The sequence below is a fragment of the Rhea pennata genome, chromosome 13 (genome assembly GCF_028389875.1).
Source record: "Rhea pennata isolate bPtePen1 chromosome 13, bPtePen1.pri, whole genome shotgun sequence".
NCBI classification, from domain to species: Eukaryota; Metazoa; Chordata; class Aves; order Rheiformes; family Rheidae; genus Rhea; species Rhea pennata.
Window position 1 is genome coordinate 19,309,137 of NC_084675.1, and position 1,153,433 is coordinate 20,462,569.

Here is a 1,153,433-nt window from a genome sequence, read left to right on the forward strand (position 1 = left end):
CCCTCTTTCCCAGCTGGGTTGAAATTCTGGTCTGGAAGTTATACACAGCTGCTTTCTGCTTTGGGGAAATAGCATGGCCTATACAATAAATATTACCGGTAATAAATACTGAAGTATATCAGCTAAGGCACAGCACTTCACTAACTTATCTCTACAGCGTTTCAGACTGGAGCTCGCTTGTGTTTCTGCACAAAGGCGCTAAGGTCCAAATCAAGGTGTTAAATATCTAATTCCCTGAAATGACTATCAAAATCTGAGTAACAATAGGGTTTGGGTTGCTGGTTTCCTTAGCTTCTCCTGTAGATGAGATTCTGGATTCCTGCTAAACCACTTCCGTCTCTAAAAGCCTGGTGCAGAATCAGCCCCATAGCATATCTATGCAGTGGTGCTTGGTGCTTGCGGTAGTGCTTGGACAAGGAAAAATCTATTCCCAACCCTTTGTCTTGGCTTTGTGGCCTGGGACCTATTTAAATTTTATTCATCCATTCTGCTCATTACGTTTATGTTAGGGTGAAAGTCTTCTCTTTTGTCTTGTGGGTTTTGCTACATTGTCCCTGCAATAATATGATGGGATGGTGCCCGCTAAGAAAATCTGTTCCTTTGTAAAGTCAGTCGTTAATGAGAAGCAAGATGGCTTTACCACAGGGATGCCAGTAGTACTTGGCTGACAACGTCCCTTACGATCCTGCAGAGATTTTAATGGATTGAACAGGTTGATGTTGTCATTTTCAATTTGCTGAACCATCTGACAGTGCTCCCAACAATTAGCATGTACAAAATATGAAAATACGTTACCTCTTACATTCAAAAAAATATATGGGAAGCTGCTGATTCTCTAGAGCTGTAAAACAACTTGTTCTTCCAAAGTGCCTGCTTTTACTTTAAATAGATTTCTGTACAGCGGTGTCACCCTAACCTTGGGATAAATTTAGCTTTAGCCTGAGTCAGTAGAGGGTTTGGGAGTCATTAAAAGCCGGTGAGGAATTAGCATGTAGCATGCAGGCTCAGGGCTTTGGGAAGCGGCGGAGGTGGCGCGTCCAACAGCCGTTGTACTCGCACGTCGCGGCTGGGGGCACCAGGGAAGTGGTGGCTGGGTGTGCGAGGGGGATCATTCCCCTGACTTCCCGGTGGCAGTGCTCATCGCCTTGCCTCGCGGCTCTGGGCGCACCCTTGGGGCAGCCCATACCACTGTGGAAGCACAAGAACAAGAAAAGTGACTCACCCAATGTCATGCAGAAGGAATGACCTAAACACCACTTGCCCTGTCCCCAGGGCAGTGCCGAGTAGCCCGGAGAAAAGAGGAGGAAGAGCAACACAAATTAGAACCCACTAACCAGGAAATGCTGCAAGAGCTTGGAGAGGTCCTGCAGCCCAGGCTACTGGAGCTGGAAGGTTGCTTTTGCTTCCTGAGTGGACCCGAGGCCTTGCAATGCAGCTGTCCACCTAAGGAGAGACAGGAAGGAATGTCTAATGTCAAAAAGCTGGAGGCAGCAGACGTATTTTTTAATGCAATAGCAGCTGAGGTCATTTTAGAATCTCTATATCTTATATTAAAAAGAAATACATCTTCTAGCTATTGACAGTGGGGCTGTTGCTTGCATAGCCCATGACATGGGGTGACCTTCTTCTGAGAAAGGGGCAGGTCAAGAGGCCCAGCCAGCTGAGCTCTCTGACAAGCCGAGGGTTTTGTCATTGAATTACACGGGAAATGGGCAGAAGGATCCAATTATGGGAGGCAGAGGTTCAGGCCTAGGTTTCTGCCTTTCTTACACTCAGCTAATTGCCTGGCTAGGATGGAGCCTTTCAGAGTCATGGATGGAGACGTGTCTGTCATTTTGGGCAAATCCTGATTTCACCAGGCTGATAATCCATTCTTTTCTTTGCCACACCAGTTGATGAGGAGAAAAGGGGTTTGAAGAGCAATAGGAGAGTTATTTGTTGTGTGATTTTTGTGAAGGGAACTTGAGAACTGCACACAAAAATCCTTCAAATAAGGTAGGCAGACAGGGGTCAGTGAAGCATTCCTGTTGGGACAGGACTAGGAGGAAGATGTAAACCCTGTCAACAGGGAGGTGACACCTATTTTTCACTGTAGAGCAACAGATGATGAATAATTGCTCACAATTTGGGTACCTGCACTGAGGTTTTCCTCGTTTTCCTCTAATACAAGCGGTCACACCAGTTCCTTGCAAACCATGTCTGTCTCAGGACAGACAGAGCAGCACTGAGAGCAGCACTCAGAAATCAACAGCCTGACATCTCTTACCCCCCCATGGGCATGGCCAGCTGGGCTTGCAACCAGGAGGAGGTCAGGATGGCAAAGGAGATCCCAAAACTGGGACCTGATCTGGAAAGAAGAATCCAAGGATGCTCAGGTGGCTTCAGGTTCCAGACCACTGTGCAAACATCTCTAGTTCTCAGGAAAATCCTCCAGGATTTGGCCCAATCAGCCCTCACTTGCAGGAGGTGAGAGGAGAAGCCAGAAGGGCTGCATTGCAGCCCAAACATTGCAGCTGTCGAGCCTGAGCCTTGTGTGCGTGTGGAAAATAAAAGTCTCCTTCTCAAGCATCAAAACTCTGTGCCAGGAGTGTAGGAAGCTTTTTGTTTCTGTGCAGATTTGCATGCTGCTTCTCCTAGAGACAGTTTTGAAAAAGACTATCTGAAAATCTTCAACAAAATACTAAAGAAACACACTGGGAACTGTGAACATTCAGATTTGAATATAAATATGAACTGACAAGCTGCTTCATGTGGTATCATTAAACTTCACAGTTAGACTTTTTTTGAGAACCAAATTATCATATAGAAATATGCCTGTAATGTTAATCTTGAGATGAAAACTGCTTATTTTTGTGTTTAGTGTTATAACTACTAGAAGGAAAAGTTTCTATGTTTTAATGTTTAATAAGGTTTTGATTTACTTTTACATTTACAGCAGCTTAATTATGAATAATATTAATGATTCTGAAAACACACGGTGGTTAAGAAATTGAGCAAAATCAGGTTGATTTGATGATTATTTTATACTCCGAGATACAAAACAAAAGTGACATGACACTCTGTAACGTACCTCTCAGTCTGGAGATAGCCGAGCTTGCATTAGGGCTTCAGGAGCAAGCGAGCGTTGTGTACACACTGCGGACGCACAAATGGCACTACCTTTCGATGAGAAAAGGGTCTTTTGCATGTTTTCCCCGTCATGCCTATGACAGACAGCACCTCACTGACCGCTGGATGTCACTATTAAGTTACACAAACCTCAGGAGAAGCCCATGAGGAGTGCCACTCTGCCTGGCCTCTCCGCTGCCGCGCGCCAAACTTTCATGGATGCTCTACCTGGATGGATTAAACAGGATCAAGGACTGCTCATGCTTTTGAGGATAACTGAGCAGGAAAAAAAAAGGTGTTTTTTTATTCTCTTTCTTATTATTTTTTAAGAGTTGCGTGAAGTTCAAAGCACTGAGGTAAAGTTATTCACAGTCAGGATGAAATGTAGGACAGTAGGAAATCCTTTCTTTCAAACGAATCTCCACACTAAAATCACCGTAATAAGACCAGGCTTAGGACACAAGGTTTGTTCAGTTGTGCAAGGTGCGGGGGTTTGTAGGCAACTCGATTTTATTGCTATTATTCCCATAGGAGTGAAAAAGAAGTTCATTGGCTTAGTTCATTGGCACAAACAAACCGTTATATAACTGGAAGCTTAATATGCAATCAGAGCAATGAATCTCATTCCCACCTGGCTGTAGCCCTCAGGAATTTCATCCTCAGTGCATGGATGTACGGATGAGTTCCTTTGATATCACAACCCTCCAGCACACGCTCAGTTAAGCATATGCTTAGGCAATGCTCTCCTCAGCTAGGACCTACCTGTGTTTCTCTGGGTTTCTCATATTTCCATTCTTTTGTGGCTTTGACAACATGTCTATTTTCTAGACAGCGGACACTTCCTTGAGTTTTTAATGCCAAAACCACATAAAATGGGCTACTGTTCTCACGGACTCGCACAGGAACAGGCTTGCTTGCCTGGCCATTTTTACTGGAAAGCGGACTGTTTTTCCTTAATATACCATCACAGAAATTTTCTTTGTAAAAAGACTTGTGCTTGAATTCACAATGGGCTGTGACAAACCGTGAATCTCAAATAGTTTCACATTTCATTGCAAACATTTCTCGCTTCTCTACACATGAGCAAGTCAGTGTGGTTATTTACTCCAGTCTCCTTATAACTCACCTTAGGCGATGCCAGGCCAGGTCCTGTGCCAGCTGCACTGGTGCAAACCCGGGGAGCTCCCTCTGCAGTGGGGGGTTCACAGTGGTGTAACTGAGCTCAGCCTCCAGCCTGTCACATCTTGCTTTAAAATTCCCCTGCCCAGTGATGCCTCTAAAAGCTTGATGGCTGAATAGCTGGTGTGACATGATGCTGCTCTGGCTCTCTATCAAGGTCAATCACTGATTACAGGAGTGATATTTTCCTCTTGCTTAGTGCCACAGCAGGATGTTCAGAGGTGCTTTGTGGTGGCAGGGGCACTGATCAGTTCCACCGAAAGGACAGGGGATTTATCTTCACCCCAGAATAGTGTCTTAGTGGCATCTTTCATTGTACAATAGTTAGCACAGTGGGGCAAAGCCAATCTAGTTGTGGACCATAGGTGCTATCTCAGAACAAACATACAATAATTTAATCCTTTTGGGGCCAGAGTCATAAGTGCTCAATCTTTTATGATGGACAGCTTTGCTATTTCTTTCTTTTTTTTCTCTCCTAACATCATTTTTCTCTGACCTTGTCTGCATCATGAAATCCCAGCAGCAGAGTTGGTACCAAGCACACTGATCCTGCCACAACAGCTTTACAGAGGCTACAGAATTGCTTGTAAATAAGCTCTCTCCCCCCAAAACAAATAGCACTGATAAGATAAACCTTTTCCTGTGTCTTTCTTACTGTTTTCTTTGTGCGGTGAGTCCAAATTTGCTTCACGTCTTCTCTCTGCTTTATGGATCCCAAATCAAAATTTTCACTTTTGTCTGTTTGCCTTGATTGGTGTCAGCTCTAATAAAACATTACTGTGCTTCAACCTGGAAGAACTTAGCAAGTTGTTTGAGGCTAAGCAAAGTGTTTCATTTTCCCTAACTGCCATCAGCTAAAGTAATGACAAAATAGATCTCCAGAAAGGAAAAAACACTCTCAATGCCTGAAATATGTTTTGAACAGATATATAAAAATGCAGAAGAGTGCTTAGATCACAGCTTGTCTCATTCCCATCTCACCAATTTCTTTTATTGCCAATCCTTCTTCCCACTGCCCTGGTTCTGCACTCCTGATCATTTTAGCTCTCCTCTTCTCCCTCTGATCTGTGACACTGCCATGAATAGTTCAGAACAGTCCATCCTTCCCAAAGAAAAAGAAATCAGTTCCTGCCATCCTGGCATGGCGAGCAGCAGAGATACTTATGTACTGAGGAACAGCTCATTTTAAGTGTAGGGCATGAGTAGCTGACCCAGTACATTTTTCAGATTTGTATGAGAAACTGGGGAAACATCAGTTGCAGTAATTGTTTCTGACTTCATCTGATTCTCATTTCATTACACTAAACTGAATGTGAGATGAACTGGGGAGTGAGCTGACTTAATTGCCAGCTTGAAAGCAAGATATAGGCAGGAGAGGCAGAGTAATTTGCTGGGGAGCCACCAAGTCGGGAGCAGCCCAGTCTTCATGCTCGACGCGGTCCAAAAAGGGAGCAACCAGCAACACAGTGTGTCAGAACAGGAGGAGCACGTTAATGGGAATACTAAAAATAATACACATTCGAGATTTAACACTATGGCCTTACAGGGCACTACAAACAAGGGCTTTCTGAAGACTGAGGAGCTTCAGAACAACCAAGTCAAATGAGTTGTTTCATGGCAAAAAAGCAGGCATGTAAGGTAAGCAGTGGTTTCAAGACTTCTCGCCAGATGAAGAACATAAATAACAGTGTATTTATGAATAAGGGGAAGCTGCATTCTCATCTGAAAGGAAAAGACATTTGAGGCCATATTCAAGGGGAAGGTCAGGTCCCCCTAGCTAGCAAAAATAATGGAAGAAATAGAAAAGCACCATCCAGGTAAACCAAGCATAGACAAAAGATATTCAGAATAGCCCAGTGACTGCAAAACATGCAAATCTGCAAATCATACTGAGAGAGAGTGAAAACACGAGACTAGGAAAGACCAGAGCAATCATGTCCAGTCTCCTGCAAATGCAGATGATCGCAAGGTGGATGTTTGATTCAGAGGAGGTCACACAACATATGTTCCATACCTTCCACTATAAATTCCCCATCACTCTCTAACAAAGACTTGCAGTGAATGATGAAAAAGCATGACTGTAACGCACCACAGAAAGAGGGCTGGAGAGATCATTTATCTAGGTCCTAACTCCGTGACATATCAGAAAGACGTTGCCTCATTTTCTAAAAGCATAGTTAAGAAAATGAACTCGACCCAAGCTCTGCCACCCTCATCTGGGGGACAGCTTTCCTCCTGGCTCCAGTTGTGGCACTCCACCTCCTCCTGAGCGCGTGAAGGCATGCCAAACAGGGATCAGCTCAGCCATCACCCGCAGCGAGTGCAAACTCTAAGGAAGATAAAGATACCCTTTCAGTGAGGAATTTACAGACAAGTATAGTTCAAAGTCAAGGGGCTACAGAGCTGTCTCTAGGGTGCCAAGATGAAAGCTGTTGAGAATGTTAGAAGCATTCAGCACGGGAATAACATAGTGAAAGACAACCTAATAGTAATAATTTTTACAAAGGCCTCAGATTAACAATGGAGAGGACATCAAATGAGGGAGTCTGCTTAGATGGAGACTACTTAGAGGTCATGCTGCTGTGGAACAAGAATCAAGGGAGGGAGCTGCTGTGAGGTGGGTCTGTGAGCATTACCCCTGGGGAGTGGAGAGAAAAGTTATGGATCCATTAAGCACTAAAATGCTTTCAGTCATATAATGTTTGGATTAGGATCCACTTGAGGGTGCAGAGTGCACACTTGCTGAGTTCAAAACTGGCAGAGATTTGCTGGTGCTTATTATAAGGTAAGAAGGAAAGAGGGCATGTTGCTATTACTCGACCGGTTACGCACAGATAGAAGATGAGAGGAGATCCTGAATGGGGATACGAAAATTATTATTATCTAGACAAAACCATTCCAAAATGCCAGTATTCCTCCTGAAATGGCAGTATCAGGGAAAAGATAGGTAGGGCTGCCAGCACGAAGAAAACAGTCCTTGGTTTTGCATTAAGCAGTGACAGGAGTGCAGGTGTGGGCAGCAAATGAAAACATGACACTCGGGTCAGGCATTAAGGATCCCACCTGGAGAGACTTCTGTGCAGCTCCCAAGGCTCCCGCGCTGGGCCCTGCTCACCTCATTAGCAGACATGCACGAACTGGAGGGAGCTCTCCGAGGAGCTGCTGCACGAAAATGATTAGGGGGCAGGAGAGATTGATTTATGATGAATGAATAAATAGATAAGATTAAAGATCGGCTAAATGGCAAGGAAGGGGAAAGAGTCTAGAAATATTTGAAGGGTGTTAACACAGAGGAGGGATAAATTAAGGCAGAACAAGGGGTTTTAGCTATGAGCACTAGGACAAAATTAAAAGGAATGCTCAGATTTTATATATGTGAGCTTATCTAAATAAGGGGACAGCCCAGAATAGCTATTCCTCACTAGCTCCCCAGAGGATACCTTTTGCTGTACAAGGAGCACTTTTGTGTGGCTCTCTGAGTGCACTGAGCACTTTGGATGTGATTTTAGCAATGTGAAATAAGAGGCCTTAGTACCAAACTGACAGTGCCCTTCATACACTCTAGTTTATTCCTCAGTAGGCTCCCAATGTAGACAGCAGGTATTTATCAGTATAACTTTTTTTTAGTAGTGAGATTTAAGCCTGTAATATAATTAGATATAAAGAATGTACTTCAGGGCTTGGCAGATTCAAAAACAAGTCGGACAACTGAGAGGGGGTCTCGGGCAGAAGTCCTAAAGCGGGTAGGCTCCTAGGGTGGGAACCGCAGGTTTACGTTAACCTAGAGCTAACCGTCCACACCGAGGGAGCCTCGCGCTTGCGGCCGTCTCGCAGGCCGCGCACCGCCGATGGCACCGCCAACCAGGCTGGGACGTGGACCTGGAGCGCAGGTCATGCCATTTGCCCCGCTCGCACCCCGCTGAGGTTTTCCCTTGAGAGGATGATACACTTTTACAGGAGTCACAAAGGACAATCTTGTTATGAATACACGGACTTAACTCCAACTCATCCATCTTAATGGGACTTATATCATTTTCCCTGATAGTTCTGATTTTCTAACCCATAAATAATAAAAAAGCTTCTCTGATTATATATAATGCAATTCAACAGTAAGTCTCAAAGGAGGATCAAGATCACTTTGGCTTTCCATCAATTTGATACCGACGCCTCTCCAGTTAAATTACCTGAGTGTAAGAAAAGCAAAACGTAGTGGAGACTCAGGCCTGGCGCACACATCTTTGAACCCGTGTTTCTCTGACGACAGCAGGAACCTTCCAGCCAGTGCCAGCAGACTACACATCACCTCCCAAGACGCATATCTAGGAGATTAAAGTTTTCATTTTTACATGATGAAAACCAGGATGCCACACTGACTTTACCGGAGTGAGGCTGGTCTCTGCTACCTGAGAACTGCGCCCCGAAGATACTCCGTGAATGGTCTGTGACCGGTTTCTGCATGCAAGCTTTTCAAATCTGTGTTTGGACAAGGGCTCGTTAGTCAGTGCTTGCCAAACGGCAGTGCTGAATTTAAGTAAATGAAATTTGACTTTTCAAGATGAGTTTTTTTTTTTTTTTTTTTTTTTTAATAGGAAACCACAGTAGTTTGGAAACAGCTTTAATTTAATTGCAGAATACTTTCTCTGGTTATTTACTTCAAATGGTCTCCTATTGCAGAGCTGCACCAGTATTTCCAGATGCACACTCTTGATTTTGACTTTTTACATTACATTATCAAACTAATCCACCCAAATCATTAACCCCCGTCAGGAAGGATTTTTAATTATGTAGATTCACTGAGTGTTTATCAAGAACTGTTTTATTTCTACAAGTTCAGGCCTAACATACTGTAGGAAAAGGGGCAAGACTGTCCTCCTACACTTGATTTTGTGAACTGGCATCTTGATAGAGGCCTCCAAACATGCAGCAGGCTGCAGCAAATATATCTCACTCATGACAGAAAACAAGTAATGCCCTGGAGAATTCCTGCTCTCCTGAGAAGGAGCACTAATGATCACTTAAGCAAGGAGATGGGTAATTTAGACCCAAGCAAGCCTGTTTTCTTCCTCTAATGCAAGCCAGTTATATTTCTATGTAATTCGATTCTGCTTTATACCTGTGTGTGTGTTGTCTGAATCAGCCTAAAGTCAACAAAAAAGTGGCCAAAGCAACCTGTGGAAAAATGAAGATGTATAATGATGCCGAATGAACAGAACGGAGAAGGTTATCTCCTGGTGACAAGTTGTTGGATGGGCAGAAAGAAAAATAAAAAGGAGTGCATGGAAAGAGAGGTGAGGAAGGAAAGCGGGAAAGGAGGGAGGCACCTCAGAAGAACAGGAGTCCTTGTGGCTCTTCTGTTTTCCTTCCTCTGTCGCTCTCTCTCTCATTGGCATGTTCTGCTCCCCTTTTCCAAAGCACTGCTGGAGCAGAATGGGGCTTTGGCTTGCCCATAATTAACAGGCATTGCGGCGACCCCTGATGCCACTGTGTGCCTTACTTCTTCTGCAAGGTTGCTGGTGCTGACACCACAGAGCAGGGTGCTTGCTCAGGCATCAGCAGAGACGTGGCTGCTCCCTCCAGTAGTCCCAGAAAGGCTTCTCCCCGTGGGATAAAACACTGGTAACCATAAGTGCTAGAAAAACGATCACGCCACAACTGGCAGAACTCCAGCCCTTTGTAAAACTGTGCCGATTTCCTCATCTGAATCATTATCAAATACCTGAATAACTTTCAAGAGGAAGCAATTGTACAAAACAGTGGCATTCTCTCTATTAATGTCATTGGCATGGATGAGGAGCAAAGATTCAAATCAACAAAACACCACATATACAGGAAGATAAACGATGACAATAATCCTTTAAGAAGGGAAACACCTGAGATGCCAGGGTTTATCCTCCAGAAAAGATGACATCAGATTATTCTGACTTGTGCAGCCAAGCCCCAAACACAAAATAGAAGTGAAGTGCTTTAGAAAGCGTTTTTATGAATCTAGAAGATATGTCCTGTTCCTGGAGACTCAGAATGATAAAGACACCAAAGCACAGTTGGGAAGTGTAAAGCACTTTGTAGCAAATGCTTTTGTAAATTTGAGAGTGCCAGAGCGCTGAAATGATTCCCTCCATGGAGGACTGTTATGTTGAAGTCCTGAAAATGTATTGGCAGGTGTCTTAGTGTTTTGCACAGCGTGATATGTCACGGAAGCATATGCAAACACTACTCTGGTCCCAGCCTCACCACATCTCTCCACACTAGCCTTGCAGAGATGCACCCCTTGGTACAGATGGTGGGGCAATCCTAACCGACAGATAGTTCAGAAATGACGCAATGAGTCTGGCTCTCGTGGCATGTACCTACAGCCAGTATGGTACAACGTAGATCACAAGTTACAGCTCTGCACGCAGTGAGCCAACATAAGATCAACAATTAGGCACTTTCCTTCCAAAAGCATTCAGATGATGTATATTCTAGATTGTTCCAGATCCATAAAAATCCAAGTTTATCAAAATTATGAGCCTTAGCTCAATTGCTATAGTTCATATTTCTACCTTGAAGTATGCTGGGTTTGGTCACCACTGGGAGCCACATAGTGGTTTTAAGGATGTTTTAAAGATTCTCCACTGCTACTTTTATCAAAGAAAGTTCAAGTTTTTTTTTCTTCATTCTTGTCTCTGAAGCCTATGAGATCTTTCATCTGTCAGCCTGTTGTAATGTTTCACCCAGTGCTTCACATTGCTCTAAGTTATAACAGCATCTCTATCTACTGCTACAGACGTATTATTTGTTTGCCCAGCACTTCACTCAGAAGTCCCTGGTGGAATCAGAGTTATCGCTGAGTTTGTGCCTAATTTAAATGTCAGTCTAGTATCATACAAGCCACTGTCCCACTGCTATGAACACGTGCTCTCTGATCATGGAAATAAACTTGCAACCAGCAGCCCTTCAACGCATTTTTTTCTTGGTTCACATCCTTCTTGCATTTCATATTGGCCAGGATCTTACTGAAGACAAGTTTGACGACACCAAGAAGCCGCGTGCTGGCTTTGCTTTTGCTGTACCTGCCTGTTGTGGCTCCCAGACTAGCAGAATCTGGCTGCTATGTGAGGAAACAAGATTAACCATTGAACCATTACCAATTTTCCTGGAGTTTAAACGAAGCTGAAAGAGCTCGGCCAGTTTACAGGAGCTGAGGGTATGGCCTGGTGGAATTACGCAAGCATGAATATACTGTACACCAAAAGAGAATTAGACCCATTATTTTTATAAAAGCAAAGCTTGATTAAGGATGTTCAGTATAGGTTTAGAAAAAAAGAGCACTGTCACGCCTCACTGACTTTACTGTTCTGTTGAAACATGACTACCAGGGAGATATTATACCGCACTGGCATTTTCTAAAATACCAATCAAAGAATTGTGGTTTAGGGGTGTGGGGCAGCAGCACTTTTGTCAGTGCTAATTGCAGGTGTTAATAAGAGTGCTAGCACAGTTAACTGCCTGGTATTTTGCTGAAGAACAGTAGTCGGAAGCACAAGTGCACTTCACTTTATGGGTGCAGAAATACATGGATAATTTGTTCTCCCTGAGTAGAGAGGCTAGATCTCAGCTCGAGAGGAGGCATGCTGATACCTCCCAGATGCGATCAGCCAGAAGGTTCAAAAACTTCAATGAAAGGAGGCATTCATAAGGTGTTTCTTAAGTTTTAAACATCATTACTACAGATGTCATTGAAGCTTGGTTCTAACGTTTATGAAATACAGGGCAAGAGCTTTATCATTTTCAAATATATTGGACAAACCACCAAGGCTAAATTCTCAGCCGAGTTGCACAAGCAGATGTTTGACAGTAAAATCCGAGGACAGCTTCACAAACTGGGTGCATTGGGAAAAAGCTGGGTCTGGCCCCATGAAAAAATACATTAAAAGCTATGGAAGATGACAGCCTTATGAGACCGTCCTGAACTGACTGAGAGCAATCACCACCGGTGACTGAACTGAATCAGCTCAGCGAACTTCAAAGTTGAGCTGAGAGTTTTCTTGCCTAAAGCACTTCAAATTACTTTCTGAGCGAAATATCCAAACAGCACTAGCCAAAAAAAGGAGCATTTCTTTAATTAACAAGGGGTATTTTTATCTTGAAGTATTCTACGAGGAACCCCAGAGGTTAAGCCTCTAGGGGAAAAAAGTGCACAGCCTTAGTAGCAGCCCTAGGAAAAAGTGTATTGATCTGCTCAGGACTAGTTGGCTCTGATGGGGGAGTGAAGGGTCACTGTTAGCACTTACTGTCACTGGACGAGAGGAGGTACAAAACACATCCTATAGTTCAAAGATGTTTGAAATAAAGCCTGGGTGTTTTCTTAGTCATATCCCACATCAGACATTTCCACAGATCAACTTCATCCAAAATACTGTTGTATCAGAAATATCAGAGATATTTTAGCAGTTGAAGCTGATTCTTTTTTTTTTCTTCTTTTTGTTTGTTTATTTCAGTGAAAGTTCACGCACAAAATCTTGGACAACTGAGACTAATGGAGAATTTGACCACTGACGTTAGCAGGAGCCACATTTCAATTCCCTCATTCTTGCAGTATAAAGCAAATAAATCTAACAGCCCTTTACATCTGGTATTTTGTATTATTTAGCATATGTCCTCCCATTCTTACTTCCATCACATCATCTTTAGTAGGTAAAGATTCTCCTACAATGGAAAAGTTGATCAGAGGCCAATGCCTCATCACAGCCCCTTACTGGGCCATCGTAGCGCACATACCTTCCCCTCCACCGAAGAAGCTCCTCCAGATACTGCACGCTCCGTTTCTCCTCACCATTTCTAGATATAGAAAACACATTCAGGATGTCACAGGTCTCCTTCTAAGAGAAGTCAAGCGCCTGCAGCTGCCAGGGATCTCAGCTAGAATTGGCAAAACTCCGGAAAAGTCAAGTGCCTTCAGGAAGGGCGCACTTCTGCTGTCTCCAGTGCAATGCACCCATACGTTTTTTCTCTGCTTCAATTAACCGGCTCCTACCCCTCTGCACAAGTTGTTTGACAGAGAGAAAAACAGGATTTAAAGATGTTTATGTTTTCCCACTCTTCCAAATGAGAAAAAAAAAGGCTTAATATAGCCTCAGAAACAAAGACAACAGCATGAGTAAGTAAGAAAGCACAGGTGTAATTTCTGGGCACAGTAAGAAGTCTTTTAAAAGGTCTTAAATGAGTAGTGTGTACATGTTTACCACTCCTGCAGCTGACATATAACCACAGGAGCACTGCGCTACAGGGATAAAATGAGGACTTACAGAGGGCTATTGAACACTGGGAATTTTCGCAGCGAGGCAGAACAAAATTATTTAGCACTAGGGGGTTCTCTAATTTTGGTGCATTGGGAAAATAAAGCAGTGGCTTTGTTGAGAACTAATATTTCCTTTCTAAGGGCCAAATTCATCCTTGGGGTAGCGCCACTGCCTTTCACAGAGCCGTGGTGTGGATGTGCCTGCACTGTGAGGGCTAGCATTTGTCATTAGGACTGCAAAAGAAAATACAGGGATACTCACCCAAGACTTGCTAAAGGATTTTTTTGATTCTGTTTTTGTTGCCTTGCCTACCTCACCTCTCTTAATTGCCCCATTGTATTTTAATATGTAAAATAGGCTTTCATGGCTAGCATTGAGCCCCAGGGAGCCTCTGGTATTTTAAACAGCTGAGCTGGTGAAACACTTGAAATGTTCACAGTAAGAGCAGATGAAAACCCTCCCGAGAGGCGAGCAGCTTCAGTCATGGTTGTGAGGCCATCACGCCTTGCAGCTGGGACTCATTATGCTTGTCCATAAAAGATAGTCATGGGAAGACTTCAGAGCCAAGCGCAGTTTTTGCAAAGGATGAAGGCTCTGGTCCTGCCACCCAGACTTGTCCAAGTGGCCCAGCTGGCCACAACCAATGCACCCGCCATGTGCATGTTGCAGCAGGGCAGGATACAGCCCAACATCTTCACCTTACTGCCAGTGAGGCTGCTGCCAGTTTTATCATTGATTTGAAAGGCTGAAATTACACTATTTTGAGCTGTTAGGTACCTTTTCCCCCTCATTAAATTTTGATAATTTTCTCTGATAAAATATGGCTTTGGAAGAATGCCATCCCGGATTCCAACTTTTGCCTTGCTCCTAATGGAAAGTCCAAGATTTTAAGACTGTGATCCTGCAAATTACTCACTGGATAAGGATTCCTGTGCTAATAATCCGTCAAACTTTACATAAGAAAGAGTTTCCCCGGATCAGGCCGTTATCCCTAGACTTACAATGGAAACACAACTGACCTTTAAGTGTAACAAGTGCTAGTAAAAAAAAAAGTGTGACAAAATTGCCTGGATCTTTGCAAGTTTTTACAAGCTGTACAGTGTGCTGGTAAGCGACAGTTCTCAGAATACGCCAGATGAGTTAAGTCATTTCACGGTGTTAGATAACAGCTAATTGACAGCAGATATAACGCGTGTTGATAACCAAGTGTAATTCGACAGCTAAGAATGAAAGAGCCCAAATATCAGCTAAACCAAGCTGTATGGGAGTTATTATAGGAATGTCCCCAAAGCTTTTGCAGCTGCAGTGAAAAAAGAAAACATGACGCTGTGCTGTAATACAAAAGAAAGAGGAATCAAACCAGATGGTGCAGTTGGTATGTGAGGCGCCAGCTAGATTGCACCTAAAGTGTGGCGTGATGAGTACTGCGATCGCTGCGCATTGCAAATATGCAGCGGTCGCTAAGAAGTGCAGCTGGGAGCAAGCATCATGACACTACTTTTATGAGATTATAGGCAGGATAAACTTTCTGGGTGAGCCCGTGTACGGAAACAGGGTGGAAAGATATCCCATGATATTTTGTCAAATTAAATTCAACCGTCGACTTGCAGGAGTGAAGAGCAGAGAGTCAAATACCCCCTTGCAGGTGGGCAGGTTATCAGCAGCCAAGGAAGAAGCAACATCTATCGATGTGTTGTCAGATCAGTGGGTAAAAATCTCAGCCTGGTGTTTTCCCTACCTTTTTAGTCTGAGGAGGCTGCGAAAAAGGCTCCGTAGAGCTCAGCCCACGGCATTGATCCCACAGCGGCCCCGACACCGGCGAGACCCCGCGACGTGTCCCCTCCGGTAACCAGCCATTAGCATTACTAATGGAAACTCTTGCCATCGCTCTGCAGCCGAGAGGAAAACAGGTCAACAGCATTGCCACCGCGCCGCACGCCCCTTGGCTCCTCTCCCGCTTCACTCCGTCTCCTTGCCCGCTGGCGACCCCGCTCCGCTGTTCCCCGAGTGCCTCTTCTCGCCTCTTCTCCTTTACCACTCTCCTCACTCCCTCTTCCCTTCCACTCCTCTCTGCCCTTAGTCACCCCTTTACGCAGGCTGCTTTTTTCTTCATTTCCCTGCTTTTAGCTTTTCTCCCTCCTTGCCTTCCACTCTCTTACCTCATCATATTTTAGATGCCTTCCCCTTGCCTCTCCTTTTATTTCCTAGCTGCACCGTCTATTGCGTTATTTGCCATTATCTCCAAATACATTTTGATGTATTTTCCCCCTTTCTGCAGGCAGATGTTTTGTTCCCTTTAAGGCACCAGAAAGCATGCAAAGGTGGAGTGGGAAGCTGAAAAGCATTCCAGTAGTTTTCCATTGGCAGCCCTTCAGTGCATAGAGCACTTCTTCTTCCACTCGACGAGGAAGCAGCGAGCAGTCTGCCCCTGCATCAAGCTGGTTTGCGCAGAGGGGTTGCTGTAACGAGAAACCAAACAGGTATCTAACCGGCCTTCCTAACGCAGCCTTTCCCTCTGCCGTGGCTCCTGCTGCAGCTGAGCTGCCCCATGAAGCAGGTGCCCTGGTGAGGGCAACATGATCTGAGCAGTCAAAACCTCGCCGCTACCTGACCCGTCTCTGCAGATCCCATGGTTCGGGCAACACGTTTTACTTCTGACCTGGAAAATAAGAGCCTTCGTGTGAGAGCAGGGAAGAAACCCTGGGGCTGACCAAGCACAGCGTTGGCCCTTTATCGCAAAATATAGAATCACAGAATCAGTAAGGCTGGAAGGGACCTCTGGAGATCATCTAGTCCAACCTCCCTGCTCAGCAGGGTCACCTAGAGCATGGTAGACAGGGCTGCATCCAGGCGGGCCTTGAATATCTCCAGAGAAGGAGACTGCACAACCTCTCTGGGCAACCTGTGCCAGTGCTCCATCACTCTCACAGTGAAGAAATTCCCCCTCACGGTCAGGTGGAACTTGTTGTGCTTGAGTTTGTGCCTATTGCCTCTTGTCCTGTCACACGGACAACTGAGAAGAGTTGGCATCCTCCCTCCGCACCCTGCGAAGCGGTGCGTCGCTGCAGGGCCCCGAGCCAGCCGCCGCATGCGTTAGGGCTGACAGCACTTCTGCACGCTTAGTTGGAGGGGATGCAAAACGCAATCCTGAAATTACACCTAATAAGGCGATGGGAAAATGAAAACATACAGCCAGAAGGTGAAAGCCCCATTACGAAAAATTCGGTCTCTTGTTTTGCTTTAAAATATAATTTCAGTCAAATGGGCCTTATTTGCACAATTGCATTTGTCATTCTGTCTCTTTTCTGCAGCTGCACAATACTTTTATCTCTGATGAGAAAAAACTGTAACAGCCTCTGTCTCATTCTCTACCTTTGCTACGGATCCCTGCTTTCTTCCCCAGCTATCTAAAGCACCAAGAAAAAAAAAAGAAAAAGAAAAGAGTCCCTCATCTAAGGCGCAGTACCAGAGGTGCTGCGTTTTGACAGTGTGCTTTGTCACTTTGGCTCTGGAAAAGGCTTACAAAAGCTTTATTAACAGGCTCATTAGCACGGCCTGATTTACTTCTGCAGACTTTACTCTTTTACTAGTTTCCAGGAGCATCAGCATCAGTTGCAGGGCTAATGAATTCACTCAGATTTGCATGCTAATGAGGCTCCCATGACTCTCTGTGTTCTCTGCTTCAAATCGATCTTTGCTGTTGCTTGAGGAATATTAATAGAAATAAAAATAAAGGGGAGCACCAGGCATTTCAGTCGGACTTGCCGTAACCCAAGGCCACTGTGCGATTCATATTTCAGACTTTACACTGTTTTAGATCTTATTTTTTTCATGCCTTATTGACCCTAACTGCACAGGAGACATCACCTTTAGGGAATTCCTCTTACAGTGCTTGGCCAGAGACTCAAGGGACCGCTTAGCTAAAATCATGCTTGCACTCTGAATAAAGAAGTCAGGCCCCTCAAAATCATTCTACACACTAATGCAATTCCAGATCTTTTCTTCCAAAATATAGGAATTTTGTTTCCCCTTGACAGAGCAGGAACCCTGCATTGCTGCCTGGCAGAAGCAACTCCATCTACCTTGGTGGCAGTTCTGGTCTTGCTGGTGGCAGCGCCCAGCGAGCGTGGTCCACCTGGTGGCATGAGAGGCTTCTCCTTCCCCCGGCAGAGTTCACTGCAGTGCAGCTGCTAAAACATAAATTAATATATTTAGATCATCTTGGAGCAGAATGATTGTTGTCTCCTAGGCTGCCTCCCTGAGAAGTGACTTTCTGCCCAAATGCCTTCTTAAATGAGCGTCTTTCGTTTTGGGCCATTATAAGAAAAACAGAAGGAATTGGGAAGTGAAAGCATGGATTCACAACCCCAAAATCTCAGCTCTGCTATTTCAGTATGATACTTGCCCCAGCAGGATCAAACAGTCCGGTCCAATCCAATCATACGGATAAATGATGCACCTCTGTTAACTAGAGATGCTACTGCTTCATCGCTTCCTTAATTTTAGCAGTGACAAATACTGGTAGATGTGTGAGGCCCCAGAATGAAATCCCAGTGAGGAATCTTATTTTTACAAGAATATTTTTGGCTTTTGAGAGTACACTTAACACATCCAAATTAATGAAAAAGAGGATTCTTCACTGAGTAACCTCCCATGCCTGCTCTTCTTAATTTGATACAATGGCAAAGCATACATTGAGATTAAAATGCTTTCAGATGCTCAATTGCAAGAAATCATTCAGCAAAAGGCATGGCACCATTTTCACCATCTCTCTTGTTAGTGGGAATAAATCAAACAGCTCCATTTTGCTTGCTGCAAAAATAACACCATCCCTACACAGTTTTTGGTTTTTTACATCTTTTTTTTTTCCCAAACAGAAGTAAAGAAAATTAAATAAAATGAAAAGCAAGCTGTGGACTAATTATCCTTTTTTAAATGACTTCATATTGTAAAATAGCCTATTGAATGCATAATGAACATCATTACTGCCAACTGTTTGTAAGCGGAGGAAAGCAGAGTGGTCATCCCACCATTACCAGCACTTGTTTATCGAGCGATGTGGGGTGCCGGGGTGGAAGGGAGACTTTCTGCCCCAGCCCCGGAGTGAGCAAGCTGGGCTGGGAGCCTCCAAGCTCCGCACGCTTTATTTACACCCAGTAGCACCCAACGCTGCCTCCGGTTCCCATCTCTTGGCATCCTTTAATGAGCTCTGGTGCCCCCCTGTGCTGGTTGCAGCACAGACCTGTGTTTTCCAGATTAGCAGTTCTTCCGCCAGTTTGCCAGTGATAAAATGGAAAGGTTTGGCTGGGGAGCTGCCTGGGTGGGAAAGGGCCCTGCCCTCTTGTGTGGGAGGCTAGAGAGGGAAATATCCACTAAGGCAATCGCCAGGGAGGAGAAAAAGAGTCTAGTCCATGACCTGGTGAACATTTTTGAGTATTTATAGCAGATACTTCATGTAATATGGAAAAAATTCCTGGAATAGATTGGAGGAGCCCAGCCCAGAGCCCCTCACTTGCCCCTTTCTCCACCCAGCCCCACCAGGGCAGCTCCACAGGGTTAACATGGGCAACTTCCCTCGCTTTCCATGCAACCTGCTCCTGCTCTCGCTGCAGACTCTGAGGGCGCAGCAGAAAAAATCCACCCTTCTCCACCTCTCCTGTCTTTCCAGCCAAATGGAAATGGATGTCAAGCACCAAGCATGCGGATTGCACTTTTTCACAGAGATGAAAGCACCCCTCCTGCATTAGGAATGTGCCTAAATGTCATGCACCGGATGGCATCTCCACCCCGCGCGTCTCCAAGCCCCAGGCGTGCTGTGGTCGCTGGTGCGCCCCAGGCGAAGGCATCAGCTCACGAGCAGCAACGACCACCGGCCCCACAACCGCTTCCTACTGCCCCGGCTCTCATCCCACCCTCCTCTCAGCAACTTCACAGGCTAGGAGGTCATTTGTAACAGCTTGGCCTAGATCATCCTGAATGAAAACATCCAGTCAATCCCTAATTGTTACAAATTATATTAGTCTGTATTTGTGCAACTCGCATTGCAACAGCTTAATTCCGGCCGTGCCCAGGTCGCGGAAAGCAGGCCAGGCGGAAGAAATCCCCTCTGCGGGGGGACGCGCCGGAGCATCAACCTCAGAGCTTGCATCTCTGCGTACGGAGCAGCAGCACGGGAGCGAAGGGCTGTGCGGGGACCTGAAGTCCATCTCCTGCCCCGAATCGCAGCTCTGCACACTGTTCCGGGTGCTATTTTCACTGTTTTGTATGAGTTCAATTTACTTACTTAATACACAGGCTCTCCAATACCGCCTTGTTTCGCCCGGGCTTGGCTTGGCTATTACATTTGGCTTAAGGAGGTTTTTTAGGAAAAAAGCCAGGCTGGGAGGTAGGAGGGGACCTGCCGCCGTCCCCACTGCCCAGGGGGCTCGCGCCAGCTCGGCCGCTGTGGCCCCGTCCTGTGCCGATGGTGTCCCCTTGCCTCCTCGTCTCCCACCGCTCTAGGAAGGGCTCACTGGACCTTCAGTGCTCCTCTCTTCCCCAAGATATGACAGTGAAGCTTTTAAAAAAAAAATAAAGAAAAAACCCTAAAATTAATTTTCCTACATGACATATTTTAAAGGGCACTGTCAATTGGCTTTATAATTACATTTCTAAGTCACTAGAAGATTACACTGAAGGGTGAACTTTACAAAACCTGAATATTTTTATTTTTTTAAAAATTGAAAACCTTTTGGGGGATTTAAATACAATCCTTCTGTGCAGTAATCCCATGTAACAGCAACAGTAAGGAAATGGTAAGAATATGACGCCATCATTTTTGCTGATTTGTACCTCTGATTCAACACGGAGGCCAATAAATCACACGGGATTCAGTGGCTCCTTCTACAGAAAGGAGCAGCTTGGTTAAACACAAGCACTCAGGTCTCCCCAAAATTATGGCACCGCCCTCACTCCACAGAATTCTGAAAAAAAAAGATTTGAAATGTCGATTTTTGAGGCGAGAGCGTATTTTCTCCAAGTTATCCTCATTTCACGCCTTCAGGCTTTTCTCTGCAGCGAGGAGAGAAGGAAATGCCGTGCCCGAGAGCTGAGCTGCTCTCGTATCGAATTGCTCCGCGGCCGAGGGGCAGCCCAGGCGTCGGGAGACAGGGAGGAGAGATACCCAGGTCTGCCGACGGGGAGAACAGCGTCCGGGATGCTGAAAGGGTCCGGAAGGACGAGCCGCTCCTGGGCGGGCGCTCGGGTCCTCTCCTACCACACCGGCCTAAATCCCGCCTGTTTGCCCTTGGGTTTCCTTTCCAAGGAGAGCAAATACAGCACATTTTCATTACATTTGTTCCCTGTCTATTCAGGGGACGCTCAGGGAAGCTGCCTGCGTTAAACAAACACGTGATTTAAAAGCGCGCTGGTGAAATTACATTAAATTTTTTCCATCTCTATTCTAATTCAAAATGAAAGCAGCTTGATTTCAATTTAGCTCCCTTTAGCTCTCTTTGGAGATGAAACCTGGTTTAACTGGTTAACTTTTTCATGTGAACAAACTCACCGTCTTGTCTCAATAAAGCAGAAAAATAATAGGACAACGAAGCTCCACTCTGGTAGTGATTGTGCTTGCCAAATGCACATAGGAAATGATGGAGTTCCCTGTGCTCATCCACTACAAGAATCTGTATTAGTTTTTTCAAAATCGTACAAGCACAAAAAGCTAATGCAGTCTCTCAGCACAGGTAAGATTTATTTCTTGCTTTCTCACCCTCTTTCTTTAATACATACGGACCTGGATTCTCTGCTTGTATAATCCTTTGGCTTACATGGATTTACACCAGATATTGGCATTTGAGCTATGATTGACCTTGATCTTTTGGCTCTTGTTTGAGTAGAAGTCTAAAATTCAAAGGACAATTAATAGACAAAAACTAGTTTTACATGTATTGGAGACAATAAAATTGCAGCCTGATACCAAACATAGCCTAAATAAATAACCTTGAGAACACCAATTACTTACATATGAGAACTCTACTTTGAGGGTGCTATAGCTGCTTCAGACCAAAAAGGCAGTATTTATACATAAAATTGATAGCCTGTTATTTAAATAGCATGGTTCTTCACTGAATGCAATTAAAAAAAAAAGGAAAAGAGAAAAAAAGAAGCACAAAGCCCTCAAGATATTGCTTCAGGTAAGCAAAAGCTGCATCAGTAGCAGGTGCTAGTAAATGCTCTTGTCTTCCCAGAATGCTATGAAAGCAAATAGCACACAGCTCTGGACCTGACGACAGAAGGGGACAGCGTAATGACACGGTAACTTAGCTTAAAAAAGGGAGCATAAGGGAATAACCAAGAGAACTTAAAACAAACAAACAAAAACCCTCCACCTACAACAGAGAACCTTGCATAAGCTATGCAAAAATACATCTGTATATGCCACATTTAATTTACAGGCTATATCGAGCATTTAGGTTTCGCAGCTCTGAACAAAGTGCAGCAAATGATTTTGCTTCTAATGTCAGAACGCTGGTGATTTTAGTAGCATTTGATGTATTTAAACAAGATACAGCCTGGAATAATAAGCAGCAGTTCAAAGATTTATCTAAACGTGTTTGGCAGTTCCCCCGCCCTTTGCCTTGCAAAATATACATAGCACAATCGAGACTATACCCTGTGAATTACCACCCTCCGTGGGTCTGCATGTGAGATTATTGCAAATAAGCAGGGCCAAATGCTCTCAACTTAGCCTGAGATAATCAGCTAAGGTGAAATAATTTCCAACAGTTATATTTTTCTGCTTCAGGCTCTTTAAAAAACAAAAACAAAGCAAAACACAAATAAAGGTAGAAGGAAACCAAACCCATCATTTATTGCTTCCTTGTCCTGGACTGGCTACCATGTATATTCCTAAATATTCAGATTAGCAGTGCCAGATCCTGAGTCCAAGCCACCCTTCATAATTCAACAGCAGCAAGAGCTCAAAGCCCCCCTATACTTGACATCGCTATGGAGACAGGGTGGATGAGATCTTTTTCATTAGTAAGGCTATCCATCTCCTAAAATGGAGTGTAAAGCTGCAGAAATTAGTTTCAGTTCCAAGGCTTTTTAATTATGCTCAAATATAAGTGCCCCAGTCAGCCAAAGAGGCTGTTTTACCTCCTAGACATCAGCGCATGGCAACTTCTCTTTAAGATGTTCTGTGTTTGCAGTTTACATTGACTTTCAATTTGCAATAGCTATTTGTTGTTGTAACACAACATGCAGGAAATTTCCCTGTAAATTCAAAAACTCAGTGCAGCAAAGATGAAATTTCACGGCTTACATAATCAAAAATGTAGCAAGCAATAGCTGAAAGTTCCGATTTTAGACAAAATGCTGAGAGAGAGAGTGAGGTTCTATTTTTGCTTGTGTTTTTGAAGATATTGCCCATTATTTTTTAAATAATTGTACAGTTCTGCCTTGCTATTGCCAGTATATCCCATTATCAGTCAAACTAATATGCCTGGAGAATGAAACCCCCAAAAGAAATCTTCTAAATTAGTGAAATAAATACAGTTAATGATGATAATTAAGTCACAGGGGATAATTGAGAGATTATCAAATTACTATCTGTAATCTTTGGCTTGCAAATAAGATGAGAGTTTATAGAGCTAATCCATTCTAATAATAAAAATAATTTTTAAGAAGTAGGGAAAAAAGCACCCCACCCCCCTCAACCTAGGAAGCATTAGGTTTCTTCATGACTGGAGGTATTTTGCCAATTTAATTGTCTAATTTGAGGTTTTTGTAGTTTGGAAAAAAAATTTCGGCAGCCGTTGCAATATTGGCCCTTAAGGAGGTAGAAATACAGGTCAGGACCAAATTTCTTGCCAATCAGTCCAGAGGAAACCCTGCTGCCCCCTGCAACCGAGACCAAGGCTGGTGTATTTACTCTCACAACAAAGGTATCTGAATAACGACAGGTGAACTGCTTGAACTGCTTAAAAACAATAAGAGACGTGTTCAAGTTAAAGTCCCTGTTCTGAATTCTAATAATAAATTTAGTGCAAAATTTGAAGCCAGTATAAGCACTATGTCAGCGGACTTTGCTGTTAAAAAAAAAAAAAAAAAAAAAAAAGGAAAAGAAAAGTCTCCCCAACCCCCAAATACCTGTCAGTTGTGAGACTTTTTTTTTTTTGATTTCACAGACTTTCACCAGTTCATATTCAGACTAGAGGGTGCTAACCTAGAGCCAAATGCAGCCACCTCCCTCCCATCCACAGCCTCTCCCAGACCAGTTACGCTGTGATTTATTACCACTAGTCATTTGATCTGTCCCAAACTCAGGTGATTACATTTTCTAATCTGGACACGAGCCAACACGCAGGAAGAGGCAACGATGTGGTGGGTAAGTTTATGTATTTGGGGGATAGGTACTGTTTTTGGGGAGAGATTGTTAGGTTTTTGTTCTTGGTTTTGTTACGAATATTTGCAGGACTCTGGCATAGGCGATTTAAGGAGATCTAAATATGGACTCTAGCAGGTCAATTAAGGATGTATTTAATTTTAACACGTGAATAGTTCCTTTGGATCTCATCCATGGAAATCAATGGAAAGGCTGCTGACGGTTTGATTGGCTTCGGATCAGAGCCAGCAATTTTGATTGTAGAGATCAAATGCTTAAAATTAAGCATATGACTAATGCTTCACTGGATTAGGGAATCAATTAATGAAAGTGGGGTGCTTGTTATAAGATTTCCATTAACTTTTATGGAGATTTTTTTTCTAAACACAAATTGCATATTCATGCCCTTGAATGCATCTAGGTAGGAGGAATCAGGAAGATTCATGTAGACTGCATCCTCTAATGAAGCTTTTGTAAGGACTACGTGTTTCCGTAGAGGAAATTAAATCTTTGCACTTTAAGACTTCATACAAGACCTCGTACCAACAAGATAAGCAACAGAAAGCAGATCCAACCCTCCCTATGCTGAAAGCTCTCCAGAGCAACGGGGGGTTGACAGAGCCGGAAAGTGGTTGTCCTCACTAGCAATTCGAAAGGACGAGAAATGACATAGCAAAGTGCAACCCCCCTTTCTGCACATCTTTCCTCACCTTTGGGCAGACGTGCTCAAGTGTGGCACAAGGCTGTGGGGCGGCACTGCCAGGAACCAAAGTCTCCCCGCTATTCGCAGCAACGAGCCCCTGGACGTCTCTTTGCTATCAGAAAGACACAGCTCTCGAGAGATCACGGGAAACACGGACATCCAGCCCCTTGGTCTGAGAGAAGCAGACCGACCTCAGAGGTGCGAAACAAACGCTCTGGAGTGTGCAAGGGAAGGAAGGTCCCCAAAGTGTTTGGCCACCCGGCCAACGTTATTGCTGAAAGGTAAAACTGCTCAGCTCACCCGGCTAGCTCAGGACACGGCAGGTCGTGCTTTACAGCCACGTACTTTCGATTACTTGGTCACAGAGGGGCGGCCAGCCCCGATCTGGAGAAGTTGCACTCCTGACTGCTGCTCTAACCAAATACCAACCTGGAGCCACGGAAGGGGAGCGGCCTTTAACGCACCAAACTCCTTGGTATGAGCGCCCGTACGTGTACCAACGCCTATAATGTCAGAGCAGCGCACTAAACCACAAAATGTTTCTGTAAATATTGTTTCACGCTTGGATGAACAAAACACGTTTTTATCTGCAAGACAGCGCAGGGTGTAAATTGTAGTTTAATTGAGAAGCTGCAAATGCCAACTTTAGCTTTTTTATTTTTATTTATTACTTTAAAACAGGCCTGATTGCTAGTGGCAGAGCTCTGTGCGGAGCGCTCTGCACTAAGCCCACTCTTGTTTTTGCAAACTTTCCCTCCTCCTTTCTCTCCCTTTCCCCCACCCTTCCAGTTTTGCTTGCCTGGGCTCTCCTCCTTTCCATTAACGATGTCTTCAGGCTCGAGAGCGTTCGTTGGCCTCGCTTGCTTGCAGCTTGGCAATCTTCCACAGCAATGTTTGCCGGCTGGGAGCAGGGTCTGGCTCTCCCCTTGCCCCACTGGCCCTGCCGCCCTTCGCACCTCTCCATCGGCAGGTGTCAGGGAGGCTGACAGTCTGCCGAGACACAGCTTCATCGCTCGGGGGACGAATCACAAAAATAAGGCTCTGCTGAGAGCCTCGGCACAAACTGTTTCTCCCTGTGTAATCTGTGAGCGCGATTCTCTCTCCTCGGAGCAGCTGGGGTTGCCGTATCTGACCAGGGGCTAATGAGAGCCTCTCTCAGATCTGGCACCTGACCATGGCCAGCTGCTTGGGGTATGGTGGTGGTGCAGATGTTTTTTTCTCCACAGGCCAAAAATATCTTTCCTGTAAAGCTGCAGTTGCAGCTGGGCAGCACAAGGAATATCTTAAGAGCTTGGGCACCTACACAGGACTTTGCATTCTCCACATCTCTTACATGTCACCATCCTATCCCAAAGGGCCACTGTTCATTTCAGTGTTGGCAGGTGTTTGAGATCTGATAGTATCTCTCTTTGGTGGAAAAAGTCATCAGTTTGTGGACTAAGCAGAAAGCATCTTGCTGCATGGAGGCTTGGGTGTCACCACTTGCTGGGAAGGTTTCCTGGAGCCCCCAGCAGGAAGGGACAACCTAATTCTTCAGGGTCAGCAGTCAGTCATGTAGCACGGGGTTGTCTGGTGCTGAGGGAGGGGAAGGGAGAGGACCACCAAGCCATCTGTACTAAATCACTGCTCCTCCTGGGCAGCTTTCACTGGCAGGGCGCCGAGAGAGCCCAGGCTGGAGCTGCAGAGCGGGGCCCCCCCGGTGGGAGATGCAAGGGGAGCATGAAGCACTTCCAGCTGGGAATCGAAAATCGCAATTGCAAATTGCACCCTCGGTGCTCAGAGGGGTGAGTCAAGCCCATTAGCTAGCTAATCCACACAACAGGCTTTTGTGAGGCTACTATTTTGTTCTGGGAAATGTATGATCTACTGATTACACAGTATCCGAACATGCCAAATGTATGCTTGAAACCAGTAAACAATAAATATTTAATTAGCCGGTCATTTTGACAATAACAACAGGCAACAATTAAACTGGATTTTCATTTCGCTTTCATTTAGTTGTCAGTCTTGTATAGTTACAGTTAAAACCCAGCTCCTGTCTTGACTGCAACTTTTATTAAGATTGTGAGGATAGAGAATATGTAGGTTTGATCTATGCCTTTGATTTGTCCTGCTGTTGTGCAGACTGTGGATATGACTCAAATAACCACTAATATAATGTGAGTTGATTTTGAATTTTAAAAGCTTATTCTTTTTGGTCTAACACCACCAACTAAGATTTCAGAGAGTCATCACACTTGACAATATGGTTATATTTTAACCTGAAACTGTTAAGCTACTCCGTGCCCATCAGGGCTTTTCTCACCTCACTTACCCTTCTACGCTTTCCGCTCCCATGTTCAGCCTTTCTTCCATTCTCATCTCTCTCTATATTCCTTTTTAGTCCTCTGCTTTTCTGCTGAACCCCAAAGATGCCATCCAATACGACGTCAAATTTCTAAATGAAAAATGGAAGCAGAAAAGGCATCTTTCAAGCACCAGCTGAATTTTCAGGCAAACTATGTTTGTATCAACAGCCTCCCCGTCCCCGTTCATCTCTGCTTCCTTGGTCACCAAGCTTTGCAGGCAGGCAGCCTTGCTGGCAGGTTAACCCGAGAAGCCTGGGGCTGGAAAAGGAACTTTTCCTACCTACCCCACCCAACCCCCTGCCACGTTAAACCCCTATGGGCAGGGCAGGCGCTCCGCGGTGCGGGAGCAGGACCGCGGCTGCGGAAGGACGGCTGGGAAGCCTGTCCTGCCCGACAGTGATGTATCTGCTCTCAGGAATGAAGCGGGGCTTCTCGTGCATGGCTGTCAGTCAGCAACTCGCAGGGGCGATACGGAAAAGAATGGAGATCTCGGCTGGTTGGATTTAGGGCACCAGACTGTGAACGAGGAGACTTGGTTGTAATTACCCTTCTCCTGCTGAACGGCTGTCTGATGGCAGACAAGTCATTTCATATCTGTTTCCCTTTCCATCCTTTCCTGTGTTGTCTATAGGATTGTAAGATCTTTACAGCACATTAACGTCTCCCTGATGGACCCGCAGAGCATTTAGCATTCAGCAGCCATGACCCCGTTCGAGGCATCGAAGCACTGTTGTAATGGATGGCATATATACTAGCTACGCATCTGGTCACCAGCGTTCCTGCTTTTTACATATCTCCCTTTCACTGCAGTGCACAATGCCACATCCTGCCCGAAGTCTTCATACAACAGCTGACTTTGAACTCAACAGTTTTACCAAGTCTTATTAGATTCCGGTGAATGTCAAAGGCATTTCCAATTTAATTTAGACTTTCATTAGAACCGAAAACTGAGCCTCGAGTCCCCCCTGTACGATAGAGGTAACGTCCTGCAAAATAAATTGAATTAATTTTGAAAGTCAGCTTTGAATCAAGTCCACTGTGTTTAGATCCACTAATCAGAAAGCATTTACAGAGTCACAAGGAGCTGATAAAATGTGTACACAGTTTTAAATATCCCCTTGTGATGCATTGTAAACCTTAATTTCAAACAAGACAGCTTAAAAGCTTTATGGATTTGATTGATGATATAGCCTCTATATTGATGGCTGAACCCAGCGTACTGTTATTTCTGCTTTCTCTGGCTAACAACAAAGTTCAGAATGATAATATATTTTATAAAAAGCTTTACTATTACATTGCTGCAAAAGTGACATTAAATAATGATAATAGGCCCGAGCCACAGCTCCACGTTGAATCAGTTCTGGAGGCAACAAATTTACATAACACAGGCACAGAGGCTCCTTGCAAGCACAGTGATAATACCCGAGCTCACCAAAATGCTAGTAGTTGAACTTCCCACAAAGCAAAGGATGGAAGAAGGGCAAATTTGGGGAGCTGAGGGGTTCACTTGATTCCTGCGTGCTCTGCCAGCTGGCAGGACACCTCCCCAGGGTTACCAGGGACCTCGGAGGTCCATGGGTCTCCAGCCGAACTCGCAGAGGTCACATCTCAAGAAACCAAACAGTAGGAAGGAAATAGTCTCTGGAAACCTGATAGAAAAGCTAAGCCTTCTTCCGTGAAACCCTGTAGAAGAATTTCAGTTCTCCAGAGGAAGAGCAAAACCAGCAGTTCACTCTAATAACCCAGCTTTAGCACTTCATTTTCCTCCGCTGATGCTGCCTTCAGCAGCGGCAGACCAGCCCCCTAATCGATACGCACACCCACCTCGCACGGCACCCAAGAACGCATCGCTCGGGGCCTTCGTGCTCTCCTTGCCCTAGCTCTTCCTCTGCAGCATCACCAGTGTCATGTCAGTGTCATTCAATGTCATTTCACTGAATTCGGAGCTGGCAATTACGAAGTCTCAGTCCGAACATGCTGCACACGTCGGGAAGAACAGCAGGTACTTCACTGCGGCGTTGTACAAATTCCTTCGTGTTTGAGGGCACCTGAAGTGCTTTGAGTTCAGCTGGAAAAAGGCTATCTAAAACGGAGATCATTAGTATCTAAGAGCTCCTGCCAGTGCCAACAAATACACGAAATATGCACAGCAGAAACAGCAAGGAACTCACAGCTGCAAAAAGCAGAAGCTTTCCAAGCTGCTAGAAATGGACTCAAAAGTCAAAAATACCATGCTGTGTGCCTCAGCTGATGAAGCAGAGGGACAGCCATTTGCACACAGCTCATTTGGATCACGTTTCTGATGCCACGTGATTCATGAGTGCACAAATCTTCACTCATCAGATGCACCGATATGTCAAATACAGCCTTTCTGTATAGATCACAAAAACAAAATTTCAAGTCATACTGACAAGCAGCCACTCACAGGCAGAGCTGAGGGGCTACTATTCACATTTAATTAGAAATAATTATGGCAAAAGGAAAAATCCCACCTTGAGAGATAACCATATTGAACAGAAAGTTGCAATGGAGCATGACAGCATTGTATATTTTTTAAAAAAACATGGATGGTTTGCAATCTAAGGTACAATTTATTCAACTAGAGTTGAATGGTGAATTAAAAATTTGGAAATGACATAGGTTTACAGCTCGCATAAATTAATACTACGATTCCACAAGGCATTACCGTTCAACCGTCAGTGACGATTCTTGAAATACTGTACAAAGACTAAAGCTTAAATAAGAACAGTCTACAGAAAGAAGACTTGCTCTAAGCTGTATATGAAATACTATCTGCTAGTGAAAGAACCTGTGTAGCCTCCAGAATATCCAACAATTTTAAATTCTATATTCAATTTTACATTTACTGTAAATCAGTATATCAAATCCATACCAATTACATTATCATCTGGAAAATATAATACGTAGGTAGAAAAACGTTATATGAATGTCAGCTATAGTTTTTAGGCAGCCTCAGAAGTGGGGCTTTTCAAATCTGCTCCCTGAATTTGTGAGTGTAAGTTCAGAAATTAAATAGTTATCTTTAACCATGTAAATAACATTTACACATCTTTACATTTTTACATATAAAAACATCACAAGCAAGTATTTATGCTCAAATTTACCTTAAACTCCCTCTAATTATAATATCTGCATGCAAAAACAGAACAGTTAGTAGTTTTTACTGTCTGGCACAATTTTAGAAGTAAGATTTTATGATCTCATGAACTTCCACACAGTAGACCAGATTCTCATCTTAAAATGAAGTCAAAAGTAATCAGCATTGTAAAATAATGCAGTTTATGTGCAGTTTACACATGCTATTGTAGGTGCATTTTGTGGAACTAACAAGAAGATTGAAATCTGAAAGAGAATCTACATTTCTCATATGTATACACACACACACACACATATATATATGCAGAAGAAATGTAGGTTTTTCAGTATATATGCATACACATACATGTATATACGAATGCACAAACAACTCGAAGACTACCAATACAAAAAAATGTATTTCTGTGCAATGATGTAGAAAATTTCTATTGCATGAAAACGGGGTGGGTAGAGACCTTACTTTTCCCTGAAAATGGAAGTACTCTCAGGCAGAGAGTATTTGATTTTACACATGTATGCAGACTCCAAGAAAGCTGCAGTTCTGCTTTTTTTTCCACTCTTCCTCAAATGGACACTAAATATTTCAGTCCCTGTATTTCATCATTATTTCCTGTTTTATCTAAGAGGAAAGCTATTACCACCTTTTGCATAAATGTTCTCTACCTAGATCATTGCAATTTTAAGAAGATTTTCCTTTTTTACTTCCCCCTCTCCGGTTCTTTCATTTATGAATTCTGACAGCCTTGGGTTTTGCCCCATTTCCCCAAGATTTCTCTTCAGTTCCCATGTCTCTGTTGTCCCTGGGAAAGGTAGATGCTACCAGTACACAACACAATCAGAAAACAGATCATTAGCAAATGGCTTCCCCACCAATGGAGAACAGAAAGTCATTTTTTGGGTAGGATCTGACAGATCTGCGGGCACCTCTAGATCATTCCACTTTGCCAGGTTCAATGAACCACTTGACAAAAGTTAATTAGAGTATTGCTGTCTGTGATAGGAAGGCCTGCTGAGGGATGGTGGAAGCATCCTGTTCCTCGCAGTAGTTCAGCCAGAAAGCTACCCACCATGACTTTCATTATTAATAAATGCACCATGCGATAATTACACCTTTCACAAGCAGCGTGGATTTGAATCCAACGTTGTTAAGCCTCTCACATCTTTCTGAAAGCGAGTTACCCAGTGCTTCGTATGCTCAGTCAGGAGGCGTTGTATACATGAAACTATTGCTGGTATTAATAACAACACTAGCAATAAATAGAGATGTGAGCCCAACTCAAAAATTCCTTCATGCTAGGGAAACCTAGTGTGTGCCTACATGCATAGTTTCATAACACATCAGTTGCTTAATTTGGTAAGCAGAGAGAACTGTGAGAAGCAGCAGGACTGGTTTCCAATCTCTCATATCATATGGATTAACTGATATTTACCCCTTTCTTACCTACTGTTGAAACTGCACTACAAGCTTAAAATTATCAGAAGAACAGAGAAAAAACTTCATCCTAAAAGCCTTAAGGAAAACAGGATAACAAGAACTCACAGCTGCCCAAATAAGTAAAAGCCTTCTCTGGCGTATGTTGGGTGGTCATTCTTCCTGGAGAGTGCTTTTCAGGCAGCGAAGGACAATTTACTCTCCCAGGCTGGCCAGGCAAGTCACTAAACAATAGCAGAGCAATTCAGACACCAAGTTCCTTGTGAACTACTTATATTTGTCTCTAAATAAATGCATCTTATTAAACATGCTTGCTAACTTGTTTAGATGAGGAACTACAGGCTGGATTCCGGTGTCTCCTGATGGTGGGTTAGCCAGTCCTTATAAGTTTCACTGCTTTGGCTTTACTAAAGCTCCAGTTTAAATCTACATGATTAAAGCTCCCATGGCCTTCAATAGATGGTCATTACATGATCTGCCTTTTTGCGGGCAGTAAAAAACCATTTGCAGCTCCCACATGCTACCAAAAGGCTTGATCGAGATGTGCAGTTACCGTGCTTGCATGCGCACGGGCGAAGGACAGGATAGTGGTGCACAGCTGTGGTTTCCTCTGTACAAATGATCTTCTCCCTTATCTCTGCCCTGACTCCAGCTCTCTTGTGCATGACTGTGTGGGAGGTCTTCATGCCACCTCCTTTACTTCTAAATGATGCCTAGGAAGCCTTGTTTGATCTTACATAAGCCAAATCTGCACCTCTCTGTATGCCTTTTTTCTTGGTGGAACGGTATTTAGCTCCAGAGTTTGATAGTCTCCTTCACTGTAAAGTTCAATAGAAACAGAAACAGGGCCTCATTCCAGGGGAGAATATTCTGCAAATGCTTCTAAAATTAGGAGCTGGCCCTGGGAGTGTTTGCAGACATCTGGATATGATGCACAGCAGCAATGCTTCTGTGGTTCAGCAGCATAATTGCAATAAATAATTCAAGAAACAGTAAATGATGCTAGAAGTGAACTTTTTAGCTTTGCAAAGCAACCAATCAGTTCTAACCCACAGAGGGGGTTAGAACCTGACAGATTCAGCAACAGACATGGGGGAACACACCAGGTTCTCCTGGAATTAACAGTGACTGTAGCTTCCCACTAAAGCAGGGTGGCAGATGGACAGCCAGTCTCAGAGATACCCAGGTTACAGCCCGTAAGTGGATTTGACTGCACTGTTCAGGTCACAGCTGGACTCTAGGACTCCCCAGCAAACTGCCTGGGGAGTCTGCCCGTGATTATCCCCAAACTGAGGAACACACAGATAGTCCAGAGCTGCCAGCAGCACTCCTACCCCACCTCCAGCCCTGGCACATCCTTGTGAGACTGCTGATACGTGCCCCCTGAAATAGCCCTAGTCATAATTCATAGCCACATTCCAGGACAGTGAAGATGAGCAATGAGATCAGATAATGTTAAATATAGCCTAGTAGGTGAGAAGCATGTTGATCCCCTTTTGTTCACTTTTTGGGGGGAAAGCGCTTCCTCAGAAGATAAACATTTCTGGCTGCACTTCTCTGATGCTTCACTGTAAACATTGCCTTGCTGGAACACTATCCCCACATCTCTTCTCCCCTCAGACATTTTAAATAATTGGGCATTTGATATCATGTAATATTATGTAAAACTAGAGAACTATTATGTAATCTAGCAGTGATGTTACGGGACTAAGAATCAGGAGATTCCAAGCTTGGAAGCGTATTCTGCCACCGTTTGCCGCTGTCTGCCTCTATTGAGTTGTATGACCTTGGCAAATCACCTCACCTTTCCATTTATGTTAGATCTGTCTCATTTGTGTAAGTCTTCAGGGCACGAACGGTGCGTTACCGGTGTCTGTGGAACAGAGCCTTGGATCTCTGGAGGAGCTGTTGGATATTAGGGTAGGACAAGTGACAGAGATGGTAATTACACTGGAGGAAGTGTCAGAAAGAGTAAGAGGGCTTCGCATCCTTCTAGAATTGCACCATATAGGATTAAGAAATGAATTTATGTAGCAAATTAAGCTCTATGTTCAGTTGTCTCATGCACAGACTGGGTGAATATTTTTAAATAGCCACCTTTCAGATCCCAGAGAAAAGCCGGACAGGAATTTTCCCTTATGCCCATTACTCTTTTCTCGGGCAATCAAGACCTTGGCCAGGAGAATATGCAATAACTCACAGATACAAGGTATAAATATAGAGGGAGTGGAGAACAGAATTTCTCTCTGTACAGATGACATTCTGCTATACATCACAAAACCTGACACTTCAACACCAGCAGCCTCTGATCTAATCGAGGGACTCGGTTTAGCTTCTGGTTATAAAATAAGTCCAAACACAAGGCTATCGGGAGGCGACACTTTCCTCTGGGAATGCAAGACCTTGAGTCATGTAAATGGAGCAACACTGGCTCTTGCCTGCTTAGAATTCAACCATGCAAAAACATCTTAGCTGAAAATAGGTTATTTAATCAATAAAAAAAAGATTTAAATTGCATTATTAGAGTAAATATCCCCTTGAACTTGTAACTGTTATACCCTTTTAGTATTCCTGACTTTTTCTTCCAGTGCTTGCACAGTCATGTGCCATGTTCAGGGTGGGAGGGAGAAGGGTAGGATCAAGATAGTCCAGGAGGACCCAAACATCTTCCAATCCTTTCTGGTGACCTCATTAGAAGATTAAAGTTTCAGCCATACAGACTGTATCCTGTTTGTGTATCTTTACTTTCTTTGCTTCTTTTTCCATTCAGCAAAGCTGACCTCACCTTACCTCACATAGCACAGCCTTGAAAAAAGAAAAAAGAAAAAAAAAAGCCATTTTGGAGACCCCTCCTTTCCCATCTCATGTTATCTACAGCAGGGCAAAGCATGAAACTATAACCAGGTACGAGCAGAATCCACTGCCTCAAACTCTGGTCTACTTTAAAGACTTCAAATTAACATACAGTCATTTGTCCCACCGATGCATTACAAATTCTAGTTTCATAAAAGTCTGTAATTACAGCTGATTCCTTGGAGCACTCGCAAGTCTGACTCACATTTGAGTTACTTTTATAACACATATAAGGGGCAGAAGCAAATCCATTTCTTTCCATCTCCCGCCACCACCCAGAAAATTAAAAAGCTGTATGCAAAGTGTGACAGGTGAAGCACATTTGCATTCAAGTGCAATTATATCCAGTATAATGAACATATTTGAAAGAGTCCTTCCTGATCCAATGCCTGCCTTTTGAGAATCTGAGTCACACAGGCCTCACTTTCTTCATAGTGTTTTTTTTTTGTTTTGTTTTTATTACTAGTAACAGTATTACTAATGCTGTTAGCCATTATAACTGTGAAAAGAAGGTTAGGTTTTTGTTTGCATCTCCTGTTATCACCAGCAACATCACCAGCTATTCTGCTATTGGCAATGATCTACTTCAAGAAGTGGAACGAACACTAGGTGTTCTCAGATCTCAAGTTGAATTGTTACGATTCTCTCTCGGAAACATCGCATTTGCCTTGTAAAAGGATATAATTTTGTTCACAAACTATTGAGAGAGACAAGAAATGGAAGCTCAAAGTTTATAAATTCCTTCTTCACATATTTAAAAGAAAAGCAGTAGAGAGCCTGAAAGACCAGAATTCAGGATTGAACAAACAGCTCAGTTCTTAATTTTTTTCTCATTATTTAGAAAAAATACCATAGCAGAGATATGCAGAATATCCAATATTTTTACTGTTATTGGCTCTAACCCTTCTCACTGTGCTCATTCCAACAGCTGTGATCTTACCCTGAAACACTACTCATATTATGACACCTCCTGCACGAAGACATAGCGGGAACGTAGTGCCAATTTCAGCAAAGGAATCATAGAGCAGCAGCAGACAGGAATATTACTGATCAATGGCAAAAAAGATTAAAGATAGTACCAGCTTCATGGCACTCTACTGAGCAATGAGTGTAGAAGATCAAAGGTATTATCAAGTGCAAAGGGAGAGCTTGTGGCTATTAGGCTGACCAAAAAAAAAAAAAAAAAAATCCTTAAGGGAAATAGGAACAAAACCGTTAGCAAAAGATAACAATCAGATTTTCTTGTTTCATGAAAGGGAAGATGTTGGAGGAGTAGGTATTAGAAACAGTAAGTCTTCAAATAGTGTTTCAAGGGCAAGGAGCTGGTCCTTAAAAAGCAAAGAGGGAGAGAGATAAAATCATGGAGGAAACACTACGGAGAAGCAGTAGAAGAACTTCTACCAGATGCCTTGAATGGAAAGGCCTCAATGAGACATACAGCTCAGGCATGTAGAAAAAGAGGAGATAGGATTGAGGTGACCCTAAAAGCAGAAGCGAGCTATAAAGGTCTTGGTGGTGCAGTTGCAGCATGGGGAAACAGTTATTTCACTGCACAGCATCCTCCTGTACTAACTAGACATTTTTATGCATTTTGAAGCACAACAAAAACAGAGGTCTTCAAATACATAACACGATTGCAGAATGTTAAATGGAAAGAGAGCATTGGAAAAACATTGACTATGTTTTTAATATCCTGTTGAGGGAAATAGGTTGTCACGCACCGTCGTACAAATAACCAGTTCTCTGCGGACAGCCAATTGTGCACCTACAAATATCACTGATTCATAGTGTGAGGACTTACCAATACTATGCAGTTACGTGCAGTCATAAACAACTCAGTGTGTTTGAATAATGGGAGTTTCAGCAACCAGGAGAAGAAAACCAAGACCAAAGGCAAGAGCAACAACATGGGAAAAGTGGAAAAGAACTTTTTCCAAGTTCTCAACATCACTATTGCCTTGGAAATCAAGTTACTCCCTCTCTCCCTCCCCAAACCAAGAAACAAAGACTCAGAAATCCACTTTTCCAGATTAAAAGGGAGTTGAAAAAGCTCACAGACTCCTATTATTAGTACCCTATTTGCTATCACACGTCAAAGAAGTCCTCACCTGTGTAAACTGGTCCCATTTGGAAAACATCTACTTTTGTATTGCTTTGCCATTTATTACATTATTTACATTATTTAGTGCTGCACACAGTTCTCAAGAAATCTGTTCTTTCTTTTATTCCCTGCATAGTCACTGTTAAGCCACTGAAAAAATTTTCTTTATTAGTATATGATGACTAAAAGAGAATAATTAAAAAATGCTATTTTGCTCAGATGCCACAGACAAATTCTAAAGTTCAAATTGTATTTGATGCATTTTGACATGATCTGGCCAAGAATAGACATAACAGCATCTACACCAGGTTTGGGGTCTTTTTGCTGAAGAGGATTTAGCAGGTTTGAAGTTCAACATATGCCGCAGCCCATCCTTGGCAAGCACGGGAAGGAACACACACATCAATGTGATGCAAGTTCAATCCAACTTTATTCCTTTGTCTACCTAATTTATATATCTTTTCTAACAAGCTCATGTATCAACGCGCCTCGCAAAGCATTTCTATTGGTTGTCTAATATTGTCCAAGCGCATCTGCTCAGTTTCTAATTGGCTGTTGTGTTGACTCCCCTTGTGAGTGATCACAGGCGCTTGCTTATCTGTTGTGTTAACTCCCTTTCTGGATGCATATCCTGTCAGTGATTACAGACATCTGCTTATCTTTTCTTCTTTAGCCTTTTGTCTTCAAAAGAATTCCTTCTTTGAGCAGTTTGTTGCTTACTTCAGCTTTTTATAATCCTGCAAGATAGCCAGGGCCCAGACACAGGGCCCCAACACCTCCCCCTCTTTTTTCAAAAACAGAGTCAGCTATCCTCTGCATGGACTGCTGCAGACATTGCAATATACAAGGTAGACATACAAGTAACATCAGAACAATCAATCCCATAAGCATAAATTGATGAACGAGAGAAGCAAGCCAAGAGCTTAAACCTAGCGATTTTAACCAACTTTCCAAGCCCCAGCTCTCCTCCCTCAGTTTACTCATCCCATCTTTTAGGTCCTTTATTCTCTTATGGATAGATTCCGAATGATCAGACAAATTCATACAACACATTCCCTCAAACTCCTCACACCCATGCCCATGCGCTAATAATAAAAAATCTATAGCTGCTCTATTTTGCAATACTGCATGATTTACGCTGGCTACGTCTTGAGATAATTGATCTAGAATGTCGGAAGTCATGTTAAGTTCATTTTTTGTCCAACAAGCTAACTGCTTTAATGTTGTCATTGCACGCGCTGCTGTAGCCCCGGGAAAAACCATGCTCGTTAAAAGAGTTCTCAGATTACTCCAAAATTTAGGGTCTCCCACTTCGCTACAATCTAATTGGTGCAATTCTCTTTTCTTCTGACGGCTCCTTTGACTATCTGCCCACTGTATCACTGTCGACACATTTGGGTGAAATAATGTTAGTTTCCCCAAATAGCATGGTCCCCCTTTCGGTCCTGCTGGTACTCCGTTCCATGCCCTATCTCCACAGATCAAAAAGATTCCAGGCGGCAATCGCCGCGCTGGCTTATCAGTTAGATTGCATTTGGAGTATGTTTGTCCCATTACTTTGTCTGCTTTCAATCCCGACTCGACAGACGCCCATGTTTTACTGGGCATGTCAAGCTCTGTACTTAGGGGCTCAAATTGCACCCATCCTCCGTTTCTTGTGCCATTTGTGGCATTTACGCATCCTAATAAATCTAATTCTTCTGGGGGTGACCGCAATGTGTAGTTTAGTTGTTTTATAATCTCACACTGCCACCCACCATCTCTTTGTGCATCAGTCAAACCCGGAGTTTTCAGCGTCTGGTTGACCGTAGTAAAGTTTAGACATGTTACATTTCCAATAAATCCTTGAATTCTCCCGGTTGCCACACCGGCACTCCCACTAAACAAGTTCGAAATGGATCTCCTGGTCTCTGCAGGCTCAAGCAAAATGATTTCTGACCTGTTGTATTAGCTACGGTTACCCATATGTTTTCTCTCTTATTAATATTCGTTAATGACCACACATGAATCACGCCAGTTAATCCCAACCACCAAACCCACTGTGCCTTCATGTTTCTTTAGGCAACACTTCTGGGTTTGCTTCAGCACCCTGTAATGCATTTGTTGTTTCGGCTTTCTCCTTTGTCAGCCACGGCCGCACCCACTTGGCTGGTATCCACGTAGTTCTATCCCTGGCAAATTTTCTTGGTACCGATAAGCCACAGTGCCAGCTATCTTTTCCTCTATCCCTTTTATTTATTTTTATATTTATTTATATATTATTATTATAAATTATAAATATATTTATAATCACAATTATAATATTATAATTATAAATATATTTTATATATAATTATAGTTATTATTATTATTATTATCGTTATTTATCTATTGGTTCCCATGTTGGTCCGTCCACTCTTTATATAACTGGCATGGCCGTAGGAGTGAACAGAAACTCTCCCTCCAACTTAGCATTCTCTATAAGGCCCTTGTAACGCGTAACAGGGTTAAAATTCAGGTCATGAGGCGGCACTGCCTCATCTTTGCCTTCCTTCCCCACAGGGCCGAACAGTTCCCTCTCCTTGCCGTGCACCACCGATTGCAACCATGACAACACCCCGTCTGGATTTATCCCTTTTGTCCCGCGACCCGCCCCACAACCGACCGCCAAACCCGACTCAGATTTGTCGATCTGTCTCTCAATGTTCTCAGCCCCTTCTACAATTGAGTTATGGGCAGCCTTATATGCTGCCTTTATGTCCCTTCGTCCCGATCCCTGATCAAGGTGTTTCATCTGGTCCAATAAGGCAGTCATCTTGTCGGCTTGGCCGCGGAGTTCTTGACAAATCTCTCTCAGCTGCTCTTGGTCCGCTGGCTCATCATCCGGCAGCGGGACCTTTACTGGATCAATGTCCATGTTCGCCGGGGGAGCGGTACACACGGGACGGTCCTCCCCTTCCCAGGGTGGTAAATCATCGTCTACTCCCCCCCAAGCCTCCTTCTCGGCTACGGAAACAGGACAGGCATGCAGGGGACACTTGAGGTTATAATTGTCAGGCGCCCTCTCATACCGAGGTCCTGAGCCACTCACAGCTGTCCATTCTGAGTCTCCCGAGCCCTCCTGCTCCTCGTCAGTACTTTGTACGGCGCTGCGAATGGCAGCAGCAACAGCCGCTTCTCCGTGCAACTGTTCTAGCATCAGTCGGACCGGTCGGTAAATCTTTGCTAACGACCGCGCCTCCTTAGATCCCACTTGCACGCTCTCCCACAGTTCCTTTCCGACTCGTTCCCATACTTCCAGCTTGTATACTTGCGGAGCTTCTGCTATAAGCCCCTTTCTTCGGCACCACAGTAACAAATCAGTTAAGTCTGATTTCGTTATCTGGGTGTCCGTTTTCTGAGCCAACTTCAACAGGCTCTCTAGTGTTGCTTGTTCTATCGCTGATGCAGCGAATCCCATCCTGCTTCCCTGACTCACCGGTCAGTCGTGGCCACAATCCGCCTTTCTTCGGGCGCCCAGCTACTGTCGCTGGCTATGCAGGATCCTTGCCCGCTTACGGCTCCACTACTACCCCAGTTGATCTCTGAGGATCACGTCGGGGTCACCAGATGCCGCAGCCCATCCTTGGCAAGCACGGGAAGGAACACACACATCAATGTGATGCAAGTTCAATCCAACTTTATTCCTTTGTCTACCTAATTTATATATCTTTTCTAACAAGCTCATGTATCAACGCGCCTCGCAAAGCATTTCTATTGGTTGTCTAATATTGTCCAAGCGCATCTGCTCAGTTTCTAATTGGCTGTTGTGTTGACTCCCCTTGTGAGTGATCACAGGCGCTTGCTTATCTGTTGTGTTAACTCCCTTTCTGGATGCATATCCTGTCAGTGATTACAGACATCTGCTTATCTTTTCTTCTTTAGCCTTTTGTCTTCAAAAGAATTCCTTCTTTGAGCAGTTTGTTGCTTACTTCAGCTTTTTATAATCCTGCAAGATAGCCAGGGCCCAGACACAGGGCCCCAACAAACATATTTTAATTGTTTTTGTGGATAACTTGAAGCAGGAAGAAAGGATGAGCTGGATTATGAATCTTCTTACATACTTTTACAACATTTATAATTAACTATAAGTCTATTTTTTTGCTACTAGGAAGTAGTCTTGCTGTAATTTTCTAATTAATAAATGGCTCAATAAATCATGAGATCTTTTGTCCATGGAGAAACTTACACATACTGTCAGAAATATTACACTCTAAAATTGGTAGCAGACAACCAACCATTTTTTTCCTTCTCCTCCTCCTCCTCCTTTTTTAATTTATACTTAATTTAGAAATGTTAAATGACTAAATTAGTCAAAGAAATTATTCAGTGAGGGCCAGAGGTAATGCTAGTTAAAGTCTGTGTGAAAACTCTCGTTGGCACCACAGTGCTTTGGATTAGGTCCTCAGAACAGTTCAGAGCTGGGATGATTAGTGTTTCCCAGCAATAACATAGTCATTTCCTTGGCAGATCTCATCCCTGACAGCTCCCTGGTCAGAAAGTCATGGACGGGCATTCCTGCAGTGCGTGACCCAACGAGAACTGCACTGGCTATATCTGCACCAGACAAGACGAGGAGATCCTGCAGCATGTAGCCGTTACGCAGCTTCTACCCCTTGGTCTCCTGGATGGAAAAAGCCAAGCTTGAACTAGGGATGCACCCAGCTGCATGCGGGTGGCCGTTTCATGCGTCACCCTCAGTCCATTCACAAGGTCTGTCCAACATCACGTGTCTCTGGCCGCTGTCTCATTCACATAAGACATTCCTTAGGGAAAGGGGTTGGTCCAATGCCCAAAGCAGCAGTGAAGGTCCAGGAGATGCGGGCTTTACTCCTAGCGTTGGGCTGTGGGCACACTGTTTCACCTGGGACTACTCGTTTCCTCTTTTTCTTCTTGACTCTTTCATCAGTTAGACTCAAAACTCTTTCAGGCATAGGCCGTCTATCACCATACGCTTGCAATGCTCAGATTACTGGAACCTGAAATAAAAGGGCAGTGAAACTTGTCAAGGAACGGGAGCAACTGGCAGGAACTGGGCTTTGGCATTCACTAGTCAGACTTTCTCCTCTTATCACCACTTTGAGCCTGCTTCCTTTTTCTCAAGCAACACTGAAATAAATATTTGCTGTTCTGTATTTCGCAGTATTTGACATACATAAACAAAACCTTCCACTGCTCTCTCATGAGGGAATCAAAGATTTTTATCTTCATTTGCTGAGCGAGGAAGTGCAAGCAAAGACAGACAGAGCAAGATTTCCCTGCTAAAAGCATGCATCCCTTCCTTATCTGGGCAATGGCTGTGATTTGACAGCCCGCAGTGTATCAGTGCAGGTAAATTACCCCAACATTTAGCAACAGACTTTGAGGCCAACCTGCTTACAACTCTTTCTCTGGTGTTTCTGCTCTGCTGGCTCTTGCAGCACGAGACATGGAGAACTGCAAGGCGATGTGCAGCGGGGGCACCCGAACAGATGAAAGGAGAGACAACAGCGGCAAGAGCGTGGGAACGACTGGGAAGAGCAATTCCTTGGAGGAGCCCTACTGCAGGAGCTCACCTCCGCCAGGCTCCTATCTTCACCTGGTGCTGTCCACAACCAGAGCAAGTGACGGATTCAGCGGATCTCAGAGCTGTCCCTTCATGGCATTTCTTAAGTTTTACCATCCCCAAAAGAGAGGACTCTGCTACGAAGGATGCAGATCTGTTGCTTGTCCCTGCTCTGTCTGCTCTGTTATTCCTGGGGAAGGCAGTTGTGCTGCCTCCGGAGAAGGAAGGGGAGCAAGGCAAAGCAGAAAGCCAGTTTTGTTGTGTGAAATGAAAAGTCTCACTGAAAAGTTGCTATATAGAGAAAATGACAGCATTGCGTTTCAGACAGCCCCTAAATGTCAACAGGGTATCAATCACGCTCTTAATCTAAGCTAATAAAAAATATAGACTCCTATATAAGTGTTTATATAAAGAAAACTGGGGTGTTCAATCATTTCTGTTTGAATTCTTAATTATTCTAGAAATCTTCCAACTACAGCTCATCAGCTGAATATAAACACAATCCTAGCTGCAAGCATACACTTGGAAAGAAAAGAATTCCCAATATCACAGTGATCTGCCGCTCTAGTACAGTTTCCTACACCAGCAAACTTCTAACTGTTCCTGATGACTGATGAGGGCAATAGTTTAGGAAATGAAATGAGTCTACTAATGCAGAACGTAAAGCATTCTTTAAAGATCAGGTAAAAGAACAATAATGTACTTTTAAAAAAATACATCAGAGGCAAATAAGTTAATGAAATTATTAATGTGCACGCATTGCCCCTGCTGGATTGAGTCAGATGAGCTCAGCTGTGCCTCCCAAAGCTCGTACTGTAAAACACATTGCTTAATACTCTTAAAATTTTAATAATAATAGTGATAACTTTTACTGATAGGCAAAGGAAGGATATGATGTAGCGCACACAAAATTCCTGGGTTCTCTATCTTGCCCACTGATTCACACTGCCTCTCTGAATAAAGTACGTAACTTCTTTTGCTGAGTATACCCAGCAGCAGAACAGGTAAACTAACAATAATCTGCCTAAGAACAGCCCAGGGAGTCTTAACAAATCAATATTGCAAATATTGTGCACAAATCAGGAAAATAGTGGAAAAAAGATGAATTAAAAAGGTGGCAAACTCTTCTGTTTGGTATATACAGGAAGTGAATAAATTCTACACTGCCCCAAACAAAAAAGTACATTTGTTACTGCTTGTATTTTACTGCATCCCTCCATGCTTGGGTTCAGCCCCTTCAGGTGAGACTTGTTTCGAGACACCCTTCCCCGTGATCCACGCGTAGGGGCACTCCCTCTCTTTTAGCATGGCAAATCCATAGAAAGGAATCCTGGAGCTTATGACATGAAGTTTATACCAAAGCACAAGCAAGTTGTTCAGGACGTTGTTTTCACAAGACTACGAGTGCCTGGGCTGCTAGGGGGATGCAGGAGGTTAGATATGTGGGTGTTGAGAAGTGGAGGTAGACAGCCGTGAGGACGTAGCTCCCTGAAAGCCCCTCACAGCAGTTAGGTATCTCAGTCCATGCCCAAAGCTATTTCTCCAGGTATTTTCTCCAGTGCTGAAGACCGCATCGGGGGCAGCCCACCTGCAGCCTGCTGAGTCTCGTGGGCTTGGTGAGGCTCCCACACTGGCCTCCCTGGTACCCCTCTCAGTCCTCAAAACATGGACCATATCACTCCTTTGTCAGGGGGCAGACAGCTGCACCACACCATCACAAGGCTTCCCCACTCCCCTTCCAGCACACGCTTGTTGTCCCTTCATTGCTGCTACAAATCACACTGCCAGCTCTTCTGAATGATATGGAGCCCTTACTCTCTAGTTAAACACCCTTAAGTAGCCCAGAAGATGGTATATAGTCTTAAAGATCCCATAATTGAGCTCTGGACCATGATAAATCACTGCCTCAAGTACCTTGTTATGCTCTGTCTCAAGAGCTCAGAACATGGGGCAAGATCCTCCTTCACACATTGGCCTGATGTAGAGTGAATGTTACACTGCCAAAAGCCTACAGTAGTATTTGAGCACTCTTTGGTCTGTGTCCTGCCATGTCCGAAGCTGCATCCCCCGTCAGAATCAGCGCTGGGACAAGGCAGGGTGTTAATTGCCTGCAGATACTGTGAAGTTGCATGCTGAGATAAAGCAGGGACATGCAACAACAGCAGCACGTTTGTTCTGAAAAGAATGATCAGGAGATGCGAGGAGTTTGAAGAAGGATGATGCTAGTCCACCGAGCCTAAGTACAATGAATGTGACTTTTTAAATAAGTAACTTTGGAGGTAAAGTTACAGCAAACAGAAGGCAGCAGCAGTGTGAATCAGACAGTACAGGGGAATCAGGTTTTCAGTTAATTGAGTGTATTTTTCACAATATTTCCAATGCAGCAGCTCACAACCGTGCAGTATGTGCTGCAGCAAGGAGGAGGATGGAGTCGTCTCTGCCACTGTCTGCTGTCGAGCCTCTTCCCCAGCGCAGCAGCCTCACGCACCATTAGGAACCGAGCTCCCCCGGGGGTCACCAACGGGGCTCAGCAGCGTGGCTAGCAACCCTCGTGCTTTGCCTCACTGCAACCCTCAGTATTCCCACACAGCCTCTAGCTGAAACACCACATCTTTTTAATGGAGCTCTGGGATTTTCATGACCAAAATAACACAGTCAGAGTGGGCCAAATCAAGGAGGTTTCTGATGATCAGGGAAGCCTGGAAGCCAATTGAAAACACAGTCTGGTTCACCCTGCACTGGTTCATCAAGAGTTTGTCATTAAATGTCACAGCGAGTCCTACAGACAGGAGTTTTAATTCAAAAGTCATTGTAGGAGCTATAAAACAACAACAAAGTCAGGGCACTCAGAGCACTGTTAGTTTGCCTACAGGTCGGAACAAGCTCACTGAAACCATGCCTGCAGACGACAGCCCTGACAGCCCCATTTTGGACCGTCGGTGTTTATGCAGCAGCATTCCTCAACTCCAGCTTGGAAACTGGTAGGATGGGAAAGCAGTTTAACCGAGTACCGTATCAGAGGAGACTGGAGAGACCTTTCTGGAGAGAACTGCAACAGAAGTGTTTTCCAGCACCTCCGCCTTCCAAGGGCACAGCCCAAGTTACTACAACGACATTAATTTGCCATTAGGGCTCGCTGGAACCAGAGAGGAAGATTCCGATTTATAAAAACAGGGAGTTAAAGAAAGGCATAAGTGAAAAAAATATGTTTAGTCCTTTTAAAGTCTGACCTAAAAAACCTTGCAGAATAAAACACGCACTAAAATATTTATGCCAGGTTACCGTGGTTAAACGTGTGTGTACGTGTATTATACAGAACAAACTCGATCTTGCCCTGGGTGGCCTTACGCAACGTGAAATTCAAAGAGCTCTTCCCAGCGGAAGAGTGAGCCTGGCTGTGGCCAGTGGAGATGGCCACGTTAGACGAGCGTAAGAGCTGCGTGTGACATGCCAACGACCAGACCGTCACCTCTTGCCTCTGCAGGGTTTTGCTGGTATGGAGAAAGGAGCCCAGGGCACGTCTCTAGCTCTCCAGCATGTGCAGGTGCATGAGGAAAGCTCCCCCAGAAGCCATGTGAGCATCTGAAGTGCAGAGGCGCAGCACATCACCACCTCCCAAGAGTGGCTTGGTGCAACAGCTTGCAAGTCCTCCCTGCGTTGCTGTGGGACTGCGCAGCACCTTTCCATCACCTATGGCAGCCCAGGTTTCCAGAGGCACTGTCTAACCTTTTGAGCCTGATTACACAGACCTAACTCCGTTCCTACACCAAAATCAGCCAATTTCACATGTGTGTGAAAAGAATGGACCTAGTGGGCAAAACTTCAAGAGAGGCAAGAAAGTTCCTCTGGTTTATATCAACAGAAAATACTTGGTCTTGTCCCATAGAATAGATTAATGTCTCCAGAAAAGCAATAACAAATGCTAGTTCTGCACGGAAATCAAAGGCCACTTTCAGATCTCACCTGTGCAGCAGAAAGCCAGAGTTAAGCCTTAATGTCCATGAGTTGCTTCACTTTTAACACACTGCAGCAGAGCTTAGGCTCTGGGCTTGCGTGCCGCTCGGTTTCTAAGGAGCTGGCTGTTATTTATGCAGTCTATTTACAAGTTCTCTTGGCTCTTTACACAGAGGAAACATTTTCTAGCGCGAGCTCTCTCGCTTTCCTTCTTACGTATGTGCACATGCATGCAACGCAAACAGCGCAAGGCTGTTTAACACCATCACAAGTCAGTTTGTTTCAAAGAAAGAAGATATTTTATATTGTCAGTACGATATTGTCACAAAACGCACAGAATTATGATTGTGTGTGCATTTCTCCCTCTTAAGAGGATTGTGCTAATTAAACAAGAAGAGATTATCAACTTTGTCTACAGCTGATAAAATCCAACTACAAATTAAAACGCATGTTAAAGCTAATCCATCACATACTGGAAAATTAAGCTAGTGCATTTGTAATGTTTTTAACATCCTTTGTCCTTCAGACAGTACCCGAATACTGGAATTTGGTTGAATTTAATATTTTGCACTTTAGCTGAGATTTAGAATTGTACATTCCATAGAGTTTCTAAAAGCTCATCTTCTTTGCATGTTTAAGATTATGTTGGTAATTTACATTCCCTTTTACAAATAGAATTGTAAAAGAAGAGAGAGGAAAAATTTAAGCACGCTAGATTAAAATAAACATTTGCCTCCTTCCAGTGCCAACAAGTTTTGAAAAGTTTCCTCTTATTATTACATACCTCTTGATGATTCACAGCAGCAGAAATGCCAAAATGCCACCAAAGAAAGGCTTTTCCTTTGTTATTATTGGAGCAAGCAGGAACAAGAAGTTCTAGAAACTCAGAGGGAGACACATTCTTGCTGGGCCCCAGCCCTTTTTGCACATATGCGTTTGAGTCATTTGAGCTGTGATTAACGAAATCGAAATGCTGGAGGAGGTGGTCCAAAGCGGCACGCCCAAGCCAAAGCACTACTGAAACAAGAACTTAAAGCTCAGGGTGCTAAACAAAGTACCCGATCTTCAGCTATTCATCTGATACTAATAAATGGCATTTTCCTTCTGGCCTCAGTCCACTGCAGTGAAAAATGGTGCCAGGCGGGAGCATGACAATAGCTGAAGGGTGGAGGAACAGACCTGAGCAGAAACGATAACAGAGAGGCCATGTAATCTGGAAAAAGGATCACAGCCTATCTACCATGGGATGTGAGGTCTGTTCCTTGGTCAGCTGCTTATTTACTGTGCAATGCTGGGACAAGTCACACCATCTTTCAACATGACGATCTCATACCTTTCAAAATAACTGTTTAAATGGCTCGTGTATTTTTAAGGTATTTATTAATTTTGTTATTCTGAACATGAAATACGTCACATATGATGATGTCACGATTGCCAAAAGCATAGGCTTCTCCTTCTAAACAAAAAATACGCAAAGCAAACTTCTTACAAAAAAAACGTATTTGAAAGAAAAAGGAGGAAATGTGTAAGAGCTGAAATATTCCTGTCCACAGTTTGCCTTGGATCACCCCTCTTCATCTGCCACGTGAAAGTTGAACACTGCTTTTATATTCGCCCCCCTTGCCTTGATTGGGATTGAATGCACATGCGGTGACTATGTTTAGGTGAAGTCAGCCTGTCATGTAACACCCTGGAGATACCTTCATCTGGCAACCCTGCTTCTAGGGACCCATCACCTCTAACTCAAAATCTTGAACTCCCCTACAGCCTCCTAAAAGCAGAAGTAAATTCACCAATCTAATAAATTTGACCATGCCTTAAGAGCTCTTATTAGGTTGAAGTTATTTTCATGAAGAAACCTTTATTTAGTGCTATCCTTTGGCAGGGGCAATTATCCAGTTGGCCATATGAAGGGAGCCAACCTTCCTACGCTGGTCAGATGCTTACCTGGGCCCCGTGGTGTGGTGAGCACGCACAGCTGAGATACGTGGGAGCATGAGCTGCCAGGTGTCAGGGCTTCTCAAGGAAACTGCACTTCCCAAGCTCTCAGTCTGCAGGTAGGTTGATTTGTAAAGACCTGCTCCAACTTCTCCTACCACATCCCTCTGCAGAAATTAATTTCTCACTCTAAACAGAAATAATAGTTGCAGGTCTCTGGCTTTTCTCCAATTTAACACTGAGTTAATTCCTCACATTTCTAAGAATCAGAATAACAAATTCCACATGTCTCTGCAATTGCTTTGACCTTGCACTATGATTTGTGCTGGAATAAGGTCCATTTAGAGTACAAAACGCAAGGGTAGTATTTATTTAACTGATGATGCTGCATTCTTGTCTTATGAATCACTCTCCACAGATGGTACTTATGCCATGTCCTACTTTCTCATTTGACAAACGATTGCTCTAAGATTCTCTTATACTGGCTCTAACACAAATGTAATTGCATTGAATGCAGCAGATTTATTTTTTATTTGTATTTGTGTCAACAAAGTTGGGCATCGGGCCTCTAAAAGTAAAAATGTGCCCCAAGTACCCGTAGAATTCAATATGGCACATTCATTATTTATAAAATGATTGTTCCTGTTTCAGTACATTATTGATATTATTTTGTGAGCTCTCCACATGTACGACTGGTACGTACAACTGTACATAGTCAATACTGCTTGAGATTAATAAGAGTGTTAGAAGGTTTTTCAATCAATACATTCTCTCCAAAGAATATGCAACACTGTGTGTGTGTGTGTGTGTGTGTGTGTGTGTGTGTGTGTGTGTGACAATTGCTACTGTTTTCACAGAGGTGTAAATAAGAACCAACTCTTAGAAGTCAGAGGAATTGTAAAAGCAGAAAACAGAAAGACCATAAGTGATGTAAAATAAAGTTTAACATATATTTTGAATGCAACTTTGTGGCACTTTGGAGACCATTTCTGGATTACAGTAATTATGTATTCAGTATCAAATGGCTTTCAAATATAGAGTCATAAACCACTCCTAGTGAGAAAAAAAAAAAGTGATTTTTTTTTTCTTGAGGAAGGGTTTGTCAACTTAATCTTGCAAACTATTACTCTCTTAAGCAGAATCTGTTTACATGAATAGTACTACCAGAAATAGAAACCAAAGAGAACCAGCTGTATAAAGATCATACGCATAAAACAGCCTACAGGTTTCAAATAATTTCTCATTGCAGAGTCCTTTCCTTCACTGAGAGAGGAAAGGAGGTCCGGCCTCCTCGATATTCAGGGAGAGAGGAGAAGGGCTTCGGTCCTATTGCAGATTACCCCCAGGATTTATATGACGGCAAGAACGAGAAATTGCTGTAAGAAACTAGTAAAACTTACGTCCCTCCTCCCCCCACAAACAGTTTCCTTCAAAATCCTGCTCTGATTATGAGCTTACAGCTTCAGGACTAGTTCTCTGACTCACGCAAGTTCTTCAAACTACCCCAAAATACATGAGCCCCTTTGTCCCTAGCACTGTGACCGAGGAGAAAGCCCCACAGCTGCTCTGTGGGTTGGCACAACCATCCCTTGTAAGGCACTTCTTAAAATTAGCACATGCATATCCATATCTCTCACCTCTTTCACCTAATTCATCTGAGGAGCACGTTTCCATCTCACAAAACAAGGGAGGATTTAAAACCTGTATGTTTTACACAAATTTAAGGATGTCATTGATCTCTGCAGCCACGCTGTTTTGGACAGCTTTTGCAAGCCACTACATTCGGGTTTGGAAAGATTTGGAAGCGGAGGCTGTTAAGCAAAATAGAAAGTATTGCATGAAATGGGCCAAACAATTCAGCAGATTACACTCATCCTTTGATGGAGAATTAGTGGGGACTGCGCAAGGGGAGGATGAGCAGTTACACACCCATCCCAGACACCAAAAGGAATTGACAACCTGGTGGCATTTTATGCTAGATATTTTTGGTGTCTTGGCCAAAGTGCAATCTGAGTAATTACATCCTGCCCACCTCTGCTGCTGTTATACTTTCAATCAGATGTAATATTCTTCATATCCTGTCCAAAACAACTGCGTGCTATAAAAATGACCCTTTCATTTCTTCCACAGAAGTGACTATTTCAGCTGTGGCTTAGGGCTTCTTGCAGATGTAAAAAAATAAATAAATATGACTTCTGGATACAAATATTCTGTGCATGCTGCATTTTCTTTTCACATCAACTGTAATACCTGCTCTCCATACATTAACAGAAGACCTTATTCGTTATTTTCTATGGGATGCTTACAAACCCAGAATCGCTCAGGGCCCTTTCTGGCTCGGCACTGTGTGAATCCAAAGTGACATGCCAACTGGGAAGAATTTGCACTCTGAATACCTAAGATAAGCCAGGGAAAACATAAACCCATCAGAAGCAAAGTAACTTGGCCAAGGTCATCTACATCCCAATTTCGGCACAAGTCTGCAGATCTCACCTGCTGTCCAAATTCCTACAACACTTGGGAAAGTAGAGCTCTGCTTAGCTAGCTTTTCCCCTTGATTTATTTATATCTTTTATAAGTGAAATTTGCATGTAAGCTCACTTTGTCTTTTAATGATATTTGATTCCCTCATACTTTGCTCAAACTAAAGCATGAAGTCTACTTTTACCTATTTGTGTGCTTTTAAAGTGCATACTACTTGAGCTGCTGCACGGAGCAGCTACTTTAGCAGCTTCACCATGTAAAGTTGGGTTGTTCTGCATCTGCTGGTGACCACCTGGAATGAAACCACCTGCCAGGGGTTACAGTGCAGCTGGTTTAGCAACAAGCTGAAGAGACTTGGAAATCCCTTTTGGGGCAGGGTGCCCCCTGTAAGGGCAGAGTCCCTGCTCAGAGGCACATGGGGGCAACTCAACCTGGAGGCAAAACATCCCCGAGCTCCAAAAGAGGTCAGCTGTACAGCTCTGCTTTTTCTCCTTCTAAATTCAGGGTGCTGGGAGCCATCAGAAGACATGCCGATCCCCATCCCTGCTCCTCCCAAGAGCAACTCACAAAGCGGTGATTGCTGCAGCACCATGTACGGGACCACGTGGGAGGAGAGAAAAGGAAAAATCGTATGAGCAGGACCCTGAAGTTTTGCTAAAATCTCAGCAGAGATTAGCAAGGATTTTGCCTGACTCAGGACTAAACAAGAAACTTAAGATTTGATTGTATTAACAGAAGGCTGAACAGTTAAAATTCAGCTTTTGCTTCTGTCGAAGGCTTTGGCTGCATGGCTCAGGCAGCAGCATTCAGATCTGAATCGAACGGGGTAATAAAGCACATTCTTTACTTTTAGGCCTGCAAGTTGCTCATTTCTTCTCTTTTACTTTAGTGGAAATAGTCACATGGGTAAATTTGCCAATATCCTGCTGAATCAGGATCTCTAAAAACAAAGGAAAAAAAGCCTGATGGGTTTTGGGTTTAACGATACCAAACTGGTTCCAGTTAGGAGACCGGAGACCACAAAACTCACAGCACCAAAAGAGCAATATCAGGAGGCTGGAGGGAAGGTGCAACAGGCACAAAGATCTATCCCTGAAACCCTTTTTTTTTCCCTTTTATTTATTTATTTTTTATTTTTATTTTATTTTTTTTTGTACAGATGCATTTCACAAACCTACAGACCATTCCTAGGCAGCAAGAGAGAGAGGCAAAATTACCACTCTAAAAGCTGCCAGCTGCAAAGCAGCCATGGACCAGCCCTACCTCTGTTATAACCATGCTACAACGACTAGTGTTCAAAATAAATTGTCATCTCCTTTCTCCAGCAGCTATTACCATTTCTGTGCATGAAAAGTAAATGGATGTTTCATTTCGTCTTCTACTCGCGGAAGTGAAGTGCTCTCGTACATGACATACTTGCAGTCTGAAAAGTAATGGCAAAATACAACTTGCATTCATAAGCTTGGTCTATATTTAAATTTTTGCCAGCCCAGCTCTGACACTTAGGGGTGCGAAGGGAAAAAAAAAAAAAAAAAAAAAAATCACACCTTCTAACCAATGTAGCAGCAACGTACAAAAATCCTCATACACACATGGTTGTACTGAAAAAATCTTTTGCCGATATCACTTGGAAATCTGGTTTAATTTATCAGAAAATAACTCTTTTTTCATACTGCAATCTCTTTCTTACTACAGAAGATTGCTAGGCTGGCACTGGCTCTGTCCATCTGTCTGCGAAGACAAATTTTAAAGTAATCAGAAGCTCTCAGAGAGGGTTTTGGGAGCCAGCATCCCCTCATCTGATGGACTTGTATTCACCTGCGTTCAGTTTGGCGAAGGCCAGTGTTGCACAACACCCCCTGAACACACTCATAAAACGAATTTGCTCTATCTGGGCTATGCAGAGAGGAGAAGAAAGCAGCTTGGTGCCTTCCTCTCCCAAGTCCCCAGGGTAGGCTCTGCACTAGCACCTGGTATCTCTGCTCGGGGATGCTGAGTCAAAAACCAACACAAAAGGAAAAATTAGTATGATGATCAGACAGTATTTATATAAGATTCGCATATGATTTTTGACCATGAGCCAGCAATGTGCCCTTGCGACCAAGAAAGCCAATGGTCTCCTGGGGTACATTAGGAAGACTGTTGCCAGCAGGTCGAGAGAGGTGATCCTGTCCCTCTACGCAGCCCTGGGGAGGCCTCATCTGAGTACTGTGTCCAGTTCTGGGCTCCCCAGTACAAGAGACATGGAGCTACTGGAGAGAGTGCAGCGTAGGGCTACGAAGATCATCAGAGGGCTGGAGCACCTGCCCTGTGAGGAACGGCTGGTAGAGCTGGGCCTCTTCAGCCTGGGGAAGAGAAGACTGAGGGGGGATCTTATCAATGTGTACAAGTACCTGAAGGGAGGGTGTCAAGGGGACAGGGTCAAACTCTTTTCAGTTGTCCCATGTGACGAGACAAGAGGCAATGGGCACAAACTGAAGCACAGGAAGTTCTGCCTGACCATGAGGGGGAATTTCTTCCCTGTGAGAGTGACGGAGCACTGGGACAGGTTGCCCAGAGAGGCTGTGGAGTCTCCTTCTCTGGAGATCTTCAAGGCCCGCCTGGATGCAACCCTGTCTAACATGCTCTAGGTGACCCTTTTGAGCAGGGAGGTTGGACTAGGTGATCTCCAGAGGTCTCTTCCAACCTTACTGATTCTGTGATTCTATGATATGCTTTACTTGGAAAATATATAGTTTTTTCAGCACTATGCAGCGGTTAAAAACAAACCAAAACACAAAAATAGAAAAGCAAAGTTAAAGAAAGCAGAAAGCTGCTCCCTCATTGCTGGTTGACTCCAGCTGCAGCAGTTTTGGCTGAGCATGGAGGTTCAGCAAGGGCACATTTATCTGTAGTTACTGTGAAAAAGGCTTTCTAAAGTACACAGGCAATTCACTAGTGCAGTATTGTACTGCTAAAGCTTGTGCTTTCTGGGTAAAACTTCTAAAAATAACCTTTTTAATATTAACCTCAGAACATGGATATTGCTTTTGGCAATTTTTTCGCTGTGTTACAGCTGGAAGAACACTATGAAGAAAAAGTTTCCCACAGTCTGGTCATTCGATTCACTTTATATATAACATTATATATATATATAGATATTGCATGTCATGTGGCACAGTATGTAAGATATATTGCCCATTCTTCCTAAAAAAGGATCCTAACAGCCACAATAATGATAAGAAAGTAGAGGGAGAAGGTGGCAAGGGCAGAGGCTTGTGCATGTATGTTGTAGTTAGAAGGTAAGCACGGAAGCCAGAACCTAGGTTTGCCTTCCTCATTTCAGGTTTGACTATATCATGCAGACATCGGTGCCAGAGTCTCGGGTGCAGGACTGGTGATCCTAGTGAAAGGACATAGGAAGAACTGGAAAAATGTAAGAGGATTAATCTTAGATGAATACTAACTTAATCCATCTCAGATCAGGTTTCAAAGGGCTTTTAGGTGCTTAAAGATGTGGATATATGGCCAAGGGGAAATTTCAGAATACCCACATTTTCAATTCTTATCTGATTTTAGCACAATTTCCATGGAAAGTAGGAACTTAATTTTGAAAATCATTCTGGTCCAAAGGTACATTGCCAAAAGATCATCAAATACAAAGCGTTATTGAACGCCAGGGCACCATCTCTGAATCTTAAGCTGCAAAACACTGGAAACTGGGACACTTTTCTAAGAAATGCTCACTGCTTGTTTACCTTGGTCTTATTTACTTTTCTGCAGATACCCACTATTGCTGACATGACAGTGCACCAGGCAGGTGCTTGGTCTGGCACCCTACCACTGTCTCCATGTTATGTAGCATCATAAGTTTCTGGGTTACAAAGCACAGAGTGGGACTGGGATTAGGAATTGCCACTGAACTGACTGATTTATTGAGATACTATATCAAACTGGACTGAAACATTTTCAGTCTATTTGCACTGAGCAGCCTTCTGCTCTTGTGGATGTCTGTAGACTTTCTGAAATTTAGGTCTTTGTAAATCCTTAAGGAATCCCCCGGCAACCTCACATGCTTCAATTTGGGTGAGGAGTTCGCTTGTAAAGCCAGTCTCCCAATCTCTCCTACTTTGATTTGCATTGCAGACTAGTCTCACAGCACACGAACTGGCTTGTTTTTGGTTGAAACTAAAAAGACACAGGTAAAGGTAACCCCATCGCTACTGGGTGTCGTGTCCACGGGAGAAGACTAGAGTTCATCTGAAGTACTTGCTGATGCAGATGCAAGCAGTAAGTCCATCAGAGTGCTTGCTATCTGAGCACATCTCGGGGAATTAAAAATAATGTCTCTGCCTTCCCTCCAAACCAAGAACAAAAACATTTCTCAGATTAAAAAAAAGATACAGATTTCATCTTAAAAATGAAGAATCTGATTGACTCTGAGAGCTACTGATGAAAAGAAAAGAGCTTGATATTATTAGCATATTCAAGCCAAGACAAAAATGTAAAAAAAAAAAATATATCAATTGTGTGTATCTGTGCGTGTGCAGGTGAGAGAAAGCAAAATAAATCAGTTGAAAATATCAAGGCTCCAGGCTGGCTTTTAACCACCTTTAGGGCAAATTTCAGCAGCCAGAGCCTGGTTCCCGAGAAAGAGTGGTTTGGGGCTTCTGCAGGTGCTTATGATACCTGCCTGGCAGCTTCCTCCCTTCAGCAGAAAATAGGTACGACAGCAAAGGGAAAGAAGATCTCCTGAGCGGGGAAAAAACGCATTTTGCAGGATTCCTGTCATCTCAGGAATGGCAACTGGGAGATTTTGAGCAGGATGTAGTTGGTGAGAAACCAGAGCAAAAGAAGAAATGGCAACAACTTGTTTCTCAGAGAGATTCACCCTTGTTTGACAAGGTTGGAGCTCCCCAAGGACACAAGGCCCAAGCCCAGGACAAGACAGGTGACACTCAACCAGCTGAGCTCTCACAGATGAACAAATCTCTGTGGGTGGAAGCAGGTGGACTACCCTTAACCTTCCTGATGAGGATGGAAGCAAGCTCTTCCCCTTATACATTTACTGTTGCTACGATCAAATGAAATAACATGAACCACGGGCACGGTGTAGTCTTGGAGTTCCACCATCCTCAGCATCCAACCACCTCCTCCTACTGCTGACACAGGGTGTTTCTTGGTAGTGCATCAGGGAAGGGGAGGGAGACAGGCAAAAGCAGGGTTGAAGAGGGCAAGAAATGACATCCAGCCTCCAGCTCACAGATCACAAGAAATGGAAAGAAGATAGCCTATTACTTTCCGTAATTTCATTTAAGTGTAACTAAAGTTCAATTGTCTAGAGGGGAAATGTCTTGCTCTTTCTTTCTCTAGTCCAATTATCTTAATAAATACATTCTCTGGCACAAGTTCATAAAAATAAATAGATAAAACAATTTGGTGAGTAGATAAAATTGACAGTCAAAGTGAGAAAACAACAACAAGAGAGTCACAGAAGAGCAACACAAACATTATCAGGGAGAAAGCGATCAAACAAGGTTCCCAACGGATTTTAAATGCCACACACTGCTTTCAGTGCACACGTTTCACCAATAAAAGCCTAACACACTCCCTTTTCGCAGCAGGAAGCAGCGAAAGGTCTAGTCAAATCTCATCTCAAACAGGAATTTTAATAGATAAGGACCTACCCCTATCAAATACACACATATGCATGCACACACTGAATATTCTGCAGCCTTTCTAGGATTCTCCTTTGTTTTTAGGACAATACAATGCTAATTGAAGACTTGGCTCATAACTAGACTTCAACAGTTCCCCCACCACCAAAAATATGACTTCAAGTCAGACAAATCTCCCTGTCTCTGCAAACAGTTTCCAGCATTATATATGTAAAATATGTTGAGCTTTTTATTTGAAATGCTTTCTTTCACAACGTGCTTTATATAAAGATGCTTTTAAGAACTTGAGAACTTTTCTTTATGGCTAGAGGAATATATATATATATATATATATATATGTATAAAATCTGAAAAGAATTTTTGTTACCTTTGTGCTCACTAATATATACATATATACAATATACATTATATATATAATTTTATATATTAAATTATATATATATTTTTTGATTGGCCTACTTAAAAATACATAACTGCTAGAAAAATCAACAACAAAAGGCTGTTTTTGTTTTCTTAATGATACGTGTCATCCTTAAGATCCCTTCTGAGCAAGGAGGCAGGTATTTCTCCCTGTCAGGTTTCCTTTCTGTCCTTTCCCTTCAGCTTTTACTCGCCCTTTCCTGTATGTAAATAATGCAAGCTAGCTGCTCTGGCTGCTCTGATGGATTACACCTCCATCTGATCCCACACGTGATCACAAGGAGGATGGTACTGGTTAGGACATTAATTACAGGTGTCAGATCTATTATCATCAGCAATGGCTGTACTTGTTGGTATACAGTGATGTACAAGAGATAATTATCTTCAAGAACACCATCATAAAGGCAAAAATAGAACTCTACCAAATCCAGGTTTCAGGGGAGTCAACACTAAAATTAAATTTTCCACTTTGGCAAACCACCCGTGTGCTGCCTGGTTCACTGAGCTTGCTCTGGATGGCGATGACAGAGACCTCAGAGGCGTCACGACGTCCGTGCTGTCTACTCCAGCTGGGATGGCATGGAAGGATGTGTTTTGGGATACCTCCCACGAAGCAGGAAGGACAAAGGTCAGGAGAAAAAGGCAAAGAGAGTGCACAAACCCCAGCTAGCCGGGATCCCTTTCTGTACTAAGTACTTCTCACACCCGAGAAGAGACACCACGTGTAGCGTCTGACCACCTCCTGCCTGCCACATCCCTTACGAGGGACGGCAGAGTCGAAGGCAGGGGGAGCCTTTGCTGCAATGATTAGTTTGAGCTAAAAGATTTCTCCTTCGGCGCTGTCAAAGACAGAAAACGCCACGGGGCTGCCCTGGTGCGACAGGGCAGTGTGCAGCAAGCTCAGCCATGGAGAGCCGGCCCGAAGGGCCACGCGCTATGCATAGGCACCGAATGTGGGTATTGAAGGCAACTGCTACATCTATTTTAAAGTTAAACTCAGTGACCGGACACATTTTTTCCCCCATAGTAAAATATTTGCTTATTGATTATCCACGATTTTGTGTCAAATGTAATAACTGTTCAAAAAACAGTAAAAAATATATATTTAACAGTGCTTATTCAAGAGGAAAGTGTGTTTCAAATCATGACAAACTTTATATTTTTTCAAAGAAGAACAACAACAGCCAAAGCCTGAGCACAGAAATTTTTGTTCTCAGGTGACTGAAAAAAGGCATTTGCTCCAGAATATTTTTGATCATTCCAGAAAAATTTGTACTTTTTTCCCCAAGTAACCTAGCCCCTCAACCCAATCTCAGTGTCTTTTCTATTTTTCAGGTGGATCTGCAAACCAAAAACAAGAAGAAAAAAGAAAAATCAATTATCCAGTTTTTTGCACTTGTCTAACAAGGATCAGCCCAACCTGATGAAATACCTACAACGCGTCTCTAAGTTTTATCGCGTACCACACACACTTGGTCGATTAACAGCTCTGTGCTTTTTTTTTTTTTTTTTAATCAATTTATATTTATTACATAGCCTAACTGTTTTAAACAAAGAGCGGGCCACATATTTTTTAATTGTGCTACAACCCAGGATGCGTGCACGTGCGTGCCAGCACGCGTGCCGGAAAGCTTTCTGACCGCAAATGGAGCTGATTATTGATATAATTATGCTGCAATCACACTAGAGGAGATGATCCAGTAAATCAAATCCAACTGTCCGCCCACTTGCAGAGAAGAGACTAAAACCTGTCAGATCAGGGAAGGAGAAACAGGTGGCCTCATTTGGGGGAAAAAAAAAAAAAGATGCGTACACGTTTGTTAAATGCAGCGTATCACGGCTTTGTGTGCCGCGCATCACCGACTCTGCCGGTGCGCACACCGATAAAGCCTGACATGCCGGTCTCTTAACACGTTATGGCGAGGTCTGGCAGGGTACTACCCATCTACCCGTGGTTCACTTCCTCCTTGTGGACATAGCACCACCAGCACCCACAGAAAGAGCCAAAGACCAAGCGGTGTCACGAGACAGATGGAACTAATAAAACACGAGTCGCGTGAACGTGATCCTCGACTCAGCCCTTACACGGGAAGGCAAAGGCACACGTCAATCAACCTATTTTGGCAGGAGGCTGCTAGCTAGCAGGACCAGAAGAAAGAATATACCGTGGTGCATTGGGATGCAGGCAGCTGCCTTCCCCAGCTCACGCAAGACTGATCTCTAAGCTGGGGATATTGTAATGACCAAACTATGAATCTTCAAACTCAAGGTTAACTCCCATTTTCAATAATGGATGGGAAAAGCTGGAAATCCATCACAACTACAAATAGGAAGGAAATGCTTCTGAAAGCAGATGTCTCAAGAAAGTACTAGGAATTAAATGAAATGCAGGTATGACAAGTGTGATGGGCTCTCAGCTTCAAGTACTCCCGCTTCCCAAAGTAACCCAAAGGAAAAGATGAAAGTAGCTGAGATGTGTAAAAACGTGAGATGCCCCGTAACAGGAGCTTCTAAGAAGTGCCAGTCTAAGGGATCCCACTACTACACAATATTTGGAGAGAGAAAACTTAGAGGATTTAACAATATGGAATGTACAAAACAGAACAGGATGGAGAGGAGTTAGAGTCTTGTTTGGGTCTCAGGACATGCTCAGCAGCACAGGAAGGCTCCCAAATTAACGTTAGATCAATATAAGCCGTGAGCGGGCATTTTCAACGATGATTTACACCATCATCTCAGAATATAAGCTCAGGCTTTTAAAGCAGAGGTACAAACACAGTTATCAGCCCAAGTACTAGGTAATAGTAAGAGGTGGCAAATGACCTCTGGAGTCATTAAGGCCTTATTTGCCTCATTGCAGACAATCTCCTCTTACAGCTCCTTTCACAAACATAAAACGGTCAGGTTCGTGTCATGCTACTCATGCTGTAATCCCAGAGGTGTACAGAAACATGACAGATCCCCTATAAACATATATCCCTTAAGCCCAAGACTTAGAGGACACTTCTTCCTGATGGAAAACTCCATCCAGGAACTGAAACTGCATAAAGATGTTCACAGATCTATCTGAAGGGCAAAGGCGGCATTTGCCTTCGACTACGATTCATTTTAATTGTTTTGTGTGATTTGAACGGACACAGATCAATTTAGGAGAGACACAATTTGCAAAGCAGTCTCGGTCGGTAGCAGCATACGCTGTACGGTTTAATCTGTAAACTGCTTCTCATAACGGTTTTCCTCTCTCAGCAGCGTCGGTGGCAGTGGCCCACGCAAATCCCCTGGCATGTCAGGAGACGGGCGACCCGTCACGACCCGTCACATACGGTAGATGGGAGAAATCCTGCTTTACTCATAAAACCAATCACTCTCTCCTAATAGCCGACAATTTGCAGCTATCATAAAAACACCTTAACTGTATTTACCAGGCAGCGGTGTAATTCCGAGCTCGAAGGTTGAAAACCTTGTATACTTCCATCCCCATAACTGGCTTGCTAACAGAAGTCAGTTACTCACAGCAAACTACCACCAAACGGCACTGGAAAAATCAAAAGGAGATCTCCTTTTTTCTCACACAAGGAGAAGGAACCTCCTTGAACTTCCACTGTTATATGCCACCGGTCAGTAGAGCATTTGAAAATGCTGATAAAGTTTAGCAATAGAGCATAGGAGCTTTGGTGGGAACCTTTTCTTTTCCCAATAGCCACTAAAGTCTTTAACGCAGAATATAACATTTTCAGCCAACTCAATGTCTCACCACCTTCCTTTACAAGGCAAGCCATACCGATGACATCTTCCTTATCGTCAATAAAAATGATGTACAGCAGAGTGTGGAGTTATTCAACAAACAATTTCCAAAGATCACCTTTACTACAGCATATAAAACAGATCTAGGACTCCCTTTCCAGGATGTCAGAGTTTTACGAAGCATCAACCGAACGCTCGCAGCTGCTCGGTCCGGAAACGGTGCTTTAGGCAGATATACGGCGCCGTGCCTGCCTCGGCACATTCCCACGACCGTGCAGAAGGGTTGCCTGTGACGGGGCCAGTTTTTAACAAGTGCCAGGGAAGTCATGCAAGGGCTGGAGAACCACGTGCAAAAGGCACCCAAGAAGAGCAAAAGGGTAGAAGTGTTTTCCAACAAAACTGAGCATCGCAGAATGCTTATTCCTGCCACCAGCCAAGGCAGGTAAGAATGGGACGTGCCGCGATCCCAGCAGCAGCACCCAGGTGTGTAGAGCTAAGCATGTGCTGTTAAAGTCAGGGACTGAATCTCCTATTGAGGATTCAACGTGTATTTCTAATTGTCACGAGGAGCCAAGGCGTACCAGCCACACGTCGTTACTGTGCCGCTCCGAACAGGAAATATTTTTCCCACTTTGGTATTTCACACTCATCTTTGCTTTTTCCTTTCAGCACCTCATCTCCTGTAGCTATGTTTTCAAAACTAGAGACATCCCCATTATTCAGGGGAATCAACACAAGGATTCAACACAAAGGAGTCAACACTGGATTAGAAAACAGGGTAACATAACAGATGTCTTCTGCATTTTAGAGTGCAGGAGGTAGAATATACTGCATGGAAGAATAGGTAAATGGATTTGCATTTAAGTTTCATCACTTTTAAGGTCCCCAGTACGCAAGCCTCCCTTTAAAAAAAACCCTAGTGGACTATAAACTCTTTCAGAAAACGTACAGCAAAGAAGCAATGTCTGATAAACAGACATAAAATTAGAAGGCTGCAATGTTTCAGCTGCTCACTTCTTTTGATGCAGGCAGCTGGCAGCAAGATGTTTCAATAGGCAGAAGAACGAGTAAGTTCTAATGGATAAATATATATACTTTACATAACATACATAGGTTAAACACGCGTATAAATGCACTCACACATATGGGAACTAACAGGATAAATTTACAGAGCAAACTGAAGAGAACAGTCATTGATATAGACACTGAGCTACCATTAAGCATTTAAAATAATTACAGCTTTTAAACCACGGAAGCAAGAATTTTAAAAGAATATTTTTGGTATCTTTTCCTCCAGCGTCAAAATTTCCCAGCCATTTACACCTGAGTGAAAGCAGAACTTCGAAGTAAAACCAAAAGCGCCGCTATTTTATAAAAGCGCGCGGAGCGGCGGAGAGCCGGGCGCCTCCTCCCCGAGGGGGGCCGGGACGCCGGCTGCCTCCCGCTCCCCGCGCGAACGCCGCTCCCGACGGAGAAGCGAGCCGGGAGGCGTCGCGGCGTCCCTCGCTTCGACGGGAAGCGGCTGGCCGCGCGGTCGCAGCGGTCGGCGGACGGTCCTCCTCCCCAGGAGGCAGATTCCCGCGGCAAGCCGGAGCGACCTGTCGTTACGCACTAACGCTCGGCGGCGGAATTGCTAAAAGGTAGGGAAAAGTCAACTGCAAACACCCAGCCCTTATGCTGTGCCTGAGTACGAGACCCCCTGCCTCCTCCCGAATCGAATAAAATGGATAATCTTTGTTCAGAGGAAAAAAATAAAAATCTGTGTTTGGCTTGAAGGCACAGTCAAAGTGTTTTGTGGTTATTCTCCGCTAGTTCTCTTAGCGCCTAGACATAGAAATCTGAAAAAAATCCCCCCAAACGCTGCTTTTTTCTCATGGATTTTGCTTCTTCCCTTCTGCAACACCACATCCATTTTTATCAGACACATGCCGTAGAAGGGCAACAAGTCCTACCTCCGCCAGTGAACTGTTCCCCCATTCACAGCATCTATTTCAGCTCTCCTCAGTATTTAGGCAACGAAAATAAAATTAGGGAGAATATATTTTACATCTATCTAAAAATCAGCGGAATCCGAAGGGGTTTTGGAAAGAGAAAGCCGCCGCCGCAGCACGGCCCGGGCTCGCACGGCGGCGCCCAGCGCGGGCGCCGGCTTCCCCGGTGCTTCGGCAGCCAAAGCCCGCACGGTCGCAGGCAGGGACCGGGCCGGCGGGGGCTGCCCACTGCTGAATTATCCCATCCCCATAGCCAGGGGTATAATGCAATATCAGAATTCCACGCCGAATTTCCCAGTTTGAACAAATTACATGCCTCAGCAGTAAAACAGCAGGACGAGCCGGAGGCTCGCACTGAACATGCACAAAACTCCCCGCAGCTAACGTTATCCGCGGGAATCACAGCCCATGGTAACGCGTACAATGAAAAAAAATAAAATAAAAAACCAACCGAACCAACAAACCTTCCACATCACTTCTTCACCCTTTCCCTGGATTCCCATTTGAGACACGTTCCCGAGAGCACCTGACGCCTTACGGCCTCGCGTGAGCGCGGCGGGCGGCGCAGGAGGCGGCGGCACCTCGCCGGGGCGCTTCGCCGCTGCGGGAGGCGAACGGCACGGCCGGTTTTGACGATAGTCCCAGAAACTGGGCAGCCCTCCGCCCCTCGTAGGGCTCAAAACCCCAAGAGGAGGACATTTTTAGGGCATTTTAGGTAGACCGGAGCGCTAGCCAGGACACCAGCCGCTCTTCCGGAGGGTTAGAAAGGCGCAGACCGGCGCTGCTGCTCCCCGTGAGCTCCGCGGCCCCTCCGACGCTGGCGTATCTAATACCATTTCCTTTACTCCTGTTACCCAGGCTGAAAGGGAAGAAGCGAGAGCAGATGGACAGAGAAACTGAGTAGAGGATAACGTTTTGAGATGGTTTCAACTTTGCTCCCTGACTGAAAAATCCTGAAATACTGAACTGTTTCTTATCAAAAGGCTTTAAAAGAAAGACTTTTTTCTTGGATAGAAATAAATGAAGAAAAATTGATCTCTCATTTCCAAGAGATACAATTGAGATCACCTTGTAGTCTGGCAGCAGAATTGATATGATTTGCATTACCAAGGATGACTAAATGGAGTGTTAAATTATCTGAAAAAATAAAAAAGAGGAGAGAGGAGAGAGTTGTAAATTGATATTCGTGACATCAACAAGGTTAGAAAGGAAAAAAAAAAAAAAGGAAAGTAGTGAGTCTTTACATACATTCTCGTACTATCCAAGCATTAATCTTACATTCTGCAGACACTACACTACTCAGAAAGGCATCTTTTGCTTTTGCATGACACCTCTGGAAATGATTTGCAATTAGATACAGCAATGCTGAAGTGTGATGCCACAGCAATCAGTGTCTGCCATAAAAACATTAATTATTTCTGATAAATTCATTCTCCGGGTGTATTCTAAACGCACAAAAAAGTCCAGCAAGCTGTAAATCTGGCACCAGAATAAAGAGGCTGCGTTTCAAAGGTAGCCGGCAGGGAAGGAGCAGGGGAGGAAACAAGTGGTCTTATTTCTGGTATATCAGCACTGGAATCTCTCAGCTGTTAATTATCAAAATTATTTTGATAGATATACATACTGTTTTATTATTTTAAAAATGTTTTGCTATCAGATCATACAGATTCCACCATCTTCCACATGTATTATACATATATATGCCATTTTGTAGTTTCTAGCCAGCTCAGCACAGGCAACGGACCCCTTTACTCAGCCTCTGCATGCACCAAGCCACCTTGCAACTGCTTGCAAATATACTTGGCAACTCGCTTTAAAAAAAATAAATAAATAAAAAAAAGTGGGGGGCGACTTTAACTGAGAAAAAAAGGATGATTACCTCTAACTAGTACTGCCCAACTTGTTCTTCCAGCTTTTGAGATTTCTTCTGAGCTTTGTGGTAACTGGAGATCTTTTTTTTTTTTTTAAATAAAGCCTTTGCTCCTAGAGTCTCCGGTTGATCCTGCAATCTTATCACTTTTATGGCTGCATAGGAGAGCATGACTTTGAATCGTTCTGCGAAAACTATTTAAAATCATATTCATTTTTTTAAGGTTATCATTTCCAAATCAACTCTGTTTCAGGCATAACTCATTCATTTCAAAATATTTAGGATTTACAACAAAGAGGAACTCCAGCGAGAAGTACAAGTCGGTAGCAACCGCTCCTTGAAGACCGCGAGAAGGAGGATGCTGCTCGCGGTGCTTAGAAGCCAGACCTCGCAGGGACGAGCACGCAGCGCTCATATTGCTGGGCAGAACGGCCTGTGAAATCACTGCGTATTTACTACCCGCTTTCTAGACCAGCGCCCGTGGCGACACAGCGTTGGCACCATAGGGCTGCGTCTCTGCGCCCAGAAGCGGCGGCGATTTCACCCGGAGCGTATCGGGCGCCACAGAAATCCCTCCCCAAACGCCACCGAGCAGGCCCTGTGTCAGGCGTCTCCACGCTCTCCAGCCTGAAGATATTCTCCCCGGTCCCAATTTTCACATTTTCTTATGTTTCTTCTATTTTACCAGCTCTCTGGCTATAGCTTAAAGCTGATAATATTTGAGCTTTTTTCCTCCAGTGTCTAATACTAAAAACATTAGGAAAAAACGTTAGGATTAGGACAGCATATGAGCTTTTGGTTAATATTGCAGAAAGAGGATAGGTGGTGAATGCATCCCTAACGAATCCATAATCCATTAAGTAAATAATTAGGTCTACGTCTTTTCATTCATTTTTTTTGAACAATTCTTTGTTTGCAAACTTCTCTCTTCAGGGGTGTTTTTCAGAGCTGATTTGAAACTTCTGAATGCTTGAGGATGGCTTCATTTATAATGAGCTGATTGAAAAATGTTTTTTAAATCAGAATATCAGTGAAAAGACATATTTATCCTCCAATATTTTGATATCGTTGTTTATTACTGTATTTTATGTAGATGTTACCTTTACACTTGCAAATGCACATTTATGAATAAATATTTTTCAGATGAAGTCATAGATTAAGAATAACAAATGCAGTAGTGATTTTTTAATTTGTAGCAACACAGTGACCTTTTTTTGCATTGCAAACTTCAACATATTTGGGTTGGGGTGAAGATATAAAATATGTGACATCAAAAAAAGGGATATACAACGGGCCAAAAAAAGGTATCTGATAAGCAAAACACGTAAAACTCCCTTTGACTTGCGTTTAAATATTTTGAATGTCTTAGAATGTCTTAGTATCATACTACCCTAGTTTGATTCTTAAAGAAACCTTGGAAATTATCCTGGGATGTCCTCAGATAACCTCTCTGTAGAGGGTTTGATGGAGGCAATATCTGCCGTGGTTTTACACCTTTCATCCCGTGTCAGGAAGACCATCATTTTCCAGTGCTTAGGGCAAGCACTGCCGACTGTCAACACCGAAAACTTTTCAGCAGAACAGTGCTGTTTGCAGCAAAGTATAAAATACTTCATTTAATGTGTGTATTAACAGACCCCAGATGAAAGCTAAATTAAACACCTGCACGCAGATATTCCTACACCATGTTTCCAGCTGTACTGACAAATAACACCTACTTATTTTCCATGAGGGATATTATCTCTTCAGAGGAATTTCATTGGAGAGAGATCATTCCCAAATTCTCCAGTGCTGGACAGTGATACAGAGCTGCCAGCCAAGTGGTTTTGGTGTTTCTTGCCCCCTAAACAGGGCAACTTTGCTTAATAAAAGAATGTGTCACATGCTGTGACACTGTATTTTAAAACCTAGCACCACTTTTTGAAGAATATTCCTTAGTGGCAAATATTCCCCCTTCCTACCGGGAAGGGATTTCTAATTTCAACCGATTTCCCTTAGTTCTCTTCTCTCTGCATATTCCCCCTTAGACCTTCCTGTTTTGTGCTTAGTGCCACACTTCTTGGTGCTACCCACATAACCGATGCTTAGGCAATTATCTAGCCAAACATCTGGGCAGCCAACACATAGTCAATTATTTTAATACTGTCTGTTAAATGAATCGCTCTAATCATTTTAGTTGCCTACCTCTGAAGTCAAATTAGCTCATCAGCATCTTTTGTATTTTAAGGATCAATTTTAGACAGGTCTCAGCAATGGCCCAAATCTATTCCCAGTGAAATCAATGGCAAAACTCCCCAGATCCTCACTGGAAGCAGATTTTGGCAAGTACAACACATTCATGAAAATTCCAGCCTTCAGGACAAACCGTCCTGAATATTATAACAGCAGCCTCCTCTGTGGCATTGAAGAGGCATCTACCTGTGGCAGCTCCCACTCCATATGGCAATGTTATACTCATTTTGCTTTTCACTATTAACCGAGGTCATTAGCGCTTTCCAAGTCCCCTTTTGTCCCACTGGTTACCTACGTCTTATATTATTTCGTCCGTAGATGTTTGAAGTGCACATTATGGCAGCCTGAATTTTATTTGTTCTGTTGTTTCCATGCTCCCCCTCCCCTCTGCCCTTTAGAAAAATCTTGCATCTTGTGTTAATCTCCTGCTTACCCCATCCTCCAGATCGCTGAATAAAAGGAGGCTTAACACCAATCCCCAAAGTACCCCCTAATGAATATTTTGCTCCAAACTGATACGCCATGATTTGTCCTTCAGCCAGTATAGACACTGTGTGATCATGCCCATAGCCAGCTCCCTTTGCACTTCTTTTCCAAGTAGGATTTTGTGAGGCTCTGGAATCAGCCTGTTATAAAATATAGATGGATTATAAGTACTGCCTTTCCTCTAATGGCTGGTTTTGCAATTTTAATAAAGAGGCAATCAAGCTAACAATGGTTTGGCAAACCTCCTCTCTGAGGGATCCAGATCTCGGCCTTGGGTGCACAAGGCTAGAAGAACAGATCTATATATAGAAAGCTAAATGTTCATTTCAATCACCCATTACCTTTTATTAAATATTTCCCAGCAGCAGTTAGGATCTCCAAACAGAAATACTGTGATATGTGCTAAGACCAGGAAGGGACATCCTGCCAAAGAGTAATTTTAATAAATTACTTGAAAATCTAAATTAAATATTTAGATAGTCAAACTAAAGGCAAGATCAGGGTTTATCTATAAAGGAAAAGAACTTGGAATAACTATCCCATAAGATTACTTAATACGGAAACACCTATTAAGAACCAGTGCTTGTTTACACAGGGCAGTAAATTCAGATTATGGAAGGATGTTAAGTCGAAACGGAAAAGCTGTTCCTGACCAAATCCTCAGCTGTGGCTGTTCCAAGTTTTTTTCTGAAGTAGCTTCTGACTTGCTTAGTTCCCTCTGGAACCAGAACAAGCCAAGGCGATGAAAAGGTGCTCGGTGCAGAATGGCTGTCCCCACAGAAAGTTAGTGTACAACATTTAGAAGGTTAGCCCATGCCTTTGGTGTTGCCATCAAAATTTATTCTGTAGGTGACTACCATGTAGTCAAGCCAAAAGATGGCAAAAATTAGAAATTCAGACTCTCAATCTGAGACTTGTAAAAGCTATCCTAAAAATAAGAGTCTAGATCTTTTACCCTTTATAGACGTTTCAAGGTACTTAGAGATTTTATCATCTCAATATTTCTTTTGTTACTTCCTCAGGGCCTGAAGGTTCAGGATTATTGGTGACTGTTATCTACTTGTTCAGAGTATTATTACCTCATTTATTCTCCTATTTCCCTGCTCTTCACGACCTAAAGTAATAGGCAGGAGATGGCAAATTGGCCATTGGGGATCTTGCAGAGAGGCCACCACCTCCACTGCACACACTGCTCCGCTCGCTCTGTATTCAGGGTTTGGTACAGTACGCATTATGACTTCCCACCTCTGCCAAAAGGGCTGTTGGAGAAGATGACACTGTCTCCAGCAGTTCTGCACCTCATGCCATACCGACCCACCTCAGAGGGCAACGGCCGCTGCTGGCCTTGGCTCCGGAGCCGTGAGCTGCAGAGGCCCCGAGCGAGTCCCGTCACCTCCTTGTCACTGTTAAAGCAAGGGAAGTCTTGGGTACGGTCTGCTCCTTGTCCTCCTCTAGTAATTAGTACCTTCAGGACAGCTTCTCAGTTTCCAGATAAGAAAGTCCTCCAAAGACTGTTAGCACACCCTCCATAATCCATATTTAATGGTCCTTCTCTCCCAGCAGGTACCCGAGCTACTGAAATCACCCTCCAGCCCCCAAGGGCACAGGGACCCATGTTTTCCCTTTTCTCAGTATCAGCTCTGGGAATCCTCACTCTCTTGCTGTAAACATTGGGACACCTATGGGGCTGTGCTGCAAAATGCAGCTTGTGACATTTAAATCAATATATCTTGCCTTCACCAAAAAATCCTATTTCACCAGGAAGCAGAGAGCAGCAATATCAAAATGGTAAAAATTAGAAAAGAAAAAAGCATATTCTTCATCTTTGTTATATTTAATTCAGATATGGTAATCATCCTTCTTACTTCTTTTTTAATGGACACACACAGAGAAACTGCAGGCGATTTATTCTTTAACATATTTTTTCCTGAACTGACCATGACCTCACTAGCTGTGTATTTCTCTCTACTTGACATTATCACAGAGTGAAAGAGTAGTTTTACCTTGCACATAAGACTTAAAAAGAGTAAGTCATTGATCTTGGTTTTCATTTCTGCCACAAAGGGAACGCACAGGTATTTTTTTCTTCCACAAATGCGGATTTGGGTAACAGCCAGCTTTACTTCTCTGGTAATATACACCACCAGTTTGTGTGTGGCTAGAAAGACACAACTCCTGCGTATGAAACAAGAGAGCAGTGGCATTTGTCATGACATGCCTTTGACATTTTCCACAGCAAGGGGCAGATAATATCAAACTCTTGCTCATCTGTTCAACTTCCTGGAGAGAAGGAGAATTCAGAAAATAAACCCGAGGAAAATAGATTACTGGATACTTGTCCTGAATGCTGCAAGAAGAAAGTTTTTATAAGTGCACCTCACCGCAAGAGCAGAGTTTCTCTTTGATTTGCCCCAGTCTGTGCAAGTCTGTACAAGTCATCCTCTGCTAGGGCACAGCTTGGCTACAGGACCCTGGTAGCGCAACAGGAGAGTATTTGCATTCGAGACCTCCAATAGATATTCCCAACAAAATCTTCACACTAAGAGCAAGATACTATGCTTGAAAGCTTTAATATGTCATGTATTAGCAATGAAAAGAAGCAACAGCTAAAGCATCCCATGCAACCCCTCTATCACTAACTCACCACACATCAAATCTGATCATCCAAAAGAGCCAGCAGCCTCAACCTCGCCTTTTCCAGTGTCCCCAGAAACCACAGGACAGCCCAACATCTGCAAACTGCACTGAAGAGAGGTTCTCCTCGTTTCACTGAGTACCTCTTGTCTTTAACCTCCAGACCCATAAGGACTTATACACATGCTGATGTCACATGCTCAACATGTGCATGCATCTTTCCAAGGCAAGAGTCTTAGCTTGTAAACTCTCTGCAAAGGAAACTAGTTTTCTGGACACCATATTATACGCATAGTTGTTGTATAGGCATACAAAATTTTTAAAATGTAAAAATGTAAATATCAAGTAGCAATAATCCCAGCTAATCTGCATGTTTAGTGTATGTTTAAATATAGAATATGCATGCATAATTTAGTTGTTTTTTAGTAGAAAATCTGAGGTATAGTAATCTAAAGCAAAACATGGCTTTCCAGACAAAAAAGAAGCAGAAAGTGGCCAACAGCTGAACCTCGATGGCATCCAATCCATCAATATCAACATTAGAAAACTCAATGCCAGAATTGCTCCACAGCCAGAACAACAAAATGCCACAATAACAGGAAAATAATAAAGTGCTAATCTATCAAAGTAAACCTTCAGCACCTGCATGGTGTTGAACGAGTGCATTTGTATTACAGATAGTTACTTTACTTAGCATTACAAATTTAAGTTAGAGCATATCCATATTTCATGAACCTCTATGCAGCTTCATAGTATTATCATATAAGTGGTATAGATTCCTTTCCTGCCTGTAATGGCAGAATGTTTTCATTTTAATGATTCCTAATAACATGCAGACTACAGGAATTCACAAGATCATCAGGACTGGTACCCTAGAGATTTCATAGCTGTAATTTTTTTCTCACTGGGTTTTCTTGTGTATGATTTTGCCTCAATTTTTCAGGCAGGGCAATATGCCCCTGCTAAGCTCCAGTGCTGATACGGATGGGCCTGTTGGCAGTGCCCTGTTCCAGGAGCATGCAGCATAGGTAGGTGGGACACCCCCATCACAGGATTTGCCTGCCCCCAGATACAGAGCAGCCTTTGGACACTCAGAGTACAGTTTACATCAAGCTACTTTTCAGATGTCGGAGTTTTCTGAGAGAATAGAAGGAACCTTGACTAATTGTAAATGATGTTTTTGTATGGTAATATATTACCTTGCTCAGACTGAGTATGCAGTGGCGCAAGGTGCATGAGACACAAAAGAAAACAAAATCCTTGCTTTGAAGAATTTATAGTTTAAAAGATTAAACCCTGGAATCTCTCCAAGGAAAATAATCTCCACAATCCCAAGATATATTTGAAATAGAGCTGCTTGGGATATTATATCCCATAACACTAATATCTAGGATTCTCTCCAGCTCCCAACAGAACCCAGGTCTCTCCAGTGACAGTAACTGCATGAGGGTCAGTTGATGCTCTGTCAATAAGGGTAAGACCACAGCACCAGACAGCCAGGACTGAGAGCCAAATGACAAGGAATCTACTCCCTGCTCTCCTCCCTTCCCCTGCATGAGCAAAGTGCTCCATGAATACCTCTATTTCCCTCATATATGAAAAGGGGAGGGTAATTATTGTCCTCATCTTGGAGCATTTCTGGAAGTTTAGCCCATTTACATTTGTACAATCCTTCGAGGTGTTTAGCCTGAAGGTAGCAAAGTGCCATTATGATCCAGATCCTTGGAGATGAGACTTTAGGCTCCTCTGGCCTTGGTGAGGAAGGAGCGTTGCATTGGCTGTGGGACTCTGAGCTGATGCTCGGTGCAGAGCAGTGCTGCTCCTGGTGCTGAGCTGGTCAAGGCCACAAGGCAGAGACCTCACAGGCTGGATTTTGTACAGCAAAAATGCACAGATTATTTTAAAACACTGGTGAAAATTTAAAAGTATTTTCTCTGAAAATTTCTTGGGCTCTCTTCTCTGCATCTTCCCAGAGGTGATGAGGCAGAGAGGGGCACCCCTAAACACGCCACACATTAGGTCACATTCATCGCTCAATAAGGATGCCTAAATTGCTATTAACAGGAAAAACTCTCCCCCCTGCTTCCAGTCCCTCCAAATCAATGCAGCATTTGGCCTTTGTGCTGCAGTCTCGAGTGCAAACCTGTGTACATCCATGTTCCTAAAGCAATTTGCTACTTGCTGGGCATTTGTTTTTCTTAAATGTGAACAGCAGTTTTGCTTGGGTGTTTAAGGTGTTATTCTTTCACATGTGGCACTGCTGGGTCAAACCACCTACAGAGGAGTGACTGATGTGCGGTTCATGCATCTTCTAGGCATCTTTTCCCAGCTCAACATACTGGATTCGTCACTGTGCAACTCTGTTGGTGTTAAAATAGTAAAGTCAAGCAAGAATTTGGTCACAATATTTATAGCACTACATATAACCTATGTAGAAAATGAACACAGCTCAACAGAGCAGGTATTATTAGTTAATGGGACATTACATTCCATCTATTTGCTTTTACCATTTTTTTAAAATGACATGATTATGCCAAACGCATAGTTAGGATGGGATTTACAGGAACACTCAGCTTAATGTCTCCTTACGAACAAAATTCCCATCTGAAAGATTTCAGTAGAAATAGTAGTACACAAAAATAAAGATTGCTGAGGACAACTGTTGAAAGGATGTCTTCTTTATAACCAGTATATTGAGCATGTACTGTCAGTGTTTTATATGTGACTATATTGGTTTAAACAGGAGTCTGGTTTGGAGTAAAAAGCAGACAGACAGAATGACTTAAAACAAACCATCCTTCAGCAACCACTTAAAGGCTGTTAGAAAACAAGTCCTGGATAATTGGATCTGAAGACACCACCCTCAAGCTCCTACTGAGCTGCAGAGCTGTTTCTAGCAAAGCTCAGGGAACGTGGAAAGACAGAAATTATCAGCAAGGCTTAACAGAAGAGAGGCCTTGATATTAGTTGAGTTGGAGCTGAACACACATGACTTAGAGACAAAGGGAACACTTCAGGTGAGATGGATTGGTCGTTGGTGCTTTTACAAGTATCTTTTACGACTGTTCTTGCTACAAAATATAGTGATGCCTCTGTGCTGGTGTTTTATTGCAGATCAGGAGTTCACCGTTGAACTACACCTCTTGATCATCCCACCGTGTGTTGGTTCAGCTCATGGAGCGGTCTCTGAGGATGTAAACACCAGGATGAAATGGCACCAGAGGATGTGTTGCAGACACAACGTACTCCAAACACTAATGGGCATTCAGTCAGCCAGATCAGACTGCTGCTAATCAGGACCAAAATCCCCTGAAATTAGTCCTTAGCAGCCACTGCTTCACTCTGTAAACCTGTTCCTCCTGGGCAGCACAATCTGCCAAGTCATACTTATTTTGCAAGAGCATGCTTGGTTACATATATGCCCTCCAAATCAGCTTCTGAAGGGAAGCAGCTCACTTGCCCAGTCCCAGACAGACACGAGCCTAAGGATGGTGCACTCAGAACAATATAAACACAAACTGAAAACAGTCAGAGCTTGACCTCAGATTGCTCAAATCTGGGTTAATTATTCTGAAGAACTGAGCTTTGATGAGAAATTTTTTGAGCTAGTTTGCTTCTTTTGTGGTTTTGGCATTTGCTTTCCCTTTGCAGTGTGATGGTGCAAAGCACAATCCTATCAGCTTTGCAAAGCAATCAGGGCTGCTTTGGAAGGAGAGGACAACGCTCTCTCCAACCTTAGTGTAACTTGCCTAGGAAGGAATGATTTCCCTTTGGTCATAGCCACCTTGCTGCTCTAAGAGAGTTTAATCAGGGATGTGAAGAGCATGACCTCAGAGACAATGATCTCAGAATACACATGAAGATTAAACGTTTGAAGTCTGAGTTAATATTTTGCTGTCTGAGTGACTTCAAGAGCAAGCAGAGTTTGAATACACAGCTCATAAAACCCAGGTAGAGTCCTGAGGTTACCTGAGGTGCCTAGTTGATGCTCTGTGTCTAAAACCTTTAAGGAGCCCCAAATCTCCACTCTAGATCTGAGGAGAATATTAGCAAAACCAATGATGTTATGATTTTTTTTTTTAAATAGAACTTTCCAATGGAGAACATATATTTTTAAAATTCCACACCAGTAATTTTTCATCTCTCTATCTTCCTCCTTCTCTTTTTTTCTCTGAAGAGCTGCGTCATGCAACACACAGCACAAAAACGTAAGTTGCTGAGCTGAGGGAGCGCCATGGGGCGGCTCTGGACCTCCTTGGTCGGAGGGCAGGCATCCAGCCAGCAGGGACACCTTTTCACAGCCTGCTACAGCCCTCCGAGGCAGAAGCAATGAACATGCTGTAGAACTTGCCCCAGGTCACCAGAGAGCACAGAGAGGAACAAACATCAATGATAAAGCAGCTCACGACACACAACCTGACGCATTTAGCCACAATACCAGGATGCTAACATTTGAAGTTTACAAAATGGAAATTCAAGTAAGCTTTAAATCAATCAGAAGTGACTGAAAACTGCTTCGGTCCAAATACACATTCAGAAAGGTCACAGCTGGTGTAATTATCCTTGCTAGACTTAGCATGCGTTCAGCCGTATGCTTAAGACTGCCAAGAGCTGAAATACAGTCAGAATTCCTAAATAAGCATCACCTTGTCTAAAAACAAAAGGTTTCCATAAATCCAGTGGGAGTCATTAAAAAAATAAAAAATCACCTTTTAATGAGAGTTCAGGATTGAATGCAGGTAGTAATTTCTGTGGGAAAGACCTGTCAAAACCACATTCTCTTTCCCCTACAGAAGTTCCTGGCTGCAGAAGCCCTGGTCAGAAATACAAACAAGTATTCAAGCTGAGAGGGGTCACGTGCGAATGACAGTAAGACAGAAAAGGAGTGAGAACACTAAGCCTCAGAAACATTAATTACACCTCAAAGGGAAAGTAAGACCAATAAGCACTATTTCTACAAAACTAGTAAGAAGCAACAAAATGTCTTTAAAAAAAAAATAAATGGAGAAAAAATGAAAGCCTATTGTGTTATAAAAAAAGGTAATTTCAGAGTAGGTTTTGCCACTGCTACGGGAACAGGTTTGTCTTCTTCATTGTCAACATCGCTGCAGTCCCTGCCTGTCTCTCTGCAAATAGTAAGTGTTACGATAGTCTTGCCCGGCTATTCCTGTGCACCAGGAAACTGCAGAGGCACGACAGCACGTGATTGTAAAGGCAAAATCATAAAGATTTTAACAGCGACCTTCAGTACTCTTAAAATGGATGGCAATGAACTCAAAATCTATAGGGGTAGAGATTACTTTGGACAGAGTAAAAGGCAAGGGGAGAGGTTAGTCTCAAATGTCAGAAATATTAGCTGCAGAGAAGTATAGTAAGCGAATCAATCAGAATAGAGCTACTGGGTAAAAGGATTAAATGGCTAATAAAAGGGATACACTACTGACCTCCAACATAGGAAGGAGTTGATAATGAGATAAGTAAAGCTTATGGAGATAATAAGGGTGTAATTATGGTTGAGTTCAAACTACTAAGCGTATATTAGGAAACCCCGGAGATATATATAGATTAAAATTCTGGATAGCCAGTAGTAAATGATTACTTTTCAGTCCAAAGTGTAAGAGGCTCTAATGATACAAAAGACACGACTGGATTCGAGCTTAACCTGTACCCCAACAGGGGGACGATATAAGACATTTTATATTTCTTTTTAAGAAAAACACACACAGAGATTATGCAGCGAGCAATCTCCTGGAATTTTGATTACCAGCAGGTTCCCGGCGATCGGTACTGTGCACGCACCTGCGTGCACGGGAGACAGCCTCTGCCTCGGCAGCGCACTGTCAAGGACCCGAGCCCAAAGGGGACGAGGGCGATGAGACGGGGAAACGTCTTGCCTAGCTCTTGTCCCAGAGCCCTGAAGCTGCCTTACACACCTGATATTACTGCACGTAACAGCACACACGGGGCTGAATCCCGTGAAATCACTGGTTAGCTTTCTGCCAGCGAGATGCCTGCATTCCCACAACCTTACATTTTGTTTTCCCACTTTTCCCTCTACCTGATGCAAGGGATGCCATCCACTGCCAAAGACGCCAAATCTGAAAGATTAGCCAACAGTGCCTGACAAATCCTGTGTGTATTGGAAAAGCACAAGTAAGCTTAAAGGGTCACGTTTTCGGAGGGACTTCATCAGTGCTGCAATCAACTGATGGTGCGAATAGTAGGATTTGATTTCTTATCATCTAATTTGTGGGTGCAAACAATAGCCCTATCCCGAGAAGCTCCAAGCACTTACAATTCCCATTGACTTCAATTATACTTGCTATTTATGCTTACAAATCAGGGAGATGCTTGATCGTTAAGTTCTATAATTTCCTACTGCAATTGGTTGTACTTACAAAATTGCACCTGCGGCTGATTGCTGTGGCAGATTTAAGGGCTGGTTCTGAAGACGCAGACTATGATTTCAGAAAGGCTAACTTTCAAGGGATGTTGGTAGACAGAAAAAAAAAGCCCACGTAAAAATGGGAGTCATGTTTTAGCAAAAGCGACAGGTACGTGATTGAAGAAAATGCAAGTGACAGACAACACACAGTCCTAATAGATACCGTATACACTGCTATCTGGGAAATACAAGCAAACAGAGCCTACAGAAACACTTTTCTGAGCAACTGTCAATCAGAAAATGGAAAAAAAAGTAAAACAAAAACAAATGCAGATCTCACAAAGAAAAATATTGACATCTAAACTCTGTTTCTCCTAGCAGAAGCATAAACAACTGTATATTAAAACAGCACGTATGCCACTCTGCATGCAAGCGAGGAACTTGTATGTGCCAATGACTACTTAATTACATAAATGCGTGTAATTGTATCATCATTTGCGTGCACAGTCTCCAATAATGCATGGTCAAAATAAGTATATCACCGCGTACATGATTTTGCATTTATACTTCTAAAAATATAAATCATACTGTTTGATGCAGCTATAAGACACTGGCACATGCATAACTACAAGGTTAAGAGATATTTTTCTGAAGAATTTTTCTGTCACAAGAATATTTAAAAAAATCAATGAAGAAAAAATACTTGGGAGTACAATGATGTAACAAATATAATGTCACTTATTAATCAGATTTAAATGTGCATTGTGAAATGGAGAGGTGGGAACCAACTTGAAACACAGGGCATTGAATTATTTAGGAGAAGTGTATTTTAGGTTCATGAAAACTGCAGCTGAAAAAAGCCATTAGGCCACTTTGTCCACACTTTGTCCCTAGTCCAACCAAAGCTCCTTAGCACTGAGCAAGATCATTCATTTTTAATATTTTCTCCAGTGTTCTTAGAAGTTCCAAGAAACAGAGCTTCCACCACTTTGGGAGCCAATTTTACTCTACAGAAAAGAAAGAAAGAAAGAAAGAAAAAAAAAAAGAGAGAGAGAGAGAGAGAGAGAGAGATTTCCCCAACAGAAGGAGCTTTAACAAACCAGATCTCTCTCCTGCATGCATCCAATGGCAGCCTTCTTTATTCCTTTTGAAGTATCACACTGTAGAGATGCCTTCAAAGACACGATGAGGAACTACAACCAACTGTAAGAAAACCTTATACCTAAGAACAATCCTTCTGTGTAACGTATTTTTGCAGATAACGGAAAGTGGAGAAAAGAAAGTCTGAAGGGGAAAAGCTTTAGGGAAGGTGAGCTACAACTTAGGTTACAGCGAGAAACATTAAGATGAAAGTGTTACATAGGAGACCAGTATTCACTCTCTCAGACTTTGATCAGACTGGTCCTGTTTCCAACGCAAAAGCATCTTTGTGTGCTTGAGTACAAACTCAGCTTTGGCTCTGAAGCCCACATTGGTTTCTTCCCCTATTCTCTCTCTTTTCACACTTATTCACAAATAACAGAGTGATTTTATGTCAAATTAGGCTCCCAGAGCACCAATCCCCTATTGTCAGTGGGTTCCTATAAAGTTAACTTATTTCAGCTGACGAAGTTGTGTGCAGCAGGCCCGGCGCTCCCCCTGTACTCAAGTTTGTGCATCACCGATTGCAGCAATTGCAATCCTTCAATAAGAAGGAATAATACATTTTGTTGCCAGTATGGAGAGAGAGAATCCAGGGTGCAAAGAAAAAGGTTAACCTTTTGTCAAGAGTTCGATGTTTCAGAGGAAGATTGCACCTTGAAGAACTCTGCTGAGGAAAAAAAATCCACTGTACAACAGCCTTTTGGATTACTGAACAAGAGTGAGCTGAACTTGTACAGCCTATATTAGATTTAGAAGTTGGAGTAGCTGATCCAGTGGTTAACCCGTCTTTAGAAATCTAATGAACTGCTTTGGCCCAGATTTTGTTCCTGTGCACAGGGCACTACATTGTTGCCGCATTGGAGACATCTCTCAAGAGGAATTTGTTCCCTCTCTCTTTGGATGTATAAAGGACAAATTCTGTCAGCTGGGTCCCAACTAGATCTGGTCATGGAATTTACTATTCTTTAAAAAAAAATCCATAAAAAAGACTAAACAAATATAAAAATTATTTCAAAACATTGAGGTTTGTGATTTCAAAAATAATTAAGAAGAGCTGCAAGAACTCAGATGAAAACCATGTTTGTATTTTAGTTTTTAAATCAGCTCCAGTGCCGAGGTGGTTTATCAAATAAACCAAGGGAGAGGAGCGCGGCCAAGGCTCTGCCGGGCCTTTGTGCCATTTACACAGCTTTGCCTGCGTATTTCAAGAAGGAAGCAAGGCAGTGAGCAGAGCTCTTGATCCTGTAAGCACCTAGCCCTGAGGTTGAGAGGAAGAGGGGCTCTTAGTCATCTGGTTACCAGCAGCTGGGCTCAAAGCTTTTTTTAAAAACCTAGTCAGACTTAGAAACTTCTTATTTTATGATATCAATTAAAAAAAACAGGCATTTGTATTTTTCATGATTCTTAAAAATGCTCTTTAGGGGTGTGAAAGGAGAAAGATGCTTCTTAGTCTTTACTTGTCTCCTTATTCTGCATTGCACTTTTGAACACTGCACAGCGGAGCCCCAGGGCTGAATTTTCTTTATTCTGCATGATGGATCATCAGACATACAATTCCCATTATTGTTAATGGCAGTTGTGTGTCAAATTACTACACATAGTATTTAGATGTTACTCCACAGAGCTTACCTAGTTTCCATTTGCAGTGCACACACAGAGAAAAATACTGATATTGTTATTTTTGAAGGTGGTTAGCTGTGAAAGTTTGTAAAATAAAACAAAAATCTGGAAATAGTAGGATTTTTTTTTCTACTAATATCCTACAAGCAAACAGCCTCGGTTTGAAACTGCTGAATAAAACAGCAAGAGTCACAGAAAGGGCAATTGCTGTTACAAGCATATATGTTACCATTGCCTTTGACATGATGAATCAAAGCTCCTTGTTTGTTTATCATACCCATACACAAGGACAGCTATTTTCCTCCTGCATCACATGGCAGCAATCCATCCTGTGGCAAGACGTAGCTGGATCAGTCCCGTTGCCACAAAGAGCACGCCCCGTGTGCGAGGCATGGGAATTGGCTAAGGTTTGTTACGAGTTCTTTGATTATATACTTTTTTCTCATTTGAGAACACAGAAAAATTATTGCTAAACCCGTAAGATGTCTTTTCTTCCCCTCTCCCTCTACTGTACGCTGTTTTTTCATTATGCCCATCCAATTTCAATCAACTTACTGATGTGTAATGAAAAATTTAAACAAACGTACATCTGCTTATATTCTATACTTTGCATTTTCTTTAACGTGGAAGTAGGTATCTGCTGTGGAATAGACAGGTTCCTGCTCTAAGCTATGAAATATTCATAAAAACACTAGCGAGATGCCTCACCCTTACCCCTTCCCCTAGACTACATTTTGACTTTCTCCCCAGAGCCGAGTTCCCATGTCAGAGAGGATAGTAAGTAGCTTTTGGTGTTGGTAATATATGATTATGTCATTTCTCTTTGCTCTCCCCCGCTGAAAAGATTAAAGCCTATGAAAATCCCTAACTTGAAGCAAAGTTGGGCAATTTCTTCCCCAGCTCGTAACGTGGATCAATTGCATGATGAACTGAATGGAGATTTGCAAGGGAAAGAGTTCTGCAGCTGTTTTAAACGAATCCTGTTTAAAAGGCATCAGAACAGGAATTCTCCAGCACGTAAGTTATCTTCCCACAGAAGGAGAGCGCGCCGGCTGCCACTAGTACTCTCTTCCAGATCTGCAGAAAGACAGTTGTCAAGGAAATAGGTTTTTCTAAGCTTGTCACTTCCTTCACTGGAGTTTTTTCACCGACAACTGTACCTGACCGAGCACGAGACCAAAGCCACTGCTGCTACCAGAACACAAGCCGCTTGGCGTCTTCCCTGTTGTCAGGGCTCAGTGCAGACTCTCTGCTGCCCAATGCGAACGGTCAAGCACCAGCCAAACTGCACAAATCATACATTTAGCTTAGAATCCTGAACTCAGAAAAAAGTTGTTCATCTCCTGCTTATGATTTTTTTTAACATGACTTGCTTTTCACTCTCAAAGTTAATTATTTACGTAACTGGTCTGAGTTCCGATTTCCTACCTGAGGATTAATGAAGACTTGGAACACATTGACATAGCCCATGATTTTGGGACAGCCTTACGAAGAAGGACATACCCTGAATGTCTACAATAACTGTAGAATCTTAATTAGGGAGATTAAGAGAGGCTCTCAAAAGGGAAAAGCAGCAGCCTATTTCCCTCCACAACACACTTTCAACATCTTTGCAGAATCTTTTCTTGCTGATCCCAAGTCAACTCCTGTTACTGCCAAGAAGAACTCCTGTTTGCAAGGATTATATGAAATGCAAATCCCCTTTATGTGGATATGCAGCTAGAAAACTACAGGCAGTAAAAGTGTAGGCCAAGCTCCAGTCAGCTTTGAGATCTACACCTTGTCAAACACACTGGTCTCACAAGATCTCTCTGCAGCAATAAATAGCGAGACACGAAGCATCGAGAGGCTGTAGATCACGTCAGCTTCTCAAGAGGATGGTTGAACTCATTGTTCGCTGCCCTAAAGTCCTTGGGAGTTTACAGTGCTATGTTAAATCTAAACCTTTTCATTTGATGAGATGCTTTATGATGAATAATCTAAATTAAAGTAACTTTTTGTCAGCCAGAACTCATGACATAGATAAATTTAAGCAATGTCTTTTTTTAAGTGCCTCCATGAATTAACATTTTCATAGTTTTCCCCAGGTTCCAGGGGGAGATAAAGGTCTACTGGTGATTATTCTCCTACTTTTCATTGTCCCAAGTGGACTTTTTATTATTATTATTATTATTAAGATCCTGGGTAGAAGTCATCTAATTTATCTAGCTGACATGTTAATGGCCACTAACGTGAGCTGATTTTTCTTTCTTATTCTATAAAATACACGTTCCAAAACCTGTCAACTCTTGTTTTAGGAACACACTGAAAAAAAAAAAATCTTTGGAATGCTTTCTCTGAGTTAAGGAACTGTGAACTTGAAAAAGAAAAGAGCAGAAGGATTTCTATTTCAAAACTTTGATCTAAACAAAGGCCCTAACATTAAACCATCAAGGCTCTTGGGCTCTCTGGTACTTCACAACTATTTTCTTAGGTCAGATTTTTCATAAGAATACCCAACACCAAACAGCAGCAAAACAGTACTCAAATTATTGGCCATTGCTAATCTCCTCTATTTTGGATGAGTCATTTCTGACTTTTATTACTAGGTGGGAAAATCTCTTTCATCTAATTCCCAGCATCTTCATTCATGCATGACAACTTGTCTCCATTCTCCGCCTCTGCAGTATGTGTGAAACAAGATGTCTCAAAGTCTAATTCAAGAATTTAAGTACTGAGCTGAAAAAAATTGCTGAAGTTTCTCATATATTTTTGTAGCACAAGCTAGAATTATTAATAAGCATTAAATACAGGGTCTATTGCCCACAGCAGCTCTGCAGGTGGAGATATAGTGAACTTCTACTGGAAATTTGGCTTCTGACTGTTCTATTTAAAGTGCTAGTAAAAAACAAAGATATGCATAACTTTAGCCTTGTGACTGCCAGCAGACTTCAACAGAAGAAGTTAGGATGATAGATTTAATTGCATGCCTAGGACATTGCAGAATCAAGGACTAACACTTTAGTGCCTGATAGATAATCTGAACTGCAAGAGTTCATGGAAGTTGCTAAATATCTCTTAAAGTGCAGATCTGCTTCTGCTTTGTAAGATGATGACAGTAGCATCAGTTAGCATTCAAGGATCTGCAGAACAGAACTGAAAAGAAAAAGAAAGGCAGAGCAGAAAAGGAAATCCACCATACTGCAAGAAGCCCAGGCTGCTGCCACAGCCAAGCATACACTTCTCTGCCAGACCTGGCTGCCTCACTAATCTTGGGCACAACGTGTCCACCAAACTCATGGGATAGTCAGAGCACATCAGCAGAGCAGGTGCCCTTCCTGCATGCCAGCAGGTGAACTGAGGTCTGAGTGGTCTAATTGCCCAGGTCAGATGCAGGTGCTTGCCTGAGCTAATCCTTGCAGTCTGAGAAGAAAGCGCTAAAGGACAGCTTAGACATGCTCTGGAGGTTTAAGCACATAGGTAAATTGGCTCAACCAGCTGCTCTCTAAAGCTGGCTGAGGGTTTTTGATGGAGTCTTTCCATTCAGAAATGCTGGTATGCCAGGAAAAAAACCCTTTCATACTTCCTCACCACACCTACCATGCACACACCTATTCCTAAGTGCCTGCCCTTGAACAGAAAAGAACCATTTGTGCAGACAGGTCATTTTCCCCTGCGTGCATCTGTACTGCATACACAAATTATGATATTTCTGAAGGGGGGTTCCACTGACTGCCTGTGCCAGCTGCCCTGGGGACCCCAGAGCAGAGTGTTGCTTTGCTTTCTTTGATGCACTGCAGCTTTGCTACATGAGCTGAGACCTGCATGTGAGCTGAAGCCATTTGTTTGAGGGACTGGTCGTTCATTATTTTGAAAGCTGGCAATCTTATTGCAGAGATGTTAAACCCCAAAAGAGTAAATATTCACCCAGCCTCATTTTTGCTTTCAAATACTCCTGTTGGTATGAATAGAAACATGCTGAAAGTTGTCTGTGTCATACAGCAGGAAAAACACCAAGAAGGAATTTTGTGCATATTTAATTGATTTCACTGAAGCCACATGTGAAGAATTGAAACCAGCCCACTTTGTCTCTCACACACATACATGGTTTTACTTGGAATATTTGCTTAAGTTCTGGAAAACCTCTGCAGTTTTGGTGAACCCCTAAATGTTCTCCTGAGAGAAGTTTCTGTTAAGCAACTCATCTTTATTCACCTCAGAGTTTCTAAGAATAGGATTAATTAGTTTTAGACATCCCACCATCAAAAAGGTTAAGTTCCTCTTCATTAGGAACGACCTCATCTTCTCTCACATGGCTATCATCTGTAACGATGCACCAGAGAGGCATCAGTTGTACTATGACTGAAAAGGCTGTTGGACGACTTGTTTATAACCAAAGCTTTAATCCATTAAATGATGGAGAAGACAACTTTCTAATGTGAGTTGTGCTATTGCTCTGCAGACTGAGTGCTTGTCTCACTGCTGCTGTCACATTTGGGGCTAACTTAATGAATAATTAAATAATTTAGCTTTTAACTAAATTAATCATTTAGTTAATTCATTAATAATAATCCTTTGCACTTCTATAGTGCCTTCCAGGCTAAGATATCAAAGAGTTTCATAAGCTATATGGGGTAGTTCACCCTTCTTCCTCCTGCATTTAGCCTGAGTAAATGGGGTTTTATACGATAAACCACGTTAGCCAGCTTCAAAGGCAGGCAGAAACCAGCTCTGATAAGGGTGGGGGCAATGAGTGTCTCAAATAACCAACCTGCCCTTTTCAGCACATGCAGACTTTCCTCTCCAAAACCGTTTCCCCTTGCTAAAGCAGCACCCGTGCCAGAGGTAGGCTAGGATAGTGTTAAGGCAGTGACTTGGATTTGGTCCCTTGCTCTGCCAAAGATTCTTAGGGTGCTCCACGGTCGCTGTATGTCCTGGCCGCCTCCCAGCACGCAGGGCGTGTGGCTCTTGATCCTCACTACAAGAAAAACGTGCTGGAGGCTGCGAGGTTCCCGCACGTAACGATAAAGTCTGCCATGCACAGACAGGTACCTGGGAACACTTGCTACAAAGCCACAAATTTGCGCATGGCAGCTTTAATTGATGAAGCTTTAACCCCATGAATCAAGGGGGTCTGCATCTCATCTTTGTATATCAGGGGAAATGGAGGTAAAGGGATGCTAAGCAGCCTGACCAGAGTTAGAGAGCAGGCTTGTGGTAGAAGCTGCATAAATTCAGCCCTTCTAGTCCTCTGCGTGAGCAACAGATCCATGCTCCCCTCGCATCTGAGCCAGGTATTGATGCTTCCTTATTTAAATCCTCTACCTGGGGACTATTAAATTTTAAAGCCATTAGGTATAATTTCCTCATCAATACGCTATTGTTCCTCTTATTTTTCTCTCTCCTTGGTACCTAAAGAGCCCGTGAAGGTAGTTTCCATACATTTAATATCTTTCCATTTATAATAATTTTACCATCTCAGTTTGTTTCAATGAGTTGCTATTTTTAAGACAGAATGGAAATTAACTTTTCTTACATATTGAAAGAGGCTGATTACATAGAATGTCGTGGCCTGTTGTGCTGGAGCACAATCATGAATCACTTTACTCTCACTTTTATTTATTTTTTAGGTTTAAGCATTGCTGAAATCCTTAATGATTCTCCACATCAACTATCTATCTAAGGAAAGAATCTTTCTCTTGGTATTCAGGAAAAGCAAGCTGACAAGAAGCCAAATGGGCTTAACCACATAATGCTGAAGGAGAGAGAAGCAGACCGTCTTGAGAGTGCCATTATGTTCTTAGGTGAAGACATGATGTTTGACAAGGGAGAAGAGGTGGCTGAGCCGATAGAAGAAGGGGGAGGCAATTCAGGGCCCTGAAGGTCTCATGAGAGCCACAGGAATAGGAAATCTGATCCCACTGTCCCACATTCATGGGATGTGACAGTAAAGATTTCTAAGGGGATAGTGCTGCAGAGCAAAGGCAGCCATGCACTTCTGAGACCCTCCTTGGGAAGATGCTGAAGGGGGAGGATGTCTCTGGGGAAAAAAAAGGGGGGGGTGTCAGTTTTTAACTGTAGCACTTAAGAGCAGAGCAGCCCAAACATTTCTGACATTGAGAAAGCTGACTTTGAGAGCATTCAAATGTCCTGAGGATTTGAGTGATTGAAATCTTGTTATTCATATTAAAAAAGAAAGTCATCTGGGGATGCTGAAAAGGGTGGCTGGGAACATTGTATAAAGAACTGGAGAAACAAGAAAAATTACCCCAGAGTGTCCTGAGCATCAGCTTGATTTAGTAGGAAACCACTCAGAAGTGGATAACGCTGATCGAGGATGATCCAGTGTGCATTGCTTCAGCACCGATAGGACTGGCACAGCAAGGGCTGAACAGAAGATGTGTCATGCTTGGACAATTTCCTCATTCAACTCTAGACCTATGTGAGGAGTCACCTCCAGCCTATTTTTGCAGGAAAGCCTCATGGGAAGGAGAAGAATGGCATAAATCCTTGAAGACCTCAAAAAAGGATGAAACAGAACCAGCCCCAATTGCGACGGAAGCACAGGAAGCAGGAAGGGTTGGGTGAGCTGCAACTGGTAGTTAAGAGAAATAATGACAAAGAGGAAAATTGGCTAGTCTCTTTAAAAGCAAGCAGCTATTTAATATAAGGCTGTAGTTACCCTGAAATTTAAGCATTTGCTTAAGTGTTTTGCTGGACAGGAATGTCATTATCCTCAGGCTTAAAGTTGAGCATATGTTAAAGTGCTTTTGCTGCACCAAATCATAGCTTAGAGAAAATCTCTGCCTTAGCGAGTATCCAGTCTATTTACATAGGAGCCACAACACACAGGCCCAGGTGTTTCCTTAGGCCAAGATTGTCAATCATAAGAACACTTAAAAAAAAAATAGCTTGTTCTTACAGAAGGGCAATTATTCAGGAGCGCGCTCTGCCTGCTCACTGCACACACTGTGGGCAAATCCATTGCTGGCATAATTTTCCCCAGGCCAAGGAGGTCAATGGGCCAGTGACAACTCAGAGCAGATGAGGATCTATTTCCTAGATGTTTATTTAGAAGTCTCACATTATGCTTTTATCTGTTATTTACAACAGGCAGCAAAATTACATTTATTTAATATTTTGACAGCTAGTGCTATTCAACTGTCCATAATCAGTGGATTGCTCCTTCCTTGATAATAATTGTAGGAAATTCAGAAGTACAGTGAAAAGAAAAGGAAGTTAAAAGCATGTTTTTAAAGACATGCCGCTGTATTGTCTTGCCCAACGGAAGAGTTTATCCTTAATTAGGCCAGAGGATAGAAAAGGCTACTGTGGCATATTAGCATGCTTTTATCACCGCACTCAAAGCAACAAATAATTAACAAAGCAAGCTTCATGGAGATCTGATTGGTCTTGTGAAACATCCCTTGGCAGTTGTCTCCAAGAACTGCCACAAGGGCCTGTCAAATTTTTGCTAATGTGCATATTAATGGATTTTTAGTAGCCCCATTTGCTACTTCAAAGATCATGCGTGTTGTCTATTTAACCTTGAAAAGCCCAGTGGCTAAAAGTATTCTGGAATACGAGGTTCTTTTCTGCCTAATTTGTTCTGCAACCATCAAACAGAAGACATGTCATTTGAAAATGTAATTTAGCATGATAGCTAGTGTGATAGTCTAGCACAGGATTTATCTAACTGTTGTTTAGTTATCACCCATCTTATTTATTGACCATCCAATGCACAAATTAAAAAGAAATAAAGTGAATGCAATTCTTCATGTCAAAGTATTTTGAGGTTTTACATTAGTGTAAGAACATTTGCAATTCAGAGTTTAAAAGACAAGTTAATACACAAGCTAGTTTAGCTTCTCAAATAATTAATCAGCTTTACACCAACATTATTTAGAAGAAATAAATGGAAATCCTTAGTGTGTGAAGCCAAATCAAAATATTCAGTGGGGCTTGTATTTGCACTATTTACACTTTAATGTACATCATTTATTAAATTATTAATCAACTAATGTTTGTTAAGCTCTTTGAAGATGAAAAGCACTCTGCAAGTGCTAAATATCATTATTACCACCATCATGTATTTTAATTTTCAATATTTTGGCACACAAAATATGTTTCAGTCGGATCTAGAGGATGCTTAAAATTATCTTGTTTATATATTTTGAGGAAGCAGTTAATTTACGTAGGTTAATAATTCCTGTGGTGTATGCAGCATGCTGCACAGCCCTGAATTTTTGATATGAATAAAGTAAAATACTTCGCAAGCTTACTTGGATCAAGTAAATTGAGACTTTAGGATTCTGTCAATTCTAAGTGAGAGAAAAAGCATCGGATGATATCCTACTCCCAGAAAAGACTGGGAAATCTGCTTTTAGATTCCAAGTACCAACTCTTTTCAGGCTGGATGTCCGTGTGTTTCTTGGTGGAAGAAGCACCAGCTTTAACAGAGCTAAGCTCTCAGATGAGGAAGCCCTCTGCCAGTAAGGAGGAGCACCATGAGCTCCACATCACTATGCCTCTTTTCTCCCTTCCACCGGGGCAGATACCATCTGATACTCGTGTCTTGAGGATGCCAGAAAGAATGCTTCCACCCCCTCGAACACGATGGATTACTTGGATGATTCGATACAGTAAGCACAGTTTGGGAAGGGGACACCCTTCCCCCCAAAAAAAAGGATGATTCGAGATTATCCCCTCTCCCCAAAGATGAGGACAGGTGGGAAACTCCCTGAAGAAAGGTAAAGAAAATACATGCAAGAACGACCAATCAAGTCCCTTTGGTGGGGAAGAATCAATGCTCTAGTAGATTTCCCAGGACCAACACAGACACCTCCATTTGCTCCTGCACAAAGGCGAAATAGATTTAAATTGAGCACATGCACAGGAACATCCTTAAATTACAGCTAGGAAAAAGCGTAACTTATTTGGGTCAGGGAGAACAAGCAGCATTTCATCTTTTGAAAGAAGGTGGAAGTTGCCCTTTCCCAGATGAGCCTGTAGCCTGATATATAGGGAACTTTCTTTGGAGACAGACTGCAATTTCACCAAGCCTGAGGAGGATGTAAAAACAGATTTTTCGTTTCCTTCCTAGTTCTCTAACATCTGGATTAGCACCATCTGGGTTCCTCACCTTCCTCTGGAGTCTGCAGAGCCCCATCCTTTCCAGGCTCCCTAGCTATGGCCTGAATCTGGTGGGAGTCCTGACAGCATCAAGATGCTGTACCACTTTGTTCCCAGAGGGAACATCTGGCTGTTCAAACTGAGTTAGAGTTAGGCATAGACAGAAGAAAGCTTGCTGGCACAAAGGGATTTGTCAAGGCAAGGAAATATGTAACTTATAAGTTAGTTAAGAGGCACAGGATTTTTTGGATGGCAAATTCAGATTTAGTTGCCCCCAGACAACCTCTGAAGAGGACTGACCTATCAATATCTATTCCCAGGAGTACCTTTCACCTAGTCTTCACAAGTGTCTTTTTTCCACCTTCAAATTTTATGTAGGATTGAATTTGGGTACTGCAGCCATTGGCCCAAGGTTCCCAGATGTCCAGCAGTACAGACAAATATAGTCCTCAAATTCTGCCCAGACAAAATTCCTGAGTGGAGGAAAAAAAAAAAAGTTTTCGAAAACAAGTCTTCTCTACAGGATATCTGATACGTAGTGGCTTGCACAGGCCTCAAATTTGTTACGTTATGCAGCAGTGTCTTCACAGTGTAGATGCCCATGGGTACTAGTGAAGAAAGGTTCACAGGGAAAGCTTTATTTATTTAGAGCAATATTAGTTTGATAATTCACATTTGCTGCATAGTGGTTGAATCTTTCACATATACCATGTTTCTTCTCAAGAACATCCCAAATAAAATACTATCTTCTCCCAGCCCTACATCTCCATGATTCCATAATATTTCCTCAAGTTTCAGCAGTGCATAACATTCTGACAAACTTAATTAGAAGTACAATTAATTTCCAGTATGCACTGTGCCCAGCTTAAAATTAAAGCTCATTTCTCCTTCACTTCTTGTGGCAATCAAAATCCCTCTTTTAATCTCTGTCCTACCTCAGATAGCTGCAAGATAAACTTTTGTTAATGTGAGTCCGTGTGGACCAGCATTCCCATATCCTTAAATGGCATGTTCTTGGCAGCAGAGAACACATTGCCAGGCTGTATGAAGGATGTACGTAGCATTAAGAAGAGTTCTAACCAGATGGAAAAAGGAAGGGAGAAGTAATCCTTTTAAAGCCATGTTTGGAAAAGACTGAGAATACAATTAACCTCTGAAATTCTATGCTTGTTAGCTTGCCCAGTTCAGCACTTCCCAGGGACCATTTATCTCAATAGGAGAGCATAAATACTGTGTTGCACTGATTTTATCAGCGTTACTTTAACTAAAGAGCATCCCCAGAGTCACTTAAGGGTTAATCCTTTGCGTCTCATGAAAGGTAATGGATTTTGATTAAAAGGAGCGTGTTAGCTGCTTGCAAGCTTAAAGCAGACGCATATATCCCAGCTCTATATTTAATTTAAAACCTACACCCTCAGAGAGGAATGTAAGCCATTATACCACCAGCGACTAATCCTAAAAATGTAACGCAACTGACCTCAGTGAAATGGAAATTACGACCACAGCTTAGCTGTAATAATTATTTGCATAAGGCTTTAGTGGCAAGTAACATTTACAGAGTTGTGTATGGATTTTTAATGAAAACCAGCCCAACATTTTTTTTTTGGGGGAGTGATGGGGGGTGGTGGGTGGGGCTCAGCACGCTTTTTCCAGCCACATTTCAAGACAACAGACCCCCCTGTCCATGCAGGGAAGGAAGGCTTTCGACTGGCAAAGCACATAGTAAAGACACTATCATTTTGCTGCTCCTCAGGCTATCAGCTTCGCCTGCTGCCTTGACTTGGCTCTGGACTCAAATGCTAACTAAACTAGTCTTTCCTCACTGGTGGGAATGGAGTTTTTCACCTTTATCTTGATTACTCAAGAATCTTTCATCGCTGGAAAGAAATTCAAATTGTTGCTGCAAAATGGTTGCCTGGGAGCTCATGCAAAATGAGCCAGTAGATTCAGCTCAATCGGGTCAGATGTCCCCTGCCTACAGAGACCTCCTGCATGCCCGGCACCCACTTACAGTGGTAGGAGACCAGACAGGGTGGATGAGGTAAGAGTGGGGACTACCCTGCTGCAGCAGGTTTGGTTTTAGGCAGAGTGACAAGGAAGTCTGCACATTTTTTTTTCCCTTCTTCTCTCTTTTTCCTAGGAGAAAGTCCAGCATATATAAAGCTCTGGTTTGAGACCTACATGTGATATCAACTTGCAGTGTTGGTCTTGAGAATGAAAGTGGACTGCCACAGTGAGGCTAGAGAGGATTTTCATGCCCTGAGCTGTCAACCTGGCCCTTTTGTCTGTACGTTGTAAGAATTTCAGCAAATTACTGAAAGATTTTGCGGAGTGACTCGAGGGAAGAAGGTGAGAAACTGTACAGTATTCAGAAAAAAAGCCAAACAAGCCAACCACAAGAGGAAAGAGAGGCAGATGTGAAATATGTGGTCAGCAAGTAAAAGGCTACCCTTGTTTTAGATTTTAATTATGAAAATTTCTCTTCTGACAAGTGAAATGAATTTCGTCACTCATGCATAGTGTGAAAGTTGAACTGTATGAAAATTAAATCAAAATAAGAAATGAAAACTACAAATGGGCCTTTCACTGCCACCAGCAAGGGAGCCATCCTTTAGAGGTGACATTTCACAGCAGTCCCTGAGAAATGTGATTGTTCATAGCATTAAGTAAATTATGGTCCCTGGACAGCATGGAAATAATTGAAAATGTTTGCTGTTTTTAAACAAACGCTATAAATCCCAGAAGGTTGTTTCAGTCTTGAAGTAGAAGAGAACAAAATGTTCTAAGGAGGAAAGTATAAGTAAAATGCTTGATGGCTTGGTTGGCAATCATAAAACTTCACCCTAAATATCAGCTGGAAGTAGTTCTCCCTTTTCTGTTAATGGCTTCACTTTTAGAAACTTCTCCTTTTCTCCCTCCTCTCCAGCCTACACTCACACACGAAATGACAGTACTTAACTAGACATGCCTTTCACAGGAACAGGCATGTCGGTGCACGAGCCCTGATGTAATGCAAACAAAGGCCATACGCCGCGCCGTTCATGTCACGGATGGAGAAAGCATGATCTCGTGACTGCTACTCTGTGACCTCCAGTGCTTCTCCCTGACACTTCAGGAGCATGGCCTGCATCAGGCTTCCTAACACTTGGTTTGTAAAGTGATTACACCTGCCGCGCTGGGAATCTGCTATAATCCATGGACAACTTTTGGTTTATACTTGACCTGCTGTGTTTCATTGCTCAGTGTCTTCTGATATTCCTCTCAAAATGCTTTTTTGCCCCTCATTGTACCATATCTGCCATTTCTTCTGAGTGATTATGAAGATTTATAAAATGCTTTCATATACTTGCCAAAACACATAAGAATTGCTGCTCAGAATACACCTGTCATCTTAGGACAACAGTGGAAGACTCCAGCCTCAACACATACCTAATACACCCAGACTGTGACATATCCTTTTAGAAAAGTTTTAATGCGTCCACCCAGAAGTTTTCATGCCACAGCCCTGCATTAAGCAAGTGGGTCCTTATACCTCTACCATGCAGTACCATGGTGTATTTAACAAAGCATTCTTAGAAAACTGGGCTGCTGTTGCCTGCTGCCAAATGCAGGTGTGCTCCTGTGAACGCCCTCGTCCCTTCTGCACATGCAATGCACTCTTGTAACCTCTTCCAAGGAGCAAGAAGTGGAGGAGGAGGAGATGCTGTGGCTCAGTGCCATGCATGACCCCACCCATGTAGACAGCTGCAGGACATTGCATTAGATCCTGACAAGCGGATTACTCACTGCTAGATGACAATTCTGTTACTCAGAGGAAGGAACAAAGTGTCACTGAAAGGTTTAGGAACCATGGAACAAACATATAAACATTGTTTAGGCACCTGTTTATGTATATATGAGCCCAGTGGGATTCACAAAAGCACTTGCATAAATTAGTCACCTAAGTTGTACTAGTCATAAGGGTATTCAGTCCCTAATTGCTTAAGTATTTTTGAAAATCCCAGTAGACATCCAAAGACCTTTGTAAATCTGCTCCTTTGCGCAATCTCATTTTTAAAGACACAGACACCAAACAGCAATGTACAAACGCCTGCTCACGCGGTCCCCTCACTTGGATCAGACAGCTTTTTAAGGGCTACTTGTGTTTAGAAGTTTGTATGGTCTTTGTCACACGTGGCTCCAAACATGCTGAGCCTAGTCAAAGTATTACTAATCTGTTTGTAACTCATGTGTGCTGCATTACTATGCGCACAGAGACAGTCTAAACAAAACTTTGCACAAATGGAAATATTACCCCTTCCTTCTCCTCCAAATGTGGATTCTTTCATTAAGACAACATGAATGCTACCAGTATACTTATATTTGTGTTTGATTTAAAAAGCTGGCTTTGCTCTTCACTGGTTTCAGCTTTTTATCCCCCACGTGAGCTAAATTCCTTTATAAGCAACATATATCTTGCATGCAATTCAGTGGAAAAAAAAAAAAAAGAATCTCTCCTTTTTCATTGCAAAGATTTGTGCAGATATCCCAACTCCATTAATTTCAACGGGATTGACTCTGCACCATCTGTTTTCTGTGCAGCTGCTATATTGTGGGGAGAGGGGAAGACAAAAAAAGCACCCTTCTAAGCTCTACCAATGACATCCAGAAATAAGATTATAATTGGCAGAAAACCTTGTGAAGTCTGTTGTAATCATAACAGTCAAAGGGATTAGACTGTGATCTGAGAGAAGAGATGCAGATTAGGGTGTTCCCATCCCCTCGCCAAAAGGGCCTACACAGCGGTTTCAAACCCTCATCCGTCAGGCACGAACCCACCAGCATGACACACAAACTCAAATATACACAAACATATGTTTCTCCCTACTATGCAACATTCAGTAGACAGGTAATACTACATCAATATTTGATCACTGTGCATGTGATCTTGGAGGAAGTATTTCACAGGAAGGTAGTATACTAACATGCTCATTGCATACAGTAATTAGAAGGGCAATATGTAATCTTACAAAACACCATCCTGGTTTTTAAGTAATCTTAATCTCCACTCTTATACCAATGATCTTGATGACTTGCCTACACAGAAGCAAAACGGACTTAATTCAGTGCAACCATCCTCAGAAAGGAATAGAAACTCCTGATTTCAAGAGGATGAATCATTTCCAAGCAGGTGCTGGGAAAACAGCTCCCAGAAGCAGCAAAGCAGTTGCTCAGCTGCAGTGCAAGAGATGTTCAGCTCATTACCTGTAATACGTCACTACCAAACAAAATGGACTTACAGTTTTTATTCATGCCACTGCGTGAGGACTATGCCATGCCAATGTCATTAAGCATACCGAGCACCAGTAATAACAACGCCTGTTTCAGGACTACGTTCAGTATCGCTCTATTTTGTGATCTAAAAACCACTGCATCTTCATCTTAATACTGCCGGTGGCTTCAGTCATATTTGTAAATGTGTTCTTGGTCCCAGAAACAATTTATTTGTGCTTGAACCTTTCATGATAAGAGCACTGCTTTTGCAGGACTAAATGACATTACCCATGTATTTATGACTTGGGCAAGTTGTTTCTCTCAACTTCAATAAACAGTGAAGCCTTGGTGGTTTTGCAATTGCGTTCTTGCCCTCCCAGAGCCATGATCCAAGCTGGAATAGAGTACTGAGCCCAGCCAGAGGCAGAAATTCGCTACAGAAAGTAATTCGGAGCAGAACAAAACCGCCACATAATACTGACGAGTGCTATAAACACAGCCAGATCCCACCAAGGAGCAGTGTGGGAAACAGACTGTGGCTCCAGAAGAGACCCTGAGGGCGCTGGAAGGCCTGGGAGGCCACAACCTGCTTCGAGGTGCCAAGCATCCCCAGCTCCCTCCAGTCTATGTCAAACAGCACCTGACAGGTAAGCTAAGGTCCTTGGCAGAACGGGGATTGACATATAGGTAATAACAAGTAGCCATAATAATCCAGGCAATAGCAATTAGCTAAGAGCACATCCCCGCAATCCCACACTTGCAAGTTTGCTGCGTACAGTATTGTCCCTGAAAGCATGGATAGATTTTACAGTCATTTGTGAGCCGCGATACAATCTGCATCAAATCCATGTCCTGCTGGAAGCTATCTTTCCCTTCTTCCCATACTTAGGGGGAAGATAGTGTCTGCAACTTGGATCAGCAGATCAATATAGAGGTGGGAAATATCCTCTGAGAACCTACATGTTCACAAAGGCACTTTCCAAATGTTTAGTTTTGCACTTAAATTTTCCATACTTACTGTCTACACAACTAGGCAGAAAGCAAGCTTACACTAGTGATGATCTAACGGCCAGATTGCTCCCCTGACACTGTCATCTGTGCAACACTGTCAGAACTCTGCAAGCAACTTTGAGTTTCAGTTCACAGACTGTGGGTAAAAACCTGAAGCCCTTTTCCAAAGCTACGTCCTAAAGGGGCAGGTCCTGCATGACCCCACCATGCTCATTCAGCACGCAGCCTCCTTCCTCTCTGCAGGCTTTACCTGCAAACAGTTAGCAGAGCAAAACATGCTTTTGCCCATATCCCTTTGCTAACACAGCCCTGTTACCTAGTGTAGGAGACTTTTGCAGTTTTTAGTGTGTTTATCTCAGCTTTCACGAGGAATGGTGAACTTCCAGCTGACCTGAGGCACACAGAGAACTTAAGCAGACTGTAGCAGAGCAAGGGGTTCAGTGGGAGTCTCCAGCTTGCCCCATACCCAGCAGAGCAGGGCACCTCGACACCAGCCTTGCACCCCCCCTGCATTAACATGCTGTGGACAGGCTCAGGTGGCTGCCTAAGGTGGGGAATTTTTATTCCCTGCTTTTCATTTGGGCAGGCATTTTATATCTAATTCTGGTCTAGGAGTACTGAAACACCACACATTTGTTTGGAAGAACAGAATTTTAGCTCCAGGTACTTAAAAATGCTCATACTGTTGACATTTATATGTTGTACATGGCAGAGTTATTCTGTATTTACTTCAAACATTAAAAAAAATCCAAAATGTTTCAGATACTTAAATATACGTCTTAAAGGAAACACTGTAAACACCTTGTAAAAGCAAAATTCCCAAGTGCTAGCAAATAAACAAGCAGCAGGGAGAAAACAAAAGGAACACAAGAAAAAAGAATCATTGCAAGGTAACAGCAAAAGAATAAAACACAGCTAAAAATCTCACAGGAGAAATTCAGAGGCCTTGTTTAATGGGTTGTGTCTTACTATCCCGCTTACCACACCAGACCATGTACCATTCTTAATTACCCCAGTATAAATCCAGAGAAACTCTGCTGAAAGCCTGAGCTTCTCCAAGCTCCTGAGAACACGGCTGAGAGCCAACATAACCGGGCAGCCCATTTATCTGCTCCCTTTTCTGGTTACGCACAGCACTACTACAGATAGCTCAGGCTCTAGCCTGCAAAACCTTTGGGACCGCGTTCCTCCACAAGGAAGATAAAGCGAAGCAAAGGCTCGAGCAATAGAAGGGCTTATTGCCACAAACCAACCAAAACGCAGTAATCACCATCAAGAAAGGGAAAAAACCAACACACACGCTCTTGTGCTGCCCCCCCTAATGCCCTCACACAGTTGCAGTTACCTCCCATGCCACGCAGGGCAGTTTGATCACTGGCTGCAGCTTGAGCTTGCAAGTTTTGTGCTGAAAAAGATGATGTTCTGAGCAAGAGGAGAGCTGCCCAGGAAGCCTCATGGTAGCTGTGGAGACTGCAGAAGGGAGCCATCCTGCAGAAGCACCAGAGCTCAGCCCCAGCACTCACCCTGATGTAGGGAATTGCCCCAGGTAGCAAGGCTGGTCCCACCCAGGGGTGTGAAAAATCACCAGAATGAGAGACACCTGAAGGAAGAGCTTTTGGGGATGCCCTGGGCAGGGGGATGGTGGGTTTGTAAACTCCTTCTCCTTTCTCTGCTGGCTTATTCTGGATTTTTTGCTCCGAACTTAGAGATCTTTTCGTGTCAGTAGTGGGTTTGTGGGCAGGCAGATAAACTCAAAGCTGTGACCAGCACAGGGGTGCCTTACACCATATAAAAGCAAATTATTAGCATATACTAATAATATAGACTTCTTGAAAATATTTCTGAAATATTAGTGCGAATTACACTTCCTGAAATAAGTGTTTGTGTGTGTATATATATGTGTGTGCATGTATATACATATATGTATATACCCAAATGTATTATACATACATATACCTATATGTGCTAATAACTTGTAATATTTGCCCTAAAGCCTTGCTCCAAGACAGATGCCAATGATACAAAAATAATCACAGAGCCCTGTGCTGTTTATATGCACCATTTTAAACCACCATTTTAACTTGAAATAACCATTTTAACTTGTCACAGCATGGATAGGAACAACACACGTGTTTTCTCAGAGTTACATGGCCCCTCTGTGTTATCTGGTATGTCAGCATTTACACCTCGATCCCTGACTCCCGGGAGCTCCTAAGGCAGAGAGGTTTCTATTTGGAAACATCAGCATCTGCCTTACAAAGAACTGACTTCATCCAAAATGTCTGGTTAAGCCGTACAACTTTGAAGGTCCTACTGTGCATGTGAAAAAGCTTGCTTTATAATTACCGTGGCAATAAAAGCAGTGAGGAGACTTTACAAGCAAGAATAAATGCATAAAGACTGGGTGCATCTGGACTTTGCATAATGTAGGAAATCCACATTTTAAGGTTGACTTGTAAGATAAACACAGTCCCCCTAAGCAACAGGAATTGTCTGATCGCTCTGGCTCATTGATCTTCAAGGGTTTTAGTGCAAATGCTCTAGTCCAAAGTACTGCCTTTCCCTGTCAAACCTCCTCTGAAAGAGTCAATATTTGTATGAATTTTCAGCTATAAGGAGAATCTCATAAGCTACTCAGGTAGCTCAAAACTCTTCTACTCAGCTCTGGGAGAGTGGAGGATTAGCAAAGTGATGTCGTTTTTTGGTCAGGCCACTAAAGACCAAAACCAGGATGTTCTACCCCTTTCTTTAGGCTAGGGGGTCAAAAAGGAGCCAGGGACAGAGGAGCGTGAGGCTCAGCTTCCCCTCACCAGATGGAAGGGATTGAACCCAGAGTTTCCACTATCCACAACTGCCCCTGAACTGTGCTGACTGCCACATTGCTGGGAGGAGAGGTGATTCGCTAGAGGTGGGAATACTGGGATGCTGGGGAAGGAGGAGAAGTGAGGGGAAAAACCAACTTACCTGGCCTTCAGGGACCTTCCCGGGGTCCACTTTACACATCCTGCCTCACAGGTTGGTCCTTATTTTGGCTGATGCCTGTTTCATGTGAAATGTAGAAATATTCTTGGATCAAGACATCCCACCCTCTTGACCACATTGGTAAGCTGCATATCTGTGCTTGCTCATACTCACTTGTTCATACTACTAACCTGTGAATTGCATGCTTGATGGGATTATTTGTCCATTCATACTAGTTCTTTTGGCTTTCAAAAGTGATATTCTAAGCATTTAGATCCACATCTAAAAATAAAAAATAGTAATTATCACAGAAAAAATCTGAATAACTCCTATTTGCAGTGGGGAAAGAATGAATACTGTAAATTTACTTTAAAGTATTTCACATGGAGAAACTTCACGACTAGTAAATGCCAAAAGCAATCTCTTCATCTTCTGATTTGTGCTGCTCACTAAGCACAGAGAACCGATCGACTGCCTCAGTCATGGACAATCAGGCCGTGGTCAGGCACTAAAACGAAAACAACGGTGGACTTTAAACAGTTGCTCATAAATGCAGAAATCAGAGCCTTGTGGAACACAAAGATGAAAGCTAAGTACATGTACTAAAAGGCTTTAGCTCCTAGAGGTTTTTGCTTCTTTGAGGTGGAAGGGGGAGTGCAGCAGCAGGGCGTACGAAGGACGACCACAGCGCTGAGGGACGCCGAGGCGCTCTCGGCTGGGCTGACGCCAGCATCCAGGATCTCGGGAGGTAGGGGTGGATGCATAAGGAAGTGGAGAGATTGCTTTATAAATTATTGCCTGTGTTCAGCTGACACTTTTCTAGTTTCAAAAGAGGCATAAGCACTACTCATGGGTTTAAACCATAAATTCTTTTTTAAAAATCCTTGAAAAACAAGCAAAGACAACAGCAGAAACAAAACTTTCCCCCATTTCATTTATAGGTTAGGATAGTTCAGCTTGTCAGTAGGATGTAATTTGCGATCTCTGCTCAGAATTTGCTCAAAAGTGTCAGAAAACTGCCAAAAGATACCAACTTTTGTTTTATTTTGTACTTACTGCTCTATAACTTTAGAATGGGTCAACAATAAACTATATTTAATGAAAAGTAATCATAGAGAAGTTCTGCCCAGGCTGAGACCCAGTGCATGACCTTTCAGGTCTTCATGATTATGTAATAAGTCAACTATGAATTAAAACTCTGTCAAAACCCTGGATGCAATGGGTTTTCTGGTTGCCACTATTGTTATAGATTGTATAATATACCACGACTGATTTCAGAGCTGAATTTCCTTCATTGCTAACAAGCGCTTTTCCTATTTCAGAATGACACACAAAACAGAGATGCTTTTATATAACAGAACAGGCAAAGAGCCACCCTGTGCTGAATTTTCTCTTGTTCACAGTTTAATAGATATACAGATTTTAGGTCCATTAGATTATCATAGCCGATTTTCTCTATAGCACCCAACTTATTGTTACTTTACAGAAGAGGTTCTTTGTCATTGTGCTCTCAATGTTGTCTAAATTTTATGGTCATTACATTTACGGAAAAGAAATTAAAAATATAAATGGCTAGGAGTTCAAAAGAAAATGTCAGGAGAATGTCACAGTTTGCTTATTGCGAAATGTTAAGTCCTCAGTACTGCGGGAATGTTAGTTGTGTGTGACATGTTGCTGTGTGTCTGCATGTACACATTTAAGAGACATATTTGCTATTAGCCAATAGTAGCTTATGCTTTTGCTGAAAATATCTGTGGCCAAGTTTCCACTAAAAGAAAAAAAAAGGGGGTTAAAAATTTCAGGAAAACTGAATTTTGATATAGAAATAATATTTACATTAATAAGTGATGTTATCTGCTCTATACATCAAAGGTTGCATTTTGAAAGATGAATGTTTAATTTCTACCTGCAAAATATGCATATGCAGTTACATTGAAATAAATTTAATTACCCAGCTGCAAATATTCCCTATTCAGAAACCAGGACTCCGACATAATGCAGGTGGCCAGAATTGGCTCTGAAACTGTGTATGAAAACTGCAGTCCAGTTTATCTCTGTACCTGGATTCTGTTCTTCTCGCTCGGCTATTTCTCAACACGCTATGATGTGCTTCAGAAGGCAGGACATCCAGGACGGCAAAATTAAACCCCTGGGAAGCAGAACAGCTTTTTGATATGTTTCCTCTCTACGCGGTTGAGTGCATAACCTCTGCTCACACTGGTGAGTGCTCAGCCAGCGAGTACTTCCACCAATATCAATTGAGAAATCATCAAAGCTGTCCATAGCATGAACACAATAAACTGAGTTACATCTATAATTTGTTAGATTTTTGAAGCAGTGAACTCACAAGTCCTGCATGTGGAAAATTACTATTTGTGTATGGCTATCAAAGACCATACACAGATATTTGTTGATGGAAATTCTGGAGATCGAAGCTCCTGTCTTTGACAACTGTCCCTTTAGTGTAACAAAATTCTTCCAGATCACAGGGGAAACACAACTTACTAAAAAGACTGAGATGTCTGAGCACTGGGTCTGCAATAAACACATGCTCTACCACTGGATGTTTTGATCTCAAAAGTTCATAAAATTTAACCCAGCATCTTCTCGTGGTGTATGAAAGTGCAGTTCAGTAACTATTGTGCTTTAGAGACAGTGAAGAGCAGCATCGCATCCCAGGATGTCCTTTTCATGTTCCTGCTTCTTGCTCTAGTGGTCAGAAGAAAATTATGGTAAGTGAAGATTTTGGTTGGAAATTATCATATAACATTTTTTTTTCATCAGAAAACACCTCAGATGGAACAGGCTTCACACAGATGTATTGGGGTTTGATTGCTCTCTGCCAGAGCGCAGCTGTGTTTTCCCTGGCTTCCTGGCAGCTCCTTCGCTGACTGCTGAGACGTCCAAGTGTCTGGTTTGGCAGCTCAAGAGCGGCTCCCCTTCTGCAGAAAGCCCTGTCCAGGCACCGCCGACAAGCCGGGGCCTCGGCAGCCTCGGCCCCTGAAGGATACCTGGGCAGCCTGACGTTCTGAGCCTAGAAAACCCCGACGCCTCGGCTCAGGCGAGGGCTGCAGGACTCCTGGGCCCATCCCTCCCCTGCCAGCCCTAATTGCTTCCTACGGAGAGGCAGCTGGCTGCTCCATGTTGTGCTGGAGCATCAGGCTAATGCATTTTGATTTATCCAAGTTAATTTCTCTAGGAATTTCCCTTTGATTGGAGTTCTCACGTGCTCCTCGGTTTTATTCTGATTTTGAAAAAAGCATTTTTGAATGATGAGAATGGCCAGCAGAAAAGAATTTTCAAGCTTACAACAGCTCTGCCTTTGATTTCTAAAAGTCCTTGTTCATGTCTCTTCACATTTAGTCTGGTCAGTCTTTTGTTTTGTTGTATTCTCAATGTCTGGCTATCCTGTGTTGTGTCCTGCTTCTGATTATCATTTAAATTAAGCTCAAAATCCTATGCCAAATACATAGACTTTTTCCCTTCTATGTCTCCTCTCACTTACCTCTGCCCCCTTCCCTTCCTTCCACCCCCAGCTTTTCTTTATTTTTTTTTTTAGCTGCAAGAAAAGAGCCTCAGAAATCAGCCTGCAACTGAAATTCCGTTCTTTAGGATGTGCCTTTTCTTCTGATCTGGGGACTCTTGGATTCCTCACTTGCTTCATACTCCTAGTGTCAAAACTCCAAACTTTCTCCTAAGCATTTATTTCTTATGGGGAGTGAGAAAAGAACAGAAAGCAAAGGAATGTGCTCTTGAGCAGGTCATTCTGTTAGCAGAAACCAACGGCAAGAATAAAAATAAATCACAAAGCCCTGACACTTACTCATTTTAAAAGGACTGATGTGAGACAAGCATAAAAAACAAAAGCCCAAAAGCAGATTTAAACAAGAGGGCGATCAGCATAGCTCTAAAAACCTAATAAAGCTTCAGCCATAACAGCCTTAGAGAGGAGAGAGTTCCAGCAGAAGGGAGCATGAAGAGCATATGCTTGACTCAGTCTGATTAGAAGAAATAAATAGAAGCGCAGCCACCCTGTGAAAGGAAAACTTCCTGAGTCAGCATACGCGCATCAGCCCCGAGCGACAACGGGAAGGGGACGTACAAGACTCCCGGTGACCTTGTGTATGTCATGCATTTAATTTTGGCATTCTCATTTCAAAAAAGAAACTGCAAAAATAGACAGAATCCCCTCGAAAAGAAAAAAGATGAAAATAGGTGGAGTGTCTATGAAAGAAGAGATTCAAGAATTACTCACTTTATCACAGAAAAGGGAAAAAATAAGAGGAAGTTGTCTTACCAAACAAAGGAGGCGAAAGTGAAGGCCTATCAGATGATCATATGTACCGTTTCCCATAATATACATTTGTATAATGACTAATTAATCTGTGTAGCATACTGTAACTGGATTTAAGGGGAAAAACACATTGGTGTGAACTAGCACCATTATCAGCATCAGTTTCACAGTCTTGCAAAATGAGTATTCTTGTAAGTTTGCAGGCTTTTCTCTTCTTCTTTTTTTTTCCTTGGTTGCAAACAAGACCTGGATGACCATTAAGAGGAAGGTTAATGAACTGCAGAGTAAACCACTGGCTTCTTCCAGACAGAAGGTCACGGAAATACAACTCCTTCCAGGACTTGTTCAATACGTTATCAAACCAGAGTCTGAAACAGGCACTTTTCCAAGAGCTGCCCACACTTCTCTGCATTCGAGTCTGTCAGAAGTGGTGGAGCCCCAGGACAAGCTGGTATTAGTTCAGTGTGAAAAGAAATACAAGACGAATGAGTGGTTTTGGGGAGGCTTTTCGTACTCACCTGAACAACGGCTTTAGAACATCCAGTAATGTCTCTATACAGAATAAAACTGCTTTTTTGCCCCTGTAAATGTTTTGGGTTTCCCAGTGGTATACTCAGACCCTCCCTCAGTTCTGACTTACTTTCGTATAAAACAGATTCAACTGATCTGAACACAAATCTACACCGATGAGAAACGGGTGTAAGCACAAGGGCAGAATATTCATGACAAAATGAATGTCGCTAGCAGATGACAACGAGTCCAGCACCAGGTCTGTCTCAAGTCTCACAGAGCTCACCTTCACAGTTTACACGTGTCTCCAAATATTATAAATCATAAAACATGTAAATCAATGTGTATCTCTCCTCTTCACAGTGCTGGAAATTTTTCTGAACTTTTGTTGTGGTTTAGTTAAAAATTAATCTTCGGTAGCAGAAGTTTTTCATACATATATATATATATATATATATATATAAACATATATATGTTTAAATTAAGAATAAAAATTCATTTGAAATAAAAAACACCCAAAAAGAAATCTGTAAAGAGTATAGCACAAACATACAATTGGATAAACAAAGTACCTAATAACTATGGGAGATTCATCTGTAGCTGAAGTACCACCTAAAAATGTAATTCTCTATTCTTTTTAAAGCTAGCTTCAACTAGTCCTTAAAGTTTCTATAAAGCACAATTCACAATTCAAGATTTTGCTGAGATGTTAAATTATACTTTCAAAATATTTAAGATTCATTTCCCACTAAGTGCCAAACTACATTTCAGGAAAAAAGATGTAAATTCCTAGTGAGAATTTAAGTAATGTATCCTGCGAGAGAGCAGCAGAGTGCCACATTTCTTTTATAGTGACACACTAACCTCCTCATATCAGTATGCTGAAAGGAAAAAAAATCCCTTCTATTCAAGGAGATCAAAAAGCTTTATTTTTCTCCATTACTGTTTGTTTGCATTTTTAAGATTCCTTTAAAGTAAAAGCTTAATGCATTCAAGAGAGGGGGCCCACATAATTTCCATCCCAGAGCTCTGAAGGAACCAGCAAAAGAAACTGCAGGTCTGGCAATATACTGCCCAAATTGCTATGGGACCCACATGGTTGGAGAAGAGCAAACATACACGTATAAGCATTAGCAAACATAACACAATATCACAGTGGCAATGTAGGCGGTTTTATTTAAATAAGGATGGCAAACTATTGGCTATAGCCAGTGTCAAGCCTGGCATGGAGAGAGATTTGGGCTGACACCTGGGACAGTGGATGACTATCCCTAAAATATATATATATTTGCCACAAGGGAAATACCAGAAAGGTTCACCATTACTGGTATAGCCTCTGTGCAAAGTTCAGAGCTAATCTTAGCGGGAGAAAAAATTCAGATGAGTGGAGAGCAGAAAACACAAATGAGATTTACTAAAAGTAGCTCATGCCAAACTAACCTGGGGTTTATTTGAAAACAAATAAATAAAACCAATAAAGTAAGCAAGCAGAGGAAATACAGCCGATCTTAATTATATCAGTGTCTGTAAAGCAGCTGATGTGGTAAATTGTTCTGGATGTTGGAGGAGATGGGGAGCTTCAAAGGGATACTGATTTGCCTGACAAAAGGCAGTCATGAGAGGACTTGGGAGATTTTAGTTAAGTCTCCTTAAAATCATGCCTACCACAGAGCTTGTCTATGAGAAGTAGAAGTGTGTGGATTATATTGAGTAGTGACCCAAAGCTGGGAAGCATTATCAATGCAGAATACAAGGGAGGAACTGGAGGACACTGGGGCTGAAGCAGGTAGAAACGGGAGGAGACTCAACCTTGTGCAGGGCCACATATATGGAGACTAATAAAAGTTTCAGCTGATAGCTAGAAGCTGCTGTTTAAGCATTTCATCCAAAGTCTTTCCTAGTGCAAGATGAGAGCAGGGCAACCAGAGCACGTCCACCGTGCCTGCAGCTGGCTTGCCTGGCTCCTCTCCACCACCCTCCTCTTCTCACATAGCCTCTCCCTGCTCACATGACCAGAAATAAATCTTCTCTGTGATCGAAGGATGGTTTCCTCTTGCTGCTTGTTATACCTACTGTATGCCTCATTGTGTGACGGAGATGACTGAAGCATTTAGCAACCCTGTGTCCTTACACATAGCTAAAAGTCCCCATTTTGCAAGTTGGTGAAGGAAGGATCACAACGCGCATTTCTTCTTCCCACCTCTGGCCTTGTTCGCCTTCTCCATCTGACCCCGTGAATCCTGCAGGCTTTATTGCAACTCCACAAAAAGAAATGGGGAGTGACCCCTGAGGTTAATGTGCACCCTCCTAGAAAGGGAAAGATGTAGTTTTACCCCCCTAAAGCTGAGGAGGGACTTAGAAAAAGGTCTCGAGCTTCTCAGGCATGTGCTTGAGCATATGGTGCTGTGGTTCCTGCTGCCGCTTCCTGTTCCATCTGGCTTCTCAGCCTGGCATCAGCAGCAAAGAGAAGTCTTTCACTCAAAGCAACAAATTAATTCTAAAAGGGGGTTATGTACCCTCAATCCCATTTTCACTGTGTCTCCTATCTCATGGATGTGGGTCAATGCTAAACCCAGGATATATGGAAGATTTCAAATTCGCCCCTCTCTTTTGTCTTTCCTAAGGCAGGCTTAAGTGTCCCCTGCTCTGCTCACTGCCTGCTTTGAATCTCATTCTGAGGCACTTAATCCTCTCCAGTCACACCAGAGGGAATTCAGGCATCTAATGCGGCACTGCAAGCTCTGCTCCTGGAACATGGCCCACAACAACCAGCCATCGCTCGGCTCGGAAATGCCGGATTCTATTTATGACTCTGAGCTTTGGTTTCTAATGGCAGTAATCATCTGAGAGGGCATGTACCAACCACTCGAAAGACAGGGCTCAACCGTTGCCTTGGAACCTTGTATTCAGCTCTTGATGCAAAATTGTGTGATAAGCACTTTTCCCTGTTCAAAGCTGCTCATCAAACCATTTCGCCCAAGAGAGGTTCCTAAAACAGCATTCTTGGAGGCAGAGAAGGAGTAAGAGAGCTTTATCTGCTCTATAAACACGTTTTGCAGCACTGAAATAATTTTTGCCCCTCAAGGAGAATTTTAAGGCAAAATACTGTGTAAACAAGGGATCCCCTGTAAATTAAGTTAAGGGATGAGTGGCTGTTCTGCAGATGTCTGAGACAGAAACATCCCTAAGCATGAAGAAGAGGTTTTTCCACTTCAGATCATTTGCATCCCGCCATAGTTTCTGAATTCAGGCAGTCAGGCCACTACAACATGAAATACAGCAGACAGGTAGCAAGTGATGGCAATACTTAAATCAGTCCCTTCCCCACAGGGAGAAGAGCATGTATTTTTCAAAGACCAGGAAAGTTAAAGTGGAATCCCACCATCTGCCGTGGAGAGAAATCTCAGATGAGCTGACAGCATCACCCTATCCAACTAACATGTACGGGTTACTATAGCTAAAGTCCACATTTTCTGTGTCTGAGAGCTGAGAGCAAGGCTACCAAGTGACCTTCCCTGCTCCTGCATCTTCCCCACAGCAGATCTGGTGATGGATTAGGTGAAGGATACCAGAACTCTGTCAATGACAGTCTGAATGACAGTCAGAGTCAAGTGAATAGGAAATACTGCAAGAATATAAATACAATAGTCATCAGGAATGCCACTGTTCTTTTAAAGAAAGCATAGAGCATCCTGCAAAAATCCAGCTACAATAAACAGCTATTTTATTTCCCCTTTCTCCAGTTATTCCCACATTTCTGCCTGTCCCATGTCACAAGAGTCTACCATTCTTCCCTTCCTAGGGAAAGACGCTTAAAATGAACAGCTCTGCACTCAGGAGTGTTTGACACAGAAGAAAGACACAGAAACTCATCGAGCTCTGAAATATCTTATCAGAACATGAATTACATTTACATTAGATCTGCTCATCTTTATGGATGGGTCCACCAAAGTCAAATCTAGGTGTCCAGGGATTCTCGTAAGGAAGCCTTCCTCTTCACAAACCTTGAGTTGTTACGCAAGGTTTCAAAACTCTTTTCAAAACTCTTTTTATTATTATTTCCTCTTCTGGTACCCTTCACATATAATGAAAATTTAGCTGCTTAAACATTTCTAGAAGTGCTACTCAGCAAGTAACTGTATTCATGTTGCACCAGTGCTTCTGCCAAGTGAGAAGGTAAAGCATTCCCCTTTCCTTGTGCTCCCTTCCCCATCACAGTGGCTTTTGATCACAGATGCACACCTGTGGTTTTTTGACAATACACTTGATTGTATGTCTCTTCTCATGAGCTCTAAGAATTTTCCCATTTTCATAGCTTCTGAAGGCTTTTATAATTATCTCCCCACCCTCCATAACATGTCTTTGTCCCTTTAGTTAAATAGCTAACTGTAAATGCAAAGAACACAGCTGGGTAAATAAAGTGGCACTGAAAGTGGATAGAGAAAATGCTGGGAGATATTGATCCAGTTGATCTTCCAATACACTTTACGGGTCAGCCTGGCCTTTTAGCTCTGCCCAGGCACATAAGGCATGACTCGGATGACCAATGAAATCCAGTACTCCCTTTCTGAAGGGGCTCAATTAAGTGGATTTTCTTTGGCATTTTCTTTACAAGTTAGAAAAAAAAAGCCCTCTCTCTTGCTTCAGTAGTTATAATGCATATATTCTCTTGAATCCACTAACTCATTCTCTCCTGATTGGATGGCAAACAAACTAATCTCCAATTTTCATCTAGTTCAAAAGGGTTTTTTTTTTTGTTTACTACTCCTACGTCTTCTGTACATACCAACACTATAAAGGCTTATCAAGTGTTAACAGTGTTTATCTCTAAATTTTGCAGTTGTTTTCAGATACATTGTAATGTGTTTTTCTCATGTTGAGCTATATTTCATTAAGAGAATGTTATGGCTTTTATAATCTTTGAGTGCTAGTTTTAAGATAGATGTATGCGAGTATCTGTCACATTTAATTATCTCCTCCATCAAATTCAGTAAGTGGCCTATTAAGAGAGAAATGACTGGTTCATATACTCATTAGAAAAGGGAGATTTCATGGTACAACAAAGAGAGAAGAAATTTTTTATTTCTGATTCTACAAGAGAGCAAGAAGAAATCAGAACATTTAAAGAGAGATGTTTAATCTCTTGTGTGAGCTAAAACAATCCTGAGTATTTGCTTTATGGTATTGGCTATGAGTTACAGATCCATTATCACTAGTTCAAATCCAGCTCTGTAGGTGGTGACTGAAAGCTATTACAATTAAATGGATAGTTGGTGGCCTATATAAATGAATTGTTGGTCTCAGCTTAGTTTTCAACAGATAGGCCACAAAAATCCACTTGAGCTCACTACACAAACTAGGCATGCATTTAATGCTAAATTACTTATTGGAAATGGCTGAACCCAATGACAAGGCACTGAAATAATTTTTCCTTTGCAGTATAGTTAAGGACAGTATTACATTCCCTACCTGCACTTGACCTTGAGTAGCTAAGAACACTAGCTGGCTTTTTCTCCACTAGGAAGTTATTCTATGATAGACACCTTTGCATCAGAAACATTACCTCTTATCTCTCTTTTTTTTTTTTTTTACCACAGAGACACAACATCACTGGTAGTGTTGCCACAAATACTGGTATCTGTTCTGTCCTCAGCTCCTGAACTTGCATTTGACAGTCAAAGCTTGTTCTTGCTAAACTGCACTGCCACTGCTTTCCTTGGAGCCCATCACTACCCTGCAGGTCTTCTACAGGAATGCCACTGAATGGCACAGTAAGGTCTGCTTCTCCGTTTCTCCTGGCAGCACATTTTTTAACCATTCCTATGGTTGCCAAATTGCCTGTTTCCTCCATAATGTAAGCTCTGTGTGATATTATAGCTCATTGTTTGAGTCTTTTTGCCTTCTTGTGTTTGCGCTGCCTTAACATAGAACCTCTACGTGCAGCATGGCATGAAAGGCAGGAAATTACGTCTCTTGTCACTTTACAGAAGCCATGATTGAAGTTACTAGTCTTTGCTCCACAAATTTTCATCTTTGGCCTACAGCTTCTTATGATTCACCCCAAAGAAGAACAGGTGATTTATCACATTATTTTTATAATTTGGCATTTACCCAGAATGCTATGTTGTTCTATTGGTTTTCTTTGCTGGATTTCCTCCTCTCTTTTCCTTCCCTCTTGTATACTTTGGAGAACACCCCAGGTTTCCCTGACCTCCTTTCTTACCCCTGCCAAAAGGGATTCAGTTACAGGACATATAGGGAGCGCAACATGGAGATGACTCAACAAGACCAGTATGGTGAGGCGTGCAGTTCTGGGATGTTCATGGGGAAATTAGTAGTCATTGTTGCAGTGTTGCCCCTCCCTTCCACCTTTGTCTTCACTTTAAGATCTCAGAAGGTTCACGTTCCATTACACTATGCGCAGTATGTTTTTGTGTCCTGCATGGTGATACCTTCCCATCGTTTCTTCCCATGCCACCAGCTATCACAAAAATACAGCTAAAGAAGGCCATTCTCACCTATACCCTTCCTTTATACTCCAGTTTTCTTTTCTTCCTCCTGATCTCTGCGGCCCAGTAATCCCCATCTGTACTTCTGTTCAATCATGGTATCATAATGCAGGTATTTCTGCAGACAAATAATCTCACCTTACAGTTTAGGTATCTAAGTAAAGCAGATCAGGAAGCCTGTTCTGCTGCTGAAACCAGTGAATATTATTTTTCATCATCATCTACATTAAAGTGTGTTTTCAAGTACTAGATTTGCTGCTGTGCTTCAAAGTATTCAATTTATAACCTTAGAAAGCCAGGATCTGAGGATGTACATATATTATCTACCGCAAGCACAGCTATTTGTAGTAATAGGGAGATCTTTCTCCAGATAGCTTGTAGTGTGAGACTAATAAAGGTTTCACATAACAAAGCTACCCAAGGTTTTCTAGACAGATTTTAATACAAGTCCTAATTTATAGTTCACATTTAAATAAATGATCAGACTTTTAGAAGTCTTAACAAAAAAGTTTACCTCTTTCAGGTTTATGATCTAGGTTCAGAAGTTAGACTATGAAAAAGCTGCACGCTGCCTCAGAGATGGACAGAAATTGCAACAAGGAAATATTTCTTCTTCTTCCCCTCAATTACTCACTTTCAAGTACTCCCCTGGACTCTGAACTACCAAGTCTGGGCCTGGCATGGAGACCCAACTTGTGGGAGCAGACCCCAGAGGCGCTGCGGTGGGCAGCGGCAGTTCCTCTGCTCCACACATCTCTTCCAGTGCTTCCAGTGCTTCTCCCACCCTGCAGCAGCCACACTCCCTCTGCCCCAGCTCCTTCCCAGTTCTCCTCACTACCACTGCCCTTAGTTGGTTTTCCAGGAAGACGTCCCAACTGCTGGTCTATCCTCCAGGTGAGGCATCCAGCATTGCCCATCCCTCCATCCTGGACCCCCAGCCGCGGCTCACCTCTTTTCCAAATGCAGTTTGTGAGCTCTGCTATGGACATGCGTGGGCTGAGAAGCTGAAACTCCTGCAATTGTCATTTTGCTGCTCTAACCCAGGTGCTGCTGGGGAGAAGTGGAAGTGTCTCCTCAAGATCAGAAATTGTTCTCCTAGCTAGCAATGTACCCAGACCTGCCTGTAAAATTTAAAACTAGCCTAGCTAAAACCCTATAAACTATACTGTACAATTAAAAACAAACTTGGACTGCATCACACGGCAGACAGACAAGTAGGAGATTTTTTTCCACTTCTCTGATTTTCTGCTCCTGGATATACAAAAAAGACAGTGTCTAGTGCACAAGAAAATCTATGTGAAAATGTTTTAAGAAATGTGTTGCACTTGCACTGACTCCTCTATCGTTTTTATGAAAAAAAAACCTGCAAGCTGTCTGACATCTTTATTTTTTTCTTGAGACAATTCTAACGGTTTAAAAGAAATTAGACATAATAGTTTATGTAGAAAATATACCTGCCTCTTACCCTGATAAAGCAATACCTATGTGCTTGCAGGTGTTTCACAATCTGCTTGGAAAGTCTGTAAAATAAGCATCATGTGCTATATTTAGCTAATAAAAGATGGGGAGAAACTGCTACGTTCTTTCATTTCTGTGTTGTTTGATCATTTGATTGTTTTGCAAGCCTTACACCATATGTTGCTAATTGACATACAAAAGATGTGTGCTCTGTTGTCCTCATTAATTTGTAGAAACTAAATATTTTGTCTTCCACTTAAACTTGCTAAGATCCAGTTTGAAAAAAAAGTCTGTAATCAGGCTCGTACTGTTCGTGAATTGCAGCAAGGGTGTCCTGGCTCTGTGAGCTAGGGAGGAAGAAGAGGAGAATGAAACCGTGGGAATGAAATCTGCAGGCAAAAGAGATACTGGCATGTGCAATTACATTTTGCAGTGTGCCTCAGCTAACAGCGTGTTGGGAAAGACAAAAATCAAACAAGCAGTTAATACACCATCCTACAACAAAGACATCGCTGAAAACAAATCAGTCCAGCTCACACACATGCAAGTCACTCCAGGGACTGCAGCTTTCGGCAGCACCGGGACACGCAGCTTTTCCAAGTCTGATTCCCTGCCTCCCGGGGCTCGCTCCTGTGCTGGCAGGACCTCACCCAGCCTGACCCCTCCAAGCCAAGCGCGGTTCTTGCAAACTTTCACTCCGCTAACTGTTGCTGAAGGCACTGAAAGCTCTTGATGTTCCCCGGAGCACAGACTGCAGATACAGCCCCAGCTTCTGAGCACCTTCGAAATATTAATTAGAGCAAGGTTAAACAGCCTTGGTTGCTTCCCTGCTTCAGCCAATTTCTGCATAATCCTCACTGCAGTTCGGAGGTTAGCATGAGAAGCAATGTGATAGAGCCTCAGGAATTCTCTTTTTCTTCCCTTAAATCAAGATGTTTTAGTGGTTAGTTTAAAAGATCACAACTCAGGACTGCAGAACTATTGCCCAAGCTCCACTTTTGCCCTCAGCACAATGACCTTGTGCTACACACCTCTAGAAAGCCTGAATTCAGTCCTCCATAAGAAATTCAATATCACTAGCATGTTACAAAGACTCATTAACATGAGTAAAATCCTCTCATGAAAGGCACCATAGAGCGGCAGATTTTTATTTTTCGCTTTCTTGCAGTGATTACTTTTCCATTCCTGCCATTCAGTGGAATGAAGTTCATATTTATTTAGAACCCGAAAATTCAGATTTATTATGCTGAAAACTCTGAAGAGCTGGCAGCATACTTTTCTTCCAGGTGAGAGCAAATGGATGCCAGATCAAATAGATGTGTGGAGACATGCCACCATTTTCTCCAGTACAAATTCTGGATAGTGTCCAATGTCTTTGTACATTATTATCATCTTTTTTATGTCATAAGAGCAGGAAATAATCACTGGTCTAAAAAAGGAAGAAAACAACCAGCTCTCTCACTGACTATATATCCTGAAAGCGAACTGAACGCAGCAGAGCAATAGCTGAAGTTGATCAATCTTATATGCTGTCATACTCACAGATATATATCCTCCCAAAGATGAATTTTCTGTCACAAGTCCAAACCACTAAAGCATGAGAAATAGCAGCAGTAGATACAGCTGATTATAAGAAGCAGGAGCCTCTGATACTTATCTAAATATCTCAGCAAAAATAATTATTTTCTGTTTCCAGGCTTCCCTTCCAGGTAGAAATGGAATATTGCCTCTAGTGTTTATTAAAGGACAGATGGGTCTCTGCTCCAGATCAGCTTTCCTTCCAATAGCAGCAATACTCTTCATCATAGCAACCCTGAACATTTGCCTGAAACTCATGAATTACTAACCAGTGCTGTGCTCAGTAAAGGGCTCTGTCAGTAGATCTCTGGGAAGAAAAACAAAACAAAAATAATGGCCCTGAAAAGCCCCCTAGCCAAACTTACAGATAATAGCATCAAAATACAGTTAGAGAGAGAGCTTACTTATGTCTCTATGGGAGAAACAGAGTGGTTCAAGTTTGTGATAGCTAAAGGACACTGACTTATTTGCAATAATATACAAACAACAGCAACAATAATTGCTGTAGTTTGCACTTCTGCAGAAGTTTCATCCGTAACATCACCGGACTTGTGCATCTCAGATGTCAATGCCCTGGCTAAACTGACCGTGCTACATCAGCTGCAGCTCATTATATGTGACATATTGAAGGAAAAAGGAGGAAAGAATGTATCCCAAGCTCGTTGCTGTGCTGGTGTGATTACCTCACTGCTGTAATGCAGAGTGGTGCTGAGGCTACCATGACTTGTGCATCACAAGCATTAACCAAACCCAGAATCAGAGAGGAGGTGCATACTCTATGAAGTCTACTAGATGCTGGGTATACAAAACATCCTTTGGCTTCAAAAAAGAAGTAAAGTTTTTGCAATTAAATATGCCAAATCCTTTGGGATAGATGGCATTATACCTACTTCGAGCAGACTATGCAGAAGCATACTTAGCTCCTGATCCATTGATTGTTGAGATTAATGGGAAAACTCCAGCTGCCATAAGAAGATATCATTTAATGAAGAGCAGCTTTTCCTAGTTTTATGATCTTTCCATTAGCCCATTCTAAATCCTCACACAAAGGTTTTCAGCGAGTCACATACTGACTGCAACTCCTTCACTAGGGATATCAGATCAGTTCTTGGATCCTTTCCTTAGATAATGAAGAAAACAGAATTTGATGCTTTGCAACAATGTGCCGCACCTTTGGATGGTGTCCCCACTGGTATTTTAACATCACTGACTTATTTCATGACAACTTCTCTCACATTCTTTCAAAACTGACTTTGGTGCTTAGAGGTCAGCTTACTTTCTTCACAGCAGTGCACAGCAGTGCACAAGAAAATCATTGTTTCTTGGACAGGGAAGACTTGCTGTTCAGTGCTGGCTGTGCACTCCAGTTTTGTTCAGAGGCATGCTGTTGAGTGTTCAATTTTTGGCATCTTGAGATATCTATTAATTAAAATGTGGTACTTTTTTTTTAATATTGATATAGTCCCCTTTGCCCTTTATAAATATCAGTAGAGTCAAAATGTAACATTATCCTACATGGTAGGCATCTGATTTTTAAATCAATGGGGCAATTGATTTAAAGTTCAGATGGAAAGCAAAGTCTTGCAACTAGTCAAAAGCCTGGCAATATTTCAGTCTGAGCCATGATGTTTTAAGGGCCTCATTCATCCCATGGACATTTTGTGCTGGACAATCCATTAAGGTTTTTGCTATTCTGTTCTTCTCATAAAGACATCAGGGCTCCCTCCTTCTGCCTATCTTTTTTAAAAAAAGGGGAGGAAAAAATCCAATTCCTCCAGTTAAGTCATTCTTTGGCAATGGGAATACAGGAAGTAATTTCTCACTGCCAGCTGGGAAACCATAAAGTTTGACTAGGTCAAGCCCTTAATCCCTCTTCAGCATCACTGATCACATTATCACCATTATAGCAGTACTATATATAGGAAGAGAAGGAAAGATGGTGCTAACAGAGTCTTTCTCTCCTGACAAGCAGCCCTAGATAACTTTGCTTTGGTGTCTTAGAGTTGAAGGTAAGAGCATACCTTTTTGTCTCTCCTGAGTTAAGAAATACCTGGAAACAAGAGCCAGGGTGAATAAAATACAATTTTAAGGTCCTTGATCTGAATGTTATTCACTGAAATACGGTGTCAGGTAAATAAATGAGTCGTATAGTCTTCAACATAGACAAATAATGTCGAAAATTTGCAAAAAATTAGCATTTTGACTGGTAGGGTCCATTTCAGATTCAGGAATTCCTGTAGCTCTTTCTCTATAAACTCAGATCCCTCCAGTTCAGATTGACGGTCGGTGTTTTACACACCACAGATTTTAAATATCAAAGTGACAGTTTCTCACGTGTACTTGTCCATCAGTAGGAGCCATGACTGTTATTTGGAGAAGATGTGATTACCAACCTGCAGCCAGCATAATTACTCTTTGCAATCTGCTACTCTTTAATTCTTGTTTTTTTGGGGTGGTGGTGAAGGAGGGAGGTAAGTGGCTGGGCTGGTATGTGCTTCCCATATTTATATACAATGTTTTTGTCCTATTTGCTCATAGTAATGCTCATGAAATCATGTTCTGTGCACATTTCTACCTATTAGTCCCTCTTAAATATTTTTACATCCATTTTATACCCATTGGCTAACGTGATAGATGTTAATGTCCTGTAAATTTTCTGCAAGTAAACAGGGAAAAAAGAGAGTTTCTTTTAATGTTCCCACTGAGATAAAGGTTACTGACTGTGGCTAGTGCCCAGGAATATCTTTCCTAGGATGTTTAGCTTATTTTGAGAAACAGAAGAAAATCCTTTTGTACCTATGAGAAAAGTGGCATTATTAGACAGAATTCACACAGTAGCTTTGATTTAAGACAAGCGCACAAAGCTTTGCTGGTTCCGCTGTTCTCAGAGCTATTTGTTTCCAGACATAGTTTTGTATATTGAGAATATATACGAACCTTGTTCCACCCTCCAACATAACTATATATCCACAGTGAAAAGCACGGCTGTAATTGCTGGAAGAGCATAGGAATTATTGGATCTTTAGTCTGCCTAGTCCAGAGGAAAATGATCTCAGGGAAAGTTCTTCTAAAGCTTATTAGTAGCTGTTGACTTATGACCTATATCACAGTAATTTTTACTTCATATGAATAAAATCAATTGTGTTTCTCTGTAGCATAACTATCCACATTCACATTATTTGCATATCTAATCTGGTTTTGGATTGAATTTAGTTTTTGTCCTCAATGATATTTCATGTTGGTTAGTGCTGCTATGGATAAAGCTGTCCTTTTTTCTATTTTTTATCAGCTTTTAATTTGTTGCCTTTTATATCAATTGATTGTGACTTCATTAAGTGAGAGGACAAATAGCAGCAACAGATGTATTTTTCATATCCCATTGAATTTACTTGTCTCTCTGTGTCCCTTCCATGGAGCTTCTCCTGCCTCTGGATCAAATGGTCTATTCTTTCTCAGCCTCCATTTAAATGGAAGTCTCTCCAGACTACTAATCATTTTTATTGCCCATATCTACACGTTGTGTCTTCTTTGAGGTGGGGTAGTCAAGTTCACAAAATCTTTGCAGACGAGAGCAGGAACGAAGGTTGTTGAACTGACGTTAATGAAGAATCTCCTAGGCCAGTGGTTCCAACGCAAGCTACACCACAACTGAAACAGCGTCAGGACCCACTTCACAACCCATAACAAAACAATCCAAGTGACTGCAAACCTTTGGGTGTTCTGCTGGGACCCATTGACATAGACAGGTTCTGCAAGGCATTGGATGTTCTCATCTCTCTGGGCAGAAATCCTCTGGTGCTTTGGAGCCACTTTCTACCTCTGTAAAACTATTTGAAGAGAAAGTCCAAAATCCCAGATGAAAGTCAGGTAAACATAATGAAAAAATGCAGAAGGAGATATAAAACTTAGTGCATCCAAGAAGTGGATTTGTGCCCACGCTAAGAAAAAGAAATTGTCAATACATACGTATGGTAAGAAAAAGATGTTTATAGCAATTTAGAGTCTGATCTACTAGTCGTAGTGTTTTACCACTGAAGAATTATGTGAATGGCAAAGACCTTCCTCTTTCAAGACAGTGAAAAATATTCTTAATTGTGTTGAGCTCTGACACTTTTCCTCCAACCAGTGTAAGATTATATGTCCAAGAAGCAAACAGCCAGGGCTGTAGTGCTACCAGTTGCTTTTCTGTGCAATTCACGTATTGATTAATGCCCATCTTGATTTATTTTCAGAGGACATAGGCAATGTCCTATAACACATACTTGCACTAAGTAACTGTTGATTCATTTCAGACATATGATCAAAAACATTCTGAAGCTTCAAAGCACTTTCTCTTACATTTACACTCTTCCCCCCACCTCCCCCGCCTCACTTTGTCCTTGGGGGGAAAAAAAGGCAGCAAAGGCATGCAAATGCAATCACACTAGCCTCAGATGATGAATATTAAAACTCTGAAGCGTTGCAGCTTTTTTCTGCTTTACGTTCATGTATATTTGTTGCCATGGGTATGTGTGGGCAATGTGTAGGTGGCTGTATTAATGCTTTGCAGTACATCAGAAAGTGTATCTGTTTGAAGCCAACAATGATTATTGTGCTTGTCCATGTGATGTTTACTCTTACATCTTATGTTGTATGCTAATTAAACTGATGTAAGAGTGAATAGGTCAACACCATAAAAGTTAATGGCCCACTACTTTAAAACTCCAGACATTTTTAGGGTCATATTTATAGTATTAACTTTGAATGTCGAGCTGTTTGAACTCTGCTGAGTGGACTACTCAGGGATATGTCAAAGCAGGGTCTTAACTGTGAATTTAGTACTGGAATTTAGGATTGGAATAAATATTGGAATTTTCTTCTATACACAGAAAATCCACCACATAAAGCAGGGTAAGTTAGGACAGAGTTAATTCCTGAGATGCTCCCTATGGCTCTGCCTTTCTGAATTGAAAGCAGTTTCTGTACAATCTTAACGCTGTAATTAAATTTCATTAGATTTAAAGCTCAACCTTTTCACGGTGAGTTAAAGAATATTCCTATATTGTTTTACTCATCATCACAGCAAATTGCTTGAGAAACGAAGGTTTGAAGGCCAAGATCCTCAAGAGGATATTGAGACCTAAAATGGACTCTGGCAGAATTCAGTGTTCAAGATGCAGCTCCCTACTTTCCTACTTAAATTCTTAGGTGCACCACTATAGGTGTATAGGAGGAGAAGGCTAAGAAGGCTATGCTTCCCTCTCATCATTCCCCATGAGGGTGACATGGAGTCACGCTGTGACCCTGAAGTCCCCTCCCCAGAAAGAGCTTGTGCAGTTGTGTGTATGGCAGGGTCTCTCAGTGGTTTGGAGTGCAGCTCTGGAAGCACCAAACATACCTAAAGCCTCCAGAAATATCGGTACGTTAGCGTGGAGCTGCACACAAGCTAACCTGGTCTTATTACTGGCAGCCTCTGACCTAATGCAAGGCTGCACGGATTCCTGAGGGACCCTTACAGTCAGGTTTCCTGTTCATTAGCTTTTCAATGCCTATATCCTTTTGTCAATCTCCCGCTTAGTTAACTGCTATTTAGGCACTCACTGAAGAAACTGATTGTCTCACTGGCTATTGGCCTGTCTCTAACCTTTGTGTTTATTGGAAACGTTATATAGACAGAGGTAGCAAGGCAATCTGGGCATCATCTGACGGGCTCTGATTTCCGTCAGCTCCCCTGTGCACGGACTGCCCAGGCTGCTTCGGCGTAAACAGTGAGCGGAGGTCAGGAGTCCATGCTGATTCGATTACTATGACTACTTGTACTGCCCTCAAAGATTTGGAGTAACCTGCAGATCAAAAAGAAAGAAGAGCTCATAACTAGCCTGGTCCAAAGGCTTCTGAAGTCGAGTGGAATCTTTTCACAGAGTTCAGTGAGGTTTGGATCAGGGCCATTAAGAGAACTTTGACAAGTGGGCATAGAGAGACATTAGAGATTGTTTTTCCCACGAGCTATTAAATAGTAATGGGAGCAGGGAACTAAATACAGAACCATCTTGCCAGTATGGCATATGCTGTACTTCTACACAAAGAAAACAGGTTATTTATGTATATATTCTGTGGGCTTAATAAACTAAGTCCTGTAGCTCTTTCGCTTGTACCTTCCAGTACCCTACTGTACTGAAGGTAAATTCGCAGAAAGAAAATACTCTAATTCCTATTAATCAGTCATGCTGTGTTGTAATTAAATGACTATATCAAAGGGAAGAAATTATAACTGGATCTCTTAAAACAACTATTCAATGATATAATTACAGCATACTTGGTAAGCAAATTAGTTTGTGCCTATGTGAGATCTGACAAACTAATAAACACCTTGCTGTGTAAATAGAGACCAAGTATATTTTGGGATTCTTACTCACAGAAGCTTAGCTTACAAAAGACAGAGATGTCAAACTATTACATTTTTTTCTGCTTTTGAGTGAAACCCTCATTCACAGTTAGTCTTATTTCTTCATATATCTTTGGCTAGCTCTTTCCATATATTGTGTTAAGATTGTCCATTCTTTTTTGTCATTAGGATGTTTGCCGCCAGAAGGAAATGTCTCCTTTTTTTATTCACTGCTTCTTGGCAAGTAGAATTCATCAATATAAAAAATAGCACTCAGCAACAGTATGGCTTATGTGCCTGCTAGACTGTATTATCCCCTTATCAATGATGTTGTTTAAAAAAAGAGAACATTCAGAACACTTTCTGATGTATATTCTGTGAATGCATCAGAAATTTTCTTAATGATTAACAATATGCAAAAAGCAAAGAATGTTCAGCAGTTAACCTTACATTTTTTTCTTAATATGATTTCAGAGTTCTAAATATATATGTGAATCATCCTACTAAAGAAAAAATGTCAATAAAATGTTGAAAAGCAATTATGCTAGGAATTGAATGCAAAAGGGGGAAATCAGAGTTCGATGGATCATTTTAATTTACTACTGCAAGACACATAAAGCTAACAAATGAGAAGATACCATAGTCGTGCTGAACTGTGCAGTAAATATGACAGTGCATCATAGAAAATATTCATGATATAATTCACTTAAAGCTTGTTCAAATTAATATACTGCTTGTTGAAAATGTGTAGGAGTTGTTAAGTTTATTTTAAGGAAATATATTGGCTTTAAGAAAGGAACAGTCACTGTGGCAGACATTAAAACACTTCCCTGAATTAAGGAAAATTATACTGAACGTACAGCAAATGAAAGCATGATATCTCTGGAAGGGTTTTACAGTTTGAGCAATCTTTGATGAGGCATTTGAACTGCACAGGAGAACAGTCTCCATAGCCTTCGGAACATGACTACAAAGAAGATATTGATCTGTAGATGTGATCCGATCGTACTCCAGATTAAAAGATGACAAAATCTTCAGGAGGTAACTGAGAAGATTAACCTGTCAAGGAGATATCCCTTAATGAGATTATCTCAAAGTGAGACTTTTCACAAAGGCGGGGAGATTATTAGAGGGAGAACAGTGTTAAAGGGATTTTTGGTGTGAGCTGGTTTTTGTGCATGTGTATGTGTACCTGGATGTCTGTGCATGTGTCTGACAGTCAGGGTTGAAATGCATAAAGGAAAAACACTGATCTGTGTGACAGGACATACAGAGATGAAGCTTGGAGAGTGCTTCTCTTTTTAAGGTTCATTACGAAGCCTACTATTCGCTCTCACTATGACCCCAAACTCCCCACTCCTATAGTAAGCAAAATATGTCTTACAACCCCTGAGAGCATTTCTGAGGAATAACCAGCTCCACGCTTTCATGACCAGCTACAGGGGCTACAGGTCAGGAGACTACTACTACCCCTCCTACTTGACTACTCATTTAGATTGATAGGAAATATGTAGTTTTAATGTATTTTATATAAACATGCATACACACAAAAGTATCTACACATATATATACACATGCACCAGCAATTCTTGTATTGGGGTGATTTGTGAGCCTGTTCCCTGATGTCTTCATCTGTCAGAATATTTACTATTCATATTTACTGCACATGTAGATTTTGCTCCGCAAACTTGATCTTGCAAACTCCTGTGCAGATGCTTACCTTGTATTAGATTTTTAGACTGATGATAGTAAATACAACAGAATAGGTTCTGCCTAGTCAGCCCCTTTGTTCCAGGCAGGAGCAACTACACCTAATTAGTTGCATTTTAATGATTGCCATTAAAAAGTTACCAGTCATTAAATTCAAACCAAATGTTGCCTTCTGCGTTATGGAGTAGCATTGTACCAGTCTGTTGATAAAGGGTGATAAGCTGATTAGCTAAGTGAATTTTCCTAGCACATCCGGATTTTTTGTCATCTTGAATCATTGCTTTCTAAGGATGAGCTTATAACACAGATTGCTCAGCTTTCCTGATGTCTGTGTAGCATGGTAGCTGCTCAAATGTTTATGGTGGGAACAGCATGAAGGTGCTGAGGAAAGACAGTATGGCTTTTGAAACCAGAGCATGTCAAGAAAGTTACATCAAGGATTAATCAGAGCTCTCTGCTGATTTGTTGCACTCTAATGAAGCAATATAGCACTGAGTTAACTCTGAAGTTGGAATGATTACCACTCCATATCTGCCCTCTTGTTCCTGACCATCATTTATACTCTCAAGGCTGAAGTCTATAATTCACACACTGAACAATTTTGTGCTGTCTCGGGAGTCCTGACTGCTCGCAGATGGCAGTGCTACCAAAGACACTGCTGCAAAGCTAGACCTGGAGCAAATCCAGGAGTTTATTAATTGATTCTCTCTTGTCAAAAGATTATGTCCTATCTCTGTTCCCCTGTGAAAACCCTGCATTTCTGCTGGAGGAAGCTCAGAACATCCAATAGCATCAAAGAATAAAGCTGCTCCAGTCTAAACTACATAGATGCAAAAAAGGCCTGTCAATCTCAAGAGCTACCTGAGACATCTGATGAGCTCATGAGATATCAGGTCCTTCTGCTTTAGATCTCTTTAGAAGAAGATGGGAAGGCCAGCATTTTTTGTGGCATCTTGACAAAGGTTCAGCTAGTGAAGTGATGAGATTCTTTTCAAATCATCTTTAAAATTCTCCTTTTGAAAATCTGCTCAGCTTTGGGTGCCATGTCACATTTTCTTTCATTTAATCTGTTACAGCACTGTTTATTGTCCCTTCACCTCTCCCTGGGAAAATGCAGCAAAGCAAATAGCTTCTCTCTAAATATTGGGAACCCTTCTAGCTTCTATTCTTTTTTTTTTTTTTTTTTCTTTCCCCAATAATAAGGTGCCACCATTCCCACCATTTGCTATCTTCAAATAAAATTAAGGGCTTCCCTGCAGGACAGTCGCTGTGCCACGCAGCTGAATGCAGGGCTTGCAGCAGTTGTCCTCCTCGCTCCCATGAGTAATGTGTGTGAAACTGCTGAGTACATTAGCGAATTAGCAGACAGAGGTGAAGTAGATATAAATTATGCAAATTTAAAAGCCATACCACACAAAAGATTAATCTACAAAGTCAGTGTACCTAGTAAATGGGAAGAACTATTCAATTGGCTCCAAAAAGGCTGCTTAGTGACAAGAAATGTTATAGGCAATGTTTCAAAAGGGTAAGTAAGGCAACAGGATAGGTCCCATCCAGGATGATTGAGGGACTACTTTTTATATTTACATATGTAAACTTGGCAGCAGGTGTATTTTCAAAAGAGAATAAATTTATTGGTATCAGGAAAGTAGGGTAAAAAATGTGATGGAACAAACTCAACAAATTAAAAATAATTTGAAGAAATTAGGCTTATATGCAGGCAAATGTGTTACACAAATACATGACACAAATGTGTCCCCACTTTCAAGTGGGGAAGCAAAAGGTAATGCTGCAGGGGCAGAAAATAATCCCCAGTCTGTCTTAAGAGACATTGATCATAGCAAGGACTTAAAACTGATTGTAGATAATATACTAAAATATTGCGTTGTTTATCAGAGTAGAGGAAACCCAGGAACATTTTCAAGAAAATATTGACTGAAACCTGTGAAATGTAAAAAGTGAAAAGGAAAGTAGGCTGGTGCTTGTTTATTAATATTGATTTGCATTACAGTAAGCAACTTTATATACCAGTCAAGTTCAGGATCCCATTCTACTATGCATCTTATTAACATGCAGTAAGAGGCATTTTATAATCTAAGTAGACAAGAGAAACAAAAAGATAGGAGAAAAGAATTATAGTCCCAAATGACAGACAGGCAACTGAGGCATAGAGATGGTAAAGCTTGAGCTGTTTAGAAAATGTGACCTTTTAATTAAAAATACTGCTGAAAATGAAAAATATTTAAATTTTGTCATAAATCTCATGGGAAATTTTGAGTTGCAGTTAAGAAACCCCAGTATTTTGGGTTACCACACACACAAAAAAAACCCAATAAAAATATTTCTGCATGTCTATTTTTCTGCTCTGCCCAACCAAGAAAAGATTTTTCAAAGAAAGCACATGCATGCATTCATTAATATGCACATTAGTTTTAATGCAAACCAGGCTTCCCAATTTATAGAAACACTAATTTGAAACAAAATTTTGAACCAGCTTACATGAAGTTATTTGGTGATCACTCAACAGGAAGTACAATGAGGACTTGGACACAGCTCTCTTTTGCACAAGTATTATCGCAAGGAAATCCTTTTTAGAGACAGGAAAAAGGCCGCTTAAGAATATAGGGCTTCTCTAATACAGGAAGTGGTAAGCTATTATGTTTTTTCTTTGCCCTACTTACTACTTTCTAAAGCCCCACATACGTTTAGTTCACAGTGGCTTACTCCACTTTGAATAGCAGAATAAGTCATCCAGTACTCAGTGTGCCCTAAAAATGTCTATGTGAGAAGTAAAGAGCTATAAATTCAAACCTGTGCACTAGTCTCTCCAGGTAGACAAGCCCACAGAACATTACAGCTACGGTAGCATTATGGGGAAACAAGGTAGACACTATTAAATTTTATGAGTAATTTTGGTCCTTGAAATTTAAGACACTCTTAGCAGAGACTGAATTGGTACAGCTGCAGCGACAACAAAATATAAAGGTTCAAGGTTTGGGGAATGAGAGTCAAAAAGAAAGATTAGCTAATCATGGGGGATTATTGTACAAAAGAGAGACAAACTCTTGACAAAGGTGATGGATTCATGCCAATAAGTTATCTGTACTACTAAATAATTCAAAAGAGAGAGGGCATGGGCTGAAGCTAAGGGAGATACTCATCCAGAAGCAGTTTCAGAATGGTCTCGTGCAAACCTTTAGCTGCCCAAAGTTAGCACCAGAACTGTGAAAGTAAACTGGACCCCAGCTGTCCTGCAGAAGGTATTGGGAGGTTGGAGAAAAACTGCATCAAGGAAGGCCTAGCTGGTAAGAGAGGCAAGATGGCACAAGAACACTGTTAGATGGTAATTCATATAACACTTCTCTCAATTCGGCCACAGTTCACCTGAAATAAATGAGAAGCATAACAACCTGCAAGCTAACAAGAGGATTCAGCTGTGCAACTTTCTTGTTCAGTCAGTGTATAACAGAAGATGATTCCAGTTCGCCGATGCACCAGTTTCCTGTGGTAAGGGCAAACTGGACGAATAGGGTCGCATTACTGCGAACATTTGATTGATGTACAGCTGAACTGGGTTTATAGCTGAAGAACAGGTAAAATACCTGGTGAGATCCAGGTTATTTATTGACTTTTCCAAGGACCGGGAGATGACTGTAGCTGCAAGGGTTACTCTAACCTATTTATTTCCAAAGGGAACCCCAAATGTCATTAACATGGCACTTACAGCTGGCGATAGACTGTCATTACGAAAGCTGCTGGGATTCTGTTCATAATTTATCATAAGCCTACTTTGCAACCTGGCAAATTGTTTCATCTCTCTGTTCCTCTATGAAACAGAGAATCTAATAAATGATATTGTAACTTTTTAAAAGCTCCTGGAGACTTCGGATTGAAAGGTGCACTATAAAAAGCTCCATGTTAGCACAAGAGCATCCTCAGAGAAGAAGGAAGTAAGACCTAAGGGTTTCATTGAGTAGTTACAGTATTCTGACAATACCACCAAATCAGATGTCACCCTTTGTTTAAAAACATCCAGATAACATATGCCCTTTTGTAACAATAAAATGCAGTTAATTATTTCATGTCATACCAATGCACTGACTTTCTTTCTTGTAAGCTCTTGATCAATGTGAAAATACTACAGGAAATATTTTGCTTCTCCTTTTCAGATACAGTATTCTATTCTGGAAAAAAATCCATCAAAGGGATATTATTTTTATGAAGGGATATATCAGAAAGCACAATCAGTGGAACTTGTGGTTGAATTATTCCTTCGCCTTTCAAAGATGTTTTAGTAACATCTATCAGTGTCTGTCAAATGCTAATAACACTTTAGAGGAAACAACTTTAAATTGAACCTACCCTTCAATAAACTTTTGACTTTCAGTGAATCGTTTATAAGCCCAAGAAACTCAGTCTATGATATGTTTCTATCTATGGCTACACCGATACCCTCTTTTTTTAAGGGTTTAGGACAGGACAAGAAAACTACAAAGAATAAACTGCTCTTTGCTCATTTACTTCTTTCAACATTTAGAATTAGGTTCTTTAAAAAACAGCAAAAATGATTTAAAATTTAAATTTAAATGATTTAAAATTTAAAGATCACAAAAATAAAATGAGCAGTAATTGAGGTCCCTTTTTTCAAACTTAACAAGCTGAATTCCTACACAGTCATCTCTCCATGCAAATAGTCATTTCCTTAACACCCAACCTAGTTACTATGTGCAGAAACTGGGATATAAAGAAAGAACATCTGAAAAAGAAGTTTGAATTGATGAGAAGAATTATACTGCAACATTGTTAAGAACTGCTCCAGAGTTAAGTGATTATAGAAATATAAGGGGTTACATTAGCACTCACTGCAAGAAGCATTAGATGTTAACACCTTCCATGAATCACTGGAACAAGGCATTGACATGCCTGCGCATGCCGAGGGCACCGCGCAGCCTGTGCAGCAGCCTGGCTACACTTCAGTGTGCTGGCTTTTTAGAGCTCTCTGTACTAGCTTCTTAACATACACAGTTTGCTGCCCTGATATTCAAAGCAGTAATACCTGTGAGGCTGCTTCCTCAAACCATCAGCATGGTCAGGATTTCCAAGGATATTAATATGCTACATAAAAATGACAGAAAACACAATGAGTTTCACAAGTGGATGGAATAAGACGTTCTCGGGAACTGGATCCTGTGTCTGTTCAAATATTTAAAGTATCTAAAGATGCAAGCTGATTCAGAAGGCAGATTTTCAAAAGACTTCCAACAAAAAAAGATAAAAATGTCAGCAGAAATAACCACTGCAGCAGTGCTACCCTTGTCTTGTGCTCTCTGCGTGAAGACTAGCTTTTGGCTGTGTATTTGTATTTCAATATCCCCACACTGTCTACTGTGGTGACACTATGAATAAGTTTTGGGGAGGTAGGTAATATGATGGGCTGGTGGTTTTTATGCACAGGTACTTGCTGTACTTACTCTTAAAATCTTGCCAGTTGTTAAAGAGAATCAAATAATGCTTATGCTTTTATTGCATTTATTCCCTATAGCAAAATGTGGGATATGCTGCAAAACACTTCTGTGTCAGATCTCACTCTTAGCTCAACAAATAAATAATACATATTTACACCTACAGATTAATCCTCCTGTGTATTAAGGAAAGGAACATGAGGGATAGGAGCACACACGGGACCAGAAAAAAATGGTTTCCTGAATTTATTCCTCTGCTTGCACCAATTGTTTCGATGCAATAAGTCACCCCGAAATTTCTCTCTCTGTATTCAAAATGATGTTTCATGGATCCCAAACAAGATGTCAAGAGCTCACCAGAGGATGACATTATGGGACCAAAACAAAGTTTTGTCTCCTTGAAGAGATCTTCTCCATCTGTGCAAGCATTGTTCTGTCTGCCTTCCTCAGCGAAAGAGGGAGCCTGTACTGCCCCAAAGACTATTACAGTCTGCATAGCTTAAATCCTCAGAGGATGTAATGATGTGCAAAGCTTCCTGCACACACACACACCCTCCCTGTGACAGTCATACAGAGCACAGTAAACCACAACCAGTCTCTGGAACCAGTATTTCAGAAGAATGTGGAAGAAGCTCTGTTCCCCAAGAAACAGCACATCAGAATGAAAGGCCAATCACAAGCAAAGCATTTTAAGTTCCATAGTGTGGTAAGGTCAATTTGTGAAACTGCTGGCTTATTTTTATCACCATATAATGAACTTGGCTACAGCTGACAAGCACAAGGATTAGTAGTTCTTTTTTATTTTGATTTGGAAAAATGTTTGGCATTCAGTCAATAGTTCCCTTATCCCAAGCTCTGGACACATCCAATTTATATCCTCATTTGAAAAATCATACATATAGTAGGATAGCAGATTGTTCACTCTTCATGAATAAATAAAAGTGGTGCATGTTATATTACAGTAAAAGTCTCAGCTCCTGCAGGCTGCTGCAACTTACTACATACACAATAAGGCAAAAGGACAAAACTTAACAACAGAAGACAGGTCAAAATGCCTTCTTTACAGCTTTGAGACATACCTAAATGGAAACTCTTCTGCAACAAGGTTGTCCCTTCATATGCATCCTTCAACAAGCCTGAATACAGAAAGGCACACATGAAGAGACCATCTCCAGGCAGCATATAACCACTCACTGTTGTCAGTGAAGAATTCAAGGCACAGCACCAAAATCACCTCCAAGCTGACTTGAGTGGAGAAATGGAAATCTTATGGGATCCAGGTACAGCAGAAAAATGCATTAATGATATCATTCGGACTCCTGAGACATACAATGACCCTGTAATTACTGGCTTCACTCTCTAGTGACTTCTCATAAGCTCCGGGACTACTACTTAAACTCCCAAACAGCTTTAGCTCTGCAGTAACTTTTATTGTACCTGAATATTCCATTTTTTTGTTAGAAAAAGATAAACACAGCTGCAGTCACAGCAAGTTGAATCTTTCTCTTCAGTATTTCTTCCGCAACTCTTTTTTAAATGATAAACAAACACATAAATATGCAAAGAAGCTCTTTGACTATTTTGTGCTTCTCCGGTGCTCTCCAAATAATTTTCAGTCTTTCCTGTTTCTGAAGACAGACTGTTATCTAAACACCAACTTATTGCCTAGATATTGTCTCTAACCACATGTAATCTTCATTCATAGTAGAAAACTAGTTTTAGGGTAGCGGAGTAGCTACAGAAGGCCAGGAGGGAAAGACACAGAGCTGAAAGACATGGAAGATCTATTAAATTCATCAAGGATATCACTACTGGTGATGATCAGAAGAAATTAGTCTTGAAATTATTTTACCACTATTTGTGACTGCAACATTGTCTCCCAGAGACCCCACAAAGGAACATTCCCAGGGCTGTCCCTTCTATCCAAAAGTTGCAGATTAATTTATGGAAAATCATCTTCTGCATAACTAGGTTGCAATAAAAGTATAAATATTATCCAATTCACCAGAACCGAGCAAGTGCAAAATACTTTATTGTTTGATACTAGCTATGCATATTCTTATTTGGCTTGGGTCAATTTTTGAACATTTTGGATAAATGTTGGAATCTGCTAGAATAGGTTTGGAAAAATCACACAAGCTCCCCAAGTCCATTTGGATTCCTTTTCTGAAATCATTTCATGCAGCATGAAAATTGCTCACAAATGGAGGTGACTGGCTCTTTAAATTAAAATAATTTTTTCGTGAATCTCATTATTTTCTAGAAATATGTATATTCCTATTTTTCTTACTGTAATGGATCTTGCCTCTGGGAATTGGGGTAACAGTAAGATTATTGGGAGTCACCAGATGGTGCTGTTGTACATTGTCTGTCTAGATCTGTTCATCTGGATATCCAGGGAATCTCCTCTCATGAAATGGCAAGCATCAGATGTGGTGCAGTTTCTACCAATAAAGCTTGTTTCTTGTCTGAACTTCCCTGATGAAGAATTATTTTCATTAGTGTGAAATACGCGAGCCCTTTTGGTTTCCATGTAAAAGGAAACAAAATATTTCACAAAGCCAGAAGGTCTGCAGAAAAGCATCCTCACACAAGTAACGGTCAATATTATGAATTGACCAGTTATGCCGAAGTTATGAATTGCCTAAAAAAAACCTGAGAAAGTATGGAAGAATTTCTATAGAAGAGCTAGCTGTAGACAAATAGCACCTATTAGAGATCTCTGGTGGAAAATAAAAATACTACTGCCCGCTAGTCCAGGAGGAGGTAATGATATGATGTTTAGATCTTTATAGTTCTGTCAACTGAAGCAGTTGTGTATATATCGTAAAAGGACTGAAAAACTTATCAATCTAAAAAGCAACCTGGTGTTTGCATGCTACTCATTTCCCTGTAAAGAATAAGGAAGGAGACAACCTGTAGTCTGTGACAGCATTATATTTTCTGACTAAGGCTAATTTATTTCTTGATGTGGAAGAAATGGTTTGGGATAAATTCCCTACAAATGGGAAGGGAAAGCAGCTAAGCTTGATTGAACTCCGTACTGTTAAAACCCATGCAACCACACCATCTCAGGCAAAATTCATGTTCAGCAGCAGGTGTTTGAAGCAGCAGTGCCTCACCAGGCTCTTGGGTAACCACAGAACCATAAAATCAGACATATGCCAAAACAAAACCTAGCATAAATACGTAACAGCACTGATTTCTTTAACCAACATCCTCAAGAGGTATTGTACATTAACACTCTCCCTCCTTACTCCTCCAAGTTTAATCAATAGAAATGCAGTTTCTAGACACGGCAAGTGTCACCAGCAGGCACAGTTAGACTTGCAAGGCCCCTTCCGAAGTGTAAAAGTCATTTTTTTTCTATTCATGTTACTAGGTTTATGTTCTGCAAAAGTTCTGCATGAAAGCAGAGACTGTCAGAGGCTGGTTCACCTTTTGCTGCAGATTTGGATTAGGTGGGATTCTTGAGATAGAGTGGTGAGGAGAGACTCCTGAAGGAAGGGGAGGATATGGATCTGTTAGATCAGCTCACACAGGAATGAGTGGATTACTGTGCATAGAAAATGTTATACCTTGCTTTCTTCTTCACTGGGAAATTCACTCCCGAATCCCCCAGGATTTTAAAACTGTCCAAAGCACCAGCAATATTAGGTGAGAACTGAATGTTACATTTGAAAGAGGCTAGTATTACACTGCACATTTTCCTGCTTCTGTTTTTGCATCATCATCCAAGTAATAACAGTGCAGAAGAGTTCACAGTGAGGCAGGGTTTGTAGGGAGACATCTTAGGTTTTTTTTTACCAAACCAATACATACTGTTAGAAAAAAATGGGCTTTAAGGAGCTCAACCTGTTCTTTTGGTTCAGTTCTACTTTCACTACAGTCTTTGGTCAGCACTTAACTCTCTCTTTCCTTTAAACTCCAAGCAACAAAAAGCCTGGGTCAAGTCCAGCGTTAGCTGGCTATATAAAGGCACAAAGACAACACCTATTTAAAGTTGCCTGGAAGTTAATGATGAGCGAAAAACCTTCTGTTTACTCCCGTTTATTACATTAAAAAAATAGCACAAAAAATAGTATGTTGCTTTTCTGTTAATAGTTATCCAGTACCCTGTCATGGTAGAATAGGGCTCCTACTTTACATGGTGACATCCTTTGAACTAAGTATAAAGCTGAAACTTAGCAGCAATTCCTTGCAACTGTTTTTCATTATTTTCTTCCTTCTTAAACTGATCAATGATTAAAACCATCTGTTCTTAGCTTTCCATGCTGAGAAGCTGTTTTTTAGCAAGTTCTTCAGCAGCTATTGTTTTCTACTCTAAGGCTGACAGTGCTCTGGCACTATTGTAACTACTATAACTAATTCTTTGAAAAGGTGTTATGTAGAGATATAAAGAAGTTTCCAAAAGAGCATACAATCTGATTCCTTACTTCAGATAGTAGCTTTCATCACTTTTGAGTTAGCCAATTCAGTTATTTAGTAAGCTCCATTAAATCTTGGCATGTGTAGATATCTTGAAGATTTGTTCTGCCGAGTTTACTGGCTCCTTTTGCATCTGTTTTGATTTCAATCTAATCATAAATAAATTTTCTTGTTATCATTGAAGCTTGATTGCATATGATTATTTTTTAGGGCACTTGGCATGTTTAGTAATATTGGATGACTATTATTTTATCCTTTGCTTTCAGGAATCAAGAGATTGAAAGAGTTAATTACCTTACTTGCTTCCATTAAACTGTCTTTCGTTTTTTCTGTGCACACCCTTCCCACTGGCTAGGAAACTCATTCAGTGCCCTTTCAGTTCAGTGTATCTCACTTAACTACTTAAATTCTGATCTCAAAGTAAGGCTAATCTGAGAAGCACTGATTTTAATAGCTGAAGTCAGTGTTCCCATAAGCACTCTTCTAAAAATAAAGCCGTATTTTACCAGCCGACATTCTGGTCTGGAGTTTTATTTTAATGCCTCTTTACTTTTAAAGGGAAAAAAATACAAAATGCTTGAAAAACAACTTAATCTTTTGCCATGGCACAAAAGCTTAGCACCTCTCTTAGGTAGGCTGGGTTTCAGGCAAGGAGCCAATAATATAAGCTGCGTGTTTTAATATGAAATGTTGTCCTTTTTGCAGCATCTGGTATGTGCTGAGCTCCCAGGAAGGATGAGACAGAATTCACAAATGCTTCACTCTTTGTCTTTCCCAGAGATGTTTAGACCTCAAGAAGAGACCCAAGAGTTGTCCCCACACTGCTCTATCCACCCTGGCCATTCCGATATGCGTGCTAGACTCAAGATATTTTTGCCTGAGCTTTCTACTAAGAGCACTTGTTGCCCCAATGCTACTGAATCTCTTTGAGACCCTCCAAAAAGTGAAAAACTGTCATCTTTCAGTGTCTAATTTTTTTTGCTACATACTTAAAACTTGAGTCATAGAAACAACCCCTGTGCTCAGGCTAGAGAGTACAGCGATGCAGGAAGTAGGTTCTGGGAGCTCATGTTGGCTGTGTTTTATAACCAGACATTGATCGCTATGAGAAAGCTCTCAGAAAGTAGCTTTGGTGTCACCAGATTTAGACTGCTGTCAGAAAGAGTTTGTTTTATTCTCTACATATGGAAAAAATATTTCTTAGCAAATACTTCTTCCTTTTTTTTTTTTTTTTTCACTGTCTAACACAAAGACAATCATAGTGGCTCAGACCAAGGATTCATCTCACCTGCATTACTGGTGACGGGGACAGCATGATCAGGAACGTGGTTTTCCCTTGATGAGGCACATCCTTTGGCCTGCAGGTGTATGGACCTTTTCATTCCTGCAACCCTCGCTCCAAGCAGGAAGCTGTGTAATCTGCAGCGATGGGAGGGGACAGACGGATCCTTCTCCCTAATTAAAAAAAAAAAGAAACAAAACAATGGTCACAATGGTCACCAGCCAAGTAAACAGGGTCAGCCTGCCCATGTCCTCTTCCATGAGGAAGGACCGCAACTGCAAGAGCTGATTTTGCCTTCTCTCCTTCCCAAAATGAGATAACAACCTCCACCAACACCCTGACTGATACTGCAGGAACCATCTCACTTCTTTTGTTGTGCCCCCTCACCTTCTTAAGTAGATCTTTTAAGTTTGTTAGGAATTAATTACACTTATGTGTCAGAGGATATCAACAGCAACAATGGCCATAAACAGATGCCTACAAAAAAAAAAAAAAAAAAAAAAAAAATCATGAACAAGCTACTCTCATATGATCTTTCCCCTGAGTGCTTTTCCAGCTTCCAACTATTTGCAACTCAGGGATTTCCTGATCTCATGTTGTTAACTGCAGCATAAGGAAAAAATGATATTGTGGAGCTGACTGTGGCTTCTTTGATCTATTGGCTTGTCTGTGCTGGGTTCAGCTTAAAGCAGAACATGCCCATATACTAGAGCAGAAAAGCTGCTCTAATACATGCTGGTTGATTGCAGCTCCAAGGAGACTGTCGACCTGCTGAGATGGCTGCATGGCATGCTGGAGAATGTGCAGAGTTAGTTTTTAGCAAGCATGTCCAGTAGGATTTCCTAGATTCACTGAAGTCCTATTTTGATTTAAGACTTAGGAAAAAATAGAGGATTAAATACTCGGATGTGGGTCATTCTCACAGCATTCCAATCCTCAAAGTTAAGTGCTTTCTTCCTGCATCAATGAAAGCAAATTTCCAATCCACAATCTACCACGTGAGCGGTTGACATGGGACCTCAGAACAAGAGCTTTGTGATGCTTTGCTATGACCCACTGTGATCTGATTTTGCCTCCTTGGAAATGCCCACTGAGTAAACAAACATACAATTTTAGGGACACAACCTGACCAAGGCAACATAACATGAGTATATTCTGTTATTGTACTACAGGATCCAATGCCATTAATTCAAATGAAATTGTTTTACTTCGGGACTGAACCCAGCAAAAAGGTATAGAATGCCCCTTTCTTAGAAAACTGCACGCAATAGAAACTAAGCCCAAGAGAGAGATTACGACAGAGCATGAGGAAAGGTAACCTTCTACAGTCCCAAGGGAAAAAGTAAAAGAAAGAGTTTTTTTCCTCATATTTACACAGGCTTAATGAATTTTACATAAGAAAGATACAAAATTGAAGACAAACAATGAAATACGAAGAGATCTCAAGATACATGACGAACCAAGAATTCATGCATAATATACGATATTTCAAAGGTAGGTAAAAAAGCAATGTAAGAATCAGAGGGTTTTGGTATGTACAGTATAGTTTGTTAGAAAAGTATTCCACCATAGGGAGCCAGAAGGTGAAGGTGCATCAGGGCACACTGGACTTTCTGGCTCTGATGGGACAGAAGGGATCCAGTGGTTTGCAGGGCGGAGGGGGGTTCTGTGTCACCGTGCATTCTTCAAGATTATTTAAATAGTTTGATCATGATTTTCTCTAGAAATACTTGCATACATTGTTACAATGGAATGCTTAGCTAATTTAAAAATAATTAATGTCCTAGTAAAATTAGGCCTAGCTGAATTTAGCTGTGCTTTCAGATGTCATGAACTTGGATCTAAAGTAACTGCATAGTAGTATAGTGCTATTTCTTATCCCTCTGTTCATCACACTTTTTTAGATTGATTGAAGGACCAGGTTATTCTTGTAATAAGAAAAAAGAAAAAAAAAAAAAGAAAAACTGGTTGAAAGTCATTTAGGGAACATTGAATTTTCAAATGTTATTTTTCTCTCTTATATCAAAAGCACTTTATTTCCTAAGTCATGCCTAGATCTGCAAAGACAAATTTCCTCTTCGGCTACATAGTATCAGACATCTTTGTTACAAAAGGTTTGACAGTTCTAGAAAACTCTGAGAGAAAGCGAAATCCAGGAAAATTCCTCCTGTAATTCCTACTTTTCACTATTGAGTAAACTTATTATTGAGGAGGAGATCATTATCTGAACCAGTAGATCTACCAATGATACAGAGACATATCCTGAAATCAATTTTTGAAATCAAACATGTAAGACTAATCACTTTATTTCCATGCTTAACAGGTGCTAATACCAGAGGGAAAATACTAAATAGCGTATGATACCCTTGAGAAGCATATAAGATATTTATCTGCCCAAAATCCATGACAGTTGCATAGAGAAAAGGTTGTGAATATAAATGGGGGAAAAAAAGCGTAAGGATGGAGGGTGAAATCCTGATGCTGCTCACATATATAGCATCTTGAGCTCTGTGGGACAAGGATGCTGCACCACATGCCCTTAACTTGCCTCCATAACAGAGCACAAGATGCGCATGCTGTTCTTCTAGGTCAGGGTCCTCGTGAACCTTTTCATTTTATAAGGGAGGTTTTTCTCAGGTCTTTTCTCCTACAACTCTATCTTCCTGCTGTAGTGGCTACTAGGACACACACCCCTGGAATTTATCCCTGTTTTTACCCCAAGTCAGCTTGCATGCTGCCATGCCTGGGACAGATACAATTCTGGGTCTGGTGGAAGAGCTTTGCAGCCATGTCAGTATGAGTACGGTATGTGAAAAATGGAGCTGCACTGGGCAGTGCAAACAGAGTAGCTGAAAATAACAGGAAACAGAGCTGTGTGCAACCCTGCAATGCGTACAGTGCATCTGGGTATGTCCAAAGTCGGGAGGTTTAACTGCTCTGGCTGTATGTGTCAGCTGAAGTCTTGTGCATATAGATATTCAAACACTGAGACATTCTCCCTCAACTATTTTATTCACCCTAAAATATACTTATGCATCTGCTGTTCCTCTGTGAAAAGATGAAAGATTAAGCTGGCTTCTGGCTGGATAAGAATGGTGAAATGTGCTACCCATAAGTAAGCTCTATATTCATGGCAGAATATTTAAAATGACCCTTATATCATAAGAAGGGATTTTAAAAAAAATCCGTAACTGTACGAATTAAGAGCATATCTCTCACATTTGAATTTCCTAGCTGATACTTGGTTGGCTTGAGGAACTGTCACGCAGTAAATCCATTAAAATTCTGTGCTTAATTTATTTCTACAGTATTAACTTTTCCATAACTCATGATGAATGTCTTGAGTTTGGATACTTCTTACACAAACTTCTGACAATGATAACTTGCTTTTTCTCATGTATTTCCTGTGGAAATGTTATTTTCTTAATGTATAGAAGAAAAAGAGTAACTTTTAAAATAAACTTGCATAGTGAATCTTTAAATAGTGACTTCGACTTACTACAGTTGCAACCAGAATAGGGAATGATCAACTCTTTTTTGCATTTATTTGATTAATTATTCTAATTTGTATTTCTGGGCAGAATTCAGTAAAATAGAACCTTGGAAAACACACATCTCTTTGCCAAAACAAATTTTCTCACTCCTAGATCCATTTATTTCCTAGACAATAGGTGAGGTCAGAAGGGAAACAAGGAGTCATTCCCTTAATACTGGCAAACTATTAATGAGCTACCATGCATCATATTCTGCTCCAATGGAGCTATAATTGCTTCCAAAACACCTGTATTTTGGCCAGATACAATTATGCTTATGGGGGGAGAGTAAAGGACTGGTGGTGTTAAAATGAGATAGGAGGGACACATGTGGGGAACGGAAACAGCTAGAACAGCCAATGAAGACTTTTTACATTAAACTGCGTTTCAGCTTCAGTTTTGTACAATAACAGAGGAAGCTCCCAGGTTCCCCAGGAAGGCTGACTGGTTCTTTCAATAGACGGAAGGGCCAGAGCCTAAGGCAATTTTTAGCTCTGTACTTGACCACCTTTATGATCTTAAACAGATCTCGTTGCTTCCCTATACCTCAGTTTTCCTAGTTTTCCTTCTGTAACACTGCAGAATTATTTCAGCTGTACAGCTATATCCCTGTGCTTTGGCAGGACAAATACACTACTGAGCACGAGGTAACTTCATATTACTAAAATGTGGGTAAAAAGAGGGCCGGAATTCAATTACCTGTCCATGGTTGTATGATTGAAAGTGATTGAATTAGTGTGGACTACCACTAAAGCAAAGTGCCTGGGAGCTTCATGGATGGGGCGAGCTCACAGTGCAAGCTGAATTGCTATCATTCAACTGACAGGCAAGAGGACCTTAGCCTGTGTGGGAAAACACCTACCTCCACTCTGAAAACAGTGCTAGATGCTGGAAGTCAGCTGAGGAGCAAGACTTTGTTCCACACAGGTGGCAGCTTGGAGAAGGGGGTAGAAACAACCCCATTTTCATGAAGTAGACCCTGTGGAGCACCCCATCCATCACAAAGCAGGGCTCTTCTCACTCCTTCCCTAGCTTATTTCATATGAAGTGTGAATTACAGAACAGCTTGCTTCCAGGCAAAATAACGATTAGAATAGGTGTTTATTTATTTAAAATATATTTTTTAAATAATTATTTTTGTCTAGGACTGAGTAAAAGAAGAGAAGCCTGCAGGGTGATAAGCTGAAGGGTTTGGGGTATATAACTGTATCCTGAAGTAAGTAATAATCATTTGCAGTTGCTGTAGATAATACAGAACTGTGTGGGTGTTCCCTGTCAGCTGACCATGTTAGAGATCTTATTAACAGATATTAATCAGTAATCTACCAGCTGGTTAGGTAGTAGTTCAGGTAGTACTTACTACTAAATTTGGGTTCTAGAGGAAAAAAATAAATATATAAGCAGATAAAGTCTATAAGCACATACAAGCATACAACTGCTATAGGGAATAGTGATCTAGTACTCTAAAACTATGGCATTAGAACACAGCATTGTGAGTTGCTACTCAGTGCTTTAGAGTAACTCAATTTTACAAGTAAAATGTGCATTTTATTAGTGCTTAAAGGGCTCAGGGATGCAGAAAGAAACAGTAATACGGCTTTCTGTTTTAGGAGAAATGACTCCTATGACTAGCATAAGCAGGGATTATTTTTTCTTACTGGAAAGAAAAGGGTATGATGGTTTCTTAAGGACTTTTCTAAAATGTAAAATTCCTGTTTGACTCACCACTCACTCACTGTTTTCAGTCCTCTCTTGATTATGACATGCTCCCTATTTCTTTTCATTGAAGTATCAGTCTGTTCTAGTTGCCTGTGACTTGCCTGTTAGCAAGTATGAAAACAAAACTGGTTTACTATCATGGAGTTTGGGCTGGCATGAAGGGAAACGCTAGCAGACAAAGCATTCAGCAACCATCTGGAATAAAAAAACTCACAGGTTTTAAAGAAAGCTGCGTCAATGCTAAACTTTCTGTTGTCAATAACCCCTTGTGTAAGAAACAGTAATGGGAGTTTGAGGTGTTACAGAAGTTCTGGGTTGGATACATAATAAAAATCTTACTTTGAAACTGCAAAACTCTTCTCTTGGTGTTCTTGTGAAACCTTTTCCAAGGCACTTCAGCTGTGTTAAGACAGAGGATCCCTACTCAAGCCTATTTTGGCAGAGCTGCCAAGCACAGAACCAGAGTGCTTGGAAACGCATGCTTTTAACTCTTCACTAATCCAGCTCCCCCGCACTCCTCTGAGTCTCTGCCCTCCGGAACAATACGTAATTCAGCCAGTTGCTTTGTCTCCTCCTGCTAGAGAGCCCCAGGAGGGAGGATTGGATTTCACTCCGGCTATGGACTCCAGCTCTAACCACACACATTTCCTACAACCTTTTGGCCTCAAGAGCTGGTGGCGGCTCTGCTGGGGTATTGCAGGAGGGTAACTTGCCAAACCTAATGGCACGGCAGGTCAGGCTTGCTTTCTTCTGTTCTCTGGCAGTTCTTGGAGGAAATGCAGTAGGCTCCCAGAAAACACTAACCAGCCTGTTGTTTCCAAATAACAAGGGCAATGGCAAACACACTGCAGCTAAGCTTGTGCTTTGAATCACTTTGCATGCCTGAATTTCTATTCCAGCATGTACTTGGCCCACCTGCCCTAAAAGAAATTCAGCTATGGCCATCTTCAGGGGCAGATACTGCTCTGATAACTATGGGGATCTCTGAGCCATCTTGGAGGTTGTGCACTTCTTGCCCTATCTGTCCTGGTTAAGACGTGCCACTCAAGCTTACGCGCGCTGGGTTACTGCCCACTACTGAGGCTTTTTTCCATGTTTGAAGGAGTTGCAGAAAAGGTGCAGTGCAGCATAGCAGTCAGGAAGCACATAGACTGCCAGGACCACAGGAGGGGGAGCGCAAAACCTGGGTGCACGCTCATGAGAGGGACTCATGTCGTTCCCTTTAACACAAAATTAAACTTCCCTCGCTCTTGCGATAGATTCACGGCAGCTAACCCTCAGCCTTTATTAAAGGGTCAGGACAAGTCTTCAGGAGGTATCGCTGGCAGTGTAAAGGGGTACTGCCACTCGCAGACACCCCCCAGGCTGGCCCATCTGTGAAAACACCTGATGCATTACAGGCAATTAACGGCATTAATAACAGAGCCTCAGTGCAGGCTGCTCTTGCTCTAGTACATCAGGGAGAGCAAAGTGACCTGAGGTGCTAGGTTGTTTAAGGGTTTTATAAGCAAAACCAAATGTATCTAAAGCCTGCAGAGCACACTACACACAACAGTGAACTTACAGTCTGCAAAACCAACCTCCAGGAGGTCCTAGCAGGAGCTTTCTTGGCTTGTAGCCCAAAACCCACTAAACTAAACTTACTATGAATCAGGTCTAAACTTACTATGAATCTTACATCAGTCAGTACCTACCCCCCCCCCCCCCCCCCAAAAAACAAAACAAAACAAAACCAAACCATCCCTACCCAAAGAGGCAAGGCACACCTTGCCCTAGAAGCAGAGGCCTTGCCTGGCCTCCCTCCTCTGGCTGTGTCCCGAGGACTACCCTGTTTTTTGTTAGGGGCCTTTAAAGGCTTGAACTTACCCAAGACAGACACAAGCACCAAGTCTTATTTTCTTATTACTTAACAGCCTACTGCCATTTTATAACAATATAACTTTTACAACAAATACTACCCCACCAGTACTGACCTTCAGACCACCCCAGCAGGCTTCAGGGGGGCACCTGCAGCCCAGCCCCTGTGAAGGGTTAGCACTAGAGGGTGCTAATTAACCCTCCAGGTGATGCTAATTAACCCTCCAGGTGCTGTTAATCACCCTCCAGGTGCTGTTACTCACCCGTTCCAGGGCCCATAAGGAGCCGCTGTGGCCAAGGGCTCTGGTACGATGTGGAGAGTGCTGGGTGGGTGTGGAGGGGGCAAGCTGGTGAGTTATTTGGCTTTTTACCACAGAAGTGTGTTATTTGGGGGTGGCTGGAGATGAGGGGCTGCAGCGTGAGGCTCTTTTTGCTGTTTTGGCTGTGGGTGCCTGAGCTGGATGGGCTCTACAAGGAGGTTGGTGCCGGTGGGGGCTGAGGTGCCTCAGCCCCCCTGGGTGAGGGGGGAGCTGCTCGCCCCAGTGCTCGCGCGGTGCTGGGGGTGCCCTGGGGTGCGCTGGCCTGCTCCAGCCAAGCACCTTCCTTGGGGGCCTCTAATCCCCTACCAGAGTGGGGTGGGAGCGTGAGGCCGCTGTTCCCCGCCGGCAGGGCCCTAGGGTGTTCGGTGGCGCCACCGGTCCTGAGCGGCCGCTGGCGACCCGCTGCCGGCCGTGGTTCCCGGCCGTGGTGCGGCCTGCTGCGAGGAGACCTGGCCGCGGGGGAGTGGGGCTGGCGCGGCAGCTAAGCGTTAATGGGGGCTTCAGCCTTGTGCTACTGCAAGCGTTATTTGGAGGTGAGTTGTGTACCCACATGGCTTGTTTTATTGTTATTTGTATTTTTTATTAATCCCCTTTCCTGTGAAACAGGGTGTGTGTACATTCTTGTTTCTTTTAGCCACCACCTAGTTCTGGTCTGTGTGGGAACTTGCTCTGCTCATCAGCACTAGTTGATGAGGGTTAAGAGATGACCCAAATCCCAATGCTCTTGCATCAAGACTGCTTGTGCTCTGGCATGCTTGGTGTTGTCCCCTGCGAGTGCTGCCTCGCGCAGACCCCCTGCTCCCCTTGGAGCTCCTGGGGCGCTTCCCTGGAGGCTGGTGGAAAACCTGGACCTTGAAGGAGGGGTGGGAGGGGGACACTTACTATTTTTAGTATATAGGTCTCTAAGAGTTGTTTTAACTCTGATTTTGTAAGATGGCTTCCTGCCTGAGAAAGTAGGTAAGAGAGAAAAGCAACCTAAATTTAATGTGCATGTGGAGAACCTCTTACAGTTCATGGAGAGCATTATAACTGCTGCTGGAAGTTCCTGCTGGTTTTGGTTTGAATTCTGAACTATCTGGAGTATTAATTCATCCCTATCCCTGATTAAAGTACTGGAGCAGAGTTGTTGCTACAGACTTAAGGATAGTGTTTTTCTTTGGGTTTTTGGCTGGTCTGTAAATGCAGGAAGATGTGAGCTGAGAGCAGAAGACTAGCAGGGGTTAGAAAAGCTATCAAATAACATCCTTCAGGGTGGAAAGCTGATGCTGAGGACCTCAGAAAGTGGTAGGCAACTTCTTCGAGTGCATCTCTCTTCTACTTGCCTTCCCTTCCCTGCTCCTCCGCTCAGCTTCCCTTGTGCTGGGGCAGAGCAGAGGCAGCAGCCCTGCCAGATAAACCTGCGGGGGATAAATGGCAGTTGCCAGAGCTGAGGAAACTCGTGAACCTCCTGAATACAGGGGAAGGGTAGTGCTAAATATGGTGACTGCAAGAAAGTCTTGTCAAAAGAGGACTGGACTGTTGTGATAACGGGGAGTGGCAGGAGAGGTGGAGCTGGAAATGCAGATGGGGGGGATTTCATTTGCAATTGGTGGTCCATCTGCTGGGTATTACTTGCCTGGATATAACTGATCCAGAGAAAGCAGATTCCTGAAATGCTAGGTCCCCTCTTTCAAAGAAGAAAAGTTTTGGTAATTGAAGGGCACGCATGTTATAAACTTTGTCCTAGATTCAAGTTCATTGAATCAAAAGCCAGCTCTGCCATTACCTGAGCAGTTAATAAAATCTATTGCCTTGTGATGGATTTTTTCTGCAGACTAGAATTGATCTATCTTTGTTGTGATTTGTGAGATTGAGGAGGAAAAGCACAAAATAAAATCTGTATTTCTGCTGTACAGAATTTTCACAGTGGTGAAAATGTAAGGCTTGGAAGCCTCCTAAGGCTTGGAAGTAACTAAAACTGCAGTAGTTACTCTTCTGATGTATTGAAAATAAAATACACCTTCTTAATGTTTTAATAAAGAGAATCTCTTTGCGCTGGTGCTCAGAGTTGCTCTTATTTCTTTCTGTGCAATTTCATTTTCTAAAAGGGAAAAACACTATTAAAAGCTGTAAGGCATGATTTGTTAGACTGAAACTAAGCGCACATATACCAAAGCAAAATGCATTCTAAGGTGCTGTGTTTGTGAGAGGTGCTTGCCCAATATGTGTGATGCAAAATGGGGATGCTTTGTGAAGAAATCATCCTTGTAAAGCCATTGGTTCTGGTCATCAGACTCTATCCAATGCTTTAGTGATGATGCTGCTGATCTATTTGGGAAGTTGGCTGGCTCTCAAGGCAGAGTCTCTTCTCAAAGGCTGTTTCACAGTGAAAATATGCTCAGTGCAGCCGAGTGCATGAATGAAAAAGCCTCTGGTACCTTCTAGTCTGGCAAAATGCAGCACAAAACTCAACTTGTTCTGTCCTTTCTACTGTCCCAGGTAAGAAATGTGTGGGTTTTTTTCCTTGCTTTCTTTCATCTTCCTTCTCTGATGTGCTTTTTTGGGGTTTGGAAGTATTTGTAATTCAGGTCTGATTTCTTAATAATTATGCATTGCTTGAATTACTGCTGAAAGATGCAAGATCTCTGCTATAAGGCTGTTGCTAGGAATGTAGCCTCTTATAGCTTTCTGATTTACAATTACAACAAATTTGCTGTGTTATAGTATTCCCCCCCCCCCCTTCAGGGAGGGTGATTGGGGGAATCTTTCAAGTGTCTCGGCAGCAGCTGCAGCAGCAATATTTTCTGTCATATCAAATGCTGCAACTTTGATTTGCCTTTTTCCTCCAGCTTTTGCCAGGTAGTAGGCTTACAGGCTGTTATAGGCAGCTCATGTTATTTATTACCTTTTTTTCCCTCCTTTTTAAAAAAGAATGGGGGGGGAGTATAGAGGAAAAATAAAATCAGACCTTGCAAAAGGTTCCTTTCTCCGCACGCTCTCTTGATAGATGTGTAATACTCTGTTAGTGACTTGCTATGTAGTCTTTCTCTTATTAAATGTAATAGATCCCCCTCTGCCAGAAAGCAGAGGGAAAAACAAGCCAGCCTTAAAAACACAGAGCTGCTAAAGCCCCGCTGCTGCTGTCAGTCAGGGGAAGCGACTTGCTGGGCTCTGACTTCTCAATTTCTCCTGGTTGCTCTTTTCCTCCTGCTACTATTGCAGGGCTCACTTTTTGAAAGCACTGGGAGAGGTCTGAGGCTCCTTTGCTGTGCAGCATAAATGCATCTTTTCTTGTCTTAGGAGCCCTATGAACTCTTGCATTTAGTGACTGTGGTACTGGCATCCTGTGCCCTGAGTAGAGTGTGTGTGTGTGGTTTTTTTTAAGTTAATTCTTTCACTTGGGATTGAGTGGTTTTGTTAACCCTTAGGGGGTTGGTAGGTGTTTGAGTGCCAGACTTGTGCTTGGGACACTGAGCCTGTGCACTTGTGTTTGTGTGAACAGCGATCTCTAGAAGGAATTTGGTCTGCTTTTTCAAAATGGGGTGGTATTCAAAAGGAGAAAATAGTGAGGTTTTGCTATTGGGAGAGCTTTACTGCTGAAGGGAGACATGCCAAGAGCCTGTAAGTAGGAGGCAGCTGGATGAGCTGAAGGCATAAATGCTGCAGATCAAAGCCTGGATGTTTGGGTCCTAGCTCAGCTGGCTGAGGGTAGAAAGCATGCCCCGGGTGCCAGAAGTTATGGGACAGTGGGTGATGGTGACGGGGAGTTCATATGAGCAAGCCCCACTTCAGGGAGCATAATAAATGGGATTATGCTGAGGGCTTGGGTCTTCCCATAGCTAGGATGTGTGCAGCTGTGCAGGGTCACAGGTGCAGAGCCATGATGTGCTGGTGAAGGACATGGCTGAGGTGTGGAGCAGCCTGTGCCAGGGCTGTATGCAGGGTATTTAGTGAAGGCTTGGGCTGAAGCTGGCGGATGGCGCAGGAGAGCTCTGTGGCGGGAGGGGATGCTGCTATTCCTGGTGAGGGCTGGTGGTTTTAGCAGGCTGGGAATGCCTGACGGTGCTGGAAGAAGTTGTGAAAGTGGGCTGAGACCCAAGCGTGGGCTGGGGGAGCGCGGGTGCCCAAGCAGAGGGTGCAGCAGCAGCTGTGAAGGCAGCCTGGGGCTAGGCCACCCCAGTGCCCTGACCTCAGGCTTGAAACCTGTTCTCTGTACTGCAACCTGCTTGGCTTTCTCCATGAGTTTGGGTCCTTTCTGCCTGCCTTTGCCAGCATGCCATACTGAACTGATAGGCTTGAGTTTGGGTTTTCTTTAGCAGTCCCTTATTGTAAAAGCAGTATTGACAGATGTCTAAGGCCTATTAAACCATGTAGCTTCTGTTCTTTAATCAGTAATTCCCTGCAATTTTATAAGGTGCTGTACACCTGATTCTGAAAGCAACTTGAATGTACTTATTCTTAACTTGCAGCAGTAAGTCAGAGTGTAAGTTCTGACTTGTTGGGCTGAGATGAGCTTGTAGTGCTTTAATATAGCTCTGTAGTGAAGTGTTGAATTTGCTCTCTGCTGTCTTCATTAGCATATGTAGCTTTATTTGGCAATGTCTCTACCTGGTGATTTTTACGCATTCCTTAGTTGACTTCCTACATTGTGTCAAAGTTGATTTTATTAAGAGATCATTTTGACTTGTAATAAGGAAGGATACACAAATCTGGTCTCAGGAATGAGATGGCTTAATATTGCTGTGTTAAGGTATGAATTATAGGTGATAGCATGTTGGGGAAGAAAAGAATTATTATATGCTGTTTAGTTTTTCTTTGACACAACCCATGCACAACTTGCATGTGACAGGAAAAGTAAACAGAAGAATGTGAGAAACAACATATTAAACAAATGCAGCCATCTGGCAGTATAGTGGTTGTAACACATTTTGTTAGGATTTTTTTTGTTAAGTGTTTTTTCTCCTTGTTTTCCCTCTGTCAGCAGTAGCAATAATGGCTCCCATAATACAATGCCAGTGGAACTAGTGAAGCTCAATTTTGATAAAATGATGTCTAAGCAATAGCAATTCAGTATTGTAATACTTTCTGTAGAAGTAGAGGAGAGGAAGATCTCCATTTCAAACTAATGATGGCAAAAACTTAGTGTAGAAATTCTGAGAAAACTGCTGGGCCTGTGAGAATATCAAGTGACCAAAAATTAAAATCTTGCATACCTTTTTACTGAAAAGGTCATTTATAAAACTGGTTATTGCTTTTCTTTTCTTGGTCTGCATTTGCGCCTATTAAGGATGGAAAAGCCTCCTTTTGAGGCATTAGAAGGCTGATGTTAATGGGAAGCTTCACACAAACATTCCTCATGAGCTGCTTTCTTGATGAAGGTTATATTAAGCAGGTGGGTGATAAATGTTTTTTCCTCTTCTACAAAGATCTGGTCTGCCCTGCTACTGATTGCTCTGTTCCCACTGAGGGGAAAATTGAATGTTATTTTAACTGGAGCAGCTGAAGACGATCTTTGAAGGAATGCTTTAATTCACAATCACCTTTAAAACTACAAAACATATCTATAAGATTCATATCTGTAATATAATCATTGATCTGAAGTTGACAATAAAAGCTGAGTGTAATCTGGTACCTTGAATTGCACAGTTCACTAGAAAATATACAGTTAGCAGTAAATACCTACAGATTTTTAAATCAAATAGATTCTTTCAGGCTTTTCCCAAAGGATATTTTTCTAAAGCTTATGGACAAAGTATTTATTCTAAAACAGAAGTTGTTAAAAGGACTGCTTTTGTATGTTAATGCACTTCATGCAGATAGACGAATCTAGCAAAATTTGAGTAAAGCATACAAGACAAGGGAAGAAAAATCTCTGCTGGATAGCTCAAACAACTCAAGTTCCCCAGAGGGAAACTATATGAATCAGAAAACTATAGATTTTTTTTCTTTACAAGTTTATCAATACAGTGAATAAAGAGAATTAGTTCTAGAACAGTTTCCCAAATACATAGCTTAAGAATGCAACAATGTGGGCTTTTATTTTTCAAATTTCTCCAGAAGAGGGCTCCATGCACAGCTCAAAAGTCAACACCAATATGTAAAAAGCAAGGGAAATTTATCAGCTTCCAGAAAAGGAAATATCTTGCTCTCACAAACTTTGCTGGAATAACATTAAAGGATTATGTTCAAGTTTTCCTCCAAATGTCCAAATTATGTCCAAATGTTTCCCTCTTGTTTCTTTGTGTTGTTCTGTTTATGATTCTTTCTTTCAGAAGAAAGAGTTCTGTATCTCTGAGCATTTTCAAAGAAAAAAAGTTAAACTCCACTACCAATTATTATGTAGAGTTACCTGTATTGATGAACACTTTGTGATCCAGGTAATGCTCTTAATTCTGACTGTTTCAGGCCATCTTTTTTTGATGCAAAAAGACCTTCTTACATCTTTTGAATGAGATATGCATCTACCAAAACACAGAGCTGTTCTAGCAGTCATGCTATGCTATTTGTCAAATCCTGCCTTGGAGGGAAGTATGACTTATGGCAGTAACTCTAACCTTTTTAAGCTGTGCTTACCTGGGACATGACCAGACTTCTTACTGATAAGGAAGGGAGACTTGATACAGTAAATGAGTGGAAATAGGTCATGAAAATGCTGTTGGAGTTATGGCATTACAATTAAAACCACTTTACTACTTGCAATGCTAGCTTTCTATTCAAGATACAGCTTGGGACATGTGTTGGGGCACAGGTTCCGTTTCTGATGATCAGAAACTGGACAAGCTTATTTTGTCAGATATAATACTTGTGCCCCAGACCTTGGGGAATGCTGACTTGATTCTCAGTAACTTGTCAGGTAAGAAACAAGCCTTTCTAACAGGCATCTCTGTATAGCCTAGTGCAACAGGAACTCTGTAGAAATGGTGATGATGGCTATTCAAGGAGGCATGGAGCTCTGCCTTTTGCATTCTTCCTAGTAGTGACTAAGTAAGTAGGCTTTTCCTGTTCTCCTTATATGTAAGGGCAAGCTAGATAACTGTTTCAGTTATACTCTCTGCTCATAGCTGAAGTCGCATCTCGTCTTTGGCTGCAGGATTGTACCCATGTATCAGGATTTTGGCTCAAGTTTTGGATTTCCTAGACCAGTTTAAAAACCTGGAGGAGAGGGGCTTGAAGCAGGAATGAGGCTAATGGGATTGTTTGAATAGTTTCAGGGAAATTGCTACTTTATTCTGCTTGATAGATACTGGTGCCAAGTGTGTGTGTGTATGTATATATTTTTTTGCCACTAGCATTCTAGCTGGCAATTTCCTTGGTGTAGACAAAGAATCAACACATCTCCTCTGAGGAGGAGGTATTTACTGTAATTAGGAGATTAAGTGGGCTATAGCTTTTCCTCTAGTCTGGATGATGTTAGTGGGTTCTTGACTGTGGCTCTATAGTTGCCCTGTGCCCTGTCCTAATCATGGGACCGGTGGGTCCAGCCCAGATGGGAGACTGCTTGGCTGTCACTTGCGATGTTCTGCAGCTAGTGCAATGTTTAGCATATATAAATCAGTAGGCTATTAAATGCCAGATAAAGGAGTAGAAAAACAAGTCTGTGCTCTGTTAACCAAGGCTTCATTACTCAAGGGTCTCAGATTTGCCTGCTGCTTGTTTGTTAGTGTTGACCTGTTATGTGGACAGTGTTCCCTGTCAACAGGGTTCTTGAAAAGCTGTACTGTTCTGTGTGAAGGGAACTCGTATCTCCTACTAGCTTATCCAATATTTTTGCACCATTAATTTTCTTGCCTGAAGAAAAAGGAGGAACTTAAGACTTGATTTGATGGAGTTAGGCTGTTCTTAGAACAGTTTTAACCAAAATGATCATGAGCTATTGAGTGGGGTGTAAAAGAATCTCTTCAGCACATGGCAGTTCCTCAGTATCTCTAACCACTTGGAAAAGCTGATTAAGCTGTTTAAATAACTTCTGGTATCTGTGATAGCCCATTTATGGGTGGCTAATTGTTATCTAAATGGGTCTTGTTTTTAGCAGAGGTTTTGAGGAGTCTCAAAACTGGGCAGTTCTCTGGAATCTTTAACAGCTTTTATTCCCTCAGCATTCTTGGGCTCTACTTGATAAAGGTGCTGTTACCAAAATTATCAGTTTTGGTGGTGGTGTTTTTAAACTAATAATAGCTTTCTCTTTTAGTCTGACCTCCTTTGTTCTGTTGCCATCAAGGACTGGTGTTTAATTCCATATCAGTAATCTGCAGTCTGGTATGTTAGGAAGAGCAAGTAACTTTTCTGTATTTGAAACTTATGGGCTAATAGGAGTACAGACAAACTGTTTCCAAAAATTTTTAAGTTTTTTGGCAAATGAGTACTCATGGCAGATGGACATCACAGTACTTGTCTGTAACAAGGACTCAGAATGCTGCAAAGTACAGTTACTAGGCCATCAAGCAGTCACAGCACTGTTCTAGCTGCATGCAAAGAAATATGTATCAAGGTTGGAACAAATTATAGGATTACATCTTGGATTTAGGATGTAAAAGATGCCCACTTGCGAACATCTATACTTGTAAGTTGTGCTGTTCTGAGCTATTACTTACTACTTGCACAAATGGTGTGCTGAAGTTTGCTGTTGCCCCTTATTTGCTCTGCTGCAAAGTTGGCAAAGATGAGCTGGAAATGCCGCTGAAGGACTACTGATGGTGTACATCAATGGTGCTCCTCTGTATGGATTGTAACAGTCTGTCAGAGGTAGAGATAAATAACTTCTCATACTGTGTCAGATCAATTCACAATCTTTGCTAGTAGATGGGTTTTGTTTGAATTGCTACAGAGCAAAAAGCATGTTAGAACATACTTAACGTGCTGATAATTGGCTCATCTACTTACAGACTTTTAATAGATTTCTTTTCGGTGTCCTGGTGTAACTTGGAATTGTAAGAAGAATCTGTTCAAACTGTCTTTAAAGATAACGCTCCTGAGCAGAGTCACCTGCAGGTGGGTTTTCTAACCTCCTCAATAAAAGCAAAGGCCATCAGCCTTTATATAGTCCCAGTATGTAGGCAGAAGGCCTAAGCTGCTCTAAACTCATTTAGATCCAATAGGGAGCTAATCCAGCTTCCATAAATTAGGAATATGATCATAGCTTGTACAAGATGAGAAAAATATCACAACATTGTCCCCTCCCCAGCCTATTTTAATTTTCTTGATATAAGATGGTCTTTAAAGTGTGATAGGCCCATTCCCTCTTTGAGCCAACTACCAGTAATGGCTTGGAGAAACAAACAGAACCCTGGGAACAGTTTATCCAAACTCTCCTATCTTTCCCTGACAAATTTGCTGGTTTTGAGCACCAAATAAGGTGTTTGTAGTCATGCCTCTAGAGTCAGCCTTCTGTTCTCCCTGAGGGACCACTCCTTATCAAAAAAAACTACTACATTAAAATAAGAGCTGAACATATAGCTGCTGTATGGTTGACAAAGCAGGAAATCCAAAGCACCTGGTGCTTTGCTACCTAAGTGAAAGGAGATGGAAAAGCCCATTAAAATTCTAACAGCTAATTCCTCCCAGTTAAACCCATTGTTTTCTCAGCTCTATCGGAGGAAGCTGAGTAACTGGGACTGTTCCACATGGCAGGAATGGTTATCTTGGTGGCAGATTTGAGGAGCTTAGTACAGTTGGGTAACTCTGGCCAAATTAAAACACATTCAGTTTGGCTTTTTGCCAAGATAACTGGTCTTAAGTGCCAGAAAGTCACAGATCTTATATAGCATCCTTATTCAGGTGGAATGCAAGCGGGGGGGGGGGGGGGGGGGGGGGGGGGCTGGATAAAGATAAATGAGAATGAAGTTAAATAAAATGGTGCATGAAATTTAGTTTACACTATAGGATTTTTATTGGCCTGCTTCCTGAAGACTGGATTTGTTGCCAGTCCAGGTAGTTTTATTCTTTTCCATGTCTTCTGTTTTCATAATTGATGATCTGATTGAGCTAACTGAGGCTTTGAACTCTGTATGAATTTTGACTTGTGAATATCAATCTCATTCTACTGATACAAAGCTCTGACCTGAGTACTAAAATAGGCCACTATTTGGCCACTTTTTGTTAATGCATGATAATATCATTGCAGAAAATATTACTCAGTGGGATGAAGATGCAAGGAGTACAAGCTGGGATGAGTGCAAGGATAGCGTCTAAAGTCTAGCATAAGTACACCTTTTTGTACCCACCTGCAGTACTGTTGTTCTGAAATAGATAATGGACCGACATTTGCTTCTATGTTGGGGATCATTATTTTGTTCTGTTCTCCTTAATTAAAAAGTTCTCATTCAAAAATGACTGAGCAGAGTACAATCTCTGTTTCAAATAAGTCATTGGTACTTTCCCTTGATTGCAGTTGCTCTGCACTGCAGTTTGGCTATCAGTGCAGAAAGGTTGCATTCTGTGCAGTGCTGGTACTGATTATTGCAATCTAGCAAAGCAGCAGCTTTTTAAATCATTTCAGATACAGCATGTTACCTGGAAATGAGATAAGGATGTACTGCTATGCTGGCAATAAAGTATGATACTCTTGTGTCTTGTGGAAGTGACTTCTGGTCTTGCATATCTCAAATACAGTTTTCTGAGTGTGCAGTAGCGAAATACTATTGCTTGTACTGATGGGGGACAGGTCCTCAGCTGGCATGGATTGATTGCATTGCCCTGCTTAGTATTAGCTAGGTGAAGGATGGTATCAGTGCCATGTGTATTTCTACAGTGTGCATACTGGAAGGTTTACATGGCTTTTATTACTATTATAATCTGAGCACCTTACAAATGGTAATGAATTTATCCGTGCTTCCCTAAAATAAATGCTAAGTTACGACAGGAACATTATTCTGAAATGGGAGACAGCCTCCAACATGTGCCTGTTCCGATGACTTTAGTTCTATTATGTTGAGTAATGATGTAGGCTGCTGTCACTTTTGCTGATATATGTTGATTCAGTAGTGACAGTTCATTGTACTATCCAAAGATTAATTGTGATTGGTGGGAGCCCAGAATAAATTTGGTCTTCAAGCCAATCACACTGGTGTACATATTAATAATTTTGCTGAACTCTCAAGGCTGTAGTTATGATTTGTCAGAGAACTACAAAGCACTGTTCAGCTGATAAGTTTTTATTTCCATATAGTAGAAACTTTTGTTACCTAGAAGAATTCTGTACAGTTATTGTTATAAGGGAAATGGAGTGTGCTTAGCTGAGGTGTATGTGATGGCTGCTGAGGAGGATGGGGCTGGTGGTGCAGTATACTCATCGTGTCTGGAGCCAAAGCAGACAGCAGTGGGTGGTGTATAACTAGATATGCTTCCAGTGTTCAGGTAGGGGAGAAGTGTCAGATAACTTGTGCCCCCAACATGAGACATACTCCCAACAGTGTGTTGTTCCTCCACCGTGTCTGTTTGCTGCTAAATGTTCACATCCCTCAGCGTAGAGGAGGCAGAGGAAGGGCTACTTAAAGCCTAGGCTGATCTGGTAGATGAGCTGCCTGGTAGTGACTGCTCCAGTCTTCTGTCAAGCTCCTGGAAGTGCGATGTTGCTGTCAGAAAACAGTTATTAGCAGGAGGCACCTAAATGCTGGAACTCCTTTTTGGAATTGCTGTTGGCATGGGGAAAGGCAGCCCAAAACATAAGAATCTGTAGACTCATATGGATTATTAAAAGCTAATGCCTGACTTTGGAACGGCTGCCTCCCCCCAGTTGTTGATGTCCCTCAGAGATGAGAATCATCGTCTTGCACTTGTTCTTCAGAACATTATTTTCAATGCTTTTGTTCCTTCGTGAGTCAAAGGCATGCAAGTGTAGCACCTTCTGTTTTGTGTGTGGGAACCAGGCAACGGTTATGGATGGCTGAATGAATCTGGATAAAATAGCAACTAACTTGGTTTTCTGCCAGAACACATACTGAACCTGAACGGAGCCTTTTTTCCAACTTGTTCTTGACTTCTGATTTTCTATATGCTCTGTGTTTGTGGAGTCTAGCTGGGATGTGAAGCAAGCAAATGTGATCATGCACAATGTGAGCAGTCCTCCCTTCCCTACCTCCAGACTGACTGGAAGCATCAGAATATCTGTAATTTCCGTGTTCAAATTACTCTTCTCTGTTCCACTTCATCTGCTCCAACAATTTCAGACAGTCTCAATGCTTCTGAATCTTTCTGTTCAGACTTTCTTCATGAGCTTCTAGTTACTGAAAGAAAATGGCCACTTTAGAGGATGAATTATTTTTTACTACTGTGTTCTAACTTGTCTCTGAGATGGACTTCACTAAGCCCTCTTTGGAGTTAGTGGAAAGTATATCCCTGTTCTTTTTCTTGGTTTTTATAATGTTTGTTGGATGTATTTCTTTTGCTGATAAATGAGAAAATGGAGGGGGCTTTCCTGCTGAACAAAGGGAAAACATGCTCCTAAGGAAAGCTGCATTCCTAGAGCACTTTGTGTTGGTCCTGGTTATTTTCACTAGGTAACCTGCAGATTGTCTGGATTTAACTAAGGGTTAGAATTTAGCCCTGAAGTAATGTGGTAGGCAAATAGGAGCTTTTTATTATTATTACTTGTGTATCTGGGCCAAAAATGCCTTGTGCGTTTTTTTTGTCTGCATATTAACTAAAATTGCAGCTGAAAAGTTTTAACACCAGCATTAAGAACACTTCAAGAAGAAAGCCGAGTGGGTTTGGTGGGCATACCTTTGCCCTCACGGGAAGTAGAGATATTAGTCAAAGAACTCCAGTTTCATATGCCCTGGGACTCTGGTCTCTTAGGACCTGGCTCCATTCTTCTAAGGCAGCCTAGTTTTAGCTGTGTGCATGGACAGGATGATTTAACTTAGAGCTAAGTTTCCTGACTGCCCTATTAATGGTTTAAAGCTGTTCAGCTCTTAAAAAGCCAGAAGTACCAGTACAAGTACCTAGTAATGAACTTGCTGACATAGCTGCTTAATTTCTTGTCCCTTTCCCTTATGCTGACAAAGGAATGTGAGAAAGAAGATCAAACTTTAACACACCAAACTGGAAGGGAAAATGGAACAAGGGAAGAGAGCTAAATAGAATTCAGTGCCTTGCAATTTTTTTTGTAGCTGCTAGGACCCCAGAAATAGCCTTTTATAGTTCTGCTTTGTTTAATGGATATATACCAGAATAAAGCTCAGCCTGACTCTATATGCTTCTGAATATGTGGAAATTTAGACTCTTGTCTGTGAGCTTAGGCTGACACTGATGTCTAGAGCTTGTTCTCATACCCAGATCTGAACATGTCACTGTTAAGAAACAGCAGTACCTGACTCCAGTTTCATAGCATGCTGGTGTATGAGATGCAGGTGACTTAATCCTTTGTGAACTCTGTATTGGTTTCCAGGCTCCAAGCATTCATTAGCTGACCAACCACAGAATGTGCTTCTCTTCTACATGTTATGTTTTGGTGGGACTTTTTGCTCTATGTCTTAATGATATTTATCTATATGCTGCTTTGACACGGTGTTCGTGGTCGTGAAATCCATTGTACTGATGCTTTGGGATGCTTGTTTTGGGCACAGATGAAGTAAAACTTGGGGAGATGCCTTTCCTCTGATGGGTTGAATGAGGAAGGAATGGGAAAGGAAAGAGGACAGGACAACCTAGGGGATAAGATGTGAGGTTAAACCAGATATTGCAGGAGAGTGCCTTGCAGTCTCTTTTGAAACTGCATGCCACTATAATATATATCTCTACATACACTTTTTTTAAACCCATCTGCAGTGTAACATAGCATACTTAGCTGTGTACCATCAAAAGTGAATGTGTCCCACAGAAAATGGAAAGTAAGAAAGGGCCAGAGACCTCTAAGGAAAGGACAGAGCTGTTCCTTCTGGCAGTAGGTATGAAGAGAGTCAGATCTTGGGAAAAGCTGAGAGTAGGTGGTATTTTGTGGAATGAGTTTTAGAGGCCAGCTGTTAAATGCTCCAAAGGTTTCTAAGTTCTGTTCAGGCACTGTGTGGGGGTTTTCTGTATCCTCTCTGTACCCCCCCCACTAATATATCATTCATAAGGGGACTTGACCCCTTCTCTTTTCTAACATCTCAAGCCAGTGGAAGAGCAAAGATTAGAGGGAAGAGAACTTGACTTCAAGCAGGTTTGCAGGCTCACTGTAAGCTTTCTGCAGGTCTTCTGTGCAGGAAGCAGAAACAACCCTCCTGACAACTGAGCATGCAATTTGCATACAATGCATCTACTTTAGTACTGTATTTCTGTGGTATTTGCATGACTCATTCATCTGGCAGTGCTAGCATTTAAGTACTGATAAAGAGGAGAACAGTGTGAATATATCTGGCCTTAAAAAAAAAAAAAAAAAACACTGTAAAGAAATAGAACAACAGGAAAAAAGTTACATGTACAAGAAACTGCAAAGATTGCAGACTAGCATTTTTCCTTGTTTCTGCTTTGGGTCATGCAGGGGCTTCTAGACCTGAGATCCACTGTTTTGCACCTGCTATTGCCATAGAAATGTGTGCAGGTTGTTCTTATAAGCCATATTAGAGCAGAAGTTCAATTCAACTTTTCTTCTGTTTGGGAGTTGCCCTGTAGTTCAGATAAGCCACATCCTGAAGTTCTTACTGTTTGAGTTATACTCGCATAATCAGCATGCTGGGTCTTGATTCACTTGCCTGATGTGCAAGAGTATATTGCAAGTGTAAAGTATCACTGCAAGTGTCCCTTTAAATCAGCGGTGCTGGTAGTTTTCTCCCAAGTTTCTGGGCTGAGGTTACCTCTATACTGCATAGTAAAGGGTGGTGCAGAGGCCTCTGATCTGGCACTGACTCAGAGAGCTATAAAGCTGGAAAACTTGTGCTGCTCCCAGGCTAGCCAGCAGGCTTTATCAGCAGCGCCTCTTAAGGCTGCGTTGAGCAGGTTTAAGAAGCCAGTGATTCCATGGGTGCTGTACTAACTAAGTGTACCTGTGCAGTTAGTGCTGTTGCGGGCTCACTGCAGAGTTTAGCCTTGCCCTGAACTAACCTCTCCTAGAAGGGATTTTTTTTTTTTTTAATAGCACAGAGACTGAGTCAGGGCATGCCAGGCAGGCTATGCTTCTGCTCCCCAGGTCGTGACTAGTCCTATGCAACATGCAGTATTCCGAGTGTGGCTCAAGCGATGGCGAGAACTGAAGTTTGCTTGCCTTTTTCTCATAAAACTATTGTTGCTCTGTGAGCACATTCCTTTGCTTTAAAAGCAGAGGAAGTACACTCAGTGCCTCTCTCCTAGCCTGCGAGTAAGATGTACAGGGTGTGCCGGGTTTTGTGCCAAGCTCTGGGAGTGCTGTTGGGTTTTCAGCAAAGCAAGTGGAATAAATTTCTCTTTAGCCCCTTTGGGAAGGGAAGGAAGGCTGTGCAACAGCTGGGGTAGAATGTCTTCAGTGTTTTACAAATACTTCTGCAGTTAGTACACTGGAAGTAACTTCAGATCCAAAAAATCTTAACTGAAAACAATAGCACTTTTATTCAAAGTATCCTGTTCATCAAGATGTGCTGGTCAAGTCCAGTGCAGGAAGGAGAAACATTTTCCCCTTCCTGTTCCCCATACTTCCTGGTTCCTTATGTAGTCCCTTTCTGTGGCTGTGGTGACATGGATTTCATTAAAAGATGTGCTGATTATTTAAGCAGGTTACTCCAGATTTGTTACTAACTTTCCCTTCTGTACATTTTGTTCTTCAGATAGTTCACTGATTCACAGCTTGCTATGTTAGCCCCTGCAAAACAAAGCATTAGCACACAGAACTTCTGGTCTTCCCCAGACAAGATCTTTTATCTGTCTGCAAAGTTAAGCTCCTTTTTTGCTCAGTCTCCTGGCCCAAAGTGCATTGTGTGGCAGCTAGCTTTGGCTGGGCAAGAGTAGGACTGAGATTTCTTACGAGGAAATAGTTGCAGGTTCAAATGTCCCCTTGTTGAGGGTCTCAGCCCTGGGTCTTCACCTTCCTGGGAGTGTACTGCCCCAGAAAAGTCTCTGTAGACTTTGTTTTCAGATCCTCTTCCATCAGACTGTGTCTTTAACAATCTGAACTGCAAAGCAACATCTCTTACTGCCAGCCACATGCATAAAATTCTCTTGGCTTAGATAAGTTTGGTGGCAACCTTGTCTTATTACCAAATATAGCATAAGTACTGACAAGGCTTCCGGGCAGCTGTGGCTTCAGTGATCTAGGCAGTAAATGTCTGAGATGGTGACAAAGTTGCTTCTGATTTCAGTTCTTAGTACTGAAGCAGATGCACAAATGGACCTAGGAGGGGAGGGTGGCTTGTGCTGTTTCCTGCGCTGTTTGTCAGGACTCCCTCCCTTGAGCTGCATGTTGTCTTGAAGCTGCTGGCTAGTATTCCCATGGGATGGGAGCCTACACCAGGCATGGGGGATTGCTGCTGGCACAGGGTAGGGATAATTGTGCTCACGGTGCTTGGAGCTCTGCTTTTTTCTTAACAGCCTCATCCTTTTTGAGCATCTTGATTTTAAGTATCTGTTGAAGCACTGTAAACAGATTTCCTTATGTTCTGCAGCACTATGTGCTCTGCTACAATATATTTTGTATACTTTAAAGCTGCTAGTGATTCATTAGTTTACAGTTCCAAAAACCAATTCCAAAGGGATCACTCATCTCCCTGGAGTGGTGAAGATATTTTCAGGCTGGCTACACACTGTTATGGCAATGTCTTTGAAACTTGCCTGGTTCAAATCATGTGGCAGTGATATTACTGAAGGCTGCCAATTCAACGGAGAATTGCAGGCGAATTCCATGGGTGGGAACTTGCAATATTAGACATAAGCTAATAATAGTTCCTCTTGACTTCTGAAATGTCAGAATGGTCTTATGAGTAACTGCATTTTAGAAAGATTAACCTTTTGTTTGCTGCCAAGAGCAGTCTCTGATACTTGGCATTACAGCACACCAATAATGCATGGAAGTAGTGTGGAAACTAGGAGTCTTCTCTTGTGAATGGAATAGCTTTGAGATCTCGGGCCTGCAGGCTGTCTGGGATTGCATGATTTTGTCCTGTGTTTGTCTGATGACTAGAAAGGTAGAAATTCTGGATAGCAGAAGCTTAAGATCTAATGAGCATGCCTCTGCCTCATTTCCCCCAACCACAAATGGTTTGGAAACCTAACAGAGAAGTCTCTCTACAGTACTGTTAAAGTTGCTAACACAAAGAAGCAACTCTGCCTTTTTGTAGAGGGGTCGGTTATTCCCTGACAGGCTGTCCCAGAGTCGGGTCTGCAGGGTTTCCCAGGCTTCTAGCAAACCTGCTAGGCAGACTGCTCTGGAGCAGGGACTTCTTGCAGAGGACAGTAACTCCAGTTTGCAGAGAACTCGGAGTTTTGGTTTACTCTATGAAGCAAATAAAACTAAAGTCTCTAAATGTTCTGCTGGCACTAGTTTAATGCTCTTTCCTACACTAGTCACTGATTTCTTTCGTGTCTAGCGCATCCCGTGAGGTACCAGCAGTATGTCTACAGCTGCAGGGTTTGTTGTAAGATCCCTATGGACTGCTGGAGACCGGTCAGTGGTTATGATATGTTGGCTTCAGAGTGGCGGAAAACTGATAAGTCAGAGAACTACAAAAGAATTTTGTAGTCAAACATTGAGGGTGTAACTAACAGCACAGCTCTCGGATGAGCTGAGTTTCAAGAGATCCTAGATGCTTGTCTTCTGTAACTTATCTTCTGCAATTTAACTAAAGTTGGGCACTTGTTTCATCTGTAAACAGTCACATGGAGCTCATACAAAGCTGGGCAATGAGCAGGATAACAATGCAAATACAGAGATAAGGTAGATGATGTATTGAGTGCTTCTGAACTTTGATTCTTTTAGTTAAGAATGTGACATGCATCTTCCAAGGCAGAATTGCATCATTTCATGTCATGAATAACCTTAATGATAGGACATCCCCTTATATATACCACTGTATTTATTCATTTTTTGAGGGAAGCTAAAGCACAAAGCAAGAAGTAGCTTGTGCAAAGTCCTATAGAAAGCTCCAGACAGATAGGATGCAGTCATGGCCCAAGAAACCCAAATCACCTGTCAGTACATGTCCCTGATGCTGAGAACCCAGACAAACATGCCTTGTGGGGAAGTCTTGGAGAGAGTCTCATGTTCCTACTATTTATTAGGCCTGACTAAGGCTTTAATTGCAGTAACTAGTTTGTATCTTAATAAAAGTCCATCCATCTACTTTATTTCTGCAGTGCATCCAGCTGCCAGCGTTTAACCCCCATCTTAAAGATGCATTGTAGTCATCTTGTGACAATGAAGGTATATTTTTAGTGTGCTTGGGGATTTGTGGTTAACAATGATTTCATGCAAGGGGGAAGCTGTATTGTTACCATTTTCTTGTTCAATAAACCTGAAATACATCATTGACATTAATGCATTATTAAAAGTAAAGTAAGATGGAAATCAATGGTTTTTAAGAATAACTTTTTCCCACCTGAATGTCTATATTTCAGGAATATGCTTTCATTTTCTTTGCTCTGCAGATGAATTTAAATTGTATTTGTAAGTATTTTAAGTAAGTTGAGTGTTCCTAAATTTGAGAATAAAAGTATGAAAGATGACTGTCCTCAGTGGAATATTAGCTACTTGGCATCATATGGATCTGTGCATCGAGGCTCATTTAAGTCTCATGATAAATAACTTGCAGCAAATTACTGTGAAAAGATCTTTGTTTTTTAACAGCAACAGTCAAACCAGAGGTTAATCCTAACAGTTAAGAATTAGGCAATTGAATATTCAATCAAACTCCTGAGAGAAACTCTCAAAGTAATATTGGCCAATGTTAGAGGTGTAATTTAAATACAAGTTTTCATTTACGGCCACTATATCTACTTGTTAGCTCAATACTAGTATCTTTTGTTGACTTCTATGTATTAGGTGGCATGCAATGTTGACTGAAGACCTTGGGAAACAATGTTTATTTTTGATCTTTGTCATCATTTTGGCTTCATACTTGCATGATGGCTGATATAACTTAAAAATCCAAATTATGCATTTGCGTAAAGACAGTAAAGCATTTTGTGTATATTTTCTGCTTTTAATGTCTATGGTATTAGCAAGAGACAACAATCAGCTCTTTGTTCTCTGAGGAATCTTTGCAACTAAATTGAGTTAGCATTTTTGTAAACAAAACTGATTTGGAAGAGGGCGAGCCTCCCGGAGCTTTCGGGAGGTGTGCGTGCGTCTCAATGACCTTGCTATTTTCATAATTCTGAACATGATAAGGTGTAAGCCTGTTCTCAATGTTATCTGAGCACTGGCAGCATACTCGGCATTAGTACAATGCATTTAAAAAAAGCCTTTTCTGCAATCTTTACTCAAGGACAAAAAACCCAATTAGCTGACCTGCCTGAAACATGCTGTTGTGTTTCTGTTAAATAAGGTACAAAAATTGCAGAATTTAAATTTGGGTTTTGGAATCTGAAAGCAATTTGGGGAGAGAATTATTTTGCAATAGATAAGCAAAATGAAATGTAAACATTAGTTACCCTAATTAAGCGTGTACTCTATAAATGCATATGAAGATGTATTCAAATATGTGATGGTATTATATACATAAATGTAGGTCAGGTGAAATCAAGAGTTAAGCTTCGTGGGCTTTGTGTCGCACTGCACTGGCTGCTTTTACTCCCAAAGGTTATACTTGGTTTGTAACTCATTATTCTCAACTTATGCTCAGGCCTTAAGAGTAAAGCTTCTGAACTGTTCAAAATGAGTTTGGACTCGGTTAGGCCTTCACTTCCACAAGACTACAGTCTGAGCTTTTTGCATAAAAATATACCTGGAACAGTAGTCTATGTTTTGAAACTATTTATACTTCTGAACACATTCAAGCTATCACCTTGGTATTAAAGGAAGCGAACACATGAGCTGTTTTGAAGAATAAGTGATGGAGTGTCTTCAAAGTAACCTTGTCTAGCTGTGTAGCAGACTTGTAAGAATTTAACAAATATAAATGCATGATGAAAGCAGTACAGGAAAAAACACAGCAATATAAATCGGGTATGTGCGTGGGGCAGTTTGAAGGCCTGGAGTTTTAGAAGTATGAATGCAAATCAGCAGATTTGATAGCTTTTGAAATGCCTAGGTATTATCCAAGAAGAGCATTGCTCTGGATTACACTTTCTTCTCCCTTCCTACTCCCTAGTAAAAGGATGTAGATCTGATGATCCTTAATTCCCTGAGTGGTCCCTGCTCAGGCATGCAGCCTCACAGAGGAGTTTGGTTTGAACAAGCGTGACTTATGTGAACTATAGCCAAAAGGATCTAGGTCTGCAGAAACCATAGCAGTGTCACTAAAATTCTGGAAATACTCCTTCCCTAGAGAATACTGATCAGATGATATTCTGAAAAGAGACTGAAAGCAAAGCATTAAAGTATTTACAGATCTTGGATTCATTGGATGCAACTATATGCAGAGCAATAGAGTAGACTACAAAAAGGTATTTTCTTTTCCCCCGTGGTGAGATGTAGCAGAGAATTGTATATAAAGGAAGAAATAGAACATGTTTCCATTTCCCCCTGCTTTTAAATACAGTGACATGTCCTAATTTAGACCTAATTTTAATTCCTGTAACATTACTTGTAATAATGTCTAAAGTCCTCAGAATTAATTTGACTGGAAAAATTCCAGAAGGACTTTCAATTTTTCTCATTAAAAACATTATAGATGTCTTAATTAGGCACTGTTATTAATGGTAATATTACTCAATTTAGAGCTACACACTTAAGATGTGGTTACCCCTAGCGTGATTAGTCAGAGAAGCTCTGCTACGCAAGGATGCACACTAGAATCTTGAACAGTTAAATATTTAGAGCCAGATGCTCAGCTGGGTAAATTGTGGCTACTGCGGCCTTGGCAGAGCTAGACCAGTGCGTATTAACTGAGAGTTTGATACCTAAGGCTATAAATAATAGTTTTTGGCTGATCTCCCTCATTCTTTCTCCTTTTCTGTTCTTGTACTTGGTTTGCCCCCTCCCCCCCCCCCAAAAAAAAAAATTTATATATATACAGTAGAATAAACTTGTGAAGCAATACAAGCATTCTTGACTTAACTATAACCTGTTTAACTACTAAAATCAGGTTGGAGCACCTCTGCTTGTATTTTGCTCATTCCCCATGTTATCCCAGGAGAATTTCACTGACTTAAGTGAAGTTGCTTGTGATTTAGATTGCACTTCAAGGACCTTTTCACAGTGCCTTTGACTCTAATAGGCTCTCACAAGCTTCACGTTGTGGTAATTTGCTTTACTTAGTGAGGTCCTTCTGCTATGTCTGAGAGTAGAATTAGGTAGAATATTTTATTTGCTTGCCTAGAGGCAAATTTATACAAACTTTTAAAGTACTCTTCTGTAGCAGTTAATGTGTGTATTTTCCTGTTAAAAGATTGAAAGGAGCTATTTGGATTTACTATATCTGTGCCAGGCTTTGTTAGTACATAAGAATCCATGGCAGCTTTCAGTTTATAATTACTGGCTGCCAGTCCCATCCGATGGCACTTATGTTTGCTGTGGTTGTGGATGGGGACTGTTTGCTGCATTGGCTATTGCGTGCTGCTCTGTGGCTATAACTGGGGAGCTTAAGCAAAACGAAATGTCGTTTATGGCTATGATCAGTGTAAAATACTGAGTTTGTTTTTTAAACAATGAAGTCTTATAAGTGTGAGGTGTCTAAATGGAATTGAATATAACAGCAAACTTTTGTGTACTGTTACTTAATCATCCCCAGCATTCAGATTTTATTTTTTTTGAAGAATTTTCAGTGCATACAATATTGCCTTAGCTGTGTACAAGCTCATTTGAATGGCAGGAAAGAAGATCCTGATACGAGTTGTCTGACTCCTGGAGTTGTCATCTTGCAGGTAGTCTAACCACGAAATGAACAGTTGCTCTGCATTCGGGTTAAGATGGACAGATGTGCGTAAGGCTGTTAGAGCGAAAGGCATCTGGATATATAATTAGTATATGGGGTGGTACTGAAATCTCAAAATGGTACAGACATTTGCATCTGTTTGCTGATGTATATAATGACAAGTTATTTGGGGTAGTAGGGTGTGAAGCTTAAAAGAAACTTAATGGATTTTCCTGTAATAAATCATTGACTACAGCAGTGCCATCTTTTATTAGCTTTTGATTTTGTAAAAGCTGAAATTGAGCATAATGTTGCATTTAATTTCAGAACATCTGGTAGCAATATCTACTAGCAGCTGTTTAATACCTGAAATATAAACAAAACATGATTTTATCCATAGTTGTCATAGTTAATTTTCTTGGGAGTGCTGGTTTTAGAAGAGGTGCATTAGGAAATAGGTCTGGTCAGGAGAAAGTGGGAGGAAGACTGTATATTGTTCAAAATCTGAACAAATAGAGCAGAGGAGTGCATAAGACTATTGGACTAAACAGGGGTGCATTTATAAAATCTTTACCAAAATATCACCTCAAATCTAGAAGAAATGCTAAGGCAAATCTTGGTCCTTAAATATACTAGTGTTCTGGTACTGAAGTACATCCTATTAACATAACTTTGAACAGACCAACTTTGATACTTTTTCATTCTCTGGTTCTATACGAGGAATTTTCCAGTGCTTTGACTGTGTCAATGTGATATATAATTGCATTTCCTCTGAGCACTGGAAGGAAGAATAAGAAGGGAAAAGAGTGAGGCAGCAGCTGTGTGGGTATCTTCCCCTCTAGCTCACTTGCTGCTGTTGCTCTGCCCTTGTTTGGAGGGAAGCTGGTTGGCTGTGTCATCATGTGAACCAGAGCAGGTCGCCTGAAAAGAACAGAGAAAATGTGCCTTTTTCACTGCCTTTTTGCTTCTAAATCTTGGAGATGGTTAGAGGTGTCCTTGGGCTGCTGTAATTTGGCTCAGTATGTGTAATGTCACTCAGACCCATTCTGAGGGTTCCTATTTTGGGCTTTTCCCTCTGTTCTGGGGCACCAGTTAGATTTCTTAACTGAGGGCAAATAGATGGTGCAGCACTGCTGCATCTGCTGAGGATTCCCTTCTGACATGGATGTTCACAAATACTCATCCCAGTGCTTCAGGCACCCACGAAGAACAGTGGTGAGTGGTAGAGTATGTTCAAATAGCTGCTGCTTGGTGTGTCTGTATAAACTCCTTTTACCTTCCTCTGTGAGGAGCAGAGAGTAACAGAATAATCTGACTGGGTTTGGTATTGCTTGGGGCACGTCCTGACTCCTCTGAGCCAAGGGTGGAATCCATAAAGGAGCAGAATCAGACCCCTGACGTGTTGCAGGGCGCTGAAGAAGTACCCGTGGGAATTGCCATCTTTGCCTTCCCTTCTGCACTGCTTTCCTGACCCCTCTGGGGGTGAGTTCTGTTCTAGGCACCAATATTCTGGCAATCTAGTCACCCACTCATGTTTAAACTGTGCCTGTACTGAGCAAGATCACTTCCATGATGGAATAATGTTGTTGGTTTTTTTGACACATGAATAGAATAGACTTTCTTGCTCTGTATTTGTGATAAGGATCCCTGACAAGAGCAAACAGCTCTGATACTGCCCGTCTCTTCTCTTTTCACTTCCTAGTAAGGACACAAGAGGACTCCTTAAGAACACGAGCACAATGAATTTTATTTCTATCTGGGGCATTGGTTTTCTTTTGATGTTTATTTCCAGCAGTGATTAAAAGTCACCCTTCCAGCATCTTGATCTGTGCCTAGCATGAGCCTGAATGCATTTGTTGCAAAGCGAGGGGATCTGCGGCTGTGTAGGCACAGCTTCTGATTTATTAGACACACTTAACTAGAAATTTCCTTTTTATTTTCTGTTACAGTGAAATGACACTTTTGATGGATGATCCAGATGCTTTATCTATAAGTTGATTTGAAAGTGTTATGCAGTATGGATGTTTAAGTGCAAATAGTTTATAATCATAGCCTCATGCTGGAGGATGTTAAATATCTGTAACTTTGTATTATAATTCATTATGGATGACATTCTGGCTCCTAGTGGGCTGACTGTAAAATTTCCTTGGCCTCAGTACTGCTGGAATTTCACCGTGTTTTAACTTAGAATTGAGATTTCATCACTTTAATATGAATTAGATTAAGTAAAAATAATCTAATTGCATAGCAACTTTGTCTGACATCTTTTATGCTGAAGACTGAAATGCACCACAGACTGACCTAAATCCTTCAGTCTGTCATCCATGAAATACAAAGTTCTTGTGCATATATAGGATACTTGTGTTAATTTCTAAGTAGTTACAGGATTCTGGCTTGACTGTGTGTACAGCGTGTTCCCTTGCTACTGCACCTTAGCTGTTGCTGAGTGGAATATAATGTGTGAGGTTTTTATTAATAGCGAATATTCACTCACTAGGCTTTAGGAACTACAACTTTAACAGGAGAATTTCCTAGCTTTAACCAGCTAAGGTGGTCTCCTAGGAAAGAAGAAGAATGGTTTTGAATTTCTTTTGGATGGAGGAGGAAATGGAACGAGTGAATGCTCTGTCAATTAGACAAGTAAATGAGGAGGATGTGAAATCATTACCTTTTCATCTTCCTCTGTCACTTGAAGACACTTATTTGAATGAAAAGCAATGGTTACAGTAGAAGGAAATTAAGCCATCTATATCCCAAATAAAGTAGCCTCTTCCTGTGACTCTTGAGGCTCGGGGCTGTGACCTAGCAAGGAGGACCAGGTATTTTGTTGTAGCCCCAGTCTGTACTATTGCATTGCCTTTCCTCACAAAATAGCATGTCTGCCTGCAGAATGCCTGTTGGAAATGGTTCCTGCCCTGTACTAATTCCCAGTGTGCTGGGGAATTATTAGGGCAAGTGCTAGCCGGGACAGACCAAAAGCTTCTGTGTAGTACTAGCCATCTCCAAGCACATGCACACTGCACAGGCGTTTTACTTCCTCGTGTCTGTTCTGGGCCTCCTGGGCTGAAGTTGTGCAGAGACTACGGAGTGCAAACATCCTCAAGCTTCTGAGTTCTGGGACTGCAAGTCTGTAGAAGATAGTGGGACTCCAACTGTTCAAGTTATTTAGAGCCAAAAGACTGTAATAGGCAATAGTTGTTTCGCATTCTGTTAATCTCAAACCTGCAGGAGAAGCCGGTTAAGAAGGCAAAGGTCTGCTTCCTGTAGAGAATACCACTGTGTCAAAAACTTTCTACAGCCAATTTCTGATCTACTCTAGCCAAAGGCAAACCTTTCCTTGGGAGACTGTAAATCACTTCATTTGGGAGAGCTTTGAAGGTATTACAGAAGTGGTATGTTAAAAGCATGGGGAGGTTCTGGAGACTCTTCTGACCTCAAGTGGATGAGGCCCTGAGCAACCTGGTCTAACTTTGCTGTCAGCGCTGCTTTGAGCAGGAGGTAGGACTAAATGACCTTGAGAGGTCCCTTTCAACCTCAAGTTGGTAATCTTTCTATTTTTATTACTCCTCCTTGCAAAATGCTCCTTTCTCTTTATGGACATATTTATTTTACAAACACTAACATTGTCTCATGGTTTTATCACACTTTAAAAATGAGAAGAATAAAAACTATATATTGCAAGGGAGCTGACTTCCTAGTAAAGCTGCAAACTGAGAACAGTTCTCTTATATAGCCTAAAGAGAGGAAACTTCTAATGTACTCAGCACTTCTCCTTGTCTTTCATGCCCAATAATTCATTCTGGTTCTGGTTCTTTGATGGTAAATTGTATCAACTTCAATTTCAATAATTTCCCAAGTGCTGTTGTAGCTTGTGTGGTGATGTATTACCAACTTACAGTTGATAGGTTTTGAATTTGTCTTTTGTTCCCTAGCAAGCTAACACAGGTTTTCTTATTTTGCTGTGTTTTTGCTACAGTAAGTGAGTTAGTGTTGTGGAGAACACTGCAGTTTGTTTCCATACCCCTTTCCTTAAAGGAAAGGGTAAGCTGTTCCAATGGTTCAGTGTAGCGGTGAAGGGGCTTGTTCAACCTCCTCATTGAACAAATTCTAGACTACTTAGTTATGACTGTAGCGGGTGACTGAAATGTGGGTTGTACTTGTTTGCCTTTTGAAGGGGTTCAGTGGTGTTTGGAAGCTTTAATATCACCACGTCAGGTTTGGGATCCTAGAATTCCAGCTCTTGGCTCCACCCTGCTACCTTGTTGCTGTAGAAGCCAGAAATTTTATATCTAATGCCCTGAGTCCCTGGTATGTTGTTCACTTTACTCCCCGTAAGGGGTACAAGAGCTATTTTAAAAGGGGAGTAAAATAAAACTTTGTATAAGTAGTATTGAGTGTAACATCCTTTTCAGCTTTTTAGCTGCCCTTAATCTATCTGTTGCTTGTAGGAAAAATCAGTTTTGAAGAGATTTGGACTTTGGACTAGGTAACATAGTGTCTTGGGAATTTTCTTCTGCTCCCTTCTCAGAAGGAGTAGCACCAATCCTCACTGAACCTGGACACTTCTAAGGCCCTTTATGGCCTGTCTGCTCAGGCTCATTGAAATGTCAGCTGTCTCTTCTACCAGCGATGCAAACGCAAATACAAATATTCATGGTGCCCCTCTTGCTGAGGATTTGCTATCTGTAAGCATTTGCAAGACTGCTTTGTAGTCCTTGTTCAGTAGTTCTTTAAAACTTCTCTGCTGTAATGCATTCGTAACTGGCTCAGTTACTCATCTGCAAATAACACTAATTGCTACTGGTGTATTTCATATATAAATATTCCTTTGCATATGTATAAGTCAGAGGAATATTACATTCTTACTGTTGTATTCTGAACTGAAAGCCTGAGGCCTATGGGATTTTTGTTCTGTGTTGTGCAGTGTCCCTGACCCAGGAGTCCTACTGCTAGATGTATAAATAACAAACACTAACACAAGGCCCAGAGAGCTTGTTGAGGCATTAGATCAGTTTGAGTGAGTTCAGTATGAAACATTCATGATGTTGACTCTGCACCTGAATCTCTTGAACAAACTTGTGACACTACTTGTATTAATTCACAGGCAGATTTACTAATGGTGTTTCCTGTTTTGTGCCCTTCTGGCACTTACCAATTAGCAAGTAAAGGGCAGCTCTGAGAGCAACACAGAGGAAGGAGGTACATTCATGCCTTCCAGATCTAAGAGCCTAAGCTAGACACCTAGGCTTTCTGGTGGTAACTGAGCGTGTAGTAGGCAAATCATCTAAATTAGGAGCCTGCTTCTCCACTGGCGATATCAAAGCTGCGTGCCTAGCTTTGGCATGTTCTGTACTGTGAATGCTCTAAGCTAGTTTGTCTCTTTTCTCTGGCTTTGAGCCTGCAAAGGGGGAATAGAGCTGTAGAGACCTTTGAACTCCCTCTTCACCTGGGGGCCAAGTGTCCCCTCTCCATGTGTGGCCTTGAAAAGCGAATGGATCGTTCCCTGGTGCAAGACCCCAGATGCTGCTGTGCTGGATGAGAAAGCTGTAAGGCAGATACCCTCTGCAGTCTTTTAGTTTCCACTTCTGTTAGTACTAGGCAAGCATCCAACTGAAATAATGTAGCTTATGATTAGGAAATAAATATCTTTCAAACTGCCTTGCTATGTTTTGTAAGCATCTTAACAGTCTGAGGAGAGACAAATGAGTATGAGCTGATCAACGCTTCCTCCTTGCTGTAGTTCTTACAAAAATGTTCTATATGCTTTCATGATTTCACCACATGTACTTTTCCAGCTTTTTCCTATTAGACCTTGTGCTGTCTCTGTTATGGCAGAAAAATTTCTGTTGCAAGTGTCTAAATCTGGTGTGAAAATGTAATGTCTTTTCCTCAATTTGTATGTCTTTCCAAGTGCTATAGCATGATGTGACCCTTTATGACATGAGATGCATCTGTGGCTAGTATACTGGGATCAAGACTGCTTTTTAATGCTGTCAGCCTCCCTTAACTTACAACTTATATGAATATGACCAAGTTAGAGACAGCATACAAATAAACACTCTTGGGTGGAAAAATGACATATTTCTCAGCCTGTCTACTGCAGGTTGCAGTCTATTAATTGCATCCAGGTTTGTTATACAGTACCAACTATATACTTAGACAAGAAAAGTGAAGAAAACTGCTGTTCCCCATTCTTTGGGGGGTTTTTAATAAAAGACTTATTGCCATAATTTTTACAAAAACATTAAACTGTCAGCATTTGCAGTTCTGGTTCTGACAATAACATCTGAGTTTTACACCTCAGATACAAGGATAAGACATGTTTATTTTGAAGAAAATGAGGTTTTCATTTTTAGAAGTGGAGAAACTGAAACCAAGAGATGAAACAACTGGCATCAATGGCCATGAATTTACTGAGAGCCAGGAAGAAAACATATGTCTTAAATATCAAGTCACTGAATTTTTCTACTAGATCATTGCTCTGTCTTCCCCTTTGCTGAGCACAGATGCTATATAACTCATTGGCAGCTCTTCAGGAAATTTTCAGAATGTTTAAGTGGTGCTTGTTGGGAAGGAGCTGCTGAAATGCGTAAGGTGAAACAAGCTGTGGATGAGCTGGTCAAAGCCTGAAGGTAGGCATCAACCTTGATGCTATGTTTGGCTTGGGTTGTCAACTTAAATGCTTATATTTGCCAGCACCGTGATCTGGTAACTTCTGCTTAGGTGAATTGCTTTATCTGTGCAGGGACCTGCTAAGGGAAGTGTGTCCATTTCTGCCCTTAGTGCAGCTGTGCTTCTCACTATCTTCCCTTATAAAAGAAGGCACAGCAATATGCTTTAGAGTATAACCCGTGAAAGGGTCTTGTTTCCTCAAAACAATCTTAATTCAATTTTAATGGTCAAAGCTCTGTTCCTCCCTCCACAATGTGTAAGATCTTAGTATATGCTGGAAGAGGCTTTTTGGACTAAAATAGTTTTCTTGATCTGTGCTTTGCCATGGCAGCATCTGTTGTAACAGCAGGAAGAAAACTAATGCTTGCACCTGGAAAATAATGGGCTAGCCAAAGTTGCAGAACCTTTGGGATGTATTTGAAGCTTTGGCAGATGCTACAGGGAGGTTTGGTATGAGATGTGAGCCTATGTCAGAAGGTGTGTACCAAAGGAGCGAGATCCCAGCACTTAGGGAGTGCTTCTCTCATAAATACTGAGTTGGTTGTCACAGGTGGTGTGTTGCTCTGAGAGCTCCAGGGGGGCTCTAAAATCATACAACATGCATAAATGAACATGATCTCTCAGCATGATTGGGCATTTGATCTACTTCCTCTATAAACTGAAGTTTTTTCAAGAGACTAAGGCTTACTAAGTGACTGCTTTGAGTGGGAAAGAATAGTTTTTCCCAGTCAGTTGTGGTGGTTAGGCTAAGCATTGCAGGCTGCAATGCAGTGATAGAGGATAATGATGTGTTCAGGCAGTGCGCAGGCTGTAAGTAGCACCTGTAAATAAATACCAGGTTCACTGAGTAAAGTGGCTTCAGTTATCACCAAAGCTACCTGTGACAGTGACTAAATATGCAAAGCTGTCAGATTTGCTCCTGCAGATCAGACTGCATTTTGGACTTTCTAACTGGCCATGCTCATGTTTTCTTTACTGAAAAGTCTACCTGCTAAATGAAAGAAATCAGTAACTACATGATCTGCAAATGGATTTTATCGATACCTTTTAGTATCCTGCAATCTTGGGAGACCTGTCATAGCCATGTTACCCCGCAGGCTTTAGCTTACCTGCCTCTTCAACTAAGTGGGGTTTTACAGTCCTGGGACCATCTTTTGGTTACTTTGATTTGAGAAGCAACCTTTCTCAAGGGTTGCTTTTAAACTTGTCCCACTGTATTTCCTAGTGCCAAGGTAGAGATGCATTTAGAAAAGTTGCTTGAACCTTCAGGAGGAGAAGTGTGAAGGGGGGGAGGAGAGGACCAAGGGGAGGAAGACATGTATGCAATAAAAATATATATATCCTTTTTGCTAAAAAGGAAAAAACCTATGCAGCAAAAGCAGGCTACTGCTGAAATGTATGAAGACTTAGGGGACAGGTCTTGGTTTGTTCTCATACTTCCCTACAATACAAAAGTTAACATGCTGATCTTGGCCTTATCTGCTCCAGTGGGCTGGCTGGGGTGCTGAGCACAGAAGCAGCCCATTCTGTTTTTACATCACCTGCCTGGTCCAGTAAAATGGTCACCCCAGCTTCCTGGGACAAGCTTCTGGGTCCCCAGATGCAGGTTTAAAGCACTGCTGTCCCGAGTGCAGGAAGTCACCTCACCGGTGTGGCTGCGCCCTTGTGCCTCGGCGACTTGCCTAGCTGTGGTGGTAACCGTGTGGCCTCTAACAAATGTTGACAAACCACCTGTCTTGCAAATCCTTTTACAGCCTTGCTTCTGATGCTCACCCTAGGAATACTCTGCTCTGCTGTGCTCCCATCAGCAAGGACTTCAGGCTTTTTCCCCCTGTCGAACTGTTCATTTGACAATTTATCTCAATGGTTTCTGGCATCTTTGCTCAGTGTTTGTTCACGTGCCAAATCAACTAATACCTGCTCGGACTTGGCTTTTGACCTTGCTGCCACAAACTCCCCATCTATGAATGACTGATTGAAAGCTGGGTACCAGGTGTGAAAATGTGTCAGTGTATGCTACGGTGACTCTGTGGCAGTCAGGCTGGTGTAATTTTACTTGTCATGGATGGAAAAGTAAGGAAGTGTGGCAGCTAGGGAGAATAGATTGCTGGTCTGTTTTGTTTGCTTGAATGACATGAAGCAAGATGTTGCTGATAGAAGTCAGGTAAAAAGAACCAGAATGCCTATTCTGTGGCATAAGCTTCAGTTTTTAAATGCTTTGAAAGTGAAGAGCATTCCTTTATTTGCTTTTATCCCAAAGCTTTAGTAAATTGTCTCCAGAAGGTGGTTATAACCTGGTGTAAAATGCTGTGTCAAGAGTTGGGGCTGGCCATCTCAATTAGCTTGTTGGCTAATATTGCCTGTTTCAAGATTTGGGAAATGACACTTGATGTCTCTTATAAACAACACCAAGATCTAGCAATGCACTATTAAAGCTTTATATAAGAGGTAGCTATTACTGCTTTACAACCTAACTTGTAAAACAAAACACCTGGATTGTAAGTGCTATTAGGATGGATGACAGGGTAATAGTTGCTCTCAAATTAGTTAACTATTTATATTGCTTTACTGTGAAAAGTCAAGCTCTACAATTGGAAGCACCTGGAAAAATCAGAAAAATCAGTTATGAAAACTTTTTTTAAAAAAAACCCCACACCCTACATTCATTGGCCTAACCACTGTGCTACAGTAGAGATGTGGGAATCAGTGTTCCACATAACTTCAAAATGCTTCCTCTCTGGGCTGGGAGACTTTTGAATTCTGACAAATTTCAAGTCTGTTCCTCATCCTGGATTTTATCTGCAATGTCACCAGTGAATGATTAATTTGGTAATGGCTTCTAACAGATGCTAACAGCTGGAATCAGCACAGCTAAGGATCAATCCTTTTGTCCCTCAGTTTTGTAAAACTTGTAACAAGCTTACTTTCTCCTGTCTCTTTGCATGAAACTGATGTTCTTCTGCATGTTCTTCTGCATGTTCTTCATGGTTTCCCCTCTGAAAAATATCTTTGTGTTTTAATGAGCAGAAGGGAATTTGAAGGCTAGATAGCAGTAGTGCTCTCAATGACTAAAGTGACTGTAGAAAGCCTTGACAGAAGGATTCATTGATCTGGTTATGAGACTTTCTTCAATATTAGGCCATTAGTCTGACTTGTATGTTCTTGGTTCAAGCAGTTTGTTCTCATCCCATTATCTAATATTACTCCTTTAACTTCATGCTTTGTGGAAACCGTGGTTCATTTCTTAAAACTGTGTACACATTGCAACTTTCTAAGCTGTTGGAAGGCTTGGTCTGCTAGCTTTTGTTCACTTGTCTAGATTTGTACAATTCTCTTGCAGTCATAAGTAGACTTCTTGGTGTAATTACTTGTAATGAAGTCATAGGCCTTTCTCCAGAAATCCATAAACATGAGTGTGCTCTGTTACATCTGTCCATCAGGAGCCAGGGAAGGAAGGATTCCTATTGATTTCAATGGTCTGAAAGTGAGGTCCTAAGAATGAGTATGCTCAGTTGCTTCAGATGAGCAAATTTGATATATCAGCTCTGTAACTGAGAAACTGTCATGGTCTAAATGGTGCTTTGACAACTATTTTTTTTCCTCTTCTCAACCTAAAATACCCTACCACTCTTTAGATATGTTTAACTTCTCTACATCTATAGATATCTAAGCATAGGCAAAACCTATGTAAATGTAATAATTGTAGCAGTATCCTCTATCAAATATTGTCATTGCACTAGTGTACCTGGAAATGAAAATGTAAAAATTTTTGGAGCCTGTAGGGAAAGGGGAAGAGCAAGATGTGGAGGTAGGCCAACTTTATTTACTATGAGTTGAGACACAGCAGTTCCCTCCCCCCCACCTGCTTATGTGACTTACGTTCCACCTTGTTTGAAGAACCTGTTTCTCTCTACGCCTAGCTAGCTTTTGGGGGGCAGAGTCAGGACTTTACTGTTTCCTTACTGTCTGTATGCTTATGATGAAATGCTGAGCAAATTGACTAATCCCTGTTACAGATGTACTTGTTGTAGCAGGGCAAAGGTGGGAGCAAGAACGGTGGTGTCTTTTGTTTCTTGTAGCTGTGGCACTAATCCTAGCTGTTTGCTTAACTGACAAAGTTTGGTTATCAAATTTCTTAATATGAGAAGATGGAGAGAATGATCGAAATAGGATGCTGTGTGTAGGAAGAGTGTGTGCAGCCGGATAAAGTGGATGTCCTAAACCCCTTTTATGGGTGACTTAGAGTGATGATGCTCAAAAAATGAGGAAGGAGGGATTAGAGAAATACACCTGTGCTCTGTCATGCCTCAGGTCTTCATGATGCTATACCTACTGTTGATGCTAAGTTACCAATGTTAAGTACCTGGAAGATGCCTTGCTCTACTCTCCTGGCTGCCTTTTGGTGAAAGAGCTTGTAGGAAGCTTGTTATGTATTCACATGGCTTATCGTATCCCAGAAACCAATATGAGATGTCTTTTAAGGGTTTGACTAGCAATAGGTTAATATCCTGCTCAGCTTTTGAGAAGAGGGGGTCAAAATATGCTTGGGTGAATTGACCAAGTAATGAAAATACATGGAACTTTTTAAAGGATTATTTGATGAATAATTTAGAAGCTAAACAAGAAACAAGTAAAGAAATTGCCTAACAAGAGACTCCCTTAACAAATAGGCCATCAGAGACTTTACAAACAAAAACAAATTCCCTTGCTCTGTGCAAGCAGATGTGAGACAGGCAGCTGGGGGTTCTGAAATGGCAATTAAAGGAGAAGAATCCTAGGATTTTAGATCTGTCCTAATTAGGTAAGTGTTTAGGGAATATCTGACCACATTCTTACCTTGTGCAAGTCATTAGCTCCACTGATGCTGATGGGAATTGCTGATTTCTTTCTTTCTTTAATCAGCTAGGGTAGGTCTGATAAGCTCTAGTATTTGGAAACACCTGAACTTTTAAGGCTGCCCATCTTTAGCTCTTCTGAGAATGAAACTATTAAAGAGCATGGTCGAAGAACTAGACTTTGCTTGAAAAAAAAAATAGTGACTCTTAACTGATTACAGTATTATAGACCAGGTCACGTGGGGTCAGAAACTAATATGCTGCTGTCAAAAGGCAGAAAAGAAGTTATCTTTGCTTCTCCTGATTTTAATTTTCTCTTATTTTGAGAGAGAGCTGGTTGAGGATTGTTCAGGATGCTGCGTTTTGCAGTTTTCCTTTCCTATTCTGCCCTATGCAGAGCATCTGTTTATATACTGAGAAAGGCTTCCTTTTTGTGGCATGAAAATGAAATTTCAATGTCTGCTATTATAAAAAATGCAGCTACAGCTGTGAATTCAATACTGTTGGTATGAAGTGATAGGAAGTTCTTCAGTTCTGATGTGCTCAGAGCATCAGATGGAATTAATTAAAATATGTTTACCTCATTCCCCAAGAGCTGCCTTATCAGCTATGTGGTGCTTTTGTAGTTCCTGTAGAACTGAGGTGAGATGAGATTCATGTAACTGTTTAATAGTAGTAATATAATACTTGAGGATTTTTCAAATATTGTAGCAATATTATGAAATTCAGTCTTTTGGTCAGCAGGGAAATATAGCACTTTCTACAACAGGAACTTGAAAGACCATGTCAAATCCTGCTTTGACTGTTTCTGACTCAAACCCCAGCAATGGAGTCACTCATGATATTCATGGTGTGGGCCAGTTTGGCTTAGGGAATTGTTTATAGTCTTTGTCTTTGTCTTGGCATATATACTAGTATTTGTGAAAGAATTAGGATTAAACCAGACTACTCCAACTGGAAAAAAAAAAAATTAACTTAGGCTGCAATTGCATAGTTCATCAACCATGATAAACAAATACCTATTTCTGATATATCAAGTTTCAAAAAGAAAGCGTGTCGTTATACGATGTTGAAGTAACTGAAAGTACCAGAGATGATTTGGAAAGGCTCCTTTAACTGGAGCGTGCCTGCCTCATGGAAGACTTACTAAAGCAAGTTTGATCAAGCACTCGGTGTGCATGAATATACCCAGTCACTGCTAGGATTAGTGCTTTTTGTAGTTGCTTACAACTATATGGTTGATACTTTATCCAACAGCTGTTTTGAATGATTCAATTGAAATGTGATGTCTAATTGCCTGTAAAATGATAGCTTTCACAACCCATAGGTTATGAGCAGCAGTGTTTCAAGTATGGGCAAGTCTTATGGCTGCAGTCTGAAAGCTCCAGGAACATGAAGCAGAGTTGGAATAAATGAACGCCGAGTGGGCTACAGGATGAGTTAGAGTACAGGATTGTCAGGGACACTAGAATATAAATCATACGGTCATCTGTCATGACTTAATGTACTCTATGCAAATAAGGAGATCTATTAGATGAATACAATGTCGGCACTTCAAAGGCCTATACGTGTATTTGCCATATCATTAACTGAAGATATAGACTGCTATGGGTGTTGAGTCTCTATTTGCATTTAGAGAATTATACTGTTTATTTTACTACGCTTAGCCTTTAAGTGCGCTTGAACTGGTTTTTCCAACAGAGCTGAACTTATTCAGTGCTGATTTTTTTGATTGACATAGCAAGAAAAACACATGAACATAGTTTTAGGACCTTGAGGTAGATGGTTTCATTTGTGACCTTGTAACGTGTAGTGGAAACTAGTGAAAATTGCAATCTATAATTTTTTTCTTCAAAACCACTAGAGATTCCAAGGAGAAAACAAATATATGTAGATAAGGATCAAAATTAGAGCAGATTAAGTTTTTTTTTTTTCCTGTTAATTTTATCCTACCTTAAACACTTGGTGTACACAACTTTTCATCATGCTCTCGTGTTAGGAGGCAGGTTCTGTTTCCAGAGATGTTAATGGAAGCTTCTGTATTGACTTTTAGAGGACTTTAGATCAGGCTCTAAATAGCAAAGAATAAGCCTCATATTTATACATACTTATGAATTGAATGAAAACTTGTTAATGAAATGTTTATACACAACTTAGGCTAGCTGTACATTAATTTTTTTTAAAAAAGCCCATAAGTGCTTTTCTTCTAGTGTTCTGTTGTCAAATGCTGACCAAAAAGTCGATGGGATTTTGCTTGAATGAGGCATTTGGGATTTGGTCAGCATTCATGTACATTAATCCTTAGTAGTTATTGCAAAGGAGGGGTGCTTACATTTTTAAGCAAGCGTAATATGCATGGAGAAAAAGGTATTTACCTGGTAGGTTGATTAAAGCAATGCTGCCAGTTACCAGTGTCAAACCCCAACCAGTCTCAACTATGGCCCTGCACAGGCAACTGTTTTCCAGTGTCCAAGGATACCCATTTTTACTTTAAACCTCTCAATTTCTTATGTAACTTAAAAGGTATTTGGCTCTGTCAGTTCAACAACAGGCAGCTTGGTTTATGCTAATTCAAGCTCTAGCATGTGGGAAAGTAGTGTGGGACAGCTAAATCCTTGCACTCTCAGAGGCTACATCTTCCAGGTGAGTAACTGCTATTGGGATATATCAGTTTTGGTGCTGAAATACCTTGATGGTGCCCTCTTAACTATCTCTTTCAAAAGCAAAAATTCCATTTGATATGATAACTGGATTTTTTTGTGGAAAGGCTAGTGTACTTTAGCCTATGCAAGTATAGTTTATTCATCTGTGTGATACTTGATGACAAAGGATTATGAATTTCCCCCTTCACCTGATGTGGAAACATGAGTTTTTTTCTCCTTTCTTGTCCTTCTCGAACTGCTCACTGAGCACTTAAACTACATGTACCTGAAGTCACCCCTCTAACCTCCAGGAGTGCTTTGAAGAACACTTGGCATCAAGGCTTGACCGTTTTTCCCTCTCCTGCCCCCTGCCCTGTCTGAGGGTTTTTGTCTGCAGTGTTTGCCGAAACAAACACCTACATCCTTACTTCAGTAGATGGGAAGATATCTTCATGTGAAGATGATTTAGACTGATTAGGATGGAGGGGGTTACTTTACCTTGCCATTGCAAGAGGTAGATCTTGCCCAAGTGATTGGAGTACCTAGCTGCAGAGTTCACTATAGCATTAGCAAATTACTTCTAAAAACAGATAGGCAATCACTCTCAGAGATGGTAGGTTAGTTCCTTCTGTGTGCATATTTCATCATGCCTGGACTGTGTACTGATGTCATTCCTAATTTGAGCCTGATTTGAAATCAAGGAAATGTGTGTGATTATGCTGAGGATTAGAGACTGCTGAAGCAAGGTTAAGAGTTGGAGCCTTTTGGGCATCATAGCAGGGCACTCACCTGAGAAATGGTTACTATTAACTTTTCAATATAAATTTTTAATATATTAAACTTAGTTAATTGGTTGGATGTAATTCTTTGGAGAGTTATCTCTGCTAATCCTCAGTTAAATACAGTCTCTCTAAAATGTACTGTTCCTTCCTACTGATGGGAAGGAAAAGCCACTTGGATTTAGCATGTAAGACAACTTATCTGAACCACTGTTACCTACCTAGGCTGAGAGTGGTTTTGTTCATAGCATCTAATATTTCTTGTGTGCCAACACTGGTATTTTTGTAGCTTGAGTAGGTTTTGTGCCTTCAGTATAAGGATTGGTGGGAAGGGTGACTTCCCTAATAGTTATTGAGCTATTCTAATGGCTTCCAGATAGATGAAGCAGTTGCTTGTTCATGCATCAAATCTATTTTACCAGTCAAATGTGCAATTAAGAACATGATTTTTTTGGAAGGATGAGTGAAAATAGTTGCCTGTGGCTGTGAACCCTAAGCACCTTGCAACAGATACCTTATTTTCTTACAGGAGTGGATACTCTGTTTAAATATAAGCTGTTTTCCTCCCTTTGCATCTACAAACTGGTCTTGAATTCAAGTGCAACAGACCTGAGAAATGACAAAGGTATCCCTAACCCTGAACAGCCATTTATTCTGCTGTCACAGAGGAAAGAGCTCATGAGAAGGATGATGGGTTTTATGGCCTAATATCTTCCTTTGTGCTGTTGCACTGTGCCAGTCCTCCCACACAAATAAGCAGATTGCACCTTTGGGCCTAAGCAGTTACATGCCTGCAGGACTGGTTTTATCCAAGCTGAGTGTTAGTCCTTTCCCCATGAGCAGATCCAGTCTTCTGGAGACCCTGCTGGACTCCTGTGTAAAGACATGGTGAAAATTCAAAGGAATATAACAAGAGGAATCCTAAAACTATTTGTCATGGTTGTAGTACAACAAGTGCACATGAGGTCTCATTTAAGCATTGGGAAATCAACTTTGAGTGGCTTTCCTTTAAAAGCTCACTTGAGTTGAAATACTGAAGCCTAATAGCAATTGCAATAGGCATGTAACACACCTGACCAGGTTCTCCCTCTAGGTGGAGGGTGATAGAGCTTCCCCATCTCCGTTCCAGGTGGCTGAATGCAAAAATTACTTGTGTCCCTTGAACTAGACATGAGTTGCTTTTGATTTGGCCATTGCTGTCTAGATCTATAGTTTGCTTTGGGCTCATTATTAAAGTGTATATTCAGCAGTCAGTCATACCGGGACCACCAGCATATAGAGCGGTGTTTGCCACTTTGGCAGTGCACTGAACCTGTTAAAAATGCAGAGGTACAGTCAACCTCAGAAGGTTATCCCTGCCGTTACAACAGCATAGCAGGACATGAGGACATGTGCTGTGGGATGATTAATAGAAATGTGAGTAGCACCATGTGATTTATTGTGACATCTACATTATCTTGCTAGAAAATTGCCTTTTCTTCATGTAGAAGGGCAATGTTTTCCCCGCGTAATTTATAACTATTATAAACAACTGTTCCTGTCTCTGCTATAATGTCCTCCTGTCTCTCGCCTTGTTTTAATCCCTTCTGGTAACAGGTAATGTGAACCTGTTTTTTGTAGAGCCTTATTTGGAGTATTTGCAGGATTCCTGGGCTCCTGCCACAGCTGAGCTAAGCTCTGAGTGCGATGTTGGAGCTTTGCACAGATGCGGAGTCCCTGTCACAGACTCATCCAATTTCAGTCTTGGCAGAGTTCTACTTTTTCTGGCCACCCTTATTTAAGATGCTAATATATCTCGAGTATGAAGGGAAATAGGAGCAAAAGCACCTTTGTTTTTAAAGACAGCTGTGCCTGGAGAGCTGAAGTTCAGTGTGTGAACTCAATTTGAAGCAATCGGACTCTGCACTCTTCTGGTACTCTATACTATTAATTGCAGTGGAGTTTGTGCGTGTACTATAGTGCTTTTGAAAAACCCTAACAAAGCTACAAAACATAGTTACTTTAAACATTAATCTCAGCTGAGGTGTTGAATTATTGTTAATAAAGCTATCTCATTTTGGAGTCCAAATACATTGGAAATACTTGGCTGCCTCTTTTGGGAAGGGGGGGAGGCAGGAGGAGGAATAACGTGGCTTTTTTTCCTTTGCAGTTTCGTTGATTCTCATATTTGAACCAGGCTGGATGGCTTGCTGAACAGCTGAGTAGGAAAAAAGCAATTGATGTTACATACATAAAGCTTCTACTTGCAACCCCCTTTACTCCCATTCTCCACTGTTTAGTGGATGCATTGGGGTTAAAGCAGACTTCCAGTTTTCTTAATATCTTCCTCAAGCTTTATTTCTGCTCTCCAATTCATAAGGTCTGCTTGCCTGCCTGCATCAGGGGATGACTTGTGCTAGTGCTAATGGGAGCTGGAACATGTAAATTCACTTAGTGCTGATGGGAGTTAGCCCTATGAACTTCCTGTGCATTAATACAGTTTTTGACCCTTATGAATTGTGGCTCCCCTTCAGCTAGATTTCTTAATTCCCCTTTCATACAGTGTTGCTAGTTTCTGTTTGTACTCTTTCAGCACGTAATCAAACATCTAAGTTTAAAATCAATCAAACATCAGCGTTTAAAATACATCTTACTCTAACAATAGAATATTTATTCTTCGATCACATGAAGTTAGTGGTATATACCTCAATCACTCATGAACTACATAGGATATGATAAGAAATGGTTTAAGTTTTGGGGGGAAGAACTCAAATGGAGGTTTTTAGTCAACTGCAGGACTTACTCCCTTATCCTATGGTAGGGTAGTAAATGCTGCTCTTGACTAAATATAACCTCATTTACTGTGTAGACAGTGTTCTTTTTGTAAAATATTCCTGAAAATTTCATATCACTTTACTATATTCTTTTCAATTAAAAATGGGCATATTGGATATTTAATCCTTTTTTGTGTCAGTATCCTTTATGAAATGTTCTTTGCCTAGGTGCAGTTTTGTCTACTCATTTGTGCAAAACTTTGCACAGTACATTCCACTACCAGTTCAAGACTAATTTTTGAGGAGTTCTGCAATAGACAACTGTAGTCCAAAAGGATTTGGTAGATTATTAGTAAAGAAATCCACTTAAGCTGCAAAAAATGTGGTGACTATTGCCACTGTATATTAAAGGCTGTATAACTGAGTGCTAAACTCTGAAGTGAAGAAACACCATGCAAAATAAGTAAAGGTATCTCTGATTTGGGTAGTTGCTTTGTGGTCCACCTGGGATGAGGTGTGACAAGGTGTGCAGCCCTAAGCAGAGCTGGCCTCAGTAAGTAAAGTCAGCAATTCCTTGCAACGACCAGAGGGCTGGCAGTGACAAAATGACCACACTGAGGAGTGGGTGGCACCCTGCTCCTGTCCCCTCTGGTGCTTGAGCAGGAGACCCGGGTGCTTGAGCAGCGTATGCACTCTGAACTGCCTCTGCCTGCTTTCAGCTGAGCTCCTGTTGCTCCCAGAGCTACTGCCCCTGCAAGGCAGGCAGGGAGATGTGCAGTGCTGCCTCACTTTTGGAGGACTGAACTCTTCCTCCTCCGTATTCGGCTCCCTCTTTGCTCTGCCTGGAGTAGTGCTAGCAACAACAGTTGCTCAAGAGCTCTTCTCCAGGCTTGTTATTCCAGGTAGGTTGTTGCCACTTCTGGGATGCCAGAAATCAGATCAGCCTATGCTGCTTAGAAGCTTTCAAGTCACTTTGTGTGAAATGGAGTGAGCATCATCTTCCCTCTCTATTTTGTTCTTGGTTTGTCTCTAGACCTTTTGAACTAATATCTGCTTTGCTTTGTATGCTATCTGGGCTGAGTTTCTTAGGTGTTGGTAGGTGAGGGATGGGGTAGTAGGAACCTGTTTGAAATTGCTTTACTGGACTTGAACCTTAAGCAGTCATAGGAAAAATGATTTTCTCATTTTTGAGGTGCACAGAAAACGTAATTTTCCCTACATAAATACACATCTGTACATGGACAGCTGGAATTAAGATATTATACATCTCTACCAGAATTGAAGCAATAACTGTAATGCACAGCTGGAGCAAAGCTATTCTTGAGACCATCAGCATTTCAAAGTAAGATTCAGTTGTTGGGAAGATAAGTATTTCAGTTAAAGGATCTCTAATCTAGAATGTTTAAAAACAAAACAAGACCTACGATTTCTAAATGGCATTCTGAATACAACTTAGTTTTTTGTATTGCTTGAATCTTTTTGATTTCTGTAGATGTAGATCTAATATAATTCATGACTGGTATCACAGACAAAGCTAGCATGGAAACGTATGCTTTGTAGAACAAAATCTATGTAGAAATGGAAGATATGTATAACTAACCGTAATTTTATTGAGTCCTAATTTTTAATGTGTTCATGGTGCATGTTTAACCTTAAGATTTAAATAAAACAAGCATATTAAGAGCTGCTCATAATGGCCAGCAGTGGAAAATGCAACTTCTCTCACAGTGCAACAAACACTTGACAGATCTGAAAGCTGAGACCAAAGTTTTAATTTAGGGCTGGATGGAGAATATTTTCATCTCCTAAGAAAATGTTCGGACTATAGTAGTTCTTCTTTTGATACTGTTGTGAACCCAAATTCTTCTAAAGCTTTTTAGTCCGCTTTTGTAAGCGATGAATAAAAGCACCCTTGAATATCTAGTAGTAAGAAGCCTGGCAGAGCTTGAATTGAAGTGTTTGAGCTGTTGATTTGGCTGTCTAGGGGAGAGTCTATCTGCGCTTGCCTGAAGATATACAGCTTAGGAATCTTTCTGATAAAACTTCAGTCAAATCACCATATTCCTGCAGGAAGCTCGAGATTTCAACAGCAATAAATCACTCAAAAGGAGATGAAAAATTTCTAAAAGCTTCAAGTGCATGCAATGTGATGGACATGAGTGGCTGCCCAGCTGGGGGCATGACATGTGGAACCATCCCCAGGATCTTCTCTGTGAGGTCGTTCAAGATGTGCGTCCTGAAACACTTCATTCCTTTAATTCAGCTGCTACGGAAGAGTGCTGATCTTACTTGACTCATGAGAAATAAGAGCAAACTCAGGCCAAACATGCAACACTTCCATATTGGAAGCCACTTGGTGTCAGTAGGAATACTGAGATGCTTTTATTTGAGACCTTGCTAATCGACTTCTGCAGAGGGATTTAAATGCAAAAAATCAAAGCGTAAAACTCGAACCCTAATTGGGTGTTTAAACCTTAGATTCTCTGTAGATTTCAGTATTTTGCTGTATGTGAATACATCCAAGTATTATGCTGGCAAATGACAGTGTGAAGCTTTAAAATGCCTCACGGGAATAGATTAAAACCTAGCATAAAACGTATTTCCATACTCAGTGTCCAGTTAATGTCAGTGTGATGGCATTAGCACGTAATACCTACTATTAATTCAATTTTAATTTTACCCTGCTGCTCATCCTTGAAGGGACGAACAGAATGACTGCCTGTTGTGAAAATCAAGCAGAGCTCCTATTTGACTACAACTTCTGTCTTTTAACATCAGCTTCGGATGGAGAATATAGCTCCAGGAATTGTTCAGCTATAACAAAATCTAGGTCCTGATTCAAAGGCTATAGAAACTAATACTATGTTAAAACTAGTTTTGCTAAAGCTTTTTGTGTTAGTCAATAGGAAACCGTTCAAGTGGTATTTGAATCCAGGTTGTTTGACATCTCATTGCAAAGCTTGAGGTCAGGAACTTTTTTGGTCATATGACTGCTTAATTTGATTCCCTAAAATTAATGTAATGGTTACAGCAGAGAGCCATGACCTTACCTATTCTGTACCTTTTGGGAGAGATTCGTGGCTTGCTCTGTGTTTCCCAAGAATCCAACTGTGGTATATTCTCCAGAAAAATGAGGGGAAGCTCATTAAAATCGCAAGAGGCACTTTTTGTGTGTAGTGTGTGAAGGTTGCAAACTATTTTTGGCACAGGTTGCATCTAACTTGGAATAACGTGGATGAAAATAAATAAAAACATTGCATTGGTAATGAGCAGTGGGTAACCTTAGAGAAACTAATGCATCTTTCAGTCTGTTCAGATTTATACTTCATAAAATTCTGATTAATCTTTGTAACAGCTAACCCAAGTCCTATTATAGTAGGACAAGAGTAGCTGTGAAAACCTAAGCAATTAGTTTCCTTCAACAGGAGCTGCTCTAGTTGCCTTTCAAAGCTGATGTATCAAAGGCTCAATGCCCATCGCAAATCTTGGAAGGATCTGACTGCTTTGCAGTGAGGGAGGCCTGACAATGAAGCGGGAGCGATTTGAATGAATCAGGGTGGCAGTGTTCTGTACCTGTCTCATGAAACGGTGACCTTCATGTGCTCCTTCCTGTGGAGGGGATCACAATCTCTTAAAGCTGCTTTAGTCTCACAAGCCTATGTTTGGGAGATCAAACAGCTGATCGCTGTCCTCTGCAATCTATTCTGTGTGCTGGTGCTCTCAAAGGCTTTTTTTGTAAATCTTAGTATCTTTCACAGTAAGTTGGCTGTGAACATCTCAGAATACAAGTGACAAATAGTAAAAGGGGGGAAAAATTAGATGCTCTCTGGTTTATAATTATAGTCCTAGACAGCAATAACTGAAATAGTAAAACATGCAATAAAAGGAGGCAACCCTGCTTGTTCCTTGGAAGTGCAAAGGCAGAATGCCTCATTTGCAAGGTTTTCTATTTCAGGTCACCTTATAGTTGAGACAGCTTTCAGTTTAAGAAGGCAAATGGAAAGCCCAAAGGAATTCATTTGCTGTTTTAGGGGAGGCAGAACCTTCAGCACTGATGCATGGCACGTTTGAGCTCTGTCCTGCTATGGAGCAGTTCTATAGTTTTGTACCTCGCTACTATTTTATGATACTTTCAAGGGATTAACTTGACAGGGTGAAAAACAGCAAGATGTTTATTTGAGTAGAGATTAAAAACACAGACACAGAGCTTCTATTCTCCTGTCAACAATTTCAAGGTGAAAAGCCCACCAACATGTCAAGTAATGAAAAATGCTTTGCAGTGGTTAGCATAATGTAACCAAAAGCAGAGGAAGAGGAAAAGAGAAATACCTCTTTGGTATGCTTCAAGCATTAGTGCACTTAGGCATGGTCTGAAGATCAATAAAGCAGAACTTTCTTTTCATTATATACTAATCCTGTGTGAGCAGCAAACATAGTGAGCGTTAGGATCATGTGGCTGACTGTCACATATATGTATTTCTCTACTTCATCAAGATGCTATATTGATTTATGGCATGCAGTTAAAGCTTTCAGATAGTGATGAGGGTTATACACTGCTTTTTTGCAAGAGTTTACAAAAGAACAGAGGGACTTGTTGCATCCCCTTCTGCTGGCAAAGTAACAAGGCTGGAAACAGTCTCCAAAATGAACACTTGTTCTGAGGGGTTACAGATGCATGAGTAGAGGAATCGCTGAGAATAGTTGCACGGAGACAAGTTTCCAAAGTTAAATTACCCTGAGTTTCACATTTTCATCTCAGCACCAAGTTAGTGTCTTGTGGTTGATCTAATTTCTTTTTTAATAAAGCTACTGAACCTTGACTTAAAGTCCTCAAATGATGAGGTAGAACCTACCACATCTGTCTGTACTCACTAGCTGGCTGTTGGAGGATGCTTAAACTCATTTGGATCTATTTTCCTTTGGAATTAAGCTCTGCTACAAATCTAAAGTGGATTAGAGCATACTATTAAATTTGTTTGCATCTCGCCTTTTCGGATGTGCCATTTTGGTTTATTATATAGCAGTTAAGGTTTACACCTTCTAATCATTATCAGCATCAACAAAATAATTCAGACAAATTCCTGGAGCGAGCAACTAGATAAGGGTATAAATTAATAGTTTACTAATACTCAAAAGCAGCTCAGTAATAAAAATAAACAAAATTATCTGTTGGGGGTATTAGGATTAAAAACTATTTTTGCAAAGATTTTTTTTTTAACGTAATGTTGCCATACTAGCAAAGTGGATCCCATCTGTAACAAACTGCAAGATCAGATATATACCACTAGTGCAAGATGAGATGATATAACTAGTCATGAATTACAAGTTCATGACTTTGACAGGTGCTTTACATCTTAACTCATTTGTTAGGGTTAGGCACAGCAAAAAGTTACATTCCAATCATGTCAGAGCTATGAAACTAAGAATTAACCACATAGTTAAGTAGATAACTATAAGGACCAGAGAAGGGTATTTTGGTAGAGCACTTCATGATAAGCTTGAGCAAAGTACTTCGAGGGCAAGACTCTCAAAAGCATGTATTATTGGTCTTCTGTGCAACTATTATATATATATATATATTGCACCCTTATATTAAGGGGCATCCCTTAATATGCTGTTCCTTAACCAGCATTTCAACTGAAAGGGTCAGTGACAGCCTACATGAAGTTAATGTAGTGCTACGTTAGCTACTTACCATGATTTCTATACCACAAGCAGTCATAAGTCTTTTATTGCGTTTCCCCTACCTGTAAGATAGTCAAAGTTATCTTCTGAGTGACTTAAGGACTGATTAATTCATGTTTGTAAAGCACTTGAAAATTATCAAAAGGAAAGAAACAATATTAGTGTAGCTGTAGACTCTTGGCATAGCTTCTAAGATATCAGCTACGTGAAGCTTTGGTGTGCTGTTAGTTTTGTGCATAACACTTTAAATATCACTTACTTGTGTACTGTTATTGCCTGCCCACTAGCCTTCATGTAGGCTTTCCTCCTTTTGAGATGTTTGTGCTCCCTTAGTAAACGGTGGCAACACTGAACATCTAAGGAGAATGCTGTTTTTTTCCCTTCCAGCGAACAAGTAAGGAGTTGAATCAATGTCTTTGCTTTCATTGCAGGGTTTTTCAGAGTAGAATTTACTGTTGCAGTTGAGGACCTTTTCCTGCATTGTATGTCTATTGCTCTGAAAAATATTTCATGTCTCAGTCTTGTGCTGAAACACGCTGTCTTTAAATCAAGATTCACTGTCTACTGATGGTCAATCCATTATGTATCTTGGAAGGCTGGGGAGCCGCTCATTTAAAAACTGATCCCATTTCTAGTCAAATATTTCCAGCTTGATATTCTAGCCCATAGATCTTGTTAAGATAACAGATTAAGGGCTTGAACTTGAGCATAGTGGAGCTGAGGGGAATATTTCTATTGTGTTTGACTGACTTTAAATCAGACCTGTACAGAACCTGACAAATTACGCTTGTAAATCTTTGTAGATCAGTACGAGTCACTTCTTACCACTTGTGAATGTCTCCCTCTTTTCATCTGTAGAACCTGAAGAAGAATTTTTGACCTCTCTTCTCTTGGGTTGTCCTGATAAAGTATATAAGTTTATTAAATCAGTATCTTTCTCACTTCAGACAGTGAAAATAAAGACAGAGAGGGGGAAAAGATTGTGCTACGTTAAGTGCATAGTGTCAGGATGAAAGATCCCTTTAAACTCTTACTTTATAACAACTGGACTTTTATTTGCAAGCGTAGTAAATTGAGTGTGATTTATCCCAAAAGTAAAATGCTGAGATGTAAGATATTATGCGTTCTGGGAAATAATACATCTAAAACTGAAAGTGTAAGTACCACTAATGCATTTGAAAACTAGTGCTGTACTGATTACATCCTAAGAGATTTTTCTTTTTTTCATCTTTAGTGATATCCCCAGTGTTTGAAAATGCTTGGTGTAAATACTCCAGGCAAACTTAAAGCTGGCTCTGCTTTTTAAGCTAAAAGACAAATTTGTAAAGATAAGTTTACTTAGCTGATTTGTTACAGTGATGGACTAAGTGCATATGCATCTTGGACGACTTGGAGTACCTACTCTTAAATGCTGTTCCTGAGTATTTGTGGTTACTTTCTCTGTGTTAGGCCTGAATTCTCATCTGAAACTAAAATATTCCTCAATTTTCAGCTGGATTTACATCCAACTCAAATTTGGATCTGCTGATTTATTGGTGAATTGCTTCCTAGTCTTTCCTCATATCTTAAGACCCACAGATCTAGCCTAGAGCAAAATATAAGCAGAAGCCAACAAATGTAGTTAGGAGGGCTTTACTCTACCTCACAAAGTGGAATGACAGAGTAGAATGATTTCCTCTTTGGAAAGAGGATCGATAGCACAGTTCAGCAGGGAAGATAAGATCTTGTAGAGCTGGGCTCTTCTAGGGCTTCTTGCTGCATGTTACTTGATTTGCCCAGCCCCATCGTTCCTGGCTGCTCTAAGGAACATAGGAAAGGAGCACATGAGCCAAGCATCCTTGTGACCTCCTCTTGTCCTGTGCTCTCCCAATACTAAGATGCAAACTATGATTTGAGCCTAGTCCTGTGTGCTTGCTAGTGATCTTGCAGCCAAGAATGATCAGTGGGGGAGAAGGAAAATAACTCCAAGATGACTGCTAATGTGGTAGTGCAGGTGCTCAGTGAGGAAATGTAAATGAATGCTGAAAGCCTGTGGAGAGTGAGCAGGCTGGGGGGAGGAGATGACACTTCCCAGCAGCACGGAGTGTGGTTGGGAAGAAGGGCTGAATCTTTCTAAAGGCACTGTTGATGCTGAGATTGTTTCAATGTGCTGCTATATTGGATCAGCCTCTGAGTCTTATGGTTCAGCTCTTGTGTGTTGAGCCCCGACTTGCTGAAAGACACTTTGTGCGCAATAACCACTGTGCACTGGGACCTAAGCGCAGCACCAGGCCCCCACCTTGAACTGTGGGGAGTGCTTCTCCTCACTGTCCTTCCTTATCTTCCAAGGTTTTCTGGATGCTTCCTGTCCAGCTTGGGCTTTTTTATCATCTCTTAAGTTCTACACTTCAACTGTTTGTGAAATAGAAACAGTGGGATAAGACTGTTTAAATACGTGCTAATGCCAGTAGAAGTTAAGGTGATTATGCAGCAAATCACATTGCTGTTGCTTTAGTCCTCAATAACTGCATCCTGCCCATAGTACTGTCTGATAGCTGTAAAGCAGGTGTAATGTTGAAGTCTTCTGTTTGAGTCAAAAATTGCAAATGCATGCTTGTTATCTGGCAGCATAGTAGACCTCACTTGAAGTACAGGTTTAACTTTTTAATACTGTTTGACTTTAATGTGTTTGGATTTAGTCCCATTGAAATAGCAAGTGTGTGCTTCACTGTGGATGCCCTGAGTGTCCTGCAGAGATGACTCAAGCTGAAAAATGATTGCTTTGCAAGAGTAGCACTTAAATCTTGTAGCAGGGCAGTACGGGCAACCTTCACACTGGCTGGGAGTGTTCTGATGAAAATAGTTACTCATTCATTTTGCAATGTTTACTTTATGTAAGCCTTTCTGGGGGAAGAGAAAAAGCAGTTTTAAAGAACACTAGTGATGGAGCTGGGTAAAACCTTAGGTTATCCTAAATTGATTATGAAGCCATGTGAAATCCTGGGCTTTTGTGAAATGTTCATATTGGCACATAGTTTGCTTTTTCACTGTTGTATTCTCTTCTGTGTTTTTGAGTATTAGTGTGCTATGAGGCTGACATCACAAAATGATGCAGAAATGAACAAAAATGTTCTGTTGGTGACTCTTCCCTCAACTCCTGCTCGACAAAGTTCTTGGTAACAAACAAGTGTGCAGCCACGGTTTGTCTTGTGGCAGAAGATACCTTTGTTTTTGGATCTAAACATCTTAACCTTTAGAAGCTGCCAGATCTCTAGGCTTCTGGCTAAAGGAAGGGAAAAGTTTATGCTAGCAAAAATGTCTCTTTTTGAGAGCTTAACCACAAACAGGCCGTACCCGTAGCTGAGTGGCTGCTTGTAACTTGTGTCACCTGAAAGGCGTAAACAGCCGGGGTGTGGAACGCGTGCAGCCTGGCGGGCTCGTACGCGACTTCGATCTTTAGACGTATTTATGGTGTGAATCATCACCAGGAACTTCACTGAGGCTCTTCCTGCCCATCCGAGTGCCAGCGAGACCTAGCTAACGTGCAGCATGGCTTGTTTTGTCGAGTGTTGTCCACGGGGAGTGGGGGGTTGCTTTATGGTACTCCTTATTTTTGGGTAATATCACTGGATCAAGCTCTTCGTGTTTTAGTTTCCAACTTCGCTGCGTACTGAGCGCTTCACGTTGTGTGATAATTCAGGGTGTGCAGAAACTCCCAAGCGTTGTTCCATCTTCGGCGTGTTTCATAGCTCATGATCCTAACTAATGTCTACTAATTTTTTTTTTTGCAATGAGCTGAGCTAAGCTAAATAAGTGGATTATTTTAAAATTTTAAGTATATTTTTATTTATTAACAAGTCATATCTTGAACAAAGCAAATACCAAAGTAATCGTGTTTTACTTAGCTACTTGTTAATAACCCGTGATACTCCTATGTCTTAAGCTTAATTCTCTCATTTCAAATATGCAACCCTGCTTAACCTCAAGCTCTTCTCACAGTACCTATGCCAGACTTGCGGCTGGTGTGAATTGGTACAGCTGTCCCACTGATACTGTAGCTATGTTTATTTATAGCAGCTTCTCCTCTCTCAATTTCTACTACTACAGAATGGAACTGAAACTCGAAAAATGCAACTTTAGCAAGCATCCTAGGTGGTCTTTTACAAGTAAATCTTGAAGAACTAAAATATCTGAAGTGAATGTATGAAAAGCTTGTGGTTTTAGGAATATATACAACAAGAGGGTAGAGAGGGCTTTGTGGAGGGAGTATTTTGAGAAATGTGGCTACTTGAACTTCCGTCGTTCAACACAAGTGTCTAGTGCGCAGGCTCTACCTCTTCAGAAATGCAAAACTAACTGTGTCTTAATTTGCATATCAAAGCAAATTACAGCCTAATGAAACATTTGCCTGCCAAACACTACTTTATCTTAATGAACAGAATAAGAATACCTATTACATCCTGATTAAAATGTCTTTGTACTTGTCCAACAGGTTACAGTGTGTGTGCATACGTAAAATATTGTTTCACTGTCTTACTGGCAATGGGAACAAAACAGATTCTAATTTACAGCATAACATTTCAGTGCTTGTATTCATAGATATGATTTTAACTTTAAGCCAAGAAAAGAGAGAAGCTGTGGATTTGCAATGGAAGAAGAGTAATAGTTTAATTCTGAATGGATATTTGTTATACAACTTGGAATACTTGTATAATTTGTATAATAACATGACAGTGCCTAAAATCTGAGATCCTTGGTGCTCATAAATGTGTTACAATATTATGGGCATATACCACAATATTAAAATATACCTTGTCCAGTAGAGTTTAGGATAATTCAAATGTAAGGCAAGTTTATACTAAAAGCTAAGCCTCTAGAGGGAAAATTCCTTAACCTATGTTATAACTAACTAATGCAGTGTAAACCAAGATTACTGTAACTCTGCCTGTAAATATTTTGCTAGAGGTCTGTTTACTGTGAGTGTTTGTACTGGTAGAAGTGTTTTATTTACTTAATTAAAATGTCTATATCTTCTAGCTGTTTTGGGTTATTCTTGCTCAGTCTTTGGTAATTAACGAAAAGCTGAAATTTACTGAACAGGATTGTTCTTAATACAAATGTTAACTCACTTCCCCCCCCCCCCCCCCCCCGCCAGTGTAATTGTACCTGAATGGATGCAACTCTAACATGAGCTATAAAAGGAGATAAAGCAGCAACATAATGTACAATTTCCTGCTGCATAATGGTAACTCTGAATAACACATGCTCCAGGAAGAAAAGTAATTTAAACTATATTACAACAAATGCCATATTTTAAAATGGAAACTATCCATCATAGGCTGAAAAAGTGTTAGCGAACTACAGTAAGTCAAAGGAATGTACTTAAAAATTCTTTTAGGAGTCTATTAAAAATAAATTGATTGACTTAATTTCAGGACACACTGTAATAAATTGTAAGTGACAGTTACATGTGTCCTCTTCCATGTGTAAAGCTAAAAATTGCAAACATATTGGACAGCAATAATGCAGAATAATCGGAAGTGGCTCTTATACAGAATAAAGCCCTCCTTTTAGGAAATGATTATCACGTTTATAAATCATGTTGGTAAAAATGCCTAATATTTAATTCAGATTTTTATTCCTGAGGGTGTCAGATTTATAGAGGCACAGTAAATTTGATGGTGAAAGCCAGTGCAGAAAGTGGTAGTAGGAAGCTGATATACAGCTAGGCTTCATAGTGGTTTTCCAAAATAGAAAATGGAAAGTACAATTAACTCCTTTTAACTCATATACATGTATATTTTTGAACTATCTATTTTATATCTTTAAATGAAGACTTACTAAAGGGCAGGAAAACTTTTTTTTTCCCCCTAATGCTTTTTTAATACAAAATTGTGTGATATCCTGGAGGGAGAGGTCTGTGCAGCTGGGGTTGAGTTGGCCCAACACACATTTGCAGAGGAGATGAAAGTTTTGGAAGCCTGCAAAGTGCCCTGGGGGTGTCCCCGTAGGGAAAGGGGCAGCTGTGGAAGGTAAGGGGGTAAAAGGGCTTGTTTCTGTTTAAAATAGGCCTGACATGAGAATTTTCTTGTTCTCTTTAAGGCCAGCTATCTGTCATTCACCATGATTTGGCAAAGTTTTATTTGGTATTGTTGGATTCCTCCTCTCTTAAACAGTCATTCTCTGCTGCCTTCTCTTACCTGTCAGTTATGTTCAAGCACATCTACAAATTTTGTACTGGATGCTTCAGTCACCCGCATGCAGCTTTGACCCATGCAGTAGCAGGCCCCAAGGGGGCAAGTGGCATTTTGGTAAGTTTGTTCTACTCATCTTATTGAGAGTCTATGCATGCCTCTTGCGCTCTTTGGAAGCTATGTTCTACATATTCGTGCAGAATGTAGCATCCAAAGCTTGAACTCAGGTTTTTATATTTAAAAAGAAGCAGGATCTGAGCCAAACTCATTTGATTCCCATCAAAATAATGCTCTAACTTCAGTGACTGAGTGTGTGTGTTCTTTTTTTTTTTTTTTTTTCCTGGAAGCCATTTCTCATTTTATTATGCTGCTTGAGAAACTTTGAAGTTAGGGCCTTCATTTTTTGTATTGCGTAAGAAACATGCTTTTGATAGAGCCTATTCCTGGATGAATTTCTTCAAAAATGTGGAAGAAAAGGTGCAGCAGGTGGTAAACATTTTAGATTGATTTTTCCTTTTGCTAGGATAGTGTTCTGTTAGCAGAAAACTGCCACATGGGCAGTGCTGAGTTTGGTTGAGGGCATAAACACTGTAAAAGTGACTGCTTCTGTCCAATACAAAAACATGAGGTACTTGGAATAACTGATATGTATAAAACTGAGGAATGGGGCTATGTTGAAAATAGGGAGAAGTTGAAGTAGACTGCACTGATTCCTATTCCTGTACGTATTGAATGCTGAATCACAGCATTTAAAAAAATGAAGTAGGAAATACTGCAGAACTGCATGCTGTGGTCTGGAGAGGAACTTCAGGGAGGAGTCGCTTCCCCTTAGCCTGGCGGCAGTATTTCTGCTGGAAGAATGCAGGTAGCAGAATTGGATTTCAGTAGGAGTACAAAATATTTCAAGCAAAATGAAGGAAGCCTAATTAAAATGTCAGAATCTATTTACCTTGCATCTTTCTTTTTCCAGCTACTCAGAGTAATACATTTATAATGAGGTTTGTGATATCTTGTATATTTTCATATGTAACAGTAGATTAGGTGGTGTGGAGTGTTTTAGGGGAACAGAGAACTTGCTGTGACCCAGAGAGACTCCTGAACAACAGGGAAGATGGTAGTAAGGGATGCTCTTTTTTTTTTTTTTTTCTCCAAGCCCTTTATAATTCTAGACCGTATTTGTCCTTGCCTATGAATACAATATAAGTGATGCCTACAAATCTGCAAGGGAAAATTGTACTCTGGCTATTTGAGATGACACTTCACATGTGCATTCATTGCTAGGGTTTGAGATTCTCTTTTCATCTTGTCCCTAGCATCACAGAGGAGACTTTCTGCAGAAGTGGACGTTGTGCCTTTGCTCAGGTTGGCTGCCTTTATTCTCTAATCCCTGAAAAGAAGGGCAGAACTTAAACCTTTTGTTCCCCAAAAGTCAGTTTAAAAAAAAAAAGGCCCCTCAAACCAAGTCAACTCATGTGGCACACCTGATGCAAATGCAGGTTTTCTCTTGAAAGTTTGAAGGTGATGAGAAAACATAAGTGTGTGTGTGGTTTTTTTTTTTTTTTTTTTTTTTTTTTTTTTTTTTTTGCCTGTGCCAGAAGGAGTTCAGCAAGCTTCCTGGAACTGCAGCACTGCAGCTGGCTTCTAAATTTTTGAATAAAAATATTTAGGATGTAACTATAACATTTAGATAGAACACTCAACCCTATCATGGATAGGAACTTGCTATTTCCTGATTGTCTGAGTTTACCAGACAGTGAAGAATATTTATTGAGGCACTAAGAAAAATTGCATCAACATATGACTTAAAAGGGAAGAAAACCCCTTGCAATTAGAACAGAAAGGGCTAAACACAACCTGATAAATGCAAGATGTTAAGAAACCACAGTCTGAGATGATTTTAAAGTATATGGAATTGTAACCAATGAATAGCTTGGAGAGTTTAAGTATAGGAAAGGAAACTTTTTGTTTAGGATTGAATCCTGTGGTTTTAGCAGAATAGCCCATATTTTTGGCAGATGACTGTCAGAGCCTGAAATTTCTGTTCAACTACCTGTGTGTAATGTGCAAAGAATGCAGATGGCGTTTCTCACATGGGAATTACACTATACGGGCCTATAAATGGTTACTTTAAAACTCATGCACTGTGTAACATCTTCATCCTTGCCTAAATCTGACAGCGTCTGTTAATCGCCTATGGAGTACGAGGAAGAAGTGGAAGTATAATTCCTTTCAAATACAGGTGTGGAAGTTGAAGCTTCTTCTGTCTTAATGTTTTGAAAGTTTGTGTTAGCTGTGAATTAGCTGACTCCTCTGTCAGCCTGCCCAGACCACAAAGACGTGTTCCTGCCTTTTTTTTTTCCCTTCTTTTTAAACAAAGTATAAAAATGTGCTTCCTGCCTGCACTGAAGTGTCATGGGAATGAAGTCGTAAGTTGAGATGACTTCCAGACTTTGTATCAGTTAAATCAGTGCTGAAAAGTAAAGATATGAATAAAAAAAGAGGATGGTAATTACTGCAGATGTTAATAATGTATTACTGAAACATGCTCAGGTTGGAACTAACTTAAGATAACTCTTATTTCCAGTGGTGTTTTTTGCCCTATCTGTATTGAAAGTTCAAATTGTTTTTACAAAATCTCCTGTTTATTTGGGAAGTCTTTTCATAGGTTGAGTTAAAGATCTCTAATTCCAATTACAGGGGTTGTAAAACCAAACATGCAGGAATTAGATTTGGCTTTCATTGAGAAATTTTTATCTTCCTATCCCCAAAGCAAGTAGTAATGAGAACATATGTAGAGAACTATGCAAAGTCCAGGAAGTGCTGTACTCTCAGCTCCAGTATGGTAGGGAACAGCCCAGTGTAGCACTGCATGCTAAATTACCACAAAAAAAAAAACCCAAACCCCCAAATCATAATGTGATGAAAATGGTCCTTTGTGCACATGGCTCTGATACTGAGCAGATAAGCTGTACACCAAGATGAAGAGGTAATTCTCTCCACCTGATGTGAAGCACCTCTTCAAAAAAAAAAAAAAAAAAAGAAAAAAAAAGAAAAAAAAAAAAAACAAAAACCCCAAAAACCCCCCAAAAAAACCAAACAAACAACAACAACAAAAAAAAAAAACCCTACAGCTATGATCTTTCTGCTTTTAAGTGTGGGGGAAAAGTGGAGGTCCCTTCTGCATCCCATGCTCCCAAGTTGGAGCATCATCTTATGCCAACAGCTTTTCTTTATAATCTTTCGGTTAATTGCAAGCAGGAAGGCTTGCTTTTTGGCAAAGATAACTGCAGCATGGAAAATGAAAGTATGACTTGACTGGAAGAAGGAGCCTCTAATCTCCAGGGTGCTTCTGTCCAGTCATGTTTTTGTGTTCTCATCACAGATCTTATTGCAAAATACAGATGAATGCAAGATGAACTGTGGAGAGCGAGAATGTAGGGCAGGCTTATAAAGCTGCTGAGATGCCTGACAAACAGATTTTAAACAAGCCACATCAAATAAACTAGTGTATAATTTTAAAGAAATATTTTGCTGTACTCAGTATGTGACTTTTGGGGTTTGTGCATGATTCATGATGGGGATATTAAGGAAATATATAAATATTCTGTACTAAAGGGAAAGAGCCTGAAGATTACTGTAAGACATGTGGGCACTTCCTAAAAACAGCATTTAGGTAATTAAGTCTCCCCCTCCATCCTGCCACATGTACACACAAGTTTTGTGACTAGTTCTCTTTAGTAATGTACATATTTTGTTTTCATATATGTAAATACTTGGTCATTGCTTGCTTGATGTTTAGTAACATACCTTCTGCTTGTCACCTGCAGTACTGGGGTGGGAACTTCAAGCCCAACCCTTTTGACCTTGTGTGATGCGGTTCCTAGTTATTACCTTAGGATTACTTTCCACCTATTGATTTTTAGAAATGGTCACTGGCATGTGTTTGTTAATAATTGGTCATCTTCCTCCTTTGCCTTTCTGTTAACTTTTCTTTTCTTTTCTTTTCTTTTTTTTTGATTTCTTTGTTGCTTTGACCTCTAGTGTGTGTTTGACTTGCAGACAGGTGCATGAAATTCTGTAGAACTGCAAAAGAATAAACCTACCATTTTTGACATCGATGAATAATCAGCTTCCAGAAAGACTGCAGGGGATGTGATAGCGGTCTACAGAGTGAAGCTCGAGGAGTGACTTGTTTTGAAGTTCTTTCCATGTTGCCTTGCTTTATTTTCCAATACTTCTTACCAAGTTTATAAAAGTCAGGAGAAGTTTCTTCAAAGTAACCAGTATCAAGCGTGGGATACATGTATTGTTTGAAGTGTCAGCAGAAATGGCCTCGAGTACTGTGACTGATTAGGAAGGACTGAAAACCAGTGAAAAGTGCTTTGTTTATCAAATGAGTCTTTTTTTGCTCATATTTGCATGCTTGTAATTGTAAAGTGTCATAATTCAAGTGGTAATTAAGGCAACATGTGCAAATTAGGCAATTGTGCATGCAGCTGGCCAGTTGTGCATGCACAATTACCCAAATTACAAATGCAATCATGGTAATTCCATGCACAAATAAGGCATGCAAATGTGCCCTAGCAGTGCAAAAAATCAGCTTTTATTTTGCATTGGAGGATGGTTTCTGGAAAACTAATGGAGTTGAAGTTGTGATCTTCTTTCTTGTTTAGGAAGTCATTTGATAATGAGAATGTTGCTTAAAACTGTCAGCTCTGGGGTTGTTTTGTGGGCTTTTTGAAAAGGCTGAGATAGAAGTCTAGATCAGAACTTCCCTATTATAGTGCAATACAATTCTGCTTTGTTTTCACATATGGAAACCCATTTTATTTAAATATGGGTGGTGCAGGTGGGAGATGTTCTAAGTAAGCTAGATGTTTACTGAATTAATCTCTAAACTATTTGTCACTGATTCTGAAAAGTTGTGTGTGTGTCACTCTTGGTACTTCCCAAATTATTGGAAGTCAATGTTCTTTGCTAAGTATGAACATTTTAAGTCTCTTAGTGAAGTAGTTGCTACCTTGAAGTATTTGAAGGTGAGATAACTGAACGCTGCTTTTACTACAACCACAATATAAAATATATATATTTAATTCTTTCTTATATTCCAGTGGTGGAGAACAAAGCTGTAATCACTTTGATTGCAGTTTCATAGCTTAAACATAGTAGTTTTATTTTTATGCAAGGTTTGCATTTTTTTTAAGTTATCTCCCCAAGTGTTCTAAATATAGCAATAGAGGAGGTTGGGAAAGAGCCATTGGGAGGGGCTAGACTTTTCCTGCAGCAGCATGCGAGGAAATCCTAGAAAAAGCTGGAGATCTCCAAGACAAAAAGGTGGCCAGAAGGGAGCCTTATATAACTAGCATTTCCAGTGAGAAAATATAATTTCTAGCTACACAGTGCTGGAAGAAACTGAAATAGTGGCCTCAGCTGACTACTTTCAGCTTGCTTCTCCAACAAAGAATAGTTAGGTTGAGATGAACTTTGTAGTGTTGGAATGTGCGTTTCCTTCTGGCAGTGAGCTGGCCACAACTCATCAATTTTCAGTTACGTACATGTGAAACTTATTTATCTCTACTGTTCTGAATTATTTACATCGATCTCTAGAGTTCCCCTTACAGAAGCAACAGGAAAACACATAGAACAACCAATGCAATTCTATGAATGAGAACTTTTTCTCTTCTTTCAAAGCTCAGTCTAACTGAATTGTATTCTGTGGATAACTAATACTTGAGTAAAAGAATGAAGGAGGTGGCAAATTATCTACTTTTAAAACAGGTGGATCTAGAGCTAGCAAAAACCCATCCGCATTGATGCAGAACGGCTGCAGCTAAGCTATTGGCAGATTTAGTAAGGAGATGGGAGTAGCTGCAGTCAAAGGGATAAACCATGAGAACCTAACCATGGGGCTGTGGCTGAGCGTCACGATACCCTAATGCCCTGACACTGCTAGCGGGTGCAGCGAGGGGTGCGTGACTAGTGGAGACGTACTTTCAGGCAAGTCTGGGGAAATGCATCCCAGCTCGCAGACCTGTAACTCTAGAAACTATCAGCTTGAGCATCTCTGCTAAAAATTAAGTAGCTGAAACAATCCCTGCTACGTGCGCTAATATAGTCCCCTCTGACTATCTGGAGAGCACCGCGTTGCTAGCGAGGAGAGAAGGCCTTGCAGTTCGCAGTCAGCAGCGCACGCGTCCGTGAGCTATCCGGGAGTGGGAAACGTAATCTCAAAGATCTGGGGCAGAAGCAAGATGTCCCTCAAGGCTACAGTGCCCGTTTTACTGGATACATTTGTATCTAGCTCGTTCTTAACACTTCAGGAAATCAAGCTGACTAAAGATTATTTCTTTTAGAAGTTGTTATAACTGATTTGCATTTAGAAAAATTCTGCTTTAGCTCCACCTCAGATGTCAGTCTTGATTATTCTTCTACGCCTGGACAGAGTCTAGCACAGAGTTGCTACCTCCAACATATTTATAAGCCAAATAGTCCTGACTGTTTAAAGGGCACATTTGTTTTAAATAAAAAGTTTATACGTGTGAGACTGAGTGACAGGAAGATGAGATGTCTTTGGTCTTAAGGTACATAAGGAACTATAGAGAGGTGCTTCCTCCCTTAAACTCCTCTTACTCTAGCACCCCAAATGCTCACATCTTCCTTTTCTCAGTTACCCAAAGATGCCTTAAACTATTCTGACGCTTGTAAGGCCTTTGTACAAAGCCAGGGTACTGAGCTTAAGTAAAGACAGGACAACAAATACGTTCTGCAAGAGGAAAATCTTCATTAGAAACTCAAAGATAAACAGTGGTGGCCTTAAATGCCGAGCAGTGAAATGAGCAATGACAAAGTCTGATAGCTGAGGAGATTAAATTGATCTTCAGAAGGCTGATTTGAACCCATCAGTCTGATGTGCGGGGGGAAACTTCTCATCTTGGCCACGCTTACCAAGACAAGATTTTGAGGGCTCGGTAGATTTAGAATTGATTGCCTCTAAATTGTCGTCGAGTGTTCATAAAAAGGAAATTGCTCCATCTCCTTCTCTTTGGCACCAGATTTAACCTTGTTTCCCCTAAAATATGATCCCTTAATGCATGCCATTTTTAAGCAGTTGGGCTAACTATGAAGGCTAGAAATGTATATCAGTGGTAAATGTGATATTAAAAGGTTCTTTAATAGACTCCAAACCACACTTTGTAATGGCCCAAAATTGTCTTCAGCTTGGGGCCTGCTGCTGTGCAGCTTTTACCCTTGACTCTCCTGCAGTGATGCCAAATCCTGATTTGTAAGTCCCTCCAGTAACTTGCTGTCTGAAGGTTGCAGAACCTACATGTGCTTATTTCATTCACCCAGTTAATCTCTTCTAGGCTTATTAAAATGATAGTAGTGCAGGTAATGGCCTGGATCCTAGTAAAATAGTTCACCTGACTCTGCTCCTTCCACAAAGAGAAATAGCTGATATAAGAGAGGGATGCAATGTTACTGATAAAGCAGCCAGTCTCACTTGCACAGTATTGATATGTCCACTAAAGACCTTTTCAATTAATTTGTCAGGTTAAACAGCAAGCAGAGATGTTTTCCCTTCTCGATGGTTTATCACTGTGGCACAGGTGTTTCACCTGACAGCAGGCTCCTCTAAGACCAGCACGCTCTTTTTTTTTTCTCCCTTAGTAGGTTATTCACTTTAGAGCAATTTAAACATGATCCAAAAAAAGTAATGCGACTTTATTTTTTTAAATTGGAACTTTTTGGCAATTTCCCTGAACTGAGCAATTCTCTCAGATTAGTTGCTATAAAGAGGCCAATTTACAGCACAATGGCTTGCAAAATTATTGCATTGCTGGTATTTGGCCTTCTAATACTGCTTCATGCTCATGCAGTTTTGTTACCCTTCTGCAGTTTAATGCTAATGGTTACTACTGTAACACTGAAATGGTTACTACTGTACTATGTAACTGCTGTTACTACTACTACAAGCTGTGGACTTGCTGATATTTTGCTATGTGTCTCCAGGTCTTTGCCAGTGGGTGGTACTTCTGTGAGTGGTCTGCTTGCGTGACTGAACAAGTTTTTATGTGCTAAATGTTAGCTCTTTTCCTTTTACTTGTGTGTCCTTAATGCTTTTATGTTAACTGTTAGTTGGATGATCATCAAAGGCCTGAACCTCCCCAAAGAGAGTGTAGTTGCAGGAAATACAAAAGGATTTTTGATCTATGAAAGTAATTGGGGGGAAAAAGGGAAACTTCTACAAATAACAGTGCAGAAAGTTGAAGGTGACTTAAATTTTCATCGCTGAATCCTTGACTGTGTTGTCAGCTGAGAGTTGTTTAATGTGCTCTGTTGCGGTGTCTCCCTTGCTCTTGGGAATCAGTGGTTGTGTAGCAGAAGCGTTTTGCTAAATAAGTGAGCATAGGCTAAGGCCCTCAGTGCAGAAATGGAATGAGAGAAAGGATCTTCAAAGCTGCTTTCAATGTAACTTTCTCTCTTACTTTACCTTTGAAAATAGAGGGGAAGTAAAAAAATCTATTGTTAATTAGAATAGGCAGGAGTTCCAGTACGTGTGACTTCTGACAGTTGCTTTTCAGCATCTTGGCAAAGAGCTATTAGGGGCTTGCTGTGGCCATGTTGAATTAAATTTACTGTTTTTTTTTTTTTTTTTTTTTGAAAGCTAAGCTGTCAGTGGCCTATTTAATAGTTGAGGTGTCTACAGTTGATTACTGGAGTTGGTGAGTACCAGCTGAACGTCTGAAATAGCGGGCCCCAAGCCGTGTGAGTTACGTCCGAGGCTGTTGCACGTCAGGAAGGGTCACGAGGTGCTGCCCTGCGACCGCGCTCCTGCAGGGCACCTAGCCGTGTCCCGACTCCGTGCCGGAGGGACGCGGTTTCCTTCCGTGTGGTTGGCATCCCACCAGGGGACCTGGTGTGGACCCTGAGGAGACCAGGCCTGCAGGGCACCTCACAATCTGTTCCTACTGTGTCTTGTAGGTATGCATGGCCCAGGCAATAGATTGGCATTATTTGTCACTAAAACGATGCGACTTTCACAGGAAGTGGCCTAGGTTTGCAGGGAGCTTCCCTCGCGTTTCCAAAAGGCATGTTAGCTAAGCAGGGGTGACAGCCTGGTGCTCTGAATTAGTCAGAGGGTGCGCGTCAATCTCCGCAGCTGAGCCCAGAAAATAAAGGCTCCCTCCGGATGTCAAAAAGTAAACGGCATTAGTGAAACCTCTTATGTTTCTGCAGTTTTAAGTAACTGTTACAAACACAATTTCAAAGATAATTTCAGGTGGTTTATCGGATTTGCTTCTGAGGCGGCGTGACGTTGCAGAAACAATACAAAACAAAAACAAACCCAGTAGAGCCACTTTAATTGCCTTACAGTGTACGGCGTTACCAAAAGTAGAGACATGATTAAAAGGAATTTGTTTCCTTCCCAGTAGTATCTTTTCATTAGTGTTATAATGCTCCCGTGAAAGATTTGATTCTTTCGTTCAGACAGAAACGTTAACTGGCGGTTGATATAATCTTGTTAGGATTCAAGTGACCTGTCACTTCATAACAAACATGGTTATTTCCTGATTTAGTTGGCTTCTGAAATGACCTCAGATTCACTTCTGCCTGAAATTCTCTTGCAGTCCTCAAACTGGGGTGTTGCTAGCTAGAGGAAGCAGAAATACTTGGTATAAATGCCTATATAATATTAATTGTATTAATCGTATGCAGAAGAGATCATGCATAAAAGACACAGATGGTTTCTTTTTTTTTTTTACCTGTGCCACTGAATTAGGAAATGTGATAGGAAAGAAGGATGTAAAAATGCTCTTTAGACTGTAGTGGTACAGAAAATAACATAGGCAATGTGAGCTGTCACAGAGGTGTTTGACCAGTGACAGAGTTAGACTGATACAGGCCGATGAGGAGGTGCAGGATAGCTGTGTCCTGGTTTTATTACGAGCTAGTTTCAATTGTAGCTCTTCATTTACTTTTTCCTTGCTTAAACTCTCTGAATCTTTGTAGCCTCGCAGAGGAGATGTGCGGAGGGGAGGAAGTTCTTGACTGTAATTCCGTCCTCCTCCGGTGCCTTGGTTCTTTGGTCTCTTGGGCTCTCAGCTGCCCAGGGCCAGGAACGTGCGTCTCTTCGGATGCTCGTTCTGCTCAAAGCAACGCAGGGCTGGTGTCTGTCAGGGCCGTAGAGGTGTCGTCACAGAGCTGGCAATTGGACAAATGATTACATTGCAGGAACAAATTCTGCATCTAATCTCACCTTTGCACCCGTGCTTAGGTTGCTTGAGAAGAGTTAGGGGCAGAAATTAACCCTTCGTGAGCACTGACAGGAAGAAAAAGAGACTTTTTCTTTTTGCTTGGTATTAAGGTGGCCTTGATGGAAGACTCTCATATTGCAGGTAGTAATTTTCTTGGTATTTAACCATAGTGGTAGTGATTTGTGCTCTCTTCTATTCCTGATATAGCTTCAAAGATATTCCAGTAACATTTTTTAATATCTTGTGATTTAAGAATATGCTTTTATGCAGTTGAAGCTTTTTTTTTTTTTAACTACTCATTAAAATGTGATGTGTAAATTCCAAACTAAATATCAGGATCCTCTTGTATTAGGTATGTATTACTTTGATTAAGCATTTCTGCAGTGCAGCTGCTAATACAATTTTTCTTTTAAAGGAAGTCTCTGAGAAAATGTAGATTTACATGCATTGTGCTCCCCTCAGTTGATTAAGGGGTTATTTTTTCCTTCTAGAAACTGATTAAGCTTCCTTGCTGGTAAATCTGAGCCTTCAATCCTATCTCAATCAATAGTTATTTACAGCTGTGGACTGATCTATTTAGATTTAATTCAGAGTCTAAGGAAAGGCTCCTCCCTCCCAGAAACAGGAGTGTACTTGTTTGGAAAGGCAGTCTCTGAAATGGGAGACAAAAAGCCTTATCACTTGAGTCATCTTATTTTTATGGAGTCACTAATTTTTTTTTTTTAATGGCCCAGATAGGTAAGTAGGGGGAAAAGCCCATTTTTTTTTTTCGAGTAACTTTGTCCTGTAAATCACATGGATACTGCGTAAGCACAGACTTGTTGGTCAAAGAGTGCCTGGAAGAGTGCGTGTGTAGACTCAGTTGTTCAGGTTATGTGCCTTTGTCACTCTGAAACGTGTAGAATAACTTACTCTGGTGGAGAATCATCCAGATTCTGCACCTCAAACCGGAAAGCTATGGGGCATGCCTTAATTTGAGCCCTGTATTGTCACAGACCACCTTTTCCTGTCACCTGCTCTCAACCGTGCTGTGTTCCTGCTTGTAACTAAGTAATCAGCTGGATGGAAAGGGAGGGGAAGCCAAGGCTCTGCAGACTTTAGCACAGTTTCCCTGCAGGAAACTGGGATGGGAAATTGGCACTAGCCAACGAATGTCCCTCAAGCTGCAGCTTCAGGCACGTGGCTCAGTAGGCAGCTCTTGAGCTCACCGCTCTGCCCCCGCTGTGGGAAGCTGTGAAGGGGTTTTGTGCTGTCAAATTCTACCTGCTGTCTACAGGAGAACTGCATTTGTATCCCTGTTTTATCATTAGCTATGTGCAGTATAGCTCTTGACAGATCTTTCACTTCCTCCTTTGGTATGGTGGATTTCTTCTAGTAGAAGATGGTCCTTCTCTGAAGTAAGAAGTATGAAGCCTTTTGAGCTTTTCAAATAACTATTTATACTGGGTGTATTTTAAACCTTCCCTGAGACCCTATGATGCTAAATGTGATGCTAAGCAACCAGAATACTTCCTTTGAGAATTTTCCAAATTAATTGCTCATGAGGAAATTTCCAATACAGGCTGGCTCTAAAGTCCTTGGAGAGACGATGATAGTAAGGATCTCCACTGATTTTACTGCTGTGGTACAAATACAGGTATTTTGGCACTGGAGTCTACCACTGTAATGTTTGTGTGCTAGTGGGCGCGCTCAGAATTTCTCTAGATGAAACCATGTGCTGGTCTGTTTTTTTTTTAAAAAAATAACAAAACTAAGTCTTTTCTAGCATTGAAATCCTACTGTTACAAATTCTTTTCTTTCCTCAATCTCCTTACTCTTCCATTGCTGCCCCCTCCTTTTTGAACAAAAGATTGAGTTACACTACAAGCTCCCTATGGCAGACACCCTCTGCCACATGTATTTAGTTCAAATCTGAGTTAGTACAATGAATGCAAATTCATTTTTTAGGATTTTTCATGGATTTTTTTAGTCAAAAGCATAAATAACTCTAGATTTTGATAGAAGATGGAACACTTGGGCAAAGTAATAAGAATATTCTTAAGTTAAATGTTCTCTTTCCTTTGAAACCAGCCTGCAGTAATGAGGAATGGATTTAACTATTAATGTTGAATGTTGGTTTCATTGTCTCCTGTTGCAGCATCAGCATTATTTAAATTCAGTGGGAAAAGGCTTTTGTTTAATATTTGAGCACCAACATGCAAATTAAGTGCTTAGATGTACTTTTCTCCCTTGTCTAATTCTTGAGAGAAATAGAAATACTGTAGATGCTGGGCGATGATGTGTAGATGCTTTGCTGTCATGTCTTCTGACATTGCTTCTCTATTCTCACTTGCATGGGTGTGTGATTTGGTTGTGTGCTGCTGTATAAAAAGCAATTCATTCATAGGAAAGTAGTTTGGCATAGTCCTCCTCTGATGCTAACAGTGAAACTGTTCATTTTTCATTAGGTGGAATTATGTGCAGTTGCAGAACTACTTGAAGCAGGCTTTTTAACGAACTCCTTAGTAATCAGCCAGTGCTAGACAAATGTCTCTGATCTCCCATGTTCTGGAACAATAGAAAACATAGCGGGGCAGATCCCCCCAAACATGGGGATGAAGTTGCCTTGCTTATCTCAGACTTCAGCATATGCAAGTTTGTGATCTGGCAATCAAAGCAAAAAACCTCTGTATGCTTGCAGCATGTGATTTAGGAGCAGTGGTGTTTTGAGGCACAAATTGTGGTGTAACTGGGCACAGATGTCTGTCATGAGTGTTTTGTGAGAGCAATTAGGTGGCTTTTATCCTCTGAATATGCTGAAAGTACACACTATTTATTTTGGGTGGGACTCCATCCTTCTGAGATGAGTCACTGGCGCTTCTGCCAAGCCCCAGCATGCTGGCAGAATTAGTTGCATTGTTTTGAATGGTAGGGGGCATGTTCTCAGATTTTAAAGGATAAATGATAATGTGCAGCAGTAATCAGTTGTTGCAAACATTATTCTAAATCAGACTGATTAATGATTACATTTTGATGGGTTCTATTTGGACACAAAGCTGGATGTTATGATTTTGGCAGCTGAGCAAAGACCTTGTGTTTTGACTGCTTGCTTTGGTTCAGCAATCGCATGCTCTCTTCTACTCAACTCCTGTCTCTGTGGGAGCTCCTGTCAGGAGACCTGACTTTGCTTTTTAACTTGACATGAATTAGTGCAAAAAATGCACAGCAGCATTTTATTATATGATCTAGTTAAGAAAATTGACCAAATCTGTATTTTATACAACACGTCCTGGTGTGTGAATACCCTAGTGATGCTGCAGGGGAGGTGTTTCAGCTCTTCTATCTGGATCTTATTTTCTTGGAAGGGCTTCTCCAGGTACTGGCCCACAGTGGCTAAGAGCAAGCGTTCGTGTGCAGCCTGGACGCAGTAAGGTGGCTGACTCATTTTCTTATACTCTATGCAATTCAGGTTTAGTCCCCTGGGCGCTAGGGAGCTGACAAAGCAAAAGTGAAATGTAAAACAACCTTTTGAATTTCTTTGCTACTGAGCAAGGAAAAGCTTTTTGTACTTTTTGGATTGTGGGCAAGTGATGCACGTCTGCAAACACAGCAGACTGAAGCATGGGTCTAAAGGGCTGATGTACCTGGTAGTGTTTTTGTGCTATACAGCTCATGAACTGGGCGATTTCATGTGATCTCAGGTGATCTGGGAAAAATGGATATGTAACTTGCCTAGCTTCAGTTGTGCAAATGAGTAACCACTCTTCTGCACACCTGTGCAGATGAACCTTCCTTTGAATCCGGTGGAACCAAGCGCTGTGTGGGGAGGGAAGATTATGTTCCCCTGCGTTCTCTGTTCGTGCCTGGCATCCCTTTACTCAAAGCTCCTGGGGACACGGTGAGGGCAGGAGTCTGACAAGGCTCTTCCGTGGAGCCCTCCCATGTTACACGTGTGTTGGCAGCGCGTACACTCACTAAAGAGAGGCTTCCTGGTGTGAGGAGGGACTTTCAGCGAAAAAGGATGGGTAGCCAGTTGTTGGTTATTCCTATTTCTGCTGAAAATTTTGGCAAATGTATCCAAGCATATTGTTACACTAAATAATTGGTAAAACTTGAATGTTTGGCCAAAATTGCATGTGCGATTGCAACCTGAGAAAAACAAAGGTGCAGAACTTGGTAGCTTGCTGATGGTGCTTATTCACTGGATCATGTTTGTGTAGTGTTTGGCAACAGTCTTGAGGTTGGATCTATTTATAGATATTTTTGTTGTCTGGAAACCTTGAACTAAGAAATTCCAAGGAATTTTTTGCAAATTTTAAACTGTGTTCAAGGTACAGTTCTCAGATCATATTAGCATGCGTGAGAGCGCGATGCACCTGATGCCCACAGCAGGCATTTGCAACAGCAGTGGAGAGAAGAGTAGGGTAAATCACTCAGAGTAAGTGACTAATTAATCATACTCCAGATTCTGATAACTTATCCTGTCTTTGAAGTCCACGTCCTTAGTTTTACATTCTGTTCTGCACTTTGGGAAATAAGGAAGCCTCTCATTGCCTGTGGATTGACTTTTTACCCCCCCCCCCCCCAAAAAAAAAAAAAAAAAAAAAAAAAACTTGTTAGAGAACATTTGATTATGGAACAATTTGCTTGCAGAACTTGGATTGATTCTGAGGAATGTGGACAACTGTAAACTACCTTTTTCTTGACCCAAATATAGACTTGCATCTCATACACTTATGCACTGGTAATTAATGAACAGTTTCATCAGCTTTCCAGCAGTGCCTTTTTGACTATGTTGTTGCTAGAAATAAAGCATTAAAGATACTGGTTGGGTTTTGTTATGGCTTTTCAGTAAATAGGAAGGGGGGGGGGGAAATGTACCTCTTACAGCCATAGAACTATATTCAATTGTTTTTAATGGGAATTCAGGAAAGATTTCCCTACAATGAAAGGAAAGTTGTTTTTGTATTAACTGTGGCAGCAGTTGGATCAGGTTAAGCATACACATGTAGACAGTGAGACTAGATTTTCAAAAGTAGTCCTTCTTTGGGTACTGTTTCATATGACTTATTTTAGACTTTTGCTATGTTTATGGCTGTATCTCATCTAATTGCCTTAGCTTTTTAATAGTCAAAGATCAGGTGTTTTTTGATTATGGTTCATTTTCATCTGGAAATGAAGAATCGCTTTTCTTTCCACGGATCAGAATAACTTCCACACAAATGGATGAGTCCCATCGTTGAATCTGAGTTTTGGGAAAACTGATGAATAACTGAAGAGCAAACTGATGTCTGGCATTGATTCAGCACGTACAAAGATGAAGTCCTGCAAAGCAGCAGTGCTTGACAGAAGCTCTTCACCCCTTTGCATACTGAATGTGTTCCCGCTTTCAACCCAGTAGTAAGTCTGTAAAGGTGCATCGCTTTACCACTGTGTGGTGGTGATCTCCAGTGCAGCAACACGGTTTCTGCCAAGCACCACAGCTTTAATATTAAAAGTGCTAGACCAAAGCCATTTCTGAAGATATTCAGGCCTTATTTCCTGGATATCTTTTTTTTTTTTTTTTTTTTTTTTGAAGACAACAAGAATTCTACCCATTAGAATGCTTTTAAATCAAAGGGATGAGGAATTCTCATTAGCAGATTTTTCTATACTTATTCAAGAAACAAGCTGCTTTGGCTCCCCCTGAAGAAGAATCTTAAGCCGAAGTTTTTCATTTGTTTTAACAGACAACTGCTGACCATGCTCATCTCATTACAGTTCTTTCTCAAAATATTTTAGACAGATTGTAGTTGGGTTAAATTCTCTAATGAACTATTCAGCTGTGCATGGCAGCACAGCTGTTAATCCAGAAACTTTCAATAATTAATCAGGATTATTTCTCTTACCTAAATGTGACTGTAAGGTATATCCAGCTCAATGAATCAAAGTGACCCCTAAAAACACTCTGCAGCATTTGGAAAGTCTAGGCAAATATATAAACGTGCCTTCTAATCTCCTTGTGCATGAGTAGTTTCACCTTCAGAAGAAATCTGTAAATGTGTATTCTTTTTAAGTATTTTTCCAAGGAAAATTAGATGGTATGTGGTGGAAATGATCTGCCCCCTCCCCCCAGGTTTGCCTGCATTAGCAAATGTATTTATTTTTTCTTAAATGTAGAACATTATCTGTTACACCAGGAAGTAAAAATAAGTTAAGGGAAAGGAACTCCTGGTTAAAACTGGAACCTAACAATTAGCTTTCACTTGGGGAGGAGGAGGAAGGGGGAATTATGAAGCACAATGTAAAGTACGCTTTAGTGAACAGAATAATGAGACTTGCTTATGAAAAATACAATCGTTTTAGAAAACCTTATATAGAGTGAGTAATAATCAATTCTCCATGGCATTAACCAGAAGGAGCACTTAAATTTGTTGACATCCCTAATCCTGGAGCCTGGGGAACACTACAGAACATTTGCATTAAATTACTCCTCATTTTCCCAGCGCTGTCTGCCCCTTCCATAGGCTTTGCTGCCAACACTTGTGGATTTGGCAGAAACCTACAGGTTTTATAGCTAATATTGTCATCTCCTGCCAGGAACATCAGTGTAAGGTGTATTACATATACTGCATGACAATTAAGGATTGGGAGAAATCATGCCAGTCTTGGATGTGGCACCCAGGTGTTGTCATTTGTATGAAATCAGTGAAACTCTATTAAAGGGGGCACTTGTGTGCATCACTCCTGATGGCCCGTGTGTCTCCATCAAGAGCGCAGGAGAGCCCTTGATAAGGAGGCGAGCCTGCGAGCAGTGAGACCCGCAGTGGTGGGAGGGCCGGAGCGGTTGTCCGGCCCGCAGGACGCGCGCGAGTGCCTGTGCGCTGGGCTGCTTTCCCTTTGACCGCACTCTTGCGTGTGTACGGCGGTGTCTGGGCTCCCTGCAAGCTGGTCTGCGTATAGGGGTGTGTGTGTGTGTGGTTTTAAACTCATGTAATCATGCTGAGTAGAAACTGATGTGGTCAGTGGTGAAAACCCTTAGTTAATTCCTAGCTAATTTTGGAGAATCTATTAAGTATATTAAAAAATGCATTGCATTGTGGGTGAAGATATTGTGCATGTAAGTTGATTATAAGAATGCCAGCATCTTTAGAGAGGGTGGGAGGTTGTTTCTGAAAAACCCTAGGTCACCTGAGAAGAGTGCAACCAAACTGAGCTGAGCCAGAAGCAGCGGGTGTGTGTAGAAGGTTTGTGAGAGACTCACGACCAAAGCTTGTTTTGCCAGCCAGGGTGCTGCAAGCCAGGAACCTTCCCCTGTTTATTGAATTAACAGAGGTAATACAATGTTTCTTTTCAGGGTTACGATTAGAGATGATGCCCCTAGGAAACAGTGAAGTTTAGAACATCTGGGCTGGGATTTCTGAGATTGAGAGAAACAATTTCAATTAAGCAAGTGGATTGGATTAGCAATCCACTGGGAAACAGCATTGATATTCTGAGTAAAAGAAAAACACTCCAAGAAAATTGTTCAGATTTCCCTGGATTTCCCTGTTCAGATGGCCAGGGTAAAAATTGTTGCTCTGGAGCTTGAATGCTAAAACGAACATAACCTGTGTTTCAGTACTGTGAAAATGCTGTATTTTAATTTTAAAAAATAAATACTTTTGGTGTTACGTAACTCAGTATTATGCAAGACAAATATTACTGCTCTTTTTGGCATTATTGAAATCAAATTGAAACAAATGCATGCTCCCCTGATGAAACTTCATGAAACTGCCTTTTCTGATAGCAGCTGTTCTGTTTAAGTGAGGATTGTCCTATTTGTGTATTACTAGTTCTCCCCCAGATTCTCCTACTAGATGTGTGATTTCCACTTCTGATCTGCAGAGTGGGTAAAGGTACTTAAGTGTGCTATGGGTTAACAGCTGGAAAAATGACTGTTATCCACTCTGGGCTCTGTTGCTTCCTCCATTGGTACAGTTATGTCAGCTGCTTGTGTGTGTATGTATATGTACACACATATATATACACACAATGTGCATATAGGTTTATTCTTCAAATACAGTACTTGATGAAACTACTGTATGGGCTCTTTCTGCACTATTGTGGGCCATTACTTGCAGCCCCAAGCCATGGGAAGTGCTGCTGGGCTGCATTAGCGGACAGTCTTGTCTTCCAGTGTGTAGGTGGGAAGGAAGTGTAAATATTTCAGCAGTTGCCTGGGGCTTTTGCTGGCTGTGCTCTATTTTTAGGGTTTTGATCAAATGAGGACATTGATCTAATACTCTTACATCCCTTGTTGAAATGATGTCCCAAAGTAGGCTATTTCAAGGAGAAGAACCTGAAGCTTAAACCATCTCCACCTCCTTGGCACACAACTCAAGTCTTTGAACTAGGTGCAGGAATTGCTGAGGAAAAATATTTGGCATGTTTTATGTAGCAGGTTGGACTAGATGATCAACATATTTCTTCTTGACTTTAAAAATCTATGAAATTGTAGGGAGTGTGAAATTGTGAAAAGATTTACCCTTGCTGCTTTGGAAATATTCCCAGTGATAGCATCACTGCTGTATTAAAAGGGATCCAAAGTTGTCTCAAAGCCACAAGCTTTACATGTCACATAAGACTTAAATCTACTGAAAAGCTCTCTAGATAGCAATTTTGAGGAGGAAGAAAATTAAAAGCGTGAATGGAAATTTGGCTTCTGAGCCACGAAGATCTATTGATTTGCCACAGTTTGGAAAAGCAACAGGTCTTAGAATACCTTGGTTAGTCCTTTGCTAGGTCTTTCACTTATCACAGATGTTTAAGGAGACCCTCTTTAGTGGTACTCCATTCCTGCCTAGCTATTATCTCCTTACTGTGAATATGAATCAGAAGTGCGGAGTAAGTACAGTCAGATGAGGTTCTCCTTTGAAAGGTGGGGAAGCTGCCTCAGGAGTGAAGCTACCAGTCTGAATTTTTTTCCCATCCACGTTTCCTAGCCTTTACCAAAGAGACAGTGAGATGGGATCACCATGGTGCCCAAGATGTAGAACTGAAAGCTGTGCTAGTGAAGTCAGCCTTTTCCCCTTGACAGACAGCTTTTATTAGCAAGAGTAGGTAGACTTTATATTGGAATAGGTTTATGGAAGTGAGAAAAGGGAACTCTTTTGCTCTATAGCAGGTGAGCAGCAGGAAGGGAAGCCATGGACAAGGAAACCAGACTGGCTAAAGCATTTTGGTAACTAGGCTAATAGCATAAAAAGGGACATATCCATTTGATGTTTGCTCTTTAACGTGCTCCCTACCTTGTAGCTGAGCAGATTGCCACTCTGGCGTAGGAGATGTGGGCAGGGAAGCTCTCAGCAGCAGAGAAGGCTTTCCAGGCTGCTGGATGTCTCCCCAGCATCATTGCTCTGTCTACCCAGGCAATGCTTTTACGGAGTGAAGAAACAAAAAAGGTTATCACCAAATTATGTTGATAGAAGACATCTTTGTGACAGTGGGTGTTGAAAAGGAGGGAGCAGGAAGAAGGGAAAAAAGAAGATATCTGAAACTTAAGTAAAGACCCTCCCCTCCAATTTAGAGGGCCTTAAAGTCTTAATCTTCTTTATGGAAGTAGAAAATACTGCCTGTGGAGATGCTGGTGTTGAATTATCCTATTAAGAACGGTCTTTGAAATTAGATACTGCATTTACAAGTGATAATTGTTTATTTGTTAGCCTGCACTTTTGCTTGGGGAACCCTTGTTGAGCCATGTTGCTAACTCAAAACCTAGCAAGTGTGTTTATGCCAAATACAGTAGGAAATGCATCTTGGGCATCATTATTTCATTCCTTACATGCTATGGCTTCTTTTTGTGTAGATTACTGTCGTGCTGTTAGTGCACAGAAAGAAGTAGAGATGTTTTCTCAAATACTGTTTTTATACTTTGAAAAGAAATGGAGAGGACTTGGAGAGAGCTTAAGGGACTTTAAGAAAGAAGGAAAGTATAGGATGTAAATGTACTGGCAATGGGAAAAAATACCAGGGATCCTTATCGTGCCCTGGAAATTAATGACCTGGCCTAAACGCATTAGAATCCAAGAAGAGACTTCCATTAATTTTCGTAGGTTTTGGATCAAGTCATTCTATGTTAGTCTTTTCAGCCTAAAGGTATGGATATCAGCAATGATTAGTTCTATGACTCTTTGCTGTTTTTGTATTATTTTTGCTTTGTCCTGCAATGTGTCCCTTTTCTATCCATTTATTCTTTGTTTTGCCCTGTGCAGAAGGTACCGCACTAACTCTTGGTTCCAGTGGCCATTGGTGTAAAGTCAAGTAGCCTACATCACATATGTACTGTTATCCCCTGGCAGATGCTATGCCAAGATGTTAGGACACTTACTACTTTCAAGATTTTATAAATCTTTTTGTTAAGTAGTTATTACGAGGAAATATTTTACTGAGGGTTTGATCCCAAATCCATTACAGTTTCTGGACAGATTCCCATCGATTTCCCTAAGTTTTGGAGCAGTTCTGCTGAGTTCTCAAACAAAAGCAGCTTGTGCTGGTGGTGTAGCAAGGGGACGGTTGTGAGGACCCTTGTGGCTTTCTCCTGTGTTGCCTCCTAGTGTCTCTCCTGTTCTGCAGTCAAGTCACAGCCTTCGTTGCTGCTTCTGCCATCCAGAAGCGCTTTCCTATAGCTCTCTGCCTCATTGATTCTCCATCTGTTTTAATCTGAACAGCTTTCTGGTGACCTATGTTCACATCTGGTGTAAATATGCTACTATTCAAAGTGTTTTTACTATGTTGGTTGCCATTTCAGAGAATGATTTACTGTAACGAAGGCAGCGTGCTGTATAAGAAGGAGAAAATCTCAATGTTGCCTCACGGAATCCTGACTGAGATAGGGGAAGCATGAGTTTCTGTGCTGTCAGGGGACAACTCGGACTAATCTCTGGACCACCAGATTCCCTGGTAGGTAAAGCAGGTGGGGAATGGGCAGGCAGAGGAGGAAGCAGTTACTTGCATTTCCTCAAGCTTTTAAAGGAGCAGAGCGAACTCCGTGGATATCAGTCACAGGTATGCCAGAGGCATCGAAGGACCTTTGGTAATGTGAAGGAGCGTGCTGGGAATGTAACCCAGTTTTCCAAGTTAGACTGAAGTGCCTGAATTACAAGCCAATCTGCCTATCCTTTCTGAATTAGAAAAACAACATACTTCATATATGTGTGTATATACACATACATATCTATCACATCACCAGATTACTGTTTGATGACAATTATATTCCAAGGCTGTGCAGACTTTCTTATTTCAACTGTAGATTAACACAGGATTTGCAAGGTAATTGATATTTGGAAAGGAATTTGAATACAGACCAGGTGGTTAATTTGCTCACATTAGTTAGTGTATTTAACAAGGAGGGAGCAGTCTGCAGTCAAGTCTCTGGAAGAACATCTCTATTGCTGTTTAGCATCACTGCACAATTTTGCCTACTTTGCTTTTGTGTTGTAGATTTTTCTTTCAACTCCCCTCCCCCAAATGCTAGGTAAAGAAAATAGTGTGTGGAGGAGAAATGACATCCAAGCAGTTACCATGTCTACTATGACATAAATTTGTACAGAAGATGAGAATGCATCATCATGCTTTGAAGGCAAACAAATTGGAAACAATTACTCTTCGCTTTCAGAGAAGAGGGGATCACTTAAAGTACTTTAATGTAAGATTTGTACAATGGCCCAGGGAATAATAATCTTTCTCTCCATACGTTGTGATACTACCATTTCTTTCTACCCCACTGAGTGCAAGTCTTCCATGGAGTATGAATGCAGCTCTGTGCTCAGGAAATGGATTGCTGTGGTTCAAATTAGATAAGGTGTGGTGATGCTACTTCCTAAATATCATTGACTGCTGTTTTGTTTGTGATCAGATTTTGGTCTTGATCTTTATTAAACATCATCCCCTCTTTTCTACTTATCTTCTCCTTTACAGATTGCTTTCCCCATGGTTTTGGCAACTAGAAAATGTATTAGTTAAGTTGTTCGTACAGTGACTGCTCATATGTCTGAATAAATGTATGCAGAATAATATTCTGGACTGTCATGCTCTAACGTCATTACCCAGATAGCGAGCAGCTTCATTCACAGTTGCTCTGGGCAAATCAGTGTATTTGGCATAGATGGTGGCCTTGTTTTGGGACAGTGCTTACTCTCCAGTCTGTGGGGACATGAGACACTCAGTTGTGAAAAATTACTGAGCACCCACAGCCTCTGACTTGGAGCAAATTGGAAATGCTCAGGCACTCCTGTGGAATAGCTTAATAGTGGCACTACCCATGTAGGAAGGAAAGCCCTTTATTTCCTGGTAGTAGCTTATGGGTGAAGGACCAGTATCTAGACAAATAGTGCGTATATTGCACATCATAGTAGGAAGAAAACATCTTGTTACTGGGCAATAAACAGCATGTCAAATTTAAATTGATATTAAGCAAAGCCAAATGTACATCTTATTTGTTAATAGTATTTGTATGGAAGTTAAACCCCTTGTTCTCTTACTGTGTTTCTTCTTGTGCGACCTTGCATTTTTCAAGTGGCATTTAAAAAGTCTTAAGTTTCATGAGAAAGCGTTCTCCTTTAGTGTTTGCAGAGGCCAGATGGAAAAGCACTCTATACTGGTTAGAAAGTGTAGTTTGTTAATCAGTAAAACTGTCTTTAACTTTTCCTGTTGCATTTGTTAATACAGTCTGTTAATGTCTGGTCTGTTAGTAGGTTTTGTGTGTATTCTTTTATTTTGTAGCCTTTTTGTCCTGTGACCCAGCAGGCCGCAGATACGGTCATATCTTCTTAGTCTGTTTTCAGATGTAGTTGAGGGTCTCCAGCTGTCTTCCTCAGCTGGCTGCAATACTCGCACCCGCCTGGCCACTCCAGCTCCTGGTCTTTCTCAGTGCCCTGGTGTCCCCTGCAGAGATGTTCCTGCAGCGTTGCTGTACCTCCAATCAGGACAAATACGGCTAATCTATGACACTGCAATTTGAGGCTTGTGTCCTGGAAGTACAAATAGCCTACAATTTCCTCTGAGCCTTGATTCATTGAATCTCTCTTCTTTCTTCTGTTAAACAGTCTTTCAGTAGTTCAAGAGTAACTTCAGTTTACCACCTTGTTCGATACAATTGCCCTCTTTCTGTTGCAACTGTGTGAAAGACCTGTAGAGGGACAGCATTGTACTTATGCCTGCCAGAATTACAGGAATCGACAGAGAAGCTGTAAACCTCATGCTAAAAGGAAGATAGTGATGGAAAAAAATACTCAATGTCTCTCTTCTGGTGCCAGTCCTGTAGCACTTGTCTGCAAAGCACAATGGACCATCTGGAGGCGAAGGCCCTTCAATTCGGGGAGCTGAATTTGCATTAGCTGGTCTCACGTAAAGAGCAGGATTAGAATGACAGACCTCTCCACTGAAATATTTGCTTTTGAATAAACTTGTCAGATGCAACAAGGAGTGTCATGGCAGAACCTTCCCGCTTCCAGGGCGAGGAGAGCTGCTGTGTGTTGTGACAAGAGGGCTGTGTTTAATTGAGTTGCGTTTTTGGTGCTGTCTGCTGCGGGTAGATACAAGGTGAAAGGAGACAAAGGGCGAGTTCAGTTCATTGCTATCAGCCTCCTTTCTTCTAGCAGGTAACAGCAGGATGATTGCTGAATGTCTGAAACAGGTGTGTGGTGGAGAATTCATAGGGGAAGCAAGAAACTGTTGCAATAGCTTTGCATTAATTTATGCTCGAGATAGATTCACCTTTCTTTATGGCACAACAGGGAACCCTACATATTCCCTCACCCGGGGAACACAAACTAAGGAGGCTAATAGGGAAGGAAGGCAGCTCGCAATTCCTCCAGAGTTCATGCGTTAGCCTTGCCTGCTTGAATCCACGGTGAGCATTCACTTGAGCGTAAGGAAAGCGTAGCTTACAACGTAGTTGTGTAGAAACGAGGCCAGGTAAATCGAAAGGCAGTGTTGTAGCTTTGCTCGCTTCTCATGCGTGGATCTAAAGTTCGAATCATGATTTGAAAGTGTTTTCTCTGGTAACCATTGCAAAACTACCATGTGCTTCAGTGTATTGAAACCATGCAGAAGTGACAAGTCTGGTTTTTGTTATCGGAAAAGGTGTATGTAGGCAGCTTGCTTGCTACTTGAGTTCAGAATGAGGTCCTCATCTTGCAAATGCCTCTCTCCCCCTTATTGCCCCCATCTCTTTTCGCAATGCTTATTTCTCTATGTAGCAAGTAATATTTTTTGCTGCGCTATACTTAGCGTTAGCTGGACTATGGAGAAGTGTCTCCATGGCTTGGCAGAGCTCGATTTTTGCCTGCGTTACCCTAGTTAGGTGTAGTTTAGGCACCAGGAACCATGCAGTTGAAGGGCAGAAGCATGCCTGGAGAGTTATAGTTCAGGTGAAGACCCGGTCACAGGTGACAAGAGAAACAAAATCACTGGCTTCTAGAGCATATAACAGCAGTTGAAGTATGACACTGAACTAACATGAAGGAGATCATTTAATTTGGCTTAAACTTGAGATAAAACATCCCCAGAGTGTTGCATCTGCTCACTTTGTCCAAAAATGGCTTAAAAAAACCCCAAAACTTCAACCTTTCATGACATTTTTTCCCCCAAATATTGTGAAACTACAAAAATGCTTTGGTTTTAGCTGTCCTGGTATACTTCTTTAAAACAGTAATACTCCTCACTGGAGGAAAAAAATCACATTTCAATTTTTTTATAGGATGTTCTATTTAATTTATGTATAACAGGCCACAACAAAATGTGTTAATATTAACAGAATTGGATAGTTTTGTTTTACTTCAACTTTTTGAAGTCTCATTCATCTTTGTGCTTGGCTCTGTGTGTGTGTGTGTGGGGGGGGGGGGCGGGGGAAAACAGTTCAATATAATCTCTGCTCCTAATTCAGTCTTTGTTAGCTTCAAATGGTTTCCTGTTCTCCCATCACTGTTTTTAATGTTGACCTACCATAAAGATATTGACTTAATTGTTTATTCCCTAGACTTTTTGCAGGCAGTGGAATTGGGATCAATTATTCAATAGAAATTTTCTCCCTGACAGAGCTTTTCCTTGGTATCTTAACTAAAGCGAGACTTTTCAACAGACTGATTTCTCGTTATTTAAACTTATTTATTTAGTGTTGAGTGTCTACTAATGAGTTAATTTCCAGCTCTTCAGACTTGAGTGTGTTGGTGCACTAGATCTTAGAAGAAGTTAATTTTGTGGAAGAGATGGTCATTAAGCCCACCAGCGTCCCGGTGGTCTGTCGGCTGCGCGTCGCCGGCGGAAGCCCGAGCCCCGAACGCGGTTGCGTACGTGCTTGGTGGGCTCCTCCGAAGCTGCGTGCCCTGAGCGCGCAGACCACCTGCGGTTTTGTAGCTGGCAGCCAAGCGCCGCTTACAGCGGAACGGCTGCTTTTGCCCTCGTCAGGGCTGCGGAGGGAGCTCGTGCCCGCGTGCCCCTTCGAACTGTCTGATAACGCCGGCGGCACCTGGGGTGCCGGACGCGGGAGCAGGAGCGGAAGCCAAAGCAGCAAACCGAGGACCCGAATCTAGGGCACAGGAAAGCAGTTAATGACAAGAAGCAAACTGCCAAGTAAAGAGGCACGTGGTTTAAATAAAAATAAATGGAATGGGATTCTGGCTCCAGTGCAGATGACTTTCAAGAGGAGCCGGTTTTCACCCTTGTAGGTTGGCAGGAGAATTCTCCATGGTCTAAGCTGACTAGAGCAAGCTCCGAAAAAAGAAAAAATATCCTCTCCGTTACCCTCTTTAACAATTTTTGATGTGCATGGAAACAAAATGAACTATATTAGTGAAACAAAAATGACATGCCAAGAAACGCTGATGTGGTTATAGTGGAAAGAAAAGCAAGCAGCCCATAATGTTGGCAGGCTGTTTAGTGGTGCTGAATATAGAACCATCTTGTGCGTAACACTCGTAACGTCTTCTGTGGGCTTCCTAAGCGAGCCTGGGATTTTTCTTTCTTTAATCCTCCCCCTGCCCTCTTTTTCTCCCAAATGATCTCCTATGGCTGTGCTCCCCCCGAAAGCTGCCTGTTTGGCTTTCACTGTGTACTTGCTTTAGGTTCTGTACCTGTTGGTTCAGAAGAGATCTCAAGTACTTGCGGCTCTAACTTGTTCCTGTAGTGAAATAAGAAATCTCATTTCTTCAGGAACTCTCCTACTACTATATGCCTACTGCAAAATCTGCTGTGCCTGGTCTTCTGGATTCCAACTACTTTTGAAAGAAAGTAGTAAAATGAGTGGTTTCACTGACATCTGACCAAACGCTTTCTCAGTTGCCATGTGCTCTATGTAGTATTTTTCTGCTACTACATGGCCTTTATTTCTGTAGCCACTGGCTGCAATAAGGGATTTCCAATTCTGTTGCTGGCAGAAGTGATTGTAGCCATCTCACTAGCATTACGGCTTTGTTTTTCAAAACTTCTGTTGTCTCCAGCAACGTAGCTCGGCTAATTCAAATTTTTAAATTATGACCTGGGTGAGCTGGAAAACTATTATGTATTCAGTAGAAACCTCTTTCAAGAGTTTGAACCTTCAATTTTGTAGATTAATTCTATGAAAGTGGCTGATGAAGCATTTGCTGTTGTCAAAGCACTAACAAATGCAAAAGGAGAAAAGTAATGCTTTAGTGTACACGAGCTACTGGAAATACTTGCCTAACTGAAGAGCTGCATTTCATGCTGCACAGAAGGCAATGCCAGTGGAAGGTGGGGACAGTGTGCTTGATTTGTTTGTCACTTCTATGGTCTTATATAAAGAATATTCTGAGTGCTGGAGCTTAGAGGCCCAAAACTTGGACTTAATTATAGTTTTAAGTGTTCAAAAGATCATCCTACTTGATGTTTCACTATCTACATGTAAATAAATCTGTTCAGCCTAGTAAGTCTAAAACACTATCTTTTTTTTCTCTCTCTGTTTTTATTTACTTTAAGTATTGCATGATGTGTATGTGTTCTTCCTTCTCTCTCCTAACAAAGACTCCTGTCTTTAAGGGTGGTGCATGCAGAATTAAGCCAACTGTTGTCTTGCGTTATGTCCACGCATAGGAACTCTTATTTTTAAGTCTGGTTTGTAACAGTTCTGGTAAAAAAGTGTTTAATTCAAAATGCTGTTAAGAGTTGTTTTACATAGATTAAAATGAAGCAACAGCTTTCACTAATCCAGTTTTCCACTTCTGTCCAGAAGAATCTTAAGTGGAAAGGATGGAGATTTGAATAGATAATGCATATACTTGTTTTCTTATAAGCCCAGGTATTAGAGATTCTTCCCCAAAGAAGCCTGTGGCTTTGCACTGTATCAGTGTGCCTGAAGTTGCTAGGGCAGCTTAGAAATGACTTTTTTTGACAGAAAGATACTATCTTTAGACCTCTGACACTTAGTTCTTTTAGACTCCAGTCTGAATCTCATCCTCCTACACAACAGTATCTTTGCATGGTAGAGAGAATTAGTCTTAGAAAAAGATGGAAAGCTCTAGAACTGGCTGCAGGGGCTAAAATGAGACTTCTTTCTTTTTTTCTTTCTTTTCTTTTTTTTTTTAAACTGTGTAGGGAGAGGATGTAATGAGAAGCTGAAAAAAGGACTGAGAATTTTAGAAACTTTTCAGGCTTTTGACATGATCCTTTATCTCTTGCCTGCTCAAAATTGTTATTGATCAGCTCCTCAAACAGCCAGTGTTTCTCAGCATTTATACAGTGCTCCTTCCTCAGGATTTCACAACGCTTCAGAACCCTGACATGCTTCGCAGAGAGGCTTTGTGATTTACTTTAATTGAGCTGTTTTGATTTTGCGGCTGGTGGGACGCGGGGAGGTTAAGTGGCTTGCCCGGGGTGCCGGCAAGGTGAAATCCTCCCTTACGGACGGCAGCAGGAGCGTTGGCCCTAGCTGGCCCAGCTAGGATCCCAACCCAAAGCCTGGCTATGCCACCTCCACCTTAATGGCAATACAAAGTAAGTAAAACATAGGCCAAAGCATTCATAAATGAAAACTAGACCTCAGCCTGGTTTGCTGTGCGTTCTGGTTCACCTTGGCTCAGTCCCTAATCTTCTCTCTTGTAAGAGAACTGACTGAATAGCTGTTTCTTAATAATGGAATACTACTTTATTGATTAATATTTGTTGGATGCTTTGTCTAATTATGGCTTCCCTTAGCTTCTTTAATTACAATAATTGGAAGTTCTACTTAAGTGAAATATTTTGTATGAGTTTAGTGATGGTTTTGGAAGTTGATTCTGCACATGTGGCGTAACAGATGGCGACTGGGAAAGAGGAGAACACAGTCCTTCCTGAACTCGGGCCACATGTTTTCAAATGCTAAGATACATTAGTATTTTTGTTTCTGAATCAAAAGATGTAATGGCAAGGATTTACAGAAGCTGGGAACTCTGAAACCGCAGCCTGGGGAATAGCTGCATGAGCACGATTAACTCTGGATAAAGGGGAGCTCTGTGTACTGCGGTTGAGGGTGTCAGGGTTTACTTACTAATTGAAATTGGAGGGACAGAATCAAAAGCGTATGATTAGTTGGGCATGCCAGCAAAGTATCTTTAAGGACTAGCCACTACCATTTCAAAAGAATGTGCAGTAGAACACAGTTGGTTTTCTTTGGGGAAAAAATTATCCAATTTTGTTGATAACGTTTGTGTAGGAAAGCAAAAAGTGAAGTACAAAGGCAACATCTTTAAATCCTTTTGAAGCATTTAGTCTAATTTTTTCTTTCTAGGATGCTTCATTTTAATACAGAGGTTAGAGTGCATTCGTATTCACTGAATGCTTCTGTGGGAAGCATGAGAATACTTGCGTAGAATTTCTGCTACGCCTGGCAGTAGATGTAAGCGTTTGGCACGCTCTCAGTGACGGACGCCGAGCAAGAGCGAAGCGGAGGGTTCGCTAACATGACTTCTCAGTCAGCTAGATTTCTCAGTTCTGCATCTGAACATTTCCAGTGATATAAAACACTTCCCCCTAATTGCCTCTCCTCTCATAGGGAAAGGCTTAAGAGCAGTGGATGTTCTGAACTGTTTAGTAAAATAACTCTTAGTGGTGTGGAAAAAAAATCCAAACAGGTGTTTCTGTGCCAGTACTGTGAAAGTAGCAATGATGTTACTAAAGTGCAACCCGAATTTCCTACTTAAAATAACAACCTACTTGTTATAACAACTAATAACAATAACCTTGAACCAGGAGCTGTTGAACATCCTTGTTCTGCGCTACAAGGAGCTTAATCTGACTTCATTTCAAGCAAATGTTTAAACAAATGCTGTAGAGATAAATCCTTCTCATTTTTCATAACTTATAAAGCTGCCTTAGACTTTTTTCCTTAAAAAGTATTTATTTTTATTAGGGGAAAATATGGCTTCTAAAATGCTCATGCTTCATACTATGCAGCAATACATGGAAACTTGATTCTGAAAAAGGGTCTCGTGCAATATTTAAAAGGAGAACCTGTGATTCTGATTTTGTGTAATGCCAATTTATTTTGAAATATGATGCTTTATACTTTCACCCTTGCAAACTGAAATTCTTACTTAGGGGATGAAAGATTGCTAAAATGTCTGTATAATTTAAATTGCCTCATACTATACTGTATTATCCCAGAATTCAGCCCCAAATGTGAAGCACTGATTTTAAAAAAAGCATCTGAATAATTTAAAACTTTTCAATACTGAACATGATCAGAACCCCAATCATTTTCAAATAGAAGTACCTATAAAAAAAAGAAGCACTTGAATAATTTTAAATTGCTTTACACTGTGCAAGTACAGAACCCCAATCACTTCCAGACTGAAGCACTTATGAAAGAAATTGAAGTGTTCTAGTAATTTTAAATTATGTACAATGAAAAGTACCTTTAAATTATTGCATACTTGAATTTGTTCTTTAAGATTTTTTTTTATGTACAAGTTGAATAGCTTTACTTAATCAAAATGCACAAAAATTCTGAATTTATAAATGTGCAAACAAATTAACACCAGTTACAAATAGTAATGGTAGGATTTTCCCTGATGAACTACAGTGTACCTTAGTGTAGGAATTCCCGGTATTTTCACTGTCATGTTTAGCTCAAATAAAATACAAGTAAAGTACGGACCTCTGAAAGCAAATAGCTTGAATAGTAGAATTCCTCTTCAGCCTATATCTATGACAAGAAATAGACTTTAGTTGACCCCAAATCTGAAACTGAAGGAGCCCTGTGCTGACACAGCCTCTGCGGAAGGCTGGCTGGCAAGTGGGATGTGCGTCAAGAGGCCTTTCTGGCCTCGGTGCGGTGGAGAAGTTCATGCTGGGGCAAAAGCGGTGTAGAATGGTTAAAGATGATGGGGAGGGGGGGAAACAAGGAAACAGTGGTAAGCACGTGTCCACAGGGGAAAGGTGGTAAGAAAAAAAGAAGCCTTACAAGCTAAGAAACAATTTCCTGTTGTCTCATACTATTATTTTCTGGAAAAGAGGATTATTATGTTAATATGTTGATTCTTCCTAGACAAACAGGATTGCATTACAGAAACACCTGATTCTGTCCTTGTGTTTCTTAGTTAAGAAAATGCTAATGAATGCTAATTGCCAGGTGTAAAGAATACTGGTGTAAAATAATAGAAAATGTTTGTTTATAACAGCTGATTATATGCTTCTGTGTGTTGCTAAAATCTTGCTTAGAAACATGGCAATTTATAATGTTTTCATGTTTGTGGTCATAGATGACATGGAGCTTCCAAAGATACGCAGGTCCTTACACCTCGGGATTGATCGCTGTCGCTTCCTGTAAAAAAGAATTAATGTTTTCTTGGGTTCACATCACACTATCCAGTATTTTCTGTGATGATTGGCTCTACAACCAACAAACAGCCCCTGAAAAACTTTATTGTTAACTTCCAATATTTGGCAGTAGCATCATTCTGTGATGGTTGAAAGAAATCTCTACAGTAAAGAAATAAAAACACATAGAGATTCGGTATGGTGGTGTTAAGGTATTTTCAAGTGCTCACCAGATCTCATTCTCAATATGTCAAAATCTTCTTTGACACATGGGATCAATAGCTATATCCTTGCTTTGAAATGGCAAGCAATTATAAGAGATAGGGTAATAGACTAAGGTCTTAATTTCATATTATTTATATTCCAATTAATTTACCAGACAGCAGGGTTGGATTTTTTTTTTTTTTTTATTTTTTTTTTTGCTTTAGCTACCAAGCGTTGATCTTTAGTTATCACATACCTAGCAGTAATGGGTTTTATTTCTCTGGAAAGGTCATTCTGGATGTAACATTGTTGTTAACACAAGGGAGCCTGTAAGCTGTAGAGATTTTTTGCTATATTGTGATGTGCTCAAAAATGTTCAACTACTTGCTCTCTTTCCCCTGGGACGTGTTTTCTCTAAAGGCGGAAGAGGTGATACAATTTTTTTTAATGAATTGCAGGAATGTAGTCCAAAAAAAACCCTTAATATTCCTCAAGCTAGTAGCTCCCCAAAAGAAAACCTTCTGCCCCCACCATGTATACGCTGGCTGACCTACCCTTAAAAGCTAACACTCATTGCCAGGTGAAAAGGCAATCACTTGAAAAACACAGCATTGAACAATATTAAAATTATTTAAATATATAGTATAAGTTAATGTTTGTTTAACTAGTTCCAATTTCAGAACTGATAATATTGAAGTGTATCTTCTGCATCTGCCAAATACTTAGTCACTGTTTAAAAACAACTTGAAGGTGTGTGCCCCCTGCCCCAATTCTCTTTTTAACATCTTTTCTACCACCCCACCACCCCTACCATGGCAGGTATTTCCAAGTTGATCAATCATCCTTTATTAAAACTCTAACTTATTGCACCTGTTCATCCGCCATCAGGATTAACTGGGGATGGTGATGCTTTATTTTGGCAGGCATACATGGGGGTAAAAATTGTAGTCTTACTGTGCTCTAATTTGTGTCCTATTGTCCCTTAGCAAAGTTTGACCGGGCAATGAAAGATACTCTTTTCTCATTTCTAGAATTTCTCTTCTATGGGTTGAGATGATCATTAAGTAGATAATACGTCTAAACGTGGTGTGCTGTCTAGGACAACTGGCTGCAGTTCCAATGACTGCAATCCCTACGCCTGGAGACTTTGACTTTTATGAGGGGCAGGCCAGCCGTTTGTGCACTCCATCGTGTTTTAAAGTTTCCCTCTATCCTGCAAGCGAAAGTTAGCATGCAAATGAGCAGTCTGTTTTTTTTATTATTATTTCATAGTATTCTGCTGATTTCTGAGATGAAAAGAAAATCTTTCTGAAAGAAATTACTTCAGTTATCTTGCATCCTGAAGTGATTCATGCTCCTAAGCTCACCCAACTGGAATTTAAAGAATTAAAAAAAAAAAAAAAAAAAGTGATACGTATAGCCTGTTCCTTATTTTCTGTAAATGCTGAATAGGACAGACATTTCTTCATCCATCAGGAAGTCTGCTTTTCAGATGGTAATTCATCTTTCCTGAGGATTTATCATGCCCTTGCTACAGAATATTTTATAAAGCAACTTTTTATGCACCAGCATCCCTAAGAAGGGGCCATATCTATAAAGCTTGCTCTTCCAAATTAGGAGACTCTGATCCTGAGCATAATGAAGCCAAAAAGAAAACTCACATTGGCTTCAGTGTAAGCTAGTGGCTTCACGGTGACTTTAGAGGTACTGATGGAACGTGGACGCGTACGTCTGTCCCAGTGCTGTGGTTGCGACCTACTGTTTACGTTTTCGATGGTACTGCAGTACCTAATGTTGCAACAACCTGCAGGCGGTTAGGCATGCCTAACCCGTTTTAGTTTTCCAGTGCAAAAGACAGATGTGCAATGTTACGTGAAGTTCAGTTTTGTGGTGTAGTAATAATTGCTTTATTTTACAACATTGTAGAGTATAAAGAAAACAATAGATGGAAGGTTGTACCTTTTTTGATAACGATCACAGTGTTGGGAAATTAAACATATATCATATTCTGTGTAGTTTCAAGACATCCTATCTGAGAACCATTCTGTGCTGTAAGAAATATGACTTTAATTTTTTTTTTCTAATGGCTTTTGTCACATCAGTATTTTCATGTGTGGAATAATGACTTTAGTCCATGCAACTACATGTGAAGGACTATAAATATGTTTAAAGTTCTGACTGCATTTACTTTTTAAAAACAGAGCCATACTTTCATTTGTCTAAGTGTTTCATGAAGTCATTACAACTGGGAAACAGGATTAACCTGTTTAGTTATTTATCACCTAGTGAACTAAAGTGTTTGGTATAAACAGATCTTCAAACCAGTTATTGTTGTAAAGCAGTTTAGGTTTGGGTAATTTCATGTCTGTTCCCGTTACACTGCAAGAGCTTTGACTTTCAATGTTTCTTCTTTATGCCTCTTTTGCTGGTGTAGTAGTGCTATTGAATGGCTCATTTGGGCTATTCTGTGCCCTGTAAAATGAATTTATTATGCCACTTCTCCAAATAGGCTAACCAGTTGTAATCTCATTCCACTGGTATATGTGTTTCAGGAAAATATGATTACCTCTTTCATGATGGCTAAAAATAAAGAAAAAATAACCTTGAGCCCCAACCCATCCTTTGTGTGAGGAGTCTTGCTTGTTAAACAGTGCAATTAATCATGATGGGTATGTATTTACTTGGTAAATAGTTGAGTAATTTAAAATATTACTCATTTTGAGCAAGAGTTAACATACTTTGGCCCCCTGTTATTAATCATTAAAATATCTAATGAGCAGGGATAATTATTGCCTAGGTTAAAGCGTGGGCGATGTACGGCAATGTCTGCTTAAATGAAACAGTAAGCTGATGCTGTGCTCTGAGCCACGTGAGCCCAAGCCATCTTGAGCCTGGAACCACCTTCTCCCAGCAAGCCGTGAGTACCAGCTGCTAAGCGCTACGGAGGGGCCGGGCTGAGCGCTGCCTCGGTGCTCTAAGGTGATTCTGTTGCCTGCGAGTTGAGCTGGTTCTTGCTGGCCAAAAAGACGTGGATGCAAACCTTCATGCACTGTTAAACCTGTCTGTATTTCATAAAGGTTAATTCTGACCCTGTTTGCAAAAGCTGCTTAACACTTGTAGCTAAATGGAAGCAGTAGCTATGTTGCTGTCAGTTTTTTCAGCTGTAGTTTCATAATAATTGAGATCTATTTGGGTGATAATTTAAAAGGGAAGCAGGATGTTAGGAAGCATTAGGCAACATAGTTTTGGTTTAAGGAAATATCACTTACCAGGTCCTAGAGAGCTGTCATCTGGATTTCTTTTCGTGCACGTTGTGCATACATAGATGATATGTCTGTGGCACAGGCACGACAAGAGGTCGCCAGGATGACTGAAGGGACGAGTTCTGTAGGAGAACAGTATCAGCTTGGTCTGTTTAGCCTAGCAAATCGCAGGATGAGGGAGGAGGAGGGTTAAAGTTAGGAGACAAAGCTTATACAGGAATAAATGGCTGTAAATTGGTCATGAGCAGACTTATTCTGGAAGTTACAGAATGACCATCAATATGAAACTGAAATTGTGATGTGCAGGAGGAATTACTTTTGATCAAGATCAAGTGATCTTGACTGTATGCTGTTGCCTGCCTGTGACAGCTGAAGGGTGGGTTTTGACCAAGGTAATTCAGGCCTTTATTAGGTTTTTGCAGGCTCTCATACCAAAGCTTGCTTTAGGTAAGCTTAGCTCGAGTTCTGATGTGGAGAAAGTATGATAGTAAGAGTACCAGCTTAAGCAAATACTCAGGTGAATTTAGCATGGCTACAGTAACAACTGTGCAGCCGTTGACTGGGCTACCCTGCTCAGTGATCGCTGGCTCTGAGCAAGCTGGATGTGTTTGCACTATGGAGATAACGTTTAAGGACACTTAGCTCTCATCTCAAAAGCAGTATACTAAGCTGTGCTGTTGCTCTGAGGTCAATGGGGCAAAATGATTAAGTGATATATCTTTGAGTACTAGGGATTTCTCAGCTGCTTTGTTCACCCAAGCATGGTAGTGTGCTGGCATCTTCCTTCTAGCCCTGGCACCTCTGCCCTCTGTAGGCATTGCCTTTAGTCAGGAATGCCGTAACCTCAGACTACACCCTTAGGCAAATGTTTCTTGATTATACTTAAATATCTCTCCAAAGCTGTTTTTATTTTTTTTTTCTTTTTTTTTTGAGGTGGTCATATTGACTCTTGCAGAAGTTGTCAGGTGCCTGATACTACTGAACCTGACCCTACTTATTTAGAAGCTCAGTTCTGGGGTGCTGTTTCATCACAACCTAACTAGACTAAGTGCAGACTGTGGTCTGGCACTTCACAAGTTGCTGTGTTGAGCTGGTTTTCTCAAGTGGAGTGCTTTCTGGGGGCTGGCTTTCATGCAGCTGCCTGGTGACTTGATTCAGGGAGCAGATGTGACTGGAAAGAGTGTGGGAAAAGCGGTTGTGTTTCAGACGGAGCAACTCCCAGGGAGCAGAAGCAGCACGGCCCTACTTTCAGATCGGGACACTATGAAACTACTCCCATGTTTTCTTGTTTTCTATGTTATCCTTTCCGACCTTAAACAGTGTGGACTCCAGAGTCACCTAGGGCTCTACATAGATGCTGAGACCATGTTAACCATCTTTACAGAGAACTTGAAATTGAGAAGCGAAATACCTGTCCAAATGTACGCACTGGCAAATCACTCCTCAAAATTGGCGAGACTTCCAGCATCATGGAAATCTCACTTTTACTGAATGCATGATAAAACTCTTGCACATTATTTCTATGAGCACTTCCTTTGTGCAAGCTCCCTGTGCTAGATAGTCTTGTGAGAGTTTGTCATGTTCGGTTCCAGTTAATGGCAGCCTGGCAAAGTCGTACTGCCTCATGACGAGAGAATTGAATTCATTTGAGCCAATAAAATTATTCTAATTTGCATTTTCATAACCCACCCTGCAGTATCCTGAGTGCAAAGCTCAGATTTAGGAAAGATCTAAGTAGTAAATGGATATGTAGCCCCTTTAAAAGGATATATATCATCCCTTGAAGAATCTTAGTGCCAAATCTTAATAGCATTTCTTACAAAAATGACTTGAATTCGCTATCAGATTATGAGGTAGAGCTGCGGAATTCAGAACAGTTTTTTTTTTTTCTAAACCCCTTTGACAAATAGAGGTTGAATCCTAAACCACTGAAAACTTTTCCTCCAAAATGAAAACATTGAACAAATAATTCCACCAAATCATAACACGCTAGAAGTGAAAGTAGTTGCAGAGGAGCTGTTTTACTTAACTTAGTCACTTCATGATAAATAATTCAGCATACCTTTATGCAATGTTAAAATACCTTTGCTAATTATGCCGATCAGAGGGTAAGTTATGCAAGCTTTGAATTTCTGTGTCAACTGATGTTAAAAAATACAGAAGATGAGCAGAACTTTGTCCAGTCTGTATGTGATTTGATGAAACAAGTGCCTTAGGACCTGCTGACTCTAATTAGAATCTGCAGAATGCAAAATGAGAACCTTACAAGTGTTCTCGTTATTCTGTTTAAGCATCCCTCTGTTAATTTCTTTTAAATAACTCCTTGTTTTAACTAGAGTGAGCAAAATCCTGAAATCAATAAATAGCTCTTATTGACTTCAGTGAAGGTAGGATTTCATCAGTGCTCTCTGCAAGTCAGTGCAACTGTGCTGCTTATTGCTTATGTTTTTTCTTTTATACTGGTTCTCTCCTTTAGCCATTTTTGGGGTCTAGTTTTGTAGCACCTGAAGATAGAAAAGGCTTTAAAATGCAGAGTTCTCACTCTGCATGATGAAAATACTTTGTCATGTGCAATTTAATTCAGTCTTGGAAGTTCTCATTATTCTGATTGCTTTCTCTTCTCAGTTTTCAGCTTTTAAGATCACAGTATTTTATACGAAAATCTCAAGTTTTCATAGGCAAAAAGCACTTTTCTTTGGAAACATGAGGATTGGAAATTTGAAGAAGCATGAATTCTCATATATACTTCCAAATGAGTAAGTCAAGAATAATAGTAAGAAAGTTCCCCCTGAACAAACACTTTAGGAAGAAAAATCTAATTTCTTAAGAAGCAATTCATGATTTTTTCAGCTTTTAGAATTCAGTTTTACTCACTAAAACTGTCATAGCTATTTAGACTCTTTAGTGGGTTTGGTTGTTTTAGGTTGGTTTCTTTGCATTTAAAATTACTCCTGTGAAGTTAAAGGTAAAATATGATCTTCCAGAATACCATGCGCAGTGAAATGAGATTTTTTTCTTTTTCTTTTTTTCTTTTTTTTTTTTTGGTATGTAAAACTCCTGCCTGGGCAGAGGGTTTTCACAACCCTCTGCACCATTTACATCTTTACTGGAGAAGTCTTGCACGAGGACAACTTTTGCACCGTAAGGACAGCGCAAGGCCCAGCTGATGTTGTGAAGCTTGTGCGTTTACGATACGAGCCGGTCCAACACAAATCGGGCTGATACGTGTGAGAGTTTACGGCAAAAGCGGGGTGAGAAAATCACTTCTGCAGCGCGGCTGTGACCAGCCTGAACGGAGTTGCTTTGTGCACTGGGTCTGGAGGAGTCGGAGGGGACAGGCAGGTTTTGTGAGGCTGGGGAAGGGTGTTTTAGAGACCGGCTTCGTGTCGAAAGCAGAAGGGAGCTGGTAGGGGAGCCGTGGTGTTGCGGTGCTGTGCTTTAACAGCAGGGCACTTCCCCCGAGCAGGGGTGTGAAACTGCCGTCCCCTGCTGCTCTCCAAGCCGTGCTCTGGGTGAGCTGCTTTCAGTGCACGTGTTGAGGTCAGTTAAGACCACCAGCATGTGTGGTGTTTTATTAACTTAAAAAACCAAAACACCTCTGTTATTGGCTTAGTACCTCACTGGGAGCGTAGATCTAGCCCAGTAACCAAGCTTGCGTGATGGGGATCTGAACTAGTGATGTCGCCTTACAGCGATCAGTAATAAATTCAGAAAGACGTTGTCAGGATATTGAAAGTGATTCTTCACTCTACACCTCTGGAAAGCAGTAGATGATGGGAGATTTTGATTCCCCTTGTGAGGAGATACGGCATCTTTAGCGTTCCTTGGCTTACTTTCGGCAGGCTTCCAGCCCTTCGCGTTTACGTGAGCAGATGGTTTGCTGTATAATTGTCATAATCTTTATAAGAATGCATTCTTATTTTTCCTTAGTAAGTGGTGGGCAAATGATCTTTTTCTCCTGGGTGCTTGGTATAAATATTTCACAGATCCACTTAAAATATACATACATACATATATATATATATATATATATATGAATTCTGTAAGTATGACAATTTAAGCATTATTTTCCATGTTTTTAGCTGAATTATTTCTTTAGGCAGCTAACTCTTTTATTATATTCAAAAATAGGAAATCTACATGGTGCTTAAATGCAGGGTCTATTTTGCTTTGAACAAGTCTTTACCTTCCAAGCAAATCTGCTTGACTTTTTCCCTCCAAGATTAATTTTCAAGTTTTTTTCCCAAAGTGAGGAAGCTCAACAGAAATTGTTTTAACGAGATAGACATCTAGTTCAATAGAAAGAAATTCCTGGAGAAAAATAAATTCCGAGAAAGATTGTGCTTCTAAAAGATAATTTAATTAAAAACTTAGTGTGGTGACAGATTGGACATCTTGTCTAACATCTTGAAAAGAAGAAAGTATTTGGAACTGCACAAGCAGAATAAAATTTTTTCACAGTGAGGCCAAGCCAGTGTCCTCCAATTATTTTGCTGAGAGGAGAGGTCCTTGCTATTTGCTACGTCCTTATTACGTGAGGCTTCTGTGTCAGGCCTTCACAAGTCAGCTTGTGGCCTATTTAGATTGCCCAGATTTCAAAGTCACTTTATACTGTCAGGAATCAGATAAAGTGGACATGTCTCCTTCTCGGAGAGTACTGACATCCAAAGCGGCCTTTTAATTTATAGCTCCATAAGGCAAGGCTTTCAGCTCTTGGATGCCAGGAGCCAGGATATTTGAACACGATTTGCCTCTTAGTTGCTGTACTAGTCCTTTAGGGGAAGAGTTATGTTTGTAATTAAATCTCAGCTTGATGGAGTAATTCAGCGTATCTTGTTTGGGCTGTTTTACTGGTGCGGGCTGGTTACGTAACTCTTCAGTTGTTGGTTGAATCTCAAGATGGAAAATGTCTTCACTCTGCTGTGGCTGCGTTTTTGTGCATATTCTTTCAGTAACCCTGCGAGTCAGGATGACGTGTGCTTCAAAGACGCGCCCGTACACACAGAAAACGCGTGTGGAAAATGCACGTCTGTCACTGCTGCATGCGTGTGACCATTTAAATGCAGATTAGGCCGTCTTTTATAACCAGCACTCAAGTTCTATGCACAATTTTGAGGGCAGGCTTTGAATATATTTCTACAAGTGTCTGGTGCTTGAAGATAGAGGGTGGCGTTGTCCATGTGGAGCCCTGAATCTCCAGTAAAATCTGTATATCAGTGTTGATACTTTGAGGGATTGGGTCACTATGTTTTTGAGTCTTCATAAGAACAGCAACAACTACATGCATGTGTAGAAGTGAAAAATACTCAACCGGATTGCATCTTGATTGCTTGGTGCATTGCTTCTTAGTCTTTTTTTTTTTTTTTTTTCTTTCTTGGTTGATCAAAGTGGCAAGCATAACACAGGTCAGGAAGGAGGAGAAAGGTGTCCCTCTGCTATGTCTGAATACCATGAAAATGGGCAAGTAGTCGCTCAGGGAAAAAATGAAGTCCCATCTGTTAGTAAATAGATTATTTTTGGAAAAGGAAACTTTTGTGATGTGGAACTTCACCATTGAGTAAAGAATTCTGTCTGTAACTGGTGGTGGATAACTGATGGTGGACTTCCTGAAACTAAGCTTAATTTAAACACATTTAAACTTAGCTGGATTCTTAAACTTAGCTGGATTCACATGTGTTTTTAGGAGCAGTGTTATGTCCTATAGTTTCATTAAGACTAAGCATATCCTTTATTGGTTGTGTGTGGACTGAGGACCCTCAGAATTACTATTTGTAATCTCTGTATTGGCCTGCATGTATTAAAAAGTGAAAGTGCTACATAAAAATTATGGTTAGCAAGATTTGAAGGGGGAAGCATTGATGTGATGGATGTTTTCTTTTATGAACATAAAGCATGATGTTTTGTTTATGAGCACTGAGCCCAAACCCAGTCGTGTTCCCAGAAGCCTACATGATTGAACGAGTGGATGTTAAAAGTCCATTTTCTTTGTTTCCTCAGGTTTTGCTGCTTGCATTTGCAGAAGATTTAGAATGCATCCCTGGATTCCAGCAAAAGGTTTTTTATATCGAACAGCCATCGGAATTCACAGAGGACCAGCCAGTTCTGAACTGTATGTTATTTTTGTATATTATTTTGCAAAAACAGAATGAACTATTGCTCATGTGTTCATATCACTCCCATCATTTATCAGAAAGCTTCTAAGTACAGAGAATGCTGAACATGGTCGTGATTCTGCCCGGGTTCCCCTGCTGTAATCCTGTATTTGTATAGACTTTGATCTGTTCCGTGTGTTAGAGATGACAAAATACTATGTATAAATATTCAGGACAATATGAATGTTGTGAAAACTTGGAGTCTTCTACTCCTCTGAAGTAACTTTCCTCTGAAATCTTGGTTCTTACTCTCTCAGAAGTCAGTGCTTGAGTATTTCTCTGTTAACTTGTCTCTACAAGTCCAAGTTTAAACATATTCTAAAAGCTTAACTCTGTCTATGCAGGTCCTGGTCTTTCCATAAAATTCAGAGGTGTTTGGATGAAGTCTGTGATCATTAGTGACAAAAAAATTGTTACTACCCATGTTGTACAAAGGGAGTACTGGTAGTTCCAATGGCCAGGTGTCACCTAACAAAATCTAAGCTGTGTGCCCAAAGCATTAAACCAAAAGGTGGAATTTTGGAAACTTGACTTGCTTCAATCCTGGTGTTAATTCATTCAAATACATTAGTAAGCAAGTGTTACAAACTGCGATTTTGGTTCCATGGGTTTGGGATTTCAGGACTACCAACTCAATATAGTACCTTTGAATCTTTTATATAGTACCTAAGAATCTTTTAAAAGGTAGCTAATGGTGCTATTCTGATGATCTCCGAACCTAACAGAATACGTATTACTACATATACGTATTCAAATTACTAATAGTTCCTTTGTTCAGGCTTGGTTGCTTGCTGTTGAAGTGGGAATGATGCTAGATATGTGGTATGAGATACTAGTGCTGGTGTCCAGTAAAGTAATTGGAGCTGAGTGTAGGGTAATGGTCTGGTGAAACTAGGAATTACAAAAGAATGTAATTCATTAGGTGCATATATTTTACATCTCAATTATCTCCTAGATATGATTATCACATATTGATATAATTGCTCTGTTATGCATGTTTGGATGAAATTATGGTATTTTACCTTGAAAGTTTAATATTAAAAATCATTGTGCATATATTAGACTTACCTGAGTCTGTTGGAATGATTATCTCAGACTAAGATTTAGACTTTTACAGGTGCTAAAATAAACTTCTAGGATCACCTCCTTCTCTCTCCTCTCCCCTCCCCCCCAAGCATTTAGATGAGTTATTTATGAGCCAGAGATGCATCTGCAGAGGAAATTTAGATTTTAAGTAACAGTGCTACTCACTGGGATGCAAGTTCATTGTTCAGCTTGAAGACAGAATTCAAACTTCTAATTTCTAAGGCAATTTTGATGTTTTTAAGTATTTTTTCTTTATTTAGTGATGAACACAACTTGAATGAATTTAAATTCATGTGTGAATTTAAAGATACATTGTTAAAAGCAGTAGTTCATAGTACACAGGAGGTGTAATAGATTTAAGTGCACAGTGTTAGAAACCTATGTAAAGAAAAGTAATATTCACAAGTTTATTCAAAAATAACCTTTGTCTCCTGTCTGACTTCCTCTGAGTACATTGATGCTGTGGTGCATCTGGCCAGATCTGCGGATTTGTGCTCGTTCTGCTGGACGATGCGAGGTACAAGCTGTTTAGGCCAATGTTGCCTGGGCTGTTGTGTGGTGACCCAGCAAACTGTTGCTGGTGTGAAGCTGGCACGATAATTAGGATGCTGTCATTAATATGAGGAGGGGGGAAGAGCAGGAGGAGATTTGGAAAGATCTTAAAACAATCTTGGGAATTAAATTATTTTAATAAGCAGACGCTAAATTGGCCTAATGTGTAATGTTCAACAAAGGCAGACTGTCATTGCATGACTCAAGCTAATTCAATCACTTGTAAATAGTATGTCCTTCATGCAGCAGTATTAAAGCTCTGCATAGTTTCTTCTTTCTAGCTGTCAACAGAATTGATATTTTTAATTGTCTGTTTGAACATACTTTGCATGCAGTTGCATCTTTTTATACACATTACCCAAGAGCAGTGTAATTCAGCAGTTGTATTGCAATGTGAGGCTTACCATGGCTCTGTAAATTAATAGAGCGAATATGCAAAGCAGGTCTATAGCGGTGATTGCTTTTGTAGTCCTCAATAAGCCAAGGAGCGTCGTAATTTTTTTCTGAAGTGCTGGAAAACAGCCCTTTTTTATCTCTCAATTTAAACAAGGGCCTACTGTAAATGTCAGTATCTCCGTAGTTATTAAATACAGGTTATAGTTTTTTCTTATGTATTTACGACTTTTAAATGTGATTGCGTTAATTATATTTTATGTTCAGTGGTGGGAAGAGGGAGAGGAGCTCAGACTGAAGGTGCAGAATTCTCCTCTCTCTTTTCACTAGAGTGAGGGGAAAAAGTTACTGGACGTATTCAGAAGACCTTTAAACAATTCTGACCTAAAATAAGAAGAAACCAGATTATAGAATACAGGAAAACTACTGCAGCTGTTTAAAATACTAAGAAGCCTTGTAGAGACAAGGGAAATAATATGTAAAAACAGTTGTAGATGTAACTCACGATCATTTAACTTTAAAGATTTCTCTGCTAATCCAAATAAAATCATAACTTTTCCAATGTGATTATGGTCATGTTTCTTTCTCTTTGCTTATTTAAAGCATCCAGCCTTACTCGGACCATTTTCTTTTACTAGTTTTGTATTCAGTACACTTTCCTATGGATGCTTTTCTGGTTAGATCACATTTTTTTCCCTTCTCCCTTGTTTTTTTTTTTATTCCTGCCTCTCCATTTTACTTCTGTTCTTTTGCTATTTGAAAAACATCTTTTTGTGATTTCTCGTTAAAATATCGCTTCTGTTTTCGTAATCTGAATTCAAAGGAAGTGTATTGCAGAGTCCCTGGCATAATGGGGATTAAAATAGAAACCCTCCCCCACACACTTCAGCTAGTTAGAACTTTGACAAAAGTAATTAATTTCTTAAAAAATTGAAATGTTAAGCTGTATTTTTTAAAAAATAATTTTGCTTGACCAAATTCTCATTTTCTTGATGCTAGAAAATTTTCTTAAGTATATTTAAAAATATTAGAGAAAGCAGCTAGTGCAATGCTGAAGTTCCTTTATTTGTATTTAATTTCAACAGATGGTTTTAATGATGCTTGCATGCTGCTAGTCTGTACAGTGATGCTGTTGTCTACTGTCATGAGCGCCTCCACCTTGTACAAAGTAGAACCTGTGTTCCAGCTTAGTTCCCAGCTCTGTACACACAATTCTGTGTGTTCAGCCCATTATCCGTAGGTAATCCGGATGTCATGTTGTCAAATTGCTAACTTGTAGATGTTTCTAAAATGCGAGAGGCTGGAAAAGCAGAGATCAAGTGTAAGGTCTTGGTTGTGACCCCAGCCAAGGGGGGTCATGGTGCTTCTACTCATGGTCTACCCAATTGCTTTTCCTTGGTGCAATTTAATTAAAGCAAGATGCTCCCTCAATATAGTAGGGGAGAGTTCGTAGAGCTCTAATTTGTCTAGAAGTACTGGGCAATGCCATGACTAGATCTTTTTTTCCCTCCTTGTACCATTTTTAGCTTGTACCTAGGATGGACAAGATCACATAGGTGGGATTGTTATGCTGTTGATAAGGTGATAAGTGACAACTTTTAATGAAGGGTTTTACACCTTTTGGAAACATTTGTGGCTGTCAAATACTTCCCCTTCAGTGAGGTTGTGTTTGTCTAGGCTTACAGGTCGCTGGTAGCGACGATGCTCTGGCTTGCTAGACTGATAGAAAGTTCCTAATCAGGCCCATCAAATGTGGAAATGTAATTGTATTACATTAATCATGTTTATATTTAACACACATGAGTCCTGGCTTTTTGGGTGTTTTTAATTGACAATAAATCAAATAGTACACTTGAAAAATTGAGGCAATTAACATAAAGGCATTGGGTGATGTGTTGCGCATACTAAACTGGGGAATACATTGCCAGTGATTTAAATGTCAAAACAAAGGCAGTTTTGACCCTTACTTGAAAAGCTTTAATTTGGGTGTTAATTAATGGCTGACCTCTTCTGTCTCTTCTGTGATAGATTGCATGTTTCAGAGCTTGGACTGCTTCAAGATCAGGGCTTTGTTCATATTTGGCTATGTTTTTCATTTTGTGGGTTTTAACAAAGACTTTTTTAGTCAACCATATTGAAAATCTTTGTTTGCCCATATATTGGGAAATACATTAGTCCGCTTATTAATGCGTGAAGGTAGCTTTGTTATTGTTGAGCAAGGCTGTAGCTTTCAACAAGATTGCATTTATTTGAACTGTATAATGCCTGTAGAGATAAAGACTGGCGAAGACCATTTCCACTATTGCAGCATCATGTGTGTACATACATCATAGCGCTGATCACGCTCCTCATCAAAGCGCTTCCTACTGATTCTCGGCTAAATAGATGAGTCATGCGAGATTTGTGATTTATCAGACCTACTCTTCCCACTGATTACCAAGATGCTTGATTGTACAGATGGCCTCTTACTGTGAATGTTTCGTGCTATTACTGCTGTTATGCTTGACTATTTACTCTGAATGATGCATGTAGTTATCAGGCACTTGATTCAACTCCACCGGCTCCACCTTTCCTGTGGGTTGCATAGAGCCAATGAGGCAGTGTAATTCAATACACTGGAATGCACCAGGTGCTATTTTAATGCAAGGATTATACCTCAGTGTTGATTCTTTATGTTGAATATTGCATGTTTTAGGTACTTAGAACTAAAGGTGATAGGTGTAGCTTGCAAAAGGGCACATTCAAGTGAGGTATGATTTTGGCTTAATCTAATGCAGGGAAATCTATCTAGACTTGCATGTAATAGCTAGACGCTATTAGCTATGGAATTTCCAGTTAATGGACGTGCATGTATCTGTAATGTGTCCCCACTGAAACATAGTTGGGCATGTTCGAAATAAAAGATGTCTCTAACAGATTTTGAATTGTACAAGAACCTGTCTTAAAAGTTACTTTTCTTTCCTGTAAATGGCTCAATATGTTGAAGAGTACTTATTTAGAAAATATTGAAAAATATGACTTGGTTCCTGTGCTGGGCATGCTGTATCAGGTTCTGCAGAAGTAAGTCTGTCAGCCTATCTGCGTGAATAGCTGAATGATTTTTAAACTCCAGAACATATCTTAATGTGCACAAAGCAGTCCTTAAAACCTGATATCACAGCCTGAGTTCTGATAACTGAATGCATGATTAAGACCATATTTAGACACACAGAAGGAAAGAGGTATTTATTTGCATATGTATTGTTAATACATATTGCAACTGAAAGTAATATAAAATACCTCAGATGCATTTCTAAATAGACAGAATATCATATCTTATGTTAAATTGTTTTCATATATGATTAAAGTGAAACAAAACAGAAAATATGGTTGAGTGCCAGGTGGTCAAACACGTCTGCCTTCTAAGCAGTGCATGTCAACTTATTAACAGGACCTGAGGGGAAATGAGTTTGTGCATTTAACTTAAGTAACTTTTTCCCTCCAAAAGGAAGTTGCCTATTAGACCGAACAATCTGAAAGAACTAATTAGTCTTGGAAAAATGGCTTCAGATTTAAGTCAATCTCAAAGGGATGTAGTCACAAATCTACCTGCCCCAAGACAGCTCTTGTAAAGTAGGAAATGGGAAAAACATGTAAGGGTCAAATCTACTTGTGTTGTTAACAGGTTTCTATAATTATTCCAAGATTGAGAAAATCAAAAGCTAAAACTAGACAGCTGCTTGTCTGTTGAGGAAAAACTGCAACTATAGTTTTTTATTTAAAAAAAAAAAAAAGGAAAAAGAAAAAAAAATCATCTTTACTGGGACAGTGCATGCTATTAACTGTGTGGTTCTGAATGCAGGATGGAAGAATAACAGATTACTTGGTTTGAGATTAGATTGGCACTTGGAGACTTTCCAGGAACCATCATGTGTTACATATAATACTTTTTTGAAATATGCCGAGGCCTTGGTTGGTTGAAGCATGCCAGCTGTTGCTTTAATAGTCCAAATCAATGACCAACTGCTCGGCATTAGTGGGATGTGTCAGCTGCTCAGCGCAATGAAAACCCTCGGTTACTAATGTCCCCAGGTGCTTTAATGGAAGACTCTTCTGTTCATTTCTAGTTGGCACTTCCAAATCAAAAATCAGATTAAGTTGTTATGCCCAAACTGATTGACAACATAGGCCAAGAAGCAGCCTCATTGCCTATGGGTACATGAACACATTGTAAAGCCAAAAATCTTTATCCTTTAGGAGAATGAGTAGCTCGGAGTTGGACAAACTCAGCAAGCAGACGGTCTGACACAAATCGCTTGTGGCTAATGAGATTTAAAGTGTTATTGAGGAAACGAGAGGTAGGGGCACATGTCTTCTGGCCCTGCTTCAGAGCTGGCATCGTGCTGCTGCCTGCTGGGCACCAGCCCATCTTGGCCAGGCGGGAGGCTGCTCTTGGTGTCTCGTGAGCAGGTGGAGATATGACACACTGCGTGCCGAGACCTTTCTCTGCTTCTGCAGTATGTAGTTCTGTATTTTCACAGGCTGCATTTCTGACGGATCTTTTAACAGGAGGATCTTAAAGTGGCACCATTCGGAGGAGTCATGGATAGCTAACCTCTTCCGTTACATTTCACAGTGCAATGTGGACATTTAGTGTGAATTAGTGGAAGTATGTGAGATTAAATCTCTCTTTAAACAGAGGATCTCATATAAGTTAATGATATCTTAAAGCATGCAAGTGTTCTTAAAAACAGTTGTAGATGTAACTCACGATCATTTAACTTTAAAGATTTCTCTGCTAATCCAAATAAAATCATAACTTTTCCAATGTGATTATGGTCATGTTTCTTTCTCTTTGCTTATTTAAAGCAGCCGTGCCTAGGCAGGACAATTTGTGTGTTGTCCGCTTTAATGCATGCATTTCCTTTTCCATAGCTTTCTTGTGGCATGTGATCTTTCTGTCTCTTTTTGGTAGTAAGTAACATAGGCAATAAATCATGAAGTCTTTTTGAAATTTATTAGATTGAGTACTTTTTGCTAGCTGTGGGCTAGCGTTCTGATTTTGACCCAGTCTCAGTTCAGCTCACCCACCTGAACTATTTCTCTAGAGAAGAGGAGGTAATTTTCATGGGTTTGTTCTGAAAGCCCTTGTCATTGTGGAATGATTTTGACTATCTGTATGCCTTTTACCTACTGCTGCTTGTTAGGCAGACTATAGTTGTTGGAGTAAACACATGTCATGTGAGGCAAATATTAACTAAAATATTTGTGCAACTATTTTGAATCCTTGTAAGAAAATGTCAACTCTGGTAGATGGTATGATCTGCTGAAAGAAAACATTGGCTTAAGAAAGCTTGACTGAAAACTATTACTTTTTAATTGAAATCTGGAACTTTTAAGCAACTAAGAGTGCGGGGAAGGCTTAGGAGATTATGCCTATAGCAACCTGGATGCTGCTTTTTAGATTGGAACTCTGTTTTCAGTGCTGTTTTCAATGCTGGCTTTGATCAGCTCCTCTCTTAAAAATCAGTGCGAGCTTCTCTCTCTCCAGGCTGCGGAGACCTGTGTAGAACTGAAGGGCCCTTAAAGAAGGCAAGAGAAGGGAAGTGTTGCTGGAGCAGCTATGAGGCAGCAGATTGCAAAAGAGATTTTGCTCTGCAGTCAGAACTGCAAGCATGTTAGAAGTAAAAGACATTCTAATTAACGCACGGAACATCCTGCAATCAGGAATTCAGATTTGGCTTATTGAAGGGCAAACTGTGAATCACTTCCATATTCCTTATCCTCAACAGTGGTGTTGACATTTCAGCTGCATCTCAGGTTTGTTTATGGACTGAGTTGTCCTGTCTCATAGAGTTTTTTTTCCCCAAAACATCAAAAACTAGATTGTGTAAAATAGGCACCTTTTTAATTTTTGTTTGTTTCTGTATTACATCATGAAACTAGAATATGTTTATATTCTCTCCTCAATGAACTGGTTAGAAACAGAGTATTTGTAGAATGCATTCTAGCTTGGGAATACAGTTTAATTTTTCTTGTGCAGCAAAGAGCTAGTGGCAACAGTAAATGTGTGAAGACTTGCTAAAAACCTAAATAATTGCCTGGTTACAATTCCTGTAAACTTTATTTAGCTGAAATTTTAATTATAGTGCCAGCATCAACTTCTGCAATAACACAGCAGGGAGATCTGTATAATTTGACCTTTATGAAACATTAACACAAATGTATAAAAAATAAAACTTCAACTTTGAAAAGTAAATACAATGAGAAACAATATAAGGAATTGAGGGAGAAAAAAAGCATACATATAGTACTGTTTTTTCTGAAAAACACCGTTGAAAAAAATGCCCTAGTATGGGCACAATGAGATGTTGGCTGATTTGATTTCCTTTATCTGGCCTTGTAAAATAAAAATAAAGCACTGGACAAACCTGCTATTGTGAATTACGCACTGGGCCAAGAGCTGCTTTCTCCTGAGCATCACAGAAAAAACCCTGGTGTGACTGAAAAGGAAGGACAGACTAGGCCAGTCTGTACTGCAGCAACTTAGCATTGGCCTTTTTAGGAAAAACACCTGCTTTGACTGGTATATAGCACCAGAGTCACAAATATGAATGCACTTTGGGTTTTTTTCTGGCTGAAATAGCTCATAAGTTGTGGCATGGCAACAGTGTGTTAAAAGATGAATAAAAACAATGTTCTGTTGTTGTAGAAAAGTGCTTAAGAATGCAATACGGGGCTTCCATTTTCTTTAATGTCATTCAAAGCATAGTTCAATCAATTTTAGCTGCTTTTTGTGAAACTAAATTGAAGCTGTAGACATAAGAATACTTTCAGTGAGTTGTTTTGCTTTATGTCCAATCATAAAAATCAAATTTGAAGATGTTTGAATGCCAAGGTTAGATGTTGCTCTTAAATTAGCTACCATACTTGTTCTTTTTTTTTTTTCCTGCCTGTGTTACTTTCATTTTGCTGTTTGTTTGATGGGTGAAGTGTTAACTGCCCAAATCTATTCTTTAATTATATTCTGTGTTTTGTGCTTTACAGTAAGGTTTGTTACGGATAACTATTGTTAGTAAGGTGCATCTTTTTGTGGCCCACAATGCTATATGCCAGATATACTAGGGAAGGTAGGGAAGAGAAAGAAAAGAACATATATTAATTTTCTGGAGTGGAACTTCTCAAGACTCCAACTCCTGCTGTGGCAGAGAAATGCGAACCGAGGCTAATGGCTTGCAGACCTGCTTAAGGTTTGAAGCTGTCCTGCAGAGCCATCGCATGCATGGGGTGCTGTGTCTGTGCAGCTCTGGGGATAGCTTCATTCCCAGGACGAACACTGAGCTTTTGGGGAGAAATTCCCTCTGCCATCTCCTTGTTGAGGAAGGGCGGGTGAACGTCCATGGCGCGTCGTCCAGCCTGCTGAAGGACAGGAACTGATGCTCAGCCATGTCCCTGTCTACCACAGCATCCTCACGCCAGAAGCCTAGGCTGCCCTCACGGAAGTGGAAGGGGGTTTCCTTGACTCCTTTGTGCGACTTTGTGCTCGGACGTGTTGCGCAATGCAAATAAACGGTATAGAGTGCAGGGAGGCAGCTGCTAGGAACCTCTCTGACCACACTCCTTGGGTGCTCGTGGTGGCTGCAGAGATGGCCAGTGAGCTCGGTTGCCTGAGTGTCTAGGTTTGGCTGTATTGTTGATGGTCTTTTTTATTGTTCTTGTTTCTTAATCTTGGCTTTTCTAGGCAAAAGTAGTATTGCTTAGCTTGCATCTGTAGAGGAACAACTTAAACATCATTTTTACAATGTTTTTCTACAAAGCAGTATTCTAGGAGTTGTACAGCATGATATGCGTCCAAAGCTCATGAGTTTGAATTAACTTTCTGTGACATCAACTTTTTTAATCTAAAGCCCTCTTTAGTAGCAGAGCTCATCAGTTCCCTCTTCTGATGAACAAGAAAAATGTTCAAAATGTTCTGTAATATTTGGTCTCTTTTTTGAGAAATGTCTGAGAGATGTTATGCAGGTAAGTGGGTGGTTTTTAGCACAATATAATAGGAGTTTCTGGTGAGTATAAATCAAAATAAGAAACTTTGTTTAAAATTAGATTATTACTTCTGGCACTTCTGAGACATTGTATTTTAATAGCTTTTCCACTAAAGTTAGAGGAAGCTAAAACATAGAAGCTTTAACAATTACATAATAAATCTATTAATCTTAATGCCTCTGGAAATAGTAGTCATTGACTACTTACTACTGTTTTCATATGTCAGCATCATTTCCCAGAATTATACTAACTGCAGTTATCACTGACAATTAATTGAAACGAAATTACTAGTATGATGATCTAGACCTACTGGTCATTTTTTTATGTAAATCTTAGTGATGCCCTTAAACATACCAAAGCCCTGGATAGGGATGAGCTCTCGAAGGAGGCAGAGGGAGGTGGGTGCTGCATCCCACTGCCCATGTCGGAGCAGACTGGGGCAAGGAGGGTGGCGGGCACGGGGTGGCCGCAGCCCCTGCTTGGGGATAGTACCGCTTGCTAGAGCTGCTGGCACTGCCCCCGCAAGGACTGACAGATTTTAATAAGACTAAGACACAAATAACTGTTCAGCAAGTGTGAAGACGAGCTTTGACCAAAGGATGCTGGAAATAGTAGCTCCAAGCTAAGGGGGATAGAAGCACGCTCTGTCTAGCGTATTGGTCGTGCTAGTCTCAAATGTGCGTGGTGTCTCCTTCAGAGCTGGGGAGCCAGAAGACGTGGTAGCAACCGCTGCCTTCAACTTGCCTTCTGCGGAGAAGCCTGTATGAGTTTCATAGGGTATTGCCAGCTTCGTGATGGTGGTGGCAGCCGGTGGAGGGTAATGAAGATGAGATGTGAATCCTTATCTCTGTCCAGAGAAAGAGGTGGTGCCCCAAAAGGTCAATTAAATAAAGCACTTGTTTAGACTAAAAGAAAATAATGAGCAGATACCCAGGCACTCCTGTGATATGTTTGTGGCAGTCCTCAAGATCTTATGTGCTGCCCTGTGTTTTCTCATCTAAGCTTTCCTGAAGAGCAGAGCTTTCATTAGTATCTACATGTGCCATATGCCCAGGAGAGTGAAGTGTGTGAGTTGTGCCCACATACCCTGCTTCACCCTTCTGTTGCCTCTTCCTTCTGTTGAAGCTGTCACTTTTTAAATGGAATAATGAATTATGGATTAAATGAGAGTGTGACTCTCTGGTTTGCCTATTTCCGTATCAGGAAGGTTGTGTTTTTTTTTTTTTTGGTCCTTGCTCACTTGAATGCTCTTTTTAACATTAAAACCATTAGAAGTATTAGTGCTTTTAAAAAAAGTGTTTTTATAGCTATTTTAATAAGTATACAGGCAGAGGGAACTAGAACCTGCTTGTAGTGAGTGCAGAAGAATATTTGGGTATAATTTAACCTGTGTAGATATATGTAAACAACAGTTTCATCAGGAAGCAGAAAGTGTCTTGTTCTCTGGATTTTTCAAGCCACCTGCTGAATTGGCATTTCTGTGATTTTTTTTTTTTATTTATTTTCCCTCTGCCTTAAAATGATGAACGGGGTACAACTGAAATGGCTCTGAGGGGCTGGCATATCTTGCTGGGTGGGAGAGTCTCCTAAGAGAGGGTGATGCAGGGTCCTGCAGCATTGGGCAAGGAGAACAGCTCATCTAGAGCCTTCCAGAGCCCTGGGAATATTCCTGTTGGGGAGCTGCTGGATGGGTGGAGAACAACTCCTATGCTTCCTTCTCCACCTGGTAATTCTTCTCCGCTTTGGTAATTCTCCAACTTTTCTTTCTTAGAAATCAAACCTTTCTTTATCACAAGAAATGCTTTCTATATTGTGTGAAACAACTTTTGTTTTTGGCAAGAAAAATGTTTTTTCCTCTGAATTCAATTCCAGTGGAACCCATTTGCTCAACATCATCTATTTGGCAACTGAACCAAAACTAAATTATTTGTGCAACTCTAATGGTGTCAGTAAATTGATTTCAGTGGAACACTAGACTGCATTTCCTTTCTGGAGTGCCCTGAAGTGATCATTATTAATGATAAATGACAATAGAAATTTTACAGATAAATTAATAACTTAGACATTGCTATGAAATGAGAAAAGCAATGTGGATGCCCTTGAAAGAACCTGAACATCTTAGTTCATCATCTGCTCATTGTTTGTTAATAGATCTTAAGGCGGCTATACTCTGAATTTGCCATTGACTTACAGTATTGAGAGCAATGTTATAAAAAAACGAAGGAGCTCATTTAGCTGTATTACCTGGGCCTGCCACCTTGTGTGCCCGCAAGAAATGTAGATGGCTGTATTGGTTTTTCCCAACAAAATGTAGTATCTAAGCTCAAAGTGCTAATAGCAGCTTTTCCTGAGACTAGTGGATTTAATAAGCACGTACTACTTAAGCTATCCTTGTTTTGGAGATTTCATCCAGGAAAACAATGGGAAAGTCTTCCTCTGAGAGCTGCTATGAACAAGTGAGCCAGCATAACGACAAGGAGTTAATGTTTATTAATCAAGGTGGAGTTTTTCCATCTTTCCAAGGATAATGTGTATATACTGGAGACACTGCAGGCCACCAGATGTGGTGGTATGCTCTTTTTCCTTTGCCATGGAGTTGTGTGGTAGGGTAGTCAGGAACTATGTTAATATGACCCCAAATTTTTTGAAAATTTTTGAAATCTATTTTTTTTAAATCTAAGAAAATGGTTTCTGTCAAATGTATCAGTTCACCAGATTTTAAATAGGTTTTGTCTTCTAATCTTACATTAATCAATGTATTCTTTTCTGATTGCAATAGCAGGATGAAAAAAATTCATAAAGGGAAAATATTTAGTATGAATATTTGTATCACTTTTTACTTTTAATAAATTAATCCGGATTTAAAGTTTTTTCTACTATGCTACAACTAGAAATGGCATTTGATAATTCTTCAACTGTCAGAAGTCTGACTTCTACTGAAGTCTGATGTTCACTAATGGATACAAATATACTATTTTATGTACTTGCTGTCCTCCATTTCATAGTAAAAGATCTAATTACAAGTAAAATGGGAATTAAAACAGTGAGGTGGGGGGGTATCTATTTTTTTCCTAAAGAAAGGGATAGAAATGCAATTGAGTGTATGTTGATCTGAAGCTTTCTAGGGTTTGGCAGAAAACCCCTGTGATAGTCACAAAATGCTACAGGAATTATAGGAGGTGCTGAACACTAATCCGAGTTTGACTTGCCATTTGTAGCTGAGTTTATGCAGTTTTGCTTTACCTCTGGAGAGTGAAACCATTTGAGATCAGTGTAGACAGGAAGGTGTTGAGGTGTGTGAGTCAGCACATGGTCAGAAATTTCTTCCAGCCTCTCAAAGACTGAGGATTTTGATGGATATTATCAATAACAGTGCAAGCCTGAGAATAAAATTGGCAAACTAAGTTAAGAAACACTTCTTTGCCTTATCCTGGAACATATCACAAACCTCCCTGCATTTTAGGTCAGTATCAGTGCACAAAGCTAAAATTTATCTTGAGAATTTAACATGTTCCCTCCCTGCCCCCCCCCCCATTTCAAAATAATGCCTTTATTGGTCTTGATGCTTTAGGGATTCCATTAAAAATCCCAGAACAGTGATTTTTTCCTCTAGTCTGAAACAAAATTAGTGTGCTCACTTAAATCATATTATACTGATTTATACCAATGAGGAGGTTCGGTCTTTTTATCCAAATCTTTGATATATTAATAAATCTTTGTAATAATCTTTCTATTATGCTGAATTATGTATTGATCTTGTTTTACAGGGACTTCATTGCAGCATTCTAGAAGGAAAATAGGCTTTTAGATGTCATCCTGAAACTCCCGAATATACTATTACCTATAATTCTGTGAGAACCTAATCATACCTCCTTTGATTTCAATGAGACCTCTCTCATTGGCTTTATTTGGAGCTGAGACTTAGGTTGAGCTATTACCTTGTTATTGAAAGCGTAATTGGCATTTTGATTCAATTTTCGGTCTCTTCCGTGGTCTCGTATTTTAGTTTCTCCTGTGCATGCAGTCTTGCTACATCTGGCAATATGTAGGATGCTGCATTCCTTAACTATAGTTTTAATGCAGATGCCGGTAGAGTTGGCTTAAAGTGAAAAATTGTGGGGGGAGAAAAATGGAAAACTTTGTTAGTTTTGCTTACAAAAAGTTATTTTTTGGGATAGAAAAAATGATGAGCTGTAATTTGGCATTTTATCTGCCCCCTTTGTCAGTGTGATAAAGTCCTTCCTTTCCTTTGGAAGGATTTGGAGCGTTCCCTTTAGGAGAAGACCTGAATCCATGGCTGGTGCAGTGTATTGCAGAGGAGGAACCTGAGACACCCACCTCTGTCCTCAGTTTTCTGGCTCTTTTGGCTGGAGTTCTGAAAATTAACAACTCTGTTGCATGTAGAGATCTCTATGCATCAATTTTAGTGGCTGCTCTTACAGAAAGTAAGAGTGGCATTTAAGAGAGACAAAGCACCTTATTAAAGCTAATGCTTTTCAGTGCTTAATATAATCTGTAATCCATGTGGACCTGTCATAATTTACAGCTTGCTTAGTCATAGCAATGAGTCTAAAACTGTCACATAATCTACATCTATGCTTCTGCACAAGAGAAATTGCATGTATTGCTTACTAAAGTTGGTGTCATGGTATTTATCTCATTGCTTAGAAGGTTATCCTCAGCTTAATTGGTGTGTCTCATTATTTATGTTGCCAGGAAAAAAAGGATTAACTATTGGGAGAGAAAGGTAACAGAAGTTTTGCTGCATAAGATAAAAATCAATTTCTGTTTGTTTTTAAACATGATAAATGTAGTCAGGTTTTTGTTTTTTTGAGTCTTGTGCCTCCTGAGAATAATCTTATTAGGATAAAGTGGCCTGTGAAAGGTAATTAGAAAGATTCCCATGAACTGGTCCATGCACATGCTGTGCTCACTACCCTTCTGATTAATGCTCATTTTGATTCTTTTTTGTGGGATTTATTTACTTATTTCACATATAATGTATGTAGTTTCTTTAACAGTGTTCTGTGATTTGAAAACATATTACTATATTTGAGCTTCATGTACCCCTGAACTTCTGCCCCGCTCTTGCAAACAGGCCACTCTTGCCTCGTGCAGCTCTGCTGGCCTGGAGCAGGGGCTTTGCGTCCCAGAACTGTTTTTTTCCAGAATATGGACTAACTAATGACTTTGGTGGTTATTTTTCTGTTGTGCATTCTTGTTTGTTTGTTTGTTTGTTTGCTTGTTTTCGTTTTTAAACAGAGCACCCAAACTGTATGTTGAGCTGCAATCCTTAATTGGAAAACCCAGTTCTCTATTTACTGTTAAATTTTCACAAGATGATGTAGAAGGCCACGTAGAGGCAGGAAGTGTCACTGAAAGGTGAGTTTGGGTCGCACTCAATGCAATGTCTAATCCATACAGATAATCAACACCAATAACATCATTAATATGTAACGATGCTTACAAAAAATGGGATCAGTGAGGAAAATATTGTGCCTTTCGGCACCAAACATAGCACCTTGTATCAGCAGTCCTGATTTTACACTGGTCTGTGCCTTCCATCATACTGTTCTCCCTAATGTGTCCAGATCCCTACCTTGCTGAACCCTTACAGCTTATACTATGTTTTCATATATTAGCTTTTGCTACCCTAATCTCCTTGAATCTACCCTAACTGGGAAACAGCAAAGAAAGAATTAATAGTGAAAAGAGGAGGCAAGAGTGGATGCACCAGAGCAAGGTGGTGTCAGACGGGAGGAAGAGAGGACAGCATCTCAAGAGGTCAACAGAAGGAACGATTCACTCCAAGACCCCTTTCCCCTGCAAATGGACAGGGTGAGGATCCAGGAGACAGGCCTGTGGGCCTCAGCTCCCACAACGGAAAACCCGGGGGAAGGTTTCTCTCTTTATTGTGCCTTTTGTGCTACGTACATGAAAACGTTTTTTAATTCTTTTATTTACCTGTGAAAATTCCAGCGCTTGTTGCCTTTTGCCCACTCTCTGCTCGCGGCCGGGTCTGAGGGTTCTAGGAACAGCTCTGCTGCTGCTAAGTATCTGCCAGCAGATACTGTTAAGGTATCTTTTAATTAACAGCGCTCCTTCGGGTCTGCAGCTTCTCTGGGCAGGAGGACTCTGTCTCTGGGAGGCTTCTGAACTCATTTCGCGTGCTGTGAGCACCTCTCGTGAGCTGTGCCGCCTCAGTGGCGATCCCAACTGTGTGGAATCGGTGCAGCGGGGCACCCTAGGTCCCCGCCACCCACCTGCGTCCCGAGCCCCGTGGCTCCGAATGCTGCCCCCGCTATGGCCTGCAAATAAGCAGACCGACAGAGCTGACCAAAAGGCTTCCGCAGACAGTGTTTCCCTTGCTCTAAAATCAAATGAGATGCAGAGCCCATCTTAAAACAGCCTGGCTGGGGGAATTGGAGAGGGGAGGGCTATTATCAAAACTGCCTCCTATTTGCACCATGTACAAGGACATCCTGTAGCTAGTAAATAATTGTAGCTGCTAGAAGTAATGCGACCTCTGAGGCAGGGAATATCCTCCTACATCTGTTCTGTGTTACTGAGAGCCCTGGTAGATCACTGCTGGAAACTAATGGAGATTAGCCTATTTTCCAGGCACTGCAGTACCTTTAAAATGCTGACAATGCTAAAAATAATTCAGCAGACTCTTGAAAGATGATTTTTTTTTGGGGGGGGGGGGGGGGGGATGAGGCTCAAAGCTTGGGTGGTTTGAGCTGGAGTGCCCTGCAGGGTTGTCTGGGGGCACTAAATGGTAGCTGCAAAACCAGGAGCCTAGTGCTGGAGAGACTTTTAGGAAGCTCAGTGCGTTGCCCCAGGCCCCTCAAATGAAGGATGGCCTGAATAGTTACAGGTCAGGTCTGCACTGGGTGGGGCTGCTGTCAGAAATAATAATAATAATAAAAAAGCCCAAATGCCCCCCAAAACCCACTGCAGCTGTTTTCTTATTCCTTTATATATTCTGCCCAAATCTTTGCAGTGTTTTCTGCTTGGCCTTGCTTTTATTTAGCTGGTTTCTCTGTATATTGATCTCTGGCTGACAGCTAGTTTACGGGCAGCGTTCGTGCCACACAGTGTGTACGCTGAGCGAATGGGAGCCAGGACTCCACAAAACCTCGTCCCTATTGCTCATTAACCCTCTGGCTACATCCAGAGTCATTAGCCGAGCGTGCCTGGGACTGCTCGGTGGCACAGAGGCCCGCTGGCACCGCACCGCCTGCATCCGTGCCGTTAACTTCTCGCTCCGCCACCCACCGCGGCCGCAGGCGAGCTCTGCGGCGAGCGATCCCTGACCAGGGATTCGACCCCTGGCTGGGTCCAAGGGTGATGTGGGACAGCGGCGCGAGCTGAAGGCGTGCCGTGGGTGTGCTGGTAGTTCAGTGGTGTGGGTGGCTGACCTCCAGTGCCAGGGAAAACATCTTGGTACTGTTCAAATTATTATCACGGGCCTATGCTGTGGGTTCAGCTGGGGCGGCTGGAGACGGACTGGTCCTGTTCTCCAGAAAAAGCAAGCAGGAGGAGGAAGCCCTAAACATAATGTTTCTTCTGGTTTTGCTGAAGCCCTGGGTTGGACAAGATACTTGTGGACTTGAAAGTCTCTGTTTGTAGCTGGGGTGGGGGAAGGACTTCTGAATTGTGGCCACCCTCGAGAAGCTCTGGAGGGTTGCTGCTGCTGCTGCAGAATCCAGGACCCCTGTGGTGGAGCGGGGCTGGGTCTCAGGGCACTGGCTCTGCGGAGCCAGGGTCCTCTCTGCTCCCTGACCACAAAACACGGGCTTTGCATCTTGCCTGGCCCTTCCTCGTGCTCTGCACCAGGCAAAACTGCTGGCCTGCAGGTGCTGCCTTGCGAGGCGTCTGCTTTTGTCCTCCTCCTCTTAGCCCGGCTCAGAGCTACAGTGCGTTTTGTTCTGCCGTTCCTGGTCTGGTGTGCAGCTCAGTGGTTAGCCTTCCCTGTGTGCGTTTTGGAGATTCTTATGTAAACCTTTTTCTCAAGAAATTGCACTGCAACAGGTAGGCACAAACAACATAAGAACCATACTAAATGGCACAGTGAGTTTTGGATGTACCTCTTCATGCTTGCCAGATACAGTGGTTTTCTATTGAGGACTGAAGTATGCAGGGAATGCTTTTCCTGACTCTTAGTGCTCTTAAATGTTTGTAATTTTTGGAAAATACACTATGGTTATGAAGTTAAGACCGTGGGAATATTGTCTCTTCTCTTTGGTCCTGCTTGTTGCGTGATGCACGTACGTACTGCTAGCGAAGTCACCGAGACTGGCAGCAAATTTGTGCGCTCATTTATGAGGAAAACATGCTTATGTGGAGTGCTGATGGGGTATTTGGCTAATGACCTGTTCAGCTGTGGGTACTATACACAGATCATGAAATGTTTACTTCCAAATTTAACAAATTAACTTTTTTTGTAGTTTTAGGAAGGTTTATTTTTTAAGTTTCTTCTTTGTTCTTTTTTAATCCGAATCAGACATCTTGACAAACATAGCTTTCTGCTCTACGAGAGAAAGCTGCAGCTGCAAAGGTTGCATGAATTGTGCCGATCATTTGCAGATGTTCTGAAGGAAAAAAAATCCTTAATGCCAATAAATTATAGAAAAATGTTAGATACACTCTTATCTAAAAAATGTGCATGGTGGCCGCAATGCATCAAATACTGTTAATACATTGACCTTTTAGAAGAAAACGTGTTATGCTGTGGCTGTCTTCATATTTATAACTGTGGAATGCTGATATAGAAAAGTCAAGCTATTAAACAGTGGAAGAAATGGAGTGAAAATGTTTTCTTTTGTCTGATATTGCTATTTTGATAGGTACATTCTTCTCTTTTCTGCATTGAGTCATGCTGCTCTTAATCATAAAACACAGAGATAGATCAAATATAAGGTAACATTTCAGAAAGTTGAATCTTACTGAGTTTTGATGAGTTGGTTCCAAACCTCAGTGACCAAAGGCTGTCATTCAACAGCAAAAACTAGCAGAAGAGTAGGGGGAAGGTGGATAGCACCCTCGTCTGAATGTTGCCTGATCAGAGTATTAAGAATCGTAAGACAAATATTGCTCCAGTGTCCAGAGAGTTGCTCAGAACTAGGGAGATTTCTGGTGGTTGTTCCTGTCGCCACAGAATTCCTGCAGGTAGGTTCATCTGGGCCAAGATTTTCAAAGGGTGTTTTGATGATCTAGGCTTGGGTATTTAGACCTCTGTCACATAAATTTGGAATCAGAAAGCTTTCTCTGTGAGGGTGTTACGTGACTAAGTTCTGAATCGCAGGTTGTTTGGGTGCTGTGATGGGAAGGCTGTAGAAGAATCTTAAATATCTGGAGTGTTCTAGATCTTTAGAGAAGCAGGACTTCATTCCTAGAGCTGTTGCTCCAGTGCCTTTCATACCAACTTATTCACTTGGAAAATATAAGAAACAAAAACTTTCTCTACGATGGAGGTTTTCTTAGTCACTTTTCTTATCTCTTCCCAATGAAAAAATTTCCTTCTACTTAGCTATTTATCTCCTTCTGAGGTCAGTGCGGAGAAGATGACTAAGTATGCTCATGTGAGTATTAAGGAGCTATGCTTAACAGAGGAAAGAAATTAGGCCTGTGTTTGGCAGGATGCTGATGTAATGGTAAACTATTGCGCATCTTAGCAGGGGGGAAGCACTTCATGTGTTTGACTTGTCTCAGTATTTGGGTTTATGCCTCATGTTAGTGGAACAATCCTCTTCCATCCTATCTATGTGTATTCACAGAAGCTGAAAGCAGCACAGCTGGAGTGTATTAAAATTACTTTTGAATGTTTGCATATGTCTCTAGCTTTTGAAGGCCTCAGTATTGTAAATGTTTGAGAGTTATATGAAGAGACTCGAAGTTGACTTGTTCAGCTGACTATCATATAGAAATATATAGCAGTGTAATTTCTTGGCTATAAGAACAAACAGCGATTAAGTTCTTAAACTGTGGTTGAAGCACGTGAACAGTATTTAAACTTTCAACAGTGAGGTACCATTGATTTCAACGAGACAAGCATGTACTTAAAATTGAGAACTTAAGGTTTTTGAGTGTTTTGATTTTTTCTTTCTTTCTTTTTTTTAATGGCTGCAGTTGGGAGTGTTAAGTTTAGATCCAAGTGATTCTCAATGCCTGGTGAGGCTCTGCAGGGTGATTCCAACGAGTCAGGTCCGCGTGAGCGGGCGCTTGTGGCAGCCGGTGGGGATTTCCCGTGCCCTGGTGCGTTCCCCGAGGCCCGGCTTCGGCAGGACTGCGCCGTCTGGCCGACGCTGGCGAAGGGGGGCTTGGCTCGTGGCGAGCAGCACGTCTTGTATTGCCGCCCTGTTTGCAACACCCCTCGTCGGCGGTGGCAATGCGCGGTTGTGTTCGGTTTGTATGTGGAGTTTAAACATCTGAAATGCTGCTATGGCTTTCCTGGGTTTGCACTGTGTAAAAAGCTCGCTGGTAGTTTGTCAATCAGCTTCTCCTTTGATACTACTAATTACACAGAGCATCATTAAAATCCTCCTCCAAGTCTCAAGGCTGATGGCAGCTAAGTCAAAAGGTTCAGAACCGCGGTCTCTATCTCCCAGGCACAAGGGTTGTCAGGAGGCCTTTCAAAGCGGAGGATCAGAGAACGTTTTGCTTGTGGTGTGGATCCACTGGTGCGCTCTGTGGTTTTGCTTTAATTGCCATTCTGGCTGGCTTTCTACTGAGAAAAAAATCTGAGGCTTTGAAAAAAGCATAATGCTAACTTGCAAGTAATAAGGCAGTATTGGCTGAAATCTGTCACTGAATGTAACTCACCCAGTGTTTGAAGACTTAATATTCTTTGTGACTGCAGTCTATTTTTTTCCCCTCTTTCAAAAAAAAAAAAAAAAAAATCTCTCCTGCTGAGAGCATGCTAGCTAAGCATGTTTTGCTGCAGCAGGAGGTGGAGTTGGCTCCTTTGGGAACCAGCCCCTCTCCTGGCCCTCACCACTTTTCAGGGTCCCAGCGTCTCTTCCCCTACTTCAAAATGTCTGTTTGCCAGAGCCCTCTGCAAATTAACAGCCTGCAAGGACTCCTCAATGAGCTCTTAACCACTAAACACAAACGCAACCTCCCAGCACCGTTTTGGACCTCCTTGGCCTGGTAGTTGATGGACTCTCTGGCAGCTGGCAGGTAGACCAAAGTTGTCTTTACTTGTCTTTATTTCTGCAATACTTGGCAGTGAGCTTGACTCCGGTCAGGCTCGTCTTGGAGAATTGTCCAGCATTAAATTGCATAAATATGGCAGCATCAGTCTCTAGGCCAGTGTTTGATTTGTAATCCTTGTAAATCAAAGCCACCTTCTGCAGATGGCTACAATGTCTGTGCCTGTGCTCTTTAGTCACTCAAGGTGCACAGCTGTCTTCTGATAACTTACACGCAGCAATTTGAGCAATACAAAACTGAGTTACTATTGCTGTTTTAACTGTTTTTGCTTGAAAAATCTTTTGGCACATATTTGTGAAATGACCAGTGAAAATATTTTTAAGCACTGTTGAAGTTTACAAGGGCTAAATCGAGTTTCAACGTGTCCATTTGTTTTATGACTCCTGCTAGACGTGCACAAGTGGTAGCGCCGGGCACGTGCAAGCACAAAGCTGCAGACTCAAGGGCAGCAGAACTGCAGATCGAGCCTTTGTAAGACTTGTCTTTTGAAATCACCACTTTACTTCAAAATATACGTGGGGAAGAAGTGCTGACATTGAAAGTCATGGAATGCGTTAGTTAAAAAAATTCAAAGTCTCCGTGAATGTTTTCTATCTGTTTTGCTTTTGTTTTCATGGAAGAATCAGTATTACCTCTCAGTCTAAAGCTGAATTCTATTCTGAAGCTGCGTGTCCAGAGTGCTGGCTACTTCCAGAGAGGAAAATTAGACTGAAGAAATTCACAGATGTTTTTACAGTCCAGAGGGACTTTTCCATCAATACAGTCTCTCCCGTGCAGCTAATTAAATAGTCATTTATCCTCATACAAAATACTTGGTTGGTTACAGAAGTTGTTCCCATATATTAGGAAATTCTATTTTCATGTGTACTGTAAACCTTTTGAGAACAGCTCTTTCTTCTCTGGAAGCGTAAGTCTTTCCTACGTAGTGGGATGCTAATCATATTTACAAGAGCCCTGGATTGCACATGTCTAAATTTGAGATGATGATAAAAGCTTTGTCAATAGTGTCTGTCAGAAAGGTAATAGGCCAACGTTAAAGGTTTTATTAATAAGAATTCTGTAAAGTATTCCATAACTTGTTATGACTGCCTGATTGTAGCCTGTAATTATGAATCTTAATATACCTTAATGGGCTTAGTATAGCTGGAAAAAGTTATACATATGGCTAAGACTGCTTATATCATTTATTTGCAATTTACTATTTTTATTCTAACATCTGAGACATTTATTTTTTTTACTCAGCTCTTGTATTTTTCTATTAAAGGGGGGGAGAAGGCAAAACATTCTTCAACTTGAAAACAGGTATTTTATTTCTAATGCACATATTTATATGCAGCAAAAATAAAATGCCCATTTGCTTTCTGTACAAATGTCAATTTTAATTTTTCTGCATTGTACAGTTCACCTAGTGTAGGAGGATAGATGAAATTCAATAAGGCAGGAGTACTTGGTTTAAAAAAGTCTTACTTGGGTGAAAGCTGGTTTTGATTTTGCAGTTTCCTCATACGTGGCATCAAGTAATGTCTGCCCTAAAAGTGTTTGTTAAATTATTTTCTTTAAAAAGTATATAGTTTCAAAAATCTAGAAAATTCTGTGTATTAAAGACGCTTGCACAATTAAATGCTTAAAATGCTAAAGGTAATTTTATGTGAAAACTCAGCTATTTTTTTCCTATACAAATGTTCTATAATTGCATAGTTGCATCGTATTTGTCAGAAGCTTTCTTGTTGTGTTTTATTTTTGAGATCTCAGCAAAATTAGTGTCTATGAAGTGAAATTGTATCTTAGATGCCTTTTAGAAGGTTGTAGGAAAAATATTGCCTTCCCATTGCTGTGAAATCGTTCTGAATAATTGTACTAAATTGTATTAAAAAGCTTCAGGATGGAGAAGGCTGAGCATAAGGATAAAGGTCATGTATAATTTCTCCTCTGATTCAAGTGAGGCAATTTGACGTTGCACAGTCAACTGAAAGGCATCTTTTGCAATGGTTGGAGGCTGAAAAATGTGTTTTTGACTAGTTATTCCAAGTCATAGTTCAAATGATGGTCTGTCTCCAAAGACATTCTGTCCCTCCTCCTGCTGACTAATCTAGGGAGTGGAGTAGAGGGTAATAGGAAAGTAATTGTAATACTTGCAAATCAACAGGAAGACAGTGTGTTTATGAAGTTGTTTCAAAGTGGATGCTGAATGGTTAACGTACGATATTTGCTCCTTACTGGGACTAATACCATACATGCTGCTCTCATACAGTTAGTCTTCCTGTCTATCATATTTCTATTAATAGTTTGTACAGCACCTGTTGAAATTTGCTGTGGTGAGCTGGAGAAGCCTTGCATCACCACGGGAGCAGCTCCCATGGTGCTGCGAAAGCAGAACCAAGGGTGCGAGAGGAGAGGCTTTGACGTAAGCCCCAAGACAGCAGGCCGGAGTGCAGCCTCTGTCCGACAAACTCATGATAAATCGTTCAGTTTTTAGCAACGTGGAGCCTTCTTGCGTTACTATCCACGTAGCATGTCAACATAGTTGGAGAAGTCGGTCTAACACCATCCCCTGCCAAAAAGGGATGGCTTGAATGTGCAAATAAAGCAGCAACTAAATACAAAAGCAAAGTTTAGTGGGATATAGATCTCTGAAGTTACTGGCTTGCAAGACAACTAGCAAACTGTGAAAGCAGTGGAGCCACTGTTAAGTATGTACTTGCTGGGTTTTGGAAGGCAAAGAGGATAGTACAAATAACATGCTAGGATAATACAAGCAGTGTGTTTTCTTCTTTCCTGAAGAGAAAGGAGTCAAAGAAGCAGTATTGCTTGGAATATCTCAAAGCATTGGAATAACTCTCTTGGCCCTTCAGGGAGCAGATAAAAGCAGTGATGGCTGCTTATTGTAGAGTAATTCTATAGGACTCGGCCAAAGGATCACAAACGTGACAGATGCGAGAATCCAGCCCTCATGGCACAGCCGAGAGGAACAAGAGAAATGGAAGAGCCCACTCCTGGGTGCCCTTGTCAGGGCTCAGAATCGCATGCTGCCTTAGAAGGATTTTAAAAAAAGGAAAATCCAACGAAGAAAGAGGCTTCTGATGGAGGGGAAAAGGGGATATATGCTTTGTCACATCCAAAATATTCAAGTGAACACGCACTGCAAAACCAGATGCCAAATGTCCATCTGTTGTATCTGCAACTAGGCCACTGGTTCAAATTCCAGCGCGACGCCAGCTGGAAGCCGGGGCGGGAACTGCGGTGCAATCCCGGCCGCGCTGGGACGTGGCCTTGTCTGCTTTGAGCAACGCGATCTCTTAGTAACCCGGAGCAAAATCATTCCAAGGCTAGCGCGTAGACGGAGCCCAAGTCGTTCTCCTGGGAAAGCAAAGCTGGAAAAAATTGTCAAAGACCTAAACAGGGGAAATGTTCTATGTTTATCAGGGCAACAGAGGGACAAATTAATTGTCTGGAGCAAAGAGCTCAGTCTGTAATGAACCTTCAGAGTCCTTATATATCATTAAATGATGTTACGCAAGCTGACCTTGTGATAGGTGCTTATAAAATTGAAAGGCAATCAGCAAAACTGATTTGGAAAAATCGTAGAACCAAGTATGAACACGGCTCTTAATTTTCAGATTGGTGCATCTCACTTTAACAGTGATTCCTATCTTGTTTTTATCCCCAATTGTTGTTTCCTTGTATATGTAGGGCAATTATATTCACAGAGTTTTATTTTCCTTGCAAAAAAAAAGAGTTTGAATATACACTGTGCATATTAAACACAGTCACCAAAATGTTTTTGTCAAAACAGATGATTATGAACATCGTTACAACATGGTTGTCAACTCACTTGTGTGGATTAGGGACCTAATTTCTTTTTCTGTTTTTAGTATATATTTTAAAGATTCATTCTTTAATCCTACTTTCATGGAGTGAAAGACTTTCTTTATGAGCTTTTGCCGTTTTCTGTGCCTGTTAGCTTTACTGGATATCTGCACCATGCTTTTAATATTTCTGCTCAGACCGACTCTTATTAGTTCAAAACAGAGCTACATGTCTTAAACTGATCAAGGTTCCCGAAGCAATTATAACAACTGCTTTTGGATGGCATAGCTGCATTTTTCATTTTGGTTCTGTATGAAAGTGCAAGTTTCTTCAAAGCTGTAAATGTAAGCCAGTAGAAGGGAGCTGGTAATTATTCTCTAATAAACATAGTAAGGAAGCACATAGAAAACCTTAGGGGACGTAGATACTGCCTGCAGTATGATTAATAAAAATCATAGGACACTTAAAAGAAAGAATTGGCCTTTCAAATGCAAAAGTGTGCGCATCTTTGAGTCCATTCCAAGTTAACATGTCTGTGATCAAATCTGCTATTTATTTACAAACTAACCGTTGCTCACCATCCTTTAAGACTATTGCACTTTTGAGGAAAAGCTATTTTTATCAGCTCTTAATCAGGTTTATAAAATATTTCAGCCTTCAAGTATCTGCTTTTCCAAATCCCAAGGAATTAGTTTTGTTGTTTTAATTCTCTGCTACTTTTTATTTGTCCTATTTGCAAACACTTTTGCATAGGTAAAATCTTAACAAATCTCTATCATTCCAGAATCTAACCACTCTAAAGCAATTGGCCTCGTGAATGATTTGTACGAATTGTGCTTCTCAGGTTTGTAGTTCCAGTTATCTTTCCTGAATGTGTTTTGCTAAATCAGTGTGTGTTAAAAGAAGCAGGCAGAAGAGACGAAAGGGTCACAGCTAGAGCTCTAGAGAAAAGAGTAGAGAAACTATATATTGCAAAAGAACCGTATTCACTGCTGTATTCAGGCTATGAGGGGTTTGCTTCTTGCACAGATAAGGCTAAATTTAAAAGAAAAAATTAAATCAAAACTGGACCCTGAGGCCTGGAAAAGGGAGGGAATTTGGGTGAGCAAATAGCTTTGTTCAGGCATAGGAAGGAACGTAGCAGGCATGCAAGGGTGCCGTATCGAAGAAGCGCGTAAGCCGTGGTCAACAGTCAGCTACTTTTAAGCCAGTGATGGAGGTAATTGGATTAGGTGAAATGCATTGCAAATGCAGGAAAAGATCGAGTTGAAGGAGGGAAAACAAACTCACTTCATATAAATTTTTGCCTTCCCTTGTGTGGAAGAATAGCAGGTTTGTTTTGAAGAGGTGGTTTCTGTGCCACCCAAAAACATGTGCGGCTGCGACTCTGTATGCAGAAATGTTACGATTGCTCGGATCAGTTGGTCTTGCTGGTACTGCAGGGCACCTAACTCTGGAATGTGAGCTGAAGAGGTTCAAAAACACAGTTTGCATCAAGTCTCTGCTAAACCTAAGTTTAGAAACACTGTGCATGTGTGGACAACTCCAGCATGATGAGAGAGAGGGTTCATTAAATCAAGCTCCTTCACGTTGAAACCCCCTATTGATACGGGGTCATACTAATAATCTTTTCCCAATCTCTGCTGACCCCGTTGTTTGGGTTAGCCTACCTTGTAGTGATTAACAGCAATGTTATATCCTTGTGCGAGATCCTAGACACAGTCCTTAAGAGTGTGATAAATCATAAGAGATTGTATTTTTTTTGAAAGGTGGCTCTGTCTTCTGTCAGACCAGAGGCATGTGAGCAGAGCAAACACATCTGTGCACTCTGCTTTTCTATGGGACAGCTAGCTGCTTGATTTCTGCACTGAAGTGTATTAAAAGCATGGCTAGAATTTGGCTGTAGGTACTGGGGAAATAGCAAAGAAAATGAGTATGTTGAAGGAAAAATTCATCCTGCTTTTCTTTAGTGCTTACCTGTGATGCCAAAGTGAGATGCATATGGAGCCTGGTATACGACTGTTATCAATACGCAGAAACAAAGTACCCTCATAAAGTGATTTAGCCTTCTGTATGTCCATCATCTGCGGAGGTGCTGTTGACTGCGGAGGGACCTTAATGCGACTTAGCTTTGGCCCGTAAAACACCTCCACTAGCAGCTAAGTGCAAGAGGTCTGTGCTTCCACGCACTTTGGTTGTCCGCTTCATTCTCCCTAGCGGAGGCTGGATTCTTGCAGGGTTTTGAGCTGGATTGCTTCAGTTTGGTAGGTACGAGCACAGTCGTTCCCTGCTGACTGTACCACGGGCTCGTGGGTGCTCCCCTGGCAAAAGGGATAGCTCAGGTTATTAAACACAGCTGCTACAGCTAGATATAAACCAGCGTGTGCTAGTGTACCATAAATCATGCTGCCCCCAAGACAGTGAAAATTGCGTGCCGTGGCCTACACTCAGCAAGCCTCCGTTGTTTTCCTTTTTAAATGCAAACTATCCCATTATGAAATACATCGCAGCTTATCATGCGCTGATGCGTTTGCACCATGCCAAGGATGCTGGCACAAACGGCAGTGCAACAGGCACACCGCAACCTTTAATGCTCTGGTTGCTCTAGTTGCTCCGGAAGCTAGATAACCAGAAGAAAATTGCTGCACACACTACTTAGTTTTTGTGGTTTTACTTTATTTTTAAAAAAAACCTAGTATTTTAAAGCAGACTGATAAAAAGCCTGCTCCCTGCTGATACGATAGTCACATTTGTTACTCCGTTGTGCGCTGGGGGAAGGGGGTGGATGCTCTGCTACTAATGGCTTAAGCCATGACTAATGCTGTGTGCCAACAACAGAGATACAGCTTCAAATTTAAATAAACTACACAGGCAGTGTTTTACAGGATGTGTTTCTTGTTGGCAATTTGTTGCTGCTGACAGCCGTGGATCCTGAGGCCGTTGTTGCACCCGCCGCTGGGACTAGCATGCGAGCTGAGCTTATAAATGTTTCAGACCTGTGCCGCGTGCTAGATGAAGCTATAGAATTTTAAAATACAGGATTTAAAAACAAACAAAAATACTCCCACAATCAGATATTCTTTTGGAACAGATTAGGGTGAAAGAAACCATATTTGATGTGGCTTGGATTTATTTTTGATGCTGCATCTGTATTAATATTTTAATATCCAGAATTTTAAGTGCTGAGCCAGAGTGAGCTCTGGTGTAATGAGGCACATTAGTCTGCTGCCAGAGCTGGCTTCTGTGTTAAACCTGAGACACTTTAGGAATCCAAATAAACAAATCTGGTTTGTGCAACTCTCTCCATTAGAGGAGCGTGTGCTCGAAGCAGTAAACGCCTTTGACCACTTTCTAGCCGTGACATCTGTGACCCTCTTTACTATTTGGAATGGTTGCAAAACGTATGTGAATATTTAAGGCAGCCTGTGCAGAAGCAGTTGCTCTTGCATAGAAATGTTCTAATACGTTTACACTAACCTACTATTAGCAGAATTAAACTTTTATTGCAACACTTATTGTAATAATTGATGCATTGGAAGAAACAAGCTTTCAGCTTCACAGGCCTGTCCTGAGTGCTGAAGTAGAGCAAAATCCTGTCTCAAACAGAGCTAGGGTTTAGCTCTTAGCTCTGTTAGTTTTGTAGAGCTGACTGTATTCACAAAAGCTTCCTGACCTGTTGTCCCGTCTGTGTTTATTAGGCCCCGGTGACCTGGAGCACGGTTTGGTGCGGCACACGGTGACACAGAAACAGTTTAAAGCCACTGTGCACTAGGTGCAACACAGAGATGGATGTGATCACAGCCTCTAAGTAACGGCATGTCGTCTGATTTCTTATTTACGTAAAATATCAAATTAGGGTAAAACTCAGAGCAGTCCTTTCTCGGATTAGCAGGGGGCGCGGGGCTGCTGGAGGTGTCTTCTGCGGAGGCCTCTGCCTCAGTCGCGCGGGTGCCTCCGAAGGTAGCACGCGTTGCACCGGCTCTCCTGTAAAGCGTGCTGCGTTTCTCTATTTTTCACTGGTAATGCTTTGCAAGTGTCTGTTCAGACATTCAGGTCCAGATCTCTAAATAAAAAGGAGTTCTAAAAAAATATATGATAGACTGATTTTTTTTTATTTATTTCCTGTAGGTCTATGAAGTGAGATAAAGGCTTTTTTTAAAATACAAAACATGGTTTTTATCTGTATATTATCTAAAATGACCATTTGATAGATCAGACATTTATGCTTTGCGGTACTGTTACAAATATCAATCTTCTTCTGACTTCATTAAATCCATTGATATGTCTGCTGCTGCTGCTTGCTTTAATAACACTTAGTATCGCTGATACAGACTTCTCAATTACGAGTGAAATTTATGTTAGATTTAATGCTAAGGAGTAATAACATGGCATTATGTTCAAAAGGTATTTGTGAATCATGATTATAGTTTTTGTTTACTTGAGTATTCTAAGCAATATAATTATAGAATTGATTTAATACTCTTATTTTATGGCACTAATACATTGTTAATGCAACTATTACAGAGCATAACAAACTTGTTTTAAATATTTATAACCTTTTTCTAGTCTTTTTTTAATAGAGAAGCTGTACAGTCCAGCTGGTAGGAAAACTTCTTCACATGGTAAAGCGAAACACGTTGTTTAGGGATGCAAAAACGTATCAGTTTTTGATGTTGCTCAAGTTTATTTGCCATAGCAAATTATTCAGAACTGTAATTCTATATAATTACCAAGGATGGTTTTGCATTGCTGCAGAAATACTGCCTTGAGGCTATACAACTCTAAAGGATTAAAATTAGATTTTTTTACTTTCTTTACTTCATTATTTGTATTCCTGAACGTGCAAGTTAGTCGCTGCTTTAATTACTGTTGTGTTTTTATAGCAATGAACTTTACCGATACTACCCGTTCCCCGACCCTACCAAACCATGGAATTCGTAAGGCGTATCTCTGTCTGTTATAAACTGGTGAAGCGCTGCTGAAAGTGGTGGTATTGTGCTGACTGGTAACAACTAGGGATCTTGTCCTCTAATTTTAGTGCTGTTGGATAATTCTTATATAGGCTTGGATTAGTAATTGGGTTCCTAAGGCTTTAACCCTATTCCCCTGGAAGCAGTGGCAAAAGTTCAGTTTTCTTCAGTAAAGAATGTGATGATTGCCTAGACTTGGATAACAAGACTCCGTGGGTTTGTTCTTGTCCTGATCCCCTTCGCGTGATGGTGGGCATGCCGTCACCTTTGGAAAGGTGTGCTGAAAACGGTGGGAATCTCTGGTGTGGTGGTGGTTGCTGCTGCAGAGCCAGTCTATCCTAAAATTCCTTTGGAAGGTCCTTAAAGGGATTTCCTGTGTTAGGGCTAAAGACTTTCTAGTAAAACGCTCTTGCAGTGACTTGGCAGCAGAGCTAAGCTCAGTCGCTGTAGGCCATGACCTGTGTGTCTTAGCGCAGCAAACAGCTGGCCTTTTGGAGAGAGCATTCCCATGTCCACCCAGTGTGAGGTTAAACACGGCTTGTGAGGGACCTGTTCTTAGCCCGTGGTTGAGGATGAAGGGCCTTAGCCTTTCCTGAGGCAGGAAAAACCACTGAAAATGTCATGTGGTGGAGTAAGTTTTTTTAAAAAAAAAAAAAAAAAAAAATGAAGGCATGAATAAAAAGCAAATTCCACACTGTGAAACAAAATCCTTGATTTTGGGCAATTCTGCAGCCTCCAGTCTTCTGATCCCTGGAAATGTGGATGTGAATATTTATTGCCTGGCATATTTGTGACCAGGTATACTTCATCCTTTGGACCTAGGAAGCAATTCATCATCTAACCGTGATTTAATTCATTACTGTCATTATAGCAGAGGGTAACATGCTTAACAAATCTCCCAGCAGCAGTGACGATCCTCAGCTTGCTTCTCCCCAATACAATGTCAGGGTGCTGAGCCTGCTTGAGGTATTATACTTAATATAAAGATACAGTATCTAACTGCTGCTGCTGCATAAGATATGTCCGTGTAGCTTACAGTGATGAATGGAGGATTATTGTACAACATCTAGACTAGCGCTCTTCCTCACACAAAGTTTTGGAAGCCTTGCTCTCTCATAAATTTTGTTTTATCTGGAAATAGTCATTCAACTATATGGCCTAGCAATAATACTATGAGATAAAGCCAAAGTTGGCCTAGCTTCCATCAGGAGATATCTGAAATACTTATTTTCTTTGCATCTCAGTGCAGAGTTAGGTTTTTGTGTGTGCTGAGCTCTAGCAGGGACATCCATGTTAATTAATTGCTTGTGACAGAAGTCTGAGTCAACAAACATCTTTTGTGGGTAATTAAACTGTAAAATGAAGCTAAGTCACTTACTTGATAACCCCCAGATATAGGAATATCTGTGAATATATTGCGAATTTTTGTTTCCTTCCCATCTTAGGACAAGAAAAAGGGGAGATTCAGTTTATCGTAAGGTAAAAATAATGAGGAGAACTTTTTTTTGTTGCCCTGAAGGACTTGATGCTTTCTCAGCTGGTCCATTGCTAACATTTCTTCATGAACATGAAGAAATAACATGATCTTCAAGGGCTTTATACTTGAAGCTAAATGAATAAATAGAATGAATGGTGTCCTGAAGAGGACTTTCTCGTATCTAAAAAGGGAAATAGAGAAATTTCTCTGAATTAGGTGAACCTGTGTTCTCTGGGTGCTCTGGGGTTATTCTGGGCAGATATAGCTTAATCCTGTCATTGATAGTTTTATTTTTGTAGTTCAATTTTGTAGACTTAAGAATTAACCAGATAGGAACACGTTTTACATCTTCAAACCCAACAGAGAGGAGGCAGAGAAATCGCTTACAACAAACCATTTTTCCATATTTTTCAGGCTACTTGTGCTAGAGGCTCTGCTACAATGCCTACTTTTAATGCAGTCTTCAGGAAGAAGGCATATTCTGTAACAGATAACAGAATTAAAGTTTTATGTTAATTTATCCTCCTGCGGGTGGTACCTTCCTGTTCAGGTGATGTTCTGAGAAAAGTTATGGAATAAGAGAAAGATGCTTTTTTTCCCCCACTGTCATTAGGCACTCCCCTTATTCTCTTAATAGAATGTCTTATAATAAGGTTGGCAGCACAGTAGGAATTACATTAATGCATACATTGTGTTAGCTCTCTTGTTTTGCAGGAGGACAAAGCTCTGTTATTCAGAGCTTTGCTTCAAACCCTTCCATGGTTGTACAATTAAACTTGGCTGGTTTTTTTTTTACTACTAATACTCATACCTCAAGAAAATAAGCTTTCAAGAAAATAAGCTTTCAGGATGAGTACGCAGGATTTGGGTATTGCGGCGGCACGTGCAGCTCGTCCTCCGCCGCGCCGAGCCCGGGAGGAAGGCAGATGGCCCGGGAGCCGAGGCTGAGCGCTTTGTTAGTTCCTTCGGGGCCCCTATTCCTGGTCTTGGCAGAAAGTCGTGTCCAGGCTGCAAAAAGTACACTGACCGTCTGGATTAGAAGGGTTTTTCTTCTTCTGTCTTTAATCAGTCCACCGAAAACAATCTGAGCAATGTTTTGTGATGTAAATGAGCCCTAGTGAGGGGAATTAGGCCCGGGTACTCAAGCTACTAAGTGAGCCTCGTGGAAAAACAGGCCTAATTCCGGGGGGATACGGAGGACTTGTAGCGCTCAATGGCTCTTATTTTTCTCCCTTCTTTTTTTCAGAGTGCCTGTAAACATAGCAGTATCTGTAGGGGTTTCGAGTACATTAATATTTTGCTGGAAGCCTGTAAGAGAAGAAAGGATTTGGACAGTGTATGAAGGATATACTGAATTACTATTATTTTGTTATTTGAAATCACACTTAGTCATCTCAAAGGCTAAATCTATTTATTCAGTGAAGTTTTTGTTCTGGTCTCTGATTTTTGCATCATTGGGAGATTAAGCAAGTGGGGATGGCCAGTGTCTCAGCTGGAGCTGGAATGTCTGGTTTTCCTTGGCCCCTGTCACTTGCTCAAACTAAAAACTCCCTGTTCCATTTCTGGTATGTTTGAAAACTGTCCTCTGGGCAACGGACAGCCCATGCGGACAATTATTTCCTTTCCTGTGGATTTTGCAATTGGGGAAAAAAAGAGTTGATTTTTAGTTTAACCTATGACTTTGTCCTGTAATGTTTAGAAGACCAGGGTTTCAATAAAATTCAAGTTAGTTATGAACCAATAATGCTAGGCTGAGGAATTTGAAAAATTTTAAAATAAGGGTTTAAAACTACTTTTATATATATATATATATTTTTCTTGAGCTGCAGGAGATCAAAGGACACCTTAATTTCTTTATTTCATCTTATGGTTTGGAAATGGACAAATTCTGCAAAACTTTAATAAATAGGAAAAAATATAAATGTCCCATCAGACAAATTCTTTGCTAATGTGTAAGCCCCAGAGCTTTTAAACTCTTATTTCCGTCTCTGTAGTTAAAAAAGAAGCTTTGAAATAAGGGGAAACTGCTGTGCTGTAACAAAGTTTTGGAGCGTGATGCAAAACCAGCCAAGTTCAGTGTCTCAATTATTGATTATTTCTGATGATTCTGTGAAAGGCTATAAGTCATTTTTCTTGTCCTGGAAAGCTGCCCTTTCCATGTGTTTGCAGAGAGTTATCGGATCCCACCCTGTGTTTTCTCTTAGCGGTGCTCGATATATTTAGCTCTTTCAATCGTTACGTTAGGTCGATATTTCTAGCCTTCCGTTGTTTGTATTTCTCCTCGGACTTGCCGATCTCTCCCGGTGCGGGTCCCGCAGCGGCTGGCTGCGGATGCCGCCGCACCGGAGCCGAGGAAGGCAAGAGCGCTCTCTTCCCGTGTCGCGGCCACGACGCTGCGGGAACTGCTGCCCAGACACGATGGCCCTTCCTGAGCTTTGCCCCTCTGTTGGCTGAATTCAAGATAAATTTTCCCCACTCTTCATTCAGCAGCTGTATTAGTGTAAGATATTTGTGTTTATTATTCATCATTACGCGTGATGCCTAAACAGAGTTGTCTAGACAGCAAAGCAAGGACCTGGCCCAGCTTGTGCTTCGGGCAATAGAAGAAATTCCCTTTGGATGCAGAGGAGCTGGAGTCAGGCCCGTGCTCCTGCCAAGTAGCTGCTTTGTGGTTGTCTTTCTGCTGGGAGCAGTTGCTCTTTTATCTTGGGTTAAGATGCGTATCTTGGGTCTCGCATGTTAAACTTTCAAAATTGACATGTATGGAAGTTGCATCTATTTTTTTTTTTGACTTTCTATCATTCAACGTAATATAGTCAGAAAAATGAATTTGCACTTGGTGAAGTATTTCTACCTAAAGCCTTGTTATTTTAGAAATCTTCAAAGATCAAAGGCAGTGAAACTTGGAGGAAGAGTGAAAGCAATATTTTTATCAAAACATGGATTTTATTTTGAAAGGCAGAAGGGGGGGAAATTTCTAAAAGGTGATCTTCAGGATATATCATGAAGAGAACAGTCATTAATGACCTACAGAGCTAGGGTTCATGTTATTTTGAACTTCATGTCAAATTATCTGTAATTATTATAATGATAATTATTTTGATCTTTATGCATTCATTTGTATCTATCATAATATCCCCCTTTTTTGCTTAAGTCTTTGCTGGAATAATTTGATAGCCAACTGTAGCCATCTTAAAGAATGTAGAATTTTAATCTTGTTTATTATTGGGAGTGAATGAAGAAATTGAATTGAAAAACTATGAAGAAAGTAGTATTTTTACTTGAATAAGCAGCACTGGATAATATCTTTCCAGTGTGGAATCTTCAGGTGTGAGAAGCATTTAAGAAAATATTATTTTGAAAGACTGCTAAATTTGATAGCATGCACAAGAAGCCAAACCAAGCACACATTTACTTGGTGTTTCTGTAAATTAGGTTCTGTAAAAGACTGGAATAACACAACTGGAAGGCCTGGTGCTTGGCTAGGAAGGAGTGCTTAATCCATCGTTCAATTTACCCAGATAAGTTAACGAGTAGTGCTTTTCACATTCGGTGAAAACTTGCGTTTAATGTGCTTGAGCGTCTTACTTGACGTTAAAAATTCAGTGCATAGGTAGGTCCTCTGACTTCAGAAGGACTTACTAGTGTATTTATGTTAAACAGATTTGAGCGTTTTATTAGAATTGGGCAAATAATGCTTGATAGCCTTAAAGGATCAGGTTCAAATCTAGCACTTTGTTTGCTAAGTGTCATTTTTGCAAGTAGTGCTTCAATGAGCCATACATGTATGTACGTGTGTGCATATCTATACGTATAAGATCTCCTTTATTGCTTTCCAGACATGCTCGTAGTTGCAGGAATGGAGCCAGTTCAGGTTACACGGAGGACACTTGCACTGATACCTTTGATAGGTTACTCATGCTAATGGAGACAACTCACAGACCAAAGGTAACTGAGGAAGGACTTTACTCAAAAGCATGTAATGCATGGTCTGGGGTATGAATCATGATATGATGCCTTTGAGGAAGAGTGCTGGTGTGTTTTACAGCTCTTTGTGCAAAGTTATTGCAATTTCCAAACAGAAATCATTTCCTAACAAAATGCTCTGAAAAGGTAGTCACTTATTAAAACACAATTTTGGAATGAATAGGTTTCTGGAGTATAAGGTGGAATTTTGCTGTGTTAAAAGGTGACTGTTGACATCAATTCAGATAATGAGACCCTGAAATGAAGATGGTAAATTCAATAGATAATACGCAGGAAAGGGGGGGATTATAGTGTAAGAAAAGTAAAGGAAGAAATAGATGCAACTTTCAGAGGTTAGACTCACGGGAAAAGGGCAGGCCGCGTATCCTGCAGGCTAGCCGTTTTCGGAAGGGTTGCTTGGTTGGCGCGTGCAAGCGCACAGAGCAGGTTTTGAACTTTCCAGTTTCGGTTGTCCCAGAAGCAAGGCCGAGCTCCATGGGTCTCATTTTTTGGGTTTTGTGGCCCATGCTGAGCAAACTATGCATCAAGAGAGTAGCTCCTGCTACTCGTGCTCCTGCAGCACGTTTTAAATAGCCCAAGCCCAAGCTAGCTGCGATTCAAACACTGGAGCTTATGCTCACAAGATGCCTCCTTTAATAGTCAACTTCTGACTTCGCAGCGTTGCGCCGACTCTTTCCCAGTCTTTGCTGGGAATTATTTTTGTTCAATGGGAGAATCATAAGCAATAGACTGTTCCTTCCTTTTTACCTGGAAGGAAAATGAGGTGACAAATACGCTTCTCCTTTCCTACCTTGCTGGCCACTCTCACGTAGTGGGAGGCAGCTACTGACTCTGCAAAGGGGGTTTCACAGCCGTGCGAGCAATGGAATCAGCAGCAAATCGCTGGCCCTGAGAGTGAGTTTACGTATGCACCATCACTGCTGTAAAGCTAGTAAGAGAAATTGAAAAAGTGGACTAAGGCTGATTTGCAAAACATTCAATAAAACAGACTTTTAAAATTGATTATATATTAAAAAAAGAGGAGGGGGGAGACTTATTGATTGTGCCAAAACTGAAAAATAGTTTGTGCAGATACAGATTGAAATTTCTAATCAAAGCAAGGGAAAGAGAATAACCAAGAAACAAATGCTTAGGAAAGGTACTGTGGAAATATTTGTTGAAGTAGAAGCTTGAACCTACTACAAACTATCACACCAAGGCAGGAGGAGAGCCCTGTCCCCAAATGACTGGTAGCTACAAATGTGGGGAAACAGCAAAGTGCTTCAGTGTCCCCTGGAGCAGCCAAGCGCTGTGGCCACCCAGACCCAGCGCTTGCATATTTTTGGCTTCTCTTGAGTTTTTAGGAGGAGAAGAGTATTGCTAGCTTCACCCAGCGCAGGGAATTTGTACATATTTATTTCATGTAACTTCCTTTCCAGCTCTGTTTGAGGACCTCTCTGAAATGCAAGGTTTTGGTTTTGTATTTAAATGAATATTTTGCAATCATGCTTGTTACATATGCAATATTTTAGTATTTATGAACCGTGTTCTCAGAGAGGAAGAAAGGGCTGAACAAACTGACTGTTGTGAAATGATCATGCTCTGCTAGAGGAAACCAGCTTTTTAGTTGCTGCAGGGAGAAATGCAGCAACTAAATCCTCCCCCTTTCCCCCCCCCCCCCGTAGTTCTGGAAATTTTTTGGTTAAGCCTAGCACAGAAGGAATGAGACGGGGCTCCTAGCTAGCAGCATCAGGTGCCCATAACCGTAGTGGCAAGAAGGCTTCTTGGATGTAATTTGGTTTTGTCACACAATTGCTCTTGATAAATAAAGGCATTTTAGAATGGCTGAGGAGGCACGGTGAACAGCAGATACATCATGAATAAGCAGGAGCTAATTAGCTCGTCTTAAATTGTGTTACCCCTTATCTGCTTAGCTAGATGAATGGCAAAGGATCATTGTTTTAGCAGATTTAAGAAAAGCAGCATCATTTTCACTTTGTGTGTGTTTGTGCTTCTGGGGCCTCCGTTCGAACACTCATCGCTTGCTGCGTGCGTTACAGTAACGCAGCGCCGCCCCAGCAAAGACTCCCTCCTCCTCCTGTTCCAAATAAACATGGAAACGTATTTGGTCTTTTCTCAGATTAATTTGAAATCTAAGTCCCAACTCAACAATTGCTGATACTTTTTTTGTCTACAGGTTTTAAGTTAGATGTATGGGTAAACAAAAGTAGTCTAGACACTGGATACAGCAGACTTAGAGTAACAGATAAATACAATAGCAAAAACATGAAACTTTCTTCCTTTTTTTCAGTTTTGAAGACTTTTTTTATAGGCTTGCTCTGTGATTCGGAAGCTCAGATGTGTTTCCTCTTTAGAGGTCTAAATCTCTTTGAATCAAAATATAAACTAAGCAGGGATATGCTACTGATACTGAATATCTTCAATATATAACATTATATTGGCTAGTTATTTTTAATTGAAACTTGTTTTTGTGTTTGAGATGAGACTATAAGTGCAGTGCTGATCACCTTGAACAAGGGTGTGAAACCTGACGTTCAGATAAGAAGCTGAGATGTGACGTCTCCCGACGGTGAATCAATAATCGATCAGTAACCTTCCCTAACGAAGTGCCGATCGGCTTTAAGGGCCGCACACCGTAGCGTAGAGCGGTTCAGTGTGGCAGCGACTCCACCCTCCTTCGGGCAGACGCGCGGTGCTACCGAATACGCTTTGCAGCTGATCTCGGGATGCTGCTGGGACTGTTGTGAGGGTTTTTCTGGAGGAGGAGGAAACTAATTCTAATATTTTCCTTTTCACGTATTTTGACCAACTTCAAAAGGAAGAAACGCCCTGCCCAGTCACTTAAGCAGTAAGCTGCATTTCCATTTGCATCCAAGTTATTTTGCTGTGAGGTTTTAAGGTCATCTACTGGAGTTGATTGTGAAATAAAAATTGACATAGATTAGGCACTTAGTTATACTTCATTTTCTTTAGGATGTCCCTATTCAGTCTGGAGATAGTCTTGGAGGCAAATCTTTCTGTAGTAGAATAGTTATTGTCCTTATCTAATTCAACAGTATGTGAGAGAGTATTTTGTACCCTTAATTTACTTATTCAGCTAGAAAATGCTTAGTCAAAAGTGTAGAATAGTTTAATGCATTTAGAAAATGCACTTTTAGACAAGCATATCAAGCATTTATCATATATCTCAGTTTTAAAATGTTTGATTCTTTTTTTGTCTTAGCTTTACTGTGATTGAAATTAGCTCCTGCCACTGTCTTCAATCTGAAGCAAAGGTGAGCCCTTGGTGAGAAGCTTACCCTGTCTTTCTCTACCAATGCATCTTCTAAAATTCCATCAAACTATGAAATTAGAATACTCATTAGGTAGTGTAATGGTGGATATTTAATTGCACAGAGACTCAGGTATTCATTGTAGCAACAGACTTGCAAATTTGGCATGTGTTTCACCTCCTGTCTTTCAAGATGCCCTGGACTTCTGCAAGCGGCGGGGAGCGAGGGTCTGCCGGGCTCCGCGGGCAGCGCGGAGGAGGCTGCCGTCGCCGAGGGTCGCGGGCGCAGGCAAGCTCGGCTACTCGAGCTGTGCGAGGAGTTCGCCTTGATTAGAGACCAAAGGTTTCATCGTGATCATCTGTCGGCCCTTTTCACTCCAAGGCAGGAGCCGCCCGTGCTCTGCGACGTGGCGTGAATCTGTGCAGTTTATCAAACCTGCGAGGCGGTGGGGTTCGTTCTTGTTGCGGGGAAGTGATAGGAATTTATGGAGAGTCTGAATGGTGATCACAGAATAAGTATCTGGCTGTTATAATTGAGTGAAGGCTCAAGTGTTTTCCTTGGAAAAAAATTCAATAAGCTAAAAAAATGACAGTAGGGAATTTTTGTAAATATTTTCTGAAATGTCTTTTCACATAAAATATTTCTTCTGAAATTTCTATTAAATATCAACATTACAGTTGCGGTTCCTGATGAACCATTTAATTTCTATTTTTTTTGTCTATGGTGGGAAGGGTACAGTCTTCTGCTACCTCCACATACTTCTTGGATGATAGGATGAAGTTACGTAAAATTGGAAATTCCAGGTTTGGGATAACTACTCTTGATGTTTTGTTCTCAGTTGTGTGTTAAAATAAGATGAAGACTACTGATAACACTTACGCCTTATCTAAACAAGTGTGAAGTTGAAGGAAATAGATCTGTTTGTGTAATTTTGCTCAACTCTTTTAATAGGTTTTTGTATTTCTAATTTGTAACTAGAAATGAATGCATTTCATTGCATTGAGGTAAATAAATTTGTTCCTAATTTAACTAATTATCATCTTATACTAGAGGAAACTTGAAAATTATGTATCCAACATGGACCCCTGAGACTGCATCATCTGATTGCCCATATTCACAGATTAGGTGGTTTTCTTGAATTAGTTCTTGTTTGACTCTGAGTGTTTTTGTTAAAAAATATTTCCAAAAATTGCTAGTATTGGAGAACTGAGAAGCATCTTAAGTGATGAAGTTGCACGTTCATCTTGCTCCTTGTATTGCTGCTTACAGCACAAGTTGCTTTATGTGTAGAGGTCAAAAAAGTGCTTAGGTAACATGTATATATTCTATGATGATAGACATTTTTCCTACTAAGATAAATATAAATTAAGCCTACTTTAGTTAAATTCTGTTAAAAAGGTACTTGAGTCATAATTTTTCTGTTACTGTATTAGCAGCAGGTAAAATTGAAGAAAATGTTTAATTTTCTTTTTTCCCCAATCAAAAATAGACTTGTAAAATTACATGTCATAGAGAATCAACATGTAAGCAAGCAACCCCAGTGACAGCTGTATTTCACGTTAGGTTTTTTGAAAAGCTAACTTTCATTTGCTGCTAATTTAGCTTAGAAGCAAATTCTCTTCTAAGCTGATGCCTTACCTGCTGATATTTAAATTATGCATCCTCAGAACTTGTTGCTGTTCTGCACTGTACCTTTGTAGTACATACAAATGATTTCTATTAGCTTTTAAAAGCCAAATTTTCAGCTGAAGTAGATCAGGATGTATCTATTATAATCAATGTTCTGATTTATATCAGCTGGCCCTAAATATAGCAGGCGTGTTCTAGCCCTTTACTTTCGAGTAGAAGTCCCCTGTTGAATTAAATGGAGACTTCTGCTCAAAGATCAATAGCACAACAGACCCCACTGACATTATTTTAAAACACAAATGATTTATTTAGGTCTAAAATCTATTTTGGTATATAGATTTCTTTGTCGTCCCCCCCCCCCCAGCATTAGTGATACTGTATTTATGTAAATGTATTAAAGTGCCTCGCTGGCTCCATTTGCAAGAGTTGAAGTTTTGTAACCTACTGCTGTTGCTTCTTGATTGCTTGATAGAAGGACCTGGTAAAATCACAGGTGTAATAGATTCACTTAAGTTTAATCAGACATGCTACTATACATCAAATATAGGCTAGGTTCTTTCCAGTTACACTCAGCAAACAGTAGAGGAGTTATTTATCTGCGTTTGGCGCGCTCGCTCTGGAACGCGGCGTTCCTGTGCGTGGGGGGTGCAGCCCGCCTCGGACAGCGGGGGATTTAGCCTTTGCAAGATTGCTTCGTTTCCTAGGCGCACCAGAGCGTCTGGGCACCTCTTCTTTAGAAACGTTTATGTTAAGAAACAAGTTTTCTGTGAGTTGGCCTTACATATAGCATGCAAGGGAGGGCTGATAAATATTAGCCTTTTAGAGGTGATCACTGTCTCTCTCTCGCAGAGGAAACATTTAAGAAAATTTTCATCGGCGTAGCGCTCTGCGCAGGGAACGGCCTCAGGTCTGTGGAAGCCGCAGCTGAGACTGGTGCCAAGTATTTAGGCAGCAAGGAAAGAGGAGAGCTGGGGATGTTTTTGTCATATCGATTGCTTTCATTAGGCTATTCTGAAGTAATCAGAATGAGAAAATGTTATGTGCTGTTTTATAGGAGAAAAGGGGAAGGATTTCACCTTTTAAGTTTTTCCACAGGATTTCAGAACCATCCTCAAAACTTCCTCATACGCTCGTAAGGTGAATAATGTAAATTAAATTTACATTGATTTATTCCAGCTTTCAAATCTAAATGGTCTTCTAGGGAGTTTTTTGCACTTAATACCATGTATAAGCACTTGGATTTCAAGAAATTAATCAAAAGATGATCTTGGTCTCTATGAAGGTGTTAGCAGGAGGTTAAGAGCCCTGATCGGGGAAGGAAGCCTATGTTGCAGGAGATGGGGGGTGGGGGGGGAGAATTGGGAGGAAGGAGTTTGTGAGAATCTGGTATTTCCAGGCTTGCTCTATAAATGCCCTATCCACAAAATGCAGTCAGGCAAAAAAAAAAAAAAAAAAAAAAAAAAAAAAAAAAAAGGCATGGCCAAGTTTTCACTGTTGAGCATCCTGTGTGTTTGAGGGACACAGAAAAGCGGAGTCTGTTATGATACTGGAAAAATACCATTTCACAAGAAGTGGAAATGAAATTAGCCTTATGCACAAAATGTGCCTATTTTAAGTGCTTTTCTTTCACTGGCTTTGGTAGTAGAATCCTATGAAAATGAATAACACCCAGAGAAAAATGAAAACCCAGAGCAACTGAGTCCAGGAGAAACTTAAGCTAAGGCTTGGGAGGGCTGACAGTCTTCCAGTCTCCACCTGAATGTACTTGAGGCTTGCGTCAAACTTTTGAGGACTTGAAAAACTACTCACTTATATGAAAACAAGTTAAATGTGAAGGATTTATTTATTTTTTCCCTGTAAATATGATTTCCCTAAAAAGAAGAGATCATCTTTTTGATATTTAGTGCAAACCTTAGAGGTGACTTTTTGTCCCTTTCAAGCGATCAAGGGCAGTTTTGTCCCTGCCGCACAGGTTTTGATGAATAAATGCCATGCCTGGCCCAAAGGCTGCAGGGCTGCTCGCAAAACCACGAGTCTCTGCCAATTTTCTGTTTTCAGCCAGGTTAGAATTACGTGAAAGCCAGTGTGTTACAAGTTGATGTCACCACTTCTTTAGAACTGAAGTGAAATTATATTTAAGGGCATACAAAGAGCCAGGACATGTAAATCACAGACCAATTATAAAACTTTTTAACAAAATATTCAGTCTAATTACCTGTCTTTCTCCCATTTGAAAAGGAACTCTACAACAGTTTAAATAAAGCACAAAACATGTATTTTTTAAAAGCATTCATTTTCATAGAATTCTACAACCAAAGCCAGTGAAAGAAAAGCACTTAAAATAGACATATTTTGTACATGGTGTTGAGGCTAATTTAATTTCCATTCCTTGTGAAATGGTATTTTTCTAGTATCATAATAGTATTGGTAGAAAATGTTATGTTTTACAAACTTACTCTGGTTTCTAAGGTATTTGAAATGACTTTCTTTTATGAACTGAAATTATTTCACAAGCTCATCTACTTTTTTTTTAAGAAAATATGTTCAAGTTCTTTATTTCCTCAAACTAATACGACATTAGTAAAATGTTGCAATATCCATTAGCTGTATCTAATGTATACGTATTTCAATGCGAACAGAATTCTGAACTCCCTACTTGTGATTTGCTATTCCCAGTTTTGTTGACCTAGTGTATTCTCTGTATCCAAAACACATTATGGAATTAAATAGTATAAGGGAATACGTAGCACAACAGAAATGGGAAACTGTAAATTAGAGAGACTCTGTGCTGAGTGAATTTAGGAAGTCTGCCATTCAGTTGCTCGCTGTGGGAGAGAACTTTAAAAAGAACTAAGAAAAGAAATTTTAAAGATTTGAGAGATGAAAAGAGTGTACAGCAAGAGGGGAGAAAGTGCAGGATGAGAATAGCTCTGACTGTGGGAAAGAGAGCATCGGAACAAACTTTTTTGGAACAGGTCAGAGACGACCATCTCGTTGTAAGAGAGCTGGAAAAGAGCAAAGGCTGTGTCCACGGGATGAGGTTTCTATCCATTAAAATATGTCAAAGCACAAGACAAATCTGCATGAACCCTGAATTTGATGAGGCAAGAACATCATCATGTTGTTTCCAAAGGTGCTTTGGAGCTCAGAGATTATTATGGCTCCCCTGCTTTCCCCTTGTCCTCCTTCCCCTTTGCCTTCTGTCTGCCCTGCCTTCCAGAGAGCATCTTCAGCAGAAAGCAAGAACCAGTTACGAAACTGGGATCAGCCAGAAGAGACGATAGAGCAGGTTGTGATCCCCCCCCCCCCACGCACACTTTAGAATGAACCAGAATAAAGCACTGTTTAATGACAAAATATCTTCCCTCTATGCAAAATGCTTTACTGTTGCTTTGTGGGACTCATGGCAAAAACTAGGCACGCAACTGCAGCTACACAAACCTAGTTCTGTGAGGCCTTCAATACTTAAAATGCATTTTGAACATGAGGAAGGAGTGAATTGAAAACACCTGGAGAGCTAAACTTTGGTTTGCTGCTTAACTTCATTTGTGAATTGCCAGATGTAGGGGGCTCTCTTGGGAAATTCAGTTGGAGGCAACTGGCTCAAAAAGCACCAGGATTTTGTTGAAGCTCTTTTTGCGGGAGGCAAACACTGGAAGGGTCCTGCCTTGCTTTCTGAAAAGAGCATTTGAGGTAACACTGTTTTTGCAAACTATCATTTTCTGCTGCGTGTTGGCAGGAAACTGGTCTGAATTGGGGCTACACTGATGTATAAGGCCTGTAGGGTTCCCTTCCAGCCCCATATAGAAATCTGGGCAGCATGGTGAGAGCTTCAGACTCTACCATAATAAAAGCCAACTGCCCAGCGTTAAAAGGCCCCTCAGTAACTGGCTGTTAGGGCTGCTACGAAATACACAGTCCTAGCAGTGTTGCTGCTCGGTATCCTCTAGTGTGTCTTTGACTGTATATGTATTTTCACTCTGTTTTAATCATGGAGCCTTGGAGAGGAATCGTTAGTCTAATCGGCGCTCTCTACTTGTACAGCCTGATTAATGCCTACCCCGGAAGGCTGTTTGTATCGTAGTAAAGATCTCCGTGATACGGGCTTCACTGTGGTGTTTTTAGTGTTCCCTGTCTAGTGATAAAAGGGCCAACTGCTGAGCAGCTGGATTAACCACTATTGCTCATTAATGGCTCTTCAGCTTGCTATGATATGGAGTTGTGGCAAGCTGCTGCTGATCCTGGAGGTCCGTCAGCATTGTAAGAAGGTCTGCAAATTGAGGCAGGGCCTCAGCTACAGAGGTGATGTGGGCAGAAGGTTATGGATGCTGAAGTTGCTGAGGTACCGTAGATGATGGTGTTTCTAGTCTTGTTCTTAACTGGACTATGGTAATATTTTCCTTCAGTCATCTGGTGTGTGCTTCCCCTACTCTCCACTTCCTATGGACTCTAATATTGAAAACTAGTTGTGTATTTATATTCGTTATTTGCGCTGCTTAGTGAAAGGTCTGTTGACTGGCTCACAAAGCATTAAGGAGAAGGATGTTCTTGGTGAATGCAGTAATTCAGCGAAAGGTTGAATCCAGCGATCTCTTCCATGCCGACCCTTGGAAGGGATTGGTCTAATGAATGCATCGGTTCTCTCGTTTGTCTTGCCATTAGGTCCCTCTTTCCCCAGCCCCATGTTTACCTGGTACAAACCTCTGAAGAACATGACCCACTTCTCAGCTCTCCCCTGGTGAAGAGTTATCTCTCCCACTATCTTGGCCAGGGAACTTCCTAACTTTGTGGATAACGCAAGTCCCCAAGGAATGGCAGCAAGTGTAAAGAAAGCCCTGCTACTTGGTGAAGCTCTGTTATGAAAGTTAGCAAGGATATTCCCCCATTAGCTGGGAAGATAAGCTGTTGTGTAGCTATTTGTGGGAAGGTACAGGCAAAGGCAATAGCAGTATCAAGGACTTTGAAAGGGTGACCTGAAGAACCAGGAAATGCTCTGAAGCTTTTGAATTGTTTTCACTTTTTGTTTCAGACCTGTGTGGCTAAATGATACAGTTGCCACATAAAATTTATGGGAAAAGGACAATGTCAGGTGTCATCGAATCCATTTTAATAGACTATTTTTTTAATGAAATCATTGTTTGCAGCAGTTGCGTCATTGTGTAGATCAGGTGCTAGTCAAGCTTGAAGTGAGGGGAAAGAGCGTTCCCTGAAGTATAACACTTCTTTTGTGATTCAACTCCTAACCTAAGTATGGATGTAAAATCATTTGTTCACTGAAAAAGCTATTAATCTAGGCTGTTTCGTGCTATGTCCATTATTTAGGACTTAATACGGTACTCAGGGCAGAGAACGTGCTTAATGAGCCTTTGGGAATCATTTGTAATTTTCTTGGAGGTTGTATTTGTGCAGTTTCCTGTAGTTATGTTTTTCCTTCAGTTTTGAAAGGTCCTTAAGCTTCTGCCAAATTGATACACAGTTATCAGCATTTCAAAGATTGTTAAATACCTCTATGCAATGTCTCATGACATTGAAGGTGTTCTGTCAAAATGAGATTGCTTCAGTGGCTGGTCTCTAAAGCCTACCACATTTGCATTAGGCAAAATGCAACCAGCTCTATGTTCCGCAGAGTTAAATTTAAATCAGGACATGCCTAAACTACAACCTTTATCAGGGCGAAAGTATTTCTTCAACTGAAATTCTTCATTAGCGCATTTTTAAGTGCGGGAGAGAGGCTCCTCTGAAACACTGCTGGAGATGCAGGGTGGTATCTGTTTGGGGCTCTGAATCATTTCAAGTCATGCGTTTTCAAGTTTATGCATTGACCTTTCTGTAGATCTTCTCCTGATTTGGGGAGTAGGTTGTTGAGCTGACCCCATACCAGGATGTAGTTCTGCTACCTGCGTAACCGTGCTTACGGAATCTGGCTTTGCACTTTCTGGGTATCAGAGATCTTTCTTCAAAAGACTGTAGGTGCTGCAGTTGCACCTAACTTCATCTGCTTCTTGTTACCTATTTTTTTTTTCAAGGCATGCACGTTATTTCTGGCTTAGTGGAAGGGTGTTGCTGAGAGATTCAACTGAAATTCTTCATTAGCACATTTTTAAGTGCAGGAGAGAGTTGTTTGCATAAGTTTCTGACTCTATTTCACATCATTGCTTGTATCTTCCCTGCAGTCGATGGAGAGTAAAACTCCCGAAAAATCCTGGAAAGCAACTCAGGCACTTCCTGATTTGGCTATCTGTAAAGGTGTCTCCAGATTGTGATTCGCCTCTATCTGATTGAATGAGCTGTCTTCTGAGGGAGAGGGTAAAGGACTGGAGTCATGTCCTCTTTGGCCTCAGGGTTTTTGAGCTCTGCCTGCAAAATACCTCAGCTTCAAGAGAAGGACCAGAAAGTATTCTCCCCAAACCAACTGATTAATCACTCTTTTGGAGTGTAGGTAACGGAGGACCCTTTCAGCTATTTAGTCTTGTATTCTGGTTTTCCACTTTCTTGCATGAGTGCCCTGGTGAACAGGAAACTATGCAAAAAAGAATGTTTGCAGCAACCGCTTTATAGTTCTTGTCCTGTCTAAATTTTCAGCCCTCCTCAGAAATAGCAGTATTGTGGTTTGGCTTAAAGGTAGATTGTAGGAAAGGCAAGAGATGGCAGCTCATCTGCTCTGGATAAGATACATCTGAGTGCATTGGTAACTTGAAAGAGGTGTATTAGTTGCACAGAAGGCTAAAGGAATTTGTAAAATAAGTGGACTGGCCTACAGCCTAGGACTTTGGAGTTTTTAAAGAGGCTGAATACCAGCTTCAGTGGGATTTAAGACCTGTATTTCTTTATATGCTTAATGGAGCTGTAGCTGTTAACTTTAATAAGGAGGGAGAGTTAAACTAATCTTTTCCTTTTAAAATGCTTGCACTATTTTCTTTTAATTTGGTAGAATTCCACAGATGCTGTAGACCTGAATGGCATATGCTCATGCTTTCTGTGCCAAAATCTAGGGGTTTTTTAAGTGAGTGTGTTTGGAACAGTTGTTCTGAGATCCAAAATGAAAGATGGCTTAAATCTGAGTAGAACCTCAAAAACTGTCCTTGATGTTATCTAGTAGCTAAAAGTAGACAAGCATCATAAAACTACATGTAGCTCCTAAAACATTTGTTGTTCTGCTCCTTAACACCAAGATAAATCGTAATTTTTTTTTCTTTTTCCTTCTGGATGCTCACATAGTTATAACTCTATTTTCTAACTTGCATCAATTTCAGGGTAGATTTCCCTTCAATGCATGTTTATTTTTTTTCATTTCAATAATAACTTGAATGTGCATTGTTTGCATTAATTTAAAGCTCTCTTAAATATTGGGTGAGATGTGCCTTTGAATAGATACGCTCATGTATTGGTTCTCTAGATTGACCTAGAGAAATGAGGTAACGTTTTGTGCTCCTCTGGGCCTTGTGGTTGATCATACAAGCAGAATGGCCTTTTTATTGTTACAGAGATTCTTGCACTGTGGAAATGACCTATTTTTTTTATATTGAGATGTAAAATAATTCCAAGGATTGAAAAGAGGAAAAAAGTATGTGCAGAGAGGGTCAATTTGCCTTGATAAAATGAAGAACTCATGCGGCGAAACACTGATGAAAATAGTTGGTGGTTCTTTTCTGGAAAAAAATAGGAGATTATAGCTCCTCCAGCAGTTCTCTTGCCTTTGCACCTCTGGAGGAAAAAAAGCATCTTTAAAATGTCTGTTTCATGTAATAAAAGAAACCCACCTTAGATTGTGTATGATAGTCATAATTATGGTCAGACTTGTCAATTGAATTTTCGTGGAGAACCATGACTGGTGCTTTTAGTTGCATGTTACGATGCCTTGAAGATGCACAGCCATAGGCTTTTGTGCTTTTTCTGGTTCAGGTGTAGGGAAACAATGAAAATAGTGACTGAGGTATGGCTGGCACATGCCAAATTTTGAGGACTTGAGGCTCAACTATGAAATAGCTTTACACTAGTATGTCAGCGTACGGTTACAAAGCTGCTGTGCTAAAATTCCCTGAGCCAAGCATTTTTGGTGCACGAAGGCATGGGACAGTGGTCTTTGATTGACACATGGAGATACAACTGCCCAGTTGTGTGACAAAGTGAATATGCAAAGGAGATGAACTCAGCCGAGTGCTGTAACGCTGTAATCAAAAAAATTGATCTCTTCCTGCATATGTACGCTGGTTACTATACTAAGTGCTTTTGTTGGTGAATCTGATATGAAGCCTGATGACAAGGGAGAGGCCAGTGAATTAAATGGCACAGAAAGAGGCCCATTACCTGCTTATAGATCACTTTCAAAGGTGAGCTAGCGTCCAAGGCCCATATTTTCCAAAGCTAATAAACAGCTTTTCCCTATTAAAAAGTCCACGAGAATGGTACGTTTATGATCTCCCTTGTTCACCTCTTCTTTTCATCTGGCAACATCTCTTGGTCGATACACTTTAAACTTAAGTATCTGCACTAAAAATAATAATGCTAAGAAAGAGATACAGACTCCTTAGTTCCTCAGTTGTTTATAGACATTTTGCACTCTTTTGCAGCAGCAGCATATTGACATTTTATGCTTTCCTAGGAGTATATTTTATGGGATAATTGCTCTGGGCAGAATGAAATTAACTGTTAGAGTATTTGACTGGTTTTCTTGCTTCGCTTTATGACGTGCAGCCTTGCAGTCCTTCAGATCACGAATTTCCCCAGACAGACATGCTTATCCTCCAAGACTGTAAATGCCAGATGCAAGGGTCCCTTTACTTAGTTGTATGATTTTTTTTTTTTTGTGGGGGGGGGGGGGGGGGGGTGGGGGGGGGGGGGGGGGGGGGGTGGGGGGAGGGAGAGGAGAAAGGGGAAAGCCTGGCTTTTGTGTCCCCTATATGTTCAGAGAAGGCTTTTTCCAGACACAGGATGGCAGGATTTGAGCCCCAAGGCTCAAAGAATAAAAGTTTATTATATTTCCTATTCTCTCTCCTAATAGCTGCTTTACTTTGAAACTATACTGCTATTTTGTTTTTCGGTGTATTTTAAAAAAAAAAAGAAAAAAAAAAAAAGCTAAAAAGTCCATAAACTGAAGTACAAAATAAAGCTGGTAGGTAAAGTGGAAGTCCTGGACACCCTCTACTACTGCAGTGTGGTAGCGATTAGCCCAAATACATGCAAGTAAGAGCTTGTGGAGAGAACAGTAAAACCACTTTCACATTTGTGTGAAGTAGTTTATTTTGTATTTTGGCACTATATTTGCCAAATCACAATAGGACGATTCAGTGTTGCAACAGCTAGAGTCTTCCTCCATCTCCAGCCTCCTCTCTTTGTAGATGTGGTGCAGGGCTCCTTGCATGTTTTCAGAGATTTCTGTCCCTTGGTGGAGGTGTGCAGGTCTGAGGGCAAGCTAACAGTTCCATGAGTTGAACCGTCTGCACTTAAAGGAGAAGGTGGAGAAACAGCACTGTAAAGTCTGAATAAGCACTGAGACTTAAGGGAATTAAGTCTTAGGAGACTGTGCTGCGAGCTACTTGGGGCCTGTAGCAGGTCCTTGACGTAGAGGGAGGCTCGGGAGTGCTCAAGCCCGGGGTTACCATTCACTGTGAGCTTTTGGTCCTGCTTCTTTGTCTTAATTTATCTTTTCTCGCTCTGTTTTGCCTAAAGTAACTCCCTAAATTTTGTTCTCCTCCCGTGTCTTTTTGGCATTATCATCAGTGTATATGGTACAGAAGGAAGGTTAAAACTTTATTTTAGATGTTTTCAACAGTGAATAATTTATTTTTCACTTGTGGTTATACCTGAAGGGGGAAAGTGGCCTTGGTGTTACTCAACAGATAGATGTGACCTTGGTAACAGCAGAATCAATAAGACAACGCTGTAGCACGTGTACAGCGGCGCTCCTGAACTTGTCGTATTTTTCCTACTTTGAACTTGGGATAGCGGTACAGTGTGTGGTGGGTTACGCAGCTGTGTGAGAATGGGTGTATCTCCAAACTCAGCTTTGTTTTCCACTTACTGGCACTTACCAAGCTGTCCTTCCCCTTAACACACAATTTCCCCGTGGTATCTAACAGAAGCAGGGGAGGCAGCGGTTGTGGAGGCAGCCCGCGGGAGCCCTCCCTCCATCTCTTAGAGGGCTGGAAGAAGCCCAGGAGTTCCCTTCCATGCAGTTCCTTGGAGCACTGTCCGTGGAAAAGCTCACTGAGAAGGCCTTACTCACTTTATGTATTTAAGTGCTGCTTTCTCAGGCCCATCCAAGATGATCTGAGACCTTTCCTTCTCCTTGCAAGGATCGCCCCTCTGGAGGAGGGCGGCTGGGTGTCGTGAGGGCTGTAGTGAGCATTGGGAAGGGTTTTGTCGAATGCTGCAGGGCAAGGACACAAGTCCGGGGCGCAACAAATCACCTTTGGTTTTTCAGAGTGGCTTTTTGAGATGCTGCGTTTATGCTGTATGTGGCAAGTTTTTATCTGATTCTGCTGCAATAACGCAAGTTGCTGGTCCTGAGAATAAGATCATATTTCCTTTGGGTGATATTACCTCCAGCTCTCACCACCGAGCTCCCAGCCCTGGCCAGCTTGCTGGGAGTGGGGAGCACTTAAAGCAGACGTAAGCAGGTGGGACCTAAACCCTCAGAAAAGGGCAGTCAAAGAGGAAAGAAAGGTGTTAAGCAAATACAGAGTGTGATGTGCTGCTTGCAGTAACGGGGAAAGGAGACTTTATTAAATGTGAGTTCAAATCAACAGCACTGTGTTGAAAGCAGCTGTCAAGTTTATACAAAATATATAGCCATGAAGCTATCATTTACACTTTCTTAATGCATAACTTTGTTGTTATGCTCTGCCATCAGGAGCTTTTCTCTAAGTGACTGCTCAGAGGTGGGGATTTTTTGTTTTGTTTCCTGTTTTGCCGAGGCTGATAACTGTGCAAATGCGTTGTTCCTCACCTTCTCTTTGCAGCCCAAGGTGGAAATCACCAAGAGGTGGTGGTTTCTTTAGCTGCCATTATTTAGGTGGGTTTGAAGGATCTTTTAAAGTGGTTGTTACAGTTGAATGGTTTCCTAGGTTTTAATGACACCTGATCAGTTGTGGAAAGTATTGCATAAATGTAGCAAGCTGATGTGTTTTTAACTCCCTAAATTAATGCTTACAGCAACGTTCTTGGAAGAGAAATACCGCTCAGCCTTATCTGAAAGTCTAGCTGTGTGCATGCAATACTATTATTTAAACTAGGGAGGAGAGAAGAAGGGCTCTTGTTGAAGTGAGGCATAAAGGCCCAGATTTCTCAGAACTTCGCGCACTTAAGCACAGATGGTTCTCAAAAGTGCGCAAGCAATTATGGTAAGTAAATGCACAGACGATGCATTAGGTATCCACGTACATAGCTGTACCTGCGACGGAGGGGAGTGCGTGCGTCAGCTGCTTCAGCATTATTCAAATATGTTTAGGTCTTTATGCCAGATCCTGCCTGTTGGCGCACGGCTTTCCGTCGACGTCAGAGGGAGCTGGAGTAGTTTCTAAAGGAATAGCGGTCAGGCAGATTTCTGAAATCGGTTCTGGGGCTGAGGTGGTGTTTTGTTATTCCCTTGACTGCAGCGCCAGTCTTTCCAGCGTGTGCTGGGGAACCACCGAGGGCGTACGCTTTCCTGCAAGACTTCTGGCTGCTTTTTCAGCCGTGCGTAGTCGGAACCTGTAACGTGATTCACATTCACGCGTTCGGACTCTTGTCCCGGGGTTAGAATTATGCAGGAACAGGACAAGGAAGAGCTGCCTGCTAGGATTCATGGGAACACCAGGAACTCTTCACTCAGTACTCCTTAAATACTTAAGTAGAGCCTACAGTGTTAGAATTTATTACAAAGGACGTATTTGTGGAAATGTTGCCTCGTTTGGCGTCGTCTCTCATCGTCTCTATTAAGCAATTTGTCATGCAGGATTATTTGAGATCATGCAACTATTTAGTGGTAGAGCATAATACCATTAGTGCATGCTAGCTTTAAAAATTGTGCACCTCAAAGTTTACGTGGAAGAGACTTCAAAGCAATTCAAATATAAGATGGAGGGAAAAGCTTCAGAAACTTGCTATGTCTAATGACAAAGTTTTGTCATATTTACCAGATTTAGAATAGCATCAGTATTGAACATCTTTGAGTGTTATATCTAGAAGTCAGAAGAGGTTGTTGAAATGAATTGGAATGGGGAAGAAATTAAAATGCAACTGTACAGTCAAGAGAAAAACAAATCACTCATTTCTTTTATTCCAAAACTTTCAAAGTAAACATGTTTCTGTGACAAGTTTTTAGTTTGCTATAAAAAGAAAATAATGTTCTGGAACTTTGAGTAAAATAGGCAAGAAAGCATTGCTCTATTAGTTTTGCGGAAACAGAAATGCTTCCTTCCACATGCTAGTTCCAAATTCAACATCTAAAAGTGTTGATGAAGGAACAATTAATTTACTGAAAAAGTCTTATTTCCTATTACCTTGCAAGCTTCTTTTTCTGATGGAAATAATCCACAATAAGTGTCAGGAGTTGTCAGTATGTTTGGAATAGAGTTTATTTGAGGACTAAAATGAGCTATGAGAAATAGTTGAGAGGGGCGATTAAGAGCAAATCCCTTCTGTGCCATTCACAGTGAAGCCTGCCTCAGCAGCCTGGCATTCAGGTTCCTGGCTCTTGGGAGGGCAGAATAATACGGTTTTAGTGAAAGACTTTCAGTACAATGCTTGCAAATTTGGGGAAATAGCATTTGGATTGAGCCAGGATTGTTTTGATCTTATCCCTCTTTGCGTTTTTTTTAGTGTGTGAGAGCAATACTGATGCACGCGTGTAAAGAAAATGGCTTATTTTCCTGAAGTGTCAATAATGTTGTCAGGCACTTATCAAAATAAACACACAGCAGAATGATTAAGAGGGGGATGAAGCTGAATGTAGGAGATGCTGGTTAATTTTAGCATCGTATATAATCTGAACAGCACCCAGTACAGACAGTTTAGCATGGGAAGAAGTACTGAGCGCTGTAAAAATGTCCCAAGGGGAGGCAAGAGATCAGCTGTTATGTAACGAAGTCTGGCAAGAAGCTGGGCTTCGAATCGGTACAGTTGTTAGCGAAGGCATCTCCTTGCCCCGGGGTGACGTAGCCAGAAGCTGAAGAAGGGCGTTCCCAGCGCTCCCGAGCCCCGGAGGGACGTCAGCCCGGCCGAGCTCTCCTTTCCTCCAGCGCCCCGGGCGCTACCCTTAGAGAATCACGAAAACGAAGGAAGGTGAGGAGGAAAAATATCTTCAAAGACTGGGATGCTGGTACATCTGCCCATCAGTTCAATAGAATATCTTGCAATTAGCTAGGAGGACCTAAGGCAAACCTGCTGAGATCAGCACCAGAAAAGTCATTAAAAGACTTTTAGCATAGATTCCTAATCAGTTCTGTCAGGGAATATATATTAAAGAAAGAAAAAAGGCAAGGATTAGTATCCTCTTCATGTGGGTATTCACTCTTCTTGAATAAATATTCAGTTTAACAGATAAAGCCAGATAAGGAAACCTTATGTCCTGAGCGTCCCTCTGGAGCAAAGCAAGTAAACAAAAAACAAACAAACAATCAAACAAAAAAAGCTGGACTGTGTTTATTTGGATAATGACAGCAAAATGGGTCATGGAGAAATTGAACTCCAAAGACTATTTAAAAACTTCTTAGTATCATCTGATAAATGACACAATAGTTTTCTGTTTTGTTGAATAATCAGTTAACGTTGTGTTCAGAACTTGAGCATGTGTCATGGTTAATATCCAACTCCTGTTTGTTCAAAGGACGGTTAAAACTATTTTGACGCTGTTCCTTTTTGAAAAGGAAATATATAATGAAGGGATCTATTTTTAGCTTTATGGTTGCACCATTTATTTAAAAATACAGCAAAAGCAATTTATAAGAATAGAGGAGAAAAGTTAAATTACTTCAAGAAGGAAGCATCATCCTATATTTATAGTTTTGCAAACATAACATTAATCAACTGGAAAACGTTCAGAAAAGTATAAAACTGTTATGGGCACTAGTTCAGAGAAATATATGTAGCAAAATATATCTAGCGTCTATACTTCAAAAGGCAGTGCAAAGCTGCAGAACCTGTGGGAAAATCAATTTGCTGCAGCATCACTGGGCTTGCACAAATTTTTGCAGTGCAATTTTTAATTTAACTGATTTACTTCTGCTCCTCTATCTAGTATCGGGGCTGCAAAAGCATTCAAGTTGATCCTTCAAATACTGTTGAAATACTTTAAAAGAGAAGGAGGGGGAGAGAACCTTGGGGGAAAATAGTAGTATGAAATGCACGTTTCCTGCTCGGTTTTGTCTTCACGTGTTACGTTTTTGAGCATGCTTTGCACTCCGCATCAGGGAACAGCCGCTTGGGAATATCCACCCACTCCACCTGGTCACTGTGACCTCGCTGGGTTGATCCTCAAGCAACATCCCTCTTTATATCTTAAGAGCTTTAATTAACTCGCCACCTCGCTGGTATCTGCTGTTCTTTGTGCTGAAAGGTAATTACCAGACAGCTGCGACTCAGTCAAAGACTTGTTGAAGGCAGTGGAAATAACCTGCCCGTGTACATTTGTCTGCAAAGAGCGACAAAACGTGTCCCCAGTAGAGCTTTTATGGGTTCCTGTTCAGAGGCAGGATGATTTGCAGAGCGCCGTCCCTGCGGAGCAGTGGGCTATATTCCCTCCTTTGATGTGCTGCCCAGAGACATGAAAGAAAACTATATACAAAATATATCCTGCTATTAAATGCTTTGTTTATAAATCACAGCTACAGTTGCATAACTTGATTTTACAAGCGTACATTAGGCAAACATGATTTTAGATTTATTTTAAGGTTAAATTAGTTTTAATTTTTAAGATTATATTACTATTTCCCTGACCACGTGTTTTGCCTGGACTTTTATAAAGGTGCATTTCTCACATAAACTTCATTCCTGAAAGAAGTGGTCTGAACACAGTCCATAATCTATCCTTATTTTATGTGATGATACTTTCTTATTTGGATCTTTTCAACTGAGTGCCTTCCCCATCACTGCTGGAGCTTGCGTTTTTTGCGGAAAGAGGAATGTATTATAGGAACCTGGCTTCACTGGTTTGCAAGTGTTCAACCTGGTGAAGCAAGATGAGGCTCTGTAATGTAAAATGCATCCCTGCTAACGTGGAGAGATTCAATTACAACCTTTCTCTTCCAAGAAGCATCTTCTGAAAAAGTGAACTGCTGGAAGTTTGAAAGAACGGCGAATTACCGTGTTGCGACTTGCACGGCTCTGTGCAGCCCTCTTGTCCTCCCGCGCGTCCCCCAAAGAAGGGGCTTTTCCGTGAGTTTGAAGGGTTCCTCAGAGAATATGACTGAGCTGAAGGATGAAGTTTACTGAACACATGCCAAATAACCAGGCGCAGTAATGCCGTTCCAGCTCTCTAATACATAGCGGCAAGGTATTTAATTTGCTCCTGTTTTTTGGAGCCCTGTCACCTTGCCTCAACCCTGATTCCAGCAGGATGTCCCCTGCTTTCCTCATTCCAGGCGAGAGTCTTGCTCTCGCCGTGAGTCTGGCGAAGACCTCCATGCCGGAGCGCGAGGAGGCCGTTTGTAGCCTGTGGCTACAACCTTCGGGGAGGTTTCCCTCAGCAGTGCTGCGTGCAGGACACGTGGTCCGTGCTGCGCCCACCTCAGGGGAACGGTGGGCGGGCTTGGTGGGTCCACAGGTTGGTATCCTCGCACCACCTGTCGCTGACCACGTGCTCGTCCCATTGCTGAGCTCTCAGCACGGAGGTGAGACATGCCAGAAGGAAAACGGTGTTGCAACCCTGCAACTGTTGGGCTAGGTTCATGAGTAGTTTCACAGGCTTTTGGGTGAAGATGGCAAAGTCTACGTGACCTGCAGTTATGCAGATAATTGAGACCCTGAACTTTTTGCCCTGAAATTTGAAGTGTGCACGGGGAAACACTGGGGAGAAAACGCAGGAGCAAACCAACAGAAAAGGCAGTAATGGGAACGATGCGCGAGACCCCCAGGACGAACTCGCCTTGATGCCACCCGCCTCGCCTTGTGGACGTCCTTAGGCGATGGGCAGGCAGCGTGTGCGGCAACCCCGGCACTGCTCCCGTCTCGGGCTCCGGGAGCACATCGGCAAATAGTAGAAAACACACAGCAGCTGTTAGTGTTAAAGAGCTCTGATTTCTTGTGCATTTTTGTAATGGCTTTGGCACCAAAAATAACTGAAATAATGACATAGAAACTCCCATTGAAGCTAGATATAGCAGTGTCTACACAAGAGCTTTTGTCAGTATGGAAATGTCAGCAAACATTATATTCAGAGCACAAATTGCAAGTGCAGACCTGACAAAGTAAATTTTGAAGCATATCCTCGAATGCAATGCTTGAAATGTTTCCTAAATTGGCAGATTGCAAGCTATGGTGGAACAGAACCAAGGCTCCAAAACCTGACAGAGCCAGTGTTGAAATCTGAATAATCGCAACTACGTTTTCATAGTTATATAAATGGAAGAAGCATTGGCAGAAATTCATGAATAATTTACACTTAAGAATTTAGCAATCTGGTGGGTAGAAAAATAAATGGCAAATGCAATAAATAAATGATTATTTTGAATTATTTGCTCTGCTCTGATGTTTGAAGAGGTGTCTTTTTGGACTTTCTTAAAATGTTGCTGTTGAACTCCTACCTCTCAAGTAAATGCTCTGTTAAAGCAAAAGCAGAAAGTTACATGCCTGCTAGGGGGAAAAGATGCAGACAAAATTGAATCTGTAACGTAGGTTGTTTTTATGGCAGATAATTATAAAAGGATCTTATTTGCCATGCAGCACAGCTGCAGTCAAAAAAAAAAAAAAATGTAGCCTTAATGAGAAATGCTAGCTGATATATATATATATATTATATATATATATATATATAATAGTGAGTTATATATAATTAATTAAAAAATGATGCAGTGAGTAAAGTTTCAAGATTTATGGAGGAAATAACTTCTGAAAAGAGAAATCCCCAACTCCCTTCGGCGCCTTTGGGAATGTGATATTATTTTAAAAGCGAGAATTAATTTACACAGCACCAGTGTTTCTGTTTCCTTATAGAATACATATTGGGCATTTTTTTTAAAAAAATGTCTGGTTTGCCTCACACAGTACTTCAAAGAAGGAAGCTAAGGTTTGCTGGTTGGAAGGTGATTTTTTTTTTAATGGGGCAGTGATTTCATACTTTTTGCAAACCTCTCTAATCTCATTGTTTTAAAAACATTCTGGTTTTGTTGCAACTGCTAAAAACTATATAATAGCTGTGTGTGTGTGTTATCCTCATGACACTTTGTATGGGTTTGCAAGAATTTCTTAGCCTGCTACATTTAAAATCTGTTTCTTTTTCCTCGCTTACGTTGGATTATTCTATTTTGAGCTGGAGTGAAACACTGCATTTAGAGTAACTATAGGATAAAGCTATGAAGGCTTGTTTTCACCAAAAGCATGGTACCTGTGTCGCCTTTCTCCAAGAGCTCAGCTGCAGGAGCGCAGATTTCAGATGTGGCTTTTCCGTCTTGTACAACCAAACCCTCTGCTGTTAACGCCTGTCTAATGACTTAAGGATTAGAGAATCCACCTGGGCAGTAATACGATGATAATAATAGGAATGGGGATATGGGTCCTTGAAGCCTGTTTGGGGAATACCGTAACCAGGGCCTTAGGATTTGTGTTACCCTCTCTTCTGCTCTCAGTGGTAGGAAGTGCTCGCTTCTCCTGAAGGCGTGAAGAAAACGTTTGCCCTCTGTTTGGGAGACCGGACTCTGCCTTCAAATATAGAGAGAGAACTTCAAGAGGGGAGACTGAGAACTTAAGCTTGAGTGCGGAGTACTGTATCCAGCTGTGCTTCGTGCAGCTGTCTAAAGGATGGAGGAGAAGGGTGCAGATCTGCCATGCGGACAGTTAATTTGCCTGAGAAGCTACCGGATGAGGAAAAGGGTGTTTCCATTAAAACACTTCATTTTTTAGTAGCCTATGATATTTAGCACTATTTTTCAAAAGTCCATCCAAAATATTTGATGAATTTAGGTTAAATTGCAACTAGTTTTTGAATGAGCGGAATGTATTTTGGTAAAACTTAATGCTTTTACTTTTCTCCAAAAGTTGGGATCAGGCTGAAGACTGCTAAAAATTGTATTGACTCCAAAGTTCTCTAAAGAAAAACACTTTACTATGGCCTGAAATGTTAGTTATAGCTAGGAAATCTCCAGCTTTTGGAGCTGGAGTTCGAGGAAGAGTTGATCTCTGACTGCCAGAGGGAGCAGTTTAATAGTAATGAATTTTCAGCAGAATATCTTAAACAGATTTTGAATCATCACAGTAGAAAGAACACGATTTTTCTGTTGACTTCAACCTCCTTTCTTTGCGTGCATTGCTACCTGAGTTCTCGTCTGAGTAGCTGTGTTAATGAAAAAAAATTAAAGTTCAAGTGCATTTTAATTCTTTCCTAATAATGGTTAAATACACTAGGTGTCTGGTTTCCAAATATTAGCGTCTAGTTATTGTCCATATTCTACATTTGGATGCTCATGTTGGCAATTCTGAATTTTAAATATTCTTATTTAATTGTAAGTACCAATTTGAGCATCCCAGTCTAACATTTTCAGCACTTCATATATGTGCTTGCCCTTGAGATGAACTTTCTCAGATGATTGCTGTGGCTCTGCCTGATTTCTGTAGGTCACAGTATGCATTTTGAACAAATGAATTTTCAGTGCGGGTAGCCAAAAGCCATTTCAGTGCAAATAAACTGACTGCTTCTGTACAAGGAGACAATGAAATAAATTTAATGTGATTCTGCCTATGAAAAGCTTTGCTGGTTTGGAAAGTGACAGTCTTTGTACCGCTCTCTGTAGTCCAGCGGTGCTTTCAGGAGGTGGTTAGCTTTCTGCGCCTGTTTTGCCAGTGCTGTCAGCTATCCTTGCGGTTCTGGGTTCCTTCCCAAATGCTCACTGGTGGTTGTGTCAGTCCTCTGCCCTTTTGGGATATGTGCAACTTCACATAGTGTGCCCATCAGGCCATTTTATATACATACACACATGTGCATACATATATATGGGTATATATATGGGTATATATGGTGCATACATATATATGTATGTCAAGTTAGGATCAAAGTATTTTTCCTGTTTTGAGATGTATGAATGAAATGTGTGTCAAAAGTGCTTAATAATAATTTAGGAAGATATTATGCTTAAATGAGAGGACTAGGGAGCCTCCTGGAACAGCAAGTGAATGCAGTAAGAAAGTAGCGTTTATTTTTCTGGTGCTCTGAAAAGCCAGAGGAGTAGTGCAGAATTGGGAAATAATGCTGGAGAGATAAGCAAATCAAGCAGCGTGATGTATTGCTAGTTCCTACGCAGGAAGGCAAGCGAGGTGTAAATCATGGCAGGAGAAATAGGGCCCTGAGGAATGAGATGTGCTTCAGCCTCAGCAGTTACTCAGTCGTGAGCTTGTCAAGTTGTGAACACACGGAGCAGCCTGGAGACAAAGATGGTCAAAGATGTGGCTGACTGGAAAGGCTCTGTCATGCATTTCTTGGTCAGCTGTCCTGACTGGCCAGGTAACCGCGTCTCCCTAAGCTAGGGGTGTTGGACTCTGCTCCCTCCTGGGGGAGGACGGTCCTGTCCCTTTTAACAGGTGGAGTGGTTGGTGTGCAGAAAACGGGCAGCAGGACTGTGCTCGTAGAGCTGGATCCTGAACCAGCGTCGCCTGTGCTTCAGCCGTCTCTGAGTGCTTCCATGGTGGCGAAGAACGAGTACAACCGGACAGCCTCAGGGTGTTAATGGATTGTACCGAATGGTTGCACCGAATTCTGTTTTTGTTTAGCCTTCAGCTTTGCAAGGAAACTTTGCTAATGAAGTTTGGAAAGCAAAGGTCTCTGAGGTGATGATCGAGAGTTTAAGATTCTTAAAATAATGAGATGAACAACTCTAAAGCGTGTTGTTAACACTGTGCCTATATCATTCTGCATTGAAATACAGTAATAGGCATTGCCCATACAACAATATGTCTCATTAGTTTCAAGAAAGCAGGAGTTAATAATAGAGCACTTACGCAAAGCAGTGATGGGAGAGCGAAGGGAAGGGAAGCAGTGAGAGTTGTCTAGCAGGCTGAATACCCAAAGCAGTTGCTACCTGAAAACTAATTTTATTTTTCGTTAATATTCTTTGATGTAACTTCTAGTCCACTGTTAAATGATTACAATCCATAACTTTGTGAAACATTTAAGACAAGTATAGAGTTGTAAAACCAATCCTTTGTACTGGTGTCATCACCAAAGCTGTGTCGTGAAAAACATGGCCTTGCTGCAGTTTGATCCTATTTTTTGAGCCTGCAGGGCTTTCAGCAGGTGCTCAGGATTGCTCCCCTGTGTTTATATGCATTATGTCACCATTCTCATTTTCTTAGGAACCGTAGGAAAGTGTATGGCATTTCTGTATTCTCATTTCCCTTGAATTTGTTAGCTTTTGAATGCAACCCATCTGGTGATGAGTGAATGACAACTGTTTACTCCAGAATAAAGCATGTGCTAAAATGCAAACATACAGCCTCCAGAAGCACTGAACAAAGTTTAATTAGCTGTGGAGTTCATCTAAACTTCAAACTACCAAGTCAACTTGCTAATCAGGGGAGTTTATAATGATATATTTCTTGCTAGTCGATGTCGAGGCATCTCTGTTATCTTTCTATTCCCAAATCTATAAATACATCGCATGCACTTTCTGATACAGCACAATTCGTTATTAATTTATACTTCAAATTCCACATGAAAATAGAAGTTGCTAAGAGGCCACATGGATGGATATATTGCGCTGTGTCCCTTGAAAACTTTTGGCAAATTGTATTTACTGGAGGGATGTTTGTGCGTCCCAAGTGCAACACGGATGAGATATGTTAGAGTGCTGAGGAAGGTTGCTTTATAGTCTCCCAAGAGACTAATGGTTTGGAAGGAGATGTGAGCTGGGAAATAGGCAGCTTTAGTGATCTTTTTTTTAAAATGGGTTTGTAACTGGGAGCAAAGTGAAGATTGACTGAGTTTTATCTCATCTCTCGCAACTTCTTAAGCGTTGTCATCATTATGGTTGCTCTAATGTGAAAGAACAGAGATAGTTATTCAGACAGATGTGCTAAGGTTCTGTACTCTAACACCATAAATAAAGTCTAGTAGTAGTTTAGGGAATTGGTATCACTAATCCCTAGTGCCAGTCATCAGAGTGTATACAAATAATGGTGCCTATTCTGCATCTCAGTTAAGAGAAAGGAAGATGAAAAATATGTGCCTTTTTCATCTATTTGACTTGGGGAAAAAAAAAGAAAGTATAGTAAGTATTACATTAAATCCACTGATTTCATTCATTTGTTTTTAGGTCTGCCACTGAACGACCTGAGCAAATGCTGTTGCGTTGGCAATTATAGTGCTATTTGGAGTTCGTATAGTCTTAAGAACTGTGTAATTTATTGAATGTAAGAATATTTAACTTCATAATAACATTTTAATTATATACTGATTGCAAAGTCACTACTGTCATTGCTGTCTGGTAGCCCAGCATCTTGTCTGACCTGTCTGCAATGAGATCACCACATGAAAATAAGTATTTGACACTAGTAAGAAATTTTATAAAACTATATTACTCTATAAGATATATTGTTTACTAGAGGTATTCTAGAGTCCTTAATATCCAAGGTGGAGATATTCTATTTTTCATTTTTAGGGTAATACTTTGGTTCAACAAACAGTCCCTGTTGTGGGTGTTCATATCTAGGGTTTTGGCTCAGACAGCTTTTTCATTACACCTCTTGTTGGCTATGGAGTTTAATGAAAAATTCTACTGCTTGATCACTGTTTTCTTCAAAAATTGGTAGTTATTGGTCTGATCCATAATCCCTTGAAGCTGACAAAAAGGCTTGGAACAAATTCTGCATTAACTTCAACCTTAGCTTGCGGCTGCACTGATGCAAACTGTGTGTTAGAAACACTGCGTGCACGGTGCCTAGCAGCAGCCGTGTCATGTGGCCATTGGAAATGTGGAGTAATTAAAACAAGTTTTCACTGTAACTTACTTCAGATGGAACTGCTGCTGTTTAAATGCAAGTCTCCATGTAGCACGGCTGCCTGTTTAAGAATTAAGCGTTAGAATAGTGTTGTCATCTGGCTCATCATTCAACCATTACTGTGTTATACGTTACCTGTTTTTTCATTGTTTCTTAGTAAAAACAGGCAAAAGCTTCAGTAGCCTGATGCCTTTCCCTTGGTTTATCTATGTTAAAAAAAAAATTCAGGGTGCTTATAAACGTTCTCAGCTGGCAGAACTGTCCCTCAGGTCAGTTCCGTAGTGGAAGATGCCTGAGCCCGTCTGTCTTTAAAGTATGAAAGCCTGGATCTGATGGGAATAGAAACTGCACTGGGAGTGACTGCACAGAGCAGGATTACAGGGTGCACTTCTGATTCCGTCGCTCTCAGCTGTGCTCCTTGTCTGATCTTAGTGTGAGAGTCAAAACTCAATCCAGGGTTATTTGGTTCTGTAACCATTAGTCAAGCTGTGATATTGTTTGAAAGAAAAAAACAGAAGTTGAGCGAGTTTAAATCCAGAGGAGTATTCAGAGGTGGCTTTCCTAGTTAATCTCATGCAAGTGCTGTATTTTAGCAGGCTGCAAAGCTGATTTTCTGTTTATAGGATGATCTGTGTGCTGCAACTGGCAAAAATACTTGACTAAAACAAAAGTTTAACCACTGACTAATTGTGCAGGCTTAAATGCAATTTAGATGTTTAAAGGTATTCTGGAAAGATATTCAAAAACTGTGGCCTAGGGCTATATATTAAAAACACAATTTTTAGACTGAAGACTGGAAAGGAATCTAGGTCTGCTGTGCAGTTATCAGATCCCTTTGGAAAAATAATCTTTCTACTGGTGACCCTGAAAAAAAGGTTGCGAGAACTCAGTTAAAAGAACTTTGAAGAAATGTCATTCCTCTGCTGTCAGGATCTTTGATGGAGAAGATGAAAAGGCAAAAGGTTTTCCCTGGAAACAGGGGTAAACTTTAACTTTCCCAGAAAAAAAATAAATAAATAAACCTACCCACTGAATAAATGACTTGAGCAGATTTTCAGGCATGGTATTACTCATTCAGCAGCTGGGAAAACAGGCCAGCAACCTACAGTATCCACTTTGAAAGGAAAATATTACACAGTGAATTTATTACTCACTCTTATTTCCTTTTATGTATTGTAAATGATGCATCATTCTCTATTTCTGAAACTTGTACTGCTGAGTGCTATTTGGAAATTAGTCGCGCATAGTCCAAGCCGAGATCTTTATTCCTGGGGATGCCTTTTAAGAGAACGTTATTGCACATTGAGAAAGCATTCTGTAAAGATTATTGCTGCAGGAAAGGGCAGCTGTGAACAGATGTCCATGCGGTGATGGTATTTTGCGTGTCCTAGCATGTTCTGCCCAGCAGCCTGGCTTCCTATCGGGGCGGTGAGGTTAGGAAGCAGTCTGTGCCAGTCGTTGCTGATTACAGATTAGCTGTATAACCCCCAGGAGGTGAAACCAAGACCCGAGGTTGAGAAGATGGTCAATGTTGCCTTGGCACAGTGTCTGTGGATAATGTCTAAAAAGCACTTTGTGTTAATAGCTTATTTAATGAAAAGCTCCTGCGCTCTGATTCCTTTTCTCAATGTACTGTTAGAGTAAGAGACCTGTCGAGCAATTTTTTCCCCCGTCTCTGAGAAAAGCGTGTGTGAGAGCGTGTGGCTGTCATGGATTTGGTATGGGATGAAAGATGGTTTTTCTTCTCTCATCCTCAAATCACTGAGGCATTTGTATTTCCGAGTGAAGGAGCAGACGAAGCGGCCGTTCCTCCAGCGAGGCCCGGGATGTGGTTGGCGTCGCTTGGCGGCCTTCCTCCTACCAGCCCGGGCTTCGGCCAGACACGCACGCGCACAGTTTAGTTGGTAGATCTTCTGTTCAACTCCATTATATCCGAATTTCAAGCAATTTCACTTAAGGCTCCTAGCATACTGCTGTTGGTTGAGTATCGATGCAAATGTTTGGTATTAGTTTAAAAAAAAAAAAAAAAAAAAAAAGCGGAGGGGGGAGAAAGAAGTAGTTATGACAGTTCATGTTAAGAAATGACAGATTACTGTAATTACAGCAAACTGACCTTGAAGACAAACAGTTTTAATTGTGAACTTGGCGGGGAGAGAGCAGGGATCCTATGACCTGCAGCTAACTGTCTAGTTAACTGAAAACCCTTACTAAATGAATTTGTTGCTTTGGAGACATCTTAAAAACATAGTGGAGTGAATAAGGATTTTTTTGTGTGTGCTGGTTGCACTACAGTGATTTCCTGTGACTGATTACTTGTTGTTATTTTTTGACATCTACTGGCAGCAATTTATTTACATACTTTAAATCCCCCTGGGACCATGTTTCTTCTACTGAATATAACGCCAATTGATTAGTTTTCAATAAATTACATGTAGCAAGAAATTTGATTGAGAATAGCATTTAAGGTGACTGTTAAAAGATCAGATGTGTGTTTGTGTAGAAGCCAAGAACACTTATGGTTAAGAGTATATGGTTTGTTGATTCTTTATTCAGCTGATATTTAAAGGAAATTATCTGTTACATACCACTGGGAATTCTTGTATGACCTCTATCCCATCTTGCTCTGCTATAGGATACAAATAATTTCAGACTGACAAACTTCTCAGTAATTTGCAGAATCACAACATACTGAATACATTTGAATGTCTTTGATTCTATCTATTTGTGTCACGGACTCAGCTTGTGAAATTTTGTAAGAATTTTTAAAATTAATTTCCTCTTACATTCTCCTGGGATTCTTACCAAAATGTTACGTAAATTGGGTCAAAAGGAAAAATGTCGAATATATGCATCACAATAGGAAACCCCTTCATCGACCTGAGTAAGGTGAAGGCATCTTTTCTAGGTGCCTCTGCTGGGCTCGGGGCTGGGTAGACTGTTCCAAAGCAACGTGGTGTTAACAGTGAAATGACATGTTCTTCCACACGTGACAGCTCCTCAGAGGCTGTGGCTCCCCAAGTGTCCTCTGCGTTCCCATAGACGCGGGAGCTGTTTAAATTGGGCTAGGTGTTGCAGTGGAAAGGTCAATGACCACGACAGAGCACCATCAAAGGCTTTTTCGGACGTGTGCACTGACATCCTATTTTTGAAACTAATTTTTCTCCAGGGCTAAGAGCAGAAGCTGCAGTATTAACATGCCTTATAATCGGCCAGTGACCTAAGAGATCAGTCAATAACATGTCTACCCTGTAATGAATAAGTCAGGATAACTTCCAGCTGAGAAGTCATTACTGCTTCTTCCACTTGGTTAGATTTTTGTCCTAAGTGAGACAACAGGCAGCAAAGGGATCTGTGAAGATATGTAATGTGAGCTGGTGAAGTCTGGCTTGAGGGTGTTTTTTTTTTTTTGTTTTGTTTTGTTTTTTTTTTTTTTTGCCTTAGTTTTTAGTGTAATGTTTGGATTTCCCTATAATTTCAAGCAACTAGAAACAGCTGATGGAGAAGCATTGGGAGAAGTGAGGGGTTCTTTGAAGATGGTGATGATATGTGATTGAGGGATACTTTTGTCTGTGAGGAAAAGAAACAGGGAGCAAGAAAAGACAAAAATAAGCCAGAGCTTATCTGTGCTGAGTAAAACGGGAGTCCTTGGCATCGGCGCCAGCCGAGCCGTGCCGCTCGTGTGGCCTGCTGTGCTCCAAAGCAGCTTCCTGGCTGCAGCCGATCCCAAGTGTCCTGCTCGGCTTTTGGCACCTATGGGAAGTGCTGCTCTTATCAGCGCTATATTTTCCCTGTGTATTTTAATGGTGTAGAAAAACCTGTGAATATTAAAATCTTCTGCAAATTGTGGAAGAAAGGCGTCTTAGAAGAGTAGATATGGACAACCTTGCTTGTGCCAAACTGTTGGCCAAGTTGGTGTGATTTAACTGGCTGGTGTGCCTAAAGCCGGTGTAAATGGTGTGGGGATGTTTGCCTGTTCAGGTTACTGGTGCAGGCATTATTAGCACGTGCAAAGATCAAGTCTGGTGTTTGGTTCTTACTCTCCCAAAGAAATTGAATATAGATGTGTGTGTGTGTGTGCATGTTCAGCGGTATTTGCTAGATTTTGAGTATTGTACTGTTGCTTGTTTCTTCAGTCTTTGACTATCTAGGTGCTAAACAAAATCAGTCGTCATTATAATTTGCTTCAGGAAGCATGTAAAGAAACGATGTACATACAAGAGGATCGTGAACGTGCTGTGGGGGACGATAACCTTATCGTTTTTGGTTTTTCTTTTTTTAAATAACTCTATAGCAGTTCCACTGCAGAGTTGCAATTTAGCATTAAACTTTAAAAACTCATATGAAAAGGATTTTTATTAAATTCGTTCATTCTGTTCATTTTCATGAAAGTTCAATAGGATGCTTTCTGTAAAGGAGCTTTTTAGGCTTGCTAGTAACTTTTTTGAGCCACAAACCTATTATTTCAAGAGTGGTTTTTGATTTCAAATAACGATAAACTTATGTTTTAATGGTCAGCCTGTCTGACTTTTAGAAAAATTGTGGTTTTGATCACTTTCTTTTCTACTATCCAGTTAAAAAAAAAACTGATGATAAATCATTGATAAATATGCCAGGATTAGATTTGATAGAGATTAGGGCTAACACCAAGAACTGTGAGCTGCTTTGCTTTTCAAAATAAATTTGGAGTCAGGCATCCAAAGAGTTCATCATAGCCCTAGGGGGTCAGAATGCAGTTCCTGTCATCTGTTAATTTTTAGCTTAGATCTCGGTTTAAAGGGATGAGCTTTGTAAAACTGAAGCTGGTGTGGGGATGTTTGCTAATTCTAAAGGAGGCAGGAGTAACGTGGCAGCTGTCCCAAGGCAGGGCCAGTTGCCCAATTGCTTGCATCCGTTATTTCAAAATTTGGCTATGGGGGAATAGCAGTGGGTTTCTAGCCGTGTTTTTGTTTGATTTGTTCCTGGTTTCCATCTCTCTGCATACCCAGTGGGTGTGGGGAAAGGGGCTGATGGACTTGCACCTTGAGAATTTATTTTGGTTCAAAAGTTGGAATTAACTTCTGACAGCGTCCAGTGTCCTGTTTGGAGTTTAAGTGACCCAGAAGTGTTGTGGGTGGCATGTCTGTCCTTCTGTTTCCTCTCTTCCTCCTGCCTTAGGTGTCCTTGCAGGAGACCAGCAGGAATGAACAAGATGTGGCCTCCCTCCAGAGCCTGGCCTTCAGAGCCTGTTGTGAAGGCATCTCAAGGGAAGGGAGAGAAGCTGTTTCTCCCAAGTGACAATATTGCTAACCTGCAAAGCAAGATTTTTTATTTCCCAACTGCCTTTGTTATTAGCTATTATCAGAGATACCTCTCCTTCTTGGATGGATATGGCCTGTCCAGATATGTTGGTTCATCTCATTCATGTTGACAGACAAACTGATCTATTGAATATTCCTAAAGCTCTGCGTGTCTACTGGCCTCTTGTATGACATACCCTCATACCAGAGCTTTTACCACTAAGACTCATGGGTTCAGCAGTTAACTAACATTGGTCCCGTGGTACCTCATATCATCTCTCTAGCTGCATGTCCGCTGTGTGCGCTCAACCTCCTTGTTTACTGTCAGCTAGAGCTTCAGCGGGTCGTTAGTTACTTCCCACTACAGCGGCACTTACAAGCATTTATTTTTGCTTCAATCATCCCCTTCCTCATCCTAGTTAATGAAGTTCAACTTTGCCAATTTTCTGTCCATTTAACTTCTGTATTTTGCTAACATCTTTGAGCAGGGACGATTTTTTTGCTGCAGCCAAGAGATGCCTGCTGGGCTGGAAAGTTGTTGCCTTTGTGCAGCTGTAACGTGCTTTTCTTCTAGCCCTCTCTCAGATGCAGCTTCCAAAAGGAGAGAGACAAGCAGTTTCAATATGCTCTAAAGTCACCTGTTAAAAGGAATGATACAGGATAAAGGTGCACAAGATAAAATTCTCTTCATGCCAAAAATCCCACTGATTTAACAAGACTAGACTGCGTTTACAAAAAGGATCCTATGCTTAGTTGATACAGTAATTAAATCTGTGTTTGGTGTATATTCTCAATGTGAGATCTCACTGAGGAGCAGTTTTGTTGCTAGCTATCATCCAACGTTAAAATATGTATATGTGTATGTAGACACAGAGTAAGTTTTTGTGTGTGTGTATATATTTGTATATTTATTCAGAATACCTGTTTAGAGATTTTGTCAGAGGGGAAACTATGGATTGTGAATTTCTGCTCAAAATGCCTTAAAACTTCTGAGAATGATACTCTGAAAAAATAATGCTTTGAAAGAGAAATGTTAGCTCAGTGTGCTGTTGAATGCAAGAGAGCTATTTCACCTTGTGTTTTGTTTCTGTGTGGGTTCACAAGAAAGACCTGACTGCTAAGGTTTTAATGTTTTTAAAATGGTGTTTGCTAAAACATCTGTGCTTCAGTATGTGGCCCCTCGGCGGGGAGACAGGCTGCACTGAAACAATGAATCTTAGGAACTTGACATTTCTTGCTGAGGTCTGTTAAAGGTAACATTTCTGAACACAGCTTCCATTTCCCATCATTACAGTAGTAGACTTGGGATCCTACAGAAGAATCTCTCTTTCCACCAGTTGCAATGATGATGATAAAATCAAAGTCAGTGATTAAAGCCTTGGGATGCATGTAGGCAGTAGCATTAATAATCTAGCTGGTGGACAGAAATACTTAGTACGAGTCACGTGTGGCTGAGCTTCCTCACGGAAAGGAGGAAAAGCCTAGTACTGGAGGCTGAGAAATGAGCAGAGGGCGATGAGTGACATGCATGTTGTTTTTCTTTGGGAGACGCTTGGCAGTATTTTCATTTTGCTTGCATGGAGTTTTGGAGCCTGTCTCATACCATATGGCATATTAAGCACAATAAAGATGTTCATTTGGCAGCTGGAGCATGACTAGTAACATCAGAAGAGTCATATGTGCATCAATAAACGAAGAACTCTGCCTTCCTGTAAATAAATGTTAGATCGTTGCTTCAATTGCCCATGAAGTTCTTGATGATGGGACGTAACCACCGTTTAGTCACGTCTGCAGTAGTATTTCCCACGCTTTAGATTGGAGGTAGAGTTGAACAGTGACTGTTCTTAATGTTTTGCACTTCTGTAGCACCTTGACCATCAGCCACGAATGATTTTGCCGAGCGCTGTGTGAGCACAGAACAAGCAATCGGCTGCCCTGAAGAGCTTGCAACCTAATTAAACTCTTTAAGCTCTAACACTGCGCGCGTGTGTGTAGGAGGACAGGGGAGATCTTAATGTATGTGGACATTTCACCAGGCTACTGTTCAATCTGTAGTACTGTAGCTGAGCAATACGAATAATGCCAGTTATATATTTATACTGCCTGTTTTTTCTGCCTTCCATCTCAGAACTTTACCTTGTCTTTATGTGGCCAGTGCATGAACATCGTGATTACATCACGATCATCACTGTACATCAAAACATCGTAAGTCACCATGGTTGATGGTAGCAAAGGGTTATATATTGGAAGATGAACTTTTTAGTTTCGCAAACTGCCAGCATCTTTGGTTCTGTCTCTCCTCTCTATGAAGCTTAGTAGACTCTGTGCATGTAATATGCATCCAATGGACATGGATTTTGTTAACTGCTTCTGGATAATTGGGGATTATTTTAATAATAATCGGAAAAGATCTTATTAGAAGAAATGATATGTTTTATTTCTAATGAGACATTCACATTTTCCTGAAATCTGGCACTTTTGATATTTTAGATATCTTCTCAATAGGATGCTGCTGCTTTTTTTTTTGTTTTGTTTCCTTGCCTGTGTTCTTTCATCTTGTTTTGAGAAACTCTGTCCCATACCCAAATTTCCTTTAGCCCTGGGAGAGATTGCAGGATGCAGCTTGCTGGATTGGCTGTGTAGGGGGACACAGTAGTTAATTCACTGTCTTTTCATAGTTTTTCTTTTTCTTGACCGAAGCAGACATGTATAGGCCTAATGTAGATATTAATGCACGGGAAAATGAACTGAATCTAAGACCTGTAGGTCTAGAAGGGGCTTCAACCTAGTCCATCAGCTTGCTCTGAAGTAGGATCAGGTACTGATGTTGGTTTTGAGTGATTTTTGGATTAACTTTGTGCTTGTTTAAACCCTTGTTAAAAACCCTGCAACAGTAAATATCCAGCACGTCCTCAGTAGTAAGCTACCTTTTGTAGCTGGAAAACTTTCTCTAATCCCGGGCTGCACCTCCCCTTAACCCATGGCACCAAACCCTTCTGTAGCATCTCGCACACTAATTAGTTCACGTTTGAGCTTCGTGATCGTGAGGAGTAATTAATCACTTAAACTTTTACACAGAGATTTGTATTCTCTCTCTCTCTCTCTCTCTTTTATTTTGAGTATCAGCAACCTGTTAAGTTTGAGAGAGAGAGTGCCTTAGGCTGGAAATCCGAATAAGCTGCTGAAGCTGAGACTCCTCGTATGTTCCTTGAGTGCCTGGGGCACAAATGTGGGAGAACAGGGCAGGGAAGCATGGGCTGTGCTGAGTTGTGCTCTAGGGCTGTAACTTTTGGGTGTCTACGCTGGCTTTTCCCCAGAAGTGATGTGAGTTTAAGGAAGCAAATGTTCCCGAGAGGAGCCATCGGACAAGTGACTGAGAACGTAATGGGGATCCTGTGAGAAGTTTTCCAGTCTTTCCAGTTGAGGCAGTATCACAGTTCTGATAAAGCCCAGATTTACTTCTAGCTTCAGACTAGTGATTTTTATCAAAAGCTACGCTTATCGTGAACTTTTAACAATTTGCTTTGGTTTCTTCTCCATTGGCCCTTGGTCTGAGTAATCTTCGTGTTCTCTATCCTTGCGATCACTTAATTTCCTTCCACCCACTTCTAATTTCTGTCCTACCTATCAGTAGTGCTCAGAGCCTTTTCATTTTCTTTCCCCCTCCTTGCTATTAACCTTGTCAAATACTCTTGTTTCTGTGGTAGAATTGGGGATTGAAAGCATCAGTGCTTTTTGATGAGACACAGTAAGTTTCCCACTTTCAAGCAACTCCACTTCTGCCCCTGGAAAAAGTGCAGCATTTCGGAAAGCAGGGTCAATGGATGAGCGAAGTATGAAAGGTCTGAAAGTGCCAAATTCATAACTTCAAGTGAAGATACAATGTAGATCCAAGTACATCTGCTGATTTTGTGCATCTAATCTGCATGAGGTCTCTGACTTTCTGCAGGGCTCCCAGGTGGCAGCGGAGCAGGAGTCCGCAGATCCGTGAGTGCCGAGCAGCAAGGCGGGAGCGATGTACCCCGGGCCACGTCGCCCCTCTGAAGTACGAGGCTGGGTAGCTCCAGCTCGGAACCCTCGCTTTTGTTTTTAAGCAATTACTTTGTCATAGTCATTAGGTTTTACTACTTTGGGCAATTTTTTTGGCATTACTGAGAAGCTTCTTACTCCTAACATGATTAACTGGCAGAGTGAGATGCTCAATTTTTCCAGGTGCAAAGTAATAGCAGACTGGTAGGCCACCAGCACCTTTTGATTATGAAGAGGAAAAGTTTGTTCAATATAACAAGGTACATTCTTAAGGCCTTGTTTGATTGTTTTTTATAGGGAGGGAAAAAAGTTAAAAGGCAATCCACCATAATTCATCAAGACTGTAATCTATACAGTGATTACAATAGAGAGTTTCAACTTCCCACATTTGTGGTGACAGGGAAATTTTGTCTTTTTGTGGGTTGATAGCTTTAGGAGATTGCAGTGAATCTGTTAAAATACCTGTCATATCATCAACATAAATTGCAACAGGTGATTTTATACTAGGGTGGCTCTTCCATCAAATTGCTACTGTGATTGCAGAAGTCTTTCCGTGAGCGCTGCCTGGTCTCAGGGACCAGCTAAGGCCCTTAGGGCAGTGTGGACACTGGTGCGGATTGGCATTGTAAAATTGTTTCAAAGTGCTACCGCTCCAAAATTCTCTTTTCTCCCATTTACTGCAGGGTAAGATATTGCAAGCAGGGGTGTGCGATATGACAGATTTGGGTAGATTTGTCTGCGGGGACTGCAGCAGCCGTGAGGAAAGACAGCTTTTTGTTTCCTTTTTTCTGTTTGTAATCCCTTTTGCTTTCCGCAAAATTCAGTGAAATGCCAAATGTGCTGACGAAACTCTGCTTTGCTATCCCTCTGTGAATCCGAGGAGAGTGCTCTTACCCTTGAGTAAACCAGAGGAAATGGGAACAGGATTTAGCTAAAACATGTAAGCAAGCTTAAAACTTCTACAGAAGTAGATCTGGCAGGTACTTGGATAATTTTCATGCAAGAAGCTATGGTGACCAAAATTTAGCTACTTCTCAGTGGGATGATAGACAGGCATGTCTATAGGTTCAGAACTTGATGTTCTATTTAAATCCCACTTCAGCCTCCTAATTCCTTTGTGGATGTGGCAAAGTGTCACACACATTCTTCTGTGTAGTTTTTGAATTTTGGGGCATTTGGGTATTTTGCTTTTATTTAATTTTTAATTTAAGCTTTTTCATCATTATGCATCATAAAATAAAGTTGTATTTGAGTTCTGGAACTGGCAGTAGTTTCTTTTTCCCCTGTGATGCTTCTATTTTGGGATTCAGTCCCAGTGAATGTTCAGGAAGAAGGGATTTCCATGAGGTCTTCTGGCAGCTCATGCTTCAAACTGGCATGTCTGGAAAGAGATGCAAAATTTGGTTTGGCTTGGAAGCATCTTGATGAAGAGGCTTTTTGTGAAATTTTGCAGTGGTGCTATGAGGCCAGCCCCACCACAGGAAATGTTGTGTTTTTTTTTTTTCCTGTGAAAACAACAACCAAATCCAAGGATAATGTACACAATGAATTTAAACAATTACTGAAAATGCTTTATTTTCAGTAAACTCTATTGTCTTTGATTGCCTGTAGTCTCTGCTTCCCTGTCTGTATCCATTTCTTAATGTAACGCAGTTTCTAAAGATCTGATAAAAATGAAATATAAAATTGAGATAGCAAGAATATACAGCTAAGTAAAATATTCTATGTTAACAGTAACTCGAGAAGCAAGTATGGAATGTAGAACAGACTGTGTAAGAACAAACGAAACAAAACCCCCTGCATACAAATGCATCTTTGACATGTCAAAATCTGAAAAGGTGACTTGAGAACTAAAAGTTCCCAAGGGAAAAGGGATTTGGTTTCCACCACCAGTGCAGCGGTCATACTGCTCCCCACTGCCCTCCCAGCCCCTGGGGATCATGGCACTCGCACAGATGGAAAGGGGGGAGCGTGGTTTCCCCTTGTTTGGAAGGGGAAAGACTTTCCGCTTTTCACCTCGCCGAGAAGTGCTGCGATCCCATGTGTCTGGAAACCCGTCTGAATGGGTTTGGTTCTGATGTCATGTGGATGTTGGGTGGCTTAGCAAGGAGTTTACATGTGGCTGAATATTTTAGGGACAGATTAGTGTTACTGCCTGGTAGTTGCATCACTAATCCATGTTCCAGTATTTCATGCAAATCTGAATATACTAGACTCACAAGACATTTGAGGCAAAGTCTCAAACCTTAGTACTGTAGAGATGTTTCTCTTTATGCTAGCCTTAGTGAATGGTTTAAATCTTCCATGTAAAGTGAAACAGGGTTATTAACATTATTATTATTTAATAAAGATTTAGCATCCTTAGCTCTACCTATAGTGCAGGTAATGCACTATATCAAAATTCAGATAGTCAACAAAAATATTATAGTTCTACTTTTATTATAACATTTTTGCAGTAGAATGTGAAGTAGAATATTCTGTAAACGACCCATTCCAAGAATAACCTAATGGATATCTGAAACCTACTTTGCCAGCAGAAAAGGCTTTTGAGATCCGTTTTTTGATGGAAGGGAATGAGAAGGCCTCTCTTGCTATTGCCTAACAACCTGGGTATTTAGCGCTTTTGATTTGAGTGGTAACAAAATATTCATGCCGAGAGTGCTTAATATATGTCTTACCAATTAGAATGGTCAAAAACTCCTCGTCCTTCTCAGGATATGTGTTCAGAAGATTGTTAAAATTTGGAAAGAAGCTTTGTATTTGTGTGACTATAATTTTATAAAGTTTTCCCCTTAGATTAGAGCCATTTCTTCCTGACATCTATAGACAAGCTATTAACATAATACTTGTTTCTTCTAATTTTTTCAGTGGTGTTTGATGACTGCCAGGGGAATAACAAGTTGAACTTCGAAGTTTCTAACCCAGACTTCAAGGTGGAAAGCGATGGGTCTTTAGTTGCGCTGAAGAATATATCGGAAGCTGGCAGAGCCTTGTTTGTCCATGCGCGGACTGAGCATGCTGAGGATATGGCAGAAATTTTGATTGTTGGAGCAAATGAAAAACACGCTATGTTAAAGGTAAGATAAATAGGAAGGACTAGGAGAAAGTGCAGAGAAGATGCTGCTATGTGTTTAAGTGCTATTGGGGCTGTAACTGGTTTGAATTTCTTGGAAGAGAACAAAATCCAGGTGTTAAAAGGTGTATACAGGATAAATATCATAAAAATGTCCTCAGATATAAATGCTGAATATTCATAAAGAATTGATTCAAATGAAAACCTGAGGACTAGAATCAATTGATTCTACTGGTGTATGTTGTTCTAGACAACCATTGTTTGGTCATTACTAAAAATTGCAAAGCCTTACTCTAAATATGTAACTTAGGTTTTCTAAAACCTTTCACGTTTTTGGTCTAAGTTTAGGAGGAATGTGGGAATGCATTTGAGGCTGTGGAACAAAAGTTTTTCTACAAATGGTACTTATATGGTGCCATTAGCTATTAAACTACACTAACATCTGCAGATAAATAGACCAACTGACTGCAAATATGGGTCACTGTCTGTGTCTCTACAGCGGCGATTTTCTGTTCCTCTCTACCCTCCAAATGCTATGTCCTTTCTTTCCAACTTCAGGTTTACAGTGTAATGCTAACCTCATAGTATAAGAAAATGAGCTTCACAAATTGATTGAAATGTTTACTTCATGCCCACGAGAGTAACAAAAGAAAACCTGAGATAGCCTTCGTTTCTGTGCCATGGCATTTAGGAAGGAGGCAGGCAAGACAGTGACTTACTAGACAATTAAGCCTGGTACTTTTACAGACCCATAATTTCAAGGAAGTACAAAGAAGCCATAATGAGAATGACTGATCTATTGTCTTATTTTGGTATTTAGACTTTCAGCTGGCAGCCCTGTCATTACATTTCCAGCAATAGCTTAGTGTAACTTAAGTTGTCCATTAAAGAATTCTATCTTTAGGGGAAGGCTTGAACAAGCTTCTCAAAATCTGTGCTGGAGGAAAGGTTTTCATCTGCACTTTAAGCAGCACAAGATGTGAATACAGACTGCCAGCAGGGAAAAAAGGGTTCAGAATGTGTAACTGTGCAGAGAGCTGATCAGGAAACTTAGATGGAATTTAGTTTTATATAAATATGTCATTTCTTTGCAAAGTTCAATTTGAACAAAGTCATACTTGAGAGAATCTCTTTCCCTGTGGAGACATGGCTTCAGGACCACACACTGCCAAATGCAGAGTAGGAAGATGATGCTTGGAGCAGGGTGCTTGGCTCTCCCATGGCTAGCAAGATATGTTTCTTTGGATGCATTCACAAGAACATTGGAAAGCTTAAACACTTTGAAAATGGAATTCGTGTTCCCCAGTTAGGAACTGCTGAAACCACAGAGGAGTTTGAGACATCACTGACAGCAGATGTGGAACTAAACTTCATGGTATTAGTTTCTCCATGATGATTTTATTCTCATTTTCTTAGAGAAGCAGCCCTTCCATTGTATTCGAGGGGAAATTTTGTTTAAAAGTTACAATCTCGGGGAAAACAATCTTCTGAGTAGGAATTAACAGGTATCTTTGCACTGGCTACATAGTTTATCAGGGAGCTTTTCTCTGCACATCGTGTTCAGGTTCTGGGTAACTTCTCAAAATGTTCCAGCAATATTAATTAATGCCTAGTGCTGAAAGTTATCACCAGACTCCCTTCAAAAGCCAAATCTAATTTGGCTCCACTCCTGCATTCGCTTCCAACTGCTTTGTTACTGCAGAGTGAGAAAACCAGTCTAACTCTGACCTGTTCTGCCATGTGCCAGTCTTCTCCCAACAGTTGGGTGTGCAGAGCAGCCTCATAAAATCTTCACTACCTGCACTCCTTGCTGCTTTATGGATTTTGATATTCAACTCGTAACAAGAACTTTCCCCTTTTAATACGGCGATCTTTGTCTGCGATGCCGCTGGGAGTTGGTTGATGCATTACTGTGTGCTGGGAAATCAGTGTAGTGAGGATCATCTCCCACCTCTGGGGGAATATTGAAAGTCCTTGAGACTGGCTCCCCCACCCAGGCTGCCATCAGTGCTCTGTAGCTGTTAAAGGGGTTTCACTGACCATTTCAGCTATTGTTTGCCTATTTTGAATGTAATACAGACAGTCCTGTCTTTGCCACACTTGAGAAGGATAGAAAGATTACAGTGTCCTATCTGAAGTGATTTTATGATAAATTAGAACTTAATCCTTTTACAGTCTGAATGTGTCAGCATGGAAACAGCAAAATTGCTCCATCTGTTTATGCAAGGAATCTTGGCTAAGAAATGCTCAGATGGAGCCTTAGCGTTTCCCCGTAATTCTGTAGGGTGAAGATGAGCACGCGCTGGAGCACTGCTTAGCATTCAGGGCTTAGAGTGCGGTACCTCATGTAATTAGGGGATAAGTAGTTCTTAAGTATTTCCCTATTGCCAGCAACTGCCATTTCTTTTCTAGAAGTGTGTAACCTACATCTGTGAAATCCTATTGTTAATGTTTCTAACTGCAGTTTCCTGACGTGTTTGGAAATGACTGACAACAGCCTCTAATGCTGACTGACAGTCTGGATAACCTCAGTTGAGCCTGTATAACTCCTAAAACTTTGAAGGGTGACTGCTCCCAGCTGTGTGTTAGATAGATATTGGAAATACTTAGAAGTGAAATTAGGAGTGTGCAGGATGGTTTTTGGTAGTCCAGTGGTTGAGGGACATGATTCTTTACCACTGAAGATGCAGGAAGATTCCAGTTGGCCTCACTGGTCAGACCTAAGTGATTGACTTGAATTGTCTTCATGGCCGTAACATGGCCAGTGGCTGACAGAATACCACCTTTTTTATTTAACTCTGCTTCTTGAGCGTAGTAGAAGGCACGCTTTCTTGCTCTTCTCTTAGAGGCCCGTGGGTTCTGCAGAGCCTACAGCTTTCCATCGTAGAGTGGCCTTGACTGAGGTGTGTGAAGGTGGTTCTTTAGCATTGTAAGCCAACACGTCCAGTGTTCTCTGGCTGCTAACTGTGTCTAAGTGCTGGTGACAGAGAAGGTATTGCACTGGACACTCCATGTCCAGGTGTTTCTGCAAATCACTGTTAAAACAGTGAGTGTCTGTCGTACATATGCTGATCTGTAGGTGCTGAGAGCATCAGTCTGTATACTCTTCAGTCTGCAGTTAGATTTTTTTTTTTTCTGTGCCCTGCTATTAGTTTTCCATTCCCTTGGTTTTGACTAGATCTATTGGGTTCCTGTCTGAACCAGTAGACCAGAAGGAGGGCAATGGAGGGAGCAGCCACAAAATGGTACCATCGTTTTGTGAGAAGCACATGAAGTGCACGGAATAGTTGCTATGGGCCAGTGAAGGGTGTAAGATCGTTGTGCCGTCTTCGTTATGGTTATGTGTGTGTGCAGACCCTCTGGCCATCCGAACGCTGCTTAGCTCGGAGGAGGAAAGGGAGTTTCACTGCAGGGTAGCGCTGCTGAGGCCCGTGCAGCTCGGGCTCTGCTTTGCCCCACGCTTGCTCAGTCCCCTTTCACATGTCTGGGACTTGAGTGCTTGACGATATTAATAAACACATGGAAACATTGTGATTCACCAAATATTTGGATTCCCAATTCCCAATGTTTCAACTTTGGGCTCAGTTAGAATAGCTTACAGAGTTTTTTTAAGGCTCAGATACCAAGTGGGAAAATAAATTGCTTGCAAAATCCTCATTCTAGTTGAGGGGCAAACTCTGACCGAGCTGGAGAGTGGCGGTGACAAATGTTACTTTAGAGCTCACGTATCAGAAGTGAGCTAGGGAATGTGCTACACCTCTGCTGAGCTGTTTAAAAGCGAGGAAAATCTTGGTGTAGTATAGCTAACCACAGGACAATATTGTTTAAAATTTATCTCATTGAGTCCCGAGTCCCTGCTTAGTTTTACAGGAATAGTAGGACAACCAAAAGTTGGAAATTTTATTGTACTGTAGGTGTCTGATATTGTTGGAGAAAGCATGACCAACCTGTAACAGTTTTGAGTTGCAAAATACAGCAAGTGAGCTGGGAATTGAAGCTGTGTCCTCTAAGGCTAAATAGAATTATTGTTGGTCCTTCTCCCCTTCTGTAATCTAATGGTGGTTTTAATAACTATACTGTCAGTACACTGGGAACTAAAAGAAAAATGGGAAACAGTCTGTCTCTGCAGAGAGGCTTTTTGTTTATTGGCAAATTCAGCCCTTTCCCCCCGCCCCAGCAAGGGGAGTTATTTAGAACTTTATTTGCCGCAACATCACAGACACTGCGGGGAGGAGGGAAAAAAAGGCGAGATAGCGGGAGCCTGGCACCAAGGCAGATAAGAGGGCAGGCAGATATTCAGAAATGCCCGGCTGGCGGTGACCTCGCTGTGTGATGCTCAGCAGTCCTCCATACAGAAGGATGAAACGATTAAATAGGAACTGTCAAACCCTCAGGACACTTTTCAGGTGCTAGATGGAAAAGGAAAAAGAGGAAGAAAAGAGATAAGAGGGAGGAGCACACCCTGCGACAGCGTATTGTAGACGCAGAAGGTTTAAAATAGTCTCCTGCGGTAGCTTGGACTGGAGGCAATGAAGTTGCCGCAGTTCTACTCTGGCTGATGCGCTCGGTGACCGTGAGGGGCTGGGCCGCCGCGCGGCGTGTCGCTCCCCTTGTCAAAGCACCGCTTTTCAACCCCAGCGACGTGGCGGGCTCGTTACTCTGGGGACAGGAGAGGCACTCTGGTCCAGACCTTCCCCAAAGGCTTAACAGACCCAAATTCCCTTTGTCGCTAAGTCGCTGCCTCGCTGGGTCTGTTTGTGCGCGTCGTTTCCAGTCTGTGCCTCCGCTTCCTAAAGCATCAAAGAAATATTGAAACTGAGCTCCTTGGATTTAAATATTATATTTCTTGTTTGCGTCTTACTGTGTGCTTTATCCCTGCAGTACAGAGGTTGCAAATGTTATTGATATAAGATAAAAACTGCCTAGAGCCTTAAATCCTACGTGCATAGCTTTCTGCTTTAGAATAGACGATAAAGGATCAATAATCTTGTAATGAATCAGTGTTCTCTCACAGAAAAAATATTCATGCAAGGACGTGAATGGTTAAGTTTAGATATCTAGCAGTTCAATAACTTATTTGGAAAATAAGATCAAGTATCAATCTCTGATATAGCAAACAATCACTCCCATTAATGTAAATTAGTGTTTTTTCAGTGTATCAGTTTGGAATAGGGTTCCAAATGGATTGAAAATGACTGTACAGGAGCATGAAGATGGACTCTCAGATGAGATAGTGGCAAACAGGCTAGAAGAGTTTCACATTATTACATTTCGCATACACCAGATGCTGCAAAAAGGAATGCACTGCATAAATAAAATATCATGTTTTGCATTTAATTTTAAGGCACAAAATAGTGCAAGTCACAGGGGTACATCAGTATATGTAATGCAGTTATTATGAGTTATTACACTGATCAAAACAGTATGTACGATACCACTTCTTTCAGAAAAGCTGCAGAGAGATTTTCCCTTTGAACACGAGGGTGTCTGTTAAGCGTATGAACATGGGTGTTCGTACAGTGCAAACAAAAAAATATTTTTGCACTCTTGTGCTCAGTTTGTCAGGCAACTTGAGTGTAATAACGTTTCCCTGTTACCTATGAAATAGCGTGCTTGTTACTTCTCTTGCTTTTGTTCTTCGTGACACCTATTGGCTTGGGATTCATGCGTGGAAAGAGCTGGAGTACAAGTGACTCCAGAATTTGATACCTGTGTGTTGATGATATTTTGCTAAATCACTTTCCCTGGTTTTAATCATCAGTGGAGGGATGCAAGTATCTTTATTTTCTCTTCCCCTGCAATGCTCGGTTGCGCCTTTCCCAGACCACCTTTTAACTGAAGCCGGTGAAGGCACGGGCTTGTCCTCGTCAACGGGTCGTTCTGTCGTACCGTTTAGCTGCCTTTTTCTGGCTGTGTTTCTGTGAAAATCCTCTGTGCGGACCACGAGCGCTTGGGGAACAACGAAGAGCTCCTTTTAGACAAGGCGCCTCCTTAGCCGCTGAAATAAGTGGTTTTCCCCCGAAACCCCGGGCAGCTCCTTTTCCTCTTAATCCTCGCGCCCGATGCAGAACCTGCTGAAGTACCGCGGTGCCGGCGGGCGCCGTGTCCAGCGCGGGGCCGAGGCTCCCCGCGGGCAGGACGATTTCTCGGGTACCTCCGCGGAAGAGCCTCACCTCTGCCAGGCGCCTCGTGCTTTCCCGCGGGCTCGGGCTGACCTCGTCGTCCCGGCTTCCCCCTGCAAACTGCCGGAGCCGGAGAAGCGCCGGTTTGGCACGCGGTGGCTTTGGAGCTGCTCCGACAAAGAGCTGTTTATCCGCGAGTTATCGTGGTGCCAGGAGCTGCGGCAGCTGCCATAGGAACTAGTCCGCGTCGGGCCGAATACTGAGCAAGCGCTGTAAAGGACACGAGCGGCTCGCGGTTCGCGTTAACTTGTCGTTTTGCGTTCAGCCCAAGCGCGCGGGGCGAGCTCCTGCTCGGCGCGGGCGGGCGGCCGGGCTGGCTCGGCTTCCCTCGGCGCGCACCTGCGGCGCGTTCGTGAGAAGCGCTTGGTTGCTTAAGGAGAGAAAACGGGTCTCGTAGACTGGAAACCTGAAAAGTTGACTGTGCACCAAGAAGGCGTTAGCGTCTGTGAACGGTCTGCGCTCTCCCCTCCGAGTCATCTGCATTCGTGCTCGCCGTGAGCTAAGACAAGTACAGAACATGTTTAGCAGCGATTTAAGGTGAAATGAAATGAGTTTTTAACAAAATAAAACCTTTCTAATTATTCCAAACTCTCAACAGACTAATGAAATATGATAGGCCAAAATATTCCAAATGAATGTGTTTCATTAAGGGGGAAGAAAGGTCTAAAATTGTAATTCCTTCCAGCCCTTGAAGCGTGCTCAATCGTCTGTTCTCCTTGCTGTGATAGATGCCATCCACAGGACCTTTTCGCTGTTGCTTGCTGGGCTTCTGGCGTGAATTGAGGGCTTTTACAACCAAATGCACTCCTGGAACGCGACCAATTTTATTCTGTTTTCTTTGAAAATACACTTAGGCCTTATCCCTCATCCATGAGACTTAATGGCAAAGCTCCCATATCTCTGTGAGAGAGTTTGTTCAAAGATTGCTCAGGTCTCTGAGCTGAATTAAAATTCACCCTGATGTGCCAAGAAAATAGCTATCCACCTCTTGCCCCTGTAACTTTTTTTATGAGTGTGCAAAAGGTAGATGGGGAACGCGAAGACCTTTTGAATTGAATTAGCTTTTTTTATGATCTAGGATACTAACTATCCTTTATTAAAAGGAAAAAAAAATCATGTTTTGTGGAAGAGTGACAAACACATCCTGTATCGACATAATTTTGCTCATGTTGTTATTGTTTCGAGTCCAATCTGAAGTACTCTGACCTGGAAAAACTCTACCAATGTTATGTGCATATCTGCGGAGATTATTCACAAGTTTGGGGGGAAATCTGCTCCGGAGATGTGGGGAGCTTTTGAAGGAACGATTTGGAAAAGATTTAAATTTAAAATTCACTGTAGCAAAGGCAACAAGCTAAACATGATTTAGTAGAACATTAAGCAAGATCATAAAGGATAAGTAGGTATCTCTTAGGATACGTAATATCTTACATTTATAATGCGGCTTTCATCCTGTAAGATCCTTAAAGCGTATCCATTAAATACACAGAGAAAGAATGTGTGCGCATGTCTACATACACACACCTGTAAAAATATTTGTAGAGGTGTCTGTGTTGTAAATATTATTTCATAATACTTTAATCCTATCAGCTAGAAACACAATCATTTTTTGGATAAGAGGGTTGAGGAAAGGACCTGGTGACTTCTGCATGAGGAATTGCCCATGAGGAATTACCTCAGATTTACTGAGAAACAGAGGAGGTCTTGAGAGGAGATCGAACAACCTCATTTGTTGTGTTCAAAACTCAACTCAATGCTCTTTTCTTTGCCAAAGAGACCTGAGAAACTTCTGTATTGCTGGTGTTTTCGCACTGCAGGCTTTGCCACGGGATTACAGCAACGAGGTGGATTTCAGAGGGGGCTGTAAGAGGAGGAATTGGTTATGTCAGAAGATGATTTCTTGAGTATGAGTTCAGTCATTGCTCTCCCCAAGATATCAGTAATCGTCTCTAATGACTGCCCCACTAGTTCCATGCTGGTTTTCACAACCTGAAGGAGCAGTTATTATGGCAACACCTCTCTTGGCACACCTCTTAGGCATTTAATGGAGCATCACAGGATTAAAAATCTACATTTGGCCTCCCTCTAAGAACTGATTCTGCCATAGGTGGCTCCTTCTGGACCCGAAATTCCTTATTTGTTGATCATAATTCTGAAAATACTGCTTTGTATCTTATTTTGTAGCTAGTTTTGTTAAGTTGCTAAAATAACTTGGCAAGTCGAAGGAGTTTTCAATGGAAGAATGACAGAGTTGAAGCTTAATATAATGTGATATCTGTGTATAATAAACAACTCTGCTAATGTGTGCAGTCATCTCGGAGTTATTAATCATCCGGCTCCTCAGTTTCTATTTCACCACAAAATCAAAGTGAATAACCTTTGAATTTAGCAGTTGATCTGTCTTGCAAAAGGCAGTTTTACTAGGGGGGTGTGTGTCTATATATACATATCTATTTATATGTATCTATATCTATATATCTATATATGTAGATATATATCTATGTATCACTATATGTAGATAGATGCATGTGTATATGTAGATGGACGAAAGCAGGTACCTATCTATACCTTAGCGCTTTGGGAGTGGTGATTGCATGGGAACAGAGGGCAAAGGCAGCAGATGACTTTGAAGTGACCAGTGGTCCTGTTAGCATCAATAGTTGGTTACTGCTAAGAGTTTTGGTACCACTGAAATTCCTCAATGCCTTTCATTATTACAGAAAAAGATTATTTTTGAACCTAGGTAGCAATTAGGCATGCTGTTAGGAAAGGAGGAACTGAATTTTACCTCTAGCGTCTTTACGGAAGCTTACTATGACTGTGGAGTTTGCATCGCCATAAGCGGGAAATTCACTGGTGAGTGGTGGGAATAGGTTTGGTAAAATACTTGTAGTAACCATTCTGGTAAACAGTTTGATTCAAGTTTTAGCAATGCAAAGTCATTTAGTCAGCGAGTGCTCAAACTGCCGTGAACGGAGGTGCACTTCAATTTACCCGCAAGTCAGCAAACAGCCTGGCGGAGGATGGTTGGTGTTCAATATTTGTTGAACCGTTTGGCATATGTTAGAGCTCAGCAGAAATTATCCTGAAATCATTTTGTCTTTCATTTCTTTTCTATCTCTAGAATTACCTTGTGGTTTTGAGAGAAATGAATCACGGATATAGTATATGCCGGTTTTTAAGATAAGGGACGGACTGTAATGCTTTTAAAATGAGAGCTGGATGTAGCTCAGTGTATTGGCCTTGGGGACTGTATTATAAAAATCTCAGCATGATACTGTGGTGGCTGCTGTTTAAGAGGGTCCTGCTTTGCATCACCAATCAGAGATGGGCTAAATGTTTTTAACTTTTTGGAGACATGCATTTTGAATAATGGTACTAATCACACTGGAAAACTACTGAATATTTTATGTGGCCAAGTACTCATTTCTACAGTTAATGTCGAGGCAATATTGATGAACTGTTTTTTAAATGTTCTCTGTCAAACAGGTGATGACATGACCTGTGTACTTACAAGTGAAAAGTGGATTTTTTTTTCTCTTTAGGGGGTGGGGTCGGGAGGGAATCCTGCCTTCAAGTTACAACTCTATAAATGGCAAGATTTTCTGGAGCTTTAAGGACTTTGCTAATAAGAAACAACACGACGTTAGGCATTTTTATGTCCTCCTGATGTTTGCCCAATGTTTTGTTTGAGTTGCTAGGACTGGCATGCAAAATACATCCTTCAAATGAGGACTTAAACATTGTGCAGGGTTTACTGATGGCAGTCTTTGAGCCATTAAAAAAATAATAATAAAAACGTTTTTTTTCCAAGTCTCATTTGACATTAGATGTTAACATGATGGATGAATGTTTTTTTTTTCCCCTTTGGCTTTTTTAAAAGATACAGCACAAGCGTTGAATAATAAAGATCCGTCCTCAAATCATGAAAAGGTGATAGTACGCTTTCTTTGAATCTTTGGAGTCTTTGGAAGCCTGTATCAGTTTTTCCAGTCTCTGATGCTGAACTAGAATCCTTTTCTATAGGGATTTCAAGAGTGTGATTCTGAACTACTGGACTATCCTAGGAGATGCTGAATACTCAGTGCACGTGCTTGCAGTACCACACATTGCTATTACTTGCCATAGTCGTGACACTCAAAGAGGTCCTAATACCTGTTTTTGATTGCGTTATGAATCCTTTAAAAGACTCTTTCAAAATGCAGATCGTTTCCTTCAAACACAGCAACGTGGTGATGAGGTAGCATGTCATCCCCTATGAAGCAGGGCGCTCGAATGCTCTCCTGAGATGCGTTGATTTGCTTTGGCTGTTGTTGAACTTGCTAACAAAACTTGCAGTAAATTCAAAACTGCTAATTGGGATGACAGATATCACGCTTTACATCTTGTTTTATCTGCACAGGAGGAATATTTTCATACCTGTGAGTTAAAAATAAGTAAGAAGCTCCTGTTTGGTAGGAAATTGTGACTGCGGAAAGACTACGTGGGTGGTAGGGAAGAGCCCTGCCAGGGCAAAGTGTGCGCGGTGCTTGTCTTCCCTCACGGTTGCATCTGGCAACAAGAAATTTCAAGCTGGATATTCAGTTCTTATTGCTGTTGCTGCTACTCGCGTATGCTTCAGATTAAGATGACTGTCACAAGTATTCTTGTGTTTGATTTAGCACGTGTTTATCCTGCCAGCCCTTTGCAGCAGAACTGCCTGCTAGAATTAAAGACAGATTGAATTTCTGATTTAGGAAATGGGGATTTCATTATTTGTTTTGGTGCTGGCTCAGTCAACAGACATTTTATCAATTATAGACTTATTCACTTACTGCCATCAATTACATCCCACAACTGCACCTCCATACTGAGAAGTTTATTGGAACTGTTCACACGTATTTATTTTCCAATTATGTCCATAGAAACAGTGCTAATATACTAGTGTGGGTTATTTTGCAAAGGAGGCTTAAAATACATTCAATTCATATGTTATAGTTCTGTCTTTTATTAAGACTGCTAAGAAATCAAAAACATCATATTAAGAGCATACGTATAGCTTTTTACAAAAAAGAGGAATGATAGATAACCTAACTTTTCAGCAAAGGCTTGTTTCTGTTTCTTGATAAGAATCAAAATCTTAAAATTGATATGATAGCTTATTCTGTCCGCTTCTTTTTAAGGAGTGCCTGCAGTTTGGCAGCGAGTGATTTTATCTAGTTTGTCTTTTTGGTTTCAGCAAAGGTGGATGGTTCCAGTAGCAGGTCAAGGAAGAAACTGCAATAAATTGTCTCTGTGCAATAAATTTAATATAATGCAAAGCGCTACCTATTTCCTGGCTTTTGCAGTTATCCTGTGACCGTGTGAATTAGTGAAAAAGGGGGTCTATGACTCTGAACCTGCTTTCTCCTGTCTATGTCAAAATAATAGTATGGATAGTTCACGTGGAGCGTCCTTCAAGCTGGCGTAGCTGTGCCGGGGCGCGAGGTCTGGGGCAGGGCAGGCAGCTCCTGCGCGCTCTCCCTTTGCAGGCAGCTTGCACTTTCTCTCTCAGTTGCCCTGCACTCTCTGGATTCAGCTCCCCATGAGGCTCAACACCATCATTAAGTTACATGTTTATCTGAAGTATGGATTGTGGTTACAGAATTGATTTTGAGCAAGATTTTTTAACAAACCTGTGTAATTAATCTGTCATAGGAGACTACAGAAAGCAGTGCACCAAATGCAAACTCCGTTAAGTCAATAGGAGTCATTCCAGCGACTTTAATGAGCTTTGAATCTGCTCATAAATCTGCTATGAGGAGTGCCCAAATCAAAATTTATTTGAGGTGACCTTGGTGTTAATTGTTAATGCTGCCATGTTGTTCAACTGCCAAGAAAACTGAATGTATTAGTAAGAATTTCATATGGTAGAGTCCTTTCTACTGGTCATCATTAGCATCGTGTTTATCTATCCATCTACATACACAGCGAAACCTACACACCCACACACATATATATGTGTAAATATATATATATATATATATATATATATATATATAAAATTGGACATAATATTATTGGGTAGTCAAGTATGCCAGTTATATTTCATGCCTGTAACACAGAAAACTGAATTTCTTCTGTTGTTTTACATTCCTTTCATGCCTTCAGCTGAATCCCTGCAAAATTAGTGCCTTTTGATTAAGCACATTTTTAAAGTATCTCCAAGAGTTTTGCACTTTTTTAGTAGTTTGTAATCTCAGACTTAATATGTTGACTATAATTACTTAAAAATATCTGAAATATGTTAATACTATAAGGCATATTCTGTCCAGATGTATGGTTCTAATGAATCTAACATCTATCAGAAGAGTTCCCAAATGGAAATGCTTCCTGGTTTAGCATGTCACATTTAATTCAATTAGAGAAACTATAATGAGAAACATAGAAGTAGAATAAATGGGAAGGAGTTCCTTGATGTTTGTTTGCTAATCGGGAAAGTCGCTGATTTACTTGGGGGACTGTAAATTCTGCAGCTCCAGCTGGGATGGAAATGTGCTCTCCTAATTCCTTGTCACTGGCAGGAATTATTGTGTCTTTTTGTTAGTGCTCAGTGCGTTAGGCTGAATTTATTAATTGAAAATGTGTGTATTTAGGAAAGGTGAGATGCTCAGAGAGCAAGGTAAGAGGCATCTTGTACGTGCTGCGGGCAGGGACCTGCCAGTGTTGAAGCTAAGGCTGTTCTCCTGGGTTTGGAGAACAGAACGTGGGTCTGGCTCGCGGCGTGCTGAGGTCGCTCCCCGGCTGGGCCTGGGCGGGATTCTCCTAGACACGGAGCAAGCAATTCGGCAAATTTCGGCATGTACAAGCAGCTCTTTACCTGCCTTTTTGTTAGTCTCCAATAATTTTCACGCAACGTTTGCCTGGTTATTACAGTTTTGGACATCTAAAAACCTGCGTATAGTCCCTGTAGTCCCTTCTGATCACAGCTTGTTTTATGCATGTGAAAGGTATTTTCCAAAAAGTGCACCTGTGGCATTGCGGTGTGATGCTGACTGATATGGAAGGAAAAGGACTGATAGATTTTATATATATATACACATATACATACATATATATATGTGTGTGTGTGTATATATATATATACACACACACACACATATAGATGTGCTACGTGGCTTTTGTACCAACTCATGAGCGTGAATTATCTATCTATATATATTAAGTGCTTTTCCCATTTATTATTAAGCTTAATGTTATTTTAGATCATACCTGAAAATAACAATAGGCTTTAGTGGTTTTTCTTTAACTTTTTAACATGACGTAACTTTTATCACGAGACAATTAGCTTAAGTAATTCACTATGGCAACGCTGTTATAAAAATGATATATTAAGCATGTTCTCGCATCAGAAAGCTGCTCTCTTTAATCCTCGTTATTTCATATCAGACACTGTGCTAAACAAGAACATGACTTAGCAGTTGATATTGATTTGCACGTCATTTTTTCATTTCACTTTCCTATTCAAAAGCAATCAGTGCTGACAAGTTAATGAACTCCAGCTACAAATGCATAGATAAGCTGCGGGATCAGTTTAGTACCTGCCTTGTTGCAATTATTAAAGGGCTTCGTTAGGTGAATGTTTCATGTTCGCTGCGGGGAAACTGGAATGATCTGTTCCTCTAGTAACCAGCTACCGGGCAGAGACCATCACCAGTTACATAAAGGGTGGCTGTTTACAGAAACCTATCAACCAGACCAATTTAATCTTTCCCAGTATGTTTAGAATTTAATGTTTACATGTGGAATATAATTGTTTACACTGAAACTATACTGAGTCCTAGGGCCTTAGGTTTAGTGTAGAGCTCAGGACGATGTTGATTTACAGCTCCTATTTTTAAATTGATTTCTCTTATAAACGAATAACCTTGGACAGCAGAAGAGGTCAGGACTTTATGGCTGTTTCTCAGCTGAACTTTCACTAAACTCTTGTTGATAAATCTTTTATTCCCCCTATACTGGCAATGAAAATTTTCTCTAGCTTAGAAGTTTTTCTTGCATGTCCTGGATGTGTTCCTTTTATATTTCAATCTTGTTGCTGTGTTTAATGCAGATAAATTGGAGAATCAGGTTAAAGTGATCTTTTGCCTGGCATCTTTTGCTGCTGGGAGTTATGATCTGGTCAAATTGTTCGGTGCCAGAAAAAGCTGAAAAATCTGAGGGTTGATTTCTGTTCTCTTGGCCCTATGGGTCATTTCTTGGCTCGTATAACTTGAAGGTGCTCCCCAAAAGGAGTAACTGTAGAAGAGAGTAAATCTGAGCTCTACAAGAACCAAGGCCATTCCTCAGTGTACCTGTCCCCGTGCTCTTCCTGTGCTTGCAGAGGGTGAAGGCGCACTGGGCATCAGCTGCAGCGCAGATTTACTAGATGGTAATAATTCTCTGCCTGGGAGCTTTCTGCTAGGCACTCGCCTCATTTCCAGCAGTAGTGCAAGGAGCAAGTAATCCGGCCACCCAAGAATTTGGCTACCCAAGTCACTTATGGAATTAAATACTTGCTTTCCAAATGTTTGCAGAAGTTGTCAGATCGTGAAGCAATGGAGTGATGGAGGCTATTTGAGAGAGAAGCTGCTCATTAGCTAGCTTGTGAAGGACATGTCTGTGGTGACCTTAAAAGGCAGGGAACCGAGCATTTCATACTTTCCGTTATAATTCCTCTTCCCAGAAGAAGAGGGTGGAGGCCGTGGTGGCACGCTGCCCTGGATCCCCGATGCACGCCGCGCCGGGCGTTGCTGTGGCAATGAGAATACACTGGCGTCTCCGAGGAATGCACTGAGGATATTTAGCCAGCTGGACGAGTAGCAAAAACAAAAGCTTAAAAACGTGTTTTCCGAGTTACACCTGCGGAGTTGAAGCCGGCTGTGCTTTGCTGCTGCGCTGCAACGCCGACGTGCCCAGTCGAGGCGCCGTGTCCCACCAGCAGCAAGTTCTGCTCTTTCAGAATAGAGGTTAGATAAACCTAGGGTGCAGCCAAAGAAAACGCTTCTCTCCCCCTTCTGCCCCCAAACAAACAGCACCCGTGCAGAATGCGACTCAATAATGTCCGCAGCACTGGTATCATTAATCGAGTGTGCCAGGATGAGCAGCTTAAAAGGCACCTTTTAAGTTTGTTCCTGAAGTTACCATCCCAGTCTTGCAGCTGGCTGTACAAGGATTAGCCTGGTGCACTGTTCAGTTGTCGTTTTAGGGGTGTTCATGTTTGTCTGCCACGACAACAAGGTGAAATAACATGAAGATCGATCTTTATTTGAAATGTAAAGCTTCAGAAGCTTTAGATTTGAACCTAACTTTGACTCTTTTGAAGAGGTTTGAAAAATATTGCATGATCATGTCCTTTATCTCAACTATATGGTTGGAATCAGTAGTGTCCACATTCCATAAAAATACTGATTTTTATCATGTTTCTGTATTGCAAGAGAAAATGTCTCCCAGGATTTACAATCCAAATTTACAGCCTCAAGAAATTTAGGATTATTCAAGATCGGTGTTGGACAAGCTCGGTCAGGGACAGAGGAGGGGAGCGGTGAAGATGTTTAATAAAAGCACTGAGTAAAAAAATATACTATACTTAAAAAAGGAGGGCTAGGGTGGAAAATTAGAGCTTGGAAAAAGCTAAAGGAAAAGATGGAAGGATTTTTTTAAAAAAGAAGCGGCTGTGTGTATTCTTTTGGGCTTCCTCGAGCAGTTCACCCCCACCTGCCTCTGTTTTAGTTTCTCTTTGCAGCATGTAGCAAGACTCTCATAAAACTTTGCTAAGATTATAATGCAATACCTTTGCACCAATCTCTCTTGTTTATGTGGCCATTAGTTCAAAGCCACAGACAAGCAATTTATTGGGTATGAAAAATGTCACCTATGGCACCCTGATTTGCATCTGAAAATTGATTTTTGTCACACTGGGATTTTAGGACAACCTTTTTTGGCAGCCAACATTGCCACAAAGCGTAATAAAAATAATTATGTGACCACAAAAGCATGTAGGGTTCACTGTAAATTTTAAGTCTCTACAGGACGGTACTTGGCAAGGCGTTATTGATGAGATTGTGAAAGAGTTACCTGCGGTAATCTTTCTCGATGATTTAATATCGACACCTAAACTTAAAACGTAACTTGTGAGTGCTAGCAAAGTGCGTAACAGCGTAATGGTACTTTATTATGTTTAGTCAAACCCTCCAGCTGGATAACAGAATATGAGAAATGCCAGTCGAACTGATGAACTATTAATTAAGATTTCCAAAGTGATAATTGCTGAGCCATGAAATGTTTGTGAAGAAACTACCATAAAACACCTATTGATGATGAGTGAAAACATGTCACTCACTCAGCTGGCATTTTTGCCGGCACGAAGTTAATTCATTTTTCCCTTTCTGATGTATCTGGTTCTCGGAATCTGCCAAGTTCTTGTCTCGCTGGTGAGGCAGTTAATTTACATGAGAAGATGTCGCTGTCCGTCGTGATACTGAAAAATCCTATTAATTATCAATGCTAAGTTGCTCAAATGCTTTCATTAGTTATTTTGGCAAAACTATTCCCCGGGGTAACATATATTTATATAGCAAATTCCTCTAAAGCTGAATCAACCATAAATGGATTATGCAAACTTGTTTCCTTTCTTGTAGATAAATTGTCTTACAGCAGTGTTCATTATAAGTCAGTCTTTTGCCCACTGTAGTATTTTATCAGCAGAGAATAATCTACAGCTTCAGTTTCAATGGTAAAAAGACACCATTCTTTAATATGAATGCAGCTTTTAATCTTAGCTCAGGATGCTGGTTCTTTTTTTTTTTTTTCTTTCTTTTTTTTCCGCCTTATTTGAAAGACAGGCAAAGGATGGCAATTTATAAGCTCATATTCCTTAAACCAAGTTTCTGTGAGCAGCTATGAAGGGACCAATAGACTATTGAAAATGGATGAACATGATCTGACTCAAATGAATTTTTTTTAGGAAAAAACAAAGTGAAAACTAACCCTTTAATATTTAAGGGACGTATAATTTTTTCTATAAACAGTCAAAGCATAAAGAAGAGGAATTTGGGCGTACTGGAGGTTTTTGCTTTTGCTGAAATCAAAATTTGTACCTGTGTTTTCTAATCACATTTAGCTTGAGTGTCTTAATGCTTTATTAGTAGCACTGTCAGTGCTGAGACGCTCGCAGGAAGCGCGACGGTGCTGTCGGCCCTTTGCGGCGCGCGTCCCCGGGGTTTATGCAATGAGCTATTCAGCAGTAAGCGAGGGCTGTGCCTACACGTTTCACATCCGCTTGAGATTAGCAGAAGGGTTTGATCCTAATCCCGAGGTAGCCCCCGGCCCGCTTTACGCCGTGCGGCGAGGATGCTCTGCCCTGGCGGAGGGGGCCGCCAGGTGCTTCTGCTGTCCTCTGGGGCCTTCTGCCGGCTTGACGGAGGGCGCCAGGAAGGTCCCCCCGGGCACCTTGCGTGGTTAGTGGCAAGAGGCGACGTCTCTGCTGGCCACCACGGGCGTCCCGGAGTCGGACCCCAATGCAAGGTGACAACATCAGACTCGTACACACGTTTTATTCCTTGCAAATGCCCTTACTAACCATCAGTCTGTGTGATCTGGACTTAAATAGCTGATGAAAAACATTTTTTTTTTTCCTAGCAGAAGGTTTTCAGAGTTTCTCTGCACTGTTTCAGCAGGCTCTTCTCTTTCGGTTTGCAATTTACTGGGTCTGCATGAGTTTAGCTACATTTTCTGGGCTTTGTAGCTGGTAGGAGTAGCCTGGGACGCCCTGTGAGGACGTGCTCAGTAACATAGTTTCACCATATTTGGCTCTCCCCAGCTGAAAGGAGCCGCCTCTGCGAGCAAAAGTCTATATTTAGTTTTGAACCAGTGATTTTGCTTTTATAAATCATTACTTCCAATACAGGCAAGCAGTAACAGCTGCCAGTGCAGAAAGACTCTAGGAAAATACAAGTGGCTGTTTTACAAAGTTAAGAGACAAAAAGGTGCGAGGTTCAATATTGCTCATAATGGCCGAGAAAGGATTCTGTTATGTTTTCTTGTCAGCAATATTTCTCATCAGAAAAAAGAATCTGTTTTTCATATACTCTAGTAAATCCTTCATGTTTTAACTTGAACAAGACCTGGCTGTTTTGACTGACGCAAACAAAGCTACTTTTTTTTCCCCCTCTTTACTTACAATTTTGGAAGGGGTAAATAATAATTTCCTAAAGTTACGATAATTCTTCCTGAACAAACTTACCTGTGCTTTAATCTAGGCCAGAATCCCTATGAATGGAAAGTAAACCCATAATTTTAGTTACTGTTTACATAAAAATCATTGCACAGGTTCTATTTCGTGCCTAAGCCCGTAGCAAGGCTGATTCCAAACTTCCAGCCTGTTCTTATCCTATCTTCGTATTTCGTGAATGGTCTTTTCAGCCGAATGAACTCCCTTGGCCCTGCTCTTCACCCGTTCCATGTGCTCGCTTTATTTTTGTTGGTTTTGTTTGTGCAATTTATGTCCCTGGTTTTCCAGGTGGCACAGATGCTATTTCCCCTGTCAAGTCATTCGGATCGCAGAGATAACCTTTTTGTTTTCATCTTGTGCTGTAAATGTAATAAAGCAAATCCTTGCCAAAAGCGACTTTTGAATTTTATATCATGAAATTTGCATTTCATGCTCCGTTGCTTATTCACAGCAGCTTTCCAATCTGAAAGGGAACATAATGCCACGTGACTTGTGTAACTAATACGGACAAATGTTTCCAAGCAACTGTCTGAGCAATCTAAAGATCAGAAATTACTCATCTGAGAAACTCATGTATAATGGTGGGTAATATACTTGTTCACAGATTTCAAGGTCTGTTAGTGGACAGTTTGTGAGCTGAAAAAAAGGCCAAAAATGTATCAGATTAGGAACGCTGCAAATTATTCATCTCTCTATTAGACAAATTCAGCAAAATAAAGCTATTTTATGTTAAGAATCTCAGGTCCTGTCCTACACTCTAATGCCTTTAAATGCTCAAGTATTAGCAGCTAGAACTTTATGCGCTGAACTGATGGTTTGGTTTTGTTACAATGCTACATTCAGAGACCAAAGGGAATGAGGCAAACAAAGCTGAATTACACAGAGTAGAATTAATTTTCCTACATTCCTTGGAAAGTGCACTTTATGGAAGCAACATGCTGTGCGTAATCTGAGGTACCCAGTGGGTCTCTGGTCACATTTTGAAGCAGAGTATTTGTACTTGGCACGTGCTGTAAGAACTGAAGAATTTGTCCTAAGATTTCATAATACCGTTTGTGTACAGCGTAGCTGATATTTTTCAGAGTTAATTTTCGGAGTTAATTTTGCTGATTTACCTCACGCTGTGAAAACTCAGGTTTTTAACTCCAGAGTTCTCTTTGTCAGTAAAAGCAGCAGACATCACAGGTGTGATGTTAATGACTTCAGTGATTTTGGGAGAAGACAATCCATGTAGGTAAACGTAAAACTCATTGGACAGAACTGAACAAATATGAAATATGAACAAAAATGCTTGTAAGTAAAGTGGAAATTGGAGGGTGGATAATTTTGTTTCAGTCAGAACACAGACTTTTTTTGAATGCATCACTTTTTTTCAAAAAAACAGTGGATTAGCAATCAAGGGAGCTGAATGGAGTTTTTAGATTTGCAGGTGTAATTACTAAAATAACATGGTCCTCTGGAAGCAATCGATGGAGCGGCACGGAGCCTGCCTCCTCCACGATCCCTGGGAATATTGTGCCCCTAGGACTGTCCATCCATCCCCAGCCAGTCCAGTGGAGCCAGGAAGGAGCTGTGGAGTGCTCCAACCCACCTCTAACACTTCGGAGGTTCTTATTTCTTTTTAATGTTGTTGGATGCTGCATCCCACCGACTGAAAGCCTGGAACAGTTGGCCACTGAGCAGGGCTGCAGAAGAGGCAGCAGGAGCAGCCACAGAGCTGCTGAGCAGATGATGTGCAAACTGGGGAGAAAGCTGGATCTTGTCTAGGAATCTCGAATAAAACCTGTTTACTTGGCATTTGTCCCATGGAGACTCTCAGTGAAAAGTCAAAAGGTATGAAGGAAGGGAATATAAATATTTTTATGTAACTATGGCTGCAGGCTGCTAGGGCCAAATGCTCAGATGCAAACATGAATTTGAATAGTAGATGGTATTGCACTATCACTTTCGATACTGCAGTTAAAGCTGTACTCAGCTCTAGCTTTAGCAGTGATGATCTGGAAGAAGCCTTCAAACTTTAGTAAAATATAATTCCTGTCATTTTAGGCTCTTTTTTCTGAAGTATGTGGCAATGAATATTGTTAGTAGTGTGATGTTATAGCTCATGAGTCATAGATCTGTTCCTGAAATCTGACAGGTACACTCTTTGAAATTGCTGAATTACTCGTAATTGCCAGTACGTGATTAAGGAGATAACTGAGAATCCACCAAGACGTCCAAGGCTATGGCTGGTTCTTCATCTTGCATCGTTCACTTTTGCTTTGGAAATGTTCTGCCAGAAAGCTGAGTTTTGATTCTCCCCAAGCAGATACAGCAATAACAACACGGTGTTGTTTATATATAACTGGCATATTGCAAAACTAGCAAGTTTTTTTTTAACAGTTGGAACAGAAGTAAAATTTAACACTTTCTTAAAAAGTTGACTTCCTTTAAGTGAATTGTAGATACCTCCAAATCAGAACTTCACCTGCACGCTCTTTTCTTCAGTAATGCTGTGTGAAAGGTTTAAAACTAATGGGTGTTGTCCTCTGAATTAAACTGGATTGCTGCGGTGATTTGACAGGACCAGGGAAAATCTAGGTCTTGTCTAATGGAGTCCAAGTCCCAACCCCAGTCCACCCCATCCCTCTCCAATGTGTCCAGTTTGCAATTAGCAGCTTTCTGCAAGATTCTGCCGCTGCCGCCTCTGATTTGTATTGCAGAATCGAGTTAAGCTGCAGTATCAGACAGTGTCTGTTAATGCATTTGTATTGAAAAGTAAAAATATGGACCAAGTTGTGAAGTGGATTAATATACTAACATTTCAGCTCTTTGCACTCTGTTAATGCCTGTTAATTGAATGATCTGAGTAGCTGGACTGAGTTGTGCAGTGGATTAATGTACTAACGTTTCAGCTATTTAGACGGAATTTCGAATCCAGTCTGGTGAATGAGGAGTTTTGCCTTAACTGAGTTCTCGGAGGGCGTTTTGTCTTCATCACAGGCTGCCGCTTCATTTGTCATGCGGGCAGCCTCCCGTGCAGGCGAGCACAAGGCTGCCCTGCGAGAGGTGCGCCGGCCCTCGGAGTCCAGCGTTTTTGGAGGCGGGTGGGTCTGTGATCCCAGCGCGTTCCTACCTCGTAGTCTGGTGTAAGATATTATTTCTGCTAGGAGTCAATGCAGCCTTGATCTAATGGGAAAGGAGGAAAGAAGTGGTGCAGGCACCTAACTGCAACGTTATATTACGTGCGAGTATGTCCTGCTGTTAATGGGAAGAAAAGTATTAATGCTCTCTCCCGGTGAAATGTTTTTGACTGCTGCAGGAAGAAACAGGCGCCTCTCAGATCCTTAATAAAGCAGATTCTATTTTTCAGAATGGGATAATGGGCAAATTTTTACACTATCTGTGAACAGGTCACCTATGTGTAATCTGCAGATGGAAGCCTGGGTGTGCTGGGGAGCAGGAGGAGTGTGATTCATCTGGGTCTGCCCAACCAACTGCAGGTACAAAGTTTAGGTGGCCAAAATGCATAGCCTGGGTCATTGGCCGTGCAGTCTGTGCCTGCACTGTGAAAGCTTCTGGATTTTGTGAAATCACAGGTCAGTGGCCAAGTTCCTCATTCTCTACCCTAAGACACTTACAGGTTGGAAAAATGAGATATAGCTGCACTATCTGGATTAGTGATGTTATTGAGAAAAGAAATTATGTTTAATGTGCCTATGTGCAACATGACATGAATTTAATTCATTATAATAGCCTGTTTTTATTTAAAGTGAAAAACAAAGACCTGGAAGGTTCGGAAGCTGTGGGATCTGGGAGCCTTGCTTTCTGCCCTCCTGCTTCTTGAATTGCTACTTACACCATGAGTTTAAAACACCAATGTTGTGATTTGATAGAATTTCTGTGTTTCTTGAAGTGGCTTGAGTGGCACATTTGATGGTGGGGAGCCAGGAATGAAGTCGTGGATGTGTGTTGTGGGGTTTCTCTCCACTGATCTGTGGCCTATGCAAGCCCAGTATTTGCTGCAGTGCTTCATGCATGTCACGGCAGCCTCCAGCTGCAAAGTTAGGGGCTAAAATAAAGGGCCATATAAGGAATTGCTGCTGTTTTTTCTTGCCATGGATAAATTGAAGGATCTGTACCAGAATGCCAAATCCACCAGGATTTTAGAACTTCTGGTAGTGGCCATGCAATGCTCTCAGTGAGGGAATAGAGCTGGTGGTCTGAAAAAGACTGATGAAATAGAGCTTTAAAGATGCAATAGCAAGAAGGATGTTGCTGGGGAAAAGCCTAAGAATAGGAAAAAGACTGGCAGTCCTGGAAACAAAAATACAAATTTTCGATGACTTAAGTTTGGGCAATGCTGTCTGATCAGGCTTCCAGAGAAACAAATCCAACGGGAATATTAAGGCATGGGTGTTATTCAGTGATTCCCCACTGACACCTGGAGCAAGAGGGAGTGAGATGTTTGGGGATGTGGAAGGAGTTCAAGAAGAGCAGAGGGATTGTGCAGAGTTCAGAGAAGAATAGCAGGATAAAAAATGGATGTTTTGGATTAGGTTTTGTGGCCTTTGCGGGAAGGGATGTAATGAAGGAACTTGGAGATAACAAGGAGTATGTGGCAGGTGTGTTGAGAAAAATTGTTTGGGGAAGCAGGGCTGAGGAGATAGGAATTGTAAGCACGGTTTGGAACCTCAGAAGGGTTAGAGCCGTATTTTATGCACCCATTCAGATATGGGGCTGGCGCTGCAGTGACTAGATTATTAAACTGTATGATTTTAACATACAGTATTATTGCTTTAGCGTATTATGAAATTGCTTTTGTGCAGCATTCTCAACTGAATGAACTCCATAGCATTTGAGCAATCCAGAACATAGATACAAAATGTATTAGTTTTCTTCCTTATTCTCACACTAGCTGCCCTGCAGCAAACTTAGTAAGCTGTTTTTCCAAGGTAGGACAACTTCTGATATGAATAGAACTTATTTCTGATAAGAAATAAATTTATTTTATTATAAATTGTCCTTATATTCCAGGATGAAGACCTGGAACAGCTTTCTCGTAGCGGCTTGTGTTATTCCAAAATTGTGGTTATATATTGACATACCGTATTAACATTCGTCTGCTACAAATTTTGTGGCCTTATAGAGGTTACTGCCCCACCAAAAGACTCTCTCTTTGGTTCATTTATGATGCCTAGAATCTGAGCTATGTTTTCTGTATGTTCTTTCTCCATTGCACTGTTTTCAACACTTGTGAAGCTTACTGGAGTTGGAGGGAAGCTCCAGGAGCTTCTCTTGGTGTGGATGAGGGCATGAGGAGGAGCGTGCTTGGTAGGGATGCTGACAGTGCGGAGCTGAGGCATCGCGTCCGTGCTGCGCTGTGAGTATTCCTTGCAGTTTTGCTTATACCACGTAAGGATCAGACCTGTAAAAAGCTTTAACAGCTCCAGAATTCTTGTACGTTTTTATTAAAATTTCCGATAGCAGTCTGAGGTCTAAGTCGGTGCGAACTACTTTGATTAAAAGCAGAACAAAGCAAAAAACCTACATACCTGTTTTCAAGCTCAACTTTTATCGCAGGGAGCTTGGATGCCCCAGGCTGTGTCCTGTCAGTTGTTTCAGGAGGCGCTGTCCTCATTCACGCTACATTCACTAAGGTGATGAAATTTTTTGGAAATTTTAAGAGTTTTGAATTTTCCTGGCACGTCAGAATAATAGGCAACATTCTGGTCGGTGCTAGAAAATCAACCTATTTTGTTTTCATTGTGACCAGCGTAAGCACAGTAGAGATGGGCAGGAGGGCGTTTTTAATGGCAATAGGTGTTGTGGTGTCCTGGCTATGCTGAGACCTAAGGTCAGCTGGCTTCCCCCTTCCCTCCCCAAAGTTGCTTTTTGGAGATGCAGTCAGTCAGAGCCTGTTTGGTTGTTTGTGTGTAAAGGGGTGCCTCAATAAATACGATGAGCAGTGGGGAACCAATATGAGATTTCTTGAAAGAGGGGTGACTTGCATATGGTTGAAAATGAAAATAACACCCACTAAATGAAGATGGGAAATGCACGCAACGTTAATTTAAAAAATACACATGTATGTATTTCATCATTTCTATATTATTCCCAGAACAGGTAACCCCCTGTTGTTAATGTGTACAGAAAGGAAAGTTAATGGCGTTCAGGCCGTTATCATATTAGAAAGACTTTTCCCTGACTTAGAGTAAAGCAAGTGTGAAAACAAATGAAACCTATGCCTGAATGCAGATAGGACCTTTCCATCACAAAAGATACTGTAGAGGTTCAAGACAGTAATGGAATAAATCATTTCACAAAGCAGAAGTTAAGATCTGTTTCTGTGATAGTTTACATTTGTCACATATGCATTACAATAATATTTTAGAACAAATACAGATTAAAATAGTTATTATTTACAAATAACCAAATGTTTTAAATGAACACAGTATATTCTTGATATGTTCTTGCTCGTTTAAAGATTGGAAGGAAAAAAAAAAAACACCAAACCCTCACATCCTATAAAAGTACATGTAATGCTGCTAACTGAATGACGCGCTAGCAGAGTTGGGGAGTGAGGCTGTCGGGGGGCTGTGAAGTCAACGGGTGCAGCAGCTGTGCAGTGTAGGGATCTACCTGTCTGTAACAATTATAACAGCAGAATGAAGTTTCCCCTAGCAGTTTCCACTCCCCAGAAGTCGTGTTTGTCCGTGCTTCCGAAGCCTGGCAGTTTGCGTCTTCCACGGTACCCCGTTCGACCTGGTACGCTGAACTTCAGCTGTATTTGTTCTTCTAAAGCGTGCGGCGCGATGTTTAGGGTGGCATTTACAGCCACTGAGGACAGACTATTTTTGAGCAGGTGCTCATGTTTATACTATTGACCTTTACAACTCCTAATTTTCTTCATAGAGCTAATGATTTATTTAAAAGGTTGCTTTTTAATGTGCAAGTGAAGCTCCAACACACTTCTGATATTTTCATATTAAAATGACAATATTTTTCTGTTTTGGCACATTTTAGAAATTGTTAACTATCAATACTACTGATAATAATCTGGTGATTGAAATAACAGACATAATACTTAACGTCTATTAATTGCTTTATAGAATGCTTATGACATTTCAGCTGAAAATCATACAGAACTTATAAGTTGATCTGCATCCAATTCCGGTTCTTTTAGTCTTGTACAGCAATGTTATTTAATAGAAAGACTTATGGAGAATACCATATCCTAATTGCTATTTCAGAGGAATTTTGCTTGCAACAAGCACCCAATTAATTTTGTTTATTTTCTGTAATAGTAGCTGCTATTGACCTCATTTTATATAATCAAACTCAGTATATAAAAACAACTAAATAGCAAAAAGCTTGACCGCTTTCCTGGTCACCGTAATGGGTTACAGATTGCCACTCCAGTGGTGTTTCCAAACCTTATTGTGACAAATCGATAAGTATTCAGCCACCTTATTCCCATGACAAGTTCTAATGAAGTTTTCTTTTTCAAGAGTAATGGTGCCTGCAACTGGATAGTGACTAGGCCATTCATTCAGATATTTGAGAAGCACATAGCGCCCGAGAAACCCTGGCAAACAGGGAAAAATGAAAACAGAGGGGGAAGCTGAACTTGTGAAGCATCATAGACTGGGTAGACTGACATCTTTCCATAAAAGCAAAGCTTGAGTAGACTGTGTGTGTTGCTTGCGTAATGCGAGTAGAGACCAAGCTTTATTGCCAACAGATCGATGCTCTGGGTTCTGAACTATGACTGTTAATAGTACTGACTCCATATCTCAAAAGGGAATTTAATCAAGTGAAAAATAGGGTGAAAAAAGCTCGTTTTGAAATAGTAAATTGGGCAGTGAAATGACATGTGGATACTGGTCAGATTATCTGTTGTCCAGGAGAATAGCATAGTGACCAAAGGTCTGATATAGCAGTTAAATTATTAAAAAGAAAAAAATTACTCTCAAAGCCCACCCGTGAGTGAGCATCTTTTCAGTATTTTAACTGTTGAATCAGGTGCTATGTTCACATATCATTTCAATACTCTTTTGCTTTTGCTTTTGTCTTATCAGCTGGTTGATCATCATGCTATGAGTTACCAGCTGGACTTTAGAGTAATTATCTCTGTTTTCCCAGTTTGTGAAGAACAGGGAATCATGGTAACAACAAACAACACTGAGTTATGAAAGGTGTTTGGTAAAGTACTCTGACCTTTTCTTCCTTTCTGTTTACCTGCATTCCATAGCGATGTTTTTGGCAACTTATTTAATCGATTAATCATTTAAACATGTTGGTATCTGACACCAGAAATGATGAGAGAGCGAAATGATCATGACATTTCAGTGTTAGTCTTTAAAAATTGATCGGAAGAATACAAAGTCCTTTTTTTTTAAAAGAAGAAAAAAGATTCTTTTTTTTGTTCCAAACTCCTGCTTGGAAATCTGGACCTGAGGACCCGATATCTCACAATCCAGCTGCTTTCTTTGGGTCCCTTGCTTCTTCATGCTAAAGGTTTCAATGTCGATTCATTGAATATAGTTTGGCTTTTTCTTTTATTTGTGGACTTTCTTGGAAAGTGTGAGGACAAACTATCAAGTGAAAAGGATGAATTAATTGCTTTCAGATCTATTACTACCAAAATTGTGGCATCCAGATAATGATCAATCTGAAAATTGCTTCTTCTGCTTAAACTAGCATAGAAAGAAACATGGTAGAAGGACCTGTAACTGAATTTCCTAGTTGTTTCCAGAGATCATGCATCTGGAAGGTCTTCCTTACATTTTCATGAGCTCAAGGGCAGCAATGAAGCTAGATAGAAGTTAGCACAAGTCAAAGTTGCCGTCAGTTTTGTGCTGCTTCTGCTGAGCTAAGGAACAGATGTTGCCTTTTAGACATGCTGGTAGTTCCTTTTAGTTGCTGTCCGAAGCAATGTCACAGACACGTGCCAGCCAAACTGCCTGCCTGTGCTTACAGCGTAAGTGGTTTTGAAAGTTCGCTGCTCTGTGCTTTTGCCTTTGGACAGAATTCAGCTCTTCTCTTTTTATTTGACGCTTCAAAAGTTCTTGTCTTGAACTTTCTCATGAATTTTTATTAAGGGAAAATTCTTTTGGGAGAGGAATTTGAGGACAAAAATAGGGACCCAAGAGGCCTATAGGCTGAAAGACTAAAGGGAAATGGCAAAGCCGTTGGGAGAGATGGGAACACTGTAATGGGGTGAGCCTCAGAAAGGAATGAAAATTGGCAAAATTGTGAGAAGGGATGTTCTGCCTGGTTCTCACTGCTCTTTGACTTTATGAATAAAGCTGACTGCTGAAGACTTGAGTTTGCCTTGCTGCTGTTTGTTGTCAAAATTGAAAAGGGATGCTAAAACTAGCAGAGGTAGAGCCATGTTTTGATGATGATGGGCTTGTTAGGAGGTGCCTGTGGACTTCTTGACTGATGTGCAGATCATACCTGTGAGAACTCATTCAGCTTTGCAGTTAAAAATATATATGAGTAGCTGGCATAGGAATACATCTGTCCTTAGGTTGTAAATAGCAGCTACTAAAAGAATGATTTGGAGCCCTGAACTGGTTGAGGAACCTCAAAAGTTTGAAAGATTAAGACAGCAGAGAAAAGTCTAGCCATAGAATATAAGTACCTAACTGGAATTAGCTGCTTCATTTATCCTACGCTTTGTTTTGCAGAACTGTTGTGATATTCTCAATAAACAGTAGTCGATCTCAATCTTTTAACAAGTCATCCCCAACACAGTACAAGCTGGTGTGTTATGTTTCTTTGTGGGAAGAACTTCCACACTTAGAGTGGAAGTGGTGGACCTGGGAGTCCTGGTGGACAAGAAAAGTTAACAGTGAGCCAGCAGTGTGCCTTTGTGGCCAGGAATGCCAATGGTCTCCTGGGCTGCATTAGGAAGACTGTTGCCAGCAGGTCAAGGGAGGTGATCCTGTCCCTCTACTCAGCCCTGGGGAGGCCTCATCTCGAGTACTGTGTCCAGTTCTGGACTTTCCAGTACAAGAGAGACATGGAGTTACTGGAGAGAGTCTAACAGAGGGCTACTAAGATGATTAAGGAGCTGGAACATCTTTTTTTGTGAGAAAAAGCTGGGAGAGCTGGGCCCGTTTAGCCTGGAGAAGAGAAGGCTGAGGGAGATCTTATAAGTGTCTGAAGGGAGGGTGTCCAGAGGATGGGGCCAGACTCTTCTCAGTGGTGCCCAGCAATGGGATGAGAGGAACAGGCACAAACTGAAACACAGGAAGCTCCATTAAACATGAGGAAAAGCTTTCCCTGTGAGGGTGACGGAGCAATGGCACAGGTTGCCCAGAGAGGTCGTGGAGTCTCTTCAATGCTTGAATATAGGTGAGACTTGGAATGTGACACTGGCAAAATCACATAACAGGTTTTAGAGTGTCACTGTAAACAGAATAGCTCTGAGAATTTAAATAGGTTAATATGTTGTTGCTAATCACTGGAAAATACAGTAACTGCAATGTAGTAGATCATGTTAATTTTAACTAAAGGTGCATGGACTGAAAGTGAATGAATGAATGCCATTCTGAATTCATTGTAATTGGTTGTCGTCTTTTTCAGGAAATCTTTAAGATAGAAGGCAGCCTTGGAATTCCAAGACAAAAAAGAGCTATTTTGGCAACTCCAATTTTAATTCCAGAAAATCAAAGACCACCATTCCCCAGATCTGTTGGCAAGGTAAGTCAACAACAAACAGGATCAAATTTTGATATAGAGAAATTGATTCATTTCTCTCAGGTTTTGCAATATCTAGCATGTTGGTAGTAGTGCCCCCAAAGAAAATTAAAAAGCATAAAGCTGGACAGAGGATTATTTTTCTACCTTTTTTGAGCAGATAGATGAACATAGCTTTGTATTCATGGGCGACTTTTACTTTACTAGCACATGCTCTGGTCAAAAGCATTAATTAGAGCTGTATGTTTTCCTGTGGCTGCTAACTTCAGTCGAGGAAGCTGCCTGTTGTGTATCTGTGTGTGCTGGGCTGGTGCTGAAATCTAGGCTGTGAGTGTTAAGAAGAATATCCCACCGCCACTGTGTGGAATATCTTGTTTTTATTCTCAAGATCTAAGGCAAATTCATAAGACATCACAAGTAAAAATGTTAAGATGCTTTAGTTCATCTTCAGCGCCCAAAGATTAAGTCAGTCTGTGTAGGTGCTTTCAGTTTTGTTTTGTATTATTTGTAAAGGTCTGACAAAGAAACAAAGTTTGTCATATCTGCAGGCACCGTATAAACGAGAGTTCTAATGACTGCTTTTCCAGAACTTCAGATATATAGCTCGTATACAAAATTATCATTAAAACTTAAATACTAATAGCTGTTTACGTGGCCATTTAGGGATCAGAAGCTGTAATTACATAAATTTATTCTGCCCCTCAGCAACTTTGAAGCAGGGACCCTACCCGTTGCTCTGACTTCCGTAGGTGTGTCAGTGCCATCGGTCCATAATTCCCACTGATGTGATTGCTGGAGCTAAACCCACGGCTTGAGGGCGAGATTTGTCTCTAGGATCAATGTGTAATTTAGCCAGCTGGCATCTAATCAGTTACGTTAATGATTAGGAAAGGTTTGATTTGTTTCAGTAAAAAGGGAGAAGAATTTCCTGAAAATTTTTTCTCCCCTTGCTCATCCATTATTTATACTGTTAACATACTTTGCTATTAATTTTTCCATCTTTTTTTTCAAATATTTTTAATGTGCCCTGTATAGTATTGGAAAAATCGCCATTTCCAAACTTCCTTTCAATTCCAGTGTTTGAACCTCAGAGTTAATGATCAATAACTCCACAAATGTTTTTGGTTAGTATGTTAGTGATAAACAGTTGATTTTTAAGACCCTTGTTGCACAATTCTAAAGCAGTAGGAGAAATAGAAAAACTAATTTTACACAGATCTGCAGTACTTATTTTTTTATTCTTTTCTATCCTTCCTTCCCATACCTGCTCCCTGTGAACGAAGACTTGCAGTTTGTTAGATCTCGGATACTCTGAGTTGCTCTCTAGAAGTGTCTTCATTAAGTATATTTTTTGGAAGTTTACGATGCCAGTCCTGGTGGTTGAGGTTCCTTAAGCCTGAGATGAATTCTGGTCCTATTAGCACTTAAATATTTTCCTGGCACCTTGTTGTCCTGCTTTGTTATCGTTCTTGAAGTGCTAGTCCTGCAGCAGAAGCTGGGTATGCTAGATGATCTGCAAATGCAGAAGTGTAAAAGCATTAGTTTTTCAAAGGCCCTAAGACACTTACTTTTTAAATAATATTTACATTATTGGAGCTGCAAATGATGAGTGCCTTGAAATATTCTCAGCCAACCTCAGTTTAAAAAGGCTTTAAATGTAGGTTTTTAAATATTTTCTACTTTAGGTATCCAGGAATGAGTGTTTTGGCTATTTTTTATTGCAAATAGTAACTTAGAGTGTATATTTGACAAGTGAGACAAAAGCACTCGAGATATTTAAAGTACAGGAATGACATATTCTAGGTCAACTGCAGTAATTTGTAGCTGAATGTTTAATAAAGCATAAACAAAAAGATTTAGATCCTCAAACTATTGATCATAGGGAAGAGTCAGTATTCCTTCCTAACTAAAAAAAATTAGTAGGATTTAATGCCGAAAATAAAAGCTATTATTTTATATCTTTTTTCACATCTCACAGAACTTTGAAAGTTATTCCATGAAGTTTTCAGAAATGGTGTGGTCTATACTACTTCAGAGAGCCTGTCGTGTGTCAAAAATCCTGGAGACGCCCAGCTCACGTTCTTGTTTTAAATCTTGCACAAATTGCAGAAAAGGTTGAGCTGTATCATTTAGTTTTTTAGCCTCGTGAATTTGCAAAATTTTGTTTAGTCGCCTTAGTGAGACGTGAGAACCACAATTGCTGCGTCCTCCGCATTATTTTGAGGCTTATCTTCAGAAGCCTCAGCAAGGCATTACATGGGCTGATGAGTAGTAGCTATAGATTTGTAAGAATTTATCTTCAACTTTGCCTTCTCTCTGGTCTGTTGTAGATGACTGTAAAGGGACATTAGAAATGGTTTTTGTAGCTGTGATTTTTATAGTAGGGCTTTTCTTTGGCTGAGAAAAGCACGCCGAGACTGACGCCGAGCGGCACGTCTGCAGCTGGGAGCAGTTGTGGGCTTGGAGCTACACTGATCGCTTTTCCGTGAGACACCTATTCCTTCCCTACTCCTGAGCCTCAGCTCTAAATCTGAGATACATTTACGAAAAGGAAAGCTGAAGAAGAATGTGGCATTTAAATAAATACTTCCAAACTTCAGTAGTATTTTGTCTTAATTGGCACCGTGGGGCATTCCCTATTTTCTTCCAATGTAGCCAGGCACCCAGTTTGTACGAATTGCAGGGTATATAGTGAAGCGCAGAAGTTCGGAGTTGTAGGTGCTGTATATAATGTATTATGTTTTGGTAACCCAATATTGTTACAACTTCACCTCTATTGGAAGGGTCTCAACGGGCGAGTGAAGAGCAAAATTCAAAGCAGGAATGTACAGTTTGGGCATGATAAAAACATAATATTGAACGCTCTTGAAGTGGCTCCCTGTAAGGATGAGCAGAGCTGACTCAGTCGATGGTGTCATCACGAGGCGCAGCGAGGACATCAGAGCAGGAGAAACGGATTTGTTCTAACACAGCACAGGCCTGTTCAGACTGACTCCTCCTCCAAGTTGCTTTCTGCCAGGTCTTAAGTCTTGAGAAGGTGCATCAAAACAGGCTTTGTCAAAGCAAGGAGGGAAGACCACGAGCTGTGGCGGCGGGTGCCCAGACGTGGCCGAGGCCGTGCCACCCGCGGGGGCCGGTCCCACGTGCTGCCAGGGCCTGCCTGGCTCTGGATGGAGCTCGGGAGGAAGGCGCAGCCGGGTCAGCGGCAGCTGAGCCTGCCGGCACACCTTGTGTATCGTGGAGCCGAGGAAACCCTACTGTCCAGGGACTTCAGTGTATTCTCAGCTAGTGTAACGTCCCGGCTGTTCCACAGCACCAACATTAGCGCGTACTGAATTTTTATGGGGTGTTTACTGTATTTCCATTGCAAGAAAAGAGTAAATAAAGCCAGATTCTAAAACTGTGGTTGTCATAGTTAGATATTCCTGTCTTTAAGGATATTTTGAAAGAAGCGGTTTTACGAGTCCAGAGGCACTTTAAAGTTCTGTCGTTTCCAGTGATGTTACGTTGGCTCATCGCAGCACTCCCCGTTGTCCTCATGTCCGAGCAGACTGTGACTGTACAATATTGGATTTAGAATTTCACTAGCAATATATCATTTACTGTGTCAGGCTTGCTGCCGACTTAAATGTTAAAAGTAATTTTCTTGAAGCATCAAATTCTTCAGCTGATAAAACATATCAATAAAAACATTTAGGAACTGAGATACAGCAATGTGTGTGTGTGGGGGGAAAATAACCATATACTTTGCTGCCTGAAAAATAATCACAATTTTTATTTGGCTTTCATGTTCCTTGCTGCACTTGTGCTTGTAAGGAAGGGGAAGCTTGCCTGGCTGAGTGAAACATCTGGGCTAGCGATCGTTTCAGATACGACTGCTTTGTTTGCTACCATTGTTTGGTCTGGATTAGATGTCTACATAAAAGTTAGGTTTCCCATTACATCCTGTGCCTTTTTTTTTTTTTTTTTTCCCCTCTTCCTTCCATCTGCTTTACCGAATTACCAGTGGGGTTTGTCCTGTGTTTCTACAGTCTATTTTCCACCCCGTGCTGTGATGCCTAGAAGTGCCCAAGGTGATTTGGAGGTGATTGCAGCGGCTGCCAAAATTGAGCTGCCTTAGTTGGGAGCAGGGCAAATAGGAGAAAAAATAGGAGAGTGGGGAAGAACAATTAAATTTTATTTCACTGTTAGGAAACAGAGGATTGTAGAGGGCTTTATTCATTAAGGATTGGTGATGTAAATCAGGGAGGAGATACTGTGCTGGATAAATGAAAAAAATTGTTTTAATTGTAGAAGTTCAAATTGGTATTTAATGTGACAAGGAAATACACGGAGCATCTTTTTGTGCTGTTACTGGCCACCTAGCATAACCACTTAGGAGCAAGATTATTGCCTCGCCATTTGCACACCCTTGCTTAGGGTATCTCTTAATTAAATAACTATCATAGTCATGCTGTGCTTTGAGGTAGAGGAATCTCACCTTCTAGCAGGGTCTAAGCTTTTACACATTATCCTTCATTCCTGAGGGAGGCCAGTGTGATTCAAATATTTGAATCCGCTCTTGATAACATGGGCCTTTATGTCCAGATGGCCCAGGAACAACTGTTGACTGTTATTGATGTGTTTTGTCTAGCTCTTGCTGATATAGCACAGGGATATTATATTCAATTTTTAGTCTCTCTCCATATGTTACTCTTCCAGTTTATTTGTCCATATCAACTCAAATGAGGTACAAAGCAGTGGGATGCGGGATTACAGTGTAATTAGTGATAGGTTATTTGTCAGTATGCTATAGAGATGTATTCTAAGACTAATTTAAGAATGGTGGGTCTATATCAATTTGTCTCTAGACATTTCTTAATTGTGGTAAGCTATAGGATGGAATTTTTTGAAGTTTAATCTTTACATTAATAAAGAATTCAAAATGCAGGAGAGCTAACGTGGAAAGACAGCCAACAAGTTCCTGTTCTTCCAGGCATCCAGGGAGAAGGACATCTGTAGAGTGGGAGTGCTAGAAGCATTTGCTGTGCATTTTATTGGGGGGCCTATGATGAATCCATGATCCTCTTTGAATTTAAAGGAATGTCCTTCATGAGAATGAGTATTTTACTTCTCGTAGCATAAGATCTAGAAGCCAAGAGTGGCTTGATTTAAAAACTGGCAAAATCTGTTTTGCTCAGTGATGGCCAGAAAAGAGAGAGAAACAGAATTTTTAGGCCATTCATAGTGAAAAATGAAAAAGCAACTTTTTAATTTGTTTTTTTTGCTAGTGAATGAGTGTTTTTGTTTCTTGAATGTTTGCTTTTTTGAGGAAGGAGAATGTTTGGATCAGATGCTTTGTATCAGACCTGGTGTAAGTTTCCTCCTTTGATCTGGGTTGATGGGCAGTTAGCTGCCAAAAGACAAGCAGATAGCAGCGCTGACCTAAAGAAAATCTCAGAAAACAAGTGGCCTATGCTCCCAAAGGGGATAGAAGTCTCTAAGGTCTGTGAGGAGTGTGGGGTTTTTTTTGTTCTGTTTTGTTTTACCTGCTGCCCCCTCCCTGATCTGTGCATGTAAGGCAAGGATTAACACAGAACAGAAAAAAGCTGAAGAGGGGATGAAAACTGAAGATAACTGGATGGAAAAGCTGCTGGAAGCTTATTATTTTTGAGTGGATATCTGATTGAGGCTATTTATATATGACAAATTATATGCTTCATGCAAAGTAATTGTTAAGTACTAAAGATGCAGCTGGAAAAAATGCCAAACTTCAGGCAAAAGTTTAAAAAGAAGGTGCTAAAGTAACAAGATAGAGATGGTTATGATCCACCAATCTGAAGAGAATCTAGAGAGAAGGCTTGTAGATTGGAAGGGGACGTGTGAAAGACCGCAGAGAACAAGATCAACAGATGAAATAACTGAATTAAGGAGCGGATTTATTCCACTGGAAAATGAAGCAGAAAATGTGGGAGAAAGGAGAGAGATGGTCCAAAAGAAAAATGGATGTGGGAGAGGAGCTAGCTGAGATGGGTGTCCAAGTCCAGAAGGTAATGGTGTGCTCTGACAGAGAACACAGAAGAAATGCTCCTAAAGCCTTTTCCAACACCAAGAGATGATCTACATGATTTGTTACCAGAAACCTGTATCTTCATGTCAGTCATCAAAAATGATGCAGAAAGAAGAGAGTGCCTTTTCCTGTTACAGAAGTAGAAGTGAATTTCAGTTGTGTAGGTAAAAATCCATGAGTTTGTTTTTTTTTTTTTTTCCTGTTCAGTTGTTGTCAAATCATCACCATATCAGATCTAAATGAGCAGGTCATGCCAAGGAGCAAGCGCAGAAAAGGGGAGATGGTCTTCAGCCAGAACTCTGGTATCTCCAGAAGGAGGCTGGAAGCATCATGAGAAAACTGAAAAAGTAGCGCCCTGAGGAAGCTGCTGGAGTGTTTGGCTGCTGGGGAGCATTGCAGAGAGAGGACTTTTTCCAGCGAGTAGACTCCACTTGTGTACAAGGAGTTCTGCCTTCTGGCATCAAGGTTTGATGGTATATAAAAAAAAGCACTCATTAAGGTGCGTAAAACAAATGCATCTATCAACCTCTGCAGGAAAAGACAAATCCACAAGCAAGGATTTATAAATGAGCGGCAAGCAATGAGTGGGTAGAAAGACATACAGAAAAAGGAAAAATTCTGTTGCTGATAAATAGCACTTAGGCAATAGTCTTAATAAAGTTATTTCTAATCCAGATAGGAAAAAGACTGATTAGATTAAAAAAAAAAAGAGTCTAATTAAAATTAGGTTTTTTAAATTAGTTTCCTCTAAAACTAGAGAAAATTTATTATTAATTGTGTTAATAGTACGATAAGATTGTGCAAAAATATATGTTTGAGCTTGACTTGTTCAGCCTAACACAGTAAGTGTTCTCAGTAAATCCAGTGTGAATGGAGTGATTTAAGCCAAAGGAAAATACTGGCACAATAACAAGTGGGTATAAATTTTGACCGAAGATTAGAAGAAAAGTTTCAAGTCCCCTGAGAAGACGAATTAATCTTCACCAGTCTTCCAGTATGAGAACAGAGAAGGGAATACAGAGTTTAATAAAAATACGGGATCAGAGAAGGGGATGGAGCACTTCTGACCTTCATGGAAAACTACCAACCTACCTCAGCAATGAAAGTAATGAAATGAGCAGCACTCCAATAAATTAACGGGCTTTCAATGCAAGTACATGAGTTATTAAGCTCAGTATATTAATTTTCATTAAAGGATATGTATTTGATGTCCCAACAAACTATTAAGTGAAAACAGCTCTTCAAATTTATCTAGTTTTCTGAAAGGTCTCTCCTCAAACTTATCTTTTTTAAAATATTGATAGTCACATAAACAATTCCAACAGAATACATTTGTTCTCTTTAAGCTAACAGAATTTTAATGAAAAATCTTGTTAAAATGCTTCTGTTTACTTAAGATATTTCAGAAGAATCAAATTTCAGCAGTGGATGCTTTGGAAAACTGGAAAATAATAACAATTTGCTGTCATTTCTCAGTGTTTGGTGTCATTAATAAGGATAAAATACTCTTTAAAACATTTAAGTAATACTTTTGAACCAAGTTACTATGGTTACAAGTTTTTTGGAGAAGCAGCAGTTGTGGCAGCGATAGAATTAAATTTTCTGCCCAATATTGAAATATCCACTACCTAATTTCCTGCTTCGTAATAAATCATGCTAATGACTTTAAGGAGACCACCAAAGAGAAGAAATTTTATACTCTGAAGCTGTTCAGCAGAGTATGCTACAGTTTAACTGGTGTAGTGTTTGTACTTGATTTCAGAAGTTGGTGTCTTAAACTATGTTGCAGATGAAGTTGGAGGGAAAAAAATTTTAGTCTTTGTCAGTAAATTGCCTATAAAATAAAACCCTGGCAACTAATTTTTCATTGACACACTAGTTGGAGCTTCATTTCACTTTTAAGGAAAAAGTGTTTGGGTTATTTTTAGATGCAACAGCTACTTCATCTAATGATGCTCAGTATCAGGCTCCTTTCTATAATATTTTTTTCCCCTTCAATGGGTAATTATCTTTGCAAAAGCAAAACGAGAAAAAGCCTGAGAAGTCCAACTCCTTTCCAGCTTTCCTTGACCCAGATAAAGCCCTGACCAGGGTTTGAAGAAGATGACATTGCACAAAGTCAGCGCGGTGCGTGTGTCTGTGCCCGACCGTCCCCAGGGTTCTGTCAGCAAGGGGCGCAGAAGAATAAATTAAATTCCCATTCCCTGGCCGGATTCTGCGTGATTTTCATGAAACCATACCGATCTTTTTTGCAAGCTTTCATCTTTACCTCTTCCAAGATGCTTCCCTAGCCGTCCTCAGTTGACTAATGGAAAGTTTTTTTTGATATTCACTTTGCATTTTCTGTGAGTTGGTTTAATTCAGCCGTTTGAAATAAGCACTCCTTTGGGCCAGCTTGACGAAACTCGGCTTTTCTCTTGCAGGTATGCTTTGCAGCAGAATCTTGACCTCTGTAGTCCGGTTAGGCCAAATTTTAACCTTACTACGAGGTAGGGCCTAATTCTGTAATCTCAGACTCATAAGACGGAGGGTATCTGGGTCCAGGATTTCTGTTCGCTTCCACTGTGATGCCTTTAATTGTGAAATTACTTTCTACAAATCTACTTAGAGTAAAACTTTCTTTGAAGTAGGATAACAAATGCGACAGACCTATTCATCATTACTTAGCTATGTGCTGTGTTAATAATATATTACTAGCAAGAAGATGAGACCTGTAGAATATTGAAGATAGCAAAAAGAAGCAGGACCCTGTAACTTCCTTTACTGGTTTAAGGATATTTGTTTGATAGTTCTGAATTGATACAGACTGCTGCAGTTCTCATCTGTTTCCTGAATACTGTACCTTCTCCAGCTGATCGTGTTCCTGTTTGCTTACAAGTCGTTCCTCTGGTTTCCTGTTAAGTCAGTCTTTAGCAAGAATATAGTATAATATAAAGCAGTATCCAAATGAATGGCATTTTAAGAAGAAAAAATAACTTACTCCTGCCAATTTACAAACTAAATACTGTCATGCTGTCACCCTGAGTACTTACTTTAATGAAAGACTTTATTAAAGGCATTTTTTGGAATGGCAGCGTATTTGATATTGTTAGCTGTGACTTGTTCAAGTGGCATTAAGCAATGATGGTTGGCAGAGTATTTCCAGAAGGAAAAATGATATGTATTATATATAGCTCATCTGTAAGGTTGAGTAGATCGCTGTCACTCAGGGAACAGTAATCATTTGCTTCCTCTTGACTAACTTCTGGATCTCTTCAATGATGACTAACTGGTTGTAACCTTTTTGTGTTTTTTTTTTTTCTTAGCTTTATTATACATTGGGGCTTTTCTTTTGTGTTTTATAGTGCTATATGGTAAAGATAAATAGGATGCCTGTAATAGCATGATGCTAAGTTCTATCAAGGCAGCCTTGTTTTAATTTAATGAACCTTTTTCCTTTTCTTTTCCACAACCTTTTTTGCTCTTTCCAGATGCTGGAAATTCCATTTTTCCCCCCTGAAATCTTTCTTATTAATTACCTTTAGTTTCCAACCCTATTTGTGAAATTCAGAAGTGTCCTATGTCATTTGTAGCCTTTAGGAGCAAAATGAGGTGGGCATCTTTGTACCTTTAAGAATATAATGAGACTTTAAGAGTATAATGAGGACATATTCTTTTTGCTTGAACTTATTTAAAGACCAGCTTGTGTCTTTTATCATCATTAATGATATGTCATTTTGAAGTCAATGTCGCCTTGCCCTACTGACCTGTTTTTCGTTCAGGGTCAAATGTATAAAGCGTAAGAATTATTTCATTGTAATTGCTGATCTATTGTTGAACTAAAATGTTTAAATATGGAAATCTTAAATTTCTTTTTGACCATTTTTTGAAAAGAACACTTTAGTTTGATCTTTTTCTTTCTTTAAGCAGTCGAAAAGAATCAAGACAAAATTGCTTTTTTGCCATTGAAACATTGTTTAAACAAAGGCAAATAAAAATTCATCATCTGTACGGGTGGATTAATCTGCCTTCCAACGTGCTGTAATTGCATTATGAAGATCATTGACTTTTAGCTGGCCGTGATATTCTTTGTTTTCTAAGGCTCTTTGTGAAGCCATGCAGTTATGTATTTGGAATTTAAATGCATGAATCATTTCCTACATGTAATAGGTTTACACATGCAATGTGCTCAGACATGCATGCTAGCAAATGTGTGCATGCATATGCAGAACCATCTATGGCAGGTTGTCATGTAATTACTTCTTGGCCAATACTGTTGGCTTTATATGAGCTATTTTTCCTGTCTTAATCTGCATGACGGTGCTGTGAGCATGTATTGCTTCTGGTGGGAAGTCTACCACTTTTGCCTCTGCCCTTTCATGGACAAATATCAGTTGCGTTGTTGTTTCTCTGGATCTCCTTGTTCTCTTGCCATAAAGCTTTGCCTTGTATTTCTGAAGAGCACGTGAACAATATAGAATGAATATTTAAACAAATTCTGTTTAGGAACTAACTGTTAAAATATTTGCACATTTTTGCTAACAAATTATTTCAACAATTTTAGTTTGAGTTACGGTTTAAGCTGAGATGTAACAGACTGAAAGCTTGCCCTTATCACAGAGTACTTCCGCAGAGCGTCAGTCTTGTTTGAGCATATGCTGTGCAATCACTGTGCATCACTGTGCAATGATGTCTGACCTTCAGCACCTCAAAGCTCTCAAATTCTCCCATCGAAGTGGGAAAGGACTTTCGTTTGGGTCTACTTTCTTGGGACATTTTAGGGGGAAGAGGGGGGAAGGGAAAAGGAAGCATAAATTAAATTGAATATGTACTTATCAGGTTTTTATTTCCATATATTTGTATGGAAAATTGTTAAAGTACAATTGGAAAATAAGCTTTTTACCTAGGTTCAAATTTACCTGTTTTTACTGTATAAGTGTCTGCACTGCTTCTGAAGTTTTTCTTTTCATTTTATAACACATGCAAGAAACTACTAAGCTTACATTTTCAATTGAGCTTGCTGGAGATGAGAATGGATTTTGATAATAAGAATCTGTACAACAATGAAGTTCAGAAATTGAAAGTAGTAGTGATCCTTGTAATCCAATAACATGTGTCTTAATATATTTTTTTTTTTACTTATTAGAATTGCAAAGAAAGAGGAAATGTGGATGTAGCTAAGTGTGGATAGAACTTGAATTCATAGCTGTATTAATTTAACATAAATTCATGTCCAGACCTGACTTACAATATAGTACAAGTTGTTTCTTGAACAACAGAAGCAATGAAGGCTGGTTTCCTACAAACGTTCATTTCCTGCAGTAAACCCAGGTCTCCTACCCACGACACCTCCTGCACCGTGTTGCTAAATGATCCTGTAGTACCCCAAACACTGCCAGGGTTTTGTTCTAATTTCTGTAGTTTCAAGCTGGATAAAAAAGCAGGTCCTGAGCCTACAGTTAAGCTGACTAGACAGCGAATATGCTGTCTATGCGCAAAATGAAAGCTCTTTCTACCTTCCTATCTTTGCAGGACTTTTTCCTTTATGCAGCTATAGTTTTCATGAAACTTTTGGGAACTTTGTATCTTGGAAATTTTTTGTCCAGCTTGGTTGAAACTAGCAAAGAGGTTTAAAGTGGATCAGAGAGGGCTCGCCGGAGAGATGGCATGATCGCCTGAGATACTACTTCTTTAGGAGACCAGATATTTTTTTCCTAAAGTCACATAAACAGCCATTTCTCAACAAATTCTTTTCTACTTGGCAAACAAAACACTTGAATTGCCTCTTTAGTAATATTTAAAATATCACTAAAGAGGCAACCCCTGGATTAATGGTTACATCAGGGATATTCAAAGAGCAATGTCTGCAGTGGGGAAATCACTGATTGTTTAAAGGAAAAACTGTAAAGATCTATGAATTTTATCACCAATAAAAATTAATGAACAATGCAGAGCAGGCTCAAATTGTGTAAATAGGAAAATGTAATAAATCAACTTCATCTATTATTCCTGTGCTGTTGGGCTTTCTAATCTGAATTTGTTAAGGGTCACTGCAACATGAAAATTAATTTGAATTAATAGAATCTATTAGTATAAGGATTATTTTTTTGAAAAAGCATATAGTGATATTACTGATTTTTTTTAACTTATTTCCCTTGGAGTATCTTAGAGTAATTATTATTTAATATATGATCTTAAAGAAAAAAGGCATGAAATCATGATCCACACTGTCAACAATGGATTTGAAAAAAAAAATTTTTTCTACTGTTGAGAAATGTTAAAAACTACGCATAATGCTTCCTATAGGATGTGACAGATTAGGTACAATGCTGTGTCTTTGTGTTCTAGTGCAATGCTTTCGTGCAGCATTGAGCTAGGAGCCAAAGATTATTTTTATTTTTTTCTTCATATGCTGTTCAAAAAAGTGATTTTCTAAAATTCTTATTAGATTGTCAGAGTTGATTATATTTTTATAATTGGACTGAAATTTGTTTATCAGCTTTGTAAATTGAGGGCTAGAGGCAGAATACAGCTGGGTTGCCGTTTTTCCTCCTTAGGTCCCTCAAAGAAGGACTCCCTGCTGCTTGTGTAATGAACCATGTGGACCCTCATGCAGTAGTTTTGAAAGTAGGAGAGGATTGTGTTTAAGGGCTGGGGAAATTATTTCATTGCCAATAATTTAAGAGCAGAATCTGCCTTTGGTTTTGGTCATGAATTAACTGTCAAGAAATCTTGATTTTCATAAGATTTGTCTGACAAGCAAATGTGAGACAAACTGTTAACATGAACAAATTGTGTTGCACTGGAAGTTCAGAAAGGCTTGAAGAAGGTTCCTCCAGATCCCCAATATCCTTTAAAAAGTGAATGTCCTGTTCAGATTAAATGTGGTTATGAGAAGCAACTCCTAAAGCTATAAAAACTGCTACTGAAAAGTTTTGTAAGGATTTCAGAAAGTGGTGTGCCCCCTGCAAGGGCAGTTTGGAGAGGCTGTCTCATCACGGATGTTCTCGGTTAGAGAAGGGTATGCGAGCTTGAAGGAGCATCTCAAACTGAAGCGTCAGAAGAAACAGTGGTATGACAAACAGGTAAATGAATAGTACAGGGTAGCAAGGCCAAAAGGATCTTGAGAGGGGCTCAAACACGGAATTACTGATTCCTAACTGTGGCCTGTAAGTACTCACAGGTGTTGGTCTTGCTCCCACTGGAATGGCGGATGGCAAATATCCTGCTGCTGCTTTTTAAAAAGGAGGCTTAGGAAGCCTAACAAACCTGCTGATCTGCAGCCCGCTGACTGACTCCTCCACTCAGTAAATTAGTCGTAGCCAAGCTGTAACAAACGCTGGGATAGATAAGCTTATGGGTAGGCATGAGGTGGAAAAGTCAACCTGGTCCTTGTGAGGAAAGTGATATCTCCTAAACATATCAAGATCTTTGAAGGAGAGTCACAGGTGTTGATAAAGATCTGATCAATAAAGCATACTTGGATTTTTCATGGGGAAGGTTGTACCAGTGGATTTTTTTAAAGGATCTATATAGTGATTTGTGATGCTCAACATTGTAAAAAAATGATCTGAAGAAAAGGAGACACGCTGTGGGGTGACAGAATTTCCAGATCATAGAAAAAAAATCATGAGAATGACAAGTAATGCAGAGATTATAGTGTTACAGAGGGATTTAACAGTCCTGAATGGCAGAATTTGTCGATAACTGTAGATTAAGCGTTTATAAAACTTGGGAGAGATTTTGGAACTACTGTGGATTGGTCTCCAAAAATGTCAGCTCGGTCCTTGAAAGTGATCAGAGGATCAGAGGACAAATAGAGGAATGAATATTGCGTTCCTGTCATGGTGCCTTAAAAAGGATGCAGTAGACTTAGGAAAGCTTCAGAGAAGGGCAATGTAGATAATCGGAAGGAAGAAATGGAGAGATTAAATAGTACGAGACCTCTCAGGTCGGGAAAGAACCAACTGAGGAGGGATATGACAAAACTCTAGAAAATCATCATCTCTGTGGAAGCAAAAACAGCGGGAGCGATTATTCACTTGAGTCTCCTGGCACAAGAGTTAAGGAGCGTCCGCTCCGGCCGTGCTGGTATCCCTTCCTGCGCGCGGTTTGTCACGGAGTGGAAGGTCTTTTTTAACTGCTCTTCGTGAGCATGCCAAGCGCGGCGTGAGATCTCGGGTGGCTGCACAAACGCTTCCCTTGCGTTTCTGTGTTCACGCAAGCCAGCAGGAGTTCAAGCTTCTGTTCTCTGAAATACGACTTTTCTGTTCTGCAAATGTATTTGGAAAGCAGAGAGAGAGGGTGAGGAACATCTGTCTTGTTATTTATATTCAGATATTGATTTATTATTTACAGAGTCGTTCTGCGTTTCAGAAATGTGGGCACTGTTAGAAATAGGCTACTTCTGAAAGCAGTGAGATTTTGGTTACAAAGGCCCACCTTTCCCGAGGTGCATCATCTTCAGTCCAGAAGAGGAGACGAGCAGTTATTTCTGCTGATGTTTATGAGCATTTGGGTACCTCCCAAATGGTACCTCCCAAGTGAGGTCACCCTAACGTGCTGGCTGCGACACGTGCAGGAGGCATCTCCGGAACTGGGGGCTGCTCGAAAGCGGACTTTTTGGTTGAGTGATTTAGTGCTTCATTTCCATCTGTTCCACCATTAGGCACCGGATTTTCTAACATTTATTGTGTAGGTAAGCGAGGCCCCCTCCTCGTGGAAGCAGGGACAGGCTCATGCTGCGTGGGTTACGAGTACGAAGGCTGCAATGCATAGCTTTCAGTGAAATGTGTTCTCTGACATCCTCGAAATGCCACAGTACACTAGCTATGTTTTTATTAGGATATGGTAGAGAGAAATGTCAAATGTAGTGCTTTAAAATACTTGTGATTCCTTATTTTTGGAGGAAAACTGTAACATGACAGTATTGTAATCAGGTGGCAGATCATCAGACTTACAGTTGTACTGGGACTGCATACTGTGTCTTAGCTGCATACATTGAGGTTTTTATAGGTTTAAATTTTTGAATACACCATGCCATGGTTAGATTTACTAAATTTACTGAGTACTGCTCAGTAATTTATGGCTGATATACTGAATTGTCAATGCAAAATTTGCAAGACATGCTAAGATGATAGATCTTAAGTAATCCTAACTGACAAGAGATCTGTTTTCTTGTCCATTGATTTCTTTGGCTGAAATTGAAATGAATGATTTATAATTAAAAAAAAAAAATCACTGTTCTTCCTAAATATCAGTTTTGAAACCTTTCGTGCTGTCCATGTTAGCTGATAATCCCAGGACTACTTTAAGATCTTTCTGTATTCTAGACATAATAAATGTATCTGTAGAAACAGATATTAACATGATTTTCACTATTAATGAAATTAATCTTGTTAAATTATTAAATCCATGATGTATTGTTGACTAACTTACCAAAAAAGAAAAGTAGTAGAGTTGCTAACACCATTTTATTTTATTTTTACTTTATTTGAGAATCTCGATGCTATGTCTGAAGCTTTAATTTTTGGTAAAATTAAACAACAAAGTCTGATCCTGGAGAAACTAGCCTGCTTCATTAAGCTAAAAGTTGGTTTTACCTCATTACTTGTCCTACTACAAATTACAGCTTGTTTCTCAGACTTAATTTCCTTAAATTAGGGAAAAAAATACATATTCTTTGAGCATATTTCTGAATGCTCTCTGAAGTTCTCTCACACCTCCATCATGATACACTTCAAGTTATTCAGAGGATCTCCAAATATTTTGGTTCTACTTTTATATGAGACTTATTCTAAGTAAGTCCAATTCTTTTTGCCTGGAAGTGCGGTATAAATATTACTACATTGATTATATAGTAGGAGTAAAATCAGGTGCAGTAGTATTAATAACATCCTTTATATTGTTATTAAATGTTTTGGTCATTCTATAACTGCATTTTATATAGGTGAGAAAATCTATTAGATTAAAAAAAATAGTGGTCGACTCTTGTTCTAAATCACATAAATAGAGTAATAATCTAAACCTATACGAAGTGATCAAGTACAGATAACGCTATGTGTTAAAAAGGTATCGAACTGAAGAAATACCTATAAAGCTTGAGTATATTTTTGATTTACAGCTATATAGCTGAAGTCCAATATGGCCACAGATCATTAGAGATTATCATTTAACGATGTTGATTAGTGTCGGAAAGAAGCAGTTAGTATGAAATGAAAATAACCTTGTACTTGAACTGGGTTTTCCTTTTAGGCGTAGATTTTCTCTTCTCTGCATCAGCACCGAGCCGATGCTCGGTGTAAATACGAGGCTTCGCTGGTGTGGTTCGTAGAAGGTACCAGACCAACGCGCCGAAGAGCCGCGGCCGCTTCTGGATCCCGAGCGCTCGTGCCGGGGGCCTGACGACGCGGTGAGACCGGCTGCGAGGCGTAGCCGAGTCCTCGCTCTGCGCGGTGCCGGCGCGGCAGCTCCTCCTGGCTTCCTTACGTTTTGCCAGTTTAAAGCGGCCTTTTGGCTAAATTTCTGCCCGTTGCCTAAGCTTCCGTTTCGTTTCTGTCGTAGCAGAGCGAGCTCCGCGGCGCCGCCCCGCTCCGCCTCGGCGGGAAGCGGCCTCCGAGGGCTCGCTGGGCCCGCGCCGCGCGCGGCCCTCGCGCGCCGCTTCGAGGAGCTTCGGGTTTGAAGTGGCTTTGGGGCGTTCTGGCGGAGACGCAGCAGAACTCGCTCGAGCCCTGAGCCCCCTGAGAAGCAACCTCTCTTTGCTACGAGAGAGAGAATTTTTTTTTTAAACCTTTAGCATACTTTAAGCAAATATCTTTCTTTTCTTTTTCAGCTATGGTTTGTTCAGTTTGAAGACTTTGGGCTTTTGAATCTTTCTGTATTCTTTTTTCCACCCGCTTAAGTAAAGTGCTAAATAGATTTTTTTTCCCCCCCCTTACTAATGGCTGCATTTATATTCAGAAAAATACAGACTTCATAGCTATTATCCGCCAAACTTTTGTGTTTAACAGTTTAATAATTTAACAACTCAAACTTTCACAAAAATCTTGCTGTTAGCTTCCTTAAACTGTATTTCGTGATGCTGAATAGTGTTACGGTAAGCAGTTGTATGTGACTAGAAATTACCTTATTTTTCACAATGAGAAAGATAATAGTGTTACAACTCGGGAGGGGGAAAAGAATCTTTCCTGTATTTAGTCACCTGTGAATTAGAAAGCCCGCAAATATTTCTGTTACTTTTGGAAAAATAATATTTTATTTGCAAAATAACTCTAGTTAAGAAACGAATATTGATAATTCCTAAGTTTGTGGACTGATTTTTAACAAGCAAATTTATGAAATGTACTGGGACCTTTGAAAAGAGAGACTCAATCTGTTTTTTATCTGGAATTTTTGTTTCTTGCCTTCAGGCAAATATTGGGCAAAATTCAACCTTTTATTATAGGACTCTGTATAGTTACCCTTCAACCCTTTCCTCTAAAAAGGAATTTTCTTAGGACTTCAGGAGCAGAATTTGTTCTCTGTATTATACGGTTTCTCCTTGAATGCTAACATTTTAATTGTTAATAGTAGTTGATGAGACTAAAAACAAAACCGTTGCATTAATGGATTACGATTAAAATTTATTTTTTTTATCTGTAGGCTTTGATATTATGAAATTCTGTCTTTTTTTGAAGGTGTATTTGTTATGAAAGGATACAAGCTATGTATTGATAGACTAGGTTTCACAGAAGATTGAAAAACTCATTCGTATATGAGATAAAAACAGAGATAAGTGACCAAGAAAAATGTTTTTGAAGCTGATGAAAGAGCTGAATCATATTTTTTATGGTGATGTACGTGATTTCAGTAACACCTACTAGGTTGTTTAGAGAGTTATTTTCTGTGAAGAATGTTGTATAGATAGAATATTACTGTGCTTAACCTAGAACTTCACGTAGAGGTCATCTTATATTTTGGAAACATTTCTTAGAGCATTTATAGTTTAAGCCTATTTTTAATAATTATTGATCAAAACACCCAAATGTCACCATGTCTTTGAGGAAAATAATTTTATAATCTTTTACTAAATCATGATTTGGTAATTTTTTTTTTTTTTTTTTTGCCAGAGTAGGCAAAAAAAATTCATGAGAACTGTAGCTTGCTGTTATTCTCTAGTATTTTTTTGTTACACTACTATTATATAGTAGTTTTATTGCAGTATAGGTTGAGGAAGAACAGAAAGAGCTTTTAAACTTAGTAACTTTTGTAACTAATAAGGAGAATCCTATTGCATGAATTTTGTTAATGAAAGATATTATGCAACAGTTTAAATACAATGAAATCACTCAGCAAAGTTAGCGTTCTGTGTTTCATTAGAATCTCAATTAGTGCAAAATATGTGGTCTAGGTAATGTATTATTTACTTTCAAACAGATGTTGATAAGTCTTGTTTATAATCTTGTAATTGCCTGTTAGACCTTAAGCAAGCAGTTGTCTTTCCAACATCCTTAAAATCATTTCCATGTTTTTGAATATCTAGAACATTTTTTGAAATGTTTGCAGTTTTCTTTCAAAATTAATTGTTAGATTAATGCAGTTTAATGTTTCTTTGGCATTAGAGCGAGTCAGTTGCTACTGGGATATTCAAGGAAATATTTGATAAACAGCTCATTGTAATACATCTTGGTATGTTATTCCTGTTACACAAACTTGGGTTTTCCTACAGTCCAAAACCTCTAATAATCTAGGGCATACGCTCCTTCTACTAGCTGCTTTATATCCGTGGTAAACCATTTAATCCAACAGTACTGCAAGTTTTGCTAGAATCATAGAATCAGTAAGGTTGGCAGGGACCTCTGGAGATCATCTAGTCCAACCCCACTGCTCAAGCAGGGTCACCTGGAGCATGTTAGACAGGGTTGCATCCAGGCGGGCCTTGAAGATCTCCGGAGAAGGAGACTCCACAGCCTCTCTGGGCAACCTGTCCCAGTGCTCCGTCACTCTCACAGGGAAGAAATTCCCCCTCACGGTCAGGCGGAACTTCCTGTGCTTCAATTTCTGCCCGTTCCCTCTTGTCCTGTCACGTGGGACAACTGAAAAGAGTTTGTCCCCATCCCCTTGACACCCTCCCTTCAGGTACTTACACACATTGATAAGATCCCCCCTCAGTCTTCTCTTCCCCAGGCTGAAGAGGCCCAGCTCTACCAGCCGTTCCTCACGGGGCAGGTGCTCCAGCCCTCTGATGATCTTTGTAGCCCTGCGCAGGACTCTCCGCAGTAGCTCTTGTACTGGGGAGCCCACAACTGGACACAGGACTCGAGATGAGGCCTCCCCAGGGCTGAGTAGAGGGGCAGGATCACCTCTCTCGACCTGCTGGCAACAGTCTTCCTATTGCACCCCAGGAGACCATTGGCTTTCTTGGCCACAAGGACACATTGCTGGCTCATGGTCAACTTGTCATCCACCAGCAATCCCAGGTCCTGATGTGCCGTTTGGGTTAGCACAGCAAGGTAAAGTAATGACTGATGTCGATAACTGTGAATCAATAGCATGTATTTGAGTTGTATCTGCACACCTTTAGGTGTCTGTTACTGCAGACTGAAGTGAAACTGCTGAAAGCACATTAATGCTTGCGTGCGCAAACGTTAGATCTCTACGTATTGTATACGCATGCCAATTTTGTGCACATGTATATACACATGCTTATGCATATGTATTTATGTATCTGCGTCAGTAGCAGGAAAAGACAAAAGATGTTTTCAGTTGGAATGAAGGCAACTTTTGACTTATTGAGTCAGAAAATATAGATGTTGTGTGTAATTAGATTTTATGGTTCATTTTACAGTATTTCTAGGGAAGGAAATGGTAAAAATTTGATGAATGAATTATCAGAGTAACCGAGAATGATCTCCAGAGGTCCCTTCCAACCTAACTGATTCTATGATTCTATGAAAATAAAGTTTGAATAATTGAGGTTCTTGTTGCAAAACTGAATTAAACAGTTTTGGAAGTGCAGAATTAGCTGTATTGACGTATGCCTTTGACATTGAGGCACGTCTCGACACAAACGAACATACTTTTTTTCGTTGTCTCAGGTTTTTGTGGCAGAGAATGTCTGGTAGCCTTTATAAAAGTTATCAATGAGCAAAGTCATTTTTACAGTGTGTGTGTAGAAAGCAAGCATTTGGGGGATACCAGTAAAGTGGAATCGTGTTGATTTGATGACAGTTTCTAGCAATTTGTGATACATTTGATCTATTTGTGGGATTTTAGAAATTTAGCAATAGCTTTCAAAAATGCAGTTCCAAAAACCATGTATGTTTTTGCCGAGCACCTTGGAAAGTGTTGGCATTCTGTCTTCTGGTGCTCTTCAAACTGCTGGTAACCTTAAATTACTGCATTTTTAGTGTGTGGTACCAAGAGGCACAGAAATCTTGTATTGTAAACTGTTGGGAAGAGTTAAAGTTCCCGTGGAATGAATGGCAAAGCCTCCACTGAAATAGGTAGGGTCAGAGATTCACCCTTACGCTTTTCTAGCTACTAGAATAACAATTTTACCTTACCTACGGGTTTTGCACGAATCTAGCAAGTTGTTCCATTTTGCTCTGTATTTACTAATGTACAGGTAATGGCAGAGAAGAGCAAAATAGAATTTACTGGTAACTACAGTATAGAGATATTCTGAACAGAGTATCTTTGGGTCTTTATCATCGATCATTATTAAGAATGAACTTGGGTTTTCTGGGATTGAATCTCTTCAATAGGACATTTTCAACAAGTCTTGGCAGAAACTCCTGTAAATACTTCATGGTTTCTTGGGTGCACACAACCTTCTTTTTCTAAGTTAGTATAAACAAATCATTGCACTAATATATAATACCTTAATTTAATAGTTCTGAAACACCCTAATTTTAGATTTATAAAAGCCATTAGATTTGTGATAGACTGACTTTGTTTCCGATTAGAAGCAGTCAGATGTATCAAGGCAGCTAGAGCTTTCTTTCAAGTATATAACACAATTTGTCTTTGGCTTCTGCCACTTTTGCTGTATGTTAGATATCCAAACATAATGTGAGGGCCTGAACAGATGGAAGTTATGGGAGACTTTCTATTAATTCTAGTAACTTGAATCAGAGGTTGGTTATGGTTGGTTGTATAATGTCAAATGGAAACAGTGTGCTGAAACCAACTTTAAAATGTGCTGTGTTAATAAAAAGGAGATAAAGGAAAAGACAGAGGTGGAAAAATAACTTTGCAGAGTTTTCAAGGATGCATGTTTTTACTTTTGAAATGTCTTTCGCAGCTTTGCTGCCTTTATTGTTTTCTTGTCAGTAAATGTAGTGGAAATGGCTCCTGTTTGTCTGCTTGTTGAGGCATTTAATATTTCCTAACTAGTGACAAAACAACTTAGAGATGTCTGATAAAACCTGAGAGTCGGGTGCTTTTTTTTGCCTGTGTTCATGCAAGGTTCTCTGCCAGGCAGTAGAAGTTCAGCATTCAAGAATTTGGATGGGGTGTTGGACGCAGCTATATAGGGATGCATGTTTATTCATAATGCTTACTTTTCCAAAATTATTTCAGAATTGTAATCTTTTCTTGTAGTCACTCTTAGCTTGCTTACCTTCTTGTTTACGTGTTACAGGATTTGAGAATGTTATTTTTGCTGACCCGTAATACAAGGATAGGTTATTTAGATAGAGTAGGTTTTTCTGGGTATCTGATTCCTGTGCTGGAGTTCGCTGACTTGCTGTTAGGCAGCTGTTTACAATAAATAGCTGTTTTATTAAAAAAAAAAAAATATGACGAGCTTTGCACTTACTCTTCTATTTGTTTACCATGCTGGATGTGCAGTGGATTTATCATGTAAATTATTGTAGCTAAACTGTTGCGTGAATCTAGAGATCTTCCAGCTTTTAGAATAAGTTTAGAAGATACGTTCTGTATTTCGACAATAATTAGTTTGGAGATCATGTCTCCTTTGTAGGTAATTTTATCTCGATTGATTCCATAATTCCCCGGCATGATTGCATGAGGAGCGATATACAGAAGAACATAGGACCTACATTGCAATGATCGTCATATAGACGCCTGACAGCTTCTTAAGAGACTAGTGTAACTCTATCGCTAATTGTCACTTCATTGAGATATTTCCACACTGGAATCTGTAGTTTAATACATGGCATTTCTAATTCTAGCAAGAATAAAACTTTGAGCAAGGTTAAAAATTGGCCTTTTTAAAGAGTGAAAATGAAAATTTGAGATGGTGATTTTTTTTTAACTGTAAAGCTGCTATTTTTAATATGTGTTGTGAATTTTTAACCTACCTTTGAGCGAAACAGGAGAAGGAAATGAAGAAGAGGAAACGAACAATTTGTTTATTGACCTGAGAAATTACCCTGGACGTAATGTGCAAATCGCGAGGGGGAGAATGAAGGCACATTTCACGGTGCTTTGTTGGTGAGACTGTCACTGGCAAAAAATATTTCAGATCGCTGGTGATCTTGTTAGATGGCAAATGAGCTACCTGCTAGGCTGCTGTAAGGACACTTACAACAGCTGCACTTCCAGCAGCTGCTGGTCCGTTTGCTGGCTGAACACGATGCTCTTTGCATTTTGTGGAGATCCCAGACCTGTGCGAGTGCTCCCTGGCGGGATCTGGATCCACTGCGTGGGTGCGTGGAGCCGGGAGTCCGGGTCGGCCCTGGCACGGCGCTGCAGGGTGCCACAGCCGCGTGGACAGTAGAGCTTAAATTTGCTGGCAGCAAATTTAACACCGAGTTAGCTTAAATCCTCTGTTTGACCTCAAGTCGGGCTGAATATTATACTAAGCACGAGTAAGGACTGTTGCCCTAATTACATATATTATAAGCTGTCATGGTACATAGGTCAGGATAGAGTTCGAGTGTCTTGATGGTATAAATGAGGAGGACAGATTTGACAAAGCTTCCCTTCGCCACCCTCAAATTCACTCTTCATTTTTCCCCTGTTATAGCTGCGTAGTCACGCATGTCTGGGTTTCCAATAAATTATATTTTCTCTGTCCTTTTTCAGCAATGCATTAGAATGAAATCAAAAGTAAAGGAAAAATATTACTTTTTGTTAGAGTACTTCAGTTACGTACATGTAGGTTAAGTAGTTGTATTAGGTTGGGCTGATATGATTTGTTAACTTTCAGTGCCAAAGAAGACACACATTTAATGTTCAGTACTTTAAGGTGGTTTTCTGCCCCAGGTTTCTAGTGAGTTGTCCCTACTTACCAGCTGTTTTGCATTGTCCTGTGAGTGTTGGTCATTTTTAAGATGGAAAGTGAGATGTACCCAGTCATATGAATTTGCAGAGTTTAGAAGATGTAAACTAAAATCCTTTGTTTACAGTATAAAGAACCGTGGAATGTTGATAATAAAGTATTAAGTGCTTTATCAGATTAAAATGATTAAAGTTTTAAATGTCTGCGATGTCTGTCAGATATAGCTGCAGCCTATCCTTGACAGAAGTGCCACCATCTGCTGAGACGCAGACCTGTGACCTCTAGATAAGTTTCTATACACAGAAAAATATTTATCTTCCTACTATGACCTTCCATGCACAAGACATGAGCCATGGATTTGTTTCCTAGGGAACTAGTGACTGAGAAAAATCTATAATTAGATCTGTGGGTTGTATGCTACAAATGGGAATTGGGTGCTAAGCAGGTTCTTAAAGCATCTAGCAGTATTCCATTGACTTGATATAATGGAACAAAATTAAAAAAAAAAAAAAAAGCCCTTCATTATAATACTCTTAAAAATATCTTCAATTAAAATATTTTAAATGTTTTGGATAGACTATTTGCTATTCCCCCAGGTTTACCTTATTTACAAAACACTGTCAAAAGTCAGGATTTTGCAGATTGTGTCCAATTCTATTTTGCTTTAACACTCTTCCAGTAAATTTCTTTAAATTAAACCCAAATCTTAATTTTCAAGAGTAGGTTGAAGTGAATCATTCTCACTAGCTCCAGTTTTCTCACTTTACTATTTCCATTTGGTTTTTCAGGTTGGTTCTGCAACCTCAATTTCTTATTCTACATTTCCAATTACTCCACCTGGTTGGAAGTTCCCACTTAATCCAGATTTTGATTTCTTTTCTTTGCTGTATGCGTGCATCCAAAAATAACATTTGTAGCCAAGTCCTGCGGGCAGTAATTGTAGCTGCAGGGAGAGAAAGCAACGCTGGTTTTTCTTATATTCCCCAGGCAGCTCAGCACAGACTTCCCTAGACCTTCTCGGTAGAGTATTTTAGCCTGGGCACTGATGTTACTGGGTTGCTCCCAGTCCAGCACTGTATCAGAGAGCCTTATGGATGGTGCAGACACAGCCTGAAGTAATAAATGAAGACTTTGGTCTTGCTGAGAATAGATAGAACTGTGAAATATCTGGAAAACAATACTGTAGACCACTTCTTTTTTTCACCTACTCTTTGTAAAATTTTAATTCCACATATGGTGGTTGCATAATATGCATTTTGTCCTATGCCCAGAATCTCTGCAATTAGAAAACCATTAAATACCATCCCTGCATTTCTGCTGCCTTAGATCACAATTATGGGTTTTATTAAAACTCTTCCATAAATTAAAAAAAAAAAAAAAAAGAAAAAGAAAAAAAAAAACCACAATTTTTCAGAGGACATCCTTTAGAATTTTCTTCGTTCATTATTAACTGTCAATTGGAATCAGATTTTTCCTAACAACTAATACAGTTTTGGAGCTGCTCCAGCTGGCTGTCACTCGAGACAGTGGTCCTCATATTGATTCGGCTAAAAGGGTGTGTTGTGAGTTACTAACGTAAGCGGCGGTTAAATTGTGTTGATTAAATGGCTATTGAAAGGCCAGATCAGCTGGTGAAATATCGAGGCCTTCTGTGAAAAGTAATAGTTCTGGATGCTTTTCCTCTGAGACTACAAAAGCCTGTGTTTAAAATTCTGTGTCAGTATAAGGACTTGTTGTGTACGGACTCACAAGTCTGCAGAAACATACCTGAAATCAGCTATTACTTAGGAATAAAGGAAAGTGAAAATTATTGGTGATGAATCTTCTTGCTTTTGGTAAATTAAGAGTTGAACAGAGTTGACAGGTTACCTGCTAAAAAGGACAGTCCACGTCTTTTTGCATTCATAGAATTGCTCTCCATCTGACAGCAAATGCTTGCTTTTACCTACTTACATTGCCTCAAATGTGTTATTTGGGTTGGGTTATTCCAAAAAGACTTTTTAAAAAAGAAAAAAAAGCACTGTTAGTGGAATGACTTCTTCAATTTCCAATACATCACGTCACTTTTATAAATCAAGACGTTTTATTGAGATATTTGTCTATGTAACGACTTAACCTTGGTAAATTTCATTTTACTTTTGCTTTCCTCCCTAGTGGAATCTTATGTTTGCAGCGAGGTAACAAAGTAGTAGTTGATATAGTAGCCTCTATACCAAGCGCAGCCCCAGCTCGCAAGACTCTTAAACGTCCCATCTGTATTGAAATAATGTAAGTTTTATTACCTTTGTATACCTTAAATTACCAGTGCGATACCTGATAATAGTATTTCTGGAGTTGGCTTGCTTAATATGAGGGATGTTTGCCCAGCTTTCAGCTCCCAATCAGTCTTGCAAAGATGCGTCGAAACTATGCTGTAAATATATGCATTTATTTTCCGAAACTTTGCACTTCTGGGAATGCCGTCAACGTTCTTCCAGCGTTTATACGTGCGTTGTTGCGATAATACTTGTGTTCTCGCTTGAGGACCTTTTGCCTGTAATTCATGGATTGCTTTAGTCTGCAATGGACTCTAAGAGAAGCAATATAAAGAACGCAAAAAAAGAAATAAAGGCTCATCTTGCAATAGTAGTTCTTGCCCGGTAGATGCTGCCTTTCTAATGTGCACTTTGAAGTGCAAAAGCTGAAACACTTTCCAGCCAAGTTTCTCCCAGTTAAAACTGACCCTTGGGGCTGTGACATAGAGCAGAGGCGAAGCATCTGATTGAGTTTGAACAGGAAATAGATTTTAGAGTTAAAATAACTGAGTTATGGCTTTTCTTTACTGAGTTAAATCAAGTGTGTTTTCTATATGCATTTTTCTTTTTCTGGAAAAAAATATATATTCTTATTAGGATTGTCAAACACCATCAAGTAAAGTAAATTAGGATTTTCAACAGCATCAGGTAAATTTGCAGCAGATGACGTGGAAGCAATATCCATTGTATGAAATGTGTTTTTCTCTAGTTCACTGGCAAAAACCTTTGCCCTGGCTTTGACCATTTTCCTTTACCTTGGCTGTCAAAGGCGGGTGGGTCACAGTGCTGAATATCCCTATTGCTGGTAAAATTTCCCTCTTCATTTTGTGTCTGTGGTTTCTGGAGCGCTGCTCCACTGCGAGCACGTACATTAGAATTTGAATGATTGACTCACTGGTTTAAGCTCTGGAGTTAAAGCATATACTCTAGGAGATTTATGTAGCTTTGGAAATCTTGCCTCATAAGGAGACTGGAGACTGAAAACTGATCTGGAACCATTTTGAAATTTAGGGTGGTGAGATTGCCTGCTTTATGCTATTGCAGAAGCATCTTGGGTTGCTGAAGGTTTATTCTGTTGTTTTTCTTAAGTTTTGCAAATATTGTTCATACTGACGTATACTAGCTTAGCTTATGTTTTGGGGAACAGGCTACATGGGCATTTATCTAGATGTATTTCGGTTAATATTTTTTTTGTTTGACAACCATGAGAGACAGTTATAATGGAGCTACCTGCATAGTTCACTGCATGAACAAGAAAAGTGTTACTTACGATATATGTTGTCATTATAAACGTGTATGCTTTAACCCTAATTATCATGCACGAAAGGAATGGTCATATGGAGAGTTTTCACTTTACAATGTCTTTTACAATAAGGTATGGGAATAAATCACTGGGACGTTCTCAGACATCACCTGTATATTGAATGAATTCTCCAAAAGTCCTATTATAGATGGAAATCTAAGGTCAAGTTTGGTCAGTCTCTCATTGCCGAAGAGCAGAATTTGGTTCCCATGATTCACTAGTCTAATGTTTAATTAATGAAAATAGGTGTAATGAGACCCAGGAGTTTTAATACATTGTTTAAAAACAGCAAACGATGGAAATTACTTTCTAACCAGAGTTATGTTCCAGAAAAAAAAATAAACGCCATTCTGCCAATAAATACATAAATTTCCCCCCTGAAGACTGCTGGTGCAATGAGTTGCAGGAGACAGAGCGTACATGGAAAACCTGGCCCGTGGAGTGAAACCCAGGCGTCAGGTGTAACCTTCCATGAACTGCGCTGGGTTGGGACCACGTATACCTCTGTGAGGGTGGGATTGTCTTCTAATTAAAAATTTACATGAACATGATGCATCTCTAATTCAGACAGTGTCAAGAACTAAGAAATTATGGAAGTCGTTGAGGCAAACAGGTCTTCACCAATGAAACTGGCCAGGACTGGTGCTGTTATGGGCGGATTTGGTGTAGCTGCAGCACTGTAAAGGCTCTTTCTGGGGCAGTCTGGTATATATATATTTTTTTCCAATTCTATCTATTTCTCTTTGTCTCTTCAGAACACTCTGATTTACTTTTTTGATAAACCCGTAACAACAGAGGGATCACAATGCTGAAATGAGTTTAGCTGGAAGGGATACAAAATGTCAGCTGAGGAATAGCACTTGGTAAATGTGTCTTGGCTGTGGCTCTGCAGAAGGCCGATTCTGTCAGCTAATCAACACTTTGTTTTCTAGAAAGTTTCTTTCAGTACGGCAGAATCATTTGTTTTTTGCTTTTTTTGAAGAAAAAAAAGAAATGGTTTGTCTAGGGTGCTATTTAGGTGTTTCTGACAAGCTTAGTATGACTCACTTCTGAGTTTTTGATACATTTATCTTCTAATGCACCTGTGACATGGGTAAATGTTAGCCCCTATCAAGGCGAGGAAGTGAATTATGTCTAAGCTATGTCTAGATGTACCTTTGGGTCCTGGGTGAGGAAATAGCCTTCACAAGTATACGTTACTGCGGAATGCTCAGCGTGCATCTCTTCTGTCTGTCCTATCTGCCCTTGTAACGTCAAGGCCCTTCTAAATCGCGATGCTGCTACAAGGGAAAATCTAATATATGGAGTCTGTGAGGCCAGATGAAGTATGCCTGTCCTGTCCGTATTCTTAGTAGGTAGGTGGTTGTAGGATGGCCTGTCCTAAGGGTGGAGTGTGTCCTAGCAGGACACCTTCTGAGATTTCCCGAAGGTCACCTCAGATCCGTGATGGACGTATTCACGTCCAAACAGCGTGGACACGTTGGATGCTTAGGCCTGTATCTAGATTGCAGTGTAAATGTAGTGTGAATCTTAAGTCCTTGAAGATATATTTAGACATCCTGGCTTTCATTAATAACAGTTAATGCATTTTTTTGTAGTTTGTATTTACTTGCCAAATTTCAAGTCATCTTTTAAGATGACTTATCAAGTGCTGGTACTGGCACGTCTGAAGCTGAACAAGCATTAGCACAGCAAAAATGCTTCCATTAAAACCTAATGTTTAGATTTTTTAGGTCTTTTGGGCACCTTCAGTAACTGTTAAAATTACCAGCAAAGGAGAGGCTAGCATTTTGTAAAAGGAATTCAGAATTTTACAAAACCAAATTTAAAATTATTGCTACAAAGGCTCTAATTTGTGAAATGCACCTGGGACCTGGTTCTGTTATGCCTTAACAGTATTTACTCAGTTCAGTTCAAGGTGCAGGATGGACAGTCACTGACTTCAACCTGTCCTAGCTTAATTGGACCGTTTTGCTAAGAATGAAGCTGCCTGAGTGGCTTGTAGGCTCTTCATATGTTGCAAAAAATTTTGATATTAGAATTTGCACTGAAGTTCCACGAACACCTTTTTGGACACAAGTGTTCTGTCCAGGCTGTGGGCTGTAGCAACTGTGGAAGCCAAGCTAGTTTTTTAGAAATGTAAATAAGACGTTTCAAATGTTTTAGAAGAAATCTTTGTTTTTTTTCCTCAGCCTTTAGATTGGGAGAGCGTTATAGTGTAATACATTGTAACTTAAGAATTTTTTATGTGAACAGTACTGTTAGTTTTCAGAATAACAGTCTTGCCAGAGGAGATGTCAGATAATCCTCCTGTTCTTTCTTCCTTGTTCTTGCTGAAGCACCAAACCATATGGCAAATTAAGCCTGATTTTTATTAAAATTTTCATTGTACTTAGCTTAGTGTGAACTGGGAAATGCACTTTCTTTGAACTGTGCAGCTATTATACAAGCGTCTTAATTAGGAGATGTTAATGTTCTTATTCCATTTCATACGTTCCTGGGAGTATGTGGCTCCTTCTTGTGGCTATTTAAGCATTACAAAAACCAACCAAACAAACAAACAAAAAAAAAAAAAAGAACACCTTTCTGAAAATTACTGCTTGTGTTACTACTGTTGCTCTTGAACAGATGATGCAGTGGTACATGGAGCATCTGTAACCTAGGCCGCTTACTGCTTTGTCAAGCATTAGTGTCTGTGCACTACCCAGATGCTCCAACGCTGCTCATCTCTAGGACAGTTTGCTGTCCTCCTCCTGGCCTTGCTCCTGCAAGTTTCCTGCAGTGACAGCCTTGGCAGGGTGCTCCTTGGAAGGCTGCAGCAGGAGAGACTTTCCCAGTTCCAGAATTCAATGGAGACATGTCCTGAAATTCTTTCTTTCTGGATAGCTGGATAAGAGGAAAGGGTTGGCACGTTCTCACTTGCACGGTGAATGTGGCTGCTTCCCGAAGTTTTAAATAGGCTAGATGGACCATCAGGTCATTCAGAAAAACTCTCCTTTCTGGTAATTCCCTTGGCCCTGTACACTGTGTTGGAGAATGGTTGCAGCTAGAGTTGGGTTGTGGCTCTGAGGAGTACAGATCTTCCAGCTATCACGTTAGGATATCTTGCTGTCCAGTTCAAGGGTAAGCTCTAAGCCAGATTTGGAGTCGAGAGGAAATTTCCTCCCGGTCAGGTTGGTAGAGATGTTTGTTATTATTGTTATCCCCTGCTTTTCTATCTATTATGAAGCATGACCTGTTTATGGTTATCTAGGATTCGTCTAATAAATTACTTTTGCAGAATATTGATACAGCTCATAATTTCTTCTGTTGTTTTTTTTATTTTCTGTAGCTTTTTATAACTGTGCCTTTTCGCCTTTACTGAGCCTTAAATTTGCCATAAGGATTTGGGAAATGTTTGGCTGTGGTGGAAAGGGCTGTAGACATCTGAATTATTTTTTTGTGCTGGCCTATAGCTGACTTTGCCTTTCAAAACACTGTTCTTGTACTGGATGGGAAGGTGCACTTACTTTCCTTGTAATAAATCTCAAAAATCAGGGCAGAGGAAGAGCAATTCATCTTTTTTCCTGCAAAACTGAGCAATAGTCATGACATCGTAAAATGATAAACAAAGCCTTATGTTAACAAAAACGCTTAATTTTAGGCTTGATATAAAAATACCAGAAACTAGTCAAAAAGTGAATTGACTGCCAGGGAACTTTCCAGGAGCAGCCGTGAAGTTTCAGTTTCGTCACAAAACCCAAAGTCACAAAGTTAGTTTGCCCCTTTCCACCTGCAGTGTTGTCTGCTGCTCCGTTTTGTCGTGACACCCTCAAAAATACGTGAGAAGAAAACTGCATCCATTAGTTATCCTGACTAGGAGAGGAAAAAGAAGGTGAAACAGTTTTTTGTACTTTGAAATTTCTTTCTTCCCCAAAGGGTTTGAGAATTGAAACTTTATCTCTGAAAATGCTGATTTCTTAGTTTATATCTTGTGGCAATTTTTTCCTTAATTAAAATTAAGGAATGGTGATTATGGGGCTTAGTCCAAATCTCCCTGCCCGGTAATCTGCAAGCCAGCTTTGCTGAACCCACAGCAACAGGGCAACAAACATGTATTTCCTCAGGGACATCATTAAACTCCCGGCATATTTATCATCTCAAAATGGGAGCGGCTCCAGGTTTCTAATACTGCTTTTTTCCTTCCTCTTCCCGAGCTGTGATGCAGACCAGCGTATAAATATTTGACTTAACGTTTCTGCGGAAACATTAACAATATACGATTGATAGCAACAAAAGAACGTGGAACAGCGGTGGGAAGGAATGGCTCGGCAAGACTGTCCGCCTTAAAGGGCAAGATGAATTCATAATCCTTCCAGGTTCTGGGGTGCAAATGCAAATTTGCAAAGCATGTAGCTCGTAACAAACATCGTGGAGCTCTGGAAGGTTACAGATGCTGCTGTCACTAATACGAGACAGCCTTGAAATTGGATTTTGAGGGATTTTTTTTTTTTTTTTTCATATGGGGGAACCAGTAGTGATGGTAAGAAGGAATTTCCATGTGCACGCCTGCACGGAAAGTGGAGGAAGTCCAGCTGTGTGACTAAGCTGAGTTCTGGGCAGGATACCCAAATGTTTTTATGAGGAATTTTTTCCTTGCTTTAAAACCCTGGGAAAGGAGGATATAGAAGGGAATGGAGGGAGGGCGGAACACGCCTGAAGGTGGTCTCTTTGAAATGATTTTAAGATGACTAATGAAAAAGACTGACTTATTGGAAAATAATGCGTGATGGGTATCTGATGTTAACAGTTTTGTTAAGGTTGTTGCAAAATAAGTATGTTTAATGCCGTTCGGTGGAATGTCTTTTTTTTTTTTTTTGTCTGTAGCATTTTTTTCTAGCTATTTTATCAATTTAACTGAAAAAAGAATTAAATGAAATGTCAAATTCTAGGCATGAATGCAGTAGCAATGAAATAATAGAAGCTTTAAACCCTGAAATGGAAGACAGCAAAGATAAGATAGAAACTGGCTAAGGACATGACTTGGTTCTTCAGCTTTTACAGGGCTTAATACAAGAATTGCCCGGTGTTTTCTGAATGGTTGAAATCACATTTTATAGGTTCCGTATATTGTTGTTGTATACCTTGACACCAGATCAAAACTTAAAACTGCATCTGCTGGCTTTGGAAGATGGTAATGCTTTCGTTAATGTGGCCTGTAACTTCGTGTTTCCCGCCGTGCAGGTCATCATCAGCGAGGGGACGGAGGGAGCGAAGTTTCGGCTCTCCGGTAAGGGAGTAGACCAGGATCCTAAAGGGATTTTTCGGATCAATGAGATCAGCGGGGAAGTCTTCGTGACCCGAGCCCTCGACAGAGAAGCAATCGCCAATTACGAGGTGAGCGCTTGTAGTGGTGGGGACTCTGCCTCTGGGTCTGTAATGTATTTTTTTTTGAACGCGTGCGGGCTTTCGCAAGGATTGCGGATGTGATATATCAAAGACTCGATTGAGAACTACTGTCCTATGAAATTTCCAGAAGAGCTGTTTGTCCTTTGGACGTTCTGAATGTGTTTATGCGTGCAGTTCAACTCTACTCTGCTTTCTGCATGTCATTTCTGTCGTTTATCTTTAGTAGGAATACCGTCGGAAAATTGCATTACCCGTTTGGTTTGTGAATACAAAATTATGCTTGGACTAAAGGAGGTCTTTCGGGCAGAGGGGAATGCCACTAAGGTGGTAACGTGATTATTCCCCCCCCCCCTTTTTTTTTAATTGTCAAGTTGTCAATGGAATATACTATTCAACTCTATTTTGAAGTAAGGGATGTCTTTTAACACAGCTGCAAGAGATTCCGTTGACACGAGGATGTTAGCAGACATACCTGTCAGATGTATGTATTCTATACAGATTTTTCTAAGGACTCCTCTCCTTATTAGTAAATGTTATGTTTCCCCCCACTGAAATTCTAACAAATAACATTAGAAATCTTAAAATAACTCTAGCACATTTTTTAAAAAACACAAAATATAAATAGAGGATCTGTCAATTCAAGTTTTCTACCTAGCTCTGGAAATGCGCAGCTGGATAAACTGCGTCTGGCCGTTCTGGCACTTGTTAGCAGTTGGATCCAAAATGCCCAATGGTTAGTGGAGTTGCCGCGTCTTTTGGAGCGTGCCGAGACTCACCCCTGTGTCCTCACCCAGCAGGGAGCTCTTGGGCTCCAGCCCACCCTGGACATTGCATCTGGAGATGGCGCTGACCATTTGCCCCAGCCTCCTAGCTGTCCTTTCCAGTGTGTAATAATCAATACTTGTGCTTCCAACACTTTCTCACCTTGTCTCGGAGAGTTTGCCGCTTAGAAGACTATAGTTGTATTTGCTCAGCAAGAGCAAATGCTAAAATTTAGCATATGCTGGTTTTTAACACTTGAACATCTATTTCTCATCTGGGGCTGCAATGAAACGTATGCTAACTACTCAGATTTATGGTAGTAAATGCTGTCCTCTCGAAAAAAATAAATAAAAGTGCAATTTCTCCTAACACTAATTTCTCCTATTCTTCGTTTTCCAGTTGTTTCTCATCTTACTATGCTAGCTTTCCACCCTAATGTATTCAGAATAAACCTTGCTTTTTTTTTTTTTTTTTTTTTTTTTTTTTAACGGCAGTCATAGTAGCCTTTGCAACCTAATGCATAAAACCACAAATGGCCCTCCTATCTGATCTGGCAAAGCATACACTTAAATTAAGACAAAAAAACATTTCCCTGGAGGAGCCTTTTAGAAGCGATGCAAATTATAAACAAATAGTGCGCTGTAGTAGATTATTCAGAGCATTGCGAACGTATATCATAAGAGGCTGGAGTGCTTTCTAACCTGTTATATAACACTCTGCTCAGCATGCTCCCGGGCCTCCTGATGTGCAAATGTAGTTGAAAAGCTCTGCAGAAGGAGACCCGCAACATGATTAGTCAGTCTTCGAACGCGGCCCGTTGTTTTTCAATAAAGATGCATCACGGTGTCAGGAAAGCAGCAGGATTTTTCCCCAATTTCCTTGATGCACTGAAAGATGAATTACTGGAGAGATCTTTAGGTTTCTCAAAGAATTTTTTGATTTCTTTTTTTTTCTTTTTTTGAGCCTTCCTCCTCTTTCCTTCCCTCCCCCCCCCCCCCCCCAGGTGTAATATTGGTTTCCTAAAGGAAATGACAGACCAGATCTCTGTGGAAGAAATACAAGTTCTTTCCAAGCCATCAAACAATCAGGTATATAAACAATAGTGGCAAGGATAAAAAGATGGAATCTATTTGATTCCTTCCTGCTACACTAATGGCTGCTGTGTATTAGCAGTGATTTATTTCCTGCTCTTAATTCATCTCTACTCAAGGGATGAAAATTAAAGAATATGTTAGTAGGGCACAAGATAGAGTTTTGAAGAGATCAAAATCTGCAAAGTTCTGTGAAATCCTACAGTCTATGTACCTCAAAACTTTCTAAATTAGTTAAAAATGTTTAATCCATTATAAAGCTTTTGTTGTTGTTTCTTTCATCAAATATTTGAAATTCTGCTTTTTGTTGCCCACTTTCTCCTGGAGGATTCTCAAAAACCATGTAATGAATAGCACAGAAAAGTATAAAAAGTATATAAAAAAAAAAGTATAAAAATCTGTGCCCAGAGGTGAATCTGGGAGAAAATATTACACCAAAACCTTTTTGTTAGGACATTTAGGTGCTGTGTCCTGGGACAGATCCAGCTGAACTGCAATTACTGATCATGTTAACTGAAAAAGAAAGAAAAATTATTTTCCAAAAGTATTCAAAGCCCCTTTTGCCCTCAACTTTATCTTCTCTCCTCCCCTCTTCCCACTGAAAATAAAAAATTTCAGTAAAGGATTGAAAACATACTTTAAAATAGCCGGGCCCTGACAAAGACCGTTTGCTGCAGCTCAGTGGCGCGGTGGCCGTATCTTCAGAGCAGTTTGGATTTTGTTTGATAGCAAAAGCAACCCAAGCTGCCAAGAAGGATGTGAGGCACTTTGTTAATGACCTGACCTCCTTGGAGCAGGCGTGTTTAGCTAATTGATTTATGAGTTGGTTTTTATGAAATTAGTTAAACTGTTCAAAAATGGACAAGTATGTGAAATTCCACCAAAATATTAATGTCAGAGTGATGAATTGCCGTAGTGAAGCTGACCTATTCCTTTGCGCATTTGAAAATGGGATGGCTGTTGATGAGAAAATGAAACAGTGTCACAGGAGGGTGGACTGAGACAGCAAAAGTCCAAAAGCCGGTACACCAAAATTAGCTGTTAGTAACTATTTTTTTTCATGTATATGGAACTATAGTAGTAAAATCCCATTTGCCAGTGGAAACAGGTAGGTGCCTCTGGCATGTTTGCCCCTGTGATTTTGTGGGCTGTCTCCTTGAAGGTCAGAGAAGGGCAGTCAGTTTTAAGCAGATGCTTTTACAAAGTGCAAGAGGATGCAAAGATGTTGTTATGCACAGTAAATAGACCGTTTTAGAAAAGCATGTAGTAATTCAGTTTTCCCTCTAAAAGAGGTCCTGATGAAGAGCATTCAGGAGCTGTGCTAGGAGTTCCTCAGATCAGAGTAAAACAGTGGATTTGCATTGAATGGTTTGATTTTGAGGCTTGCTGCAGCCTGTGGATGAAGCTACTAAATGATGCTCCAAAGAAAAGGCTTAAGCAGAATATGGGCAAATTATTGAATTGTTTCTGGGCTGGTGAGATAAGCAAGTAGCCTAGAGCCCTTACTTGCTGTGAGCAAAAGAGATTCAGTAGTAAGAACGCAGTCTGAAAAAAAACATCTTTTGGTTTTCTTTCAAGATTTTAATAAGTCTAATTGGAAATTTTAAAGAATAGTAGATCACTCACTCGGTGTTGAAAAGTGCAGATATGTCAAATGAACAGAAATTTAGGGGGACTTAGGATGGATTCTAGTTCAAATCAGTGAGATACTGACCATCTAAAAATAGCCAATATTCTAGGCAATTTGGGGTTCATTTAAGATCCATAGGTTTTTCTGAATCCAGCAGAGCAGGAACATTTGTCCTCATCTCTGTAAGTGATTTACAAACGGGTTATTACTTTTTGAAGATAAACTCGCTCCTGCTGTTGGGTGAGGAATAGCTGTGGTCAGAGGGAGCAGGAAAAAAAGAAGAAAGGGGAAGTGTTTCAGAAACTGTTGTTTTATCTGAACATTCATATCCAAACTGGGCCTAAAACACCAAGGACTCATTCAGATGTCGGGAATCGGTCTTGCGTTAGCGACAGTGAGTGGGCTCAGGTGCAGGAGTCTGGTTTCGTGCTCCTCTGACCCCGCTGAGCTTCATGTTGGCTCTGTAAAGGCAAGGTGGGGATTTCATTTAGGTTGTCTTTAATTGTCCTATGTAAATAGTTTCCACATCTGCAAAATGAGTTGATGTAATTGAACATTTCACTGTGTCACAAAATATTCATAGGCATCGGGCCAAACTAGTCATCTTCATAGTTGTGAAGCACTTCTATTATTTATTCCATATTAAGCTGAGAAAAAGGTTCCGGTAGGACTGCAACATCACCGTAAATGTTTGGCTCAGTCACAGAAATAGCAGTTTTCATGTAATTTGAACTGATACAGTTCAGACCAACGCTTTGGTTGCTGCCGATGGCTGTGCATTCCTTAATTTATTTTCAGTCTACTTGTTATCCAACGTATAGAAACAGTAATACAGCTCGAGAAAAGTCCTAATTTGCTTTTTGGTACTGTTAATGTAGGTTTTGAATATCTCATTCTGTCACTGCCATTGGAAAAGCATCCTTTCGCAGGAGGGTGTTCGGTTGCTATAAAAAACAAGCTGAAAGCTCCTGCGACTGATTTCACACCCTCTGCTTGTTAGGCATTTATAAAGCAAATAAAGCTCTTCACTTAAAAAAATAATTAAAACTAACTCTTCATTAACAGTTCAAATTGCCTAGGTAATTTTGGTCACAGCTCTGATTTGCACGCTGCCACTGAATGGTTTTATCCAACTTTTTCGTTTCATGCTTGCAAAGGATCACTTTCGGATTGATTATTTCTCTTCCACACACCATTTACGCTTGAGAAGCAGTTATGGAAAAGCCCATCAATGATGGAGCATCCTTTAAAATCTCGAGACTTGGTTGAAAGCCACCCATTGACTGGCTGGCACTTTGTCACTGATGCTTTGGACTTGACCGGATTGGATTTTAGCGCTGCAGGGATTGCATGTAGTGATAAGTGATAGGAAACGTTTACACTTCGCCCGGTATCCAAGAACGCCTGATCCAAATCATGTGCTTTGTTCTTATTGGGGTTTTTTCCTCCCTCTTTAAGACATAAAAAGTTCATCGAATATTGTTCCCCCTTTCCCTGGGCCTACCTAACCTTTGGATAAAGAACAAAAAACAGTTCCTTGACTTACTTTGATGTCTTGATCCTGGTAATCAATGCATGCAACTCTGTCTCTGTTTTTACCTGCATGGAAGCAATGCGCCTGTGAACATCTATAAAGACTACGAGGTTTTTGAAAATAAGCTTGTTACTGTGACATGTAGTTAGGTGGCATGAAGCAGCGCATGTAGGTTTTATGTGAACATGTTTTGGCCCATGTATGCATGAAGAAAGCTTGGAAACATAGCACAAACATGTCAGGGAGGAATCCCGATTATTTAGCAAGGAGGAAAGAAAGAAAATTTTGCTGGAAAAAAAAAGAGCAGTTCTTGTTTCACTGTTCGATCTGATTATTAAGAAGCTAGAAACTTTTTATTTATTTATTTTTTATTTTTTTATAAAAAGGGGATGCAGTTAAGCCAAATGAGAGGCAGTTGAAAATTCTGGCAGTGAGAAAGATCTGTTACTTGCATTATATGTGTATGTATAAAAAGTGCACAAGGTGGAAATGTGTTTTTTTATATTGACAATATGTTCAAATATATATATATTCAATGAAGTGCTCACATGTTAGAGAACCAGATGAATTCAGAGGTGACTGTTTTGAATTAGTTCCCCTTTATAGAAGGAGAATGAGAGCCATATTTTGATTCCAGAGAGAGAAATGAATGTTGACTGAGAAGGAGCCATTAGGTTGTCACCTGGCAGCATTACCTGAAATTTAGCTACCGTATATGGACTCTTCAGTAAGCAAGCACTGGTGATAATGTCTATGCAAAAGAGGGAAGTTTATCACCGTAAGCATTAAAAATAATGAAGTGCTATAAGAAGGATCTTGAAAAAACACAGGCAACCTCCTGAAATTGCCGAATTCCCTCCTTTATGACTGTAGCTGAAGGCTGCTCCGTAGGCTGTTGGGTGTAATAACCTTAACGTGGCAGAGACTCGCATCTCAGCAGCTGCGCTTCGGTTCACGTAGTAGCCACAGATCTTAAGTTCTGAAAACCCATGTTAGCGTAACACTGGGCTTAGCATCAGAGCACTTCAGAGCTGAAACTCGGTTATATTGGTTCTGTTTCAATATAGGCATTTTTGTATGCAAAGAGGAAATCAGCTCTACTTTGACATCAGATTCGCTTATGCTTCAGCAAGTCTTTTAAGAGCCAAATATGACAGAAGTTGGGAGTCTGCACGGGGGGAAATGTGACTCTGTACTTAAGCTCCATCCCAAATCTTTCATTGCTGCCAACTTTTGACAGCAGCACACGTGTGGTGCCTGTGACCACACCACTTCTGCGACTGGTGGTCCTCCATCGATACGTACGGATCTCGTCCCTCGGGAGCAGCTGTACCCGCTGGCAGGCTGCGATGCTGGGAATGGCTTTGCGGTGCTTGCCTGGTTCCAGGCTTGGGACCTCTCTCGCTCATTAGCAGGCTACCACTTGCCTCTGCAATCTCTGATAAAGCATTCAGGCCAAAAAACGACACTACGCTGCACTAGACACTGTGAATCGTATGGAAACTGATCCTTGGTTCTGACAGCACCGACTGGATCCTGATCTTCGTTTTTTGGTGTGAGTGTTCAGAATTTAGCACTGCTTTTGCCTGTGTGGGAAAAGAGTGAAGCAAATTAATTTAGTCAATCTAAAGAAATATTTTTTTCTATCTAAAAAAACAGTAGTGATGGATTAGTGTGCCGCCCCCCCCCCCCCAAAAAAAAAAAAAAAAAAAAAAAAAGAATTGCTGCTACCTGTTCTTCTATAACAAATGGAGTTGGGGTAAAAACTGGAAATAGGAGACACTTTCATAGGATACCATAAACTGGAGAAAAACAGCTCTCGTTAAAACATTGTTAGGACCTTTATTCTCTTTTTTTCTCCTGACAAGTTTAGGAAATGGCAAGGTTGAGCATTAACAGATGTCTCATTGAACTGTGAAGTAGAAATGCAGAAATAGGAACAAAGGTCCTGATCCTTCCAGGAGATCTCCTGATTTCTTGAGGAACCTCTTGTTGTAGTCATTCTTAGGCAGTGAAAAATGAGATAGTCACTGTAACTGTGTACATAAATCGAATATTTGTGCATATAAATTTTATGTACATAAAATTTCCCCCCCACTTTTCTTAAGATTTAAATAGTTACTTGCAGAGCTGGCATATAAATGGGTTGTCAGGCTACTAGGAATATCACTTTTTCCTTTATTGGATAAAATGAAAAACTGACAGAAAGCCAAGCTAAAATTAATGCTTTTTTTATGTATATTCTCCCATTTTGTCTTGAGGGAGCAAGATATTTATTTTGTAGAAACTCTCTAATTTACTGCATCTCGTTCATTTTTACTGTAAATAGTCTATTCAATACATACTGTAGATCTTAATGTTATGAGATATCAGCAGGATGCTGTGATTCATTTCAGAAACCACTGGCTTCCTCGTGTCGTTTGCGTGGAAAGCATGCAAAAGGCAACAATTAGTTTTGTTGGAGGGCGTACGCTTTGCTCGCGCGTCTTAGCTGCTGCTGTGGCTTTGGTATCCCTGCCGCTCGACAGCACCGTCGTGTCAGTCGCGGGAGGAGTAAAGTGAAGTTTCATTAAAAGGAGGAAGCGCCAAAGGTGCGTTTATAAGCAGTAACTGTCAAGACAGAGGAGTGGGCTTGGATTTCCACGCTAAAAATACCTCAAACACCGGGCAAAATTAGTGTTCTCGGATTGCAGAGTGGGAGGTGGAAATGCACACCAGAAGAAATACAGAAATGTTGGAGTTTACTGAGACGTAACAGATGAGACAAAATTTGCTTTCGTGTTTGTTTGGTTTTTTTACTTTATTTTTACTTTTTTATTTTTGGTAGAACATCATTCTTGGAAAGAATAATGATGTGTTCAGTAAAACAAGAGGAGACTAATAACATTTTTGTCATATTGTGTTAATAGCCTGTGGAACTACTCTTGCTATTACATATTAATTGCATTTTAAGACATTTAAATGCCATCATGCTTTGCTCTCTAGCTTGATCAGCTTGTTGCTTGCCTGTGTGAATTCCGGCAACTCTCTGAGTATCTCGCGCGGTGCCAGAGCTGCGAGCGCGGTGGGAGCGCCCAGGAAGACGCCGCGTTTCCCCCGGGCCGTGGGTGCCCGCGCTGCGAGCCGAAGGAGCGCGTCGCGCCCCGGCGAGCTCCTGCTGCCCAGCCCTGCCTCCTCCCCGCCGAGGAGGGACGTTTCATCACCGGATCCCCCGCGCGGGCTGTTATCAGCGTCGCGTTTACCAGTCCTGTGGCCTGGCTCGCTATGAGCTTGCTTAGGGAGGCAAGATTAGGCAAAACCGAACTTGATGATTACGTGGTTATGTGCCTTGACTGCAGTCCGGTACAAGTTGGGAGCGCCTTCATCTGAACCTTCAGTGAGAAACACGTCCCTTCTCAAAGTGTTGGCTGCGCCCTTATGATGACCATATCTTTGTGTGTCCCAATGCTGTAAGACTTGTTGCCTTTTTTTATTTTTTAAATCTGCGGCATACTTACACATGCCTGACTAGCCCTGTGTATGCAAAGGTGTAGTTAAGTTTAGAGCAAAGGTGGAAGTATCTTTGGTTCCTGTGAGCCAAACGACTTCATTAGGAAGTCATCTTCTGCTCACAAACTTTGCTTGAAGCCATTTTGATACATGGGCATGGTGCTAGCTAATCATAGAGAGAAAAGAAATTATTTTTCCTTTTCTTTTTCTTTTTTTTTTTCTTTTCTGGAAGGCAGGGGCTTTGGCATTTGGTTGATTCCTTCCTTAGGTGCTTGTTCTTTGGTTTTCTGAAACAGCAGACAAGCCCTGCATGTTGTGATCCTTTGCTTTTCATGCAAAAGCAGAGCAGTGTGTATTTTGAAAAACATCGTGTTTTTCCCTTAATCCAGTAAACATCACACATCTTGTTTAGGACTTGGTGTTTAAATAAATAAATTAAAATAAAGGCCTTCAGTGTTGTACTCTGAAATTGTAGGTAAATAATTTTGTTATAAAGATTACCTTAAGTTCCAGAGCCTGAAGATGGCTATTTCTCAAATTAGCCCTTTTTTTTGGGTAGTAACCAGTTGCTATCAGGGTACAAATATTATTGGTAAAATGGACAGTTCTCATTGAGAAACAGGTAACCTTGCATAGCATCCTTGGTATGTGTCTTCAGGACTTTTTTCACTGCTGAAGTCAAAGTCATGAAGGTCTGGCCTTGTAATTTCTTAATACTTCTTTCAGCTTTGCTCTATCCTATTAATAACATTCAGAATAGACAGAAAATCTTGAAGTTTAGTTACTGAAATCTTCATACTACTTGTCACTCCCAATATATTTCAGGGAAGGAGACTAAATTAGATGTTTGGTCAAAATTCAGACATCTTAACGTTATAATTGCTTGAAAGATCCTGATTTATGTGAGTTCATCTTGGAAATACGGGTCTGTTACATCCGTCCCTTATTCTCTACTTGTGAAAAATGAAGCATGGTCTGTAACATCTCCTTTGTTGTTCTTTGGGGGGTAAAAACTAAGGCAATGAATTCATTATATTTTTACGTCAATAACTCTCTCTCTGCAGCTAAAGGACCCGCTGTCTCCGTTCTGACCTCTCGTTCTTTGTGTACCTGCAGAAAATCATATTAGCCATCTTATCCTCTCCTGCGATCTCCTTTTCATTTCCCACCTTTTCACATCCTTTTATTTTTTTTCCCTTGCACTTTTAACTTCATTCCGTAACCTTTCTGCTCCCCCGCCTTTCTCGACTTTTTATGTCATTCACTTCCGCTTTCCCCACGCTCCCTGCTGCAATTCCTTAGTCGGGCGCCGTGACCTGTTTTATCCTTTGTATTAGGTTGTGTGGCTACAGGAATGCATAACCATCATCTAAGCACAAATTTGTTGTTATATGTATCTTTCCACTGTGTTTACGAAGGATGTTCTGCTTCATCCAGTCTAATCTGCCGTGTTCATAAGTAAATGCCTTTAGAAATCAGTGTTTTGGAAGCCCTGGGTTTTGGATTACTTACTACGTTTCCTCAACTGCAGTGCAACAGCCTGAGTAGTTAATATGTGATGGTCCTCGGTCTGGCGGAGAAGTGTGTTTTGCTTACATTTTACTGCTTTTTAGGCTGCGTGTCTCCTCAGTCAAATCCAGCATTGTAATTTAAGAAGTTATATGGTTGCCTTGAAATTCCTGGCGTTTAATTTATTAAAAGTAGTTCTGTTACTTAATTCTGTTTGGAATTGTAATTCTCTCAAAAGTGCTAACCTCAGAAAAGAGAGCTGTATAATAGAATATCTGATAAAATATTTAATTAGTTCTGTGACTTCAGAGCTATGATTTTAATACTTAATCTATATAACATTATTGTAGGATAATGGCTCATCATTTAAAGCTGTATATGCATGTGCTTTTGGCAAAAATGTTAAACAGGTTTGTAATTTTTATGCAGAGGATAAGTTTTACTTAATGTGGAGTGACATGTTTTTGAAAAATGTGCGAAAAGAATTCACATAAAATTTATAAATAAGCATGCTGAATAATTCAGTTAATAGATTTTCTGTTCTATTCTAGCATGGCAGCTCATGCATGTTTCTCTAACCTGATCACAGGGAATAAGGCTATAAAAAACATCTCATCATTTGAATATTGTGCTGCAGATCTCCAAAGATATTAAAGTCACAAATTTATACCTCAACGTTATGTGCAGTTAAATTATTTTCAAAAGCCAATTTTACTGCTCTTTCTTGTACAGAGGTATTAGGATCCCTAAACCTATTATGTGATTTTTTGTTTGTTTATTCTTTTCCTCCATAGGGCCCTACTTTGGACATGCTCATTGTTACCTATTTTTTCCATGTCCATGTGAAATCTTAATGGGAAAATACCAGGGAAGACCGTGAGGTCTCCACTGTATCTCCAAGGATAGAATGGATACATTTTGTATCTCCTAGCATACAAAAATAACGACCAAAAGAGTGGGCTGAGGGGAACGAAAAAGTTCTGAAGTCCAGTCATCCTCCAAGCTTCTTATTTCTTATATTTTAAGCCCACTGCAAGACTCCTCTGTTTCGCAGGCCCACAGAGAAGGCAGATGACCGGTGGTGTGTGGGTGACGGGAAGGTGTCACGTTCTGATCTGCAGAAGTCAAAATAGACTTTGTTTTGTTTTGTTTTGTTTTCCCGAGCGTTTCAGCTGTGTCTCTGTCACTGCCCGGAGCTGCTCTCGGGGAGGCCGCGGCGGGCGCAGCCACGGTGTCACTTGGCGCTGCCCCCGCGTCGCGTCGCGGTTCACAGACCGCCGGACGGTGCCCGAGACCGGGCAGGAGCCGCGTTTGGGTGGCGCCGCAGGTGAACGCTGCAGCGTCTGCAAGAAATAAAATGTCGAGAGAAAACGCGCGTTTTGTGAACGCACTTCTGGCTGCCAAACAGTAAGAGAATAATTCTTCTACCAATGCGCTTTTCAAAATACGGCCGTGCTTCGCAGTCTGAGAGTCTGCGTAGTTAAGCTGTTGCGTATGTAGTCGTGCAGGTTACTTTTCTGCTCTATTTTTTTAAAAAAATCCAAAAACGTGTGTGCGAGGATGCATTTACACATAGCCCCAAAGCTGTAGTACCCTAAATCTTACCAAATCCTCCACAGATTTATACATTACTTCGGCTATTCCACTCAAATCTAATTTCTACAGCGGCTAAACAGAAATCCCGCTTGGCAGCATGAAATCACCCGCGCACTACCGTTATTTCTTAACCGGCGCGTTCGTCGGTCGTTTGAGGACGTTTCTGTTGCGCCGAACCTTGGGCAGCCTCCGGTCACCATCGGCAGCGTCGCCGGTCCCGAGTACTTGCAACGTGTCGCGCCGAGCGCCAGCCTTCACGAGCGCGTGAGCTCTGCAGAGTGACGCGCTCTGCGTCCCTTTCACCTGGCTCCTGCTTTTTTTTTTTTCCTGTTTTTTTTTGTTGTTGTCTTTTTTTTTCCTTTCATCCACATCATCTGAATTTTTCAAGTTCTTTTTGACTGTTATATATTTGTCCCTTTAAAATGAAAGCGTAACAGGAATCAATAGGTGGAACTTAAAAAAAAAAAAAAAAAAACAAACAAACAAAAAAAAAGAAAAAAAAACTCCCCAGCCCACTGAACTGTAACAAAACTCAGAAACACGTACGAGGTGCCAATACTGCGTGTTGCAAGCGGAGCCGTGAGAATGTCTGTTTGCACTTTATAAGTCTTCTGTGACAAAAACATTAGTGGAAGCAGGTGATTCTTCTTCTGTGTTAACATCGTTCCGTCTTTAGATGTTTTCAGTGTATAATAGCAGTAAATGAGTAAGAGAAGCAAAGCAGAGTACAGCCATAAATATTTAGAGCATCGTGTGAAAAGAGATTTCTAATATTAGAGAAACTCTAGTTGGCATCATCTTGTTACCATGTAAATGATTAAAAAAAAACCTCTTGCTGAATTTTCTTGATTTTTCTCAGGTCACTAGTAAGTATTTCTACATTACTAATTATTTCTTAAGTAGACATGCTGCATAAAGCCAAGCTATATTTAGGTGGATGCCTTAGTTGTTTTTTTCCTGGTAGGTCATTAACAAGAGATGTGACCTTAGCTTAATATTCTTCAATAGATAATTTAAGATATTGATGTCTGTGCATGTACAACACTATAGGTTTAGACTCGCGTGAGGGATCTCTGTTTCGAGGAGCTGTGATTGTAATTTTCCTTTAGAGGGTGAAGCGGATCCCAGTAGCTTCTGGCAAAACTCGTTGCGCAGGTATGCAACAAAATTAAAGCTTGCAAGGGAAGAAACTGTAATTCAAATCCTTTTGAAGTTACCCCCATAAGGAAATTATTATTCTTTCTTCTCTTTTTTATATAAATGTATCTCAGAGTTGATGGTTATTGACAGATTGAGGTCTGCAGTTTGAGAGAGTGGAGATGGTGGGGTATTTCCACGACATCCCCAGGATTTCTGTGGTTTGCTGGCTGCTTATGTCAGGCCTCCCAAAGGTCAGTGCTTGGTGCCAGCGGGTCCTATCATGTTCAAAACGCTTCGCTTGAGCCCGTCAGGCTGCGGGCGGGCATGGGAAACGCTCTGCTGCAGCCCTCCTGGGGCCCGCCACCAGGGCGGAGATGGTCACTAAAAATAATCCAGTTGGGACTGAAGGCTTCTAAATGGGAAAGTGGGCAGTAAAATACTGGGGAAGGTTGTGAGGAGCCCGAAAATTTCCTTTTGAAGGTGTCATATCATGAGAGGCTGAGAGTAATATTAATTATATTTTCTTCTAGTTTATATTGTCAGAGTATTTGTAACCTATAGTGTAGGTACCCTGCTATGCAGGTGTATTTGCAGTTTTTATTTGCAAAATAGAGATAGTTCATGTTTGCAGAATTCTTCCCAACCTCTGCTCTAACATTGCTTACATTTTACGTGATTGTAATTCAGACATCTTTGTAGTGTAGTGCATTGAAATACCTATTATCTGTTTGAGGCTCTGTGATCATATATTTATTTCTATAATGTGTATTATGTGTACACAGTTGATATGAATATAGGTTACAGACTTTATTTGTGGATGTTGGCAATGTACTGCTGTTATTTCTGCTAGTTTTATAGATTTAAATAACACCATAATGGTTCACTATTTAGAAATTAAGAGGAAGGAAAATCATGATGTTTTAGAATAAATTTTTTTCTTGTTTTCTAAAACAAATGTAAAATAACTTTTTTTCCCCTTTACCTTGCTGCTAGGGAACTGGGGAAAAGGACAAAAAAAAGGGGGGGGGGGGAAAAGGTTGTTCTAAAAATAATTTCCCCAAACATCCTGCAGCTTTACTGTATCTTACATTTCCCCTTCTAAACTGGAAGCAAAGCATTTGAGCTGGAAGAATACCTGGTTGCAAGTCCTTTTACATGAGCTGCTGTGTGATCAGTGGGACTATCCCTGCTGCGTACGGCGCCTGGGTTCGCATTCAACAGGCTTGGGATTCGTAGACTCAAAGGCCTTATTCTGGAGCTGCAATCCTGGTCTCGGAAATCTGGGGCTCCCAGTGGAGACCTGGAGAAGAAGCAGCGATTCCAGTGCTGGTCAAGCCTAAAGTGTTCATAATTCAAGTTTAGGGATATAGAAATTTGTACTGTGTATCTGCTATACTCTGCAGGATATATCTAATGACACTGAGCTTATTAAATTGCAGCTCCACTGTCCACGAAACCAGTAAATGGTCTGCCATGGTTTAGCAGCCGACAAACTGATTCTCCAAACGTGTAATTTACTTGTCATTCAACTTTGCAGACCACAATTGTGGCAGTACAAAAGCAGAACTGCATTTGTAACCTTTAATATATTTACAGTGCCTCAACTTGAAAATACACTGTGTTTCTATAGGTTTTAAAAATCAAAATTAACATTAGATATGAATTTTAAGGTACTAAGTCACTTAATGATTCTGAAATTCAGTTCCTGCCAAACCTATTTGCAATTGATGTAGTCAATATATTAATTAAAAGAAATGCTCTAAAGGAACTAAGATGTTTGAGGATATGCATTTAATTTTATTCCTTTTCTTTATTGATAGCTTAGATCAAGACTGTGCTTATTACCTCTGCAACATGCTTTGAACTTGTAGATGCAAGCATCTACATTTCCCTGATCAGTTCTGACCATTTCCCTGGTCAATTCTTGGTTGATCTGCCCAGCCTGAAATATAAAAACCAAGTTGTCTCCCAAATTCTAGTGAATAGAATTAGTGAATTAATTGAATTCTGAACTAAAATTACAATTAAAGGCAAAATTGCATCTCTTAGAAAAGCTTGAAGCCGTTTCCCCCACGTATGCCAGTCAGATTACAGGTTTTTGACAGAGATTTGTATTGTGAATAAAAACTATTTTCAGTAACTTTTTTTTTCCTGTTTGTAAATCAAGCTCTTATAATAGTAGCAATTCGTAAGCAAAAAAGATGTGATGTGTCCATTTTTGCCATTTTTCAGCTTGCAGAGGAAATTCCATTGACTTCTGAAAACACTGAAGGTGCAATTCAGTGAAAATAATTACAAATAAATACCATCAGTAGCATATAATGATTTTTTTTCCAATAAATTCTGCTGAAAGTATTTGAAATGACAGTGTGAGCATTGTATATTCAATTGCAATTAGTATTTACACTGCATTGACATACGCTTTTCTGTGCAGTCTCTGGGCATACTTCAGGCGTAGACATTTGCATTTGAAACTTAACCTGCACCTTTCCCAGTGGCAGATGAAATGCTAAGGATTTTATAAACACGTTTAATTCCCAGTATTTTAGTATACGTGAGAGGTTGCCCTCTTTTCTTAGTTAGAAGATTCATGCATGTGTCTTTCGAAACGCATTTTCTTCGTCGCTTGTTCCATCGCCGTTGTCGTTGTTTAGCCCGTTCTGTCCGTGTGTGAGATTGTACATGTTACTGGAAGGGACCACAGGAGCTGACCTCTTGATCTCACCTATGCACGTTTTTGTGATCTTACTCTGCAGATATCCAGAGCACGTTCTAATCCCTGGTGGAAGCAGTTTTAGTGATTTAGTAGATGTTTCTTTTCACATAGCATCAGCAGTGAATCAAAGCTGCGCCTGCATTGAAGGGTCCTTTGCTGCTGCTGCTACCATCATTTGGACAACGTGAAAAGCTAATGTGCTGACATTAGCTACTCAGTTTTAATTTATGCTCTTCAACAGCATAAATTATGGTGTTTTGTGGCAAATATAAAAGGTATGATTTGAATGAATTACATATTCTGCTAATCTGCAAACTTTTGAGAGCCATATAATTATGGTAAGCCATATCCACCAGGTCAATTTTCCTTCATCTTTTCACAGAGAATGCTAGCATGCATATATATATATTTTTATATATATATATATATATATATATATATATATAAAGATATATATGAAGCTTATAAGCATCATTTTAAACTAGAACTATTAAAGCTGCTGTTCAATGAGAATATATACGTGCACACGCACATATGTAAAACAGTGGAGGAAACCGCTTCAGTTCTTAGGAAATTCAGAGGTGTTAAAAACCAACAACAACAACAAAATTTTTCTGAAAGGTGCAGGGGGGATCATGTTGCTTCCACTTACTCATGCTAACCATCACCTTAATCTCTGAGATTTGCTTCTTAAAATCAGTTATCTGCACACAGTAGTAAATGCTGTCCTAGTCTGTGAGTGCTCCCTGGTGGCTTAGATCACACACATGGCTCAGTGGTGGTGAGGTTCAAAGTGAAGTGATAGGTGTTGTTTTATTAACACATCTTTTGGAGAGTATAATTACATCAACAGCCTCTTACTGAAATAAGACTAGTCTTTAGCTAAGTTCAGTATTGCACTGAGAATGTGATATATTCAACCAGTGTTTTCAGTTGGACTGTTCATAAGATAGGACTGAGAATGTAAAAAAGGATGGAAGAAGTAGATCATTTAATGTAAACTCTGCTAATAAGAAATGATTTATTGCTCTAATTGTGATGCTTATTGAAGTATATTTTTTTTCTATGTACATAGTGTCTTTTGCATTGTACATGCTGTATTATAATTTTCATTGGTAGTGAGCAAGCAAGTGAAAAAGTGGAAGTAAAATTTCAGGATATTTAAGTTTTTTATAAGCCTTTTACTTAGTTGTTGGAATGACTGCACAATGTGCACTGCAGTAAAGAATTTGGCCGGTTGCATCTGAAATATGTGTAGCTCTGACAAGCACAGTTGTGCAGGAAAGTAAGTTCTGGTGTTATGTCTCGGATACACATAGTACATGAGGTGCCAGGTCCAATTAACAGCCTGATGGTGGTAAATCCATTATCCTTGGAAAGAGAATCCACTATCAGGAGACATTAATTCAATGTGACACCAACTGGGGTGTTTATATACAGCTAATTGCAGTGTCAGACATTCTGCTCTAATTGAGTTTAATTGTGGCAAAATTGGAGTTAATTAAAAGTTATTTAAAAGTTAATGGTATAGAGCACATCATGTTTTTATAAACTATGGGTGCATGTTTCATATCCATATTATTGTTATTTAAATGGTCCTTTCAATTACGGTGCCTCATATCGCTACTTTGGAAAAGCACTGTAATTGTCTTCACTGGGAAGTAGAAATATGCTTATTTTTAAAAAAGCCTGAGGAAGCTTAGGTTTGTGCAGTGTCACAGTGTAGGCGTTGCATGTGATGTTTCCAACTGCCTCGTTAAGGAAAGAGTTGACTTCCTTAGACCGCTGGTGAAATAGGAGAAGATTCTTCTTTGCCTTTTGAGGAGGATAACAATTTTTACATCATCCATCATACTTTGATCTGGAAGTCTCAATCTTTTTGTATTTCATGAATCCATCTTTGCCTGATTCTGTCCCATCTCTGGCTGCTCTGTCAGCATCCCTTCTGATGAACTGTTCTTCTCTCTATGGGGCTCCCGTGGAGCTCTCTTCTCCTGCCTTTGCAACCCTTGTCTCCTCCTGTGGCTTCCATATATGTGTGTGTGTGTGTGTATGTATATAGATGTGTATATACATATATATATATATATATATATATACACACATACACATATATATACATATACATTGACAGCTCCATCTTTATCCTGACCTCTCTTGATGGAGTCTTAGAGCAAAACTCTTGTGTGACTTGTCCTCCTGCTTGTTCCGCTACCAATTCAGAAATAATTATTGCATCATTCTTTCATTGCTCTGAATTTCCCCCTTCTCTGTCGATATAGACACCATCATTATCCTCCTGCCAATCAAGCTGACAGACTGGTTTCTGCTTGCTCCATATACCCTTGCCATGTCCAAGCCTTTTGGGTTTTCCTCCATTATAACTACAAACTGATGTGCTCCTTGTATACCACGTCACTTATCCAGGTCCTGTTCTTCTCATGTCTTAACAGCTCTTCCAGCTTTTCGCAAATACCCTTGACCTTCTCTTCGTTCCAAATGAAGTTGCTATTATCTGTAGCACCGGTTACTTCTACTGTGCTACCATATTGTTCTACTGCCCGCTGTGTTTCTTTCCTTTGAATTAAATTGATATCATCTCTAGATTGAGACTTTTCAAAAGTTGGCCTTTCCCGGCTGTATTTTACCCCTCATTCAGCATTGCTTTATCTTCAGCGCTTATGACTTTTTTAGCTGTTGCTCACAGCCCTTCTCCTACGCACATTTCTTTTGAAAGTCCCTCTAGACCTTCTCCTTACATCAGGGCTCAAACAAGCGATGTGATCTCATTGTATGAGTGGAGCCAGGCCTAAAATACTGTCACTGCCTCCTTAATACGTGTAGAAGATAATTATATGTATTGGTAATCCGCTGGCCTAAACTCTACCCTCCGACACATCATCTGAAATTTATTAAAACCAATTCAGTTGCTCTCAAATGAAATGGATAGTTTTCAGTTCAAATGAAAACTTGTACAGAGTGACTTATTACAGATTTGAAATATTTTTCTTTTTAAAAAATTGTGTAAGATAGTAGAAATTAACAGTGTGTTTCGTGAGGAAGCCTAGCAAAGTTACAGACTTTGCCTAATGGAGATGCCTAATTAGGAGTATTTGGAGGAAGGCTAATCTAAAATTTGAGCTCTCCAATATTTATATTGGATCAATATAAACATTTTATCCTGTTAAATAATGAAGACTGTTTCAAGGACAAGCACTGTGACTTTATGCTGTTCTGTCAGTGTCGACGGGATGTTACACTAAGAGGATTACTACTTGTTCATGAGAGTTGTTGTTAGCGCGGAGGGAAAGGGGTAAGTTGCTTGGTCTCTCCACAGCCACCACTGCTGATCATCTTTTTTCAAATTCTGATTTTCTTTATTGCTTAGTGCGTTGCTGTGAATCGTGAAACGCTCAGGAAAACCTAATGCCATACAATTAGATCCTAATGCAGTGAATCCTCCTATATTTTTCTATCTGTTGCACTCCTGTGTTTTTCATTGGCACTACATTGGAATGTCAGACTCTTGCACATAGTTGACTACAGGATACCTGAACCTGGATCACTCTCAAGTCTAGTTTTGTGGTTACTTACTAGCAGCTATCACACTTCCTAATCATGGCCCAAATCTCTCTGATGTATACAAGTGCTGTGTATCTTGAGAAAAACGAGCGGTGTTAACCTCGGGCTGAGTAGTAATGTTAGTTATCATATTGGTAGGCAGATAAGTGGTCTAGCACTTTTTTTAAAATGAAACATTTCTCTTTGTTTGGAAATTGGTCTAAACTTCCACTAGCCATAGAACGATCTGAATTAGAATCGCAGAATCAGTAAGGTTGGAAGGGACCTCTGGAGATCATCTAGTCCAACCCCCCTGCTCAGCAGGGTCTCCTGGAGCATGGTAGACAGGGTTGCATCCAGGCGGGCCTTGAAGATCTCCAGAGAAGGAGACTCCACAGCCTCTCTGGGCAACCTGTCCCAGTGCTCCGTCACCCTCACAGGGAAGAAATTCCCCCTCATGGTCAGGCAGAACTTCCTGTGCTTCAGTTTGTGCCCATTGCCTCTTGTCCTGTCACATGGGAAGACTGAGAAGAGTTTGGCCCCATCCCCTTGACACCCTCTTTCAGGTACTTGTACACATGGATAAGATCCCCCCTCAGGCTTCTCTTCCCCAGGCTGAAGAGGCCCAGCTCTACCAGCCGTTCCTCACGGGGCAGGTGCTCCAGCCCTCTGATCATCCTTGTAGCCCTACTTACATTACTCAGGTAATAAAAATACACTCTTTCACCTTGAAATGCTTGCAGAAGTCAGTATTAAAGAGTGTAGAAGTTGTACAGTTTTTCCCTGTCCTCGAAGTGTTCTAAATGGTTCTTTTCCAAAATGGTGAGGTAGCTGCGGGGAAATGACCATAAGTGAGCTATTTATTGTTTTTGTTTGCTTGTTTTTTCCTTCACGTGGCTTGGTTAGAACTGTGCAAATGCCCAGAATGCAGTTATTTTGAAAGGCTTATTCCCAGGGGCTACAGTTGTGTATGCAAATCAGACGTTTTGGTTTGACCAGGTTAACATAAGACAGATAAACATTATTGTAATTATACAGATGCACAAATAATGCTGTATGCGAAAAGACTCGTTATGCCGAGAAAGCAATGCAGTAGAATTACTGACTGCTTTTCATCAGCTTTAAGTAGGTTAACACTTTCTTTTCTTGCCTGTAATTTTGATACAAAGTGATAGGCATTATCTTTATCGCAGACCAGTGGTTTCCTAAATCCTGTATTTAGTAGCGCTAATAACCTGAAAAAGGCAGAACGTGTCAGCAACTGATAGCATAGTCCTTAAAATAATTGCAATGTGAGGAAACCCTGAACTGCATCTGCTAAACAGAATCGTCCTCTGCAATACTCTTTGTTAATATTTTTGCTAAAGTAAATGGTTTTCCCTGTGGAAATTAGTTACTGGAGTATCTGGAACTTTAGTTTCTAAAATAAACCAGTGAGATATAGTACTGTTTAGTTAGATGCTATCACACAGCAGGGCGATAATCATGCTCTTTTCTGTTGCATTAGGTAACAAATGTATTTGTAGACTTTTCCTAAAGTTGAGAAGTCTTTTCATGCCATGATTTTGTTTAAATACTGACCACAAGAATGAGTATAAATGCTATAGCTTTTGTAAGATTAAAAATTACAGCAAGTTTCTCTGAATACTGGAACAGAACACAGTGAGTGGGGAGTAGATTTGTACCGAAATATTTTTATTTAATTTATCTGAACCGGCATATCTGATTTTTTTCTTAAATAAGAGATGAGTTTTCCTAGGCCATAGGTGCATTCCAATGAAATGTAGCTTTTTGTGCTTGGCAGGCTCTTAGCATCTTCTGTTTGCTCAGTTTAAAGAAAAGGTAGGGCAGCCTTACCTCAAGGCTCTGCCTAATTTGGGATCCAGCTTGTGGATGAAACAGCTGACCTCCTCTGCGATATCCGTGCGGTAAACGATGGATGTTTTAAAGCCTCATTTGAAGGTGAGATGCTCGCTCCAATCCCATCTGCACTAGGCTTTGGTTGAAGCCCGCTGTAATTGCACGCGGCGACTCGTTGTACGTTTAAAACCGTGCTGCGTGCGTGCAGGCGCGCTTTCAGAGGCACCACCCCGTACACCGCCTGTGGGGTGATTCTTGGCTTGCGATCTCGTCTGATGGAAAAGCTCAGGAAAGAAACGTGTCTGTCTTACGGTCTCTTACGGGCACGTAAACTATACGTGGGTTGAATAGTATTCAAGCAGCCAAGCTAAAGAAACAAATCAGTGGAAGGGAAATATTTGTAAACATTTCTATTATTGGCACAAACTCGTAAGTATTAAAACAAAACATATGTTCAGTCCTGATTTCTAAGAATATAGGTAAGACGTTGTGAGAACTGTTAGTTAAAGCCCAGCAAGCAACCGTAGCTGAAGTGTGATTGTACTTATGATGGTACTGACCCGGCTAGTGGCTGAGAGATGGTATATTATGGGTTCAAGACACCTGAGGACACCAGCAGTTAGAAGCCACAGAAAAAAGGCGTGCAAGAAAACAGAGCTTTTTGGCAGGGGCATAAAATTTACTTCTGCAAATACCTTTAAGTGAGGAGCAGCAGTGATGGAAGCCAGTAGAAACCACTGAAATGGAAATATCGGGATCATATTGTAAAGCTTGCGGGAGAGCCAAGGAAGGGGATACTGATAGTAGAGCAACTCCGGGAATGCGTTAAAGCCTGCAGGTTGGAATGCTACGGACACTGGCAATGCTGTTCAGCCTAACGGTCTTGTGGGGAGGAATTAATTTTTAATGCTTCTGCTTATATACCTGTGAGGGAAAAATCTAAGATATTAAAGGCACGAAAGGCTGATCCAATTTCATGCCAAAGCGGGACTGTTAGAGTGTGGTGTATGTTCTAGAGTTTCATTCTCTCTGCTCTAAAATTTAGCTTAGCTTTGGCTTAATAATGTAATAAATTATAGAAAATATATGGCTTCAAGCCAAACCATTTTCAGAAAAAACTTCACGGAACCTGGCTATGAAGAAAGGCTCCTCCAGAGGCTCTGAGTTTCCAAAAATAGACAGATCTCTTATGTGATAAAGCAGCAAATACACTTCCTTTAGCTTTCATTACAACATCGTAGAATATTAATGCTGCTGTGTAAAACACTGAAAGTAGCTGTCAAAAACATGGCATAATATGACACACACACAAAAAAAAAATCCCATGAAACATACCATTCTGTTTTATCAGTGAAAACTAGAAAGAATTGATAATTCTTGCTGTGGAATGCTGCTATTACAAACAGGCGGTATTCAAAGAAACTTCTTAGTTTCTCTTCTTTCTTTTCTTCCTCCACCCCCGCAACTACTTGATCAAGTATTGTTCATTTTTGATGATTATAAAACAATTCTATAATAATATTTCAGAGAAAAGCGATTTTTAAATGGGCTCCACAGAGCTCGTCTCTGAGCTTCTCCTTTTACTGTGTGTTTAACTGTGAGATATTAAGTTGTTGTTTACAATACCTTGTTTTATCTGGCCTTGCAAGCATGTGCTCACTGCATTTATCTAAAATATTTCTGAGAATATATTTGTTACTAAAACACTTAAAGCTTTGGACTGTGAGCAGTGTATCTGTTCCTCATTTCTCTCCAACAATTATCGTCTAATAGCTTCAAGAAATAAAAAATCTCTTTTCAATTTGTTGTTATTTTTTTACTTAAATACTAAAGTCTTTTACCTCAAATACAAAAACAATAATCTGCGTTCACATCCAGTGAAACGGTACCTCTGCGTGTGTGGTCCGGTATCATGAAACGACATGAAAATATTAATTGAACCATAGGACAGAAAGACCAGAACATGTGAGGATAGATTAGACCTATCCTAGTGACTGAGCGGTTCTATTTAGAACTCTGTCTTCACATTTTTTGAATGTTATTTCTTTGTATAACTCCTATATTCCTTTTTTTCTGAATCGCAGGTTGCTTGTCAAACAAAGAATACATTTAACAAGATAAAAAGCCTCTTAAATTGTATTAAACGACTGATTAAAAAGCTCAGCTTCTAAAGGAAAAAAGTTTAATAGCTAGAAATAGTTGCAATCAGAAATTAGGTTATTTTTGAAAACTTGTGTAAATCAGATGATATGATACCTTTTTACCAATGTTTTCCCACAATGATTTTCTCGTTTTCTGCTGCTTCACTTGTTTCCATTTAAGGCATCTTTTATAGTAGCTCCCTTGACTGTTTCCGAGTGACGGTTGATTTATTACAAGTGTTCTTTAGAGCCCCAGTAGATCCCTGAAAAATTACGTGAGGTCCTCAAGATGCATATAGATTTATCATTTAATGCTTCTAATCATGGAAGAATTCGGTTGAGCCTCACTTTTTCTCCCGGAAAACCTCCGCTCGCTTCGCACCGGTTCAGGTCCGGCAGATCTCCGTCCAGCTCGCCTCGGCTGAGCTACCTGGTTTCCTCGGCGGTCTGCGACGCTGCTGATGCCACCGTGGTGAGAGCAAGTCCCTTGGTCTTCTGCAGTGACCAACCTCCTCAGCTCCGTATTTTCCCAGATAATCATTTATTGCATTTCTTGGCTTCACCTGCCACTAAACGCGATTGTTACCGGGACAGTTTCTGGTGGCAGCGGGTATGAGAGAAGGTGGGATGTGAAATGCACTTAGCTGCTGTGGGCTTAGAAGAACTTTAAAAGAAAGTTTCATAAATGAAATCCCACCTCTTTGATGTTAAGTTTAAACCAGGTGGTTTAAAAACCAGCTTGAGGTAATATCCAAGCTGCCAATAAATCCCTTTTGGGAAGATCTTCAGGGAGCTGCAGGCAGATGAGCCAGTTCACCGGCTCGCATCAGTGAAGCAGTGTAGGACAAGCAGCAGTTGCGAAGACGTTCCCTTATTTTGCCATCTGCTTTCACCACGCTGCAGAAGTTTCCCTTTCACCAGGCTCTGACTCCGTGAGCTCCTGGGGCTCTCCTGCCTCTCAAACTTTCACAGGAAAAGTTTCAGAAGTTTTGAATTTGGGCTTGGGTTTGGTTTTCTTTGTTTGTTGCAGTAGCTTTTAATTGGGTAGAAATGCAATGAAGTCTCTTACGGATCATTTCTGTTTCAGATTGTGGGAGAGACTAATCGTCTATCTTAGTAAGCGGAGTGGCTCCTGCTGTGACAGCCAACCATCAGTATCCCGTGGCTTGGGAAATAGTCTTTTTACTCTTATTTGTCTGCTCTTGCATTCTCATTTAGTTGTAGCCTCAGCCACAGAAAACCTCTCCTTTCAATCTTGTTGTATTATTATTCACTCGGAAGGAATATTACAGAAGCATGAAAACAAAATTGCCTTGTACAAATTATCTGGATTGTTATTTTTTTTATTTTGTTCTATCCCTTCCATGATTATTCAAATGCTAGCAGTTTTCAGGGTTGAGCTGAACTTTGCTACTTTGTGTCCATGGTGTCTTTTATCAAGTCCCAAACAAGAAGCAATAGAGGAGAGGTGAAAAGACTTCTTAGAGTATATGTTATTGGTGTTGTGTAGTCATAGCTATGTCAAACTTAGCCATTATTTCCAGGGGTTTACTTCTGATTTTAACCATAATAGTGTAATTTATGGATCTGGGGAGTTGTACTTTAATATAATCATTCATCTTAAAAATCCTTTTTTAGTATAGAAGGACATGGATGAAGTACACAAGTGTATTTGCATAATTTTGCATTTCACTAGAAAAACATTCTTTTTCTTTGTTTCTGTAATTACCAGAAACACAATAATCCTTGATTCTCAGACACTTGTGCTGCTAATAGGAAACTTGTGCAGCAGTCTCTCAGCATGCAAATCGACAGAGCAAGCCCAGGTGACGGCAACATTACTTCTCCATTCTGGCAGGCTTAATGTTCTGCTGTCTCCTGCTTCTAAACCACGTGTTGGAATTCATTTGAAGAATGAAATACTTTCTTGGGATTACTGATCCTTAGTTTGATCCAAGCAGGCTAAAGGAAAAACCTTTGGGAGTCTTGAGGTGGGAATAGGCACCACAATGACTGACCACGATGGTCTCTTGTCCTGCAAGTTAAAGAGAACAAAAATCCATGGATTTTTTGAGGACTGTGTTTTTCCCGCTTGGGGAACTGCAATTGATTGCCATTGACGGATTAAAATGCATTTACCTCCTGAAGGGTGCAATTTCTCCCAAAGTGGTTGCTTTGAAAGAGGTCTGGCCTGCAACTTTACTCTTGAGTCGGCGTTAGCAGAAGGTGTCCCTGGAAGTGGAGCGTGGGCTGTCTCCTGTGGAGCACACCTGGAGCCGGCCTGTGAGCCGTGTCCTTTTTGCACTGTCCTCTGCAGAAGACTGGAATACTTTGAAAGAACTAGTTTGGCAATGAGTGTGTTTTGATAACTTCTTACGGGAAAGTTTGGAAAGAAAACCTAAAATTTTAAAATTATCTGTGGAGGATAATTTTATCCAATGTCTGAAAAGCATTTGGTCTAGACAACGCCTGTAGCTTGTTAATTTTGAAAGAAAATTCATCTTGACTGATGTATTGCAGCCAGGGGTCAAAAAGCTCCTGCGATCCAGGCCTGCTGCTGCTTCTGAATGTCCAAAGTTCCATTTTGTACCTTAAAACAAAGTAAATGCCTTAATTTCTTTTCTTTTTAAATTATCTTTCACAGAATTGAAATGTGGTTTGGATTTTCATTTGCAACAAAACCCCAAGTTTTGAAATTTCCAAACCTTCTGCAGAAAAAAGCTACCATCTCTGCACTGTTCTCTTTTATCACCTAAATCAATTGTAGCTGTGTATTTTCATTTTATTTTTACAGCAGAATTTTATGATGGCACATCTCATAGCAAGGTGGCACACACTTGTTCTGCCTGCAGCTTATGAGACGGTTGGGGATTGGGGTCCAGTGTTGCATCTACTGTTGAAAACCCAAGGTATAATTCTGTAGCTCAGAAGAACAGGAGCTTTGACAACAAGCAACTTATTCTTTCATCTTGTTGATCTTTTTTTAATTGTTTTCCTGGTTCTGGAAGTCCTAGTGAGGTAAAGGTATGATTTGTTTTTTCGTCATCATACATCTTAGCTACTCTTATCCTTTGTACCAAGAAATAAGTAACTTCATTAACATGTGGAGCTTTTGCTGAAACTGTGCACTGGATATATGTTATTAAAAGGGAATTTGATTCAGACATAAATAAAGAGTGATTAAAGAAACTTTGATCTTCAGATTTTAGGAAGAATTTTAGGAGTACTTGTGGAAGAGAAAGGAAGAAGAGGAATCAAAGTTTTCTTGAAGCATGGATTAAGTGGTTGGCACAAGAAAACTGTATGTCCGTATAAAATGAATAGAGATAAATTGGTGCAAGTAATTTATAGCATTCCTCTGAGATTATAGGGTTCTTAATAATCACAGTTTTAAATATGTATTTCAGAAGTCATATATTTTCATGTATGATAGGTTGTAGAGGGGTGAAAGTTAATTTTGTGGTTCTGATAGACGAAAGCTGAGGCTCTCTGTTCCCAGTTCTGATCTGATTTCTTACCAGAGCTTTTGCGAACGACCTCTTCCTTCCTGTCTCCTCTCAGACCTCTAGAACAGGGATGATCTTGGGTGTAGAACCTGGAATTGGCCGTTTGCCCTGTAAGACGGCAACTCCAGTAACGCTGCTGTTCTTTCGTGATGCGCGAGGCATTGAGCTCTGAGTACGGTTGTCAAAGAACAAGCCGAGGGAGCGTTCCTCAGGTTTGAGATTGTTGACAATATTGATAAAACTTATTGATGAAGGGCTCCCTCGGAAATGCTTCTGTGCTCTATCTAGTGGCTGAATGAAAGATCAGCCAGATTTGGAGGTTAGAAAGTGACATCCAGAATGTACAATTTTTATGGCAAATGGCAGTTTTTCTTCTTTTTCTTTCTGCCTTCCGTGTGTTACCTAATCTCAAGTACTGAATTATTTGATAGGAATTATATTTATGTAGGAAGGAGAGAGAAAACAAAGTGTATTATTTCAAGAATGGCTTTTTTTGTGTGTATATACAAGCATCAAGATATGTGTGGCAGCAAGCAGCAAAAAGTGGTGCCTTCGTTGTCATTTTCCTCCAAAAAGCAATATCCTTCTAACACAAGCTGAACTAAACAGGGGTCTGATTTTAGCTATACTGTAATTTTACAGCATTGCTTTTCTTTCTCTCTTTTTTTCTTTCTTTCTTCTATGAATAGTTGAAGTGATTTCTTAGTAGTTTGGGCGTTTTGATGGAACACGTTTATTTTTTTCCCTCAGTTATTTTTGTGTATGTGTATATATGTATTAATTTGTATGACTGCATACTTTAGAATAGAAGTACGCGTGTTTCTTGGTTGAATAATACTTCATAGGAGTTTTCGTGTAGTAGCATTGTATCAAATCAGCAGGGAATTAGATATGTTATAATTTAAGAGGAAAGCACTTTACATGACATGGTGGTGTGAAGTATCTCTAAACTAAATGTAAACCATTTGCAACGACCACTTCTAGATTCTTTCACATTATAAAACTTCTGTAAAAGGCCATTAATACAAGATAGAATTGGAACCGCAGTTTTATGAGGAAAAAAGGCATCAAGTTAGAATAACTCTTTGCATCGACTGGACGTATATTTATTTCAGTTATGTTAGAATGTGCTTGCGATAGCAAATTTCAACTCCGTGTTCTGCTGCCTTTGTTTTTCTTCAGAACATTTGTTTTGTTCCAACTCTATTGCTCTAAGGAAGAGTATCATAGGAGGTATTATAATGTATTGTACAGTGCCAGTGAACGTTCCTGATTTAAATACTTAAATACACGCCACTCTTTGACAGACTTACTGCTCTGTCACTATATAATATGAAGCACCCCTCCTGCGAACTGAAAATTGAATCAAACCTTCTTTGGATATAGGAGTGCTGTAGTAACACTCAGCATAATAGGATCTCGGAGTTATTGTGTCTTCCAAATTACCCAAGACATCACTAGCTCATGAGAGTGGCAATTCAACCCTAATTGTTATTTAAAGAGGTAATATGCTGAATAACTTTCCTTTGGAAAAGGCTTCTCATAAATGCTAATACTTTAGGAGCTATCACAATATGATAAATTATGATTGCTGACCTGCCAACTTCCATTGCAACTAAGGGACAGAGAACTGATAATCCACAGGAAGATGAATGCTCTTGCAAAAATAATTTTAGAAGGATTCAATATAGCTCAAAAGGTGGTAGTCTTATTTTTCTCTTGTACTCAATGAGTAATACTTTAGTGTACTGTTAAAAAGTGATCCATCCTATCCATAGTTTTAAGTAAGGTTAATCCTTCCTAATGTGTGTGTTTTTGACTACTGTAGGAAATACAAAATATAGCCTTAAAATCTAAGGGTTAAGAAAAAAGCTTTACCATAGTATAAATTAATCTATCCAAGTGTAAATACGTACATACATACATACCTAGGAAATAAAAAGTAAAAGCCTGCTTGACTGAATGACATTCTTCTGCGATATTTTTCTGGAGCGGCGTACGCTCTATGTGCTGGTAAAGGTTAAAGGCCCGTTCCCTTCAGGGGAGAGGAGGGGTGCGAATGTTGCATTTAAATTCTCCGTCTTGAGGAGCACAGCATGGCGTGGAAGTGATCTGCAGCGAGGACAGCGCTGTGGGTGTGAGTCTGCTCCAGAACAGTAGCACGTCTTAGTACCATCACGTATACACGGGCGCAACGTGCACGTACGTGTATACACCGAGACGTGATAGGTGCACGTACATGCTTGCATGCATCAACTCCATGTTTTCTCGGAGTGTGCAGATCACAGGTTTCATTTTCTGATTTACGGGGAGTAAGTACACGTGTAATCTAGTTGGCACGGTGCGCTTTCTAGCAGTCCCAGCATACGGGCAGCAATGAAGAGACGTTTCATGTTTTTAAATGCATTAATCAGGTGGCGTAGCTGGCGATACAGTGAAACGCTGGGAGAGACGATACGTGCTGCTCGGCCTGTTTCCGTGGCTGTCAATCTGGCGACATATTCATTGCACAAAGAAAAGCAGCACCTTTTCATAATATATATTTCAACTCTAACAAGAGTACTTGTTTCTTAGCAACAAGCGCTCCGTAGCCGGCGATCCTGAGATGAGCCATTGAATCGGGGTGAAACGTGCTCATGAACCATAGTGCTTCAATTAGCAGGTAGCACAGCGGAAACAAAGGTATTCTGATAACGAGCGTCTCTCGGCAATTTTTGTTACTTCTGCTGTAGAGTAGCAGAGCATTCGTTTGACCCCAACCATGTCCTGGCCTTCACTGGTAAAAGAATATTCTTTTCCCTCTTTGTGAATAGAATAAATCAACTTGAATTGCACGCACAAAAATACGTGGAATAAATGTGACCTGACTATAAAACAGATGGGTCCTTTATGAAAAGGACCTCAAGAAGTAGTTACTCACAGCTTGTTTTAGAAAGACCTACTTCTTTTCACTCTGAAAAGGAAATACGTGCATTTGTCACACTGTAACAACAGCTTTGAGTGCTGCAGACATTAAAGAACTCTGAGGATAGTTGAGCATTTTCTGGCAAGTGGCATTTTTTGTGGGCTCTGTGGCTACTGAAGGAGGGGCAGTTTGGGAAGAGAACAGTGAAAACGATAGGCCCAGTCTTGTAGCTCTCTCCATGTAGAAACTTGCTGGATCCAGATTTTACCCTTTGCTTTCGCAGAGGTGCTCCTCACCGATGGGGCAGCCGCTCTGAAATCGGTGGCGTTCAGCACAGGTCACAACGTACCAAGCCCATGTAAAGAGCGCTAGGAAATTCAAAGTCGTGCGAAGGGTCCTTCCGCGTGGATTCTCCACGAGGCAGAAGGATATACGATACAACGTGAAAGGCTGTTTAGGCTGATTGACTTCTGCAGGATCAAGTGGCAGTGGAGGAGATGGCCCGAACCTCCCATTCGTATCTCCAGAACCTTGCCTGATTCCTGTTGTTTTGATCTAGGAAGTCTCTAAAGCAAAGGTCAGTTATAGCACCAGGCAGATTCCAGTGTCTTCAGTGGGTTTTGGATTAGCAAATAAAGTAGCAAAATAACACAAAAGGAATACTCGGCTTTCGTGGGCTTTGGATTAGATTCTAAACATGTAACTCATAGCTGAGAGAGATGAGAGATATAAATGTGGTTCTTCATCTTGAGTCTTATTTCCTCAATTCGTGTCATAATCTAAGATATAGAAAAATAGCCTTTGACTGGAAAACTGTTTAATTTTTTTTTCAAGTCAGCTGAAAAGGAGAAGTTATCAGAATTAGTAAGTGATTTACTATTTTACTGTCCAAATACAATATGACTGTTTGGATAGACCTTTAGCTTTGCTTAAACTTAGCCTGCAGAACATACGTATGTGCCTTAAATATTTATCTTGTTCATTGTAAATACTATCTAATCTTTTTTAATAATTACTCCTTGCTAATTGGGTAATAATACTTGATGTGGTGGTTATTGCTAGATAATAGATTCCATCTGTAATTATTTAACCCTGGTGATGTGAGAGCACTAAACAATCAAAGGGGTCAATTACCAAGAGTTTACAGATACTACATTAGACATTACAGTTACTACAGTAATAACTATCAGTCAATAATATATTTGTAATGTAAAGAGCATATTCAAAGGCTTTATCTTTATTATCTTTATTGAAGAGTCATTGAATTTATGTAGGCAGCAAATGTCTGCTGTATATATTAAAAAAAATCTATATTTTCTGCCCTTCCATTCCAGCTACTGAACTTGTGTTAAATGTTACTATTTATTTATTGTATTGCAAGATGCAAAGTGCTGTGTAACGTGTGATTTGTTTATTTGTGCAAACTGGTAATTATGAGGGGGTAGTGCCACGAAATATTAAGAGACTTGCCATCTGTTTGTGCAAAGATGTTAGGTGTGCTTATAGTCAAGGTTGATTGCTCTGGAGTGGGAGTGAAGTTTTTATATTTATGTTCCATGTGGTACAAGCAAAATAGGGTAAACTGAGTTTTTTCAGATTAGATGTGCAAGGTGAAATCCTAGTTTTACTGCAATCCAGGCCAGCTTTGTTGCTGATTTCAGTGAGTACAGTTGTCACAACTTGTTGTTAGTTTTCGTTGATTTTGAAAAGATTCATTATGACGTTTGCATTTTAAACTACTGTTACTGCTTTTAGCAAATTCTCTATGCATTTGTAGAAATCTAGCAGTTCACAGCCAGAGAGTTGAAATTCAGAAAGACTGATGGAGGAAAAAGGAGTAGAGGTGTCTAGAGCAAAGGTAGAAAAAGACTCGTAATACCCTCACTGAGTTAATTTATTAGTAGACGTACTGGGAAAAAGGCATTGGCCAGGATGTGTTGAAGAACAGCTTTCTTCAAGAGTAACGTTAATAAACATTGTGTTTTTTATTCACGCAAGAAGAACAAGATCTCACTTTGTGTTTTTCCTGTGATTTAACACCTCTCTGCTAAAGAGAAGGGAAAGCGCAGAAGGAGCAAGAAGAAGAGACCTCCTGCATGGTAATCCGTGTCATTGCAGTCCTTGCACACGCTGCTCCAGCTCCATCTTCACCCTGACTTCCATCCCTGCGAGTTCCCATTGAGAAGCTAATCCAGTTTCTCACTGCTCTGGTTAGCAACTTTCCTCTGTGTCTAGCCTACGTGTACTTGTGCTAAATTTGTTTTTGTTTGTCCTTGTGCCGCTATTGTCCCCTACCCTTAATAATTGTTTCCCTTTTCTGATGTTCCCTGGGTGAAATAATTTTAAGCTTTGGAGAGTGGGGCTGTCTTTGAACACCTGAAGCCATGGTAAGGTGGTGGCTACTTCCAAGTCTCTTCAGCTCCTTCAGTAATTCGCTAGCTCTAAGACTTGCCTGCTTATGTGGTGGATAGGTCACTTTTGGCTAACTTGCATTTAGTTCTTCCCAAATTGACGATGATAGGTCGAAGTAAAGGTCTGTCAAGATCTAGGAATTTTTTTTTTTATTATTTTTTTTATTTTATTTTTTTTTAGAAAGGAGTTTAGATGATAGTATCAAGACTTTTAATATTCATTCTTTGCAGAAGTTAAGTCATGGCAGCATAACTTGCTTCTGAGAGATTACTACAAAATTTTGCACATATTTTATTTTAATTTGAAGTAACAGCGCTGTGATGTCTTCCTCACAGTCACAAGAGTGTCTCAAATTTAGATGTTGAGCTTATTGGAGTATGGCCTATCTCTAGTTCAGTGTAGTTCAGTTTGTGCTGTTCATCCCAGTAAGGGTCCCAATTTGTTCCAGCTATTACCATAATGGAAATAATAAGCAGCAATAAGGTGGAAAAAATGTGAAAATAGAGAGCATAGAATTTATTCTGCAGTCTTTAGAACTGTTGTTTCTTACGTTTTTAAGTTCTGTGCTGACAGTTTACTGAAGGAATGAGAGCAATTTAAATTTTAAAGGTTAGTTCACAAAATTGGCTTGTCTCATTAGAAAATCATGGCTGGATTTTTACAAATCTGTCCAATCCCCCTGCTTATCCCATCCTCTGCCCTATTCATTTTTAATCTCTGGATGTATGCATAGCACTCGCATCTTCCCATAAAAGCTAAAACTGCTATTAAACTCCTCATTACATAGATATCTTGAAACAGCCTTATCCTGCAACCTGTAGAGGAGATTTAACTGATTTTTAGACTTATTTGTCATTGTCTATTACCGAGCAACCTACAGCATTGCAACTCCAGGCATATCAAATTTATGCCTATTTCATTTTCAAAAAGCATAATTGAGAATTCCATTTAATCTAGGTATATTTCATGGTGATTTTTACAACTTCCTGAAGCTTCCTTCCGTCCTCATCAAAAATTTACATGGCTTTTTTCTCCTTTTTCTTTTCCTTTTTTTTTTTTTTTTTTTTTTGGTCACAGCTAATGGCTATTCAGAATGCAAATTTTATATGAAAAGTGCTCCATTATTGTTTTTTTTTCCCCTGGACAATTTTAAAACAGCAGAGAAAAATGAACATTAAAAGCTTGAATTCTGACTTGCTCACAGATCAAATTCAATGATCAGGTGGTTCTGTGGGTTGCTTTCATTCTGGCTGGTACAGGGAGGCATAAATTAAGCCCTCTCTACATAACAGCTTATTTTTGATTGGAGTTTCATCTCCATGAAGGACAAACAACTTTGTTACGTATGAGGTTTCCTGTATGCCTGCTTTTCAGAAAGGGTGCAAACATACCTTGTACCGTAGGTTTGTCTTTTAATACAAGCCGGCAAGGCGAGCAAGAAGCGTTATCCAGGACAGAACCTGATTTTGCATTGGGCAGGCGGTGACAAGTTGCAGGGGCTTTGAGGGCTGCAGGAGGATTAGCAGGTGGGGCTGTGCTCCAGTCCGATGATGCCTCGAGATGAGTTTTGAGCTCGGATCAGGCGTGAGCTTTGGAGCGACTCCCCCCTGTTGTCACCTTTTACTGAGCTTTGCTTCCAGTCGTGCAGAGGGCTTAGCGGTCGTGACCTGGACTGCTTTCGAATGCAACCAGACTGGCAGATATTTTCGGGAGCCTCCAGCCCTAGGCGAGCTCCAGGCGCTCGTTCATCGGAGCAGGGCTAGCAGGGTGCGCTGCCCAGCTCCCATGTGCCCCCTGCCAGCCTAGGGAAGAAATGGGCTCTGTGCTTCTGTGGCTTGGGTGGTAATTGCATGCTATCATACATCGTGAATAATTATATGTTGTCTTTATAAAGACATGTTGTAGTTTGCAAACTTGGATTCCTTTCCTATTATTGGAGAGTTCAATACGGTGCAATGCTTAGATCTGAAAAGATCTATGTAAAGTCATTTCTGAGTCTCAGAAAGACCAAAAAATTAAACATTTTAGTCTAAAATTGTTTTCTTTCTTTTTGGCAAATATTTTTGTTGTTCCTGGTTTTTTTTTTATTTTTTTTTTTATTTTTTCTCCAAACTAACTCTGCATTGCTTTCTACTGCTATAAATTGAAGATGGTTATCTGGGCACATGGGTTTCCTGCCAAAAATATAAAACAAATAATCATCAGAAAATAGGCTGCAGCAGCGTATAAAAACCAAATAAACAATAAAATGTTTTTCATCCCTGCAATGTATAAACGTGATTTCAGTGAAAGTCCAAGAGTCCTCCTTTCCTTCCATTTGCTCACTGTTTCATTCTTGTGTTACAGACATCCCTCTAGAGCAACTTAGTTGAAGATGCTGGGCAGATATTAGGAACTTAGAAGGTATAAAGCACTTGCTGTGAATAAAAATGAAGATTCTCCAGCTGTCAATAACTTTTTTTTTTTGGCAACAGAAGCGTTGCTGATGACAGTGTAGTTTGTTAGGCTTATATAGGATCATAGAATCGTGTAATTGATAAGGTTCAAAGGGTCCTCTGGAGATCATCTAGTCCAACCCTCAAGCACGTAGCCCATACGGGGATCAAACTCATGACCTTGGCGTTATTAGCACCATGCTCTAACCAGGTTGGACTAGATGATCGGCAGAGGTCCCTTCCAACCTTATCAATTCTATGATTCTATGAACTGAGCTAAACCTAACCCCTCAAGACAATAAACGGTTGCAAAGTGCCATGGGTTGGTCCAGGTCATCTCATCTTTGCCGTTGTGTCGTGAGCGGCTAGGAAGAGCATACGTTGCAAGAGAAGTGTTTCTCTCTTGGTGCTCTGGTTCATTGACACTAACAAATCTTAAGTGTCATTTTTAGACTCAGATTCTCAAATCAGATGCAAATGTTCAGCTGGCAAAAAGCGACACAGTTCATCCGAAGTCACTGAGTTGTAGGAGTCGCAGGCAGTAAGATAGTCCTGTCGCCAGTTTTACAGTACAGTGCCATCTCCCTGACTTGTCACAGCTGTATGCAGGGTCCATGTCCCGTCTGCGTTCTTCACATACCGCAACTTTGGTGATCCTCATCAAAAAGCATAGCTTAAAAAATTAAGAAACAGGGTTGCTTGTATTAAATATAAGTGAAAGAATAAATAAGCAATATTCTCACACTAAGAAATGTTAGGTGATACTGTAGTAGCTGAGTTGCTAATACTGGATTTCGTCATGGCTGTGTTAAGCTTGAAGTGGTTCCAAATGATGATCAATTGTTTAAATAACATGTATTTCAAACATCACTTAAAACTTGTACTCACATGATTGACACTAATGATTCTGAAGGAGACACTGTAGTCTGTCAAGTATGTAATTTGTTTTTTTAAAAAATTGCTTGAATACCTCTTTGCGCAATAGACTATAACAGCTGGGGAGGCACTGTGATGATATAGCCAATAAATAAGATGGTTAGCATTTTTTTTTTTTAAGTGGCTGAAATACATGCCCACAAAATGCAATGTGATGACTGTGAGGAACGGGATATTCACATACCTGTAGGAAATTCTATAAAGACAGAACCATATTTTTGGTATAACTGCGTCTAGATTTTAATCATCCAATTTATTGGTGGTTTGAGTATTCCAGTGGAACAGGCTTTAGTTAGCAGAACATCATAATATCACCCTATACATCTTTTGCAACGCGTTTGTGTAAGGTGCTTCCTCAACCTCGGGGTACAAAAGGGAAAGCGGGGAACAGGAGGTGGAGGAGGACCTTAGCTTTTCCCCTGTACTCTCCTGACTTTTACGCTTTTAAGTACAGACCGTACGTGTCCTGTTTTAGCTCAACAAGCTAAACTTAATGGGAATTACGTGCATTCTCCAGCGGTAAGTGCTTAGGCTCTTCTGGAGTGCGCACAGGCCGGCGCTAAGGGCACGGCCGGTCCTTCTCTCGCCTCCCCTTGCTGCTAACGGCTCCCCCTTACTCGGTTAGTAAATGAAACAGAGGAGGAAAATTCACCCATAGCCCTTACTAGTACTTTGGATTAAGGCATTCGTATAACCCTTTCTTTGAGCTGAACTGCTCTGATGCATGAGAAACACAGATTTAAAAAGATTACAATTTCAAGCATCTGATAGTGGTTGAAGTTTTTCAGTTTCTGAATAGTAATCTTTTGTTTAATGTTCTTAGTGGATTAAATCGCCTTAAATGCAAGAAACGTTTAATCTGTATATGCAGTAATAACCACGACTGCTGTCGGAGTGGTGAATGCTTTGTGCACACATCTTTTGAGTTTCAGGGATCTGTGTTGAGAGCAGCAGAATGTCCTTTGTGGACGATTTAGATCATAGGCTTTATTGACTGGTAAAATGGTGTTTATCTTCATAATAAGACAATGCAGGAGCTTTAAGGGAGAATAAAGAAAACCACTGAAAAGAAGTCTCCTTCCACTCCAATCTCATTTGTTGAAAGAAAATGCATATTAATTAAAAATTTAGACACTTCATTTTTGTTGCAAGGCTCCTTGCAAAAGACAAATTATTTTATACATCTAGTATGTGTTAGAACTGACAGATGAGATTAATATGCTTCTTAAATTACCATTACCAAGGGTCAATTAATAAGTGAACTAACCTTGTGAAAGTCATTCTGAAAGACTAGTTATGGGTCTATAATGGTCCCTGTCAAATTACGTAGAATTGAGAAAATGAGAAAGCTGTCAAATAAATACGATACCTACTGATTAAATTCTGCATAAAGTAAATGAGTTTTTGTGGTTGTTGGTGGAAGGAACGGAAAATAAGTCTAATAAATGTTACTGATAATTGTGGACAGAATTAGAATAAAATTTATGTGAGGGAACATGTATGTGCAGAGACCTGTCCTGGTAAGGGAAAGTGAAATTTCTTGCAACCCACAGATGAGGTGATACGAAGGTTGAATGAAAATTAGACAAATATTTCTTAGGCTTTTATAACTGTCGTCACCTTGGAAAGTGAAGAATTCTTTTTGCCATTCTGTGGTCGTGATACAGTTTTTAGTTGACCTCTTGATCTTTAGATGTAAACTAACTTATCCAAATTAAGGTTTCCTTATGACAAGAAAGAAAATAGCCCTGCCTACTGTGGGACCCAACCAAAAAAAAAAAAAAAAAAAAAACCTCTGGTACCAGCTTTCTCTCTGGGGGAAGGACTTAAAAATACTGTTTCTTCCCAACTTCATACCTGGAGGCTAGCCATGTATTAGAGTATTTATTAATCTTGCTTCCAGTAATCTGGCTTTGCAGCTGGAGCAGATAGAAAGGGAAGATCACGTAAACACAGCGTGCTTGCATTCTTCCTGAAAATACTGAAGTGTGACAAGAGTTGCTCTAAGTTGCACCAGCATCGGTAATAAAAAACCATAAGAGAATAAAAATAAAAATTATTGAAAAAGGAAGACTCACAAGGTAATGGTGTGATACAACTATGGGCTTTCAGCCCTTATTGTTTTCATCTGTTTTAATTCCTTTTTTGTTTGTTTCTTGTTTTTAAGCAGCTGGTAAAGAAAAGAAATTTCCAGAAAAAAAATCATAAAACCATATGGCCTAAAACCTTTTTTTTTTCTTTTTTTCTTTTTTTAAGAAAAAGGGCCTTCACAGCTATTACCAACTGCAAATAGGTTTCTGCACTACACCTTTCAAATCCATTTCTAGCCTACTTGGTGGTTAAACTATCTTAACTGCACCTATTAGTAACGAAATATTATTATACAAGTGTCAAATACTACAAAAAAGCCCAAACTAGCAGTGTAATGTGAATCTCAAAACCCAGCAAGCCCAGTGTTTATTTGTATAATAAACACTGGGTTTACTGTGGTGGCAGTAATGGGTGTTCGTTCAATTGTTTTCTTGAAATATGAGTGCAAGAGCTTGGTATTAATATGAATATTTATAGATACTCAGTTCTACTTTCTATGAACTCCTGTTGGTTAAAGCAGAATGTAATGCAGAGAAATAATGTCAGTTTTCTCGTCTGCTATTTCATTAATAACGGAACGTTTTTCTAATGTTGAAAACCCTTTCTAGACCAAGACGCTTTGGGTGTGCAGCTTCGTTTTAGTTAAGCTTTTACACAATGTAATTTACCTGCTATCATACCTGGTTGAAGTGACGTGGTTTGGCACTAGCATATTCCAGAATATGTCAGGATTTGATGAATTATGAATATTGTGTTTAGTAGTATGCATTTTTATAAGATCTCTTCCCCAACTTTCTGCTAAAGGGACAGTGCATATTTTTTTTGAATGTCTGTTTTTTTTCCTGCAAGCAGATGTTGCTATTGAACCATGTTGGTTCCTTGTTGAAGAGGCAATCCACAGCCATGCCTATTTATCTGCCTTTTTAGAGGGAGAAATGAAGGTCTGAGCACTGTAAATGCACTTTTGTCAGACAAGTTTTCTGTGGTTTAAAACTCCACTCGCTTTATATTATTTACTACGAAGCTCTTCTATCTTCTGATAAAGGACAATTCCTTTTAAGCAGCGTCTCTAGTAAAATTAGGGCAGGTAACAAAACTCAGTACACTCATTTCTCCAGCTCAGCCGTCTCCATTTAATGGCATGTAAGGTATTTGTAGATGAACGTAGAGTGCCATCTATTGAACGGTTGATGTGAACCTGCAGCCGTGGTCTTGAATGTGAAAGATGGTGAGGCACAACCATGTGTTTAATAACATTTAGCATGCACAAATTACCAGCCTGCTAGAGATTTTAGTGTTTCCTTTGTTTTCATTTCTCTCTTTGACATAAAGTGGGACAAACACGGAGACTTGCAAATGATTATTCTTGGTCTACTTTACATTTGAGAAAATATTTGAAGATCTTACTGTTTTCATAAGAATATTCGTTGGGTCATAGACCTCAGGTTACGGTGTTTTTTCAGGTTTGTTCTGCAGTTCCTGTGAATGGGTTTATCCCCAACCACAGACTTAACTCTGATATCAGTGCCCTCAACCTTTATTTTTCCCTTAGTCTTTAGCGTTTGTGTTCACCGAAGAATTTTTATATGGCATATGCATTCTCGCCTTCACGTTGCAGTGACCTGTTGTTGGTTGTGTATTTCTCAACCCTTAAAAACAGGGTTGCCCTAGCGTTTTAGGGACATTGTGCTTCCAGGTGCTGTGAAATCTATTTTGTGTCACAGCAACAAACCTTCAGTCCTGCAAGACACCGCAACAGAATAGCTTTACTCTCTTTGATGGGTCTGTGTAGCTGATGAATTGCTGCTGGTTGGAGCTCAGGAAATAAACGCTTGCTATCATTTGGCTTGAGTGCCTGTATGAGTTTTGCATTAAGCTAGCAAGTTACTTAATAGTGATAGATTTAAAAACAAGTAACTCCAAATAGAAGAAAGTTATCTTATATTTCTAATAGCAATCTATTGATGAAAAGTGACCGTGTCAAATCAAAGAACGGTGCTTTTTGGTTGTGTAGCAGAATTGGGTGAAGAGCAACTTTAATGTAATTTACAGCATACTGCCTATAGTAGTATAGATAGACAAGACCTACTCTGCGATGATACCAGATTTTGATGAAGAATGTATAGCACAACCGTCCTTCTCTTATTTTAGACAGGAGCTTTTCCAGTAAGATACAAGATTACTTGTGCTTACTGGGGCTATCACCGATGATTTGGTGATATTCTCGAGCTATAAATAAATACTCACATTTCATGAAAATCATATTGTCTTGTTAAAATACCCTTTTTAAAAAATTCAAATTTTAATATATTTAGGCCTATATTTTTTAGAAAAGATCTGTAATGTTAAGTCCCTTAATACTGGCATGTGTGGACTTGCAGGGAGTAAATATAGTAAAATGGCCGTGGGGTGAGTGCCCATTATTTTGTGAGTATAATACCGCTTGGGATTCTTAAAGCAGACACGTGGAAGTTGAAGAGGCTATGCAAGAAGTCACCTGATGTTTCTGAGCCTAAACTTCTATGGGTCTGTTCAAGGACTTCTGTATTAGTACATGTAAGGTTTGAAAAAGTTGCCCTGCCTCATCAAATTTTAACACTTCAAAATGATGTGAAATTTCTCCTATCTTGTCTGTTTGTTTCTCCTATATTTGTAGGTTTCCAGACTTATTACAGTAAACTTGTTTGTCTGAAATTGCAGTTGCCTTTATTTAATTGCTCTAAGTATGCAATGGGATATACTTGTATTTTTGTTATGACTTTAATTCCTGGTCCTTTGTTAGTGATGATCTCTGCTGGCTACAAAGATACTTTTCTTGTTTTTTCAGTTGCAGCTTTACAATATGAGTAGCAAATTCCCCTAAAACAGTTTGCTGTGATGTGTTCTGGAAGTTTATTCCTTTTATGAACAATTATTTTGCAGGTGCAAAAAAAAAAAAAAAAAAAGTGTTGCTGATTTTCATAATGCAAAAAAATGCCTCTTTTCATTTTCAGTTTTTGGTGCAAGTGGCATTTAATCAATTTTGTGATAGACTGTGTCCAGTCCTTTCATTTTTGTCACAATAACTTTGACTTTCCAATTCTCCTTTTGTTGCTGATATATCAAGTTTTCTTTCTCTATGCCTAGGTTATTTTTAGTTTCATCAAAGAGTGAAAAGGGAGAAGTCTGCAACATAATCATTTTCTTGTAAAAATGTTTAAGTTATTATTGGACTCAATTATTTATGTTAAGATTGGTAAAAGATCAAAGGGTTTGAAGAGCATGAGAAAAAACAGAGCTTGACAGTTGTATTGTGAGAAACCTGGAATTCAGGAAGATGCTTGAGTGGAATCAGTGTTTGTGGTTTAGGGGAAATGAGAGAGAAGAAGAGATTTACTTTCAGATATGGAATAGGCTTGGAGATATAGCATGGTCAAAATAGTGAAAGGTAGTGAGAAAGGTCAGAGGTCTTTAGATTTGGTTTGAGATTTAAATTTATAAAGATTCGGTACTAATACCATAGTTATTGCTACTGCACATTATAAAACATCAATTTAGAGTTCAGAGTTAAGGGGAAGTGGTGATGGAGAGGATAGTTTTCTGAGGGAATGCCTTCATTAATGTGCCCAACGTGGTAATTTGGAGGTGCCTGAGATTTTTTTTTTTTTTTTTTTTTTTTTTTTTTTTTTAATCAGGGAGATACACTGGAACTACTAATTATACCCTGAGATTAATGGTTTTAACAGGTGATGCTATCATCAGAAATGAAGCCTAGTGAAGCATTTCAGAGTGTTCCTGTGCTAAATGTAAGCAATAAAAATAGATGAGCATGACATAAATTCTGCCTTTTGATGTGTCGCTACGTGGCAGAGCCTTGTTGATCCTTTGGGAGCTGCATTAGAATTGTCTGACTACTCAGAAGAGACCATTACTTTGTTAATTTAGCTAATTTGAGGCTCATTGACTGAATCTTTCTTCTTTATTGAAAATTAATGTAGAGAGATGGTCCAACATGTTAAGAGTTAGCAAGATTAGGTTTAGAGAGAGAAAGCAGATAATTAAAGACAACATTTTGGTCAGCTTAGAGTGCCCTTGGCAGTATAATCTTTCCATTATAGACATGTTTACAACCTTTCCCACTAAAATAACACGTGGAAGCCAGTCAGATATTTCTTTTTTTCCTATATACAGAATATATACTTTGCCATTGCTGGCAAAAGTGGAAGAAATAACCAAACTGTTGCACTGAAACAGAGAAGCTGCTAAATGTTTGTGAACTGGGATGCGCTCATCCCTTTCCGTGTTGTCCCCAGGAAGATCAGCTGCCTGGATTATAAAAGTATCTGCCATAGACATCGTCTTGGAAGAGACAACTGGGCACGATGTGGAATTCAATAAAGCTGACTGTAGACAAAATCAGCAAAAACTCATTTAGTTCAGAATAACAGGAGAAGATAAACAGTGCTTTGTTATGTTTAGCGCTCGTATGTCATTGTAGCTGTTGAGGCTAGGCAAGGAATACAGGAGAGAAATGAAACCAGAGTGGTAACTGTGAACGCTTCGGTGATATATTTGGCCAATCAAACGTCAAAATCCAACCTTTGCAATCTAACAGAGTTTACAACCTCTTGTGATGATTTTGAAGATCAATAAACTCCCTTTTGCATGATACATGTAACGAAGCACGTAGTAGCTAGTGAGTCAAATAGACGGCTTTTCCAGCAGCCAAACCTTTTATCCTCAGCACTGTTATCTGAGGCTGAGCAGACAGGGTTCCCAAGGCAGAAACAGTTTCCTGGAGGGGAACGTGCAGGGGAAGGACAACGTTGTGCTCAGCAGCGCACAGGACAGTGAATTCTCCAGCCAAGGGGCGCAGGGAGATTGGGATCGGCAATGTGGGTACCTTGGGCATTGGAGGGGCAACCTGACCTTGGGTGGGAAGTTGGGGTGAGACTTTGTTTCTGCATTTTTATCTGCTGCTGACGGGCACTTAGGGTAAAGCATTATGGCCTGCAGCCTGCTGGAGAGAAGGGAATGAGAGATGTTTTGCACAGTAGCACAAAGCTTCACAGCAAAGACTTGGTGATGGGACTTTCACAGCTCTTGCAATTTGCCTGGAATTTGTAACATTTAGCCCTTGTGATTTGCAAAACCATCAGGTAGGTACTATAAAGTAGATACAAAGAACAACCATCTTGCTTTCTTTATCTCTGTGATATCTAGAAACTAATGCTTAAATAGGTGGTATTTAAGAGACAATAGAATTGCATTTCGTGAGTGTGTGGCAAATGTAGTGTATAAAACTCATGTTGCTTCAAATTTTGAAGAGGAGAGCAATTTTATTTACAGAATAAATTTTCTCAGAAGAAAAAGGTCTAGCAGGAAAAACTTGCTTCCAATTTGTAACTTTTTTCCCCACTTCTTTAGTACTGTTAAGGCCTGAGCTCACTTGCTCCTGTCTTAGTTATGACTTTGAAGGACTCCTGGCTCCAGCTCATTTCTCAAAAACTATTGCGAAGGTGATGAGAAGTGCCCGGGACACCAACGGAGCCAGAAACGTGGGCAGCAGGGCGGTAGCCTCCACGTGCCCTCCAGTCCAGCTTGTGAAGTCCTCTCTACATAAGTGCTCTTGTAATTCCATGTTTTGTTGCTTTAAGATAGAAACCGACTTACATCTATACCAAACTGCTATAAAACTCGAGTGATCCTTGACTTTAAGACCTTTTCCTACTCGTTTGTAGGAACACATATGTTAAGCAGCAATAACAAAGTAAAAATTTTTTAGTGTGATATATACCTGACATTTTCACTGACCTTTATTTCTCATACCTAACGAAGTCAGTTTTCTTGTCACCACTGCATTTGAGAATCCCTCTGTGAGATGGAATTTGTTAAACTATTCCCACTTCCTACATGCTGCTCGGAGTTGCTTTCAAGCCGGAAGAACAGCGAGCAGTGCTTGAATACTGCTAGGAGCTATTTAAAAGAGCAAAATCACTTTTCATCTTTTTGCATATACGCGTCTTTGTTGTTTTTGTTGTGCAGCATAAAGCCTAAAAATTCTGGCAGAGCTTATGTTCTAATCCTTTATTTCAGTCCTACTTCCTCCCTTTTTGGTTTTCTTTAATTTAATGTTTTTGTGGTGATTAGACTTGATTGCTTTGGTGAATCCTGATATCTTTTATCCCTCTCTCTTTTCGAGGGGCCCCACATGTGTTCGCTTGTGATATGGGAAGATTTTAATTAGTATTTGTATGATCATCTGTAATACTTGTGGTCTGTGTGAAGTGCGCATGGCTCCATTTGAAGAGCTGCGTCGCTACGTGGGTTTGGGGGATGTTCTTTACTTATTCTTTGCTTGCTGAGTTTATTTTTGGAGCAGACATTCTAGATTCGTAACGCCTAGAGGATACTGAAGTATGCTTCAGGTGTAACTTCAACTCTAGTTTTGTAGCAGTGCGAGAGCTCCTTAGAAATATGCTGCTCTCTGTCGCAAGGACACGGCTCTGCTGTGCCGTGCCAGTTGGTCTCACCGCTTCTACCGTAACGTTAATCACGGTGGTTGTGATCAGCCAAAGCTCCTTGTGAACTCAACACCTGAAGGTGCCTCTTGGGGGGTAGAGTCTCTTGGCCGTGACATTCATCAGAGAGGTGGGTTGGGTTTTATGAGGACACAAGATGGACTGATGCTTTGAAAAAAAGGCTTGTGCTAGAGTTTGATTTCATATGTAAAACCAAGTATCCCATGAAAAACGCAGGGACTGTGGTGTGTGCGTAGAATTACTTCTTGTTTAAGTATTGAAGATGTGAAAACTTAGAATGGTAGCCACAAGAACTCATGGGAGTAAATCCTGCCTGTTCCAAATGGATACAAATAAAGGAATATCATTTACTGCTTGATTCCAGTTTTACTTTTAATGCCTAAAAATTATTCCCATGAGTAAGTGGTAAAAATATCTGATTAAGTTACCCACTTCAGTTTTTTTTTTCCTGTTGACACACAAGAAAGCTTCTGCAAAATCCCAGATGATTTGTTTTGTCTTTAATGAACTGAAACCTCAAAGTATTTTATTTGAAATAAGGTTTAGTCTTTTTCTGAAGAAAAAACAGAGTTAATTTTAGTATAAGTTTTCTAGGAGCTCAAATTTAATGTATTCTTTTCTCTGAGGTTTGTCATCTTTTCCTCTATTTTTTTTTCTGTTTTCTATGCTGTGAGCTTGTTCACGGGGAAGGGACCTTTTCAGGCTGACAGCAGAGAAAAATTTTCAAGGCTTAAGTTCTACAAGAAAATAGCGCCTTTCTAGCAATATTGTGATTCCAAGAGATGCAGCTGTGGAAGAAAATACATTTACTGTGACACTAATGGTATCACAGTATATACATTCAATTAGATAGTGAATTCATAATCGCTTAGTTTAGCGCTCTGAAGAAATTTAATGTATTAAAAATATTTTTTTTAATATATAGCATTTTAGCTTCAATTTACAGCAATGAATGTATTTCACTGATGATATCTTCTAGATGCAGTTTGTGAAGTGAGCTGCAAATCAAGAGGGCTGCTGGCACTAGCAGCAAGAGAGTGGTACTACCAGTATGGAATAAAGATCCCAGAAAACTCTGAGTGCTATTATCGTTAATTTAGTTGTTAGATTTGTTTTCATACTGACAGTGAGGAAGATCTTTTTCCCAAGATGTAATGCCTTTTCAGGGCTGCCAATGCCAGTATTTCTTCAGAGAGATGGAGAATTTCTGATATTATCTCAAGGCAATGGGAGCTTTGGTTGCAGTGTTTGGAGGCTGGCCATTGCTGAATGTTAACCTGTAAAGGCAATGCTCTTGTATTTCCCAATTCAAGGGAAGGATGAGCAATAAGATACTCATAATAAAAATTGTGCATAGAAATAAATGTAAAATGTAGAAAATAAGTAACTTCATTAGGGCACCTTCCTTGATTTGTTTTTTTGTTTTTTTTTTTTTTTTTTTGCTTTTTTTTTGTAAAAACATTTGAAATAACATTGAAGATCTTGTTATGACTTATATATAGTTAAACCCTTTTAGAAAGAGGTTCAGATGCAACTCAACTTTGATAAGTTGAAAGGTTCTTAATAATAGAAACTGTACGAGCAGTGAAAATATAGTTGTTACTTCTGCTTTCTGTCTCCTCCTTTTCTCTCTTAAATAACTAAGTAACGATAAAGCATGGAAGGGTTGTTCAACAGGCCGTGTCTTTCGGGGAGGGATGTGACGGCAGCTGTGCCTGGGATGGACGCAGTTCTGGGGTGAGCACGAGGCAGCTCGTAGCAGCAGTGTGCTCCCGGGCCACCTCCTGCCACCGACGCCTGGTCAGTCCTGTAGCACGTTCATGGATTCAACCCAGCTTAGACGAAGCCTTCTCTACGAAAGGTTAATGGTCTTTGCCATCATTTCCTTTTTTTCATGTTATCTTTTTCAATTACTTTGTTCTTCTGGCTTATCTCTCCACTCCTCGCCCTCTCTCCCAAAATAGTTATTCTGTCAAATGACATCTGACTTCAAGCATACATCGCAGCACAATTAATTCCCTTAGACATGCTTTATCTTGCTCTTATACTGATGTCTTGTTATGGAGCTTCAGACCAGTGATTGCAGTTCGTTTTGCTCTCCCTTTCCCAATGAATAGCTCTGCACCAGCGCGAATAAACTATACCCCTGTTCTTCCAAGCCCGGTTGGGGAAGAGTGCAGGTGGGCAGAGATGTAGGTTGTTCATGGGGATTTTACTTCATGATGCTTCAATTCCAGTAAATTTAGAAAAGTTATATAAAGAGCACTAGATTAATATTAATTCCTATTACTTGCTTGGAAGTGCTTGCTAAGTTACACTTCACAAATCAGAACAGTCTGACGTTGATGCTGACCTTTCGGTCTCCTTCTGTGAATAACAATTAAAAACGTTAAGAAGAGTAACTTTTAAAATGAGTGAGAAAAGTGTCTCTGGCTTTTATAAGTTCCTCCTCCTTTTCACAAGACATCCATTAGCATGTCTACGAAGCCTTGCATCTGATGTGATCAAAGAAGTTCAAATCACCTCTCTCTAATGAAGAATTCATCCTTTATCATTCTTTTAAGGAGATACTAGTCTTGTATTTTTTGGAAATTTTGTTTAATTAATGCACACAGTTAAGAGGTAGTTGTGCTAAGAAAACGGGACCTGTGGAATAACTGTAAGGTGATGAGAGTTTCTTAAGACAGGTCATTACAAGCATGATTTTAGCAAGTTCTTCAGGAAAGCTGCTTGGTGTTTTACCTGGTCCAGAGATGCAGAACTGAGCCTGCAGTTATAGTTTGATGTGTCATTGAGAAGTATATGGTGCAGTCTAAGGTTCTGCTGAAGGATAGTTTGGCAAATGTCCTACTCGCATGAAAGACCTCACTTTTGGAGTTAGCCTTCCCATCTTATTTTGGACCCGAATCGTTGAGACTTGCTGAGCAGAATTGGATGATGAAGCTACCATAGAAATCATTGGATGCTCTGTAAGATCATGTTTAATTTGGTGAAAGCACTAAACTGAACAATATTAAAACCGTATGCTGTATACCTAGAAAGACATATACAGTTGGTTGGAAGGAATTTTTTTTTAATATTGGTTTTGATCTTTATCTTTCTTTTGTTAACTGAGAATAGAAAAGAAATGGTAGAAAGAAGGAAATCAAATGACTGTTTGTTTTGGAATCTTTTTCCATTGTTAATTCCTCCTATAATGCTTTCTTGAATGTTTAGATTGTATACAGCATACAATCTATACATTGTCTAACTTACTGTGGTTTACAGAAAAAAATTTAAATGTTGACAGGTTCAGATGTTTTAATTGTTTTCGGTGAAACCTACAGAGTCCTAAAATTCTCTATAGGTTTTATAGCAATTAATGTTAAATACAAACACATTGAAATCTGTATTTTCTGTGATAGGAACCAAGCATTTTGTGTAGAGACAGCCATACATAAATGTGCTAGGAATAACCGTTCATACAACAGTCATCATATAAAGGATTTTAGTTATTTTAATCAATTAAATTTCGATTATTTTAATTGTAAGCATTGTCTAAAACCTTCCCTTGTTTGCAGAAACTGAAGGTAATAATGGGCCACTGTGTTGTTGTTCTATGAATTACATCACTTTTCAAATGACTTCTTTCTGAAGGAAGGCATGAGACAATCTATTTGGCATTTGAAGGTTGATTGAAAAAATAAGGTTGTATTTTGAGAATGTCCAAGAAAAGGAATAGAACAGAGTTTAGGAACACTTAAAATACGAAGTTCAGTTCTTTGCAGTAAGTTGATGATTGCAAAGGTCTAGCAGGGGTTCAAAAAGACACCTTTGATATTTCTAAATCTGAAAACTTTTCTTATATGGCAAAGAATGTATAAGGAGAAGAATAAATGAGAAGGGCTATAGCATTTGTATAGTATGAAAAGGTTTTGCAACTTGGGGTTAAAAAAAAAGTCTTCATTCAGATAACTTTCTAATGCTTTACATTTTCTTCTCACAGTATTTTTTAGGAAAACGTGTTAGAGATGCATATGCATAATAAATATAGAAACCCATCTTAAAGTAAAATTAAAGACACTATTTTTATCTCAAGTCTCTGAGTATGAAAGAGTTTAGTGAACAGAGGAGTACAGTGATACCTGTAATCACCAAAGTACTCCTTTAAGCTTTCAGAAGTCTAGACTGAACATGAACTTGAGGGTGCTGTTCACTGTCTTCATCCTGCAAAGTCCTTTCCAGACTGGGGCTGCTTACATTTCACTAGTGAAGGGACTGCAAAACAGTCTGTTCATAAAAAGTTATGTGACTCCTGCTAGAGAACAAACCAAGAAAAAAAAAGTAATAAAGCGTGTACATATTTTTAAGAATAGGAATCTAGTTATTTTGAGTAGAACCATTAGAAAGACAAAGCCCTTTTCAGGATGCCTATATGAGTACTTAGGCTAATTAGGTTAATTAATCCCTTCTCACCTGGGCTCAAATTTGAACATGAGCCTGAATTCTCCATTGGGGACAATGGTGCCACCTTTTTCTGTCACCTGTACTACCTTGCTAAGGTAATCAGTACTCTGTCATCACCTAGTTGGAGGTAAAAATATTACCCATACTTCCTCAAAAATACTGAATTTTGCTTTTATATCTTCTCCTTTCTTCTGTCCTTATACCATATAACAGTCAACTAATATTTTATTCGTATTCTTAATGGCAAGAAAATGTCATGGTAATTTATCTGTATGTCTAAATTATCATCTTCTCTGAGTTGTTTTATGTAATTGTAGCATTTTTCAAATAAAACTTAATGTAAAGAGAATTTCTGTACTGCTTTCTATGACTAGCCAGCTATGGCTCTGAGACAGCCAACTGTTTTTTCATAAGAGGATAGTATCTACATGAAAAATCTGTACGTCTGTTGGGGTTTCTCTACCATCAATTTACATTTAAGAACGATGATAAATATACTTAGGAAATAGTCTCACTAATAATTTTGATCCATATTGGAATAAACAAACTCAGCAGTGGTGCGTGTGTGTATATATACATATATATATATGTGTATATATATTGCAAGTTATATATATATAAAAAAAAAGTGTGTGTATACGTGTGTATATATTGCAAGTAATATGTATATATATATAAAAAGTGAGTGTGTATATATATACGTGTATATATATGTATATATACACACACACACTTTTTTATATATATATATATAACTTGCAATATACTTGCAAGTAATTGAGATTGGGGCAGGTATTGCTATAGCAATCTTTTGTAATGGCATAGTGCTTTATTAAGATTTTTGAGCGTACTCCAGTTGCAGTGATGCTTCTTTTCTCCATCTTGCTGGTTAAATTGTAGTGGCGTTCTCCTAACCCCAGGGAGGATGTGATTTGGGAAAGCTACTGTTTCTACACACAGACAACTGAATTTTGCTGCTGGGTGAAGCTGGATACTAAGAATGTACAGAAAAGCATCTGTTGAGCCAAATGGAGGAAATCTATGAAAAACATTCTAGTCAGCAACAAACTGGAAATTAAAATTACAAGGCAGTTAATAAAGAACCTATATTAGACTGTGAAGATAATTGAGTTCTAAAAGACATTTCCAGGTTTACATATGAAAATCTTTAAATTTATGACATAGGCCGTTGACTGGCTGGATACAGCAAGTAAAAAATTGATACATACATATATATATATATATACACACACATATATATATATATATATATACACACACACACATATAGGCAGACAAAGAATGTGGTTATCCAGAATCATTTCACCAAAAATAATAAATGAAAGGAAAAAATCCTCTATGAAGAGGAACCTTTAAAATTGTTTTAAGTAATGGTAATATGGAGACTAGCTACCTTTTCCTGTAAACATTATCCACGTTGCTGACTGTGGTAGTGCAAAAAAAGAATCAAGACTGTAATATAAAGCAGAATGCTTACAACAGGTTTACACGTTTTTGAATACATTTACTAAATTTCTAATGAAATCCTTATATTTAGGGAGATGACAAAGATTGTCACTTTGGACATGGTGAGGAAAATAGAATGTCAAGTCAGGAAGTCCCTTTGGGAATGAAGAGTATTGAAAAAGTAAAAAATCTATTTCTGCCTCAAGTTTTCGGTATTATATTACTTCTTCCTTTTTTCGTCTGTGTGCTTAATTTTATCAGTGTTTCTCAGCTATATTAGCAGCAGTAGCCAAAGTCTATTTGGTGTGCTATCGCAAAGACTTGTGTTGTGAGGTGTAGCAGTTCTCATAACCCCCTTGAGTATCCTTTGTAGGTTTTTGTGTACACTTTTGTCAGAAATTAAATTGAGATTTAGCCTTGAGTGCTCCTGAAATATGTTTGGTTAGATTCTGATTCACTTCATCCCTGTGAACGTAATTTAATAACTTCTGAGTTGAAATGTTGGAAGCATAGTCAATCGTATCAGGTTTTCACATAATAAATAACTTCACAGAGCTCTGCAGATTTTTTTTTTGACAACTTCCCCTAATATGTGTTTATGCTTACCATTTTTCCTTGAAGTTATCTTCTTGTAATACCTCTCTTGGTATGCATGGGTACTTCTCAACGTTGAGGGGCATCGTGTGCTGTTGCTTTGCAAACTTCATTATAGGGAGGGATCGATGGGAGGAGGTCTCGATAGTTATGGGTAACTGTTGATATTGATCCCTGGCAAGAGCTTGGATATGTCTTGCCCTGGACAGGCTTATGTAACTTCTGGTCTGTGGCCAATGTTACTCTTGGTAGGCATGGAAGGATGTCACCATCGATTGCTCTCAGTGTTGCGTGGTATCGATGCCTGTTGAATTCCAGTCCTATTGATAAGGTCCGATACTGATCTGTCACTATGGAGCTCTATTGATAGATGCTGATGGTACTCGTTCTGGGCAGGCATGCGTAGCTTTTGGGTTGGGGCTGATGTTCTTTCTAGACGCCGCTGACTATCGACATTGACTGTGATACTGGTAGGCCTTGATGAGTATTGATTTCCATGTGTGTTGCGAGGGTATAACAACCATGGCTATAAACCTCATGGGCTTTTTATGATTGTTTGAGCAACTGGTCTTTTCAATAATTAAGTGTGTTTTTTCTAAACATCAATAGGAATCTCCTGTTCTCTTCTGTAATCTGTAGAAGTTTGTAAGAAAACCCCAAATATCAGATTAACTTTTGCTTTAGATGACTTACAGTTTTGATAAGAGCACCTGAGGTAGTCTTTTTTTTTTTTTTTTAATTTAGCAAAGCCTTTGTTCTTTCTAGTGAGCAGTATAATCACTTAATTCTGAGAGATAGATTAAGAGCAAATTATCTTGAATTTGAAAATGAATTTGCTGGATTTTCACAGTGTAATAATGTTTTTCTTCCATTCCCCCAAGCAATTAACATTTGATGAGTCAGCATTTACCAAGAGAAATCTTTTTGTCAGCTGTTTCCAACTATATCTAAAACTGTGTCTAGCTTTAATGTAGTTCAGTAATAAGACTGAGTTTTTATTCCTAGTCCCCGTCAAACCATGTGCAATCCTACAATTAGTACGTTTACTTCAGAGTCCGATGTCAAACAAGCCCTGGAAAGTAGAGGCACATGCCCGCATAAAACGTCCGCCGTGCCAATGCCACATGATTCAGCTGTCTTCACATCAGAACATTTGTTGGCTTTTAAGCTATTCAGCTTTGTAGCTAGTAAGAGGTAAGGCTTGAGAAAGGCCCTGCAAGAACACTCTCTAGCTAAGTCATGGTAAGCAAAGTGAGTAGATGTTAAAATGGACCGTGATGCTGCTTGGTGCATGTGAGCGGATAGTTTACCCAGATCATAAATACTCCTGCTCACACCCAGCCTGTTCAACTGTAAAAGTGGAATGTATTTCTAAGCCTAACAAAATAAACTGAGATGTGATAATAAGCCATCCAGTTTCATAAAGGAATTTAGAATTCTGACCTAATTCCTTCTCAGGAGGGTTTATCACTAACTTATAAATAACTTACAGGTCTAAGGCATGTCAAGGGAGAATAAATTAGCAGAATAAACAAAACACTTGGAGATTTCCAGTCCCTGCTGCTATGACTGTCTTGGGGAAAGACTGGGAGAGGAGGATGCTAACATCTGTGCTTAGGTTCGTTTTCTGGCTGGCTTAACTCCATTAGAGAGTTGAGTCCAGAGAAGAATAGGGTACGGTGGAAATGATACCTGTCTCCTGATGTGTTTATTGCTGTTTTTATTTATGTCCTAGTGAGGAGAGAGAGAACTGCAAATGTAGAACATGGTTGCAATCTAAACTGACCTTTTCTGTTATCATATAAGAAGTTTTAGTTGGTTTTCCCTGATGGCTGCTGCTGTTTTAGTGACTCAGTATGACCTCTTGTTGTGAGTGGACAGTTGAGATATATGGTATTACCTTCCCTTCCAATTTTTGGAAGTAAAAAGTTCAAACAAATCCCCAGCTGTGTATGTCTTCTTTAATTCAACAGATACTTTTGTACATTGCGATATGAGCGCGTGTGTGCATATATTCCTGTTTATATAAGATTATATGTGTTGTTCTGTTGTCTACATTATTAAACAAAATGAAGAAGCATTAGAAGTATCTAACGTAATATTTCATTCCATCATCATTGAGCACATTTTTTTAGTAGATCTAAAATCATTCTCACCTTTTTTCTTAATGAAAAACTCTTAACTGAGTTTTAGAAGATATAAGTAGATTATAATGTGATAGTTCCATATGTGTGTGCTTTAAATATAGTTGTACTTGAAAAAAGTAAAGAAACAAATTCTAAGCAAATCTTCACATAACTGGGATCAAATTCTGGAGGATTGCCCCTGCCCCCATACTCTAGTGATTTTGTACTTCAGGAAGCTTGGCATTTTCATATTACCCAGTGGTATTTTGATAGGAGTGGATATCTGACTTTCTCTTTTACTTAGACTTTAAATCTGTTCCTACCCCAGTCTCAGAGCTGCACGTGGTATCCTTGCCAGGGGCTGGTTACAGCAACGCTGATGTAAGCTGTTTGTTCTTGCTCCTTGTTCACCTTGATAATGAACTAATGAATTTACTTCTCTCTTTTTGTTCGTACAGCTGGAAGTTGAGATCACAGATTTAAGCGGGAAAATCATTGATGGCCCAGTCCGTCTAGACATTTCTGTAATTGATCAAAATGATAACAGGCCAATGTTCAAAGAAGGACCCTATGTTGGTCATGTCATGGAGGGATCTCCTACAGGTAAGTCCATGCCAGTCATATGTCTATGAATTACCACTGACTAAGTTCTGCCTATTGATAAATGTATGGTTTTTATATTGGACATTTTTTCTTTCTGACTTTGTGGCTCACTGAATCCCTCATCGCATAAGGAGGTGAGAGCAGCCTTTTGGGACAGTGAGTAATGATTTTTTGGAACAGTGAAGTTTCTGTGCTAAAAGAGAAACAAATGCAAAACAATATAGCTTGGAATGAAAGCCTGGGCTTAGGTTTTCACTTTGTTATTCATATGTGGTATCAACAAAGATAACCCTTAGGATACGATTAAGATTCAGACCAAATAAAACATGTACAGTATCTCTTCAGAGGGGAAATTCCACCTATTCTCTGTAAGGTTGTCTGCTGGCAGGGTGGTTTTTATTTGCTTATATAGTACTGGGTGAGGTAAATAATGGGAAGAAATGGAAAATGCATTATAAATATACTGGTACTGTCGGGCAGGTTGGGATATTGAACTGCGTTACCTGTGTAACAAAATAAAACCACACTTTGAGAATTAAAGCCGGTAATGAAAGTGTTGTGCTGAGGTCACTGAAGATTTGATTATGAAATTGTGTAAAAATAAAGATTTTTTTTCCAAATTCTGGTTTGGATGCACACAGCCATTCTAGCTAAATTCTTCCTGCAGACACAAGCTGAAGTAGTTCTCTTCAACTTTCATCCTCAGCTGTGGTGCAGTTTTGTTGCGAGTTGTTAACCAGCTGTTGCATTTCACTCCAGAGGTATCTCTACTGCGTTTGTAAGCGGTAATTGTACGATCAGAAAGCATAATAGAGTTAATTGTGAGCTCAGGGAAAGAAATCTAAATGATGGAAGCCCCCATGAAGATCAGTGGAGTGATCCTGATTTCGCTGAGATCAGAGTTGCAGGCTGTGTATCTATATGTCTTTCTGTGCATCATTAAACGCAAGGCTGTATCCTCTGTACACAGCTGAACCTGTGCCTGAGTTTAGACGTGGTATTTGGGATATTTGGGCATACTGAAATATTTTGAGATGAAAGCAGGAGTCAAGTGTGTTATATTACTATGAATATTTAACGTTCATTGAAGTTTAATGCAGTGACAATGTACTTTGTTTGCTGTGAACAGGGTAGACAATACCTTTCACTTTAGTTGCTATGTTATATGTTGATAGGAGTAGATATTATTTTTGCTCTTATTTTATCATTTGCGTAGCTTCTACAAATTGTGTAACCTTCTCAGCAAATTTTACATTACACATATAGCTGGGATTGTTTGATTAGCTGCAGGTGTGAAGTACATGATGAACTGCTCTTTTGTCAGTGTTAAGATAATGTTAGTTTACTTCTACCACCTCTCCTTATATTGAGACATGCTTCTGATTCAGTATGCATGTTCCTCAGTCCAACTCGCAGTGCATTTTTCCTATCGTTATCTTCATCGTCCATTTTCTCCTACTTCATTTTGGTATATATCCATGTGGCATTTGGAGTTACGATTATCTTACCTGTTAATTGAAGTTCGAATAATTTTGTTCATCTTCAGCTTTTGTCCTCTCCCTTTTTCCTCCAGATAACCCGTTAAACTTTGTAGCCTTCTTTTCCTGGTGCCAAGAGCACCAGTGCCTGCAAATTAGGCTGTGTAAAAGGGAACCAATGGAATCAGTTGTCAGCAAGAGTCTGTCATAGTTCTGTACTGCAGTAGCACTCCGTCAACCAAGATTTTGTGTTGTTTACATCTGTTTTCCTTAGTTCTTCAAATCTAGTGGCATATGTTTTAAAATTACTCATCAGATTTTGCTGTCTTTCTGCTTGCAATCAACAGTTGCACTGGACAGCTTGACAGAAATCTTCATGTGCATGAGTTTGCATGTATGTGCATGTAAATCAGCATGTTCTGGTTCCTTTTTACTGTACTGAAATTACATTGCTGAATTTCTTGTTTGAAGTTCCAAAAGAAAGACTTTGCATTATATGCATAACCTTTTTGCCTATCACAGCCCACCTTACACCTTCATTCAAATTCTATATCAGCCCCATTCATCAAACTAATCCTCTGCAGAAAAATAAATAATGCACAATAAATAATGACTCGTCTTCATGATCACTAGATCAAAATGTAAATGTCCATGGATGCAATGCAATGATGAGAGAAGTGTAATTACATTGGAAATGATATAGATATACTACACTGTGACCTGAAGGAATTTGAGAACTTTTTTAGGGGTTCGGCCCAGTATCATCTTGTTTTAAGTTACTCATTTCTGGGTTCCTGTGTGTCTATTGATTCTAAAATTGCACTTGAACACTGTCTATATTCAGAAATATGAAAGAATTACTAATAAATCTTAGGGAGAGTTTAGCAATACCAGTTTAAATACAGATCTTCATTTCAATATCCGAATGAAGGTCTGGGCTGGACTTCCTTCGGATTGCTGTAAGACTGATGTCCCAGGTTTCTCTTGTTTTCTAAGTGGCTTTTTGTCTCTAGTATTTTGAAGATTTAGTTCCTTGATTAGGGTAAGACAAAGAATACTTTGCCTTGCAGTGATGTTATGTATTTTTTATTTTTATTTTTTCTAAACTCGCAGTTCAAGCTAAGCTTTTTTTTTTTTTAAAAAAAATACTCTTCCATTGCTGTGCACCTCATAAGACACCAAGGCAGTAATCACATGGTGGCTAGAGAACAGAAACAGCTTGAACAATTTGAACAAGCATGCACAGGCAACCTACTGCGATGAATTACACCGTAATGAGATGGTTCTGTGTGCAAGTCATCCTTTCGTTTCTCTCTAATTTTTGTTGGAGCTCCTTTGGGCTTTGGGACAGAACTAGGGTGTAAATAATAACACTGGTAGCAATAGTGAAGTGGTTGTGCCTTAGCTTCTCCAAAGGATAGTGCATCGTCTTGCACGTGTTTAAAGTTCTGTATTTTTTCAAGATTGAAATACTGCACCAAGCAAAATATGACAGTTTCCCCTTGTAATGTACAACTGACCTTCTTTCTCTGCGACACATACTAGTTAAAATGAGAAAAAAATTAAGAAAACATGGAGATAGTGTGTAATTTTTGTATTTATTACTACATGTGTCTATAAATAGTTAAAGAACCTTTTGTGCATACTCCCAACATCAATGTATTTTAGTGGTGTTTTAATAGATTTTTGAGTTACTAAGGCTACATTTCTGTACTCATAAATTTGATTTTTGGTTGTTTGGACGGCTAGTATTTTTGTGCCATCGCTTTACTAAAGAAGAAAATATCTAGCGTTGTTACTGGGAATATAGAGCAGTATTATGCATCACATGAAAAATACTCACTAGTTTCAAGCCAGGGCTTGTCACAGGTTGTGATTTATTTTATGAGAAAAAAGTGTGAATGGCAGGCAATACAGCGATGCATTTTCTTATATGTATTTTTTTTTCCCTGGGAGTGAATTTAATCAGCTATTTTCATGGAAACCAGTCATATTTCTGGAAATAGCCTAGAGTCAAATTCTTACAAAAGTACGCTGAAATGCATGTTTAAAGTGACTGTATGACCTCTCCTGGACAAATTAAAAATGTGGTGACTCTCTGTTTGGAAACAAACAAACAAAAAGCGAAAACCAGCCCAGCAGTTGAAAGGTAATTTGCATTTTTCCTATTGATTGCTAACCTCTCCAATTAGTGCAAGAGACTGGAGCCAACATATAACAGAAAAATGATACTTGAGGCTAATTCCATGACACCTATGGCAATATTTCTACAGGTTGTAATGGGCTTTGGCTTAATTGCGCTGCTGATTTCTCACCTTCTTGTTTTCTACCTTACGACACAGTGCGTTTCCTGTAGTTTGGAGACTTGTCTGATCTCTGCAGCTGCCAGCCCTAAGCTTTAGGGTCTGTGGTCTGCTGCAGACCTAAGCTCCGTGAGTTGACGAGGGGGACTGGAATCTTACGAGTTACATAGGCAGGCAGGGATGTTTGGAAAACCTTCCCCCTTAAATGGTTGAAAAGCAAGGGCTAGTTAAGTGAGCTTGGCAGCCGTCTCGTTTCACTTGCTTGGAGGCATTTAGCAGAAATTATTTTAAACACATTTGACGTCGTGAAGTGACTTGTAACGGTATGTTGCAAGCCCATTGGGGTAAAACCTTACTGCAGTGGTTGGGAAAATTGCTTGAGAATTGCATTAAAACCCAGCAACTTGTTTTCCATGGCACAATAGCCAGAATACGTTACATTCCAGCTGAGGAACCCCAAAGCAGGACTGGGAGATGTCTATAAATAATTACTCGAAATAATAGGACATGTAAAGATGCAAACAGAAGAGGGATGTTCAATATCAAAAAATAATAATCTGTAAAACTGGATAAAACACGAGGAAGCGTCTGAAGCACTGAATGTCATTGATAGCTGTACACTGTATACAAGTACATGGCTGTCATCCAGATAAATGAAAACTGGTTCCAAAGGTGGCAGCTTTACATCAAGAAGAACATGCCATGCTGTCTTTTTACACTTAACCCAACAGCAACAAGAAGATTAATACATGAATGAATATTAACATGTTTGGATGTGGTAGAGGAGAATGAAAAGATACCAGGGGAAGTAAACTACAGACTGGCCTAACAAAGTGGCCAGGATACTTTAGACATCCTTTTCTGGCTGCTGTGCAGCTTTTGTCACCCTTGATGCATTTCAAATATTATGGGAGTGGGGTTTTTGACTCTCTTTTTTTCATTCTTTGCAATGTCTGCTGGTTCATGGAATAAGAGTTACCAAATCTGTAAAATGCTTAAAATTGCATTGAATTTGGTGAGCTCTGCAAGCCCACATCTTTCCTGCAGCCTGTAAATCCAAGAACATGGTGGTGCATTTAAGAGCTTTCCTCTAGTCAAAAGATAGGAAAGACAGGCTTTTCCCAAAGAAGCTCCAGCAGAAGAGAGCAGTGAAGGGTAGCGTCTCTTTTCGTCCAAGTAAAGGTAGCACCTGATGTTTCCCAGTGTCTTCTGATTCTGTCTATATCAGTATCCAGATGTTACTTCTCCGTACTTCATGCTTTTTTATCATAAAAGTTACTATGTTCTATGTGCATGTTTGTTCATGTTTTTTAACGCATTGCATGTGTGTTTTGAAAGGATTAGATTGGAAGAGTGCAGGTTATCAAATTCTTAATAGCGTTAGAAAGAAAATGGTGTCAACAGTGACACCCCTTAGCACGAGCACTGAACGTCAGTTAGGTGAGAGGTGCAAGCCTGAAGCAGGACGTGCGTTGCGTGTATGTATTGGGCTGATGCTTTGCACTTTGCTGAATCTTATGCAAATGGGGAGATTTGCAGAGTTTTTGAGGGCCGCATGTATGGAAACTGCAATCTGTTTAGCGGAATACACATACCTTGTGTAAAACTACTTTACCAAGCAAAGTACTTCCTAAAATTTGCAGCTGGATAGAGTTTGTGACTGTAATGAGAGAATCAAAGTTAGATTATTTGAATAAGAACTGCAGAAAAGATATAATCAAAGCAAGGAGGTACATTTTGATGGGTGTCAAAATGTACTTTTAAGTGAACCACAGGCACATGCTTGAAGTACTGCTGATGTAGATGATGGTCGCAAATTCAGACAATGAAAAAAAAGTTTGAGACAACATCAAAAGCACTTTTCTGTGTTTTAGTTTATAATGAGAATAATAATTAGGAATGCTTTTTGATATTCCTTATAATATGAGGAATTATGCTGAACTCATTTGGGGATTCACCTAATATAAATCAGTATTTCCACTGAATCTACAGGGGAAAATGCTAAACAGATTTAATTTTCAAATGTGAAATGGAAGCTTGCATATATGTATTGTAGGCCTGCTTTGTATGATATAGGAATACTGATGAATTTTAATAATGAAAAGTAAAATACTGCAGTTTGTTTTGAGCTTTAATTATAGGAGTCTCACCAGATAAATCCTGAATAAAATAATAAAACAATAAATATAAATAACAATAATAAACAGTATAGCAATAATAAATAATAATAATTTTATTAATAAAAGATAATAAAATCCTTACTAACCTGTCTGCTAGACCCTATCTTTCTCCCAGTTGGATGGGCACGATCTGCTAATCTTGAGGAAAGTACTTTGAATTTCTTCTCTCATCTTGTATTTTATTATTCTGATTTGATCCAAATTAATTGTTTTCTCCCAAGCTAAGTGAAAGACGTTTTCCCCATGCTTTTTTTTTTTTGTTCTCTTTGTTAAATAAAGCTTGTAAAGATATAGCTTAGCCTTGTTTATCCTATGTGTAACCCAACACTAAAAAACGAAACTTTCAGTGTCATGTATTCTGAAAAAAAAATTTAGGAAAAGAGCCACTTTGACTTTACGTCTGACTAAACAGAATTGCTGAAAATTCAAGTGCGTGTTACAACCTCTCTTATGGATGGTGCCATAGCAGGTTTTGAAGATGCATAAATTCTTTTTCAGTTTCTGCCAGCTAGCTGCTAAAGGTATGTAATGAGTGCACTCATTATTTCATACTGAATTATTCATATTTTTTCTCAAATGATCAGTAGAAAAATCTTAGAAGTATATATAGATCTAAGCCATAAAGGTGAAATGTCTAACTACATCCACCTCAAAACTATTTCAGAATTAAGAGTTGAAATCCGGGCTTTTTTGAGTGAGAGCTCTGTGTGTTGCTGCAATACCTTGATTTTCCTGGAGGTTTGCAATGTCAAATGTCACACATTTAATTAAGAAGCTTGTTACCACGAGCTGTTGTGAAAAACAGGTATAAAGCGGTTCAAGGACTCTGACAAGTCCGGGGAGAGCGTTCACCGTCCGCGGCTTGATTGTTCGGCGCGGTGGGATTTAACGAGACGCTGGCCCGGGAAGCCGCCGGGTTGAGGGACTCGGGAGCGTGCAGGGCAGCCCGGCTGCGGCACCGCCACCCTCAACAAGTTTACTCATTTCTTTCAAGCTCTTTGTACACCAGCCTATCAATGTAACAGACATGAACTGGGCAGAGATATCTTTAACGCTAATATTTTTGATTTTCAAACAGAAGCTGGTTGGCTAATTATGCACAGTGGCTTTGTAAATACTAGGAGAAATTTGTTCCCAAATCTGTGTGTGGATAAAATATATCTGTAAATATATATATGTATTGCATTTATACATAGCAGAGATGCTTCAACGTGTGCAGACGTATGGATACTTACCTAATACTTTCATAAGCCTAGGGATCCTGGAATTTTCTAGTCACTGTGTGCATCTACATAATAAAAAGAAAAGGTGATAAATAGGCTATGTATTTATAAATCTTATAGTATTATGGCAGACAGATGTACATCCAATCTAATCTGCCCTTGTATCTTGGATGACCCACTGCAGTATTGCCCAGTCATCGCCAGGTGCGCCTTAACTGTGCCACTGTTTCCAAACTAGTACATTTTGAGCAAATTAAAATAATCTCGAGTGTAGCAATTAGTAGTTCACTGAAGCTGAGTATGTGGTAGGAATGTCTGGAAGCAGGAGCCTGCAGTTCACTCCAGGGTTCAATTATCCTTGATTTTCAGCAGAAATAGGTTAGGCTCAGAAAAAGCTCCAGATCACCTGAGGTGCCCGGGTCAGAGTTACTGACCCGCTTGTAAGAGGCAGAGATGCTGAGCCACCCCCTTCCTCGGCCCCAGACATAAAATTCGCCTTGACTCTTGTTCTTGTTAGGCATAAATGACTTGTTTGCTCACTATCCCTCCTGCTAAAATGAGCTTTCATCTGCTTTCTGTAGTTACACAGTAACACACTAGAAATTAGTCTTATAGCCTGAGCAGCGTTAATGCTTAACGTTATTGAATGTATTACGGTCTCTGTGCTTGAACGTTTCATATAGTAAAGTATCCTCTGTAATACGCTTCCAGGCACAGAGCAATCAAAGCAGAGATGAGTAGTTGTTTGGGCTGCTCTTACGTTATAGCCCAGGTTCATTAAATAAGAACAAGCATGTTCCTTAATTAAAGAACAAATGAATTTTTAAGAAAGCGCTGGCGTCCGTTCTGGCTCCTGAAGAACAGGGTCTCGAGTGTGCTTCTGTGATTCAATATTTAACTTCTTGCAAAGGGGAAATTTATCTGTACACTAATACGGTTACAAGTGGGTTTTGTGGCTGTTTATGCATCAACTTCTGCCCTCTTAGAAGAGGGAAGGATGAGCTTGAAAGGCTTAAGCAGCTTAGGCTCAGGGACATCGCCATCCCTATAGCCAAGTGATTGAAAGATAATGTAGCGTCTCAAAAAAATGCCCGGCGCTGTGCGGCGTGCTGCCGAGGAGGGGGAGACCACCGCCCCCGGGCGGGCTTTGGTGCTGGAAGAGCTCGGTTTGCGTTGGTACACCTCTAAACCCGGCGGGCTGTCCTGCGCGCTGGGCTTTGAGTCGGTGCCTAGTCGTCTCTCCCGCCCCGCTGTGTTTCCTTTGAGCCCGTAAAAGCGCGTGAGAAGGTGATAAATCCCCACAGCTTGCAATCGTGTGCTATAAATTTATTATATGATTTGGAGACTGATGGTGTTAGGTACAGTAGTTGAGGGACTACCCACCTTGTCCTCTCACTCGACTGGACGTAAATCCTGGGACTGTGCGTTTTATAACCCAGTTTTACAACGCGGAGCGTGGTTTCCTCTGGCAGCCGTGCCGGGGGGCCGCCGCCGGTCCGAGCCCTGGAAGCGGGCAGCGCGTTCGCCTTGGCGCACAGCGCCAGAGGTCAGTAGGCAGGTCCTTAAATTTCCGCTTTTTATTAAAAGCAGATCATTGCTGAACAACAGGATTATTTCTTTTTTTTTACTACTTCTTATTTATTTATTTATTTATTTATTTATTTATTTATAGGTTTTCCTTAATATTATCTGAAAGACACTATCAGCTAGATAGCACCTTAAAAAAAATCAGGTTCATTTAAACTGTGGGTTCAAGCTTTATGGCTTTTTCCTCTGTTTTTCCCTTTATTTCATTCCTCCCTATCTTATTATTCCCCTCCCCCATCCCTTATACAAATAGTGCCTGGGGGTTAAATTGGAGCCTGTAGACCTGAGAAGCCAAAGGAGAAGATACCACTAACGTGCTTCAAACTACTTAAGAAAATTTTTTAAGAGCAACTTTTTCTCACCCCAAGAATAATCTGCCAAAGATGAAGTTTGTTGTTGGGTTTCCTTGGAAAAAAACTCTCATACCGATGTCAGCTGCTGCAGAGGCCAAGAATGCCTGGCTGAGTCCGAATCCCAAACACAAGAAATGTGTGTGACAGACAGGCTGGCGGTGGAATCTCGCGGTGGTGCAGATTTCTTGCTTGTCGTCTGTCTTTTGCTTATCTGTGTTGGAAGCTTCCAGTAGAAACGTCTTAAATACGGATCTGAAGAAATATTGACAGGTGCATACTCAAGACGGTGATTTTTGGAGCAAAACGTAGCCCGCTGGTATTATGATTTAACCTTAGAGCAGTGAAGCGCAGTGATCATTACTGCAGCAGTTATCAGAAGGAAATTCTACAATTTTTATCTGCTTCTAAGTTACACTATTTTATAAGCTTCTACCCTTAAAAGAGGAGGGGGAAAGGAACCCCCAAACATCTTTAAGCATAACTTACCTGGCAAAAACTTGAGATTTAATTCTCTCTGCTGTTTTAAGAAGCACTGTAAATTCTTTGAGGTTTAATAAACGACGATGACAGTCGTAGCCAGGACAGAGGAACACCTTGAAAGTGCAAACGGTAGTATGTGGCGGTATTTAGAAACCGTTCAGCTGCAGCAATTGCTTTTGAAAGGGGAAAAGACTTCCCTTATTGCATATCAAATTATATGTTATTCCACAGATGGCAGAAATAAAACATTTGTAGCCACTGTATCTATATTTTTCTGCCTATTTTCTAATTATGAATGCCTGGGATTACAGACAATGAAGGTCTATTTGAGAAATATTATGAGAGAATGAAATCCAGCTCTAATTTTGAGTCACAGTAAAACCAAAAGTAGTTAAATCCTCTGTGAAGAAAACTGCACGAATGAACCTAAATTAATTCGGCTTTAACAGCCGTCTCAAAGTGATTGATAAGAAAACGTCAAAGTGGAACAGTTTTCTGTGGTCGACTCTTAACATTATGGATTGTTTTTCAGATTTTCTCTACAAAAAAATTCTGGGGAAATTGGCCCGAGTCTTTCAAAATGTTGCAGTAGTAACAGAAGTGCGACAAAATTACGTATTTGATGCTATAATGGTTCTAATAAATTGTCCTCACGTTTTTCTAATAGCGCTTACTTTGATTCCAGCTCCCTTTTTCTCCCTACAACACTATAACCCGGGTCACAGGATGAGAAGAGTGAGAAGGAGGGAAGGTTTAACGCGCGCCTCACGTGCATTAACCCTCGGGACGGCGCTGTGGTAGAACGGCGTACGTGCAGGACCTCGACTCCCTCAGCCCGTACCGCTTCAGCCAGCCTCCAAATGCTTTTCAGCAGCGATCGTAACTAGTGAGATAACAGTCAACGTTTAGGGCCGATAATCTCATTTTACTGCGATCAAATATGCGAATTCTAGGTCTAGTCTCCCTGTTAATACCTTTATGGCTGTTCATCAAAGATAGCCTTGTCAGCAGCACGCAGAATATCTGGTTTTCAGATATTCGGAGGGGGAAAAAAAATCAGAAATTTCTGACGAATGCTCGTTACAGGAAAAAGAACAAATGCCACAAAATGTGGAAAATATAATTTCAACTACTATCTCCCCCCCCACCCCCCCCACCCTTTTAATCTAGTATCAGTGCAGACGACCAGTGTGGCTTCTTTTCTAGGCCAATAGCTGAGAAAACAAAACTGGGAGCCAGGAGTTTTGCTCCCTGGTTGGAGTAAGGCTGTATTTTCCCTTCTGCTTGTCGGGCACCTGTTCTCTAGGCAGAGGATGGGGGTGCTGCTGCTCACGTACCTGCCGGTCCCAGGCAGTGCGATTCCTCGCCGTCCACGGCCTGGGAGATCCGAAACAGGCAGCGAAAGTTCCTGAGGTTGCACTGTGTTACAAGTGGCTGCGCTGCCCCCTTCTACCCCGGCAGGCTTGACGAAAATGAATGGAAAAGGTTTTCTTGATGGTTTTCTAGTAAAAAGGAAAACTGAAAATTAGGGAACATTGTGGATTTCAGCTGGAAAATATTTGACTTTCAGGTTTTCAGTTTGGTACGACAGATTGACATTATCTAACAAACTTTTTTTTTTATTCTAAAGCAAAAGTGAAAAATAGTTTGGTTAAAACATTTTGATTGATTTTTTTTTTTCCCCCACAATTTTGATTTCTACTATGTCTAAAAAATACTTTAAAAATCAGAGACTCCTGTCTTTGTGTGAAGTATTGTGCCGATGAAGATGATGTATGACTTCATCCTTCGGGTTGTTCTGTCCCAGCTGAAAAATCTGCTATTGAAAGGGATATTTACAGAGGAATCAGCATGAAGTTTAGCACTTGTAAAAGACAGTTTTCATAAGAGTAGAAGTATTTACTGATTATTCTAAGTGAGAAGAGTATGGTGGAGAACATGGTCTGGAACAAACCGGGAGCCTCCAGCAGCGTGCGCAGCCCCGCGGGATGCGGTGGACCGCAGGGGGTGGGATTTGGCCGCTCGTTTCCCCTGCGGAAGCTCTGATGGGGGTTCGGGAAATGATGTTTGCACCAGGAGTAAAGAGCATGTTCAGCTCTTAGTATCTTTTTATTTTAATCATCCAAGGCGTTGTTAGTAACTTTGGCCGGGAAATTTATTTTTAATGTGATTTTGAAATGGAGACGCACTCCTGCAGACAAAGCGATTTTAATTAATGAAATGATTTGTGGTACAGTGCAGAGTATGTCCATGGGGTCGTATGATTGCTCCTTCAATGAATATACATTATGTATTTTCTTCCAGGGTACTCAAGGGTGTAATGTTATTAAGTATGCAGGAAAATAGTATTTCTTGGCCTCATTGCTTTAGGCTTTAAGAGGCCGGCTAATACTTGACCTCACAGGGGGAAGGTAGGTATTTTTTTTTTTCCCCCACACTGAATAAAAGCCCTGTGAATTGTGTTTGTCAAACCTTTTCTCACTTTTCTCGAATGAAGATATATTGATTTGTTGCTCCAAGCTGTAATCTATCATGTGTAGTGCCAAACAGCTCCTTTGGGCTTTGGAGCCACTGCCAGAGCGTCAGTATGTTTTTGTAATCTGAATTCTCTGATGCTCGGTTAAAACTGTGTTGAACAAGCATTCTTTTCTGATGTTGGCATTTATGAAAGTGGTCTCTCTCTTTTTAAATGGACTCAAAGTCAGAGTGTGTAATTCCTGTAAATATTCTTGATCTATTATTTCTTAACATGTGCCCTGTACTTCTGTGCTGTATCTGAAAAAAATGGGAGGCATCTGAAACAGTTAGATTCAAGGGAGTGTTAGTGAGGGATTTCTTTGTTTTTTCTTGTCAAATGACATTCCTTTGTGTCAGCGGAGATCAAGTATTATTAAATAAACAGATGTAGAAAAGTCAAATTCATGCAGCACTGTTATTTCTAGATAATAATGTACTGCAAATATCCAAGACTTAGGAGACCAAAATTGCAAGCTTAACTATTTAGCGTGGAAAAATCATTCTCGCTACGTTACTGTACCTCTGATTCAGAATACGGTGCTAGCCTAGGCTCAGGCCTATTTATTGAGATTTTTGCATTTTCTATTGTGCTTGAACAGGATTTTGTCCAAAACTTTTCTTTTGAAATATAATTTGCTACCTTCATTTTCTTTTATACTATACTGTGTGAAACATTAATTAATGTTACTGATTTTGTAGTTTGAATTGTGTAGCACCCACAGCACCTTTGCTGGGAAGCTCTGTGGCTAAGTATTGTTACCCTAAGCTTTCACAATAAATTCTCTGATTCAGCACCTAGGTAGCATTTTTACTCTTCACAAAGTTCTCCTTTGGGGCAGAACACCAATTATAAAAATGCAGCCCCAGCAGTTGCGTGATATTAAAATGAAATTTATGCAGTAGCATATAACAGCGAAACAAACTGTTAAGCAACATAGTGTTCCTGCCTATATGCGATATTATTAGGTCCTTGCTCCCACAGGCTGTGGCGAGGAAATGCTGCAGTCAGAAGAATTGTGTGTCTGCAGGACTGGGCTGCTTTGGAGAGAGCCCTGGCGTGGAGCCGGGCAGCGTGAGAAGAGGAAACATCCCGCTGATCTCTCTGAATGGAGCTTGCTTGGGCTTCTGCCCCTAGGAGACAGCAGTTCATATTTTAAAGTGAGAAAAATAATGTTTTCCTGTTTTGGGTAATTGGTATCCAGGATCTACAACATTATTCTCAGAGAAAATAAAAATACTGCTAGGAAGAGCAAAATAAAAATGGTTTAAGGTTCTGGCAAGTTCCACAGTAGTTGTAGGAGTAAGTTGAGGACTGCCCAGAGGAAGCCCTTGCCCTAACACCACTAGGAGAATTTCTGGTAAATAAAGAGTTGTCAAGCTTTGAATGGATATTCATAGAAACCAAAAATATATCATAGAATGGTAAGGTTGGAAGGAACCTCTGGAGATCATCTAGTCCAACCCTCAGCGTAGCCCATATGGGGAATATAAAAATAACTCTTATAAACAGAATTCAATTGCATCTAAGAAGGTATCTTGAAATGTTTGTAGGGTACCTGTGAATACATGGGGTGTGCCTGCCATCACTGCCGCGTAGGAGCATGCTGTACAATGTTAGTTAAACAAATGCTTATTTAGCAAGGGAAGTTCACGATAGATTTCTCAGAGATACGAGGGGCAATTCTATTACTGTTCTGCAAAGTATTTTTGGAGATAAGTCGTTCCCAAGCCCAGTAGGCCAGGGCTTTGTAGGCACTCAGTTCATCGCTGTTGTAGAAAAGGACCAGAACTGTGGAAAACAAAAGCAGTAGAGGCACATCAGCATTTTTTAACAGACAGTGTAATGGATCATGAAATTGCGTACATTACTGTTTGGACACGCTTGCAAACATTGTTTTGCAACCTTCTAGTTTTTCATTTAAAGAGCTTTACCTTCTTAATTTTAAGCTGAACAGTATCATGGTTTCTGTTAACAAAAACCTACAGTGCTCAAAATCATTACAAGACGAAAAGATAGACATGCCTGTTGGGTTTGTTTGTAATCTTGCTTATTTGGCAGTTTAATTTTGGAAGGTTACACTTTCAGCAGATTTGGTATATGCTGCAGGCTTACTAAATAAGAACTAAAGAATTAAGAATTTGATCATATATTCTTAGCTGGGGAAAAAAAGTTAATAGTATAGCTTTTCCTTCCCAATTTCATATTTTGAAGGTGTGCCATTGCTAGTTAAGATAATGTAGTTTATCCATCCTTTGGGCTCTTATTTTCTCATTGCTACAGCTGTGAGAAGCAAAAGCTGAAATTATCAGCTTTGGGCTTCATTGCTATTGAATGAAGTTTTAAGTCTTTTTTCTTTTCATTTTTTCCCCTCTTTTTTTTTTTTTTTTTTTTTTTTTCCTCTCCTTTCCTTTCCTTCAAACTGATTAATTCTTTTGGAAGTAAGCAAAGCTTTTAGATTTTCCTTTTCCTGGTTTCTGGTTTACAACTCAGATGTCAGTTCCTTTACAAGTAGTTACTCATAACTGGTAAGTTCAGGTGAAGGACATCACAATATTTTCCTCAATGACTATATAGGTTAAAGTAGTAGTTACCACATTTGCAGAATGTCACCCATATCACTGTAAATGGATGTGCTCACACTGGGTCAGGACACTGGCAGAAACATCAACTAATGCATGCTGCGGCTATTGCCGGCAGCTGTAGCAGCTTCCAGCTTCAGGCAGGTGATGCCTGAGGATGGATGCAACCATTCGTCCACACCTAAAGCCTTTACAGAAAGGCTTTATCCCTCCAAATAGCTCTCCTACCTCTTGCCGCTCAGTCCCATGCTATCCCATGCTCAGTGCCCGCTGTGACTTCCCAATGGACATGGTTCATCTCAACTGCACGAGCAGAACTGGTCCTGGCTGCCAGTGAGCCCCTGGTTGCTTCTGGGTTCGATATGTGCATTAACTGTACTCTCACTTAAGAAGTGTTGTTGTATTTGTGTTGTAACTGGCGTATGTTTGCATTTCTTTGGCCTGTCCTAAGGGTTTCAAGCACTGTGTCATTGGTGCTAGAATAGAAAAAATATTTTTCTTGACTTTTGTGTGCTGGTGTTTTCATAAGCGTGTCTGTGGGGATGGGGAAGGGTGAAGCTCCTTAAATACCATTAAATTTGCTTAGACTGCATCATCCAAAGAACTAGAAAACATAAAAAAGGATTAATTAAGAGAAACAGAATTAGGTAGGGTTTCTTTGTTGTTGTTGTAGCTGCTTTTAATACCTAATTTATGTTTTCTCTTGCAAATCTAGTATACCTTAGCTGTAGGCTAGTCCTTAACATGGTCTAGGAATGATGACCTGTTGAATGCTAAATAGATGTTGTGGACCAATATTAATGAGGGTCTGTGAAACTGTTTCCTTATTGCTGCTAGCCAAAGGGAGAAAAAGAAGGTATTTTCATGGTTTGCTACTATGCCTAGGGATACCTAATTTACATATGGCCTAAAACTGCTGATCAGAGCTAATCTCTGTGATCATTATAGCTTGAAGAAAGGTTTAATATTCAGGACTTTCTGAAGATTTTTCTAAACAAAAAGAGCCTGCTTGAAAGTGGGCCATTGGCAAGCCAGGAGTGTGTGTGGCTGCCAAGAATGTTAATGGCTTGATGCTGATGAGTGAGGACTTATGCTCAAGCCCTTATGCTCAATAAAACCTTTTGCAGAACTTTGTTGCTGATTTTTTCTCACTTTATTTTAAGTCTGCAGTAATGCACGCTTTTTCTTCAGATTTTTCTGAGCGGTCTTCACAGAACAAGAGACAGTGAAATGTGGCTGCCTGGTAAAATCTTGGCTGCAGACATGGTTATAGTTATTGTCATTAGATGTCCTTAAAAGTCTCTTTCTCTTGACAGTTTTTCTGGTGGGATTGCTAATTTGTGGTTCGGTCTGTCATCTTTGTTCTTTTTAGTGTGTAAAAAGAAGGGGTGTAAAACTTTCCAAAAAATTACTTCCCTAGTTTCTTTCTCATCACCTTTTTGTTCATCAGAGATATGCAAATTGATTACAAGCTTTTTTGTTTTGTTCATGATGATCCTGAGTCAAAAAGAACTGAAAAATGATGATAATGTGCCAGCTGATAACTTTGCTTGCCTTCTGTCTCTGTACACGGTGTCACAAATATTCTATTTTTCATCAGACTTCTGAGAAAACCAGTAGCAGTCAAATGACTTCGAAGCGAGGGGCAGGACTGTTCACCTTATTCGTCAATGACCTAGGTGAATGGAGAGTGCCTCCTCGGCAAGTTTGCTGATGGTACCAAATTGGGAGGAGTGGCTGATACAGCTGAAGGCTGTGCTGCCATTCAGAGAGACCTGGACAGCCTGGAGAGTTGCACGGAGAGGAACCTCATGAAGTTCAAAAAAGGCAAGTGCAAAGTGTCTGCACTTAGGGAGGAATATCCTCATGCTCTAGTACAGGTTATGGGCTGATCTACTGCAAAGCAACTCTATGGAGAAGGACCTGGGAGTTCAGGTGGACAAGAAGTTAATCATGAGCCAGCAACATGCCCTCCTGGCCAAGGAGGCCAATGGTATACTGGGGTTCATTAGGAACAGTGTTGCCAGCAGGTGCACGGAGGTGATCCTGCCCCTCTGCTCAGGCCTGGTGAGGCCACATCTGGAGTACTGTGTCCAGTTCTGGACTTCTCTCAGCAGGAGAGACATGGAGGTACTGGAGAGTCCAGTGTAGGGCTACAACTACAATTAGGATGCTGGAGCATCTTTCTTATGAGGAAAGGCTGTGAGAGCTGGGCCTGTTTAGCCTGGGGAAGAGAGGAGATCTTATTAATGCACACAAATATCTTAAGAGAAGGTGTCAAGAGGTTGGGGCCAGACTCTTTCCAATGGTGCCTAGAGGCAGGACAAGAGGCAACGGGCACAAACTGAAAAACAGGAGGTTCTACCTGAATATAAGGAAGAACTTCTTTACTGTGAGGGTGACGGAGCACTGGCACAAGTTGTCCAGAGAGGTTGTGGAGTCTCCTTCTCTGGAGATATTCAAAACCCACCCGGATGCGATCCTGTGCAACGTGTTCTAGGTGACCCTGTTTGAGCAGGGAGGTTGGACTAGATAATCTGCAGAGGTCCCTGCCAGCCTCAACCACTCTGTGATTCTGTGAGATTTCAGTCTGTGTATCCATCTGGGATCCATTTATAAATGCATTTACAGCTCCTCTGCTGATGCAGTACAGTTTCTGTTACTTACTTGCTTGGCCTTTGCACTAATGTAAGTGGTTAAAAAAAAAATCTCTTTCTTGAGGGTGCATTTACTTCTTAATGTGAAGGTATTTTTAAGAGGTAAGAGTCTCCTGTTATCTTCAGGAGATGAAATGCTCCTGTTATTTTTGCAGATGTTTCTTTCGGAGGGATAAAGAAGTGAATGCCCCACTCTATGCTGTGTGTGCCCAATCTGCCCCAACAACCTGTAGAGAAACCGTTTCATAATTGGTTGTAGTGACCAACAGCTGTGATATGGTGTTCGTGGGGCCTCCTGTGGTTGCTGTATTTGTACTGCTCCAAACAGACTTTACATTTTGTGGCTCTCTGTATAGTACCTGTGCTTTTTCCTGGGCACTGGGGAGTCTGGGGTGCTTTACACCTACCAGAGAATGTTTTCTTATCTCTGCCTCCTGTTTCAGTCGTGGGTCCTTGCGAGGAATGGGCACACGACACTTTGGGCCCGGACCCAGATGTGTACAAATCAGGACCTGAAACCATTTTTCCTTACAGCACTGTTAATCTCTTTGGCATCACGGACACTCTGCATCTTCTCATGCATTAAACTGCAAGAGGAGGTATTTATTAACTTTAATTTTGTTTAGTTTGTTTCTTAAAAGGCACAAATTTGGGGATGTTTTAAGATACGGTTCACGAATTTTGACAAGTGAACGTTTTATTAGGTAGCTTTGCTGTGAATTTTATGACTATTGTGAATTGTAACCTTGTCAGTGATATCAGTGACATTCTGTGTGATTAGTGAGCCATTTGCAGTCTTCACCGATAAGAATTGCTAATAATTTGTTGAAGAATTAATATTTCTATGTGTTGGTAGATGGCACTCTTTGAAATGCCCTCTTATTCAATTTTTGCAAATAATCATTTTGAGAAGATCCCTTCAAAAAAATAGTGTTAGACTAGTTCCCAACACTTTGGACTATGCTGAGCACCTATAGCTTCACATTTTTACTGCTGAATGCATCACTTTTCGGACCAATCTGGGCACCCTCTGGCATAGGACACAGGTGTTAATTGTTACACCTACTTTTGACTTTTTGAGTGATTTTGAAGAACGTGAATTCTTGCTTGCTATTTATTTTTTTTGCACATTTGGAAATGGCTGCCGCAGTTGGCAGCTGCAAGTTGCCATGGAGATATTTCTGTAGACTCTAAAGGGTGAATGATAATGTTTAAATGTGCTCATTATCTACCTGCAGTGTGCATATATATTTGTCTTACATTAACAAAATCCCACTGGGTGGTTGAGATTTAATAATTCTTATGGTTAAATAACATAGTTGACATTACAAATTTTGAAGATCCTTTTCAGAGTTGGACAAGTACCTGCGTTTTCAGAGTCAGGTTTTAAAATTATTACAAAGTACGAAATTCAGTTCTTTGTAGGTTATATGGATTCTTCTGCTGTTGGGGAAGTTAAGAGCTGCATACAGCCGTTTGACAGGATGGGCAGCAGAGTGCAGTGCAAGGGTGCGCATAGCGGCGGAAAAAGCGGAGCCCCGCTGCCGGGCGAGGGGTGGAAAATGCCGGTGCAATGATGGGAGCTAAGGAGATTGCCTCTGAACCCCCTTTTCTTTCTTGATCTCTCTGCACATACACCGAATTCTTGCAAAGTTGTATATTTCTACAAAGTTCTGTATTTTGTGAACACTTGACATTTATTAAACAAAAATGCATTTAGAGCTCCAGTAAAGAGCAATCTCAAATCCTTTAACAGTGAGAATAAGGAGGTATAGAAAATGGTTGATTTGAGGATTCATTAGTACTTCTAGGATAAAGTTCTGAGTTTTAAATAGTAAGTTCCTGTTACATTTTATTAATATGTATCACCTCAACCCTCCTGGAATTTCCATGGTATTAGGCGGTAAATAACAATCTACAATTGTTATAGTGCAATATAAATTGCTTATTTTTATATATAAATGTCTTTCTTTAAGTAGATCAGACTTACTTTGAGCTTGCTCTTGTGTTTTTGCTTACTGTAAGTTTTTGTTTGCTTTCAATTTAATTTTGTTTTTAACAGATTTTTTTTAACCATATTCATGGTAAAACACATGAGTATCAATAAAGAAAATAATCGCACTATTTTACAATCCAGTGGCAAATCCGTAGAAAATCCAACAGTTGAAATGAAGATTGTCCTATAAAAATACCTTTATATAGGTATCTCAGTGTCAAAGGCAATATAGCTGAAATGGTGAGTTCACTCCATTTCAGTACAGTTTTTGGTATTACTCAGAGAGATGCAGCTCCAGATGAGCACGTGGATTCTATTTTTCTCGTCTTGGATTTGTAACCTTTGATATGCATGCCTCTGGTAACAATATTGCGGAATTACTAACGTTTTTTGAGAACAGGTCTTGAGCTTCTTCCTGTAAGATAATCATCTGCATTACTTCTGTTTTATACACCGTGAAATTAGAAAGGTTAGAGTCTGTTCAATTTCTTCTGCATATATTAATTAATCTCTCAAAGTTTTTCTGAATTAGGTACTGAAAGTTTTTATTCTCACAACTGAAAAGAAAAGCCAGGAGTGAAGGTTGGTTTTCCAGCTTGAGCTGACTTCCTTCCACGTACATGTTGCCTCCTTTCCTTTTTCGTTTGTGTGGTTGCAAATAGTGTTCTGTAGGACCCGTCTCATCCGTTGCAAAAGGCAGCTGATGTGTGGTGAAAGATGATGTGCAGTGAATGAGACCAGGGCCGCAGAGGACGGAGAAGTATAAGCTTTTCTTTAGGCAGGTAGTTCACCACTTAGCGTTAACCCCAATATTCCTGCTAATGCCAGCGGCTTGCACTATTCATTTGCTTTAAGTTAAGCGCCTAGGTCTGGCTCTTACAAACTTTTCTCTGTGTGATTTGCAGCAGATGGGTTAACAGCAGGCTGGAAATGTAACTGAGGTACTGATTCAGGTTATCTTTTCTATCTACAGTACCTGATTATAAATAACAGTTCCCTGAAGATGGCACAATAAAAGCACTGAGTAAGAACAGAATTGATAATGTCATTAATTTATATTGAGGAACAGGCTTCTCCCTGTGTACTAGGTCATTTGGGAGCTCGGAGGACAACAAGGCAAACCGTTTGTAAAATTAGGTGTCCCAACTTCTTCCTGCAGGAAAGCTCGAGTGGCTATTAACATGGTATCACTCATTCACTTATTTTCACCAACAGCTGTAGCCCTGGAGGATATTGAAAGCAGTGCGGTACGATAGCTTCTCTTAACTCACACTGTATCTTGTGGCTCGAGGACTTTCTGCTGAAGAGCTTCCATTTTATATAATATTAAAGAGATGAGCAAGATCTAAATGGTAGGCTGAAGAGAGCAGCCTGAGTCTGGGATGTTCTGGAAAGACCTGAGCGTGCAGCAGAAATCAGGCAGGACGCTGAGCTGAAAACTGCTTGTGGTTGTGCGCACCGGTGTGCGAGTGGCCCCAGCTCCTGCTGCAGTGTCTTAGAATAAAGATGATTTAGCTTTGGATGGTGGTGGTGATCTTGCGGCAACTCAGAAATCCTTTGATAATTTTGCGCTGATGTTGCCAGTGTGACAACATTTTGTGATGATAAATGTCCTCTTTAAATTGCTTAGAAACCCTTCTTCTCTTTCAGATGCTACATAAGTCTAGCTGGGGATTAGAGGAGGGTGGCTGTGGTCAGACAGAGTGGGTGAGGTTGAAAAGGACCTCTAGATATGATCTAGGCAAACCCTCCTGTGCAAGCAGGGTCACCTAGAGCATGCTGCCCAGGATTGTGCCCAGACAGCTTTTGAATATCTCCAAGGATGAAGACTCCACAACCTCTCTGGGAAACCTAAGGATATTGATTGAAAAGAACAGGGAGGTTATAGGGGATGGAAGAAATCTCTGATCTTGTGAACAAGAGGCACAAGACCCCTCTGACATAGCCTTGTTCTCCTTCTGTGTGGCCCTACTACGGTAGGGAGCTCCAGTGGCATTTGGTGCAGAAAATACATTTTCAGAAATGCAATAAAAGGAAATTCCAGAATAAGAGCTCCCCTGGATAAAATAGAGATGTAAAACTTTGCAGCTCTACTAGTTTGGGAGGCAATCTTGATAGTCTCTAATGCAGAAAAACAGTACTACTCCACCAATGAGTAATGGGAAATGGGATGGAAGGAAACCTAAAGGACATTTCCTCCCTGAAGAGTACTCGCTCTGCATTTTCCTGAGGGGGAGGTAACAATTTCTCTCCTCTAACAGAATTTAAAACACAGCTTTGCAGTATTTGTAGAATTTGGTTGTCATTGTTATAATAAGTGCACTTATTGTGCTAGCAAGATTTGGTAGGTGAAAACTTCATAGTCTAACTAGCATAGATTTTTTTTCCCCCTCCCACTATTCAAGAGAAAGTGCATTTGTAGGAGTTTTCTTTGTACTGGAGTTATAGCAAGCAGCTGAGTAGGGACTCCTGATTTCTCTTCCAAGCTTTGTTCCATGCCTCAGGCATGAGAATTTGCATCAACTGGGAAGGCGGATCCTTATATGACCTTCTTTGATGAAATTGGTTAACTTTGAGTTAGTGTTTTTAGAACAGACAATAATAGATCTTCCTGCAAATCTATGATATGATATTCTTGTTTTGTTGTCACTGGTGTAGGTTATTACCTATCAGTCACAGTCAGCAACGGTGGAGTAAAAGCAAATCTAAACACAAAGTTCTTTCGTTAACACGTGCATCAGCCTCAAAAGCAGTGATGTCTGCTAAAATAGACATCAGCCATCAAGCTCATGTTTCTTCTCATGGGCAGATTAAAAAAAAAATCTAAAAAATAGTTTGTCAGTCTCTATTTATTTATTTTCATTTTCTCCCCCTTCAAAAGAGTATCAGAAAGAAAGTAGTCATTTGCCAGTCTTCCTAATCTCAGTTTGTTCCAATGACATGAATAATGACAGTTTTTATCATAGACTTATTTAAGTGTCAGGGAAAAGAAAAAATGCAACTAAATGTCTTCATAGAGTAGCATACCATATTAATCATATTTTATGAGTTCTTCGTTTTCTCTTTGAAGCAATTGCAAATATGTTTACGTTTTGCATAAAAGGAAATGGCCAATCTCGTCTTAAAATCCCCGAGTCCTGGAGTGAATCTATTTCAAAGCCTGGATCCCTTGTTAATCATCTTCCCTGCAGACAGTTAGCTTGGCAGAACAGGTCAGCCAATGTATATGTGTAGTCTATTCAAGCAGAAATTAAAAATGCATAATGGAATGAATATTTTAACTTAATTTAATTATACTTTACCTATGGAAAAAATACTGCAGGTACCCATTAAAAAGGAAACCGGATCCTTCAGTTAGCCCATCAACTCTTATCTACTGTGAACACTGGAACATAAGCATAATATAATATATTTCCTTAGCTGCCTCCCTAAATATTAAAGTGACATAAAATGCCCAATGATCTGGAACTCTTTTTTCCTTGAGATCTGTGTTCACAAGACTGTCAGCTATGGCACTGGATAAGAAGAGTTATTGGCAACTGTATTTTATGGACTGAAATTATTAAATGGTTGATTATAATTTGAATATTTCTCAATTCTTGATTTTGATGTGTTAGCTAATCCTGGTAATCTTATTAAAATCAAAATACTGGTTGTTCAAGGTTTTTCACTATAGCATGTGCAAGGCTCTTGCTAAAGGCTGAATTCATACCTGATGCCAATAAATCACAGGGAGGATGAGTGTGGCCCATTAATGTGAATAAGAGAGCTACACACCGAGAAAACTATACTCAGGCCTTTTTTTTAGGACTTCATTCCTGAGTGAGGGTGGGATTATTTTTTTTTTTTTTTAAGCTTAACCACTGACTTGAAGCTGGATTAAACGAGTAAGTCAGTTTGATGTCGGTTTTGAATAAGTATGTACTTTGAAAAACCTACTTTACAACAGCCAATCTGTAAAACATTGAGAGTTTTGAAGAAACTTTCCTTTAATTGAAGTTTTAGGAGCTAGGAAAAAAATTTATCACTCTCTGTTTGCATGTCCTTTTTTTATGACTCTTTTACCGAAACGGTACCTTTTTATAATCACACAGGCGCAATACATGAACTTGAGGACTTCCGCAAAGGAATATTTTTCTCAATGGTTTCTCATTGCTTTGATGTGCTAATTTCTATTAGGAATAGTTTAGGAATAATTAAGGCATCTTGTAAAATAGACCTCTAGAGAGGCTGGGAGACACCCACTAATGATATTCAAGAACAACTGAAGGTGGCATCGTTCCAGTACATTAAATATACTGCAAGTTCTAATATTAAAACCTTCTATGTTGTTTTAGGTCTCATTTACGTTTTAAATGACAAAAGGAGAGCAGACGAGACCTATGCATTTATGATTATGAGGTTCCCCAATATACAGAAGTATCCTTTTCTTAATCCCTGTCTCGTTAACGCTTTTTTTTTGATGGCTGCTAGTGTATTGCAAACAATTAAGCTTTCTGTAAGCTTTTTACCTGTTTTGTTTTGTTTTTAATAAACATAGCACATTCTTTGTTTTTGTTTGCTGCAAAGGAGTCTCGGATGCATATATGAATCTGAGGTAGACGTGGTGTTAAGGCATCTCATAAAGTAGCAGAAGTGTTTTACCTTCTTCTGGACGGTGCTGGCGCAGCACAACATGCTGCCTTTACAATTTGGCAGAAAGCTGCAATTGTACATAATTTCTGTGCTCAGAGAACCTGACCCACTCTGCTAGTTTTCTAACCCCCTCCCCGTAGACAGTTTGTTTTCAGAAAGTATTGGTCTTTTTCACTAGTACTGCAATAGTTTTATCTCAGTCAACGAGCTTGAAAGGGTCATTATTTTTTTTTTGTTTTGTTTTGTTTTCCCTTCACGTCTTGTCTTTTTAGGGTTAAGTTCCAAATGTTGAAATGGCAAAAGAAATCTCTTGCTAAATGTATACGACAAATCCCCTACTTCCCTTGCAAATGACCATCCTTTTTTTAAAAAAAAAAAAAAAATATGTTGCACAGCTTGCAGTTAATGGAAACCCGAAAAGATAATGAGCTCTCTATTGCAGAACAGATGTATACCGCTCCTTTTATCATAAGGAATAGATTTACAGGAGAAAAAAATTGCACTAAGCCTTTGAAAATTTGCAGCTTTCCTGTCATTCCTTGCTGCCTATTATTACATGAAAAAGGGGCACTGTGGTAACTGAAAAGTCAAAAAGCAATTAAATAAAAGTTAAAAGGATACCAGGTTAAATGTGTAACAGTGACAACTGTTTGGTGGAAAGGGTGAAAAAAAATGGAAAAGGACTGAGAGAAGGAACAATTAAACTGCAGAAAGCGTTGCCTGGTAGTTCCCTGCAGACGCATTAATGGGGAGTAACTCAAGCCATTTGGCATTTGCCAAGTGCTACAAAAGAGAACTTACGGAAACCTGATGTCCGCAGCAGTTTTTTGAAGTAACATCGCTTACTCTGTTCTGTAGCTCTTCCACTTGTGTTCCTCCAACAGGGTGATGGTCAGGACTTTTTCTGTAAACTACAACGGAGGCAACTGCCAAGTTACCGGTAGGATTCGCCGCTCGTGTATCGGATAACATATTTGTCCTTATTTCAGGTCCAGTAGAAAGGTCCCTCGTTCAGCAGCAGTAGAAGGCGAGCACGGGGAATCGTCGCGCAGCTCTCTGAGACTGCATTGCAGTGTATCTTCCCTCCAAGACTTTGTAAATCAGAGTACAACCGTAGCCACAAGGGCCAGTGCACTACTGTGCCGTTTCTGTGCTAAATTAGCAGTTATCTTAAGGACAGAGAAATTCAGAAGCTGCGGGGTATAATTGTTTCTTAATTACTTAATGTTTTGGCATGAAATTGTAGGTTGGAATGGAATTACAGTAGGAAAATAAAGGAAAATCACACCATCATCTAGACTCGTGAGAAACACCTTTAATAACAAGGTAGAGTCAGGGCCTTACACAGCCTTTCAGATTTAAGGACAACTTTCCAGGAGATATGCTTGTTTTGAAAGCTGCATTTCATCCATAGTGCTCAAATCATTTCAGAGCATGCTTTATTTTTAATAGTACAATGGTAATTTTCCACGCTCTGCTTAGGTTGCATGATTTGAAATGGTGAAATTACTGCTAAACTATTTCAGTTTTACTGTAACAGCATTCTTCCCAAGTTGTGCATTTAATATAGCCTAAATTAGTGTGGTCAAATAATAAACATTATTTTAATAGAGCTTTCTCTATTTGCATTCTATGTTAATTTAGTTGGGAAAAAAAAAAAAAAAAAAAAAAAAAAAACACCCTTCCCCTATAACACCGATGCTTCAGCTCTCATTTGAAGTCAACTGCACCCATTGATTCTGATGAGGTTTTTAAGCTATGTTTTGCCCCAGATTTCATTAACTGTAGAGGATGTGAATATTTGTGATTTGTGAGACTTGCGGGACAATGGGGATCTTGTCTTGAAATGGAGATCTTGGCTCAACAACTTATGTTTTCTTTGGGGAATTGGTTTCACAGTATAGTAATTGGAAAAAAGTCTGGAGGTGGTGACTGGCTTCCTCTTCACTTGTATTTTAATCAAGCTTATAACTGCTTGCTATATGAAAACTAGTTAAAACTTTTCTGAAGCATTTGTAGTGACTATGGTGTTGAAAGTTATGCTCCATATATGTGTATATGTAAAATATATATGTGTGTGTATATATATGTGTGTGTATGTACACACACACACACACAATATATGTATACACTTATGGACCCTGGCTTTCTGATTATGGATCAGTGCATCACATTCCTCCTTCAGGGAGAGCTATCATTCCCTGTACCACTTTTAATTATTACATTCAGAATATGATACTAATGATGTCCTAACTAACAGGAAAATGACATAAATTAATTAGTAATTCGATACTGACAGTACACAACTGGCTGTCCTATTTTCTGGGATGCATGTGTCACTGATTTCAGGGAATTAGTGCATGGTGCCCCAGGTAGAGGTGCAGCTCACATGGGAGACCTTCTGAGGTAGCATTTTTTTAAAGCACAAATCCAGATGTGCCTCTCTCTACAAGAAGTAGATGCAGACACCAAGTAGGGACAGCGCCCTCCAGATACTAAGAATGAGAGCGAAGATCATTCAACAGTGGCAGCAGATGACTGTGAAAGCATTACGTCTTCTGGGGGCTGAAGTTGCCTATATGCTTTTATATAATGTATAATGTCTACAAACGCCACAAATTTTAAAGGCAGAGTGGCTGTATAAAAAGGAGCCTTTGCACGTTGCCTCCCCTTTATTAGAATTGTTAGCTTTTGGTGTTTTTGTCACTCCAGAAAACCATTTGCCAAACCGTTTGAGTCTCGCCTTTATGATTTGTGTAGAGACCCGGTGTTCATTTCATTTGATTGCTTCGGTATTGGTGCGGAAGCCGGTGCCGAGGGGCTTTGTAAAGCCTCTGCACTGTATCTCGTTCTGTGCTCGCCTTCCGTGCGTGTTTTGCTTGGTGTGGATTTTGGCATATCATTTTCACAACTTAGGGTGAAGACGTTATTTTGCTTTGGTGCTGGAATTGCTGTGATAAAAGAGCAAAATACTGATGCAGCTGAAGGATGCTGAAGGACAGAGTGAGATTTTTATTCCATTTAGAAGAACTAGCTGTGGGCCACACCTTCGTTAAGGCATCAGGTGCCTTTATAAATCATCCCCTGGGTGCTGTACATGCAAATCTCATTAAGGAGCAGCATGATTTGTAGGTTTAAATTTTGCTCACAGTTTTAGGGCTGTTAGTTTTGGTTTGTGCTTTCTCCTGATTGAGACTAATCCGCAAGTTGCCAGACTGGCAAAGGAATTTAGTGTTTCTTCTTTCAGGGCTTGTAAACAAAGCTCACCAATATCTGAATTATCAGCAAAGTCTCAAGCCTTGTCCCGCTGCTGAGTGACATCTTTTCGTTGCTTTTCCCGCTGAGGAGGCTTTGGATTCTGTAATCCCAACGGCTTGTTTTCCTGCAGCCCCCTCGTCCTCTGCGGAGGGCTCGGCTCCTCCCGGGAGCCGCGCTGCACGCCCTTCCCGCCGCGGGAGGCCGGGAGCTCAGCTCCGTGCTCCGCTTGCCTTGCGCCTCGCGGAGGCTGACCTCAGTGTTACGGGAGAGAAAAACCGAGGTGACAGGCTTGACTTGACTCCAAAACCAACCACCACAGTGCTAATTCTCAACTGCAGTTGAGTAGGATTCGTTGTTGGCTCTGGAGGCTGGCTCGGGCCGTCCCTGCGGAGGCTGCGAGGGCGGCGGATGAGCCGCGCTCTGGTGGGGCCTCTCGCTCTCGTCGGCTTTGGCGGGAGCGCAGGTGGTTATGTTGGACTACGCGTCTGCCTTTCCGATGGCTACAGCTGGATTAGATTGATTCTGTCATTAACTAAGCTGCGGTGTAACCGCTGTGCAGAAATGGAGATGCGGGATTAAAACAAAGGATTTGTAGGCTGATCTTCCCCTGGCATTTCAGTGACTCTGTTAGGATTATATTGAATGAAGGTTAGATACTTTGCCAAGAGATGTTCCTTCTTGACATTTTCCTGTGATCTTTAACAATTCATTTTTACAGTATTTATCAAATGGGTTAAGAGCTCTGCTTCTATGGCACTCCGGCAGCAGGACGATGTGCGTGTGTATTTGGGGACTGATGCTGTATTCTTTGGGTCCCTTTCTGATTTAGCAGCTGTTACGGGTTCCAGGGCAACACTGCCTCAGGGCAGTTTTATGAGTTCATTGGGTAAAATTATTGTCTTGACATCTGATGTTTCACTTTGTGTGCTTTCCTAGGGCTTTCTCAGTGTCACTTCAACAACAATTTAGGGCGGGATGAACTGTTTAAGGTTAAATGTGGTTGCTGCCTCTGCTCCTTAAAAAAAAAAAGTATTTCTCTCTTATTGGATATATTTTTATTTTTAACAATATAATTTTAGGTTGATATTTTGACAGCTAAGCTGCAAAAAGAATGAATAAATTACAGCTATTCACACCTGCCATTTAGTAGATCTCTCTTTTAATGACATATAGCCGGTTCATATGCCAATAACATAAATGGTTACACAGATGCAATGCATTCAAGAATATATTGTCAGTGGCATTAGCCAGCTGACAATCACATGGATTATACAGACAGTAATAGGGCCGTGTCATTTTGAGAATAACGTGCTAATCGCTGATGGCAGGTGGCTATGGAGGATGGAGGCGCGCTTGCAAATTCTGGCTATGTGTCGGCAACTTGATAACTGTTTTGAAGAGGAGACAGGACGGCCTATTGCAGCAGAAGTGAAAGGCTGCAAATAGATTGTAGGAATTGTTAAGTGATCTGAGCTACCCAGCTATTCCCATTTTAACTAGCAGCCTTGAGCTCTAGGATAGGTTTTGCAACAAACATTTGCAGTCTTTGACACAAAAATGCAGATAGTGCGTCCTGGGAAGGAAAAGGCCTCTTCTCCATTTCTTAGCATACTTGGGTAGGTGAAACGTCGCTTCTGGATGTTGTGGTGTTCTGCAGCAAGCAATCAAGAGAACCGGGGTTCGTTCCGGAACGTAGGCTCTGGGGAGCAATGCCAGTCCTGCCCTCGATGCGTAATGCGGCAATACCCTTTGCAAACTTGCAGTTGTATGAAATACTGAAAAAGCTGCCCCAGAATATTTGCTCCCAGGGAAATAAAAGAAATGAGGAACTCTGCGTTCAGATGTTAGCTGGCGCATTGGAGAATATGAGCTGGCGAGAACAGAGCACGAAGGCAACACTTTCTCCCAGTACTACCTTTTGCGTTCAAATTTCTGTTAACTGGCATCTCTTAGTAGCAGTCAGATTTTCTTCAACTCTTACGAGGTTAGCGTTTGGTGCAGTTGCCTGAAGTTTTAGTAATTAGGAAGTTTTAATAGATGATTTTTTTTTGTTTTGCAGTAACAACTTGTTTGTCAAAGATTTTATTATGAGAAAATGATTTTTCTCATTATATTTTAAAATGCTTTTTCAGCAGCTCTAAAGTTCTTTTGTAAATATATAAGGTAGGAGGGTACTCATCTCAGTTCTAAATAATTGGGGTTTTATATTGTAATTCCATTTGTTTGTTTCTGCAAATGTTTTAAAATTATGATTCACCAGGGATGAATTTCTACTAACCTGTTTTTTATTATCTCATTTTATACTACACCTTTTTTAATATAACACCTACTGTGCTATTAGTCATTGCAATAACTCTTTCTTGTTTTTCCTCATTCGCTTCTCAACTGCTTTAATATAAAGCCATTTTCCTTTCTGCGGGTTCCCTTTAAACTTGGGGGATTTGTGCCCAGGAGGGGAGCACCAGAAATAAAGCATTCACTGTGGAGGCTTATAGATAACAGATCAACGTGGATAATGATTTTTTTTTAGTAGTGGACTCTGATTAAAGCTCAGAAAGGCTTTGAAATTATCAGCATAATGTATGTTTAGCCTACTGGTTGACCAGGTGGAAGATACAAAAAACAAGATGGGGAAAGGCAGATTCTAGATATTTAGATATCTAAATATGTGTTTTATTCTATTTGACTGGTAATTTTTCATTAATTTTCTGATTGGGGATAGATACTCTATAGGAAAATGACTAAACTCATGAAAGAGGAGCTGATAACCTTGGAGCATTTATATTTTATTCTTGATTTTGGAAGCTTTGGTGAACATGGCCCACGACTGCCAGCACAAACTGACTGCTCTTTTAGTCAAATTAAACCTGCCAAAAGAGCTTTTTGTATCACCTTTAGAGACTTCTAGTTTGAACAAGTAATATTCCATGAACACTTTAATGGCGACTTCATAATTAAATGCTCATTTGGCTGTGTTTCACGCTATTTCAAGCCCTCAGCTAGTGACACGTAAGGTGTGATCCTGCGCATCCTGTCGTTTCCTTGAAAGTTGCATCTAACAGGATTTTACAAGTTGGCGTATCTTTTGTATTTTTCTTTGTCAAGATGTATTCATAAGAAAATTGTATTTTTCTTGACGCATAAATGAGATAATGAAGTTCAAATCAAACTGCAATGTTTTCACTTAAAATTCTTCATTATCTCGTTCTCACAAGGCTCCAACTGTTGCGTAAATCTTTCTGAAACCTTTGTGGTTCCTTTCAGCTTGATAGTAAGTTATGATACCCTTTAAGTATACTTCTTCATTGCTGTTATTTCTTCTGCTTCAGCTGAAGGAGTGGAGATAAAAGAAAAGATGCTCTCAGACCTAGATCTTTAAAATATAAGTGTGCATTTATTTCATTTTGCACTAGGGTTTTTTGCTAATGTAAGAAAATGTGAGAGTCATATTTTTGTATAAGCTACTTATGACTCAGTGTGTTTATTGACAAGAAAGTTTGGGTCTGCTATAGACTTAATCGAAGATCTCCCTCTTGTTGTGTTATCTTCTACCTCAGAGTCTTCAAAGTATAAACAGATTTTATCTTTATATAAAAAATATATTAATAGAATTTCTAGCTGGTATTTTAAAAGATTAAGGAAAAATTTGTGTGTGTATTGAAGTGCACCACCTCAGGAAAAATCAGAAGAACCTCAAAATGAAATGTTACATTAAAGGAAAGCATATTCCCTACTGTTTTCATCCTTAATAGGTTTTGTAACCAAAGCCTCATTGATATTAACACACCGTCCTGGGAAGCTTGTTTGATGTCAGCAAATGTTGTTTCTGTCAAATCTTTTAAAGAACTTGCCCCCCAGCCACCTGGCTGGCTGGAGGTGTTTTCCAAAGCAGCAAAGTTGGGAAGCCCAGTGCAGGTGCTTTCCAGGACCAGTGTTCCCGAGGGAAGCCTTTAGGATGGTGCTCTTTAAAATCATTTTGAAATGAACACCCAGAATTGTGGACCAGTTTGGAAGGTTATTATTTCTTCCTCCTTCAGTTTTCTTACTATTTCATTAGAATAAATCTTGAAACAATTCTGGGTGCTGTGCATCTATGTGACTTGCAGCTCTGACTGGTGGGGTTTTTTTGTTTATTTACCTCCTCAGTTGACTGTTGCCAAGTATTAAAAAGAATTACTTCACTGGATCTGCCCTACTGTGTTGTCCTTGAACACATCCGTATTTTACAAATGGGAAATCAAAACAAGAGTGAAAAAGATGACATGATTTTCTGAGCTGACAACAGATGTTTAGCGGAGTTGCAAAGGCCCCTTATTCCCATTTCAGTGCTATATGTAGCTCAGGACTATCCTTTTCATCCTGTCTTTATTTGTCAGGTAAGAGCTGCTCTGATTGTACTTTCTAGGGAGACAACTCATCGAGATACACCTTTTGGGGGAAGAAAAATGTTTGGCCAGATATCTTCAAATTTTGTGTTATCTATTTTTAAGATTGAAATGCTTTTTTTCCTTAGCACCTTCCCTTAGGCAGCTAGTGCAGTGGTGTGATAAATATCATACAGCTTTTAATGCTAATCATTGTTGATTCATGGCAGATATGAGCAGTTGTAAAAGGATATCCCTGATGATGATGAACAAAAAGTATTAAAAAGCATCATAAACAAATGAATACTTAAGCAGCTGCTCCTCAGCACTGTACTAAAGCCATTATAAATTAAGAATGTGCTTATATGTTTTGCCAAGATTATACTGTATTCAAGTAAGTTAGCTTTTGTGAATCCTCCTGAGAAATATAAGGAGATAATCTTACATGGATGAACACAATGAATCCATCCCTCTTATTGTATCTCTGTGTATTTCTGTGATAGATCAAAGGCAGAATTTTACATAGTTCAGTAAATTGATAATACATTTGGCATCTCACTTGTGCGAAGAGATTTCTTTTGTGTGTGTTCCGTCTAATATATTTTTGTCTTTTCCTGTTCTCATTAGGGTTTACTCCCCAGTGCATGAGTGTACTGCTTGGATTTTAATACTGATGCTTTCTTAAGCTCTTGATTATACGATCTGAATATTTGGCTCTCATTTTAAGCACGGACCAAAATTTAAGCAGAAAGCGTAGGCTGCTCGAAGAGCACAGAAAGCCTACCCTAAGGAAAAACCACTCTCGATGCTTTATTGCGTCTATTTTTCACCTTTCTAATGGAATACTTTGGGGAGGGGATTAGACATCATCTCTATGCTCTATTATTTCAAGATGACGAACAGAGAGGAACGGTTCCCATGCAGAAGTGTAGGTGAAGGAAGACTTAGGACCTTTTCCATTGTTGCAAGTGGCAGTCTGGGTCTTGATCCGCTCGCCGCCTTGCTCAGCTCTACTGTAATTCCTTGGAAACGAGCAGAGCAGGGCTGGTGCGAGGCTTTGAGAGCATGAGAGTAGCTTTTACCTACTGATGTCAGTCTTCAGTGCTCTCTGAGGTTTTTCCTTCCTGGATTCAGAGGAATTTAAAAGATACCATTATAACATTTTTAATCTCAGACTTTCCTCCTGATGGGACACTTTCCTTTTTTGCTATGCTTGTTATGGTGTGTTTTCAAAGAAACGCAGTTGATCTGTGTTCTTTTTGACAGTGATTTCACTTTCTTTCAAGCACAGCTTATTATACAGCATTGAAATGATAGTATGTTTTTCATTTATTTATTTATTTACAAATTAACTTCTTGCCCCATGCTTTTGAGTTTATACAATTTCCTTATAGTTCCCGCAAGATACTTAGGGCAAAATGTTAGCTATTTGCATAAGAGGCAAGCTGAAATACCTTCTGGCTGTGCTAGCGGGTCCTTGAAAGAACTCGGGACAAAATATGTGACCTTAAAGGTGAGACAAAACTTTTTAAATATTTATTTATTTATTTATTTACAACCTAGCTCCCATGGAGGCAGCTAGGTCCTCCCTGAGGACCCAGCTAACTCGCGTTGATTCCAGTGGAAATATCTCCATGGGTTTTGGTGAAGGTTGCATACCAACCTTGAAGGAAATGGCCATGTTTCTGAGTGGGCTGACGGCTTTGCCGTGCAGTAAGCAGGCATCTTTGCTCCAAGACTGATATTTAAATCAGTGTGGTATCACTGCTGAATTCATGTAAAAGATTATTCTTGTAAGTGGTGACATATTTTCAAATCTATTCAGTGCATTTCCCCATAATAAGTTGATGAGAGCAGTTGAACGTGCACCAGCGGAAAACTGTGCAGCCCTAGGAGAGAAACTAGTTTTTGGCACCTTGATGCAAAGATAACAAGCTGCGTGAGTATTAAAACTGTGCTCTTTACTGATTTAGAGGGAAGCCAAGAGTAAGATTGCCTACTCATGAGAATAGCTCTTGTTTGCAAAGGGATGTATACTGTGCCTGTAAAAAGTAATATCTTTCTATTGCTCTTCATTTCCTCTCTCCCTTTGCTCTCTCTTCCTTACTTTATTGATCTGATGCGCTTTTGCCCAAATTGATCCCTCAGGTTATAGATCAGCCCTTTAAAAAAAATCTCCTTGATAAATATGGAAGCTGGGAATACCCTTTACAGCAAATATTTTGTGAATTTTTCTGTTTACAATGTGTGCAAAAGCTGTAGAGGGAGAATGTGAATGTGGTCTTCAAAGCATCCCATTACCCAGTGAGAGTGAAGTAGTTTTAAGAAGGCAGCACAAGACCTGTTCGCCTGATGTCAGGCCACTCAGCTAACAAGCCTGAGCTGTTGCCTCTATTACCTGTAATTTAACAGTTCAAAGCTTCGTGTACTGGCTGTTGGTTATAGAACAGTGTATTAATTAGAGTAACTGATAGCTGTTCCTCTGATGTTTTCCCAGTATGAGAAGATTCTCAGTATCCTGTGTTTTTTTTCAAAGACGGAATTAAATTAGACATTTCCAAAAAAATGATTTAGCAAGAAAGATGATAATAAATCCTTAGTGCTGCTGAAGTGCTCCTGGCACATTAGTATGCAATTTCTCTGCTGTTTTCCTTTAAATTGTGGCTGTTTCACGCATGTTTTAGATGAAGCCATTGTACCTATCAGAGATCGGTGCTCGTCATCAGCTTGACTGGACAGTTAGCTTTAGACTGCAACAGAAATGTCTTTTTGTCTTCAGCCAGCCTTTTAATTTTATTGATTCATGCACGAGTAAGGATTTGCGTAATTCATCAGCTTATCTTGCTAATGAATACTTTAATTGCATTTAACCTTTTAGTGCCTCAAAGTGTGCCTGGGCTGGGAGCGGGTGGTGCCTCAGACTTTTCATGTTGCTGCTCCAACCTTGTCAGAGAAGAATGTTTTACCAGGGAGCTCTGCTTAGTTTTTTGCCACAGGCAATTTCTTCCTTCAAAATAGTACATAAATAAAATATTTGTTCATGCCTCTCTCCCAGAGCAAAGCATACAGAGGCAAATGTTTACTCACTTATGCAGAAAGTGATATCTGTTGCAAAGAGTAAATCCTCGTTTTCATATTTAATGAAGCCATAATCAATGTTAATGGATGAAGATTGCATTAAAGAAATCTTAATGTTCCTCTCAAGGGAAAGTCATTTTACTGGAAACAAGCTAGTTAATCAGCCTTAGAAAAAGAATATATATATGTAGTTTTATCTTACAGGCGGGTTTTCCAAGGACAAAGTAGGAAATGTAACAAAAATGTCAGTCAATTTTCATCCTCGGGAATTTATCACCTGTGATATTATGTAGATTTTCTGTCTGCAATGCACAGTATTAGTTTTCCAGTGCAAGTTCACAAACAAGAAAAAGGGGCTGAGATTAGTAAAATATTTATTTCTGACCTATTCTCTGTGTGATCTTCATGTACTAGCAGTTAAATCTCCCTGTTAAGCAAATCTTTGTAAAAGAGCTGAGCAGGCGGAGCGCAAAGAGCAGCAGTCGGTCAGATATTTCCCTCCGCTTGCGTTACACGTTTAAACCCAAATTTGGTTTCGAAGGTGTCAGCAGTGCAGCGCCATGTGGCCCCAGCACTGCATGGGGCGATGTCCATCCGCGCGCCGGCGGCTTTGCCACGTGGCCGAAAGCTGGACGAGGATTTGGCGCGGTCCCTCCTCCTTCCCCGAGGGAAGCCGGCGCGGATAGCAGGCTGGGGAGGAAGCAGCTTGCAGTCAGATACTCCTCCTCCTCTCTGGGTTTGGGCTGCCAGTGCTGTCCACCCTGTGACACCAGCATGCAGCCCTTTAACGCGACCTAGGAACGTGCAGGAGTTACTCCACGGCTGCAGTTCTTCCACAGCACTGGATGACCACATCCGATGTGTCATGTCTGGCTTATAGCTGACAGCTTTGGACGTTCTTGGTTAAAGACTTCAGTGTGGATATCTTTTGTAGAGTGATAATCTGTTATGGTGATGGTCAAAGGGTATATACATATGATAATGTTTTTAAGGAAAAATAATGTTTTTTTATTCGACCAAGAGACTTGGGAACAAAAGACTGTTTTTCAGGTGCTGAGCCTTCTTGAAAGCTATCCTTGAAGTAAGGTGTATGTATGTGCCCCAAAAGCTTTTCTTCTAGTTATGTTAATTGGCCAAATAATAACCATATCTTATCTCTGCTAAGCAAGTTGGTTGATTTGCTTTTGAATTCAGTGGGATCTTTGGTACCTACATGTACTACAGGAGATCTCTTGAGGCAGCAGTTACCTTGCCTAGGCTTCGGGGTTGTTCAGTGAATCAGCCTTTGCGGTTGATACATTCAACTGAGGCTCAAAATAAGCCTCAATTTTTCATCCGTGTTCCTTGGAGGAGGCTGCATTGTATATGTGGAAAGAGAAGAGATTGGTTTGCTGTTTTGTAATTAAAATGCAACTGAATGCCGTTGATTGAAGAAGAGAAGTGCAGCGGAAAAGCAGCATCGCTTGGCTTCAAGCTGACGCTGAGGATAGCGCGCGGTCGATAGAGCGCTCCGGAGCGGCAGCGTTTCTCGCACGCCTTGGGCTGCTGCCACGCGGGCTCCTCGCTGGTCACCCGCTCGCTGGGGACAGGTGGGAAGAACCGAGGAAATACCGGACTCCGGGTCAGCAGAACCAGTATGGCAGAAATGCCTTCAAAAGGAAACGTTCCCGTTCCCCACATGCGTAACCTGGACAGAGCAAGCAAGCAACAGCATCAGGACAAAAGCTTGAACTTGATGATCTAGTTGGTTTTGTGTTTCTCTCGTTTCTGTGATTCATTCGAAGAAGTCTTTTCAAGCTTGTATAGCTGTGAAATAAACAATGGAACTAATTAGAGATGAGGAAACTAAAAAAAATAATAGTCTGCTCATCATGTCGCTATTACCGCTGTTAGCAGCAGCAGCACTTGTTTAACGATGCTGCCGCAGTGCTGTGAATGTACAACGAAGTGTAGTCCCTTCCCCAAAGCACCGGCTCCTGAGCGTGCACCTGCCGTCCCGTCCCCCTCTCCAGAGCAGGGGAGGTGTCGCAGAGCTGGAAATATTTATGTGGACAGTGCTTGGGCACAGGTTGCTTGCTAATATGGATTTAAATTTAAGACCTTAAAATTGTGTGGTTATTTAATATTTGACAGAGATTGAAAAGTGCCAAAGCATTACTCCTTCAAAGTATCCAAGGGCAGGAAGGATGGTGACAGTCTCATTATCCATTGGTCTTGTAAGAAGAGGTCTGTATTTCTTTCTCAGACCTCCGGCCTCCCCCTCTGCATAGGCTGTAGATAACAAAATAAGCATTTTTCATTTTATATAACTCACCAGCAGTAGCGTAAGAGACCGCTACCCGGTTGCGCAGTATATCAAAGCACCGTGATTCATGCGACTGGGTGGCTCTGCACGCCCCTTGCATCGATCACCATCAGCAGCTTTTCGTTTGTGCCTTTTTATGTGATGAAATAGCCCCTGGAAGGAGAAATAATTTTGGCTTTCAGAATCAACAGCATTATTAGATTTTCTATATTGTCTGTTTGCATTTCCTTACTTATTTCCGTTTAGATTTTGTCTGTCCTGAACGTATTTCTGTAGTACACTGACTCTGATTTCAGAGGGCTTGAGCATAGGTCTTGAGAGCTCCTCCTGCTGCTAGCTTAGCACTAATTTCATTTGCTTTACTCGCGCTCCTTCTGTAAGAGCAATGCTGCAACTGTTAGCTTAGTGAATCAGAACGTATTTCTCCATCTGCTGGTCACCAGCTTTCTCTGAAATTGCAACAAGATGCTGCCACAAGGATTTGTGATGGACACAGCCTAAGGATTCACTGCTACGTGACTCTAGGAGTATGATGATAACATTGTTAATCATAAGTTCCCTTGAAAGCGGGTGAAATTTGTAATGTAGAAATAGAAAGATCTACCAGAAATACCTGAGTGCAGAGAGACATATTCTTCTACATTCACTGCCACAGTATTGATAGACTGCTTTGCCCCTCATGCTAGGTAAAACACTGGTCCTTCAAAAAGTCAGCAGTGTCATTTGCTTTGACTCCTTTTACATGAAAATAAGAACCATCCTATAAATAGTCTTTTCCCACAAGATCTGTTCTATTGCCAGCGAGTAGATAGTGTCCAATAAGGCTGAGTGAAGGGTGACAGCCAAGTCTTAAGTTGTCTTCTAGCAGCAGATATGATGCCATGCTCTCCTGTGAATTGCCCAAGGCTGGACATTGCAACGCCCTGCAAGTCTACATCTACTGCTGGAGCCAGATAGGTGATCGGTTTTGGTAGCAGCACTAGTGACGTTGTTGCTGCAGGAGAGTCTTTCCCGGGGCTGCTGCTCAGGATGAAAGTACTGAGCCACTGTTGTCTGGTCTTTGTTTTCTGTTCGAAATCTTTTTGTTTATTCCGCTAAGGCCATAAAGCATACAGATCAGAAATGAGTCGCTTCCACAGTTTCAGCCAGTCTAAACAACGTTTTAGGGTAGTTTGTCGTAAGCACAAGTATCAGTCTTGTGGAAGTTCCCACTTGTTCAGTTGCAGAAGCACAAATCTATTACTTATTAGATGGATTGTGTTTAAAGGAAAGAAATAAATATCTTACGGCAGGATGCCAGGGTTATTTGTACTCCAAGACCTCTTTTTTCGGTTTAAAAGTGTTTCATTACAGAGCGCAGAACTTTTTATATTGCTGTGGGGAATTCAGTGATCAGGCAAACGTTCTGAACTATCATAAAGGAAAATGAGACTTGCAGGAGATTATGCAAATGGAGCTGTTTTCCCAGGGAGGGAGGGTGAATCTTTAAATCTTTCTTTGTTTGGGTTTTGCACGTTTGCCTACATGAAACAAACTGGGGAAATCAGATTTTTTTTTTTTTTTTTTTTATCTCTCTTTAAATTCTAGTGTTGGTTAGTCTTCTGTAATTACTTTCGTCTTGCCGTGTTTAGGAATTGAAATATTAAATGGAAGTTTACTTAGGATACTTTCTAAGGTGCCTTTGAACATAAAAGTCAGTATCTTACATATTGTAGTTCTTTGTGGCTGTTTGCTTTACACACTTGCGTATGTTTCAATGATTTGATTTGAATAAATGTTGTAAAGAAGGCATACAGCCAGTTTCATATAGCAGATTTGAAAAAATATAACCTTATACAATGGATATATTTATTTGCTGTGACGTTACATTTCAATTTATAGTGTTTTCAATATAAGTATTTTCAGGAGAAGAAAAATGTTGTTTTGATCCTCCTGTATAAGAATAGTGGCGTATTTTTCAGCATACTTTTTTTGTTTTATTTTACTAATTCCTGTTTTGCTGCATCAAAAGCAATTAGAACAGTATGAATACTATAATGCCACTGATAACTTCTAAAGAGCATATGTATTTTTAATTACATAGCCAGGTGACCAAGTAAGAATTTTGAACAAACTTGCATGATGACCAGTGTATTGGAGTAAAGGCTGTATAACTTCAGAAAACAAAATCAAAAGGCACTGAATTTCTCAGAAATTTATAATGGATCGTGTAACTTTCCATCTTTAGGATCACTGATTCAAAAGAGTCCTACGTCAATAGTAAAACATTTCGGTGCTTTCTTACTAGGCTGTATGAAAATAATTTGAGGTCTCGTTCGTGATCCAAAAATCTGCATCAGGAAGGGGAAGGGGGGGGGAAATGATTTGTATGTAACAGATTAAGCAAAAGGAAAAGGGTCGAGTGTGTTGAGTGTGCCATGGGCAACCATCTGAACTGCAACGTGTCTGGAACCGTGTGGCACACACCAAAAGAGCGTGGAGGAGGTGGAGAGCCTGTAGTGTTAGCTTCAGCCTCTGTTACTGCTACGTATTACTATATATACACATAAAATTAGCTATATTACATATTTCAGTAGTACTATTTGAAATGAAAACAGGTCAAAGAATAACACACAGCCAGTTATAATTGTGCAGTATGTTAAAATATATCTCTTCGCTTCAGAGCAGTCATTTAAATAGATTCTGCTTTTAAGACTGTATGTACTGTCAGTTCTTAAAACATTCATTTTCTTTTATGAGCTTGTAGTGCTCCTGTCCTGTTATTCGCCATGTCATTGCCAGGACCGAGAAGTCAAAATGTGCAAGAAATTACCTCATATCCAGTATCGCAGTGTCTCCACTTGCAGTAACTAGGGCAGAAAATAAAATGAAAGTACTTTATAAAGTTTGCCTAGAAAATTGAAAGTCATCATTTATACTGTGTTGCTACATGAACATCTTATAAACGGTTAATCAGTTATGAATAAATGTTTCAGAAATGTTTAATCGAGGGTCACTAGGTTGATTTTAATTATGGCTTATAAACATCTGTGGCATGCTTAATTTCTAATCTAATAATCTAATTTGTAGATACGTCCATAGATCTCCCCGCTTTAGAAGCACGCACGCAGCGGGAGAATGAAAAATTTGCGCAGCTGCCGTGCGCTGGCTGCGGTGCAGCGACGGCGCGCGGGGGCCGTGGGGCGGCCGCTCCGCGGGAAGGCTGCCGAAACATCGGCCCGCAGCACCTCCGCGGCATCTCTGCAGCGCCCAGAGCTTGGCGCGTGGGCGAGCCAGCAGCTAGCTTGTGGAGAAGGTGCCTGAGCCAAGCTAAAAGAGTGCGTTCGGTTACGTTACGTTTTTCGTGATACCGCTCCCGCCTGCTCGCGGGAGGGTTGTCGCCTGACGCAGCCGGAGGTGTCTGTACGGGCAGAAAGCGTGGTGTGCGGGTTTGCACAGCAGATACCGTGACTGGTGTGCCAACAGACTGTTTATCCATGCAGTTTTCTACAATTAGGGCCCCTCTGCAATTAGTCTAACTAGGCTGTTTTGTAAGTAAGATATAATTGAATGATATTATGAACTACTACTAAGAGCGGTAAATTAATAAAAATGCCGGTGATGTTTTAGTGTAGCATTTACTACCTGCTAATTTTGCAAAAGTCGGGCCTGCTTTACAGGCAGGGAACATCAGTGCCTTTGGTGGTTGCGTGCAGGAGCGGGGTGTGAGTTTTGCTTCCAGCAAAAGCATCCGCTCCCAGCTTCAGCAGTGCCAGGCGGTGGCGGCGAGGAGAGCGTTTGGGCTCAGGCCGTGTTTGGGTGCCAGACTGAACCTGTGCCAGTCCGACACTTACGTATTCTGCTAGCGACTGGTTTACATTATCTCTGTGTGCAAAACCTCAATGCAAAAGATGCAAATGCCTTAGCATTATAACTTGCCATAAAATAACCGCTTTATATTCATCGTTTCTCATGAACAAAAGAAATTTCCTTGATGAACTGAAGGCCTGAACCACAAGCCCCTTACCCTTCCCAAGCAGCAGGAAGCCTTGGAGGCAGGCGTGGTGTGCCATGCTGCTTGCCTAGCCTTGACCCGGGGAGCCTCCGCCCTCCCAGAAGAAAGTCAGATTCTGGCAAAGGAAGCATTAGTTTGGAGATGCAAGTATTTCATGGTACATGAAACCGAGCGAATAGTGTGCTAGGAAGGCAGTAATGTAATGCACAGGTTCTCTGTAGGTTTAATGCAAAAACTATATGGGACATTAGGGGAGCTGCTGGTGAAGCATAAAGCACCAGTTCCTTCCAGTCTCTAACAAGGTCACCTGAGGACTGAAGTCGTCCCTAGTATTTAATATAGAAAAAAACTGTTTCTCTACAAAGCCTTAATATGTATTATTAAATATATTTCATTTTGGGAAAGTGTGTATGCATATAACTAACAACTTTAGAGCTTGATTTGTCTGAGAGCGAACTAGTGGGCTCTTGACATTTCATAAAAAGCTGAGGTATTAACACCTGCATTTCTGTGCTTTTGACGATATTACCATATTATCATTGGTTGTGTACTCTAAAAGTCAGTGCTTGTGTGGCTATTCATGACTTCTTTCTTCATCTTTTAAAATTTTATTGGTATTCTGTGTCAATACCGTGCGACTGGGATACTCTTGTAAAATATATTACCTTTCATTTGCTAAAGCAAATTATCTGTGGGGTTTAATTCTTAGTTGTATCAACAGATATATTCAGTGCAAAGAAGATCATTATCATATCTGTTTGTTATAGGTACAGAAAATATAATATGCATAACAGAGTCCTGCCGGGATTAGTATCAATGGGGTATTTCATAAGTGACGTGCCAGTGAATGAAATTACAAGCTGATCTCTCTTTAAAGTAGCACGTTGGAATAAAAAGCTAAGGGAGTTCCCTGGGGCAGAAGAGTGTGCAGTTATCTAATGTGTGTTTCTGGTAATGTAATAAAAATTTAGAGTAACTTCATTTGACATTGGCACAGTTCATTGGAATACCTGTCCCCTCTTAGATGTTCAAGGTCTGTCATGAATGCATGATTTAAGGTTTTCAAATGTGACACACAATCCATAGATACAAATCATTGTGGCTCACTTGTATCATCACTGTCATAGATATTTTGCAGTATAAACAGACAAAATAATTACACCTTAAAGTTATCAAAGTCGGTAAGTTTTTTTTTTTTTTTTTCCTGTATCAGGTGTTAAGTCAATTCCAAAAAATTCCTCTAACTTATGTTGAGAAAGTCAAGGAACTTGCAAGCAGATTGCCATGGTGGGGTTTCTCTGCTCCTCTCCCCTTGAGTTTATATAAATGTTATGTATAATATGATGATGATCTCATCCAGTTGTGAAGTCTCTGGTAATGTCAAGGAAAGATGCTGGGAGATGTCAAAGAGGCAGGACCTATGACTCAGCACTGACCTTGACTTGGTTGGCTAGCCAGGAGATTTACAGTTCACATTCATAGAAAGTAAGATTTCAGATAAGTTATTGGAGAAACACATGAATAAATCACACAAGTACAAAGTGTCTCAGGTAAAATATTTCTTCCTTGATCTTTCTAACTGAAGTTTTGCATGGAAGAGCTTTGATCTATAAAGCTTCAGAAATTGTCAATGTCCCACGTAGTGTATAGGCAAGGTCATGCAGCTCCTGCAATATCAGGGCTGCAGTCAAAAGTATTAACAAAATGAATAAAAATGTGCTTTATGCATGTCTTTGTTTAAATGAGATGTCATTTAAACTTGATTATATATTGCAGTTGACTTTTCCAGCACTAGAAACCAATTGGGAAACTCAGCAGGGTGACTGAGGGGGGGAAAAAAAGGGGAAATGAAAACATAAGTTTTTATTTATATGCCGTGTACATGCCATTGAAGATAATAGTAGTGGCTCACTACTATTGCATTTGGTGTCCTTGCATATGTAAATTGTCCTAATTGAAACCAGATATTTGTTTGGGGGCAGAAAATGATCTACTTTGTGCAAGAAAGGTGCTGAACACAAGTGGCTGAACTGGTGTAGTCGCGTAATGCTCCGTGTGCTCTCTGTGGGCAGCCCATGTGCCTGCTTTCCTGTGGTTTAAGGTTACTCAAGCTTAAGTCAGCATAGCGCCACAGTAAGGCAAACAGGAAAAAAGTATTGAACGTGAGTACCCAGAGACAGATGCAGCTTCATTTGTTTGTGCTCCAAGCTGCCCCAGACCTAAGCCAACTCCGGAAAGGCCACGTTGCCATGTTCACATGACGTTCTTGAGTGGAAAGTTCAGCTTTCTCCACACCTGGAAGCAGTGGAGGTCATGGCAGAAGGAGAGCCCTCTGCAGATACAGTTTAGAGCTTCTGACCTTTAGCTAGATCCACGCCAGCCAGCTTGGGCAGGGGAATAAGAAATCCTCTGTTGTCTTCATCTAGGTGAGAGATGGTGGAGAGAGATTAAGGAAAAGGTCTTAGTGGATTAGGGATTTTTAAAAGTTGAATTTGGTTCGTTGTAAGTCCCAGGAACCACCTGAGTTTTAAGGGTGGTCAAGCTGGGGGCTGTGTAAAATCCTCAGTGAGAGGTGGAATTGTGTTGCTGTTTATAATGTTTGTCAGTGTTCATTCAGCTAACTCTGGACAGTTTTAGTCCAACTTTCTTTAACAAGCACTAATTGATACTTCCTTTCTTTGGGCCCACAGAGAGAATATATATGTGCATGTATATAAATACACTTGAACAAGCCAGTGACTTAATGACACTGTTTCTGCAAACAGCTCCACAACTCTTACGATCTCTGTCTGATCGCTGGCAGCGATAGATAGTGAGCTGTTCCATGCTTAATTATTAATTTTACATTAAGGAGTTCCACAGTCAATATGTTGATGTTTTATGACATACAGAGCCTTTTCCATACCCATATTTTCTCTGCAGGGACATAATATAGCCCTTTCAATACTAAATCAATTATATCCAAAGTTAAAATAACTTGATTTATTGCCTAAGGTCCTCACCTAACATGATGCATCAGTTGTGAGAGAGTAAGAGCGCTGGTATCATGGCCTGCCATTAATCCTTGCGTGCCTCCATTTTTCCAGGGTCAAGTGTCAGTGCAGACTGTAAAGCTGCCTGGGATAAAGCTCTGATATGCTACCTATAAATGTTTTCTCTTCTATGGTTATTAGGTACACAGTGGGGAAGAGAAGGTCTTTTTGGAGTGTGTGATGCTAGGAGAAAAATACGGGAGAATCGTTTTACCCTGTCCTTGTTTTCTACATCTCTAATGATGAGCAGAATGAAGAGGATGTGTACCACCTATTTTAAGTACCTGACAGATAGGTATCTTTTCTGTGTTAGATTTCCCCAGAACCAGTAATCACTTTTAAAGGTGCTTTGGCTCACCTGTCTTAAATATTTAACTTAGAATGGGATGAATTGCAATCAAAATTGCCAGTCCCTCTCCAGTGACTACTGAGAAGCCTAAAAGACTAGGTATCTAAGCCTAAACTGACTGTAACTGAGTGAAATGAAGTACATACGGTCTAGCCCTAAATATACTGGGCTCAGTGACTTAGTAACTTAATCCAGGATCAAATGCTAAGGTACCTACTAGCAAGATATATATATATCTATCTATCTATCTATATATATTATATATATATATATTCTTGTTGCATGTGTGGATACCTATTTGAATCTGAGATTTATAAGGTAGTTTCAAAGACTTGCTTTAAAATCATACAGCATGTTCTTTAAACTTCTGAATTATTTATTAAATTCAGCAACCAGGGGGCTTTAAAATAAAATTTAACCAAAACCAAGGGATTTTGAGTAGGACTGCAGAGATTCTGATATGTAGATCTCCAAATTTCAACCTTAGGATGGACAAATGGCTTGAAAAAAATATTCTGTCATCTATGGTTCTAGAGTGCTGTTAGGGAAAGAGCTGGTGTGGTGGAGTCGATTTAATGAAACTGGAGGTTTCTAGAAGAGCTGGATGTTTTTATCCTTCCTGACCAGGAACTTATCTCCTCTACTGTAAGTTTCTGAGCACAGTTCAGAAGAATGCATTGTTTTTAAAGACAAGGATGTCTTTCCAAGATATGTCCTAAGATTCTCTGTTAGGATTTATTCAGTACTCAGTTCAAGACCTTACAATGGAACATACCCCTTCTGCTTGTAGTCTTAACAGGAATTACAGCTTTGATAATATTTACCTAGAAAAGTGCAATGGACTTGATGAAATTCTCTGGACATAGAAACAGGATTTAGTTGCCTCATTCATTTACTGGATCTAGCAGGAAAGAAGCTCCTTATGAAATATTATCTGAACAGGATGAGTCTGAGTAAATAGAGCAGTCATAGGGAGAGCAACCAAAAGATTTTTCCAATAGTTTGGGTTTGTGGTGGGAGTGGTGGCAGAGAAAAACAAACCCCACCTAAAACAGGTCCTGTATTAAGACAGAAACTCTCACTTACCTCTCAGATAAGTGAGATTAAGATAACAAGTTTCGGATGTTTCATAGATCAAATAGATAAAACTCAACTATGAAATCAATACAAAGATGAAATGATAAATTAGAATAAAAGTGCATACTCAAGGTCCTACACACAGGGCCAAAAATATGTAAGCTGATTTACCTCTTCATTATGGGATCTGATTCTGCTTTCGTTCACTGAAGCAAGTGAACTTGGCTTGTATGGATTAATTTTGGGTTGACGTAAGTGACAGGAGAATCGTACTGACGGGATTATCAATAAGAAAGATATTCCCATTTAGTAGTAAGAGATTAATGCCCAACCAGTTCACATTAAAGAAGCAAAGAATGCAGTTGAGGACTTCTTTAGAGTGCAACAACTGAAGTGCATGATAGCATATCATCATTATCCTGTGTATGTTCGAGAAAATTGATACTTGCATAAGTCATTGCTAGCAAGAAAGGAAAGGGTCTAAAATAGAAGAGGTGTAGAAAAGGCACCGATCATCCTTTTGCTTTTCTGTTTATGTCTACTACAGTAAGAAATTAGAGATGTAAAATGGAATAAAGGCAATGTAACACTGTGTGTATGAAATGCAGACCATCAAGGTCACTCCTGTATTCCATAGCCTCATCTAACATAAATCTTTGCTTTAGTGCTACAGGGTTGATTTATATCAACAGAAATTCTGGCCCACTGTCTCAAAAAGCATTTCCAATCAAGGAAGACTGACCTTGCACTGCAGATTTTATTAAAAGGTAATATTATTACCTTTTAATCAGGAAAGATGCCAGTTTACTTTACGTAAACATAGAAGAATAATCTAAAGTGACTTCTATAATGTAATGACATGTTTTTGGTTAAGTTTTAAGAAGTCATTCAATTTTTTTTAAAAACTAGGTAGTTGAAGCAATGGGGTCTTCTGTCTCTGAAGTGTGGCCTTGATCACAGGGCTATTGAAATCTGTAAAAACCTTCCCTTCCCTCCTTAGAAGAATATCTCTATATTGAACAAAATTCTAATGCAGAGCATGCACATCCAAGAAAATGTAGGTTGAGTTTCTTGTTATGCCTGCTACACAGGAACTGTACTTTTACAGTACTTTGCAACATAGACTGAGTGTTACTGTTAATGCATCATACTATTTACTGACATTGTCTTTTAATTTGTTAAATATTATTGCATTTTAATATATTAGTTATCAAACACTTAGTTTTGACACTGCTGTCCTTCATTTTCATGAGATTTATTCTCCATTTGTGAGGGAGAGAAACAAAGCAGTCTGCACAGTTACCCTGATTCTCATTCTTCTTGTAATTCTTGTAAGTATTGAGAACAGTAAGTTTGCTTGATTGGACAGGGTGGAAGTAGCTTTGAGGTGAATGATGGCCAGTTCCCTCCTAGCAGTTCTGGATACAAATAGCTGGCAGTCCCATTTTGCTAACCTAAAAGAAATCTTGGAGACATCTATTTTCTTTTCTTCATTTACCTTGATTAGGAATGTTCCCCTTCTTAGAGGCTAGGAGGAACTGCATATTACTGTCTTTTCTTGAAGAAAGTTAAATCATTAAACTAATTTTGTCTGGTTTATTTTCTGTCTTGGGGCTTAGGGGAATTTCTACCACATTTAAAAGATAATTTCTCATGGGTATTTCTGGAGATGAAATTTACAGCAGGCTTTATATATTTATATTACTTTAAAATTGCTGTCTATTAGGAATTTAAGTTGCTCTGGCTGGAACTATACCACCCAGATAAACAGGGAAGACGAGAAGAATAGGAAACTATTAAAGAAAACGCAGAGAAAAGCTAAAGAAAATATTTGGATTATAAAACAGAGATAAGTGAAAGTTTAGCAGAATATATATTTTTAGTAAGCTCTCTGCTTAGCTGTTCTAGACTATAAAGTTTGCATCTGCATTTAAACAGCTTATGTACGTCTGAAATCAAATTCGAATGATTGCAGGCAGTTCCAATTTTGGATGAGAAGTGGGCAAGCAACATGGTGAGTCCTGTGAGTGGTGAGCATCTCTGACAGCACTTTTGTGCTCAAACAGTTCATATCAAAGGGCTGCAGGAACGAGCAGGTCAGAGGCAAGAGGTGTCGGGTCGCAGATTTTTACCTCTGATAATTGTGTAGAAGGTGGGCAAGGCTCAGCATCCTCTGCCTCCCGTGGTGCAATGACAGGCTGGCAGTGAGCTGGCGGTGTTAGCTGAGACCTACCTCTGCTTGGGGTCTGAGCTAACTTTCTGGCAGATGTTTGCCAAATGTAGTCGTTGTGGTCCTAAGCTACATTGGGACTGTGGAATTTCCTCTGCTTGAGGTTTTTTAAAAAAGAAGCTGGTGATATTCTGTATTTTTTGAACAATAGTCTTGCGTTGTTTTCAGGGAGATGAATTTAGTGATGTTTTAAGGGTCTCATCCGGTCTTTATTTGCTGTGATTTTATGATTGACTTCTTAGACTATGCAAATTGCAGGACCAAATTACAGAATTGGTCCTCTGTGTTTTCTCTGAGAGTGTCTGGGGCTAACTGTTACTCTTTGTGTTTTAGATAGCTTTTCTTTAGCTCATAAATCACTGTTCTGTCATATTCACCTGCTGTGAGATGTTCAATACATATCATTTACATTAAACCATTTACTTCAAGAGAATCTGTTATTGCTTTATGATTTATGCTATCTGACATTTAAGTTTGTTACGAATTGAGAGTTGGGACGTTAGAGTGGTGGGACTTTTTATAGCTTGTGGTCGTTATCCAAGAGGTAATTCATGCATTTTTTTAATAGATTTTACTGGTCAAAAGGGAACTAGACAGGCAAATTCTCCATTTTTACTCCTGATGCTGAATTAAGATAGAATCCTAGTTATGAATAAACCTGCTCAGCAGAAGGCAGACCTGTAGGTAGGGGCTGCATGGTGGAAAGAGCCTCTGATGGCAGTAGAGCGGTCACTGCGCCTGTCTGTCCATGTTTGCCTTTATCCTTTCACCTGGAGATTTAAATCCACATTTAAGAAAGTGTAAACTTATTTTGGGAAAACATCATGGCACTTTCTCTCTTAGGAATTCTGTTTGTTAAAGTATTAACGCTCTTTATTTTAAAACGTGAAAAGCTACTATTTTTTAAAGGTCGAGAAGCTCAACAGGTACTCTGAAACAGAGCAGAATATTTCACCGACCAGCTCTGTTCCTCGTGCATAGGAGTCTTTTATAGCTGTGTCACCACCCATCAAGATTTCTGTTGTTATTTCTGTTCTTGTATATGTTCAGATGAGAGTACAGTAAGCAATACGGTCGATGTAGAGCAAACCCAGCCTATTGCTTTTCCTTGACAAACTGACTGCTGGAAAATACAATTTATTTTTGAGTTTGCCTATAGATGCACAATGAAAAGAAACTGGCACATTAAAGTAAAAAGCCAGCTGAACAAGCTAACTTTAAATGTGTTTCTGCCTGTCTGTGTGCCAGCCAGTCCCTCATAGCTTTTGATCTCATCACTGAGTTTCACTAAATTTTCTGGTAGAAGTTCATTGAAGAGGTCTCTTAAATTCATGTAAGCCTCATGAAAATAAGAGAGGAGAAAGACTCTGTTAATGGCCTTGCTGAGGGAATGACCGACTTTAGTCTTCCTTAGACATCATCTTATCCATGCAAGTGATGAGCCTTTGGACAATCCTGATAGAAAATGAAACTTTGTTGGTTTTAATCCTCATGGAACTGCGTATTTCATGCTCCCTGTAGTCTATCAGACAAATACATAAGCTACATGCAATTTTTGTTGGGAAAGAGTGCGTAGTGTTTATAACGTAAGTTATCTGCATCAGGGACTATGGATTTTGTATTTGGTATTCTCTCTTAGCGTTATGATTGTGGAAGGATAAATAATCCTCTCCTTGCTTCACAATGTCTTATGTCTACATACAAGAAAGTTTAACGTGTATATAGGTTGTTACAAAACCTCATAATTGCTATATTCTGCTAACATAAGCATGATTTGGGAATCCTAGACTGGGCTAACCATTTTCAATGTTTTCACCCAACAATCTTTCCCTAAGTAAAGAAGTATTCATGGTACTAGAGACAAAGCAGAATATACTGGAGTATCATCCATGTCATGAAACTTCAACTAGTGCAAGTTTATCGACTGCCAATGCAGGTATCGCAGCCTTGCTGGAGCAGCTGATCCCTAAAAGCGTTGTTTTCAGCTACATAGTGTTCTAACTCACAGTGTTTATAGGGGGACAGTATTGCATCTAACTCATTCTTGACCCCATCCGTGGATAATTTCTTCTACTAAAACAGCTACATTACTCACGAGGAAAAAAGTTTGAATCCTGGTACTCCAAAAGGTTGACCCTGCCCATACATCTTAATTGAATGTTATGATGAAATAGTAAGAAATGTCCCATTTCTTCCTCTGTTTATATGCCTTCTGGCCACATTACCTCTTTATAAATAGTAGTATTCCTTAGTAGTTCTTCATCTCTAAGTAACACTCAAGTTCCTTTTGCGTGTCAACAGCAGTTGATCTTTTTCATCCCGCAACTGTTATTTCTGCAGTGCGTCTCTCCGCTCCTACTGCTTGCAGCTTCTTGGCATGTGCTGTGCGCTGATCAGGGGTGCCATCTAAGCTCTAGTTTTAAAAGTACATATATATCTTGTATTTACCAGACATCTAAATAAATGATGCAAAAATGTGCCGTAGAGAAGGAAATTATTGCCATATACAAATCTAAGATATGCTAAAAGACTGAACTCGTTAATTCTTACTAAATGTCTCCTCTATTCATCAAGGCCTTTAAGTTTTTAATAACATGCATAAGTTAATAACTGTAGTTGCAATTCAAATGCACTTGATTGGAGACATAATAAACCTTTCTTCTTCTATTTGTTTTGCTTCCCTGGGGCTTGTTGTCTTTAAAATAAAAAATGACAGTCAAACATGTAATTAGTTATGATGAATACAGTAGTCAGGAGAGTATCCTTCTTTGCTCCATTTTCGAAAAGTTGTTGTTGTTGTGCTTTTTTTTTAACAGCAATAAATGTAAAGTAATGTAAAAGTGCTTGAGAGATGTTGGTAACTCTTGATTTCTCCTCTTTTCTTACTGTGTCCTGCTATTCTTTGTCATATTTTTTCCTGTTAAAAATAGCCTTGTTTCTTAAAAGTGTATTATTGTAGAACTGATTTTGAATGTACAGAGGTACATAGAGCTCTCTGAAATTGTGAAGAATATGGGAAGAAAACTCAGCAACCTGGTCCCATTAATGATGAAAATGGACTCTCCCTTCCTATAGCACGATGGCAGATATGAAACACACTGAATGTGCAGTGGGGACTTGCAGAAGGAAGTTATGTCGTTTAGTTCTGTGCAATAACAAACTCAAATTAGTACAAACTAAAGATCTTGTGCCAGCTAAGGAAAAGATACAGTTTTACTTCCATATTAGATATAATGGAACTGTTTATCAGTTTAGAGCTGACTTAAACAGCAAGACACTATGGGTGAAATTCTCATTTTGCCTAATCATTTTTAAAATATCTCAGCGACGTAACCTAGCCTGGAGAGGGGAATACGTATAATTTATGTCCACTTTTAGACCCCTTCCCTTGTCAGCACAGTGTAAGTGAATTGCGATGGGAAAGAGATTCTGATCCTGTGTTATGATTTATTCTGCTCTTGTTCCATACCTGCTAAACAGAAGTCCAGATATAACTCTATTTAGTTGAGAACTTAGCAGTGAGAATTCAAATCACAGCGCAACATGCACAGTTTTCCTGGGCGCAAAGGAGTGTTTTGCTGGTTCACTCAGACCTCTGGAAGACGCCTTGGAAGCAGCCTGCTTCGTACCCAACTGCCTACTGCGCATTGAAGGGGAGGTTCAGCCCTGTGTCTCTGTGCACATTATTCCAGGATCACATATCAGCTATGAAGGACCTCAACGATTTGTTGATGATAGTATCTGTTTAATCTTTTAGTTAATTTCTCCAAAAGATATTTTGAAAACAAACTGTGTATTTACTACTTAGAAGATGGGGAAAATAGGTATAAGGAAGCTGAAAATCAGATTTTAAAATTGAGATCTAATGTTGAGTGTCAACAACGCGAGCAAACTTTAGTCTGAGTAATTTGAGCACTGCAGCTCTCGTGAACTTAAAACTGTTGAATCCTTAAATTGGACAGTATTTTTAGTGTTAACATCCCAACTCAGAGCCTTCTTTTAAGGTTATGTGCTAAAGACACTTGTTCACATAGGAAGTCTAGCTAGAAATAGGCTTCATTTCCACTGTAGTCCCATCGTTTATTGTAAATTCATTATTTTTAATAACAATAAATTGCACTTTAACATAACAGTAGCAAAAGTTACCATAAGAGATTCATTTGAGCTGTGTGAAAAAGGTAAAATCTCTGTTCATTTTGCCAGATAAGAGTTTTGAAAGTAGCACCTTGGTAAAATCTTCAATGAGTCACATTGTAAGACAGAAATAGAAGTGCTTGTGTTGCTCACTAATACTCTCAGAAAAACAAGGACCTGAGCACAATGCGTGTCAGCATAACGTTCAATTTTACGTGACAAAACCTACTACTTGGCCAGCTGGGAGAAGAGGAGATGTAGAAGAGTCACCGCTTGCGCGGGAATCGTGGCAGGGGGCGGGCACAAAGTCCTCAGCTCACCTGGCAGCTGAACATAAAAATAAAAATAATTTTTTAAAAAAAGGAAGAGGGACCTTTAGTAGTAATCAGTCTCATCCATCAGCTGAACTGTTCCTGAGGTTCTCTTGGAATCCTGACAACCCCCCCCAAAAAAAAAAAAAAAAAAAAAAAAAAAAAAAAAAAAAAAAAGAGAGAGAGAGAAAAAGAGAGAGAGAGAGAAAGAAATAGAAAGGTTATTAAGAAGTAAATAACAAAATGCCAAAGAGCTTTTCCCAAGAAGCCATCTGCTCCAATCACCACCAAACTGTGCAAGCACTGTGCTTTACTTCTCGGTGCCCCAGGGGAGTTATTCGCCAATATTTCCAAGCCAACTTATAGGCCAAACGAGCAATCAGCAGATTGATAGCTGCAGCCGTTAGAGCAATGACTTGGCTAGTGAAATACATATCTGATCGATGAGGAACTCTAGGAGGTGTAAGCGGAAGGTTTGAATGATTATGGTAATAGCAGAACTGCCCAGAAGGTGTGACAAATAAAGCATGAATATTGAAATATGCTGAGGCTTAGCTATACCTTTACTGTGAGAGACTGCTTCAAGTGAGCGTCAGCACATCAGCAGCAGAACTATAAAGTTGCTGATTTTGCAGACATTTGTTCCTCAGCTTGATAAGTTAATATATATTGTTTAACATGATAATGTAGCAAGCTGTTGTTTTGTGGCTTGAAAGCCAGCTGCGTTTGATTGATGCCAGGAATGGAAGTATTTATAAAATGACACTGAATTAGAAGTAGTCAGTTTATGGGTATAGGGAAATGAATCTTTTATGAAGAATAAAACTTTATGATGAAGGAGTAATACTGAGGAAGTATGCATCTTGAATTAAACTCTCTTGGACTGGAGTCTGTGCTGTAAAGCCTTTTCAAATAAAAGTTTGTGTCTAGGATATAGACTAGGTACCACTGTGCTTTTGAACTCACAGGTTGGTTTGCAAACTTGTTTGTGAGCACAAGAGCATGAGGAGCTGTATTTCTGAAAACAAGCTGCTCTCGGGCATGACACCCACATTCAGTTCAGCAAAAGGTTTCTTTTTTCTTTTCAGCTGGGTTATTTGGCAGCACCTCTGGATGTTTGAGTAATGCAAGCATATAGGCAATGTTTAAAGAGCTGTAGTTCAATATATTGATGTTTGTGAACGGATTACAGATACAACCTTGTACCAACATCTCAAACCCTTAGTCAAAGGCAAGGCAGAAACAAATGGATCTAACTGCTGATAGCTTTCCTCCTGGAGCTAACGTCTCTATGCGATCCGAATGTAAAATTCTGCTCTTCTGCGATGCTGGTATTTTGCACGTGTTTGCACAGGAGGAATGATTGCGCAGAGCGAGATAACATCCGCTGACCAGAAAGGCTGAAGAACCGCTGGCAAATCAGAGTCCGATTCAGCTGTATGTCAAGCTGGTTTTATGCCAGAGTAACTAGAGATCTGGTGATTTATGCCAGATCAGATCTTACAATCTGTATGTGCCTTCCAAAGTCTTATTGCTAGAAATATTGCAGTAGACCTCTCTAGGACCACTGTATAAATGGGATTCCGACATGAGTATATATACATTTCTATCAGATTCTAAATCTCTGTTGAGCATCAATTTATCTGAGAGATTAATAATGGTAGGAATTTATATTCATTTAAAATACATTTTGATGTACTTGAAGACCGTGGCATCCACTAAACTGTGTTTTCACAGAAGAGTTATGTACCAAATCCCATTGAATTTCAGTAGTATTTCAGTACTTTTTAAGATCCCTTGAAGATTTGCCTTAATTCTTATTTATTTCACTGAATCACATGGCTTTGTAGATTTTCATGACCCACATTATCTACCGCAAATAAATGAACTTTCTCAAATACAATGACTACCTAAAAATTAGCACAGCCTGTCTAAAGTTCTCTGTACTTGCGAAGAGAATCTTCGTTCTTCAAAGCAGAAAACATCTATTTTTCTTCTGAAGAAGTCTCAGACAAAGTAGGTGAAATATCAGGGCTAGGATCGTCTTGTAAAATTGGAAACATGGCATGGCATCCAGTGGTAAGCTGCTTTTTGAGCTGTCTGACCTTTAATCACTGGTGAGTAAAACCAACATGCTGTCACATCTCCGTTATATTTCTCAAGGGGGTAACTCTGCCTGAAGTAGCAATGAAGCAAAACCTCCGAGAGCTTAAATTCAAGGTCACTAGAACAAGAGGCAATACTTTGTACTCTGAGCAGTGTAACGCAAGAAAATAAAAAGAGGAAACATCTAAACAAGTCAGTTGTGTTTGTCTAACAGTGAGCCAGGCAGTTATGCCAGCCAATAAATGAAGTTGTTTTTGTTTTTGCCTTTTCAGCAGCATTCCATTTTTGTTTCATTCCTAAGTCATCTATGCTTGAAGACCTTCTGAAAGAAACTCACTGTTTATCATTGCAGATGAATGATCTCCATTTCTGTTCTGTGGACAGTGTCAATGTAATATCAGCTTTGGCTTTGTAGAAGAAGGCTTTAATCCCTTGTAGTTATATTGCCGTGGGAGGCTATATGGGCACTGAGAGCAGATCGTACGGTCTTGCAGACCTGTTGTGAAATGGAAATGCATTTGAAATATATTTCATTGTGATGTTTTAAAGTAATGCTTGCCTATTGAGCATCTATGGAGGAAAAAAAAAAAGGGTTAGCTACCACATAAAAATTTAACTCTAACAGAAGAAATTATGATAGACTGATATTGTGGTTCACACATTGAATAATATGGTTTCAGTACTAAGCTACTTAAATGCAAATTGCATCGTTCATGGACTTTGATGAATTATTTTTGTTGGGATTTTTAGGCAAAAGAAGAGATACCTTCTTGGACTCCCAATTAGAATTTGTAGAAGTTTTGCTAATATCTTTTGCATTAATTTGCTGCTTTACTTTGATTCAGCATGCTAATTAGTTTGTTGATTTGATCATGACTTTTTTTCTTATTTGACAGGATTTTATTGTTTGTTCAGGTTAATGTTCTCAGAAATACTTTACTACGTTTAGTTAGATTATTTTACAATCTAACTATGCCTACGTTTACACCTATAAATGAACTGATTAAGAAACTGTAGTGATCTAAGAGTGAATATCCCAGGGCTGAGCCCAGGTGTCTGAACACTTCTTTTCTTGGGTTCCCACTATACTGTACAAATGGAATGAAAAATGCTATGGTATAATTTTATAGGCACGCCAGAGGCTGGCATAGGGAAGATGTCTGAGGGAGACGATGCAGGAGTATGTGCTGCACCAGCGAACAGGAGAATTAGCAGCACCTCGGTCCTCCCTGTTGATGTGATGTGGAAGAGGATGGGAGTCTTTTTTCTCTGCACATCATTTAAGATGCTGTGCACAGAGTGTTCACCCTATAGCATGTCTCTTTGCTCTAGAATTTTCATCTTAGAAACAACTTCCTCACTGCAAGGCTAGCCTAGCGATGGAGTCTTTTTGTATTGAGGCTGATATAGAGTAAGATCATTAATTCAATCAGATTGAAACTAGAATAAAGTAGGGCTTAGTCGTGATTGAATTTGTCTTATTGACAGAAGATTTATAATGTCCAACCGATTCTGAAACTGTGCTCAAACTATTCTGAAACTTTAAGGTGAAAATAGAGACCTTTGTCTTACTTTAGCGCCTTCAACTTGGCTATCCTGTCGACTTTCTGCCAGTAGAAGTCAAAGTGCGGAAGATACGCCTGTAGTTCATTTAGTGAAATGCGATTAATGTAGATGGTAACAAATACGTGGAACTTGTGTTGGAGTCATTTGTCTGCTGTGGACTAGAAACGCATCTTCTGTTGTTGGCTCAGTAGCAAGTAAAAATAAGACAAACGAAATTACAGATTAACTACGGAGTGAAGTTACTTAGTGGTCTCACTGAGATAATTATGTTTTATACCCACGTTGATTCTCACGTGTGAAAGCAGAATAATTTTACGTGTCCTCCCTAATTGCATTCTGTTGTCTTTCCACCTTTCCTGCAGGAACTACCGTGATGCGGATGACAGCATTTGATGCTGACGACTCTAGCACAGACAACGCTCTTCTGCGCTATAATATACTTAAACAGACGCCTACCAAACCGTCTCCAAACATGTTCTATATCGATCCAGAGAAGGGGGACATTGTCACAGTGGTGTCACCGGTACTGTTGGATCGTGAGGTAAGTGAACGCTTTCCGATCATCAGCCTGACAGCTTGACATTTGTGCTTATAATCATCACCTGGGATGCGAAGACAGGTTCAGTGTGCCTTGGGAACAGCGGTTTAGATGTTAAATTTTGTCAAATCTTTACATAGCACTATCTTTTATTTTGGTATAAGAAGTTGTCTGTTGTGATCTGGTTGTTCAACGTTCTGGATAAGACATCTGGTGTTGGGTGCTGAGGGTAAAGATCCTAGGAATAAATGGAATTTGACCTATAGTTATCAATTAACTGTTTGGAAACGAACAAAAAAAAATAATTGTGTGTACAGCCTGCCATGAGTTTGCGCTGGTCATAGTTCGGTCTTTTAAATGCTTCCCTAGAATTTTCTTTTTTGTTGTATGGAATTAGTGGAATGATTATATATACGTTGATATAATGATGCTCTAAACAGTAAATCTGTAAATCAGCAGTTCCCTTGGTCACATACCCCAAGTACTCTCTTAGGTGCCTGGTGATGACAGAGTTTTACTTGCAGGCTCCTTCAGGCAAATCCAAAGATCTCAACTTTTCACCGATAACTGTTGTTTCGTTTTAAGTACCTGTGATGATTTACTGAGCTTTTTTAAATGTTAGATATAGGACTCAGCAATATATTCAATATTCAGCACCTATTTTTCATTTTGACCAGGTGTAAGTGATGCCCATGCCACTTCCCATTTTATGTGACTTCAATTTTTGTACAAGCTTTTCCAACAACAGATATTCAATAGGTAAAACATACACTCCAGTAAAACTATGTTCTTGGCTTGTAGATCTGTCTTTTAAATTCAGAATGATTCCAATTCTTTCATTCTTCTCTGTGTGGGCAGAGAATCGTGCCCAAATGAAGATATATAAAATCACTGTCTTTATGCCCCAAGTTTCTTTTCTAACTTCATTGTTTAAGTTCAAAAGCTTTATGCTATTTTCTAAAGTCAGTTTAGGTATTTTTATTCCTAATAGGTAACCATTCCCCAGATTAAACCAATTTACACAAAATTGAAAAATCAATGGAAGGGAATGAACATGCCTGCTTTTCCTAGTATCTTCCAAAGGTCACTGGTGATTCATGAAATAGTGATGCTGTCCCCATGCAAGAAATCTAGCCTCAATCGAACAGGTATTATTGCTGGGTAGTATATCCTGAAAGCAAGATCTGAATTCCCGATGATTTTTAATAATAGTTGATTCAATACCTTTACTTTGAAGGTGGCATGGCAAACTGCAGTCTCGTTGAAACTACAAAGTAATTTTTGTTCTTGCTGCAAATGCTGAGTGTTTTATGAGCCAGAATATAAGGCTGTGTAAAATCTTAACACTAAAAAGCATTATCTGCAGTAAAATTTTGGTCTAATATTGACTTTTCAGGTGAAAGGCTTGGAGAAAAAGTGTAAGTTTTCTATTTCTGCACAAGTTGCTCTGTGTTGTGCCATGACCTCTGTTGTCTTAGCGGGTTCAGCCTCTTTTCCCCCTTCCTGCTTGCGTATATCTCGTGCAGCAGCTGGTATTCATGCCTCCTTCGCTTCGACCCCTGGAGTTAGTCATTCACAAGAAAAGATGTGTAACAGCTGTTTTTAATCATAATAATAGCTTTTAGGAGCAAGTAGCCTAATAATCCTATTCCAAATAATTCAGGGTAGCAACGTAATCCCAATACTGTAACTATCTCTAGATGTTTCACCAGCTCATGAAATCGAATTGTTGCAGAAGGATCATCTCTGCCTCAGGTAGGGAGAGAAAAAGTAACACCTTGTGGAGGGAAGGTCTGCCCAGCTGCTGCGTTGGCGTGGGGTGAGAAGATATGCGTGTCACCAGGCCTGGAGAAGTGACTCTGGGCATGCTGGGAAACTGGTGGCCAGGATGGAGTCCTGCTTGCACCCTCTCTGTACCATACCAGCGCCTCTTGCTTTTCCATCTTTCAATAGCTATATTATTTTTTATTTGAATCGTAAAACCTGTTTGAGTGCCAGTCAAAAGTGAATTTTCTTAGTTATTCCTGGTAGGTGTATTGATTAGCCCTGGACAACAATTGAGTAGCTGAATTTGAGATTAAAATTTCTTTAGAATGGACATGGAGAGGGGAAAAAGCTATTTATCGTTACTCATGTGTATGCACTAGAGGATGATATAAACTGTTTTACAGTGAGATAAAATGCTGATAAAAGTTATTCTTGTTTTCCATCTCTATTAATAATTTTAATCATTGCTAGATGCTGATGCTTTTGGGAAGCCTTCTGTTTCGCTTCAGTTACATCAACAGGATGTAAATTGCTGTTTTTTAAGTATCATTTTTTTCATGTTCATGTATCAGAGGGAACAAGAAAACGGGGGTATTGTCCGGTGGGAGATACTGAGTGTGGAGATGCAATGTATCTGGAAGTTTTTGAACATACACTATGATCTGTATTATTTTTCCAGACTTTTATGTTTTGAGAGTGGTTACCATAATATAGTCTTGGAATTTCTTGTTTCAGTGCAATGAATCAAAACCTAGGTATTCAGCCTAAAGTAAAACAAAATTTGGTCATCTAGATAGCTTAGATATCTGATTCAATATATGTGGGAGAATCTCAGCTTGCGAAAGTAAACACTTAGGTTAATTTTAAGGAGATAAAAAATCAAATGTTTTTTTTCTTTGACTTGCAGATATTAGGTCTCTTTCTATGCATACATAGATATATATGTACTCTTTGTTTATATCATAAATATATATAAAAACATATGTTCTCTATTTATAAATACAGAGAGTATGGAGATGAGAAGGCTCCAAGTGGTGTCAAGCGACCTCTCCCCCATGTGTGATTGCAGAGTGGTTCTGTGTGTCAGCGAGAAGGAATACAAACCCTGAATTAGTTGCACTCTCTTTAGGACTGTCTTCTTTCTATACTAGAAATACGTATCTAGAAATATGAAGGGGGTTGAGGTCTTTTCTCTGGGTTGCCTTCCTGCTTTCAGATCCCCCAGCAGGAGCAGTTATTTTGATTGTTCGGAAGATATGTCAAACGTGACACAGTATCAAAATTTTGTAGAGTGGCGAGATATCGTGTCTTAAGATCTTACAGCGGCATCCAGTTTCCGTGAATCAGGGTTTCCATAACTTCCGCAGTAACTGGACTTTTTTTTTTTCTTTTTTTTTGACAAGTCTGGGTGTTTGATTTAGCATGGATGGGTGAAAGTGTTTGCCTTGGCACTCTTTCCACAGTGTAGTATCACCTACAAAAGTGTTAAGCGAAAAAGTCATTCCCTCCTGTATGCAGAAGAAGGCATGTTGGGTGATCCGCCAGGTTACATCCAACAAGCTGCTGATGCCTGGTGCCATCTGTTGATAAGAGCTGGGAGTGCTTCAGGCCTCCAGAGAAAGGCTCAGCACCTTGCAGGATTTGTCTGGCCTGAATCGATCTGTATTTTTATTTATAAATTTTTCAGATTCAACATTGTTTACAGAAGTGCATGCGCCTCAGGGTTTGCAGCAAAACTTAGATAATTTATCGAAGAACATCCATTTTCATTTTGAGAAGGCAGGTTAGGACATATTTTTGAAGATTAATGTGCATTTTTTCATGTGGGAGTTAAGCATCCTTGAATATGTCAGCAGGAAAGATTGAAGAGTGTGAGGGGGCAAATTATACCTCCAGATATCCTCTGGAGAATACATTTTGATTCATAGATTCACAGGAGAAGGATGCTCTCCACCAAAGCGTATGGTCTAAATGACCCGAAGTCGAGCACAGCAGATTAAAAAAAAAAGAAAAAAAAAAAAAAAAGGAATCTTAAGGAAATGTCCTGAGTTTTGTTTTTCAGGGATGGAGAGACCATTGCAAAGTGACACTTGCCTGCAGTGAAAGAAAAATAATACACCTCATTTGCATAGGAGAAAACACTTGTGCTCCTGTAGAATCAACTCTTTTTCAACTTTCTTGATGAAATAATAATCAGTTTTTCTGCTTATCTACAGTGCTGTTTTGCCAGTTACAGACCCTGACTCTGTAAGAAAATAGCTCTTTGATTTGTAGAGTATGACTATACAGTGACTATATATGACTATATAGTATGACTATAGTACTATTAGAAAACTACCACCATAGTTGGTGACTGAATTACTTTACTCCTCAGAGTTTGAGGAATAGTGTGCTTTTGCTTTTATTAGGAACTGCTGTGCTTAATCTGGAATTTGGAGTTAAACGATGATTTGAGATGTCTACTATATGCTGGACTGTATGCTTTTGCAAATGCCTTTAAACATCGCTTCTCAGGAAAACCAGTTCACACACATGAGAAACTCTGGGCTGATTTCAGTGGAATAAAAGGTCGGGCGATCTCCAGAGAGGCTGACTCTCCGTGACCCTCTTAAGCCGCACTAGCGTCTTCTAGATCTTGAATGCTTTTGAAGCAGTGTTGGTGCATCAAACTACCATCGCTTATGTCATGTATACCTCTCGCTCTCCTTATTACCTGAAATCACAGAGCTGATAGCTTTCTGCTGTGAACCACCAGAAACCTGGAGTTAGACTAGCTGATGTTTATGCAGATGGCTTGCAATCACGGAATCGTTTGCTAAGCCTCCTGCTTGCCTGGATGCCTCGAGCTTTTAACAAAAGCAAACAAAAGCACTGTTTAACAATTGGCAAATACCCATTCCTGCCTATGCATTGATGAATGACTGTACGTTGGCTAGCAGTTTTTCAAGTCAACAGCAGTCCACTGATACGTATTCACCAATATGTTGCTTGCATGAGAGAATGAATGAGTGCATAAATGTTGTTTACAGTATTCAACTGGCTCTTCTGTGATAAGTAAATCATAGTGTTCTTGTTGATAGGACTTAATTTCTCTGAAGAGAGCATGGTAGGAAATAGAAAATGCTGGTCCACTTCTGCAGATGGCCACTACCCTCTATATTTTTATTTTCCATTTTAGAGATGTGTCTTAAGCAGTCAATGCACTTATTACTTACTCGATCTAAATGCAAATGCCGAGCCAACAGTACACTCTCATTTTTAATGAAAGGTATTAATCTTTTCAGCAAATGCATTACACATTTGATCTTCATATTAACCTCTAAAATATTCATATTTACAGTGATTGGAGGCAAACGCATACATTGGAGTACATCAGCTCCGAGTTGGAATAATTGTGTCATTTTGTCTTGTCTTCTCTGACAAACTTCCCTTTCACACACCTTTACCTTATTTTGCGATACAGTAAATCCATAGCTGGACCTCAGTTTCTATGGTCTGTTTTTTTTTTTTTTTTTTTTTAAGGATAGATATGGCAATATCTCTTATTTTTTTTTCCGCTTCTAATACAAGGCAAACAAGGGGTTCATCCTCTTCCCCTGATTAATGTGTTCCTGATACTGTTGTTTCTGCTGGGTCCTCAGTCTTTTTCAGAGGTTATTCCACTGTCTACTGTATCTCAAATATGAGTAATTTTTAGGGACATGAAGGAAGTCATATTTGGTCTTTCTAATAATCTTGCTTTGTGATCGATGTCACATTTTGCAGGTCCGTTGAATAAAGTTATGCTGTCTCTCTCCATGTGTCATCTTACATATCGCAAATTAATAATAATCTTTTGAAATACTTTGTTTATAAAATGACAAAGTATTTCAGTATTCAAAGCTCAGTGTGATCAGGATTATAGTGCTGTCAACAAGCACACTGTGTGACTGCAGGCTGATCTCCTGGAGCCGCATTCATGGAGAACAGATGCGTTTCAGCCCTCTTTCCATAGTTGCTGCCTGCACAGCAGTCTCCAAACTATTCACATCTTGAGCAGAGCCTTCTGGCATGGCTCCTTCGTCTGACATACAGCCTCTTGCCACCTCCTTTTACCTCTAGAAATGCCATCGTGATTCCATTTGAAGCCAACTTCATTCTAGCCCCGGAGACTAGATCTGTTTGGATATATGTATATATGTGTATAAACATGTGCACATGTTCATACGTATATACATTTTTTTTTTTTAACAAACCATTTTTTGTCCATTGGAGATACTGGTTCAAAATAAATAGCTTAAAAATGTAAGCTTAGGACAACAAAACATGAACAAGTCAAAATCAAGGATAAAATTAATCTAAATTACAAAAATATTCTTAAATTGACCTAAATCAATTTTTTAGGGTTATTTCCAAATAAAAAAAAAAGCTCAAAGTGTTTTTTTATATTTGATGAGAAGGTTTTGTGTCATTTCAATCTAATTTTTGTAAAATGCATTTACCTCTTCATGTAGAAATTGTTATAAAAGCTGGAATAATATAGTAGTTGCTGCTATCAATAATATAATTGACATTAATAATTTTGCATATTACAACTGGAAAAATGTATTAGAAGTTTGTGGCTTTAAAGTATTTTCAAGACTCTAGGAATATTTGTAATATCCTTGCATTTTATTTGCAAGGAGCTTGCATCTGCAGTGAACATTATTGAAGAGGGCGGAGGAGGGTTTCAATGCTGTAAGAAGGCCCAATCATTGGTTTATGTTAAGTACAAAGCCTGTTTCAAAATATTTGCAACTATGTTGTCATCGAAACAGAAGTCTACTTATTGGGAAAATGAGGGATGGGAAGGAGAAAACTTGTAGTAATAACGCCTAGTTCATGGACAAATGGGCAGAGAGCTGGAAAGTGCTTGTTAGTGAGATGTAAACTCAAAGTTAAGCTAACGATGAACTGCTTTCTTGCATTGCTTAAATGTATGCAGGGAGAAGGAAAGTCTTTTTATGGTGTGTACCAGTAATTTGCAGTGTGTTTCCTGTTGTTTTTGATGAGAGAGTTCATTAACCTGTTCTCAAATCTTGAAAGAGGTTGTATAAAACAACAATAAAAAAGAGGTTGCAGCTGCTTGGCCAGTGGAAGCTCCTGGCCATCACTGGCTGCTCATACCATCCAACCCACATCCTCATATGATTGCTCTTGGGCAGGTTCACCCCATATTAAACTGTGATAATGACTCTCTACACTTTTTTAAGCTTTTTAAACTGTAAGTTAGAGATGGGGTAAATAACACTCAACAGAGCTTAACAAGCAGAGCTTCTGAAGCCCATGTTTTCATGGCCTGCGTCGATGAACTGTGTAAAAAAGCCCAGGCTCCACTCAGAGGAATCTTCTACTTTCTGTCTCCCTCTGTGTTTTATCCTAAGTAGGAGGGAAGAGAAAGAACATTACAGCTCTTCATGGGCACCTTGGAGGTGGGTCACTGGTAGGCTGCTGGCTCCCTCTTCCTCTAGTGTATGTTATCCGTCCCATTGCAGCACAAAAACCATGAACCTCAACTACCAATTACTTAAATCATCATTTTAAAAATATACTCCTGTAGTAGCTTATGTGCTAGGTAGGCTCCGTATTTCTCACAAGAAAAAGTGTGCTGGATTTTCAAACTTTCAGTTTTCAGTTCTTCAATTTTGGATTTTGATATCCTCCCTCCTGTGCTTTGGATTAAGGTTTGTGGCACCACGAGCTCCTGTGGCAGATAGTCTGCTGATCCTCTAGACATATCACTCATCTAAATATCATGAGTTTCTCTGCTGTATTGCAGAAAGATTTTAAAAATGTCTTGCTCAAGACATTTAGTAAGAGGCACTCAAAGCACGATAGCAGCTGTCCATATAGTTTGAATAGAGGCTGATAACTGAAGCGCGTTATCTCGTTTTGTCTAGAGTTTCTTTATTTAAAAAAGAAAAATTGAAAGGAATATTAACTCTAGGATGTCTAGCTATTAAAATCCCGCTGTGACAAATGACAAATCTCAGAGACGGAGTCAAAAAAGAAAAGGGGGGGGGATATACTTAACAGGACAAAATTTCAAGTGATAGATTTTGCTGAAAGAGCTGGGTAAAGCATTGCTAAACTGTCACGTGTTCTACTCACACAAACATCCCCAAAGCTCAGCTACAACAGAAAACAGGAAATCTTAAATCCAGTTTGGGGCCATCCCACGTATTTTGTAGGCTTCTGGGTCAATGTTTTCAGCTCAAGAGAAAGGATTGGAAGGGGCAAAAGCAAAGAAAATCCGAAAGACCCACACTTCCCACGCCTTCGAGTCCTTTCCTGTGGCCAAGGAAATATGCCTGCAAAAGCCAGAAGTAGGTGTCTCTCCCAATGTGCCGTGTAGATTTATTCACCTCTTTCTCTTCAAATATCTCCAGTTTCCAGACAGGTTTTGTTGCCTGAGCAAGATGAATTTTTTCTCACTGTCGAAGTAATAAGGAACAATGTGTGTGAAATACATGTAGTTTAATATTGCTTAAAAAAGGCTTTTGAAGCTTTCTATCTTAAACGTGTGGTTTTTGCACCAAGCACCAATCCTTTTAGAATGTTTTAGTACTTAACCTCTCTGCTGTTCGGAGGGCAAAAAGGAGAACACCTGGGATGGGCCATCCAACCCACATCCTCACATAGTTGCTGCTGGGTAGGTTCACCCCGTATTGGGGCAGGAAGAAGGAAGAAAAACACAAAAAGAATCCGGTTATAAAACTGTAATTTAAATCTTGATTCTGTTCCCAAATTTTTAAATAAAAATAGTGCTATCAGATAAATATATATATATATTTGATGTTTCACTAGTGTAATTCAGAGCTGTTATTGTGGAAGAACTCTGGCATCAGTGCTATTACTTTTGATTCATTCCCGCAAGTGCCAGTCAGATAACAGGTTCATCTTTATCATTTTATTTGACTTTTGTTCATCTTTCTTGTTTTATTATGACTTTCTATTTTTAAAGTGTATGTAGCAAAAGCTATTTAAAATGTGCAGTTTTGTAGGAGATTTTTATCTTAAAATCAACCAGAAAATTCTCCTTGCTCTCTAAATTCTGCGTAACTGTACCTTCCTTTGTGCTAGAGTATCTAAGTACAATAACGTGAATTAAAACAGGGGCTTGCAGCCTTTGCTCTCGGTGTAATTGTGTTTTGCTGGTTTCTCTAAGAAGCATTAGGTAGCATTTCTCTGTTTAATTGTGCCAATATCCAGTAGTCCTCAGAGTCGGTAATATTGAAATACGTAAATCTGTATTGAAAGGGAAAAAAACTCTTTAGAGTACATGAATAACATTAGTTTTTATTTTTCTTTTGATATTCTCAGTAAATGAAATGAAAGGGTAATCTAAGAAGGAAGGGTGTGAATAAAGCAAGTATATATTGTTTGAATTTTACCTTCTAATTCTTGGCACAGATAAACACAGGTAAGTACACTGAAATCTCTGGAGAAATGTCCCTTTGAAAAGAGCTGGAGACGGATAAATTGCTGGGGATGGATAGATTATTGTATTAAGCGCATATAAGCATAAAGGGTCATTTCAATCACAGTCTCTTCTATTTCTTTTTTGGACTAGCAAATCCAATAGTATTTTGCTTGCAATACATTCACGTACCTTTTTTTGCCTACTTGAGTGTTTTCAATTGCTATATTTTAGGCACAGTGAGAAAACTGAAGTCTTAGTTAAAACATAGCTGGAACGCTCCAGAGAGACTGGTGGCATCTGGCTTTGGCTGTAAATGTCGGACGTTACATACAGATTACATATATAGAAGCATTTCAGAAGCTCAAAATCTGAAGCTTAAATGAAGCCATGCAATCCTATGGTTGATTACTGTAGGATTAAAGCAGCTCAGCACACCACGGAGGGACTGGTCTTTTTTTTTTTTTTTTTTTTTTTATATAAGCAAGTTATGTTCTGTTTTGATCTGGGTATGAATGTTCCCTAAATTATTAATTTCCCTTGCTGGAAGATCATGGCATGCTCTGTCAGTGACCAAAATACTGCTGCTTATGCATATAATTCAGTTTTGCTGATTACATTTTATAGTTTGCTTTTGACACCTTTAATTTGATCTGTCTTGTAGCGTGAGATTTTTTTTTTAAGGACAAACTCAATTTCCTTTGGAGGAAATTCGTAAAGCATCATTCTCCCTGCAGAACAAGTGCAAGGTAACGCCTTCGGTCCCATATATAAATCACTCTTAAAGGAAGATACTGCTCACTCAGTGATTTGTAAACACTTTTAGTGCCATATTATACTGTCATTTTAAAGAGATGCCTCATGTGAAACATGAATTCTGCTTTGTAGGTTGATGATACAATGGTCCTCTATTTACGAAAGTTGATTTTTCTTTTTTGACACACAGCATGTGCTGACTTCAGAGTACGTTGCCTGATGGTGCTGATTTGATGATTTTTGGAATAAGGGACCAGAACACATCCAGCTAAGCTGTTATTCCCCGTGTAGGGATTAAATGTTCTTGTCCCCTTAATTTTTCTTACAGTATTTATACTAGGATGTTGCTGGGTATAAAGTTCAAAAGTATACTTAGATAGTCCTTGAAGTGGAGGTACTTTCATTGACAATTCTGAAAATATTTCAAATTTAAGAAACAGGAGCAGAAAACAGGTCTCAGAATCTGGCCTTTGCTGCTGCGCTGAAAAGGAGGGGAAGTAAGTTTTACTCCAAATATATTTCAATTTAATAAACATCTGTCGTGTATATTTAAAACTGCCATTTCAGGATAGTAATTATATCATCTCAAAATAAGTCCTCCTCGAAAGAGAATTGAAGTGACAGACTGAAGAAAATGAAACATGACGTTGCTTGTTCTCCTTTCATCCTAGAGCTAAAATTTAAATTAATTTTCTTCTTCTTGTCGGAAAGTATTTTAATTGGAAATTATTTTTGATTGCAGTTTTCAGAGAGGAATGGGATTCTCCTAGTGTGTGTGTGTGTGTACAGAAGTTGTTTAGTGTCTCCATAATATTTTACTAAATTAATCATTTGCAGATATTTTAAATAGTTGACAGATGTAGTTGCAATTCTAAAGAAGGTTAAACAAAAGAATTGTGATGAGCACAAAAGTTTCTTTTCTTTTTTTCTTTTTCTTTCTTTTCTTACCTTTTTGTTTTGTTCCTCAGCACCTTGACACGTAGCCACGTTACATTTGTTGCTATAGTTACCTGCTTGCTGGGAGTAAAGAATATTCGATATTAGCAGTAATTAGAATGTAAAAATCAGATGTGCTGTTTCTGTTCAGTTTGGGTTTATCGCAGTATTTTGTGCAAGTGATTTGGAGGTGTTGAAGGGAAGCTGTGGAGCCGTATGCTTCAGGGAGGCACGGGGCTCCGTAGCCCTCTAAGTTTGTTCACCTGCTTTCTGCAGTCCTCTAAAGAATGAAAAGACCCTAATTAAATTTTCTTTTGGTGCACTTCCCTTCTCGACTTTCAGTCCTACTCCTTGGAGTTTTACCTGTTAATCTCTTTAATGTTTTAAAGTATGGTGTCCGGCCGTGCTATTGCACCCTGGAGAAGCGACAGAAATCCTGTTAGTGATATTATTTCCCTGCGCTTTAGTTGTATTGTCTTGCAAGTTACTGAATTGTCTTGTATACTTGCATTCACGGATCCTCGATAAAATACAAAACTTACAGGACAGACAAGCAGAGAGGAGACCACAGTTTCCATAGAGGATTTCTACCTTTTAAATGCTGAAATAAGAGATGTTTTTCGGGGGAATTTGTCGAAAGTGCATCGCTAGTGTCTGGAAGTCCGGAGACTTCCATTAATGTCATTAAATGTTTGAGAATCCAAGAGAAAGACCGTAAAATCTGTGCTGATGGTGATACAGGCCTGATTTAGGCTTTTTTGAGGTAGCGGGCAAGTTGCCTCCCTCGATTTTTGCAGCCGCTCTCGCAGCAGGTCCAAGGCAGCCTACTCGTATACATAGAGATTACGTATATATTTATTTTTTCTTCCACTGAGAGTTCTTTATAAGACGTTTTAAAGCAGGCTCGCATTTGTTTAATTGGAAATTGGTGGCATACAGGCAATTGGATGCGACTGCCACGAGCACCTTGGTGTGGAAAGGACGGTCACATCACATGGAGGGCTGCAGACTCGATTAAACCAAGCTTTTAGTAAAACAGCTAAAAAAAAAGGAAGGCTCACAACTTGATTTAAGAGAGGATGCAATCTTTTAAAACAAAGTCAATGTTTAAGGCTGTGTAAATCAGCAGATTGGGTTTTTTGGTTTTTTTTTTCCATCTGTCAAGCAGGACCTGTTCCCCCCCCCCCCCCCCCCCGAAAGAAGCAGAATATTGAATATCTGGCTTCAAAAAGTTTTAATAGAAACTTCTATCTTGTTAGGCATTTTCCACTAGCATCAGTGTATCAGCTTGTTTTTTTTTTCCCCTGTAGTTCATGCATCATATTTAGTTTATCAACCTCTATATGAGGCAAAGAGGGGTCGATTACATGACCTGATGTGTCAGTGTTATTTTTTGGGAGGTAAAGGAGTTTGATGATTTGATCTTAGTGCCTTGGTAAGTTACTCCTGCTTGAACAGATGGCATTCAAATTAAACTGAGGATATTAGTTTCCAATGGATAAAGCAAAATGTATTTCTCTTTTTTCATCTCTGAAATGAAAGAAGGTAGTATGTAATTTTTGTTTCATGAAGATGGAAGACAGAAAGCTGACACAGATTTCGGAATATAAATTAAGAATTTAGATGACATTTGAGGAAACTGATAAGCAGAAGATGCCTTGTGCTTTAGTTGGACCATAGCTTGTCTTTTCCAATCCTATCCGGAGCTGATGAATTATATAGTATAATTCAGACTATTACTGATAAGTGTAATGGATCAAATAGAATATTCTAGATGTTTCAATAAATAGTGGTGGGAAAGGTAACTTTCTTAACGCTTTCCTATTTTCTGCACAGCACAGCTCAGAAAATAATAGACAGTATCTTTGAAAGAAATCCTAAGATGCACTGTTGAAAGTATACTGGAGTATTTTATATTTTTAAAATATGATTTCTACCCAGCTATAATTATTGGAGGAAAGTGGAAAAGTATGTTAGAGCTTTTGCACAGAAATATTTTTCCGATTCATATATAGGCTCAAAGATATGACAGCTGATTTGGGACTTGTAGGAATTCACGCTGCAAATAAAACAAGTTAAAGGCTGGGGAACAGGCAGTCTCTCGTGTAAGAATTGTAGGAAAAAGTAACGAGAAGAGAAGTAGATACGAATCAGTAACAAGCAAAGGTTGTCAAAGGCCTTGTGAGGGGAGTCGCAGTGCCCGGTTCATGCTTTTCAGCAAGCTGTGCTCTTCTGTAGTCGAGGAGGAAAGGGCAATCTGGATTTGGGGGGTGCTGCACAGCCCGTTGCCCGTGCCTGTTTGTCTCTGCTGATGCGCGGCGATCCCGTGACTACACGTAAGACCGTACAGTTAGGTGCTGCAGATTCCTTCCTTTTGGACAGGAGGCAAAGGTGGCTGCTCTCATCAGCTACCGCAAAAAGCAGTGAAAGAAAAGATGGGGAAAAAATCCCAACAGCAAGACAAAACCCACAAGCAACCCCAGAAAAAAAATTGTATTTCATTATTATTTCCTCTCCTGGAATGATGCTCTATGGCTTTTTTTTTTTTTTTTTTTTTTTTTTAGTATCTATAGCATTATGAAAACTTTTGGAAAGGCACAATTATATGTGCCGTATGAATTCACGTCCACAGTTTAAAACAATTTCAGGATTTTCTTCCCATTTGTCCTCCAGCTCAGTGTACACATGAAACTGGAGAGTGCGGTTTTTATTTCTGTGGTACATGGATTATATTATCTAAGAGCAATCTCTGTCTCTGCAGAAGCATGGGAGTAGCAGCACCTTTATCCAGATAAAAGACAGTGCTGCTTCTCCAAGGAGCCGCAACCAGTCACATAACTCATGCCTTTGTTTTTTGTCTGCTTGTACACGATTTATGAAGATTTCTCCTTTTACTGTCTGCATCCATCTGGATCCAAAGTAACATAAATTGAGAAGAGCATGTCTAGTTGCTGTTCCTACCCCATATTTTTTTTTCTCCTGAATACCTTTCCGCAGTTGTTAGGCTGGCCCTAGCTGATGCAGAGCTCTCTATTGCTGCATTTTGCTTCCCAAATTCTATAGCAAAATGCATGCTGCTGTTGGCAGAGACTGACCAAGCAAAGCACAACCAAGATTTATCTCTGTTCAGTCCTTCCCTGGAGTAAGGAAAACCTCAAATAGCCTGTCTATGCATCTCCCTTTTTCTGGGTAATCCATCTCTGGAAAATGTCTTGCGTGTGTATAATAGTCTCTTTGGGAGGACCAGACTCCTGTGTTAGTAATGCTGTGATTTATTCCTCTGCTAAACCTTGTGTGTTTGGCAACACAATGTTGTGGTAGGTGGTACATTAGAAATTTGTATCTGGAAATAATAACTGGGTGGATAATGACAGAATGAAAAAGATTGGCTTTTGACTATCTTCACACCGTTTTCTCATCTGCTTCTATTTACTTACCTTTTTCTTCTAAATTTCTAGCCTGATAAATAATACCTTTTCAGTGACTCTCACATGGTGATGAATATCCCTTTTTGAATGAGCAACATGTATTTAGAAAATAATGTATTTCAAAAAGTTTTCAATGTCAGTGAGGTTAAAGAAAATAGAAAGAAGCTAAGAGTACTTAGAAATATATTAATACAGTAATAATAATTAAAAAAATAGGTTAACTTACTATTCTGGAACACATCTGAGCTAAACTGCAGGAGAAACATAAACTGGGAAGAAAAACAAGAACAGGGAAATGCTGTGGGGGGAAAACAGAGAATAGGGAAGACGGTGCAAAAAGTGCAGAGTGCTGAGTTAGAATTTCCTGTCAAGATCGAACTCTGAAATAATCTCCCAAATAAATGTCCAAAGGCATGCTTTCAAAGTGAAATAGAAGAAAAAATACCCCCAAACCATTCATCTATATGCTTTAACAAAAGAGTCATTCATGAACAAGGTAACAGTCAGAGCAATTAATTTTCAGGGTTAAAAATTATTTCTTACGTATAGATGTGTTTCTTAAACACAGATTTTGATGTGCTATGGAAAATCTGTACAGCGTTGAATTACAAATTCTTAGCTTTGAATCTTCATGGATAGCTTCTGCTATGCTTAAGATTTCAAGAGCACAAAATAAGTAAACAGGAAAAAATATTTTACAAGGCTTACAAAAATGAGTCCTTTAAAGAACGTACAATGCAGAGCAATCAGTAGATAGCTGTGTTCATCAGATGTGTGGGGAGTAGCAGTGGATGTAATGGAAAAGCAAGCAGGTGAAAAGCATGCGAGCTATTTCTGAAGAACTCCAATGACTTTAGTGAAGAACAGTTCATTTCTGAATATCCAGATGTTCAGATAATAAGGTGCTATTTAAAATTAGCACAAACTTCCCCCTATCCCTCTAGATAGCATCAGATTTTTTGAAGTCTTTTAAAAGATATAAATTGAGCGCTTCAGAAAAAAATGCAAATCAACACATATAAGCGTGGCAGAAGAATAGAATCAAGAAAGGGTTTGAAATGCTATTTTATCCACATTGTTTTAGATTTCATGAGTCATCCAAGCTTCTTCTCTGGTGTAGAAAATTGCTTCAGAAATTGCTCCAGGCAGTTAGATCAAAAATCATGTTTCCAGATTTGTTCAGACTTACTACACTTGTTCACATCTGCTCACTGTAAATGGACACTAACAAATCCTTCAGTGTTCGTCCCAGACTTTGAACTTTACTCAGGCAAGGTGCAGATGATTTTGGAATCTAAGCATAATTTTTATATGTAAATACTTGTGAGGCTTGTATTGAGGAATTCTTCATGTACCCCCTTTTATTGCCAGAAAACCAGCTCCCAGTACGGTGAAAAAATATCCATTGATAATATTACTGCAAAGCAAAATCTGGTAAATTGGCAGGGCTAGTGGCTGGAATCAGTATTTGCATATGCCACATACATCAAACCAGCAAAGAAATTGCATTTCAAATTTCTAAGAACGTGTAGGAGATAGAGAAGGGGTTAAATGGAAATACAAATCTTTTAATAAGGGCCTTCCTGCATGCTAAACCTATACATTAAATATTGCTGTATTTTGGAGATAAGTTCTTCATCCTCAAAGAGGTTCTCCTTCCAAGGATCCAGAGAATGTAAAGATTTGTATGGACATTCAGGTTTTAAGATTATAAAGGAAGTGTCTTCTGGTAAGCAGAAGTGGACAAAAAACCCCAATCAATCAAACAAAAAACCCTTCATTTTTGATATTAGAATATAATTCCTTAGGCTCCTGTTATTGTGATGGTCAGCTGGTATTTTGATCACCACGTCCAAGTTTACTGTTAGCCAAAGACATTGCTCCCGAAGCTACGCAAAGCCCCTGACCGTTGCAGAGCCCTGGTTTAATGGCCATTCCCCACCAGCAAAGAGGAAGCTAGCCAGGCCCCAGTGACACTTGATGGATGCAGTGACAACGTAACTCATCTGAGTGATGAGACGGGGCAGTGGGATGCTGACCATCACAGACTAGAAGCAAAATTTCTAGCCTAGGTGGATAAAAATTTTCCGTCTTTAATCCCTTAAATAAGCAGGATTGGAGTTTCAAAGGTATTGAGCTCACCCTGACTTTGTGAAGAGCTGGGAGAGCTCAGCACCTTTGAAATCAGGCTATTTTGCACTTAGCTGGCTAAAGACAGATTTAAGAACCTCGTTTGAGACAACCAGAATGTCAGATTCAATTGCATTGGCTTAATCCTAGCTATCTCATGAAAAGGAAATGGCAATAGAGTGATGATATCAATATACCGAGTGTCAGTACAGTAGAAGTAATATTTTTAAAATATAGTTTACATGAAAATGTTCCTCAAAGATGCATAGATTTCAAATACAAAGGATATGAAGGATTTCAAATGAGCTAATGGAAGGAGGAAGACAGCTTTATTATATCCTCTTTAATGATAGGAAAATCCATTTTCAGTTAATCAACTTCTGATATGCAGATGATAGTTCTTGCAAGTTCAAATAGGTGTTTCATCTGAAAAGACACCCCACTCTGTAGCTTGCAGTTCACTTGACTTGTTCTTTTTACACACGTTAGCAGATAAAATAATAAAGTATTTGAAAAACTCTTGCCTAGAAAAAACATCAAAAGCTTCTTGTAGGTAACAAGTTTTAAGCTTACTTTCCTGTTTGTAGGTAAATTTTGCTTATTTTATTGCAAGGTAAAGTATTTTGAATTTTTGCTTTATTAGCAGAATGGCAATTAATTAAACAAAAGATAGATTCAAATCAATGAGTCCAGGCCCTAGAAGACCATCTTTTTTTTTTTCTTTTTTTTTTTTCCTGTTTATTTATATAAATTATCTCTTGGATATGTGGGCCAGGATTGTATTATGTTATAGCCTTAAATGCATGGATAAAAAACAAATCTGTACCTGTATCCCCTTCCTTAAATCTGTCCTCAGGAGGAACAGCCTGGGATTGAATAGGAGCCTTGGACTGAGAGTCTTAGGTTGGGATATCTTTTAGCTATCAAAATGGATTTATTTTCTTCCTAGATTTGAGCTAATATTATGTAGTTGCATTAATTTAAAAATCAGTATACTCAGTGACAACTGAAGTAATCCCTATTATTTGATAATATATACAGCTTCTAGGTCATAGCTAAAATAATTATGTTATATGCTATATACTATACACTATTTACAAAAGAAATAGTTTTGATTTTTACGAACGTTGTTTACAGCTCAAGTAGGAGTTACATGAGAATATTCCTAAATTTACTAAATCAGTAGGATTAAGTTAATACGTAAAGTATAGCAGAGTGGTTTAAGGTAAAAACAAGAAAATATACTCAATGCTACAAACCATGTAGATGATTATAGTGATATTTTGGATCTAAGAAATCTCTTCAGAGACTTATTTATCCGGCCGTACAGGGCTGTACAAGCCTGGCGCAAGCTGATGGTAGCTGTGCAAACAAATGCAAAGCATAAGGTTGGCGTTACTATGGCGTAAAGGAACGTGCACCTCAAATTTTGATCGTATTCCAGATTTGTGAAACCAGCCGAGAACCAGGAAATGAGCTGTATAAATATTTAACAATGTAGTCTGAATAATTCTTGCACGGAGCAAAGAACTCCTTAAATACAGGATGCCTGGAGTCCTCCATGACATCAGTGGAGGAAGAGCTGACGTGCTTGCAGCCCGACTTAGGTCACGCAGGAGAAGAGCCCCGTGAGACCGAAGGAGCCGTGCGGCTTGCACGTGGCTAGTCCGAGGTGGGGGCAGAGCCCGTTCTCGTGCCGCCGGCTTGGCTGACAAACGCAAAACGCCTGCCACGAGCAAGTTTTTTTGCCCTGTTTCCTTTAAATAATTAAAACGTTGGACGTTGCCAGTGGAGAGCGCAAGCAGATTTTGGTGCTGCCAGCAGCTCCTGCTGCTCGCGGCCAGCGTGTGTGTTGGGAGACCCTTACAGCATGGTTTTCTCATAGTCGGTGCTCGACTAGTTCCTATTTCTTAGCGCGCTTCTTTACAAGGTACTGCGCGTCTTTCGTTTTAGAGAGAAATATTCTGCCCCACGGTACCTACTGCTTTTATTATTTCCTCCTGCTAATTAGGGTGTCAGAAATGCTCATTCCCTCAGCTGAAATGCTGGAAAACAGCACACGTTTCGTGAAAATACCTGGCTATTTTTAATCCCCTCCTGTTGCCATCTGAGCCTTTATCCTATATTTATAGTATTTTTTTTTTTTGCAAAAACTGTGGGAAAGTTGAGGAGATATGCTTTACAAGCTTGTAAATTCTCATGAGAAACCTTCTCCTTAAAAAAAGTTAGATAGGTATGCTTATGAACTACAGGGATTTTATTGAACTGTGTTAAAGGAGATCATTCTGTCCCATATCTGTCCCAGATCCTTCTTACCTTGCAAAAACTTTTCTGCCTGACCTGATTTTAACTGGGCCATTTGATTTCCTGTTAACTTTGGTCTGTACAACAAACAAGACACAGGAGATGAAATTATTTTTTAGAAGTATTTTTAAGCAGGGGAAGTTTAGTAAAAGGATGAAGCATCATTAATTTTTACCAGGATATACAATCATAAGGAAAAATAAATAATAGAAAGGTCAAAATCATGGGCATCTATATTATGAGCAGTGCTTTATGGGGCTTTCATAATTGATATTCCCTGCTGACTCTTAATTCTATTTTTATAGTTGACAAATAAATCTAATTGCTTGCCCTGCAGCCGTGATTTTTTAGTTTCTCTAGAGCTAGCACTAAAGATGGTGAAAATGATATTCTGACCTCAGAACTTTGAAAAGTTGTAAGTGAAAATGTTACCTGAACCTCTGCTTGAACCTTCATTCACCTTGTATCTTTGATGCGAGAGTGTTTGGAAGAGCCAGCATCACACTCTCTTGTAGCTGTATTTGGTTACAGCGCTAAGAAAAGAAAAAAAATAACGTTATTTTTGTCATAGGCGTGAGGCTTGTTTTCAGCAAAGATAGTAGATCTGTTGAGTAGGAAGAATTAGTATCCCATTTTCAGCACAGAAATGTACTGAGGATTTGTCTAGATGACCGATACAAAGTGTGAAGAGTTATATGCTTAAGGACTGCAAAATGATTGCCCTTCGTTAAAATTTGGTTATGCAGTAATTGTTTGCAAAGCTGAGTGCGGCGGCACAGTAGAGCGCCTGTGCCTGCGTGTGCGTGGCCCTTGCTAACTTGCTCCATCTAGGGGATAGTTTACATAATTCGTTTTTTTCCCATCCATTTTAAACCTTTGAAGTCTTTTAACACCATTTATGTTGGGTTGGCGCTAGCAAGAAGAAATCAAAATCTAGTCTGCGAACAACAGAAACGTACTTAATGCATCGAATATTATGATAATAGCTAGGCACTTGTTTTACGTTGTTTTGTCTATTGCCATTTAAGTCAATATATGAAAACGTTTTATGGATTGAAGGTCTGACTTCCCGTGTTACATCAGCGTAGCCTCAGTTTAACCTATACTAGAAAATACTTACAAAATGCACATTTGGCCCACGGAGAGGCCCACAGAATATTGTACAGTGCATGGAAATAAACTGATGATGGATTTTCTACTGAATGCAACATTTTCTGGAGGGTGTTTGACTCTTTTGTATGGTAATCGAGGAATACCTTTAATCTGCTTGATTTTTTTTTTTTTTGTGACCTTGAATCGGCAACAACTGCTAATCAGCTGGTGCTCACCTGCTTCACTTGCATTGCTGTTCTCTCTGTTGACCATACACTATAGAGCTATTTTAAGTGAAAGCATGATTCAGTCTTTAGTTGTAAGAAGCACATGTTTCATTATATTAGACATCACTAATTTGCTTTAAAATTATGCCTGGGCCTGAATTGGAACAGTTGTCTTTCAGCCAGATACATTATTTCTTATTCATTAATACTAATTTCTAATTTATTAATGATATAAAAATACTTTGAGCCAAAGATGTGCATATTCTTTTCATCATGATTCTCGTGTCATTATCAAAATATTTTAAAGGCATTTAATCGCAACAGGTAAAATCAAAATTAAAATAGCTGTCACCTTATTAGTTGCTGCCGCACCAAACCAAAGTGAATTGACACCCGAAATGCATTTGGGCTGCAGGATTTGAGCTGAGATATGAGAAATGCGCAAGAAGCACTGTTTGGTTCACGCTTTCTCCATGTCGTTGGCTTGCCCAAGGAAGCCGGCTTAGAAGGTTGCACTTCTGTGGACCCCGAGCTGCCCCAGTGGGATGCGGCAGCTGAAATTCAACCTAAATGCTCCAAGGTGTTTGGTCAAGTGCTTCCTTCTGCAGTGTGGAGCTCGGAAGAGCTTCCAGTGCTCTGTAACAACGCTCCGTTCGAAGGCATCCCTACTGCTTAGACCTAATCTGGGAATTGCCCGACCTTCCTAACCTCGTATCCGCAGCCACCATCCCCTGGGCACCAACCATCCCCTCCTGCGTGCCCCAGTAGTCTGGAGTTGTCCCATCCCTCGCCGGCACTTGGACTTTGCTGGCTGCCTCTCTTTAAATGAATGAGCCGCCGGCAGCCTTGACATTTCCCTTTAACCTTCCCTCGGATGGAGCTTGTGGCCACGTCGCTGCGCGCACTCTCCCTCTGATCCTCCCGGTCAGGCGCTGGAAATATAGCTCGTGTTGTCTTGCAACGCCCACAGCAAATTACCCTTACTGCCCGTTCCCAGCCCTTTGCAATCCATTAGAAAAAGAATAACCGGTCGACGGCTGCCGCTTCCGATGGGGTCGGCTGCCTGCGGCCCCTCGCAGGCAGGATTTCCTGTGGGAGCAAAACTAATGATGATTCCACTAGTTTTATAGACGGCGAAAGCGAAGCGTGGAGCTATTGAATGCCTAGGCCAAAATCAGCTGGGAAACTGAACTTACAAAATTTACTTAAATCGCCATTAAAATAAAAGAAAAATATCCAAGTATTGCTGAACATAGATGTATTTACTCAGTTTTCTAAATTAGGCCCTGTGTGTGTTCATTTTCTCTTTTTGAATGCCTTACAGATGTTTAATGATGTGATTAATATGGAAAGAAATTAGTGACTTCTTGCTGTATTTTTTGCTTTTAGCGATTAGCTTTGTATTTAGGCAGTGCAGGCAGTCGACAGCAATGAAGAGCTCAGTACCTTGGAGTATATTTTCCATTTGCTGACAGTAAAACACGCACCTGCACGAGCTGGGCCGCCATTTGGACAATGAGTTTCTGTAACTAGAAAATTGGGCTGGAAAACTCAGGAGAAGAAGCTTTTTGTGCCATCTGAGCTGGGGTAGAAATCCCGCACAAACAGCTCCTCGTGCAGCAGGCGTCAACAGTTGCGGTTGCTTCAGATGTGGGTTAGGAAGGGTAATAAATATTAAACTTAATCTTCTCTATCACTGATACAGCCATAGATTAAGTTGTCTGCTTTAACAGATGACAATATTGCTGTAAAAGGTAGGTAATAAGTTTTAGGGTGTGTGGAACAACGCATTTGATTCTAGGCATAGCTACATATTTTATAGACTTTATTTAGAAATCAAACATGAAGAGTCTGACTACATGTCTGTACGTCTCAAATATTTATTTGTCATCCCAGCTACCGCTCAGCTGAAGCATTTGGAGCTTCTCTATCTGATCCCACGAGATGCCCCATAAAAGAGCTTTGCCTCTGGGTATCAGTATCTCTATGCAACACAGCTGTTAGACTCCGCAGCGTGATGGATTCGGCTTTCACGAACATAATGAAATGGAATTTTTAAATGCGGTAAGAGCAGACACGAGACAGCACATCAAAGGGGAGCGTTCCTCCTTTCGGGAACGCCGCCGCGCTCCCGTCGCCGGCAGGAAGCAGCAAGCGCGGGCTGCTCGGCGGCGCGCGTGCGCGTCGGCTCGGGCCGCGTCGCGGCTTCGCGGGGGCCCCCCGACCAGCCGTCGTAGCTGGTCCGCGTTAGGCGTTAGAAACATCCCGTGGCTGAATGGCCCGTGACTAATCAGCCGCGGCGTGCAAACGAAGGGAAGGTCCTCGTCTTCCGAGCGCTGTACAAACGGGCTGCATCTGGCAGCGCGGTGACGTACCGCGTGGTTTTGGTGGGACTCTTGCGCGTTACCGAGCGCGAGATTTAAGGCCCCTCGTCGGAAGGCAGTGGTTCGCTTCTGCCGCTCTCCAGCGCTTGGACCTTGCAGGAAGCTTCAAAGACAACAAAAGCGTAATTAGAAGAAAAATAAGAAACGTTATACCAGATACTTCAAGAAAAGCTTGATTAGAGGGTGACTTGGATAGTTGTCTCCTTTCCTATCCTCTTCAGGTTTCAAAGATTGTCTGAGCCAACGCGAGGATGAAATGGAGTTTTGGAAAACAAAAACCTGCAACGATATGGTTAAAGCACGTGCATACTTTTACACTTTTGCCTTTTCTTGTTTCCCACCCAAAAGGTCTTGGTATTTTAATTCTATCCTTAAGAGACTGTGGAGAAAACGGGACAAGGATTTTTCAAAGTAGTGTTGAAATAACCTTATTTTCTTATCCTAGCTCTCTCCCTGACCTATAAAAAGATAAAATGGCACATTTACTCATTTTTTCCTGCTCACCATCTGCTTCCCTTTTCTCTTTAGTATAAAACTTGTAGATAAAAGGCTTTTATAACTGTCTGTAGAAGGTATATACTATTGGCCCGTAATATCGCTATTATTATATATACAGCTAGTAAATTTTTTTTGTAGACTCCCCTATGTCTCTAGTGTCCATTCCTACGTAGAGAAATGGTCCTTGTTTGTTTTTTGGGAGAGGATAGCTTTGAATACATAAAGGAGCTATTCAGGTTTTCTTGTATTGTGCTATTGCAGCATGCCAGCCAAAAACAATTCTGGCGCTTTTGCGATGGGGCTGCATATGAAAATGAATAAATAAGAGCAATGTAAGATTTAACTGATCTCGGGTCACTATTAACCAGACATGCTTTTGCAGACATGTTACTGCAAGGAAGAAGCATGTTACTGCTCCGTCCTAGCCAACGGTGCTGTGTGCAAGAGCTTCTTCCTAGCGGGGCTCAAAAACAACTGCGGAGCTTTGTGAGTCAGCCTGGTGCATCCAGGAGACGCCTTCAGGAGGCACTTGCTTTTAACTGAGGGGGAGTAAAGGCAGATCACATCGTCCTGCCTAAATCTCCGGCGTGGTTAGGAAAGGCATAGCTAAATGACACTGTTGCTGCAGTTCACACTGCTGCGTCTTACTTGGACCTTTGATGACTTTACCAAAGAGTGCTCTTACGCGTGCAGGACTGTTTTGCTGTTATTATCGATAGTGGCACCTCTCTCATGGACCAGGACCCCAACTTTTTAGGTAACTGTACGAATAGAGTATAAATCTCCCTTCTCTCTCCTTTAAGAACCTGCAGCAGGAGTGGCAGAAAAGAGGGAGTTGCAGCAAAACCTCAGCAAACAAACGGAGCAGCTTGTTGTACCGTCATAGACAACGGTTGCAGCGCGCTGAAAACCAGATTTTAGGGGCGGTTGAAGAGGATGTTGAAAGACGATAGCGAAGTACCTTCCCTAGAGCACTGAGTGCGGCCTCGTGGGGGCAGGAGCACCTATCTGAAAACCTAGTAAACATGCTGCATCCGTGGGCACGTCCGGCATCAGAGCCTGCCCTCAACACTGAGTGAGGGACGCTAAATGGGATGATAATAGTCTCGTATCTCACTATAATGTTCATATATGATATATATTAATATGCCTCGATAGAGAGGACGTTTCTACTCATCTCTTAATCAGTGTTATCATGTATTTCCTCGCTAACTTTTTTCAAATATGTTGGTTAAACTGGTACCAAATAGTGAAATCTGGTCTATCCTTTAGATATCAAGATCCTCATTTCAGAGCCGCGAGGGGCTACCCGAGCTGTTGCACTCTCAACGTTTCTTCAGGACTGCTTTATAGATATACAGCTGTGTTTTCCTGGAGGCATTTTATCATGTATGTCATCCTGTAGAAAATTGGTGCTCTCCCACTTTTTTACTACTTTGAAACACATTCTTTTTTCTGCAGTATAACAACCACCTCTTGCTACTAGCTAGTTAGCCGTGTCATCGGGATGCCCCCAAAGCTTTTAAGTTATTCTGGAAGAGGGGCTATGACTAACGGCACTACTTTTAAAAAATCTAGGAAAAACAGCATAGTGTTAGTCTCGTTCCCGGGAGGCCTGTTTTTATAATAGATTTCCACTCACCCACCTGCCTTCTGTGCATAGCAGGGGATATACTTCGTGTGATTTGAAGTGATAATTAGAAATGATGATTGGTGGCCACAGGAGGGACTGCGGATCCAAAGCAATAAATATTCCTTGACAAAGAGTCACACATCACCTTTCCATAAGATGGTTTAATTCTAGGATTCCTTGGAATTAAACCTGTGAACTCATAATCAAGGAGCTTAGAAGTAAAATAATAGAGTATTTATGAGTTACTGGTAGCAAATGGCAGCCTCATAACTGCATATAAAAATACTCCAAAATGGCATTAGTACTGCTGTGAGAAGGGCAGCTAAGAGTATTGCCTTTATTTCAAGCTATTTTTAAGAGGATTTTTATTTTACATCATAACATGTATTTTAGAAAGTGATTATTATTATTCTGATATATATTATTGGGAATCCAGATAAGTAGAGGATCTGGGTTTGGGAATGTGTGCTTTTTTATGAAGTGATACAGCCATCGCTTGGCATGCCATGGAGAAAACTCCTTTTACCGTGTAATGGGTAAAGCCAGCTGAGATGTGATGCAGGCAGTCTAAGGCACGCACCCAGGCTTTTGCGACTGTAGTATTGCACATAGCGTACTTGCACTAATTGCAACCTGCCATACCTCTCTGCTTTTAATATTGGAATATGTTATTCCAAGGTGGAACAAATGTAATTCGGATGGCACCTGTTTGAGTAGTGCCTTGTTGGGAATTTAATTCTGCTTTTCAAATTAGCATGTTTCATTACTGTCCTTTTCCCAGTGATAAACAAGATAATTCATTTTGGGTATTTCTGTACTACAGAAACATAAAAATTTGTCAGCTGTAAATTGCTGTAGGTGTCATGAAAATTCTCCCTAAACAAGCTGAATATATTCCACATATTTTTTTCAGAGACACTTGCAGCTATTTTTAAACCACCTGCTGTGTCTATACATATTCAGACCATAATGGGAGGCACTGCTGAGCAATTCAATAGAAAATCATTTAAATAGAGAGGGACATAAGAGCAAGTGATAGGAAGTTCAGTAAGTTAATGCACTAGTTTTAAGTCTTTGTCCCCCCTGCCTTCTCCCACGTGCGCTCTTCCTTTGCATGCCTAGCTTTAGATTTGGCTTGGATGACACTTGAATAATTTTGGTATAATTGCCTTCCAGTCTTACAGAATTTTCTACATCAGGAAACCAGTACCTTGTAGCACCGAGGGAAAGCTTATAGACTGCCTTTAGAGAGATCTTAGCAAAGACGTGCAGAGCAGTTGCTTGTAAGAACAGAATTATGGCAGCTAAAGTGCATGGAAGATTGCACAGTGTTTGTCGTCAGCTTTGGGTAGTAGTGGGAACTCTTCCACGTATTTGCTCATGCTCCTCTGTGATGTCTGCATTATGATTTTTTCCCCCTTTTACCCATTTCTATGAGAATGTTGTGGCTCTTTGCACTTAGCCCTAAGTCTAGTTCTTAAAAGAGACTTCTCATAAAACAGAGGAATAGGTTTTTCTTGACAACTTCTAAACAGTAAGAGGAGAAACTGGAGAGGGAGGAGAGGTACTTTTTTGACCACTGTTCTGTTTGTGGAGGCATTTATAATTTCTTGCAAGTTCTGGATGTCGTGTGTATATAAGGATGTATCTACATTCACGTCAGTAGGTCTTCTGAATCTTTGTAGCAGGCAGCCTTTCCATCTGTTCTTTGTATGACAGGGAATCGCCTCCTTTGCCCTGTTTAAGTAGCCAAGTGATAATTGATAAAAATAAAGAAGAGAGACTGGTCTGACCAGGTAGGGTGGAAAAATATCTGCTTATTTCCTCTTTTTCCGCCTCTTATTTTTCAGACTGCACGAGCAGTTGGGCAGTGCACTGACAGTCCCTGGCATTAGGTACTGTCCAGCACAGCTGTAGCTAATTTGGAGAGTCACTAACACACCAGCAATAGTAAAGTGCATTGCCTGATCAAGTCACAGATACAGCAGGGTGGCAGGGTGGGAATTGCATTGGATAAGTGATCAAAAGTGGTACTGTGAAGTTGATTTTAGCTGAGAAGCTTGGTAAGATGGCCTGAGAAAGGACTGCATTATATAGTAGCTTCAGGAGATGATCTCCTTGCCTGTAGTTTTAGGCAGGGTTTGGAGAAGCTGTTAGCAGCGCTGTTTTTATTTCTCTTGGGTTCATTTTTGTTGGTTTAAAATCAACATGTTCTGAGTCACATTTGGCAAAGCCTCCACGGATGGGCAAGAAAGAAAAAAAGAAATGAGAGTTGGATGCACGTGGGTTAACAGTTATATTTTAGTCAAGGAGACGTCTTAGGAGGAGCACAGAGGGGCAGAGATTTGTGTGAAGCACGGAGCAGCTTTGGGCTGGCAATAAGCAGGTTAATTCTTGGGTGGGAATGAGTGCAGCTAGCTTAGCACATCCGATGGACGGGTCTGATTACCTCGGATGTAGGGCTGCATTACCAGAGCCCTAGTCCTTACAGGGCACCAGCAGCATCTCTTGCTCACGCTGCCCTGTAACACGTGGACTTAACAGCACGCTCGACGTTCACGGAAGCATCTTTCTTTGCTGGGCTCTGTTGTCAAGTTAGACGTGCCTTAGGGTGCTTTGGTAAAGCAGACTTATTGGTAGGTCTTAAAGCGGAAAAGCAGTTCTTTTCAAAAAAAAAAAAAAAAAAAAAAATAGCAATGATGCCTGCTGAGGTAGAAAAAAAGTATCCAGGCCGGGATCAATAGTCATTGCCAGGTTCTGCCTCAAAGGCAGTATAAGCCAATGCAGTTTAGCGTTAGCTTGATATCCGTTTTTTCTGCAGTGTATTTATAACAGAGGTGATGTATAACAAAATTCTCCTTCCGAAGTGGTGCAAAAGGCACTGCTGGGGAAGGCACCGGCTAGAGAGCACTGTCAGCCAGGGGTTACGGTGAGGGACTGTGATTGAAGCTGAACCTGTTCCTCTTCCCCTTAAAGTTAATGGTGAATATGGATTAATTTGATGAGTGCAGGCTTAAGATCTATGTTTGCAGAATGATGAGGATATGGTTATATATAACTGTAAGGAGTTTCTTACTGCTTAGATCATGGATTGTCGAAATAATTTCCCACGTAAGTCGAACTAAATGGTAGGCCAAATGACCTAAATTAGGCAGGCAATATATTTGCTTAATCTTAAATTTAACTCCTAACAAGGGGTTTATCATATCTAAGCAGCCTGATAGACTTCAGTTTGCGCTGCTGGTGACTGAATTTCCATTATCCTTGATTTCAGTCTTTAAATAGCCATTATTGTTTATCGTCCTCTTTTAAAAAGTGAGTAAATTATGAGAAAGTAAATCAGATGAATTTTTTATTAGAGGAAAAAGTGCAGATATTATTGTGTTCAAGCAGAAGCCAAGAAGAATAGAGAAAGGAGATCGATGGAATGAGGTGGCTGCTTTTTGAAATTCAGAGACAGATATGAAAAGGAACACTATTTCTGCAGCATGAGGGACTTAAGTTGGCTTTTTTTAATTAAAATTCAGTCTATATTGTGAATCTCTCTATCTCAATGCTTGACTTTTATACAGATGACACATGGGTGTTTTCTTCCAATGAAGAAAACCGATTGTCCATTAGTCATTACCTCGTGGTGGCTGACAGCATCTCTCTAAGACTGAAAACCAAATATAATGTGAAGCACTCTGCTGGCTCTGCTCGGCCCGCGCCGGGCTGCGAGTCGGGGCAGGCAGACTTTTCACTCGGTTGCAGCCTCCGGAGTGGCTGATGGGTCTGGAACTGCCTGTTCGCTCAGTGCCAGCACCAGCAGAGGAGATCACTTGTCAAAAAGACTATTATTAGCCTAAGCCAAATTGCCCCTCATTACACAAGTCTTTCTGCGGGAGGAATAAGAGGAGTATCGCTACCTCCCCACAAAGGTCTACTGTCTTACAGACACTAGTAGCCCATGAGTGAGACAATTCCTGTTTGAGTTCCTTTATTTTCCCATGTTATGTTAAAGCTGAGAAGTTAGAGTTATGTATGGAGAGGTTTTCCAGCCTGACATCTGTGTGTCATGTCAGTCTCCTCTGCTGCATCCATCTGTTTTAGCTGTGTGGAAATTCTGTGTTTCCAAGCACAGGTTGTTTGGCAGCAGCTGAGAAGATACCCGCTGCTTGGAGAGAAGTTCCCTTCTTCTCCTTGCTTGTGGTCCCAAATTAATATCTAATTCATATATTTACTGAAGTAAAGCTATGTGAATACCTTAAAAAGCTGTTTTTCTCCTCATCCTCCTATTCCCAAATATAAACCTAGACTGCCAATATTTGTGTCTTATTTTAATCTTCATATATACATTAAGTGATACACAATATAAGTTAAAGGACTGAGTGTCTTTACTAAATAAAAAGCTGTTTTGTGTTAGGAATCAGAAGCTATTCCAAGACGCCTGAATTTGCAATTACAACTTCTTCCTAGGAATTAGGATGCTAGAATCATCTGTTGATACTTCCACAAATTTGCTCTGTGACCTGGGGAAATACTTAAATACTTTGTGCTTCATTTTTCTCTAGCTGCTATATAAATTTCTTACAGTGTTGTATCTTTTTATCAATTGATTTGTGTTTTCTGTTTAATCTTGCAATATCAAATTCTAGCCTTTTAGCTACAGAATGTGACTGAATGACTTTAGCAATGATACATCAGATACTGGCCTGATACTTCTGGAATTCTTTTAATTAATTTCTATCTTGTCATGCCATGCCTGTTGCTTTAGAACAAAATTGAAACAGTTGGAAAATATTGTTCCACTACTAACTTATATTCTGAGAATTACTTAGTGTCAGAACTGGTGCCACAGTCTTGTCCTGCTGCAGGTGAATCAAAGTTTGCAGCGTCAAGTCCAATTCTGCTCCTGGTAAGTTGATAATAGATCACCCGCTGAGCACCGTTGTGCACATTGTGACCTATACTTTGTGTCTTTACAGCTTGTTTAAATTTCTAATGAAGTCACAGAATAATATATGCTCATATTATGGTTTCATTATACAACATAAAATGTCTGTAGAAAAATACATCCCTAGTTAATCATCGGTTTGATGAAAAGTTTTCTCTTTCAGTGACTAACGCTCCATCACTTTGATACCTTACAGTGAGGTTTTACATTCACCTCATGTCCTCAGTGTCTACAAAACAGCACAGACAAATAAGCCGGTGTCCAATACCATTACAGTGTATGCTGTTAGAGCCCATATGGTGTTACTTTCTCAAAAATAAATCACACTGAGAACTGTTGAAAACATACAGGGGCCTTTTCCAGTCCCCCTTGGAGGAACTGGTCTACAAAAATATTTTAGAAGAGCTGTGTAATGCATGCTTTATAGGAACTATATAAAACAAATGAACCTGCGATGGATTAACATTCACAGCATTAATACAAATTAAATTTTAATCACTGTTTAGTAAACCACATATTATAATTTAATAGTTAATTTAAAATGAGAATTACAGTACTTAGAGCATGTCTACAGCTGACAGTTTTTAGAACTAGAAATGCATATTCTGCATAGTCAGCGCATTTGTAGAAATGCTTTAATGTAGATGCTGGATAATCCTGACTGTCACTTCAGGTCTCGATTGTGAGCTTAAATGCACTGTATAGACAAGTGTCTTCTCTCTAGGCAGCAGAATCCTTACCTACTCCTCTAGAAAAACAAGTGGAAGTTGAGCATCTCAGTGGGGTTTTGTTTCTTTCATCAGTGCTCAAAGCTTCCTCCAGGCACACAAGGGTCATCCAGGCAGCTGGAAGGCAAGAATGCTTTTAAAACCACATGCTCTTTCATAAAATGAAAGCAAAATATCCTTTTCAGTGGCGAAATAAATAGACTCTCTTCAAAATATCAGAGTAATAATCTAGATAGCATTTTCAAGCTCCTCCAGGCAGATGCGCATAAGGATGCTGGTTATCTTAGCAGTGATATGCAAAGATGGGACACCCTATCTTGACATATATGAAGGGTTCATCTACTGGAAGTTGTATTACAGTTTGTCCCAGATGCAGCTGATTTTATTTTTATTTAAATCTCAATGTTTGAGGTTTTCTTTTGGCATAGCAAAACCTTTAGAATCTATTGGTGAATAAGAAAAAATGATAAGCGAAAAGTCTGAGGTGAGGGATTGACTGCATGAAGCTGCCAGCTGTTAGGATTTGCTACAGATGGAGGAAAAAAAATACTAAGGCAAATAATATGGATGGGTCTCTGCTTCTCCTTCCCCATCTTTGAAGGAGCAAGCAGCTTTTTTCCATACATCATCTTTGAACTTCAGTTGTAACGATTTTCACAATTAGAGATTTCACCAGAATTTTGCAAAAAGGTCTTGTGTTGTTAAATATCTTTGTAGAGTAGATTATAAAGAAGTGCCTAAGAGGAAGAAAATAAAAACAAGAAACAGATTGCTCAAGATAAGAGGACACTGTTTTTGGCTAAATGTCCAAATGGGATAGCTGTTTTCTGATTCTGTTTTACATGGTCATTTGAAAAGTTGCTGATTTATTGTATGATGCTGGAACAAAAGAAAACCAAACTGAAACTAGGGAAATCTCTATATGATACAAAATCTATCTGCATTTCAGGAGCTGTCAAAGTGAAAAATGAAACCACAAGTTTGGCCTTTAAAAATATTAATTTATTTTAAAGATGAAATGTAAAAGCACTGTGAAAGAAGTCACCTTATTTTTAGGAAGAAGCGGGCAAGGCTAAAATGTTATCATTCCTCCTAGGTCTCTGATGGCCCTTTCTTGACACCTTTAAATCTAGAAGAAGGATTGCAAGAATGTGTTTGTTGGTTGCAATCACCATAAATCCCTGAAGCATTTTTGTTTTGTTATTAATGAGGCAGTCCTCAAATGTACTAACCGGGATTTAAGGTATTATATTTTCAGTAGCCTTGTTTGTCAGCTTTTTTGAGTGATGTAGATTCAGTTCGGTGCTGACCTAGGGCAGTATTTCTGGATTGCAGCTGTGTTTCATTGACAGAAGAAAACACTAGCCATGAAGATGAAAAAAAATGCAAGTGGTGTATATTTGATTCAGATTGTCAATATGCAGCTTGTCTAATGCACAGTTTTTACTAAAAGCCTATTTTTATCTAAATAAGGCTTTAGAGGTCATCCTGCGTGTTTTAGACTGTTGGTTCTGTGTATGATCAGCTGATGAATTTACAGTCTTTATTCCAAAGCAAATAATACCATGAATGAATATTTCTGTACAATTTGAAATTATATCCTGATATTATTTCTTGCCAAAATATGTCAAATTTTCCTCATAAATTATATATCCTAGTTTCCTATAATTTGTTTTTTTTATTTTACATAATGCAAATGAAAATACAGCACAGACCTTCCCTGAGTAGTAATGAAAACAGGCAAAGAAAATGTCCACTAATGTCAAAAGACTGAAGGAGGTAATAAAACAGATGTGAAAAGTTTGCTGTCACAGCGGACCCGTTTTTAAAGAGCTCATTTACCATGGTTGTCATAAATAAATCCCAGTGCTTGAAACGGATATGAACAGCTTTCCGCTAAATTGCAGCTCTTGTCCTCCCAGACGATCAGAGAATAGTCCAACTGTTGGATCTTCTGTGTCGGGGCTGCTCGCGCTTCCCGAAGGACGCCCCGCAGCTCCCGAGGACGCGGCCGGGGGGCTGGATCCCCCCGGGGTGCAAACTGGTGCCATTTCATTGCTTCCAGTTAAGCTCTGCTTAAGATTGTATCAGCTGAGATGCTGATACTGAGTTCCTGCTGATTAATGCCTATTCTGTGATCTGTCCTCGCGGAACAGGCACGTTCAAAAGCAGTGATGAGCCAACTGTTCCCGGCTGGTTGTGCTCGTTGCGAGTGTGGCGTTACGTCCGATAGCTGCAGCGGATCTGCTCTGGTTTCGCGTTGGTTGGTGATGCCTAGCGGACTCTTGCTGTCTAACTGAAAGCCTGCCCCATTTGCAAATCTACCGGGGGGCGATGGGAATTGAATAAAGGTCTTGCAGGCCACGAGAAGGGTGCCTGCATTGCTCTTCAGAAATTCCTCCTTTCTCCTTTTTGAGAGCTTCCAGCACTGCTGTGTGTGTTCAGCCCTCGTTTGGCAGCTTGTAGATGGGTTTCTTCGTTCCCCTTCTTCATTTTGAATGGGAAGCATGGTAGCCGAGACAGTGTGATGGCAGGGCTGTCATACATTTGTAGGTGGATGAGATGCAGCTTTGCATAGCTTTTTATTGGAATAAGACAAAGGTAGCCAAACTGTGAGTATGAATAGCTACACGTGACAGTGGGAGGCGTACTTTGGTGGGTAGAAGCATTTTTGGTAATGTAGGAGTGCAGGTGATAGTCTTCCACACTGAAGAAGTGCACCATACTTTTGTGTTTAAGATTTGCTTCCTCTTTTGAATGATTGGAGCCTCAATTTTATTAATCTCAAGGCATGAGACAAAACCTTATTTGTCCAAGCTTTTCCTTCTTTGTTGAAGAAAGCAAAACACATCATGCCTGTAGGATGGCTCTAACTGATTGGTGAAATTCTCTCGTATTTCAAATATCTGTTATAAAGTGAAGAATGTGTAGTTATGTAGTTGTATAGGTATATGTCTTCTGCCCTAGGTTAAACATAAATGAAAAAATGAGCATGGTGTCCTGGGATGATTCAGTTTAGAAACTGTTATTGTTAGACCATGTTGGGACGTTCTGCACTGTATTTAACTTGGGCTCACAAACATGAGCACCACAGTAAGAACTCTTTTGGGGCTTTTTCCAATAGGTATTTCTCTTGGATCTAACAAGCGCAAGGCAACTAAGTGTCTTCAGATCAAGGCTTGCCATTTAATTTTGCCCTTATGCTGCCATTCACAATCTATGCTAACTGCCAAAGAGATTAAAGATAAATTTTCAGCATAAGAGGGCTAAGTTACAGCTTTTTTTTCCTTTGATTTTTTTTTAGATTAGCTCATAGCATGTATTGAACTTTCAAATTATTAATGTCTCCAAATTTGCCAACACAAAGTGCTGGGCTGAAGTTAACCTAATCATAAAACAGTGATTTTAGTAGTAAAACATACAATGTAATACTGTGATTACACCACATCAAAAAATATAATATGCTACTCAGTATCGTTCTCTTTGAAATGCTATCTATGATAATGTTTCATTTTTTCCAGTCATTTGTTTTTTTTCTTTTTATGCTCTCTCCTCCCACATGCCCCAAATTTGTGTTATTAAGCTGCTACCTCGGAGTGGCAGTGAATGAAAAGCTGCTCAATCGAGAGAGAGAAGAGCAGCCCCAAAGTAAAGGGCCTTTACAGTATAACCACTGGCACCACTGCAAACCGAGAGAAATAAAGCCTTTGGTTTGTCAGTTGGATTCATAAATACGACGACTGCTCTTTGTTTCTGCAATTTTCCTTGCAGCCAGTTTTAATATTTCAGCCAAGAGGAAGTTCAATATAGAAAGATATTACAATGAATATTTCCTGTTGTTTTATTTCCTAACACCATAACCAATGAGTCAAATAATCCATGGCTATTAAGCTTTCTATATAAATAATTGGAATGTATACAGAGCTACACAATAGCATGAATAATGTAGCTCTTTCCTCAGGCCTTCAAAGGTCGACACATACAGTATTTTTCAAGTAGGCATGCTGAGTCTTCAGTCCTGAGCTATCTAATATTAATATGTTCGTATGACTTCTTCAGAAAAAGTTGTATATCACTTGGCCATTGAGAAAATTATGGTCAACTTTACAAGTGGGTCTGAGAATTTCACTTTTCTTTTTCCTTTTTCTTTTTCCTTACATGGTGAAGCTCAGGCATTGTCTTCCAGATAAAAACATTAGATCAAAAAAAAAAAAAAATTGCATCCATCTGAACACTTACTAATCAGACTTCATGTGATCATCAGAGCCCTGTCACATCAAATAAGAGATAGCAATTAAATGGTAGAAACAAAGTACTTCCTAGAGGCTTAGAGGATTTAAAATTTGTCTCAGGAAATGAGCATATGAATGTTGAGTCCTTAGGAGATTTAATAAACAACACTCAAACCAAACTGTACATGCAAATATCCCTAAAGTTTATTGCCTTTAAAATTCAGTGGTAAATAATCCAATTAGAGACACTCATGAAGAAGCAGTAAGCAGTGGACCTGCCCTGAAACCATACCATTCCCGCTGCCTCCTCAAGCAATGGAACTTCTGTGTTGACTGAGACTCGCGGTACAGATTACAAAAATGTAAAAAAAGCGCGGATCTGCAGGCAGCCCGCCAAGCTGGTGGACAGCAGTAAGGCAAGGGCGCAGCGCTAGCAGCCTGTACGTCGGCCAGCTGGAGCGAGGACGCTGCGCGAGTCGCCGTAGAAATAGGAAGGAAGTCTTAAACTTCATCGTTTGTAAGTGTCAGAGAGGAAGCGGGGAGAGTTATGAACTAGGATCTGGGACCTTCTCAAACTCCTCCTAGGCCTACGAGCGATTCTCAGCGCGACCTCAGGCCTGTCCGTTTGTCGTTGCTCCTTTTACAATTACGAGTAAATTGTATTTCCTGGTAACTCAGTGCTTATCTATATGAGAAAATGAGCGAATGGAATAATATCACATGAATTTACAAGGCACTGGGTGCCTTATACTAGCACCTTGCAGTAGACACCTTCTGGATTTAGCTTCCCAGGTGTGACCGTAGGCATCCCACTGGGGATGATCCCATTGGGGTAATCAGTGCAGGTTGCAAGTTTCCTCTAAAGAGAGCACTATGATTGGAGATACTTTTATTAGCAGCCGATCACTTCTGACACTGGTGGCAAAAATGCTACCAATTACATTAAAAAAATAATAATAATCAAAGATACTGTAGTATTTATTTGAATCCCTGCAGAGGGACAGATAATTTTCTTCAGCGTAACAGTCCAATGCTATTCTGAAAACTTGTATCTCTGGTAAATGGGGTATCTCTAAGTAATCTCTAAGGACAGGATTTGATCCTCTGTGAGTGTAAGGTTGCTTTTGTAGGAGTTAAAGTCTATCTGATAGACATGGTCAGCTGCCTAATTTGAATATTCTTGGAGGAATCTTGCCTGTATAAACTTCAGGCTAAAATGCTTAAATTCCATGGAACTGTTTCTCAAAAGTATTGATTAAATGCAACATAGCTCTTCATTCTTCCAAGACTGGTCAGGGAGATGTTTTCTAATTTGCTGTCATTTAGAAAGCACTTTAAAAATTATAACTTCATGAGCTTTTGTGCTGTGGTATTTTTCTTAAAAGCAGTCCTTGCTTGAATATTTGTAGGAAAATTGTCCGTAGTGAATTACAAACCATGGACTAAATAATGAGGTTTTAGTATCTCTGTGTGCATACAGTTTAGTGGTCTACTAAGCAAGATGCCCACTACAGTGAGTGCTGCTTGGTACTGTTCTTCACCACCCGGAATCACTGCATGTTGAAAATGAGAATGTGTCAAATAAACCTCATGAGTATTATAAATCCATCTTACCATGGCTCCCTGGAAGTTAGCGGAGGCCAAGAACATTATCCTCTGACACCTCTTATGAGTCCTGGCTCACAAAACCCATTTTTCAGCAAGTGCACTGTCTTGTCCCAGCCGAAGCCCCGTTTGCATGGTAACGATCTTCTGGGTAGTAGCGCGAGTGGGTTACCACAGCCCCTGTTTCTTTTGCCCCGATATTGTGGGGCCCCACTGTTGTGCAAACTGCAGAGATAACTGTTTATTAAGGAGAGATTTTCTTTTTCCTGATCTTAATAGCTAAATTCATCTGCATTTCTAAATCCTGGCAAAGCGTAACACGCACGTCTGGGGACATGCTGTGCTCTGGGGCCCATTCAGACCTCATAGACCTTTTTTGACATGTTGTAAGTATGCTTATTAGTTGAGAATCATGCATTTCGTTCAGCACGTGCTCATCAAGCCTGCAGAAGCACAGACATTTTGGCTGCCATGGAGAGAGAACCTTGCTTGGTTTTGCCTCTTCTGCTGCTACTCCTCCTGACGGGAAGCATGGCTGAACCGTGTGAGTTGTTCATTCCCTGCCTTTGAAATGCTTTTGAAATTGGGATAGATGCAGAGAAGGCAAAGATGGGGGAAAGGGAGAACACTGGAGGGTAACTGAATACAGCCTTGAGAATCCATTGTCAGCCTTTGAATTCCTCGAGAAAAATAGATGCTAATTTTTTATTCCATATGTAATATAAATTTTATTTTACATTCTCATGAATAATTGCATTCCTGCTTCAATAAACAAGATGTTACCAGGGTTAGGATAATAAACATCTGATAAAGGCAGTCGTTTCTCAAGTGTCTTCTCCGTATGTTTATTAAACTAATTATTTTACTGCGTTTCTTCTAGTCTGCCTTCCAATCAGCGCTCTCTATTATAATGTTAAGTCAACCTTTTTTACCTCTGGAAATCTGTTAAACTTTGAGTGACCTACATAGGCTTTTAAAGCAGTAGAAAATTCAATACGATTTTGCATTTGTTTTTTGTGAATTTTAAATTTCTCTATTCCTTTTCTTCTTCTCTCAATAAAGTTTATGCAAATATTATTAAAATTTATAATGAGACTAATATTTGTTAATCTCAGTTCAAATAGTGGATTTATATTAAATCCTAGTTCCAAACATAAATGTTGTGAGAGAGAGAGAGAGAGAAGGGTATTGCTTGTAATACTTTCATTACCGTGCTATTCTTGTTAAGCTTGAATTGTCATTATAATTATACACCCTAATTTTTAGTATTCAGTATTAATTATATTCAAATCCCATTAGATTTACAGTTGCCATGCCCACTTTGATTTTCTTTTTAAAAAATGTTTTGAAGTAGTTTCAAGACATGAACCTGATTCTGTGACTCTGATTCATTTGTTGGTTTCAGTAGGATATTTGTGCATGTAGATTTGTTATATGACTGAGAGTGTTTTAGATTCCTTAAAGGTTGTGGAGCATTCCAGAATGACAGTTTCTGGAAACCTCTGATATGCAGAAACCCCAGGATTTAGATATTGATCTGACTCAGCTATCAAAAGTATCATTGATTCCATGAGCTGCTTGAAGGACATCCCTAACTGTGAATTGCAGGTTTTGTGCATTCCTCTGATTTGCATTCTAGACACAGAAAATGCTAATCTGTAGAGAACTGAAGAGGTGCATCGGTCGTTTATTTGGCATTATCACAAGTCTTTATGAGATGTGAGGCAGTAACACAAAATTACATTTATTTACACATATCTAAGTTGCGCTGCACTGGAAGGATCTTGACCCAGTTTGTTTCACACTGTTAAAAACTTTTGCCTTGCTTGTGGGCAGACTTGCTTATCAAAACGTTTAGAGAATGGCCCGAATTTATCCGTACTGTAGCTTGGTATCTGTCTTCTGCCATATGAGCTACGCTAAAGTGTCATGCTGGGGAATTCAGGGGTGTAGGGATCCGTTCAGACGTCCATGCTAGCCAGAGCCGGCCCTCAGGCATCCAGGAGCAAGCAGACACTGCGCGCACACCTCTCCAGAACAGGCGGATGGGGATTTGGCAGAGCTGGGCCCCAAAATGACCAGGTTAGGAGCGCATCATGGACACATGGAGCACAATATGCTGCTGGATGAGGAGCAAACTACTAATCCTTTACCTTCCTATCAAGGAAGGAGAGCGCAGGACAGGACTGTGCCTTAGAAAAGTGCTCCTCATGGTTAATTGAAGTATAGGAGTGCGTCTCAGATCTGTAGATAGAGCTACAATTTAGCACTCTTCAGCTTTGAAATATTTTTTTAATGTAGATACAAATGTCTCTTCCCCAGATCTTCAAGGGAGGCCACTATTCTTCCCTTTCTTTCCTCTCCCTGCTAGCCAGGCTTCCCATACCATTTTCTCCTTTGTTAATTTATTGCTTTTAGTCGACAAGAGCTGTCTGGACACAGCACTCAAGTTTGCACTTGGAGCACTTTATGGGCTTGCTCCATCCTTGTTGCCTGACTTCTGCTTGCTCCCGCATCCACTCAGACCATAATTCACAGATTCACCTCCCCGCTGTCTCCCCTCTGTCTAAAGCAGAGGCTTTAGGAGCCATTCACTTTCTTGCAGTGTGTTCCTCCTCGATACAAAATATTTATTTGACACAACTCTTTATTGCCTTTTTAATTCTGCAAATTGTCAATGGTCTTTTTCTTTTCAGTGTGTTTTGGGAGTCTTTATGAAAAGATGCTATGTATAAAATTGTATTGTAGAGCAATAGGTCTGCAGATAGCTTCTGATATTGGGTAGCATGAACAAGGAATATAATAACACAATTTTATAACATTAGTATAAAATATGTTCTGCAATTTTACCTCACTACAATATTATTTTTACTGGTTCCTTACCTCTTCCTAAATTCTTATTTTATATAGATACAAAAAGTTACAATAAAGGAATATTATGAAATATTAACTGTACATCTCATATTAAAGCGAGGACTTAGGACTTTTGCAAGTGAAATGTCCCGATTAAATTGATGCTTTTGTCTAGTAAGAATCTTAATCTTGTTTGGGGCTACTATTAGTTCATTTGTTGACCAGTTGTGTAAGCCACCGAGATGATGATGTCTCCTAGTAGGAGAATGTTATCCTTAAAACTACTTTGCTTGCTGCATGGGGGTGTTGAACTTGTTTCAAGAAGCAGTTAGAAGTTGATTTGCAGGTAACATGGAGAAGATAGGTTTGGAAAAATCAGTGTTGACATATGTGGTGGGATTCATCTCATTTAACTGTCTGTCTCGTTGGGCTAGCATCTTAGCTTGTCATCTGCAGTCAACAGAGAAGCAGGTAGTTTTCTAGACAGCACTATAACCTACCGGCTTTAAAGACTTATTTCACGATTAACGGAGTCCTACTCCGAGGACTGGAAGGCTGTGTATGTGCGGCAGTAATAGGAAAGACCTCAGGCAGCTGTGTGTTTCTGCTAGAGGAGGTGGTTACGTAGTCTGGCTTCCCACAGGACTGTGCGACCCAACCCTGCTGAAGCCAGAGACAGTTTTTCCATTAACTTCGTTGCTCTGTGGCTGAGGGGGATCACAACCCTCCTTGATCTGTCACATCCCAGAGCTCCTGGTAGAACACAGCCTCCACTGGGAAGACCAGGAGAACAGGTCCTAAGGAACCCACCATAAATGTTTTATGGTGATAATGTGTAGGAAAAGCAGGCAAAGTTAGCCAAATACTTTTTGAAAATGCTATTACTTAGACAAAGTTTCTGATGTGTACCGTGGCACTGAAGTGAAAAAAATATAATGTGCTGCTTTTAATGCAGAATTTCTTTTACTGAGATAAAGTCTTGAGTGGGATTTTTGGTCAGAAAATTATAATGCTAAGCATTCAATAGGAAATACAGCTGCTGTGTTGTATGGAAATGGAAATCAAATTAATTCCCATGTATTATTTCTTATTATTTAAGCAATATGTCCTACATTTTATGTTCAATTTCTGTCAGTATCCTGAATAATATGCTACTTTGCGAGATTTTCTATTTAACATAAGAGCTATGTGTTTATTTGATAGCAAAATCATTGAAGGGACAAAAATTCTTCTGTGTACGTGAACTTCCCACCTATACTTTTTTATGTTTACTTTCTATTGTTTTTCCCCTAGATCCTCACACTAAATTCATACTCTAAGTAGATTGTACCTTGGTGTGCTAATAAAACAAATGAATTAGAAATCCATTTTTTCTTTTATAGTGAATGTGAAAAATTCTTGATAAATGACTTATAAAAAGAAGCTGTGTACAATTCCAGTACAGAGACATAAACTTATAAGAGGAGCAACCTGTAGCAGATTAGCATCCGTTAGTGTTTATCAAAAGCAACCGTGATGTAGTGCATAAACCAGCACAGAAAAACAAGGCAGTGAAAGAGTATTAGAGACTGAGTCTGAAAATGAGAATAACAAAAATCTTGGCTTGCTTGCAAGAAAATAAAATCTGACTTTATGTTATTTTTTTGAGCTAACAGCTTTATTGGCAGGTGCTCTTAGAAGACATAAGTAGGATTATGAAAAGGTTAACAGAAGTAGAACTTACTAACCAAGACAGAAAGTAGGGGAGTACCAAAAAGGCATTTAATTATTTTTATCAGGAAAGAAAGCTGATAAAAAGATACTTAGGATTAAGTCAGAAAAGAATGAAATTAACTGGAAAAAATTTAAATGGAAAATTCTGTTGTTATGTCTTTCATCAGGAAGTGAATCCTATGGAGGAGTTGATTTTTCACCCCATAGCGTGATAAGCCTTTTTGTAAAACAGCAATAGTATAATTGAAATCCATTTTACATCGTTTTCCCTTGGATGATTTAGAATTAGATCAATTTATATTCTATGGGTATAACCCAATGAGAGTATAAATGCAGCCACTAGAATTGTTTTTGTCCATGGGCAAAGCTGGTATCATTTACTGATTCATTACACTCTCAGCAGGGTGCTTTATTTCAGAAGCTACCTGGAACTATTACTGGCACCAGAACACTAAACTAAACTAAAATTTGCATAAAAAATTAAACTTAGAGGGAAAATGATAATAGTGATTAAAACTAACATTTGATGACTCTGTTGATTAGAATACCATGTTTAAATAGTAAATGGTTCAAATGAACATGGACGTTTTTTTCCCTTCCAACTTAGAATGCACCTGTTTAACTACACGACTATGTACCTGATAATATGCCTGAAATAATAAGCAGTACTGCCATTAATATTTAACAATATAAACATCAGGCAAAGGTTGTGCAACTGGAATCATAGAATATGCCTTTTGCATTAAGGTACTAATTTTAGAAATAACCTCTGCCGCCTAGGCCCACTGATGTATGGTTGTCATAGCAAGTCAGTAATTGAGTTTTCTGGGCATTTTGACCACTGGTGCAAATTTGCAAAGCAGATTACACAGCAGAAACACAATTTCCATCCTGACCTTTATCACATTGCTTTCTGTTGTGGGAATTGGAATGTTTATGGAGGGAAATATAACCTAAGTGCACCTAATTTGTAAAAATGTGGTTTCTGACGTTAACCCAGTAAGCTTCATTTTGATTCATTTGATAACAGATTATGTAAAGACTTGGCATTAGGGAGGTTTCGTGAAACTTATTATCTTTTATTACCTAGGCAGAGAATATTGGTTTAGATGATTATAAATTGAAACTCCAGGAAAACTTTCATTTTCAGCTGCTGTGCAAAGATCCCCAAGAAATCTGCTTCGCAGTGATCAGTCACAGACCTTAGTGGACTAATAGCCTTGTTCAAATTCCTCAGAATACATGGGACCCTGGAATAAATATTTTAAGTTTTTGTGGATCCTAGAGATGCCCTTTGGGGCTAGGGAGAAAGCATCTACTTGAGTCATGGAGCAATGGCCTCTGCTGAAGGTACTGTCGGATAGTTTAACAGGTTGTCACCTGTTGAACCTGACTTGCCTGAAGATCCTGCTAGGATTTGATGTCCAATGAAAAGGTGTGGAAAGGCCATCTATGGACCTGTGCTGGTTGGCATGGCAAGTTAGATTAGCACAAGTATTGCAGGGACATCCAGGCAGACTGCAGTGGTATCAACTTACGGCAGGTTGTTTGATGGTAGCAAATCATGAAATAATCAGCATTAGGCTTCACTTAGTTTCCTGCAATGCTTTCCTTCAAAAATATGTGCTAATTAGTTGAGTCCCAGTGTTTAGAGGCCTATAGTGTCCAAATTTCAAGCCATGATATTGATGTGTGGCTTGAGACAAATTTAAGTTTGCTAGGAAAGGGAAGTGCCAGTTATTGATTTGGGTTGAATGGCTTCAAGTTTTACCCCTGCCTTGTTCAGACCCACTTCCTAATATATTAAGAAGATAAAGACCAGACTCAAAAAACTCAAGCTATTTTCTTCACCATTTTTTCCCTCCCTCTTTGGAGATGCCTTTCACGGTAGACTTTGTGAAAGGGAATTTTTAGCTTTCTGCACAGTTCAGGATCTTCCCTTGAAGCCTGCAGAAAATACTTCAATTCTTCTTGAACCCAATTCACATTTATGGAGTAGAAAATTCGAGTGCTGGTAAACATGCTTGACAGAGCCTTTTGTTTCTCTACTCAGCAAAGGATTCCTGTGTTTCAGGGCATCAGGTATAACATGTGTTTATCAACGAGATCACTGATAACCAACATTGGCTGCTATCCATGCGATTTAGGCAAGCAATTTGTTTCCTGTAAACAGAGGGGAATGCTGACCAGCTGCATGGTATTGCTATTGTGTCAAATGTTTATACCCTGCATTGATTTTTTTTTTTACCTTCTTTCTTTTTTGGCATGGGTTAAATGCTGAGAACGTCTCACACTGGTTTCCAGAATCTGTGTTGCACAAGTATAGGCGTGGACAGCCCGTTACCGTTGCTTGTGAGGAAGTTTTCTCTAATGCGATTGTGTATGCGACAAGGAAGGAACTGTTACCTTCACCCGCCCGTTTTGAGGAATTTTCGACATTTCCTCAAAGTGTGTGTTTTGGGATGGCTGGCTCTCGGGCTCCTGATGCCGTTTTTGAGTTGGAAGGCACTGTTTAGCTCTGCGTGGTTTTGAATGCAAATCTCTGAGAGCCTGCCAGCTTTGCAGGAGACAGTGCCTTGTGGTGGCCCTCGACAGCATATATGCGTGTTCATTCGTAAACATGGTAGTTTATAGCCAAAATAAACTCGTGCAGCCCATTTAAGGTCAGTGGAGCTGTGCTGATTTATCTGAGGATCTTTTCAGGCTTAATACTCATGGTTTGCTCATAATTTTCTCTCTCTCAAAGTTGCAGAACACCTTTGCCCATCTCTGTGTGCTGATCCTTATTATATGACCTTCCCACCCTTCTTATGCTTAGGGAATTCTCTTGGCACACACATTTTAATAGAGAGATACTTGCAAAGCTGTCTCTGCTGATAACTATGATAGGTTACTCTGCTGGAGAAACTTATCTCTCCTTTCATGCTTTTGGATTTAAACAGCCCTCATTTGTGGCTGTGGCAGGGACGAAGAATGATTCAATAATCAGCAACTAATAATTTATTAGAGCAACTTTGCCCTTCTTTCTCTTTGCAAATTGTCTGCAAACAGATTGCATAACTCTAGTGTGTTAATGGCTGAAAATTATTTGAACATTTTTCAGCGAATATCTTTTGGTCTGCAGATTATTTGAATTGCAAATTGGGACTGTTAAAATGAAGTATATAATTAACACTGTAAATAGAGCTGATTGGGTATTACAGGAGAACAGTTTTTACGGGAAAATATCGATTTGTCAAAATGAACACTTGTTACAGAAACATTCTGGTTTGGAAAAAAACCATTGCTGAAATAAATGTCTGCAGTCCAGAAGAGATTACGTATAAAATGACACAAAGTGTAATAGTTACGATAGCCACTTGCGAGGGTTTTAACGGAGGACTGGGGAGGAGGACGACTCCGCCACCCTCACTGTCAGACCGGTGACTTTTCCAATACTTCTACTTCTTTTTCTGTGGAAAAGTCTTTGGAATTATTTGCCTATCAGCATTGCTACAGTGTTCAATAGAAGAAATGTTAAGGCTTGAAAAGCATTAAGTACCAGGGAAACTGCTTCCCACCCGCTCCGTCAGTAGTTCCTATCTGTGTGCGGTTGAGTAGCGTGCGTAATGCACGGTGGTTTTTATCCAGCCTTGACAGTCCGAATATGAGCTCTGCTACATGTACAGACTGTAAGGACCAGAGGTAACACCACGGTTTCGACAGCCCCCTTTCAGCAACCTGGTGGCACTGTGTTAGAGGACCAAGGTAGCAGAAGGAAATATGAGGCATTTCATGTGCAGGAAGAGTTTATTGAATTGTTTTTTTTTTTTTTTTTTTTTTTTTTTTTTTTTTTTGGTACAGGCACCATAGAAGTCATTAAATTCTCTCCTGGGGACAAGTTGGCACTGGGGTGGTGCAGGAAACGGGAAGGTGCGTTGGGGCAGCGCGTGGCCTCGCGAAAAGCCAGCGCTGGGGAGAGTTGTGCCTGATGAGAAGGCTGCTCTGACCATAACGGGCTCCTGGGCCAAATCCTCCCAAAAAAGGGACCCACAGCTGTCTTAACCCCAGACTGTCCCCTCTGATGACCTGCCTCATCTTCAGTGGGGATGGCTGGGCCTGCAGGGAAGTTTTCGTGACCCGTAAACGGGAGCGTTTGCCTACATCGGCGCCTGTAGCTATAGACTATGAGGCATTTCTCTGCTTTTTATTCAGAGCTGGTACTGGGGAGTAGACGCTCGCTAGAGCTATCAGCTGCGGCTGACAGCAGGCTTAGGTGAGACGAGCGTGGCAGTCGTAGTCCTGACACCTTCAAGTATGTAATGATAAGGGAGTCACTGCACGGGCGAAAATGAGCCTGAGACGTTACATAATAATTGATGCTTTCACATCAGAATGAAAGCTTTCTGCAGCGCTTTTAATTAGGAGGAACAACTGAGCTTTGTTCTTGCAAAAACTAAAATTATATGCAGTGGTCCAGAAGGAAAGCTGAAATGTAGCTTGTGTAAAAAATAAAGAAAAAGAATAAATAGATTTAATAACCTGTTGGGGAGAGTATTTTCCCTGGGACATTGTGATTCTTATCCTCCACTGCTATTCAAATTTATTATAGTATTTTAGCGCTGTGGACATGGAAAGTGTTTTTTTTCCCCAAACCGAGAACATCCAGTGAGCAAATGTTGTAGATCAAAATGCCAGTCTGTTCCAAACAGATTATACTTAGGGAAATATCCTTCACTGGTAAAAATCCATGTAGAGATACTAACTTTAATGGTGTTATACCCTTTTACATAATTATGGATTTTGTTCAGAATATTGAATATTTGTTGTCTTCCCAGGACGTGCTGTTGTGGCAGAGCCTCGCTAGCAACAATAATTCAATTAGAAATCTCAGCCTAGATGGAGCTCCACTCATTGCTCTGTGCTGGAGATTGGCTATCCCTACCCAAAGAGAAATTCCCAGTTAGTAACAAATTCTCAGTGTAAGGATTCTCCCTTAAACGCAGTTAACGTCTACCCCAATGCTCTGGTGCTTGCATGTGACAGCTAAGGTAGGTGCAGGTTTGCTGCAGTAAACAAACAGGTTTTCTCTGCAGGGTTCTGATATTTCTCAAAAGAAATTCTGTCACCTCCTCGCGTTTGGCTGCCTTTCCAAAACTGATACACATCCAATTGCAACGCCAGAGCCAGATTTGCATATACATGATTTGGGTCAAAACGGCATCAAAAATTGTACATAAAGTTTTGGGAGCATACACATTCAGTGTCTCTATTTCCATGTAAAATAACACAAACGTATATCCATCCATATTGGGCCCATAGTTGATTACAGATTTCCTTTTGGTAGGAGACAAATACCTCTGGCCTTAGATCCAGGAAACTGTTTGTCAAGCACTTTGAAACTTTTTTTTAGCAGCAGCTGAAGGAGAAACCTTAGTCTTCCCCTTGCTTCCAGATATACCTATGAACTCTATTTCTCTTGCGGGTAGTAGATAGGAATTGATTTTCTTCATAACAAAAGTACCTCATTACAGTGATTAAACTGGAGGCCTTCCGTTATGATATAAAAAATTGAAAATTGGTGAGCTAAAGAGGATCTGTATTACAAAGTTGTTTTGATTTTTGTATTTATCAAGCTGTAATTCAAACTCTGAATACAAAGGCTCTGTCTGTTGCCCTTTTATGCAGCAGCAATTGGCATTTAAAATAAATGCTGATATTATAATTATAAAAGCATTATGCCTTTTAGAGCTTTTAATAGTCACATTGCTTCATTTTTTTATTCTACGTTTGTCAAAATCTTGACAACTCTGGAGCAGTGCTAGATTGTATGTTGATATTGTTACTCAACAAGAAGATTGATTATGTCTTAATAAGATGTATTCAGTCCATACTACACAGTTATCATCTGAAATGAGTGAAAGCGTTTATTTAGCATGAACTGAAATTATTTAAATCCTAAGAACTTTTCTTTCTGGTTAACATTATATTATAAAGGTGTTAGTAGCAAACATGATGCTGTTGCATACTACTAATATATTAACATGTATGAATACATAGTTTATAAATAGAATTATGAATAAATGTATTGGTGCGTGGTTTTAGAAATTACTACTAAATAGCCACAAAACAGTACTCAACTCTGTTGGCAGTAAGTATTAGCATAGCCTGAAAGGGTACTTAAAGCCCTGACAAGAGTTTTGAACCATCTGTACAGTGCTTGCTTCCCAGCCAGTGTTTGTTTTGATTTCAGGATCTGTGAGTACCGTCTGCGAATTCAGGGATTTCTCATCTCTCTGGGTTTTTAGGTGAAGGACTGCAGCACCAAACCAGGGCCGAGGTGCTGGGCTGCTAAGCGCACCTTGCTCTGGAAATGTGATTTGTAGACTCCTTACAATGAAAGGAGAGCCTTGGGAGAAGAACGGAGGAAGTAAAAGCCAAAAGTAGCCTAAAATTCTGATCCTGGTCCGTCTCCACATGGTACAAAGAAGATTAAGCCTTGATCCAAATTCTTTTTAGTCTGGATTCTGCTCTGCAGACAGATTTTCAAATGTCTGATAGCGTGTCAAAGGACATGAAATAATGTCCTTTTTCATTTTCTGAAAATAACTAGGTAGTTATATTAGAAAACTAGAAAGCATCATTTTAGTAAATACGTAGTCCGTGTATGATATCCAGGTTACTCTAACGGTGAGCAGGACTCCAGTTTTCAGCCGGAGTGGAGTGCTGTTCATGCATGTGCAGTCTATGTGCCAGCTTCCTAGATTGGTGCATTTTGGTCACAACCAGTTCAGGTGCCAGTGGCAAAAAGAGGTCTTTGTTACAAGAGGTTTCTCATTCTCTTCTTTCTTGTGACTCTGCATTGTTTATTTGACTTTCTTTTATATTCAAACAAAATATCTGACCAAAATTTTTGAACTTCAGAAGTTTAGCATTTCATTCTATACTAGGGACCTAAATAAATGTCTTGATTTTCAGACATGCTGAGTCTACAGCCCCTTTCAGGAGAGTGCAAGGCTGTGAATGAATTCACTGGTTCACAGTCAGTTCTGCTCAATTTAGGTGTTTAACTTCAGGAGATTGAAAAATTTGATGTGTCTGTTCTGGATGATGTTCAATGGCAAACTATACCTTTTTCATACCTTCTCCCACACCCAGATATAAAGTTGCTGTGCCCACAGAGTCTAGATAAGCAGCTAATCATTCATTGCTTGGATATGCTTCTTTAATACAGTGCCAGAGCTTGATTTCTGTTCCTCTCTCTGATGCTAATTTTTCTGATCTTCTTGAGGCCATTAAGACCTTCAGCCAGCTTCAGTCATCCACTGAGGCACTTATGCTGGAGGGCCTTGTGCTCCCTAATTCATCACTGGAGAGAAGTATGGAAATGGCTTCTCCCTCTTGAATCCATGGGCAACATTTGGTGTGAATGGTTCAAAAGGTGGACACTTCAGTTGAGTAACTAAAGATAGGTGGAAAGAAGCCAGGCCTTAGTGAAACCATCAGGTCCCAGAATTGCTGCACTTCCTTGCTAGATAAATAAACAAGCAGAGCTACACGGGGTCACACTGCCAAAGATTTTGCACACCTGAAGTTGCAGGGATTTGCAGAAATTCGAGGGTCATGTACATAAGTGACAATTCAGAAACCGGGCATGCTTGAAAATACTAATGGTCACCTGAGGGCGCTCAGCCTTGGGTGTAATCCTGCAAATAGTTCTGCCTGGAGCCTTCTTTCGATTCTGTGTCCGCTGTCCTGAGGACGGGGTCAGCTCCACCTGGGTTTAAATGGCAGGGTGAATGACGCAGACTGGACGTTCAGCTGCTGAAATCATCTGATCTCCCTCTCGGCGGCAGGCGAACTTTGCGGAGAGTTGCTGCATGTTTATGGATCGATGGGATAGCTAGTTGGAGAAGGAAAAGGGGGAGCCTTAAACCTATCTTAGGGTCCCACTAGCAGCATAATTGCTGCTGGTGTCTGAGCGCTGTTCTGCTGCTAAACTAACAGCGCTAGAAATGCGAGAAAAGCTAAAAAATGCCTTTCATGCAATTTCCTCATGTAAAGAGAGCATCTGATGGGAACACGGCTCTTCGCGCGGGTTGGGAGATGTTAGGAGTTGCTTTCTCTCGCAGAGCAAATATTTGGCGACAGAAGTAGATGTAGCAAGTGCTGCCTGGCAGCAAAGTGTGAAGTGTTCATAATGCTATGAAATACTACTCAAAATTCAATGTTTTTCACATTCCATTGCAAACTTAAACACTGGGCTCCTGTCACAGAAATTTCTGCTGCAGCAGACACAATTTCTAGTATAAATGGGCTTTCGTTCAATAGAAAATGGGACAGTTTTCAAAGGAAGAGAAAAGGCCAAGTTATGAGTAAAAATTGGGCTTTTTTCAGCAGAGGTTTGCAAACATGAAGTGATAAACAACTTTGCAAGTTTTCTATGCAACAATAACAACTTCTTAATGAAAATAATGAAAAATTTACATTTATAGGAAGGGAGAAAGGCTCTATACAGATTTTAATACATTAAAAACATTTTAGAAAAGAAATATATGAAAACTACAAATTTTGTTCAGCTTTATAATCTAAATTGGGGTTGGAGACATGTCAGCAATGTTTTTTTGCCTATGTTTATATTATGATATGAGCCAAGGTCCTCTTATGGGTTTACTGTCTTCTGAGGTGAGTTTCGTGGAATAATGTAAGAATTAAGGATTTCTTAGGAATCTCTAAGTGACAGTGGCATCCAATTTTCTAGTAGCCCATGTATTTTTAGAACTAAGTATATGTTCTGGCTTGACCTGGCAATTTTGCTTGCAATCATATTGCTTTGTATTAGGTGATTTGATCAGTAATTGGTCTCATTGCTTTGGTCTCAGGCTAGAAATGCTTCAGGATCTAAGCAGTAAAGATTGGTACCTTCTTAGACATGCTCCAGGGAAGGTGTTGTGATGTCCCCAGGGAGATGCACGGTGTACCATTTGGTGAAAGCTTTCAGATTAATTAGCTACATAGCAGCTTGTGTGGCCCAAGAGTTTGCTTTGTTAAGCCAGAGATGAAAAATAAATCTTTCTCAAATTTTAAATGGCATGAGGTTTATTGCTATGGGATAACCCTACCCTAGCCTCCTTGATTCTGCTTTACAATGCAGTTTATGGGTGGCAGATGGAGATTACTGTGTTGCTATATGGAATTTCACACCAGTTGTCTCCCTGAATTTTAATTCTCCCGGAAAGTGTTAGATGAAGGACATGGGACGAGTGATCTCAGAGCTGCGCAGCCTTGATTCTCATGTGTGCGGTTGGCTGGTAGAGCGGGTTGGAGATTAAAAAGGCTAACTGGCAGTGTGCTTTTCCAAACGGACCCTTTCTACCTGCAGGACCGTAACCACTCTTTCGGGCTCCAGCGTGTAGCTTTGCCCCTCATATCCAGGCTTATTTTCAAGGAAGTTTTGAAAAACCACTCCGGAGCACATGCAATATTCTTACCGTGTATCTTTAAAGGTGACCGCAGCACTTTCCCATCTGTGTCCTCCAACGACAATGCAGCACATATGGTCCTCAGGCAGATGGTTCCATATGAGACAGTCATACAAATGGGGAAGAAAATCATTTTAATTAGGCGCCTGGTCTTGTCTGCAGTGAAGTCCATGTCAGAATTCTCCAGGAGCTGCGTGGGAGCTGGTTCTGATGCTGCTAAGAACTCCCTCCGATGGCCTGTGTTAATACCGAGTTGTCCGGTGGGCCACCAGATGTGCGTCCGTGTCTGATGCGAGAGAAGCGAATTACCGCTGCAGTAGCATTGCCACTGCAGAGCTGCGGCCCCAATTTGTTTTCTCTGAAGTCGTGGCTGTCATTACGGGGAGGGAAACTGAGAATGGCTTAAGCTACAGACCTGTGCGGTTGGTGCTGTCTGGCTCTACAGTAGGTAGGCAGTCAGATAAGTGATGATGCTCGTGACACGGAAGTTGGATATATCGATGTAAACCATTAACGTTACATTAGTGTGTAAAGTACACAGGCTGCGTAGAATGACTGGGTCAGCTGTTGCCCATTTTCCCATTTCTAGAAACTGTTTTCTTGTTTCTTACAGTGAAGCAAACTTGAATTACCATTCTAAATGCTAATAGGCAGAATGCATGAGATTTAGAAAAATAAAATGAATTTATATGTAGATTGTGACATTAGTATTTAATTATGTACCCATCATAGCACTGATGAGGCATGCAGCTAAATATTGGTGCACTGAAGTGAAAGCATATCCTTAAAGAGTAGGTATATTTTACTTTCTTCCCTCTTCCCTAATCTGTTTAAATAACAGGATTGATTATAGACTGTTTACCAGTTTTCACCCATTATTCCTTTCTTCATGCTGTATGCCAACTCAGGTTTGTGTCATAGCAAGTGAAGCTCAGAGGAAAGCTGTGTTTCTCCTTTGTAAGGCACTAAATATGATCCTGGATCTGTTTTTGTACTATATTTTCTCAGCTCCAATTAAGTTTTAGGGGTTTGTTTATTATTTTAATGTAAAGTAAAAGAAGTATGTAATTTGGTTGCACTTTTTTAACCTTTCCTTTTCTGTCATTTTTTCAGACTATGGAAAACCCCAAATATGAGCTGGTAATAGAAGCTAAGGACATGGGTGGCCTTGATGTGGGTTTAACTGGGACAGCGACTGCCACTATTCTTATTGATGACAAAAATGACCATCCACCAGAATTCACCAAGAAGGAGGTGAGAATTTGCCATCTGTATTCTACAAAATGTTACATGGAGCTGTGCTTGGCTTGTTTCTGAACATAAAAATATCTCTTAGTAGAAGAAAAGTAAACCTAGAGACAGCACTGGTGGGGATTATTTCTTTTTAGCAAAAGATACATTAATTTGAAAAGCTTTAATCAAAAATGCACCTTTTTTTTTTTTCTCTCTCATACAAATAATGTTGTAGAACCAAATGTAGCTTACATTAACCTCAGTGGGTGAACACTGAGAAGGAGAGCACTCCAGCAGAGCACAGGGAGTCCCCCACCCCGGACCATATGCAGGTTGAGTTTCAGCTCTGTTCCTGACCCCACACCTCCCTCGTAGCTCTCTGGACTGAGCCGGACACCAGAGCCTCTCCAGCTCCAAGGCCCTAATTTGTCAAACTGTAACCTTGCCCTGCTGTGAAGCTTGTTTCAGCTCTTCAGACCAGCCCCAAGATCTCTAATGTTCTTTAGCATCTTTAGCATCTGTCCACATCACATGTATCTTTTTAGCTCAATGTGATGGGCTTTCTCTGAGTTGCACCTTTCTTTTACATTAATAGATTTATACATATCATTTCCACCACAGGGTGCAACCACAAGGTAAAAATTTATGTCGAGGGGATATTACTGAGAGGTTGGCTAGTAGGATGAAGATCTGTAAATTATTTCTGCTAGTGGGAACTTTCTCCCTTTGCTCCTGAAGGGGGAAATAGAGAGTTTTCCTCCTGTCTGCATTCTCGCTAAGGGCTTTTGATGATAGGGAGCATGGATGAAAGCAACATGTTTTGTCATATCTTCAGTACTTCACCTATGAGACAGCTAGTGTTACAGTTCTATAATGAAAACTGTAGTCCAAAAAGCTTCAAATTTCACCTACAGGTGAAGTTTGCAAGGAAAGTTTTTGCCCTGCAAGATGAATTTCATTGAATGACGCTGAAAAGCCTGGGAAAAAAAATGAAACTCAAACAAAAGATGTTCACTGCCCACAGGAGAATGTAGTACTGCTGCAGCAAAGTTTCTGGTTTCAGGCAAAACATCTACCAAATTTCCAGCTCTTCCCACACTACTCCTTTCCCTCCTCTCCGTTTGTTATTAGTCTGGGGTTTTTGCCCTAGGCATCTGGAGAGAATTAAAGACTAGCGAGAGTTTTACCTAATAACAGCTGCATTTGGATTTTGCTATAAAATTTTTCTGAAGCTCTGCAGTTTTAAGGAATATTCCCAAAAGGTGAGAAGTAAGCACTGGGGATGCTGATTTTAAGGTAATTTTAGAAGAAGAAAATGGAAGCCTATTGTTATAAAATCTTGTTTTTCTCCTTTGGGTATGTTTTTTCTTTTCTTTGTGTGTGCGTGTGTGTGTATATATATATATATATATATATATATATATATATATTCCTGGCTTAATTTTAGCCGTTTGACAACAGATTATTTTGAAACAAATTACTGCAATTTAACTGAAATAATTACACCTTTTATAAATGCAAATTAGATAACCAGATTAAAAAAAGAATGGAAGAGGATTAAAAAAAGCAAAAAGAATAAGAAATAAGAAACAATGGCAATTTTGCCAACAGGAATAAGAGTTTTTGCTAATCAGAGACAATAACTGTAATTATTTTCAGCAAAATTCTTTGGCCAAGAGCGTTTCAGTCACCTGAAAAGTAATGTGAAGAGCCTGATCCAAACCTTTCAAGTAAATAAGCAATAACTAAGTGGCTTTGATGCAGCTTTTAATTCCCTTTGAATTGGCCTTTAGGTCAGGCCCCTAATGTTTTGAGAGCTATTTCCTGAGAACTAATAGTTGAAATACGTATAAAACATTATTTTAGACTTCTGGAACATAATTAACAATACTTAAGGACAAGTCAATTTATTTAGAAGCAGGAAGTAGTTGTATTCATCATCATTAATAGTGATTCATGCCATTCAGAGTACTGCATACCTGAATTTGCACACTTTCCTTGAGATTTCTCCTTTTGTAGAAATCTATTCTAATCATACATCCTGTTTGCCTTAATGGTTTTCTCTGGTAATTTGGGCTATCCTGCTAGAAAACCTGGGGGCTTGCTTAGATCCAAAATCCACTGTCAGACAGTATCTATTTCTGGAGAAATTCAAAACCACTTATGGATTCAGCTCAGTCAATGCTGGTGAAAGGTACTGTCTGCTCCTGGAAATCTGGTGATTTCAGTGTAGAAATACAATAGTATTATTATAGCTGTCTTTGAAAAGTCTGATCTTACCTGTCTTTCTTACACTCTATATAACCTACATATTTTCCTATTTATACTTACCTTTTTTTTTTTTTTTTTTTTTTTTTTTTTTTTTTTAATACATCATGACATGGTTTTGGACCTTTCACTACAATTCAGAGATGTTATTCAGAAATCTTCTCCTTGTCTTATTAAATGATATGCTTATTCTGTGCATAAAGCAGAAGTCAGTCTTCAGAGGTATGGTATCAGGCCTCCTTACAAAGATTGTGTGTGCTCCATTTAAAATATGTAGTTTGGGGAGATGGAGAACATCTATTCATAAAGCTAACGCCATTTTCTTTGCTTAAAGTACCTAGTTGTTTTATTTAAATATCATTCTGTGTGTGTGTGTTTGTGTGTTTATATTATATATATGCACACACAGATGTATATGCACATACGCACACCACCCCCCCCCCCCAAACACATATATATATTTAAATACCAGAGCAATACTGTTGATTTGAAGAAGACTTGAAAGAAAAGACATGTTTTACAGGATACATTCTGAAGTAGCAATCAAATACAGTAGATCTGAAGGTTTGATTTCAGGGTGCTTCTTTTACCTACTTTGGGAGTGGGTGCTTTTGTATTGAGTTCTTTTAGAATTGATGAGTTCCCCCCCCATCTTCCTTCTCTTTAAAGATATTTTCTAGTAGTGCAATTTTCTCTTTTATGAAAGAAATGCATATTTACTAGCTTGTGTTTTCTTCTGACAGCATAATTTCTATCTAAAATAGCTCTGCCTTTATTTGTCATTTGCAGCTGATGTAGCTTGGTTAAGCCAAGTTTTTAACGTGTTCTCTTTGTATGTAAACACAGCAGCCGACTTTGTTCCTGATCTGACACGATGAAAGCCAATTGAGTGTGTGCGACCTGGGTTCAGTTCTAAATATTGCTCCACCATCACTTAACCAAAAGTCTGGGCACTCTGTTGGTACAACGCTGGGTACCCCAGGGTGTGTGCTAAATGGTGTTTTGTAGAGTATGTCTTAACATAGCTTCTTTTTCTTTGATATTAATGCCAAACTAAAAATCTGGTGATTTTTGGAGCTTTGTCCAACGTTGAAAGCTAATATACACTAGCTTCTATTTCCATGAAACCTTGTATGAGTTAGCAGATGTTTCTCTGAGTCCTCAGTGCAAGACAATCTCAGCTGTGGTTGAATATGTCTCTGTTCACTGAAGATGAGTTTTATCTTTTGACACTTGATCAATCTCTTCCTTTTTTTTCCCTCCAGAAGCTGATTTTACTGTGCATTTTTGAAAAAAAGTTTATGGATCCATCTCTAACCAGTGATACTTGTTTGCTTACTCCTATTTACTGTATTTATTCTTTGGAGGTCAACTCCTTATATACCTGTTCAAAATGGGCTTTGTTTGGTGTTTTCAGGAAGGTCTAAATGCTCTTTTGCTCCTGTACACAGTTTTGCCAGTAGCCCCTAGTGGTTTTACGTGGATTTTGTTGGAAGAGGGAATGGCCATCCAATGTATCTCTAGTTCCTTCTGCTATTCCTGCGGAGCCCAAGTGTGCCATTCTGCTGCAGTTGCGGCCTTTGTGCCCAGGGCAAAATTCGTTGATGGTGGGTCAGGGACGTAATCACACAAGATTTTGAGCGGCCGGGCTGTGATCCAGCAAAGCACTTCCATTAGCTTCAGAGGAATTGTTTAAGCCCTTGAGGTTAGAAGCATGTGCCAGGTGCTTTGATGGCTAATGTATTAGACACTGCTTTGTGGGATTCATCCCAGTTAATTATCTTATTACTGCCCCATCAGTATATACATCTCTCAAAATATCTACCTTGTTCTATTTCATATATATACTTACCCCTACTGCTCATAATAGCATCTGAGCAGTGCAGAAATCCATTCAGACATGCAAAAAATACCCTATTCCCTTTGGGGCTTTAATAATTTAATCTGAAATGCCTAAAAAGAACAGTGTTTCCAAAGCTTCTCCAAAAATCCTCAGGTGAGGTAGCTAGATCTACCCTTTAAAATATCACAGTGACCGGGTTATCATGCCAGGTTTAAATTATAGAGAATGAAAATAGAAATACTTGTGAATTTAGTGACCTTTCTTCAGGAAGTTTTTAAAATTTACAGTCCTATTTCTATAATATGGAAGTGTTTTAAAAATGAATGTAATGAATTATTACTGTATACAAAATTTATTTTGTATCACAAAGAACATTTCCTTTCCAGCACGTTAAGGCCTTAGGCTCAGTTTTTGTTCAGTAATAAGAGGGTCCTTGTGTGAATGTAAGAGATGAAGCAAAGCAAAGAACAGGAATTGATCATTCTGAAAAATCTGATACCTGATTTGTGTTACTGCAGGATAGTCAAAACTGCTTAGGAGTGAGTTAGCTTAGACTGAGCGTATGCTAAAGGTGCTGAGAATTGTTTCTATACCCAGCACATTAAGAGAAATAAGGATGGTTTTCCTGTGTCACTTTGTAGCGATTGGCAACAGACCGCTTGTGGTGGTGTATGCCTACAGAGCGGTGATGTTAGAATATGGTTAATGTTGGTGAAACGTGGTGAAAGATTAGCAATATAACGTCTACTGGGAGCCATGAGCTGGTAAATACTTCTCTTGTGCCTATTCCAGCAGGCATGGTCTGGCCTTCCTTCCCAGGAAAGGAAGACCCAGGTTGTTTCAACATGACAGCAATATGAGTTTCACCCCTTCCAGTCTCTGCTTTCTCCTCCAAAGAAAGTAGTCCAGAGAATCCTCTTTCTAGGCTTGCATCATTCCTCAGTGGAGAAAATATGTCCGAAAATGGCATTCCACAGAGCCTGTTTGCCTCCCTCTTTTCACTTTTGTCCTGACTTCTTTAAAATATCTATTCCTAAAGGAAGACGCTTCCATTGCTCTTCCTTAGTAGCAGATAATTTTCTTCCTTGGCGTAGCATACATTGTCTTTTCTTAGAAAATGCCATCAGGAGGAGGAGAATGAAAATTATGTAGCTTAATAGGATGATTCTTCTACTTTCTACCTCGTATCTGTCCTTCACCATAGCTTTGGGACAGTGACACATCCCTAGTCACAAATTGGGAAGTAGTGAAATCTGTCAGTGTGCTCCCAATTTCACGTAAGAAAGAGAGAATTCATTTGGCCAGGGAACAGTCTCATTCTTGAGACAATCTCTCATTCTGCCTCTTTCCATCCTCATCTTCAACTTCATCCATTTCTGGCATATAACGTAATAGAGAATAGAAAGTGTTCTGTCACATCAGGAGATTAAGATGTGGGAAAATACTTCACATATTTTAGATTTTATGAATATATGATCTTTGAAATGACTTTTTCAGTTAAATAAAGAAGCTTGCCTCCTGCGAACAGAATAAAATTTGTATAATTTGACAAAACATCACCACAGTGAAATTTGAGACATTTTAGTGCCGTGAGTCTTAAGTGAAAAATATGATTTGCTCACATTTTGAATACCTACTGATAAATGGTTTATAAAAGAGTAATAAATGACTAATGCGGGCTTTAATAAATGATTCATCAATTCCTATAGAGACCTGTAAGTGAATAGGTTGCTTGTCACCGTGATTTATGATGACTTCCAGCACTGTCTCCTGATTCAGTTATGCTATCCATTGGGGTAAAACAGCCCCTGGAGTCCAATATGTATCACCGTCTGCTCATGGTTCAAAGAGAATATGAGACTTTCAGAGCACCATCTGGAGAGATTTATTTTTCAACTCAGGCTGCTGAGAAGCATGCTTGTAGCTTTGAGAGTCCCTGTTTTGATTCCTGGTACTGGCCGGATCATGTTGAAGACCAGGTACTGAACTAAAAGCACTGTTAAGGTTCCTCTTAGCTCTCTTTTCCATAATTCTGTTCCAAAAATTACTCTCTAAAACACGATATTGCTATTTTCTGTGCTAGACATATCTTACAGATGGAGATCAGATCTGCTCATTCTGTTTGCATATTTAAAAACAACAAATCTCTCTCCACCTTCTTCAGTGATCTTAAAGTCATCCCTAGTTCTTCCTGTGTTGTATCACCGAGTGAATGTTGCCCTCTGCCACTCCTGGTGAATCTCAGTCTTTTCTCTTTGGGTCACACTTGTGAGCTGGACCCAGGACTCTGCCTTTGCCAGCTAATAATTCTGTTAGTGGTGCATGAAGAGAGACAGATTCCTAATCCCTTCTCTAATCCTGTTTCATTTGGAGAAATCAGTAGAGGAGCAAGAGATAATCAGCTAGGACTGCAGAGATGTGCAAAGCTAAGCAAAACTATACTGTTCTTTGACTAACAGGCGGGTCAGGAGCCTGCACGGCCAGGGCACCAGGCCTTTCTCATTTTCTGGTTGGGAGGGAAGTCGAGTGTAAACAAGGCTGGGCAGAAGGAGAAGATGAGCAGAGCTGACTGCACAGCTCAGCAAGACAGCAGTGGCACCCCAAGTCTGCTCTTCTCTGTGTTACATACTCTCTCACAGTTGTTAGTAAACTCTGGCATCAAGAGAAGCTTCTTGATGACTGAAGATCATCAGAGATTAACTCTTTGGCCATCCGTGTGTTTCCTAGAGCTATGAACAGCCAACAAGATTTCTGAAACTTACCCATCAGAAGCCCCCTACATTAGATAGATATTTATGCTGACTGTTTAATTCAGCTTTTCATCCGCTTCATACTCTTGGAGCAGTCAACCAACACACTTGACATAGCTGAAGCTTCAAGTGCCCCAGAGTCTCCTTGAAAACATAAGAAAGATGTCACCTGGCATGTTTCTCATACATAAAAGGCATCTTTCAAAGAAAAACTTTGCTATTCATGGAAGATAGAGGGAAGGAAACCAAGGTGGAATTGCTATTCCTATGTTATCCTTGAAAGATGTCTGTCTCGCCTGTTCTTAAAACATGGAGGATCAAATGCCTCTTCAGTTTATTCCTGCACAAATCTTAACGCTGAGAAAATTCTGCATAATCTGATTCAAATTTCATTTCAACAATTTAAGATGATTAGATCTTCTGTTGTCCTCCTAGATAGGGAGGACAAATTAATACCCTTCATTTCTTTTTATTCTTGCATAGTCAGGGTCATGCATGGAAAAGACATGTTTGTAGCTCAAGTTATATTCTTTATTTCTTAAAATAAAGGAAAGCACTTGTTTGATACCTGTGATATTCATTTTTCCTCATAAATATTCACCTGGCGTGCTTGGTGAATACAGAAGAGCTGAAGCTGTCCCTTAATTGACTTATTTGAGTTCTTTCGTGTTTAAGCCAGGACAAAGATGTATATATGTTTCAACTAGAGTCCATTTACAAAGTATCTATTAATTTAGTTCAGAAAGTATCTATTAGTCAAATTGAAAGCTATTTATTAAATCCTTGTGAAAGGAAACCATCTAAATGGTGATTAACATTTTTTTCTGAATGAAGACTGTGAGCATTCTGCACTCATTGCAAAAAATAATCACAGTATTTGAAATTTACATTGAAGTTCTCATTTAAACTGTACCACTTTACGTTTAATAATTAGTCATCACTCTGAGTTATGTTTTGGAGTTCAAGGCATTGGCAGTTTTCTTAATTGTTGTAATGTACAGAGCAGATTTTCAAGATCACCTAAGCATTTTAGGAATCTAAGTTGCTAAATGACATGCACATATAGATCCCATTAAAAAAAAATTTTAAGATGTAAAAAAATAAAAGATAAGAAATTAGTGAACTTTAAAAAGGGGCATAAAAGTCTAATCCCCACTGGAGTTTGAAAAGCTGGTTTTAGGAACATAGGTTGCTTTGTCTCTCAGTGCAGTTAGGATCCCACATGTCTGTCTTCCTTCTAAATCTCATCACTTTCAAATACTTTGGAAAAATGCCTGTGATCAAGAGCAACATTTGTTAGTGTTTCAGATTTGTATTGTGGTGATACCAATCTAAGGATATCTAGATTACTTATTTAAATAATCTGGCTATCTAGATAATGAAATTATATTTTTATTATTTTTTCACTTTGTTCAATATTGTGTGTCTATTCTTATCAGAGTTAGCAGGCTCTGAGGTTTCTTATGTGATGAGAAATGCCCAGCACCACTCGGGATTGAAGTACCAATGACAGCTGTAGCAATACAAATAAGAGAGGAATAATCTTTGGGAGAGGAAGAAAAACAAACGTGTATTCTGTGCATTGAGTGAAATAGAGGACAGTTTAGCAAAAACAGTGTTTGGAAGACCGGTGTTCCCTGTACTCATCCAGATTCACAGTGTGTGCATAGTAATTTGTATTCATGTGGTTTGCAGTGAGCTATCTGCATAACCAGTGTAAGCATTTTTGTTCAAGAACTTCTGCAAAATATGTTTAACACTGAGTCCATCCACTTATCACATAATTAGAGCTGGATACACTGCATAGCAGTAGGCATCAGACTTCAACATTTATCTTCACTGGTGAGGGGTGAGTTCATTGCTTTGTTTCTCGCCACCAAGGTCATGAAATACATGAAGTTGTCTATTTAATCTCCAGATAAACACATTTCAGTGGTACATAAAACAACAGAGTGCCTGCTTTATAGTCTGAAAGCAGCTGAGAAATACTTGTGTAAGTACAGGAAAGGTTCTATGAATAGAAATGATCATTCAGTGTGAAATTAGGGAGGAACACAAAGGCTCTTCACCGCCTCTCTGGAGCTGATTTTTTTTCCCCCCCTCAGCATTCTTTCTCTTTAAGTCAGCTCACATAATAAACTTGTGTTTTTGCCAGTCCTTTTCTTTTTTCCCCCCTCTCTCTCTTTTTCTGTGTTCCTCTCCTGCCCTGGGTTTCATTCCCTTGATTAGTTATGATCAGCTGATCTGAGCAGTCCTGATGGAAACCTCTGCACAAGTCCTTGCCTTTTGTAGCCCGTTGCTTGTGCTCAGAAGGTCAGCAGCAGCTTGGTGGTGATAACAGCCATTCTCACTGCAGCTGGTAAATTCTCGCCACAAAACCATTCCAGTGCTGACTATCCTCTGAAGACTTCTTCCATCTGCTTCTGCTAACAGCAAATATCCAAACACTGTGAGCCACAAAAAAGCCATTAAACCCACAATTTATTGCTCTCTTCTACAAGAACTGAAGGTTAATAGGCTTCCTCAATGTGGTCTATGGAGTGTGAACTTTACCATAGATATTAAGTTCTGAATTACAAAGCAAACAGTAGCAGTAAGAGTTGTGACTACATCTAGCACAAATACTTTTGGGGAAGTAACTAGATAGCAGAAGTTAAAGAGGAAGGAAAGCTGAAAGAGATGCTCTTGAGGGAAGCACAGCTAAACAAAGATAATGTAATGTCTCCAGGCCTAGTTTTGGACCGCTTACTCAGGGAAACTGTGTAAACATAGTTATTAGCAGTCATTGCCAAGAATGGCTATGGTATTTCTGAAATAAACTTTTTTTCCCTCAGCTGGAATGTTGTGGTTGCCTTCAAATCCAATTAGGACTGCTCTCTAGGGATTTTTATTTTAATATAAATTTAAAAATTGGTCTCTCTTTCCTGAACAATCGAATGCTTTTTTCCCAAATGTGCTGATGCAGCACTCCATAGGAATTTCACTTCATTTCAGTGTTGTGCAAGGGTAATCACCTTTAGAGATGATGCACTTACAGTGCATCATCTCTGAACTGCCCAAGACGTCCCACCTTCCACGCTGAATGGGGGCATGTGACACTCGAACGTCAAATAAACACGCAAACATTTCCAGATCAAAAATACGAAGGATTGCATCAATTAAATTTTCATCAAAATAACTTTTGAGTTCTCTACAGGGAGACCTTATATGACTGTGTGAAATCCTATTGACTGAAATCCTAAGCTCTGTATGCAGACACACTGGTTTCCATACGTGATATTCACTGCAGGGTGACTCCTCAATCCTCGTTATTTCATTCGTGTTCAGCCTAGGACTATGTGGAAGTAAATTGGTGGGCACTACTGGGGAACAGACTGCCTGGTATAACCTTGGAGAACTAGCCAGCAAAAATGTTTCGTGACTCTAAGGGACATTTATCTTATGTACATCAAGAGTTACAGTTCCTCGGATATGAAATGTGGAATCTTAGCAGAAATGCTGAGAACTCCAAATCTCCTTGGCTGACACAGCACAGCTGATTTTAGGAGTAATACATGGAGGAATTGTTAGATGTGTGGCAAAGTATCACTCCTAATCCCATGAGTTAAGAAACCCACACTGTTAAAATACCTCTAGTATCTGTAGGAGTCCTATTTTATAAGCAGGATTAAACAAGATAACACACTATAGATCTTAACATATTCAATTTGCACCAGACAAACCCCTATTTAATAGCAATTATACAAAATGTGCTCCTTGGTATAGTAGTTGTAGTTTATATGAGCAGAAGGGATTTATAAAGCTGAAGTATGTTCATACAAAAATAACAATTATATGACTGCTTAGGTCATTCCACCAGAGAGAGCTCGTTTGAGATCAGTTTATCAGTTTCTTCCCTGACAAGTGAGATCTTAAGATTTTTGTCAGCAACACTAAAACTCATTTGGCTACTACAGAATTTGCTAACCATCTGTGCGTACGAATCAAAATGTCAGGATTATTTAGACAAAATATCTTTTTTCCTTCTGCTCTGGAACATTAAAATAGTGAACCGATAAAAATCAACATGCTAAAAGGAGCTGTACATTTATTCAAGAAAAATTGTTGGTAAGTGCCTATGAAAGAGACTCGTTTGGAAAGCAATAAAATTCTATAGGGCTGAGCATCTCTTGAACTTATTGGAATGAAAATGGTGTTGATACGTATAAGCAAAAACAGATTTGGGATTCATACAGAATTCTCTGCAGTTATGGCCTCGGTTGAAGAAAATGGTTCAAGAGTGTAATTTATTCAGATCCTTGTACTTTCTACTTTTGGCTTATTGCCAGGACTTGTTTGCCTTAGAATCCCAGATGCTTATTTGCTTAAAGGGTAGCCCTTTCTCTAGCGGCTGTCTAACAGTCACTTAATATTTATTTGTTTTTACAAATGTTTTCCCCTGTGTTCCCAGTCCATATGTCACAAGGAAAAGTATAATCCCAGTGCTATACACAGTATCAACTTTATCCTCAGTTTCCTATTTTATATTTTGACCCCATTATGAAAAATCCCTGAATCTTAGTTGGTTACCTTGACGCTGTGGTCCCCTCTGTCACTGTGCAGCCAGTCCTTATGATTTTTTGTCTTAACTCCCATCCTCCTTTTCCACAGCTGCTTCTGCAGCTTTTTTAGAGATTTTTTTTTCAATTCTCTGCATATCATAGAAGATTTCTAATAGTTACTCGCTTGTCTAGTCTGCTTGATATCTAATTTGCCCAGTGCCGAAATTCATTGTTTTCTTTCTGCACCATCTTCCCAAATCCCCTTTGCTTGCTTTGTCTTCCTCGTTTTTAAAAAGATCTCTTTTCCTACAGTCTTTCTTCCTTTCAAACCTACTATTTAGATGGTAGTTTGTACTACAACTTCTCTGAGTTGTAGTAGTTGCCCCTAATTTTTCCTTCACCTCCAAATCCCTTGATTCTTTCATTGACTTTCAGAGCCTGAACATCATCTCGCATCCCTTAAATACCCCTCTGCTCCTGTTTCCAATTCCTGCTTCAGATTCAGCTGCAGCAGGACTATTTTTGGTGATGTATCCAATAACCCTTTTTGGCTAAGTGTGAAATCCTCTTTCTCTTATTCTTGCTGCTTTCTTTGTTGCTTTTTAATATGAAAAACTATTCTTCTTCTAATACTTTTTGAAAAGCTGTTTCTGTCCTTTGTCATTTCATGGTCTTCTTTCTGCCCCCACGGTTTTTTCTCCTTTAGTGTTTTTTTGGAAGGTCTTCCTTTTTCCATTCCCTGATGCTGTTCCCCAATAGAACTCCTCTTCATCCCCTCCTTTCTGCTTCCCCTTGAGAGCCACCTCTCAGTTTTTGTGACTTGGTCTGACTATTTGCGTAGAACTTGTAAAAGGCCATGTGCATTCGTTGCCTTCCTTCTATAAGCCGAGTCCCATCACTGTCTACTTCCACACATCTTCTCATTTTTCTCTTTTTACTTTATTTGCTCCTCTGCAGCTCATTTGTTTTGACCACCTTCAGTCACTGTTATGTTGCACTGTCAGATGTTCTTAGATCAATGATTTTTCTTCATTTAAAAGAGTGATGGCTAGGAGAGTGCTGTTGTCCTCAACAAGTTTAACAGGCTGAAAGCAATTCTTTGGTTCAAAAAAAGTTTGGGAAACCTAGGGAGTTATTAGAGAAACTTTCAAAATATACACAAGAAATATATCAATCCTGATACATAAGCTTAAATCTAAACCAATAGCTGTAGGTTTTTTGTTTTTGTCTTTGTTTTGTTTTTTTGCTGAACTAATACTAGAGGAAAATACTTATCTATAGTGAAGATATTTTTAGCTGCCTGTATCCAAGCTAAGGCTCCCATCCAAACAGAGTGTACCATGTTGGTCTGGACGTAGGATTGGACTATAATGTAAGTTTGGATATTACGCATGAGCATATGTGTATACACAGAAACACAGGCCCACAGATGTTTGCCTATCTAAACTGATGACCAGATGTTTTATCATCTTAAAATTGCATCTTCGAATATGGATTCAATCAGAAATGAAGTTTGATTTGCTTTTACTTGCGTACTTGAAAATAACTAGCATTTGAAAACAGAGCGCGCTATACTTGACTAATTGATCCAGTGTTAAACTGAGCTAAGAAAAAAATGCGTGTTTGGAGACAAATGAAGGGCATGTTTTCTAAGGTAGCAGCTCTGACCTTTTCAAGTTTTCCATCTTAAATAATAATTGAAGCCATGAGTAAATAAATCCAACTTTGCCTGCAGATGTTGAACTCTCTAATGTCCTTTTACTCTAACATAGCCACTGCCTGATATTAGTGGCAGCAACAGTTTTATCATGCCCCATGCTGGGGCTGTCTGGTAGTCTCTAGGAACTGTTTTCTTTCCTTCAGCCATATGATTAAAATGCGGTTCCAATCAATAAATCTGTACAGTTTCTGTCAATGGTAAGTGTCCGCCTAAGGGTCTTCTGTGTCCCAGAGGTATTTCTTTCCTTCAATTCCTCGGTATTCACCAGAGAACCAAATTACAATAAGTCTTGTTTACCTCGACTGCCTGGTGAGATTGTTTCTGGACTGCAAGCCGGACCTGCAGGGAGAGACGCGGCGTGCGCGAGCACACGCGGGCAGCTGTAGATAGAGATGTTTAGAGGTAAGGTACGTCTCCCGCGGTACTGGCTTCCAGCATAGCCTCTGCAAAGTCTTTGCTTTTGGAAGCTTAAATATTTAAGCACGCCGTCTTGAGTCTTTTGCCGTGGTAGTGGGATCGCACAAAGAGCGCTCGCGTTCTGACGCCGGATTTTGGCTCAACTTCTGCACTTTTCAGAGCCGCCTGAGCCACCTGTGTTCCCTTTTCCTAAGCGAGGGCTATCTCGTTTGACCGCTGAGGCAGTACATGAGCAGCGAATCAATTTTAGGTGCTCTATGCCCTGGTAACAATTGTAGTTGATTAAACTGAAATTTTAAGGATATCACCAATTGTGCTTTTAAAGGAAACGTGACAGCTGTTATTGTAGACTTAACTTCTTATCTCCCATGGTGAACGTTTTAGGAAGTCAAAACATTAGTTTTGAAAAGAATGACATCTCCTGCAGTCTCACCTGTTTTTATATTAAATTTGCGTGGCATCTTTGTAAACAACGGTAGCATAGAAACAATGAAATAATTGTATTCAACTCATAACTTTTTTTTAAATATATATATATATCGTGTTTGTCTTATGGAAGATGCAAGAGAAAGGTAGCGTTCCTGCCTGAATTAAGCAGAAGGTCGTATGTATTTCCATGCCTACATACCACCTAGAAGAGCATCTAGCTGTTTCTGTAAAAGGCTGCCTTCGAAGGGGAGTACTAGATTGTGGCTATCTGTAATCGCAAGCAGACTGGGTACTAGTCAGCAGAAACAAATGCATTCAGCTACATGTTGCACATCTGAATTATTTATTCAGAAATAATAAGCGCGGTTTGTCAACTCTTACACTAAGAGTTATTTGTTTGACGTAGTAAAGCTATTGTAATGTTTTTTCTGGACTAGTTTTAAGTGTTCAGGGAGCACCATATGCACTTTTAAATGCCCGCAGTCCAGACTATAGGTTGAAGCTCACTTATTCCATAAATTTATTTTTCTTAAATTCATAAAGTATGGGCAGCATTACAAATGTTAATGCTGCTATTATAGGATCATAATTTAAAAATACCAGTGTTCTCAAAGGGCTCCAGCGGTGTGTCATTTCCCTGCTTTATTAAAATGAATGAACAGATGTACAATTTTTTTCTGCTGAACTATCATCTAAATTCATAAGCTATTTCTCATGTGACTGAAATCCATGTTGGTTTCCCATTTTCTTTGCCTTAGAAAAAAAAATTACACTCTCACATTTATCACTCTGGGGATATAAACGAGAAGTATACTCTCCAGTTCATTCACTTTAGTCTAATGCGCTCAGTACAATTTAAATCCCATCTCTTCAAGGCTGTTCAGCAAAACTTAGGCACTGGAACACCCTGGATCCGATTGGAAAACTCCCTTGCCGTCTGTGCAGGAGATTGGCAGGCGGGCTCTGAGGACACCTCGGTTCTCTCTGGCACAAGGAGGTGGCACGCGCCTGCATTTAATCTTTTTGGTCGGCATCAATGATGCCGGTGGGGGCTATGCAATTTCTTGGCCGCGATTTGGAGAAAAAAAAACAAGGAAGGGGCAAATAGCGACTGGTAAGTAGGATGGTGAGGAGGTTGGGTGTAATTGCAGATAAAATTGTGGCTAAGGAGCACAGGTCCGTTGGCCCCGGCAGCTCGCAGAGCATCGTTGTCTTGCAGCAGCCTCGCAGCATGGCAGGAGCTGCCTGGAAGTGGTAAACAAACAAAACAAGACAATGCAGAGATTAGGTGGAATAAAATTTTGGAGGCTTAAAAGCACGTGAAATGGACACGTTGCCATGGGAAAAAATGAGTATAAAGCTCCCAGATAGTGTACTCGCAGCCTGTCGTCATTCTCACTTGTTGGCAAGGTTTGTGGGCAACGTAAGGGTGATATTCTGTGCTAATTCCATGCGAGGAACGAACGGATAATATGCCCTGGGGGGGGCTGGCAGCATTTCTTCTGTAAACCTTGTTTCTGAGGGCTTATGTTATAGGCGAGCCGTAAAAATATTCAATGGATTTGAAGTTGACAACAGAATTCTAAGACTTAGATTGTTTTTTTAATTTTTTTTTCCCTGATAAAAATCACTTTGGCAAAGAGAAAAGTGGAACAGAATGTGAATCAATCTGCTTTCTTCGTTTCATAGCTGCTCTGGAATTTAAATGCAGGCCTTTAAATACCACTTTGCCAGACATTTCAGGGGTATCATGAAATAAGAGTTGAGAATTGCAATGAAGTATGATTTTCTTCCCATTCTGCTACCAGAGCAGGGAGGGTGGAGAGCCCTTGGTCTGGGCCCTTCCCTGCGGAGGCAGAAGCAGTTGCACCCATGGCACTGCTCGGTGAAAGCTTTTAATTCACTAAATGGAGCAGAGGGGTTTTAACTGGAGCAAGTATTTCTGCACAGGGGACTAGCCACTTCTCCCTGTGATTCTTGGCAAAGTTGCAGGCAATCTCTAAATGATTAAGTTTGGCTGTGCTAGTTAAGCCATTCCCGTTCCCTTTCAGTCCTTCCCCATGTGGAGATCATAATTACTTCCCCCTCCCCTTTCCTCGTGTTTTCTTGCCAGAAGAGAGTATGAGCAACTAAGAAAGGAAATGTCAGAGGCATAATTTTCATTTCATCTGCAGTAGGGAAAGCAAATGGGATTTTGCAGTCAGATCCTGTATCTCTAATAGTCAGCACCAAACGTGCCCTGCAGAAGAGTCCTGTGTCGTGGGGAGTTTGAGACTGGGATCTGTATTAGGCTGCTCCATCCTATCTCTTGTTTTTGAGCACAGAACATTTGTCTTGTCAGCAATCCAGTGAGCTTCATGGAAGTTAATGAGCACCACTGACATTAAACGTTAAAAAACTGTGTAAGTGGTTATGTCTCTTTTCTGTTGTGCATAGATTCTTGGATTTGGGTTATCATGAAATCTTAAGGGGAAGGGATCTCAAGATGTTCTCGTGTCCCTCTCTCCAGTCTTTGTAATTTCCTTATTTCCTTTGAGAGCTTTGAAAGCACAGTCTCTGTAATCTCCCAGCAGTCTATCCCAGGGCTTCAGCTATCCACTATCCCTGCTAATAACAAGTTTTGCCGAAGCCCTGATACGAATCTTCCCCACCTCCACTGAAGCCCGTTGCTTCTTGGCATTGTCCGCTATGAGGGTGGAGGAGAGATGATTGCCTGGTCTGTGACAGCCCTGTGTGCATTGCTATGCCCTCTCTCAATCTCCTTTCCTTTGGATTGCAACTCAGATTTGCTCGAGGCTGTGCGTTTGAGACATCTGCGTGCTCTCCAGTTGCTCTTGGTCTTTCACGATGGGAGCAGAAGCTGGGTGCTGGGCTACAGCTGATGCTCCCCAGTGCTGAGCAGATGGATGAATTCCTTCTTCGGTCTCACGTGCTTACGCTTCATTGTACACGTCTCAGTATGGTTTTGCTGCTTTCACAGCATTGAATTGCCTTTGTTGTCCACGTTTCTTTTCCAGGAGCATAGTTAAGTGACAGAACAAACATCTGCTGAATGTGGTTTCTCCTTCTTTCATCCTCACCACAGGAGGGGGAACACCTATGTATTTTGAGGATTTTGATGTGGAGGAGTTTTGCTGGTGTTTATTTTCTTCTATACATGTGGTTTTGCGTTTAATACCGTGAGTTTAATTATATCATTTGAATGTGTTTTATTTAGTTAGTTTTTTGTTACAAAATAGGCTGAGGATATTTCATGCACAAATATGAGTCAGTAAGCACTGGCTAGGGAGCTCTATGTCATATTTAGGCACACTGTGATCTTCTCCACATCTTTCTGCTAATAAACCTAGCTTCTGACCTACAATTATCCTGCAGTTCCTATTTTGGGCTTTTCTTAAGCTGAGGGAGCCTGACAGCTGTGTCAAATTTTGTGCTGTGGGCAAATGTGCGCAGGGGCTTAGGAGGAGATTCATCAATTCCAGAGTTAGTTCAGAGCGACTTTCATTAAGAGAATGTTTTATAAGCATGTAGGATTTTTCATTCCAAAGAACCCCAAAGGAACATGCAGAAAATGGATCCGCTCTGTGGGCAAGCAGAAGATTAAATTGCAACTTTTTGCTGCTAGCAGGGAAAATGGAGGGGTAAGACTTTGTTTTGTTTAGTAAGAGATCCTACTCAGGAAGGTTGCTTTAATTTCTAAAGAAGCATTGCCAGTAATGGCTAAACCTGGTGTTCTGTTCTTACAGTCAAAATCTTCTTTATGGGCAAAGGGGAAGCACACCTTATATGCAAAGCCAACTATTTGCTTCATGCTAATATAACTGAGAACTAAACCAAGTCTAGGCTAACCCAAGAATAATTATCGGGCGAGATCTAAGTATTACAGAAAAAATATTTTTGTGCAGGAAAAGCTTCAATAATAATAATATAGTTAAAACTGTTACACACACAGATAGTTACTAGCCCTTTTTGTGGTGTTATGCTCATCCTTCCCCTGGGTCCTGCAGCTGGTGGTTTCATTCTGGTGTTTGTGGTGGGGTGTTGGGATGCATTTAGGGTAATCTTGGTGCTTGCTAACATGCTTTTGCACCTTGCTCTTCCTTCTTTGGTCTGCAGTTTCACTCTACATCCAAATTTACAGTATATGATGCGTTTTATGTTTTCTTAGATACTATTTCTGCAATCTCTTTGTTAGCCCTGAAACCATTTTTGTTGAGCTCCAGGTCTGCATTTCTTTGACTGTTGGCAAGATGTTTATGGCCGAGGGGTCCCGGGCACCAAGACGCGCTGTGTCTCTCACCATCCCGTGTCCGTACTGCTCTGCGCCGCACCCTCCGTCCCTGCTTCTCGGGGCCTATTTCACCGTACCAGACCTGTATTTCGTATACCACATCATTATGTTAGAGTCATAAAACTGTGGCGGTGCCATGCAAAGATAAACAAAAGTAAAACAAATTAGCTGTAGACGCCTTGTCATTTGGAAGAATTGCTGTTATGGCTAAACCAAGTAAAACAAAGCAGCGGGCAGGTCACGAAAAATTCAGACAAACCTCAGGCCTGAGGCTTTGCAAACTCAATGCAAAGCTTCTGGCCTGGTCCTAGCCGTGGTAATGCCATAGGAGAGCCCTACACAGTTACTGTGTCATCTGGGCGGAGGAGTTTGAGTGTCCTGGTTTGCGGGAGGAGAGCGAGTGACGGTGCTCTGGCACACTTCCAGGTGTGGTAGAAGCACCTCGTCTGTGGTAGTCGGTTGTAACGATGATGGCGAGACCACCTCCGTCTCAGCAGGTAGAGGCAATGCCTGGGGCAACAGTCGCTGTACTCAAGAGTGAGGAATATCCGCCCGTGGGCAAACCTGGGATTTTTGCACGGAATACACGGAATTGCACAGCAGGAGTCGGACGGGACTGCTGGGCGTTTGCATTCGGGTGAGAAGAAATCTGGCAGTGACAAAGGGGACAAATAGAGTGAAGCAAAAGGTCTTTCCTGAGCCCCCAGTATAGTGTGTACCCAGCAAAACCACAGCGGAGCTATAAAAGTGCTGGAAGGAGGGAAGATGGTTATTGGAAAGGTTAATACAGGCAGCTCTTCCTCCCCTAATTTTCCTTTTCTCCTCCAAGCTGAATGCCCCTGACTTTATGAGTGAAAATATCACAAGTAATTGAAGTTGCAAACCTCAGCAGCATATTAAATTAGAAATTAAGCAAAAATGCTCATCAGTGGAATCACAGGAATTCTGGACAAATTTTCTAATGCAGTGGTAGAGCAATTGGAATAATTTTTTCCTAACTGCTTCACTAACTAAATTGATTGAATTAACTGTGTGCTGTGGTGCTAGCTAACCTCTGGCCCCGGTTGCTCAGGATAATCAGGGGGGTAATCAGCCTGCCGGGATCGAAGCTCCAAAGGAACAGGAATATGGTAAGGTTCAGGGAGCCTACATTGGGCATTAATCAGATGTCATCAGGGTTTGCTTATAAATCTTAAAGACCACCAAATTGATACAACATGGATTAATTCACTAAAAATTAGGTATTTAGGTGCTAATCAGCAAGTGGAAAATCTGAAAGTGATTGCTTTGCTAGTCAGTGTTGAAGTCATATGTCAACACTTTGGCATGTCCCATAGTTCAGTAATAAGTATAATGATCGGCATCAGTACAAAAGTAGCATTACCCGGATTGAAAAAGATTTTGTTCTAACCTCCAATAGATTTTTTTCTTTCTGTTGGAGTTTGGGGCTCCACTGAAATTGTTCCTCATGTTTCAGCTCTAATGATGAGCTTACTCAGAGACAAGAAATAGTATATGTTTCAGGCTACCTGCTAGCACAGCATTACTCTCACTTCCAAGGGGAGAAAGAGTGGCTGCTTGCAGTGTTTCATACAGCTGTGTACAGAAATAAAGTGGTATTTATTGTCCCTTAAAATGGTTTCCCTTGGAATTGGCAAGCTCAGTTGAAAAATCTGTAGCTAGAATTGGGTATTTGGATTCAATTAATTACTAGTGTACTTGGTTGCTGTCTTTGGGAAGAGTTCGCTGTGGCAATTCTGATGCAGATATGTTAGCATATTATGTGGAGATTTGCTAAAGAAGGGGAAGCAGTCTTAAGAGAGGAATAGCCTAGATGCTTAATAAACTAATTTTCTTCATACATGTCCTGATTTAATGAGCTTCCAGCCCCGTGGAAAGACCTTTTTGATGTAAACCATGCCCTACCAGATGCTTATTTATCTTTTTGGTGTCACCTGTATTTTCTGGGAATTGTCTTTATCTGCTTTAGAAATTTTGTCTGCTTGGAATGGAAGGATTTGTTCGTTGAGGATTTCCAAGCATATTGGAAGGAATTCTAGAAATTCCAGACATCCCAGCAGGAGTAAGTTAGCCTTAGTGCTTTCTTGCTGTGCAAGTGCATTGGACTTAGGGCTCGTGTGAAGCCTATCCATGCAGGTGTATGCACTAGGTGAGATGCTCCACACCTTCCATGAACATACTATAGTGATGGTCTTCATGGACACACTAATCAGAGCATGCCACTGCGACAGGCCACGTTTGCAATTAATGTTCAGATAATCTCTGTAGCTCATGCAGAGTAGGTTAGATAGGCTTGATTCACTGTATACAGGTTTTACAGCATGCATGCTCATATTTCTGTCCAAAGCACAAGTGCAACGCCTTGGCCTGTTTGACCTCCCTTTTAATTCTCAGTGTTCAGACACATAAGGAGAGGAGCTCTGCCATTAAACTTAGTCATTCGCATGCTCAGGTAGCTTAGGGAGAATTCAGTATCCAGGTACATAAAAATCCTTTGCTCATTCTTTATCTTTTTCATTAATGAAAACGACTAAATGGATGCTTATTCATCTACAGCAAAAGATTTCCAGCTGAGGCTGAAAAGGTGTCTGGAGTCAACCACTATGTGTACAGTGAAGGTGTGGTTAGGAAAACATAAATTACAGGTGAGGAAATGAAAGAAGATACTCCCTGTGCAGAAATTCCAGACAAGCACATAAATGACACAGAAAAGGAATGTTTTGTTTTCCTTTATTAGAAATGTTTTTCTTTCAAGAAAAGACAAAATCAGCATTGGCAAAGGGAGTTGGCAGTGAGAGATGATGACCGTGGGTACCTTTAAAGCAGAGGGCAATAAGTCCAGGTAGCATATCCTCCCTTTCTTCCTGACCTTTTCCACATCTGTGCGATGCCAAACAGTACATCCATTTGCTCAATGCTTTGGCCACTCTTCAGCATAGTCCTCAATATATGTTTAATTCTGATGTGTTTTCAAACCATGCAGCCCCAGGCACAAGTGGACTCCGCTCAAACTGCCTTCTGAAAGCTCCCAGCACAGTGCTGTATGGGGAGACTCAGACCACTCCAAAATCATTAGTCCAGTAGAGATTTCATTTATTTCTGTTATTCTTTTCCTTGACCTTGGGAAGAAAATCTTTCTGTGCCAATGGGGTTGTAGACCCCAGAGCCTTGCTGTTCCCTGCCAGAGTAATGAGAGCATTGCGGTTTCCGTGATGTTTGAGATGTAATAAAGACTTTCCTGCTATGGGAGGAAAAGAACAGGAAAGGACAGAGAACATTAATCACAAAAGTTCTACTATGTCTATGAGCTTTAAATGATTCTTCTTGTTTCATTACTCTTTGATATAGGCATAATGTTTATATTCAATGTGTGTTCTGCAAACAAGATGTAGCTAGGTAGTTTGAGAGAAACTCATGTATATCCAGCAAAAGAAACTACTTGACTGCATTCGTCACTGTGTCAACAGGCTTGTAAGAATTATTTTGTTCAGATGTACTGAAATATGAAGCGTATGGTCCAAATTCTCCCTTCCCCACCCAATTTTCCATGGAAAACAAAATGCTGGCTATAGCTTTCATTTTTAAGATTCAGACAAATTTTGTATCATTGCACATAAAATTGCCTGTAAACTTCCATCTGTACCTCCTGCCTCCACTGGCACAGTATGAACCTTGCAGAGTTCTTATCCATTTCCAAAAAAGAGTTTTCAAACTGGGCTAACTTCAGACAGCTCTCAGCTGGAGGGGCTTGTAAATCTAGGGCAGCTCATTCCCATCAGCTGGCACAACCTGAAATGCCAGAAGTTTAGGGAATTGATTAAATTTTTTGCTAAAATATTCTAGAGATACAAGTTGTTCTGAATGCTCAGAACGGTGCTGTTAGGCAGAGTTCACCAAAGACCTTGGGAAGAAGCTTTAACCACTGTCAAAACATCTGTTGTTGGCAGCACGGGTCGTGATCAGCTGTAAGCTGGCGCAGTAAATAACCATCTTCTTTGGAGAAATTTGCAGTCTCCTCTCAGGGCAGAAAAAGCAAGATTTCTGATTGGGTGCATATGCTTCTTTTTATCAAGCAGCTCAAAGATTCTGCCATTGAAAAAATCTCATTTACACTGTAATTCTACCTCTCTGCAAGGATATGGTGGCTTCTCAACCTGGTTAAAATACAGATCAGTCTTGCACTATTAAGATACCAGAACAGAGTATTTTCACCACATTCTGAAAAGCGTATGAAGGATTTGAAAAGCCCAGTGTGAATCTCTGATTTCCTTGAACAGTGCAGTCATATTTGGAAATACTATTAAATTGTGATTCAGTTTCATCTGCATTCAAATTTTTATTTAACTTAAATTTGATCTTAAAATAACTGGGTCGTAGGACATATGAAGTTGGTATCTGTATATGAGAGCGTCATAGACTGCTGATTTCCTATTTTGTACACAATTGAGAAGTAAACATCATCATAATTTTAAACAGAGAATGGATAACCGTTTGAGCTGATTACCAAAGAATGTGATAAAACGCTAATCACTTAGGGGGTTTAAATCTGGAATCGATATTTTTGCAGAAAATTATGCTCAATTTCACATTGTCGGTGTTGATACTGGGTCGTCAGTGTTGACTACGCAAAATCTGTGTGTGCAATGTCCAAATATTTAGAAGAGCCAACAGTATTACAGAATTCACTTGGACTACACTGTGCGCATCCCACCAACTGTGAATGTGTTTTCTATTTGTTGTTCATGGACAGCAAGAAAAGCATACAGGAAAATAACTCCCCAAACAGGTCAAACCTTTTTAAGGTAATGATTTATTTACTAAAGGAGCATCATCTTAAAGAAGGGTGGTTTTGAGGGGGAAGGAGGGGGATGTTTCTCTCTCTCTCTCTTTTTTTTTTTTTTTTTTTGATTAAGTCATATGGAAACTCCTGCTTGCCAATGTATTTCTTGGCATTTTGTTGTTTTGCCAAATCTATGCATGGTCCTAGCTCATGTCAGCTCATGTCAGCGGCATGTTTGGTAAAGTACTCAGGAGTAAAGTATTCATTGTTCAGTCCTCAAATCTTACAATAGGAGAGTGAATTGGTTTGTGATTAAAAAAATGTAATATGATAAATCACGAAATTCGCCTTTCACAGAACAGTTATTTGTAACTGTAGCAATACTTATATGGATGAATGTTATTCCTCCAGAATTTTAGCTGGGAAATTTTTCTTCTGTCACCTATTTAGAATGAGTCATTCTTCTTTTTCTTCTTGCATTAATTTGTTTGCTTTTGCGTAGTGCTAGAAAACAAACAGTTTTCATTTGTTCATGAAGAGAGATCCAGGAAGTCAACCTCCTATGGGGAAGTGGCAAAATCCATTTTCTACTTCCCAAAGGTAAACATGACAATAATTTTAGCATAATCAATGCTTTCATCCACTGCAGCCCTTGTCACTGCCCAGCTCCCTCCCAACAGTCTGGAGATGGCCTCATTACATTATCTCTACCTGCAAAGAGACTAAAGACACTGGAGTAGTTTCTCCTTCTTTCCTGTGTCTCTCAGACTCTGTAGCGACCTCTGCTAGCATGTCAAGGCTAGCAAAAAAATTGTACTGCTGCAGATGAAATTCCCCTTTTCTTTACCACTCATGCTCCCAGGAATGAACGCTTCTGTCCTGCTGTAAAGGAGCTTGAGTGGTACAACTAGCAACTTCAGCGTATGAAGCGGGCAACTTTCACGAACTCAGTCCAGATCTGGACAAATTTCAAAAATGTGACTCAGTCGGGGAAGCAGTATGAGGAATTTGGTGCTTAGAGTTCTGACCAGTGGAGCAAATGTGTCCTACCTGTAACGGGGACTGGCATGCGGAGCAGTCGTCGTGGCGTGGGAGAGCTTGCCTGTATTCCCTGTAGTGGGAGTAGGTGGCTTCTGTACTTCTTTTTTTTCCATTAGCCAGACAGTATCAATAAGCTCAACGATGTATGTCAGTCCTCAGCATTAGAAAAGTTGTTCTGGGAAAGAAAGACACTCTACTAAAAATGAACGGTGAGCATTTAATGAGGCCTCCTTCCTTCCCCTTCCCGTGTGACAGTCGTTAGCGTAAGTGTGAGCTCTGTGTGTACTGATGGGGGAGAATACCTATAAAACCTTTTTGCTCCTAAAATGCAGTGGAAGAGAAAGAAGGAGAAAAATCCAACTAAATCTGTTCATTCTATTTAAAGAAGACATCCAGCGTCTTGGAAAGGACATAGGCTTAACACTGTTCTTGATGGGAAGAGCAGTGAAGAAGAAATAATACTTAGTTAGGTTGGCTGAATACAGTGCAAGCGGTCTCATAAATGTGAAAAGCAGATATCTCCCTGGTCCCTAGGCAACGCTGACTGTTAACAGGTGAATAGGTGTAGTTTGCTCTTTCAAGCTTGGTCAGATCATCATTTTCTCTGATGCTGTTGTTTTAAACATAAGGTCTGCTCCACGTTGGGGGTGGGGGGAGAATTTTGATAGATAAGAACAGCATTATTTCTCTTTTTTCTCAAAAATGCCTTAAGTGTAGCAAATATCCTAGTGACCTTTCATTGTTCTGTGTCCACTCGGGGATAGACTATTTGTTTTACTAAAAGAGGACCATCACTCCTTGAGTGTCCAGTGCAAGTGGGGATATTTGATTTATTGCAGAAGTAATTGAATGCACCTTGCATTTATAGGTGGAAAAGTGAAAAGAGAATGAAAGAGAAGTTAGATTTCCTTTCTAAATTATTTATATATTCTGCAGAGGAAAAAAGTATATTCGTCTTCCTTCTGAATCTTCAGACAACTGTACTACATTTGATGTATGCCCTGGAGGTAATAAGCTTTGAGGCAGGCATTCAGCATATGATTAATATGAGTTAGAATTATCTTTTTGCCTTCACTCAATGATGCCACGAGCAGGGCTGAGGAGAAGTCAAAATCTAGTGGAAACAAAGTCAAACCACAGATAAAGTCTTTGAAAGGATTCCAGAAAAGTGGCTATTTCCAAGTATGACTGACCATTGCTTATTTACTGTTTTTAAATGGCCCTGAGTGGCCTTTTAGTCTCCTGTAATTTTCTATAAAGCACATAAATGAGGGGATAGGAATACAACGGCTGCTGTAAGTGGGGTTTGAACACTGCTGTGGGGAAAGAAGCAGAAAGGAAAATTCCTTTAATTCCTTTGTGAATCCTCTGAGGAGTATACTCTGCAGATCTTCTGAAGTTTTCTAAGATTTGTGAAGTCTGCAAGAAGGATAAAATGACTCAGAGCCCCTGCGTTGCCACTTTGGCAACTTCACAGGCAGCTATTGATGCACCCAACAGGTTATCCATCCTTTTTGCCTTGTTATTCTCATTTTCTATCCCTGTCCTCTTCCTTCATGAATCCTAATAGCTAAAGAGTGGTCGAAGAGATCCCACAGAGTCCTAGAGACAGCTCGGCTCTGTTACGGTGGAAAGCAGCCCACAGAGGGACTGAGTGTGCCTGGAGCATGGGGAAGCAGCCTGATCAATATTTTATGTTTCTTTGTGGCATTACTAGTACTCCTTAGCAGCACTTTTCCAAGCAGACCGGCAAGCAGCGAAACAAGATAAAGTCATGTTCAGGCACCTTTGCCTTTTTTTAATCATTCACACATGTAATATCACTGATATTAAAGGTCTATGTAGTGTTCAATTAATAGGCGCAAATTCTACTTGACAGTGTCTGCAGAAATTGTAATCATATTGCAGAGAAAAGTTTAATCTTTGGCCTACCATTTAATTAACTAATATTTTGGATTTGTTGCCATTGTTGTAACAACGTTGTGCAACACACAGTGGACAAAAATATGCGTTTTCCTTTTCGTTATTGAGCAGTGCTTTTATTTGCAAAGTAGCTGGAGTGTACCTTGAAAGATCATGAAATGAATTCAAAAGTAAAAAGTGAAAATGCGTCTAAAATGATTGTGGTAAATTTGATATATTTGGAAAGTTTTTTTTCTAAAGTACAATTGAATTCTTTCTGTAATATCACCGGAGAGATGGAAGAATGTGATGGATTTGGAAAAAAAACTATAGAATAAGCTGAAAGAAACATTTTAAGTTAGGAAATAATAAAGTCCCTACGAGCCAGCATTATAGCAGTAAGACAATGCCAGTTCCTAAAGATGGCTGAGGTGACTCATAGCTTTATTTTGTGTTTTGCGTCTAGTTTACAGCATCAAATCCCTGTCATACGATAATAATGCTTTATATTTGCATAGATTCTTTTATCTAAATGGCTTCCAAAATGCCTCATATATTGCTCCATGAACCACTTCCATCAACTTAATCCGTTACATTAATACATCTCTCTCTGCACAGAAGTACAGCAGCTACTTGAGTCCATATAGTGAAGGCTGTGCACAGGTCTGAGAGAGGAAGCAGGTTCAAAATCAGTAGAGATTAGGCAGAATACAGTAGTGCCGGACGGTTTGGCCTGCTTACGAGATTGACAGTCAACCTGCTCGTGTGGTATGTTCAGGGCACCTTTTGCTTGCTTGGGTCCTTTGCTTTACAGCCCAGGGTTGACTAAAGAACCATCAGCATCACTTTGTTCAATGCTCAGATGTTATGCTAACTATTCCCACCTGGTATTTCACCTGTCCAGTTTGCAAAGTGTGCTGAGCTCCAAATGCCAGATGACTGGGCTTTTTATTAGCTGCTGAGGCTGGCTTTGTGTCCCAGCAAAATCCACAAGACATTACTGACATTTGAGGTTCACATTTCTGCATTGCATGAGAATACCGACCTGTGAGATCACTCTGAAAATCCCTTTGTCCTTTGAGATATTCCAGATACAGAGCTATGGAAAATACGTTGTTGCTTTAACAAAAAAAATACCAGCCGCACAGGTGCACACATACTGAATGACAGCAAGCAAAGCAAAAGACGCTTGCATACAGAGAGACAGCAAACAGACTCCAAGAAAGTGTATAAGCTGTGTATTTTCAAGAAAATGGATAGACAAAAAATGGTTGCAAAAGAGGTGGATTTTTTTGGAGGAGGACAAATACTGTAATGCAATTTCCATGGGGAATTTCTGTCCACTCCCTAATAGAGCTGTGTGAATTAATATACCTCATTATTTCTCATCTTTTGTGATATATAGACAGGGAAACACACACATGATAGTAACACAGAGCACCTTCAACGGGAGCGTCGCCCTGATTAATGCAAACTGACGTGCGGTTTTAATTTGGTTGTTCTTGACTGGGGACCACAGCGTGTGGAATCCTAATGAGCCGTGGGGCAGCAATCGTCAATCCAAGGCACGTTGCTTGCACGTTGTGCTCACTGCTCGTGACAGCTCTTTAATTTGGGTTATGTCAGTACCCCACTCTGAGTCAGACCCTTCTCAGTGGCTTCGTAAGGGCATCATGGTTATCTTCCATGCTCTGGCCATTGCTGGACAGTGGACATGAGGTGATTCTGGGGCGGTTAAGTGCATTTGTTGTACTGTGTTGTTGAGATGGCAGTAGATAAAACCCCACCTATTGCACAAGTTTTGACTAAGGCCATTGGATAGGAATCTGATTTTCACATAGGTTAGGTAGTACTGCCTGTTCTGTTTGAGGCTAAGGTGGGGTTAAGTGCTTGGATTCTTGGGTGATAAAATTTTACAAACCAGACTTTTCATGTATCTGCCTCATGATGGAAATCTGCCAAGATTAGTTATTCCTGAGATCACACTGAAACATTTTGCTGTGTGAGAGCTGTCACGTTAGTGTCCCGTCAGTCTTCTGTAGAGCTTGGTGTGGAGGATTCTGCTCTGTGTTATTTTATATCCTGGCTCCTCCAGGAAAGAGCTATTAAAATTAAGCTGTGGTTCAATTACTTTATTTCTCCACTTGACCTCTCTCTTTACCTAGTCTTTGATGCAAGCCTGATTGTTTCCGTTAGATACTTGCCATCATGGATTTCCTGTACTCGCTAAGATAAAATTCCTGCGAGCTTGGAAGCGTAAATTTTCATTTTATCTTCTCAAGCTCTTCACATAGTTTGGAGAAGCCTTACAAGATCCAGGGAAAGAGGAACAGAGTTTGACTGCTGAACATAGATACCTCATCTGCTCAGGCCTATCCAGGATGCTGGTACACAGGTCATATCCCAACTCAGTTGTTCTGAATGTTATCAATCTTGCCATCCCTTCACTGACTACCACTTCTTTTCTGTTATTTATTTATTTATTTATTTATTTATTTCACTCTCAGGAACCTCCGTGGCCTACTGGAACCAGCTTTGTGGCCTCTCCTATGACGATCCATTGGTAGATAGCTATTTCCAGGCAGCCCCTCGTGACAGCAAACGTTGCTCACTCATTGCATTGTCAAATAAGTCCATCTGTGTTTTCTCACAAGCTGCTCTTCATGCTTTCAGAGCAACTCTTCACATACATCCATCAGTATACTTCCTTGATGCCTTTCAGTTCCCAGCCAGAAGTCCAACTTATCTACAAAAATCTGATGAATAAGGATAGACCGCTGGCCCCTCTTGGCTCATTGTTTCCTTCTAAGTTGCCATCAGTCTGTTGTGCATCCTTCTCTCTTTGGGTGCAGGAAAGAGGAGCCAGGACTCTTTTAACTCTTCATTTATAAAGCTCCAAACATGACAGAATGACTATAAATTCTAGGCTCTATTCGTGAAACATGCAATAAATGACAGTATGACTCTGGAGAGCAAGTTAAACTTCCATATTGAAATGCTCAGCTGTAGTAAATGAGTCTTGCTCCTTCCAATCAAGTGCAATTCTGGCCCAAGGTATTTGCCTTCTAAATTATTATTTTTAATATGGGTCCTGATGATAGCAGTTTAAATAAAGTTCTGAACTCATCTATTTTATTCTTAATTTATAGTGGTGCTTAGGGGATGTGTGGATATTTAAAAAGAGTAAAATCAATTAACTCATGATCCAATTATTTGTGTTAACCACTGTGGGGTTTTAATTTAGAGCACTGCATCAGCTTCTCTTGGTTAAGCACTGTGCTTTAAGAATGTAAATCGTTCACTTTGAAGTATGATGAACCTGTGGTTATCTTCTGTTTGTTCGCAAATCTAATTCTTATTTTTATCCTTACATCGTTTCTAAATTTCCTTTTTTTGCTTTTGTTTTTGAAAGGGAACCAGTACAAACATAATATTTTTCTGGAAGACCAGAAAGCCTATTCTTTGTATAAAGGTAGCTAAACAGGCAAGAGAGTTCACCTACTGGATAGTGTAGGCTATATTTTTCTGGGTGTCTCTGCTTCACAGTAGGTATTTGTTTTTCACAATCGCAAATCTATGATTTATTACATTTTTCAGGTTATAAATTTAGAGTATAGCCATATGACAACTTCTCTGATTTAATCATTCTGCTTTTTCATCCATCGTGAACAGATTTTAGTCTAAAATTCCAGACAGCTTCAAATACCACTGTGTTGATATGGTTGTTTCTAATACGTGGAGAATGCCAGGGGTGAATATACCATGACACCTAGTGACACGCATGTGCTGGTAGATGTTGCTCTGCAGGTTGTGAAGCTCTGCAGTTTCATGCCCTCAGCAAGTCCACGTGCACTTTCTACCTTGCTAGCTCACTGCGACTGAAGCCTCCGAGGCTTTTTGCTAAATAATGAGAAACTAAGAGTGCAGAAGAGAGCAAAGCCCATGACATTCAATAGTTTTTGAGCTACCTGGCACATATTGACCATCTTCATAGCCTGGCATCCTCAGTGGGGTGAGCATAATAAATTTATCTGATGGACTAACAAATATGCATCTAAATAAAATGGCCAGACTTTTTAAATATTTATCACGTCTTACTGTTCCTAAGGTGATCCGGGTGAGTACTGAACACAATAAAATCTGACCACCGGATTAAGAACGAGATTTTTCAGAAGGATCAGTATGAATTAGGAACAGAAGCCCAGTCAAATCTGAGGGTTTGATTCTTAAGCTTCCTTGAAATCTGATCGCCTTTCTACGTAGCTAAATGGGAACTGTTTGGTGCTGAATGCCTGTTGGGAAAAATTCTGATCCTTACAGTTCTGATGTTTTGTTTTATACATACTTAATCAAGCTGGGGTAATATGAAATAACATATCAGACTAATCACTTGCTTTCAATTAGAGTGAGGCATTTCCACATATACTTTCTGGTGACAGCATTTTCCTGAGCAGGATGGAATACTGTCTTTGTAACCATTGCTCGGTTGTTTCCAAGCTTCTAAATAGCTCATTTCTTTTCATCTGTTTCATAGCAAGCTGAAATATTGTTGCGTCATTGCTTAAGGTTAATTGAACTGCAAATGAGTTTAATGATCTGTCCAAAACAAAGCTCAAGAACAACCTGTTGCATAATTAACTATCAAAATCAGTTGCTGTGTGTCCTTGTTAATATGCCAAAGAAGACACAAATAGCCAATCAATAATATCATCTTTTTATAAAACCAGGTTTGAGGCTAGAAAGCTTGAAATGAGTTCATACACTCTAAATCTGCAGCTAAAATGAAGAAGAGTTTGGAAACATAAGTCAAACCTCTTGAAAGAAATAAATAAATAAAGGAGAAAACATAGTTTTCTCCTCTGTATTTTAATATCAGGAAATCTATATTACCTAAGTGTCTAGATTATGAAATCTATATACTAATAAAATGCCGTATTCTAGTTTCTATAATCTCACAATGTTTTCTGTAATGTTATGAATTAATGTGGCCTACAGGACGGAGGCAAAGTCTTTCAGGCTGTTTAGGTCTTGAAGCCACTTGGGTGATTTTTGTTCCTGAGTGATATATCCAGCACCGTCACTGACAACGTGGCTGTTCAGTGGTGCACGAATGACAAAGCCTATTTGTGTCATTAAAGTTTGTAATCTTGTACTTTTGAAGCCTTGATCCCCAGAAATGCTAAGATTTCGTAATGATCTTAAAATGATACTGCTGATGTTCAGCACTTCTCAGGATTAGGTATGTTATTGTTCTGGTTTATGTGCCTATAAAGTAGGTATTATCTTATCACTCATATATACAGTGCTTTTAGCATGTCAACTGCAAGTACTTGAAAGGTGACAAGTATTATTAAGTCTGACCCTTACAAGCTTTTCCAATGGTTTACTTAATGTTTTTCCTGCACATAAATAAGAATAATGTTGATGTACGCTGTGTGGCTGGGTGATAAATTAGAGAAAATTTGCTCATACAGGGCTTGGCTAGCTGGAGGGTACAGCAGTGCAGCAAACTTCACAAGGACATAAAAAATTCTCCCACTGAAAAGCAAAAGTAACCCTGACTTATAGCTATGCAGACAAAATGGTAGCATGAGTTCCAGTTATTCTAGACTCTCTTAGAGGAAAAAAGAGAAAAAAAAAAACAAACAAAAAAACAGGCTGTGAACACTTTTTGTGAGAAACATTTTATTTATAGGTGACAGTGTAGTGAACAATTAATAAAGATGAGAGACTTTATAAAGAGTACCTTCTGAAAGGCAAGGCTGGAGTCTTTGTAAGTGGTAGCACACTGGAGCGCGTAGCCGTGTCTGCACTGCAGGATGCGCCTTCCCGGGAGTACGAGATGAATCTTTTTGTGGTCAGACTTTTTCCCAAGCTTGATTCCTCTCGCGTTGCTGTGTGTCTGCCCTCTGTTAAGTAAACGGCGAGGGCAGCAGTGATACGCTACCTGGTAGTTCACGAGTGAGAGTGTGTTACGTAGAGCCTACAACGTTCAGTTTGACTCGAGGACTGCGTCTTGCTCCTGCGGTGGTAAGCAGCTGATGCTGCTTTGAATACTTCACGTACATGTGCGGCTGTTGGTTGAAAAGGTAACAATTTCCTCCCTGTTTCTTTTTCTAGTTTCAAGCCACGGTAAAGGAGGGTGTCACCGGTGTGATAGTAAACTTAACTGTGGGCGACCAAGACGACCCCGTGACTGGAGCGTGGAGAGCTGTCTACACCATTATTAACGGGAATCCAGGGCAGAGTTTTGAAATCCATACCAACCCCCAGACTAATGAGGGAATGCTCTCTGTTGTCAAAGTAAGGGCCTTTTGCTGTTGTACTGCATTATTACTGGAAGGTGCATCCACTGGATTTGCTACATCTTATATTGTTAGGAGAAAAAAAAAGTAGAACTGGTTACTGGCTGTACCAGAATTTTCTCTATTTGACTTCAGAAGTGGCATTTTCCATTCTCAAGTGGAAACATTTTTCCATAGTACTGCTTTTGATGTATCAGTAGGAATCGAGAAAACAGCCTTATATTACTTATCGTTCATAGCTTTTAACTGCTCTGTTTTGATAAATGCATATTGCATCATAAATAAGTATATATTTTTATATTTACATTTTATAAAGCATGTATTTGTTTATATATGTGCTTATGTACATATGTATGCATATGTGTGTACACATATGAGAGAGCAAGAGCGTGTGTACATGTAGTTATGTGCTTACTACATATTATGAACTGCATAATAAATCAATGAAAACACATTTTTCTCCCATCTCTCCCATTTTTCAGTATTTTTCAGTGCACTTTGTAACTACCATCATGTCTAGTAAATGTAATCAAATGTAATAAATGCAGTTGTTCTTTCTGGCTAATTCTGTCTCCTGCAAACTTGCAAAGGGGAAGGAGGAAAAAGTGTTAAGTATTCTCTTAGCACCTTGCATTCTGATTTTATGATGTGTCTTACAGCCTTTAGATTATGAGATTTCAGCATTCCACACGCTGCTGATCAAAGTAGAAAACGAAGACCCACTGATCCCAGACATAGCCTATGGTCCCAGTTCCACGGCAACGGTTCAGATCACTGTTGAGGATGTGAATGAAGGTCCTGTTTTCCACCCGAACCCAATGACAGTGACAAAACAAGAAAACATCCCTGTAGGCAGCGTTGTGTTAACGGTAAATGCCACTGATCCAGATACTTTGCAGCATCAGACTATCAGGTGAGTGCAGTACCCTCTAATTTACGTCCGTCAAACTGGAGTATGTCTTTTGTGCCTGAGAACTTGCCTGCCAGTGCAGAATTAAATTTAAGTTCGTTGGGGTCTAGGTAATAAGAAGCGGCAATTTTTTCCAACAATGCAGAGATTCGGTGTGATGGAGACAAACTGCATTAGACGAAGGACAAGAGGTTTCCGGGCTCTGAGATTACTGCAGTAGAACAATTGAGTGCTGCAAGCAATAGACACATCTTAGCATACAGGGCTTCAAAATGACATTTAACCTGCTTTTTTTTTTATTCCTTCCCCTTCATGAGACCCAGAGAAAATAGGTAAAAATTGCAAACCTGTTGCAGAAATCACTTACCTGTTTGGCATATGGATTAAGTTGATTTATGGTAATTTATGGTAATTTCTAAAGTCCCCTAGAGAAATAATGATCATCCATCTATATTCAAGGGCTAAAAGAGAGAAAATACTTCTCTGTGAAACACTGGTGTTATTCAGTAAACTTAGAGTTGGCCTTGCCAAGATCAGTGTAAGGAAATGCTAATTTCTGTGCTACAATGATGTAATTGCACGAATATGCCATGCTATCAGGAACAATTCTGGGTATTAAGTGGTGTCATATTCTTATATTTAAAGAATGGAGAATCTATCACAAGGCTTTTGAGACCCACGAGTGCTATTTTCCTAATCTAAATCTGCTGAGACTGTGTAAGGGTGCTTGTTATGCCCTATCAGTATTATAATAAGGTAGTACTGCTTCCCAGAACATTACCGTGGAAAAAAATAACATTATTTTGTCAGTTCAAAAAGCATACTATTTTTATAGTAGAGAGTGCTACCTGTACCTCTGACAAGTTGGACAAAAATCTGAAATGAATAGATAAGTCGTATCTTGTTTCCTACATTCTCATTTCAGTGTATCATTGGCATACCGGAGGGAAAAAAAAAAATAATCGTATTCTAAGGAACTGGCTCTCCTTTCCCTGTAGCTGATGTGGAAAGCAGGAACAGATGATGCTAAGAGTTGCAGTGCAAAAGAGGCATCAGCAAGTGCATAATGTAGGCTGTGCCTTCCCATCACAAGCTGACTGCTATGTAGGGCTCGAAAGAGGGCACGTGAGGGATGCCCCTCACAGCTGATAAGTAGCCATCTTCTATGCCCCATAAACATTTCGAGTTATGGAAATTTCAATTATTAAAGTTTCCGTTATGCAGTTTCCATTTCCAAAAAGACTATAGAAGCATTCAGGGCTGTTTCTTGTTTTTCTGGGCTACTTGCCCAGGGAGCAAGACCTTATTGTAGGAGACTGCAAACACTATCTTGCATGAAACAGGACAGTCTTCATGTTTCATGAAGGTTTGCACATAATTTTTGATGTACCTGGTGTGTTCTTTTGTTTTCCATGTTTTGTTTTATTTATTTTTTTCATGTAAGGTCAACCACTTTCTTCTCTAATACGAAGCTGCCTATACAGACAGAACTTTTTAGCATTTGAGGACTGTAGTTTAGGCACTAAAGCCAAAATCTACATCTGCGTTTAGTCTTTTGACTCTTATTTGAGAGTCTAATTTCTCCTGGATTTCCGTGGATATATATAAGGACCTAAGTATCTTTGTGAATATGACTTCAAGCTTTGCCTGAACAACGCGCGCTGTCAGTCTGTACCAGGGTGGTAGATTTCTCCACCATCCCGGGATTGTTTAGCTGTGATTTTGCACATTTGACACATGTATTGTTCTACCAAAAAAGAGTGCAACTGATCTTGAAGATGTTCTGTGTCAGTAATAGATGTTGATAAGCATGCCATTGCAAAGGATGGCACTGACAGCCTTGGATTAGGATGATGGGAAGTTGAATTTAAATAGGTGACTGTGCTTATCTGCATCAGAGGAGGAAAAAGGCAAAGCAGATAATCAGAAGTTTCAATTCTCTGTGTCACCTCAAAAATACTCAGTTAACAGGGTATGAATATTTCAGTTCTCTATCAAACATACCTTTGAGCTCTACCATTTAAAAATAAGTTTCTCTGAAGGATGGTTCTTAGCAGATGTTGTTTCCCTTGTTTTATAGAGGTGTTTGTTTACAGAATGCGTTTTTATCCTTAATTTTAGTTTTGCTGTAGAGATTTTTTTTATTTCATTCACTGTTGTCATACAGATTCGTGTTGATGGATGGACGAACTATGGAATTTTTATTGCATGTCAGATACAGCAATACGACCCTCAGCTGCATTATTCAGAGTCTGGATTATGTAGGGAAAGGATATTTATTCCCTTTGGGATTGAAACTGAATTTAAGAAACATAAGTGTTGAAGTTGTTCATAACTAACTATTTCCATGAGAAAAGTTTCCATAAGAAAAGTCTTATTAATTATTTGTGACACTTGATTTTGCAATGCTAAAAAAGAAATGCCAAGCGTATACATGGATTTGCTTATCAAAGTCCACAATCCAGAAAGTATTATCTGCATTTCTCAACTTGATCTACTGATTTTACTGAATTTCTAATAATTACTTTGGAGCACAAATTGTGGGTAATATCAGTGAATCACTCAAAACTCTCATTTGGTTTTAAGTATTGTGTGTAACCAGCAAAATATCATCAACATTTTTGCGGTGCACCACATCTCACAGCTGTCTGCAGAGGAGTTCTCAAAGCTTGACTATGACTAGCCCATGAGCTAAGCATAAGTTTCCCAGAGTTCAAGGCTTAATGTGGGCCGTATCTGCATGACCAAGAACTGGAGGAATTTTAGTCCAAAGCAAGATTTCCTTCTCTCATTTTTACATGTACAGAAAAGAAGAGCAGAAGTGAGTTAGTTTGGATCGGGAATGAAGAGTGATCACATACAGAAATTATTGGAATGGCTGTATAAAATTAGGAGAAAATAGTAGAAATGTAATAGAAATCTGGAAAATAATGAAATGGTTCAAGAAAGGCTGATTTGACTACCTATATGTCCTCCTTTTGCTAAAATAATGAGAAAGCATAAAATATAAAAATAGCATTTTTAAGGATGCTTTTAACACTGACAGGTAGTATTGAAACACATAGCTCTAAGTGGAAAAAAAAAGACTTTGGTAGTATTTGAGAACAGCGTCTGCAATTAAGATAGTGTAAAATTCGTGTATAAAGCTAAAGCCAAAGCTACTCACCGATTGGGGTCTGGCAGAAATATTTTCTGTTAAATTTCTACAGGCAGGTGTGTGTTTAGAGTCTGGCCTAGATCCAGGGCTTATGCCAGTGGGGCTTTGCTGGTTGTGCTAGTTAAGGCTTTTGCTCAGAAATACCTGCTTTATGGAGATTATATACCAAGCTCTATGCTTCTCTATAAACTATGAATTATGTCATTGGAGCTCTTACTGTGGTTATCCTGGTAAAATAAAGGCTAAGCAGGCACGACAGTTTTAAAGAAGATATTACTCTAAATACCAATGACCACAAGCAAGTAGCGCTTTCTGTCTGCAAGATGCAATGAATACTAGATTTTTATTGTGTGTGCTGTGTGAACAACATGTCCCCAACATGGTACACATCTGTTCAGAATGTGTTGATGGATGCAAACGACATCACATCAGAGAATTATTAATGTTACCTTCTTTATTTTCAGCCTATAACAACTGGGATATAAATCTGTTTAACTGCAGGGATATTTTTTGTGAGTTTGCTATACAGGAGAGGCTGATGACTATTTGTAATCAGGAAATTAAGTTACCCTGCTAGATATAGCCTCATAAATGCATTTCAAGAACTGTGAATATAGTGTATAGAAACCTTGTGTGCCATTGTCCAAATCTAGATTGAATTTATTCTTTGAACATTGCATGTCTGAATCAGATTCAAATTACTTATCTCTTTGAAAAACATGGCTTACTTTGTAAAGATTCCTAAAGACAGATGTACTTTTGAAGCAATTTTCTTTCTTATTCTGCAACTTGAAGTGTTTTTGCAGACTGAGGAAGAGCTTCATTTAAGAGCTCAAACAAGCTGGCAAAAATGTATTACACTGAAAAAAAAAATAAGCCTCTAAGTATTTGTGAGGCTCAAAAGCATGTAACTTCAGGTCTAGCTATCAGTTTGCACATGATTAGCAGGGAAGCTGCGTGGTGTTGGCTCTGATCTCCTGATGTTAATGTTTCAAAGCTCAATGTAGAACCGTCATATCAGAAACAAGACTTGCATGCTCGTCTTGAGCAGCTAAATAATGAAGGTGTCAAGTATAATCTTACTCTAAATCATACCTTTTCCAAACTAGATTAAGACTGACTTTCGCAGCTATACCCAATCCTGTAATTCCCTGGGAGAGGTCTGAAAAAAGTACAGTGAACTTTGGGCTACGGACCTTCTGGAAAGAAAAGAGCAGACCAAACTGGTGGGTTTTCCTGAATGTGTAGCTTTGGGGTGGAAAGTAGCATTTCTTCCTCTGGGATCACTCCCAGAGAGAAAAGGAACCTATTCAAGTGGGATCACACATTTTAGCTTCATTAACCTATTTTTTAAAATACTTTAATTTCCTCTACATTTTCCAACTTTTTTAGAAAAAAGAAATCCAGCAGGCCCCATATTAATTATAACCCAACAATTTATTAATAGAACAGTAATGAACTTTCTGAAATTTGATTTCTTAATCAGGGATCGTTGTTATTTTTGTGCCAGATTTAAGAGTTTAATTTTGGGTGCCTCTTCCTAACCTCTGAAATTTTAATCAGAAGTTTCACGTGTACATGTCAATGAGAAGTTAAAGGCCAAATTTAATAACATTTTCTACCTTGGGAAATTAAAAGAAGAGCTCACTCTCTGAAACCTATTATTAACAGTGGATCTTAATTAAACACAGTTATGGTCCTCAATATTTTGCCTATGTGGAGTTATTGGTTTAAGTAGTTTTTCCCTTTTTGAATTCAACAAGTCCATGATATTCAATAGTTAGACTTTAAACTATGTGTAAATAAGTTGCTTACTGCAGTGTATTTGTAATTTTTAATTAAAGCAATGTTCTTTGGTTTCATGGTTTATCATGGCAATATATTTTTATTACCTACTGTGCTCTTGGATTTTAAATTATTTATGTAAATATATTATTGCAGTATTTATTCTCAGTAAGTGATGTGACTCAATACTTCAGAAATATCTTCACAAGAAAAGTTTATTATAGCTCTAAAGCATATCTAATTCATTAAATATAATTAAAATGCAGTATTTGAAGCAAGAGAACTTAGAAAAGGAACCCAAACTGCAGTGAGTTTCACGGGAAGACAAAAAACTGCCAAAAGTATCTAAAACAATATATGTAACTAAGATATATGTGTGTGTAATTTTCTTCATCTGCATCCAATTCCGGCTGATCCCATGCAGTCTATGTGCTTTCTGGAAGCATAGATTAAGGTACATTGACTTAGTGGCGAAATCTCAACTGTTGTAATTTGAAGGCCCCCTTTTTTGCTTAAAAGTTGACACAAAGCAGTCAATCCCCATTTCTTGGAGATGAATCATTTCAGGTTTGAATAGCCTGTCGAGTCTGGCCACCTGGCTGCCTGCTACCCTGCAGCCAGGAGCCAGGGCTGCCACGGTGCTGCTATTGCACTGGCTGGGGGGTTGATAGCTCTGCGGTTCGGGAAATGGGAGTAAAATCGTATTTGTTATTATCATCGTTTCCAGCTAACAGCTGCTGGTTGATGTGAAAGGTGGTTAGGCTGTTGCTCTTTACATAAAGTGCGTGCTGCATATTGCAGTCCATGTGTTTACACCCAGTGAGGCTTCATCCCTGAACAGCAGACCTGAGGACGATGATGCTGAACCTTACAGACACTAAGTTAAAAGTAATCACGTTTCTTTACTTGTCATTTCACCAAAAGCTGCTGGACAATGACCTGCCCATTGACTTTGGGAATAGGAACTTGTACTACTAGGCGAAATTTTGCTTTAGATTACGTCATTGTAACTTTGGGGCTAGTTAGTGGCATTAGCTGATGTCAGTGCAAACGTTCCAGTATTTAGTGGAAGCAAATCAGCTGTGGTTTGCTTACTCTGTGTCCAAAAAATGAAATGATTGCCTAAGCTTCTCTAAAATGGTCCTGAAACTGTGCTGAAGTGGGATTGATAGTTCAGTGAGTTTCTTCCAAATCTCAAATATTTGAGAAAACTGAAGAGTACTCACAGGAATAAAGCAAAAAATAGTTTACTTCTGTTACTCCTCTTTCTGCTGCCAATCACCACCATTACATGGCGTGAACTTACAAGCCATGAATTGCAAAGACGATTCAAGAAGCCATTTTCACGTCTCTTGCCAGGACTTTTTCAGAGATCCAGGTCCGTCCCCTTTTGAGAGAGGATGAGACTCCAGATCAGACTCCTCATGAACACTTACAGAATCAGTTTTGCATACGGTGATGCACATCGAGCCTCTTTAAAGGACTTTTGTTGCAGGTGGCGGTCAATAAACCTGCTTTTTTGGGATACCCTGCAATCACTTTATGGAGGTAATATAAAATGAGAGAAGGATAGGAAGTCTTAAAGAGTGGATGCTTATGAAGTAACACACTTAGTCCTTGTTAAATATGTCTCCTAAAGTCTGAAGGACTAGGCTTTGATTCCTAACAACAGGAGATTTGTTTTCTTTGTGCAGACAGAAGAATGGTCGTATTGTTATAAATGACTGGCTGAGCTCCGCTCTCAGCGTGCAGCGCCAGGGCTTTTCTCTGCAAGTTACGCCCAAGAGCATTGCAAGTTGGCTCGGCAGTTTTATTTACGGCCTGCCTGAATCTAGCTGTTGGGAATTTGGAGCACATCTCTACATCTGAAGTTGCTGTATATTGGACAGTGCAAATTGCTTTTCTTTTTTCCTCCTTTTTCCTTCTTTTGACTTTTTACTTTTCTTTTTCTGTTAGAAGGAAAGCCAGGCAGAGAGGGAACCTGCTTTAAGCAAAAAGTTTTTCCTCTTCCTTGCCCTTCCTGCAAAAGCACTGAACCAGTAACTCAGAGAGCTGCAGGTGTCAGGCTGGGCAGACAACGGAGGAAAAGGAGAGACTTAATCACTTCTAAAATAAAGAACCTGGCCAATTCCCTCATGCTACAAGTATTGTTTATAATTGTACGTACCACAAGTCAACTATTAGCTCAATAGCACTCTGTGGAACAGTCTTCTCATTTGTTTTTAATATATTAATACTGTAGTGGTATAGGTAATCACTGTGATATATATTGCGTAATTAGACTAGTACTAATATCTGAAGGGAGAAGGTGGGAAAGGAGCAAACTTGCTCCTGGAGTGGTACCACACCTCCTTTATTCTCCACTCATAGTCACATTTGCACTGATGTAACTCCAGAAGGGTGATAATGACTTGAGAATAAAATTGGGCCCCGTTTCTCCTGTTCCGAAAATGATTTGTAGCTGGCTAGCACTGTGTGGACAGATCACAGAGTCTGAATTAACTTGGAGGAAGCAGCTGGCAAAAGACTCTCTCTGGTGGGAGCAAACTACTGAAATGAGACTGAAGAGAATAAATGACTGGAGTAAAGTCCCAGTGCCAGGGGGAATTAAAACATCTGCCAGATCCAGAAAGCAGGTCCTATAAAAGCTGTGGACAGCGTCTAAAGCTGACCGCTCAGGAAAGCCACTTTCAGCGCTGTCGGCTTCAATACTGGAGCTATCCTATTACAGGACCTTCTTTTCCTCAGGGTGGGGAACAGATGTCGAGAGTCTGCTTCCCCAAACCTGTTACTCGCTCTTCTTGCTGCTCCTGGGCAAACTTGTCCGTATCTCTCACTTAGCATTTCAGGGAGTCCCTAGGAGTTATTTATTTCTCAGCTGCTTCTGGTGGTTCTCTTAGTGGTGAACACCACTAACTCCCTGTTTTTCCTCTTCTCCTTCTTCCTATCGATATTTTCTGCCTCAGCATTACAGCAGATGTCAGCCCTCTTCCACTCTTGTACGGCTTTGTATGTGTTAATTTTTAGTACTTCTTTCAGGACAAGAGAAATGCCATCTGTGCCGTTCGGGGTGAGCTTTGGTGTGCGGGTGGTGAGGGAGGCTTCCCGCGCTCTCTCTGGCTGCTCTGTGCTGACACCTGGTCCTAGGGCCATTGGGTCCTTCCTAGCTGGTGCCAAGGTTTGAGAGAAAGATTAGCGTACGTGAGCAGGTGGGTATTACAGCACCTGACCACATGAGGTGCATAATAATTTAACTGCTATATAAAATGCTAAACCTCCAGAATCTACCTATCTCCAGGTTTCTCTGTCTATGGTAGTTCTGGAAGAACCCAGACCCTGACCTCAGACTTAAGTACCTGACTATTTTTTCTTACCCTCTCCTGATAGAAAAGGAAGCCCACCAGAGAGCAAGTTTTCACCCAGACTCTTTGAGGCAGGTCTCCTGAGGAAGTGTATCCCTTTCTGGAGAGTAAAGGATTAATCTCTCTCTCCTTGATTAGTCCCTGAAAAAGCAGGAGTGTATGAATTAAATTATTAAAGACTACTTAAAGCAGCTGTCCCAGGAATTCTTAATCCAGTGACACATAACTTACAGGGAACCCAGCTACGTGAAGCCAGCCTTTGTCACTCTTGACAATACATGTCAGAGTATTGTATGCTTGAAATTTTCCATCTGCTCTACTTTGATGGCATAAATCATATTTAATATGTTGGTATTAAACCTATATATGATAGACTTAAGAATCTGTGTTTTCACATAATCAAATAAGCCACAGAAATCAATTTTAGCCTCCCGTGATATTACCTGAAGAGTCCCAAATTCCTGATTAATAAGGATGAATGTAACATTTAAGGGGAGTTTAATTAGACCCTCTGTCTTTCTCCTGCATAACAATATTATGCCACGTTATGATTTCAACCATGTCAGCACTCAGAATGAATGGCTGTGAACTGTGAAATTATAGGGCACATTTTTCATGTCACTGACGAAACAATATTGCAGATCTGATTGAGAAACATAACAATAGGATATATCAGTCACAAGTTATGCTTGCGGTGGAAGTCAGATCCTGACAATAACTCACTTTGTCATTACTGATCTCTTCTAGTTGCAGAGCAGGCAGGAGTTTGCCTCTGAAAGCAGTAAAGAGTATCTTGGTTATAAAAGTTGGCTATCAAATCTGGGGACACTGCGTGGGGGGCAAGCCCACGGAGAAGGCCAAGTCAGACCATGCGTGCATGCGCTTGTGTGGCTCTTACAGCTTTCAGCAGTATCTAGACAGAGATTTATTTGGACTTATAATATGTAAAGGATGCAACTCTAGTGAGCAGTGTTATTTGAAATGAGGGCCAAGGATGTAAAACCAACATTCAAACAAGAGTTTGCCAAGGAGACCGGTAATGCATCGAGTCCCGAATCCTGCCATCGGGGGAAGGGTGCAATAGTCCGTTCTTGTTTGTCTTCTGGACTTCTACCCTTCCAGCTTTAAAGCAGGTGCAGGTCTCAGATGATACTGGAGCTGGTGTTTCTTTGCATTCGTATCCTGACTGGGAAGAAAACTATAATTCTTTCCAAGCTTTTTGCCCTGCTGTGAGGACATGAGATGCCAATGTTATGGCTACATTTCATTAATTTGCCGTCTTCAGAAGTAAAGGTGGAGTGAGAACATGGACTCACTGAAATCAGCGGCAAAATTCCTACTGAATGTGGGTCTAGGATTTGATCTCAAAGCAGAGGCTTTCACAAATGTGTGGAACTTCTGCTGTATGTTTGCAGCCCCCGTTCGGCTGCAAGGCATCCCTAGTCTCCGCATTTTGAGGAATTGAGCACCCCATCCTCTTTCAGACTCCCAGACACTTATTCTTAGAGTGAAATTTAAGTTAGGTGAGGAAATTGTCAGGAGGTTTAAGCACTCATTTTTTACTAAGTGAAGCTCTGTAATGTTACTGTAATAGGGAAAAAAAATCTTGTAGAGTTCAATTGGAATTTTTCTATTAGCTTAGTAATAGGGATGCCAATTTCTGTAAAATAGTTTCTGAGTAAAAAGTGAAATTATGCACTTTGTTAAGCAGCAGTAAGCCTGCAGATCCATTTTTGGTTCAGATGTGAATTGCTAGGGACTGACTTCTTCCTAATTTTATGACTATTATGCTCTAGATAAATATGCCTACAGAGACATGCATGCATACTCTACATACAGCTCGATAATTATTACCCATGCGATCCCTTGGGGTAGATCCATTGGGTGGTGCTTGGCATGGCCTTGCCTTGGACATACTAATCTGTGTCACCCAGATTTCCATGAATATTCCAAACCCTAGAGAATTTTTGCACATTCACCTATTTTAATGAGCCTGCCAGAGTAATGCTTCCTCTTTTTCCTTTCAAATGGGAATTTTCCAACTGAATTCTATCTGCCTAAGGCCCAGATCCTCCTGAGATTCAGCCCTGGGTCACTGGTAGCGTTTTATTACGTTAAAAACAAATGCAGCCACAGAATTGCTCTGATAATGCTTCAGGGCAGTAAAAAGAAACTTTTGTACTAGTAGAGCAGAAACATCTATAAAATTGAAACATTGATACTCCTCCTTCTTGCAGCGATGCTGTGGAGATGGGTTCAAGGAGGCCTGCAAAACATGCAGATCCCTAAGCCCAAGGGAAAGGACCATGAGAAAACTAAACGTTGAGCATCCACGACGGGGTTCAAATAGAGCATAGTAACACCTAATATTTAATGCTAAACCAAGGAGAGGAATTAAATGACTTCCATTCCGTGAGCACTGTATATATTTTGTGCGCTGAATGCAATAGATATCCTGAAGGAAATAGAGCTATATTTGAGCAAATAGTGAAAGGCCATTGGAGAAGTATCTCATTAATGGCCTCATTAATATCGGATTGGATTCAAGCAAGGCCTAGATTTAAAGTTTATCGCTAAGTGTCACTGTGGCAAATTAAGGTTGAACAAACAACTGTAATTCTTTCATTTCCTTTTGGGTCCTTAATTTTTATCAGTTTTCTTCTCTATTAATACTTACCTATACAGACTATATATTTTACAGCTACAGCAGTGAGACAAGGGATGTTACAATGAGTATCCATTGGAATAACTAACTCTCGAATCTGACTTTCAATGTTGTTGTTCAGCAACTGAAAAGTAATATTTCATTTTTCTAACATCTCTTGAAGGCACAGGCAAAAACAGGAAGAAAAAATCAGCACAGCAACCTATAGCGAATGTAACAACCCAGATTTGATGACATTATAAATAAAACAGCTAAGACATGATTATACACAATGTTGAAAAGTGATAAGGGCCAGACAGGTAGGAGGGAAGTGCATATATTTTGAAGTGCCTTTGGACAGCTTGAACGCCTGGGAATCTGCTTCACAGAGATCAAAAAAGGGTAAATCACACTTTCCTTTTCATTTGTTGTGGCCATTAAAGACAGTAAGTTAGGCAAACAAAAACAACTGGTCTAAAATAAAGGGAGAGACATGGCATGATATTATGTATTGCTTCAACATGCTGGACAGAAAGTGGTTGCCTGAGTTTTTTTGTGTGGTTCTGCGTACTCAGTCACATAAACCTCAGACAGGATTTTGTCTATAATTACAAAAAAATATATAAAAGAGAATTTATTAAGTATCTTCTGTAAGAAATGCACCCCATGAAATGCATAGGGTATTCAAAATCAACTGGAAAAAAAAGGAAACAATTTTTGTTATTATTAGCTAGGAATAAGCATATTGCTTTTTTCTTTATATTATAGGATTGGACAATAGTGTGAACTTTCTTGAGTATTATATTCTCACATTATCACACATCCTATTGAATTTCTCACCTACCTTTTCCTTCTCTCTTATTGAATGCTGTAGGGTTGGAAAGTATTTTAACTCAGTAGGTATTAATTCCTCTGGGCTATTCCATAACTATGGAAATGCATCAAGATAGTCTATTTTCCTACTATGAATACAGTTATTTTTAAATAACAAAAAACTAAAAAACTAAGGAGAAAAGTATCTTAACTGCTATAGTAATAATACCAAAGTGACATGTTTTCTGAAACTATTTGAGTTCTCTTTTTGTGGAAATAAAGTTACTAATTTGTTGGCTCTTCATAAAACCTTTGAGAATTTCCAGCTCCTCTGGATAAAATTGGATCATTAATCTAACATTAGGTAAGATTTCATATGTTTTTCATGTAGACATTGACATGAAATTTGTGTTATCATGTTCCTATATTTTAATATACAACTGAAAACATGCTCTGATGTGAAGTAATGATAAGGATATGTTTTTTACCAAAATGTCATTTTAGCACAAGTTTACTATAATGTTCCAAAAATAATGCCAAAATAATTAAAAAAAAATCACACAGTGATTCATTTATCCATGTAAATAAATGGAATTTCCATGAGAAATCCTACTTGGACAAATTTATTTGTGTGTGTATGTGTGTTATTATACACACACATATATACACATAATAATTTTCATGAAGAAACAATTCGAATTTAACGGAAACACAGGAAAATTTGGGCTACAAAAAAAAGTTAATGAAGAGGCCTGACTTTTTTCTTGTAGGATAGCTCCATCTCTGTTTCCCGCTTGTGCACTGGGCTTTAGAGCATCCGACTCCAGGGAAGGTCCCACCTCTGTCAGCGCAGCAGCTGGTTCGATTACTTTTCTGGCAGCATGAGCTTCTTCGCGGAGCTTCTTTCCGAGCTGCTACTTACTGCACGGACAAGTTGTTGCGTGTTAAATTCTGTCCTTTCTCACAGTAGTCTCTTTTGGTCTTTCTTTAGTTTCTTTAGTTGCTCAGCTAACTAGTGAAAATACTTGTGCTGGTTTGTTGCAAGGAGTGTACATGTACATAAGTATTTTGGCTAGAATAACAGTAGCCAGAGGTTTCCTACTATTTTTATTTTTTTGCTCGTTTTTCATTGCTTTTCTTCATTTTTTTTTCCTAGTCACGTGATTGTTGAGATGTCTTTTCTCTGAATGGTAGTCACTGGGTCTGTCCTTTCCTGTTGCGGCACGCTGTACGGGAGGGACTTCACGTGCTGGTTCCAGAGATGAGTGTTTTCTGCTTTATCCGACATCAGCTCAGCTCTTTCGTCCTTCGTTCCTCAGAGCCTTTCACTTTATCTTTACTGACCTTAATTCGACAGACTGAGCCTTCCTTCGCGGGATCGCCTTTACAGCTTTAGCTAATGTCTTCCACTGATGTCAAAGTTGAGGTTTGCGAGTCTGGCACTTATTTTCTGTGAAAAGGTCTATCTTGTTAATATTTTTTCTTTTTCTGGCTATGATCCAGATTTTTGTGGCAGAATAGACTTCACAGAGTTTCTAAGTTTTCAAGGTCTCTGTGACTTTCAAGTAACTGTGCTCACTCACTGATGTTCACGGTCTCCTTCAACTCAAGAGTTAACAATTCATAAGATTCTGTTATTTTCCTTCATTTGGAATGGTACGCTTTTGGCTAATACCTCCTTCTTTACCTCTATTATGGTTCATCTTTTTCTTTCCTTCTTTTTCCCACATTTTAATTAAAAAAAAAGATACAGTTCATAGATATGGAGCACATCTTTTCCCCAGTGAAAGCTGAACTCTGGAAAAAAAAAAGAAAAACACCGACAAAATCATCCTTCTTTATCTTCTAACTTGAAAGATTGTAATTTGGTCTCCATGCTGTCGATTTTTCTGAATGTCTCGAGAGCAGCCAGGAGCACCCGTGAGTACAGCCCCAAAGCATTCAGATTTAAGCACCTTTCTTTCCATTTGTGCCGTTTGCGGACGTTCGTGGCTGCCTAACAAACGCCTGTAATTAATGGGGAAAGTTGTGCCCATTTAGGCTCCAGAGCTCTGTTTAATATCAAAGGAAGCTCTTCTGCTAAATCCCTAGGAAGCAATTAAAAAATGTTCTCCTTGATGTTGTTTGCTCCACTGGCAGGAGGGAGAGCGGTCTGCACCGGCTATAAAATTAACGATTGCTTATTGTCAGGGTGTCAAGGAGTTATTGCCCATCTCTGGGATAACCTAGTCTACATGTCCCCCAGAATTATACTGGTTTCTAATTCTACAAAAATTTTTGAGGAGAAAATAACAACATCAGGCAAAAATGGATGCAAGTGAGAGCTGGAGGGAGAGGCGCGGGAGGTGCCTTACAACCGAAGCGCTGCCTGGAAAGGCCTCCGCGTTGGAGAAGTCTTGCGTTGGCACAGCAGGTAAACTGCGCTAAAATGATTATTCGGCTCGTACACCAGTTCGTTACGCTTTCCTTTTGGAAATTAATTTACAGAAGCGTTAATTCCCCGCCTTCCTTATGAGACTTGTCCCAAAGTCAATAGATGTTAATAAGGGGCAGGAGCGGATCCGGTGAGTTCGGCGTTTGGGCGGTGTTAGCTCGGGTTTCCAGGCTTTTTAACTAATCCCTTGCTGGAAGCAGCCTGGTTCCTGGCGGTGGGAACCACAGTCCAAAGGGAGTTTTATTGATCTGGGTAGACTGATGCTTCCCAGGAGCGAGCCTCTTCTCGGCATGTCCCGTAGCAAAATATAACTGGCATCGAATCCCTGCATGAGCCATCTCACGGCTGCAGCCAGCAACGACGTAGTCGTGGGGAGTCTGCTGGGCTCTTACCAAAACTTGCCCGTCTTGGCGAGTATCTGGACTCAGCCGTTTCCGAGAAAGCCGCAGGTGGCTTTGTGGTGGGAGACGCTGCTTCTGCGGGAAGTGCGGTTGTAAAGACGGGGAGGTGCAGAAACTCTGATAGAGTTTTGCTGCCAAAACCTCCTCCAGGTACTTCATAAAAGCACCTCCAGCTCGTCGGGTGCTGATTAGCTTTGAGGCGCAATTGCTCCAGTGAAAAAACTTTCTCTGATTTGCGTGTGTTGACAATTATTCTAGCAGTAACAACCTGATTATACTAGTGTGTTAGTCCCAGATATGGTGTGTTATTCCCTAGCTTTAGGGATAATTCAGATAGTTATAGCCTCGGGGTTCATTTAACCATAGGCCCTAATCACTTCTGATTAAAAAATACATACATGCATGCATTTTTGTTCATTACACCACAGCTTCTAGGATTTTTAATTTGTCCTGGAGAAAAAAAATGCTGGGAATTAGGTCTTGGTACAGAGAAATGTTTGGAAGACTGTACGATAAAAATAACATGTTTTCCTTTCCATAATGTTTTATTTAACTACCTGATTATTACAATTATAGTATTTTCATTCAATTAATTGGTGGGGGTTTTTTGTTGTTTTTTGGGTTTTTTTTTTAATTCTGTGTACAATGACTCCCCAGTTTCTCTCCTCACAGTAGCCAAGGGTTTATTCCTGTTGTCGCGCCACACAAATAGCTAATTAATCGACCATTTTCCCATCCGGCATTTTTCAGTGGCAAGGGGCTAGAAGCGGAGTTTTGTCTAATTTTCCATCCTATTTTGATCGTATCGGCGCCGACAGAGAACCATGATGAAAGCCAGCCTGCTAAGTGACTGATGTGACAAGCCGAGTAAATCGGAAGCGGTAAAGCTTTTGGCTGCGACGGCGAGGCGCTGTGCGTAATTTGCAGCGCGCCCTGCAGATGAACACCGAAATGCAGTCTGCCCCGTGGCCCCCGTCCTGCAAACTGCACCGTCCGGGCCCGGAACCGCCGCCAGGGCTAAAGTTCACATTTTTAGAGCCTCAGCCTCAAAAAGGGTTGAGCAAAGCAGTTGAGAATGACGCTCACGTTTCTTTTCGTAACGCTGATTCTGATTTCTGCCGCGTTCCTTCTGATCCAGTGAGCAGCGAGAGCCGGTGCTGGGTATACATTGATCCATCGTCAGCAGTAAAGACGAGGAGCTGAAGCGCTTTCATTCGACCTTTTCTACACGAGGTCCCGTATGTCCCAGTTTGCCTGCGCTGGCAAGGTTTTACCTTCGCTTGGCCGAAACAACAACAAAAAAGCAATCTGCGCGAGGCATGCGAGTTAATTCTCTGCGAGGTGTGCGACTTAATTCTGCCTGCTGGATCCGCACTTGGCTCCGAGCGAAGCCGAGAGAAAACTCCCCAAATAGAGACATCTCTGCTTTATAATCCCCTCCCGCCCATGTAAAGCAGTATTTATATTGCGGACCAGTTAACTGCAAAAGGGATTGAACTGCGCAAGTGGTTGTTTGTCTTTTTTTTTTTTTTTTCCAGCAGATCTTTCCTGCCGAGGTTGCTTGTGTGTAGAAAATATGATTTAGTCAGGGAAAATGTAATTTTTATTATTTCCAACAGATTTTTTTTTAAAAAAATGGAATTATATTTTTTAATCTGAAAATACCCCAAATGTTACAGTTTTCCTATCTATAATGGCATACTGCTGTAGAACAAGATGTGTCGACGCTTTCCATTTTATTATTTTGTCTGCCCTTTTTAATATGTTGTAACAAAAAAAAAAAAAAGATAAAGATAAAACCCTGATAGCTGAAATACTGCTGAGAAATTGGTTTTACGCTTCCAGCAGCCTTTCCTGTGACTTATTAACATGGTTCGGACAGATGCCGGTGGAAGGGCTGAGACAAGTGATCCTCCAGAGCGCGGGGCAGGCTCCTCTCCTGGCTGTAAATTTCTGTATATTGCTCGTAAGCTGAAAGGGGAACGAAAGGAGAAGGCTCAAGCGGAAGCTTGTTCGCGATGCAGCGCGGCGGGATGTTGGTGGAAACCGGGGCGCCTCCGTCCGCGGCACATTCAGCCCCGCGGCGCGGCGGCATCCCCAGGACAGCGCGCTCTAAAATACGCGTTTCTGTAGCGCAGGCTGAAATGAGGTTTCCTTGAGCCTAAATCAGTGCAAAAATTAGCGCCAAATACCTGACCAAACCCACGACTTTGCCTAAGCCTTAAAAGGCGGTGTGTCTCGGTCCGCTGAGTTCGGGAGCGTGGCTCGCCGCGTGTCCCCGCAGAGCCGCATGCGCTGCGGACCGATTCATCCAGTATTTTTCTTTCCACTGTTTCCAATGCCAGATTGGCATCGTAGCCAGCAAAGCGCAATGCCTGCTCAGATAGGGTAAGAGTAACATATGCGTACGCTTATGTGCACGCGTAAGCTGCTAGCGGCGGGGAGACCCTCCAGGATCACCTGCGGAAGAAGAGCGGCCGCGGCTGGCCCCCGGCCGGCCGCAGGGCTGGGCTCTGCATTAGCAGCGCTCCGGCGAATTCACCCTGGAGCGTGTCCAGTTTATCAGAGAGCGACATGAGTTTTCAGTGACCAAAAATGCACGGGGTGACTTGTGGCACAACACTGACGGGGATTTTAATTTATTTTTTTTAAATTGTACTCCAAGTTGACATTTCCAGCCTGTGAAAATACAGACACACTCCAAGCCCATAAACCTGTTCCGTGAAGCTGAAAAACAGCTATTGCATAAATCCTCCATCTGCAGTAAGTTTAAAAATCCATCCAACTGACCTAATACCTTTCTCAACAACGTAGCCAGAAAATGTGGTTTATTTCATTTTTTTTTAATGATATGTTTATTCATATTAATACTAGTTTATTTCAGTATATTAAATTTACTTTTTAGATGTTACATTTTTTATTTTAAAGAGTCTACCCAAAGTAATTTGAGCACGTCCGAATCTCTGCAGGAGAGCACTACAGGAGATATTTTACAGTCTGCTGCACATTTAGCATATAGTCATTCTTCTAGTAACAGCGTTTCAATCCAAATTCAAAACCATGCATTTTGTGCGATCACGTATTTAATGGGAAAAGCTAGCTAACTAGGCTTAGTGCCCCATTTGCAGCATGTAAGTCAGGTGTGGGGAATGGAAGGTACAAACAGATGAAAGTTTGGGTTTTTCTTTCTCTCTGGCTTTTTAATAGTATCTTTTGAAGGTTGCTGGGGGCTTCTTAGTGCTTGGTTGACAGTTTCTTGCGCAGGCGGTCGCAAGCCAGGCGCCGCGGGCTGTCGGGGCCTTCCGCATGGCTGGGAAGAGGAAAGCGCGAGGAATTGCCTTTGGAAGGGGGAGCATCGTTACCCTTAATGTTGCAGGACAGAAACAAGAGATTGTTCAGGGTGTGTGAGAGTTTCTCATTCTTAAGCATCTTCTTGAAAACAAGCAAGAAGTTAATTTCGTTGAGAAAACAGTTTGTCGCCTCTGTCTTATTTCTTTTAAACCAAGAGTTTTGAAAATGCTACGCAATGGGCTTCACAGCTACGCAGGAAATGTTGTATTACCGTAACGGACCGTCAGTGCTCTTACTGGTGACTTTACCACTTACACGTGTTTGCAAGGGATACGTATGTACATACGTGCATATACCGATGTGTCTAGCAAGACGCAATTAGCTTTAGGATTCAGAAGGGGACACGCAAACTGTCAGTGATGTTCTCAGGGAATCCCAAGTTAGATACATGCAGCATTTCTGCAAACTTCAGGGGTCAGTAATCAACATGCGTGTTGGTACAATTGACCAGGAGAGAAAAAGCCCTAAAATGGGATAGCCGTTATCATTTTCCTCCTGGTCGGCAGCGTTTGAGACGAACACTTGTGTATTTTTGCTTCATTGGTGTTCAGGGATGAGGGGCTTATGCCGATATTTTGTCTGTGACACAAAGTTACCCAGTTGCTTTTTAGCCCTTATTTACAATGGAGAATCTCTGTAGGTTGTCTGCAGCATGGTGGGTAGATACCTGGGCTAGCTTTAAATCAGCTACTTCTAGTAACAGTCTGCTATTGCTAGCATGCAGCTTAATGCGGGGTTGTTCTTCTGCTGATTCATATTACATGGGTGAAAAGGAAAACGCTACAGTTAAAGAGGTGGTTCGGCTGGCTGATGCGCTGCTATGTCCCCTTTTATGGATGTCCTGTACATCGAGCGACCAACCTATTGCCCTTAGTCAACCGGCATCTCTATTAGCTCCGTTGTAAGTATTTAGTTACCAGTTCCCTGAAACTGCCGAGCTGTAGTTCTGGATCCTCAAACGTTGCGTGTGTGCCCAAGCTGTGTTTAGCCGAGTCTCTTGTGTGCCAACAAGAGACCTGTGGCACTTGGTGCACTGAGCAGCCAATACGTCTGTAGACGTGCCCGTCGCCTGCAGTTGGTCGTGCCCATGAGGGTAATTACGCAGGGGACAACGCTGCAGTGCTAACTGCATGCGCTCATTTAAAAGGAGGCGCAAGAGAGGGCATCAAACAGTTAAGGCAGAGCGATGCAAAGTGCACTGGAGGCCGGTGGTTGGTGCTGGGGCTTTGTGCGACTACAGAGCGGCGCTGACTATTGAGCTAGAGATGAAGCGCTGGAGCGCTCACATCCTGGCCTCTCCAAATTGAATGGCAAACTCCCAGCCTCCGAGTTCAGCGCATACAAAAGCATATAAAAACATCCTGTAATGTGGATCTCAGTAGAAAGAAAAGAGCTCTCTAAAAGTCATAAGGAAAGAAAGAAATTATACGTGGGTCTTTTTTAATATCTTCAGATGTTACAGGACCTTTCAGTAACGAAACAGGAAAGCGCATTGGGAAGTAGTATTGAAACGAGGTATGAAAAGCCCTTTTGAATAATTGATTTTCCACAGAACTGCTTACTGGTAATATATTTTCAGCAAATGTGATAAGTAAATATGAGTCTTTCTGGTGATCTCTGTATTTCGTTGCTAGAGTTTTTGTTAAAATAGTGAATGGAGTTACTGCCGCCTCTCTGCTGGTAGAGCATGCGTGCCACCTCACGCTAAACATAAGGACCAAGAGTCATCTCTTGGTGACCTGTGTGATGGTGTTAGAGGCTACAGTGGAAAATTTAAGGAAAATAAATTTATATCTGGGTATAATAGGGAAAGCACACCTGTATATTCACTTGCACCTTGAAATTAGCATGCTTTTTTCAACACTTTTTTGAATATCTGGGAAAAAAATGAAAAGCCACAGCAGTTCCAAAAACATTCTGCCCATGGCTTTCCTGACATGAACAGTCAAAGAAAAACCTGGAAGTTGCATGAAAAATTTTTCTTTAAAAAATCAAATGTTAGCATAGTGCTCATGTTAGAGCATTACCAGTGTTGCTGTCATTCAGGAGGGATGAACGATTTGAGATCCTGGTGTGCAAGCCGGGAGGCGTACATGTATGAAATGTAAGTTGCTCTCCCCAAGCTTGTAACCTAAAAGGCTCCTGGAGCAGGAATACTTTTGTTTTCGTACAGTTGGCAGGAAAATTGCAGTGTGTCATCATTAGTGAGTCCGGAGCACATTTCAGTGGTGGAATCGCTGCGCGGTGGTAAGACTCACTTTCTACTGTTTCTCATACCATATGCTCCTGTAATTAGTGCAGGCAAAAGGTAATGATAGCGCAGTGGAAAAGATGGAACATGATGAGGTACAGCTTGTTCTTAAAAGGTCTACATTATGCCAACTCTACGTAAGACATCTGAAACATGAAGCAGATTTTAAACCGGGTGTTTACTGTTACACTTGAATTTTGGGAAGTATGTTAGTCATCCTGTTAAAATGACCATTATTTATGTAGGTGCGTATATTTATGCTGTAATTACTACATTGGTCTCTGCCAAATACCTATGAAAGTTTTGTCAAGGGTAATGGCTCTTTATTTTTTAGATGGACTTAATGAGATTAAGTTCACATTGGCTTGACTTTAAAGATTACATAATGTCTGTTTTTAAAGAATTCTTCGTTCGGAGACAAAGGGGAATTCTCATGCTGAGCTCTTCAGCATGGAAAATGTGAAGTTACCTTCCCCACTGATTGTTTTACTTGAATAGTTCATGAAAAGCTCATAGAAAAATTTCAGAGAATGCCATTATATGATATACTCCCAGCAGGAGCAAAACAGATATGGTAGCTTCAATATGTTACCTAATTGTATGTAGGTGAACTGGCTGAGGATTCAGAAATGTGGATAATGAACCAAAACGTGAAAGTCTTCGTTCAAAATACAAACGTATATCTATACTTTTAAGATGAAATAGTGGGCCTGATAGTCTTTTCACTGATGTCAGTGAGACCAGCATCCGTAAAAGCTGCAAATGTGATTTGGAAATCTAAGGTACAAATAAGCTTTGTTCTGTTTCTGATACTGACTCCTGCCAGCCAGATTGAACAGATTGACATGCTATTAAAATCATTACTATCAATATTTTGGCACTTTCACTTTGACCTAGGACCAGTAAACATATGCACACATGCAGACATACGTATGTATATATAGGAGATAATGAATTTTGAGTCATCTACGTTTAACTCTAGCATGAATTAAATAGTTTCCTTAATTCCATACAGCCCCAGGTTCAGATCGCTGCCTGCAGCGCTGCAGTCTCTTGCCCTCTGGCATGAAGTATCGTAGCAAAGCCTCACTGTGGAACCAGGAAGATATTTTATGGAGCCTATGCTACTTTACCACTCCTTTTTTGCTTTCAAAACAATTGCATCTTGCTGGTCCTGTTGTTTTTGTGCAATACAACTTGAGCTGTCTCCAGGTGTCCAAGGCTGAAAAGCTGACACCCCGACAAGCCTATCTAGACTGCTCACCTTACCTCCTGGCAGTGCCACAGCCAGGGGACTGCACGTCAAATTGGCGCAGATGTGTCGTGCAGCACAGATTTGGCACTGCTTTTTTCTGTTGTGGTGATACTCAATATGTTCAAAATGCTCCATTTTGCAGCATTTTTTTTTTTTTTCTGTTCAAGCATGAGAGCCAAGACCCCTTGACTCCGCATGGGAGAAGTCTGGCAGCTACCAAGCTCTGAAAGCCCCTGCCAACAGCAGCACCTGAACCTGTGCCTGGCTGCCTGGCTGTTCTCCTGTGACCCCTTGGCTAGCCCACTGCTGGCCGTGAAATCCTTTCTGTGCCTGGTGCAAGGCTGTGGCACTGATTACACTTCCATGCCCATGTTTATCGCCAGAGTCCTGTGTAGCAACCTTCCATGCTAATCAGGCTGTCAGCCACAGGCACCATGCCTGTTTGCTAGCCAGCCCCAGGAGACAGTCTTTGAATTAGTTTCCTGCCTTGCAGGAAGAGGAAGATGCCATTTATAAATTCTAAAATATTTCCAAATATCTGCTATTTAATTTTAGTTCTGTACCAAATAGATGAACTTTCATGTTTTGTTTTGCATTCTCTTTTCCTGCATCTGCATCCTCTCTGCATCTTTTTGTTGGTGTAGATGTAAGGCGTATACTTATACTTTGCAGCAGACGTATTAATGCACTTAGGACTTTCAAAACAGAGTAGTACATGTAGACACAAAAGTTCATGTTTAACCACCTAAATAAATGGCCTGATTTTCAAAAATCCTGCACAATCAGCAGATCCTGCTAAAGTCAAAAGTGGAAAGTGAATCTTTGTATTCTGTACCACTATGACATTTTACATAGTGCTTTTCTTAATGAATCTATTCTAAACACACTGCTAGCAGAACCCTCAAAAACCAGGAACAAAGAACAATCGTCTTAACTGTACTGCAATATATTCTTACAATAAGTAAGAAATGTGGTGGGAAAGACAAAGTACTGCTTTTACAATATCCTGTGCCAAATCACAGGTTATACAATTCAGGTTTTTATTTGCACAGCCAACAGTGCTTTGTAGAGCAATCAGGGAAGATAATACAATTCATTTTAAATTCTCATTACTTTAAAAGTGTTGAATCTTCTTAAATTGTTTTGGGGTTAATTGAGAATTTGCTGTCTTACAGTAGACTAGGAATTGTTTAGGCTGCCTTTGTTTCATATTTTTTGTGCATACCTTTGTTGCAAAGTTATAAAAACAACAATAAAAAAGAAACAAAGAAGTGAAATGAAATAATGATCTGCATTGTTGCAATTCTAGCACCCATTTTTATGGGAGATAAAGCTCATGTATTGATTAATGTTTAAATGGTTATGAAGTGGAAGTACATGCTGGGTTGAGGGAATGTATCACTCAGTATGCATTAGCGTTTGCCTTTGCTTCTTTTCTGCATATTCCCGAAGAGATAACTTCTGCCCCATGGGGAAACTCTGAGGGACTTACAGGGGACCACAAATAAGCCACATGATTGCAGGCTTTATCTCTTTTTCCCATAAATTCCTAATGATTTTGGTTTCCAGATCTCTCCTCTAATGTATTTTAACATGGAATGGCTAACAAATAAGTGCAACTTTTCATGGCTGGATTTGTTGAATTTTGATCTTGATGTTGGCTGTCTAAACACCTGTGTGTTCCCATGGGGTCTTGGCAGAGTCTATATGGTTCAGCAGCCCGGCAGAGATTGCACTTTGCAAGCCTGGAGCAGGCTCCAGATCAAGCCTGGCAGCCGCTTGGCCGGTTTCTTCTGAGATGAGATACTATATTACTCTTTGAAGTAGAATCTGCAGAATAGCTTATTGAAATGGACCTATGGGCCCACATGGTCAGTTCGTAAAGATCCTGGAGCCCTGTGCTTGCTGAAGCATAAGCTGAAGTCAGCATAAGCTGAAGCATAAGCTGAAGTCTCGCTGTCCTTCCAGCTAATGCAGGTACGATGGATATCTGATCTGAGGGCTGGGGCAAGGTATCCATGGGTCTGTCCTGCATTTCTCCGACCTAAGTATGTGCACTGCCTTGCTCACGCAATTTGCCCAGCGTTTCTCTCTTTTATAAGAATTTAGTTTTCTTCTTGCTGAATGGTATGGTGGCCAGGCCCAGGATGTATGATTCAATCACTAGTATTAGTTCAATCTATTCTAATCTTTCTTAAGTTACAGGAAAACATGGCATCTTTGCTTAATGACACCCTCACATGGCAATATTGCCAATTTTGGAGGGGAAATTCCTGGGCTGGGGAATGGATAAGTCCCATTCTTCAGTTTGCTCAGTAGCTTTTTACAGTGCCGTCGTACTAACGGAATTTAAGCTTGAGCCAAGCGCTAGGCCGTTCTCATTTGTTTTCCTTCCAGCTTCAGCAAATGCTCACCCTTGCTGTTCAGACACGCGCACGTTGGCTGCTCAATGAATGATGCTCATGTCTCTCGCAGATAGCGAGCGACCCGCTCAGAGCCGTGGCCCTGCCTGGCCTTTTCGAGGTCTAGCAATCCTGGGCAAAAGCTGTCAGTCTGTGCCTGGGCAAAACCCCCGTCCAAACCTGGGACCAGGGGGTTGGTGGCAGCCAGATGTGGAAGCTGAACATCTGCGCTTGCTGGTAGCCATGCTGATGGACATGCCTTTGCCATTTGCTAGAGGGATCACAACTTATTTTTGCTCCTTCCAAAGGATACAAGAGGCCAAAGCAAGGGATCATGCCTTTATTTATTGACCTGCGATTTATTCTTTCCCGTCTAGCACTTGCCATTTTATTTCATTATTTTACCTACCTTTTTTTCTCCTCTAACGAATCTCTTGCTTTTGATTATTCCCTCGGGAAATGGTTGCACTGATAAATTATTTTTGGCAGCATTATAACATAGCACACCTTTTAAATGAATGTCACTAAGAGGCACTGGCTTGGCACATACTCATTAAATAATAACAGATTTTGTGTCGATTACTTGTAATTCAGGATGTCTCTGAAAAATCTCATGGCTGTTTATGAGCTATAACAATCCAGTACAAAAAAGATAAACAGGTTATTATAGTATGTATTGATTATATGATTGGAATTTTGGTTTGAAATGCTAACATATTTCACTGGAGAGAGAACTCGTGCCACTTAATTCAGCTCTGTGTTATTACATTATTTAATATGTTTAGCTATGAATCAGGCCCTAATCGTGACCATTCATACAGTCGTTACTTAAGTCAAGTGGAGCAATTCTTAGTGCACAAACTAAGTGATTTCTGCAAATATTTTCAGGTTTGGTGTCTAACTATTTGTGATGATTATTGCAAAGAAAGCACAAAAGTGAATTATGTATTGAGTGACCTTGATGAACAGCATTTTCGATTCCTTATTCAGTTCAAGTTATGGGGTTGAATTGCTCCACAATTCTGAGCATCTTCCTGAGATCGATTACAGACCATAACTTGCAGAATAAATCTGTAGAAGCTGGGGGCTGCTGGGTAACAAACTCTCAAGAGAGCCCGGATGAATCCATGGGCTAACTATCCTTTTGTCACCATGCCCCACCATCTCTCACATCTCCAGCCCCACACAAAATAATCAATCAAATGAAGAACACTCAGAAAAGCAATCAAAAATAACGCCTACTCCAAACAGGATTTTGGATCTGGCAAGCAAAGAAATGTGAGAATATGCCTGGGCTCTGTAGATACTGGTCCATGGATGGTGTCGCGGCGGTGCGTGAAAGCGGTCAGATCCTCTGGCATGTAACGTGCCGAAGATCAACACTAGGAAGCAGCTTCTATTTAATTTAAGTTTTAAATATGGATTTCAGTGTGAGGCTTTGAGGCATATGTGTCCAAAGATATTAGCTAATACCTCTTTATGTTCCTCCATCTATCAAATGAGCCTAGTGATAATGACCTAACTTACAGGGAAGGCACAACATTTAAGTTACCTTTCTTCCACTCCATGAAAGTCAATGAGGGCAAAGATATATTCTCCTGTAGTGATGCAACCATTTGCAAAAATGTCTCAATGAGTAATCTCTTGATGTTTTTTTATCTTCTTCTTTAGATATTCAGTTTACAAGGATCCAGCGGGCTGGTTAGAAATTAACCCTACCAACGGTACCATTGGCACCACCGCCATCCTGGACCGTGAGTCTCCTTACGTGCACAATAACGTGTACACTGCTCTGTTTCTGGCCATAGACAGCGGTGAGTGACTATTACTGATCACATCTGTTACACTGAAATTATTTTTTCTCTGCTTGAAAAGGTACTGTTCACAAAGAGTGCGCGTGTAAAGTTAAGGTTATGCTTCAGTGCTTTGTGGAACGGCCACCCGAAGGTATAAGGACGCGTTGTGACCAACGGAAAATAGAGGAATAAACTTAAACATCAGGCTGAGAAAGCTCTGGTTTAAGGCCAAGTCATGCATATTTATTCCTGTGCTGAGATCTGAGATGTAAGTAGCATAAGAAGATTCTTAGGAAATAATAACTCATCTTTATCAGAGTTAATTTCTTCGTAATATTTGAGCAGTTCTTAAGCCTAAGGCACCTAAATACCAGTAACTGCTCATCTTGATATGCTGAGTTGTGTCTTATTCAACATTCAGTACCAGTGACGAGAAAAACATAAGCAAAAACTCTTGTTAAAATGCAATTTTTTTTACATATTATGTGGATTAAAGTTCCTTCTGTCAAATATAATCTGAAACAAACCATCTAGTGAAAATTCAGTATGAGCAACTTCCGTAGCAGAGAGAAATACAGAGAAAATCCTGAACACTCCTGCAAATCTCTAGAGCTGAAGGCACAAAACAAATAAGAGCTTTTTCTGTAATATAACAGCTAATATTCTAACGCTTTTCCACAGCTGCAGCTGGTTTAGTCCTGGTGATAAATCGTAAAATATTCTTTCTAGGAGAGTAATTCTACATTTTTGTAATCACATGACTCAAGAAACATTTGCAGGCCTTGACAGAAAAAAGAAAATATCTCTTTAAACAGAAAAGAATATTTTTTTTCCAATGAGGTGATAATTTGCTTATATATTCATATATATGTTTTATCAGGACATTCCCAGAGAAAAATATAGCACTAAACTTATTTCTATCTTTCATTTGCTATTGGATAAAGATTTTTTTAAATGCATCTTAAAATGAACTACGCTGGGAAATGTAATCTTACGGTGAATAAGTAAAACATCAGGACAATTTTACTGAGAGACTGATTAAAAGTTGTGTATGTTTTAAAGGCAGAGTTACGTACAGCCGTGTGGTCAAAGAGAAAAGGAAGAGCGAAAAACTGAGAATTTCCTAAACAAAAGTGGACTCTCCCTGCTTGCTTGTGTGGAGTTTTATCTTGCGCTCTGTGCAGTGACACTCGTTACTGACATTTATTCTAAATAAGAGAATAGAATAGAGTAAGTCGGTAAATGAGAACCTCCTTGCCAGGAGTTAGGTGACCTCTCTTAGTTCCCTGGTACTGGCCAGGCACTGGCCAGAAGAGCTTTCACCCGAGTCAGGGAGCGCAGATTGCACTGAGACACACTCGGCATCCAGTCCCAGCGGCTGTTCCTGCGCTCGCCTGGAGCTCTGCGGTACTGTTAGCGTGGCAGCTAGTCTCCGCAGATGTTATTGACTTCTCTGAATGAGGTAGTTAGAAACCACATGTGTGCATTTAGAAGTGGCATGCTAAAGTGTTAACCAGAGTCGTTGACGAGCATTGCACAGCTTGCTGGGAGTAGCTCAGCCCCAGGTGGGAACGGCAGTAAATAGCGGGCCCTAAACAGCGGCTGTTAACCTCCAGCGCTGTGTCACCCCGCATTAATTCCCAAGCAGCTGGTGGCATGCATTAGACTTGGAGGTAGGTTGGTAACTGGGCGGGCAGTCTGCCGGTGTGTGTAAACGCGCCGTGGCGGAGCTCGCGGGATGCGGCTGCAGCGGTGAAGTTGCCCGCGGTGGTCGGCCCACGCTGCGATGGCCCTGGCCGCAGAAGGAGCGCTACGCTCTCGGCGTGTGTGTGCTGGTGGTCTGCGATGCGTGAAGTCTAGACCCTATGGCCAGGGCAGCCAAGGAAGCTTTTATTTTTTAATTGATTTCAGTGATTTGCTTTGGGGGCTACCCCATCCCTTGTAACATCCCTCAAAGCTGCTCCCCGGCTGATTTCCAGGTCACTGCTGATGCTCGCTAGCAAAGCTAATACCCTCTTGATTTTTTTTCTAGCCAACCATACGTCCACCACGAGAAAGGATATCACACTGGATGACAAGCAAACTTGTGGTAGAATAATATGAAATGAATGCAAAATTCTTTCAGGACTTTGAAAGAAGGTTATGTTAGGTTAGAAATGAAAAGTCAGAGTGAACGTAACTGCATGCATTCTCTCTCCAATAGCACTGTGCACAAACTGCAAAGTAAAAGCCGTCTCTTTTTGCAGGTTAGTCTATTTAATGTCAGAGAATATGGTTAAGATTTTTATGTGATAGGGCTGCTTTTGGCAGGATTAAAAATTGCTGAATAAGATAGGGTGGTAAGCTGAAAATTTACTGGCGTTTCCAATAGAGCAAGTCATTTACTTGGGCTAATAGACTTGGGGCAAAGAAAGGAGAAAAGAAAAAAAACATAATAAATCAGAGACTCTCTCTCTTTTTTTTTTTTCTTTTTCCAAAAGCATTTACTGTAAGCTATTTCTTTCACAATTGTGTATGGCTGCTGGCAAAGAAACAAGAGCAAAACGTATGTTTGTTTTTCATTAAATGTAGATTCTGTTTTTGTCTAATGCAAGCTCTTTATTTATAGCATATTACGCTCTTTTTTTCTCCCTCTGTGTCTGACAGAGCCCTATTTTCTTGACTCACCTCAGAGTGAAATCTGAGATTTCCTGGCACCTGCACCAGGAAAGTTTGGGCTGCCCAGGCCTTTGCTTTTCTAACTGGGAGAAATGGGGAGATCTTGGGGCAATATCCAGCTCTCAGTGCAGCGGCGCTTGGGAGCTCTGGGGGGAGAAGCTGGCTCGTTTAGAGGTCACCGTTTCCTGCAGGAATTCACATAATGCTTTCTCCGTTCCCTTTACGGATGTCGGGAGGGAGCCTGGATTCGGGAGTGCTTGCACCCCAGCCAGGGCATTCTCCCTATTTGTAAAATGTTGAAGGTTTCAGTCAGAAGTTAAACCAGGAACTCCACGGTTCGTAGCTCTTTATATAAATCCACAGGCCACAACATCTTTATCTTTTCTTCCAGTAAATCACAAAAATATTCTTACCAGTAGGATAGTAATTGTGAATGGACCATAGAAAATGGAGTCATTCTACTGCAGGAAATAATTTAGTTGTTTATGATATTCTTTGAACTTTATGGTACTCTTTTTCAGCATTATCAAATTAACTGCAGAGAAACGTAGTTAAGTGTGAATTATGTTATTTCTGCTCTAAACAGTTCCCATACCTTCCAAACATAATTGAAACAATGTGTAAGAGCAAATTTGATGGGCACAGTATTAATTTTGTAGATAATAAAGTCTGACCTTTTATTGGGGAAAATTTCAGTTTTAAAAGGACTTTTGGGGAACGGATGTCCTAATTTGCTTTGTACTTTTGATTTCAGTAAAGATCAAGGTAGTGTCTTTAGAATTTGAAAACTCTTTTTATTAAAAATTTGTGTGGACATAGTCCCTGGTATATTAAAGAAGAAATTAAACACTAGCAGGAAATATCGTGAAGCAGAGTTAACATATTAAAGCATCATGAACTGTGTTTAATCTGAGAATGAGCTCGTAATGGGCCAAAGTCAGGTTTATGCAAACTTGGAAAACAGCAGAGGGTTCATTCAATTAAGGAAAGTGCTGATAACGGTGATAGTTTGATTTCGTGAATTTAGCATTCTGCTCATTAAAAACAGTGCAATACCACCAGCATAAAATGCAGTTTTTGGGAGTATACCTGTAAAATACACATACATTAAATACAGGCAAGGAATCAGTTGAGAAATCTGCGTGGAACGGCCTCTGCAGGAGATCCGCTATACTACTGCGGTGTAATGTTCTTCAGTAGCCATCCTACAGCCCTATCATAAACTGGAGGATTTGGGAGTACTAACCTGAAACAGAATACCTGCATGTTTTTCTTGTAAGGTCAGTCATGCTAAAAACTCTGCAAGAATCATCTTTTTCCATGTATTCTAAGAGTCTGAGTCACAACTTAGAAGAAGGGAGGACTGAAACATCAGAACTGGAGAAGCTACAAAAAAAAACCCTGCAAAATCTAAAAGTGCTGGAGAGGTTTCTCCCTTTCCTTTAGGAGAGAGGAAGAAATCAGGTAAATCTGCTTGGATATATTCTGTTAGGTGTGCAATAATCATGGATGTTGCTGCAAAATAGCACAATACTCCATTTAGTGTCCCTATTGTGTGATTTCTTTTTTTTCCATCTCTTCAGAAAAATGACTTTGCTCACCTTTGTTTGTGCGACACAGGGAAACTCATCGGTGCTATTCAGCTATGCCCGCTGCTGGTGACAAGGGGTGAAACACCCAGTGGCCAGTCCTGCCAATTTGGTTAGATGCAATTACCAGCTGCGTGTTTTGCATTTCATTTTGAGGGGCATCCAACCCCCCAAAGGCAGCCAGCAAAGCTTTCCCTCCGAGACGGGCTCTGCGCCTGCTTTTCCCAGCACCGGGCCACCGCAGGGCATGGGTGGCAAATATAAGCACCTCTCCTACGCTAAACTTTTGTTCAGAGGAGGATAAAAGTCGTTAAAAATGTGGCATCTGTCCCACGTCAGAGGTGCTCAGAGGCAGACTTAAGGGTTCACAGTTTCGACTGATGTAGCTTTAGAAACGTTCAGTCATCGCCCGCGGGAGCCGGCGCCGCTTTACGAGCACCTCCCAGGGCTCGTCTCGCATTGCACCGGCCGGCTCTAAGAGAGCTGCATATCGCTTTTGCGTGGCGAGTTGCGTGTGCGTAAATTAGCTAACTGGACGCCACCGGTTCGGTTCCCCTGTTGCACGTTCAAAGGAAAAGGGGGAAGGAGGGAGGCAGCTTCGAATCCGGACTTTCTTCCTCGTTTCCAGGGCCGGCTGAACTAAAGCCCAGCAATTCCAAACCCCATTCACTGCACGAGTCTCGGTGCTCCTCATCGTTAAAAAGCAGAATTATCGCCCTGCGCCGATGTGTAATGAACAGAAACAGACAACAGCTAGGAAAAAATGGAATAACAAAGAGCTGTGTAACAACTTGCAATTAGAATTTCTCCTTACATGTTTCTAACCTGTCGTCTTGCTTCATGATGCACCTAATTAAATTACCATAGATTGATTCCACCAAAAACATGCTATTTTTGAAGAAATCAGGCAATTAGTTGCCATGGCAACCCAATTAAGCCAGTTTTATATCCCTTATCTTAATTGCTGTATTAATTGAGAAGAAAAAATAAATGGAATGCTCATCCTTTTCTTGCCATTTTAAATTTCAGTAAAATATGAATTGCACACAAAATATTGTTTTAATTTGTCATCATGGACTGATGATTAGAAAAAGAAATTAAAATGCTGAAAACAATATTTAAGACGGATGGCATATGTCAGTAGCAATTTGATATGCTGAAAGAGCTGTGCTCTTTTGAAATGTAATTACTCAAAAATAGGATCTGCATATATTATTTGAGTGAATGATTGAAGGATTGCAACTTTTATGGGTTATTTGTTTTATAAATCATGGGAAAAAAAGATAGCTAGATAACAATAAATATTTTTAAAATAGGAAATTTCCAGTCATGGGAAATTTGGGACGTCGTTTATAGAAAATGTAAGCCTGTTGCATTTGTGAGATTGATTTTCAAGTATGTCAGATGCTCAGCAGCCCAGCTGGATTTTGGTATCTTCCCACTCCACTCGTTCCATTGACTTTAGTGGAACCACTAATAGACTTGAACTTGAATGCAAAATGTAGTGGCAATATGCCCATCTGAATGGGATTTATGCCTGCACCTGTTGTCACTTTACCTACTATGCCCACATTTTCTGATTAGCAAAACAGCGTATGGAGAGGGGAAAAGAGCCATGAGGGGGGAAACACTCTGAAATTTCAGTTTTGGTGTTCATGACAGCATGGTTACAAAGCACAAAATACTGTTTCTCGCAGTCCGTACTTGAAGTATAGGCATGTAAAGCGAGAAGGTGCTGCCTCGTCCAACGACAGGTTGCACCGGCTGGCCGGGGAGCTCCCTCCAGGCAGTTTGGGAACTTGCACTTTTCACTGCTTGTTCTCTTCTTTTCTTGCTGTATTAAATACAGCAAAGCAAAAGCAGGCCAGAGAACACATTGCACAGCTAGTAAGCTGCAGCTTCTCCTTCAGGCAAAGCTGAAGCTGAAAATAGAGAAATTGGGAGAAATCCATATCCAAGGAGAGCACCTTGGCAGTCCTACATATTACAGTTAGTTATGTAGGAGTAAAATGAAAAAAATTCTGTAGACGTCGTTAGAGTTGTTCCAAATTGGCCTTAATATGACTATGATTCATATATGGTTTATAGAAGTTTTAAGAAATGCAACTTTATTCATGATGGGTCAGTGGAGAGGTAATTGTGCCAGCAAGTAGCAAATTCAATTCTTAAGGGCTTTCTTCTGCTCGTATATGAAGGAAAATTGTTCTTACTAGGATCACTCAGTTCATCCTACTTTCTGATTTCGTATCTGCGCAACTTTGTCACCAGCAAAACAGCAGAAGCAGCAAACTAAAGGTAGAATCAATTTACCTAAATGCACGTGGCAAGAGGACTAAAAACTGCTGCTAAATAGTGCACCATAAATATTGTAGGAAAATTTAGAATAGATGAAGTTTCACGCTGTCAGCCTGCGAGGAAATCAGTATAGCAACTGGTACCTCACACATCTGGCAGAGGGCAAGCTTCTTGCTCTAGGAACTAAACAGCCTTGTAATTTCCACACCATAGCATAGAAGGACATAGATAATACGTATGAATTTGATGGCCATGGAAGCACAACTTGATACGAAGAAATGAGTGCAGAGGTTTTTTACCATTCATGATGAGCATGTGAAAAGGGACATTGCACGCTCCGTTCTTCCTAAAAACTATTCTTGCGTCAAGCAAAATTGTCGGTCAGATCTGTCTAGTAGCTGGATTCTCTAATATGGTTGATTTTGCTTCTTCGGAAATTCGGTAAATTTTGCTAGAACTCCAGGTCTGCAGTGTTCTTGGGAAAAAAGTATAATCATTCAAATTAAATTCCCTTTTTCTTAATTGCCTCTTATAAGATACAGTTCTGCAAAGGCATTCACATAAATATTCCTTTACTGTAATGTCCAAGATACAAAACATTACAGTTCTAAACACAGAAGACTTCATGTATTTAGGTTTTGATGCCGTTAGTTGAACAACTTCCTAAATCTCAGTGAAAATGTGGTCTCGTTAATTGCCTCCTAGTCTTAACACTTTCTGATTTGTCTGTTTGGCATTTTTCTTGTCAGCTGATAATATTTTGATTATGAATGCTTTGTTTCTTAGCTGCGCCACTAAACAGATTATATTATTTACAAGTTAACTGACTTCTGATCTAGTCAAAGCCCTTTTCCACATGGCATGTGCAAATACCTATTTTCTGCATTTGATAATCCATGCTTCTCGCTTGTGCAACGTTTCATTTTAGATCAAGTATTTTCAACACAACACTACCACAAATTAAAAGAAATGACTGTGAGATATTGCACTGACTCACAGTCTATTAGCTCATACAGTGTTACCAGAAATTAGGCCAGCTAAGTATTTGCTTTCTTTAATACAAAACAGCATAAGAAAACAGTAGTGACTACCATTGCTGTGCATTTTTCTTGTGCTGGTGTTAAAAGATCAGTTGATGAAAGGCAAGATAGAAAAGTGTTAGCAGAATTGGAATGGAAACTTTTGTCTTGTTTGCCACTACTGCCCTATTCTTGCAACATGTTTTCTTCCAGTAATACTCTCTTTCCGTGCTAGTAGGAATGAATGGAAGTTAATAGCCAAACAATTTTGAGAGACGTGGTGGATAAGCAATTTTAACTTGAAGATTATGCAAATCACCTTGGCTCACAACTGCAGATACAAAGTTTCTTTTCTTCAGGTTCATTAGACACTGAATCAGTATAAAATTAGCTCGTCTCATTATTATGTTTATTCCCTTACCTTTTCTTGGACAAAACCTGGAAAAGCAAAAGCATGGTCAAATTAGAAGGGAAAATATTTTTTGAGACTTTCTATGTTGGTTTTCAGAAATCAAATAAAATTTGAGTGAGCTGAATAAATGTTCTCATTATATCCAGTTTAGTTTATAACACCTTTAAAATTCTAATGAAAATATTTTAGATGCCTAACTCTAAGTGAAAATAAAACCTAAGTCATTCCAAAGAGGGATTTAAAAATATCAGGACTCAGAAGGCTCAAGATAGGGTGGACAGTATGAATTTCATTCATTGATTTTGGGGGCTGTTGACCAAATAATATATTTTTACATTTTAAATAGCATGTTCAATTGATTGTTTTACTTGGATATATTCTTAAGAATGTTTCTACAGCTTTAAGGAATAGGTATCTCCATTTTCAAGGATAATTCAAAATCACCATAATCCAAAATGTCCAAGACTGTTCATTTTCAACATTTTGAATATGTTTCTGAAAGCCTAGAAAATTTAATCGATGACATTAACCCATCAGGGAATTTCAGTAGCTCTGGGGGATCTTTTAGGCTAATTTGGGGATTTGCTGCAGAATAGGAGAGGGATGGCTGGAAGAATACGATTACATTTTTATGAGCTGTTTTCTCTTGGAGATGTATTTAGACAATTCTTCCACCTTGAAAATGTTTTGCCAGGTTAAAACAATGTTTCTGACCGGCTTCTAAAAGTGTGTGCTGGCAGCTTATCTTAAATGTGTGGCTACGAGCTTTTCACCACCACCGTGTCCAGCTGTACTCCTAGAAGGGAATATAGGTGTCTGAACATGAGAGCTGTGGAACTGGCAACAGGAAAGTGTCTAAATTATTTCTTCCTGTGTTGCTGTTCTTGATAGAGCTCCATTAATGGAGGAAAACACTACTGGATGTGGAAATAGCCATGGGAGTAGGTGGGCACAGCCCAGATACTGGTGCAGCCAGCGTTATGTTCCCTGAGGCTTCTTTAGCATCAAGTCTAACAAATGTCTGAACTCAAAATGCTCAGTGAAAGTCATGTTTTGAGTTAACACGATATAAAACCCGTTTTCATAGCAATGATTGGCTGCTACACAGTTATTGGCATCTGCATGGACCATTTTCAAGCCTCCATAGCTGGTCTGCCCAAGGTGCAGTCAGATGTTTAGACGGGAGCATGAACGTGCTCGCATGGTACGGAAGCATGTGCCAGTCCATTCGGGTGAGGCAAAATAGAGCTGCAGGTGTTCACAGGGCTCACGGGGTGCAGTGACGTACGATGCTACGTGGGCAACCCTCGATCACATTGTGGGGTTTCTTCTGGATACCCCCAAAAATTTTGTGCTCGACTTCCATTGACTTTTAGAGGTATTTGGCTTCTAATCATGTTGGTCATATTTGAAAATCCCACCTGCTGTGTGGGAATTCCCAACTCTGGTTTTGCTGTCATTTTAAATAAATGAAGCTGCAGATACTAGAACTTACACTGAATAGAGAAACATCTTAATCCAGTTTCAGAGCAGTCCAAATACTGTCTTTAATTTCAAGGCGCACAACTTGGCCATATTAGAAATCCATACACATCAGCATTTTGTAGGAACACTGAAAAGTAGAACATGAAATGCTTCTTCATGTCCATAGAAAAATGTTATACTCAGATTAAACGCATCACCAGCCGTTCAGCCATCTGATTGCTTGTTAGGCATGCTATTTCTTGTAAGTCTTGATAACTTAAGAAAAATGTCTCCTTAGTCCATGGCCATCATTGTGAGTAATTGGTATCTTTTAAGAATCTAACTCTCTGATGTGGTCCAATTTGAGTAGTTAGATGTCTAAATGCCATCATTGTTCCTACAGGAATTTATAGTATCAAAAATGAATGCCAGTTTTCAAATTTCTTGGCCAGGGGTTTCTACAGAGGGCTTATAATTTAAGACTTTATACTAATAATTCTAGTATGATTTTGCATGGTATTTCATTAAAATTCAAGTGTAGAGAAGCATCCAAAAGGTCTATTTCTAGAATATTTCTTTTGAAACCATTCTCTTTTAAATAAAGGTAGCAAAATGGTCATTTATAGCAATAGCACTAGAATCTAATTTAACATCTACATCTTCTGGTTCCCAGACAATAGGCACCATCGTATTATTTGACAGTCTCTAACTCATGAAAGAAAACTACTTTTGTTAGTCTATTTTTTGACTGTTGCATCTTACAAAAGCGGTAGCTATTGCCTAACTGAAGACTGCTATCAGAAGCGTGGCATGCAATCTAATGCTGGGATATGACATTTCCAGTTCTGATGCCATTCAAATAAGTATATCATACATTTCCCACTGCAGCACGATCTAAGATGCATCTGCACTTTTTCAGTGTTGTTGGTCAAAGTTCCAGTCCCACAAACCTTACCTGACTAGGATGATCTTACTTGCTTTGAGGTCTCATTGAAAACTACTCCTGAAGGTCCTGTGTCTTGTCCTAGATTATTAAAATCAGGATTTGATACCAAGATCTCATTTTTATTAAATATGAAATTAGCAGCAGTCCCTATTTTAGTAGCTTTTACACATGCGAGTAATGCCATTTTATTCCTATGCCTGTGGTATTACATTTACAGCTATGCAACCTATGGGAGTCTCAGCAGGAACTGGAAATTATCTCTGTCCCGAATGGCTCTTATTCAGGCACCTAAAGGTTCAAAGTGTTCAGCCTCAGTAGGAACGGCCAGTTCATTTCAGCTCTTCTGAAAATCTGCTCCCAAGGGTTATTGGTCTGAGCCCTTTACGGCTTGGTTTATGCATTAATCCTACTTTCAGCTGCAAAGTTTTATAATAAAAATTGAGAGAAGTTTTATTTCAGAATTAAACTATGCCAGAGAAAGACTTTCATTTCAAAACCAGAGCTGACTAGAGATCATGGGATTTTTGAATGGTTCTTATTGCAAAGGCATAATAGTGTCAAATTTATAAAAGTCATATATTCCCAATGGATATGTTGTGACCATTTTTCCTTGATTCATTTTTTGTTCCTTTCTTTCATGACGTGCGCGTTAACAAGCTTCAGTTTATGACCTTGACATTTGCTTATTTTTCTTTTGGAAGTCTTCATAAATCACCGATTTTTTTTTTATCTTTATGAATAAAACAATCAAAGAATAAGTCATTGAAATGGACAGAAGCAATTTCCTTTCTCCCTGTTGGTGCGTAATAGTTGACTGGCCCATAAGCCATATAAAGAGAGTGAAACATTCGCGTGGTAGAGAAAATGCAGCCATATCTGCATTTGACAAAATAACAGTATATGCATAACACTGTTGGCTTCTTAATTTCAAAAGGCAGATTTTAATATTACTGACTTCAGAGAAAGATAAGAAGGGCAGTGCATGAGACATCATCAGTCCAGTGTGGAAATAATGCATTCAGAATTAAAGACAGCAGTTTAATTAAGTGCATGAAAGGCTGGCTTTTATGATCATATTTCAAATACTCAAATGTCTTTTCATCCATTCTGCCGTATAACTTTACTTAATAATATATCAAGAACAAAAAATGTATTGGAGTCTTTCTGCAAATTCAATTAGTGCAATAAAAAGTGAAAAATAATTTCTTTTTCATTAAAAATAACTCAACCCTAACCCTTGTGATGACAAAGTAAGAGAGGAGGGGGGGGGAGGAAAGCTAAAGAACTATGAAATTTCTGCCTTTGTTATGCATTTATGTGTGCACGAAACAGATGAAGTGTCACCATTAGTAACATTTGTCATTAAGAGGACTAATTGCATGCTGCTACAGTTAGTAGTTTATCAGATCCAGACCACAGGGTATTTACTTCTCTCTTCAGCTGCACTCGCCGTGCAGCAGTAATTCCCTAGTTCATGGGGTTGCTGTATGCGGGTACTGATGCTAAAGCAGTGCTAAACTTAAAACTACCATGTCACATCACCCTCGTGGTTTACAGGCTAAGTACGACCTCTTGAATCCTTTGTACCTGCTCAAGGGTTTATAGGTAGCGGAAGTGCAGCGAGCGTATTTTGCGTACTAAAACAGAAAAACGAGCAAAGCAAACAACCCCTGCAGAAGTGCAGCGTTTCGAGGGGGAAATCATTAAAGATGGTATATAGTGAAGGAAGAAATGTGCGTTCGGAAAGCTTGGAGACCAGCCAAAATGGGCTGGCAAAGGGATCAGTCCGAAGACACTGAGCTTTTGACTGACAGCAGTAGGTTACGGGCTCGGCCGTGGTGCACGTCGGGAGTGACCGAAAGTTATTGCCACTGGGTGAGCTCCTCTCCGAGCTCTGAAATGAGGCGCTGGTCTCAGCCCTGTTCCCGCGGGCACGTGGCTGTGTTAGAAGGTGCTCAGCACCACGGCCGCTTTGCCAGCTCCGGCTGCACAGTGAAGGGCTGCACTGCCTAGGGCGTAAGCAGCATCCTCACCTCCGTGGCTGGCTCGGCTGGGTCAGGGCTTGAGGCAGGCGGGCAAATAATTTGAGCAAGCATGAAATGCCACCGCTGGCTCTGGATAAATAAAAGATCTCATTTTCAGGAGCTGTGTGTTCACAGGTTGCCCTTCTGCTAACATGACTAAATGTGGTCCTAAGGGTTGCTGGGGACTGATTGGGTCCTGTGCTGTTTATGGGCCCCTGCTGCACAAATTGCTTCCCCTCTGCTGTCATTTTTAAGCTATTTGTCTTGTTCTTGGCTCTTTTAATACCAGTCTGTCTATCTAGAGACTGTTTCCTATTACGAATCTCTCAGTAGGTGCATACGAGCAGGCTATTTTCCAGGTATCTATTCATGTCCTAATCTCGTTTTGACTCCAAAATACTTTTCTCCTAAAGGTTTCCTTCCTGTAAAAAATCAAACAGACTAGATTTTGAAAATATAGCGGTGATTTACAGTAGTGACTCTTCACCTTTTTTAAGCAATAGTTTTCATGTGACAGAGGTAAGAACTATAAAAATGACCTTCATTTGTGAATAGGCAGTTACAAATAACAACAGGCAATTACGAAAATATGATTTAATCAATATCTGTTTGTTCCTCACATAGGTAACCCTCCTGCAACAGGTACAGGAACTTTACACATCACCTTGGAGGATGTCAATGACAATATCCCGTCCCTTTATCCAACACTGGCGAAAGTCTGTGATGATGCAAAAGATCTCAGGGTAGTGGTATTAGGAGCGTCAGATAAGGATCTTCATCCCAATACAGATCCATTCAAGTTTGAACTGAGTAAGCAATCTGGCCCAGATAAATTGTGGAGAATCACCAAGCTTAACAGTAAGTCTGTTGTTGTGTTTCTGTTTGTTTGTTTGTTTGTTTTTGCTTATGCAAAAGCATAAGAGTCCTCCCTCCTCTGCATCCCAGTATGCTCCTGCCGAGGGCTGTGTATTGCACAAATTCAAGAGCAGTTCTGTGCGTGGAGGTCTTGCGGGACAGAGCCTTGGCCGCTGTCTTACGCTGCCCAGCGCTGTTCATTCTAGGAACAGCTGCCAGGGAGGACATGCTAGTGGTCTGTCTGCATCTTCACTGAAATCAGAACTTTGTCCTCTTCTTAATACATTGCTTGCACTTTTCTCTTGTAGCTTTGAATTAAACAAGGACTAACAATGATGTACAGTTTGGCAAAGACTATCATATTTCATTGTATGGAATCTTTACCTATGAGACACATGAAGCTTTGCTGCAGGACAGCACGAGACCTTTGCATGGGCTTTAGCAATGTACTTGTAAAACTTCTGATTTCACGTACTTGGACTATTCATAAATAAAACACCCAAATGCATAGGGACTATACACTATCGATTAAAAAGATCAAAGAGCATGCTATACAATTGCAGAATATTTGTATGGCAAATACAAATATTTGGTGGGCACAAAAAACTGTTTGCTTCTAACATAGATTATTTCTATTTGTTTTCTAGTATATACTATTTATCTCTGTTACTATAGAATCTTTTAGCAGTTCACTTCACAGCCTGCTTAGAAAGAATTAAAGATGGATGTGATATATCTGTGCCCACCTGCAAAAACCGCTGCCAGGGACAGCGGGGAGGAATCATTTTGTCTCATACTCTGCTGGTCTCCAGTCTCTAAACCACCACTCTGTTTAACCCTAAAAGAGTTAGCACGCTCTCCTTGATACCTAAACCAACCTCAGTGTTGCTCAGGTGGAACAGATCTGTGGATCTGAAGGGGCAATGGGGAGCACCTTCATCTGTGCTGCCCTGCAAGAAAGGTGTTTTGGGGCCAGTGGGGGTAAGTTTATTCTTTTCTCTAGTATCGCTTTGAGGATAACATACCTTATTATTTCATTAGTGTATTAAATTCCACAGGCAAATTCTTCTAATAGTTTGCAAAGCAAATAATGCATTTAAGCAAAAGGGACTCTTGAAAGCCTTTCTTTTGATGAGGTTTGGAGTATGTTTGCAATTAGCACTAAGTCCCTGAAAAGAATTTCTCTCTGCTTCTTCTTACCTCCCATTCTATTCTCTAATCCTTTACTTTGAGTGCTCTCATTTTCCTCTTAATTTCCCTGGGTAACTATGGCATGCGTGAGATTCCTTACAGGTTCTTCTCCCCTCCCAAGCAACCGTTATTTGGCTGCCTAATTCTCCCTTCGTTATCCTTTTGCAGATACGCACGCCCAGGTCATCCTGCTGCAGAATCTGAAAAAGGCCAATTACAACATCCCGATTTCAGTGACAGATTCTGGGAAACCACCTCTGACTAACAATACAGAACTGAAATTACAAGTGTGCTCCTGCAAGAAATCCAAAATGGACTGCAGTGCGACTGATGCCCTTCACATCAGCGTGACCCTTATCCTTCTTTCACTCTTCAGTTTATTTTGTAAGTCTTTTCCTGAACTGTAAGTAATGAAGCATCATTTAACAGCTTGTTTGTGTACTTTGTAACAAAACCTAGCTAGGGAGAAGTTAAATTCACACGTTGATCCCTTAGTGCAATAACTGATTTTTTTTTTTTCCCTGAGGAAGTAGCTTTGTGAAAGAGGGAAAGGATGATTTTTTTTTTAATAGGCAAAAAATAGCAACAAATGCCAGGTTGTCAAATTAAGAGGTGATTGCAAATAGAAGCAATAATTTTAAGACGACTCAAAGAGAATTAAAGCTAGCATATGATAAACTAAGAAGTACCAGCTGTAGTAACAGATTTGTGAGACGTTTCCTTTCATCTCTCCTCCCTTGAATTCAATTCAGAAGCAGAATCAGGAGATTAAAGGTATTCTTGCAACAATAGCTGTTCTGGGTCACCACAAAAATCAGTATTGTCTGCTTCAATCTATTCCTCTGTGTAAAGCACACAAGCAATTGGGACATACGGAACTTGCTCAGGATCCTGAGCTTAAAGAAACCCAAAGTACATAATCAGAGTTGCAAGTCTGGGTCGGGGGAGAGAAAACAGATACGTAGGGGAAACTTTCGTTGCTTCTGAGAAAGTTTTCTGAAAGAGCCTTAGAAAATTCATAATTTGAATCAGAAGTAAAAAAAAAAAAAAAAATCAAACATAATGACTCAAGAGCAGTAATTCAAACCCCTAGATCAGCCCTTGGGTTGCCCTTTAACAGCTTTCAGCAAATTTTTTGATAACTATTATTTTGAGTTTCTTATCTGTAAGAAAAGGAATAGCTTTATCCTATAGCTATGATAATAAATCTGTTATTCAAAGATTATTATCATCATCTAATGTTAGTAAAATGTACTTTATGGTGAATTAATACCTGCACCATGGTCAAAGACGTTACATTCTTGATGAGATATAATCTACCATGAGGTCTGCCTCAGAGACAGAGGTCAGGGAAGAGATAGTTTACGCATCTGAGGTGTACACTTGATTACACATCTTGTCAGTTATTTTCTCCTTATAGTATGTTACTTTTATCCCAAAGGGTTAGCATGAAGGTCATTGTGAGAGAATTAGAAATAGCTAATATTTGTGATGCTCTTTGAAGATGAAAAGGACTATATAAATGCGAAGTGCAAATTCCCATTCTTTGTTCCAATCAGTGACATCTGAAGTATCTCCGCTGGCTTTGATTCAGTTATTCTGGGTTTGGTCTGCTGGAACCAAAAGCAAAATTGAGCTGTTAGAAGTAAAATGTTAGGAATACTTGGCAGTACACGGTGCTATCATATTGGTGATATAAATATGCAGCTCGTTGATTTAGATGATATATTCTTGCTACCACTTCATAAATGTTGCTGGTGCTATACAAGGCGTGACTTTTGCCATGAGGATAATTTTCATCTGCCATGATTTGCATTTGAACTTTATTTACATTAATGCATCTGCTTAGAATACAGTGAGGTAGAAAAAAGTGTTTTGCTTTTGAAAGTATCCGTGTTGCTGTTTCTCGTCCTCAAAGGAGTCCTATCGTTTTCCTTGTATTTAATTATAAAAAGTAGTTCTAGGTATTTGGAAGACTGTTCTTGCCAATTGCAGATCTTTCCAGCTAAGCTGCGGACAGAATAGGGGCCCGTGGCATCAGGAAGGCCCGTGGCCCTCAGAGCGATGGAGGGATTGCCTGCAGGAGGGATCTCCCTCCTGCTGCAACAGGATGGGGAGCACTGAATAGGCTTCAGCATGCAGAGACTTAATTCTCAGCACAGAACCACAAACAGGTTTTGCCCAAAACCTGCTTATATTCAGTTGTGTTTCTGATCCAACCAGTTCCACAGAGGGAGGCTGATATCCCGCTGCCCAGTACAGGTATTTATTCCTGCTTGTGCAAAGCCAGCTAGCATAATAACTTCCATAACCCTTTTCCCCAGGTGTAAATGACTATATGAGACATAAAAGAATGATGCCAGGAGCCAGTTAAATTAATGTGGTTCTGTATCTGAACTTCTCTAAAATGTGCTGATATCATTGCATTCCCAATTCATTTTCACATATAGTCCTTTTATAACTGCGATTAGTTCCATCACAATGTTTTGTATAGTCCAAATATTTATCAGAGTAATCAAAGATTACGATGCCATAAAAACAAAGAGAACTTTAGTGCTTATTGAATACATGAAATATCCCATTTCTAGTGGCAAGTTATGGGTTTAATTTTTGAAGCCCTTACGTGGCTCACTTTGCTTCCAGTGTTTATGTTTTACGAGGCTCTTGTTCCTAGGAGGTAAATCCTTCAGTCAAATGAACTTTGCTACTCATGCCAAAGTATTTCTTTTTGTATTTGACATCTGGCATGAGGATAGATAGCCCTATGAAAGAGCTGTTCATGGTAAAAATGCCCTGCATGAATCTCCTCTCCATACAAAACATCATGGTATTATCATTTAAATAGTGCAATTATTATCTATACTTAGACTATACGTCTCTTTTGTAAGTCACGGAAGAAGTCATATGTGGCAGATTTCTGAAGTGTCTGAACATAGAACTGAAGAGCCTGATTAAAACTGTAATGCATGCAAAAAGCAGCAGTTTTGCCTATTCTGTAGCTTCCCTACTGTGTTCAGTATATTGAGTGATAATGGGATGGAGAGTAGAGAGTTGCCCAGAAGCCCTTGGAAAGGTAGCTATACTTGGAACAAGCAGCAGTAAATGCAAGCTGCCAAGCTCTATGGGCCCGCTGCTGTTATTCTACAGCAAAGCAATAAGATGTTTGGTGGAATTAAAAGGTGGTGAATATAGAGCTGTTTTTTTTTTTTTTTTTTTTTTTTAAAGAGCATGTTTGTATAATTCATACTTAGCCTCACAAACTTATTATCACTGGGAATCACTGAGGTCAAATTGGCAAGGTGCATGGTGGACAGCAACAGGACTGTTCAAAGCTATAATAGTGCATGCTAGCAAATATTGGAAAGAATATTCAATCTTATCTGTCATTAATGGAGATAGGCCATCACTGGCAAAGTTTAGGATGAGACCTACTGCAGTGGCAGATTGTCTTCTCTCGGGTTTTTCTGTCCACTTCTGGAGGCAAGACAAGACCAAATCTTTCAGATTTAATTGAGAATTTAGTAATTTAGATCAAGGAAAGAGGTCAGAAACCAGACCCAGGTTTCTAGTTACAGAGAAGGACTGCAGAAATCAGTTATCGAGGAAGAAGAGGAGAGAGTGGGAGGAGAAAGCAAGATACGGAGCATGGCTGGTGCTGGGCCTGCGTTTGCCGAGGTTGTCCCTTGCTACTCTCTTGTCTCTTAACTGTCTACCATGCTTTTAACCAATGTGGCTAAAACCTCCCCCTTCACAATGAACGCAACCAAAATATAGGGCTCATAAACAGTAGATTTATTAGCAAGTTCCTTTGTATTGCAAGTCTCGCAGACGTTTTCAGTAAGAGAATATCAATGAAATTCCATAATGACTTGACAGACAGAGAAAAAAAAAATGGGCCCATAATTGCAACCTAAATACTGTCAGCTGGTGTTTCATCTAGGTATTGAATTAACAGAGGGAGAATAGCTGTCCTTGCAAATTTTGCTCAAGTGTCATCAATTTTGCAATAAATCACTATAAATATATGTTTTACAAACATTTAACAGCAATCTCTTTCAAGATGTATTGGGTTTTGGCAGACCTGGTTTTCATCCCTCGGCAGTGACATGGTAGAGTGAGTTTCCATGAGCAACTTAATCACAATAAGCCAAATCCAGAGCTATGCAACAAAGGACTTGCAGGATGCGAGTTACAGATAAATAACTGGGAAACATTTGAATGTCTTCCAGACTTTTCAGGTTGTTTCCTGGTAGCCCAAAAAAGGATCAAGACAAAAACAAATTTGTTGATGTTGTTGTAAAGGAGTTAGCGACATAAACTGCCCGAGCCCTATGGGAGACTGGGCAAGAACTCATCTAGCTGGCAGGACTAGGCCTTATATCAATTACAAATTATTCATACTGTTGTTTAAAGGAGTATTTGAATTTTGGACTTTTTTGATTTTTTTACAACAATCATTTCACTTAATTATATAATCACAGAATGATAATTGCATTTCATATTTCCTTTTACATTCTACCGACATGAAAGACTAAGTCTCAAATGAATCGAAACAAGAGACTAAAATAAGAACCAAAGGCACATTAGTCTTGTCCTGAACAAGTAGAATTCAGAGTGATTCCATTAGCAGGTCACTCACACTAGCAATAATATTTTTCTTAAATTCCCTTGTAAGCAAAATCCTAGGCTTTAAACACGTCATGCCGAAGAACCAAATTCGATACCATACAAATGACAGAAACATTTTGTTTGTTTGTTTGCTTGCTTGCTTGGTTTGATAACTTGAGCATAAATAAGCAAAATATTGCATTACTATGGACAGAAAGTAAGGTGGTGGTCGTGAGGGGTTGAAGATTGTTGTGAAGAAACTAAATGAGCTGGCGGTCTCTACCTGGAAATTAATTTTTCAAACTGTGAAAGGCCTCAGGTGTGTTGAGAAACACAGACTCACCCAGATGTCAGTGCTGCGATTGCGAATAGGCCTTAAAGATATCCTTGAATTAAACTTCCTGTTAATAACTTCCTATTGAAATGCCTCCCTCCCCCATCACAGCTTTTTTTCTTCTTCTTCTTTCTCCTAACTGAGAAATGCAGCTGCAGGGTCAATAGACAAAATATGTTGTTTTCCTTGCAAATTACATGTTGAGTATTAAACCATTGCAAAAATTCAAATGCTTTTGACTGGCAGATTTGAATTTACCCAAGCATAGACAGCCTGAGTTAAAACTGCAGAGCTACCTACTTAATGTTGCAAAGCCAGGAAAGCATCTGCGTCTCTGGGACATCCTGTGTTACGAGTGAAGACTGAAGCAGTGTATTCTGCAACGGCATGAGACTGAGACAAATGGTAGGAAGTTTCAAAGGGGAAAGATCTTTCTTTAAGGTCGCTGCTCTTTTCATTTAGCAGCCTAGAGTTGTTACCTGCAGAATCACAATTTTCAGACGTTTCTGTGATTTATTTGGCTTTGTTTAGTTTGAGACAATCATGTAATCATGTTTTTCAGGGCTCAGCTTGTATTTAGTTTTACGGTAGGAATTTTTTTCTTCTCAAAAAGGAAAAAATTTTGTCCCTATTACATACAGTTCCAGAGAGGAAACTTCAGACCATACATTCACAAGGGCCGACATTGACTAATAATATATATATGTATGTGTGTATATATATATATATATATATATATATATATGTATATATATATATAGACTAATAATATATATATTTTTTTCTTACACACACACACACACACACATATAGTCTGCCATTTTTAGGTTGTTTCAGCATATTTAAATCCTCTAAAGCAATTTTCTACTCTGCAGAAGAGTAACACCTAATGAAGATCAAAAATACAATTTTATTAGCGAGACTAGGAAATTTTACTCCCCTTAAATCTTCACGTTTCTGTGAAATTTCCTATGTTGGCCATAATTTTAATAAATACCAAGCTGAGGATAGTTTTGCTGTGCAAGCTGTCTTGACTATCCCAATTTAAGTTCTGTTCTTGTATTAGAGCACATATCACATGGATTCCGAAACTTGTAACTAACGATGCTACTTCATTGCTATTTACTGGAAATAGGGACCTTTAGTTCCAATGATGTAGCTCTAACTCACTAAAGCTAATAATAACAGCAATATCCACTGTTGCTGTAATACTTTGTTCCAGCTCCCCTTAACAATAACATACTAGTGTTGTTACTGCTATGTTATCAATCAGCAAACACAGACACGTTCTCAAATGTGTTTATGAGAAAAATAGCATCGTTAAGGGGCTCCGTAAGTTTTTGGTTGATCAGACTCTAGTGATGGAAGGACGGTTGGGGGTTAAGGGATTGCATTCAGGGACGGTCTCGGTTTCAGTCTATATTATTATTGAATAATACCGACCTCTTTGTCCAGACTTCTAACTAACTTCTCAGTGTTTCATTTAGACTGGAGTTTTAAAAAAAAACAAAAAAGAAACGAACAAAAAAATCACTTTCAGGAAGAAACTCAATACTACTAATAGCAGCAGACCTTGGTCCTGCAATTTGTTGTGCAGTTGGCTTTGGGAGCCCACCTAAAGTTAACGAGGCTTGAAATAGCACAGAAGTCCATATGTAGGTACATGATTGCAGACAGGATATTTATAGACATAGTCATATAAACATGACAAGTAGAAATACCCTCAGTTTGCACATAAGCATATTTAAAATATACTTACTTAATGACACTAAATTTTATTGAGTCAATTAGATGGGAAATAGCCTTTTAGGTACTTTTTTTTTTCAACTCATCCAAATGTGCTCCAGAAGTACAGATAGTGAAAAGTTGCAGCAGCAATATTGCTCCTGCTCATCATTCTGTTGATAGCTCATCCAGCGGTGTGAATTCAAATGAACATTGTATGTTTTCCTTTTCTCAACAATTATACTGTTGAGATGTAATATTTTTATTTCTTTTCTGAACAATCTTTTAAAGTCATAAAAATATGTAACTCTAAGACAGTTCTCTGAATTGTTCTGGCATGGACTACAACTGAAAGCTAGAAGTGAGTAACTGACCACTTCCAACAGTTTTTCTGTTGTTAATGGCCACTACACATTATGATTTTTATTTATTTATTACTAAATATCTCTATCCTTTTGATAGTTCCCCATTCTGTAATAGAGGAGCACTCTAAGTAAGTACCTCAAAATAACTGAGTGTTTCTTTGTAAAATACGTTGTTCTGGAGGCAGACAGCTTGCTGTTCAGATTTGGATGTGATGCTGATATTCAAGAGGTGCAGGAGAAATGTGATTGTACCTAAAGGTCAGATGATGATGTTCTTGTTTCTCTACTAAACAGTTCATAATTAAGTAAGTAAGTACTTGAAGAGGCCACTGAGGTTTGGTGTATTGCAGACCTATGCCTTAAAGCCCCGCTTTGCTCGTGCACCTCCGCTGTGTACAGCATTGGTTATACTTACCCAAGTGGGCATGCTTATGGGTTTGGCTTTGAAAATTTTGAAATAAAGTCAGGTTGCTGTGAGTGTAGCCAAATGTGGGAAATTTCTAACTGATTTCTCATCTTCCATGGCTTCTGAGCATATTACTTGTCTGTAATTTTTACTGTTGCTTAATAACGGGGGGGTGGGGGGGGAGCAGCTTTTAGGCCTTTTTCAGTTTAAAAAAAAATGTACTTTCAGTATTTCAAATTGGCATTAGTATGCCTACAGATCTAAAGGTCCCCAGACTAATTATGTTCATGTTCTGCTTATTCAAGATTGATAGTAAACTAAGCTGTATTGGTGTGGAAGATGTGATTTGACTGCTAAAGCAATTATATGTTGCTTTAAAATGATGGCTAGCTGTTGCTTTTGAAGCATTTTATTTTCAGCATACAGGCGTGCGCGCGCGCACACACATACACACACAATTTGAGAGACTTGATCAGTCCTACTATTTCAAAAATGTACTTATTTATTTCAGTTGCTGGCTATATTCAGCTGTTCAGCTAACTTTTTATTGGATTACAGCAAGAGAAAATACGTTCAGATTTCAGATAGACAGTTGCCTCTAATAGCTTTGTTTTGGAAGACATGACTGAAAGAAAATAGAAGCTTGCTTTCTTTCCCAAACTAAGGTGACATTGCCATGGGAAAGTGTCCAACTAAAATTACTATCAATTAAACAAAAAAGATCTGGAACATCTTAGCTGCTTTATTCTAGAAATCCCCCGTTCCCCCCCCACCACCACCACCAAAGAGACTTCAAATACATAACAAACAAGAACTTTTTGTTAGACAAGATATTAGATAAATGTAGCACCACAGTGGCTACTGGGTAAGGACTTCTGAATTTCTAAAGAAACCTAACCAGTCTTTTCAGTGTTTTGATGAACCTCCCTCTTGGATAGTATTTCTAACACACGCACGTTTTGCCTGTTACACAGTGAGTATATGTGGGTGCGAGAGGAGGAGGAAAAGAAGCAGGAGCATGGATTCAGCAGTGAGTAGGGTCCCTGCCAGAAGAGTGAGAGCGTGTGAGTGCAAATCAGTGCTGCTCCAAACCTGCCAGAATTGTCTTATTTATATAAGTTAGAGGCATGCGAGAAAGGCTTGGAAATATCATCTGCTGGTACCAGATACCGCTGAAAACGACTTCAGCCAAAGCGGCCTCCCCGCTGCGGCGCTGACCTGTTCGGGCTGGCGCGTTTCCCCGCTGCCTTGCCGGCTTTGGCCAAAGGCACGGCACGTGCTGCCGGCATCTTCGCTCCTGAAGTTAAATACTGCTGTTGATATATCAGAGCATACTGGAGCTCTGGGTAGACTTACAAGACATGCACTTCACGCATATAGTACTAATGCGTACTGTATTAGTTTTCCTGTCGTTAAGAAAGCATGTGCTGACATAAATGGGAAACAAATTATATATGATAAGCTGAAAAATTTCAGGATAAACTCATTTACTCTTTCTCTTCCTTAAAAATTTTTGACGAAGTTTTTACAGTTCAGTGACATCACTAATTCGCTGTAGCCGCAGGCATACCTACTGCTCTTTATGCTACTAAAAATGGATTTCTTAATTGCCGGAGTAAGCAAATGTGGTATCTGTTTGAGGACAGCTGCTTCAGCCTTTCAAGTTCAGTGAGATTTCTGGGTGAAAGAATCCCAGTCTCTTTTGGGAAGACAATATGAGGGTAGTCAAAATAAGCGATTTCAAGAATCTGGCACTTGCAGCGAAGCACAGACAGGGATTTGGACCACTGAAGAGGTTTGGGGAGAACACAGCTATTAAATGATGATTATTTTACACTAGTGTACAAAGCATCATTATTCATAGGCATATGGGCAAACCCTGTGACACTTCTGCTGTTGAAAACTGCCCGTGACAAATCAACCAGGGATGTACATGAAAGCCCTTTATGTTTTGTAAGTAAGTAAGTAACTTCTACATTATGGCTACACTGATCACTTTGTACCTAATTAATGGAAAGGAAAGAAATACCTCACTGTTGATTAACTGCCTACTCAGAAACGTGGTTCTGATCTCTTCTGCCGTTTCCCCATTATCCTTTTAACGTTACTGAGGTTTCAGTAGAGTCCATGATGTAATGTAAATTTTTAATTAGGCAAAGATTAATGTAATATTTCTTATGAGAAGGTAATTGAAGGAAAGCTGAAGGATATCTGAAGGAAATGGAGCATGCATGAGTTGAGCTCCAAACTCCAGCTGTGTTAACTCTTTTACTCTATGTTAAATGAGAATTAGAGGCAGCATGCATCTCAGGTAAACTTTATTCCTGTAGAGAAGGTCAGTGTGAAACTTAAATGCCTTTAATTTTCATAAGGTTTTAACTTGAATTTAAGTAAGTAAGTGGCATAGTCTGAATGATGCTGGTGAGCTTGGCCTCATAAGGAACATATCTTTCAAAGGCTGGTACTGAATTCAGTTCTGTTTCTTTAAAATAAACAGGCAATTCAGTCACAAAAATACAAGTATGTTCAGAGAAAGCTAAGGCTGCTGAAGCTGCAAAAGGGAAGCTATAAAGCCTGGAGGTGTCTAAGCACTTTCTGACATCAGTAGAAGTAATACTTCTTGCAAATAAGATTGTTTACTAGCTGACTAGATGGGCTCTGCTGAAATGGGCTCTGCTCTGCTCTGCTCTCAGTAACCTGAACTGTAGTGAATGAGGCTAAAAGCTATCTTTTTTTCCTAAGATGGAGCATTATGAAACCTTGGTCTTAAAGAATTATGTGTATTTTTTTCTCCATTTTCTTCTATCAAACACATGAATCAGCATAAGGAACAAACCTTAAATGAGCCCGCTGTGAGACAGATATTGAAGAAGTCGGTAGCATAGACACTTGTGTAGCCAGCTGGATGGTTTGCTCCTTTTCCGAAACAATTCAGTGTCCAGAGCCCAAAGACTAGGTGGCGGTTCAGCCCTTCGGAGCTGGCGCCTGGCTTCAGCTGTTCTGCCAGGTACAGTCCAATACAAAGGACTGTACAAATTAACACCATTAATACAAATTAACACCAACAGACTTCAAGGGGAATAGAAAGCGGGGGGGGGGGGGGGTGTGGTAGTTATTCTATTAACATTTCTACATCATGAATCTTCCTACCATAAACTACATGTTTAGACTTAGATTTCTATAACGTTATTACACTCCATACCATTATTACATTATATCCAGATAAACATGTCCAATGTTTGTCTGTTTTCTTGGCCAGCAAAAGTAAACATGATCTTCCAGTGCCAAAGCATTAACGCCGAAAGACTCCCATCTGTTTATGATAACGAGGCACGCCTCCTTATCTGAGGCTCGTTAATCATAACGGTAATAACTCACAGACCAAGCGCGGAACAACAGCCCTGCCTATCTCACCATTATCTTTCACTGTTTCGCCGCTGTCTTTCAAGGAGTGTGGCTGAATTCTTCTCTTGGCTCTAGAAGAAGTAGGACAGAGAATTTTCATATAAAAACGGTGCGGATCACATTAGAGATGTCAGCGAGAGTGATTTCAGGAGGACAGAAGCTATAGGTAGCTATGTTTGCCTTATGCTCTTTTTGCATATGCCCTAGATATTCTTAAGTGCTGGTCAGGGGGTGGGGGAGAAATACTGACAATATAACAGTGATGCACATGCTGCCCCTGCTCTCATGCCTGCAGCTTTGTGCAGCAAATTATTCATTATGGGCAGACAGAAACAGTGTTTAGAACAGCACTGGTGTAATAGTTCTTGACTGCTGAGACCACCTGTAGAGACAGTATTGTTCTTTACATCTGATACTAATAAAATAAAATAATTACTACACATAATGATCGTAGTATACAGATCTAAACCTACAAAGCATAAGCTTAGCCTTAAATTCCTAGAAAAGATAGTTAGCATGGACTAGCAGATGTGCTCCCTGCACACGTTAGTTGCAAATTTTATACTCACAGGATTCCTTAAGTACTAATAGCTTTTATGTGCTGTTTCCAGCTGCAAACTTTAAAGCATTTGTAATTTAAAATACACTGGAATGGAATCAAAAAAAGTCGGTGGATAAACAGCTCTTCTTGAACCCAGCAGTCTCTAGGTTGGCCTTCTACAGACGGGCCTCAAACAGAGAAGCAAACTGGTAATTTGGCTGCAAAAATACTAGCATTCCCTAAAAAAACAGTAATGAGCATTGGAAATCCAATGGGATTTCCCATTGCTGGGGAGATTTTGAATACTGACCAGATGTTTGATCATATTATTTAAACTAAAGCAGCTGATTTTAGTAGATCTGCTCACACTTACATTTTTAAAGTTTCGGCAGAATACTTTAGTTGTTCTTGATTTCTGTATATTTTATATTAAGAGAGTTACTGGCCAGAATGCTTGTGAAATAGCACATATTAATGACTTTATCAGAATATGTTTAGAAAGTAAATTTGGAGTGATGAACATTGATACTAAAAGGTAGACTCACTTCTCTAGTGGACAAAAACAATTTAGTATCACCTTTCTATGCAAGACAGATCTAGTCTCAAATACTCTTACACGAACCAGCAAAGACATTTATCTACAGAAATTAGCTCACAATTTTGAAAGCTGTTTCTGCCTGTTTAAAAACAAACAAAAACCCTAAATGCAACTTCTTGTCAATCCATCCTCCAAAAGAGCAGTCAAATTATTAATGATCATTAATGAGCAGAGGGGTACAGGCTAGAAATGGTGTTTGGAATAAGAGTTCTTTTAATGCAACTTTGGTTAAGGATGGTGACAGGGCTGAGCTGGGCATTGCCTTGAAACGAAGAGCAAAGTATGTAGGCCATGAAAAGATAGAGGGAAACAGTTCTAGCAGCAGCCTATGCTCACATCGAAACCCCGGCACATGAAGTACGTGCATCATTTGTGTGGTCCCTAGACCCCACCAAACAAGCGCTTTCTCTCTTGCCCTGTTATTGCAAGGGGGTTCTAATATTTCTAGTTTTCTAATATGTGAATGAGTAAGCCAAACTCAGTCTTGACTTCCACAACCGTCCAGCAGAGCCTGAGTCTCGAGCTTGGTCCTGACCCTTCTCTCGACAAGCTTTCCCTGTGAACGTTGCCAGCGTTGTCCAGAGCAACCAATAAAGGGAATAAAAGGGAGTGCTTTAGGGAAAAGCTTGAAGAGCTCAGTTTTAGCTGTGCTGAGCTGACAGCTAGACCCTGAAAGGATATCAGAACTAGAGGTCAAAATTTTAGTTTGGCTGGAAAAGCAGGAGGGAGGGAGAGATCTGTGAATCATTAGCACAGAAGTGATGGTTGAACATGTATGAATGGTGCTCATGGAGAAGGGGGGGAAATTACAGTGGAGGGAAAAAAAATCCCCATGGAAACCTGGGATGGAGGGAATGAGGCAGAAGGACGTGCTGGGAGAGTGCAGCAGGGGAGAAGGGAGCTGCAAGACCCAGTGCGCGCTTCTGTCACACGAGAGATGCTAGCTGTCAGCAGACAAGAAGCTAGCACGAAGGGAAATATACTCAAAATTAAAGTTCAACTAACAAATGTTAATATATAGTTTATATATAGTTTACTCAGGAAAGACAAGTTGGGGGGAGAGATGAGACAAGGTAATAACATTCATTATATCTGTCAATACTATGTAAAAAATACAAGCTTTTCTTTAGGTCCACCAGCTAAATCAACATATGTTGCCTTTGATTTACAAGCTGTTGGTGAACCAGTCACTAGTTGCCTGAATTTGTGTGATATTTATAAATTTTGTGCTGACAGTTTCCTCTGGTGAAGCTTCAGCCTATGGATTATATAGAAATTCAGTGCTACAGCTGCTACTCATTCATCATATACAAGTGGCTGTCCTTAACAAGGGGACCTCCAGGGATCTCCGACAGATTCAGAGTAGCTTTCCTGATTCAAAAGCTAGCATTATTTCCTCTGTCAGGCTTGAACAAATATCCCTTAACGGTACTAAGCTTCATTGCTACTTGGAAATGCTATTTTTCAGATGGTCTGTGAGATTGAAGTCCTGAACTTTTTGCTTTTTGTTGTCCTAGGAAATCAAGTTGCTCATGAGAATTTAGTCCTAGCTAGAATCCCTAATCAAAATGTGGACAGGCTTTGGCAGTCCTGCTTGCAAAGTTTCTCTATATAAATCTAGATCCTAACTTCAGAGCCAGACCCTTTCCTTAAATAGCATGATAAATTCCTCAGGTTGAGCAATTCTAGACTGGATCTTATTTGGAAATCTCAATGACACATCTCACTAGCCTGCAGTGCTCATTTTGGGAGCTCGTCCCTTTTGCTAAATAAATGCTGCTTTTGTTTCAATGGGTACCAAGTTACCCTCGCTTTGAGCTGTACTAAGCCGTTGCATTTTTGCTTGCTGAAGCAAGCTTGATGAGCTGATGACTGCAATGATTGAGTGCATTCAGGCTCAGGCAGAGTTCTTGTAAACATTAGTGACGGCATCATGAACTAAAAACTTAAGTGTGGAAAGTGTTTAGGCCAGCTGAACAAAATATTGCTGTATACTCAGCTAATGGCTAAGCCCCATCCATCAGCCACTCTATAGATTCTTGGGCTTGCTTAGTTTTTGTTACTTACCTTCAGAATTGAGGTCATGCTGTAGGGGAAGGGCAGGCTGCTGTGTGCTATCTGGATGCCGGTCTTGCTCCATAGCCCATCAGGATAGACCCCTACTTGGAAGAATTTAACACTGAAATTAGCTCAGATAATACCAACAAACAGAGTAAAACAGCTTGAATAACATTTATGTTAAACTTGATTTGCAGAAAAAGAAAAGCAGATAACTAAAACCGAGCAACTATCATAATGCAGCATTTAATAATGACTGTTGTGTTACTGTTTCTGTTGCACACGCGTGGAGCTGTAGCTGTTTCACCATTTAAGAATACAGCTGTGACAGTACATATTAGACAAACACGTTTCTTGAATGCAGATCTGTTTTGATGTGCATGTTTGACTTTCATCTTTGTGTTTTGGTAGTGCAGTTGTCTGCCCACAGGGTCGAGGGCCCTGTCAGGGATGGTCCCTTCGGTGCCCCTGCCCTGTAAGGGCAGGACTTGTGCTGATCTGCACAGCGCTAGCAAACCCACGAGTGCTGGGCTGATCTCCACATAGCTATGGGGTTTTGTTAATTTTATTCTTGCTACTCGTTGTGCTTTTATTGTGAAGCTGAACAGTTACGGTTTAGTGAGTGTCCGGTTGATGCCAAGTGAAACCGGAGGAAAGCAACCCATTAACTGCAACGGATGCTAGAGCAGCTCCTAGTCTCCTGTCTTCTCCTGGGCATCTCTGCTGCCTTTGTATTGCCAGGGAGCTCATCACAACTGGGTAGAATCATTCAAGGTGTGGCACCTCCACTTACAAAAAGAAAGAAAAGGGGGGAGGTAGACAGTAAAGGTAAGATGAATATTTTTCTATCAACATTAATATGTTATGCCAGCTGCTTTAGTCCGTGGTGTATTCACAATCTGCAAGGCACTAATAGACCACAATTTTTTAAAAAAGACAGTTTCTACTTGCTCTTTGCTCTCTAGCACGAGCAGTTGAGGTGTTGGGCGAGATTCAGGGCCTGGGTTTATGCTCAGACCTCCCCGATGCCTCCTCCTGCCTCACGCCTCCGAGTGCCCTGGCCGGTGCTTGGGGGTGTCTTCCCAGAGGTATCTGTCTTCACAGCTAATTGCTCCTCAACCTGGATAATTCATGTTGAATGGCTGAGTAATTTGCATGCACTCAATCAGCAACTGGATTGGAGAGAGAGAGAGAGAGAAAAAAAAAAAAGTTAAAAGATGCTGTGAGCTGCGCAGTAATAATCACACGCGTTTCCCATCGTTTAGGTCTGTAAGAACTCGTGACACTTGAAGCTGTCCTACCGAGTTGCCACGGCAACGGGAAAAAAAGAAAAACGTCAGCGCGGAAGACTGCAGTTTACAGTTACTGTTCTTCACTACTAGGCCTCAGTTGCTCCAGATCCAGTTTAATTTGCAACCTCACTTAATCTGCCCGGCTATACATCGGTGTTTGACAGCCTCTACCCTTACTTTCCTTTATTAATGGATTTCTCTGGCACGATGTAAGGTTTAGCGAGTTTTCACTGAATGTTAAAAGACCATGCCATCTAAACGTGACCTTGGGGGAGCAGAAAGCAGAATGACTCCATTTTTTTTTTCTATCATCTGTTGACTTGTTGCTATTCAACTGTTCAGAAAATATTTTGTCTGTGGGTTAGTATTTGTATATGTATGAGTGTATGTATATATATATATATATATTTATAGCAAGAGGAGAAGTTATACGACAGGTTTAGCTTTTTGAGAACGTTCAGCTGGAGCGCGGCGAGGGCCGGAGCGGAGTAGCGTGGCCCAGGGTGACTTGCAGCCCTTCTAGCACGGCTAAACCTCTTGTATTTGCCGTTTATAGCGTGGCCGAAAGGAGAGAGCCGGCTGCAGCCGTGGCCCCGGCACAGCCGCCCGGGCGACGCCGCGGCGAGCGGGTCCGGGGCTCTGCGGTGTCGCTTCTTGCCCCTTCCTCTAAGGTGCAGCCGCGGGAGGCTGAGCAGCCTGGGTCCGTCTCTAAAACCGACGGGACGTGCAGGGCTGGATTTGAAAGGGGGCTAAACCCGGCGTGCCCGGCGCCCCTGCCCGGGCACACGAGCCGGGCCGGCTGGCAAGGGCATCGCTCAGGAGCGCCGCGTCTCCCTCGGCCGCCCTTACACACCGAAGTGCAAGGAGGAAACCAGGTGCCCTAGCATATAAATATATTCACCCACATTATATTTATATATAGCTTGATTTGAATATATATATATATATATATATATATAAATACATACATACACATGTACGCACAGTTTCCAGTTAAGAGTAAACCAGAGCATTTCTTTGTGCGTGTAAAGTTACCACACTTGTTTGCAGACATGGGGGAAAAAGGGTGTTCGTTACATATGAATAGGAATCCTTTTTTTAATTCTGTGAGCATGTAAGGTAAAGAAAACCACCTAACTGTATCAAGGTGACCATCTTGTTAATAAATTGTAAATGACCCATCAAAGCTCACACCAAATTTTTATAAAGTTAACACAAAAAGTATACTAGTGACAGACTGTGGCTTTTATTAGAGCTTGCCAGTAACTAGGGTAAGTGTCTTAGAATATTTTAATAAAATTGCTTATTTAAAGTTGAAACAAGAAAGCTTCCTTATGCAATAGAACTTTGCAGCTGCATTCTTTAGTTAGCATTTTTATAGTACTTATGAGTCATACTGTATGTTGTCTTTACTGCAGTGAGATTATGAGCATATCTTCCACATCGCATATATGTTTCAATAGTAAAGCTTTTTGGAAGCATTAAAAAAAATCCAAAACATACATTTAGTTTTCCATAATGCTACACTAGATATTAAGTGTGTGTTGGTGGTTAAAAATTGCTGTACAATAGCTTTTCTCTGACTTCCTGTATTGTACCAAATATGACACCATGTCCTTTTTTTAATCAAAAGGAATCATAACAACAGTGGTGACAGAGTAAAATTAATTTTTGTTGAGAACTTTCCTAATTTTGTATACTTCTTGGTAATATATAAGCTGCCTTGATACCTATTTTCCTCTTGCAGCTTAGCTCCTGCAGCCCTGACCAAGTGAAATCTCCCCTGGACCACGATCCTCTCAGCTTCCTCGAGGTGTTTGCATTGCCCAAGTGGCACGTGGAGGTTAGTGGCAGTTTCATCTGAGCAAGGGCTGCAGGAGTGGACTGTTAGGCAGCCACAGGCACCTAAGTGGGAAGTGCCTGATCTCAAATGTTAACATGGGCACGCTTCTAGTTCTCTTGCTCTGCCCCATGCCTTGTAATAGTCATATGCTGCTGCTTTATCATCAACAATCATATTTTTAAAAAATACAATTATTTCCACACACAGTTTGCAAAAGCAAAAGTCAACAAAGGCTTAACAACATAAATATTTAATGAATGCATCCAAAGGCACCCAAAGATGAATTGCACCTATGCGCTATCTTGAATAAAACAAATGACATCATCCTCCTACACAAATATTTTTCTCTTTCTTGCTTTCTTCCTCTGCCTAGCCAATCTCTGGAAAGACATCACTGATATGAGGGCCATTTGTATCAGTACCCCGTAAAGGTACCCTTTTCTAGTTTAAACCAAGGCTCATACAGCATTTGGGGGATCAGTCCAAGGGCATCCAAAACCAGGAGCAAAGAAAAATCCTCTCTACCAACAGCGGGAAGGTTAGTTTCCTACAAATGCATGCCCAAGACAAGAGATTGTTCTTTTGACACCTGAAGAGGTCAATATTATGGTTGAAACTGAATCAGCAGCAAACCCTTCATTCACCTTTGCCACTTTATTTCTTCACCCAAATTGAAGCCTCCCAACTATTACTACACATCTCTAGCTTCAGACTGAGCTGTCACTCAGCTGCATAAGCATACATAAGAAAAATTATGCTGTCATGTTAATGTTTCTCCCTCTCTCTCTGTCCCATTCCAACAAGTGATCATGCCACGTCCTGTAGCACTGTACAAGTGACGAGCCACGTAAGAACTTGAGTTTTCTTACCTGGAGAAGCATGGAGGTTCAGGCTCAGGAAAAAAATGATGCCCATTTCCTGAAACAAAGGAGCTACAATAATTTTTTAGTCTTTCACAATAGCATGAAAAAGCAGAGCCATTACAGTCTTTCTTTTTTTTTTAATAGTTAATTAATTATGTTTAATGTTTGTTCAGCCATAGCTTACTATTTTTATAACATAGCACATATTTCTACCTAGCTATTTTGGGCACTACAACATTTATTTCAGTCTATCTTTGTAGGCATACAGCGCTGTCAGAAAGGCAGTGAATTTTTTTGATTTTTTTTTCATTTTGTAACAAACATGCATAAAACTTTTTTTTAAAAAAAAACTCATTTCATTTGAAAACAGTATCTGCTCTTGAAACACAAAGTTAATCACTAAGAGGAGTTTTATTAGTAAGGTAAAAATATCACTGGTAGTGTACTTGCTAATTGAAACCCTGTCTGTACACCTCATGTGTGTGCTTGCAATATGCCTATGTGCATTTATTAATGTACTTTTCAGTAACTGTAGGTCTGAGGATTAAAATAAAGGGAAATGATCTGAATTTCCTAGTAGGTAGCAAGGAAAATTAGGGAATGGTGAAACACTGGCTAATACACTTGCTGAGCCCTATCTTCATCTCATTTACACTGGTATGAATCAAAGAACAACTCCAGTACTAAAATGGTTTGAAATTCAGTCATGTTTAGATGAAATTTTTCATGTAAACCTCCCACACGTTGTTCTTCACTGGTCTGCTGTGAACAGTAAAGCAGCAACATTTATCACAAGATGATCGCTGAGTACGTATGTATTGCTGCAAGTCTCTCTTTTGGGGCATACAGCCTAGCTGATGCTACCCGCAGATGACTCGCTTCCTTCACTGACCACTTTATCATGGCTCTAAGGCATCCAGTACAGTTCTGTTTAACCTTTATTTAAAATGACTGCGGCCTCTGGACAAATAATTTTCCCTTGGTCTCTCGTGTAGCCATTTAAGTTAGGGATAACTGCAATACAAACCTCCTCTATTAAATTATGGACTTTTACCTTCAGTTATAGGGATCTAGCTTAAATGTTTTATCATTCTAAAGGGAAAGAAAGACAGACCTATGTTATAGTAACACCTTTTGCATCATTGATCTTTCCTTTGCATGACTTCCTTTCAGAAACGTTGAGGAACAGCCCATTTTCTTCTCAGTTGCTACCAATGCAACTTGAGACAGAGCAGAGTTGTGTACACAAATCACTTTATATCACCACGTGTCTAAAGGCCAAGTTTCTTTCTGAGTGGGCTTAATAATGCCTCATTAAAAAAAAAAAAAGTGAAAAAACACAAGAGGAGTAATGTTTGTTAACAAGAGTCACATCAACTTGAGAATACCATGTCTAGGGCAAAACTCTGTGTCCATGGTCCTTTCTTCCCCTTACTGTAGCTCTAGAAACTCAGTTGTCAGAGAGAGAGACCACTGTCCAATGGTGACCAAAAATATAAATCATAGATTTCTCTCTCATAATTCTAAAATCTTCAGAGTTAACATGCAAAGTAAGTACTTCAGTAGTATCAATTACAATAGTTTAAATGCATTTAAAGTAAATATGGCTGACTGTGTAAAACACATAGCCCATGGCCTGCACTGTTTTTTCTACCCAAATGTCCATGTATGCTAGTTGATTTATAGCTGTCCAAATGGAATGGAAACACTCACTCACACATTCTCAGCGAAAGTTACTACTTGCACAATTGCTATGTGTGTGTATATATGTAGATATATAGAGATATACACATACATATATAAATATATATATAATATATGCAGATGGAGGGAGACTAATACAACATGGAGACTTGAAATAAGCAGGTTCATTCCGTGAGTTACAGCTGAGTACCTGAATTAAAGAAATCATATGTTACGTATGCCCAATCAATGTGATGATCAAAAAAAGCGAACAAACAAAAAGACCCCCACAAGCTTATTCCAATTCTCATGTTGTATTTATGCTACCTTTAGCTGTCCCCTCTTTTAACACAATTTATATCATTTGAAGATATACGTAATTGTTTACTGATTCATTTTTAGTCATCTGTGTATCAGCAGGTCATCAGTAGTAGAAGGGGAAGGGGGTAGAGCCAGAATTCTGCATTACTGCATTTTTTTTCAGCAGGACAGCTGTTTGGGAAACTTTTATCCATCTACTGAATCTTACACTACCCCTTCTTTGCATCAATAATTAACTGTATTTTATGATTTGAGGTTAAATGAATGTAGTGTAAAGACAGAGTGTGTGTATATGTCTACGCCTATACACCTTACCTGGAGTTGCAGAACGAGAGTATGATGGTGAAGTCAGTACAAACAAGCTTGTTGGTGCTGCCATTTCAAACAGAAGTCTCCTATAAAATTATGTTCGTCCCATAATGAACACTGTAAGTAAGTTATCACCAAGGTATTTTTTAATGATTTTCTTTTTCTTTTTTTTTTAAGTAAAAGTTCAAACAAGAACGAAAATATTTTGTTTGATTTTAAAGGAAGATACTTAATTCAGCTACCTTTCCAGTTAATCGTTTCTTTGGGCCCTAGTTGCTGAATTGCTTGCTGTTTCTGAGGTGTAAATAAACGTTTTGATTTATGACGTGGTTGAAAAGAAACTTGTAATTTATTTGTGAAATGCTCAAAAATAAAGGATGTATGGGCTTTTACCTTTTTTCTGGGCGTAGACATTCCTGAAACAATTCAGCAGGAGCGGAGGACTCCAAAATGACCTTGAGCCTGTCAAAGGGCTGGAGTGAGCCAGAAGCAAGAACACCTCCCATCTTGCTCTAAGTGAAAGAGATAAATTACGGTTTTCATCATCATCATCATGACATGGTTATAGGGCGAGAATCAGGAGGTTAGAGAGGTAAATAACATTTGACTACACATGAAAGCAGTAGCAGATTATTTGGCATCTGTTCAGGTAACAGCAGTGATTTACTTTCTAAAGTCCCATTCTCATTACAAAGAGTTGCACTGAGCCAAATCCAGGTCAGCTGTCCCTACGCTGGCTCGCACGCAGAGGCTTTAATGGATTTTTGTTGTGCTTCCCCCTTCTGCTTCACTTGTTTATCTGTCATCTTCCCCACCTACCACCATCAGCTCTGCTTAAATAGAAGCAATGTCCACCAAAAAAAAAAAAAAAAAAAAAAAAAGAAAAAAAAAGAAAAAAAGCAACACAGAAAAAGGATGGATGACTGTCAATCAGCAAGGCCCATCTTGGGAAGCGATGGGACTGCCTTTTTGACCTTCGGTAGTAGTCACTGATGCCGTGGCCGATTACGATGGCTTTTACCAGCAAGTACTGCCATAAGCTATGTCTGCAGCAGTGATGTGCTCTCGCCCTGTGCTTAAATCCTGGGGAAGCATCTCAGCACAGGCGTGCATGCAGATGTGGGCTGCTGCTTGTTGCTGCTCATAGCCTCTTATGTCAAAATTTAGAGCCCTTATTTCGTTCACGCCTCTGGGCCAGGTTGCGCCTATGAGCTCCCACTGCTCGAACACCTTCCTGCACCGGAACGGCAGGCTCTGCTGCCAGGGTATTGCTCTGCAGCATGGCACTGTCCCAGCAACAGGACTTGCAAGCTACTACTGCTCTTTTATTTTTTTAACTGAGCTCTCTCAACCTGTAATTAAGAATAGGAAGTGGGGTGTTTTGTGTACGTTTCAGTGCTGCCAGCTACTGCCAGACATTGGAGAAGGGCCGAGTAGGTGAAATAACAAGGAGGAGCCTGGAATCCAGGCCAGGAGAGAGAACAGGAGGAGAGGGAGCATTAAGATCCTGGGGGAACCTGCACCGCAGCACTATGCATCATTGCCTCTGTGCCAGGACATGCCTTCTCCAGCGTGAAGCCACCGCCTGTTGACATTCCCGCAAGTTGGTTTTTAGAGCTTCTAGGAAGTTAGCTAAAGTGGCATACACGGAATATCTCTGGGGAAAAAAAAAAATCTCTTTTACTACATATTTGAGACAAGTGGGAAGCTGGGGGAGGGAGGGCAGTGCCAGAAGGAAGCGTTTGAGCACAATCTACAGCAGTTTGCTTTCCCCAGGACCCACCTCCATAGGCTTGTACTTCACAGCCTTTGCCTACACTTTAGCAGCCTTTGAATCTAACGAGGGCTTTTCATGTGGTCCATAATAAGTAGAGGATGAAACAGCATACACGAAACTTGTGGTGTAATTGAGCAAAAGGTCATTACCCAAAAGCCGCAGCAAAAAAAGTGTCACTTCCTTTGGTCTCAGCTGAGATCATTGTCCTAAACTAACGCTGTACTGTGGATCTTAAAAGAGGTGTTTGAAACAGTACAAAGTTAAATCATAAGCACGGAAATGTTAACAGAGAGGAAACCGTTGAATGCATGTTTTTTTTTTTAGTGGGGTAGAAGGTCTATCTTGCCCTTTCAACCTTCTCAGGTATCATCTAACACCACACCTTCTGCTGCACAGTCTACTGTTAACTCTGTAACTTTGCACAGTTCAAGCCCTTTTAACATATTTCTCCTGCAATAATAAATCAGAACAGCCCATTCTGGCCTCAGTGCAAACGTCCTACCTGCAGAAATAAAGCAAGGGTCACTGCTCCTGCTGTATAAGCCACCGGGATGTGTTTCCTCGAGTGAAGTACCGCTCCTCCAGCCGGACTGCGCTCAGCCCCACCAGCACACGGCGACCTTCCCTGGTCCTGCAGGTACAGCAACAACTCAATCCAGTACGCTTCAGCGGTATACGATGCCTGACCATTTCCAAGTGCAGCTGTGGGACACCACCAGCGATGTGGCTGGATATGCTTTTGAATGATCTGCCTTCCAGCACAAGAAGAGCAAAAGCATTTACAGTACTTGTTTCCTGCAAGGCATGCTGAACATTCAGTATGAAAAGCTATAGCTGGACACTGTAATTAATATGTTACTTATAAACAATGCTCTGCAATACAATTACAATACCAAATTGATTTAGAGTGGAGGATGTTCATCAACAGCTTTTCTTAGTACTCTTTTCTTTCTTTTTTTTTTTTTAAAAAAAAAAAAAAACTCCCTTAGCATTAGCTTTCCAAAGTGAGCACATACATACATCGGTTTATCAGAAGCCTAATGAACCATAAGTAGACAGTATATACACACAGCTGGACTAAATCTTTATGCCACTAACTTTTTCTTTTGTTTTGTTTTAAACTTTCGGCTTTTATAAATATGACCATCGTTGTTTACACGTTATCGCACTTTGAATTTCATCCCGGAGTAGCGTTGCCGTTCCAGGTGCCTTGCCAGCCTCCCCCTCACCAGAATTGCTCTGTGAGGGACAACGGCAAGATAATATGAGACTAGCCCAGATGTGGCAATGGCCAAAAGGAAAAAAAAAGGGGGGGGGGGGACAAAAAAGAAAAACACAGCCCTTTTGTACACAAATAAATAAACCGTCACCTCAGCTGTGTCTCATTCTTTGTGCTATTTGATCAGCTGTAGAAGAGCAACAGTGCTGCAAGACACTTTCCCAGTATCTATAAAGTAGGGACTGTAACCTGCCTCGGGGTTGCAGCATGTTATTGACTTGGTGAGCACCAAGGGAGTTAAGCCTTTGGTGGCATTTGAACACCTAACTCCTACCAGCATCACTAAAATGTCAGGCGCCTGAGCGCAGGAACCTTTTCTCCCTCTGAGTAATAAAATGATTATATAAATGTAAACCAATTCTTTTGTTTAAAGCTGCCATGAGCTAATACATGCCCAAATGTTTCCTGCATCTCAAGGTAGTTTAATTGTCATTATCCTTCATATTAAGCAAAACCTCCAGACAAGAGGTGCCTCAATTAACAAATATTCAGCTTTTCGTAGCGTGGAATGCAGAAGAGAAAAGCCCAAGACGAGGGATTCTTGGTTCATAAGGTGATCACGAATAGGGCAGCGAGAGCGCAGCAGAAATGGCACAGCACAGGGACTAGAATAACTCATGTCAGGAGAGACTGAGACTGAAGCAAAGATTTGGGCTTCAGTGCAGTAAAATTCACATGTTCAAGCGGTGGCTGTAGCTACATCGTGCAAGAACTAGACCGGGCACGACGTCCGGCAAGGTTTGCAAAGCCTCGGTGCCCAGCGCCCGCGCGCTCCCGGGCGGAGCGGGGGCCCGGGGCCGGTAGGCAACCGCAGCCCCACGGCCGTGGGGCACCTGGGCAGGGCCCAGCCTCCAGCGGAGCTGTAACTTGCTTATAACAAAGATAAATAATACACAAACGGAATGGACGCATTGTTCAATTTAAATTGTTTTTTTTTAAAAAAAAAAAAAAAAAAGTGTGTGTGGCCACACTCACACAACTGAGGTGATGTGTTTCACTACACACACAAAGCAGCAGCAGCTATTTATTTTTTTAATTTGGTGTTCAATAGTGAATACTCATTAAGAGCTCATTTCATTGGGAAAAAAATTAGCACTATGCAATTAAACTATATTACCTACTAATTAATATGGGAATTGGGGTGAATCAAAGATCTTTTTAAAGAGGTGGAAGTGGGGCCAGCAGATAGGGTGGAGATGACCAGGCAGTCATCTCCATTAGCCTGGCAGGTGATTTTTTTCTTTTATATATGCTGCTTTAGGATTTTGCTGAGGAGCCTTTTTTTTATTTACTCGTTTTAGTTTCAAAGGAAACCTGAACTAAAAAGAAGAAAATAATGTGGGTTTTCATGAAATCTGGAAAAATGGTTTGAAGAGAGAGAATAGACTGAGACATTACTCATCCCCATAAGACGTTCAGCTTTCACTTTGTTTCTGAAAAGACCAATTCTTGGCTCTCTGCTTCTTTCCATTACATAAATTTGAAACATCCTAAGACTAGAAAGTGTGACAGAAACTGCTGAGCCTGCTGAGCTCCTCAGTTCTGGAAACCCTTTCCCTTTGGGAGATCCCTGTTAGTTTGTTCTTGCAAAAGGACACCGATTCCTTAACAGCTCCCACGAGCAGCCCAGTTTCTTCTGAGGTTTACCAGAGGAGGTTTACCACGTGCAAACCAGACTTTTACGAAATGCTGCCATTCTGGTAATCGAGAAGAAAGAAGAATGCCAAATCTCCAAGGAAATGCAATCCAAAGAGCCTGCTGGCCTCTTTTGCTTTATTAAATCATCACTCAGTCCAAAAGCTAACCTGTTTCGAAGTAGGACGCCACATCATGAGTTGAGACTGTGAACACTCACTACTCACTTTCCAACACATCACACAAACTGTTCAGGAGCAGAGGGCCTTGTTCCAAACAAAGATTTGTTTAAAATGGTTGTTTACACCCAAATGCAGGAGGAGACTGGATTCAAAACCAAACTGAAGTTTGATGGCATTTGGGAGCTCATGAACACTTTTCCTAAAATTCTGGGTCTAGTCATATACCTTGGTGGGAATTTCACAAGCCATCCTAGTTTTTTGCTCCGATTTCTGCCCTTTCGAGATCAGTCTTTCATTATATAATGGCACCGCGGAGTTCAATATACCAATCAGAAGTAAAGCAAAAGTCTAAGATCGTCTTAGGATCTGATGTGTGACTAACATAAGATTTTTTGGAAGTCCAGTTTTCTGACTTCCCATTGCTTTACACCTTACATGTCATTTTTACAATTAATGCCACTTACACCATAAATTTATAAATCAGATAGTGGCTTTGAGTCACTAGTTTTTTTCTCCCCGTTTGTAGAGCTGTAAATTACTTTGCAGCAGGACAAGCCCTGATCTGACTGGTAGATCATTGTATTATACAGCTGTGTTACGAATCAAAACCCATTCACGGATACTCATTCATTTGAGAGAGATGTCGCTGGCCTAACGCAACAGGTTTCTTTCAAGCCCTCCTTTGTATTTCGTTCTGTTATTTCTCTGTTAATAAATAAATAAAACCCCCCTTGGCTTATGGCTGTAGGAGATGAAAGAAGTCCTTTTTTCATGTCAACATTGTGTGGTGCTGATGGAAGCTGGCAACAGTCTAAGCCTGGCTCAGGCTTCTCTTCTGTTTGCTTCATTAGCATTTTGCTTGGTTGTCCCTGCCAAAGTCTCCTGGACATTTCCGAACCCTGTGAATTGTTGCAAACACTGCAATGTCCAAGTGCGAAATGAACTGCATGGAAACTCCTGGGATCCTGTTAACAGTGTATTAACAATAACCTCGAGTTTACAGGAAACAACAGGCACTTGTTCAATGGGGAACGTGTTCTCAAACTGACACTCAATTCTCACTGCATATTTTAGCATCATTTTTGCACCTTAGTTAAGAACTACCATGGGTCTTGAAAGCCTGTTTACTCATTTAAAACTAGTCTTCCTAAACCAAGAAAAAAATAAAACAAGAGCACCAAATTAAAATACAAAAAGCTTAGTACTTCAAAGAAGATTTTAGAAAAGAAACACTAATTTATTGCAATTCTGATTCGCCTGACACTGAATTCCAATGTCATGACTTATATCTGCCAGGTGCTTAATTACCTCTGAGGTAATATAATCATGTAGAAAAGATTTGAATTTTTTAAAATAAGAAACTGTAAAGAAATTAAGCTGAACAAAGGAAATGGTAAAGTGCACGCAAAAATAAGTTCTTGTAACAATGAAATACCTTAAACATTTAATAATGATAGTCAATCTTTTTAGATGACAAAGCTAGATTTTAACTTCTAAAGGCATGAAAAAAGCGTCATACTTTTTAAATCAATGCCTGCATTATAAATAAACTTCTACTGCCACCAGCCTACTGCAGATTACACCACATCTATATGAAGCTAGTGGTCCAGGAATGACATGCAGCCCTGAAAAGCCCAGCTGTTACTCACGGATCCACGCTACGGCACCTCGAGAGGAACAGGCTCCCCGGAGTGTATTAATGCAGAGCAACTACCGCCTTTTCCTGGAGAAGCTTCCCCTGGGCGGTAAGAGCCAGTGCCAGACCGTTCGATTTGACCGCCTTTACGGATAATCTTCACGGCATCTGCATCGCTCCTGCCCGGGCGGTATTATAGACAAATATTAGACAAACTTAACTTCTGAACTGTATCTGGAGCTTCATGATTTACACAACTTTCCAGTCATGAGCAGCTGCCTTTATGTATTTATATATAGATGTGTGTGTTCATATGTATGTATACACACACACACATATATATGGATTATTTCAAATTAGGCTGCTAAGAAACATGTAGGAAAGCCACATAAGGGATCCAGGTAATTTACCTCAAATGGGTATATTAAATTACAACATTATAAATATATGTTATTGTTTATTATAAAAACATAATTACTATTAACAGCAATATCTGAGTTAGTATTCAAGATATGACTTCCAACAAAATGATACCATTGTTTTAACAACACAGAAACCACTGAAATTGCTATTAATTAAAGTCTCTCTTTCATCACAGCCAGGAACAGTTTCCCAGCTTAACAGGCAGTTGCTACAGCTATCAAACGTTAGGATAGTCTAGAATAGCTAGATCCTATGCTGATACTAGGCCCTGGGTACAGCAGATACAAGTACATACATCTATGTTTGTATGCGTGTGAGAATCTCTGTTTTCTTTGTCAGAGACACACATCTGAACAAAATACTGCTTAATCTCTGTGTGCTTACACTCACCCACACATAGCAGTGAATGTTTGCAGACACTGCATTTTGTGGAACATGATGTGTAATTCTGGCTGACACATGTAATAAACCAGGAATAGGTCTAAGGACAGGACTGTCATCTTGTACGAGATGAAGATATAGGACTTGATGCTTACAGGACCATGCTCAGAAGTGCAATTAGTGCCGTAACAAAGACATCTTCCCCTCAGTAACAAGGATTGATACGTAATTTGGAACCTGCAGGCTACAAATATAGAACCTGATCTCTGCAGTTGAGTATGTAAGGGACTTTTACTCTGCATCCTAGACAAAGAAATACACACACCAGTGGAAATATTCCATGCCTTGAAGCATGTTTGGTCTCTTACCTCTGTTACGCATCCTCTGTTCTGTCTCCATCTCATTTTGGAGTTACGTCTTTGATGGGCCACATGATCATTTTTCAGCCACTGATCTAACTTTGGCATAAAGTAAAACATCCCCAAACTCACTCACCATTGCCTTCATTTCAAGTAGCTTAATCTGTCACTTCTGGATAGTGTTTTTTTAAGGATGCATCTCATTTTCTTCTTTCCTCCCACTGTGCAATTGCACCTGTTGTAATCTAACAACAAATGAGATTAAGTAAATGGTCAACTTGTGCATGAAGCAGTCCCAACTGGAAAAACACATGATGGTTGTTAAACATTATACAGTGTTGTATATACTATTGAAAAATGAGTATGGCTAACACAGCAGTCAGAGCCCTTTGGAAGTGCCTTTCTGGGCAGAACTGTGCAGGTTTGCAGACATATATTTTGTCATGCCAGCTCTAATTAAGCTTGTCTAATCACATCTCTGACAAGGGTTTCAGGCTGAGCATACAAATTCCCTAAGACATTAGCTGCCGTAGCTACATAAGTGTCCTGTAAAACAGTAGGGAGGGGAGGTCTCCAGGGAAAGTTTATACTTCTTATTAGATCATCTGACATAATTGGGAAAATGGACAGGAACTTGGACACACAAGCCTTTTGTTAAAGATCAGTGAAGAATAATTTTATTGTGTGTCCAAAAAGCATGCTCATTTTTTCATCCTCACCTGCATCAGTTGTTCAGATGAAAGACTTCCAAGTCTTCTCTGTTTTATATCCTTCTGTCATTGCAACAACTACTACAATGAAAGAATATCCAATAAAGAAAAGGAGCTCTCTGACAGACTTCTCTCATCTTTCTTTGGATTTGTTTCTGGCAAACCAAAAAGGAATCAAAGAAAATTAAACAGCTTCTACTCAGGTATCATCTTGGCCCTAGAAATATTTAATTTTTCTCTGCAAAATGGAACAGCTTTGGCTAGCAAAAGTTTGGCCTCCCAAATTTCCCACAAATTGATGCTGTGAGATACTAGAGATTAGGCCTAGATGCTTAAATTCTCCTAGAGAGAAGCAGAAATACCATGTTCATGTTCTCCATTTGAGGGACTCATTCCTCCGTCCGCTGCTTGGTGTATAGGCAGGCTCTAAGGACATCTGCAATTCAGCTCTTGCTCAGCCTTGCTGAGAATGAAAAGCTTCCAAGCAGGTCCATAAAAAAATTTGCCAAAGCTTGAGGAATTTAATCTAGAAAGAGGTGGTACCTACAGACTGTAGCAGCTGAGAAACTTCTCAGGCTTTACTGCAGTTTTGGACTCAGGCACATAATTGCCATGGAGATACCACATGACTTTTTGTGGATCTGTACAAAGTAATGCATCTTATACGGAATTATTCTCTATGAAACACTACTTCAAAGTGCAAGCAGTGTTGGGTGTGAGGTGTTGAATATGAACAGTAAGTTTTTATCTTTTGCCTGCTGTTGTTCACACCACTGCTGCCACCATACTTCCCTGTGTATGTCACTGAGCCTAGAATTTTGATTTGTGTTTATCTGATCAGTTGAAGTGGTGAAACTAGGGTTAAAAATACAGCACTTTACATGAGATATATAGGGAGGAGGAACCAGGATCCAGAATAAATTTCACTTTGCGAATTGACATGCTAATTTAAGTTGGGAAAGAAGACCATAACCCTATTCTCAAGAGTTCAATAGGGAGCAAGATTGGGCTGCAGGTAGAATTTAATTACCACTATGCTTTAAATGGCTATTGCTTAAAAGGCTGGTGCCAGAATCAAAGTTAGGTTTCTACTTTATACTAAAAACACACACAAAGGACTACAGTAATGTCTGTAAAGTGCATACATTTAGCAGCAAAAGGCTTTTATTGTACACAGTTACTATAATTTAGTCTGTGTCATTACTTGAATGTAGTCATTGTAGCTGTTTTGTGGTGGCCTTGGCTCTTCTAATTTGAATACCTTTGTTGGAACTTTAATTTGTTGGGGGAAAAAAATAGAATATCTGAAAAATACACAGTATTCTGATCAAACTGATAACAAAGCCAGAGCTTTCCATGTTCTAATCATATGCAGCATTTGTGTTCTTTTGTTTTAAGTGTAGAAACATAATGAAATAATTCCATAACATAAAGCTTGATGAAAGTGGCAATTAAAAATGAATCGATCTGATACATCCTGTTCTTCAAATTACCATGTTCTATATAATGTAAATCTCTATCTCCTTCACTAAAATTTTAGTCTCCCATCTTGATTAGGCAAATATTGAAAACAATAATCATTTTTCACTAAAGTGAGCCTTTAATACGGAGTAAAAAGAGTGCACTATGGATATTACATTTTCCACAGAAGACTGGCTATCACATTAGTGTTTGCTATTAGCGTATTTCATGCCGCTCCATCATACTGTCTTTCACTGAAATCCTACATTTGCTGGAGCAGATGGAAAGTTAGTTTAAATTAATTGAAAGCATGCTGTGCACAGCTTGTGGTACCAAGAACATGCAAAGAAGAAAGGAAGATGCATCAATTTCCTTCCTAAGATACCTATATAACTGTGAGAAGAGATCTCTTAAGAAACCATCAAGATAGTGTGCTTTTTTTTTTCCTCCCAGAAAGCTAAATTGCTTTGATTTTAACATGAAGAGGAGAAGGTAGTGAAATTGGTTGGATATACACCATTTGAAAACTAAATTGTGCCTGGGATGGATCATAGCAGAATGGCACAGAATAAGCCACTCCCTGCTTCTTGTTTTGTTTCTAGGGTCTATCTTCAAGTCTCAGTAATATTGATGAGTTTGAAGATTAATTACCTTCTCACTTGTTCTAGTTAATACTAGTTGCTATATCTGGAGCCTCAGCTGTTTTTCCTTCATCACTGAAAATCCAGTTTCCCTCATTGTTCACCAAACCAACAGCCAAATTTATTACTAATTAAATATAAATAGTGACAGAAACTTTTATTGGTTAATTTGCCCTTTTTTTAAAGGAAAATATTCCAGCTATTCATTTCGTACTGGTTTAAAAACCTGGGGTAGGGGGGAACAGGCACCCAGAGGTCTCTCAGGTGGGTGGTGTCTGATTTGCACACTCTGTTCTGCTAGACAGGCTGCAGTGGGCAGATGGGAGGAAGGCTTTTTGCTTATGTCCACCTCACTTAGGCCAAGGTGGGACCCTCTGGCAAGAATGCAGGTTGTTACTTCTTTTACAGTAACTGAACTTCAAAAAATTAATGTGTAAAACAAGCTTCTGGAGGATAATGTGGGGAAAGCAGGCAGAAAGCCAGAAATCTGCAGCAAGAGTCTGCTTGGGCAGGGAGCTGGCACAAAGGCAAGTTTTAGAGGTGATGGGAAGAAGATAGTACTTAACCTCAGAGGGACTTAAGGCAGAATTTGTTGCTAACAAAGAAGTCAGTTGTTGGACTCAGAGAGACCCTAAGGGTCCTACCTGAAAATAGGACAAAGGGGAAAGATTTGTATACGAACTCTATCATTTTGATCTGTCTTGCTCCTTTTTCTCTGTTTATATTTCTACTTTTTTCAAATTTGCATTCAGACAAAAGTGAGCTTTAGAGCTGTAGATCCCTTTGGCTATCTTTGGCACGGATAGGAATCCTATTCCTTTGGAGTCTCAACACTGGCCACACTTTCATTTTCTTCTCAGAAAGGTCACAAGTGAAGAAGAGAGCAAAAATACTTTTTAATTTTGCTTTTTCAGATGTAAAGGTTGATGTGGATCAACATAAAATAATGGTTTGGGTTTTGAAAATTCACATATTTCCCTAGAAAAGTTCAAATAAACCAAATACATCCCATTTTTTGGCAAAAATTAGAACAGATATTTTCCAATAATCTTTGGGGGAAATTAATCTTATATGGTGGTATTTCCCCTCCCAATTCTCCATTCTGACTGTAACTAGTGTACCTGAGCTGTCAGGGGTCTTATATCTGCTAGTCACTAAACACATCTGACTATCTCTAATGCTTGTGCTATATTGCCTGCAGATAATATACAACTTCAGTAACTGTAAATCAGAAAGATGAAATAATGTAAATCTTTTCCAATCCTACCTCTCTGGCTTCATCTTTCTTCTCTTCAGAGAATTTCAGCTGTTGCAATTGAGCATACCTTCCTCTTTCAGTGATCTAGTGACATTGCCTGTCCTCCAGGAATACTTGTTTCTTATATTAGATAGCCCTGAAATTCAAACATTCTCATACAGGTCTTTACAAAATATTTGCCTCATTGACTTCATTTCTTCCACAAATATCTCTGTACCTCTTTGTTCTTCCCCAGAATTTTATTTACTTTTTCCTTATTATCAGCTTTCAGTTTTGCCCTTTACAACACGCTGCCTACAGGATTTTCTTTCCCCTTTTTTCCTCCATGGTACAGATTCTTTATGACTACCTGAGTCGGCATTTCTTCCTGAGTTCTTAGAAAGTCGTATCCAAACCTGTATCACAAGTATTTCTATGTTGTATTTAATTCACAACCAAATTATGCTTTACCTCGTGTGCCAAACGCCTTGATTCATGAGCAAGCATGCATAACGCAAGGGAAAACCTGGCTCCGAGATCGTAACTTCTCTTGAGCACATGACAGGTGTCTTAGTTCATATTAACAAAGCTCTTTGGAAATTTAGGGGATTGTATAGGTAATCATTGTTTGATTAATAATTTACAATACCAACAGGACAGAAATGAAAACTGGAGAATGACAATCTCAAGGCAGCTGTACGCCTGTCAAATATGCAAATCTTCTACTCTTCTTCCTCTGCTGGGGCACTGCTTAACCCCATGCTGAGTTGCCTTTCTAGAACATAACCCTGACAGTATTCACAAATGATTAGATAGTCATAAAGAAACAAGGAATGAGTGAGAATTAACTTCCCACCTCCTAGTGTCACTTGAAGATTAATTTGCCTAAAACTAATTAGTTGCCTTGCCATGAGCCAAATGAAATGGAAAAAAATCAGACCAAAAAACAAAACAAAAAACATCCTACACAACCAAAAAACTCCTCAGAGTTTTGCATCTCTGAATCTATGTGCAAACAAACTGTGCTTCTGGAAAAAAATATTAGATTAAATCCTCACAAAGACGACTTTTTTTAAGGAGTAAATGAAACCATGGCACAGCTGGGATGAAGTATTTCAGCCTTTTCATGGACATTTGTAAGAAAAATAAATGTTGTTATATGGAACTTCCTTCTGAAGATAAAAGTGTAATCTAGTTTCAGACTGCAGGAGTTCAGAGAGCTAAGGACATATGGAGGCATTTCACCGAGTTTGCCAGTTAACATCAGACGTAGCTTAATGGTCACCAAAAGTCATTAGTTACTGCTAGTTACGAGGAAGAGTACGTGAAATAAATTACTCGCTGTGTTGCAGAGTCAACGATGCAATTAGCACCTTGGTTTGGAGGTGATTCTTTCCCTACTAGGGTAAGAAAATCAGGCAATAACGAAGCTACCTGCATAGAATTCATTCATAAGGATGTGAGCCAGGGCTCTGCACAAATCCCGTATCTGCTGAAAGGAAAAGAGGATGAGCAGAACCCAGAACACTAACTAGGAGCTTTTAATAGTCACTGGAGCATATGTCAAGACTAATGATTGGAGACAAAGTCTATAGCTAAGTGATGGTGGATGATCCTGGCTTCCCTATGCACGCTGTTTGTCTTACGGTTAACAATTTTTACTTTACTTCTAATTTCTCTGTGTCCAACTACCTGTTACCTCCTCTGTTAGCCAAAGCACCCTTTTGTACCTGCTATGGTTTTACTTTTCTCTGGAGCTATTAGAGCATTTAATGTGTTTAGCTGCCTTTTGGTGAAATAATAGCAGCTAGAAATAAAGGGAGTGACCAACTGTCTTACAATTAGCCAGCTCTGTACAGCTCAGCAGTGCTCCACAAGTGAAATTTTGCAACCTCTGTTCCACACCACTGCCATTATTTATTAGCTCTACAGTCATCTGAGATCTTTTCCACTGAGAAGTAGGTACCTGCTGCAATTCAGCAGCACAAATACAGTAAGATGAATGACAAAAATTTGTAAATGCTGTTGTCTTATCGAAAGAGATCAGAGGTTTCAAGTTCTGGCAAATTTTTCAGTTACCAGGGTAACAGGTTAGCATTTCTAATTGCCCCAGAGAATCTAGGAGATTGTACAATATACAATCAGCTACTACTGTCTCGCTAAATCATCTAGTTTTGGACACATGCAGCTGGTTTCATCTGTGAAATCAGTGGGACTTCCTGCCAAATATACTAAAGCATTTTCATAACAAACAGTAGCAAAGCCAGCCCTGAGTAAGGTTAAGCAGGAACGTTCAATTAATTGTGCATTAGGTCCTGCTCTTTAGATACCACACAAATGATTTACCCTTCTGCTTACAAAAAAAGCACCAGAAGTTTTAGCATGCATCCGCTCTGTGCGTTGGGCTCAAACGTTATGAGCTTTGTCTGCACATTATGTTAATTGAATCAATCTCTTTTTTATGAACTATACCACACGCATCCCAGGATAGGTGCAATTAGCAATTTTAGATCTGCTTTTTTAAACAAGGAGAACAACCTAAAGGAGGAGAGACTGCTGTGAAATTGCCACTAATGAAACAAAGGTGAGAGTACTAGAGTGGGAAGGTATCATGAAAATGTATTTACTTACTTCTTTGAAGACCATTATCTTCATGTCTTTCTCTAAGAAAATTACAGCTACTTGTTATCAATTAGGTTATTATATTTGAACAAGCTTCACAAAATCAGTAGCAGAGATGAGCTTTTCTTCTCTCTCTTTTTTTTTTTTTTCCTCTCTCTCTGAAGAGAATTTAAAACTGTAAATTTAAAACATTTCTAGAGAATTCTACTCTGGAAAGGGAACATGTTACCTTATAGGTCTATTGCCACCGAAACCAATCTCTGGCTGAGCACGTAAAAGATTGCTTTGAATGTTCAGCCCACATCTGTCACCTCCCAAGACACTAAAGGCTCAGGCGACCACATCCTTCCTCACAGCTGGCAAAATGGCATCCTAAAAAGATAATTAAAAAAAAAGGAAGACTGGTATAAAAGTTAGGATGTTCTAGATTTCTACACACTATTGAATTTCTATTGCTGTAGTGCATTTGTGAAGATTTTAGTAAGTATTCTCCATAGGTATTTTCTCTCTTTAAGCCCTGGAACTCATTTTTAGTTTTCTACGCACATGTAGGTAAGCATTATAAAGATCACTATAAACTAAAGCTCATACTGCAAAAGAATTCAGCTCTTGCCCATTTTGTGTTGTGTTTCTGATAGCTTAAAAAAAAAGTAAGGAAGAGGAGGAATATCAAAGCAATCAGCACTTCAGCTTGCTGGCATAAACTAAATTTCATCTTGAAAATGAAAAGTAAAAGGTCCAAAACATGCGATGCTATGATTCACCTTTAGTCATTTTGGGAGGAAAAATAACAACAGGTAATTGAGCATTCAAACAAAATTGCTTGAAACCAGAATGTCAGAGGCCTATAGCAATCACACATAACGACCAACAGATCAGAAGTTACCAGCAAATAATATTAGGGAATATCTGACTATTTAAAGAATCTAACCAGACTAAAATCTGCTTCTAGATCTGCCATCTGTTACAAACTGTTATGTATAGTCTAGCTTCAATATTAAATTGTTCTTTTTTTCTTTAAAAATATCCCAAACTATTCATGTACCGAGAAGGAAGGAGAAGGGGAGTAAAATTGTTTAATACATTATTCATTAGAAATTATTCTAGCAGCTTTATACCCATCCCAGTGGTATCTTTGCTTCAGGTGGAGATAACCTTCACCAAGTCTTCCCAAATTAGGTGTGATATAATACCTTCTCTGATATTGTCGATACAATACTGCACAGTACATGCAAATGAAAATGGTGCAGTGCTACACAAGGCACTACATAAAAATCCAACATAAGGAAACAAGGAAGAGCACTTATCTTCCAGGAACAGAGACTAATCTTTGGGGGAATTATCTCAGGCCATTGCTGTCAGGGTGCTCTGCTGCTGAGTTACGTCGGTAACAATAATTCATTTTTTAATGGCTAGAGACCTACACTGTAATTCTGCACTGAAGTCTATCCTAAAATTTATTAAGGAAGTTGCAATGCGTTGGAGCTATATATCTAGATGAGATCTAATCTTCATTAACTCTCAGGAGGTGCTGCAGCAGGAGAGCATCAATGCTGAAGCCTTAGAGCACTGTGCACAATCCCTACGCGAGTTCACCTATGGTACCCAGAGGCCTACTCCTGCCACATAAGTTGGTATCTAACTTCAGAGAAGCAAGGAGAACCTCAGAACTGTGGTGGAGGTACCCAGTCCTGGTCATGTACGAGCCCCACCTTGCTCCTATCAGGAAACAGCTCTTGGTTACAATGAACATTTGAAAAACAAAATAGAATCCCTCTTTATAGAGGTGCTCAAAAAAGCCTCATAAAATCTAGCCATCACCAAGAAGGAACATGCAAGTTTAATAAAAGACATTGCATATGTTTGCAGGAACAAGAGACATGGAAGGAGGATGCTGGAAGGCCCTTCTAGTTGTTACATTCAACATTTTTCTATGAGTAAAAAAGGAAAACACTTTATATATGCATGCAAGAATATATTACTATTCCAATTAAAATCAAGGAAAAGACAGTACATAGCTTGGCGTCAAGGTGGGTGTCAGCACCCTGCTCTCCCATCCCACCACAGGGAGGTCCATGAGGTCAATGATGCTGTTTCGAGGTTGGCTTATAGCTACTTTAACATTGTCTTGTGCCAGTTTTCCCAAAGGCAGGTACTTTCATCCTAAACTACAGCCTTTTGCTTTATAGGGGTTGTTTGATGGACTTCTGCCACATATGCATCACTCAGCAATGCCAGATAAACATTAGATCTCACAATTTAGTGATATAAGAACAAACAAGGCTGAGGATGAAGGGTAGCAAACAAGTCCTGCAGTCATGCAATAACCACGTAACCATTTATTTTTTGCTGTTAGACTTGAGCTACCTGATTGCTCTGCAGCTAAAGGAAATAAGAGAAGTCCTGGGCTAAGGTGAAGCCTGGTGGCCTTTGGTCTCTTACTGGCAATGAAAACAGCATGTTTAACAGGCCACTAGGATACACCTAGCTATACTACAGGTCTCTCTGGTTGGTTTGGGCTCTCAGGCTATAAGGCCTATCCTGAAAATCCTTTCAATGGATTTGACCTCAAAATAAGGCAAAGTAGAACAGTGAAATTGGGGGTGCTGTCGCTATGATCACTGACAAACACCACCAAGCTGCAGCTTGGAAACAGCCTAGCCCACCTAAATTTAAATCCAGCCTCTGTGATTCCAGGGATCCAAATGATAAAACAGTCTTTCCAATTTTAACAATGTCATTTTGACATCTTTACTTGACTTGGGGAGAGGAAGCCTGAGGATAACTTTATCACAAAGTAGCAGATAGCAGTTAATGACGGAGATCAGACTCTGTGTTCAGGGTGAATAAAACGTGGTGTTTCCTAACAGTGATTAATGAGGTAAAATGCTCCAATTTCATTCGGAGATGCTGCAAACAGAGCAGCTAAAATTCAAGCAGGAGAGAGGGTAAAGACCATTGCCAGTGAGCTGGTCGCTGCGTTCAAAACTCTATCAGGCTTTGGAAAAGGAAAGACACTAGTGTATTTGGGAGGACCAAGAGAAATCTTTACTTATTTTTATATTTAGCCGCAGAACTTGACATCTATGCGTACTCTCCCCTGCAGTTACATTGTTTGCATGTGCCAATATTTGCATTAGTCTGCTTTGATTTATTGAACAATGTGTAACTTCATGCAAAAACAGTATTTTCAGCATTCACCTGCCAGCACTTAAGCCAAATAATCTCAGAATTTGTTCAGTTTTAGTGCTGGTTTTGCAGTGAATGTGACTAATTAAAGGAGAGTTGCCAGACGTTTTTCTGTGCCTCTATTGCCTTTCAGAAAATTATCTGAGAGGGATCTAGCCCAGTCCAACTTCAGACAACTAAAAGCCATCAGCCTAGCTGCCTAAGTTGGCTGATAGCTACAGCAAAACCATCTCCAAGTAGAAACACATCCTAGCTTGAGTATCAGATTGTTGCTCTCTGTGTCCTTTGTCATCCGCTGCTACACAGGAAATTTCTTTTCTGCTGGCAATATCCCTTGCAGAAAGATTTCAACGTACTTACTAACACTCTGGGTTAATGTTGGCAGCCAAGTTCTATTCCCTTAATGATACTAACCTGAATATTATCCATCACCAACATCAACACTGTAGAACCAGATCAAAAAATATCTGGGATATCTGAACGCTGAGATAACCATGCTCACACTGGTTATGTCACCCAAGCTCATCTCTCCAGTAACAGGCTCTAGATACCCCTTCTCACTGTCCTGCTTGTCTGCTTAACTAAAAAAACAACAACAACAACAAAAACAAATAGGAAAAACTGCTGCCTTCTGTATGGGACAAGATCAGACAGATCCTGTTATTCAGAAGGCTCTGATTTCTCAGAAAAACGCTCCGGGGTAAAGGAAAGCTCTTTGGGCATCTCCCCGAAGTGGTGAAGGGTTACTGCAGTACTGACCCCAGGGCTTGTCACTGCCCACCCGATAACCCTGCTGGGTCCAGCACAAACGGTAATTTAGACAATCCACGCCAAGGGCTCACCTACGGAAAACACTGCCCCCTCTGTATTTCTCTTTAATTACATTGTTGTGCACCATTTTAATCAGAAAGCACTCTCCTTCCATGATTATGCAGTTCATACGTATTTTCAGACACCCCCCCCCCTTTTTTTTGAATGTTAATGGCCATGGTCTGTGCTTGCTTCCTAGAAAGCTTCAGGACCAAGTTCTCTGTTGCTATCTCTCTGGCTTTGAAACTGGAAGTGACCCCCCAAAAGCACTCGCTCAGAAGCCTTGCTTGGTGCCTCTGTGCCACCACCAGAAGGGACTTCTGTCGCTGGCAACGGCATGTAGCTAACGTGCTCCCTTTCCCTCAGCACCTGCCATTATTTTCTCTAACGGTTGCAGAGCTGGAGAACTGATGTCTTTACCTATTTCTGTGCTTTTCTTAATGTAATATAATGTAACCGTTAAATACATTTGAAAACCTGGTAATGTATCTTTGAATCCTTCCGCAGGAACAGTGTTATCTGTATGTTTACTGCACTCTCTTTATAGTATACTTGTTTATGCATGACTGATTAATAGGCCCCCAAGCTATATTCAACCTGCTACCCATAGTAAATTGTTCTTTCTGTTGTCTCTGTCATTTTCTTTAAAAAATCAAGCTGTTTTATAATTAAAGAGTCCCTTGAAGGTCTTGTTTCAATAAACAATCATTTCTTCCTCTGGGTGAAGTTCTCGTGCTAATAAACAATTTAACAGCAGATACTATTTTTCTTGTCTCCAGAGCTAACCTTTTACGGGAGATCCTCTACAGCAAACTTTGAAACGTGATGCTGACTATACGTACAGATTCAAAACTCGAGCATGTGTTCATTAGCCCGGAACTAGATCTGTTCTAATATGCATATTGTGCGAGTTACAGAGGATTAATTGCTCACAGTCATGTTTAGACATTTTCATATGTCACACAGAAGATGGCTGAACAGTTACTTATCTCCAGCAGCTTTATCCTTAATTACCTTTCTGTCTGATAAGTCCAAATTTGGGATTCAATGCACAGTGAAAATCTTCTGTATTAATTAGAGATTGTAACTTTGTTATACAGTGTGTTTTCTATGATAAACGGCTTTTTCTTTGAATACTGAATGTTTTGGGAAAGTAGCGACGTCTTTGATAGTTTTGCCATACTGTCAGAAAGTTTTTCCAGATTTTCAAAATGGAAAAAAATATTCGAGTGACATTTGATATGAGCAAATTTATATATTTTTCATCACTTTTTGTTGACGTTTTAATTTTCTGGAAAAGAAAATGTTTTGGTAACTCACTTTTGGGGGCATTTTTAATGCAATTTAATACAAATTTTGGCTTCAAGCAATAAAGCATCACAAAAATATTTGTACAAAATATGAAATGGATCAGTTTCAGATCCTACCACTGTGCCTGCAAATCAGGTTCTTTAATCACTGCTTTAATGAGCCATGTTTTGGCAGCAAGTTTAAATTTCTAAATATTTGATCATAACATTTCTTTGATTTGGGTGTGTTTGTATAGCAAGATGTCTTGTTTTTCTTTTCATATGCTACTTTCAGTGCAATTTTAGACAGATTCTCTAGCTGATACCGGATGTCATAGTTCTTCTGAAGCATTGGAGGTACAGCAATTTATGCTAGGTTTGAATCTGCCCCAAAGACATCACTTTTTTCACATTCAAGCATATTCTCTAAGAAAATTATATTAGCTATTATTATCCTCGCATTTGTTGCGTCTCAAATGCCTTCAGATACTGACCTGACTTCCCCTATGAATGCCACTCACTTGCTGTTTTCTGCCACTAATTATGCTAATTGTTGATGTAATTTCCTCTTATAAAATTTTGTGCTCGCTACATTTTCACTGTCTTGTATTACATTAAATAACCTACAGACCTGTGGCCTACGTAAATGCATATATACACACATGACAAAGTGTGGTATTCCGCATGTATGCTCTCCAGTCACATCAATGAAACAACACAAGACCATGTTTGTATTAGTGAGCATTAAAAAAATGTCCTTCAAAGACCACACATTTACACACAACCTTCTCAAAAATTCTTTTGTTCATTATATCTTCTCTTGGTCTTTGGAGCTCTAATTTTTACAGTGAAGTATTGGCTTTGCATTTGTTCAGCGTCCCTCATTTTGGTACAGCTAGATAAAAGTATTCGCACTGTTGATTCCACTTCAGAGTTGTCTTTCCCGCAGCCCCCATGGGGCATCTTCATTTCTCATATCGACGCTCACTGCCTTGGAGAGCGCTACCACCCTTGGTTCAAATTCCTAATAAAGTCAAAATGTTCTTGCAAACAGCCCGGAGACCTTTGGGAACATCTTCGGGATGAAAATTAAAAGGGTGATGGGAATTAACTTGCCCAGAGCCGCAAGAAATGTTGCCTAGTGACACCGGTACTGCACACAGTGCAACCACGTGAAGGTGCAGATCATGTCCCCATGCTGGCAAATCTTCACCTCGCGCCAGACTTCTCTTACTTTATTTCATTCTCCTCTCATTCCAAGCTCATTACACAGATAAGCCGATAAATTTGCACCTAATTTCCTTAAAAGCTTACCCACTCAGATCTCTGGCCCTTTTTATTATAACTTCTTTCTGTTGATAAGAGAGAACAGCCTTTTTTTTTTTTTTTTTTTTTTTATATATATATATATATAAATTCCCCAGTCTATAACCAGCATCTGAAAGTGAATGCAATACTATAACACACACTGCAGCTCTCTGATCATCCAGTATGTATTTGAACACCTATGGAACACAACTACTTGGATAATATTTATTTTTGCTTCCCCTCTGGCCCTGGAGTTACATAATGAAATTCCTGCTGTCCTTACCTTCAGTGACACCCAGTTTCCACTGTATTTCTACCCTATGCACAATTGTCATCATTTTTTTGTGAATTAGACCATATTAGAAATTTTATCCATCTTCTGTCTCCAGCCAGAAGACACTATAGCACTTCCCCCAAGGTGCAAGTTGCTGCTACCAGGTGAAAACCTTTGCCATTCTCTCAGTATACAATAATCAAGCTTCATTCCTGTAAGCGTTCTTGTCTTTGTGGCTATAATCTTCTATCTGTGCCCATAGTCCGACACCTTGCCATCCTGCATTAATCCTTTAACTTCTCCCTTTGGGTTTGCATGCCAGTTCCCTGCTTTCCTTCTCACCAGAAGAGATTTAGCTAGACACACGCAAAGAAGGTGCCCCGTACAAGTGCATGGACAGGCATGTACATGTACAAGGAGCAGTAAAATACTACAGGACTCTGCACCATCGTAATAGAGAGGTTATGTGACAGGAACCCACAGGATTATAGACGGTTTAGTAATGGCAGACAGAAAACAGTGACTCTTCCTAAGATCACAAGAACAGCGCGAATGCAAGTGAACACTGGTCAGGCTATGGATGTCATCCAGACACCATGCAGCAGGCCCTGGCTGCTGGGGAGGAATCGCTCTCTGCACGCCCAGCTCAGCTTTGCTTAGTGCCCTGCTCCATCCACCAGATAACTCATCTCTAGAGATGCAGGCCTCTGGCACAACGCCTTCCCTTCACCTCAACTCAGGCAGCTTTGCTAAAGCCTCCCAGCACAACCACTGCCAGTCCATCAGCGGGGTTCAGCTCTGCAGCCCACAAAAGGGCACGTTATCAGCGTGATCAAAACACCTCTGCAAATAACACAGAGGCCTCTGGCAAACGGAGGACCAGAGAGTTCAGGCAACGCGGGTCTTGGATGCTGCTTGAACATCTCTCGTCCGAAGCGTGCTTTAAAAGTAAATCCGGGAGGGTGTTCTTGGGCATTCCTCTACATTGCCCACAGCAAAATCATACATGACGTCATTAAGCAGGACAGGAACACTTAGTGTAACTAAATTAACCCCTTCTGCTTCAGACAAAAATCAGTAGAAAGCCATACACAAGAGAATAAGTGGGTAATTTTTATATATTACTCTCCTCTTCCAAAATCCTTTCAAAGGTCATCCTTTTTAATAGGGATTTATGAAGATATATTGTATACTCCCTCTAAACCCTAGCAAATAAGTAGCCTTCAACTTACATATGCAGTGTACTTTAAGTTTTTTTTTTTTAAAAAAAAAAAAAGGAGGATAATAGCAGAAGTCTTGATTTTTTTTTAATTAGTTGCTAATAATTCTGTTTTAGAAGAATGAACCTGCCTACTGGATCTCCATGAAACAGGTTGAAAAATACAAAGCAGCTACTTATTCCCGCTAAATTATCTCTAGGAAATGGGTTATTAAACAAACAAACAAACAATGAAAACAAACCACATCCCAACTAGCAGTTTGACAATGTTGGAACAAAGCAGAATTTCAGTGGTGAATTCACTAGAATGCATTAGGGTTACAAATAGACTGGCTACAGAATAATTTTCATCCTTGGAGGAATAGAGAGCCAAATCACTTATCACAGAGTGTTAAATTACATAAGAGATGAGGACTTAAAAATCTAGATTTTTCTGTTCTCTGGTCTGATGCCAAGCACATTGGCAGCCACCTCATTACCAGAATATTAGAGGAGATTTGTAACAGCATACTGCCAAGGAAGAGTTGTACCAGCTGTCCAATGCTAAGCTGCAATGAATTTTTCTTTCAACGGCTGAACTGCAATTCAAGAACAGGGGGACATCATGTGCGCGCACTGCCAGGAGCCACAGCCAGTATCACAAGTGACTCCTAGCTCCAGACAGATCGGATGGCTTAGCCCTATCATAGGCAACCACCACGTTTGCAATTGTGTATACATATAGACACATACACACACACACATAGAATGTATATATGTACATATATGCAACATACCTGATAGCCTGGAAGAAGGTAATCTCAATATTTGCATTTTTTGACTTCATACAGTAAAGTCTTCCTCTTTCTGTTTAAAAAAGACAGGAGAAAGAGTTAGAGATGCCTTAGAGCTAAAAATGACCTAAAAACAACGCTGATGATTTAAATCAGGAGATCTTCTTGCTCCTTGGCACTTTAGGTCTTTTAACACTCTCCCCCCACCTCAGTCCTTTTATTTCTCACCTTTATTCTCAGTTTCTTTGTTCTCTCTTAATTATAATCCCTCTAAGCCTGGACTTCTCTGTCTATTCTGCTCCAGTTGGTCCTTGAATACTAACTAGGAAAATAGAGGAAGTAGTTTCTTCTGTATGCTCTCAAATACTAATATGAGAGAAGTGCTGAATCGAATGCCAGTCATGCAAAAGCAGTAACTCTAAATCAAAAATGGAATGACTGACTTTGTTCCCATCAGCAAGCTTGCTTTCAAAGAGGAGGGGAGGCCTCAGAAGACTAAGAAGGGCAAGTAATACCTAATTTCATAAACAGACACAACGGAGGAGACAGAAACAAGAGATCAGCCAGTTTAAATTTAGTGTCTAGAGAAACACTAGAACAAACTATTAGAGAATCATTTTGTAAGTGCCTGGGGGATAAATAAGCTACAGGAAATAGCTGATGGGGATTTTTCAAGAATGTATCATGCCTAGTTTCCATCTCCAACAAGGTAAGATGCCAATTGATGGAACAGCTGTCGTCATTAAAAAGAAGTACAAAAGGGTTCACACTGGAAGGAAAATTCATATGCACAAAGAAGAATTGTGTAGCTACAAGTAATTCAGAAAAAGCTGATGATAGAGGGAGCCACAAATAGAACAAAAATTCTTCTTATGCTGTAGTTTTCTTAGGTCAGTGCTCTGACCGGATCTAGTGACATCCTCTTTTCCTCCATAACCTGTGACTAGCCCTGAAACACAGCCTGTACTTAGGGAATCTTACTGGTGGGAACGTAAGTGCTTGCTGTCAGCACGTGAGGATTTGACCACAGAGGAACATAAATTTTGAGGATCTGAAGTTCTAGATTTTTCCCAGGAAGCGGCAGTAACAGGGAGTTTGGCATCTGGTTATTTAGCCCATAATTGCTTTTACATAATGAAACGCTTTTCCTCTTACACCAGAAAAGATGGTTTTCCCTTCTGAGACGACTGGGACATCTACTGTAGAGGCTTCTGGGGAGGGCTGCTTTTTCAATTAATCATACCTAGGTTAATCAGCTTGCTCAGTTAGGTATGCCATAGTATCCTGGCACTACTTCATCACCGTGTTTCCCACTGTTGTCTTATACATAGATTATAAAACTTCTGAGGCAGGGCCCATCTCGTGATCCTGCGTTGGTGGGTCTGCCCCTGTGGAATACCGCCCATGAGTAGCGCCTCAAGCTTCTACTGCAAGGCAAACCATGAAATAACGAGAGTAATTTACCTATCAAAAGGCTCTAAGGCATGAGGAAGGGGAGCTGATAGACTACAACACTGATGAAACTAAATAAGGCATTTTTGCAATCACCTTGCTTTCGTAACTCTTACACGTTAAGCTCAGTGTTGCTGTATTTAGTTCCCAACACCAAGAGGAAAAACTAAAATGCTAAGTATTGCTGTCATGGTAACGAAAGAAATCACTCAATCAATCTTATTAAAGTTCCTCAAAGTATTCCTGAATTTAAACCGAATAAGGCTGCGAGAGAAATTTGACCCACGGCACGGTATGATGCAGCATATTTATTCATTCATTTGCAGAGTGTAGCAGGTTTTGTGATTTGTAAGTCTTTTATTCCCCATAAAGATGCAACTTAACGTGCCTGTGTAATGCTTTTCACTTAACTTATGCTGAGATCGCTTGGAGTGCAGCTAAAATGTTACTTAATCATTTCAAAGTTCTAATTCTATTCCCTATCCATGGCATTTAGTAAATGGTATTTTTGTTCATGTAATTCACATTCTTCCCAAATAAGTAGTCATTCTACAGAAAGCAAGTTAATCTTAAACAAAAAATCAGATCCTTTGTACGAGTATGTCCAACTCCACTGAATGTTTTTATCACTTCACGCACACAGGGCAAGCCAGTGAAATATAACTGAAATGTCAAATGAAATGTATGGCAAAGCGATTAGGAAGAACTTTCAGCATTTGTTACAGATTAGTATGTTAATTACAGCACGTATTGTGGAAAAAGATTAAGTATCACCAAAGTAAATTTATTTTTAACCAGCTTTATTCCTTACACTTCATAAATTAACCAGCAGAATATATAATGGAGAAGAATTCAGACACCGAGATTGCTAGAAATTATGCAAAACTCCAAAGCATACAAAGTTGCAATACAGATAATGTCTTTGCTTTAAAATAAGCACTTCATCAAAGAGAATTATGCTTCCTTTGAAACATCTATTTCCATAGACTACTTCCAGGTATCTTTAAAATGTTTTGCCACAGTTGCATCACCAAAATTGATCAATATTTTAAACTCTCTCTTTGTCATGTAACATATTAAGAATGACTAAATATTGATCCTAACATAACCGTGCAAAAAGCTCTATCTGACATTAAAAAATTGCTGAGAGAAATAGCTGCACTTGTAAAAATAAAAAAGCTAATGCAACACAAAGAACAGCACGTGCCATGAAATGTTGACGGCCACACGAACTGCTCGCTCATTACTCAACTTGTATCTATATTCCAGCTGAAAAAAACCCTCAAAAACAGAGTGTAAAATAATAGCCATATTGAAGACATTAAGGAGTTTTGCTTCAATTTCAGCAGAGTTAGTTTTTTGGGGCTATTTTGATACAGTTATACGGATCATTATTCAATGGTCACTAAAATCAGTAGGAGTTTTCCCACTAATTGCAGTGTGCTTAGAGACAGGTCCACGTAGATGGAGAATCCTTTACAGCCCAAAGTGTGCTTATTTTCCAAAGCCCAGCTTTTTAATATTTCTGTATCTCATCTTCTTCATTATCAAAATACAATGTTCATGATGACATGCTCATTGGGATGAACCAGTAGATAGGAGAAATATAAACTACATGGGTGTTATATAGCAGCTAATGACATTTACATTAAACATAACATTATACAGTGTTCAGTTAACTCATGTTCTGGGCAACTTTCCAAATATTTTGACATGTTGAGTATGACAAATAATTTCCTCCTGTTGTAAAGTATTATTTTTTATAATGAAGAAGAAAGCGATATGCTAAATTAGATGTCCCTTGTCGAGAACAATCCTATGTCAATTGACATGTATAAGTATTCAGGTTAACATAATAACAGCCAATTCCAAGCTCATTAATACCATGATTGGTAATATTAGTTCCCTAGTAGAAAACAACGCCTCTCTCATTTCATGGTTTTAAAAGACTATTTGCAACCTTTTTGTGAGAAGTTGCTCATTAGATCCCCTGCAACAGATTAATTAAACTTAATTTTTGGGACAGGCCTGTAATCAAAATGTACAAATTTGTTATCTGGAGGCATACTGAGATGATGAGATCAGACAGGAATATCATTTTAGTGCTATTTGAGGGTCTGTCTCCTAGCAAAACACCAGGGCAATCAAAATCACTAATCTGAGTTCTAAGAATTTGCTGTTTTCTCTCTCTCTCTCTATCTCTGGTGCCCTTCCTCACTCCCTCTCAATAGATAAGTAATGCTTTCCATATGTGAGGGAGGTATCTTGTAGCTAATTTTATTAATTTTGCTCACAGTTTGTTAGAAGTCTCAGCTGAATCAGGATCCATTTGCTCTCTATGCAGTTCTAGCATATATAATGACATGCCACAAATTTTAACAAAACAAAAGAAGGTGTTAATTTATTCTCTTTTACAAAACAAGGAGAATAAGAAGCCTAGCGGAAATTCTACCTCACCGACGGCTGCATAACCTCCCGTGGAAAGTGCAGAAAATAGAGGTAGGCCTTGGTGATACACTGTGATATCAACAGTAAACAATACTAATAGGTGCAATTACAATTTACTAAAGCACTGGTAGACCATCTTAAAAGAGAGATGACATCTAGTTAAATACCACATTCAAAAGGAAGAGTCTCATCAGCTTCAAAAACCTTTGGTTTGAGCTCACAGAAGTCCGGCCAGTGGCACTCCCTTTGGGACACTTTCTCCCTATTGCTCTGCTTCTCCCCAAATAGCCTATTTGTAACACACTGCTCTGAAGAACGACCTATATCCTCACCGGACCTCTGCAAACCCAACAACCAAACCCACCCCTGGCTGCTTCAGCCGCAGCCTCTGGAGCTCCAAACCGCTGAATAACGCTCGACATATCCGTAAAACCATTAAAAATCAATCCCCTTAGCTTACTGCAAGCATATCAGGAGTTATTCATTCTTAAAGACTATAAACCTAATGGCTTTCTCAGACAAAGCTAGTCTCTACTACGCCTATAGGAATTGAGATGTATGTTGGTCATTCTCCACAGTTGGCCCTTTCATAAAGCGTTATGAGGAAATCCAGGTTGCTCTATGTGGAAGGTAAGTGAGGGCAGGCAGGTTGTTAAGAAGTAGGATTGCCAAATGCTCTTGGCAGAGAAACTGTTGTTTCTTCGTTAGAACTTATTTGCAGTTTTCATTTTAGATTGGCCACATGTTTAAGGCACCCTTAACTGATATTCCCTTCCCCTTAAAGTAGGTAAAACTAACAAATAAGTTTTATAACTTACTTGTAACCTCACAGATTTTTAATTGAAATGCAACTCCCACAGTAGCTCATTAGTTCATTGACTGTTGCATTAGTTTAATTTACTGAAGGGCTTTTTAGCAACCTGCCTTGCACATTTACCCCATTAAGGATGTGCAGATTATCAGATAACTGCTCAATTAAATTAAACTATTGTTCAAACAGCATATTTCATTACATTAACAAGGTAAAATGCTACTTGGTGTGTATTAGCAAACATGGCTTGCTTCACAGAAAGGTATTTTTGGATTAATCTGTGACGATCAGACACTTCAGTCTGTTAAAGTCAACAGAAAAAGCTCTCATCAACTCCAATGGCCTTCGGATAAACTTTTAATTTAGGTCAGATTTCTTTAAGATTCTTTAAGATTCTTTAAGGAAAGCTTATTAAAGAATAGGCTCATACTAATCTGGTGACCTTTCTCTTTGTCTGGTTTCCTACACCCAAAGCTCTATAGATGCACCCAAGTTTCAAAGCAGCGCTCATCAAAACTGCAGAGTTTTGTCCCATTTCATCCTCTGGGTTTCATTTGAAACTCAGCACCACTTTATAGGCTTTAATGAACCTTTTGGTTCAAAGACAAACTCGGGCTGACTCATGCATTACGTGCTTCAGCTGAAATACCTTACAGAGAGCTACTGTTGGCAGCAAGAAAGCTCATTTTCCTGTAGAACAGTAGGAAAGTGGTAGGGAGTACAATTTAAATTGCGGTAGATTTTTTATTCTCTGATGGTTAAATTCTGTCATCCTCATTCACACTGAACAGTAGCTTAATTTGAACATAGCTGAGTGATTCAGCTGGGAAACATTTGCAAGTAAAATATTATTCTATATAGTTACTGTATTGCAGTGAGGTCAAGAAGCCTCATCATAAACAGCTCCCCAGTACGCTAATTCTAGTCCGACCGAGTATACAAAAGACGACAGCTGAACAAAGAGATTAAAGCCATGCATAGACCCATTGCACAACATGCAGCCTCACTGCACTTCTCTTCCACTCCAAACGAAGCTTGCCCTCCCTGACCACAACTCAATCAGACATCAGGTAATCATCTTACTGCTGAATCAGAGCAAACGCCGCCCGTGCCATTCAACGTGATGGTAGTGGTCTTGGCACACTGGAGGCCTACTTCATGTAGTGACTGGGAGGAAATCCATCCCTACAAGCATCATTAGCTTCATGTTGCTTCACTCCAGCTTAGCCTACAAAACTGGACTGTATTTAATCACCATCTAATAGCATGTCCTAAAACTTGGATCCTCATTATGCATTCTCATTTAACTTGACATGGTTTAATCAGCTGTCAGCTTTAAAAGGTACTTCACTAAATTAATGCAAAACCCCCATGTAGACACCTATTAGTTTCATAAAGTGTCATACACCAACTATGAAATACGTACATCATCCTCACTGAATCCCCATAATAACTTATCACTTGCAGTAGATGTAAGATACAAGAAAATACAGTAACACACTTTGCTGTCACTTCACCTAATTTCTCAACAAAGCAAACTTGGACCCCTTTTACTTCTCAGATATTCTTCTCCAACCCAACACAACCTATAGCAGTGTAAGAACATAGATACACTATTTAATAAGTACTTTGAAGTAAAAAAATCAGTTTTGATAGAACAAATAAAAATCCAGTATTCCAATCAAAAATATTTTGCCAAATCTTGAAAGAAATAAAATACACAGAAATCTTCCATCTAATATCATGTAACAAATCTGAATGGTATTTAGGAAAAATAGAAAGAGAACTCAGTAATCTGGAGATGGTAGCTGTCACTACCATTCCTGCAGTGATTTCTCTCAGACTATTTGTCCCTGTTGCCAGGTGACTTGCATTACTGGCTATCTTGCAGCAGTTGATTTAAGATCCTCTAGATTCTACAGTTTTGCTGAATTCCTGAAAATTAATTACTAGAATTACCATGTAGATTAAATATATCAAAATAGAATTTTGCTGGTAAAATGGAACAGAAACCATAATGATCCACTGTAGTTGACCACATGAAATAAGGTCTGAATAGCTGTTGCTATCTTTCTCCTAGTGCAAGAAAAAACCCCTTCAGGTCATTTTCAATAGAAAAAGTCCCACTAAAGATAAGGATGATATCTGCATGGATAAAATTAGTAGGATTTGTCTCCTAAATGACAGTTTGATTAAGTAACTTTTCCTTGAGGGACAGCATAGTAGAGTTTTATCAGCAAACCTATGAATGGGCATAACTGATTTAGCAGATTGATGTAACTGAACATCGCGATATTCTAGCTACAAAAAACCCTCTTCTGCATTAACGGCACAAAAGCCGCAGATCGCTTCTTCCTTCAAGCATCATGACTAGAGTCTTCCCTCAGTTAAATTCTTATGCAGGCGTATATCTTTTTTGTCCACAAGAGATCTGCAACGGTTCCAATGCCTCTGAGGTTACAGACGTATATGGCAGCTTAGGGAGCCACGTGTCCCCAAGGTTACCGCTTCGGTAAACTTCTTTGGCTGAATAAATTTGTTTAATGTACTGCCAGTCTAAAATTATTATACAATCACTGCAGATTTTACTTGCCCTATGATGATCCATGAGCCTACCTGAAGGCAGATAATTAAGAATCTAAATTAGAATTTTTATTTCTGGCAGTTAATTTCAGTCCAAGTTGACAGAGGATGCGTTGCAGAGCTACATGAACCAGTCCTTGTGAGCTAACAGAAAATCCCTAACTGAATTTTTAAGGATGGCATAGTTATGACTTTTACAGAAACCCCTGAACTGCTTTCATTTCTCCTTTTGTTAGAATTGCTAAAAAAAAAAAAAAAAAAAAAAAAAAAAAAAAAAAAGGAAGAAGAAAAGTCAACTTTAGCAGTAGCCCTGCTAACAATCCAATTATTACTCCTGAGTATGTGTTATCATTCCTCACCTTGGCTTTCCTTTTTATTAAATCTACCTACTTCTTCATACCACTTTTAGACAGCAAGGACTCTGAATCATTTATAATGTATTTGTCCAGAATATAATACAATGAAGACCTGATTTGTTTGTTTTCTTATAGTATTGCAATGTAGATAATAGAAGTAATAAATAAGGAATTAAATGCCTCCAAGAGGGACCATAATGTACAATTTGAGATATAGGTAATACATCTCTTTGTACAGAAGGAGGCCTACACAAAGTAATACAAATAACAGTGCATGGAAACCACTGGCAAATGTCTGTGGAGGCATCTTCTGCAAATAAAGAAAAAAGCCCCAAGTTTTTCCTTTGCCATGTGAATAAAGATGACGTTTTAACCATGATAATACTAAAAATTAATTCAAACAAAGCTCTGAAGCAAGAATATTGCTATTAGGTTTTAGAAACGTTTCTTTTTAAAAACGCAACGTATTATTGCAGATCACCAGAGAGAATAATGTATCGATACTCGTGTACAGAAAATACATTTAAAAAACAATAGAGAAACATTATTGTGGAATCCTCGCACTTAAGCCATTCTTTTTTTTAACCTGGCAGTTTGTCTTTGAACACTCACTACTCCCATTGACTTGAGGGCTTCATTGAGGATGAAGCTGTGGCCAAAGGTCCTTCAGATTTAGAAAGTATCAAAACAAAAGAAATAAAATTTCTCATTTTAAACCTAAAGATGCTTGAGAGTCTTTTTTTCACCAAAAAAGAAGCTTATCCATTGAGTACTTTTTATTTAGAATTCACTCCTGCACCTCCTGTACTTTGCTCGTGGTCTGACACTCAGTAAATTTTTGAGATATGGGGATCTAGATGCATTTTCCAGTCTACGATGCAAAAGCTGCCTCTGGAATCAGGTCCCTGATAAGCAGAGGTATAGAAACTCCCAAATGCAAAACCACATCAGCTTCACACTTAAATCTAATTACATTTTTTCTCAGATATACGCTTGCTTGGATTTTCACCACAGGTAATATATTATGTTAACTGCCAGTTAATTTCTTTTTAATCAAAATGTTCAAGCTTTGGCATCAAGTTTTTAAGGTTAATGGATCCCAGCAAATTTCTTCAAACTATTTAAAAAAGAAATCTGTTCTCAAGGTTTTAGATATTTAATTTTACATATTGTCAGCATCTCAAACTCCCCATTTACATGCATCTGTTTCAGAAGAACACTGCTACTGCCTGTGGGTCAGCAACTCAGAGCTTGTGGAGGATTTTAAAAATGGTGAGTAAAGGTTTGTTACTCCAAATGGGTCATATCTAGGCAAATCTAACACCAAAATTCCTGGGGGAATTTGGTTAGCACCTTCAGAAAGAGCAGCATGAAGCACTTGGATAGGTCTTATACCTGAGCTGTACAGCAGAAGGCCTTACAACTATAAAACACATTGCCAGACACACGGTGCACTATCAGTGATATCAGAATAATCAAGAATAGTTGGGACTGAAAGGGGTCTCTGAAAATCACCTGAATTCAACCCCTCTGCTCAAGCAAGGTCAGCAAGAACAGGGTTGTGTCCAGCTGGGTTTTGGATTTCTCCAAAGATGGAGTTCCCACCATCTCTCTGGGCAACCTGCTCTAGGGTTCAACCAGCACAATCCAGGCATCAGAACTGTTCCACAAAGCACAAAGCTTCAGTGCGAAAGAGAGACAACACACTATTTTCCTTGTTTCTTAAAAAGTATTTAGCTTCACTAGACTGGGAAGCCTAATGACAAACTTAACTACCGAAAGGACTATTTTGGAATTCAGTGACCACAAAAGCCTTGAAAGATAAATTCTACTTTCAAACATTTTCAATTTCTTTGGAGAATAATTTCTCACCCACAGTTTCTTAATATGTGTATGCTCAGTCCCACAGACAAATGCTCCACAAGCTACAGAATCTATGAGTCTGATCTACAATTTCATGACAAGAAGAGGATATTTTTGTGTACTTTCCTAAATGGATATTCCTTTCTAACGTCTTCTACTACCTTGTTAGTTCCTCTAAATAGTACTAGGGAAAAGGAAAGGGCAAAGAGGGGTGACAACTAGCAAAAAGTAGTAGCAACATGAATAAGGAAGAAGTCAGCTGTGTGGGACTAGGAATCTCATCATGAAGATGAGCAGAGCCATAGAAATAAATAGAAAGCAACTAAACTTAAAGTTCTGCAATACTTTGAAAGAACTCTAGCCAGGAACTATGTCTGACTCCATCAAGAACAGAGATGGCAGAGGAAAAATCACACTCTGCTCTGGTCTGCATGTGATACACAACTGCCCAGAAAGGTCAAAAGTCTAGTAAGCAGAATGAAGCAGACTTTCTTATTGCTGTTACTGAGATCTGAAAGAAAATGGCTGTTCCTCCTTTCTACATATTTTTCTCTTAACTCTTCCCAGCTGGAATCAGGAACAAAAGGGCCAAATTCACTGGATACTAGATGTGGCAATATATTCTAGTTCACTGTAACGTTCTGCTCATCTTCATTACTGAGGGTTTTCTAGAGGCAAATCTTGCCCAAAGCAGGCAAAGAAATCTCAGAACAAAGCTGGGAGCTTCGCACAAGTTTTCCAGCCCAGACTAGGAGTTACTGATAATCATCAAAACATTCAGATGCTTTCTGAAGCTTATCTGAGCCAAACAGAACCTCAGACCCTTCAGAGGTTTGCCTGGCATTGGCTTGAATAGGCTTCAGACAGTCATTGTATTGTATTTTGAAAGTGATTTCTTTGTAGTGCTCAGAACGGTAGCCAATGGAGTAAGAGGACTGCACTTCTGTGCCATATCATCCACGCTCATATGTTTGCTTTTTCAGCCTCTACTGTTTGATCTTCTGCAATGGACTCTATACAGATACAGAAATTAGATGTGACACTGGGGAATGTCACCAAATGAAACAGAGGCTACTAGAAAAAAATATTAAAAGAATACCACGGATGGGATTTCTCTGCTAAAGGCTAAATAATGCTAATTTCCTAGAAATCAATCCAACCTTTATACTCGGTGGCTCAGCACTGCAGGTGGCACATCTGTTTGCTGCAGGAAGGTCCTGGGTTTGGGAAGGACTTGGCATTCCTCCTTGTGTGGTCAGCAGGGTGTCTAGAAACTGATGCTTCGCTTGATGTGGCAAACTACAGGGTTCCAAGAATAATGATGTCTGAAACATTATCCAGGAAATAAACAAATAAATTCAACTCTTCTTTTCCCTTGTGACAAATCCAAACTTGCTAAATTTAGGGTGGCTTTTTATGATTTGTAGATTATAACCCAGCATTTTTATCAGAGAATAAGATATATTACAGCGTATTCATCTTTGTGTCTTTTTTCCACCAAACAACCTTTAAGCTATTGAGCTGGCTATCAGTTTCAGTCAAAGTTGATGGGGGAGAGGTCGCAAAGATACATAATTTCTGCAAGCTTTATGAAAAGATGAAGCAGATAAGAAACAGAAGGGTATATAGACATTTTGGAAAAAAAGGCAGCAATGTGAGCCAACCTTTACTGGACACCAGTTCACCCACTCTCAAATCTTATCTCCAGTGAGAGGCAAACCAATAGGAACTTTTCCCATTTGAAGTACACCCAAGTACCCGCTCTTGTGGACTCTGATGTCTGACCAAGGATGTGGACACACTGTGGTCTTAGGAAAAGAAAGAGAAAAAGGATCTGCTAGATCAATTAACTGCAGACACAAATCCAGGGGAAGGCAGTCTCATTAGCTCCTGTGCACATAGGGCTATCTATTTTATTAAAGTTATTCAGACTAAACTTTTCCAAACATCTATTTGAGCAATAAACTGTGGAACACCGGCTCTCTGCCTCTGCCAGCACGTCGCCTCCCAGAGTCGCTCTCTCTCTTGTTTATTTAGTGCAAACAGCATCGATGTGACTGCTGCAACAAATTGAGAAGCAGATGAATTCCCATTTCTCAAAGGCTGTCAGAGGAAACTTCTCTTAAGGGCATGGTAACTTAGAGAAAGTTTTGATTTTATACAACTTTATTAGCCACATACAAGCTCCCAATCTCTCATAAGCTTTCTTAGACACTTAGACACTGTCCACTGAAGTTCTGATGTCTGTCTTTCACGATGTCTGTTTGGTCCTACAGCTATACTCTTGTCCCACCTCAAGATGTATCTATTAGGAAACTGATAAAAAAGCATTAATTCGACACAAAAAGGACGAGTTCCACTGCAAAAGCTAGTAGGCATGCAGCTGGAAGCAGCCAACAGTATGTGGTAGCATGTGGCATAGTTAGCGGTTCTGCCTACCTGGTCCTGAGTTTAGACGTTCTAGCTATGTGTGGTAGCTTACATGATAAGGGTAGGTTTAAAAAAAAAAAAAAAAAAGTAGAAATAGTCACTCAAACAATCATAATGTCCCAGTCACACCACAGATTCAGGCTGCTAGGACTGAACTTAACTGATCACTGTACTTCTTTCTCTCTTCTATTGCTGCTTGAACCCACTCTCCTTCATTTTCTGCCTTATAAAAGCAGCCTGCTGGCCGTTCAGGAACTAGCAGATCTCTCTGATACAGAGACTCCGTAATATTGAGCCAGATCACAGTGCGGCAGCATCAGAACTAGAGCAAGCTAAAAAAAGACCTTTGGGGCATGCCCATCCTCATTCTTAAATCAGCCCTTCAGAAGAAGTAAAGGAACATGGCCTTGGAGTAAGAGATGTAGAGCATGTATCCATCCAAAGGCTGGCAGGTCAGTTTGAAATCCCTCTAAGCAGGGTTGGCCAGCTGTGTTTAGTACAAAAACATTGATCAGCAAGGTTTCTCTTGGAACTGAGCCAAATAATAACACTGTGATACAGAAGCCTCTCCTCCATTTCTATCAATGCCAAAACAAAAGAAGGAGAAATTACGTAATGGTGAGTAAAAATAGATTTTTTTTTTCTGTCACTGTGGAGGCTGAAGCCAATGTTCAGAAGGCAAAGCTGCAACTCCCTGAGCCTCTTAAGTGAACGCAGTTAAGAGAAGAATAAATATAGCAGGGCAAATGAATTCTGTCTGGAGTGTGGGCAGCTTCCACTCTCCCTGCTTGATAGTATCTCTGGTAAAGCTTGACTTGAAGCCATGACATCAACCATTGCAATCACTGACCTCCATCGGCTTAAAAGAAGTCACGAAATCTTGCCCTTGCTCCCTGTGTTGTCTGTCTGTCAGATGAGAGACGGCTTGTGAGTGTAAAAGGGAATGTGTGCACATATTGAAAGAAAGTGAACTTCTGTTACTGCAAGAGCACAGAAGACTGAGAAGCTGAAGTCTGGGCTAAGCTTGGACAGCACCCAGCCTGCATCACGAGCACTATCCACCACCCTATTGCACAGTTATGTTGCATCACATGGAAGACTAGGAGACTGAAAGCTTGAGATGAGATACGGTGTGAGAGGTAACGAATAGAAGTAGTTTTCTTGAGGAGCATGCCAGTATAAATAAACAGCAATATTACTGTAAATACCTAACTAAAACAATTAACACAAACTATTCCTGCATCATCACTATGTAGCAAGTATAAAAGTCCAGATGGGTCGTATTCAACATTGTGTCTTATTTAATACTATAGGTTTAGTATTACTGTATTTAGCCTTTGCTTAGGTTGCACTCCTCCCATCCTTCAAAGCAGGCCTGTGTCCCATTAATCATGCTCAAACAAAATAAACCTGATCTTGCCCCAGAACTGCATCAGCAACCCACAAACTCCAGCAGGTTCCTCCACAGACCCAGGGTGTGCGAAGGGAAGGCCAGCAAGGCTGCTGGTGCCTGAAGCAGTGATGATAAAAGAGAAATGCAGGCAGCACCTGGTCACCTGTATTTGCTCTTCTCCCTCTCCCTGTCTCCAGCTCATTTTCCAGAAGCTGTTGAGAATAACTCCAACTAGTGAAGACAGTAGGTGGTAAAAGACATACAAGTTTTCCCTCTTTGGCAACAGAAGCTCAGCAGTAGTAGGTTCAAAAATAGGACCGTGGACTTTACGCATGTGCCACATCTGTTTGCCTGGGGTATCCAGATATTCAGAAAGCCTATACATCATCTCTGCCCTCTTTTTTGCCTAACTCGGACTGAGAAGTCTCCCTGAAATCTTATACTGGTAAGAGATTACCAGGAGGGCAAGGACAACTGTATCTGTAACAGGGAGAGGACTGGCCAAATGACAGAGCAATCAGTGCTACTATTCACCCTCATACCAGGCATCAAGCAGCCTGCAGCCAACAATTTCACTGTGGTCACTATTTACAGGGCAAATATACGAAAGAGGGCCCAGGCTGTAAGGGGCTTTTCAGGTCGTTATCCATTCCCAAAGCCCAGCCAATGAGAGAACATTTTATTTTTACACGACTCGTCACCCAGTTCTCTGGCATGGCACATGCATTACTCTGGCAAGAAGCTGATAGGAAATTTGTACATCGGTGCGTGAAATGAAAATGAAACAAGGTTGAAAATCATCCAGCAAAATAGGAGTCACTGAAGGGCTCTTGGATACATGTGAAGATGGATTTGATGCCTTGACTTACTGAGGAACACAGATCTTGTGTAATTAAACCTTGCACAAGTGAGTGTTTGCCAATCACCCCCCAAAATAAAATAGTCACTATTCTTTCCACATCTTTAAAGAGAACAAAACATGCATTTTGACCATGACCTCCCTGGGGCAGTAGCTGTCTTTCTGTTCAGAGCTTCTGCAATGCTGACTACATGGGACTCTCATTCTAGCTGCTCTGAAGTGTATGACTGGTTTTAAAGGTTACAGGAATTTTTACGTGATGGAGTTAAAACATAACCATCCTCCGCGTTGATTTGACGATAATTGCTACTGTGAGTGAAAACTGTGGGAACTGAGACTGCAAACAGGTGAAAGTCAGATAATTCCTGCTGCTGCGTGGGGGCAAGAACTGCTCTTCAGGGCTGTGACAGGCCCTTCAGCAGAGAGGCACCCAAGGAAAGAGCCCAAGCAGCACCCCTACAAACAGGGCACAGGCTTCAGTTCAGTCCCTGTTACCTTCCTATTGAGACGGGGCAATGGAAAAGCAATGACCTGATTCTACAGTGTGTTCTGTTTAGAGCCAGGTTTGTTCTCTAACAACTTTTTTTCAATCAATTGCCCAAAGCCAAATATTTAAAGCCAAATATTCCACAATTAGTAATAGGTGCTATAAACACAGGGAGGCTGCGGGACTGTTTGCTGGCCTCTGCATGACAAAACAGTTCATTTCAGTCTGATAATCTACGTTATCATTTATTTCCTCTGCTGATTAAAACCCATTACTTCATTTATCATAGTGTGTGCAGAGCACTTTGCCTTTTTCATCTCTTCTACTGAAGTTTGCTCTGTTTGTCTGCACGTGAACAGTTAGAGTTATCAAAAGTGGTTTTAGAAAGGGTCACGCTCAGAAATATGGTTCTAAAACAAGAAAAAACTTCTGGAGAATGATAAGCTTTACCACCTCTGTGCCATCACCCCAAGGCAATTTATCCATCTTCCTGTCTATCCTAGCTCCTGAAATACATGAAGCACAGCCTAAAATTGCATTTTAGCAGCAGGTTGGAGTAATAGATGCTACTAGGAATAGTGACATTCCTGATGCGTGATGTGCTGTGCACCACAGGGAGTTGAAATCTCACTTTGTATGCCTTATGGCAAGCCATAAATTCCTGATTTTATGTGCTGATGTAAAAACCTGTTTAACAAATCCATTGGAGCAGACTGCCTGGATCAATGTTATGACAGGCACAGAGAATCCCAGTGGCATTCCTATGAGAAAGTATCTGAATATCTTGATTCAGAGGTATGTATTAATTTGATATGTTCATGAGAAGACATGCTAGAATGAAGAAATTCCTGTTTCTGTCTGCAGAGACTCAGTATTTGTTATAGCTGTACTACCTGCTGCAGCTACACAAGCTGAACTGTAGCTGGTAAAAGGACATTTACTGTTCCCACCACAGCAGCTCTGAACACATTTTTCAGGCACCTAATTATATGCACTTCCCCCCTCCCAACTCATAATGCTCTATAGAGTTAGTGTGATTAGTGTGTGTGCTGCCAGCTCACATCATATATTTTTTTTTTAACATTCATCAGTTAATTCAGAGGCATTCATCACTCTTCTTGGATACTCAGAGAAACAAGGAGGAAATATAGATAAAATGTGTTGATAGTTTTGAAGGATAAGTAAGCAGGAATCACCCTGAATCGTAACTATATACCGTGCTAGAATTTTCTCATCAAATGTACCAAAAAAACCCGCTAGAAAACTTATCTCACTTTGTTGACTTTAAACACATACTGCACTGCTTGTACCACAAAGGGTCATTGGTCTAAAGGCCTTTGGGCTGATAAGGAACGCATCAGGAATGGACACACCGTAACAGCTACACGTACTGAATATGCATATTATCTTGCCACTTGGTGGAGGGTATTATTAAAAAGTAGTTAGCTACAGCCCAAATATTTAGACCTCATTCCATAAAATTTGCAATTGCTTTGTGTGCATCAACTTGAACTGACAGTTGATAATCTAAAGCACTCAAGGATATTGAAAAAATCATCAGCTCTGACACACTCAGAAGAAATGTACATTGTATTAATTATTAATCAGTCAACAACCAAAGAGCAGAAGCAGGTTACTTGCATAAGGAGAATCAGAGCTGCTTACATTAGCTCAGTATTACAGTGGTGCAGAAAGATGATGGGAGTTGCAGGATTGTCTCAAGCACATTTAATTCATAGACACCCTGCACATATATTCTTTTTTGCATTTGCTGAAGTGAAAAAAGTAAAATCTTTGAGTGCTCAACATTTCTCAGCTAAGAAAAATCTTGAAAGCCCTGAATTTATGGTGGATTTACTTCCCAGAAAAGAGGCTCTGAGAGAAGTTTCATCTTTGTTGCAAATCCTACAAAGACATGACCTTGCCATTTACAAAACCACAGAGCACATGAGACGGAGAATTACCATGCCTGCAAAAGGGGCTATGAAAATGTAATGGAACGAGCTTTGCCAAGGTGAGAGTGCACAAGCTAAGAGTATTTCCTTAGAATAAATCATCTGGGACCAAAAGCAATGCAAAGTTAAAAAAGCACGAGTTTTCTCAACCATATGAAAGCCAGGTAGTTTTTTGTGCTTGAGAGAGCATGCACATTATTCAAATGTTTTATTCAAAGGTATTACCACCAGGAGATTATCCATCTAAGAAAACACAGTTCTTTGTGTCAGTTGTCGTTCGGTTCAGGACATAAAACATCAAGTGAGGCCAAGACTCAACACAGAAATTAATGTACAATCCAGTGATAATTATGTGCTGATGGCTTGCAATGAAATCAGTTGCTAATATACCATATTGATATTGCCAATGAAACAAAATGTTCTCTCCAAGACTACTTTAGCCTAAAGGCCTGTATGGTGCTTTACCTGTCAAGAACCGAAGTCTTAGATTAATTGTCACAATGTTAATCTCACTCTTTGACCAATTACACTACTGCTTGAATGATTAAGGCTCTGACGGATTGTGTAACTGCGCTGTACAAGCCCCAGATTCCCCAAGCGCAAGATCTCAAAGACTCCAGTAGCAGAGAGGAAAAATGATACAAAACAATTTACCATGGCACTAATACAGTGCATTGCAGTCAGGAAGTTCTTAGCCACCAGCTCCTTTTCGGAGGTAAAGACAGATAGCTGTGCGCACCAATTTCTCTCTCCCTTTGCTGCCTCCAGGAACAGCAGCCTTATGCACTTGGGTAACTTACTTAACCACACCTGCCAATCTACCAAACAGAACAGGCCAACTTCTGTTGCTTTTGTTTTGTACTGAAGTATTCCGGTTCGTTTTGCAACATAATTTATTGAAGCGTGCTACATAAGTCCTTTTATATGTAATTAATATTTTATCAACTTATAAAATTTTATCAAACATTAAATAACTTTCCTTTAAAAATAAAGCATTGTATTTTCCTGCTCAGGAATGCAGATCTACATACAAATAACATAAGCAATGTTAAAAAATCAACACTTCTCCATTTACTAGAAAATAAATTTCTTGCACCCTTAGAAAGTGTTTAATCTTAATTATTGCTCCTGGAAAACATGCACCAATAACAGGTAAACCAAGAACAGTCTCCTTTCCAAATAGCTCTATTACTGCAAACAGGTACTTTGCTAACTAACACACTAGACACTCATGTACCTTAGCCCTAAACTTACTCTTAGGAATGGGAAATCCTCAAAATTGTTCAGCTCCTTCCATTCCGACTACCTCCTCTGTTGCCCAAGAGGTACCTTAGCAAACACCCCAGTGAATGATGCAGATGCCCTATTTATTGTGACCACCAGAACTTACAAGCATCAGCATTTGTTTGAGCGCTGAATTCTGAACTGCAAGATTCCATATGCTCCTTTACGTGTTTGGATGTGTTTAGACAGTGAAAAATGAGCAGGATAAAGTCATACTGAGCAGACAACTGTTGCATTCATTTCAGTGTGTAGTAAAGTGGAAGAAGCACAAGGTTTCTGGGCAACTGTCTAGCAGGTAAATCACTCATTGATTGTCAAAAAAGGGAAAAAAGGTTCTAGACAGTCCTTACACAAAAGAGGAGTAACTCCACCAGACCTACAGTCCAGCAGTTCATTAACCACTTGACTGTTAGGCTGTTTTCAGCTTTTTGGGATATGCTAGAAGTGGAGGAATCACAGAAAAGTTGGTGTCAGAAGGGACCTTTAGCGATCATCTACTTCAACGCCCATGCTCAAGCAGGGCCACCAAGAGCAGGCTGCACCAGAAAATACTATAAAAGTCTGATTAGTACATTGGTGGAGTCCCTCATCCCCTCAAAGCTGAGAAAATACTTCACAGCAGTGTAGCACTATGTCTAGCTCACCTACCAACTTTGGGGCTTTTGCTAGCTAGCACAGCAGAACAGGTGCTGTCAACATTTTACCAGTTCACCATACCTCTAGAAAGGCTTTTCATTTTCAGAATCCCCATCACACAAATTTAGCCTGGCAGCATCTGATAGCATAGGTTGCTTTATTCTGTATATCTGTTCAATGAGATAGAGAAAGACAGCATTCCCTGTCACCAAAAGAGAAAATTAGTAGTGACTCAGAACAAGCACCAGGTCCATAATGACTGTACACAGATGTTAGCAGAGTAAACTTGAGAAAAATATGGTAAAGGCTGAACAATCAGCCATCCCCCATTGGGTGAAAATATTTGGAGTAGCTGGTTGAGTGGGAACATGTGCAAAATGAATGAATCGTGCATAGACCCCAGATGCATGGGAACATCTGTGATGATGATGTTGGCATTGAGAACTACTTGCATATTCATGCTGTCGTTATCATTCCTGCTCTGTATGGCTCCTTATTGTGCAAAAGAGTTACAACTCTCATATTTACAGTCAATGGCTCTGAGAACACAGAGATATGCAGTGAACAGCAGAATTCTCAGTTTTGGTCAAAGCAAAACAAGTTACAATGCAAGTGGGCAGCGTGCTTCACAATACCAGCACTGCATCCTACACAAACCTCCTGGTGGCCATTTTGGTCACCATTAGTAATCATCTTTCATTCAAATTACAGTAGACAAAAAAAAGTCTATTTTAAATACATTTGCCTTTAGAAGCTTCGCAGCTAGCACTAGCTTCATTTCTTCAAGGGTAAAAGGACTTGCACCTTGGTGTGGTGTTCTGCACAAGGTCATTTACACCCATGTTCAAGGCTGCTGTATGCTTGCAGAGTAGCATTAAAGGCAGCTATGCAGATACAAATCAAACTCTTCATCCTTGCAGCTGTAGTGTGGCTTTGAAGCAAACTCAGCACAAGACCCTAAACATGCTCAGCACTATACAAGGTCAGGCCCTAGATGGGAAGCTCCAGGAGGTGGGCATTTTGTTTTAATAGCTGACTATTAAAGACCCCATTACAAATAAGTACAATCAATTAGAAAGAGTATTAAACAAGATCAGCTACATGATGTGGAGAGACAGCGGATCATGAAAACTCTTGGGTGGCTTGCCTAAAAATAAAATCCTTGCCTCTCACAATCTTATTATAGATGTAACTATCACTTCTCTATTGCTTCTTACCTTCTACTGCTTATTAATACTTGCACCAACTGCTTAGAGCAACAGCTATTTGTATAAGAACAATAAAAAATAGAATGAAGCCCACTGCCACTTCTGTATCTCTGCTATTATTCGCACTCATTATGTTCATCTGTGGTTTTCAAGGTGTGTGTGTTGGGGGGGAGGTTCCACCTCCACGAGGTCCAAAAATATACCATATGATCACTGTCTCGGACTAACATTATAGTTAACTATTTCAGCTTTCACACACTCTTCCCCTGTACTCTAAAAATTACATTAGGAACTTTTGACCAGCAAACTCAGCACTGCAATAGTTACTGCATCCCCCAAATAAACCTTTATTTGCTCCAGCCATAACATTTTGACATATATAACACAACAGCAGCCAAGGGGACATGCTAATGATCTGGAGAGGACATGCAGAACTAAATATAAACCTTTAATAAATAAACCATCTATACAGAACAGAGGTATGAGGCTGTCTGATATGGAACAGGGAGCTGATTAATGATGTCTGTGATTGAGGAGGGAAAGCAGCTGACTATTTTTTATAAAACAATCTCTCGTCCCCAAAACTCAAGAAACGAAAACATGCATTACATTTATCCTTTCCTTTTTCTTAAAACTGTTTTGTGAGAATATATAGCCAGCGCATGCATGACGATGAGCATACAGATTTTGATTTGCTACACTGGGGTATAGACTGAATAACCTGTATAGTTAATACGGGTATCAATGCAGCTTTAAGCTGACTTACATAATTCAGCCTTTTTTGTGTTTGACATTACCCCTGAAAGCCAGACGAGCCCCTGACCAAAACAAAAGCGTAGCATCATCATCCTTCCTCCGGTGCTTCTTTGCTGCAATGCCTCAGAGAGTTTGGGAGCAGCCGCCCGCTGACACCGCTGTCCATCAGACTCACCACTGCTGCTGCACTCTTTCCTTCTCCCCACTGTCTGCCCACATCGATCTGTTGTTTCTTCTTCTGTATGTAGACTGCAAGCTTTTGAGGCAGGAGATCTTTACACTCTGTACAGCACCTACCACGCTACAGCTGCATGAGCGAAGCTCCTAGGCACAGCGATGATACAAATAAATATATCTATTATAGTGCTAATGGCTTAAGGATACTCGTTGTAAAGCCTTTGTTTAAATAAGGGAGTCTTTTACGACTTCCTATGCAGTATAATATAATACTTGTTAACTTACATCTTAAAATACTGGACATTTTGAACCCTTTACTAATATAGGGAGTTACCGAACGGGGCTGCCTTTACTGCCTGGGAAAGCAGAAGCTTTGTTGGCATCTCGGTCTTTACAGATGAGCTCTCTCTTCTGAAACGAAGAGCTGTTCTTTCATTATTTGCCACTGGCATTTAGTTGAGGAAGAATTTAAATACCTAACACGGAAGGTAGCCAGCCTCAGTACGGCAGAAGCGCAGAGGAGCCGGCAAGCGCGCAGTGCCGATGCCACCGCATCCCACCACGACTGCCTGCTCTGCGGCGGCCGGGTGCTACATCCTAACCCGCAGGACCTGTTGCTCCCCACAAGAAAATTCACAGCACGTCAGCTGCGGGCAGACCCGCCAAGCGGGAGGCGCCAAAGGCTTTCCTCCACCTCGTCACCCCCTTGCTTCCCACGGGCACGACCCGGAGCAAGCCCCAGGCTGCTCTCGCCAGCCCGAGGGAGCAGGCGAGTAGCAGCAAGGCGACAAACTTCAATGCCTGATCAAACTAAACCGCTCCTGATTTGTTCTAATACATCTCCAAAGCTACAGTTTGTCAATCACCTGAATAATCCTGGTATAATTCCAACCTATATTTCTACCGAAAAATTGGAAAATCTTTAGCATGCAATTAATATAGCTGGCAGTGACACAGCACAGCCATCTCCCCTTTACACCAGATGCGGTTTAATAACTAATATGCCCAATGGGCTCAAATAATTTAGAGTGCTTATTTGTTCTCAGGAGCGACTCTTTCGGGCTAAAGGTTCCACCAGTCCCTCATAAATTAAAAGCTTAAGTGTAAAGGGGAGGGAAAGGGTGAACTGAGGAAAAGGTGTGTGGGAGAAATTCTGTGCATGTGGGGGACAGTGTATAAGGACAGCTTTCCATAAAGAGAAGTTGCTTTTGTGCAGTCATTTTGAAGTATTTAATTCTGATAACTCTTTAATACTGCAGTTTAATGAGATAGAGGCTGCAGGTGAAAGGGGAATCCATCATGTCAGCTCAACTATCTGGCTCTCTTCCTGCTGTGAACATTTAACATGACACAGAAGTCTGCAGCTCTCCTTTTGCAGCTGCAGTTCACAGAAAGGATTTTGTCATCTTGCAAGAATGTTTGATTTCCCTGAAGAAACTTCTTTATGCGATCAAAAGTCATCCCTTGCTTCTCAAGGGAGGAAAAAAAATGCTGTTTGAAAAAAGTGCAAACAAAGTGCCTGGATTTAAACCTAAGCTTTTTTAATTTTAAAAGAAGCCATGAAAAATTACTTTATTCTATAGAAGTGTGCTTGTTGCAAGTGTTACTGCAGACCTTTGTTTGATGCAGCACTTAGTTTTTAATTCACACTTAATAAGCTTTAGCTAATAAAAATCCCAGTTGCCAGTGACTTTTGTAGCCTCTCAGGTATTGTTTTTATTGCATAGTTCTTATATTTTATCCCACAGAAGCTCCAAACATTTTATTAGCAAACAGACTACTCCATGCAGTGCTGATAAGCTGAAAAATGAGGTGGATGAATAGCCAGAATTAGTAGGTCCCATGATCCAATCTTAAAATGAAGGCATAGTAGTCCTCATACAGGTACACACATCGCCCAGAAGTCTGAGGCTCTGGGGCCCGTAGGAGGGGAATAGAGAGGTAGTGCTTTTATATATATATATATATATATATATGTATATATGTTTTCTTTTTTCATATTTTACAGTATTTTATTTTTTACAATAGCTGGTTGAAATTGCTTGGGCTGTTTCAGCAGACCTGCTTGCATAAGCCAAAAGTGCTAGCATATGTCTAGTGTAACCAGAGCACAAGCTGCTGCTTTCATTTACAGTAGGATATTGCTTGTTTGTCTCTGCCCACATTAAAGCCTAGAAAGCTTATTCCATGTGGAAGGCTTCCCATCAAGACAATATTGCAAAGACTGGAGCTTGTGCCTTTCTCCAGGACCAATTTGCTTCTCAGAAAGTGTGGATCTGGATGCAATCTTTGGTGTTGGGAAAGCATGCTATTTGGAGACCGTGTCCACATGGCCAAAAGCCTTCCGCCAGTTCCCAGTCCTCTGCTGCCAGTGCCTCAACTCTTTATTTATTCATCTGATATTAGATCATCCCAAGAATCATTTGCTGTGATCCAAGATACTGAAAAAGGTATCATAAAATTTTTAAAAGTGAGTAATTGCCTTCTCCTTTGTGCTGTCACATAGCATGGTTAGCAGTCCATCAAACATAAATCACAATACGATCGGATCTTTCTGCCACTTAAGGAAATTATACAATGAAATCTAAGGTGTCACAGTTTTTGCCTTCTAATAATAATATTTAACCTCTTCTGTTGCCAATAGCCTTTAGAGAATAGGCATAGATTTGCAAGAACAAGGGAGAGCACTACGGTGGCTAACCTATTTTAGGACCATTGCTATTGAAGTACCTACATGTAGTGAAAGAATTAGGAGCCTGGACCACTTGCTACCTGGCAGTTCTGACCTGTCAATCAAAATCTCTCCGAAGCAGCTAACTGGTGACTCTCTTGTAACACCTCCTCCCAAAAGCACTTCTGTCTGCCAGTCCCACCAGGGATGGTCAGAATACCAGTTCAAGTGTGCCCACTCCACGTGAGAAAATGAGGGAACTAAACCTGGAATTCTGTCTCCTTTACCTGTTTCTTCCAGGAAGGGGTTCAAAGCACTTCACACCTCCTGACTTCTGACACTAAGAGGGACAGCAGTCATGGGAAGACCCAGGCAGAGCACAGTCAGGCTTGCGTATAGAAGAGCCAGGGTGGGAGACCTTCCCCCTAAAACCCTTCAGCTCTACTACTGGTAGATAGACCCTACACTTTTGCAGATACAGTTTCAAGAGCAAAGCCTAAGCTTATTGTTATCATGAGTTAAGTGACAGTGTTAGCGTAAAGATTCCTCCTCCTCCTCCGACATCCCAGAGTCTGTCACATCTCTTGTGAGATATCCCTTACCTTACTACATCTTCTGCCTTAGGTCACTGCCACTTGGTCCCCTCTTTCTCTAGCCTCCTTGCAAAATAAAATTAAATTTCAAAACAAAACAAAACAAAAAAAATCCCCTTCAGAATTATTCTCTGCAAAGTAAGAGCAGGACAAACAGTATCCCAATTTCCTCTTCCTTTTATATCTTGAAAAAAAAAAAACACATCTAGAATTTGCCTGCATTTTTTCCTTTTCCTCACACAGCGCTCCCTTCCTCCTTCTAACTGCTGATACACCCCCAGTATCATACTTGAATACCACTGGTTGAGTGAATACAACTCGGTTTTAGAAGTCATTAGAAGTGTAATTTTAACCATCTGACCTTCAGTCTTCCCTTGCTTGTAGCAAATTTTCTGATTTTTCAGAGGCAGAACTAGCTCTTTTGTTTTATTTCAGTCATCCAAAAGAAAAACATACCTGCACCTAAAAATCAAATTTCCAAAGTTACTCTGAGTGCAGAAATGATCATCTTTTTCTTATCTTTTATCTGTATCATTTCTCTTTTTTCCCCCTCCTCTTTGATACAACCAGACAAATTCAGCTTCCTTCACTTTATATGCAAAGCTTTGCAAACAACAGCTCTAAAATCAATTAGAAATCAGGGTTGTCATTTGCAATCCACTAAAGAAAAAAAAGAAGAAGAAAAAAAAAAAAAAAAAAAAGAGGAAAGCAACACCACACTGTAATGACTCCTATTTTAACACTGATGACTTTTTGGAGAGAGGTTGAAGTGCCATTTAGAATACATATGCTCGCTTGCCTTTATTTTGCACAGAATTGGTTTTAAAATGGATGAAGCCTCTTGGGTTCTCAGAAGAATGATTCGTTTTCTTTCCGTTCTCACAAATAGCAGTCAGTTCAGTGTTGTTTTTCTGTGAATTAAGTTCTGCTTAATAATAGCAATTCTTTCCATCTTTCCTGCTGCTAAGGCCACCCTTCTCCTCCTCTTATGTATTTCTCAAGATTATTGGTCCCACACACAATCTTTCTCATTTATACCCCTTCACAAATTAATTCCAGGCTTTCCAAAGCCTCTCCAGCCCCCATTTTAAAGATTCAGGGACAGGTAGTGAGACAGGATATACCTCTATTCAACTTTCTACCACCATGAATTATGAGAGCTACTAATATAAATGCTCTACATAAACTCCAGCCCTCCTCAGTGCCTGTATTGAATGAAACCTCTCCAGCCCTCCTCAGTGCCTGTACTGAATGAAACCTCTCACTTCTCCATAGTTTTGTCACTTCTTTAATCCAAAGACTTTCCAAAGCATCTAAGGTAGCACCTTTTCTAATGCCAGCTGTAACCACTCCCACGAGCTGGTCATCTCCCAAGGACGATTACAGTCAAAACTGACCTTCCAGTGAGAAATAAGAAAGTCATCTCAAGTGGGATCCTTCATTCTGTAATTGTTTTATGGAAGATGACTCCACCATGGTTAAGGAGAGAACCTGTACGAGGTGATGCTGTTTCCCTTCTCTTCCTCATCTTGTTTGCTTGGAGATACCAGAATTTAAAGTTTGCAGCATCTGGTTCTTATCAGAACTATACCTTTGCCGTTGATAGCTTTTACTAAAAGTTATTATTAGCCAACTTTTCATTTTATCTCTTATCACTTTCCACTCCAGAAAACCTTATCACTCCTTTCACTAAGTATATGATAATTGGAGCTTTGCAATTACAGGTACAACACACACAGATTTAATGGACCAATTTGACAAGCTGAAAGAATCCCAGTTCCCTTATCTATTAGTGTTTTAATAGTGCTTCTTCCTGATTAGTCTGTAGTTATAGTTACCAAAGTAATTGTCAATGACTATAACCATAAATAAAGCAGATCTGTCAGAGCTGGCCTAATCTCAACCTTTCCCAAGGAATAAGTGAAGGCTGTAAAATATTAGGGAAAACTGCAAACTCAGGAGAGATGAACATATCAGTAGTCCTCTCCAAATTTTTGTATGTATAGTGGGTGTATTTCATTTCTTAAAATTCACACTTAGTGTTTTTTATTCCTGTGAACATACATATTTCAAGAAAGAGGTAACAATGCAATGAACACAAACTAAAAAAGCAAGAAAAAACAAAACATAGGGAACAGCAAACTTAACAGCATAGGTGCACGGCTACGTCTCCTAAACAAACGCTTTCTATAATCTTGATTTAACAATTGGTGCCCTGCAAGCAGCGTTTCTGCTTCAGTGGGGCAGAATAGCCACCAACTCTAATTGGTTCAGACCCCAGTTTTCAGCTGTCTGGAAAGACACCAGTTGCTCATTCAGTGCCAGCTACACTGACGTGTTTCCTCGGAGCAGACCATGTCCCAGGTAAAGCAAACGATGGGGCACTATGCACAACTAGGGGAACAAAAGTGCATTTCACCAGCTCCAAATCCTGGCACAACAACTGAAACATCTTTTGCTAGCAGTGCAGAATCCAGACGCCAACCGCCATAGACTGATTTTACCAGTAATTGTAACTCCCTGACCAAATATTCCTCTTTCCTTGCCCCATCTTCAAGCTCATTTCTCCAAAGTGAATGCTGCAAGAGGATTGCACTTCCCTCAGATAAAGCTTTCTCCTCTTTCCTGCTCCTCATCCTTTGCAAATCATCCAATTCTAATCACGACCTGACTGAATACATTCAATTATACACAATTATTTGGATATTACTTCTGTGAATAATTTCCTAATGATTTCAATTGCAAATGCTACAAGGATGTACAGCTCACGCTATAGCACAGATACTGAACTTTAATCAGACCACTACAAATTTCAATATCCTCTGTCATCCAGTTGGAGACCAGAAGCAAAACTATCCCATTCAAAGCATGTTATTTTGAGTCATGGATGTATATTCTGCCATCCTATACAAAATTCACTGACAGCAAACATTGGAAAGTTTAATCTAAAAAACATCATCTCCCTCATATTAACAAAGCTTTCATACTTTGATACAGATTATCAAATATATTCTTGTTTATCACTGTGGAAAATGGAACGGTGAATTTTACCATTTTCTACTAGCATTTTCAGAAAATAAACAGCTTCCTATCAAAAAAAAATTAAGCCATTCTAGAAATATAGAAAATGTTTTTTTCAGTATTCTAAATCTTAAGAGATATTTTCCAAGTACGTTTTTTCCAACCTTGCATAAAAATGCAAAGGAACGTTTTTAACCAGCTTCCTGCAGATATTCACAGAAAGGATTGCAAGCCAAGTGTACAATTTCCCTATGTAACTGAGTATTTACTCAAGATTTGCCACTGCTTTACTCTTCCTATATGAAGAACAGCAAGGACTTTTCAACAAATACAACACATTGCTCCAGTTCTGTGATCTGATTTACTTCCTTTTAAGCTTTTGTCACCTTTATACCTGTGTAAAACAGAGAATCCCCACAACCTTGCCCACTATTTTTCTATAGCTGCTTTACTTCCTCCTTCTATCACATGGGATTTTCCTGTAAAAGTGGGAAGTTGCATGCTTTCAAGCAAGTTTTGAATTTGGAGACAAGTCCAGCGATCAGCAGCAACAGCCATATATTAATTATTTCTGCTTCACTGGTCTGAGGAGCATAGTTCTGTCCTCATTTACCTCAAAAAATGTAAAGCAGATACGAGTGTTAGAAACACAGAGCTTACAGAAGTTAAGCATCAGGTACAGGCTTAGAACACACCAAATTAAACATGTAAAACAATGCATTCCCCAACAGTCCAAATTTGCAATTCTCGAGCAAGAAAATCTCTTCAACTCTAATGAAATTTTGTTTGGATAAGGCATGCAGCATCATGCATGAAAGAGTATAATTAAAGCCTATTGAGAATCTATACAGTGACTGAATTCCTAACTAAATACACAATCACCCTTCTGTCCCTCAGCTGCAGCAACTCTGCTTTCTCAATGAAACCCTTTCCCAAGTAGGATAGCAAGCATTGGGAAAGTCATTTGTTTTGCATATTAAAATCAAATGCTTTTTTCACTCAAAGTTTGGACTTCAGCAATGCAGCTTCAGAGAAAATCTCTGTGTCACAGTATTTTCTTTAAGGAAATAGGTCTTTACAGAGTGGGGAAAAAGGGAGCGAAGTGTTACATGAGCTCAGGAGGTGAAGACCAGAATTATATCTATTAACTCCTAATGAGGCTGATTACAGGTCTTCAAGACATATCCCATCTTTCCTCTCAGGACAAATGTGGCTGTTAATCCTGAAGAAGAAAAAGCTGAAGGAGGAAACAATAGTGATCCTTAAATACAATCAAAGCTGGGAAGAGAAGTGTGTTATCCATATCCACGACAGATGTCACAAGAAGCCATGGATTTAAATCGAAGCAAGGAAAACTCATCATAGATAATAGGGAAATATTTTCTCAGACTAAGCAAAATATTGAAACAGTCTTCCTCTGGTGAGTATGGAGATGCTTTAGACAAGTATCTGCCCAAGACTGGCATATCCTGGAAGTATACTTGGCCTTGACTGGGGAAGAATGTGGAGAGGATGACCTTTCAAGGTCTCTTCTAGGTCCCAATGTTCTACAATTATATAAGGGCACTCTAACTTCCCTTTCCTTTGCAGTAATTTCTTCAGATATGACATGGGAGGGTTTCGTATCAGATTCCTCCAATTCTCAGGAAGCATTCCCTGCGACAAGAGTGAAGGCTCTTGTATCTCCCAATGAAGGCCAAACCTCATCTTATCTCCGTTAGCCTTCAAATTTATACCATTCAGTTTGAAATATGAATTGATTTCATTTTCCAGTTCTTACATTTACATTAAAAATTGCACTGTCACTCCAAAGGGGAAAAAAAGTAAAGAGTGTCAAAATAAACCTTTTCTCAATTTTTCAGAATTGTTCTCAACCTTTTTCTTTTAATGCTAGAACAATTTTACAGACTCAGTGTGAACGGGTTATTTGTTTTGGATGACCTAAATATGCAGGCTGAATTAAACAAGTTTTTGCTGTTAAAAAAAAAAAAAAAAAAAAAACCACACACACACACACAAACCAACATCACCACTGCAGCATCTTCTGTTCAAATGATTTCACTCTTCATCTTCTCAAGCTCCCAGAAGTGTGACTCTTTTAAAGCAGTTTTCAACATTTTTGAGATTAACCCAGTCCTACCAGTGTGGATTAAAAAAAATGCACACTGTATCAAACATGTTTTAAACCATGAACATACACATAGATGAGCACTACTATCGGAGTGTGGCTCTTTTAGGTAGTCCTGCTCTGTCAAAGAAACAAAAGTGACAATCAAATGTTAAGATAGACATTGCCAGCTAGTTTTTGCTGTGGAAAAGGTGCAATGGAGGATCTGCTACACAGGTCATAACCTTGCTATTTTTGTTCATTGCATCTCTGCTGTTTCTGTTTTCTCTTAAGTTTAAGCATTCTGGTTCACAGCTGCAGTCCCATGACAGCTCTAATGCAAGGGCTGGCAGGTGCCAGCAGAGTCCCCACCTTGCAGCTCCTGCTCTGCTTCCACCCATCCCTTGTGCCTGCACCAGTCATGCACACTTCTGCCAAATCAGCACAGGGAGCTTACAGGGCTTTTCCTCATTTTAGCTTTTTGGGTTTGTTTTTCTGGGTTAGTTTTTAGCCAGATCATTTCCAGCATTTGCTTGCATCCGCAAGTGCTGACACAAGGAAGGGAGGAGTTCCTCTCACCCTTGAACACCTATAACAGTTGCTGCCTGCCATCTATACACCCTGAAAGACACAAACACGCAGAAAAAGCTGCTCAAAATCAACTCTCCAATGCACTGCGGATGAATTGTTTTACACTGACGTTTCCAAATGCAGCCAAAAAGCAATTAAGTGCTTGAAACAGTGAAATTCAGCATCTCTGTGCAAGAAGTACGAGGAAGTCTGCTTTGCAAGGAACATCCTTACTTTCTAATGTTAGAGACGCTTAAGGGACCCGAGCTTAAGGACAGCATGAAGAGGATAAATGCTTTTGTCAGTATTACATGCATATAATCTGCATTTCTGTATAGCTTACAGCCAATTACAAGCTGTACAGACACAAAAGAAGATGGCCCACGCCAAGGAACTAACGCGTAAAAAACCAGATGAATTTAGACAGATAAGGGAAGCGAAGAAAGCAGCAAGCCAACACTCAATGCAGGGATAGGCAATGGCCTGTTCCAGCATCAGCAGTTAACCGCTATCATGTGTTTTTTGAAGGCATGGTAGCAAAGTGGAGTTTTTAAAGAGAAATTTGAAAGAGTACTGTGATGTGGCTTTGCATACAAGCAGGGGAAGATCTTCCCAGGGATGAGGAAAAATGAGAAAGAAGCATAAAAACTTGTTTGCTGCCAATATTTAACAGCCAGAATAGATGCTGACATCTAAGCCGTTCAGATATTGGAGCCAGCTTTTGATAACAGCCTTGAGATATGGGTTAAGGCACATAGAGGCTATGAAGGGCCTTAAAAGCAAACTCGAGATCTGATTAGATATGATAAAGAGAGAGGCAAAGGAGGAAAGTAAAGAGAGCAGTGACAAGGTCCAAGTGACAGATAAGGAAAAAGATCTCTACCAAAGAACGGAGACAAGTATGAGCACAGAAAGAACGAATTAGTCAAGGGCAAAGAAAGGGATGTTGCAGTACTTGAGATATGAGCCTTGCTGAATGCCAGCTGCATGGATGGCTAGGACAGGTTGCACTTTTGAGACCTTACAGAAAAAGAATCTGTGAGTTCAGGCTGAGTAAAGGAATCTAAAAAGAAATGAAAAAAATAACCATGAAATTTCATTTTTTGCAACCAGTACTACAAATTTCTCTTTAATAACCTACAGCCTGTTTCCTCCCCTCCCCCCTTTGCCATTAAGTCACAGTTAAATCTAAATCTGTAATTGTGGCCTTGAGATGGAGAATTATGCTCACATGAAAGATTTCTCAAAGTTGGTTTTCCGTTTCAGTTTAAAGAAAAATTATGCATACAGTGCAAGCGAGGCACAGCAAACTCAAGGGAAAGGAGAACATGAGAGCAAATAAAAATAGCATTTACTGTCTGATGAATATTTCTTTACTGCATCACTACAGAAGAAAGAAGCTGGTAGCTATGTTTTCGTTCAGCTCCAAAGTAAATTCCCATTTGAAAAAAGAAGAACCCCTTCCCAGATGTTAAAGAGGCAGTAAGCAATGTTCCTTCACAGAAAATAGCAGTGCCCTCTCCCAGCTGCACGAGAAGCAGCAGCAGCACAGCATGTCCAGGATCAAGCCTGGCACAAGCCTTTATCAGAATGAAGCAAGGACAAGAAAGCAGCAACTTACAGAAATTGCTGCATGTCCTACTTTGGGTACTACTATTTCCCCCTGCAGTCACTAACTATTTACCTAGTGAGAACACAGAGAGGGTGAGGGTGGTTTTTCTGTTGGAAGCATTATAGTAGGTAACATGGTTTATCCACATGCAGCAACGTATAGCAAATACGTACGCTTAGAATAAAGAAAGACTTTCTCCCATGACCACTTCTCTGGGGGCGGAATTTCCATAGCCTTAACCCAAATCATCTTTGTCACGCACAAGGCAGTTTTTGTAGAACACAGACAAAGCACTCAGTGGCAGTTGGCATCTCAATGAAGTCAAAAACTAAAACACGCAAAAAACCCCAAACAAACAAACCAACCACAATCACATACATCCCACAGTATTCTACCTTGAAATTAATAGAAACATTTCTCTGTATTTCCAGCATTATCCAGTATTTCATATCTCCCCCCAAAACATTCATAATTTGGCCTGTAATTATCATGCAACATGCTGAAACACTTGCTATAAGAATTCAGACCTAAAGGAACACTAATTCCAGACCCTTTCACAGATACTCAGTGCCCCAAATGCCCTTGCTGTGCTAATATATTTTGAAAACTGGGTCACTTTAGTTCTAAGTAAGATGAGGTCTTTTGACAACAAAGCCTAACATATAGGATTTCTTCTGTAATGTCTCCAAGGTGGAAAGACACCTCAGGGAGGAATTTGGCCTCCCAGGTATAACAAACATTGCTGACAGCCTTAAAACCAACCAACAAACCCGTCATGACACCAGTGAAATCGTGGGGTTTTTTTGGTTAAGTTTTCTTAAGGACACAATGTGCACCTTCAACAGAAAATATGAAAGTCCTGTTCAACTGAAATGCAGAAGTGAACAGGAGTTCTTCAGGAAGACATGCACTAGCTTTATGTACCATCAATTTGCCCGAGTGACATCTAGCAGAATAGTAAATTGCTTTTAAAAATAAAATGTAAAAGGCATTGCACAGTAGGTCTTTAGGTCAAATCCTCAACCTTGTTTGCTCTATTTCAGTAGAGAGAGTTGAACTGAACTCTTCCGAAATGCTAATCGTCACAGTAGCAAGATGGGGATATTGTGGTCCTGACTCAGTAATGCCAGCAGAGAGGCAGCTTTCCTGAAGCTTGCTAGTCACTGGAGGATACGTATGGCAGAAGCAGAGCTGAAAGAGAAAATCTGCTACTTGTGGGCATCTGCAAACCCCCCGCTGAAGAAGACACTGCAGATGTCTGCAAACTAAAGAAGTTTCACATTTGCTCATCCTGGATGAAAAGAAGGGGAGGAGCAAAGTCAGAATACCGGCTCCATTCTGCTTGCCTCTTCTTCACCCCCACACAACAGAAGTCCCAGGGACCACAGGCTCTTGGATTTTAATATCGGGGCCACCATGGTCCTCATTGCAATTTGTTAAACAGGTCCTATGTGTGACTTTAGAGCACCATCGTCACCTCTCCACCCAGCTGTTAGTCCCAATATTGAATATCTATTCTTCTCAATGACAAAGCTACAGCTTGCTTCCTCCCCACTCCCCACTGACCTTTTTAAAATCAGTAGCGTATAAAAAAAATTAGACATATCAACAGCACTGCAAAATGCAATTGTCTGTAACTAAAGTCACTTAATTGCCTATTGCTTAAGCAGGCAACAGGAAGAACAATTTGGGAAATGTGTCTTGCCTTTTACTGTACTATTTCATTCCAGGGCTGTGCAAGCCCCAAATAACTTTGTCCGAATGATTTGGCATAAACCTGACATTATGACGAAGTGCAACAAAGCATAGCCTCGCTGCCAGGCCCAAACACTCTCTGCAGTACTAAAAGCAGCATACGCTTTGCATCTGGTGACCAGGCTGCAACGCTTTCCTGATGCGAGCAAAAGTTTTCTCCTCCACTCCTCTGTTCTTTTGCTGGCTAACATCACCCTCCCCACCAGCAGTCCTTCTGCATCCCTTTGTGCGGGCAAGGATGACAGCAGCGTTAACCTTTTACAAGAAGGAAATGTTTTGCTAAGAAATGGCTTAGCTCTTTTTGTCTCCTTCTGTCCTTTCTTCACGATTTATGACTTCAGACATGGTTCACACTGTGTGAGTTGAAGAGCCTCTGCACATACTATCTGCAGCGGTGCCATTCTAGTTGCTCAAGATTTCCTTTAACGTGAAGTGAAATTTGAGGAATATGTTCAAGTAAACTTGCAATGTGCATGACAAGGCCTGGCAAAACCTTGGAAAGGCTTGCAAAACGCTGGAGTTATTTCTGAAAGGGACTGTTTTTTTCTATGCATTGATCTGTAATTATTTTCCGGAAGCAAAGGCCTCACAGGAAGCCTACACACATTTTTCAGCACTACTGAAATTCAAACAACCGAAAAGAAGAAAAAAAAAAAAGACTCAACACTTGTTGCTTTGAAATAAAGCAGGAAATGTAATTAAAGACTTCAATTACGCTTGGCATTTCTGATTCTCATGCAGTAGGAGGCCATCTTGCCAAAACTGGCAAAGCAAGGCTCCCTAGAGAGAAGCTCTAAACTACATTTCAAACATCTTTATTAATCATTTCATCATCATCAAAACAGCTCTACTTAAGCACAGTGTTTAATGATTAAATGTTACACATTAAGGGCTGAATATTCAAAGAGATCTGGTTCAGACTATTTGTGCATGTGCAACTCTCTCTGTGCAGGTTTCACTTCCAGTTTTGCTGCACTGGGTGCATGGAGTGGCTTGGGTGTGATCACATTTGAATTTTAACACTGAAACGAAGCACTAGAGTAGACAAGATTTCATCAGGGGGTTCTGCACATTGGAAAAACCTATCAGTGCTTTATCTGTAAAACCACAAAATAGTTCATGGAATGCGGAACTTTAATATTAATGTGCACAAAAATATCATCTGCATGATCACCATGACACAAAGAACCTATTTTAAAACTTCATTTCAAGCTATTGCTTGCCAACTTTTGCATGATTCCTGAAGAGACTGAAACGGTGATTTACATTTTCTTCTTTTGGGCAGTATAACACTGACAGAGAATAAGTGACTTCTTTTTGCAGAGGGAACTAAATCCCAAATGGATAAGAGACTGTAGAAACCATTGTGCTGTACAACCAGATATTGTAAAGAATGAAGCTTAAATGTTACCAGTACCAAGAATAGGTCTGTTAATACATAGACACAAGACCTCACGATATCTATCAGTCATAGGCACTTACATATCATCACAACAGAAGCCATGGAAGTACTTCACAACCTTTATTGTACTTAACTGTACATCTCTTATCAAGTTCCTTACTCACCCAGCAATTAAGTGTTAGACAAAAGGTAAACACTGATAATGCAAAAATTGTATTAGAAAAACACAGAGAACCATCATTGCCAAGTCTGTAGAAAGAGCAATTCCCATACCAACACTGTTCTGCACACCTAACTTTATGTGTAGTGTGTTTTTTTTTTGTTCTATAGGAAGCTACACTGCTTGCCGAGCCAAACCAGCTCACAAGGAGTCAGTGTTGGTGCTCCTGTACCCAACTGCTGCAGTTAATCCACACCCTGGTACCTGAGAGATGATACTAGGCACAGTTTACAGAGATGGGACTGAAATGTAGAGAAATAGGGAACGGCCTGACACGACACAGAAGGTCTGTAGCAGAACGAGGCATTGCAACCAGGAGTCCTAAACCTTGTACCGCTCCACTGCAGAACCACAGTTACCATTTCTAACAACACTGCACTGATTTACTCCAAGCTTTTTTCACAGATTTTAAGACCAGGAGGAAATCTTTCAGTCTTCTACCTAGATGCAACTCAAAACCTTGAGACGATGTCTGCATCATGCCCTTCACTGGAGGGCCTTCACAGTTGGAGCCCTTCAGAAAGGCATCTATTCTGAAGCTTGTCTGATTTTACTTATTTTCAGCCCAGCTACTGGATTTCATCATGCTTTTTTCCAGCAAGATTAATGAATTGTCCACTGTGAGAGGTCTCTTCCCCAGGCAGATACACTTACAGAGAGTTTTCAAGTCAAATTCACCTTCATAAATGAAGGTAACTGGACATTAAGACTGCAGTCTCTGAATCATTCCTAAAACTCTTTCCTGAACCTTTTAAAGTTCTCCTACCCAGTTAATTCTTCAAAAGCAGTATCTCCTGTTATAATCTAGGTCTAATTTTTGACTACTTAATAATATCTCAGCTTACTGATAGGGGCAAGGCACTTTGTTTTGCAAAGGTTTGCCTTGCAGTGAAGTTGAGTGCAGAGTTCTCACGTGCCCAGAACATGCTCCTATGCTGATGCTAATTAGTATTTAACTAATGTCGCCTACACAAGGTAATACGATGTTTTCAGTGGTGATTTGTTCTGCAAGGGGACAAGATGTGATTAGTAGGTCAGGACAGTTTTTACTAAAGATATACACCTAATGGGTCCCAGACACATTCCTAAAAGAATCTAACAAAATGTGGGCGGACAGCACTAGTTCACAAGGCAGACCCTATATCATGACTCAAATATCAAAAAAGCTACTACACAGACATCTTTGCATAGCAAATTCTTACTTGTACTGCTTTTTGGCTTTTAGTGGATCAGCATATTTTACTGAAGAAGTGTCTGTAATTACTTTTGCCTGTATGGAAAAATGTAGTAATTTGAATTGCTTTCATTTTGGCTTAATATCGAGTTCTGTGTGTTTTTGTATGTGCATCTTAAAAAACAAGATTTCATTTTCTTTTCTGCTTATCATTCCCCCAAATAAGCATCTACTGTTGCTAACAAATGAATCAGATGAGAAATGTAGAGAACATTAGATTTCTCGCCCCCCAGAGCACTCATGACAAGGAAGCACCATGTCACAAAAGGCTGTTGGCAGCAAATGAAACAGTACTGTGCTTTGATATAGTAGAATTAATCACTAGGAAGGGTGTACAAAATTTTATGAAGCAGCTAGAGCCTTCAAGAGCAAAACCCCCAGTTCTTACTGAAGTCGGTGCGAATTGTTAGCAGCCTTTTTATGCCAGGATGTCCATGCAATGACACTAGAAAGTTTATCATCATAGGAGCAATCTGTAGATAGCCACATCTAATCTACTCAGGATTACCCAAGCATTACCATCTAAACACAAATCTCCAGGACCTTTAAGGATATGGTAAATTCATGGTTATTGAATTCCTAGACTGGGTCTTAAATCCATGATGGTCCAAGCCTACCGAGCTTACTTATATCAAGCTTCCAGTGGATTCTGATACACTTAATCTCTGCATCCATCTTTTTCCCAACAATAACAACAGACTCCACAAAACAAAAAGCAGAAGTGCAAACAAATTCTCAAAACTTAAGACAAAGAACCTTACTCAGATACAGTGGCAAAATCATCTAATTGGATGCTCAGTAAGCAAAATGAGAAAAACATGCTGTCTAATACTTTATTGAAAAGATGTACTAGAATTCAGGCAAAGATTAATCCCAAAGAGTCCACTAGCATTTGTTTAGAACTGTTGTAGACTGAACTATCTCAATAGTACCTTTCAGTTCAATAGTCTATGAAAAGAATAGCTCCTTAGGCCTTAACTGACATCTGGTGGCAAACTTGACATTTTCTGATAAATAAGACTTTGAAAATTCAAGTCAAAACATCTGAAAAAAGAAATAGTTTTAATAATAAAGATATATAATAAATAATATATATAATAATAAAATAATAAAAGTTTTAATTAAAAGCTTTTTTTGTATTAGAAGTGAAAATGTATTTTATTTTTTCCACTTTCAGGTGCTTTCTCATCTAGATGAGACACTTTTCCTGTTTCAAAGGCTTATCAATAGTGCTAAGCGAGCATGGACTGTTATACACCAAAATATATAGAGAGGATCAATTTAATTTAAGAGTAAAATTTTTTAAAACACAAGCTAATCAATTAATCTTTCCCCAACCATTTTTTTCCTCCAAATCAGTCATTCGTGTAAGCATTTTATACGACATAAAATGATAGCTACACATCCACAGATGATGGATTGGCCACATATTTTTTCTCTCTTTTCTTTTTCTTTCTTCTTCCTTTTTTTTTTTTTTTTTTTTTTTTTGATGACTGCAACAGTATTGCAGGCACGCAAGTAATTTGAAGCTACTTTTTCAAGGCTAGCACAATTTAAATATGCTGCCAAAACTTTAGCTGAATCAAGCAGTTCCAGATCATTGGAACTCTAATTATTATAAGCACAAGTGGCTCTTGGAACAGCAGTAAGCTCTACATGACAGTGTTGGCAAGCACTCTACAGGCAAATGAATTAAACTCCACTTGCTGATTCTGATTACTAGATCATTCACTATTTTCTGATCATTTAGTTTCACAGGGAAATTAATGTCAGTGCTGAATGTTTTCAACATGACAGAAGTCTGTATTTTTTTTTAAACGTATGCAAAGCATGCAAAGACATAAGGCTTTCTTCTGTTTATGCTCATGTGGTAATGACAGGCTGGTTGATGCATTTTAAGAAGTTATATTTAGTCATGATGCAATAAGCAATTTTTATTACACATTCCTTGCATATTATAAACACAAAGTAGGACGTATCAGCTGAAACCATCTTTGGTCATTATGGTCCCCCCTCAATTAACACTACTCACACTGTGCTACAGGAAAGTAACTGTAACATAAACAGCTCATTTTTCACCTCCCTGCTTTAATCAAGACTTTACTCTAATATTAGGGGCTTCAGGCCACAAAGATACGTTGTGTCATGATTTATCTTGCATGCTAAACAAGAGGCACATCAATCAATAGGATGGAAGGGAGTTTTCAAAGAATCCTAGAATGAAGATGATTTAGAATTATTATTCTTGACTGAGACACTTTCAATAAGTCTTCTAAATTTAATTTACGATGACATTAGAAATTATATGTATTTTACCCAATACATCCAAAGTTCTAAATGATTTTTTCAACTTCAGGTGTTAAGAGATTTGTGTTCAGATTTTTAGTTTATGCCTCAGAGGTCATAACTTCATTTGGCAAGGATCACTACAAAAACCATACAAGTCTCTGTGTAATGGAAAATAAATAGCAGATCAAGCTCAGGATAAAGTGCACAACAAAACTGGACTGTCTTCTTCAACTGCAGTGAGCTAGTCAAGACCAATTAAGCCAGACATTTAAATGCAAATACCTCTCTGGCCTAGATTTCTTCTAGCAGGTAAAGAATGTTACTTAAACTGGTTTTGCAGTCTGCATAGTTGCTCATTTGGGGCATGCAATCCTCAGTTTAAATCAGAAACATGTTACTGGACAGACAGTCAAATTACAAGTATTTTCTTTATATCACAGTATGATTCAATAACCAGACTAAGGGCTCAGCATTCTCCAGGAGCCTCTTAAACCCTCTGCATTTTGTAGTAACAAGTGATAAGATTCTGCATCCAGCCTTACAGAAAAAGGAACACAGCATTTTATAAATCATGTGCAGAGCAGATACAGCTAAAAAGGAAAGGAGTAGCAGAGTTAAGCTGTGATGGTGAGAACAAGTTGATAGTTACTTATGCAAGGAGCTGGCATTCAAGCCAACTAGCTGAGCATATTTGCAGCTTACAGAGTACATGGTAATCTCTGATTTTTGTTTGTATATGTTTCAGCTTCTTTTCCTATCTCTTTATACCTGTTAGGTACTTCTTTGTATATTATCTAAGACAATTCAAACTCCATGCCAAAGAGCCACAGGGAAACTATACTTGCCGAAAATGCACAAAACCCCTTTAGCTTACAGCATTCAATTTCAAAGGTCTTGCCTTATAGGAAAGCTCCAGGCTCTTAGTGTGTGCCTGAAAATTAGTTATTTTCTTTATAAGCCATAAGGGCCACTACACACTAAGAGGCATAACTAAGGAGTCAGACAGTCGGTGGAAAAATGCCAAGCTGTGACTACAAAGCAGAAGTAAGAAAGCCACTCAGGATACTGTTTTGGGTGTGGACAACAGAAAGCTGTTTTTTCAGAGTGGTTCAAGTGCTTATGGCACCTATATACCACAGCGCCTGCAGTGCACCATGTCGACAAATCCCCAGGGGAAGTCAGCAGGAACCAGAGAAGAGTTCCCAAGCTATATCTGTAACTTGGCTTGCTTAGAAGAAAGCAGCACAGTCACAATGACCCAGACTCCTGATTGAGGTTGCTTTTTTTGGGGCTACCAGAGCCTGTCCAAAAGCCATGCTACTATGAAACACTGCTTTTGTTGCTCAGCAGGCTAGATGATAGATAGACGTGCCTCCTGTGCAATCACTCCTCCGACTGCAGTATAGACACTGCTTTAGTCGTCCCCAAGTGTTCCTCAAACAGTTCTGAAGTAAAAAAGCACCAAGAAAGAAAAATCTCTAACAAGTTTTGAAGTTGAGAGGATGGCATGAACCACATTTCATCTTAACAAACACGCTTTATTCATGCATCTTTCATTCTGGGCTCTGTGTCTCCTGCGACAGAATAGTCTGACATCCATCTGGTGAGAGATAGCTGGGTACAGTTTCACTCCTCTATAATAAAGTTCCCCTGTGTGTTCCCCCAGGAATGCAGCAATTATCTGCTACCAGACAGGTGTTAAATGCTGCCTTGCAAAGAGATTATCCCACCCTCTCCCGCTCTCTTTTGCCCTAGCTGTACAAAGGATGATGGTAAATAAAATATGCCACCATCTCAATAGGTAAAGAAGAGTCGTTAGCTCCTGATCCCATGACAGGGATTGTGTAAAGTAAAGCAAGGAAGGGTCAGCTTCTTACTACCTCTGTCCCTGATTTACAGTGAGATGAAAACACATTTTCCCAAAGAAAGAAAGCTTTGAAAGTGTTTCTTTCTACAAGCTTTGCAATTTTTTTTTTCGTTTATCCTTTATTTCTCCTCCTTTGCATAAAAATGGAAGAGGAGAAAAGCATAAAGAATAAAACAACCCTAACACTCAAAAGAGATGCAGACAAATATCTTGTTTTTGTTTTCCTGTGGTTTGTCTTTCCCTGTATGGCTGCTTATAAGATTCCTATAACCCAGGACCCTCTTTCTATTAGCAGAGAATGGCTGATGCTTTGGAAAAAGTGGATAAAAAAAAGTGGATAAAAAAGTGGAAAAAGTGGTAAGTAAGTGATCCTTTCTCCAGCAGCTTCCAAACTTTCACCAATCAGTGATTTAAATGTTAATGTGCTGGAGGCTGTATATTTTTGCACCAAAATCAGAGCCATTTCAAACTAATATTTTAAACATTTTAAACATGGATCAAGTTTTCTTCCCCCCTCCTTCTTCCCAAGAAGTTCTGAAGAAAAAGATGTCTTTCTCTTTGCCCAGCCTTATCTTTTATGCATTACCAATACACTCAACAACCAGCCATCCATCAAACCAGGAGACAGAAGAAGCTCCCTCTTCAGAAAGCTACCAAAATTATCAGGCTCATGCTCAGAGTATTTTTAACAGTGCCTGCTGCAACAGGAGAGAGCTTGGAGATGGTCTCTCCGCTAGCCTACCTCAAGCAAAAACCTCTACAGTGGCTTGTAGAGACAAGCCCTGAAAATAAGGCAACAACCAAAACCTCACCTTCAGCAATACCCGCCCCATGCCCCGTTGCACAGTTGTGTCCTAGGCCCTTTAGCATTGCAGTTCTATGTTTTAAAAGAAGAGTTCCCTGGCATGCTCCTTGAGGTTATCATGTCTCAGGACCGTAACATACCTGTATTAGCCTTCGTTACTGATTGCTATTGAATTCATACAAAATTCAGCTATTGTTTAATGCAAGGGTGACATCGTGTCAGGTAGAGAGCTCATATCAGAGAGAGATCAACAGTAAAACTAAATGCAAAACCAGACTTGATTGGAAGTCATTCATTCTTCAACTTCTAAAATAGCCAAAATGTATTATTAGCCATCAGGTAATTTTTGAAGAAAAACAGTCCACATACACGGCAAAAATGGTCTTTTTCTCCAGATCTATTTTGTTTAAGACTATAATCTATGGGAAAAAACATCAGTCCGTGGAATCAACAATGCAGAGAGTTTTAGTGCAAATGCCTTTTTTAATTATTAAGAACAGAAATTTCTTTCTGTTCTTTCTGATAATTCCTAGATTTTTTTTTTTTTTTTTTTTTTTTTTTTGACAGTCTGAATTGCATTGTCAGGCACAAAAAGTTCTACTTTTCCGGAGTGAAAGGCTGCGATAAGATATTAAAATACTAACAACAGAGAAACATTCAAATTAAAAGAACATGCTCTATTTCACCTTTCAACAACATATTTGTATCCCTCTATACTACTCTGTTTCATAAGGCAGATATGAACAAAAACGCTTCCTCTGTTTCAGATCACAAGTCTACTCCTTGGTGAAACCATCTGAGCCCTCTTTTTCACATCAGCAGTGCTTTCAGGCATATTCAGATGCTCTCACTCAGCTCCCAGCAACTTGTTCCCAGAGCCCATGGACTTCCTACCAAGCAAGAACTTCCGAGTTCTGAGAACTTCACTGAACAGTTTATCAATTTATCTTGAAATGTGTTTGCTCCATTGTAGTTACTGATGTCAAAAAAAAAAAAAAAAAAAAAAAAGGAATAAGTGAAGAGGAGAAAAATCAAAATTAATCTCAACTTACTAGACTGATAGAAAGCTTCTGTTTTAGCTTGTGTGTACCACACTGTGCCAAAAAGACAGACAACTGCAGCACTTCCTACCGGAACAATTCTATCAATTTGAGTCTCTTGCGATCAAATACAAGGCAAATATTAGTTGCTCAAGGGCGATAAAGGAAAGGAACTTCAAGGGCATCTTAGAAAAGAATTCTTAATGTTAGAAAGGATACAGGAGAAAGGAGATAGCAAAATAAATGTTTGAGTGCTTCCATGCAGCAACCAGTCATTAGGGCAAGAGAAGAATTAGTATCAAGGCACAGGCTGAGGGAAGAGGTGAAGACCAGAAGACCACCAGGAACACATGCGGATCTCCTCTTTCTTATATGTATACTAAATTCTAGTCATTGGTGTTGGAGGGGAACAAGAGGAGGTTTTGTTTCAGGCCTCAGCAAATCTTAAAGAAAGAGAGCAAAGAGAAGATAGTTTGGGTTTAGAACTGAAAAAAAGTTTGTGTTCAGAGAGATGGGGTTGGACACAATGATCTACAACAGGCAAAAGAATTCAGCCAGTCTCTACTATTTCTTCCTAATGAAGCAGCTGTATGGGCTGGGTGTGTAATTGCATGCTACATCTTCTGCAGACCTGCCCCCCTTGCACAGTCCTTGCACAAATAGTCTGGTCACAGTCCACAGTTGAGCAAAATGCAACGTAAGATGGTTGGAAGCCCAAGATACCTGCAGAAGCCAGTAGTTATCACGCTGCATATTATTTTCCCATGCAGTATCTATGAAACATGTAAAACAAGAGCATCAATATTGCTAAATATAACAGTGTACAAATATGATATCTTCTTTTCTACTAGCTCCGCATCACAATTTCCTTTAATGCCGTACAACCTCTTCTAGCATTTATCTGTAATTTGTGTGCTTTCCCAACTAGGTCTTCCCTGAGGATGTGTGCTCAATCATAAGTATGTGTTTACTCCTTTTTTGACCGGATTCTACTTCCAAATTTGTTGTGGCTATTTTTGCTGGCAATACTTGCTACTGCTGGAAGGATTCCCTGTGGAAATGTCCCACTCATCTGTGTTTTGCCACCTGGTGATAGGTAGCATAATTTTATGGCCCTTACCTAATCAAACATTTTCCTTCTTTTTATGAAGTCAGCAAGGTCTTGTAAAATTAAAATGTCTTTCCTGCACTGAAAATGGAGGATTGAATTATCACAATTTCCCCCCCACCACCACTGCCCAGAGCCTTCTGTCACTGTGCTAGAATAAATTGATGTCCATGAGCACAACATTAAGAAGGATGCTGAAATTCATTTTTTTTACCTGTAGGTTTCATCTTTTACTGATCTGGATTAAATAAATGACAGTTATCATGAGCAAAAAATGAGCACCTGGTCTGAGCTTGCACTGGGAGAAAGGATTAGAGCAAGAGAGAACAGCTTGTCTTTTAAAAGGTGAGCTGTGGCTGTGCAAGGCATCAACATGAAAGACTAAGCACGATACATTCTCAAACGCTTGACTTCAGACAGCACATGGTTCACAGGATCCCACGAGGACCTGAACTTTTTCTTCAGGTGAGTGGGACTGGTCAATGCTGTGAGACTTAAAAAACTCCTTGTTTAGAGAAGATGACAACTAAGGAAAGGAGTAAACACTAAAATGAAGTCTTATTCACAGTAAAACTATAGAGAATTGCAATTTCTCCTGGTTTCTTAAAATTCAGGTAACTACAAAGATGACTCAGAATGTGGAGTAAAGAATGAAGAAAGTTAAAACCGGCAGAAGTTGAATATTACCAGATACCGATATTCTCACCAAAACACATGCCATTCAGCACTGTTGGACTGTCAGGATCACCTCAGTTTTAGCAGCATCCAGTTTTTCAGTTTTCCTTACAACCACAAGAGTAAGGATTTTACTATTTTCAACCAACCAGCCAACAAACCTGCCTCTTAATAGACATTAATATGTTTTCACAGTGAACTGAACGAGTTGCCAAACTTCTTTTAAACAGGAGAAAACTAAATGATTCTTTCTCTACTGCCCCTATTCACAACTCTTGTATCTCGTCTTAGGATACCTTGCAAAATCACAACTTTGTGTCTCTACTGCTACCTGGTTGGTGTGACATAGGACACATCCATCACTGTCAGCACCATCACCAAGCCTTTCCTAGGAACCTTTGAACTGCTGACGTTTATCTTCAGCTGCGCTAGGGCATGCGATTAAAGGTGTATACTTCCTTACACTTTATTACTAAATCCTGGAAAACATTGCTCCTATAAGCAGGCAGGGCATTTCTGGGGATAGCTGGAGGAGAGCATATAGGCTGCTGGAGGAAGGTAAGGGAGAGACCACTACCTAGGATTAGAGAGGCAGCGCCCATCCTGCCACGTCCAGCTAGAATCCCTTTCCTCGGCCCTCTGCCACTTAGGGATTTGAGGTATGCTTCTCCCTTGCTCTCCCTTCTGCATTGCTTCATTTGCATTACCTATACTGTCACCTCTACAAATTACCCATTGCCTCTCCGTTTCTCACAAACAAGTGTCATTAACTCCTTCTTCAGTACAATGACTAGAAAAAAAATCCAGAGGCCTCATCTTTGTATAAGTAACATAAAAACAGCTATTCAGAGTGCTTATCGCTGTCTGGATTTTCCCTCTGAGCCAGAAACTATCCCCAGCACAAGGCAATATATTCCTTTCCTTGCCAGAGGCGTGCACAGCCTGAGCTAGCACATTGCACGTGTTTTAATCCCTGCACTGAGACTCCCTAGCCAAGCCATTTGCTGCTGCTCTTTCCTCCCATTGCCATGGCCAAACTGAGTGGTCATGTATGAACACGGCACGCTGGTCGGCATCGGCACACATTTATTTCTATCGCGATTGGATTGCCGTCCACAGTCTAAATAAACATAGTCCTCAAGGTTAACTGCTGATCTCCTCTGAAGAGGTGCGCCCCTGGCAGACATCTTCAGAGGCAGCAAACAACATTCGTGGTTAGTCTTTCATAAAACTTGACTCTTAAGTGGTATCATTAAAATACTGTTGCACAAAAACAACAGCAACTTCTCCCACTGACCTAAGTGCACACGATTTCATCAGAAGTAGCCTAGAGTCTACTGAAGAGAAAGAGACCACAAGTCTATGATCAAAGCTACACTCAGTTTTTCCACACTTTCAGCATGACTATAATAGCAATGACTGATACTATTAAACTATTTTGAGGAAAACCAGTCCATGGAGGCGGAAAAAAAAAAAAAAATACAACGGAAAAGAAGAAGGGAAAAAAAAAAGAACAAATAAACCTTAAGGTTGCTGTCCAAAGCAGAGATATTTAACGCAGATCCTTTCAGAAAGTCAGGTTGGATTCTGCAAACAGGCTCCTATGTAAAATCAAAGGGAAACCTGTAAAAATAAGGCATTAAGTTGAAGCAATGACTTATTTGAGGATGGGCAGAAGGAACATGATGCTTTATGTGCCATATGCATAGCATATTAAGAGGGATTTTCAAATCCCTCTAACAGAAGTTTGTGCTCTAACACTGGTGTTCATATCAAAGACTTCAGATATCTATGATGAGCACTTCTCAAAAAATCCCATCCTGTGCATGAAATACTGGCTTCACCAAAAGGAGAGCTTTGCATCTGTCCTCAGCAGATCAAGGATTGCATGCTATTTGCTTATAAAAGAGAAATCCTTCTGTATAAAGTCACAGTGAATTTCTTTGTCAGATCTTTAGAGCTTTTAACAACCTGTATTAGAATATCTTTGAAGTGCAGTTGAAGAATTAATTTTACTGCAACTGACTTTACCGGATGAGTTGAATTAAGATCATCCCTGCAGTTCTGTGATCTTTGGATCAGCAACCGGTATCAGTCATTTAGCTCCAAAAGATTTGGGAACAAGCAGCTATTCAGAATGACCATAGGCCTGTTAAGACACTCAGTATTTGACAGATATAAACAAAATCATACAGGCAGTTCCATTACGTGAACTATAGAGAAACGACTGTGTCATTCAACAGATAGTAACATGTCTTAAATATGGATACTAAAATCTGCCAAGAACAAAAATATGTATTTATATATATATGTAGGTGCTATGCTCTCTTCAGTAATTCTTTAATACTAGTACATTTAACGGGAAATGGGTAGTAAAGAAGTCTGAAACAGGATAAGAAAAAAACCTTCATATATTTCCAGATGTCATTTTAACAACAGCTGATATATTACAATTGTATGCACTTTTTAACTGCAAGTAAAATAGCCATTACACTTGTAACATTTTATGTGCAATGTTATTGGAGAGAAAATGGCTTTGACAATATATATTTGAAAAATTGTTGCTCCTATTCACAATTCATGAACACAGTCTTTCTGCAATATATCAAATCTATAGCCAGGCTTCCATCATATTACCTTTTAGGCAACAGTTAAACTGATACTCCATGGTTTATAGAACAGAAAGTAAAAAAAATTCCTACCAAAAAAAGTTATTTTGTCTGATGGCAAAATAAGGGGATTTCTTTAAAGTTTTCTAGCTGTTCTTCTTAAAGCCTGCAGATCTAGGGATACTGCAATTAGTCCAAACAGTTGTCACCAGTAAAGCATAGAATTCAGAAAATGTGAATGCATTAACTCTAAAGAATGAAAAATATAACTGCATCCAATTTCCATTTTGTTCAGCTCTTATTACTGGCCCAAAACAAAAAACAATCCACAGGTATTTTACAGAGGACAAAAAGCAATACAAACCCCCGCACATTTGGGCTATGGTAATGCAACTTAAAATCCAAGAAATACTTCTGCAAAAATAGTATAAAAAATAAGCTGAAAAAGTTAAATGTTTCCAGCTTTTCCAAATCATTATGACACAAGGGTAAAGGGGACTAATAACGGAGTGTTTAACAGAGTACTCTCATTTCTTACTGCTCAAAATCCACCCTATGTCGGTTCTCTTTTGTGTCTGTTCGGCAGTAGGTATGAAGCCAGTTTCGTGGGTGGATTCCTGCTCCCACTGGAATAGTCCCCTGGGAATTTTTGAAAGACTGCAGACAAGCAAAGAGCAAGCGATTAGAGTTTTCTAATCTTTTTGCTAATCGTATGGTACGCAAGTTAATCATCATCTTATATTGACAAACCATCAGCGAAGGCAGCTGGACAGACTGAGGGAATGACGGAGTTCAGGCTGTTTGGGGTGTGACAGCTATTGGAGATGGTATCCAAAGTGCCCGCTGCCTGCCAAACAGGGAAGAGTCCACGTGAGGGTAAACAGGGAGGCACGGGACGATCCCAGCTTGGTCCCTACTCACAGGCTAGTCGCACCAGTGACACTGCTGGCAACACAGAGCTAGGTAACACTAGTGAGCTTCTGTTGAGACAAACACGATTTAAAATGTTTTCCCCTTTTATTCCAAGTGTTATTTTGCTATTTGACAGTACAGTTTATGTCACTTAGCTTCTAAATTAAAATTCCCTGTCTACTTGTCTACACATAGTTAACCAAGGATTTTTATGCCAGACATTAAAAATAACGCATTATCTCATCCATTTCCCCATTAAAGCAACTACGTTATCTCTTTACTGTGATATTGTACCTCTAACTGAAGAACGCATTATGAATCTGGAGACCTCCAGAACCTACCCAAAACATTTCTCGTTGAATCAGCTCAGCAAATCTTTTATATGCATATTGTGTGTGTGTGCATGTGTTTGTGTGTTAGATATATGTATGCATATATTTACACACACAGGATTTGAAAGTTGTGTTTTCCATTTTTAATGAGTATTTAATGCATGCATATATCATAAATATAACAGCGGGAATAACCTGTAAGTGTCAGCACATCACAGAAAGGGCTGAGCTGGAGCATTTGAATGGAGATGCTGGTCTGAACACCAAAGGAAAGGGATATTCAGATCTGTGACCTTGGTTTTAATTCATTTGATTGCAGCTACACATACAAAGCCCACCGGCGTTTTCCCAGACATATGCAAAGGCATAATTCTTACACACACAAAACCACTCCATTCCATTCTGGTGGTCATGATATAGATGTTCATGACAATGGCATTGCCAGAGGAGGTAGAAAGAGGCTTTAATTTAACTGAAATTCAAACAGACAGATTTACACATACCATTACCTCTAACTACACACAAGGAAAGGAGCACATATACTCAGACACACACCATTATCACTAGCAGTTGTTGTCCCACTTTCAAAAGAAAACAAAATAAAATCTGGCTAGCCTAAATCAAGGGAGGTAGTGGCAGTAACTCTTTAAAAACAACAGCAAATAAGTTTCAAAATATGTGCTCCATAAATAAAATATACAAGGAGAAGTTGCAAGTGTAGTATTGATCCCAGTTGTAAGTTGAGATGTAGAGAACTGCAGAGTTGGCACTCACAGTCTTCTGAATTGACAATAAATCCCTGGTTTGCCAGTACCCAAATTACTATTCTGCACATGTCTAGTTTGAGGGAAGTCATTAATTAGGTTGTCTTCCTTACTCAGGAGGTAAAGGTAGAATTATCCCACAGTGCTCTATAGTCTGAAGTTTTTCTTTTTTTCTTAAAAAAGGAAAAAACAGCTTGCATGGGACATCCTGCAAACTGATGGACTGATGGATAGAAACCATCTCTCAGTAAATGCAACATCATCATTTAAAACAGAGCCAAAGAAAGGTAGAATGGGCCTGCTAAAACTTATGGTAGGACTGTTGATACAGAGAAATGAATGCTGCAAAGATATGCAGTGAAAGCATTTCAAATGTATGATAAACTTAAGCTAGTTTTCCATTGTAGTCAAGAAGAGTTATTCAAATGTTGCATGAAGAAAACTGAGTGGCAGGTATTTTCTTGTGTATTTTCTAGTAGACTTTCATATAAAGGGATTGCAAGGAAGTCTATCTGCCTTATGAATTCTGCAGAGAGAGGGAGGCTAACATTAGATGCTTTAGAAGTTACTGCAAATAATGGCCTGACTGATGCTTGTGTTGTGTAGTGACAGAACATCAACTTTTCAGGAAAGCATTTTTCTTAGTTTCCATGGTGAATACGTATTTATTACTGTGTTGTCACTAAACAGCCAGCAAGCCAGTTTGAGAGAACTCCATTGTGCGTATATCATTCGACATATCTCACTGGAACCATTCTTAGATGCAGAGGATGCTCACTTGTAGCTCTGGCCGTGTTTGGCAATTCTACCATTTTTAAAGCACAGAAATCAGCACTTAGAAATACTTTATAATCCCACTCAGTATAAACAAAGTTTTGCAACTTTTTATGGTAGGACATTAAAAAAAAAAAAAAAAAAAAAAAAAAAAAAAAAAAAAAAAAAGCTTCTTTTCTGGCATGTTCCTGATGCCCCAGCAACAGGCCTACAAACAAGCAGGCTGATGAAGGAACCTAAACTGGCAAAAAACTAGACATGCAGAACAGATTATGAGTTAGACTGCTAGATTTGCATTGTAAATTCTAGCAGAGCTGCCACTTCCCACAGTAACTTTTGTTTCCATTCTGTCAAAATTTCCATTGAGCCCCACTGACACATCATCTACACCTCATGGTTGAGAGGTAGCTCTTCAAAAGTAGTCACCATCAAACCAAATTTATTCTCCTTTTAATCGGAGGTTAGACACAACTGTAGTACAAGTCAAGGTCATACAAAAACACACCCCCTACTATTTTCTGATAGAATATAATCATGCAGGGTAAGAAGTACTCGCTTCCTTGCGCATAAATTACTTTCAGATTGGAACCAACATCACCAGAAATCTGAGAGACACCAGAAAACAATACATTAGCTTGCCTTGATCCAACCCTGATGGTCTTTTACAGAAAGTTCAGACCTGCTTTGGCTCAAGCCCTAGTGAAAGAATGAATTATCCATCACATTGACTCTTTATATTCTATAGGACCGATGGGTATTTTTACCAGACAGAAGCTTTGTAAACACTACAGCAGTTTTTAAACAGCCCACTGATGGGTAGCTTTTGCACACAAAGACTACACTCAAGATCAAAGGGAATTTTGTATAAGAACCATTTGACATTATAGCGGCTTCTTTATTACAGTCACCAGGTAATTGGCCCAAAGGCCACTCTAGGCTTAAGGTCAAAGCACCCTAGATTACAGTAAAAAATTAAGTTTACATTAAAATCAGATTTCATTCTTAGAATGGCTTGAACTCTAAAAAGCTTCACAGAAAGCCAGAAAGTCAGAATCACAATAATTCTTTCTCAAACCAACAACCTGCCTAGCCCTTCAGAACAAAGATTAATGGCAAATATGCATGAGCACGTTCTTCTCCATGTCTGTTATGTCTTTGTGTTTTTTCCATCCCTCTCTCCACAACTATTTTCCTATTAGGATAGAATCATACTTTGAATGCATTTCTCCAAGGCTTCAAACCATTCTTTAGAGAGATACATAAGCAGAAGCAGGGAAGGGAGGTGACAACTCATGTCATCAAGTGCCCAAATGGTGAGAAGCAGGACTAGCAGTAGGTAAAATTCCATAAAAGTTTCTTTATGGAAGTTCAAAAGAAAGCTAACAAAATGTTATACTACATTCATAAATTTAATGGGGGTTTGAAGAGGTTATTCTATCACTGTATAATAGGCTGGATGGGTTAGACTGAGAATATTCTATGGTCTGTGTTACAATCCTAATGGACCAGAAGACCTTAAAACCTGTTAAGCCTATTCTCTTCAACACGCTGTCAAAAATATCATAGGAATAATACAAAGCCAACGGAAATCACTGTAATTCTTTTGTCAAATTCAATGACTGCACATGAGGCCTCATGTGATAAATGTACAGAAGAAATAGGATGTGTGCTTTTCCAAGGCATCTCAGAAACTCATGGCAAATGCACAATATGGTAATCTCAAATTAGCTGAGACAAAGTAAATGACTATCTGGTTAGCTTGCAGCAAGCATGATACACAACACAGGGGGTGGGGAACAGAGGGAGAAGGAAGGTTAATCTGGAAATACTTTAAAGGAATTGAAAAAAGCTGAAAGATTAGAGTCTAAAAATAGGTTATATACAAATATGAATTATTTACTGAAGAATCTCTCACTCAGAAGTTTGAGTTCTTGCTGAAAGTCAGTAATTTAATTCACCTACAGAGCATAGCAGTCATCTTTACCACCTACATTAGTTTTCCCTCAAAGACCTGTCTCCACTGGACACTGCACAAACAGGAATGCCACCCAGGCTGAACTATTACAAATCAAGATGAAAAGCTGCCTAACAGCTGAAGCTTCTTAATGCAGAATAGTGCATTTTCTCTGCTTTGGACAAAAGCAACAGTGAACCAATGCAAGAGCCTCCATTTATTGCAAGCATTGCAATACAGCACAAGGAGGGATTTCTGCTAGTGCAATTGCAGCCCACATAGGGCTCTCCATGGCAAAAGCAGCAATTTCAACTTAATCCTGAAAACAAGTCGTTGTCAGTGGAGACAACAGCACTACTACTGCTTTGGACTAGCCAACACATTAGACATTGGCTTCAGTTCCTCCCTCAGGCACCCAGGACTCTTTTGTGAACTGAATTGCAGGACCCTTCCCTGAGCAAAGCAACACCCAAGAGAAGAAACTTGGGCTCTGGACTAAATCTTCTCTTGCCTAAGTTGAAAAATCATTGCACAGGTTTTAATTGGTATTACATAAAACAGGGAGATTTAACATTAAGGGGAGGAAAAACAACTAAGACTGCAAATAACAACAAGAAATGCCTTGGCGGGGAGGGGGGGGGGTGAAGAAGGGAGAAATCAGGAACCATATGCAGGGGAATCATCTATCAAATGTCACATTTCATTATTATTTTTAAGTCCTGGAAAAGCCATAGCCTCTTAGAACAACAAGTTTTTCTGCTTAGATGACAACAGAGCAGATTAGGTCACCGCCTGGCTCAGATTTCCTCGCATGACGATCTTTAGGCATCTTATTAGGATTGCCAGGTTGAACCAGGTTGATACATTCAACATCTCCACCTTCTCGTGCTAGATGTGTTAGCACAAGTGCTTCTGAATACACATTCTATCACAGCTTAGAAAATACTTTCAGGTGGATGACACTGACTTAAATCCACATGCCTATTCCAGCAGCTTTTTGATCTTGTCAAATCTTGCACTGAATCTGGAATGTACTTGTGCAGGAGATCACAGGGGAAAACATTACACCATTGCAAAAGATAGATTTGCAAAATTTGGTGGGCCACACTGTTCTTCAGCAGCAAATACAGGGAGGGGGGAAAAAAAAGGAAAGAAGAAGTGCCCTGTTTTCAACTGCCTCTCTAAATCAAAATTAATTCTAATTTTTTTCCTAATAGAAGTATTCTACTAATACTTCTAATAAAACAACCTACTTCAGTAGATTCCAAGGACCTGCAGGACATCCGCAGCTTCACTGAAACTGCGTATGCAGACCCATAAGTGGTATAAATAGAGTTCCAGTGATCAATGGAGGTACATCTCTTCATGCTACTTGAAAAATTCTGTCCTGGAGGCAGCTGTCCTGGTATCTAACAACAGTTTTTCCCACTAACTCTCAAATCACTTTAGTAACTGGGAAATTAAAAAGAATAAAATCTACTGGAACAGGAAGCAGATACAAGTTAGAACTTAACATTTATATATGCATACAGAGAAAATTTCTATAGGAAGCTTCAGTTTCTCCACGTTTCCAAGGGAAGGTGAAGCTTAACATTCTAGTATCTGTCGAGGCATGCCAAGATTTATGAATGCTAATGGAAAATAAATACAGATTATCCTGCTGCAGACCATTAATGGAATAATGAGATATCATTAATATGTGAAAAAAGTAAGAAGATGTTCACATGGTTTGAGAATGATTGACATATAGAGGAAAAAAATACCTATATATTATTTGTTCAGTTCATTAAGTTGTTTAGCAAAATCTTAAACCTTTAATACAAATATTCAGTCTCTGGCTCATGAATTATCCATAAGTAACTATCTTTTGTATGCCCAAGAAAAAAATACTTCAGAAAAAGCTGAAGGAAAGGAGGAAAAGAAAATACAGACAGTGAAAGGTCTAATAAGTATTTTGCCTATTACTCCCAACTTTAGCTTCCTGATTCTGGTGATCAACTACAGACCTGGCAAAACGTAAAGCTTATAGGCTAGCATCTATCTTACCTCTAATAGGCCTTAGCTTATTTGATGGATAGCTAGGTAAAAAATCCTTACCCAAAATAGCTGCTCTTTCCTCTGGGACATCCAGTAGCCAGAGACAGAAGTGTTGAACCCAAGAATAGCACAGACACTTCACAGTGAAAAAATCCCTTTTTGAGAAAAATTGTCTGCTAGGCATTTAGCTCTCAGCTTGTAGCTCCTTCATCCTGCTGCCACATACCTAACCTCACATCTCAACCGCAGCCCATGAGCCACACCAAAAGCATTGCCCTGCAGAAGATATCTATAGATTTCATGTGGTTGATCCACATGTTTTCTCTTTTTCTTTAGTGGAAAATATTTTTTAACTGAGTTTGATTAAGGTCTGGAAAACACTAACAGTCATGGACTGTGCTGGAATCACTTGCGAAAACACTGAAACCATGAGTCAGCTAAGCTGTTGCATCCAGGTAGTAATTCATGGGGAAAAAGAATATTTTACATAAAACAATGCTTTCATTTTCCTCAGGGATGGTCTAAATTTGTTTTCTATATACATACAAAATAGGTAAATGCAAAACATTTATGAATAAAAGTATTCTGACACACTTACAATAATAAGCTTAAACTTAAGAAGGCAGTTAGAGTGTAACTAATATCAATAAAAAGCCATGGAGGAAACTAGCTATACAAGAAGCATGCATTCATTAAATTAGCATTCCCCTTTTTCATAAATGCAAAACTTGGCAGCTTTGCATCATTAAGTTATACTTTCTTGAACATACCCATGAGTTCTGATATGTTGACTCAACACACCCGAGACCTTGCTTGAAGATCTTGCTATGCTTTAGACACTGCCGTTGAGATGCGCATACAGCAAGAAACAATCCTAGTGCGAGTTTCTAGGTTGTCTCCAGGGAAAAATGTTTTTTCTCTCTTCCAAATACTGCCTAAATTAAAGAAACCATCTCTATGCACCTCACTAGGTTCCCAGCTGGTCTAAATCAGCACAGCTGCTTTCATTTCAGTGTAATGACTAGTTTCCTTCCACCTGAGCTGTTGCTTAGGGTCTGTAGTTGATGGGCCCATTTAATCTGGTTGGGGGATGGTGACTTCAGGGAAGAAAGGGCCTGAAAAGATCTTTAAAAGTCTATGTACCTGCAAAAATTCTTCTAAGAACCCTGTTTTGCTATTAAACCTATTGGGACTTAAAATGAAGGAACTGGTAAGAAGACATACGTGAAAGTTTAATTTAGTTACAGTAAGTACACACTGCTAGAAACTTTATCCGCTTTCGCACTGGATGTTGCCTATTAATGCAAAAAGGGACAGCAAAAATGCACAGGAGTTAATGGGCAGATAAAACCAGGAGCTTTTAATGGGACAGCCTTTCTTGGTGGCAGCTGAGGGTTAGGCTGGCTGAAAGCTCGACAGCGCAGCCTGAGCTATAATTGCATTGCCTGGAGTCTCCGCTTGTCTGCCCAGCTCTGGGCGCTACTGCAACAGCAGCAGGACTGCCTCTTCTCTCGAGGCTCACAGCTTGGACTCCGCTCCTACCCCAAGGAACTCTTGTTCAAGCTGGTGCAGAGCTCTTACCACCTTCCCTCAGCCAACATAGTAGTTAGTATTACAACTAGCCGCAAGGAGGCTTAGACTGGAAATAAATAATAATAATAATAATAATAAAAAGATTTAGGATGCTTCAATTCTGAAATGAAAATACCTTTCCTGGACAAGTATTTTCAGCACTCACATGAAAAAAGAGACTGCAGATCACTGCCAGGATGTTTTATAAGAAGAGGGTGCACAGCTCCTCTTTGGTTCTCTGAGAAACATTTCCTTCAGGAGATAGTTCAAGATTTTGGTTTTTCAAACACACCACACACAACTCTTCTTTCAGCCATCCTCTCGTGTCTGGCTCAAGAGAGCTCCAGCTCAGGACGCCAGTGGCTTTGGATCTCAGGCTGAGGCACCGAGCTTTCACTGGGAGCATTTGAGGTGACCCAAGTGTGTCACGGAGGGATACAACCAAACACAGTCAAGGCACCTCTCATTAGCCAGACTGGGTATGCTCTTAGCCCACCCCCACTGCAATGTAAAACATGTTTGCTCAAGCCATCTTTGGTAGAGAAATCATACTGCAGAAGGACTTCCAATTTGCACAGTCATGCAGTAAATCAATGACAGAATTAAAACATGTAGCTTCATATGCAGAATATCAACTCTATATCCTGGATTTGCTGACCTGTAAGAAATGTGGAAACATAACTGTGCTGTTACTACAGGTTGGGTTTGCAGGGTTTTTGTGTGTGTGTGTGTGTGTGTTTGTTTTTTTTTTTAATATATATATTTTAAGCAGCAGACTGCTTTTAAGAGCAATCAGGGCTAGGCTGTGGTTTTGACAGCAAGGTTTCTAAGGGAGAGACTGCAGAGGGGATGTATCACAGAAGAAGCAGCCTAAGAAATCTTTCCAGCACCTGCATTCAATGCCAGGTGGGTACAAAATGAGGTTGAGTTAGTACTCTGGCATTTGGTTGGGCTGGAGTAAATAGCTGCAGAAGATCCAGGGCAACAGTCAGGCTCAAGTCTTCCTGTGCTTTCCCCATCAGTGAAGCAACCAGATGGTTTTTCTCCCTTGTGCTTCAGTAAAGCAGTTTCTCGGGAGGAGTTTAGTGTGTTTTCGAGACAGACTTCTTTTCTATTTTTTTTATTCTGTCTTGCTGGGAGGATGGTGTAGGGAGCATTTAAGTAAATAACTAAACCATGATGGGGAGGGTGGAACAAGTGACATTTCTGGCTTCTCTTTACAGTCATCTGTCAAGACTCAGGTTACAGAGAATCAGAAAGCTTGATGTAATAGTAGTTCAGTGTCCCTGTAAGACAGAACTTCTCACTGTGACTGGCTCACTGTCAATTTATAACCTGGAGCATAAAATCTTTAAAATCCTCTGTAATTTTTCAACTGCAAGGGATTTGGGGATCTTATCAGTGAAGAAATAATATTGTTAAGGTTCCTCTCTTGCAAGTGTTCCAGTCTTCATTTCAAATTCATGGGCTCACTGTGTTAGTTGGATTTGTCTAATATTTTAACATTTCCAAAGGTGAGAAATAGAAATTGTCAAGGTTGTGTGCTGCCAGGGCTAGGCGTCTCAGAGTCACCTGAGTTACAGCTGGAGGTACAGCTACGCATAAACATTCCTACCTGTGTGACATTAATCAGCATACTTTATTAAAGGATATAAGAACATTGCTTAGCTAGTACATCTAATAAAGGAAGCTGCCTGACGTGCCGTGTATTCCAATAGTGTATTCCAAGTGACGGCCTCGCTGCCCTGTCACACTGATAAGGGCCTGTCACATCCAATATTCCAGCTCCAGAACTGGCCCCTGGTTCACGATTCAGAGGAGGAAAGTCTTTCCACCTTGGCTCTGCATTGAGACAGCACTTACTCGCCTCTGCAATCCACTGCACTTCCAGCTTCCCTGCTTAAATTATACTACATGAAATGTTATTATTTTTACTAGAAGGATGTTGTCATAAGATAACCCAAGTTTTGTTTAAATTCATCCATTGTGATTTCCTGTGCCAATGAGTTTCCTCAACCAGCTACATATTGTGCATACAGAACATGAACTTTCCTCTCTTGGTTGCCTTAGCATCAAGCCGTAATATTACTAAGCATTTTGTCTAGAAAGAAAGCCAAGATGAGCTGTAGTGCTGATACAAGCCATGCAAGTTAGATTAGTTGCAGTAAAATGCTACATATTATTATTGCAGGGACTCTTTAATATCTCCAAGCTAAATACATTGACAAAAAGGATTATTATATGGTAACTTATAGTCATGTTTACCACATCACCACCTGACCATGTGAATAATAATGTCTGTTGCTGCTGTAACCATTCCAGTAAAGCTGCAAATACATTCTCCTACAGCTCATCAACTAAAATAACATCTACATCCGTGTTTCTCGAGAAATGCAGCATTCAAAACTTAACCTTCTGAAACCAAGCCAGCAGCCTCCAAACAGAAGGGAATCAAATGCTAACCACATCATCTCACTCAGGAAAAAGGTTATTATTAAATGTTTTCATATATATTTAATCTAGAAATGGATTCAACGTATTAATCAAAGCTATATTCTGGCTAGTCTCCGAGCATTGCTCACTGTAGCAATTCTGCTCTGTATACATGTGCAGAGAGAACACAAAAGGTCTTGGCATTTGAAAGACTGATAAAATTTAATTTGTATGTTTGTCTGATAAACACTTCAAAGATATCAAAATGTGGGGAAAAAATATTAGACTTGAGAAACCATATGGCTAAGGCAGAGTACATCAAACTCCCCCATGCAAATCGAGCCTGCCTACTCGCCGGAGATGGCATATTCCAGAAAATGCAGGTGTGACCCAGGGCAAACAACGTGGCTGGGAAGACCCCAGTTCCTTTTAATGGGCCGGGGAGGCAATCTTCAGGCAGCATGTGAGGAGCTCAAATTATACTCCTATACTAGAATCCTTGTTTCTTTTATGGTTACTGCTTTATTCAAAGGAGGAGGGAAAAAGATGCATGACTGTCTTCTAAAGAGCAGTTTCAAACAAGTGAGTAGCGGGTGTTGCTGCTACATTGGTGTTAAATGCCGTAATAAATTGGGGGTGATGTAATTTGATTTGACTTTGGTGATATCTAAGGGAAATGAAAATGAAGTTTGCAGGAAATGTGTCAATTCCTCATACAGATCAAAGCGGAGTGATTGTTTTGGTAACAATGATATAGTTTGCCATAAACATTTCTGTTGAGAAAGTATTATTATGTTATATCACTGCAGTGAATAGCATGAGAAAATGTAATAGTAGAAATTAGTTTTATGAACTATGTTGTTAAGGATAAAGAAATGGTATCTGGGAGGAGGAGTGGGAGTTGTCTGCGTGTGAACACAGTGCAGGAAGCTGTGTACAGAAAGATACTCCAAGTAAAAATCAATGAAAAGATTCCCCTGTGGAATCCGAATGGAAACAGAAGAACAGTGAAAAAAATAAAGACATTAACAAAATGTAATCTTTAAGGTACTGCTTTCTTTATCTGTTTTTACAGAATAAATAGAACTAACATTTCTCCTCACTGGTGATTCAAGCTTCCAGCCATTTTCCTTGGCTTGTTCTGCATGTCTGAATAATATGAAACCTAACAAAATATATTAAAAAGAGAGAAAATAAACAAAACTGTTCAGACCCTATAGTTATGGCATAATTCTGTCAGCCTTCAGATTTCCAGGAGCAAAAGCTGGCAAATGCTTTTATATTACACATTACACACTGACGTGCATCTACATAAACACAGCACATTAGCAAAGCCTTCTGGTGTGTAAAGTATATTTTTGCTTGTTTTAGAAATATTCAGGTATTTCATACAGAGAACCAATTACATCCCAGCGGATTAAGAATAAAAGGGACGCAGCATGTACAAAGTCTCATTTTTCTGAATGAATAGGAAGATCAGCTGTCTGCGGCCTGATGCTCACAAAGCCCAGAAGTCTGAGGAGTCATTTACATAGTCCTGCATACCCATGAAGCAGGGGAGAGGATGGGCAGGATATCACACGAACCACCAGAAACTGCCCTTAGAAAAGATCGTCTGGGCTTCCTGCATGACCACACTTTGATATGAAAATGATTTTTGAGGAAAAATATTGTCAGGGAAAGGCAAGGGAAGTCAGATAGCCTCAGGCAAGGGGGAGTAGCTGGGAGGGTCTGGTCTCCTGGAGCTCTCATGTTTGGAAAGAAGCCATAACCAATACAGATGAGAAAGCAACAACAACAAAAAAAAAAAAAAAAAAAAAAAAAAAAAAAAAAAAAAAAGCATCTTAGCTGAAGACAGTCTTTGCAAAATAGGGCTGCTGAGCCTGTTGAACATGCTTTCAGTATGCTGCTCTATTGATTTTTTTGAAGGGAAAATAGGAAAATACCAATAACTAATTCATCTCATTGCCTTCAGGCAAGCAGAGAAGCGAACTCTTGTGATAGAGAAACAGGCTTTGTAGAATCATGATGATGCCATGTCTTAAAATTTCATCGTAAACTCAGTGTAAGCCTACTTCTGCCGGGTCAAATAGTCAGACAGGCTCTTGCTGCCGTGGGAGGGGCTCTTTGCCAGGCTGACTGTGGAATTCAACAGGTTTCTCTGAAATTGTCAGGTATGTTTTCCAGTAGAGCTAATGAGCAGATAAACACTTGGAGTTTTGTCCTCAGCTTTATTGAAAATAGGCCCTTCTGTTATTTACTTCTATCTGTCTGACATCAATATACCAACAAACTAACCAGCTGTCCCAAAACCTACTAAATCCTTTCCAAGAAAAAAACCTTAAGTTATCAGGATGCCAACCTACAACAAAACATGCTCTTTAACTTAAACAATTCAGCTGAACCTTCTTAAAAAGAACTATGGATGTCATTAAACTGGGCAAGTTACCAAAATATTGCTATTCCTAGGACACATCCAGCACATCATGGCTTAGAACAACCTATAAATCAACAGCTCTTAAGAAACAAGGAGCAGCACAAAGTCCAGCGCACTCAGTAGCTCAGTTCTCTTTAATCATTCCTCCACTTTCTGATTGTGGAAGTTGATCTATGTACTTGGACTTGCCAGAAACAGTAGCACAGATTCACACTATGGTATTAATTGTAAAAGTATATATATTGGAAATAGTTTTAATGTGGATTTCAAACAAAAAAGACAGATAACTGGCTCATGGAAAAAAGCTTCAAGGAGTGAAAACAAATTCAGATAACACTTTTTTGCAAGAAAGAATTCCCTTTCAGGAAATTTCTGAACAACCCCACCTCTGGTATGTCTTACTTCTTAGTTACCTTTTTTTCCCTCTTTCTGTTCTTCCAGGTTAATTTTTCACATGCGTCATGCTCTTTTCTCTTTCTTGTGGCACATAAGCGTCACTCATGGCAGCCTACAGATTTTGTAATTCGCTCTGTGTTACGTGCATTGTCTAATACGGAATATAACCAGCAACCCTGGAGAATAGCAATATCTGGGTCTAACGTGCTCGAGAGATGTTCACTGCTGTTTAAACTGAAAATAAGAGCTTGCTGCATCTCTAGGTGAGCTATTCAGTTTAGGATACCTTAGATAAAAATCCCATCCCCTCTTAGTGAGCTTAACTCTCAAAGGCTTTCTTTGGACTAGGATTTCATGAAAGAAAATAAGGAAAAACAAAATGATGTTATGATACACTCTAATTACTGAAACTAATTAAAAATAATGCATTTATTTTTTTTAAAAAAATATCAGTAAGTTACAGCTCAAGAAAAATACATAAAGACCAATTGGCAGTCAGGTAGCTGTCCTTCCGCTTCTCTGGTGTGACAGAAGGCCCAAGAAATATCTTTGTGGAAAAAAAATCGTCAATAACTTTCCCAATCAAGTACAAATATATCTGTCAATATGTGAGCCGGGCCCACAGTCACAACGTCACCAATGCTAATAGGATTCTGACTGAAAGGACAAAATACAAGTTGTGGCAAAAAGACAGTACTTGAACCATTTTCTGAAAGGTAATGCAAAGCAAAAAAAAAAAAAAAAAAAAAATCACGTGGCTCATTTAATTCATTATCAAAACCCAGATACAGATACAGCTGTAAATGCAAACGTATGTTCCTTCCTTTCGAAAAAAATTAAAATATGACTTTTATGTATTAAAAGTATTTTAGTATGACAACTGTTTATTATTCTGGACTGAAAGCATTATGAAACACAAATCGAATGTTCTTTCTTGTTTGTTTACAGACACATAGGCACACACTGCCTTTCACGTACCAGTCAGATAAATGTCATGGTGTGGAAACATGTTGTTTATTATCTAATTTCTGGTTTTATTCTATGACTGGAATGGTTAATGCCTATCAAATTAGATCCTTTACTTTTACAGCATGTCCATGACAGGTTCTTTTGCTAAAGGAAACATCAAACAATTTCTCAATGTGACCTATTGGCCACCCAATTCCCATGACATCATTGGCCAGTGTGGTCACAGGGAAGAGCGTGATTCCAAACTGGAAGATGTCTTAGACACTTCTGCCCCTGCAAGACTTCTGTGTATGCTCAAGAAGGAAAAAGAAAAAAAAAATCAATCCCATTTTAGCAGCTGTGTGGTCAGGATTTAGCCACTGTGAGACACGTGTTCATTCTTACCCTTCCCTCCATAAACATCCCAATATGAGTCACCTCCAGCTGAGCATGTTGCTCTGCCCCTGAATTCCTTTGCTCACTCACAGCCTGACAGCTGATGCAAATTGCATCACTCAGGACACCTCACATCAGCTGAAGTTTTTCACTTCTGTGTTTCAGAGCTGGTAACTTTTATAAGCCACAGGCTTCGCTAAAGCATTATGCAAATTGCCTTTAAAAAAGAAAAGAAAAAAGAAAGAATAATTCAGCAATACCACAGAGGCCTGGATGTGGCTGTAGTTGGCAGTAGTAACCCGCGTCATACGCTCTGGCATTACAGCCCAGCTTAGGGAGTTTTTATAATTTTCCTTGCATAACAAAGGTACAAAACCAAGTCGGCACTGAACACACGAGGCTGCTGTACTGAAGGCTAAATGAGTAAACGTTGTTTTTCCTCTCTAAAGCAAAAGGGAATCGGAGGTTTCTGAAGAACTAGAAAAAGGACTCTAAAATGCATTCCTAAGACTTTCAGAGATGCAGAGCCTTACAATTCTAAAATGCTAGCTGAGTAGCTCTGTTTGAATACAAGTATCTCTTCCATTTCTAAAATTTACTTATTAAATGATATCACATAATAATTGCATTCACCTCTTCCCACAAAAGTCACTGCCACAGGCATCATATCCATTGCCTTTTTAAAGCAACCTGAAATACAGCATTTCAAGCTGGAAAAAGTCAGTTTTTCTCCTCCAAGGGAAAAAAAAAAAAAAAGACAGAAAATTCATCCAAAAAGCAAGCAAACAAAAATATGCCGGTTGCCTCATCTTAACATCAAAACAATAAACTCCATTGTATCACTATTTCTTTAAAAATAAGAAAAAAATAAGAAAAAAAAAAAGACCTTCTGCTGCCTCATTGTTAGCTATTTCATGGCTGACTTACAGCCTTGAGGAAAAAAAAAAAAAAAAAAAAGTAGCTTGTTACAGAAAAATTGGTACAGCCGCAATTCAAGCAGCACAATCACTTACTCCAGCTATTATTGTGACTAATAATCATGTTTTTATTATAGCATAAGGGCAAAAGATGGATGGTGAAAATACAAAGAAAACTGTGTACGTAAATATCCTTTACTATCAATGGATGACAAAAATCCAAAATAAAAGTTATCTCATGGGAGACTGATATCTACATTAAAGGCCATTGTTAATTCCTTTTCAGTTCAAATGGACAAATACTGATTAATACTTACAGCTAACACGGTTACGTAGGTAACTTCAACAGCATTTGATCTCAGGAAACCCAGGGGAGAGGAAACCATCAGTGCCATCTCGGGCTGGTCATCTGAGAATTTCCTTTCCTTCTGTTCCTTTGAAACGCAACAGAAAATAGTGTACAGCTGGGAAGGATTCTCAGTGACAAATGTTACGTTTAGAGCTGTCATCAGCGTATACTTTCCGATATCGCTCTCCAGCGTGTGCGAAATCTCCCGAAAGCCTCTTTTGTATGCATTAGGTATCGGGGAAAGTTGACTTAGGATGAAAATATTCTGCACCAACTCTTTTCACACGTCTAGATATCAAAATATATGGCCAGACTGGGTCAAAGAGTTGTGGTTATAAAGAAAAATCTTGATCTTTTTATCATCTTATAGTGCCTAGAAAATGAACATATCCACAAATACAGGAATGTTTAAAAACTGCCTGGTAACTTGCTGCAAGATTTAAAATTGTCTACTGGATGCCAGTGCACAGATGTTTACTAGTTTCAAACTAAAGGAGCATCCCCTTAAATTCAAAAGCCTTGCTATGACCATAGAAGATAGATGGCTTCTGCTTAATGCCTTTGTAAGGATATCAAGATACGGTGTTGCTGTAAAGCCACTCCACCTACTTGAGAAAGGCCTTAATAGAAATGAGGAGTTAAGTGTTTGGTATTTTACACAATCTTTGGTGCAAGTGAAATCAGTTTGCCCGAATGAATTCACACTGGTACCCTTGTTTGGAGTCTTGGGCTTTTCCCTTTCTCAGTTTTCAATTTTAATGCAGATCAAATAGTCATTCCTTTTACTATTAAGAAAGAGAAGTTCTGCAGTTGGGCACAAATTAGCAAAAAGAAATAACCTCCAACATCCATTACATTTTGCTAATTTTTCTTTAATAAGCCTCAAACATTCTGCTCTGAATGTTAAAAAAAACTCACATGTTTAGTAGCTACATTTCTCAGACAAAATGTTTTATTTTTCAAAGTGATTTTTCAGTTAGAAACATCAATTAGATATTTCAAAAATTTTTAATTACTCAAAGGAAATCTAATTCATAACAGGCAAAATGCAATGATTTCAAATGACTTTTTTCAGTTTACTAAGGAAATGTCAAATTTCACTGTGAGGAAGAGGGCTAAATTAATTTCTTTTTCTATTTTTTAAATATCAAAATGTAAATTTAGAAATTCATTATTTACATATTTGACTTTGATTCGATTTTCTCTTTCCAAAAGAATAGCAAGAAGCCTGGAAAGAAATATAGCTTTCTTGATATTTAAAGAGTTATGGCACATAATAACTGCATTTGAAAGACATATGAGTTTCATATACAAATTGGAGTTCAAACCCAACTGAAAAACTGTTTAAGTAAAAGGGTAATTCTGAATGTATTCAAGGGACTATGGATCTTGTTCTTGATTCCAACTTCACTCTCCAACTGCCTTGTGTCTTAAGACTCACTGGTAAAATCAGAGTTCAAACACCTTCTTATTCCCTTGCAGATGCCCACTGTTCCTACAGCATCGGTTCAGGAGCATCAATACGTGTGGTGCAGAAGCTCTACTGCTTCGTGCTTCGGTAACAAAACCACTAAACTGTGCAGATACATTTTTGTCCTGTCCTTGTTTCTCTGCCCCCACTCATCTCTCCACAGGATATTGCTGTGATTGCATTCCATTTCTGATAACTGAACAACCCAAACTAAATAAGGGGAAAAACATGAACACTGAAGAGAAAACACCTGTGGTCCCTATTTTTCAAGCAATAGCTGTCACCAGAGAGGCTGGGAGAATTAATCTGCAATAGTCTCGAATGATGCAGCCCTCCTCGGCTTTCAGAGGACGCATGTTATCACAGGGCAACCTCATCTGAAGCTCTCCAGTTCTTCCATGCTTTTGCTTTTCTCTTGCAGGTTCTCTGCTTCACTAGCACTTAATAATGTCAGGTTTAGAAACGTTACCAAATGGAGACAAACTCTGGCTCTTACTTAGCCGTCTCTTCAGAGAAGGCTTTAGAAAGAAAGTAGTGTCCCTCTGTTTCTGACCTGCCGATTGTAGAGTTGGAAGAAAACATAGCCAGAGCTCCAGAGCACTGTGTAACACACCATATGCTCCAGCCTAGCCCCAGTCACGTCTATACGGTGTGATGGGTGAAACAGGTAGTGGAGCCTGTTTCCCAACCTGTGGTCTCACTGTGGAGATTTTTCAGTATAGACTCTGGTTCGGTCAAAAGCAAGCTAAATCCTGTTCTCTTTATTTTCACTGAAATACCACTCACATCAACGCTCTTCTAAAATAATCATCAGTATCAGTCGCTACATGTAGTCAGGATGAAAAGCATACTACAGAATCAATAATAACAGCATCCATGTCGAGTCACAAATTAAAAGTCTCTTACCTCAGAAAAATCAAGGACCTCTCACTCTGCTTCTTTTAACTCAGCCAAAGGGAATAATTCAAGGCCCAGGTGTGCAATGCTAGGGAAAGGAAAAGAAAAGTGCTTGTTATGTGAAGCAGGTGTTGAATATTGTCGTAACTGAGGCCAAGTTAATAACATTCTAATGAGTAGTAATAAACAGCCAAAAGCAATAAAAAAGGAGAAAATAATCTCCAGAGCAATCATGCTGTACTTAATATATCCTGAGAGCAAAGGACATTATTGAAGTGGGTGGGGGAACTATGTATGAGTAGAGTAGTGCATCTCAGGATAATTTATGGCTGTAAAATAGGGGAGATTGAAGACTATAACTCAAGAAGACTGTAACTCAAAATTTTGTTAAAAGTGGTGAGCCTCCTAAAATCAGCATGCAGCATATCCATGATTCCCCAAAGCCTTTGGTGTTAGCTGGCATAAACAAAAATAATTCTGCATCAGCTGTTTGTCTCCTTTGATGTTTTGTTCTCAGCCAGACAATGTATAGGACCTGAGCCCAGACAAGGGGTGTAAAAGCACATCTTCACAACGTGCCTGTGCTGCTCAAACACCTCCTGACAATCAACAGGGATTATTTGGGTAAAACATCTTTTACATTAATTAAGGTTTATTCACAGCAAAAATAAATGACTCCTGCCTGTAAGCGGGTTTATAAGGGAAAATAAATAAGACAGGAAAGGAGGCTGTCCAAGTGCAAGTCTGATGTACACGCACACCTGAGGACCACATGTACCCATACAAAGGATTATGCTGCTGCAGGAGGTAAAAATAGATGGAAAATCAATGTATATAAGCAAAAGGTTTTGTAAGTCGGAAGACTTTTGAAGGCGTTTCCAGCTTAGAAACATTTGCACTTCTTCACAGAGATGTGCACAGTGGATCCTGAATGCAATTTTTCCACATCAGCTTTTGCCTAATGGTGAGGCACAGGCCGGGGTGGTTTTGTGCCTTCGTGTTTTCTCATGGGCACATTATGGTTCACACATCAGTCACTTTGCACGTAAACCCAGACTGCAGCACACAACACCTGCATCTAGAAGGCAAACACCAAAACACGCGTTCATCCACAAGCCCTCCAATTTATAAACGCAGGGTGTTTAGAAAGCAGGTTGTAGGAAAGGGTCTTTGTTTTTTGCTTGGTAGCACGTGGTTTAATTTGACATTGCTACAGTCCACAATATCTGTGGCTTGTCTTTCTTTTCTGCACTTCACAAACAAAAGCTCTATTAGTCATTAAAAGAAATGCAAATGTAACCTGCTTGGGCAAAGTATAGTTCTTATGGGGTCGGGGAATTACCTACCCTTGTGCAACAGATAGTTGTCTTCAAAGAGAGTCTGACCCAAAGGCTATGGAAATCACTGGTGATAGCTCATTAATTTCAGCTTGTTTTAGATCATGATCTATGTGGAAATAAATACATCTATTCTAAAAGTGGAAGGGAGAGAGGAGCAAGGAGGCTGTTGTCTGCCTTTGTTCTTTCTGTAACTCTCACATTTATACTGCCGTGAACAAATATTCTGACATCTCCAGCTGGCAGTGAAAAAGAACCATTTTCCTGGTAAATAAAAATTGGTCTTTCTTTCTTGCTACACAAAATTAATTTGATTTGTATGTTGTCTGCATGATTTGAACCGTGTTAAAAAACCCACAGCAGACTGTTTCACCAAACCTGGCATCCGTATATACCACCTGTTGTAAAAGTTGCATATTTTTGTTGTAATTAATGTACTTACTATTTAGCATGTATTTCAGACGTGTATTTCAGTGGACATTTCAGATCTTGCTTTCAGCTCTGATTTATCCAGAAATTCCACTTTTTATCCTCAATATATTGCTGATAATAACAACAAAGAAACTGCTGCACTGCTCTAATGCTGACTCCTGGCTGCCATATAATATAATAAGACAGCTTGCTTTCTGTGCTGTTTTAGAGTTTAGAGTTTTCATTGTCAAGTGTCTGCAAAAATCTCTAAGCTTTCTCTGGTCAGAGTTTTGAGATCCTGAATATGGGTCTTTCTCAGTAACTTCGGGGAGAAGTCAAGGTGCTCAGAATTTCTGGAAACCAGGACGCTGTATTTATTGTTGACTTTTCAGCCTATTTCATCAGCTAAACAACTGGAACCAGACCCTGCAACTAACCATATCCCTGTTCTTGCACAGAGCCAGCAGCGCAGGAAGAATCTCATCAACCGCTCTTTGAGCAGTGCACCAATGCAAAAGTTTTGACTATGTATTTAATGGTTATTTGCCCAAGGAAATGCCCAAATCCCATACGCAACATATTAGTTAGGGAGGGTTTTCCAAGTCATTGGTCCAGCTCCTATTGCCATACTACTTGATTTTAGCTGTAAAGATCTGAAAAGAAACCTAAATAAGGATTCTGAGCTCAGTCAACAGCTATTTGGACAGAGAAGGCATGTAATTATATGCACAGTTTTCCTAATGCTTAGGTTTTTGCCTTTACTCTGCTCAAAGATGTTTTATGAAAAGGAAGTGAACTTTACTACTATGTTTCAAAGTATCATTACATTGCTGTTATCACTAAAGCAGAATACTTTTTCATAACTGAAAAAATGATTTAGGAACTAAATAGCTTGAAATGGTGTCATATCTTATCCTAACACCACCTAAAGATGCATCTGTACTACACATACTCATTTTCCAAGAAACTGTGTAAAAAGTGACAGCAAAAATATTTAAAGAGAAATGAGCCCACTGGAAAAGTGTTAAAATACAGCGAAGGTAAACGTAATTGTTTTTAAACCTAATGTTTTTGTAAGATAAATTCAACATTGGACAGGCTCTTTAAAAATCAATTTGCACTTTCTTCCTCTATAAAGATTTATCCCTGAGAAAAAAAAATCCATTAGTATTAAAGTGCTTAAAAACTTGGCAGACTATCTCCAAAGGCATCAATTTCTAGTGCTAATTACCACTAATTATTCACTCAGCAGTTGTAAGTTGCATTCAGTCCCGGAGGGTGGAAGAGAGATTTGTCTCTCTCCAGTGTAGCATGTTTCATATATTTGTTTTAAGAGATTTCCCATTCAGACACCAAAATAGTGAGGTGACTCTGAGATTTGCAGAACTTCCCTGTCTGTTACCAGGAAGAGATCAAGATTTCCGCCGGCGGTGTCCCATACGTATTCCATATCCATATGTATGTAGTACTCCATAGAGTCTCGGAGCTTCCTGCACTTGGGATGAGGGTTTGCATCTCGCACGTCTTTCTGCCACGTGGTAGAGATTGGATCCCATATGTTGTTTCAGTGCCTCTGCGGATCTAATTTAACAGGTTTCTTGATTGCTCAGGCTTAAAGGTCTGGTGTCCAACCCGGCTGTTAAACAGCTCTGCATAAATAAATCAGAGCTTATTATTCATGACTGCAGTTACCAGAGAAGCTATCACAACCTAGGTCTTCAGTGCTCCTTACATCTGGACTCACACCAGACCCCCCACGCTCCTTGAAACCTGCTCCTTTAAGCAGCATGAGCAGCTAAGACACTTAGCTCTGCTCCGCACTCAGCTGGTTTTCCCCAAGGTTAGTCAAGACAGAAGCTTAGAAGAACAAAACTTTTCAGGGAATGAAGATTGTGAAAAGGCTTAGTTACAAACAGGAAATTATATCATTTGGGTAATTTCAACCCAAACAAATTACATTAGTTTTCCCGAATTTTAAAAGTTTGTCTTTCTGATGGAAAATTAATCTGAAATGGCCTTTTCTGCTTAAAAAAAAAAAAAAAAAAAAAAAAAAAAAAGATAGTAAATGAATCTCTGTGTTCTGAGAAAAACATTTCTTTAAATGTCACAATTTTCCAATTTCTCCTTTTAAACACTTTATGTCTCTGCATTTTGTTAGCCAGTCAAATAATACTAGCCAAAAAAAGAAAAAAAAAAAGGAGATTTAAGTTTCTTGATGCAAGGAGGAAGGAAGACGGGGCAGACTAGAAAAGCTGTTGAGAAGAATATTAATGCTGCATGACACCCCCTCTGCTCAAGAAAAAAGATAGATGTGTGTGAGAGAGACAAGCAATAAAAGGTCAGTAATGAAAGAAATATATCACTTGTAGAATTGACTAGGCTTTACTTGAGATTTATAATCCATTCTACATGTAGTAATTTGTGACTCCTGGAGACATACTGCCTATTAGACATGATATTTTTGTAGAGTACCACCCAAGAATAAAATACAGGAAACACGAGCTAACTCACTCTTTCCTTGTGCTAATTTTTAAATAATATTCTGCCTTTGTTCCAGAACGTTTTGCTCAATACCATTTATTCCCAGTGAACAGACGGGAAAAACAAGACCCAAGGTATAAAATTATTTGTTCAAAAATTACACAGTGAGTCAATAAAAGAGGCCGTGAGAGAATTTGCCTGATTCCCTAAGGCTCCTGATTCCTGTGTTCAGCATAGCACGTCACAGCATCTAGGTGTCTCTGTAACTTTCTCAGATCTACAGAAGTTTGTGCATGTGTGCAGTCCTACCTTGTCTATCAGAGGACAATCTAGTCTTAGCACCCGAGGCCTCTGGTTTTCAAGAGACTTAGATGCTTTTCAAAATCTTGGTATAAGTTTTAATAATTTATCCAGCACAGCCCATCTTAGCTTCAAAGGCAAGATCACAGCACAAGGAGATACTGTACTATAAACTTTTAAGAGGCCAAAAGTAGTGTGGCATGAATTTTGCTGTCCATGGGATGGACAGGACCCATGCTTGCAGCCCTCCAACTGATTAGGCTTTACTTGAGATTTATAATCCATTCTACACGTAGTAATTTGTGACTCCCGGAGACACACTGCCTATTAGACACGATATTTTTGCAGTGTACCACCTGAGAACAAAATACAGGAACAGTGAACAAAAATGCAGCAGACAGTACTTTGCAGGAACTCTTGCAAAGCTCATTGTTATCACAGTTATGATTTCCTGGTGCTTCATAGTAGTCCTAATAAATCAAAGCCTTGGCTGATACAAATTGCCAGAGTACCAGTGACTGCACTGGAGCTGTGCTGATTTACAACAGCAGAAATCAGACCCGCTGACTGTAGTGAAAGCATCAGCAGAGTATGCAGCCATTCAACAAGACTAAAGGCACATTTAATACCTGAGCACTTGGCAGGTTTATTAGCTTGGGCTCAGCACTCTGCTAATACAGTAACAATTTCTGGTGAGCTCAGACCAAGGTAGAACAAACTTACATCTTAGAGCCTCTGGAGGTCAAACTCTTGGCTCCACACTATGCTAGGTAAAGGTTCACAAAGTGTATCAGAATGTCATTCTAAAGCTCTAATTCACTACTTTTTCATAGGTCTAAGTAGTCATATATTTAGATTTTAATTAAAAAAAAAAAGAACAAATAAAATGGGGTAAAAGAGCTATGAAATTTCACAATTTCTAGTAAATGATGACATTTTATTCCTCACGTCACGATACGCCCAGGGATGCAAGTGGTGGCACCAAACCATTGTCTTCATTTGGAATTTGTGAAGGAAGAGCTTACAGGATCTGATACAGAATAACGTGCAACTTGGGTGGTCTTTTTTTATCTTCCTCTCTTTACCTCCCAGCTGTTAGACCACACTTTTTAGAATAACCGTTATGTTTTTCTTTGCCCCTTGGCTCAGAGTGAAGTATGTCTTGCCTTGTTAAAGAGTAATTAGGATGTGCTATTAATCATTTCATTAATAGGAAAGGACCATAAGTGACTCTTGAGGGTTTTGAAAGTCCTTATTGAAAGAAGGAAAGATGGAATCCGTTATGGCTTATAATCCCTTATGGATACGACATTTTTTGTGCATTCTGTGGGACTGTTTTTTAATTAAAGATCTCTATACTTCTGGTTCTGGTCAATGTGGTCTGGTCAGTTAATGTGATTACATAGATTAAACTTAAGGAATTACTCTAGTCGAACAGACACCTCCCCTCTGGCAAACTGGAAATAGAAATCTACTATCTACAGAACTCAGATATAAGAAGTTGCTCTCCTAACATGTTCACAACTTCCCTTAGCAACATTTTATTTTTCTATAGGACCTTAATTTGTTGTCTTGGAAAAGCTAGACTTTCACATGTTTTATGTGCTCAACAAACACAGTTTTCAGGGGGTTAATTATTTTAAAAGACTGATTTTTTTAAATAACTGTTTCTTACACAGTTTTTTCTCTTGCTCTGTTGAGCACTCTAAAGCATGTCATAAAGGACCAAACTTATAAAAGTAGTGAAATTGCATATAAGCCCTATGGACCTGAATGACAAAGATACAATTTAACTTGGAGTTTAGGGCTATGGGGACTTTCTCTAAAGAAAATAGAACCGTAGAACATAATTTGAAAGCACCATAACAAATGCAATTTAGCTGATACTGACGTGATGTGAAATTCTATAAAGCTTCTCAAGGACCCAATTAAAATCTAGCCATATCTACCACATATTTGCGATCTACAGATTCCTGCCTATTTCTATAGGGCATCACAAAGAAAAATAATAAAATAATAAATTAAAACAACGAGAAATTTCATTCTTAGGATTAAGTACGGGCTTAAAGAAGGGCATAAGGACGGGAAACTGTGTGACCTGCCGCACTCCCACTTCATTGCAGCCTAGTAGTCCATTTGCAACTTGATCAAAATGTGCATGCGTTGTGCTAGCCAATGCAATTCATGCAAATAATATAGATGTCAGATGAGTCTGGACTTGAAAATAGGCTCAGAATTGGCCTGTTGCTCCGTTGTGCTGACTCTTAGCTAACATTGCTTCAGATCTGCAAAAGCTGACTTTCAAGAACATTTCTACTGAAATTTGCATAAAGAGACAGGCTTACACCTTCAGTGAAGACAATCCACTTTGTACAGCCAGAAGTAGTCATCAAAGCTACCAGAAATATCTTCCCAAGTTATAGCTAGGAGGAGAAAGGTGTTCCCTAAAATACAAGGGGAATCTGCTTATGGTCCATACAGTCCTTTTCTCCTGGAAGCTCATAATGACCACTGATTGTTGATGAAAGATTTGTCATTTTCACTGCATTTATAGATGAAAATGAAACTTTGTTTAACTTGCTACAGAATGCCCATGTTTACACTGAATCCTCAAAAAGCTGTCAGGACAACTACTATCCTGGCGTTAAATTGAATTAAACTCCTCTGTGAGCCTCATAAAATTTTAGCACTGGCCTGTGCCTGAAAGTAGAAGAAGATTCAAAAATAGAACAGGATTCATCAGTCCAGAGACTGCAGGAAAATACTAAACCATGAAAGAGGTATTCATTTCAAGAGACAACCCAAATGCCGATATGAGCAGCACTTCCTCTGGGATCAATGATGAACTCTAATGTGTGGGAAAAAGTGTTAGCAGGGGCTAGCAGAAGGTAAAATCCAATGTTTAAAATACCTTTTAGTAAAATCTAACTCCAAGCCATTTGCCTCCCCTTTCCTCCTTCATTTTTATTATGTCCTATGAACAAAGCACAGCAAATGGGTTATTTCAGCTCTTTGGCAAACGGAAGAAATTAACCATTTTTTCCCTTCGCTGTGAAATATTTCAGGACCATGCACATGGACAGAAAAACAATATATCCCCAAGGAGAAAAGCCTTTTCATAAAGATTACAGTAAAGAAGACATCAGACATGAATCCAAGGTAAACATGTCTTTATCCATTATAGGGTCCTGCTCATGCCATGAGCCTAGAAGAGGACGCCATTTACCACTGCCAATCTCCGGTGCTCATTAGAGATCAAGCAGCTGCCAGTGCTGGCAGCAAACATATGAGAATGAGAATCGGCTATGTGGCTTATCTCAGCTCATCCATATTAATACCTTGTTTCCACAGAGCAAAATTTAGGTGCTTCTTAAAAATGCCCTTGGTGTCATCACCTCCTAAACCTTGCCAGGTAGTTCGTTCCAAACATTTATTACTTTCAGACAGAGAAGATGCTCCCTTGTGTTTTTATTTCAATTTAAATTCCATTTGTGCTCTTTTGTCAAATTTCCTACATTGAGTTATGAATAATGCTGACATTAGCTCTGCCATTATAGAGTTTGAGCTCTTTAATTAGATTCCCTTATTCAACTTTTTTTCTGAGGTTAAGGTTTTAAACTAGTCCTTATAACTCATTCTTTTAAGTCTGGAGGCAACAATGTCAAAGCTTTACTCTCCTGTTCCTTTTTTTTTTTTTTTTTCAAGAGCCATAATATTCTTTCCAATGCAATGCCAGGAATTCCTGCTTTGATTGAGGGCTGCCCACCCATTGTGCAACCACAGTCACACACACTACAGAATTTCCCCCTTGATTCAGCCAAGTATTTGATTTGCTCTTTTATTTGTCTCACTGTAGGTCTGTAGATATGTACACTAAGAAATATCCTCATTTCTGCATGCCTAAAAGCCAGCTCTGATTTTAGGACATCTTTTTCTATTGCTCTCCCAATCCACAATGATTTTGCATCATGCAGAATTTGAACTCTTGGATTTGTTTTGTTCCTTCCGCTTTCCTCAATCTCTCTTCCCTCTCCCTGCCCTCTATACATAAACAGGCACCTAAAAATCCTCACTTTTGTTGGAAGGAAAGAAATTTGCGGGATCTATTGCTGTGTTGCTGGGCTTTAAAATTAATTAGAACCAGCTGTAGTTTGAGAAGTACCAATAAAGATGCTCTTTATGCACATATCACCAAGCAGTCTCAAGGTGTCTTATTACAGGCTCACCTTTGAAATGAGCAAGTACTATCGTTGCCATTTGGCAGAGAAACTGAGGCTGGGCTTTCAAGTGCTAGGGGCTAGGAAAGAAAGGAAGCTACCATCTGCAAGGGCAAATCTCCATCCCTGAGCTTTCTCTCAGCTTTTTCTACTTGAAAACAGCGCAACTGCAAAAATGCGAGTCTCATTTGCCATACCTGCCCTCTCAATGACAAGCATATATTCATCGTGGCCATTGCTTTTGTCTTTTTCTCTAGATGTAGATTTTTGAAGCTCTTAGAACAAATCACTCCTGTCATAGGAAACTTTTCAAGGATACCTTAAAATGTAGACAGTTAGATGCATTCGTGTCTCCGTGTGCTGGGAGTAATGCATGAAAATCTCTTTTTATGGAGAATATAACCGAGCCATTTAACTAGTCTGTCCATAAGCTATGGTAGGCAAGCCATTCCTCTACGCTATTAACCCCCTAGTGGTTTATATCTTGGTAAGTGATGCTAAGACAAGATAATGTCCAGCCTGTAAAAAATTCAATGATAATGATTCTAAATGGTGGGTATGAAGAACCAATTCCTCGGGCATTTTCTAACTCTTACAAAGCTGGGCAAGGGAGAGGGGGATGGATAAACTATACTGCCCATTGTTTCTGCAATATCCAAATCCCTGATACTCCATGGATTCCACATGCGGGCAAGATACTGCACCAAAAATCAAACTGCAATATATTATTTCAAAGTAACTTTTGAAGCGCAAATTATTTTTACATTTCTATTAAGAAGGAGGATCCTTGACAGTTTAAGAGAAGGAAAAAAACAGAGCATAGAATGATATGCTAAATCCCCCAAACAGACAGTAACAGTAATGAAAGGGGACAAACCACAGTTCTCCGGCAGAAGCAACGACAGCTGAGCGTGGCGCCAACCTTGTATGACTGCTGACTCCAGCACAGATATTCAGAAGAGGTTCAAAGTGGAGACACAAACCAGAACAGCTATGTGCAGCCACTTTGGCAGCTTGAAAAGCCATGTGGAAATGCAGAGCCTATCTGTGTCTGGCAGCCTTAATATATAAATCCATTTATATTCATTATAACCTAATCCTGCTTTTTACCTGCTAGGACACATGGCAAAAAAGGAAATGAATCTATCAAGGAGAACAAAAGCCAGTATGTGACTTCTCTCTACAGAAAGAGATGACGGGCTGAATTCCCCTCTCATGTTGGCAAATGAAACTGAATTGAGACCACCAGAACCATACCCACTTGTGAGACAGCTGAATTTGGCCCTTCACTTGCAAATAGAGAGCCAGACAATCAGATGCCACCTGCCTTCAGTGCAAGTCTGTAACACAAGGCACAGGAGATGTTTATTTGGAGGAATGTTCAGAGGAACAACTATAAAAAGGCTAAATAGAGACAGCCTGAGCTGCAACAGTGTTAAATAGGTAAATTATTGTGGAGGGGCTGGGCATTTATCTCCTCTCAGCCTCCAAAAAACTCCATCACCTTGTGTTGATTTGTTTGGACAGAAACACACGAGTCTGTTCCTTGCAATGCACCCTGGAATACTAGCAAAAGCAGAGGAAGACATTTTTAGTATAAGAATGGATATTCCAGTTTCATCTACTCACCACATTTGAGAGTGATGTGCCCTGTTACATTTTACCTGGGTTTTATACGCGTTTTTAGGAACAAAACAAGCAGGCCTGGCTTTGAACTGCACCCGGAAGAAAAGAAGTTTGTGCAGTAATTGCATAATGGAAAAGAAAAGCAAGTGCAGTTCCCCACCAGTGATGGAAAGGAGAGAGAAGACCTCAGCACAGATGGAAGGGTAGACAGAAACCACCCTCACAATGTACACTTACCCAGGTCCTCCTAAGCAAGGGCATTTCTTAGGCTGTTCTTTATTATGCCATGTCCTCTGGAGCTTTACAAGAGAACCAGCTAGTTCCTCCCTTCTACTCCTGGTAAAGTACGTTTCAAAATATTGGTGACTGCTCAGTCAAATTTCTATTGAGGTCCTGGAAATCCTTTAACGCCTATCATTTACTGCTGCTTATGTAACATGCGAGCAGCTGATTATACATCGGACACAGTTTGCTGCAGACTTATTTAATTATTTAATGCATCCACTCACAGCCACCGTGCTGTGAGTTGCGTGTGCTATTTTCTTTTAATGGGCTGTGGTTGGGCAGCAGCAAAGGTGGCCTCTGGGTTTTATTTTGTCTCAGCTGAGAAAAGAGAGCCCCAGCAGGGACCCTGCAGTGTATGCGGAGGGAAGGAAGCTGCTGAGAGGAGCAGGAGGGAGACTCAAAAGCAAGCTTCAGATGCAATGGAAAGAAAAAAGATTTCCTAGGGAATGAGAGAAAAGTGCATTGGGATTGTGCCCCAGAAGCTCCTAGAGATCGCTGGACTGAGAACAAACCTGAAAAGGGGGGCAGCTGTTGCAAAGCCATGGATCATGCACGTAAGGGGATGAATGTCTACAAACATTGTCATTGCTATTCTGCCTCACTTTTAAATTTTTCCATTTTAAAAGCACATAGTCCTAGACTCTCTTCTAATCAAACCTGGAAGCAGCATTTGTGAAGCTCTTGAGATGCTTGCTTGAAGGAAAAGAGGCAAAGACATCCAAGAAGAAGCCCATCTCCTCTGTGCTAAGTCATGAAACGAAATAAAACAAAATAAACATGTACCACTCACACTGCAGTGTGCAACTGTTTTACGCCTCCCAGTCACAAGCTCCTCAGTCTGAGCAAATAAAAATACAGGGCAACCTGTCAGAGAGGACCAGCCCCAGAAGGCAGTAGCTGGGTGGGGATCGCCACGGGATCCCGGCTCTGCAGCAGTTCTGGAGCCGTCACTCTGCCTTGAATTAGCACAGCACAGGTAGCTCGCTCACAGCTTCTCTAATCAATCAGTTATGCATACAGTCCTTGCGTATCCAGGCACATCGTATTTGAAAGTATAATTGCCACAGCAAGACAACACAAACTAGAAACATTATCAAATCTTATTTTCTCACCTCCCCCTTCCAGTCAAGAAACTGAATAATTTAGTGTGGGTTGGCAGCTCTTGATTACATTTTTGCACCTTTTAAAATTGCCTAAATGAAATTTTAAGTAATTTAAGCAGCAAGTGAAAATGACACATCTTTGTGTTTTGCTTGCATAGGAAAGAATCCTGCAAGTGTCAGTTTTAAAAAGCCTCAAATCAGATTCTCTTGCATTTTTCTTCTACAACAGTGAAAGACCTGACACTGTTCCTGGGTACAAGAAGGGAGACTGCTGATGTGCATGAGGATGATAGAGCTCAGTCAATAAAAATAAAATAAAATAAAATAAAATAAAATAAATAATAAAAAAAAGATAATGATAATTAAAAAATCATGACAAACTGACTGTGCTGCTGGGTATAACAACAGTGTGCAGTCTAACGATAGGTAAAGTTCATGGAAGCAGGGGGTTCAGATTGCTGGATCATCTATATCTTATGGGTTATTCACACCTGGATCTATCCAGGGGATTGAGGAAACTGTAATCCCTGTAATTGGCTCAGCCTTAAAATGGTGCATGCCCCACTCGTGCAAAGGGAGAAACTGTGCTGCATCCAACCTTGTTAGCTGTTACCATGAGCAGCTCTTGTGAGTAGTAGGTTTATTAGCAAGAGGACCCCGTCCTCCATCTGCAAAGTGAGATGGGAGTCTATAGCACTATATAAATGAAATCTTTAAAATTAATTACTGATTTTAAAAGTTCAGACTCTAAACAAACTAGGCAGACGCCTTGGGGATACACAGCTTGGCTCATGAAAGCCAAGCTTGGAAAGCTCATGAAAAGATTTCCAAATTGTAGCTCTGTAGTTTAATACAAGGACAGATTTCCTTGTGGCATGTCTACTTTTACAACACACATTACTGAAAAGTTAATCTGACACTTTTTTCTTCTATACAGGAGTCCTGTTACACAGGCTATGTATAGTACTTTTGCTGCGCAAATGAACTTCACTTTCCAAGCTTCAACACTTAGGGAAGACAGAGAAGGGTCCGAGCAACCGCCAGAAATAGGTCTACTGCCCTTTGCAGAAGGAAGAAATACAGGACTGTAAGCGAATGAATGCTTGCAAGATCTCTGAGTGCTTTTAAATCCACTTTTCCAGGTTGATCTCACCTTCCAGGGACTGACTTAGACTATTTTTTATTTTATTTTCTTCATCAGGTCAGGTATCCATAACACACGGTCTAGAGGGTTTCTGTAATCTAAATTGTCCTTCTACTTACAAGGGAGGTGCATAATGTGATCAATATTTTTTACTCTGTTAGAAATGAGATTGTCCAATTATGAATAAATAATGTGTATAATTTGAATATGACATGCTCAGAGCAGAAGAGAAAAGCGTTATCTTCCATACATTTTAACTCAAATGTACAGATTTTAAATTAATTAAAATGGAGGGAGAAATCACTTAAGTCTTCTAAATGAACTTGAGGAATACCTAGTGTGCTTCGTCCTTGCTATTACCTATTGATTAACAATGGGTATATTTTGAGTACAGGCTGAAAAAAAATCACTCTTGCATAAATCACATAGAATCAATGTCTCCTGCAACTGCAACATGAAACTAAATTGTGGAAAGAAGTGATCCTGGATAAATTTGGATATCAAAGAATGAAAGCAGCAATACACTCCAAGACATGCATAAGACACTGTTGAAAAATAAATGCTAGAATCTGGATATATCTAGAAAATTACAAAGTAATTTAGAAGGGCTCTCTCTCATCTCATTTTATGGTGGTCCCAACTTTTCACATGGTGAATGAATACTTGTTGTACAGACGGCCTTGGAAATTGTAGCTTCATTATAATGTGCCCTTTTGGAGCACCTTTCATTGAATGATCGCAAGGACCATTCTTGACCTGAGACTGCATAGCTATGCCTATGCTGTGAGACAGCTGTTTTTTTTTCTTTTAAGAGAAACATGTCATCAAAATAACTTCTCCTTGTTCATCATTATTATAACTAATTTTTATGCTCTGTAAAAAAAGGGGGGGGGGATTGTGTTTTATTAAGAGTAAATGGAAAGTATTCAAGAAAAATTAATAAACTTTGCTAACATGCTCTTCCTAAAAAAAACTCAAAGAAATCCCAACACAACCAAGCAAAACAATTACAAAAAGTTATATGAAATACTATTTCAAACAGCTCCAAAAGTTATTCCCATTTAGCACTAGGTAAGGTCCTTCAAAACATAAATTACACCGCGAGATGTTATCCCTGGAAATCTGATTTAGTTATTACCTTTTTCTCATATAGAAAAATGAAAAGAAACACAGAAGAAATGAATCCATCAGAAACTGAAGCATGTCAGCATGAAGCACTGACTTTTCAACTCAATTTTGCAAACAAAAAGAATGTTTAGAGAAGGCAAGAATTTAGGATTGAGCAATGAAGGGAAAAAGGCATTCATTACAAACGCCATCATGCAACGCCAGATCTGGTTAAGTACAGTATGTCACTCTCTCCACAGCTAGGTGTTACTCAGTTTAAATAGATCTGAGTTATGACAGCCATGAGCAGAAATTTTTATATAGTGCCACAGAAATATAAGCAGCCTCCAGAACACTTTCACTCATCTCCCTACACAACAACACAGCAGACCAGACTAACACAAGCGGAGGCTGGGCAAGGCCACCGTGAGCTGAAGAGCCACACTTCACTGCTCCTGTAGCAAACCCAGCACATCTCATTGGACTGTAACAGAACTTGGTGTACAAGGTAGCTTAATACCTCTGAATTTCAAAATGCACCTCATGACTTTTATGCCCTCCCTCCCCACAGCATACTTATTCCAGCCTAATGAACTATCTTTAGAGATCTTGGACCAAAGCATTCCCAAATTCCTCAACTCCAAACATGCGAAACTCTAAAGTGGAAGACTTGCTACCTCTACCCTGAGGAACATCCTGCGGGGCTCCCAGAGCTAACTCTTGTCTTGCCTCCCATTCCCACCACACACATGGTGATTGGGTCTGTCTCAAAGTCTGGTTTTTAAAATCAGGCCTTTCAGCTGGACTCATAAAGCACTCACATGTCAGAAGAGTGGGACAGCCAGAGATCACCTGGCCGCCGAGTCGGTATTTACAGTGGCTGCGTCCTTCTCCCCCATATAGGCAAAATGTAGAGAGGAGCTGCCCGCACAATACAGTTAGTGACTGAAGGGGGAAACTGAGCCAGCACAGATGATGTTCCTCCCACTGTAAGAAAAAAGAGCAATGGTTAGTAAAAATGACGGTCCCATATGTTTTGTTTGCTTAGCTTTGGCAAAGCATTCCTGCATGCATAGTCCTTTGCTTGCAGTCCATTTTCCGAGACATACTGCAGAATGACATAGCTATGAGTGTAGGTATTATTGCTGCTGAATTTCAGGTGATTCATTCCCACAAAACAGTGAGCATCATTAAACCAACTTTCAAAGTATTCCACAACTCCTCAAAAAGACCAGCACATCATATAGACTTTCTTCAAAGGACTCCCTTAGGCACTACTCAGAATTCTCCCTCGTGACAGATATTGCTGCAAACAGCAGCTGCTTTGCCTCCTCCTGTATTATCTTAGACTCAGAAAAAATGAAAGCTGTGAATCAGTCTGCTATCAGAAATCCAGAGATAATGAAACAAGGAATAATTAAGGTGCCAGAAGTACCATTTGGCACATATAAATTATAAGTAATTTTTGAACACGGGTTTTCCCAGCTCCATAAAACTTCTAGTCTTCCCCAGTGAAATCAGCCCAGTGTTGCAGCACAGAAACAGTGGAACAAGTTCTCATAAGAATTATATTCTACCCATGTTTCTGTTTTGACTTGGGAACAGCAAGGTTTCTGATGGAAGAATGAAGTAGCTTATATGTGTTTACAGACAGCTGTCTATTTGAGTGACAGACATATGTGCTGGAGCAGTGTTAAGTGCTGTCACTTTGGTTTATGGAGCAGTTGCTTTGGAAAGATTTCATTTTAATGCTAAATAAATGAGATCAAACTAAAAATAAGCAGGGCAATTAGAAAGCAATCATTGTTTTCCTTTCAATTCTAGAGCAATATTAAAGCCTGAAAGAATTGTCATGTAGACGGAGGTGTAAAGAAGACAATAACAAGACTTGTATTCAAGTTTAGGATGAAACATAGGCTCTTATCAGGGAAAGTCTCAGTATTCGCTTATCAATTTGCTTGAATGCGATTACTATGATACCTGGCAAGCCTGTCTCCTACCACATCTTGTCACCTGAAGTGCAAACATCCAATATGGGGCATTATTTGACTCAGTGGTGCAGGTCCTACAGGTGATGGAGGTAACATGAGGAATGAAATGAGTATATGTCCAGAAATACTAAAAAAGAATGTGCCGTAAGATAGGTAAAGTATATTAAAATTTCTGTCTGCCTAAGGGGGCTATGATCCTTTGTCTTTTTACCAGCAAAAAGTGACTCACACTGCCTACAAATGCAGAAAAAGGTCAGCGGGTTTTAATATTTTGCAGAGGAGATACACAGGAACAAAAGTAATTAGGTGCTTCTTATTAAATGTATCTAGGGAAAATCAAGGAAAGATTTCTGCACTCTTCGAAAGAGATTTTTTTCCCCCATTCCCAAACTGTGTTATCCCTGTGGCTTCTCTTGTAAATTCCCAGTGCCCAGCTGGTTTGTGCTCAAACAGTACATAGGAAAATATTAGCATACTCAGGGAGCCTTTTTTAAAACAGAATATTGTGGAATTTTGCAAGCAAGAAAGCATGAGAGAGAAGGAAGGGCTCTTTCAGCAAAACAAATACTTATATTAGCATTTTAGTTGGTCAGGAAAAACAAAGCAAACAAAAACCACAAATGCAAGGAAGGTTCAGTAACAAGTGACTGGTTTTCTACCTAAAAAATATTTTTATGAGGTTTTTATGTTGCAATGAAAGAAAAATGGAAGTGCTCTCTAGTCATAAGGATTATGCAGTGCTTTCCAAGAGTATGTTCCATAAAGTCTATCAGAAAATCAAAGATCAGAAGGAATGGATCTTTCAATTCCACAAGAATAGGCTTAGGAGATTTCTAGACCGCTAAAGTAAACCACTAAGAAATCCAAGATGTGCGTAACGGTGCAAACGTCAAGCCAGTATTCAGAAAGACCGAGTGAGACGACTTAGGAAAGGTTTGTTAGCATACTGCCAAGCCCAAGTGAAAATGTGAGAAAACTCATCTGATAAAGGGTTAAAGGGGGGTGTGAATCACCATGGTTTTGTGGAAGAAAGTTCGTGTCAAACAAACCTGATTTAATGCCTTGGTGAAATTGCAAGTATGGCTTATGGAGGCAACACACTTAAACCCCTATAAAGTAATCGCAGAGTATTGCAATGCACAGTATTCTAATTAAATTTAGCATTGTACAGTCTTAAAGCAAATATTCAGTGGATTAATAACTGGCCAAATGGCAGATTTTACAAACCTATTTTCGGGTGAGATGCCATGGGAAAAATGGAATTTTAGTGCATCACTGCCTATTTGAATTCAATCTTTTCATCTGTGATCCAGAATTAAATCTAAAATCACTACTGAGAAAACTGGTCGCTGCTGTAACTGTTGCTTGAGGGTAAAAAAAATATTGTTTGAGAGCCAGATCACCCTGGACAGAGCTGTTTGGTAATTGGGGGAATTGAAGCAAAGGACATTTATACACAGCCAAATGCAAATGGACATAGCTAAACACAAGGAAGGCAGGCCATGCCTATCACGCAAAGGATTTATTTCCTGCAAAGAAATGACTCTGAGAAAGATATGCTTCTCTGAGTGGATATGCAGCTGAATGCATGAGTTTCCAGGATGAGGCTGCACCAAAAAGAACTAATGAAATCTTTGTATAAGCAGAAGCAATGTGAGTAGAAATAAGAATGAGATTCTTATATCCTCACACAACCTTCCTGAGTCTAACACAGAAATCCTTCTTGCAGCTCTGGTACCTGCATTTAAAAGAAAAAGCCTAAAAATATGATTCAAGTAGATGCCTCACAATAAGATGCTTAAACAGCTCACTCTTTTTAGCTTTTCAGAATGACAAAAAGTTGTCTTGAGGACCAAGAGGAAGATAAAAATGTCATGACCTGCAGTTTTTTTAAGCTGGTGGAGTAAAAGACAGGAAGATAAGAGAATGGGATAAGGGTCCCAAAAATTCAAATAAATCTTTTCCGATCCTGACTGGATGTGTCTTTACAGAAGGTATTTTAGTAAAACACTGCTCAGCAAAAGCAGCGTGGGTGAAATCTATGATCTTCTGTACTAGAGATGGAAAATATAGATCTGCATAAGGCAGCTGCAGTCTGTAGGACAGAGAGGTGTTCCTATCCAGCCTACCGCCTTTTCTCCAAAGGCTGCAAGGACCAGATTCTTTTAGGCAGTGGGCACTGCTCTAACAGCCAAAAGCTCTTAGACTGTGCCTGAGTATTTTGGATGATTCTTCTGTTTCCACAGCTCAGTTAAGAGGAGGAAGACAGGCAAGCACCCTAAATTGGGACTGGTACTCATGCTCCTGACATTAGACCACATCCTCTGCAAATGCCCCGCAAATTAATAAAAAATGTATCCTACACGCTACTGTTGTTTTCCTCATGACGTCTTGTGGCATGCCAGTGCCTATATCATTTTCCATGTACTTTTAAAATATCTGCAATATCTGCACTTGAAAATGGGGGATATAACAAGGGTGATGGTTTAGCGCCACCATGCCATATTGTTCCAAGGACTTTTCAGCCAAAGAAAAATCTGTTGTAATATCAAAGTCAAATGTTGTATCTTTTTCCTCGAGTTCAGACCCTATACAGAATCTTCTGCAACCTTATCCTTTCAGAAAAGTCTTGTTTTCCTATTAAAGATTTTCTTGGCTGCTATAATAAGCTACCTTCCACTTCTACTGTGTTAAATGTTAACTGCTCTCAGATGTTCTCTTTTTTGGCTGAGTGGCAGGGCCAAAGTTTGGGGAAATAAGAATCCTTCTCCCTTCAAAGGCTATTCAAATCTTGCTCTTAGACACTTGAGTCCAAGAGGAGACTATCATAGGTCCCTTTCAGTTCTTTTTTTCAGCTTGTTTCCTTCAAAGGGGAGACAATACAATAGCTTTTCTCCACTCACACATGATCCACTTTTCTATTTGTGCTAAGGAATAGGAAAAGCAGCACATCCAAAAATAAGATCAGGGCTAGATAGCTTCTTACCCTTTTAGGAAAAACTCAGTATTTCAAAATGATGTATGCATGCCTTTTACATGAATTTAAGAAAATATTTAGGTTTGCTAGTACCTTGGTATGACATATCTGCTAGACAGTGATTGACCTTGCTTTGCAGGTTGGAATACAGTCACTAGATTCCATGTTGCATCTGACACCAGATTATTTTATGACACTTATTAACACCACTATTCTTTTAAAAGACCTGAGTTTTTAAGGAGAAGAGTATCTACTGACAAAGAGATGGGCCTTTTTAAATTAAGGTGATTGGATGAACAGATGTGAATATACTGATCGTAGCTACTGCTGCACAGAAAAGAAAGAAAAGGTGTTCAGCAATTCTACTGGAAAGGAATGCTCACTTTAAGTACAGTCTCTTTCTATAAGACTGAAAATATAATTCCAGAGTACTACCATCCAAATAATGAGGTCAGGGAAAAGGATGTATATGCATGAGGACTACAGTGTATAAACACCAGTACAGCTGAATATGTTGGAAGACTCGTTTCTTAGTGAATGGCATTACAGAAATAAAATGCATTTTACACCTACAGCATTTAACACATCTTAGAAATGCGTTTTTTCCTAATTATTTAACAACTGTATCCTGATAATGGATACTGCAGCTCATTAAGATTAGATCCAGTGTGCCATCCCATAGAACGGATGAGTAGGAGATGAATGCTGTTAGCTTTTGTGGGGTGCTCCCAGCCAAGAGTGAAGACTTGAGGGTGGCCTCTATTTCAAGGACTGCTTTGGGAACTGAGGACAATTAATTTAGATCAAAATGTCACTTACAGGAAAGTAATTTATAAGGAAATGGTATCCTCCGCTATTCCTGAGGAAAACACAGTGCAGCTCAGGAGGTGGTGAGTGAGGGTGACTTTAAGTTATGTTTGAACTCTGAACTTTGGCTGGCTTTACATCTGCCAGCAGCATGCAGGCTGTGAGATGCTGTGGGCTTCTAGAGCCTAATAGAGCACCAGCTTGAAGAAGAGGTTTGACCATACCCTTTTCCTCTAAACCACATCCCTTAAGTGGGGGGTTAAAAGTGAGCTGGATTTCTCCCCCCATCATCTTTTAATTCATCTGTGGCGAGGGGGCAAAAATGAGTTGTTTTACACCAGCCACACAACTCAAATTAGACGCAGTGCTAACGAATCAGATCTAAGGAGTCAGCTTGGCTTCGCATCAGTCGTGCTGCTCAGCATACTGTCACACACATTCAGCACCCTGCCATTGAGAAAATCCATCCAGAAAGGATTCATCCTGTCGGTACTACTGGAGACCAAAACAAAACAGAAACAAAGAAAGAAAGAAAGGAAAAAAGTGTCTTGGTACAGTAAATTCTAGCTACAGTTGTGAGTTATTTCACCTCTTTCTTTTTGGTGAATTGTACACAAACAGCTCATAAGTTTCTGGCATTGTTTCAGTGCTAATAAATTTACTTGAGTGGTTCTTGGCTGTACGCTCATTTACAAATGTGCAATATTAAGAATATATTAAGAATATAAATTGCTTCAGCTGCATACATAGAATTTGTTGTATATTTGTGTTTCCTCAAATAAAACATTTAGATCAAGGTTTCTGGAATGAACACTGACAGTTACAAATGTACCTTCTGTTAAAATTATTTTTAGGTTGGCTATTTTGATTTAAATTGTTTGGTGGAAGATTCACAAGAAATCAAGTCTGAAAAAGGACTGAACTCAATTTTGATGAAGGACCTTTTTTAACTGAAATAAATATTCTAGAGCGATGGCAGGAGTGCAAAATGAAAAGTATACTACCAACCGTTACTGCAGTGCACAGACCAATGAGGTATCTCAAAATCTCACGATTTTCCTTAGTATTCCTGCTCCAAACCCTAGAACAAGCACTGAGAGGCTATACCATCTTCCAGTGTAGCTGCACTTGACTAACTAATCTTAATTAACATCCTAAAATGCTTTCCGGACTGCAAACAGACTGTCATTCTGTGTTCATCCCATTTAAAACCTAGCTGCTGCTACTGGCATGAGAGTATCGCTCTGAGAGGGAATGCTGATCTACATCTGTAGATGTTGATCACTATTTTTTTTTTTACCAAAGCATTGGTCAGACACAACTCATGCTTGTGGTAACAGAAAAAAACCCTTCAGGCTGTTCTTTCTGCCATTCGTCTTTTTGCAGGAGTCCTTACAATGTTTCAAAGTCCTCCAGAAGGTTATGCTCAGAAAGGGGTTTTAATTACCTACTTATTCAACAGATGACTCACTTGGGACTCACTCTAGCACCTTTTAAGACCTGATCTTTACTCCAGTGGCCACTATTAAAAAGTCAATGTCACCATAGTTACTACAAAAGTTTACCTACAACTAAGGCTAGTGCCTGACTTAAAGCCTATGAGTACTTTTATTAGAATAACATGGGCCACTTGTGTGCTGAAAATTGTGTGAATATTTCATTTCCTCCCTGAATCAAAGCTTAAGAATACCACAGTTCTCCCTGCATAAAACAGTAAATCACTGCATTTTATAATCCATCATAAATGTAAGCTACCAACCAAAATCATTTCTTGTTCCAATCACTGTCTCTCCTACAAGCTAACACTAACAGTAAATCTGTGTCCATTGATGCAGTAATCAGTTCATTCAGTTTGATTTCTCTTCCCAAGTAGAAAAACTATGAAAATATATTTTCCAATTTTAATCTTCATTCTAGTTCAACAAATAGAAATGAGCAGCATAATCAGAATACTGAGAATATCCTAAGCAGAAATGCAATCCATTTAATATATACTTTTGCTATCTCTGTTCATACATGATAAGTGAAGAAGAAAAAGGAGAATTAATAGAGCATGTATAATTTATTTGTATATGGGTAATGTATGCATGAACTCACATTAAGACTCTCATCAGAGAAGCCATCAAGTAAGATCCGTATAAAATATATATAAAAGAGTGAACATATGTCTTTAGTGAAAGTACAGTGAAGCTATTGTATGGATTATAAATGGACTAGAACTAGAAAATAAGCTCCTGCTGAGGTTGATTGCTCAAGTCATTCCGATTATGCAGGGAGCTTGTCATTTCTCCAAAAAATCAGAGAAGAATACTTCTGGCTTCTAATAACCTGCTCATTATAGTCTCGCAGATGAACATGCTTTCACGGAAAGCGAATGAAGCATCACTGAGAACCATAACAAAGATAATCTAGAAGGTATTAATGAAAAGTGGGTAATATATCCTTTGTTTTACCTTCTTGGGCATAACTTCTGGCCCTCATAGATGTAGCAGTCAAAGCTCCAGAAGCTACCAATTAAAATGAAGGTGGATGTTCCCACAGTGCATCTGCCGTTGATGAGGCTGCAAATTAAGATGAGCTGGAACTGAGAGGGCATTGGACTGCATCCATAACAACACAGACTAGTGCTGAGAAGGAGCTCCAAGATTCTGGCTGATAACAAAATCAGATTTCATAGCTTTGTAATTTTTTTATACTTTATTGAATAAAAATTGGATGAAAAGCTCCAGGGGCACTGCTGGTTTCCTTAGCAGTTCGCAAAGAGGTGAATGGCTGACTTCTCTGAATGGTCAACATGAGACTATTTTACGGTTCCTATTGATATGTCATTTTTAAAGGATATAGAACACAAAAAGCAAAAGTAGAGTCCTCACTATCTGTTTAAAGAGACATAACCTTATTTCTAGAATATTCATGAGATGTCTATAAAAGCTAAGGAAAGTAAGGAGAAAATAGACAAGATTACATAATAAATTCAAACTTTTATAGGCAAAATAAAGTCCTAAGCTAGTCTAAAAGTCCTTGAAGGGAACCTCTAACATACCTCAATGTCCATGGCCTACAGAAAAGTGTGAACGCAATCATATGTGCCATATAAAGAGGCACATATGTGCCTCTTTATCATATAAATCATATGTGCCATATAAAGAGGCATTATAAAGGGGCCTTGAACAGTGTGCACAGGGCTGGTGCTTTCATCTCAAAAGGAATATATTAGAACAGAAAGGTTTTACAAAAAGAAAACTAAACTGTGCAATAACTCTCTATAAAGGAATAAGTGAGCATGTTGGGACTTTCCAACCTAGGAAAAGGCTCATTTCGGGGGGAGATGATAGAAGTGTACAAAATTAGGAAAGGAAGGAGAAGGACTAACTATTGACTAGCTCTTTCATGCAAGAGCAGAGGGCATCAAGTAAAGCGAGAGAGGGCCAAGTTCAAAACGAACAAAAGGAGGTAATGATTCACAGAACAGGTAGCATACGCTTAGTAGAGAAATTAACTGCAAGTTAGGAGACTGACAGCCAAATTCAGCTCCCACTATTTATGGTCATACTTGTCAACACCAGGACTAAGTAGATGACACACTTACCTGCTCTGCACAATGCAGCATAATGTATAGCAGAGCAAGAGCTGACACCAAAAGAGTGCTAGCGAGGAATTTCACCTGAGCTAGGTAAATAGGCAGGACGAGTCTTTAGCACACCTTTTTAACACACCAAGGATGTGCCAACACTGCTTTCAAGACCTAATCCAGCATATCCGCCTGGTGCCATGCTCTGCTGTGTGAATGCACCACTCGTGGTAGGTGCACCCTCTCTTCTCTGTCCTCCTTTGCAACCTACAGCTCCATCCATGATTCTAGTCCTTATCTACTGGGTAGATTTAAAATATTTGTCCAATGAATACTTCCATGGTGAAAGTCTTTAAGATCCACAGCTGACAAGTAGTATAAAAATAGGTGTTTCTACTTTTATTCTTGAACTAGTAATAAAACGTCCATAACTGTGATTTACGGGCAGATGTTTGACTTCACCTACATGTACATGCGGTTAGTTTTGTCAGTTAATTTACATTCAGACTGAAACCCCAGTGAAGATCTCACTGTTTCATTACCTCCCAGAGGACCCTGGGCAGCTGAACCTAAGCAAGCTTCTTCAGACAAAACTTCTTACAGTAATGCAAAGTATTATTGTTGTTATTAAATCTGTCAGGCAAAAGTACATGAATTTAGTCAGTACTGTAAAATGCTGTTTGCTTGGTGGGAATGGGGTCGTCCAGGGCCACAAGTTATTCTGGGAGTTCCAAGTTAGAGCCTATTGCTTGAAATGTTGACCTAAATATAACCATTTTGTATAAGAACTAACATACCTAGAAGTCTCCCAATTAGACAGCTTCTTTGTAAACTAAACACACATGGATTATTAGATGAGGTTTAGAGAAAAATTAAAATCAAGTTTAGCTTTTGAATAGAACGAGAAAAAAAACAAACTTGATGGCAACTTGATTTGTACATGACAAGTTAATGTTTGCTCTGCACAGTTGTTTCTCTGAAGATTAGGAGGGCTGAATTTATGGACACAGCAGATAATTTGAGTTGAATTATAGTCCAGAGCATATTTTTTTGCTGAGAAGGACCACAGTAATGTATTTTACTAAGCCATCCAATTATTAGTCAATATGTGATCTCTGATTACTCATCTAGTATTCAGGAAGTATGTTTTCACTGTGAAGTTTTAGACCAAGAGTGAGTAAAGCCTTCCAACAGTTTAAGTTTTCCTCAATTGCTTCAATTAATTTGGAGTTCTGAAAAATCAGTTTGAGTCTGCAAAATGGATTCCTGCCCGCTACCCTCAATTTAATTCCTTTCTTTTCCCCACAGGAAACTCTGTTTTTCCCCTTCTTCCCCCCTCTTATTCACCTCCCACAAAAGGATTTTCTAGTGAAGGAAAGATTTTACAATATATTGAATTTCCCTTTAGGTGGGAAAAATAATAAGCTGTTACCAAGAGGTATTTCATGTATGGTATACTAATATTTTGCACATGCTCTTAAATAATTATTTTTATGCTAAGCATTTCCTCTCTCTACAGTGTTCCCCAGCTATTCCTCAAATCTCTCTTTAGTTGTTTGTTTCATTCTAACCATTTTCTTTTCCACCTGATGCAAACAACACTAAAACTCATTTTTAAGGGACAGGTTTAAAGCACTGTTGGACTCTAATGAGGCAGAAGCACATGCTTAACTGCTTTGCTGAATTGGAGCCAAGAAAATGAAGTGACTTGCTTGAGCATTTTGGTAAGCTAGTTGAGTTTGGATCTCATTTATCATCTCAAGTTAAGACTGGGTTGAGAACAGCTCAAGGCATCCTCAGTGGGAAGGCTCTGCTTAGGGAATTGCTCACTTGAAGGCCGTGAACAGTCACTCTGAAAATCCTTCTGAGTCATTTTCTCCATGACTTTTCAAATCCCTGGGCTCCCAAGGACTGATATTTAGAAGATCTGCAGCTAAGCCCTACGACCCACATTTTCAATTATTAGTTATTGGATATTATTTTAATCAGGCACTTAGTAAATCAGGTGGACAAAGAAGAGGTACTTCCAGCAATAGAGAGTTGCAGCTACTATGCTTTGTTTGCTACATTTTCTATGAATATACTGAGAAGTAGTACGAGCAAAACAATTTTGGGTGTGCCTGTGTTACAGCCTGCAGTGCAGTGTGCAGACAGAGCAGCTAGCTGTAAACAAGCTACAAGATACTGGGAGGAGACTAGCAATGGCAATAGAGAGCTCTCAGCAGGTTAGCTCACTCCATCCCTCAGATGCACAAACAAACAAGTTCTCTGATACACATACGTATTTTATTAAAACAGAATTCAAGATAAAAATAAAAGTGGTAATATTTGTGTAGTAAATTAAAATGGTAGGGCTTCTGTACTTATAACCAGAATAAAAATACTACTATTTGTTAAATCTGCTCAACTGGTAAGCAAATCCATGAGGCAACCCATGGAAATCTTACGGAATACAGAACGGACGCATTTGATTTAATATAACTTGAAATGCAGGAACAGGAAAGGAGGAAGGAAAGAAATTAGTGAGCTATGCATTTGATGACCCTACACTATTGCAATAACACACCGAGATCAATTCAAGGTAAATTCCAGGAAGTCATAGACACTGAACAATATTCTTATACTCCCCATTAAGTAATTACGATACTTTACCTCTTAGACTGGAGTGAAAAACAGAAAAGTCTTTTTATGACCAAGCTGCATCCAAATTGCTTCATGCAAATAAGCCCAGTAAAAGTGGATTAATTCAGTGTATACAAATCCAAACAGCTAGTTCCAGACCTAAACTCATCTTGTACAACGCTAGCTCTTCCTCTCCAGCAGATGAAGGAATCTACAATGGCCAACACTTTTCAGAACAAATGACGTCGTTTTCAGGTTGGCTTCATTAGCCTTTCCATTCTATCCTGCGTGCAACTAGAAAGCAATTTAGGTTCTTAAGGGGACTTCTCTCAACTGTAAAATTCATAGGACTTGGATTATGGAACAATATTTTCTTCCGAGTTCTGATTACAACGTATAGACTTAATAATACACAAGGCTATGAACAACCTTTGTATTCAGTACAGAAAGCTTTTCAGTAAGCTGGAGTGAGCATTTGGATTTAGACACTTCCAGTCCATTAAACTAATTGAATAACTGAGAATTCATTCTTCTGGAATAACCAGTTGCTTCAGGAAGTGATGCTGACAAGTAAGTAAGTGACACTCTTTCTTCTGAAGCAGAACCACCAAGTGTCCCAGCAAGGAGCTCTATTGAACTACACACACCTTCCTAGGACAAATCATTAAGTGGAAGCTCAGGCAATTTCACAAAAGTAGGGTGCTTCTCACAGCTCTTTAGTCACTTTCCAAATCTAAATGCACATGTCCTACGAACTTCCCTCTGACCAAAGATGGGAGCAAGTCTGCATATTTCAGTATTACTGGGCAATGACAACAGATAGGCTGCCATCCATCTTCCCACTCAGCAACGGCTTATGCTGTTTATCTGCGAGTGTTTGTCATTTCAAGAAAGACAGCTGAGGATATTTAAACTAGGGATATGAGAAAGCTAAAGTGATTTAGCTGGATGAGCTTGAATTTAAAAGGATTACTTCCTATTTTTATTAGAAAGCTATAATGTGATTCTGCTCCCTTTTTTCCCCAGAAAGGTCATCACGGTAACAGCAGGATTATCTGCATTCTACAGAATTCCTGGAGCAATATTATTGCACAGAATTGCTGTGGTGTGGCATATTTAACTGGTTTCACCATCCATCATATATAACTGTCTATCGCACACTCAAGCCTCAGGAAGAATTCAAATGAGTGATCTACATTTTTCTGCTCCCTGCAAATTAAGAGCACATAAAGTTCAGCAAATCCTAAAAACAACTACAACACACAAAAGAAGTTTACACGAAGAAGAAATAACTGAGACAAGAGTGATTAAAAAGATAATAGAAATAAAACATCCACAATTTCTACTCTTTTTCCCTACAGAGGAGGCTGGGTTGTAAAGTGCAGCATTACAATCACTGTTAGTTGAGCTGAACTGCCCTAGTATTGCTTCCTAACGAGAGATTACCCAGGAAGGATCTTTATCCTATATATATATGTATAGAGATATGTATATATATGTATATGTGTGTGTATATATATATGTATGTATGTATATAAAAAAAAAAATCTCTGACTTGGTAACACAAATGCCCAAATGAATGTGCAGCCACAAGTCATGATAAACTCAAGGATCTTCAGTGGACACTGGAGAGGGAAGACTGCACATGGCAGAACCAGCAGAACCTGAAAGAGGGAGTCAATGACCTTTACCAAAAGTAGCCACTACCTTTTCGAGTAATCCAAGGCAAAAAGAAATGTCCTAGTGTATGCAGGAGACAGAAAAACAGTAAGATGTTCTGTTTGAAACAAAGCATACATTTCTAAGTATTAAAGGGCTTTTTTTACACAGAATGGGTGAGATGGATTTTTCAGATTGCTCTTATTCTCCAGGTAATGGCCGCAAGTCTCATTTGCAGGCTCTGCGTGGATCACTTCAATGGCAAAGGCTGTGTGCACCAACAGGGGTTGGTTACACCGTCCCAAGCACAGCTTTCCTTACAGGTCCTGGGCAACCCAGTGAGATGTATCTGAAAGGGATGAGTTTCCCAAAAGGAAGCTCCGGTCCTTGTCTGTCCCTTCAGGCCATGTGAAAAGCTGCTATGCTAGCTCTTTTACAGACTGATTGCTGCAGCACTGACTTAATTTAGCTGATTCTATAATTAAGAAGATACTTAAACTTGTCAGCAACAACACAGCCAGTTTGTTCTAAGTTTAAGCTGCATGACAAGGAAGATGGAAATCTTCAGGCTTCTGAGCATAACACATTAATATAATTGTTAATGTCCTGGTGTAATTTTTTTTCTCAATTTTCTTTTCTTTTCCCCTCCCCCTTTCTTCATTTTTGCTATGAAGACAAAACTGCATTAGAAATGGCTCTTATCATTTTAATAGTCTTTAAATTAGGCTGGCACAGCCTTAAATAAAGAGATATTTTCCAGAAGGAAAAAAAAAAAGGGAAAATAGAGAAACTGTTTGTAAAACATAACTCTTCTGCCCAAAGGGACATATCATTTTCATATTTTAAATCTGAATGCATTTTAGTTATTTTGTGTTTTCGCAGCAATCAGTTCACATTATGAGAATAGGGTAGTATAATTATGGAAATTAAGTACAGATTTCAGTTGAATGAACTCATCAGATGGAATTACAGCCTTTCTAGATTGGTCGTCTGGCTTTATGTCAGATGATTTGCATAAAACATTTAGCTTAATGAGAAGTAAACAACAAGACTGTGGAATGTATTAACCCAAGGGGGTCTGAGCTGACATGTAAAAAATATTAAGGTTGTAAGTTTTTTTTTTCATTTCAAAGACAAAAAGGAAGCCTTGAGAGCAGATTAAGGACATAAAGGTAATTCTGTCTTGGATCATAATTCTTTGTGAGTGGTATTTTTCACCACCTACAGTCATGCACTGTAAAGTAATTTTTCAGGTTTATTTACTTTCACTTGCCTGTAAGCAAAATCTGACATAATCTAGTTACCTTGTCAGATAGTGTTCATGGCTGCAAACATGTCTTTGTGTTCAGTCGTTGAATTTTCTCCTGGTCAGTGGTCTGGAACTTGCTCAAATTACGTTCCGGGATATCTAGCCATTTATCCATAATCGCTGGAAGGTCTGATTTTCATTGGGAAGTACAAAACCATACTTTTGCATCCTTAATCACTCAACTCAGAAATGCTTCCATCCAAAGAGCATATTGATAGCAAGTCTACCTAATGCACAGAATATTAAGGGGCTCTTTCTTTCTGTTCCCATGGCAGCATCTATTTCGGGGCGGGGATGCTCCAGGAGGCCCAGGCAAAGCATGCGAGAGAGGCTTTGAAACCAGAACCCTTCCTGTTCTGATTTTCAAAATCTGCCTGTGGGCTGCCCTCTAGCCTGGTGCAGCTCAGCATCTCCACAGTACTATTCCTGCTTCATCTACCTCCTCCCGGTGTAGATCAGCTTTTAACATGTCCCTCCTATGCTAGAATTTGAACGTGGCCATTTACCATAACCCAGTGTTGGGCTTGTGCTAAGAAAGTGCTAAGCAGGCTCCTTGCTCTGTATTTTCAGCACTGTGTGCTGGAGTGGGGAGCAGAATTACTGTCCTGGTATTTAAGAGGTTTGGGACTTAATTAAACCATCAACACTGTATCTCCAGGAAGAGTGGACAGACGATAACAGATCAAGTTAGCACGTCTTCAGCTATACCCCCTCATTAGCTGAAATTTGCCACCCTTCAGCAGATGGGTAGTATTGCTTATGAATGTGATTGCTTTGATCATCTGGCCATACCTGTAAAGCCTCTTCAAACTCCTGTCCCTCCAACTGCAAATAATGTATTTGATTATTTGAAAGAAATCTCCCCAATTAAGAATATTCCATTCACCATCCTCACACAGGGAAAAATAAAAGTCTGCAAGGACAAATTAAGCCCTGGTTCTCAGTCTTTCATTTAACCCACACGTGTGAACTTTCCTGAGAGCAGCCCAGATTAGCCAGTAAAGCAGCTATTAAAAATTCCGTGGCAAGTATTCTGATTAATGCAGTTCTGACTTAGAGGAATGAAACAAGCTGCAGTGTTTAGAAAGGATTCTGGGGATGTAGATTTTACTGTCTTTTTATTCTGTAAAGAAAATCACCATATGAGACTGTCTGAGTACAAGGATATGAGCTTTCATCCGTAACGCAAGGCTTCTATTACCCTTGCCTAGGAAGGAACAGTTCTGGGAGAGATTTCCTTTCCCCAATCCATGATTGCTGGTGACAACATACAGAGAAGCAAGTTATCAATTCACTGAGTTGAAAAACAGCATGCCACATGTTGTGCTTAGATTTCAAAATAAAAAATCACATGGCAGTTGGAAATGGAAAAACCCACTCTGCTTTTGCTGCCACATGTGTTCTTTCTACTGCTGAGCTCTCTTTAATGAAAAATTGGCCCAGGCTCGAAGAAACAGAGCAAGAGAGGAGAAAAAAACGGTAGTGCGGAGAAACTACCGACCCTTGTGTCTAGTTGAATACAGAAGCAGCAGAGGTAGGAGGTTCCTTAAAACAGCATGTCTGGATCTATGAGCGTACGACTGGCTGCATTTAGGGAAACAAAGTGAAGTGAGAAAACCTCAGTGTGCTGAATGAATGTGCAGATCTGACTAGAGAAGATGAGTTACAGCAAATTAAAGGCCGCAGGTTCAGTTGCCATACAGCCAGCAAGAGAACAGGAATGCTGCTCCTTTCAGACCCATGTTATATAAAGAGCCTTTGGGACCTGTGCTGTAAAAGTTCAACCAAGTGGGAATTTTGCTTGCTACAAGGATGATTTGGTGCTCCATATTGAAGTCAGACCTGTGCCAGCACCACAAACACCCAGGAGACTCATCCTTCTCGCTGCCCTGGCGAACATCTGACAGAAATCAGTGTTAAACATGCAATGGTCTTTGGATAGAAAAGTGAAGAACTCCCTATCCGTTCATTTTTTGAAACAGGCACATTTTAACCCTCAGAGAGCTCTGAGATTCAGCGGCGTCTCACCTGGCTCTGCCTCAGACACCGCAGAACGCCCCTGCTCACAACGGACAATTGCCACGTTCGGTCCTACGGGGATCTCCTCTCAGTGGCGCGATTCCCCTACGCAGTCCCAACACAGAAAGCACCTTGGGATCCTTAAGGTGAAAACAACTACAAGAGACTCCAAGACTGGTATATTTTAAAGCTGTGAAGAAGGCAGGTGTCCTGCCTCTTCACCAAGTTTTAGCTTGGTGAAACCTGGCCACAAGAAGACAGCCCTCTGCCTTGCAGAGAGGGAGGGTACTGCTTATTAGTTGACCAAAAGCAGCTTACCACTTTGAGGCACATTATGTCTCAGCTTCCCCAAAGTTTCTACCACGATCCTTACCTCTAATTCGGGGAAGAGAAAAGAAACACAGTTTTGCAGGCTACCCTGAAAGATTTCCAGACCCTAGAAACAGTTCCCACATGGATGGGAGCCTGATCAGATACAGAAATTAGATGTCCTCCAGCACTCCCTCTGTTGTATTGGTGCAGTATCCCCTAGCCATTTCCTTCAGAGGTTCAGTCCAATGAGTATTCCCAAAATAGACATATCCTAGAGGTTGGAAAAGGATATGAAAGAGGAGGAGGGAAGATTGTCAGGAAAGGAATACCCTCCATGTCTCCTCTTAAAGCTGGCCACTGCGCAGAAAGGAATTCAAGATTCATTAAGCCAGAAACTGAGCACTAGAGAGGATAACCTGGTGATTACAGTATTCAGCTGGAAGAGTTTGGTGATGTAGTTTAAGGATTATGAACAGTGCTCAAGTTGTTTATTTTCTGTGGCACCAAGTCACTTGTCCCATAAATCAGTATCAGGGCTTCTGATGTTTATACTAGTCCTTATCCATTAATGTTCCATAGACCCCCTTTTTTAGTTGCAATTCTTATCAACCCTGCAGCAAACAAAGCAGTAGGGCCAGGAAAATGCCGTGCTCTTTTTGAAAGAAACAGAGCAATTAGGGAGCTACTAACTTGCAGAACTGTGGGAAAGAAAACTGGAAATAAAAATGGAGTCCCTCCCAACCCTTCCCTGCCAGTCTTCTCTGGGTCAGCAGGCATTCTTCCACCTTTCAACTTCTCCCCAGAATGAAGGATCTGAGACCCCTCACGCTCCACAAAATACCTGCCCACAGTGCTGATAAACAACGCTATTCAGTCCTATTCTGAAGGCAGACAGAATGGCATTACAGGGTATATAGTTGTTTTCAATCAGGAACATTAAGTGATAAGCAAGATGATATCGTGCAGGGGATTTTCATACCCTGTCCTCTATTTGAAGTATACACAGTCAATTAATGTAATGCTTTGAGTTTATTCATAGCAGTGTCTGCTATTCATTCCAGAACTTCACACATGTTTTAGATTATATCTCTTGTGACATGAACTGCTGCGCCACTCAGAAAAAAATCAACATCTCTTGTAATCACAATTCTTTGTTTGATGCCATCCGAGGGTGCAGCAAAGAAACTGTGGGTGGAACTGCAAGTGTTAGTTGTGTTTCAAAACCTCTTAAAACTCGTGAAAATAATATCTAGATTTGAATAAGGATTGCCACTCCTACACATTAAGCAAATGTGGCATTTCTCAATGCCTACACTGAAGAGAAAGAATAAGAAAACCTACTTTTTCATGTATCATCTTCCTCAACACTCTCTTCCCTTAGGTGCTTGACTGCAGAGCAGCTCAGACTGCTTCTAACTTGCCACCTTTGCGTCATGAAGTAACTACAACATCCTTAATAGCAACCACTGTGCTGTGGGCACAAGCGTAGCGATGGGGACCAAGAAGTTTGACCCAGTCTGTCCTAAAAGGTGACAATTTTTGCCCTTGCTTATAAGTGGAATCGTGCTGAATTTTTAATTCTCTCCTTATATAAATCCTTCCTGCCCACATGTTTCTATTTATTATTTATTTATTTGGGACTGAGGGGGAGAGGAGTGTAAATGCACATCCATTTGAGCAGAGCATGTGAGATGCAGGCGTAATTTTGAATTAACTCCTGTTTGAGGTCTTTTAACAGTTTGATGAGGTTTGTAAAGATGTTGAAAGAGACCTGTTGATTACGTCTCTTTGTAATTACTAGTTGCAGCATCTGAATATGCAGTATGTATTTATTGAATTATGCTCTGAATGTGAATAGTATACTGCTGCTTCTTAATTGCCTACTCAACAGGTGTCTGCCAATGGGGCTTTTCATCTCATCCCACTTCTTCAGGAAAAAATAAATACATTTTCTATTTTATTTAACAGTATGCTGACATTTTGCCAGCCAGAGCACATATCTGAGGAAATATTACTTCAATACCAGTATTGCTTACTAAAGTTTAACGGGTGAAAAGAACCAGCAACAGCAGATATAAAATGACACAAAAGCAGATATTATGGATAATTTTAGTGCTTCATGAAGTGCCCATGGAGGTCACTACGACTTTCTGTAAATTTAAAGGAACTTTGTGTCAGGTATGTGCATTGTCTTGTTTTCTTTTCCCCAGAATAAGGTCAAATTTTCTGCCCGTGTAAAGTGATGTAGCTTCACTGAAGTCTCTGGAAATGCACCAGTTTGTACTAGAAGAGAATGTGATCTATAGTACTTCTACAGAAAGACCAACAACCTCAAGAAAAATGTATCCATGTGAAGTTTCTTCATCCATCTCACAAAGAAATTTTACGCAGATCACACTCATTTATCCAACTATGCACACACACACTGGCCAGAAGTCTTAAGGTGACAAAACTCTTCTTTGTCTTATGGTGTACCCTTGGTTCCAGTCCATAAGAAATATCCTAAATATAGACAAAAAGATATTTATCATCTCTGCAGTCATTCACCATAGTTTAAATGGAGCTTCAGCAAAGGGCATCTTAGGACGTGATTTAGAGATATTGGCAAACATGCTGATTTAATGCATTACCACATCCCATATGTGACTGCAGCAGTTTTATATCTTTGACAATAAAGACGACATACGGCCTAACTAAGTTTGCTTTAGAAGGGCTGTAGAACAGGCCAGATATATTGGAAATTCTGTGTTTTACAATGGTATTGTAGCATTTTTTTAATAGTAGCTGAAATTCATTTCCATCCTTCTGACTTAACAAAAGAAAAGGCAGCTCATACTCCCAAGCATAATTAAACTGGCATTCATCATTCAGCAATGAAGAGCACCATAGCACTGTGAAACAGAATCTCTTGTAGGGAAATTGAGACCTCTATTCCAACTTCCAGAAGGCTAGGACAATAGGAAGAAAATTAGTAAACAGTCATCCAGAAATGGGAAATAAGAACGTATTTCTCCTAAAGACTGAAGAAACAGTACCATAGCAATGAAAATATTGAGGTATTTAAAAATACTTCAAGGATGTCCTGAATTTGGGGAAATGGGGATTTCATATACAGATGGATAAACTCCTTTTCTTTTGAGGAGCTAATCCAAACCCTGCTGAAATACATTCAAAGAACCTTAGTTCTGGGAATACTGAGTTTTGGTGATAGAGGTGATCTATTCCTACTAAAATAACCACAGCATTATTCTTTCAACAGAATTATTGCAGGTAACTAAACCCTATCAGCTTTAGAGCCCAGAATAAGACATAGCTGAAAAGGGTTGATGCGCTTTCACAACCACTGTCACCCCTGACAGGAGAAAAGGAGTTCTTCTTTGAGAAGAACTCTGGTTTTCCAGGCAAGCGTTCTTATTTAATGGCTCTACATTGCTGCAGTTTCGTGAAACCTGTCTCTGAAGTTTTGTAATGCCAAAGACATTGCTAATAAAAGCCATGTGTGCAGCATTGTCATTTGTGCTGCACCAAGTTTGCATGCATTAGCAAAGCAGGATTTTAGTCATTTATGTAAATGTATGATGTAGCACTTTATGACATATTAGTGAAATACTGATTGTTGTTGGAGATGTGTGTTCATGCATTCTGTGCTAATGGAATTTGTACCAAAGACAAAATTGGACCATGATGTCAATATACCTACATACAAACAAGGGTTATTTTGCAATGGCTCAGTCTCCACAATTATTTTAAGTAGTTTTATGGGAATAAGAGCAGTAAGCAGTAAGCTGGTTAAGCTATCCTCTAACAACCAATGAAAACAATCCAGACTTTCTGTTTTAAATGCTTGCTTCGCCACATAAGCACTATCCAAGCAGCCTTTCTCAAATCTTTTGTATTGTCAAAGTATTTTGGCTCACAACGAATGCACAAAGAGCAGCTCTTGAGACACTGGCAAAAGCATCTGCTACGCAGCATGTTGCATCCAAAAGCCACCTGTGTGTTCACAGATAATGCTAGGCATTCACATGTCAAAATGGACCCTTTTGTGGGATTCTCTAAAGTTATATCTAAATAAATTTCTCCTGCCAAGTACATTTGATGGGGTTTCCAACCAAATGATTTTTCTGAGTCTCTATTAACTTGACTGACTTGATGCATGTTTTAAACCTGACTATCTGCCTTGATTTGAATTGCTGTTATTTTTTCCCCTCTTGCTTCAGCCAGACTTTCTTATTTTGCCTATTCCCTGCCACTGCACAGTCTGTACTTTCCAGTTCTCTTAGGTTCACTTGTGGACTAGTCCAGAATTCAAGGGGAAGGGAGTCTTTGCTGATGACGCTTCCACAGTCTACACTTGCTCTTCAACATCTGCTCAGAAGCCAAAAGCAAGAGTGAAATAGCCAAGCATTTGTCAGGACAGCTGGAATTAGAGCCACCTTTCACCAGATTTAATAACAGTTTTAGAGGAATTATGAAAATAAGACTTCTAAGAATCCTGTTCTTACGGCTGAATTCAGTAACTACCCTTAGGACCCAAACAAATAATAACACTGATAAAAATATCCAAGACTGGAGCTGGCACGGGGCAAGAATTACAAAGCAGTACTGAGTAGAGCACAGTTTCACTGCCCTATGAAAGCATGAAAAATGCTTAGATTCTTGGATGCAACACAAGGGAAGCAATGCAGGTTGTTTTCGTACATGAAAATACTTATACAATAAACATATATAGACAAAGCCTTGTATTCTTGCAACATAATAGCCTCCTGCCCTCACAATTAAAGGAATCCTGGCTGATGAAGTTGGCAAAAGCGTACCCTGCTCCCCGCAGTGGTTCCTTTCATGATAGTGCTAATGCACTGCTCAGAAATACATCTAGGCCTGAGATGCAGCATTCTTCCCATCAAAACTGTTAAAAATGCTCCTATGAAAAGTCCTAGTTTCAACAGCACTACATTTTTCCACTGAAAATTTCCCAATAGGTTATCCTTCTGAAGAAAACGAGGATAACAATGATATCAGAGACAAGTCAGTGGATGAGGTATAGAAAGTGTCATCTACCTTGCAATTTAAGTTCTGTATCCTTTCTGAACAGGGCTTCAGGGCCTTATTTAAAGGTCTTTGCATTCAATAGAAAGACCACAGTGATTTAACAAACTTTGAAAGTCTTTTTCTGGGTATAGATGTTGGGCTACAATCATCAAAGACTGAAGCCCTGTTTCCTTGCTAACGAGGTACAGCCTTGTGTCAAAGCTCCTTCATACTGCCAGCCAGCGTGCCCCAGCTCAGTGTAAAGGGCAATTTCCAAACAGAGCCATTTGGTTTCTGTGCTGACACTATTAAAAATGATGCCAATGGCAATAACACTTTTCATACAGTGGACACCTGTACACTTGGAATAGGATAGAGAACATCAGCTCATTTCATTTTGGCTTGCAAACGGTTGCAGGTGGCAAAGCTATTTGCTTGTTCACAACACAGAATCGACTTCAAGCAAGAAGGAAAAGGCTCTATTATCTCACAGCCCCCTCCTGTCCCTTCTAGATACGGTCCTCTAGACTTCAGTAAAACTCAGATGTAAAACAAAATATGCTCCTCAGGGAAAAAACAAAATACAGACAGACCGGATACCATTCTGTAAACATGCTCAGGCCACAGAAATCACAGAGCATTGCATGGTGTGGCATGACTGCCACTTTTCATGGCATAATTATGAGTTGCATAGCACTAAATTTAATAAGGCCACCTTTACAAAAGCATGGGCAGGATCTGAGTCCGGGTTCAGACTATTGTGTGAGTCCTCATGGATCAGTTAAAACCACTTATGTGTTGGATTTTTTCATTATCAGCTTGTGTTATATCTCTTCAGAAACAACTGAGTGAACCCTCTGTATGGGGTGGGAGGATGCCAGCTGATGAGCAATGGCGCATGCTTTGGGGTTTTCAGAGACAGTAGGCAGAAGACCTGCAGAACAGCCAGGAACTTGTGGCTCACGCTAAGATTGCAAAAAGCAGATAAGCAGGCCCCAGAGAGAAAGGAAAAAAAATAATCTGGAGTCAGAGGGAACAGAATTTGCTGTAACTCGCTGTGTGAACCAAGACCTAGCCTGGAGGCAAGGTCTAATCTGCTTGGACACAACGGACAGAGGAAACTTCCTATTTTCCCATCAATTTAAAAAGGAGACAAACTATGTTTAACTACATATAAGTTTGAGAAAGCAGTAATTTGTGAAGCACTATAGATCTTCAGAAAAGAAAGGCTATGTCCTAAAGAGGAACAAAAACTAGCAAATGAAATTATCTGAGTGCTAGGACTAAAAACCAGCACAACATCATTGTAGAGTTATTTTCTGTGAATGCTCTAGTACAATGTTCAAAATACGGCAAGTGAAAATCAAAATGCCTTTGTCAGCCCAAACCAATTCCCTTTGCTTCATCTTACCCAACATTGTTGCAGCCACAACCAAATAGGCCTTTCAGTTTATGGGGTACAGAACAGAAAAGGTCAGGGAGGACTGAATATAGCAAAAACTCATTTTTGTCAACAAAGCAAGCAACTATGAACGGCCAGACTTCCACTAGAACAGACAGCTCAGCCTATCCACACTGACCTAACCTTGCCAGCGAAGCCGCAACGGTCAAAACACATCCTTAATCCCCACGGTGCTGCAAACGGAAGAAAAGGGATTGAGAAAGCCTCTCTGCCGTAAGACCTGGGAGAGCAAAAGAAAGCAAAAAAGAGAGACAGAGTAAGTTCAGAAACTCCATTTTAGCTCTGGCACGTACAGAGGCAGCTGCCCAGGAAGACTCAAGGGTGCAAAGGGACGGTGGCAGGCACAGAAATCGAGCACACGCCGAGGGAATCGCCACTGTACTGTCACCCAGCAGGGACAGAGGTGGCTGCCTCCACCACAGCGCTAAAGCAGGATGCAGAGCTCCCTACCCGCCCTGGACCCGCAGCCCTGCGTGCTGCCCTCCCAAAGCCCGGGAGAGGATCTCACCTCCGAAGTAAGATCCTGGAGTACAAATGCCCCTCTGCAAACAGGTCAGCCTGCAACGAACTGTAGGCTAGTTCTCACGAACAGTGTCCTCCTCCTGGATTTGCCTATGCCAAATAAAATGCTCTTTTTTGTAGTAAAGTTGCATGTCTTTAAAATATCCTGACTTACAAATAGGATGCATAATTTTTGTTTTCATTTCTGTCACATAATGAAGTCAAATTTTCTTAGAAGTATACTTCTAATTAATAGAAAATTAAATAATTTTCTACATGCTGCTAAGAAATATGAAAAAACAATCTTTTTATTCCTATTATTATGTAATCTTAATTAATTACACTTTTAAAAATGACTCTTCTCCTACCTTACACAATGCAGAACTCCACTGTTTTATCTTGTTTTATCTAAATTAGCAGCATCCCCAAGCAGGTGTTACATTTGGAAGACAACATACTGTAAGCAATTAGAGAATTGTATGTAAATACACAATTTGTCTAAGGAAAAGACAGCTCTTTGGTGTGATTAAGTATCATTTAAAAATTTCACGTTAAAAAAAAAGGTAAACAGCTCCCAGATGGGATGATGCAGGGGTTGCAAGCGTGCTTCCCTGAAGGAGCAGCCAGAGGAACACATTGCATGTCTCTGTAGGACCAGCTCGTGAAAAGTCAGGCCTGAGCATCCCGCAGCATCTCATGATCTTCATTCCCGAGACTCTGCTCTTTGAGAAACTGGTGAAGAACATGTTTGCTTGTTCACTAGCTGCTCCGTAGTGAGCGTGAGCATTTGGGGCACACACGCATGGGCTTGTGTGTGAATACTCTTGCTGGCCTGGGCTGAAAGACACTGTGATAGGAGGGGACGAGCAGGCAGGGACACTACAAGCAAAGGTGGGCAGACTTGTTCTAAACTCTGGGTGAAAGTCCACAGGTGTTAAAACTGAGCCCAGGTAAGGACGTATTTTTTTCTAGGTAGATTTTACCTACAGCTTTGCCCTCTCATAGGATTATAAAAAAACCTACTCTGTAATACTCAGAGGGGACAGAGAGCCATAGCCTTTTGGGCAGCTGCAAATATATAATACCCACCCACGGATTTATAGCTAAGCTCACAGACTCAGCATAATGCTCTGAGGAAATCTGCAAAGTACTTTGGAATATCTCCTGCACTCTGCAGTACTCCTGCGAGACAGTAAGTGGAATTATCCTTATTTTACTGCTGGAGAAACTATGGGGGGAGAGAAAGAAAGAGCAGTCCTTCTTCCTAACTTCGGGTATCTACTGCTTTCCATATTAAGGAAAACATCCACCCGATGGATCTGTCCTGTCAAATGAACACATTATAATGTGAAGCACGATGAAAAATGAATGATTTTTATTCCTACATCTGCCACCAAGTATTGTAATTTCACAGGCTCTGTGGAAACCAACCACTTAAATTAGACCCTTGAGGCCCCAAGTGGTTGAAATCACTTATCAAGAGTCCTACACCAAGACTGAGTAGTAGAAGCAGAATATTTTTTTCCATCTCAGTGTTTCCTGGCATTGCTCATTAGGCGCACTGGTGTCCTTGCAGCAATGTTCTTAATAGCAGAACTAGAGACTTCCTCAGGGCTGAGGTTTCCCTCTCTTGCATGTCAAAAGTCCGTTATCCTAGTGACTGCTACAGCTATCCTAGTGATTGCTGCAGCAAGCAGTGGTGACCACAGCACGACCATAGCAAAGTGTGACCATAGCCTGACCACCATCACAGCAGCAGAACGTAGATTTGAATTAAAAGACCAATCAGCCTGCTCAACCTAAGCAAAAATTCTCCAAATCAGCTTAATTTATTTTCAGGGCATATGAAATACACCAAATTTTTCCCTCTGTTTACCTTTCTTAGCTACAGTTTGCCTCTCTCATAGAACAGGAAAGAGCTGAAGTCCAAGCAGTGGAGTTTTCCTAGTGGGAAAAGCATGATATACGTTAGATTCATTTTGAATGTGACATGAGCATTCATAATCCTGAGTTAAATACCTGGGTTTTTTCTTCCACTCTCAGAGGCAGAGTAAATTACTTCCAGAGTTGTTCTGTACTACTGCGACTGAAGTGCCTTTGGCATCTGACCTCATCCATTTGAACTTAGCTTGGGTTTCTTTACTATATTGCACTTTGCAATGCAAATATATCCTGACTTGATTACATAGAGGCTGTTCAGCAAAGATATGCACTGACCCCTCTGACAACAAGAACTGCACTTCTTTACTGAAGGTAAAAATAAATCCATGAGTATTTCTTTGGCCACCTCATGAGGAAATAAAAATAACGCTGCAGTAACTTAGGAGCAAATTGGTGTACCTGTAAAAGTCTCAAACATTCACACCTTTTCCCTACAACCATCACATCAAGCTGGTTTCTACAACTAAGCTACAGCAGTGCTTTGAAGAGTGTATAGTAATGTCACGTCATCTGTCTTTGCTAATCCAGTATTTGCACTTGCCATGCAAACAGGCACTGGAAACTAAGTCATATGCATGTCTGTCAAGAAATGAGGGAAGGTGGAAGTCTGAAGAACTAGCAACTGAACCTTGGCTGAAAAAGCTACTCCCTCCTATTATTTTGCAGCTTTGATTTTGCCTTGTCTTCACAGATTATAGTGTTCCACATGACAAATATCATATAGCAAGTTAATATTTAAGAATTCAGCACCAAGAGGTAATTACTCAGCCAGCACAGCCTCACATTATTGATGCTTGGCTTCTTAAGAGACTTTTCAAGTGCCTATAAACTAAATTAAGATATTTAAAATATTACAGTATTATACATCATTAGTTCTCCTGATCTGCATATTTCAGCAATGGCTTATGTTAGGTAGCATGAAGAGCTGCTTCTTGCAAGTTATTTCTGAGAAAGGCTTGGACCCAGTTATCTGTCTGTGACTTCTGACGAGCAATGCCAAATGTGACTTGATGGGAAAGAAAGTATCCTCCATGTTGCTACAACTGGTTTTAAGTAAACGTAAAAAGTACATCCTTTATGTCCTCTATAGATGTAATTGAAGCGTAAATCTTCAGATTTCTGCTTTCCATACAACCACAGTGGCCACTCCACCTCTCTCCAGCTCTTGGAATTTAGAAAAAGTCAGAGAAAATATGTGGGATTTGTTCTGTACACCTAAGTACAGAACACATTCCTGAGCTACGGCACCTTTAGCTTTGGCTTTAGTCAGTCAAAAACTGATTTGACGAATCGAATTACCTGAGGGAGTCTAGAGTTAACCGTGCTAGAACAGAATGAAACATTTACCCTGCATGAAACTCCAGCGGATACAGAATGCTGTAGCCTCTCAGCTCAGCAGTACTGTCTAGCACAAGGTATCAGGTTTGCTTTCCATTCCATTTACAGGATTAGAGAAATACAGGATTGGTAAAGGTTTGAGGACTTTGGTGAGTGAGACAGGAGTCTAGCTAGACTGGAGCTAACTGCAACACATTCAACAGGCTGTGTCCAGTTTAAAGGATGAGGGTCACAATTAACACTGGTGCTTGCCTGGCATAAAGAAAGCTTTTATAATAGGATAGAAGTCATCGCTGTAGGAAACTGAGCTTTCCTACGAGCCAAACCTAGATTTTGGAAAGCAGTCCTCCTTCCGTCTCCCTCCCAAAGATCTAAAAAGCATCACACATTCCAAGTCATTCTAATCCAGTTAGTTTTGTCCTGGCTTTCTTCACCCAAAGCCTACAGAAAATGTAGTAACTATCCCTTCCTTATGAAGCGAAGTGAAGAAACAGCCCAGGAGAGAAGTTGATCATAGAATCATGGAGAAATTCTATGGAAGGGGCATCTACAGGTCATGTAATCCAACCTCCTGCTCAAAGCAGGGCTACCTCTGGAGTCATACGAGTTTGCTAAGGGCCTTGTCCCGCCACATTTTGAAAATTTCCAGGCTGGAGATTCCACAGACTCTCCTGGCCCCTTTCCTTAACTATCCTTACCAGGAAGATTTTTTTATTATATCCGATTGAAACTTTTCTTGCAAAAATTTGTGTTTGTTGCCTCTGTAGTGCCCTTCTGAGAAGAATCTGGCTCTGCCATCTCTACAACCTTGCTTTAGGTAGTGGAAGCCTGTAATTAGAGTTTCCTTACCCTTTTCTTCCCAGGCTTAACAAACCCAGTTCTCTCACCCTCTCCTTACGTATCATATATTCCACTCCCCTTCTGAATTATGTGCTTCTCCAAATGAATTAAGTGCCTCAGTTCATAAAAATATTCTGGGAATCTACTTCCTTTGCTTGCACAGCAGCTGTTTGTGTATAATGGGACAGATGTATCACAAGTTTAAAAACAGAACCTTATAATGGCTCCATCCAAAAATATCAGGGGACAATGCAAAGAAATGGTGTCACGTAAGGACATTTGGGGATACAGAACTGAAAAGTAGATCAAATACATAGGACTAATCTGTGAAGGACTTGCATTGTACAAGAGAATAACACCAGTTTTTGGAGAAGGCCACTGACAACGAGAACAATGTTTGGATCTGTCTGCACAGACCCGTCGTATGCTGAACAAAAACCACACAGACACTGGTCATAGTTAGTTGAATAACTAGAATCAGGATCCTGAGGGCATTATGAGAAGTGGTCTTGGGTTACAGCCAGGTAGAGCTAGAATCATATCTGGATCAATGCCACAAGGCAGGAGGACTGCACAAAAATAATTATACCAACAATATTTTGCACTGTTAAACAACAAAGGCATGATTTTGAGTGTATAATATCTATTGACTTGTAACTGATCCAAATGGATTTCATTCCTCATAAAGAGGGCTTGGAGAAGGCCCTGACAAATTGTCAGCTTTGCGTTGTACCTACATATGTTTCACAGCATACAAGGGTATAATCTTAAATTAATGCATTTTATAACTCGAGCAGAACTCATCTAGTTCTGTAGTGTAGAACTGAATGGCTGCACTTGGCAGGCATTTGTGAGCATTTAAGACCTCTCTTTATAGGCAAAATAACAAGACCCATCAATCCCATATTGTGCTCTTTGCAAAAAACAAAACAACAAAAATTCTGAAATTGAAAACACCATTTGTGAGGTAACCTTGCATTAAACAAAAAGCTTTATCTGACCTTGTTAAATTTTATCTAAATAGACGTACAACTAATAACTCAGGAGAACGCTCTATGTCAGCTATCAGTTCTCAGTCTATCAGCTTCCACAGTGCTCATTTATTCTGTATCCTGGGATTTAACAGTGAAAGTTTCCATGTTGTCATGGTAATTTCCTAATTGCATGTTATGATTGTGGGAAAAAATAATAACAAAAAAAATCCCACCTATACTTGGCACCAGTGCACAAACGAAAAGGTGAGGACACACGCATCCCTTTCGTGTTAAAAGGCTTGCATGAGACAAGCTGCAGGCTAGCCGGGGAGCGATGGAAGTGCCGCAGAGGGTATCACCGAACCGTCCACGGCGCGAGCGGTCCTGGGTGCGCGGCGGCCCCGAGCGCCTCCCCAGCCCCTGCCCTGCGCGCAGCCTCCCGCAGCGCGAAGCCCGACCGCTTACACCCAGCTCTTCCGTGCTCTGCTCCCCAGTGCTACCAGTGAATCTGAAACCGCTGGTGTTAGCTGCCGTCTACCTAGGGAAACAGTAAGCAAATCCGGTGTTCAGGCTGGGTTTACACAGGAGGAAACTCTCTTGTCTTTTGTGAGCTGATGGTTTTCTCAAGGTGTATGTCTGCCTGCTGACCACACTCCAGTTATGTTAAAGGAGGAAATCAAAGGAGATGTGTTTTGTTGCAAGACTGTCACTTGTTTCTACAGCGAAATGGAAAAGTTTATCTTGTTTTTACAATGCACTAAAACTTCTTTTATGATGGTTTCATTCAGCAGTGTTGAGCATCGTTCTTTCTCTTTTGTTACAGAAATATTGAGTAATCTCAGCTCCTACTGAGGTGGGTTTTTTCCTTCTTACTCTTCCTTTTTTTATGCTTTTTCTATTCCCCTCCCCCCCCGTTTTTGAAAGCTAACTATTTGTCTACCAAGACCAAGCACTTGCATGAGTAGACATGTTACTCTTTCCCCAGAAAATGTTTCCTGTAGCAATTTTAAAATAAATCTTAGATTAAAAGAGTTGTGATCAGCCACCATTTTAAAGATAGCCAAGTTTGCATTTGCATATTTCTTAATCAAGGTGTTTGGTAAGTAAACAGCATTTTATATAAGGAAGCTGATTGCCTTTCATGTCCTGCAAAATGACTTGGATAGACAATAACTGAACAAACACTCTCCGGTCTGCTTCGATGATATTTTTAAATTCATATTTGAGCTTACTGTTGAACTGGTGTTTCCATGCAATCAGCCTTCATCCTGTGGAGAGGAATAGCTGAAGAGGCCAAATGGTGCTGCAGTGAATCAGTGTAACTCCACAATAATTAATGTTGCAGAAGGACCCTGTCTTTCAGACAAATGAGAAAACACAAATAGTGTAATTCAGACACAAAGTCAGTTCCAGATAGATCGTCAAATACTTTGCTCCATTAATCTTAATTAATTTCAATTTTAAACCTTCAATTTTGTTCTTTTTTAAGAATTATACAGAAAACAACAGGCCAAACTCTTTTTTCTTGTTCAGTCTAAATTCTTGAGCACTGTAATTGCAGGTGTGCCTGAAGAAGGGCAAAGAACTCTAGGGTTTGGATCAATATTAAAAAAAAATCTGTGGGTTCCCATAGAGGCAACACAAACAATTCACTAGGAAACTGTTCCCTGGATGCCACCCCAGTCATAGGGAGTTTGTGTCCATGCACAAACCGAAAAGCTAAACTGAAGTAAACCCAGAGATTCAATGAATAATCACACTTTACAGCTCAAATGGCAGATAAATATAGCAATAACAGTATTAATTTAAGAGTTCATTAGAACTTTTTTTTTTGAAGTTGTGTTTTCAGAAATATGTCAACAATACACACAAATAGCCTGGCAGCTACTACTGCAGGCAATCATCAATTAGCTCTGTTTTAATTTGCTTTTTTAATCTTGAATTTGATTCTTTAGAGTTGATGGATAAGCAGCATCTGTCTTACAAAATCTATGTGTGTGATCTCCTGCCTGATGAGCATAGGCAGAACTGCCCTGCCATCAAATGTAGCCATATGTCTTTGCCTCTGAGCATCCAGGGGAACTGGCAGTCAAATGGATTGAAACCAAAGACAACTGGCATGAAATCTAAATAGCAGAAGTGGAAGAAGGTTTTTTTTGATGGGAGCTTGTGCTATGAGAAGTGGTAGGTGTGCTCTCAAAGCCATTGAAAAGGGGATTTTACACTCCCAGGTACTGCTGACTGTCAAATTTAAAGCAATAGTAACTACAGGTTGCTGTCTTTCCTCCTCTCCAAGAAAAAAATGTGTCCATATTGTCTTTTCCACTCCCTAAGCTTGTTGCTCTTCACAGATTAAAAAAAAATGGAGCGTCCTCCTCAGCGTTTTACAGCAAAAGGGGCTTAGGTTTTTTACTTTATGTTGCACAAATACATACAAGTTAATGTAGTTAGAGGAAAAAGGAAAATTATCCCCCAAAAATTTATCTTATGTAAAAGAAAAAAATATTTCTTTCCTCTAATCATTTCATCTTCAAAAAAAACCCCACCTTTGCTTTTCATTTGATGGAAGATTTTTCTGAGAACCATTTTACAATAATTAAAAAAAAAAAGTGTTTCATCTTTTTTTTCCCCCTTCACTTAAATCCTGAAATCTTGATAAGCCTGTAATTAACCACAATTTGTAGGGGATTTGTGAAACTATTATGCTATACTATAAGGACACACACTTTATCAAGGATTGAGCATGGTCTAATTAATAGAGATCACATGCAGCCCATTAATTAACTCAACATGGTAATCAAACATCCAGAAATACCGCTTAACTAACCCCCGGTGTACCCAAGGGCAAAGCATTCACTGAAGATGTGATGTGTCATATTGCTGCATTGATTGGAGCAGCGCTACCTTTCAGGATGTGGTACTCAGGCGTTAATCTGACAGAAACTATACAATAGCAAAGAAGGTGTTTTTTACATTAATTTAACTGCCCATAAAAAATACGGAATTAGTGATAACGGAAAGTTAAGGATCCCCATCTTCATTAAATCACCACTACAGATCTTAGTCCTGTGTTGCTCATGTCTGTCACACTGATCTGGACAGACTGCAAACACTGAGAAGTTTTCCAAGTACAAATCCCCTTATTACTTAGCCTACTTACTGGGGCTTGTGATCAGTGGGAGCACCTATGTATGGTTCATCTCCTTGCTTCAGCTGCTGAAGGGTATAGCTGCACAAAGATTTCCTGGGCAGCAGCCACCACCTACTCAACTTCTTGCTCTGCCTATTCCCCATGACTTCACCATCCTCTCTGTCATGTCCTTGCAGCAGGGAGTAGGACAGCTCTCCAGTCTGATTCATTTCACAGCTCAACAAGCAGTTGTGCTGGCACAACTAAATGGGCAGCACGGAAAGAGAAACCAGAGGTAGAGAGAGAGGGCTGTTCAAGGCGGCCTTGAGCATTTGTTCTACTGCAGCACAAAAGTTAGGCACTTGTTGAGGATGTCTCTCTTTAAAGATATGCAGAGATATAGGCATCTCCAGAAGGATAACAGCCCACCTATCTTAAGTAGTTCTCTTATTATGAGAGGATCATCTTTGTAGAGGCTTAATTCTCTCCCCTGGACTATAGATGGAACCAATATTCCAAAAAACACTAGACCTTTATACCTGGGAAAATTAAATGGGATAAATTCCCACTTGCTATCCAAGTACAGCAACTTTACCCAACAGTGGCCATCTAGTAATCAACAGTAGTTATTATATTTATGGAAATTACAAAAAAGTCCATTCCATGTTAATATTTAGGTCATCAATCTATTGTACAGTCCCTTGAATCTCCATTGATCCCCAGGCAGATTGCTATTTCGCTAGTGCTATTTTGGGGTGAATCATAATTTAAAAAAAAAAGTCACATCTCTATATTAAAAAATCCCTTATAACAAGATCAAGACCAGTAAAAAGACAAAACAAAACAAACAGCTAACTAAAAGAACAATTCTAGAGTAGATTCCTCTGCTCTGACTCAATGTGCTTATATTGCTAAGTAAACCAAGCAGCAATAAAGTACTGTCCTCTGACATGAAATCACCACGCTGTAATTCTGCTTCTAATCATTTGCGGTGCCTGGGAGACAGTGAACACTGTCGCTGCAGGCTGTGATCTCATTCAGCCTCACAGCATTTTTATACCAGAAGGGACTACTACATTTCACTGCTTGACTTTCAATAAAACCTAGGCCAGAATATGTTACTTGGTAACTCCTGCATCCTGATCTTGTTTTCTGGTAGCAGGTAGAATAATTTTTTAGCAAGATACAATTAACAAAAGCTCTTCTATAGCTCTCAGAAAATCACCCCAATGTTTGCTTAATTTCTCTGTGAAATTTTGGCATCTGAGTTTCTGCTGCCTCCAGGTGTCAGCCACCGGGTCTCATTCTGCTTTCAGTTGGTAACTACTGTATTTTGGCTCAAAGCCAACAAAGTTCAGTTATTTTTCCACTGACCTGCAGGGCCATGATCCTCAATTTGAATAATCCACTATAGATTAACCAAAGTTAATTGGATCTTATCCTGACTTTGCCTGTTAAATTAAGGAAATATTTGCTACCCTCATATAGGCTGCAATTAAAGTGCATCAAAACCCTCATTTCAACCAGATTAATAGGTTGATTATACTGAGCTTTTCACATCATTTTCTTATATTTGTATTCTCAACGCTTTCAGAAAGGAAGCTGAAAAAAGGAAGTGTAGATTCCAAAATTCCTTTGCTGGGATAGATGCTACCACTAGTAAACCAGCCTAAACTGCTTCAACTTGCTTGCTTGTATATTCATACATTCCTCAGTTACAATATTACTCTGAGGGATCACATTCAGTTGGGTATGTGTGATGTCCTTCAAGCCCCTTCAGATTAATTCACTTCTAACACACACACACATATATATATATATCCATATACACATGCACACATAGCATTTATTGGAGAAGTTTAACCTAAACTATGAGCTTGATTTGTTATGTTAGGAGCACACAGTCCAGACCTGCTACTGAAATCAACTTTTTGTGTCAGTTATACCAGTAGATCTTTGCTGGAGCTTCTGAACAACAGCAAACCAACAGCAGGACCCCTGTGGAACTGGAAACTTCCTCTCAGTGACGATTCCTGATTTCGAGGTCTCTTTTACAAGCTATCGTTTAGACAGTTTGGAAGCCGTTTAATATGTACAACCACCGATTTTGTATAGTGATAATTGTTTTTAATCAGAATGTTGTGCAGTACTAAGTCAAACACATTACAGAAGTCTAAATATATTATGTCAACACAGCTACTTTAAATTAAGCAGAGCTAGGCCCGATCGCAGGGAAAACTGCGATTCATTAGGAAGTAATGCTGTTGATTTAGTAGGTACCTATCTTTCCCCAGAAGAACCATTATCCTAATAACGTTGCTTAGGGTGGATCTACGGGTAGAGAAAGAGAAGAGGTTTGGGGCCTGGGGCCCCCCAATGAGCTATGAGGAATGGGAGAATGTCTTCGTGGTATGACAGAGGATGCGGCAGCAGACTGTCCGCATCAAAGCTACGTTCACTTCTGACAATGCTACAGACGTCGTAGATCGCGCAGATGAACAGATAGTGGTGTCATCCCAGTTGTGAGCACCACTCATACATCAAGGCACCTTTTCTAACTGTAACTGTGTTACTGGGGGAAGGGAAGAGTCCTGAAAGCTCCACATGGGTTAATTTTGCAGATACATTGCTTTTTGAAGAATGCTTCATAGAAACACGTCACATAGACAACAACGGACTCATTTTCCAAAGCTGCTCTTCAATGCAACATCAGCAGCATAAGAGCAGCACAGATCATACAAGCTTCAAAAAAACGGTCACCAAGCTATTTCCTCTGCTGTCTCTCTGACATGAAACAGAGTTCACTGCTTCTGTGTTCCTGTGCCATTTATTTGAAATCAGTTTAAATTGGGTATTAAAAGTTGTAGATACTGTTCAATATAGAGAAAACAGACACAGAGTAAGGAACAAGCAACAGGGCATGAGTAAACAGTCTCCCGTCTCCTGTCACTCTCTCTTTGCAATGCCTTTTGTGGTCTCACAGGGTAAAAAAGGAGGAAAAGAAAAGAAAATTATTTGCTTCAGCTAGCAAGGGAAATCAGGAACAATTTTCCTTAAGTACTACCGAAAGTGAATTAAAATAAATCACTGAACTTAATGATTGTTCTGCAAGCAGCAGAATTCTTCAGTATTTTAATTCTCCTTTGATTCTTAATGGAGGGACAACAAAACACCTGCTCTTCCTCAGTTTTCTCCTGTTCCCTCTTTAGACCACAACTCTAACAACCTTGAATTTTAGCCCCCATCCTCCTGCCCACATGTATGTACGCACAGTCCATCGCACTCCGTTCATAGCAAATACACCATTTCAATTCCTAAGCATACATTTTCCCCTTCAGAAAAGCGAAACAACCGAACATCCCCTTCTCTCTGCAAAATGCACAGCATCTTTTGTGAACAAGACCAAAGAAATACAACAAATACGGAAATAAAATGTTGCTTCAGCTATGATGCCTGAGACTAATGGTTTTGATGTCTCTGAAAGAAATCCAGAGTTAGTAGAATGGAGGATTTTGTAGCTTGACTCTAGAACAAAATTGGTACCTATCATCATCACCAGCTTGGCAGAGCCACCATTTCAAGGGGCAAGAAATATTCCTCGCCTTCCTCATCCTTCCTACAAAGACCTCGAGGTCAGCAAGAAATGCCACAGCATCCTTCACATAATGCATTGTTTTTGACATGCTGCATGCCCAGACTCTCACTGTCCCTAGCACAGTGGCCTGGGCAAGAGTATTCTTCAGTAGAACTTACACACCCTGAGAGGAAACCATCAATGACTGCTACATCAAGCTAACTACATTACATAAATGAACTTCCTTTAAACCCCACCATCTGTCTCCTGGCACAGTGATTTGTCACAAAAAGAATTCAACAGCCCTATGGTTATGTTGCATTTTCAGTGAACTAGTTACGTTTTTAGAGGCAAAAGCAGAGGCTCAAATCAGGATGGAATATGTGTTCACGTGCAGCAGACTCTCAGTCTCGGTCACCTGTACTAGGTGCAGTAAGGACTTGCAAGAACGAGAGACAAAAGAGACCCTCTGTCATGTGTACCATGTGTGCTGTGACTTGCACTATTTTCAACAGTGAAGCAGAACCATCCACAACCCTGGCTAAAATTCGGATTAGGACCCCTCCAGTCTCTGATTTCTGATGATTAAAGGCTAGAGATGGCCTGGAGAGATGATACATGTCAGCATGAGTTATCAAAATACAATAACCAGACATTTAATAGAGGATTCATTTGTTTTTTTAACGAAAGGAACCATTTTGTTTAATGCAAGAGGTTTTAACTACCACCAGGTCTTCAGCATGAGAAGTTATTACACAGTGATAACCCATTTTGGAAAGGGAAGACAGCAAGGCCAAATTAAACTGGCAGGTTTGGAAATTTAAATTCAGTGGTAGTTCAGGTTATACACTACACTTAGGTAAAAAATCCTAATTCTATTTTAAAGGCTCATTTTCTACAAACGGCTGAACTGTTTAAGTTAAAGTGAATAAATACCTAATGAGCCATTAAAGTCTATAAGACTGTATGGCCTCCAGGCACGGGTACCTGGATTCAGCCAATTATAGTTCCATAAGATAAGATGAAGACATCAGGTTGTTATTGGAATATATAAAGGTTGAAGACACTGTTAATAAGTCACTACAGGATGTGATAAAATTGTTTAAACTGTTTAAAAACTCTGAATGTGTTTTGCTAGACATTTTTACTGCAAGGGTTTTCCCCCATAAAGTCTAATCCTTTCTTTGCACAGCCTTGGGAACTACACTCTGCAATATTGCATTAATACCAGAATGTGATTTGTATCTACATTTCCATGTTTTTAGCACATACTCTAGAGGTTATGAAATATTAATGGTGGCAATTCCTCAACCATGGCGTAGAAAGAATAGGAAGGAAAAAAAGAAATTAAGGAAATACCAAAAAAATGTTTATTAAAAAAAAAGCAACTGTACAAGAGAAGAGTCGTAAATAGTGAAAGCTATATTTGCCTTTAAGCAATACCAGTCTTATGGAAATTATTCAAACATAGCTCCTATCTATTCTTACATCTTTCCAAGCTGGAAAACTCTGCTTGTTTATAATTAGAATTTTTTTGCACTGAATCTGTTTAATAATCTTTAATTATCTTTCCGTACAGAAATATACAAGATTTGATTCTGCAATCCAAATATGTAACAAGAAATGTGAAAAATTACCCTAAAAACATAGGCACCAGTCTTGCAAATACATATATACATGCATAATTTTCATCCCATTGGTTTAAGTTTTCCAGTGGGAACTTTCATTTGTCCTCCTACCAATTTACCCATGGGGCATGTATTCTTCAAGCACCTTTGAAACAACGATTTTGTCTTTTTTTCTTTTTTAAAAACTCTTCAGTACCATCAGGCCATCAGTACCAAAAAGCTGCCAAAGTCAGGCCTGGCTAAACCACCCACTTTCAGGCTGACCATAACATTTCAGTGCTTCTTCTATTCTCTCCAAGTCTGTGTCTCTGTATCCATCTATTTTATCTTGCCTTTACCTGGAATACTTTTGGGGTAGACACTACCTTTTCTATTCTGTGTTTGTACGGCACTTTGTGCAATAGCAACTGATCTCTCTCTAAGGTTCCTTGCAACCCAGCTCAACTAACTAAAATAAAGGCAGGGCATCAAGGGCACAGTTAAAAGGACAGTTCACAGAGCCCAACTCTAAGCATATAATGAAATATGTAGAGAATACGAAGCTGTCTCATGGAGGCTGAAACATTTCATTTGTTAAAGTCACTGAGTGTTTTAGCATGAGAAAAATATTACAGTGCAATTTCCTTTGTGCCTTGCTCTCCTGTGACTTAAGTATTAGTTGTTTAAAAAATTGTGATTCTCTCCTAAGAACTACCATATAAAAGCCACAGACCATAGTATATTTCTCCCATCAAATTATAACCCTTCCAGACTGATCAAGGTTTATAACAGGCACATTTACACAGTTTCATTCCCCCGCCTTCTCACATAAATGTACTGAAGGTTAAAAGCACACAACATCACTACCAAAGCTTTGTTTCCCAGCTGCAACTATAACCTGCATGAAGACTTACGTTTACATCCTGGGCTAGGGAGCATCTCACCTTATCCCTTCTCACGTTCTCAGGCTTTGGGGCCAGGTGCTCCTGAATTATCACCTATGACTAATTCAGTTTCCCACTCTCACAACTCTATTCTGTTTTGGATCAAAATCACCAAAAGGAAAAAATCTTTCCACTAACTTATAGAACTGGATCCTCAGCTTCAGTAAGCCACCATAAATCAAGTGACAGCAACAGAAATAAGGCATACTATATCAATTTAGTGGCCAGCCTGTGGATCCTAAGAACAAACTAGCACAGTTGTTGCATCAAATCATACATCCTTGTCTCAATATTGTAGAATACAATCTTTATTCTTCCTATGCACATATTCCTTTTAACTTCTGTAAAAGGTGCCTAAATCCAGTTTTACTCAAGCTCGTGAAATCTGGAATACCAGTAGTGCAATGGAAAAACCACATTCCTTTCAGAATGTTTTACTGTTCTGAGCACCATCTTCCCAATGAATATATATATATATATAGATGCAACAGGCTGGAATTTAATGAAGCACTTCAGTAAGCATGCAGCTCTTCATGGCTGCGCAAATGAAGGGCTTTACTACATATCTTTGGAAAATATGGTATCAATATTCATCCTACAAGATGGTTTCGCTGATTTGAATCTCCTGATTTTACAGTTACCCATCTCATTAAGACCTTGCGACCAAGTCCCTGACTTCTCAGTGGTTTTCTTTATGACAGTGCAGTCTTTCCCTTTGAGCTCAAACTCACCGGCTCTGAGTTTGTTATAGACCCAAAAGAGGAAGGAGGGGGAGAAAAGACAGTTAAAGGCATACAACAAAGCAAATAAGGAATCTGATAGTGTGAAAAATACATTCTAAAGCACAGCAATCATATCACAGACAATATAGAGAGGCTGGAAGTTGGAGCATTCGACTACCTTCAAATTACTTTTGCATGAGCTCTGCTGTTTTGTGTGTTAAAGATTGTTCATAGTTGCAATTAAGTATTTCAGGTATCATAGACAACGGTGAGCCAATATCCTAATGATACCTGAAGTCATGACTATGTAATGCAATCTCCTTTTTATTACGGGAGGTTATTTTTTTTTATTTCTTGATTATATTTCCCAGTTATTTCTTTGCCTTTTATTTACTGTTACTATTATATATTATAAGGATGCTGCTAGATGCAGGCCAAAACCATAATTTAAAACCTGCTTTGAACAGTTGTGTGATTTTTGGCCTAAGATATATTGTTTTATATGTCCCAAAGTGTATTAAATATGTATCGATGACAGAACAAAAATGTGGTTTGGGTTTAGAAGTGCATACTAGTGAGATGTGTAAATTTTTTAAAGAGTGTTACAAATACTGTTTGTAATTTAAAGGACAGATTACCCATAGGTGGGATGAAAGTGAAAATAAGATTATTATTATTTTTTTAAATGACACATTCTTTGCTTATAGGAGAAGTGGAATAGAGTAAGTGGCATTTAATAGCAATACCGTAAAATGCATGTTTAATGTTCCCCAAGAAAAGAAAGACTTTCTTTTGGTCTGCAGTTATGAGAAGGAATTTAGAAAAAGATTAAAAAGAAAAAAAATAATCTCACACAGTATAAACTGTAAACTACATTTGCACTACAGTTTACAGCTGTCAAAAGTGAACACTGCAGGAAGTACCTGGGAAACTAGCTTGGCTAGGGAAAATTTTCCTATCTGGAATAGCAGCCAAAAAAACCCCAAAACAACAAGAAAAAAAAAAAAAATATCCTTAACAAACACTGTTCTGCAGATGAAGATTTCAAATTCCTTTGCCCAAAGTGTTGCCCTGCTTTGTTGGCGCTTTGTATGGATGAAACACTGTTAGTTTTAAGAACAGTCTACTAGGGCCCTAACCCAGCACCTAGATTTTGAATGCCAGAGCCAATCTTCCTTGCATTTTTATAGTCTCCAGCTTTGATAGCTGAAGTCATGCTTCACGACATTACTTCACTTTCAGTTTAAAAATAGTTAATGGCAATGCTTTGAAGTTACACAGCAACTTCCATCCCACCTTTTCTATGTACAAACCAACAACATTTATGTGAACAAGAATGGAATAGTACCCATTTTTGCAAAGGAGCCATCAGAGATTAAATTACTCATGAAAAATCAATCAGTAAATATTAGCCAGAAAGGATCCAGGAAGCAAGCAACCCTATGCCAAGCTTGGCCTGTAATTCTGCTCTCCTCATTCCCATGCGTAGGTTCCTGCTAATAGATTCTACTGCTTATCATGTACATGAAACGGAAGCTCCATCTTGCTGAATAAAGTGCTCAGGCAGTGATTCTGTATTTGAGATAGAAAACTGAATCTGCAAGGATACCACAGGAAGAAAGGCCTTCACTTATGTGCAGTATAATCAAGAACAACACCTGTCTTCAAAACTATAACCTCTGTAATAGTAATACTATAGTAACTAATAACAACTAATTCTTTAGGTCTAAAAAGATAATGAAAAGAATTTTTAAACCAATATTTTAATGCGTGTTACTTACCCAAGGATTTTTTTTTCTAAGAGCTCTGAAGGAGAATTTATTTTCTTACAAATCCTGTTCTCTTAAGCATATATAGCAAATCTCCTTTCTGTTTTGATGCTCATCAGCCCAGACAACAAGTGAGTTTAGCTCTCGGCAGCATTGTGGAACGGTTTGGTTATCTAGCAGGGGAGAAAGGCCAGCAAGGTGCAGGCTCTGGTATTGACTTAAAACACAAAGGATCGACCTGCCACCTGAGTGCCACTGACCTCCTGAATGAGGATGAATTGCATTCCGTGATGGTGCTACTCAGCTGCAGCAACTGCCAGAGCACTTAGCCAGATGGTAAGGCCTCTTTTCTCCGGCTCTCCCTGCCCCACCGACCTTTTTTCCAGGTGGACAAAGACCACTCGCAGTTATTCCTTGTCACCAGCATTTCTGGGGATGTGCTGAGCTTGTGTGGGCCACAAATCTGGCCTAGACAGTGCAGACAACCCAGCTGTGACTTTGATCACATCAGTTAGACTCTCTAGTCTCCATTTTTCCACTCTTAGATTAGCGAAATCTTGCTTTTCAAAATAATTAGATCTACAAACTAAAAAGTGAACACTAAGGTGCACTTCTTTGTACAGACACTAGTGATGTCTCTGCTTGTATAAATAACTGTGAATTAATGAAGAAAAGTGTCACACAAGCATAACTGAAGAAATCTTTTTATCCTTGGATTTGCTCAGTTTGCTCAGATACGACAAGAGAATCTGCCTAACCAGCTATTTTCTTCCAAATTAGTTTTAAGCAGAAACTTCTCACAATGGTAGAAAATAAAATCTTCATTTAACTTAGCACACATGAAATGCAATCCATTTACAGCTGTGCAATGTTTTGCAGGCTTTAAGTAGACTGAACATCCCTTCTTTGTAGATTAGATATTACTACCATTTTATAAAGAGGTAAAGTGAGACACATAGGGATTAAGACTAACAAAACACTGATTTTTGAGGCTCAGCAGGCGTGCTTTTCAGGGATGCCAAGAAAATATCTCTTCCTATGCTGGTTTAATTTGTAAGCTCTGACTGATTTTCCTTTACAATCTATTTATTGAGATAGATATCTACAATTTGTTATTAGTGATTGCTCAAGAAAAATTGGGACTGCTGAAGTTAATCTAGGGAGGAAGTGGGAGAGACTTGAGACCTGAATCTTAGCTTTCACATCTAGCTACAAAACCAATCTGGCTCCTAAAATAGTATTACACAAAGGGCTGGAAGGCCCTCTGAACCTGAAAAGAAAATAGATAAACCAAGGAGAAAAATTAATACACTTAAATTAAATATGGCAACAACAAATAAAACAACAGACAATTTGTTACATCCTATGGACTCTGCAGGAAAGCATTACATCCATTATTTCTTATTATTGCTCCAGGAAAGAAATGCACAGTGAAAGCAAAAAATGAAGTTAGCAATGATTTTTCACTCATGAACCTTTCTCCAGGGATGAGTTATAAAGCAAAAAATGTAGCCTAGAAGAAGAGAGTTAGAAAGCAGAGATTATCTAAGTTTATGTAGTTAGTGAGACACTCACACACACACACATTTACCACTATAGGGAAACACTAAACAGCACTTACACACTTTTTTTTACCTTATACATTAAAGAACCATTTAGATAAGTAGTGGTAAATCATTGTACGTTTTATGGCCAAAGCTGCAGTAGGTAACACAAGAGCATCCAGTCTAAGGCAAATTCTTTCTAAGGCTAAGCTGTCGTGTTGGATCTGGGTGCTCACATCTGGGTTAGTTACTGGAGTGACTGTGCATGCTCTGTGCACGGCTATCTCTTCCCAGGACTACTGTGCACAATTTAAGTAAACTAGCTATCTAACATGGCTCTGTGTTGCTTATATCTAATCCTGGGAAAGCTAAACGCTGAGACTCCCTAACATCTACCGCTTCTCAGAGGACCTAGCTAACACTAAAGCAATTATCTGTGTAAAACTGCTCATGAGATAGGCTGAACTCTCAAAGACACTTGAGCAGGTGGTCAGACAGACCACAACGAAGAGGTGTGACATAAAAAGAATATAAAGAGTTTTCAAACACAGAGTGACAGCAGAGGGAGTCCAGCTGGAAAAGGTTCCGAAGTATTGATCTTTTAAGTAGTTCAGAAACATCATAGAGTGGTAAGAATCTGGGGTGATAGACATTAGATCAAAAGTAATGCCACATGAAGAGCTGCATCTAACAACATGGAACATACAGGACATTAGATGTTGAAATGCAAAAAATAAGTAAACAGAGGAAAGGCTAGTGGAAATATGGAAAGAAACAAGAATATGTGGAGTGCACACGCTATGCACAGAGTGGAATAGCTAAAAACCCATCAGAAGCCAGCACAAAATGAGGTTACTATTTAATAAATTTGCACCAGCTGTTCAGCGGAGGATGGAGAGATTATGTTCATTACTTTATAAATTCAAGTGCCAAATCAAATCCTAGAATCACTGGGTATGTTTTTTTTCGGCTGCAAACCAGGATAAGAGTAAATTCCTTTGCAGAAGCATTGAAATGAAGCAAAAAATGTATTTTCTGCCTCTCAAAGCACTTTAAAATGAGATAGATTGGAAGTCTTAGTACTTGCCAATCTAGAACCCTTCCAGTCTGTCATCAGCCAAACACAATCCTAGAACAACTAGCCTCAGTGTAACTCCCAGTTCTGTGAAGGACAGAACACACAAACTCCTTGGCTGCAGCTCTTGGCTCAGCAGTACTGGCAGAGAAGGAGACCTAGCAGAGCCCTAGGGAAGACACTCTGGCCTCATTACTTCTCCACTTTTATCATCTCCCCTTTAAAGAGGCAAGAAGATGGCAAACACGGGTTGCCTTTCTTATAACTGGTAGGATGGATGCTCACTCAGACCTGAAACCACTTAAATTCATAGGTCTAGACCTGGGTCCCAGTCAGTATATCACAAAGCTTATGAGCTCAGGGCAATCATTTCATTAATGTCCCTGTTTGACATCCAAACTGGAGCTAGCTCACATCTGTCCAGCTTGGAGCATAGATAGTGGAGGCTCGATTTGTCTGATATAATTTGATACAATGTTGATACAACCCATAGTCCTAATTCATCAGAGTACTTCTCTAATTAAAGCCAAATAAAAGGGCCACTGTAGGCTTAAGACTGGGCACACATTTACATAGCTTGTTACACTGCAGCTAATAGACTGAAGGCTCTGGAAGATCCCCCGATAGAGTGTTTATAGTCTCACCTAGACCCCTTTCATGGGTTTCGCTGGGAAATATCTTGGGTTGAATTATTGATCATGTAAATAAATAGAGATGGAGAGAGCTGATATACTTCCAAAGCGAAAACAAAGAACCAGAGGAAGAGAAGGAAATGGTAAAATAGGGAAAAGCTGAAGTATGAAGTATACACACTACCTATATTAAAGGATTCTAGGACAGAATAATATTAGCCCTTCTGGCTCATGTTAATACTTTGGTTAAATCATTTAAGTAGATTAGAAAGAATTATGGATCCTACTGGAAGAAAAAAGAAAAGTATAACTAGGTAGTGTGAACGCTTAATATGTATATGGCTACCAACAAAGCACTGCCATGGAATAGAAGATGTGGCCAAGCAGACCTATTCGGTTTGTGAGGGAAGAATTAGTGAGAAAAATTAAGAGTTTGAAAGTTTAAGCTTTACCTGTTCCTTTCTGATGATTTCTATGTTCAGCTGCTCTCTGCCCTTTGGAAAAATTTCAAGATAAATTCCTTCTCTCAGAAAACAGTAACACCAAGCCACTTAAGCAAGGGTTGGAAAAACAATCTTGTATCTTCACGTGGCCTAATTTGCTTTGTAGTGATTGGGCTGTATCCTAGCTAGGGTAAGCTGGCAAAGTTCCACTGAGTCAATAACCTAATCCCTAATGCTAAGGCTGCTCTGATTTGTCCCCCTACAGCTGATATTTGGATAAACTAAACATTACATTCTTCTCATTTTTATTCATATGAAAGATTTTGAAATATAACTTAAGATTACTCCTAAAATAACCTGCAATAAAAGTATAACACCGGGTATAACACCATGTTATCATGTCCTCTCTAGAACCTAAGAGATATGGATGGATTTAGCATAAAGTATCAAATATGTGTTGTTAACATTCAAAAGACTGGCTTCTTTATTGTCTCCAGATTTGTTTCATTTTCTGCTTCCAGTGTTGTTTATCAGACCTCACACTTACTTAACTGGACTGCTTGCCAGTTAGATGCACAGCAAAATTCTACTCAGAGAACAGATAAAACACAAAGTTTAAAAAATAGATAAGTACCTTTTTTTTTGAGCATGCAGAAACAGAACATTTCAAATTTCTCCAAAAAAAACTTCAAGGACATCAGAATGTCCAGGGCAAACTGACACTGACCCAGCAAAAGTGAAACCTGTGATCACTTTCCCTTTAATCCAGTTTCCCTCTGCAGTCACCTTTTGCTTACTCTTCTTAGTTGATACTTTTTTTCTTATTTTGAAATGATCCCAAGACCTCTTTGCTATATCCTGAACTGAAGCTTCTGTACTCTCCAAGAGGCTGAAGAACACCTCTAGATCAAGGCACCAAACACAACTGTAAACACACAAACCATGATCTCCTTATTCAGGTGCATACATATATGACTTAAGACTGATTAAATATAGGAACAAATTTTCCAGAAGATGACACTTCATTACCATCACAAAGAAAATATTTGCTATCTGAAGTACAGTATAAAAGAATTAACTAAAGCTAGGTGAAACAGTAGTAATATAATAATTTACTTTGCACAGCAAAAAAAAATTGCACTTGTGAAAGATATCTAAAGGCTATCACAGAGACTTTGAGATCTGTAACAATCCATAGATATTTGCTAAGGATTTTACCTCTTCCAGGTTTGGGATAGAAGTGTAAAGAATTGCAATAAAAAGGCTAAAATTGGTGTGAATGGAGAATAAATGAGAATGTTTGGGTGTGGAGGCACACAGCAGGAACAGAGCTCTCAGAGCCTGTGTCCATGCCACCAAATTAGCAGGTCATCAAGGGGTATACAAGGGTACAAAAAGGAATGGTTGAAATTTGCACCATCCTACGACTGTGATCACCAACCTAAGAAGAACCCAAGAGACCCGAGGAAGACTTGACAACTGGTGCCCCTGCTCTTACATGTCCTCAGAATTGATCCTGGACACAAATATTGTGGTGCCTGTCTGCTGGCCAGACAGCACGAACACCCCAGTGTCTGATGGCTGGCAGACTTCTTGGATACCACACGTTCTGGTCCTTGGGAGTATGAGACAGAGTGTAAGCGAGCAAAAGCTGCTTCACTTCCGTTTTTATTTTTAATAAAACCACCTTCTTCTGTAACGTCTGGATTTTTGCTATATTGTTGATACAATGCTGCAACAGTATTTCTTACAGAACTTATAAAAAAATGATGTGGATCAGGACTTTAATCGTATTACTGATTATGGCTATTTTCTGATTTACTTGGATTAGAGTTATTTGGCTAACTTTCCCCTCAAAACGTTTTGATATCTCTCATTGCTGAACATGTGTGACCACTATAGGATAGCCTGTCACTCTCTGAACAAGCTTATGAAATTTGCTTCCTATGTATAGACATACCCTAGTGAGAGAAGGTAAATATCATTTTTCCTTTTCTTCACTCTTTAAAAAGGGCAATTCCCTAGAAGTTTTCAGTAATATGCCATCGTTTGATGTGAAAGGCTCAGCTGAGACCGTAATATAAGTGTCAGCCATTTGACTGACACTTTTCACAGTATGTGAGGAAATGTGCTTTTTTTCTTTCTCACCTCCATGAAATTTTGATGAAAAATTTGTGTTTATGCTGCTAAGCATTGGTAGTTGGTCCTCAACAACATAACATTTCAGGGGCAAATGCTGACTCCTCCTGTAAAGAAAGCTAACAGAATCTAAACTGGAGCTGTATCCCTATAAAGCCCAATAAATCTGTAGGCCCTTTTCATGCAATGATTACCAGGGAGCTGCCACCGAGTGTATTACTCGCTACTTAACAAAAGTACAATAAAAAAAAAGCGCCATTAACAAACATTTTGTATCTGAGAAAGAAGGTATCTTATTTTTAAGAAAAAAAGGGGTTTTTTTTTTCTTTTTTTCTTCTTTTTAATCTGTTAGAAGTCTGCCTATTGGAGAGCTGAGATTCACCAAAGACATTTTAGAAGCAAACCCCTGCTCCAAAAGCATGCCTCTGGCACTGAAGTACGGTTGTGAAAACTGGCCTTTTAATAGTGGCTTCTAAGGAGCTTTGGACTACATTTACTCAATTTGCCTGGCCTGTGAGATGATGCTGGGACCACGCTAGATTTCTTCACACCAGTTCAGGTGTTTCTGTAAGTTAAAGAAGCCGTATATGTGTGAGGATATAAGCTACGTGCTCTTCTCTCTGGGAGGAGCTAGATGAAATTTCAGGCTCAGTTGAGAAAGTCAGTCTAACACTTCACCCTTTTTCGCTTCTCTTTTCTGTTTTACTGTTCGCCCACATTTCCTCAGAGTTTGTGAGAAGCAGCATACAAATAACATCTTTATGTTGTGAATCTGACCATGTTTAAATTCAAGCAAGCCAGGAATTAATTACTGTGTTAAAATCAGTACATAAATCCAGGCCCTATTGGAATTAATATCAAAGCACTTTTCACCAAGGGCAAGACTTCATTTACTGGATTTACACTGGTCTAAAGTCAGTGTCAGTAGGTCAGAGTCAGGGTAGCTACAAATGCCCGCCCTGTCAGTGATGGAGCACAGCCGCTTTCTGTATCTTCAGTTTTCTTATTGCCTTAACACATGCAAATTATGTGCATTTCTATAGGGGGTGGGGTTTTTTGTTGTTTTCTTTTGCTTTAGTATCCTCAGTTAATTCCCTATTAAAAATGATTTTCAGCCATTCTCAGTAGGGTATTATTTTTGTTTTGGGGTGGAAGGAAGAGAGAGCAACAAGCAATGATGAAAAGAGATTAAGAATGGCAGAGTAACAACGCACAGGAATAAATATTGAAGCTATTTTAGTCTAATACTAAGAACCTAATCAGAAGGAGTGGACCTAAGTGTACACTATGGTACACGATGGGAGCATTCAAACAGCAGAAGCATTTGTAACCTCTTGAGTAAGTTTGTCAGAATATTCTCTATTTTTTTTTTAGATCTATACTTAAAACTGTTTCAGAACAATGCTATTTGCATATTCCACGACTCCATTTTGAACGTATTTATCAGACATATGCTATTCAGTGGTGGGTGTGTAAAATGTTCTCTATCCATTAACTATTATGCTCTTCTAAATTTAGGTTTCACTGCAACAGGCAGCTGTTTGACAGCGAATAAACTCCTGGGGACAGCAGCAAATCAAATTGAATATAACTCTACAGAGCTATCATAGAGGCTGCATGATTTGATAGGCTGCATATAAGAGCAATAAGCACACAAAGGAAGAGTAGACCTGAGATAAATCAAGATAGAACAAATGAGCAAGCAGACAGACAAATTGCTATTGGCTCCATGAAAGTCATTAGGAGTTTTGATGATGATTTCAACAGAACCCCTATTTCAGCTGTCTATCTCTGAGCAGAAAGTTTTTTATCGTACAGAAATCAGATTATCTAAATATGGTTTTCTTCTTCACTACTTTTATAAGCTTGGTCATGGGGAACAATGCTCACTGATGTGCGAATAAATAAGCTCACTGAGAAAAAAAACACAGGCACAATATGCTAATAGCCAAGATTTCATTCACTCTCTTTCTTCGTATTTATTTTCCTCATACAAAACTGTATGCAGAATAGAGTTTACTAGGGGCTATTTACATACAAATCACCTTGTAAATCGTAAAGAAAATGATTTGATTACTTCAAGCAACAAGACCCGCATATTCATTCCTCCCCAGCATTGGGCTATTCTCATTAAGAACTTCTCTACAAACCAGACAATATGAGTGTTTTCTTCACTCCTTTTCTATTCTGTACGCATCAAAGCCTATCAAATACATATTGATACTATATAAACACTCTACGCAAATAGGGAGGGAGAAGAGAAAGTGAAAGAACTGCCATCATAATGAATAAATTCCTCTTGATAAATCCTATTACTTTAACAATGACCTAAGCTTAAAAATGTACACTTCAGGGAAGTGCAAAGTGCTCACTTGATACCTTACTTCAATATATTTTATATCGAAAATCTGTTCTTTCAATACTTCGTCAGCCACTTGTTTCAGCCTGAACGTACCCGACTCTTCAGCTTTTCATTCTGAAAAATAAATGATAAATCTATGTAGAGTGAAAACAACTGTGTCCTGTTTTAAAAGCCTTCATTTCTGTATCACTCATTCTCTATTAACACTCTTTCCCACCTAACATTTCACTTGGCTCTTGATTAAACTGTGTACTTGTGGCCTACAACAATAGCCTTTTTCAAAAAATCTTTTTCTGTCCAATCTCATCTTAATCACATTCATAACAAGAAACATAAAATACACCTATGCTGCTCACAGTGTAATTTCTTACTGCCAAAGACAACCTCTGTTTTCCACCACAGATCTGCAAGTCACCCCTCTACAGGCTGATTGGGAAGAGATGGGATGGAAACAGTAGGTAGATGTCCCTAATTAGGCTAGCCCAGTACTATTTTAAGAACACTGTATTTTCAGTTGCCTATGCCAAATTAGTCCATTCAGCATTAAACCCTGTGTAACCTCTACAGCACTGTAAGTATTTGCTGTTAAAATTTTTGAGCAAGAAGTACTGAGTATTCTTTCAGAACAAAGTTAGGAAAAGCAATGGACAGCTGAGCAGCACAGATCCAACGTCCACCCACAGAACTAACTTCTTGTTTGGGCCTCTTGCTCAGATTTTCTCTAAGATTCTGGAGCACCACCCCAAAACCAAACTTCTACAGGCACAAGTGGGCTTTCTTCCATTGTTTCTGAGTGCCCAGCAAGAGACTGGTGAGTCCCAGTTCATGCAGCCGTCAAGCAGTGTAGCCTACAGCACAAACTTAAAAGAGTGTGCACTCTGCCCAGGTAACGTACTACAAAGTACTAGCCCCAATCAAGCTGCACTCGTCATGGGCTCTCAAGATTAGTGGGATTCTTTTGATATGCATGGCTCTGCAGCACAGCTCCCCGACTTCTACGGCAGCAGAAATAACCATCCCTTCAAGCACTGCCGTGACATGCATCTCTAACAGAATCTACAACTGTCACATTAAAGAAAGGCTTGACTAGTGCGCCATAAATAAAGCATTGAGCTTCAGTTTTGAGTAGGAGATCAAAGATCTATGGTGTAATATGTATTTCAAACACAGAACTATTTGAAATTTGGTTAGCATTCAAAGCTGATTATTCAAAAAAACAATTAAAACTTTATGCTTTTCCTAAAGCCACCTTTTTAACTTTTAGTATAACTCTTCCTAAGAGCTTACAGTAAGCGTATGAACTTTCAAGGCCATCTTGTCAGGAGAATATTCTTTGGGAAAAAAAACAACATTTACATAAAAATGCAAGCAAATGCATCTTAAAAATTTAAATTGCACTTTAAATACTGTTCTGCAACATAAAGCCCATTTAAGTATATTCTTAGGTACAGATTGTAGGAACTTAATGATTTTTTTCACTATTTAAAGTTTTTGCACCATTTCCTTTTTCTGTAATTAAGCAGAAATAACCTAGATTGTTTTAATTCTCATTCTTTCCCTCTCTCCCCCCCCCCAAATCCCAAATTCCAACTCCAGTTAAGATTCAGTAAATGATTCCAGTCTAATCCCCAGTAATTGGGTTAATGAGTTTTCTGGTTTAAAAATCACACTGGGATGGGAACTTGATACATTTGTTTTGGCAAATTAGTTACCTTAATTTTCCTTTGTATTTGCAGTTGTTTCAGAAAGAAAAAGGGTTGATTAGTTCCAACTGTGGTAGAAAAAACTTCATTGATTACCATTTCATAAAAATGGAACAAGGATATCTTTTATTTCCTCATGATCCTATCAAGCCAATCCCTGTCTAGTAGTTAGTAGTTCTTTTAACAGGACTTTGTCATGACTCAGCATCTGCAAATAAACTGAACATCCTCCATTTAAGTAATATTTTGGACTCTCATCACCCATCCAAGGCATATCTTGGAACACAAGTCCTGCTTAACTCCATCCAACTTCTACAGAGAAAGACACCCTACTTCTCTGATAAGAAAAATTGCGTAAACTGATCATAAAACAAGCATAAGTGACAAAGTAACATTATTTCTATTGATTTGCTTTCAAAAGCGTGATGCAGCTGTGAAACTGTGATGCACAGCACGCAGAGCACAGCAACTATCTTTGCTTACGAAGGAAGCAAGCCACTGAAAGCAGCCACCACCTTTCTTTCTCTCTAGGTACAAGGAAACAAAAGCTCCAACAACAATGGCCTGAAAGTCAAGGATCCAGGCTGAAGGATCAAGATGCTTGGCAAAGCCTACTGGCAAAACCTATCCCCTTACCTAGTCAATCACAGTATTACATTACGGTGGGATTTCCAGCAGGAGTTGTAATCAGGCACGTTCCTATGAGGAGTAAATGCCAATGAGATTTATTAATATCTTGCTCTCCCTTATGCTGCAGAATGCACTGCGTTGTCAAAAGATAAGGGCAACCAAGAAAATAAATGAGGGTAAAACATAAAGCAGCCTCTGATCCGAACATGTCAATATTCCTCCTCCAATACATCAAGGGCTGAAATGAGCTCTGACATGAAAGTTGAAATCCTACAGGCAGCATTAAAAATGTTTCCAGATACTTCACATTTTATAATGCTACTGACTGCCTCTGTACTTTTACATCATGATCTAGAGCATAATGATCGTTTCAGCAGTACTGGCTAAGTAATACCTGTAGTCCAACCACTGCCATGTACCCAACGCAGAAGCTTACATGTCTGCCTGTTCAGACACCAGAACAAAATTAAAACTGTGAAGGCTGCCAAAGAGTACATGTAAGCCAGTACTAGAAAGCTGTGACTTTACCAAGTAATTCTGTTTTTCCTGCGCCTCATTTTAGAACCAAACAGCAGAAGTGATAGATTTTAAGCGATTGCCATTAATACCCGTTTTCCATCCATGAGACAACTTTGAGCATTATTCTACAGCCCACACCTTGATAACTATAGTGATATTGGTATCCTTTAATTTTGTTAATGTAACAGCAGCAAAATAGTTGATTCCCGAGAGAAACATTTGAGCAGCTCTTTAATTTTCAGGACAATAAGGGGAAGGGCTGCAGCATGGCTCTCACATGCACAAGCGGTTACAGCTTTGGTTGGCACTGTGGCAGCTTTCAGGCATGACAGTTCAGATACGACAGTGCAGTACAGCTGGCTTTCTAACATGACCCACACGTGGCTGTAAGACTTTTCAAAGGTTAGCAATAAAAAGTATTTGCTATTACATGAAGATGTTAGCTGAGATGCCATACAGAAGTAACAGGAAAAGCAGAATATATTTATTAGCTCTTCATCTGATGAACAACTTGCAGAAGAGAAAACCTGCAAATGATTTCAGCCTTGACACTTAGAAGTGAAACATATTTCCTCCAGTGTTACATACCCTAAATTCATCATCCAATACATTCTCTAAAGTACATTACTACAGTAGGAGGAACAATGATTTTAAGGTTTAGTGTTTCAGCTTCCTCAAAGGACAGACTGTCGCCTCTTCCTCAACACTATGTCCATGCTCTTCAGAACTGGCTTAACAATTTTTACACATTGAAAGAAAAAGGAAAAAAAAAGTCTTCTATCTATTTTCTGAGCTGTGAAGACTCACTTTGACAGAATAAGATAAAACCTATTCCAATGGCATGCCCATTGCCCTAGGAAGTAGTACAGATGGTGAGTATTTCCTTTTCCTTTTCAGCACTGTTCATATTAAAATCACTTTTTAGTAGCAACCTGGAAAATCTAAGCACCACTGTACATTTAGAGTCAATGCACAGTGAAAGAATACTAACAGTAACTAACAGTCAGTGGTATTTATGAGCAAAGACGTCCTACCTTGTGTTTAAAATTGTACTGTGATTGAAACACAGAATTCACTTTTGGAATTTTTTGCCTCTAATTGCTAGCTTATCAATATAACAGTAAAGTGACCTCAGAAAGTAGAGCAAAACCAATTACCAAAACTTTAACAACTGCTCAAGAGGAAATAACTCGGTAGGTGCTAAGGTTCTGATGGAGTACAGATGTCATAGAACAAATATAACCATCCATAATAGCTCAAGTAAAATGCTGTTAGAACTTTGCCTTTAATCTACTTCTAAACCCCACATCTCAAGAACTTTAATACAATCCACAGGAGCTATTCTAAATTAAATTGTTTTGACTTCCATTTCGGGAAATACCTTGTAATTCAAAGTCAAGAGAAATGTAGTATATGCATGAGGTAAGGTAGAAGGGGTAGATTGATTCATGACATACTAACTAAACTACACGGGCAAGTAGCTCAGCAGTCAGTCCTACAGCTACAGAGTACAGGAATCTATTAGAATTGGCGAGAAACTCCTACGGCTGGTTTGACATGACCACATACCAGGGTCTGTCTTCCTGATTTTAAAAACAGTACGAAGAAAAGAGAGACACATCTGCTTCCCTTACACGGAGGACAGATCTAGGCACACTAAAAAAAAGAATGTGTGGATTAGATGCAACGAGCCAGAGCTCTGGGGACATAACTGAAGTGGTGAGAAAGTGCTGGCAGTTTCGTTTTTGTTCTTTGTAAGACACAAGCATTTCACGTCATTGAACCAATTCTCATACTTACATTTGTTTGTGGTTACAAATGGAAAAAGCCCTTTATCCTTTGAATGCAGCCTTTAAGACAATAGGATTGTGCTGTATTTGCAATAAAGCCTTAGCTCTGTTTGAACTGTGCCCAGGTGATTGCACATTTGACCATCCTGATCAGCTCTTACTGTTGCACCATTCAAAATCATTTTATTTTCAGAAATCATCATTTGAAGTAAATGAACTGGCTTCCTTAGACTTGAAAAGCTTAACACAACGAGAGGAGGTTTTACTTCCCCATTCCTCCCAGCCAAGAACGACTTGTATGTATCCACCGCACATAAATTTCACCTTGAAACATTATTTGTGTAAAAGAAAGTATTTCCCAAAGCTTAGAAAATCCCAACAGAAAAAAGAACGAGCTCTATTCAGAATAAAAGTTGCATGCCTGTAGTAATTTTTCTGGTAACTGACTAGCAAAATCACATTCTACATACAAAACTCTATGAGTAGTCTTTTCAATTATCTAGTCTGATACTCAAAGCTGCAAATAGCTTACCTTTTGGGAAAAAGTGCTTGGAAAATGTTTTTGCTCTGATTCTTTAAAAAAAAGTTACTCCCAAAATGTTCATTTTCTGGGACTAAGACTTGCAAATGAAATTTCAGGTGAAATATTAAAAAAAAAATCCAATTCTTTAAAAATTTTGGTTTGAAAACAGGGAAAAGTGGGAACCAGGTCCTTCATGTAATAATGCCACTCTGGTGGAAGATATGGCTGAATTCACCCAAGAGATTATATACATTTGACTCTCATCATCCATCCATCACTCCTCCTCCTTTCTAGCCTGAAGTGTCTTTTAGTCATTGTTCCATTTAGTCCAACTGTTCTGTATCTTCAAACAACTTGCACCATTTCTTGAGGATGAACTACTGACTTAGATTTTAAGATCTTCAATCTGAAGTACTCTAAAGACTATATACACCTGTGAATGCACACACTACTTACCACAGCTAGTTTTCCAAAAGCTATCATATGGGAATCACTTCAAAGCTGCTTCCTCGAGTTGGCCAGTACAGAGTTGCTTCTCCAAAAATCTCTCACCAAAAGCTTCCAGTACTTTGAGTGTTTAATCCTTAGGCTATAACTCCACAAATGAGACTAAAGAAAGAGTAATCAATATACAGATTTTTCTATAGGTCTAAAGTGTTTTCCAGTGCACATTCAGAAAGTTAATCCAGAGGCAATGCAAAAAAGTACGTATCTTCTGGCTCATACCATATTGCCTCTAGCAAATGCACTGAAAACACTACTCTTAGGTTTTTTTTAGTGGTTTTAGCAACTGTAAAATTGCTGGATGCACCTTGCCTGCAAGGGGTTGTGAACTTCTTTTTTTAATCATTGTATCTGATGAAAATAAATAGATTTACCTCAATTTGTTTATAGATGAGAAACCTAGTGACTCAAGTGTGCCTTTTTTTGGGGTAGGGGGGTGGGGAGGGTGGGAATTATTCTTAAAAACACAATGAAAGCAACACAGTATAGGATAGGTGCCACTGCAAATCAGTGACTGGCTGTTATGCAAAGATGTCTTTGCTCTGAAAGGAACAACAGGCAGGGAACCTCTAAATCTCTGCTTTAATCATCACTGTTGTGATGTTCACTATCACCAGAATTTAAATGCAAGCTTTTCTCCGTTTAGAAGACATCTATAATAGGTTACCATAATAGGTAAGCCTGAAGGATGGCATTTCTTCTAAATAACGAATATAAAAAAGATGTATCCAATTACACAAGTTCATTCTAGGAGAAAGGCTAATTGGACACTTACAGTTTTACCAGCTTCTGTTTTCATACAGGAGCAGGAACTCCATTCCTTTCAATTCCTTTGCACAATTCTTCTCTTAAAAAGAAGACCGGGATTTGGCCAGAGGGGGAAGAAATCAGAAATTCCAAAACACTCAGCATCAAAATCTGCTAAGAAGATGGTCATACAAGATTGGTAACATTATTATCAAGTAGTGCTGTTAAGTGAAGTAAGGTATATGCTGAAATACACAACACAAGATTTATAGAGAAAGTTTATTTTATTGGTTTATGGGCCACATTTACCTTTTAATTAAAAAAAGCTCTTTATCAACTTAAAAATTTACCAGAGTCAAATATTTGAGCATAACATACATACCTGAAAACTTCTCAACCAAGCCCTAATAGAGCACTTTCTATTGCACATTATATTTTAGCAGACAAATCTGCAAACACTACATACGTGCTGCAGTGAGAGGTGCTAATATTCAACCACATTAACGTAAGGCTTCATCATGCTCCAGAAGAGCAAGGATTCAGTGAGATTTTGAGCGGACTTGAAAAACGAAAATATCAGGATGTTTTACATGAGAATGCTTGAGGGAGAAAACCACAAAGATATATTGAAATAAAGTTGTGAATTACTGTTCTGTATTTAATCATTTACCTTCACTATGTACTTCTTTCCATGTGCTTTGGTACTGATCTATTAAAATAGTACTACGAGAGAGAAGTGCCGCTCCTTCTGAAGACGTGGTTTGTAAGTTTATTATCAAGAGAATAATGGTAAGGCTGAAGAACAGTCCATACAAGTTACCACTGGCTTGTAACTCACTGAGAGGATTTTGCTCACCCTTTAACACACAGTTCCAATTCACTGGTACAGAAAATATGTCTGGAACTTGTAGCGACTAAATCACAGAACATCTGGCTTCGAATATACAACAACATAAACAAGACGACTGATAAACTGCATCATTTTGCATCCTGCTGTGCTGAGTAAGTTCGTTTTATGAAGGGCATTCTCATTTTAATATAGACACTACAGAGTATCACAGCCCTCTGCAGTGAGGAATGCTTGTCCTTAGTTTTTAACAGTATTTAAAGCTTGCTATTTTGCTGAAACTGAGATACCAAGGAAAGAACTTGCTCTGACGCTTTAATTTGTTTTGTCCCTAGGTATGCTGCACTGTTACTGGCTGTATCCTCTAAGAAATACCGGTAGTTTACCATCATGCCACAAGAAGCACCAATGCCCCTGGGGCTTGTGTCTGCCATCCAGTTAATCCGCCACATCACAGCACCGTTCTGAAGATGAAAATTTGCTACTGGATTGAGAGCATAGCCACGATGTTTCTCTCCATACAAATACCAGGCACAGAGTCTCATAAATGGCAAATGGAGCACTTTGACCAATTTTTCTGATCTCACCCATTCATTGTTAGATAAGAGTTTCTTCAGAGTTTCCGTGGTACGGCCTCCTGTGATCGCAGAGATTTCCTGGCATTCTGATTCTGTAAAAAGTTCATTTCTTTCTAGTTCTTTTGTTTGTGAAGAGAGGAGACCAACAAGCCATTTTGTGAATCCTGGGATAGGCGAAAGACTAGAAAAATCTTTTATCTGAGGAAGTTCTTTCTGTAAAGAAGAGAAAAAAAAATCATGAGTTTTCTCATGATTGACAATGAGAAGTCTGAGTGAAAGAAGAGCTGATATCCTTTTCTTGAGATCAAGTGAAGACAAGGAATTCTGAGAAGAGAATTAACACAGATTGGGGGGGAGGAGGGATCACCCCACCTGTAACAGCTTAGTGTCTAAAAAGCACTTGCAGCAGTAAGAAATTTTGACAGCGACTGAACTTCTTTCCATGCATACCATCTATTTAAAGGAATTTATATAGTGCTTTTCAACATCACATTCTAGTATATTCTTTTATAGACAGACATCAGCAAATGCAATCATGTGCCACAGAAAAGTTATTCAGAGGGATAAGGTTAAAAAAATCAGTACATAAGTTTTCAAAACCTTTTAAACGTCATTCTTTTTTTGTATGTAAATACCTTCCTTTGAATCAAGAAAAGTTTATGGTTTGTCTACTGAAAAACTTAGAAGAGATCATCTTCTTTTGTATGATTTAATTAAACAGTGTGGTGTCAAGATTTTTAGGGGGAAAAAAAATTCCTGAAGTTTGAAAAGAGGTTCTTTATCCCAACGAGCTACTTTTCATGCTACTCAAACTACAAACTTATAAGTAAAAACTATTAATTACACAACCATGTAAAGCAAAATACACATTAGCAAAATAGTGTGTTAGTTTTGGGCAAAGCAACGTGAAGAGTTAAAGAAGAAAACTATTATCAAAGTCAGTGGAGCAAGTCAGGGGGCAAAGAAAAAAAGGAAGATAGACAAAAATGGAACTGCCACTGCACTGTTTTAATTATTATTCATATAGAAGGAAGCGGTGGTAAGAACAGAGACATACATCAACGTTAAGGAAGCATCTTAATGACAACACAAAATTGTCTTTAAATGACTACAAAACATATTCTTTCCATTTTGAGTATTTCCCTGATGATCATTAAAAAATCATTATCACTCAGGGGCTATCTTACACTAGCAAACGTTAATGGCCAGCATACTGCTAAGGGTGTTTCAGTTGTACGTGCGCTGCTTGCATCCTCAGGTACTGCTGTGCTCTGCACAACAGTGCAGTCTGCTTTCTCTATCATGAGGACACAGAAGCCAGGGAAAGCAGGACTGGTGTGCCTCAACTGTGTACTGGAGCACGAAGGCATGCAACATTTGTTAATAACTTAGAAAAATAACTGAATGAATATTCAATTGAACATTTACATCTCCTTTCTCCTTCCTACATTTAGCTTCCCAAATAGCTTACTGCTGTCCTGCTGGCTTCTGGCCCTATAGTACGCCGAGCCAGCCCAAATCTACCATCCATCCCTTCAGTTCTGTGACTCCTAACTGCTTAAGCTGGCTAATCTCACCAGCTCCCCTTAACCAACGTTCACAAATCAGTTCAAAATAATTTTTTAAAATTTCAGTACAGAATCAAATGCACTCACTAAATCGTTCTTCGATCACCTTTCATCTGGCTCATGTTTTTCAATCAAGGAGTATGCCTAGTCATCAAATTTGGAATCCATTTTTCTTTATAGCAGCAGGATCTTAATTAGTGTGATTAGTAAGCAGAGTTACTCTTAGACGACCCCTCGCCAGCTACAGTTTCTCTGGATGTCACAGAGATCACAGACTTGTAAATTTTAACCTGTTAGAACATTAGCTCCCAAAGACACTAACAGTACTAGCACAAAAACACAGATCTGAAAAAGAAGGGGAAGGCAGAAACATGGCCCAGAAGCAAGTTTTTAAAGGCTACTGAAAAAATTCTCGAAGATATTTGTCCCTGCAGAAAGAGGCTGATAGCTTTCATTTTTGTCACCATGGTAATGAGCAGCATCACTCACTGCCTTCCTTTCTCTCTCAGCACCCTGAAAGCTGACCAGTAGTGACACTGCAATGACTTGCCTGTAACTTAGCTGCTTAGACAGTATGCTGTCAAGTGACTTGACTGTTTGCCTGCCAGCTCTTACCGAGGCTACACAGATCTCTGCCCAGAAGGGAGGGTCACAACTCCCTTCTGAAGATTCAGTGACCCAGGACCCTTCTGCTTGTCCACACAGTAATGATGATGACAACACAGCAACTGTCCAGGATGTGACAGACCTGCAAACGAACCTTAAGGCATGGGAATGCAAACCTGTAATCTGTACTGAGAAGTACCTTTTTCAGGCTGGCATCCTTACACAGCAACAAGCTCCTCTCCAAAAAGATTGGATTTCAAAATCAGGGTTCATTTTTCTACATCTTCATTTTCTAATATGCTTTAAAGTTCATCTTTGGTCCATAACACAGAGAAGATGAGTGGCAGGAATAGATGGGTAGGAGTTTTCGAATTAGTGACCTATCAATGGGAAGTGCTAGACGCGCTGGTAAAGAAAGTACAGATGTTACTATTGTGTGGGGCAGGGCTGACCACCTGAAAGCAAAACAGGTTTTTAGAGGCTGTTCTCCTCCAGGGGGGATTCAAGGAATAGAGAACATGGAGTATTTTGTTTGGTTATTTTTTTTCCAACCCAAAGAAGGGATTCTATTCCTCAAGGCTGTCCATTTTTTCCAACTATATTATTTGATTTTATGAAAAAGTGCTTCTGACAACTCATCGCTTAGGTTTCCTTCATGCATTCCTAAGAGTTGTTCAGGGCTAACACCTGAGCGGGGAAGAGAGGGAAAGTATTGTTGAAATTTGGGAAGTAAATCCTCTTCCAGGTAAAAAGAAAAATGGATTGGACCATGAGAAAAGGCTGCTTAACAGAAAGTCAGCGCAGAACACTTCTAGACCTATCTCTGCTAAGAAAGCACAGAGCTTAAAAACACTATTTTGCTGTTGAACAGGGCTAACGAACAGGGCTTTCCATGTAGGAACTGAACCATGCCCATTGCCTCCAAAGGGTAACAATTTCAATCTCACTTCCCAGCTTGCAGAGCTGAGAGGGTAACAATACACAATGACAAAAGTGAAAACAAAGAGTTTCCTCCCCTGTTTGTGTATTAATACTAATCCCTGTATCATAGTTCCTACTTAACTACTGCAATTCTGCATCATGATGATGATGACTGCTCTGAAAACAAATGGTAAGCAAAGTGACCTGTTCACTAATCCCAATCCAGGTTACTTATCAAGAAGTTAGTAGACCCAACTCTATTAATAAACATAAAAGGAGAAAGTGTACGTATTTTTAAGAGAGATAAGATACAGGAAAGTGACCCCATTTTGAAGCTACAGTACTGACTACCACATATCTGATAAATGCTCACGTTTAGGAGCTTATCTGAGGCAGCCACTTCTTGTAGAAGAAACAAATAGATGCAGTGAAGTGAGCACATTTATGTTGTTGCTAAATTGATGTGCTAGTTTCTACGGCTATTGGTGGAATTCCATTAATGTTTATTTTCTTGTCAGAAATCCACACATCATTAAGAAGCAGCTGCTCCTTTTTTTTTTTTTTTTTTTGGTTGGGTTTTTTTTTTTTTTTTTACATTTTCTTTATTGCAGAAGAGTGCAGATTTCTCCTATTACCCATGCTGCATCTGAAACTGTCTTGCACTCTGAAAGCCACAGTCCAAGGTCACATCTTTCATCAATGAAAGCAAAGCCTGTTTGGAAATTATGATCTCCCCAGGTCACTATATCAAATTAAGGTAGCAATTATCAACAGTCCAACCAGAAAGTTAAAGTCTGCCACCAATTGTTCAGCATTCTATTACGTGATATAGTAGCTACCACTTTTCTCTCCCAAATGCCACAGGCTATGAAATTCTAAGCAGTTTTCTCAAAGGCTTCACCATAGCTATCCATGTCTGTCATCTGCAGGCTGAATTGCTATGATGTACCTTCTGCAGAGCTACAGACCATGCAGAGTGGCTATAAACACATTCCAAATTAAATGTCTGTCTAATGAGAAATCCATCTGTCTATACATTCACGAGCACCTATCAGCTAGCTAAAAATGCATCTGCCTACTTTTCTTCCAGCATCCACTTCAGAGTTTTTTTGTTGTTATTGTGGTTAATAGTTGTCTGGTACTATCTTAGAATTCTATTCATTTCCAGGAGGAATACATGCTTAAAATTTAAAATAGGTAAGACATTATTTACATTGTCTGTTCCCTGCATTACATATGTTAATGTAACTAAGATTACACAAAACACATAGCTAGCCAGTTCTCAGAACTGAAATCAAAGTATTATCAGTAGGTTAATGAATTCATCCCAACACCTGCCCAAACAGAATCCACGCAGGAGATATCCAGAGAACAATAAAAACTCATTTACAAAAACACCTCCAAATTATTTGTGCTGCAAGCTTTTTAAAGCGACTAACACAAAAGAAAAACCTTGGAATACTTAGAGCAGCACACTTTCTCCCAAGATGCCTCTGAATGTGAAACAGGCTACTTTCCGAGGTCCTGTTTTGATCTCTGTTACATCCCTTCTCTTGACCCAGTTATATCATAACACCTGTGGCAAATGCCAAATCATAATGGCCAGGCAAACACTAAGGATACAAACTGCTAACTGTGCAAATATGAAGAGATGAAACTGAGGGCCTATTTCTATGACTCAACTTCTTACATCCTCCATCTGCTTAAATTAGTGAAAGACTCAAAAGAGGGGCCATGTACTTCTGCATAATGTCTCAAACTAAGTGCTTACACTGAGGGTTACCTCACCAGAGGCACTAGTGCTTCAATTTTCCTAACAGTACTAAAAAAAAGCAATGTACAAGAAATATTTTCATGATGGAATCTGTACCCGACATCCATTTCCCTACCTACGTTCATGTTAAATAATGTATTACCAATTCAAGGAATTAGTAACAGTTCTATGTTTGGACCCCATTTTTAGGTCCAATTTTTAACTAACTTTATAGTATAGATACCTAGCATGTAAAGTCTGACATGCTAGTTCAATGTTCCAATACAGTTTCAAAAATCTTTCCAAATAAGGGCTTCAATAGGAGGAAAAAAGAACAGAAAAGAAAAAAAAAGTGGCTATTAGCATATTTCTAACTTAGTGCATGTCTTTTTCTGATCTAATGGAACTTCCCTCGTGAGGAATGACAGCAGAGATTTCAAGTTTTGAGGCTACAATGGCATTTACAAGTAGATGTGTCAGAGCAGGTTAAGTTAAGGCAAAGTCACATAAAGGATTTTTACTGGAAGATAAGAGAGAAGTTTTAGGAGTTTGCAGTCCCTTGGGAAAATATGAGTCCAATAACATTCTGCAGATCAAACAGATGTCCACAAAAGTTAAGTCAAACAAATAGCAAGTCATACAAGTGTATTAAACATCAACCATTCAAATGTAATGAAAAAGAGAAATTCCTCAACCCTTTCAAATGGCCTCTTCTTCCCCAAGTGTTTTATTATCAGTTCAGTTAAAGACAGACTCAACATATGTAACTTGGGATACTTAGCCAAGTAGCAATGCTTTAAAAGAAGACTTGTTTATTACAAAGCAACGCAAAGGTTGTATCTACACACACACATATATATATAACGTAACACATATAGAACACAAAAAATGTGTGTGTTTATGTGAGCGCATAAATCTATATAAGTATATATCAATCCTTTTCCTATCACAGACCTCAACTACCTATTTACACAGAATCAGCTGGAAGCATGCTTAAAGATACGTGATTTCTAATGCTAACAAAATTTTTTTATTGAGGCCATATTGCTTCAGCTGCTGCCACCAATATAAAGTCAACTCAGCACTACTGTTGTATTGTTTGTCCCTTTTAAAGTAAGTGGCTATAACGCTGCTCCAAACTGTCCACTGTGAACATAGCCTTGGAAAGTCCTTTGCTTATACCCGACCAGCGAGAAAGACAGCATACGCATGCAATTTAATGCACCGAAGTGGAATTTTCAGAATTTTGGAAGAAGGACAAAACATACGACTGATCACACACCTTGCCTTTGCCCTGCAGCAAGTTTGCAGTATATTGAGGCTGAAACACACAAGGCTTCTCTCCACTGAAAGGTAGAGCCCATTGAGATGGAAGTCACAAAGTTATACAACAAAGGCTGAATGACTACACATTATGAAAGTGCATCACATAATTCCTCATCCCAAACGGTGATAACAACAGTATGATGCTTTAGAGTTACTTCACAGGTGTGAAATATGTAACGGGTGATGATTCTTGCTGAATTCAAGACAATAAATTAAAGAACAATACTTTGGAGTGAAGAGGAAATAGTAAGGAAGAAAGTGGAAAGCAGAGAAAAGAGAAAAGTATTAAAAATACCACAGAACTACACCAAAATGTAGAGAACAACATCCATCATGGACAAATTGTCCTTGATTATCTTTCTTCTTTTTGGTACTCTTCAGTCCTACAACATTACCAAAACAAGCAAGAAAACACGGACATTGCTGTATCTTTGAAATAATTTTAACGTGGTCCTTCATTAAGATCACTGTTCATTTTCAACAGGCCAGGTCATTAAGTCCCTTTTACAGGGACTTTAATGTAATTCTAGTCTCAGAGTCAAAATAATTATACTGTCCTGCACTTACAAGAGGTGCTTAAAACACTTCTGGATTAGATTTCATCTTTTCACTTCAGACCTCACAAAAATTGTTTAATTTGCCATCCACGTACAAAAAGGAAGACTTCTGCTGTCCTGGCTTTATAGAACTCTTAAAATACTATCACATAAGAAGATTTCTGAAATGCATTGTAACTGCAGCATTCTGTATGTTCTTTCTTCACATCCATTCAGCAGAGACACAGATAGCCTCACCTCGCATCCTTCACGTATCTATCTGCTCCCCATGCTCCCCCAAAGTAAAGCAAAACCATGCTTTGATCTTGAACCAGAAGTGTGCTGGAAAGTTAGTAAGCAAAAACCTTTTCTTGTGCTATGTTCCCATCATTATTTTTATTAAACACAGCCCTAGTAACAGGGTAGGCTTCATAAGACTAGTGAAACCAACAAACAAACAAGGAAAAGCGATTGCACTCTACAAGGTACAGCTTGAAAGCAGCGCTATCTGAAGTTTCTCAAGTGGCAAGAAATGACTGATGGGGTGCCATACTTTTAAATTGTATTGCAAAAAAAAATAGATTTAAGATAATACCTTACTTTGATGACCGTGATTTAAAAAGTGGGACTCGTATCCAGCTGATCTAAAAAAAATGGATTTTATCATCATGCAATTTAACATCTTAATCCACCTACTGCTTCAGAACTCTCAGATGTAACTAACCATTCCTTCACATTTGATAAAAGGAAAGTAAGAGATACAGATGCATTTTCATGCACATCTTATACACTACTAATCAACATACATTAATGACTTTTGTTTTCTGAAGTTAATGTTGAAACTACTCTGGCTAATGCTCTTGACTTAAGCAAAAAAAACCTTTGATTTATAATGAAGCCTGACTCAAGAATAGCAAGAAATTCCAATCAAAGAATGGGACACAAAAGTGCTAGGTATTCTACGCTGTAGAAAGATCTGTGTTAATTCATTACAATAAAACATCAATGAAAATCGTATGTATTATGATTCTTAGAATGTTTCTTAAGACATAGAGCAAGAAAAAAAACAAGTCACTGAAATCTGTAACTACAGAATTCAGACCTATTTCATTTCCTATGAAAGGTGCAACTGTAGAAATATTACTCTGATCATGGTTTAAAAAACCAAGAAACTGGGGTTTTCTCTCTTGAACATTACTTCGATTCTTAGGGTAATTTCTGACTTTTAAAATAGTTGGATGGTTAGCCAAGTGAATTGGAGAAGAGGAGGAAAATGGGCTAAGGTGCCTTACTATCCAGACGCAAAGTCTACAAGGCAATGAGCACTTTAGAAGACAAGATCAGGATGGCCAGCATTTATCTTTAAAAGGTCTGATCAAAAGGTGAAAAAGAGAAATCAGGCTTGTAAATAAAAGCTGGCTTTAATGGGTTATCAAGCCAGATAGAACAACTGGGTCACCTACTCTGACCCCCTTTAATAGTGGCCCATGCTCCATTTCATAAATTTTCACGTGCACTCAGCTTGATAACGTCAGGTCAATTGAAGTATATCGTGAAAAAAAGATATCTGGTCCCGTTCTGAAGATACAAATAGATTAAAAAATCCAGAAACACATGATGAACTGCTAGAATAAATTATATCCATGCAGCTTCATAAAATACACTTTTGGGAACAGGGAAGAGGAATAGTAGAAAAGAAAGTTATGGTTGCTCCCAAATCACAGGAAAACAGCTTATTTTAAGTGTTCTTAATACCTTTAAAGATTTTACTCCATAAATGCCTGGAGAGATAAAACAGAGCATCTCTCTGCAGGTATGTAACATCCTGTTACACAGCAACAGTCAGCATGAAATCATCTTTCTTGCAACAGCACAAATACGAAGACGAAATATATATCTCATTTATGTAATGTAATACTTTGCCAGGTAGCTGAATTATGTTTGAAATATAAATATATAGAGAGTCTAAGTTTTGCCATGATTTCATAACCAATTAATTTTAAGGATGTTCATTTCAGATTCACGATATAAAACCTCACGTATAGCAACATATTTTTCACAGTAATTTGAAGCAGTATATGAAATTTAAGCAGGAAGGAAGAATGCTATCTTTGGCATTATATGAAATGTGTTTAGTTTTCAATATTAAATTACTTAAGCTTGAGGCAATAATATTATGCTTAGGATGCATTTAAAAGCTTTTCAGCCAAAGTGTTTGCTATTCATTGCATATTTCAAAGATACTGAGAGGGCTGGATTTTAAATGTAGAAACTTTGGCTTAATGTCTTAAATAAGGAGCACACTCTTCCATTGAACACATCATATTTTAGAACTTTCACATAGGTTATTGAAGTACAGTATATCTATTTGCCTGTGAAACTCAAAACTTTTATAGTATTTGCATAACAACTTAGCTATGGACAAATATGTTGTCTACAGATTATTTTATGAGAGCAAATCAATCATCCAGAAATTATTTTTCAGATGCAAAAGCAGGTAACTACATGAATTTATTTAAATTTTGCCTCAGTCAAGATCAGAGATGACATAGCCTAATTATACCTGGACTACTGCACTTTAGAAAGCCATTTTAAAAGCAGGAAGCAAAAAAATTTAGCCATAATACCCATGGGGGGGTGGGTGGGAGGCAACACAAATACAAACTTCAGGCCAGTCAGCTATGTTGCAGCATTTGACTAATTGATACTTTTGTATTAGTAACAGTTTGATGCATTCAATTTTAAATTATTTTGTAAATAATCCATAAGTTAGAACTTCAGTTTTATTTTCTAAACATCACTACAAATCCAAACATTGGAAGAATGAACATAAACAAGAGTAGTGACCACTACCTTTAAGTGGTAGCTTTGTTAATACTTCAAGTATTAAAGCCAGTTAAATGAAGGAGCGTACTTAACAGAAATCTGCCTCTTTCACAGCACTTTGTTTAAATGGATTTTCATTCTTTTCCCAGTTGCCTGGAAAAAGGTTCTCTAAGAAGTACCAAATCTGCTAACAATATTCCCAGAAGATGCAATGATATTATATGAATTCACAGAATGCATTTGCAATAAAGCAACTGAATCCTGTGACTTTCAAGAGTTGAAGACTTCTTTCTTCCTATGTAAAAAGAAGTGTCCAAAAAATAACTCCTCCTGCCCTTTTTTTGCTTTGTTTATACACATATTTATTCAAACATGTGCACTGTATACATAGTAAGTGGCAACTCATTGTAACAAATAAGCAAAAAGAATTATGTAAAGGAAATCTCTTTGTAACAGCGGCATCCATGAGATGCTGAAAAAGGAAATAAACAGGTACATCTAGCTGTAATTAACCGACAGCAGAAAACATTCTTCCAACTCTCTCCACATCTTCAAAGACTCAAAGCATATGTGAAGACCAAGCAGCTCCTCATCTTGAGCAACGAAACAGAATGGAAACTAATACAGGAATGCATGAAGAGCACATTGACCAAACATCTCATGTGCTACTTGCCACACCTACCTGCAGCTCCTTTACAACTCGTTTGATGAGGTAAGTCCCAAGTTCAACACCTTGAAGTCCCTGCTGAGTCAAACTGATTGAATAAAAAATTGCTGTTGTAATTTTGTCCAGATCTTCTGTTTCTATAGGGGGAACTTCCTTCACTATGGCCTGGGAAAATAAGAATTAAAAAAAAAAAGTTAGTAGTAGTTATTAGTATCATTAAGGGGGACAGCGTTCTTCTTCTCAACTTTCAAATGTATTAACATTTTTCCCACTGTTTTATTCAGTGTCCTCTGTGAGATACAATAAAATTCTAGTCAAAAATAAAAAGTAGAAAGACCACCTGCTTACCTATTAGCAAGTACGAGAAGTAATAATTGTACAGATTTTTGAAAACAATCATAATTTGCTTTGAAGTTTTAATCTCATTTACTATCTTTTCTTATACCACCTGCACTTGAGCAAAAACCTATAACAATTTATGCAGTATAACAGATATTCAGAGAATCCCTGTAATTTCTTAAGAGAAAAACCACCTCTCATTTCTTAAAAAGATAATGCTATTTGATAGCCCTAAAAAAATTTCTTTCTGCAAACAAAAATGCCTCCATTTTCAGTTTCTAAATACTGAGACTTCATATATAGGCAATTTTATCATGCACAGCAAAGAAGGTCGGGTGCAGTAAGGAACAGAAAAATTTGTACAATATGGATTAAAACACAATGATCTCAGAGATGATTTCTCAAGAAAAATACATCCATGGAACTAACTACAACACAATCATTTTTTTCCCTTAAACTAGGACACCATCAGCACCACATAACACATATTGTTTTTCAAAATTATAGGAGTAACAAATATTCCCAAAGCATTTGGAATTTTGGTTTCTAAAAGGTACGTATTGCAATTTGAGCACTTTGCTGTGAACTGAACATATCAGTGACAGTACCTGGATGCTGCTGGAGATTTCACTGGTTAGTGCCACATGCAAGACTATCAATGGTTCTCCTGGAATTGCACAGTGAGAAAAAAAGTAGCACCTTCTATATGACCCAACTCGACGCTTCATATCAAGCCAGTTTCTAACAGGATGCACGGCTTCAGAACTCAACGGAAAAAAGAAATTATATTTTTCATTTTAAAATTGAAGTCAGCTGGCCACCATACAAGCTCAGTACTCTTCCCAATATCAATGACTATCAGATCAAAAAATGAGAATCAGGCTATAAGTGAAAAAAGTACAAATCCATCCCAAAACTGTGATGAAGCTGATTATAAAGTGTATCTTGCATATCCAATTCTCTCTAGCTTTCTTTAGGGTATGTTCATTACATATCTCAGATCTCACTTGCACTTTGTGTTCAATACATTATACCAGATTCAGATCACTATATCACTGAAGGAGTCTGGACATACTTCTCTTCAGGAATTATTTTTCTCAACTACAAAACAGATAACACAATCATCCTTGTAAAACACTTCAAAATTTTCATGTGAAAGCGCAGTCTTTTCCAACAGTAATACTGTCTGGTAAAAGTTCAATCTGACATGCATTTCAAAATATTTCTGCTCTCCTACTCCAAACTATTCTAAAACATGTTTGTCACTGGCACAACAACCCCCACACTCTGGTGTCATTTTTTTTTTCCTGAAAGGATCTAGATGACAGTCAAGGGTAGTTTGTAAATTATTCTTTCAGAAGGTTCATGTAATGTACTGTGTAGAAACAAGAGGTGACATGTTTCACTTCAACCATTTTTAATACCTTATCCAAATGCTTTAATATATCATCTTCAACAATAACTACACTTAGTTGAAATTAAACACACTCAAATTTGTTAGCACCCCCCCAGTCATGTCTTCAAGGAATCACTCAGTGTTCTTTTCCCTATTACTTACTGAAGGAGTCTAATGTGTATGCCAAAATACCCTGAAGACTAAGTGAGATATTACTAGTTACTTTTGTTTTGAAAATCTAGGTTGTGTAAGCATTGTTTTCTTTACCTCACTGACATTTAAGTCATATACCTTCACAACTCCTTCTTTAGAGATTCATTTCAAGTTTTTCAATGACAAAGCATCAAACAGCATAATTTTTATTCAGTCATCTACTCGATCAATACAATTTTGAATATTTTAAAGAAAGTTAGAAATAAATGTTGTAATTTTAAGACATAATTCAGGGGCGGGGGGGGGGGGGAAGGTGCTCTATCCATACAGAGTTCACAACTGATTCTGGGCAGCTCACCTGACTGTTTTCCAGATAGGATGGTAAGCCTCACTACGTTAGAAGTAAAAAATGCTATGGAGCGTTCTGCCTGCCATGCTGCATCAGACTTCATAAGTATTGGTTCTTCACCAATTTTGTCACTCAGGGATGATGGAAGAGAGAAGGTGGCAGTGGTTATGGAGGTGGCAGCAGGAGCTGAAAGGGAGCGTGAGAAAGCAGTGCAGCAAGGATCTTTCTTTGCAGAAAAAGTAACAGCGGCACCTCTGGGAATGTGAAGAACAACTAAGTAGGAGGGAAGGAAACCAACCTAATTGGAAAACGAATCAAATTACAGGACTATGGTCCTCTTCACTGTTTACTTAATTCAGATTTAAAAAGAGTGCTCTTTAGTGAATTCAATGTGACTATTGCTTAATGATATTACTGTTCAGTATTGAAAAACATATCTTGAAAATAGCGGATCTGTACAATCACGTCTGCAGAAAGTTCCCATCAGCAAGTGTTAGCAATTTTTAGCACTTACTCGCTAATTTTTTGGAGTACTTCACAAGGTGATTGCCAAGTGACCCGTTCCAAATTTAGGAATCCTGTTGAAAACCATTCTGAAAGCATGTTCTTTAGAACTCCATTCATTTCCTGCAAAAAAAAAAAAAAAAAAAAAAAAAAAAAAAAAAAGAAAAATTGATTCTTTTGATAAATCAGCTAGGTGGAACCTAAGAACGTGAGCGAAGACAGTCTCGATTGTTTCAAACTACCACTGAGATCTTCGGAGAAATTAATGCTTCTGAGAAGATTAATTGCATAACAGCTCAAGCTTTCTTCATACAGAACTAAAACAATGCAAATATTTACCAGATACAATGAATTTACAGTCAGTAGTAAACCGCAGATAGGGAAATGGAAGAGAATGCAAAACAAAGATGAAAAGAAGATACTAAATAGAAGTATTTGAAGTCCTGACAATCAAGTAGTAGTTACAGAGCTGCTCAGATGCATTAATTTAAATGCTATGAAATAAATCATGGGAAATTTGACCAAAACAGGGACTTGAAATTTCTGCTACCTGTATTACTTTTAGTTGTCTAAAATTTCTCATTTGAGTTTAGAAAGACTTCTTGAACTCAGCTCAGCATGGATATCTCTTTAAGATAGAGCTTCTCTATTTCTTTCTCATGTTGCTTTGCCTATAGGATACAATATGATACTACCAACAACTTACCAGCAGCTTGGTCAGAACTTTAGGCTTACCTGAACACAACTTTTAAAAATCAGAAACTCCTAAGGTTCTTTTCAGACCTTTATTAAATAGCCAGTGCTACACAAGAGAGACAAAAATTATGTTCCAATGTACTTTGCTACATTTAAGGAAAAACAACAGAAGCAAAATATAAATCCATTCAGAAACTAACAATTACTACTTGAAACATCTTTCCAGAGTTGAATTATAGTCTCAGAACTTTCCTATGAAAGCAAAAGTACTTCATATTACATTCTAAAAAGATGAAAGTCATAGAGGCACTTTTTAACAGACACACATCAAAGAGGGCTCCTGTTGGCCAAAAATAATTGCTTTAAATATTCCAAGATGGAAGAAAAAATACTTCAATACGAGACACACTCTGACAGTACACCTTAGGGTAGCAGTAATCTACACAGGCAAAACAGTATTTTGTCTGATGTTTCTGCGCTAGTGGATTAGAGGAGAAAGTGGCAGGTAAAACAAGCTGTATTCAAAAACCAAATAAAATAAAAAATAAAAAGCCCAGAATTGTCTGCATTCAAGCATGTACATGAAGGGCTCAGCGCTCCTTCTGGCATGGCTAGGTCACTCAGGAATTGCAACACAGCTTGCATCACCAACAGCTTTATTGGCAAAAGTTGAATCTTAGCTGAACTGTCTCACATACTGAGTTGTCTGTTTCTCTTTTTTTTTTCCTCCCCCCCACCCAAATACATTTTTCCACTCTACCTATACAGGTGTAACTCAAGAAATGCATTCTGATTGCTTTGTTTATTCTGGCTTTAAGGTAGTTCCCTTGTGAATCCTTGTTTCTGCACAGCTCTGAAGTTTTTCAAAATAACTATAAATCATTTTGAGCAGATATCCCTAGGGATAGTGAAAGTCTCTATGTATTTCAGGGTTGTTTGTTTTCTTTCCTTTTGTAAGGGCACTCCGTGAGCCAGAAAAATAAGCTAGAGTTGTCAGAGCTGGGGTCAAACTAACAGCTTCCTATAGCTCTCCTGTCATCCATCTGCTTTCTGAAACACCAACACTATTGCAAGCTGTAGTCCAACAGCTGGTAAGGAAAACCGCTGATGGCTGCACTCCTGCTAGTCACTACTTCAAACACACCGCAATGCATCTACTGGCAGTAACATGGCTCAAATGGCAACAACCAACTTGGGAGAAAGACAGTTACACTACAGGGAAATTGGTAGAACTGGACAACAAACGAATCTGATACATTTTGCTTTTCTGAAGCAGCTACAGGTTTAAAAAAAGCACACTCCCTACAAGGGGATGTAACGATGCACAACTCTGAACTGAAGGTTATTTTTGAAGGTGTAGAATGTATTATAGAAGTACTTTAAGTCTAAGATACAGTGGTATAAAAACAGTGCAACTTTAACCATAGAAGAAAGTAATGGCATGAATATTGTTTGTAGATTACTTAAATTGAGCTGTAATTCCTATCAGTTGTAAATAATAATGCTTTATAATACTACAGTGCAGTCTGAAGCTGAAAAAATTATATCTGCTGACAAAATTTAGTATAGAAAGACATTAAGTACTTTACACTATCCAAAATCATGTTTAATACAAGCCATCTGAACAAAATGTTGTGTTTAATATCAAACTATGTCCTAAGTCTCTGAAAAGTTCAGTTCAAATGTTAACATTCTCAAGTTAGGTTCACTTATTTCATAGATTTAGTGGTAAGTAAATTCTTACTTTCATCTCCGAGGCCTTTCTAGTCAAATTACATTAATCTTTGCAAAGAAAAGAATTGGAGATATTTTATTAAAAAAAATAAAGAATACCAAACATTTGTTATTCCACATCCCAATTTTAAAGTTGTGCAATGAGGCACACTCAGATTAGCATTTAAAATTATACAGTTATATTCTGGTTTCTATTAGATGAGTATAGTAAGTGTGATTTTTTTTCATTCCATGTTTTTGCTATAAGACAGGAAAATACAGACTTTTTGATCTTCATATGACCTCCATATTTTGGGGAGCAACAAAACGGGAAAACTCTTAGAGAAAATATAGATTAAAAGCTTTGATTAAGACAATCTGCCTCTCTGATGAAAGAGCTATTTCACTTTCCCTCTTAAGCAAATAAAAACTCTATAATGAAAATTCACATACAGATACTCATAAACGTAGTATTAAACAGCAGTAACTAATATTCCATGTATATCAAATAGCTGGCTCAGCTACTGCTAGTTGCTCATTAAGTATCTGACAATACTATATATAAAAAAATGGTAATTGTCTAGCCTTTCACAATTCAGGAAGCTTTTTCCATGGCCTTGGAAAGTTTGAAGTTTTAAGCCTGATCTGCCTCATTCAGGCACAGTGATCTATATACCTATTTTGATTTTGCTGAGTATTTCAGTGTTTCTTCAATTTTTTTTTCAAATTAGTTTCAGCATATAGATACAGAATCCCCTTGGTGAGATACTGAAAGATCAGCTCATCAGCAAAATGGCATTATACAATGTCACAAAAATAGAAGTGGATTGTTTTTCTGCTTCCTGCATTGCTAATACTACTTCAAAAAAAAAAAGAGCCATAGAAGCTAGTGAAGTTTTCAGCACTACCACTGTATTTTTCATCTCCCCTTTTTTCACAGTTTTTCTATGCTTTAGACAATGAATAAAACATGCAGAAATTTTTTCAAGCAACTTTATCACCTGTAAACGTTAGTTTACTGAAATCTGTTCAACAAACAGAACACAATCAACCAGCAACTGGTGGTTCATCAACCAGCATCTAACAATGCAAACTGCTTGAGCATATATAAGAATACTTCATGCTACAGTAGTGGCTAAACCTCATTTTAGCAGCCCTTTCAACATGCAAAGTAGAGATTAAGGGTTGCCTAAGAAATATTTTAGATAGTTTAGGCAAAAACAAAATCCCAGTAGGCTTGATAATGCATTCTGTAATTTTCCTCCAGCATCAAGAACAAGTCAACGTGCTATCGAGTGCAAAAAAAGACTACAAGAATAGTTACACGTAACAAAGCCTGATCATATTACATGGCATGAAGCCAAGACTGTATTTTGAGAAGAAAATGCAACAAAATGCTTATGACACCCTTTATATTGAAGCTTTAATTCTGCAGACAACATTTTCCCACATTCAAATGGATTGCAGTATGTTTCTGAATATACTGTATCAGCTGATACCTATGCATTCAGCTGTTTTATACAGATTTTTATCCTGCTAATTTTTGCAAAATTCATTTGTTTTTACTTAAGATGATACAAGGGGATGTGGAAATTGATTACAGAACATTATTAAGTTATGTGATGTTTGTTACCCATCTTAATTGGCAAATAATCTTAACAACTTTTGCTGCCATTTCAGTTATATGGTGATCACGTTTAATTCACAAATACACTGTATTTTCCTGGCAAATTTAAGAACCCAGCAGCGACACAAAAACCATCTTTTTCTTGTTCAGCTTATTTTGAGTGTGAATGTTGACAAGCCAGTTGTGCTCAGTGTATCTGCGCAAGTCACTGTCTTCTTTCACTGCCTGCTGGGAAGCCCTATCACCAAATAGCTGCCACTACCTTCTGCTACATTGCTCCTGCTGTCAGAACCACAGCATCACACTGCTTCACATCACCTCCAGCAATGTCCTACCTCATCCATTTCCTTCACAGGCCTAACCTGAGTCCTGACAACTCCTTTCTCCTGGTGATATCCTTCACCCCTAGCATGAGGTGGTTGCTCTGTTGCTTGTGGTGCTATATGAGGCTCATGAGTCACGCTGGTGCCATCGCTATTCTGCTGAGCTTGAGGGCACGTCACCACCTGCACGACCTTATGCCATGCTGCGCCAGTGCGGCGCTTCTTCCCTTGCCACAACGCGACCCTTTGGCAGGTCTCCTACTGCCTGGAAAGCACCTGGGACGCCCCAAGCCGCATCCCCTCCAGCCCTCACCTTGACGTGCGGCCCGTCCACCGCCTTGGTGGCCAGCCCGTCCACCAGGTCGCCCCTCAGCTCCACCAGGAAGCGGAGCCCGCCCTCGAGGCGGCCCAGGTGCTGGAAGAGGCCGCGGTACCGGGGGTTGAGGTAGTAGCGGAGCCGGTCCTCGGCCTGCAGCAGGGCTCCCGGCTCCCTGCCCTGCTCGCGGGCCTGCAGCACCTTGGCGCTGAACTCCGCCACGCGGCCGTGGTCCACGCCGAAGTCGCGGGCCAGGCGGGTGAGGAGCTCGGCGCGGCCCGGCCCGGCCGCCAGGCCGCGGTAGTAGCGCACGAACTCGGCGCCGCGCAGCTCCGCCGGCGGCGGCGCCTTCTCCTTGGTCTCGTAGGGCGGCAGCTGCGGCACGGAGCGGCTCAGCAGCTCCTCCATGCCCGCGGCGGCGCCCGCTGGGCCGCGGCGCGGGCCGGCCGCCATCGAGACGCGGCGCAGCCCCCGCGGCGCAGCCCAGGGCCGGCGCAGGAGCCGCCGCGGGCTCAGGCAGGGGCCCAGGCGGCTCATTCCGCCTCTCGCGACAGACCGCGAAACGCCCGGCACCCGGCCAGGCCGCAGCACCGCCTCCGGGCCCAGAGCGGGCGGGCTGATTGGCTGGCGCTGCAGACTGCCAGTCCTGCCCGCCAATCGGAAGCGAGAATGGGATGCGCGTGAGGTGCGGCACGGGGTGTAGAAGAGGGTGGTTTGGCCGCCATTTTGAGTGTGGCGCAGAGCGCGGCAGGCCTCCCTGAGGCACTGCGCAGTCTTGCAAATTCTGTGCCCCTTAGTACGCGCAGCGGAAAAAAACTCAGGAATAAAGCTAAATAAATACATATCGTTCCTGGTTCTAGCGCTCCAATCTTACAGAGATGTCTCCTGCTGACATCCTTCCTGCCTCCATCCTTACTGTTGGTCCATGCCCATCAAAACAAGCGCAGCAGAAGGTCAGATGGATTTCAGTGAGATTAGGACTGAGCGCCAATTCTCCTGATCCTCCTGAGGAGCACAAGGAATTCTTGTTTCTCAACAATTTAAATAAAAATTGAGGACAGAATCAAGCCTTTTCTGCAAGTGGAAAAAATAGACATAAAAATGGAGCATTACTATTAGTATGCAGTCTAATTAAAATTTTTTAGAACTTTATGCTGCAGCATCCACGGAGCAAAATAATAAGTTATTCCAGCAGTATAGCACTGGGGAACTGAGGGTCATAAGCTTGAATACCTGTAAGGAAGGGAAAGTATGACTCAGCAGCATTGAAAGATACAAAATATACTTAAAAATTTGGATTCCAGAGGCAATGAACTAGGTTTCAGAAATTCCCATAACAACTTTACAACTTCATTTTCAGCAAAGGTAAAAGCCCTTAAATTTAGCTGGTTAGTCATTCGCTCCTAGGGGAAATGTGGACTGTCACAGCAAGCTTCTGTCTGTGTGAGATCTCAAGCTGGTATTTTCAGGTGGGCAAAGGAACCGGTGAGCAAGTTCTTTCACCAGCTAACATGCTGGTGCTTGTACATGTACTGCTTACAAACAGCAATGCTGCACTTTTTAGTGGGTATCCGTTACCTAAGCACACCTTTTTTCCATTTGAAAACCAAACCAAAACATTATTTGGCAATGCTCTGTAACAAAATGTAAACAGACCTTTTTTTTAATCAAGGACAATTAGAAATTAAACTTTTCTCTCCATATGTTTTCTAAGTTACATAATAATGATTTTAGTATGCTTATTTGTTTGTCAGATGTACGATAATATAATAAACCTCTCCTAAAAATCATCATGTACTAATTCTGTTAATATAAGCCTCAAATTTGTGTCAAAAGTCTACTTAAGCCTAGTTGGTCCATCTGGCTGTTTCTGTTAATGTGCTTCAGCTTCTGAAACAACAGCGTGGAAGAACTGCTTTCGACTCATCAGCTAGAAAACCTAGATGCCTTGTACACACAGCAGTCTGCAGGAAGTCACCTCAATCACAATCCTGTAACCACGGTGAAGAAAATGAAATCAAGTCATTAAGGCATTTACCAAAAGGCTTGTAAGAAGCCTTATGCACCAGTTCACCCTCCATATGATTCAATGATCCCTGGAAATTTCGAGAATCCCAGGGCTGAGCTGTTAATACAGGGAGGGCAGCAGTGGAAGTTGATGGCTCACAACCTCCCAGGAAACAGGCAGCATTTCTGAGGATCAAGTCCAACATTTTCAGCTTTGAAAAATCCTAAGTGGAATCTCTTTTATTCCTTTCATTTTGACAACCCTCTTAAATTGGCCTCAGCTACTATTCTTACAATAACATAGTTTTCTTGCATGAACCACAAGGCTATAAAGATGAGCTACCTATATTGTTCACCTGCAGAAAACATTGTGGTGTGAGCTATAAGGCTTTGTGAAATAAGACATTCATTTTGAAATCTGCTGCTCCTTCTTTTTTTACCCAGGGAAAACTATTATCTGCTTCAGCAGCTGTTTGAAAAAGGAAAAGGCTTTCCTTTCTATCAGGGCCTTGAGGGCACTAACAGGCCTTAATGGCCATGACCTGCTTCACCTGGGGCCTCCTCTGTGGGCCCATTTCAGTTCAGCCTGGGGTAGTTAGTCCTTTTCTGGGCAAGCCTACAGGGCTGCTGGTGTCTAGCTTAGCTGTAGATCCTTTTGATTTGGCCTTTAGTCTGTGGAATGGTTTCCTCTTGCACCTACAGCAGCCTTGCCTGGCCATCGTTGGCTTTGTTGGACCCTGTCCTCCACTGCTGGACCTGGTTCTGGCTCATGTTCCTGCCCTGACCTTAGACTGCTTCATTGCTATGGACTTGCCTGAGAACCTGGACTCCTGGCTGAATTTGTCTGCTGCCCTGCTGAGGTGCTGCAGGATGAGTCCTGGCCATCAAGGTCTTGGCCCTGCGTCACCCTCAGTTACATAGTCACATAGGCAGCCACCTCTTGCTGCTCCCCAGTGTTGCCCATGCAAAGCTGGCTGGAGATCCAGGGGGGAGGTAAGAGAACCATTTAGTCTAAACTTTTTTTCTTTTCTTTTCTTTCTTTCTTTCTTTCTTTTTTTTTTTTTTTTTCCCTCCTTTAAATTGCAAAGTCTTTGCTAAGCTTGGGATGCTTGGAGATGGATTAATGATGTTCTTAAAAACTGAATAGTCTTTGGTTTTGTTGAAAACCTAAATGCTGTTATCTGGAAGCTGGAGAATGAAATAGGCTAATTACAGCTTAGCAATTCTTAAGTTTTTTGTCTCCAAGCAAAAAGATAAGACTATAAAAAGGTAGAAAGTCAATCTGATCGTTTGATTTCTTCTCTTAATCAGTTCAAGTGTTAAGCTTTTTTTTTTTAAAAAAAAAAAAAAAAAAAAGATTCTCAGCTCAAGATTTCCACTCTACTGGAAGTAGACTGATTTGTGCTAGATAATAGCCCAAACACAGGCCTGTGTTTATTTTAGTATTTTCACTTGTGTTGAATGGCATGGAAGCGTGTATAAGACAAGAATCTTAAACGATGAACAAAACATGCTACCATTTTTTTTTTAAAAAAAAAAAAGCAAAACTGTTACAAACTTCAAATAAAACAAAGCTGAGCCATGCATTTTCAATCAAACTTTCTCTGTAGCTGTATGCTATTTCTAGGGAGGCTTATAACCCAGTGTTATATTCCACACCTACTGTAAAGGTGTCGTGACTTTGATATTTACATATGCAAACGAGTTTTGAGAAGTATATGCAGATTTTCCTGGCCTAAGTGTAGCTGTCAAACTAGACCTTTTTACAAAAATAACTAAGAGAATGTGTTAAAAGGCTTAATGATTTAGTTAATTGAAAACAGCCTATTTTGGTTTGATATTAGGAAAAAGGCTAAGAGATAACAAAAGGCCTCTCTTCTGCTGCCTTTCTCTCAAGGTTGGTGAATTAGCACTGCTTCCAGGGTCAGAGCACTGTGGTAAGCTGTATTGCAAGCTCTAAATGCATTTGGTAATAGCTTTGCAAAGAGTTTATAAAGTGACTTTAAATGAGAGAGAATCTTGTTTTGAAGATTTCATAAATTTCATAATGCTGCTACTGGGGAAAAAAAAATCTGCTGTAGCTATTTAGTAAAAGAGCAGAATCTTTTCAGCTTTGGTACTATGTCTTCAATTATCTAGGCCTTCTGGATAAGCAATTTTGAGGGCTGTTTTGTTACAGCTCCCAAAGCTCTTTGTTTAAAATTAGATAGCAAAGTTCTGTTGTTAGAGCTGTAGCCAGTGTTTAGCTTTAATCTTAATTCTAGATAAATATGATATTATTTTGTAGAATTAAATATGATATTGTTTTGTAGAATTAGCTGGCTGTAAACAAATGACTCATATGCAGAGGTTATGGAATAAATTTCGTGCTCTCAGCTGAGCCGTGTGGCTGGAGCTTTGTTTAAGGGCAGCTGAGTTCAACCTTTTATTCCTGGTTCCTTGGATCTTAAAGTCATCGTTTAACTCATCTGCAGTGATTAGCCTATTAGGTAGTGAAATGAAATATTTAACAGGATATATGTCCGCCTTTAAGACCATGAAAATACTTATTTCATGTGATTAACTTTTCTGTGTTAAGTAGTTCTCTGAAATTATGAAATTAAGGGTGTACTTAGGTTCTTGCAGAACTAGGACTTTTATCATAAAACTCTGGTTTTTGAAGTCTTGCTTGTCCTACCAACTTTAATAATATTTATCATGACTGTGGGATATGCTGGAGACTCAAAGGGTTCCTTTTAAAAATACTTACATTTTTCAAGATTTCAGTCTATACTTAAAATGAATGTGAACCTTTTCATTTTCAGTCAAGGCTACTGAGTGCAATGTTGGAAGTTGCTAATGTACATATGACTGACTTAGATCTGTTTTATTTTTTCCTATTTTTTTTTTCTCTGAAAGAATTTGATCCTTATAATTAGTGAGGAGATTGGAACCATACTCATGAGGGAAAAATAAAAAAAAAATAAAAAAAACAAAAAAAAAAACAACAACAAAAAACTCCAACCTGCAAAAGGTTTTCCTTTTCTCTTCCCCCTCTTCTCTTCCTTCCCCCCCCCCCCAATGGAACAAAATGGGGAGGAAGAGGAGCAGAAGATGGGAAGAGGAAGCTGCATAATTCACATGTGGAAGAATATGGAAGATAAACTTATCATTCAACTTCTGTGACTAAATGTGTGAATAAAATACTAGTTAACTAAAAAATTCTCATTCTGGAGGGGAGGACTTGTAACTTGCCATCATGTCATGACCCGGTTATAGATCTTGGGCTGAGCGCTCCTATGTTGTAATTTAATTTGAGCAATACAGAATACTATGTGAATTTGGTTTTTGACTTCTCTCATTTTTTTTTTTCCTCCCCTTCTCCTAAAACAAAAGGTTAGGTCAATACAGCCCAGCAAGGCTGAGTGAGCTTTGGAGGAATAAATGACCTGAAGCAGTGACAATCAAAGCTCTTTATTTTGAAGTGAGGCCCGATTTCTTGCAACTGGCATCTGTGTGAAGTGTTATGTTGTCCATGAGCGACCTTGACGTCGCCCTGGATGACCAGTCTCTCTGTCTCACTGAGATAACAACTTTTTTCCTTGTGTTTCAGCTTCAGGTGTTTGGGTTTAACTAGATCATATGAGGAGCAGTTCAGGATGCAGCATTGTTATTTACTCTAGTGTTGCTTCTTTTACACTTGGTGCTTGAGTCTACCAGGATGAGTGTAGGCTGTTTACTATAATCTAGCACAACTTTGTTTTATATTGTTTCTTCTATGCTGAAACATTCTCTGTTTTAGTAAAGATTGGGAAATTAAGAAATGTGATGATTTATGCAACATGGCAGTTAATATGTAGGAAACAGTTTACTTGAAAGCTTTTATACTAATGGCAATGAATATAATGCTTTAATATTATAGTCCTCAACAAACCTGCTTCTATGTTGCTAGGGTTTCTCAGAGGAAATGATTTTTGCAAAAGGCTTGGTGGAATAGTTCTAGTGCCTGGATTCAATGTTTTTGTTGTACCACTGACTTGCTATGCAGCATTGAAACAGACTTTTGGTCTTATTTCATAAAGTTACCAAAGACTTAATCACATGTGTAGTGCTAAAATCAGTGCACCTAAGAGTTTGCAGAGTATAGTTTCTTTCTTTATAAAAACTCAGAACTGCAAACTTGCCAGAAAGTCAAAGCTTATGACCTCGGCCTGCTAATCTTTGTCACCAGTGCTAAAGGCCTCTAAAAAAACCTCAAGTCTCATTGAGGTGTCTCCATGTTACTCTCGTGATTATGCATGTGTGAATTGCCTGTGAGAAAAGGTGATGCTTAGTTTGATAATTTATATTGTTTCTGGGTACTTATTGCATACCTAGATCTATACGTAAATCTAGTTTCTTAAAGTTGCTACAATTGTAGAATGGGGAGGACATGGGGAGTCTAAGTGAAAGTCTTGTTCACTCCAGAATGAATCTCACAGTGTTTCGCTGAATAGATACTTGAGCCCCAGACAGGAGGGCTGCTTGTTTGGGGACGCCCAAGTTGCTTTGCTCATCAGGTGGAGTCTGTGTCCCTAAGGAAGCAGTTGAGAATACTGTGGGAATAGAGGGGAGCTTCTCGGTATAAAGTGTAACAGGCAGTGGGAGTTGCTGAACCTGAGCGACACTGGGCATATGGACCCACTAGCCAGGGCAGAGTCGGGGCTGGGATATTTCTTGCTAAGCCTTTTAGTCTTTCTTGCATAGCAGATTTGTGTTTTCCCTGCTTAAACATGATCTTTTCCTAGTTTATGCTGTAATAAAATATATCTTAATCTTAAAAGCGCCTTGGTGTGCTTATGTCTGAGTTGCAAACAGTTTTACTACCAGACTCTAGTCATCCTTTTTTCCCCATCAGAGAAGCTCACTGTGGTAAATGAGAAAAAGCAAATCTGACTGTCTTGCCTTTAATAGTATGCTTCTTGCTACACAGTTTTCTGGACTATTTTTGCTTTAGTATCTGTGGTGTATCTCTGCTTAGCAGTGAGCAGTATTTGGGAGCTGTCTTGTTTGCTCTCAATACCACTGATCTAAGGCAAGGAGGAGGTTTTGAAATGTATGAGGGAGCCTTCAAGTATGAACACCTTGAATAAGGAGGTAGTAGCATACCTGTGGGCCTGAGCAAGTACTTTATACCAACAGGCACTTTGGTGTCAATGGATCCAGGGTCTAAGGCTCAGGTGTAATGTAGGGAGCTCCTCCAGAGCGAAGCTCTGGCTGTGATGCAGTGCTTTTTCCTAAACCTGGAGTTTTAAGCCTCACTACATACAGGTGGTATGATTAATGTACACAGGAGATTCGTGAGCAGAAATTCAAATGCAAGTGTCTGTACCTGGTTTCAGGAGGGAGGGCACATTCTAAATTTTATACTAAAGTGTGTGAAAGTGCAGTTATGCTATTACTTAGAGAACTCAATGCAACTGTAGTATAGTTCATAACTTTCACTTAAACTTTTATTGATTACTGACCCCAAGAAGTTATCCACAAACAGGAGCATGAAAAACTAAATGTGTGCTGTGCAGAGGTTTATTTCAGTTAAGGGGATAGTAAATATAGTTGTACAAGAGAGAAGAATTTTATGGAGATTTGTTTGATGCTGCAGATGCTCCTTGCAAATACTGCACTGGTGGCTGGTGAAATCTGCCAAGTAGAAAAATGAATCAAGGCCACAACCTCAATTTACAGTGTAATAAAACTAGAAGTTGAAAGGGTGTGTGTGGGAAGGAATGTTTCTCTTGAGGCCCGGGCCAGGGGGTTACCTCTCTTGGTATGCAACTCTGTCTCTGCCCTTGTGATTGGGTGCTGTACTGAGGATGTGCTATGTTTCTGGGCTTCCTCTTGTGATGGGTAGAGGCTAGGGCACACTGCAGTAATGGTGCAGAATTTTTAAATATAGGTGTGCGCTAATGTGCTTGTAACTGGCCATGAGTTAATACTAAATGTGTGCTTGCAGAATTCATGGTAATGCTGTGTGTTTGAAGGAGAGGGATGTGTGTTAGGTATTTGCATTGATAACCAAATGACCCCTATTCCTGTGTATATGTAATTTCACATCTACCTGGAAACGCATATTCATATTTCAAGGAACTCATGTTATGGTTATGAGTGGCTGACAATATTGGAACTAGAGGCTGGAACAATTAAGTCTTATTTTACACGTTAATTGCTGTACTACTTGGTATTTTCTTCAAAGCAAAAGCTTTTATCGCTGATTTAAATTCAATTTGTATGGATTAACAAAGATTAGTATAAGAGTTTAAAAAAATGTATATATAAAATGCTTTGTATAGTGTTGTTTGTTTGGGACCAGAGAACACTTAAATTGCAAACTACTGATTAACTGTATGGTGTTTTGTAGTTAACAGGATTGTACAGGTTTATCTTTAATACATCTAATAAGCAAGCATCTAATCTATAGATGAGTTGTAAGAGGAATGCCTTAATTTGATATCTACATCGTTTGCTAGCTGGGATCAGCATATGGATGTCTCATGGAAGGTCTCAGAGGATGGTGGACTGGGTGTAGCTTCCCCCCTTGCAGATGAAAGGAGGAAGGAGATCAGGGCTGTGATGTCTTCAGGGATATTTTGTTTCCTTTGGGCAATATTTAAGTTCCTTTTCTGCCTTCCTTTCTTTGGCTGTGACTTCATGACTTGCAACTTGAAGCGCAATTGATTCCATAGCTGTTGTGTTTCCTTGTGGATGTTAAGAGGTCTGTGAGAGCCAACAAATTCACTTAATGTTGGCTGTTTGGGACATCTGTGTCGTGGTACAAATGCAGGGTAGGTCATAGAATCAGTAAGGTTGGCAGGGACCTCTGGAAATCATCTAGTCCAACCTCCCTGCTCAGCAGGATCACCTAGAGCATGTTAGACAGGGTTGCATCCAGGCGGGCCTTGAAGATCTCCAGAGAAGGAGACTCCACAGCCTCTCTGGGCAACCTGTGCCAGTGCTCCATCACTCTCACAGTAGGTAGTAATGTCTTTCTGCTCTAGAGCTTGCTCTGTGCAGAAGCTTCCTACTTGGTCTACTGTTGTGCTTACCTTAATCAAGTATTTCTAATTTGAAGGTCCCTTCCCATTTAATTTTTTTTTCCTTGCATGCTGACAAGATGTGACAGAGGGTAGCAGACTGGTAAAGCCTGAAGACCTGTAGCTAAAGAAGCTGTTTCACTTTGTTATACTTGTGCAAAAATTAAACTTTTGTATGCTATTGGATCACTTTTTCTTTGGGTAGCAGATATGCTGATGACAGCATTTCAGATTTAATGTATCTTTAAGGTGTCAAGCATAGTTCTTTTCCTTTAGATTTGTCATTTGCACTTTTTAAATGAATTTAAAAGTTTCTCTTATTATTCCACATTTAGAATGGACTCATTCTTATGTCTCAAATTAAGCTAGTTCTGCTTCAACTTTTTTGTCAATTATTCCTGTAATTAAGATCTGTAAACTCTCAATAAGGTTAAAAGAAGTGGCACTCCTACTATCTAACTTCCTTAATAATAAATTGCTTAAAACTTCTGAAACAGCCACTACAAAGGAAATGATTAAGGAACTTGACAGGCTATATGCAGTTGTGAGAAGAGCAAACTCTTCAGAGTAGTCTCATCAAGGATCCCCATTGTAAAGTCTGGAGTGCACCCACTTAATTATGGAAAACCTGGTGTGGTGCTCTGAGGAAGAAGCATGTCTTTTTTTTTTTTTTTTTTTTTTTAAAAAAAAAAAAAAAGAATCCCATGCTGAAGTGAAATATTTAATTGAGTCCAAAGTATCATTGTACTCTATAACAAGCCAGCTGAAATTTAGGCTGCTAAATATTTTATTAGTGTTGATGTTCATTCTAGCCATATATCAGATCATGGTAACAACAGCTGAAATCTTTCTTAGAGAATATAAGATTCTATTATGTAATTTTCTTTTTTCCTGATGCTTATGGTGGCTGATATGGAAAGGGGCCTCGAGGAGAGCTCTACTTGAGATATGAAGCACCCAGGCTGAAATGTTTAAGATGGCCTGGATGCCATACTGGAAAGAATTCATAAATATGTATAATTCTTTATACAGCTAGATACCTTTAAAAATATTCATATAAAAATGAAAGTATTGTATTAAATCACTGGCATACAAACTCTTTTTTCAAGCCCAAGGACACCTATAAAGAACAAAAAACTAAAAGAAAAATGTTCTGTTCTTTAAAGCAAGCTTAAATAACTTAAATACATTTTTTTGTATATTCTAAACCCAGTTATATTAAAATGATTTAGGTTTTTGCCCTCTTCTACTGCTCCTGAAAGTTAACTTTAACTAAAAAAGTTTGTGTTGTAGTTCAGGTTAATGCATAGCTTTTATTAGCTATAAATAATTTATGTAATCAGTATTTTATGGCGCTTGTAGTGAAGGGCCACCATAAAAGCAGTTATATGTACAGAATGTCAGAAATTTTTTTGTACTTTTTTGAAGTCTTCTAGAATATTTTGGGGGGGATTAATGCATGACTACATGCTATAAAGTTTTAAATATTTTAATACAACATAAATATTTTATTATAAAATGCATTAAATGCAAATATAAACACCAGTCATTACAAGCCCACTGTTTGCTTCAGCAGCCTAATATGGATAACTTAAACTTCACTTAACAGAAAAATAATACTTTTTAGTAAAAATAAAACTTAGCTTAAGCAGCATGTAAGAGGCTGCATATACCAATGGCATACGCAGATTTCCACTGACTTACAGATTTCATTCCATTTGCAAATTACTTTGACCCTAAGTCCAAAAAAAAAGTGCTTTAGAAAGGCTACTTAATTCTAAGTGCAGGTAAGCTATAAGTAGATGAGAACGGTACAGACCTAAATCCCAGTTTGGTAACTTATTATAGTATCATTCCTGTGCTCTCATGAGCCAAACATGGGACTGGGGCCAAGAATTAACAGAGGCCTTATTCTTGTGCCCGCATTGCTTTACTAGCGCAGTGCTCAGCTTTCCTTAGGAAGAAGGAAGCCAGTTGTGCTTTATCCTCCTGTCACTTGATGCCTTTTGAAACCGCCTCTTTGCTCTAATGTTCTGCTATAATGAAACCTCTGCAGTAGCTGCTTCCTGTGTGTCTGTAACCTTTTTATCTTCTAGTAACTGCAGATAACCTTGTTTATATTCTACAGAATAAGAGCAAATTTTTTGGAGGGATGTGTGGGGGGGTGGGAAGTGATTCATTATTTCTATCTTGATAATTACGAATACCACGTTAAACATCCCTCTAACTTTGCTGCTTTCAGAGGTGAATGCTTCCAGTTATTGGAAACCCTGAGGCACGTCCAAGTCAGAGTAACCAGGTTTCCTATTTGGCTACAAAGCTGTTGCACTTTGTAGTGTAGGTGGTATCTAAACATAGGGCAGTAATATCTCCTAGCCCCTGAACTTTAAAGTAGTTACTGGGCCTTCTGTCACTTTTTATTTTTTTTTAATTAATACCATAAGTTCTCCAATTCCACTGCATTTCTAACCTTTGTTACCTTGTTACCTTTGTCAGCGTTAACTTGATTTCTTAATTTCTCGAGTTCTTTTTAAAGGACTGTATATTCCACATATTTGTGTTTTATGAATGCAGTGACAGCTCCAGCATTTGTACTAGTGTAAGCTGACTCTGCTTCATCAGATATTCTGTGAGTTATTGTAATTACATTATATGTTTATCATATTAATTCAGTCCTTTATATTATGAAAAGTTATTTTGCTTTGTAGGCAGGTTATATTGCAAAAGGTATATACTGTTTAAACTAAATACTTCACTGCATATGCTTCTGTGAAATGGTATTGTCTAATGTTTATAAATAAAAGCAATATATTTCTGAAAGCCTTGGATTAGGTAAACAAGTAAAATACAGTATCCAAAGGAAGCCGTTTATCTAAAGCCATTTGCTTAAACGCGTCCCTTGCTTTGTATTTACAGTTTTGTAAGCTTTTGTTCTCTGCTGCAGGCCTAGAGCCCGGATAATTGTTCTTTCTGTGCTGTTACTTGGTTTATGCTTGTTGGCTTCCTAAACCCTACAGTATCAGGAAAAAGGCTCCGAACTTTTTCCGTCCAAAATTTAGAATTATTTTGTGTTTCTGGCTCACTCTATTTAAGAGGAAGTTTTGGTAAATGTTTTCCATGCGTTAATCTTGTAAAGCTATATGTTGTGCTTTTTAGTTATATAGTTTATTGCTTTCATCTTTCTTCTAATTCCGTAGACTTTAAAGTCAATCTCCATGTTTTCCATAGCATTGAACTAATGCAGAAAAGGCCTTAATGGTAATAAGGGAAGTTCCACTGTTCACTTAGTGTTCAGTGGACTTCTGTTGAGTGCTGCTTGTTTCTGGTTAGTTCTCAGTCTGTCTTGCTGTAATCAAGAGCATGAAGAAGTAGGCCTTATACCTTCATACACTTTTGTGCGTGATCTAGCGCATATTTGCAATGACTAATTAAATCATTACATATTCTTATAGTAAAAATTACTTACCTGAATGTTTTTTCACCTTCCACTACATATTTGAATTTTTCAAATCTCTTTGGTTTAGGTCTGTAATATTTCTGTATTTTTTTTCTTACCTTTCTACTGTCCAAGTAGTGCAGATGTGACACATGCTCCGTTTTGCATGGAGTTAGCATAATGGTAGGGTTCAAATCCAATTCCTTACTGGGGTGGAGAAATTAATATTTTTGGTTTTCTATTATTGAGGTATGATAACTCTACTCTCTACCTGCAAGGGTTCCATAGTTTAAAATATGTATTTAAGGTATAAATAAACAGATGGTAAAACAGAATGAACAGTCCTTGAAACACAAACATCTTGTGTTTAAAACTTGATGACGTAATTGCAGTTGACTTCTGTGAGAATATAGAGAGAACCATCATCAGTCTTATGGCCAGGCATTAAATGCTCCATGCTTACACCAGAAAAAGTAATTTGCAGAACATTATTCTGCTATTTATGCAGATCTGTCTGCTTTTGTCACTATCAAAGGTATTTTTGAACGCTTTTTATTCAAGTACCTGTTACAACCCCGTTTGAGGTTTTCATGTCAGGAACTAATCAAACACAGCAAGATGCAATACATTTCTGTTTAGATAGTAGATCTAAAAGACATTTGAAGAATAACGGGGAGATGAAGAACCTTGCCCAAGGTGTTGCAGCTGTCAGAGACAATACGACTTTTTTGCTTCTTATTTTGGAATCATATTTTCCAAATGTTGTCCAGCTTCATCTCTGGGTTTACTATTCTTTTCCTATGGACAGAGATCTCTGCTTTTCCATTCTGTAGTCTGGAAGGGTTTACACTATTTTGCCTACTGGTTGCATTCATCTTGTCTGCCTGTCTCCTACTGTGCATCTCCCCTGAAACAAACATTTTATATCCAGATTTTTTATTAAAATGCACTATTAACTCTCTAAGATCCTTTGAAGAAATTTGTAAATTGACAAGAAACCTTTTTCTGATTTACGTATTCAAACGTGGGGGCCTTGTAAGCTCTTCATAAGCACAGTTCAGTTGATTTTAATCATAATACACTGTCTGAGGACACAAGTAACCAGGCAAATCAGCTTTATTTCTGAGTACAATTTTAGATTTATCATGGTGTAGGTATCATGTTTATTTTTCACATCTTAGTGATCAGATTTCCCTTTCACCATGCTTTGGTGTGCATGGATATTAGGAAACTTGTCAGGTTTATCAGATGTGTTTTGTGCAGTTCACCTTGTCCCTGATGGAAGTGCAGTACTGTCTGGCTTCACTAATGAAGAAATGCGTACTTATTGCCGTAACCCTGAGCTTTGCTGGCTCGTTCCTTACAGGAAACCAGCGCTGGTCTGCAGGCAAGCTAGTCTCTGCTGTTGCGTAGCTATGCTACAAAAGCTGTAATTTAAAGGAAATGTTATTCTAGAATGGCTGTAGAGATGGGGAAGGCCACTGAGCTGGTGAGCAGAAGCTGATGGAAGTGTGTTTTCCTGTTTCTCTAATTTGAACGTAGCAAAGGCTTGTAACAATGTGCAGGATAACTAGTTAGAATAAGCCTTGGTATAGTAGAACTGCATTAGAAGCCTCAGGAACTCATTATATAAATATATGTTTGTGTGTGTGTGTGTGTGTATATATATATATATATATATATATATACACACACATATACACGAAGCCTCTACCTGTCTTGAATATTGTGCAATTGAAATAAGACCAAACAGCATTTATCTAGATGTGAAAGAAATGCTATACCAGCCAAATCACTCAAAGACATTGCCTTTAGATTTAGGGCCGTGTTTTGTGGCGGAATAGAGGATGCTGTTTTTATCCAGCAACACAAAAAGCAGCTTGTAAAAAAGGCTTGTATGTGATAGCTGATACGCTGATTTATTTTTGTCCAACTCTACAAACTCCATGAGTTTCTTAATAAAATGTGAGAGCTTTTCTTGTATTCAATCTTGTATTCGGTCTGCTGTGCTTCACTCTGGTTTCATTCCCATTGTATACCTTTTAAATTTTTTTTTAGCAGAAGCCCTAGTGAATCTTTAATCTGATCCTTTTTGTTGTCCTCCTAGTTCTTGACATGTGAATACTTAATGAGGAACTACAGAATGCTTTAGGATTATGAGGCTTTAAAAAAAATCTAATTACTTTCACTACTAATGCTCAAGTGTTTTATTTACAAGCTGTTAGTCATCTTTTAGTTCTTCTGATGGTGTCCACTTTTAATAGTAAGCTCTCCTAAAAATAGAGGAACTAGATCGCTTGACAGAATTAGGATAAAAGCAGTTACACAAGCATCCATCAGGAGATACAAAGGGTTGATAACATTTGGCAGGGAAGGGCACGGGGAGTCAGAGCTCCTAGGGGCAGTTAACTTGCATCCAGCTTGGCTGCAGCTGAAGAGCGTTTCTGTGGCAGCTTCCTTTGCTGTTCCCTTGAACCTTAAAAACCTTCCTGTCCCTCAGGAAGTATATGAAGCTGCACAACTTAAGTGTTCTCTTCAGTTAGTCCCAAAGACTTTTTTTAAAAAATACAAATCACTTAATCTTTTATTTAAAAGTTTTTTATTTCAGGGTCTTGTTAGCTTTGTATTTGGCTGAAGACCTTTGATGCAAGTTGACTGTGGAGGCTCTCCACCTTATGAATGCTTCCTTTCACCTCCTTCAATAAACGATTACGGGCGTACCCTCGGCTGCCTTAGGAGTGTCCTGCTGTGGATGTACTGTCAGTACATCCACAATAAAATGCAGCCAAAGAAATGGAGTCTCAAGTGTTTTTTTGTTTTGTTTTGTTTTTTTTTCCCTAAAAAAAAGGAAATTACAGTTCCTTGCTTACTGGAATCTCCAGGAGGTGAGCAGCTCTCTGCATGCTGAGATATCAGAAGAGCAAGGCTTTGCTTCACCCTATATAAGCTGTGCCTGTAGGAAATGTAGGTTTGATTCTCTAGCATGCAGTGCACCTTCTTGGATAATCAGAAAAAAATAAATAGCAAAGCCTGTAGATGCTTACTGTAGAATAGGAAAAAATCTATATTCCTGCAAACATATCTGTGGGTATGTATGTTATTCCCCTAAGTAAGTACTTGAAGGCTAAAACCCTGTAATCCTTTGGAACAGTTTTTTCTCTGCCCAAGCAAACGATTGACACTTAATAATTTCACTGCTGTAGGTCACTGTGATGCTTGTGTGCTCATTTATGCAAAGGAAATAAGTTTCTGATAAGCAGGTTTGTATCTTTTATGAGCAGACACGGTGCTAGCTGAATTGGGAGTTTCCTGTGAAAGTGTCATTTTGATCTATGAATCCTCACTGTAATGAGAGCAGAAAATAAAGCCACCACAAGAAAGAAACTAATGAAAACAAAATTCAACTGTAATAAGAGACTAGCAAGAAGAACAGTCTTTAGATAACTCTGGCTTCAAAAAGCTGATGGTTTAATTAAAATCCTTCTTGGGTACTCTGGGAAATATAACTTTGCATTTAATAGGAATATTTTCCAAAACAAGTGTGAATATATTTCAAAATATAAATTAATTGGTTACTGGCTAGAAAATAAGTATGAGATTAGCAGGTATTTGTGCTATGATCTGCACTGTTTGCTGTCTAGCTGTGTTACCGGCACAGTCAGGTATTCTATTTTTTTTTTCATGAATAGCTTTGCAAAGTGATAGCTTTGCAAAGTGGAGCTATTTCAATATTTTGCTTAGATTTTGGATACTACTGAAACAAGGCTATTGAAGGAGAGCATATTTTTAGTTAAGTCCAGAGCATTGTGTCATGGAAGAAAAAAGTACGGGTAGTTACTCCTATTAGAAGGGATCAAAGATTTGCATATTGTCTTGAATGCTTTTAGTAAAAATGAGCCGCATTTAGGTGCGGTTGATTTGTGGTGCAAGATGAAAACCTTTTTGAATAAGAACACTGATAACTTCTCAAGCTTCACAGACTGTTTCTAAGTTTATCTTTGCAAAGTTCGTGCAAAGCCTAGTGCGTGTCTTCCTTATCCTTGTGTTGCAGCGCGTCGGAGCGCTGCATGACAATTGCTTGCTTTCCGCCGCTCCGAGTGGGTTAGAATTAGCCCAGCTTTGCAGCTAGGCTGAAACGCAGCTAGAACACAGGCTAAGGGATTTGCTCAAGGTCGTCCACAGCTAGGATGAAAATTTACAAATTCTCATCTTTTAGGATTTAAAAAAGTAACAAGGCCTGAAATGGGGGAGGAAGAGGTGGAAATATCTCTTATGAGCTTAAGCAAATTGAAACACTATTTTGCTTCTGTCTACAATAACCATGTAGACATGAGGAGTGAAAAAGAGAAATCCGAAAGAGAAAAGAACTTAGGTTTCTTTTTATTTATTCTGCTTAAAATTAATTGTTGAGGTCAGATTTTGTCAAAGCTTTCTTATACTCCTGATCACCATGGAATCTGCGTGCCCCTAAATGGGGAATGTGAAAACTTGTCTGAATCAGACTTGATTTATATAGAGATTATATAAAGAGATTTATTTTCTAACCTTCATGCAAATCACTAATGTTCCTATAAAATCACTAACGTAAAAAGACTGGAATTGGTGTGGAAATCTGAGTTTTTAAAAAATGTGTATGCCTTTTTTGTGCACTATCAAATAATTTGTTTCTGGTAGTGATCTGCTTCTGAACAAAATTTGAAATACTCTTTTTTAAAAAAAAAAGAAAAAAAAATCCTGGAGGGAATACATATCACAGTAAGAGGTATGAGGGGCTTTTCTGTGATGTGTATGGTGTTTTGTGTTTGTTCTGCTGCAAGGGTTAAATGCTAATGGTTCTTTGAGTGTTACTGCAGTGTGATGCTTTATGTATGCTGTGAAGCATGTTCAAAGATCAGGAAACCAGAAGAATAGTAAGATTCCAAATTAGCACATGTTACCCCTATTTTACCAATGTTTTCCTGGGCATGCAAAGAACAGCCAATTGATTAGTTCAGGCAGAGTCCTTCCACCTTAAAAATAAACAAAAAATGTAAAAGTGAGGTGATTGTTATGCAGGTGAACATGCCAAACCTCACACAGTCTTCAGAATACCAATGAATTTGAAAGCACTGACACAACAACAGCGCTTAGGTTATTTTGCATTCAAATTTTATTTGCACTTATCTCTTGGTTAAAAAAAAAAAAAAAGACATTTGAGATTCAGACTTTAAAAACTTTTGTAATAAAGACTTCTTGAGAAGATCTTCAAAACAAGTTTTATGTTCACTTAAAGGCTTTTAAAGGCTTTTAAAGAGATTCCTTTTCAACCTCCAGAGTTTATTCTAGTTGACTGCCTCATTGTGCATTTTTTTTACTCCCTCCAGAGTCCTGGAGCACAGATTTCTCATTCTGGTTCTGAAAACAAAATTTCAGTCTTGGTACGTCAAGGTACTAAGGGAATTACTTGAGTATTTTCCTGCTGTTCCATGCAAAGGAATTGCCTTTACTAAACCAGAGGCTACATAAATCATTCTCAACTCATTTGATTTCTGGGTGAAGTTAACTGCCTTCATAGTTCAGAAGCAGCAGCACTGTGAACTCTTTAATATAGATAATGTAACTGGTACATATTATTAAATAGCTTGAGATTATCACTGTATATTGGAGCCAGTGTCTAACACAGACAAAAATATTTATGGATCTTGTAGATCACACTTGCCTTAAGGTTATGCAATAAACAGGAACCAGTCCTGAAAGAATAAATATTTCTGCAAGTAAAGGAAGTGTGTGGAGTACTTATTCTGTCTATTGTTTGAATTTACTGTGATAGAATATTTGGGACTTCTGGTAAAGTGAACCCAGGAGGAGCTCTTCATCTCCAGACTGGTGTTGGTTTATAACTTTGCACATAAAACCCCTATTAGTTTGTAAGTGCAGCTGTATTAGCAAAGGTTGCCAATGTCAGTAATTTCCTGGGGTTTCCACCACCTCAGCCTAATTAAACAGGAGGTGATTTGAGGATTTAGTGTTCCTGGTAACTTAGTCAAATGATGACTTAGGGCCTAGCTGTGGTGTGTAAATGGATAATGATGATTGCAGAACAGAATTTTCTGTATTTTTGGGGGGACTTTATGGCAAATTTATGGACTTTATCACATTGTAAGTGATGATGAGTACATGCTTGTTGAACTTCAACTGAAAGTTCAAGCTCCAGTAAAAAGCAATGTGGATCATATCTCACTGTGCTGAAGCCAACATGCAACATGTCCTGCTGAGTTTTGTTTGTACTTAACATGGCAGAACCTTGCAATTATAGTGTTTGGGTGAACCATAGGGTAACTGCCTGTGACCTATAAACACCTTTTTTTTTTTTTTTTTTTTTTTTTTTTTTTTTTTTTTGAAACAGTCAAATTGTGAGAAGAGCCAACCTTGAAGCCTGTCTCAACAATTCTTTAAATGTATCAGAAACTTTCTGATTTCTACAGGAAACAAATAAATGTATGGCTTAAAGTTTTGGACAAAAAAGATCACTGAAATGCTTCTGTGTTGAGATGCATTTATGTTGGCATATGCTTATGTAATATTTGCTTTAATTCATTTATGAACCTGCTTTCCATCCTTAAAGAGAATTATAGCTGTTCTGTCCTTTTAAAGCTGTGATGTGTATGTTTGCCTCTTACTGTGTTCTCTCCAAAAGTGATGGAGATCGTGACAAAATAGGAAAGAAAAGGCAGAGAAGAAAAAACTTAAAAGAAAAAGGTACTTAAGTCAGGAAGCTGTCAATAACATCATGCAAACTAAATTTAACAGTTAACTTAGTGGTGACAGAAATATAATCCATATAATTTATGCATCTAATATAATCTGTCATTTGTGTTTAAGGAGTAGAACAAGGCAGCATCTAATAAAATGAAGAGGAAAAATGAATCTGTAAGATGAGTGACAGAAATATTCATTACCTCAATTCTTTCTTATGGTGTACCTCCCTTTTCAAGCAGGAATCTTAAGAGCTTGATCCATGTGAAGTATAGAATTATTACATTAAAGGACATCTCCCCCTTCTCCCCTTCTTGTCAAAACTTACAATTGTTCCAGTTCAAATCCAATCAAAGAAGAATCAGGAGATTCTGACTTCATCCTGTGCAAAGACAGCAAAGGAAGAAAACAGGCCAAGGACTGTTTCAGAGAGAACTGATATGAGTGCAAGTTAATTTAAAATCTCCATTTGTCTTTCCAGATCATGTCCAGGCTATGTATTAGGTACAGGCAGGTGAAAAAAGGAGGTCAATCCACCCTGTCATCTGTGGCAGATGAAAGCAAATCCATATACTATAGAAGACAACTGTAAATATGCAGCGCTACAGAGTAAATGAATACGAGACAATGTTTGAGCTGCAGCTGGAAATATAAAACAGGGAAGAAACTGTGGCACACCGAAAAAAGTCTGCAGCAAAAACTTCCAAAGGCTCTAGGCTCATGTGTTCCTAGTGTTTCAGTTGCCCCTGTAAATGGGGAATGGTGATTAGCGATGGCTGTGTCCTGAAGAAGCGGTGCAGTGCAGTAGCACAAGCTGTCATAGATTTACCAAACTAATCCTAGCATAGATGGGAGGCCTTGATAATCAGATGTTGACTTCAAGGCGTTGAGTGTAGCTAAGGAATAAGATGGGGTGTAAAAGTAGCTGCTGTAACTTTTATTTCAATGGTGTGTTTCACATTGCACTATAATCTAGGCCTTTTGCTGTTTTCAGATTGTTGGAGGAGTGGGGAAAAACTGCAGCATGCAACAGTCTTAAACCCGGTTGTAGTTTGTGAAGGCTGAGATTGACCGTTAACGTGGCTAAGGAAAGGTCTGACTCCTCCGCTGCAGTACATCTTACAGTGTGGAAAAAAGTAGTTTGTCTGCACAGCTGTGGGAAGGGAACTTTTGAAAAAATATAAATTTAGTGCAAAATCCTTCTTACTGTGTCAGGCATTAGTTTCTATAAAAATATTTTCTATTTAATACATGCTGGTATTTGGGAGTTCAGAGACTAACTGTAGCACATTGCAGACAGTGTGATATTTATGTGATGCGATGAAGACATTTATCCACAGGCATTTTTTTGTTAGCTTAGGAGATGCTATTGATCTAAAAATGGGAAAATGTTCTGTTTGCAGAACAGCCAATGGTGCAAACAATGTATTACCTCTGCCTTTTTGTTTGTAGATTGTAATCCTGTGCTATTCTTCTGTTAAAGCAGAAGGCTAACTCCATTCCTAGTTGTATTTGTGGTATGTGTTAACAAAGTATAGTGAAAACAATGTATTCTCCATAAGCTGTTCTGCTAGATGTGGTTGAAATGCAAAACTTGCTTGGAGGTTTTTAAAGCAAAATATTTCCCATCAAGTACTTAAAATTTAAACACTCCAAAAATACTTTCCAGAATGTGCACATTTTAATAAGCAGTTTGAAGTTTAATCTCTCTATTTGATACATAAGAATGAAACTAGAGAGAACTTGTTTCAGCAAAACTGTGGATATATTCCTTCATCTAGGTCTGCTTCAGATCTTTTGGGAAAGAACTAGCTCATTGGTCCAGATTTGCACAAAACCTGTATTTCCACCATCATAGCCTAATTTTATATAGGTTCTTTTCATACACATTCCTGGAAAACATTACTTTTGAACTAATCTCATATGTATCTCAGTGATCATTTAATGGTTATTAAGTGATCACTTATTTATCATTGTGGCATTTAAAATCCCCGGTGAAGTTTGGGGCTATTCAGTGACAAAATAAGGAATATCTACTTCAGACCTTGAAATCTAAGTAGCGGTATAAGAAGAAAAAAGCAGCATATACAGTGTAATCACCACTGCTTGAAACTGTCAACAAAACATTGTCTCATGAGAGAACAGTTTTGCCAGACTGAAAACTTTTTGTAAAAACTTGGTAACTTCAATAAAACTTAGTTGTGAAAGAAAGTCAAACTGAGACATTTCAATACATGTCAAAACACTTCAACATTTCTGGAAGAGAACTTCTTGTGTTTTTTTTCCAAGTGTGTTAAATTTCATGCTACATATTTTAAAATACACTGAAATCAAATGTTTCTTTTACTCAAAATACCTATAATGCTAGTTTTGTAGGAAACTTTTCAAGTGTCAAATTTAGAATTGGGATGAAAGCTGGTTTCATAATGAAATTTTGTAGTGTTTTTGACCAGATGTGGGAAATGGCGTATGTTACACTCATATGGGCTCTTCAGGTGTTATTTATATATTTATACTGTTTTTTGGGTGCAGTGTGTATTTGGGATGTACACAAAGGGAAAAAGCCACACAGGAAGCAATCAAATGGTTGTGTTGCATGGAGCAGGACTGGAAAGGTAAAGCAGAGCTTGAAGGACAATTGGAGTATGGAAGATTTAGCAAATCAGCTGAAGATTGGTGTCAGAAAGCCAGTGCTTTGTCTTGAATCTCCTTCCTCTGTTTTGGAGACTCTCCATTCTAAACTGCTTCCCTTTCCCAGCCTGAGTGTTTTATTGTGGTGCTAGAAACTATTTCATATTTCAAAAGCACTAAGCCCCAAACTAATACTAAACTGTATATTTTGATTTAAAGTTTCTGCAAAATGTCTTTTTCTTGATGTAATGAAAAGGATGAGCTCATGTCTTGCTGTGCCATCAGGTTAAACCTTTAAACATAGATTGCTAGGTTTGTCAAAAATGTTGCCAGTGAATATTTAGTATGTCTTGAGTGAATTAAGTATATGTGACAATTGGATATTAACTGTTCTGAGAGAAGCCAGACTAGGTGAAGTCAGAATTCCCCCGAACCTTTTGAGTGCACAACTCTGCCAAAGCTTTTCTGCCTGTATTTGCTTTAATCCTTGCTATTCATGCTGTGCTAATCATGCCAACAAGGGAAGAGCTCTTATGTGACCAAGTATCTTAGGGACCAAAATAGCTCCAACACCTTCAAGTTTACTTTAAATCAGTCTGGTGATAGATGATAATGTGCATTGATGCTATTTCATCAAGATAGCTTCTTTAGATTTCTTCAGATTTGACTATCTTAAAATAGCGTGGAAAGTGCTAATAAATGGTTATATCTGCTTTTCTGTGAAGCTCTTTATTTTCCTCCTACCGAAAAACATACGCAAAATAATTGGCAAAACAAAGACAGAAGGAAGATCTGGAAAAATACCATTGAGGCTGCACTTTTGAGGCTACGCTGAAGTTTGTAGTCATTGTATTCATCAGGACTTTCCAATTCTTTTAGTTTCTAATATATAGTTTGGATAAAAATAATATGTATGCATTTCCCTAGCATTCAACTGAAATGAGATCACACTGAATTAGAATTGCTTCTGACTGGGGGAAAAAGCACTTTCTGCTAATGGAAGTGATGGGGAAATTTAAAGTGTGTATAGTCTTATCATTGATTGGTTCATCTTAAATAGGGCTGCAGAGAAAAATAATCTTCAGCTCAAAACTTTTAGGAGAAAAGTACAGCTGTATGAACATCTTTAAACAAAAACACCACACGCATCGCTACCAATTCTTCCTTTCCTCTTGCTTTCAAATAGCCAATATCCAAGTTAACTGATTTGCTTTGAGTCTAAGGACTTGATTAGTCTTAGTTTGTTCTATAATTTTTTATATGATAACCGTGCGTACTGATCTTTTCAGTTTATTTAAATAGATGCTAACCTTTTCAAGAGTCTAAGACTCTGTTTAGGATTCCCTCTTTTTGAGAGAAGTCCTATCTCCATTTTGACTTAAGACGTTGCTACTTGGCCAGATCTGTTCAGTTCGCATACTAAGCACAGCATAACAGAGATTTCAGATGTATGGAAAACTTCAAAAGACTAAAGACAAACCTGAAATCTCCTTTAATGTATATAACCCATGCAGTACAGCCAGACAGCTTTTCAAATGGCGTACTTAACTGATCTTCAATAAATGAATTCAAAGAAATAAACTCAAATTTGGGAGGTTTTTGCAACTATATAGAACTAGTAAACTTCCAACATTCTCGAGTCAACTGATAACTCAAGTCTGAATGGGTGTAAATGAAGACTTTCCTCTTATTTCATCATTCTCTGCCAGTCCACAAACACTGATCCTCTTTAGTCTGGGATTGCAGAGGCAGACTTCATATTCCAGCTCTTTGCTGGACCTTTTGTTGTAATATCAGTAACTGTCATATAGAGAAAATAGGTAACTCGAGTGCAGGATGGTCGTATATCCAGAACTGTGATTTGAATCTGTTGCAGCTATCATGAGATATTTATTCCCCAGTTTTTGAGTTTAGTACCTTATATTTTCTTAAGCCATTACACCATTGGGGAATGGTAAAAGGGCAGTGAACAGTGATCGGTCTGTTAGGATTCAAATCAAGAATGATTTCTGAGAAAAATACTGTAGAAAATCTGTATGAGTAAATTGTAAGGTTTTCCAGATGCAGTTTAGCCAGTCCATCCTGGGATAAGTGAAATTCTTCTTAAGCCACATCTGGTTCGGTAATGAGATGTTTTTTCATTGCCAGTCAAAGTCCCATTAGGTTGTAGAATTCCAAAGGAGCAGGCATATGAAATTCAATACAGTTGAGTTTTTCCTGTAGGTTTGGAATTGGAGGGAATAAACTATCCCTTAGCATTGTTTGCAGTGTACCCAAGGCCTTTCTCCAAAGGGACTGGTTACTAAAAATTTTGGAGAGCAGTTGCCTCAGTGATCATAAAGTTCAGGAGATTAAAAACTAAATAAAAATAATAACCTCCCTGAGAGAGCTGGGGAAGTAAAGCCAAGTGAGTCATAAAAGGCTTTCCTCATGACTGCTCTAATTTTGTAAAAGTGTTATACCCAATAAAAAAAGCTGTCTTGTATTCAATTCACACCAAGTGTTTTAGTACCAGACCAAGAGAGTTATAATTCTTTCCCCAGAGGATAGTAATCTCCCAACAAAAAAATATAATGAGTAGAAATAGTCGTGCTTAAAAAAAGCTAAATAATCAGCTTTTGCACCTTGGTATGAAAAAACAACAGACACAAACTGTGTTCATATGAAAAACATAGCTACCCGTCTTACTAATTTCCTTTTTCTGGGGTTTTCATATGTGTGTTTCTCTCTAGAGAGAGAGAGACTGGAATACTAAAGGAGTAAAAAACGAAGCTATGGGATGAACAGAGAATGGTTCTGTCTTGAAATTAAAGTGAGCGGAAGAACAACAAAAGAAATGGAAATGGTAAGTACATATTAGAATTTACATTCTGGTTCAACAGTAAAGCACCCAAATGAGAAAATTTAGTCTCAGATTCTTAAGCACTCTAGGTAAACACATGCAAACTGCAATTTAAAAGACTCAGTTGTCTTTTGTTGACAACGTAATCTGTTTTTTAATTGACAATCAGTTACTCTTAAAAATAAATAAATAAATAAATAAATAAAAAAAGCTTGAGTACACTTACCTCTCCAAATTTATCTCTGATCAAAGTTATCAAAGCAATTGCAGAAACAGTTATTTAGTACTTCAAGTCTAATTACTTCTACAGATTTAAATTGCTTTGTCTAACTGGAAATAGTGTTTCTTCTGTTGTCTTTCAAACAATAGTCTCAATGGGACCAAATTTCTATAATAGTAGGTTTTTACCACTTCATAATGTTTTTGTAAGCAGAATCTGAAAACATTGCAACAAAAATTCCAAGAGATTTATGAATTCAGACATCTTAATACTCTGTTTTCCTGTATTTGTCATCTCCTCTAAGGAGACTATTTCAGTGTATTTTCACTACACAGTGTAGGGTTTGGGGACTTTTTTTTTTTTTTTTTTTTTTCCCCCCTCTCTCCAGGAGGTTGTAAGTGAGAATATCAAAACTCTAGACCCGGATACCATCTTGGGTATACTAGAGTTGGAGAACTAATTTATAATTCTGTATGGTTTGTAGGCATCACTGTTCAATTGTGGCTGTAGCTACAGCTAACAGCTTGAAGATATAGTAGACAACTCTGAGGTTGAATATTAACGGAGAGAAGTCCAAAAGTAATCTTCACATAAATTTAAAGTTGGTGTTCTTATGTATTAAAGGATGGGCAAATGAAAGTGTTGCCCTAAAAAAGGGGGTTTATCCAATGCATAATGAAATATATAATTGATCACTGATAAAGAAATTGTATGTATACATGGCTTCCTTTTTGATAAGGAGTTTACATGTTGTTCCCTCATTATTTTTACATTCCTGGAATACTGCTCTGTCAGTGATTGACAACTTGTCAGACAATACTGAAGAATCTGACTGTTCCCCTTTAAATATTTTGCTGCCCTTATATTAATTTTGCAATTCAGATTTTCCACTCTCCTGATTTAGCTTACAGATAAATGGTTTGCTTCATGTCATCTTAGATTGATAAGTCAGACTAAAAAGCGAATAGCAATAGGAAAATTGGAAGATTGCTTTAATGGCTAGCACATAGAAACAAATGTTTTTTTTTCCTCTCGTATAAAAAATATCTAAAGATTGAGGCCAATGGTTTCTTTTATCTGAATTGGCAGCAGCAAGTGCACTGCTTAGTGCATAGAGGGAGATGATAGCCTTTTACATGTAATGGTGTTTCATTAACTTCCCTATTTATTCAAATTATGCTTTCACTGCTATAGAACTGTTATGTTTATATTTACATTTTATAGTCTTATGTTTACTTAAGAGGATAACTTGAAAACATTCCACAGATGTAGCAACACTGAAAATCTGCCACAATCCAGTGAGAAAGTGCTTAGTTAGTAAATGTCATTTAATCAAAACCAGCCAGGCTGCTAGGGGGGAAAAGACCCACTTTCACAGTAGTTGCGTTGGAATAAAGGAGATGCTGCTGCTGCTTGACCTGTGCGCAATTTGAGAGTCAAAGTTTGTGCTTTCAGCAACCTTGGTAGGTAGGTCAGTGAATGCAAATAGTTGATACTGCTGTAAGAATATTTTAGTTAATACAGCTGCAATTCTTGTTTTAGTACCTGTAATGGCAGGAAGCTGATCTGGTGAAATATTCCACCCAAAGCTCTTGCTGGTGCCAATCAGCGGTAGGCTTCAGAGGTGGTAGAGGGGAGCCCTTCCAGCTCAGCCTTCACTCTCTAGAATCCAGAGCTTAGAGTTCTGTTTGTGTGCGCCTTCTCTCCCTTTCTTTGCTCTTCATGACCTCTTAATACCACTTAAAAATACTTGTGAGGAAGGAACATTACTGCTTTGGGGTTTTTTTTGTTTTGTTTTTTGGTCACCTTTAAAAATGATTCAAGCCTTCTCTGATTTAGTGGAAGTACATGACCCAAAGACATGACTGTGGACTGAAGACTGGTTAACAGGTGGGATGCTGATACCCAAGACTTCCTCCTGCTATCTTATCTATTATTGTATGAAGACTCATTTATAAGTGTCTTGCTTATTTAAGTAATGTATTAATACAGATCACGTGATGAGCTTAGTATTCTCTGTGTGAGCTGTGGTGGCATTAACTGTCTTACTGCAGAATGAAGTAACCTCCTGTGAAGTTACTTTCATGTAGTCAGGCAGACTTACATTTATTCCGATTTTAAGGTATCGTACTTCGGACAGTATCTTCCACTCATTCAGAGACTTTGGGAAAATCTTTCCCATTTTCTGCTTGGCAAAGGGGACCATCCTGCTTGTGGGAAATGAGAATTTCATAAGTTTTTAGGGATTGTAAGTCGCAAGTCACACATCTGGTTGATACTAATGTGCAATAATTTGACAGGAATAGCGTGTGGCTATAAATCAGGTATTTTGAACTTTGCCACTTTGGTTTTCTTTTTAAATTAATTTCACCCCAAATCGTGGTTTCAACAGCTCTGTCTTTGGAGTCAAGTTTGAAATTAATGCATAGTACTTTCATCTGTGTAGATTCTGTACTGCCTGACAGTAATGGAACAGTGGAAGGCATAATCCTTCTGTAGAGTAAACGTAAACAGCAAACTATAGAACACAATTAAGATGGAGGAAATCCTTGTCTCCTAGTATTAGATTTATCGCTTACTGATCAGCATTTGCAAATATAACAGTAAAAAGATCTATTGCTTTTCTTTGGATGTTCAGTTCTTTCCACTTCAGAAAGCTGAGTGCTTTACAGCACTAATTTAGGATAACTGCTGGCAGCCTTACTATGGTACTTTTTATTGAGTACTCAATTTTCTCGTCTTGCCTATCATTCCACCTTGCTTTTTTCCTTGGCTTGCATGTGCTGTGCAATCTCGAGGTTTTTAAGGTTAGAACAGTTCATCTTTGATTAGCCTGAAGAATCAGTTCAAACTCTGTATGCTGAAGACAGTGTTAGAGGATGCTGAGATTGCAAAGTCAAGATTCCTCAAATTAAAATGTTCCAGATTTAAGGTAGCTGATGTAGTCTTAATGCATAAGCACAAGCTGAATTATGATACCTTCTACTAAGATGAAGTCTGTACGCTGCTTGGAGTAGAGCTAGAGCTCCTGAATTTCGCTTTGATTTGGATATAAAGCTGAAACTTGAACACGGCAACACTTGCTGCCTGTACTTGTATTACTAGGTCAAGGTTTGCAAGCTTTTTCCATCCAGGACGCCTAAGTCCCTAGCCTTCTTGACAACAGGGCTCCTGAGGTCTGGTGGCTTGAAGCTACTTGCATGAAGGGTTTATCCTGTTGCCAAAGACTTTGGGGCTCCAGGATTTAGGTGGTACAGGTAGCAAATTTGTCAATGCTTCTGTAAATGTTTTGGTTTTGTTTTGTTTTTTCCCTCTCTGTTTCTAGGGGTTCTGATTGGTGATAAATAGTACAAGCCAGAAATGCCTTTAATTCCAACCACATCTAGCTCTCTGCGCTTAATGAACTGCTTGTGCATTATTGGTGGTGAAAAGAGCACTTTCTTTAGAGTCAAAATGACTCTAAAATGAAAAGCCTCAAGAATCTCCTTGATAAGGTTTTGCACTGTCAACCTTATTAGTACCGGGAACTAATTCCTGTTGTATGCCCTGGTAGGGATGAGGAGGGGGGCTCTAAACTGTCAAAATCATTTTGCCAGACTAAATTTATATACTGGACCTCTGTAGAGTGAGGATCCTGGAAAATTCTGGGTTTTGTTACTGACCTATATGTGGCTATCTAAATAGAGATTTCTTGGATTCCAGTTATCTGTACCAATGTCCATACTGATCTGATTTTTATGTTCCTGAGTTAAAACATCTAAGGGGGAGGTTTTGGATTCTCTTCTGCTTCCTGCTCTTAACTCATTTAAAAGGTATATGTACAAGTGTGACTGAAGGACAAACAGGACCAAATGTGTAGTTAAACAGAAGTTTTAATATCTAAGGGAGTATTTTTTCTAGTGACCATGTACACAGTGAAAATGGTGAATTTTGCATCTGAATGTGTAATTCTGTAGACTTGCTTTTAGCAAATGTTAGTCATTTGACTGAAACAGTCCCCATGTATGAGATACATTTAAAGCTCAAATGAATACAGAAAGCAAACTGATTTCCTCATACAGTGAAATATTGCATGGCAGCCCACCAAATTCATCTGAATATGCAGTAACCCATTTTCCTGGATTTGCTCCAGTAGCATCCATAGCAGGTAAGTGATGGTATGTTGGGAAAAGAGGGCTGCATTCAGAGTAGAAAAACACTTACTGTGCTCACACGTGAACTAGGACAGATCTACTGTGTTGAAAGACTCTCTAGGGCTGGCTTATGCTGCAGGAAAGTGAGTTTTGGGAACCTTAGTATCTAGCTCTAGAATTATACTTCCAGTTACTGAGAGGTCAAGCTGCTGTAATTCCTTAAACTGTCTTTTCATTTTTGTTCCAAATGATCAAAGAGGTTTTTTGGTTTGGATTTTTTGTTTAGTGGGAGAGTTAAAGCAATGTGTTCCTTTAAAAAGATTGTAAAGGTTTTAGCTGGGTTAGAGCAAGTCAAGTAAAAATCTTGTTGAATAATTCTAAATTTTCTCACTTCCAAATCTTCCGTGTCCTGATGCATAAGGAGGGGAAAAGCTGAAAGTATTAACTATTTCTAAGTAATTTACTTCTCTAGAGAAATTCCAGGCTGTGAATTTTGGCCAAACTACCCATACTGAGTGTAACTGTGTGTGTGTGTGTGTGTGTGTGTGTGTGTGTGTGTGTGTAACTTGTTACTTAGTTCAAGAGATCTATCTTGCATTTTAGCTAGCTTGCTGAGCCTTTTTAAAGAAAAAATAAGTTGAAAGCACTTTTGAAACATGTTTTCAAATGAAATATTCTTGCAGCTTTGGGATTCATAAATGTTTTCAGACAAACTAATATCTACTAGAAAATATTTACACAGACATTATAAATGTAAGTATAGAAAGAATCAGTTTGTGACACTTTATCGTAAAGGCGTTTGCAAATGACTTCCTACATTACTCCACTAGCTCTAGTCATTTGTTCTTTTTCCACTGGAGCAGACTAAAATTCTTCTTTCTAGCTACTTGCCGCTATCTTCTGAAAATGAATTGTTCGCCATACAGCACCCACGATCGATGCAAATATGCTTTGACTTTTTTTTTCCTTTTTCAAAACCATTACCCATAAATATCAGAGTTCATTGCTGGGTTAGTACGTATTGTACTACTGACTTAAAATTACAGGAATCACTTGTAAACACCTTCATTTTGCATTATCATTCAGCAGTAGAATGATGTGATGCTTCGCTATCCATTTATTTCCAAACACAAACTCTTAATTCTGTTACCTGAATATAAGAACCCCTCTTTTCCAAGTTTCCTGTATGCGCACAGCACAGTGTACACACTATGTGGGTACAGCACTTTTCCAATATATTTTGGGTTTTGAGGTCCCTTAGAGAGAATGGAAATATTTCCCACTTTCCTAGTTTAGTTGCACTGAACTGACAGCTGCATTTGAATGCTAACATTAGAATTTTCGCCGGGGGTATTCATATGATTACGTGACACTTTATCCTGTACAGCTTGGATTTTTTTGGAATGTGATGACTACTTGTTAGTGTTTGAGGAGCGCTGTATAGTGAACCAGTATGGGGTGACTATGGTGTACTTCAGTACATGGTTCTCAGTATTTCTTTAAGTACTTTTTGACCTGGTGTATTGCCAAACTGTTGAAGACTGTGTTTCTGCCATCAAGGTTAAAGCCACTCACCACATCTTACATTCAATAGGACTAGAACCAAGTTTTCAAAGGAAGCATACATCAACTGTGAAGAAAATAAATGGCTGTGGTTACCCTCATCTGCCTGGGAAACAAAAGCATCCTGTGCAAGACTTGTGGGCCAGCAGTAACCGAGACACAGTTTTGTTTTGAAGTAGAAAATGGTACTAAAGACTTGGAGGGAGAATTTTGCCTGGGTGGCAGGGGCTGGGTGGGGGGGGGGAAGCTGTCTTTCTGCATGTTGAAGTCGGTTCACATAGTGAATTGTATGTATTTGCATAGCTTTAGCATGTAAGAGAAGTACTTTGAAAAACAGTTGAGAATAGTGCCTGGATTCAATAGGAAAGGTTAGAGCTGGACTCCTATTTGTTTCCCTTACTATTAATAGGCAGAGGCACAACTTCTGCTATCAGTTATCGCTGTCCCTGACTAGGAAAGTGCCACTGAAGGACAGCAGAATTGACTTCAGAGCAGGTGCTACATATGCTCTAGCAACTAATGTCTAGTGAGTGGTGTATTAAGGAGTTGTAGAGGGCCTTGGAAGGTCAATTTGAGAAGGGATCATTGAGATTCAGCTAAAATATATTCAGCCTGGTTGAGGCTTGCTTTTTGGCGTTTCAGAAGTACGGTTTGAAGGGGCTGGGGAGGGGGAGGAAGAAAAGGGATGTATAGTGAAGACAAAGCCTTGCTAATCACACTATTGGTCTTCTACCAAAGATAAAAGATGTATTTCAAAATATAAATGGCTATTTTCCTTTTTTCCCTAAAAAAGATTGCTTTTTAAAATAAATTTGCAGTGTAATAGGAAGTTCTGGTGTCACTATTTGAAGAGAGAAACTGCAGCTCACTGAACTTCTCCAAGCACTAGACTTCAGAGACATTACTCAGTGCATACTAATGGAAATAAGAAAAACATTTTCTTTCCTCAATGGAGGATCTGGGTTTTTAAAGTGAAAAGTTGCCCATTTCCCGAATGAAGGCTTGTCTCTACCAGCTTACAGCTTCACTGAGATGTATTAAGTTATTCTGAAGACTTTTCTTCATCACTCATTTGCTACTCACATATTTGTGCCTGTTTTATAACGTTTCTTTTTCTCCTGATCTGTGCTATTGGTGATTAATATCTTGGCTTATGCTCAGATTTCTGAATTCTTTTTCAGTAGATGATAACATTCCCCTGGTATTCTATTTGGATTTCTTCCTTAGAACAATTTAGTATTCAGCAGGTGTTCAGTCCCGGCTTATTTTCACTGCCTATAAGCAAAATAGAGGTTTTCCTCTCTGATATCCCTTATTTATTGTGTCAAAGTTGTAAAAGGGACTGATTTTTCTTCTTTTTTTTTTTTTTTTTTTTTTTTTTTTGAAAGTTTTTCTACCAAAACAGATATTGAATTTGGCAAACTTGAGGCAAATGAGTTCCTGGAAACTCAATACAGGCAAAGTTTTGACTTCAGCAAGCAATTTTTCACCTCAGAATTATAATAAGGAAGACAAACGAATTGTATTCTCAGATTAACTTCATAGTAATTTTTTTTAAAGCTGTTCACTTAAAGTGAATTCTCTGGCTCTTATTACAATGGCTAAAGAGTACACTACTTCATGTTTCATTCTGTATATTCCAGCATAGTCAACTCATGCTGGTTTAACACCTTTTGTATTTATTTGGAAAGACTTAGATGTGATCTACTCCGTCATTCCTGCAGATTCACTGAGACCAGGAAGTGGTCATTTACTCACTTTTATTCACCACTAAACTTCTTTGGAGGTGTTTCAGGCCTGGCGGTGAATGTAGGTAAATCTTTTGCTGTCCAAATAAGAAGCAAGCTGTTTAATTTTTTACCCTTGACTCCTGTTCAAGAAATTCCTCCTGTCTTAAGAGAACTTCTCCCTGATTTAACTTCTGTAAACCCTTGACTTTTCCTGAGGGATGTATCTCCCAGAAAGTAGATGTTCCTCTGATTCCTCTGATACAGATTTGAAGCCTCGTAATTGAAGTTTGATCCCTGATGCCTTAACACTCTTAACACTTGATACTCAAAGAAGTTCGACTCTTTCCTCCCTTTCAAAAAAACTTCTAGAATTCTTCACATGGACTTACCCTTTCTTCCTTTCCTGCCCTCCTCACCTTCCCTGTACCAAGTTCTGGGGCCTTCTTGAGGGAAGATTTGAGCATGAATAACTGAACTGAAGATCCAAGTAACATATCGTTTTCTTGAACACTGGAGAAGACAACAGGAAGCAAAGCTGTCCCAGGAAATCTAAGGCTCTTGCAATCAACTCAACCTCAGAAGCAGCCCATAAGCTCTTGTCGTGGCTATGCAACCTGGTACTTCCAAGCATCTCCCCTTGCCAATTGTCCTGCATCTGTTTTCCACGTTTACTTGTGTTCAGAGAGAGGCAGTGTGATGAGCCCTCCTGAGCTGGAACTTCAGTGTTTGGGCCTATGCTTTAGAGGAAGAAATGCATTTGTTCTCTTGCATTTAGTCTAAAAGAAGAGCAACTGTTTTGCTGTCCTGTTTAGTGTGGTTTGACCTGATCTATATGGTCTGCAGCCTGGCCCTGGACTGTCCCCCGAGTGCAGGGAGTGTTGCACTTTAGCCCTCTATTTTACTGGCATTCTGCACAAGACCCATTTCCCTCTTTAAGTAAGAGTGAAGTCACAGACGCAGAAGGGACTAAAGAACAGAATATTTTCTTGGACTTGCTGAGCAAGCTCTTGTTGTTGCCAGCCTAAGGCAGCCTGAGGGGGGATGATGCTTGGCTGGAGATGATACTGCTGTCTTCACGCTGTCCATGTGCCCATTTCGGGTAGACTTCCCCCCTCACCCCCAGATGCTGTTGCTACCTTTCCTACACTAAGTTGTTTTCCTTTTTGCTCTCTTTGCAGTGGTCCAGGATTTTGTGGCTTTTTAATTCCTCATTGCCCTTGTGTCTGAGATGCAGCTCTCTTGGAGACACTGATGCTCACTTGAATGTGACTGTTCCTGAGAGTCCCTGAACAGTACAGTGGGATTTAATGCATGCTCAAGGTGACTCTCTAGAGTGAATGTGCTTTTTTTTTTTTTTTTTTTTTTTTCTTTTTAATTGAGCCATACGTACAGCATGACTTTAGTGAGGGAAACTGAAAGCAGCCATTGCTCAGGTATTGCGTTAGAACTCCTGCTCCTTTTTTAAGTGGCTTTAAAAGTTCATAAATAATCCTTGCTTTCACTGTGTTTCTGTGGTGGCTTTTTCTTCCCCCCTTCTTGCGATCTTGGGCTGAATGTGACCAAATGCTATAGCAAGCATGTCTTGCTAGCATGATGAGAACCAGAAAGAAGTAGGAGTTGTCATCACCGCAGTATAAAATACTGAGATATGCCTTTGAACTGACTGCTTCCTGACCACGTTGTTAGCAGGGCCAGGACTCAAGAGCTCTTGTCCTCCCCTGTGGACGAGGGTCTGTGATAATTGAGGCTAGGACAGCCTCCTCGAACTCTCCTTGCCGCCTTCTAGGTGGGAGTGATGAAGGCCCACGTTTAAGTGAGTAATAAAGTGGTCGGACTACTCATATCCATAGACGACTACATCCAGATGTACAGCAGCTCAGGATGCTTGTTCTGCAATGGTGTTGCCACAGCACCTACACACACACCAAAAAAAGCAATTCTTCACAAGGTGGCTGGCCTGGCAAAGCTCTGAATGAGGAAATGGAAACCAGTTCTCTTATTTAAGCAGCTGAGCCTTTTTTCCCTGTCTAGCTGTTAAGCTTTCCAGCTTTAAGATGGAACTAATATTCTTTGTAGGTTTTGTACTACCTTCTTTCAAAACTGATGAAATTTTCCATCTGCCCTTGCCTAAGCACTCTAGCTCCTTATTTATGCTAACAATAATTTTTGAGCTGCGCTGAAGCACCACTTAGCACTTACTGCCTCGGGGAATGGGTAAAATCTTTCAAGTCACTCTAGCCTCTGTGTATTATCGAGCTTTATTGGATCTATATTCTTACTGTCTGATACTAAGGAGTATCAGATTGCACTGTACAGATGTTCAGAGCCTCACATTGCAGTAATGATATTTTTTTCACTCGGCAGTGTAGTACTATTGTGCCAGTTTAAGTTTGCTTTTTTTTAGGCACGTTTTGCACCTGTGTACTGTACTCTTCTTTATACTGAGGAAAAAAGAGAAGATAAAGCTCACTCCAAATCTGTGAAGTAGCAAACTCGGTTTCCTGGCTGTGAAACTTCATTCATGATTTGGACTTCACATTCAAAGGTATAAATCATGTTTTGGTTTAACCTCTGCATGCAGTGTATGTAAATGAATCTACATTTACTACTTTGGCTTTTATCAGGTAAGAAACTATTGAACTTTCTGAAATAAGTTTATGGAAGTCTATCAGATAAGTGAATTAACACTTACCAACTCAATTCCATAGTTTTTGTGGTTTGTTTATTATTTGAATTGTTAGATTATTAAATCAACTTGGTTGTGTGCGTAGAGCTGACTCTCATCACCTTACAGAGCAGTGCCAGGGCTCCGCATCTTGCCAAGGCAGAGCGGGCAGCCCAGCCTTAGCGCTTTCCATCTCCTCACCAAAGCAGTCACCCCTGCAGGAGACGTATCTGATCATGGAACCATGCTGTGAACTAGTTCAGGACAGACATACAGCTGCCTCATTTGGGGGGAATAAAAGCAACAGGTTGCTTAAGGCCAAGTTGGTTTCCCTGTGTGGCCCCAAGCTGTGTGCCTTTGCACAGCCAGAGCAAGGGAACTGCGCCTGTAGTGGAGCATTGATACTCAGTGTATCTCTTCTGCTGATAATATTCTTTATATAACATTTATAAGGTGACCTGTGACCAGAGTACTTTTCTTCCCAGGTTGCTTGGATTATGAAATTCCAAGGTAACTCCGCAAACATGCATCTAAATGACTCAATTTTGTAAAGCGTTCAACCGCCCACTGGGATTTAGCATAATAATCAGTTTAAGAAATTCTGTACTGAAAAATTATTAAATGTTTCCTATATATTCAGCTCCCCAAGGTTTTCTAGGGCTTTTACACTGATATGAGAATAAGGTGTTAATGAAAAGACTGAGATTGAAAAAGGAAAATTCTCTACAATACAATGCTATTGTTCTAATAATTGCTTTATACTTTAAATAAGTAGGCATTTTTCTTTCGCTAACCTCCTCCTATGCACATTAAAATAACAAATTTCAGAGTGAAACTTTTTGCATAGTGATGGTGGCATCATTAATGCAGTAAACGAATGTCCAGAGCACTACCTGAAGGAGCAATACTCACAGGGAATGTTTCCCTTGAAATGCTTTTTCTCACAAGGTTTGTATCGTTTGCCTGGTAACAGGAGCAGCTGCTGAACAGAAACATCAGTGTCAAATCACTGACAGGTTGCTGTTAATGAGATGCTACTTAAGAACTTAAATTACAGTAATTTCAGACTCTTTCACTTCTTTCATACTGTCCAGTGGTCTGAGCATAATCCTAGAAGTCAGGATTTTCTGCTATGCTCTAAATAATAATTCGTCATTTTTGTCATTATAGTGCCTATTTAGTATGTTCTGTTCTCTGTAAAATGAGAACACTTTTTCCTCAATATCTACTGTAGCAAGAAAAATGTTGAGCTTTTAGAGATGAAAAACATACCAAGCCTTTACTGAATGTTGCATTTAAAAAGGAAAAAACCCAAACCTTGAAAATTAAGCCTGACAAGGTGGTGGCAAAGTGTGGTACGTGCCTGAAGTGATTGATTATGTTTTGGAGCAGAGATTAAACAGTTCTGAAATCAAGCAATAGAGACAAAACCAGCAGTGATCTTGTGCTGGCGGGGCGGGGGCGGGTAGAGGGAGTGGGAATTTTTGTTTGATTTTTTTTTTTTTTCAGTCCGGGAAAAAGAAATGCTCTCATATGCTATAAGAATAACTTCTTTTAATACCGTTTGGGTAGTGTGTTAACATAATGGCTATCTGGTGAGCTTTTTCTTCTCTATCCTATAAACAAAAACATACAGAAACAGACAGGATTATATTTTGCTTTTTCTATTCTCAAGATTTGTCTTTCTGGGAGTTAGGATTATATCAAGTCCTTGCCAGAGGTAATGATTAGGTGAACAAAAACTCATTTATTTAGCCCCAGAAATATATTTGCCTTATTAATGGTTCCCAGTAGACGTCTGGAAAACTTACCTTTCTTATGAAGAGAGAGGAAATAGGAAGATGGGGAAAAAAAAAAAAAAAAAAGGAAAGTGGGGGTTTGTTCACCCCAGCCTCTGACCTACTGTCTGGGGCTATGAAGTTTTATTATGATGATAATCACCTACTTGGCGGGATTATTGATCAATGAGCCTTAATGTCCTGTGTAATGAGCTCATGAGCACTGATTGTTTCAATATGGATTTTTATTTGGTATTAAGGTGGCCGCTGAAACAAGCTTGGTAGTTTATATAATTGATCTACTTAGAGGGAACCAAATGCTGAATCAACTAACTACAGCATATAAAAAAATCGTAATTTACCTCTGCCAAGAAAATTACTTTCTGCTATAGAATAATCATTAATGAAAACTGAGTTATAACAGTTGTAGTGAAATATCTTATTCTAAAGCTTTTCGAAAAAATCTTTTGACTGCCTTCCCTTCGTACTTCATGCTTTCTTCTAAAAATAAAACAGTGCTCATTGATGAATCCTATCATAAAAATGTTTTCTGGCACAATTGTGCGTACACAATTCTGATCCAGAGCCTATTAAAATAATTGAAATCTATCTATTGCCTTAGTGAGCTTTAGATTAGACCTGTACAGTACAGGAGTGGTTATTTGTGTGAAGGAAAGTGAGTAAGGACAGGAGGAGGGGGGAATCCCTGAGCTTTTCATTAGAGTAACCTCATTTATAACGGTGGCAGCTACAGCCTTGCACAGGTGGACAAATAAATGAATACAGCCTAAAATGTCAAAGCTCTGACATAATCTGTTCTCCAGAGATGTACTAAAGCATTTTTTTAGTTAGCTTTTGATATGTAAAATCTAAATGTCTTGCTTATGGAGGGTTTCTATTATACAGAACAGTTTCCAGTTTGCAGGTTTACCACACACACACACAAAATAGGCTTTGAGTGTTTTTCAGATCAGGCAGTATAATTGCACATTCCCTGAGTTTTGCTTGAACTTAGCAATTGATTCAAAGTTAAACAAAAGATGTGTGTGGAGAGAGGAAATTAAAATTTTATTAGGTTCAGCAGCATCAATCCTGATATATTTTCTACTTTATCTTTCAGCCTGAATTAAAAAATGCCGCTGTTCTTAACTAATTTTATTATTTTATAACTTGCTTGAAAAACATATGTAAGATTTAGGTGCTCAGCAGTTTTTGCCAGTGTTGACCTATGAGTGTCAGTTTAAATTGCAGCAAGGTCAGATCTACCACCCGTAATTCATATAACGAAATGCCTCATAAAGTTTGAAAAATAATATGCGAGAACTTGCAGAGGGAACAGGACCTTTCACAGCTGTTGAAAAAGCAATAAAATCCTAGTCCTTCTCTGCACAGGAACAATAACAAAAACCTTTCCAGCTGAGAATGTAACTAGATTTTAAGGACTATTCCATTTTCCTAACAGTGAAGACATCACTGTGTGCAGCTGGATGTCAAACTGGATAATGTGGTACCTGTTCTGATTTTTCTATTAAAATTCTGTTATGTTTTCTTGTATTTCCATATTTGAGTGCCAATGACAGTAGTAGTGATTGGGACAAAAAGTGTAAATATGCTGTAGGAAGGCAAAGGTTCCCTAAGGTACTCCTGGGATGTTTCCAGAGTAAGAGTGGCATTTGTTTTATTAGCACCATTTAGCTCTAGTTTGGCCTAGAACAGTTCAGAATCATCCAAAACAATTGCTTTTCTGGCTCCACCTAAAGCTGTTATAGGAAAAAAAATGTATTTTAAAATAGCTTTTTTTGGTTTAGAACTGTTCCGGAATTGTTTTGAAGTTATGAGTTTAGGATGGAACGTAGGCAACTTTTATTAATGCGCTACCTGTATTAAAATGGCTAAATGCCATCTCCGCTTATAGTCTGGATTCACTGGGATTCCTCTGAACTGAGGCCAGTTTAATTGAGATCATTTGGGACTTCTGTTGCTCCCTAAGGATAACTGCAGCACACTGGTTGCTACGTGATGAAATAAATGACCTTTCCCTGCAGTTGCTATAGCATATTACAAAAAAACACCAATCCATCAAACGCTGGCTGAGGTGAATGATTTCATGTATGCGTTCTAGTTATCTGTAGACTTGTTTGCAGTTTGGGATTACTTTTTTTTTTTTAAAATGTAAAGCATAGATAGGTAACTACTCTTTTGTGTTTGTGTAGATACTGATCTGGCCAAGTGTGCAAGTCCCACACTGATCCACAGGACTTTAATGTGTTGCTGTCCGTTCTGCTGACCTGCAGCCAGAATTTTTGGCGCTCGGTGGCACTGGGACAGAACTCTGTATTGTAACCTATTAAACAGAAACTTTGCGTTGGGAAATTTGTCTTCCACTTCTCCAACATTTAAAATTTACATTTCAAAGTAAATTTACATGGGTTGCCCCTATGTAAGAGAAATGGGATTATTTTGCTTTGCTCTTAGATTGAGCAGACTGTCATATAGCGCTGGAGTCTCGGACAAAGGCTGAAACTCAAGTGGTAAGAGTATAAATGACACATTAAAGTGGTATGTCATAAAACCTGTGATAGGTTTAAAAGATGAAAGGGTAATTGACAAATGGCATTACTGTAATAGTCACAGTATAGCTGAATAAGGAAAGCTATTGAAAAGATTCTATAGTTTCAGCAGAAATGCTTCCTAATTTAAGATACTGATTAAAGTATATGCACTTGTTACAGCTGCAAAGTTTTAGGATTAAGAAAAATCTCATGCTGCTAAGGTCTTCTAGAGCCCAACTTTGGAATGGAACATTTGAAGCAAGTATGAAAATCTTTTCATAAATACTGAAGTTGCAGTAACTCCCATAATATACGTGAAGTGTGTGACATACTGTTATATCACTAGTTTTACATGTTGCCATTTCACCTTTCCTTCCCCAAAGTTTATGCAACATGCAGCTATGCTTTGCATGTGCAGCCCCCCAAGGAGGGAGGGAACATGGACATAACTGGAGTCTTTGATTCTTGGAATCACTAATTTATAGTTGCAAGTTGCTGTATCACAACAGCTGTGAAGTTGCCATTAACCTTTGATTAGACCAGCTGAAATGAGTGTGTTGGTTTTGGGTCAGCTGCCTGAGGCTGCTGTCCATGCGTCACTACATTTGGTACTAGCTGATATGATCTGCACCCAGCAAAGCTACAAACAGGCAAAGCAGCTATAAATATCCTTGTTAATCAGAGGCAGGATGTGGCTCTCTTGTCTTGCAAATGTCTTTCATTCTTTTTCAAGCTGTTCCGTTCTGACTTGAACAAAGTATCTGTCTTGAGTTTTTGTTTTATGAGAAAGAAATCTGTATAATCTGTAGCTCCATAGCCTGGGCCCTCCATTGATATATGGGAGATAAAGGCTGACTCCTCTGACTCAGAGGAATATTTGTTTTATGCAAAGTGGAAAAGCATCAGTAGGAAAAACTGAAGATCTGTCATCTATCTGAGGTTAGACATTTAGTCCGATAGTAGGGCTCTGGTTCAATTCAGTACAGCAGAGCATTGAATTTATCATCTTAACTGTGGCATTATTGGGTCTTTTGGCCAGATACTCCATTATGGTGTTGAAGGTCTCAATAAATTGGTATGCATTTTTGCAGAAAGAGTTGTTGACCTTCATGAATTTAAGTTCTGATGGGAAAAGAAGAAATGACACTGGAAAGCTGTGACAGCTTTAGTGTTAAGTTTTGATATGTTTAAGGTGGAGAGAGAAGGGAGAGGCAACCCAGGGGAAATATGAGCTGCTTTTAACGGTATAGTATTTGTTAGCATAAACAGAGAAAGTTTCTGCAGTTGCCAGATCAGCACCTTTTCATGGCCTAAGTTCACATGAGTTAAAAATGGTTGTTTCATTTATAGTGATATACACACAATAGCACATTAAACCACAGAGCTGGAAAGCACAAACTACAAAGAATAAATCTCTGCTTTACTTCGTGCATTTAATGACTCCTGTACAAGTGGCTTTGAGGAGTTGAAATCATTGAATCATCAGCTGAATTAATCTTTGTTCTTCAATAGTCTCTTTTCAGTGAGAATATAGTTTTCAGTTGGAGGTTTAAATAAAATTTTCACATTGCTCCCTGTAGTTAAGATAACAAAACAGAATGAACTTGGATCCCATCCAGATGTTTCTCAGTAGCAGGTTCTATGTGTGTGTTCATCAAACTCCTTGCTTGATAATTTGAAGAGAAAAAGTAAATCTCAGAAATATCTCACCCAGCCATCATTTTACAGAGATCAGCTCCCCAGGGTTTTATCTTGGATTTTTGTTTTAAAACAAAAATTCTTGATAATGTTAGTGCTATATGGCAAGTTTGGAAAACTCTGTTAAATTGGTAATAATTTTGGGGGCCAGGGCGTGCTTTGTATATAATTGGGATAATGGGTGAAGAAAAGGGCATGGCAAAGTGTTGGCATCTCAGAGCTGAGGAGGATGCAAGCATTTCTGAGCCTGTGATATAAATTCCTTGTTTTAATTCTGTTACGTGCTTTGGCTTGCAGACTAATTGAAAAGATGTAGTCCGTTAGAAATATGGTGGATGCATAACCCTGGTTTGACCTTCACTAGGAGTGTATTAGTAATAAGAGAAATACCAAGGAAAATTTTGGCCTGCTACCTGGAAAAAAAAAGAAAGGATAGTCTTGTAGTCTTGTAAACCTCCTTACTTACATATTTCTTTATCATCCTCTGCCAGAAAGATTACTTACAATTACTTACAAGGCTAACACAGTTATTAACACAAGAATGTCCCCACCTAAAGTAGGCGAAGAAGAAGTTAAAGGACATTATGCAAGTTAGTTTTTCAAGTAAGACAGGCCTGACAGACTACTTTGAGATTGCTTTAGTCAGTGTTAGTGATTGTTTGAGAACTGATGGAGAATGGATGAGGTGCCAGAAATGCTAGAAAAGGGAACGTTACCCCATGGGCCCAGGGAAATGATAGGCCACTCAGCTGAAATTCAGTTCCTAGAAAATTACCAAACTACCGTGAAAACAGAGAAGTAAGAGATGAGCAAGAGGCAACGTTCTAAAATTCGTTCCTGATAAGTCTATCCAGTTGCTTTGCTTGACAGAGGAAAAGCTTTTTGGCTACAGGAGAAACAAAAGATGTTGTATCTTGACTTCAAGATTTTTGAAGCTATCCTAATGATATTTTCAAAAGGGAAGTGGAAGAAGCATGTACAAGATGATTCTATTTTTGATGAAAAATTGGTTGGAAAAAACGTACTTGGAATGTAGAATCCCATAGTGTCTTTTAATCTTCCATGCTAGTAATGAATAAGGATGTCTGTCCTGACTCACGATGCTGAATGAACAGTCCTTTCTCTGGGTCTTAATCAGACCTTTTCTTTGGATTCAAGGATTTTGATTTTGATCCATCATGCAGTGTTTTTGTGCTTCCTGAGTAGTTTTGCAGGTGGGAATTGGTGATCTAATCCAGGTACTGCACTGAAACATTTTTAGTAAAATTAAGGTACAACGTTTTTTCCAACATTTTTGTCTAGGTCTGACATCACTCTAGAAGAATCATGGAGGTATTCATACAAAAATCTAGCTGCAACAGTCATGTCCATCTTAAGAAAATACAAATTTGGGCAATAAAAACAGCCAATGGAAGAGGTGGATATATATCTGGCAAGCTGTGACTGCGCTGGAAATCTCAAAACCTACTCTGTGCTCTCATTGCAAGAAGAGTTTTTAAAGCCTCTTTTACTGCTCTGGTAGTTTGACTTTTGAATATTAAACCTGTCTAAAATGAGAGACAAAGCTTTTCTCGGTTAAATCCGTGGACTTCACTCACTGAGGTCTAAACAGTGTGCCCAGCCCCTCCTGGATCCAAGCAAATAAGAGCATGTTGACTTTAGCAGATTTCTAAAAGCTGAATGCTGAAGTGCGACTTCAAAGCTGGGTCGCGCGTGTGCAGTTAGTATCTGCATACAGAGCAGTACTGTGGATCTGAGGAGCCTTGCCTTCTTGCTGCAGCCTCAGTGTTACCCACAGGTACGGGTGGGCTGCGGGGCAGGACTGGAGAGGACCTGGCTCCAGCAGCGCCGACCGGGCCGGGAGCACAGGGGAGTTCCTGCAGCTCAGACAGCCCCCCGAGGTAGCTCAGCCCCAGGCGGGTTGTGCAGTCAGTCCGTGCTGACCCAGCGTTGTCACGGCTGTGCCGTTGTCAGTCTGAGCAACGGTTCGGGTGTATCTGCGAAAGCTGCACTCACACACTTCAGGCTTAAGATTTTTCTGAATCTAGTTGTTGTTTGGTATGTTTAAGAGCTATGAGCTGAATAATGCAATGATCAGTCAGCTTCTTCCCTGTGGAGTTTCCCTGCATCAGGAGGCTCTGGCCCTTTCTATCTCTCATTTAGGCCTCTGAACCCTGACGTGCGCAGCAGCAATGAGTACTCAGAGCAGGACTAGTGCGAAGCTGCAGGTTTGCTCAAAGCTGTATTTAGTTTGACAGCTTTATTATTCTACCCTCTCTGTTTTACTTGGGCTGAAACACCACCTCACTTCTCAGCTTTTCTTCAGTGATCCTCTGGTATACCATGGACCAAACGGTGGTGCAACTCAAGAGGAGAAGGGAAGGCATCACTGATGGGAGAAGCTCAGCTTCTGTCACTACTAGAGCCTTAAAAAGTACAGACATCAACAACCTTAAGAAATTCAATACCTCTTATCTAGATTTAAAAATAGATCTAACCACCTGACTGTGAGAAATGGGAATGACTTCCTGGGCTTTTTTTATGGACTTGAGTGCAAAGTAATTGTTTTTTGATAGGCATAATTTTCATCAATAATAAATTATTAATTTTTTGGACTTAGTTCTGATGCATTCTTAAAAGCCTTCTTAGCAAACACTTATCTCAAGTTTGTGGAAACTTGGGTATTTTGCAATGGAGTCTTTTATACTGATATTAACAGTTTATGAGGGGTTTGATATATCTGTTTTCAACTAAGTAAGCATTGGTCATTCTTCCTACACTTGCTTATTTGCTCATAATGTCTGGCTGTATGTTTCAAACTTTTAATATCACTTACTGCCTTTAGTTTTTGATTACTTGCCAGGAATTAGGTCTCTGAAATTCAGTTCCAGCACTGCCTGAATGGTTTGATGTTGTCTAATTACTTTGTGCCATGATGCATCTCTGTGAGAAATGGGTATTAAAGATCTTGAGAGTAGAAGAAAGGAACTGGCTTATGCTGAACAATTACAGAGCTTGTAGAGGCTGCTTAAATGAAAGCAATCAAATGCTCTATCTCTTGGCACTGCCTTCTGGTTGATAAGTGGTTCTTTTGTTAGCTATTGTTTTAAACTTAAAAGGTTTTCTTAAAAGTTTCAGGGGGTTGTGATGCTTAAAAATCCAGATAGGATGAGAACAGGCAGATGAATGCAGACTAAGGATGTTATTTGTGGTAAGATTTCAATTCTTAATAATATTTTGAGGCTCTTAAATGAGGCTTATCAATTGATGATGGACTTTTCATCACAGCAGTGTGCTGATGTCTCAAGAAAACTCCAGGGACTTCTTTGTTGCCAACATTTCTTCTCAAGGAATCTCAAGCTGAGATGTTGCTTTTGCTCCTCCTGTGGATCAGGAGAGCAAAGCTACTCGACTTAATTACAGTGTCAATTTTTATTTTCAAGAAAGGGAACTTTATTTAGGCAATTTCCCTTTCATGTCAATGTGGATGCTTTCCATGGATCTATCTTATCTCAGACTGAGGCTGGCCAGGCTGTAATTTTCCAATCCTTGATACTCTCAGATATATAGCAATATGTATCTAGATTGTTCTCATAGCTGTTAGCAGGAGAAGGGCCATAAACATTTACCACTTCATTTTCCCTTATTATGGTTTTCTCCTTGAATGATTCTGCATCCTGGGGCTTTTGGGTTCACATTGTCAGCAAATACCATCTGACCTGAGGCCTCTATAGGGAGCATAGGATGCCTCGGGGAAAGACCAACTAAAAAGTATTGCATCTGGCATAAGAGCACTGCTGTTGGGCTTGGATTGCTTTTTAAAGACACCCCAAGGGGACTAGGTGAGCTAAAGTATGGAGAAGGAAGCTGGAGGACCATGGCTTTGCCACATAATGGCCTGCTCTGAGCAGCACCACTAGCAGATTTGCAGCTACCTTGTCTTAGTCAATGTTTGCTTCCACGTTGTGGTGGATTTTTCTGCAACGTCCTCTTCTTCCTCTGTCAGTATACTGTGAAGCAGCTAACCTTATAGTCCACCTTCCATGCCAGATCCTACCGTGGTTGCTGCGTTCAGGCCCTCTGCTTCAGCGACAGTCTCAGGTTTGATGCAGCGACTTCTGCCATACTCTTACTGCTGAGGCACTGCAGCTTTCTGCGTGCGAGTGGATGCTGTCACTCTGTTCCCTCAATACCTACCAACAGCTCTCCTCCTCTGACTTGCCATTTCAGCCGTTTAGGAGACGGGCCTTAATGCTAGCATGCTTTTTGAATAACTGTCTGTAAGAACTGTGATCCCTTCTAGGAAGCTGCTACTATAAGGCTATGGAATCACTGTACAAAGTGACTGCTAGCTTCTGAGCTGGTTTCCAATCACTCTATTCATTCTGCAGATGGCAATAGCTCAAAGCTTGTCAGACATTCACGCTCTTCAGGCTAACCCTTGTGACAGCACGTTTCTCCTTGACCAAGAATGCTTTTGCAAATCTCGAGGTTGCTGCCTTCCAGCCCTGTGAAGTGCTTTTATAGAAATCTAATGGTTGCCTGCAGCGTGCACGCAATCATTCAGACATCTGCAGCCAGGCCTTGGCTTCCTCCTGCCCCAGTCAGAGGTAACAACGTAATGTTATGCTTTTGCGACCTTTTATAAAAAGGTAAAGGTACCTATTGATAGCAGTAGTCTCTGTGCTGCTCATGTCAGTGTCCTGCGTGGGATCGTGGGAAGCTGTGCCTGAGGCAGTGATTTGGTTACCTAGAAACCAAATTGTAAGGGAAAACTGGCCTTTCAGGAGCTTGAGATGAAATGTAATATCTGACATACTGTTTCAGATTTTTGTTTTGGTGTATGCTGATGTTACTAGTCTGAATGAGATGCACAGGTTTTCTCTGCCTCTTCCCAAATGCTTCTCAGTTTGCTAAGCTACTTATTTTTCTTATTCTCCTTAAAGACTTAATGTTTTCCAACATTAAGATTTTTCCATTAAATGCCACTGCAGAAATACACGCTTTTCCCTTACTTTCATTGTATCTTTTGCAACTGGCAGAGGAATGCCTAGTTCTGCCTGCCTGGTGCCTGAGAGATGCTTAGGGTCTTCCTGTATCTGCCGCCTTTAGCATCCGTTCATTGGCTAGGACGTGCTCTGAACTTAAGGATTTTTTGCTACTTTCTTCAATGCTAATCTTTTATCAGAAAGGTTTCAGCTGCATCGTATGTAGTGTGGTAAGGTGGTCCCTGGAAAATGTGGTTTCATTCAGTTATACAAATGAAGGAATTGGAATTCCTCTTTTAAAGGGTGGGGTGTGCGTCTATACATATATAGATGCGTGTGTGTATGTATGCACATATCTTGTGTATGTGTTCCTTCTAGGTTTCTGCCACCTGAGAGTTATGTTGTGTCTTCAGACCATTAAAGGATTCAAGAGAGTAGGAGTAGTTACTCTGCTGAAGGTGTTAGACTGGCACCTACTTCTTGTCTGAATAGCACTTTGATTTTTTTTTTTTTTTGGGGGGGGGGAAGGCATCAGCTGCTGTGTGAAATCAATCCTGCAGTCTGTTGTAGGACAGAATTTCTCTTGTAAAGAGTGAGGAAGAAGCTCTCTTATAAAAGATATGTGCTTCATTTTGTGCTTGCTCATTGGTTTCAGTGTCCTTCTTTGCACTTTCCTTCTAACACTGTATCATATATTTAACAGACTAAAAAATATTAGCTGTAATTGGGACCTGCAGCTACCAGTTACTAATGATTTAGTGTTCGCTAAGCTAGTCATTCCCATATTGATGTGTGATTCCAGCTTGATACGTGCTTCTCTATCTGCAGAGACTATTTCCTGACAATTACAGATTCATACTTGTTTTAAGGGATACTTGAAAAGTGACAGGTATGTTTCTAGCCTGCTGGAATACAAGAAGACCTCTACAGAGTGTCTATGTCCATTTATTACCCTTATTAAGCCCTATTGAAGAATATAGTATCTTCTTGGTCAATAACATAAGGAATCTCAAGTAACAGAGCTGCTCTATGTTCAGCACTTCAGAGCTAGGGTCTTAATGTGAGTAAATTGGAGTTCTTCAGGTTAGCCTGACTTCAGAAGTCTGACTATATCCTGAAGTGTAGTCCCATAAATACAGCAGCGTAAAATCATAAGGCATCTCTTTGTTAGTTATGCTAGGGAGCTTTTTACAAAGGTGGGACCCTCTGTCTTGTCTGGAACCCATGAAGCCTAAATAATACAAGACCTTAGCAGGAAAGGAAAAGCAGAGAGATTAGTACTGTCTAATTTTAGCCATCTCTTTTAGAAGCTTAGAGAAATTAATCCCCTAATACAATGTATAGAGAGCCTGCTGTATAGAAATGCCTGCTGTAGGAACCTACCTTTCTTCCAGAGAATTGGAATCTGAGCATGGGTACTTGGGTCAACAGTTTGGGTTTTTCCATTGTGTTGCCTTTAAAGTAGCAATCTACAGTTCTTATCTGCAAAATCCTGAGTAAGTGAATAACTTTAAATAGAGGAGAACTCTTGAATGAGGAGGAATCTCCTCACTGAGAGAGTGACAGAGCACTGGAACAGGTTGCCCAGAGAGGTTGTGGAGTGTCATTCTCTGGAGATATTCAAAGCCCACCTGGATGCAACCCTGTCTAACATGCTCTAGGTGACCCTGCTGAGCAGGGAGACTGGGCTAGATGATCTGCAGAGGTCCTTTCCAACCATACCTGTTCTGTGAACTCACCATGGAGGCAAGAGTGCTGTGGGTGGGACTCTTCTCTATCATGTTCCTGCGGATGAAGGGTACCTGAATGCTGCATCTGTGCCGTGCTGAGGCTGATCTGAACCTCCCCAAAGGCAATTCAGCAGGGCTTAACCATGCTTGGCCTATTTCAGGATTTAGCTCTCGGTGCAAACAGTACAGTGCAATGCAGTTCCAGTGATTAGAAGACACCTGAGAAAGCCTTTACTTGCTATAAGTTTCCCCTGCTGCTTTTGGTTTCTCTAGATGAAGACCTCTAGATGAAATCCTTTGGTTTGGATTTCAGGTTTGGCAGAATCACGCGTGTAGATGGGAAAACTGATGTTAGTGGTATTTCTTTGTAGCCATATCTATATAGTGAAAAATAGTATATCGTTTGTTGCAGCATTTAGGAGAATTGCACTTTAAATATTAAAGAAGTCAGATCAGTACTTTAGATACTAGTTGAGAGCCAATGAGTAGTGTTTATAGAAAAATGGTAGGACAGAAGCTGAATAAGATCTATTTACTTTTTTTTTGCTTAAATAGGTAAGCTTAATTTTGATATCCAGGTCTGAACAGAAGAAATTCTATAGGCCTTGAAATTGTCTCTGTGTTGGAAAGGTCTATCAAAGGAGGTGAAAACAAGAATGCAAACTCATCCCTTGCCTACTTTTGCTGAGGTAGCTTTGAGGTAGCTTGAATTTGTCCTTTAAACATGGCATCCTTCTTGTGACCTTCAGCTCACTTTTCTTCAATGTGTGTAAAATTTCTAGCCTTTCAATAATCTCTGTATTAATTTACTAATATGGAGAATAACTAATCACATTTTTCAAAATGTGCACCAAATTAAGAGGCTAGATGCATCTTCTCTTACTAATTATTTCAGGAGAGCTAATCTACAGTGTGTATGACCTTTTCTGAATTTGGGTCCATCTGGCATTTTCAAATGGAATTGAGTATTGATTTCCACACTGTTAATTTATTGTTTAATTAAAAAATCATAGTGCAGTGATGTGGTTTGATTGCACATCCTTTTCCACATCAACCAATTAAAGTTGGAGAGCCGTCACAAAACTATCATTTTTTATTATTTTTTTCATAATGGAGCTTCCCAGAAGTGTAGGTCTCCTCATATACTGTATTAATGGTTTGGAACGCCTTTTAGCATAAATGACCTGCAGGAACTGCCCTAGAAAGTAAATTCTCAGTTTATGCCATTTTGGTGTGGCTGGGGTGCCACACTTCCTGGACTTGATTGAATATTTCTGGAACTTGACTGTGCATCTTGGGTCACTAATACCTAGTATAAAAAGTAGAGAAATGATTATTAAAGATCAGTCATCTTAGTCGATGGTAGTTTCACTGCACTGCCCTTGCTTATTAGGGGAAGAAGCGGCTATATATTTTTTGAATGAGGCAATACCATCAACCTTTGTACTGTCAAGTTCCCATCCTATGGGTAAAAAGTTTCAGGTGAGTTGCCTTGTTGCCAAACTGTCAATGCTTTCTCTCTAAAATGAATAGCTTGCAACACTTAAAACATCTCTCTGTCCATTGACCTACAGTGATGATTTTATTGCCTAGGCAAGACTGACTTTTGTGGTGTGTGTTGTGCAGAGTTTGATCCCCAACGGTGGTAAGGAGTTCACCTCTAAGAAGTGTCTTTTATTGTTTCTGCCTTGTATTTTTATGACTCTTTTTTTTTTTTCGGAACCGAGGCCTTATTGAAGTGTAATGTCTTTGCTCTTCCTTCCTTTACTTACTGCTTCATCTAGAATGCCCTGTTTGAATGAGCATTTAAATCTAGAGAGCCTGGCAGGCATACTTCAGTGAAGGAGTTGTCTTGCAGTCAGATATTTAAATCCATTAAAATCCACCTAAAATATTTTATCTTGATCTTCAGCATGGCTGTGTATAATATATCAAAATCAGATACCTATTAGGTGTTTTCAGGTAACAAACCTGATAATGGGAATTTAAACCTCTACTGTCCGCTAATGATGTAAAAGTGAGTGTTTGCTTGGGAAAGGCTGCAGGAGCAATGGCCACGCGGTGGAGCTGACTTCCACTGGTTCATTTTTAACTTGCCTGGCAGGAGGACTCCAGAAAAGATCAAAAGGAATTATGAGGATTGAGAGACTAGGTCTCACTTTGCGCCCTGGTTAGCCGGGCAGCATTTCTGCAGAGAGCTTAAGGAGGAGATTACTTACTGGTTGGCAAGGCACTGCCAGGAGGCATGATATACTGTCTCTCTTCTGTTCAACGGGTTAAGGGTTTTGGCCAAAGTATGGATATCCAGGCAGGCCTGTAAGAAAAATGTTAATTCTTCTGTGCAAAATTTAAGAGGAAGAAGGGAAGAAATAATCCCCTCCTTCCCTCTTCATCCCATGTAACTTTGCTTTTTGTAAACTTTTTGTTTTTATGATGGGGAAAATACTATTGTAGCTGCTGCCTTTGTTTTGGTTTTCATCAGTCACATTTTTGTACAAAAATTAAGAATCTTTAAAAAAGAGCAAAATGGAAAGTTGCTGGTGTTTGAATAATAATAAAAAACCCACTATTTTTCCATCACCAAATGTTCAGTTAGGAATAATATGGTCACATAGCACAAAGGTGTCCAAATAATAAATCACTATGACATTAAAATGAATTTGGTATGGACCTTCAAACAAAAATCTCTATTGGGTGATAACTTCTGCTTTAATTATTCACGTCACCTTTTCTTTTTTGAAGGAAATCCAAAGTAAATAGCCATGGGCTGTTTTGACATGCTAACAGGTCATTCTTCAGAAAGCTACAGGACCAGCAGCTCCCAAATTATGGTGGCTTAGAAAGGAACAAATTGCCTGATTCTGAGGCATTTTGAGGCACCTAAATTTGAAGATCGTATACCACATTGGCTAGGGAATGAAACCTCAGTGCTCTTTGCAGATAAACCTACCTCTAAGCATTAGCACAATTTTTGTGTTCAGCCAGTCAGAATCCGATGAAAGCAGTTTATTGAAAGAGCCTACAGTTTGGTGATATCGTATGATGTCTTAACTGTAATCGGAAATGAAGGAAGAGGATTTTAATTGTATTCCTCGTGGAGGTTCAATTCTTAAAAACATAGGGACTTTTTTTACGTTGTATTTCTATTGTGTTCTTCCTTTGCAGTGTGAGTTCCCCCACTTTGGCAACACCGTGACCGAGTATATCCGTAAGGGACCGAAAAGGTCCCGGCGAGCCGTTGTTGTGATCTGGAGCCTGTGGAAGTGGACAGAGAGCTCGCTTGCTAGCCGCTGCTGGGGCCCTTGGATCTGACACTTAGTTTGTTATCAGAGAAGAGTCCTCAAATATCATTTTCAGATGCTGTGTTAAAAGAAGTTATTTTAATACTCCCTAAAGGATGGGAGGGTTAGAAAGCTGCAGAGTGACCAGGGAAAGTAGAAAACCAAATGGTATCTTAGGAGACTGAGAGACGGTCACTTGTTTTATGGTGAGAAGTGAGCCCTCAATTGAGAGTGACAGTGGTACTTCTGCTACTCCAGTAGAAGGGAAGTGCCACTTACCAGTGTAAAACATTTTTCCAAAACATGTTCACTACAACCACTGCTGTGTTATAAGTAAAAACAAAGTAGACAGGTTAGAAATGGTGTGAAAAGCTGGCTTTAAGGGAGTCAAGGGCAGGGGCTGGGCTTGCAGCGATGCCTGGCAGTGGCAGGCTGCGAACAGTTTTCTAGCTGGGACTTCTAGCAGAAGCTGGAAAGAGGTTTTTGCCTTCTCTGTTCCTCAGGTACATGAAGAAAACAAAGCAAGTGACCCCCTCAGTCTGTAAGGGGGTCTGGCACAATCTGTCCTGTTGACCCGTCTGGTGGGTAACATGTGAGCCGTGGGGTCGCCATCCTCTGAGAGCCCAGGAGGAGCAGGGGCAAGGTGCTCCATGCGCTCTGGTTAGATCTAGGGGTCCTCTGCCTGCCACTAGTCTCCACCCATTTGTATTTATGGAGATGAGCTTTTAATTGCATTGAATGTAATGTTTCTATCTGATCTTCTAGAACTTGAGTCTCTTTTGCTGTTTTTTCAAAGGGAGGTGATTATGAAAGAGAATAACTCTCAGTGGCTTGGCCAAGTATGATTTAAGTGAGTTAGTTGCCTACTACAAAAAAAAAGAATCTGTCTAGAGAAGAACAGGTAAAAATTCTTTCTTTTTTTTTTTTTTTTTCCCCTCCCTTCACTTCCCCTTCTTATAAAGCTCTTCTGAGTTTGCCAAGCAGGTACAGCAAGACACTGTTAAGTCTGACACAAATGCTACTCGATTATTCTACCTGTTGGTCCTTCAAACTTTGCATTCTGTTTTCTGTACTCCAAAGTTTCCTGCCTCTCTGAGCAGAGACTGAGCCTGGGACCTTTACCCACAGCTTCCCTTGGGCTCACCTTACCCACAGCTTCCTGCTACAGTGAGCATCCAGATATATCTCTTCCAAAAAGCAGATCAGGATGTAGTTCAGCATAGTTTCACAGTATTTTCATGGCTATTCCACCAATTTTATTTACCAGATATTGCTTGTTTTATTACGTGTGGACTTGGATGGTGTAGATATATCAGTGTGCATTTAGGAAGTATTCAGATCATAAAATTTCTCTTTTTGTAACCATCTGACTATGATTAATTATAACAATACAACTTGTTAATTAAACTTGGGAAGCAGCATAATTGGAACTAGCATTCTCAATTCACTTGAATGAATTTCAGCATTTATTCTGCAGCTATTCTAATGAAATGCTGAAATCATCTGCATATCAATCTATTCATTACCAAATGAGATAAATGCAACAATCCTAAGTATTCATGGAAATATCTTCATTAGAAAAATCATGTAATTAACCTGGAGTGTTTTTCTAAATGAAGCACCTAAAATGTTACATAATTTCTTTCATAATTGCAATTTGAGAATATTAGTTTCTCATTCTTTCTGATTATATTTAAAGTAAAAATAGCAGTCAGTATGACTTAAGGATTTGTAACAATAGAATAAATTTTAGGGAAATGCTGGTGTAGAGAATATTAACCTTTCCTATTAGGTGCTTTTTTAACTATTAATGGTCATTATCAAAGACTGCACGGTAACAAAAACACTTCTGGTGGTCAGTCTTGTCTCTGTGCTGAAGTCTGTCTGTGCTTATGCTGCCATTATTTGAAGGTTTTATCAATACTAAGGATGCTTTTTTTTTTTTTTAACCTTTTCCCCCATCCTCAGCTGAAAGGTAAAAATGATTTCTCTTCTGAAACTTGTCAAGAGATGGCACATCCTGAAACTAAGCATGTAAGTCTCAGCTGCCTGCTTTTCAAAATCTTAATTTTAAGGAAACGTCTTATTTTCTATTTGAAAAAAAACATAAATAGTTCATGATAAAATAGAATTGCTACTTCATCTAAGGGTTCTGCATAGCACATACTTGCCCATCTCTTTCTCTTCAGTCGGGAGCCAGGTGACAGAAGGACCCCGCCAAGGCACTGGTTTGAAGCACTCCTGATACGCTAGGACTGAAGTAGCTCATGCAAGGTGGAATATAGATGCAACTGTTCATGGATTATCTGACTAAAGAGTTTCCCAGGAATAGTTGTAGGGACTTCAAAGCTCTTGCATCATGTTGCATTTAATTCCTTACAGCGTGTTACAACTTTCCCTAACCTTTACCTTCCATCCATGCGTATGCAAGGAGGTGCACACTTTTTCTTCTGATACGGACTCATTGGGGCTAAGGGTTTCCTTATGAGGTTTTGTTGACATGATGTGACTTGATCCTGACCTAGTCTCCTAGATGTTGGACTACGTAATACAGCTGGTAGAAATAGTGGTGGTGGTATAAGAAATAGCTTTAATTGTGTTAAAGATGCTTTTTTTTTTTTTTTTTTTCTTTTTCCACTAAGGGAATGAGGACAGTAAATAAAAAGGTTCAGTAGGAATTTACTTATTGTGCCCTGGATCAAAACAGGCTGGTAACTTCAGTGTAGAGCTTCCTGGCTTTTTTTTGAGGCCAAGGGAATCACCCCAAACAAATAATGCTTTAGAGAAGGGGAAGGGGGGGAAAAAAACCCCAAAATGTGAAAAAACAAAATACACATGGAAAAGATGCCTCGAGATATTTTAAGCTACTGTGTGAGCAAACATTAAGTGAATGTGCAATGTGCATCTGTGGGGTTTTTTTTGTTTTGTTTTTTGTTTTTTTTTCTTTGCTTTGGGATGTGCGTATAAAAAGGAAAGATACACTAGATACGCTTCCAGACTGTACAGCATGTTTAATATGTTTCTCTAAATCTGACAAATTTTAGGTAGTCTGACAGTTATGCAGGAGTACTAGTGTTACTGTGAATTTTATTCTTCAGAAGTGGATTTGGCCTATTAAGCCTGGAAAAAACTGTGGTAAAGCAGTAGCGCTTTGGACTTTATTCTAGGATCTCTGATTAACTTGCCAACTAACTACCTGGCTTTTTCCTCCACTTTTAAAAATATATATATATATATTTCTTATTTTTAAGTATTATTTAATGGACGACTCAGTGGTATGTTTGGGTTTGAATTAATGTGTTATGCTTGTCTCTGGAAGATTTGGAATTTTTATTATAAAAATGTGCTTTGAGTCTGCACTTATGTATAAGCGTGGTGCATAGAATGGGTTAATAGAGGGGAAAATTCTTGTATCCTAGAGGGAGCTGTGCAGCATAGCTTCAGACAAATATGTGCACAGCTGTAATGAGTGCCTGAATGTTTCTACTGTATAGCTGGTAGGTGATTGTGATCTCTGTTTAAACAAAAGATTTTCCTCATCTTGATCTGTCTATTTATTCTCATTTCGGTGAAAGTTTCTTAGCTCATTAGATCAGAAACTGCTTTCTAAGAGATTATTGGCACAACACAGCTTAACATTACAACTTGTAGCAATGAGAATCCACCTTGTCAAGGAAATAGACTGAAAGGCACTTCTTAAAATACATGTTATCATCAGTCATTATCATTTTCATCAAATAAAATATTCAAGTTTCAAGGTTTTGTATTCTCTTTTACTTTGGTTTACTTAAAAACTCCAAATTTATAAATGTATTCTCTCTCCTATATTAACTTTTGATCGTGTTAACTAATTTCAACCAAATTTTACAGAGATAGAGGCATCCAGGCTATTGTGTTGACGACAACTGTGAAAATAGGCAGCTGGAACCAGGAAAGTCAAGTCAATGGCCGTACAGTGAAAAAGTCTGCAGTGTGAGCTCAGCCACGCAATCGGACATCGGAGTCCCCAGGAGGCAGCGTAGGTAACCTACGTTTATCGATAGTCATAGAGTTACTTGATGTTGATAACAAGGTAGACTTTTTCTTACAAATGCAACAAATGAGTGCCAGCTCCGTTATTTCTATAGTCTGTTTTCTATATTAACTTGCTAAAGAGGTAGCCGCTATTATACTCAAATGTGAGATTCTCTGCAATGCTTAAGTTTCCCCACGTTGGTTAGTTTTGCCTTTCTTTGAATATGAAGATATCCCTAATATAATTATTTTCCATGCATTCAGGGAAATTTTACTTCTGATGTTGGTGGGGGAAGAAATGTGTTGACAGTGACAGTTGGCTCGTTTCTGCCCTGTGGGAAGTTCAAGTATTTCCATGTTTGTTTATACTCTGAATTAGGGAAAGAATTTTGTTGATTTGGAGAAGGCTTTGTTTTGACACTTTTCTCATCACCGTGAAGAATTTGGATGTTATGAGTCACAACATTTCATTTGATTTGCTGAACGTAAATGATATGTTTGAATCATTTTAACTTAAAGCAGAATTTGTATTTGAAACTACATAGCCCTGAAGAATTGATGCTTCAGGCTTACACTGCTTACATTTCCATATGTGAACTCTGCAGCCTGACTGAACTGCATCTCATGAAATACCTTGACACTCAGAGGAAGACTTGATGCTTTATGGGGGTTGCATGCCTGTAGTCTCTTAATGCATATTATTGTCCAGTAAATGAGCCCTAGCCCAGGAGAAAGTAGAATAACAAAAAGACACTGACTCACAGGTCCTGTTCAGATGTTGCAGCTCCACAGGAAAATGGAATTGATCTGGAAGCGATATTTAAGTTTGAGTTTTCTGCTAGCAAATTATGTCTTGCAAAATCAAAATGTGTTTACAGGAAGTTACTGATCTTGTCATTTCCACAAAATCTTTTTATCAATTTGCCAAAAATGGGCAAAGGTTTCTTGGAAAAAATCCTGTTGGAAGTTTTTTTTCCTAGGTAGATTAGTTTTTTCCCAGAATCAGAGCCTTGGTGGCCTTTTCCCTCCCCAGGTCTGGAGGGTAAAGCTCTGCCCTGTGCCCATACACAGTGGGAGATTACATTACCTGCCCCCTCTTGAGTGAGAAGATGGCACTTTGTCAGCTTTGTAATTCTAAAGGGATTTCTCCACTGGCCGCAGAGAAATGACTTTCCAAGCGGTGGTTTTATCTCCACCCCGCTGCCTCTCGTTTTCTTTGGCTCCAGGATTCCTCCTGCGTTGATTCTGCAAGGTTTTTCTGTCTCTTCATACCATGCTCTGTTGGCTTGGACAGCTTCCTCACTACAAATACTGAGCCTGCAAAAAAAGCTGCAAGCTACTGATTTGACATTGTGAAATTTGTTGTGTTTAATGGGTTTTCTGCAAGGGGGATTGTTGAAAGCTTTTTGTCTCTTGTTTTTCCTACAATGTTTTTGAGCTAAAATGCTGCTGGAGCAATGTTTTCAAGCAGTAAGGAGCTTTTTATTTTTAGGGCTGTAGATGGAGCGTTCCAAGTAGCCTTAATCGTATACATAAAGATTTTAGTATTTCTTTTGTATAGCATTTTATGTTGTCAACTGTTGTAGGCAAAACCATTTCTAAGATTTGAGATCTATCACATCATTGGGTTGAGATGAGTGACTTACGTCTTCCATAAAGATTTGCTTTAAAGAGACATGGAAGACAAGAAAATGGTGCGTTTTATTAAATGATGCATTAATGAGGCTTTGCATTTTCAGCAGAGCACTTGTTTATGCTCATGGATATACATAGAGCTCATGGATATAACTTTCTGTATTGAATATATGGCTTCCTTTTTTCTCTCATCACAGCCTGATTAGTCTGATGTAAATGCATTGCTGCAGGTATTTTTTTTGTGGAACAGCAGTGTTTTTAAAATCTTGATGAGGCTTTGAACAGCCAGGCAGCATCAAATACTTACAATAGCCAATTCTGATAACTCTAGAATCAGAGCATTCAAAAATAATCTTCAGCAATAAGTGAAACTAAATTGTATCGTGCACTGTAAGACTTATGTGCTGGTTGTCTACATGTTGTTGTCTTAAGCACCTCTTCCTTCCACTTGCCAAATTTAGATATTAGAGAAAAGATTTTAAAATGGTGCCCTAGGCTCCAGTTCGATGGTCTTAATGATTTAGTGCCGCCTTATACACAGTCTTGCTTGCTTAAGTAATTGCACTAAAAATTACAATATTAAAGATGCCTGTCTAAACAATTTGTAGGCAGCCTGATATTTAGAGGCTTAAAGGGCTTCTCTGAAATCTATAGTTTATTGTACATGCAAAATTACACCTGAAAGAGGAGTGTTTCTGAAAAATCAGGTCATTTATGTGACTAGATCTACTGGTTGTAACCAGTCACAGTTACGGGAAAGTACTCAGCTGGAACCCCAGGGTAATTTCATCTGAATTTGTGGTACCTGTCAGATGGGGTAAGATATGTTATGGCCTTTGCCTCTAAAAATATCCCTGTAAGTGATGTCTTGTCTTGATCTTGCGTCTTTCATGTGAGGATCCAATGTTCTCTGTAGACATTAATTTTGCTCTGGGCACTGCTGTAATGAGGCTCTGTTGTTAGTAGGAAAGGGTAAATGTGAGCCTAAGCAGAGGAGAAGGCTTTGACAAGCCTGGTCTCCTATTGACTGAAAGACAGCAGTTCACAGCTCCACCTTTCCTCAAATTCTGCTCCTTGACGCCACTCTGCTAAGGGCCTCCTTTAACTGCAGGCAGGGGATTAGGAGGTTTGCTTACCAGGATCAGGCTCAGACATTCAATAATACACTTGAAGTTCATTATCTGTAAGCAAGTGGTATGAATCACTCAAGTCGTTAGTGCCCTGCAGAAAAAAGATGCCCTGGATTGCTGTTGAAAAGACTTGGTCCCTCTGTCTGGAACAGGCACCTTTGGGTCTACTTGTATAGTGACTGCAGATATAATGTATAGGTAAGGCTGAAATGTGGAGGTCTCTTTTGTCCCTGTTAAGAACTGGCAGATTTTGCCTATTTGAAAGATCTCAATGTGAGGTATTTCCAGCATGTAGAAACTGAGCAGCAATTCAACTTGAAGTAACTAGAACTAGTGATTCTTTGGAAAGAGGAGATGGGTGAAAAGTGATTATAGCAGGACTTGAATTATCTTGCTACTGGTCTGTGAGCTCATGGAGAAGGCGGAATGGCGTGAAAAGGGGATGGTAAAAAAAAATCTAGCAAGCTTTTTATTTTCTATATGACATAGTGTTTTTAACATAGAATGACAGCTGATGTTTGAAGACCCAAAACAAATGTTTATCAGTAATGTTCATGATCTTACCCAAGACAACAGCGACTGAAGAATCTGAGCAAAGTGCAGCTGCATGGTCCCCATTCTGCATATGTCAGGAGCAAAATATTTCAAGGAAAAATTGAGAGGGTTTAGATAAATGTATGCAAAAAAATTTTCAATAGCTATGCAATGGCTCAGAGAAGATGGTGCATGGTGCAGAGGTAAGACAAGGGGCAGAAATAGGAAGCGTGGTTCTCTTCTCTTACAACCGGGTTGTAAGACATCTATTGTTTCTGTTTAGTTAGCCACAAAATGTATCTGATAATATTTGTCCATAGCTCACAGATAAGAGTTGCCAAAGAAATCTGTGGATGTATGGGGAGGGGGGAAGTGACAAATTCTTCCTACATTTAAAGCAGAGTATCGCCAGTAAAGATGGTTCATGTTTAAGGTCGTTCAGAGAAAGACAGACAGCTGACAGGTAAAGTAATCTGTGATCCCTTTTGTCAGCAAGCTGCTTTTGCACTTCTGTTCAACTTCTCCAAGGTTTTCTATTTATAGAAAACACACAGAGACAAGACCAGCTCAGTTCTAAATTGATACACTAAGAATCTAACCTGATTCAGTTCATGCTAGTACTTTCTGGTGCTGTGATTGTGGAAATAACCAGTGGTAATTTAGCAAGGAGGTTCTCAAAGTATATTTTGGCTTCATTATAAACAAGGTAACTTGAGAGTCAGATTTTTCTTTTTGGTTAAAGAATGGCCCAACTAAACTAAAAGTGAAATGATACTCTAGTAACAGTAGTGGAAGTCTTTGCAATTAGTCTGAGTATTTCTTCTATAGCCAAAGTGTATTTTGTGCTTCAACATAACAGACTGGGAAAAATGTTGTGTTTTCCCAGATAATTACTCATCTCCATGACTGTAGTGTGGTTGAAGCTGTGATCTGTGGTATTTTCTATTTTTTTTTTGTTGTTGTTGTTATAGTAAAAATCCTGTAAGTAGTTTTAAGAATGAGATTCAGAAAATGAAGAGAAAAGAAGAATAAAGTTTTTGCTAACTTAGAGCGCCTTTGAAGGCAAAGACTTTTTTTTAAATACTGGATATTTCTGGTGGAGGCAATATCAAGTGGCCAAATAGAGTTTGTAACTATAGCAGCTTGGTGTTTTGGGATAGTGGATTTGACGGCAAGAGGTTTCATCAGCTGCTTCTGTATTCACAATGACTCTGAAGGAAAGAGAAAGTCCAGTGAATTATGGGTTAATCTCTGTGGCTTGAAACTAATGAAATCATTTGGGAAGAAAGAAACTGCAACTTATTACTCTGAGGCAAGTGTTCTTTTAAAAAGTAAAAATTTGCTTTGCCCATGAAAGTGACTCATCCTTTCTGAGCTTGTCATTGCTGCAGGAGCTGCAGGGCTGAATGAAAGAAGATGACACCACTCAAGGCACTTAAATGTTGTCTTTCCAGGCTATTGAAGCTAATGTCAGGGAAAGATGAGAGTGATTCCAAGAATAAAGTACCAAATAAAGAACCAAGGGGTATCGGTTCACTTCGCAGCTGTGGTGCAGGTTTTCTCAACTGGCTCAGGCAAATCACTTAACATCTGTGTCTACCTCCCTCTCTGTAGACTTGCAGTAGCAGTTTTCCACTTGATTTGGGTTGAGTTTTGGTTTCTGTGATCTTGATAGCAGCAGGATAAAATATACAGCAGAGAAAAGGTGTTTAATAAATGATACTTCATAATTAATGGTCATGGTAAAACATTATGGCCTTAAGGGATTATCTGGGAGAAGAACAAGACTTTATCCCTCAAAACTTTTACATGTTGAAAAGCTTCAAATTGAAGGATGTAACTCAACTGAAATCAAGGGAGGATAACAGGAATTGATTTGACTCACTAGATTCAAACTGTTTGAAAAAGGAGCTATTTCTGGAGTAAAAGAAAAAAAAATCTGGAGGGAAAGATTAGGAAATACTGCCAAACTCAGATCGCAGGAATTCTGAAGTGATGGTTGAGCTTACATAAGGTGGGTAGTGAGATCTTCAACTAATTACTTGATGAGTGAAAGACTAAATTAGTTGCTTGATAGTGATGTGAATTCGTGTTGAAAGGATATATGCTTTGTGGGTGGTGTAGGATTTGTTGTGTGGTGAAAAATAGCCTGTTTCAGTCTTCCTATGCTTTCAGATGTCTGGAAGTCTGTGGTAAAGCATTAGTGTGAATCACTGAAGTAGAAAACAGTACATGATAATTGCTTTATTTTTCTACCTTTTGCTTCAGTTTGAAGCTTTCCCAAATTCATGGCCTATAAGAAGGCCTCTGGTGAAGAGAAGAACTATTATGTTTCTAAATACGCCACTCTTGTTTCTGCCTTCCTTCCTGAAATCTTGCCAGCCTGTTTCTCCTCTGTGGCCTTTCTGCTATGGCAGTGTGGGGAGCTTCTGGACAGAAACTGAATTGTGTTAAGCTGCCATTAAAATACCTTGCGATAAAACTGTCCAACAAACTTCACAAGCAGTTTTAACAAGGCTTCTGGAACTGATAGGACTGTGCAGTTAGCCACTGTGACAGCAATTTATAACCTGTGAATAGAACACTGGGCTGATTATATTGATTTTTGAAACCTACCACCAACGCTAGTATTCATTGGCATTCTTGTTGACAGTGTCATGAAAGCTCCATCTGTGTTAGAAGTGAGATATATTAATACTAGACTTGTCAGATTTGTCTGGACTCAAATCCAGACAGTGAAGGCTTTGCAGGTCTCATCAAGGTGTTTTATGTCCTGGGCAATTTGGACTCTTGTGACTTTTGTTTGCACTGTGACCTGGATGCTGTGTTCAAGCTCTTATTTTTGGCTTGTCTCTGGGGTCTCACAGGTGCAGCTAGTAGAGCAATTGTAGAGTCTAGTTAGTGGTTTTCCTGGCAGTGTATATTTATTTTTACTGAGCTGGTGCTTGTGTAGACCTGAGGGTTGTCCATTGCACATGGAGGGAGTTCTTAAAGCGCAGTGGTTCAAAGCATTCTGACCGAAGCTAGCTGCCAGCATCTGGCCTATTTCAGCCCAAGTGACGGGTGACTACACTTGGGTTTAGAAAGCAGGGCATTCTGCATGGCTCAGGGCCTCGTGGCTTAAGCACCTTCTTCAGCCCACCAGAAACTGCCAGCATAGAGAGAAAAATGAAGTGAATTGAGAAGTCTTGACAAAACCTTGGGGGCTGGCACACTCCCTGATCTCCCTACAATAAGGAAAGTTTTAAACTTTCTTAATTGCTTCCATTTTTTTTCCTCTTTGTTGGAGACATTTTTTCCCGAGTGTCTACAATGGTAGTTCATTTATCATTTTTCCCTTTCCCAGACCCATGTGATTTTGTTTTCCTTAATTTTATTTAATTCATTATAACTAATTGACTCTCAGTTTAGGGAATAGAGGTTTCTGAGCCTGCTGGTCCTGATTTATTTTTGCTGATTTTTTTTTTCTTTTTTTTCCTCCATCCTAGGGCTGAAGTACAAGGTCATTCTGTAAAAACCTAAAGATGAGAGTTATTGGGGGTTTTTAATTAAATTAATGGAAAGAGAAACTATGCTTTCAGCATCTTGCAGGGAGGCCTGATTCTAAAAGGTGGTACTGTGTGTTCAGCTGAACACAGGAGATGCCCGACTGAATCTGCTGCAGATTCAGTGCTTGGCCTTGGAAGTCACTTGAAGCCTATCTTAACCTCTATGCAGTGATCCAGCTGATCTTGATTTCACTAGACCTCAGATGAAAGTGCAGCTACATCATCTGCAAACTAATCTTTTACATACAGAAAATAGGTATCTTGTGAAATCTGGGAGCAAGTTACAGTAGCATACTCTAATGCATCATCCCCACAGTACAATGATCGTTTTGCCCCTTTAAAAGGGAAGGAAAACAGATTTTCTTGGCAGTGAAAATCCATTTCAGTCTATGTAGGTAATTATGCACTTAAACATGAAACACTTGCTAAATAACACTGATTCAGGAGGCTTTGCAGTGCAGCCACTTCTTTCTTACCATTCGTTGCAGGGAGGAGATGGAGGTGGTCATCTCTGGACACTGGAGCCTCCAGTGAATGTCCCAGAAAGCATTATTTGAGGGCTAAAAGGGAATTGCTAGCGGTGGTATTCATGTTTTACTTATTTCCACTTCCCCGACAATCTCTGGCATATTTTCTACTCCATGTTTTAGAGAAGGCTTGCAAGCAGTCCCTTGATCCTGAACAATCTTGATCAAACTGCCTACAGAAGTGTTTATTTTTGCTGTTTTATGGTTGCAAGGGGTGGAGAAGGATTTTTTCAATGGCATAGTGCTGTTTCCATTAATCTGCTTGCTTATGCCTTCCTCTGTGCTGCTTGGTGATTATTGCATGGGTTCCTTTGTGAATTAAGAACAAAGTGTGCAGGAATCCTGCTGTAGCACAAAAGCAGGGGAATCTTTCTTAAACTTTTTTTTGTTGTTCAGAAGTTGTGCTTTACCCAAGAGCACCATCTTCTGGATGTCATGTGTCTCCATTTCTGGAACTGTCACTGCTGAGTTAAATTCTGCTTGAAGGTGAAGATCAGTATAGAGAAGTGAAAGCTTGTAAACCTGTGCCTAATGGGGGACTTGCAGTCACTTTCTGTTGAGCAAATACAAAAGCCCTCTGGACTGTTTTCACTGGCTTTTGCAAGCACAGCCCTCTGACCTGTATGTGGCAGTGCTTGGGGAGGATCTGGAGCTTCTTGCATTTCTTGGCTGGCTTTGGGTACTTCTCCACATTGTCCGGCTGCTCACTGGGTCTTTGTGCTGGGTTCCCTCTCCTGGGCTCTTGTTTTGCTGCTCAGACTCAGTTCCGTTTTCCTTGAAGGTTGCTTTCTGATCATTAAAGTCTGTATATCTTGACCTGAAGTTCCTTTGAAATATTCTGAACACCTGAAGAATTGTCGTGAGGTCTCCTACATCATCTGAGTCCAATATGAGATTAAATTACTGGCATGAGAACTGGGAGAGATCTGATGAGGGAAGTGATGCTGCTTCAGGTCAAGGGGAACTCGCTTCCTCTCATGTTAACAGCATTGCAGAAAATCTCCTTTGAATCAGTGCTTTCTTCCATCTGTGCACAGCAAAACCACAGAAACCTAGTAAAATCTTTAAAAAATAGTCCAACTGACAATCAGGTTAAGAGAAATTTGAACTAATTTATTTTCATAGGTGCCCTCTTCTTACAGGCCGTACTTTGTAATGGAACAATAGAATAAAGTTTAATCTGAAACAAAGTCACAAGTCTGTCATAATACTATCACTTGGTTGGTGTCTGGGACAGACAAGATGCAGGGCTCTGGCAAATACATCGTGCCAAATATAAAGTCTAAACTCAGGACTGGACATGTGGGGGGGAAAAAAATCAGTGTGATGAAATCTGCAAATTGAGATGGGAATGTCTCTGACCTCGTTCTACACTGTTGTGCCCTTTCATGAGTCCCTTCAGCTGAGGGAGAACTTAGTAGGAGAAACTTTGGAACTGCAAGGGTGATTAAGCACGGAAGAGCTTTCCTTGAGGGGTGGTGAAGTCTTTACCCTTAGGGGCTTTCAAGAAAGATTAGAGAAGTGTCTGTCAAGAATAGTTTGTGTAGCTGAGCCTGCCTAAAGCAGGAAGACTGAATGACCTTTGAGGTTCTCTTCCAGCCCTATCTTGATGATTAATCCTCAGGAGGAGTGCATATACTCAGTTTCACGTTTGAGCTGAGCCAGGATGTAAGCACATTAGTTGTTAGCACAAAGCAAACACTCGAGCTGAACATCACTCATAAATTTTGTTTCAAGTGCCTATACTGCAGAATGGAAAGCTGGACTGACTTGTCTGAGTGGAAAGACCTTAAGGGTGAGGTGGCTGAACCCCCAGAGAAGCTCTCTGTCACAACTGGATGATGTTAACTGCTGCCAGAGGCAGTAGAATGTCCCTTTTTCGTACCCTAATTAATCATGGTAGATTCTGCTAAACTTTCTCAGCTACAGATAACCTTGCTCTTTGTTCTAAAAGATGGTCAACTCCTTGCCAGTAAAATCTTCATTCGCTTTGAGTTATCATTCTTGATGCAGATCCTGCATGTTATACTAGCAAGACTAAATAAGGCTGTATAGGCTCTTCAGAGCTTGTGTCTTCCTAGGTGAATCTGGAGAACCTTTCAGAGCAGACTCTCAGTTTGTTTGGAGGCTTTGGACACTATTACAGGCACATAGCATCACTTGAGGATCTGTAAAATGGAGAAATCAGTTTGGAAATACTTGGAGACTTCCATCACTTTTATCACTCCCTATTACTTCTGACCCTGGACAGTTGCAGGGAGAGAGTTGTCAGTGACTTCTCTCGCATGAGTCTCTTTAGATAGTACCTACTGAAGTATTTTTTTTTCAAAGTGTCCTTTCGAAGCATACTGCTTTCCATCTCTTTCATCTCACCCTTTAGTGGAGTCACTAAAAATGACTCCACCTGAATAAAGATGATGCCAACTTTGTTTACCAGGACTTGCTTTGCATCTTACGCATTGTAAATGAGATTGCATATTCAAAAAGGATCTACGTACTAAGAGATAGGATTAGTCCCTTGACAGTAGCCACTGTTTACTCCTCGGTAGAGTGTTTCTTGCAGATGAAAGTTACAGTAACTGGTGCAACCAGTCTCTAGATCTATTTTAAGCTGCATAATGTACTGCTCAGTATCCTTTGATTATAGCAGAGATTTAAACCTTATTTGAAGAACATGTCTGTGTGTGAAAATGCAGCAAAAGCTGCAAATGTTTTACTTATACCAGATATACTATTTTTTCTATTATTCTTTAAGGCAATTCCATCTGGTCCCTGAGTCACAGCTCAGCGCACTCATCTGACACCATCTGGTGGCTCTGTGCTGATCCTAGACCTGTCTGAAAGCTGTGAGCAAACCTGTAAAATTGGGATGTTTTAGAGTTTATTTTGGCAAGCACTATTTTGAGACATTGGAACTGTAGAGTAGAGGGGTTTTCTGAGAAACCTCTGAGTATGCTTCTATTCAGTGGTTAGTGGCAGCTATATAGGGCCATTGTCTACTCAGTACTATATGCAAGTGTGGAAATACTAAGAGTAATTCAAAACTGCAGTATTTTAGTCTGAAGGTTGAGCACCACCAGTGGCAGTGTCTGGGTTTAAATAACTGGAGTAGTGGCATCTCAGTTTCATAATATTGAAATTGATTCCAGTTTGAAGAAACAAATCTGACTGTAACTTAAATTTGGACTTGGATCCTGAACCTCACAAACTAGAGATACCTGGAGATAAATTCAGCCTAAACGAACCCCCAAAGTGTTTAAAACTCGAGACTATTTTATCTGCTTTTATTCACTTATTTTGAAGTTTCTTTCCATACTGCATTTTCTTAAGGGAGAAAAAGATTTGGAAAAACATGAAGTTAGGCAGAAGTTGAGCTGTGTAGCAAGGATTTTGGCTGAACATCATGGAGACTAGAGGTCTAAAGAAATGAAGTTATGACAGCGAGCAGTTTTCTGTACTTCATTGACATGAGGTAAGGTGGCCAAGGACAATCAGTGAAATTGTATCCTTACAGATCTGCCATCTGTGATGGTGCAAAGAAAGGCTGGAAGCTTTCTCTGGGGCAAGAAGGGTGAACTACGGGAATGGGATGTGTTAATGAGAGGCCACTTGTATTGATTTGTTCCCTTGTGAGTAGACCTGACCTGCCGTATTGCCATACCTCTGTAGTGAGTCAGCAGAGTAGTTTCATTCTCTGGCTGTCCAGACAGGACCTTTCATGAGTGCTAAATTTTCATTTCTTTACAAAATGCTTTTTCCCTATCTTTTTGAATATGTAATTACGTGGGAAGCATACTTGTAGCTCTCTTGATGAGAGTGTTTACAAGACCAGCATTCATGATGCTTTTAAACCCAAGATTATTCAGTCCTCTAATTTTAGAGATATCTTTCTCTCTTCTATATAAACCTGGTGTTACCAGTTGCAAAGTGGCCTCAGCTTCAAATTGCAGAATTAAATGATGACACTGACTTAAAGTAAATTTTTCTACATTTTCATAGACATGCATTCTTTGTTGCTGTGGACTCCCAATAGAATATAATATAAAATATATTATAGAATTTCCATACTAGAATCCTTATTTATTCGAATGCCTCACAGGGTCCCAGTTTCCACACGAAGGATACTGTGTGGAGATGTGCCGAAGTGGTCCCCTACAGGCAAGGATGTCAATGAGCGGACTAATGAGCAAGCTTTTGAGTGGCTGATATCCTGTGACAGTCTCCATCAGTTTATACATCGGCTGTGATAAATAACAAAGCTCTGTGGTCTGCAGATCTGAGTCTTCTGCTGCCCCTCAACTGAGATGGATGGCAGCACTGAATGAGGAGCTCTCTGACCATCAGTAAAAAATAACAAACCTTTGCACTTCTGGGCTGTGGCTGCATGCAGTGAACTGCAAGCGGAAGGTGCTGTCAGGAGGGACCTGATCTACTTCTGTATGACATGGCTTGCAGAAGCTAGGGACGCAGTGAGTGAGGTGACAGACTCAATGCAGAATGTTGCACCTTTGCTTTGTGTTTGTCCTCTTTGCTAAAACAAATTTAGTGCCAGTGAAAAGTGTCAGCTTCTTGTGCTGGAGAATTATGCCTTCTCTAGGCTCAGCTGTTATAGCAGAAACCTTTTGGTTTTGTTTTCTTGTCAGGTGGATGTCTCAGATCTTGCTTTGAATGAGACTTCTTGACTCAGAGATACCACAAAAGGGTTTTGGGCCAAACCTTTTCACATAAGATTAAATAATTCAAGCTTGTTACCATTCATCCACATGCCCACAAAGGTGATTGTCTGACTGAACTTATCCCTAGCCACTTTTGTTCCCCCCCTTCTTTTGTTCTTTCTTCCTTTCCCCGACTCCCTTTTCTAAAACAGACATTGGGCTCTATCAACTTCTTCATTCAGTTCCACAGGGAACACTGTTACTGCTGCTAGATGTCTTGGATGACTGAGCCACTAATGAGAGAGAGGTTGCTGCTGAACATGCTGGTCTTGAATTGTGCTATAGAATCAGAATTGCTTTCAATGGGTGAGGGGGGGATTTCGTAGGAGGATTGTTCATGCTCTTGAACATAAATGTCCCTGCTACAGGTCAGCGGGGACCAACTCTGGGTTGTTGCAGAAAATACAGGCCTCTGTCAGCTAAACTAAAAACATCTCTGATAGGAGCATCCTGCTAGTGATAGCTTTCCTCTGTTCTAGAGCAGGAGCATATAAGACTATAATTCTGAGCAGGGAAGCTCTCAATTGAAAGAAGAAAAGACGTGTCTTTTTTATGGCCAATTTCTGAAGAGGTAATTGACAGATCATCACTTTGCTCTGCCATCATTCATTTCTCAGCAATCTGCAGTGGTAACAATACTTTGTTAAAGCTCTTCCTAAATTTTCTGTAGGGATGGTTCTGTTTATGCATTGATAACTTCTGGCACTCCAATGGAAGAGAATCTTTTGCTCAGTTTATTTCGTATCTTTACTGTGCTGTGCACCTCACTCCAAAAAACCTGTCTACCCAAACATTGCTTTTTATCGTGTTTTAGATTAGTGTCTCTATAGAGTACATTCTCTTCAAACAAACCTTCTTTGATTGCAAAGAGAAAGCAGATATAGAAGCATTAAAAGCTGTTTTGATGGGTCAATTTATCATGAGAATACAGACTTTTTCATATCCCTCCAGCACAGGACATCAGGTAAATCTAGGTCTATTGACTTTATCAGTGAGATACTGGGTAACTTTAGCCAGCAATGATAGCAATTAGCAGCTGTTCAGCCGGGTGGGAATTTGCTGGAGACCGCTGAATTCACATCTGTGTAGGCCTCTGAAAGGCCAGGACCAGCCTGTGCCTGCTGGATTAGGTATGAGTGGGCATATGAAAGGTGAAGTATTCTATATTCCATTACTTATCCCCTTGGGCAATGAGGTCTTGCTCTGTAAATCTGAACTTTAAATCTGATAGTTAAGGTCTGCCTGGGCTTGAGATTTAGCTCATAAATTCTGACAGGAACGAATGACTAAATTGTGACCAGCCTCTCTCTCTTCCCACTGCCTTGCCCTTTCAGCTCTGCTTTTTTGAAGAGGAAAATGTGAATCGGTGTAGCTCAGGAAGATAAACAGCTGTTTTAAAGCAAAGTTTTCCTAATCCTTCACTTCATACAGAACTCCTTTGCATCATGTTGTTCTACGGTTGAAGGCAACACAGTCATGACAGGTACTTCTCTTTTTCACTTTTACTGCTACTACTTTTAAAGTTGGCTCTGAAAGAGGGTAACAGGTAGAGAATAGCATAATCTGAATGGCTAAGGAAGAGTGAGGGCTCGGAGGGGAGCTTGGACTTTTCATGAGTCTGGTGCTGGTAAAATTGGCAGAAGACCCTTGGCTGTTTTGCTATTCCCACCAGTCTGCTGCTCAAGGCAGCTATACTCATGGCCAGCTCCAGGTGGAGGCAAGTAGGTGGTTACCTTGAACATCCTACATAGCACATTTATCAGTTTGATTAAATTAGCTTAAAAAGATCCCTTTGTGTTAAATAGGTGCAGCTTTCTTGCATGGTCAAGGACTGTGTGTGTACAGTATCTAGCCTGCCAGGGCTCTGATCTCGTTGGGGATCTTGAACATCATGAACTGAGTAAAGAATTTCATTTAAGGTGAAAGAACCTATCCTTTGACTTAAGATAATGGTACTCTACAAAGCTGCGTGAGTCTGCTGTTAGTCGATCATCCCTGTAAAAGTACTCAGTGATGCTGCAGAGTGAAAGGGGATAAAACCAAAAACTGTCTTGTGCCAAGTGATAAAACCTTTTGCATATGATTATACTACTATCCTTTGCCCTTATAATGCCTTTCACAGAAGGCTCTTAAGACATTTTCCAGACGTTAGTTAATTAATCTCCATAACATCCCTGTGAATTAGGTGACTTATCTACTACTTTACAGATGGGTGAACTGAGGCGCATAGAGGTTAAGTGTCTTTCCTGAAGTCAAACAAGTGAATTAGAGGGAAATGCTGGGAGTAAAATGAAGGACCAAAAAAAAAAAAAAACAAAAAAAACAAAACAAAAAAAACAAACAAACAAAAAAAAAAAACAGTTTTAACAGCCCTGTTTTCTTGCCAATACTGTGGTTACCCAAGAAAAATACCTCCCTTTCCAGAACATGTCCTGCTTAAAAGGAGGGTGTCTAAGTTCAAATATTTCTGTGGATGTTTGCAAAACACTAGCTCATTAGTAAGTATTTTACTTGTAATTTAAATACAGGACATGGATTCTTGGGTATTAAGCGAAAGATTGTATTATGTAAAACAGCAATTTCTTATTTGAAGCCAATTAAATCCTTCTCATGAGGGAATAAAATTGAGTTTAAAGACACCAACTGCATTTGTATGTTTTGCCAAAAAGCACTTGTATCTCAAACTGAAATGTATATTTTTGAGTGGCTTCTTCGTTTGGCAATATAGTCTCTCTTGTACTTTAGAGAAGTTGATTTACTACAAATGTTCAGCAGAATTTTTTGATCACGTGTGTGGCATCAGGAAAAAGAGCTCCTGAATTGCTACATATTTCAGCAGATGCTCTAGAGCTATGGGCATCCATGTTTTATGTTTGCAACATTTGAAAACTTGGAAAGAGGAGCTAGGTGTTTAATATCTGTCCCACATATAGCTTGACCAAATCAGTATGTACAGCAGTAAAAGCAGCAATCTTGTAGGTAGCTGCAGATATAGTTGCCACCTGTTTTTTGGCAAGTACTGTATTTACTGGCATAAAGCCTGTTCATTTTTGAAATGCTCCAGCTGCTGATGATCTACTTTATTTTAATAAGGTGTTTAAAGGTCTCCAGCTGTTCATGAAGAAAAGTACAAAGGAGATGATCTATTTGACAGGCTGAATGCGAGTATGAGCCTTGCAAATACTCCATTGTGACTCTGGTGATTAATACTGATGTTGAATTTGGCAGCTCTTCCTGAAGCAATCTACTGCCAGATGGTGAAAGAAAGGAGGCAGGCTGGAAGGAGAGGCAGAGAGACTTTCCACTTGCTGCTTTGCCCAGTCACTAGTCACAGTGGCTGGCACAACTAGGGATGAAGAGGAGGCTGGAGAGTAGAACTGCTGCATGATGGGTTGGATGGGATGCAAGTTCTAGTCCTGCATCCCTTCTCTTGATGATGACAAACCTAGGATGGGTCATCAGTTCTTCTCCCCTAATGAAACAAGCGTCAATGGCCTCGTTCCAACTCAACAAATTACCTTTGTTCTTCCAATTAATTTAGCCTTCTGCTTATGTGCAGCAAATGTATGATTAACTCCAGAAAGACAGAAACATTATTTTAAAAAATAATTGTTTGGAATTCACAGAAGAGACATTCCAACAGGCTTTACCCAGTGTTTCTTTGTCTCCATTCCCACTTTAATTACGAATGCACCTCCTTGTTAAATGTTATTTTATGGAGCTGCTCTTTCCTCCTCTGCTGCTATTACAAAGCTGCTGGTGTGGAAAAACTATGGAAAGTGTCATGAGAAGAATCATGGCAGAATTGGTTCACTTTGAAAATCACGCTTCAAAACTATAGTGGAAGCTGTCTTCAGTCTGAAACACTAAGGGACAGGGATGAATATTCCTCTGCAGAAGAATGCTGAAGCTGCCATTCTTTCCTTTTTGCTTGGGGAAGCGGGAGTAGTATGATGGGTGAAACATCTCGAGCGTATATGCAGCCTCTGCACTGGTTGAAATACTGCAGTCAGCAGTGTTTTAGGACGGGAAGTAAAGAGTGCCATTCTGCGTAATTTCAGCGCCATGGGGAATTTGGTTGCATTCTGATTCCCCAACCTTCACCAAGAGGTCACTTTCATAAGGGTGCATTTCTCTTTTAGGCTGAGGACAGAAACAAATTTCCTTAGCAAAGAGCCAAAGAAAGGAAAATGGGTTGTGAAGGAGATTGAGAAAGAAAAAGTGAAGAGGTGATGAAAGAGAACAGCATTTTTTGCAAAGTCTTCTTTTGCATGGTCTTTGCCTAATTGTTTAGGATTGCTGCTAGATAGTTATGTAACTTGCAGCGTGCATCCTGTAAGACTAAGCAAGGTATCTTTTCCATCTGCATGTCTTGTCATTCCCTAGGGATTACGTCCGCACTTTGTTTGTATATCCAGAATTTATAAAGTGCAGGCTGAAACGCAGTTTACTGGTGGGTTGAGAAGCGATGGCCAAATGCCTGAGGAGTTTAAGACAGGAAGTGAATGATGTCACTATGCCCAATTTCAACTGCACAGGAATTTTGGGAGGCAGATTGTCAATACCCAGTATACAACTGGGCCATTAGGCCATCAGCTCTGGAGTTGAAAAGCACCCTGGATCCCACCGTCTGTGAAGCCCTATCAATGGCATTTACTGCCACGGTGTCTGAACATCTAATGACTGCAAAGAGTGAGGATTTTGGCTGTACTCCTCATCCAGAGCCCAGTCCTTCCCTTAACGCTGTGCTGAAGCATTGCTTCATTAGAGAGGGTAGAGTGCCATCTGCTGAATCAGGCTGACAGTGTGGTTTTGTACCTTCTACAAAAATGGGCAGTAGTTTTGTACCTGTATCGATTTGTCCTATTCTTCTTTGCTGACAATATTCATTTAAGACAGCACTCTGCACTTCATTTTGGTATAAGTCTTCCAATGTGCTCTGTCTAGAGCTGAATACTTGTACAATAAGTAACGAATAATATTGTAACTTAATATCATTAGTGCATAGTGGTCACACAAGCAATTTTGAAATCATATCCTTTCAGCTACTTTTCTGTGTGATTTTTTTGTTTTGTTTTATTTTTGAAGACCATTTGACAGGTTTCATAAAAATACCTAATTTTTATCCAGATCACGTACACTTCCATTAGTTTTTAGGCTCTTTTGTAGCTGTGTAGACCTTGAACTCTTAGTTGTCCATGAATGGTTATTGCGTATGTTATTTGAAAGCTTGCCCATTACACTAATAAAGATACCCTAAAGATACCACTAATAAAGAGCACTGGTGTTCTGAGAGAGGCGAGGAATATGGGATCCATATGGTAGGCCAGGCTCTATTGTACACGAAGGTGAATTCTTAAACAAATACTGAGGTTTTCTGCTGCTAATGAACTAAGTGGTACCATCCTGGGTGTTTTTAAAGGTAATATGTACATCTGTCATCTAAAAGGGAAAACAGAAGAATTTGCTCCATTCATGCAACCTGGAGTACTTGCAGTTCAGCTGGCCCTGGAGTTGGATGGCTGTAAGACCTTCAGTGCTGCTTTATTCTGTCCCTTCCTGCTCTTTAAAAATGCAAGGGAAAAGGGGTTGCTGCCTTCATGACACCCTGATGCCAGTGTGACAACTGAAGATTTATAGGTTGTCACTCAGTTACTGAAATTTGCTAAAGGCTGAATGAGGCAATGAAGTTTGGTTCTGAACCTTACCAAAATTCAGGGGCTAGGCTGGGTCTGGCCTAGCTGTTTGCTCACTGTTGTGATCTCTTCAGAAGCTCACTAGTTCCAACAACCATACTTAAAAAAAAAACAAAAACAAACAAACAAAAAAAAAAAACCCAAAACAAAAAAAAAAAAAAAAAAAACAACAGAACTTAGATATTTTCCATGCAAGTCATTCTTACTCTTGAAGCAACAGTGAATAAATTCACACTTAAGTAAAACTGATAATAAGCTCTTATGATAGGAGTGTAGTGCTGGTCTTAAGACATCTGCTCGAGAAACAAAGATTTCTGTTGTTGTACCTGCAGAAGTATTTCTTCTTCCTGTTAGTGAGATATTTGCCACCCACTTGGCCATCCAGTTTTACGGACTAGAGCAGTGAAACTCTAGTCAGTTAATGTTGCTGTAAGATTAGAGTTTTAATGAACTTCCACTGTAACAAGTAAGATTAACCGATGTTTAAATAGAAATAGTTTTTTAGGTAAAGATTAGAAAATTGCTGGGCACAGATCCAACTTGTTTAGCTAAGAAAGGAATTCTGGTGACGTATTTGTGCAATAGTTCCTGCACCTAGCTTGTGGCGAAGCATGGCCTGCAGAATCCCTTCTTATGGAGTACACGAGCACCTTGTCTGTGACCAGGGTTGACACCCTTGACCTGTTCTCATTGCTTCTACCCTTAAATTCTTGCATCCACAGCCCAAGGAATTACAGGTTGAGCATCATCCTTGAGGCTAGTCTGGGAGGATGGTGGAGTGGGAGTGCTGCAGGATGACAGAATCTCACTGAAACCTCTGTCACTGAGCATCTGTAAGAAGAGTTTAACTTAAACCTGTCAGACCTGATAGCATTAGCTCTGCTTTGGAGCTGGCTGGGGTTAATTGGCATCTCAAGGTTCTTTCAGGCTCTATTTTTTTTACAGTTCTGAGGCCAAGAACTTGGGCTTTTTATCTAAGATATGGCATAGTTGTGGTCAGCAGTTCCAACTTCACATTTAGCAGAAACAGATGGACAGTTGTTCTTCAAGTAGGCTTGAATTTTGTGGCTTTTTTTTTTTTTAAAAAAAAAAAGCACATTTCCCTTCCAATAATTGTTTATTTGTGCTTTGCTATGAGTAACTGTTCAACCATCAGCCTAGAATCAGAGGCGCTCTGCGCGGTACCCTGGGGTGAAGCACATCTACCATGTCCTTGCACTGGGAGCATGTGCTCGCAGCCTTTTCTCCCTCTGAGAGCTGAAAAAAATCCCTGTTTATCTCCAAATAACAGTTTTTCTACTCAGACCCAGTTAATACATGCTAACCTCAGTGTAAACAGTTTTTCATAGATAAATTCCCTCAGGAAAACTTTCTGCTTGATTTTTGTGGAGTTACTTAGCTGTAATCATGCAGAATTCTCTGGGTTTCAAGCAGTGTGCCTCTTGCGGAGGTGTTTTGCCTGCTAATGACAGGCACTCAAGCTGTTCATTTTGTTTAGGGAAGGGCACTTGAAGGACAACGCTCTACTTCTACCATCTCTTCCTATCTTGTACTAAAACTGCAGAACTTTTGCAGAATAAATGTTGTAATCCCTTTGCTTAGTAAGCCTACCTCTGAAAATATATGGGTATTTCTATGAAGATGAGATACTTGTTTCTGTGTTTTCTGAAAGGATGTTACATATATATATATATATATATAATGTGGAGAAATTTCCCTTCTCCTTTGAGATAAGCTGCAAAATCATAAGAAATAGACTAAAGCCATACCAAAAATGAAGGCTTCCTGTCCTCAGAATGACAATTTATTCACAAACATCAGGCAAAGCTGTAGGAGTGAATTTAGGATATGCAGTGAAAATAGCTGTTCACTTCCAGCCAATACTGTTTCCTCCAAATTATTTGCTACTTTTAATAGGAGCTTATTTAGCAGCTTCTTGAGACAATTTTCTTGTTGTGGCCTTGATAAGGGTGGCTGCAATCTCTGCTGCGCTGTTTTGAAACGTTGCCCTGGTCTTTCGGCTTCTCCGAAGCAGAGAGCAGCCCCGTAACTGTCGGTGCTGGTGGAAGTCCCTCTGCTCCCTGCAGTGGCACCTGCTCTGGGCTGGCGCTGGATCGTATCTGTGCAGCTGTCTGAAGGGGGAGAAGCCTTGCATCTACACCAACTGTTCTTAAAGTCATGGACATATATAAGTCCTGTATGCTGCCTCCATCTCCCTGTGCCTTTCAAGCAATCATCTGCAATAATCTTGCTTTCCTGGAGGAATCTAGGAGGGATGTGACAAGTTGCTCCCTCATGCCTTCAGCAGAGAGCACAAGAACATGCAAGTTGTGTGTGTTATATCTTTCTACTAGAAAAGTACTTAGTTTGAGGTCTTTGAGAGTGCATATTCCAACAGCAGACTGCTTTTATACACAGTATCTTGAGCAATAAAAGCTAATGAATTGCTTTACTGGCTGTGTACATGCAATTAATCAAGCATTAACCATACAGGGGAAGGTAGCCTGCCAGCTAAATTCACATAAGTTTGCAATCAGATTTCACTCATTTTTTTGCCACTGCTCAGAATACAAAATAATGCATCTTGCAACAGTGGCTCTGCCTGCTTGTTTTTCTGGTGTGTTGTTTCCTTTGGTAGCAGATGAATGGAACTTGGGTCAATGTCAAAGCCTCCAAAACATGTGGCTTGTTTCAGTGATCAAAACCCCCTAATATTTTCTCATTGAAGGGCTGTACACAGCAAAGTCAGTGCAAAGAGCAGTGGAAAATCTGCAGTAGCTGGAGGGTAAAAGTAACTAGCAGGAGGAAAGGAACTGAGTAAATAGTCTCAGCGCCTTCACCCTGAAGCGGTTGGATGCTGAGATTTCTGTAGTGTGGTACGTGGTGATCGTTCACTCTCTCTGCCCTGCGAGACAGGCTATTGGTCTCTTAACGGTTCATTGCAGGAATGACTGCATCTCTATCCTCTCTGCACAGGTCCACCCTTACCTGTTAGAGATGTTGAGTAATCAGTCTTTCAAGGTGTAAAACATGGGGCTGTGGTGAGGAAGCAGGAGCTACTGAGATAAGTTTGGGTATTGAATGTGGTAGAGAGAGACTTCAAGTATTTGTTCTGCCCTATCAGCTAATACAGTGATGGTGCGTGCATTAACATCCAGAAATTGAAACAGAGATCAAGGGTATAGGGTATAAATTGGTTTTACAGCATAACGTTAAATAATCAAGCCAGGCTGGAGCAGCCTCTGTGACAAAATGACTTACATTTTTTGGTGCTGCTTTTTAAATGTGATTATGCACTTTAATTGTTTAACTGCAGTCTATTGAGCAGTTTCAAAGATGTTTTAAAGTAACTTATGGCATGAAAAGCTTCCTGCTTTTTAAATATGCCTCAGGTTCAATAAATTTGTTTTAGTTTTGTGTGATGTGTGAAACAGCAATTTTGTTCAGTGCTTTCAGAGGGAGGAGCAGGATTTCCTAAGACATACTGGAACAAGGAGAATACAACTGTATAGAAACAGTATAAATTTGCATTCTGTTTGTTGCCTTGTAGCACTGGAGGAATGCAAAGCACATATCTCATGGTATCTGAAAGAACAGAACACTTCTGCTCTTCTGAGCCTTAGAAGGAACAGCACTGTGACTTATTGTGACGTGAAAGATGGAAAGGTGGTTTTGGATTTATTTTGCTCCTCTCCTTCACCCGTTCATCCCATTGTTATCTCTGAGCTGCAGAACCCTACCCCTGGCTCCAGCTGGCCCAACCTGATGTAGAACCGATGGCAAACCTCAGTGAATTTGCTTCAGCAGTGCCCAGATACCCTCCCATGAACAGGGAGGTGGGAGCAGGTTGGTTTGGAAGCACATCTGCAAGCTCAGTAATGTGTGCAAGCTGAGCTTTAAATTTGTGCGCTATTTGGTTTTGCTCCTGACACTTCAGAGAAGAAAATCATAACTTACAGTGCCAATCCTCAGTAGTTATAACCAAATCCTTGTTAAAACGCTAGAAAGATGTTTAGAGAAAAAAAGAAAAGAAAGAAAGAAAGAAATGGCAGATGCATCCTGCCAGCAGAATTGGCATCCTGCTAAATATTGTTTACTGCTGCCTGTTGTTTTAGGAATACTCAAGTGGAATTTAAACAAGAGCTTTACTGTGCAAGAGACGGACCTTTCCTTTGAGTGTTTCAACTCAGTGAGTTTCTAGCTAGTGAGTGGCACAAATAATCTGGCTTCAATCACCTGAAACTACAAATTATGTCCTGCGAGCGTTAGGGGGAGGCGGGAAGGCCCCGAGCGTTTCTGGGATCTCTGTGAAGGACGCGCGTCCGGCCGCACTCCGTTCTGCGGTTGCTCGGTGCTCCGCGCGCTCTCTTCCGCCAGGCAGAGTGAGCACGAAGGCCGTTTCTAGGGCTGGAGTGAGTCAGTGCACAGGGCTGCTTGGGACAGTAATCCTAATTCTAGCTGTCCTCTGAGTGAGTTTGAGCAAGGTACTCTGCTTCTGGCTGGATTTGTCTCTGCTCTTTGTCCCGTCCTTTATGGATGTGGAAGTCCTCAGCTGGGAACACTCCCCTGTCCTGGATCGAGGTTCCACACCAGTGATGCTGCTGGGATTGCTGCTGTAGTGGAAATAAGATGGTAGTGGTTAAGCAGGGGAGCCAGAGCCCCCTGCCTCATATGAGCAGCAGAACTCAGGCTACAGATCTCTGCAATTAATACAAAAAAGTCTTAAAGTGCTTTCTTGATTTTTAAATTAAACGTGGTTCTGACCTTAAGGAAAAGCAAAGTCAATGCACAGACCTTGTATAGAAATAAAATTATGAACAGTTAAAACCAGATTATCAAAGGTACCCTGCCAACGGTCCCCCACTGCCACCTTGCAGAGCTCAAAGAATTGAAGAGCTCTTGCCGATTTAATGTGTTTTTAATAAAATGTTCAGATAAAGTGGTGAGAATTGAGGCTGTTTATGAAGGGCACAATTCTGTACCCTTTCACATGATAGGGTAACGCTACCAATTTGGGAGAAGAAAAACACTAGCAAAAGATTTTCAGGGCAGTGAATCCTGTTAGAGGATCTATGGTTAATTGTCTTTTACGATGCACCCAGTACTCAATTGCATAATACACTTGTCAAATTTATTAAAATGACACATCCATTTGTAACCCTCTGATAAGAACCTGATTAAATTTTTTGCCTGACTTGTTGGAGATCCCAGTGTTGTCCCTTCTAATAAATGTCCACTGTATTTGTCATTAATTTTAACATTTGCAGTCCCATTAATTTTTTAAACAGATTTGGTCTGATTATAATGTATTTTGTGTGTTAGCAGCAGGAGGGCTGGCTTGACTGAAGAGAGTCATGTGGTGAGGAAAAAAAAATGGTATTGTAAAAGGACAACATTTGGGAGTTACTGTCTGTGGTGTTTGCATTCTCAGCCAAGAATCACAAGCTGGTCCATTTCTCTGGTCAAAAAATGGAAGAACAGATCCATGACTGACAGAGGGTCTTGCTCTTTGGAGTTCAACTCATCTCAAATTATTTCTCCCTCTTCCCCTTTGGTTTATTTTTGTCAAAGTACCATGGATGATCCAACCGCTCCCCCCTTTTTTGTTATTGTTTTTCAGTACTCCTACTTGTGTTGCCTTAGGGAAAGCTCACGTGACAGTGCTGCTAACTGTTGCAAAAGACGATTAGCTATCAACATTCACTTGGTAATGCAGCATATAGCTCAGTTGTGACCCCAGGACATCTTGTGTTACCAAGTGTTAAATATACTAACTTGCTATAAATAATTCTTAGCTATCTGTGTATTCTGCAGTGAAGAGAGTGAATCTGAGATCTGGTGTCTTAAGGAGGTTTTAACTTTGAATTCATGCCTGCCTTTGAAAAAGAAACTCTTGGAAAAACAAGTCTTAATTTTTCCTTTAAATGAAGTTTTTGACATAATATTTTGTCATTTTATTGGGGGGGGGGGAGACTCTTCCCAGTTCTGGTAAAGTATAATAAGAGAATGGAAGCTTAATTTTCTTTTAATCTTGAGAGTTGCATACTTTACAACCAGGAGTACTGTCTAATGTGCTTCATCCTGAAGCACAATGAAGTTCTGGTGTTGGCTTGTTGGCTTGACCAACATGTTGGCTTGACCAACATGTTGGCTTGACCGGTTATTTCCTGTCTATTCCGCCTGGTAATGAATGAAACAAGATCTATCCTAAGAGCTGCAAAGCAGTATGCTTAAAGCAATATTTATTCTTACTTACCAAGCAGTATCAATAAGCCACTTTAATTTTGATTGCATGTACAGCTGTGGCCACTTCTGATGTGGCTGGAAACCCACTACTGAATAAAAGATTACTATGATGCAATGAATTGGTATGAAATTAGATTTTTTTTATAATTGTATTAATCAAACATTTAGCATAGCTTTTATCGTTAGAAGCTTTTTATTATTTCAGAAAAGCTTTTTCATGTTGCAATTGCACAAAATTTGACAGTTGTAGTGATGAGTCAGATAACCCAGAAGTTCTGTAGCCTGTGAGTGGTCAAGACTGTGGACAGCATCCATTAATTTGACAGCCGACCTGATCAGTCTATAATGTTCAGCTTTAAGTTGATTATTTCATTCGTTTTGGAGTATGATGGGTATACTGTAATCTTTTTGCCATCTCAACAGCTCCTTTCCAGTAAGAGAGCTGTGGTATTTGTAGTAAGTACAAGCGTTGATGCCACGTTTGTGGCCTGCCCCAAGGGAAGCTGACCTCCCTTGATCTTCCCACCTACCACTGAATTCAATGGAATTGTAGTGCATCCTCGGAAAGTACAAGTCGTCTCACTGAAAGAAGCTGTTTCAGGAAGAGAGTTTCATGTTTGGGTTTTTCTTCCTAATATCACATTAAAATTCATTAAAAATCAGACTCTTTTAGTTACCGGCACTAGGTATGTTTTAAAAAGATAACGTGACTGAAATCCTGTACTTGTGCCTCTATGCATGAATTTTGGCAGGCAACCACTCAGGTGGTTTTATCTTTGGTGACCAGTCATTTTCATTTCAAATAAAGAAACAAGCAAACAAAAAGTCTCACTGCTTTGTGGAGCAAGACAGAAATTCATACACTTTCTCCTCCTAAAAGATGCTGATGATAAGCCTTGAAGTTTATCTTTCTGGTACTTCATGAGGGTTCATAATTCTTGTAAAATCAATCTGTTTGCAATGGATGAAATTTACAGTTTTGGGCCTTCGATACATAACTATTGCTGTGTTCTTTGATTTTTTTTTCAATTGAAGAATACTTCTTAGAAGAATACTAAAAAGAACACTTCTTAGAGTAAATGTATTTTGAAGAGGGGATTTGGCTGAAATTCAGATTCTCGTAGCCTATCTGAATCGAGCACCTCTTCTACAATGCACGATTTCCCCTCTGCCATAGCTGCTGGCAAATAAAACGAATTGCTGTCGTGCCACTGAGCAGCCTCTCGGGAAGCTGATGAATGCTTCTTCCACATCGCCACTGGGACGCGTCACGTGTCAGAGCTCAGACCATGATGGTCACTTAGCTCATCACACTCCATCTGCTCAGGTGGTGTCTTAAATGCTTAGATGCTAACAGATAGCCTCATGTCTTAAAATTTGTGTCTTTGTGTTATCAGTTGCTTTAATCTTTCCAAAATATGTGTAATTTGCCTGTTACTGATGAATAAATGCTGGCCTCCTAGCTTCTCAGTGTGCATTTTGTTTTTTAAAACTTCCTGGAAAATATCTCGCATTGTTCCTAACGAATTTGATGTTTCTGTGCTAGTGGATTGAGAATAGCAGATTTCTGTGCTCTCTTTCAGTGCGATGCAGGTTAAAATGCAAAAGATTTCCCCAATGTGGTTTAAAGCCTGAGGGGTTTGGTCTTTAAGAAACAAACAGTTCTGCAGCACAAATAAGTGAGATTAGGGCTGTGTGGAAAATTTGTATTCTTAGAGAGGAAGAATTGGACTGAGGTAGAATGAGAAGTCACAAGAATTAAAATTTTCTACAAATGAAAATATTTGAAAGAATTCTTGCGAGGGACCTGACCCGGTGTTTGGAGCCTGCTGATGGAAGCAGCAGCTCGGGGTGTTGGGTTCAGGAGTAGCTAGTGTTTGGAGAGCTCATGTGCTGTAATATAGAAAATAAGTAACATAATAACAGTAATTTGCCCTGCAGGTGAATTGCTTTTGAGCTAGAGAGACTGGAGATGTCAGCGAGTAGGATACCGCATCCGTAATCTGCCTAGCCTGTGTTGGTGATGCTCCTATATGTACCTATGAGACAACATTCAGACATCTTTCTGCTGACACCTGCGTGAACAGTACACCGTGCTGCATCAAAACGTAGCGTACCTTTTGCAGAAGACTTTTTCAGACTGCACAGCACAAGAGTTCTTCTGATCTGAACTCTTAAAGGATGAGAAAGGTGTGATCTTCATTCTCCAAGGGCACCTTCCTGCCTGCCCGTTTTGGGAGACAAGCAAGTGCTGTCTGTCTAAGGAGCAGTGGTTTTACAGATCACTGAAGGAAGATTTGAATCTAAGCCACGGTTCTGCTGTGAAGCTTCGAGTATTTGTCTCCTCTCTTTTGCTTCCACTTTCCAGGTAGCTCTTTGCCTGTTTGCTCCATTTAGCCTGTGAGAGGATGGATTCTTTTGCTGTACTGATGCAAGGTCTTGCACAAAACTCCAGTCAGAATTACCACACGAACACCTAAACCTGTGACAGGAGAAACACTTAAATGGGTCACTTCCCCTTGCCCATTTGCTGTTTTTACACAATCCTAGCTGGCCAGGTTAAATTGCTATTTCCTTTGTAAACTGGAGAAATTGTTACATGTGTATCTAACTACAAGAGTTTTAAAAACAGAAAGGTTGCAAGTCTCTAGGAAAATCCTGCAAGAGCACCTTCTTTTAATACCTGTTTAGTCAGTCTTAACTCATCAAGTTTTTATTTCCATGTTTTATTTGCGTAATGACTTAATTTCATTAACTCTACATCAGTCAGAAAAAAAAGTCTTAGCAAGCATCAAGTCCTTTCACAACACAGTAAGGCTTAAAGCTCAGGGAGTTGTATATCCTATTAATTTTCTTAATTGTAAACAAAGCCTGAGTGCCTCATGTAATAACCTCATTTCAGAGCAGCATGTGGCACGCTGAAGTCCTAACATCTGAACTTGTATATTAAAGGTCACCAAATAACTAAACTGAGTAGTATTTCTTCGATTAGTGAGAAAGTGCCCACTAGAAGGCGCTATCTGCTAGAGAATTATAAACTTAGGGAAGAGAGTGAAGAAAGAGCTTCATATAAATAATTCTATATGAATACCTCCAGAACTGAAGACATGGACGTAATTTTAGGAAGAGGATGGATAGTGTATCTAGTCTTGGTCCCAGCTATTTCACAGCAAAACATAAGGAATCAAAATGTAGTTTTTTTGATGGCACAGTGCCAAATATATTGACCATATGAAAGAATGCATTTCTTGAATTTTCAGGTTTGGAGGAAGCAGTACTGAATGACTTTGGCAATTCCCTAGAATTTCAAAGACAGGAGGGTTAGGTCTCTACTCTGCCTATTTCCACAGTAATCTTGGGAAAATAGATTTCCCATGCTTCATTCCTTCTAGGCAAAGGAGTCAAAGTTCGTTAGTGGGAGCACTGAAATAGTAAGAAGTCTAGAGGAAGCCAGATTGCACAAATGCTCCCTGTTTCCCCTGCTGACAACATACTGTGAGAATTACAAGGCAAAGTACTAATTATTTCTCACAAACTCCATCCCAAGACAGGGAAAGGTGCAGGCCATGGTACTTGCCAGGCATCTGAGAGACTTAGGTTCAGCTCAGGGAAAGGAGGGATTTGAAGTTGACTTTTACACACATCAAGTGAGTGTTACAGTTGCGTAGTGGATGTCTCTGGCCTATAACCAGCTTCATTCAGTGCAGGGACGAGATGGTATTAGATAGTTATCTATGTATGTGCAGTTTTATTTACTGTACATTGTCTTTAGGGCAGAGATTAAATGAAAAATCCTCTTAGGGATTCCATACTTCTGCATCACTATCAGTGCGTCTTAGCATTTCAAAGACGGATTTCCTATAACACTGTCACTCTGAAATGAAAGTTGTATTCCTGCTGTAAAGGTAAGAATCGAGACACCAAAAGCATCAAGCCAGAAGTTTCAAATTTATTTTTCACACCCAGCTTGAAATGCTTAGGCCAGAGCTTTTCAGTTTAGCACTGTGTACAACTTTGTGCAATTGAAACACAGCTCCTGTGACCTTCAGCTTGTTTCTGGATTCTCAGGTCTTAAGCCAGGTATCCAGAAAATACTACTACTACTGACTGGCTATGAGAAGTTTGTCTGAAGACTTGCAGGGTGTCACCTGTAACTTGTCTTAGAAAGAGAGTGATTTTTTGAGGAAGTGTTCGGCTATATTCACCATGAGATACACCTCTTTCCTTTACATCGTTCACTATGCAACTTTCAGCTCCTGCAACAAATGAAGCCTGACTGCCATAGACGATAGCCACTCTTTCTGCCTTAACATCCAGAGCAGATTAACTGTTGCTAGTCAGAAGGCCTATGTTCTTAACACAGACTACTTATGAAAGAGCTTCTATACTGAGTAAGTTACCTGGAGTCAGCTTAGAAACAAAAGGCTCTTCCCTCATTAGCAGTCATAAATGGGCTCTGAAGAGTCAGAGTCAAGGAGAAACAGGGGTTGAAGATGGTGCTGTTAATGAAAAGTTGGGGTAGAAGGGGTGGGAGGTGAGAGCAGAGATAGAGCTTGAGCAGGGGAGGATCTCTATCTTCTCCATCCTTAGCTCCTCCATCTTTCCTTTTCCTTGCAAATGCAGGGCCCAATGATCTCTCTGCTCTTCCGTGTAACTTCTTCTCTCTCATGCTTGTTGTGAAAAGTAGCTTTGCTATCCCCTTCCTTGCTGCTTGGGCCAATTAAGGAAGGGAAAGGAAGAAGGAAATAGTATGAATACTGTTTGACCAGTACATAATATTGGAAAGTTTGTGTGCATGGATTTTCCATCCATCTCATCTCTTCCTAGGTGACAAGTGGTACATTAGAGATGTGCCACCTATTACAGTAGAAACCCTTTCCCCTCTTGTTCGAAGCCAGGAGGCAGAAAAAAGCAGATACCCATAACCACTCGCCAAGGTAGAGCAATTTACTGCCACAGTACATGTCTGCTGTGCTTGAGGTCCAGGTCTGGCCTGAGACTAGATACCAGGTCTGCTCAAAGTTGCACAAATTTTGAATTGCAGACTGGAAAATGCAGCATCTATCATGTCTGCCATAGGAGGAAATCAGAGTAGGATGTTATTTAACTTGTAAATACTTATGAATGAAAATAAACTTTAGGATGTAAGTATGTCAGTGCTAAAATTAAAGTGTTTGTTACCATGGTGACAGTCAGCAAAGAATTTCTCTTAAATTAGAAAGTGCATATATAGTCGTCAGAACAGATAACTAAAAAAATTCAAGCTGCAGTCTCAAAGGACAGCCTTAACCGATACAGCACTAAACAGCTTGGTTTAAATAAACATATACAACAGCTTTATCCATGTTCTAATATGAAAGAGTCCCTGTTCAGGAGCCTCAGTTTGGTTTTTTTGTTGTTGGTGGTGGGTATTTTTTTTTCCATTTTGTTGATGCAGAACAAAGCCTTGCAAAAGTGAGGAGGCCCAATGGAAAGAACAGAATTCTGTCAGGTAAGACATGAACCAGCATATTCAGAAAGACAAAGGATGCTATTATTTTCTAAAATGTTATGAAAGCCACAAAAAGTAATACTTCAGTACAGCATTTTTCTGCTTTACTTTATGTATAAAACTAACTGCATGTTAGCAAATTATGACCAAAAGTGATTCTACCTTGTTCAGTTGTGCTGTTCTATATAGAAGTTCTACCATAGGTTCTAAGAACAAAACATATTTCTCAAAAATATGCATCATTTTAAGAGCTACAACTAATACTTTTCTCTCTGAAAGGTATATTTTGAATTAAATTATTACTTCTCAAAATCAGTCAATGTTAAATCTATGAGAAAAAGCTATCCCTACTGAAACATGCTTAGAATCTTTCCAGTGACTCAAAGAATTTGCCTGTCCTCAAAGCTGAAATAATTTTCAATAATTATTGTGACAGAACAAACATTAAGAAAGCAGGCTTACTATTGCTGTATTTAGCAAAGTACTAGAGAATTCAAGAATGAGTAGAAGGCAACCAGTCTTACAAACCTACCACCTAGGAACTAAATGACCCTCCATTTCAATATACTTTGCTATGGATTTGCTCTGTTCTGTAATTATTTGGTAAAACTCAGATTTGACAGGGCATGAATTGTGCTTACCCTTTTATTATACAGAATGTACCCATATTCTAGATTATATTCTACCAGTAGAGGCTATGCTAAAGCCTTTCCATAACTTGTAACTAAACTACAGTTCTCACGTATAGTGACATATATATGCTAGATGTTGCTTTAATACATATGACCTGACTGTTTATGTCACCACATAAGAGTTTATTAGATTTTTTTAATGACATTACAAGGAGCCTAAGGCTGATATTACAAGGTATATTGATACGTTTCCTGTGTTCACAGCATTGCCCTATTATTATGAGCTTTTATTACAATTTCCCCTCAGCTTTGAAAAATGACCTGTCTATAGCCTTTGTAATATAGCAGTGCTAACGCAGTGGCATTCAAATAGTAGTCTTAAATGTGGTCTATGCATAACTGCTAGCTGCCACTACTGCTTTCTTAAATTTACATTTCGGACTGGAACAGCACTGCAGTGATTGTCAGCATTATTCAGACACAGGTCATTTTTCTTCACAACAGTGACATAGTAAAGACTCTTCTAAAAACACTTTCATTTCCAAAATACTCTAATGCAATCCTTTAAACTACAGGCCTATACGTATGGGTGCAATTATAAAAGCAAACATCATTCTAAACTGAGTTCCAGCTAGGTGTTAGTCACAGACTAGCAAAGTTTTACAGTTCTCCGAAATGGATTCTCTCCATTTTTGTTACTCAAAACCTCACTGCTTAGGTAGCAAACTTTGTTTTGTACAAACAGCTGATGATTTATCCTGAAAGACCAGGTGCAGACACTTCCTCAATCCCATCCCTGTTCGATCAAGTATCACTATTTTAATAGCAATTACTGTTCAAAAGCAATGCTGCTAAAAGCAACTAAATTTTAAGTTTTACAGTATTAAAAAAAATTAAGTCCCATAATGAGATTTGTCATAGTAGTTCCTTGTTCTAAATATAATAGATTTAAATGGCAGTGTTTGCTCAACTGTGTATACATGTCTAATGTTAAATCAGTATTTCTGTTCTGTTGTAACAACACACAGGCAGGGTAATACCAGGAATATGAGATATGATTTTGATGTTCAGCACCTTACTTTTCCAAAATCATTTTATTACAGTTACTAGAAAAAAATCATATAATCCTGTACTAGTCCAGTGACTGATGCTTAAAGCTGAGAGAAATCCTAAGTTTCAGTCTTGTGCTTCACTCCACAAAGTTACATAGGACAAGTTAAGATTTCCGTTTGATGGAAGTCACTAGGTTTTTAGCTATCAAAAATGAAACTTCTAGAAAAAGTATAAGAAACAGAGGAAAAAGTGACTTCACAAAAAATTCACTCAGTAGTTCAGATCCATAAGATCTGTGTTTTAATAACACGACTAACTGATCCTCATAACAAGAATTCAAAAAGTGAAATTACAGTACATGAATCAAAATATAAACTAACCTATCCCTAGATATACATCAGGAATGCAAGCTCTATTACAATATAAAAATGCTTTACACACCGTAGTTGCAAAAAGCTGTTCTGTAATTCCAACGGCTTGGTTTTTTCCATTAAAAAAAAAAAAAAAAAAAAAAAAGAGTGTTGCAGCATTCTTCTTAAGTTATTGGCAACCTGTTGGGGGAAGATAGAAAAAATTACTGAGAAGAATTAGAGAAGCATATTCATAAGAAATAGTGTTGTTAGTGAATTATCAATAAAATCAGGCATCAGCAAAATTTCCACACTCCTGGGGAGCAGGGGAAGATAAATCAAAGTATAAAAAAATGTTATTTGTGGGGTTCAGGCTAAGAGAATAAAATTAGCTTCTGGGGGCAATCAAGCCCATAATAACCTGTATTTTTATCAGAGTACACAAAGATAGGTACTTTGATAAGGCAAGATATATACCTGCCACAAACACACATACCAGTTACACAGATTGCATAGTATCCTAGAACCAACCTCAGAATTTCAAGCATAAGACAGGTTATTGAGAAATGTCTTATTAGCCACCTTAAAAAAAAATATGTTAAGATAACATTATACATCTTGATTTAACAGCTACTTTCCATGGATTACAAAAATCAAGTTTTGTTTATACTGAAGTGAAATACCACTGCTCATGCCCTCCGGCACACCTTGTTTATGCTCTGATAGCTTTGGCAGTCTTGCATTGTCACCACCCTCTGAAATTCCTTTAGCAAGTCTTGTAACTGTTATGTGTAAATTACTTGATAACGTAAATTTATTTACATGTTGCTGTACTGGACTTTTACCAGCTGCTTTCCAAATAGATGAAACACCTTCTCTGATGTTTTTGCATAACAATATAGGCCATGTTATCAATCAAAAAATTGCTTAGTAAGAACAAACATCAGATTCACCTTCCTATATAAAATTTCTTTTTCCAGGGAAAGCTCCCTTTGAATATACCTTGCCTGACATTTGAGTGTTCGTTACATTCACTGCTGGAGTCAGCAGCTGCTGCTTTGCAGTGGTACAAGTGAGTCATGTACAGCCAGCAAGTTCCTAACTTATGCAAGAGAAGTTTAGAGGGGATTGAGAGTAACCCATTCATCAGCCCCTGTGCCCAACAACAGGCTCCAGAGGCCTTAGGAGCTTAGTGGGAGCTGAAGTCTACAATATACAGGTGAAGATGAAAAAGTAGCACCAAGCTAATAGTAACTTTTTAGCTACAGAAATCAGAGCGAAGGGCAGGAATGTGCATCAGATTATAGTCCTTTTCAGAAGACTCAAATGAGGGGAGAGAGGGGAAAAGATCAGCCCACTTTGTTATTGATGTTCTAAGTTCTTTACTTCTCTTCCTTTTCCTGTGCTGCATAATAGTCATTATTTCCAGATTATCCGTTACTACAGATATTACCAGAACAAGTGAGTAACAGAGGATGAATACAGCTACTATACTTCCTCATTAACTAACTAGAAATGGAGGAAATACAACTTTCATCCATTACTGGTAAAGAAAACATCATTGGTGAAGTAGAAGTTTTTTGAGGAGAGCAGATCAATGTCCTGCTTTTTTTTGTATTCTAAAGTACAGAGCTACTCTGCATGAATTTCAGACTGCCTCACAAATCAAAGCAGAAAATACTGTCTGCTTGAAAGTCAGTAATTTCAACTGAGAAGAGGATTTGTTTCAGGGCTAGCAAACAATTGTCTCACTTTAACTCTTGTTAGTAGCAGGGGTCTTGTTCTCGCCTTCTAATTCTTCCACTCCTGCTTGTGTCATGAGGTCTGCTATGTTTTTCTCCAGGTCATCTATGCGACAGCTCATGTCATCAAGTTAACCAGAGTTAAGGAATATGATTACAAACTAATTTTTTTATTGTTATTATAGCTTTGCTCATACTCTTATGATCACTTTCAATTTGTCTTACAAGTCCTACTGCTGATATACATCAAAAATGCTTGTACATCCACAGTGTATAGTAGCTATCTGACTTTAAAAAAGGATATTTCTTCCAATGATTTGGTCAGACATGGTTTGAAATTTGTCCTGCATTTGCTGAAGCAATGTCTGCACCTGAGAGAAAGGAAAAAAAAAAAAAAAACTGTTTTGCTTGAACTGAAGGAGTTTATTACGGTTTTTACTCTCATTTTACTAGAATATGTAATAAAGTAAACACAACATTTTGTTTCATGGTTGAGCTCAACAGTAAAAAACTCTGCAGTGTATTTCTCAAGTTAACTATCATATTATACACAAGAGAACTGAGGTTCACAGTAAGCAGTTTTAAGTTCTAGAAAACGCCTGTGCGCCGCAGCCAGAGCTAGACCCACAGCAGTCGCTCCCAGCGCGCTTCGCTGACCATGTGGCGACGCTCCCTTCTGTACCAAAAGAACAGCCTGAAGGAAGAACAAGCCCTTTCCCTCCGCACTCCCAAGCGCCCCTCCCCACACAGCTAACGCCTCCTCGCAGCCTCTCCGCATCCCCAGCGAGCCAGGCGGCCGCTACGAGCAGCACCATTCAGGCCAGCGGGCGGCTCCGGAGCGGCGGCGCCGCAGCGGCTCGGGCCACAACACCCCGCGGCCGAGGCGCCACGAAGGAGGCCGCGGGCGCCGGGCCGGGCCGAGGCGAGGCCGAGGCGAGGCCGCGGCGCAGCCCTCCGCAGCCCTCCGCGGCGGCCTCACCACGGCGGTGAGGTCCTGCACCGTCTTGGGGTCGGTCTCGGCCATGGTCTCCGCGGCGGCGGCGGCGGCTCCGGCTCGCTGCACCCAGCTCCCGTCTCCAGGGCAGCGCCGCTTCCGGCACGAGCTCTCGCGAGAAGAGCCGCCCCGCGGCATTCTGGGAAGCGAGGTGCAGGCCGCCCGGAAGTGACGCGCTGCGCAGGTGCCGCGCCCGAGAGCGGCCCGGGGCGTGAGGCGTGAGGCGTGAGGCGGGTGTTGCCGGCAGGGCTCGGCTGGAAAGTGATTCCGTGATGGCCCCGGGTTTCCCTTATGCCTCAGTGAAAGCTGCCCTCATCTGAGATTTAACAACTTGGCCAAAATGCTCTTAAAAATGGCTTTACGAGTTCGCAGAGGTTATGTTTTCCTGCCCTCGCGACTGGGGCTGCCGGAGGAGGCCTTTGCCCTCTCTTCTCCGGAGATGTTCAGGGCCCGCCTGGACGCAGCCGTGCCCAACGTGCTCTAGTGACCCTGCTGAGCAGGGGGGTTGGACTAGATGATCTCCAGAGGTCCCTGCTGACCTTGCTGGTTCTGTGATTCTCCAATTATCGTTTAATTCAAGAGGGAAGCGTAAAGCAGTGGTTAAGCCCCGTTAGCGAGCATTTACAGGAAATCTGCGCTCACTGGAGAAACGGTGGCGTTCTGGATTAGCCGTGAAAGCCAGAAATGTTACATAAGTGTGTTGATGATGAAAATAAATACATTATTGTGACATGCTGTTTCCATGATAGCAAGCAGAAACAACAAAGTTGTGTGCATTAGCCTAAATTCCTGTCTACCCCAGATTAATGGCATAGTCCATCAAACACCACAGAGCTTCACAGAGGGGAGGTTTATAGGCTTTTTCAACAAAAAGCCTATAAAAGCTGCCCATTTGCAGCTTTCTTTAGTGAACTGAGTTGATAATTATATTGCTCTTACTCTGCACTCAGATAAGATTTAAGCCGAAGTTAACAAAAGCATTGAATATGAATTTGTGGATGAAGAACGGTCCCGTTGACAGCAGACGGATCTCAGATGGCTCATTTCTGCTGAAAGCCGATGTGCTGATGCACTCTGCCTTATCCTGTAACAAGCAGCGAATGTGGGTTGCTGGGTATTTATGTTATTAATGTGCCTTTTGGAACTCTGCAGTAGTAATACAAGAACAATTTAGTGCCAGTTTGGGGAAATTTTGCTATCTGTTGTAAAGTAAACATAGCTTCCAGTGTTGAGAAATGCTGCCTTTTGGAATGCTGTCATAGTAATACAAGAACTATTTAGTGCCACTTTGGGGAAATTCTTTTGTCCGTTGAAAAGTAAATACAGCCTTTAGTTTTGAGAAAAGCTAAGAAATGAACTCCCATTTATTTGTTTAACATGCTTACAAATGGTGGCTGGCTTTTTACTGTTACTTGAAGCACGTAAACTATCGCTTCAAAAAGATCCTTATATCTGGTCTCGAAGGGCACATCCAAGTGCAGGTTTCTCAACTCACCTGAATGCTGACATGTGTCATGGGGCAGAGGGCGGTGCCTCAGGAGTCGGACTGTGGCTGTGCCCTGGCTGCTTCACACCCCAAAGGATGTGGCATAGCAGGCCTGGGGACCATGTTTTCCCCTGTGTCTTTGAACGTAGGACTGTACAGGGAGAGACATGTTGGTCACTGCAGTGGTCCCTCTCACGTGTGCCCGACGTGCTGCTCAGGGTGGCCGAGAAGCTGTGGCAGCAGGGAGAGGTGCACGCAGGGCAGGAGAGGTCTGACTTGTACTCTTGTGCCTTCTTGCTCTGAGCTGAGGGTAATTTTGTTCTAGTGCATGTCCTCCTGGTAAAGCTAAATTGCTGTATGTGGTTGTCTTCTCAGTATTTGCAGTCTAGGAAAAGAGGGTAGCTCTCTGAAAATGGGTTGACACTTCAAGCTGTTGGGCAGACCATTTCTGTCTCTTCTAGTCTCTAGACTGGTGTCTCAAAGCTGTGAGCTAGATGCCTGCCGGGAGAATTCATATGGTCTAAGGTCCACTACCTGCCTGCAGCACTCTCAGGATTTTTGGCAGGAGGCAATGCGTATGCGTTTATCACTTTTTCCATTGTGTAACAGGAGAAAATATGGACTGCCTCATTCTCCAGCCTTTTCTTCTTCTGCTTTTTTTTTTTTTTCCTAGATGATATTCTCACAACTTCACACAGAGAATTCAGCCTTATTTTTCTGGCTTCAGACTTTGTAAATATGACCATGCTGCTAGCAAGCCTGGCAAGGTTAGGTGTTAGGTTCAGCTCCTGCCTCTTCTAACTCAAGCATTGCTACACCATATTCCATTTTAGGATATAGACAAGCGCTAGATGTGTTAACATGCCTGTCCACAAAACTGGTATAACAGTCTTTCTTACTATGCAGCGAGTCAGATCAAACTACGTAATGGGTCCTCAGGCCATTAAGATTTGTAAGAAATGTCAAGTGGCTGCATAGTCCTAACTTTAAGATTTTTTCTTTAATGGCAGGAGAAAATATTTTAATTATTTGTTTGCTTCCTAGCTTGGCATAGTTAAACAATGACTAACTTAAAATTTGGCAAGGGGAGAGGGGGGAGTTGTCTCCTTTTCTTTTTAAGGCTGGGCTGAGAGAAAATGCTGTGCCAGGAGGAGTGGTAGGATTAATGATCCTTCACAGTAATGTTCAGAGATTACTGAAATGAATGGAGCTGTAGAAGGCTGAATCCTCTTGCTAGCTTTTTAATGACAAAGTCTTAATTTAAAGTGTACAAAGAAGGAGGACCTTTCAAATTTACAAAGAGGTTGATATGTTCCTTAAAATCAAGGGAAATTACAAAGATTGATTTAAAAACAGTTAATGAGCTCATTTAAAACACAGGGACATGTAATTCCAATGCAGAACGATTGGACCTCACATAGCAGTAAGTCATGATCAGGCTTTGCACAAAAGCAGGCACATTTTTAGTTTTCCAAAGAAATGAAAATGAACTTTCCCTATGTGGAAACCTAATAGGAATTTCTCTTACTGGCGTCTTTAGATCTGATTTAACAGCATTCTTTTGTGTCAATTAAAGACAAAATTACCATAAGTAGTTAATGCTGTAGAATTCATTGTATATTTGCTCTTAGGCATCCTTTCCTGTAATAAAACAGGGATTGGGAGGCACCTAATGAAATAAAAAGGTACCTTTAAAAAGGCAGAATAAAATTTTTCCATTTTGCAAATTTTGCAGGTATTTGTGTCTACACTGTGCTTACCAAGAAGGTTCTTTAACAACCTCAAACAGTTGTGGTCTTAGATTTGCATCTTGTTTAAAATGCAGCTCTTCCTGGTAGAACTCTGGTGCATTAGTTTAGTGTTAATAATTCAGAAAAGATTGCATTATTATGTTTGTGTGTTCTGTAAAGCAATAAATAGCAACTATACTTTAATTGCTTTGACTATCAGATCTTCTTTCGGCTCCCCAATGACTTGCAGTGGCTCTGAATGTTATTTGTATAATGACTGTTCACTCAAACTGCTGCAGCTGTTCTTACTTGCTCCCTCATTTAAGTGTGCTCAGTTATGGAGCTTAAGATACTGTCTCAGCACTTAAAATCACAAATACTTTTTTTTGTATTCAAGCCAAAGAATTGCAATAAAATCTTGAGAATTAAATTTTAATATCTCAATTGCAGCCTGAGTGGCTTGTGGCAGAAATTCTTGAGAAAATATAAAAATGTAATAAACAGAACTCATTTATTACTTTCAGAGGAAGAACACTCCTCAGAGACCCTCAAATATATATGAGGCTGGGACTTATTAAACAAAGAACTGTACTTAGAAAACAACTGCCAAAGGAAAAGTAAATGCTCAGTATCATGATTCATGTGAATAATATTTAACTGGATATATCAAAAATTATGGGAACAGCAATACCAGTACTAGAGTAAATAGGAAAGTGATTTGTAGCAAAACTGGGATAATTCAGTGTGCTTTTTTCAGATTGTGCTTCAGAAACTGAAACATGTCTTTTGCCTGAGTCCATGTCTCACATGAAGTTTCCTGTTACATAATGAAATGATTTTTATTGTAGTTGTTCCCCTCTGGTAATTTCTCATGTATTTTGCATTTTTTTCAGTCTTTGATTAGCTTGCACCTGACATCAGAACTGATCAAGGAGTACATCCCTGGGCACTCCAGATATCCTGGGCCACATGAGGAAAGAGAAAGACAAGCAAAGACTCCTAAGAGCAGACTGATTCCATTCCAGGAGGCCGGATGAGAAGAAGCTGAGCAAGGTAAGATATGGAGAGATGAAGGATATTATCATACTTCACAGGTTACCCCTTGCACTGTCTTACTCCTCCCTTCCCTCCGCTTCATTCTTGCACACAGGTATTTCGGAGCACTACCTCCTTAGCATTGCTACTGAGCCGTTTTGTGACTGAGAGGTGACGTTTTATAAGCCATATTTTCTTGAAGGGAAAGGTTTACTGATGGTCAACAGCCACAAAACCAACAACTCCTTCAAAACTGCTGCTGAGGTGCTGGAAGGTGAAGGATGTTACACATTTCTTCCTTTGGATTCACTAAGCTTTCAGCAGCAGAAAACAATCAGTGCCAAACTGTGCCAAACTGTGACCGTATTTGGCAATATTAGTAATATTAGTGACCTAATAATAGCTGCTTTATAATCTGTGACAGTGTTAACATGTTGTTTACTCATGTCTCTAGGGCAAGGACAAGGTGTAACCACTGTGTCTGAAGACTAGGATATAAAAGGACAAAGGATAGATGATACATTATTACCTTTAGTAGTACTGAGGGTTATGTAAGGAGAAGGGCATTTTATGAGTAGAAGAGTCACCTAAACATTGATATTTCCATGGTCAAGAGGCAAGCCTTAAAAGGAACTGCTAAGATGTATTTTGCCTTACTTCTCAATAGAAAATAATCCATTCTTGCTGTAGCCATGTAGCATTAATGATGAGATTTGATGCATTTTACCCTTTTAGTTAGTGATGAGCTTATGAATAAAATCTCCCTTGTGTGTCTAGCATTTGTAAAGACTGGATTAGTGCATATCTCCTCTCAGCCTTTGCTGAACGAGCCATTACTCCTTTTAGACTGTCAGAGCAGGTTAGTTTTAAGCTTGTCTCAGCTGAGGATTTAGCCACTGATACAAGTAGACCGTAAAGCTGTGCATGGAAAACTCTGGTGTAAAACAAAGGTGCAGAGTGTTCTTGTACGTGCAGCAGAGGCTAAATCCCTTGTAAGGACAGGATGCCACTTTCTCTAGCATTTTATATTCATTTCTTTTTCAGATCTTACCCGCCCTTTTTTTTTTTTTTTTAAAAAAAGTCTTTTTAAAGCTCATTTCAGATCAAAAGCTTTGCTCGACTGGAAACAAGTTTCCTTTCGTATTTTAGTGCAACAGAAGTAAGAGAAATTTACAAGAATGTGACTGGGGTGACCGTAAGCATGTTAGCTTTCCGAGCAACTGCTTCATGAGAGTATGTCCGTAGCCACCTTCCTTCTTGGGATGTAAAAGCTGTGTCTGAACTCTGTTATCTAATTGAAGATACAAGGTTTCCTAGGGTATCTTCAAAACTCTTTGGAAGGTCACTTTGGTGATAACTAATGTAAGAAAGTAAGATTCGGGAAAGACAGAAGCCTGTTCTATGTGGTGTATATAATGACAGTACCAGTAGAAATAAAAAGGAAACACGTTTCCTTCACAGTCTGTACCTTGGCCTGGAGGAAATCTAAATGATTAGTTGCTAAGTAATTCAGCCCACAGAAAGCTTCACACTGCCATCAGTCCTCTGGTAGGCTCCATGTTTGGAGGTATTGGTCAAAAAGTGAAGGTCGGTATATGTGCAGTGCACTCAGCAGTGATCCATTAAAGAAAATAATTAACTTCATCAAGGGAAATGCATGACTATACAAGAGCAAAAAAGTTTAGTAGCTTTGTAAAGCTATTTGAGTTTTGATATTTTACATATTGGGCCATTTAAACAGAGCATGGGAAAAGACTGCAAGATGAGAGAGGTAAGTTAATTCTCTCTCATTTTAGGATGGAAGGAACATTTTGAGGCAGGAAGGATGGAGCTCAGAAAGAGACTTTACTTTAAAACTGCAGCTTCCAACTTTAACTCTGCCTTGAGAAGGGTTTTGTGAGGACCATTAAATGCAGAGTCCTGTTAGTTCTGTTAGGCATCCAGACAGGTTCTACCTGCACAGAACAGAAGAATCAGGGCTGAGGAGTCCAGTTTCAGTCAGCTGTGATGGAAGGACCAGGAGGAATTCCTACTGAGAAGAACAAGTCTTTGTTAGTGTAAAGCTGTCTGGAGCTGCGTCTTGATGCTACTGAAGCTAAGGCAGTATGGAGGAGTGAGAAAGGGCCATGCTTTGCAAACACAAGTTAGTGCAGCCCCAGGCTCCTCTGAGCAATTCTAGAGCTAGCTGTCTCTCTGATAGCCCTCTCCTGTTTCACTGCTGATTTCCAGTCTGGCCGTGACCCTCGGCAACAAGTATCAACTGATTTCTCTGTGAAGGATTGCAGGGTTTGGCCTTAGTGGAAGGGAGTGAGCTTTGTGGATTCCCAGGACTGTCCACGTAAAGGTTAATATATTTGCATTGTGGACCACGCACCAAAATGATATATTTTCATCTCACATACATTGACATTATATGGCCTACAGTGCTTAAAAACCTTTGTTTTTGGAAACTTGAAGTCTATTTACTTCTTTAATTATAAGCATTCCAGAGGGCATCTCATTAAGGTTCCAGAAAGGAGCAAGCTTGCCACAGACATGAGGAGTAATTTTATAGTGCTAATTAAATGTGATTGGATTTTTCAATCGAGTAATTAGTAGGAATGTTGGCTGAAAGTTTGTGTTATAAAGGGAGTTCTGCAGTGCAGCAGAGAAGAATTCTTAGAGGAAATTCAGTTTCTCCAGGCAGTGATACCACTAAAATGTTCTGTACCTTACTGGGTCTGGCTGTAGCATACTGGTTGCCCTTGATGTTTTTCTCCTTTAATGCAAATGAGTATATATGTTAAAAGAAACTAATGGGTTGCTTTCAGAAGTGCTTGAGTGGCTCTGGTCATCCTGACTTATGAGTTGCAAAGAACCAGTGAGATATGAAACTTGTTTCCAGAATCACTGGAAGTAATCTACCTTTGTCTCATATCTCTGCATTTCCTGATGATACACCTTCAGAGCAAAGTTGTTTTGTAGATTGTGCTGCAGGGTGAGAAATTGCCTTTTAGGCATATAGTATTTGTGCATCAAGAGACATTTCAGTGAAGTTGGTATTACAGAGATGGTGTTGCTGCAGAGCACTCAAGAACGGTGATCAAAATAAAGTCTGACCCACTTCAATGAAAGTTTGTTGGTTTTGTAGATGTAGCCAGATAGTTTTGAACTTTGGCTTTGAGCATACAATCTTACTATTCTCACTCCCATATTAAGCAAAGGCTAGTTGGTGAGTCCTAACTAATATATTTAGATTTGTAGTAGATTTTCTGTGCAAGAAGAACAGGAATAACTTTAGGGCAGCAGACTAATTTACTTGCAGCTTTACATTTGAATCATAACAACATATAACAGTGTAGGAGGTGTACCTGAGCAGAATACTTAGGGTGACATTAATTAAAAAACTGAAAAGAATCAAAATGAAATCTTAAATACATTCAAGTCAAATGAACTTTACTTGAATGTTTTTTAAAGAATTTATTGGCATTTCTGTTGCTTCGCAAAGACTAAGCTGGATATATTTAATTATAAGAAAAACTTCATGTGTGGAGGAGAACAGGTAATTATTTTGAGTATCTGCTCTGCCATTATATATTTTCCTTCTGTTATTGAGTTGAAAGAAGTTTAGCAAATTAATTGCAAATTTACAACTACGTATCCCAGGATAAAACTAAAGACAATCAAAATTGTTCCTTATTGAGATTTGAAATGTTTTCTTCCATTTCCAACTCTGTAAAGCCACAAGAAATGTGTTTTTTTTTTTTTTGTAAGTGGACATAGGTAGCACCTAGAAAACAAATAGACAACTGTGGAAGCCAGCAGGAAAGCCATACGAGGAAAGGGGCTAGTTAGACAGTGTCTGTAGCCATATCGAATAATGGATTAATTATAAAGGCTTTGTACAATGTCTAAATCTGTAGTACTGGACATCTTGACTGAATCTGTTGCTTCCAGAGATATCAGTTAGGTCAATGCTGAGCTCATTTTCAAAATCCACCCACTAGGTAACAAATAAAACCAACATTTGTTTGTTCCATATGATGTTAGGAGTGGAAGGATTTTCTAACTGCAACATCCTGGGAAAATACAGGTCTGCATTTAGCCTCCTGGATTACTCATTAGAATGACTTTTTCATTTCCTGCCCAAACTGTGCATCTGTGCTTTCCATCATAAATTTCTGTCTTCTGTTGTAGGTAGACTGTGATAGTCTTCTCTCTGTTTGCAACATAGATATATCTGCTTCAGTGTACACCGTAATGTCTGCAGTCCCCTAGTTCTCTGTGTAATTGTCCATGTGCTAGAAAAAGAGCTTTTAAAGATAGAAAAAAAAAATTCCTCTTTTTTTTTCATCCTTCTCCTAATTCAGGGCCGTATTATTAGCGATTCAGCATACTGCATAAGCAATAAATACTATTCTGTGCCACAGGTCTGAACAGCTCGTTCTCCAGACTTTGTACAGAACAGTTTTGCAACCTATTTGCTTGGCATACAGCACTTCCTTGCTGAATTATTCACTTTGTGACCAAAAGAGTGGACGCTTGTGACATGTCAAATGAAACTCAATCATTATGTCCAATGTAAACAAATCTCAAGACTTGTCTCCACCAGGAATGAAGCTTTTGATAATGTGATCATCTTCTCTCAGACTATCATTAGCACTCCCACTTGATAAAGTGAAGGCAAGATCCTCATCATGAAATGGCATTCCACTCTCTACCTCTAGGGTAGATCAGTTCAGATCAGTTTGGGGTGAGGGTGAATGGGACGTTGTCTGTGCATAGGAATCAGAAAAGCAAAAGCCAGTTTGCTCATGAAAATCCATACCAGAAACCACTGGAGTGAAAGGGATTCTTTAAATAATCCTGGTGGGATTTGGGGCTCACATGGATCCCCTTCAAGAGATAGTGGGCAAAAAGACATAACACATTTGTGGACAGGCACATCATTTTTTCTAGTAAAATATGTCTTGATTGGAGGCAGTCTCATATGTTTGAGGGTCTGACTTCAGATTTTTGAGTCTTTAGGTTGCTGACACTAGCCACTAACCATGTCAGTTGCCTCAGTGTGGGAGATGCTTATTTTTTCAGTCCTACAGTCAATGTAAGGAATGGGATGGATTGTAAAGGACATGGGAAGTCCTAGTGCCCCTGTCACGGGAAGGAACAATTGCATGTTCAAAAAATTACAAAATGGCATTGTAAAATTCAAACTCTAGATTGAATTTTAAAAGAAATTCTAGATTCCGATTTCTCTGAAATTGTAAATGTGGCATGGGAACTGTGTATGTAACATTTGTTCTACCACACAGCAAAAGTTGATAGGACAAAGAAGATTTGATATATTTTTTCTTCCTCAAAGAAAAACTTGAACTATCTTAAATAGAAAAAATGAAGAAAAATTGCTTGTTATCGCAAACAGACTAGAAATAGTACTACTGATAAATTGGTACTTTTTCAAGCACATCAAGACTGGCTGTATTAGGTGTTTCAAAGAAAAAAGATCTACTCTAATTACAAAAGGACTGTAGCAGGGAATACTCTTTCATAAGCTGTATTAGCCAGTCAAAGAGAAAAGATAATACAGGGTAAACAACCTGCATGAAGATTTGTGCGGGTCAGACCTTGGATTTTACTGAGAAATGTTTTTCCAGAAAGACTTTGGTATTTTGACTCTAGAAAAATGTCCAGACAAAGCAGAAAACTTCTAATCTCCAAAATCATCTCAAAATTCAGAGCAACTTCTTACAGAGGATAAAGTAGCATTTCTCAGAGCATTGAATAGTGAAGCTTGGCCAAGACAAAACATAGGGCATGTGTGGACTGCTAACATTTGAGTTTTAGCAATAGGTATTTGGGTTATGAGTCTTGTTTTCCTGAAGAGAGAGCTCAATTTTAGGTACAAGAGCCAATTTACCATGCATCAGTCCTCTTTGTGCTGTTTCTGGTACATCACATGATAGCTGTAGTTCCCCACACTGGTTGTCATTTGTCACAACCTAGTCTACTAGGATTTACTTTCACTCTTTCACATTTCTTTCTTAGTGCCTCTGTGCTGTCAATCTGTCAATGTCCACGTTGCATCGCTGTGCATATACCGGCTGAAGAACTCCTGTATTTCTAGACAGGACTGAGCAGAGCTTGAAGAACTGGTCATTCCCATAAATGTCAGGTTTCTCTTGCTATCCTTTGGTTAGAGAATCATGTAGTTTCTTGAGGTACAGCCAGGTTTTCTGAGATTAACAAATTCACCTCAACTTCACCTAGTCTGCATTCAGCTGTATATTGTGCCTCACACATGCTTAGGTGATATCTCATATTGGCATAATGCTTCTAGATTGGAGTTCTAGATTTGGCCCCCTTTCCTTTTTCTACAGGAGGAATTAAAGCATTTCACCATCTTCCTGAGCCTTCATGTGACACTCTCTAAACTGGATCAGACAATGGGAGGAAGGGCAGCAGGAAAAACTGCAACTAGCAGGTTTGCTCCTTTTAAAAGAGCTCCATTGAGAATAAGAGCCAGACTGAAAGTCTGCACCCCTTGTTGCTGTGCAAGAGTCAGACAGAACCCTGGGTACCAGACACTACTCATTCATATTTTCATGATTTTTGAATATCCTTTTCAAATGTGGCTACCAGAACAGTCTTCTGATCTCAGTCTCAGCTGTGCTATAAAATAACTTTCTTACTCCTACTTACTAGTCGCACATACATACATCTGAAGATCCTGCTAGCCTTTCATGCTAGCACAACTAGTCAATTTTTTCTTCATTTTGAAATATAACAATGCTGTTCTGTCTCTTTTCATTCTAATGCAACAGAGCTGATTGATGCAAATGTAACAGCAAATCTTTCCTAACATTGGACTTACACCTCTGCTAGGATAAATAAGACTCTCAGAAATCAGCACAGGGACAGCAGTTAACACGTGGCTGCGAAGCAGAATGTCCACTGATCCAAATTCCTTCTCTGTTACAGTTTCAAGGAAGCATTCCCTATGGGAAGATTTGTTTTTTGCCATTCAGTCCATTGTTATACCCATGACACAGTGCTGTGAGTATAAGCAGCATACATGTATACTATAAGGCTATTTCCTTGTCTGGTATGATGAAGAGCAAATTTAACAGCTTCTTGATCTATTTTCCCCTTACATCTCTGTTATGACAGGCTAATATTGGCGAGAACTAGTTCTTTCTTTATGCTGTTACAAAGTATACAAGAATGTTTGGAGCATGTGATAAATGAGAGCTGTACTCTTCTGCATATGGGAGAATATATCTGTTCTTGAGTCCCAAAGCACTGCCTATTTTTAGACAGGATTGAGAGTACATAATTATTTTCAGTCTTTCACTGAAACAATTCTTAGATACAATGTATATTTCCATTTGATGTTTGATAGCAAGTACTTTTACAGGAAAATGCGTAACAGTATAAAATATCAAATTATGAAAGTGTACACAGGACTGTTGTTAGAACCTCATGTTTATATGAATATAGGTTGTCCAGCTCTGTGCAAAAATGTGAAGTCTGTGACAAGCAGAAGGTTTATTGGAAGGTTCACATAGTTATAGCCCGTTTGGATGAAACAGCCAGCAAGTTTAAGAAGAAAAAGAGTTAAACTTTAACAGCACCTTACTTGCACGGCAGTGAAATAACTTATAACTCTGATTAGATTATCTTAGAAACATACTTCTACCCTGTTTTAAGCTAGAGAAGGAATTTATTTGAAGCATGACCTGAAAGAGACATCAGGAAGTCATCTTTCGTTTGCCTGCTCTAAAGCAACAAGGTCTGAACAGCTCCAGGTGATGTACTGTTTTAAAAATTGTGTATGTGTGCTTGATTGTCAAGGGAAGAGTTAAGGATAAGCACTATTAAGTTTCCTACTTTCAGATTTCAGACTGTAACTTGAGCAAGGTCAGTAACGCGTAGTTACATGATTTGGAGTAAGATGAAACTGGAAAATGGAATCGCATTCAAAAGTAAATTAGAGCTGAAAAATGATCCAAGAAACAATGTGATAAAAACTTATGAATCAATACTTCTCAACACATTATTTGTACATGTTATGATTTCTTGTTTCAGCCAGCCATGATGTAAACACCATCTAAAGCTAGCAGTTATTTTCTTGTGCTTTTGATAATCAAAGACTGTTGAAATTAATTGGGTGCAGAATTAACAATGCATGCTGACCGTTTTAGTTATCACTTCTGTTCAGAACTGCATTAGTACTGTCTAGGGAATAAAAACAGGAATAGATGTAGAGCACCTGTAATTATTACTGCAAATTATTAAATTGAGCCTGCCAGAAACAAAAATGGAGTAAAGTTTGCTTGTTAATTAATTTCCTCAAATGCATTTGTTACTTGTGCACGTAGTATGACAATAGGCCAGATAAAGGAAAGGCAGGCACAGAAGAGATTCACTTACTGCAGTGAATGATAGACAATGTACTGTTAACAATTTGGGCACTGTGATTCTGCATGTACTGGATCTGAGGAATACCACAACTATTAGGAGCCAGCGTCTCAGTAAAAATTGTTAAAGTGTTCTAAAAATATTGAAAAATGATGGCAATTAAAAAAGACTTCTTTATTATAATTTGCAAGTGAGGGGGCTTGTGGAGGATTCTTGCTCGAGTTGGTTCATCTTGGAATAGAGTAGTTCCCTTTACCTGCCGCTGGCTTGCAGATTACAGTGTAGTTTGAAAGCAGCGTCTGCAGGTTATACCTGTCCTTCTGTGAGAAGCAAACTTCCACTGCTTTGGGCCTTAGTACAGCTAAACAAAAGGGAACAAAAGCTGCACAGAGCAAGAGAAGAAAGTATCATCTGACTGTGCTTCTGAGCTGCAGTTCAGTTTCTGTTCTGCTTCTGAAGTTTACAAGGTAATATGTTAATCAGCTATAAAACCCAGTGACTGAAAAAATCCTTGGTCATATTCAGAAATGCCAAAGGTTCAAAGTGGGTCTTCAAGTACCAGAAGAGGTGAGCTGGTGAGATATTGTTTACTGGCACTTCTTAGAGGCATAATTCCAATGTCCACAGTATTCAATAATGTAGCTTCTGGGGCCATAGGACAGTGGGACCCATTCTCTGAGCTGTGGAAAGGGCAAGTACTGGTTGTTTAGCTGCACTCGGGAAGGAGAAGTAAGAGGAAGAGCGCTTCTTTAGTTCTTCAGATCAAAGCCTACCACGTGATTTCATCAGGAAATGAGTCCTACTCTCAGCAGGAACTCTAGGGGCATTTCTTCCCAGAAGCTCCTTTGCTCTAGAAGGATACAGGAGTTACTTCATTTCACAAAGGTTCTTGCATTTCATTTTCTGCTATGCTCCATTTATACAGAAGGGAGAATATTGAAATATCATCCCTACTCCTCTGCTCTGGAATCACCCTGCCTCCTTTGCATGTCTAGGAAAGGGCTAAGGTCACCTGAGCCCTTCGTGTTATTATCTGGGGCAGAACTGAATCAAGTAGCTGCCCAGATGGGTACTGAAGCTGGTTTATACTTGTAGCAGAGTCCTCTGCTTGGCAGAGATTTCTAATGCTTTGTTAAACTGCCTGCCTGCATCAGTTAATTGCTTGTTAGAAGGTCAAATTAGGGTGCTTAAAGAGCATGGTTCACTTGTTAATTTGATTTTTTGAATAGTTTAGGAGAACCCGGACGTGTTGGGATAGCAGAAGAACAACCTTCCAACAAACCTGCAGCGTGCTTATCTGCCAAAGACAAGGATACTCAGCATGTTGCCACTGTGATTGATACAATGTGACATGGAGTTTGACTAGAAAGATGAAGAGGAAATTAACTGCAGCAGAATGATAACACAATGATCAATGCTGCTTGCTGCAGAATAAAAATAGTCTTTGCACATGCATTGGAAAGGAAGATATTCCATCAATGCTGGGTGCAGGTACTGGTGTGTAAATAAGGTTGTAAGTGTTAACTGAAATACCAGGCTAAAAAGAAGTGATTAGTTAGGTGTTGTTAGCATTAGTGCTTTACTGACAAACCAAGAAAAATAAGATGAGAGGAAGTCCCAAATTTTTGAGAAGGCGCAGACCCTTCTGGTTGTCATCAATTTTTTTTTCTCAGTCTTTGAATCCTAATTCTGTTTTCTGTTACAATCATTGAGTATAAAGAAGTAATTAGTTCACAAGAGGATAAATAATTTTCCTCTAGCACTTGAGTAGCCGGAGCTGTCATCTAGAAACCTGTTATCATAAAAACTCTTTCTTATTATTAAATGATTGCTTTTGATAAAAGAATATGACAATAACAGTCGTCTGTTTGGGAGAAAATTTTCCTCTTCAATAGAATATTCCATGGAAGGAGCTTTCATTCATTAGCAAAACTTTCACTAAGGGTCATGGGCCTCAACTTCATCTTGTACAAAGCCTTCTGGTCATCAGATCCTAAATAATGACCTTGAAGAAATGCATTTGTTAAGTGTCTCACCTTGGGAATGCTGCACAGTCAAGAGGATTGCATGCTTTTGTTGAGGGTTGTTGCTAATGAGGTAGCCTCATCCTCTTGCATTTTCCAGTGTTTTTACAGACTGTCAAGTTCTCAGGAAATCATTAAGGGTGTGAATTAGGGCACTCCCTCTGTTGCCTCCTTCCATGTGTGCATGTAAGAGTTTTGATGCTCACCCACAGCTATGTTATTTGCAGCATTTTGGCTTGCTGTGGATTGCACTGAGTGCTGCAAAGACTAAGGAATTCCATACCCTGACCTTTTTTCATCAAGCAGAGAGAACAGCCCTTGAGGTCCTTATTCACAGAAGTGTCTAATCCACTCTCTGAAATGTCTTTAGCTGCTTTCCTCAGTAGTCTTGGGTGATGAGCCAGGTAATGGAATTGCCATACTTCAGTCATATGCTTTAAAAAATCTTGCATGAATTCTTTCAATTCATAGTAATTTTCTCACAAAACTACATTACCCAGTAGTAGCTTATATGAAATATTCATTTTCAATATCCTGGGATAATCCATAGTTTTTTAGTACAAGATTTTGTTCTAAAATTTCCTTTTCATGTAGTAAACTTTTATCTCTTGCCATTACTATCTGTTCAAATTCCAGTGACATTTACCTCTTTGTTTTTCATTTAACGTTAATAGGTTTAAACCTATTCATAGTTCCATCAACACTTAGCTGTAAGTCTGTATAGATACATTCTGTGGGACTCCCTGCAACATAGAGGCAAGAGTTCACCTTCCCTCCCGGAATAATCATGCCAACGTGCCTCCGCCTTGCATCTACTGAGAAGTGTATCTTCTCTTTGTGAAGGATGTGGACTTTATGCCCCTAATTTTTAGTGTACTTTCTGGTCTTGAAACGTCTTTGATAGCTAATAGAAATCTCAGAGAGCTTCCATAAAAATCCCACATCTCAGAAATGGGCAAGAAATAAAGTACAACAGAAATCACCCTAGCTAGATGACATATTCTAACAGAGCTGAGTCCTTGGAGAATTAGTCTGGTGATTACAGAATAACTATAGCTGAATGTCTTTTTAAATCAGGTGATTTGAAATTAACCCTCTTTTCCTTATCTAGTTCATATAGTCCATTGTTCTGAATATATGGCTCAGGTTGCTATCTGATACTAAAATGCAGCATTTCCCAGAGTGTCTTCTCATCAGTTTTATGTAATTTGAGACCCTTTCAATCTTGAATGCTACGATTGCAATGAGATTAGGAGGCAGAGTGGTTAAAATTAGTTTTTATTTCTAAAAAATATTTTGGTAGATAATTCAGGAGAACTTCTCAAAAGAGAAAAAAAAATAAAAGACTTGGAGGCTGAAGGTAATCCGTACTGAGAGACTGCTAGCCAAAGCAAGCATGGACTGCACCTTCTTCAAGCTGCAGTCTCTTTGCTTTCTGGTGATGTGCTAGATGTAACACGAAAGGGTCCTAGGTCAAGTGTTGCTTGATTGAAATGGGTTAGAGAAAAGAAATAGAGTCAGAGCTTGCCCTGTTCTACTCCGTGAGACTCACCCAGGTGAACAGGCAGCAGAGCTATTATCATTCGAAGAACAGTAAGATGTGTGATTTAGGTTTTTCAGGTCTCTGCCTTTTATACTCTACTAATAGAAATCATTAGGAATCCACCGAAATATTCCATTTATCACAGTAAATTTAGATGACCAGTGACATTAAGTGCTGTTATTGGTCTGGATCATGATTACTGCCAGGCAGAGTCCTGTTCTGTCTGAGTGAGTAGGCATTAATGCCAGCAGCTAGATCATTATCCACCAGGGCTGTTGCATAAGGCCCAGTTCTTCTAGCAACAGTGTGTAGGCCAGCGACCAGCAAAAGTCTGCCTCATCTGGAAGTGAATTCAGGATCAGTCTTCATGATTTTGCTTGGGTGATTCGAAAGTCTTTGAGCTAGTTTGGCATTTCTGATCTGTTACTTTCAGAGCGATACTGATTCCCTTACTAAATTCTAGTTTACTCTTCTAATAACCCAAGTGAAATCAGTGAAATAAGTTGTAAAGCACAACTGAATAGGAGTATAGCAGTATTTTACTGTTTGTGTGTTCATGGTCTGATCCTACAGCAAACATCAAATTTCCCCTTCTTGTGCCAGTCTTTACTCTAGGCTGTAATTGTTTTAATAGCTTCCAGACATTCTTTCTGGCTGTTTCAGCTCACAGCTTTAATTGTTCATTTGTCTGAGCTTTAACTTTCTCCTCAATACAAGGAAACTACACTCTGAACTAACAACATCCAGAGTTATCACTTACCATTAAATGTATTTCTCTTCTGTCGCACAGTTTAGGTCCAATCTGTCACAGCTGTCTTCCCCTGGCATTTAAGCAAATCTCAGTCCTTGACTCCCATCCTCTGCAGACAGCTCGGCAGCTTGACGGCCAAAAATCAGGTAACTTTCAACATGAATTCATTGTCTTGAGTTCCGAACACTGGCTGTACAAGTTGCATGTTCATTATGTAGAATAAAGCAATTTATGTCCACTGTCAGTAGATACAGTGCTTCAGTGTACACTGTTTGCCTTGATGTATTTGACAGCTTGAAACTTGCTGCCTTCCAAATGTCCAAGTGCTTGTCCTACAGCATGTTCCTTGTGACTCTAAGCACTTGCCTGCTTATCTTACAGATACAGAATGAAGTAGGGCCATTTTAAATTCTGAGTTTACCCATTTTAACTAGGCTAGAATGTAACATTTTGTTGTAATTAAGCAAGAAGATGGTATGTAGGAGAAAAGTCAAGCAACTATAATTACACAAGAATAAGAAATCATTTTATCTTTAAATAAAATGAAAGCATAAATAAACTAATTTGTCTTGCTGGTAAAGCTCAGACCTGTTTCTTGTACTTGTCAGAAATAATAAATTCATGCACTTTTTCTACTCTGAAACACTGGCAAGGTACAGTTATATTATGACTTACTTTACAAATTCAAGACCAAAGCCTGTAATATGTACTCAAACAAAATTAGTAATCAAAGAAAGAAATCTCATTTGCCACTAGGAAATTGCAGTGCTTATTATGTCCATTTAGCAACTATGCACAGAAAATCCCTGATCGTTAGGACCTCTGACAAAGCAGAGCAAAGAATAAAACTCATATTTCTTGATTTCTAGTACCTTGTCATCTCTGAGCTTTATTATTAATGCACTTTGCCCTCAATAACAGTCATATACAGAAGTCTAGTCTTTACCGGATCAAGGATACAAAGCATCCGTGGAAGTGGTGATAATTTGGTGGTAATAATAAACAGAAAAAACTTACCATATTTAACTATGTGGAAATATTAAGGCAGAACACAAATAGACACTGTGTCCAGGGTAAGAAACTGCCCTCGAAGAAACTGTTAGCATGTAGTGAAACAAGCTGATCTGTATAGAGAAAGAACAGTTAGTAGGTATCTTAGAGACACTTAGGATTATCCCTGTTTTAAGTCTGAATCTTCAGGTCACTATAAATCAGTATGTAGGAAGTGAGTTTTCATGTGTGATTTATGTATAGAGAAAATACCATAGATGTGCCCAAATTCTTCATTCCTTTAATTTCTATCTCAGAAAAACTTTGAGAATTGTCAGCATAACTTTAAATCTTGATGAGAGCAAGACTTTGTAACCATCATTCCATGTGTCGATTTTTCAGCTTCTTTATTCAAGTGAATTATGAACCCAGAATAATAAAATACGATATGATTGATGTCAGGAGCAGGGAGTGAACCGCTTAGCTCAGCCAAAATGATTATTCAATGAGAATTTAAATAACTAAACAGGCATGTAACTGCGGCTGAATTACAGAGGGAGGTCAGCTGCTGAGATTTGAGGCATCACTTTTTTATTGATTTCAGATAGGTGCTATGGGCTTATTATGTAGCCAGTTAAAAGAAGGAGACACCATGATGTCATATTTCTTGTCCCTTAAGAATGAATTGCACAAAGAGATAGTTTCATAAAGTTTCATTTAAGAAATTATTAGCTGAATCTGAAGCTGTTAGAAGTTGGGTCTGTTCACTTCAGCAGAGTTCTGCTGGTTTATATCAGCTGAGGATATGATGCATATTTCCTTGTTTTCAGAAAATCTCCCACAAATCACTTGAGATGCAGTGTTTTGGGGATACATACTTGTGAATGTGAATGAAGATTTCTGACTCAGTGGTTTTCAAGGTGTCTTGTATGTGGAAGGACTCTAAGACCTCCCCATCAAATATAGGTAGGTGCATTTTGGCCAAAACTCCCTGGAAATCATGGTGTTTGATTTCAGCTGAGAACATGCACTGAAATTAGAATGAGACATGTAAATTTCTGAACAGATCTTCTGCCATCTGATTCTGGGGCTGTTAGAAAAGTGATTTTCCAGAGGAAGAAAAAAAATGCTATCTCATTCAGGCTGCAGGAACTATTAATCCTCCAGAATGGCTATTTGGAAACAGTAAGAGTCTGCTAGCTTCTTCCTTAACTGCTTGTTTCAGCTGACCTGCACAGCACAGTGGTACAGGTGCACATGTCCTTTACTTTTTATGGATGCAGGTGACACTGGCAAGTGTCATTACAGCAATGTCCATCAGAAATGTCACTCAAGAGAAGAATTTGCTAGATCTGGCTGCCAGCATGAGCCAAATCATCCCACTGTGGGATGTTTGTCCTTGCCTCTCCCTTTCTAAGAAAATCATTTGGGAGCCACAGAAAAGCTGATAACTAGCAGTGAATGACTTGCAGCAGATGCTAAATATTTTAACACTGTTAAATATGGTAACTGTTAACTAACAGTAGTTAATTTTTCACAGTGAGTTCTGAAACTCTAGAAAGTTTATCTCTTTATCCATTATTGGAGAGTCCTTACTCTAAGGGGTTGGAAAGAGGAGCTTGTAGAGACAGAGCAAGCTCAAGAGTGAGCATATAATCTGATTAATAAACATTCCATACTTGCCCTTAGCCTGTAGTATCCTGAGTTTATTGCTAATTAACCCTGTCACTTGTTTATGTGATGATATTTAATACATAGTCCGGGTCTTGTGAAACTGGGAATCGGTAAGAGGCCTTCTGTTGGGTTCCCTGAGCACTGTTTGATTCATGCTTTTTAAGAGAGGTACAAGGCAACATTAAGTCAGGTACAGTAAGTGGGAAATGGAGATGGAGGTGGAGAGCAAAACACAGAAGACAGAAGAAACAAGGACTTCTAAGATTGTTGTAACTTGTGTAATCCTGCTGAGGTGAATGTTTCATGTACTGGAGCTGTGTTTCAACATTTTTCCCCTACAGATTACCACACTCTGTGTCTTGTCAAATCTGTGCTGACTTTCATAGTCTGAGAAAAAATAGACTGTTTCGTGTTGCGAGACTGACAAGAAAAATTTGAATAAATAAATTCAGGAAGTCAAAGCTTGTTCTTAACATTTGCCTGCATAGTCCAACTGAAAGGAATGTGCTATGCAAATCCAAGGCCCCAATCCTGGAGCTGACAATTAATTAGCAGATCACTGCATCCATGTCAGAACTTCCTTGGAGACAAATAGTACTCAGTACCAACTGCTGGGTCCAGACTAAGCCAAGGGCAAGATCTGACCCCTGAGCAGATGAGCAGAAGCTTCCTAGATGACCTTTCCAGCTGTCAGAGAGTGCCTCCCACTGAGTGCCTTTGATCCTAAGGAAAGGCACAAAGTAATGCATCACTGTTGAGGTAACTAATTTTAGCAGCTGCATCTGTTTAATTGTGACTCTCAGCAGAGCATGACTGCAGAGAGAGCCTGGAGGAAAGTAAGAGATTGCTCAGCTATGAATTGCAAATGTTTCAAAGCTTTGCTCTTCTCTGGATAAATCCTGCCAGGAACTGCAAAAGCTTTGTGTTATTGCCATTCCTGGCAGACCTCCCACACTTGGATAGGAGGTTTCTTCCAGTGCAAGACAAAATGTTGAGTGACATTGGGATAGGAAGTTTAATGAAAAAATTATTTAATGGAAGTATACAAGAGATCTATTTAATAGATGGCATTTGCACTAATGATACTGAATACTTAGACCAGTACTTTCCAAAGCTACTGAAGAGATTTGGACATGCTAACCTCAACTTGACAGCTGTTGGGTATCCCCTGAATACTTCCTAAAATCACTCTATAGTCTCCAGAACCTTAGCTGTCTTGGAAAATCTCAATCATAGAGTAAGTGGTATATAAGTTACTCTGTCTCGTATTACAAAGAATGGGGTCAATCATTATTATCTGTTATCTTTTTATCAGTCTTGGGTGCCACTGACATTCCAATAGAGCACTTGGTGAGAGACACTGCTGGAAAGGTAATACTACATTTACTTGTAGTAGTTACATGTAGTATTACATGTAAAATATAAAAGGCAAAACTGATACAGAATTATCTTAGGAAGTTGACTCTGAATTCACTATCTTTCTCATATTAAAAATTAATGTTATTTCATTACTGCACCAAATGTACCTTTATCTGTTTTCTTGTCATTGAAGAATATGCTGCTGCTGCCTAATCAAGAGCTGGATATAAAGTATTCCTTCAATGTGTCTCTGTGTCTACTTTATCATACAATATTCATTCTTATGTATTTACTTATGGAATATATATTATTTCTGCATTTAGGGACATCTATCAAAAGCTAGATATAAACATACATCTAATTTGGATTAGATTTACAACTGTTTTGAAAAAACAGTAGAAGAATGAAGAGGCGTTGCTTATAACCTGGAGCAATTTGGTTTCAAATTTTGCATCCAAAGCTCAAATTGCTGTTCTCTTCTGAAAATAAGTAAAAGTTGGCGGCACTCACAGTTATATGCAAGTGACAGTATCCTTCAGAAAAAGAGATTTTTGGTAGAAAACAATGCATCCAACTGATCTGATTGTTCTCACAGAAGACGGATCTTAAAGCTGATAAGCCAGTGATGAGAACCTTTATGCTGTGCATTCAATTTTGAAATAAATATTGAAACAATACCTACAATTTTCTTTGTAAAATACATAAATAAGCATTATTCATAGCATTTGTTTCTTATGAGTGATTTACTGAATAGTTCTTCACACTTGGTGGTAATTGATGTCTCAGCCTTTTCCAGTTGTGTCAAACACTAGTCCCCAGTGCAATAGAAGTTGCCTGATTTATAGAAAACATTCATCACTATTAGTGCTCAGGTGTCAAAAAATGAACAACACAAATCAGCATGAATCTAATGTTTCCTGGTTCCTGATATTCCATAACACAGAGCTGGTGAGAGCCACATTCATCTTGGAGATGTGGACAGACAACTATTGCAGCTCAGAAAGACTTTTTGTCTTAGCAACATGGCAAATGGGAAACCGGCTTTTGAGAACCTACAATCTGTAAATTCTTTCCTGAAAAAGAAGCAAAGGATTTTGTCCTACTTTTGTAGAGATTAGTTTTTGTTTAATCTTCCAGTCTTCTGGCATACTGAATCGCTGACTACTCTAATAACAACATACTACTTAATCCTTATGAAACATGTAGTGATAATTCAGCCTAAGAAACAATTCATGCCAGCTGAAAGCTTATGTTAAAAATTTCTACAGTTTTTAAAAAAAGTGAAATGTATTTCTCCTCATTCTTTTTTCAGTAAACTCTACAATGTTCTTAATTATTTCAGTCATTCTCATCATTGATGGTCATTTTTAACAGAGTTTCCCTTTGTATTCTCTTAGAATAGACTAGTGATATGAAAAGCTTTCCAATTCATCAGTAAACAAGTAAGAAAGCAAAGACTATTATTTGCGGGTGTAACTTGTGTCTGAAAATCTGATCCAACTTCACATAAATCAACAATTTTAATTGTCTTGAGAAGAAAAACAGCTGTTTGGTAAAAAGAAAAAGTAGCAATTCATATAGAAAAAATTCTGCAAAATGCTGGGCATTAATATATTATGAAGAAAAAATACTTTTTAAAATAAGAGACAAAACACACATAATACACTTTCTTCAAAGACATTTCAGCAGTGTCACAGTAGTTCAAATGATGTGTATTCCTAATCTGTCACTTTCTGCTCGTTGATGTAGAGATGTAGAGATACAGGTCAGGACTGACCTTTCAGCCAGGCTTTAGTCTTCAGCTTGATCTTGTGACAGTCGTGGTGTTCTTCCAGGATTTGAATCATCACGTATTGTCAACAGCATAATTTTCTTAATGACTTTGCACCATTCTTGATCATAGGGAAAATCTACTTGTTAAATAGTACTAATGAGCGTACTGCTTCTACTGTTACTGCATTTTTAATGCTGTCATGTGAGAGTGAAAATGGTCACACTTCTCTTGCTCTGTGCATGCCTCACAGCCACAGGGAACGCAGACTCGACAGCACGGTCCGTGAGGCTTGGTGATGACCAACTTTAGGACTGCAGCTACTGATGGTTAATTGTATTTCAGCAACCCCTAGAGTTTCCCAAGGAGATCAAAACAAGTGGATTGTGCTTTGAGGAAGCTTCAAGCTTAGTTACGAAGGAAAAGTGGAACAGGGGCACGTTCTGGCATAGCTACATTGGCAAGGTCACATATCAGGTGTGTTCTGACCCCAGCTCCGGGTGGAAAGGGTGTCTTATCCTGAACCCCTATAGCTGACTTTCTTCCTATCCTTTTGCTATAAAGTAAGCTGCTTTAAAGTGATCAAGGCACCACCACTCTGAGAACTGGGTCAGCCAAGGATATGAAGTTATTCAGTGTGTTGTATCCCTCCACATTTCAAGATGTGCTTTGACGGTTAGTGAGGCAGTTCTCCAACCTTAGCACATCTTTCAGGCCAGCATCCCGTGCATTGGCTTGCTACCTTAACCTTGTCCATGGTGCCTTTTTTTTTCTTTAATTTATCTCTTTCAGAACTTCTCACTGCCTCATCCATACTGGCTCCTTCTGAAACATTTTAAAAATAGATGACTGACAATACAGAGATGACATAAAAATGTGGAACCATTAAGACACCGGGAAAAAGATCATTTTAAATCACCTTCTGTCCTTTACCTCTTATATTGATGGTAAACACTTCTAAGCGGAGACTTTAATTTACTCTATGGGTAATACACTCAGTAGACAATGCTGCTGTACCTACAGATAGTTAGCAATGAGTAATCCTGTGTTAGACTTAGTTTCAGTCGTTTCAGTGGCCTGATGTGAAGGAAAAGCCTATATGCAAGACTCGATCAAAATCATGTTTGTGGGCTTCCTATTCAAAGGGACGACATTTGTAGGTGCCTGTCAATGTGACATGGTGCAGTAATAACCACTGTGTTCAAAAATAAGTATTTTAAGAATTATATGCTGTGCTTCAGATAGCATTGGATATGACTAAGTGTGAAAATAACCACTGTCAAAACTATGCCAATTATAGGTTAATTAAATTTAATGTAATATAAATAAGTGATCAAGGATTTAAAAATCTTTAAAACATGGCATTTAATCTTTTGCCAACATAAAGATGTGAGTTCACTTTCAATATTTTCCATTTGTCCATTGATCTTAAATTGCATTCTCCTTTGTTTTTGTGTTATGTGGCTTGCTTTATGTTTAATTTCAATAGAGATTTATCTGCAGAGAAAAGGCTGAGGCTTACCTGTTTTTAAGGTCAAAGGAAAAGTGCATTTTGTTATGTATTCTTCCCATCTGGCCTTACAAGTTTCAGAGTGGTAGGAATTAATTTGCTTGCTTTCCTCTATGCTTGGATACATAGTTTTTAGGTTTGTAAAGGACAAAATACAAATCTATTTTTAATACTTGTGTAATTTGGCCTACTTGGTCTAATACCTTAAAAGAAGTAATTTGTTTCACCAGTTTGCCAGTAGCTCTTGAGCTATTAGTTTAAGCCTCCATTACACATCAGTAATCAACTCTATTTACTTCTTTCAGTGTGAATTCATTCTGAATGAAGGCAGATTGCAGAATGAGACCTTTCTGTGACTGATACCTCTGAATTGTGAAAGGAGCTAGTGGAAGGGTCTAGGATAAAAAAAAACTTTTTAATAAAAACCTTTTTAATAAAAAACCCTTTTTAATAAGAGCAAAAAAAAGCTGAAAGTGGATTTCATGTGGAGTACATCACACAGCATCCTTTTGCCCCACTATATCCTGGGAAACTTGTATCATTTTCCTCTCTAAGGATATTATCTCCCATACATATTTGGATGAGAGACAGCTAAAGCTTTTGTTTCTTATCTTCGTTATAATTATTTGCAGAACTTTACAAAGAGTCACAGAACTTGAGTGAGTGAGAAACATCTCTGTGTTAATTAATCAGGGTGGGGGATGAGGGCCAGCTGGGAATCATTATAAACTGCTAGGAACAGCAGCAGTAGAAGCCTCATGGAAAGGTCAAGCATCTGGGGCTGGTCTGAGTGGTCAGCATGCTGGCAGATGGAAGGCAAGGTATTTTGTACACAGAACTCAGGCTGGAGGAAATAAGAGGGAGTTTTTCTCTGTGAATCTTTAAATTTAGAACTAGTTGCTCCTGCTTTATTTATTTGTGCTAGGGTTTTATATGTCCCTCCTGTGCATTGCAGGAGAACATTGTATTCAGGTTCTCTACAAAGCATTATCTGCTGAGATGAGCTGAGAGATTTAATTAAGTTAAGGCTTGAAAGTATTGGTGGTAGAAGCCTGAAGTCCAGTATACTGAGATTTCTGATGACCTTATTTTGGGGAGGAATATAGGAATGTTGTCAGAGTATGCAGGGTTGTGACAAGGAAGGCTAAGGCCCATTTAGAATTAAATCTGGCAAGAGGTGTCAAAAAGGGCTTCTTCAAATACCTCAATAACAAAAAGAAGACTAGGGGAAAATGTGGGCCCACTACTGAATGGGGTGGGTGCCCTAGTGATGAAGGATACAGAGAAGGCAGAGTTACTGAGTGCTTTCTTTGTTTTAGCCTTTACTGCTAAGGGCAGCACTCAGAAATCCTGGACTCTGAGACAAGAGAGAAAGTCTGGAGAAAGGAAGACTTTCTCTTGGTTAAGGAGGATCAGGTTAAAGATCATTTAGCCAAATGTGACACCCACAAAACCATGGGTCCCAATGGGATGCATCCAGGAGTGCTGAGGGAGCTGGTTGATGTTATTGCTAGGCCATTCACTATCACTTTTGAAAGATTGTGGAGAACAGGAGAGGTGCCTGAGGACTGGAAGAAACCCAGTGCACCTCCAGCCTTCAAAAAGGGCAAGAGGGAGGACCCAGGAATCTACATGCCAGTCAGCCTCACCTCTATCCCTGGAAAGGTGATTGAGCGGCTCATCCTGGGTGTCATCTTTAGGTGTGTGGAGGAAAAGAAGGTGATCAGGAGTAGTCACCATGGGTTCACTAAGGGAAAATCATGCTTAACCAATTTGATAGCCTTCTGTGATGGAATGACTGGCTGGGTAGATGAGAGGATAGCAGTAGATGTTACCTACCTTGACTTCAGCAAGGCTTTTGACCCTGTCTCCCATAACATCCTCCTAGATAAGCTCAGGAAGTGTGGGTTAGATGAGCGAACAGTGAAGTGGATTGAGAACTCACTGAATGGCAGAGCTCAGAGGATTGTCATCAGTGGTGCAGTCTAGTTGGAGTGTAGCTGGCAGTGTCCCCTGGGGGTCAGTATTGGGTCAAGTCTTGTTCAACTTATTCGTCAGTGACCAGGATGAAGGGACAGTAAGTTTGCTGATGATACCAAGCTGGGAGGAGTGGCTGATATGCCAGCAGGCTGTGCTGCCATTTGGAGAGACCTGGCCAGGCTGGAGAGTTGGGCAGAGGGGAACCTCATGAAGTTCAACAAAGGCAAGCGCAAAGTCTTGCACCTGGGAAGGAATAACCCTATGCTCTCCAGTACAGGCTGAGGGCTGACCTGCTGGAAAGCAGCTCTGCAGAGAAGGACCTGGGAGTCCTGGTGGACAAGTTGACTATGAGCCAGCAATGTGCCCTTGTGACCGAGAAGGCCAATGGTCTCCTGGCGTGCATAGGAAGAGTGTTGCTGGCAGGTCGAGAGGGATGATCCTCTTCTACTCAGCCCTGGTAAAGCCACATCTGGAGTACTGTGCCCAATTCTGGGCTCCCCAGTGGGAGAGAGACATGAAACTACTGGAGAGAGCCCAGCATAGGGCTACAAAGAGGCTTAGGGCACTGGAGCATCTCTGTTAGGCCCATTTCTCGCAGCCTTTGCTTGTATTTAGCTTGGGGAATAGAAGACTGAGGAGGGATCTTATCAATGTGTACAAATACCTTCCGACAGGGTGTCAAGAGGATGGGGCCGGACTCTTTTCAGTGGTGCCCAGTGATAGTAGTTTGACCAGCTACTATATTCTGGGGCCAAACTATGCTTTTGGCAAGGGCACGTGTGAGGGTTTTCCCCTGAACGGCATCATCTGATTTACCCTCTGTGTACTGCTGACAGCAAACAGTGGAGGCAGTAGGTTTCCCTTTTGTTTGCTTTTAATGTATAGAATAGTCATATCTGACTCTGAATGCTCATGCTGACTCTTTAAATCTTTTCTTCTTCCCTTTCCACTGGACTGCACCCCTGCCCTCTGGGTAAACCTGAATAAAACTTAATATTGATTTGCACTGTTCTTGCCTTCATACTAAGGTGTCCAACATATTTCACTGTTAATTGCACAGTCTTCAGTACCTCAAGGCAGTGCAGCCCCTGTAAAGTCTTGAGCCTCGTGAAAAATGTCTGTAGTTAGGAATGAGTATAGTGGTCTACTGACCTTGGAAATGTGTTCAGCATTGCGTGTGTTTCTGTTAACTTTATCATGCCAAATATCTTGTTTGCTCTTCTAGCTCTGTGTCGCTTTTGGTGCGACAATAGAGAGCAATGGTCTGTATGGCTCAGATTAAAGGAGATTAAGAGAGGGGATATATGGAGACAAAAGCATAACAAAAAATCTGTAGGTGATTCTGAGGCAAGTGGTGTAAAACTGAGCATTTAGAATATAGAAGGATGCAGCTGGCAACTGAGGAAGAAATCACAAAGGCTCAGGTTGTATTTGGTACAGTGGGCAGAAAGTCCCTTGAATAAACTACAAATTACCATGGCAATGACTAGCTCATGGAAGGGATCTGACAGCTTCTGCTGTACCCAGTGTTAACTGAGTTGCACAAGGAGGTAGATGCACGCTTCAGAGCGATAGAGAGATGAGGAGGGGAATAGAGGAGAAGGAGTAGGCACTCATCTATAAGTAGCCGTAAGGCTGCCATCAAGATCATTGTTGTGCATGTCTCATAATGAAAGTTTTTGACAGGACTTTCAGAGAGGCTAGAGTGGTTTCTTCGGAGTGTGTGTCAATTTTTGAACCTTGTCGAGCAATCGTCCATTGGTCAGTAGTGCAGGTAGAAGTAAGAAATACCCCTGCTTAGTTTCACCCTAGGGAGCAAGAGGAAGGTCATACACAGACACCTGTGTGAAGGAAGAAGCTGTGCTAGTCCCATTAATTGTTCTCATGCTTCACCTCAGTTGACAGCCGTAGCTGCAAACACTAGTGATGTATAATATATAGAAATATATGGTGATTTTATTTAGGATAATGACAAATAAATAAAATTAAAGGCTATAAATTCCATAATCCCCAAACAGCTTCAAGCTTTGGCAGGAGAGGACATACCCATCAAACTGTTGGATGAACTGCTCCTTTGCCTTGCTAAATAGTGCAGGTACCACTAGATGGCTCTCAAGCAGAAGGAGTTAGGGCCTCTGAGAAGTCACCCAGGGCAGGCCAGGATTCGGTGCAGGGCCTTCTCAAAGTGTCTCCTCTAGTGGGTTTTGAGGTAGGGTCTTCACTATCAGAAAGTTTGGGGGGTGGGATGGGAGGAGGAAAAAGAACTGATTGTGCTGAATTGTGTTTGCATGATGGGGGTCATAGCTTTTTCACTGGAAGTGTACTACATGTTTTGGCCTGATAAGTATCACTCAGAGGCGTGGTGCTCATGATCTGCTGTGAGGTTTCATAGGCAGAGGTATCTCTGTAAGCCACTACTAGCAAATAGTGTGTCTGGCTAAGTGAACACTGATTTGGTAGTTTATGTTAAAGAAGTTCCCAGAGGAACCACAAAAGAGAATGTGATAGCCAGATAGATGAGACCAGGATAGTGACTTGGTTGTGGGGGGGTCCCATTTGACCCCGTGAGTTTGGTGCAGATCTGGAAACAGCCATTTCAGAGTTATCCCCTCTGTCCATCCACATGTGCTTTGTTTGCTCGATGGACTAGAGAAGTAGTAGAAGATCCTAAAGACTTATATCTTAGTATTAGCTCAATACCAAAGTAGTATTCCGGCAAATTCAATTACACTTATCAACATATATGCCAGATGTACTGATAAGAGATTTTTCCAGTTTTGTTTAGCCACTAAAAATATATCAAGTGATCATAGTGGGAGGGAGACCAATGCAATGTTACAAAGACAAACTTAAGTCCTCAGGTGTGAGATTTTCAGCCACTGCTGAAGAAATGTTTGTTTTAAAACAATTTGCTATGGCACAGTGTATTTACTGATCCCCCTAAAGTCTATGAATAAAAATGGGTTTCCACCATGCAGCACAAAAGGCATGACAGGAGAGAGGACACTGTATCAATGGCATCCAGCAAACTGTGGAATTTGGAGTCATTTCTCACTGGCAAACCCACAGATTTTCTGAGGACAAACCTCCATGACTGCTTGTTCCTCTGGACCTGCTTTGCAGCTATCATACGAGGCCCAGTCACGCACATGCAGTTCCCTGGGACAATTCACATGTGTAAATTTGGGCAGGATTAAGCTCTGTGCTGAGTCTTCAGCTTAGAAGCCACTTAATTTACCCACTGCATCTTTGGAGGAGTAGACTTCCAAAACTAATATAAGCTTGGTTATTCAACAGAGAAGCAGTTAAGAGAAATGAGCGCTTCTGCTGTCTTGTTCGTGTTCAGAGTGCTCCAAGACTTTTTGGCTGGTTGCTGTTGCTCCAGAGAGAATCACATAAATATTGGCAGTCCTCAGTGCTGCTTTTTAGCCAGAGTTGAGCAAGCAAACGACTATGATTATGCCAACTTTTCTCAAATGCACATGCCCTTAAGGAGCATGTTCAGCACCTCCCTGCAGCTCTAATTAGAGGGTAGTCTCTTCTGTGTACAGTAGCATAGCAATTATCTAACAGTGATCTACAGGTTAGAGTATTCCCACTGGCGATTATATACCCTGTTGTGGTTCCGCTTCTCTCAGCTGGAAACAGGGGATGAATCATGAACTGCATCCCCTTTTCTTCTAATATTCCACCCAGAATCAGCCATGCTGGAGATTTGACCCCGGCTTTGAAAGTCTTATTAAACTCCTTCCCTTTTGGAAATTGGGACCAGGGCGTTTAGGAGCACTCTGTTCAGCAGCTCGAGAAAACGGGTAGTCTGTGTTTTGGAAGTTTAGCAACTTCCTAATGAAACATAACCATGCAGTAGTAGAAGTACAGGTAAGACTGGAAATACATAGGCTTGTGTTTGTGTCTGGTATTGCAATTCCTGTCAGCAAAGTTGCAGGTATTATACTTGAAAGGACAATTAATCTTTTTAGTTTCCTGACTGAATCTGTTTTACATTTCAGAATCACTTGATGAAGCATGAGATTGACAGCGACCATATTGCAGCAATGTAGGAGTGCTCCCAGCCTTATATTCGACTGGGGTAAATTGGATGAAGTCTATGGATTTTAAGAGTGATACCGACTCACACTGCGTTTAGACCGTTTTTCTTTTTTCCTTATTGCTTTTTTGTTTTTTAATCCCATATTGAGATTCAGAAGCAGGCATTGTGAAACTCAGAAGTCTCTTCTGAAAAAATACAGTCAGTATCTATGTTACTTTAGCTAAACAAGGTTTGAATAAATTGCTATTTTCTCAGTGAAAGTCATCTATAAAATACAATTACTTTATCGCAATATTCAGTTGCACTTTTTAGAGTATTTAGTGTACTGAATAATTCAAACTCTGTAGGCTTCTGCAGAGGCCAGAGGCACGTAGCAGCTCACAGGAATTGTCCATCAACCTGCACAACCAGGCTGTTATTTCAATAAACAGTGATTAAAGACCAGCAAACCTATTATCTTGTCCTGCTGACTTGCTTTGCTTTTTTGAGAGATAATTTGAAACTGATTTATCTTTTGTTCTGTTTAGTGTTCCCTCCAATCATATTGCTTTTGAAGTATATTTCTGTAATTTTTTTTAATGGCACTAATCTAATAACTCAGAGGAATGGACTCTAGGTTACAGTTCTATTCAGAAAAGCAATTCAAAATTCTGCCTCTTAGAACATTTCACAATCTCTGAATCACTTATGGCATAAATCTATTTAACCTTCAATATCCCTTAGGTATCTTTGTATCACTGTATGAAATTAGTTTAATTTGTTTAAGCATGCATACTTACATCTGAATGATCTGACAGTATTATCTTTATCAACTCTGGAAATGACTGTACTAAATCTGATTGACTGCAGTATGAACTATCTATCAGATGTAGGAGTTACAGACAGAGCTAGGTTAACAGCATTAACCAAACTGAAAATTTACCAATGGTGGCAAAGACATAGAAAGATTCCAGGTGAGTGGTGTTGCCTTTAACCTTACATCTAGCAAGGCTAGATGAAGTTGGTGTTGGTAACAATGTGGAAAAGACTCATTTGTGAGCAGAGATGAAATAATGGATTTTTTTTTTCTGCTATTGCTTGGGTTTCGGGCGATTTTGAGAGTATCTCATGTGGTGTGTTTGTTTGGCTTTCCCTGATTTCTTAGCATTATCTGTGATCTTTCCTCTTCAGAAGCTGTGATCAAAACAACAGTCTGTACGGTTTCACCCTCTTTCTTAAATGTATCCTCTAAAACATAGTAATTGTACTATCCAGGTATATTTGTATGTATTTGGTAAACTGTGTAATATATTTTTTTAATTTAATCATCAGTAGTTCATAGCTTTTTCTTTTCTCTGAAGCTTTGGTATTTCCTGGAGTTTGATGTCTTTGAGCTGAGATGATTTTTATGAAAATCTCTGAGGTGGAACAGCTCTACTTTGGTATGGAACTAAGCAGTTAGGAAAGTTTCTGGATATCTAGGTAATAGTAAATCATCAAGCTCTTGAGTACTTGTATAATATGGAGGAGAAGTAGATCCTCAAGGCACAAAGTTTTATTTTTTGTTACCTTCTTTGTTCTTCTGTGAAGTTATTTCAAGAAAGAAGGGATTCGCAAATGAAATTTTAATTAGAAAATTGTAACATATTTTCTTCTAAGACAGTATAAGACACTTGTAAGACAGTGTAAGACCTGTTGTTTCAAGGACAGAAAAGGTATTCATTTGTTTATCAGCAGTCTCTGCTCGTGAAAGCAATCCAGTTATCTTTAGTACTTGTCACACTGCCTACAAGGTTATGAGTTATAGTAGGAAAAATCTTTAATATGATGGTTTGTTACCTATCAAATGAATAATTCCTTACATGGGTTCCAAGTGCGGGTAGGCAGGAATAAAAAGCAGCCCTGGAACTAGGGAGATGCTTAATCTGACTCTTGTCTGTGTGGGGAGGAAAAGGGACCTGGATGCGTAGGAAACACAGGGAGGAAACGTTGGCAAATGATCCTGCTATTTGTCTGAAATTACCTGAACTACTATCATGTGCTCATAAAACCACTCTGAGGGATTCACTGTCCTGCAAGGTTAGTATAAATTTTAGCTCATCTACTTTTAAGTAGAAGAAAAATTCTCTATGCTCTATTTGTTTTTACTGATAATAGTTGCAGTTTTCTGAAAGCTGATGAAATTATTCAGAAGAAGTCAGGATAAAACCTGTCGACTTCTACTTACCTGTTGACTTTTACTTTATGGACTAATACTTGGCTGAACACTAGAATTGGCAAGTAGGAAATTTTGGCAGATATTATGACTTTTATTTGCATATGTGGAGTTCTATGCTAATACATTAAGTCCTAAAGGTTTTTTTAACAAATGAAGTTGTCACATATGAAGTGGTAGACCTTTTCATTTAAGATTTAAAATTTTAAGTACCATTAGGTGTTGTTGAGGATGATTATATTTTATTACTCAGTTATGGTACTTATTCTTGGTAATATAATGGACTATAACTCCCAGAAGAAAAATACCCAAAGAGTCTTTTACAGTCCCGCACTATTAGCTGTATGCCTCATTTTTACAACTGGTGTAGTTATGGCAGGAAACAAGTACGGAAATAATGAAATCCAAGCTGGATTTGTGCCCTTCACTCTTGCTGAATCTGTGTTAATATTCCGCTGAGGTACCCTTTAAGCGCTCCTGCTTGGTGCTAATGATCCAAGCCTGCAGTTTTTACGTTAGTCCGTTCCTGGGTCCCTGGTGGTATTCTGAACGCAAGACTGTCTTATAATAAAGGAGCTTTGGGATAAATTGTTCATAGCCCCGTGTGAGCTTTGAATTGCAGATACTGACGCCAGGGAATGGCTGGAACACGAAACTTTGGGGAGAACGTGGGCTCCACTGGCAGTAAAATGGTAAAGGTAGCAGTATAGGGTGGGAAGGGAAACACCCATAGTACTTTATCTTCATCAACTTCTCATGAGCGTTGTTGTAGTAATCAAAATAAGTAAATAAATAATCCAGTTTCACAGGGCTTTGCCAGGTATCGTGCCGGAGGTAATACCTAGGCAAGTGGTGAAAACCCCATTTAACTTGGATAAGCCATTGCTACGTGAGCCGAACAGTTGGAGGAATTTAACACTTTCAATAAGATGTGCTAGAATATTTATTAGCCTTTTGCTGTGAAGAACTCGGATTCTATTTAGGAAACTTAAGTACTCTATCAGCCCTTTATCAGTTTTTATTTTAACATGTGGCTGACAAAATTCATTATACTTGGAAGCAAAAACTTTTTACTACTCTTTCAGAGAATGTGCTGTACTTCTAATTTCCGTGACCTTCTAGGTTTTCATCATTGTTCGTAGATAACTACAATGCATTAAAATAATTTCCTGAACAAAAAAAAAGGAAAAATCTTTCATTAGGAATATATTTAGAGCAGATGTGCTGCATGTAATTTTTATTAGCAGATATGCTTAATTGTTCATAATGACTTGAGAAAATGAATTAACTGTTTGGGTATGTTTGCAGTAGCACTAGTGATGAACACAAGTTCTAAATAGTTCAGCCTAATTTATGCAGAAGATACACGTTTAGGAATAAATTGAAGAAAAAAATCACTAAAATAGTGTACTATTCCTACCAATAAATTTGTGACTTAAATAGTAAACCTGATATCTTTAATTATGTTTGAATACTAGTACCAGAATGCAAACTTCAGATTGAAGACAGCTGAAGAGGTCTAGCAGATTTCAGATCTAGAAGTAGGCTGAAGTAATAAACCACTGAGCCTATGAAAATAATGAGTTCATTATTTAAAAATGATAATAATGTGTCTTTCTTACGTAATGCCTTGCTACCTCAGGAACTGAGGAAAGTTAAAAAGGAGAAACAGCTGGAGAATAGCTGGGAGGAATGAGGACTGCCGTATGAATTTGAAACGATCTGCAGGCTCCCGTAAGAAGCTGGAGCTAGGTCAAAGCGAGGGTCTTGGCCCTGCAGTGCTTTTCAGCAGCGTGAAGGATTCGCGTTCGGTGCGAGATCAGCAGCCCTCCGGTGTGTTTTGGCTCCAAGGCAGGCCAGTAATCGGTAGGAAACCGTGTATCATTTTCATTAGACTTCGTCACTCTCTCTGCTGTCCCTAGCTGGTTTGCGAAGCAGGATTTCTGTCCCCAAAAAGCAGCGTAGTGGGAGTCTTATGGGTCCCTTCCCTATGTGATAGGGGTGTCGCTGTAGCAGAGTAGCTACTGTAGCTTCAGAAGGCTGTAACGCGTCGGTGAGAGCTGAGCAATATGGTGCCTGCCAGGATAAGAAATGTTGTTCCTTTGCTACTTCTAGGATTTAGATTCAGGGGAAAAGGCTTTCAGCTAAGGAAGGCTGCATGCCAGACCCCTAAACTGCTCTTTTAATTAAGTCTGGTTATGAAATGATATGTACTTGGCATCAACAATATCTGCTAATTGTAACTGCTTGTTCTGAATTTGTTACTCAGTTGAATTACATGGGAACTAAATGTTCCTCTCAACATATTTTTCCTGTTTTTAATAACAGAATGAATCACGAAGGATGATTTCTGTGAAAGCTGGTGCAGCCCCAACCCAGCTATAGGAAGAAATTCAGTTAGAAATGGAAATACATGTTAAGATACTGATTCAGCCCGAAGTAGAAACACTAACTTCACTGTTAAACATTGTGAACCCTTGTTTCGTTTTGCGTTGCTTTCATATTCCAGCATGTTCTTGCATTGTGCTTTGGAAGAACTTGCACAGGCTTGGATGTGCAACACAACTCCCCCATCACAGAACCTGTTGGGCATTAAGCTGTTCAAGTGCTTGGGCACAAAAAAGCTCCCTCTATCTTTCTGGCTATTTACATTTTTAGAGCAGTGTGGCTGGGCTAATTTTGTGTGAGGCCATGTTGAACTAATTCCTGAACTAGCAAGAAAACTGTTAATTAAAAAAAGCAAATCAATTATACTACCTAATTGTGTGTATTTCCAAAGAGTGTCAGTGCTTCAGGGGAGAAATGTCTTTCAAGGATGTAGCTATTCTGCAGCGGGTACTGAATTCTAGCAGGAATTGCTCAGTTCAGAGCAAGCAACTCCGTTGTCAGCTCTGCCAGACCAGAGAGGCAGAAGTGTGGGGATCTTCTGTGATGGCTGTTGTGGCAGTGGTTGTTCCTGAGAAGCTGTAAAAACAGTGAAGAAATACAGATTTTCCCAGAGAAGTGTAGGAGACATCATGTGCGTAAGAGCCTGGAGAATCTGGGTAGAACGTACTAATGGTCCTGATCAGGGTTGGATTTTGTCTGCTTTACTGTCTGAGTAATCCTGCTGTAGAGAATTGCTGGCAAAAAAATAAGAGCTAATTGGAAAAAAAAAAACACCACAAAACAGAAAAAACAAAGGAAAATAACCCCACAAACAAACAAAAAGCTCAGATACTGACCAGATGGACCTACAGATAAAGCTGGGCAGAAATTCCAACCTTTCTGTGGCATAGCTATAAATGCCTGTCATCTTGTGTGTGCTTGCTGCAGTTGTGTTGGAACAGCCCAGCTATAAACTGCTGCAGTTTCTGTTTTGGGTCATAGGGTCAAAAGCAAGATAATTCGGAGAGATTAATTCAAGTCACGTGGTCCAAATTGTGCCAACAACTGTGGTTTTCTCTACTTAAGCTATGAGCTGCAATGAGAATCTAAAAACTGTAATGCCCAGATGCCTTCATGAAGCTGCCTAACTCTGAGTGTGTTTGTGTGTCCGCATGGGCGACTGATGACAGGCGGCAGGTATCCCTTCGACTCTGAGCTGCGCCGCGCTGCGCGAGAGCGATGCTCGCACCCGTCGTCTGGCCTGCCGAGAGCTTGAATCGAACGTCCACTTCGCTGAGCGTGGCTTAATCGCAAGGTCATGGGGTAAGAGTTCAGAAATGGAATAACGAAAAATGAAAATCAGATTTAAAAAATGAATTCAGGTCTGGAATTGTCACTGCATTTAAATACAAGACTGATGTTCAGCATATCAAAGTTTTATGGATACCAACAGGACTGCTGACAAACTGAGGATCCCTGAGCTGGCACAGACCCTAAACCCACACATGTTTGCACAGGCTTGGGCTTCGTCTTAGTCATATTAGTCTAATTTCACTAATTTCCACTAATTTTGTTCACAGCATCTGTAAGGTAGAATTATAAATGATCATCTAGACTGTCCCATGAAGGAGTATTGTCGTCTTATATGTAGTCGTATTGTTTTCTTCTGGCCAGACTTAGATATTCCAAGAGGGATGACTTCCATCTGCATTAGGAAATTGCTCCCACTGCCTCTTTGGAAATTGTTCACTTCATTGTTTATTATTTATGCCTTTGGATACTTACGGATTGCCAAACCATTTTCAGAAACTTTATTTTTTTATCTTTCTTCCAAAGAAGCTGTCATAATTCAATAAACAAAATGACACCAAATCTTTTTTTCATATGGTCACTAAGTTTTGGGTTTTTTATTCTTCATTATTTTCATTCTTCATTATTTTTAATAAGTATATGAAAAATTTTAAAACTTTTACTATCTAGTATGAAATGTTTGCAGTTTGCAACTGCATTTCAAGCAAATTCTCTTGCAAACACTATATAGTAATTTACGACAGCAGTGCAATTTGTTATTTATAGATTGGTCATCTGACTGCAGGCAAACTTTGAAAGCTTTCACATATAGTGCTTTTATTTTTAACTTTTTAGTGGCTTTAGATACAGAATGTATATTTGCATTGAAGATCTGTTTGCCTGGTTGATAAGCATTGTAAAAACAACACTGGTGCGTAGCCCTGGAAGAATCCATTCTAATGCTTGGCTCAAGGTGTTAATTGCAAAGAACATTGAAAACTCAAAGGCAAATAAAATAACAAGTGTGTTTGTGCCAACAGAAGCTATTTTGTTTGTTACTCATTCACTATTAGGTATTCAGCAAGATACATAACTGGCAGAGACAAAGTTGAGTATTACCATTAGTCATAGTGAGGAATGAGTATTTATTGTTGAACAAACTCTGACGTGACATTCTCAAAACCTCCAACTCCGTAATGATGTGTTGGAGCTAGCTGAGTTGGTTTGACTGCTTTTGTTATACCTATGTCAGAATAGAAAGATTGCATCGTAACCTATATTGTTGCTTTGCATTACATTGACATACATAAGTGTATGTTCCTATCCTTGTTCTTAGGAATAGTTTACAGCAAGATTTATTTCCCTGTGTAAATGTATTTGATTGGTGATACTGGCTCCTCCAGGATCAGGCTGTCTGTCTCATTGAAGGTGTCACTTTCTCCGGAGTGATTGGCATTTTTTGTTCTGTTTAACCGAGACTGCAATCGTTCGTGTTCCTTTCTCAGCTCTGAGTAGGAGTGGGAGAAAGTGTGGAATATCGATGTCGCGGGAAAAGACATAATGAGGATCCCGCTGAGGATGCTGCTCAGAGCCACCATCTGGCCTGGTACACTCCGTGGTACCATGTCTCCATACCCCACAGTGGTCATTGAAATGATAGCCCACCAGTAAGAGGCAGGAATACTTGTAAATTCAAGCACCTTCCCAGATTCGTTCTCAGCAAGGTAGACCAATGGAGAAAATAGAGTGACAGCCACACACAAGAAGAGCAAAAGCAGGCCAAACTCTCGTGTGCATCTCCGAACTGTGAGGCCCAAAGTTTGCAAGCCCAAGGAGTGCCGGGCAAGGCGCATTACATACAAGATCCTCAAGGCACGTAAAACACGTAGCACCAAACCAACCTTCTCCAAGTATGTATTACTGCTTGGCCTCTCAACCTCCTCATTTGAGTTGTCATCTGTCAGGATGAGGGAAACATAATAGGGTGAAATAGCTAAGAAGTCAATGATATTTAAGGGCCCTTTAAAGAACTGGCACTTGCTCCTTGCCTGGATAAATCGGAGGCAGAACTCCAGGGAAAACCAAGCCACACAGATGGTCTCTATGACGAAGATGTAATAGCACTTCTGGGAACACTCACCCTGACACAAAACAAAAAGAGAATTAAATAAAAGAACAGTCTGTGAATGAGCATCCAAAAACATTAAGGAAGAAGAAAAACTCATCTACTTGAGTCACCAGGGTCAGAAATAAACAAATTCCAGCTAGCAGGTGTGACGAAGTGTCAACCATCTTTCAATAGTCTATAAAAGGTAGTAAGTGCATGAAACATCTGAATAAACTGATATAACTCTTGCTTGTTTTATGTTGCTTCTTCCAGTATAAATGATTGAATTCTCTGTGTAAAGTCTCAATACACAGATCCTAAGTCCCAAATGAGTCCCACTTTCAACTCTCAAGCAGAAATTAATTTAAACTGGAATGATTTGTAAGTCTGCACAAAAAATAATTCCACTTGAAATGGCAGACTAATATGTGAATGTCTCTGCCAACTTCTGGTGCTGTTCAATGCATGGTACTTGAACAAATGCTGTGTACTCTGGTGCAATTAAAAGTGGTTCGGAGGTACCTCATTAAGTCATCTGAATCCTTGGCTCAGTTATACCTTATACAAATAATTTCTGCTTCTGTACATGCAAATATTTTACGATAATTACAGTCTAAAGGAAAATAAATATGCGTCCATCAGGTAAAACTTGCCTTGAAGAATCCTCTCGCAGTACTGAGGCCACATGCTTTCAGCAATACTTTCTGATCTTGATAATCAAAGGAATTGCGTTAGTTCAGCTACCTTGGATACCTATTTTTTTTGAGCAGAGCTTAAAAGATGAAACTTCTTTTGGCCTATTCCAGTGAAATAAGGAGGCAAATGTAAATTAGCTCATGATTATTTGAGTTAGCAAAAGAATACATTGAACTTTGTCCTTAAGTGATGAGCAGCATATGGGGAGCCGCTAGGGAACATCCAACCAGAGAGACAACCAACAAGTGGTCGCATCAGGTACAGTGAATCAGGTGTTGTACTGCCTTCTTCATATTCGCAGTGCCTGCTTGCTATATTGCAATTGGTTGGAAGTGAACCAGGTACTGCTCGCCATATTTTGCCTTATAGAAGACAAAAAAACAGCAGTTAAAGCAGTGTGTACGGCCTAGCAGCTGAAAGGCCTCCTCCTGGAAAGCACGTGTTATTTTTTAAAGGCTGGTATCACTGCTTTCTTACGTAGTCTCCCCATCCGATTGATAAATACATTCCTGAACATCTAAGGAGAATCGATATGTTCTTAAGAGACCTTCTCTTGTGATTGGACTGGTTTTTTTTGCTTGTTTTTTGTTGTTTTTTTTTCCATTTAAGCATTTTGAGTAAGTTTATTGAAGAACACCTAAAAGGTACTTGCATGATATTTTCACAGTGGCAGGCTATTATTGAAATGAAGAACTTGTATTGATGCAAATATTTGGATTACAGGTCTAATTAAAAACAAGTTCAAGTCAGCTGGAGTCTTTCATTGACTTTGGCTGATTCTGAAGCAGCCCTGAGCACAGAATCAAAATGTAGGTATCTGAAGTATACAGGGATTGAATTTTTAGTAAAGATGAGAAATCTCTTCCTGGCCCATAAATCCTGTATACAGCCATAAAGGGGAACCAGAGAAGTGGATTAATAGATTATTGTCATTATACTTTGAAATTCCAGACTGAAATTGGAGTAGGGGGCATCACTCAGTGTTTCAGAAAACCACAGTTTGAAAGGGAGTAATTTCATTTTATATACTTAAGCTACTTGAAAATTAATGTTTAGCAAATAGCTGTTCTGCACTAGAACTTTGGTACACAAAGACTTGGGAAGGATAAACCATTCTCTCCTTTCGTGCTTGCTGAACAGGATATGGTGACTTGCATCTGTGAGATGTTCACAACCACGGAAGATGAGGTAGAATCAGGAAGGGTAAAGCAGGATCTGTGCAGAGACGGAGCCCCCTTTTTGGGAAGCTGAGTGGCCATGTGATACTCAGGAATAAATGCAGGCCCCTGGTTCTTGAAAGAGTTTTTGATAAACTCTGTGCAACAAAATAAAGGCTGCTGTATGCCTTCCCTGGTAGCCTGTCTCTGAAATAAGGCTAGGAACGGTTCCTGGTAGAGTATTATCCATTCTCAGCCAAATTTCACAAGGAGTATTGATTAACTGGAGCAGAGAAAACACATACCTCTACTACTAATTAAACCTGTTACCAGTGTTCGTGATAACCTCTGCGGTGCGGAGGACAGCTGATGTTGGGTTTTGAGTGTCCCTTGTGACAGTTACTCATGTTCTCAGGAGGCAGTAAGTCTTTTCAAGCAGTGTTTATAGCGTGTAGCTCTGCAGTTGTCACCTGGTACAGTCATTGGCTATCTGAAACTACCTCCTAAGTGAAAGGGCGGTATGTCCCATACCTGTTCACTTTTTCTGAGATGTAAATTATTTTTACCATGCAGCCTGTACTCTACCTACCTGTAATCGCTCTAGTGATACGTCCCATGAATTACTCATTATTTCTATGAATATTTATTTTATTTTTTGTTAACTGGACTGAATTTCCAGTGCATCTGCTACTTTATTTACCTTTATATATTTATGACCAGTTCTACAATAAAAACTTCTACAGGTGATATTGCTCTCAGATCATCTTGTTACTTTCATAATTCTTTCTTCATTGGAAAATACAAAAAAAAAAAAAAAAAAAGAGATGTTTTTTGTTGGGAATTTTAATCGTTGAGATCTAAGCTATCTCTCTAATCGAATAATAATATCTTTCAATTCAAAATTTTCAGGAATGTTACTTGTGGGTATAGATGTAAAAGATGGTGAGATCTCTTCTGTTAGTGCACTTTCGTTCCCATGTGCTTGCAAAAGACATCGTAGAAACTTTGGCAGATTCAACAGTTCCTTTTTTTCTGTCTTTTTTTATTTATTTATTTTTTTTTTTTTGCTGCAGCAAATAAGAGTGCGAATACCATGATTTCTGACTCACGCAATGCAATTCTGTGCTTTATTTTTTTTCTGATGAGGGAGAGAGAAAGAAGGATGTGTTGGCTTCGGGCATGCCTGCGCTGCAAGAAGGCATGCAGCAAGAGCAGCCCTCTTTGCCTCGGACGTAACAGCTATACACACAGAGCCCGGTGCAGTTCTGTGTGAGCAGACGGCTCACCTGAGCCCTAGAAACAGTGTAGCCAGGTTGTCAGCTCAGAGCAGGGCTGTTTCACTCCACTGCCTGGTGTGGATGCACCCCTATTTAATCAGTCCGTGTATGACGTCTGTTAGAAACTTCCAAGCTTCTCTATCTGCTTATTTCCCTGCCATGAATGTCTGGAAATCAAGTGTAAAAGCCTAGCTCTATAGGGTTTAATGAGAACATACACATTAATTTCACACTGGAAGATAAGTTTCATCCAGTGAATTTATATGAGAATGTTTTATCTATTAGGAATGCTCCTGTATAGTGCATAATATGTGACATGGTTTGTGTGTGATATCCCTCTCTAACATCAGTCTTATTTAGGATAGTAGATCCTTCTGAACATCCTACTCCTAAGTAGCAAATATTGGAATGGTAAGAGGGTAAAAGAGGAAATACTAAATACCAAAGCCTGTATTTAAGGAAAGGAGATAGAAAAAGGAAAATATTTAAGAAAAGTAAAAATAAAATACTGTACCTCTCCCAGTATTTCTGAGATTTCAGATTTGAGTGTTTCCTATTCTATATATAACCTATTTTCAAAGAACAGGCAGAGTAACAAACTGACTCTAAGTGTTAAATATTTACCAAAATACGGACACCTTTATGTCAGTGGTAAATTTCAAATTTACTGTTGTCATCGACTTGTCATCAGATGCTGTTTGCTTTCAGCAAAATGAAGGATGGCTAGCAATGATCTAGAGGTGGGAACCTAACAGCCTGCCTTGGGTGTCCTAAGTATCAAGTGCTGACAGTGCAATTGTAGGCCAAATACTCTGATCCATGGAAGGTGTTTTGCATAAATGTTCAATAAAGCAGTTTTTGTGCCACGGGAGCTTATATATCTTTCCCCTTACTGATCAAAGCAAACACTTTGGGGAAATTCCAGCAATCAGTAACTGCCAAAACAAAACCGAATAAAAAATAAATAAATAAAAAAAAAAAACCCTGTCTTGGCCTTACCAGTAACTAGAGCAGAACTCTGAGCTTTTATTTTCACGTCTTTGGGTACAGTTTGTCCCTGAATTCCTTCACATACTGTCTGCGTTTTTGTACCCAGAGTATCGTGGTGTAGCTCTAAGCAAGTATGGTGTTGGCTGTGAATACGAGGGAATGATCAGGTCTTACATAAAACCGACTGCAAAATATTTTGGGTGGGATTTTCAGCAAAACCCTCTAAGATGTTTTGTATCTATTGTATTAGTAATCAGTACTCAAACCGTCATCAGCTCTGATAGAAGAGCAGTTAGAACAGAGCTGAGCTCATGTGAGTAGCTAATTCTTTATACATTGTTTTTTATACCTGCAGATTTTCTTTTCAACAATGCCAGAATTTATCAGAATTTATGGAACTATATCTAGCTGAAATTCTATGAAGTATGCTATAAATATAATAAAACAATTGCCTGGTATTGATGTTACCTTTGGAAAAAAACATTTGGCTCAGCAGTGAAGGAAACACTGATTTGTATGTAAAAAGATACATACTGAGCCTGATGACTGAAATATTAAGTGATTTCCTAAATTCATAAACCACCTCTAAGCAGTGAAGTGGCTGTTCCAAAAGTCTGTACCACCAGAGACAATAAGCAATTCCTGCTTTCTTTTCATTACTTCCTTCCGGTGTATAAGGCATTAGTTCATTTTATGGGTTCCCATGCACGTTGAAATGTTTATATTGATACTGTGAAGTTGCTCATTTTAAGATGCTTTTATTAACATTCCTTTGGATATCAAAAAAATAGGTTGACAATAAAATGTAGGAATAGCTCTACTGAGTTCAGTTAGCCCTGTGTCCTATTCCAACAGCTTAAGGAAGCACAAATGCTCAAGGAAGAGTGATAACAGGCACATCACCATCTCCTAGCCTCTGTTTTCTGTTCAAGAATTTCCTGAGCCAAAGGTGGTGTTTGTGTAAGCCTGAGCCAAGCCTGTAACTGAATTTCTCTTCCATAAGGTTGGCTGTTCTTTTTTTTACAGCTTATTGCATGAAAACTCACCTCTTTTTGTTTGTTTTGGGCTACGTTCCTGCTAGTTTCGTTTGATGCCCCTTAGCTCTGGTACTGGAAGGTACATCGGTTAGTTGATCCTCTCAGTTCCTGCTATTTGCAGTTTTGCAGAGCTCTATCATAGTCCTGTGCAGTCAGTTTGTTCATACTCTGAAGAGCTCTGCCTGCCGTGGTCGTTGCTTGTACAAAGCAATTCCACCCTCTTTGCCTGTCTCTGGACCTTTTCCTTTCTGAGACAGAAAGGATTGGGAGTGTAATTTCAAAGTGGGTGAACTATAGGTTCATGTAATCAGATGTATAGCCAGTTTATAATCAACAATTCAATATGTTTCGCCTTTTTAGTGTATACTTCTCATAAATGTTTAAGCAGATCGGATCGATGTAGGGCCAATGATTAGAATGTAATATTTCTAGTTAAAATGAAACTTTTTGACACTGGCAAGTTCTACTGTAGCTGTCATTTAGGACCTTTTTTCAAAAGGATCTTCCCCCTTCCCCCTTCAATGCCTTTTCCAAAAGGATACCCAGTCCTGGTGAGGCCACATCTGGAGTGCTGTATCCAGTTCTGGGCTCCCCAGTACAGGAGAGACATGGAGCTACTAAGGTGATTTAGGGGACTGGACTATCTCTCATATGAGGAAAGGCTGAGCAAGCTGGGCCTGTTCAGCCTGGAGAAGACTAAGGGGATCTTATCAATGTGTTTAAGTATCTAAAGAGAGTATGTAAAGAGGATGGGACCAGATACTTCTCAGTGGTGCCCAGCAATAGGATGAGAGGCAATGGGCACAAACTGAAACACGTGAAGCTCTGCACATGAGGAAAAACTTCTTCGCTGGGAGAATGACAGAGCGCTGGAGCAGGTTGCCCAGAGGTGGTGTGGACTCTCCATCCTTGGAGATATGCAAAAGCCATCTGGACACAATCCTAGGCAACATGCTCTAGGTGACCCTGCTTGAGCAGGGAGGTTGGACTAGATGATCTCCAGTGGTCCCTGCCAACCTCAACCATTCTGTTATTGTGTGATTCTGTTCATGATTTCAGTACCTCTGAGACTATAACTAGCCCAGGTAAAGTGTGTCAGCTGAATCTGAGACCTCCAATGTATGTGTGAGTTTACAGAACTTGCTAACTGTGAACTCGAGCTAAATAAACTAAGGAGATGTGTGATCTGCAAGTTAAATAAGGTACATTTCCTGGCCCGGTGCGCTCTTGGCTTACCATGAAACATTACTAAAGACATAATGACATCTAGGGTAACAAGCAAAACCAGATCTTGAAATTATGCTGCACTATCCCGTTTACAAGGAACATAAATCTGATCCACTGGAAATAATATTTTTGTATGCATCAATAATTGTAGCAATGCCCAGGAAGACTGAATCAGTTTTTCCCTTGGAGAATATATCTTATCCAGCCACCTCTGTTTTCAGATGCAACATAGTTTGTTACGTATTCATAATAACAAATTTTCTCCTTATCTAGAACTTATTTATGCATAACTGGAAGGGAACAGCAAGGAGCAGTCCTCATAGCTTCAGAATCTGTTTCTCTGCTGACCATTTGTGGCCCACTTGGTTGCACTCTGAGATGCTTGTAATTGAAATATGCTATGAAAAACGTGTTCTGAATCGTTACCTTATCTGCCGGTTAACTTCCTACTGCTGAGGACTTTCCCCAGTACCTTTAGAACTGGATGTTTACCCCTTAGCCCATTTTAAGGTGTTTTTTAATAAATGCTGAAGCAAACACAAAGTAAGAATTTATATTTTGCACAAAGCACACTCAAGTAAGATCATCTTATAATTTGGGGATTCTGAATATTTGAATTTGAGTCCATCTGGATTGTTAGCAGTTGAAGGTTATGTTGGACATTGATACAAAGGACATTTTTCCTAAATTTGAAACAGGATCTCTGGCTGCCTTACCAGTATCAACTGAAACAGATCTGTTCTTTGTAATCCTTTGCAGAGCACTGTGGCACAATTTTGGTGGTTAACTAATAGCTGGCTGCTTGCCAGCATGCCAGCGGTGTTTGGCACTTTTCTGAAGAAGGCTATTATATCCTCACCTGCTGTAGGTTGTGGGCATGGATACTTCATGTTGTATTACTGATTCTTTAAAAAAAAACCTAACTAAACAAATAAATCCTTTCTGAGTGTTTTTTGGAGGGGTAAAAAAGGGAATTTAAACTATCTGAAAACATCAAAGGCATACAAACTTGTTTTTAATCTGAGAAAAAAATGGGGAAATGTCCCATTATTCCCATTATATTAGAAGTGCTCTGCTGCAGTTCTACTGCAGCGACTGTGGTACCAGTCTTCTGCCCTTGGTATTACTGAGTCTCCTTGGAAGTTCACTGGCAGCAATCTGAGCCTGTTTTCTGTAGTATGTAAAATGGGATTTCACACAGGTATATAAATAGGGTGGAATCTGAAGTGTAGGAAGGGTGAATCTCTAGCATTCTTCATGATCTCCTTTTTATCTTTGCCACTGAACACTGTTCATGGTAATGTTAGCAGATTTTAAGTTATTTCTTGTGCAAGATCGTCTGTTTCCTAGTTAAATGGGCAGGGTTGCATCAGTGGTTATATAATGCTTTGCTAATATCTACTGCTAGATCAATACATGATTTATCATGGAATCACCCATTCCTACAAAGAGCAATGTTTTCTAAATGTTTATAGTGGAAATGAATTTATACATTAGCATATATTGCATATGTTGCTTTATCAGGATTAAGCCTTAATTTATTTATACAGTATACTTGTGAGAAAGGCAAGTAGTAGTGTACATGAAGCAATATTGATAAAGTCCTTGAACTCAGCTAGAACTTGTGATGGAATCACTGCATGCAAATGCTGTTATTCCCAGAGGCATATTTAGGGAAAACAGTTGGCTCATCATCTTAAAACAAGTGAGTGTCAGACAGCAAGAGCCTGAAAGCTCCTCCCAGCTAGATCCACCCTGGGTGCAGAAGTGATTGCTTCTGAGTAAAGCCTGTTCTGGTGGTTAGACACCCAGTTTCAGCAGCTCTCCGGAAAGATTCTGAATGGAGGCACTCAGAAGAAAACTGGGAGGAAGCTCAAGCAATATGCTTGACTCTCCTTGATTCAGACTGCTGCTGGAGTCCTACAGGAGAGTCTCTCTAAATACTGAAAGGCAGGGTCCGGACCTGCCTTGCACCCTGCAAATGAAGTGTAGGTTGCTAGAATATCATTTTTCCAACCAGAACCCCTGGGCCTGGCAGCAAGGGTGATGCAAGGTCACAACTGACATCTGCTAAGCTTTCCCTGGCATATCTGTATTTTATTTGTTATATTCAAATACTGTCTGTTAGTGCTCAGATCCTTTTTTCACATCCACACAGTTTGGTGGACTGAGGCCAATGTCTACAGAAATGCCAGCAGATGAGATCATTCTATTTTGTGGCTATTGGCTGTTTTAAAAGAAGAAAATGTAGAACCTGCCTGCTGCCTGCTTGTGCAGACTGCCTGCTGCCCAACACATAGTGGGGAGGCTTATCTCAGCAAGGTTGGTCATCTTGGTATTTGGCCTTTTGATCCACTCGGATAAAAAACATTGAACCTGGTACCTGGAGGATTTAGAAGTAAAACTCTCACAGAAAGTTTTCTCTCCAAGTCCCAGGCTGGCTGACTTCTTGGGCAGGATGTTGTTTTCTGGTCTTGTGCACTTCTGAAGCCTATACCTGGGGACTGCATCCTAGCCTATAGCTTCTCCCCAGAGAATTCCCTCTGTGGGATAAAATGCAAGCTAACAGTGAAAAAAAAAAATCAGCTTCAGTTCTTGCTTCAGCCTCCCCACAAGTCCAAGATAAGGGGTCTACAGAGCAAGTCAAAAAATCAGGAAAGCAGTTAGGATGGGGAAGAGGCAGACCAAGACCTTTGCATAGGGAATCCAGGTACCTAACTTGCTCTCAGATCTCCTCCTCCCAGTCTGTGGCAGTAAATAAACAGATGCAGGGGAGACATCCCTTTTGGCTGTAAAGCGGCAATTTGGTTAGTCAGCGTTAGGAAGTGTTCCCTCCGTACCTGGAGCCGTGAGGATCCAGCTGCAGTGCTGAAGGCGCCGCTGAATCATCCTAACTGCATTGCTGCTATTATCTGAATAATTAAACCATGCTCTGTTGAATCAAATGATGGTCAGGGAGAACTTGAAAACTTCATGTTATGGATCACTCCATTATTGGATTTATGGTTACAGTCCCAATGCAATAAAATGGAAAAGGTTTACTGCCTGCCGAGAGGGAGACAGTAACCTGATTTACAGAGTGATGAGCTTGTTAAAGGAGTGCTGTGTATTCTGATCACACCACCCTTTCCTACTCACTTTGCTTTAGGGGAAAGAAACCTGGACTGTGAAAACAATTGCTACAACTAGTACATTCGAGGAAACTGAGCTAATATTGGGTTTATATTAATGTGGACTTTAGAAGGAACATAGAGAAAGGCAAATGATTATCTCTGTATCCAACACATTATCTCCTCTGGGGAAGAAATGTAACTAAAATTTCAATTAGGTTTTAAGTGTGGGTGCTTATTCTGCAACCTCTGTGAGAATCAATCTGATGAATTTGAGGAGGTGATACTGATGTAAACCAATTGGAAGGGTAACCCTCAAATGTTCAGGTTGGGAGAAAGAGGTGATTGTCTTTGGTTTTCTAGTAAGATATTTGTTAGACTTCAATTTGTAACTGTGAGGAACAGCACAGTTAAACAAACAAGATACTTGTCTGGGACTCTGGAGAAAGATCTTCAATTTCCAGTTTTGCTGCTGGTAAGTCATTTGCCCTGTTCTTGTTTCTTTTCTGCTTCTTTTGTGGTTGCACTGTAAGTCCCTTGGAGCAGAGACTCCCTGTTACTATACTGTGTAGTGCAGAGTGTGCCTGGACGATGAGGTCCCAAATGTGGTTGAGAAGCAGACACTGCAGCACCAAACACAACATACACACTTCAGAGCCCTGATGCTGCGATGAAATTAGCAGTGAAATCTGCTCAGACCTCTTCAGAGTTAAAATACCAGATTCTGGATTTACCTGTAGTAATAGACTGAAGAGTCTCCAAAGATTTCTGTCATATTTGATGATGAACTATGAAGCACATGCAAATTTGGATGGTGGTTTGTTTTCAATACTTAATGCATTATTGCTATGAACTCAAAGGGAGCACTGACTCCACGTGGCATTTTCCAAAGGCAGAGTGCCACCGATAAAACAACCATCTTCTCAAAGGAGGTTTTTATTAAGTAACTGTCCCTGCTCATCCCCCTGAGATAACTTAAGTAGAGAAAGCGAACAGAATTTTTTTCCCATTGTAGATATTACAAACTTGAAAGCAGCAAAGAGGGAAAAGAAAGCATGATTGCCAGAAAAGGGCACGTTTGCTAGCACGCAGAATTGCAATTGATTGACTGCCCCTTGCGGAGCTGTCACAACAGCTGGGTGTCCCCTCAGGGTAGCGTGCAAAGCCGGGGGACTCAGTGCTCTTGCGATGCTGCCAAAGCTGGATGAACATAAGGCAAACTAATAATGTCTAATGTTGTGCTTTCTGAATGCTGGGCTTTGCGCTAGCAGGGCCAGCTATTTGAAAACCATGCAGAATCCGTTTACTCACTGAAAAAGAGTGTCTAGACTTTTGAAAGAAAGTTGTTCTCTGTGGCAGCAGGAATAAGCTGAGACACAGATGTTCAGCAGCACCTACCTCCCACTGATCCCCCCCCTTTGGTTATGTAGAACAGGGTTTAAGTACTGTAAAGTCCACCAATGTTATACAAATTAGATTGAGTGTTGAAATACGCACTTGTGTTTGTGCATGCTTGGATTAGTTCTCCCTGCAAAACAGTTGCTAGCAATTTGCAACTGTTTAATGAGTCTTAAAGTTATAGTCTGGTTTCAAGGTCAGAGCACTGGACGTTATTATATGTATATACAAACCTCAAAAAAGGCATATCCCTTAAAGCAATAACCTGTATATAAAAGTCCCAGTGTGCTGAGTGTTTTGATTTCTGGTTTTTCACAGTCATGGTTTTTCTTAAACTATACTTCTAATTTCTCCATCTTTCTCCAGATTATATTAATTCGATTAATTCAATCCACAATGCAGATAAGGTAGCTGGATTCTACAGTGCTGTGTGCACCTGGTAGAGTGGAGGTTTTTTGGTGCTTCAGTGAAAAACTGTTTCATACTTTAAAATGCTGCAGTATTTTAAATTCTGAACAAAATGTTTAGAAGAAGTCAGAATTGTTCTAGCAGACTTAGGGAAGTGAGTGTCCACGGTAATGGTTCAGATGAGAGCCCAGAAAAATGCACTGAGCAGATGCAATAAAATCAAAGTACATCCAGCTTTATTTTCTTTCAAGTAATTTCAAGTTTTTTATATATATATATATACACATACATACATACATACATATATACATATATATATATATATATATATAAAAACACACCAGTGTATTTAAGGACAGGCATATACATATATGCCTTTATTGTCTTATCACTTTTAAATGAGAGTTAGAAGTGTTGCTGAAAGTCAGAACTTCATTAATCTCTTGGTGATTGAACATGTCATTCTGTGTCATGCTCTGTGTGATGTATGCCTTACATTAGAAGATAAGTCTGAACATACAGTTAATGTCAAATACCCCTGCTTTTCAGATACATTCTGAACAGTGCCCTGCTTCGTTAGTGCTACTCTGAACTACTCATTAAAAAATACATTATTCAGCAGGAATCATTTTGCCCTGGCTAACCAGCTAGAAAATATTTTTTGGATCAATGTTTCGACCCTGTTATTTAAAAGCTATAAAAAAGGTAGCCAGCAGTGTTTGTCAAAACCTGGCTGTCATTACAATTTAGCAAAGGTGATTTCTTCTACTAGTTGGCCGAATTAGACTTTGATGAAGCGTCTTGTCTTTGCAGAATATGTGAGCTGTAAGACTGGGTTTACACACCTCTCAGGGATATTTTTATATGAATTATTATCTCCTCCAGATACTCCAAGTTCTCCAGATTTTCCCTTAGTAAATGCAGTAGAGGTATTTAACGTTATCTGTGGGTTATGGGCAGAGTTGGAGCATTATGCTATAATGTCTTTTGGAATTGATTTAATAGGTTGAATACTAAGGATATATCTCCTGCAAACATACCTCAACACACTAAATTAGTTAGAGAAGTCAATGTGAACTTTTATAATTATTATATTTAGCTGTGGAGATAGTAATCCTGATGAAACAAATATCTTATTTGATTTTCTTTCTTTTCATAGTGAGACCGATAAATTGTCTTTTCCTCTATAAAGTATGATAACTCCTCTTAAAAAAAAAAAAAAAAAAAAAAAAGTTTTTCTCTGCAGCTTCTTCTAGTGAACAGGTCAAATAGACTGTTTTCAGTATGATACGGACAGCATAAGCAACATTAAACACTGAAAAAACCTAAGTCAGGGCCCCCAAAATTATGATGCTGAACAAAAAATCTTTTAAAACATGATTCTGCTTATTATGTATCTACTGGGTGTTTATCCTTTGTGCATGTTTTCTGGGTTCTCTGTGAGGCTAAAAAGAGGCTAAAAAATTTTTTTTTTTTAAACAATTTAATTTGCTGTTAATTAAATGACCCTAGGAACTAGAGCTCTAAAAAACTGATTTTTTCAGTTTCAAGGTAAGATCATTAGGCCTGACAATTCTGATTGCAACATATGTTGGTTATAGTTCATTAGATTATATACAATACGTAAAGCAATTGCAAGCTTCTTGAGGTCAATTAAAGAGCAAATGCAAAAATTACTCATAACTGGGTCTGACCACTCACTGGTTGCTGGATAGTAGAGGGAGAACTGAGGGGAGAGACTTCCTTCTCTCTTATGCGATTTCGCATGGCCCCGGTTAAGTGTGGTTTGCTGGGAGCTCAGTTTGCTTGCCTTCCATACTAGGAGAAAGAGATTCGGTTTTTGCCAGTGCTGAGGGACAGGGAATGGAAATGTCTGGGTTTACTTGTTTTCTTTTTTTTTCCCTAGTCTTAATTTACTTGACTTTCTTGAAGAAAAGACCTTATGTCCTTTCTACCGAATCATTGCTCAAGGGGATGCCAGTCTTAAGGATTCATTAAAAGAAGTATCTCTTCCAGAAGAAAATCCCAAGGGTGCTTCAAAGCGGAGAGCCCAGGCCCATCTGCGGTGGTTTTGTTCCAGCTTTCCATGGTGTCATGATCTTTTTCCTTTGGACTGCATGTGCTGAGCAGTGACTGTTTCAGTTACACCTCTGCTCCTCCAAGTTTGGACCCTGCTTGTCACCCTGAGATGGGACTTGTGCCTTGTCTCTAATGGGCAGTTCTTTCATTGGAGGGAAATGTTTGTGGATTTGGTCATTCGGGCTTCCTTTTTCTACTCATGCGTTCCTGGATTCGGACTTGCCATGCTTCCAGCTGGTCTCTGTTCAGATGAGAACGACCGGTAGAGCCCTTCGGCGGCTTCTTCTCTGCCTCCACCACCGCGTGCCTCCACTGCTGCCTTTTGGTCATACTCTTCTATCTGCTTCCTCACTGATGGCAGTTTGCACTGCATAAAGAACGGACACGAATATCCTAGGGAAGGTTGCATCGCCCCTGGAGGATGTGAAATTTCGGTTGTTTTATCCCCAAATGACCTCATTTATTATTGAGGAGTCCTGTTGGTGCTGCACACGGTAAGTCCATCGGTACATCCATCCTGCAGGCAGGCCCCCGGGGATTGACCTGGAGCTCACTAGCACGAGATAGGAATTTCTGGGCTGTTTTTTGGGCAGTTCCTCAGCCTGGAGCCGATCCCTGGGGATTGGGTTGCATTAGGTGCAGGTGCATGTGGGTGCACAACCGCTTGCCCATCTGGCTGTGTTTTTCTTTCCGATCTCTAACAGTGAGGTTTCCAGCACTGTTTGAAGTATTCTAGGGGACGTACCCGCTATTATTTGTTTTATTTGTTGTTGCTTCATTAATTAATTCATTCATTCTTTTACTCCTCGGCTGGGTTCCCACCCTGCCGCTACCCCCCCCCCCCCCCCCCGCCTGCCGCCCTGCTCCTGGAGATGGCTCCTTGGAGATGGCTCTTTCCGGCCCTCGTGTTGCCAGGGCAACTGGGCTTCCCTGATGCTGCTGCTCTGTCCTCGGCTGCATCGCGTCCCTTCCCCGGCGGCAGCGACGGTGAGGGCTCCCCTTTGCTCCTCGCCCGGGCTTGCCGGCAGCTGAGTGCACAAGCGGTCTCGTGCCTGCTGGTGGGAACAGCCAAGCCTCCTGGGTGGAGCAGAAGGGACCATGTAGTATTTTTCCCTACTTTTTTTCGTCTCCCGGAGCAGAAGTCCAGCCAGTTCTTGCTCTTATAATGTGGCTGTGATGGGGAAAAAGAAGCCTAGAGCGGTGCATATGCGGCAGAGGTAAAGCCGTTTTTATTCGTGCTTCGGGACGGATACGTTCTGTTTCCGGTGGCAGTGACGTTGGAAGATGGATCCTTGCAGGACCTGTTTGCGTTTTTCTGCGTGGAGGTGTAGTCAGCTGTAACTCCAGAAATGAATAAACCTCGAGTTGGGGCATCTTCAAACACAAGTGTGGAGTTACAGGTTGTTCCTGGCTAGCGCCAGAAACCTCACTGAAGAAGTTTCCCTGTTCTTACTCACTGGGCAGAAGGCTATCGTGTGCTCTTCGTGTTCAACCCCAAGAGCCAACGTTATGCGTTTGGATGCCTGTCCCAGGCTGCTGGTAAATGTGGCCCTGTCCTGGGCTCATTTGCAGAGGTCAAGCAGTGAGCAATTCTGAGTTACAAATCAGTTCAGGAGAAGTGCAGTTTGCGTGGGTATGATTCAGCCACAATCAAGAAACAGGATTTTTAGTCAATTTAGTTTATGTGAGTTCTTTGGCCAGTTCTAGCTAAAATACTCTTTTGAGCTCCCAGTGGGGAGATCTTAGGTGATGCAGCCCTAAGAGTTTAGGAATGGAAAATATTTCACAGTTCACATTCTCTGCTTCTCTGCAGCAAAAAATTTTGCTTTTGAGCTTGTTTAAATCCAGTTTGCTTGTTTTTAAAGTAGCAAAATTTATGCAGATCTCTAAGAGGTAATGTCAGCTGTGTTTTATAGAAAATCCAGGGGCTGTGGAGCAGCTGCATTTCAGGTACCAGATAATGTTTTTAACGCTGAAGATTCTTCCCTTTCTAAACTATGGTTAATTATTTTTAAAACACACAACATATTATGTTAAGCTGAGATCTGAACCATTATATGATTCTCCTTTTTCATGGAAAAATATTGATAAAAGCTTTTCCTGCAGTGGGCTGCAAATTAAGATAAAATACATGGGGTTACTTCCATAAACAAAGTTAATAGGAAGCACTTGCTAGAGGAGAGTTTGTGCTGTTGTCACATCTAACTGTAAGAGGGATGCTCTGTATTTAAAATGCTTCCTTGGAAGCAGTATTCAAGTATTGTAAGAGTTTTTCCTTCCTATAGTAATATCTGTAGAAGTTTTTTAAGTCCAAAACTTATCACTGAAATGTAATAGTCCTCCTTTGGAAATGTAGGTTAATATTCAAGGAATTAAATGGAACAGGGAATGATCTTAAATTTCAGCCTTCTGTGCAATCATTAGTTTTATTGAAAGACATCAAATATCATGACATATCTTCACCGTGACTGCATTCTGTGCTGCTTTGAATTACTGCTTGAGCAATAAAATGTACACAGATTTTTGTGTTTCGCACATCATGCTATGCTGTAAATGTAAAAACAGTTTTATTCATCAATATACAAGACTCTGAGGACTATCGTGTCTTAGAGCAGGGACTGGGGCTGGGAATTTATTTAACCAGAGCTTCTTCCAGGCTTTTGGAAGGGCAGTTTACAAGCGAGCTGAAGTTATTTAGGAGATCAGTGTTGTTTGATTAATTTGGACCTTATTACTTCTGAAAGAACTTTGAATTGTTACTTTCCTCCATTGTCTCGTTGGAATGACAAATCTTTAAAACACTGAAATACTCACAGTAATATTATAGAAAGGATCCTTCATGTATGAGACAAGCCTGACTTATTTGCCCTGAATTAGTGCAAATGATTTCCTTGAAGAGCATTTATATGCAGTTAGTAGTTTGTTTTCAGCTAGTATTTGGCATTGGTCCAAAAATACATATATGGGCAAGTACGGAATTCAGTAGACTTAAAGTAATGTTTTTGGAGGCCCAGCTTTGAATATCAGTTTCTATCTGAATAGTTCATCTCTCTCTCTCTCATTCTTTAATCTTTAGGCAACTATTTAACTGTAACATTATTCAAGGAAAATATTTAGTGAATATTTCTTCCTCCAAAAACCATTATCACACCTTATCACAAAGAAAGACCTCCAGCTATTTTAAAAAATAAAGATTTCAGGGGAAAATGGTGCTTTAGCTGACATGTCTGAACAACAGATTACTGATAACTGGAGGGTAAAGCATGCTGAAGAGAAAACTCCACAGTGTGAGTCTGAGAGTTTCAGAGCTAACAAGTTAATTTAATAACTTTCAGTAGCAAATGCTGCTGCTTAAAAAGGAAAAACAATGCTGTATTATAGAGCTGCAATATCTATTCTGTCCAGAAGGTCTTTCCTGTATTTTAGCTGACAATTAATAGAATACTTAATTAGCATTATTTTAATCGAATATCACTTTGAACTGAAGTAGTTTAAGCCATTATTGCTCCTTTTTTTTTTTTTTACTATAGACCATTTCATTACCAGAAGCAATTTTGAACATCATTTCTATGGATTTTCTGTATCTTTTTGAGCTTTTTTTTTATGATGTATACCTAACAGGGCAGGCATGTTTCTTGTAATTCTGTAGTAGATTTAAAGAGGGTTGTAAGACTAGTTAAAAAGGGACTTACTTACCCTGTCTTCTTCGGCTCTTAAATCTGGCATTGTGCTAACACAAAGGCTTATAGCTGTGGTGGCCACAAAGAGAATGGAGAGACAAGCAAAGACTTTGCCTGGAAGTCCTGACTGGGGATTTTCTACCATATCTCTGAGTCTGTTCATAAACTGTCCAAATTTGGTTTTCTCATCCAAAACACACGCAGCTTCTTTGCTCTTCCGGAGCTCCTCCTCTTTGCGTATCTCGGCCAACTCCTGCAGTTTTTGAAATAGTTTTCGAAAGCAGCAGTTCTCCAGGTTGGTTTCCTCAATTCCCCAGTATCTCAGCTCCTCCTGAAAAGACAAGGCACACATGTCTCTTAAGAGCATCAGCTTCCCTGCTGCTAGAAAGCTGACGATCATCCCAAAAGCACTGGGGTTCCTGTCAAAGAAGAACTCGTGGGTGTCTTCGTCGTAATCGTCACACAGCTGTATAATTTCTTCATAGGTGCTGCAAAACTTTAGTTTGCTCAGTCTGGTCAGGGGAAATTCATCTAAAGTGCTCCAAGGTAGCAGATACTTGATTCCTCCAACATTTATCATAATCTCTGTCTTTAGATCGACTGCAGAGACTTGATCAGGACGGTAAATCCTCCTGGCTCTTTGGTAATGGACCCCTTTGACAGAAGGGGTTTCAACGGAGACAGGAAAGAAATGGCTCAAAGAATTACAAGAGGTGTAGCTAATGTTACTATAGTCTTGGTCGCTGCCTCCTGAGAGAATAGGCATCGCTAAGAGTTCTCACTGGGACATCCGAAATGGCATCAGACCAGGGTTACCTGTCAGGCAGAAGACACGGGAAGGAGGAGAAAACATAGCCGAGGTTATTGCAAGAGAAAAGGTCTTTCAGGCTACTTTCCTAAATGACAAAATTACTGAGTGCCTCTTTGTAAGTAAAAGTCACCTCTAGGCTCCTTCCTGAGATCTGCAGGCTGCGAATGCAATTTGCTTTGCAGTGCAATTGGTTGTCTGGCAACACACAGACACAGGGAAAAGCTAAAGCCTCTTTCCGAATTATTGCAAAGTGTCGGATGCCTGCGAATCGAAACGTGAACAGATCGGCCTCTCCGGAGACTAAGCACCTCTTGATCGCTGGTACATCTCTGCGTTTTCCCGTGTTGTTTGTTGCTTGGCTCTCTTATTTCTATAAGCCCTTAAACACACTAACTCAACCAAGCTGCTTAATAGTTATTAGAGTTACAGTGATCTGCCATCAGCTGGATGTGAGGGTCTTAATTGCTTTAACTCGACTGCTCACAGACTGGAATTTCTCTTCCTTTCACTACGTGACTGACTTGCCTGCCTCTCCGCGGTGTTTTGCAAGGATTAACTAGTTGATGTTTGTAAAATGCTTTGAAGACATAAATTGCTGTATAAATGATGACTATTTTTATGCACCCAGTCTCATGTTATTGCAAATTACTGAGAAATAGAGTGAACATTTGCCCACCCAGGAGAAAACTATGTTACATGAAGAGAAAGCAAAGTATTCTATCGGTTCGGGAGGAGAGAAGCAACGGAAAGCCCCCCCCCTTCCTCCTTTCAAAAGCCTTTTTTTCTTCATAATCTCTAAAGATTCACAGGCATTTATTCCCTCAAGTCAATGAACTGCAAAAATCCCAAAGAAACTTCCCCGAAGTTACTTACCACCCTGCCGCGGGCTGCTGCCCGGTGCCTGGCGTCCCCGCAGGTGAGCTGTACATGCCGCAAACTGATCAGCTGTCCTCTGAGTTACAATCCAGCAGAAAGACCTGGGGATATTTTACAGTATTGATTACATGAGAAAAATCTGAATAGCGCTCTGGAGATCGCAGTCTCTTTTCTCTTTCTCTCCTTCTTCTGTGGAAGGGGAAAATACTCATATGTGTTCATATGATATATGTTGTGCTAATATATCCTTTGCAGGGGAGGCAGGGTCTTAAGTGGCAGCTCCTCTTCTGAACTCCTGGGGCTTCGTGGTGAAATACGCTGAGCGAGAGGTGGATCCTGCCCTCTCCCTGTCTCTCTTCTCTTTCCCATGGGACTGTCAATGTGGTCCTGGAAGAGGAGGGGAGAGGGAAGGGGGAAGGGCTTAGAAATAATCTCTCCAGCATCCCTCCGTCTATTCAGCAGGCAGCAGGCAGCAACTGAGTGAGAACATGGAGTACAAGGACAGTCTCCTACTAATCAGGTTTAGTACTAAGTAAATCGTGGTGAAACTAGTTAATTGAATAATTCCAATCCCCATTAACTCCTGCCTTTGTTATAGTCATCCCATAATTGCTTGCTCTGGAGACACCAGTTACATTCTTCAGGAGCAGTTTCCATGTCCTGCCTCCGTATCGAAATAGGGATTTGATGTTAAATATTCCTCGATGGAGAGGGAAGTTTTTTGGTTTGGGGGATGCTGGGCCTCAGCATTTCTTTGGCCAATAGGAAAGTGCTTTCCTCCCATAAAGGGTGTCTGGCTTGCAAAGAGTGGATGCTGAGCACTCGCTTTCCCAGATAAATAATAGTTTTCCAGCAATTAGGAACTTCTTCTCGTCTCCTTTTCACATGATGGGAGATCAAACGTAATCCTTTTCTCCTTTTTCTCACCTACATCTGCAAGGGGCTGAGTAGGCTATAATGCTTTGGGGTCCTGTACTGCCAGGAGGTTTTGGGCTGCCTCAATCAAAGATTGAGATAACATAGACTTGATCCATTTTTTATTTATTTGTCCTTAGTTAGAGGGTTCAGCAAGCTTATTGTCAGATCCCAGGGACAAGTGCCCTCTGTGGTACTCCCAAATTCACTAAGAAAAACCTTAGCTTTTGTTTATATCCAGCTTGGCTGAAACCACTGGACCTGAGTCCTATTAGCACTGAGGTGTGAGAATCCACAGGATTTACTTATCTCTTTGCAGGAGCTTCTCTCATTTGCACAGCAAGTACAAGGTGCACATGGTGTCCTTTGCTTACCCTGTGCTATTTACCCTTGTAACATCTGCAGACGTGTGTGCTGCTGAGCTGAGGCACCTAGGAAGCAGGTGCTGCAGCTGTTTATCAGGGCTGAGCAGCACATTCCTAGGCACAGCCTAAGATGGGAGTCTTTGCTAATTAGACCTTCTGGCATATCTCTCCTGGCCCTCGTGGTGCCCAGAAGATTAACTTCTTATCAAGCTTCACCACTGGGGTTTGCACTCAGGTCCTAATTATGCCATCCACTGAGAAAGACCAAATAGATGCCTGTAGGCAACTGAGTTCTGGGAGCACAGCTCAAAATCACTTAAATCCTACCACCTTTGTGCAAGATGTGGTTTTCTCTGCCTATCAGTCTTTCTTTTAGATTATTTTTTGCAAAGGAAAGGCAAACCTCTTCTAATTAACTTTGGATGGATTGTTTCACAGAAGGATAAAAACAATCAGCATTTCCTTCTTACGTTGTGAAGCCTTTGTGTGGTGTTGTTAAGAGTAATGTTTCTTAGACCAGCTGACATGACTAAATCCAAAACAATGAGTAAATATTGTAAAGCATAGGATAATTTAAGTGTTACATGTATCTGTCAAGAAATGCACTTTTTTAGAGTTTAAGTCTTCACTTCTAGTATTAGTCATTATTTTATTGGGATCTGCAGCTGTATCTGTGGCTAGATCAGGATCTCATTGCCAGCTAGAGCCATGCGAGTATCTGTCAGTCAGTCCTTGAGCTGTTTGTCTTCAGAAATGAGACAGAGAAAGGATAGAAATATTTTTATCTTGATTTTATAAGTTGAAAGTGGAGGCACAGAAATGATAAATACCTTATCTGGTATCTGATGAAGTCAGTCCCTGATCTCAGCTCTGAAAGTCTTGAATATGTAATTTCACCCCCAAGCTATGCTCCTACTCTAGCCAGACTCTGTATTCTGCTTCTCATGAGATCCTCCTTATTTGCTTGCTCTTTCACTTATTTTTTTTTTCTTTTTCATAACTAATGCTATAATTTTCCTCTTAAATCTTCATGAATTTGTCCTATTCAGGATGAAGTTCATAATCTTAATTCTCTTTTTTTCTTCTCTCTGTTTGCTTTACAGTTCCTGGAATTGCTCTCTTCTTGCTCCTTAGTAACTTCTGTTTTGTGCCCTTTGCACCTTAAGTACAATTTCCATATGTTTTATTTATTTGTTAAAATGAATGGCAATCCTATCTCCTCCTCCTTGTTTCCCCTTTTTATTGTTTCTGTCAGTCTACATTAATCTGTTTTAAACCTGCCGCTCACATCCCCTTTGCACAGGGAGGGCAACATGCTACTGCTGAGAAGAAAGCTGAGCAGAAGAGGCAGTTCCTACCTAGATGGCTGCAGGGACAAAGCAGACGGGCACTGTTGCACAGCCCTCTCAGCTTGCCCAAGCCTAGCCCTGTATAAACCAAGTAAAAGGCTCAATCTTGGCACTATAGTAATTGATGATGAAACTCTTACTGAATTCAAATTGAAATCCACACGGCAGAGCTCTACCAGCTGGAAACCTTGTGGACGTGGTTGTGCAGCTATCGTCATATCCATATGGAATACGGAGGAGAATCATCCCGTTAGAGTGACCAGATTTTTCCTAGGTAGTTCAGTAATGAAGTCATTCGTAGGGTTAGTATTTAGGTATTGATAAATACTTAACGGCTATAGAAAATGGGCAACCTAGTGAAGGTCACTGGCTCTAGTATTTTTCCTACCTGTGATTTGGTTTTCCCCATTTTATTCTCTATAATTATGCCAGAATCCCGTATCAAACAGCAGATTTAAAACATACCAAAGTAAGTACTTTTTTCACTAAGCACGTAATTAAATTGTGGAATTTATGGGCACAGGAGGTTGCAGTGGCTGAAAGTATGAAGGATTCAGAAAATGACTGAGCAAATTCATGCGAGGAGGGTCCACCAGGTCAATCCAACATCTAGCTTAGAAAGTCAGGAATTCGCATATTGCTGCACAGCAGGGAGATATTTTGGTGGAAATACCACAAGATGCATACTTGACCTGATCTGCTTTTTCCTAGATTTCTGATAGATGGGTACATGGGGGCTGCATGGACCTGGTTGTGACCCTGTGGAGATGTTCTTAAGCTGGGAAAGGGCAAAGAGGGTGGCCTAGGCTCTGCTGGGTTAATCATGCAGTACTTCTCTGGCAATATTTTTTCTGTCAGAACAGCAAAAAAGAGCTGGAGAGAAAACTCTGACTATATATGTATGTATATGTAGATGTGTGTGCATATGTTCAAGACCAATGATGCCTGTTTATAGTAGACAATCTCACAAAGGGGTAGACTGCGCAGTCTGGAGCTGCGTGCGCTTTCAGGTCTTCCAAGCGTTCTGCAGGGAGCAGGCAGGTAATTTAGTAAAGGCACAGTTGTCAATCTCCTTTCTACCCAACTGGGCTTTTTTGTAATACTTAAATATAATACTGAGATAATTACTTTCCCTGACATCTATCACAGAAGACGCATTTCAAGCTTTTAAAGTCAGAGAGAAAACAAAAGTGTAAATCAAAGTAAGTATTTAAGGAAATGTGAAGGCACTGAAGAAATGAGCATATACGGGAGGAAAAATAAGAATAAAGGAAATTTAGTTTCAAAACCTACACTGCTTCATTCACAGTCTTTGAAGTTAGCCTAGTGCTGAATATTTAGGTAGCGCAATTTCATCACAAAATTATTGTATGCTGTTGTTATCTGTCAGTTGAGCATTTAGCCTTTTGTCTGTGAGGACTAATTCTTTTCTAAGCCTCCACTAATGCATGGACCTGTCCTTTCTCAGGTTCTTTTTGTCTGTGCCATGTGAATTCTTCTGATAAATAAAATAATTTTTCCTTTATTTGCAAAATAATTGACATGAATTGAAAAGAGCATTTTAACACTCAAAACTCATTTTAAACGCTTCCATTGTGTTCACAGTTGGTTAATGCTTCTAGAATTAATTGGATTTAGATAGCCTTGTTATATGCAAATTCAACATCTTTTCAGGTCCTCATATTACTCATTGGGCATAAAATAGAGTGTAGGCTTCTTTTTTTAGTTTAATTATGATATTACATATTGCAAGGTAAACTTTCAGGATTTATACCAACTTTTTGTTCAGTTCAGCAGTGTTAGCTTCACGTTCCTGATTATTTCCTCATAATTTATAGAGCAGTGGAAGTATCTTGTCTGGGCAAATGCCTAGTTTGTATGTCTTACAGAGTTGCAGCTTTATTGATTCCAGTAGAATAGTGCTAGCCATCACCCGGAGTACGCAGTAAATCAGGCAATTGATACTTTCGATTTGTTAAGTACTATTATAACATATCGCTTCTTCCTTACCCCAGCTGTTAGAAACCCCGGTCATGGTCTGTGGCCCTGATATGCCACTAACTGTCTTAGAAGACTGAGTCACACATTGTTGGCAGTGTTTTTATTCCTTATATACATCACTGTCTTTGTGAAATCTGTTGGTTTCTTTTTTTGTCTGTCGAGTTCGATGAAAGCCAAATAGGGTCACTTAGTAGGCGAAATACCACTAAAGCCAATGGACTATTTAGAGCACTTCTTCGATATGCAGATGTAAAATGAAGTTGATGATATGTAACACGTGCAAATTTCTGTCTCCTTTCATTCTTCTGCATGCATGAAGACTGAACCGAGGAATTAGCTTCAGGTAAGTTTACTGAAGTTTTCTTTGCTCATTTCCTTTGGACTTTATAGAAAATTGTACCTGTTTATGGACAGTATCCAAGAAAAGTAATTTCAAATGGATAATTACTCCTGTATCAATTCCCGTGAATTTTGCCTAAAAGCTGTTTCACTTTGGTTTAGAAGATTATACTGTCATGTGCCATGGGCAGAGGAAATTGAGAGCTGAATGCCATGCCTAAGAGCTGAGTGCTCTCCCCATAACGAGAAACTGGTCAAGTGAGATAAGACCAGGTAATCTGAGAGGCATGCTTCAGGGGAAGGTAATCTAAAATCTCTTATAACCTAATCCGGAGAATACTTTGCTCCTTATTCCAGTTTTGGTGATGGGTATCATCCTGAGCACTGCATACAAGCTAAGCATTTAAGGAAGAAGTCTTTCTACCATCTATGATAACTAGCCCATTAGCAGATGCTGTTTTTCTTTTTTTTTTTTTCTTTTTTTTTTGTTTTTTTGTTTTTGTTTTTTGAAATGGGAAACACATGCTACCCTCCTTTCTTCAGGATCCAAACAGAAGAGAGTATCTCTCTAAGTGCACATCAGAGAAAAATTTGGTGGGGTGCGTTTCTGACCTCACTGAGAGTGCAACTGAGAGTATTAGAACGGAGTCCTCACTGGTAATCAGTGTGGGATTGTTGCTATTAGATGGAAGTTTTTCTTCAGAAATACAAACTTTCTTTGTCTCATTTATTCCGCATATGGATTAGACAGTGCATTTTGATGTTTCTATCAATGTAGAAAACATCTTGACACTGTAAGACCTTTGGTGGGATAAAAACTGGAAATGATACAGTCTTCCTTTTTTTTTTTTTTAACAAATGCTTTTCATTTCCAAGCTTCAAAGCTCTTATTAATCATACCACTTTCGTGACAGATACTAAAAGAGACATTTCAATCATCCACCTCAGGATAGAAGTCAATAGTTGGGCAAATACCTAGCCCCACTATATAGTACAAGATAAAAGAAAATAGAACTCCTACTATTTCAGAAGGCTCTCCAAAAACCTGATTGACTGTCGTTTGATGACCTAGGTAGTTTTTTTACTGTTTTCATGCACTTCTGCTGTCAGTAACAAGAGACATGATTAAGAAAGAGAAAGCTTTGCTTCAAAGAGAAGCTATTTGAAGGGACTCTGAAGAGGGATAGGTAGCAGAGAAATTTTGTCTGTGCTACCTGAGTTAGGGAAAAATACCACTCATTTCAGAGTTTGAAGAGGGAAATGGGCAGAAGAAATTGGCAAATTTGCCAAGAAGAAAAACAGAAGGAACACTTAACCAGGTGTTTCAAACAACATGAACGCTGTTACTTTGTGTTGAGGGGAAGCTCACCTCGGGGTTACCCATGTCTGTGCGTAGCTGATTTTGGAGCTTGCAGGGAGGCAGTATCTGTCCATTTACAGAAGCACACACCTCACTTACTGGGTAAGCTGTCTCCATGAGATAAAACAGTGTCAACAGAGAAAAGGTAATGTGGTTGCATCCCAGATGTTCTTTTACCTTGGTCGAAATCTTTCTTTGCCATCCCAGGCACATCACTTAATGTCCGTGTGCCTTGGTTTCCTTTCCGTAAAGCAATTAAAGCAAATACATACAGCCACCCTGGTCCTGTAAGGAGAACGCTGTGATAGTAAATTATGACAGCAAGAACCCGTATAGGGAGAAGGACACATGGCACAAAAAAGTACACCTTCAACTTACTGTGTCAGAAAGACTCTTCTTTCATAGGTGGAAAAGTTACCAGTAAGACTGATTTTCTGAAGTTTACAGCTCAAGAATCAAATACAGCAATGCTTTCAGTTTTTAAGTATAAAACAGAAACAGTGCTAAAATAACGTTAGCCCCTGTAACGATCTACTAGATTAAAGTGTGAATTGCTAAGCAGGTGAAATGGATTTGAATATTGAATGTCATTGATTTTTTTTTCCCTCTCCTGTAAGGATTTCTTTTTAGAATCATTTAAAACTAGTGAAGAGAAGAAAGGTCTGAGAGTACTTGTATATGGTGTATTTATTATATATACTGGTGGAATTGATTGCTTCATCTTTGTTTTTTTCTAATACCGTACTGTTCAAATGAATTTCCATAAAAATCCAGTCTCACATTTATGATGCATTAAATGTCCAAAAAAGTATTATTCTAGTTATATTTCTTCCCAAGGCTTGAGGCATTGTGTTAAAAAGCAATACACATAAAAGACGTTGTTGCGCATGCAGTACCTCCCAGTTGTTAAAATGTACCCTAAGCTCTTCTTAAGGATGTAGTTAGTTTCTCTTAGAGACCTGTATCTATTTTAATCAATGAAATGTTAACCTCATTCATGCTAAAATACCAAGGTATCATGATTTGATCATACTAGGATTAAACTCGTAGAAAGAGACTGACTACATGGTTGCATTATGGCTTCTGCAGACTGGTGGGAAGTTTCCCTCTCAGTGGGCTCTGAACAGCTGTTTAACTTCATTCAGGAGGAAAGCAGAGATTTCCCCCCGTCGTGCTAGCTCTAAGAGTTCCAGCGCTACCTTTGGTGAGAACGGTACTGGGCTGACACTGAACAAAACCCCCACCATCGAGTGAGAAACCCAGTTTGCCCCCTTTCAGAGCTATGTTTCAGTCCATCTGACAACAACACCTACTCATTGCTTTCACAGTGCAGGTTCAAATTTCAAAATCCTAAGTGAATTTGGAGCTGCAGAGCCTTGATTTTCATTCTTTTTCACTACAAATTCTTTCTCTCTTTGTTTGGAAATTCACATCTGCAACCAAGGGACAGACTCACCCTCTGCCTATAGGACTGTGAGACTTAGATCCTAGATCTGCTGAGGTGCCTTTTTGCAGCTTCCTCTGATAGTCTGTGGCTGGATATTTACAGGGGCTTGTAAATGATACCAAAATAAGTTCCAGGGTGAGGAACCTGCCGTATAACCCAAATTCCCATCCTTGCTGTCAAAAGGTGGGTGTCTTCTACTCCTCCCTGGTCTACTGCTAGGCTGCTGGGTCAGCCCTTTGTGTAGAGGAACTTTTGGATTGCTCAAAGATACATTAAGGAACTGGCTTGGCATGCAACACCACAAGAATTAGGAGAATTAGGAAGGTGCAAGTCCCTGTTATGAGTTCCTCCAAGCACAGCTGCTGGTCCATTAGTTTTTGCGAACTGATTGCTCTATTCTCAGTCTGTATTCCCCACATCCTACCCTACAAAATCAGGACTTAATCAGCTACAAGTGCTGAAATACCTGAAGGAAAAAAAAATATCAGAAATTGTTTCATTCATTTAATCTTAAAATTGTCAGCACACTGATTTGAAAAAGGTCTGACTCTCAAGCTGAGCGGTGAACAGATGTGTGATTCATGTTTATAATCGTGCTTTTATTGTAGACATTACAAAGATGCATTAATTAATGATAAAATCAAGGGAAATATGCAGGAGGTTAGATAGAAAGACAGAGATGAAGCTAGAGAGATTAGAGAAAATGGTAGGCATTAATAAAATCAGACTGAACCTGGGGAAAAACAGACTAGTATGTCCATTGTGGGGGGATGATCTAAAGGAAAACAGCCATAAAGTAGGAAGAGAGATGCATGCAATGAAAGCAAGTGTCTGGAAAGCAGAAATGCTGTTTAGTTTTATAATATGATGTAGTAGCATGAATTAAAACATCCACCAAATTAATCAGAATATACTAGTAGAGATATTTAAAAGGATGTGGTAGAGATATTTAAAAGGATGATGTTATAGATTAAATGTAAATAGTGTTTTCAGTTCCTGTGGCTTTAGATTTCATAATTTGAAAAAAAATACAGAGAGTTTGACAGGAGTCTGGAATGGAGTTGGCAAAATTAAAGACATGAAAATTTGGTCTTAAGGAAAAAGGCCAAAAAAAGGAAGAATAATTTAGAGACGTGATTAACAGTGATGTGATAACCATCTGCAGTTGTTAAGTAGTATTAACCTGAAGCAAAAGGAAGTACAGGTAAGGACAGACAGAAAATGTTAGTTTGAATATTTGAGCTAGACAACAGAAGATGTCTTCCCAAAAAGGTCAGTTAGACTCCTAAAGGGAAGGGAGCTTTTTGAGTGAAGCTGCTCTTCTGCGCTGAGGTTTTGTTCTGCCAGGAGATGTTAGCAGCTTGGCTGGTCTGGATGAGTAAGCGTAAGCAGGAGACAATGTCATTTGAGAAAATGGTTTTACCACTGGGTCAAGTAAGGTCGAGGCACCCTGCTTAAACTGAAATAATGGTCCTGAAGGGCCCAGCAGACAGAGCGGAGCAGTTGGAAAACACCAGTGTCCCGCGGTCCTTCACTAAGGTACATCCTGAAGCTGTGAGGCCAGGAGGCAGCCGTACAGAAGCCACATACGCTTGCTGGGTACCTGTTGGGTTTTCCTCCCGTAACTGATGTCCCCAGGCTGTGCAGACGTAAGTTGAGGGAAGCTGAAACACCCCCTACCTTCTATGAACCGGTGTAAACATCAGTCAGAGCATTTTGACATTCAGTGCTCTCATTTGTGCTTTAAAACCTCTTTTGCAGAGCTTAAATGACAGATACCCCTGTTTCTGCAGTGCTTGCTTCCTAGTTCCTTTCAATAATTCATATTCATCAACACCTCGTTCCTGTGCTCCTTTTCATTGCTCCTTTGATAATTAAACAATAGGATATGAAAGGTGTTTGAGTTGCTGGGATATTACCATGGCTCAAAATGCATCTGACATTCCAGTGAGGTAACTTAATTACCAGTTGCTCTGTTATTGCCTGCCTGGGAAATAACCAAGCTCTGACGTTCCATATAAATGTATGGCAGCAAGCAAGGAGGAAGATGGAATTCGAAGGCTCGTTGTAACTGTAATATTTCTTTCTGTTTTGAAGTCACAATTCCTGTAGTTCATTTTAACCATTTCACATGGAGAAATACAATAGGCATGCCTCCACGTACCTCTTTTCTTTGGAAGTGTTTTAGAAGGACTTAAGTAAATGCAAGCACTTGGCTTAGATCCATTTCACTTAACCAAGCAGACTCATTTGGAGCGTGCTCATTCCAGCCTATTTATTTGGGTAGTGCAAAGCAAGAAGCTCCTTAGAGGGTGGCAGAGATGACAGATAGGATGACTCGTTCAGCTTCTGCTTCTCCTTCTCTGTTAAGTATATGGCAAGTCAAAGGGGACTGTCTTTCTACTTTAACCACCTCAGATAACTAAAACTCAATGGCTGAGTCCAGGCTTTGTGTATAGGTGCCCATTTTCCTTCTAGGAATGTTTTATCTGCTGTAACAATTAGAAATATGAAAAGATTTTGATTAAAATGAAGTAACACAAATCAGTACAAACTCATAGAGTAACATAGGCAGCAGAAGTATCGGTAAGCTTTCTCTAATGTCACTTTTAATGGCCTCCTTCAGCTCTCTGGTTCCTAGACATATACCTAAAGAGTTTTCATAATTCATGACTTTGGTTGCTGCTGTGGCTTGCCGATGCTGCCATTTTGTGTTACTGCTGCACTCTCTGGCTGAGTCACTGGAACGTCCACCAGCGTGTTTTCCTCTCTGGACACAGCTCTGTGTTTCAGTCCATGGTGATGAACCAAGAAATGTAGTGCACCTTTTTATTTATCAGGCAACAGTACAGTGTTTTATTGCTGTTTTTCTGCTCTGCAGTCCTGCTGCTCATATTCTACTGCAAAAGCTTGTAAAATCAATACAGATGCTTACTCCTTTCATCCATAAACGCATCAGCAGATAAAAACAGGGAGAGCACTTGAGGTGATGTGATCTAAACTCAAGCACAAAAAAATTAGCAGAGGGCATCAGTTGAAAGCACCATCTATTCTCAGCAATGATTATGGAAAAAATTGCACTGCTTTACTCAGCATCTCCAATTCCCCGTTGGTACCCAGTGACGTAACTGCTGCTGTTCTTGACGGGGCCACTCTCCTCTCCACCTTTGTCAAAGCAGTCCTGCTAGGAGAAGAGCTGCTAGATCATCCTCCTTTTTGTGCCCCATCTGCAGAATCAATCACGAAGTTTACACAGAGTTCTGGGACGAATGAGAGCTAAAAGAGACCCAAGGACGTAGAGGACGTAACTTGCACTGCAAATTCCTTGTTAATGGTGATACAGGAAGGAAGGGATTAAGGTGACTGGAAAAAACAAAACTGCCCTAATGATCTTCTGGTTTTAGGATGAAACTTCAAAATGAAGAAATAGCTTTCTGTAGCTTCATATGTCAACATATTTTGGCTGGCTGCAGAAGGATTTTGGAGGGACTATTAGATACCAGATTTACATTCTGGTAGGACTGATAATAATTTTTCTGTTACAGAAATGCTATTATTTTCATGTAAACTGATACAACCTCATGATTTATATTCTGATCTAGACAGCTCTGCTTCCCAGAGCAAGAAGTGTTTCAGGGTATTGGAGTACATTGACTTCTGCAGTGTCTGTCTTGCCATGTTATTTCTGCTATGTTTTTGCTATATTATGGCTCCATGATTTCCAGCAAAAAAACCCCACATTTCTTTATGCAAGTATTGTGTAGAAGTCAATGCTGGCTCTCTGGTATTTGAGGCAAGACTGCTTTTGCTATCTTTTGGTCATTCCTGGTGTTGCAGCAGAGCTTAAGAATCCAAGGAATAGATTTGGACACCCTCGTGTTTGGAAGAGCACAGGATAAACAGATGGTTGTTGTCTCAGAAAGCTCGCCCTTGAATAGATGCAACAGATTTAGCCAGGCACAGCGGGTTTGTTTGGACATCAGGCCTGTATGAAAACAATTAACATTTTCAAGGCAAAATTAGGTCTGTGACTCCACCAAGAGACTCTGGGTGAATTCCCATAATTCATTAGTGGAAACTGCTAATGAAGCTGTCATTAACTAGCCAGTTGCCTGACACATATAATTAAGGGTCCAATAACATTCACCTCTGTCCCAGGATTGTTCTGTTCATTTTAATTGTGCAGATGCTGTCCTGCTAATTGCCTCTGGGAAATGTTCATGTGGACATGACAAGCAAAATCTGTCACTACTTGTTCAAGAATGAGAGGAACCGTATGATTACAGGCCAAAACCAAAGCTCTGTGTTTTAGCTTGTGGTAAAGTAATGCTGACCATTAGATTACGTGCAGAAAAGTCTATAGAAAGGGAATGTTAATATCCTGGTATCTTCAGATTCACTTCAGGCTATAAAAGAGTCTTTGGCTGATATTAGCACATCTTAGGCTGATGAGTCCTTTGAATTGTAGTCCCATCCAGAATATATTTAGTGTGGACTTAATTGGCTAATAATTATACATTTGAACTTCATTCATTGAAAATAAATTCTGATGGCAAGTCCTTGCTCTTCTGAAGCTTTGTTTTAGTAGATTCACAGTATGCATCTCTCTCGGGATTTGTTTATAGTGAGAGCTGATTGCAGTTATGTAGTCAGAAACTACACTACTTAAAATATTCAGTAATCTTCAAAATACCTTGTTTTAAACAGATTTTCATTTCATTACATTCACAAGTTTTGTGCAACACTTAGTCCTTGATAACTGTTTAAATTTTGTATGTCCAGCATATGGAAGTTGGCATGAATTTGGTATAAGGATAAGCTCTCGTGGTTGGAGATGCAGTACAAAGGTATAGGCATTACATATTTTTTCCATTATATTCCCATTAAATTCAGATTCAGTTTTTAGTTGCTGATTCCAAGCATATCCAGAATATTGATTTACTGAATATATGGCCCTTTTGGAGATGTTTGGCGTAGAAAAGTGATTAGAACCATCTCACCCTGTCCTGCATGTTCCACAATTCAAGGTTGTCCTTTATCGTGCCCTTCATATCACGAGGTGGTGGGGAAAATGTCACTGTATCAGAGGGATGTTTTCCTTTTCTCCAAATGCACTCAGCCACAGTTAAGCTCGTTTGGGCTGACTCAAAGGTAAAAATAGAATCTTTCCTTCATTTTGATTTTACTAAGAGCTATATCTTCTGTTAGTATAAATGTGGACTCTTCAAAAATACTGTCTTGTGACTAACTGCTTTAAGATACTATATTCATGAGGAAAGGCCAACAAAGCGCCAGTTGGCTTTTTATTAACATTTTTGTAAAATTACTCATAAAAAATGCTAAATGACTTTTTTATATTACTGTATTTGATTGTTTTTAGGCAGAAACACTGGCCTCCTTAGATAGCTGCTTCACAGTTCAACGTCTAATTGACAGGAAAAAGATTTTATTGCTGTTACTTATGGCATTTATTTCAAATAAAGTCACTATAGAGAAGAAAGTTGAGCTAATTTCTGAATAGGCTAGCTTTGAGAGGACATGAGATTATTCCCTTCGTTTCATCTTCTTAAAGCAGTTACATGCTTCGCTATTTATTTGTCCTTCTGAGTGGGTTCAAGGAAACCTAATTTTAATCCTTTAGTGCTTTATCTATGCCAAAGTTTTCCTGTGTTACCTGAGCCTGTCAAATAACGTGCTTGGGCTTAACCTCATTTTTGCTTCCCAAGGCTCCTTTTTCCCCAGGCTTGCCTTAAATGTTGCACTTAATGAAGACCTTGGTGCTTCAATTTTCTGTCTGTGGAATCATGATGATTCTTCAACTCTCTTCTCTCTGTAGGTTAAAACCCTTCGGGGGATGATCGTCTTTCAGTTGCCGTCTGTACAAGACCTAGCACCAGGGGCTAGATCTAGTAGGAAATTATCTCTTCAGCAAAGAAATAATAAGAAAGCAAGCTTTGGAGTGTGCTCCACAATATTTCTGTAGCAGGGGAATCTTGGCACTTCAGAACTTGTCACAGAGAGTAAGACAATGTACCAGTTAAAGGGGTGTGCAGTTTGAGTCACTTGATCTCAGCGATCCGAAGGAAACGTCGAGGTTATATTCCATATTGTTCTTTTGGACCAATATTTCTGTCGTAATAATGCAGGCTGTGGAATTATTTAGGATTAAAATCATTTTCTCAGCCTGCTTCAGTGAATAAAATTTCAGCATCTTTGATACACTCATTTAGAAATCAGGTTTTTAAAGGGCTTCAATGCTTTAATACCTATACGATTGCCTAGCTTGGTGTTGTTTGCCTAGCTGATGATCTTGCTCTTCGGTCTTGCTGTTGCATCCCTCCTGCCTTGCTTTGTGTCCTCTAACGATGATGAAACCTGAGGCTGGGCCTTCCTTCCCGCTCTGTCGGTACACAGCCATCGGAGGTGTCCGGTCACGTCTACTTAGTTTACAGGATAATAACAGTGGATTTTGGTTGCAGTCACAAAAATGTGTCCAAGAAAAACACATAAAGATACCCCTTTTTTTTAGGAAAAAACATATTTTTCCTGCATTGGCAAGGATCAGTTATTTACTGAGAGAGGATTTGGACAAATAATTAGGTTTAAATAAGTTAAGGATTTATGCAGTAAATATGCAAAAGATGGTGTGTAAAGAACATTTCATAAGAGCCATTTTTATGTGGATCATTTTCATTTGTCTTTTTAATACAATTTGTTGTTTACCTTTACCACATAATGCTTTATGACTTACTTTCTTAATTTTTACCATTTGTGTTGTACCTATTTATATGCGTGTGTATAAATATATACACATGTAAATCCTCGTGCACACCTCCTGTAGAATATAAACATGCCGCATGCCATGAGTGATATCTCATACCTGAATTTGCGAAAAGTAGGAGGCAAAGTCATTGCTCTGCCTCCTTTAAGAAATCTTCTGCTTCGTGTTAGACTGGGAGCCGGGAGTTTTCTCTGTAACATTCCCGCAGGACTGATTCGCAAAAATGCAGAGAAAAGGTTCGGCGTTACAATTTTCTGTAAAGAGATTTAACATACTCCGTGACATTTTTCTATTTCAATATAATTATTTTGAGACAGTTAATGCTATTTTATTAGCTGGGGATATCGTAGGTGACTGACTTAAGCGGTCGATGGATTTTTCGCGCCCGCCTGCCTGGTGTTAACTGCCAGAAGGGCTGTTCGGACCGCGGGCTCGGGAGCCGGTTCAGTGGAGCTCACACGCAGCCGATTTCGGGCTCCGTACCGATTTTATCCTTTCAACGTTCACGTTCGGCGAAGAGTTCAAAGTTCCCTGGAAAATTATGTCTGAACTTGCTGCGCGCCAGCAAAACACCAGCCGCTGTAATTAGTGAGGCTCTAGCTTTCTGTGCTAAATATTAATTTCTCATTCAGTAATTATCTCCTGAAACAGGCAGATTAAGCAGTCCTACGGGCGCACAGCTGCAGAGCACTCTCAGATGGGTGACCTTGGCGGGCTGCGGAACAGTTTGCCTAAGGGGAGCTGAGGAAAGGGGGGGCCCTAACGCGGCTCCTCGCCCCTTTCCCTTCCTGCGGGTAGGCACCTGGGGGGCAGAGGGCAGAACAGCTCTGGGAATTGCTTAGAAAGTAAGTGCTAGCGAAGGGGCTGCCTGGGTAAAAGCAAAAGCTGATCGGTGTGCCACTGCGCCGTGAGAAGGTCGTTCCTCCTTGTCAGGCTTCTGCAGCGTATGTGCATTCAACTCTGTTTTACGTGGGTTTCTTTATCATCATTTGGCTGCAGTTATTATTTCCCAAACGCTTACCTTCATTTGCTGAAAGCACATTTTTTTCTGTTTTAGCTTTCTACGTATGTTAGAGCTCTCTTTTTTCTCTTTTTTTGGTGAATATAGAAGTAGCCAGGCCAGCAGGGTGAAAAGATTTAAATATTTAGTATCATGAATATTTAATACCTTCAGGATTATATTTGAGTCTAAGAAGAAAGAAAAGGAACATGTACTTCTGCCCATCTCTCAGACTGTCATGAGCTTGGGTCCAGCAGTTTCAGGCTTGCTTAGCAAAACGATTGCAACATTTTAATGATTATGTTATAAGGTGATGTTTGTTTAGCTGTGGGGAGTTTCAGTCATGCAAGCCTTAATGTCTAAGATTGTGTGACAGTGTACACAGTGTATTAGGTGTATGTGTAGTTTTTAAAGCATAAGTCCAGGAAAGTCAATGAAAAATGTATATTGGCTTCTGGACCACTGTGAAATGGGAAATGGTCTCGTGATGTTTCTTGGATGAGTTTTCTCGACCAGAGCGTGATATCAGTTTGTACTTGTGGTCCTCTCATTTTTCACTGTGCTGCCCAGGAAGTGTGGAAGAAGCTATTTCACCTTCCAGACCTTGCTCCCACCACAACTAGCAGTAGCCTCGTGCTTCTCTAGGTGGACGTTGTGCGTTCTGGTGGGCTCCTCCACCCCAGCACTGCCGTGGACCTCAGGAAGCTGCTCTGAGCACAGTCAGGGCCCTGGAGGGGTGAAGCAGCAGCTCCAGAAGCCTGCATGGCACCCACGCTTCTCCAGCGCCCACCCTAGAAAAAGCTGTTTTGCAAGAGTTTTAAGATGGTGGGTTTTTTGCAGTGCTTTTTATTATGAGGTTTTTCAAATCTATTTCTCTTTAAGACTCAGGCAAAACTGGTCACAGATTTTTAATTTTAAAACTCATTCAATGACTTTTTAATTAAAAAGTGTCACATGATATATCACCATTTTCAGGGCTAAAAAGTTAATTGCTGAGATCACTCAAAACTTTGTAATGCCTGCTGATCTAAAGATGTCATTCAACCCAAGAAGGATTGTAACAATAAGACACTCTAGAGACAGGTTGTTGTTACAGACATGGATGTTATTCAAGCTGCCATCCACTTAAGTGGAATTTTCTAAGTGTTCAAAAGAGAAACAAACATTTTTTGGTAAGTTTATGCTGTTTTTGTAGTGCTGAGATTGCTAATGGTGGTAGCAATCTCGGGAGCAACAGAATCGTGAGCAAAGCAGAAGACAATTAATTAAATCATCTCTTTGACAAGTTCAGCAAATTCGTTCTCCGGTCATCTATCTCCTCCAATAAGTGGCATAATGAAACCTGGTTTCTGATCTGAATTCAGAGTTCTAAATATTATTGCAATCCATTTAAGTAATTAAGTAATGGTAAGTAATTACCGTTAAGTAATAGTTAGAATAATCTACCTTTAGAATAACTTCAGAATATGCGTTATTTCTCGGTGTTAATTTTTTTTGAGATTGAGAGGTTGTATTTTTTTTATTATATCTTTAAGCATTGTTCGTCCACTTAAGAAAAGATTAGTAAAAGAAAAAAAGGAAAACAGATACAGAAGCAATCTCCAGGTGTATAAGCAGGGGACAAGACAACCTGTGACTTCACTGTCCACTGTCCTAAAAAGCCCTCGGTTACAGCCTGTCTTTACGGGAGGTTCAGGTTACCTGCTGGTTTCTGGTGACTCGTGTTGTGCATGGAGCTGATCTCTTGATAAGTGTTCTGTATAACCTGGCAGCCCAGTGTTCCTGATGCTTACCTTCTTCTGCGTCTGACCTGCTTTTCTGACAGTTCTCTGCCATAATTAAATACAAAGTGCTGTTTCGAGCATTCATACTGCCTTGTCCTTCAATAACTCTATTCTGACAGATCAGCTGAGAAGCTTCAGCTTGCTCCATCAAACAGCACTGCGAAGTGCGTCCGTCCCCATACCTCCGTACCGACGCGAGCTCGCCGAGAGAGCGTTGAAACCAAAGCGCTCTGCAGCGTCTCTGCCGATCTGTCTAGCAGGGTCAAGTCACTGATTCAGTTGCTCTTGTATCAGGTCTGCTTCCTTCCAGTCTTCCTTTCACAGTTAGTTTGCTCAGTAGGTAGTTTGCTCGCTGCTGTGAATCTTCCATTGGATTTTATTATCTCTCTCCCTGTATTATATCAAGAGTAAATAATTAAATTGTACAACAGAAAGAAAGGAGCAGGTAGATGAAGAGTGCGTCGTATGCTCCGGTGATATGTGCCGAACTAAAATATTGGCTGTTTCATTTCTGTTGTTTTCTCCTTCTTTGAATGGCTTTCTGAGCTGACATAATGGAGCAAAATGAAATAGCTACATTATAATTTCACCTTAACTTAAGTACCTCAGAGGGACAGATCAAGGGTAAATGTGATAAATTTTGAAACACCAGCAGTCTGGCAAGTACCCAGTTCATAAACTACATGCTGGCAAAAAACCCCACGTGCTGGGGAAAAATGTGCATGTGCTGTAGCCATTTCATTAGGACAGAACACAGAGTGACTGCAGTGGTTTGTAAATATCAGGTGGGATTGAAGATTATTTGTGGATTGAATTAAGTAGGAAATAAATCTCATCGTAAAGCTTTTTAGTTTTAGACTGCCCCACGCTCACCTGAGTACCTGACTGTTTGCTTTTACTACAACCATCTTTTTTAACAAACCAAGGGAGGAGGTACTAAATGCTGCATTTTAAATAAATTACTTCCTTGGTGTACATAGTAATAGTAAATGCAATCCATATATCCACCGTTGTTAGGTGAGACTCTTCTTGGGAGAAATACTGTTGCCTATGATCAGTCCCAGAATCATCTCTGCCTAGAGGGATTGTAGAAGTCTTCGAGCAATAGTTAATGCAGGAAAATAAAAAATAGGGTTGGAAAGGATTTCTAGAGGTCACATAGTCCAAAAGCAGGATCCCAAAGCAGGATTAACTGTTTCTATGCCATTTCTAACAGATATTTTTCTAATCTGTCCTTAGATCCTGCCCCTGTCAATTCATCCCCATAGGGGCAAATTCAGAATTTGCTCTGATAACCCCTTCCAGTGCTGCCAGTGCTGGGCGGTCCCTAACAGCAGAAAGGATGTTGTTGGTTTTTTCTTGTTTTCAAACTCCCTTCTGGAGTTTAAGCCTGTTCTTTCTTGCCCAACATCAGTGGGTATGGAGAACTGCAAAGAAAAGGGCAGTCAACAAAACCATTTTGTATAATTTAAGGCTATTACAACTTCCTTTAGTGCCTGGACTAAACATTCCCATTTACAGTCTTTGCTTGTAAGCAATATTTTCAAGATCTCCCGTTGGCATTGTTGCTCTCCTATTATTTCAAGTGATACACCAAAATTTCGTTTACATCCCCACAGCTACAAAGTTTGTTCTGCAAGATACCAAGATGGCTTGGATTGTGGAGGTGGGAACTTGTTGTTGTGCTGCACCATGCCCAGCACTCTGACTGGGGGCCCAAACCAGCAAACTAGAGCTGTATCTTATGCTCCTGGAGATGATGGAGATTTTGGTACCAGCTTACAAAAGGGTCAGGCACTCAAGGATGTTTGCATAGTGTTTGTATGCAGCGCTGCCGGCAGCCCAGCAATATGCTGAGCCTGCGAAGGGAAGACTGGCTTGCATAATATATTATTGCAGTTAAGAATAGATGTAATAATTTTTGCGCACAGAATAGCTAGCAGGAAAATGTCTGGGTTGTAAATGATCTTTATAAAATTAACTGATGCAGGTCCTATTGAGAATGTATGTTGTGATTGTATCTGGAAGTACTCACAAGAGAACTCTTTACTTCTCACTTTCCCAGCCTTGAAGACATTAACTTGCATATTATTGCGAAGTGTCATATAAGGAAGGCAACATAAAGCCTCATTCATTCATTTTGTATGTCAGCACAACTTTAATGTGAGCACTGGAGCAAGATTTAGAGTCTCGCTTTCGGGAAATATAGCAGAGGAACTTAACTTCTAACGAAAGCTTTGGGTTTAAAGTGTACAACGTTTAGCCTGAGTATGGGTTAATAAAAGCAGAAGGCTTCAGAAATTAGCAACCAGAGTTTCATGTAAACAACTTGTATTAATGTCATGCTGCATTGGGGCACTTATCACACTTTTTTGTGCTGTCCAATTATTAAAGAAATTTAGACTACTGTGCCAGATAGAAATGTTGATGTCATGTTACCGTTATTGTGTCACAGTACCGCATTATTTTATATTAGCAGTGCAACATATTTTTGAGGAATGAGCTAAATCTCATAAATATCTTTGTTATTTGCAGAAAAAAATAATTCTTTCCACATGGAAACATTAATTTCCTCCAGCAGTACATGTTATGAACAGTTAACCTTCAGAACCTGACATGGTTGCCTGGAGAAAGGAAATACTTTAGTGAGCTGAAGAGGCAAGTTAAATACAAGGTAAAAAGTAGCAATAAAGCAGCGACAGCAGACGCATTCCTGCCTTGCGAAGGTTGAACCCTGTCATGAGAAAGCTGATTTTGTTCGTGTATCTCAGAGCCTGCGAAGATCCCAACTGCTGTATGGACAGAAAGATAAAGGCATCATGGCAGCAGCAATGTGCTATCTGATTCCTGTAAGTTTAGGCACGTGATACAAAAATTAACCAAATGTCTGTGCTTTTAGTAACACAGCAGACAGTAGATTATTGGTCTAGTGTAAATATGTTGGAAATAGAGACATTTCTTACTTAATCGTGGAACAAACTAATGCAGATGCAATTGTGAGGTTGTCTTTCTGCAGAGATGCTGGAAGGTTTTATCAAAACCCTGTTACTGCTCAGAGTTGCTAAAGCACAAAGCTAAGGCAGGACTGAACTTTTTTTTTTTTTTGTCTTTTTTATTTCAATAACATGAAAATTAGGAGGATATTTGGCTCTAGGCCTGCATTTGACAATAGACACTAAGATCTTGACAGCTCTTTGATTGTGAAGATGTGATTTCTTTGTATGGATATTTTAGATAAAGCTTTTCATCTACACATTTAGATGCAAGAAGCCCATAATATCTGCTTATATATATATTTTTACAAACATTTGTTGCTACTTATGCAATACCACTTCCTTATATAGAGCAAACTGGTTGTTCTGTCTTTGAGCAGAGTGTGTCCACTCATTGCCAATGCTGATAGAAATGTTCTTCTATATTATATTTTAAAATATGTGGCTCCGTCATAATCTGTCTAGACTAATGACTTTCATCCTTCTATTGTCTGCTGCATCATGACAGTTTTCACTCCTTTCTGCATTTTCATCTCCATTTTATGTATCAACAGCAGCACTTATGGCAGCCAGGAATAGTGTGACTGTCCTCCAGCAAAATGCCAGTCACCTGATACAGCTAATAAAAAGCCCAGTACCTCACTTTTTCTGTACTGAAGTTTCTGTCTCCCTTGTACAGAGAATGTACATCCAAAGCTGTAGGACTGGCCATCTGTTCTGCTTCCGTAGTGCTAGTACTTGGGAGTACTGAATTGCTCAGATGCTCTAATTTTTATAGACATCTGGAACTGGTGGCTATCTATAAAAAATGCAACAGCATAGAAAAAAAATGAAATTGTGCTGAGTGCCCTCCCCATAGGATCATGAGGAACTGCAGGACCAGCATTTTGTGGTATCGTCTATCCTGCCAGGTAATACGATAAAAGTACAACACAGTCACTGTGATATTCTTTTATGACAAAACGTATCAGTACGGTAGAGAAGTTTTGTCCCATAGTCAACCTCAAGGTATCTCCTTACATTTCAAGAAAATTAAATATTAAATTTAAATGTAAGGTACAGCAGGTGGGAATGACATCAAAGTTAGCAGGTCTTACTAGCTTGCTTTCGTAGTGGCACTAAAAATGGCATGTGATGAATGAGAAGATGACAGTAAAGAGACTGGAGAGTACAGAAGGCTAATAAAATTAAACTGGTTTTCCTAATCTTTATATAGACACATGGGTCAGGTTGCCAAAGCCATTAGAATGGAAATACTGTAAATACGGTTTGGCATTCTGGAAATAATCAGTGCAGAGGACAGAGGAACTCCAAAGATGTACTTGCACGTAGAGCTTTTCTGTATCTCGTGTGGGTTTATCAATGGGCCATGGGGATGTTAGCTCACCCCAGTAGCCAAGGGAAGATTTCTTGTGTTGCATGACATGACAACTGAACTGCATAGCCCTCCTCTCCCCAAAGCTTCGCATTGATCAGCTGTCCCTGGATTGGAAAATAAATGGATTTTTATGAATATGAAGATCTCTGCTCACAGTAAGTAGAAGCAGTTCTTCCATGATAAGGAGAGAGGGAGAAGGGACAGGCAGCAAGTGCGGACCACCAAGGGATCATGGACTCGCAGGGAAGCACGTTCTTCAACAGTCGTGGGGTCAGTGCTTTATTTGGAAGTATTGCAAGGAGATAGCCCTCCGAATCAGGTAGCAGTTAGTGCAAGCCCAAAATCAGAAGGGCAGAAGTGGGTACAAAATACTAATAATTTGCTATTAATTTGTTAATAAAACAAATTAATTAGTTAATAATTTGTTATTAATTGCAGCTTCACTAGACTCAGAGTGTTGCAAGATCACACACAGGCACTTACACAATGAGTAATCAGTCCCAACTATCATTTGATGTTGCCTTTTCCTCGGGAAGCAAGCATCTGCCATGTGCACATACTGGACAAAGCTGTTATCTCCTGGTGTATCTGTGGCGTATCATGTTTGCACTGGCACAAGGCATTTAAACTTGGCAACACTTGATCTTAAAATGGAAAGAACACTCTGCCAATATAAAGAACAAACATATTTTTGAGTGTTGAAATTTTATCTGAAGTTGTTTGCAATTCCCTCTACAGTGCTTGAGGCAACGATCAAAATCATCTACAATTGTTTTTCTGTCTAATACAGAATTTCTTTCAGTTTGATTGTATAGGCAAATAAAGCAGGGAATTTTACTGGAGGATTTTGGAGATTCGTTACCTTAAAATTCTATCATTTTGAGAAATTTCCTGCCAACAACTCTGCTTTAGGAAAGTAGTTGTTCTTATGCTTAAATTTAAGCCAGCAAGTCAACCGAGTCCAGAAGAATTTACATGGATGTACCAGGTACTTAAAGCAGTATTGCCAAAACCAGCTGTTAATCACAAGTTAAGCCTCCCAATTTTTCACTAGCTTACAAAAAATGAAGAGATTCTCTTCTTTGCATCTGAAAGGCATTTTGAGGCTGCACTTTTAGTCCTTGCTTTACAACCATGAAGTTGTAGTCTTGAATTTCTTTTGCATTTTTCTCTTCAATACAAGGTAAGATTCTCTCGGAATCAGGATACTTCTGTGCATGGAATTTGAAGAAAGAAGGGAAAGCACCCAAGAGTGGAAATACAACTGAAAAGACTGACTGTATGTTTTAACCTCATGTGGCGGTGTTGTGAAACCGTAAAGCATGTATTCTGTTCAAGAGGACGGGGCTGCTGCAATGAAAATGCTGCCTGCAAGCTGGGCAGGTCGCTTATGCCTAAGGAGGAGCTGTCGATTCCTGGCTCTTCGGTTTATTTAGCCTCAGTGGCTTTAGCTGAAACATTTTTATGCAAAGCTGCCTCCTTTAGGAAGAACTTGAACACCTGGGTAGTAACCTGTGAGACCCCAAGAAGTGGGATTTTGTGTCTGACCTTTCTTCAGCTGCGTTTCTGTTCAGAGCAAATGTTTACTCTGGATCTCGTGAACCTCAGAAACATGAAAGGACCCTGTAATGGAAACATTGCCTGTGGGATCTGCTAAAATAATCATATTGCAAATTTGTGTCCAATCTTTTCTCTGAATTACCATAATTTTATTGCTGCAGGTTTAAATATTAACTGTTGTAAAGTAATGCCGGCTGGCTGTATCTATCACAGGAGAAATGCTGATTTTATTCCTAATAGTGCAAATTTGAAGTGGCTCATCACTTGCTTTACTTACAGAGGTGTTTGTTCAGATGTATATTAAACGTTCAGTTGAGTTTTTTTGGCTTTAGGATAGCAAAGTAATGAAGTACAAGCTTAGTATTCACTCTGTGACTTGTTCCATGGGCTTCACTGCTGCTACATGTGTGCTTAAAACTAATCACTCAAATGCTCTGCTGGGTGAGGGCTAAGGCGCTCAGCGCCTTCCCTCAGCGAGGAAGCCGCAGATGGCGGTTCGTGCTAGAATATATGGGTTTATTATTTAACATCTCAGATGGCTATTTAATTTGTTACTCCTTTTGGCTGGAAACTGGCTGTTAATGTAATCAGACACTCGCTTTTTGTCAGGCCTGAGGCATTTATTTTCATGGCTTTGGTTGCCTCAAACAAACTAGAGGATGAGTGTTGGAATGAATATCTTTGGAGATCTGTATGTCCATCTGGTGCATCAGTTGGAATAAATCCTTTATCCATGCTGGAAGCGAGGCTTGATACTTCCTTCAGGACTTGCCCATGCAGGATACTTCATAGTAGTCCGTGAGAAAGTTGCCTGCTTGAGGACCACAGGATTTAATTCAACTTGAAAGGATCCTAAGAAAGCGAGGAGTCCAGGCGACACTAAAACAAAAGGAAAGTTTTAACTTTCAGTCTCCTCAGTTTCTCGGATTATCATTTTTTGCTGTCTTTTCTAATTGCACTTGCAGCATGTTCATTCCCCGTGGCTCCCATCCCTCGCAGTCCTCAGCCCTGTTCCCCACACGGAGAATTCCTCCTGCTTTCCTGGCTGCCCTGACAGCTGGAAGGACTGGGGGTGTAGCAGGGAACCTAGAGCATAACGCAAAGGAGAAGGAGAAAGAAGACAGAAAATAAAAGAAAAACAGGGAAAAATGAGGAGAAGAGAAGGAGAAAATAGTGTTGGATTGAGAAAAATGAGGTCAGAGAAAAATTAACATTGAAGGTGTCTGAGGAATGCAATAACCTTTCCACCAGGTACTGAGTAAAGTACTGAAAGATGTTGATCAGGGAATGAGAAACAAGATGAGGGAGAGAAAAACAGTTATAATATTTGTTATTTCTTAACTGAAAAGGTAATGCTGTGACATTGTGCTAAACAGCCCAATTAAAAGTCATTAAAATATCAATTTGAGTGGAAACGGGAGAGAGCTGCTGATGTTTGCCTAAGGCTGCAAAGAGCTTTCAGCCATCCAGGTTCACCATGGCAGCACCGCAAAACAGCAGCCAAGAAGCTGCCGGATGTGAGGAGGACCGTGGATGTTAGCTCAAAACCAGTGGTGGCCAAAAGAAAATATTTTCAATGAGATTTTTTTATGGAGCAGCGTCTCTCGGGTGCTAGGGATTTGCTGCACAAGCACTGAGCTCCCTCTCACTTCCTCGAGGAGTGGTGAAGCCCGTGATGTGTCCCAGGATATTAAGATCACACCTCTATCGGCGTGTCCCACGTCCTTGCTTGTGCTTTGCTCACTTAGAACCGCGGCTCCAGGGCACCGGCAGACGTGGCGAGGGGCAATGCATTTCCTTGTGAATCTGAACAGCGGAAGCGTTTGCTCGTCTGTTACTTCATCTGTTTATCCAGGAAGGAAGTGTTACTCAGGTAAATTCAGTTTATTTTCCCTAATTGCTGAATGTTTCGTCTGTAGGAATCTGTTCATTGTTTAAGAATATTATTGACTAATGTAATAGCCGTATACCTGGGAAGCAGTGAACTGTAATGCTGGGAAGGAAAACGCCCTCCCTCCACCCCGATCACATTTAACTAACAAAGCAATGTGCAATGAGAGACAAGAGCAGGGTGAAATACTTCTCTGTTGCCCCCAAAATCTTTCTGCAAGACCAGTGTCAATGTTGCATTTCCTTTTTCTGTGGCTACAGAGATTAAAGAGGAAGATTAGACCCAAGTTGGGCCAATGCAGCACTGCATTAGCATAGGGATCAGACCGTTCTGCGCCGTAGTTAACTACATCCCTGCTATTTGTTGACAAGTTCTGTGTAATTTAAGAAACCAACTGGTTTCTCAGGCAGTGAAGTCAGATGGGTGTCTGGGATTTTCTGTCCTGTACTTGATTATTTCTTCTATCTACACACTAACAGTCCAATCTGTCGCTGGATTACGTAATTTAGCAGAGAGATTTTCGGACTGAAGCAAGCATGCGATTGTATGCTGGAAAGTGTCTGCTGAAATCCTAAAACCCTTAGGTCTGGGCAGGTGAAGTTTTGGCAAGGAGGATTAAATAATATATTTTGCGCTACACAGCCAAAACACTAGCAGCCTGACAGTGAAGGCAAGTGACTCATTCTTTTCTTTCGTGCATGTGTTTTGTTTTTAATTTTTTTGTATAGATAGCTGGGTTAGTTCTCAGAGATAGCATACAGCTATTGCCAGAGCTGTCATAGGCAAAAGTCCGGGGAGAGTGGGAATACTGGCATCCCAAACTGAGTATGTTAGCTTGAACTAAAATGTCTGGGAAATACCTCCACGTCTGGAGGTATTTCTGTTTTCCATACTTGGCTGTTATTTCTATTTCAGAGTACAGATTCACAGTCAGTTTTCTGTCATCCACCTGCTAGCTCAGGAAAGTCAATCAACTTTCTTCCAGTCTGACCCATATCGCACGATTCTTTGGAGGAGGAAGTGCAGCAGATAGCACAGATGTTTGTGGGATGACTCCATAGCTCGGCCTTCTCCAAGTACGACCACGTGTGTTGGCGTGGGTAGCTGCGAGTGACTGTATATGTGTTCTGACATATCCCACTGCATACCCAAATCATTCTGCAGATTTTATTGTTCTTGGAGACAGTTAGTTAAAGCCCGGAAGATGGAAGGGGCAACAAATGGCAGCTCATCCGCTGCAGCACCATCAGGAGGTCGGTAAAGCCAAACTGGACCGTGATGCAGCAGACGTTTAAAACTCTTTCTCTTTTAAATCAGATTACAGTGGTGTAGCGATTCAGTCCGTTAGGGGTTGTCCTAAGGTCACAAAGGATATATCGTACGTGGTGCCGCGCTTAGGCAGCGCCGCAACCACACTTGTCGTGGCACTTCTTTTCAGTGCTTGCCAAGCCAGGCTTGCTGAGCAAACTCTGAAGGCAGACCCGTTGCCTCTTGCTGCATCTCATAATTGTTTGTTCAAATGACTTGAAGTGCAAAATGTGGAAGAACATTTTAACTAACCTATCAAAATTAACAAAATAATAAAATGCCGCAATGTAGAAACAGTCAAGGAGGAGACCCCTAGGGCAGTCTCCCTGCTTTGCATCAATGATCTGTGGTAGCTGGTGTGCACGTTCTGTAGGTTTGAAGTGCTTCGTGGTCACTGAAACATAGTAATGATAAAGCCTGAGCTTTCAACTAGGACCGCAGGGTTTTTGAAAAATCATTTGAAATTAATTATCTATAATAGTGTTAAAGTACTTGCCTGGAAGACAAGAGCTCTAAGGTCAATTCCCAATTCTGCCAGCTATAACTTTGGACAAATCCTATAAACTATTTCTGACATAATTCTCTGCTTTTCAAATGTGGATAGAAGTAAAATGAGTTTGTTTTCTATTTAAAGAATCAAAAAAAAAAGTCACTGAAACCAAATTAAATCTATAAAAAGTAGTAAAATAACCAAATGAACTATTTTCATTAGGTGACACTGCATTTTCCATATTTTCTGGTTTCCCAGGAGACATATTTTTGGGATCACCCGGTTTGTCTGAGTGTCCAGTTCTGCCCCACTTCTTCCTGGCTGGACCCACTGATTGAGTTACAAAGATTTCTGGATGGAAGGACAAATCTCAAACATCTGCAGGTCCTTGCTGAGGTCAGCAAGCTGCAGGTTGCTGCAGAAATGCTCAGGAGGACCCAGCAAGGAAAGTGTGAAGGAAAAATATTTTAGAGGTGTAGTCAAGAAATCACAGAACACCTTTGTATTTTCAAAAGTCAAATCTAGGCACACAAATTTCATTAACTCTTTGCTTGTGGAATCCCTTGGTTCGTATACTTTGGATTATCAAGTGTGTGGACATTTTAAAGAAGTACTTTCTTTTATAAAAGTTGTAAAGAAAAGATGACACGTTTTTTAGGCTGAAGTTTTAGAGAGTAAGAGGAGCAACCAAAAACGATTTAGTGAATGTGGGGACAATTTTGGTTGGTGTAAATGTGCAATTTCCTTAAAACAAGATGGTAGGGCAGTATTTTCCTTGATTAATTTGCGAGGAAATATTTAATATTTGTGAGACTCTTGGGTAAGAAAATACGTGGACTTCATTAAACAGGTAACACATTCACCTGGATATTGCCCTGGTAATGCAATGCTGAAGTGCACTAATTCTCCTTGGCTCTTATTCAGGTTGATTATTTTAATTCTGAAACTGTAACTTGGCCAGGTAAAGGGATCCTGTAAATCTGGTGACTGCTAAAGAAATGGTTACCCTGAGAAATTGTTGCCTCAAGTTAATGGGATTTTTCCTTTGGCAAAGGACAACATTTTAAAGGAGTTTCTTGCCATTGTTTTTAAAGGACCTTTAAATCATTTTAAAACAAAAATTGGTGTTTTTCTAGATGCAGTAATTTTTCATTTCAATATTTGAGATAATGTCTGCAACTCAACAAAGTTAAATGCTTAAAATGAAAAGAAAAACAGATTACTAGAAGAAAACTTTGTCAGAACCAACGAAAAGAAATCTGATTTCTTTTTCTTGAAGATTTTCAAAATGTCAATAGAATATCCTGAAGCACAACAGGAAAAATTTCCAAAATCCTACAAGAACAGGAAAAATCTTCCCACTCAGTACTTGTCGCAACGGAAGTATTTCACACTGAACCTTAAAAACATTGACAGATTTTTTGCTTCGCTCAAAGAGAAGCAGTGAGAGTTTACATGTTTTGGAAAAAAATAATATTCTGGCAGATGACATTAATATTCGTGTGTGTGTGTATCTTGCAAAATGCAGTTGCCATCAGATGCAATCGTACTGTGATTCACATCCCCCAAATTTACATGGGACTTGGGTTGTGATCAATTTTTGACTTTTTTTGCACGGAAAAATTGAATATAATGGAAAGTCTAATATATACTATTTTTTGAGATTTAGTTGTAAACTGAAAAGCAGAATGCCCTAAAGTCGGGAGAGCCAGCTTGAGCCTGATTCTGTGACCCCTGCGCATTCCCGTGTGTTCGGCGGGGGTGTGGGTGGACGCCCGCGTGCAGCGGAGCGAGTTCGGAGACCCGCTTTCCCGGCCGGAGTTTATAGAAAACATCCGATCCCGGCGGTGAGCGAGAAAGGTCCCCTTGGTTACGCAAGAGCTGGAGGGAAGCGTCTCAGGGCCTAAGCCAGGTGGATTAGAGAGGGCAGTGGAAGTGCAGTATTAGCCGCTCGCCAATAGCTTCACATCTGCAGGCGGGAGTCAGAAGTCAAAGAGTGGGGAGCACTCATTAAAAATAGATCTGCTGAGCAGCTAAGACGATTATTGCTCCTGATTTGCAAGATTAGACCGCTGGGACAGTCTGTCGGGCTGGTTTTTTTCGCTTGGCTGCCCAAAAGGCTCTCATTTCGCTTCTCTAAAGCTCAGACAAAACTCCGTGATGCGGCCAGAGGCTGCTGGAGGAGGGAGCAGGGCAGCGGCTGGGAGGAGGCAAGGGGGGGCGGACGCCTCCCCGGGGCTCCCCTGGGCCGGGGAGTCCGGCTCCCGCCACAGCGGCGTGCAAAGCCGCGGCTGAGCACAGCGTCGGTCCTGCGGGGATTTATGTGGCTTAAACACTGGGGATGTAAATTATTAACAGGATCTCCTGGCCTGATGCTGTGAAATCTCTGCAGCCGGGTTTATGTAGAGTTTGCTGGAATTGCGGGCGCTATAGTGGGTTTGCAGGTGGATTTTCTCGCCAGTGAGGGTGACTGCGGGGAGGAACGTCTGGGTACGTGGGATCAGCTGGGAGTCACTTGTGAGACTGATGCACTTCATAGCTTGAAATCAGAGATGTCGGCAGGACTACCCAGCGTGGTGGCTAGCTGAGCAGAAAGAAAAGCATGCGATAATGTGACTGGGAAACCCTTGCTTTGCTTATTACCATTTCTTTACATTTGTTTGCTGAAGTGTTCCCATTTGGGGGAATACACTTAGCAAACATTCAAGGAGACTATGTTTCAGTCAGGAACAGAAAATTACACATTTTATGTGACTAAACACAAAGATTGAATAAGCACGGTAATTTATTTCCTAACAGTCTCTTTCCCTCCATTCACTGGGACAACAGTAGAACAAATGATTAAGAATAATAAGTGCATTCAGAAAAATTACAGTGTGTGCTGTCTGCCCACAGAAGGAAGAGTTTCACTGCTGATCAGAGGAGGTATTGCGAGGAGCTTGCCCAGCTCTTCTGAATTTCGATAAGTGCAAGGAATTTCTCCTCTAACTCTTGCTGTTTGCATTAGCTGGTGGTGAATGACTGTTCTGTTGAATCGTTTGAGCACTCAGCTTTCTGCTGGCCATTAATTTAATTATCAGACTATCAGACCTGTAAATCAGAAATGCAAATTCAGATAGTTTATTTGGTATTTGTTTCATCAGCAGTTCCCACTGAACTGCTACCTGAACTCTTTTTTACTGGGCTTGTGTCATCCACATTTACAGTTCAAAACAAGCTTTCAGCTCGGATTAATACAAAAAATGTTTTCCAGTTGGGCTTTCACTGCGAGCATCTGTGGCTTAGAGACAGAGTTTAAGGCGCTGTTGCTCTGCTCGTGCGGGCGGCCGGTGCTCAGAACGAACGAGCGACCCGCGGAAGCCGATCCCTCCACGGGCAGAAGCAGGCGGAGGCGACAGGTAACGCTGGTGGTAGCGGAAAACCCAACAAACGCCGCTGCGGAAGCCGTAGCAGGCAAGAGCCCTTCCCAAGCCTGGCGGCAGCGCACAGCAAGCAGTTTGGAGATGATCTCACTCAGTGCTTGCCCTGTAAATAATAATAAGATACGACGGATCTGTGGGAATTAAGGTCTTAGGAGGCGGTGATGGCATCCGCACAGATGCGGGCGCTATTCAGCTCGCGTTCTGCAAATGTTTTATGGTTATGTAATATTCCTCAATCCACGCTCTGGATCAGCTTTGTTCTTTCAGGCTTTGCCCATTACTCTAATAGCTGCTATCCCCAGCTTCACAAGTTTATTTGAAATATGTAAATGGATTTAAAAAAAAAATAATAATAGGCACTGTTTTAAGTGAGGGCAGCTTATTTCTTGTCTGCAGAAATACTAATGCCTTCCCTGTCATTTAATTCAGCGTAATGTAAGGGGATTTAGTAGAGATTAAGAGAGAAAGTGGAAGAATTACTTATACTCTTGCGAGCCGTACTTGCGCTCCCAGGAGTTTTGCCTTTCGCTTCCATCCAAAGAGGTGATTGCTCTCCTAGAAGTTAAAAAGGAATGGAAAGAGAGGCACGTTCTTATACTAGAGTGAGAAAGTCCTGCGGAAAAGGAGGCAGTTGTCTGCATTTCAGATTCCCTGCTCTGCTGCAGGAAGGACACATCTTTGGTCTGAGACCTGGGCCCTGAGAAATGCCCCGTACACCAATAGCACCTAATTTTCCACAGCTCTGTTCCTCCGCTTGAAACAGAAACAGGCTCTACAGACCCTCACTGCCTGTGGGCCATGCAGTCTGCCTGGGTAGTGGCATTGTATAATTCTAAAATACAATATTATCAAATCAGTAAAATTATATGTAGTTTCTTAGGGTACTCCAGGTTCTGGGAAGGATAATATGCACTGGCTGCATGTTCAACATTGCCCAAGTGAAAGGATTAAGATTTGTGAAAATGTAACAGTTTTATATATGTATTGGGGAGAGCTTTCTGAGAAGTCTGTCTTGAACAGTTTCAAGTGGTTTTTGTCGTGTCCTTAGGGATCAGTTCCCCAAACAGGTCAGGTCCCCAAATTTACCATTGCAATCTAGAAAAATGAAGAAATCAAGAAAGCCTGCATATCAGAATCCCTGTTTCTAATAGCAACATGAAATATCAGAATGACATTTGCTTAGCTGATCATTAGTCTCACAGCATAAAGTATCATCTTGTTTTCTGAAGGTTGCATTTCTCCAGAAACCTTTTGGAGAGGTGGTATTTTTCATAAATATCTTCTAAGCAGCAAAAAGGCTATGTAAGGCCAAGCGCTATACTATGGGTTTAGTCAGATTTAAGCTGATGGCAATAGCAGGCTCGTGTTAGTAGTGTGGAAGCCTGACTCTACTAAATAGAAGGTTTCTTTAGCATCGCTGACGGCATCTCAGATGGTGTGTAAAATGGAAAGCCTACTTTTTTTTTTCCAATGGATCCACTGTTAGGTGGATCATATCATACCACCTTTATAAAGATGAAAATACAATACCTTCAGGGCAGAGTTAAGGCCTCGACTGTATTTGCCGTGGACTGTTTATGATATTTGACTTTATGATTTTGATGAATGCAATTGTTCGTTTTGGTTTAACTGACCAGGAGCAGGTTGGAAACTCAGTAATTTTTGTTCTAGGCTGCATAGGGAAACAAAGCACTGTCTTTCCACACCTCCACAGAAATAGCAAAGGACACTTGAAGGGCAGGAACACTTAAAATGTGAGTTTTCTCTGAGGCAGACTGCTTATAAAGTCATCCCTGTTGCACCCAGTGACTGTAGAAGTCCAAGCAAGCTTGTCACTCGCATGACTGCAGTAGGCTTCTGGCTCATGCTTTTGTTATCTCTGAGATTTGTGATGCCAGAGATCACTAACGTTAGCTGTTTTGGAGCCCATTGGATCTAAATCTATTTAGATCACTTATTTGGATCACTGGATTTTGCAGGCACTCATTTTTATTGCTTATTATTCTGAGCAAAAGTAATAATCCTCTGGGAAGTGAAATAAAAATGAGTCCTGGATAAAATAATATACCTATAACTATGCTGTTCTCTTGTTTGCCTTCATAAATGGAAACTATTGTATTTTATGAAAGTGCAAGTTTGTAGCCGTTCTCCAGCTGGCTTAATCCAGTGATCCCATAATCCTTGCTACATTTACTGGCTTCCCCTTCTAATCAGGCTGGAGTCAGCATGATTTCTTCCAAATGTTAATGAGAGCCGGGAAGCTTTCGCTCAGCAGAGTAAGTGGAAATAAAATCCCCATTCCTAGCCATTATTACAACTAGTATCAAGGTTCATTTTTATGTTGCAATATTACTATGAGTTCAGCTTTTAGACTTTGGTCTTTTCTGACCTTAAGCATTAGAGCTTGGTATGAACAAGAAAACAGTTACTCATGAAATCAAAGAAACAACTTCCTGTAGAATCTGTAAATATAAATCTTTTCATTTGTATTTGCTTTCCAAGAAGTACAAAAGTCACATTGGAGATTTCTGAATTTCTTCTGTTTACCAGTCCCTGAAAACACCCTGTTTTCCCTCTTGTAGAAACCTGGAAGACCTTCTTGTTGTGTTCCTCCCATAGCATCCTTTTTATCAGCAGTACTACCACACTATACTGTCATTTTTTCTTTCTCTTGTGCCCAGAAATGCCTGTGTGGATCTGGAAAGAAAGACACTCGATGGGATTCTCACTGGAATCCCTTTCCTGGAACAATCACTGCTGTGACTCCTACGTGACATCTGTTTCTGGAGGTGTATTTGTACCTGTCTATTGCTGCTCAGCAGTAAAACGAATGAGATGCCCTCCTCTATTCCATTTCTGATACCTGGTGGTCCTCAGAGGAAATGTCTATCAGACTCAATAAATCAATTCAGAATTAAATAAATACAAAGCTGAACTAGTCTTACAGCTCAGGCTAAGCCAGTCCATGACTTGGACTTATCAGTTAGCCATGTGTAGCATTACAGGGGTTCTGTTATCACATGGGCTTTCGCTGGTCTTATCCTAAGACCAAAGACCCTTCATTTCTGGTACAATCACAGCTGTTGTTTCGTGTTGTCACACCAATGAATGGTGTTCATTTTCTAGGAGCACAACCTCGTTTGATTCAGCTGAGGACACTCTTGGCAAGAAAAATGTCTGTGTTCATTAACTTGAGTGAAGAAAAGAGGTGTTCTTGGATGGCTTGTGGTTAATTTGTGATCTTCTGTAAAGTACCATATGTGAAGTAAATTGACTTTCATCTAGTCTGAAATCAGAACCCTAAATCAGGCCTTCATTTCAGTATTCTGCAACAGGTTTCTCCAACACTGCCTTATTCTAGTCATTCCTGACTGATTTATGTGCAGAGATGCTGAGTTTAATTGTGTTATTCCTGGCAAAGAAGGAGGGAAAAAAGCAGAAGAAAACTAGTTCTCACAATCCTATTTGTGAATTATAACTGTACACTCTAATCATGTTTCTGTTTCCCCAGATGTGGAGAATTTTAGGAGTGCCTCATTATCGACCACTAATTAAATCTAATGTGAAAGAAATGTTGGATGAAATCCTGCCAGTGTTGGAGTTTCTGCCAAAACTCCCATTGACTTCAGTGGAACTCTAATTTTGCTTTCTGGGTTTTGGACTCTTCTGAGGGTGATGATTATAATTATTTATTATCTGACAACATCTGGGATCTCCATTTAAAGTTCAGGCCTCATCGTACTGGGCAGGTAAAATGAGAGATTTGCTTTTTAGATCATTGCACTCAATGTCACAAGCAAAAGATGCTGGTAAATAAAACAGCTAGGCAAGGTGAAAGAAGTAGGGAGAAAGGATGTCTGGCAAGCTCTGGTGCTTAGGGGAAGAGCTGTGAGAAAAAAGGCCCCATCACTGTGAGATTTGGAGACAGAGGTGGTTATGGCCCTGATTCTGCAGGATTCCTGCCTCTGGCCCCAGCCCGTGTTTGCCCTGCAGAGAGCTGACTGCTTCACGCCAGACATCCCAGGCAACACTGTGGGACATATACGCGTAGCCGTTATCTGCCCGTATGGAGTTACAGTAGGGATTGGGGGCTATAGACTATAGGGAGCTAAAATGATATCGGTAATACACCAAAAAAAAAGAATAAGGAGTGAAGAGTCTGGCTTGCAGGGGATGATCTGCCCTGGGATCCTTTAGAGCTGCTGCAAACAACACATGTAAAAATCTAATGTATTGTAGTACTCAAACCTAGGACATTTACAGCCGTATCCTGCTTTGATAGTGGTTTTCCTGATTCCTTCCTGTAACTCACTTAAGTATTTCACTAGCTTGTTCTTCCCTCCCCTGTAGCACTCCTTAATCTATGTAGTTCAATTAGAAGACAGCATGAGGGCAGTGTCTGCAAGACCTTGTTTATTTGCACTTTGTTGCAAACAGAAGTTCTTTAAGTGCCCAGCTTCAAGTGTGACATATTTTCCAGTCCTTTTTTATTTCTCTCTACACTAAGCTACTAACACGTTGCCTTAAAACTGCAGTGTGGGTCAGCAAACACGTCCCCAAACTCCTACCTGCTGGTCTGAACTGAGTTTTCCATTAGTGACCGCTCACATGATGTGTCGGGCTAACGGGGCAGACAGAGCGTATCAAACCTGGTCGTTGCTTCTCCACCTCAGTCTGCGTTAGCGCTGCAAGCAAACGCATTTCCCAACTGTGTTTTACGTTGCCTTCTCATCAGCCCCCCCTTTTTTTTTTCTGCAGATTTGTTCTTGTTTCATCTGTAAGGTTAATTGGGGATGCAAAAGGATGATAATTAGGTCTCGCTGGCAGCCTGGCAGTGTGTTTGCCTCTCTCGTTGCTTTTTGTGCAGGTTTCGACGTGCCCCATCAGCTGCTTGGATGCTGTGTTCGGAGATAAGGGTCTCCCAGGCAGCCTAGCCTTGACTATCACAGAGTCACGAGTGAAAAGGGCCGAAGCAGAACAACGGTAGTTTGGGTGGCAGATATATTGGGTAGAACTAACTTTGAAGAATGCTCTTGGAAATTTCCCACCGGCTCCAAGGAGCTCATAAGAGGGTATTTCCTTGGTGATGTATAGCCACCATGTCAGACATGTCCCACCAATAGGTTTCTCTGAGACTTAGTAAATATTTTACTTAACACAAGCTCTTTCTGAAGTGCTTTTCCTGTGTTTAGTGTACATCATGGATTTTTTTCCTGTTATGATTTAAATATAGCTGAGTGCTTGTTTACATAACCAACTGAAGCGATACGCATGCACTCAACCTGTAGTGCTTAGTTTGGCTAATTACAAACCTGTTCAGTAATTTCCTGTCATTTGTACCTACTGTTTATATCTGTAAGGAAAGATTGCCCAACGTGATGATGATGCACTCAACTGCGGGACATCACTGAGCGATCATCAGAAAAATAGTTCTCCCATTTCAGCTGTCACGTGGTGGTGCATGAGAAAGGGTAAATGCTGCTATAGAAAGTTCTCCTAAGCAGTTTGTTACGATACTGTGTAAATGCGAGAGCTGTAACTACTACAGCGATATCACTTCTGGCTATTACTGAAATATGAGTAGAAGTTTTGTTTTAATGTAGGGGAGACCATACAGGCACCTGAGATAAAATCCTTCGTCTTAAGCAGTTCATATACCTGGCTGATGTTAAGAAGTCTCTTTATATCTGTGTGGCATCTTCTGTTCTCAGATGGATGTCCAGTGGTGAAAATGGAAATACATCAATACTAGGTTGTACATTTAGAAGAATCAGTATGGACAAATATTAAAATCCTGCCGCCTTTCTTCTGTCTTACTTTTCCCTGTAGAAACGTGGTTTTCATCTCAGGAGACACGTCTGAGTCAGTGAACATCCATGGGATGTGAAAGTTAGTGGAAAGCTTTTAACTGACATTAATCAATGCTGTGAAAGCCCAGAAGCAGACAATATCCCAGGAACCTCATAGACCATGTCCACGCTAGCAAAAGTAGCACAGTCAAGCAGGGACTGATCTGTAGGACTGAGCTGGGCCTTAGGACCCAGCTGTTGCTGAGGACCCAGTGTCCACACCCTTGGACACCACCATTGTATCAACCACCATTTTGGAGCAGGAGTTCTTAGACAGCTCTTTAATCTCAACTTGCATATGTAGATATTTTCACGAGTTGTCATTACCTAGTTAACTGTACTCAATCAGCCAAGACCATGTATCTTCTTCCTCCTAATCAAGAAACATCATATGCATGAACATTGCAATCTCTTCATTAAAAAATCTTTTTCTGTTTTTTTTTTTTTTTTTTTTTTTTTTTTTAAGTTGGGACAACTGCATTCTTCAACAAATCACTAAGTCACTCTGAAACGTCTAGGCAAAGACGTCTCCAAGTCTAATTCTGAAGTGGGTCTGGATCCCCTAGCCACTTGCAAGATGCAGAGCCATGGCACACTTTCAGAAAGTGGAGGAGCCTTGTCTTTTGGAGCAAGACTGTTTCTATTGTGACATTTCCTGCACAGTAAAAACACTCATCCTTTCAAGTTAAATCAACAGCTGTAGTAAATTGGCTAACAGAATTGCAGTCAGATTTTCAATTGGCTTTAAAAGAAGAGAAAATGCTATGACATTTGAAGATGACACTAAGAGCATCACTAAAATAAATTAAATGAATGTTATCTATTTTTCTGAGTGGCTTTTAGTGTTTTTAGAATGCTTTTGGGGTTGTCACTGCTGAATAGATTAATCAAGTAGCAAACATCTATTTCTGTGTAATTAATCTTTTACTTTATTTGATTTGAATGAAGTAATGGAAGAGTCAATTGTAGCTGGAAACGGAAGAAATGAAGCATGAGAAAATAGAAGATGCTATCAAATAAGAAAGTAAACAGGTTCCTGAAATTAGAAAATGAGAGTTTGCAGCTTTCAGTACCTTACTCAAACAGGTGATAATGCTGCATCATGTTTGCAGTAGATTTAACCATAGCTGCTTAGCTGTGCAGAACTTCTACAAACAGATTTAATTTTCAGACAAATTCCAAACTGAAATCAGACCTTACTCAAAAAGAACAGTTCCTTCTATATTCCTCCCCAAACGGCAAATTTCTCCAAAATTGTTGGTCCTAGCCTCCACTGCAGAAGCTTACAGTTTATACTTACACAAATTAGCCTGTTTTTGAGTTTAAAGCTAGAATCTCAGAGCAGATGAATTTCAGGGAACTTAAGGATTTATTTTGAACTTTATATAATGATCTAACGTGCTCTGAAAAGAGAAAAAATATGTGCTTTGACTTACGAAGAGGGTGAAAAGCTGGAGATCATATCACTTGTTGATAGTTATTTTGAGGAAACATTCAATTCTCCGGGCAGGCTATTCTCAATCAGCTGCTGCAAAAGTTGAAGTATGGAAGCACAGAGCTATTCCAGGGTCTGAGCCTATTTAGATCTGGTTTTCTGGCATGCTGCTGAGCACCACGATGGTGTGACTTGACCTTCACAACAATGTTGTCATCCAATACAGTGTGTCCCAACATCGGTGCATCTGCCACTTTGGAAGCTCTGGATAGTTTTCAGAGTTGTATGAGAAACATGTAAATATTTAAATCCTGATGTCTCCTGAGACTGAAAAGCCAGACTATAAGGCCTAGTTGGAGCTAGTGAGGCTTAGATAGAGTAGCTGCCACTTGAAGAAAGGGATATGAAACCAAAACATTCTCCTTTTGAAATCTGTAATGAGCTTGTTTCCCTTTTCCCCTTACTGCTTGATTAAATTGCAAAGACTATCATTACAGACAATGTTTATGGAACAGCTAACAACAAAGACTTTGGCCAGCTGTCCTGTATCTTGCACTAGCTGAGGAATGAATTAGATGTCCTGAAAAATAATAGCCATGCCAGCCATGCTACCAAGCTGGGCACCCGTGCAGGTATAGAGGGACCTGTTCCACCTCAGTGCTTGTGGTGTAAGGTGGCATCCTCCACCACCACCAAAGCAGCTACACAAGAGTCAGGGAGATCCAGAACTGTCCCAGGAATGTCAAGGGTAACCAAATCCAGCTCATGATCTGGGCTTACCATGGAACAGTTTTTCAGTTGCATATTATCCAAGTGGGTTTTTCTCATGTAATAAATTTGGAGATTGACAAGGGAAGAAGCAGATGAGAAGGTAGAAGGACGTTGGGCCACGGATAGGTACTGTTTTCACAATACACTTTTATATACAGGGCACGTTCAAAAGGGTTTAGTCCACACCATGGCACCATGAAGTGCTACAACATCCATCCTCCTGCTTTGACCCAGCCTTGGGACAAGGTGAGCCATATTTGTGTCTATGTCCCACTGTCAGCCTGGATGTGCTCTGTCTGTCTTTTCTGTGTTCAACAGCAATTTGATCAGGAGCTCAAGCAAACAGTTGATACTAAGATCCTGTCTCACATCACTAATCCAATCTGCAGCGATCATTCTTGCCACGTTTTGTACAGGGTAATGTATTTTAACACTTCGCAACTTCTGATGAATCTCACAGGTCTCTTAATGAAGCTCCAGTAAAAACACAATCCCAGGCCTGATGATTAAAGCACGTGATCTCTGAAAAAGGCCTGCTTGTGGTATCATTGCAAGAAAATTTGCTCAGCACAATCCTTCCATGAAGAATTACAGGACCTTATTTGCAGCATCTGCCAAAATAATTGCACCTCTCAGTGATTTTTATCTCTCTATTCCCTGTTTTAAGTATATTCATTAATTAAATGGCTCAGCTTATTTGAATGCAGCCCTGAACTGAAATGAGCAGTGCATCATGCTCATTATCCTCTGAGCATATTGCTTTGAACTCACACAAATTAACAAGCCCTCTGTCTGCTCATCCTCCTTCTTCATGCCTTTTCTATCTCTTTGCTTGTTATGGAGATGATACCGCAAGTTGAAAGGAAGGACGGTACATTTTCTTCTGAGAGCCTGAAGATCTGTGGTAGCTCTAATCCCTATGGAACTGAGCTGCACATCGATGGACCAGCCACTGTGCGTGTCCTGGCTTCTGCGCCTTTGTAGTTCCCAAGGAAGGCAGGTGACGGGAAAGTGCTGCTGCAAAGAGAAGGAGGAAGAAAAAAGGAGGGAGGAGAAAAAAAAAGAAGGAATGTACTTCGATGTTATAGAACAGACTACTCAAGCATCTCATATTTCCCTTCTCACCTACATGAAAGCATGTTGTCAGGTCACAGAAAGCTGTGAACACATCGTGTCGCGTGCTGTATGAGGGGCTTGTGTGGCTTGAGCTAGGCTGCTAGGCCTGTTTGTAGGGAATGTGCCATCTCATCTCAAACTCTAAAGTCCTCGGTCTCTTTCTCTCCGTGGGGTATAGGCCTGCAAGATCACGAAGACGGAGGCTGTAGTGAGCCAGTATGGCGTGATTTATCCCTAGGTGCATGGCGGGAGTCCTTGTAATGCCCAGCCTCCAGCAGGATGGTGCTCCACTTCGCGCTGGGTGCTCCGTCAGAGCAGTAGCTGCTGTCTCGTTTTCTCCCTTTTAATTGCCAGCTCCCAAGATCAGAGCGGTGGCTGCTCGGAGGGCCAGCATTGCAGGAGTGGAGGCATATGAGATATCCAGAGGAGCAGGGCTTGGGAAGTAGGTGCAATTTTCCTTCTGGAGGCAGAGGATTGGGTACAGACTTGAGAGAGCTAGGGAAGAGGGGATAGGGAATGGAGATACTAAGCAGAGGCATAATGCAGTCAATTACAGTCCATGTTCAACTGGGGAGATATGGGAGCGGGGAAGGGCACATGATGCTCAGCCCAGCAAGGTATGAGTGTGCATGGCAGGATGGTGGGGCCTGAGGACATGACTTCTCAGAGCCAAGGTTCACCCTCTGCTGCTCCTCAAGCTTCGCTGCTGAAACCCCTCAAGGGGAAAAGGCAGATGAACACAATTGAAATCATGTGCTAAGGAGCAATAACTGAGGGATATTCTAACGCAGTAGTTTTAATGGGTTCCCATTTCCTGATGGAGAAATGTGCAACTAATTAGGTCTGTGACATTCATTTAATTCAAACAATAAAAGTTTTTCATGTCATCAGAGCCATTTACTAAATACACATTTTCCTGATAGAGGGAGGTGAGTGCTTGTAGACGAACACAGTATTTGTTTATCACCTTTCTGGATTACTGATAAAGCTGTTGCTGATATTAATTAGTGCTGAAGTGTCTACAGTAGCAGGAATTCTTTCATACTGTGAAATAATACTTATTTTAAGATGAGGACTTGTTTTTTAGCACCAGCCAAGGGAGTAAGTAGGTCTTATACTTCCAGTAGCAGCTCTTGGATAGGTGTGTGCTTATTTGCTCTGTTGCTCACTTGCACATTGAGAAGAGCTCTCCACGTGCTGCAGAATGGAGCAAAATGATAACTGAGATTATTAGTAAGAGAAGGAATCCCTTACTTTTTCCTATGGTTACATCTTAAGTAATGGCTCAAGGCAAAATTGCAGCAAAGAGACCCTTTAGTTTGATGGCCCGGAAGTTTCAGGCATAAGCAATCTCAACTAGTAAGCTGAAAGTTATCACAGATTGTGGTATTGAGTGTGGATTGTCTCATTAAATACTCCAGACTCCTGATCCTGCCCAGCCCTCTAAACTGGACTAAGTTACAGATGTACCATTTCTCTAAAGTAAACACTTCAGAGAGCTCCTCTGAAGGGCAGAATGATTCCTGGTATCATTTCTGTGCTGGGGAGCCTGCAGCTCTTGTTTGGCTCTGAACAAACACGTGCTCCTGGGCCACTTGTTACCATCAGCAACACTGATAGAACCAGGATCTCAGTGATGCAAGGAAGTCCTCGTGACCTGGGAGCAGAAGGAGGCAGATGTTTTCCATGGAGCCAGGAGGATGCTTGGGCACGACCTCTGTTTGCCGTTAAGACAGTTCATGCCTTTGTGCAGAGCTGAGAAATTAGCTGAGTGTCCCCTCACATTGCAAGGCCTGTGCGCCAAGAGTTTGGCACCTCCACTTTGCTCTGGCCCACGTCACATAGCTCCCAGCAAATCTCATCATGTCTAGTCATGCATGATGGCAGGGGGACCCTTGAGTGCATGTTTCGCTTAATCTGCCAATTTAGCTTTGGTGCTCTGTGCTACCTGATTTGTGCCTGGTTTCCTGGTAGAATCTGTTGTCTCTAATTGAAGATTATTCCAAGAGTCGCCACAGAGACTGAATCTGACAGTTCAGCTGAGCACCGAAGTAATGAGTTAAATAATGCACCCTGGAAAAGTTAATCTTTAAAAATCTGTCAGGCATATCTTATTTTCCAGGTCAAAGCAGAGCTATGTTTAACCTCTTAGAGGATTCCAGGAATTTGGGGATGGGGGAGAACCAGAGAGCAAAGCAGTTGTGGTTACACTGGGAGCATGCAGGTTCTTCTCTGGATAGACTTTCTCTAGTGCAGAAGACACAGCTAAAGCTGGATTTTGTTTCATTTCTCCTAGATCTTGTCCCAGCAGGTGACAGACTCAGAAATAAAACAAAAAGTGCTACATGGAGGACATACTAAATCTTGCTGCAAACTCCTGACTTTATTTTTCTAGTTACTGGTTGCTGTCTAGGACCTGTGTAGGAAAAAGAATACGTAATCCTGGTTTTATGACATCTCACAGAAAGCAAAAGTCTTCAAATTCTTACTCTGAACACATTTGTATCTTGCTGCTAAAGGTCTCGCACAAACACCGTTCCTTATTCCTTAGATCAAGTAGTCCAAAGAGGTGGAAGAAGTGGGCAGCAAAATGTAGTAGTAGTAGTGTAGTAGTTGCAGCAGTTTAGAGCGTTTTGTGTGAAGTGCTCACAAGGCATCAGCAAAATTTGTGCATTCCCCAGTTCTCTCCTCTAGCCAACAGGCAGGGTTTCTTTGCTAAATGTAGGGAATCCTTGCAGAGATTGAAACCCCATTCATTTTTTTATCACGTTTGTTCCATTTTTTTCTGCATCTATTGCACAGAGGGAGACACGTGCTAGCCCAGCATACTGCTCCACCTTTGATCTATGCACCAGAAAATCTGTATCGAGTCAGCTGCACTTTTCTAAGGAGATTAAATTTGCCCTTGTGGTTCATCTGAAGCCTGGCAGATCTCTTTGCATGCTTTGTGGTACAAGATCTCAAACCAGTAAAACCCTACAGACCATCTGTAATTTTAAACATGTGAGTAGTCTGTCTGGCAGCCTTCCTTAACATGCATTTTAAGAGCATACCCTTAAAACCTTGTGCAAACAGAACGCTCTGCTTTTATACACACGCGTGACCTTCAGCTGAAGATGACTGAAATGCTCTCAGACTGTGATTTGGTTTTTTTGTTGGGACTGCTTTAGAAAACTAGAAAATGCCTGCAGCAGTTGCATGAGCAAGTGAAGGGCCTTAAGTGTTTGTGTATGATGGACATAAGGACATAGGGTAGGACATAAGCTCAAAGGACAGAGATAATAGTTCTTGAGAAAGGGGTAAAAAACTGCTTATTGTGAAATGTCTCCTCTTTGGCTTCATGAGGTTACAAGTTCATTTACTCTTTCTGTGGCTCACCCTAAGTTCAAAGAGTGATACATAACCATCTTAGAGGCATGAGATACAGGAAGATGTGGAGACCTGAGAGAGGAAGTTATCCCGGGTGTGCAGGAAGAAAAAGGCTTGTCAAAGTGATGTGGCACCTGTGGTTGCAGGCAGTCTCCAAACCCAAGAAAAGAAAAAAAGGCAAAGAAAAGAACTAGAGACCATATAGCATTATCAACTGTTGATCAGCATCGTAAGAATGTAGTTTGTTAACTAATTCGTCTGCTTTCCAAACTCTTTCTTCATTGCAAGAGAAGGTTGAAAGACTGTCGTTCCTGGTGAAATTGATGTCTTCATACATTTTAATAAAAATGACTTTTTTGCTTTGGGTTGCTTTATTTAGCCAAGCATGTCCAGCAAACTGTATCTAGTGTCGTTCACAACTGAGAATGCTTTTCTGAGGTCAGGAGCAGCCAAGGAAGGGAGCCACCCTCCAAGGTATTCCTGTGGACTGTGCGCATCCAATCTCATCAGACCTCATCAGTGGAAATGCTGCCGTTTTGGTGCAAATTGTTTGTCTGTTAAATGGCAAACGTGAAAATAAAACATTACGGAAGGAGCTAGAGCTAGAAGAAACTGTGCCTGGTTTTCTTCTCCTCTTTGCACTGTTTTACAGCCTTTTTGAAACCTGGAACTGTTTCCATAATGTGTTTCCTCAGAATGAGCTGGTTAACTTTCTACAGTTTCTCCTGTGAATCCGAGCTGCTGATAGCTTAGGTTTGTGTATTTATTTATTTGTTGCAAGGAAAATAGAGATGGTTGCTTGAATGAATCCGTAATGCATTACAGGTGTGCCAGTTCTTGACTATGGGCTGTTCAGTGAAATACTTTATCCAAAAGATGCATTGCTCCTTTCAATCTTTCAACTTACTAGAAAACAAACAAATGAACAAAAAAAAAAAAAAAAAAAAGTCAAAATGAAATGAAAAGCAACAAACCACTTTGATTCACATAAGGTAGAGGAAAAATCTAAATTGATGGAGGAAGAAAATCGGTGATCTGTCACATCTGCAATCTGAGAAAACAGAGAATAATCTCAAGCGGACAGCTTTGAGCTAAGTCCCAGGCCTGAGGGGGTGAGCAGCTCTCATCACTAACATCAAGTTAGGAACGAGCAGGGATTTTATATCATTTTGATGATATTGACAAAGCCATTTTGACTTTTCGTGCCAGCAACTTCAGTTTCTGCAGTGAGAGAGCCCGGTGGGCTATGCTAACGCAGCGCCTTCGGCATCGATCCAGCCGCGATGCTGCCGAACCCGGGGCGAAATGCCCCGTAACCCCCCCCCCGCCCCGAGCACGCGCTTCCGTATTTATTCACGGCGTAGAAGTAAATGGCAGCGTAACTCTGTGGAATTTGGGAGATTTGTGCTTGCTGACATCAAGACTGCATTTGATATTTAATCTTCAGCCCGTAAAAGTTACAGCCGCTGCTTTTAAAATATGCTCATAGAAGCTGAACTGATTGAGCCCCTCCAAGTACAGCTGCTGTTCGGAGCTGGACAGGAGGAGAGACAAGGCACCGTCTTTTACCAGCCCGCCCTCCTAAATTGCCTCTGCTTTGATATTTTGGATGACCCTAACATAAATCAACAGTTGCAGCCCTGGGTAGCTTATTCAGTAAGATGAGGTTTGTAAATAAAGCACAGATTTCAATCCAGAGTAGCTAAAGATCAGTTTGAAAAGGAGAAACGTTTTGCACATGGTTCGTGTGCTCACAGACGTGGGCAGCTCTTCAGGCTGTGGAAGCAGCATTTGACACAATGCACAAGCATTTTTGACACAAAATCGTAAAGAATTTAATTTAATTCGATTTACAGAATAAATTGTTATAAAACTACGGAAGCAATGGCAGGGAGGAACTTCATAAAGACGTTTGCAAACCCTTGGAGTCGTCTTGATCGTGTATCCCCGAATGTCTTTGGCATTGCTTTTGGTGACCTCCACGTGTGAGCTAGCTTGTGCTCCGAAATACCTTTCCTCCTCAGTGAGTCTTTGCCAAAGGCAGAGGTCACGGCAAGGCGCCGGGAGCAGAGCTTCCCCCGCCGGCAGCTGCCTTCTCTTTCCCTGAGCCGCAAGCGCTTTGCTGACAGTTTTCTAGCTTGTGTGATCTCTGGAACTCATCACTTTAAAGGAAAAAAACAAACAGCATCTGTGCAAGAAACGTGTCCCTGGTAACTCGGCGTTGAAGGACGCCGTGCACGTAAACCGTGGATTCCCACAGCAAGCAGCACGGAGCTTCCCTGCAGCTGGGGCACTGCTGACCAAAAAGGGAAATCTGCCATAAATTAGAGCGGCATTTTAAAAACTTTGTGAGCAAACAGTCATGAACCTGCTTTGCTCTTCACAAGTGTCTGCGGCTGTGGTGTGCGGGATTGCCGCTGAGGAGCGGAGGATCCCCACCTCTCTGCTGAATGCCCTAGCTACGGGGCAAAGCAGGCATCTCCCAGCAAGAGTAGGAGTATCGTGGGGAAAGGAGAAACCTTCTTAAACCAGGCATCTGCGGCGCCTGCAGTGCGCAAGAAGCTGATTTGTTTAGGGTGAGGAATGAGCCATGTGTTTGGCTGGAAAATTCAGAAAGGTTTTATGGGTTTGTAAAGCAGCACAGGCTGGCTGAAGGAGCAGAGGGCTCTCTGAGCACTAGCTGCATCTGCTCATACGTCTGGTCTCAGCACGCTCAAGTTTTATGCCAGTTATTTCTCCTCCAATTCTGAATGGCCATGATGGCTTCAAAACCCATGCTACTGCTGATGCAACTGGTACCCAGAAGTGCTATGCTGACCAGGACTGCCCCATCGTTTCCTCCTCCTTATATCTCCATCTGTATCTGCCTGTCAGCAGTTGCTTTACGGTCAGCTGTGAGGTCCTGGGGCAGGAAATCTCCGCTGATTTTTGTACAGCAGCTGGCACAGTGGATTCCCAGGGATACCACAATACAACATAGCAATCAGCTATCTGGCACGCACTTGCTCCGGAAAGCATGCCAGCTATTCCCTGCTTCTCCGTGTTGCGAGTGCAAGTCTGCTCAGCCTGTGAGTTGCCCATACGCAACAGTGGCCCACAGTACTGAGCTGTCTTCCTCACGCAAACTCCTGCAAACTCGGGCTTTAGCCAGCGTAGGAGATACTGTAGCTGTGAACCGTGGGAGCTGAAGACCCACACCACACTGCAAGGGCTAGATGTTCAGGTGACATCCATGTAGCTGTCTTCACCGTTGAACCGGAGACTGCTATCTAGCTGGCTGCCAAGCCTTGTTTGAAAAAAAAATACATCATTATTTTAAGCAGCGGTTATTTCATTACTGTGGCAAAAGAGATTGTGGCCATTTAAAGCATTGTGATAGAGTCTGTAATGTAATTAGGTGATCCTGAAAAAGCAATACTGGAATTCAATCACTCTGAGCTGTCCGCGTTGGCTTCCTGAAAGCAATCAATCCGTGCGGCAAAGGAAGCCTGCTGTTCTCCGGCCCCCGGGGTCTCTTTCTCCTACGATGTACAAAAGGCTTTTTTGTCAGGACCAGCAAATCTATTTCCCCAGCTTAGCTAAAGATATGAAAACAATGGCCGGACTATCCAAACGATTTGTCCTCCTTTCCGCTCTTTGCTTTTCTCTTCCCTGGTTTCCGCCTTTCCCTGGTTTGGGGATCACCGACGTACAGCTGATGATTATACGTTTGTGGGGGCTCTGCCGATCTCTGCACCGGTGTAAAACTATAAATCAGTGAAAACCTTTCTGCATTAGGAGCAGGGTACTGAAGGGCAACATTCAAATCCCTATTTCCGTTAGCTTGAATAGAATTGATAAAAAGCTTTTAAAAATATAAGTCACTATCTAAGCTCCTATTTGGGGGCCTTAATGTATAATTACTCTTTTTTGTCATTAGTATCATTTCTGTATGCTGAGAGGTTTGATCTGTAAATATTGTCCTAGAACTTGTCATTCATTCATAATTCTACCAAAAATGTTCCACTCTAATTTTAGAACTTCCCACTTGGTGGCTAGGAAATTGATTTATTCAGGGTGTTTTTTTCACTTTGTAATAATATACCACTTGTCTGTGTTAAAATATATATACTTTCCTTCCACCAAGTAAAATTCCACCTGTTTGATACCTGTCCAAACTTGTTGAGGTCTATAGTAGTTACATCACTGAAACCAAAGACAGAATTTAGTCAGTGTCTATCTTCTGTGCATTTGTTTGCCCAGTAGGCCTCCAGGGCTCAAAATACCTGGGAGAGGTAAAATGAAGTGTCTGACTCAATGAAGCTACCACTAGCTAATGATTCCCAATTGCAATAGATGCAGTTTTTCTAAAGGAAAAACTTTCTTTAAGAATCACATCTCCCCTGCAGCGGTGAGAATGCCAGCAGGCACCCTGCGTGCGCTGCTGCAGCAGTCAGAAGAGATTAACAGCGTTTCCCCAAGGCTTTCCAGGGGAATCAATGCTTGCTAATCTTTAGAAAATTACACTAACGAGCTCTAGGCCTGAGCTGCAGGAGTTTGGCGCACTGGTCTCTGAAATCACGCACAGGCCGTTAATATATCAAGGCTTTAATGAACCAGAAAATCTCCAGTAAGCGCAGGCCAGAGAGATGTTTTAAATTCCCATCTCTCCAGAGCTGGTGGTACGGAAGACAATAAAGTCTGCAAGCAAAAATGCTCTTCTGGGGACTGATCCAGTCTGGGGAGCAACCCCAACTCCTCAAAGATATTTAGGCTTTAAAGTCCACTAAAGAAGATGATCAGCAGCTCTTGAGAAATCCTGAACTTACTCAACTTGCTCAGAAATCCTAGAATCACAGCTTCCATAAAAACTGAAGGTTGTTGCGGCTATGGATGCTAGGTATCATTTCAAGAAGAGAATTCACCTCTTTTCTCCTGCTTCAAACCATAGGCAGAACTAGAAGGTGTAGCTGGTCAAAACGTGATTGCTAGAGAGACTAGAAACATGAAAATTAATGAAATCCTGTTCTAGCTTGCATTAAAAAAATCTTTTTTACTAATCATAAAAGATACTAATTTCCTGAGCAATTTTCTAATTTGCTTGGTGCTTATGAAATATATTGCCTGATATCTACTCTATTTCCTATTGGACACTCTGCAACGTTGACTAATCTCTAAAAGAAATAAGCATCTGTTTCCTTCATGGTTTCTGTCTGATTTAAGGTAATTACACTCCTACACAACATATCATAGAGAAAATTAGAACTGATGGGTTTTTCTCAGAAGACTTTCTAGCTTGTAATCCAAGAGGAATGCACTTTGGATTTTTCTTTAAAAGAATCAGCTTGCAAACTTTTGTCCCTGATCCTGGAAAGAGTTCAGCGAGCTGGTTTCAAGTCCTTGAAACAAAGCAGGTGCAGACGTCATTGCAGAATCAGGACCCAAGGGTCTCCTGCCTTTAAACTTCTCATGACTAGCACATCCTCTGTCTGTCCTGGTACAGCAAGTGACCTGAGCAGCCCACAGGTGTGATGGTAGAAATAAAAAAGCTGTTTTCTCATGGAAAAGAAAAGTACCCAAAAAAGAAGGAAAAGAATCCGAAATTATTAAGAAAAGAATGCACAGTGCAGAAGGCAAAGCCTTGGGGCTAATCACACCACCTTTTGGAGGCAGGGAAGATATTTTCTGTAATTCTTGTCCCCTGTAATTTGAAGCACTCTGACTTCAGCTCCCTGTGTGTGCTAGTGCTGACGATGAATGGCCCACCAGAGGTTTTTGCAGAACATCGATAGACAGATTGCTGTGTCCTCAGCTTCCACGTGGTGTTCCTCAATCAAGAACACCATGAGAATCGGCATCTCCATGTGTGGTCCTTGTATTTGCGCTAATTTAAAAAAACCAACATAGCATCTTTATGTTTGTTTTGGGGGTCAAGTATTCAGCTTTCTAATCCCTAGGGGGCAGTTCCTTCAAAACAAAAACCGCTCAGTGTCTCGGCTGTCCTGACGTGGAGGCTCAGCTCTGTCTTTGTTTTCAGATGCGTGATGTTTTTTTCGTCTCTGTCAGCAGCTATTTTTTCCACTCTGCAAGTGCTGTCACTTAAAAGGCAAAGCAATGTTCCCATTCAGACAAAAACAACCGGACATGCATCGTAGTAAGGACTTATATTTTCCAGAGCTCCTTAGCTTCTGTGACTTTGCTTTCAGATTTTAATAAGAATCCATTTGTCTTTTTTTTTCATATTGCTCATTCTGACATGGGGAAAGGGTAATTATTAGCTTAAATTTGGCTCCAAATTAAAAATGCTGTGGAACCAGCCTTTTTTTAATGCAGCCTTTGAATGATTGGGATGTTTCCTTGCATAAAATCCTCAATGAAAACTGTATTTGAAGCCAATATTTGACTCCCCTGCAGAGTGTGAAACCCACAGATTTCAGCACAGATGCTGGAATCTCTCTGCCAATAAGACCCATAGCAGTTCTGCTTGCAATGGCAACAGGATTTCATCCCAAAATACAGTGGTCCTAGAGCATTTTGCCCTAGCTGAGGATCTGCCACTAAGAAGTGGGAAAGTTAAAACAGAGGGAAATAACTTGAAATGTTGCCACTTGAAAAATGCATTAGAAGTAGTACCAGGTTCTTCACTCCATTGCCAGTTTTCTCACTTTACAATCCCACATTTCTACTTTATAAGATTGGATTTTTTTTTCCTTTCTTTCTTGTTTTCTGCAACTTGCACCAAAATGGTGGAGGAAGTTGATCAGAAATAGGAACCAGTCCCAAAATCTTGCCCATCTATGAAGTGGGAGGGCAAGCACAAACAGTTGACTGGAGGGCCCTCTGATGGACTCTGCTTTCTGTAAACTAGAATTTCACACATACTCTAATGTAAACCCTTACTCCCCCATCCTGAGTGGGTTGGGGTGAGACTGCATTACATTTCAGAGGGCTGTGACCCAGAGAAGCCCTTAGAACCTGTAAATACAATCTCTTCTTATCCCTGAGTCTTGGAAACGCTGGTCTGCTATCAATGCTGGTCTCCTGTCGAGCATCATTGATCTTCTAGCATTTCGCTGTTCCCTTTCCTCCACTTTGTGACTCCAGAGAGAGTCAAAACTCGCAGACTGGGGAGCCAAGGGTGCTTGTAATTCCGGGTGTTAATTGTGCTTTGGGTTCAGGACCATCATTGCATTCATTTGCACAGCAGCTGGGACCGTGAAGTCATGCTCTGCGATGAGACCTCCCCAGTGTTACAGTCCTTCTTGCAAAGTCAGCAAATAAGACCTTTTCGCACGGACATGTTTTGGGATTTACCTTCACACTGTCATCCATTAATTCTCACAATCTGAGCTGATTGAAACACAAAGTCCGTCTGCTTGGATCTTAACTGCTTACATTAGTGCTTTTCTTTGCCTCATTTTCGATGTCATTATAAAACCCTTTCTCTGCTTTTCTTCTTTCCTTAAATAGCAGTTTCATCCCCTCGGAGGAATAGCTGCAGATTCCTGGACGTGCCCTGTTCTCCCGACCTTGGGCTCCCATAGACTCCCCAGTGCGGTGGGAGGGAGGCGGTAGGCACCGTATAAGGATAAACTACAGCAGCAGTGGGGCCGATCCACCCCCACTTTGGTCGATGGAAAGACTCCAGCTGGCTCCAGTGGGCACTGCATGAGTCCCATACTGGGCACGGTAATGAGCTAGCCAGTTCGCATGGCATTTGTTAAGCCACAGCAGCAGCAGAAGTGCAGACATTACTCATCTCTCAAGATATGTAGGGTTAAGGCCAAGATTTCTTGCTGATCTGCAGGCTCGGTGGGGCTCCTTGGGGCCCTTTCCACATCTCTGCGGTTTTGCCAGTAACCCCTCATCTTCAGGCCAGTGCTTCAGGGCGCTCACTAATGTTGGACCAGCAAGGCCCTCTTTTCCTGGTGGCTCCAAACCTCAGATCTGTAAAGGGTTAGTTTACAAAGCCCTGAGTCAAAAATATGCTGTTCATGTTTCAAAGAAACCAGAAATTATTTTCTACATCTGTTCTCCACTGAGTTGGGAAATTTAAACCACTTTGGGCTAGTGGATAGTGAGGAGAAGGTGAAACTGGCTAAAATGTCTTCCACGACACTGGTCAGCACACTCGTCATCTCCCAAGTATTCAAAATTCCCAGGCTAGGCAGAGTGTAAAAGTTCTTCATAGCGTTTTTTCCTGGAAACTAGGAAACTGAGGAAATATGTTGGTATTTGGTTTTGTGAATACTTGTCAAAATGGAAAAGATTTTTAGTAAAAGTGTTATCATCTAAAATGGTGGCTTCTTTGTAAGTACTGGCAACTTAAAACAGTGAATCCTCTTATTTGGGGTAAAGCAGTCAGTTCTTCCTCTGCTGAGCGTGTTTTCTCCATGTTTCCAGAAGCTGCTTTGTTTCATGAATCACCGCTCCAATGGACATATTGTGTCGAATGTGTTTGCATATGCATTCCTGAGACCTTGCATTTGCCCCAGCAGCCCCTTGGAAATTGCTGACTGCCACCCTCACTAATGGGCTGATCTTGCAAATAGTTATTCAGTTGAAGTTGGTTATATTTGCATTTATTATCTGCACCAATCTCTTAGGAAATAATCACTTGCAAAACAGTCAAGATGATACCATGTTACATGTAATTATAAATCTAGGTTGATGTCAGAGAAGGGGGAGCAGCATGTTTTTTTCCTAAAAGAGGGAGAAAGACTGTAGGAGCTTGTCTGCTGTGCTAGGTCATGTGTGACCTGTCTGCAAGTTATAGAATATCTGACCCAAATTCCAAAGTTTTCCCATGAGTATTGGCATGCCTTTCTATAGTGCAGACTGCAGAGGTGGCTTATTAGTTTTCATTCTCCCTTAATTTGAGTAACTTCCTTCAAATTGTTTAAATCTCTTTTCCTTGATAGGCCTTTGAGGATGAGGAGCTGCTTTGTAATAATTCACAATTATCTTATATGAGCTGTTTTTTGTGATGTTCAAATATACCAGTTTAGTTCAGTAACAGACAGTGTGAAGAACAATTGAGAATTCAGAACCACAGCTCCAAACAAGATTTCTCCTTGAGAAAGCTCAGCAGTGAATCCTAAGCTATTAGCTGGGGAAGATTCTACTTCAACCGAATTTTGCAGCTTGCTTTGTCAATGTTGATACAGAAATTAGTACAGAGAATGAAGGAGCTCTCTGGTCAAGCCATCTTTTGGAAGATGTTTGTGGGAGGTAGAGATCTGCTTTGGAGTGTCTAGAAGCAGGCCCGTCTGGTCTTCCAGATGGTAATCATCAGGTAAAGAGCTATGCAGAGAGTGCAAATTGCTTCTAGCCCCTTGGAGTCTTACATTTGGAAAAAATGATTACTTTGGTTTGCAAAAGCTGACTGGGGCTTAGGCCTGGCAACAAGCTCCCAAAGCAGAGAGCTACAGGAGTGGGGAGAGCTAGGTGTATTTTCTACAAAGCTAATGCAGGCTCTTCGTAAATATAGCAGAAGGGTGGTTTTACTCCATTGAGACAAAGACAAGGGGGAGTTGCATCCAGAGATGAAGAGACACAACTAACACTTCCACTGTTCCAATTCTTTTAAGAGTCGGGGAAAGCTAAACTGCAAATGCCGTAACTTTTCAATCACAGTCTGAAACAGCTGTTTAAGTCTGCACAGAATAGTAAGTCTGTCCTACTGCAAACAGCATAGCCTGGGCTCTTTGACAGAAGCACGGAGTAAATTGAGACAGAAAGTTTGTAGCAGCTGCAGGTTCTGCTGAACTGAGGCCCCAGATGAAAGGCTTTGTTTATCATTAGTCTGCATTATCATGTTGCGACAAGGATTTTCCCTCTACGTACACATACATGCTCAGTAAAAGAATGAATATTAGGCTTGCAGACCTCAGTGCTCCAAAATCCTCGGGGAGACCCAACACTGACTCTAGCTGTTCCAGTGCGTCTTCCTGACGAGGACCCCTTCCTGTGCTAGGGCTGCTCTGAGGAGCTGTGGGAGATGTCCTTTAGCCATCAGCTGAAGTAGTCTTGTTCTTTTAGCTCTGAAGGAGTTGGTGGGACAAAGAAATGCTGTGAATCCTCTTCTCCAGGCTACTGACTCTTCTCTTAATCCCAACATATGGGGGAACATCCGTTTTTGCCATAAAGTCTGAAGGTAGAAAACATACAGTGGAAGGCCTTTCACTCCAGGTGGAGAAGATGTAGTTCAGAGCCCCCAAATGTATATGGACTATGAGGGACTTGGTATTTAACAACACGAGAAGCTATGATTGAATTAATCCACTATTCTCCTTTTTTGCAGTTGTTTGGGGGATTTAGATCAAGAAACTAATAAAGGAATGCCACAGCCTGCCAATAATGTAATTAAGGGATCAAGCCTCATCTGGTATTTCTCATGCCAGAGAGCTTGCTGGATATAAGTTGGAAAAAAATCAGATTCAAGACTTCTAAGAGCAGATGAAGAGCTATTATGAAAATGTATTTGAATATTCAACAATCCCGTCTCTCCTGCCTCCAAACTCCATCAGAATGCAGGAAATGTGGGTGGTGGAATAATGCAGCTATTCTGAAACGACTAAGCACAGAAAGCGAATTGTTGGATCTGAATGTGTAGACATGAATCGGTTGATGGCCTTGAAAGACAGGTAGACTTGGAAAGGTATCTGGAATTCAAGCCAAGTCAACTGCAAATGTTTATCCCACACTATGGAAGTCTGCTGAAAGAATGGGCCAGAATTTGGGGCCAGATGTTCTAGTTTGGCCTGACTGCTTCTGGAGTGTCCTGATAATAGCTTTAGGGGTCTTACTTTATTCCTGGTTTTTGCCTAAGATGCAGTGTTTTGCCTCGATCCTCCTTTCAAGCCACAACACTGGGAACTTCAGCAAAGTCCACCCCAGCCTAACTGACCCATGGGACTAGAAGATAAAATATTCTCTGATACTTAGAGCATATTCTCCTGCTTCTACTAATTAGATACCTCTAGAGGATTTATGATTGCCATATTTCAGACTGGACAAAATATATAACTGTGTGCACTACGGAAATGATTTGCACTGGAACATGTCCAGAATTACTGGGCCCTGGAAATCTCACACAGATGGAGCAAAACTTCTTGAGCGTAAATCTGAACTCGATACCTGGCAAGTTTGTTACCTGCCCTACAGATATTAGATAGCCAGCACTAGAAAGAGCTCTAATGTACCAAGCAGCTGTAGATAAAGAGATTTGATATGTTTCTCCATGATTTTTCTGAGGGGTAGTAATATAAAATAAAAATATAAATAATAAAAAATAATAAAATAATAAAAATAATAAAAACAAATATTATAAATAATAAGAAATATAAAATAAAATCTGGGAGAGATTGAAGACTGATATTTATACATAATTTTTTATATGAAATATTTAACTAGAACGTTGAATTAAAACTGAACTAGATGTTTTTGAACACATGAAGAATCACGTGACGAATAACAAAAACAACGGTCCCATGCAGTGCTGGGAGTGTCCTCTCAGGAAAGTCCGTTTCTGCGGCTACATTCAGTGCTCAGCAATGGCAGAACCCAGGTCTGTAATACAATATATTTTTTAGCAATGCTTTCAATCTCTGCCTAGTGCTAATAGGGTGTTTAGAGAGTTTTCACTCTGTGCTTAGCTAACAATATCCAGATTGTTTTGCTGCAGAAGTAGAGACTCCCATTGCTGGTGTCTCCGTGCAATATTCAAAACATTGACTTTGCAGCAGAGATGTCACCAGTTCTTGTGCTGTTGTTTTCCCATCACGTAAAGATCCCCTCATCCTTCTCAGTCCTCCTTTCTGTTCCTTACCGGAATGCTTTACAGCCGCTGCACAAGAGCGGAGCCTGGAAGCAAGCTGAACACGGCAAAGCGTGCCGGCCAGCAGCTGCCTGCGGCGGAGGCACGGCATGTCCAAAGTACCTTCCCGCTTCCCCTTTATGTCAGGAATGGGAAATTCGGTATTAGGCAACATCTGCAGCAAAATGCAAGTTACTGTCATCCTAAAAACGAGCAGCTCGCTGGAGGACAATAATTTTCCTATTAAGGAGACTCTATTCAGATGGATAGTTTTGTGCTGAGATAAAAGGTGGAAACTCTCCATGTATCTCTCCCAGCCGGCTGAACTATTCAGAAGGAATTCAGCTGGAATACTAAACCTTTCTGTTCAGGCCCATTACACAGAGACCTCACATGGAGACACAAGGGGAGGAAACCCCTTACATTATACTTCTTCCAGCACCTTCATTCAAAAAAAAAAAAAAAAAAAAAAAGGCTATGTCTGACAGCCGAGAAAGTGCCTTGCTCAGCTGAGGAAACAACATTGGCCAAGATATAAGCTAGGACATGCATCTCTTAATTAGAGGTACATACCTCAGAGAGGACACTAGCTGAGGTCTGTCACATTTGCCGGTCACACTGAAGCTTATAAAAGTCTGGGCTTTTGGAGAAGGCATCGGCCAGGTATTCGAGGACATGTATGGTCATCAGCAACCTCCCTTTTTGGAAGCCTTTCTCGTAGGAACGTTTTGGCTTTGTGACACTAGTTTTACATAGCTTCATTTCTGGTTTTGGGATGACATGTAAATTTATTTGTAGCCCAAGCCGAGAGAGAATTCAGAACACTGCCTAGGGAGAGCACAAAGACAGGAGCCATTTGAATCTCTTCCTGGGCACCCTGAAGTCAGTGGAGAATGAGATCTGGGCCATGTAGCACTATCCATCAGAGCTGTTAGATAGCAGAGACCTGTATATCCCCATCAGACCAGGTGGATGGTGGGAAAATGTCTACTGAATTCCAGACACTTCTTAAAGACATAAAAGGGATAAAATACTGATAACTAATGACTCCCAGATAAGCCTAGTCTGCAACAGCTCGAACTACTGCTGCCTATCATCAACCAACTTTCGATAAAACCTTCTTTCTCAAGAGGTCAAAGGCAAAGTGGGATTTTCTATAGCTTGTTTAACCCTGCTCTTGGGATAAGAGAAGACAAGAAAATCCATCTGCCTTCTCATAGCAAACTACTTAAGAGCAGTGGGGTGATACATCAAATGTGACTTTCAGGCTCCAAAATCCTTGGGTCTCTTTTAAGAAATTCTGGAGCAAGATTACTGACAGCAAATCTCTGTTTCCCCGCACAGCTGCAGCAGTGCTCTCCACCCTGCTGCTCCCTGCATGGTTCCTCGTTCTTGTAGAGCGTCTGAGGCTGTGGTATGTCGGAAGCACAGCTCAAGTTGCACATTAGCAGCTATTCTGGGGAGTATCGACACACACTGGAGGCCAAGTGTAAACACTATGCTTGTGGAGGATGTGCTCAGAGCCGATGTAAGGAGCCCTGGCTTTCTCAGAGCTCTTAAGTCATTTGCCTTGTGGTTGGACCTGGAAAATCACTTATGGTCCTTGCCAAAGTGTTCATTGCCTCGGAGAAGCCACAGCAAAGAATGAGTTAATTTTTAATAGTATGTGGGAAGCTGAAGTGAAAGGTTGCATAAAGGAAACCATATGCAAGCATAATGGTGATATATATATACCTTGCCCTTCATCTGCCTTGCTTTGTGTTTGCAGGTGCCACAGACAGGCACTTTATCCATACCGTTACTATTTCTAGATGTAGGCAGGACGCTGTTGTAGTGGGAAACCATCCGTCTCTGTGGTTACAGGCAGGCATGTTTCAAATGCAGAGAGATGCAGCCCCAAAAACAAACTGCTTGACCATGGGCAAGTCTTGGGGGGTAAGTGCAGGGAATCAGACAGCCCTCCAGCCAGCAAATAACGCCCGTTTCGATGGCAGATGTAAAACTGTGCCTGTGTGCATGAAGTGTGCCTTTCAGGTGGTTGTATTCATCTTGTAAAATCCACTGAATCTGTAGCGAGAGTAACACTCCAGGGTGAAGTCTTTCCTCCACTGAGATTACCGTGAGGTTTCCAGTCCGACTCACCGCTCCCAGTGGTTGCAGTGTGAGAGCTTCACAGTAAGTTCCCGCCATCCAAAACATACAGCAAACCCCTCTCATGTGCTCCCCCCAGCCCCTCACCCAGCTCTCCCACCTCCCTTGCGGGAGTGCTGACTGCTCACAGAGGCCTCTTCGGGGACAAAAGAGTCTGGGACAACAGTGCCCCAGAGAGAATGAAACGTTGAGTTCCTACAAAAACCACAACTCCGGGCAGTCCCACCCAGAGGAATTGTCTGGGCTTCCCAGCAGTTTCCTTGGGGCGCAGGGCAGCAGGGCAGCCACCCGCTGCACAGAAAGGCAGTCCTCTTCCCCGCACTATGTACTTTTCCCCCTTGTAATTAATATAATGCTTTGATCGTATGTTTTAAGACTTCCTGCTAATTTTGTTAGTGGGAGGCAGCATTCATGAGAGTGCTTCTCTAATAACATTCGGCTTAATTTATCTCTCATATGCAATAAAACCAGTTAAAAGTAGAAACACTTTATATTCTTCTTTATAGGCTGTTCCAAATGGATAGGGACCACTTAATTTAGACCTATGCCAGACTCTGTGAGGGCTTTAGGCCAGAAGCTGTAAGGAAATCACCTGTCTGTGTTTTGCATTGCTTTTGATCTTTTATTTCATCCTATAATTTCCCACTGGAGTCCAGTAGTAACAAACATCTGGCACAGACACAATGGCCAGCTTTTCCTGCTTAGAGAAGGAATGAGTCCATACTGAAAAACAACATTAGATGTCTTCCTGTAGGGCTGCACCTAAAATAACCCCTGAGTGAGGCAGAGTACTTATTTGCACTCTGTGTAATAGGAGATCATCTTCAGTGCATGGTACTCCACAGAGATGTTGGAGTTTCTTTTATTTGCTTGTTTGCTTATCACCTTCACACATTTGGCAAGGAACACTTCCCATTGCTAGTCCGTGCAGTGAGTAATCCCACTCAGTGGTTGGGGTCTTGGACTAGAAAAAAGTAATGATTACATTATTCCTGCTAAGGATGACTTTTGCAAAAGACAGATTGGAGGGATGACTATATAGATACAAGTGATGCTCTCTGTGTCCCTGCTGGGAAGTACGGCACTTCCCATACATTTCCCTGCATTTTCAGATTTGGCTGATGGAGGCTGGATCAGGGCAGTGGTTTTGCTGTGGTCATAACAAAAACACTCTCTCTTTACTTGCTTTTGCTTTTGCTGGTCTCCTAAAACCAAGTGGGAGTCTGACTGATAAGCCCTAAGGGCAGAGCCTTCACAGACAGCAGGGAGTAGCAGGGAGGAGTATTAGCTTGCTTTTTTTTGTCACTGTGGTCAATGTTGTGACTCTATTTTCTTGGTGTATCTGGCCCACAAGAAGGTCTGGAAGTGCTCCAGCACACTTTGCTGATCCTAGTGCAAATGTTTCAGGTCTCCCCCAGGACACGTGAACCCATTTCCCAAGCCCATGCAGTACTTCTGGCAGCCCCCCGCAGGCTGCCCTTCGGCAGCTGTATTTACAGATGTGTGGGAGGCAGAACATGCTGTAGCCTTTCTTTCCTATTGGTACAGGTAATATCAACAGTCTCTATCCTGATTAATCACCAGAAAACCGTTGCCCCTTTGTTTTTGGCAATAGGACCTATACAGGGCTGGAAAAAAAACAGCAGGCCTGTAAGCTTTATGGGTAAGGAGTTGCAGCAAACACTGACATGAAGGTACTGTGATTACATCAAGCTAAAATGATTCACCCTATGCTACCAGAATGGAGTAAGACTTATGTGCTCTGAGGAAACTCTCTCTTTGACATCATCTTTCTCTAAGAGTCAGATCTTTCCTCTGGGAAAGGGGAAATCTTGGCTTGGACTGACCTACCTCACTTGTTTTTGGCTGCACAGAGACATTTTTCCATGGCTGCACAAACACCCCGTGACTTTCACTCAGAACCTCCCTGAGAACATTTTTTTAAACCATTATTTAATTCATTCTAATTGGGCAGCAAGAATCCTGGTTCCAAAAGTGATTTTGTTCTCCTAGCCTGATAGAGTGCCTGTCCTTCTATTCAGATACATCTCCCTCAGCTCTCCTTCACTGTACTATGAGTGATGCTGAACTTTTCACAGGTCCTGGGGATACACTCAAGTCTAGGCCATGTTCTTCTACTCTCACCCGACTGCAATTTATGTTACTGCAGAATCTGCCCTACTGAAGTCATTCATGGACTGGAAACTTGCACAGGTCTGTACACAGCAGATGACTCTTCTCAGGGATGATGTATGAAGCTGTCTCATCTAACATGTTTGGAGGCCACAGGAATTTTGTGTGAGGAACTGCACTACAAATCTTGAAGCAGAGAAATCTTGGCTTACTGATGTAGTGCATATTCCTCTATCACTTATTCCATGTCATGCATGGAATAACAGTATAGCAGCTTTGTATGGAGTAGCTCCACTCAGAGTATATGATCATGGCCCAACTGTTGTGTATAGATAGGATGTAGTTCTACAACTCCAAAATCTGGTTAGCAGTAAAGTCATTAAAGACCTTTAACAAATCCTAAAGGAAGCTAGAGGATATTCCCTTTAAACTTCTAATTATTGCCAGTGACTCTTGTGTCCTAAGTATTGTGCCTGATTCCCATTATTACTTCACAAGCTGCTGCGAATCCTTTATACTAATAGTTGGAGCCATACACTTACCCAGAACTACTTCGATAAACAAGAAATTATTTAGAAAGTCAAAACATCTTTTTTTTCCTGACTGGGCTGTTTAAGAGTGAATTTGACAAAACATGAACCTCTGTAGTGGGAGCAGGAAGCCTTCATCATCCAGTGAGGTGGATTTTCTCTCAGTTTTGGTATGTACTAGAGTTGTGCTGATACTGCGTAAACCCGGGCTGTGATACGGACTAGGCAATGCAGTGAAAAGATGCTTGGGAAGATGTTGGATCCTGAAGGCTGAGCAATAAATTAGGCTGGGCGTAGTAGCTTGATTGCCTTGCTAGTCTTGTGATCTTGGAGTGAACTTGGATAGCTATATCTATGTCTGCTGCAATGCTGAGCAAATAGCCTAGTCTGTGCCTCAGTTTCCCCAAACAAAAATAGAGATAATCTGATCCAGGCATTGCCTGTAGTCCTTTGAGAAGTTAAAATAAAAACTGTTGGGCAAATGAGGGCTAAGTATCATAATGCCAACCTTCATTTTTATGTGAAGTCCACACCAGCTGCTGGAAGGAGGAAACGCAGGAGGATTCCAACTTCTTCAGCATACAGTCCATGAACTGTAATATGCAGACTCTTGTTTCTCCTGGGTAAATGTCAAAGCTGCATATCTGCCAAAAGAAAGGCTAGTAAATGGTTTTATGTACTAATTTTTAGAATTATAATTATATTAATCTTTAGAATTAGTTGCTCCAAGTCCAGACTGCAAATATATGAAACAAACAAACAAACAAAGTGAAGTTAGGGAGATTTATTGAGAACAGTTGTTGCTTCATGCTGTTTGGGGCTTCAGCGAGAGAACAGATGAACAAAGTATCAGCACAAAGTCGTAGATTAAGTGGGACTACTCTAATAAAAACCACTTGTTTATTCTATGCAACCAGCCCTGTCATTTGTCACCTTATAGCACAGGAGTCAGGATGTTAGTGGTAGCTCCCAGTTGTGCCTGAAAGATGCTTCATCAAGGTGCAGTTATTAATGATTGCAACAAACAGTGAAGATTTGTTCTTAAAAAGAATTGGAGACATTCTGTTGTGTGAGACAAAGCTCTCTGAGCAACAACAAATAAAGCCACAAGTAGAAGACTTAGACCAGTGATAAGGATGCGCTGAACTCTCTGCTAAAGCTGCCTGAGTATGCTTTTCGTAACTCCTGCCCAGCTGCTGATTTCAGCCAAAAAGTGGGTGAGTTTGGCATGTAGGTGCTGAGTTCTGCCTTCATCTGAAACTAACGGTTTTGGTCATCAGAGAGCCACTTTGCATCGTGTTAGACTGATTTGTGAACATGAGCTGGCCCTCACTGAATGCAAAAGAAGTGAGATACCCTGAGGGAAATGGCCTGTTTAAAGGAAAAACAAGATAGGACCTATTTTAAAAGTGTGAGCACAGCTCTGGGAGAAAAAAGAACCATCAGGATGGTGCAGAACATGTAACAGGAACTTGAAGCTGAATTTTCTGATAGGCTTTTCTCAGCAGGAGGGTGGCAGAGAGGTGAGGCCTGTATGTCCTGGAGGACTTTTCAGCTCAGGTGGCTCCCTGGGCTGGTCTGTGCCTGAAACACCCATGGAGTGAGATGCCCTGATGCTGTCAGCCCCCCAGAAACCTGTCCGCACCATAAGGAGTGACACTGAGAAGCTATTGTTACTGCAGGAGCAACCTATGGATCAAGCAGTGATAAAGAATATACAACACAAAACAGTATATGGTCATTGCATCGATGAGTTGTAGTTAACTGCCGTCACCTTTCCGTTACCCAAGATAACGAAGGCTGAGAAAGCCTGGAGGAGAGAGAACAACCAATAATACTTTTCCTTTCTAGCAAACCAACAGAGCAAGCAGCAATCCTTAGAGATACCCCAGAGACATTTGCTGGAAGGGCATTCCTGTCCTTTGGGAGGCCATGGACTTCCACACAGGCACAGCTACACAGTGCAGCATCTGCCAGTCCCAGGAGGGCCTCCCTGGTATGGCTGCAACTATGAGAGAGAGGTTTAGGAGAGAATCCCAGTTTAACTCTTCCTTCTCTTTCTTCCCTCTTCTTCCCCAGTTTTCCTCCCAGAGCAGCAAGTCCCTGCTTGGCTTTTCTTACCAATTAAATTCTCTGGCATTAAGTGAGCAGCTTTTATTGCTAAGGAGCTTCCTGCAGCAACAGAGATGTGGACAGAACTGTCTCAAAGCCTAGTTACTGTTGGAAACCATTTAAACCTCTTATCTCTAAATAATTCAAAGGTATTCACTTAAGTACAGAGCTTTTGAAACTTGAATCTCACTTGTTCTTTGGATTCTCATCATCATATTCCAGCACAACTGAAGAAGCAATCCTTTGGCTACCAGCTACCTACTGCTATTGACACTTAGGTGTGGCTCAAAATGACTTATCACAGCTTTCAGATAAAAGGAAGGACTGGAAGTTTTTTGCATATTTGTCCACAGAGTACTGACCTGTGCAATGCTCCTATGCAGGCCCATCGTACAGGAATTACGCAGTAAACCCAATGCATCCCGCAAGCCTCCAGCCTGCTCTGCCTGGGCTTTCTGCTCAGGAGAGCTTTCTGCTCTTCTGCATATACAGGGTAGGTGAAGGCAATCAGGACGTAGTGCTCAGATATAGCGTAACTGTGCAGATCTGTTTCTTCCTTCATTGCAGGTAGGATCTGCACAGGCTGAGGAAGGAGAAATCCTTCCCAGAGGATAATAAAATAAATACTCAGCCTCACCTTTGCTTCAAGAACAGTATGTGCTGATAGCTGAGAGACTACGTACATGCATACATTATATGTATATATCTATATATATACACACACACATACCTATATAAGTGTGTGTGTAAATATATGTGCACAAGTATATACACACACATAAATATACATATAATAGTTACTCTGTTCTCTTCTTTTCTCTTTGGCACCTGCTTTTGGCCCATGCACCAGGAAGAGTGCTGGGTGCTTTCAGTCTGATTTCGTGAGGTCATTCTTGTTCTTGAGGCCCTTGGTTGCCTCATATTCGCGTAGGTGTCCAACACCCTACGTCTATTGTCAGGCACAGGCTGACTCATGTCCCCTTCCTTGCTTTCCGTTTGGCCGTGTCATTTCCAAAGCACCTTCCTTCCCTGTTCCCCACCCATGCTTAGGGATTTCGTTTTCCCTAATGGCCACGTCTTCCCCTTCTTCGAAATCACTTGCAGAAAGTTAATGTCAGCTTGGTGTAATTAAAACCTCTACATGTTTATCATGTTTTTAAATCATTTCCTTCAAGCGGTCTTCATATGAAGTTATCACTTTGTCAAAACATGATCCAAAACCACAGCTCAGGGCACAGTGGGAAGCACACAAAGGGAGCACCAAGTTGCCCAGAAAGTTTTGGTGAACTGTTTGCTAGAGGCAGCTGAGCCCACCCCTTCAAGACCTTTATTTCCCCTCGCGGCAGCTGTCATCTGATCCCACGCCTTGGCTTTGAATGGGGCTCTCTGAGGATGCCAGATGTTGGGAACAAAGGTCTAAAAATAATCTTTCCAAATAATCTTTCCATCTATCATTCAAGGAGAGCATGTGCTTTGTGTGAACATATGAGCTGAGAACCTGATCTAACTTGGAGCAAGGAAGTTCAACAGCAGCTCCTGGCTTCTGCTGTGGGCTCCGTGTTTCTTTTTTCTTTTTTTTTTTTTTTCCTTTCCCTTCCCAGAAGCTGCGCAGCAAAAGCAGCTCTCTCCAGCAATCAGCCCTCGCTCTCCCTCCCTCTCCGTCTCCCTCCCTCCCTGCCAAGACTCTGAATCGTCTGGATCCTGGAAAGCTGGGCTCCCTGTTTGATCTCGCACTGGGAAAATGGATTCCAGGGCACTGTCAGAGATGCGTTTCTGTAGAAAGATCATCGCTGCAGCCTTGTGTGTGTTAGTTTTACTCCCAGATTTGGGCTGTGCAAGGAATCTCTGGAAACGTGCTCTACATCTGAAAATGACGGAAAAATACGATGTGAGTAGCTAGCAGCGGGGCTGTTTGGGGGAGCTGGGGGTGTTTGCCGTGAAATGAGGGGGGGTCGTTACATCCAGTGTATGATTTTTAGAATAAGAAGTGTCTGAATCTGCAGTCTGTCCTTTTGTAATAGGGTTGCATTAAGTTTCTCAGGCTGTGCTAAACTTTTGCCACCTAGCTGCTGCAAAGGGAAACTTATGGAGGCACGCTTCAGCCGGTGAGAAATCCATTGGTGTTGCAGTAATCGCTGCTGCTCCCAGGAAATTCACAGAGCAACAAGGGAAGCCTGACTGGGGAGAGGGGAAATGTGCCTGGAAGGTTCAAAACCTACGTACGTGAGAATAGGTTTACTGAAAAGAAGGTGGTCTGCTTCGTTACTTAGAGCAGGGTTGCCTGCCCGCTTCCTCCACTGTTTTGGGGGGTAACTTTGGGCAAATGCCTCCAGCTCCCAGTGCTAATGTATACTGTAGGGATAGCATATAGTGGCATTCCCCAGGGCTGTGTGAATCACAGGAGCGCCGAGATCTCCAGAGCCACGGTGTAACGTGCCTATCACGCTAGCGGCGTACGATGGGGGAGACCCGTGCTCACGGCTCTGCCTTCCCTTTCCGCAGACCTGCACAGTCAGCTGGCACCAACCTTATTCATCTTCTCAGGCCATCACAGCTGAGTACGGCCCAGGGAAGGGCAGGAGACTCCGCAGGCATAGGTACCCAGGAGGTAGCAGAGCACTTGCTGTGCCAGACCTAGTGTGTTAGAGGGAAAAACCAGCTGTATGGTATGCTCCCAGGAGGTCCTGAACGCTGCCACCCTGGTTCCCAGCTCTGCTGTGAGTGGAGAACAGGATGAAGCTGAATCTCCTTTTGGTGTGGGCCAAAAGAGCCTGTCAGAGAAAAATCTTAAAGAGAAAAAAGAAAAAAAAAAAAAAGAAAGAAAATAGTTCACTAGCTTGACATTCAGAACCTGCTGTTTAAAGAGGAAAAAATAAGCTTTGAATTAATCCAATAAAGTCCGCTTAGAAGCCCAGGGGCAAAAACCTTGGGACAGTTCTGGCTGCTCCCACCCGTGCTCATCACCATGCCCGTCTTTGGGCTGGCGGCTCCCACCCGTGCTCGGGTGGGATCACACCTCCAGCCGCTGTGTGTGCAAAAACAGCTTCGCAGCAGGGATTGCTCTACCTGTTTTCTGCAACCACCAAAAAAGGCTTTAATTTAAAATGAGTGCTTTTTGGCCTATGACATCCAGAGTGATCTGTTTGGGAACAGATATGTTTGGTTTGTGTAACTCCTGACTCAGAAGTGTGGCACATGTGTTTTACCTGTGCTGAATGAGATGAAATACGGTGGTTTTGTCTCCTTGAAGTTTTGCAGCAAACTGATACTAACATTTTAAAGGTACACAGTTATTTTCCAACAAGAAATTTGCTTTATTCTAGTCTCCTTTTGGACAGAGTGTCTTCTGATATATATTTTAACTGGCAAATGATGAAGTGCTAAATCACTGATTGGAAAATGAGTTTATTAGTATGCACCTCTGTTGTTTTTCAATGCAAAGGTCAAACTCAGTAGGGGCTATAAATTAAAAGACCCAGAGAGGTAGGACATGAGTAGAACAGGTATTTACACGTTTATCTTCAGAGGATGTGTTCTGTAAAGGCACAGAGCCCACTCCCTTAGGGATATATCCTCTTCTTTGATTGTGCAGTTCTTCAAAGGAATGTTTTCTCCAGCAGCTATGAATCCAGGTGCTACTGATCTGGCAAACTCAACTAGAATTGCTCATATTGACAGGAACATTTTGTCTAGGGAAAGCAGAAAAAGCCTTTCTTTTTCCTTCTCCTTGAAAGCCTTGTAAGGAAGAAGCAGTGCGCTCTCCTTTCCCTTATCTGCAGAGAGAGTGGCTGTTTTGGCAGGCCCTCTTGTTTCTCGGAGAGATACTCTCTTTTGTACCAAATGCTCTGTGTTCCTACAGTCAGAAAATCAGAGGCAAACAGCTGATTTGTGAGTCACTTGGACAGAGAGAGAATGGATGGAGATACTCATGGTACAGTGCAGGGAGATGAGCTGTGGACATCCCATGGGACCCCCAGTATGGGCAAGGTCTCTGATGAACACACTGTAGGGGGAGGCAAGGGGAAGGACGTGAACTGAGAATTACCTTCTCTGAGTCCCAGAAATGGGAATCTGCAGTAGGAGGAACCTGTCCACCAAACTGATGGCAGCAGAATGGTGAGGATGAATTACAGTGAGGAACTGGCTTAACGTCTGGTCAGGAATGATTTGTTACTGACTTTGATGAGGGCTGTTGGTTGGAAGAAGGGGTCAAGTGGAAATGGAGAAGGGAGGGGAGGGAATAGAATAAGAAGAAAGAACTTGCAGTCAAGGTAGGGTGGAGGAACTAGGGTTCCAGCTGTTAGCAAATACATATATTTTAGTCAGAGGGACACTCATCAAGTTCAGTGACTTGCAGCTGGTGCTCTGGAGTCCCCTGCACAGTCTGTGGGCTATTTCCAAAGAGCAGAGGGAGGAAGCTAACTGAGAAGAACCAGCATGTTGTCAGTGAGCTTGCATTCATTATAAAGACACCCACATTTCTACTGAGAAAACCTCAGGGGTGGATCTTGAATGTATCCTGTTACCAACTACATCAAATCTTTCAGAAAAAAAAATACAGCATTCTTTTAAAGATTTTCAGAAATGAAGAAATCCTCAAGCCTGCTGTAATGTTCTTCCAACTTATTTACTCTCCAGATAGCTGTTGTACATCAGCATTTAGATACACTCTTTGACTACCAGATAAGGACACCTTCTGTGATGAGATTTCTCTTCAGCATGTGCCTGAGTAACCTATAAGCAGAGTAGCTCTCAGCCTCCCCTTTGAAACCCAAGTGCATACGAGTCTTTCACTATATTCCCTGTTTTTCAGACCTCTAGTCACTATCAAGCATCCTCTTTGAGCCCACCCCAGTGTTGCAACAGTCTTCCAGGGCTGTAGACACCAGAACTACTAATCCAGAATAGAGGGAAAATATTATTCCTATTGTTTTGGTATTGTCTTTCAGATTATTCAGTCCTCTTTCAATTTGATGTTTGCAGGTTCAGTCATTAAAGATCTTCTGAATTCTGCCGGGTCTTTGATAGAAATGCCCTTGATAGGGCTCTAACTTCCTCCTCGTTGCTTATTGTTCAGAGAAAAGGTGGTTTATGGCCATTGACTGGAAACATCTGCCAAGGGCAGAGCTAGGGACCAGGGGCCAGGAGTAAACCTCATACCTGGGCTCACAAGGTGGCTGTGCAGGATGCTAATTAGCAGAAAACTGTGCTTTGACACAAACCCACGGTCCAGTTTCAGCTGCAAATAATGTAACAGAGATCTGGGACTTTTCCTGAGGCATGTGGCATCCCCTGGTTGCTATTGGCTATGTAGATTGAGAGTAAGTGATTGTATTTATATTTGTCCTAGTCATCTTTGGTGGCTTCCAGGGTTCCTCAGCTGAACTCTGAACTTTTCCCTTTGCTTTGTTTCTGGATATCTTTAACACAGATATTGTCATTAAAATGACTCAATAAGTTTTCACAGCAATTTGTCTCCTGAATTAAAAAATGTTCTCAAAAGCAGAAAATTTTGACAATTGCTAGAATCTGTAAAACTGAGAAATCCAAGCTGCACTCAAAGCCAAATTACAAATCCTAGGAGAACATTTAAAAAGACCCTGTAACCCATACCTGGCGACAACTTTGAAAAGGCTGTTTTGTGAATGCGGAAATCCCATTTCCCATTAGGATTTTAACGTACATGAACCGATGGCAACAGTTTTATTAGATGAAATTTTCAAAAATATTTTCTTGGCCGTGAGGTTTTGAACAAAGGGATTCAGAGCAATAAGTGATCAGAGAGAAAGGGCAGGATACGTTAGGGGTAAAGGTACGTGGCTAAAAATTTGTTCCTAAATGGAAATCTGAATCACTGAGCCAAATGTTCATTGTAATTTGTCCTGCCTGATTTGTGAATCATTTGTGAAAGAACTGTATTAACTATTTTTTGATGTATCCATTATTTGCCAGTATTATTTTGATTCCTACATTTCCGTCTGTAGCTGACATTTCAAAAAATAGAGCAGTAAACTGTGACCTTCCAGTAGGAACATCTCCATGAACAAGGAGACCTGTTGAAATGTTTGGAGATGTTTGCTGTTAAATGCTATCTTATATCTTAAAATTACACTTGGTCCAAGCGTTTTCTGGATTTAGAAAACACTACCAGCAAATAAGTTGTATTTTAAATATCTTCAGTTCAAAGACACGTTCGTTCAAAGCTGGAGTGTTTTCAGCTTTTTGAAGAACAGGGATAATGTGCTAATAGACAGCTTGTTTTACACTATAAAATTCAAAATATCATCAACATTTTTAAATGATTTTTTCATACCTGTCCAATGCTTCAAACAGCCCATCAATTCATTACAAAACAGCCTCACTGATGGGTTTTTGAGGAGTTTCTTGTTCAGCAGGAAACAGCTGAAGAAAAAGCAGAAGGAAAAATTTTATCAATATTAGGACCTGGCTGATACTGGGAACAGGGCATGAGTCTGTCATTTGTAGAAATATTAGGCATCAAAGGGTTTTTTTCTCTGTCTTTCACAGACGTACACATTATTTACCAACTGTAAATATAACCAGGATTGCATTTCGCTTAACATATACCTGGTTCAATAAATTAAAACTTTAAATCATTCTGAGTTTGCGCTACATAATTATTGGTTGCGAAATCAGGCATCTGAGGAACTTTGCTGCTCTCTGTTTCCCCCTAGCTATTGCACAAAGAAATGAGATTAGCTTTGATGAAGGAATCACCACGTTATCAGTAGGACTGTACACTGGGTACAATACATGGCCAAACATGGAAGCAACATTTCTCCCATCAGTAGCACAGATGACTGCATAACTTAGAGAAGAAAAGGAGGAAAAAATTGCAAAAAGAGAATGACAGATAAAGGAAGGAAAAGTTTTGGCAAGCAGTCTTGCTCTAGATCTGAGTGACAGTCAATATTTATTCCTTCTAGCTGCAAACCCTGCTGGGTGTATTCAGACTACGAAGGGGGCATTCGGGTTTTGGATGTCTGTGAAATGCTTCCTTGGGCCTCTCCTAGGGCGTTTACTTGGACAACATCTGTGACAACACGCTGTTTCGCAAAGACAGCCGTGCTCCACGGGGGCTGCTTAGGTGTATCGACAGTGAGGATGTAGCAGCACCTAGATAAAGAAGGGTATTAGTCTGACCCCAAATCTCTCCACAACCTGCTGGTGGAATTTCCTAGAGACCCTCTCGAGGACAGTTGTACCACATTATTTCTTGCAATAACAACTGCGGTTGTTTGTTGGTGATTTTGAAACACAACAGTGATGGGTCCAAGTATATACAGGGACTCAAACCAAATGGCTAGCGGGTGCATGGCAGCTCTCGCGTTATACCCTCAGCTAGATGCTGATCTCTGCTGAAGGCACAAATTCAAAATCCTTCTTTTGATTTGACCAGAGCTTATGAATGTGGGTTAATAAATCTGTGCACTGAATTTTGCCCTTTCTGAGTACTTTATACTACTCTGGAGGGACAGAGCTCAAACCGGGGGAGGAATTGTTTAGCCACACGTGAGAAAGGAACGGGCTTGGCTGATTCACCAGTTTTCCTGTGATGGGGGGAGCTGGCTTCTTGCTAGATGCCGTCAGTGTGAATCATATTATATAAATGCCGCCTCTTAGAAATGTTTCTGGTAAAATCCTGGGCCTGTTAATCCACTTTAAAACTCCCATGTCATTTTGGTGTGCAGTAAACAGCTGGACTCTTTTTGCTGTAGTTGGTCATGGTATCATTTTCCTTACGATTAAACTGCTGTCAACCACACTAAGCTCACCCAAGATCATATCATGTTTTAGAAAAGGTCTTTAATTTAACAGCCCAGGACCTCATATTGGAAAGCACCAATGCTTTCCAATGGTTTGCACCTCTTCCCTCTAACCACTGGTTTAGGAGAAGGTGACAAAGCGAGAAAGAGCCTGTTGGGGAGATAGTCACTGCCCAGGACATTAGCTCCAGAGCTCTTTGGGAATGTAACCTCAAAAAGCACAATGGCATTTTTTCAAGTATTTTACTATGGAAGTGTTTTAAGGTGCTCATCATGATGATGCTTGGGATCTCTCTGTTTCCAAGACCAATGCAAAATTCATCTTAGGGATTTTCACCTCCTCATTGCCATTACGATGTTAAATACAAAATCAGGCCCACAGTTTTGTTTCATGTTGCTGAAGTACTGTGCTAATGCAAGGTCATATAACTCTCTCTTCAGTGTGTCGAAGGCAAGTCCAGGAGAACTGCACAGTTAATTCTCCTGCCTAGGAGAATGAAAATTGCTGGGAATTCCCTCTTCTGTTTAACTGTTGGGATGTTTGGTATTCACCTTGTGCCAAACCTTTGTTTCCTTTTCTTTTCTTTGCAAGGATTATGAGTACCCTCTTCATTCTCACAGTGCCCACTACCAGAAGAACGATCGCTGCCCCCCACCACCCCAGACCTTGCCTGATCGAGCCTGCGAGGTGCCCAGCTGCCGATCGGATTCAGAGTGCGAAAGGCACAAGCGTTGCTGTTACAACGGCTGCATCTATGCCTGCTTGGAGTCCGTACAGCCACCACCAGGTAGGGTAGACTCAGCAATCCAACTGCGATAGAGAGAAATGTCAAGAGACATACAGAAATCATGACAGACGGTCCCCATGTGCATCTGGTCTCAGGTAGGACATGTTTCAGTGTGAGTCGCGGATGAAAGTTCAGTTGCATAGCTCTGATTTCCTGGAGCTGAAGGTGCGATGAGTCTTGAACTAAGAGAGTAAAACTATCTAAGTTCAGTGGGTGCTGCAAAAATTTTGCCAGAACAAGTGACAAGAAATCTTTTGATGATTCAGAAGTTCTTTTCCTGGGAGTATATATTCAGGAAATGAAATAACCCCAATGTGAGGAAGTGCTCATTGAAGCCAGGCAGCAACAACCATCACAACTCATCCATGCTATGTGAAAATAGGATGAGAAGCAACACTTGCTTTGGCCTTTATGACCCCAGGATCTGAGGACCCTGGATAACATCCATGGTTGTTTCACCACTGGGACAGTGGGAACATGAATATAATCATCTTGCTACAAAATGGCCAGCCAAATCCATCCTTCAGGAGCCTGGCAGCCTCATCACTGGCTGTTAGAGAAAAATCAGTCACTTTTTAATAAATCTGTGCTCTGGGGCTGTTTCTCCGTGACTGTCTGATTTGCTTGTTTCTATCTGTTACAGTTCTAGACTGGCTGGTTCAGCCCAAACCCCGCTGGCTGGGAGGAAACGGGTGGCTTCTGGATGGCCCTGAGGAGGTCTTACAAGGTGCGGTACATTTGACTAAGTGTCTTCTCTGCAATATGAGTAACTGAACACTGTTAGGCAAAAAGCACTATTTTGGAAAGTAATACATTCATCATGTATAGGCTTGACAGCGATGCTTGGAGCTGCTGGTATTTGTCTGGAGTTTCTATGGAATTAACCCTCTGTTGTGCAAGAGGGCAGGTTTACTGAGCTGTGAATCAGTTGCTTTTTATGGCTATGGCTGGAAATCCTGACCTAGGGTAGCCTGATCAGATCTACCAAACCAGCACAAAATGCACACACAGAGAAAAGCCTGGAGACAGCAGAGCACTAGGAATACTCCACTGAACTGAATTTTTGTCCATTTTTGAAATAATTAGAAATATATATATATATATATTTAGAAAAAAGTTTTGTCAACATACATAGATTTTTCTGCCAGCTTCCTAATAGACTGTGGGCAGACTTGCATTTGGAGGTGTCCAGATCCAGAGCAGTCCCACCAAACAGACTGTCTCAGAATGACAGCTCCACTGTTTTCCAGTTCCTTGTGTTTGAATCCTTCTCAGAATGAAAACCCTGGCAAGCTGCTGTGAAGATAGGTCACAGTGACATGGAGCAAGGAGCATCAAAGCCTGGGAACTGCTATTCGGATTGGGCTTCTTGGGTTAATTCTATATAGGAGTATCTTTTAGGTTTTTTTTTTCAAATTCTGCAAAATGAATAAAGGAATGAGTGGGGAGGTGGGAAGAGGATTTTTCTTCTGCAGGACACCCCCAGTTTATACGGCTGAAATTCTAGATTTCTTCACAAAACAGCTATTCTAGTTTTTGATCAGCTTTAGTCTGACAGAGATAGTGCCAATAAGTTACTTTCTCTGGAAAACTGGTCTCAGCCAAGAACTCTAGGCTGTCCTGAAACGCGCTTTCATGCATGCAGAGACAGTCAAGCAGTTGGAATGGAAAGTGAGTGAATTGCTCATTAGACAGTGCAAAGGGCCACGCAGCAACAGACTTGTGAGCACAGCAGCAGTGCAGAGGTGACATCAGAGCTTTCAAAGTGACCGTCACGTTGCAGCTAAAATAGAAGGGCTTGACTGTTTTATTCAGCTCTCTGAAAACCTCCAGAGCAGAGGCAAAATTCAGCTCTTCTGCCTTTCTGTCAGATGCCTAAAGAGCAGTTGGTAGTGCATGAAATTTTGATTCATCTCAGAGGAAGTTATGAACCAGGATGGACTGCAAATACCTAGAAAGGCAGCGCAAGTTTGACGTTACTGTCAAAGGGCAGGATGCCAGGCTGAGGAACTGCAGGTACCATTCACAGGCAGAGGGAGATCAACACTAGGAGATACTTTCCCTCTAAGTACATAATCATTTAAGAAGTGAGATCTGAGTTCAGTCTTGCCCAAGCCCATACGAGATCAACAGGGAGATCCAGAACAAGTCACCTCACCACGTGCCTTAGTTTCCCAATATACAAAAGGGTATGTATAGCCTTTTGTAAAGGCTTTGAATTCCAATAATGAAAAAATCTTCTAAGAGTTATAGTATTCCTGGCCAGGATTTCTCCAACATCCAGTCTTACACAGATAGTACCAGACTCACTGGACCTTTGTTCTCGTCTGTTACAGAAGCTCCTAGTTCTTCAAGAGAAAATTCTACCTCCAGTTCACTGAGGTTGCACTGATAGAAATAAGATAAAATAGGTTCCTTCTCATCCGTTCCTGTCATGCTTATATTATTTGATCTCATTCTATCACCTTTATCACAGCTAAATGGAGCACTTAGTGAAACAAGAATCATCGGTCATGACATCAGACTTAAAGCAGGAGTCCTTGAAATTAAAATACCAGCAAATGAAAGGGGGGAGTGTCCCTGCATAGTCTCTGTATTTATTGTACACAAATACTGGCTGTGAGTTTTGCTTTTTTTTCTTATTCTGTTCCACGCTTGCTAGATACCAGGGCTCAAGGCAATCGATACTTGTGTTTGTAACAGGAGCTGGTACAGCCTCTCCCATCATGAGCCACATCCAAAGTTTAAATTCATCAGTGAATGGAGCAAAGAACAAAGTAATAAACTCCAGTTTCCTACTCATTTTTCCCTGATTCCTTTAGCCCTAATCACTAGTTACAACAGATTTGCACCTGCTCTAATCTGAGGAAATAACATTTTGGAGGTAGTACCCATCAGTGATAATGTGGTGGGCAGAGGTCATCCATCTTCACCACTCTCCAGCCCTTGCTCAGACCCTGCATGACAAGCGGTGGGAATGGTGGCACTGGAGGTAATTGGGCTGATCTGCACTCCCCATATCGAGATGGACAGGTCGTTTTTTATGTAAGGTGTGAACTAGTTCAGCTGTGCTTCCAGGCTTCTTCGGATGTGTCAGCTGTTTGATACCCTTCCTTGGAAAGTAGTCTGAGGTCTTTTCTGGGAGAAGATTCAGAAGTAGGTGGCAATGTTGTCGCGTTGTGGCTACCTGTGGGTGATAAAGCTGAGGTGTATGACCTGCAGGCTTCTTTTCCAGCTGAGGCCTGCAGTACCACCGAGGATGGTGATGAGCCTCTGCATTGCCCCACGGGATACGAATGCCATATCATCAACCCTGGCAACACTGCTGAAGGAATCCCAAACAGGGGCCAGTGTATCAAGCTGCGTGGAAATCCAGGTCAGCTGGCTGGAAATCACACTTCTTTTCTCATTCTGTTGTGCAAACACAATAAGATATGGCTTGATCTGGTGGTACATCTGGCTTTATGTGCTTCCCAGGTTTTCAGGACATCCAAATGCCCAAGGCAGAGCTCCAATAGTGCTGCTGGCAGCTTACAAACACTGGTGCCTGCAGCAGCTCTCACCTGCCTCAGGGATATGCATGCTTTGAAACCCAAATTTTTCTGCTTCCAGTACTGGCAACCGTGTGACTGGTTTAGGTGTAAAAAAAGAAAATGAAGCTAAGTTACTAAAAGTAAAAAATGAGCTCACAAGACAAAAATTCATAGCTGAATGAACATAAGGCATAAATTCCAGGGCAAAAAGTGACCTTACCAAGGTGCCAGTATGTCATTGAAGACATTTGGGGGCATCTGTTTTTGTGATTTATAAAGGGTGTGCTGTGTGAACTATATTAGCCTGATCAAAGGTCCGGAGCCCCAAGACAGTGTAGGATAATAAAGAACTCCACTAAGTAGTGGCAAGCTATGTATAGATGATACCTGGAAATTAAATCAGACCATTTGGCAAATACAGACTAGATGATCAGAGCAGAAGCTCTCTGCCTGGGCAACCTCAGGGAGCTGTGTTCTTGGAGGAGGTGTTGAAGATCTGCTGATGTGGAAGACGCTAGACTACAGGAGGGCTCAGTGCTTCCAGGACTGGCTCCCCCTGCCACCACTAGCCTCAGTGAGTGAATGCTGGCTGTGAATCATCCCAGCCTGCAGAAATCAGCCTCACCTGGCCGAAGTCTCTAATGCCCTTAGCAGTGACTGAGCTACGTGAATACCGCCCCATAGAAGGGGACACCATGTATGTTTGTCCCCTCTTCAACAGTGGAAGTAGACCAGGTAATAACCTGCATGTTCCTTTATTAAGCTGCACAATAAATAGAAATATTTATATTACTACACACTTCATTAAGCGGTGTAAGTCTCAAATTCCAATTCTGTCTTCAGACTTTACTTAATGCATCCAAAACGTTATTCCCTTTTTTCCCTTAGACACATTCACCCAATAAAGGAGCTCCTGTCGGCGAGACTATTTTCCAGAACAGTTCATAACTTGTCTAAATATGTGTAACTTCATTGACAAGTATGACAAGATATGTATATCTAGACTAGGCTACAAGTCACCTTAATGTAGAAACATGAAAGGTCATTTTTTGCCAGTTAGTCAAGGTAAAAGCCAAGGGAAGCATCAAAACAGATCTCTGAGCTATTTCTTTAAAAGACTAAGAAATTTTCCATTTTTAGATTTCAGGTCTTTCATTTCCTTCTTTTGTATCTTTTCATTTAAATAAGTCCCTAATAAGTAATCTAATGTATTTCCAGAGCTTAAGGTATTTCTGAGAGCTTAAATAGCAATGTAAGTGGTGAACAGAAAAGACCTAACTGGAACTTGAACTTTGCAGAACACTAATGGATGGTCTGATGTTGTGCATAGATTTTCTTTAATTCAAGAAAATCTGTGATTCCTTAGCTGATAACTCCCCAAAAAGGACGTAAGCTTCTAGTGATCAGCAGTTAACCACTCTCAAGGAGAGTGGACTGTGACTGTGTAGTTCAATACTCTAAATAGTTTTATAAGAAGTTTATAGCAGCCTATCTCTATATCTCTATGTCAGCTGCAGATATCCTCTGTTTTCATGCTTGAGGTTATTATTCCCATATCTATAATTTATCCATGATGTGCACGAAGCTTAACATACAGAATGAAGGCTGACTTCATACATTCTCATTACCTTCTTTTTCAGATGGACGTAACCTAAGGCATAAGTATTACAAGGAATATTTTGGTAAGTTGTTGGCATGAAGTATTTACTGTTGCTAAGCTTTACAGCCTTTTCATTGCTTAAAGGAAATTTGCTGCTTATGAAATGAAGGTCTGTGCATAACTAAAGAGATTGTTTAGTCTCAGCTTTCCATGACCTTGTCAAAAGATCTTACTGTAAGAGGTGCAGTGCCCTGATTTGACTTTTGGTGACGGATATCGCCCACTATGACTGTGTTAAATGATACAACCTTCTCCCAAGGTTCCTACCCAGGGGGTGAGAAGTACCCAATCCAATACCCTTTGGTTATTTCTAAGTATGTCTTGGTAGCTTTGGTCATGGCCTATGACTCATTGCAGGTGAACACAGAACTCAGTCAAAGCGGAGTCTCTTACCAAGGGCTTGTTAAGAGTATTGGGATGTAGGATAAAAGAAATCCAGAGCCCATTGAGTCAGTCCCTTGTTTTTATCTGCAACCACATCAGGTATCAGATCCCTCCCAGAAGGCTAGCTTTTATGCACCCCAACTTCTAGTAGGACCATCTTCCAGAAACTCTCCACTGTCATGGCTAGGAAGCTCCTGATTTCCCATCTTAATGTATTCATGGCCAATTTATGAATTCCAAGTACAGATGAGAGAAAACACGTGGATACAGACAATGGGGAGCAAAAGAGACTATCTTGCTCATCTAGAAATGCGTCAGTCTCGACACACCAGCAGCATCTCATTTTTTATTGAAGGCACCGTATCAAAAGAGTTTGAAGGAGAGACTAGAGGAGGAATAGGAAATGACTGTGTAAATATTCATACAGGAGGAAGTTGCTAGTGTAAAGGGAGAGCATGAGAGAAACTTCAGAGTATTTTCTGGTGAAAGCAAATAACACAGTGCTTCACTGGCTGTAATCAGAGTTGCCTCAAGATCTTGGGAGGGTGGAAGTGTCAGTGCCTTCTTTTTCCTTCCACTCCACAGCTTCATTTTACCTTGTCCCTTTTCTTCACCTGTAGTTGCCCTGGACTAACTCTGGATCTGCGGGGGAGTGATCAGGTCAGATTGGAAGTGATACTCCAATCTAACTAGACAACATCTTTGTTATGATCAGAGTTACAAACAGCCAGATTTGGCCAGCTTAGTTTAAGAAACTATAAAAGGATTTTCAATCCTCAGTCCAGACTGCTAGCAAACCTCTACCAGAGAACTGCTAAATATTGAGACCAGTAAAAATGTAGTGCTTAGAAATCCTTGTGAAAATATTTGCCATAAAGTCTAACTCTGCGATATTTGTTTTGCAGGGAGCAGTTCCAACAATGTGGTCGGCTATGTGAAAAACCAGCAGAAGCATTTGGGCTAATGAGAGGTGTTCCTGGGTAAGTGCCCTGAGAATAAAGGGACAACTAGGTGAAAAAACGTGGTGCCTAGTATACAATTATTTAAAGAAATAGTTGTTTGCGGTGAAATTACTTCTCATCTCAGAGCTAGCTTAAGGATAGTACTTTAAAACTGTGTAGAGATGTGTATCTCAGTCTCTGTGAATTGAGCTGAAAGACCTATGCAGACAGGCAGGTGGTGCTGTAAAAGGGTCTCAGGATCCTGTGGCATTGCAGCTGGATCTCTGCAAACTGTCCGGGGAGATGTCTATGTCTTTCCCATCTTTTCCCATCTCCCCTCCATTTTTTATTCTGGTTTCATAAAATGCACCTGATTTCTTTGAAGAACTCTTGCCTTCTGGGTCTTTAGAGCACAGCATGATTTTCAGGATGAAAAATAAATGCAGCAAAACTTTGTGAGCCTCACACCACAATTTTGTGAGCCACAAATTGTGGGGGGGGGAGTCATTTAAATAGAAATTATCTTATCCAGATAGAATGTTAGTTGGGTGTTGGGAGTGTTTTAGTTAATTCTCAGATGGCATGTTTATGGCCTTATTCTAATGCAAATAAATCTGCATTAAGTAAAAAACTTTTGAAGTAAAAAATTAAAGTAAATTAAGTAAAAACTGATTGCAATAATGGTCATTTTTGCAAATATTTAGCCATATGGGTGACTTCAAGGGGTAACTTTCTGTGTGTCAGCAGCTGCACCGAACAGCGTGGCCCACTCCTGAGCATAAGCATAGTCGTATCTGGCCAGACCAAAGCTAACTGAAAGAGCTCCATTCATTTTATCAGGCTTTGAATTAAGCAAGAGTGAAAATATTTGTTATACCAAAGATTCTGTCATAAGATGATTTTTCTCAACAGTTTAAGCTCCACTCTGAAGCAAACTTGAGCTTAACTGGCGGTCACTAAAACAAAACAGTTAAGTATGTTCTTTTTGTGCTTACGTCAGGTCAACTGTTAAGATTACGTGGCTGCGTAAGGACAAGTTCTGTGCAAACATCTCAAGAAGCATAAATATTTTAATTCCTTTTTTTTGTTTGTTTGTTTTTCATCCAGCTGGACCACTCTGCTAAGCAACTTTCAAGGAATGATTTACCCACTAGTTTTGGAAGGATTCTGGTCCTAAATCTCCAAGAACACAACTCCAGCATTACCCTGGTCTCTGCCCACCAGTGCTAAAGAGACTTCACTATGCAGGAAAAACATGAGTCTGTATTTTAAGCTTATCATCAGAGGGAGAAATGTGATCCCTCACCACTTATGAGTTGTCCTTTTGCAGGTGAGGTGTAACTAGTGTCACGCTGGTCTCTGCAAGGTCATTATCAGGCTCTTGGAACGGAGCATGCCCTCAACGTGTTCTGTGGCCAGCTCAGATGTGGCCAATTCAGGTTTCCCCATCGCAAAGGTAATTCGGTAGTATAAAAATGGAGGAAGTGGTGTCCAAATCAGACCTGAATATTATATCTAAGTTGTATTAAATAAGGAAGACTGTAACACTCCCTGGGTCAAATCCAGTCCTTGCTTGTGTCAAACAATGGCTTGACATAATCCTGCAGGTTTCTTCTTTTTCTGTTTATGCCTGGGATTCATCAGATTTACACCCAGAGTACAAGCCTAAGCCTAAAATCTTGAGAACTGAGAAACTCTGAGCTAGGAGCAAAACAAATTTTATCATGTGTTTATCCAATTACTTTATTTAAATTCCACAGTCTGGTGAGCTATAGATCAAGAGCTAATGATGGAATAGATTTCTTGCTACAATATCTAAGCAGTTAGAGGCAGAGACGTGCCAGCCTTTTTAAGTTGCTATTTTTAGCCAGTACAGTTTATACTCACAAAGTATACATCTGTATTTTCGTACCTGCAAAACCTCAACGGGAGGACTGAAGTCTGGATATTTATTACACATATTAGAAAAGCAAAAGCACAACAAAAATGTGTGATTAAAAAGACTGTCTGGCAGATGGGCAGCTGCTCTTTAGAAGTCCTGGCCCTTTATGTTGCCTTCCACAAATCCTTAAAGAGAAGCTATTTGTATTTGGGCCTTACAGCTCCTTTTAGATGCTTAGCATTGTAAAGTGGAAAACAAAATTTCCATGGATGTTTTCCTTTCCTCTGGCAGCTCCCTAAAAGGGCAGTCGCATTTGGTGTATCTGTCAGAATCAGTAGGCAAAAGAAGTCATTTTTGCTCACTTGTTCAGTACATCCCTCCCCTGTGCTTTCGTAAAATTAGCATTTTGATATACAGAATAGTAGTGGTGTATGTAAACACCCAATTCACAAATACAAGCACTTACTTTCACCCACAAACTACTTTTTTGTTTCCATTCACTAAACAGTTAAAGCCACAGCTAAGGCGCTTATAAAACACTTGATATGTTGCATATGACATTTGCAGCTGGAGAGATAAAAGATGCCAAACGGCTCTTTCTGTTTCCTTTCATGCACAGACACATTCCTCAGTGCTTTACAGTGCAAAGGAACAAATGAAAGGCTCCACCTTTCCCTGAGTATCTCCATTTGTTAAACTCTTTGCATTTCTCTGTGCTTTTTTTCCAAGTTGTATGTATTAAGTGCAACACTGTATTTGCACAGAACTATTTCTAGAGTATTCTCTTGTAAAACTTAATGCAATGATATCTTAACTCCTGCTAACAAGGCAGGAGTCCACATTTCATAGTCCCAGTCTTCATTTAGGCCAGGAACTTGCCTTTTTTGGAGTGACACTACTTGACATCTTAAAATACTGCAGCTTGTAACCAAAAACACGGGCCGTAAGGCCCGTATTACGGGCCGCTCAGTGAAACGGTTTGGATTTTTTTCAGCAAAATTCAGTCAAATTCTGCTTAGAATGAGCAAAATTTTTCAGTCATTACTGCTGATAACCAAAGAGTAAGTGCAAAATTGTTCTATTTTAGTATAAAACATGTAGAGTCTGAAAAGCGTTGAGAATCCAGTTCAAAAACATGTTTTGAGCACTAAGGAATTTACAAGATTAAAACTTCAGATCTCAGCCTAATCTTGCAAAGCATCCAAAAACGTAGTTAACTTCAGTGGACGCATTCTCTTCAGTGGCTGCTTTATCATAGCTACAGAGAGCCCATACCTGACCTTCTTGCTGGATGGAATGATAAAGTTATTTTCTAATTACAGAATGAATTAACAAGAAAAAAAGAAAGCTGGGTAGTTAATAACTTCTTCATGGATTTCTGTTTACTGGATGTTATCAAAGACATCCTCCTTCCTAGTGGTGCTGTATTTTTTTTTTCTTTTCAAGTTACTGTTAATTGTCAAGCTGAGAAACAAAATCTACAGAAGAAACTTGTATAAATGCTGTGTTTTCACCATTGAAGTCCGTTGTGCTTCAAAAAAAAAAAAAAATGCAGATCAAATGAATTATCCTGATCTTGTTTTCTCCAAAGAAAGTGGCTGAACATCAGTCTTATGAAGCACAGTAGGAAATCAGTAACGCAGAGGGTTTTTTTTTTTTTTTTTTTGATGTTCCACGTACACTTTAAAGCATGTTTGGTGCTACAGTAAACTTTCCATGTATCACTGTGTGCTAGCAATGCTCGTGGGCTTCCGGATCCTCCAGTGTTACAGCAGCATCCACAGAGCTGCTCTGCCTTTCACCAGCTGAGGATCTGCTGCCCCTAGGCAGTATCTGTTTGTGCACTTGATGTTCAGACATGTACAGGTTCTGTGACTTTGGTGCTCAATAAAAAGTGTCCAATATATTTTTCAACTATGCCTAGTTTCAGTTGTATATTCTTGGCATAAATCTGGCTTTAAATTATGTAAAAAAGGACAAATGTTTTAAACTTCAGTCATTGGGAAAGCTTGGAGAACATAGGCACAGAAAGGCACAGGTCATATTTTCCACTGGAAAGGTGATGACAGACCCCCTCCAAGACACATCTGTTGCCACCATTGTCCTCTTAAGATGGACCACTTCTGTGGGTCAGCAGCTCACTTATCTCTTGACATCTTCATCTCACTTGCTCTAAGGGGAGCTGATGGAGAGCACTGTGAGGAGGGCAGCCTTTGCTGCGGACTTGTCCCAGCTACCTCCCTTTTCATTCATAAAATGCTGGTCACTACCAGATGCGTTGGAGCTGTCAGCTCAGGTGGGTTTGCATTGCACAAGCAGCTGCTCAGATAATTTTGCAGGAGACCGAGCACTGTTTTACCTGGCCTTGCTCAAAGGGTAGAAAAGCAAACCAGATCAGGGTGAGCAGTGGGGCTAGAGTTCGCTGCAGCTGAAAGACTGGCACTGACACACTGTGCTGCTAAGCACTGAGTTTCTAGGTGCAGGCGAGACTTTGCCCTGCCAGCAGCTCCACCCATGCCGTTCTTGCTCTACCTGCCAGGTAGGTGCAGCTGGGAGTCCCTCTGCGTCGCTTTCTGTCTACCTTGAAGTTGTAACAGAGGAGCCACAGGGAGAGAGCAACTATCTGTGCTTTGGCCAAGGAGAGGAGAATGATTTTTTTAATTGTTTCACAAAGGCTTTATGTAAGTTTTGAGAGTAGGGTAGGTAGCAATAGGTGCTGTGGTAGATGTTCAGTCTTGCTGTGAAAGTGTCCTTAGAGCCACCTGAGCTTGTCATGACCATGCCAAGTGTCATCTGGCCTGTTAGGATGGTGAGTCTACTAGCTGTGCGTATGTAATTCATGCCTCTTGGTGTGAAGTGTGAGCTGGACTAAGTGTCTTGGCTTTGAAGAGAAAGATTTATTTGGTAAACGTTACAAAATTATATTTTCATTTCAGTTTGCTTCCAGTTTAATGCAAGCAAATATAGTTTTTGCTGGTCTAGCTGGCTCATGGCCTTTGTAGAAAACATTGTGGGATCTAAGCCATCACCTTCGGTGGCCTTCTTACAGTCTCTTTGGGCTGCTTAGGAAAAGAAAGATCAGGAAAAGGTTCTCCTGTGCCTGCAAATTCTCCATGGCACAGGAGGCTGCATCTTTCATCACACTTCATTTTCATGCAGAAGACACTGAAGTGCTCTAAGTGTATCTGTGAACTAAGCAGCTGGAATCAACAGAGGGAAACATTATAGTAGATCTACAAGAAAGAGTTGTATCTCAGCTGGTCTAATTTGGTTCACTTGCATTCAGCTCAGTGCATCAAATATGATTTAAAACAGCTGGTGGTTTCAGGAGATTGCGTTAGCCATTATAGTTGCTTTTGAATCTTTTGCAGCTGCATGAGTACTATAGCATCCTTTAGCAACGTACTTGTTTCTGAATTCTCTGCAAAAGGCCTAAATGAGTAGAAAATGTTGGCACTTCAACTCAGACTTTTTTCACTCTTGAATTAACTTTTGCGACCGTAACAAGGAGTCGTTGCCAGGGTCTGCACTGAAACTGCAGAGAGCATCTCTAGATCAACAGTCTGCGGAATTTGCAGGTATGAGAATAAAGCAAAAAAAGAAAACAAACAAAAAACCCTGTGGTGTTGACCTGTCTCGTTTAGAGCTCCATTAAGCTCCATGATGGGTAATTGCTTTTGCTACATTGAGAAGGCTTCACGAGTAGAGAAGGCATCTACAAGGCTGAGACAATCCAGCATCTTTGGAGACTGGCAATTTCTTTTCCTACCCTCTGTGGCAGGGATTTGTTCATTTATGTGGTTGTTTACTTCTCCCATGTCGCACTGTGTACTCAGGTTAGACTTTTCTCCGGAGATGGTGTCAGGTTAGCAGCTATTATCTGTCTGTGGCAAACTGCGACAGCAAAAGAGGCTTAGCTGGTCAAAATATTCCCTGCTCCTCATTCCTCTACAAGCAGAGGAGACCTGGGAGATTAGCTAGTGAGGCAATTTTCATTTTAAGAGTGGTTCCAGTTTTTCTAACCCCAGAAGAGATCTCTTGCTAGACTCATAGAATAGAGCAAGGAGAATTGAAAAGGATTTTTAACATCATTTGAATACAAATAGGAAAGACACCTTTTGTATGTCAGTATGTATTTCTTCCGATTGTTTTCTCCTTGTTACCTTTCTACATAGACAAAATAATGAGAACCATGAAAAAAAGCTATGTAGAGCAAAACGGCCTTTTGATAGTTTCTGTAAGCTCGGGGTGTGCCTGGGGGGCCCCATCTCCCCGCCTGAGCCGCCCCAGCAGGTGAGTCTCCTGATGTCAGCCGTAAAGGCTATGCTAGCAGAAACCGAGGCATTTCGCTAAACTCCCTCTGCCTTCCTGATGACACCCCGAGGGCCAGCCATAGTGTAATAGCAAAGCAAAGCTTTTTATCTAGACTTTGTCACTGGCACTGACAAGATGGAAAGGAACCGGGACCCAAAACTTAATTCTTTACTTCTGGATTTGGCTATGGGCATTTACGCCACAAAACTCTGTTCTATACCACCTCTTGCCTCTCTTGCTGTGGGGCATGGCACAGTGTTGCCCTTTTCCCAGTTAAACAGATCTTCTGTTTGAAGGCTATGCCAAGAGACCTCCTTATAGACAGGACCATGTTCCCACCGGGAGCAGTAGATACCTTGCACGAGAAGGGTACGACCTGTGAATGAACGCAGAACAGGGGAGCTGCAGCAAATTTGGCAAATTCTGCCCATGCACTGGAATTTTTTTCCCTCAAGGTGGCACAAGAGGAGCAGAAGTGTAACAACCCCTGGTTACGGAGAAGGAATCAGGTGCCAGAAACCCAGGTGAGGCACCGGTATTACACAGCTAACTTGTGCCCATGGAGCGGCCCTCTGGAGCACTGGGGTGCTGAGCCCTCTGCTTTGGCCGCTTTTGGCTGAAAAAGCCAAACCTTCGTGCTGCCCTGGCACGGGGCCACGGGGCTGCACGCGTTTTCCCTAAAGTAGAGGTGGGAGTTGGGAAACGCAGAGAGCATCCCACTCTCATAGCTGTATTTTTTTGGTTTTGCTTAGTCTGAGATTACAACTACTTTGCTGTATGCCGCTTCATAATAGCTGGTTTTTATTTTTTTTTAAAAAAAAAAACAGTTTTTTCAAATAAGCTACTTGGAATTGGAGTCTGACCCTGCCTTCGTTACTCAGTCAGTGGTGACTACTTTGAGGGCATATATCTGCATCCCAGGAAAGTCTGCTCCTCACCCCTGAGATGCTAAATAATTAAGGAGTTAGTAGCAGAGGGAAAAAAATCTTTCCTATTTAAAATATTGAAATTTCTGCAGTTAGTTAAACTGACTGAAATTTTATCAAATTACTGGAAATTCTGTGTTATATCTTAGCATGAAAGTTTTATGTGTTGTACTAATTAAGAAATACAGTTTGCTTTAGGGCTACTTTCTTAACATTATTCTCCTTATTCCATTTATTCCCAGCATTTTCTGAGCCATGATAAGGCCAAATACAAGAATCTTCCATAAGATTTCCTAACAGACAGAAATCAGAGGCAGCAAGAAAATAAAGCTTCAGCCAGAATGCATGGTGAGTATTCAGAGATAACTACATTTTCTTTCTGTATTTATTCAGCTGTATCGATGCTAAAATGCAGTATGCTGCTGCAGGGCTGAATGGGTATAGAGGTGGCAGACACGGCCATGGTCCTGAGCCCAAATAAAATTGTTTCACGTGGAGTGCAGGGCTGCTGGCGGGGAGACCACGACACCTGAATTACATGGCACTTTTCCGCCCCAAAGCAAAGGGGTTGCAATTCCTGCACGACCCAGGGGCACCTGCGTTAGCCGAGGGTGCAGCCCGCTGGCCACGCGTCCACATTACAGATATTCTAGATTTTTTTTTTTTTTTTGTTCTTTCCGTCTAGAGCTGCCTCTGTTGCCACAAGCAGAAGATCTTGGTTTGGCCAAGAGGAGGAAGTTCAACAGGGCACCGGCAGCAAGAGCCTGCTGCTCAATTAGCCGTGCCGTTGCCGGCGCTTGGCTGGTGAGCCCCGCGGCGGGGACAGCGCGATCCCGGGCAGCTCGCGCGGCGCGGCTCCCGCGGGGCCGGTGAAGGTGCCGAGGAGAAGGAGGAGGACGAGACCATGCAGGGCAGCTTCCTCCCTGCAGAGAGAGGGGGAAGACGTTTTTCACCACTTCCCCATCAGGGGCGCGAGGATCGGTGCCGCCTGACCGTGGGCCCGTGGCTCCTGCAGCCGCGCTCGCGTGAACAGGAGAAGCTGTCTCCTTGCCAGGCCGTGCCCGCTCTGCTGTATCGAGCCAGCTGGCTTCTGCCCAACTCCTTGCAAAGGAAAGAGCTGAAGAGCATACGTGGGTGCACAGGCATTTCGCCACCGAACTCCCACAGATACGGTGTAAATCGCCCTGTCCCTCGGGGGCCCTGAGCTGTTGCTGACAACCGCAGCCCTTGCTTAACCCTGGGCTGGGCTCGGATATGTGCTGCAAGTCGGTGCCTGGCGTTATTCTTCGAGACCTTCCCGTGGGAAGGAGCGTTGCTACATTGCAGCGATCCAGGAACTTCCTCCAGCTGCTGGCCGCATCCCGCTCAGGCCGGGAAGAGGCATTTCCCAACCGGGAGCGGCGTGGGCTGGAAAGCCTCGGCCGCGGTTTCCCGCTGCCCTGCTGTTTGCGGCACCTTCCCCTGGTGCTCCAGCTTCCCCGCGGCCTCCGGAGAGGCACGTTCCCTCCGGAGCTGCCGGCAGCATCTCCCCCAGGAGCTCGGCAGCGCTCGCTAGAGCCGGTGGCACGTGGCAGGCACAAGTGTGCGGCACTGAAACGGTCCACGGGAAAATCCCGCTCTGCTGGGAGCAGCGTGGCACCCCAACGTCTCAGGGAAAAACAAAACGCCTGCATTTTCCCTCTGCCTGGGCATGACATTTATTCCCTAAATTCCCTATTCCTGGTGAAGGAAAATCTTAATTTCATATTTTACAGCTTTGGGACAATTTAAGTCCCTAGGTGGAGCACGCAGTGCTGGCAGCAGCAGTAGCTGGGGGAGAAGCAAGGTGCCCTGCTGCAAACCACAACGCGACGTTCCCCGGCAGCTGGATATGACTCTTGGAAAAGGTTGTAACCGGTTAACTTCTGCGCCTGTATGTTAAGCTCCACCAGGAAAACATTCCTGTCCAGCAAACAAGAAAGAATTTGTATTTTTTTAATAGCTAAGCATCACAGATTCCCAGCTGGGCTCGCCTCCGGGAGGGGTTATGCAGTTACGCTCCCTCCCTGACGTGAAGACCCCTAAACGCTGGAGTTGGGCTGACGGGGGGCATCTCGGCGGGAGCCTTTCCCCAGCCTGGAAGTCCCCGAACAGGCTCGGCAGCGTGCGCGGGAGCCGCCTCGCCTCCGCGGCGCGAGAACGCCGGCGGCGGGCGGCTGCCTGCCTGCCTGCCGCCGAGGTGGCACCCGGCGACGCTCCCTCCTCCTGCGGCCGGCTCCGGCTCCGGGAGGGCGGAGGAAACCCGGGACCTGCGGCTCAGCTTCCCCCTCCACCCCCCGCCCCGGCGCTATATCAGCCGCCGCCGCTCCGGAGCGCGCGGGCCGGGCTCGGCGGGCGAAGCAGGGGAGGGTGCCGGCGCCCGCGGAGCCACGTAGCTCTGCCTCTCCCCGCCGGCGCCCGCGGGAACCCAAGCCGCCGGCGCCCGGCCGCCATGGGCGAAGGAGGCTTGGCCCGACTCTTCCCGAAACGGGCGCTTTGCCGCTTCGCGCCGAGGACGTATAGGCCCCTGGGCAGCGCGGAGCCCGAGGAGGAGGAGGAGGAGGAGGTGAGGATTTCCCGCGCCTTGTGCCCAACCGGCAGCGTCAGCCTCCGCGCGGACGGTATGAAAAGCGAGGGAAACGCGTGTCGGCGCAATCGCAGCGCCGGCCCCGGCCTCGGCGCGAGGCAAGGCAGCGCCGGCCCGGCGCGGGGCGTCTCACCGGCCCGCGGGTGTCCCCGGCCACCCGAGTCGGCCGCGATGTCCGGCCCTACCCCGGGCTCTCCGCTCTGTTGTTGTTGTCGCCACGTGCAATGAATGACCAAAAAGGAGCTTTACGGCGGTTCTCAGCCCTGCAGAGCCCACTTCAGAGTACCGTCTGCTTTCCTTGATAAATCCTCCCGTAAGAAAGATTTTCTTTCCCCTCCCTTCACTACCCCTCCTTGGCACCTCTACAGACCGCTCAAGGAGTGGCCAGTGGTGGTTTAGGTGTCACATTTTCTTTTCTCTTTTGTTTCTCTGAAACCTTTTGAGCGGGGGTAATCTCGCCATCCCATGCTTGTTCCGCGCAGCGGCAGGATGGGATCTCCACTGCTGCCGCTGCCATAACACAGCTCACGATTTTGCTCAAGATTCATCTTTCCATCGCGCATGACGGAGGGACCAGAGCGCCCTCCCACGTGACCGTGATCCGTCCCATTCCTTCGGCACGTAGGGCTAGTCCCTGCTCCCGTCCCCACAAGCACCATCCACGCTCTTGCAGATATTTGTGGTCTTTTCCATGCCCTTTGGCCACGACTTGCATCCTGTGATGCCTTCGGTCTTTCCTCAGGCGGCATTTCAGCCATTCCTGCTCTCCTCTGGTTTTCTGCTAGTCTTACCTTTGCGGCATGGTGGTTGCTCAACTCTGTGGAGGGAGGAGAACAGGAGACCTTCAGCTCCTGATCCCACACCCCACACTGTGCGTTGCGTGATGCTGCGAGACGCTACTTCCACGTAGCTCAAAGTCATAGAGAAGGAAGATCTTGCTGGGTTTCCAGAAAGTGTTTGTAATCTTGCTTTGACATGAAGTGAAGATTCCTGAACTTGCGTAATCAGGAAGCTGCTGGCAAGTAGCCTGTCCTGTCCTTTGGCAATACTATGATTGTTGCACCATAATATATAATATTTACTTCCAAATGTACAGCTTTCTGGAGCCTGAGCTGTAGTCTATGCAGCGCGTGATGCCTTTATAATATGCCAGTGAAATGCCCAACACTTTTGCTGCGGGCCTAGGAAGTAGGAAGCAACGGGAAACGACGGGAAATTTCAATGGGAAACGACTTCCAGGCAGACCTCTTTCTGATGCAAGTGCTAGGTCGGTCGGCCTGATGTCAGTGCAAGTCTAGGGAGATGCAAGGACAGCTCCAGAATAACGTGAATCCAAAGCCTGCGCCGATATTAGATGCACCTAAAAGCACACCTGAAGATCTTTTTACAGTGCCATTGCAGGAAGGTTTGAACGTATCATTAACGGTTTCAAAGTTGGGGGATTTTTGAGGATGTCACTATATTGTGAAAGCAAAATGTCTAATACAGCTATTACACCTTCAAAAGTTTCTAATTTATTCTATACAAGTTCACCAAAGACTTTTTTTATATTTTTGCCACTGACAATTACTATTATTATTAATCTTAATAACAGTCCCATGACGTAAAAAAGCTTGCTAAAACAAGAACATATTCCTGTGTTATTTTATAGGCTGGTAATTGATTCACACTTCATTTCATTTCTTTATTTAAAAATACTACAGAACACTTTCAAACTTGTACTTCTTACAGTATTTTGGTAAAAGGGTTGTCCTGGTGCTTAGAAGATGCGAGTTCAGTCCCTCGAAGCTAGTCTCCTGTGTGACCTTGAGTTGGTCCTTTAATTTATATCTCAGCTTTTTGTCTTCATCTTTAAAATGAAACTTATGATCCATGCTCTATTTCTTCTGTCTACAATGCAAAATAAAACCTAGAGTTTTATTATATCGCAGATACTCTATGGGTTACAGCATCCATCACAGCGCTAAGACTGTATTCTTATTTTTCATTATCTCTAGTTTTATAGTGAATTTTATAGTGAATTCAGCAAGGACAGACCTCAGGATGAAATGATCAAATCAGAAATGCAATTTGAACCAGTTATCTGATGAGACTGAAGACAGGATAAATAGAAAAATTACTGTGAATGAAGAAAAAGCTGCGGCTTTGGTAACTGAAAGATGATCACCAGCTCACAGCCTCTGTTGGCGGTTACCATCTGGAGATGGCAGAATAGTTAACTTTCACATCAAAGCTCAAATGTAGCCAGCGTCTGCATTCTGCTAGATGCTGGTTCTGTCCCTTTTCTGCAGTGGCACGTTCAGAATCAGAGTGAATTTCTAGGCAGCTTATGGCTCATAAGAGAAGAGCTTACGCGTGTCATGGAGAGATGGGTGCAGAACACCCGGAGAGCTCCCTTCTGGGTATCCTGCTGCCCGGGAAATGGCATATTAACCTCCCTACAGGAGTTTACAGTGGCAGCTGCGGAAATGAGCTGCAAGAGGCTGACGTAGGAGGGGAGGAGGATGAAGATAAGGAGTTCCCGGGGGAGCGGAGCTGCTGTGGATGTCACTGCACCCATCTGGAGTCCCGGGTGCAGGTGTCACTGGTGCAGGGTGCAAGCCCTTCATGCCAGCAGGAAGCAGTTCCCTTTCTTATTGAGCATGGCGAGCTAAAAACGTCTCTAATGTCTCAGAGGCCACCGGGCCTAGAGAAGACCACCCCACCGAGATTTATCTCCAGCTCATCTGGGGACCTGTTATGATTTAGCCTTGGGAAGGACCCGGTTTCAAGTCCAGACAGATCTGGGTAGAAGGTTTAGGTGTATTAAGAACTTCCTCAGAGTTTCTTCAAAGACGCTGGGGCTTCTTCATTGCAATCACTCTATTTCTAGGTACCAAAACCCTTCTTGATCCTTTCCCCTGCTGCCATCAGTCCGTGCCAGGCTCAGCAGTCATAAAAGGGAGGGGAGACCTTTCCCAGGCCTGCACTACGTTCACTGCTAAATTACTGTTCCAGTTTGGATCTGGGCTTTTTCCCATTTCAGGATTCACAGTAGTGAACATTTTTGTGCAGAGGTTTGCACAGACTCTGTTTTCATATCCTCCCAGAGATGTTGAACGTTCGTACCAGCACATTTTTATTACCATGCTGGTATCTATTTTTATGTACCTCTCCAAAACAAAATTAATAGCACAACTTCTCTTCGAGGTACAGGCGAGGGGAGTGCGGGCTTGCCTCCACACACCCACATCAGCAGTAACCGAAATGTCTATTGATATATTCCATAAGGGATTTCGGTCCAAGATTGCTGAAGGGGAAGGGTTGAGCCGAGCAAAGCATCCTAGCTCCTTAGGGTCCATCCTGTCCTCAGATCTTCTCACTTTTTACTACGAACACTGATGGTGGAATATACTGCCAGAGAAGCCAAAATCAACACATCTCAGTTCCCCCTCGCATATTTTCAAACCTCTAGAGGCATCAGGAAGAGTAACTAAATTTATCACTTCTGGAAAGCTTCCAGCAGGCGAGGAGTTAACATCAATCCCTGCTCTCGCACAGGTGTTTTGGGGCAGAGTGATGAAGCAGGGCTGAGCACTTATGCACCTTGCTGCCATGGAGCAGGGGTATAAGCAGGGGTGTTTGGTTTGCAGCCAGGTGGACCCTGTGTCTGCCGTCAAACACCTACGGGAGCAGCTTAAAATGCAGGGCATGGTCCTAGCGCAGCGCTTCTGCAGCGCTCTGCAACACTCGAGGTGCCTTTTTGGAGGCTGATACCTGTGAGCAGGGCTATCCGGGGCATGAGTCCATGCAGAAACGATGCTGGGCTGAGGTCCAGGGATACATGTGTAGAACATGTATGTGTATATATATTAAAAAAAAAAAAAAAAAAAAAGCCCTTTCTGCTGTTTGATCATGGTCCTAGTAGAGCTGCAGCTGCGCCCGAGTCCTCCTTTGCTGGGCATTTCTCTTGCTGTTACTGCTCTCCGATCCTTTTTTCTATTGAACCGATTTGGAAAATCTGGATGAAATGGTATAGCCACATGCCCTCAAAGGCGGCGGCGGGTGCGGTTCTGCTGGAGCATGGTTACGAGCGCGGCGTGTGCTTCTGTGTCCTCTGAAAATGTCGCTGACCCGTAATCCTTGCCTGGGACTTCCGAGCTTGCCCAGCTATAAAAGAAGGTTTTGTACTCCTGACTTTCTGCAAAAGCCTCTGATTCTTTTTCTTTTTTCCCTTCTTGGCCACATCTGTTCTAAGTTCCTGAAGGTTCACCCTAAAACAAGATTAACAGTGGGTTTGCAAGTGTTGCCCTGGAGGCCCCAGCCCGTGAAACGGGTGTCCTTGCGCGTGGGGGCAAAGCCCCTCGCAGCTGCCGTTTCAGCCGCTGGCGGTCCCCGCGCCTCGGACGAGTCATTTAATGTTGAGGTTCCTTGCTGTAAAGAGATAAGGAGATGCACCTGGCTTTGAGGCAGGAACAAAGCTTAATTAGTAAATGTTATAAAGTGCTGTGATTTAGGAAGTGTTTTAGTTAATTGTGAAATCACATGGTTGAAAAGATAAGGGAAAGGAATGGGATTAAGAGAAGAACCAAGGAGATAATGAAATGCTTCTATTAACTATGTTCCTGCCTGACGACTGCTTTATCTCCCTTCCTCAGACCTGCGAGGAGTGCGAGCTGCGAATAATTGAGCACGAGAAGGAAGTGGCCGCTCTGCCACCCAAAGATGCCTGTAAATGCCAGAAGGAAGACTTGGCGAAAGCCTTAAACGTAAGGATTCTTCGTATTTGTGAAAATAACAGCATAGACAGTGCTCCGTCTGTGCAGCACAGCTCTGGGCTCTGAGCCCTTTGCCAAGAAACAGGAAAATTAGGTGGAAATTCAGAAAAGGCCAGGACCAAGGAAGTATGTAATGCTTGGTATTATTTTGGTGTGTGACATTGCTGTCTTTTAATGCGGGCAAAATACATCTTGTTCCTTCTCCGCTTGTCCGCTTTGAACTTCGTCAGGGCACGACCTTTCTGTGCCTCCTTGAAACGTGGGGTGAAACCAGAAGTCGATTCTTTCCTTTACTGCTTTAGATTTTGAATTTGCCGACTACTATGTGGCTCCCCACCTCTGCAAATAGGTTTCATTAATTAACTTGTGCTTACTTTATGGACTCTTGTGATGGATGATGGTAAAGTTTTTTAACAGAAATAAATACATAAACAGTAAAACAGGGGGTAGCTTTATTGTTTTTTCCTGTAGGGCTCTGCTGGGTCTGGAGCAAAGCTATACACGCTGCCAGGGAAAGAGCAGGCACTGGACTCTGTAAGAACGGAATCATGAAGATCTGGCCCAGTTTTCTGACATAACTAGATTTGCTTTAAGCTGTTTTCTATGACGACTGAACCGTGTGTTGTGTTGGGTTTTTTATTTCCCTCTAGGTTGATTTACAGACTGGACTGTCTGAGTTTTCTGTGCTGCAACGCAGGTTAAGACATGGCTGGAATGAATTTTTGATAGATAACGCAGAGCCGATATGGAAGAAATACCTAGACCAGGTAAGGATTTTCTGCCCGGATTCTCATTTCCCGGTGAACCGGCTAAGCTGCCCCTGCTTTGAATTGGCCTGAGCATTTCAGTACATTGAAATATTGATGCTTTCTATTTCCACGGATTCAGTCTTGGGACAGGATGTGCCCTGGGTACAGAGACACTCTGTTCCCACAGGAAAGCCGACGTGAGATTAGGATGCGGGTTCGCTTAATGGGGAGATAGCATCTTAAAATAAAAGTAAGTCCTTTTAACTCCATGCAGCCCACAAATCAAAAGCTATGGATTAGTGACCTGATTTCTGGAACACGTTTATTTCCTTTAAGACAAGCGATAGAATCGTGGAAGGTTTGGGGAAAACAGCAGAGGCTGAAACTCCCAGTTGCCATGGTTGTCAGTGAAGGAAAGCATTAAATGTTGACTTCTTTAACAAGTATTTCTTCTCTGAGGACACCACACGGATTATTGAGTGCCTATTTAGTGCCTTTCACAACCTGTGGGTCTCCCTGTAGGACCACATGGTGCGTTCCCCTGCAACGGCAGGCTGGGCAGGTGCCTCCCACCAGGCCCTTCCAGCCACTTCTTCCAGTTGCTATTTCTGTAAAGCATCCACTTTGACCCATCTTTAGTCGGAGAAACTGAAGGGATTTTCTTCTTTACCTTCAGCGGGGAGTAGGTTTAAGCCTTGTCTTTCGCACCATGCATCTTCACAGTCCTGTCACCCCAAAAAGGTGGTCTTGTCTTGCCTGAGTTAATTCAGTGACACCAATTCTTGTGCTAGCTGAGCAGCGCTATCATTTTCTCAAGTAAGAGCAAGGGCCTTAAAATTCGTATTTTAAATAAGGAAAAGCAAAGAGCTTTCCCAAAGCTTCGCAAGTGCCTTTTTCCCTGAGAACCTGTCGACTCAGTGAAACTTCCCCGTGGTTTCAGGGCAGCCTCGAGGCTCAGGTTGAAGTGTCTGGCCGGTGCTGGGTTCCTTTCAGCAGCCCTGTGCCCAAGGAAGAGCTTAGCAGATTAAAAAGAAAAAAAAGAAAGAAAAAAGGAGAGGATTTCTGGTTTCAAGTTCTAAAAAGACAATCAAATGTTTTGTGTAGCTTGCAGAGTCTGGCCTGTGCTGCGTGGCCAGCCTTTTTGGGTAGGATTAGACTGTGGGTGATGTGTGGCAGAGCGAAGCTGCCCAAAGCACCCTCGTCGCGAGGTTGCAGGAAAACTGCATTTGCAATCCTTTCTGTAGATGCCTGATGCCCGCTTGTCTTCGATGATGCCATATTTAACCATATATTGTAATTTTGGCTTTTTTTTTTTTTTTTTGAGTTTAAAAATCCACTCATTCTTCTGCTGCTGGCCTCCGCTCTGGTAAGCGTGATCACGAGGGAATACGAGGACGCCGTGAGCATTGCGATGGTAGGTGGTCTTCCCGCCGCCCGGCCCATGGCTCGCCGCGGCATCCCCGGTGCTGATGGCTCTTTGTTCGCAGGCTGTGCTCATCGTGGTCACCGTGGCCTTCATCCAGGTATGTGCAGCCGCGTGCCATGCCAGGCTGGTCCGTGCTGAGCGTGCCACCCCCCGCTAACGCCTCTTTGTCCTTCGTTCCCATTAACAAGGAGTATCGCTCCGAAAAGTCGCTGGAGGAGCTGAACAAGCTGGTGCCCCCCGAATGCAACTGGTAAGGTGCACCTAGCGATGGAGGAGAAAAACACTGTTTAGGTCCCAAGGCCAGGAGCTCGGGTTGGGAGGAGGTGGCCGCAATGTGTGGCAGGCTGGTGGCATCTCCTTGGGGCCACTGGCTCCTGATCCACTTGGAGGCATCCAGAGGAATGGAGCAAATGCTGAGTGCCAGGAAGCTCCTAGAGATGTTCTGCTCACCATTCGGTGGCACGGGAGTCAGCGTGGCCGCGCCACCGGCTCCCCCTCATTACAAATCGGTTCTGTCAAGGCCAACACAAATAAGCAGTTAGGCTTGGAGCAAGGTTGCACCTAAAAAATTACTGAGAGTTGGATCTTGCTACCACCATTGCATAAGCATCTAAGCATTCGAAAGGGCTGTCCTTGTAATATAACAGCAAAATGCCAGGGGTAATTCTGCCTTCAAAAAGCTAAGCAATCTGCATGGCATTATTTAAAGCGCAGGCCAAGGGAAAGCACGACTTGTGTTTTCTACCTACTCCTTACGTGCTATTTAAGTCACTAATTGCTGAAATGTAAATCTTCCATAACCTGCCCATCTGCTTATGAACTAAAACAGCCCAAAAGGGAACATAATCGTCTTTCCGTGTTGTTATGTAGATTTTTATGTTCTTATTTGCATTGAACACTCTCAGGAGCAGGGCGCCTACCTTCTTGCCAGTCCTGTTCCCAGGCCTGCAGAAAGAGCACTGCACGGTGCTCACAGCCTGCTTTTTGTTCCTTTTTTCCGTTCACCTAATGCAGCCTAAGGGAAGGAAAACTGCAGCACCTTCTAGCACGGGAGCTTGTGCCTGGAGATATCATATACCTTTCTGTGGGAGACAGGGTTCCTGCAGACCTCAGACTCATAGAGGTAAATACAGTAATACGTCAAAAGCCTATTTTGGAAGTTTCAAGTCTTAGTAATGCCAGAATTGCATGTGTTTAATTAGGTTACAGATCTGCTGGTAGATGAATCCAGTTTTACAGGAGAAGCTGAGCCTTGCAACAAGACTGACAGCGTAGTGCTGGAAGCTGGAGACATGACAACGCTGAGCAATGTTGTTTTCATGGGAACACTGGTGCGATATGGGAAGGGGAAAGTGAGTCCTGCCATCCTCTCTCTTTTCCTTGACAGTAGTTACAGATTCTTATAAGCAAGATTGATATTATACCATTTTTTTTTAATCTCTCTGTTTTTTCCCCTCTTTTCAGGGGGTAGTTATTGGGACAGGTGAAAATTCACAGTTTGGCGAGGTGTTTAAAATGATGCAAGCTGAAGAGGTAAAGAAGTCTCTATGCCGCTCTTGCAATGGTGGAAGTCTAGCTGAAAGCTCGTGAGCAGGAGCAGTTCTGCACGTTAACGCGATGGGGTCTCTTTCCCCTTCTGCTCTGAAATTCCCGTGTGACTGAGGGACAAGCAAAAGGCCATAGCCAAAAAAGAAGGTTTTAAGCAGCATTTTGGTTTCTAAATCTAAACATTTGATGCTGAGTTTGCAGCTAACTTTGTAATCACCTAAACCTTGTGGTTGCTTTGTTTCTTCAGTTTTCCCTAGGTATCTAAAATTTTACTTCCACATCTGCCAAACCTTCATGGGCCAGCTCTCTGAGCCAACACAGATGAGGGTCTAGGAAGTAATTAACACCCTTACCTGAGGTGCTTGAGCCTTTAGTGCAAGAAATCGCAGCAAGGCAGAGTGACAGCCTCCTCCTGTTTCTCCCTTGCTGCCTTGGCTGCTCGGAGGCAGAGCGCTCTGCGGGATGTTCTGCGCCCAGTGGACCCCAGGTCGGGTTCGGGCTTGCTAAGCCCTGGGGTGTATCGGGCAGCTGTTGAGGACCGCGGTAATGAGAACAGCCATGCAGTGCTTGCCAGTCGTTTTGGCAGACTGCATTCCTCTCATCTTATGCAATAAGCAAAGAAAAATAACTATTGTCTAATGTTTCCAGACTCCCAAAACTCCTCTCCAGAAAAGCATGGATAGGCTGGGGAAACAACTCACTCTTTTCTCCTTCGGCATAATTGGTGAGTTGAAGGAAACGCTCCTATTTGTGCGGTCAGCTCTAAAATCCTGCTGTGCTCCAAGGCCACGTTTCTCAAACGTACCTGGGGATGTGGCTGACCTGGATTTTGGAGGGTCCAAGCAGGGATGCTTGTGAAGTAGAGGCCTGGGGGGCCTCATTCCATACTCACTTCCCCATACATACAAATTTCTGAAGGTTTTTTTAATCAACTGTTTTTTCCCTCTCCAGGTTTAATAATGCTTATTGGCTGGTTACAAGGGAAGCCTCTTCTCAGCATGTTCACGATTGGAGTTAGGTGAGGACTAGAAAGTACCTCTCTCTTCGTATTACAATGAAATATATCTCAGGGATTTTTCTATTCAAAACAATGAATGTTTCTCCCCACAGAATTTGTATAAGATCCTTCATAAGTACATGTTGATCTTGCTCTGGCAAAATTCATGTGAGATATACTGTAGAGTTCAGTAGGAAAAAAAAAGTTTGCAGTTTTTCTGATCTTGGAGACATGTTAAATTCAGAACTTACTTCATTATTTACTTTGAATGAAGTAATTTGAAAACATCTTCACAGCTATTTCCACTTCATCCTGCTGTGAATGTCCTTAACTATCTGCACTATGAATTTAGTGGGAGTGTAGCAAGAGCAAATATTAGCCTTTGCTGTTCTTATGGCATTTACATGTAAAGATTAGAATGTGCGTTTTATATGACACAAAATGCATGCCCAACCCCTTAGTCAAACGTAATAAACCATGCATTTCTAGTAGTAGCAATAAAACCTGTTGTTCAGTTTTGTCATGGTTCTAAAATCATTCACTTAAGAAAAAGAAAAGAGAGGGGGAAAAAAAAGATTGTATGGAAATAAAAACAACGGAACAACAGAAGCCAAACTAGCTCAGTGCCCACCTGCCTGTCTCCTGGGGGGATGTGGTGGCAAAAAAAGAAAACTAGTTAAGTCCAACTTTTGGAGAACAGCCTATGGGTTTGAAAGTCCCGTTTGATTACTTTCTGGACCTCTCTAGAAGTGCTCAGAGTTACCCATGGGTAAGGAGGGACAGAGGCAGACAGTGTCTGAGTTTTTCTAGCATGCCAGCTGCTGCAGTTTTTAATGCTGCTTCAATTCGTTGTGCAGCATAGGGACATTCTGGGAGTTTGCTCCCTCTCTGCATAGCTTGCACCCACATGTAGGAGAGGGACTGAGGGGCTAGGTACAGCCAGAGGCCAGCAGCTAGCAAACAGGCGGTAATTCGAGGAATATTGAACTTCTATCCTCAGGAAGTTAAATAAATGAAGTGAAACCCAACCCCTAAATCCCTACTTAGCCAGAAGTTAATGCTCTTTGGCAATGTAAAGAAGAAAAGTAATTGCTCTGTCAAAATCACCCAGAAGCAGGTTGAAGGGCTGGATAAATATCCTGCTTTTGTATTTGCAGTACACCAAGAATTCCAGTGGTTAGTGCTGCGCAGGCAGTCGATTCCGTCCCAGATACGCACAGATAAGCAGGAAGACATGCTCCCCAAGGAAATGTCCATTTGACACATTTTGGTAGATGTTTGCAGTTTGACCTGTCCATTGAAGCTGTTGTCTCTCTCCGCTGTCCCCAGCCTGGCGGTGGCTGCCATCCCTGAGGGCCTTCCCATCGTGGTCACTGTAACGTTGGTGCTGGGCGTTCTCCGGATGGCCAAGAAAAGAGTGATTGTGAAGAAGCTTCCCATAGTAGAAACCTTAGGTAAGCCTGCAAATAGGCCACACAGTTTGGTCAGCTGTCTGGCTTCTTCAAAACCTGAACTGAATAGCAATAGGCTGTCCAGGTGGGCCATGGTTAGATTACAAAAAATGAGGGTATGCTTACTGGGCCAGAGAAACCCACTCAGTCCTAAATACGTTTTCTGCCCTCCATTTCTCTCCCTTTCCCTTTATGTTAGTGCTAAGAACGTGGGCAGGAGCTGAGCTCCATTAGAAATGGTGCAGAGATAAAACGCTTGGGGCAGCTTCTTTTTGCGTCAGCCCAAATCCAGGCACAGGCCCATGGAGATCAGAGCCTCTCCACAGACATGGCTGCTCAGGTTGATTTGCTTGGTTCCTCTTTCCTCCCAACTCTGCACGACAGTCCTGCAGGTCCATCTTGCCCACTTTTTTCATGTCTAGCTAGAAAACCTTACAACCCTTCCAGTCAAGCCTAATGGCATAGACAATACCATCTACTGTTCTGTAGTGTGTGTGGCTATCTCCCAGACATCCAATAGAAAATAGGGCCAGAGAGGACCTTGAGAAGACATCCAGCCCATCCTCACTGCCGCAGGCAGGTTGAATTATAATGAAATTATTCTTCCGCCTCCCCTGACCCCAGATTTGGCCTTTGTCCTTGATCACTCTTTTCAAGGCTCTGCTATTCTGGCCTTCTTGGTCAGTGTGGGAATTACATGAAGGAGAAGACACACGGCATATATAATTTGCATTTTAATCAGAAAATGCAATTAAATTCCAGGCCTGGCCCATGCAGTTTCCAATATGTGCTGCAGAGCCTGATACTTCAACTAGGACTTGTCTTCCTTGGAAATGCTGCCGTTGCTTGAACTGCCTTTGTTTGTTCTGCAGCAAAGGATTCTTACCACCCTTATTTTATTGCATCTCCCCTGATCCAGGACATCTGGAACGGCCTTATCTCAGTAAGAATTTCGTTTGGATAGGGCTATGCCCAAATAGGCATAATGGCAAGATTCCCAGTTTCTCTGCAAGACAGTCTAAGTGTGGCGAAAAGCTGTTTTCTCCTGCACAGTAATTGCACCAAGTCTGTTAAACTTTTGAAAGGAAGAAAAATAATCTTGCCTCTTTATCTAGTTTCTTAATTGTAAATAATTAAAAATGAAATATTAGAGGTGATGGCTTTGCTCTGTGTTAATCCTTGAAAACTGGAATTAATTTAATCACAGCCCAATCTGCTTTATTTTCCCTGAGTTTTTACCTGGTGGTGGTCATGCCATTTGGTCACCTCCAGAACCACGAGAGAAATTCGGACGTAGAAGGGAGCTAGATTTTGTTTCTCTTTTATTTTAAAGTCCTGTCCTCCCTTTTTGAGAGCAGAAACTGGCTTTAATGTGGCCACTGTGCTGACTCACTCTTTGCTGTATTATGGTATAAATGGGCTCTGGCTTATGGTGTAAATGTGAACCAGCTTCCAAACTGTTTTGTGTTTTACTGAAGTAGTATTGCAAAAAAGCAGAGATTGAATGGGGCAACTGCTGCTTTTAGCACTTGATTTATAAGTACTTTTTGTTACAGTCTTTAACACATTACCTTCACAACCCCTCGCAGAGATATGGAAGTGCTGTTATTTCTGATTTAGCAATGGGGAAGCAAGGGTTAAATGACTATTTGAGGAAGTATGTGGCAGAGTGGGAATTTGAGATCTCTTTTCAGTATATAATAGTTATTCTGCTGATGGGCAATACTGCAGCTCAGAAACACTGGTCACTTCCCTGGAAATCAGTGCCTTCTCTGACTGTCCGTGATATGACGCTCAATACCACGTAGCCTTCTTCAGCTGTCTTCTGCCAAATCTCACATCCAAATTATGTGCATGATACCCTGATGTGCAATCAATTCCTTTTCCCCTTCATCTTTTCCTTAACAATGTCCTCTTAGGAAACTCATCCACTTCTTGGTATTTTTTCCTTTTATGCCTGTATGCAGTTTAAGTAACATCAGGGCAACATGTTCTCCTCCTTCTGGGGCCTTGAAACTCTAAATTTATTAGTTCTGATTACAAACTTTCTCACATCAGGTTGCTGCAATGTCATCTGCTCCGATAAGACAGGTACTCTGACAGCCAACGAGATGACAGTGACTCAGCTCGTAACCTCAGATGGGTTCCAGGCAGAGGTATGGACGATGCAATTACATGGGCTTCGCTATTCAAACCCACCAGGGCCCAACTATTTTTTAGTTCTACCTTTACTATAAGCATCGCTTTGAGCTACCAAGAATATTCCCTATATAAAGTATGGTCATATAGTCCTGCTTGATACTGAGAGGTTTGCTCTTTCTCTCTCCTTTCCTCAGGTTAGTGGGGTGGGCTATAATGGAGAAGGAAATGTTTATCTTTTGCCATCAAGGGAGGTTCTTAAGGATTTTTCCAATGTCTCAGTTGGGAAATTAGTGGAGGTAAGTGTAAATTATGAACCATTCTGTTTTAGTTGCATGTAATTTTAACTTGCACAGATCACTTTGGGTAATGAGTGTGAAAAACATTACTTTCATAACTCTTAAAATGCACTGCCTTGCTAGAGCATTCTTTTAGAAAGGTTCTGAGTATTTATTATAAGATACTTGGAGTTTATTGGTAAAAGATAGCAAGCATAAGACATTCAGGGAGAGACCAAAGTCATCAGCTTGAAGTGTCATGAAAGTTTCAGATAAAAATGCAATTCTAATAGAGGAAAGAACAATTACTATGATCATGTTTGGTTTTTAATGTGGCCAAGTTCTGAACTTTATCTAGCTAAGTAGCCAATACATAAAATTTACAGCAATAGTCTCTAGCCTCTAGCAATACTCTAACAATTTAATGTTAGCATTAAATAAAATTTGCACATTCAAGTAGAGGCAAAAGCAGACTGCTTGGGTAGTCAAATGATCTGAACTGGAATCTCAAAGTTAGGCCTTATGGTACCCATACTGTATGTCAGAAGTGATGGTAAGAGAGACTGGTTTTCCTTATCATGATTTGTCAAGATGATTGGACAGGTTTGGGGTTTTGTTTCATGTTAATGTCTAAAATATAACATTTTAACAAAATTTTGGTGTATGCTATGGATTCAGTGTGTTTAGGAAGCCCAAGAACTGATCTCAAGAGAATGCTGCTACTGGGCATGAAGGTGTTCTGAAGCTCTGAAATGTCTGTTCTACCAAACTCGCTTCTTGGCTCTCCTTCTTTTAACAAAGGCTGTTTGAAATTTGGACCATCGGAAATCTGGTGACGTTTCTTATTTTGGGATGTGGCTGCTTTCAATCTGCAATTACTTGATTAAAAGAGCTGAAAAGTTTTGAATTTAGTTTAAAAATAAACTGTGTAAATATATCACTTTATCCAGGCTGGCAGCGTAGTTAATAATGCCATTATCAGGAAAAATAACCTGATTGGACAGCCCACCGAAGGAGCGCTCATTGCCCTTGCAATGAAGGTAAGATTGCTAAGATTTAAATCTTTCCAGAATTAAAAAATAAATAATAAAAAAAAAGAGCTGCAGTTGTTAGAACTGATTGTCAGCAGTGAGCAGAATCCTTTCAAGTCTTCACACTGGTGTTAGTTTTTCTTTGTCTCCTCTCCCCAAGGTCAGATATGTACGTCTCTCCCACATAAACCTGCTCTCATGGACAAACACCTTCCCTGAGCTTCTGTATTACTAGTAATAATTATTTTCCTTGGTTGATCTGTGCAATTACTCTGCGTAATGGATTTTTTCTGGGCTCAAACCAGACTGCTTTCTGTGTATTTTCTGCAGATTCCAATTAAGAGCTCAGGAGGAGGAGAGGAGAGGACAAAAAAAATTACAGGTCACATCAGAAATCATGGCATAGGGTCGTCCTGGGACTGGGTGATCTGCTAGCTTTTTACTTTTTTCTAGTCATGAGATGTGGAACAAACATTTCTACTGAATATTGTATTCATGCTCATTGATAAAGAAAAAGAGCTGTAAAACACCTCAAGATATCGTCTAACTGTAGTTCGGACCTCAGGTGGGCTGTAAAGCACAGAAGTTAGCTGATTAAATGATTACACAAAAATATTCCCTGCATACATCTGTGTGCAGCTGTAACAGTGAAACTATGATTTTTTGTGAAACAATTACATTGTATTTCTCTAAATGTTAAATTAAAATTATCCTCCTGCATTAGCCAAGCAATAGCAGAATATGAGACGTTCTTGTTTTATACTGAAGTCAGTAGGTAGCAAGCTTCAAACTCAAGTTTAACTTATTCCTTATCAGACACCCAAACGAGAAGACAGTTTTGAAAGTGTAAGTTTTAATCTTCCCCATGCTTCCTGCAGCTCTATGAAATATGACTGCCTGAAAGTGCATGGTCAATGGTCAGTGCTTATAATATACTGTGCCATAGAAAATGCATGCAACATGGTTCAGCATTACAGCACTCTTTTCATTTTACTTTATTTTAGATGGAATTAACTGACATAAAAGATATTTATATAAGAAAGAAGGAAATTCCATTTAGCTCCGAACAAAAGTGGATGGCTGTAAAGTGCATGCTGAAAAATCAGGTAAAGCAAACAGTTCTGTTAGCTGGTTTCATGTTTCTGATTGTGCAACTCCACAATGGGTATGAAATGGTATCTCTTTAGCAAATAAGGTTTTCAAAAATTAACTATGTCAGGAGAAAAACTGAGCAAACTTCAAAATTCCCAACTTGGGTGTAATTCTAGCTTACAATTCTGTGTTTGAATAGGGGAAGATGATACTTATCGTATGCTGGTATACAGGAAAACAAAAGCTTTTCTGTGAAAACTCACAGGGGAAGAAAAGCACAATGTTTGGAAGAAAATGTTAGACATTTTTCCCTTACCAGATTAAGGAGCTAATCTTAGCTGATATTGTACTCCATTTTAAAAAACACACCACCCTTTTCATTATCATTCTGTCTGTGTCTCTGATGGCCCAGCATGAAAAATGGCTATAGCAAAAATATCATACCCTGTAAATTATACATGCATATAGATATTTCACAAAACAGGTAAAAGAGTAAAAAAAAAATCCAACTGTTTTATCTAAGATGTAAAGCCTTATATGCCATTGTTATTTTTAAAGTGCTTTTTTTTTAATTTTTAAAAATCTTTTTGTGACAAAGCCTGTTGTCTCATTACTTTAAAGGATCAGGAAGATATTTACTTTATGAAGGGAGCATTTGAAGAAGTCATTCGATATTGTACTATGTATAACAGTGGTGGCATTTCATTATCACTTACACCCCAGCAGAAAGCCTTCTACCAGCAGGAAGAGAAAAGAATGGGATCCTCAGGTCTACGGGGTCAGTCTTTGTGGTCTATGTCCCTTACACTTAACGGGTTGTCATGCCCTAACGTTTTCCAGCTCTATTAAGTCTCTGCTTCTGTACTTCATCGTGCACACACATGTACCGCTGTGTGCACCCCGCTTCTTTTGCAAGCGTGTCTAGCGGAGCTATTTCCTTCCTCCTCTTACCTTCAACATACTGATTTTCTTCTCTGACTGTTTTGGGACACAAACTGTTGATAGACCAGCGAGCAGAAAAAATCTGCCCAGGGTGTTCTTGCTGATGGAAAGGGCTCCAAAGCAAAGCAGCGTATCCTGGAAAATGAAGACAGATTGAGATCTGCTTTCCCGCTTTATGTTAGGTACTCACTGTGCGGAGTTAGGCAAACGACCTGCTTTAGCTTCCACCAGGTAGAAAGGGGCAAAGATAAGTGGAGAGGAGAGTTTTGGTTACAGTCGATAGAGGCTCAGTCTGTAGCCCAGCATGCAAGATCCCTCCTCAGCATTGGACAAGGGCACTGTGATTTGCTAGACGCTTGCTTTCCATTGATCTATTATTGCTAGATTTAAATTAGTGAGATTGAAAAGAGTTGGAAAAAACACTGGAAATGGTGATTTTTTTTCTTCTACAAGCTGTTATGATTGTCTGGAAAACAGTCTGAATGCTGCACTGAAAAGCATTGCACTGGACTTGTGTTAATCAGTGGTCTGCCAAGATTTGCTTTTAGAGAAGCTGTTTCAAGAGCCACAAAAAGCAGCTTGGGGGTGGGATCAAAACATGGATTTGGGCACTGACATTTTTATTTGACGTTTGGTTCAATTCTTTATTAGGAACAAATCTGATGATCTTTATTTGATCCTGAATTCGTGTCAGTAAAGTTCTTACACACATGCCGTTTCCTTCATCACTAGAAACATCATTTCAAAAACACCTTAGACTTTTTGCACAATAACAAAGACACTTTTTCTTGTGCCTGTTCCCAGGATGTAAATAGGTGAGGACAAGTCTTGGCAACAGAATCTGGAAGAAGGTATAGTTAATATATGTATTCTCCAGGCCTGTGTCTTGCAGTGAGTAACTCGTATATGAAGTTTGCTTGACAGTATCAGAATCATCTGCAGTTGTGAATGGCAAATTACTGCTCCAAAGCAAAGCGATTAGCTCAGGTAGCTGATGACTGTGATTCAGTCATCAAAGAAACACTGATATGAACCCCTGGCAAAATATCCTTGAGTTATATAGGGACTACTGAATGATATGATTAGGCACCAGGAACAGAAACAAAATGTTCAGAGCATTGCTGTTCACATGATGGCAGTTGTGCTAGTTTAACTGGAGTTGCATGACGCATTTTTTAAATAAAAATGTAACTCTCTGCAGAGGCAGAGTCTCATTATTGTTTAACATAGTTGTTTAGTAGAGTCTGCCCTGATGTTACACTGCCCCAGCTTAATTCGTCTACACTGAGGCAAGACGTGGTAGATACATTTAAACTAGACAAATGTAAATTATAAGAGAAATAAATGTGAAGCAGAAATGCAGTGATCTGGATAAACTGGTGCTATTTGAAGTGGAGCAAATGTTTGTATCTGTATAAGACCTGAATACCTGGTTTAATTACTTTTTCAGCTGAAAAACTGGAAACTTAGGATCTTCTCTAAATGTTCTTTTTTAAAGGTGAATAATAAATAATTCAGCCTTCTTATCTTCATTTCTTTCTCTTTTTCTAGTACTTGCTTTGGCTTCAGGTCCAGAACTGGGCAGACTAACATTTTTAGGTCTGGTTGGAATAATTGATCCTCCAAGGGCTGGAGTGAAAGAAGCTGTTCAAGTCCTTTTTGAGTCTGGTGTATCAGTGAAGATGATTACTGGAGATGCTCTGGAAACTGCTGTGGCTATAGGTACCAAAATTAGCTTTGCTCCTACAAATCTGTATTCTGTCTGTCCAGTCAGTGAAATGTTATTTACTTAGCAGTGATCATCTTTATCATTCTTTTCACATGTGCAGTACAGGCTTTAAATCTCAGTCTCACTAACTGACAGCTTTTCCATTGAAGCGATTTATATTAAATGCAATAATAAAGCAGCTAAGAACTATGAGTCAAATTCCACTAATCTGAATTCCACTATTTTAGCACTACAAATGGCAAAATCTGTGTAATACACTGCAATGGGACACACAGTACTCCTGCGATTATGGACCCTGCTAATGTTGTGAGGGCAGGTATCCCTGCACTTTCCATTCTTTGCATTTTGCAGTCAGAAAAAAACCTGTCCAAGCAGCAGCCAGGAAAGGACTGAGTTCTCACTGGGGCCGTTGGTCCTGCTCTCCTGCAATTCGTGGCAGAGCACAGACTGCCCCAGGGAGCAGTTTGTGTTTTGTGTTGACTCAGGAATGCTTTTGCTGTTCTTTCTAGTTTGAAAGCTAAGTCACAAAGGATGACTTAGGACAGGAGGGGTTAACTATTAAATTTTTCTGCTGGTTGTTCTGGAATAAAATTGAATTCTCATTGTTAAACTTGCGTTAGTATTAGGTCGAATTCTGGGTATCATACTGCTTGCATAACTCCAACTGAGTAAGGACAGTGAGACTGGCCCAGCTCAGAGCAAGAGGGCCCTGTGCCCCTCTAGGTGCTCCACATTGATAGGTATTTCCAAATAAATTATTAAATCACTGCCTCTGTACTTCAGGTAAAGAGGTAAGTGTCCTCTTCCAGAGCAGAAGGACAAATGTCATTCTGGACTTTTCTTTGCAGGACAGAATATCGGTCTCTGCAATGGGAAGCTTAAAGCCATGTCTGGGGAAGAGCTCGATCAACTGGCAGATTCAGAGCTGGCATCCACTATCAAGAATGTAACAATTTTTGATTACAATAAAATGGTTCAGTTCTATCTACAACAGCATCCATCTAACACATGATCATATTTTTCCTTTGTTGTGCAGGTTTCCATCTTCTTCAGAACAAGTCCAAAGCACAAACTACAAATCATAAAGGTACAAAGAGCCTCTCAACTCCATTATATGCCTCACAGTACTAAGGTGTGAGGGGGGCTTCAGCATTTCCCTAGACCACCTGATTTGCCAAGAAAAGGTCAACTCAAACTACAGGGTAATAAAACCCAAGCTACAGCATTGGCACTATTTACATCAAAGTCATTAGCATTTCTCTTGCAGACCAGGCCTGGGTCATTTAGAAGATACTGGTATGATGGTATTGAAGCATAATACCAGGGAACTGATATCTCAGAACTTTTCTGTCCCCTTTAATTCTTGTTCAAATTGAGATACTGAATACTCCTGAAAATCCAGTCTCTTAATTTTTAGTCTATTTGAGTTTTTTCCTGTGCTCCATACAGTTCATATAGATATGGGCCGCTAAAGTTCATTTGACCTTCAAAGTTGCATAGTGTTCCTTCTGCTCTTTGCATATTAAATGCAAATCCTGGGATTGCCAGCAGGACTTGTTTGTCTTCTCCTGGCTTCAGAGTCTCTCTTCTCTCCACCCCCACAGGCTTTGCAAAAGGCTGGTGCTGTTGTGTCGATGACAGGAGATGGTGTTAATGATGCTGTGGCTCTTAAGTCTGCTGATATCGGCATTGCAATGGGACAAGCAGGTACAGACGTCAGCAAAGAGGCTGCCAACATGATCCTTGTGGACGATGACTTCTCAACAGTAATGTAGGTTCAGCTACTTTCTTACTATCAGGCACTTTCTTACTTCAGCTACTTTGTTGCTGTCCATTGCAATGAGCTTGTTACATGACTAGCCCTGAAAATATTGCAAATTCAATGGGAGCATGTATGTCAGCAGGCAGTAGCTGGAGGTACCCCAATGTGACTCCGTCTCATTTTCAGTTGCACACACTGCAATGACTTTTCTGTTTTAAGTGGCGGTGACAAACCTTTCATCCAAAAGCTCTTTCTCATTTTTATAGTTGACTATGGGGATTCAAAAGCACCTAGAAGTCTCCGTAGTTTATAAATTGTCTGCCTGCCTGATCCAAGAAACTCCTAAAATGTGTAATTTGCAATGCTCTGCTGGTTCACAACAACAGACACTGTGGGCAGAGTAAAGATATAAATAGGTCGCATGCCTGCTTTATGAACCAAGTCCAGGCTTTAAGAACAAGTGTTTTCAGGTCTACCAGTCGTCTAACTAATAGGCTGCTTTGGTGTCTCTCTCCTAAGCAGGGATCTGTATTCCAACCAAAATAAGTGCTGGAAAACAGAACCTGTCTTTCAAGTTTCACAGGGAATGCAATTTAAAATAGTGTGAATGCTAGTTATTTAATAAATTCTCCTCTCCCTTCCAGGAATGCAATAGAAGAGGGAAAGGGAATATTTTACAATATAAAAAATTTTGTGCGGTTCCAGCTTAGCACGTAAGTTCTTGTTTGCTTAGATTTTAGTAGAAGCACCTTTTGGGTGAGGCCACCCAGAATAACACTCTTCTGTGATTTGCAGGAGTATTTCAGCTTTGAGCCTAATTACTCTGTCTACAGTGCTCAATCTACCAAATCCACTGAATGCTATGCAGATCTTATGGATTAACATCATCATGGATGGGCCTCCAGCCCAGAGGTATGGAAGACTCAAATGAGTAAAATATTCTTGATGGAATTTTAAGATGTCTGAATTTGGCTTTGGAACACAAGCTGTTATTATTTCTTATCAAAGATCCAATCATTTGGTGGTTAGATAGGACAAGTTTCTCTTTTCTTCCCTTTCCCTCCAAAACCATTTACTCCAGATTCTGAGGTTTCAGATATTCTTCTTTTAGGGTGGTGTCACCTCAGTAGTCTACTTTTTGATTGGGAATGGTCCATTTTCCCGGATGCATTACTTGCTGGTAGCCCTGCTGGGCTGACTGGCAAGAAGGCACTGGGTACGTATGGGTACATGCAACCCAAAATCGTAAGACATTAGGACCTCATTCAACTGCTGATTAGAATTATTTCATTTTGGAAGGGGTGCTGGTCATAATCTTACAACTAGTTCTCCCTCTGAGTTGGGATATGCTGCACTATGGCAGTCTGCTATGCCATTTTAGCAATTCATTATGCACAAAGATCTTTATCATAGGTCTCCCAGACAAAGTTGGGCCTTATGGAGCCCTTCCACAGTACTAGTATCCTTCGTGCTTTGTCTCAAAGAATTTCATCCTCTAGATCCGTTCTCTCTCATTAGCAGTCCTGTTTGGGGACAATCCACATTAATTAAGCATGGTCCTCTGCTTCTATTTGAGGCAGTTTGGGAGTTGAACCTGTTGATAAGGATACTATCAAACAGCCCCCTCGATGTATTACGGACACCATACTCAGCAAATCATTGATCCTGAAAATCTTCATGTCAGCTATAATTATCATCAGTGGAACCCTCTTTGTCTTCTGGAAAGAGGTGAGGAAAATCTGAACTCGTACCTCATGTTTATCAAGGCGGAGAACAAAGCGAAGGGCAATCTCTGAAGTACATGTGGTTCTTTCTGAAGTACAAACAGTGAGGAAGGATTTGGAAGGACACTGTTAGGAAACCAGAGTCAGCTCCTAGCTCTGCTTCTGCCTTCCTGTTTTGCCTCATCCTTTCTCTGTCTTGGAGCTTCCCATCTAGGATGGGAAAACTATTACTTGAAATCATTAGAAGGCTTTAAGGTGCTTTTCACCTCTAGATTGCCACATAAGTGGAAAGTAACAAGTAAGCACAATGATTTACTGTTAGTAAAGACTGTTAATGCTGTAAAAGTTATAGAATTAAATTCTGAATTAAATTACTTTTTTTTTGCTTTGATAAACCACACATCAACATACTTCTGAAGATAAGCAAGTAACACCTTGCAGATTAGTTAGTGTTCATTAATGGTCGCACTGAGAACAGTGAAATTTGAACAGGAATCCCAACACAGTATTACTGCTCTTGCAGCTACGTAATTGATAGCTATTTTCAGGGCTAGTCATGTAGCAAGCTATCATCAGGTTACTCACAAAAAATTCTCTCATTAATTAATTAATGTATGTGACTATTTATGGCATATATGAATTATTTTTCTATTACAACATTGTATTTTGCACACCTTTGTATAAGATGTCAATATGTTTTAAGAATCTCTGGTCAAATTCCACATTAAGAATTTAAAACACTGTTGATAAGGTCATAAACTCAACAATTAGCAGACCGCAATGACTGCTACCTGTGCTAGCTATAACTAGACTTATTCCTTTGCTTTACTAGACTTCAAGTTGACTGCAATCCGTAAAGGGTATATTTAATTCATGTATTGCACTGACATATTTTTATGGTAAACAACCCCTTAATTTGCATCTGAATTTTCACATGTGCTTTCAGAATCCCAAAAGTGGCATAACTCCCCGGACCACAACAATGACTTTTACGTGTTTTGTGTTTTTTGACCTCTTCAATGCCCTGACATGCCGCTCTCAGGTAAAATGAATGATTTCTCTGTCAGCAATCACTTTTTTTGTCTTGATACACTAACATAAATATTAGCCATGTAAATATTTTGCCTAGGAAGAGAATTTTTGATGTCATGTAAAGCAGCACAATTTTATCATCCTTTTTAAATAGAACTAACCATCATGGTTCAACTGTAACTACACTTTCAACTATATCTAGCTTTGCCTCAGTTAGCATTTATGTAACTTTGATTTTTTTCAAAAAGTAATAGATTTTTATCTGCAAAGAAACTGCTTGACGTTCAAGTACCATGAAGAGACTGGGAAATATTACATTTTTTTTCCTCCCCTCTCTAGACAAAGCTGGTATCTGAGATAGGCTTTTTTCGAAACCGCATGTTCTTGTATTCTGTGCTTGGGTCATTTTTGGGACAGCTGGCTGTTATATACATCCCTCCATTACAGAAGATCTTCCAGACGGAGAATTTAGGAGTGTTAGGTAAGTTGCAAAATACATAATACTTTTATCCTTAAAGCTACTTTAAAAGGCAGATGAGCTTTGCCCTGTTGTTACATGATAGCTCCCGAGAGAACATTGGTGGGAGAAATCAAGCTAAACACATATACACAGCTATACACAAATGTTAATATTTTGATGCTATTATCCCAATCTAGGTTTTAAATTTTGAATTACTGCACATAAATGAATATAAACGCAGACATGCTAAAAGTTACCGTAAGTGCTGTATTGTGATCTTTGTTTTCTGTAAAGAAAGCTATCTACGATCATTACACAGTCACTCCATTTTGAAATAGCAGGGTAAATGTTTCCTCATTGTAATACAATGCATATTTTACCATCTCACTCTAGGCAAACTCTACCATACCGTACTACTATGGTTCCTACGTTAGGTGAATTGTTAGCTGCAGGGTTCAGTGATCCCGAATGATTCGTAGAGAAGTCACCACCTATCAGGTGGACCATACCAACCGGCTGCATGTGCATTCCTTGTTGATTGCAGTCACTTCTCTAATTCATCAGCTAGCAAAAGTCTAGCCTGGTCATGCAGCTATGTTGTTACAGCAGTACAAATACCTGCTGTAGGAAGGTCCTTACCTGGGAATTCCTGCCTAGCACAAAATGCAGCTGCCCCCTGTGTTCCACTCTGCTCTATTGCATCTTGCCAGACCTGCTGTTTCTCACTGGACTGGCTTCATCGGTTTTCATTGTGTCTGAGCTCGTCAAACTCTGTGAAAAGCGCTGCTGCCGACCAGAGCGTACGACAGGAGATCAAAAGTGAGTGCAACGATGCAGGCTTCCTCGGAGGAGATACTTGGAATGGAGGCATGATGCTTCCTAATTCAAATGCACCATTTTCTGATGATGCACATCCCTTCTGAAGATGTTCAGGTGAATCTGTGCGGACAGTCTTTCCTGCTCCGGAGTCTGTTTCTGTTACATGCTCTACCTAAGCTATTTGAGCTGTCTGCAGGGACCTCAGGAGCTGCTCCTGTTTAAACCAAGATCATGTACATTTTTATAAAACTCTGATCTATATGTCAAGAATGGAGTGATAGCACCAGCTAAAACAATGCAGTTTCATACCTGTACAGAAAAATCTACTGTGCATAAACTGAAATTTTATTTATTTTATCACAATGCTTTTTATTACTAAAAATCTATGTTTTAAAATGTTAGAGAATTGAGTGAGACTCTTGATTCAGATCCTTTATTTCCTTTTAAATAAGAACAATGTAAACAGCCTGCTTTGATTAGAAGATCTTTTCCTGTGGGCAATTTACAGTGTTTCTAGATTCCTAGATAACTAGCTTTGATTTGGCAAGACTTAAGCAAAGCGGAGGCCACATCAAAAGAAGAGTAGAGAGCAAAAATGCTAGCATTCAGCTGTCAGCTATAGCTAAGCTGTGCACCCAGGTGAGTAACAGGAGCAGAGTGGATGGTTGTAATGAGATGCAAGAGGAGAAAAGGGCACAGTGCTGGAGGGATTTAATGGAGGGGACTCTTTCACAAGTGCATTAGAAGAAGATGACTCGCACACAGTGACATACATATGGCAGAGCAATGTTGAGCTTTACAGTTGGAATAGCAGCTTCATGGAAGTGATTGAGATGTTTAGACCATAGCGAAGTCCATTACTGATACATACTTTCTGGGCAGCTCTGCATGCATAAACGTGCAACACAGATTGTCTTGAAAGATTGCTTAATCATTAGGTCCATCAAGCCCATCTTCTACATCTAAAGAGCAAATCTGAATAATCCCACTTGCTGGCTAGATCAGTAGTTTCCCAGTGAATACTACTTCCTGGATACATTAACTAAAAGCACCACATTCTCAGTTTTCTTCTTCTTGCCCCAACTTAACCTCATTACTTTAATTTGAAGATAAAAGTCTAAGACACAAACTTATCATAAAGCACAGTTACAGAGGTCAAAATACTATGCTGATTTTCAAGATGATTTCAAACAGGATTACATTTTGGATGGATAGCCTGAGAAGAACTGACTAGACTGACACTTCTTTTGAGACAGAGAGAAATCAGCAACTGACGTATCTTTTGGTGAAGAACAGCTTTTTACAAATCACCCTTCCCAGAAACAGACTGCAAATGTTTCTGCTGATTATTAAATCATTGTGAATGGCTTCAGTCCTCAGAGAAATGTCTCTTTGTTATGGGAGAAAGAAGTCTAGTCATTTGCTTAATGTGCAACTACAGAAATTCAGTAATGTCCCACTTCTATATGCTACCCCATTTCAACAGTATTTAAGAAGTATTAAGAAGTATTTGAGAGTGCAAATGAAGACTACTTTTGAGACTTATACTGAGAGCTAGAGGAAAGAGTGTTTTTTTAAAAAAAGCCAACCTCAGCACACTTACGGAAACCATCAAGCACTTACTAGTTCTCTATACACTTTCTATTGTATATCATTTAAAATTATTTTTAAAATATACATAAGAGAAAACAATTACATAAGAGGATCAGTTTTAATTAAGGATTGTTTTATTGCTTACATTTTCTTATGTGTTACAAACTTTGGAGGCTATCTGGTTTATTTAAATAGACACAACATACAAGGAAATTGGCTCGGGCCTTTCACAGCATACACTGTTCTTAGGCTCAGATAATATACAAAATGCATCATTGATTTCTAGGGCCTATAGCTGTAGTGTTTTCTTCATGATTGCCTTTCAAGGGTAAATTCATTTTGTAAAAAAAGTAAGTGGGGTCTAAATCAAGGCACAAATGCAAATTATTTAAAATGTTCAAATCCAGCTCCCTATGAAAAAGCACCGGGGGGGGGGGGGGGGGAGGAGGGAGGGGTACATACAATAAAGTGCTGTAGAATAGCGTTCGTAATGAAAGCCCCAAGATCAGGAACCACAATAATTGTATATACTGTTCCAGTACATTTTTTGCACTAAGCTTCATGGAAATTTAGACCTTTTCTATGACAAATTCACTCTAGTGCAAAAAGGTTTTGATACAGTTCTTTTCCTTAGGAGGAGAAAGACTGACACTCATACGTACTAACAACATGCATAAACACTGCTTTTTGTCCAAACAAATCTGTTAAGTTAGAAATGTCAATCCCTGGCAGACATGAGAGGTTTTTTGACAAGTTAATCACACAGAGAATTAGAAATATCAAACCAATAATTAGTGATAGATGTGAATGGGTTCCAGTAGAAAAAGTCCTGAGTATAAGAGATTTTACACAACTTGACCTTGACTGGTAAACAGCCAACAATGGAACAGGGACAAAAACCCCAACCCATTCGTTAATTTTCAGACTTCAGCCTTTTCTTTTTTTCAGAATACAGTAATCAATAATACAGTGATCATTAATTCTCTGGCAATAAGGTGTGCAGCAATGTTCTTTAAACAAGTTAAAGATGCAACCAAATTGTTTTCAAATTATCTGCAGCTATTATTCCCAACTAACTACATGTTTCCTACCTATTCCTTTTTACAGCCTAATTTTTTTACTCCAATCTCAAATTAGACTACTAAAGAAGGTTATCTTGCCTAGGAATTTCTGCTGGAGTATGTTTGTTCAAGGATCACAGGGTTAGCCTGTTCTTAAGATAAATATGACTGAATGACTCTGAGAGCTCTTGTCTTGTTTGAAAGGAAATAGGCTGATTTCTGCAGAATAATATTAAGTGAAATTCATGGAAGTATAGTGTGTTATTATAGAAGTGGATGCTGTATATTTAACATTCTGTACTTTTCACAGCCCATATGGTATCACCTTATTGAAATCAGACTTAGAAAATCTGAAAGGTACAGCTTTAACTAGAGCATTGCAAATTAGTAGCATCTTTTATATGGAATCATTTGGACTGTTCTATACGTACAGAAGTATGACATACTAACAATTTGCAAGCTTCACTGACAAATTCCATCACGTGCAAGTAAATACTTTCAGCTGAGGTATGAGAAGCTTAATCGATGTCTTGACCATTCTTTATATAAATAGGTATCAAATTCTAGGTCAACAAGCAGTTTTGTCAATAACTTGTTCCTTGTTTTTAATTGTGTATGAAGACAGGATCTATTAGGAATGCTAGCAAATTCATTTTCAGCTAGAACTTACAGATGTCTAATGATTAATTACCTAGTTAATTTTTCTACCCTCTCCAAACAAAAATGCTTTGAATAGGATATTTTCTTGGATCTAAATATTATGTAAGTCCTAGACTTAAGCTTAGTTCCATATATCTATATAAACGTGAAAAAATACAAGGAAAAATGTCCTGTTCAAGGAACGTTAACATTCAGGAGTAAAAAAAAAAAAAAAAAAAAGTTTTTCAGGATACTGATTTCTTTAGTTACCATCATCATCCTCTTCAATGGGTTCTCGTAAACCATCACTCTGCCGACTTTTTCCGGCCATTTCTAATAACGCCTGAGCCTCGGGATCTACATCTAGGATACTCTTCTTACCTTTTATCTTAAAAATGAAACAAAATAAAATCTATTCAGTTTAAATGTAATTACAAATGAATCAATAGCAGGTCACAAGCAACAGTCATACTCAAAAATCCACAAGTAATGTCATTTGCAAGCTCATCACTATGAAGCATACATACTTCCCAAGTATGGCATTTAAGATTCATGGGGATACATCACCGCTTCAGTAACATATGATGCGCATAAAGTCTTCCTAAGAGGACAGTGGACTGTTTCAAATTTATTCAGGTTAAAAAACAGCCAGAACACATTGGTTAATCTGATCTCAGTTTCAAGTACAAATGTGAACTTTTTCTGAAGAGGAGGTTCAAGTATAGTTGAATATTTTTTGTAAGCAATTAGCTCTGTTTCTATTTACAGCTGTGTCCACTGAATGGATAGAACACATTAATTTAGTATGAAAAGAAGAAAACCCACCTCTGCAGAGCAGAGGGTTTAATAAGAGAATAAATTACAGGGACAGAGGAGACTGGAAGGAGGTCTCCTACTCATTCCCAGGAACAAACCAGACACAGAGTAGCATAAATCTATTGACACACAGTTTAAGCAAAAAAGCTCTCTCTATGAATCCTTATAGAAACAAGGCTTCCCAGAAATTTTATACATTCCTGTTCTACACAGAATATTAGGTGTTTAACTGCAGCTCTTGTGTCTTTATTAGTTCTCTGTCATATAAAAAAGTGCTGGCATTGGAGCTGCAAGGATTATAAACAGATGATCTACTGTAAAAAAGACAGTAAATTATAAAAGTTACTGAAAAACAGATCTTTTGGGTCACTCAGTTCTCTTCCTGAACTACAGATTATGCTTTACTTGCGAGTTTCAGTTTTATATATAATGGGTTTTACTGAACTCCTCCAAGGAGGTTCCTCTCACAGACCATTCCTCAACATCAGAAAGGCCTTCGGAATTTCAGAATAAAATGTTGCTCTTCTGACTCTGTCTTCTCATGGTTTCTGATGATCTTTCATACTGGAAACCTCAATAATGACACTGCTGTTTTGCCATTTACTTGCTACATAATATATGGCACCACAGGGCCATTTATAGATAAACAGACAGATGAATAGATAGATAAACAGATGGATATATGAGATATATAGACATGTAGAGATATTTGTAGATACATCCATATATATAGATATATTCATTACAATAGGCCAGTCAGTGTTAAATGAGAAAACTGCAGTTGTGAGCTTTTTATTCACATCTCCCATTCCAATTAGAACACAATTTCACAGGTTTTAATTTCTGTCACTTACCACTGCACTTTCTGGGAGGTCTCCCACTGCCCAAACTTCCATAGCATCCAGTGTAAAATTCTCTTTGGCTGACAGCTGGGGACTGTTGTAGGTGGTGCATCGAGGTTTTGCTTTACTATGTCCTTTCCCATAGTCGCTGTCTATCCAGAGTCCGAAGTAATCATGTTGTCCGCCCATACCCTGTGAATCACAGTAGCACATGAAATACTTGCTAGACATACAAAATAGAGTGGGCAAGTTATGAAACCTAGAGTACAAATTGCTAGTTTCAGTATTTACATCATACACCTACAAGTAGGTGAGGAAGGATATTCTGGGTGAACCTGTATTCAAATTAAGTATTCCTGAAGATAAACAAGAATTTACCTGTTTGCTGCTCTGCTCTTCTATGTTTTACAGAATATCAGTATTTGCAAGCACTTCAGCTGTATCTTGTTCCAAAAATTTAGATTACTGGCTTTTGTTTATTGACTAACAGTCCCATTTAAATGGGGTGGAGGGATTGCTCTTTTGTTTAGAAAAAGTGTCCACATTAAAGGATAAGGTAGTTTGACGTACTTTACTTTTAGAGCAAATTTATTCTAGATTACTGCAAGTCCCAGAGTTATGAGCACATAATCCTTCAAAACTGTTCAAAAGAGGCGGTGTGCTGTGGTTATGTAGAAAGCCCTCTGCATCTGGAGAGCTCGTTTGTGGATTTCAGTTAGGGGAACCTCTCCCTCTGAAATCACACAACAGCGGCGGCCTACGTACAGCTCTCGCACACTGTATTGGGCTCTGTCTTCTGTATTTTAGAAAGCACTCAGCATGGCAGTGAGAACAGCCAATGGTTGAATCTGCAGTTATACAGATCAGCTAGCTCACTCTGTTTAAATGATGTGGATATGTGCAGCCAGTTCTTCTGAACAACAGAAATGGAGGACTGCCTGAAGGGTTTGCATTATAATCAAAGTTGGGAGAAAAATTTCTTCCCAGAATCCCTATAAAGCTAACCTGCACAGAGCCCAACTACTTGGGTCAGATACAAATATGTTCTATTTTAACTTATTTAGTACTTCAGTACAAATATCAACTGTAAAGGAAAGTAGAAACTCTACCAGTACTGTAAGCAGTTCTCCATAGCTATTCATAGTTCACATTTTATGCTCATTAAAGACGCTTTAAGGGGAAAAAATAACCCAACCCTCTTAGTAAAAGAGTGGCACAAATAGCACAAAGAAAGGATGAGAATTTTCTCTGAGTAGTGAGTGAAATAAATCAGCTCAAAACAGCAGAAGCAAAACCATCACAGAATCACAGAATGGCTGAGTTTGAAAGGGACCTCTGGAGATCATCTAGTCCAAACCCCTTGCTCAAGCAGGGTCACCTAGAGCATGTTAGACAGGGTTGCATCCAGGCAGGTTTTGATTATCTCCAGAAGGAGACTCCGCAACCTCTCTGGGCAACTTGTTCCAGTGCTCTGAAAAATAGGACACTTCCAAATATCAGCCATGAATCCAATTTCCAAACTGTCATTTCTTAGTACTTACAAGTCCATTTGGCATTGTTTGTTGGCCATGGTTCAAATACATGTAGTGGTTGTTGTATCCAGTGCATATGTACACAGCAAGAGAGGGAAAAACAGAAAAGAGAAAGCATCTGTCATCACCTGCAAACAGAAGAAGAATTGGAGGTCAGAAAATTGGCTAAGCAGTAACTAGCCTACAAATAGAATAGGAAAAAAATCTTGAAGAAACATAGTTGAATAAATCAAAGGCAGCATCTGCAATCTCTGAAAAACAGTCCTGATGCCTAATCAAGATCTAGGCCTATTGTTTACTCTCAGTTAACTCTGTGCAGGGTCACAGAAATCAATGGGATTATATGGCTGTGATCAAGGGCAGAGTCAGAGGCATGACTAGTACATTACATTACTGTGTAAGGGTACAACTACTACAGGCTTCCATTGTATCACTAAAACTGGCCGACTGCTAGACCCATACAAACTGATATGAGTCTAGACTCCCTTCGTTCTGCCTCTATAGATATACAGATTAGTTTAGGCTCAATGATTTAGAGAACAATTTTTGTTATGGCCAGTTTTGTATTCAGAAGAGTCTGGGGCATGATTGTTCTGTACCCTGCATGTTATTCTATCACTAAAACATACAGTGTTGTCCCATCAACATAATGAAATATTACACTAACTGAATGAAGCAATAATCATCAAGTATTGATTAAGTGTAGGAATTGATGAGTTTTGTTTTGTTTTTTAATCAAAAGTGAGGTTATTCAGCAGGATAGATTGATATTCAGAGTCCATCAATTTTTTTTCCTGAAAACTGTCACAAGAGTTTTTTCCAAACAGTTCAAATAAAGTCCTCTCCTCTAAGTTTCCAAGGGACAAAAAGTTCAGTTTGTCCAAAGGAACCTTTTGCTATGGAATTTTAAAAAGGAAACAAAAGCAAAGTGCACAAAAGGCAATAGAAGAGTCCAGGAGACTTAGCCTGGTGTTTGCCTGTTCTGAGATAAAAGATTGCCATCTGCTGGACATGTTATTTAAACACTAATTCATCTGCTATGCTGTATTGCCTTCATTTTCACCCATGCAACTCCAGGGGCTGATGGATTTCACTTAAAAGAGAACTGGTTCCATGATCATTAATACTGTAATTTTAAAATTCTTATCAAATAACAGACAAACATTCATAAGTAATATGCCTGACTAGGTACAAGGAAAGAATAATTTGGCATGTATTTTATATGCTTGCAGAATGTCTGTTATTTTTTGCCATAAGAGAATACTTCTAAAGTGTAGAAAATATGTTTCATGTTACATATGCAATATAAGCAAAATAACAGTATCCATTAAGTGGACAGGATTGTTGCAGCTGTATAGAAGAAACAATGCTCATCAAAGCCATAAGATATTCGCAAAAAGAAAAAAAAAAAAAAAAAAAAAAAAAAGGAAAAGCATGTCCTGCCTTGAAACTGTGGCTTCACCTCCCAGGAATGAGATGCAAATCCACCGAAGATATAACCATCTAAGTCCTTTAGGATCACTACGCAGGGACCTTTGTTCACAATATGCCCACATAACTGTGAAAAGCTTTCCCCGTGAACTCTAGAAGAAAATAAAAGTTGCCACTTGTGCTGTAGCTCTACAGGCAGATGGGAGTTGATGTATATGATGGATGGGATGTCAAAGAGACTGATAAGTCCTCTTCCTTTGATGCCTTTGCAGCCTGGAACCAAGTTGACTATGTCTTTGGCTTGGTCTGAGAGAGAATGCAGGACATGGAAGCCTTGTCTGATAACAACACTGAGGAAAGTTGAGATGTGTGGAACTCGATACACCCAGTCCTCAATGACGCTTTGATCAAAAGTGGTCTCCATCAGCTGAGGACCTACAGGTTTCTTCCCATCTAAATAAAAAGACATATGGGAAAGTTATTTAGCTGGCATAAACACTATCCACTGGTTGGGCGGACATGACTAAGAAACATGAACTCCTAGTTATATGAGATTTTCTTTGTAAGACTGTTGTTATTATCGCAACAGTGCAAAGGTAATCCTGGGCTCTGCAGAAGCACACACAGTCAAAAACATATGCAGATCTACCAAAATACCAGTCACCTGCAAGTTAGGTATTTGTAAAACACACATGTTCCATGACAAAGTGCTCTGCATGCCAATTTAAACTGGGACTTCAAATCAAAAGAATTTATGGAAGGAATTTGGGAAGGTAAAATAACCAAAATTCCTAAGTTACTCTCAAACCATCATGTTTTAAATACTGATCTCACCATTTACATTCAAGGCATATATGACCTGAAGAACATAATCCTTGTGAGATCAGTGATCCTGCAAGCTCTGTGCCATTCTAGGATATACTACACCAGCACTGCTTACCTGCAAGCTTCAATTCTGACAGCAGCTGAGAAGCCAAAACCTTTGCGCCACTTGCAGAATCTCTAGTGTTCTCCAAATTCCAACCTTTCAGTTCCTTCCTGTAATTCAGTACATGGACTAGAGACATGATCAGATCCTCTGTGAACTTAAAAGGTTAAAATATTACCATTATGGTATTTTTTCAAGAAAATTGCTAAGAGCTTCAAAAGACCACCACACACTTTTTGGGAATAGAGACAAGCAGTACTGATACTATGATCCTACCTGCAGAAACCTCCTCTCAAGTGTCAGAAAGAACACAAGTGCTATCTCAGTGTCATAGATTTTGAAAAAACACCCTTTTCCAAGACACTTTTCAAATGTTACTTGACAAAGCATCTCTGTAAAATACAGCGGTGGGTGGAGGGGCAAATTTTGCAGTGATGGGATGCAGTAGTGAATTAATGTTTGTGAGACCCCATTCCCCCGTCTTGCAAGCTACGTGTTTGATTCACATGTCTAGCCTGTGCCTATATGACCATGTCCCCACCAGTGACACCACAGCAGGAAGACTGGCGAAGTGAGCAGAGGACTGCGTTCAAGTTGAACAGCTGTTAAAGTGTTAAACAGCTCTGATATTTGGATGAGCTAAGACACAGACAAAGGGTCAGACTGTGTCCCTTCAATTCAGGCTGTGCTCCCATGTGGAGTCCCAGTACCTTGTTACCTTGTAATTGCTCTGGAAATTGTTTTTCCTCAGTTCCAGGAAGCACGTGCCAGCCACATCATACCCTCTGCTAGCTCTCAACTCTGGCCATTCTCTGCACCTCTCAGAGTGTGCTTCTGAATCCTCAAATGAAGCAGTCAATGGGGTCCCCAAAATCTAACTCCTGGTTCTCAAAGTAGGCAGGCTGGCATGGAAAATGCTTGAAAATGGTCCTCCCATATAACCCAGTTTGTTTACACTGTCCAAGATCAGCAAGTCAGTGGCAGAGCCGTGGAGAAGATAAAAAGTCAGAAACCTCTAATCTGAACCTCCTAGTTTAAGGATCATCTTCAAATGAACAATTAACAGTCCACAGTCCTGCTCCCTTTTAACACCCCACTCACTAGACCATGTTTAATTGCTTGTTTACCTCTTGGATTTGTTTGCCCTTCACAGACCCTTCTGTCTTGGAGATCATTCTCATTATTATGGTAATCTTCTCATCTGCATTCCCTTTTAAGAGGTTTGACATAAAAATTACAAATTGCTCCTTAGCAATCTGTTCGCTTGGTCCAGATGACTTCCCACTCAGGTCAATACTTTTCATTCCATTGTACAACCGAACAGTCATTTGCTCTGGTAATGGTTCCCGCATATAGGCCTACCAGTAGAAAACGAGCAAAAAAACCATATTTTTAAAATGAAGAATAGTTAATATATTCCAGCTATTCTGTGCAGAGCTATACTGCTTATACACCAAGTATCTACTAACAGAAACAAACTTCTGTTAAAGGATAGGTTTTCCAAGAGAAAAAAATCACAAATATTTATATTATCGCCTTTTCAATGCAATTTAGTGATTTGAATCAGTTATTCTAAGAATGCCACAGACTTCAAAAAGAAAGCTGCAAAACATTAATAGGATACTAGCAAAGGATTTCTGTATGATGACTGGTGCAAAAGTTTACAACTCTGGGAGTCCAAGATTAAAAATTATGTTATGCTAATAATAACTCTGCCTTTGGTAGTGGAGCTCACAGACGTGGAAAGTAAAGCATGTCTCAGTTCTGGCCTCATGAAAATGCAGGCAAGGTATTTAACTAGAATGTATGGGTAGAGACAATTCTGAAAAGCTTCCCACTTCCACTTCAAACTAAATTTAAATCACCTGACTTATATAAGGCATCCCTAGTGTGAGACAGTTGAAATCAAAATTTATTCATCCAAGCTGCATGACTGGCCTTTTGAATTACAGTCTGACTTGTATACATCATCACATATCCCAACACGGTGGGAAAGATCTGACTCTTTATTCAAGAAACTTTCACAGTACTCAAGATAATTACAGGGTTTAAAAATAAATCATACTAAAAACATCCACATGTAAGGATGTGATTACACAGTCTCTTCACTGTGCAAAGGACTGTGCATAACATGCTTAATACCTGACCTCACTCTTATATGCAGAGGTGTAGCCCAATGTAGACGGTGCTGAAATCAATGGAGCTCCACCTGTGTAAAAGCACTCTCATCTATTCAATGGAGTCGCTATTACCAACCCACTGCTGACTCAATACCACTCCTACTGAAGCCACCAGGGCTATTCCTATTTGATGTTGATGGTTATTGCTGTGCACACAGGGTGTGATCCAATATGCCAGCCCCTAGCCTGCTTCTGTTGACGTCAATGGTAAAACTCCCATTGATTTCAGTAGGAACAGAATTGGCAACCACAGGCATAGATATTAGAGTGCTTTATGTTGAGAGAGGGACTGTCACAGGGGGTACAGCTGTCTTCAGGAGGCTTTCTAAAAGTGCTCCATGAGCCTAAAGTGAGACAAGCAGCAGGGAAAATCATTACACACACTATACTTCAGGGCTTTTCACTTCACACTGCAGTATTACCTGCCTACTCCCTACTTTTTCCTATCCTCCACTAACTTTGTTGCACTGTATTGTTATGCTCAGAGCTATTCCAGTGAGTAGATTTGGTGGGGGGGAGCGAAAGAGGACTGCAAAAAAAGGAAGCTTTAATAAATATCTAACAAACTCACCTCTCTGACATTTTAAAATCCTTGTCTCAAATGGCTTCAACAGCGTAAGTACCTAGAGAGTCTTGATCTGCCTGCTATCCAAGCTACGCAATGCCACCCACGCTCCGGTGCAGAAGCCAGGCACCTTCCCTCTAGTTAAGTGCTGAGTCTAGGCAGAATACAGTAGCTTGGGGATGCTGCCCTGTCAGTGAAGTGCTATTAGACTGTTGCTAGATTAAATCCATCACATATCCATCTAGCTCAGGCATGAGTATAGATGTATATTACTCAGGCATGTCACTGCAATAGTCCCTGTACTAAGGAATTAGGCACATACAGACAGTCTTCTAAAAGACTTTAATTTAAGCAGGCAAAGCAAAAAGGCAGGAACTGAAAAGAAAAAGGTTCATCAATGTCACATCAAGCTGGTGGCAAAGCTAGAAAGAGAAATACTTCCAGATCACAACTGAATAAAGGGCCACAGTTTTAGAAGACTGAAAGGCTGGGCAGCAGCAACACTGTTTCCAAACTGGTGACCGCTCATAAAAAGCCAGGCCGGAGCAAGGCTAATCCTCGTCTGTATGCAAATGAATTACTCACTACCTTAAAACATCCTGCCTCTTTCATGGAGTTTTAATTTAATGGATTTTATTAACTGTGTTAGTATCTCGTGGCTTGATTCCTCTTTAACTGAAGATATCAAGCATTATAATGAATCATTTTCCTTTGATTAGAAAATGAATGCAAAGTTAATCAGAGAGCATAATATATGTTAATTAACTAAAACAGGGAGCTGCCGCTTAATCAAGTGAAATTAAATTCTCTCCTTTTGATGCAAGTGGAAAGATTAGAGACAGGGATGCAACTGAGAAAGATATAATCAAATATAAACTAAATTCACAACAGCTTTGCAAGAAAATCTGTAAATAATCACATGCTACAGACTTTATGGGGGAAGACTATTCTCCTATTTTTCTAGTTTCCGTAAAAATATTTTCATATCTTCCAGGTTACTTTAGAACTGAGAAAGCTGTGGATGGATCCAATAGTGCAATTTAAGAGACCCATTAATCCAAATTCAATAGTCATTATTCATCTTAAACCGTAAGAAAATATTAGATATCATTAACTATCCAACTGAAACAAACAAAACCCTTAAAAGCAACTATTGGCACATCTCTAATTCCTTCCTGGAATTATGTTTTATACACTACATTACAGACATAGTAGATTTGCTTGCCTGTAGTGCTGCCAGAGTCATGATTTTTTTCATAGCTTTTCCACTTTTTGCTCCTGCTGCACCACTTGATAAAGTATCAAACAATCCATCGATGTCAGTCTGCTCTTCAGGAAGAAATCTGGACAGGTGATTCTGATAGGTGTTGCTTTCTGCATTTCCCATCTTTCAAAAAGGTAATGAAAACCTGAAACAAAGGAAATGAAAACCTGAAACAAAGGAAAGGGAAGACCAAAAAATGTAAAGAGAGAAGAACCACAATGGCAGCAGAAGACACATCAGACCTGTACAAGTTTAGTGAGAGGAGAAAATTACTAGCTTTCTAGTAAGCTATTACAACTAGTGGTAAGTCTTCATGAATACAGCAGCTAAATGAACTCGAAGAAAAAACATCTGAACATTAACTAGAGTTAAAAAAAAAAAAAAAAAGATCTGTCAGCTCTCTGCTAAGACCACCCTGTCTACCAATGCAAATATCATTCAAGCCTTATCAAATGGAAAAACCAATATGATTTAATGATTAGATTAGCTTGTACAAAGTGACCGTGACTCTGTCGGCTGGAATACATCAGTAACGTGAAGGGAATGGCCTGATTATGGATTATTCATGACAGATTACGCTACATCTTTCTGAGGCATTAATGGCCTAAGTCTCTGTACAGCGTATGGCACTAAAACACCATCACTCCTAAGTCTCTGAAGACCACAGGGGAATGTTTTTCTAGGGACGCAAGTCAGAAGTCATTCAAAAGGCTGCCAAGGTAACAAAAAAACATTTGGGAAGAGGACTCCGGATCACCAAAACACACAGCTGCATGGGGTGCTGACGCATAGTGAGAGCTGGCGCCCGTAAAATTAGTTTTTTTTTTTTTTTTTTTTTTTTGAATTGTTTAGTGGTACAAGTGTCCTTTCTCTCCCTCTGCCAGGATTCACCTGGAAAGGTTTCGCGGCAAGAGCGAGGGGAACGGGAGGAAAAGGCAGCGCGGGCGAGCGGCGTCCGCCCCATCTCCCCGCAAAGCCGCCGGCTGTCACAGAAGCGCTGCCCTGCTTCATGCTACAAGCAGTGTCTCACCCTTTCATTAAGCTGAGCAGTACTTATTAACGGGATTTAATAAACAACTCCAAATTATTAACAGCTTAGGGAAAACAAATTAAGGAGACGAGGCACCAGGAACGGTCCCAAGGCCTCGGCTCGGCCGCTCCAGCTTCCCGCCACGAGCCAGCGCTGAATCCGGCGAGCGCAAGCGGCGCCAGCGCCACCGCCAGCAGCCTTTTGGGGTGTTTTCTCCCGTTTTTCCCCTCCCGCCCCGCCGAGCCGGTTGGGGCCTCCCGGGGGCCCGGGCAGAGCCGCGCAGGGCTGCGCGAGGCCCCGCCACGGCCGCGGCGCCCCCGCGGCCTCCTCCTTCCTTACCGGCAGGGCGCCGCCGGCTCGCTGCGCACAACCTCCCCCCTCCCCTCCCCTTCCTTCCCCGCCCCGCTCCCGGGCTCGGCCCCGCCCCCCGCCCCTCGCCCCTCGCCACCGCCGCGGCCCGGCCCGCCCGGCCCGGCCCCGCGGGCCGTCCGCCCGGGGCGGAGCCCGCCGCGCAGGGAGACGGCGCCGCCGCGCGGCCGCGGAGGGAGACGGCGCCGCCCCGCGGCCGCGCAGGGAGACGGCGCCGCCCCGCGGCCGCGCAGGGAGACGGCGCCGCCGCGCGGCCGCGCAGGGAGACGGCGCCGCCGCGCGGCCGCGCAGGGAGACGGCGCCGCCGCGCGGCCGCGCAGGGAGACGGCGCCGCCCCGCGGCCGCGCAGGGAGACGGCGCCGCCCCGCGGCCGCGCAGGGAGACGGCGCCGCCCCGCGGCCGCGCAGGGAGACGGCGCCGCCCCGCGGCCGCGCAGGGAGACGGCGCCGCCGCGCGGCCGCGCAGGGAGACGGCGCCGCCGCGCGGCCCCGTGGCCGAGGCGTCGCGCTGCGCTGTGCTGGGCTGGGCTGGAAACCGCCTCTTTCCTTTCCCCCCTTTTTTCCCTTTTTGGGGGTGAGGAGAGCGTATGCGTCTGCGTAGGCACGTGGGCGTTTGCACGCGCAGGGCCGGCAGGGCGGCGAGGGAAACGGCTGGCAGAGATTGCCAGGAGCGGGAGCGGTGCGAGGCCGAAGCGAGGTTTTCATCGTGAGTGGAAATACAAAAAGAAAACGCCCATTGCAAGCGCTAAATTTCCCTGCCACGGCTGGCAAAACAGCGGCCGTCCCGCGGCTGGGACACGGGGGCTGAGAGACGAACCGGGGTTACTGTCCCGCGGCGGGAGCCGCGAGCGCGCCCGAGACCGCCGGCCGCGCAGCACGAAAGAAGGGAAATTTTCAGTAGCAGTCGAGGCGGGGTTCCCGCTTGCTTTCTTCTGGTACCCCGAGCAAAAATCCTGATAAAATTAAGTTCTCCAAATACTCTGTTTTCTTAAATCCCCGTCCTACTCAAGCTTTATAGAATATTTTTGTTGTTGCCAACTGAGAATTGGAAACACGTTGCTCAGGATTCCTCGAATTACAGATTGGGTGAAGGTCGTGTGCGAGTGAGCGGGTCCTGGTTTTGGTTTGTTATCTTCGTCACTAGAATCGCGTAAGGTTACCAGCTGGTTTCAGCAGGGTCAGGACGTAACAGGTAAAACCTGACTGAATGAATGGGAAGTTGATGTGAGCTCAAATTCGGCGGTTAATCTAGAAACTGTTTGAGACCAGTTCATCCACGAGATGGCATAGTATGTTAAGAAAGATAGGTGCAAAACCTATAACTGAGTGTTGAAAGTGTGTTTAGATTTCTGGGTTCATAGACTATATGTGCATAGAAGTAAAAACTCCTGGCGGAAATTATTTTCATTTCTTCTACATGAACTCTGTAAACATAATATGGGCAATGAGGACAAAACTCCATTCCTGGTAACACTCCCTCCCCAGGCTATGGAAGCGCTTTCCTAGTGAAAGTCTGTGGTGATGGTTTGGTTTCAGTGTGCAGCTGGCTTTTTTTTTTCTCTTTCAGGTTGCATTTTAAGTTGTTGTAGCTCTTTCTCTGAGATACTTTCTCAGCCTGGAAAAAGAGGACTAGAGATTCTGTTCCTTACGGTACGACTGACAGCACCAATGTCTCCACAAAGACACGGTGACTTCGTGACCTGTCTTGTCTTACTGTTTAGCTCAGAATCAGTCGAAAGCAGCTGAGGGGGATCCGGCTTTCCGTGGCTCCAAGCAGCAGCTTCTGCAATGACGACGCACGATGCATTGCCCTCTTTCGTTCATCTCTTCCCTGCAACGGAGGTGACCCTACAGACTCTGGGCTTATTTTCCCAGCATCTGAGTCTAAACTGAGCGGCCTGCTGCTACTGCTGGGTGGATTTTGGTAACCTGCCTGCAGCGCTAGACTGTAGTCTGCAGCATAGACGTAATCTTAAAGCCATGAGATACTAACGCTAGATTGCATATATTATTCACCTGCTGTGGAGGAATTTCCAGGTCATAGGGTAACACCCTTCCATAGCCTTTTTCTACCAAGAGCATGTACCGTCAAGCTAGAAACCTGGTCCATGAGGGTAATAGTTTGCAACACTCTTTAAATGACTAGTCACTTCCTCAAGTGTATTTTCAGATGCTCTAGTTGAACTAATTAGGTCTCTCAAGTCACTTTGCTTCCACCAGTAAGAAAGAGAGAATGCATTAAGAAGCCTTTTAAGGACGTTCAAGGATATGCTGGTATAAGAGAAAGAGGAAGCAAGTAGAAATAACAAAAGTTCTGGAAACATTTGTGGCTAGCATTGTGAACTAGTGATAAATGTGTATTTGTTTGCAGAGTCAGGAAAAAAAAAACAACCCTTTATTAAAAAGTATACTTTAGATTTCCACATAATTAAGTGGTGGTGGTTTTACTCATTTACCAAAACTACAGAAAACCTAAATGGCCTTAATTCCAGGTAATTCTGATATCAGCAGTTCTGCTTTTCAATTTAAGGAAATTCTCTGTTGTGAAAGTAAACATCTTAACTTGTAATGTAAATGATGTGTTTAGCAGCCTGTTTGTGTATATCAGCTGGGTTTATTTTACCTAGATTGTCTTTTATTTTCTTTAAAATGATTTTTTTTTCCTATTGAGTCAGAAGTGAGATCCTCACTTCCTCATCGCTCTTGTATGCATATGTAGAGATAGTTACTCCCTGGTGGCGGTGATACAGAGAACTATTCTTATTTGCCTTTGATACAATATGCTTTCCACCAGGGTAACGTATTTCATTGTAATTTTTTTGTTACAAAAGATTGACTGAGAATGGGACCTCACTATGGCACAGACTATGCAGACACAGAGATACAGGTGATTTCTGTTCCAAAAAGCCTATTAGCTCCCACGAATGGTGATATCCCATCAGTGGCACTTTCCAACAAGGTATCTGTTCAGAGGACTTTGTTTCCAAACAGAGCATTGGGCTACATCTTCAAATCTCTTAGAAGGAGCAGTGTTTCAAATCACATGAAAGAAATGCATGTGGTGCTTTTAACTTCTCAGTTATTACTCAGTATATTAGTTAAATTATATTGTAGAACTTTGGCACTTGCAAAAGAAGTCAAACCTGATCTCTTAAAGGCAGTGGAGTTAAATTATAAATGAACCTTGCTCATGTTTTGGGGTTGAGTAAACACAACAGTCATTGTGCCTCTTTCTAATGCTGTTTAGCTCTGTATTTGCTATTTTGGTTATATATTTGCACCTTTACCAACCACCTACAGTCTCTGTAAATTAAATTCTGCAAAAATTTCATTTGATGAAACTAGCTATAGGCTCAGCCTACTGATCATCTTGTAGCATGAGGTCAACACAAAATTTCTTTGACTATAAAAGGTAGTCCGAACCTTTCCACTGATGCTCTTTATAAATGTATTGTTCAATTCTGCATTTAATTGGCTCCTCTAGTCTTTTTTGCTTTGTGACAGCCCCAGTCTTGCAGTTACTTACCTGATTTGTCTTCTGTTTTTGTGAGATTGCCATATATGGCTAAAAAAAGTCTCACTGTAACCGGAACTGCATCCTTAGGTTGTCATAAAGGAAGTTCTGGGTTTTGCAAGAGCCTTTGCAAAAGGCTCTTCTTCTCTTTACAGAAACCTCTGCCTGTTAGTAGCCAACTCCCTTTTATAAAGGGAAGGAAAGAAAAGGGTGCACTGTAGAGGTGATTCTGATTGTGAGTGAAAATGGCAATATGCAGTATCTAACCCTGTGCATGGCAAGGTCCCACAGAAAGGACAGAAGTAATGTTAAGCCACAATTACAGCTCCGTGCAGTCTGATCTTTTTCTGATTGAACACGTGCCCTGGCTCTCTCCTTCTAAGTCACTAGAGTAGCACTAGAGAGTCTGTTCTCAGGAGTCTGTGGGGTAGGAGTGGGTCTTATAAAGGGATGAAGTGAGGGTGTGCTTGGAAACATAGACATCTAAGTGCCATAGCTATAAATCCTAAAGATACAGATTAAAATCATATTTTTTTAAAAAAGGAAAAAAATAAAACAGGAAAGGTGGGGGAAAAAAGACAACTCAGCTGTAGTGGTGCATGTCCACTGACATTGACATTTCTCAGTTGTATAAATATGAGAAACACAATAGCTTGATGTTTCTCTTTCGAAGTTTTCTGAAGGCAAATGTCTTCAAGTTCCCGAGGTCCATCCAGCAACAAGACTAGCTGGTAAGCTACTCTGACCTCTGGCATTTCCCAGTTCCCAGTTTTTAATACTTACTTTGGCCATGTTAATACACTTTTAACATAGTAGTAGTATTTATAACTTATTTCATAACCAGGCCTGTGACCCAGGTTGGAGTATGAGATCTTATACTTTAAGAAACCATCTGCTATAGTCTTTGTATAAACTGGAGTAAATTTAACAAGGCAAATCAACCTTAACAGGGGAACCTTTTCCATGAAATATGCAATCTATGATGCTTAGAAACCATAAGCAACCGCTTCTGGGTTTTTTTTTTCTGCTTAGCCTAAGCCTAGTTTGAATGAAATACACCAGATTACTCACTACATTAGCTCACTCTTTCATATTGTTTACAAAGATTTATAATCAGTGTTTAATAAAAATACTGTAGAGTAGAGCAAGCATCTACAAATGTAATTGTTAAAAGGAGTCAAATGGGAGGACTGTCTCTGCCTGAGTATAAATAGTTTTTTTTTTTCCCTCTAGAGTTTGTTGAGCGTTTTTGCTCTGATGAGGAAGTTTCTTACAGAATCTTACAATTCATAACTTCAGCTGTTTCCATTTACTTCAAGATGAAAAGCAGAGTAACTGTTTGCTCTTGATGGAAACAGAAGGTCTGATTTCCTCAGAACAGAGCAAGCATTTCATCTGCTGCAGTACAGGGTACGCTACGCATAGTAGCACGGTGGCTCAGATTTTTGGAACTGGATATGAATATAGTTTCATGCACACGATGTGTGATTGTGAGTGGTCTCGTGCACGGACTGTTTGGTCTACTGGTCCAAAACCCTGGAAGTGTTAATGCAAGAGGAGACAATAAGGTGGAGATACAGCAAGGAAATAAAACAATTTTAGAGCATTATATCCAGCAAATGAAAAGTGTTTGAGTAGGACATGGGAGAACTCTTGTAACGTTCTTGAACTGATTTTCACCCCTGTTCACCTCTGTTATACACACAGACGCTCTCTCTTTCTTCAGACAGTGGGAGAAAAACCCTTACAAACATCTTAGATTTGTAGTTACTAGTGAAGGAAGTCTTTTTCAGCAGGACAGCTGTGTTTCTTGGCACTGTAGAGTGTTTACACCCACATGTAACAAGAAACCAGTGTTTTGTCATCTGCTGTGTGATGAACTCTTACGTTTTGAAAAAAAGTGATGGAAACCTGATCAGGGCTTGTGAGATTCTGAGAGCCATTAAATAAATCTTGCCATTTTAGAGTGTTTGTGCAACTAATATTGCACACATTTCACGTTATTTGCAGCTTTTTTCCCGTACCACTAGCCTCATTCCTACCATGTGGGCTTGATTTTACCTCTTATTTTTCTTTTAGTGCAATGTAGGTTTTTCTCCAGTGTACCAGATCTTTTGAATGCTTCCCATTTTTCTGCCCAGATTTGGGTGGAGTGTGTATTTCCAAGCATAGTGCAACAGAGCCCTACATCCTTGGCTTACCTTTCACTGAGCAAAGAAGTGCCCTAGATGGGATGAGATTATCACGCAGAGCAATACTTGCCAAACCAGGGCAGATTATTGGAGTACCCGGCTGGCGCTGATTGCTCAGCTCTGTGATCTCTGCTCCAAGAGTATTTGGTAAAAGATAAAATACCAGATGAGAGCAAGAGAGCTGAAGCAGTTCCTGCCTCATCCCTTTCACAGAGGTTGCTGTCCTTGTTGCTTCAGTACACAGTTGTGTTCCTCTGGTCTTCAGCATTGCCAGGTTCCCCCAACCTGGAAATAGGTTATAGCTTATTTCAAAGCCCTGGGCTATGAAAGACTGCATCTGGGTCAGCTTTCTGTGTGGTCCAGCTGTCTTTACTGGGGCAGCATAGGCCCTGAGAGGAAGGTGGGACAGTAAATTGCTTCCACCTTCTCTTTTTATTCCATATGTGGGTAGTCCAGGACCTTCACAAAACCGGTGTGGATCTGTTTCTCACAGATGCTTTCCAGAGCAAAAAATACCAGCTGTCTCTTTATTTCCTGTTTTCAAGTTATGCTGACCTGCTCTATTTGAGTGAAACCATCATTAAACAAATGATCTTAAACTGTAAACACAGCCATTCTCTGCAGTATAAAGAGCAGTCCTGAAGGTCAGACTGGCTTTTTACAGCTTGGGCCCTATTATGTATTACACAAGCAAGAAGCATAACGTGTGGTTTTGTACTGGCTAATGTACCACTGAGATCAGAATTACAACAAAGTGTTGTGATACCTTTGAAAGAGTGCGGTGCAAGTCACCTGCTCCCAGAGCTGACTCAGAGCATGCACTTCCCCAGACAGGGATCAAGTTGCAGCCTGTAGTGGTGATTTCCAACATTAAACACGAGGTATGTCACTGATCAGAGTCCAAAACCGACATATTGTGCCCAGGCTTCAGGTTGGGCTGGCACCTGCCCAGTGCAAGATGAGAAGATGCAAAGGTTGGGGGGAAGGAAGGTGAAGCAGTGAAACTCTGTCTGCTGGAGGTTGTGGGCTTCCAGGGAAGTAAAATAAGGCATTGAAATAAGAGATGGGAGAACTCAGATGGGAGAACTTGCTGTATGGCCTCAGGCATGCTAGTTCTTCTCTTGTACCTCTTCTCTCCATCTCTTCTAGTCACACTGCAAGCTTGCTATGAGAGATTGCCCATACAAGTATTTGAAGAGTGCAGGGCACGAGGGCCCTGGTTTTGCTTAAGTGCTTTTCTGATATGCATTGTAAGAAAATGGGGGAAAAAGAGCATTGTCCTTGCAGGTTACCCTGGAGCCACCTTTTATTCTTATTCGATGCAAGGAGCCCCCCTTCCTTTCGCTCCTCCATTCGGAAGTAGTGTACCTGCAGAGCAGTGCAGCTACACAACGTGAGACGTGCTGACTCCAGTAGCTTGAGGTGTAGCAGAAACCCTCTCCCGTGCAAAAGTGGCTGTGCAGCCCTTCTTGGCATGAGTGTGAGGCCACCACCGAAACTGCCTGTTACGTGGTACTTCATGCCACTCAGGAAGAACAGGCTGTTTCTATGGCTACTACTGTCTTTATGCCTCTCTCTCTCAAACACAAGTACGTCTGAGTCTGATGAGATCATGTATTACAGAAAATAATTACGTGCTTCTTTACGCTGCAGCATTTGTTGAGCTTGTAGGTATCTGACTCCTCAAAATAAAGAATTTTCCACGTAAGGTATTGTTGTAAGTGGAAAGGATTTTCCCAGGACTTATAAATACATCTAGTTTGCCCTCCAAAACCCTTGTTCTGGTTTCCATGGCAACAGGTCTGATTTTTTTGATGCTGTTTCCTCCTCTCTTATCATCTTGGGCGGGAAAGAGTTGCTGTCCCCTTCCCATAGCAGTGTGGTGGACAAGCAAAACAATTGTCTTGCAGGAAAACCTGCAGACCTGAAACCAGAAACGTCAGGCAGGTTTTTTGGAACGTGGGTGAGGAATGCATGAGAAGATCGTCGCTTCAAACTTGCCACAGGCTTCAGTCAGCTTTTTCGTACGCAAAAAGGCCGGTGCGTATGTAGCTCCAGGAAAAGCATTCATATGCCCAGCTGTTATGTACTTACAAACTGACCCAGCAGCCCCCAATTTACACTGCATTGCCGTATAGGGCAATAACCAAACAAAGAAGATCTAGCCAGAGTATTTATACGGTATGTTCATAGATGGGTTAGTACTGAATGCTCTTTATTGTTTGAAATGGACTCTCGTCCCTTTTTCTCCCCTCAGTCGACCTATTTTCAGTAATGGATTCCAAAGACTGTCTTTTTGATAAACTAATCACCGATCAGCCATATACTGTCAATCTGATATGGCAAGTCTGAGAGAATGGGTAGCAAATAATCCACAGCTGCTCTGCAATAATCTTTGTAGTGTTTTCTTGTGCTATTAATGTTTCTGTGCAAAAAGGAGATAGAGGGCCACCAATAGTCTGTGGTTCAAATATTTACCACCATTCTAAATTGATAAAGAGGTTGTTTTTACTCAGGGATGTTGAATCAAAGAAGCCTTAGAAAACAAACTCCTTAGAAAGTTGTGGAGAGGGTCTAGACTCCATTTTCTTGCAGAAGAGAATTACCCAGATACCTGCATCTTTCTGGTTCATAGGTACCTCCAAATGTGCAGCTCATGAAGATTGCAGATGAAATGTTCCTTTTTTGCTTACCACAGAGTTCCTCATAATTTCTGCTAGTGTTGGAGAGTAAAAGACATTATGAGGCCATATAGAAAGGTATCATTGTATAATGACATCCTAATCTGAAATACATTTGGGACAGGATAGTGTGACAGATCGTCTGTCTGTTCCTTAAATTAGTGAACAGCTGCTGCAAGTGTTTAATGGGAATGCTGGAGTTTCCAACCCTTCTTTTGGGGTGGAACATCTAAGTGTGAGTTAGATATTCCCATCAAGACAGAATGCAGCAATAAGTGTTTTGATGAAAATACACACCATTTTAATCTGTGCAGAGAGATCACATCTGTAACTTGTCTTAGAGGCTAATCTTTGAATCCTAAACAAAGAACGCTTTGTCCCTAACTAAGCAATACCTAATGTGCCTCATGGTAGGATGAAATTGCCTATGAGCATCATTGAAAGCCAAGCACGATTAAGAGTGAATCGATATCAGGCACAACGCAAAAGCGGTTCAGTGGTTGTGCTAAATAACCATGCACAGGTTTTCCATTTGGTCATGACTGAAACATGATGATCAGGCTGCTGGAGCAGCGAGTCCCTCGGCGAGAATGAAGTCATAGCAGTACAATTTGTAGTTGGGCAGCCAAGCAGAAACAATATAAACGCACTTGTTTTCTCTGCACTACTGTTATGATCTAGGGGTTTAAAAAAAGTGAGTTGTTTGCTTGAAAAAGTACTGATCCTGTGGATTTGGTATGACTTAGGAAAGCTCTTGCCTTCTGTAAATTTATAAAAGCAGTGAATTTATGCTTTGACTAAAGTGAGAAGATGGAAAATAGACGCAAAGTTTGCTAACTGAACATAGTGTAACGTGTTACTGTGCATTGCATTTTTAACTTTTCAGATATTACCATTTGCTTCTCTAAATTGCCATCACATGACAAACAGTTCCATGCTTTTATATACCAGGGCATAAGAAGAGAAATGATTTTTACAAGTTTGGGTTTGTTTCATTTCTTGTGGTATGACTTGATGTGATATTGCATCCTAAGGAAGTATTTGGTTGAACTAAATTTTGCTTGTGCCACTGTTTGAAAATTCCCTCAAATAGTTAAAGTTTCTTGCTTTTCATGTAGCCAAGGGCAGGTTTAGAGGAAATGCATGTGACATGGAGTTAGTCATCTTTAAATAATCTTGAAAGCAGGGAACCCTACAGTAATAGGAGGCTGATAATAAGCTCTGTAGTGCGATCTTCAGTAAAACTTTTCTCATGACATGGAATAAATTTAGGAGCTGCCATTCATTTGTTTGTTTGCTTTCTCTCAGTGGGAGAATATATTCTCTGGTAGCTGAAGTATTAATTATTGTTGTAAAATAGTGTAATACTGTCTTAGGATCACACACATAGAAGCTAACATAATTTGAGACAAGGTAAAAATTAATAAGATTCCAACCCTGGTATGAAAAATGTGCTAAGTTCTCTTTGTCTGTGTTAGGAGATAACTCTTATGCTGGAAGAATAGGAGTGGAAGCAAAGAATGGGGTTTAAAAGAACCACTAGACTTGATCTAACCCTGTAATTTTTTATTTTTGCAGGCTTCTGCTGTCAGACCATCTGCAGCTGTTGTCAGTCAACCAATGATCTGACCTCTCAGAGGTAGAAACCCATTCTATTCCCTAGCTGATCATTCAAGTCTTTTTATTCAAGCATTTAAATTGGATTTTATTCAATTTTATTTAAACCCATTATATTAGTGCTTAATGAACATAGTCCCTCCTACTCTACTCTGTGGCATCCCTTTGTATCTCAGCATTTTATTCTTTTTTTTTTCCTATACATACTCATTTCCCTTAATCCTTCATGCTAATATGTCTTTCCTTTTTCCATTTTCTTTCTCCTTCTGATTATTATTAAATGCCTGGATGGTACTTAAATGTCAAGAAAGCCCTGAGAAATGTCACATATTGAAGGAGAACATGACAGTTTATGCTTATAAAGCCCTGAGCATGGTTGAGTCTGCTTTACAGGCCATGAGACTGTTTTGTTCACCTCTCAAAAGAAATAGATCTCTTGAGAGGAAAAGATTTATGTTGATGATGATGTTTTGGTGTTGAACCTTGATACGGAAATTGGAGGTTCAGAAATGAATCCTATCTTCTCCCTGGTTCATCTCTGCCCTGACATGATAATAGGTCACTTGGAACAATCAGATGGTTTCATTTATTATTAATGCTAACACATGGCAAAAGCAATCTGGAGATTCACTGGGTGCATGTGGGTCTGTTGATGGAAATGTAAAGGGTGCATGATCATCAATTTGAAAATAAATGAGAGTGGCAAGTGCCAAAGAGGTGGAGGGTCAGTAGAAGGCTTAAATCTAGCTGAAAGAATAGGGTGATGTTTTATTTTACAGTCAGATGCACATCTTAAGTTACATAAAGTGAAAATGCCTAAAGCACGGCATGCAGTTTACATGAGTATTATGTTACTTTGCTGTACTTCAGTTTATGCAAATATACATTTGTAAACCTTTACAAAAATTTTGATACTTGCTGAGTGTACTTTTCGCTGTTAGAGAACTATATACCAAGACTCTGTACCAAGACAAACAAGAAGGATATGACTCTTATCTATTCATCTTAGTAGCCTTCTTCTGTATTTATGTTGGGGGAGGAAATAGAAGTCCTGAGGCCATGAAGGAAGAGCAGCTATAGAGTGTGAATATTATTTGAAAGTGATCTTTTTTTCTACACCCACTTAGGTAGTCTAAAGAACAACGATTCTTACTTCTGCTATGGAGTAGGAACTGTGTGAATTTGCCCTGAAGTGTGATACAGAGCAGTGAGTTTTCTCTCTAGTCTCCCCCTCTGTTTGCTCCATAGACACTGCTCGTCGTAACAGGAGCACGTGATTCAAAACGGCTGAAAAAATCAGGAACAGAAGGAGCTCTCTATACATTTTCCTACTGTTCCCCTAAAGAAAAAGATTATATTGACAGGCTTTGTGCACAATTATCTTATTTGAATGTCTTAAAGACGGGTTCCTGAGAGAGTAGTGTGTTATTCAAAACCCCTACCCTAGTCTGTGATGTATTGCCAAAGTCCCCTGGCCTCCTCCAAATGTTTTCTGGATTCATCTTACAGGAGAGCTTTCCCTCCTGGTGGCCCAAAGCCCCAAAGATAGTAATGTGTTGCTGTGACACAGTTCCAGATACGTCAGCTCTGTATCTCCCAGAAGTCTTGGGAATGGTTTTACTTTGCACTTTGTAACTGCATCTCATCAGTGGCACTGGAGGAGGAAGCTGTGAAAGGTTAACAAACCCCCACCAACAAATTGCTTGGGAGCATAGGGGAGAAGGAGACGCGCAGCGGTTTTCCCATGCTTAGGCTGCAGCAGCTAACACAGCGCCACGGATCAATGAAACTCCAGAAAGGCTGATGGAGTTTTTCCCCACAGAGCAAAATATTAACTAAGTCAACTGATTGCATTTTCATTTCTTGAGGGAGCGCTCAGCCCACACATCCTATTGTGCGTCTGATCACAAAGAGGCGTCTGCTGGGGCAATATTGTGTTATCTCACAGCTGCTTTGTGCTACGTCCTGAGCTAATGCCTGTGATGTCGAAAGGAAATGGAAATTCTCGCTCAGAAGACCTACCGGAGAGAGAAATGTATTCTTGTAAATTCAGCGTCCCAAACTTAGGAAATTGCAGTAGCTGCTGCTGAAAAATACAGTGACAAACCCTATCTGTCTCTAGTGTTTCCATAATGCACTACAGATTGCCAATTAACTGCATACTTAATGCTGTGTAATAAGGACAGATAATAGGCTGTATTAATGTAAGTCCCTCAGAGACAGTGGAGATACATCACAATGTGTTCTCAAACAGCATATTTTTATTAAAACAATGCCTGCAAGCTCCTGTCTGGTACTAGAGACCTATTGTGCTGGGAACTGTACACGTAATGAAAGGCCAGATTTACAACACAGTCCTATTTAGTGAAGCACTTAATTGCTTACTTCAAGTGCCAGTTTAAATAAACTGATCTCATCTATTTTTTAATTAAATGTGGGAAATTATTATTATCGTTTGGCTGGTTGGGACACATGGTTTTTAACTCCTACTTCTAGTACAAGGGAAACTGTAAATAGTCTCTTAGTTTATTAAGATTAAAATGAGAATGTTTTGTCACAGACACATACCATCAAACAATGGCATTTGGAGAACTTAGGATAATGCTCACTCAAATCAGTCACTGATCTTGTGCTAATTTACAGACAACCTTTTGTTGGCCAGTTTGGATTTAGATTTTAATTTTAATAAGAAGATGTCATTTTTAAAAATACACATTTAATTTTTACAGATTAATTAAGTATTCCCCTGCTCTACTGAACATAATGTAAGTGATGACCTTTCACTGCTTACAGCTGTCTTAGTATTTTATTACAATATTTCAGGGAAGCAATGCAATAAATAATAATTATTATCCAGAGGGGAAAAAGGAAAAAAATCTGTATCTTTTAAAACCAAGTTATATTGTCACAGGATTGTTAAGTCTAAGTTAAAAATGCATCTTCACATTTTGTTTTCATTTACTGCTAAAGGAAGATTTTCCTGCGTAACTGTCACAACCATAAGAGAATCATGTAATTTTTTCAGTTTAAATGTTTTCTGAATGTTTTATGTTTGCCTCGTGTAACTGAAGACATTATAAAACAGGCAGAAAACTAGCTGATTTTTGACTATCTGAGCATTGCTCATCTGTTTTGAGTGAGATTTTCAGAAAGGAGAAAGCTGACCACTTGGATTTGCTGCTGTCAAGAAGACAATGAATTTTTTTGTTACTTCCTTTCGTCTCTTGAGGTTGCCATGTGACTGGTTAGGCAAAAATTGAGTCGTGCACCTCTAGGTGTAAAAAGCGCCAGATTGGGCCTGTCCCTCCCTGCCTTGTCATGTATTATGCATCTGAACCTCATGATAATTTCATACGATTCTAGTGTCTAGAAATAGTGTCCTCAAGACCTCTGGGTCTTCCTAGTGGCAGGCACCAAATAAATTAAGCATTCAGCTCCACCTTCACTTTTGTGCTACAGACTCAGCTTAGCTTAATTCCCAGGAGGAACAAGGCTGCATTTGCCAGTTACAACAAGGGATATTTTATTTATTACCCCTGGAAGCACGAAGTGGTTGTGTCCAATGGGAGAGTCATCTTGTATTAGCTTATTGCAAGCCCATGTGCAAAAGACATTACTATTTTAGAACAATTTACCTTTTCTATGTTCATAGGGAGAAGTCGGTTCAATAGATTACAACTGGATGCATTTATTTTCTCTAAGTGTTTTTTTTTCTGTTCTCAAAGTTTTTTTTAATAATTTCAAAATACAAAATCAAACTCCACTAATCCAGTCAAAGATGTTAGTAACCCGAGCACTGGTTAAAAAACAGAGAGAAAACTGCCACCATCTCTTTTCCATCTTGATGAGGCTGTTTTCTTTTAACCCCCTCTGTTTTCTGCCAGCCTGGGAACTCTCTGCATTGCTTGTAGGCAAATGCCTGCGTTGTGGAAATGCTGATTAGAACCATTTGGTCTGGATTGGTAGTAAAGTGCTTAGGGGAACTCACTCCCCCAGTGCAAGATAAAAGTGTTGATTCTTTACATGTGACAGATTGCAGGAGGTTTCTTGCTTCTTAGACCTTCAGCTGCGAGAGGAAGTTTTCCTGAATCTAAAATCTTCTGAACGTTATAACCAAATTCCATCCAAATTTTTCCATAACAGAGAAAATTTGCTCCTACCTCCTTTTTTTGTTTTTTTAATTTACTCTTTTTTCAATAAAAAGTCCTCTTTGAATGTAAGAATGGATTTTTTTCTAACCCTAAGAAATCACTAGATGATCTCCAGAGGTCCCTTCCAGCCTTACTGATTCTATGATAAACATAGCAACATACCAGCACGTTGCCATTCTCGTCTCTGGATGCAAAATAGTTCAGCAGCTGATGGTGACCTACCACTCGCAGAGAAAAGCAGAAGATTAAAAAAAAAACTTATATCTGTGTGAATGTATGCGTACGTACGTGTGTATGCACACATTAAAAGCACACATGTATATACACACAAATGCGCACCTTTAAGCATGTGTGTGTTAGTACATTGGATAGATATAAAATAAGCTTCTTTTCTGTTTGCTGTCTTGGAGGCTTCATTTCGGAACAGCCAGAGCAGCCCCTCAGCCGCAGGAAGGGTTTCAGCCTTTCGAAGCACGCCCCGAAGCTGCCGGCTGTGTTCGTCCCACCGTACCAGCTGCCGGCAGTTCTCCCCTGACTTTGCAGAAGTGTATTCTTCTTCTGCAGCAACTTTGCTATTCTGGTGCCACAACTGAGCGATAGCAGGAACTGACAAACGCTTTTTTATGTGTGTAGATCTACTATATACTTAACAAGCAATATTGTCCCCAGCACCTCCACAGACGCACTCTTGTAAATCTGAATTGAAGCCCATTCAGGGCACTTCATTTTAAGTGGTTTCATTTTACTGTAATTACCAAGTCATGTGAGGAAGAGCTGAGCAATTGTCTGCACAACAATGGAGATGAAATAAAGATAGCCGCTAATTAATTCCATCTAGGTTATAATTAATTTTGACTGAGTTGCTCAGGACAATATCCCTAAGTCTCGCAGACTTCTATAAAGAGGACTGGTCGCCAGCTGCTGCTGTTTGATTTTTAAAGCAGATGGGGGCTATTTTCAGCAATTGCTTGAAAGGAAATGATGAGGATGAGGGTAGAGAGTGATTGATTGACTTTGAACAGGCCTGGGGTAAGGCTGCTAGAAGGAATGCTCTGAGGATGCACTAGTCTCTGAAGTGTCTTTTAAAGGCTTAGAATGGAAAGGCTGTGTTGTAGGTTGCCTGTAAATTTGTAAGAATCCCTTTTCTATTCTGCTCAAAAAAATTAAAAATCTGTGCTGAAAAGTTATGTCAGTAAATGTTTTATTGTACGCTGCATGTTTCATCTGCTTTGGGTTGTGCTGGTGGTGAGGGCTGTGAAGTAGAATAGGTACATGAATGTTTCTAGTCTTTGGTTTATAGACGTGAAAGATGAAAAATACGTATTAGATCATTACCCTAGTTCTGTCTGTCAGTGCAGAATTGTTCTCGTGTTCATTATGCAGTAAGCCGCAGTGAATAATTTATTAAAACTAATTTATCTGAGAAATTCTGCCACTTCTTTTGTTTGCTGACAAATTGCAAAATTCTCAGACGGATTTGTTGTTAGAAATTATTCATAAATTTCTGGAATAAATAAATCTCAGCTTTCTGGTCAGCTGTGCTCATTGAAAGTAATGGGTGACAGTGTCAGCTTCTCAAACAACAAGGTATTTAGATTTCTTAACTGAGTAGCTTCTAGAGCTAGTTAATACCTGGGCATGCTTTTAGTCATGCATTTGAATGTAAAAGGTAAAAGTTAAGGTAGGAAATTAGCTTTGGCTGAGTAACTATAGTACAGTTCCTTTGTAAGAACAGCAGATACGTGAGAACTTTGAGATGAAATTTTAAAAGTTTCTACCACCCTTGCAAATGTTAATGGAGAAAAACAGTCAGTATGTTTGCCTCCCTGTGAGATGCATTATGAATCAATAGGGAAGCTGGCAATTTAAACTTTAAATTATGGTGGATCAGACATTTTTTTTCTAAGAAATTCTTGATAATCAATTTACAGTTTTCTGTGTTAAATTTACTGCTTACAGTCTCTTTGGCCACCTTAATTTATTCCTTTTTTTTTCCTGCTGTACTATTTACACAGTCTTATTAGCTCTTAAAGGCCAGAATCAATGTGCTTTTATAGGTGAAATTCCCACCGAAAGCACTGAGAAGAGAAATCCTCTAAGATATTAGATTAGCAAGCTAAGTCTTGCACAGAGGTTCTTAAGTTTGTTTAAGTGTGTTCCCCAACATAGTCCTTCCACTGTGCACGATATGCAGCTCTAATACAAACCTGTTCTTGGGTACTGTTTAGTCTGAGAGAATTTACAGTTCTGCTTTGAAGAAAGCATCAGTCTACCAACTGGAAACATGGCTTGCATCATCTGTTAATTTCACCTTGGATTTGCTAATTTTGTTTAATCTATTAGTGGCGTCTTTTGGTTTTTATTCAGGAAGGCAGTAGTGTTTCCCAACGTGGCTGCAGTCTAAATAGGTGAAACACAGAGAGGAAAATCAAATTAAGGAACTGAAAAAAAAAAAAAACTATTTCAAATGAAGTAGAAGGGAGTTCAGGAACTAACTTCAGTGGAGCTAGAATTTCTCCTAGGGAAGAATTACTGTACAGTGATAGCTGAGTTTTTTTTTTTTTTTCTTTTTTCCCCTCATGAGGACTAATTAACCCAGGCAGGGCTCCTTGCTGCAGGGACCTCCACCTCCCCTTGCGTGGCACCACACTGCTCAGCACAAGTACACCCAAAATGATTTGCCAGTAGGTAATTAGGAAGTTGGTGTTGGAACTACAAACTTAAGTCTCCTGAAGTCTTTCCTCTTGTCTTAGGTACAGAAATCTATTCCCTTATTTCCCCTACAGTGTATTAATTTTCTGAAGCCAGTGAGATCGTTATAATGCTCTAACCTGTGTTCTGCATAATGGAGGCCACAGTTTCGCCTGGTAATTTTTGTGTAGAGCTCAAAAATCAGGCCTTGAATGCAAATTCTGCAGTAGCTACCTATGCCTTTTTCCCTCTGAGTACTGGTGTCCTTAAATTCTCTAGTTCTCTCAAGTAGGTGATGTGTTTCAATAGTTGTTTGTGGGCATATCTGTGTTATACAGAGCTGATACAATATTACTTAACCACCTCTAGTCGGGCTGGGCATCCCTACGGCAGCGTGTAGCATCCTGAGGACTTACTAGCTAAAGTAAGGAGTACAGCTTGTCACCAGCAATTGTGCTGAAGGCTTTAACAGTCTTTAACTGAGTTAGAGGAATTACGTTGATGCTGGGAGCAAGCTTTTCCGTAGGAGAGAGGCATGTCCCATCTATTTTATATAGCAGTAATAATCCTGGTTTATAATCCTGCCAAATATATGTCTATCCTTTGAAATAAATGAATACTGGAGTAGGGTTTTTTCCCTTCAGTTCTTCTTTCTTAGCAATATGGTACATCTCTCAGTTGCAGCTGCAGGCTCTGTAAAACATTGCACTGGCAGCTTCACTGCCCTTCAGCAACTTCCAGCCTGCCTGGACACCATAAGTAAATTGTCCTACAAGACACTAACACAGGCTGAGGCAGGAGAGTCATAACTTTGTGACTAGTACCTGTCCCCCCTGGAGTGGATGAGTAAGTCAGTTCTTTGTTTGAAGGGAGATCATTTAAGTGATTCACACGTTTGTTCCTTTTCTTCAAAGGATTCTCCTATGTTAGCAGTCTCACTTGGAAAGTGTTACCAAGGATTCAGGAAAGATCTACAGATGACAGTTTTGCATTGCTAACTTCTGGTTTACTCAGGTATGTTGTTAAATTAGCCATAATTCCTTATCTACTTTCAGGCTGCATAACAGGAGCAGAAATCCCTCTGTGCTTACTAACTGACAAAATTAGCCCATGTTGCATTGAATATACATGGAAGACCTGTCCTTTTCCAAGATTTCAATGGTCTTCCTGATTAAGCTCTTAAGGAGAAAGAAGAGGAAGAAAAAAAACATGGAACTCTCTGAAATCCCTGCCTGACAGTTTTCAGAGTTAATGCACATCTTTTCATCAATCTGGGATGTAAGAAATTTAGGAAGGAGCTTTATATATGTGTGTGTGTGTGTATATGTAATTTTTATATATAATATATATTTTTACATATGTGTGTGTATATATATATATTTATATATATATATATGTAAAGATGTTCTAAACATTGTTGTGCTGAGAAAGAATGACTGCACCTGCCCATTTTGGCTTCAGACATGCCACGTTTCTGTCAAGCTGAAGTCTTCAGAGGTTGTACCAACAGCTTTCCAGATCTCTCTATCAATAGTATCTGATTCCACACAAGTCACATGAAGTGATTTCTGTTGTGATTTCATGACTTGAATGACTTTATTCAGCAGTAATGCCAGATCACTCTGTCCTTGCCCTTCTGTTTTACTTTTTCCATTTCTTTTTCCACTTGTTCCTGCCTTGTCCTTCCTTCCCTCTCTGTTGTGTAAAAGGAATTTGTATGGCTGTACTGCAAAGTGGATCAGCAAACTGATCTGGCTTAAAAATCACCTGATTTTAAAGCCAGATCAGTCTCCTGACTTGTTCACATTGTGGCTCCTTGGGCACCAACAGGGAAGAAAAGGGTGATATTATCATGACCTGGTGTCATGAAGTGAAGTCTTCAGCCACAGATCTCCAGCCTGAGGGATGTGTTCATAATGTTGGCTGAGTTCCCTGTAATGAACAAGAAAAACTACTGCAACTATCCTGAAAGCATTTAACTCTGTTAAGGTCTGACCAAGAGGCCAAAGGACTCACAAAAAGGAAGCACAGGCATCAGATGAATCTCAGAAGGCTTGTTTGGTAGGAGAGTGCATCCCCATCTGCTTTTGTGTAGAAAGTACCTATACAATTTTTCCACCCACCTTATTTTCTTGCTAACTTCCTGCTCTTATGGGTTGTGACTGTATTTGCAATGATGCCATGTGCACATGGTGCTGGGAATGGGGTCTAGGAGTAACTCTTCTCAGAAACAGATCACGTGAATTTCTTGTGGGTTAGCTTCGGCTTTCAGCTTGGTGAGGGAATGTCAGTTTGGACCATTGCACTGGGATACTCATTGAGTCCTTGACTGACTAAGTTAAGGATCCCGTTGGAGAGGTTTTTTTGGTACCACTAGCTAACACAGATCCCTCAAAGGAAGCAGTATCTTGGAAGGTCATTTAGAAGATCAGTCTTGTAAAACCCTTCTTTTGGGCAGTGGTTCCCTTCCGCAGTCCTTTGAGACCAGTTTCTGCATTGAATAGGTTCTTACTTTTGCCAGTAAGAATTCCTGCCTTATTCTCATGTCTGTATATAAGTGTTGCTCTTTCAATTTCCTGCACATCTATATTTGTAAGATCATATCTGCTAACATGAAATACTTCTGTTTGTTCCATACATTAGAAACTAGAAAAATGTAGATGTAATTTTGGCTGCTGTTTCCAACTTTTTTCCTCCTTTCTAGACTTTGATTTGTGCATGGCCAGTGGTGGAGAATGGCCTGCACAAGCTGTAGTATCTAGAATTAAATGGAGGTGGTCGGGGTGTGGATCCAGTAGACTTTCTCCCATTTTGGGCTTGGTGACTGGGCCCCATGCCAAAGCACACTGATTCAGATGTGGGATTGGGTCATTTTAGAATGGTTATAGGACTCCCTTTCATCAGCTCCCTGTCCTGCTTCTACCCTGGAGATTCGCACTGGAACTCAGATTTAGACAAAAAGGTTCTATCTTAATGCATCTTGTCTACCTTATTAGTTTACTACTACTTATTAGTTTGCTATATTTTCCTAATTTATTGCTGAGATATGCAGAATAGATTTTAGCCTTTTACCTGTGAATATTTTTTTCACATAGCTTCCAGTTAGTCTTGAAAAAGGAATTTAGTCTGATCTTGGGAGAAAAATGTGGAAAGGGGAGCTGGACACACCCACTTTTCACACATGTCCTTGTTCATGCTTGCTCTGCTCTTTATAATCAGCATTTCAACATTATTAAGTTCTCTCTTGGACACACAAAATAATACCAGTATGATATTTCAATCTGCAGTCACTGAAACCTAAGGCATTTTTATGGCGTCTTAGTTGTGCCTTTTTTGTCCACTTGAAACAGGTTTTTTTTCAAATATAAGAAGCTTACTTAACGTGGGGTTTAAAGCTATTTTTAACCAGCATGAAATGTGCATGGAGAGAAAGCATTCAGAGGTAGAGGACAACACTGCATTTTTTCAAGGTCTCCTTTATGTGTGAGAGAGGTGAAAAGATTTTCCAGAAAAACCAGAGAAGATTCAAGTATCTTGCATGTCCATACAGGGCCAATTCTTTGAGGGACAAAGAGGCCCATTCGTTTGCAAAAGCCCACTGGTGTAGTCAGTTCAAATCACTGTAAGTCTGTTGCTTCAGATGACACAAATTTCAACCAGCTGAGATTCTGGGCCAGTGTTTCTCGGGTTTTACCAAGTCCTATCAAATGCATGTGGAAATTTCTCTTTCCCAGACCATTGCTTCTGCACAGTTTGAAGTATTAAATGAAAGCCTTCCCATGGTAACCTCACCAAAGAGGTACCAAAATTGCCATTATTCTAGCAATATATCCTAGTGCAGGATCTTTTTATAACACAGACAAGTCCATAGTACAGCTTGGAGGTTAACAGCTCACTTTATGCTTCAGTTCCCTGACGATAGTTGAAGTGTTTATGTAGGTACCTGCTTTCAGAGGTGAGCTTTGCAGAATTAAAAACGCTAAGGCAGAGATGACCGAGATAATTCATCAGGCTTTACCGAGCAGCCGTGTTCACTATTAAAAGACAGTTTCGCTCCACCTTAAATGGAGCAGCATGTCTGTTGCCATTGCGAGCTTTTAATCACTGCAATTACAGCGCCTTTCCTATGCTGACAGCTGGTGTGCACTGGAGTCCCTTGTTAAGGCTTGCATGAGAGGTGGGGTTTTTTCTTTCTTTTTTTTTTTTTTCCCTTAGCTGAGCAAATGGCCACAGCACTGAACACAGTCCCAGTCCAACACCGAGAAATTTGCTCAGCTGGAGAGTTTGCAGATTTCACACAGCAGATGTTTAATGCGGTGCCCACTATAATGTGAACAATAACTGCCCTTCCAGAGTTTGCAGCAACACAAAGCACACTGAACCCAGGAGGTTATTAAAAAGCTGCTATTCCAGGGTTAGCATTAAACTGGTGCTGGGTTAAAAGAGCTGTGCTTGTTGTAGCTGGAGGGTTAGCAACACAGCCTGTTTGGCTTTTGAGTCAAAATTGGGTAAACTCTGTGGCAGCAGAACAGAAATGCACATGAATTTATAGAAGAAAACACGTTCTGCAATCCAGATAAAGGAGCAATATTTTCTCAAGTATTAGGGGAAGTTCTAGCACTCAGACTTGCAGCTTCTCCTCAATGGCAACACTGTGCCAACATTTTAAGTGAGAATGTTGCAATGTTTTTGACTAATGGAGGTAGATTCTTTCCTGTTCTCAGCACTATAACAAGTTCTGGCATTTTCAGAGAAAATATCACCTTCTGATTGTTTTGTGAACATAGAGTCAAAATCCAATCTCGTTTACACCGAGAGTTTTCACTCCTAGCATAATTTGCTTCTTTAACACTTGTATCCCAGAGGTACATCCTGCTACTCTTATAAAATTTAGTACTGAGGTCTGAACAAGGGCTGTGGCTTTCACCCTCCACAAGGACTGTCATCACTTCTGATGGGACAAAGATTAAGTAACTAGCCAAAGGCCATGGAGGGTGTTCAGCATGTATTTTTGTCGTAGCAGCAATGCCAGTTTGTGCAGCTTTCTGGCTGACCATCCAGTGACCTGGATAGGAGAACTGTTTAGGCTGAAAATTAACTTTTTATTTTTTATTTTTTTTTAAGTTTATCCATTTCATTTCCTTGACCTGATTTCACCAAACAGCCAGGCAGACAGTTATTCTGAGGAGATTCAGATTATTGGTTCCCGCTGCCATGTTACCCAATATCTAACTATTAACCCTCTGTCACTAAACTCACAGAGGTTCCTTGGAATGTCTTAGGAAATTTTTTCTCTGGAAAACCTCTCCATAATGCGCTGAGTCGAAAACTCCCACCTGAAATAGACTGTCTAAATCAGATACAAAAAGCCTGGGTTGAGAAGAATTAAGTCAATGCCTTTGCCACCCTGGCCTGTTAGCACAAACTAGCTTAGGCACCACTTGTATGTTCACACAATCTACCTTCATTTAGAAAGGCACAGGGTTGCTACAACAACCCCAGTCATGAACCAGAGATGACCTGTTCTAAAACCTTTGCAGGCTCACACTTTAAGGGCTTTTCTTTTCCTTTCCTTCTTTCTTATTTTCTCCATCACAGATACGATTTTGGAGCAGATGGGCCTATAACAGCTTTAATGTGGACCCTTTGCGTGCTGGCAGCCCCTTGTTTCCCAGCTTTGGTAGGAGCAAATGCAGCTGCTCCTGGAGTCGATGGGAATATCAGGGGGTTGTTTTCCAGTTACTCAGATCAGCAGGATCCTTGCAATAAAATCACCCAGTCTGGTGGTTCTTCTTAGACTTAGAATATCTTGGTGAGGTGAGGTCCGTAATGGCTGGTCTTGTGTTGTCCTGTTTTGGAAGGCCTCAGCCAGAAAAGCTTTAGTGCTTTTGCACTGTGCCAGAATTTTAGGGCTCTGGGTGATTAGCTCTGAATCTTGCAGGAGTGGCTGAAGAGGTTACTGCTTCATCTGTTCACTCCACTCTGCTGCCAAAGGTTACCAGCCTCAGTTCCAGAAGTAACTGCATGCACACCACTAAACACAGCCTAGAAGAGTACCATGAACTTCCATGGATGGAAGTTTATTTGGTTCCTTCTTTGACTGTGATGTTTTTGGCTGTAAAGCAGCTTCTTTGGTCCCATCTTGGATATCTCTATATGATGGCATTAATGTTCCTTTAACTTTTCTATCCTTTTGTTTACTTATGTAAATAACATGTTTACATGAAGCTCTGTCCATCAGGTGAGCTTTATGATGAGCAGGAGATTCAGGGAATTCCTTTGCTTGCCCACCATGTAGGAGAATGTCTTTCATCATATTTTATTCTTCATATGCTGAGTGTGCTTCAGATCTGTCTCTCCCAAAGTAGAATGTAAAAATTTATTCTAACCAACCCACTCACTTTGGTGTCCTTGTCTCTGTAGGTAGGAGGAATTCCTACACAGCTAGTATTTTTCCTGCCTCGAAGAAAAATCCTTAGTTTGCTCTGAGTCACAGAGGTTGTTACCAGTGGCTCCATGATTGCATAATTCACCATATTGCTGCCTCCTAGCATTTACCACAATTTTTTTAGCTGGCAGAAACTGGAGGACCTCTTCTGAACTTCCCTGATTTATCCCAGTTGACCTTCTGGCTGTTTGCTGAAGCAGGTCCCTCTGAGTCCATCCATTATTTTACACAAATGGGTGTGGTGGGCAAGAATTATGAAACAACACATTTGCACTTGCATCCTTTGGCTTAAAGGGGAACCAGCTGTATGGGTGGGGGGGATTTCCTCGATTGTAGCAGCTGAAACAGGAAATAGGGAAAATTCAGCCAAAAAGACTTCAGTTCTCTAAAAGACATTCCTTGGTGAGCTTCCAGACGTACCTGGCTTTGATTGTCTCTTGCTTGATTTAAGGAAAAGAGAGATTTCAATTTATTTTATTTTATTTTTAAACAGAAATACTAGATTAGAGTGGCCATAAGTGAAAAGAACAATCTTGGGAATTGCTGATACTAAAAGAAAATGATATAAGCTAATTAAGATGACCTGAAGGTTTATATTGTCATTGTTTGATCAAGCTTTAAAGAACAGAATATACAGCATTTGTTCTTACCCTTATATGATTATGTTTTATGAATATGCTTGAAAGCATATGTATGAAATAATGATGTCACTTCAGCAGTGTCCTTATGGGTGCCATGGGATGATTTCTTTCTTTTTATTGTGATATTTGCTTTTATCTAATCTAGTCTCTCAAAAGTTATTTCTTGCAAATGAACAAGTTGCAGTGCCTGTGAAATGACTGATGCGGCATGTAGACTCTCCCACAGAAATAAATCATGAGTGAATACCTCCTCCCCAACTCAAGTGTGCAACACAACAAATGTTTGCAGGATATGGCTTTCTGACCATAAGTCCTGTATTGATCCTGTTACTTCTAAATTAAGATGCACAATTGAACAATAGGTATAAAAATCAAAAATATTCCCTGGCATAAATCCAAAGAAGAGTAATTTACCCACATTTAAATATTTAATGTTGTTGGGGTGTTTTTACATGCTAACACATGAAGATCAATGCGTTCCCAAAGAAAGCAGAGGTACTGCAGAAACAGCCCTTTGGAGCTGCTGAACATGTTGTCATTGAATTTTGACCCATGTTCTCAAAGGGATCTCTAAAGGCTTAATGTAGCTTAATGTTCAACACTCAGGTGTTGAAGAGAAGTGTGAGGAGATGGGAGGTGGTTCTAATTTTTTGATTCTTGCCAATGTCAAACCTAACTCAGATTAATTAAGCTATAAGACTTTCATATTAGAATAAAAAAATGAATGAGGGAACTATTCTACCCTGCCAGCCTCAAGGCTGAAGAGTTGGAAGGCGCAGACAAACGCTGAGGAGTAGGAAACAAAGCCTTGCCAATGTAATAGTTGTTGATGAACTTTTGCTAGAGACTTAGCATGACTTCCTTTTCTCCTGTTTATAGCTGTGCAAGTTCCAGTTGCAGTCTCCTTCCTGAAGTCATGGTTTCTCTCCAGGACACAAGGCTGCTGTACAGTCCTGTTCTCTTTGCCCACGTGAAAAGGCACCATGAAATGACTGTTCTGCCCCTGACATGCTGTGGATTCACAGGTATGTGTTGCCTGGGCCCTGTATTAAGTACAAAAGCCCTCCAGAATAAATAACTACAAGAGTTTCTACTGAATAACACAATTCATACAGGCAAAGGCGAGAGCACTAGCTGCCTTTTTCTGTCTGCAAGCAAAATAGCTGAGGCTGTCCATCCCTTCCCCAGAAAGTGCAAGGTGGGAATAAGCAGCTGTAGGATCTTAATGGACAGATGTCCAATAACAAACCCATTCAATTTAGCTCTCCATCACGGGGAAAAAAAAAGGAATATAAGAACTCATTATTCCCAGCACCCCAAGCAGGAGCTTAGCAGCTAGCAGTAGCGACAGCTCAGATTATTAGCGTATTTATAATAAAGTCTTCTGAGTCTGACACGTGGAAGGATTTGTGAGTCAGCAAACATAGCAAATAGGTCTGTAAGGGACAGGCCAGCACAGAATCCAGAAATTGTCAGGAATTATGAACACTGAACATGCCTGAGTCTGCTTCTACTTCCTTTAGCAATAACTTTTGTTCTGTGAATAAGAGGTCTATTAGTTTTAATTTATTTGAAAACTAAGTGCACAGAAGGCAAAGAGAAGTGTTGCTTTGTGACAGATTATAATAAAGCGGGTCAGTCTGACTGAGTTGGCATGAACAGAGAGACGAAATGTTTGCAGGGATGTTCTACCAAATCACCTGTCGTGCTACATGTTTTACCCTCTTAACCCACATACACAAATATATGATGCCTTACAGATGCATATTGCAATAGATTTTGGGGAACTGATTGACTTTCTGATAGGTCTAGGTTTACAGGTAGAGATTCCAACTGAAGGTTCACGGGAGCAAGAGCCTTTAATCCTGTTCATTCTGGAGGTTTCTTGCTGGATTGAGCCTGCAAAAGGCCCCAAAGGAAAAGGCAAAAAGAGATATCTCAGTCTCAGTTGTTTGGCATTTTAAATGTGGAAGACTTCTGTTAGATTTATTTATTTTTATTTATTTATTTATTTATTTACAGCTATTAAGCTTCAGGCAACAATGACATACATTTACTATTAGGACCAGCCAAAAAGCAGCAGCTGAAAGCTGCCATGTAAAAGAAAGATTTTAAAGATACAGATGCTCAACTCATACTGAAAGTTGGTTCGGATGCGATGCTTAATTCACATTAGTATCTTTAAAGGCTTTTGCTAAACATGGATCCTAATTACTTGTGCTCACTGATGGTCCCATTCTGCTTTTCTTAGCAGTACTAATCCAGGTAACCTGGACTGACTCCAACTTGGGTAATTATGTTCTTCTGACCTAAATTCTTCCTACTGTTTCAAATGGATACTATTCTTGGTCTGATATCCTAAATGAGCAAATGGTATTATATGCACTTTTAAAGGCTTTCTGTGTTTCACCTGAGTTAGCTTTGTATCTTGGGTATGTTATGCTATGTTTATGAACTTAAAAATCCTTTTATATGGGTACAGTGGGAGGAGAATTAATAAATTTAATTTACATATTCCAATATTGCTTTCACTGTTGCGTTACCCGTTTTGCCATGTTTTTATCAAAAAATTTTTACTGAACCTTGTCCTTTAGCTAGTGCTTAGACTTTTCCTGCCCTTCTTCACATGATGTGATTTGTTAGATCTTTCCTATGGCCTGGGTTCCTGACACGTACCCAGACAGGCTTCCTTCATCAATGTATTTACAGCGGAAGTTTGGCAAGCGCAGGAAAACAGTAAGTGAGGCAACAGTTCAGGGATAAGTATCTGACAAAAAGAAATGAATGTGGGAAGGGATCAGAAGGGAAATCAGTGCTGAAGTCACCGATTTGAAGAACGAGGAGAGGAAGTTAGAGGCTTGCTGGAAAGGATGTGAAAAGCTCCTGCAGCTAAGGGACATAGCAGTAGGGATGAAAAAGCTCCATGGGGGGAAAATGGGAAGGTGACATGGCAGTTGTTGAAAAGAAGGGAGGATGGAGTGATGGATGGAGTGGATGAGGTGAAAGGACAAGGACTGGGACTGGAAAGAGGAAATAGCACAAAACCACTGCCAAGAGGAAGCTGGCAAAAATCCAGTCATCAGAAGCCCAGCCATGCTGACATCCGACTGTCCCTGATTTCAGAGTGACACTTAAAGTGAGCTGCAGCCATTCACAGTAGAAACTCCTTGTTTTATGTCAGGTCATGGCCACAAGGCCATTACATTTTCATTAATATAGTAAAATCCATGAATTATGTGTGTTTGGTTATGTAAATCTTGTTCTGTGCTCAGATACAAGCACTGTTGCTTTTTCAAGCAGTCAGACAAACTGGGATGCACAAAATGGGCCAGATTATTCCCTGATGCATTAACTATGGATGAACTTGACCCAAAACCTTTAAAATGCATTTACTTCTCTCTGTGACTAGCAAAAGTATGAGTTACGAGTATGAGACAACAGAGGCGACTGATTCCTTGAAATAAGGATATTATGTACTTAAAACCCCTTGCAGTAGACACGAGAATGATTGTAGTTTATAGTTTAGTGTCTTGAATAAAGCACTCCTGGGATTTTGGAGAGGACTCAGTTTTGTGATTGCGACGTTGCTGCGGGCGCTCTGCTGGTGTCTGAATGTTCGTTCTAGCCAGAGCAGAGCCCTGGTGATGTTTTCAGGAGGCCAGCACAATCGTAGAAGTAAGGAGGGGCTATACCATCACTTTCAGTTGACTTCCACAATGGTTTTGCTACAGATTTCAGGTCAGAAGTAAATTTAGCATGTTAATTGTGTTTTATTTCCTCTGAGCTTCAGTGAAAGAAACGTAGGAAACCCCCTTGCAAATGAATCTGCTTTGAACTTGGTCCGTTATTTAGCATTGTCATTTTCGTTCCCTTTTGCTTTTGTTTTGGGCTAGGTTCATGCTATGGTCGTGAGAAACTTCAGAAATAAAAGACCTTTGGTGTCCCAGAACATGTGGCGTGTAGAGCCCCTTTCTTTGTGTAAGCAGAGGTTTGAAATAATACAAGCAGCTAGAGATGGGCAGTGGTTTCTGAGAAGACGAACTCCTCACTGAGAAGGGAGAGAATATCTTTAAGGGGAAATGAATGCTGAAGCAAGCAACAAAAACGTGTTACTGCCACTGCTGAGTGTGGTACAGGAGGGAACTTTCACAGTACTGTTTTCAGAACTGCGTCATCGTTAAATGATTAACAATAATAACCAGCACAGTGACAGCATGACATTGTCTTTCTCCAGCATTATTTTATCTTTGAGGAGCTGAAAGCATGCCCCGTATGTGTTCACCATTGAATTTCATAGCACTACCCTGGAGTAGATATCTGTAAAAGAGAGCAGTTAAATTGGAGTCACTCAGTGTTTGTATCAATTTACTTTGACAACTTACCTCGGTTTACCTCACAGTATTGTTTTGTAAACAAATGGGATAAAAATATAATTTTTATATAGTGAGGCTTTATTTATGTTGGTATGTGTAATGGACTCAGCTGATTGTCTCACATTTACAAATCAAGAAAACCTTAAGATTTGAGACTGAAGAGTCCTCCCTCACCACTCTGCAGGTGTGCCGGCTCGTATCGGCAAAGGTTAGACATAGCTCATCATCTTGAGCCTTTTCCTTCCTTTTTTCCTTATGGATGTGGCTGTCTCTATCACTCTCCTTTTCCTGGTTTGAGTTTGTTTGCATCCTCTCCCTCTGTCTTTGCCACTTGGAAATCGTGTGAAATATCATGCTCGGGTCAGGAAAAAGAATGGATGTGCTGAGCATCTGATATAGCTGGCAGATCAAAACTACTCAGAGCAAGATCGAGGCACTACTGAAGCCAAGAGGAGTCCTTTCAGAAGCCACACCACCTGCTCTCTCAAAGCTTGTCATGTGCTGGACCAGGCCGTCAACACTATTGATAAGCTGCTGATTGATCTAGCAAAAAACTACTCTGCTTTTGTGTTTTGTCTGGAAGAAATCATTGTTCAGAGGAACAAATTTTACACCTCTTCCTTGTATCCGTGCTTAAGGCACAGTGAGTATAACAGAAAGCAGAGACAGCTCTGGCACAGGCAAAAAGCATTTCCTGGCCTGTCTACGAAGGTCGGAGGAGCTTCTCTTCCAGTGAAAGGAATGTTTCCCTCACTCATTTTTTTTCCCACTGATGAAAAGCCAGTTAGGGAAAATGGTTTATCTGGGCTACCTGGGTCCAGGAGCTGACATCCTAAATTAATCGTTTGATCCTGTTTCTTCCACATCTTCTGGTCTTTTGTGTGATTATGCAAAAGCTCAACGTATGTTGGAATTCGTATAGAAGATGCACATGTGTCTCCTGGGCAATGCAAAAGCAGTGATTATGTAGATTTAGCAAATGCCCTGTTATGCAGTTACCATAGAGACAGTGCATTAAAAGAAGTCTTCCTCATTCCTTATCACTGTTCTAGAATTAAGAGCAACACCTTTTCCATTCTTGTGGGTTTCTTTCTGTTTTTGTTGCATGTGGGAAAGGTGCTGAATGCTGGTCTAATCCCTGTTGCAAAGGTCTATGCACAAACTGTTTCATGCATGCTCTTCTGACCTACTGAAAACCAAGAATGCAGGCTCCATCCCACCATCCCTGGGGTTGAGCACAGTTCAGATCTCACAGCTCTCCACTTTGTTCCTTAAATTGTACTCTCACAATTTCCTGTTTAGAAGCAAAAAGGGACTAAAGAGATGTTAGTGTTTCCTGCTGTAGACTCAATACAGTCTGTTGCTTCTAAAGCAGCAGCTGACTGTCGGGTATTTTTCTGAAAGGTACTTAAGTTATTTTTTCACGTTCTTATCAGATCAGATGGCTCATTTGTAAGAACAGATTCAAAACCTGATTTCAAGTGGCCATAAAAAATCAGATCGGAGATGTTTTGTGGCATTTAGAAGTATTAGTTGCCAAGGTCTATTCTTGTGCCAGACTAGCGCAGAGCAATCTGGAGATAGCTAACACCCTGGAAAAAACTCTCTGTAAGCTTTATGAAAAAGGTACGAGATATCTGAGTCACACTGCTGTACTTTGGCTATGTTCTCTGACGTTCCACTATCTCCCTCAAATTATCAACGTGTGTTCAGAAAGGGTCCTGATGGTTGTTAGGTGCTGCGGATGAATGTGTGTTGCTGTGGTGAGTTCAGAGGGGTGGCAGTCCTGTCTGGATCTCTGTTGCATGTGATTTGGGGGATGTAGCTTGCACTCACAGAGATGCACAGACTAGCTGCACCCTCACTGCGCGGCACCAAAGAGCTTTGCAGCTCAGGCCCTTTGATTACTAATTTCTTCTTTCTATTTGGGGAAATTAAAGTGTCGCAGTGACCAATGTTAATGGATTTGATGAAAGGTCAGCAGGACATGTCATATATGAGCAAAGAATGTTTGTAGGCCATGATTCTCAAGTCGTGAAATCAAAGCCATTTACTTATATATGCAAAGCCAAAAACTGGTGATTCAGGAGCATACTGGGCTGAGAGAAGTGTAAAGCTGAAAGCTGGGGAAATAAAGGCATCAGGTCTCTGCATGGAGACTGTCTGTGTTGGTAAATCAGCACCCTAGATGCCGTGTAATCCTGCATTAGACTCGTTGCTCAGCAGCCCTTCACTCCAACAATAACTGTCCTTCCGAACCCGTATCGTACACACATCCAGATAGGCATACTCCGTTCTCAGTTCTCCTTGCCATTAGTGTAAATTGTTAATAGATGATGGTATACGGGGTCTTTAGGTCACTAGTTAGATCCCATTTGTCTTTGAGCAATGCAATTAGATACCTCAGCCAGTAATTCAGAGAAGACAGTTCTTGTTGTTGCAGCACTTAGACCCAGGGTATTCTTTTACTTTTCAAAAAACTTACACCAAATCAGACTGATAAGAGGGAGAGTCATGCAAGTGAGAAGCATTTCAGTATGTTGTAGGAAATCACCCTTTCTGTTTCCAAGAAAAATAAAGCTTTGCCTTTGGATCCCAGGGGATAGCTTCAGCTAGGAATGAACTAAGATCACTAATTAGACGCTGCCTCTTTTGGCTGTCATCTGGATGATCTGTGCCATTTGTGCAGAGTGATAAACAGCAGCACATAATTCAGGCTTAAAAGGATCCAGCATCCTGCAGTGTTGTTGGGGCAAGGAGCAATGCTTGGGGGGGGGGGGCATTGCTCTGTAATTTTACGATTCTGTTGACTTTCAGAATATAGTAATAAGCACTTTCATATCTTCAAAGTACTTTACAGATACTATCTGAATCTCTTAGGGAGGGAAAATTAGAAAATGATTGGTATCAGATAAGTAAATGATTTAATTTAATGATTAAAAAACTCAAAGCTTAGGGGAATTAAAGAATTGATCCAAAGCTAAATTAAAGCAATGTAAATGAGCTGGATCTTGGATCTATCAAAGGTTTCTTGTAGGAAAAGCTAAATTGCGACATTCTACGATTATGGTCCTGGCGTGGGAGCCCTTGTCAGAGATAGAAATAAGAAGGGGAAGAACTGTATAAAGAGCTGAGCTGAGATCCCTGGGGAACAGGGCTTACTGCTTTTGTTCCCAGCATGATGGCAGGACTAGCGATAGCTGGTGCTGGGAAAAATGCTCGTCCTCCAGCTCCTCCTACTAGCCATTTGAGTCCTTCCGACGGGGCAGCTGACTTATGGGCATTTTGCCATACTCTCACTTCCCCAGCAGTTTACTGTCCTAAAAAAGTTGCCTACCTTGTCCTGGATAGAGCCAGCTCTGGTGCAGCCATGACTTGCCAATGTCACCATGCTGGTGACATGAAAGAATAAATTAGAGGTAGAAGCTCCCAAATCCTAGATAAATGCCCAGTTTACCATTACACACTACTACTCACAAAGATCATGCCTTATTTTGCTGCACTGGATGCCAGTTGGATGAAAATATTTCTTTCTGGATGGTAGTTTTAGAAGAATAGGAGGACATGAGGTCATAGAAAGCTAAAATCTTTGCAAGAGCCAAGTGCTGGTTTGAATGCACTTCTTTCTTTCAAGATCTTCAGCTGTTCCCTGCATGCTTAGAAACACTTTCTCAAGAACCAATTTAAGTGGTACAGCACAAGAAAAGCATTCCTTCAGAGTGCACTGAATACTGATTTAGTGTTGGCAGGTTTGGGGAAAAAAAGATTCATCGTGGCCCCCTTTCACTAGGGTGTTTTTTTCCTGTCCTTTTTGCATTTAATAATGTGTCAAATTAAAGTGCTCTGTTTCCTCAACTCTGCTCTGGCTTTGATGCTATTCAAGACCTACCCTATGCTGCCTTTCTGTGGCACTCCTCAGATACAAGAATGTCCCGAAGACATTCTGTAAAGCTGTTAATTAGGGAGTGTTAAAGGAGTGAGAAGTGAAGGGAGTATGTAAACATGGCAGGCGTTATATCTACCGTAATATCCTACATACTGACATGACCGCTGGCACCAGTTAAGACATAGCTGATTTTATGTCTGACTAGCCAGGACACTGCAGTTATACACCAGATTGGCTCTGAAAACCCTATTCCATTTCAATTAGATCAGTCAGCTGCTCTTGGATAAATTTTTGCAGGTCATCTCTCAGATGTTAAACAGCTGAGCACTGTTTGGATGAGAAACCTCATTGCTTTATGTTAGAGTCCATGTATACTGTATATTTTGTTCATGTTCAAAAATCTTTTGAGTAAATTGGCATCTTGAAAGGACAAAATGCTTTTTTTTTTTCTTTCTTTTTTTTTTCAGAGCTCCAAAAGCTCCCTCTGTCTGTATGGGACATGGTAGGGTAGAGAGAGACAAATGTCCCACAGTACCAATGGGCACGTAAGTGCTCCCTTTGACCTGCGTTAGTGAGTAACATAGCACAGACCGTTCACTAGAGAAATCTCACCAAATTGCCTCAAGCCTATACCTAACTATGCCTTGCCCGTACAGGCAGAGGGGAGCCTAGACTATGGTGCAGATTGGAAATAACCTCTGAGCCAAGCTAGATTTTGTGTCAGAGTGACCTTCATTTGACTAAATTATGTTTTTAGTGACATCTTTGAATCTTGTCATTGTCCTTAGAGAATTTGTTATAGAGACATTCCTGGCTTGTGAAGCCTAAATAGGCAAATGTAGCCACAGATCTTGCCCTTCACTTGGGATTTTCAATCTTTTATACCCATGAAAACGTGTGGAAATTGATTTTTGATGGTATTACTACAGCTGGTCATTACAAAAAACAGGACAAGCCCCTTATGTGAACCGCGGGCATTTTGGAAAGGTTTCGAAGGTGTCATATCTGCGTAGTGATTCTCCGTTGAAAAAAGTACGCTGCACTCTTAGGTCATCATAAACCTCCAGATGTTTACAGGAAGTGTTTCCTTTTTTACTTATACTCAGAATATTGGTTTAGAGCAGGGTTGGCTGACAGGCAGAGCATTCAGGGATGCCCCAACCTGCCATACAGACAGTAGAAGTGATGTACTGTGAGGAGCAGGGACTTAAATCATTTTTTTTAGTGAGACGCCAAAATGACTCTAAAAAGCTGTCATTATTACAGCTTGTCTGACCAAGAGTTAAAGACGTATTCAAGAATAAATCAAATCATACTGAGCTTTGGAGGAATATCACATATGAAATATTGTTTGGTTCATATACTATTCATTTCCCAGATATTGGATAAATGACAGATTAAATAAGGAAAGAATAATAGGAGAGCGAAGTGCAGGCGCACAGCTAGCACGCATTCTCCAATGCTTTTGATAACATAATTGTGACTGTAATGCTATAATTTTCTATCCTGTACAAGCAATGTCAGGCAACACAGATGACAACCTGGCATTCATTATATTGATCTGAATTCATGGATGGTTGTTTCAGATCCTGCAGATTTATTGAGATAGATTGTGTACTGAAACTAAACAGAATGACCCAGAAAATGTTTGGACCATATGTAAGCATGTACTGCACACATGTCTGTGAAACTTATCGTGTAATTTTTATACTTTCCTTCTCTGGGTGAATTCCTTTAGTGATACCAAGTTTTCAGACCTGAGAGGTCAAGACTGAGAATGCTCTTCAGTTCTGAATGGTCCCACTGGAACAAGTGGCTCTAACTGGCAGAAAGACTTTGCCAGAGATCTTATTAAAGAAGCTGTTGTCACACTAAAGCAGAACCTGAAGGTCTTGTTCGGACCTATGGGTCTCTCCCTGGCCTTTGGCATTACACGTATGTGTTCATGTCCATGACCATGTGTATTTAATATAATTAATTGCATCTGTGGTGAACTTAATTACATAATTAATATCCACATGTGTAATCTGGAAGGAATCAACACGGAAGAGTTATATCAGCCTAGCGTTTAAAGCTATTTTTGGAAATTGTATAATCTATGCAGAAATATTCTAAGCTGATAGCAAGACTCGGCCTAGTCTGTTCAAGCCATAGCCTTGATTTTTCCTTGCACCCAAGCACAATTATAAAGGAGTCTACCCTAGCAGTATAGAAATGGTGTTGCTTCAAAAATTCCTTTTCATCGCATAATTTAGAGAAATTTAGACTTAGTTACTGGAACTGTAGCAGAGATTCCCTTAAGCCAGCAGAGTATTGGACAGAGCACAGTTTAGCTCCGTCCTCTTTCTTCTTGCATCTTGCACTGTTACCATGATCTCCCCTGGATGCTCTTGCACAAGGAATTTCTTGGGAGCTGCTCATACACATAGACAATGAAATGTTTGGTAAAACTGAAATTTAAAAGGAAGACAGCAAAAATAACCAATATTCTCCTTTAGCTTTCTAATTTTAACAGTTTCTTTTTCTTCTTCCTCCCCCACTCTCTTCTCATTTTCTCTTTTCCTTCCTCATTTACTCTAAGTTCTGTTTTATATTGAATAAAGTACTAATCCTTTAAACAGGCGGAAAAAAAAAAAGATAACACCTGTTCTTTTTTCTTTTTGTAGCAGTCTGCTTCACGTAGGCAAAGGTTTTCTGCATTGTATTCTGTAATTAACTTGTCTTTGAGTCAGCCAATGTACCATACTAATGCAAATTATTTTCCAGTTGAGAGCACTTCTTGGTTCAAAGAAAATTCATGTTTTAATCTAAATCATTTTTAAAAGTAACTCGGTTGATTTGTTGGTTCTGAAAACTTGGCAATGGAGAATTTGTTAAGGATGTTGATGTTCATTATATACTAATCTGAACTTCCCTGAAATTCAGAATCAAAATCATGGTTGCTTGATTTTGCAGCAGAAAGCAGAAAAGAAATCCTGTTAGAATAGTGGGGTTGTGGCAAGCTCTTCGTTCTACTGAGTGACCCTGCTCCCAAAGTACTGTTCAGGGCTTCAGATCCAGGGTTTTATCTGTGAGCATTTTTATTGCTGGGAACAAACAGGAAGTGGTACGTAAACCTAAAGGAAGGTTCGACTCGATCTGATTGGGGCTGATTTCCACATCCTGCAATTTATATGTATAAATATGTGCATTAGGTTCCCCCCTCAAAAAATATTTCCATTCCACAGTAGGACAATGCTTGAGAACTTCAAAGTGTTTAGGGAAAGAATCTGAAGAAGAGACAGGGAAGAAATGACTTTTCTCCAGCTCAGAGTAGTTAGTTGCTGGCTAGAGGGACACATGTGACAAATAGGGGAGGATTAAACCCCTTCTTTAAAACAGTCATTTTAGTGTTTCCCAACTGCTTGAATCAGGGTAAATATGGGAGCTGTAAATTGCAATAGCAGGGCAGGAAAACTGCAGAGTGGCTTTGCCGCTGCAGAGGGTGCGTGGGGAAGTGTGCTAGCACACTCCTGGTGTGAGTCTGCTCCAGTGCCTTCCTCCGAGGAAGGGTGGGATGGGCTCTTGTTACTAATCGGAGGGGATATTCCTCCCCTTCTTGGAGATTCAGATTCAGAAATTCCAGCCACAGCGAACCTAGACTGTATGTTCCTACAAAAAGTTGGTATTTCAGCAAATCAACTCCTTTTGCCGAAAAAGAGTAGTTTTACTGTTGACTTCAGTATGGCCAAGATTTCACTCCTGAATTGCCTTAAAATCTTTGACACTTGGCTATAGCTCATTTCTCTTGCAAATCCCTGAGGTCATGATTCAACAATATAGTAAATCCAGCTTAAGGGCTGCTTGTGTCAGATCAGAAGAGCCATGACACAGAATCACAAGACAGAGAGTGCTGATCCAGAGTAAACAAACTGCTTATTCAAATGTATTAAGAATAATGACAACTTGCACTGGACCAGAAGTCTCAATCCTATATCGGGCATCTTCTGTCAGTACTTCTGCAGCCTTTCTTGCTTTATCAGGAATTGTCTGTCCTCTTCTAGGCAGCAGAAAATCAGCATAAATATTATGTTATGCACTCCAGCTAATTCATCAGAAATATGATCGTGTGCTGATGTATGAATCACATCAAATGTGTTCTCCTGGCCGATCAGCAGCGCAGAGGTCTGGTGTAAGTGATCACAGAACCAGGGTTTCAGTCCAGAAGTGCAGGAAGCTGCTTGAAAAAAATAAATTGTGCTTTTTCAGAGGCACTCCGGGGAGGTCAGGAAAGTCGTTTCCCTTGGTCCTTTCACCAGGAAAGTGAGCAAAAGCTGTATAGGCGAATCACTGTAAAGAATGCTTCCCTAAGCGCTGCAAAGATTGAGGGGTCTGAGGAGATATCACCGAAGGAGAGAGCAGCTGTGAAGCATCAGCGTGGTGGCTGGGATGCAGAACTGTTCTCCTCGGCTCCCTCGGGGGAAGGTTTCCTGAAGTGGCCCCTGCAGAACGTGTGCTGGTAGCACAGCAGTCCGCACAAAGCACGGAGGCCGTCAGGCCCGACGTAGTTGAGATACCCTTGTCGGAGCAAGGAGAAGATTAACCAGTCAAGGTGATCGATCTAAGAAATTCCTTTGGCTAATAACATCTGATTTGAAGGAAATAAATTTTGCTTTCCTGTAAAGCACATAAAAACCCCTCCAAACTGAATTCCTTAAAAAAAAAAAAAAAAAAAAAAAAAAAAAAAAAAAAAAAAAAAAGAAAGAAAAAGAAAAAGGAAGAGCTCTGACTGCCAATTTGCTTGAGTTTATCCGGATTTTTTTGTGACCTGAAACCATCCATGCGTTTCTTTTCAGCATTTTGAAGAGATAACCCTTTTCCATGGGACACGTCGCTGTGTAGTGAAGCTTTATTACACGTTTCCGTCTGGGTGGTTTGCGTCGAGGAGCGGCTATGTGCCGCAGCGGTGGTACCGCATCGTGCGGCACCGACGCCACGCGTTTCACGTTGACAGGGGGCATTTCTTTGTAGTTCCCGGACCGTGCTGGTAAGTCCTCAGGATGACAGAAGTAATCACTGAGACACCTCAGCTCACATTCACAATAGCCAGAATAATCTGCACTCTCTTCCAGGAGACAAGAAATCTGCAGTAAACAAGGGAGAGGCTTCCCAGAAAGAGTCATTGCACAGCGAGCTCAGTACATCGTGGGCCGTAGAGAATTTGGTCAGTTTTTCATAGCTGTTCATGCAGGTCATCCCCGATGGACAGTTAACAGCGGGATTTACAGTGTTTACAATTCTGAGGGCTTCGGCCGAGGTATTTAGGGGCAGAGTCCTCTTTCTGAACTGCGATGTTACTCCTGCTTCAGTACAGTGCTTTCCTCTTTGTAGCTGTTACGTATGATCTGGGCTGGAAGGGAAAAACAGCAATTGATTCATTAGCGACCATGCTGCTAATGCCTGGTTTATGTAAAGGACACACACGTGTGTGTAGTGTGGCCCCAGAAACCTCACCCCTTGCAACAACCCATGAAGAAGAGCTCCAGAGACGGGCCTTTCCCATGACATACTGCTGATGCACTGAAATGCGCGGGGTATTTAGTGCTGCTCAGAGGCAAAGTCTGCGATCAGGTAGTTATTCTTGCTGAGTCATCATCTTTTTTTTTTTTTTTTTTTTTTTTTTTTTTTTTCCCCAAGTAAGAAAACCTCTCCAAAGCAAACAGGATGAAAGTTTGTAAGGAAGGCCTCGAGTTGAGTTTCCTGGAGTCTATAAAAATCGCAGAACTCCTGAAATGGAAGGATTCCTGGCACTAAAGCAAAATCGGGCAGAAAAAATGGAGAATGATACCTGGGCATATAAAATAGTCACAGTCCATATTTTCTTCTTTTGCCGTTTCCTTAAGGAAACGGCCATTGTTTGTAAGCAATGTAAATGAATGGGATGATTATAATTGGAAAGAGGGAAGATTCTGATCAGGAGTGAGGCCCTGTTGTGTTCAGCGTTATAAAAATACATAATAGGATTCAGACACTGGTGCAGAAATTATATTCTAATAAGCAAGACTCGGAGAGGACAGGGGAGGGACCGAGGCACGGGGAGGGGAAGCAACATGCCTACAGACAGACAGTAGCTTAGTGGCAGCTGCAAAAATAGAATCGAAGGCTGCTTCGTCCCCCACGGCTGGGCAGGATCTCCCTCTCTCCTCGACTGGTTTGTGATAGGGAGCATCGTCCGCGCGGGAGGTACTTATTGCTCAGGTTTCTAACTGCAAATCCATTCCCTGGCCAAGCTTTTCAGTCAGTTTTGATCTGTAGGTTTCCTATTAGATGCATAATCCCAGAATAGTAAATTTAAGCCTACTAACAAGAGGATTGCTTTCCTTAGTAGTGTCTTATGGTCCCTTAGAAGTAGTCTGTGAAACCCCAGTTCTCTGCGAATTTCAATTGGAAAGCTAACATTGTACAGCAATCTTTGTCTTAGTCTTAGTCAATCTTAGTCTTCAGTGGGCTTGGGGGGGATTTTTACACTAAATACTAAGAGCTGCAGAAATTCAGAGACACTCACTTTTTGTCATCTTTTAACTAAAGTAAATGGATTGATTGAAATACTCATGGTGAATGAAGACCATGAAAGTGAAATAAAATGAACTTTGCAAGGTCCCTATTACAACTCAGGAATGGAGAATCAGAATTTCATCCTGGCTAATTCCACTTCCTTTGAAACCCATAGCCCACCAGAAATATGTATTGCCAACAAATACTTCTAATCAACATCAGAAACATTTACCATTGTATCCAGGAATCAGTATTTTTGAAATCTCCATGGAGATAATTGCCATGGCAATTCAACAAAGCCTAATATGTGAAACACATTCATGTTAATATCAGTATTATGTGCAAAATGCCCTCTTTTCATTCTTACAGTATACTAGAAAGAGAAAAAACATTGCACATTGGCTTAGATTTCCAATTACTAGCAGAATATTCAGATATTTCTTCCTGGTGGAAATAAATGTAAAGCAGATTAGGAAAGATGAACTAATGAAAATTAAGGTGTTTTCAAAGTGAAAAATAAAACAATTACCAGATGCAAGTAGGTAAAAATATTCCTATGGAACAGAAATTCATTGGAACATATCGTTTTCCCAAAACTAAAACCTTCCCAGAAATACATCAATTCGATCTAACATTGAAAAAAAGAAATGATAAACTGAATTTTTAAATTTATTTTTATTATCATTTCTTAAAAAATAATAAAGAAATGTCTTTGAAAGGACATTTAATTTCTAAGACTTTATACATATACAAATGTAATGTTAAAATCAACATGAAATGATTTAGTTGTATCAAAAAATAATATTTTGCTTTGCTAGAAGCATCACGACCTTTTGTGCTGTTTCTTTCACTTGGGAACAAAGCAAATTTTGTAGCCTTTTGGAAAAACTGAGGTTGGAAGGGACCTCTGGAGATCATGTAGCCCAACCACCTGCTCAATGCAGAGCTAATTTCAAAGCTAGATCAGGTTGTCAAGGGTCTTGTCCACTTAAGTTTTGAAAATCTCCGAGGATGGAGATTCCACATCCTCTCTGGATCCCTGCTCCTGTGCTCTTTGTAATTTTTTTTCCCTTAGATTAGAACTGGATTTCCTTTGTTGCAGCTTGTGACCCTCTCCCGTAAAACCGCTGCGCAGCATTATGCCAGGAAGTTGAGCTGGGAAAAGATAAGCATGGGGGGTTTCTGCTCGCCAGGCATCCTGGAATTCAGACTCGTGTTTATGCCCCATGAGGTCGGTCAGCCGCTAGGGAAGGGTTAGGGAACGCAGGATGTTGTGGTGATGAGGAAGCAAGTTGGGTTCATTTGCTTTTCGAGTGTTTCTGTGAAATAACATCTGAAAAAGGAACTGGCAAATACTTATCACACTGAAAAAGCAAAGAGGCAGGGTGACAGAGAGCCCTGCTCTGGCAATGTCTCACTCGTCAAATCCGTGTTTTTCAGTTGCTTCTTCACCGTCTTTAGCCTCCCCTGTCATCAAGATCTTTCAGGGAGTCAGTCTCTATCTCAGCAGCAGTTCGTCTGTGCAGATCACTTTAGAGGCGCATAAATCTCTCTTGGCCTCAGTGTATTAGGTAAAAAACCGTAAACCAAAATAACATTCTTATGCTTCTGTCAAGTCTTTGGGTCATTTTGAGCAAAAGGACGATGCAAAGAAGCAGGTTCAAGCTATAGCATGCAGATCTGCAGCATTCTTTGCCCTGATTTTTTTTAGCACTGGGTGGAACTGGACAACACTAGCAGTCAGGGAAGTGCCTAACGTCTGCCGATAAGGCACAGCAAAGACGGCTTCTCGAGCGCGTGAGGAAAGGAGACTGCGTAATGCCATGAAAGCCTGCGAAGGATTGAGCTCTCAGATTATTTTGCAGCTGGTTGAAACGGGTGACCGTAGCGCATCATAAGAGGCAAAAAACAAACCACGGGATTCCTTGGGCCTTTGATGAAAAATGCAATCACTGTAATCACTTGCAACGAGAATTAAAAAAGTAATAGGCTGCTTGGCATGTCCTGTGGCATCATACAAGTTGCACTAAATTCAGTAAACGTCTCAGCTTGGGTTGGGAAATACTGCAATCAGGATGGCTCACTTTACACTGTCCAAACCTAAGGCAGCACATTGGAAGAAGTATCTTGTAAACATTGATTTGTGTTTGCAGTAAGCAGCCTGCCTAATCAGGAGTTTTGCCTTACTGTGAAACAGTAGTGGTAACTTGGTTCAACAACAGGTATGTTGTCTGAAACTATAGCTGTGTTTAAAATCTTCCATCACTTGAAATACAGTCAAAATGAAATAAAATATGTGCTCTGTTATCCAGTTATCATGAGGGCGTATAGAGGGAAGAGAGGAATTGGTGAATAAGCCAAAAGGACTTTCAGTTCAAGAAGAACCACATGCACACATGCATGCAAGTGGGATGCTAATATCACTTAACGACCAGAAATACCTGGCCAGAAACACCTGCCCAAGGAAGGTGTCAAAATATTCTCCCTGAGTTTAGTAAAGAAATTCTAAAGGGTGAAGAGAATACGCTCAATAATTTTAAGATGAAAATAACAAATGAATAGACACCACTTATTTGCCTTATATGAACAAGAACAGTTCTCTGTAATACAGAATAAAATGCAAGCCCATACCAGTAAAGCATGTGCAAGCCATCTGACACACACATAGTTCAAGTACTGGTTCAGTTCAAAGTGGGATACACAATCTCCCAGAAAACACTGGGACCCTTTGGAGAAATGAAGCAGAACTACCACGGCCTATGGCTGAGCAAAATTAAACCATTTGACTCTACCAGTGCCAAATGTTGCCCTCAAACTGGGGAATTCTCAGAATCCAACAATAAACCAAATTCCTGTATCATATTGGCAAGCTACGGTCAGACCGAAGAGCTGTTAAGAGGTATAAGGATGCATGAGCGTGCACCAGTAGAGGAGATACTCTTACACTGAAGCAGACAAAACAGATTCCTGTTATTTAGCCTTCCTGTTACCATCAAGGGATGCAGGAAAGCAAATGTAAGAGCTGTAACATCCTCTCTCCCTGAGTCCCTAGCTCTTGTTATAGTCCTTTAGCAGCCAAAATAAGTCAAGTCTACCCTCCGGCAGATCTAAGTAGGTGCAGGGACATGACAGGGTCAGCGGCAATGGTGTGGAAAAGCATAATGAAATTTGGCGATCTCCAGATGAGCCTCAGTGATTGCCATAATCACATATCACCCACCACAGCTGCACCTCTGTCACTTATGTTTTGGGCGGATAGTCTGGAGTCCTGTATCCTACAGTAATGAGAAAGGGTTTGGATAACCAAGAAGAGTTTTTCCACATCTAACTTCTCTGACGCTGTTTCTTTTGCAAATGATCATAGGGTGTTGCTTTATTTCCACCTTTGCAGAAAAATTATATCTTAAAAAGATTGTTATTAAATAGGCTCCTGCTGGGATTAATTTACAGAGTTGGGTTATCTGAGCACTCCAGAATGCTTTGCAAATAGGAGCAGGAAGGCACTTCAATGAGAGAGAAAATACATGCCTGTTCATAAATGTTAATGTCATTTTTGCTAGTGTGTTGGACACAGAGTGTATTGTGTGTATTGAATTAATTTTCTTGTAAGAATCTTCATGAAAACTCTCGATATGTGGTCTCCTCTATCCATCTGTGTTTTTCAAGCTTCTCCATGCCATTGTCAGGCTGACTCATATGTAACCATTGCTGTGTCTTCCATTACGAATGTGCCTCGCTTTGTAGCATCTGGAAGTCCATTTGTGAACAAGAACTCCTTGCTTTAAAGTGCTATACCACCATAGGAAAGCAGTCCCTTCATCAAGGGATTTCTGATCTAACCCCCTGATCTAACAGTCCAACTCTAGCCCTAATCTACCTAGCCTAATCCTACTGATCTAGTATACAATACAAGGTGAAACACAGTCAGATACAAACAGCCGGAGACAACAGAAGATTTTCTGGGTATGTAGCCACACTATCCTCTAAGGACGAGATGGGAGTTTCTCTTTTAAATCTAGGACACCATAATTTTATGTCATACTGGTTGTTGAATCCTTGCCTTGGTATTTAGAAGGTATTCAAGATGAGTTTGTAGCAGTATATACATACACTGGGCAGGTGGACTGCCAGGGCAATAGTGGTCTGCTGTGATGAGGCTGAAGAGAGTGTGCCTCTAAGGGTTTGCTTCCCTATGCCAGCACTCTGATCTGTAGTGTTTTCTCACTGATTTTCTGTTATAAAAGGACATAACTATTAAGTAAATGGCCACCAAGGACATCCTTACATCCTTGTATGCATCTTCCACAGTTTAGGTTATTGGTTAGGTTAGCCAGATTATTCCAAGCACTGAAGGTAGAGAACAGTTAACCGCTATTTTAGAAGTTGTCCTGAGAGACTGCTTCAGCATATAGGGTACTTTTCAAGAAACTACATCGAAGAGGAGATTACAGCTAATAGAGAAATCATATTAATGGAGATGAGCCACTGTCAGCATTAAGCTACTCCTGAAGCCAACATGAAGCTGTCACATTGAAAGGAAGGTGTAAAAATGCAACCACACTGCAGTGATGAAGCTGTCAAAGGCAGAGTGCTATAATACCTTCCTTTTAGTGATCCTTTCTTCTTGTGTTCATCAAATAGAACATCTTGGCTCGGTGAGCTTGCTGAGAAACACTATTTAAGTTTAATAGATGCCCAGCATGGTGCCCAACCTCAAGCCATCTTTTTTATAGTACTCACTGCTTGAAAACTAGTTCAGAAATCCTGGCCCTGTGCTCGAGATTAATCTGAGCTTGTTTCGAACCAGCGTAAAGGGGAAGTGGTGCAGCATCACAGGCATGTGCTTGATGCGAGATGTGGTTGATTTATGCTGGTGAAACCAAATGTACCTTCTGGTGTGAAAGGAGGTAGGGGAAAGATAATCTTACTTCTGAATCAAATTATCCTTCCTTTTCATACTCAATTAAGAACAGAATCTTCCTAGAGGCTGAAAAGCTTTGGCTTCAGTTGACAGACATGTTATATCTGTCTGCGTGGCTGTCCAGATTTGTTACCCTTGCACATTAAAGTGGTATCTCTCTGTCCTATAAAAATTGGTGGCAAAAAGCCTATTGATTTCATCTGAGCAGGAGCTGGTAGATGCTGATCTTACCTGGACAGTGTTCTGTAACAGATGTAGCTCAGTAATAATCCATGTAGTTGAATCCAACATAAAACTATGAAATTTCAATAAAAAAATCACAGTTCAGAGACTTTTGTTTCCTTTTCACTTAATCAAAAGGAACAAAGAGAAGCACCAGATTACCTGTAACAAAAGGTCTTTTATCATTTCTTCTGTACTTTCTTTATTGCTGAAGCAAACGTCTTTATCTCTGGGAGGTGTACAGTGCCCAATTATTATTTAGAAGATGCTTTCTTTGGTGATGTTCTTACCATGCATTTGTAACAGCTGAAATATAATCTGAATCGGAAAGCCTGGTAAAGAGAAAAAGCCTGTTGTTCTGTAGAAGAGGATAATGAGGTCCCAATTTGATTACAGAGTAACAAACAGTGAGGTTGTATGAGATGATCTGAGGATAGGGGAGATTGCTATAACCTAGTCTTATGGAGGAGTTCTGCAAGTACACGAGTTATTCACTCCAGCAATCTTCAGGGTATCCGACCCCAGGGAAGCTTTATGTGCATGACAATACAAATAAGAGGTCACAAATTCTGATCCTGGAAAATGCTTGTCCCTGGAAGACTCTAAGAAGCCACAGTTCTCTCAGGTCTTTCCAGAGCTCCATGGAGATTTGTCCTAAATCCCTCTCATAGAGCAATTCACTGCCGAGCGCTGAAGCAGAATTGATCAGTGATTTCTGACTTGGGTCTGATCACAGACTGTGGATATATCCTCCCCCAGCCCTTGAAATGCAGTGGAAGTTCAGATCTAGCTGTGCATTCCAATACTGGATTTCAGGCCTGTCTGTGATTTATATGGGTTTGTCATGCCTGTAACATGAAAAGTACTCTGTTTAATGAGAAAATGGACTGTGTGCCTATTCCAGCTCCTATATTCAATCTAAACCACATTGCCCTCACAAAGAACCTTTCAAAAGCAAAGAATTTCAAAAATTACCGCTGTGAATGGTCCAAGAACCTACATTGTAAAGAAGTCCCCAGATGATCTATCACCATTGCAGATTTGTTTGTTAGCTTGGATTTCTTGCTCCAGCAATGGGTCGATTTTCACACGCATACAAAAAGATCTTTTGTTTTCCTAAGTATGTGCGAGGCTTATGGAATCCTTTCAGAAAAAACATATCTTTAGTTTCAAAGTGTAACATGCCAGAAGCAGTTGCTTTGAAAACATCCTTGCCTCTAACATGTTTTTTATTAGGAAAATGTATTCCAAAACGAATTGGTACCAGTTTTCAGGAAGGACTCAAGTATGTTCTTGCCTCAATATCTGTTGGAGTAAATGATGGCATAAAATGTGAGTTCAGAAGAGTATTTGTAACTGGGTAGTAGTGCTGACAACCTGCTTGTAAATGCAGAGCTGTACCCAGTTCAAGTAGGAAACCCTGCAGGAAGGAACACTGTAATTACTGCCGGATCACACTTGCAGACCAGTTTTACAATTTCCAACCAAATAAAAGAGAAGTTGCAGACCGACACAGAAGTGTCACTGGGAGCAACCTTGGGAACGGTTGAGCTTGGAAAGGAAGTTTACAGTGAAAGCTGTTTTGTTGTGATTTACGTTTTCAGTAAAGCTAAACCCCAGGAGGATTTTGGCCTGTGTGGGGTTTTTGCAATCTGGTGAATGTAGGATGTGAACTTCCTCTACTCACCAGATTTTAAAACTCTCCCCCCAAAATAGCCTTGCAGAATTGAAAACCTGTAAGCAGGGGGATTGTTGCATTATTATGACTTTAGTTAGTGGGTGGTTGCCTTAACAGGACTCCTCTGACCTTAGTTTAAAATCTAATCACTATCACTTTCCATGGGATTCAGTATGCAAACTAACTAGGGAGCAACCTCCTCCCTTTTCCTTGAATCCTGCGTTTCTGACTGGGACATTACACTCATTTTTTCCTGCAAACAATGAGATTGACTTGCTGGAAGCAGTTTAAATGCCTGAAGGGAAAAAGCAGAAACTTGAACACACAATTCGCTTGTTTTAATTCTATTTTTAGAGCATTGCTCCCTCTTGCCTTGAGTGAACAGTCAAACTCGGGGTCCTACTTTGTGGACTAGCAGGAATATAAGCAGAGCCACCCTACCTGCACCCAGGCAGGGCTGTTGCTCAGTTTTGTGGCTCTGTATTGAGTGAAGGCTTGTTGGGTTCTTGCTGTTTATTCTGTTAAGAGACTTTCAGTTTCCCTTAATCAGCTGAGAGAAAAACTCAGTGATCTGCAAGCTGATTCAGAGGTGGTTGTTTGGAGTGACAACATTTGTCATGCAGGCAGAGCAGATGGCTGGGGTCAGCAACCAGTTCCAAACCCAGGTTTTAATCTGCCCTTAGGTGTCTGTTTTAGGTCTTTCCCAGCACATCACTCCATATCTTTTTAAAAATTTTGGTCTAATATGCACTAAACCCAAACTTTCTCGGTTTCTTGCTTGCTTTCGATTTAAGTGGATGAACTTCTGCTGGTTTAATTTAATTCCACATCAGTTCTTACATTCTTTTCCCACTGGAAGGCTTCAGCTTTTCTGGCTATACTGAAAGCAGCATTTGGCATAAATCATAAACCTGTCTTCGGACAACTTAATCTATTCAAAATGGTACTGAAAGGGAAAAAAGGACTACTATTGCAAACAAAAGCTTGTATACCTTTTTCTAAGGCTGAAAACCTTAGGGCTGTGACAGACAAGTTTTGTCTTTTGATCCAACTTCAGGCCATTACTATTTCAGCTGTTTTGGCTGTGTCGCTGCGCTCTGGCTAGAGCAGAGCTGCCTCTTTTATGCCTTATGCCTGCAAACACATCTGAGTTCAGCGAAGATGCATGTTGAATCGGTTGTCATATCGTGGTACCTGAGACAGTGGAGATGCTTGGAGTTTAAGGTCAGCAGAGTTCATTAGCTCTAATACAATCTGTGCACCACAGACAATTGTATTCCTCCTCTTTGCTGAGCCCAGTCATCTGTGTGACTCAGGTTTCTATTCCAGAAAGCAAGCATTCGTGTCTGCGTGGGGGAAGAAATGGAGAATCCGTCAATTCCCTTGACTGTTTCTTCCAGAAGCTAATCACCTTCACTTATAAAAATGTGTGCATACTTTTTTGTTTGAATTTGTCTACCTTCAGCTTTTTGCCATTGATTCTTGTTACGTTGCACTATGGTCAGCTGCAAGATACCAGTTCATCCCCAGCCAAACATCATCTTCTTTCTTCACCCCCAGCAGTAAGTAGTGTGGCTCAAGGTCTTACAGCTTGGTGCCCAGTCACAGTGAGTTTTGTTAGTTGGATAAAATTGTTGATTGAATCTCTTCTATGTCCCAGTTTAATGATTCTTCTTGGAATATGTCGTCCCACTGGTTGCAAATAAATCACCAACTAGGGCAAAAATATGCTCAGTTTGTGACTGACTCTTCTGTGCACATGTGTAATAATCCTCAGATAAACTGATCAGGAGATTGTACTGCTTAAAGACAGTGTTCATCTTTCCAAGCACTTAATGCATTAAATATCAGTATGAAAGGAAAATAAAATGTTTGCAGAGAGTTTTCAGAAACAAGCATGAACTGGAATATTAAGTAAGAGGCTAGCTGCAAGAAAGGCCAGTTAGCAGATTTATGCTTTCATCTGACAGGTTCCTAGCTTTTAAATAAGAAAGATGAAGATAATAAATTCTGTAGTGGTTTTGATTTACAGCTCTGATCAGTTGAACTCTGATGAGTTGAACTACTCTATACAGGTCACAACTGAGATTCTGTATCAATTCACTCCATAATTGCATCTGTATTAACCCCGTAGCAATGCAATTCTTGAAGCGTGAGGATTCTCCAGAAATCTTGATGAAGTGTGTTATAAGGAAGAGATAGCTAGATGCAAGATGCTTCTTGGAAAACAGTTTAAAGGAGAAAGGAAGTGCTTATTTATGCTTCTAGAAGATTTTTATGTTACTGTCTGAAATGCTTTTCGTTAACTCTGTAATTCCACCTGAAATGAAGGTGTTTGGAGAAGAAGTGAAAACATTCACAAACAGAATGTGGTCCATGATGACACCCAAGCCAAGGATATTGAAAACAGCTACTTATCAAAGTGGTGCAGTGAATACTGTTACACTGTTAAAAAAATTAAAGCATTTCATTCCAAAATAGAAGAATCACTTCTGATCTAGAAAAGAGTATAGTGCTTCTGTCTATCCCCAGTAGTTATTTTCAAGTGCTGTTAGTAACATACAAATAACAGAGTAGTTTGTCACTTCGTAACATGAATATCATTTTATGATAAAGAACTCTGATACTTTTTTTGAAAAATACTAGTAATTTTCTGAATAAAACTTGAAGGCTTTTTTGAAGGATGTCTGCTCTGCAAGAATTGTGACAGCCTTGGTTTTCGTTTTGCTTTGGAAGAAAACAAAATTGAAACATTGAAATTTTTGGTTAAACACAGCTCCTGCTCTTTGCTTGCTCTTTGGTGTGATAACACACCCTTTGCTGTTATGGTCTGGATGGAATTAAGCTAAGAGTTCAAATCTTACCACAATGCGTTCGAAGCGCAGGATTCTGCATAACAGTTCCCTTGCATGGATCTTCACTTCGGCCGTTGTAGCCTAGAAAACCGTGTGAGAAGCCAGACTTTAGCCCTTCACCTGCAGCTCCTTTGCTCCCTTCCGTTAGCACCAGCGTTGGAATTAACTTGGGACAAGGTTCAACCTTTATTGTTTTTAAAACATTTCACTGAAACACTCATTGGAATCTTGCCCTGGGTGTGATAAAACCTAGTTTAAACTGCTGCGTGGTTCAGCTGCTGCCTGGAGCAGCTGCATTGCTGTAATTTGCCAATAGGATGTATTACATCCTGATTACAGTTTCTGTTGAGTGATAGGCCAAAATTACAAGGCAGAAATGTGGCTAATCATGATAAGGGAGATAAGTCTGTTCATCTACCGCCTGTATTTAATATTTGCAGAACAGATGCTATTTATTCCCCTTTGGCTGTATTTGCATGGAAATGCTCTGCCATTCTGAGGATATCTTAAGGTTAATGAAAAAAAAACTTATTGAACATTTTGATGAAGGAAGAGGAAGAGAGATGCAATATATTGGTAGGTTTTTCTTTGTTTCACAGCACTGATAAACCTAAGCAAATGAATCAGTCTTGTAAAATGAGCAAGGCTGGCAGCTTCCAGACCAGAGGCAGATGTCTGTGAAAGTGGAAGAGAACATGCTTTTAGCGTATGGATTGCCAGCATATTTGCAAAGGAAAGGCTGTGCCCCTGCAGGGGTTAAGGCCAGAGTAGGCTGTGAATGGTCTTTTATTGTGCTCATTCCCTCCGAGCAATGTGCTGTAGTTGAACCATCACTTTCAGTGTTTTTTCTCATTTTGCCCAGCCTTGGATTTGGGCTGCATTGACACATTGCCCCTATTATATCCCGGAGTGGTCCCAAAAGTGTGAGATTTGGGGGCAAGGGGGCGGATATCTTGCTTTATAGCTCAGTAAAGAGGAATTACGTTCCACAAACCCATAGGTCAAGTCTGGAAAAATCTGATGGCAAAAGAGGGTCTTGGAGAAGTACCCCAGCTCCCTGCTTCCCCCCGCTGCCTCCGCACCGGCCGCGTCTGTGCGAGGTGCGTTGCCAGCAGCGAGCGGAAGCACCGTCCGCCGGGGAGCAGGCGAGAAAATCAGCCACGGTCGTCACGCGTCCTGCAACGGAGCTTACAGCTCGTGTGCTCACGGCGACTAGACAATGTGGCTTTTTGTGTTGCGTCTTGGAGTGCTGAACTGAACCAGACTGATACTGTAATGCGCAAAACACCCTGCAGCTCCCCTTCGCCCCCTCTCCAGCGTCTCCTGCGCTTTGATGCTAAATAGCTGCAGCAATTCAGGCTGGAGAGATTAGATCACCCCGGGGGTCCGCAGAGCAGAGCCTACTTAGCGCCAGCCGCTAATCCGGCATTAGGCAGCCTTGGGGATAGCGGTCTATAAAAACACGCGCGGAGAGCTCGCCGGCCGTCTCCGCGGGCCGGGCTGCGCCCCCCGGGTCGCCCGGCTGGGCGATTCGCCGTCCCGTGAAAAGTCTGCGGAGCAGCTCGCCGTCGCACGGTCCTCGCCGCGCTGCAGCCCCGGCTGCGTCCCGCGGCGCCCGGTCGCCTTCTCCTTCTCCCTGGCGGGAGGTGCCACCTTATCGCCGCTGCACTGGCGGCGGGCAGGAACAGAAAAAGCCTGCGGTGGGGCCGGGTATGAAGCAACCGTGCTCCCGGCCACGGCGAACGCTCTTCCTCGCCGTGCCAGGCGAAGAGCAGAGCCTTGCCGGTGCCGAGCGCGCCCGCCGTCCCCGCCGGGGTGGTAAAAGCGCCTGGGGGGCTCCGGCGCCCTGGCCCAAAAGCCCCTGTGAGGTGGTGGCAGCGGCCGCTGAAGCCCCGTGGAAAGGCTGAGAAGGCAAAAGCAGGGACTCTGACTACTTAATGGTGACAAAGCAGGGCTCCTGTATTAAAAAAAAAAAAAAAAAAAAAAAAAAAAAGTAGAAAATGAGAAAAAAAGAAAAATCCTACAGTCATTAGCATAAATCCCAGGACGGAGCATTCTCGGCGTTGCTCTGATAAGGTGAGGAATGCATATATTAAGAGGCTAAGTGCCCAGCCTGGGCTGTGGGGCCCTGTAACACACTGGCTAGTATTTATGCTTCGGTTCCCTGATAAAAGGCCCTTTTCAAAACAAAAGCATTGTGCTCTGGGAAGGATAGTACCGTCTGGCTTCTGCTAATCGTTGTGAAACACTCTGAGACCTCCTTATGAAAAGTACGCCAGAAAAATGAGGTATTATTCCCATTATTCCCTCCACCGCTCACCATACAAAATGCAGTCCATAATGTAGTCCCTAATATATCTGATCAGAGGTTAGACACTTGCAGGCATTCAGCAGTGCTAATATGCTGAGGGATGCTCCAGAGGTTGCTCCAAGAGCCCTCTAGTCTTAAAATAGACAATTTATGCTGTGCTATTGTGATATGTCAAGTTTAAGATCCCAAATGAACCAGAAGTAATTGGGGGTGTACTTTTACTCTGCATATCCCAGTCTTTCTTATGCTTCATTTTTGTCGCTCTTTCTTACATTCTTAATTATTATCAAGGAAGGCTAATGTGTGCAAACACTGAGGGGTAAATACTTTTCCAGCCAAGCATCAGCAGCCCCCGGAGACAAGTTTTAGTCTGTGGAGCAGATTATATGAGTTATACCGGGTGACTTGCTGAGCTGCTCATATAACAAACATGAGAAGGATTTGACTTAATACCAATAAAGTCACTCCCCTGAGGAAGACAAGGCCATTTGGTAATGCTGAAGTGTCATCAACATCTTAAAAACATAGCCATCTAATTTCTAATTCAGCTCGCTTTTATCAGCACGATGAGCAGAGAGGGACGTCCAGCATCAGCTGGACATTTTTGAAAGACCTTTCGCCTCCCCCCCCCATGCTCGTTAGCACCCGTGGCCAGGGCAAGGTGTTTCCTAAGCATCCTCTGCGATAAAGATAATCTGCGTTGGGCCAAGTGTTGGGCAAGCGCTGGCTTCATTACGTAGGCCGCTGCAGGGCTGGGCGAAGGGGACTGTGCCAAGGACACCTCCCGGGTGAGCTTTTCCGAACTGCCCCACCTGCTCTCCAGTGAGGCTGAGGATTGAGCATCAGCAAAACGCTTCTGAAAAAGCTCACCCCCCCTTTTTTTTCCCCTACAAAATCCATCTGAACACTAGCAAGATGATATCATTTGCTAGCCCAAGAAGACACGATTGAGGCCAGAAATGAAAAAGAAAAAAGCACACACACTCTGTTGTTAGTATCATTTGTTAGGTTTGATTTTTCCGTAAGGATTTGTCTTGATGTCCTATCACAAATGAATAATTCCTTCTCTTCCTCTTTTTGCTTATGCGGAGCAAATGCTGCTCGTGCAAGCACTGTGCTAGTGACTGCAAGCTTGATGTGCCCGCGGCCAAATGGGACCGCATATGCCAGTACGTTATAGCAGCAATTCAAAGAGATAACAGGGTATCTTGTGCGGATTGGAAACTGGAGCGATAAAGAGCAAATGGGATGGTTATCTCATGTGAGCACTCGGGAATCCTATTTCAAACCACTTAATGGCTGCGGGAAGTCAGCAGAAAATGCAGGAGGGGGGCGAAGGCTGCGTCTCACCCTCGAGCCTCTGCCGCCGCGGAGGGTGCGTGCCAGGCACGCTCTTTCCCATTAGCTAGGCCTTTCTTGCAAAAATAACCATCATTTTCCCTCCCTTCAGGCAAGTTTTAGGAGGATTAGTCCCAGAATTGTAACGCGCCATGGAAGCCTGTGAGGGAAGCTGCAAAACTGCATTGCAAAAGTCCTCTTGCTCCCAAATCTGTTCCTGACCTCTCTGCATTTACTGTATGTGGGATTGAAATTCTCTTTGACCTAATTACAATTCCCACTGGGTGTTTTGGCACTGGAAATTTAGACATAGAGCTGCTTAAAGAAAAAAAAAGTGTGTCAGATGCACTGTGGTCACCTCTGCCTTTCAGGGTGGAGAAGCACAGGCAAGGGCTGCAGGCACCAAGATCATTTTACATTTAAGCCAGTGTTTAATTCTGCTAATAGCACCAAGATCGCAAAAGCTCAGAGCCTTACAACCAGGATTAAGCGAACTCCTAAATATAGCATCTCATTGTTGCAGGGAAGGTGAAAGAACGACAGAGTCACTGAGAATTGTTCTTGAAAAACATTTATTTCTTTAATGGGTTTATAGCGCTGACTCCCATGCCCCAGTACAACACAGTTTTTCCCTACACCTAACTCTGGGGACAATTACCTTTGATGGAAGGAAAAGCCATACAAAGAACCCCCCAAACAGGCAGTTTGCTACCAACAAACTGTGTTGAATGCTCTACCCTGCCTGGGACAGAGCTGCATCCCTCAGGCCACAGCTGCAGGATGGATGGTTCAACGCCCAAAGGCCCCAAATGACTGAAGACGTGTTCAACTGCGAAAAAAAGGGGGGCAGAGAAGGCTGCTAGGATTCAGCGGCTGCTATTTTTGCAGACATTTAAAAAGGAAATCTATGCATTTCAATTTCTCCTCCTGAGCCCCAGCATTAGGAAAGTCAAATACAAACCCAGAGACCAATGTACAGAAAATAGTGAACAAGTGTCCAGACGTTTCTAATCCCCCCCATTTACTGTGCCATAATAACTTCGAAAAACAACAAAAACCCCACATTCAAATCATGTTGGATCTAATTTTTAAGAGGGAGGGGTGGAGACGCAGCACACAGCATAGCAACTGTCAAGCAATTTTTAAGGCAATTTTTTCCCATTTATTAAGAGTTGAGTTTTTTTGTTTGTTTGCTTTGTTTTTTAAGCTGTTAAGTAAGATTATCTCAGCTGGGCATTAAGCTTAGGCAGTTGAATCAAAGTTTCAGTGAAGTCAACTCATGCTGATCTGAGCCTAGAAGATCGAAAAATATTATTCCCAAGAATATCAATGAGAACAAATTAAAAACATTTAAAATACTCCAGATGCACAACTCTCCAAGAATCTTCATCCCCTCAGAGACCAGGTTGAGCCCAACTAAAACAGACACACATGCACACACACGAAGAAGGACACAGTGGCAAGCCTCTACGAACACAATGCTGAATACAGACCAAAGCAGAGCCAAACCTAAATTCCACAGATGCAAGAGCGTGGACAGAGTTATGAGTACAAAATGGGGGGAAGAAACATCCCACAGAGGGATGCTTCGTTAGATGGAATGGAAAATAAAAGTCTGCTGAATGCAAAGAAAGGGAGCTCTTAGGTGCACGCACAGAAAGGTGAGTAGTCTTTCAGTTGCCTCTTCTCTCAGCTGGGTTAGTTGGTTGTGCCTTTCCCCTCCCTTTGAGATCCAGGTGATGGTGCCAGGAGGTTAGTGCGTTTACTCAGTCTGTGCGTCATAGTTAGCCCCCCCTGCTTTCTTCAGCTCGTTCTTGATGTAGTCCTCATCCAGCTCTTTGTGGTCACTGATCACAAATTCTTTGGCAAAGTTCTGTGAAAGATAAAGAAAAAGCACATCAGAAAGTGGGAGAATTGTCCAAGTACTCATATTGATTAGCCGGCTTCCGTGGCTGTATGAACTGTATGCCCTTATCTGCTACAACAGGGATGGTAGACAGAAAGCTGCACGTGAGACAGAAGACTGTGGTGATGGTGAAACACAGAGCTTAATCTGGAGACATTTTTGTGTCTGCTTCTACACTTTCTGGCTGCAAGACCTCATCTTGTCCTATGCAACAGCTCTTCCTAGAGATACATGCACAGGCTAGGTTAGTCAAGTTTCCTAAATAGTATGTAAAAAAGGAGTAAATCAGTATACTTCAGCAGATTTCCTGGCCACTCCTCTGGATTTTTTGCTTTATGGCCAAAACTGAGGTATTGTACTAGACAGGCTGCTGATTTTTCTATTAGGCTCCAGAACACTCTGTGATCTAACACTCCAAAGTGACCTTTAAGGACCCACTTTATTAATATATTTGGAAATTGCAGGGTGGATATCTAGCTGTTCGTATGCTCTTTGCAAGTTGTGTTAGCTGCCCCAGCCTCAGGCAGAGTGCTATCACACGATGTGGACTTTGTGAACAGAGAAAAACTTTCCCAGGACAGATGCCTGTGAACGGGATCCCACAGAGCCTTGAAGATCCTTGTTCCCACACTGTCACTGCAATGAAGGACTTGAGCCTTTGGAGGGGCTGTCTCCCCTGCCTCAAAGCAAGGGTGGCAGGCATGTGTGCATGCAGATGTTTAAGCACATAGGTGTATATGCTTCTCGCTTTCACATTTTCTTCACTTCCTAACCACAACTGAAAACAGTCCATGTGCCTTTCATTTCCCCCCAACCCACAGAGATTTTACACAGCATGAAAACCATGAGATCCATTGCATTCTGCATGGCCAGGAACACATGGCTGGCAAAAATGAATAAAATCCCAGCTGCCCTGCTGCAATGGGTCCGGAAGGCAGCACCGGGTAGCGAGCACCGAAAGGCAATGACAGCAACCTGGCAGAATGGGGCGCTGCTTTGGGAGGGAAGCAGCCGTCTTGTTCGGTCTCCCCAGTGCTGGAACAACCCGGGCACTAACGTGATGCGGGGTGTGGGGGGGCTCTAATTGGTTTCAGACTCTGAGACATGGGAGAGCTCTTTATTTGGCAGTGTCTCAAGGACTTTAATTTGGGATCACAGCTGGGTAAAGGAAGGGGGTGGAGAAGGATTCAGCTTGAAAGAGCCTCACCATCTCTTTCATGCAGTGGAAAAAAATGGAAGGGAGAGCAAAACAGCTCCCTCCCCCACGCCAGTCTCCCAGGCTGCAGCTGATCCTGTTTCACACTGCAGGAAATCCTCAGCAGCGAAGAGTTGCTTAGGGGAAAAAGAAGAAAGCTTACAGCAGCTACAAGAAGCCCTGTCTGCTCTGCTTTGTTTATCAGCGCCTAGAAGTCCTAAGGAACCACAGTGATTTCACAGCACCATTTCACTCCATACTTGCAATCTCCAGCTCTCTGGGCTCTGCACAGACAGACAGACAGACCTTGCACTCATCCACGTCTTAGCAGTGTTTGAGAGAAAAAGGAAAGGAAGTGTTTGTTTTGGAGAAGATCCTTTTTGAGTTAGGAAATGAAGGGGCAAAACTTCCAAAACATCGGATTTGGTCATGCTTACAAGTCTGGAGCCAAAGTGGAAGGAGTGTTATCCTGAAGACAGCTTCTCAACTGATAAATCAAAAGACATGTCCAACTTGCAATTTCCTGTGTGAGATCTTTGGAAAGCTCAGCTCTTGCTAAGACTGAAAAAAAAAATGATTCCCACCAATGATTTTGTGCTCACTGAGATGTGCTACACAGGACTTTTGAGCTGAGGCTTTTCAGTTTCTTTTCTACATGCTAAGAGGTTTAATAAGTCTGCCCCATCTCAGGAAACAGAGATTTTGTAGGACTACATAGCTTCAGTGCTGGCCTTGCTTTGACTTTAGTGAGAACTGCATTTCTGAGAGGAGTTCCGTGACAAACGCGTGCATTTTATAAATGAGAAGACAGGTATCCTTCATTGCCCAGTCTGCAGATTCAAGTCGATTGTGAAATTAAAACTGCATGTGCCTTCATGCATGAACAAAGGGGAACTAAATCACATGCAACACAAATTAATTATAATTACTCAAATGTCTTCTCAATCAAACAGTTCTCCAGATGATTCCAGGGTGATGATCTGTGAGCATCAGCCACTATTTTGTGCCAATACCAATGAGACACCTTGCAAGGCCTGAATGATTTCTTCTTAGCAGAGTGAGATCAGTTGGCCAGATGGGTTATGCTCCCAGCATGTTCTGCCACTCTTAAATATCCTCTTAGCTGACTGGGCCATCTCTTGTGCCAGATTTGTACCCTCTGAGTGCAATCTGGGTCACTCCTATAAATAACTCTTTACCTTATTCCTTTCCATCAGCAAGCACTGTCATGGGCTTGTATGGTTCTTCGCGCTGATTCTTACCCACTCTGATGGGTCAAGCCTGCTCCCGGGGAGAAGGTGCTTCAGGGGAGTTTGCTGCCTGGGAATCCCGATTTCAACATCCCGCCTGGCCCTTCTCCAATCATTGTCTCCCTTATCATTCTAAATTAGCTCTTTCAGCTCCCTGGGGTTAAGGTTTGTAGACTTGTTCAGGGCTCAAATCCTAAGATGAAGGAAGCCATCTAAGTATTTTAGAGACAGTTGAAACTATCTGCTGCTTTCTATGTCATCAGGGCAGAAGACAGGAGAGACTCCAGGCCTCAGATTAGGAGATTAGACACCCAGGATCAACAGCAGTACTTTCCAGCTCAAGGGCCACGTTGTCTAGAGTTCACTCCTTTCCTGTCACCTCTGAAACAGCCAGAATATAAAACTATTCCCAACTGCTTTAACTGTTCATGTTAGCTAAACCGAGCACTGGTCTTTGACACAACAGTCATCTGCAATTTTAAATAACCACTCATAGCAAACTGGCTCCTACAAAGCACCAGGACTGTAAGGTCTTGGCTTCAAATGGCTAACAGCAATGCCGACAGACATCCAACTTCAGTGTGATTTCTAGTCTAGCACCAGACTTTCCTTCTGCCCTTAAGAGCCTCTTGCTTGTGGGGGTGGGGAAGTCCCTGGCTTCTCTCTTCTCACACATACCCTTTCTCGATTCCTTTCAAGTGAACTGCAGAACACTGTGTGTGTGTCTGAGACACAGTGCAGATCTCTGACGCTTCAGCCCTTGCTTTACTGACAAGCATCTTCATGTTGCCTCCTCCACTTCCTTTTCTCCTCTCTTCCCCCCCATCCCCAAGCTCTTTACAGCAGCAGCAAACCCTGCGAGTGAATTCTAGCCTTTGTGTTCACCCCAGAGTCACCAGCAGCCTACGGATAACAAAAACAATGATGCCATTTTTCTTTATCGCTCTCACGACACAACAGTAACCAGAGGGTCTTTGCTTTGCCTCTTCAATCATTGAGTATGACATACAAAGTAAAGTTTACGCAGGGCTCTTCAGTATAGCCATCTAACACATGCTTCACTTTTTGTTTGCATAGCAGAGGGTCCCAATTTTGCGATGCAAGCCGCTCTGTCCTTGGCACCTTCCAACCGCTGTGGGCCACCACGGAGGGAAAGGGCTCCAACCATGCAGGTTGGGTTGCACAAGCAGCTTGGGAAGCAAGAAATCTGTGCAGCAAGCTCAGTCGAGCCTTCCTCTTTCAGACAATTTTAGGAGAGGAAAAAAAACCAGGGTGGAGTAGAGTTTCTTCCTATTCCAGACCCTGAATGTTTAACATATGGGGCCATAAAATCTCCCTCAGTGGGCCAAGGGAAAATCTGCTTGGTGTAGACACTGTACAAGAAAGCTCTGCAGAGGCCCATATAAATCCCAGCATGAGTGGGCCTGAAGCCAGAAGGAGAATCCTTGTATCGTCTACAGACATATGGGTTCTTAGCAGCTAGGGATGGTGCCAGGTAGTCAGGCAGCTTCTTGCTGTTTTTATTTACTTCGATAGCCCTTGCAGCAGCCTCCACTGGTGTTCAAAATCCTCAGATCCACAGTGCAGAATTTCACCCTCCCACCCACCAACGATCTAATGTTCAGCGCAGAGGTAGGACAGAAGACACCACATCTCCCCTGTTTCTCTCTAGCACAGCATGGGATCCAAGACCTTGGGTCATGGGGATTAAAAGCCATGCCTTATGGCTGTATGTTCTAGCAGGGTTTCTGTGAGCATAAGGAGAGCTATATAGTGACAAGCCTCTATAGCAATACAGCCCCACTGCCTCCACTCTAGTCTGGCTGCATCTAACCTGGCCCAGCAATCAGCTGTCAGACTCCAAGCTAGCAGCAAAAGCTCCCTCTTCAAATTTATTCTTTGCCAACTTTTATACATAACAGTTCTAGACATTAGGAAAAGCCAGCGCTGACCCCTGGCAAATGCATCTCTCAGCGATGAAAACTGTGTTTGAGTTGATCTCTAAATTACTCCTATCTGTGCAGCATCGCACTGGAAAAGACACATGCCTGTGTGCCAGAGGTGGGGTGATGAGAGGCTGTTTATCTTGGCCTGAAGAAGCTATGTATAAAGTTACCACCTTCACTAGGCTAGAGCTAGGATTTCTTGTAAATCCATATCCATTTGGCATGGTGGTTATAGGAAAGCAGCGTAGGAAAAATAGCCAAAAAGTACAATTCTGTTTGCATTCCCAGCAGTATCTCACTCCATTTACTCACCTTTCTGATAGATACTGCCATAAAGCAACTGTAAGGGACATAGCCATTACCTTATAAGTTTGATTTTCTGACTGCCTCTCACACAATTATTAAATCATTTTTTGTTCAGATCACTGTACTAACACAAGAAACCCAGTGCACACTCACGGAGTTACATGCTTTTTATTTGCCCCAAGACCAGGGGCAGTAATCCCGTAACTGGGTCCTTCTGCCTTAGGCTGCAGCATTAGTGCAGTGGGGAATCCAGGGGGAAAGAGGTGAACAGAAAAGGTCCAATTGTGAGCTCCAAAGTGAGAGCTCAGTAAAGTTTTTGACATCACTAAAGTCAGGCAAATTCCTCACCGAAAATAATAATGAATAAAATGCCACAGATATTTGCTCACTGAAACAGAGCTGTTTTACCCTGAATATGATTTAGGCAAATAATAGAGCACATGACTTTGTGGGGGTAGGAGTGTTGGAGAAAACAGAGAAGAGGCAAAATTCATGGAAAATGAGAGACAAGTTGGCAAAGGCTGGGCAGGCCCTTTATTGAGACTGCCCTGCAGGAGAACTCGGTCCGGTCAGGAGGAGGACCTCCATACTGCCTTCTGAAGGGTTAAAAGCTCTTGGTAGGAAATGCATGCGTGAAGGGTAACAGTTTTGCAGAGGGGAAGCAACACAGAGAGAAACAAATTCCTGTTTTCAATTCTTCAGCATTTACATCTACACGAGGCGACCAGAGCACTGCATCAGTGCAATGTCTTCCCCCTCAAGCCCCACACCGTTTTGTGTAGGCTTTTCCTTTCATCAAAGAAAAGCACCATTATCTCATCCCGCTGCCTCTTACCAGAGCAAAGAAGGTCATTCACCAGAAGGTATGACTCTACCATACTTAAAACCCGTAGCTGCCAGCTTTCACCTTGCAGGAGTTTTTATGGCTGAACTGAACCTCATTCACTGTAATGACTAGCAGCATACAACAGCCATGACTTCAGGAGTGCGAGCTGACTTCTCTGTCTCCTGGCCTCTGCGGTAGCGGAGGTCAGAACAAGAGCCTTGAGAACATCTCCTGGAGAGATTTGTATGGAGGTTGAATGAGCCAGAATTTGTATATACAAAGAAAGTAAAAGGTAAAACCACCCTTACTCCTGGGAACATAAGAGTTTAAGAAACTCAGCAAAGATGAGATACTCTGCATCACCTTATTCTATGTGCGTGTTTACACAGGGAAGTCTCCACACATTAGTATTTAGCTAGACTCTTAAGAAGTTCAGATGAATACTTCTTTCGCATCCTTTACCTGCTTCCCACATGCTTGATCCAAGTCTTCTAATAAGGTTAGACAGGATAGAAAGAAGGATAGAAGGATAGAAAATAAGTGGCCATGAAAAAATGCTACTGAGTGTTCCTTAAAGCAGCACTTAAATACATTAAATGCAAACTCCAGTTTCCTACAATGTAAAAGAAGTAATAAGGATTTTGCCCAAATAAGCAAGAAGACCTGATTGTCAGTACGGATGAGGGGAACTAGAGTTATTTGCACCAGATGAGATCCATCCCTGTAATTTTACAGTTATTATAGCTAAAAATCAATTGTCTTTTCTTTCTGAGAGATTTTTTGACAATCCTCCCTGCTGACTATAAGCATCACTTCCCAGCACCTCCCTGTAGAATTCACAACACCTGCTCCCCTTTCCAAGAGAGGAATACAAAAGCGAGGGCAACTCAGTTCCTCTCCCCTTGCATCCTTTTGTTCACAAGCCTATAACCTACTCTTGAACCGTTAATACCCCTTATGTTTTCTTTACAGCAGGTGCTTCTAGGAGGCTGTGGATAATCACCATGTGTGAAGACCCTTTATTCTACAGATGCAACATGGTAGGTTTTGCTTGCTACTCAGTATTCAAACGGACTCGCTTTTGAGTGTCTCGGCAGAAAAACAGTGTTTATTGGCATTTGTTCAGCTCTAAGCAGAGCTCAGCCGTAGCTCGTCAATGCATCCACGAAGTAGCAGAGAATATAAAACAGGCCTCTCCTCACACTGGAGCTTTGGTCTTGAATAAAGAGCCACAGTGAACTTCTGCAAATACTATAAGATAGCGAGTACTCTTCAAGTTTTACTGAGGGCTTCTCAGACTGAAGATGTTGTTTTGGAGTCCCAGTCAATCACTTCTATAGATCATGAAAATCAAAGCTGTTATCTGCTATGCCAAAAAGCCTCATTGTGCCGTGCTTCTTTGAAGGTCAGCCATGTTGCACGTTGCAGTGGGATGAGTGCGCCTATGGGTCACACACATGACTAAGCTTCCTGAGAGCCAAACTGCTCCAAAAGCCTAGAGACTTCTGGGTTTGTAAAAAGAATTTTTTCCCCTGCTTTAGAGTGATAATGGTCCAAAATGATGAACCAACACTGACTCAAGTTTGTACTTTCTCATTACAGCAAATAACCAATTGTATTTTTCTATGTATAACTCACATCTCAAGTAATCCATACAAAAATCAGAAATAGGGGGTGACTAGGAATAAAATTTGGAAGATGAAGGGCAAGAGAAGTATTAAGAGAGAATTAGCACTGGGATTAACTTCTCTCCTTATTAGTTACTAAATTGTAGGATTTCTTGTTGTCTTTGTTTTTTACAGATTACCTGCAAGGTTACATGCATAAAAAGAAGATAACAGTTCTATACATACTCAACTCCATTGAGAGAAGTGGAGTTGTACACGTAGATACCTGTCTCAGTCACTATGTACTGGGAGCATAAACTCACATCCTTTATTTCATTTACATTGGTTTAAAGGCAGACAGTGAGCTATAAACTGAATTTGTGCGAAAAGGCTGTCTGTTTTTGCGAAAGAATACTAGTTACTATTTATTCTCTCTTTGGTCGGGAACCACAGCATCTTGGGAATATTATGTCTGTCCTGCTAGGTGTCTCTATACTGATAAAAAGTGAAGCAGAAATGTCTTCCTAGTGGAACTGGCTCTAACTGTGTCACTGGTTGATCTGTATAGTCCTGGATTACTTCTTCGTGGATATCCATTAATATCAGAACAGGATGTGGTATGTGCGAGATGCTCACAAAGACACCTGTACTAATAGCCTTAATTCATCTATAAAGAAACTGTTGAAATTAGTTGACAAGGTAATTTCTTAAGGGAAAGATATCACCATTGACCTTACAATAGAAAATAATTTAGAATGAGTTATAGTCAGGGTTGCTAAATAAAAATGTATTGAACATAAGTTGCATTGTGTTCATATTTTAGCGGAATTAATTGGAATATGAATACTTTTAAGGAACTGCCAAGAATAGTTAATGTTCCATGACATTATCAGCTCACATAGATTACTAATCAAACATGAAATGAGTGAAATTGCAAATGATATGTAACAAAACTGAGGGGACAGATCTCAGAGTGGCATTTGGGAATGTTATTCAAATCACCAGGAATCAGGTGTCTAAACATATTTTAAAAAATCTTGGGCTTAGTGACGCTCATGTGAGTCATTCATTAGTACTCTATAATTTTATCTCCAATTAGAATTATACAAGTTCAGCTGCTTCACATGAACAGAGATTTGCTTTCCTATCTATCAGGTGTCGTGAAAGTTTCTTCTCAGAATGGACCCTCTATATAGTTATTATTTTAAAAGATTTAGCACCAATGCTTATCTCTAGGAAGGAATATGAATTTATTATATTATTTATGCTTCTTATCTAAAAATAATCTTCTGTGTAATAGAAATCACCCAATGAACTGAGGGAGCTCTCATTCTCATTCTCCATATTATCCCTTTTGAAGATTTCTTTATATAGGCAAGAGCAGAATTACTGAGGAAGATATTTCAATATTCAGTCTGTTCTCCCAACACAGTAAGAAAGACCACTTCTCAGGCATTGGAGAATTGGCACTGGATTTAGTTGAAAGAGCTAATCTTGCTATAAATACTTCTTCAGGGGAGACATATGCTAAACGTTAATATCTTCTCAGCTGGAGTCAGGCACCCTTGCTTTTCAGCAGCAGTTCTTTGCAGCGTTCCACAGTTCCCATCTCCCACAGCAGCTGTTTGTTTTCCCTGGCTTTAACACTTATTGAGCTTGAAGCCTGATGGAATGAGCGCTATGTCTTAACATCCTGTAGACCTTGAAACAGTTAAATGATATGCTCGATTTGAGCAGACAAATTCAGTTGAAGTCCTTTCAAGGTGTGCACCTTTTCCCTGATACGCCCAATGCCAAACAGAAGACTATTCAAACCTAGTTAGCTATTAAAAGCTGTTAGTTAATTGGTACTGATAGAGACTTTAGACTTTAGCTGATTGTATCCGAGAATTCATTGTGCAGAGACAAAATGACTCAAGAGAAAAATTACGCAAGGCATGGGCTTCCCTGATTAACCTGACCTGCTTAACTGCATTGTTCTGTATCATTCAATATTATGTTATTGGCATATCGGGGAGGGAGAAAGTGAAACATCTTGATGGAAACAAGGAGGAGAGTGCATATATTCTCTGTTCATGAAACAGTTAAGACAGCTTTAAGCCCAAAGATGCTTCGTTGTGCCTGAGTGCTCAAGGGTGGATGTTTAGTCTTCCTAGTAGGAAGACAGGCAACGGGAAACTGTTCTTTTTAAAGGATTAACTACTAACTTGAAGGATGATGTCTCACCTCCTGCTGATGTCCATAGAGCTAAAAGAAAACTGAGAGGAGCAGAAGCAAGAGGTTACCTGTACTACTTCCTTGACCAGTGTCTTGTCAGTCCCAGTTTTGGCTCTCTGCAGGCCACTGACACTCTCTCCAATCCAAGTGATGAGGGCAAACTTGACTCGCTTGCTCATGGCATCACCGGTGGTAAATCGGACAAAACCAAACAATCGAACATCATCTGGAGAGACAAAGAAACAAGGAGAGAGCAATCAAAAACCAACGTGTCCTTGCCCCACTCTTTTTTTTCGAGTGGGAATATTGCTGCCAACTTAATGGTCAAGTCAGGCACATAATACTGAGTATTTGTGAGGATCATTGTGGGTTTACAGAGGCACTGCACACCTGCCCATGGCTTGCAAGATGTGCTTTGCCAGCATTAGGTCTGTCTTCCTAGGGAGCTCTGAGTGACTAGGAGGAATCTGGCTCTGCTGGCTGCACCATGCTACATTAGTGTGCTGCTGGTAAGTTTGGGAAGGACTAAAAAGAGTCAACTGGCAGTTCAAGGTCACTGAGCTAACCCAATGATATGTCCAGCCAGATCATTCATCTGCAGGTCACTGGTTAAGAAGGAAAGAAAGTGATTACCTAGCCGCTCTCTTTCTTACAGGATAGCAAGATCACATTTCATAACATATGCTCAGAAAATGGCTGCAGTGCAAATCTGATTCTTTCCCCTCCTTCCATTTAGCAACATTTTTGGCTCATTTGAATCAGTTTATAAGGGGTGAGGGAGCAGGAGCAAAAACCATCTGCAATTACTTCTCCAGATGTGCTTTTCTACTCATTTCTAAGACCTGTAGAGAAGCGGGAACATTAGGCCTTGGATTTTAAAACTGTTCTAACCCTTGCTTCACAGCTGATTTCTGCTATATCAGGCTAGACTATTTAGTCTGGCTATGTGTGTAAAAACCTTGTAAACTCCTTGTCTCGAGGAGTTTTTTCTTTCATTGCAGGGTGACTCATCCACCAAGGCGGTAGGATGCTGTCATGATTGCAAGCTCTTATAGGGCCTGTGATAGTATCCAATCATAGCCCCAGTCTTTTCTGGCAGCTTGCAGGATGCTGAAACCTATGACCAGGATTGTGCAGAAATGCAGAGCAGATGGACAGTTGTGCAATCGTGGAATATACCTAATCATAGCTACTTCATCTTTGCCACTGAAGATCTTTTCAACAAAGCAAGATGACTCAAAATAGAAGAACAAACCTGCTGTTTGAAAAGAATCATGTTAATCTTGGTTACTCTTGCTGTGACCAGCTCAATATGTTTTATATTTATTTGCTGTCTTGACTGCATGCCAAGTGAGAACACAGTCTCCAAGTGTGGTAACATGTTCACTAAAATCACCTTCATTGGGGTCCATTTCAGCATTCTCCATAAATGGTCAGGATAGCCCCAGGAGCTCTGGAAATAGGGAAGAAGCAGCTCTATATTGTCCATCCTCAGAAAATAAGCTGCTAGAAATCAATGCAAAAAAAGTGAGATGTTCTCTGAAAGCTGACAAATCTCAGTGCTTGTTAAACACTTTACTTTGTCAAAGCCTGAATAAGCAGAACTAGCTTTGATGGAAGATATTAACTTTTTAAGTCTTAAAACCTCATCCATCCTCTCCATATTTTGTTCTCTATGTACTTTTTTTCTACTGAAAGAGAACTTTTGGGTAAAACTGGAAAACGTGTGTGTGTGAAAGAATAAGTCTGTAAGAGTGTGTAAAACAAATGCCACTAAGAATTCCAATTTTGAAACAAAAAGAGAAATCTTGTTCAAAAAACTAGACATGCAGATGGATCTCTTGAAGGAGAAGAACCATGTGCATCAAAAGTGCAGGCAAACAAACCTTCTCTTACAGGCGTCCTATTCCTGGCAGTATGAGAAGCCTCTAGTGAGAGCTCGCATTCCTGACAGCAAATCCTCTTGCCAAGATTGATTAGAACCGTAAATGAACCGACAGCCAGGAAATACCCAAGGTGAAGAGAGACTGTAAATCCCCGAACGTTACTATTAACAGTTATAGGAAAAAAACTTGCTTTCCCAGATTATGACAGTAAAGGAGGCCACATTTTGCTAAGAATTGTGCTGTGGTTCCTCTGGGAACACAGTGCTAGAAGGCAATTTAATGTTATCACGTCCTGGCCCCTACTATACTGTAACCGTGTCACAATCCTTGTCATGGACTTACCACTTTCCACCTTGAGTATGTAGGTTTTTCAACCTTGCTACTTCTACTAAAGGCTATTGTAGATCCTGAAGATTGCTTTGGAATATGTCCCTTTACGTAGATAATACGAAAATATAGTGAATATGAAGAATTCCAAATTTTTGTGCAGAGCTTTTTCCTAGCAACCCAAAAAGGAGGTCGAAGGAGCATGTCTGACAGCATGAGCTTTAATTTGACATGAACCCACAGGCCACTGGCAGCAAGGGGATCTTGATTCTCAGCAGAAAAGTTTGAGCGCTTGCTCATTCTGTTTGAAAGCAGCTTCATCAAGGGCACTTATGAGAGCCAAAATTAGCTGTTGCCTGTGAGCTTTCATCTTTTAGATCATCTACAGCTTGGTGAGTCTGAGCAACTGTTACCTCATCATGTTAAGTCCTAATATGTTTAATGAGCAACAGAGGTTACATTTAGGACTTTGAGTCATAGTCTTTGGCAATACTTCCGCAGGACACATTTACCTGTGTGGGCTTGAAAGGTTACACCCAAGCTGAGTGCTTTCTCCTTGTGTCTCCCTGGGGAGGTTTTATGCCCCCACGGTTGGCAGTTCTTCAGCTGCCATAGTTTTCACTCCACTGTGTTGAATATAAACTGTCAGTATGTGATGCTTTAACTTAATGTGTCAGGTTGTGAACTGCAGTGGCAGAGGCAGATAAAGCCAAGAGGGAATGTGGATCAGGGCCCTTAACAATTAACATGTCTCTTTTTCCCAGTGTGTAATAGGAACAGGCGGGGAGTTTTCCAGCAGCAGTGCAGCCTGCGTATGTCCCTCCAGCCGCTGCTCTGAATCCCTGAGCAGAAGTGGTTGGGTTTCACAATTAGTCTGAAGCATGTTCAGAGCCATAACGGGATCAAAACGCAAGCGCTTTTATACTCACAGATTTCCTCTTTCACAGTTAATCCGTTCTACCCTGACACATCACCGCACTGTGCTGGAAGTCGTCAGTGCCATCAGTGCCAATTGCACTAGAAAGCTCAAGACATTAATATTATCTCCCTTCTCTTTTTCACACACACACAAAAATTGGTTTTAGGAATTTGCTGGGTTTGTGGGAGAGTGAAAAAAATTATAGAGAGATAGCAGATTTCCTCTGAAAGAAGGAAATCCTGTCTAGCTCTGTACAACTACCTTCCTAGTTCCTAAGCTATGAATTTAAGGGCAGAGAGAAGCAAATAAGGCATATTATTAATAGAACTGGGTAGAACAGAAATAGCAGCTTTATTTGAGAGGATTTCACAAGCTACAAACAGCACAAATTAACAACATTAATTCCTACTAATGTCACTGCTCCTTTAATGCAATTGGTAGTAGGTGCTATTCAAACTATGAAAAGTATAACGAGTGCCTTAGTGAATGTTGTATCTTTCCCCAAACCCTTTACTTATTAGCAAGGCAGGAGTTTCCAAATACACTGATTAAGCTGCTCTTGGCTGTCAACAAAGCTTGATGTCAAGCTGCAAGATTTCCTTGATAGTGTTCCCCTTTTTTCCCTCCGCTCAGACCCTTTGATTCGACAGCACTAAAAAATTCCCCATTAAACTGAAATGCACTGACTCCTCAGTCAAAGCTCTTTGCTGCAAGAAAGAAATACAGTGTCAGAAGCTTCATGGTTCTTAGTCTTAGAGCTCTGAATGGCCAAGCAAGAGGCATGCTGAGATAAGGCCACCACTCCAAGCTTCATCTGCCTGCTAAATCGAGGTCAGGCACAGGAAGGCAGCTCATAGAAAGATCTACTTTTGTGTTCTGGCCAACACGGAATTACCAATAGCACATGACAGATTTCAACAGGGGATTGTTTGTTTTGGTTGGAATTTATTCGTTTTAGAATTAATTTGTAAAATTTCCGTCTCTTCAGCCACCCAAACTCCGTTTAGTCAGCTGGTAGGAGTACAGACAGAAAATGATCCCTATCTATTGCACTGACTTTTCCCTCTTTTATACTCCAGGGGGGATCCTCAGGGTTTGCCCCTGAAAAAGCCCTTGAAAATCAGCTTAGCCTTGCCATAGCCTCTGTTGGTGTTTGGAGCGGGCTCTGGGTGAGGGTCCAGAGCTGGAAGCAGTGCAGCCAGGTGCGTAACGGTGGCTCTGCACCCTGGCTGAGACGGTTGGGGTGCAGTGCTGTCCCAACACAGCTGTGCTGCTTCAGGAGCGGTGCTAATCCCTCTTCACCCAGACACCCGCCCGTCCAGCCCCAGCCCCTGCACCTCTGGTGCAATGCTGCCTTACCTCACCCAGGCACATTCTTTTGAGTCATCTAAGACAAATACAAAATGTTTGCCCTCAGGACCATAAACCCAAGACGTGCTGTAGCTGAGGCAGCAGTCCTTCTCCGGGAGCCTGGTGGTGGTTCAGGACACATGTGCATAGCAAGGATGATCCAACACTGAGTTCCCTGCTTTCTTGGGGCCAGTGAAGCTAGTGGTAGTGGGTTGTCAGCATGAGATGCTATGAGAGGAAGACTGAGACCTTCTGACCAGGGCTAAATACAGGCACCAGTGAAGTACAGAGGTGCCCAGGGCTGCAGAGCACACTGCGGAGGGTTGCAACATGGTCACAGGCCCCATCACCTGCTTTACCAAACCACAGATCCCTTCAGCTGGGTTAACTATTTCTGTTGAAGGAGTAAGGAGCAAATGTGGTCCACAAGCGGTAGCTGCTACCCCAGCCACAGTGGTCCTGTATTGGCCTCTCTCTTGAACTAGGTATATACTTGAGCACAGAGTGGGAAGAAACTGGGCAGCTACCATCCAGCTGATCTTTGATCCTCTTCTCTGAAGGAAGGAAAGATTTCATTAGAGTTGGCCAGAAGTGAGACTCCAGACAGGCCGCCCCACAAAAGAACATGCAGTAGATAAAACCCTCCTTTTTACTTGCTCTTGTGCCTTGCACAGGATGGTAAAATGCAGACCTACAGCCATTCTATTTTAATTAAGCATCATAGAACTAAACTGAATGCACAGAGTTGCTCTTTCAGTGCAGAACTTGACCTGATGAGTTACTCCCACAAAAATTAATAAGAAAACTCCCTAAGACAACCTTCCTTCCATCCCTAGGGACAGCACGAGCTGTAGCTCCAGCTGCCAAACCCACAGCACTGCAGCTGGAGCCACCACGGCCACAGCGAGGGCCAGGGAAACTCTGCAGACAAAGACACTGTGAAATTCCCATAAACCATCGTTGTTCCTAGGTCTTCCTTTCCATATATGTACAGGAAAGCAGGGAAGACGGACTTTAAAAAGGAAGAACAGAACTTGTCAGAGACTGATTTACAAAGCCATTTTAGCACCTAAAGATGTGATACCTATCTCATTATACGTCTTCTATTTTTTACAAATCTCAGGTGTTTCCCTACAACCTCAGATGTCAACATTAGCATGATGATCTGATTCTTGTCTCTTATCTCCTAAGTTCTGGAGATAACCAGAACTAACCAGTTCTGGCCAGTTATGGCTAGGCTTTATATGGGAATTGTCATAAACCCAGAAGAGCTTGCATTTATTTCAGGAGTTGGTTCTGTTCCTATTTTCTTCCTAATATTTTATATCAACCAGAAATAATTTTGTAGAGTATTTGTTTCATACCACAGATTTTCAGTTCTTCCTTGTGCTGAATGCACAGTGTGGTTTTGGTCTGATCTTTTCAGACACATGAATAACTATCCCATTTCATGCTGTCATTGCAATTATTTATCTGAACCGGGGCTTTCCAAATAGAAGGGTCATTATTTCTTTTGTCAGAGATGCATTGAAAAACAACTGTTCACATGCGGGATGGGGAAAAATACAGTATTCAAACTTCTCTATTTCTTCCTGGCAGTGTGTGCATAAAGAAATTAAACTACAGACATAGACTATGCAATACTCGGTTACTCAGTAAGACTGGAAAACGCACCATGCTGATCAGTGCAGTCAGGTATCACTGATATTTAAAAAATGTTAAGCATATGGTTTGGACTGGTGTTGTAGTTCAGTAGTATTTCAGCTGTACATCATGCAACTCTTCTCAGAAACAGCAGCAGCCCAAGTAACAGACTTTGAAATTAACTTAAAAATAAATAAATAAGCCTTCACATCCTTCCTTATAACAACCTTCAACTCTTATCTGTGTTCCTGGCTTCAAATCCGCCAGCTCAGCTTTTTGTTTAGAATACTGATGGCACGTATTGCTAAACATCAAATTAATGCTACGTCTGGATCCGTGCCATCTGCACAGGCAGGAGCTGTAACTGTGAAGCAGAATGGATCAAAAGCCTTGAATTAAGTCCTTGTTTAATGCAGAGGTAATCTTGTGCTGTTAAACCCAACCAAAACAGTCCTTAGCCAGAAGACACAGGGGGTGTCTACACTGCGTGTTTAATGACCCTGATACAGTTAATGTCCTCAACTTACAGTCTCCAGACTCCCTGGGTCAGACAAAAGGAAATACAGCCATGTACGTGGGTCATTATACAGGACTGCAAGAGGGAGCATTATTAGAAGCCACCTCCTAGTCGTCTAAGGCCAAACTGTGCTGGTCTTCTTGAGGCCTGATATGGACCGGAGCATGACAGCAACTGATGAGCAAATGCTCAGAGCTCAGGCTATGCTTATATAGGTATAATCCATGGGCCCCTGTACAAAATGGCATTGAAGAAGAATTTCTTACTATGTTTTCTTCCTTGAAGAGTGGCAATCGCTGTCTCCAAATAATGGGAAAGGGAAGGATGATAGTAGGATTATGCATTTCCTTAACTCTTCTGCCAGTACACAAGGCTTAGTAAAAAGTTCAGAAAGCCTCCACCCTGGGATATGTAACATGTAGTTCTGATGTACACTGAATGTTTGAGAACACAGCAGGCAAGAGCAATGAAACCTGCACAAGATGGATAGGGTGCCGCAGCAGCTCCTGAAGCAGGTCATGGGCCTCACTGCTCCAGGAGCTGAGCATCTCAGCCGTTCATGCATTCATTGAACAGCAGCACACAGATTGTTTCTGGAGGTTTACAAAGATCTGCTTTGTCACATGTTTTTTTGAACTGCTACAACCATTAAATGAAGCAATTTCACTTTCTTTCCCTGGGTCATTATCCAGTATTGCTCTCTGAGTAGGTTTACAGAATTAGTAATAAGTTTGGCCATGGTCCACATGCAAAGACTTATGTATGGGAAGAAGAAAAAAATTGACCCTCCTAAAAACAACCCCTCCAGCCCTTTATAACCTCTACCCTTGCACAAGGCAGGATACCCACTATGGGCAAAGGCAAGTCTTCCAAATTGGTACCAACAAACTTCCTGGTTTCAGAGCCTCATGAATTAGCACACACTGACTCTACCTTCCCTGTAATTTAATGTCTTGAGGAAAGTGGTATGTACAGCATGCTGAAGGTGCTCTTAATAAGAATGGTTATTAAAGAAAGCAGGAGATACAGACGTTTTCCACTCAGAATGGCACTGAAATAGCCGGTGTATAAGTCAAGCCAAGCAAGCTCTGACCGAGGTGCTTGGTGGTGCTTCACATGCTGAGGTTTGCAATTCCAGCTCCCGCTCGCACCTTCAACCACCAAATTACATTCAGCTTCTACAAGAGGCAGCTGCAGTACGCTGTGGCTTTCAAGACAGTGTTTTTCACAAAACAGGAATTCAAAACAAGGAAGGAAGTTTATTCTGATGTTAGTTTTTTTTATCTTTTAATCATATTTGCGCTTTACGTGGATAGTAGCTTTTTCTCCCTCCAGTAAAATTTAGAAGGAGCAAGAGGGAAGAGAGGTAGCAACAGGAAGAAACAATATTTAGCCTCTCTTCCCTTCCCTTCCTCCTCTTTTTCCACTGACTTTGTTTCAGTAGAAATATTCCAACCAGCTCTGCTTCATAGTAACATTTGGCACCTTTCTTCCAGATGGGAAGGAAATCTCTAACTTCATTGCTGGCATGAACCTTGCTTTCTGACTGATGTCTAGTGTTCCAGGCTATGGGAAGCTGCACAGATGGAGTCACTGAAACTTGCTTCTCTTCCTTCCTCAACTGGTGCAGCATCCGTTAATTTGTGGGTGGAGGAAGTTCCTTTCTGACGCTTAGCCAAGAACCTGGCACCTGAATTTGCCTAGTTCTTTAAAGCCTAGAGGTAGATTTGAGAATAACCTCCCGTGTCTTTGGTCTGTCAAGGAACCAGCCCACAGAAGGTGCATATGAGGAAAGAGGGAGAGGGAGAAACCTCGAGCAGCCATAAAGGATTTAGCTTCACATTTTAGGCTAAAAATGGGCCAGAGTCAACCCCAAACAAGCTCTTATTTATATCTTCCCTCATCTTGCTTATGCCTAAAACACGCAGAATTTCCTTTTTGCTTTAAAAGTGTTTCAGTATTGGGACCAGCATGGCACTTTGTTGGTATAAAACCAAGTTTTCTCAAACTATATCTGTTTTAATGCCCTGTTTATAAATACGCGTTTGGCACATACAAGTGATGGCAAGAAAACAAACCTGGCCATATTCTAAAATGCAGTATGTGACCCGTTAATTGTTACAAACATCCTACCCAGCCCAACCAGTAACTGCTCTCTGCCAAAGCCCTTCTCCCTGCTGATCCACTCAACAAGAATATTCCCTTTGCTACAAAAGGGAAGATATGAACTGTTCCTAAAGAGGGTACCACTTTAGACAAAACATTAAGAATCAACTCAGACAAAATAAGAGACTGGTTCCTTAAAAACAAGGAGAGAAAATAAATGGAGAAGGTTGCTTTGCAAGCCTCAGATGCGTGGAGATGCTCTTTCGGTTATCTCAGCCACAAGAAGGGACAGAGAACAAAGGTGCTCAGATATTTAAGCTGTTGACCTCCAAGAAAACTACTAACTCTTTAGATACTGTTGGCATGAACTTCAGAAGTGCTGACACCTTGAAATTTCCTGAAAGACCACTAGGAACTGAGATGCTCAGCACTTCTGGGCAAAAAAGAAAACAAGAAGTTGCCTGTCTTCAAAATGGAACAATGTGGCAGAACTGAGGACAAGTCCTGGGCTTTTCTTTATGCCTGGTACTTTCTTTTTTTCTTTTTTCTTTTTTTTTTTTTTCCTGATGTTCCGCATTAAAAAACATTGGGTGGAAGAGGGGTTCTTGTGGTACAGGTCATCAGCTCGCCAGACCTTGACTACTTGAATCTAAAAAGGATGCCATTCTATTTTGAAGACTTCCCGTGCAAAGGTCTCAAGAATAGCTGGAAACTATAGCAGTTGTATCAGTACTGACAAGACCCCATCGCAAATGTCGTGGTAGAACAATCTAAACACTATGATTTAGTGACTACTTCCCAGGGCTAGAATATAGTTTTCTCCTAAGATCCTATTTACTAATCAGAAGACTAGTACTGTCCTCATTTAAATCAGTGGAAGTCCTTCCCTCAATAAAATACAGCCAAGACCTAGGACTAGAAAGTCCAAAATGGACCAGTAAGATCCTCACAGTTATTAGCATTTCAATCCATGCAGGGCTCTTTGACCACAGTGCCTCCCAGGATTCGCCCCATCTTGGGAAGAGAGATTGCTTAATATACAATTCCTTCAGAAAACAGATACGTAAGTCTAAAAATGCAGAATATTAACCATAACACTTGACTATGGAGTAACTAAATGATTTGGGAAGGCTTTGTTGGTTACAGACTGGCATTAGTTACGAACGCTTCATATCTCGTATCATCTCATGACATTATTAAATATTGGGCAAGATAGGGGGAAAAGCTTTAAAATACTCCCCAGAAGTTATTTTGAAAGAAATCAAAGCATGTTTTTGTAAAACATGTCAAAACTTAAGATGAGATTAAGTTAAATATTTCTCCATGTATTTTCATTTCCCCTCAGGGTTTTGTTTCTCCTGTTAATATTCTATGGTTGACAGCTTAACTATCAGCTGCCACGTTAAACCTAGAGCCGCAGCTGCCACGGTTGTGCAGCGCCACATACACAATTGCTGTCAGCGCAGTATTGTTCAAGCAAATCTGCACAACCACGCTGCTCTAGGGTTTCATGTTCTTAAAAATCGGAGCGAGCCTTCTAACTGCAGTTATGTTAGCACTACCTACATTACATAATTTACAGGAGAAGAATTTCCTTGCGTAACAGTCAGTATGACTAATTTTTTTAGCCATAAAAATTGGAGGGTTTTTTGCTCTTCAGTAAGATATGCTCTGAAACTGCAGTGCTAAACAATGGGACCCTTCCTAAGCAAGCGTTTTAGCTGGTTTATACGCAGACTGAGAAGCAATGAAAATTGCAGAAAAGAGGGGAAAACCCCAAAGGACCTAAAGTCCTGGGGTGAAACAAAGGACTGATGGGGCTACGGACTTTGGCTGCCACGGGAGCGAGTTGCGCTCTGTGGTGGCAGGAAAACCAAGTCATGCAGGACAGGGCGAGACATGGGGGAGCAGCAGGACACGCTTCACTTCAGCCAAGTTTCCTCCAGCTCTTTACTCCCCTGTCTTGGGCAACAAGAAATATCCGTTTCTTATCCAAGAGCAACCACGGCAGAGCTTACCTGTGCACTTCCTCGTGAAGGTTTCGTAGTCTACCCCTTGGTCTCCGGGGACGATTGTGGAGCCATCGTATTTAAATGTCACCCTTAGGGACGGGGAGAAGAGGAGAAGAGGAATATATTTAAAATTCACCCTTTAGGAAGGGGAAAAGCGGAGAAGGGGATTGACATACTTAAAAGTCACCCTTTGGGAAGGGAAAAGAGGAGAAGGGAAGTAATGTATTTAAGTCAGTCTTTAGGTAGGAAAAAGGAAAAAGGGGGTTGATGTATGCAAAATACACCGTTTGGGAAGGGAAACAAAGGGGGGGCTGATGTATTTGAAAGACATCCTTCGGGAAGGGAAAAGGGGAGAATTGACGTATTTAAGTCAACCTTTAGGAAGGGCAAAGAGGAGAAAAGGGACAATACGTTCAAAAGTCGCTCTTGGGGAGAGGTGGTGGTGGTGTATTAGAAGACATCCTTGGGGAAGGGAGCGGAGGGGGAGGGGGGCGGTGTGTCCGGAAGACCCTCGCCGGGAAGGGCGCGTAGCGCAGCGCTGCCGGGCCAGGCCGGGGCCGCGGGGCGCCCCCGTCGCCCGCCGCCGCTGCCCCGCGCCCGGCCCGGGGGTGGGCGGCTGGGGGGCACCTACCAGTTGACGGCGGTGGCGTCGTCCCTGACGAGGTTGTACGCCTCCCGGCAGGCCTCCTTGTCGATCTTGGTGGCCATGGGCGCGGCGGAGGGCGCGGAGCGGAGCGGAGCGGCGCGGAGCTGGGGGGCCGCCTCGGCCGCCGCCGCCGCCACCGCCGCCGCCGCCGCCGCTGCAGCAGCACCGCGCGCGCCGCCGCGCGGAGCCGAGCCGAGCCCCGGCGCCGCTGCGGCCCGCCCCCGCCGCCGCCGCCCGCCAATGGCGCGCCGCCTCCGGGCCCCGCCCCCGCCCCCTCCGCCAATGGCGCGCCGCCGCCCGGCCCCGCCCGCGCCGCCGCCCCCGCGGCGGGGAGGAGGAGGAGGAGGAGGGGGGAGGCGGGACGAAGCGGCGCCCGGCCGGGGGGATGCGGGTGCCGGCGCGGCGGCAGCAGCGGGGCGAGCGGCCCCCCGACCCGCAGGAGCGGTGACCGCGGAGGGGGCTGCGGGTCCTTCCCCCTCCCTGAGCGGAGCGGAGCGGGCGAGCGGCGCGGAGCCCCTGCGCGCAGCGGCAGCGTCCCGCCCCGCCGGTGCGCGCCTGCCCGCGGGGCGCCGCGGCGTCCTCCGCGCCGCTGCGGATGGAGCGATCTCCCCCTGCCGGGCTCAGCCTCCAGCACCGGCAGCAAAAAAGAAAAGAGAAAAAAAGGGGGAAAAAAGGGAAAACGGAGGAGCGGGGGAATTCTAATCAAAGCCAAGACACTAATGAGCGGGACTGATTTTTAGGCAAAAGAATTAAGGTTATCTGTAAAATCGCACTTCATCCCTACGCCCGCAGAAAGAGATAGAGCCTCGGTCCTTTGCTTGCCAGAATCCAACTGGAAACACTTGTCATCAGATGTTATGGCCACAGAGTGGAGGTTTAAAAGCCAGTCTTTGTACATCTTAGTGAGTTTCTACCATGAATATGGGAGACTAATTTTTTTTTCTTGCAAATTTAATAAAAATTCCATTCTGTGATAAAAGTAGCACACTTCATTTCCTTTGAAGCTTGCAAATCGATACATTGTTTGTATAGTTTGCAAATACGAAGTCTGAATAGTAAGAAACTTCGTTACAACATGCAGTTACTCAGTGCGGAGACCTCAGGGAGCAAGATCAGCGGTACACGTGCTAGCTGTGAGAAGTGTCATGTTCTGCCATACAAAATGAGCCCCTAATTCTGCAAGTACCTTCTTCACAGCCTTATTACTGCAGGGCCTCTCTGTGGTTGAGATGAGATCATAGGGAAGGGAGAGGTGTCTTTAAAGTCAGCAGAAGTGTAGGACACAGCATCTGCGCGCATTGCACTGTCTTTGCGGACAGCAGTCTCCAGACAATATAATCAGATGTTAATAAGTCTAAATTTCTATTGATTTTCTTTTAGAACCATCTTTAGGAAGACTTTTTTTTTTTTTTTTTTTTTTTTTTTTTTTTTTTTTTTGGTAAAAGCCTTTATGGTGACCATTATCTGCTCATAAAATATATATATATATTTTTTGTAGTCTGCATTTATCAGCCTTTGGCACTAGCTTAATGCTATTTATACCTGTAACAACCGCTCATGTTGTCCTTGTCTTTTCAAGTTTGTTCCTGAGCTCTGATGTTTCCTAGGGGAGAGGTGGCTGATTAAAAATGTCATTTCCCCTGAAAGGACAGAAGCTCAGCCTTGTTTAGGTCTCTGTGACCCAGTAGCTGGCATAGTTGATGGTGAGGAACCTGTACTCATTAGCAACTTTGTTCATGTTTAGAAGTGCCAGATTCAAATTTCAGAAATGCATGCCTTTCTCGTGGGACTAAACCTCTTCTCTTTGCTTCTCTTCCATTTCTTTGATACATTTTCATGGATTTTTTTCTTTCAATGCCTGAAGGAATACATACTGTGCTTAGTTTCATGAAGCTGAAACTGGAGAGGGGAAAATAACTACTTTTCTGGCTTCAGTGAGCCCCGATTTGTTTTCCGTATGGGAGCTCTGGACCTTCCATCTCTGGCACGTGCATCTTTCCTGCACAGGACATCTGTCCTTTTCAAAGGGGACCTCAGAGAGGAAGCACAGCAAGCAGAGGAAGGACTTAAAGAAAAGAATATGCAGTCCTTCAAAAAGATAAATGTTGTCCCCACCAAGTATGAGATCTTGGGAAACTCAGCCTATGTCCAGTTGTCTGAACTTTATTAATGAAGTTGAGTAAGGACCTCAGGATGGGTGGAGGGAGCAAAGAGGATGCACAGCCCGCCAGGAGGCTTAGCTCTTCTCCTAAAATATATTGCTAATGCCTTGGTCCTGTGGCTCTTTTCCATCACGTATTTTTGCTTTGTTTCTGATCTTTTTATGCAGATGTCCCCAGCCCATCTCTGTCCTCCTTGTGCATGAGCACTCTCCAAAACAACGTGCTCTTTCAGGAAGGAATTGCTATGAGTTAACAGACCACAGTTAACACTAGGGTTGTGATCAAGGCAGCTTTTTTACTCGGGGAGCGCAGGAAATGAGGGGTCGCTATCCTGCGCCCCCCTGGTCACACGCGCTACAGGCAAGGCCAAAAGCAAGCAAAAAAAAAAAAAAAAGAAGGTGCCTCGTCTTGAGCTTCAGCAGAAGCCCATCACCGTGTATGGTTTGCTCTGGGGCTGGAGATCAGACCCAGCAGGCTGGATGCTTCCCTCAGCCGTGGAGCAGCCACCGGCCGAGGAGCCGCGGGCGGGCGCGGGCCGCCGCCGCCATTTCCCTCACGGGGCGGCAGCAGCGCGCCGCCCGCGCCGCCCCGCCCCGAGCCGCCCCGCCCCGCTCCCCATTGGTTCCCCCCGCTGTCAATCCGGCCGGCATTTCCTGGGCCAGCCATGGCCGCCGCGGCGCGGGGCAGCCATGCCGCGGCCGCCGGGGGCCCTGCGGCGAGGTCGCCCGCTGCCCGCCGCCCCTAGGGACGCCGCGCTGTGGTAACTGCCTTCCCCTGGGCGCCGGCGGGCGAGGCCGGGCCGGGCCGAGCCTCGGCCCGTTGCCCCTCCGCCGAGGCGGCCCCGCGCCCGGTAACGGCCGCCCAGTAACGGCCGCGGTGGCGAGGCGCGGGCCGGGGGCGGCAGGACGCCGCTCTCCGCCCTCGGCTCCGGGCGGTTTTTCCCTCCGGCCTCGCCGCCGCCTCGAGGCGCCGCAGTAAGCGCTGGGGAAACGCAGCCGATGCGGCCGCAGCCGCGGGGGAGTGAGCGTCGCACTGCCCGAGGACGGGCTTAGCCCGCGGAACGGGCTGAGGGCGAGCGGCCGCCCCGGCCCTCACGGGGCGGAGGAGGCTGGTGCCGGCCCTGGCCGCGCTCGCAGCGCCGCGCCGGGGCGCGGGGCGGCCGCGCCGGGCCCCCCCCGCGCTCTGCGGGCCGGGCGCCCGCTCCGGGAGGCCGCTAGACCCGGAGGGTGACGCTGCTCAGCGCCGCAAGGAAGCGGTTTTGGCCCTCGCAGCTCTGACGAGGACTAGGAGTAAGCGACAACCCGTGTCTGTAGCGTGGTAGCAGCAATAACGTGTGTGCTGATCTCTGGTTATACAGTAACGTGCGCTGAACTTGTTGGCACAACAAAGCATTAAAAAAAAGTGAGCAAACAAAACCCATCTGGGAGCTGAAAAGATCTATCTGTACGTGATTTATTTATTTTTAATCCTAATATTTTCAAACCGTAGATCAGCACGTAGGGGCCTTTTTAAGTGTTTCTGTTGTTTATCCTGCACAAGATGGCTTTTTAACCACTTTGCGTGTGCTGCTAACAAGTTCTCTGCCTTTGTTCTAGGCGTACTGCGGATCAGCCTATCATGGAGGGAACCCGGCAAACTAGGATTTGTCGCCCACACAAGATAAGTGAATCCTCAAAGGTCTGTACCTCTTGTGTTGCCTGCAACAACAAGTTACAAAAATAACTGTTGTTTTTGAGACTGGGACTCTCCTTTAGATGGGCTATGTTGGAGGAAAGTGAGGAATGTTCTGAGTTTCTGGAAGAGATAAAAAACCCAGCAATCTATTTGCTCAAATACTTTTGAAATATGAGTTTGCTATGTTTTGTTTAAAAACAAAAAAAGTAGCAGAAAATGGGGTTCTGCTCATTGTGACTCATAACTTAGAAACCTACATCGTTTCAACACAGTGTTTTTAGAAATTCTGTCATTAAGTGAAATTTTTTTTATGTTGGGAATTTTACATATTGATCCATCTCATAAAATTAAAGCTAGCTACAGAAGCAGAGTTAGGCTTACTCTTTAAACCTAGCCTTTTGTTTTGTATGGAATGGGAGCCATGATCCAACAAACCGTAGTTAATCCTGTGAACGCAGTGGGATATTTTCTTAGGTTTGTGAGGTTCATTTTCTTTGTCTAGGATCTCTGTCAGCACAAATACGTTGATCTCAGTTGGGAATCCACAGAAGTCCATCTTAAGTACCTCTTTATGCAGAATCAGGATGACAGCATACATTTAAAATATGTTAATATCAGCAGTAATTATGTTCATATTGTTTGGTGTCAGTGAAAACTGCTTTTTTTTTTTTTTTTTTTTGTTACAGTGTAAGCACTAGGTTATAGGCATTGCAGAGCAAGCATCTACCTACTACAGTTAGAAAAGCAAAACTATTTCGTGCCTGTCTGTCTTATCAAAGTTGAATGAGACAGAACTCATTTTTCTTTCACCTCCCTGAGGAGTACTGATACTCTTTTAACAATCCAAAAAGAAATTAGATACTTGAATCCAAGGGAAGTTAGAATTTTTACAGCTCTTAAGAACAAATGTTTAAAGATAAAAAGAACTATTTTCTAAATGCATCCCTTCCAGTATAATCTTTTCCTGAGTGCTGATCCTATCTACTATTTAAATGGTTCGGTCTGAATATAATAATAACTTATCGCATTAAAAATTAATTAACTTGACAGCATTGTGTTATCTTCTTGCTGAGACAGCAGCTGTCACTACCTGTTAAACATAGAATTACTGGTTAATGCCAGAGTTGTTCAACAGAATATAATTAGCTTGAGAAAGCTCTTTAGTGTAAAATTTGTCTTGGTTTTGAAATGTGTAACTATCATATGTTTCTTGCTCTCTGAGTGAATGGCTAAGTGGCTCAAATATGTTAATACATTCCGAGTCCTTTTGGTCCTGTAAGTAATCATTTTATGCATGGTTTCTGAAGTGGCAGCAGTTGAACAGGGCAGCAAGGATTTTAGTACTACAAGTTGTCGTAAGCATTTGTGGTCAGGATTATACTGCTGACTGTACAGCCAGCTAAATAAATGGGGATCTTCAGCAACTCTTACATTCTCATGTAATCTGTTATGCAAGATGGTAGTATTAGAGAATATTGAGAGAAATGATCAACTATTTAAAAGGAGGAGAAGGAATGTGGGTTTTGATTTAATCCAATAACTTTGTCTCTCAAGTTAAATTCAGAACGAGGTGCTGTGAACTGTTGATATTACCTGTTCATACGCTAAGAAAACTTTTCTCATGATTGCCAGAAATGTATGGCTTGTCTTCAGCATGTTTATTCTTCCTCCTACCTCCTCCACCTCTAGGCCTCTGCTTGGGCACCTGCATAACATCAGCATTTCTCAAGCTAAAAGAGAGGATAAAATCTTCACAATTTTTAAAGCCCATACATTTTTTTTTCATGTTGTGGTTCTCTGGCAATTATATTGTTCAGTGGAAGTTAGTTCATTGGCTAGTGCTATAGAACGTGTTTTAAATTAGAGACCCTGGTGTGAAGTATGAGGCCAGGGCCAACTCAGAGTTTTGGTCCAGAAAACTTAAAATTGTTGAAGCCTCTCTAGACTGATTTAACTCTGTATACTTGTGTGTATGCAGTTACTCTGAAAGAAGGCTTTTTGGCAGCCTAGCCTCCGTTGTTTGGAAAAGAGCATAAGCCAGACTGAAGAGAAACCACTTGGATATAATGTTAAGGGCATTCATTTGGGAAATTGCATCTCATTAAAACTTTCTTTGTAGATTAACCCCAAACAAAGAAGCAGGCAGAGGCCTAGATGTATGCTACCCCCCTGCCCTTCTCCCAGAGTCAACAAGCACAATGTGATTGTTATAAAGTAGCCTTTGAGTTTTCAGTTTGGAGAGGATGAAAAAGCAAATTTCCATAGGTGTTAATAACAATTTAAAAAAATCAGTTATTAGCTGCAGGGGAAACAATTGCATGGTGAGCAATTGCAGGCCCTTGGGGAGTGGTCATGTTCCCTTTCTGAACCTGCCAGGTGTGTATTTAGGGTTGTTGGAGTTTCAGGACGTGATCCTGAAAGTAAATCAGTAGGCTCAGTTTTGCTGCAGAAGCCTGTCTCTCTGTGCATCATGTTGTAGAAACAGGTCTTGCTCTGTATAATAGGAAAGCTGCTATCCTGGCTAACCCTTATCTGTCACAGTGCATTTGGTTATTGATGTGGATCTGGTCTTTGGCAGACTGCCTGTCACTATACTGTCAACTGTTAAAGGGCAGACATGGGAGGTCGGGCTAATACCAAACTTGGTATTAGCTCAGAAAGATTGGCTGCCATTGTGTCTGGACGGTGGTGAACTGTGTGCATTAATCCTGGACATCTTGTATAAAAGTGTGATTACCAAATTATGTACACAGAATGCATATACAGAGAGAGAGGTTTCCATGCAGCAGAAAAAAACTTGGCTCTAAGATTTGAACTTTTCTTGTCCAGGTGTATAGGGAAGTCTCCCAATGAGTTAACAAACCCATTGATGGCTTTGCTAGACCAAAATAATCGTGTACTGTCTGCCTGGGAAACTGGGAACACACATTTATGATTTTTAAAACAGTAAATGACAAGCAATGGTTTGGGGAAGGAGAGGCTGAATGACTGAGAGACTTAAGGAAAACTCAGGTCAGCTGCATGACCTTTTTTGAAACGGATATAGCCTGAGACACCCTTTTGGGGTCAGAACTGTCTTTGTGCAAATGGGAGACTGGGCAAGATCTGGAGTCCTGTAGCCAGAAATGTTTAAAGCTAACTTACTGCAACACAAAGATGTGCTTCCGTTTCACTCCCTTTCATTTCTGTTGCATGTTCTTACAGGCTCTGCATCTCTGTTTTGAATTTGGTAATTAAAATTATGTATTTGTGTTTAACTTAACCTGGCTTTTATTGAGAAAGATCACAAGGTAACTAACTGTACTAGCATTCCATTCCTTTAGAAGGATGATCCTAAAACCTCTATCACTTGACATACTGGAGTGACCAGTCACTTCAGTATGTCTTCTACAGGACATTTAAAGGGGTGACAAAATGTTTTCAGGTTGGTTCTTTTAAGACTGGTAATGTGAGTCTGTGAGAAGGAAGGAAACACTGACTGCTTGCTTCAGAAGCTCCATGGCATGTTCAGAGCTTGTGAAAAGAATGTCTGGACCAGAAGCGTCCCAGAAGGGCAATTAGCAGACATGGTCTGAGGGCATCTTTCCCTTTTTAAAAAATACATATCTAGGTGAATTCATTAAAACAAAAACTACCTTGGTTTCTGGAAGGAAATAGTAGTCATATGGGAATAAGTTAGCCACTTGTGTGGCTTTGCACATAAATAAACAGCTATTTTTTAAATGCAGTGTGCATGCCTGAAATAATATGGAAAGAAAGATGGGGATTTACTCTAATGAATTTACCAATGCTGAGCTCTGAAAAGATTTAAGGGGAGGTAGCTGTCAAGTAAGCCCTAACTCAAACAATACATAGGCTGAATGAAAATTGGTGCACTGGTGCATGTGTCTCCCCCACTCCAAATATTTAGTGTGTAGCTTGGTTGTGAGGGACTATGTAAAAAGTCATTTGGGGAACAAATAAGAAAGGAAATGTTAGCAAGATATCTGAAACAACGTGTGGAACAGTTTCAGAAAATAATGGTTTTATAAATCATGAGGGAGGAGGTTTGGATATGGCATTATGGAGAAAGATATAGTAGGAAGGGGTAGAACCTGTGCCAGTCCTTCAAAGTGAGCTTAGGCTTGTAGTATGTCACATGCCAACTGATTCAAATCAGAAATTGCAGCACAAATAAGCTTTCTGTCCTGTATGTGAATATCTGTCTTGAGAAAACATTTCAAGAATGCTGGAGTTTTCCTTGCTAAAGAAAGCATCAATCTGATCCTGTTTATCACAGGTATACAGATGGGATGACCACTCTACTCTTGTTCTTCAGAGTCTGAATGAGCAGAGGCACCGAGGCCTCTTTTGTGATATTGTCCTTGTGGTAGATGAACAGAGAGTCCCTGCCCATCGGAACCTCCTAGCTGTTTGCAGTGACTACTTCAACTCTATGTTCACTATTGGTATGCGAGAAGCCCATCAAAAAGAGGTTGAACTTTTTGGAGCCTCGTATATTGGTCTCAAGGCTGTGGTAGATTTCCTGTATGGCAGTGAGCTGTCTTTAGATGGCGGCAATATTGACTACGTGCTTGAAACGGCTCACCTGCTGCAGATCTGGAAAGTGGTTGACTTCTGTTGCGAGTATCTTGAGAATGAAGTCAGTGAGGAGAACTATTTGTACCTGCAAGAACTAGCCTCTATTTACAACCTGAAGCGCCTTGACTCCTACATTGATTCTTTCATCTTGCAGAACTTTGGCACACTGTCTTTCACCCCGGACTTCTTGCAAAATGTTTCCATGCAGAAGTTGTGCCAGTACCTGGACAGCAGCAATGTGCAGCAGGAGTGTGAGCATGACTTGCTGCAGGCTGCCTTGCAGTGGCTTACCCAGTACCCAGAAAGGGAGAATGAGGCTTACCAGGTTCTGGATAACATTCACTTTCCTTTAATACCTAAAAGTGATCTTCTCCATCGAGTCAAGCCTGCTATCTGCTCTCTTCTTCCCAAAGAAGCAAACTGTGAGGGTTTTATAGAGGAAGCAGTGAACTATCATAATAATGTCACTGCTCAGCCAGTGCTGCAGAACAAACGGACCGCTCTGAGAACTAGCGAGGAAAGGCTCCTCTTTGTTGGCGGGGAGGTTTCCGAACGGTGCTTGGAACTGAGTGATGATACCTGTTTCTTGGACATCAGAAAGGGGCAATGGGTAGCAGAAACACCTCTCCCAGCCAGACGAAGTCACCACTGTGTTGCAGTCTTGGGAGGCTTCATCTTCATAGCTGGAGGCAGCTTTTCAAGAGACAATGGAGGGGATGCAGCTTCAAATCTCCTATATAGGTATGATCCCCGCTGTAACCAGTGGATAAAGGTGAGACTTGAGCTGTATTATGTATCTGTTCAAAGTCCTTAATATTTGGAGTGTGTTCTTCATTTTTTTTGTTGGAAGGAAGATGCTTGTCAACATGTAACAATGTATTACAATGTATAGTCAACATGTAACAATGTTTTCAAAAGGGAAATTGACTTGCTTAAATGAGGAAGGAGCTACTTGAATCCTTTGTGTGAATGCTTTAGTTATACATGCAGGGAAAGCGTTTGGGGCAAACTTTCAACTTCACTTAGGAACTAGGCATCTAGCTGAAATTCCTGTTCAGCACCTAACTGCAGCTCTTTCAGATCACTTCTGAGAGTTGTGCTACAGTTTGCCTACAGAAGAGATTGCTTAGTTCATCTTTTTCAAGCAGTAGCACACACAAATACATCAAAATCAGATTTGATATAAAAAGAAAAATCCCTCTGACATTTAGCTAATCGACATTTGACGTATGTCTTCTAGAACAAGCTATTCATTTCCAGTCATATTGTAAAATCCTGCTGCAGATGCAGAACCTCTAAAATATTACACTGTTCCTGCCTTTTTGAGCCAATAATCCTCTGTAATTCAGTTCTGGTTTTGAGTGCCTCCAATATACTTTTATCTGTGACCTATGTACCACTGAAACATTTATAGAGTGACTTGTTTCTTGGATGCTTTCTGTTGTCCCCTCCCCTTTGAAACAGGGTCCTGTGTAACATGGTACTGCAAAGAAACAAAAGTATTTTTTTTGAATACAGTAGATCAAAACCAGTAGCTCTCTTTTTCAAATTAATGGGAAAAAAAAAACAGCTATCCTCAATCATGAACATGCATATACATTAAGCCAACTTGCTTACTGGATGCTTGAAGATGTAAACATGTGTGTGTGTTTTTATTTATTTTTTGACAGGTTGCCTCCATGAGACAACGTCGTGTAGATTTCTACCTAGGAGCTATTACTGACATGCTGGTGGCTGTTGGTGGCAGGAATGAAAATGGGGCGCTTTCTTCGGTTGAGACCT

At 40.5% G+C, this 1,153,433-nt stretch overlaps 9 protein-coding genes and 4 long non-coding RNA genes across 18 annotated transcripts in view; 4 read left to right on the plus strand and 9 right to left on the minus strand.

Annotated features, from left to right (window-relative positions):
* Nucleotides 1-140,299: 140,299 nt before the first annotated feature.
* CDH13 (cadherin 13) lies at nucleotides 140,300-621,076 on the plus strand. 2 transcript variants are annotated; one of them, XM_062586342.1, is made up of 14 exons: nucleotides 140,301-140,450; nucleotides 229,852-229,963; nucleotides 304,711-304,919; nucleotides 333,902-334,018; nucleotides 366,091-366,243; nucleotides 419,182-419,326; nucleotides 475,482-475,660; nucleotides 526,892-527,032; nucleotides 559,135-559,317; nucleotides 559,979-560,232; nucleotides 585,756-585,898; nucleotides 598,912-599,145; nucleotides 600,502-600,717; nucleotides 615,639-621,076. In XM_062586342.1, exons 1-14 carry the CDS (start codon nucleotides 140,406-140,408, stop codon nucleotides 615,644-615,646), a joined length of 2,139 nt encoding a protein of 712 aa, XP_062442326.1. In that variant the 5' UTR covers nucleotides 140,301-140,405; the 3' UTR covers nucleotides 615,647-621,076. The 2 variants fall into 2 exon arrangements, with proteins under 2 accessions (XP_062442325.1, XP_062442326.1); XM_062586341.1 differs by lacking the exon at nucleotides 615,639-621,076 and having other exon boundaries at nucleotides 140,300-140,450; nucleotides 600,502-600,740.
* On the minus strand, nucleotides 608,214-615,100 carry LOC134146133 (uncharacterized). Of its 2 annotated transcripts, none has more exons than XR_009959784.1 (3): nucleotides 614,986-615,100; nucleotides 614,383-614,474; nucleotides 608,214-611,247 (listed from the first exon to the last, which is right to left on the minus strand). It is a non-coding gene; the product is annotated as an uncharacterized LOC134146133 (long non-coding RNA). The 2 variants fall into 2 exon arrangements; XR_009959783.1 differs by lacking the exon at nucleotides 614,986-615,100 and having other exon boundaries at nucleotides 608,217-610,798; nucleotides 611,186-611,247; nucleotides 614,383-614,637.
* Nucleotides 621,077-621,083: 7 nt separating the features above from the next.
* LOC134146134 (uncharacterized) lies at nucleotides 621,084-629,149 on the minus strand. Of its 2 annotated transcripts, none has more exons than XR_009959786.1 (5): nucleotides 629,076-629,149; nucleotides 628,493-628,601; nucleotides 627,207-627,372; nucleotides 622,964-623,092; nucleotides 621,084-621,196 (listed from the first exon to the last, which is right to left on the minus strand). It is a non-coding gene; the product is annotated as an uncharacterized LOC134146134 (long non-coding RNA). The 2 variants fall into 2 exon arrangements; XR_009959785.1 differs by having other exon boundaries at nucleotides 622,964-623,213.
* Nucleotides 629,150-635,262: 6,113 nt separating this feature from the next.
* On the minus strand, nucleotides 635,263-709,245 carry LOC134146135 (uncharacterized). Its single transcript, XR_009959787.1, has 4 exons — nucleotides 708,764-709,245; nucleotides 706,355-706,471; nucleotides 643,893-643,962; nucleotides 635,263-635,399 (listed from the first exon to the last, which is right to left on the minus strand). It is a non-coding gene; the product is annotated as an uncharacterized LOC134146135 (long non-coding RNA).
* Nucleotides 709,246-771,730: 62,485 nt separating this feature from the next.
* Nucleotides 771,731-778,612, minus strand: LOC134146410 (uncharacterized). Its single transcript, XR_009959843.1, has 3 exons — nucleotides 778,505-778,612; nucleotides 777,682-777,834; nucleotides 771,731-772,174 (listed from the first exon to the last, which is right to left on the minus strand). It is a non-coding gene; the product is annotated as an uncharacterized LOC134146410 (long non-coding RNA).
* A 129-nt stretch (nucleotides 778,613-778,741) lies between these two features.
* Nucleotides 778,742-798,006, minus strand: MLYCD (malonyl-CoA decarboxylase). The gene is made up of 5 exons (XM_062586281.1): nucleotides 797,518-798,006; nucleotides 792,856-792,968; nucleotides 791,052-791,208; nucleotides 790,120-790,269; nucleotides 778,742-780,114 (listed from the first exon to the last, which is right to left on the minus strand). The coding sequence occupies exons 1-5, from the start codon at nucleotides 797,971-797,973 to the stop codon at nucleotides 779,581-779,583; spliced, it is 1,410 nt and encodes a 469-aa protein (XP_062442265.1). The 5' UTR covers nucleotides 797,974-798,006; the 3' UTR covers nucleotides 778,742-779,580.
* Nucleotides 798,007-882,888: 84,882 nt separating this feature from the next.
* Nucleotides 882,889-886,971, minus strand: HSBP1 (heat shock factor binding protein 1). The gene is made up of 4 exons (XM_062586557.1): nucleotides 886,851-886,971; nucleotides 886,176-886,242; nucleotides 885,882-886,001; nucleotides 882,889-884,330 (listed from the first exon to the last, which is right to left on the minus strand). The coding sequence occupies exons 1-3, from the start codon at nucleotides 886,893-886,895 to the stop codon at nucleotides 885,883-885,885; spliced, it is 231 nt and encodes a 76-aa protein (XP_062442541.1). The 5' UTR covers nucleotides 886,896-886,971; the 3' UTR covers nucleotides 882,889-884,330; nucleotide 885,882.
* A 37,401-nt stretch (nucleotides 886,972-924,372) lies between these two features.
* Nucleotides 924,373-942,949, minus strand: KCNG4 (potassium voltage-gated channel modifier subfamily G member 4). Its single transcript, XM_062586614.1, has 2 exons — nucleotides 942,200-942,949; nucleotides 924,373-925,158 (listed from the first exon to the last, which is right to left on the minus strand). The coding sequence occupies exons 1-2, from the start codon at nucleotides 942,947-942,949 to the stop codon at nucleotides 924,373-924,375; spliced, it is 1,536 nt and encodes a 511-aa protein (XP_062442598.1).
* A 64,041-nt stretch (nucleotides 942,950-1,006,990) lies between these two features.
* WFDC1 (WAP four-disulfide core domain 1) lies at nucleotides 1,006,991-1,024,410 on the plus strand. Of its 2 annotated transcripts, none has more exons than XR_009959810.1 (7): nucleotides 1,006,991-1,007,404; nucleotides 1,013,896-1,014,091; nucleotides 1,014,735-1,014,818; nucleotides 1,017,327-1,017,467; nucleotides 1,018,046-1,018,359; nucleotides 1,019,265-1,019,306; nucleotides 1,020,574-1,020,613. XR_009959810.1 is itself a non-coding variant. In XM_062586610.1 (7 exons), exons 1-6 carry the CDS (start codon nucleotides 1,007,258-1,007,260, stop codon nucleotides 1,020,630-1,020,632), a joined length of 669 nt encoding a protein of 222 aa, XP_062442594.1. In that variant the 5' UTR covers nucleotides 1,006,991-1,007,257; the 3' UTR covers nucleotides 1,020,633-1,020,648; nucleotides 1,021,717-1,024,410. The 2 variants fall into 2 exon arrangements, 1 of the variants encoding a protein (XP_062442594.1); XM_062586610.1 differs by lacking the exon at nucleotides 1,018,046-1,018,359 and adding an exon at nucleotides 1,021,717-1,024,410 and having other exon boundaries at nucleotides 1,020,574-1,020,648.
* Nucleotides 1,024,411-1,030,201: 5,791 nt separating this feature from the next.
* Nucleotides 1,030,202-1,054,622, plus strand: ATP2C2 (ATPase secretory pathway Ca2+ transporting 2). The gene is made up of 27 exons (XM_062586611.1): nucleotides 1,030,202-1,030,315; nucleotides 1,034,986-1,035,084; nucleotides 1,035,744-1,035,860; nucleotides 1,037,167-1,037,256; nucleotides 1,037,330-1,037,365; nucleotides 1,037,457-1,037,518; nucleotides 1,038,283-1,038,391; nucleotides 1,038,471-1,038,620; nucleotides 1,038,733-1,038,801; nucleotides 1,039,465-1,039,540; nucleotides 1,039,768-1,039,834; nucleotides 1,041,143-1,041,267; nucleotides 1,043,323-1,043,420; nucleotides 1,043,601-1,043,702; nucleotides 1,044,632-1,044,721; nucleotides 1,045,717-1,045,818; nucleotides 1,046,426-1,046,582; nucleotides 1,048,298-1,048,468; nucleotides 1,049,324-1,049,421; nucleotides 1,049,512-1,049,562; nucleotides 1,050,080-1,050,246; nucleotides 1,050,882-1,050,950; nucleotides 1,051,033-1,051,149; nucleotides 1,051,818-1,051,965; nucleotides 1,052,908-1,053,003; nucleotides 1,053,333-1,053,474; nucleotides 1,054,164-1,054,622. The coding sequence occupies exons 1-27, from the start codon at nucleotides 1,030,202-1,030,204 to the stop codon at nucleotides 1,054,274-1,054,276; spliced, it is 2,835 nt and encodes a 944-aa protein (XP_062442595.1). The 3' UTR covers nucleotides 1,054,277-1,054,622.
* Nucleotides 1,054,623-1,055,977: 1,355 nt separating this feature from the next.
* Nucleotides 1,055,978-1,068,525, minus strand: MEAK7 (MTOR associated protein, eak-7 homolog). 2 transcript variants are annotated; one of them, XM_062586608.1, is made up of 8 exons: nucleotides 1,068,493-1,068,525; nucleotides 1,067,085-1,067,268; nucleotides 1,064,242-1,064,472; nucleotides 1,063,127-1,063,271; nucleotides 1,062,199-1,062,639; nucleotides 1,060,765-1,060,883; nucleotides 1,059,236-1,059,415; nucleotides 1,055,978-1,057,953 (listed from the first exon to the last, which is right to left on the minus strand). In XM_062586608.1, exons 2-8 carry the CDS (start codon nucleotides 1,067,244-1,067,246, stop codon nucleotides 1,057,828-1,057,830), a joined length of 1,404 nt encoding a protein of 467 aa, XP_062442592.1. In that variant the 5' UTR covers nucleotides 1,067,247-1,067,268; nucleotides 1,068,493-1,068,525; the 3' UTR covers nucleotides 1,055,978-1,057,827. The 2 variants fall into 2 exon arrangements, with proteins under 2 accessions (XP_062442592.1, XP_062442593.1); XM_062586609.1 differs by lacking the exon at nucleotides 1,068,493-1,068,525 and adding an exon at nucleotides 1,068,015-1,068,141.
* A 52,604-nt stretch (nucleotides 1,068,526-1,121,129) lies between these two features.
* Nucleotides 1,121,130-1,143,374, minus strand: COTL1 (coactosin like F-actin binding protein 1). The gene is made up of 4 exons (XM_062586335.1): nucleotides 1,143,220-1,143,374; nucleotides 1,142,595-1,142,677; nucleotides 1,131,896-1,132,053; nucleotides 1,121,130-1,122,447 (listed from the first exon to the last, which is right to left on the minus strand). Exons 1-4 carry the CDS (start codon nucleotides 1,143,294-1,143,296, stop codon nucleotides 1,122,337-1,122,339), a joined length of 429 nt encoding a protein of 142 aa, XP_062442319.1. The 5' UTR covers nucleotides 1,143,297-1,143,374; the 3' UTR covers nucleotides 1,121,130-1,122,336.
* Nucleotides 1,143,375-1,146,602: 3,228 nt separating this feature from the next.
* KLHL36 (kelch like family member 36) overlaps nucleotides 1,146,603-1,153,433 on the plus strand; it is a 16,643-nt gene continuing 9,812 nt past the window's right edge. The window contains exons 1-4 of the mRNA XM_062586794.1: nucleotides 1,146,603-1,146,685; nucleotides 1,146,992-1,147,073; nucleotides 1,151,350-1,152,423; nucleotides 1,153,322-1,153,433. The exon at nucleotides 1,153,322-1,153,433 is cut by the window's right edge and continues 46 nt beyond it. Of these exons, the coding sequence (XP_062442778.1) occupies nucleotides 1,147,014-1,147,073; nucleotides 1,151,350-1,152,423; nucleotides 1,153,322-1,153,433 (1,246 nt within the window). The 5' untranslated portion in view covers nucleotides 1,146,603-1,146,685; nucleotides 1,146,992-1,147,013. The remainder of the gene's footprint in view (nucleotides 1,146,686-1,146,991; nucleotides 1,147,074-1,151,349; nucleotides 1,152,424-1,153,321) is intronic.

What these genes read in the sequence shown, in the direction of transcription:
- KCNG4 (XM_062586614.1), bottom strand. Translation starts at nt 942,949, where the DNA reads ATGCCTATTCTCTCAGGAGGCAGCGACCAAGACTATAGTAACATTAGC. An exon ending in TAAGAGCCGAAGAAGACAGG is followed by an intron (nt 925,159 to 942,199) that starts GTAAGTAAGTCC and finishes GTTTTGTGTCAG; the next exon opens with GGTGAGTGTTCCCAGAAGTG.
- COTL1 (XM_062586335.1), bottom strand. Translation starts at nt 1,143,296, where the DNA reads ATGGCCACCAAGATCGACAAGGAGGCCTGCCGGGAGGCGTACAACCTC. An exon ending in GACGCCACCGCCGTCAACTG is followed by an intron (nt 1,142,678 to 1,143,219) that starts GTAGGTGCCCCC and finishes CCCGTCCCTAAG; the next exon opens with GGTGACATTTAAATACGATG. An exon ending in CTTCACGAGGAAGTGCACAG is followed by an intron (nt 1,132,054 to 1,142,594) that starts GTAAGCTCTGCC and finishes TTGTCTCTCCAG; the next exon opens with ATGATGTTCGATTGTTTGGT.
- MLYCD (XM_062586281.1), bottom strand. Translation starts at nt 797,973, where the DNA reads ATGGCGGCCGGCCCGCGCCGCGGCCCAGCGGGCGCCGCCGCGGGCATG. An exon ending in GTACTCCAAAAAATTAGCGA is followed by an intron (nt 791,209 to 792,855) that starts GTAAGTGCTAAA and finishes TTTTCCGTTGAG; the next exon opens with TTCTGAAGCCGTGCATCCTG. An exon ending in AAATCTCCAGCAGCATCCAG is followed by an intron (nt 790,270 to 791,051) that starts GTACTGTCACTG and finishes TTATTTTCCCAG; the next exon opens with GCCATAGTGAAGGAAGTTCC.
- MEAK7 (XM_062586608.1), bottom strand. Translation starts at nt 1,067,246, where the DNA reads ATGGGAAATGCAGAAAGCAACACCTATCAGAATCACCTGTCCAGATTT. An exon ending in GTCAGAATTGAAGCTTGCAG is followed by an intron (nt 1,062,640 to 1,063,126) that starts GTAAGCAGTGCT and finishes CTTTTTATTTAG; the next exon opens with ATGGGAAGAAACCTGTAGGT. An exon ending in ACCTCCCAGAAAGTGCAGTG is followed by an intron (nt 1,057,954 to 1,059,235) that starts GTAAGTGACAGA and finishes TTCATTTTTAAG; the next exon opens with ATAAAAGGTAAGAAGAGTAT.
- HSBP1 (XM_062586557.1), bottom strand. Translation starts at nt 886,895, where the DNA reads ATGGCCGAGACCGACCCCAAGACGGTGCAGGACCTCACCGCCGTG. An exon ending in TGCAGGACCTCACCGCCGTG is followed by an intron (nt 886,243 to 886,850) that starts GTGAGGCCGCCG and finishes CCTTTCTCTCAG; the next exon opens with GTGCAGACATTGCTTCAGCA. An exon ending in TGACCAAATCATTGGAAGAA is followed by an intron (nt 886,002 to 886,175) that starts ATATCCTTTTTT and finishes ACTCTGGTTAAC; the next exon opens with TTGATGACATGAGCTGTCGC.
- WFDC1 (XM_062586610.1), top strand. Translation starts at nt 1,007,258, where the DNA reads ATGGATTCCAGGGCACTGTCAGAGATGCGTTTCTGTAGAAAGATCATC. An exon ending in AAATGACGGAAAAATACGAT is followed by an intron (nt 1,007,405 to 1,013,895) that starts GTGAGTAGCTAG and finishes TTTCTTTGCAAG; the next exon opens with GATTATGAGTACCCTCTTCA. An exon ending in CAAGCTGCGTGGAAATCCAG is followed by an intron (nt 1,017,468 to 1,019,264) that starts GTCAGCTGGCTG and finishes CTTCTTTTTCAG; the next exon opens with ATGGACGTAACCTAAGGCAT.
- CDH13 (XM_062586341.1), top strand. Translation starts at nt 140,406, where the DNA reads ATGCAGCACAAAACTCAACTTGTTCTGTCCTTTCTACTGTCCCAG. An exon ending in AAAAACACGCTATGTTAAAG is followed by an intron (nt 304,920 to 333,901) that starts GTAAGATAAATA and finishes CGTCTTTTTCAG; the next exon opens with GAAATCTTTAAGATAGAAGG. An exon ending in GAGAATCACCAAGCTTAACA is followed by an intron (nt 599,146 to 600,501) that starts GTAAGTCTGTTG and finishes ATCCTTTTGCAG; the next exon opens with ATACGCACGCCCAGGTCATC.
- ATP2C2 (XM_062586611.1), top strand. Translation starts at nt 1,030,202, where the DNA reads ATGGGCGAAGGAGGCTTGGCCCGACTCTTCCCGAAACGGGCGCTTTGC. An exon ending in TCACCGTGGCCTTCATCCAG is followed by an intron (nt 1,037,366 to 1,037,456) that starts GTATGTGCAGCC and finishes CCCATTAACAAG; the next exon opens with GAGTATCGCTCCGAAAAGTC. An exon ending in ACAAACTACAAATCATAAAG is followed by an intron (nt 1,049,563 to 1,050,079) that starts GTACAAAGAGCC and finishes CCACCCCCACAG; the next exon opens with GCTTTGCAAAAGGCTGGTGC.